Here is a 1,109,358-nt window from a genome sequence, read left to right on the forward strand (position 1 = left end):
ACAGCACATGAGTGTTGTTTAATGGGCTTGGAGGTGGAATCGGGTTAGTAAGACCTGAAATTTCGCTTCATTGTTGGGGATTACCCAAACGACGACCTTTATTTAGGATTAAAGTTCAAAGAATGGAACGAGTGCTTAAATACGGAGCAAAAACGGAAAATGCAGGACCATCAGAGCAGGTCTGACAGCATCCATGAAGAGTGGGAATGAAGGTGGTTTTGGGTGAGAGGGAATAGCCAGAGGGATCTGGGTTTTAGCTATGGAGAGAGGTTGGATAGGCTGGGGTTGTTTCCTTAGAGCATCGAGCTGCACAATATTTTGTGGGACAATGATAGGAAATAAAATTCCCCTTAGTAAAGGGGTCAATAACCAGATTTAAGGTTATGGTCAGGAGATTTAGTGTGGATTTGAGGTAAAACATCCCCCCCCCCCCCCCCCCCCCCCCCCTCAGAGGATGGTGGGAATCTGGAACACACTGCCTGAAAAAGGGTGGGAGAGGCGAGAACCCACACATTTTAAGAAGCATGTAGCTGAGCACTTGAAATATACATAGCATACAAGGGTACAGACCAAGAGCTGGAAAATGGGATTAGGATAGGTGTTGATGCCCAACACACACACGATGGGCCGAAGGGTTTCTTTCTGTACTGTCAAACTCTGTGATTTTATGACTGAAAGTCACAGAGGGATCAGTCTGGTCCAACTACACACGGTTTGGATCGGCACAGACGTGCCTCCAGCTCCTGGGTTTCTTTATGAAAGTGTTTTGAAAGCGCCCGGACCGAGTGGACGGCTGGCTTGACAGAGGTGACTTGAGGAGAGATTCAGCTGAGCATTCGCCTTTTTGCAGTGGGGCGGCATGTGGTGTGTGTGCTGTGGGCGGTTCCTCCCCTCTAGACAGAGGCCACTCCTTCTGGAAAGCCTTTTGTCACTGAAAGGGTGAAGGATTATTCAGTCTCCCGGACAAGTGAGCGGAAAGTTCCAAAATGTGGCGAGCAAACTCCGCCGTGATCATTCCCCTGAAACCGCCCCCCCCCCCCCCCCATTCACCTCACAAAACCCGGCGAGCGCACATGACCACTGTCAAAACTGGGGGGGGGGGGGGGGGATTTCTCACCATCACCTCAGGCAGGAAGAGGGCAACGAGTCCCGCTCAAACACTTTCCAACGCGGCCGATCAACGTTGTCCCTCCCAAATTCAATTTTTAGTCACGATTTTGATTTTAAATCGTCTCCAAGACTCGCTTTTATACAGCAAAAGGACACCTCAGCGCATTTTTTAATGATCCCTCACACCACCACCTCGCCGATATAAAACGAGTAGGAAGAATGAATGGAGCGGGGACGGCTGTGAGACTACTGAAGGCATTTACAACGGGGTTGGGAGACTCGGTTGGATCCTCATATTCTCCCTGGTGCCGAAGAGCGATTGGAGGTTTAATTGGCCGCTTCCCTGCAGAGTGGAACCCTCCCCGCCCCACAGCTTTACCACCAATAGTGTTTCTCACAGTGCCAACCCCCAGTGTGTTGTGAACTTAAGTTTCGTTTACATTTTAAAACATTTGTGTGTGAAGAATCTCTCTGTTCCCAACAGATTTTTTTTTTCTAACCAGCTGGAACCGGATACAAGGCTCCAACATCGGCGCTTTAAATAAAGACGCTTTGACGGTCTCGTCATTCCCGCCATGGGTTATTTTGAAGTCATTTTTTTTCAACTGAGGTTGGCAATTGTATAAAGGTTTCCACCACCGAGGTCTTTATTTAAAACATCCGCGGGACTTAGACTTCGCTGGCGAAGACAGATTTTCTTGCCCATCCCTGCTTGCCCCTGAGAGACAAGTCTTCAGCCCCACAGCCGGCGGTTGTCAGGCTCTTTGCTGTCTCCAGTGCCCTCAGCTGTTTCTTGATACCATGTGGAGAGAATCGAGCTGGTTGAAAGCTTTTGGAGTATGATCCTCAGGATGGGTAATCGACTAAGTCTCTTTCTGGCTGGGGGTGGTTGCACTCAGCTGGGCTCTGCCATCAGGGAGGATTGGAGTCTTTGTGTAGAGTCTTCCTCCAGTTAATTTTTTAATTGTCCTTCATCTTTCATAACTAGATGTGATGTGGAGATGCCGGCGTTGGACTGGGGTGAGCACAGTAAGAAGTCTTACAACACCAGGTTAAAGTCCAACAGGTTTGTTTCAAACACGAGCTTTCGGAGCGCAGCTGAGGAAGGAGCAGTGCTCCGAAAGCTCGTGTTTGAAACAAACCTGTTGGACTTTAACCTGATGTTGTAAGACTTCTTACTATAACTAGATGTGGCAGGGCTGCAAAGGTCGCTCTGATCCCTGGGATTAACACCCGGGTCCCGGGTTCGATTCCCAGCTTGGGTCACTGCACTGAGTCTGCACGTTTTTCCTGAATCCGCGTGAGTTTCCTCTGGATGCTCCAGTTTCCTCCCACAAGTCCCTAAAGACATGCTTGTTAGGTGATGTAGCCACCTGGGGTGGCCACGTCCTGATTCTAAAATGGATGCCTGCAAAGAGTGCAGGGAAAAATGGACAACACGAGGGGAAAACAAGCAGGTGCAAAGTTTCCTGTGTATTAAGATTGCGGAACCCAGACAGAACTGAAACCAATAGCCATTAGCATATTAATGAGCTATCTCCGGGGACAAAAAGGAAACATTGAAACAATCGAGACCAGAACAGACTCCCCAGCGCCAGTCGGAGCTAAAACAAAGGCAGGCCAACGGCCACATAGGGCCCACCCAACGATCAGGGAACAACTCCGGTATTGGAGAAAATCAATACGAACGATTGGGACATGGTCCAATTAATTGGGACCAAGTCCGGGGTCCGCCCAGAAGGGCGTGAAACCCCTGGGGACTATAAAGCAGAGTCCCCAAGTTCAGTTTGCTCTCTTGAAAGCTCTTGGAAGCTTTTGGAACTCTCACCTTGGTTTTGGCTCTCAGCAACAAGAGGCCCGCCAAGCACCAGCCAAGTAAGCCTAAGGTCAACGCACGCTACGAGATAGACGCTCCTAGCTACTATTCGATACTAGTTCAAAGCCAGCAGTATCAGAACCGGACAACGGCCATTGTTCCTCTGACTGAGTGGGCCACTCGAAGCTAAGTATAGGCTTTTAGTAGTAGTTGTAGTTTAGCGAGTAGAGTTTAGACATGAGTAATAATTGACTGTGTATAATAAATGTGTATTGATTTCAAACTTACTAACTGGTGTATTGAGTCATTGATCAGTACTTGGCTTTGAACCCTGTGGTGGTATCAGAAAGATACCTGGCGACTCTTGATCATAGGTAATTAAAACAGAGCAAATTAAGGGAAAACATAACAAGCAACATTTACTGGTGACTCTGATGGGATTCGAACCCACAACCTTTGAATTAGAAGTCCAATCGGAAACAGAAAGAACCACAAGAGTTTAAGCAGTACTGATCAATCCTCCAGAATTCAGAAGTGTGTTAATGCATGCGCACTAACAGGGCTATAAGGTAATTAAAACAGAGCAAATTAAGGGAAAGCATAATGAGCAACAGTGAATTGAACATTCTTAATACTCCCTCAATGAACCTGAAGAGGCACACGAGTGTGGCGACTAGGGGACTTTTACAGTAACTTCATTGCAATGGTAATGTAAACCTATTTGTGACAATGATAAAGATTATTATTATCACCTCTGTTCTGAATCATTTTGCATGGTGGCACTGCCATACAGTGCAATGAAAGTTATCTTCAGAGTAAAGATGAGACTTGATCCATCCAATGACTGTGTAATGGTTATCCCAACCAATTTTGTCCTGGACAGATGCATCTGTGACAGGCAGATCTCTGAGGACAAGTTTGAGAAGGTTTCTCCCTCTTGTTGGTTCTCTCACCACCTGCAGTAGACCCAGTCTAGCAGCTTCAGACTCGGCCAGCTCCGTCAATAGTGGTGCTACCAACTACTCTTGGTGATGGGCATTCTTAGTGCTTGATTTTCACAGTAACTTAATTGCAATGTTAATGTAAGCCTCCTTGTGACACTAATAAATATTGTTATTGTTCTTCCAAGTTGTGTTCAACATGGAGGAGTACGGATTCAAACTGAGGGGCTGGGGGTGGGGGGTTACGCAGTGGGTGGTAATCAGCAGGAGATTTTCTCACCATTTCCTTGATGCCATGACACTGTATGGGATCTGGAATCAATGCCCAGGACCATTCCCTCCCTCACCCTCATACTACTGTACCAAGAGGTCCCACCACCTCTTGTCCATCTGTCGAGCCACCTGGCCAAGACATAGCCAGAGATGATGGTGGTGGAATCTGGGACATTGCAAGTTATGTATTGATGAGGATGACTATGTCAGGCTATTGTTTGACTAGTCTGGGAGACTGCTCCCCAATTTTATCAAAGACCCAAGATGTTAGTGAGAAAGACTTTCCAGGGTTGGGTGGGTGTGCCTTTACAGCGTCTGAATCCAATGATTACATCACTCTCTGGCTGCTTTTGATATTATTATACTTTGTCACGCAACTTTTTACAACTACAAGGCTTGCTTGGTCATTTCAGAGGACTGCAAAGACTCGACGACATTGTTGTGGGTATGGAACATATGTACGACAGACTTGGCAAAAGCAGGGGGATTTCTTTCACAGTGGAACACATGGGGTTTGACCAAAATCTAGCAGTCTGACGATCACCAGTATTGAGACTATAGTGTTAAGAAGGCATATCATCGAATATCCTGCAGTTTCAAAGTTTCACGGTCCACTTAATTCCAGGGGAGGCATTTTTTAACCTTAATTTACTCGTGAAGCTGTGAGATGAAAGGCAACGTTGCTTTCAGAGAGGGGAACTGGAGAAAGAGTGTGTGTGTGTTTTGTTGTTGGGCTCTGCTGCACGGTAACTCGTATTTATTTGCCAGTGAAAGTCTGATGTGTAACAATCGACTTTCAGTGTCGAAGGACTTTGCTCACCTCTTGGCCCCGGCGACTGGCTGCGGCCACTGGCCGCCCCTCATCAACTCTCTGGGTGGGTGGCCTCCCCAGCAGGTCCACAGGACATTGTAATCCCATTCTAATCAAGCTGTCATCGATCTACCGCACTAACTGTATGCGACCAGTCTCGCTCGTCGAAAGAAAGTGAGGACGTGCAGCTGGGAATGCTGATGATGGGAGACGAGCAAAAGTGAACTACATTAAAGTGAGGGAGGGAAGGCAGGCGGGAGGGGGGTGCATACAGAATCAAACCATCAGGCAGAGAGGGGGAGCGAGATACAGAATAAGGGAACAAGAGGAATCAAAATAAACAAGGTGGGAATAAAAGAATCAGAACCCGTTTCCACTATTAGTAAGAGTAATTAAGACGGTTTCATTTTAATTTGCTCTCTCCTCATGTCGAGAATTGTCCCAGCAGTACCAGGGCCCTGCATACCGCGCTGTCTTTCATACGTGAGCCGAGAACCTGAATGGAAGATGTGTGTGTCCGGGAGGAGGCGGGAGGACATCATGGCCTCACAACCGACATCCATATCGTAGGAGGGGGGAAACCCAACTTAGGTTGCTGCAGGCTGGTTGCTTAACCGTTTCTATAGGGAAACAGTAAAGACGGATTCCTCTCCTAGACAATCTGATCGCTTACTCTGGAGACCATTTAATTTCACACTTATATCGCCCAGTGGTCCAATCCAATTCGGCGAGACGGTGGTAATATCACTTGACCCCGAGACCGAGGGTAGACTTGCCTCTGATCCAGCAGCTCTGGCTGCAGTCCGGCTTCAGTACTTGAAGGTTGGCCAGTGGTAGATAGTAAAGGCCGGAGCAATTCCTGGTCATATAATGGGAAAGAAATTGGAAGTTCGGCCAACACCATCCAGATCAAAGCATGCATGTAAAAAGAGCACGTTGCCACGGTAACTCGGACTGCCGGAGTGAACTGCAACACCCCGCAGTAATCCAGAGGCCCAGGTTAATGTTCTGGTGACAGATTCAAAGCTCACCACGGCCGCTGCTGGAATTTAAATCCATTTGTTTCATAAAAATCTGGAATTAAAAGCAAGCCTCAGTAATAGTAATATTGACCATGAAACAATCAATGATTGTCATGTTTTAAAAACTCACCCTATTCACTCCTGTCCTTTAGTGAAAATAGAGAGAGTCATAGCGTATTACAGCATGGAAAGAGGCCCTTCGGCCCATTGCGCCAGGACTGGCCATCGAGTACCTATTTACCCCAATCCTATTTTCAGCACCTGGTGGGTAGCCTTGTATGCTATGGCATTTCAAATGCTCATCTAAATGCTTCTTAAATGTTGTGAGAGTTCCTGCCTCTACCACCCTTTCAGACAGTGAGTTCCAGATACTACCCACTCTCTGGATGAAAAAGATTTTCTTCACATCCCCTCTAAACCCTCTGCACCTTACTTTAAATCTAAGCCCCTGATTATTGATAGTTCCTTCCTATCCACCCAATTGATGCTTCACATAGTTTGATACATCTCAAGCAGGTCCCCCTCAGCCTTCTCTACTCCAAGGAAATAACCCCAGTCTATCCAGTTTCTCTCCATAGCTGAAATGCTCCAGCTAAGCAACATCCTGGTGTATCTCCTCTGCACCCTCTCTCCTGCAATCACTTCCTTCCTATAGTATGGTGACCACAAATGCACAAAATACTTCAGCTGTGACCTAACCAGGATTTTATACAGTTCCATCATAACCTCCCTGTTCTTACGGTAACACAGTAGCATAGTGGTTAGCACAGTTGCATCACAGCTCCAGGGTCCCAGGTTTGATTCCTGGCTGGGTCACTGTCTGTGTGGAGTCTGCACGTTCTCCCTATGTCTCTGAGTTTCCTCCGGGTGCTCCGGTTTCCTCCCACAGTCCAAAGATATGTGGGTTAGGTGGATTGGCCATGCTAAATTACCCTTAGTATCCAAAAAATGTTAAGTGAGGGTTACTGGGTTACGGTGATAGGGTAGATACATGGGCTTCAGTCGGGTGCTTTTTATAAGGGCCGGTGCAGACTCGATGGACTGAATGGCCTCCTTCTGCACTGTAAATTCTATGATGCTATATTCTATGCCTTAGTTAATAAAGATAAATTCCCCATATGCCTTCTGAACCATCTTATCAACCTGCCCTGCTGACTTTAGGGATCTATGGATATGCACACCTAGGATCCTTTGATTTTCTGTATTTCCTAGGGTCCTACAATTCATTATACACACCCTTGCTTTGTTAGTCCTCCCAAAATGTATTACCTCACACTTTTCAGGGTTAAATTCCATTTGCCACTCTAACCAGCCCATCTATATCATCCTGTAATCTAAGGCTTTCCTACTCACTATTTGCCATATCACCATTTTTAGTGTCATCTGCGAACTTACTGATCATACTTCCTACATTCATGTCCAGATTATTAATATACACTACAAACAGCAAGGGACCCAACACCGATCCCTGCAGAACACCACTGGACACAAACTTCCAACCTTTGACCATTACACTCTGCCTCCTGCTTCTGAGCCAATTTTTGATCTAATTTACCAAATTGGATCCCATGAACTCTTACCTTCTTGTTCAGTCTCCCATGCAAGACCTTGTCAAAAACCTTACTGAAATCCATGTAAGCTATATCATTGGCATGACTCTCAACCACACACCTAGTCACATCCTCGAAAAATTCAATCATATTTGTGAGACATGATCTCCCTTTGCCAAAGCCATGTTGACTATCTTTGACTAATTCCTGCCTCCCCAAGTGGAGATTAATTCTGTTCCTCAGAATTCTTTCCAATAGTTACCCTACCACTGAAGTTACTGGCCTGTCATTTCCTGGTTTATCCCTACCACCCTTCCTGAATAATGGTACCACATTAGCTGTTCGCCAATCCTCTGGCACCTCTCCTGTGGCCAGAAAAAAATTGAAATTTATTCACAGAGCCTCGTCAATCGCCCTTGCCTCCCACAGCAGCCTGGCATACACCTCATCTGGGCCTGAGGATTTATCCAGTTTTAAGCCTTCTAAATCCATTAATATCCCCTCCCTCTCAATGTTAATTCATTCAAGTACATCACAGTCCCCCTCCCTGATTTCTATCCCTACATTGTCCTTCTCCATAGTGAATACAGATTCAAAGTGCTCATGTAAAACCTCAACAACGCCTTCTGGTTCCACACACAGATTGCCACATTGATCCTTAATAGGCCCTACTCTTTCCCTGGTCAAGTGTGATATGCAGTTGAGAAGGAATCATCCTCAGTGTGCCCTACATGGACCCTGAACCTCATGAAGTCTCATGGCATCGGGGCAAACATGGGCATGATAAGTTCCTGCTGATTTTCACTTACATCCCCCTCCTCAGCCGATGAATCAGTGCTTTTCCATTTTTAAAACCAACTAGAAGCATAAAGGGTGGCAAGTCCACAGAATGTATTCTGGGTTTGGAGACTTCAATGTCCATTGTCAAGTATGGCTCATTGGTACCATTACTGACTGAGGCCGCTGAGTCCTGAGGGGCAGCATAGCTGTTAGAATAGGCCTGCAGCATGGACGGAATCATCGCACTCCTGAAAGAGTTTGGAGCCTTCTCGGGCTACAAACTCAACATGAGCAAAAGCGAGATCTTCCCAGTACACCCGCAAGTGGGGGAGGGGGGGGGGGGGCAGCACTAAAGGGGCTGCCGTTCAAACAAGCCCGACACAAATTCCGCAACCTGGGGATCCAAATAGCCCATGACTGGAAAGGGATCCACAAATGGAACCTCACCAGCCTGACGGAGGAAGTAAAAAAGGACCTGCAAAGATGGAACACACTCCCACTCTCCCTCGCAGGGGAGAGTCCAGACGATCAAAGTGAACGTACTGCCCAGGTTCCTCTTCCTGTTTAGACCCATTCCGATCTACATCCCCAAGGCCTTTTTCAAAGTGCTGGACAAACTTATCATGGCATTCGTATGGGGGGGTAAAAATGCTAGGATCCCAAAGAAGGTCCTACAAAAAACAAAATCCGGGGGGGGCTAGCCCTCCCGAATCTAGAATTCTACCACTGGGCGTCAACAGCCGAGCGAGTAAGGGGATGGATCCAGGAGCCAGAAGCCGAGTGGGTGCGTGCGGAGGAGGCCTCCTGCCTGGGGACCTCCCTCCGGGCCCGCGCCACGGCAGCACTCCCATCCCCACCCCAAAAAACACTCCAGCAGCCCAGTGGTGACAGCCACCCTCCAATCCTGGGACCAACTGCGGCAGCAATTTGGCCTGACCAAAATGTCGGACAAGGCTCCCATCTGCAACAACTATAGGTTCACACCAGCACTGACTGACGCCACCTTCAAAAAGTGGAGGCAGGACGGGGGCACATAACAGTCAGGGGCCTATACACGGACGACAGGATCGCAACACTGGACAACTGACAGAGAAATTTCGGCTAGCTGGGGGGGAACGAGCTACGGTACCTGCAGCTCAAAAACTTCCTACAAAAGGAGACAAGGACGTACCCACAACCGCCACGACAGACACTACTGGAAGACCTACTGGACGCAAGTATCCTTGATAAAGGGAACTGTAGCAACATGTATGACCGACTGGTAGAAAGGGACGACACCGTACTGGACGCAACAAGAATGAAATGGGAGGATGACCTGGGGATGGAGATAGGGTGGGGACTCTGGAGCGAAGCACTGCATAGGGTCAACTCCACCTCCACGTGCGCAAGGCTCAGCCTGACGCAACTAAAAGTGGTACATAGAGCCCACTTAACAAGAACCCGTCTGAGTAGGTTCTTCCCGGAGGTGGAGGACAGATGTGAATGGTGCCAAAGAGGCCCGGCCAACCACGCCCACATGTTCTGGTCTTGCCCCAGACTTGTGGAGTACTGGACAGCCTTCTTCGAGGCTATGTCAAAAGTGGTGGGGGTGAGGGTAGAGCCATGCCCGATAGTGGCGGTCTTCGGGGTTTCAGACCAGCCAGATCTATTCCTGCCTGGGGAGGAGGGCGGACGCCCTTGCCTTTGCCTCCCTGATCGCCCGCCGTAGAATCCTGTTTGGCTGGCGGTCAGCAGCACCGCCCAGAGCTGCAGACTGGCTGTCCGACCTCTCGGAATCTCTCCAAATGGAGAAAATCAAATTCGCCATCCGAGGGTCAGACGACGGCTTCCACAGAACGTGGGTGGCCAAGAATCAGGAGAAAATGGACGGGAATCGGGGGAAGGTAGCCGGGGGGAGGGGTTCGTTATGGGGGTTTGATGGCAAGCTAAGGCCCAAAACCAAACTGTAAATAAATGCCTATAAACATGTGCCTCGGCCATATTGGGGAATGTAAAATATGTATGCCGGCTAAAGGGGGCGGCCACAATTGTTATTATGAAGATGCTTACCTGTAAATATACATGTTGATTTTTGCGTGTTTTTTTCTCTAATAATTTGTAATTTGTTGTATATAAAATATGAAAACTCAATAAAAAACATTTAAAAAAAAGAATGGGCCTGCAGTTGGTGGTGAGGGAACCAATAAGGGGGATCTGTCCACAGAGGTATTGTCGGAGTGACAAGAATTGTAGCGAAAAAGTCTTGACTTCACTTTGGAGGGTACCCACCATTGTGTTGTGTGGTATTGCCACCATATTAAATTAGCTGGATTTTGAACAGACCTAGCAACTCAAATTGGGCATTGTGGACCATCAGCAACAGCAGAAAGCCTCAGGATATCACTAGATTCTGCATTCTCCTGCCTCCCAGGCTGCCCTGCTGTGGACAAGGCAATGGGCAAACAGCAGTGAATCAGCAGTACCACCACATGGGCTCACCTTGGTCATAAACATTGCAGAAGACTTCCAGTGGCAACCATAGAGTGAGCGGTCACACATTTGGTGGCTCCCACTCAAGGCGGATCTTTTCAGTCTTTTCCCCACCCGAAGGTCGAAGTATTTGAGAGCAAGGGGTGCGGGAGTGCCTGGAGAACGTTTTACTCCTCTTTTGTGGCTGGTGGATGGATCTACAAACTAGGATTGGTGTAAGTAGGAAAGAGCTGCTGAAGCAGGAGAATCTTCATGGTGGGCCACAGAAAAAGATGGCAGAGGGCAAGGGGGCTGCTCTGCCTGCCGAGTAATCAATGGAGCAGTACCACGGCGCTGAGAACCCGGGTTCGATCCCGGCCCTGGGTCACTGTCAGTGTGGAGATTGCACATTCTCCCCATGTGTGCGTGGGTTTCACCCCACAAGCCAAAGATGTGCAGGGTAGATGGATTGGCCACACTAAATTGCCCCTTAATTGGGAAAAAAAAATTGGGTACGCTAAATGCATTTAAAAAAAAGTAAATGTAGCAATTGATACCTGCAGGTCCAGGATTTTGTAAGGAGAGAGGTGGCGTCCTTCCCTGGGCTGCTGCCCCTGGGGTTGCAAGAGAAGGTGCTGTCGAGGGACGAGATAAGGGAGGGGATGGTGTCCGATGTCTATAAGGAGTTGATGGATTGGGAGGGAGCCCTGGTGGGGAACAAAAAACGTAAGTGGGAGGAGGAGCTGGAAGGGAAGGTGGGGGCCGAGACGTGGGTAGAGGCTTTGCAGAGTGTGAACACGCCTTCGACATGTCTCATCCAATTTAAAGTGATGCATAGCTCGCTAATGACAGTGGCGAGGATCAGTCGGTTCTTTAAGAGGGTAGGGGATAGGAGTGGGCAGTGGGCGGGGAGGCCTGCGAATCATGTCTACATGTATTGGGTGTGCCTAAGGTTGAAGGGATTTTGGCAGGGGTTCGTAGACGTGCTGGGGGTGGAGGTGGTCCCGAGTCCAGAATTGGCGGAAGACCCAGGAGTCCAGAGGGTGATGGAGGCCGATGTCTTGGCCTTTGCCTCCCTGATAGCCCGGAGACGGGTTTTGCTCGGGTAGCGGGACTTGGAGCCGCCGAAGGTGGGAGTGTGGGTGAGCGACCTGGCGGAATTCCTGAGGCTGGAGAAGGTCAAGTTCATCTTGAGGGGGTCGGTGGATGGGTTCACCCAGAGGTAATAATAATAATAATCGATTATTGTCACAAGTAGGCTTCAATTAAGTTACTGTGAAAAGCCCATTTGAAGTTACTGTGGAAATGCAGAAGCCATATATTGATTTCTTTAAGGAGGTTTTAATGGTCACCTGGTTGGGGGGGGGGGGGTAAGGAGGTTAAAATGAGCATGGCGGGATGTGTAGAAAGGGGTGGTATGAGGGGAGAGGGGGGTAGTGGGTATTGGTTGTTTATAACGTTGCTTCGTTGTTCTTCTGCTTTTGTTTATATGAAAATGCCTTGAATAAAATATTTTAAAAAGTAAAAGTTGCAGAAATCATTTTCATTGTATGTTAATTATTTGCAGATCAGAACAGCTTTTTACTGTTATAGCAATGATTTTTATATGATTATAAATAAGTTTTTGATTCCAACTAGATACATATCCTTGGAAATAACGATATCCTACACATCTTCTGTTTGTGTCTGCCAGAGTGAATTTGGACTTCCAATGATGACTTATTGATACTTTTTAAAAAAATATTCTCCACATTTTCATCAGATACACAACAAAAGACAACCAACAATAACAAATACAGTATCAATCCCCCAACCAGCATTCACTTCAACATACAAACCCAAACATCACCCACACATTCCAAATACAACAAAACACAAAAGACCAAAAGAGAATCCACGGTCATCCCATAAACAATGTGCTCAACTCAACTCCCCGCCCCCCCCACCCCCCACAATAGCCCCCCTTCCCCCCTAATGTTCAATGACATCCAATTCTTGAAAGTGCAAGGTAAATAATGCCCAGGAATTGTAGAACCCTTCAATCCTCCCCCTCAGCTCAAACTGCACCTTCTCTGGCATCAAACATTCCAGCAGGACCCCCACCAAAGCCAAGGCACAGGGCAGAGAGGCTGACCTCCACCCCAGCAGGACTCGCCTCCGGGCGATCAGCAAGGTGAAGGCTAAAACATCTGCCCCTGCACCTGCCTGCAGCCTGGACTGGTGAACATCCCGAAAATGGCTTCCTGGGGCCCTGGCTCCAAACTCACATGTACCACCCCCGAAATTACCTTACAGACCTCTCCCCAATACCCCTCCAGCTTCGGGCAAGACCAAACAGGTGAACATGTTTTGTCGGGCTCCTCCCACAGCGCTCACGTACATCCTCCACCCCCTCAAAGAGTCGGCTCATCCCTCCCCTCGTGAGATGCGCCCTATACATGACCTTCACCTGTATCAGCCCCAACCTCGCGCACAAGGTTTAAGCATTTAGCCTCCAGAGCACCTCACACCACAAGCCGTCTTCCATAACCTCCCCCGTGGCCTCCCCCAAATTCTTCCCATAAATTACCGCCACCACCCACTTCTCCATTTCCCCCGTCTTCAGTACCTCTTCCAACAAGATGGAGGCCCACGCTATTGGGAAGCTCTGAACTTTCTTCTTAGCAAAATCCCGACACTGCAGATACCCCTGCCCCAGTCCATATTTCTCCCCCAATTCCTCAAGCCTCACAAAATGACCTCCCGGGAACAGGTCTTTTAATACCCTGACTCCCCTCTCCTCCTATCTCCGAAGCCTCCCATCCAACTTCCCTGGCTCAAACCTATGGTTCTGCTTAATCGGCATCTCTCTTGACCCCGCCCACATCTCAAAATGCTGCCTCAACTGCCTCCAAATCTTCAGCCTTGCCACCAGCACCGGGCTCCCAAAATATTTACCCAGGGCCATGGGGAACAGCAGGGAACAATCTCTCCTCCATTCTAACCCACTGGGACTCCCCCCACTCCAGCTCAACTCCTCGGGCTGAATTCTCCGCGGTCGGGATTCTCCGTTTTGCTGGCAGCCATGGAGTTTGCCGACAGTGTGGGCTGCCCCACAACACGGAGAATCACGACGGCATACTGCACCAGAAATCTGGTGCGGCGCAACGGAGAAACGCATCACTCATCTTTTCAGCATTCGCCGACCAGTAACAGTGCAATACATTTGGGAGGCCCAACCCCCCTGCCTGCCGTCCTCTCTGCAGGAGTGCCTTCCTAACCCTAGCAACCCCCCACAGCCCCCACAAATAAACAAGGTAATCAACTTCTCCACCTTCTTGAAAAACGCCTTTGGCAAAAAGATTGGCAGGTACTGAAATATAAACAAAACCACGGGAGCGCTTTTATTTTAATTGCCTGCACCCGACCTGCCAGCGACAGAGGAAGACTAGCCCATCTTGCCAAGTCCACCTTCACCCTCCCTACCAAGCTTGTAAGATTGTATCTATGGAGCCCCCCCACAGTCCCGCGCCACCTGCACCCCTAGATATCGAAAGTGGGTTACCGCCCTACAAAATGGCAACTACCACCCCCCCCCCCCACCCCCGACACCACAAAATATTCACTTTTTTACTGATTTAATTTATACCCCGAAAAGGACCCAAATGTTCGGAGAAACTCCAGTTTACCCCCCATCAATACTGTACACTTGGCTCCGACACATACAATAATAAATCATCCGTGTATTAGGGGCAGCACGGTGGCACAGTGCTTAGCGCTGCTTTCTCACGGCGCCGAGGTCCAGGTTTGATCCTGGCTCTGGGTCACTCTCCGTGTGGCGTTTGCACATTCTCCCTGTGTTTGCAAGGTTTCACCCCCACAACCCAAAGATGTGCAGGCTAGGTGGATTGGTCACGGTAAATTGCCCCTTAATTGGAAAAAATTAATTGGGTACTTTAAAATTAAAAATAAATAAATAAATCATCCTTGTACAAAGACACCATATGATCCACACACCCCCACCCCGTACTATTCCCTTCCACACCCCCAAACTCCTCAGTGTGATGGCCAAAGGCTCAATCGCCAGCACGAATAACAGAGGGGACATAGGACACCCCTGCCTGGTCCCCCTGGTGCAGAGCAAAATACTCCAAACTTATATAGTTTGTGCCGACACTCGCCTTCGGCTCTCAATACAATAACTGTACCCACTCCAAAAATCTTGGCCTGATCCCATACCGTTCTAACACCGCAATCAATTACCTCCACTCTACACAATCAAATGCCTTTTCTGCGTCCAGCGCAACCAACACCTGTGTCCTTTCCCTCCGCCAGCATCATAACCATATTTAACACCCTCCTAAAATTCAAGTATAGCTGCTTCCCTTTCACGAATCCCATCTGGTCCGCCCCTCTCACCTTTAGGAGGCAAGCCACCAACCTAGCCACCAGCACCTTCACCAATATCCTTGCATCCACATTCGGTAGCTACATAGGCCTTTACGACCCACACACTGTTGGATCCTTAATCCTTCTTCAGCAGCAAGGAGATCAAGGCCTGCCCCAAAGTCTGTGGCAGCACCCCCTTCCCTATCGCCTCTTCAAACATCTCCACCATCAGCGACGCCAACTTGTCTCTAAATTTCTTGTAATACTCCACTGGAACCCATCCGGTCCTGCCACCTTCCCCGACTGCATCCTCCCAATGGCGTCCTTTATCTGCTGTACCCCTAAAGACCCCTCCAATGTTTCCCGATCTTCCTCCCCCAACCTCAGTAATTCCAGACCGCCCATGAATTCCCATATCTCCCAATCCTCCCCCGGTGGCTCCGACATATAAAAATTTTCATTGAACTCCTCAAACACCCTATTGATCTGGTTCGGGGTCACCACCAATTTCCCCGTCCTATCCTGCACCTGGACAATTTCCCTCGCCACAGCCTCCCTTCTACGTTGGCCTGCCTTCTCTCCATACTCATAAACTACTCCCCTCACCCGCCTCAATTGGACTTAACGATACTCCATACTCAAAAACTACTCCCCTCACCTGCCTCAATTGGACTTAACAATACTTGTCACTTCTGTAAATTTTTAGTGATATACACTCATGAAATGATAACTATTGCTGGTTGAATATCAAAAATGTTTTGCAGCTCTGGTTATTTCTACATCTCATTTAACAACCAGTCCCCATTTTACATCTCATAGTTATTTAAGTGAACAGGGTATATTCTTTAATTGGTGAGAATGATCATAGTTCATTCATACCTGCAGCATTTGTGCTTCATAGACCCGATAGAAAAATGTACCTTTTTGATGCTATGGGCCATTTAGTTCAGTGGGATGAATTTCTCGCACTCTAGCTTCAGTAAATGAATCTTCCAAGGTCTGATTGTTTAGAAATCAATCTGGCAGGAGTGAAGTGCAAGGAGATCAAAGAGTTGAGTTTGGTGAAGGAATATTATCCCCACCTCTCTTTGTAGGTAATGATATCATGCATCACGGAGTCGGATAAGGTGTGGGTTAGTCTCACAGTGCACTATTGTTATAACTTCAGATAGTCTCTTTATTCCAAGAGGGTAACACTTCTATTTTCCATACTTGCAGCAAAGAATCTTCAGTGTGCAGACTTAAATTGAATGACAGCATTTAATATAGTCCCTTGCCAAACACAATTTATGAACAGCAAGGCTATTCACTGTAAGAATCAGTCATTTGATTTTGTATTAAATCAGCTTTGTGCTGTTTGGTAGTTTGCAGCATCTGGCTTCATAAAATCATTGAATGATATAACGGAAAAGCAAGTCATTTTGACCAATGTACCCTTGCCAACTCTTTGAAAGAACTTTGCAATTCATTCCCCACCCCTGCTCTTTCCCCAATAGCCCTGCAAAATCTTCCCCTTAAAGTATTTATCCAGTTCCATTTTGAAAGTTATCAATGCACTCGCTTCCATTACTCCTTGAGGCAATGCATTTGTTATGGACAGGCTTTGAGTAGTCTCTTCCATTCCTTAATCAGGATGTCCGTGAGCAAGGTGTGTGTGCAGTCCCTTACCCTCAGAGTAATTTTTCTTTTTAAAAACTTTTTTTTAGAGTGACTAATTCATTTTTTCCAATTAAGGGCCAATTTAGCGTGGCCAATCCACCTACCCTGCACATCTTTGGGTTGTGGGGGCGAAACCCACACAAACACGGGGAGAATATGCAAACTATACAAGGACAGTGACCCAGAGCCAGGATCGAACCTTATACTTCGGCGCCAGGCGGCAGCAATGCTAACCACTGTGCTACCGTGCTGCCCTCGAGTAATTTTTCTCAATTTAACATAAATCCCAGCAGCAGGCTTAGAAATAAGAGAAGGCTACTTATTATCAAACACTCGTCCCGGATGTTTGAACACAACATCTCAATCACTCATCTTACTCACACTGTCACACACATGAAGATTAGAGGCAGATGGAGCTAAAGCAGTAATTATAAAAATGGAATTAATAACTCAGTCTCGATGTCGATGCACGCCTGATGTCTTCTTAGTTGTGTTGATACTTTAGCTGGAGTGAAGGTCCTTTAGAAATTAAGGAGCTTCATGAAGCTGTGAAGACTCTTGTCGATAAATAGCCAGGAGGTTGATTCTCTGATGGACATGGTAGCTGGAACAATACAGTAATTTGCTCCAAAAGAAGACATTCAGCTGTGATGGTTCAGCTGTTTCAGATGTTTCCTGGTGCTCTTGAAATTCCAGCGTTTGTAAGCTGGTTGTCCTTTCTGAGACAGTCTCTGAAACTACAATCTGTCTTTTCCAAAGTGGATGCTATGACACTTGGAGTTCCCTTCAATTGAAAGTCTCTGAGCGTGATCTAACAGCCGTGTCGTGTCCAGCGCGGATCCATGCAAACTGGTTAGATTGTGGGAGAGGCCAATATTGGGATCTGTGCTGGCTACCAATTGGTTTCCGATCTAACCAGCCCGCTCCCGTTGGCGGGTTCCAGATCCAGCCGAGACATGGCCAGGTTCCAATTGTCACCAATTAAGGGAAATTTCCATAACATCAGCAGGTCGGATGGCCTCCTGAGATCTAACCGGCTCCCCAGTGGGAGGTCACATGGGCGCCCTTTAGCGCACCTATTTCAAAACGGGAAGCTTGCGAAATGGCTGCTGAGGGGATTGGAGGGTAGCCACCTTCAAAATGGGGCATGCAACTCTGGGGGTGCTGCCCCAGTGCCTGGAGGGGTGGGGGGGGCGGCGTTGCGGTATCTCCTGGGGGTGGGCTTGGTCAGGGTGCTGGGAGCTAGCAATGGGAGGATCGGCCCTGGACTGGGGGGGGGGGGGGTGGAAGGGGGGACTCAGCACCCACGGGTCCCACAGGCCATTGCCCAGATTGTATATACCCATAACGGGCAACTTCAGCCCTTGCCTGCCCACTGCACTGAACATCCCCAGGGCTGTGCCCGGTCTGTGGTATCATGGTGACTGTCACTTTAACTTCCTCTGACTGTGAGCAGCTTCTGGCTGCACAGTTGAAGGCTATTGCTAATAGAGAATTGGCATTGTTAATTATATGAGCACTTCACAGCACTCGACTGGAATCCCGTGGGTACACTTGCCATGTCTCAGCGAGTGTTATTGCCGAGCATCACAATCAGACTGGGAGGTCTGGACACTTCTGCCTGAACCCTGGAGGCTTCAACATCACAGAGGCAGCAGCCAACATTGAAACACCCTAGGCCTGGGCTTCAACACTGGGATAACCCGCAACCAGAAGGTGAGTGTGTGTGTGAATTGGGGAGGAAACCTGAGTCTGGTCCAAGTAATGTTCCACGATCTGGGGACCCTGTTATGGCCAGAGGTGCATGTGCAGGGCATGGTCCCCCAGCACAATCAGCTCGCTGGTTGGCACTCTAAGAGAAGACGGGGAACGTAAGGGTCGGGGATGCTTGGGGAACTTAAGGGTCCTGGGTGGAAGCCATTATTGATCGTCAGTCTCTCAATCTCTCCAATTCCTTACAGATGTCACATTATGGGTGGTATTGTGGATCCCAAAGCAGCTGTCCTCGCGGTGCTGGCGGCAATCCAGGCAGCCAGATGCTGGAGAAGGCAGGGGCAGCAGCGTCGATGCAGGCCCGAGATGACAGCCCATGTGCAGGGCCACGCCCCACACCCTGAAGACCTGGCCAGTCATCAGGCTGAGGAGGAACCAAGAGGGAGGGGCCAGTGATGGCCCAAAGTGTACAGGCGTCGCTGGTGGTTTGAGGAGATGTCGGGCGGTATGTGTCGCAGGAGGCTCCACTTCAAAAAAGGGGATGATGCGGCACCTGTGCCATGTCCTTGTGGATTTGGCACCACATGCAGGAGGAGGATAGAGTCCTTAACCTCTATGCTTCGGGTTATTCCAGGGTTCGAGCAGGGACTTGTGTGGCATTTCGCAACCAACAGCCCACAAGTGCATCCGTGAAGTCATGGATGCCTGTATGCCCTGGCAGCAGACTATAAAAACTTCGAGCTTGAATTGCTCAGCCACATTCCCTGGTTATCTCATTTCGGTGGGCTCTAGAAACCTGGCCAATTTGCAGGTGAGATTTTGTCGGTGGGGGGTGGTGTGCGGTTGTGGGATGTCACCCTGGTTAACCTTTGTGCACTGGGGTGGTCCTTAAATATGGTGTCCCGTTCTTCAACATACTAAATAACTGGTGGGACAAGTTCAAACAGAGACTGTCCTGACAGCATGACATCATGGGACCTGCCTTTTGCCATTTTATTGTTACTAAGTCTGGGATGATACAGTGGAGAAAGCCACTGTTGGTGCCGGCAGCTTCAATGCCATTTTCCCACCTGCTATCAGCCTTCATTGAAATTCAGGAAAATCCCACCATATGGCTCTATTAATGAAGCAAAGGGTTCAAATTGCCTTTTTCAACTTGTTTTGCTGCTTTCAAATATTATGTGCGTATATCCCTGATCTCTCTGCTCCTGTAGCCCTTTAAAATTATACATTTGAGATTATATTATCCCTCATCATTCTTCTTACTACAATGAATCACTTCACAATTCTCTGCCTTAAATACCATCTACCAGGTGTCTGCCATTTCACCAGTCCACCTATGTCCTACAGAGTCTATGACTGTCCTTTACACCTTTACTACGGGCGGGATCCTCCTGCCTCCCTGCCGAGTGTTTGTCAGCAGCGGGAGGCGCCGCACTGTTCGCTCGCAGCGGGATTCTCTGCTTCCGCTGCTGTCAATGGGAATTTCCATTGAAGCCACCCCATGCTGGCGGGGGTGCACTGCCGGCAGGAGCAGAGAATCCCACAGCCAGCGAACAGCTGGAAAATTCCGGCCTACATTGCCATTCTTTATATTTGTGCCATATGTGCCCAAGTCAAAAAGAGCTGTGGCTCCAAAAACAACCCCTTGGGGACATTACTGCCCAAATCCCTCGGGCGCGATTCTCCCAAAACAGTGCGCCCCTTCCCGACCGGGAACCGATTCTGGTCCCCGGTCGGGGCTAGCAGCCCGACGTCGCAAGCTCCGGCATCACGGGCTTAACGAATTTCATTAAGCCCGCTTGCCGGAGTTAGCGCCGGCTGATGCGTCATATGACGTCAGCCGCGCATGCGCGGATTGGAAGACTCCAACCCGCGCATGCGCGGATGACGTCATCGCGTATTTGCGCGAAACCCGCGCATGCGCGGGCCGGGATGCCCCTCAGCCGCCCCGCGAATGGATACTGCGGGCGGCGGAAGGACAAATAGTGCGCGGGCATCGGGCCCGCTGCCCGCGATCGGTGCCCACCGATCGCGGGCCCATGGCACCCTTGGCACGGCCGTGGTACTGCCGTGCCAATCGGTGCCATGGTTATAAAAAGCGAGTTGTTCCCGCCGTTTTTACGAACGGCCAGACCAGGTCTGTTTGCCGTTCGTAAAAACAGCGTAAAGGGCTGGGACTTCGGCCCATCGAACAGCTGTGAATCGCTGCCGGCCGTAAAAAAACGGCGGCAGCGATTCGTGTCGGGAGTTGGGCGGGGGCGGGGGAGAATAGCGGGAGGGCGGGAAAAATGTCGGGAAGGCCCTCCCGCTATTCTCCGACCCGTCGTGGGGGTCGGAGAATTTCGCCCCTCATATCTGAAATGTAACCATTCTCCACTATACTTTTTACCATTTGTCAATTTTTTATCAACACAGCCATTGCCCTTTGCATTCTTTAAGCTTCAATTTTATTAATAAGTCTGTTATAATACACTTTACTAGATATCTTCTGAAAGTCCATGTAGAAAACATCAGTCCCACTACTCCCATGAATCCTTTCCAATACCTCAGTAAAGCGTGCAATCAAGTTCGCCAAGCATGATTTTAAAAAAAAAGAAATTCATAGTGGTTTTTGTCTATGAGCCCATATTTTACCAAGTACTTTAGTCCCAGTTGAATGTCTCTGAGAGTTTCACTACCATCAACATAAGGCTGACTGGCTTATAACTGTCAAGTTTATCCCTTGATCTTTTTTAAAACTAGATTGTAACATTTGCATTCCTCCCGTTCTCTATCATATCTAAAAAGAATTGTGGCCAAAGCCTCCTCAATTTCCACCTTTCCACACTCAGTAACCTAGGATGAATCCAGACCTCGTAACTTTTCTAGTTTGATTACTATCATTTTTTTAAGTATCTCCTCTTTATACATATTTTATTTTATCCAATTTATCTGTCACTCCCTCCTTTACTGTGATTCATCTTCTTTAGTGAGTGCAGATGCAAAAATTCAAAGTACTTAAGTCACGCCCTCTGTCTCCACAAGATCTCCTTTTTGGTTTCTAAATGATTTTACTCTTTGACAGGCATGAGAAATAGGGCTTGGTTAGTTTTTTTACAAATAAATCTTTATGATAACAAAAGAAAAACTTTTGAACTTTTAAACTTCAAACCCAGTAAGAACAGCGTATATGTATCTTTTAACCTGAACACATGTTTTCCCATTGAACAGCACATCAAATGAACATACAGCTCTCAACTCCACTTAAACGGGTGGACCATACGGCATCATTGGGCAAAGCAAAGGGTGGAGAGGTATGCCTCCTCATGAACTCCTCCTGGTGTGGCGATCCTGACGAACTACTGTTACCCAGATCTGGAATACCTTCCACGGGAGTACACTTCTGCCATCATCATGGTGATCTACATCCCATCCTGGGCGGAAGTAAAGAAGGCGCTTGATGAATTGTACACTGTTATAAATAACAATGAAACAGAATACGTTGTTAATCGTGGTCGGGGACTTCAACCAGGCAAACCTCAAGATTGTACTGCCAAAATTCCAGCAACGTATCTCCTCTCCCACCAAAGGCACAAACATCCTTAACCACTGATACACAGACATCAAGAGCACCTACCGATCCATCCACCAATCGCATTTCGGAAAATCGGACCACAGGACGGATCCGTAGCCCCGCATAGAAGCAGAAACTTAATCGGGAGAATCCAGTTAAGAAGATTGTGCAATGCTGATCCGAGGCAACAGAAGAGTTCTTAAGCGACTGCTGGAGTTAGTGGACTGGTCCATATTCAAGAACTCAGTAGCCAACCTAAATGGGTATGCCACCATTTGTGTAGAAAGTTGCGTGCCAAAGAAGATAGTACGTGCATTTCCCAACCAGAAACCATGGTTTAACGGGAAGATTGACTCCCCACTCAAGGCCAGGTCTGAGACATTCAAGACAGATGATCCTGACCTATACAAGAAATCTAGCTACAACCTTCGCAAAGCCATCAGGATGCCAAGAGACAATACCAGACTAAGCTAGAATCGCAGACTAATAACACGGACTCTTGTCGGTTGTGGCAAAGCTTAAAAAACAGAACGGGCTACAAAGCAAAGCCGAGTAGAATCTCCAGCAACAGCGCACCTCTCCCCGATGAACTCAATGCATTCTATGCTCATTTCAGGCAGGAAACCAACAAGCCGCCCCAGCAGCCTTGCACACAACCATATCCACTGTCACAGCTTCCGAAGACAAATGGGATTCTTGAAAGTGAACGCTTGTAAGGTGACGAGTCCTGATGGATTCCCTGGTCATGCACTCAGATCCTGCAAGACCAACTGGTGAGTGTGTTCACGGACATCTCCAAATTCTCCCTACCCCATTTTGAGGTTGCCATCTGCTTTAAGAAGACCACGATCATACCGGTGCCAAAGAAGAACCAGGCAACGTACCTCAGCGAATACAGTCCAGTGCCCTTAACATCAATCATTATGATGTGCTTTGGGAGATTGTCATGAGACGCATCAACTCCATACTCCCAGAATGCCTTGATTTCCTGCAATTTGCACACCACAACAACCAGTCCACAGCAGGTGCTATCTCCCTGGCCCTACACTCATCCCTGGAGCATCTCGACAAGGACTCATATTTTTAAAAATGTATTTTATTACAAACATGTATCAAAACAGGTTACAGCGAATAAACACCCTGGGAAACATAATTCCCAACAATCAGCAATAGTCTGTACAGAATTTTCCCCTTTATCACCCCCACTCCCCCATGATGAACAGCACCTCAAACACGGTCACAAACATCCCCCACCTTTCCTCAAACCCCCCCTGAAGAGCCCCTTAACTCATACTTTATCTTGTCTAATTGCAGGAAGTCGTACAGGTCACCCTACCAAGCCGCTACCCCCGGTGGCGATGCCGCCCCCCACTCCAGCAAAATGCGCTGCCATGCAATCAGAGAGGTGAAGGCCAAGACATCGGCCTTCCTCCTCTCCATGAGCTCCGGCTTCTCTGAAACCCCAAATATCACCACCAAAGGGTCTGCGCCATCTCCTCCTCCACTGCCCTGGCTAAGACAACGAACACTCCCACCCAGAACCTTCCCAATTTTTCACAACCCCAAACCCTGTGCGCGTGATTCGCTGCCCCCCGCCCACACCTCTCACACTCATCTGCTATCCCCTGAAAGAACCTACTCATTCTCGCTCGAGTCATATGCACCCTGTGCACCACCTTAACTGTATCAGGCTCATCCTTGCACAAGAGGAGATCCCGTTTACCCATTTACCCATTTATCCATAATCCCCAATTGATCTCCCCTCTCAACTCTGCTTCCCATTTCTTCTTGATCTTCACCCCCTGCTCGCCTCCCTGCTCCCCCAGCCACTTATATATATCCCCAATTCTTCCCTCCCCTTCCACATCCGGAAGCAGCAGCTGCTCCAGCAGGGTGTATCTCGGCAACCTATGGAACCCCCTCCACACCTTTCGTGCAAAGTCCCTAACCTGCAGATACCTAAACTCACTCCCTCTCGGCAGCTCTACCCTCTCCCTTAGCTCCTCTAGACTGGCAAACCCTTCCTCAAATACAGATCCCTCACCTTGACCAGCCCCACTTCTCTCCACCTCCTGAATACATTATCCATCCCCCACGGCTCAAACCCATGATTCTCGCACAGCGGCGTTAGCACCAACATCCCTTCCACCCTAAAATGCCTCCTCAACTGATTCCATAGCTTCACTGTGGACTGCACCACCGGTTCCTTGAATACCTACTCGTAGCCATGAACAGTGCTACCATCACCATAGCCCTCAAACTGGACCCCTGACAAGATTCCTCCTCCATCCCAATGCACTCTACGCCTTCTCCTTCCCACCTTCGTCGCACCTTGTCCACGCTCGCCACCCAATAGTAATGAAGCAAGTTCGGCCAAATCCCCTGCTGCCTTTGCCTTCTGTAGCAGGGTCCTCCCTACCCTCAGCACCTTCCCCCGCCCATACAAAGTCAGAAATGTTTGTGTCCACTTTCCAAAAAAGGCCTTTTGTATAAAGATCGGGAGAGCTTGAAAGATAAACAAGAACCTCGGCAGAATATTCATTTTCACCACTTGGACCTTCCCCGCCAGCATTAAGTGCAGTGTATCCCACCTCTTAAGATCCTCTCTCGCCTCCTCCACCAGCTTCGTTAAGTTCCACTTATGGAGCCACGTCCATTCCCTCGCTACCTGAATCCCCAAATACTTAAACCTGTCACTCGCTACCTAAATGGCAACCCCCCTAAATAAGCCAGCTCATTCACCAGGAATACCTCGCTTTTCCCTACATTCAGCTTGTACCCTGAGAACCCTCCAAACTTCCCCAGCAGGCCCATAACCCTTCCCATACTCTACAATGGATCTGAAATATACAGCAAGAGGTGATCGGCATAGAGTGGCACCGATGCTCCCTCGGTCCCCTCATAATCCCTCGCCACTCTGCCGACCCCCCGAAAGCCATCGCATATGGCTCTATGGCCAGCGCAAACAGCAGCCGTGACAGCGGGCACCCCTGCCTCGTTCCCCTGTGTAAGTCAAAACTCATATCATCCATTCTCGCCCTCGTCCTTGGTGCCACATACAGCAATCGTACCCATGCCACAAATCTCGGCCCAAACCCAAACCTTCCCAAAACCTCGAACAAGTACCGCCACTTCCCCCGATCAAATGCCTTCTCTGCATCCATGGACACCACCACCTCTGGTACCAGAGCCCTCGACAAATTCATCACCACATTCAACATCTGAGCTGCCTGCCCTTCACGAAGCCTGATCGATCTTCTGCCACCACCCCGGGGACACACTCCTCTAGCCTCCCCACCAACAACTTAGCCAATACTTTCACATCTGGGTTCAATAGTGATATGGGCCTATATGACCCACATTCCACCGGGTCCTTCCCCTTTTTCAGGATTAGTGTGATTATTGCCGCTTCTCCAGTGCTTCATCAAATGCCCCCAACAGTTGTGGTGCCAAGTCCGTTGCAAATTCCTCATAAACTTCCGCCAGGTACCCATCCGGCCCAGGGGCCTTCCCCGATTTCATACCCCTGATACTATCCTCCCTCTGCCCCACCAATGCCTGCCTCTTTGCTTCCTCCACCGGGGGAAATTCCAGCATGTCCAGGAACTGCCCCCAGGTCCCTCCCCCCCCAACCCCTCTCCTCCTGGGTCTGCCTCATAAAGTCCCTGGTAGTACTCCCGAAATGCCACAATTGTTTTCCCTGGCTCTGACACCACATCCCCAGCCCCAGTCCGTATCTTCAGTATTTCCCTGGACGCAGCCTGCTCCCGCAACTGGAGAAGACAAGCAAGTAGCTCACCTTCTCCCCATACTCATATTGCACCTCTCTTGCCCTACGCAGTTGCCCTACCACCCTCCCTGTTGTCAGCCTGTCAAACTGCCCCTGCAACCTTTTCCTCCTCACCAATCCCTCCACGGTGGGCACCCTCGAATATTCCCTGTCCACCTCCACTATCTCGCTCACGAGACGGTTATGTTCCTCCCTCCTTTCCCTAATTGCATGAGCCTTAAACAAAATAATTTCCCCCCGGGCCACTGCCTTCAACACCTCCTCCACGATAGTTCTCAATACCGGGGCCCGCAAGGCTGTGTACTTAGTTCCCTACTATACCCCTATACACACACGACTATGTGGCAAGATTTGGCTCCAACTCCATCTATAAGTTTGCTGATGACACAACCGTAATGGGTCGGATTTTGAACAACAATGAGTCAGACTACAGAGGGACATAAAGAACCTAATGCATGGTATAATGACAACAATCTCTCCCTCAATGTCAGCAAAACTAAGGAGTTGGTCATTGACTTCAGGAAATTAAATATCATACACACCCCTGTCTGGATCAATGGTGCTGAGGTGGAGGTGGTTGACTGCTTCAAATAATCTTTATTAACATCAGAAGTAGGCTTACATTAACACTGCAATGAGGTTACTGTGAAAAGCCCCTAGTCGCAACACTCCAGCGCCTGTTCGGGAGTATTCAGAATGGTCAAATTACCTAAAAGCACATGTTTCTGGTCTTGTGGGTGGAAACCGGAGCACCCAAAGGAAACCCACGCAGACACGAGGAGAACGGGCAGACTCCTCACAGGCAGTGACCCAAGCCGGGACTTGAATATGGGATCCTGGTGCTGTGAAGCAACAGTGATAGCCACTGTGCTACCATGCCACCCTCGATGTGCACATCACCAGCAATCTGCGCTGGTCCCCCCACATCGATGATATGACCAAGAAAGCACATCAGTGCCTATACTTCCTCAGGAAACTAAGGAAATTTGGCATGTCCACAATGGTTATTAACAGTTTTTACAGATGCACCAGAGAAAGCATCCTATCTTGCTGCATCACAAAATGGTATGGGAATGGCTCCGCCCAAGACTTTCAGAAACTACAGAGAGTCATGAACACAGCCCAGTCCATCGCGCAAACCCACCTCCTATCCATTAACTCTGCCTGCACCTCCTGATACCTCCCCCCTCTACCCCCCCCACCTCCTCCCCCCCCCCCCCCCCCCAAGTTATTCTCTCTTCCAAGCTCTTCCGTAAGGCAGGAGATACAAAAGTCTGAGAACACGCATTTACAGATTCAAAAACAGCTTCTTCCCCGCTGTTACCAAACTCCTGAATAGCGATCTTATCAACTGAATTGACCTCTCCAAGCAACTTCTCCACTGAGTAGTACTACACTCTGTATGCTTCACCTGATGTTTGTGTCAATGTATTCACATTGTGTAGCTATCGTATGCTTTTTCATGTATGGAACGATCTGCCTGGACTGACCGCAGAACAATATTTTGGATTGGATTGGATTAGATTTGTTTATTCACTGTACCTCAGTACGCATGACCATGAAGCCAAATCCAATTAGACTGACAGGTAAAAATTAAACTTGCATTTACAGAACATATTCCTGCTGGTAGTTGGACTCTTTCAGAACTTGTCTGAAAGTGTGTCTCTGTGGCAGCTTTTCATGACCGCTCCCTATCGCTTTCCAAATCCTTCTGCCTCTGCCTGTCTGAACAGGATTCTTTTATCTCTCTAAGCTCCACCCAGCCCCTCAAAAATGGTTCTGTCCAGGCGTTCCAGACTCAAACTCATCATCACTATCTGGACTTTGATTATCCACTCCCTTTTCCGCAAATGAACAGGGCATGCTATGAATATGCAACTAGGGCAGCACGGTGGCACAGTGGTTAATTGGATACGCTAAAAAAATTTTTTAAATGAATATGCAACTAACCTCCAATTTACAGACAAAGAGGCCATCAGACTCTAATGGACTAATAGATGACCATACCAGAGTGTCCCAGAGGAAAATAGATCTTGAGTGATTCCCCCCGGCTGAACAAGGTTATCTTGTTTATTCCCATTAATGAGTTTAAGTCTGAATGGGGCAATGTAACTCAGGTCAGGTGTGGGTGTATACTTTGGACTCAGTGCATGCAGTTTTACCCTCAAGCTGGTAACTCGTAAATTCATCACTACATCTTTGATCCAATTTCCTAACTTCTCCCAGGCATCACAGACCATGGACTCCAATCATGTGTGCCAGGTTACTTTTCATTTACTGAAATGAGTTATTCTCCATTCGAACATGATCACAGTTGATTTATGCTGACCCTTTCCCATAATCCCCCTCAACCTGATGATATTGTGATCACTGTTTTCCAAATGCTCCCTTGCTGAAGCATGCTGCAGTGGCTACATTTCATTCCCCATTGAAATGCTCTGCAAACATTAATCTTTTAGAAAAAGATTTCTGCATTCTATCTGCTTGGGCATTGTTTTCCATTGGGTAGTCTTAGAATCAAAGAACTAAAGAGTACCTACAGTGCTGAAGGAGGCTGTTCGGCCTATCGGGTCCTCACTGACCCTCTGAAGGTGCACCCTTCCCAGACTAACCTTTGGACGCCAAGGGGCAATTTGGCATGGCCAATCCATCTAACCTGCACATCTTTGGACTGTGGGAGAAAACTGGAACAACCCTGAAGAAACTAATGCAGACACGGGAGAACGTGCAAACTCCACACAGAGAGCCACCCAAGTGTTAAACACTGTGCCACCGTGCCGCTCCTTTGTATTGCCAGTATTCAATGATATTTTGCAGATGAATTACAAACTGCAATGAAAGTATTTTTGCCATCGAAATGAGCTTTATTGTTCAAAAACTGAATGTAGAAATTGTAAAAATTGTTTAAGATTTAAACCCAAAGTGAGAGCTTCTGTATTACAGAACTACACCACTAACTTTCCTATCAGCTCACTGTGATGTTTTTGTCTGTTGATGCCTGTTTTTTAATGTTGTCATAGGGAACCAACTTAAAACAAATGCTGTCCTCAATGACATCATCCCACAGTTTTAAGAAACGATTCTTGCAAAGAAAAACTCAAAGGGGCTAAATAAGTGATCTCAGAATTTTCTTTTGATTGGAAGAATGAAGCTAAATGTGAAGTGGGGTGAAAATTTGGGGAAAAATGAATCACAAATGTGTTGTGATGAGTGGGTAGATAAAATGGAATTTGTATGAAACACATCTGTTAAAACAAATTACAAAAGCAACATCATTTGTATCGCAGATGTAATTTATAACACTTGGCAGCTTGTTACAAATACATGAGGTCTATTAGTGGCCTGTGTTTTTAATTACTCACCATTTAATTGTGCATTCAACTAGCAGAATATATGCACAACAGCAGAAGCTACAGTGTCCCATGATGTTCCAGTATCCATTTTAACACAGGTGGGGAAGCTTATAAAATAATATCAGAAGTTAAATTATCAGCAGATGTTTATTATGATAGCCAGAGATAACTTGTCTTTCAATCTGTTTTGAAAGCAAAATAGTAGTAGTATTTTCATTGACACTGGAGAGATAATAGCAGCGAAAAAATGATAGGACCTCTGTCTACATCTCCCGCTGCCTTGGTATAGTGAGCAGCATAATCAAAGACCCCTTCCCCCCGGATTATTCTCTCTTACAATCTCTTCCATGGGGCAGAATGCACAAAAGTCTGAGAACATGCATTAACAGATTCAAAAACAGCTTCTTCACTGCTGTTACCAGACTCCTGAATATTCCTCCTATGGACTGAACTGATCTCTCTACAGATCTTCTCTACTGAGTAGTACTACACTCCATATGCTCACCCGTATGATTTACATTGTGTATTTATCGTAAGTCCTATGTTTTTCATGTGTGCAACAATCTGCCTGGACTGTACGCAGAACAGTACTTTTCACTGTACCTCGGTACATATGACAATAAATCTAAATTTAAATCTAGTTTCCCAAGAGTGCCAGTGTTTGAGTTTTGAAATAGAATCATTATTGCCTTACCGATCTGGCTCGTTGTAATTATGTGACCTCTGCTGTGATGGATTTCCTGCAGGCAGCCAGCTAATATTCAGTCCAATAAAGACACTGCATCAGAAAAGCTATGCCATGGGAATCTTTGTCGGCGGGATCCTCCACTTTGCCAGCAGCGCACACATGCCCATGGATTTCCCATTGGCATGGAGGTGCCCATAATGGGAAATCCCATTGGCCGGCTGCAGGAACGGAGAACCCCGCTGCTGGCGGGGGTGCGCTCGCCGGAAAATGGGGCTGGCCGGAAGGACAATCCGGCCCGTAGTCTTTGAGCTCATAACATGGTGTCAGGAGTGGAGCAGGGATTGAATTTTGAAAAGCTGGAAGAAGCACCACAGCTACTCAAAGAGGAACACAAAAATGTTTTGGATACTGTTGAGGGGGACGACCTAGCAGGGGTAAGCCTCGGTGAACGGATCTCTAGCACTGAGCCCGTCCCTGTGCCTCAGAAGGGAAGGAGGGAGAGCAGGAGAGCAATAGTTATTGGGGACTTGATAGTTAGAGGGACAGATAGACAGTTCTGTGGCAGCGAAAGAGACTCACGGATGGTATGTTGCCTCCCGGGTGCCAGGGTCCGTGACGTCTTGGACTGTGTTTTCAGAATCCTTAAGGGGGAGGGGGAACAGTCACAAGTCATGGTACACATCGGTACCAACGAGATAGGTAAGAGAAGGGGCGGGGATTTAAAACAGGAATTTAGGGAGCTAGGGTGGAAGCTGAGAGCCAGGACAAACCATGTTGTCATCTCTGGTTTGTTGCCGGTGCCACGTGCTAGTGAGGCAAGGAACAGGGAGAGAGTGCAGATACACATGTGGCTGCAGGGATGATATAGGAGGGAGGGTTTCAGGTACGTGGATAATTGGAGCACATTCTGGGGAAAGTGGGACCTGTACAGACAGGATGGTTTGCACCTGAACTAGAGGGGCACCAATATCCTGGGAGGGAAATTTGCTCCGGCTCTTCGGGGGGGGGGGGTTTAAACTAATTTGTCAGGGGGCTGGGAAAATGAGCTGTAGTCCAGGACCCAGTGTTGAGAGAAGTGAGGCACTGAGGAGGGTATCAAGGTCGCAGGAGTGTACCGGCAGACAGAAAGGTGGGTTGAAGTGTGTCTACTTCAATGCAAGGAGCATCCGGAATAAGGTAGGTGAACTTGGAGCGTGGTTGGTACTTGGGACTACGATGTTGTGGCCATTACGGAGAGATGGTTAGAACAGGGACAGGAATGGTTGTTGGAAGATCCGGGGTATAGATGTTTCAATAAGAGTAGGGAAGGTGGTAAAAGAGGTGGAGGAGTAGCATTGCTAATCAAGGATAGTTTAATGGCTGCAGAAAGGCAGTTTGAGGGGGATCTGCCTACTGAAGTAATATGGGCCGAAGTTAAAAATAGGAAAGGAGCGGTCACATTGTTAGGAGTTTTCTATAGGCCCCCAAATAGTAATAGAGATGTGGAGGAAGAAATTGCAAAACAGATTATGGATAGGTGTGGAGGTCTCAGGGTAGTTGTCATGGGTGACTTTAACTTTCCAAATATTGATTGGAACCTCTATAGGTCGAACAGTTCAGATGGGGCAGTTTTTGTACAATGTGTGCAGGAGCGTTTCCTGACACAATATGTGGATAGGCCAACAAGAGCAGGGGGCCACATTGGATTTGGTATTGGGTAATGAACCGGCCCAAGTGTTACAGTTGTTTGTGGGAGAGCACTTTGGAGATAGTGACCACAATTCGGTGTCTTTCACTATAGCAATGGAGAGGGATAGGGCCATACGGCAGGGCAAAGTTTATAATTGGGGGAGGGGTAATTATGATGCGATTAGGCAAGAATTAGGGAGCATAAGATGGGAACAGAAACTTTCAGGGAAAGGCACAAATGAAAAGTGGAGCTTGTTCAAGGAACAAATACTGCGTGTCCTTGATAGACATGTCCCTGTCAGGCAGGGAGGAAATGGCCATGTGAGGGAACCATGGTTCACAAAAGAGGTTGAATGTCTTGTCAAGATAAAAAAGGAAGTGTATGTAAGGATGAGAAAACAAGATTCAGTTGGGTCGCTTGAGGGTTACAAGGTAGCAAGGAATGAGCTGAAAAAAAAGGGCTTAGGACAGCTAGGAGGGGGCATGAGAAGTCCTTGGCGGGTCGGATCAAGGAAAACCCCAAGGCTTTTTACTCTTATGTGAGAAATAAAATAATGACCAGGGTGAGGGTAGGGCCGGTCAAGGACAGTAGTAGGAACTTGTGCATGGAGTCAGAAGAAATAGGAGAGGCATTGAATGAATACTTTTCTTCAGTGTTCACCAAGGAGAGGCTGAGAGTATGATCCAGGTGGGTAGGCTGGAGGAGGTAGATGTTCTGAGGAAGGATGTATTAGCAATTTTGAAAAACCTGAGGGTCGACAAGACCCCTGGGCCAGATAATATATCCAAGGATTCTTTGGGAGGCAAGGGATGAGATTGCAGAATGTAGCCACCTGGGGTGGCCACGTCCCGATTCCAAAATGGATACTCGCAAAGAGTGCAGGGAAAAATGGACAGCACTAGAGAAAACAAGCAGGTGCAAGGTTTCCTGTGTATTAGGACTGGCAGAACCCAGACAGAACTGAAACTACATGCCATTAGCATAGTAATGAGCTATCTCCAGGGACAAAAAGAAACATTGAAACAATCGGTGCCAGGACAGACTTCCCAGCACCAGTGGAAGCCAAAACAAAGGAAGGCCGACGGTTACATAGGGCCCGCCCAACGATCAGGGAACAACTCCGTTATTGGAGAAAATCAATACGAACGAGTGAGACATGGTCCAATTAATCGGGACCAAGTCCGGGGATAGGATTTATGACCATTTGGAAAGATGCAGCTTAATCCGGGATGGTCAACAAGGATTCGTGAAGAGTAAGTCTTGCCTCACAAATTTGATTGAATTCTTTGAGGAGGTAACTAAGTGTGTAGATGAAGGTAGAGCTGTTGATGTCGGATACATGGATTTCAGTAAGGTGTTTGACAAGGTTCCCCATGGTTGGCTCATGAAGAAAGTAAGGAGGTGTGGGATAGAGGGAAATTTGGCCAATTGGATAAGTAACTGGCTATCACATAGAAGACAGAGGGTGGGGGTGGATGGAAAATGCTCAGACTGGAGACCAGTTACCAGCGGTGTACCACAGGGATCAGTACTGGGTCCTCTGCTATTTGTGATTTTTATCAATGATTTGGAGGAGGGGGCTGAAGGGTGGGTCAGTAAATTTGCTGATGACACCAAGATTGGTGGAGTAGTGGATGAGGTGGAGGGCTGTTGTAGGCTGCAAAGAAACATTGATAGGATGCAGAGCTGGGCCGAAAAATGGCAGATGGAATTTAACTCTGATAAGTGCGAAGTGATTCATTTTGGTAGAAAAAATTTGAATGCGGATTACAGGGTCAACAGCAGGGTTCAGAGGAATGTGGAGGAACAGAGAGATCTCGGGTTTCATGGCCACAGATCTCTGAAGGTTGCCACTCAAGTGGATAGAGCCGTGAAGAAGGCTTATAGTGTGTTAGCGTTTATTAACATGGGACTTGAGTTTAAGAGCCGCGGGGTTATGCTGCAACTATACATGACCCTGGTGAGACCACAATTGGAGTATAGTGTGCAGTTCTGGTCACCTCATTGTAGGAAGGATGTGGAAGCATTGGAAAGGGTGCAAAGGAGATTTACCAGGATGCTGCCTGGTTTGCAGGATAGGTCTTATGAGGAAAGGTTGAGGGAGCTAGGGCTTTTCTCTTTGGAGCAGAGGAGGATGAGAGGCGACTTAATAGAGGTTTATAAGATGATGAGGGGGATAGAGTGGACGTTCACAGACTATTTCCTCGGGTGGATGTAGCTGTTACAAGGGGACATAACTATAAGATTCAGGGTGGGAAATATAGGAGGGATGTCCAAGGTAGGTTCTTTACTCAGAGAGTGGTTAGGGTGTGGAATGGGCTGCCTGCTGTGATAGTGGAGTCAGACACTTTAGGAACTGACAAGCGGTTATTGGATAGGCACATGGAGCACACCAGAATGACAGGGAGTGGGATAGCTTGATCTTGGTTTCGGACAATACTCCACACAACATCGAGGGCCGAAGAGCCTGTTCTGTGCTGTACTGTTCTATGTTCTATGTTCCAACCTGCTAAAATGTGTTTGGGAGAAAAACACAGACAAGGAAAAGCTAACACAATCTGAAGGCTGCAAGTAAATTCCTTGGTGAGACAAAAATGGCTGTAAATTGTCCACTCACAGATTCTGTCAAAATTAAAGGAAATCTGTGGTAGAAATGACAATTTTTCCACTTGCAATGGAAGTGCAAAACTATGAGACTGCAGCAGATTTAATTAACAAACCAGAGTCTACACGAGTAACAACACTTTTAATACTGCTGGGGAAAGACTGTTACAAAGTGTATTCCACCCTAAATCTATCCAAAGTACAGAAAAAATGTTGAACACAGTTTAAATTCCAAGTGAGCGTAACTTATGAACGGTATATATTCAATATTAGGTGTCATGATGAAAATGAGTCAATTGATCAGTATGTGACTGCAATAACATAGCTTGCAGAATCACATGAATTTGGGCAACTAAAAGGCAATCTCATTCAAGATAGAATTGCCATAGGCTTAAAAGTTCCAAGAGTGAGAATAGGTCTACTGAGAGGGGAGGAACTTTCTCTCAAGAAAGCAAACAGAAAGGCAGAGGTTGCAAAACATCATCTAGATGACCAAGAGATACATTACGCTGAGAGACATTCCAGGCCAAAAGAACAGAACAATTGCAGACAAAGGGCAAATGCAAATACTGCAGAGCACATCATACAAAGGTAAAGAAGGATTGTCTAGTGTGGGAAAGAGTGTTTCAACTGCAAAAAGCAGAATCATTTTGCACAGAAGGCTTTGGCTAGAAAGAAGTGAACAAAAACAAACGTCTACAGATGGCCACCAGGGAGATTTCAGCCAAAGAGACTGATGAAGTACTATACACCATAAAAAGGCCGCTTCCGACAAGTCAATAGGTGATAAACGGTTTGTGACAGTTAGAATAATGACTGCAGAAGGAGAGCATCAAGTGAACAAGAAGGGTCAGATGGACGCTGGTATGTCAGGCAACATCATAACCTTCACAGATCTCTGCAAAGTGATTCAACATGGTGATCCAAAAATGAAGCATTTGAAAGTAAGATTGAGGCTATATGATGACACGATAATCATAGCGAGAAGACAGTTTAGTCTGAGAGCACAATGCAATGGTGAGAATGAAGATCTGGGGCGGGATCCTCCATTTCTGAGACTAAGTGTTGACGCCAATACAGAATTAGTGGACTTTCACGACAGCAAAACTGGCGCTGCATCTGGACAGATTACGTTACTATTCAGGGGCTAGCACTGGTGCTGCGTGGAACACAATCGATTCCAATGAAAAATGGTGAGCGCTTTTCCTAGTCCGTTATTGACACTCGAGAGGCTGACAAGCTGCAGCCACACATACACATTACAATCCACACACACACACATTGCAGCCAACAAGATGGCACTGGTTGTGCTATGATGTGTCCATACAGCAGATGGGTCGGCTGGGGCCAGAGGGAACCCAGGGGGGTGGTCCGGGGGGACCTGAGCCCTACGTTCACAGTGGGCAGTCAGCGGCATGCGCAGCTGCATGGCTGCCTTTCCGGCTGCGGCAATGGTGTTCATGTCCATCCACCCCGATCCCACAGCCCACCTTCTGGCCACCCCCCGCTAGTCTCTCTGGCCCTGGTAGAAGCACCCCGGCCAGTGGCACAACTGTCAGCAAACTATGGCGATGTTGTACACTTTCCGTACCCCCTCTCTCTCCCTCAGCAGCCACAACGCCGGTTTCATGATTTTAAAAAGCACAAGTGAACCTTGCCGTCGGGAACTCGGCCCATCAGAGGAGGTGAATCGCAGAGGCCCTGGAGAATACTGGGTCAGGCCCGCTAATGATATGGAAACGGTGTTTACTGTACGTGCATTCCGGAACGCATTGTTGCCACTGTCGAGGTGACGGAGAATCGGGATTTGGCACCAAATTGGCGCCTGCTGCGATTTTGTCGTCAGAACTGATTCTCCGTCCAATCGCTTTTCGCGATTTCGGCTTCGGCCAACGGAGAATCCTGCCCCTGGAGTTCCAGACAATTGACAGTATGCAATGAACTCTCACATCAGGTGGAGCAAGTCTACATTTGGGCTGGTAACCTTAAACATGCCAACAGAGATTTACAACCTGTCACAGCACACAAAACTGCTGAACAGCTCCTAGAGAAGTGCAAAAATTTGTTTACAGGGTTTGGATGTCTACCTGGAGAATATCATCTTGAAGTAGATGAGAGTGTAAGACTCTGCCGAGAAGCATACCAGCTGCTCTCAAATCAAGCTCAAAGGACAAGATAGAAGCAGGAAATATAAGGGTATAATCCAGAAAATGGCAGCTCCTGCAAACTGGTTTAGCAGCATGGTAGAATAGAACAATAGAATCACTACAGCACAGAAGGAGGCCATTTGGCCCATCAAGTCTGCACATACCCTTTGAAAGACCACCCTATCTAGGCCCAATCCCTCACCATATTCCTGTAACCCCACCCAACCTTTTGACACTTAGAGGTAATTTAACATGGCTAATCCACCTAGTCTGCACATCTTTGGGTGGTGGGAGGAAATTGGAGCACCCGGCGAAACCCACGCAAACATGGGGAGAAAGTGCAAACTCCACACAGTCACTGAGTTCAGAATCAAACCAGGTTCCTGCGCTCTGAGACAGCAGTGCCAACCGCAGTGCCACTGTGCCCCCCCCCCCCCCCCCCCCCACAGTGCCACAGAGCCGCCCCGTGCTGTGGTAGCAGTGAAACAACCTGGAAAACTAAGCATGCTTAGACCCAAAGGATCTAAATAAAACACTGAAGCAATCTCATTACATATGCCAACCATCCAAGGAATGTTGCCACAACCTACCATGGCAAAGGTTTTACAAACCTAATGAAAAGAATGGCTATTGGCAGGTGAAACTGGGTGTAAGCAACAGCTTTCTAACTACATTTGAATGCCATTTGGGTGATACTAATGGTTACACGTTTGGCATTTCCACAGCTCCAGAAGAGTATCAATCCAGAAAGCATGAGATCGTCAGTGATGTTCCTGGAGTGGAAGCCAATGTGGATGATCCATTCATCTATTGATGTGGAGGCACAACGGAAGAAGTCATGGCTGACCATGAGCAGAATTTAATGCGACTGCTAGAGAGAGCTTGCCAGATGAACCTGAAGCTGAACATGAACATATTGCAGTTGAAGATGCCTGAAGCAAAATCAATGGGTCATGTCTTCCCCAGATCCTGACAAGATGAGAGCTGTAGCAGTGATGCAGCAACTAACAGATGTGAAAGCAGTACAATTAATTGTTGCATCTGTGAACTATTTAGCAAATGTTTCGCCAAATTTGAAATCAGAGTTTGAACCATTACACAAACTCACTGCCAAGGATGTGTAGTGGTACTGGGGCACAGAACAAGAGGCAGAATTCACTAAAATCAAACAGTTAGTGGTGACAATGCCAGTGTTGAAGTACTATGCCGTCAATGATGAAGTCACCTTGCAGTGTGATATGAGCAAGATAGGTTTTGCAGCAACCCTAATGAAGCAAGGACATTTTTGAAGAGGTGACTAAGGTCTATGGATATAATTTATATGGACTTCCAGACAGCATTTGATCAAATCCTAAATAAGAGACTGTTGACTAGGGTGGAAGCCCACGTAGTTTAGGGAAAATTATTGACATGGTTAGGTGAGTGGCAGGCGACAGAGAGTGGGGATAATGAGTAAGTACTCTAATTGGCAGGATCTGACTAGTGGTATACCACGGAGATCTGTGTTGGGGCCTCAATTGTTCACATTGTTCATGGCATAGAAAGACATTTATCCAGATTTGCTGCTGATACAAAGTTAGGCTGCATTGTAGACAGTCTAGATGATAGCATAACATTGTATGGTGATATTGACAGACTAGATGGATGGGCAAAATTATGGCAAATGAAATTCAATGTTAGTAAGTGTGAGGTTAACTGGGAGGAGGCTAAATTCAGTAGATGTCCAAAGGGGGTTCAGGTGCATAGATCTTTAAAATGTCACAAACAAGTGCAGAAAATAATCAAATAGGCTAATGGAATGGCAGCCTTTATATCTAGAGGATTGGAGTATAAAGACACAAGGTTATGCTGCAGCTATACAAAACCCTGGTTAGACTCCACGTTGGACAACTGGGAGCAGTTCTGGGCACCAGTCCTTAGGAAGAGTATTTTGGCCTTGGAGGGAGTGCAACGTAGGTTGACATAAATGTTACCTGGTGGTTACACAAATTAGACTGTTTTTGCTAGAATTTAGAAGGTTAAGGGGTGATCTGAGTGAAGTCTTCAAGATATTAACAGAGAAAGACAGGGTAGATATTTCCACTGGTTAGAGATTCTAAAACTAAGGGGCAGAGTCTAGAAAACAGGAGGGATGTTAGGAAGCAATTCTTCACTCAAAGGATGGTAGAGGTTTGGAACTCTCTCCCACAAATAACAGTTGAAGCTAGATCAGTTGTTAATTTTAAATCTGAGATAGATTTTTGTTAAGCAAAGATATTAAGGGATATGGGCCAAAGACAGGTGTATGGAGTTAGGTCACTGATCAGCCATGATCTCATTGAATGGCAGGCAGGCTCAAGGGGCTGAATGGCCTACTCCTGTTCCTATGTAACCAGTCACATTAGCATTAATGCAAAGTAAATGACGCTACGCTCAGATCGAAAAAGACTTCCTGGCTATTACTTTCCTTGTCAGCATATCCATCAATGCATGTTTGGGAGAAACACAGTAACAGTGGATCCAAGCACACCCACTTCAAAGTATTTTTCTCACTCCGCCCCTAAGTGTCTACGAAGAATGTTACTTTATTTAGAGACATCATCTGGACTTAACAGGCAAAATCTGCCGCCTGCGGCTGGTAGCAGGGTTCCCGATGTGGCAGACAATCGGGTGCTGGGGAGAAATCGGGATCAGCGTGTGGTACTCTGGCTCCCAACTGGTGGCTGGATTGGGGTTTACACCCGCGCGCCAGCGGGCGGATGTAAAGGGGTCTTAATGACCCAGGAAAATGGGATCCCACCAGCTGCACAGGGTACAGAATGACTCACTCCCAAAGGTCCACCTTTCCCCAAAAATGAGTAACTTCATACTGGTGACAATAAAAGATTATTATTATTATTGTTGTTAAATGGAAGTGGAACAACACCAATAGTTACCATGGCCACAACAAGTGCCATGGGACTGACACTCCACAGAGTGGTAACATAAGCCAGTCAAACAGCCAGTGACAACGCACATGGGCAACATTAGAAACCTGCACGACTTAACAACCATGTACGCAATTCATGTGCAGAAACTCACCAGAATGACAAAAAGCTTGCTAATGCATGAGGACAGTTGTGGTACCATAGGCAACTTGGAAAACTCAGTTACACATGATAGTTCATGCAAATTTGTCTTTTATTCATGATGAAAAGGGGTTTGGCTTTTGAAATGCACTCATTACTACATGGTCATGTGATCTCGAGCATGAGCGACTCTGCAGGCTACCATCTTACATTCAGTTCAATAAAAACACTGTTGTGTTATGCTTCTTCATGTAGCATACGCTGCTTCCTTGATCAATACTCTGACAAAGGAAGGTTCAGACTTGGAGATAGGATTAACACATTTATTGAACAGTTAACAATTCTCCTACTTGAGTTCAACTCCTGCTGATCTTACTATAGTAACTCAATCTAACTAACCAGTCTGCTCTAATCCATGCAGTGGGTGTGATGCTCTGACCTGCCCCTGTCTCTCTGAGTGTCGCCTATGGAAAGAGAAAGAGCATGTGTGCCCTGTCCTTTTATATGGGTAGCCCCCTTGTGGTAGAGTCACCTCTGGATGTATCTTGACTGCCCATTGGTCGTGTCCTATCTTACTGACCTATTGGTTGAATGTCTGCGTGTCATGATGTCTCTGGTGCTCCCTCTAGTGTTTACCTAGTTGCAGTGTACCTACATTAACCCCTTGTGTACTTACAGTGATGCATATCACCACAAACACTACAGCAGAAAGACGATGCCCACTATTTTAATGGTCTCGTCGCACCCGACTTGGTGTCGGGTTGAGGCCATTGAATCTCATGAGGGGACTCTCGCAAATATTGCGGCGCTCGAAAAGCCTCGCGAGATTTAACGAAAACTCTTGCGGCGTCGCGATTTGGATCTCGTCTGCACTTTGTGTGATTCAGATCTGCATGATTAAAAATACCTTACAACACATTTAAATATGCATTTGCTGTATTCTCTTGGCGCCTGAGGCCTATCGGCCGTGCCTGGGAGACCTCGCCAGGGTGCAGTTTAGTACTGGATTTCACAAATGTGGACCAGTCGTAATAGCATCGGGAGGTAGTCTCCCAGGCCATTACAGGTCAGAAGGAGTGCTGTGATGCCACCCTGCCATGTGCCTGACCACCTTGGCACTACTAGCCTGGCACTCTGGCACTGTCAAGGTGGCAGTGCCAGGTGCCCAGGTGGCATTACCAGATGGAGAGGGGCAGGGTGAGGTGGTGTTCCCGGGGGCCTTCCCGAGGTTGGGGTAGAAGGGAGGTTCGAAAACACGGGAGGGGGACGAGGTGGAGCTGGAGATGGGGGGGGGGAGGGGTGTAAAATCGCGGCACCCTGATCTGTGAGGAGTCTTTCCCACTGGTGAGCTTCAACCAGCAGAGAGAAACTCACCGAGGCCAAAAGGAACAGCAATGTGCCGTTGAATACAGGGGTGTTTATCAGCCATGCAGCTGCCACTTAAATCCCACCGAAACACCCTGCTAAACACGATAGCTCAGCGGTTAGCACAGTTGCTTCACAGCTCCAGGGTCCCAGGTTCAATTCACGGCTTGGGACACTGTCTGTGCGGAGTCTGCACGTTCTCCCCATGTCTGCGTGGGTTTCCTCCGGGTGCTCCGGTTTCCTCCCGCAGTCCAAAGATGTGCGGGTTAGGTGGATTGGCCATGATAAATTGCCCTTAGTGCCCAAAAAGGTTACGTGGGGTTAAAGGGATAGGGTGGAAGTGTGGGCTTAAGTGGCGTGCTCTTTGCAAGGGCCGGTGCAGACTTGATGGGCCGAATGGCCTCCTTCTGCACTGTAAATTCTATGTCTATGTCTGTGTCTAAACATGCCCAAATCCGGATACAGACTATTTCTGGTTGAATCATGCCTATTAGTTTTTGAGTTTGTAACAGCCATAGAAATGCTCCACATATGTTAATCTTTGACAAAGATAATCCTGCAATACATTTTCCTGTTTCTCGACAGCTGGTTAATATTGCTGTTATTGAACCATATGTTCCAAAATGTTTCCAATCAAATGTCACCACAGGCAGAGTGATGCAAAAGTTAAGTATAGAGATTTTACAGTTTGTTTAAGAATTAAAGTGGAAGTGGCAAAGAGAGTGCTTCTACACTATAGAATTGTAGTTTCTGTGTCGAAATAAATTTGTTTTAGGTGCACAGTAGTGCGAAAACCTCAAACTCAAGCCACAACCTTACTCCAGAATGGACTGAAGGCAAGTGTGTAGACTCTCTCAGGGACTCGTTTTGACCGAACTGCAAGATAGTGTGAAGTCAACTTTAAAAAATACTGAGACTTTTTTGGATGATCTGATTATTGTTTTATGTACTGAGGGCATCCCATGGACCAGAAAAGAATCATTATGTTCTGCACGGCTAAATCGGGCAGCACGGTAGCATTGTGGTTAGCACAATTGCTTCACAGCTCCAGGGTCCCAGGTTCGATTCCCGGCTTGGGTCACTGTCTGTGCGGAGTCTGCACGTTCTCCCCGTGTGTGCGTGGGTTTTCTCCGGGTGCTCCGGTTTCCTCCCACAGTCCAAAGATGTGCAGGTTAGGTGGATTGGCCATGATAAGTTGCCCTCAGTGTCAAAATTGCCCTTAGTGTTGGGTGGGGTTGCTGGGTTATGGGGATAGGGTGGAGGTGTGGACCTTGGGTGGGGTGCTCTTTCCAAGAGCCGGTGCAGACCCGATGGGCCGAATGGCCTCCTTGTGCACTGTAAATTCTATGAAATCCAACATTAAAATGGGAAAGACAACCTGCTCCTCTTTATCTGTTCACCGTGGTGCTGGCTGGTAAAAAGGTCAAATTTATGTTCCCACAAATCTAGAGGGTGGTTAACATCTAGTTGGATAGGTGACTAGAGTGTAATGCAGAATGACACCTGTACCAGCTGTGGCAGTTCACGGAGGCCAGCCTCCACACCAGGGAACCAGGTGAGTTGGGCTTGTGGGGGGGTCATGTTGGGGGCTCTCCCTGCACTGAGGAGTTTTAACGAGCGGGATTCTTCAGTGTAGGAAACGGAACTGAGTGCAGCCTCGGCCGCGCGTTCCCTGCTGAGGTCCCATAACTAACCTGAGTCATGTTAGATAGAGTTGTGGTCCTCAGCGCTAAATACACTCGCTATGGGACATAGTTACCATTTGGTTAAATCGCGCCCTACATCTAATTACCTTACTCCTCTGTAATGTTCCTCAATTACTTTTTTGAGAAAAATTCTATCTAGCTCCATCTTGAATTTGTTAACACTGTCAACCTGTACAGTAACACATTCACGACCTGCGATGCAAAGTAGTTCAAACTAAACTGTGTTTTCACCTTCCCTTGTCAGAACTTGAATTCATGTCCTGAGCCATTGATTTCACTGTAGTGCCAAACATTTAATGCTTCTATTTTATCTAATATCCTATGGAACTTTAAAAACTTTTGTTGGGTCTTCCCTGAGACTTATTTTCTCCGGTGAAAACATTCCATGTTTCCATCGGACCGTAAGCATTTAAATATTACAAGGATGTGGATGTTCATGCCTGCACTTTCAAAACATTGAGGGGAGGTAGGGAGCTCTGCCCATGAACATAATGCACCACTATCCTTTAATATAACATATATCTTGCTGACTGCACTTCATACTGTATGGTTATTGGTTTCAGCTGGGCAGTGCAATATAATTGCAGATTTAGAACAGTTAAAGTAATCAGTGAAATTTTGTTTCATGCCATGCCTGCATCCCAGACCTTTCTAAATTTAATGTTATGTTGAAAATGCTTACGTTCATGTCCTGAATCATTCTTCCTCACAAGCCAATTTCCATTATGTCATCCATCAGAGGGGTGCAGACATGCAATTTGAAAGCAGACTTGTTTTGATCTAAAGGACAATATAGGGCGGAATTTAATGGCCACGTAGCGCCCAGTGAGGATCTGTGCGGGCCGGGTGGATCGCAGGAGAAGCCCAAATTGGGAACCGTGCCGGGCACCAAACGTTTCGCGATTTAACCAGACAGCTTCCATTGGTGGGATCCGGACCCGCCTGGACGCGGCGCAAAGCTAATTGAGGCCAATTAAGGGCAATCTCCATTTCATTATGAGATGGAAGCCCGATCTATCAGCCTCCCGTGGTCTAACCGGTTCCTCAGTGAGGGTTCTCATGGATGCTAATTAGTACTGGTCCACATACATGTGGACCAGACGTCATGCCATCTGGGGAGACTCCCAGACCATTGGCGACCTCTGGCTGGTCAGGGCCAGGGCAGGGTGGCACCCTAATTCTCCCGCTGGCACCCGGGCACCTTAGAACTGCTACCCAGACACTCCCAATGTGCTCAGGTGACACTGCCAGTCTGGAAATGCATTGTCAGCGTGCCAGGGTGGCAGCGCCATGGTGCCCGGGTGGTATTGCCAAGGGCCGGGGCCTGAGTGGGGCATGTCCATGAAAGGGGTGATGAGGAGCGTATGACTGGTGGGGGTATGAAGGGGCCTCCGAAAGATTGGAGGTGTGTTAAGGGTGAGAGTCCTGAACAGGTGAATGGGGGAGAAAAAGAGTGTGTGGGGAAACAGGAAAAGGGGGGGGGACCTCAGCACCTCCAGAGCAGCGTACCCTCACCAGGGAGGTGTGGGGTAATGCCCATGTGTGTGGGGAGGTGACATTGCCCATGGGTGGGGGGGCTGGGGAGGGTCTCAAGCTCTCTTCGAGATCGGGGCACCTTTCAAAATGGTGGCCCAATCTCTGAGGAGCTGGTCTGGCCAGCGGGTACTGCTGCCTCGTGATGAAAATAATTCAAAGTGTAGGCTAGCCCAGAGAGAAACTCCCCAGGGCCATAAAATGTGTGGTTAGATTCCGGAGGGGAACTCGCCGACCGAGCCAGGGAGAAACTCCCAGCCAAACCCGCCTGAAACAACAGTTAGAAGCATTTCCATTAGATCGCACCCATCAGCTCTTCCTTCCCTAAAAGGTAGAACATTGGCAAATGACTGTCCCACCGGCTGATTCGCTAGGACCGCACCCAGCAGCTCCCCGCTAATGAGGGGGAGCAGCACTTAAATGAATCCCGCAAAGCAAATCCCAGACAGCACACAACCATGCCACCGCGCAGAGCAGCTCCACGATTCTGGGATGCCGGCCTGGCCAGACTGATGGACACGGTCGAGTCCAGACGGACTCTGGGTTTCTGTTCCCCCATGGGACTTGGATGGTCAGCCAAAGGGCAGCCAGTGCCGCATGGGAGGCAGTGGCAGCAGCCACCAGTGCGGGTAGTGTAACTGCCACCGAGTGTCACAAGAAGCTCAACGAGCTCCACCGGGCTGGACGGGTGAGTTGGCATCGGCCCCCTGGCACCGGTCCCACCTGCTAATCCCGTAGGCACTCCCCCGATGGCCCTGTGCCTGGCACTGCCACCCCCCAGAACATTACCATGGCATGCCCCAACACAGCATGGCATCCACCACCACGCCCCATCTATGCCCAGAAGTGGTGCATCTGCCCGCCCGGGGCCATTCCACCCCTCCCGTACGGCTCACAATGCCCCTCTGTTTCCCCGCAGGAGAGATTGAACCACAACAGATGGGAAAGAGCCCAGACGGGTGGTGCCAGATCTCAGGGTTCTCTCCCCCTACGAAGAAAAGGCCCTGAGGGTCACACGGGTGACCAAGGACAGGGCAGTCATTGCCGTCGAGATTGGCCTGCACTGCAGACGTGAGTATCAATCGGCCCCCACCCAGATGGTCTGTCACACATGAGATTTTCATGCCAAGATGGTGATCCATCCCTTCCACTGACCACATGTTCATTCCTCGCAGGATCCCCAACTGATGGCGCCGACCCAGCCGCAGTGGCTTTCCCCTCGCCGCCGCCCATGTGAATATGTTGGAGGAGAGCTGCGAGGGTGCCCCCGTCAATGCATCATGGCTGTCACACCCACCCTCCACCAGTGCAGGGTTATACATCTTGGAGCGTGACTTCGAACAGATTTAGCAACTCAAGACTGGGAATCCATAGATACATAGAAGATAGGAGCAGGAGGAGACCTTTTGGTTCTTTGAGCCTGCTCTACCATTCATCACGATCATGGCTAATCATCCAACTCAATAACCTAATCTTGCTTTCTCCCCATAGCCTTTGATCCCATACTCCTCAAGTGCTATATCCAGCCACCGCTTGAATATATTCAAAGTTTTAGCATCAACTTCTTCCTGTGGTAATGAATACCACAGGCTCACCATTCTTTGTGTGAAGAAATGTCTCCTTATCACTGTCAGAAATCCATGAGGTGCTGTGGGCCATCAGCAGCAGCAGAATTGTATTCAACTACAATCTGCAACCTCATGGCCCGGCATATCCCCCACTCTACCATTACCACCAAGCCAAGGGACCAACCCTGGTCCAATGAAGGGTGCAGGACAGCATGCCAGGAGCAACATCAGGCATACCAAAAAATGAGGTGAGACCTGCTGAAGCTACAACACAGGACTATTTGTGTGCCAAACAGCATAAGCAGTGCACGTAATAGGCAGAGCTGAGCAATTCCACAACTAACGCATCAGATCTAAGCTCTGAGTCCTGCCATATTCAACCGTGAATGGTGGTGGACAATTAAAAAACTCACTGAGGAGGAGGCTCCACAAATATCCCCATCCTCAATGATGGAGGAGCCCAGCACATATGTGCAAAAGGCAAAAGACAAGGCTGAGGCATTCGCAACAATCTACAGCCATAAGTGCCGAGTGGATGATCCATCTCGGTCTCCTCCGGAGGTCCCCCGCATCACAGATGTCAGTCTTCAGCCAATACGATTCACTCTACATGATATCAAGAAATGACTGAGGGCATTGGGTTTGCAAAGGCTATGGGCCCAGACAATATCCCGGCAATAATACTGAAGACTTGTGCTCCAGAACGTTCCGCACCCCTAGCCAAACTGTTCCAGTACATCTACAACACTGGCATCTCCCCGGCAATGTGAAAATCTGCCCAGGTATGTCCTGTACCCAGGAAACAGGACAAATCCATCCCAGCCAATTACTGCACTGTCAGTCTACTATCCATCATCAGCAAAATGATGGAAGGAGTCATCAACAATGCTAACAAGCGGCACTTACTCAGCCGTAACCTGCTCACGGACACTCAGATGGGTTCCGCCAGGGTCAATCAGCTCCTGACCTCATTACAGCCTTGGTTCAAACATGGACAAAAGAGCTGAATGCCAGAGGTGAGATTCGAGTGACTGCCCTTGACATCAAGGCAGCATTTGACCAAGTATAGCATCTAGCTAAACTGGAGTCAATGGGAATCGAGGGAAACTCATACCTGGCACAAAGGAAGATGGTTGTGTTAGTTGGAGGTCAATCATCTCGACTCCAGGACATCACTGCAGGATTCCTCAGGGTAGTGTCCTAGGCCCAACCATCTTCAGCTGCTTTACCAATGACCTGCCTTTCATCATATGGTCAGAAGTATGTATGTTTCTGAATGACTGCACAATGTTCAACACCATTCGTGACTCCTCAGATAATAAAGCAGTCATGTCCAAATGCAGCAAGACTGGGACATTATCCAGGAATCAAAAAGAAAATTCTGGAAAATCTCAGCAGGTCTGGCAGCATCTGTAGGGAGGGAAAAGAGCTAACGTTTCGAGTCCAGATGACCCTTTGTCAAAGCTAAAGGCAGAGAAAGTGGGACATATTTATACTGTGGAGTGAGAATGAAAGATGAGTCATAGCCACATAAACCCAGGGAAATGGGGTGCTAATAGCCACAGAAAGCAAGGAGAAAGAGTGCTAATGGCAGTCCCCAGAGAGAACAAAATGCGTGAAAGGCGAAACAGCAGAGAAACTAACATCAGAAGGTAAACTGTGACAGATATAGATGTGGAAGGAGGGGGAAGGGGAAGCAAAGGGGAGAAAGGTGATATAAACTAATCTTTTATTATAGGTAAAAAGGGTTAAAGGAAGAAAGTATTTAAAGAAATCACATTAACTAAAATTTGAAATCAATATACATTAACCATAATAGTACGAAATGGCTGACTGCTTGTGAACTGATCAGATAATCAGAATGTGAGGACTTGAAAGGCCAAACTGACAGAAAAACTCTTTGTGTTAGAGAGCTGGGCTAAGATCCAGTTCCGTGTCCATAGTAACAATAAGTCACCTCATCGTAAGAATCTTTGGTGGGAAAGCTTTTCTTTGAGTGGAAAAATACAGAAATCTTTTATCTTTTAATTTGACAGACAGACACTTCGGCCGAATTAAATGAATTATAAATTAGTTAAAACCAATCACAGCTGTAAAAAGGACAAACCTTTAAAGTTAGCAATCTCTTTAAAAGCTCGGGTATCGGGATGGGAAAGCCATTCTAGAATCAATTAAACCTGTCCTCTGAAACCTATTCTATCCTCTTGCTTTGCAAATTCACAATTTTATTCTATTTTAAACTGTGCAGTCCTTTTGTACTGTGTATCTTGATTTGAAGAAATTACTACAAGCTGTCATTGTATTTTGAATTCAACAAACTGTATTTGTGAAAGACAATCATTCTGATTAGCTTGCTGCAATGCTAGCCAGAACATCCTAAATTCTGTACTTGCGTGGAAATTGAAGCTTACCAATAGACACCAAAAGCTGACAAAATAAAAGTGGCAAATTGCTTTTAAGCCAAGAAGCCAGTCTTGAATCTATTATTTGGTATATGGTACGGCGTTACAGGTATACAAATAGACACAGAGATCCTACAAAAGGGTAATGAAAGGTGCATCAGATGGGGGTCTCTGAATATATATAAAGAATAACAAGAGGGAAAGAAATGGTAAAAAAACAGTTTAAATGAAATGGGATGAAAACAAATGGATCGAGGTGGGGTAGAGCTAATCATCTGAAGTTGGTGAATTCGATGTTGAGACCGGAATGCTGTAGCGTGTCTAACTGGAAGATGAGATGTTGTTCCTCCAGTTTGCGTTGAGCTTCACTGGAACGTTGCATCAGCCCAAGGACAGACATGTGGGCATGGAAGCAGGGTCTTGTGTTAAAATGGCAAGCAACAGGAAGGTCAAGGTCCTGAATGTGCACAAACTGAAGGTGCTTCGCAAAGCTGTCACCCAATCTGTTTTAGTCTCTCCGATATAGAAGGGACCACATTGGGAGCAGCGAATGACCAAATTGAACGTGGTTCAAGTGAAACGCTGCTTAACCTGGAATGTGTGTTTTGGGCCTGGGATGTTAAGCATGGAAGAGGTAAAGGGGCAGGTGTTACACCTTCTTCGATTGCATGGATATGGTGGAGGAGTGGACTAGATTATCGCGGAGGGAACGGTCTCTACGGAATGCTGATAGAGGGAGTGAAGGGAAGATGTGTTTGGTAGTGGCATCACGCTGGAGTTGGCGAAAATGGGGGAGGATTATGCTTTGCATACGGAGCCTGGTGGGGTGAAATATGAGAACAAGGGGAACTCTATCCTTGTTCTGGGAGGGAGGGGAGAGGGCGAGAGTAGTGGCATGGGAGATGGACTGCACACTGTTGAGGGCCCTGTCAGCAAGTATAATACAAAGCAATAGTTGGGCAAGGAATTGTCGTTGGACTCAGAAGCCCCTCAAACATCGTTGGTGGAGAAAATGGTGGAGGCTCCTGCTGCGACTTTGGCATGAATGGCCAAGATGCTGGCAAGCATTTTGGTGGATAAATTCAAAAAGCAACGGCAGGCGGTCTCTGAGGGCCTCAATAAGGTGATAGAAGGGGCTATCGCTCCCATCCGTGCAGCCTTGGAGAAGACGGATCGGAAGGTAAAGGAGCAGGGCATGGTGATACAAGGAGCGGGGGTGGCACTCTCAGACCAGAGTGACCAGATTGTTTCCCTGCAAGCGGAGATAGAGTTGCTGGCTGAAGACCATAAAGCGCTGAAGGCCAAGGTAGATGATCGGGAAAAGTGCTCCAGACGGCAAAAATTGTTGGGCTGCTGGAGGATCTGGAGAGCTCCTCATTCTCACATTTCACCCCACCTGGCTCCGTATGCAAAGCATAATCCTCTGCCATTTTTGCCAACTCCAGCGTATGTACTGTGTGTCCAAGATGCTTGTGAAGATGATGCTGGGTGGTGGCAGTGGTGGTGGTGGGGGGGGGGGGGGGGGGGGGGGGAGGGGGGGGGGGGGGGATTGCCATCCCCTCGCGGAATTGGACACGGATTAGGCAGCAGCCCGATCTGTGGAACCGGCACAGACGAGCATCGTCAGTTTCCACTTCCTGGGACTGTGGGAGGAAACTTGAGCACCCGGAGGAAACCCACACAGACATGGGGAAAACCTGCAAACTCCACACAGACAGTGACCAAATGTCGGAATTGAACTCGGGTCCCTGGAACTGTGAGGCAGCAGTGCTAACCACAGTACCACTGTACCGTCCCTTGAAGCAGGAAAGATGATGCCAGCACCAACGTGCAGCTGCGTGGAGGCAGAAACCGATCCCTGAGGAGGAAGGGGTGGCAGGGCCTTTTCAGCTGAAGAGGCTACACCACAGAGGGTGGTCGGTCGAGGTGACATCATCAGACCAGGGCTTACCTAGGGCGGATGACATTCTTGGAGATGAGTAAGAACTAGTGCAGGGGGAGGTTCCGGATGGCCAAGGACAATGTCACTCACCATTGTCAGCTTCTGCATCGCTCTGAGGGTCAGAGCCCCCCTACATTTCTGTGCAAGTGGCGTTTTTCAGGGCTCCACCAGTGACCATTGTGGCAACTCCCAGGCCTCCGTTAGGTTGCCGGTGCACTCTTCACGGGGAGCATCAGTACATCAATTTTGACTGGGACCAGGCTTACCAGGATGCCAGAGGGACGGGATTCACTTGTACAGCTGGCATCCCACATGTGAGGGAGCCAATAATTGACACATGTGGCTCTCCGTGGCCATGGCGTTGTGTCCCCTTCATAAGGGGAGGCAGTGGCATAGTCGTATTGTCACTAGACTAGTAAACCAGAGACCCAGAGTAATGCTCAGGTAATTGCCATCCCCTCAGAACCCAGGTTCAAATCCCACCACTGCAGCTGGTGAAATTTGAATTCAATAAAAATCTGGAATTAAAAGTCTAATGATGACTGTAAAACCATTGTTGATACAGGAGGTGGAGGGATGTGGGGCTGGTCAAGGTGAGGAATTTGTATTTGGAGGAAGGGTTTGCCAGTCTGGAGGAGCTAAGGGAGAGGGCAGAGCTGCCGAGGTGGAGAGAGTTCAGGTAGCTGCAGGTTCCAGACTTTGCGCGAAAGTCTGGAGGGGGTTCCCTAGGTTGCCGGGATACACCCTGCTGGAGCAACTGCTGCTTCCGGATGTGGAAGAGGAGGGAGGAATTGGGAATATATACAAGTGGCTGGCAGAGCAGGGAGGCGGGCAGGTGGTGAAGATCATGGGGAAATGGGAAACCGAGTTGGGTGGAGAAACCAATTGGGGAGTATGGAATGAGGCACTGCGAGGGGTAAAGGGACCTCCTCTTGTGCAAGGATGAGCCTGATACAGTTTAAGGTGGTGCACAGGGGGCATATGACTCGGACGAGAATGAGTGGGTTCTCTCAGGGGGTAGCAAATGAGTGTGAGAGGTGTGGGCGGGGCCAGCGAATCACTCGCATGTTTTGGGGTTGCGAAAAATTGGAAAGATTCTGGGCAGGAGTGTACCGATGCGGTCTTAGCCAGGGTAGTGGAGGAAGATAAGGACCCGGACCCTTTGGTGGCGATATTTATGGTTTCAGAGAAGTCGGAGCGCATGGAAAGAAGGAAGGCCAATGTCTTGGCCTTGACCTCCCTGATTGCACGGCGGCAAATTTTACTGGGTTGGCGGGGATCCACCGGGGATAGTGGTTTGGTTGGGTGACTGTACGACTTCCTACGGTTGGAAAAAATAAAGTATGAGTTAAGGGGCTCTTCAGAGGGGTTTGAGAAAAGGTGGGGGATGTCAGTGACCGTGTTTGAAGAGCTGTTTGTCGTGGGGGAGGGAGGGGGGGGAGGTGAAAAAGGGCAAAAATCTGTACAGACTGTATAGTTGATTGCTGGGAAGTTTATTTCCCGGGGTGGTTATTTGCTGTACCTGTTTTGATCCATGTTTGTAATAAAATACATTTAAAAAAAAACATGTTTCCCATAGGTACAGCCCTCATCAGTGCCCTATGATAGACAGCAGGGGCAGCAAACTTTATTCCAGAGGTGTGAGGCGACATTAGAGTCATGGCATTGTATAATCGTCAGAAATGTGTGCAAAGGTGGCAGTGCTCTTGCGTTCAAATAGAAAGCAAGTCTTCACTGCCGAACTGAAGGAGCCTTGAATCAAGGCCTCCCTGGTGTCCCAAACTCCCTAAAGATTCCTCTTGCTCCTCGTCCTCACTCTGTGCCTGCCCGGGCTCCTCATCAGATCCGTCAGCAGAGTCTTCTTCTGAGACGTGTGGAGCTGCCTCATTATCTTCATCCTCAAGAAGTTTCCCCCCTTGCCAGTTCCATGTTGTGCAGAGTGCAGCAGACCACAACAATGTGACACTTGCTCTGGAGGGTATTGCAGGGCACCCCCAGAACAGTCCAGGCAGCGGAACTTCATCATCAGTAGCTCTATTGTTCTTTCAACCAGCACTCTTGTCGAGGCATGACACTGATTGTACCTCTCTTCTGCCTTTGGGGCAAATTGATGTACAGAGAGATCTGGGAGTTCAGGTCCATTCTAACCTGAAGGTGGCAACGCAGGTCAATAGAGTGGTCAAGAAGGCATACAGCATGCTTGCCTTCATCGGACGGGGTATTGAGTGCAAGAGTCGGCAGGTCATGTTACGGATGTATCGGATTTTGGTTAGGCCACATTTGGAATACTGCGTGCAGTTCTGATCGCCACATCACCAGAAGGATGTGGATGCTTTAGAGAGGATGCAGAAGAGGTTCACCAGGATGTTGCCTGGTATGGAGGGTGCTAGCTATGAAGAAAGGTTGAGTAGATTAGGATTGTTTTCAATGGAAAGACGGAGGTTGAGGGGAGACCTGATTGAGGTCTACAAAATTATGAGAGGTATGGACAGGGTGGATAGCAACAAGCTTTTTCCAAGAGTGGGGGTGTCAATTACAAGGGGTCACGATTTCAAGGTGAGAGGAGAAAAGTTTAAGGGAGATGTGCGTGGAAAGTTTTTTACGTAGAGGGTGGTGGGTGCCTTGAATGCTTTGCCAGCAGAGGTGGTAGAGGCGGGTACGATAGCATCATTTAAGATGCACCTGGACAGATATATGAACGGGTGGGGAACAGAGAGAAGTAGACCTTGGAAAATAGGCAACAGGTTTCGATAAAGGATCTGGATCGGCGCAGGCTGGGAGGGCCGAAGGGCCTGTTCCTGTGCAGTAATTTTCTTTGTTCTTTGTCATAGGGCACCAGAGTAGCGGTATAGAACATAGAACAGTACAGCACAGAACAGGCCCTTCAGCCCTCGATGTTGTGCCGAGCAATGATCACCCTACTGAAGCCAACGTATCCACCCTATACCAGTAACCCCCCCCCAATTAACCTTATTTTTTTTAGGACACCAAGTGCAATTTCGCACGGTCAATCCACCTAACCCGCACATCTTTGGACTGTGGGAGGAAACCGGAGCACCCGGAGGAAACCCACGCACATACGGGGAGGACGTGCAGACTCCGCACAGACAGTGACCCAGCCGGGAACTGAACCTGGGACCCTGGAGCTGTGATGCATTTATGCTAACCACCATGCTACCGTGCTGCCCGAACCACCTTTTCAACAAATACCCTTTGTCGCCCAGAAACCAACCATGCAGCTGAGCTGGAGCCACAAACAGATTTGGTATCTGAGCATATCTCACAATGTATGCATGATGGGAGCTGCCTGGGTACACTGCACAGACTTGAAGCTTAGATGGCCACATGAGTGCAGTCTATGGCACCCTGGATGCGGGGAACCCTGAAATAGCTGCAAGCCTCTGGTTCACTCAGCCTGGCTGGTTTAGCCCATCTGGTAAGGATGAATGTGCAGACCCGTCTGAGCAGAGCATCAGTTCTGAGCTTGACATAGCAATGGGCAGCTGATTGGGACACTCCACACAGAGCCCGCATCCCCCCCCCCCCCCCCTCCCCCCGCCGACCCTTGGAATGACCCAGATCCAAATTGAGAGTTATTGTGGCCTTCAGTATCCATCCATATAGTTGGAGGCGATCTCTGGCCCAATCATGCGGCATAAAAATGTTATGGTGTCCCTAGAGAGGCGGAGCCTCCTGTGACACTGGACTTCAGACATTTTGAGGTAGCTGGATTGCCGCCTGTATACTCTGGCAGCATGATAATGGTGTCTTTTGTAGTGCCATTCACCATGCACCCTGTACCCCCTGTGCCTGTGCTTCTCCACTCAAAGGCCTCTCTGTGTAACGCAGTTTGCAAACACCTGGCCTCCTTTCCCTTTGACCCCTGCTGAAATGCAGATGTCATTGCCCTATGTACTGAAGGCGGCAATGGGTAGTAATTCTCCAACAGAATTGACAAAACAAAAGTGTTCTCAGAGCAAGGCTAACAAACCAAATACATCAAGAAACCAGGGGAAAGGTCTGAAATCTCAAGAGTTTGCAACAGCAAACTCACCCGAACTCTGAACAACTCACACAGCCAATGCTCTAACCCCCTTCTGTCCCGCCCTTGGATGCGAAAAATGAAAAAAATGGGATGACCACTTGCCCGTGTTGCCCGTGCGCCACCCAAGAAGTCACACGGGCAACATAAAAATCCAAACAGTAGCTCTTTCAATTGCATTAACTGGCTGATTAATTGTCGGCAGACACATCACCGATTCCCGCTTTGCCCACCGACCAAAATATTGTGCAAGTGTGCGATGGTGTCGGGACATGCGTCCGACATGTGCCCAGCATCTTCCCGTGTGATTTTATGTCCTTCCAGGTCAGAAGCACCCGAAAATAATGCATACAATTCCAGCCATGAATTAAAACTGGCAAGTTGAGAGGGTTCTATCTAAGTCATTATTATGCAAATCATTGTATTACCGTGGCTGATGACGTCATATTGTTCATTATATGGCTGACCAATAATTATTCCATCACTGTATAGCATGGAGACCTGATTCCTCCACTGGTTATGACTAGAGCGTTACCCCCAAGCTCTCTGCTTCTCTCCAGTGTTCTATGCGCTCTTCTGCAAGGAATGAAAGAAGAAAGCTGTGAATGAGCTGTGGAATACTTTGAGAGAATGGTAGTGCAGTACTTGTGGACAATCATTGTGAGAGCTGGGTATGACATTGCAATGTAATGAGGGTCTGGGTCAGTGCTGCCTGGTCAAATGCGTATTTGCAAAGAGAGAAAGGGATGATATCAACAGCAAGGTTTGCTGGCCTGAGGAGTGATGAGCAGGAAAAGGCTCGGGAAGTGAGAATATTTGAATGTGCCATGCCACTCACTTTTCCTGCCCAGATCAAGTCATTAAACCTCTTTTGTACTTTATCCGAGAGAGAAACACCACACCTCTGTTGACCTCATCTGCCACTTAGAGCCACGCCTGCTTGCGCTTTGTGGCTCCCTTCCTCTCTCCGTCCATGGAGAACAAAACTTCCCTTACAGTCCGCACCATGATGCCCATGGATGAACCACGGTGCTGTCTTTCTTTGCACTTTGACCCTGCTACCTATCGAGTTGATAGCTCTATTTTGACAGTTGGAGAATGTTTCCATTCTGACCATGGCAGAATTCAAATCCTGGAGCTGAAACAGATTGCAGTAGGCTGACAGCATTCCCCATCCATTCTATTGGTCAGGAAACCCAGAAGGCAGAAGTAAAGCTGAATCAAGGCTGAATTAAAAAGCTACTGACAGGCACAATGCTGATCCTTCCAGGTCCCCCAGTCCACTGCTGGCTTCCCCCAGTCCTTGCAGGTCAGATTGCTAAACCCAGCTCCGTTGTTTGAGATTTCAAAACAAATTGGCACAGAAAAAAATCAAGCTGATATTGTCATCATTTCACAAATTTCCAAGTTAAAACATTGTGACTCTATTGACCCACCTAACAATTGACCATTTTGCCTGTGCTGAGATTAATATACGTTGGCCAATGAAATAAATCATTGACAGAGACAATGGTTTAACTTTACCTGTGATAGCTTTTATCTCATCTGATAACCACTTATCTGAAGTGGCCCTTGTGCTTTTTAAAGACCCCAGGGAACTCCGCGCTGACAATTCATATTCCAAATAAATTAATTTTGAAACATTTTGCACAGGTTCACATTCATCATACATCTCAAACATTTGAGGCCATTTTAAACATTTCACACCGAGTTAAAACACCATTCCCCAATGGAACTCAATTTTAATGATGATTGCATGTTTATTGAAATTGCTGGTGTTTTTCCCGCTAATTTCCCTGAGCACTTTTCCATTGAGAATGGTCCTGATTTTGGATTTCACCATTTTTCTGATTGCTGAACGGAGCACAACACTCACACAACACTTGGTGAAAGTTTCATTACTTGAAACCAAAGGGAAAATGTCGGAAAATCTCAACAGGTCTGGCAGCATCTGGAGGGAGAGAAAAGAGTTAACGTTTCGAGTCCAGCCAAGCCTTTGTCAAAGCCCAGCTGGTTCATCTGGACTCGAAACATTAGCTTTTTTCTCCCCCCGCAGATGCTGCCAGACCTGCTGAGATTTTCCAGCATTTCCTCTTTGGTTTCAAATTCCAGTATCCGCGGTAATTTGCTTTTATCCTATGTTAATTACTTGAATATTGACTAGTGTAAAGGGCAGCGAGAGGGGCAAGAGTTCCTAGAGTGTGTACAGGAATACTTTCTACAGCAGCATGTTTCCAGTCCAATTAGGAAGGACTGTTGGAACCGATGGTTCTTGGGAATGAAGTGGATCAAATGTCAATTGGTAAACATTTCAGGGAAAGTGATTATTGCATCATAAGGTTTAGGCTGACTATAGAAAAAGACAAAAAAAGCTAAGAATAACTAACCTGGGGAAAGCCAACTCCAGTGGGGCAAAAATGAACATGGCCTAATAAATTGGAGTTCGAAATTGGCAAGGTAAACAGTAACTGGGCTATCTTAAAAGAGAAGGCAGTTTGGGCACAGTCACGGTACACTTCCTTGAAAGGGTAAGTTAGGGCATTCAAATCCAGAGTTCCCTGGGAGACAAAAGAGTTAGCGATTGGGATAAAGAAGAATGTCAGGTAAAAATACAATGGAGAACGAGGGTGAATATAGAAGGGTCAGAGTGGTAATAAAGTAGGCTCAAGGTGAAAGGATGATCGGATTGATTAAGGACCAAAAATAAGCGGCTGGATTCTCCGCCCACCGCACCACATTTCTGTTTCAGCACGCTGGCGGGATGTTCCATTATGCCGGTTGGTCAATGGGTTTCCCATTGTGGGGCAGCCCCACACCATCGGGAAACCCACGGGCTGCCGGCAAAACAGAGCATCCCGCCGGCGGAGAATCCAGCTGAGGATTTATACTTGGAGGCTGAGGGCATAGCTGAGGTACTAAATGAATACTTTGCATCTGCCTTTTTCCAAGGCAAAGGATGCTATCCAGGCCATGGTGAAAGAGCAGATAATTCAGACATGAGAAGGATTTAAAATTGAGAAGGAGCAGGTATTGGATAGGCTGTCTGTACTTAAAGCTGATAAGGCACCAGGGCTGGATGTGATGCATTCAAGGATACTCAGTGAAGTGGAAGTAAAAATTGTGGAGGCATTGGTCAGAATTTTTACAGCTTCTTGGTACCAGAGGACTGGAGAATTAAAAATGGTACACCCTTGTTCAAAGAAAGGCATAAAAAAAAGCCCAGTAACTACAGCCTGTCAGTTTAACTTCAGTGGTGGAGAAACTTCTAGAAACAACAATTCATGATAAAATTAATGGTCACATAGCCAAATGCAGGTTAACTAAAAATTGTTTCTAACAAACTTGCCGGACTTTTATTTGAAGAGAGCATTGATGTGGGCAATGCAGTTGATGTGGTGTGCATTGACTTGCAAAAGGCCTTCGATATAATGCTGCACAACAGACTTGTGAGCAAAGTTGTAGCTCACAGAATAAAAGGGACAGTAGCAACATGGATACAGAATCGCTGAGGATCGGGAAACAGTGAGTAGTGGTTAATTGGCAGTGTTCCGGTTGGAGGAAGGTTTGAAGTGAAGTTCCCCAGAGACCAGTGTTGGGGCCCTTGCCTTTCCTGACAGATCGTAATGACTTGGACTTTGGTGTACAGAGCACAATTTCAAAATTTGCAGATGATAGAAAATTTGGGAGTATTGTGAATTGTGAGGGGATAGTGTTGAACCTCAAATGGGGTTCAACAAGTCAGTCGAATCTGCAGAAAGGGGTAGATAAAGTCCAATGTGGAGTGATTAATATTGGTAGGAAGAAAATGGAGCGAGAATATAAAATAAAGGGTACAACTTTAAAGAGGGTGCAGCAGCAGAGGGAACTGGTTGCATATGTGCATAAGCCATTTAAGGTGGCAGGACAGTTAGAGAGAGCAGTTAATAAAGCATACAGTCTCCTCGGTTCAATTAATAGGGGCATAGGGACAAGAGAAGGGATGTTACATTGAACTTGTGAGTCCGGCCTCAGCTGGAATAATACATACCGTTCTGGGTGCAACACTTTCGGAAAGATGTGAATGCATTGGATAGAGCGCAGGAAAGATTCTCAGGATTTGAACAGGGATGAGGAATTCAAATATGAAGATAGATTGGAGAAGTTAATACTAGTTTCCTTGGAGATAAGAAGGCTGAGGGGAATTATTTGGTGTTCAAAATCATGATGGGTTTGGCCAAAGAAGATAGAGAGTAATTGCTCCCACTTGTGAGAGGGTCGAGAACGAGAGGGCACGGATTTAAAGCAATTGGCAAAAGTAGCTAAAGCGATATGAGAGAAAGTTTCTCTCACAGCGAGTAGTTAAGGTTTGGAATGCACTGCCTGAGAGTGTGGTGGGGCTGGTTCAGTTGAAGCATTAAAAGCGAATTGGACTGTTAGCTGAAAATGAAGAATGTGCAGGGTTATGGGGAGGAAGGCAGGAAAATGGAACTAATCAATTACTCATCCGGAGAGACAGTGCAGCCAAGATGGGCTGAGTGGACTTCTTCTGCACCGTAACAATTCAGTGAGTTGGTGTTTTAATTTGTTGTACAAAATAAAGTATCGTTGGCCCTAATTCTTCCAGAAGAAAGCAATGCGGGCAACATTTGTTGAATAGAAATAATGTGCTTGTTACTTATTGACTTTTAACATAATTATTGTTGGCCTGTTTGGTTTGCAGTTATGTTAAACAAATGGGCAGATAATATAGCTAATCAAAGCCCTTGTTTGCTTTAAGGAGCAACAAAGTTTAAAGTGTAACCATGGTGAGCCAGAAGGTCACTGATCAATTCTATTATGGTCAAATCTGTGTGCATGTGAGTAATACTCTGCTAGACTTCAAATAAATCGACTTCCAGTGCACCTGATCATCACCATCAGGTCTTCTTGATGAGATGTGATGGTGAAGCTGAGAAAGGAAGCTCTTGGATAAAGTACTTCCTGCAGCAGAGACGAGTCAAGACCTTTGAAGTTTCTTTCAGATTTCCTTTTGATCTTACAAAGGTTCTCATATGCCTCGCATGAAAGCAAGTAACCTTCACTTGAAGAAACCAAAACAAATGAAGTGTTCAGTGAATGCCACAACATGTTACCAGTTTTGTGACAAAAAGAGCTTTGTGCAGAGGTTTATAAAAAAAAGTCCCACAGCCATTTCAAAGGACATTCAAACCTGACATTTCAGTCGTCCTTTTCCATTTTTTTGTTGTTTTTCTTATTCATTAATCTACAGATAGAAAAATAGAAATGCCCAAAATGTAACAGTTGTACAATTGCACCAAGACCACAAAGAGTTTCCAACAAGAATTTCTTATCCATCACTGTGTCAACACTTGTCATGAAGAGAGTAAATGAAAACATAACATCGGTCTGAAAATGGCAGTTTATAATATTCGGCAGCAGCTTGGGGAAATTCATTTTGTGGAGAATTTGCTCCTTCCCCGCCACCCCTCCCCCAACCACCCTCCTGGCCACCCCCTCTCCTCCAATTCTCTTGACTGAATTTCATTCCCTAATAATGATACAGCAGGAACAGAAACCCATGATGTCAGCACAGCTGACCTTTCTACTCAAAACATCTGTATCACAACTGTGCTTGAAGAAGAGATTTAGGGGAATAGTTTGAAACATGGGAATAAGGAAGGCTGAGACATACCATTTAGTTTACATATAGATCCCTTTTGTAGTATTTAGGATTAAGTGGGGATTGTGATTAATAATGTTGTCTTTGAAATGTCTAAATGTGTGGGAGAGCATACTTGGCTTCTATTGCACTCAATACTTCTTTCAAGATTGTAGGGTAAGTTTTCAACTGTGTGAAGCTGTCATTGAGGATTTGCCACCCATATTTGAACTGAGAAGACTCCAAACCAAAAAGCTGATCAACAAAAGCTGCTGTTTATGCAGGCAAGTTGAGAATATACTTCTGATTCTCTTTCCAACAAGGGCTATTATCTTCAATTCGGGGTGGAACGGTGGCGCAGTGGTTAACACTGCTGTCCCACGGCGCTGAGGACGCAGGTTCGATCCCAGCCCCGGGCCATTGTCAGTGTGGAGTTTGCATATTTTCCCCGAGTCACATGGGTCTTGCCCCACAACCCAAAGATGTGCAGGGTTAGTGGATTGGCCATGCTAAATTTCTTCTTAATTGGAAAAAAAATTATCTTCGATGTTGGGGACTACTATCATATAGCTTTAGAAATAAGAACAACTTAAAATTATATTGACAGAAAACCTGCGTCAGTTGAAATATTTATAAGTCTACAGAATATTGCTCATTTTAACAAATTGATTAATTTACAGTTACAATTTGCACAATAATATTTTAAGAACCATTGTTTTCTATATATAGATCGCAACCTTGGCATCTCCATTTTTGATAAATTGAGGTCCAAGCCTCAATAGTGGGTCTCGGGCTTGATTTAAATGGATCTGGTAAGAAGTCTTACAACACCAGGTTAAAGTCCAACAGGTTTGTTTGGAATCACTAGCTTTCGAAGCATAGCTCTTTAACCTGGTGTTGTACGACTTCTTACTGTGCTCACCCCAGTCCAACACCGGCATCTCCACATCATAAATGGATCTGGCAAGAGGCTTGCACTCTTTTAAAACGGAGTGAGGAGCAACACTCCTGTTCCTTCCCACTCCACATTTTGGTTAGTATAAGGGCCTTTCTGCTGGTTAGCACCACATTGTGATGTGCAAGTTTAGCATCTGACGAGTGGAGCAGTAGATTGTTTGAAAAATGGGCCCTGCAAGATGCTCAGGACCCCAATTTAAATAAATTATTGTGCATTTAAAATGTTGCTGACAAGCATTTGCTGGAAATGTGCTTGTGCTTTTTTGTCCACCTAACTGGGGCACAGTGTACGCCTTTAGTGACAGATAAATAGATGTTGTATTTATAAGCCAAGATCTTTGTCAATTTAATTTTGCTGGAGGGCAAAGATTTAACAGCTGCATTCTATTTTAATATATTAATGTCACAAGAAATTGTAAGAATGTTGTATTTAGACATGATTCACATAGTGTATCATACAAATGAGCAAAGACTTGCCAAGCAGTCTTTCACAAAGATCTTGCCCCTTTTAAAACATAAAACACAGTTTATAATAAACAAAAACACAAGGTAACGCATGTTCAAAATTGACTTTAATCACTTCCAACAAAAACACCTTTTAAAATGTGAATATCAGTTGAATGCACCTACGGACAGATTAAGAAGTATGTTTGCATGGATTTTAAATGTTAAAAATAAAATTTGATAAGTTCTATCCATAATATAATGTCAATCAGAAGATATTAGTCATGTTATTTTCATCAATTTTGCCGTTAACTTGCAGATAATAATTTATAATAAATATGCCTATGGTCTAATTGTTAAAATGTGAAGGTTTATAACCTAAAATCTATTCAATTGCATATTTTATCTGCTGTTCAAATAAAGAATTATTTAACATTCATAGGTAGTGACATTACTGTTTGTTTTGTTAATTCTTGGTAGTTTTTTTACATACAAGCATTCCCACATGGCCAATTTCAATCCTTTTGCCCAGAGGGAATATACAAGTGGTGAAAGGACTTTTTATTTCTCCTTGTCAAACTATGTTCATAAAAATAATAATTAGGTTTTAAGTAAAAATGTACCTTGCAAATTTGAACTATGTTTTCAACAAGAAACAAAGTCTATATCATAGGTGGTGTGACATAAATAGATTCAGGACTAAGGGCAGGGAAGAGAAAATTGGAATCACAACTTCACACAACACAGAAAGAGGCCATTTTGGTAACAGTGCACATGCCAGTTATCTAAAGTATCTACTTAGCCCCAATTTCCTGCGCTTCCCCTTAACATTTAAACTTCTACTTTTCAATGTTTATCCACTTCCCTTTCAAAAAAATGGTCAGAGATTCTGCTTCAACCATTGTTTCTAATTGAAAGTTACACATCCTCACAGTCCTCTGTTATTAAAAAAAATTTCTGAACTTCCTTTGTTCTTTTCATGAGTTTTCAAATTTGTGCCCTCTAGTTATTAAGATAGGGTATCAAAGAGTCATCTTATGATTCTTCAAGAAAGTAAGCTGAAATTGATATTTGGAATGCTACAGCTAGTGTAAGTCAAAAGATATTGGAACGGCTTTAGTGAGGCATCCTCACAGCTGGATGTCGTGTGAGGCCAGATTGAAAAGTTGCTTGAATTTTTTAATTTGGCAGCATACAGATAAGGATATCATTCAGGTGGGGAAAAAACTCCACAATTGAGATGAATAAGTATTAAATTTAAAGAAAAATATTTGGATCAGTGCCAATGGCACTGCTTCTTCCAATCAATGGTATTAATGTTCTTGCACAAAAGGGTTGGTTCTCCATATGGACTGGGCCATAAACTGGAATAAAGATTGTACAGAATGTGGCCAGAGAGGTGATAGGAAGAAACCAATCCTCGAGTGCATAACCCAAGACATTAAGTAATTGTAAAAGAGCGCAAGCCTGTGTGGACAGAATAGCCGAACTATATTTGCCACTCAAATTACACTGGGGTGAGAAAATCTTGGAGACAGCGATGTTCAAACTTAATTGAATGTTTCTGTTAGGTGTACACCAACAGGTTGAATCTGCTGGATCAGTGTCTGAAATGTTTTGTTCCATTACTCACTTCGATACATGATATGGAGATGCCGGCGTTGGACTGGGGTGAGCACAGTAAGAAGTCTTACAACACCAGGTTAAAGTTCAACATGTTTGTTACAAACACTAGCTTTCTGAGGAAGAAGCAGTACTCAGAAAGCTACTAGTGCTTGTAACAAATATGTTGGACTTTAACCTGGTGTTGTAAGACTTCTTACTGTGCTCACTTCAGTAGTTATAGAATCACAGTTATGATGAAGAATAAGTTGGAGAAATATGGGGCGGAATTCTCCGACCCCCGGCGCAATTCTCCGCAATGCGTGGCGCTGGTCGGGGTATGTGTCGACTCTCCGGGCCGGATGGGCCGAGCGGCCATCAACAAAAAGCCAAGTCCCGCCTGAGCCATTCTAACATCCTCTGAGCTGGCGGGACCTCGGCGTTGAAGGGTCCGGGTGCGGCCTGTGGTGGCGGGGGGGGGGGGGGGGGGGGGGGTCCAACCCCGGGAGGGGGGCCTCCGTAGTGGCCTGGCCGCGATCGGGGCCCACCAATCAGCGGGCCGGCCTATCTGCCCCCTCCAGCCTCCTTTCCTCCGCGTTGGCTCCTGTGGCCCTGCGCTATTTGGAGCGGGGCAGCCGCGGGAAAGAAGGCCACTGCGCATGCGCTAGTTGGCGCCGGCTTAACTGCGCATGTGCAGATCCCGCGGCGCCAGGTTAGAACATAGAACATAGAAAAATACAGCACAGAACAGGCCCTTTGGCCCATGATGCTGTGCCAAACTTTTGTTCTAGATTAAGAACAAATTAATCAACACCCCATCATTCTACCGTAATCCATGTACCTATCCAATAGCCGCTTGAAGGTCCCTAATGTTTCTGACTCAACTACGTCCACAGGCAGTGCATTCCATGCCCCCACTACTCTCTGGGTAAAGAACCTACCTCTGACAGCCCCCCTATATCTTCTACCATTCACCTTAAATTTATGTCCCTTTGTAATTTTTTGTTCCACCTTGGAAAAATGTCTCTGATTGTCTACTCAATCTATTCCCCTGATCATCTTATAAACCTCTATCAAGTCGCCCCTCATCCTTCTCCGTTCTAATGAGAAAAGACTTAGCACCTTCAACCTTTCCTCATAAGACCTATGCTCCACCGCCATCCTAGCCCCCCGTGTGCCGCAGAATGGGGTCCCGGAACGGGCGCAGACGCCGGAGTAAAACACTCCCGTTTTTACTCCGGCGTCGGCACTTAGCCGCCCGTTGGGAGAATCCTGCCCATGCTGTTCTAGTCAAATGAACTAAGAATTTGAACTGGTACAGCACGATCTGTTCTCGGACTAGAACTTAATTTTTTTGAATACTAAGTCTTGTGTGTAAATTGTCATTCCCCATATTTACATGGGAACATCACATGTTTCATGCACCATCGCAAAACGGTAGCACAGTGGTTTGCATAGTTGCTTCACAACTCCAGGGTCCCAGGTTAAATTCCGGCTTGGGTCACTGCTGTCTGTGCAGAGTCTGCACGCTCTCCCTGTGTCTGCGTGGTTTTCCTCCGGGTGCTCCAGTTTCCTCCCACAATCCAAAGATATGCAAGTTAGGTGGATTGGCCATTATAAATTGCCCTTAGTGTCCAAAACAATAGGTTGGGTGGGGTACTGCGGGGATATGGTGGAGGTGTGGGCTTAAGTGGGGTGCTCTTTCCAAGGACCGTTGCAGACTCGATGGGCCAAATGGCCTCCTTCTGCACTATGAAATCTATGAACTTGCAATTCAGCTACTTTTTTGGTATGAAAAAACTCACATATTCAATAGTTTTCTGTTGCTCCTGCTAATTAATTATTTTTTCCAAAAATCAACCAGGGAGAATTTACCCAGCTATCATTTTTATTTGTGACTTTAAAAAAAAGTTTAATAACTTGGCATAGTGGTCAGCACTGCTGCCTCACAGCACCAGGGGCCGGATTCAATTCCAGCCTTGAGTGACTGTCTGTGTGGAGTTTGCACTTTCTCCCCGTGTCTGCATGGGTTTCCTTCGGGTGCTCTGGTTTCCTCCCACAGTCCAAAGATGTATAGGTTAAGTGGATTGGCCATGCTAAATTGCTCCTTAGTGCCCAGGAATGTGCAAGTTAGGTTTGGAGTCACATGTCAGCCAGACCAGATGGCAGATTTCATTCCCGAAAGGATGTTAGTTAACGAAGATGGCTTTTTACAACAATTGGTGATGGTGTATGGTGGGAATTGAACCAATGCCCATTGAGCATTAGCTTTGGCCTCTAGATTACTGGTCCATTGGCATTAGGACTACACCACCACCTCCTCATAATGTTAGGATGAAACAATATGGTTGAGGTGGGAATGATTGGCTGCAGGTCAAATGCAGAGATTTGATCAAAATCTTTTACCTCAGCACTGCAGGCATATGCCAGAAGCACTTACCTGGAAGTTCATCACAGCCCATGGTTTTCCGACTATTCATCCTAACTCTGAGGTGCAGAATTTCTTGATATGCCATTAACATTGGAAAGGAAAATCTGGACCGAGAACATAATTGAATGGGGCATAAGTGTCTTTTTTAATTTCTTAAATACAGTGATGAGTTAACAACGAATCATACAATTTTTGTAATGCATACGTGCCTCGGTATTATTTTACTGACAGAATGTAACGGTCTTACTTTTCCCCCGCTAGTGAGGAAAATACATTTTCCGTCTGGTACAGGCAAAACATTTACTTTTCCCCAACCATAGGTATTACATTCACTTCCACCCTTTCCACTCCATTCAGTTCCCCTCAGAGCTACTTGACAGCATGTTTGCAGGAGAGGTTGGCTGGCAAACCTTAAAGTTGGGAGTAATTGTTAACAGGACAACCTTCATTTACCTCAAGCAGACCTTTTGATGAACATGCAGATGGGGACCACTTTGATCTTTCCTGTATTATTAAAAACTTGTCTCCATGATAAGTTTAGCAATGGACAGACATCTCTGTTGCAACAAAAATCTCGAAAGTACCATTTTCAATTTTTTTAAATCTAAAGCAGTAAGTGTTAAATGTGTCAGTGAAGTAAGGTATATTTTTATTGGCATTCTTTCCATTAAAAATTGTTACTACTGATATGGTTTTTCCATATTTTGTTTAAGTAATTTAAATTTCTCTCTCATGTGCAGCGGACATGATATTTTTGATAGAAGTGGCAAAGAAATTCAATCCAACAATATTTCAAGCAAAATTAGCTTCCGGATTGTTCTGTAAAATTGTAGCATGATGTAAACTTTGAATAGCAACTGCTAACGTTAAATAAAGTCTAGCAATGTTCTTTCAGATGTTTTTGCCTTGCTAAGTATGTTGAGAAATGGCCTGATATTAAAATTACTAAATTACCATTTAATAATAGAGGAAGACTGAGGGAGCAGTTAAATGAAGTGCACATGATGCTTGAATAAACAGCAAAGACAGTGAAAGTTAAAAAAACGCGTCTGGAGAACCTGTGGTCCTTGGAAACTCGATGTTTTGGCCTTTTATGTTCATACAGACAGTTTTGTGTCTTCTTATGTTTGAATACACATCAATATTTGGAACTAGATGTCAAAGAAGAGAACAATCCCACCATCAATATTTTATTAAGGTCTGAAAACTGAACCCACACTTCGGTAATTGAAGTCCTTTGTTAAGATACTTTGTATAAAAGGTAGATGTGTGAGAATTACCTTCAGGCATATTTTTAATGTCAAAAAGTGCTTTTTAAATTTTAAGGCAACTGCTTTAAAAAGTCCACTGAGATTAAACAAAGATAAAATACACAACAGAAGTGCTGAGCTTTACTGGCACCACATCACAGCAGTGTTTGACAATCCAGTGAGGCCCTGTGTACATAGGATACATGATGGGCAGCAGAAGTTTACAAGAAAACAAACCACTAATAATAAGCCCACACGCATCTGATATATTCTTTCATTTATGGTGGTCCTTTTTGCTCAGGAATAAAACAAATTCAAAACAATAGCAGCTCTGAAGGAAAGAGGTGTGGCAGTTCAAAACTATTCACAAAAAAAACTATGCGGCTTAAATCTACAGTGAAGCCTCCACTTCTCCAGTCATCTACATCTCCATTACTTTGGTTGGAGTTGATTGGGACTGAAAATGTCATCAACATAGTCCTGTTTTAGGCAAATTTAGCAGAGTGTTTCTTGGCACCTGAGTGCTGAGACAGGTCTCTTTTTTTGGCTTCGGCAAGGAATACCCCACCGAGACAGCACTTACCTTCATTTCCTGCATGGGAGCTCAGCTCGTCAGTGCAGGAAGAGATTGGGACGCCATTTTTAAATACCGCGCCAATCTCTCCGATCTCTGATCCCCCCCCCCCCGGACACCCCACCGTGACCTCTAGAACCCCCGCCCCAATTTACCTGCTGGGGAATCCTCGAGCCGCCACTCACAAGGACAGCGCATCGCCAGGCCTGATCCCTGGCAGTGCCAACCTGGCATCCAGGCACTGCTAGCTTGGCACCCTGGTGGTGCCCCTACCAGCCTATCAGTAGCAGCATGGCACCCTGGACATGCCAGTGTGGCACTGCCAGGGTGCCCAGGTGGCAGTGGCAAAGTGCCAGGCCGGGAGTGCCAAGATGCCTGTGTGCCATCGGGAGTGCCGGTGAAATATGGAAATCTGGATCCCACCCAGTGAAGGCAAGATCCAGATCGCAATGCTTCATGAGATCTCATTAGATCTTGCGAGGCATCCCAAGTGTTGCAAATCTCGTGAGAGGCCTCTCGCGCGACTTACCAGCCTTGTCGCACGTTGAGTCGGATGTGACGAGGCTGTTCGATCAGGCCCGTGACATATTTTAATGAAACCAAATTGCATTTGATAATAACCTTTAAGTACAGGTACAATAGCACTGTTGCCTCACGACGCCGAGGTCCCAGGTTCGATCCCGGCTCTGGGTCACTGTCCGTGTGGAGTTTGCACGTTCTCCCCGTGTTTGCGTGGGTTTCGCCCCCACAACCCAAAGATGTGCAGGCTAGGTGAATTGGCCACGCTAAATTGCCCCTTAATTGCAAAAAATGAATTGGGTACTCTAAAAAAATTTTTAAAGTACAGGTACAAGCCAATCATAAATGAGAAGATATGTGTTCTTTATAAATTAAGAACACCAGGGGCCAAGTATTCACCTCCCAATGGAGGTGTAAAGCCTGTTGCGAAATGCTGAACACAGTTTTTTTTGCTGGAAAGCAATTTTCCTTTGCCTTCCCATTGCCACACCATTTTTGTGTTGCCTTCTTGTAGGTCAAGAGGGACTTGAGTGTAAAAAGCACACACACCTCTTCCGAGATTGGGAACCCGCTTATGAGGACCACAGGAAAATTCTGTTTCCTCCTGCACACTGTTTTCATATTCTGGTGTGCATTTGGGAAACCATTAATAAAATGCACCACCTTAGAATGTTTATGACCCCGGGGGAATACCAGCTGAGGAGTCGAGAACATTATGAATCATAAAATCTTTGACATTTGTGTTCAAATGTCACTATTAGATTCTGTATCGTAAAATAGATTTATTTTTAAAGCAGCAATTCGTCATAGGGACCTGTCCTGCAAAGGTCAGTTGGCCCTTGCATTGACTAGCATTGTGAATTGTTGCCAGGCATTACAATACTTTTCCAGCAGTTAAAAGTGTCATACTGCATTTAAAATGTAAACAAAAATGGCCTGTCAACCCCTGCTGTCATGTTCTGTGCTGTGATTTAAACCGATTGACAGCTCTGGCTGTTTAAACAAATATTACTTTTGAAAGTTGAACAAAATCTCTGATCTGGTCCCTCTCCATTGATTGATAGGCACCCTGCTTTAAAATGGAAATGGAACACAATTCTTTCAATTTCAGGCATTGTAGCTGGAAGCTTTTGTAATGCGAGCTGTTGTCATTATGAATGCTTGGCTGGATTTTAAAAGTTACTCATGGCTTCAGTGCAGCACGTGGCCTAGTGATCCAAAATAATTGAAGCCATTAAGAGGCTCTAATAATAGAATATGCCTTTGATGTGGTTTCTTAGAACATTAGAGAATTTCACATTCAGTTTCAAGGTGTGCTGTTTGCATTTACGACTAACGTCTTGAACGTAAACAAAGAAACTTACAAGGGTATGAAGACAGAATTGGTGGCTAAAGTGAACTGAGAAAATAGATTAAAAAGTAAGACATTTGAAGAGCTGTGACAGGCATTTAAGAAGCTATTTGATAACTCTCAGCAAAGATATATTGCATTAAGCAAGATAGATCATAAGGTGGAGGTACCATCCATGGTTAACTAAAAGTATGTTTACTAAAGTTTTTTGTATTAACAATCAATGAACAAAAACACAAAAATATTACAAACAAAGAAAAAGTAACTAATCTTAAACACTACCTAACAGTGGACAGTGTCCAGATCTTCAAAAAAGGAAATAAATGGAAGGCATCTCAGGTAGAACCTCTCCAATGAACCCCTGATGATGAATTTAATTTTCTCTAAGTGCAAGAAAGACAATGGCCGTGATTCTCCGCTCCCCACCCTGGGGGTGAGAATCGCGGAAGGGCCGGGCAAATCATGCCACGCAGCCCTGGCGCCCCCCGCGATTCTCCCACCCCCCCCGCATGCGCGGGTTGGAGCCGTCAGCCGTCTTGACGTCAGCCACGCATGTGCGGGTTGGAGCCGGCCAACCTGCGCATGCGTGGCTGACGTCACTTAGGCGCCGCTGTCGCGTCATTCTCGGTGCGCCACCTTGATGCAAGCGTCAAAGCCCGCCGGCCGAGAGTTACGGAGCGCCGCTCCTAGCCCCCTGGAGGGTGAATAGGGTGCGAGGAGCGGCCTCCGAGGCTGTCGTGAAACTCAGCCGAGTTTCACGACGGCCTTCCCGATTAATCGCGAGAGCGGAGAATTCCACCGTTAATCTCCCTTTGGGAGAATCGCGCCCAATAGGTCCGCTAACCAGCCAGAGGCACTGGGTGCAACAGGAGACCTCCAACTGAGCAGTATCCGCCTCCGGGCTATCAGTGAGGCAAAGGCGACAACATCTGCCTCTACCCTAGAGTGACCTGTGGGTGAATCTCAAACCCCAAATATGGCTACCAGCGGATATGAGAGTAATTCGAACCAGTGTCTCTCTGACATGGTGCTATAGGAGGGGCTGTTTAGCACAGGGCTAAATCGCTGGTTTTGAAAGCAGACCAAGGCAGGCCAGCAGCACTGTTCGATTCCCGTATCAGCCTCCCTGAACAGGCGCTGGAATGTGACGACTAGGGGCTTTTCACAATAACTTTATTTGAAGCCTACTTGTGACAATAAGTGATTTTCATTCTGGGGCTGGTTTAGCACACTGGGCTAAATTGCTGGCTTTTAAAGCAGACCAAGGCAGGCCAGCAGCACGGTTCAATTCCCGTGCCAGCCTCCCCGAACAGGCGCCGGAATGTGCCGACTAGGGGCTTTTCACAATAACTTCATTGAAGCCTACTCGTGACAATAAGTGATTTTCATTTCATAAAAGGAAGCCCAGAAGCTGGCGAGTTTGGGGCATGACCTAAACATTTAGGTATGGTCACCTGGGGCAAGCAAACAACAATCACAACTGTCCTCAATGTTTGGAAAAAAGCAATTCATCCTTGCCTTTGTCAAGTGCGTCCTGTGCAGCACCTTGAACTGAATTAGCTCAACTGGGCACATGAGGAGGTTGAGTTGACTCTGTAGAGGGCCTTCCTCCACACCTCGCTAGTAAGCACAGGACCCAGCTCGCTCTCCCATTCACCCTTACCCTGCTTAGTGTGGAGGGGTCAGACAAGAGAATATTGCCATATATGTCTGAGATAGGTCCCTTGTCAGGCTGAGCCAAGGATAACATATTATTCATCAAGGAGGGAGGTGAAGCCAGAGGAAAGGAAAGGAAAGCCAGACAAGATAGATCACAAACTTGAAAATAATGAAAAAAAACTGGAGTTGGGCAGCTGATATTTATCCGCCAATTCTCTAAAAGTGACAAACCTCCCCTCCACAAACAGGTAACCAAAACACTTAATTCCCTTCACTTTCCAGGATTTAAATGTTGGGTCTGAACGCAGCAGGGTGGCGCAGTTGTTAACACTGCTGCCTCACGGCGCCGAGGACCCGGGTTCAATCCTGGCCCCGGGTCACTGTCCATGCGGAGTTTGCACATACTCCCTGTGTCTGCTTGAGTCTCACCTCCACAGCCCAAAGATGTGCAGGGTAGGTGGATTGGCCTGCTATATTGCCCCTTAATTGGATTTTTTTTTTAAATTTATGTTGGGTCCAATCCAGAAGGTAAGAAAAGGTGATTGTGACAGATAGGGGCCAGTGAAGGCAGGAAAAGGAGATTAAAATGTTGTTGAAACTGTTTCCAGATCCTCGAAAGCAAGGCTCCAATTGGAGCACCAGAACCTTAGCGAGTAGCTTATCATCCGCGTTTAAAAGCGAGATGAGTTGGTATGAACCGCACTCGGTCAGGTCCTTGACCTTCTTAAGGAACAAGGACATAGAGGCTTGAATGAGGATCAGAGGCACTGAACTCCGTTATAGGGTGTCATTATTCATATCAAATAACAAAGGTGGAAGCTATTCCAAGAGCTTCTTATAAAATTCGATCGGAAAACCATCTGGGTCAGAATCCTTACAGCCTGCATCAGTCCAATACCTTTCAAAATCTCATCGGGCGTAACAGGGAATCCAACGCTATTCAATTATTTTTTTTAATTAAAAAAAAAATCCTGAAATTAAGAGCTTGTCACATGAGGAGCAGTTGAGGACTCTGGGTTTGTACTCGTTGGATGAGGGAGATCTTATTGAAACTTACTGGATACAGTGAGGCCTGGATAGGGTGGACGTGGAGAGGATGTTTCCACTTTTAGGAAAAGCTAGAACCAGAGGGCACAGCTTCAGACTGAAGGGATGATCCTTTAAAACAGAGATGAGGAGGAATTTCTTCAGCCAGAGGCTGGTGAATCTGTGGAACTCTTTGCCACCGAAGGCTGTGGAGGCCAAATCACTGGGTGTCCTTAAGACAGAGATAGATAGGTACTTGATTCAGGGGCTATGGGGAGAAGGCAGGAGAATGGGGATGAGAAAAATATCAGCCATGATCGAATGAATCGAATGGATTAATTCTGCTCCTATATTTTATGATTTTATGCTTTACCAGCTGTGTGGTGTTCCACAGAGAGTGCCCCCGAAGCCTGTCCACTAATGATGCCCTGGTTCTCTGCTTTGGGTCACAGCTGTGATGCCTCACCAGTGGTCTCCTCGGAGCTGTCCTCTGAGGTGCTCTCTTGGGTGGCGAGAGGGCCACGCCTCCAGATGGCCCGGCCCCATCAGATGGAGATCCTGCGAGACAATGGACATGTCGTCAGTGAGAGGGAAGGAGAAATTTGTTAGACATGAACAATTTACTTCAGACAGGTCATCTGGAGGCAGGGTCAGCGGATCCTCACCTTTCTGGCACAGGCCGACATTGCTGTCAGTCACAGCTCTTTCCTCGGGCAACCCCGCAACCTTCATGCCCCATTCCTCATAGGGGGTGAGGACTCGATCTCTGGGATCCCTCCCCCACCATCTTTGCCCTTTTCCCCTTATCACAAGATTGCTTCTCCTGCGGGGACAAGGAGGAAACTGTGAGCCACATGCTTGCTGGGTCTGGAGTGGGTGGGGGGGGGGGGGTTTATAGCAGGCAGCAGGTGGACACTGCACCTAGACATGAAGGGATTGTGCTGGTGGGTGCGAGGGGGTTCTGAGGAACAAGTCTGAAGACCGGATGTTGGGAAGATGCGTGGTGTCAGCTAGTGGATTGTGGGGGGCAGAGGAGGGGTTTGGGGAAATTGAGGAGTGGCAGGTAGGACTGATGCCAATTGGAAAGACGTGGTAACGTATCCTTGCAGCTCGTTGGAGGTTATTCGTCTACTTCCAACATTGGGTGGCAGTCCTCCTGGCATGCTGCTGCACTCAATGCAGCTGCCACTGACTCACAGGTGGCATTGCTGACCTAGCTGCTGATTCTCGGGGGAATATGGTGCCCCACTTCTCATTGGCAGCCAGGTGGTCGGCATCCCCAAAGTGGATGCGCTGCTATCCTCATGTGTTGACTGGGAGTGGGTGAGGGAGCATTTAAAAACAATTCCCTCTTGTTAGCGGCAACCAGAAGAGGCACGTGCCGGGGGAATCAGACGGTGAGGGAGCTAATCATGGCGAAATTCACGTGGGAATTAATTTTTGGGACTAAGTGCAATTGAATACAGGTTGTGATCTCGCCAATGCAGCGATGCAAAACATCCTGCCAAACTTTCCCAAAATGACACTTTGAAATATTTCTGCTGTATCGTGCACTAGATTGTGAGAAGTCTTTTCCCCCAATTATTTCAAAATAATTCCCATCACTATGGAGCTCCTGAGAACTGCCCATAGCATAGTGGGTGAGGGGCTATGGGGGATACATGTGGGATATAGAAATGACATGCTCAATCTGAGGGGGCATGGAGTCACATGGGAAATTTGAGGGGGCATGGAGTAGCATGAAGGTCAGAGGAGTGATGTGAGGGGAAAGGGGTTGGCATTGGGGGTGGGTGGGTGGGGGTGAGGTTAGGAGGCTTTATAGAATGTCGGGGAGGGGTCTGGGCTGCTAGGGGACTCAGTCTGAGTTTCACGTGCACCACCTTTGCCATAGGAAGTCTTAAGGAAGCTTTTGAAAGCACAACAGCGAAGTAGAACGCAAGTGCAAACTTTGCAGTTTGGGCTGCTGTGATGGAGAATCAAGAACCAGCCAGCCTCTACACCCACACTCCTCACGTAAACCACGGCTCACAAAATGCACTGTGAACCCAACCAATGTGAAAAGACGAAACTTCCAGACAATAACACTCCGGTGTGAATTTCAAAAGGTGCAAAACTGCTGAGGTGGGGTTTTTCCAGCCCATACAAAAATTCGGACCCAGGCATCTATTTTGGGATTAAACAAAGCTGACAGATAGATGGATACTGCAGAACTAAAGCAAACATAATCCTATTGAGTTCACTTTCTAATTAAATGATAAGGTTCAAGTGGTAGGTATTTATGTTCAAAGTTAGTGAAGTGTTTCAGTGCAATTCTCAGCAATTAGCCTGGTTACTAACAGGTACAAACTGCAAAGTTTGCACTTGCATTCTACTTTGCTGCTGTGCTTTCAAAAGCTTCTTTAAGACTTACTATGGCAAAGGTGGTGCACGTGAAACTCAGACTGGGTCTCCTAGAAGCCATATCCGGGATGTTGGATCGGCCGGTGTTGGAAGCAGGTGCGGAGGCAGGTCTCTTAGCCTTCGCCTCGTTAATCGCTCGAAGGCAGATACTGTTGGGGTGGAGGTTGGCTTCTCCACCCTGTGCCTCGGCGTGGCGGGGGATCTGCTGGAGTTCTTCACGCTCAAGAAAGTAAAGTTCAAGTTGAGGGGGAAGATGGAAGGGTTTTACAACTCATGGGCCTTGTTCATCATGCATTTTCATGAATTGGATGACATCGAACATTGGCTGGGGGGGGGGGGGGGGGGGGGGGGGGGGGGGGGGGGCGGCGCGGAGGGGAGGTTTGGAATGTATAAGTTATTGATTATTCTTTTTTATTGGTGTTTTGTATTCAAAATATTGGGAGCAGTTTGAGGGTGGGTGGGATAAGTGGATTGTTGGTGCGGGATTGCCATTGTATTTGTTGTTATTGTTGAATAAAAAATTTATTTAAAAAAAGACTGACTATGGCATATGTTCAGTATGCACCTTTCTTACATTATTGTCAATGAAATATTTTCTGTCTTTCCCTCTATAAATTTAAATAGTTAAATCATCTTTTACATCTTCAGATATCCCTGTCTGGAATTGGAACTCCTTATTAACATCCAAAACGCTGCTGCCCATGTCCTAACTTGCACAAAATAGAATATAGTAGAATCCCTTCAGTGCAGAAGGAGGTAATTTGGCCCATCAAGTCTGCACCGACCCTCTGAAAGAGCAACCTGCCCCAACCCACACCCTTAGCCCTTACACCGTAACCCCACCTAAAATGCTGTGTGTTTGTTGACCTACACTGGTTTCTGCTTAAGTGCTCAATCTTACAATTCTCAGCCTTGTTTTAAAATCCTTCCATGGCCTTGTCACTCCCTACTTCTGTCAATTTCTTCAGCCCCAAACCTTCTGAGATATCTGCCTTCCTTTAATTCTGGCCTTATCTGAATGCCTCAGAGATCTCATTGTTAAAGACGCGCAGGATACTTACCCCTGGTGTCCCGGCTGATACTTATTCCTCAATCAACATTATTATCACATTTCTATTTGCGGCTGATTGCCTCTCTACCTCGCTTTCCTCACTTATTAAAACCTACCTCTTTGAGGAAGTTGTTGGTTATCTGTCCTAATATTACCTCATGTCACTCAGTGTGATTGTTTATGGTGCCTCTGTGAAGCACCTTAGAGGCGCTATACAAACTGTTGTTATATGGAGTGCCTTGACTATTTCACCAAGCTAAAGATGCTGTACAAATTCAAAAGGTGTTGTTGCATGTTGCTGTCTTCAGATGTTCAGCAGCTCAATACATAGAAGCGCTGTCAGTGCCTTATGTGCATTTGTGAACAAAGGTAACCCAGTAGTGTCAATGCTTGTTTTCTTCTGTGCATCACTCTCACTGTGTGCAGTTTACCAGAATGGCCTAAAGCAGACTAAAATCAGCCAAATAAAGGAAATGGGCTTGAATAACAGGCAGCATTGTGGCCCTGGTTGTGTACACAGCTGCATTTGCTGCTGGGCCTCATAGCATGAATCTGCTTCTTCCCAATTTAGGACTTTTTTTAAAAAACAGGACAGAAAAAGTTGTCCCATTAGAATCATGTGGGACACCTACCTTCATGGGCGCAATTCAACGGAAACATTCCAAGTGTCATTATGAGCGCTATTGACTGGATGTTTCTCGATGGCCGCATTGGCGAGATCGTGGCCCACATTCAGCGGCACTTAATGCTGAAAATGAGCCCCACAAGCATCTCGCCAGTTCTGGCTTTCTCGGCTTCTGATTCGCCTGACTCGCGCCTCAGTTTCTGGCCGCTAATAAGGGGTGTTGTGTTCTGTGATCTTGTCTTGCAATGATTCTACAGAACTGCTGGTGACTGAGCCCGAATGATGATTTATTAACATGCACGTGGTAAGATAATGATCAAAATGCTATACAGACCAAGTTATCATAGAGTTGCATTAGACTCCCCTGGAACTACCCTTATATATGACTGTCCTCGAGAATGCCTTACAACCTTCTGCTGGTAGCCGGATGTCACCTGACTGATTTCTCACGCCACCTGCTGGTGCGAGGTCACACTGCTGATGACATGTAATATTATCTACAGGCGTATCACCACAATGGGGAGCTGCTTTTTAAAAATAAATTTAAAGTACGCATTTTATTTTTCCAATTAAGAGGCCAGTTAGCATGGCTAATCCACCTAAACTGCACATTTTTGGGTTGTGGGGGTGAGACCCATGCAGACATGGGGAGAATGTGCAGACACCACAAGGACAGTGACCCCGGTCTGGGATCGGACTCGGGTCCTTGCCGCTGTGAGGCAGCAGTGCTAACCACTGCAGGGGAGCTGCTTTTAAACGCTCCCTCACCATTCACTCCCAGTTGACACACAAGCATGGCAGATCTGCTCCTCACTTTGGGAATGCCAGCCTGGCCAGGCTTCTCGATGCTATGAATGAAAGGCAAGATATCCTGTTCCCTTGAGGGGGTCGGAGGATCAGCAACAGGGGCATCAATGCCACTTAGCAGGCAGTGGCTGCAGCTGATAGTTCAGGCAGCATGACTAGAAGGACCGCCGTTCAGTGTCGGAAGAAGACCAACGACCTCTACCGAGCTGCAAGGGTAAGTTACCACCTCCCTCCTGGCATCAGTTCCCCCTGCCACCCCTGAAATCCCCACATCCGATCTTCGTGTTTGTTCCTCAGAACCCCTTAGAACCCACCAACCGAACCCCTTTATGTCCAGGTGCAGTGCCCACAAATGCCACCTGCTACACACCCTTCTGATCCATTAGGCATGCAGCTCACAATGCCCTCTCTTTGTCCCTGCAGGAGAAGATAGCCCATAATAAGCGGAAAGATCCAAGATCAGGGGTGGTTGGGTGGAGTCCCACCCCCTATGAGGAATGGGCCCTGCCGATCGCGGGTTGACTGAGGAGAGAGCAGGTTTGCCTGCGCCACAGAGGTGAGGGTCCACTGCCCCTTCACCCAGATGATCTGTCTCAAGTGAATAACTTATGTCAGACAGAATGATCCTTCCATCTCACTGACCACATGTCCATTGTCTCGCAAGATTGCCATTTGATGAGGCCAGGCCATCTGGTGTCGTTTCCCCCCCCCCCCCCCCCCCCCCTGCCCCCGCCACTCAAGACGACCTCAGAGAAGAGCTCAGAGGAGACCACTATTGAGCCTTCACAGCTATCACCCTGACCTTCTACCAGCACAGAGAAACACACCTGGGTGGGCGACATTAGTGGACAGGCTTCTGAGACACAACCTGGTGAGTGTGGTGGTATGTTTAGCATAGCTGACTGCCATTGGTGCAGAACACCGGCTTACCATTGGCCCTAGTCGGTCATGTACCTCTCGACCGGTTGGTTGAGACCAGTCATGTGACGGCTCCCTGATTGGTCGAGAGACTGAGTTAACCCCGCCTTGAATACCCAGTACTCCTGGCAGTCGTCCTTATACTGTAATCGACCGCAGGGATAACATCTAGTAGATTAAAGCCATACTTTTGTTCAGCAACTCGTCTCGCGTTCAATTGATGGTACATCAATTTAATCTACTAGAAATTTGAAGATGGAGCTCCGGATCAAGCCCGAATGCCTCCGCATCAGCCCGCAAACTCAGAACGCATTGGAAATCTTCAAACATTGGCTGCCGTGTTTCGATAGCTATTTGGCGACCGCAACCAGCCCCCCCCACCATGGCACAGAAGCTTCATATTCTCCATTCCAGTGTGGGCATGGCGGCCTACGCGATGATAGGGGAAGAAAAGGAATACGACGTGGCCATGGATAAGCTAAAAGGACAATTTCTTAAGCCGGTAAACCGAGTGTTCACCCGACATCTGCTGGCTACCAGACAACAGTCCCCCGGTGAGTCCTTAGACGATTTTTACCAGGACCTCGCTGTCCTGGGGAGGAATTGCATATGCCTCCAAGTTTCAGCCACTGAGCACATGGAACTTTTGATCAGAGATGCTTACGTGGCTGGGATGCAGTCCGCCGCTATCCGCCAGCAAACGCTGGAAAAAGACGACCTCAGCCTAACTGAGGCACAGACTCTCTCCACCTCCCTGGAGGTCGCCGACTTAAACGCTCGCGCCTATGTCCCCAGCCGCACTGCAGCGCCCTGGGCCTCCTGGCACGCTTCCCCACCGGCATCCGGCATCCGCCGCTCCCGACTCCCCTCAGGCCTGCACCGCGGGACACCCCGACAAGTCTGAGGGGCCCCACTGCTATTTCTGTGGGTTTGCCAAACACCCTCGCCCGCGCTGCCCGGCCCGTTCTGCCCTTTGTAAGAGCTGCGGGAAGAAGGGCCATTTTACGTCGGTCTGCCAGGCCAAATCGGTTGCTGCTGTGCCGCGCAGCGACCGGGGTTCTCCTCCTCCGGGCCCTTCCGGGCCCTACCACCGCACCGCGCCAATCTTCCCACCCCCCCGCCCCGGGCCCCTGCGCCCGGCCTGCGCGCCTCTCTGCCCCCGCTCTCAGCCGCTCCTATCGGTCCTGCAGCACTGCTAACCCCGCCCCCAGCAACCACGAGGGCCCTGCGGGTGCCGCCATCTTGGGCCCCGGACGCCACGTGCGGGTCCTGGGTGCTGCCATCTTGGGGCCCCGACCCCACGTGCGGGTCCTGGGCGCCACCATCATGGGGCCCCGACTCCACGTGCGGGTCCTGGGCGCTGCCATCCTGGACTGGCACACAAGGTCCTGCCAGCACCTACTCGGCCGCCGCCGCCGCCGACTACGGATCTTCTCCACGGCTCGCGGCCATTCAGCTCGACCAGTCACGTCCACGCACACTCGCCAAGACGATGACGCAAATCCACCTCAACGGCCACGAGACGGGCTGCCTGCTGGACTCCGGGAGCACGGAAAGCTTCATGCACCCTGACACGGTAAGACGCTGCGCACTCCCTGTCCACCCTGTAAAACACAAAATAGGGTTAGCCTCAGGTTCGCACTCCGTCCGCATCACCGGGTGCTGCATCGCGGACCTCACGGTCCAGGGGTAGGTTTTAAAAATTATAAACTCCTTATCCTCCCCGACCTTTGCGCACCGGCACTCCTAGGACTGGACTTCCAGTGCAACCTGCAGAGCTTGACCTTCCAATTCGGAGGCCCTATACCCCCCCTCACTGTCTGCAGCCTCGCGTCCCTCAAAGTGGACCCCCCCCTCCTTGTTTGCTAATCTCACCCCCGATTGCAAACCCGTCGCGACCCGGAGCAGATGGTACAGCGCCCAGGACCGGTCCTACATCAGGTCCGAGGTCCAGAGGTTGCTGAAGGAAGGGGTCATTGAGGCCAGCAACAGTCCCTGGCGAGCCCAAGTGCTGGTGGTCCGGACTGGGGAGAAAAACCGGATGGTCATCGACTACAGCCAGACCATCAACCGGTTTACGCAACTGGACGCGTATCCTCTCCCCGTATTTCTGCCATGGTAAACGAGGTTGCGAAATACAAAGTCTTCTCCACGGTGGACCTCAAGTCCGCTTAACACCAGCTCCCCATCCGCGCGAGTGACCGCAAGTAGACCGCGTTCGAGACAGACGGGCGCCTCTACCACTTCCTCAGGGTTCCATTCGGTGTCACAAATGGGGTATCGGTCTTCCAACGGGAGATGGACCGAATGGTCGACAAATATGGATTACGGGCTGCCTTCCAGTATCTCGATAATGTCACCATCTGCGGCCACGACCAGCAGGACCATGACACCAACCTCCGAAAATTCCTCCAAACCGCAAAACTCCTTAACCTAACTTACAATAAGTGCGTGTTTAGCACCGACCATCTAGCCATCCTCGGCTACGTAGTGTGTAACGGAGTGATAGGCCCCGACCCCGAACGCATGCGCCCCCTGATGGAACTCTCTCTCCCCAATACCCTCAAATCCCTTAAACGCTGCCTGGGTTTCTTCGCTTACTACGCCCAATGGGTTCCCAATTATGCCGACAAGGCCCGTCCTCTCATTCAGTCCACGACCTTCCCGCCATCGTCAGAGGCCTGCCAGGCCTTTAGCCGCATCAAAGCGGACATCGCAAAGGCCACGATGCGCACCATCGATGAGTCCCTCCCCTTCCAGGTCGAGAGCGACGCATCAGAAGTAGCCTGGCGGCCACCCTGAACCAAGCGGGCAGACCCGTGGCCTTCTTCTCCAGAACCCTCCAGGCTTCCGAACTCCGCCATGCCTCAGTGGAAAAGGAAGCCCAGGCCATAGTCGAAGCTGTGCGACATTGGAGGCACTATTTGGCCGGCAGGAAGTTTACCCTCCTCACAGACCAACGGTCAGTAGCCTTCATGTTCGATAATGCACAGAGGGGCAAGATTAAGAACGATAAGATCTTGCGGTGGCGGATCGAGTTGTCCATGTACAACTACGATATCTTGTATCGTCTTGGGAGGCTCAATGAGCCTCCTGATGCCCTGTCCCGTGGTACCTGCACCAGCGCACAGATAGACCGTCTCCGCTCCCTCCACGCGGACCTCTGCCATCCAGGGGTGACCCGTTTCTATCATTTCATAAAGACCCGCAACCTGCCCTACTCCATCGAGGAAGTCAGGACAGTAACCCGTGACGGCCACATCTGCGCAGAGTGCAAACCGCACTTCTACCGCCCCGAGCACGCGCATCTGATCAAAGCATCCCGCCCCTTTCGAACGTCTCAGCATAGACTTCTCTCGGGGGTCCTCCTTTATGAGCGACGAGCTGCGTCAATTCCTGCTCAGCAGGGGCATTGCCTCTAGCAGGACGACCAGCTATAACCCCCGGGGTAACGGACAGGTCGAGCGGGAGAATGGTACCATCTGGAAGACCATACTACTGGCCCTCCGGTCCAGATTTCCAGATGGCAAGAGGTTATCCCCAATGCCCTACATTCTATCCGCTCCGTCCTCTGTACCACAACTAATCAGACACCTCATGAACGTCTTCTTGTTTTCCCCAGGAAGTCATCCTCCGGATCCCCTCTCCCTACGTGGCTGGCCGCCCCCGGACCCATCTTGCTCCGGAAGCATGTGCGGGTGCACAAGTCCGACCCGTTGGTGGAACAAGTCCAGTTACTCCACGCTAACCCGCAGTATGTGTACGTGGAGTACCCTGACGGTCGTCAGGACACGGTCTCCCTCCAGGACCTGGCACCCGCCGGCGTGCGGCCCTCCCCCCTTCACCACAGACCCCCCCTGTCCCTTTTCCCCCAGCGCCCCACCCAGGCCACCCCTCCCCCATCCATGGCGTCTCCCCCACCAGCCCGGGGTACGGAGACAGTTCAAGGACCATCGCTCCCGGAGTCCAGGACATCAGCTGAACCACCACCATCGGCTGAACCATTGTCACCAAATCCACTGCGGCGGTCGGCCAGGACGTCACAGGCAACAAAAAGGCTGATCGAGTCCATTTAACTTCAACACCACCATGGACCTTGTATGGACACTAAATGTCTGGGCCAGTGGGAAGCCAAGGATACGTTTTTTTTCCTTCTCTCCTTACTACTCATACCACCAGTTCTACCCCCCCGCTCTCTCTACCCCCCCCAGCTCTCGTTAACACCCCCCCCCCCCCCGGCTTCTTTCACCGCAAGGGGTGAATGTGGTGGTATGATTAGCATAGCTGCCTGCCATTGGTGCAGAACACCGGCTTACCATTGGCCCTGGTCGGTCATGTGCCTCTCGACCGGTTGGTTGAGACCAGTCATGTGATGGCTCCCCGATTGGTCGAGAGGCTGAGTTAACCCCACCTCCAAGGCGGGGTATAAATACCCAGTACTCCCGGCAGTTGTCCTTATACTGTAATCGACCGCAGGGTTAACATCTAGTAGATTAAAGCCATACTTTTGTTCAGCAACTCGTCTCACGTTCAATTGATGGTACATCAGTGAGCACCACACAGATGCTGATGCACATCAGGTGGAGGCAGGAACATCCAAGAAAAACAGTAATCGGAGATCTGCTGGATCCAGGAATCAGCTGGGTCCCAGTCAGATGCCGAGCCTCTGGACAAGGTTATCCAAGAGCTGATGCAGATGATAGGTGACGGCTGTGAGATACAGGACAGGATGTTAGCGACATTCCAGGGAGTGCATAGCCGATTGGAGGAGTCCCAAAGGCTACCGGCGCAGGAGATGATGCCGACAATTCGTGGCACCGAGGCCAACACTGCTAGGGTGGCAACTGCAGTGGAAAGCCTGGAGTACGAGGTCAGCGCCTTGAGTCATGGTATCCAAGGCACGGCTCAGTGTGGATGACCATGGCTAAGGGCCTAAACATCATGTCCCAGTTGACGAGGGACATGCCCCAGATGGAGGTGGACAGTGCCGAGGCACTGTAGAGCGTGGTCTAGTTACTGAGGAGCATCGCTGAGGGCGTCAACACCATGGTGCAGACAATGAGACTGGCAGAGCCAGGTGACTCAGAAGCCTCTGGAGCTCACTTCAGCTGCCCCTTGATCCGAAGGAGTCTCCCAGGGACCTATGGCCACCATTTGGGAGAAGGAGGTGCTGTAGGCCAACCCGGGATCTTCTACCAAGGAAATTACAGTGGTCTCATGTTCTTCCGAATCCCCTGCTCCTAAATGAATCACTCTCCTGCTTTGTACATTGACCTGCTGACAGTGCCAATACAGGCCTATCACCCTGGAGTGATGTTACACAGATCCTTCGTGAGCAAAACAGGGTGGTCGGGGAGGGGCACTGAGATGCGGAGGAGGAATTTGCAGCGGGAGGGGGTATTGGGGGGACTGAGGGAAATGGGGGATGTAGGCTGGATTGGGGAAGGAGGAAAATTAGGAGGGGATTGGGGGAAAGAGGGAAATGGGGGAGGAGGGAAATGAGGAGGGGGAAGGAGGGGAATGGGGAGGGGCAAAAGAGAAGTGGGGGAGGAGGGTTGAAGGAGGGAAATGGAGGGACTGGGAGGGAAATAGCGATGGGAGTTTGAGCTGACGGACGTAGCCTCATCCTATGAGAATCTGGTGAGGATGAGGGCCTCTCTGGTCCTCTGGGCATGTCGGACCCTTGCCACTGCCTGTCCTCCATCCTCAGGCCCCTCCTCCAGCCCCTCCTAGTTCATCCCTCCTCCTCAGACGAGGCCACATGTTTCTCCTCCTCTTCCGCTAGCATGTTGCCCCGCTGCTGTGCCAGGTTGTGGAGGGCACAGTTGACCACCACAAAGTGGGAAACCCTCTCGGGATGTACTGCAGGACTCCACCAGAGCGTCCAGGCATCGTAACCGCATTTCCAGCAGTCTCCTGCAGCGCTCAATGACAGCACGGGTGGTAGTGTGGGCTTCTTTATATTGGGTCCCCGTCTTGTTCCCACGCCACGACATCAACATCATCAGCCAGGGCTTCAGTGGGTATCCCCTGTCCCCCAAGAGCCAACCCGTCATCCTGGGGTGGTCCTCGAAGATGCAGGGGATCTCCGAGTGCCCCAGGATGTAGCTGTCATGCACAGTCCCTGGGTCGTGGGCACACACATGCATGATACAGAAGCTGTGGTTCCACACATACTGAACATTTAGGAGGTGGAACCCCTTCTTGTTAATAAAGGGCACCTCCCTGATGCCCCGGTGCGCGCAAGGTGACATACGTGCTATCTTTTGCGCCCCGGACCTGGTGCATCCCGACGATGGAGCAATATGGCACCTTGGTGGGCCTGGTCTGGCTCAAAGGCAATATAGTCTGATGCCCAGGCACACAGGACATCCGTGACTTCCTGGATGCATCTGTGGGCTGTAGATTGAGAAATGCCACACAGGTGTCCGCTCGAGCCCTGGAATAAACTGGGGCATAAATGTTCAGGGCATGCGGTGACCTTCACAACTACTTGGAGCAGGTGTCCTCCTCCTTCAAGGGGGATACCAAGTCCATGAGGACATGGCACAGGTGCCACCTGAGGCGGAGTCTTAGGTGGCACATGCTGTCCAGCATATCATTGAAAGGCCAATGACGCCTGTACACCATGGGTCATTGCTAGCCTCCCCCACTGGGTTCCTCCTCAGCCTGATGGACAGCCGAGTCTTCAGGGTGTGTGGCAAGCTCCTACATATGGGGTGCCATCTCCAGCCTCATCGTCACATCTGCTGCCTTCTCTGGCCTCTGCCCACCTTGACTGCGTGAGGTGAGGACAGCCGCTGCGGGACTGACACCACCATCCATTTTGATATATGTAAGGAATTGGAGAAGGAGAGAGACCGGCAATCAGTTCGGGCTTACATCCCGGGATGCTCAAATCCCACAAGTGGCGCCCCCCCCCCCCAACCTTGCTAAGCCTGCCCCGCCTTCTCTCAGAGTGCCATCCAGCGAGCCAGTTGTGCTGGCAAACCTTGCTCTGCACATTCAGCCCCAGCCACATCAGGAGCCCCTAAATCTAAGACCCCAGGCCTCTGCTGGGAATATTACGGAGACGATGCTCAGGTGTCCTCCCCTGATCGGTACACCTACCCTTTGGTGATGAGAGGATCCACAGTGCTGAAGGCCGGCTCTTTAATGCTTGATTGTTGGCTGCTGCCTCTATGGTGCTAACAATCCTAGAGTTCAGGAACACTGTTCAGACTTTAAAGTTTCCTTGAAATGCTATGCACTAATCATCCTCTGAGGTTATGGCACGTATACCCTGGAGTAGGCAATTGAGAGTTGAGAATATTTTGCTCATTAAATGATCAACAGTAACAAAGATTTGAAAATCAACTATGTAACATTCCACATTTCACACTAACCATTAAATAACAGGGAAATGTAATTGTTCCATATTGGTACCAATACTAGACTATATCAGCTAATTTTCACAGAAAAAACATACAATATTATCCCCCTCGCAGGTTCCTCAACAGAAACGGAGAATGACAGGGAGTGGGACAGCTTGATCTTGGTTTCGGACAGAGCTCGGCACAACATCGTGGGCCGAAGGGCCTGTTCTGTGCTGCACTGTTCTATGTTCTATGTTAATAAGCCTGAGATTGTGTTATCATGTCCAGAACTTTGTCATAGAAATGATCTGTCATCGGGCAGCACGGTGGAACAGTGGTTAGCACTAGTGGTTAGGACATATAGTCCAAAATTTACAGATGGCTTGAAGGGCTCACAGACGCAAAGCCCTTCACCGAGGGATAACCCCCAACCTGGAATGCTTCAGCCTCCTGACCAAGCCCAACCAATCTGAGGGGTTCCCCACCTCTCCCCACTTCCTCCCCCTGAGCACTGGAGCAGCAGCTCCGGTGCCCTTCCGCTGCATCCCAGAGAATGGTAATGGCTACTCACTACTTCACTTCCTCTGAGAAATCAGCGTGCCGGCTTCACGTTTTTAAAAAGGAGTACTAACTGACACCCTCTAGCAAGTCGGGTCATTCCCAGCAAGTCACTGCATTCAACTTCAATTTCACTAATGAAATTGAAATTAATGCAAATGAGGGTGAATTATATGCTCACTATTTTTTGGCGCTATCTCGAAATCGCCTTCGGGAGTGGGCGGGCTAAATTACAAACTGGTGTGTGCCCAGTGAAAATCTCGATTTTGGCCTTTCCCGCTGTTTAGCCAGTGTGCCCAGATCCTCGCCGGATGCAACGCTATCGCTGAATTGCGCCCCATGTTCCTCATTAGTCATCGTCCAGAGATGCAGTGCTAGTTTCACTTCAGCCCGCTGCTAGTAATCGGTCAAGCCTAGGGCCTACTTTCTAGAACAAACTTCCTAAACCCCTCCACTACTCCCCATCTCTCATCCTTTAAAACAACAACAGCATTTATGTATTCAGCACCTTTAATTTCATGAAACTTCACAAGCTGCTTCTCAGTAGCATTATTAAAAGATCCTGCCTAAAATCTACCTACTTGACCAAGCAAGTTCCTGTTGTTATAGTGGCCAATATTCTTCGCCCGCTGTGTAAAAAGTACAGTCATTGTGCCAGAATACTAAAGTGCTAACAGCACTCAAATTTCTTGAGTCGGACCATTAACATAACTGTTCACAGCATGTGGAGAGAGGAGGGTCATGATGGAAATGGGAAATTTAAAGGAGTAGAGACAAAGGAGTAAAGTGGATTGCCACAATGTGAGACAAAAATTCTGAAAGCCTCTAAAATGGTTCAAAATACATTCCAACCCATTAACAGCCTTTGCCAAGGCTGAACAAGCAAAGAATTAAGAAGTGACAGACAGAAATAAAGGGGAATTAACCACACAGGCAGGTTTGATGCTGCAGCTGATTGCTTCTGTCACTGTCACAACTAGTCCTGTCATGCATATGAAAAGTTTTTGTCCCTACAGCAGATAACAGAGCTCAAATCTGTGTTGGCCCTGACTCTGTGAAGGAACTCCCCCACAGCCATTACTGAATAGTTCTAAACTCATTCCTTTTATCTTGGGAGGCATTTCCAGGCTTTACTTTACAACATTCAGAAGGAAAAAAGTTTTCTGGAGCAGTCATTCCTGAGAGTGGTCTATTTTAAAATCCTCGTCCACTCCATGCCTTGGTCCTCTCTGGCTCCATAATCACCTCCAGCTCTCCAAGATATCCAAACTCCTCTAATTCTAGCCATTGACCATCCACAATTATAATCACTTCACCATTGGTGGATATGGCTTTAGTTGCCGAGGCCCTAAGCTCTGACATTCTATCCCCAAACCCCTCCATCTTCTTTTCATAGAATCAATCATAGAATTCCTGCAGAAGGAGACCATTTGGCCCATCAAGTTAACACTGACCCTCTGAAAGAGCACCTCACCTGGGCCCACTCACCTGCCCTATCCCTGAAGTCCCATAACCCCACCTAACCGTTGGACACTTTTTTTTAGCATGGCCAATCCATCTAACCTGAACATCTTTGGACTGTTGGAGGAAACCGGGGCACCTGGAGGAAACCCACACAGACACGGGGAGACTGTACAAACTCCACACAGATAGTCACCCAAGGCTGAAATTGAACTGGGGCCCTGGCACAGAGCTAACCACTGTGCCACCATTCAGTCCATTGTTGCTATTGTTGTCACTCCATTGTCTTCTTGGAGCAGAGAAGCAGAGTAGTAAGGGCGTGGAATGCCCTGCCTGCAACAGTAGTGGACTCGCCAACACTAAGGGCATTCAAATGGTAATTGGATAGATATATGGATGATAAGGGAATAGTGTAGATGGGCTTTAGAGTGGTTTCATAGGTCGGCGCAACATCGAGCGCCGAAGGGCCTGTACAGCGCTGTAATGTTCTATGTTCTAAGCTGGTAAGAAATATTGAGGGTAGTTTGACAGGGCAGGATTTTTAAAATGAGAAGTTAGAAAAGAGATTATCAGTAGAGTTAGTTTTGTCTAATAGGTATATTTGTGTAGGTGCCAGCAATGTGGACAAAATGGGTAACAAGGGTGGGGAGTGCATGGGCGATGGTATAAGCATTTGGAGATTCAATGGTTACCCTTGGGGTGAAAATCAGTAAGAATAAGAGTGATAGCTGTGGCTACATAACCTGGTGAGGTGGTAGCATTCACATTGGATCACTGGACTATGGTAGCTAGATATGGTTATGTTAGCATTTTTATTGCAGCTTTTTCATTGACTTGGAACTCTATCCCAAGCAATCCCTGTGGTTAAGGGGCAAGCTTACATTTTGATTCTTTGGTTTACTGTGAACTGCATTGTTCTTGATACTGCCATCAGTTTATGTCATTATCTAAGACTCAGAAATTTATCAGAGAAGCTCTTTGTGAGTTTCTGATTCACTTGGAACTCAGCAGACAGTTATCATGAAGGGTGGTGTCTATCTAAGCACAAGAGGATTATTGGATTTCATCACTCTGATGCTTTCTCATTTTTGAATACAGAGCAATTAAAGTTAGCTTTCTCTTGGCAAAAGTGGAGAAAAGATTTGAGTAATGATACTGACAGTAAAATAACATGTTATCCAAAATCATCAGTCGTAGTTCTGTAGCACAAAGAGCTGATGTTACAGCAAACACATAGCCGGGATTCTCTGGGCTGGATTCTCCGATCTCCGACGACAAAATCACATTTGGCAGTCGACCAGAGAATGCGTTTTAACGCTGGAATCGGGAGGGGGGGGCAGTTTTTCCAATGCTCCGCCCCCTCAAAAACGGTGTACTCAAGGAGTATGCCACGCACCGTCAGGACGGCCTTAGGACATCACCTGAGGCCCTCCCCTGATGCTCTGCCCCCGATGGGCCGAGTCACCGACGGTGTCGGGACGCATAGCCTCACAACTTTCGGGGACCTTGCATGGCGGCTGCGGACTGTGTCCAGCGCCACCACAATCGGGGGAGGGGGGCCACTCAAGCCCCCCCTGGCAAGGGGGGCTTTGGCAGGGGTTGGGGGGACTGGTTACGGGGTTTTTGTCAGGCCGGGTCCATGCGTGACTGCCGCAGGTCACTGCCGTGCGCATGCGTGGCCACGGACCAGGCCATTCTGCAGCCTTATCTGCAGGTGAAGCCGGGGGTTTTACGTGGCTGCTAGCCCCCCACCAGGCGGAGGATCGTTGCGAGGACGGCGTATACCATTTGGTCATAATGGATCCTGTGGACATAGCCGCAAAATTGCAGAATCCAGCCTGTGGTTTTGAGACAATGGGCGGGATTCTCCGTTGCCCGACACCGATATCGTTTCACGATTTTTAAAAGCACAAGTGAACCGCGGCGTCGGGAACTCGGCCCATCATGGGGGCCTCGGAGAATACCGGGTCGGGCCCTCTAATGACATGCAAATGGTGTTTACTGTACATGCATTCCGGAGCGCATTGGCGTTGCTGTCGAGGTGACTGAGAAAAGCGCCTGCCGCAATTTTAGCGTCAGAACCTATTCTCCGCCAAATCGCATTTCACGATTTCAGCGTCAGCCAACAGAGAATCTCACCCATAACCTTTGTAGGTATACATAAGTGACTTTGCATACGGCAGAATTAGCTTATTGGTACATTGTTCTGGCATAGTCACAGAATTGCTATACCAAATTTCAACTGATGATGGCATTGTTGGAAGATTAGATTTAGGGACACATTATGCATATGTCACGGTGCATTATACAGAAAGCCTGCTTGTGGGGTAAATAACCCCTTTCACACTTGCACACTTTCAAAGATATGTTATCCAAATTGATGCTTGATTTTACAATCGCTACTATTATAACAGTTCCTTGCGTGAAAATTGAAGAAGAAAATCTGCTGGAGTCAGTGCATTTTTAAATAAGGAGTTATCTGCAAGACCATATTAACAACTACAAACCAATATTTCCTTTGTGGTATCTGCCAGTAGTTTGATAGCAGTGAAGCTAATAACTCTCTCCATTTGTTATTCAGAAATGGCTCACCGATTTAAGCCCAGGACAGATATGTGGTTAAATGTATATATCCAAAAGTTGCTGCCTAAGCTGCACTGCTTTGTGAAAATTGCATTTCACCGACAGCTCGCCATTGAGACACTGTGAATTTGCTGTATTTGTGTGGTACATGCCAGATAAACTCGTATCTGAAAGTTGAAACTTGTCCGTTTCAGTTCAAGTACCTTGATAACAACGTGGTAATAATTCATTACGGCCAGTAAATCTTTCTGGCACTCAGAATGAACGAATGCAAGTGGAGAAGGGCTTAAAAATGTAAAATTTGATTATCTTTTACTTTAATTTTCCATATCTTTTTACACTCTCTCAAGCCAGTCGTTCTTTTCCTCCTTATTCCTGTTGCTGTACGTAATTTGATAAGTTCACTCACTCCAATTTACACTTTCTTCTGTTCTTGCACTGTTAATTTCCTAGTTCTTCATTCTGATTGGTTAAGGAGATATGCTGTTGTTCACCCAGGTCTAGGTGTCCGGTTTCCCCCCTCTGACAACATCACCTCACACTTCCAGCAACTTGACATACAAAATGTTTAAAATCCCAAACATGCCGGGGCAAGTCCAACAAACTACAGATGCTATTAAATTCCCTGTGATGGAGACAACTGTGCTTTTCAATTTTGGAGATAATGTCTAAATCAGTCTAAGGAAAGAGTGTTGCAAGTTAGTTTTAAGCTTTTTCAGGTTCTCCTTGAAAGAGGCTGCCTCTTCTGTCACATCACTTATATTAGTTGATACATTTGAGAATCTTTACATAAAGGATGCAATCTAACTAAAACAAAGGACTTTGCTCTGGGCAGGATCTGAGGGTTGTTCCCGCACTTGCAGCACTGCCAACGACCCCACTATCTGACAGCATTCTGTTTGTTCTTAGTGCCCTGGCTGGGTACACCCTCCCCCAACCCAATCCCCCTTCCGCACCCAGGCTGCACTCAACGTCATTTCCTGCACTGAGGGGCTCCGGTGAGCAGAGTTCCTCAGTGCTGGAAGAGTCGGGACACAATTTAAAATTGGCATCCCAATCTCTCGATCCCACAACGCAATCCCTGGACCCTCCCCGCAAAAGCCCCAACTGACCTAAAAGAGGGTCATCAAGCCCCCCCACACCCCGCCTCACACTGGCAGGGCACCCCTAGGCCCAAATCTGGCCCAAATGCCAGCCTGGTATCTTGGCACTGTTAGCCTGGAACCCTGACAGTGCCAAGCTGTTAGGCTGGCAGTGTCACCTGGGCACACTGGGAATGCCAGTCTAGAACACAACTGGCGCTACAAGGTTAGCACTGCTCAGGTGCCAAGCTGGCTGTGCCAAGGTGCTCAGGTGGCACCAGCAGTGCCAGGGTGACACCCTGACCAGGAGGTCAACCACCGATTTCCTCGGCGACACCCCGTAGGTGCCCGTTTGTGGGGACCAGTACGGCGCCTGGCTGGGGTCTCCTTCGCGAGACCGAGAGATGCGGGAAGTCTGTTAGACCCGGCGTTAAAATGGCTAAGTCCATTCTCAAACTCACTTAGTCATATGAGGCTGGATCTCTCCCATTGTGGGTGGGACCTAGATCACAATGTCAGATCTCGTGAGGCGTAACAGCCAACGGGAATCTTGGGGGAGGCCTCTCCCAGGATCTACCACTACATCCCGCCCGAATCCGGCTGGACGTGGCCTGTAGATTGCACCCAAAATATGAAGAACTTGGCCACTAATTAGTTGGTCAATAACACTGAATTTTCTAAGGAAATGAAACTTTATTGCTTGCCATGAAATCATTAACTCAGAAGAACCAGTCTTACAGCTCAGTGAATTAGCCACTTTATCAGCAAAATTAGCACCCAATGCCATCATGGAGCCTTGTTTCAAAAGAGACGGCTTCAGCAGACTTTATACATATAAAGATTGAAGATGAGGTAAGAAGTTAAATGGTTTCAAAGAGTCCATATTTAGGGAGACAACCAAGGAAGAGCAGAAAACAAAAGGGAAGTTGGGAGCTGTGTAAATGTTTACGGACACCAGCTTCTCCAACTCTGAACTAATAAAAGGCCAACAGAGAAATAAAATCTGTAGTGTCAACATGAGATGGGCGTTTTGTTTGCATTATAAACATGAGTAGGTCTACAAAATGTATTTATTATTCATACTCTAATAGTTTTAATTTGTTATAATTGTTACTTGCTCTCCTGTTCTGCAGTGTGGTGTCAGATTTCAGAGGACAGTGAAAGAAACAATGCTCCTTTTTAAACAGCCATAATCAATAGACTTGAGTTAATCATCAAGGCACATTAGGGGCCCCAGGAGTAAATTAATGTTTGTGGAGATATCTAGTCTGGTCAGTGCCAAAGATCATCAGATTGTGGAGATCAAAAGGACTATAACAATTAACAATGTTCAAACACAATGTCATCCATGTTTAGTTAACGCTTAAATAGTCAACTCATTGAAATGTGAGGTATTATAAAACATCAAGGCTTCTTATAGAACGACCATTGACCACAAACAGAAGAAAAGCCAAATGCACAAGCTGAAGAATGTTACCACATGGCTGCTAGCCACCTTTCAAATTAAGCATTATGGGACGTTTTGTGCTAAACCTTCACAATAATACCAAATTTAGGGTGGTATTTTATGCTGTAAAATTACTGCGGTTCCCATAACTGTTGCCCATCCTCGATCGACTATGATTAAAATTACACAAAATTAAACATCCACGTTCAATATTTATTTAATGTGTCCAATATTTATTTAATGTGATCAACCACAAATTCCAATAAAACAACAGAGATTTAATAACTGAGGATAGAAAGACAAAAGAACATTTTGTGACTTAAAGTCAAACTTTTATGGTAATTTTGGAAGAGAATCATTTTGATGTTGCCAAGCTGAAAAGCAAAACTCATTTTATTTCCGGCTTCATAAAAACTAAGTAATGAGTTTCAATATATTTGCTAAAAAAATACATGCGGTCTAATGTAAGATGAACAGAAAGTTAAAGTTTTCCCATTTGACAATTGGATTAACGATTCACTATCAATTGAGATATAGGCATTTTGGAATTAATATACAAAAAGGTGAATGTACCAACTCCTGAGTTCTTGAAGAGCTCTTTTTGATATATATGATGTTAAGACTTAAAATGATGATGTTCAGGTCCTAGCTATACATGCTTCATAAATATTAAATCTTAACATATTTATTGCAGGCAGCTTCAACACCATGCCCTCATAGCTATCTTGTGATGCTGAGGCATAGACTTTTAAATTGTGGCTTTACAGTTGCTCGCATATTCTTCATTTCAAAAGGACATGATGCCTGGCAAAGACTACTTCAATTTACTTTAAATCAGAAAATGCAACGGTGTAAATCTTATCAATATGCGCTATCATGTCATTTATACTTTTTAATGAAAATGGCACATAACTTTTCAACGTTATCGCTTTTCCATCCCCTATCAAACTTACTGGAGGGCAATCTTCTTTTCGCCTTTAGGTTAGTGTAAAATGTATTTGAATACACAACAGAAATGAGAGATTAGCAGGTTAAAAGCTAATTATGTCCAGCCAGTCAGAACAACAGTGCTTGATTAGGAACTGATAAAAAAGTGTTTAAGAACAAATGAAAAACGTTTGTTTTTAACATGTGTATGCCTAATAATGATCTTGTTAAGTATCACTTTGGCAGCGGTAGATCAGTACATTTCCTGGCTGGATAGGGAATGCAAAATGATGGCAGTTGTTAAGAGTTATACTTCTCTGGTAATGACTCAGCGAATTTATATACTGAATAGCTGAGCCATCGAACAACTATAGCACAGCTGGTGGTCCTTTTGCCTAATGAATCTGTGCTGGTGCTAGCTCCAACTGATAATAAAAGCTATTCCTTGCTCTTTCTCCATATACTTTATATTTTTACTTTTTAAACATGCACCTACTTCCCTTCAAACAATGTTATAGCTTTTGTCTCTATACCCAACTATGGTGAATCATTCTAAGCAGGCGGTAAAGGCAAATCGTATGTTGGCCTTCATAATGAGAGGATTTGAGTCTTGCTGCAGTTATAAAGGGCCTTGGTGAGATCTCACCTGGAATATTGTATACTGTTTTGGTCTCCTTATCTGAGGAAGGATGATCTTGTGCTGGACGGAGTGCAGCGAATGTTTACCATGCTGATTCCTGTGATGGCAGGGTTGACGTATGAGGAGAGAATTGAGATGGTTAAGATTGTATTTGCCTCAGAGCCCCCAACGGGGAAGGCTGGGATGAACCGGTTCCTTGATGGACTGGTCATACCAGTCGTGGGAGAGGGAAGGAAACGGGACCTGGAAGCACCACTAGCACTGGGAGAGATCATGGACAGTATCAGCTCCATGCAGACGGGGAAGGCGCCGGGACCGGACGGATTCCCGGCGGACTTCTACAAAAAATTTGCGACAGCGCTGGCCCCGCACCTGCGGGAGATGTTCACAGACTCGCTAGCTAGGGGCACACTGCCACCCACGTTAGCACAGGCCTCAATCTCGCTGATACCTAAGAAAGACAAAGACCCAACGGAATGTGGGTCATACAGACCCATATCTCTGCTGAACGCAGACGCCAAAATACTGGCCAAAATCCTAGCCAAAAGGCTAGAAGACTGTGTACCTGAGGTGGTCACAGAGGACCAGACGGGCTTCGTCAAAGGTAGACAGCTCACCTCGAACATCAGGCGCCTGCTGAACGTGGGCACTGTGCCCCAGGAATGAACCCCCCATCCTGATGTGTTGGGTAAGCTGGGTCTACATGGATTGCGTTTAATGCAGTGTAGAGAGAGACAGGCTTCCAACACTTGAAGAAATGCAACACGATTTTATTGATCAACTAACTATAATACATGCTTAACTGTGGGTTGACACTTTGCTGACTTGACTGGAGACCTGAGGCTAACCTGACCAAACTATCTGGCTACCACATGGTGTTTGTACTAGTTGCTGCTCACAAGCTCTGTCTCAGAAGCTGGATCCCGAGAGAGCAGGAAAATTGGTGCCCTCTGGCTTTATCGTGGTCGTGTCCTATCTGGGATTGGCTGCTGTGTTCTGTGTGCTCACTGGTCATCCTGTGTGTCAATCACTGTCTGTCTGCACTCCATTATATACATGGATGTATATTATGACACAACCCACACTCCCATAACCCTACCACCCTTCCCCACCAGGAGGACGGTCGAACCCCCACCCAACACCACATGCCGGCACCCACACTGGCCGCCATGGCCAGGTGCCTGGCAACTAAAGCCACCAGCTACCCAAGCCCTGGGCTGCATGCATCGGACTGTCTAATACTGTGCGTTTTCTGTTTCCCCCACCCCAGGAAAAGGCTGTCCATAACCTGCAGCCCCTCACCATGGCAGAGTAGAGGGGACTGGACATGGTCGGCAGGCCCAAGGAAAGGGCAGTCGCCATGGTGTAGATCAGCGTCGGGCGAGGGAATGAGGCCCCGCTGAGTTGCACATTCCCAGTGACATGTTTGTCAACCCCTCCCAAAACCACCCCAACACAACCCTCACCCCACACATCACCCTCACCCCTGTTCCACCACCTCACCACCCGGCCCGCATTCTAATTATGCATCTTGTCTTGTGTCTTGCAGGACCCGCTGGTGATAGAATTGGCCCTTCAGATGTCCCCCATCCCCAGTAATAGTCACAGCGTAGAGTTCATGATGCCGAGCGGTGACAACACGGACGTGAGTCATATACCCGAGACCCAGGACACCCCTGAGCTTGAGTCCGAGGATGCCACTAACTTCCCGCCACAGCTGTTCCCTACACCCTCCACCATCCCAGAGACACACACTTTGGTTGGGCACTTTAGTGAAGAGGGTCCTGAGACACGATCTGATGTGTGCCAGACAGCTGCTCCAGTACATGAGTTAGGAACACCCGAGGGGGCCGACGGTCGGTGGGCAAGACAACCCCAGGGATTAGCTGCTTTCCAGATGGGTCTCAGGCTTCTGGAATGGACCCATCAATTGTGGCAATGCAATCGCAGAGCCAGGGACTACATGAGGGGTTGTCACCGAGCATCCAATACCTGCAGGGGCAGTTGGAGGAGTCCAACCACGTGCAGGAGCAGGAGGTGGTATCAACCATGTGTGCCACCCAGGCCTACACCGCGTGGCATCCGCAGTGAAGGCCTTGGGTACGAGGGTTTTGGCCATGGATCAGCCTGTCCAAGGCCTAGGGTAATCTGTGTGGGTGCTGGCCAAGGCCCTGGAGAGGGTTTCCGTCCCACAGGCAGCCATCTGCCAGGGCCACCTGGACATTGCAGCGGCCCTCCTGAGAGTGGCCCAGTCACAGCGGACCAATGCTGAGAGCGTCGGTGGCATTGCCCAAGCACTGGCCATGTGGCACAGGCAGAGAGGGGGTGGCTCAGCCCCAGAGGGAGATGGCGCAGTCACTGGCTGATGTGGCACAGACCCAGAAGATGGTGGCACAGTCAATGAGTGATGTGGCGCAGTCCCAGACGGAGTCTCTGTGCTTCATGTTCGTGAGACCCTGGTCAAGATGGCAGCAGGCCTAGAGGACTGGTAGCGGCAGGTGGTGGGGGAGCCTCAGGACGTAGCTTTGCTCACACCCATGTCACCTGGAGTAGCCTGGGAGCCATCAGGCGTCCTGAGAGAGGAGGAAGTGATGTGGCCAATGCCAGTGACAGCTGCAGGGGAGGTGCCGAAACACAACAGCAGTTCAGACTCCCCCCTCCTGTCCCTGGCACATCTGGTGGGCAGCAGCCAGAACAGGGTGGTACCACGCCACCTGGGATCCCAAGCAGCAGCCCGGTGATGGAATGGCTGGCTCACATGCAGGGATCACCCATGTGATCTTCCAGGACAGTAGTGGGAAGTTGTGCGTAGAGTCCGAGGAGATAGGAGAGGTGCTAAATGAGTATTTTTCGTCAGTATTCGCACAGGAAAAAGACAAAGTTGTCGAGGAGAATACTGAGATACAGGCTACTAGACTAGAAGGGCTTGAGGTTCATAAGGAGGAGGTGTTAGCAATTCTGGAAAGTGTGAAAATAGATAAGTCACCTGGGCCGGATGGGATTTATCCTAGGATTCTCTGGGAAGCTAGGGAGGAGATTGCTGAGCCTTTGGCTTTGATCTTTAAGTCATCTTTGTCTACAGGAATAGTGCCAGAGGACTGGAGGATAGCAAAAGTTGTCCCCTTGTACAAGAAGGGGAGTAGAGATAACCCAGGTAACTATAGACCAGTGAGCCTTACTTCTGTTGTGGGAAAAGTCTTGGAAAGGTTTATAAGAGATAGGATGTATAATCATCTGGAAAGGAATAATTTGATTAGAGATAGTCAACATGGTTTTGTGAAGGGTAGGTCGTGCTTCACAAACCTCATTGAGTTCTTTGAGAAGGTGACCAAACAGGTGGATGAGGGTAAAGCAGTTGATGTGGTGTATATGGATTTCAGTAAAGCGTTTGATAAGGTTCCCCACGGTAGGCTATTGCAGAAAATACAGAGGCATGGGATTCAGGGTGATTTAGCAGTTTGGATCAGAAATTGGCTAGCTGATAGAAGACAAAGGGTGGTGGTTGATGGGAAATGCTCTGACTGGTGTCCAGTTACTAGTGGTGTGCCACAAGGATCTGTTTTGGGGCAATTGCTGTTTGTCATTTTTATAAATGACCTGGAGGAGGGCGTAGAAGGATGGGTGAGTAAATTTGCAGATGACACTAAAGTCGGTGGAGTTGTGGACAGTGCAGAAGGATGTTAAAAGTTACAGAGGGACATAGATAAGCTGCAGATCTGGGCTGACAGGTGGCAAATGGAGTTTAATGCAGAAAAGTGTGAGGTGATTCATTTTGGAAGGAATAACAGAAAGGCAGAGTACTGGGCTAATGGTAAGATTCTTGGTAGTGTGGACGAGCAGAGAGATCTCGGTGTCCATGTCCATAGATCCCTGAAAGTTGCCACCCAGGTTGAGAGGGTTGTTAAGAAGGCGTACGGTGTGTTAGCTTTTATTGGTAGAGGAATTGAGTTTCGGAGCCATGAGGTCATGTTGCAGTTGTACAAAACTCTGGTGCGGCCGCATTTGGAGTATTGTGTGCAGTTCTGGTCGCCAGATTATAGGAAGGATGTGGAAGCATTGGAAAGGGTACAGAGGAGATTTACAAGAATGTTGCCTGGTATGGAGGGAAGACCATATGAGGAAAGGCTGAAGGACTTGAGGCTGTTTTCGTTAGAGAGAAGAAGGTTAAGAGGGGATTTAATTGAGGCATACAAGATGATCAGAGGGTTAGATAGGGTGGACATCGAGAGCCTTTTTCCTCGGATGGTGATGTCCAGTACGAGGGGACATAGCTTTAAATTGAGGGGAGATAGATATAGGGCAGATGTCAGAGGTAGGTTCTTTACTCAGAGAGTAGAAAGGGCGTGGAATGCCCTGCCTGCAACAGTAGTGGACTCACCAACACTAAACGCATTCAAATGGTCATTGGATAGGCATATGGACGATAAGGGAATAGTGTAGAGGGACTTTAGAAGGGTTTCACAGGACGGTGCAACATCGTGGGCCGAAGGGCCTGTACTGCGCTGTAATGTTCTATGTTCTATGTTCTATGAACAGTGAAAGTGCTACCGGGGACAGGTGTCAGCTGTTGTCAAACGATGTGGAGCACCAGAGCTCCTCCCAGAGCAGGTTGTTATCATCCTCCATCCCATGGAGCAGACACGCTGTTGGGCAGTACGGTAGCACAGTGGTTACCACTGTTGCTTCACAGCGCCAGGGTCCCAGGTTCAATTCCCCAGCTTGGGTCACTGTCTGTGCGAAGTCTGCACATTCCCCATGTGTCTGCGTGGGTTTCCTCCAGGTGCTCCGGTTTCCTCCCACAAGTCCCGAAGGACGTGTTGTTAGGTGAATTGGACATTCTGAATTCTTCCTTTGTGTACCCAAACAGGCGCGCCAGATTATGGTGACTAGGGGATTTTCACATTAACTTAATTGCAGTCTTAATGTACGCCTACATGTGACAATAAAGATTATTATTATTTAATGCCAACCAAGGGCCCACATTCCATAGTGTGGCGGGTATGTATCATGGAGGGGATTCCAGGTTGGGTGGGGGTGGTCGGATGGGGGAGTGATGTTGTTGGAGTGGGATGCAGTATCCATGCCTCTGGCAAGTTCCTCTCACCCCTTATCGGTAAACCTCGAGGCGATCAGAGCCTCTCCTGCGTGTTGGCCCTGATGCACACGTTGTGTGGCCTCCCGTGCCAGCCCGGGCCCCAAGTCCTGTCCATCCTCACCCTCCCCTGTATCCGCCTCGTCGGATGATGATTGGCCTTCACCCTCCTCCTGCAACACGACGCTCCTCTGCTGCACGATGTTGCAGAGGACACAGCAGGCCACCACGATGTGTGAGACTCTCCTAACGCTAAACTGGAGGGTCCCTCCAGAGCGGCCCAGGCATCTGAATCGTATCTTCATGCTGCCGAATAACCGTTTGATCACACTTCAGGTCGCCGCATGGGTGTCGTTGTAACGGGTTTCTGCATCGATCTGCGGTCTCCGGATAGGCACCATCAGCCACGATAACAGTGGATAACCTGTCACCCAGAAGCCAACACCCCCCGCCGGGTGTGCCAGGATGAAGGAGTCATGCATACTGCCTGGGTATCAGGCGCAAATGTACATGATGCACATTGATTGATTTGATTTATTGTCACATGTACCAAAGTACAGTGAAAAGTATTTTTCTGCGGCTGAGGGAGTGTACACAGTATGTACATAGAAGACAAAGAAAATAATCAACAGAGAACATTGACAAATGGTACATCGACAACAGTGATTGGTTACAGTGCGGAACAAGGGGCCAAACAAAGCAAATACATGAGCAGGAGCAGCATAGGGGCACGGCGAATAGTGTTCTTACAGGGAACAGATCAGTCCAAGGGGGAGTCGTTGAGGAGTCTTAAGCTGTGGGGAAGAAGCTGCTCCTATGTCAGGATGTGCAGGTCTTCAGACTTCGGTACCTTCTGCCTGATGGAAGGATGTGGAAGAAGGCAATGCCTGGGTGGGAGGGGTCCCTGATAATGCTGTCTGCCTTCCTGAGGCAGCGGGAGATGCATACAGAATGAATGTGCGGGTGGCAAACTTGTGTGATGCGTTGGGCTGAGTTCACCACATTCTGCAATTTCTTGCAATCTTGGGCCGAGCAGTTGCCATACCAGGCTGTGATGCAGCCGGATAGGATGCTTTCTATGGCACATCTGTAGAAGTTTGTGAGAGTCGACGCAGACATGCCAAATTTCTTTAGCTTCCGTAGGAGTTGAGACGTTGTTGGGCTTTCTTGACTGTTGCATCAACGTGAGTGGACCAGGACAGACTGTTGGTGATCGATCATCTCTGCTTCGGAGCCATTGATGCAGGCAGGAGTGTGTGTCGTGCTACTCTTCCTGAAGTCGTGATCAGTTCCTTGGTCTTTCCGATATTTAGAAAGGGGTTGTTTTCGGTACACCATGCAACCAAGTGATTTATCTCCCTCCACACACCAGCTGCACATTCATCGGGTAGAATCCCTTTCAAAGAACAAGGAACAAAGAAAATTACATCACAGGAACAGGCCTTTCGGTCCTCTAAACCTGTGCCAATCATGATGCCCTAAATGTAAAAAAACCTTCTGCCCTTACTCGGTCCGTATCCGCCTATTTCCTCCCTATTCATGTATCCATCCAGAAAAGAACTAATGTAATACTAAGACTGATTGGTTCTTCAGTTTCTTTGTGTATCCCTTGTCCCTGTCACAAACAGCGATAAAATAGAAGAAAATGCTTAAAACATTTCCATCCGCTGATCTTTGAACAGAATTCATATTTCTGAAGAGATTTGGCAAATGATAGTTCATGCCTTTGTTATCTCCTTTGGAAGAGCAGTCAGTAATTCTGGAGAAACACCAATGAGAACTGATAACATTGCTATTCTTAGTTCCCTTAGGTTTATTAATAAACGTTTCCTTTTGAATATTCAGTGTGGCTCGTTCATCTCCTACTTTCCACTTTCACCTTAACCTGTAGAAACCGATATTAAATCATCATTAACCATTTCAGACAGTCTTTGCCCTCCAGTATACGATGGCTTTCTATCTATTATATAATCCCACCCCTTTGATTGCCCTTTTACTTCCAATGCGGTTTTAAAAAATTAAACCACTTCATATACAACTTATGTGCGGAACCTATTTCTGAGTCTCTTCATCCCCTCATCCCCAATATCTTAGGCAGATGGAAGGCTTATTAAAAGCCTCTGCTGTTTTCATTTACATTGACTGTTCTTCCTCTAACTCCATCTTAGCTTCCTCATCATTTCCTGATTTATTTTCATATTTCCTCTTATGTCATCATATTTAAATCAGGATGTTGTGGGTTCAACTCCAATCCAGCTTGCCCTGCAGCCCCATGTTATGTGCTGCAGACGGGCTAAATTGCATGTGATTGGGACCTCCACCATATTACAGCAAGGGGTAGGGTATTATTGGGTTGAATTGGATGTTATCAAGCTCAATTGTTGGTTGATTGTCTACTTGAATATAGCAGGCTGGCTGTTAATTTCTGCACCCGCCCACATGCCATGTCATGGGGTGAGATGGAAGATGGTACCCTCCCTATTTTATGTTCTCCATCTCACTGAAAACACACCCGGCAGTGGCATGTAAAGTCCAGCCCCCTGTCTGTCCTCTCAGGTAAACGCAAAACATCATGGGCGAAGGTCTCGGTTTGAGAGACTGTGGGCTGGATTCTTCTGCCCCGTCCGCTGCAAAATTGCCAAGGCGAGTGTAATGATATCTTATGTATCATCTCTGTACATATGACTGATCATGTAGAATAGTGTATAATTACAGCATCCAGCCGCTAGATGGAGTAAGAGTACATCTCACACCCCAGATGGTGGTCCACTTGATCTTGGAGTGAGTGTGGAGAGAGGGTTGGAGACAGTCGTGCTTTTCAGTAGTTCCTGTATTGAAAATCACTTATTGTCAGAAGTAGGCTTCAATGAAGTTACTGTGAAAAGCCCCTAGTTGCCACATTCCGGCGCCTATTTGGAGAAGCCTGTTTGGGGAGGCTGGTCCAAAGACCGACTGCGAAGAAAATAGCATACCTCATGGCAGATAAAAGATGTAAGGCTTAAAGACTCTACAAGACCTGCGCTATCGGGTAACATAGATGCGAACGGGCATGTTTTTAGACAGCAGTTCCTGCTGTATTTACATGCTCTTGGCTTGCAAGATGCGTCAGACAAGAGAAAAATTGCACTTTTTTAACCATAGCGGGTTCCCAGGCAAATTAATTGTTTAACTCTTTTCAATTTGACAAGGAGGAGGACAAAAAGAGCAATAAGAAGGTAAAAGAGAAATTTGTTCATCCATGTAACCCTCAAACTAACAAGACCCTCGAAAGGTATATTTTTCGAATGCGTGTGCAGAAAATGGGAGAAACAATAGATGGCTTTGTCACGGATCTGAAGTTAAAAACACAGACCTGCAACTTCGCAGTGCTACATGATTCTTTAGTCAGAGACCAGATCGAGTATGGCCTCCAGAATGATAAACTTTGTGAGCAGCTGTTGAAAGAAGCTGAATTAAAGCTTGCTGGTGAAATTAAAATATGCAAAGCAAGCGATGTATCATTGAAAAGAATAACAGAGATTCATCTCCATGAAAATGGGGCGAAAATGGCAGCTTCCAGCAATGACATTAATGCTGTCGCAGTTTAACCAAAAACATGGTCCTTGCGGGTGTGGAAAGACTCACCCTATACGGAAATGTCCTGCATGGGGAAAAATGTGTGCCAAATGTGGCAAAAAAGAACCATTTTCCACAACAATGCATGTTCAGAGAGATGCAACAAGTGACTAAGGTTAATGAAATCCAGGAAATGCAGAAGATAAAAGATACATCAGTGACAGATAGATTAACCGAAAACAAGCAAAATGTTGATGAAAATATGGCTAGACTAGACGATACGTTTTTTGTGGGTGCATTCCACGGCAATGAAGAATCGAAAATAGAGAAAACTTTAAAAGAAATTTCTTTTTTTAAATAATTTTTATTCAAAATTTTCATTAAAATATCAACAACAAAAAGTACATTTTTTTTACAAAGAACAGAATAGAGAAAAAACAGTCGTCGTCCCCCCCCCGGTGCATACACAAAGGAAGAGGTAAGTTAACAGCCGCCATTCGCACAAAACATGCGCCCGCCCCTTCGACAAACCCCCCCACCGTGTATACATAGAGAAATAAATAAATCAACGCCCGCCATTAGCATAGAACAACTATGCCAGTCCCTTCGGTCCAAAACAACGAAACAACCGTCTCTCTCTCTCCCCCCCCCCCCCCCCCCCCCCCCCCGGGCTGCTGCTGCTGGCCTTTTCCTACCGTTCTGCCAGGAAATCCAGAAATGGCTGCCACCTCCTGAAAAACCCCTGCACTGATCCCCTTAGGGCAAATTTCACCTTCTCTAATTTACGAAACCCCGCCATATCGTTGACCCAGGCCTCCACGCTTGGGGGCCTTGCATCCTTCCACTGAAGAAGAATCCTCCACCGGGCTACTAGGGACGCACAGGCCAGAACACCGGCCTCTTTCGCCTCCTGTACTCCCGGCTCCACTGCAACCCCAAAAATTGCGAGCCCCCAGCCCGGATTGACCCTGGATCCTACCACCCTCGACACCGTCCTTGCTACGCCCTTCCAAAATTCCCCCAGCGCTGGGCATGCCCAGAACATATGGGCGTGATTTGCTGGGCTCCCTGAGCACCTGATACACCTGTCCTCACTCCCGAAGAACCGACTCATCCTTGTCCCGGTCATGTGAGCCCTATGCAGCACCTTAAACTGTATGAGGCCAAGCCTCACACAAGAAGAGGAGGAGTTCACCCTCCCCAGGGCGTCCGCCCACGTCCCCTCCTCTATCTCCTCACCCAGCTCCTCCTCCCATTTACCCTTCAGCTCCTCGACCGAGGCCACATCCATCTCCTGCATCACCTGGTACGCTGCCAAGATCCTCCCCTCACCAACCCACACCCCCGAGAGCACCCTGTCCTGGATCCCACGCGGCGGCAGCAGAGGAAACTCCGCCACCTGCCGCCTGACAAAGGCCCTTACCTGCATGTACCTAAAGGCGCTCCCCGGGGGGAGCCCAAACTTCCCCTCCAGCGCACCCAGGCTCGCAAACTTCCCGTCCACAAACCGGTCCCTCAACCTCCTGATACCTGCCCTGTGCGAACTCAGGAACCCGCCATCAATTCTCCCCGGGACAAACCGGTAGTTGCCCCGTATCGGGACCCCCATCGAGGCCCCCAACTCCCCCCTGCGTCGTCTCCATTGCCCCCATATTTTAAGGGTAGCAGGGTAGCCGCCACCACCGGCTCGTGGTATACCTTGTTGGAGGGAGCGGCAGCGGCGCCGTTACCAGCGCCTCTCGGCTCGTGCCCACACAGGACGCCATTTCCATCCTCTTCCATGCTGCCCCCTCCCCCTCCATCACCCATTTACGCACCATCGCTGCATTGGCAGCCCAGTAGTACCCACAGAGGTTGGGCAGCGCCAGGCCCCCCCCCCCCCCCCTATCCCTGCCCCGCTCCAAGAACACCCTTCTCACCCTCAGGGTCCCATGTGCCCACACAAACCCCGTAATGCTCTTGTTAACCCGCCTGAAAAAGGCCTTCGGGATAAGGATGGGGAGGCACTGGAACAGGAACAGAAACCTCGGGAGCACCGTCATTTTGATTGACTGTACCCTACCCGCCAGAGACAGCGGCAGCATGTCCCACCTCTTAAACTCCTCCTCCATTTGCTCCACCAATCTTGTGAGGTTAAGCTTATGCAAGGCCCTCCAACTCCTGGCCACCTGAATCCTCAAGTACCTGAAGCTCCTCTCCGCCCTTTTCAGTGGAAGCCTGACAATCCCCCCCTCCTGATCCCCTGGGTGTACCACAAACAGCTCGCTCTTCCCCAAGTTGAGCTTGTATCCTGAGAAATCCCCAAATTCCCGGAGAATCCCCATCACCTCCGGCATTCCCCCCACCGGGTCCGCCACATACAACAATAGGTCATGCGCATAGAGCGACACTCGGTGCTCCTCCCCACCCCGGACCAGACCCCTCCAACTCCCCAACTCCCTCAGCGCCATAGCCAAGGGTTCAATTGCCAGCGCAAAGAGCAGGGGTGACAAGGGACACCCCTGCCTCATCCCTTGGAATAGCCAAAAATACTCTGACCTCCTCCTATTCGTGGCCACGCTCGCCATCGGGGCCTCATACAACAGCCTCACCCAACTAACAAACCCCTCCCTTAAACCCGAACCTTTCCAACACCCCCCACAAGTACCCCTACTCAACCCTACCAAAGGCCTTCTCCGCGTCCAGCGCCACCACAATCTCCGCCTTCCCTTCTACCGCCGGCATCATTATAACGTTCAAGAGCCTCCTTATGTTGGTGTTCAGCTGCCTCCCCTTCACAAACCCTGTTTGATCCTCGTGGATAACCTGCGGCACACAGTCCTCTATCCTCACGGCCAAGATCTTTGCCAACAGCCTGACGTCCACATTCAAAAGTGAGATCGGCCTGTATGACCCACACTGCAGGGGATCCGTGTCCCGCTTAAGAATCAGGGAGATCAGCGCCCCCTTCCATTGCCTCGTTAAAGGTCCTAACCAACAGGGGACCCAACAGGTCTACATACTTCTTGTAAAATTCAACCGGGAACCCATCCGGCCCCGGCGCCTTCCCCGACTGCATGCTCCCTATCCCTTTGACCAGCTCTTCCAGCTCAACCGGCGCCCCCAGTCCCTCCACCTGTCCCTCCTCCACCCTTGGGAATCTCAGCCTGTCCAAAAAGCGTCCCATCCCCCCCTCCTCCGCCGGAGGTTCTGACCGGCACAGTTTCTCATAAAAGTCCCTGAAGACCCCATTAATGTCTACCCCCCTTCACACCACATTTCCTCCCCAATCCTTAACTCCACCAATCTCCCTGGCCGCGTCCCGCTTACGGAGCTGGTGTGCCAGCATCCTGCTCGCCTTCTCCCCATATTCATACACCGCCCCCTGTGCTTTCCTCCACTGAGCTTCCACCTTCCTGTGGTCAACAAGTCGAACTCAGCCTGGAGGCTGTGCCGCTCCCTCAGCAATCCCTCCTCCGGGGCCTCCGCGTATCTCCTGTCCACTCTCACCATCTCCCCTACCAATCTCTCCCTCTCTCTCTGCTCCCTTCTCTCCCTGTGGGCTCAAATGGATATCAACTCCCCCCTAACCACCGCCTTCAGCGCCTCCCAGACCATCCCCACTCGGACCTCCCCATTGTCAGTGGCCTCCAGGTACCTCTCAATACATCCTCGGACCCTTCCCCCCACCTCCTCATCCGCCAGCAGCCCCACCTCCAAGAGCCAAAGCGGGCGCTGGTCTCTTTCCTCCCCCAGCTCGAGGTCCACCCAATGCGGGGCATGGTCGGAAATGGCTATCGCCGAATACTCAGCATCCTCCACCCTCGCAATCAGCGCCCTACTCATAACGAAGAAGTCGATCCGTGAATAGGCCTTATGCCTATTCCTGGCCCTCGGCCTCGCAAACCTCCATGGGTCCACCCCTCCCATCTGGTCCATAAACCCCCTCAACACCTTAGCCGCCGAAGGCCTCCTACCCATCCTGGAACTGGATCGAGTCCAGTGGCAGATCCAGCACCGTGTTGAAATCCCCCCCCCATTATCATACCCCCCCGCCTCCAAATCTGGAATCTGGCCCGACATGCGCCGCATGAACCCCGCATCCTCCCAATTCGGGGCGTACTCATTAACCAGCACCACCCGCTCCCCTTGCAGCCCGTTCCCCACAGCGACAGACCCCCATCCCGACCCCCTCTACATGCTCCAGCTCTGCCTTGGCCATTCCAGCAGCAACCCGGTAACCCCCCCTTCCCCCCTCAAACCCACCCACCCCCCCCCCCCCCCAAGCTAGGCCCCCCCCAGCTGCGTAACCCCTTCCATTGTACTTCCATAAGTCAGCCGACTCCTGCTGACGCCGGCTGCTCCCGCCACCCCAATGACCCCCCCCCCCCAGTGCAACACAACCACCTCCCCAGTGCCGGCCCCACCCACCGCTCCTCTAGCGCAGGAGAAAAGCCCGCGCTTCCATCCCAAGCCCCGCCACCCCGACCCAAAACACGGGAAAAGACGGGCACATGACTCAACAGGGCTGCGAACCCCACCCAAACTCTCAACCAGTGAACAAAATACAGACCCCAAACATTACAAAACACCCAAATAAACAGATAACAGTCCCAAACAAGCAGAACAAAAAAGGCAGATCAGCAAAAACAAATCATCCAATAGAACCGATAAAGCGAAAGGATACCCAGGAGAACAAAGCCTCCGGGCTGTATACAGCATTCCCCAGCCCTCAGTCCTCAGTTCAAGTCCAGCTTCTCTGCCTGAACAAAAGTCCAGGCCTCCTCCGGGGAGTCAAAATATAGCTGGCGATCTTTATACGTGACCCACAGGCGTGCCGGCTGTAACAAGCCAAACTTGACCCCCTTCTTGTGGAGCACTGCCTTCGCCCGGTTAAAGCCAGCCCTTCTCTTCGCCACCTCTGCACTCCAGTCTTGGTATATCCTGACCTCCGCATTCTCCCACTTGCTACTCCTCTCCTTCTTCGCCCAACGCAGCACACACTCGTGGTCGACAAAGTGGTGAAAACGGACCAGCAATGCCCGAGGCGGCTCGTTTGGCCTGGGTTTCCTCAGCAGCACCCGATGGGCACCCTCCAGCTCCAAAGGCCCCTGGGACGACCTCGCACCCATTAGCATGTTCAGCATCATGGCCACATAGGCCCCCAAATCCGAACCTTCCAGGCCCAGGATCCGCAGGTTCTTCCGTCGGGCCCGGTTCTCCATCTCCTCCATCCTTGCTGACCACTTCTTATGGAGCGCCTCGTGCGACTCCACCTTCACTGCCAGGCCCAGGAGTTTGTCTTCGCCCTTTTGGTGCCGCACCTGAAGGCCCTCCGAGGCCTTTTGCCGACGCTCTCGGATCTCCGCACCCTGAGCCGTCTGAGTTGCCGTAAGCTTGTCCAGGGAGGCCTTAAACGGCTCCAGAAACTCTGCCTTTGGCTCCTTAAAGGAGCACTGAAGCAGCTCCTGCTGCTCTCGCGTTTACTGCTGCCACGCTGCTATTGCTTCCCCGCCCGCCGCCATCTTGCTTCTTCTGCCTTGCACCTTTCTCTGCTCCAAAGCCAATTTTCTGACCGCTCCACTCCTAGTCCAGGCCATCCACCGGCGGAGAATCTTAGAGAGAGTGTTCCCACATGGGGGAAAGTCCAACCAGCACTGCTACAGGCCCTTAAAAGAGCCCAAAAGACCGGAAAAAGCGGGAACTACCGAACGTGCGGCCTAGCTCCGCAACACCGCAACCGGAAGTCTTTAAAAGAAATCTCAACAGTCAAAAATACGGATGATTGAACAATTCCGATAATAATGAACAAAACTCTAATTGATATGAAACTGGAAACTGGAGCGAATCTAATAGATCAAGACGATGTTAAACCAGTAATAGAAGACAGCGATTATATTTTAAAAGGTTATAATGGAAGACAAATAGTGACCTTCAGAACCTGTTAGCTGCAGATCGAAGTTAAGAGACAAAGGGCGCGATTCTCCGCAAATGCGGCGAATCGTAAAGGCTGCCGTGAAACTGGCCGTGTTTCACGGCAGCCTTCGCACCCCCTCCCGGGACCCGATTCTCCCCCCCGGGCGGGGCTAGGAGCGGGGCCCCGTGAAGCACGGCATCGCGGACTTAGCGACCGTCGCTAAGTCCGCGCGCCAAGCGTCATGCCGGCTGACGCGCACGATGACGTCAGCCGCGCATGCGCGGGTTGGACGGCTCCAACCCGCGCATGCGTGGGGCCGTCATCTCCCTCGACCGCCCCGCGACTGATCCGGTGGGGCGGCGGAGGGAGAAAGAGTGCGTCCGTGGTACGGCCGTGCCAATAAGGGCCCTGGATGCCCAGAACGGGCATGTTGCGGCCGTTTTTACGACGGCAGCAAGCAGGTATGTTTGCTGCCGTAAAAACGGTCGTAAAAAAGGCTCCCCATCGACCTGGGGAGAATCGCTGTTCGCCATAAAAAACGGCGAGCAGCGATTCGTGTTGTGGGGGGGGGGGGGGGGGGGGGGAATAGCGGGAGGGCATGAAAAATGTCGGGGCGCCCTCCCGCTATTCTCCAAGCCGTCGTGGGCAGCGGAGAATCGCGCCCAAAGATTTTTCATCAAGTTTGCAATTCTACAAGCAAACAAAACAGCTTTATTGGGTGCTGAAGAGTGCGAGAAATTACAACTAGTGCAGTGAGTAGATAGCGCAAACTGTATACAACTAGTGCGCAAGGCAACCACAGATGAAAAGTTAGCACAGGCTCCGAACGATAAATCCGATCAACTGGCTATTCTTCCACAAACAGGGAGCAGAAAAGAAGATTCCACTGAGCAGATGATGGACCGAGAAGATACGGATGCCTTCGAGAGAATGAAACAATACACAATTTTCAAGTTGGAAGTTGAAGCATAAGAGAATTTTCAAAGGAAAACCAGAAAGTGGTTTCAAACGAAAACCAGCGAGAGGTTTCAACGGAAAACCAGCAGAAGCTTTCAAAAGAAAACCAGAGAAGCCTGACAGTGATTTCACTGGGAGAATGTTGGAAGCAAGGCAGAAATGTCAGTCCGGGAAAATGAAACACAAAAAGGATGGATCCGAGATGACAAAAGAAACTTTGAAAAGCTCAAAGATAAATCAAATAAGCCGAAGGGAACTGATCTTGAGCACACAAAGAGAAACAACAGAGCGATAATGCTAAGACTAAAAGAGGACAAAACAACAAGGGGACATAGCTTTAAATTGAGGGGAGATAGATATAGGACAGATGTCAGAGGTAGGTTCTTTACTCAGAGAGTAGTAAGGGTGTGTAATGTCCTGCCTGCAACAGTAGTGGACTCGCCAACACTAAACACATTCAAATGTTCATTGGATAGGCATATGGACGATAAGGGAATAGTGTAGATGGGCTTTAGAGGGGTTTCACAGGTCGGCGCAACATCGAGGGCCGAAGGGCCTGTACTGCGCTGTAATGTTCTATGTTCTAACTGCAACAATACGCAACAAGATGCAACACCAGAAGAAAATGCAAAATAAATACTATGATAGGTCGAGTAAAGAACTATCTAAATTGGAGTCAGATGATGTGGTAAGAGTTGATACACCAACTGGATGGTCAAGGATTGCTAAAGTCATTCCACAAGCAGGTCCACAGCTTACATAATCCTGACACAGGACATGAGTTTAGAGCAGCTCTCATTCCTACCGGCGCGGATTTGCTGGGGCCGGAATTGGCACTGAGAGCTTGACAAGCTGGAGGTTCTTTAAGCTCTCCATACCTCACATACTCTCATTCCAGCCAAGAAGATGGCTCCACAAAGAGCAGCACTATGCTTCGTGAACGCGGAGCTCAATCAAATGTTGAATGCGGTGGAGGAGAGGTGGGACACCCGCTTCCCCAGGTGGGCAGGAGGCTACTGCATGCGGTTGTCAACTGGGTCTGGGCGGAGTGGCCAAGGCGTTCAGCATGGTGAGTCTCACCAAGCACACACAGTGAGCCTCACTCAACACACACAGTTGAAGCTCCTTCATTAAATGTTTTTAAGAGAAAGATAGATAGTTTTTTGAAGAGTAAAGGGATTAAGGGTTGTGGTGTTCGGGCCGGAAAGTGGAGCTGAGTCCGCAAAAGATCAGCCATGATCTCATTGAATGGCGGAGCAGGCCCGAGGGGCCAGATGGCCTACTCCTGCTCCTAGTTCTTATGTTCTTATTATGTTCACACAGTGCCTCAAGAAGATGAACAACCTCCTTAGGGCAGCTTGGGTGAGTCACCACCTTTGTCCCCCTGGCATCACTGTTGTCCCTCACTCCTTACATCACACCCACACTCTCATAGAAGCCAATCAAAACCCACCTGCCTGCATCTCCCTCACATCCCACTCTGCACCAAATGCCAACACCTGTATTGTCCTCTTTGGCCAGGTGCCTTGCACACACAGGCCACCAGCTACAGGCCCCCTGTGTAACTCGCCTCAATACACATCACCATGTTCTTTATGTTACCCTAGGAAAAGACGCTCCATAACAGAAGGGAGTGGGAGAAACCCAGAGGTGGCATCCGGAACCCCCGTGCTCTCAACCCGCTGAGCAGAATGCGATGGCCTTATCCGGGAGGTGCAGGAAAAGGCTATCTCCAAGGCATAGGTTGGCATATGACAAACAAGTGAGCCACTAATGTAAAATGATACCCCCATAGCAAGTCAATCACCCATCTCCCTCAGACCACTTATTCCCAAGATCTCACCATGTGCCTTGTCTTTCGTCTTGCAGGATCACCATCAGACCAGGCCGGCCGGTCTGGGGTGCCTTGCCCCCAGTGGGTAACCCTTGGCGCTGGGCATCCTGGTGGGCTTGTTCCAGATTGAATTTTATATAGTCCACTGATCGGATGCATGGAGCATCCTTCACAGTATGGATGCTCCTGTGTGCAGATGTCTGAGCAATCCCTGACAGGTTCCCGCTCAGCCCCTAGAAAGAATCACAGGCATAAAGTTCAGGGCTACCATCACCTTGATGGCCACCGGGAGCGGGTATCCTCCTCCAAACCTCTGCAGTGCAAGGTGTGCTATCATCTGGCACAGGTGGCACACAGTCTGCCTGGATAGTCGAAGTCTGTGGCGGCACAGACGGTCTGGCATCTCTTCGAAGGCAGGAGCTGATGATATACACGTGCCCTGATGCAGCGTCATTTTGCACCTCCTCCTTGGCCTGTTGGGATGGCTGGCGCTGAACCCTCACCGGCTGGCATCTGCTCTCCTGGGGCTAGCTCCATTTGTGCAGGGTCCTCCCTGAGCAGGTAAAGGCTGAAACCTGTGTCAGCAATAGGCTCTGCAGCCAGTGCCCTGTCTCCCCAGTGGGGTCTACTATGGGTGTCCTCTTTGGGTGGGCCGTGTGTTATCCCGCCAGCAAGGTGCCACCTGGTTATGCAGTGGAGAGGGTCAAGGTGTGCCAGCAATCCTCTCCATGCTTAGAGGCTTGTGTGTGGGCAAGTCCTACAGATGGGGGTGAGGCAGGGAAGTGTGCATCTGCTGGGAGCGTAGCTGCAGTGTGATGTGGGTCCTGGAAGTGACACACTGGCTGTGACAACCTGTCCGTGGGAAAGATGGATCTGAGCAGGATGGTTGAAGGCAGGGCTTGGAGATAGCTGGTGGTCCTGCGGAGTGGGCTAACTGGTCAGGCCTCTGCCCTGAGAGGGTCAGTGTGCCAGCGAGGGTGCCAAAGGCACATGTATCCTATTTTGGGAGTAAGCTCTGCGATTTCCCTGCTTCCCCTGCAATGAGGAGTGGCAGCACCTGGTGGGCCACGATTGAGCTTGGCCACGCCATCCCCATTGATGGGTCAACTGGGGTCTGAGGGTTTCCAGAGGGGTGGCCTGGGTGGGCTCCCAAATGTCCAGAGATCCAGGGTACAGTAAGCAGTCAGCAGACTGAGCAGCCAGGGGTCTATATCTTGTACCAAATGGGTGGGTTTAAAACAAATACTGCAGAAATGGCGGTGTGAGCCAGGGCACCGCGATCCTAAGGGGAACACTAGAATCCATGGATTTGTCAGCAAGTTACCCTTTACTACTCCCCCTGGCCCTGGCTGCCACTCCCCAGCTACCGGGACAGTTTTTAACATATTTTCAAACTTTGCTTACCTTCTCTCTCTCCCTTCAGCAGCCATGACACCCAGTCCGTTTGTAAATACCTGTCGTAAACCGCGTTTGCGTGACTTCTGCCTGAGAGGGGCGGAGCATCATGGAGGCCGGAGCATACTGGTTCAAACGCGCTAATCACATTTAAATGCATGCAAATGCCGGTTTTGCATGCCGGCGCGGGGCGCAAACCTCGTTATCACCTCCAGTGATGGATTGGAGTATGGCATCTGAATCGGTGCTGGGATTCTCTGCCTGAACGCTGTTCACGTTTGTGGCGTCACAGGTGGAAAATTTTGCCCCATGCTGGTGTACTGCTAATAGTTGTCTGTCAAGCGGCGTCAGAAAAACAGATTATCCAATCATTACCAGATTTCAATTAGTGGGGAGCTTACAGCATTCCCATTGACTGCTGCAATTCCCACATTGCAACAATGGTTACACATACTTCATTGGTTGTAAAGTGCTTTGGAAAATGTGGTGGTTGTGAAAGGCGCTTTATAAATGCAAGTCTCTCTGTGCAAAAATATTTTTAAAATCCCATTTAATCTTAAATGCTTCACAACTGTAAATTTATCACAATGTAAACCTCATTCATATGACAAAATAGCATTGGTCAGTCTCAATTCAATTCATAAAGCCATCCTCGGCAGGCTGCAGACAATTGACTTGAATTTGATGCCAGTTGACAAACTGAATTGTAGAAACCACAGAGTGGTTTATAGAAAGTGATGCAGAAGGCATTGGGATTGAAGTGCATTGTTGGGGAAGAGTGTACATCTGATAGTGCTGTGTTGACCAATGCTGTTACTGAGTGCTGATAATATAGCTCCCCCGCTCCGGCTTGAGAGGGTGCCACAAAGAAACATTGTAGAATTCCTCTTGGAACCCCACAGCGATGATTTGTATGGCAATTGCCCAGAAATGCAAACTACCCCGTGGCAATTGCCCTGCACTCAGAGTCACAAACTTCAAATGGTTCTGACAGGGCTACATCAATAGGTACCCAAGAAAAGTTAGAATTAAAACCTCTTTTGACTTCTGGGTAAATATTACACAGACCCAGTCCGAACTGTAATGGGACTTCCCACATACACAGACTCCCAACTGCCCTGAGGAAGCCCCCCGCTCCTTGACTAGCACCTTCCCCCCCTCCGCCCCCCTACCACCTGTGACACTGCAGGGCTTCCCCCCCCCCCCCCCCCCCCCCACAGGATTCTCCTCACCTGCACGGGACTCCTCCACCACCCCCAAACCCGGTCGGACAGACCCAAGGCCCAACTCCAACTCCACCACCCCCCCCCACCCCCCATTGACACCGCTCCCTCCCCCCACCCCTCCAGTAGACCTGACCTGACTTAACCTCCCACTGTAGGCCCGAACTGACCTGCAATCCCCCTGGCCCACTCTCCGCACTGAGGCCCGGCTCCACCTCAAGCCACCCCGACCCTCCCCTGAGGCCTGACACCCAACCTGAGGCCCAACTCCCTACTCCCACTCCCCCATAGCATTCCAGAATTTGCATCACCTATCTCAAGTACAAAAGTTTCATATAAAACAGTCATAAAGTACTTGCTGCCAGAATGACATTCTTTGCACAGATTTATTATGCTTTCTGGATCATGTAGATTTATCATTCGATGAGAGTTGAATAGAAGTGGTAACCATAATAATATCTATTGAGTTATGGATGAGATGGGGATTTATGTTACTAGTAGAATTTTTTAAATGAGTAAACAATACAGAATTTCATAGATCTGGTCATCATGACATGAGGGAGACAATAAAGTATTGGAAACGGTGCAAAGGAGAGCAACAGATTGATTCCCAATTATGAAGGCAGAGTAGAAGATCCTGGGTGTAGAAAACGGGTGCACTGTATGCGCTTATTCATCGGGACACAGTGTCCTCATGAAATTGGTAATGGAGCTCATTATGCCAAGCCAGGTGTGCAGATTGAAAGGTTTTTGACTGCAGGCCTATTTAGTGAGGTTGTATGTGTGCCTTCCTAATCACGTGCTGTACTTAAATGCTCATTTTTGTGATTCACGTCCCAGGACACCCAGATCCCTCTGTACCGCAGAGTTCTGCGATCTCTCTCCATTTAAGAAATTTAATCATAGAATCACTACAGTGCAGAAGGAGACCATTTGGTCCATCGAGTACTTACCCAGGCCCATTCTCTTGCAACCCCATAACCCCACCTAACCTTTGGACACTAAGGGGCAGTTCAGCATAGCCAATCCACTTAACCTGCATATCTTTGGACTGTGGGAGGAAACCGGAGGACCTGGAGGAAACCCAAGCAGACTCGGGGAGAATGTGCAACTCCACACAGACGCAAGGTCGGAATCGAACCTGGGTCCCTGGTGCTGTGAGGCCGCAGTGCTAACCACTATTCCACTGTGCCACCCCAAATGTTTTTCTATTCCTGCTGCCTAAGTGGAGAAAATATAGCTGTACTTAATCAAGAAAGAGAAATGATTTAATATCTAATTACCAATACTAATTCATTCTCATTTTCACTCTATGAAATTTATTCTTAAATGAATAAAAGTTTATTTAGAAAAGTCGTAGACTTTAGAAGAACATAGGTGGATAAGTGAAATGGACAGCTGCATGAAAGCTGAAATTTGATGCAGTAGAGTATAATTGGTGCATTTCAGAAGGAAAGATAAGAAGCTGTAAACTATACACTTTTAAAGAGGGTGGGTGGTCACAGAGACAGAGAGAAAAGAGGGTTCGCAAATCTGTGAAGGTAACAGGACAAGATGTAATGGCTATTAAAAATGTATATCAGAATAGGCTGTATAAAGTGGTGTAAGAGTGATGTAGGAAGTTATTTTAAATCTTTAGGCTGGGCCGCAGCTAGAGTACTGAGCTCAACTCACAACACCGCAAATGCCAAGGAGGGGATCTATTATAATGGGGCTAGGAATGAATGGTTTCAATCATGTGGAAAGACTAGAGAAGCTGGAATTGTTCCCTGTGCAGTTGAAATAGATAAGGGAAAAATTTCCAGAAAACTTTGACACGATGCCATTTAGGAGGCTGCTCAATAACTTAAGAGCCCATGGTCTTAGGGGCAAGGTACTGGCATAGATAGATAGATTTAGGGGCCTCACAGTAGCATGGTGGTTAGCATCAATGCTTCACAGCTCCAGAGTCCCAGGTTCGATTCCCGGCTGGGTCACTGTCTGTGTGGAGTCTGCACATCCTCCCTGTGTGTGCGTGGGTTTCCTCCGGGTGCTCCGGTTTCCTCCCAAAGTCCAAAGATGTGCGGGTTAGGTGGATTGGCCATGCTAAATTGCCCGTAGTGTAAGGTTAATGGGGGGATTGTTGGGTTACGGGTATACGGGTTACGTGGGTTTAAAGTAGGGTGATCATTGTTCGGTACAACTTCGAGGGCCGAAGGGCCTGTTCTGTGCTGTACTGTTCTATGTTCTATGTTCTATAGAGGATTGGCTGACTGGCAGAAGGCAGAGAGTGGGGATAAAGGGGTCTTTTTCATGTTGGCAGCCAGTGACTAGTGTTGTGCCTCGGGGTGGGTGTAGGGACCACACCTATTCACACCATACATTAATGATCTGAAAGAAAGGGCAGCATGTGGCGCAGTGGTTAGCACTGGGACTGCGGCGTTGAGGACCCGGGTTCGAATCCCGGCCCTGGGTCACTGTCCGTGTGGAGTTTGCACATTCTCCCAATGTCTGCGTGGGTTTCACCCCCACAACCCAAAGATGTGCAGGTTAGGTGGATTGGCCACGCTAAATTGCCACTTAATTGGAAAAAAATAATTGGCTACTCTAAATTTAAAAAAAAATGATCTGACAGAAGAAACTGAGGGCATTGGTGCTAAGTCTGTCGCTTATACAAAGATATGTAGAAGGACAGGTTGGGTTGAAGAAGCAGGGAGGCTGCAGAAGGACGTCAACAGGCCAGGAGAGTGTGCAAAGAAGTGGCAGATGGAATACAATATGGAAAAATATAAGGTTATGTAGGAAGAATAGAGGCATAGACTATTTTCTAAATGGGAAAAGGCTTCGGAAATCAGAAGCCAAAGGGACTTAGGAACCCTAATTCAGGATTCTCTTAAGGCTAACATGCAGGTTCAGTTGGCAGTTAGAAAAGCAAATGCAATGTTAGCATTCATGCTGAGAGGGCTTGAATACAAGAGCAGGGATGTACAGTTGAGGCTGTATAAGATTCTGGTCAGACCCCTTGGAATATTGTGAGCAGTTTTGGGCCCCCTATCTAAGGGAGATGTACTAGCCTTTGAGAGGGTCCAGAGGAGGTCCACAAGAATGATCCCAGGAATGAAGGACTTGTCCTATAAGGAGCGGTTGAGGACTCTGGATCTGGAGTCGATGGAGTTCAGAAGGATAAAGGACAATCTAATTAAAAGGTACAGAACACTGAGAGTCCTAGATAGAGTGGATATGGAGAGGATGTTCCCACTAGTCGGAGAAACTAGAAACTGAGGGCACAGCCTCACACTGAAGGGACGATCCTTTAAAACTGAGATGAAGAGGAATTTCTTCAGCCAGAGTGTGGTGAATCTGTGGAATACAGAAGGCTGTGGAGGCCAAGTCACTAAGTGCCTTTAAGATACAGATAGATAGATTCTTGATTATTAAGGGGATCGGGGTTACAGTGAGAAGGCAGGAGAATGGGGTTAGGAAACAAACCAGCCAGGAATGAATGGCAGAGCAGACTCAACGGGCCGAATGGCTTAATTCTGCTCCTCTGTCTTATGGTCTGATGGGCTTAATAGAGTGATTTTGATAAGATTATGTCTGAAGAAATTATTTACACTGGCAGGAGGATTGGTAATAATAACACATGGATTTAATATAATTGCCAAAAAAATACAGGGGGCAAATAAGAATTGATTTTACACCATAAGTTATGATCTGGAAGTGCACTGCCTGAAAGGGTGGTGGAAACAAATTCACAGTAACTCTCATGAACAAATTGGATTAACACTTGAAAAGTAGAAATTTGCAGAGCTTTGGAGAAAGAGAAGAGAAGTGGACTGGCTGGGTAGCTCTTTCATAAGAGCTGGCACAGACACAAGAAGATAAATGACCTTGTGTATGATTCTATGGTTCATCAGGTTAAATTCATTAATTGCGGTGAGGAAGTGCAAAGTAAGGGAGCAGTTTGGTTTGTATTGGTGCAGTGATTCATCCAATACACTTCGCTCCTGGTGCCAGTCACAACATTGTTACGCCAGTCAATAAACCACTGCAAAGAAAATAAAATGCCAAAAATATGTACACGAGGATAACCTGAGCTATGAAGTGATTTATGGAGGTAATTTATGTCAAATTGTATGTTATGATTCTTATATTAGCAGCGTTCACTTGCCATTTTGTCACATCCAGTTGTCATAGTCAAAATGAGTGTGGACAGTTTCAAACCAACTTTTATGCCGCAACTGCTTCTGATGCCAAATTTACAGCTTCACTTAGAGAAGGCTATTGTGCAGGAGAGGGCAGCCTTCTGGAATTAAACATGTTTTTGTACCACAACGAAATTACAATATAAACATGGGTCGGGGATCAACTTGACTCGAAGGACGCACAATGTGAAGCTACTTGGAGTGGATGGTCTGAAATTAGCCGGGTTTGACATTGTTGACTCCAAACAATATCAAACTGTATTTAAGAAATTCGCAGGAAGTTCCTTGTAGTTTCAACGGGATTTCCCGTCGACTACATTGCTTGTTGCCAGGAAACCCGTGTGCCGTGGTGGGACCAGAATGTCCCACCGGCGTGAACAGTTGGTAAATTCCACCGTAAGTGTTGTTATGTAGCGGAAGGGAACTTGCCGGCAGAGCCGGTGGGAAACTCCCAGCAAATCCCACCACAAAACCCGCCAACATAGCACTTGGGTGCACTGGCACTGCCAGACTGGCACCATGACAGTTCCCCTGGCACCTGGCAATGCCACAGTGGCACTGGGAAGGCAGAGGTGTAGTAATATTTGGCTTGATTTATTTATTGTCACGTGCACCAAGGTACAGTGAAAAGTATAGTTCTGCTTACAGTCCTGGCAGATCGCTCCATACGTGTATACGTTGAATTATAGAACATACTATAATAATGGTTATAAAAGATGCAGGAAGAACATCTGTAGGGGAGAGTTCGCAGAGAGTCGCCATGCTCCGGTGCCATCTTGGAAATTTAAAAATAAAATCCAGCTTTAGCCTGTTGTTTTTTTTATGGCCCATGTGAGTCAGGACTGGTCAATGGACTAGTAATCCAGAGACCCAGGATAAAGTTCTGGGTACCCAGGTTCGGATCCCACCATGGCAGATGGTGACATTTGAATTCAATAAAAATCTGGAATTAAAGGTCTAAAGATGACCATGAAACCATTATCAACTGATGTAAAAATCCATCTGGTTCATGAATACTCCTTCGGGAAGGAAATCTGCCGTCCTTACCTGCTCTGGCCTACATGTGACCTCAGACCCACAGCAATGTGGTTGACTCTTAAATAACCTCTGGAAAGGACAATAAATGCTGTCCCAGCCAGCGATGCCCACATCCCATGAATGAATTGAATTAACTGTCAGGGTGCCAGGCTGGCAGTGCCAAGGTGCCCAGGTGCCAAGAGGAGTGCCAAGTTGCCACCCTGTCCTGTCCCAGGTCACCCGGGGGGTCTTCAATGGCCTGGGAGTTCCCCATGGGTGCCGTTATGCCTGGCCCACATTTGTGTGGACCAGTAATAAATAGCTCTGGAAAGGTCTCCTAGGTGTGGCCAGTGAGTCCCGGGCGGCAGGTGAGTCCGGTGTCCAGGTTGTGATGAATGTTGGAATTCAGCTATATTGTATAATGCAGAAGGAGGCCATTCGGCCCATTGTGTCTGCACCAACCCACTTAAGCCCTCACTTCCACCTATTCCCCATAACCTAATAACCCTCCTAACCTTTTTTGGGTGGATTGGCCATGCTAAATTGCCCTTAGTGTCCACAAAGGTTAGGTGGGGTTACTGGGTTACGGGGATAAGGTGGAGGTGTGGGCTTAAGTAGGGTGCTCTTTCCAAGGGCCGGTGCAGACTCGATGGACCGAATGGCCTCCTTCTGCACTGTATATTCTATGATTCTCTGAGTCGTTAGGGGGTTTAGCTTAGTTTTAGTATTTAATGTTTATTAGATGATGTTTCTCTCTTTTTTTGCTTTTATATTTAATTGTGAGATTTTGCATTTTTCTCTGGGACCTATAAAAGTCAGGTCCCAGGACTGATTAATTCTTCTTGACCAGCCGGCCCTCCCAGCAGAACACCTTTGCAGCAGAAGAACCTTGAGAAGGAGGGGCCTGGTCAGCAGCCGCCATCAAGTAAGTGTCATACAATGCACGCTACGAGAGTAGACACTCCTGACCCCTTTAGTCCACACCAACTGGAAGCCTGCGGATCCAGGACAAAGCAAGAGGCCATTGTTCCCTAATCCGGCAGTTCCCTTATTCCAGATAAGTATTGGCCTGTTAGTGGTAGGAATAGCCTAGTCTTTTAGTTTTATCTGCATAATTAGTAGATAACTATTATAATAAACGTGGCGTGTTTGAACTTACTAACTGGTGTATTGAGTTATTGGTCTGAACTTGAACTTGAATCTTGTGGCGGTATCTTAACGATACCTGGCGACTCTAGAGCTAAGGAATAAAACAGAGCCAAACTGAGTGTAAAGCACACTCACCCAGAACGAGCAACAAGATGTAACATAGTTTAAACGCTGGAGAGAGAACGAACCCTCGTTGCCCGTGGTGGTGGAGGAAGTATTGTGGAAGTTATACTTATAAATTGGCAAACCAAAACATTTACCTTAAATGATCTGGAGTTGCTTCAAGGCCACTATTAAATCCTTTCAAACATATGTTCTTCTCTGTAAATATACCTTCTTCCATCAGCCTATTCTCAAAACTTGGCATTCAGCTCCTTCCTGGTTTTCCCAGCTCCCTTTCATATTGATTCATTTCCATTTAATGGTTAGAAGTAAGCTTTGCAAAATTGTGCAGAGTATTCTAAATGTGTTCTTATCAATGAGTTATGTGGTAACCTGCTTTGACTTGTAATTAAACACCCATTATCCCAAGACTTGAGTGGTTGACATTTACTGTGCACATTTTCCATATGAAATCCTTCTAGCCACTCTAACTCTTAACTACATTTACTCAGACCCCTTTCATTGCTACAAATCTCCCATGCATTGGTTATCTTGGCACATAGCTTTGCAGTCTTCTGCAAAGTTTATAGCCCTAGAAGTGCTTTCTTCCAGATTAGCATTCATAATTCAAGCAGCATGGAGCTCAGAACAGATTGATTCCTGTGGAATTCAGTGCCCCAGAGAAATCTTCTGTCAATTTCAAGTCACACACGATGCAAATATCATGAGATAAATGTTGTATTGCATTTTTAAAAATCAGCCACAATTGGGAAGAAATAATTAAAGGGGTTAATTGAAGTCTACTGAAATCCCTCTCTTTACCTTAAGTGAAACCCCGCACCTTATCCAGCTCCAGAAAAGTCCAAATTTTAATTCTTCAGCTAATAGATAACATACATATAAATAAAACATTAGTCTGCCAACCAGCTGTGACACACAGGACTTATTTTGCATCAAAAGTCAATTACTTCTGGGATGTTCGTGGAAATAGATTTTAAGAAATGTTAAATTCAGGGTTCTTTAGTGCAGCCTTGGCAAATGAGCGCAGCTAAGGAATTGAGTGCATAGCTGAGTGTTTGATGAGTGGGGGATTTGAAGTGTTAATCTTGTTCTTGTAAAAGGGGCGAGGGGAGGCGGTGGAGAGGAAGGAAATTAGGAGGAAGGAGGTGAGGGGAAAGGAAGTGCGGGGTAAGGAAGTGGTGGGGAAGGGTGGAAGGGTGATTGGGACTGGTATAGCACAGTGGGCTGAACAGCTGGCTTGTAATGTAGAACAATGCCAGCAGCGCGGGTTCAATTCCCATAATGGCCTCCCCGAATAGGCACCGGAATATGGCGACTAGGGGCGTTTGACATTAACTTTGTTGAACCCTATTTGTGACAATAAGGGATTTTTTAAAAAGGGAACATACAGGTGAGGTGGATGGATGTGAGGGGGTTGGAGGTGAGGGGTATGGAAGTGAGGGGGATGGTGAGGGAGAAGGAGGTGAGGGGGTTGGAGGTGTGGGGGTTGGAGGTGAGAGGGATGGAGGCGCAGGGTAAGGATGTGGTGGGGAACGGTGTAAAGGGCAAAGAAGTGAGGGGAATGGAGGTGTAGGGTAAGGGTGTAAGGGGACGAAGAGGTGAGGGGGATGGAGGTGAGGGGGATGGAGGTGAGGGGAAAGGAGGCGTTTGCTTCCTTTTGCTTTTTCTACCTTTCACATCCTGTGAGGAATTTGTTCTAGGTGTGCAAAAATAGATGACAAATTAACAGAATGTTTTTTTGAATAATTCCTCAGATCATCATTTTTTGGAGCCAACCAGGGAGCTAAAGTAGTATCAAAGGAAAAAAAAAGTATATGATCGCACAAAGATGGATGGCAGGTCAGAAGATTGGGTAGAATGGACAAAACAGCAAAAAATGATGAAAGGATAAATAAAGAGAGAAAAATTTGAGTACGAGAAAAAGTTAGCTACAAATATAAAAACAGATAGTAAGAGGTTCATGAGATATTTAAAAAAGAAGAGTTAACAAAGTGAACATTATTCCGTTAGAAAGTTAGGGCTCGATTCTCCGGAAAGATTTTGAAGTGCTGCAGCGAGCGGGAATTGCCGCGAGCTTCCCGGCGCTCGGCCCAGCCAGGCTGGCAATGCTATTCAACATTAATTGATCCGCTTAACGAGGCCTCATGGGCTTCTTGCCGTAAATGAAGGCTCGCCAGCTGATTTACTATCACCGCGCTCACCAGCTACCTGCTAACAAGGTCGAGCAGCACTTGCTTAGCCAACCCCAGCCATTTCACAACAATGCCGCCAAGGAGAGCAGCTCCAAGATCCAGTGACGCTGACTTGGGGAGGTTGCTGGACACTGTGGAGGTCAGGAGGGATGCTTCGGATGCACTGTGACTGTGGCCTGTGAGATACCACACAGGTCCCCTATGGAGTTTTGGAATGATCCTGAGGCATAAAGGCTCAGGGCTGTGGTGACCTTGACAGCCACCAGAAGTAAGTGCCCTCCTCTTCCACGTGGTGCCAAGTCCGCGAGGACATGGCAAGGTACCGCACTGTCTCCTTGCTGAGGCTGAGCCTTCTGCGACACACTCTCTGTCATTTGTTCAAATGGCCAGCGGTACCTGTACACCCTGGGCCATCGTGGGAACCCCCCTCAGGGTCCCTCCCTGGCCTGATGTGTGGCCGGATCCAGAGGGTGTGGGGCGAGGCCCAGCACGTGGGCCGCTGTCTCCAGCATCTGGCCGCCCGGCCAAGCAGCAGCACCAGTCGGACAAATTGTGCGTCCAAATACTCTGCCATAGAGTTCAATATCTGTAAGAAATTGGGATAGGTGTTAGACTGACAAACAGCGGTGGCTCCCCTTCTGGGACCTTCCATTCCCCCATTGATCCCCACCCCACCCGGAACAACCTGCCCATGCATTCACAGATACAGCGGGCCCCCCTTACCAGATCCCAGACATTGTACCCCGGACACCCGTTCAGAACATCAGCTGGACTGGGTGCTGGTTCCCTCCCTATTGCACTCACCGACCCTCTGGCCGTGGACATGTCCTCGGAGATGTGTCTCATCTCCTGGGCGTTCAGCTGTTGGCTGCTGCGTGTGTGGTGCTGCTTCCCGCAGTGTTCAGGTACAGTGTCTAGGTATCATGGTTTGATTGGGATGCTAGGCAATGACTCCCACATACTACATAGCCCAACCACCCACAGGAATCTACTTGAGTTGTGTGAAGTGCTCACTTAACTACAATTGCCAATTCCCTATTAGCAATAGATTTCTGTCACTAGGCCAGAGGCCTCAGCAGTCGATAGGGGTTATGGGTGGTCGGTGGGGCAGCACGGTGGCCTAGTGGTTAGCACAACCGCCTCACGGCGCTGAGGTCCCAGGTTCGATCCCGGCTCTGGGTCACTGTCCGTGTGGAGTTTGCACATTCTCCCCGTGTCTGCGTGGGTTTCGCCCCCACAACCCAAAAAAAAATGTGCAGAGTAGGTGGATTGGCCACACTAAATTGCCCCTTAATTGGAAAAAATAATTGGGTAATCTAAATTTAAAAAAAAAAAAAAAAAAAAATGGGTGGTCGGTGGGCTGGATGGGCAGGAACCAGGGTTGGCCCCAGAATGGGTAAACTCAATCCAGGGGCTGGCATGGTGGTGCCGCAAGCAGTTGCCTGCCATGTTGCCCCGCCTAGTGCCTTCCCCCACTTCCCATGGTGGCTCACCCCTGCGCTGGGTCCCCCATCCCCAGCCGAGGGTCCCCCCACACCCTGCCGAGCACTGGGAGGCAAGCCCGGCAACTGGGCTCTTTGCCTGTGAGCACAAATCTCTACTCACCTGCACGGGTCCCCACAGAAGCCTTTCCGCCAGGTTCACGTTTTTCAAAAGGAGTTCTAAATGGCGCCGGCGTGAACACCTGTTGGGAAGGCCAATGAATGCCGGGAGGCAGTTGGATAAATGGTGGCTCCCATTCATTGTATGGAAATTGGCCATATGTGGTGATAATTGGTTTCTCGCCACGCTATAGCGCGATTCCGATTTTGCCTACGGGAGCGGGCCGGTTGCTTCGCAAACTGTTGCCACCTGACACCGTTCTCGTTTTCTGCCTCTCCCGCTATTCACCCACCTCGTTTCGTTTGAACGCGAGCGTTACGAAGCCGAAGAATTGCACCCTTAGTCTGGGGAGTTAATAATGGAAAATAAGGAAATAGCAGATGAATTAAACGGGTATTTTTCATCAGTCTTCACTACGAAGATACAAGCAATATCCTCAGAATTGCTGTAAATCAGGAAATGGAAGGAGGGAGGAACTCAAGAAAATTACAATCACCAGACATGTGGTACTCAAAAAATTGTTGAAACTGCAGCTTGACAAGTCCCTGGGCCATGATGGAATTCATCCTAGTGTCTTAAAAAAAGTGCCCAATGGGATAGTTGATGTGTTGGTTTCAATTTGCCAACATCCACGAGATTCAGGGAAGGTTTAATGCGGTTGAAAAATAACAAATGCAACTCGATTATTCAAAATGGGAGGGGAGACAGAAGGCAGGAAACTACAGACCAGTTAACTTAACATTTGTTATAGAGAAAATGCTGGAGTTATTATTAAAGAGGTTTTTTAACAGGGCACTTAGATGAATTCAAGAGTCAATATGGTTTTGTGAAAGGGAAATCATGTTTAACCAATTTATTGGAATTCTTTGAAGAAAACAGGTGCTGTGATAAAGGGGAGCTGGTGGATGTACTGTACTTAGGTTTTCAGAAGGCATTTGATAAGGTACCTTATCAAAGGTTATTTCGGAAAATAAAAGCTCATGGTGTAAGGGGTAACATATTGGCATGAATAGAAGACTGAATCCTAGAATTTACAGTGCAGGAGGCCATTCGGCCCATCGTGTCTACACCAGCTATCTAAGCCCACACCTCCACTCTATAATAATAATATAATAATAATTGCTTATTGTCACAAGTAGGCATCAATGAAGTTATTGTGAAAAGCCCCCAGTCGCCACATTCCAGCACCTTTTTGGGGAGGCTGGTATGGGAATTGAACCCATGCTGCTGGCCTTGTTCTGCATTACAAGCCAGCTGTTGAGCCCACTGTGCTAAACCAGTCCCTTTTCCTGTAATCCAGCAACCCCACCTAACCTTTGGACATAACGGTGCAATATAGCGTGCCCGATCCACCTAACCTGCACATCTTTGGACTGTGGGAGGAAACCGGAGCACCCGGAGGAAACCCACCCGACACGGGGAGAAAGTGCAGACTCTGCACAGACAGTGACCCAAGCCGGGTCCCTGGTGCTGTGAAGCAACAGTGCTAACCACTGTGCTACCATGCCGTCCATTGGCTAGTTAACAGTAAATAGTGCAGCATAAATGGGTCATTTTCTGCTAGGCAGGATATAATGAGTGGTGAGCCACAGAGATCAGTGCTGAGGCTTCAACTCTTCACAATTTATATAAATGACTTGGATGAAGGGACCAATGGTATGTTTGCTAAATTTGCTGATGGCACCAAGATAGGTCGGAAAGTAAGTTCTGCAGAGGACATAAAGAGATTACAAATAAATTTAGATAGGTTAGGTGAGTGGGGAAAGATCTGAAAAACTATGTATAATTAGGGAAAATTAGGTGATCCATTTTGGTAGGACAAATAAAAAAGTATATTATCTAAATGAGAAATTGAAAACCTCTGATATGCAGAGGGATCTGGGCGTCCGAGTGCATGTATTGCAAAAGGTTAGTATGCAATGCAACAAATAATTAGTAAAGCTAATAAAATGTTATCATGTGCAGTTCCAACAACACTCAAACTTGGCACCATGCAGAACAAAGAAGCCTGCTGGATTGGTATTCCTTTCACAAATATTCATTCCCTCCACCTGCTTGCCACTCAGTGGCAACAGTGGCTGGGATTTTCCATTCTGGAGCCTAAGTGCACCCGCCCACAGGGAACCAGGACTGGTCTCCGCTGGCGTTCGGAGCGGTGCCCAGGTGAGAGTCTCACTCCTTAACTATGCAATGTATGGAGCAGCATGGTGGCACAGTGGTTAGTATTGCTGCCTCATGGCGCCGAGGTCCCAGGTTCAATCCTGGCTCTGGGTCACTGTCCTTGTGGAGTTTGCACTTTCCCAGTTTCACTCCCACAACCTAAAGATGTGCAGCGTTGGTGGATTGGCCACGCTGAATTGCCCCTTAATTGGAAAAAAAATGAATTGGGTACTCTAATTTTTAAAAAAAGGAATAAAATCTGTGCAATGTATGCATCGTGAAGAGTTCAGCGGATTCCATGGGCATCCTGTTCTCTGGCTGCCACTTTGAGTGGGTGGACTGATCACAAAGTCTGCCACCAGGCCCACCTGCCCCTGCAATGCAAATAAAACCCCCGATGACAAAGCCTCTCTCCCCCCCATGGAAATAACAGGTCACTCCCCAACAACACCATGCTCACTCATCAGCCACCTCCATTAGCCCCTCCTTCAGATCCCGCCCTCTGCTGTTGCCAATCACGCACTGCCTCCTGGCATCATGACACCCACAGCCTAGTAGTAAAACCCATGCCTGGTACAGATGACCCCAAGAAGGAGTCAAGGGGGGTCAGGCCAGAGCTCATGTGCACTTGGCTGCAGTCAGGCTAGTGATTGGGTAGGCTCTGGCTGTGGGTGAGGATTTGACCCAAGGAGCCCCCACCCCAGGATGGGGGTCCAGTGTCTGTTCTGCCCCTTCCAGCCTGGGCAACCTGAAGATAACCCTTGGCATGGTGATCTCAGGTGCTCTCTGCTCAACAGCATCCTCCTGGCCCAAGCTTTTTAATTCTGATGTGGCCTCCTCACCCTGAACTGCTCTGCCTGACAGCTGAAGAGCAGTGAAGAATCAATGCAGGAACATTTTCATTTTTCCAACATTTTTCCCTCAGGCAAAAGCATTTGAAACAGCAGTTGTGACAAGTGTCAGAGGCTTCCTCGAAAGCCTACAGCACTTGAAAAGCATTTTTCACCAGCCTGTGATTGACAGTTTAATGGTTCAGACAGAGCAGCTTGGTGGATTGTTTATTTACCTTTCTCTTTGCGCTTGGGCCACAGGTTACAAATCAAGATTCACTCGCAGTGTAATTAGGGCGTGTCCAAAATCTAATTGGTCGCGAGAACTAGGAAGATAGAGCAGCTAAACACGTGGCTAAACAGCTGGTTTAGGAGGGACGGTTTCCGTTATCTGGACCACTGGGAGCTCTTCCGGGGCAGGTGTGACCTGTATAAGAAGGACGGGTTGCATCTAAACTGGAGAGGCATAAATATCCTGGCCGCGAGGTTTGCTAGTGTCACACGGGAGGGTTTAAACTAGTATGGCAGGGGGGTGGGTACAGGAGTAATAGGTCAGAAGGTGAAAACATTGAGGGAGAACTAGGGAATAGGGCCAGTATGGAAGAAGCAGACAGGGAGATGTTGCTGAAAACAGCGGGTCTGGTGGCTTGAAGTGCATATGTTTTAATGCAAGAAATATTACGGGTAAGGCAGATGAACTTAGAGCTTGGATTTGTACTTGGAACTATGATGTTGTTGCCATTACAGAGACCTGGTTGAGGAAAGAACAGGATACGCAGCTAAACGTTCCAGGATTTAGATGTTTCAGGCGGGATAGAGGGGGATGTAAAAGGGGTGGCGGAGTTGCGCTACTGGTTAGGGAGAATATCACAGCTGTACTACGGGAGGACACCTCAGAGGGCAGCGAGGCTATATGGGTAGAGATCAGAAATAAGAAGGGTGCAGTCACAATGTTGGGGATTTACTACAGGCCTCCCAACAGCCAGCAGGAGATAGAGGAGCCGAAAGGTAGACAGATTTTGGAAACGAGTAAAAACAACAGGGTTGTTGTGATGGGAGACTTCAACTTCCCCAATATTGACTGGGACTCACTTAGTGCTAGGGGCCTGGATGGGGCAGAGTTTGTAAGGCGCATCCAGGAGGGCTTCTTAAAACAATATGTCGACAGTCCAACTAGGGAAGGGGCTGTACTGGACCTGGTATTGGGGAATGAGCTCGGCCAGGTGATAAAAGTTTCAGTAGGGGAATTGGTGGATGTTAAGACTGGAGAAGGGTGTGTAGGTAGCCTGGGTCACATTGAGATCCAAAAAGACGAGGTGTTGGGCAACACAGGTGGAGAAGGTAGTGAAGAAGGCATACGACATGCTTGCCTTCATTGGCCGGGGCATTGAGTATAAGAATTGGCCAGTCATGTTGCAGCTGTATAGAACCTTAGTTCGGCCACACTTGGAGTGTAGTGTTCAATTCTGGTCGCCACACTACCAGAAGGATGTGGAAGCTTTAGAGAGGGTGCAGAAGAGATTTACCAGGATGTTGCCTGGTGTGGAGGGCATTAGCTATGAGGAGCTGTTGAATAAACTCGGTTTGTTATCACTGGAACGACGGAGATTGAGAGGCGACCTGATAGAAGTCTACAAAACTATGAGGGGCATAGACAGAGTGGATAGTCAGAGGGTTTTCTCCAGGGTAGAGGGGTCAATTACTAGGGGGCATGGGTTTAAGGTGCGAAGGGCAAGGTTTAGAGGACATGTACGAGGCAGGTTTTTCACACAGAGGGTAGTGGGTGCCTGGAACTCGCTGCCGGAGGAGGTGATGGAAGCAGGGACGATTGTGACATTTAAGGGGCATCTTGACAAATACATGAATAGGATGGGAATAATGGGATACGGACCACGGGAGTGTAGAAGATTTTAGTTTAGACGGGCAGCATGGTCGGCACGGGCCTGGAGGGCCGAAGGGCCTGTTCCTGTGCTGTACCTTTCTTTGTTCTTTGTTCTGAGGGGTGAAGTTCCAAGTTGGAGACCCCTATTATGGGATGGGTGGAGTTTTGGGTGTCAATAATGGGAGGGGTAAATAAAATCTCACTGCGCAGCAGCTGTATGGATGAAACCCAAAGCCTTTTCTAGAGAGTTTATTTGGTGGAATTCCTATGGGTGTAATACGCCCATAGTCTTACCACTTTGACAGCAGGAGGAGTGTATGCAACAACAGAGGCCTCTCACCGGGCAACAAATGTGGCCAGAAGACCAACAGCAGGCAGCACCAGAGAGGAAGGGCAGTCAGGAGGCAGCAATCCAGGGAAGACATTGAGAGAAGCTCAGTGCCCTCATAGAATTTACAGTGGAGAAGGTCCACTGTCCTGGCAGTATGTTTTTAGGATATTGATAAACTACCACCAGATATCTGAGAGGCCATGCCAGACACACCTGAGGCTGACCCGGGTAGCAGTCACTGAAGTTGAATCCTGCAGCAAGACCTGCAGCCACATGGATTTGGCAGCAACCCCAAACTGACTGCGGAGCTCAACCTTTTCAACACCGACTGCTTCCAGGGCTCCAGGGGGCGACATGTGACATTTCACAGGCTACTATACACCGGTGCAGCAAAGAGGTGGCAACTCTCTTTTCACACCAGTGAGTTCAACATATTCATCATAGAGGATGACAGCAGGGCGACCAGGGCAATGGGCTTCCTGACCATCACTCATTTCCCTAGGGCAAGTGGTATTGTCTGCACTCATATTGTTATCAGAGCTCCCTGGGAACAGCCAGTGCGATATGTGAACCACAGGGGGTTCCATTCTATAAACATCCAACTACTTTACATCCTGAGGTGAAGAATTATGCAGATGTGTGCTCGTTTCCCAGGGGAGTCTCATGACTCCGATCTTTCTAAATTCACAACTTCCTGAGCTTTACAAGGCCCAGATGAATCCTGCATGATCAAGGCAATCCACACCAGACCAGGATCACTAAAAAAAAATTTAGAGTAGCCAATTCATTTTTTTTTCCAATTAAGGGGCAATTTAGCATGGCCAATCCACCTACCCTGCACATCTTTGGGTTGTGGGGGCAAAACCCACGCAAACACGGGGAGAATGGGCAAACTCCACACGGACAGTGACCCAGAGCCGGGATCGAACCTGGGACCTCGGCGCTGTGAGGCCGCACGGCTAACCCACTGTGCTGCCCACCAGACCAGCATCATGACACCAGTGAGGCATCCTGACATCACAGCAGTAGAGAGCTACAATGCAGCCCACACCTCCACCAGAGCCATCATTGAACAGAGCTCTGGAATGTTAAAGATGTGCCTTCAAGGGCAGCACAGTGGCACAAGTGGTTAGCACGGTTGCCTCATGGCACAGAGGTCCCAGGTTCGATCTCGGCTCTTGGTCACTGTCCGTGTGGAGTTTTCACATTTTCCCCATGTTTGCGTGGGTTTTGCCCTCACAATCCAAAAGATACGCAGGATAGGCAGATTGGCCACGCTAAATTGCCCCTTAATTGGAAAAAAAAATGAATTGGATACTCTGAATTTATATATTTTTTAAAAGATGGTTCAGAGGGGCTCTGCAATATGCCTCACTCAGAGTTTCATGCACAGTATGATATGTTGTACACTCCACAACATGGCACATGCAATGGACCCTGGAACATGGACTGTTATGTGGGACAACTGATACACCATTGGGCAGTTGTCAAGCAGCCTATCATGAAATGAAAAATGAAATGAAAATCGCTTATTGTCACGAGTAGGCTTCAATGAAGTTACTGTGAAAAGCCCCTAGTCGCCACATTCCGGCGCCTGTCCGGGGAGGCTGGTACGGGAATCGAACCGTGCTGCTGGCCTGCTTTATAAGCCAGCGATTTAGCCTTGTGAGCTAAATATGATATCTCATGATTGAGATATCAGAACCTGCTCCATTGTTACAGGTCCTTGTTCACCAATGTAAAGACAATGCAACATATTTCATATCTACTTTTGTGTATGCATCTTCTATATGGTGATGTGTGTCTGTCAAACAGGTGTGCAGCTATGATCCCTCCCTGCACTTATCACAGATGTTGCTGTTGGTGCCTCAACAGTGGATACCCATTGACGCATCATTCCCAACTTCAGTGATGCTTCCTCCTTCATGTAAGATTTCCTCATGGAGAACTTGGTTCACATGCTTTGCAGGATCATGCATTGTTAACCTGTGCCTGTGTAAAGATCGAGGCTGATGTGTACTCCCAACTCTGATAGGGGTTGCCAGTTTTCCAGAAAAATCAAGGTCTGGTGTAGGAGGAGAAATGTTGAAACAGTTAGAGAAAGATTATGTATACTGGAACTCCATGTACTCTCTGTAATGCGGCAGGGGTTCAAAGCTATCAGTCTCTCCTTGAAGCTCGTGCAAGCTCCGGTGTGAAAATCTTGCTTCCGAGTTTCTGAATGCATATGTGACAGGCTTACCAATAATTGTGAGGACCTTGCCAAAACTGGATCCAAAATTGGCTGAGTGGCAGGAAGCAGTGATGGTCGAGGGGCATTTTTCTGACTAGAAGCCTGTGTCCAGTGGGGTCCCACAGAGATCAGTGTTGGTGCACTTGCAGTTTATGGTTCATATAAATGATTTACACATGAATGTAGGAGGGTTGATCAGTCAATTTGTGGATGATACGAAAATTGGTGGGGTGATAAATAGTGATAAGGATAGCCTTAGATTACAGGGGGATATAGACAGGCTGATCAGATGGACTGATCAGTGGCAAATGAAATTCAATCCAGAAAAGTATGAGGTGATGCACTTTGGCAGGCAACGGAATACGTGATAAACGGCAGGACCCTGGGAAGTGCCGAGGATCAGAGGGATGTTGGTGTGCATGTACACAGGTTCCTTAAGGTAGCAGAGCAGGGGGATATAGTGGATAAGTAGGCTTATTTGCCTTTATTAGCCGAGGCAGTGAGTTGAAGAGCAGGGTAATTATGCTGGAACTGTATAAAACGTTGGTTAGGTCACAGCTAGAGTATTGTGTGCAATTCTGGAATCCACATTATAGGAGGGATGTGATCACACTGGAAAGGGTGCAGAGGTTTACCAGGATGTTGACAGCCAGTGATAGTGATTGCAAATGGGGAAATATTGTGCTCAGTGGAGTGTTAGAGCAAGCTCTGGAGGCGCATATGGTGGATTAAACCTATGCTGACTGAAGCCATTGGATAGCAGCAAGAATGTAGTAAATCTGAGACTGCTCATTGTCATGTGAGGGCAACCTTGAGATCTTCATGATGTCTGAGCCTTCTACAGATTCCCATCCATACCATGATGGTGGACTGTCTTTGCTCAAGAGCAGTTATTGCAATTTGTGGCGGACAACTTTTTCAAACTTGTCACTCTCAGGTGGTTCACATCTATCGAAAGGGTGGATGCAGTCCAGCATCCTTATTGAGTGTGCCAGACTTCAAAATGATTGAGAACAAGTAGACACTGGAGGATGCAGACATTGTAAATGGTTTTCCGGAAACCTGCATTCAATCCTTGACAGCCTCGGTCCGAGTGGTGCCTCTCAGTAGGATCCTCGATGTGATGTAGAGTATTGCACAGTTGCTGCTGTTGAACCTCATAGAGAAGCTTGGTGATATTGGAAGCATGAATTGACGAGTTCAATAAGGATAGTAGAGCAGCTGCTGCCATTGTGACTCAGATAGGTGAGAGACGCTGGAAAAGGCAGCACCATCAGATGTCTAACTTCCTCCAGTTGGCCCCCATTTCAGGAAGGGCATCTTCTCCCAAGGTCTCACCATTCTTCAAAGCATCAGGACAATGTGGGCCTCATGTGTACGTACAGTACACACAACCAGAGTGAAGAGGGTAATTGAAAAGTGAGGATAGCCATGCTGCTGTTCATGTGGGCCCATGATGGAGGGCACTACATGAAGAGAATAATCAGTACTGCTCATTCTACTGGAATCTGGTGGCTATGAGGGCCTCACATGCATGCCTGCCTTGTCTGGCCCATGCTATAGCCTCTTTGCCTGTAGCCTCAGTTTCCTGACCTCCTCGCCTTCATCCCATTCAATGTCCTTCTCATTGGAGGAGACCTGCTGCTCTTCCCCCCCTTTGCATCACGTGGTTATGACCATCAGAACACATATCGGTCGATTGCTCAAACTGGCTCTGGCGGTCGCCATTGTTTCCGAGAGGAAGACATGTGATTAAATGCCTGAGACATGGCAGAACTCATGGACTGCAAGAACTTGTTCACAGTCCATGCAAAGAAGTCCATAACCTTTGGATCTCCACCATTTTCAGCAGGCTTTTTGTGGTTGAAACCAGGGGCTTGTCATCAGTTTGGGGCTCAGGAGGGGTCAGTTCCTCTATTGAACCTGTACATATTCCTGGAAAAGATGATGGGCGGGATGAAATTGCGTTCTGCGATCGCCCGGAGAATACCCGTTTCCAACGAAATCAGGGCGGCACCGCTTTTGTGATGCTACGTTTTGTGACGTTGCCTGAGGCCCACCTCCCGATGCTCCGCCCCTGACCGGCCAAGTTCCCGACGGCCTCGGTCGCACATACTATCATACATCGGGAACTCGGCGTGGCGACTGCGGACTCAGTCCAGCGCCGCCACAGTCGGGGGAGGGCCGATCTGCGGGCAGGGGGGACTTTGTCAGAGGCTGGGGGCACATTTGTGGGTGGTTCAGGGGCTCGTGAGCCAGCCAAAGATGGGGCACTATTTTGCAGGCCGGGACCGCGCGCGGCCGGCGCCATGTTGCCTTTGCAGGCCGCCGCTGTACTCATGAGCGGCCACGGACCCGGAAATGCGCCGGGCCATATTGGCAGTGAGAGCCGGGTGCTCGGCGCTGCTCCGCTGCCAGCCCCCAGCCAAACGGAGGATCGTTGGCCCTTTTTCCGCCGAATCTTCGGTCATAAAACACCACTGTTCCCATGCCGACGTCAGGACATAGGCTCAAATAGCCACAATCAGTAAGAATGAACAACAATACCTCCTCCACAATGGTCCTCAACACTGGGGCCACACAAGGCTGCGTACTTAGCCCCCTACTCTACTCCCTGTACACACACGAATGCATGGCAAAATTTGGTTCCAACTCCATCTACAAGTTTGCTGATGATATGACCATAGTGGGCCAGATCTCGAGTAACGATAAGTCAGAATACAGGAGGTACATAGAGATCCGAGTGGAGTGGTGCAGTGACAACAATCTCTCCCTCAATGCCAGCAAAACTAAAGAGCTTGTCATTGACTTCAGGAAGCAAAGTACTGTACACACCCCTGTCAGCATCAACGGGGCCGAGGTGGAGATGGTTAGCAGTTTCAAATTCCTAGGGGTGCTCATCTCCAAAAATCTGTCCTGGTCCACCCACGTCGATGCTACCACCAAGAAAGCACAACAGAGCCTATACTTCCTCAGGAAACTAAGGAAATTCGGTATGTCCACATTAACTCTCACCAACGTTTACAGATACACCCTATCTGGCTGCATCACAGCCTGGTATGGCAACTGCTCAGCCCAGGACCGCAAGAAACTTCAGAGAGTTGTGAACACCGCCCAGTCCATCACACAAACCTGCCTCCCATCCATTGACTCCATCTACACTTCCCACTGCCTGAGGAAAGCGGGCAGCATAATCAAAGACCCCTCCCACCCGGCTTACTCATTCTTCCAACTTCTTCCATCTTCTTCCATCGGGCAGGAGATACAGAAGTCTGAGAACACACATGAACAGACTCTCAACTTCTTCCCCGCTGTTACCAGGCTCCTAAATGACCCTCTTATGGACTGACAGCATTAACACTACACCCTGCACTCTTCATTCAATGCTGGTGCCTATGTAGTTACATTGTATACCCTGTGTTGCCCTATTATGTATTTTCTTTTATTCCCTTTTCTTCCCATGTACTTAATGATCTGTTGAGCTGCTCGCAGAAAAATACTTTCACTGTACCTCAGTACATGTGACAATAAACAAATCCAATCCAATCCAAAATTGGAGAATGTGTTTGTAAGTACTTTGACATGTGTATAAAAGCTGACTCATTACTAATGTAGAAATGAATAAAAGGACTTGTACAATAGGGCTGAATTCATTGGGTATTGCATGTCCTATATACCTCATAATGAAATGTTTGTGCTCAAAGAGTTTCATTCTTTTTTGGGTTTTTTGGAGGGTGTGGGGGGGGGGGGGGGGGGGTGGAGGCACGAAAAGAGCCTCCTGCTTAAACCCTGTTTTCCCTGTGTCTTTCTTTTACTTTCTGTTATTTTGACATTTATAATTTTTGTACCTGGACAATTACTGGGACCTACACCTTTAGTTGGCTCACACCTTTGATTAAAAAAAAGGAATCCAGCAGGATGTGCTGGCATTGGTGATGACTCATCTTGATGGACTTGGCTGTCGGCAATGAGTTGTTTACTTTGCCAGCCTCTTAGCTGATAGTCTGTGCTGATTGGTGCTGACCATTTTGGTTGGTGCTGACCATTCTGGAGTGTTCTGCCAGGGACAGGAAGGCTTCATCTGGTTTTTAGTTGTGGTTTGATCAAGAAGCTGGAGGGTCACAACCCTGATCTCTCTCTACCTGATGGACTCTATCTAAAAGTTCAAAGTAAGGACCTTTCTCTCTCTACAGATAGATTCACCTGCAAGGAGGTTCAGTCTAGCAACAGCTGCAGGCAGGACCAGTTGTTCAAAGAACCCTCTTTAAAATCTCATGAGGGAAACTCAGTAAAGCTCGGGGACATACTGGTGGAATTGGCAACGAATAGGAATTACACAGACTTAAGGCTGATCTTCTGAGTAAAGGCCCAGGTTAATAAAAGTGAAAGTGACTTGCCAGAGGGAATCCCACAATCTGGGGATTCGGAATGAATGCTCCAGTCAGAAGATCCTCGTTAGCCATCCAACTGGTGGTTCTCCATCGCTCCATATCCTGGAAGGACAGTCAGCTGAAAAAACAGCATCCAAAGCAAAGCAAAGGCATTCATCTTCCATCTCACATTAATCCTCTTTTATTTATCCCCTCCCTCAGCGTGTGTATGTCTTACGTGTGCTAATATGTAGAGGGTGGGATTGTAAAAATTGGGGGTTGGTAGATTAGCTGGCCATTATTCTAGTATAGTTATTGCATGCCTTATAATAATAATCTTTCTTAATGTCACAAGTAGGCCAACATTAACACTGCAATTAAGTTACTGTGAAAATCCACTTGTCGCCACACTCCGGCGCCTGTTCGGGTACACTGAGAGAGAATTCAGAATGTTCAATTCACCTAACTTTTGGGACTTGTGGGAGGAAACTGGAGCACCCAGAGGAAACCCACGCAGACATGGGGAGAGCGTGCAGACTCCACACAGTGACCCAAACTGGAAATTGAACCTGTGACCCTGATGCTGTGAAGCAACAGTGCGAACCACTTGATGCACCATCAATTGGACTCGAGTCGTAGTGAAGTTCCAAACAACAGGCTTTAATACGCTAGATGTGAGCCCGGCAGTAGTCGTACAGAGAAAGGCCGACTGCCAGCCGGTACAAGCTCTTATACCCTGCCTTGTAGGCGGAGCTACCAACCTCTCAGCCATTCGGTGGGGAGTCACATGACCAGCCACAACCAATTGGCAGAGAGGCACATGACTTGCCTGGGCCAATGGGCAGCGAGGCTGCTGTACTAATGGCAGCTTGGTTCTAAGGTAATATGATCTCTCTAGCCACACCACTTATCTCTAATTTTGTTGTAAATAAATGGTTGTTGTGTTGCACTTCCAAAATAAAAAGGCCTTGGAGTGTCTGGGACTTCAATTCCAGAGTCTCTCTCCCTGCTCGGACCAGACTGTGCTGTGTTCACCAGAATTCAGCTCTGCACCTAATGCTAACAATGTGTCTCTGCTGTTGGGGTGTGTGGGGGAAGCAGGTGATGGTGCATCCTCTGGATCACTGGTGCCATTGTGCCCAGAGATGGAGTCTTCATTCTCCAGGAGTGGCTAAAGCCTGTGGTCTGGATTGCAGGCACCTGTAAAGGAGAGCAAAAAGAAACACATTCAGGTTCCATGAGTACAGCACAGTTCCTCTTGTGGTCCTCAGTTCCCATTTTTGCAGCACTAATACATTCTCACTCTGATGCCTTGTCACTCCTACCTTACCATCAACTATGGATTGGCTGATCTATTCTTCTGCAATCTTCAGATTGGGCACCCCTCTGCCCATCTTCACCCTTTCCTTTTGATTGTGATTCTGCTTGTCCTGGAAGTGAAAGTGGATATTTAGTGATCTAATAAATGCCAACTGACCCCCTGTCTGCACATATCCCATCATATACTGGCCTGTTGATGTGTTCACTTGTTGTTTATAAAAGGTAAAGTGCATGCAGTTCTCAACCAGTCTGCGCTTGTAAAATCCAAAACAGAAATTTGGCTGTTAGATGAGATTCCGTGAATGAGCAGCACTTGTTAAACAATCTAGTGTGTGCTAATAGCTACACTAACAATCAATTTACACAGTCAGGCTCCTAATGGGGTTGGTGTGTGCTTGCTGGAAGTGACATGCATTCATGCACAGACCCATTCTCTGCAAACAAAAGGAATGTGTTCAGACCTTGCCCCCTTTTTGAATTACCTGGGTGCATGGGGAGCCCATAATAGCCTATTGCTTCCTCCATATCAATGCCTCAGTTAATCACAGTTGACCTACCAATCAGCCCCCCTTTCTCCTATGGTATAATCTGTTGTGATTATTTGAAATTTGGCATTCTTGCATTAGCCCTCAAGACACAAAGTTACAGCAACATCTCTCTCTTCTCAGCAATATTCAAAAATACCTTATTTTACTACTTAGTAATATACAAACATAGACTGTGTAACTTGTAGATATAAACACACAGCTAATCCCATTTGAAGTTATATGATCAAGATTTGTCATTTGTTTTTAATCTATTACTCAACCGTGGAAAATATTTTCCTGAGTTAAGTTACGCAAATTTGGAAACATCATCTGTATAACTTTTACTGATGGCTTCTTTTGAAGTTTATCCATTTAGTAGCCTAACTCCATTTTCTTTTATTCATTGATAAGATCTGGGCACTAATGTCAAGGCCAGCATTTATTATCCATTGCTAATTGCCCATATGAAGGTGATGATGATCTTCCTTTTGAATCATTGCAGTCTGTGTGCTAAAGGTCACAAGAGAGAGAATTCTAGAAGTTTGACGAAGCAAGTTAAAAAGCTGCAAAACAGTTTGATTTGGAGGAGAATTTGCGGTGGTGGTATTCTTATGTGTCTGCTGCCCTTGTCTTTCTGAGTGGTAGAGATCATGGGTTTGGTAAATGTTGTCAAAAAATTTGTTGAGCTGTTCCAGTGCATCTTATATATGGTGCACTGCTGGTGGCGGAGGAGGTGAATGTTTAAGGTGGTGAATGGGATGCAAATGAAATGGGCTGCTTTGCCTTGGATTGTGTCAGGTTTCAAAAGTGTTGGGGGAGCTGCGCACATCCAGACAAGTGGAGAGCGTTCCATCACTTTTCTACCTTGTGAGATGTGGAAAGTATTTGGCAAGATAGTAGGTGAACCATTCGCCAAAGAAATCCTAGCCTTTGACTTGCTCTTGTGGCTAATCCACTTAAGCTTCTGGTCAATGGTGAATTGCAGGATGTTGATGGCGGGGGATTCGCTGATGGGAATCTCATTCAATATCAATGGGGGGTAGTTAAGCTCATTATTGTTGGGAGTTAGTCAGTGCCCGGCCTTGTGTGTCACAAATGATATCTGACATTAATCAGCTCAAATCTAAATGTTATCCAGGTCTGGATGCGTATTGACAGAGGCTGTTTCATTATCTGATGAGTTGTGAATAAAATTGATTACTGTGCAATCATTAGTGAGCATCCCTTTTCTGACTTTCGAATGGAGGGTTGGTCATTGATGAAGCAGCTGAAGATGGTTGGACCCACAAAGCCGCCCTGTGAGGAATTCCATTAGTGATATCATGGAGCTGAAGTTTTTGGCCCCCAATGCCAGAAACATTGGGCTGGATTCTCCACCAGCGGGAAGCTCCATTTTGCCAGCACCCGGGGGTTTCCCGATGGTGTGGGGCAGCCCCATAATGGGAAACCCCATTAACCTGCCGGCGTAACGGACCATCCCGCCAGCGGGGTGAAACGGAAATGTGGCACGGCGTAGAATTCAGCCCACTATCTTTTGTGATAGGTAGAAATCCAGCCAGTGGAGAATTTCCTTCTTGATTCCCATTGAACGTAATAAAATTTAAATAAATTATTCTACAGGTTAAATTCTCAGGAAGTGCTAAAGCAGCTGATTTCAACCCAGCTGATGAAGCTACAATGGACCTCAGTACATCAGACAGCAATAGGAATATCAACCAATGATCCCTCTCCTAGCCATTATCTAGAGACAAATCCCATTCCCCTCTTAGCAATGCACATTTTAGTGTTTTGGGCAACGAGAAAATTGAACTGAGATTCCCTCATAATCCAACAGTCAGTTCACACTCTGCACTGGATGCCCTACCGGAGAACCCACTCATCCTCGCCCGAGTCTTGTGCACCCCCTGTACCACCTTAAACTGCATCAGACTCATCCTCGCACACGAGGAGGTCAGGTATAGCCTGCGTAGTGCATCACTCCCCACTCCCCAATTTATCTCCCCTCCCAGCTCCCCCTCCAACTCCGCTTTAATCTTCACCACCTGCTCACCCCCTGATCACCCAAGCATCCATATATGTCTCCGATCCTGCCCTCCCCTTCCACGTCCGGGAGGAACAACCGCTCCAGTGGGGCAGGGCATACTTCGGCAGCTTGGGGAACCCTTTTCAGAATTTTCTTGCAAAGTCCCTTACCTGTAAATATCTAAACTCATTACCCTCTCCTTCAGCTCCTCGATGCCAGAAAAATTCTCTTACAGGTACAAATCTCTCACCCTTACCAGCCCTATTTCTTGTGTATACCATCTGTCCTCCCTGGTTCAAATCTGTGGTTTTCACACAACGACATTAACACCGACATCCCCGCTATCCTAAAATGCCTCCTCATCTGGTTCCACACCTTCACCATGGACTGTACAATTGGGCTCTCCATGTATCTCCTTGGTGCCAGTGGCAACGGCACCATAACCCTCAGGCTGGAATCCGACAGGATTCTTCCTCTATCCTAACCCGTTCTGCCCCCTCTACCTCCCACCAGCGCCTTGCCTTCTCCATGTTCGTCGCCCAATAATAATACAAGTTAGGCAACGCCAACCCTCCTTCTGCCTCTTTAACAGAGTCCTCTTTACCCTTGGCACCTTCCATGTCCACACAAACTTTGAAATAATCGTATCCAACGTCTGGAAAAAGGCCTTTGGCACAAAAATCAGAAGTGGCTGGAATATGAATAAGAACCTTGGCAGGACATTCATTTTCATCACTTGGACCTTCCCTGCCAGAGTCAGGTGCAGCATATCCCACCTCTTAAAATTCTCCCTCATCTCCTCCACCAGCTTTAGAACATAGAACAGTACAGCACAGAACAGGCCCTTCGGCCCTCGATGTTGTGCCGAGCAATGATCACCCTACAAGCCAACGTATCCATCCTATACCAGTAACCCAACAACCCCCCCCCCATTAACCTTATTTTTTAGGACACTAAGGGCAATTTAGCATGGCCAATCCACCTAACCCGCACATCTGTGGACTGTGGGAGGAAACCGGAGCACCCGGAGGAAACCCACGCACACACGGGGAGGACGTGCAGACTCCGCACAGACAGTGACCCAGCCGGGAATCGAACCTGGGACCCTGGAGCTGTGAAGCATTTATGCTAACCACCATGCTACTGTGCTGCCCCTTTTGTTAGGTTCCAGTTATGCAATGTCGTCCACTCTGTCTTAGCATGGATCCCCAAATATCTGAACCTGTGTCTGGCTATCTTGAATGGTAGCCCCCCTTAGCTGGCTCTCCACCCCAATTCAACACCAGAAACACCTCACTTTTCCTTACTTGCAGCTTGTAGCCTGAGAAAACCCTAAACCTCTCCAATAGGCCCATAATCCTCCCCGTGCTCTCCAATTGGTCCGACACATACATTATCTGGTCATCTGCATAAAGTGAAACACAGTGCTCCCTGCTCCCTCTCCTAATCTCTTGCCACTCTGATGACCCCCTAAGGGCCATTGCCACGGGCTCTATTGTTAGCGCAAATAGCAGCGACAACAGCGGGCACCCCTGCCTCGTTCCCCTGTGTAACCCGAAACTTTGAGAATTCATATCGTTGGTCCATACGCTTGCCACCGGGGCAAACCTTCCCAGGACTACGAACAGATACCACCACTCCATTTGATCGAATGCCTTCTCCGCATCCATGGACACCACTCCTCCAGTACCCGTCCTGTCGAGGGGGTCATAATCATGTTGAACAATTGCCCTCTATTACTGGAGAGTTTCCTGCCCTTTATGAAACTTGTTTGTTCCTCCGCAACACCTCCCTGATGAAAGCTATCAACTGTTCCATCTGAGGCTTTCCAACCTGCACCAGCCCTTCCCCCTCCGCCAGCCTTCCAATAACTGCTGCACCACAGGGCTTTTCCAACTCTTTGGCCAGGTCTTCACCTTTTACCGGGTTTGGTAACCAGCAGACATACCATACCTGGGAGGAACATCTCCTCCAACCTTCAGCTACACTTTTCCGTCAAAATATCTCCCGTTTTTGAGTAAAAAGAGCTAGTTTCGATGCCTTCGAACAGGAGCTGCCCTCTGTGCGACCACTCACACCATGGCCTCTACCGGAAATCCAATTAAGCCACCTTAAATGGCATTTTGTAAATTGAGGGGTTCAGACCATGTCATAAAACATATAGCTCACAGGTGTATGAGGTAATCGGTGTCCACATTCAGTGATAACCTTTCACTCTCAGTTATTTATGGGCATAATTGAATCAAAAATACTGCTTTGGTAAATGTGATTTGTAGAGAATTCACTGTCCAAAATGAATAATTTTATTAATAGAGCATAAAATACTCTGCTTAAAGATTAGTACTTATCATTATTCAAATTCAGTGAGTAACTCATGCAACTATAAAAATGAGAGAGATGCTATCCTCTGCTGTATCCTTCAATTCCCGTAATTTGTGTCCTTTGGATGAGAAAAGGTTTTTTGAGAATACATTTCAGGACTAAATGATGGTGGTAAAATGAGCAACGACTCTCAGCTACTACTCTTAGTTATCATAGCATCATTTAGTACCTACTACAAGAACACTGGCCACCTTCAACTTAACAAAGAATAGTGCTCTTCTACCTAATAGCATGGTAAAATTACAATAACTGTAGTGAGTTATATTTCAGAATGGGGGAGACAAAAGCTTTGTTCCTATATAACATGATCACTTTGGTCTATTACTTGAGTCTCTTTGTTATGTCCTCCTGTCATATAATGCAAGTTGTGAACATAACTATGTATTCCTGATCATAGTTCTGCCGCCATGAGATTGAAACAGAGGATGCATCTCTATTATACATCAATTAGACTGCCATGAAAACTGGACAGCCCGGCCTACAGGTAAATCCTGCTAGCAAAGCAATAAAATGGGGACCTGTAAGAGCACATTAGCCAATACCTATACACCATCTTGTGCATCTAGAAATTACTGTTGGTGATATTAAAGAACGAAAGCTTAAACGTTTGTCATAAATTTCCACTATTTATTACAGACATTATTATTTATTTTGAGTGATTTAATTTCCCCGCCAAAATACCAGACAAAAAGTTACAAAAGCAAGTGTATTTTTACTGCATTAGCAACAGCCATTTCTATTCTTGCATAATTTGTTGCTTCCTGACATTACTGACAGTGTTTTGTTAGGAATTACAGCGACCTGGATATCCTCTAAATGTCAACATTGGGATATTGAGAGTTTGAGGTGGCCAGGTGCAGAGCCACTGATTAAAGGCCCGCTTCAATGCTGTAAGACTTCATCTTAGTTAAAATAAAAGCAGAAAACCAGTCCTCATCCCTCACATCTCATCCATACCATCTCATTCCTCCATGTCAAACTATGCCCTCCCCACCCACTCCCCAGGAACCCTCATGCGCCCTATGGCAAACCATGGTCCTTCCCTCACCCCCATGCCAAGCTATTTCCATGCTCATTGACCCAGTATATAGTGTTTAGAACGAATGAACTCAATAGTGATAATGGGATGGAATCAGAATATGCCCATCATTTTTAAAGAGATCCCAAGTTATCCCAATTCAGCAAAAATCCAGGGCTTTTTCTTTTAATTGTATCCAACTCATTTTCACTTGTATTTGGGGAACATGCAGTGGTACTGCAACTAACTACAATATGAAGAGAATATTCTTAAAAGGCGCAGTTAAAAAATCATATAGAACACAGTAGAAAGGTTTGAGATGCATGGATTTTCCTGATTTCAAAATGTTCCTTCCCCTTCTATATGGGTACAGGAAAAGAAGAAAGTGCACTCATGAGGGCAATATTGCAGGAGAACTGAAAGCACTGTCAAGCATCAACAAGAGATTACATTGTTAAACAATCTAAGTGTTAAAGGTAACCGCGTTAAACAGATGTTACCCGTGACTAAAGTTACACATGTAGATTTGTGCATGTGGTTTCTATAATAAAAATTCTTACATCACTAATTGTATTTCATTGAATGATAGCATTACAAGATACACTATGCACGTTTTTATTGTTCTCCATGCATATCATACTTTTTAAACATATAAATGAAAGTTTAAATATTATCAAAGAGGTCATCTGGCTCAACAGTGTTGGGTAAGGTTTTCAGTGATTGTTCCTCCTCAGCTTGATTATGGATTATTGATGATACAGAGCTCACTGGGCACGATCTGCAGAGTAATAATAAAGGAAATAAATTAGGAGATAGAAATTGAACCATTGACTTTGATTGAAAAATAACTGGATCTCTTAAATTGTGAGGATAATAATCTCTAGTATTGTTACTGAAAATTCTAACAGCAATCATTATAAAATATGGTACAGAAAGGATCCCTAAAGAGGCCATTACTTCTTTAAGCTGAAGGCTCAATTGTTCCTTTAGCTTTTTCATGCATTTGATGAAGTCCACTGTTGAATTAACAGCTCTACTGGAAAACTTAACATCATTTGCATTCAACAGGGTTCATTTGCACTCATTTGATTCCTATTGTGCTCAAAAGTAATAATTTAACATCAATTGCATTTAAATAATAATATTTTTATTAGTTTCACAGGTAGGCTTACTTTTTTAAAATAAATTTAGATTACCCAATTATTTTTTCCAATTAAGGGGCAATTTAGCATGGCCAATCCACCTAGCCTGCACATCTTTCGGTTGTGGGGGCGGAACCCACGCAGACACGGGGAGAATGTGCAAACTCCACACGGACAGTGACTCAGAGCCGGGATCGAACCTGGGACCTCAGCGCCGTGAGGCAGCTGTGCTAATCACTAGGCCACCATGTGGCCCTCAGGTAGGCTTACTTTAACACTGCAATGAAGTTACTGTGAAAATTCCCAAGTCGCCACACTCCGGTGCCTGTTTGGGTACCCAGAGGAAGAATTCAGAATGTACAATTACCTAACAAGCATGTCTTTCGGGACTTGTGGGAGGAAACCGGAGCACCCGGAGGAAACGCACGGAGACATGGGGAGAACGTGCAGACTCTGCACAGATAGTGACCCAAGCTGGGAATTGAACCCGGGTCCCTGGCGCTGTGAAGCAACAATGCTAACCACTGTGCTACCGTGGTATTAGCTACGAGCCACTATTTGATATCAATTACACTCATAGCAATCATTCGGTCACTATTTGACATCAAATGCACTCAGCATAGATCAGTTAAGCTATCATTTAACGTGGTATTACTGCAACAGCCATTGATGTCATCAATTGCTCCAAACCAAACAATTGTGATTAGCAGCATCAAATAAGCATTCAGACACCAAAACTGATCAATGAGTTTATTTTCAATAATTCGGAATCTCTATAGCTTCAAACATCATGGACGGAATTCTCCAACCCCCCCCGCAGAGTCGGGGAATCGCCCGGGGCCTTCGTAAATCCCGCTCCCACCGTGGCCGGAATTCTCGGCCACCTGGGAATCGGCGAGAGCGGGAATCGCAACCCGCCGGTCAGTGGGCCCCACGCGCCAATCGGTGGGCCCCCCGCGCCGATTCTCCGGCCCGCGATGGGCCGAAGTCCTGCCACTGTCAAGCCTCTCCCGCTGACGTGGTTTAAACAACCACTGTGCCGGTGGGAGCAGGCAGCGCGAGCGGGCCCTGGGGTCCTGGGGGGGCGCGGGGCGATCGGACCCCGGGGGGTACCCCCACGGCGGCCTGGCCTGCGATCGGGGCCCACCAATTGGTGGGCGGGCCTGTGCCGTGGGGGCACTCTTTTTCTTCCGCCGCCGCCACGGCCTCCACCATGGCGGAGGCGGAAGAGACCCCTCCATCGCGCATTCGCCGGTGGTGATGTCAGCGGCCTCTGACGCTCTGGCGCATGCGCGGACTCAAGCTGACCGGCGAAGGCCTTTCGGCGAGCCCCGACATCGGTCGGCGAGGTGCCAAAGGCCATTGGCGCCAGTCGGCGGAGCGGGAGCCACTCTGTCTCGGGCCTAGCCCCTAAAGATGCGGAGAATTCCGCATCTTTGGGGAGGCCCGACGCTGGAGTAGTTGGAGCCACTCCGCCAAGCCGGGACCCCCCGCCCCGCCATGTAGGGGAGAATACCACCCCATAAAACTGAGCTAACCTCAGAAAATGCAGACTCTGTTTGGAGGAGGCATTTTTATGTTTTTCTTTTTAACTTATAGCTTCTGCAGCACAACCTTCCCCGTCGCTCACCATGTTCACTACCTCCCTCCTCCCAAAGCAATTTTCTTCCCCATCACTAACCTGCCAAAAAATGCTCACCGCGCCAAGCAATATTCTTATACCTAATCTGCTTATACCTAAGCAATATTCTTCGACTTTCCCCCAATCCCCCCCCCACCCCAGAGCAATTTTCTTCAGCCACTATTTGATATCAATTGCACTTAAAGCAATCATTCAGCCATTATTTGACAGATAGTACCAAATTTTCAAAAGTCACACCTTTTAGGTGGGGTGAACCAACATAAGGCAGTATTAGGTCATTTGATTTAAAGCTTGATTAAAGAGGTGGGCCGGGATTATCCCCTATCCGGCGGGGCAGGTGGTCCCGGCATGTTGGGGTGGCGTGAACCACTCCGGCGTTGGGCTGCCCCAAAGGTGTGGAAGTCTCCGCACCTTTAGGGGCCAAGCCCTCACATTGAGGGGCTAGGCCCGTGCTGGCGTGGACGGCCTTTGGCGCCACGCCAGCCGGGGCCGAAAGAACTTCGCCGGCTGCCGTATGTCCGCGCATGTGCCAGAGCATCAGCGGCTGCTGACGTCATACCGCCGCATGCGCAGGGGAGGGGGTCACTTCAGCCTCCGCCATGGTGAAGACCATGGCGAAGGCGGAAGGAAAAGAGTGCCCCCACGCCACAGGCCCATCCGCCAATCGGTGGACCCCGATCACGGGCCAGGCCACCGTGGGGGCACCCCCCGGGGCCAGATCGCCCTTGGAAAGAGCACCGCACCCAAGCCCACACCTCCACTCTATCCCCATAACCCAGTAACCCCACCAAATCTTTTTGGATACTAAGGGCAATTTATCATGGCCAATCCACCTAACCTGCAGAATTTTAGACTGTGGGAGGAAATCGGAGCACCCGGAGGAAACCCAAGGAGACAAGGGGAAAATGTGCAGATTCCGCACAGACAGTGACCCAAGTCGGAAATCAAACCTGGAACCCTGGAGCTGTGAAACAACTGTGCTAACCACTGTACTACTAAGATTCAGGAAAATCAGACAGTGCAGGCTTCTGACCCTTACTTAACACTGTGTTGCAACCCAGAAGTGGGAAAAATGCTTGGCTGGGTGTCTGCAATGGATTACTGGTTATGCTGGCTGCGGACCTCAAAACTCCCAGCAGCAGTTGGAAGCCAGCGTTCGGGAGTTCAAATTTGAGAAATCTGTGTGGCTATTTCATGGCGGGAATGGAATCTCAGGTGCAACCATTTATCAGTGGCAGCCGTTATCCCCCTACCCCATACCCCCTCCCTCACTTCTCCAAACCCTCTCCCCCTCCCTCACTCGTCCCGTCCACCTGAACCCCCACCCCACCCTCCCTCTACCCCATTCCTCCACTTCCCCAGTAGGAAAACACTGATTGTGTGGGATTGAGAGAGAAAGAGTGTGTGTGTGCGTGTCTGCACTAGAATTGTCTGTATATCCTGGCTTTTAGAACTGTACAGCACAGAACAGGCCCTTCGGCCCTCGATGTTGTGCCGAGCAATGATCACCCTACTCAAACTCACATATCCACCATATACCCGTAACCCCTTAACCTTACTTTTTAGGACACTACGGGCAATTTAGCATGGCCAATCCACCTAACCCGCACATCATTGGACTGTGGGAGGAAACCGGAGCACCCGGAGGAAACCCACGCACACACGGGGAGGACGTGCAGACTCCGCACAGACAGTGACCCAGCCGGGAACCTTCCTGAAGAATGAGCAAATCCTGACAGTTGTCTCCATCCAGGGAGATGCCACCTGGCATTGTAATGCAATTGGCTACTGGAAGAGTTCAAGGGGCAGTCACCACTGAAGTAGGAGTACTCAGGAATGTCCTACCAGCTCGCTGGGAGAGAGAAGCACATTCTGCAGGTAAATTCCTCAGCCTCGCTCTGAGGCAAGGCCAGCTAGGTCCATTTTAAACCAGAATTCCCTCAGAAAGAACAATGTATTCTGCTTTTTAACATATAAAATTATGAAGGGAATAGATAGCATAGATGCGGGGAGGTTGTTTCCACTGGCGGATGAAAGCAGAACTAGGGGGCATAGCCTCAAAATAAGGGGATGTAGATTTAGGACTGAGTTTAGGAGGAACTTCTTCACCCAAAGGAATTCCCTGCCCAGTGAAGCAGTTGAGGCTCCTTCATTAAATGTTTTCAAGATAAAGATAGATAGTTTTTTGAAGAATAAAGGAGTAAAGGGTTATGGTGTTCAGGCGGGAAAGTGGAGCTAAGTCCACAAAAGATCAACCATGATCTCATTGAATGGCAGAGCAGGCTCGAAGGGCCAGATGGCCTACTCCTGCTCCTAGTTCTTATGTTCTTTTCAATTAATGTGTTATCGGAAGAAGGAGTGAGTGAATCAATGCAATGGCCTCTATTATAGAATCCCAGCACCAGAGGTACGACGTCTTTAGGCTTCTGAATCAATAAGTATTTTACAAGGATCACGACTTTGCTCATGTAAAGCCAAATTCTCTGAGAATATAGAGATTTCTTTCGACCCCAGAGATTTCATCAATTACTTAATTTATCATATTGAAGCATAATCACAATACCTAAAATTAGTTACGTATATTATGAAACAATGGTAACTGGTCAGATATTAGGGTGTGTTACCTTCTTCAATAGATAACATAGCAGGGAAAAGATAGTTGTGGGTGAATTTCCTTCCATAGTCAACATATTAGAAAGTAATGGATTTAATCAGTAATGATACCTGATTTCCATATGGAAACCATAGAATTTCACAACACAGTGCAAGGGATTTGGCATATCATTGCCACTGCACAGCACTCAGAAAGAACAATTCACATAGTCCTATTTCGCATTCTCCTCTTTTTAAAATTGCAGATATGACACTGATGGAGTCAATTCCTGCCACTGTTTCTGATGTCAACATTTCATGCCATAACAACTCCTCAATTCATATCAAGAGTCATTGTATCATCATATTTTATTTGGTTGAGAAAATTATTGCTGCAGACAACCTGGTGCTGCCGTAAGAATGGATTCAATTTTCAGGTACAGAGAAATATTTCAAAATGGAGATTGGGGTGTGTTGGTTGTTTGACATAAATTGTAAAAAAGAAAAATAAAGTAATTTACACAAATAGTCAGATAGTTGTGGCGATATGCATCACTGTAAATACACAAGGGGTAAATGTAAGTACACGTAGACTAGCTAGACACTAGGGGGAGCAACGGAGACATGACACACAGACATTCAACCAATAGGTCAGTAAGATAGGACACGACCAATGGGCATTCATGACACACACACAGGTGACACTACCACAGGAGGGCATTACACCAACCCATATAAAAGGATACAGCACACATGATCTTCCTCTTTCCAGTGGAGACACTCAGGGTGGAATTCTCCCAAAGGCCCGACGCCGTTGTGAAACCCGGAGAGGTTCATGACGGTGTCGGAGGGCTCTCCTGGTCCCCTATTCTCCCCCGCCGGGGGGCTAGGAGGGCCGTGCTGGGAAACCCAGCTGCGGGGCCTTTTTGCTGGTGTCAAGGCCCGGCACGCCGAGAATGACGCGGCCGTCGTGCCTAATGACGTCAGCCGGCATACGCAAGTTGGCCGGCTCCAACCCGTGCATGCGCGGTTGCTGTCTTCCCCTCCGCCGCCCCGCAAGACGTAGCGGCTTGATCTTGCGAAGCGGCGGAGGTGAAAGAGTGCGTCCCATTGAGACGCCGGTCCGACGATCGGTGGGCACCGATCGCGGCCCTGTCCCCTCCCGAGCACGGTCGTGGTGCTCAGTCCCCTCTAGGCCCCCCACAAGCCCCAAACGGGCATCTCACGCCGTGTTCACGACGGCAGCGACCAGGTGTGGTTGCCGCCGTCGTGAAACGGTCGCGAACGGCAGGCCGCTCGGCCCATCCGGGTCGGAGAATTGCGGGCCGCCGTGAAAAACGGCGAGTGGAGATTCTCCGAGCGGCATGTTGCAAAACGCGACGTGCCATTTTGGGGGGGGGGGGCTGGGAGAATCGCGGGAGGTGCGAGAGCGGACCTCCCGCGATTCTCCCACCCGGCGTGAGGAGCGGGGAATTCCGCCCTCAGTGTGTACACAGGGTTGATTTGAAACACATCACACCCACCACGAGGATTGTAGCAGACTGGTTCGTCATTCTGAGTAGCTCTAGCAGGATTAACGGGAGAGTCGAATCCAAGTAGCAGAATTGTTAATAGTTTAAATTAAAATGTGAAAGCTATCTCCAAGTCTGAATCTTCCTTTGTCAGAGTACCCACCAAGGAAGCAGCTTATGCTACGTCAAGAGCATAACAAAACAATAGTAGCCTCAATAATCAGGGGTGGGGTGGAAGAGAGAGTGTGTTTGAGGGGTGGGTTTCAGCATTCAGATCAAAGGAGGGGCCGGAGGGGAGAGGGAAGCAAAAATGAAGGTGAGCACAGGGCCCCATGAACTGTAAATCTATCTCTGGGGTGTAGAGTTTGGAGGCTGGAGGGATGGGGAAGAAATTGGACATGGGTGGGATAAAAAGGGAGAGTTGGAGGCTGGAGGGAGAGGGGAAGCTTTTTCCAGAGGGAGGGTGGGCTGCGGTAGTGAGTTTGCATATGGGTCGGTTGGAGGAGAAGGCTTTGGTGGCTGGAGGGGGAGAGCAGAGACTGGGGTGAAGGAGAGAGGTGGGAAAGTTTAGACTCTGATACCAGAGGTGGAGTTGGGGGAGAGTTTGGACCCTGAGAAATGGTGGGGATGGAGGGGCAGGGGGTAGTGGAGGAGGAGGAGGAGCAGCAGGGCAAAGTGTGCAGGGGTTTGGGTGGGTGGATGCAAAGAAGCAGATCCCGTGACTAAAATGTATTAAAAACTGCTGGGGATCAGGTGCTGTTCTTAACGATTCACTATATAGCGGAACTTTGAGGGCTAAATGAAAAATAATTAGTTAATTTCCTTGTATTTTTCAATGCAATTGGTGAGCGTATTTGATATCTTTGAACATGCTGGATTGCTTTGAGCATGCTGTGGATAGCTTTGAGCATGGTGCAGATAGCATGCTGGGATAGCTCTGAGCACGTTAGGTAGCTTTGAATGTACTATATAATCAAATAGCTTTCAGCGTACTTTCAAATTTGATGCAAAATTTATTCCAAATTAGAACATTTAGAAAATCTCCTCCCTCCTGCCTCCAAATTTGCATTTGAGTACATTCAGCACACTTGAGTGCAAAAGTTATGTTAAAAAGTTTGGGTAGGAGAGTCAATTGGCACTGATGGACGAATAGCCTGCTGCAGCACACAAAAACATGACCACAAGTATCACATTGAAAGCTAAATGAGGTAACAGTGCATGGCTTTTCCAGCAGTTTCTGTTCTTATTATGGATAGATGGCTTGCTTTGCCAGCCGAGTAATTGGGAACAAACTCCAATTATTTCAGGCTGTCATGCTGGTTAGTCAGTGGCTGTGTGTTACCAGATGCTGAGACGAATACTTCAAGATTTCAAGGTGGTCGTTAGTGTGTCTTTTTTTAGCATTTCATCTCTACCTCTATTGTAAAAGCCAGACTGCAGCTCACCATAGATGACAGCTTTGGGAATTCTATAATCAGGTATGTGTCAAGACCAATGTAAATGTATATTTCTCTGTGGCCTCAATTCCAATTGCATTGCAGCTCTTCAGGGCATTAACAATGTATTTAATTATTTAAAAAAAAAACAAATTTAGAGTACCCAATTCTTTTTTCCCAATTAAGAGGCAATAGAAGCTGAATATTTCCTAATTAAAAAAAAATACATTTGGAGTATCCAATTCTTTTTTTTCCCCAATTAAGAGGCGATTTAGCATGGCTGCCCTGCACATCTTTGGGTTGTGGGGGTGAGACCTACGCAGACAGGGGGAGAATGTGCAAACTCCACACGGACAGTCACCTGGGACCGGGATTGAACCCGGGTCCTCGGCGCCGTGAGGCAGCAGTGCTAACCACTGCGCTACCGTGCCGCCCCAACAATGTGCTTAATTTCTATTTGGTAAAGTGCAATGATTTAATTGAATAAATATAGGGCATGATTCTCCGGCCTCATTGTGCCCTCGCTCAAGCGAAACAAGGTTGGTGAACAGCAGGAGAGGCAGAAAACGAGACCCGCACCAGGCACCAAACAGTTTGCGATGCAACCAGCCCGCCCCCGTAGGAGAAATCGGGATCTCTCCATAGCGTAGTGAGAAAACAATTATCACCACTTAAGCCCTAGTTCCATACAATTAACGGGAGCCACCCCAAATCCAATGGCCTCCCATCACTCACTGGCCTCACAGCAGCAAGTGGTCATGCTGGCACCGATTAGTACTCCTTTTTAAAAACGTGTACCTGGCAGAAGGGCTTCTGTGGGGAGATTAGGAGGTGAGTAGCCATCTTTGCTCACAGGCAGAGTCCGGGGGCACTGGGCTTGCCACCTCAGTGCTCAGCAGGGAGGGACGGACGCTCGGCTGTGAGTGTGGGACCTCCGCAGTGGTGGGCCGCCATGGGAAGGGACGGTTGCTGGGGTGGCAATCGCCCACAGCATCACCTTGCTGGATTGTGTTTACCTATTCCAGGGGCAGCCCATGTCCCTGCCCATCTGGTCCACCGAGCACCCATAACTCTCACCAACTGCCGAGGCCTCTGGCTGCGCGGCTGAAGGCTTTGGTAATAGGAAATTGCCAATCGTGGTTAAGTGAGCACTTCACACAACCCAAGTGGATTCCTGTGGGTGAGTGGGCCATGGAGCATGTGGGAGTCATTGCCTTGCATCCCAATCACACTGTGATGCCTGGACACTGTGCCTGAACACTACAGGAGGTAACACTACACACGCAGCAGTCAACATCCGAACATCCAGGGGATGGGACACAGCTCCGGGGACACATTCATGGCTGGAGGGTGGGTGAGTGCCACGGGGAGGCGACCAGGGCCAGGTCAGGTTGTGAGCGGGTGTCCGGGGTACAGGGTCAGGGATCCGGTGAGGGGGTACCCGCTGCGGCTGGGTGTGCGTGAGTGCGTGGGCAGGGCATTTTGGGTGGGTGAGGGGGGGGAGAATCAATGGCGGATTGGAGGATCCCGTGATGGTAGCCACTGTCGTTTGTCATTCTAACACCCTCTCCCAATGCTTTACATATAATGAACGCTATGGCAGGGATATTGGATGCAGAACTTGTCCTAGTGGTGCTAGCCAGTCCGCGCAGCCAGATGCTGGAGACGGCACAGTGTCTGCAGATGCTCGAGACGCCGGCACACATGCCGGAATCTGCCCCACACCCTGAGGACCTGGCTGCCCATCAGGCCAAGGAGGAGGAGTCCCGCGACGGCCCTGGGTAGATAGGCTGGTCATTTGAACAGATGACAGACAGCGCGTGCCGCAGGAGGCTCCGCTCCAACAAGGAGACAGTGCAACATCTGTGTAATGTCACCGCGGACTTGGAACTACACGGAGGAGGACGACAGCTGCTCCCGGTGGCTGTCAAGGTCACCGGGGCCCTGAACGTTTACGCCTTGGGATCATTCCAGGGCTCGAGTGGGAATTTGTGTAGTATCTCGCAGGCCACAGCCCACAAGTTCATCCAACAGGTCACGGATGGCTGGCATGTCTGGGCGGAAAACTACATCAACTTTAACATGGACCACCTCAGCAAGATGCCTGGGCGGCGTGTTTCTCCGTCCCAGGTCCAGGGAGTAATAGATGCCATGCATGTCACCCTGCACTCGCCGGGCCACCTTGGGGTGCCCTACGTTAACTGAAAGGAGATCCACTCCCTGAACATAAAACTCGTGTGCGACCATCAGATGAAGATAATGTACGTGGAACAGTTACATCCTGGGGCAGTCGGTCATCCCCTGCCTCTTTGAGTACCACCCCAGGAATGCTGTTTGGCTCTTGGGGGGATAAGGGATACCCGCTGAGGACCTGGTTAATGATACCAGTACGGAGGCCGGTGACCGAAGCGGAGACTTGGTACCGCGAGGCCCTTGCAGCCACGCGGGCTGTGATTGAGGGGTGCATTGGACTGTTCAAGATGCAGTTCTGATGTCTTTACTGCTCCGGAGGTGCACTCCAGTACACCGCCTGGAGGGTAACCTGCTTTGTGGTGGTCTGCTATGCCCTTCACAAGCTCGCACAACAGTGGTGCGACAAGCTGGAGGTTGGTGATGTTCCATGTGGCCACCTCCGAGGAGGAGGATGACGATGAGGTGGCGACGGAACAGCAGGGGCTGGAGGATGAGGCCGGGGAGGAACCTCAGGTCCAGGCGGAGGCCGCAGGACAGGCGGCAGCAGCAAGCCCAGAGGGCCAGAGAGGCCCTCATACTCACCTGATTCACTTTGGACGTGGCCTGGTCCATCACCCCCCACTCCCATTTCCCACCCTCCCGGGGTATGTGTCACATCACTCCAGGATGCTGGGACTGTCGGCATTGTCAGCAGGTCACTATCGAGGGCAGGATGGTGATGGTAACCTGCAGAGAGCTGAGTGTTAATGCTCCTCAATCTATGCCATAGTCTGACTCCTGCCGGTCTGCTGAGTGCTCGCTCACACCCATCACCTGCACGCAGTGTGCCTGGGGAGGGGCGGGGCATGCTTGGAGAGATGAGCCAAGGGTTCGCAGGTCAGCCCGCATTGCGGAGGAAAGTGACAGAGACATCTTACTGTTTGTGCTCTACTCTCCAATTCCCCACTCTCCCTATGCTGCTGACGCCCCCACCCTGTTCCCCCCTCCCTCAGTGATCCTCGATGTACTCCTTCCTTGCGCTACCACATGTCTAGAGGTGTCCCCAGGATACATATCTGAGGTGGAGGCAGCCAGCTGCTTACCTCGTCCTGTGGCCTTTGATGTCCCGGCGAGCGTCCTCTGGGGCAGAGGGCACTGGCTCACTTGTTGACGTCACATGCACAGTCGTGCCGACCTGTCCCATGTGCTGGTTGCGAGACATGGCCTCATCAGATGGGTGGAACTTGGAGGAGCTGATGCCCTGGATCCCTACTCCATGGGACAGGTCTCGGTGGGCACTCAGCACCCCTCCTCCTGGGCGGTGCCCATAGGATCCTGAGGTTCACCTTGGGACAGAGGGGAAGCTGCTTGGAAGCCTGGCTGCCCGTGCATCATCTGTCTCTGCCAGCCCTGGCGGTTCCCCATGGTCCGCACCTCGGTGATACTCCTCAGTGACTTGGACATGCTCCGCAGTGCCTTGACCAAGCCCATCTGAGAGGGGCTTGCAGCACCTCATCAAGGCCAGCCTGATACTGGATAACATTCTCCAACGAGGTGGACATTTTGTCGAGACCCTCACCCATGGCCGTGACCAACAGCGCGACACCTTGGACACCTTCACGAATGGTGCCGACGTCGTGCATCAGGCTTTCCGCTGTGGTTGATACCCTAGTAGTGTTGGCGTCAGTGCCATGCATTGCCAGCGACATTTCCAACGCCCGTAGCCTCCAGAGTCTTCCAGCTGCTAGGGATCTGCTGAAGTGACGTTGACATCGCCCTGTGAATGACCCGGCTGCTCCTAATGTCTCCATCAGCTGCGGGAAATTCTCTTCCTCAGGCTCGGCATTACCGTGGCATCCTCAGAGCTCTCCTCTGAGGTGGTCACCTGGGAGACTGGAGAGGGTGCCAGTCGGGAGGGGCCATTCCCTTCGGCTGGATTACCTGTGACAGAATGGATATAGTAGTCAGTGGGAGGGATGGGTCAGTCAGTAAGGCAATAACAACTCACGATTGACAGGTCCTCCGGGTGGAGCACAGTGGTTCCTCACCTCTGGGGTGCCCACCAGCCTCCGCGTTGGTGATCGCCCTGTCCTCGGCCACACCGGTCATCTCCAGGGCATGGCTAATCAACTGGTGAGCCTTCATTTGTGGCGAGAAGCCTTTGAGGCCTCATTAAGTGGACCAATTAATATTGAATAGCGTTGCCGGCCTCATTGGGCCGGGCGCCGGGACTCTCGCGGCAATTCCCGCTCACTACCACACTTAGAAATCTTTCTGGAGAATCGCGGTAATAGTTTATCATGGAAATATGACAATACTGAAATGCACCATACTTCATTTATATTATAGTTTGTATATATACACACACACAGTTAGATTTATTAATATGATCTGTGATGCATCAAACTATTTACAAGATTGCTTTTTTCTATCATTTAAACAAATGTCTGCTTATGTAGATGACTATTGTCCATAATGACAAACAATAATTTTAATTAGTAAGAGAACCCAATAAGTTGCAATTATGAAGCTGAATGTTACAAGCATGGTTGTTGCTATACTCGTTGCAAAATAAAGTGATTTGTAACACCTTAATATGGACTATCATGCAAGATTGGGAGATGAGCATATATTATAAAGTATTGAATACTTAAAAAAGGGCAGAGTGTGGATGCATAGAAAGACACAAAAAATTGTGCGTTGCTTACTTCATGGAGAAAATATACCTTTAACTAACATACCAGACTACTAATCACCAATGTTAAATCAATGAAGAACTACACCAGAGGAGACAAGCTCGATGAGCCACTTGGTCAAATAGAGACTGTGAATTCACCTATAAACTTTCAAGTCTTGTGTTCACAATCCAGATGTTCCTTGTAGCTGGAGGCTAAAGAATGTAATCAGCGTTGTGTACTTTCAGAAGTTCAAAGTTACTTTTTAAAATGGTAAAATTACATAGACCACTTTGGGCTCACAATTTCAAACTTGCAAATGACCTCCAATGTTAGCAACATTCTTGACTTAGATCGCTGTCAAATTCAGAGACAACAGGAAAAAATATTTTCTACCACTGTGACTTCCAGAAATATATTTGCGGTACTGTTAACTGATACTTGGAAAGCATTTAATAATAAAGGGAAAATTCGCCCCCACAACCCAAAGATGTGCTGGTTAGGTGGATTGGCCATGGTAAATTGCCCGTTAATTGGAAAAAATGAATTGGGTAGACTAAATTTTAAAAATAATAATAAAGTGAACATTTACGACTAAAGATAATTCATTCCAAACAACATGTATCCTTCCCCATGAAGGTACTTGATTTTCTTATGATTGAAATTATACCTTCATTGTTACTATTTGTTAATTTAAGTCAAAATGTAAAACTAAGGATTGTCTATTAAACAATTGTACTTCCATTTAGAAAGACTAAGGGGCGAATTCTCCACCAGCAGGATTCTCCGTTTGCTAGTTGGGCGCAACCCCCTCCCCCGCGGGTTTCCCAGTGGAGTGGGGTGGCCACCATGGGAAATTCCATTGGCTGGCGGTGGGAACGGAGAATCCCGCTGCCAGTGGCTGGGAAGGTGGAAAATTTACCCCTAAATTTGAATCTTAACCCCCATCAGCCAGATATATTTATTACTGGGTTACTAGAGGGAGCATCTGTTTAATGAAATTATTGCTGTGTTCCTAACTCAGTGCACCTTGGGCCATCCTTGCACACCATTAAATGACAATTGCCCTTACAACTGCCTTGATTGGCTATTGCCATGAATTAGCAGATAGCTCATTCAGGAGACAAGCAACATGCCTCAGTTTGATTTCTCATGCCCCACGCCCTCACCAAATCCTATCATGTGAATGACAGTTAATGACTCCGAGGAAACTAAGCACAGGACAATAAATACTTGTTGGTGCCATCCTCACCCCAGGAACAACAACAATTTGCACCTTTATAGAAACTATGACATAAAAAATCCCAAAATGCTTTGCGGAGAGGGCTGTGGCCAGAAAAATAAAGAGATAGTGGGAGGGAGATCAAAGGTTTGAGCAAAGAGGTAGATTTCCATCACATTTGGGGGCGACATGGTGGCACAGTAGTTAGCACTGCTGCCTCACAGCGCCAGGGTCCTGGATTCAATTCCAACCTTGGGTAACCGTCTTTGTGGAGTCTGCACATTCTATCCGTATCTGAATGGAGTGTTTTCTCCAGGTGCTCTGGTTTCCTCCCACGGTCCAAAGAGTTGCAGGTTAGGTTGTTTGCCCTGAGCGTCCAAAAATGTTAGTTGGGGTTACGGGGGTAGGATGGGGGCTTAGGTGGGGTGCTCTTTTGGAGGGTCGGTGCAGACTCGAAGGGCTGAATGATCTCCTTCTGCACGTAGGGATTCTATGACTCCTATGATTTGGCCTATTGATCGTAAGGGTATGGAGTTTGAGGCCAGGCTGCAAATGATGGCTTTCACCTTCTCCAAATGTCTAATTGGAGGAAACTAAAGTTTATCCAAGAGTGGTTGTCAGATAAACAGTGCAATAACATGGACAGTGGAAGAAACATAGAAAATAGAAGCAGCAGGAGGCCATTCAGCCCTTCGAACCTGCTCTGCCATTCATATGGGTGGCACAGTAGCAGTCGTTAGCACTGTTGCTTTACAGCGCCAGGGTCCAAGGTTCGATTCCTGGCTTGGGTCACTGTTTGTGCGGAGTCTGCATGTTCTCCTTGTGTCTGCATGGGTTTCCTCCGGGTGATCCGATTTCCTCCCATGAGTCCCGAACGACGTGCTTGTTAGGTAATTTGTACATTCCGAATTTTCCCTCTGCACCCGAACAGGTGCCGGAATGTGGCAACTTGGGGCTTTTCACAGTAACTTGTGACGATAAAGATTATAATATATTATTATACATTAGAAATAGGGAGACCCCCCCCCCACAAGGACCCCTAAATAGGGAGATACCCCCACAGGGACCCCCTAAATAGGGAGACCCCCCACAGGGACCCCCTAAAGAGAGTGACCCCCATAGGGACTCCTCCAAAGACCACCTAACTAAAGAAACCCCCCAGAGACCCCTAACTAAATGACCCCCCTGCCCCACAGGAGCCCCCTAATTAAAGGCACCCCCCGTCCAGAAAAGAGACCCCTGTCTGGAAGCTAGAGAGGTGCAGATAGGGCAGTGAAAAAATGACACTCATTTGGAAGCACTACGATGTCCATTCAAAGATCAAAGAAAGGAACAGGCCCTTCGGCATTCCAAGCCTGCATCGACCATGCTGCCCTTCTAACCCAAAACCTTCTACACATCTGGAGATTATATCCCTCTATTCCCATCCTATTCATGTATTTGTCAAGAAGCCCTTAAACGCCACCATTGTACTTGCTTACACCACCTCCTCCGGCAGCAAGTTCCGGCACCCACTACCCTCTGTGGAAAAATCTTCCCTCGCACATCTGCTCTCAACTTTGCCCCTTGCACCTTAAACCTATGTCCCCTAGAAATTGACTCTTCCACCCTGAGAAAAAGCTTCTGACTATCCACTCTGTCCATGCCCCTCATAATTTTGTAGATCTATCAGGTCATCCCTCAACCTCCGTCGTTCCAGTGAGAACAAACCAAGTTTCTCTAACCTCTCCTCATAGCTAATGCCCTCCATACCAGGCTTTATCCTGGTAAACTTCTTCTGTACCCTCTCCAAAGTCTTCACATCCTTCTGGTAGTGTAGCAACCAGAATTCAACACTATAGGCTGGATTCCCCATGCCGTCGTGAAAACTGGCCTTTTACGCCAGACAAACTGGCGTCAAAAGGTCACATATTCACAGCCCTGCAGAAGGCTAGTAGGGAGCTGTCGTGAATCTCGCAGATCCAGCTGCAGATAGGTTCCCCGCACTTTCGGATCAGAGGCCGCCCATGCACACAGGGTGATACTTGGGGAGTACGCTGCTTTTCGGGAGCCGGAAATCGAGAATCCGGCGCTGGTACCGATTCCATGCATGGAACTGGATTCTCCGTGATTCTCCGGATCTTCCTATTTAAGGGTGTAATAGAATCACTACAGTGCAGAAGGAGGCCATTCAGCCCATTGGGTTTGCACGACCCTCTGAAAGGGTACCCTATCTAGTGTGATGCCCCCGTCCTATAGCCTTAACCCAGTAACCCCACCTAACCTAACACCCTGTGGGGGCTCCTTTGGTTAAGAGTCTCTGTGGCGGGTGGGGGTGGGGAGGTGGTGTGCAGAGAGGGAGGATCTGTTCAGGATGTGTGGGCAGGTAGTGCATGGAATGGATTTTGGGGGCAACTCTTTAGAATTTACCTCCTTGGCCCACAACGAGGTCCACCTTGTTAAATTCAAGCTTGGTAATACCTGTAATGATCCACGCCCACGTGATTCCCAGCCTGGAGGACCAGAAAACTGCGAGGTCCAGGAGACTCTGGTGACGGGCCCCCTAAGTGGATGCAAATGGCTCATTAGGACCCATTTGCATCTTCTCACTGGTGTGCGGTGAGACCACTAGTCCTGCCGCCAGCGGGGGGTAAGGAGGATAGTGGTCAGTTAGGCACCCGGTGCGTACCTCGGTTTCGGCTGGATGCCCAAGTTTCGACCCAATTGCGATCCACGGTGCCAGCGTCACAGGGCAGAGACCCCAGGCCATTGTCTTTTTATGTTTTTTCCAATAAAATTGATCAACTCACATTTCTTCACATTTTACATCATCTGCCAACTGCCCAACAATCGCACCAACTAATCTATAATCTTTTGAAGTTCTACACTATCCCCCTCACAGTTCACAATCTATCCAAGTTTTCTATCATCTTCAAATTTTGAAATTACATCCTGTACATCAAGCTCCAGCTCATTATTACATATCAGGAAAACCAAGGGTTCCAACATTGATCCCTGGGAAACTCCAATACAAACCTTCCTCCAGCCAGAAAAAAACATCCATGAACCACTATTCTTTTTTTCCTGTAACTCAGCCAATTTCAATTCCATGTTGCTACTGTACCTTTAATTCCATGATCTACAAGTCTACATGACTCACAAGCCTATTGTGTGGCACTGTGTCAAATGACTTTTGCAAGTCAATATACCCCACATCAATAGCATTGTCCTCATTAACCTTCTCTGTCACCTCTTTAATAAACTCCAGCAAGTTAATTAAACACTATTTTCTTTTATTTCATTAAACTGCATGGTTTCTTCCATTAAACTGCATGGGCTGGAATATCCATTTGGGAAACTGTCTCCACGCCAGCGTGAGAATGGTGGGGCTGATTCTCCGCTCCCACGCCGGGTGGGAGAATCGCGGGAGGGCCGCTCTGGCAACCCCCGCGATTCTCCCACCCCCACCAAAATGCTAGGAGAATTGCGGGCAGCTGTTTTTCACGGCGACCCGCGATTCTCCGACCCGGATGGGCCGAGCGGCCTGCCGTTCCCGACCGGTTCACACCGGCGGCAACCACACCTGGTTGCTGCTGGCGTGAACATGGCGCCAAAAGCTGTCTGGTGGCTTGTGGGGGGCGGAGAGGGGAGTGAGCACCATGACCGTGCTCGGGAGGGGACTGCCCGCGATTGGTGCCCACCGATCGTCGGGCCGGCGTCTCAAAGGGATGCACTCTTTCCCCTCCGCCGCCCCGCAAGATCAAGCTGCCATGTCTTGCGGGGCAGCGGAGGGGAAGACGGCAACCGCGCATGCGTGGGTTGGAGCCATCAGCCGTCGTGACGTCAGCCATGTATGCGCCGGTTGGAGCAGGCCAACCTGCGCATGCGCGGCTGACGTCATTAGGTGCGCCGGCCGCATCATTCTCGGCGCGCCGGGCATTGACGCCAGCGACAAGGCCCCGCGGCCGAGATTTATGGCCTGGCCCTCCTACCCCCCCCCCCGGGGGTTGGGGCGGAGGAGAATAGGGGGCAAGGAGCGGCCTCTCCTCTCTGGGTTTCACGACGGCGTCGGGCCTTGCGGATAATTCCGCTTGTGGTGTTTTATGACAGGAAAACCGATCCCCTGCTCCGGGAAGGGGCTAGCAGCCAGGCAGCGTAGAGCGGCGTACTCCTCGAGTTTGGTGCTTTTCAGGGGCCAGAGCACTGCCGACACCAATTCTGTCGTCATTGAGGATTCTCCGTCCCCTCGCCGAAAGCGATTTTGGCGTCGGGGATCGGAGAATCCAGCCCCATTTGTCCATAAATGGGTGACCTCCAAACAAAATAATGCTTTATACAATAATCAAAGAACATAAGATATAGGAACAGGAATAGGCCGCTTGGTGGCTCGAGCCTGCTTCACCATTCAAGAGGATCATGGCTGATCCTACATTCCTCACATCCATTTTCCTGCCCTATCCCTGTAACTCTTGTATCTTGTTTTCGTGATACATAATAATGAGCTGGACCTTGGTATACAGGATGCAATTTCAAAACTGCCTCATGGAGGTCAGAGAAGATTCACTAGGATGAACCCCAATATGGATGGATAGTCTTTCGAGCAAAGGTTAAACAAGTTGGGACTCCAGTGATTGGAATTTAGAAGAATGAGAACATTGAAACATATCGGATTCTTAAGGGGCTAGACAGGGTAAATGCTGAGAGGATGCTTCCCTTCATTGGAAAGTCTTCGATCAGAGGGCATAGCCTCCAAATAAACAAGTGCAAATTTAAGATTGAGATGAGGAGGAGTTTCTTCTATCAGAGGGTTGAGAGTCTTTGGAACTCATTGTCACAAAGAGCTGTGGGGCAGAGTGTTTGTGTATACTTGAGGCGGAGGTAGAAAGATTCTTGATCAGTACGAGAGTCAAGAGTTACGGGGATAGGGCAGGAAAATGGATGTGAGGAATGTTGGATCAGCCATGATCCTATTGAATGGTGAAGCAGGCTCGAACGGCTTATTCCTGTCCCAATATCTTATGTTCTTTGGTTATTGTACAAAGCGTTATTTTGTTTGGAGGTCACCCGAATTCCCGATTAATTATAGAAACAGAGGATAACTACTGTTTTTATTTTGTCATTAATAATAGTCTTATTCAACATAGTAAAAGCCTTTAAAACCTATTTGACAGGTAAGTAAGGTATTTTCTGTGGGTTCTAGCACTGAAAAATAGTTTATAGTTTGGCAACGTATATTTTTAAGTTTCCAAATTTCTCCAATAGTTCTGGAATATAAGACCATAAGACAAAGGAGCAGAATTATGCCACTCGGTCCATCGGGTCTGCTTTGCCATTCAATCCTGGCTGATATTTTCTCATCCCCATTCTCCTGCCTTCTCCCCATAACCCCTGATCCCCTTATTAATCAAGAACCTATCTATCTCTGACACTCAGCGATTTGGTCTCCACAACCTTCTGCGGCAAAGAGTTCCACAGGTTCACCACCATCTGGCTGAAGAAATTCCTCCTCATCTCTGTTTTAAAGTATCGTCCCTTTAGTCTGAGATGGTGTCCTCTGGTTCTAGTTTTTCCTACAAGTGGAAACATCCTCTCCACATCCATTCTATCCAGACCTCGCAGTATCCTGTATGTTTCAATAAGATCCCCTCTCATCCTTCTGAACTCCAACGAGTACAGACCCAGAGTCCTCAACCGTTCCTGATATGACAAGTTCTTCATTCCAGGGATCATTCTTGTGAACCTCCTCTGGACCCTTTCTAAGGCCAGTACATCCTTCCTTGGATACGGGTCCCAAAATTGCTCACAATACTCCAATAGAGTTTGTTACTTTACAAATGTTAACACACCTAAACAAGTTAGGACCTTCTGAATGGATCACTGGGTGATGAAGAGTACTGCAGAATTTGAAGTTTTTTGGTTTAGTTACCTGATTGTGAGGTGTTGGTTGGCCATAACTGGGTCAAGGATGATGGTTGACCTGTACCCTGGCTAAAATTAGAGAAAATAAGCTGCTTTCCTGTTCTCATTGCTATTTTGTCCACACATGCAATGAAACTGCAGGTCACCCAAAACCCTAACCTGCAGCAAGCAAAGCGCCCCCATCATGTCAGTCTCACGGACCAATATTGGCTCCTGGATCCCAAATTCCCATACTTTAGAACTTTTCTCCTTCTGTTTAAATAACATTGTGGTCTCACTCCTCTTTATCACCATAACCTCCTCCTGTTCTATAAGCCCCTCCTCCCCCACCACTTTGACCTCTTCATTCCTCTGACTCTGGCTCTTGTGACCTCCCTCCACTCTGGCTCAACATTGGTAGCTGTGCCGTACGCCTCTTATGTACTACTCTCTGGAACTCACTTCACTCCCTCCCAGAACCCACCCTGTCCCCAAACTCTCCATTCTTCCTCCTCTCTCTCTCCCCCCCCCCCCCCCCCCCCCCCCCATAAACCATTCTCTATCTTGTTCTTCTTTTGTCCAGCCTTCTAATTTCCCCTCCTTTGGCTCAGCAGGCATTTTCCCAATGCTTTTGAACATTATTCTGAATGAAATGTGCTTTAGAAATGCAAGTTGTTCTTAATTATTATCAATGTCCACATTCTCCCCGTGTTTGTGTGGGTTTCACCCCCACAACCCAAAAGATGTGCAGACTAGGTGGATTGACCATGCTAAATTGCCCCTTAATTGGAAACAATTAATTTGTACTCAAAATTTATTTTTTTAAAATCATTGTCATCCAATGATGCAATTTGAAAAGTATGTGTTAGGTGACTTCAGTTTAGAACAGGATTGTGCGGTCTGTGGTCATTCTGTTCACGCATGCAGCCTGGTCTGCCTCACACACAGAACTGGACTTAAATCAATTTTTTATGGATTTCTTTGCTACTTTTAAGCTTTAAATGTGATATTGGCTAAAGATGTGTTAAAAGAATGTTTTGCGCCTCGTTTTTCCAATATTTTCTGATATTTTCTAGAATATTATCACTATCGTTCCCCATGTATTCATAATATTTTGTAAATATGACAAAACAATTACATGAGGTTTATCACTAATTATATCTTGATGATAAAGTGAAGGAAGGAGCGAGAAGAGGTGCTCTAATGGGAACCTAAACTAGTACTGTGATTTAAGGTGCACTTACTGTTGACTATTTGAAAAATAACCCAGAGAACGATACAGTAGAGAAACAGGTAACTGAGCCAATCAAGTCTGTGCCAATAGTTTTCTCTTTGTGTCACGTAGTCTAATTCCATGTTGCTCCTTTGTCCCTGTAACCCTTCATTCTCTTCTTTGCAAGCAAATTTCTAACAACTAGTTAAAGCTTGTAGCCTGTCCTTCAAAATCCACATTCTGACCATCCTCTGTGCACAGATATTTTCCTAACTTTTAACTCTTAAGGTTATTTTATATTGTTCCTTCTATTTACCATTTTGCACAGCGATGGAACAATCATCTATTAGTTCCGTTATCTAATTTTCCATTGTCTTGAAGATCTGTCAGCTTACTTATTAGCCTTCTAAAGTTTCTTCATAACTATAATCCTTAACTTCTCCAATTGATCAAGCACCATCACAGCATCCAACCTTTTCTTAAAAACATTCCAGGATATTTACCTAAGCTCCCCTGCCTGAGACTCATCCCATGGCAAGGCTTTGTGGCTGGTCGCTCCACGGTGGATGTGGCGAGCCAGTCGGATACCCATTGACTTTGGTAAGGCTGGAGGATCCTGCCGGTGGGTGGGACCGTAAAATCCAGACCCATGTGTTGACACGAAGATCTTCTTAAATTAGTCCAAAACTTTCCTTTTTGCTATTTGAACAAGGATCACCTTATCCTATTTTATGATTTAAGTTTGAAGTGCATTTCCATACCCCTGTATTTATTGTTATGTGTAGGAGATAATGGCCGGGATTCTCTCCTACCCAGACGGGCGGGGGGTTCCGGCGTAGCGGAGTGGCGCCAACCACTCCCGCGCCGGAGTGGTTGGCACCATGCCGACTGGTGCCAAAACCGGCGCCAATGGCCTTTGACGCCGGCCGGCCGGCGTCGGGCTGGCTGAAAGGCCTTCGCCGGTTCGCGCATGCGCCGGTGCGTCAGCGGCCGCTGACGTCACCACCGGCGCATGCGCGGTAGGGGGGTTCTCTTCCACCTCCGCCATGGTTGAGGCCGTGGCGGCGGTGGAAGAAAAAGAGTGCCCCCGATCGGCGCGGCCCGATTCCCGCCCCCGCTTATTCTTAGGTGGCGGAGAACGGGATTTACGCCGGCCCGGGGCGATTCTCCAACCCTGTGGGGGGTTGGAGAATTTCACCCAATGTATGAGCATGGATATAGCATTGGTTCGTTAACAGGAAACAGAGAGTAGACATAAATAAATAGTTTTTGGGTTTGCAAGCTGTGACAGGCATGAATGCTGGGGACTTGATAATTTACAACTTATATCAATAACTTGGATGAAGAGACCAAATGTACGGTTGCTAAATTTGTTGATGATAAAAAGATGAATTGGAAAGTAAATTTTGAAGAGGACATAAGGAGTCTTTAATGGGACACAGATAGGTTTCAAAATATGGCAGATGGGACTAGAATGTGGGAAAATGTGACCTTTAAATGGAGTGTCGAGGGATCTGGGTGTCCGGATATATTTTTAAAAATTGACTCATGGAATGTGGGCATCGCTCAGTAGGCCAGCATTTATTGCTCATCCCTAACTGCACTTGAGAAGGTGGTGGTGAGCTGCCTTCATGAACTGCTGCAGTCCATGTGCTATGGTTATACCACAGTGCTATTAGTGAGGGAGCTCCAGGATTTTAACCCAGTGACTGTGAAGGAATGCTGATATATTTCATGAATTACAGACGTTAGTATACAAGTACAGCAAGTAATTTAATGCAAGGGCATTACCTTTGCATTACATTTCTGCAGCAGTACAGAGCATTGGTGAGACCACATCTAGAGTACTGTGTACAAGGGCAGCACGGTGGCGCAGTGGTTAGCACTGCTGCCGCACGGCACCAAGGTGTCAGGTTTGATCCCAGTTCTGGGTCACTGTCCATGTGGGATTTGCACATTCTTCCCGTGTTTGCGTGGGTTTCGTCCCCACAATCCAAAGATGCGTAGAGTAGGTGGATTGGCCACACTAAATTGCCCCTTAATTGGAAAAAATGAATTGGGTACTCTAAAATTATTTAAGAAAAAGAATACTGTGCACAATTTGATCTCCTTGTTTCAGAAAATATATAAATGCATTATAACCAGTTCATAGAAAGTTCACTTGATTGATACCTATGATTGGGGCGAAGGTGGTTATCTTACGAGGAAAGGTTGCACAAGCTGGGCCTCTAGCCATTGGAGTTTAGAAGATTGAGAGATGAGCTTTTTGAAACACACAAGATCCTGAGATGATTTGAGAGGGTGGACCCTGAAAGAATGTTTCCACTTGTGGGGAGACTAGAACCGGGGGCACTGTTTAGAAAGTTAGCAGGAGTTAAAGGTTATCAGGGGCGATGAAACGTGGCGTTTTGGCCACAATCAGATCAGCCGTGATCTTACTGAACAGCGCAGAGCTGGCTCGAGGGGCCAAATGGCCTACTCCTAATTCGTATGAGAATCCTTCTCAGCCATGGGTTCTCTATTATTAATTCATAATCTGGTTTTACGCTCTTACGCTTAAATTTAACCTGTTTCTCCTTTATCCCCTGAGACAAATATGTCTTTTAAATTAACCAAATACTCCACCTCATTCTTATTTTTCACTCAGTTAAACATGTTGCTTATAAAATAAGAGCAGAAGTAATATAGGCAAACAATCAATAAGAGGAAGATATGAATCTGGCTGTGTTAGCAAGTGTGTGTGGAGGTGGGGGGAGGGGGGAAGAGACAAATTTAAACATATCAGTGAGTAAAAATAATGTACCTAAATTGCTGACAATGAAAAGGACTAGCATTTTTGAGGATTCCCATTATTATTCTGTTTTAGCTGCTGCTATCACTTGCCTCAGTATATTTTCAGATGCGATCCACTCAGGCAAGGTGTGGGGAAACAAAAAGAGAAAACTGTTCATTTGATAATATAAGGTTGCTTATTTTCTGTAGATTGATTGAAATTTACATTCTGTATTTCACCTACTTCTAATCTAAAGGGTAAAGGCCCTCACTCTCTCCTTTTTTTTTTCTACTAACTTCCATAATTTCCTTCAAATGCACGGACTTGTTGTTGGGCATGGTTCTATGCACACCAGTTACCGTCTGGTACAATATTCAAATGGTAAATCTACGAGAAGCCTGGACAAGGAAGGTTGATTATCTGTGGAAAACCGGGGTCGGAGGGAGAGAGGAGAAAAATCTACTCCACAATCAAACTGTTTTATCTGACACATCCTCACTTCCAGCAGGGATTATTACATAGCAATTAGGGGCAGGAATTCTGACCAGCTTTTTCATTCTATAAAGGGACTCTGAAGATAATTGTAGCAACCTGAAAACTATACTGCTGCTCTGGTTGAGATCAACTAGTTGAGCATAGATTTGACATAACACCAGATTAAAGATAGACCTTGCTGGTGAGTACAACTCAGCTATCACTTGTCAACTATCTTAGTACTCTTGCCTCACGGCGCCGAGGTCCCAGGTTCGATCCCGGCTCTGGGTCATTGTCCGTGTGGAGTTTGCACATTCTCCCCGTGTTTGCATGGGTTTCGCCCCCACAACCCAAAACTGTGCAAGGTAGGTGGATTGGACACGTTAAATTGCCCCTTAATTGGAAAAAATGAATTGGGTACTCTAAATTTATTAAAAATAAAATAAAAAACTATCTTAGTACTCGGGGACCCTGTGGAAATTGCATAATCAGAGCTTGTAATAATGTTGATGGCAGGATACTAAAAACGTATTTCAGATGCAAACTTCCAGCTTGATTTGATAATGACTTTTGATAAACACTGAGGCAAGCACGTGGTGAATATTGCAAGAAATGCAGGAAGAATGGAAATCCTCAAGAAAGTTCAGCCCTATTGTGTTAGTAATCTGAGTGTGATACAGTTTGGGCGGGTTTCTCCGGCGGCACGTCATCAGGATTCTCTGTTTCGCCGGCTGATCAATGGGGTTTCCCATTGTGGGGCAGCCCCACGCCGTCGGGAAACCCATCGGCTGCCGGCAAAACTGAGCATCCCGACGGTGGAGAATTCAGCCCTTTATACGTGACCAAGTTTACATCAGATCCTTCACTCGGTTAAAATCCATGAACTCCCTTCATAACAGTATAACTGCACCACACAGACTGAACCACACAGTGGTTTAAAATGGTGGTCATTAAAGGCCAGTTAGGGATTGGCAACACATGCTGGCTCAGTTGAGGAAGGAGCTGTGCTCTGAAAGCGAGTGATTCGAAACAAACCTATTGGACTTTAAACTGGTGTAAGACTTCTTACTGGATTCCCAAAGAGGAGGGACCCAATCTCCTCTCCCCCCCCCCCCCCCCCCCCCCCCCCCCGCCATTAGACTGTATGCATAGCTTTCTTCCTCCGATAGTTGCATACCTTAAGTTTCCACTTAAGAGCCTCACTTAGGCTCTGGGCAGGAAGGCTGATTTATTGGTCCTGCCTTTGTTTTAATTGGGGGCAGCAGGGAAGGTGAGGGGTGCGCCATCCATAGTCTTCTCACTCAATTATATGGCACTCCACCTCAACTCTCTGACCTCTTCTGGAAGGTGGAGAAATGGGAGACATAAAATTCTGCTTGTAGAATTAAATTCTAGGCACCACAATTTAGGAATGAATGCCAAGGCCTTGGAGAAGGAACAGAAGAGATTTATTAGAATGATGTCAGGATGAGGATTTTCAATTATGCATAAAGATTGGAGAAGCCAAGGTGATCAAGAAGCAGCATAGCTGCCTGTAGGTGTTGTTTTTTTAAGTTAAAGAAGTTAGAGAGAGGGTGTCTCTACCTTAGGATGCCTCTCCCTCACTCAGCCAAAAAGGCAGTCTGTTGCTTCTTTAATGAGCAGCTCCTATTGGTCCTCTAGCTTTAGAAGTTCCATTCTTAACTGGACAGAATGCCTGCCCGCTGGTTATTAATTCGCCAATTTGGAGAAAATTACAGCCGGGTGACTGTTACCCATATTTGACTACTAAGGTGGTGTGGTACTGAAAACAGGCCGAGAAGATACACATAGGCCAAAAACAGAAACTGTCTCATGAGACCCTGGTGGGATCGATACTGGCCATCTGCAAAAGCACTCAAGTCAAGGCATAAACTTGTTATTGCTACATGGACTTTGACTACCTACTCCATGGCTATGAATATGTAACAAACTTCCAGACACAGGTGATCAACTTTGCAGCAGGACGAAGAACAGACAAAGAAGCCATCAGACTGCTTAATGAGCTGATGGCTGGTCAGACAAAGGGAGTTTCAGAGGACAATGGGTCTTGATTGAACCAACATCGATAAACATGAGTATCCTGTCTCTCCCATTAACAAGTTGGGGTCTGGCTAGAACAATGGCCAGTGGTGGACATACAGAACATGCAGTGCAGAAGGAGGCCATTCGGCCCATCAAATCTGAACCGATGCACTTAAGCCCTCATTTCCACCCTATCCCCGTAACCCGATAACCCCGCCTACATATGACTCAATCCTAGTTTCCCAACATAAAAGAAAGGAGCATCAAACAGATCTTGAGCGATAACCTGGGAGTTGCACAACCATCGCAAGAAGAAAGGACCCTGGGTTTCGAACCCAGAGAAGACATTAACATTGAGTGATCATAGCCTGCCAGCTCCTTTTACTAAGTGCGGGTAAAACCCAAAGCTCAGCTGAGTCTGAGTCATATTTTCTTGAGTAATAGGATTGTGAATAAAATTGTGTTAAACTGTGAACCTGTTTTGTCCTTTGTTCATCTCGCAAATAAGGGCACCTGAGTAAAACCTTTAAGTAAACTGGTCGAACGCATCAGAGGTTTTAAAGGTCCAATAGTGGTGCTTTGAAGCCTGTGGTGAAAATTTTGATCATAGAACTTACATCACAGAAACAGGCCATTAAGCCCAACAGATCCATACTGGTGGTTATGCTCCACATAAACTTCCTCCCATCCATCTTCAACTAACCCCATCAACGTATCCTATTATTTATTTCTCCCTCATATTTATCTCGTTTCCACCTTAAGTGCATCTAAACTTAGTCTTCAATTACTCGTTGTAGTAGCCAATACTACGTTCTAACCACTCTCCTGGTAAAAATGTTTGACCTGAATTCCCTCATGGATTTAGTAGTGACTACCTTATATTTATGGCCCCTGGTTCTGTTCTATTGCAAGTGGAAACAGCTGCTCTATGTTTACCTGATCAAGCTATCTTAAAGAGCTCTATCAGGGCACTCCTAGGTCTTGTTTATCTAGACAACAATTTTTTTAAATGACCTGGCCAAAAGGGTGGCAAAAGCAGATTCAACAGTAACTTTCAAAGAAAATTGGAGAAATACAGGAAGGGAAAAAAATCACGACATTACGGGGCAAGTGTTGGGAATGGTACTAATTGGGTAGGTCTTTCAAAGAGTCGGCACAGGTATGATAGGCCAAATGGCCTCCTGTTCTGTTATTATTCCAAACTTGATACAACAATTGTGTCCTTACAACAATTTGTCTCATTGTTCTGCCATCTGATATGCAAAACACTCCAAAGTGGGTGCTTTCTCTCTGAGCGCTCAAACTAATAAAGCATAAAACCCAAAGTTTATTTATCCTTTTTTTAAAAACTGATATTTTTTAAAATGGGCGACTTTTCCATGTTGTGACATGGCTGTAATATGTTATAAATATGCTTTTGTTCTGTAATGTATTGCCCATACAGTATAGACATTTGACCATTTTCAGATGTTCTATGAATTAACAGAGTGAACTTTTGTTGCGTCCATTCTATAATCTACATTTAGTCCCAATTTAAATCTTTCATGTGAACTGGAACTAGCTGAAAAATACTGTTCTGTGTAAGAACACAAAGGAAGGGGCAGAGCCATACATCTGCAACAACAGCTCTTTATGAGCAAACTGCAGATGTCAATCATAGTAAGCAAACTATTGTACACATGTGAACCAGATGCTCCTTCTGTAAAATAACCCAGGGTGTTACACAGATGAATCATTGAGAAGTTAATTATCCATCAGTACTAGCTATTAGTCTGGGCATTTTTTTCCTATTCCATCTGTTGCAATCCAGCCCAAACTATATGGAAGTAGAAACATTACAACTGAAAACTTTACAAGCACAAAAGCTCTTTTGAGGTTCTGTGTTTAACATTTTTTAAAGAACAAATTTCAATTGTTTTCCCGATTTGCAGCTTAGAATCCCAACAGTCAACAGGTTTGCATTTAGATGCTGTGTTTATTTCTCATGTCCCTTTATGAATTATGCTATTTACAATTGCTACTCAAACAGTGACTGAAGACCACTACTGCAGTGACATTTAACAAATCAAAAATGGCAAGTATATGTGCAAGCTAATACATATTTGATAGCAAACATCAATTCTGGTAACTTTTTGTACTTGTATAGTTTTCTTGGGATGTTTTTGAAGTAATGCACTGCGTGAAACCGGGCTGCTTGTTTGACCTGTCGTGCACTCTCCTTTCCTAACTTGGCTTCCAGCCGAGTCCAGAAATCTGGGTTCATTTAGGAATTGGTGGGAACAACAGATGAGGGGACATTGATTCATTCATACTGTAAACAAGCATTCAGTCAGACAACAGAATTGACAAAAGTTATATTTGCCCATCACACTTTCCCTCAGGGTTGTGATGGAAATAATACCTGGTGCTGATGATTCACAACCTACTGCACTGTCATTTTCAGTGCATTAGCAAAGTTACTTGTCTCATTGTACCCTCCCCCCACATCACGGAAATGTGAGGGGAGGAGCGGCTTCTTTCAATTTTCTTGTGGTTTTCATTTACTCAGAAATTCTTTACCCGAGGTTAAAACTCTGCTATGATTTAACTTCAAGTAGACAAACTTCACGTCATATTCCGGTTTTCCAAATGTGCATAGAGAAAATGTATTTTCCTTCCAGGCAACAGCAGAATCTCCATTATTGTTCTCCGAATGCAAAGGAATATTTTCTTTTTTTTAATTCGCGAGAGCCCAGGTGTTGAAACCTGTAGTGCATGTCAATATTGAGAAGAGTTGGAGTAAATATGAGGTGAATCAAGAAATGATGGCTAAATGTATATGAACTTTTAAACAATGTGTTAAAGCTGTTTATGCAATTCTAAACCTCAGTGGCAGTTTTCAAGTGGTAAAATATGGCAATATAGATACAATAGGGTGAACAAAAGATTCAGAGATCTGAGTGATGTTGGCACTGAATGACCCAGAGGACTTTATGTTTATAGATTAAGATTCATGTTCCATTGCTCCTAAGTCATGCTTGTATCTTTTTGATTTAAAGTCACTTTGGAGAGAGGCATCAGTCTTATGGGGTCACAATCTCAAGATAAGAGGTCGATCAGTTAGAACAGAGATGAGAAATGTCTTCACTCAAAGGGCTGTGAATCACTGGACTACTCTACCCTAGAAGACAGTAGATGCTCCATCGTTAAATATTTAAGGTGGAGATAGATTTTTGGTCTCTTAAGTAATCAAGAAATATGGGAAGTGGGCAGGAAAGTGGAGTTGAAGCTGGATCAACCATGATCATATTGAATGACAGCAGTAAGAAGTCTTACAACACCAGGTTAAAGTCCAACAGGTTTGTTTCAAACACGAGCTTTCAGAGCGCAGCTCCTTCCTCAGGTGAATGGAGAGGTGAATCCATTCACCTGAGGAAGGAGCTGCGCTCCGAAAGCTCGTGTTTGAAACAAACTTGTTGGACTTTAACCTGGAGTTGTAAGACTTCTTACTGTGCTCACCCCAGTCCAACGCCGGCATCTCCACATCATATTGAATGACAGAGGAAAATCCACAGGCTGTATGATCTATTCCTGATTGTCTTTCTTATATTCTTTTTTTTAAAATTTAGATTACCCAATTATTTTTTCCAATTAAGGGGCAATTTAGCGTGGCCAATCCACCTAGTCTGCACATTTTTGGGTTGTGGGGGTGAAACCCACGCAGACACGGGGAGAATGTGCAAACTCCACACGGACAGTGACCCAGAGCCGGGATCGAACCTGGAACCTCAGCGCCGTGAGGCAGCTGTGCTAACCACTAGGCCACCGTGCTGCCCTTCTTTCTTATATTCTTGATATGTTAAACACCTGTGCTAAAAATGAGGATGAGGAAATGTTGGCTTTCAGTTGGAAAAATTGTAAGACGATTCAGGGTATCTTTCTAACTGGAAACGTAAGAACTGATAGTTGTGGCAGAGTTGTTCATATACATTTAGCCATCCATTTCTTGATTCATTTTGTATTTGCCACGCCTTAGTGGTGTCATATCCTTTTTTAAAAAATCTTTTTGTTGGCATTTTGCATATTTATAAACAATTGTATATATACATCACATTTTTCTTACCCGTGTTAATTTACTTTATTGTACAGGAAGGTTTATTTTGCCTTTCTTTTAATTGATCCTATCTACATTTCGCCACCCTCTGGGTCGGTCTATGGTGTCCCCTCCCCCTGCCTTGCATGCTCCCCCTGTCCCTTCGCCCCTCCCGCCGTTGGCTTCAGCTATGCTTTGTTTTTATTATCATCCCCTCATTTTTCTTCTTTTTGTGGTTTCTCCACCTTCCTTCCGTCCCCCCCCCCCCCCCCCCCCCCCCCCAAAACACACACACACCGGGCTGCGCAGTCCTTTGGTTCCTCATCTATCTTGGTTTTTTATTCATCGCTTACTCCTCGTTACTGGCCTCAAACGGGTTTTGGAACAGGTCGACAAACTGCCCCCAAGTATCTAGGAAGCCTTTCTCAGACCCTCAGGTGGCATACTTAATCTTCTCCAGGTGGTGAAATAGTGGTGTCATATCCTGAGGCATTTTTAGCTTTGGCACTTTAATTGTTTTTAATCCAAGTTCCAAGCCCTTTCCCTATATCCTTTCACACTCTTATTTTACAAGTATTGCTCTTATAAACACCTCGTCAATGATCTACACAGGGAAGATGATCAAAATCCATAGCTTACTTGCTTGCTTTCCTTAACAAATACATCAGACAATGCCTGATTGCGGTGTAGTAGTTTTATCTATGAACAGAAAAAGAGTACAAGTCGTAACAATTGACTGTAGGTTACAAAGTAAATGTACTGAGGATTTGGCTAATCATTACATAATCTGGACCATCTTCTGAAATGGAACAAATGGATCCAACCAATAACATAATCCGCTTACTATTCAGTTTGTAGACCTCACCAATTTTTGCTGCTAAAAGCAATCCCTGACATCTACATATTAATGGCTTAGTGAGTAACATATTGCCAACAGGCTCTGGATGAAGATCAATCCTGCTTCTAGTGGAACAAGCAGTCTTCAGGGAGATTGCTAGAGGCCTTCTCTATAACATTTTTCATAATCTCAGGACTCCCTTTTAAGTATCAAAATGATAGTTTTCTCTTTCCAGCCACTGATGGCATCCTACTCTTTATGACAATGCTTTTAAACAGCAGGCTTTATCCCTACTGTTTCTGAAAGAGTATGCACGCTGGAAGATAATTATTAATTAATAAAGAATGTAATTAATTTTCAAAACATCGACAATAAAAGGGACATTGGTCAATTCGCTGAAAAATCGCCACACTAAAATAGGGTGCTTAAAAATTACAGTTTATTTAATTTAAAAATACTTAAGATTTATTTTTGTCTCCTCAGCATATTGTTTAATTTTCCCCATTTTCTGAAAACATCGACCCTGCTGGGGCTTGGTTCATCTGGTGCAGGCCACCCTCTGATATTCATTCAAGTGGCAAGTCTTCAAATGTAAGCCCAGACAGCAACTGTCATCAGGTTTTTTGACAAGCAACCCACAAAAGGTGACCCTGATCCTTTCATCACTAATATCCATGCATTCAAACTTTGTGGCACAGCTAACTGGTTTGTGATCAGGAGTGAAGAATTTGACTGAATCTTTCACTGAGAAAATTGTGAACAATGAGGCCAACTCTGACACCTCAACTCGTGTCCAGACTTGCTTGGTTGGTACTCAACCATATAACTTACTTTTTTGCCGCGGTTTACATGGTGTGCTGGACCCATCAACCAAGCAATGGGGCACTGAAATGAAGATTCCCAGCTAAGAAGGTATCTATAAGATGATACTTACAAAAAGGAATCTGGACTCTTTTGTGCTCTTCCACGGCCCGGGTGTGTTCAGGCCGACTGTGGCACCCAAAAGGTAGTTCCCGCACCTACCAGCATTAGTCTCGGCTCAATGCTAATACTTTCACCTCTAGGTCAGTAGGTCGTGGGTTAAAATTTCACTCCAGAGACTTGACCACATAATTGAGGCTGACATTCCAGTGCAGTACTGAGGTAGTGCTGCATTTTCTTGGATGCCATCTTTCAGATGAGATATTAATTCAACGCCTTGTCTGCCTTCTCAGGTGGATCCAAAAGATCCCATGACATTATTCAAGAAGAGCAGCAGAAGAAATGCAAGCCTTTTTAAAAATATTTTTTTTGCCCTCCTTTATGTTACAGATTTTCAAAACACACTGGGCGCGATTCTCCGCAACCACGATAAGTGGGAGAATAGCGGGAGGTCCGCTCCCGCACCTCCCGCTATTCTCCCACCCCCCCCCCCCAAAATGGCGTGTCCGGTTGTGCGACACGCCGCTCGGAGAAACGCGGGCCGCCGTTTTTCACGGCGGCCTGCGATTCTCCGGCCCGGATGGGACGAGCGGCCTGCTGTTCCCGACCTGTTCACGACGGCGGCAACCACACCTGGTCACTGCCGTCGTGAACATGGCGCGCCAGGTAAGTGTGGGGTCTGTGGGGGGCGGATCGGGGATCGAGCACCACAACCGTGCTAGGGAGGGGACGGGCCCGCGATCGGTGCTCACCAATCGTCGGGCCGGCGTCTCAAGGGGACGCACTCTTTCCCCTCCGCCGCCCTGCAAGATCAAGCCGCCACGTCTTGCGGGGCGGCTGAGGGGAAAGACGGCAATCGCGCATGCTCGGGTTTGAGCTGCCCAACCATGAGCAGCTGACGACAATAGGCGCCGCGGCGGCGTCATTCTTGGCACGCCGGGCCTTGAAGCCAGGGACAAGGCTCGGCGGCTGGGTTTCCCGGTATGGCCCTCCTATCCCCCCGGGGAGGGGAGAAAAATGGGCCGGGAGAGGCTTCCGACACCGGCATAAAAACGGTGGTGTTTTACGCCAGGAAAATTGGTGCATAACGTCCACCGATTCACCGTTTTGCTGGGGGTTAGTGGGATAGCAGCATAGAACTCGCAGCTCTAGCTGCCGATACGGCCTTGAGCATTTCCGGGTCCGTGGCCATGCATGGTGGTGGTCTGCAGAGGCCGCGCCGTGCTTCATGGCAGACTCAGCTTGCATGCCCCGGACTGCCCGGCCACAGTGCCCCCAGCCCCGAATGAAGACACCGCTGCCCGTGGATCGGCCCTCCACCGACTCTAGCGGCGCCAGACTGAGTCCGCAGCCACCACTCTAAGCTCACGACGGGTGAGACCACACGTGTCCCACGCCGTTGGGAACTCGGGCAGTTGGAGACGGAGTATCGCGGATTGGGCCTCAGGCAATGGTCTGAGGCCGTGGATACTTTTCGTGGCGCTGCTTTTCGTGGGGCAGAGAATTCAAAAACCGACGGTGCCCCCGATATTGCGTCATTCGGCATTCTCCACCCCCTCGCCGAACACGATTTTGGCGTCGGGAGCGGAGAATCGAGCCCTAAATGTATCAAAATAGTTAATGGAAACGATTTCATTATTTAATGGGGCTGCAGCATTAAATTAATAAACAGGGAACTTTTCCTTGAAGTAAAAAGGGTGGAAAGCAAATCCATCTCCAGATGGACAGATCCACACAAAGCATTCTCACATACTGGAAACTACTCAATCTGTAAAATGTACTGGCAAGAAATATCTTGAAGACATTTCAGCATTTAATTTCTGTTACACTAAATAATCTGGGTGACTAAACAGAACACTTCTCTGAAGAAAGGATAAGCTGAAACTTGGCATCATATTGCAAAGGGACACAATCTTGATGAAAGAGTGTTTGGCAAACCTTTACTTCTTGAAATAAGTAATTGAAACACATTATTGTGTCCAGTGAATGTGACATGAAAATGATGTGAACTCCAATCCTTCCTCGCCCAGAGAATAATTGCCAAATACTTTTTTTTTCTCAAAACAAAATTAATTTCAGAATTTAACTGCTGGTATTAAAAATCCAGACGTCAAATCTCCTTTTAATTAGACTCAAATTTAACTTAATAATAAAAACAGCATTTTTGAAATGCTGAAACAAATGCATTTCAGATGGGCAATGCCTTTTCCTCATTTGTCCACAAATTTATTTCATTGTACAACAGCAAAGAACATTGAATTGCAAAGTAGTGGACAAATACCTCAAATAATCTACTCTTCTGAAACTCATTCTCTCACAAGCTTATTTGTTCTAGTGTTCAAACTGAAATATGAATTGAGAGGGAACTGCAGAGCTCTTAACTCATTCCGGCCCTGATCTTAAATTAATGCAGGGTCAGGCTGGAAGGAACATTTGCAGCAAACATCTGCCTCTTTTGATGTCCAGTTAACTGACTTGAGAGTCAAAAGGTCAATGTAAACCTGACAGTATATTTAGACATCTTTACCCTGAAAAGTTTACAATTACTTTGATCTGTTTATTACTCTATCATTATTTTCAGCTGTTTCATACTGAAGAGAATAAAGATGCTTTGATTAGTTGATCTTTGAGCTCAAAAATATCGCTTTTTGGTTACCTCATTGGGCTGAAAAGGGTTAACCTGTCAGTTAGACAATTTATTTTGAGAAACGAACACCAAGACATAGAATGAAACCTTTTTATACCAAGTGTGTGGTCTGCGGAACTGTGGAATAACATCCATGCAATAACAACTCAGTTGGATCTATTTATTATTAATAGTGCCTGTGTAAGAGTCTGCCACTTCCAGTGCGAGAGAACTGATCACTGACACATTGGACCCACAGCACTATAAACCACAATATCTGCTCAGCATACTCTCCTTCCACATTGATCACTGTTACTTTCAGGCCACAGACTTTATGCATTTCTTGCCCATACCCATCGATACCATCGAGCCATATCATCAAGTGTGGTAGCCATTTCAATCTGGGTCTGGAACAGTGATGGGCAACCTAGGCTAGTCCGTGGGCCACATGAGCAGCCTTCCTTCAACTCAGTGGGCCACAAGATTTAAATCAGGCATGTTCACTAACCATGACCCCATGAATAAGATTAAATACATTTAATATAAGCTGAGTATTTCTTAATTTAGAAAAATACATTTAGAGTATCCAATTCTTTATTTCTTTCCCAATTAAGGGACGATTTAGCATGGCCAATTCATCTACCCTGCACATCTTTGGGTCGTGTGGGCGAGATCCACACAGACGGGGAGGGGAGAATGTGCAAACTCCACACGTACAGTGACCCTGCGCCGGGATTGAACCCGGGTCCACGGCGCCGTGAGGCAGCAGCGCTAACCACTGCGCCACCGTGCCGCAGACTAAATATTTCATAATGAGTTATAGAAAATGCTGAATCACTTCTTTATTAATAGAACTGTCGGGCAGCACTCTAAATTTATTTGAAAAAATTAACAGAGCTGTCATCAACTTCAAATGGTAAAAACAAAAGAAATATTTTAACTTTGGACAGAGAAATAACACATGGGGCACGATTCTCCCATCGGGCAGCTAAGTGATGACGCCGGAGTAAAAACGGGAGTGTTTTACTCCGGCATCGGCGCCCGTTCCTGGACCCCTGATGCAGCCCACAGGAGGCTAGGACAGGGCCGAGTCTCGCATAGTTAAGTGAGGTTACAACTTGGGCTGGAGCTAACGAGCGCATGTGCAGTGGCTCACTCGCTGCGCCGGCCCCGAAGACAAATGGCGAAGGGCGACAGGAGCCGGCGCAGAGGAAAGGAGGCAGAGAGGTGGGCCACCACGGAGGTCCCCCCCCCCCGGCCCGGGGTAGGAGCCCCCTCCCCCCAACAGGCCGCCCCCGGACCATTCAACGCCCATTCCCGCCGGCTCAGAGGATGTTAGAACGGCGCAGGCGGGACTCGGCTTTTTGATGAGGGCCACTCGGCCCATCTGGGCTAGAGAATTGGCGCGGCGGCCTGGGTCGGAGAGTCGGCGCATACCCTGACCGGCGCCATGCTGACCACGCCGACGCCGATGGTGTCGATTCTCCAGCGTCGGGGTGGCGTGGAGCGATTCGCGTGCCGCAGCTCTGATTCTGCGACCCGACGGGGGGTCAGAGATTTCCGCCCATGGTCTCTCAATCAATGTTGTCTGCAATCAGATTGCATCTCATTTCACTTGTCCTTGTTTTATGTGCATGTAACTTCAGTCATACTGGTAGAAAAAAACACTACACGGATGGAAATCAGCAGAATGTGGCAACCTGGCGCCCGGGCAATGGTCAACAAAATGACTCGTGGGCTGCACTCAGAACCCAAATAGGCCGCACGTGGCACCCGGGCTGCAGGTTGCCCGCAACTGGTCTAGACCATTTCATGGTGGTGCTGCAACATTCTCAAATAGTCTGCCCCATAAACCAGTTGTCATGCCCTACACAATCGGCAGCACCAAAGTAATACTTTTCATCATTTCCCCAAATGCTACTGGGGAGAAAAAGTGGGCTTAGCATCCATGTGTATCTGCTTGACAATGTGTGTGCCAATTTATAAAAAACATTGCAATGATTTCAAATTGCCTACCATGCCATGTTTATCAAAAATAAAAAGTTTACCCTAGCTCCCAATAGATTCTAAAAACATAAATGTCAAGGGCCATCAAAACAAAATCCAACTCTTCAATTGTGCCATCCAGCTGCATTTGGACACCGTGATGCTTTTGCCTTCAAACCCTACCAAATTAATCCCAACATTACCATTCTTTGAAAAAGAAGGTCTTCCTATTATTTATTTTAAATTTATTTTCCTGAATTAAAATCCAAGGGTGAAAACTACGTGCCGTGTTCCGCCGGAATTGGGACATGGCCAGTATATCCCGCGAGAGGCCTCCCCCTGGATTTGCGACGGTTGAATCGCTTCCCGAGATCTAACTAGAGCTCGGGAGGCGTCACGATCTGAATCCCACCCACAATGAGCAGAGCCGAGTCTCGCATAGTTAAGTGAGGTTAAAAACTCACTTAAGCGTACTGACGTCGGACCGAATGGCCACCTGACACTTATCTGCCTCGACGAGGAAACACCAGCTGAGTGCCTATTTGTTCTGGTCCCCACAAATAGGAACCCAGTGTACCAGCACTTGGGGGGAGGGTCTCCCAGGCGATCAGAGGCCCCCGGGTGGTCAGTCTATGGCCAGGCTGGCACCCTGGCACTACTGGTGCCACCCAGGTACCTTGGCACTGCCAGCCTGGCACTCTGAATGCCACCTAGGCACACGGACAGTGCCAACATGATCAGGTGGCATGGCCAGTGTGCCAGTCTGGCAGTGTCAAGGTGCCAAGCTGGCATTTGCCCATGCTGGGGATCATAAGTTGATAAGATTTAGGAGAGGAATTAGGCCATTCGGCCCATCGAGTCTGCTCTGCCATTCTATCATGGTTGAGACGCTCCTCATCTGCTACCTACAATGCTACAGACCAAGGGCTGGATAGCAAAATCAGACAGAACATCTCCTCCCGAGAACACATGACCTTGGAGCAGGAGTAGGCAATTTAGCTTCCCGAGCCTAAATACCTTCAATGTGATCATGGCTGATCCCATCCTGGCCTCAACTCCGCTGTCCTGCCTGTTCTCTATAACCCTTCAACCCATTAACAATTAAAAATCTGTCTAACTCCTTAAATTTACTCAACGTCCCAGCATCCACCGCAGTCTGAGGTAGCGAATTCCACAGATCGGGATCAGGCCCTGCGCTGGTCTGTGGTGGGGCCCCGATCTCTTCCTGCGAAGCGAAGCTCCGCTCATCGGAGCTCCTTGGTGAAGGAAATGATGCTGGGTGCAGCCTCGGGGGGGGGGGGGGGGGTGGGGGTTCCTCGCTTGGGCCCAAAATAGCAACAGAGTGCCATTAGATAGGAGGGTCACGGAGTGAGGACTCTGATTTTTTGCTTAGATTGCACCCCATATCTTTTGAACTCTAATCTCCTGTGTTATTTTCAAATTATACTCAGGGCTTATCTTGTCTATTTGTACCATAACCTTTCATATATCCCAATTCACGCTCCCTTAAAAGTCTGCTCTCTGGATTGTGAGCTTCCGTTTTGTTCCTCTTTCTGCGTCATTGATCCACTTTACATGGCTTAATCGCTTTATCAACACGTTTTCAACAATTGTATGTTTTGTGGCATGGTGACCAAATTTGAACAAAAGTATTTCAAGTGATCATGATCTGACATGCTCCACAGATCTTCCCTACTTATTGTGCTCAATTTTTATCCTAGATGCAGAATTGTTTGTGTGTGTGTATGTGTGGCTGTGTGGGGCAGGGGAGGGCGTGGGTTCAGGTGGGACATGAGCCCACCGTCAAGAGGCTGAGAGCCAATACATTTAGTAGTCTGTTAAAAGAGAGGTGCTCCAGGGAAAACACTTTGATTGACAACTCATTCTCTGTGATCTATTTCTCAATTGCACAATGTTTGTTGATACAAGATAAAGAGGTGGCAAGTGCACGCAGCTTTTGCTATTGATATTTTGAAGGGTCTGGGTGATTCACACTTTTATAAGATTGTAATAAAAATGTTTTAAAAAGAAAGTAGAAAGTTATGAATTAATTTTTTAAGCTATTGTTACCATAGGATTTATTGGTTCTGTATTGTACAGAGATGGGCGGCACGGTAGCACAGCGCCAGGGACCAGGGTTTGATTCCCAGCTCGGGTCACTGTCTGTGCGGAGTCTGCACATTCTCTCCGTGTCAGCGTAGAAACCTCAGGGTGCTCTGGTTTCCTCCCACAAGTCCCGAAAGACATGCTGTTCGGTGAATTGGACGTTTGAAATTTTCGCTCAGTGTACCTGAACAGGAGCTGGAGTATGGCAACTAGGGGATTTTCACAGTAACTTCATTGCAGTATTAATGTAAGCCACTTGTGACACTAATAATGATGATTATTATTATATACTGGGAGACTGGGCATGGAAGTCCCATTGGTAGGCAATGAAGATATGAAGGACCATGGAGGGGGTTGTTCGATGTGAATGGAGAGACATATGTTAAAATAGGAGGGTGTAAAAGGGGCCATGGGGCTGTGGGTGGAGGCAAGAAGTTTTGAACTTACCTTTTAAAAGGTTGCCTCATCTAGACACTGGTTCACGACACCTCTGAAGGGTTGTGAAGCTTGAGTCCTTGAAAGGTTGTTATGACTCCATGAAAATTGGGGGGTCTATGTGATGCCTATCCTTGCAAAGGATTGGACCCAGTTGGGTGTGCAGGCTGTGGGTATTTGTGACCAAGCCTGAACCCTTATCCCTTGCTGGTGAAAGTTGGGGGCGTGGGGATGGATTCGGCTTCCCAGGTCAGGCCCGACCACCATTTGTAACGGTCCGCAAAGTCTCCCCGCATTCCCCAAAATTACAGCTCCTAAACATTTGTGTAAAAATGAGTAAGAACACACAAAGGAAAGCAAGGAAACAACAAAACTTGAGATAATATGGTAAGGTTCAAGATCAAATGTCATTTATGAATTCTGGCTTCTTTAATGGACTCTATGTCTGTCTAACTTTTCTGCTTCCTGTTTCAGCTCAGACTGTCTGGGTCACAGAGATAGCCACAGTTCTAGCCATTGGTGCTTATATCTGCTTGCCCCAGAGAGACTAATCTTCTTAATATTTCCTATATTTGAGTTCCTTTTTCCTTAGTGTCTCTGTTCATTTTTTTCTTCCCCCTCTCGGTCTGCTTGCTTCTTAAGACCGTGGGAACATTTAAAAAATGGAGCACCTCTTAATCCCCCGGTTTTCTGCCATTCTCAGCACTAGCTCCTAAATATCGGAGAAAAAACATTTTTATATTTGAATACAGTTGCAGGCGTTCTTGGTGAAAACCCACATTCTGATGGTGCATTTTTGTCAAGAATTTTGGGAGAAGTCACCATTTCAAGAGAAACTATAAGAAATACTACTTTGCTGTTTTTGGTCTATTGAAATGCATGGAATAATTATTTTTCCTCCTGTATATATGGCGATCCCTATGGAAATGGTCCTTCTGGCAGAAAAAACCCCAAAACCATCAGCGTTGAAAAGGACAGACTGGAACTGTCAAAAAATAACAGAATAACAAGGTTTGAATATTTTTTATTTAGAGCATTGGTTGCTTCCTTAACATGATCTCTTTGGAACCTCATATTGCAGCTGAGAACAGATTTTTGTTTCCGCTGAAGTCGGGTAAGTGTAAAAAAATACCCAATTTTATCTTATTCTCTTCTCAGGTGTTACCTCATGCCAATGTAGGTTTCCAAAAGAGGCAGCAGCCTTTTGCTTCCTCTCACCACCCCCCCCCCCCCCCCCCACACAGTGAACATTCTCCATTCAGGAGGTTAGGCAGTGACTGTGAACAATGTGTACATCATAGCCAAGCTTTGTTAGATCCCACACACACACTTTATAGCACAGAGCACTGGACGGTGATCAAGAGTAGGAAAATGCTTCATTTTAATAGCCACGATATGTGGGTTACTTGCAGTATCCCAATTGCTGCTTCAGCTAACATTATCTAACTTCACACTGACTAAGGGTAGAACTGGGAATCTTCCAGGTGATTACCATGTCACTGGGTGTAATTACCCACCAATCCATCAAAAATTAAATTATGTTTAATGAAATATTGAAAATAACCAGCAGATAATGCTAGGTCCATATCATGGGTTGCATTATTAAAAATAAGTACAGTGCTGCACTTCATTCCTGCATTAAAATATCAACTTGAAAGAGAGCTGATATAGATATTGATACTGTCTTTTAAAATTTGTACAAAAGGATCAAATAATTGCATCTAGCAGATGCTGGAGCAGCATGAAAGTTATTTCCTTGACACGCATAATATACTATCATCCAAAATGTAAGCATGACAACTGGGTGTATCCCAGTGTGCAAATCAAATGAACCTCCCCATATGGCTCACAATTAATAGTTGCTGGCAAGAATAAAAACAAAGTATGCCATGGAGGGCTGAGGTTTAATTTAAGTAACCAGATCTTTGCAACATAAACTGACATATTAAAATTATAATTTTTATAGATAATATTAAATATTTCAGTTGGCGGTTGACTGTTCATATGAAGGAAACTAGCCTATTTAACAAATGGCTAATAAATCATAAAACAGGACTAAATTCTCCTAAAATTGATTAGCATATATAATAAATGAGCTGTGTTTAATCAGCAAATGATGCTAAAGAATATAAAATGCACTAAACAACTCCTATTGTATAGATATTAACATGCATATGACATTAGGTACAATGCAATGACTCCAGGGTTTACCTGGAGAGAGGTCAGGAGCTGCAGCGGAGCTGAGATGAAGCGGGAGCAGCAGGAGACGCATACGTTGAAGGCCAGGCTGGGGGTCTATCACTTACCCAGAAAGTGAGTCGGTAAATACAGTGGGCCTGTAGCCATCTGGGATGGCCACTTTCAGTATACAAAATGGACACTCGCAGAGCCTATAGGGAAATATGGACAATACTAAGCAACAAGCAGGCACAGAGCCCGAATTAATATTTGGAAAGCAGTTTGCAGACAGAATCGAAACTCTGGGTCGATTTACATATTGATGACCCATCTCCAAGGAACAAAGGACTAATACTCAGGTAGCCGATACTGTCTCAGACATCCTGGCGCCACTACCCCAAACAGAAGACACAAACAAAGCAAGGCCAACGTCCACCTAGGACATGCCCAGCCATCAAGTCACCCGTCCCTTTATTGGTTTAGATCGATGACAATGATCAAGAAGCTGCCCAATTAATTGCGACCATGTTTAAGGCCCGCCTAAAAGTGCGCAAAGCCCCTCCAAGTATAAGAAGGAACCCTGCCAAAGATTCAGCCTCTTGGATTCGGCTCTTAAGCAGAGAGACCCTTCCACCAGCACCACCAGAAGCAAGTAAGTTCAAGTTCAACGCTCGCTATCAGACGGACGATCTTAGCTGTACTCCTGTTACCTCGTTGAACCCAACAGCCTCAGATCGGAACAACGGCCATTGTTCCTCTGAACTAAGTGGGCACCCGAAGTTAAGTATAGGTGTTCGTGATAGAGATAGTTTAGCTTGTAGTATTATTGTGCATGAGTAGATCTTACTGTGTGTAAATAAAGTAGTATTGACTTTGAACTAACTAACTGGTGTATTGGCTCTTTGATTGGTATTCATAGAATTTAGAGTGCAGAAAGAGGCCATTCGGCCCATCGTGTCTGCACCGGCTCCTGGAGAGCTGCTACACTAGCGAGCAGGCTGGTGTACGTGAGGACAGCGAAGGAGGAGGTCACGGTGCGCCTCCCGAGAGGGATGGAGCACCTGCCAGAAATGGGGGTAAAAGCCAAAGGGGGATGGGGAACTAGGAGGAGAGGAGGGGGAGGGTAGGGCACGAGTTGCAACAGGTGGACTGTCAGCAGTGCCATCCAGGTCCTCTGAGTGGCTCTCAGACCTGGCAGAGTTCCTGCAACTAGAAAAAATAAAATTCTCGATAAGGGGATCCGAGGAAAGATTCCACAACACGTGGAAGAAGTTCACAAACCTCTTAACAGTCCTGTTCACAACCAGCAACTAACTGGGAATAGGAAGTGGGGTAAAGAGGGTAGAAAGGGGTAGGGGCAGGGAACACCACCTGGATGAAAGGGAGCCCCCATACAGCAGAGAAGGAACGGGGAGGGAGGTTGTTTTCAGGAGGGGACATAGATCCCTCCCACACGGGGTTAAACCGGGAGAACCTCTCGCAAGAACTCGAGAGGGGGAACAGGATTTAATTCCCCAGCAAAACGAATGTAATTGTAATAATAAATTCAGAACGACGTAAAGGGTCCTGAAATAGTTGTAAATACATATGTAAATTTGTGTGTAACTCATATCACTAAATGTTAAGAGTCTCGATAAGAACACTTCTTAAAAAAAAGTATAAGATGCACACTAATGTAAATAAAGTAGGGAAAAGATAGAACTTGGACCACTATGACAGACACGGGGACAGCATGGGGTATCTGTGTTTGTTTTATAAATTTAGAGTGCCCATTCTGTTTTTCGGATTAAGGGGCAATTTTAGTGTGGCCAATCCACCTACCCAGCACATCTTTTTGGGTTGTGGAGTTGACACCCAAGCAGACACGGGGAGAATCTGCAAACACCACATGGACAGTGACCCAGGGCCAGGATCGAACCCGGATCCTCGGTGTCGTTAGGCAGCAGTGCTAACCACTGTGTCATCAGGTCTGTGGTACCTATGTTGATGTTGTTGCTGTGTTGATTATTATTGTTGTTTCTGTATTGTTCTGCAAACTTTGGATATTAAGTACGAAATGCCAATAAAAATATTTTTTGAAAAGGTTTATCTAGGGAGTTCAGCTAGAGCCAAATCCATGGCATCATGGGTGGTACAGGGAGCACAAAGATGGCTGGAAGAGCAATAGTGACAGGAGATTTGATGGGGGAATAGGTAAATGTTTCTGCATCCGCATACCTGAATCAAGGATGGTATGCTGCCTCTCCAATGCCAAGATCAAGAATATTACTGAATGGCCAGAGAGCACTCTGAAGAGGGAAAGTGATCTGCCAGTGGTCATGGTGCATATAGATACTGTTACGATCCCAGCTGATGTTACTACTGGCCACTCAGGTCCCAGAGCGGAACCCCGGTGTGATAAATGCATGTTTTATTTTTTGTTTAGAGACATGGATGAACAGAGTCGCAGGACTTCCATTTAAATTTAACAAAATAATAAAACCTTTATTAAACAAGAAAATATGAACTATAAAGCACTATTTCTTCACCCCACCTATACCTTTACAGGTATATACTCATTTGTCAGGATTACACAAGTTTACAAAATATTATACTATAATGTTCTTAGAAAGTATTCAGTCCATGTAAATGAACAGGCCAATTGTGGTCGGACACATCACACTCTGAAACCAAGTTGCAGATGTCGCGTTGGGGCTGAGGAGGGTCGAAAGATTGGGATGATATTTAAAAATAGCACCCCATTCGCGAGTATGTGCAAACCCCACACGGACAGTTATGCATATCTTTGGGTTGCGGGGGCGAAACCCACGCAAACACGGGGAGAATGTGCAAACTCCACACGGACAGTGACCCAGAGCCGGGATGGAACCTGGGACCTCGGCGCTGTGAGGCAGCAGGGCTAACCCACTGTGCCACCATGCTGCCCATTACAATTATCTTATATTAAAATACTTACTTCACCTGTACAGTCAAACTCTACTTCATATACCTTGGGTGCGATTTAAGACCAAGGAACAATCTAAAGTTTTGCAGTTGACATTGGCGGGGAGGGTCCAAGTGGTGAAAATGAATATTCTGCCAAAGTTCTTGTTTATTTTTCAGGCTCTCCCGATCTTTACAGCAAAGGCCTTTTTTCGGAAATTGGACACGATAATTTCTGACTTTGTCCGGGCAGGGAAGGTGCCGAGGGGAGGGGGGAGAAGAGAGCCTGCTACAGAAGTAGAGGCAGCGGGTGGGGAGGGGGGTGGGGGGGGGGGGGGGGGGGGGGGGGCGAACCTGCTTCATTATTGGTGGGCGGCAAATGTGGTTAAGGTCCGCAATGGTGGAAAGCAGAAGGGGTAGAGTGGGTTCGGATGGAGGAGGAATCTTGTAAGGGGTCCAGATTAAGGCCAAGATGATGGCAGCGTTGCCAATGGCTCAGAGTAGATATTCAGGGAGCCCAGTGATGCAATCCAAGGTGAAGATATGGAATCAGTTGAGGAGGCATTTTAGGGTGGAAGGGATGTTGGTGTTAACGTCGCTGAACGAGAATCATGGGTTTGAGCCGGGAATTGGGGGGGGGGGGGGGGGGGGGGGGGGGGTGTGGTGGATAGTGTATACAGGAGTTGGAGGGAAGTGGGGCTGGTCAAGGTGAGGTAACACAAGTGGGTAGCACTGTGGTATCACAGAGCCATGGTCCCAGGTTCGATTCCCCGCTGGGTCACTGTCTGTGCGGAGTCTGCATGTTCTTCCCGTGTCTGCGTGGGTTTCCTCCGGGTGCTCCGGTTTCCTCCCACAGTCCAAAGACGTGCAGGGTAGGTGGATTGGCCATGCTAAATTACCCTTAGTGTCCAAAAAGGTTAGGAGGGGTTATTGGGTTACAGGAATGGGGTGGAGGTGGGGGATGGGGAGGAGGTGGAGGTTTAAGTGTGTCAATGCAGACTCGATGGGCCGAATGTCCTCCTTCTGCACTGTATGTTCTACGTTCTAAAGTAGAGCATCTAAATTGGAAGACAGCTGACTTCAATGGGATGAGAAATAATCTCATCACGGTAAAATAGGACCATAGAGTGGCATAAAAAACTGTAACAGAACAAGGGGTGGTCTGTAAGGAGATGATTTTACAGATTCAGATCAGGTACATTCCAGCATCGGTGAATGGTAAGAGAAAGAAACAGGGTTAGAACATAGAACAGTACAGCACAGAACAGGCCCTTCGGCCCTCAATGTTGTGCCGAGCCATGATCACCCTACTCAAACCCACGTATCCACCCTATACCCGTAAACCACCATGCTACCCTGCTGCCCAGTTCAGTAGAAGCAGGTTCCTTGGATAATAGAGAATATGATTTAAAAAAATAAGAGAGTGCATGATACATGTCACAAAAATTCTTCAAGCAAGAACAGATCATCTATGATGGGTTGAGATGGGAAGTGAAGAGGAAACTAAGACTGGGAAACAAAGCATCCAAGAATAGAATGGCAGTCAACATAAAAGAAGATTTTCTACTGGCATGTAAATAGTAAGTAGGTAGTAAGAGGTGGGGTGCATCCTTGAAACAAGGAGCATGATACATGCTTAGAAGCGCAGGGCAAGACTAGAATACTCAATGGCGACTTTCCATCAGTATTTCCTAAGGAACTGAAATCTGAAAAAAATTCAGTAGAAGCAGAGATGGTTATGTTAATGGATTCGGTGAAAATTGATAGGAAGATGGATTCATAAGGCTGACTATGCTTAGAGTTGATAACCTGCCTAGTCCAGGTGGCTTGCTCCTTAGGCTGCCAAAGGAAGTGGGGCTGGAGAAAGTGGAAGGGCTCGCCATAATCTCCCAATCTTCCCTATATAACAGGAAGGTACCAGAAGATTGAAAATTGGCAAATTTTGACACCCTTATTCAAGAAATGGTGCAAGGTCAGTCCTAGCAACCACAGGTAGTCAATTTAACATTAGTAGTTGGAAAGGTTCTAGGAACAATAATCAAGGTGAAAATAACATTGGCACTTGGAGAGGTTTGAGTTAATTAAGGGTAGGTGGTGCACACTTTTAAAAGGGATACGGTGCTTGACTAACCAAAGTAAATTTTTTTGATGAAACAACAGAGAAAATTGATGAAGGGAAAGCAATGGATGTTGTCCATATGGATTTCAAGAAACCATTTAACAAAGTACTACTAAAAAGGATGGTGAACAAAATGGTGGCTCGTGCAGGGTCAACGTCAACTTGAACAAAATAAAATGGCTTAAGGACGGAAAACAGCAAGTCGTGGTAAATAATTACTTTTCAGGCTGGAGGATTGTAGACAATGGCGTTCACCAAGGATCAGTGCTAGGACCCTTGCTTTTATATAATTTGCTAATGATAGCTTACTTGGAAGAGCAGCACGGTTGCACAAGTGGATAGCACTAGGCTTCACAGCACCAGGGTCCCAGATTCAATTCCCCACTGGGCCACTGTCTGTGCGGAGTCTGCACATTCTCCCCGTGTCTGCGTGGGTTTCCTCTGGGTGCTCCGGTTTCCTCCCACAGTCCAAAGACGTGCAGGTTAGGTGGATTTGCCATGCTAAATTGCCCTTAGTTGCCAAAAAGGTTAGGAGGGGTTATTGGGTTATGGGGATAGGGTGGAAGTGAAGGGCTTAAGTGGGTCAGTGCAGACTCGATGGGCCGAATGACCTCCTTCTGCACTGTATGTTCTATGTAATCTATGAGTGGCAAACAGCGAGGATTATCTAATCGACTGAAACAGGGCATAAGTAAGCTAGAAGAATGGGCATTCAAGTAGAATTTAGAATTTACTCGGGAACAGAGGATCCAGGGTGTCCATGTGCATAGATCTTTGATAATGGGAGTGCCATAATCAAATATTTTCATGGTTTATATTAATATTTTACATATAACTTCTTAGTTTGGAGATTAAGGTGTCAAATGTAAGATAAATGATAAAATCTCTTGGAAACTGATAAACAACCCTAATTTAACTGAAATTCAAACAAATCTGGGTTAATTATAGTTAAAAGTAAACTTGTAGTTATTTAAAAGGTAAGATTTAGTAGTTAAAAACATTTTAAGCAATGGATGATCAACTTCTAAGTTTGTGGTGGAGCCATAAGATCTATACTTATATCAATAAGATATTGACATTGTTTATGTAACTCCCAGATGAAAAGAAGTGAGAAGCAATTTGTAAACATGGTCGTTTCTTGAAGGATACAACAAGTCTATAGAGAGGACAATTATATCCATTGGAGAAATAGGTCGGAATTTTTCGGCCATTGGGATTCTCTTTTCCCCACTGGCACCACTCTGCCTGCAGGTCTCCCAGCGGCATGGGGATGCTTCAATGGAAATCCCATTGACAAGCGGTGGGAAAGGCGAATCCCACCCCAGCGAACGATGTGCTACCGAGAAGCACATGACTGGGGGACAGCTAAATCCGGCCCATAAATTATTTGCATGGGTAACAGAGTCAAAGGGATTGATTTGAGGGTCAGATAATTAGTTTGCATTACAGTTTGGATCATAAAAGAGTATGCCACATTGCCACGGAGATGGGCTGAGGGGGTTAAAAGGTTCTTTTATCAAAGTTAGCTGGAAGTTTCTCACAGATTGGCAGACTTTGCTAATCTAGGGTGGGATAGGTTGTAGCTCACTGTGTGAAGGTAAAATAATCTGGGAGCTTTTCCTAACTGGGAGCCAGAAGAAGAAATCCCCAGTGACCCTGACAGTGAAAAGTAGTTAACCTTGTGGCAGAAAGCAGTCAGCTTGAATAGTTACTTAGAGCTATAAAGAAATTACAAAACATCTATGGAAGCAGGCTGGGAAAAAAACATCTAGCTGTCCAAGGCCCAGACAAGAAGGCAGTGGAATCCTCAGAGAAAGAAAGAGTTCTGAAAGTAAAATGTCAGACTGGGAAACTAGGAGTCAAAGTGAATTCTAGAGGGCTTAGGCATAGCTTTGGGTTAGCCCCTGAAGAAGCAAGATAAGTGAACTTCTGGGCGGGGGGGGCGGAATAAGTGTAAAACTGGATTCATAACATACATAGTTATAAACTATAGTATTGATAGCAGTACTTGTTCTCTTTTTAGTTTTTTAATATGTACAATAACATTTATTTTTGTTTAAAAATGTGAAATACTGTGATGTAGTTCTTTCAGTTAATTGCTGGATGTTCTGGTTTCTTTCTAAAAGTTAATGGTTCCTACTGGGATGGCAACAGGATGGCATATTGAGAGTGTGTTACCACAGCATATGGGATCTTGGGCTTCATAAATAGAGGCACTGAGTACAAAAGGAAGTTATGTTGAATCTGTATAAATCTTTGTGTCCAGTTCTGGTCACCACACTGAATAATAATACTAATCACTTATTGTCACAAGTAGGCTTCAATGAAGTTACTGTGAAAAGCCCCCAGTCGTCACATTCTGGCGCCTGTTCGGGGAGGCCGGTATGGAAATTGAACCCACGCTGCTGGCATTGTTCTGCATTACAAGCCAGCTGTTTAGCCCACTGTGCTAAACCAGCCCCTCTTTAGGAAAGATGTGAGGGGTCCTTGAGAGGGTGCAGAGGTGATTTACCAGAATGCCCAAGGGAACTGGGATTTTGCTACAAAGTAGCTTGGAGAAGTTGGGATTATTCTCTGTGGTGGGGAAGGTCTGGCAGGTTTGGATAAAGTAAATGGGAAGAAAATGTTCCTATGCTTTTATTTCTTCTTACATGGAATGTGGGCGTTGTTGACAGGGCCAGCATTTATTGTCCATTCCCAATTGCCTCAGCCCTCAGACTGAGGTTCGGCCATTCAAAAATGAATCACATTGCTGTGGGTCTGGAGTCACATATAGGCCAGACCAGATAAGAACAGCAGATTTCCTTTCCCTGAAGTTCATTACAACACTCGGCAATGGTTTCATGGTCATCGCTAGATTTCTAATTCCAGATATTTTAAATTGAATTTAAATTTCACCATCTGCCATTTCAGGGTGTATTTTTTTTTACACAGCCAGTGGTAACGGCCTGGAATGTGCTGCCCATGAGGCTGAGGGGAGTCAGAGACAATCAATGATTTCAGTGGGTGGGCACTTCAGGAAGTAAACTTTCAGGGCCAAGCAGATGAAGTAAGGAAAAGTGACTGATTTGCTCCATGGAGAGCAAGCATAGGCTCAATGGAACAAATGACATCTTTCTGTGCCGCAAATGACTCTATAATTCTAACAGATTGTCATACATGAGGGATGGTACTAAGCCACCACAAACTGTCAACCTGTAGATGTTTTATATGCAGTTGTTTTGATAGGAAAAGCAAAAACACGTGCATTATTTCTTAAATGAGAGATTGGGAAGTGCTAATGTTCAAAAGTTATTGTTCATAAGTTACTGAAAACAACAAGTAATCAGGAAGGCAATTGGTATGTGAGCCTTTATTGCAAGGGCACATGAGTACAGGAGTAAGGAGGTCTTGCTGAAGTTGCATAGAGACCACACCTTAAGTATTGTGTGCAGTCTTGGTCTCCTTACCTAAGGAACTATATATTGATCATGTGGGGAGTGCAACAAAGGTACACCAAACTAATCCCTGGCATAGCAGGATTGTATTATGAGGAGAGATTGAGGGGACTGGTGATTATCCTCTAGAATTTAGAATGAGAGATGATCTGACTGAAATGCACAGAATTCTCACAGGGCTTGACGATAGATGCAGGAAAACCAGGAGACAGTCTCAAAATAAGACGGAGGTATTTGGGACCAAGATGAGGAGGAATTTCTTCAGTCAGAGGGTGGTGAATCTTTGGAATTTGCTACCCCAGAGGGCTGTGGAGGCTCAGTCACTGAGTATGTTCAAGGCTGAGGTGAATAGATTTCAAGATACCGATGAAATCAACGGGTACGTCGATAGAGCAGGAAGATGGCTGTGAATGGAAGATCAGCCATGATTTAGTTAAATGGCGGAGCAGGCACAAGAGGCCGAATGGCCTACCCCTACATTCCAGTATCAACTTTTATAGGAACAATCTGAGATATAAATATTGTAAGTAGTATAAACCAGTCCTCACTTTCAGTGGGACTACACAGGAACCAAGAATATGTTTGAAACCTTTATTAATCAAATGCAGCAGCTGTCAGTGGACATAAATCAATATTTACTTCTAAGGAACATTGTAAAAGTGTGAATAGTTGAACTGCCGATGAATTTAGATGACTCAGAAGTTTACATACAGAATAATACATTTGAACCAACTATTATCCCCTCTTTGGTAAATTCTGAAGCATTGTGAGAAGGCACAGATGTAGAACACAAACCTTGTGAAGTTTCCCACAGGCAACAGCAAACATAATATTGGCCCCTATCCTGGATATATAGAGTAAATACAGTCAAAACAGCTGGGGTTCATCAGCTGAATTGGTTCAAAAATTGATGAAACTCAAAAGATTATGCATTGATTACTATAAAGTGAACGCTATAACAAAAATGATTTTTGTCCGATTCCACGAATTAAAGATTACATCAATAAGACTTGGAAATTGGGAGTTGATCACCAAGATTGACGTAGTAAAAGGATATTGGCAAGTGTCTCGAACAAGCCATGCCAAGGAAATTTCTGTCTTTGTAACCCCAGATGGTCCATATTAAAATAAATGATGCCATTTGGAATGAAGAATGCACTAGTTATTAATGGATTATTGAACTGTGTTTATATCAACGGTTTATTGATCTACAGCGACACTTGGGAAAACCTTGTGAAACACCTCAGTGCACTATGACAGATTTTAAAAAGCGGACTCAGTGATAAATTTGGTGAAAAGTGAATTTGCTAAAGCTAAAAATCAGATGAGCAAAGGTAGCCAAGGTGAAGAGTTCATGGAATGTTTTCGAGATAATTTCTCAGAACAGCACGCTATAGAGCCATCTTCTTTTGTGCAACGAGATAGGATTAATTCATGACCTCATAGAGAAGACACCCCAAGGTAGCAGAATTCATAACATGATACAATTTTACATTTAGTTTGAGGGAGAGAACTGTGAGTCTAAGAATAATATTTTTAATTTAAATAAGGACAATGATAAATTGAAACTAATTTAAATAAGGACAATGATAAAGAATTGAAACTAGTGAACTAGCAAATTAGATTTAAGGATAGGTCAAGATTGGTGCAGTGGTAGATATTTAAGGGGATACTTTCAAAACACACAGAATTGATACATAAAGAAAAATCTTAAGAGGGGGACCCATTATCTGTGGTTAACTAAAACAGTTAAAGATAGAAAACAGTTAAAGAAAAATAATATACCAGCGCAAAGATGGGTGGCAGGTCAGAAGATTGGACAGAACATAAAAAAACAGCAAAGTATAATTAAAAGATTATTAATGAGGGAAAAATTAGAGTATATAAGAAAGCTAGCTAGAAATATAAAGAGTTATAGTAAGAATTTCGATAGTGAGTTCAAAAGGAAACAGTAAGAAGTCTGACAACACCAGGTTAAAGTCCAACCAGTTTGTTTGGAATCACTAGGTTTTGGAGCACAGCTCCTACCTCAGATGAATAAAGATGTCAGTGTCTATATGCGCGATCCTCTTGGAGACTCGCTCCACTTTGAGCCGGCTGTTTGCGATGTCAATGGCAGCCATGATATGGCGATGCAGGCCTTAGACTGGGGTGTGCACAGCAAGAAGTCTTACAACACCAAGTTAAAGTCTAACAGGTTTTTTTGGAATCACTAGCTTTCGGAGCGCAGCTCCTTCATCACTCCAGCAGCCCGGTTTGGGGGGGGGGGGGGGGGGGGGGGGGTACATATACATATACATTTGGGTGCCAGAGAAACAATTACATTAGTTATGTCCAACACAGAGAGGGCGATACGAGAAAGTTCATTGTACTTTTAATGTGCTTAACATAATTGACTAAGTAAGAGTATAGTCATTCATATTCATGTTCTTTGGTTTTTGTGTCCAAATTTATTTTGATTTAAACTGTTAAATTTGTGGCTTCATTCTTTTCGTAAATAACTAGATTTTTGGTTTTTAAAATAAATAAATAAACATGCAACTGGTCTCCATGAGATCATAACAGGGTATACAGCATTAAGTTAATAAACTAAACTTAAACTTTTATTAATTAAAAAAATCAATCACAATTTTTACTTTTTAAGGAATTAACTTCCTTCACCAATCACAGGACTATCTCAGTAAAATGTTCTGTTCAGATCCAGTTTTCCTGTCATGAAGGCCCTTCAGTTTCAAAAATGTTATTAAATTTACAGGGTGAGCATCCTTCTTATTGTGCTGGGTCATACAGGAACAATTAGTCATTCTCCATTTTTCTTCAGGGCTCTTAGTGTCCAGTGGACCTATTGTGACCTCATTACAATAAAGATTGTCAAACAAATGATCAGCAAGAAAAATACTAAGCCAGGCAACAAAGATTAATGTGGAAAGAAAATTAAATGCAGCTTGAGTTAAGTTTGGAAGAGCAAGATAAATGATATCTTCATTGCCCATCTTATTATACATATTTTTCCAAGTCTATATGAAGGTTAAGATACTGGCTTATTTTTAAACAAAAGTTCAGCTTTTATTGTGTACGTATGGTTGTAAAAGGTCATCATGATCTGCTCAAGTGACTTTTTTCCTCTCCTACCAAAGATGCTGTGTTTTTCACTGACCCTCAGAGGGGACATATTTCTCAGAGCGGATTTCTGATTTCCATGCCTGATTTGTGGATAAACGTGTGGCAATATACAAATCCCTAATTTCCCTGATTTGTTCTGTTGCCTGGACTGGTGTAGCAAATCTGAGCTAAAGTTGCAGCTGGAGCAATGCAACTGACCTCGATGTTCCTATGCCTGGACAAACGTTAAGGACAGGATAGGTCTTGAGGCTGTGATCGTGCCCATGGTCAAAGAGCCTCTTGACACTTACTGTCCAGTCTTACATAATAAAGTATTGGAGGCAGTTAGCAGCTAGCGTTCGTGGTATCATACACCAACTCGAGCATTTAGGAAGGGAGAAAATTGGTGAATTTTTTCTGTTCCTCTGATATTCGTAAATATTGCAATGCCAGTCAGCATTTAAAAAAATATATTAAGGTGACCAAACATTAAAAAAAATAACTTGCAGTGTTTTGGGTGAATTCTAACTCTGGCAACTGTTTATTCACTGGCCCAGCGAATTTGTCATTCGAGATAAATTAAATGGCACATTCACGGGCGCATTATCAGGCAGTGCGCAGCCCCCATTGATGGTCTTTAGGCTCTTCATTTCCATGCACAGAAGTACTTATTCACTGTATCATCAACATAGCAAAGGTGAGACATTCCCAGTGAACCCAAAAGGGGGAGGGACGGAGTTGAAGGGGCTCCCGTTCAAAACGGCGCAGAACAGGTTCCGTTACCTGGGGATCCAAATAGCCAGAGACTGGACACAGATCCACAAGTGAAACCTGACCAGCCTGGTGGAGTAAATAAGAAAAGACCTTCAATGGTGGTTGAAGGTCACTCCCACTCTCCCTGGTGGGAAGAGCGCAGACGATCAAGGTGAACGTACTGCCAAGGTCCCTCTTCCTGCTTAGATCCATCCCGATCTTCATCCCCAAGGCCTTTTTCCAAAATGTAGACAGTCTAATCATGGCGTTTGTGTGGTGGGAGTAAAAACCCGAGAATTCCAAACCGACACTGCAAAGAGGGAAAGTCAGAGGGGGCCTGGCTCTACCGAACATACAATACAGTACTACCACTGGGCAACAACGGCAGAAAAAGTGAGGGGATGAGTACAAGAACCCAAAACAGATAGGATACAAATGGAGGAGACATCCTGTAAAGGAACAACCCTCTGGGCCCTGGCCACAGCAGCACTCCCATCCTCCTCAACAAGATACAACAACGAGCCGCGTGGTAGCGGCCACACTGAGAACGTGGACCCAGTTGAGACAGCACTTCGGGATAACCAACCTGTCCCTGATGGCCCCCATCCGCGGCAATCACAGATTCCCTCCAGCCATGCTAGATACCACCTTCAAAAGATGGAGGTGGGACAGGGGCACACTGACGGTCGGGGATTTCTATGTAGGGCGCAGATTGGTGACACTGGACGAACTGACGAGGAAGTGGAAACTAGCAAAAGGACAGGAATTGAGACCTCCAAATAAAGCACTTCCTCCGCAAAAAGACAGTAGGACCTGATAGGCACAAGCAACGACAAGGGGGGCTATGTGGGAATTCTGTTAAAAAACCACTGTATAAGTTGAAATATTGTACTGTACATGTGCAGCGCTGTACATTCCTAGCTGAAATAATTTGGGCAGATGCATCTGCCCATGACATTATTGGTACAAGTGACCACTACAGAGTCTTCTGGAGATGATGTCCCAGCTTCACATTGAAGACCCCCTTCACCATATATCACAACCCATCACACTAAATAGGGTGAGTTTAGAACAACTCTAGTGCTGGGCACCCATGAGGTGATATGCACCACCAGCAGCAGCAGTACTGAATTCTACCACAGCCTGTAACCTCATCGCCCAGAATATTCTTCACTCTAATTGCCATGCAGCTGGGGGATCACCCTAGGATCAGTCTAAAATAGTTCCCCTTCAGATTTTGGTTCTTGCCAGGTTATTGGAAAATGAGTCACCGTAGTTGTGGGAACTTTCTGTTTGGGTATATGAACAATCTGTGAATTTCCTTGAATGATTGCATCTGATGCAGAGTCTGTACAGTAGCATGGTGGCGTGGTGGGTGGCACTGCTGCCTCGCAGCGCCGGGGACCTGGGTTTGATTCCTGCCTGTGTGGAGTTTGCACGTTCTCCTTGTATCTGCGTGGGTTTCCACCGGGTGCTCTGGTTTCCTTCCACAGTCCAAAGATGTGCAGGTTAGGTAGATTGACCATGCTAAATTGCCCTCAGGTGGGGTTACTGGGTTAAGGGGATAGGGTGGAGGTGTGGGCTTAAGTAGGGTGCTCTTTCCAAAGGCTGGTGCAGACTCGATGGGACGAATGGCCTCCTTCTGCACTGTAAATTCTACAATATGAAAATATACAGACAGTTGCTGGACAGAGCCCGAACACCTCTGAACAAGATCAGACAAAAATGGGCGGACAAACTGGGGACTGAGGTAGGATGGGGACTCTGGAGCGAAGCACTGAGCAGGGTGAACTCCACCTTCTCCTGCTCAAGGTTAAGCCTAATGCAGCTCAAAGTGGTGCACAGAGCGCACCTAACCAGAACCCGAAAGAACTGGTTCTTCCCGGAGGCGGAGGACAAATGTGAGCGGTGCCAGAGGGCTGCTCCAAGCTTGCTGGGTTCTGGACAGCCTTCTCCGAGCCAATGTCCAAGGTTGGGGGGGTGAGGGTGAAGCCATGTCCAATAGTGGCAATCTTCAGGGTATCGGAGCAGCCAGACATCCTTGCTTTTGCTTCCCTAATCGCACGCCGGAGATTCATGCTCGGCTGGCGATCATCAGCACCACCCAAAGCTGCAGACTGGCTCGCTGACCTCTTGGAATTTCTCCACCTGGAGAAGATTTAAGTACGCCATCTGAGGGTCAGAGGAAGGCTTTCTGAATACTTGGGGGGCAGCTCTTTGGCCTGTTCCAAAACCTGTTCAAGGCCAGCAACGAGGAGTAAGCCAGGGAAAAAAAAGATGAAGAACCAAAGGACTGTGCAACCCAGGGGGAGGGGAGGAAGGGGGGATATCATAGACCGATCCAGAGGGCAGCAAATGAGTTAGTCAAATGAAGGACAAAACAAACCACTCTGTTAAATAAAGGAAAGCAGCGCGGGCAAGAAAAATATAATGTATATAAGCAACAACTGTTTATAAATATAAGAAAAGCCAATAAAAAGATTTTAAAAAAAACATGGCAAAGGCAAACCACTTGAGGATAAGACATTTTAAAGTTATGATTTTATAGCGCCCTGCCATTTGTGAAAAGAATACATTACGGAAACTACTCTTAAAAACAGAAGAGCAACGTGTGGAGTTTGCACATTCTCACCGTGTCTGTGTGGGTCTCACCCCCGCAACCCAAAGATGTGCAGGGTAGGTGGATTGACCACACTAAATTGTCCCTTAATTGGAAAAAAACAATTGGGTACTCTAAATTTATATAAAAAAAACAGAAGAGCTACTGTACAATATAGTTATTTTTATGTAAATGATCATATGTAAATACACAGACAACGTCTGAACCCCCTTTCAGTGTTTATATCCTTTCCATCTATCCAAAATAAAATACACTGTTCTGGAAATAATGAAACTTAACTGCTCTCAAAACAAAGACTGGAATATTCCACTGCTGTTTGTGCTGGCAATGGAAGTGGAAAATATCACGAGAAGTACAAAGTCACGTTTTACGTCGTTGTGAACTCATGGCACAATTGTCCCATCCCCTGTTTATGATGGGGTACATTTCCTGATGGTCAAATCAGAAACCTCATTGGAATACATTTACATGTCATTATCAGGCCCGTATGCTGGAACCTGCTGGTCAAAAGATACACCCACCCATCATGCATGAAGCCCAACTGGTCTTTGAAACCATGCACCTGACAAGTAGACTTCCCAGGTGAGATCAGGTGAGTGCAACACTCTGAGGGAGAGTAGTACCTGGATACAGCCCCGGAACTAGGGTGCCCAGTCAGTGCTGGCAGTGCCCAGGAAGTGCCTGTGGGTGCCTGGTGAACTTCTATGCTCGGTGTGTGCTGGGTGGCCTTTACAACTGGCACCCTGAATCTTGGAGTTTCTAACTTGTTGGCGGGGTGAGCGAATCAGAGGTCAGAGGCCAGCGATACATCATGGAGCCTGTCACTTGAAGTTTTATCTCCTAAGGCCTGGGCTATATGGCAGAGAAAGCCGCCGTTGCTGTCAGCGACTTCAACGCTGCTTTTCCCGCCTGACATCGGTCTTTGTCACTATCCACAAATTCTGCCAAAAGCTTTTCAAAGATATTTCACATGGTACCATTATACGTACCACATAGAGCTTTTTGAAACAAAATATCAATGGGCAGTACTGTGGGTAGTAGGTCCAGGGTCCCAGGTTCGATTCCCGGCTTGGATCACTGACTGTGTGGAGTCTGAATAATCTCCTCGTGTCTGCGTGGGTTTCCTCCAGGTGCTCCGGTTCCCCCCCACATGTCCCGAAAGACGTGCTTTTAGGCAATTTTGACATTCTGAATTCCCTCTCAGTGTACCCAAACAGGCGCCAGAACGTGGCGACTAGGAGCTTTTGACAGTAACTTCATTGCAGTGTTAATATATAATAATTGCTTATTGTCACATGTAGGCTTCAAAGAAGTTACTGTGAAAAGTCCCTAGTCACCACATTCCGGCGCCTGTTCGGTGAGGCTGGTACGGGAATTGAACCCTGCTGGTCTTGTTCTGCATTACAAGCCAGCTGTTTAGCCCACTGTGCTAAACCAGCCCCTCATAATAAAGATTATTATTATTAATTGCACAGTGGATGTCTACATCTGATTGCTCCGAGATATAAATATAAAATATGCCAATCGCAGCTCGAGAAATCCAACGTTAATCAATACATTAGCAGCACGATGGCACAATGGTCAGCACTGCTGCTTCACAGTGCCAAGGACACCGGTTCAATTCCAGCCTCAGGTGACTGTCTGTGTAGAGTTTGCGCATTCTCCCTGTGTCTGGGCAGCACGGTGGCCTAGTGGTTATCACAACCGCCTCACAGCGCTGAGGTCCCAGGTTCGATCCCGGCTCTGGGTCACTGTCTGTGTGGAGTTTGCACATTCTCCCCGTGTCTGCGTGGGTTTCGCCCCCACAACCCAAAAATGTGCAGAGTAGGTGGATTGGCCACGCTAAATTTCCCCTTAATTGGAAAAAATAATTGGGTAATCTAAAAAAAAAAAATTCTCCCCGTGTCTGCGTGGGTTTCCTCCGGGTGCTCCAGTTTCCTCCCACAGTCCAAAGATGTGCAGGATAGGCGATTGGTCATGCTACATTGCCCTTAGTGTCCCGGGATGTGTGGGTTAGGTGGGACTATGGGGTTGCAGGGATAGGGCAGGAGCCTGGTTAGGGTGCTCTTTCAGAGGGTCGGTGCAGACTCGATGGGCCAAATGGCCTCCTTCTGCACTGTAGTGGTTCTATGATTTTATGAAAATAATATTGGTGACATATTCTTCTGTTTGTGCATAGGTTTTTCTCCTGGAGTCCCAGGAATTAATCTTCAGGACATCGCTGAAAAAGATTGTTTTTTTTTTGTCATTTTCTCTGACAATTTCTCTTTACCAGATGTATACATATTGAAAATGGGAAAACTGACTGACAGTGAAGCATTGTCCAAGTCTTGTTGCTTTCCAATTGGCCTAGGAAGGCAGTATGTCACAAGGATGGATGTGTTCATTGTCTAAGGGATGTGGAAGAAAGTCATGTGCTGAAACCTCCAGGAATACATTTAATTGCAGTTGGCTGGAGCTCAGAAAATACACTGAAAACACTTGCAAGCAATCTGGTTGCACATCTCATCCTAACCAAAGGCCTCCAACATAAAACTGAATGCAAAGCTGTGGCAAAACGTTTCTTGGAAATAGTCTATTTTTTTCTAAATGCTCTGCTTTATTCTGTACTGAAGGGCAGGTATTAATATGAAACTACTTGCCTGCAGACACATCAAACCCCATGACAATATACAAAATTCTCTATTGTTATTTGGCTTGAGTAACATTTAAAAAATAAATATACGGCAGATTTATGCAGCTACGCATCTGTTAACAAAGATTCTATTTCCTGGAAATTCTAAGAAACTGCACAATTAAGTGACCAAAGGGTCTCATTTTACAAAATAGTTCAATTTTACAATATCTAAAAATTGGCAGGATGTAATTTCCAATGGCACTCATTTAATAGACGCTAAGAAGCAGTCCCAGTTGAGTAGTGGGTTGCCTGTTTGGAAAGACAGGCTCAGGTTAACTATGGGGCAATGACTTTATTCTGAAGTCGTCAAGATACTGAATGGACTTAACAATAATGATAATAATAATCTTTATTGTCACAAGTCAGCTGACATTAACACTGCAATGAAATTACTGTGAAAATCCCCTTGTCGCTACACTCTGGCGTCTGTTCAGGTACACAGAGGGAAAATTCAGAATGTCCAATTCACCTAAGTCTTTTGGGACTTCTGGGAGGAAACCAGAGCATCCGGAGGAAACCCACACAGAGGGAGAAAGTGCAGACTCCGCACAGACAGTGACCCAAGCCGGGAATCGAACTTGGGATCCTGGCGTTGTGAAGCGACAGTGCTAACCACTGTGCTACTGTGCCGTCTCCTAATTCAATAGTATTCATTACTAATTCAATTCTAATTCAATAGTACTCATTCAATACTAATTCAATAATACTCATTTGCAAAGAAAGCAAGTTCACTGGTGGTAATACACAGGTGGTTCACATGTTGGTACAAATTAACTTTCAAAATTATTTCAGAATATTGAGTGGAATTTACCGGCTGTTCATGCCGACGGGATATTCTGGTCCACTGACGGCGCACGGCTTTCCCGGCAGCAAGGAGTGCAGTCAACGGGAAATCCCATTGACAATGTTGCTGCCAGAAAAACTGCTGTCGGGCTGCCTCTGACGCTGAAAAACATGTAGCGGGTTGGTTGGTAAATCCCACCCATCATGTGTGTTATCATTTTTAAAAATCGGTCCTTTGTGTTTTCTTTTGGCTTTAAATGTCTGAAACAATAGCAAGATGGATGGAATGCAGTGAATTAATGGATTTAAATCCATTGGCATCCTTTTATTTGCAGCATTCATTTCACTTATGGCGTTGATTAATCTATTTTAAAATCAATCACTGAAATGTTCAAAGCAGCTACTTTTCCTCAGCTGAACCCATGTGGACATGAATGGCAAGAAAGGTTGCCAGTAGTGAAAGTATAGAACAGTCGCACATTCCAAGTACACAGTGTAGAAGATTTCCCGACAAATGATTGGTGTGTACATTCACTGAACAATGTAAAAGCGGGCAAGGTAGCCGCCATTATAGTAGTGTTTTTGGTTACTGGTAAATCTACAGAGTTGGAAGGAGACACAGGAACGTCCACTATCATAACAGGGGAACACAAGTATAGGTACCTGCGAGAAGGGGTTCAGCCTTTAGGTTTCAGGAATATATCAACAAAATTGGTGACCTATAAGGGAGAGGCCATCAAGATCATGGGGGGGGGGGGGGGGGCACGGCGGTGCAGTGGTTAGCACTGCTGCCTCATGGTGCCGAGGACCCGGGTTTGATCCCGGCCTCGGTTAACTGTGTGGAGTTTGCACATTCTCCCCGTGTCTGCGTGGGTCTCACCCCCACAACCCGAAAGGATGTGCAGGGTAGGTGAATTGGCCAAGCTAAATTGCCCCGTAATTGGAAAAGAAGAATTGGGTACTCTAAAATTAAAAAGAAATCAAGATCATAGTTACTACCACTGTACCAGTGAGATATTAGCAACAAATGCCCAACTTCCACTAATAGTTGCATCAGGCTGAGTACCAAGTTTAATCATAGAATTTACAGTGCAGAAGGAGGCCATTCAGCCCATCGAGCCTGCACCGGCTCTTGGAAAGAGCACCCTACCCAAGTTCAACACATCCACCCTATCCCAATAACCCAGTAATCCCACCCAACACTAAGGGCAATTTTGGACACTAAGGGCAATTTATCATGGCCAATCCACCTAACCTGCACATTTTTGGACTGTGGGAGGAAACCGGAGCACCCGGAGGAAACCCACGCACACACGGGGAGGATGTGCAGACTCCGCACAGACAGTGACCCAAGCCGGAATCGAACCTGAGACCCTGGAGCTGTGAAGCCATTGTGCTATCCACAATGCTACCGTGCTGCCCTCTTAATGGGCCGTGACTGGCTCAAAGAATTGGACAGAATTCTTTAAAATAAAAAAGTGGCGTGCTAGATTTAATAAAGAAACACAAAGATCGATTTTGCAATATGCTCAGGAAAATTAAGGGCTGGCAGGTGACTATTCATGTCGACCCATAAGGAGCCCCACGGTTTTCCAGGGCTAGACCCATGAATTGAAAAGGTTAGAACAACTGGGAAACATCCAGCCAGTCCAGTTTGCAGAATGGGCATCCCCCATAGTCACTGTGATAAAACCAGACAAGATAATCTGCATCTGTGGGGATAACAAATTGATAGTGAATCAGACTGCCAAGCTAGGCAAGTACCCCATTCCAAAGATAGAAGATTTGTATGCAAAGCTTATACGAGGTTAGACATGTGTCATGCTTATCAGCAGCTTGAGCTGAACGATGCTTCCTGAGGTTATGCTACAATTAACACACAAACGTTTGTTTCAGTATATGAGCCTGTCTTTTGTCATGTCGTCAGCTTGTGCCATTTTCCAGAGAAAGATGGAAAGTTTGTTGCAAGAATTGCCACCTGTAATAGTATATCTGGATGATGTACTAATAACGGAAGCCGACCACCTTGATAAGAGATGCTATGAAGATTTCAAAAGGCTGGAGTTCGCTTCAAGGAGAAATGTACTTTTCAGGCCAATGAAGTGGCTTACCTGGGCTGACGGGTAGATGCACATGGGTTGCAACCTATTGAAGACCAGTTCAGAGCAATAAGGGAGGCACCGGCCCCAGAAACACATCCGAGATTGAGCCCTTCTTAGGAATGGTGATTTATTATTGGCGTTTCTACTGAACTTGTCAACATTGTTGGCCCACATACATGTGTTCCCAAAGATGCATCAATGGTGGTTTTGGAGGAACACCTCAGAGAGAAGCTTTGAACAAGGTAAAGCAGTCATTACATTCACCTTGCTTATTGGTGAACTTCGACCCTTCCAGAAAATGAATGTTAACCTGTGGTGCCTCTCCTTATGGAATCAGCGCAGTTTTGTCTCAGATACTGGATGGTGGGTCTGAAAGATCTATAGGATATGTCTCCAGAACCCTCACAGAGGCCGAAAAAGGCTATTCCCAGATTGTAAAAGAACTTTTGGCTTTCGCTTATGGTGAAGTGACGTTCCGCCAGCATGTGGATTGAAGGGATTTTACCACAGGCCACAAAACACTTTGGGTATTTTCAAGGAAGACAGGGCTATTCCGCCAATCGCATTATTATACGAGTATACATTCCAACGCTGCCTGGAATGCGGTTGGCAAATTTATTTATTCATCCATGGGATTTGGGCAACGCTGGCTGGGTCAGCATTTATTATCCATCCCGATTGCCCTGAAACCAAATGGCTTGCTGGGCCATTTCAGAGGGCATTTAAGAGTCGACCAGATGGTTGTGGGTCTGGAGTCACACGTAGTATAGATCAGGATGGGAAATTTCTTTCCCTAAAGGACATTAGTGACCCAGATGGGATTTTACAACAATCGTCAATGGTTTCTTGTTCAACATTAGACTTTTCAGATTTGGTATTATTAAGTTCAAATTACACCATCTGTCGTGGTGTGAATTAAATCTCAGTCCCCAGAGCATTACCCTAGATCTTTGGTTTACTAGTCCAGTGACAACAGCACTGCGCCACCGCCTCCCCAATGCGGATGCACTGAGTCGCCTACCATTGCCTGAGAGTTTAGAACCCCATCCCACTGCAGGGTATTGCAATGGCACTAAACGTCTTGGATATGTTGCAAGTTTCAGTGCGGCAAATCAAGTATTGGACCAGTAGAGGCCTGCTATTGTATAAAGTGAACAGGATGCACCAAGGAGCCAGTGTCTGAAGAGATGAAGCCATATTGTATCTGGAAAGACAAATTGAGTTGTGAAGACAGCATCATACTTTTGCTAGCAAATGTAGTCGTCCATGTACCAGGAAGGGAATTGCTCTTGGTTGAATTACATAGTGCCCATCCGTGTGTGTCAAAAATGAAGAAGAGATGCTCGCCAGGAGTTATATTTGCTGGCCCGACCTAGATGCTGACATTCAGAGGTTAGTGAATCCCTGCGATCAGTGTCAGTTGCAACCGAAGTTGCCTGCTGCAGCCCCTTTGAAGATGGCCTGGTCGGCCATGGGTGCATGCCCACATTGATTATGTGGGGTCATTTTTAGGCACAATGTTTTTGCTCCTGATAGATGCCCATTCGAAGTGGATGGAAGTGTTTGAAATGAAGTCTATGACAACGAATGCCACAGTTGAAAAATTGCATCAGCAATTTGCATCCCATGGGATATCTGAAGTAATCGTGCCGGATAATGGAATGGCTTTCATAATTGCTGAATTTCACCTCTGCGAATGGTAAAAAGCATATCCAGATTGCTCCTTACCATTCACAATCCAATGGACTGACTGAACAGGCAGTTCAACCCTTCAAAACAGGTCTTAAAAAACAGTCAGGTGCTACTCTGGAAATCAGAATATCTTGATTTCTTCACAGATACCGGACAACGCCGCATTCTAGAGGAGGAGTGCTGCCAGCCAAATTATTGATGGGCTGGCATCTTAGGACCAGACTATGTCGGATGTTTCCAAATTTGCTGGGGAGGGTAGAGGCCAGTCAAGAGCAGTCAGACGAAAAACCACGTTGGGTCCCAGGAGTTGTTGTATCCAAGACAAGACCGCTGTCTGACAAGGTGAATGTACAGGTTAGAATTGTCAGGAAACATGTGGACCACTTATGTGGACAGAGTTCTCCCAGCAGCCAGTACTACAGCGTGAAACCATATTGCCAGCAGGAAATGTTGTTGGTTGTCTGAGTAGTGAAGTACCAAGTCAACCTGTTGCCATTTTGTACGAAGTAACTAATGGCATTCTGGGAACACCGGTCAACTTTTGGTACAATGTAAGAAAAGCCGAGCTCACATAACCTAATGTGCTATTCATAACCTTGATGCTATTCAGCTTCCCCGTCAATTGGCAATTATTAAATGTGTTGCGCACAAGAAGGTGGGCACTCCTGTTCAATTAGGAAATGCCTGGGCTGATTCAGCTGCTAAAGGTGCAGGTTCATCAACCTCTTTAATTGTTCCCAGTGGGGCTAATCAGGCTCTAAACCAGGTACCTGCATTAGGAACGAAGGGCATGCCAGAGATAACTGAAGTTCAAAATTTACAGAGGGATGCCTCTGATTCTGAGCGAACACTATGGAAGTCAATGGGGTGTTCACACTCCTTGACATGAGACCTCTGGCTTACTCCAGTTGGTCAAGTTTGTATTCCGAATTCTTTATTGCCGGTACTTGTTGATTATTTGCATTCTTGTACCCATCTTGGCAAGGAGGTAATGGTACAGCTACTCCTAAAAAGTTGGTGGCACCCAGATTTGAATATAGCAGCGCAAACGCGGCTGGATCGATGCGTCATTTGCATGAAACATAATAAGGGTAAAGGTATTAAATGCCCTCCAGGAACCACCCCCTTGCCAGATGATTCTTTTGCTTGTATACAGCTTAATTTTATTGAATTGCCAAAAGCACAGTGCTATAAATATTGTTTAGTAATAATCGATGTGTTTAGTAAATTAATTGAAGCCTTCCCCACCACTAATTGTACAGCACATACGGTAGTGAAGTTGTTGTTAACGGAAGTCATTCCTCGTTTTGGGGTACCCAAAATGGTGAGCTCAGACAATGGACCACATTTTGTAGCTCGGATCAATACTGAATTGTGCGAAGCACTCGTAATTAAACAGCAACTGCACTGCGCGTATCACCCGCAGGCAGCAGGAACTGTGGAAAGAGCCAACGTGACTTTAAAAGAAAAATTATCTAAATTAACTGAAGAAACTGGGTTAAATTGGCTAAAAGTATTACCCTTGGCACTGTTTCACATGCGAGTGACTCCCCATTAGCGGACCGGACTGTCAGCTGCAGAGATAGTCTATGGTCGGCCAATGAGGACTCCCTGGGATGCCCATGAAAAACCCCTAGAGGGAGTAGACCTCCATGTGATGGGGGAACAAATGCAGAGCTAATTGAAGCAATTAACACTTTCTCTGAAGTTTCTCCACTCACAGGTAAACCAGGCACATCACCCAGTAACGGCAGGGACAGCCGTCCCTCGATATCCAGTGATCAAACCCAGAGACCACGAGTTGGTGGAAAACTGGAACAGAAAGAAACTAGGACAACGCTGGAGTGGACCCTTCCTCGTACTACTGACGACACCAACTTCGGTCAAACTTGAAGGACGTTCCAGTTGGATACATCTATCCGATTGCAAGAAGATAGTCTCCAACCCAGACAAGAACACAGGATGCAGATCTTCAGTATAATTTTTGGACTCTCTGGACTATTTAGTCTTAATGGCCACTCGGTAGTAAAAAAAACGAACTAAACGAGACCTGCCTTCCAATACCTATTTACATATGTCATATCTTTATGCCGAAATATTGAATATACGCAAGTGTTGGGTTTGTACCCACATCCCCGTCCATTCGAGGGAAGGAATACCTCTTCAATCCCTCCTCTTTCATACCGCAGAGACGGTTGAATGGATTTTACGACAAAATCAAACAGGGATCAGGGGATCTGCTGGCTATGACATGACTAAATTTTCAGCTTCGTATCAACCGACCTATAATCATGCCTTGACTCCACGTTCCTCACTGTTCACTCGTATAATGTTCAAGGTTCCATATGTTTTAATAAATCAGGGAAAGGAAAGTTAATGGGGCAAAGTAGGTGCAACCTTACAATTGACTGGATAAGACCAGTACCAGGCAATTCCAACACGGGCATGTTTAACTGTGATTGGTCCAGGGTATAGAATATAACCTCGAACAGTTCATGGGGACAGACATCCCCAATCCCCTGGATGACATTAGCTGATGATTTTACGGCCTATAATGGAGCCTATTTCATATGCGGCATGAAAGTATATCCGTAGCTCCCCAGTGATTGGACAGGATCCTGCTTTTTGGGATATGTCGTACCCCAAATGCGTCACCTACCCACCCTTAAGCACTCCCCCTCGTGAGCAAAAAGGACTATTTCTAAAACGGAACAGTTCTTTATGATGACCTTTCCCTTGTACGGAACGGGCAAGGCATCCAACGAACTGATTAACATGGCCTCAGCATTGGAACATCTGGCAAACGTAACGGCAGCAGAAGCCAGGGAAACTGGACAGGCACTGGCCAAGGTCTCAGCTGAGCTAGTGGCTGTCCGGACCGTGGCATTACAAAATCGACTGGCTTTGGATTATCTGTTAGCCTCGCAGGGAGGAACGTGCGCTATCGTAGGTCAGGAGTGCTGTACTTATATTCCAGATGGCTCTGAAAATATCACTAACCTGGCCGACCATATTAAGAGACAGGCTGCTCAAATTCAAGAGATTGGCAGTGAATTTCATGACTGTAACCCGCCGGGTTGGCTAGGGTGGTTGGGTCATGGATTATTTGACTGGATCTTTAAGGCCTTCATTCTACTGCTACTAATGCTACTAGGGATAGGATTGCTTGGTTGCTTGTGTAAATGCATTTTCAATCGAGTCAAGGATATACCTATTTAGCTAGTTGTTATGATATGACAAAAGGAGGGAATGTGATGTTGTACGAAGTAACTAATGGCATTCTGGGAATACCGGTCAACATTTGGTACAATGTAAGAAAAGCCGAGCTCACATAACGTAAAGCCTGAATAAGATCAGGAAAGGTCAAGTTGTTCCAAAAACTGCCTGACTCTGTAAACTCTGATTAAACTAACTCGTCATAACCCAAAGCAGTCTAAATACGACAAGATAGGCCAGAACTAGTCTCTTACGATACTTAAACAAGTCTGCTCCATTTCTTAAACATGCGATCAAAAAGCAAGGTAATGATATGAGACCCCGAGTCCTGAAAGGTCAGCAAGGTGACGCCAGTTTTATGATATTGCTTATGTTTTTACTTCGATCGAATTCCTGACCAAGCTGTATTCACGTAATCTTGATTCATATAATGTATAAATATTGCCTTTTTCTCTGTAACAGCGCAGACTTGGGAAGGACCCAGCAGTTTGTATTTGACTGCTCTCCGACTCCAGGTTTCAGCCATTTCTGCATGCAGTTGTAATTCGCAAATAAAGCTTTGTTTTATTTTCTTAACGAACGTTGTTGAATCTTTCTATCACAGTCCAGAAGCGGGGAAAATATTGACAACGACACTGTGACAGGAGAGCTTGCCTTCACCATGGAAATAGATGAGGCTGAGTTGGATGTACTTGAGGAGACACCAGGTGGAACAGTTTCTGCAGAAAGTATCCCAGCAGAAGCACCCAAGGTGGTGGAGTTAAGCTGCTTTGCCAGAAAGTGGAAACCACCAGAGACTAAATCTATGATGGACTGAATAAATGGTTTAAATTTATTGGGGACTGTATAGTTTAACTGTTATGACTGTATTGTATGATTGGAGTATTGTGAGCAGTTTTGGGCCCCGTATCTAAGGAAGGATGTGCTGGCCTTGAAAAGGATCCAGAGGAGGTTCACAAGAATGATTACTGGAATAAAGAGCTTGTCATATGAGGAACGGTTGAGGACTCTGGGTCTGTACTCATTGGAGTTTAGAAGGATGAGGGGAGAATCTTATTGAAACTTCTAGGATACTGGGAGGCCTGGATAGAGTGGACATGGAGAGGATGTTTCCACTTGTAGAAAAAACTAGAACCAGTGAACACCATCTCAGACTAATGGGATGATCCTTTAAAACAGAGATGAGGAAGAATTTCTTCAGCCAGAGGGTGGTGAATCTGTGGAATTCTTTGCCGCAGAAGGCTGTGGAGGCCAAATTACGGAGTGTCTTTAAGACAGAGATAGATAGGTTCTCGGTTAATAAGGGGTTCAGGGATTATGGGGAAAAGGCAGGAGAATGGGGATGAGAAAAATATCAGCCATGATTGAATGGCAGAGCAGGTTCGATGGGCTGAGTGGCCTAATTCTGCTGCTAAATCTTATGGACTAAGGTATAAAAGAACTTAAAGGGGGAGAGATGTGGTATCTGGCCCCTTTAAGCGGCAATCAGCTGATAAGGAAAAAGTAGTCAGGGTCCAGGGTGAGGGAGTTCACCGTCGCAAGCGCAGGCATTTGCCTCAGATCGATTCCAAATACTGATTGGAAGCCACAAAGCTGCAAGACTCTGTCAGATAGTATCTTGTAAAAAATGTTCACTGTTTCACGAGAACACAAGAAATAGAAGCAAATGTTAGACCAACCAGCCTGCCCCACCATTCAATACAATCATGTCTGATCAATACCAGCCTCAACTCTTTTTCTGTGCCATTTTCCCATAGCCCACTATTCCTCAATCTATCAAATATTTATCTACCTTCACTTTAAATACTTCCAATGATCCAGCTGCCCCCACCCTCCGGGGCAAAGATCCATCACCCTCTGCGAGAAGAAATTTCTACACAACTCAGATATAAATGACGGGCCCTTTATCTTGTAGCTATGTCCTCTTGTTCGAGACCCTCCCTGATACCTACTGATACCTAGCTAGTGAGCCAAAGTTATCACATCTATCTTTTCCTGGGTCCTCGACCTTTCCATTCAAGCTCCACTGGGCCACCACCAACCTTTTCATCTCTGCCTCCAGAGCGACGATCCTGTCACTCCGGTCGATCGAGGCTCTTTCTCGAGGTCTTGGATTGTCCTCTCTTGCGCCTCCACTTTCTTTCCCAGACCCTTGATCGTTTGTTGTAGGCAGACCATTGCCTCCATCACCACCACCTTCACCGCCACCTGGATTTCGATTCTAATCGCCTCCTTCATGGCAGCCAGCTCCTTCTTTAGGAAGGTCCTCCATCCGTCTCTTAGTGGGGAGGGGGAGACTGGTGCTCGGGTGACGGTCTCCCACTCTCTTGGGCAGCCAGGGCCTCCTCGCCTCGTGGATCCACCCGTTCGTCCGCCCGTTGCTCGTGGCCCTTTCCGCCAATTCTGCCCTCACATCGGCCTCTTGAGCTCCTATTCGCCAGCATCTTTCCCTCCGTTGTTCCTTTTCCTCCGTTAGGGTTGGTTCTTTTGGTTTTTCGGGTCAAATTCGTCTAAAAGTGTCTTTTTTGGTTCTGATTGGGAGGGGAGCCAACCATGCGTCCACTCAGTACATCACCATCACTGGAAGCCCTTACATCTATCTTTTAAGATAGAGATAAGGAGAAATTCTTTTCTCTCACAGACAGTTAGTCTGTGGCATTCTCTTCCTCTGATAGCAGTAGACGTTCAATCTTTAAATTTATTCAGGGCCGAGTTAGATAGATTATTATTCACTAAAAGAGACCAAGGTAATGGGGGTGGGGGCAGCCAGGAAAGTGCAGTTGAGACGACAATCAGTTGAGCCATGACCATATTGAATGGTGAAGCAGGCTCAAAGGGACAAATGGCTTCCTCCTGTCCCTTAGTCTTACGTTTTCAAGCCCATAGAATAGGTGGAGGTCAAAATCGTTTCTATACTCAGAATTTCTGAAGAGCTGCATTTACTCTCTGGCGGTGCGTTGGTCACTAAAACACTGAGCAGGTTGCATGCATCCATTTTAACTTCACTTTTATTCATAACTTTGCAAGACTGGTTTCTTGGCCCTTAGAAACCCAGCAGTTCTGGGTATCCCAGTGGATTAAAGTTTACGTGGCCACTGGTAGAGGCTACGAATATTGGACACCAGACCCCGTCAACCCCACCTCATGTGTACATAGAAAAACGGCCATGAGCTTGAGGCCTGCTAATATAATTAATTAAAATGAGCACTGCAATTGAATTTGCACATGAATCACTGTATTGATTAAGTTTAAATAATTACCGATGATAACTACGAATAACTACTATATGTTGTATAACTATTATATAACTGATGACAATGTCAACAATTTAAAGCATCATGGGAACAATGACTAGTGTTTATACTTTAGTTCAGTTGGCTAGGCAGCTGGTTTGTGACGCAGAGCAAGGCCGGCAGCGCGGGTTCAATTCTCTTGCCGTTTGAGATTATTCATGAAGGGACTGCCTTCTTGACCTTGTCCCTCACCTGAGGTGTGGGGATCCTCAGGTTAAATCACCACCAGTCAGCTCTCCACCTCAAAGGGGAAAGCAGCCTATGGCCATCTGGGACTCTGGCGACTTTACACTTTTTCCAATACTTTTGTCCATCCGTGGTGGTATTCAGATGTATTTTGCTCCCCAAGAACTCAGACAACATGCTTTTCCAAAATGTTTTCCCCACCTTAACACTCCTCCCCGGTGTCTCTTGAACCCAGCTGTTATCCCCTCCCCCTTCACACACTTTGCTGAGACCCCGACCCGAGAGCTACTGAGGCAAGGTGGAACTTCAGTAATCCCAGCAGTTGCCTATGCTTCCATTGGCACTAGTGGGACTACAAAGGTCTTTAATGTGGGATTTCATCCTGAGATAGGGGTGGAAGTCTCACCTTAAAGTAATTAACATTGCTCTCAGCATTCTATTGCTGTGGGGATGCTGTTGGCATCATGGGCAGGCCCTCCCCCAACTTTGTAAGCCATTACTTAAGTCACAAACATGTAATTATGACATTACAGATTTTAAGGACAACCGTTTTCAGGTACACTTCTGTTTTCAAACCTTTACATCAGTTTAAAAACCTTTTTCAAAATGCAAGTATGGACAGATAACTTGATACATGTTCGTGTTTGTTCAAACCTTGTTAGACATATACCTCGAAAGCTGGCTACGGAGAGTCATTAAAATGCAGGCTCCTTCAGGGATGTCTGTTTGAATCTTCTAAATGATCCGGAAACCATTTTATTTCTGAGGGACAGGAGGCAGGAAAAGACTTCAAAGAACCACAATTTAATGAACTGCTTTGCCTGGTGAAACAATGACCCCCTGAAAATTAATATAGATGCTATTTTAAGTTTTGAAATGTACAAAGTCTGGCTGAGGACAGCCATTTTGGTACAGAGACCCAGGAAGGATTCTTGGCGAAGAAGGACAATGAGGAAAGTATCAAGAACTCACCTGCCGTTCTGCTAAAAGATCCAAATAATCTGCAAGTGCCATAACCACAGAATCAGCGAGGAATAGGACACCTTCCATCTCTTCCAAAAATCTGCTAAAGTACGGAGTCTAACTAAAAAGGCAAATCTCCAAATATTCACGACAGAAACCATCGCAACTGCTGAACCAAACTTCAAGTTTCAGCCCTTTTACTTTGGAAAGAAAGAATTCAAACAATGGACCTGCAACCATATCCTCATAGAGATGGATTTAAATATCATCTTTCTGCACTTTTGTTTCTTCATCTACATTTTAATCTTCATATTCATATTTTAGTCAATAACATCACTTTAATTTACATCAGTTGTACACACATGCATTCTTAGTTCACAGACGACTTGAAGGCAACACCTTTTATGTGATCATAAAATGGAGTTGTGGACACTCCACTCTGTAAAATTCAGCCCCATATCTTTTAATAAAAATTGAATTTGACTTGTTTGGTAAACCAAGGGCCTTGGATGTTTTCTGCTAAGTGACAAGTGACAGAAACACCCTCATGGTTCAAAATAGAAAATCTTGACACACTATGAGCAACAGCACAGGTGATCCACTTGGAAAATTCTCCAATAACTTTACATTCCATATATATATAAAATTGAAGCCTATAGGATGAAAGGGCAAAAGCAACATGGATACAAAATTTACTGTGAGGAAGAAAACAGAGAATACAGATGAATGTTTCTTTTTTGGACTGCAGGGAATTTTTACACTGATGTCCCACACGGATTGATATTAGAATCATAGCTCTTTTTGATATAAATTAATAACTAGCCAGGGCTGGTTTAGCTCAGTGAACTAGACAGCTGGTTTGTGATGCAGAACAAGGCCAGCAGCGCGGGTTCAATTCCCGTACCAGCTTACTCAAACAAGCACGGAATGTGGTGACGAGGGGTCTTTTATAGTAACTTAATACTTGTGACAAAAGAAGGTTATCATATATTATTATACTGCCTTGCGAATTGAGATATAATTTCAAAGTTTGGTGATGACATAAAGCTTAGAATGAGGATATTAGCAGACTTCAGGGGGATATAGATCAATGCTAAACCATTGTGAATCACTGGTTAGTTAGACCTCAGCACAGCATCGTGTTGAGTTCTGGACACCACACTTTAGAAAGGATGTCAAGGCCTTTGAGAGAGTGCGGAGCTAATTCATCAGAATTATACCAGGGTTGGCGTGTTTCAGCTATTCAGAGAGATAGAGAAACTGGAATTGTGCTCTTAAATCAGGATATTGAATAGAGGAACTGTTTCCCTTGGCAGGAGAGTTGGTAACCAGAGGATATAGATTTAACATAATTGGCAAAAACAGTCAAGAGAGATGGGGAGAAATGGTTTTACTCAGTGACTTGTTATGATGTGAAATGCATTGGCTGAAATGGTGCTGTAAGAAGATTCAACAAAAACTTTGTAAATTGAATTAGATCTCTATTTAAAAAGTAAACTTGCAGGCAGGATTATGCGGAAACAGCAGAAGAATGAGGGTAATCGGAAGTTCTTCCATCCAGCCAGCACGGTCACAAATTACTTCCTCTTGTGCTGTTTGATTCTACACTTTCATCACTGATTCCTGCATCCTTAGTCAACATGTCACTTTAATTACCTCCAATGGAGGCAGGAGGGTGTCATTGAAATGAGACAGGTTAACATGGCATTATTAATGAAGTCATAAATGTTTATCATGTAAAAATGGGACTTTAAAGTGACTAAATTAGATCTGTGCATTCAAGTTCAATTAACCCCTCCCTCTAACCAGATGGCACCTGAAGACCATACTTGATTTTGATTCCTGTATAAAATGTCATATGAGATATAGGGCCACTCTGAAAGAGGCAGTGCTTCGAGAATTATTTTCTTCATGGAGATTGTGTGGTTTATAAACATAAATCGCTGGGGCGCCACGCGAGTCGCGCCCCGCCGCCCGCATGTGATTCTCCCACCCCCCCCCCCCCCCGGAACTAGCGGCGCGAGAATTGCGCCGGGCAATCAGAGAATCGCTGCAAACAGCGATTCTCCGGCCCGGATGGGCTGAGCGGCTGCTCCAACACGACAAGCTCCCGCCGGCGCCGTTCACCCCTGGTCGCTGCCGGTGGAAATTGTGCGGGAACACTTGGGGAGCGGCCTGTTTGGAGGGGGGGGGGGGGAGAGAGCTCCTTCACCGGGGGGGACCTCCAATGGGGTCTCACGGCGCAACGGCGTTCACGACGGCGCGGGCACTTAGTCCCGGGAGCGGAGAATATCGCCCTGTATCTCTCATTACAGGCTTTCACAAAACTTTTGTTGCATTTTTAGTGCTGATAACCATCAGTGTCCTCTTCATAATTGTAGTTTGTTCTGTATCCATTATTATATTTTCTCTTCTTCATTCTTGGGTATCACAGGCAAGGCGAGCATTTATTGCCCACCCCCCGAGCTATTGTGATAAAATGGCTGGTTTGCTCACTTCAGAGGTTAGTTAAGAATCAACTACATCACACAGTGGGAGAGGAGACGGCAAGCCTGAGTGTGGCGAGGAACGAATGCTATGTTGGTAATTTGGTACAGGTGGGATATCTCTGGAAAGGTGTTTTTAAAACTATAATTTAAACTATAATTTAAATTCAGTCAGGCTCTGAATTAGAACTTTAAACTGCAAACTCGTTTAACGTACATTGCCTGGCATTGACAGTTGTATGTCAATCAGCTGAAAGTGGTTGCCTGAGTAGGTGTTAATTACCGTAACAGGACGCTGATTTAGTAAGTTTGGTGTGAGTCACCAGCTCTCTATAATTGTAGACAGCTGATGCTGCCACACAGAGTGAAGACAACAGTGTGGCACGGACTGAATGCCAAATCGGGAATTTGGTGCAGAGGGAAAATTTGGTGCTCCCTGTTACACCCTTTTTCAGCTTCCACTAGCTGGTGACTGTTCTTCTTTTATCGCCAAGCTATGAGACGTGCCATTATTTTATCTATGTAAATTAATATCTGACTGACTAACTAAATACATTTAGACAGACATGGGAGGGATCGTGATGTGTCGTAACTGCAACATGTGGGAATCTGTGGAATGCACCGCAGTCTCGGACAACTATACCCGTAGATTTATAGAACAGTACAGCACAGAACAGGCCCTTCGGCCCTCGATGTTGTGCCGAGCAATGATCACCCTACTCAAACCCACGTATCCACCCTATACCCGTAACCCAAACAACCCCCCCTTAACCTTACTTTTTAGGACACTACGGGCAATTTAGCATGGCCAATCCACCTAACCCGCACATCTTTGGACTGTGGGAGGAAACCGGAGCACCCGGAGGAAACCCACGCACACACGGGGAGGACGTGCAGACTCCGCACAGACAGTGACCCAGCCGGGAACCGAACCTGAGACCCTGGAGCTGTGAAGCATTTATGCTAACCACCATGCTACCGTGCTGCCCTTGTGTTAAGTGTTTGCAGCTTGAGCAACTTTGGTTCAGAGTTGGTAAGCTGGAGGCTGCGCAGCAGACATTAAGGAGCATCAGGGAAGGGAGAAGTTATTTGGGTACTTAGTTCCAGGCGGCTGTCACACCCTTAGGTTAGGTAGAATTTCAGAGTTTTTTTTTTTTTTTAATAAATTTAGATTACCCAATTATTTTTTCCAATTAAGGGGCAATTTAGCGTGGCCAATCCACCTACCCTGCACATCTTTGGGTTGTGGGGGTGAAACCCACGCAGACACGGGGAGAATGTGCAAACTCCACACGGACAGTGACCCAGAGCCTGGATTCGAACCTGGGACCTCAGCGCCGTGAGGCTGCAGTGCTAACCACTGGGCCACCGTGCTGCCCAGAATTTCAGAGTTGAACAACGGTCAGAGACAGGAGTATATGACTGTGAGCAATGGAGTCATGGAGAGTGGGAGAGCTTCAGCACTTGACTTTGACCAACATGTATGGGTGCTTGCTATTTGTATGGATGAAGAGAAGGTCTGTAGAGTGGATGAGCAAGCTGACCTTGGCACCATGGTGCAAGAAGCCATTCAAGTGGGGGAGCTAAAAGGAATGTGATAGTAACAGGGGACTGTATAGTCAGGAGGATAAAGACTGTTCTCTCTGTAGCCATGATTGAGAGCTCTGAAGGTTATGTTGCCTGCCTACTGGCAGGGCTCAGGAAATCTCCATGTGGCTGAATGGGAGGGGGAGGATCCAGTTGTTGTGATCTACTTAGATTTAAGAAGAACGAGGAATGACGTTCTGCTGGGAATGTTTGATGTGTTAGGGTCCAAATTAAAATGCAGATCACCAATGGTAATTAACTCTGAATTATACTTGAACAATGTGCCAATTGCCATTGAGTCAAGCAGATTAGATAGTAAAATGTGTGGCTCAAGAGTGGTGTGGGAATAAGGGGATTCAATTCAGGGGGCACTGGCACCAGTACTCAATAAAGACAGAGATGCTTTGTTTGGATGGGCTCCACTTAAACTGGGCTCAGACCAATCTCCACGCGAATTGTAGAACACAGACTGTGGCCAAGGTTTTAAACTAGTGGGGGGCGGGGGGCAGGGGCATGGTGGAGAGGAAGGGTCTGGAGATTTAGAAATCCAAAGAGTAAAGTTAAGGCAACAGAGCAGTATAGCGATGTAGGTAAAAATAAGCGGAGTTGGATTGGAAAGGACAGAGAATTTAACGATAATTGTGCATCACCAATTAAGATCCAGTTAGAGAACAGAAGTAAGAAAAACAAGTTAAAGGTCCTTTACATAAATATGCGAAGCATCCGCATAAGATAGATAAACTAATAGCACTAATACAGATGAATGGTTCAGAACTAATTGCAATCACAGATTATATTAGGGGCTGGTTTAGCACTGGGCTAAATAGCTGGCTTTGAAAGCAGACCAAGGCAGGCCAGCAGCACGGTTCAATTCCCATACCAGCCTCCCCAAACAGGCGCCGGAATGTGGCGACTAGGAGGTTTTCACAGTAACTTCATTTGAAGCCTACTTGTGACAATAAGCGATTTTCATTTCATTTTTATTGTTGCAACTTGACAAAGGTTGGCAAATACATATTCCACAGTACGCTATGGTCATGATCTACAGGCCATATTGCGCCAGAACGGTAATGCGACATGGCCGATAGATGCTGCAAGAAGCCTCCTGCTGGATTCCCGGCAGCAAGTACGCCTTGTGGTTTCTACCCAGACCCCACGATCACGATCCCGCTGACAATGGATGTGACCAAGCCTCACGCCCTAACTCAGTTTTAAACCCATTTAGCATGCCCACACGGAATCTACTGGGCTCCCCAGAGAGTCCCCAGCTGGGCACCATTCAGTACTGGTCCACACAAACATGGACCAGGCTGAATGGCACCCGGGAGGCCTCCCAGGCCATCGGAGGCCACTAGGTGGTCAGTGACAGGACACAGTGGCCCCCTGGCCCTCTCCCATGGAACACAGGCACCTTGGCACTGCAAGGCTGGCACTTTGGAACTGCCACCCTGGCACTACCAAGGTGCCTGGGTGGCACTGCAAAGCCGGCAGAAGCATTTCCAGGGTGCCAGTGCCAGGTTGGCACTGCCAAGGGTCAGGGCCTGGGGTAGCCATGCCCATGAAAGGAGGGTGGGGGTATGAAGATGGGATTTGTCGGGCAGGTATGAAGGGGCTTCTGGAAGGTTGGGGGAGGGGGGTAAAGGGTGTGGGTCCTGGAAGGGGGGGGCATGAAAGGGGTGTGAGAAGGCATGGAAAGGGGAGCCCACAGTGACCTCATGGTGGGGTGTCATCACATGGGGGGTATGGGGTAATTCCTATCTGTGTGGAGGTGACATTGCCCATGGGTAATGTAGCCACCTGGGGTGGCCACTGCCCAACACAAAATGGAAGATTGCAAGGAATGCAGGGAAAATGGACATGTTGGAAAGCAAGCAGCTTGCAAGGCGATTGTATATTGGGATGACTGCAGAAACCAGTTTTGACTGTTGCAGAAACCAGTCAGCACTGTGAAAAGAAACCAGTTAACATACTAATGAGGCAATACCAGGCGAGTCCCAGATACAATGGACACAAGTTAAGCACAAATCGATACATTCTATGGAAGGCCAGACCCTGTGGCGCCAGAGAAGCCCAAAACAATAGGTCCCAAGAACCGCCCCAGCAACCGAGGAACTGCCCCGTGATTGGGGGGTTCAAACATAAATCGATTGGGAAGAGACCCAATCGATTCCAAGCAGGTAAGGGAGTCCGTCCAAAGGGGCGCGGATCCCCTGGGACCTATAAAAGAAAGGTCCCACACATGGTTCGGTCTCCTGGCTCCTGTCTCCTACTCCAGCCGTTGAGCAGCAGCCACCAACAAGTACGTGCCTAACGACGACCGCTACCAGAAATAGGCACTCCTGACCCCCTTTTCAATTGATAACAATCTGAAGTCTGCGGACCAGAGCAGAGCAAGAGGCCTTGTTCCCTGACCCAGCAATTCCTTCGATATAAGTATTAGTTGTTTAGCGGTAGGAGTAAGTTTAATCCTTTAGCGTGTGCATGGGTAGTTATTATAATTGTATTATAATAAACTCTAGTTGTTTGGACTTACTTATTGGTGTACGGTTTTATTGCTTTGAACTTCACCTTGAAGCTTGTGGCGGTGTCTTAACGGCACCTGGCGACTCCAGAGCTTAGAACAAGAAACAGAGCCAAATTGAGTTTTAAGCACACTCACCCAGAACGACCAACAGGAAGAGGTGAGGAGGACCCACAAGCCCTCTTAGACTTCGAGGCATCCTTCCAAAATGTTGGTCCGATCTCTGAGGAAATGGTCAGGCCAGCGAGTTCAGCTCCCCAGTGATGAAAATAATTCGAAGTGTAGGGCTGACTGGGGAGAAACTCCCCAGGGCACAAAAAAAGGACTAAGTGTTGTTAGATACCGGTGAGGAACTTGCCGAAAGAGCCGGCAGGAAACTCCCAAAAAAGTCCACCACAAATGACACTTCGAAACCTTTCCGTGAGATTGCATCTAATATTTCAAAAAGGCAGAATGGCAAAGGAGGTGGTATATCCCTGATTGCAAAGAATTAGTGAGGAAGGATATTGGCTCAGAAGATCATGCAGTAGGATCAGTATGGGTGGAGATTAGGAATAGCAAGAGTGGGAGTAGTTGATAGGTCCCGAACAGTAGAGATCCTGCAGAACAGAAGAATTGGAGAACACACTATTGGAGCATGTACTAAAGGCAATGTAATAATTGTGGATGCTTTAATCTGCATGTGGACAGAACCAATTAAATTGGGACGGGTGGTTTAGAAATTAGTTTGTTGAACATTTTCATAAGTTTCCTGGAGCAACATGTTGTGGAACAAACTAGGGATAAAGATTTTTAAGATCTTATGTTATGTAATGATGCAAGATTAATGAGTATTCTCAGAGTAAAGATTCTGCTGGGAATTAGTGATCATAATACAATTAAATTCCACGTTAGCTTTAAAAGCGATATATTCCAATCACAAACAAGAATCTTAAATTTTAGTAAAGCCAGTTACATAGGAGTGAGGGGGAAACTGGCCAAGGTTGGTTGGGTAAATGGACTAAAATAGATAAACATCAGTAAATATTCAAAGGGAGAATTCAAAATGTTCAATGAAAATATATTCCATTAACAGCTGGCCCCGGGGAAATACTGGGAGTTCGGTAATAATAGCTTCATTGAGAATTTGGAGGCAGTTTCGCAAACACTTCGGGTTGGGGGCAGGGTCAAGGGAAATGCCGATTTGGCGGAACCACAAATTTGAGCCAGGGAAGTGGGATGGAAATTTTCGGAAATGGGAGGAGAAGGGGATTAAGACACTAAAAGATTTGTTTCTTAGGGGTCGGTTTGCAGGACTGAAGGAACTGGAAGCGAAGTATGGGGTGGAGCAGGGGGAAATGTTTAGATACATGCGGGTTTGAGATTTTGCCAGAAAGAAGATACAGAGCTTCCCGGTGGAGCTGGCCTCCATATTACTGGAGGAGGTGCTGACGATGGGGGAACTGGAGAAGGGGGTAGTGTCAGCAGTTTACGGAGCTATTTTGGAAAAGGAGAAGGCACCACTGGAAGGGATCAAAGCAAAGTGGGAGCAAGAGTTGGGAGAGGATATGGAGGAGGGGTTTTGGTGTGAGGTGCTCTGGAGTGTGAACTTCGTGCGCGAGGTTGGGGCTGATACAGCTGAAGGTGGTATACAGAGCACACCTCACGGGGGCGACGATGAGCCGATTCTTTGAAGGAGTGGTAGATGAAAATAAAATGAAAATCACTTATTGTCACGAGTAGGCTTCAATGAAGTTACTGTGAAAAGCCCCTAGTCGCCACATTCCGGTGCCTGTTTGGGAAGGCTATTACGGGAATCGAACCGTGCTGCTGGCCTGCTTTGGTCTGCTTTGAAAGCCAGCGATTTAGCCCAGTGTGCTAAACAGCCCCTAGTTGCGTGTGAATGTTGCGGGGGGGGGCGGGCGCAAACCACGTTCATATGTTATGGGCCTGTCCAAAGCTGTCCAAAGCTAGAGGATTACTGGAAGGAGATTTTTAGGGTAATTTCTAAAGTGGTGCATGTGAAACTGGACCCGGGCCCCCGGGAGGCCATATGCGGGGTGTCGGACCAGCCGGGGTTGGGAACGGGCGCGGATGTAGATGTTGTAGCCTTCACCTCATTGATCGGCTGAAGGTGGATCCTGATAGGTTGGAGAGCAACCTCTCCACCCTGTGCCCTGGCGTGGCGAGGAGACCTGTTAGAATTCTTGACTCTTGAGAAGGTTAAGTTTGAACTGAGGGGAAGGATGGAGGGGTTCTACAATTCGTGGGCATTATTCATTATGCACTTTCAAGAACTGCAAAACATTGAACATTAGTTGGGGGGGGGTGGGTGGAAGGGTTGGGGTGTGTGTTAATGGTGACAATGGGTGATTCGTGATTCCTTTTTATCATTTGTTTATGTGAACATGCGGGCTAATGTTTGGGGTTTGGTGGGAGGATGGGATCGTTGTTATTGGTATGGGGATTGACATATTTGTTACTGATTATTGTTTATTGTTGGTGGGTGTAAATTTGGGAGAAAATGTGAAAAAGGAGGAGAATAAAAGTATTTAAAAAAATATATATATATTCCATTAAAAAGCAAAAACTTAACAAGAAAGGTCCATCTGTGGCTTACTCAGGAAGTTAAGGATAGAATAAGATTAATAGAAGATTGCTCAGAATAGTAGCATGCCTGAGCATTGGGAGCGTTTTAGAAACCAGCAAAGGCCCACCAAAAAGTTGATAAAGAAGGAAAACATAGAATTTTTAAAAACTAGCCAGGAACATACGAACAGATGATAATACCTTTTGCAAGTACATAAAAAGGAAAAGAGTAGCTAAAATGAACATTGGCCCCTTAGAAGCAGAGAATGCAGAAATTATGAGAAATGAAAAAATAGCAGGGATATTGATCAAATATTTTGTGCCTGTCTTCTCAATAGAAGACACGTTGCACCCCAGAAACAGAGGGAAGCATAGATATTAAAAAGTGAGGAAATAAAGAATATTAATATCAGCAGAGAGAAATTACGGGAAAAACCTAAGTGGCAAAAATCCAAAAAATCCCCAGGACCTGGTGGTTGAATCCTAGAGTGCTAAAAGTGATAGTTGCAGAAGTAGTAGATACTCTGGCTACGATTATCCAAAATTCCCAAGATTCTTAATCAGTCCCAACAGATTGGAAATTAACAAATGTGACACTGCTATTCTAGAACATAGAACACTACAGCGCAATACGGGCCCTTCGGCCCTCGATGTTGCGCCGACCTGTGAAACCATCTGAAGCCTATCTGACCTACACTATTCCATTTTCATCCATATGTCTATCCAGTGACCACTTAAATGCCCTTAAAGTTGGCGAGTCTACTACTGTTGCAGGCAGGGCGTTCCACACCCCTACTACTCTCTGAGTAAAGAAACTGCCTCTGACATCTGTCCTATATCTATCACCCCTCAATTTAAAGCTATGTCCCCTCGTGTTGGTCATCACCATCCGAGGAAAAAGACTCTCACTGTCCACCCTATCTAACCCTCTGACTATCTTATATGTCTCTATTAAGTCACCTCTCAGCCTTCTCCTCTCTAACAAAAACAACCTCAAGTCCCTGAGCCTTTCCTCGTAAGACCTTCCCTCCATACCAGGCAACATCCTAGTAAATCTCCTCTGAACCCTTTCCAAAGCTTCCACATCCTTCCTATAATGTGGTGACCAGAACTACACGCAGTACTCCAGGTGCGGCCGCACCAGAGTTATGTACAGCTGCAGCATGACCTTGTGGCTCCGAAACTCAATCCCCCTGCTGATAAAGGCTAGCACACCATATGTGTGCTATTAGAATAGATGCCCCAGGCTATTAGAATAGATGGCATTGAGGTGCGTAGGGAAGAAGTGTTGGCAATTCTGGACAAGGTGAAAATAGATACGTCCCCGGGGCCGGATGGGATTTATCCTAGGATTCTCTGGGAAGCCAGGGAAGAGATTGCTGAGCCTTTGGCTTTGATTTTTAGGTCATCATTGGCTACAGGAATAGTGCCAGAGGACTGGAGGATAGCAAATGTGGTCCCTTTGTTCAAGAAGGGGAGTAGAGACAACCCCGGTAACTATAGGCCGGTGAGCCTAACGTCTGTGGTGGGTAAAGTCTTGGAGAGGATTATAAAAGATACGATTTATAATCATCTAGATAGGAATAATATGATTAGGGACAGTCAGCATGGTTTTGTGAAGGGTAGGTCATGCCTCACAAACCTTATCGAGTTCTTTGAGAAGGTGACTGAACAGGTAGACGAGGGTAGAGCAGTTGATGTGGTGTATATGGATTTCAGTAAAGCGTTTGATAAGGTTCCCCACGGTCGGCTATTGCAGGAAATACGGAGGCTGGGGATTGAGGGTGATTTAGAGATGTGGATCAGAAATTGGCTAGTTGAAAGAAGACAGAGAGTGGTAGTTGATGGGAAATGTTCAGAATGGAGTTCAGTTACGAGTGGCGTACCACAAGGATCTGTTCTGGGGCCGTTGCTGTTTGTCATTTTTATAAATGACCTAGAGGAGGGCGCAGAAGGATGGGTGAGTAAATTTGCAGACGACACTAAAGTCGGTGGAGTTGTAGACAGTGCGGAAGGATGTTGCAGGTTACAGAGGGACATAGATAAGCTGCAGAGCTGGGCTGAGAGGTGGCAAATGGAGTTTAATGTGGAGAAGTGTGAGGTGATTCACTTTGGAAAGAATAACAGAAATGCGGAATATTTGGCTAATGGTAAAATTCTTGGTAGTGTGGATGAGCAGAGGGATCTCGGTGTCCATGTACATAGATCCCTGAAAGTTGCCACCCAGGTTGATAGGGTTGTGAAGAAGGCCTATGGTGTGTTGGCCTTTATTGGTAGAGGGATTGAGTTCCGGAGCCATGAGGTCATGTTGCAGTTGTACAAAACTCTAGTACGGCCGCATTTGGAGTATTGCGTACAGTTCTGGTCGCCTCATTATAGGAAGGACGTGGAAGCTTTGGAACGGGTGCAGAGGAGATTTACCAGGATGTTGCCTGGTATGGAGGGAAAATCTTATGAGGAAAGGCTGATGGACTTGAGGTTGTTTTCGTTAGAGAGAAGAAGGTTAAGAGGTGACTTAATAGAGGCATACAAAATGATCAGAGGGTTAGATAGGGTGGACAGCGAGAGCCTTCTCCCGCGGATGGAGGTGGCTAGCACGAGGGGACATAGCCTTAAATTGAGGGGTAATAGATATAGGACAGAGGTCAGAGGTGGGTTTTTTACGCAAAGAGTGGTGAGGCCGTGGAATGCCCTACCTGCAACAGTAGTGAACACGCCAACATTGAGGGCATTTAAAAATTTATTGGATAAGCATATGGATGATAAGGGCATAGTGTAGGTTAGATGGCCTTTAGATTTTTTCCATGTCGGTGCAACATCGAGGGCCGAAGGGCCTGTACTGCGCTGTATCGTTCTATGTTCTATGTTCTATGCCTTCTTAACAGCCCTATTAACCTGGGTGGCAACTTTCAGGGATTTATGTACCTGGATGCCGAGATCTCTCTGTTCATCTACACTACCAAGAATCTTGCCATTAGCCCAGTACTCTGCATTCCTGTTACTCCTTCCAAAGTGAACCACCTCACACTTTTCTGCCACCTCTCAGCCCAGCTCTGCAGCTTATCTATGTCCCTCTGTATCCTATAACATCCTTCAGCACTATCCACAACTCCACCGACCTTCGTGTCATCTGCAAATTTACTAACCCATCCTTCTACACCCTCTTCCAGGTCATTTATAAAAATGACAAACAGCAGTGGCCCCAAAACAGATCCTTGCGGTACACGACTAGTAACTGAACTCCAGGGTGAACATTTGCCATCAACCACCACCCTCTGTCTTCTTTCAGCTAGCCAATTACTGATCCAAACCGCTAAATCACCTTCAATCCCATACTTCCTTATTCTCTGCAATAGCCTACCGTGGGGAACCTTATCAAATGCCTTACTGAAATACATATACACCACATCAACCGCTTTACCTTGATCCAACTGTTTGGTCACCTTCTCAAAAAACTCAATAAGGTTTGTGAGGCATGACCTACCCTTCACAAAACCGTGTTGACTATCGCTAATCAACTTGTTCTTTTCAAGATGATTATAAACCCTATCTCTTATAACCTTTTCCAACATTTTACCCACAACCGAAGTAAGGCTCACAGGTCTATAATTACCAGGGTTGTCTCTACTCCCCTTCTTGAACAAGGGGACAACATTTGCTATCCTCCAGTCTTCCGGCACTATTCCTGTCGACAAAGACGACATAAAGATCAAGGACAAAGGCTCTGCAATCTCCTCCCTGGCTTCCCAGAGAATCCTAGGATAAATTCCATCTGGCCCAGGGGACTTATCTATTTTGACATTTTCCAAAATTGCTAACACCTCCTCCTTTTGAACCTCAATTCCATCTAGCCTGGTCGACTGAACCTGAGTGATCTCCTCGACAACATTGTCTTTCTCCAGTGTAAACACTGACGAAAAATATCCATTTAACGCTTCCCCTATCTCCTCTGATTCCACACACAACTTTCCACTACTATCCTTGATTGGCCCTAATCTTACTCTAGTCATTCTTTTGTTCCTGATATACCTATAGAAAGCCTTAGGGTTTTCCTTGATCCTATCCGCCAACGACTTTTCGTGTCCTCTCCTCGCTCTTCTTAACTCTCCCTTTAGGTCCTTCCTGGCTAACTTGTAACTCTCAAGTGCCCTAACTGAGCCTTCATGTCTCATCCTAACATAAGCCTTCTTCTTCCTCTTGACAAGTGCTTCAACTTCCTTAGTAAACCACGGTTCCCTTGCTCGACAACTTCCTCCCTGCCTGACAGGTACATACTTATCAAGGACACGCAGTAGCTGTTCCTTGAAAAAGCTCCACATTTCGATTGTACCCATCCCCTGCAGTTTCCTTCCCCATCCTATACATCCTAAATCTTGCCGAATAGCATCATAATTGCCTTTCCCCCAGCTATAATTCTTGCCTTGCGGTATATACCTATCCCTGCCCATTGCTAAAGTAAACATAACTGAGTTGTGATCACTATCACCAAAGTGCTCACCTACATCTAAACCTAACACCTGGCCGGGTTCATTACCCAGTACCAAATCCAATGTGGCCTCGCCCCTTGTTGGCCTGTCTACATACTGTGTCAGAAAACCCTCCTGCACACACTGTACAAAAACTGACCCATCTATAGTACTCGAACTATAGTATTTCCAGTCAATATTTGGAAAGTTAAAGTCCCCCATAACAACTACCCTGTTACTCTCGCTCCTGTCGAGAATCATCTTTGCAATCCTTTCCTCTACATCTCTGGAACTATTCGGAGGTCTATAGACAACTCCCAACAGGGTGACCTCTCCTCTCATGTTCCTAACCTCGGCCCATACTACCTCAGTAGACGAGTCCTCAAACGTCCTTTCTACCGCCGTAATACTTTCCTTGATTAACAATGCCACACCCCCCCCCTCTTTTACCATCTTCTCTGTTCTTACAGAAACATCTAAATCCTGGAACCTGCAACAACCATTCCTGTCCCTGCTCTACCCATGTCTCCGAAATCGCCACAACATCGAGATCCCAGGTACCAACCCATGCTGCAAGCTCACCCACCTTATTCCGGATGCTCCTGGCGTTGAAGTAGACACATTTCAAACCAGCGTCTTGCTTGCCGGTGCCCTCTTTCGAACTTTTAACCCTATCCCTGACCTCACTACTCTCAACATCCTGTACACTGGGACTACAATTTAGGTTCCCATCCCCCTGCTGAATTAGTTTAAACCCTCCCGAAGAGCACTAGCAAATCTCCCCCCCAGGATACTGGTACCCCTCTGGTTCAGGTGAAGACCATCCTGTTTGTAGAGGTCCCACCTACCCCAGAATGAGCCCCAATTATCCAGGAAACCAAGGCGAAAGAAAGGCGAGAGGAAACTGGGTACTGCAGACCAGTTAGTCTGACATGAATTGTCAGGAATGAGCTGGAATCGGTTATGAAATGAAATGAAAATCGCTTATTGTCACAAGTAGGCTTCAAATAAAGTTACTGTGAAAAGTCCCTGCCAAGGAAGTCTTAACAATGCACTTCAAAAAATCCTGTGATCAGGCAAACTAAACAGGGTTTGACAAAAGTGAAATAGCGTTTGTCAAATTTCTTGGAGTTTGTGAGGGTGAAACTGTAGGATAGATAAAGTGGAACGAGATGAAGAAGTATATTCGGATTTCTGAAAAAGTATTCAATTCAATGCCACACAAATAGGCAAGATATGGGCTCATGGAGTAGGTGATATCAGCATGGATAGAGAATTGATAAACAGGCAGGAAACAAAATGTAGCCAAACTCCTGCTCCTAATTTCTATGTTCCTATTATTTTCAATTTGAAACGCTGTTTTTAGTGAAATAATGCAAGAATCAGTGCTGGGGCCGAAGCTTTTACAACCTATATTAATGACTTAGACAAAGGGACAGAGTAATTTGTCGAACTTTGCTTATGATACAAGCTGGGCGGGAATGTAAGATGCGAAGAGGACACATTGAGGCTACAAAGAAATATAGACAGATTCAGTGAGTGATCGAACAAAATGGCAGGTGGAATATAATAATAGTAAACAGTGAGGTTATTCACTTTGGTTGTAAGAGTGGAAAAGCACAACTTTTTTCAAGGTGTGAAACTTGTAAATGTTGATGTTCAGAGAAAACTGAGTGTATTGAATTATAGAATTCAAAAAATTAGCATTGAGGTACATCAAGTTATTCGGAAGGTACATGGCAAGTTGGCCTTTATTACAAGAGGGTAGGAGCACAAGAATAAGGAAACCTTGCGACATTCATACAGTGCTTTTGTGAGTCCACACTTGGAATACTATGTGTAGTTTAGGTCTTCATATTTAAGATTGGATCCAGGGTTGTGAGGGTGAGTAAATTGGGCCTAATAATAATCTTTATTGTCACAAGTAGGCTTACATTAACACTGCAATGAAGTTACTGTGAAAAGCCCCTAGTCGCCACATTCCGACGCCTGTTCGGGTACACAGAGGAAGAATTCAGAATGCCCAAATTACCTAATAGCACGTCTTTCGGGACTTGTGGGAAGAAACCAGATCACCCGGAGGAAACCCACGCAAACATGGGGAGAACGTGCAGACTCCGCAGACAGTGACCCAAGCCAGGAATCGAATCTGGGACCCTGGAGCTGTGAAGCAACAGTGCTACCCACTGTGCTACCATGCTGCCCTTGAGTGAGGCCGAAATTGAGTTTAGAAGAGTGAAAGTTGGCCTCATTGAAATATACAAGTTTGTGAAGGAGCTTGACCAGGTTGTTTCGCCTGGCTGGGAAAACAAGAACATGGGGACAGTTTCAGGGTTAAGAGATTGGTCATTTAGGACTGAGATGAGGAGAAATTTCTTCACTCAAGGATTGTAAATCTTTGGAATTCACCACCCCAGAAGGGTCTGGATAGTCCACTGTTTACTGTATTTGATGCTGGAATAGAAAGATATTTGGTCTCTCAGGAAATCAAGAAATATGAGGAGCATGCGGAAAGTAGAGTTGAAGATCAGCCATGATGGTCCATCATAGTGGACTCACAGTCTATCTAGGCCACGTCCTAACTCCTGTATTCTTATGTTCACAGGTTCTATACCAGGAAAAAATGGCAGGCGTTCTTTTCTCTTAAAGAAATAAGTCAACTAGTTGGGTTCCTATGATAATCCAAGAGTTTATGGTCCTTTCTACTGATACCAGGTTCGATTTCCAGCTTTTCAAGAGGAAACTGAATTCATTTTCTTGAACTGTCATGAGTGGAATTTAAACTCTCATTCTTTAGATTATTAGTCCAGTCACACAGCCTTGAAACTAATACATCCAGTTTTGTCCTTCGGACATTCTTGTATATCCTTACATTTTATTTGATTCTCCATTGTTATACAATATAGAACATATAGTGCAGAAGGAGGCCATTTGGCACATCGAGTCTGCACCGACCCACTCAAGCCTTCACTTCCACCCTATCCCCGCAACCCAACAACCCCTCCCAACCTTCCTGGTCACTAAGGGCAATCTATCATGGCAAATCCGCCTAACCTGCACGCCTTTGGACTGTGGGAGGAAACCGGAGCACGCGGAGGAAACCCACACAGACACGGGGAGAACGTGCAGACTCCACACAGACAATGACCCAGCAGGGAATCGAACCTGGGACCCTGGCGCTGTGAAGCCACAATGCTATCCACGTGTGCTACCGTGCTGCCCACAGTTATCTATAACTCTGCTGGATTCCTTTTACTGATTGCTGCCTAATGCCTCTATAATGTTTCATAGCAAATAATACTAGAGATCAGGATTATGGCAGTCAACTTGGTGCTTGAAATTTGAATGCTGCCAGTACACAAAGATTAAGCAGTATTGATCCACCACTGACCAGACTTGCAAAGTTAATTTCCCTACTGGCACTAAATTGTTCAGAGAGGTCACAAAAATGGTTGTGTTAGTTGGAAATGTGGCACTGCTTTTGTAGGGAGTAATTTTTGGAAATTTCTGTAAAGTATGGGAACTTTATTCTGCATTTGACCTCTATTTTGTTTGACTTGGCACTGCTTGATGCCAACACCGAATTCTGAAAGTGAAGCTATCCCACTGCAGAATGTTGACATCATTCATCATGATAAGCACAAAATAAACCAAGAAATCAACCATCCAGACATTAAAAAATGTCTTGCAAAACAGTTCTTTATTTTTTTTAAGATTACATCATGGTCAATTGAAGAGTGTAATTTTCTCTCAATGACTGTGAATGAGAGAAAATTCTAATGCAACTCTTTCAATAGCCTCAAGCCATGAACATAATATTTATCTCAAGTAATAATACTTCCGATTTAATATTAAACTGTTAAGTTGGAAATAATGATCTTTTTCGGATTCCTTTTTACTTTACAGTGTGCCAGAGTATGTTAGATTTTCACATTGGATTAACGGCTGGCTGCAAATTCCCTTTGAACAAAGTTCGAATTACAGCCTGACTCATTAAGATCCTTTTAATTGCTCATAATATCCTATTATCTGCTTTTCAATAATTCACAAGTGCCAAACTTCACACCAACACATTAGAACAGTTTTACATTTTACTGAATTGATTTTTCTCAGATAGACCCCATTTCAAACCTGCCATGGTGATGACAAGAAAGATTTTCATTACAATCCTAAAATAGATTATTCTTGAAAAATTTAAATGCATGTTCTCTAAAGTCATTAATCAGTTGCCACTGTGCATTTCAGAGTTTGTAAAGAGATTGCTCATGTTTTAGGTAGAGAAGGGAGAACACACAAGTTATATATTTACAAAGCTGCACAATAAACAAGGTAATATGTGAGTAGATGTTGTTTACAAGTTTCTCCATTTTTAATCAATGCATCCCAAACACGCCGCCTGATGATTATGAAATCTGCGCAACTGAAACAAATGCAGGGTCTGTGGACATAGGTTAGATTTTATTTTCATTGAGGCAGGACCTCATCATGAAACCAGCCCATGTTTCTGGGTCAATGGGTCATAATGTATCCATGGTGGGCCCCAAAAGAGCTAAAAAGGACCACGGAGACATGGGACCAAGATTAATGGGACAATATACTAAAGATTTAACCAAGACCCAGGCCAACACAAATGAGCAACACGGGTGAAATAAAAGAAAGACTTGCATTTATGCAGCATCTTTCACAACCTTTTGTTTACAAGTTTCATCAAGATAATACAAGAGTATTATCGGTCGTTTATTAGCCCAGGCCTGAATGTTGTCCAGGCATTGTTGCATATGGACACGGACTGCTTCAGTACCTGAAGAGCTTCGAATGGTGCTGAACACTGTGCAATCATTAGCAAACACTCCCACTTCTGAACTTATGATAAAAGTAAGGTTATTGATGAAGCAGTTGGGCCTGGGACACTACCATGAGGAACTCCTGCAATAATGCACCAAGACTGAACAACCATCTTCCTTTGTGATAGGTATGACTCCAATCAATGGAAAGTATTCCCATGATTCCCATTGGCGTCAGGGCTCCTTGATGCCACACTTCATCAAATGTTGCATTGATGTCAAGAACAGTCACTCTCACCTCACCGTTGACATTCAGTTCCTTTCTCCATTTTGGAACTCAGACTGTTGTGAGATCAGGAGTGGCCCTGACAGAACCCAAACTAGGCATCAGTGAACAGTTCTTGCTAAGTGGCGTTTGACAACCACTTCTGACATTTTTCTGATAATCGAGGGTAGACTGGGCGGCATGGTGGTGCAGTGGTTAGCACTGCTGCCTCACGGCGCTGAGGACCCGGGCTCGATCCAGGCCCCGGGTCACTCTCCATGTGGAGTTTGCACATTCTCCTGTGATGGCATGGGTCTCACCCCCACAACCCAAAGATGTGCAGGGTAAGTGGATTGGCTACGCTAAATTGCCCTGAAGTGGAAAAAAAAGAAAGAAAATCGAGAGTAGACTGATGGGCGTTAATTTGCCTGGTTGGAAGTGTCCTGCCTTTGGTGGACAGGACATACCTGTGCAATTGTCCAAATGGTCGGAAAGATGCTAGTGTTATAGCTGTACTGCAACAGCTTGGCTCGGGGCACAGCTAATTCTGAAACACAAATCTTCAGTACTATTACTGGACTGTTGTCAGGGCCCATAGCCGTTGTTTGTATCCAGTGCCTTCAACTATTTCTTGACATCACACGCAGTGAATAAAATTGGCTGAAGAGTAGCATCTGTGATTATAGGGACCTGCAGAGGAGGCTGAGATGGGTCATCCTCTCAGCATTTCTGGCTGCAAACGCTTCAGCCTGGTCTTGTGGATTCCTCAGATGAAGGGAATAAATATATCCTGGCAAAAAACTGGAGTGCAGCCCAAGGCCGTGTGATACGCAAGTATGTCAACTTTACAGCAGTTTCTGCAACCTTGCCAGTACCAAACATAGTGTTATGCATTCCTTTGGACGCAACCGAGGAGGTCAAGATGGGGACCCTTGAGCAGGCTTACACCCTGGGGAGGACACACTAATTTTGCTGCAGCACATTATCATAACTTAAGGTCCCATGTTGTGTTAATGAAAATTAGCACGTTATTTAACCTCTGGGGTTCCTCTCTTTTCACAGAAATTCTCACCCATTTTCACTTCCTAGTGTATCATAGCACAATAATGAGGACACCGGGTGATTTCCATCCATGGCGCTCAGCATATTTTAGCCAAGCTTCAAATGCTGTAGGAGCTGAGATGGGCTAAGTCAGCACAGAATGCAAATTAAACTTGGGAACTTGTCTGTATGCACCAGCAACACATTGTACCAATTGAGCCATCGCAGAGCTTATCATCAGTTTTTACTGTAGTTCCAAAATATTTTTTACTACAGAGCTAACTTACTTCCCTTTTAGAACAATATCTAACCTCATTCTGACTAGTTTTGAGCTGGCTACTTATTTCAGTGAAATGAAAATTCACCCCAATACAATTGACGGGCATGTACATCTTCATTGTACATTGGTGGTACAAACCGATTCCTTATAAGAAGCTTTGTAAAGGGGAATAAAATCATAGACACAAAAAGTATTTGAAACCAAAGTGAGACAAGCAATTTAGGAATATCGTTTTACCATCATGATTAAATTAAAGCTTTAAATCCATGACCAGAGACATTTTATTGTCTGCATGATGTATAATTACCAAATAAATTTGCTTTCTAGTTTTACAGTTATTATGGCAGTCGCACCAGGCACAATAGAGTTGTTGTACATGGGTAATAAAATCTTAATTAATGCCTTTTGTCATTTCCAGACAACTTTTCCAATGGTTTCCTCTTCAGTCTCTCAATCTGCACTGTAGAGAAACTCAAACTAATATATTACTTTGCTACCCTCCTCCCAAGGCCCATATTTACCACTCCTGTTCCCATAGCAATTCATTCTTCTCCTCTATAATTTCAGAGTTCTCATCCTAATTTACAAATCCTTCTGTGGCTCAAATCCCAACTCCGCCTTCATTCTTTGATTCTGGTCCACTGTGCTTCCAAAATTTGTTCAGATCTTTTTGCCAACGTTATGGGTTACCTTCAAGTCATCATTCCTTCACCCTCACCACCTACTGAGGCAATTTCAGATTTTTTTTGTTTGTGTACAAGTGTGACATCATGCATTTGGTTGGAAAAATGGGAAGGCCACTTACTATCTAAATGGGCAGAGACTTTGGGGTGCTCTGTTGCAGAGGGATCTGGGGATCCTTGTTCACGAGTCACAGAAAACTAGCATGCAGGTAGCAGCAGATAATAAAGAAAGCAAATGGAATGTTGACATTTATAGCTAAAGGAATAGAGTATAAAAGTAAGGAAGTTTTTTGCACTATACAAGACATTAGTGAGGTTACATCTGGAGTATTGTGCATAGTTTTGGTCCACTTATTTCAGGAAAGTTATAGTGGCATTGGATGCAGTTCAGAGGAGGTTCACTTGATTGATTGTACAGATGAGGGGTTTGCCGAATGCAGAGAGATTGAACAGTTTAGGCCTACAAAGTTTAGAAGAATGAGCGAAGATCAAATTGAGGTATACAACATGATACATGATATAAGGTATGGATAAAGTAAAAGTGGAGCAGATGTTTCCTCTTGTGGGCAGGGTTGAGGAGAAACTCCCAAAGGTTTGTGAATCTGTGGAATTCACTACCCCAGAGTGCAGTGGATTCTGGGACAGTGAGCAGATTTAAGGAGGATTGTTAATTGGTTATAGGCTGGAGGGTAATGGAGAACGGGCAGGAAGGTGGAGTTAAGGCCAGGATGAGGCCACCCATGATCGAATGGCAGAGCAGACTTAATGGGCCAAATGGCCTAAGTCTGCTCAGTAATATATCTTATGAATGTATGTAACTAGCTATGTTCAAGTTGTTGTGATGCCTGAAATAAATAGCATCCTGTCACAAACACCATACGTTATAGCTTTTTCTCCTCAGCAGATGAATAGCTGTGCAAATATCTAATCTGATAAATGCATCCGTATGTAAATTTTACATAAGATGGCCGGGGGTCACAATATTCCATTGGAAGTGTTTCTGTAGGTGGTGTTATCAGCATGATGTTACATTATCATTTATAGGAGAATTTAATTCGCATTCTGTTCAAAACACGAAAGGCTAAATTTAAACAAGAGGTATTATAAAAAGAGATTGTAATGAATATGTTTCAGCAAAGGGTGTAAGCACAGTCACTCCTCCAATTTAAAAAGTGATGGATTTAAGGTCATGGCAGGTGATGAAGGATTTTGTTATAAAATAACTTGGAAAATAATTTGGACCTTTTTGACTCGAACTGAGAAGGTAAAGGGAGTGACTCGATAAGAGATTTTTAAGATTAAGAAGGGTTGCGTTGAGACATAGCTAGTTACTTATTGCAATGTTGTCACCTGTCAGAACACAACAAATTATCATTTGGCCACAAGGTTTGACATTTTAGAACTGTCCTTATTGGTTCTTTGTTTGATTTAGAGAAAATAACTTTCTCCAGTAATTGAATCTTTTGTTTTACAATCCGTTCAATGAATTGGAAAAGAATGCCAACAATTTTTACTCAACGGATTTATTGTAATGAAGAATAATGCTGTGTTTTCTTTATTTTGGAGCTTTTTTATGGCTATACTCGCTATTTAAATTATACCTGTGACGTACCGGTTTTGACTATTTAATTGAAGCAAATTTCTTTAAAAACATTAAAATCTAATCGACGGTGTAAACATTTTAGTCATTCCTGACACAACCTCTCTGTACAAAATAGGCTGTAGTAACTTTTCTTCAGTCTTGTGAATAGGTTTATTGCATATCGTGACTCAGGAACCTAATGCCAATATCTTACATTATGGAGACATGGAAGATAGTACACAGCATCCAATAAATTACATATAGCTGTTAAGAAAACCAACAACCAGGTTCAACATGACAATAGCCTGAGAATGCAAGACATTCTAATAAATGGACCTCTAACTGAGCTGAAGAATATCCCAACAGTACTGCTATAAGTATTTGAACAAATATGTTTCCTTTAAAGAAAACCATATATTAACTAACCAAGAGATTTATGGCCCTTTTCATTTCAACATCCATTTAAATTGTTCTTTGTCCTTGAGGGCAGATTTTTCTCTGAGAGAGATGATGCAATCATTGTTCCTGAACTGAATGCCGGACTCAAACCCTGGAATAACAGAATGCGAGCAACAGTCTTCAGGTGGAGATGAACTGTCTGCTAAAGTGGGCAGACACAGCAGATGAAATTTGATGCACAAAACTGTGAAATGATTCATTTTAGGAGGGAGCATGAGGAGAGACAATATTAACTGAATGTTATAAAGTTACAGAGGATGCAGGAAAGAAAGAACTTTGTGTGTGCACACAAATCTTTGATGGCAAGACAAGTGAAGAAGGCTGTTAAAAAGGAAAATGGGGACTTCCAGTGGCGGCTATGGCGGCTTGCACATTTGGTTGGTCCCGCTTGGGTCGGACCTTTGGACCTTTCCCCCCGATTTTTTGTCGGATCTGATTCGGAAAATTGATGGTGGATGCAATTGTGAAGAGGAATCCTACATCAGTGCATGGAGAGGCAGACCAGGAGTGCTCGTAAAGGAAGAAATAGGCGAACAGAGAAGGCTTGGGCTGAGGCTGCAGCGGGAGAAAGCATGGCGGATGACCGGAGTCCTGGCTCGACGACCCAGCGGTCGATGGAGCAGCTGATGCAGTTCATACAGGAGGGCTTCGCCAAGCAGAAATAGGAATACTTGGACCCGATTAAGGAGTCGATTGCGAGACTGGAACTCAGACTGAATGCTCAAGATTGGGCGATCCAGAAAGTGGAGAAGGCACTGACTGAGCAGGAGGAGCACCAAGCTGCAGTGGAGTTGGAGGTGGGGATGTTGAGAGACCAACAGAAAAGGCTCCTGGAGAAGGTGGAAGATCTAGAGAACAGGTTCCGCCGGCAGAACCTGAGAATCGTGGGTCTCCCGGAGAGATCCGATGGAACGACGCAGGGGCACACATAGCGGGCATGTTCGAGACGTTACTGGGGGAGGGGACATTCGCCCGACCCTTGGAGGTGGACAGGGTGCTCGCGAGGAAGCCGCGTGTGGGGGACTGAGGTTTCCGAAGGTGGATAAAGGGTTGGTAGAAGGCGATTTGGGTTGGAAGAAATAGCAGAAGGGCTGAAGGTCATGCAGTCGGGTAAACCCCCGGGACCGGACGGGTACCCAGTGGAGTTTTATAAAACGTTCTCTGGAATACTGGGGTCGCTGCTGATGGGGACATTTAATGAGGCAAGGAAGAGAGGGGGGCTTCGCCCGACGATGTCACAGGCCACTATCTCATTTGATCCTGAAGCGGGATAAGGACCCAGAGCTATGCGGGTCCTACAGACCGATCTCCCTACTAAATGTAGACGCCAAACTGTTGGCCACAATTGGTCAAGTTGGTCAAGGATTGAAGACTGCATTCCGGATGTGATTGGGGAGGACCAAACGGGATTTGTTAAGGGTAGGCAGTTGACGGCCAACGTAAGAAGGTTGCTGAATGTAATTATGATACCCCCAGAGGGTAGGGACGTGGAGATAGTGGTCGCAATGGACACAGAGAGGGCATTTGATTGGGTGGAATGGGATTATCTGTGGGAGGTACTGGGGCGATTTGGAGTTGGACGGGGCTTCATCGACTGGGTAAGAGTGCTATATCAGGTGCCCGTGGCGAGTGTTCGGATGAACAGGCTGACATTGGGTCATTTTCAGCTGCACCAGGGGACGAGACAGGGATGCCCCGTCTCCCCACTGCTGTTCGCGCTGGCCATAGAGCCGCTGGCAATTGCATTGAGAGCCTCAAGGGACTGGAAGGGGCTGGTCCAGGTGTGGTGGAACACAGAGTCTCGCTATACGCAGACGACCTGCTCTAATATGTTTCGGACTCACTAGAAGGGATGGAAGAAATTATGAAGGTTCTGGGGGATTTTTGCCAGTTTTCGGGTTATAAATTGAACATGGGAAAAAGTGAGATGTTTGCGATCCAGGAAAGGGGGCAGGAGAGGCGATTGGGAAGCTGCTGTTTAGAGTGGTAGGGGGAAGCTTTTGGTCCCTAGGCATCCAGGTGGCTAAATCTGCCCTGACTAGTAGACTAAATGATGGAAGATTTCCGAAGGTGGGTCGCGCTCCCTTGTCACTGGTTGGGAGGGTACAGACAGTAAAAATGACGGTCCTCCCGAGATTCCTGTTTGCGTTTCAGTGTCTCCCCATCTTTATTCCACGGTCCTTAGTTAAACGGGTCAATAAGGTGATCTCTGGCTTTGTGTGGGCGGGCAAGATCCCGTGAGTTAAAAAGGGGATGCGGGAGCGCAGCCGGGGGGGCTCGCACTGCCAAACTTCAGCCGCCACTGTACTCCACCAGCCCCGTGGTGGTAGCGTCCCTGAGAGTCTGGGGGCAATGGAGGAGACATGTGGGAGCAGAGGGAGCATCGGTCTCGTCTCCAATCTGCAATACTTACCTGTTTGCCCCGGGGAAGCTAGATGGAGGGTTCCAGAGGTGGCAGCGAGCAGGGATCAAGAGGATGGGATGCTCTCAGGGACGCTACCACCGCGGGGCTGGTGGAGTACAGTGCCGGCGGGAACGGCAGAAGCGCCGTTACCAACGCCCCAAACTAGTGCCCTTGCATGATGCTGCCTCTACACGCTCCCACATCAACTCCCCCCGCCCCCCCCCCCCATCCATTCCCGAATCATGGCTATATTCGCTGCCCAATAATAATATGTTTATAGAAGGGAGCTTTCTCAGCCTGAGGGAGTTGGAGTAGAAGTTTGAACTGACGGGAGGGAACTAGTGTAGGTACCTGCAGGCGCGGGACTTCCTACGCAGGCAAGCCTCAACCTCCCCGCACCTACCACCAAGGGCAATACAGGACATGGTACTTTCCAGAATGTGGATGGGAGAAGGGAGGGTTTCGGACATTTATAAGGAACTCATGGGGTCAGAGGAAACGCAAACCGAGGAGCTGAAACACAAATGGGAAGAGGAGATAGGAGGAGAGATAGAGGATGACCTCTGGGCAGACGTGTTGAGCAGAGTCAATACGTCCACATCATGTGCCAGCCTCAGCCTGATATTTAAGGTTGTTCACCGGGCACACATGATAGTGGCCCGGATGAGCAAGTTCTTTGGGGTAGAAGATATGTGCGCAAGGTGTGCTGGAGGACCAGCGACCCATGTCCATATGTTCTGGGCATGCCTGAAGCTTAGGGGATTGTGGCAGGGGTTTGCGGATGTCATGTCCAAGGTGTTGAAAACAAGGGTGGCACCGAGTCCAGAGGTGGCGATTTTCGGAGTGTCGGAAGACCCGGGAATCCAGGAAAAGAGGCAGACGTTCCGGCCTTTGCCTCTCTGGTATCCCGAGCCGGATATTATCAGCTTGGAGGGACTCAAAGCCCCCGAAGTCGAATACCTGGCTAACTGACATGGCTAGCTTTCCCTGTCTGGAGAAAATCAAGTTTGCCCTGAGAGGGTCAATGTCAGGGTTCGTCCGGAGGTGGCAGCCGTTCGTCGACTTCTTTGGGGAAAATTAACCGTCAGCAGGTTGGGGTTTAGTTTAGTTTAGAGTAGGGTGTTAGAAAAGGTGGGACCTGTGAGGGAGGAAGACGGCTTTTGCACTGTGTTTATATTTGTATCTACATTGTTTCTTCTGTTATTGTTATAAAACCATAAATACCTCAATAAAATGCTTATTAAAAGAAAGGGAAATGGGCCCCTTGGCTACCTAAAGGCATTGAGTATAAAAGCATTATGCTGAACCTTTGCAAATCCCTGGTTAATACTGTGATCAGTTCTGGGCACCAGGCTTTAAGAAGGATGTCAAGGCCTTTGGTGAATGCAGACGAATTACTAGAATGGAACCAGGGATGCAAATGTCAGTGAAGCGGCAAGACTAGAGAACTGAGACTAATGTCCTTAGGGCAAATAAGTTCAAGAGAAAATTACTAGAGGAGTTCAACATTATTAATGGTTTTGATAGGGTAAATAAGGAGAAACTGTTTCCAGAGGCAGAATGGGTAGTAACCGGAGGACACAAATTTAAGGTAGTTCCAAAAAGAACCAGAGGTGACATTAGGATCTTTTTTCACACAGTAAAGTTGTAGTGGAAGCAAATTCAATACTTGAAACTGATAAACTTTCAGGCTCTGGGAAAAGGGAAAAGGAATTGAATAAATTATATAACTCTTTCCAAGAGCTGACACAGGCAACATGAGCTAAATGGTCTCCTACCATGTTATATCATTCTGTGATCAGCCCAGACTCTGTGACATGTCTTCTGTCTCTCTTGGAATAATGAAATATAGAACCTAGTTCATAATTTAAAGGATTTAAGATCAATACAAAAACGTGACTTTCTTGAGAAAGAGTTTGACGATAAAGCATCTGCCACTGTTGTGAAGCACTGCACCTTCAAAAATATGAAAATGAATCTGATGACGATCTTACCAGTGATCATTGATCCATTTTTGTTGGTCACAACAAATGACTGAACGTCATAGCGCATTGTTTGCTTTCCACATGCCCATCGCGTTCTGCAAGTGCTTTATCTCCTGGTGCTAATGCTGTAGCACTACATTTCATGTTTTGCTCTGCATTGTTTTCATTTGATCCTTCTGTCCTCAATCGTGTACATCAGGAAGACGGATGTGCAAATGTGAGTGTATGAGGTTTTCCAGTAGTCGAGTGAGAAGTTACTCTATAATTGTGGTAAAACTTTAGCTTCCATAACTTTCTGTCAACTGTTACTGCACATATCACGTTCATCAAGGTATTCAGAAATCGATTCACTTCTCCATTAGCTCTTGTCCAACAGGGCATGAATTTTTGCCAAATGAAATCTAGGTGGTTCACTAACTTAACAAACTCATTACTGTTAGATGAGGGTCAATTATTGCTTCTCACCATTTGAGCAATTCAAAGCAAGACAAAAATTTGGTAAAGCTTTGGGACAATCACTCTTATTGATGCTGGCGTAATTATTTCCAGGCTGGAATCTGCCATAGTCATCAGTGACAATCAGCAGGTGTTCACGAGTGGGCACATCTGCAAAATCAATGCTAATTTCAACCCATGATCCTGTAGGTTATTCAAACATCTTGAGAGATCATGAAGATTTAACATTGTGGTTGCTACACATGGCAAACACAGGTTGATTTCGTGCTCAATCAAGCGGTCAATTCCTGGGACCTTACATTTTTCTGAAGGAGATATTTGGGTTTCGCAATTCCCTGGTGAACTTCATTCATGTACAATATCAACAACACATTCCCTCAATGAGTTTGGAATGGCAATACAGTTGCTGCATAACACAAGATCTGATATGGATGCACCAATTAGCTCATTTTGAACATTATGAAAACTTGTAGTGTGAGCATAATCTTTTTGTAGACGCTCTTTCGATCACACCTTTTCAGTTTTGTCATTCCATATTCATCACATAAACCGGTAACGCTTTAAATAGTTTGGCCACTTTCATGTCAACTACTTTTCGTGATTTTGGCACCCAATTTAGGCTTAAGTAGTTAAGATGTTGTTGGGCAATCTTTTCTTCATGACTAGCAAGACTGACTGTTGACAACGGATGTCGCGAAAGATATCCTGCTGGGTTGAGTTTTCCTTGCTGATATTTAACATAGAACTCATATTCATGTAGTTTGAATATTCAAGTGGGTGGTTTGCGCTGTGGATTATTGAACAAGCTGACTAGAGGTCTGTAATCACGTACTTCAAACGTGCTTCCATACAAATAGACAAGTAAGTGCAAGATACCCCATGTGATTGAGGGCATTTCTCTATTTGCAAATAATGGTGCTGCACATGCTTCAGTGATCTTCATGCCATCACAACAATTGATCAGTTATCAGCTTTACCTTTCTGCTTGAGAACTGCACCTGACAACTGTGTTTGCATCCATGATTAGCGAGGTGATTTCTCAGGGTTGAAATGGACTTTTGTGCAATCGCTGTATAATCTGGTGTGCAGCCCGATTGTGTGATGGCCTCTTTTGCTAGATCGCGATGGAGGCCAGATAATGTACCAAGATCAGGAATGCTTTTTAGTGTAACTTCACACATTTTGTTTTCCTTTGGGGAATGGTCTCTTCTCCTTCTTGGGCAGTGCCTCAGTGTTGTGGATGACTTGCTTCCACTCTGGTGAGGTAGGTTCTGTGGTGGCTGAATAGTCCGATCCTGGATACGCAGACTCTGCCACAGGTTTGGCAGGTGGTGTTTGATGAGTTGGGTGGCTGAGTGCTCGGGATTCAGCGCTCTCTTTCTGCTCTTACGCTTGGCCTCCACCTGCTCCACACTACGACGCTCAATGTGATTGGCGCCTTCGCGGATGCTTTTTCTCCAGTTTATGCATTCTAAGGCAAGCGATTCCCACATGTCGGTATTAAGGGAGGCTTTCAGAGTGTTCTTGTAGTGTTTCCTCTGCCCTCCTAGTGATCCCTTACCATTGCGGAGCTCGGAGTAGAGCACTTGTTTTGTGAGTCTTGTGCTGGGCATGCATGCAATGTGGCCCGCCCATCGCAGCTCGTTGAGCATGACCAGTGCCTTGATACTGGGGATATCAGCCTGGGAGAGGACACTCACGTTGGTACACCTATCCTGCCACTGGATTTGCAGGACTTTGCGGAGGCAGCGTTGGTGATATCTCTCCAAGGATCTGAGGCATCTGCTGTACATTGTCCATGTTTCTGCTTCATACAGGAGGGCGGGGACCACAGCTGCTCTGTAGACCATGAGCTTGGCGCTGGGTTTGAGGTCTCAGTCTTCAAATACTTTGTTCCTCAGGTGTCCAAAGACTGCACTGGTGCATTGGGGAAGTGGTGGAAGGATTCCCGAGCTGATTGTCAACCTGTTGAACCGTGTTATGAATGCCTCTTCTTTGACCAACAAGTCCTGGCGTTGGTCTTGAAGCCAGAGCTCCTGATTCAGAGGGGGACTCTACCATTATGCAACAAGACCTCGGTGTGAGTTCATTGTTATTTGCCTGATGCCTCGTCTCTCTTTTCCTTTTGTTTTATTATAATCTAAGTAAATAATTTTAAAATAGGTAGAACCCATATGTGTTTTTGCGGTTGGATTACAGTCACAGTAGGTTAAACTCATTACATGGCATTGCTTTTTCTTCAAGTGTCTTCAGCATGCTTTTCAAAGGTACTTGTAATATCTGCTGGCACTGGTTTAAGTGAAGTTACCAGCATAACCGAGAAGGCAGTGATGTGATTATAACATTTAATCAGACCCAATAATGTGACATTTTTTTCTCTATCCTGCAATTAAAACCTATACAGGAAACCTCAAATGGCAAAGATATTGGGTTAGAGTTCTCAAGAACCTCCATTTTCATAATCATTGTTATTGTTTTAAACCCAATGCCCACAATTCCTTGGCAGGGAGGTGACATGCTCATGAGATCCACCCTATTGTGGTTATGGAAGTTATGGAAGTATGAGGGGGAAATCAGGAATGACCCACCCACCCCACTCTCTGATGCTGAGAATTCAAGTGACTGCAATACTTAATGAGTCCAAGCAGACTCCATACTTTTGCACATTTGTATGATCTGCAGCATTTGCAATGGCTTCAGCTTTTCATAAATCAGGTGATACGCCATCACTACTGAACGCATGCCTGAAGAATTCGATTTTGTTTTCACTGAACAAGCATTTGTCTTTGTTCAAAGCGCAGCTACATTAGCTAAGGTATTGTAGGCATACATGTAAGTATATCTCAAGTTTACTTTCAATGCCATCATTGTTACGAATGTTATCCTTGCTGTTCAATTTGTCTTCAACTGCAGACTGAATCATACGCTGAAATACCTTGGCTGTTGAGTTGACTCCAAAGTTGAGTTGCTGAAAGTCCAATGTGAGTGAGGAATACTGTAAGATACTTTGATGACAGTGTAGATGCAGTGGCAGACTTCTAATGAGATATTGAAGAACTCTCAGCAAACATTTATCCCATTGAGAAAGAAAGGCTCTTTGAGAAGAATGCACCATCCATGGCTGAATCAGGAACTGAAGGATTGTATCAAATTGAAAAAAGCACTGCACAAATCTACAAAGATTTGTGATAAATTAGAAAATTGGCCATATTTTAAAAAACTTTTTCCAATTAATGGGCAATTTAGTGTGGCTAATCCACCCAGCCTGCACATCTTTTGGGTTATGGGGGTGACACCCACGCAGACATGGGAAGAATGTGCAAACTCCGCACAGACAGTGACCCGGGTCAGGGATTGACCCCGCATCCTCGACACCATGAGGCAGCAGTGCTAACCACTAATTGACCAGATTTTAAGAACCAGCAAAAGAGGAGGGAGAAAGTATAGTCTGAGACCCAGCAACATAAGAACACATAGTAAGAATTTCTAAAATTATTTAAAAAGAAAACGAGTAACTAAATCTCAGGTTGGTCCTCCAGAGCAAGGTGCAGTCGACTTGTCGATCGGGAAGTACTTTCCAGTAGAACACATCAAGTTAACTCCTGCAGTCCACGGGATGCACAAAACTGTGGGACGTACAAAATCGCACGACGTACGAATTTTTGAATGGCGAACCTGTGCATGCGCGGTGTGTGCTTTCTGCACGTACGTTCTCTGTGGAAAAGGTGAGAGTAAACTTCAACATCTCATGAGAGATCTGTACTCCCTCAAAGTATAGAAGTTACTGGCCCACTTGATATAATATAAACTAAACAATACTTAGGTGTTGTATGTTTTTGGTGACATCAGCTGCAAAAATCCTGTATAAGGTGCTCTCCGTGCGTCGAAAACAGAATGCATTGACCCATATTTAGAATGCTTTCACTTGTTAACTGGGTGGGCAACAGGATAAACTTGCAGCTTTGAACTCAAATTTTGCCCAGGCTGATGAAATGTAACACCACTTACCCCTGTTGACTGTGAAAGCATTGTGCAATACAAGTAGCCTTTACTACATTATTGTAAGACCTTATTCTTAGGTCTCAACCCAAGTGGTTAAGGATTTACAGCACAAAACTGTCTTCATTTATTTGCATATTTGGTGCATTTTTGTTGTTTTTGGCTGTAGGCAGGTGTATTAGGCCTATATTTCAAATGCGTTTCGTAGATCGTATTAGGATGGCTGTCATTGGGCAACATGGTAGCACAAGCGGTTAGCACTGTGGCTTCACAGATCCAGGGTCCCAGGTTCAATTCCCCGCTGGGTCACTGTCTGTGCGGAGCCTGCACGTTCTCCCTGTGTCTGCATGGGTTTCCCCCGGGTGCTCCGGTTTCCTCCCACAGTCCAAAGACGTGCAAGTTAAGTGGACTGGCCATGCTAAATTGCCCTTAGTGTCCAAAAAGGTTAGGAGGGGTTATTGGGTTACGGGGATAGGGTGGAAGTGAAGGGCTTAAGTGGGTCAGTGCAGACTCGATGGGCTGAATGGCCTCCTTCTGTATGTATGTTCTATGATCTATATTCTGTCACAAAAGTAGATCCCAAGTCACCAAAGTCTGGGCACTCCTGTTCTAGAGAATGAGTCTGGGGAATTGATAATTGAAAACATGAAAATGGCGGAGGTGCTGAACAGGTATTTTGTGTCTGCCTTAACTGCTGAAGACTTCAAAATTATCCCAAAGATACTTGAAAATCAAGAAGTGAATGCCAGTGAAAAACGTAAAACAATTACCATCACCAAGGAAAGGTGCTGGGAAACTATTAGACCTAAAGGCTTACAAGTCCCCTGGGGCAGATGGCCTGTGTTTTGGGGCCTTAAAAGAAGTGGCTGCAGAAATAGTAGATGCATTGGTTACAATCTTTCAGATTTCCTTCAGTTCTGGAAAAGCTGTAGCAGATTGGAAAATAGCTCATGTAACACCTTTATTCAAGAAAAGAGGGAGACAGCAAGTAGAAACTATATGCCAGTTAGCCTAACATCTGTCATAGGGAAATTCCGAGAATTCCTTATCAAGGAGGTAACAGCAAAAATATGGTCAGACAGGTCAACACAACTTTGTGAAAAGGAAATTGTGTTTAACTAATTGATTAGAATTTTTTGAGGAAGTAACAAACAAGGCGGATAAAAAGTAACTGGTCGATTTGGTGTACTTGGGTTTCTGAAAGGCATTTGAGAAGGTGTCACATCAAAGGCTACGACACAAGATAAAAACACATTACAGGATCAGAGAATTTCTATAGTGCAGAAGGGATTTCCATCATGTCTGCACCAACTCTCTGAATGAGTAATTGGCCTCATGACATTCTCCTGTTATTTCGCCATAACCTCCATGTTGTCCATTTGCAAATAACAATCTAATTTCCTTTTAAATGCTTTGGTTGAACTTGCCTCCACCACACACTTCAGCAATGCATTCCAATCCTAATCACTTGCTGCATGAAAACGTTTTCTCATATCGCTTTTGCTTCTTTCGTCAACTACTTTAAATCTATATCCTCTCGTTATCGATTCTTTCACAAGTGGGAACAGTTTAGACCATAAGACATAGGAGCAGAATTAGACCACTTGGTCCATCAAGTCTGCCATTCAATCAAGGCTGATATTTTTCTAATTGTCATTCTTGTGCTTTCTCCCTATAACCCCTGATTTCCTTACAAATCAAGAACCTATCTATCTGTCTCAGTGATTTGGCCTCCACAGCCTTCTGCGGCAAAGAGTTTATCCATATCTGTTCTGACCCCTCATGATTTTGAATACCTCTAGCAAATCTGTTCTCAACACAATACAGCACTGTACACACCCCTGTCAGCATCAACGGGGCCGAGTGGTGATGGTTAGCAGCTTCAAATTCCTAGGGGCATACATCTCCAAAAATCCATCCTGGTCTACCCATGTCGACGCTACCACTAAGAAAGCACAACAGCGCCTATACTTCCTCAGGAAACGAAGGAAATTCAGCATGTCTACATTAACTTTTACCAACTTTTACAGATGCACCATAGAAAGCATCCTATCTGGCTGCATCACAGCCTGGTATGGCAATGTGACAACTGCTCGGCCCAAGACCGCAAGAAACTTCAGAGAATCGTGAACGCAGCCCAGTCCATCACACAAACCTGCCTCCCATCCATTGACTCCATCTACACCTCTCGCTGCCTGAGGAACGCGGGCAGCATAATCAAAGACCCCTCCCACCCGGCTTACTCACTCTTCCAACATCTTCCATCGGGCAGGAGATACAAATGTCTGAGAACATGCACAAACAGACTCAAAAACAGCTTCTTCCCTGCTGTTATCAGACTCCTAAACAACCCTCTTATTAACACTATACCCCTGTATGCTTCACCCGATGTCGGTGTTTATCTAGTTACATTGTGTACCTTGTGTTGCCCTATTATGTATTTTCTTTTCTTTTCATGTACTTAATGATCTGTTGAACTGCTCGCAGAAAAATACTTTTCCCTGTACCTCAGTACATGTGACAAGAAACAAATCCAAATCCACTCCTAGCTTCTCCAGTCTATCGTCATAAGTGAAGTTCCTTATCGTGGAACCATTCTCAGGAATCTTTCCTGTACTCTCTCCAGTGCTTTCATATTCTTCCTAAAGTGCATTTTCCAGAGCTGGATGCAGTACTCCAGCTGAGGCCAAACCAATGTCTTCTACACGAGATCCACAGGTTCAACAGAATCTTCTTGCTTTTATACCCTGTGCCCCTATAAATAAAACCTTGGGTGCTGTAAGCTTTATTAATCGCTCTTTCCTTTCTACCTTCAATGACTTATGTACACATACACCCAGATCCCTCTGCTCCTGCACCCCTTTAGAATTATACCCGTTATTTTATATTTCCATGTTTCTTTTTCTTGCCAAATGAATCACCACATATCAAACTTCATCTGTCACCTTTCTACCCATTCCACTAGCTTGTCTATGTCCCTTTGAAGTTCTGCACCAGGGGTCAGCAACCTTTACAAACCAAAGAGCCAAACTACATCAGAATTCAGAAAACTGGTCCACAAGAGCCTGTATAAGAATGACCATCTGCATGACTGAAAATATACAACTTAATATTTTTAATAATTGACATGATGATTAATAGTAGTAAAAATGTAACCTTGTGCTCATAGATTTTATTTAATGGGACTTCTGCAGGTGCATGTTTTCGCACATTTCTTTAATATTTACACCATAACTGGTCAAAGTGAGTTTCATGCACACATTCAGGCACTTCTCTGTCAATCTTGAGCTCAAATTAGCATTGAGGTTATTCAAATGGGTGGAGCCAAACATTGAATGTAAGATCAAGCTGATATTCTGCATGGTGTTGTATGTGACAGGAAGTTGTTTCCAAGTTTACAGAATCAGATTATCACCGTGTTGCAATTCCTTCATGTCAGCCTATTTGTGCAGTTTTGCCAATTCTGCACTTTCTCAAGAAAGGTATTCTAAATGAGAATTAATTCAGCTTGACAAATATTTCTACGCAGATCTCTCATTGAAATCTGATAACTCCATTCCCAAGTCACTGAGTAAGATGCCTGGAATGACTATCAAATCTAATCCATTAATGGACGACTTATCTGAACGAATTATTAACTTAAAAAGAGTACTGTGTTTGCGAAAGTCAACAAAACGAGACCTGAACGCCATCAGCAGCCCAGATACTAACGTGAAAAGCTGCTGAAAATCAAGGCTGTTTTTTTAATTTTCTCTCTGATATGAATCACAAAACATTTGTAATCTTTCGAAATGTGCCAGACTCGATATCTTTGTTGAAGACAGTCAATTTTGATTCAAATCCAAATACTGATTGCTGCAGAGTCAGGACCGTATTTCTTTGCCCTTGTAGCTTAAGGTTCATCATTCAAATGACCGGTAAAGTTGATGAGATAGTAAATCTTGAGCAACCAGTCACAGTCTGAAACCTCAGTGTGTTTAATGCCCTTCATATCTAAAATTGACTTAATCTTGTTAATGCAGACAGCAAAATGAGACAAAACGTTGCCACGAGATAACCAGTGAACATTATTGCACATTAGCAGATCAGGATATTTAGAATCTATTTCCTCGAGCAGTAACTGAAATTGACAGTGATTAAGGGCTCGAGCAAGAATCCAATTGACAAGGCGAACAACCAGTCCCATTACAGTTCCGAGTTTGGTTGCACTCTTTTTGCCATCCTTTTTGTATTTATGTCCATAAAAAACTTTAGGATTCCCTTTTATGTTGACTACCAGTCCCTTTTCATGCTCCCTCTTTACTTCTCTTAGTTGCTTTTTCATCTCCCCTCTGATTCTTCCATATTCAGCCTGGTTCTCAATTGAATTTTATACCTGAAATCTCATAAGCATACTTTTTCTTATTTATCTTCATTTCTATCTCTTTTGTCATCCAGGGAGCTCTGGATTTGTTTCTGCTATATTTCGTTTTTGAGGAAATAAACCTTGACTATGCCTGAATTCTCTATTCTTTGAAGATAACCCAGTGTTCAGTTACTGAAATTGACTTTCCCCTGTTAATTATTCTAACTTTGGATTGTTCTTTGCCCTTGTCCAGAGTCAGCCTAAACTTGACACAATGAAGGCGGCACGGTAGTGCAGTGGTTAACACGGCTGCCTCACGGCACCGAGGACCCGGGATCGATTCTGGCCCCCGATCACTGTCCGTGTGGAGTTTGCACATTCTGCCTGGATCTCACCCCCACAACCCAAAGATATGCAGAGTAGGTGGATTGGCCACGCTAAATTGCCCCTTAAATTAAAAAAAACTAATTGGGTACTCTAAATTTATTTTTTAAAACTTGATACAATGATCATTGTCCCTTAAATGGCCTCCTATTGACCCTTGATCACTTAACCAAGATCATTCCCAGGAACCAGTTGTGTCAGTGCCTCTTCTCACCGGACTGGAAACATACTGCTGCAGAAAACATTTCTTAACACACTTAAGTGAACCTCTCCCCGCGCCCCCCTTTACATTGCTATTATACTAGCCATTATTTCGATAATTAAAGTCCCCAATTATAACTACTCTATAATTTTTGCACCTCCCTATAATTTCCTTGCAAATGTATTCCCCCACATCCTTCCCACTGGTTGGTGGCCAAGAGATGAGAGAAATGTAATTGCACCTTTTTTATTCCTTAGCTCTAGTCAAATAGATTCTGCCCATGACTCCTCTGGGATGTCTTCTTTCTCCAGCAACAGAGAAAGCAATGCTCGGCTTAATCAATACCACCTCCCCTCTTTATCCATTCCTATCTTTCCCAATACATTGTCTTCATGAATATTTAATACCCAGTCTTGTCTTTCTATGAGCCAGTTTCTGTTATTGCCACAACATCATATTTCAACATGGGAATCCATGCTTAAAATTCACCAATCATATTTAACACACTCCATACTTCCATATAGATACATATTTAGACTTATATTAGTTTCTCCTTTACTCTGACCTAGATATTAACTTACTTTTCTCTATTCTAGTTACATCTATCTCACCCAGTAATCTGTACACCTTGACATTCCTCTTGGACTTTATCTCCCAATCCCACACCCCTGCCAAGATAGTTTAAATCCACCAAGAGGCACATGGTGTCAGGACTAACATATTAGCACAGATAAAGGATTGGATATCTAACAGAAAGGAGAAAGATGGGATAAATGGATATTTTTCAGGTTGGCAAGCTGTAACTAGTTCAGTTCCACATGGATCAGTACTGGGCCTCAACTATTTACAATCTGTATTTAGGGTTTAGATGAAGGGATCGAATATTGAGTAGCTGAAGCTGCCGATGACACTAAGATGGGAAGCAAAGCAAGTTGTCAAGAGGAGGTAGAGAGTACAGGCAGGTTAAGTGAGTGAGCGAAAATATGGCAGCTGGAGTATAATGTGGGAAAATGCAAATTTGCCCACTTTCGCAAGAAGAATAGAAAAGCGGTATATTTTTTAAATGGAGAGAGATTGCACAACTCGGTAGATCACAGGGATTTGGCTGCCTGGCACATGAATCACAAGAAGCTGGTATGGGGACACAGCAAGTGACTAGGAAGGGATCAGGAAGACAAATAGAATGTTGCTATTTATTGCAAGAGGAATTAAATATAAATGTTGGGAACATAGGAGCAGGAGTGGGCTATTCAGCCCAGTGAGCCTGTCCAGCCATTCAATACGATCATGGCTGATCATCCAATTCAGTGCCTTTTTGTCCATTCTATCCCTGTAGCCCTTTATTCCATTGGTATTTGGAAGTCTACCATCTCAGCTTGCAACATACTCAATGACTGAGCTTCCACAGCCCTCTGGGGTACTGAATTCCAAAGATACACAACTCTATGAGTAAATTAGGTTTTACTGCAGCTGTCCAGGGCATTAGTGAGCCCACATTTAGCGTACGGTGTACAGTTTTGGTCTCCTTACTTAAGAAAGGATTCTGTACAATTGCGCTCAGGGCAGCAAAAAATTGGAGGGGGATCCGAAGGGGAGGCAGAGAGCACAGAGTCTCACTCTATGCAGACGATCTGCTCCTCTACATCTCGGACCCACAAAGCAGCATGGACGGAATCATCGCGCTCCTGAAAGAGTTTGGAGCCTTCTCGGGCTACAAACCCAACATGAGCAAAAGCGAGATCTTCCCAGTACACCAGCAAGGGGGGGGGGGGGGGGGGGGGGGGGGGGGGGGGGCAGCACTAAAGGGGCTGCCGTTCAAACAAGCCCGACATAAATTCCGCTACCAGGGGATCCAAACAGCCCATGACTGGAAAGGGATCCACAAATGGAACCTCACCAGCCTGGCGGAGGAAGTAAAAAAGGACCTGCAAAGATGGAACACACTCCCACTCTCCCTCGCAGGAAGAGTCCAGACGATCAAAATGAACGTATTGCCCAGGTTCCTCTTCCTGTTTAGATCCATTCCGATCTACATCCCCAAGGCCTTCTTCATAGCGCTGGACAAACTTATCATGGCGTTCGTATGGGGGGGGTAAAAATGCTAGGATCCCAAAGAAGGTCCTACAGAAAACAAAATCCAGGGGGGAGCTAGCCCTCCCGAATCTACAATTCTACCACTGGGCGGCAATAGCCGAGCGAGTAAGGGGATGGATCCAGGAGCCAGAAGCCGAGTGGGTGCGTGCGGAGGAGGCCTCCTGCATGGGGACCTCCCTCTCGGCCCTCGCCACGGCAGCACTCCCATCCCCACCCAAAAAACACTCCAGCAGCCCAGTGGTGACAGCCACCCTCCAATCCTGGAACCAACTGCGGCAGCAATTTGGCCTGAACAAAATGTCGGACAAGGCTCCCATCTGCAACAACCATAGGTTCAAACCAGCACTGACTGCCGCCACCTTCAAAAGGTGGAGACAGGACGGGGGGACACTGACAGTCAGGGACCTATACACGGACGACAGGATCGCAACACTGGACGAACTGACAGAGAAATTGCAGCTAGCTGGGGGGAACGAGCTACGGTACCTGCAGCTCAAAAACTTCCTATGAAAGGAGACAAGGACGTACCCACAACCGCCACGACAGACACTACTGGAAGACCTACTGGACGCAAGTATCCGAGAGAAAGGGAACTGTAGTGACATGTATGGCCGACTGGTAGATAGGGACGACACCGTACTGGACGCAACAAGAAGGAAATGGGAGGACGACCTGGGGATGGAGATAGGGTGGGGACTCTGGAGCGAAGCACTGCATAGGGTCAACTCCACCTCCACGTGCGCAGGGCTCAGCCTGACGCAACTAAAAGTGGTACATAGAGCCCACTTAACGAGAAACCGTATGAGTAGGTTCTTTCCGGAGGTGGAGGACAGATGTGAGCGGTGCCAAAGAGGCCCGGCCAACCACGCCCACATGTTCTGGTCTTGCCCCAGACTTGTGGAGTACTGGACAGCCTTCTTCGAGGCTATGTCCAAAGTGGTGGGGGTGAGGGTGGAGCCATGCCCGATAGTGGCGGTCTTCGGGGTTTCAGACCAGCCAGATCTATTCCTGGGGAGGAGGGCGGACGCCCTTGCCTTTGCCTCCCTGATCGCCCGCCGTAGAATCCTGTTTGGCTGGCGGTCAACAGCACCGCCCAGAGCTGCAGACTGGCTGTCCGACCTCTCGGATTCTCTCCAAATGGAGAAAATCAAATTCGCCATCCGAGGGTCGGACGACGGCTTCCACAGAACGTGGGAGCCATTCATGCAATTGTTCCGGGACCTGTTTGTGGCCAACGTACAAGAGGAAGAATAGTCGGGGGAAGGTAGCCGGCGGGGAGGGGGGGGGCTACGGGCTCGTTACGGGGGTTTGATGGCTAGCTAAGGCCCAAAACCAAACTAAATAAATGCCAATAAACATGTTGGGGAATGTAAAATATGTATGCCGGCAAAGAGGGGGAGGCCACAGTTATTACTACGAAGATGCTCACCTGTAAATATATATGTTAATTTTTGCGTGTTTTTTTTTCTCTCTCTAACAATTTGTAATTTGTTCAATATAAAACATGAAAACTGAATAAAAAACATTTATTAAAAAAAAGAAAGGATTCTGTAAGTGAATCTTCTATGATATAACTGAAGAATGGAGTACGCTCATATGGTTGCCAGAAGAAAATCTTCAAGGATATCTGAAAACTTCCCTCAAGGACTTCAAAATTGACACTGCAACACGGGAGAACCTTGACCTCTTTGACTGGAGAAATGCAATTGCCAATGGTGCATTAACATAAGAGGAACAAAGGATAGTGTCGGAACAAAGGATAGTGCCAGCTCAAAACAAGTGCAAGGCATGTAAAAACCATGAGAACAGTGCTCCCAACTACCTACCAGCCTCATTGTCCTGTCCGTATTGCACTAGAACTTTTCATGCTGAGATAGGACTTTTCAGCCACGTTCGCACCCACACAGCTCAATGCCTGATTGACAAATAAAGATGGTCTTCCTCAATAATGAAGGACGAACAACGTATTTAAGAAAGGACACAATTGATTTCTGGGATAAAGGGGTTACTTTATTAGGAAAGGGTGAACAGGTTGGGCCTGTACCCATTAGAGTTTAGAAGAATGAGACGTGATCTGATTGAAAAATATAAGGTCCTGAGGGGACTTGATAGGGTGGATGCTGAGAGGATTTTTCCCCTTTCGCGGGAGTCTAGAATCATGGTCACAGTTTAAAAATTAAGTGGGAGTCTTCAGGGGAAAATTTAGTTCATGGAATTCTCTTCCCCAAAAAGAAGTGGAGGCTGGGCCACTGAATTTAGTGAAGGTTGAGTTGGATAGATTTTTGATAGACATGGGAGTCATGGGTTATGTGGGCAAATGGGAAAGTGGAGTTGAGACCACAAACAGTTCAGCCATCATCTTGATGAATGGTAGAGCAGGCCGAAAGGGTTGAATAGCCTACTCTCATTCTCAAGTCCTATGTTTCTATGTTAAACCCGATATAAGTTTTGTGCTGCCTGCTGTTTAAAATTATTGCAGCATCCAGCTAGTGCTAACCTGTGCAAATTTTTAGTTTCGCTAGGCATGTATGGATTGTCAAAGATACACAAAAATGATGTCCCATTAAGTGTTATTTTATCAATGACCAGTGCTGCACAGCACAAATTGGCCAAATGGTTGAAGTGAATTACTACAGCCAGTTTTAGTGAATTTCCCATATACACAACAAAGGATTCCTTCATCTTCATAAAGACTATTCATGACCTATATATTAATAGGTACATCTGGGCTATGTGCTCATTTGACATTGCGAGTTTATTTATGAACATGTCCTTGAAGGAAGCCACCAAGCAATATTTTTGGCGCATCGCTATCTCACAGCAATATAAATATGCCATCGTTTTCTGAATTTGCATTTGTTGAACTTGTGATCTTGCCAACTTGTGCAGTCGAGTTCAGTTTTAATAACATCATGTATGCTCAAATAGATGGTGTGGTCATGAGATCCCCTTGGGGTCCAGCGCTCACGTAGCTTTCCACAAGAAACACTATTTTGATTGAATGAGCCCCAATCTCCTAACCCCATGCATATTCCAATACTTTTGAGTCGGAGCAGTCTAATACTCTCCCTTTTCCTTGACGTGCCAATTGAGAAATCTGCTTACGGAATCTCCATTACTATCGGTTATGAGCCTACCTTCACCGGTCAATATACATGTTAGGATGTAAGTTAGTCCATGTAAGATTAACCTTATCAGCAATCAATGTAAACAGGGCTCTAGTTATTTGCACACCTTGCAAGCTTGACACAGAAATAGAGCGCTGCAAGCTATCCTGTGGGAGTAAGGCCATCCTGATCATACTATTATTCATTCTATATTGTGCACCCTTCAAATGGCCCAAAGGCTGGCACTTTTGACATGAAATGTGCCCAATCTACCTCAAATTATCCCGGAAAGGCAAGGTATCGAAAATATTTGAGCAGCAGGTTAAGGAAGCCCTTTCATGCTGCTACTAAGCAGTTGCTACACAAGTGACATTTTCCACTAACAGGGTGCTGCTGTCAGTACAAAAACATGTCTGCCTACTGCAGAATTGAGAAATGCTGTGAATAAATTTCAATGCTGATGCAATGCGAGGTAGGCTGTACATCTCAGCGATTGCTAACTGAATCAAGCAACATGTACCTTTGGTTGTTCATAATAAGCAATGTACAGACCGTACTCAACCAGCCCACGTTCGCAAAACCCAAAAGAAAACGTCCACTGTTGGTATGATTCTATGATTGGGAAACCCTTACTGAACAATATGGAGTGCATTAATAGCTACACTAACAACCAATTTAAGACAGTCGGTCAAGCTTTTAACGTGGTTCATTTCTGCTTGCTAGGAGTTACAAACATGCAGGGAGGTATTCTTGGCAATTAGATGTTCAATCCTTATGCCTTTTTAAAAATTACCTGGGACCTTGGGGAGCCTGCAGTTCCCCATTGCTTTCTCCATGGCAATGCTTTGGTTAATCAGCGATGTCCTGCCAACCAATCAGTCGCCTTTTCTTCTCTAGTATAAGTTTTGATTGCTTTAACGACATTCTTGCATTTTGCACGATAAGTGCAAAGCAAAAGGCTTCAGCAATATGTCTCTCTTTTCAGCAACACTTGTGCTTTTGTTACTGTTGAGTTTGACGAAGCATAGCAGCTGAACCTAAGAGAAAAGAAAGGCGAATTACAGGAGAAGGGGAGGGAGGGAAGGGGGCAGAAGGGGGAGAGGGCGGGGAAGAGGGAGGAGACAGGGAACAATAGAGGGGAACCAGAGAGGTGGGGGGGAGGCAAGGGAATGACAGCCGGAAGGAGGGCACGGGAATCGATAACAAACTTGGCAACTAGAGGAGCAGAGAACAAGGAAAATCTGGACGAAAGATGGGACGAACGAAAAAAGGTGATCGCAAGACGACAACCGTCCGGGAGAAGCAAGCGACAACACCAACACCAGATCCATTTGCGTATTTCCCTCTGTATTTGTTCTGTAATTGTTTCTCCGGTGCCCAAATGTATATGTCCCCCCCCCCCACCCCCCACCCCCACAAACAGATGCCTACTTCTGTGCTAAAAACAATATTGCCAATTGTACAGAGCTGCTGTTGTTGGAGCTAGTGCATAATACCCTACCAGTTATTTTATTCTAACTTTTTTTTGTTGTTTGTTTTGTTTTTTGTGCGTGTTCACTTCTCTTCTATGTATATATATTTGTATTCTATTTTGTGTACATACTGGTAAATATACCTTGTTCAAAAACCCAATATAAAACATTTATTTAAAAAAAAGTTTGACAAAGCAACCAAACAGGAGCATAAGGAAATGAAAGATTTATTAACGTAGAATGAAAACTCTATGTACACTGGTCCCAGAAGGAACTACCTGTGCCCAGCACACATTCAGGCCGGGGTATTTATGTCCTGATTAGCTCCCCTGCTGCTGAGGAAGCTCTGCCTCTCAGCGGGGAAGCTCATATTCTGCGACACTCATGGGGAGTCCAATTGGCCCAGCCCCATGGGTCTTGTGTAAGTTACAAAAGTTGCATTGGACTTGACAGCGTAGAAATATCATCATTATGAAATGGGTGTGCATAACAATGTTGTGTTCTCACAACTGTATTAAGTAGGAAAAGATAACAGAATTGAATGCGCACTTCAAAAGCATTCTCCAAGCACTGCTCATCCCTTTCCTGCCATTTGTTTCCTACAGATGGCAAAGAACTGAGAAGACAGGCTGGCCTTTTCAATGCTGCTGCTCGTGTGATGTAGAAGTAACGAGCCCATCTCTTGCATATATACACAAGAACTAGGAGCAGATATGGCCGGTGAGCCTGCTCAGCCATTCAATATAACCATAGCTGATCTGAACTCCACGTCTCTGCCAGCTCCCCATATGAATTGATGTCTGGAAAAATCAAAAATCTGCTTATTCAAGCCTTGAATGCATTCAATGATGGAGCATCCACAACCCTCTGGGGCAGAGAATTCCAATGATTCAGAACCTGTTAAGTAATTTCTCTTCAACTCAGTCCTAAATGATTGGTCCCTTATTATGTTCCCCGCGTTTTAGATTCTCCAACAAAGATAAACAATCTCTTAACGTCAGCCCCATCAAGCCCCTTATGAATCTTGTATGTTTCAATGGGATTATTTCTCATTTTTCTAAATGGTAAAAAAAAATACCCAATTTGCTCAAGCTTTCCTCACGGGGCAACTCCCTCATCCCAGGGACCAATCTAGTGAACCTTTGGTGTACTGCCCCAATGCAAATATATCTATGCTTAAATATTGAGAGTAAAACTGCAAACAGTATTCCAGATGTGGCCTCACCTAAACCCTGTACAACTCGGCAGCAGGGTAGCATTGTGGATAGCGCAATTGCTTCACAGCTCCAGGGTCCCAGGTTCGATTCCCGGCTTGGGTCACTGTCTGTGCGGAGTCTGCACATCCTCCCTGTGTGTGCGTGGGTTTCCTCCAGGTGCTCCAGTTTCCTCCCACAGTCCAAAGATGTGCAGGTTGGGTGGATTGGCCATGATAAACTGTCCTTAGTGTCCAAATTTGCCCTTAGTGTTGGGTGGGGTTACTGGGTTATGGGGATAGGGTGGCAGTGTTGACCTCGGGTGGGGTGCTCTTTCCAAGAGCCGGTGCAGACTCGATGGGCCGAGTGGCTTCCTTCTGCATTGTAAATTCTATGAACTCCAGCAAGACTTCTTGATTCCTGTACTCCAATGCCCTTACAAGAAAGACCAAGCTACCACTAGTTTTCCAATTACAGTTCGCTTTCTGCACTGACTAGTGTACTAAGGCAGACTGTCTGTTTCTCTAACTAGTTATTCCTGGAATAGGTCACTGGTCTGCCACCGAGGGCTTACAGCTAGTGGGCCCCACTCCATATCAAGCATGATATGGCTGACCATGAGCCTCTCTCGTTCTTACTGCCAACCACTGGCATGTTTGGAAGGATTTTCAGGTGGACACACTCAACCTGTTTGATTGCATTATGTACGCAGCTTCCTTGGCCATCAGCTCCGATGGTGGGACTCAAAGCTGGAGTTTCTGGCTCAGAGTCAGGGCACTACAAGACCTATAACTATGAGGAGCTACTAAACTAAATACTAAAAATCAGAATCAGCAGCAAGAAAATCAAAACAGCACCAGATTAAAGGCTTAATTAGTTAAATATATGCTCAGAAGAACTCGCTATGATTCTGCACTTTACTGCCAGCCACAATAAAGTCTTGCTTTTTCTGACCTCAGAAAATCCCAGAGAGCGACACAGCCTCGACTTTGAGTTTACTCAATGTAATAGAGTCATAGAGTTCTACAACACAAAAAGAGGCCCTTCTGCCCATCATGTGTGTACTGGCCACCATCCCATTTTCCAGCGCTTGGTCTGTAGCCTTGTATGCTATGGTGTTTCAAGTCTAGGAACGGCAGCAGCCAATTTGTGCAAAGCAAGCTCCCACACACAGTATCACAATAATGATCCAATCATCTGTTTTCAGCTGCAATGGAGGGATAAACATTAGTGAGAATGTGGGATCTCTTGTATCCTCTTATAGATGGAAGATGGAGCCTTGGTTTAATATCCAAGTGGTGGCATCTTCAACAGTGGAGCACTCCAGTGACATTTCATCCTCGAGTTTCTGTTTATGTCTCTGGAGTGGGACTAGAACACCTCAGCTTTGCAATCAGAGATGAGTGTGTTATTCATTGAGCCAAGGGCTGATGCCAGCAGGTGCTGAGGCTGTAGGTGGAGCTTTATAATTGGCCTTTAACTGTCCTGGATTAGACAGGAGAATGAATTAGTTAGGATCATGATCTGATCTTGAACCTCTGACTCAGTTATCCATTGAGCCACCAAGGTGGAGGATAAAGAATTAAAAGAAGTATAAGAGGTATAGTGGCCTCTGGCCACTTGAAATTTTATCTACAAATAAATGTCCAGGAGATATGTTGTCAATGGAACCACGCTGTTGATCAATATGAGTACCCAAGCAGCAAATTTTCCAGGACTCTACACAAGATGTATTGCAATTGCTTACTTAACCTTTCTTCTTTAGATTTGAAACTGTATTTGTGGTGAGTCATATTAAACCCTTCTGCAACCACATGGCTCACAGCTGTCTAGAATTAACCACATCGTTTAGATCAAACTCAGCTTACTCAGCTCCTCAATAACTCTTTAAAGTCACTGGTACGGCAAATGTTGCATCTATAATTCTAATGAAACACATCAGTGCCAGTTGTCATAATTTGATTTTGTTTCAGCATTGTAAATACATTCAATCACAATGTGATCAAAAGGCAAATGGTCGGAGTGTAAACTAATTAACTTGGTGTATATTATTGAATACGAACACTAGTTTTCGTTTAAAGCTACGTTATTTTTCTGACTATTATGTAATATATTTCATTGCATTTTGTTCAATGGAAACAATATAGGTTTGCTTTTCAATCAGAGCCAGAATAAACATGGATTTTTCATCTATTTTAGTCATGTAATTTACCATTATTCAGAAATTAGATCCTGTTCTTTGTACTTCTCTTCATACAGATGTACATTGCTCTTTATTGTTAGTAGGGGTAGAGGAGAAAGATGGTCTTTCTCTGGCCTGGAGGGGGTTAAACACAGTAGCACAGTGGTCAGCACTGTTGCCTCACAGCACCAGGGACCCGGGTTCGATTCACGGTTTGGGTCACTGTGTGCGCGGTGTCTGCACGTTCTCCCTGTGTCTGCGTGGGTTTCCTCTGGGTGCTCTGGTTTTCTCCCACAAGTCCCGAAAGACATGCTTGCTAGGTGAATTGGATATTCTGAATTCTCTCAGTGTACACGAACAGAAGCTGGAATGTGGCGACCAGGGGATTTTCACAGTAATGTCATTGCAGTGTTAATGATAGCCTACTTGTGAGACTAATAAAGGTTAGAGCTGAGGAGGGGTGAGGCTATGGAGAGATTTGCAAACAAGGATGAGAGTTTTAAACTTGTAGGCAGCAATGTAGGTCAATATGCACAGGTGAGTGATGGGTGAAAAGGGTTTGGCACGAGGCAGCATATGGGCAGCAGAGTTTTAGATGAGCTCAGGTTTATGGAGGGTGTCTACCAGGATAACATTGAAATGGCTGATGTTGAATCCGGGGTAAGCAGAACGGATAGACGATGGAAGAAACTAAAGAACAAGGTTTATTCCAATACAGTTGCAATACTCCTCCACTCCCCTCAGGGTTTCCTTTACTGACCTGTAGCTAGGCCAGGTCTTTTTTTATTACTTTATCAGAGTTACAAAGCCAGAGTTCAGAATGTGGACAGGGGCAAACCCCTAAACCAGCTCCTTGCCTGCTCCAAAAACCAATTCAAACTGAATCCAATTAATGGTCCCCACAAGAGAGACATACCAGGTCCAGGCATTACACCTGACCTCACGCTCAGCTTTTATACAGCTGGAGCTCTCCTTGTAAAGGGGAAACTCTGCCCCTTAAAAGGGACGTCCTGCCCGCCTTAAAGGGAAAGTTCATATTCCAGGGTAATTATGGGAAATCATATGGTCCTGATCCTGGGGCCTCCATTGGGGTTATAACAGTTGAGTTGGAGATAGTAAAAGCCTGGTGTGGTTTCAGCAACAGATGGTCTAAGACTAAGGTGGTGATACATGATATTAGGAGGGAGGAAGAAGGTAGTCTCGGTGACAGATAGGATGTAGGGTTGGAAGCTCAGTTCAGGTCAATAGGCTGCTGAAGTTGTGAACAACTTGGTTCAGCTTGGGGCAGTGATGAAGTAGGGGCAGGATTGATGACAAGGCAACAAATTATTTTCGTTACAAGGTGGCAGAATATTCTGTAGCGTCATGTGACCAAAGACTCTGAAAACAGAGGGAAGCGCATAACTTCCTTTGAAAATTACATTTTTGTTTTCACAAAGCACTCTATTTTATGAATAAGTCTTGAGAAAACCAAATCTTGCAGATGCAAGGGGCGGCACGGTAGCACATGGGGCAGCATGGTAGAGCAGTGGTCAGCACGGTTGCTTCACAGCTCCAGGGTCCCAGGTTCGATTCCCAGTTTGAGTCACTGTCTGTGAAGAGTCTGCACATTCTCCCCCTGGCTGCGTGGATTTCCTCCGGTTGCTCCGGTCTCCTCCCACAGTCTAAACATGCCCAGCCTCGTTGGTTTGGCCATGCAAAATTGCCTCTTACTTTGCAAAAAAAAAGTGAGGTGGGCTTACGGGGATAAGTTGGAGACATGGGCTTCAGTAGGATGCTCTTTCCAAGGGCTGATGCAGACTCGATGGGCTAAATGGCCTCCTTCTGCACTGCAAATTCTATGATTCTATGCAACTTAAGTTCAGGAGAATTAATTGAAATGCCAATCTGTTGCTGTACCATAGCAAAGTAAAAAAACATGATTGTAAAATACGTTAAAATGTTTCCCTTGATGCACTGAAACTCCTTACAAAGATCTAATATTTCCATGTAAACCTCTCCTGTTAAGGACTAATTTAACACGGCATAGATTCATAGCAATGTAGACTTGGCTGTATTTTATCAGGTCTGTGTAGGCTTATTGAAAATATCTTTTACAAGTTCTGTTTTGACACTGTTTTTAGTAATTATTTTCAGTTGCATAGTAATATATTGTTTTGTTTTTAATTTCTGGCAAAGAGAATTCTTCTTTCTCGCTTTTTTGCTGATCTTATGGGAACAGTTGCGCACACAAACAGCAAAAGTGTCCCTTTTCACAGTTCAGTCAGAAGTGCTCAGGGATTTATGTTATGGCAACAAATAAACACTCTCATACAGACTAACAAAGCCAAGTAAGAAACTGAAACTTAAAAAAAAATTATCTGGCATTAGAGGAGTGGTGGCTGTGTATGCTACTGTATGGTTCAAATACAGACTTTTAGAGAGCGGTGAGAATTGGGAGATGTAGGCCCACGGCTTTCTGTAAATTGAGCTTCAGGCCTTTGTACACATAACATCAGCGAGCTTCAAATGGAATCCTGCTCCAGTATACCTGCGGGGTCTTTGGAAAGCTTGGCCAGCTTGGACTTAAAAACTCAGCCAGATCCTAGGGGGTGAGCATGGAGAGAAGGTGAACAAGAGGAAGGCTAACATAGATCTCCAGCTTGAGCTGGCACTTATACATTTCCTGGCTCCACATACAAGTGAAACAAATGAAAACGGTTTGCTATTTTGATGTCTTTGGTGGCCAGCAGCACAGTGGTTAGCACTGTGGCTTCACAGCTCCAGGGTCCCGGGTTCAATTCCCGGCTTGGGTCACTGTCTGTGCTGAGTCTGCTCATTCTCCCCATGTCTGCAAGGGTTTCTTCCGGGAGCTCCGGTTTCCTCCCACAAGTCCCGAAAGACGTCCTGTTAGGTAATTTGGACATTCTGAATTCTCCCTCTGTGGACCCGAACAGGTACCGGAGTGTGGCGACTAAGGTCTTTTCACAGTAACTTCTTTGCAATGTAAGCCTACTTGTGACAATAAAGATTATCATGGCCAAATTTGACAGCAGAATCTAAAACTGTTACCAGAATATTCAAGTAGTCTGAGAAGATGACTGTGGCCTTGATACTCAAGTCATTGGTTGGCAATTCGGTAGCTAGCAATTTCTGCTGGATTCTGCCAGAGATTGGTCCCACAACTCCTTTTTTCACCCCAAAATTGGGTGTGAAGACACCATTTGTTGTTTAATCAGTCATTTTCTGCAAGGTATGAACAAACTGTGTAACAAAAACGTTTTAAGAGATATAGTGTGATGAAGCTTTTTTTAATAAAAGTGTAATGCTCTTGGAAGGATCTTAGTTTGGATATTCTGAATTCTCCTCCTATGTACCATAGTGTGGCAACTAGGGGACTTTCACAGTAACTTCATTGCAGTGTTAATGTCAGCCTACTTGTGATACTAATAAATATTATTATTTGTAGAAGATTCAATAAATACTGTCAAAAACACATTGGATATAGACTTGAAAGGAGAAATTTGCAGGGATGGATAAAGGACAGCAGTGAGACAAATTGGACAACTCTTTGAAAGGAGGGGGGGGGGGGGCGGTTTACAGACACAAGGAGTTGAATGACTTGCTTCTATGTCAAGTGATTCTATGAAACTGCTCTAATGTTACAAGAGGAGTTTTTGTGATTCCGGACTGAATTTGTTCTAAAAAGCAGTCGAACCACAAGGTTAATCGCTGGGGACTTCCGGTTGCGGCTATGACCAGCTAAGTCGCACGTTTGGCTGCTCCTGCTACAAAGGTGTTTTCGGGCCGATTGGAGGGCCCCAACGGCGCTGTAAGGACAAATCCCGGTGGGGGAAGGCTCCCTGAAGAGAACCAGACCAACTTTATGGTCGGTACCCGGAGTGGGGTGGTAAAGAAAGCAACAGCAGCTCCCAAAAAAAAGCGGGGGAAGAAGACCAAAATGGCGGCCGGTGGAGCACCCGAGGAATGGAGGAAATGGGCGGAGGAGCAGCAGGCCGCTCTCCTGCGCTTCTTTACGGAGCTGAAAATGGAGCTCTTGGAGTCAATGAATGCGACGACCACCAGGCTGATGGGAGCCCAGGCGACCCAAGAGGCGTCGATTCGGGAGCTGCAACAGGAGATGACTGTGAGGGAGGAGGAGGCCACGGTCCTCGTGGGAAAGGTAGAGGTGCACGAGGCACTCCACCTGAAATGGCAGAGCCGTTTTGAGGAGCTGGATACCCGAATGAGGCGGAAGAACCTGAGGATCTTGGGCCTGGCAGAAGGCCTGGAGGGGTCAGACCTCCCGGGATATGTAGCAGAAATGCTGAGCTCCCTGATGGGGGCAGGGGCCGTCCCTTCGCCCCTGGAGCTGGAAGAGGCCTACAGGGTCATGGCTAGGAGGCCAAGAGCAAATGAGCCCCCGAGGGCGGTGCTGGTGCGGTTCCAGCGACTCAGCGACCGTGAGAGAGTGCTGGAGTGGGCCAAGAGGGAAAGGAGCAGCAAGTGGGAGAATTCGACGGTGAGGGTCTACCAGGACTGGAGTGCGGAGGTGGCAAAGCGGCGGGCCCGGTACAACCGGACGAAGGCGGTGCTACATGCAAAACGGATCAGGTTCGGAATGCTGCAGCCAGCGCGCTTGTGGGTCACCTACAGGAACCAACACCACTATTTTGAGTCCCCAGAGGAGGCGTGGGCCTTTGTACAGGAAGAGAAACTGGACTCGAATTAGACCCAGGGGATACTTGGCGGCCGTAGCCGCTCGGGTACTTTCAGCTGAATTCTTTGTTTGGATTTTGAACTCTTGCTGTGGTTTTTCTTCTGATGTTTCTTCCCCCTTTGCCAACTTCCCTTAGTTATTGTTATTGTGGTTATTCATGGTTATTTATGGTTATTTATGCTGTTTGGTAGAGGGCGACTGTTAAGTACATTGTTATTTGTTATTTATCTGTTATTTATAATGTTAAGTTGGGGAGGCGGGACGGGGGGGGGAGCAGATCGGGGATATGGGCTCCTAGGGGGGGTTCTTTACAGGCATGGATGGGGATGGGGGTGGAACTGAAGATGGCGGGGTGGGGTGTGGCAGGGCGAAAGCGCGGGCTTTCCTCTGTTTTCCCGCGCGCGGGGCAGAGGAGGGGGGAGGGGAGGAGTGCGGGGTGTGGCTAGCAATGGCGACCTTTCCCGCGCTGGAGCGGGGCCAGGGAGGAGTGGCAAGGGGGGGGGAGGCCCCCCCCGAGCCGGGGGGAGTCGGAGTGGGGCAGGAGCAGCCGGGTCAGCGTGAACCAGCTGACTTACGGGAGTACGATGGAGGGTACATCGCGGCTAGGAGGGGTCCTAGCCTGGGGGGGGGGGAGGGGGGTTAGGGAGGGACACCGGGTTGCTGCTGAAAAGACCAGAAACGGGAAGTGGAGGACTGGAGAGGTGGGGGGAGGGGGACATCGCCATGGGGAGCGGGTCAGAAGGGGAGGGTCGACCCGGGGCGAGCAGGGAACAGGACATGGCTAATCGGCAGGGGAAGGGGGCGGGTCGTCCCGCGACCCGGCTGATCACTTGGAACGTGAGGGGGTTGAATGGGCCGGTCAAGAGATCAAGGGTATTCTCACACCTGAAGGGACTGAAGGCTGATGTAGCAATGTTACAGGAGACCCATTTGAAGGTAGTGGACCAGGTTCGCCTGAGAAGGGGGTGGGTGGGACAGGTGTTCCACTCTGGATTGGACGCAAAGAACCGGGGGGGTGGCGATTCTGGTGGGAAAGAGGGTGTCGTTCGTGGCGGAGGAGGTGGTGGCGGATAAGGAGGGTAGGTATGTGATGGTGAAGGGTAAGCTGCAGGGGGAGAAAGTGGTGATGGTCAACGTATATGCCCCGAACTGGGATGACGCGGGTTTTATGAGGCGCCTATTGGGCCTCATTCCGGGACTGGAGGCAGGGGGCTTGATCATGGGGGGGGACTTTAACACAGTGCTGGACCCCGGGCTAGACAGATCGAGCGCAAGGACCAATAGGAGGCCGGCAGCGGCAGAAGTGCTGAGGGGGTACATGGAGCAGATGGGAGGAGTAGACCCATGGAGGTTTGGTAGGCCGAGGGCGAGGGAGTATTCCTTTTTCTCCCACGTCCATAGAGTGTACTCCAGAATCGATTTCTTCGTGTTGAGCAGGGGGCTGATCCCGAGGGTACGGGAAGCTGAGTACTCGGCCATTGCGATCTCTGATCATGCACCGCATTGGGTGGATGTGGAAATGGGGGAGGCGCGGGACCAGCGCCCGCTGTGGCGGCTGGATGTGGGGCTGTTAGCGGACGACGAGGTGTGTAAAAGGGTCCGGAAGAGCATTGAGAGCTATCTGGACTTGAATGACACGGGTGAGGTGCAGGTGGGGATGGTCTGGGAGGCCCTGAAGGCAGTGATCAGGGGAGAGCTGATCTCCATAAGGGCGCATAGAGAAAGAAAGGAGAGGCAGGAGAGGGAGAGGCTGGTGGGGGAGCTATTGGAAGTGGATAGGAGATATGCGGAGGCACCAGAGGAGGGGCTGCTGGAAGAACGGCGCAGCCTGCAGGTCAAGTTCGACCTGCTGACCACCAGGAAGGCAGAGACGCAGTGGAGAAGGGCACAGGGCGCGGTCTATGAGCATGGGGAAAAGGCGAGCAGGATGCTGGCACACCAGCTTCGCAAACGAGATGCGGCTAGGGAGATTGGGGGAGTGAAGGAGAGGGGCGGGAAGGTAGTGCAGAAGGGGCAAGAAGTGAACGGGGTCTTCAGGGATTTTTACAAGGAGTTGTATCGGTCTGAGCCGCCGACAAGGAGAGGGGGAATGGAGGACTTCCTAAACAAATTGAGGTTCCCAAGGGTCCAGGAGGGGCTGGTAGAAGGGCTGGGGGCGCCAATAGGGCTAGAGGAGCTAGTCAAGGGAATAGGTCAGATGCAAGCGGGGAAGGCGCCGGGGCCAGATGGGTTCCCGGTGGAATTCTATAAGAAAAATGTGGACTTGGTGGGACCGGTACTGGTACGAGCCTTTAATGAGGCGCGAGAGGGGGGGGTTCTGCCCCCGACAATGTCGCAGGCTCTGATCTCCCTGATATTGAAGCGGGATAAAGACCCCGTGCAGTGCGGGTCCTACAGGCCTATCGCGCTTCTGAACGTGGATGCCAAGTTGCTGGCAAAGATCCTGGCAGCTAGAATAGAGGATTGTGTGCCAGGGGTAATCCATGAGGACCAGACGGGGTTCGTGAAGGGGCGGCAGCTCAACACGAACGTGCGGAGATTGCTGAATGTAATTATGATGCCGGCAGTGGAGGGGGAGGCTGAGATAGTGGTAGCGCTGGACGCGGAGAAGGCATTCGATAGGGTGGAGTGGGAGTACCTGTGGGAGACGTTGAAACGGTTTGGGTTTGGGGAAGGGTTTATTAAGTGGGTGAAGTTGCTCTACTCGGCCCCGACGGCGAGTGTAGTGACAAACGGGAGGAGGTCGGAGTATTTCGGGCTCCACCGAGGGACCAGGCAGGGATGTCCCCTATCCCCCCTACTTTTCGCACTGGCGATTGAACCGTTGGCGATGGCACTGAGGGGTTCAGGGGGGTGGAGAGGACTGACTAGGGGAGGGGAGGAACATCGAGTATCGCTGTATGCGGATGATCTACTGCTGTACGTGGCAGACCCAGAAGGGGGAATGCCGGAGATAATGGAACTATTAGCAGAGTTTGGGGACTTTTCGGGGTACAAATTAAATTTGGGCAAAAGCGAGGTTTTTGTGATACACCCGGGGGACCAGGGAGAGGGTATTGGGAGACTCCCCTTCAAGCGAGCAGGAAAGAGCTTTAGGTACTTAGGGGTGCAGGTGGCAAGGAACTGGGGGACCCTCCACAAGTTGAACTTTTCCAGGCTGGTGGAACAGATGGAGGAGGAGTTTAAGAGGTGGGACATGGTACCGTTGTCGCTGGTGGGGAGGGTGCAGTCAATCAAAATGACGGTCCTCCCAAGGTTCTTGTTTTTATTTCAGTGCTTGCCCATCTTCCTCCCTAGGGCCTTCTTCAAAAAGGTGATGAGTAGCATCATGAGCTACGTGTGGGCGCATGGCACCCCAAGGGTGAGGAGGGTCTTTTTGGAGCGGAGTAGGGACAGTGGAGGGCTGGCACTACCCAATCTTTCGGGGTACTACTGGGCGGCAAATGTGTCAATGGTGCGCAAGTGGATGATGGAAGGGGAGGGGGCAGCTTGGAAACGAATGGAGAGGGCGTCCTGTGGCAACACAAGCCTGGGGGCCCTAGTAACGGCACCATGGCCGCTCCCCCCCACGAGGTACACCACGAGCCCGGTGGTGGCGGCCACCCTCAAGATATGGGGGCAGTGGAGGCGACATAGGGGGGAAATGGGAGGTCTGTTGGCGGCGCCAATAAGAGGGAACCATAGATTCATCCCGGGGAACATCGACGGGGGATTTCAGAGCTGGTACAGGGTGGGCATACGGCAGCTGAAGGACCTGTTTATAGAGGGGAGGTTTGCGAGCCTGGGAGGGCTGGAGGAGAAGTTTGAGCTCCCCCCGGGAAACATGTTCAGATATCTACAAGTGAAGGCATTTGCTAGGCGGCAGGTGGAGGGGTTTCCCCTGCTCCCCAGTAAGGGGGCGAGTGATAGGGTGCTCTCGGGGGTCTGGGTCGGAGGGGGGAAGATATCAGACATCTACAAGATAATGCAGGAGGCGGAAGAAGCATCAGGGGAGGAGCTGAAAGCCAAGTGGGAAGGGGAGCTGGGAGAGCAGATAGAAGACGGGACGTGGGCGGATGCACTGGAGAAGGTCAATTCTTCCTCCTCGTGTGCGAGGCTGAGCCTCATTCAATTTAAGGTGCTGCATAGAGCTCACATGACGGGGACAAGGATGAGCCGGTTCTTTGGGGGTGAGGACAGGTGTGTCAGATGTCTGGGAAGCCCAGCGAACCATGTGCATATGTTCTGGGCATGTCCGGTGCTGGAAGGGTTCTGGAAGGGGGTGGCAAGGACGGTGTCGAAGGTGGTGGGGTCCAGGGTCAAACCAGGATGGGGGCTTGCGATCTTTGGGGTCGGGGTAGAACCGGGGGTACAGGAGGCTAGGGAGGCCGGAATACTGGCCTTTGCGTCCCTAGTGGCTCGACGAAGGATATTAATTCAATGGAAGGACGCGAGGCCTCCAAGCGTTGAAACTTGGATTAACGATATGGCTAGCTATATTCAGCTAGAAAGGATCAAATTTGCCCTGAGAGGGTCGGTACAGGGATTCGCCAGGCGGTGGCAACCTTTCCTTGACTTTTTAGATCAGAGATAGACGTTCGGGGTCGTGGCAGCAGCAACCCGGGGGGGGGGAGGGAGGGGGGGGAGGGGAGGGGGGGGGGGAGGGAGGGGGGGGGGGGGGGAGGGAGGGGGGGGGAGGGGAGGGGGGGGGGCAGCAAGGGTTGTGGGGGGACACGCACGACTGTAACGCGGGCAAGCCAGCTCGCTGCTCATGTCTGAAACTGTAGGCTGCCTTGGTTGTTAAGGTTGCCGGGGGGGGGGGGGGGGGGGGGGGGGGGGAGGACTGGTGCGCGCGAGAGGGCGGGCGAGGGAGGGACATTTGCCTAGAGGGATTGTGTTGTAAATAATTTAAAATTAGTAGGGGTAAATGTCTGTATGGAAAAACTCTTTCAATAAAAATTATTTAAAAAAAAAAAAGGTTAATCGCTGGTCCTTTTTGGTGTGGCAGTCAGGGAAATACCAGGATTCCTCTTCTGTGACTTCTGCAGCTAAAAAGTGACATTCTCTACATTCCTTCATACAGCTGGTGCAGGCAGAATGGTCGAATAGCCGACTTCCGTACTGTATCATACATTGGTATTTTGACAATAATTTAAACTGCCCATTGGTAAGGGAGCATACAAATTTATAACCATAAATAAACATTCGTTGTTTGAATGAATATTCAAGTTAATGAGGGAAAAATCTCAGCAATTGCTCCTTGAACAGTTACTCCAATCCTTCATTTTATTGCGAAAAGGATCCAATCTGTATTTTGCTTTCATGCTTTTGCTTTCAGCGAGAGCTGTCATTATTCTGCCATTAACACCTACTCTGGACCAACGTTTAATTCCCTTACTACAACAATTACCATTCCTTTTGTCTTTTGTTCCATGGCACCTTTGTTATTTCATCTCTCCTGTCTCTACTCTATCCTAGGCCTTTCCTTTTGTTTCCCCGCCCTCTCCAATAGTATAAAACCCATCACATTTCTATCTCCCTTCAGTTACAAACAGTCATATTTGATTAAAAACATTAACTGTTTCTCTCTCCGCTGATGCTGGCAGACCAGCTGTATTTTTCCAGCACTTCCTGTTTTTATTTCAGATTTCCAGCACCTGCAGTACTTTATTTCTTCAAATAGTGCCTTGGGAACCTTTACATCCAGAGGCCTCAATTTAATGCTTCATCTGCAAGATGGCACATCCAAAAGTGCAACACTCCTTCACTATATTGAAATGCCAGTCTAAATTACGAGCTCAAGTCTTTGAATAGAAGCCTGATTCCTTGACCTTCTAACTCAGAAGCGAGACTGCGACCACAGAGCCAAGGCCGACACCTAATTAGTAGATTCATTGTTATTTCTTTGTCTCTCTGGAGATCTTGTATTTTGGGGTCTCCCTTCACAACGGAGAGCTGTTCAATTTATGTCAGCCTGGAAGTGTCAATGAGCAGCTTGGAAAGGAAATTCCGACAAGTGTTTGAGCCAGAAAAGTTCAGTGCTGGCTAAATGCACATCACTGCTTGTTATTCATTACTCTAAATCTTTCCACTGCTACATTTATGAGTCTCCAAGCTGCAATGACTGAATTCTTCAGCGTAAATTTGGCACTATGCCAATGGGTAACCCGAAAAAGTTAGTGAACAAAATGGCACACAGCACTAATGAAGTACATCATAACTTTACAGCTCACAAATTACTGCGTACAATTTATTTTCCTTCCCCACCCACCCCACCATTTTTACTATTAAATGCTGTCTATTACAAAAGAATAAGGATTGTAAGTAAATTACAAATGAAATGTACAGAAATAATCAAACAAAAGAATGTGTGTTTACACGTCACCTCTCATGGCCTCACGGCATCCTAAAGCACTTCAAATCTAATTAAGCACTTCTGAAGTGCAGTCACTGTTATAACGAAGGGAAACATGAAGCCAATTTACACACAAGGTTCTACAAATAACAATGAGATAAACTATCACATAATGGGCACCATGAAAACTGAAATAAAAACAGGAAATGCTGGAAGTACTCGACTGGTCAGGCAACAATTTTGATATAAAGGCACAGATATCAAATGTAAAGTTGTTTTTCTCGCCACAATTCCTGCCTGACTTATTGAGTATTTGTAGCACTTTCTGGTTCTATTTCAGATTTCCAACATTCTGGCTTTTGCAACGGAGCACTGTCATCTGAGTCAAAATGCTATGGATTCAAGTCCCACTCCCAGGAAACTGAGTAATCAAGTTTGGCCTCCAAGCTGGCACTTCAAAGCAGTACTGGGGGAGTGCAACATTATTGGGGGTGCTACCTTCCAGGTGAGACATTTAAAAAAAATAAATTTAGAGTACCCAATTATTTTTTTCCAATTAAGGGGCAATTTAGCCTGGCCAATCCACCTACCCTGCACATCTTTGGGTGTGGGGGCGAAACCCACACAAACACAGGGAGAATGTGCAAACGTCAAAAGGACAGTGACCCAGGGGCGGGATTGAACCTGGGACCTCGGCACTGTGAGGCAGCAGTGCTAACCACTGCGCCACTGTGCTGCCCTCCAGGTGAGACATTAAACTAAGGCTCCATCTACCATTTCAGATGATGCAAATGATGTTATTATCCCTGTGCAATCTGATAACCTTGAAAAAGAAATTCAAATTTCCAGTTACTAGCTGAAAAAATGACACGAGATTAGATGTTTTAAGACATTTACTGTAACTAAAACACTATTAGCTAAATACTATTTTTATAGGCAACTTATTCATAAAACAACAGAAAACTTTTAACACGACAAAAATACCACTGTCAGGTATACGCTACACTATCATTTACGTAGCCATTCAATTTTCCAAGAATGAATCCAAAATGATTATTCCCTCTCATGGGTTTATTTTCAATCTTTTCCTTTCACAATCTGGAAACTTTCATCTCCAGAACTGCTTTTCATGGTGAGTGTTTTCCTGGAGAATTTTTCACTAGCTAAAGCGAGGCAAATCTTCCAGCCTCATTTTAACCCCTCACGAATTTGATCTTTCCAGTCCAAGCTCAAACTCCCACCCTCATTTCTGAGCGGTGAATCATAGAACCCCGACAGTGCAGAAGGAGGCCATTCATCCCATTGAGTCTGAACCAACCTTTTGAAAGAACACTGGGCACGATTCTCCAAAATGGAGACTAAGTGTTCGCGCCGTTGTTAACGCCGTCGCATTTCACGACGATGCAAAACGGGCGAGTGGACTACCAATTCTGGCCTCACAGGGGGCCAGCACGGCGCTGGAGTGGTTCACACTGCTCCAGCCTATCTTCCCGGCGCCAAATGCGCGCCGCGCCAACCCGCGTCGGCCCCTACGCAACATGGCGTGGGGGTTCAGGGGCCGGCCGCGCAAAGAAAGTAGGCCCGGGGGGAGAGGCCGGCCCACCAATCAGTGGGCCCCGATCCTGGGCCAGACCCCATTGGAGACCCCCCTGGAACGGATCCCCCCCACAGCCGCTCCACGACCCTTTGCGCAGAGTTTCCGGCGGCAACGACTAGGGGTGAACGTCACCGGCAGGACTCTGCCGTTTCCGTGTGGCCGCTCTGCCCATCTGGGCCGGAGAATCGGCAGGCCGGCCCGCGACCGGCACCTTGTCAAACCCGCCGACTCAAATGGCGTCGGGGCGGCGTGGAGCGGTTGCGGCGATTCTCCGGCCTGGCGCGGGGCTCGGAGAATCGTGCCCACTGCACCTACCTCCCCCCTATCCTCATAGCCTCACCTAACCTTTGGACGTAAAGGACAATTTATCATGGCCAATCCACCTAATCTGCTCCTCTATCGAGGGATATGGGCCAAATGCAGGCAAATGGGGTTAGCTCAGATGGAGTTTTTGTTTGGCATGGACCACTTTCATCTTTGCACATCATCGTTCTAGGCTCACAGGGGTGGGATTTTCTAGCCCTGCCCCCTGATATAGGCATTTAGACAGGCAAGGGCTAATTAGGGAAAGTTGCCAGGCGGACATGGCCAGAGAATCCCGCCCTATAAAACTCATTTCCCCAGAGGTCAGTGGAGGCCGGGTCTTTAAATTTATTCAATGTAATGTTATACAGATTTTTATACAGACTGATACACAGAGAGTCAAGGGTAATGAGGGGAACACACAGAGGGTGGGATGATTGGATAGTGCAAATGAGAACAAAAGCAATTCAGCCATGATCTTACTGAATGGCGGAGCAGGCTCGAAGGGCCAAATGGCCTATTCCTGCTCCGGAGTCTGATATTCCTATTAATGTGTTTGAGCAAGCTCAATGGGGAGGCGGTGGTGTAGTGGTATTGTCACTGGGCGAGTAATCCAGAGACCCAGGATAATGATCGGTAGCACAGTGGTTAGCACTGTTGCTTCACAGCGCCAGGGACACAGGTTCGATTCCTGGCTTGGGTTACTGTATGCGGACTCTGCACATTCTCCCCGTGTCTGCGTGGGTTTCCTCCGAGTGCTCCGGTTTCCTCCCACAAGTACCAAAAGATAATAATAATAATCGCTTGTTGTTACAAGGAGGCTTCAGTGAAATTACTGTGAAAAGCCACTAGTCGCCACATTCCGGTGTCTGTTCGGGGAGGCCGTTACGGGAATTGAACCTGCGCTGCTGACATTGTTCTGCATTGCAAGCCAGCTATTTAGCCCACTGTGCTATACCAGCCCCCAGAACTGGTGCTTGTTAGGTGAATTGAACACTCTGAATTCTCCCTCGGTGCACCTGAATAGGTGCCAGAGTGTGGCGACTAGGGGATTTTCACAGGAACTTCATTGCTGTGTAATATAAGCCTACTTGTGACACTAATAAAGATTATTATTATGATCTTTGACCTGGGTTTGAATCCCACCACGGCAATCAACATCCTGGGCCTACCATTGATCAGAAACTGAATCAGAAATTGGACTAGTCACATTAATTCTGTGGCTACCAGGGCAAGATAAAGATTAGTGAGCAAGTAACTCACTTCTTGATCCCTAAAGCCTGTCAACCATCTACAAGACACAAGTCAGGGGTGTAATGGAATACTCTCCAACAACATTCAAGAAGATCGACACCATCCAGGACAAATCAGCCCACTTGATTCCTCCTCCTTCCACCAACATTACACCAAAGCCTCCCATCCATTGACTCTATCTATAATTCCTGCAGCCTCAGAAAGGCAGCCAGCATAATTAAGGACCCCACGCACCCCGGACATACTCTCTTCCACCTTCTTCCATCAGGAAAAAGATACCAAAGTTTGAGGTCACGTACCAACCGATTCAAGAACAGCTTCTTCCCTACTGCCATCAGACTTTTGAATGGACCTACCTCATATTAAGTTGATCCTTTATCTACACCTTGCTATAACTGTAACATTATATTCTGCAGTCTCTCCTTCCTTCCCTATGTACATTTGCATTGTTTGTACAACATGCAAGAAACAATACTTTTCACTGTATACTAATACATGTGACATTAATAAATCAAATCAAATCAAACATTCAAACTCTCCACGACCGACGAACAGTGTTAGCCGTGTATTCCATCTACAAGATGCACTGCAGTAACTCACCAAGGTTCCTTAGTCAGCAGCTTCCAAACCCAAGGCCACTACCATCTAGAGGGACAAGAGCAGCAGATTGCTGGGAACCCTACCACCTGGACTTTCCCCTCCAAGTCACTAACCACCCTGACTTGGAAATATATTGCTGTTTCTTCGTTGTCGCTGGGACAAAATCCTGGAACTCCCTCCCTAACAGCACTGTGGGTGTACCTACATCTCAGGAACTGCCGCGGTTCAAGAAGGCAACTCAGCACCACCTTCTGAAGGGCATCTAGAGATGGGCAATAAATGCTGGCCCTCATCCCATAGATGATTTTTTAAAAAGCCAGTGGTCAGGTGAGTACAAGTTGCCATAAACCTCTGATAATTTGTAATTAACTAACTAAATTAGCAATTTTAATTAACTAATTGACAAAGACGGATGATTTTGGCAATTAAAATATCAGATCAGAGTAATATAAAGAGGAAAAAGGACAAAATCTATGGATTAAAATCAGAGAAAGCCTTGTAGAAATCCCCGAATCCTATATAATAGGATAGAACATCAATGCAAACCAAGTGTTCCTAACCATCGGGTAAATGGAGCATCTGAATGAAAAGTTCGCACTAATATTTACTTTAAGAGTGACTATTTATCGGCCTGCATCTAGCATTTCAGGAGTGAGACTGGAGGACCTTTGTCTGGATAGCTCTGAAATACATTTGCTGTAATTTTCATCCTTTAACTGAAAAATTATTATTGAGCTAGTACATACCATCAAATATTGTGAGAATCACACACATTTTCTTATAAATGGTTACAGGAAAATACACAAAATGCACCATTAATAGAAATATTGACAAAATATTGGCTAACATTTAAAATTACATTGTAACTGTTCTGTCAGCTGTAGATCAAAGGTTAATCTGTTTCCAGCTTCTTCAACTCCAAAAGCAGCTCTAATGTCTTTATTTGAGTTGTATCATATGGATTATCGCTCATAGATGACTCTAGGTACAGACCTTCCAGATTGAGTAATGATGTAACTGTGACAAGAGCAAGCATCTCTTTAATATATTGTCCTGCAGACTTCAGTGCCAGATAAATGTAAAGTATAATAAAGTAGGTTATAGGACAGGACTATTACTCGTGTGTATGAAGAATAAGACGACACACTTACATTGTCCGTCTAAGTGGAAAACAAGTTATGTATTTCCGGAATTGAAGACGTGGAAGTCTTTCAGCCATTTGGGAGTTTTCGAGTTTAGCTGTCTTGTACAAGTAGTAACCCGTGTCAGCTAGTGATTTGCGCTGTGAATTCCAAGATAAACATTTGGAAATATAACAGAAGCACAAGGAAACATTAACAGCGAGGCTAGTTAATGGCTTTTGTTTTTACAATTCACACAAATCATTTCATATTTGAATTGTGATTTCTGTTTTGCCTCTGCATCAGACTGAGAGCTAAATGTCTCAATGAAAACTTGGAGGCAGAGCAAATACAGTAGAATTAGATTCTGTCAAAAGAATAATTTCTAATTAATTGGAAAAATAAATGATTTTAGTAATAATTTCAAAATCCTTAGTTTGCAACCTAATTGAAGTTGTGAAAGTTGTCATTTCAACAAAAGGAGTTGGTACATGACCATTTAGTTTTTATAATTCACTCTCAATGGCAGAGGAGAAAACATGCTAAGGGCAGGTCAAGGCATTCATGGTTGATGAGGGAAGTCAAGGGCAGCATAAAAGCAAAAGAAAAAGCATACAAAGTGGCAAGGATTAGTGGGAAGTCAGAGGATTGGGAATCATTTAAAAGCGAGCAGAGGACAACTAAAAAATCAATAACGGAAGAGAAGATGAAATATGAGTGCACGTTAGCTAGTAATATGAAAGAATATAGGAAGAGTTTCTTTCAATATATAAAAGGTAAGAGAGAGGCAAAAATAGACATTGGACCACTGGAAAAAGTGGCTGGATAAGTAATAATAGGAAACATAGAAATGGCAGACAAACTTAATCGTTACTTTGCATCAGTTTTCACGGTGGAAGACACCAGTGGGATGCCAGAGTTCCAGGAGAACCAGGGGGCAGAGGTGAGTGCAGTGGCCATCACTAAGGAGAAGGTTCTGGGGAAACTGAAAGGTCTGAAGGCGGATAAGTCACCTGGACCGGATTATCATAGAATTTACAGTGCAGAAGGAGGCCATTCGGCCCATCGAGTCTGCACCAGCTCTTGGAAAGAGCACCCCACCCAAGGTCAACACCTCCACCCCTTCCCTATAACCCAGTAACCCCACCCAACACTAAGGGCAACATTGGACACCAAGGGCAATTTATCATGGCCAATCCACCTAACCTGCACATCTTTGGACTGTGGGAGGAAACCGGAGCACCCGGAGGAAACCCACGCACACACGGGGAGGATGTGCAGACTCCGCACAGACAGTGACCCAAGCCGGAATCGAACCTGGGACCCTGGAGCTGTGAAGCAATTGTGCTAACCACAATACTACACACCAGGGTCCCAAAAGAGATAGCTGAGGAAATTAGAACTTGGAACATAGAAGAGTACAGCACAGTACAGGCCCTTCGGCCCACAATGTTGTGCCGACCATTTATCCTAATCTAAGGTCAACCTAACCTACACCCCTTCAATTTACTGCTGTCCATGTGTCTGTCCAAGAGTCGCTTAAATGTCCCTAATGACTCAGACTCCACCACCTCTGTTGGCAGTGCATTCCACACACCCACCACTCTCTGTGTAAAGAACCTACCTCTGACCTCTCCCCTATACCTTCCTGCAATCACCTTAAAACTATGTCCCCTTGTAACAGCCATTTCCGCCCTAGGGAAAAGTCTCTGGCTATCCACTCTATCCATGCATCTCATGACCTTGTAGACCTCTATCAAGCCACCTCTCTTCCTTCTTCGCTCGAGTGAGAAGAGCCCTAGCTTCCTCAATCTTTCTTCATAAAACATGCCCTCCATTCCAGGCAGCATCCTAGTAAATCTCCTCTGCACCCTCTCTAAAGCATCCACATCCTTCCAATAATGAAGCGACCAGAACTGGACACTATATTCCAAGTGTGGTCTAACTAGTGTTTTATAAAGCTGCAGCAAAACCTCGTGGCTCTTACACTCAATCCACCTGTTAAGCCAACACACCATACGCCTTCTGAACAACCCTATCAACCTGGGTGGCAACTTTGAGGAATCAATGTATGTGGACCGCAAGATCCCTCTGTTCCTCCACACTTCCAAGAATCCTGCCTTTAATGCTGTATTCAGCATTAAAATCCGACCTTCCAAAATGAATCAAATCACATTTATCCAGGTTGAACTCCATCTGCCACTTCTCAGCCCAGCTCAGCATCTTGGCAATGTCCTGTTGTAACCTGCAAAAGCCCTCAACACTATCTACAAATCCCCCAATATTTGTGTCATCGGCAAACTTACTCACCCATCCTTCCACTTCCTCAGTCAAGTCATTTATAAAAACCACAAAGAGCAGAGGTCCCAGAACAGATCCTTGCGGGACACCACTGGTCACCGACCTCCAGGCAGAATACTTTCCATCCACTACCACTCGCTGTCTTCTTTCGGCCAGCCAATTCTGTATCTAGACAGCCAAATTCCCCTGTATCCTTTGGCCCCTAACTTTCTGAATGAGCCTACCATGGGGAACCTTATCAAATGCCTTACTGAAATCCATATGCACCACATCCACTGCCCAACCTTTATCAATGTGTCTTGTCACATCCTCAAAGAATTCAATGAGGCTTGTGAGGCATGACCTGCCCCTCACAAAGCCATGCTGACTATCTTTAACCAAACTATGTTTTTCTAAATAATCATAAATCCTATCTCTCAGAATCCTTACCAATATTTTGCTCACCAGATTGTGGAGGCATTGGTGGTGATCTTTCAGGAATCACTGGAGGCAGGAACGGTCACAGAGGACTGGAAAGTGGCTAATGTAACACCACTGTTTAAGAAGGGAGGGAGGCATAAGGCGGGAAATTATAGGCTGGTTAGCCTGACTTCGGTCATTGGTAAGATTTTAGAGTCTGTTATTAAAGATGAGGTCGCGAAGTACTTGGAAGTGCATGGTAAAATAGAACTGAGTCAGCACGGCTTTGTCAAAGGGAGGTCATGTCTGACAAACCTGTTAGAGTTCTTTGAGTAGGTAACAAGGAAGTTAGACAAAGGAGAACCAGTGGATGTGATTTATTTAGATTTCCAGAAGGCCTTTGACAAGGTGCCGCAAAGGAGACTGTTAAATAAGTTAACAGCCCATAGTGTTAAGGCTAAGATGCTGACATGGATAGAGGATTGGCTGACTGGCAGAAGACAGACAGTGGGGATAAAGGGGTCTTTTTCATGATGGCAGCCGGTGACTAGTGGTGTGCCTCAGGGATCTGTGCTAGGACCACAAATTTTCACAATATACATTAATGATCTGGAAGAAGGAACTGAAGGCACTGTTGCCAAGTTTGCAGATGATACAAAGATCAGTAAGGGACAAGTAATATTGAGGAAGCAAGGGGGCTGCAGAAGGATTTGGACAACTAGGAGAATGGGCAATGAAGTGGCAAATGAAATACAATGTTGAAAAGTGTGAGGTTATGCACGTTGGAAAGAGGAATTTAGACAGACTATTTTCTAAACGGGGAATTGCTTAGAAAATCAGAAACACAAACGGACTTGGGTGTCCTTGTTCACGATTCTCTTATTAACGTGCAGGTTCAGTCAGCAGTTAAGAAGGCAAATGCAATATTAGCATTCATGTCAAGAGGGCTAGAATAGAAGACCAGGGATGTAATTCTGAGGTTGTATAAGGCTCTGGTCAGACCCGATTTGGAGTATTGTGAGCAGTTTTGGGCCCCGTATCTAAGGAAGGATGTGCAGGTCTTGGAAAGGGTCCAGAAGAGGTTCACAAGAATGATCCCTGGAATGAAGAGCTTGTCGTATGAGGAACAGTTGAGCACTCTGGGTCTGTACTTGTTGGAGTTTAGAAGAATGAGGGAGGATCTTATTGAAACTTACAGGATTCTGCGAGGCCTGGATAGAGTGGACGTGGAGAGGATGTTTCCACTTGTAGGAAAATCTAGAACCAGAGGACACCAACTCAGACTAAAGGGACGGTCCTTTAAAACAGAGATGAGGAGGAATTTCTTCAGCCAGAGGGTGGTGAATCTGTGGAACACTTTGCCACAGAAGGCTGTGAAGGCCAAATCAGTGAGTGTCTTTAAGACAGAGATAGGTTCTTGATTAATAAGGGGATCAGGGGTTATGGGGAGAAGGCAGGAGAATGGGGATGAGAAAATATCAGCTATGATTGAATGGCGGAGCAGATTCAATGGGCCGAGTGGCCTAATTCTGCTCCTATGTCTTATGGCCTTAGCAACCCACAATTATGTAACATGATATTTTTTTTAAATATAGATCTTCTAAATTCTGTTTCGTGGTACAGCATTCACTGAAATGAAGATATTTAATATGTTCTGCATTCACAAATAGATGGGCGGCATGGTAGCACAGTGGATAGCACTGTTGCTTCATAGCGCCAGGGTCCCAGGTTCGATTCCCAGCTTGGGTTACTGTCTGTGTGGAGTCTGCATGTTCTCTCAGTGTCTGCGTGGGTTTCCTCCGGGTGCTCCGGTTTCCTCCCACAAGTCCCGAAAGACGTGCTGTTAGGTGTTTTGGACATTCTGAATTCCCGCTCAATGTACCCGAACAGGCCCCAGAGTGTGACGACAAGGGGATTTTCACAGTAACTTGATTGGAGGGTTAATGTAAGCATACTTGTGACAATAATAAAGATTATTATTATGCGAATAGTTTTGCATGTTCAATTAGAATGCTGTACTGCAGTTTTATGTTTTAATCAGCAATGGTTGAAATCATTGGAAATTTACTTAGAGTTGTTACTGAGAGGCCAGACTCCAGTCTCCCGCATGGCCCTTGGAGGAGTTGCGTTGCAATTGAAAGGCCCCAAACCAGGGAAAGAGAAACAGGAGCAACAAACTAGCCCAAGTTCATTTACAAATCAGTGAAACATGTTTCCATTTTGTTTGTCTGCTCACAATTTTGAAGAGAGAGAGAGAGAAAATAATCAACAAACGTGGACTCTTCCTAGGCGAGTTTAAATTCGGTAGATTTAGCTACTGCGTGTCTTACTGGGACAAGCAAGAGAACAGCTGAGACACTCTGAGCCTATTACCCTTCATCAATTACCTGATATTTGCTTTTACAACAGTACGAGAAGGCACTGTTGGGCAGAATGTGACTGTGTTCAATCAGAGTAGTTGTGCCAGTGGCGAGAGAGCTCAGGAAAGATTTGGTTAGTGAAGTATTTTATTAGTTAGGGCACGGAGAGTGGGGAATCAACCTTAGATATTCAACTGTGTGTGTGGAGGTGGATCTAAACAGTGACACAGTGGGGATAATTTTTGGCGAACCATTTTCAACATCCCCCAATCAACCCTAGGTTCATGACCCCCACTTTGAAAAACACTGCTCTACACCCTCCTTATGATGCAGTAAGAAGTCTTACAACACTAGGTTAAAGTCCAACAGGTTTGTTTGGAATCACTAGCTTTCAGAGTGTAGCTCCTTCATCAGGTGAGTGAAGAGGTGAGTGAAGAGGTGGGTTACGAAAAAAGATATATATATACAAAGCCAATGATGCAAGATGATACTTTGAATGTGGGTCTTTGCAGGTAATCACCAGGCAGGAATGTTCCCTTCCAGTCGGGGAACACTGTAGCAGTCAAGGGCAGTCAGCCTCTGATCTTTGGGCAAGTGTTCTCCAAGGCGGCCTTCAGGACACACGACAACGCAGAATCGCCGAGCAGAAACTGATAGCCAAGTTCCTCACGGATAAGTATCATGGAATTTACATCGCAGAAGAAGGTCATTCGGCCCATCGAGTCTGCACCGGCCCTTGGAAAGAGCACCCTACTTAAGTCCATGCCTCCACCCTATCCCCGTAACCCAGTAACCCCACCTACCCTTTTTGGACCCGAAGGGCAATTTATCATCGCCAATCTACCTAACCTGCACATCTTTGGACTGTGGGAGGAAACTGGAGCACTCAGTGGAAACCCACGCACACATGGGGAGAATGTGCAGACTCCGCACAGACAGTGACCAAAGCTGGGAATCGAACCTGGGACCCTGGAGCAACTGTGCTACCGTGCTGCCCACATTGAGTATGGCCACAACCGGGACCTTGGATTCATGTCTCACTACTTTACCCCACCACCAGCACACTCCTCAAGGTGCTGACGTTCACGGTACTTTCCAATGCTGAGAGCAGTTATGTTTGAGAGTAGCACACACATTAAAACTCCTGTACTTGTCTGCTTCTTTCTCTTATTAATTCACTTACTGCTATATTTATTCGAATTATTTAAAAAGCATAATAGGATGAGTGCCATTTGCAAGACCAGCATTTATAGCTCATCCCTAATATTTTACTAATTAAGTTAAGCTGTAAAGTTAATACAGCGCTTTAAAGTTTTTCACTGCCAGTTTAACCACTGTCCCTGTTTGGAAAAATAAAAACCGTAAAATCTCATCAATGACCTAACTGCTATCCTGATGTCTTGCATTTACATAAAACATCATGGAAGGCTCCTCTCTTTACCCAGTCTGATTTATCAGCCACTGCTGCTGCAAGGGTCACCTCAGGGTTGGCCAGCAAGCCTGGAAAAGCTGGTTGGGTGAGGGGGGTCATGGAGGATGGGGACAGTAGTAACAGGTGAAGAGGGACATGTGGAGAATGGATTGTTCATACCTTGGGCAGAGCCTCCAACGGGCACAGGATGCCTAACCATGAGAAATTCCCATCTCCAGCCCAATAGCTCTTTCTGGGCAGCCTGGAGATCTTGCACGAGCCTCTCCTGCTGTGGACAATATCACAGCAATAGTGGGAGGAGGTCAAAAAGTAGCCAGTGTTATCGGCCAGGGTTTTGAGAACCCCAGTGTATCATGGAGTTCACCTGACCCATAACTTTTAACAGATTGTGGTTATGGGGAACACATGGGCCAGCTTTATAGTGGTGATGCAACAGAAATCTACAGTACTTTTAAATTAAAACACTTTATTTATGAAACCAGTTAACATTTTATAAACCCACAGTAAACATCTTAACTATCAACACCAATAAATCCCCCAAAGAATACAGTACTCTCTAAATAACTCTTAATTTTTCCTTGCAACATCCATAAGACAAAAAGAACCTTTTTTGCAGAAAGACATCAGGTTTAACTTCACTACTGAGAACAGTTACCACTTTGAAATCACCAAATGAACATTCATAAGCTTTCAGAGATTCATACACATCTTGCCGTGACTGCAGCTTCTCCAAATCTAAAACGAAACTAAACACACCCTGTAGCTGCGAGCCCAAAGTGAAAGTAAAAGCTGATAGACAGCCCAGCTCCATCCACACTGATATCACTGATAAACACCCATTTCTTAAAGGTACATCCACAACAGCTATTTTATAAACTCCATTTCTTAAAGGTACTCTCACATGACACCAGTAATTGGCTCAAGGGTCTCAACTGGCACAAGAGAAGGCTACCTGCCCCTCCCCTTCTGCCAGGATTGGTGGGTAGGCAACTGGCATGGTACCTGATTTTACTCTCCTCTGCCATCTTTAGAGGAGGGGAGAGAAGACTCGAGCCTTGGCATTTTTTTTATTTGTTCTTGGGATGTGGGTTGGCTGGGTCAGAATTTGTTGCCCATCCCTAATTGCCCTTGAACTGAGTGGCATGCTAGGCTATTTTAATGTGGCAGTTGAGAGTCAACCACATTGCTGTGTGGGTCTGGAGTCAGTGATAAGAGCACTCTAGATTACTAGCCCAGTCACAAGACCACTATGCCGCTGCATCATGATGTCACCTCTCGGTCCGAAAGAGGAGAGTTATGTACAGTTTTGAAAATGTTCTCATCTGCACTCCTAAATTTTTAAACAGTAAGTATGTAAGAAATAACGTTTTCACATAATAGAGTGAAAGTGTTCCCATCTGTACCCCTAAACCTTTTAAAACTCTTGTCAGTATGCCAAGTTTAAAGGTCTGTGAGATGAAGGTAAAAGCTATACCTTTAAAATGGTGGAAACCTTTGAAGTGGTTTTCACACAGCCAATTTCATTACCTTTGAGAATTGAAGGCACAGTGTGTGGCTAGAAGGCTGAATGCTTTGAACTGGACTGTTTCGATTGAATTTCACACTCCATTTCCTGCTAAAAGCAATGATTGACATTTCATTGGAACTTCAAAGCGATGAATCAGATTGTGCATTTTTATAGCTCTGCAGAGATCCATTAAGTCAGGGTAGTCGCTGTTTCTTTAAATGCAATTTAAAAAAAAATTAGAGTACCCAATTCTTTTTTTTTCCAATTATGGGACAATTTAGCGTGGCCAATCCACCTGCCAGGCACATCTTTGGGTTGTGGGGGTGAGACCCATGCGCACACGGGGAGAATATGTAGACTCCACACAGACAGTGAACCGGGCCCGGGATTGAACCTGGGTCCACAGCACCGTGAGGTAGCAGTGCTAACCACTGCACCACTGTGCCACCCGCAAATATTTTCATAAGTCTGCTTCTTTGTTCTCAAGGGAGAACAGCTGAGGGGGCTGCCCCTCCACTTTCTAGAAGAACATTTTCGCCTAATTATTAGGGATGTGTATTTATGACATAATGAGTGACTGCCTAAATCAGGGGTGGGCAAACTTTTCCGTGCAAGGGCCACATTCAGAAATTCACAATTTTAAAGGGCCGCATAGTATATTAAGTAAAATAATTACTTCACCCGGTTATGATTCTGGGCGCCTCATATAGAACATAGAACAGTACAGCACAGAACAGGCCCTTCGGCCCTCGATGTTGTGTTGAGCAATGATCACCCTACTCAAGTCAACGTATCCACCCTATACCAGTAAGTAACCCAACAGACCCCCCCCCCCCGTTTTTTTTTTAATGACTTGGTGGGCCGCATAAAGACCTTTGGCGGGCCGTATGCGGCCCGCGGGCCGTAGTTTGCCCACCCCTGGCCTAAATGGTGTAGGGATACAGATGGTCATCTGTGACTTTATACTTTACTACAAAAAGTGTTTGATCATTGCCATTGTTGCCAGGAGCTCTTCCGCCTTGGGTATTGTGTCGTCAGCTACAACAAATCTCCAAGCTCCAAGAGTATTGGTGATCAAAGAGAAAATGATGTAAAATCTCAGCAGGTCTGGCAGCATCTGTAGGGAGAGAAAAGAGCTAACATTTTGACCCCTTTGGGTCATCTGGACTTGAAACGTTAGTTCTTTTCTCTCCCTACAGATGCAGTAATTTGCTTTTATCCAGTATTAGTGATCAGTTGTTCAGCACAGGAAGAAAAACAAAAATCATCTAATGTGTGCAATAATGAACAAGATTGAGCTCTGCTTAGTTTGGCATAACTTTTAAGAATCATACCTGCAAGGACTCCCCTGTGTGAACTGCCTGGCATGCAAGTAACTACCTACAATTACACATCTTTGTTTAAGTGGCTGTGGAAGTCTCTTTGGCCATTCATCACTTCCTTTGTCACTGCAGTCATTAGCCACTGGAAACAGAGTGAAATAAGGTCTTTTCCAATTAGTGTTTTTGGTCAATATGAGAGATGCTCCACTACCCTAATTGACGGCCTCACAGCATTTCTTCAATTAGCACAGGGGTGGGCAAACTACGGCCCGCCAAAGGTCTTTATGCGGCCCACCAAGATCAAGTCATTAAAAAATTTTTTTTTTTTTTTTTAAATAAGGTTAATGGGGTTACTGGTATAGGGTGGATACGTTGACTTGAGTAGGGTGATCATTGCTCGGCACAACATGTGTTTCATATGAAGTTTCTACTTTAAAATATTAATTAATAAAAATTAATTGCTTTTTTTTTCTTTAAAACCTTTTATTTTGGCTATTTTAAATATTAATTATTTTACTTAATATTCTATGCGGCCCTTTAAAATTGTGAATATCTGAATGTGGCCCTTGCACGGAAAAGTTTGCCCACCCCTGAATTAGCACCTCATTACAATGTAGCGTAATGTCTATCATGATTGGACGACTCCAAGGGGGACATCACAAATATCATGAGGCAGAGAATTGAAACAATTTCAAGCCTTTGAGTGGGTTCTAAATTTTTGTGCAGACAGTAAACACGATTGCATCTGTAAAACATCAATTTCCTTTTCACCATATTATTCAAGCAAATGTTGCACAATTTAGTTATGTCATTCCATTATCCAGATTGCCAATATTATTGATGTGCTAACCCAAGTGCACAAAATTATTTATGCTCCAACTATTGGGTGATGCAGATCTATCATCATCTGTGCTTTCGTGTTCATTATTAACCAAATATTATCAAATACCTTTTCATTAATAACATATGCATTTTGTAATAACATGCTCAATTTCTACTTATTGGTAATGCATAGGAAAGATTCTATCTTATAGTCACCCATTCGCTATTTATTAGCTAACACCACACTTAAGATTTGATGCAAACACCAATATTAATTTCGGCAATGGCATTCACAAAATATGCAATTATGTTGAGCATAATTGTTGTCACAACAACAATGCACTTATTCGACACAAAACTAAAATAACACATCTTTTCAAGGCTGAGAAATTGGTGAAAAACTAGCTAACGTCAAAGTTGGGTTTGTAGCAGAAATGGAAAGAACTAAATAAGTTTACAGTTTTGAGATGCCGAGAATGAATCAGAGCAGCAGTGTTTGGAGGTAACTGAGCAATTATCACAAAACGATGCTCACACTAGAAAATAAAATGGCATGTCAAAATTGTTCCCTGCTCAAAAATTGTAACGCATCGTTCAACAATAAAAACCTAGTTTTACTGCCTGCCTATATAACTCAAAATGAAACCTTCTACTTCGAATTAAATTTTCATTCTACATTATTCTTCTCATGACTGCCATTACAGCACACTGAAGTTACTCTGCTACACTGGATTCAGCAGGTGAGCGCTTATGCTTTTAATCTGTCATTTGGTCAATGAAAATTACGTGGTGGACAAATCCTTCTGGGCTGGGGTAAATATGAAGGTGTTTAATGCAATTAAGAGATAGGGGGCAGTATTCACCCCCCCCCCCCCCCCCCCCCCCCCCCCCCGTGGGGGAATCGCCGGGGCGCCGTGCGAGTCACACCACGCTGCCCCGACACCCGCACGCGATTCTCCCAACCCCCCTGAAACTAGCACGCGCGATTCGCACTGGGCCGCTCGGAGAATCGCCGCAAATGGTGAGTGGCGATTCTCCGGCCTGGATGGGCCGAGCGGGCACTCCAACACGACAAGTTTCCGCCAGCGCCGTCCACCCCTGCTCGCTGCCGGCAGGAACACTGGGAGGGCGGCCTGTGGGGGCGGGGGGGAGGGGGCTCCTGGCTCTTCCACTGGGGGGCCCTCTGATGGGGTCTGGCCCACGATCGGGGCCCACCAATCGGCATGCCGGCCTCTCCCCCCACGGGCCTACCTCCTTCCGCAGCCGGCCCCAGAATAACGGCGCCATGTTGGTGAGGGGCCGGCGCGCGTAAGAAGTCCCCAGAGCATACGCAGGATGGCGCTGCCCAACTGCGCATGTGCAGGATTGAGCTGTCCCAACTGGCATGCGCGGGTTGACGCGGCACCCATTTGGCGCCGTGTAAGGACGCTGGAGTGATGTGAACCGCTCCAGCGCCATGTTGGCCCCGTTTGGGGGCCAGAATAGGTCGTGCCCGGGCCCTGATCGCGCCGCCGTGAAACGCGATGGCGTTCATGACGGCTTGGGCACTTAGTCCCGGGAGCGGAGAATCCCGCCCAGCATTTTATTACAACCCCAGATTATTTAAAAAGACTTGATATTGCTAATTACAACAGTAAATTATTTTATGTGGTATGTTTCCCTCTCATGGACAGTTATCAATAAAATGGTTTTACATGCCAACTCATTGGACAATAAGATTCCATATAAATATAACTTCTTTCCTACAAAGGGGTGAATAAAAAGATAGCAAATACTCACTTCCTGGAAAACAGGACTCTAACATGCCCCAAGGGGTCACAGTTCTAAGGACACTAGTTGTCTCCTAGCTCAGTGTTTATCACCTTTTGCCAACCGGCCGACCTTTGTGCCGTCAGCCATCTTTCATAACACATGTCACATACGATTTTACCTTTAACCCGAAAGGGGAGCCTGCTTGGTCCTCATGATCTCTGACTAAGGTTCAAAGAAGGGAGGGCAATGCGCATTTCAGGTGCAGACATCAGCCAGTTCCTTTGTGCCACCTTAATTTCTGTGAAAATGGAAAGTCCAACCTCGCAAATTTAGATCATTGTGACGGGCAATTGCAATAAAATGCTTCTTTTACTCAGCTTATTTTACTTACTCCTCGAAGGTGCGACTCCAGAATGCTAACAGCCTTACGGGTTTATGGCATGTATTTAATAGAACATAGAACACACAGCGCAGAAGGAGGCCTTTCGGCCCATCGAGTCCACACCTACCCATTTAAGCCCTCACTTCCACCCTATCCCCGTAACCCAATAACCCCTCCTAACCTTTTTTTTGTCACTAAGGGCAATTTATAATGGCCAATCCACCTAACCTGCACGTCTTTGGACTGTGGGAGGAAACCGGAGCACCCGTAGGAAAACCACGCAGACACGAGGAGAACGTGCAGACTCCGCACAGACAGTGACCCAGCAGGAAATCGAACCTGGGACCCTGGCGCTGTGAAGCCACAGTGCTATCCACTTGTGCTATCGTGCTGCCCAAATGTGGCATCACAGGCCAGGTACAGCAGTGTTATCTTGTACTTTGGAGTAAGCTGTCATCTAAAATTGACTCTTGAGGTTTCAACCTCAAAAGGAATTTTTCACCCACCGCTTCTCTTTCAAAATCTTGAAACTTCTCCTCTCATTTGTCAGTTCTTCACTGCATATAACCCACATTGGGCTTTGCATCCTTATTTGTATTGACAAAACCATACCGGAGGGTGTGATCAGGGGCCCAGGATCTCTGAACAGAGTTTTTCTTTTTTTTTAAATTTAGATTACCCAATTATTTTTTCCAATTAAGGGGCAATTTAGCGTGGCCAATCCACCTACTCTGCACATTTTTGGGTTGTGGGGGCGAAACCCACGCAGACATGGGGAGAATGTGCAAACTCCACACGGACAGTGACCCAGAGCCGGGATCGAACCTGGGACCTCAGCGCCGTGAGACGGTTGTGCTAACCACTAGGCCACCGTGCTGCCCTTGAACAGAGTTAACACTAGCACTGCTCTTGTCCAGTAGGCACATTATTTGTCTATTCGCGTCTCTGGCCATCTCTTACTTGTATGACAATGATTCATCTTCACGTCCTCTTGCCTTCCTTGCCAGCAGCTAGAAAATGGAAGCAGCTCTCCTCCGTAATTTGGTACCAAAAGCACGTACAAGGTAATTGACGTCAAGTGTACGTGCAGGGTGCGTGACCTTCTCACTGCTGCCACTTCTGGCACAAAATTGGCAAAAGAAGCAATGGTGACATGAGGCCAACCTTTTTTACGTAGTGTGTTGAGATCTGGAATGAGCTGCCTGAGAGTGTGGTGCAGGCAGTTTCAATTGAGGCATTCAGAAAGGAATTGGATCATTATCTAAAAAAAAGGAAAAATGTCCAGGGCTATGGGTAAGGGTGGAGGAGTGGCACTAGGTGAATTGTTCGTACAGGAGGCGGCATGGACATGACAGCTGAATGGCTGCCTTTTGTGCTGTAACCATTCCATGGCTCGAGACAGTTGCTTGACAATCAGTGCGCTTAATATAGTTTCATCAGCATTTTTGTAGTTGATGTCTATGGTAATGATATCCAATGTAGGTGGTTGCCCAGGATAAGCGGTACATTACAAGTGGGTTGCATATTGTGAAATTTTTTATAAAATGTATTCATTCACAGAATGTGGGAATCGCTGGCTAGACATTTGAGCTTCTTGACTGTTGTTGGAGCTGCACTCATCCAGGCAAGTGGAGAGTATTCCAGCACTTTTGGACTTCTGCCTTGTAGGTGGTGGACAGGCTTTGGGGAGTCAGGAGGTTAGTTACTCACCACAGAATTCCCAGCCTCTGACCTTCTCTTGTAGCCACAGTATTTGTATGGCTGGTCTAGTTCAGTTTCTGGTCAATGGTAATTCCCAGGATGTTGACAGCGGATTCAGTGATGGTACTTGTGTGGCACAAATGTGACTTGCCACTTCTCAGCCCAAGCCTGAATGTAGTCCTGGTCTTGCTAATAAGGACTCTGACTGATTCAGTATCTGAGGAGTTGCGAATGGTGATGAACATTGTGCAATAATCATTGAACATCCCCACTTATAACCTTACGATGGAAGCAAGGTCCTCGATGAAGCAACTGAAGATGGCTGGCCTAAGACAGTACACTGAGACACTCCGGCAGCGACGTCTTAGGATTGAGATAATTGACCTCCTACAAATACAACCATCTTCTTTATGACTTGTATGAGAAGAAATGTGAAGCGGGGTTGGGACGGGAGATCAATTGGGGAGTATGGAGTGAGGCACTATGTCGGTTAAACGGGATCTCCTCTTGTGCAAGGATGAGCCTGATACAGTTTAAGGTGGTGCACAGGGTGCATATGACTCGGGCGAGAATGAGTGGGTTCTTTCAGGGGAAAGCAGATGAGTGTGAGAGATGTGGGCGGAGGCCAGGGAATCACGCACACATGTTTTGGGATTGTGAAAAATTAGCAAGATTCTGGGCAAGTGTGATCGCAGTCTTAGCCAGGAGCTGGAGAAGGAGGTGGTCCCGGACTCTTTTGGTGGCGATATTTGGGGTTTCAGAGAAGCCGGAGCTCATGGAGGTGAGGAAGACAGATGCCAGAGCCTTCGCCTCTCTGATTGCATGGAAAAGGGAAAAATGTGTACACTGCATAGTTGATTGTTGGGAAGGACCTGTGTGTTTATTTGCTGTAACCTATTTTGATACATGCTTGTAATTAAATGCATTTTTAAAAAAATGACTTATATGAGTCCAACCAGTGGAGAGTTTTCCATCCAATTTCCATTGACTCAGTTTTACTAGTGCTCCTTGATACCACACTTGGTCAAATGCTGCTTTGATATCAAGGGCAGTCACTCTCATATAATTTGACACATATACAACTGTATAGAATTACTGTTCAACAATAAACTGAAAAATATATTTTTAAAGCTTTAATGTTGAATTATTTCCCTCTGCTGTCTACTTGCAAAATTTAAAATCAAGTTATTCATGCACAGAAGCATAGGCTTCAATCCATCTAACCCCAAGGCTCCTGCAAAGACATATAAATCAAAATTAGTGGCACCTGCAGCATCTTAAATACATCAGGTAAATATTGGTGGAATATTGTATAGGGAACCAAGAACTTAATTTCATCCTCCTTTCTTCATCGCAGTTATTAGAATTATATAGTATTTTGGATTTAATCTTATTGAGTTGCCAGACAGTGCCCTATAATTATATAACTCAATTTAATTACTGATCACAAACTAATTTGTTGAGGCCTCGCAACAAAACAATAGGATTTTATATTTCAACACTGCTTTGAAAGGTTCTTGTTTAACTGGCGTATTGAACAAAACTACAAATAATTTGAACCATTGAAATGGAAATCAGTGATTTCTTTGTTATTTAACAAATAGTACATAATTCAAAAAGTTAGGCTTGCAGGAAGTGTAAGCGGCCTTCACATATAAAATAATTTCAGTCTGCAAACGTCCTTAGGTCTCCCCAATGCATTTCCATCTTTTCCAAAACTCCATGTTTGAATCCTTCCAATCAGGTTCCCACCCCTGTTATCAAAGTCACAAATGACTTTGCAATTACCATGCATTGGAACCATCCAAAAACTCCAATTTAAATCGGAGACTTTGGCTGGTTCAGTCAGTCTTAGCAGAATAGTTACCCAGGAAAAGTTAGAAGAATTAAAACCACTTTGAACTCCTTGGTAACCATGGTACTAACCCCCATGCGGCCGCCAAATACCTCCCCACCAAGGACCCCCCCCCAACCCCTGCCATCTCCCCTGACTGCCCACCCACCCTTGCACTGGCCACTCAACCGCTCAGTCCCCATTCCCATTTCTCTTCTCTTTCTGGATTCTCAAATTGGCTGGGACCTTTAAACTTATTTTCTTTACAGCAGCAACTGCTGAAAAAAACAGGGCATGATTTCCTTTCCGCTGACTTTGCTGCACACTGACCATGATTGCCTCTTCTCGGAAGTTCTGGCCTAGAATCTAGAATGGTGATGGTGCAACTGATATTTTTTCAAAAAGGAGAGAAATGTGCTCCAAGTGCTGTGCATTGTAATGATACAAAAGGTTACAGTATTAATTTAAATGAAGCCTTTTGCTGCCTTCCAAATCAAGCTGGAAAAAATACTTCAAATGCTATGAGGCAACGCTGAAACAAATCCCTTTGAGGAAACTTTATTCCAAGAACATGTTAGAATCCTGCCACTTAACGTTACAAACAAGCAGAACCTATTTAATGAAATCAAAACATAGAATTAAAAAGTGGAAATAACGATAACCATGAGTAACAACAAGAATTGAAAAGGCAAAATGCCTTTAGACAAGATTAGGCCTTACTGTTAATGAACCATTGTGTCTTTTCCAGTCCTAACAATATCTCTTGGTAATTTTCTTTTGGTGGGTAAAATAGGAGCTTGAGTGTACTATCGATGAGATTTAATTTATTATACCTTCACTGAATGATAAATGAACCATAACTAGTTGGATTTTTGGTGTTCGCATTCCCAAAAGTTCTCCTGAGCATTTCATGCCTGTATATTTTGTGTAGTGTGATTAATAGCTGTTGATACATCACTGACTGCTATAATAGCTTGAACCCATCAAATACTGAAAGCCCTTTGTCATCATTCAAATTATGCTTTCGGAGATGGAGAATCCACAGAAAAACAGTTGTTATACCTTTTTAATTCAAAAACATTTCAAAATAGAATTACAAGAAAACACAGAGTGGCTCATAAATTTTCAACATTCTCAAAGTACGTACACGTAGTTTATTTTCTCAAATAAACTTTTCTTCAGGGTTTAAAGAGCTGGCAAAACCTTGAGCTAGTGGTTGGTTCCCTCGGTTGCTAGATCATGGGTTGGTTGCGTGAAAAAATTCATCAACCTGTAAAAGTCTAATTCAATAATTGTAACACCTTTTGAAATAGTTAATAACGGATCGCCAACCTTTCCATCCAAGGCAAATTTGAAACATTGAGAAACAATTTACATGATATTGTGGTCTCCCACTTCTTCAGCTGGCTCAAAAAACATTCCTAAGTCAGTCATTTTGACAATTTTATTTTGGTTCACACTTTAACATTCTTGGTATCATTGTGGTAATGCAGAATATTTATAGATTTGCTGAGGTAAAGAAAACACTGGTTCGTAACTTCCTCAGAGTGTCAATCTTCAGTAACTAGCAGGGTAAAAAAAGCAGAACCATTGTAGCCACCGAAGTTGGCCACTTCCCGACCCAAAATGGTGATTTACAAAGCACGCAGGGAAAATTGGACACTTTAAGAAAGACAAGCAGGTTGCAGAATCTTTCTGTGTATTCTGCCTGCAAAGAAAGCAGACAGCACCGAAACCAACAGTTTGCATATTAATGAAGCGATCCCCGGGAACAATGGATACAACAATTAGCTACATTTGGGACATTCTATAGCAGGTCAGACTTCCCGGTGCCAACGGGAGTCTGAAACAAAGGAGACAAATAAGCCAGGAAGATCCGCCCCGCGATCGAGAGACAGCCTCAGTATTGGGTGGATTCATACCAATCGATTGGTATGAGATCCAATCGATTAACAGTAAGCTTGGGTTCCGCCCAAAAGGGCGCAAAGCCCCTGGGACCTATAAAAGTCAGGTCCCAAGTCCAGTTCGCTCTCTTAGCCGGCCCTCCCAGCAGAACACCTTTACAGCAGCTCTCTAAGAACTTGACCGTGAGGAGGAGAGGCCTGGCCAACAGCTACACCGACAAGTGTCCAACCAATGCTCGCTACGAGAATAGACACTCCTGACCCCTTAGCCCGTACCAACTGGGAAGCCTGCAGTCTCAGGACAGAACACGAGGCCATTGTTCCCTGATCCAGTGGGTTCCCTTATCGAAGATAAGTATTGGCTTATAGTGGTAGGAATAGTTTAGTCCGTTAGTATTAGTTGCATGAGTATCGATTTACTGTGTAAATAATAAACATGTTTGATTGAGCCTTACTAACTGGTGTATTGAGTCATTGATCTGAACTTGAACCTTGTGACGGTATCATAAGGATACCTGGCGACTCTAGAGCTAAAGAATAAAACAGAGCCAATTGAGTGTTAAGCACACTCACCAGAACGAGCAACACCATCCAAAGTAGTGATTTAAATCGCTTCTGTCAGATGGTTCCCAGTCCAGCGCAGTTGTCCAGAGGTTAGCACTTCTGGATAATTTCCAGGTAAACCTTTATGTGGGAACTTCCTAGAGGGATTCCTGAATGCATCATTGGGATCCCCCCTTCCCCATTAAATACGACCCTGGGGAACCAAGAAGTTGTATTAACTTTATCAGGACACATCTTACTGTGAGCTACATCTCACCGTGAGGTTGTACGAGAGTCGGCAAGATCATGGTGCGGCACACTGGTTAACACTGCTGCCTCACTGCTCCAGGGACCCGGTTTCAATTCCAGCCTCGGCTGACTGTCTGTGTGGAGTTTGCATTTTCTCCCCATGTCTGCCTGAGTTTCCTCTGGGTGCTCCGGTTTCTTCCCACAATCCAAAAATGTGCAGGTTAGGTGGATTGACCAAGCAAATTGCCCTTAGTGTCCAAAAAGGTTTGGTGGGGTTATTGGGTTAGGACGGAGGTGTGGGCTTAAGTAGGGTGCTCTTTCAGGTGCCGGTGCAGACTTGATGAGCCGAATGGACTCCTTCTGCACTGTAAATTCTATGAGATGAAATGAAATTAAATGAAAATCGCTGATTGTCACAAGTAGGCTTCAATTAAGTTACTGTGAAAAGCCCCTAGTCGCTACATTCCGGCGCCTGTCCGGGATATTGCATAATTCGTGATGATTATATTATGTCTCATTGGCACATCAGTTAAAATTAACCCATGAACTATATCTTCCCAAAGTATCTGATTTGACTTTAAGTTCTTTTTTATACAGACAATCATTGTGGAGGTTCCACCAGTCTACCCAAATCGGTCCTCAGTTCCTTTGGAGGAGGATTGGAACTTGAGTTCATGGTGATCTCTCAGATCCCATTGAACTGAAGGAGAATAAATAGCTGAATCAGGCTCACCAGTTTGGTAGTCATCTGGATTAGTGGATGAATGCAGCATGTCTGGCCTGTTCGATTTGGTAAATGAATACTTCAACCACGTGGACGATTGCTTCTCTGTGGGAACCAGTAAACATCTGTTCTGCCTCACTGTACCATAATCTGTTTGGATGAGGTAGGACTGTGGATGTGGTGTCCTTTCAACCACTCGTCCATAACAAATGTGGTCTTTGATTCAAAATAGCTCTCCTGGTTGGAGTCCATTAGATTGCGTGCTTTGTGATGTTTGTCATAATTCCACATGAGGCTGGAACGCTCTTTATCCCTCACCTTCTTCAAGTCATCAGCTTGTGCGCATGGCACAAGTATGTGTGGGAGAATAGGGAACTAAGTTCTCAAGTCTTCTCCTCTTTAAGAGTTGACATGGTTGAAAGATAGTTCAGAAGTGCAAGTTGAATGTCAATATTTTTCTTCAGCAATGCTTTCACTGTTCATAATCCTCTTTCAGCTTCACTGTTCGGTTGAGGGTCTCTTGGTGAGCTGGTAGCGTGTCACGTTGTACTGATATAGACACCAATCACTCATAAGGAATTGTGTAAACATGTTGTGGTTCATTTTTATTTAGAATAGGCAGTTGGTAACATTTATCCATAGATATAAAGCTTGAAGATTTCAGCAGCAGAGCTTTGTGTGCTCTGCTCAAAAGCAAAAATAACAGTTCATTTTGGGTGAATGATATGCTGCTACAGTATCATTTAAAGGCAGATGACATTCCCCCTTCCAAAGAAGTATAACTGTTTACATATTCATGTTTAGCTACCATTGCACAAATGCTCAGAACTGATTGAGGAAATAGAATGGACTTGATTTTTTAGTTATGCCTCATCATTGCGCCTGTGTGTGTAATTACATACCTAGATTCTGGAAATTTCCTTGTCTCCTTGGCTGGTTGACAGGTACCTTCTATGAGATCCCGGTTGCAAATTTGTTGCCCGATATGTAAACCTGCCATCTCTGTCACCCGCATTTTTATCATGCATGTTGGTCATCTTCTCCCGCAGTTTTAAAAGTTGCCCTCTGGTTTCTGAGAGAATAGAATGGGTAAGAGTAGCTGGATAGATATCCACTGGTCTGACAACCATGAGTTGAAATGAAAATGAAATGAAAATGAAAATGAAAATCGCTTATTGTCACAAGTAGGCTTCAAATGAAGTTACTGTGAAAAGCCCCTAGTCGCCACATTCCGGCACCTGTTCGGGGAGGCTGGTACGGGAATTAAACTGTGCTGCTGGCCTGCCTTGGTCTTCTTTAAAAGCCAGCTCTTTAGCCCTGTGCTAAACCAGCCCCTTCTGCCAGTGATGGAATAGTTGCACTTAAAGGTGTTGATCTCAGATGTAACACTGCAACGTGTAGATCTCATTTGATCTGTCTACATTTGGGAATTAGGGATTTCATTGTCCAAATCATTAATTCAGCAAGGCTGTTAGATCAAAGGTAGTGAGGAGAAGTAGTGTGATCGATACTTCAGTTCTCACATATATCTTGCAATGATTTATTGATAAATTATGGACCATTATCTGTTATGATTTCTAGGCACACCAAATGAACTGAAAATGCCATTAAAGAGTGTGAAAGACAGTTGTGTTTTATGTATTGTATAACTGCCAAATAATGGGGTACTTGGTAGAGTAGTCGCTGATGAGGAGGATGAAGCCAGCGCATGGACACAAAAGAGGCCAGATGCTATTTTGGACCATGGGCAGGTAGAAGCCGTTTGCAGAATCAGCAGTTCTTTGTATTGAGTTGGCATATGCCAACAAGTCTTCTCTTCCGATCCACGTCCTCCATGCCTGTGTGATGAAGTTGTTGCAGCATGAGAACCTGCTTTCCTTTAAAAGTGATTCCCTGAGTGATGCCAAGCTTGACTTGGCAAAACCAAACTGGTCATGAATTGAGGTGATAGTAGTTTCTGAGTATGTTGTGCCTTGTGATGTCTGACGAATTCCATGGATTGTCACTAGTGTGAATCTACATCATGTCAATAGAATATAGTAGAATGTAGAATATCTGTAGCACCTAGTAGGATTGATTGTACTTTAACTCCAGGACAATAGATCATGCATGTTGCATGCTGACATTTATGAAATGAAATGAAAAATGAAATGAAAATCGCTTATTGTCACGAGTAGGCTTCAATGAAGTTACTGTGAAAAGCCCCTAGTTCACACATTCCGGCGCCTGTCCGGGGAGGCTGGTACGGGAATCGAACCGTGCTGCTGGCCTGCTTGGTCTGCTTTAAAAGCCAGCGATTTAGCCCAGTGAGCTAAACCAGCCCATTTTTTTAAATGCAGTACTCCATGGCCTTCCATGTCTGTGGATACATGTCTTTTAGAAATCGCAGGGGTGGCATGTTGGTCATTGGCCCTGGTCAATCTTGGCCAGTAATGAGAGTAGTTACCAACTTTCTTTGGACAGGTATATTGAATCTTGTCAAACACTACGGACGGGAGATGGCAATATGTTTTCCATGAGATTGACTGTGAAACCTGCGTTCAATGCTTTTCGTCTTGTTGTGCACATCATCATCATCATTTTCTGGTTTGTCAATCACCTCATGTATATGTTTATTGGATTGCTTGAAGGTACCCATTGTATAAGGCCTGTTTGGATAGTGCCACTGCCCTTTTTCTGCGATACTCTTTGCATGTTTCGTGGAAAGCTGGGCATCCAGTGCTTGCAGAAGACCACGGACTGGAATATTAATTTTTGGGACTATGTCCCCACGCCGTTGTAAGACTGAGTCCGCAGCCGCCACGCTAATATCCCGACCGGCAGGACTGGTTAGATCCACGCCATCGGAACTTCGGCCGGTCGGGGGCGGAGAAAGGTGGGGCGGGCTTCCAGCAATGGCCACAGGTAGGGGAAATGTGGCGCGGTGTCCTCAGAGAGTACGCTGCATTTCGCAGCCCAGAGAATCAGGGAAACAGCGGCGGTCCCGCTTCCATGCGTGGAAATGGATTTTCTGACCCGGTGCCAGCCATGATTTTGACATCGGGGGGGCGGAGAAACCAGCCCAAGATCTTCCATATTTGAGTTTGTAAGTTCTACCAAGTGCTTCCACAACTGCAGTTATACTTAGAGCCTGATCCTTGTCAGCCTGCGATAATTGCTTAATTTTTACCTCCATCCTCGAGTAGCTCTTGAGCTGTTTAGTAGATCGTTCTGGAGAACATCTGTGGAAGTGGATGCAATCACCAACTCAACAATTCTGTCTGCTAGCTTTGCATTTGAAAAATCACCCTTTTCTCTGCATGGGCTAACAAAGTAGTCAATGGATTCTGCATGCTTTTGTAGAAATGACATGAACCCTAATTGATAAAAACAGAAGTTTAACCTTATTCTACACTGGTCTTCCAATAGGAACAGGAGTAGGCCATTAAGCCCCTCGAACCTGCTGCACAATTTAATGAGATCATGGCTGATCTGTGGCCTCACTCCATATACCTGCCTTTGGCCCTTATCCCTCAATAGCTTTGCTTAACAAAACATTATGAATCTCAGATTTAAAATTAACAACTGATCTAGCATTAATTGCCATTTGTGGAAGAGAGTTCCAAACCTCTATCAGCCTTTGTGTGATGAAGTGTTTCCTAACATCTCTCCAGAATGGTCTGGTCCTATTTTTTACTATGCACTCTAGTTCTAGAAACTCCAACCAGTGTAAACGGTTTATCTTTGACAAAGAGTCATCCGGACTCGAAACATTACCTCCGTTCAATCTCCACAGGTGCTATCAGACCTGCTGAGATTGTCCAGCATTTTCTGTTTCAGTTTCAAATTCCAGCATCCACAGTAATTTGCTTTTATCTTTATCTACCTTGTCTTTTCATGATAATGTCTTGAAGACGGCGGTCAGATCACCCCTTACCCATCTAAATTCTAGAAAAAACAAGCCTAATTTGCATAATCTCTCCTCATAACTTAACCCCAGAAGTCCAGGCATCATTCTTGTAAAGCAACACTGCACTCACTCCAAAGCTAAAATATCCTTCCCAAGGTGCGGTGCCCAGATATGCTCACTGTACTCCAAGTGGGGGTCTAACCGCGGTTTTGTAAAGCAGATAATAATAACAAGAATATTCTTCGTTAGTGTCACAGGTAGGCTTACATTAACACTGCAATAAAGTTACTGTGAAAACCCCTCGTTGCCACATTTCTGCGCCTGTTCAGGCACACTGAGGGAGAACTCAGGATGTCTAATTCTCCTAACAAGCATGTCTTTCGGGACTTGTGGTAGGAAACTGGAGCACCCGGAGGAAACCCATTCAGACACGGGGAGAACGTGCAGACTCCGCAGTCACCCAAGCTGGGAATCGAACCCAGGTCCTGGTGCTGTGAAGCAACAGTGCTAACTACTGTGTTACCGTGCCGCCCACACAACAGCATAACCTCTGTGTCCTTATACTCCAGTCCTGTAGATATAAAGACCAACATTTCATTCACCTTCTTGATTACTTTCTGCACTTGTTTGTGGCAATTTAAAGATCTATGCACGTGAACCTGCAGGTCTCTTTGGACATCCAATGAATTTACCTTAACACCATCTAGAAAGTACCTGGATCCACCCTTTTTTGGTCCAACATGGATAACCTCACACTTGCTTACATTGAAATCCATTTCCACAGTTTTGTTCATTCACCGAACCTATCAATATCCCTTTGTAATTTCATGCTGTCATCTACACTGCCTACAATGCCATCCAACTTTGTGTCATTAGCAAGTTTGGACTCTTGCTTTTTTAAATGTACTTTAAAGGTACATAATTTTTTTTTCCAATTTAACATGGCCAATCCAAGGACCCTCCTACCCTGCATGGATGCATAACTTTCTATATTATCTAGGAACGTCAACACGGGGCTGAGGACCCGGGTTCAATCCCGGCCCCTGGTCAACGTCCGTGTGCAGTTTGCACATTCTACTCGAGAAACAGGAAAAGGGCTGCGGGGAGCAGACTTTATCGGAAGATGGCTGCTGAAGCTGGTGACTCTGCTGTGGGCCTTTGGGGCAAAGGTACCCCTTTGGAGCAGACACGTTCTGTTTGGCGCAGCTGAATATCTTAAATTGTATCTGTGCTTGATTGCAGACTCGGAATTGGTTTTAAAAATGTTTTTTATTGGATTTTGTACATGTCATAAATAAAGGTATATACATCGCAAAGCAAAACACATAGGAACAGGACAGGGGGTCTTTCCTCCCCTCTTTTCTATTCTCTCTTTCGTTTTGCAGATCATCGAACTAGGTTGGTAATGCTTTTTACATTCTTTTGTGCAGTTGCCTCGGCATCGGCCATTGCTTGATTCTCCCTCCCGTTTTTCCTCGCCATGCTGTGGTTGCTGCCACTGTTGCCTTCCCCTGTGCTCTCCTCCGCGTCTTTATTCTCTTATCTCTTCCCCCTTCTGGCTCCCCTTTTCTGTTCTACCATCCTCCTCCCTCCTTTCCTCACTGCTGTCCCCCATTCTTTCCTGCTGGGTTTTGGCTACCTCATCTTGCTTGCCCCCCCTCCCCTCCCCCCCCCCCCCCCCCACCACCCCAACCCCACGTCGACCCTCGCTTTCCACCTTCTATCTTGTCCTGGCTATTTCACCATGGCTCCTGGCTACTTATTTATTTATGTGTTGGTCACAAATATGTCCCGGAACAGTCAGGAAAATGGCTACCATGTTTTCTGGAACTCCTCTTCCGACCCACGGATGACGAATTTGATTTTCTCCATTTGGAGATATTCCGATAGGACGGACAGCCAGTCTGCAGCTTTAGGTGAGACTTGGGATTGTTGATGTCATCGGAGTTGCAATGACCTTTCGGGAAAATTCCCAGTTTAGAACTTTGAAGGACAAGACTGTAATTTCTCGTTAGAGAGACAAAGTTTCAGTGAGATTGGCTAACTCAGCGTTACTGACATCGGGATGGAGGTTGAAATATCTGTGGACTCTGTTTTGGTCACATTTGCCATTAATTGCGTAGTGTGGTGTATTTGACTACAGTTTTCTTATTAATTCACATGTGCCTCATATTAATCCTGAATGTTGCAGTGGAAGATAGATATGGTAAATTGTTTTCTCTTTCTGACCTTATATAGTAAAGTTTATGTTTGTTTGTTCACTGAGAAAGTGAATTGAAACTCAAACTTTTGCTTAATTTACACAAAACGTTATTGGTCCCGAACCAACTCTTACTGAAAACTTGGGGGTTTGGTCAAGGATCAGAACAAAATTCTGACAGGTTCATTGGTTTTGGCACTGAGACCATCCCTAAGAAATCATTTGTTGTTTCTGTGAAGTAACCCCTTGCTTCAACTGTAATGCTCTGCCCCCGATGGTCCGAGTTCCCGATTGTGCGGGACACGTGTGGTCACACTCGATCAGGACCCATGCCGCTGGCCCGGGTAGCTTCCGCGAGGGCTGGGGGTACTGGTGGGGGGTGGCCTGTGGAATCACAGATGGCCAGTGCCATGTTGTATTGCGCGACGGCTGCAATTCGTTGCCGTATGCATGTGCGGCCAGACACCTGCCCATTCTCCAGCCGTTTTCGGCGCAGGAGCCGGGAGTTTCACCCAGCGCAGCTGCTGGCCCCTCACCACTCCCAGAATCGTTGAGGTTTCAACACTGATTTTGGGGTCGTAAAACGCCCGCGTATTTTCCGTTGAAGCCAGCACTTGGCCGCTGAAACGGAGAATCCAGCCCATGATTTCCATCACCACAATGACTGCAGCAGGTCACCTCTACTTTCTTAAGAACAACTGGGACACTGAGAATGGACAACAAATGCTGGCCTTGCCACCGGTGCCCACATCCCATGATGGAATAATTTTTTTTCAATCTTAAATGTGGCGTTGAAATATCCAGGGTATAGGGACGGAAACCCAGATGCTGAGACCGATGGAGCTTAAGGCACCATTGTTAACAGTGGGACAAAGGTAGGAAGATGCACAAGAATTAGAAAAATAGTGATTTTGAAGATTTTGAGGAGCAGAGGGACCTCAGCGCTGGTTATTGCAAATTGGCCATCACCAATTTTTCCCACTAATCGTAGCAATGATTTAGCAGTACAGCAAAGAAGTGCAGAACTTGGTGTACTGCTCAACCTGAACTTTGCTTCCTTTCCCACATCCATGCTGTGCCCAAAACCCATTTATTTCGCCCGCACAAAAATGCCTACTTAGAGCTTTACTTTCCAAATCTTGTAAGGTTAACTAATCCAAATTCCTGAAGCCTGCGCCATCTTCATAACCTCTACTAAGTTTTGCACTCATATTAGCCCTGTGCTCTCCAGATTCTCCTCATTCCATGTTTCTCAGTGAGCTTTCTATAACATTTTCATCTTCTCCTTTGAATCCTTCTATGACCTTACCCCATTCCACTGCATGGATTTCTTCTAGCTTTACATTTCCTACTGGAACCTACTCATAGCACGTTCTTCTTGACTGGTTGTGGTTCTTACATCTTAACCTTCTCCATTTTGTCCTTGAGCCTTCCTGCTCAGTAATCACTATCCTGTCCTTCAAAACATTGCAATATTAAAATGCTAATTATTTTGTTGCTGAGGGTGAATTCTTAAATCCTCTATTTCACACAGTGACCTCTGAAACACGGCTTCAAGGCTACAAACAAAAAGATAAAGTAATCCCAGGAATAATAATTCACATATTCTCGTTAAATTTCAGATTCTAGCAATAATGGTTATGGAAGAGACCAGAAAGTTCCAAGTGAGGCCAAACAGTTTGACTGAAGCACAAGGCCAAGTTGCTCATCCTGAATAGTAACCTGCTGTTTACTCTTAGTTGTCTGCTTTTCTTAATCAGTACAGTACTGTCTGTTGTCGATTTTAGTTAAATAAAGAACTAATTTAAAAATACAACTCACTGTAGGCGATTTACTATTGATTTTGGCAGCTCTCAATACTTTCTGGCCAGTTAAAAAAAAAGTTCAAAGCAGAACCATGGTAGTAATGATGCAAGAACTAGGACATATTGCTGTGATGTTGTACTAGAGGCAGCAACATGAATAAGTTGCGGACGGCAAAGTGACCCAAACTTGTAGATCACAGTGATAAAGCTGGGACAAGGCCCAAAGAGGGAAAAGGACAGTGCCAGGGATACTAAGATTTCAGTCTGGATAGTAATGATTTACTTTGAATTATCAGGAACAAAAAAAAACTTGGAAGAGACTCAGGAATCAGTTTCCACCAGAAAGTGACATTTACATGCCTAAGAGAGACAATAACTGCAACTCACAGCCTTACTCTAGATATTGCTAACCGAGCATTTTATTTGTTACGGTATCATCCAACCACTGCTCCATATGCTTTTACTTTAACACAGTATTAGTTAAAACAGAATGGTTTCCGTCCAGGTCTTTTCAATCATTAGCTTATTCAAGTGTGTTCACAATGGGAAATATTACACAAAGGAAAATAAACAAAGCAATGTGTCCCAAATCAGAAAATCTGGAAATGCAGACCCTAATATACTGTATCAAGTAACACGGCACTGCTATTCTGAACTATGAGCAGCCCCATGTATCCCTTTAGTCTCTAGTGCCAGCAAGAGGGCAGAAATACTAGGAGAAATTTAGTCCAGTCTATAACAGCGGAAACCATGGCACTTAGGTCCACTAAATCGTGGGAGAGGCCCCTCACCACTCTCCTTGAATAAGTTGGAAGGAAAATGGGCCAATATGGGATTCCAGCGACAGGATATCAATTAGCTCATTAATCACCAAGTGGCACCCATTATCCTTTCATATACTGGCTCAGGGATTACATGGGAGGCGTGCAGCTTTCTCACACCTCCAGCCCAGCAAACTTCAGGTTTGCTAGAGGTCTCCTGGAGGAGGTCCCTTGTTATTCGGAGAGCTGTGTCTGATCAAGGAACCCAGGATTAGCTGGTGAAAGCTTCCTGCCCATGCCACCAATCCCATTCTGCTCCCTTGCCTATGACCCCACCTTGCAATCCTATCCTGCTCTCTGGGCCTCTGGTGGGTGCTTGGCCAGCAGCAACCAGTGGCCCTGGCAGTGCTGACAGCTGCCAGTCTCCGGTTGGCCAGCTGCTCGCGGCAGGCAGGACTTCCACCACTGAGGTCCTGAATTCCAGGGAAGGCCTGATGATGGGCACTTAATGCTTTTGGATCCCCGCCATGAACTGACATGATTCCGCTCTGTTTCTCCGACTGGTGGGAGAGACCCCTGTAAGATTGATTAAATCCTGCCCACTGATTTTCTTCCCTTTAGTGACTCATTCGTAGACTTTCGAAAAAATCTGGCCACCTTGGGTTTAAGGAAAACATCTTCAGATATTCTCAAAACGAATGGAGGCCATCTTGTTTCTGAGATGGAACAATTAATGCTCATTGATCAGTTATTGATCAGCTGGTATTATACAAGCCAGCCTGCCTGGCTCGAATACAAAGCCTTCGACCTTTGCATCTTTTGAAAACAAAATTCAATATCAAAATCCTGTTGAGACAAACAAAATTTTAAATCTCAAACATAATTTTTGTGGTAACTATTTTCATTCTGCGTGTAATCACATTTCTGCAGATACGCTGTGAGAATTGTTTTTTTATAAATAAATTTAGCATACCCAATTCATTCTTTTTCCAATTAATTTAGCATGGCCAATCCACTTACCCTGCGCATCTTTTGGGTTGTGCAGGCGAAACCCACGCAAACATGGGGAGAATGTGCAAACTCCACACGGACAGTGACCCAGAGCCAGGATTGAACTTGGGACCTCGGCGCTGTGAGGCAGCAGTGCTAGCCACTGCACCACCGTGCTGCCCTTGATGTGAGAATTCTTGAAGGTCATAGTGAGACTCTGTGCTTCACTCAAAATGCTTGGTTAAGTGGTTAATTTACAAGATTAGTGTTTGTTATCTGGCACAAAGGAAGAAGCACAATCATCACAGATCTGTCACATCACTGTGGCAGTTTCGCATCAAAACACCCTAGGCCAATCTTCTGCTGCTTCACCAATGACCTTCCCTCCTTCAGTAGGTCAGAAGTGTGGTTGTTTGGTGATGACTGCTCATGTTCAGCTCCATTTGCCATTCCTCAGATAGGAAAGCAGTCCATGCATGCAATGACAGCTGGACAGCATCCAGGCTTGGACTACTATATAGCAAGTAACATTTGTACCACACTTGCCAGGTAATGACCATCTCCAATTAGAGACGGTTAACCACCACCCTTTGTTACATAGTCAAGCCCCAAACCCTCAACATCCTCAGTCAGAGTTGTTACAGCACCAGACAGAAGTCACTGAGGGGTTACCATTTACCAGCAACCCAAATGCCCTGGTTACAAGAGCAGATCAGAGGCTTGGAATTTTGCCACCATGCAAAAATCAAGAGAATGGTGGAATGCTCTCAACTTGCCAGGATATCCATTCACTAGCTTAAAGATCCACACTCTCTCTTCGTACCTGAACTCCCCGAGGCTTCTTTGGAATACTTGCCAAAAACACAATTTCCACCACTCAAAGAAAAGAGCAACAAAGGTAATGGGAACACTATCAGTTCAGGGTCCCCCTACCCCCCAAGTCACGCAAGCATAGCATTCTAATTTGGACTTTTTGTTTCTTCAGTGTCGCTAGGCTGCGTTATATTACCCTTGGTGGTAATATGTCGTTGTTCTTTGTCTTTTGATTCAGAATGGTCCGTTGAGTTGATGACAAAGAATCCACCAATCATTAGACTGAAAGAAAACTAATTTATTGGATAACGATTAATTAAATAAAGTTCGCACATACTGCTGGGCTATAGTTAATAATAAATTAATATGAATCTGTTGAGCAGTAATCAATAATCTAATGGTCACTAATAATATCATGTTAACTCTCTCTAATCTAATCTACTCCTCGTGCTGTTCTCAGGCTTTCTCCTTTGCTAACTACCCAGCATTCCCTGAGGCCTGATTTATATACAGAGATATGGTGGTGCCCTTTAGTGTTTGAATTATACAAAGATGTAATAATTAATTCTTCACTAGCTTGCCTATATACATATCATTACAGGCTGATTTCCAAAACCTCGTGGCAGTCTTTACTATCTGTACTACAACCAGTTCAGGAGGGGGCCCACTACCACCTTCTCAAGGGATATTAGGAATGAGTAATAAATTATGATATTGCCAGTGATGCCATACAAAATTCTGCCTAATCAGAGGGAAACCACAGAACCTTTCCTCAGATGACTGAGCAGGCTTCAAGACATCAGGAGAGAAATGTGTTTGTGTAGTTGCGTTTCCAGCAGCACTACTCAGACTTGGGTTGATTCCCTGAGGGTAGGAAAGTTGTTACCTGTGCAGCCTTCTTCACTGATATCACTGCAAAATGCCATACAGCCTACAGCGTCACTGCTGTGGTGAACCAAAATAATGTCTTTGGTAGATGCATGGCTACACAAATGAATTTCTCCCCCTACAGCTTCGTGCAATGTGTCTATAAAAACCCAATTATTGACGACAGCAGTTACAGTTCACAGACATTTTTTCAATGGCATTCTGCCTCTCATTTTCTTAAAAAGCCAAACATGGATTCATTCAGCACAACATCCCAGAATCCTGCATCTGCTCTAACTTCATTATGCAATGCACAATGGTGAGATCTACCTCCATTTAAAAACCTCATTATTTTTCAGTCACACACTGGGTTCTAATAATGGGCGTTTTCAGCTAGAAATTTGGTTTTAAACAACTGGATCTACCTCAAATGTGGAATTTTGTTTTGCATGGAGAACTGCAAGCAGGGAAGCACACGATCATTAATGAGAAGTTTGGTTAAATCGGTCATTTTCAAACTTAGGGGGCGCGATTTTCCGAGCCCCACACCGGGCCGGGCCGCCCCGACCCTCGTGCGCGATTCTCCGAGGTGCGGAGAATCGGTGCCATTTGCACCGGCGCATTTGGCACGGTGCCGGTCGCGAGCCGCTGATTCTCCGGCCTGGCTGGGCCAAGCGGAAATGGCAGAGTCCCCCGGCGCCGTTCACCCCTGGTCACTGCCGGCGGCAACTCTGCGCGAAGGATCGGGGGGCGGCCTGTGGAGGGAGGAGGGGGGCCTCCGTTGGGGTCTGGCCTGCGATCAGGGCCCACTGATCGGCGGGCCGGACTCTCTCCCCCCCCCCCCGGGCGTACTTTGTTGCGCGGGCGGCCCCTGACCCCCCACGCCATGTTGTGTTGGGGTCGGCGCGGCAGAACTGCGCATGCGGGAACCGCTCCAGTGCTGTGCTGGCCCCCTGTGGGAGCCAGAACCGGTTGTCCCCGCGCCTGTTTCGCGCCGTCGTGAAACGCGACGGCGTTCACGACGGCGCAAACACTTAAGTCTCCATTTCGCCGAATCGGCCCCCGGTTTTGGGAGGGTCACAGGGCCTTATATTTCCGATCGGGGGCCATGCGCTGCGGCGTTCCTGATTGCGGAAAGTAGTGCCCAACTGCATGACCGGTTTTTACAAAGGCCGGCTACAACCGGCGTTCAGAATGCTGGGCATTCCACGCATGTGTGCCCCCTCAGCAATGCACATGCGAGGCTAAATGCCTCCTCCTGAAATTAGCGCGCTGACCCAGGAGCTGGAATCTTCCTGCCTGAAGCAGTGGCAGAGAGCAGTCACGCCACCTTGTACACTGATGTCACGTGTTCTGGATGCAAGAGCGATTCCTCCATTTTGCAGCTGCTAGCAGTGCTGGTGTGAACTCCAGGGCCTCTGCTGAAGAACCCATGAAGAAGCTGAAAACAGGAACAAAACAGTTTAAAGATGATTACTTGAGGTATGGGTTATTAATTGTGCCACTGCATATCAGGATCTTAACTCATCAGCTCAAGTCAGTTGAGGACCGAGCAGGCTCATCTCTCACATTAAAGGTAAGTGAAAACATTCGGGTCACGTGACCCCTCAGCAATGCACATGCGAGGCAAAATCGCTGGTTGGTAAAAGTGGGTCCCGGGCAAGAATGTTTGGAAAACACTGAGTTAAATGTGCCACGGCTGAACTGAACTTGCCTGCACCTTCCTCAGTGCTGGTTGGTGATTTACCAATGGGTGTCGTCCGATTAAATCTTCAAATGTAGCTTGTGGTTGGTGGACACCATGTCAACCTTCTGTCGCCAGCCAGAGGCTGATTCCCCCCCTGTTCTCAGGTCGTCGTAAGGTTAATTTATAGCAGGTCATGCGGGTAAACAACCTCCCTGACCTCTGGCATGATGCCCACGAAGACGACGGTGGATCATTGATTGGTCTCTCCATGGGGTTTGTGGAATATGAGTTCCCGTATTGAGTAGGCGGATGCTTGCCCAATAGGGACTTAGTGGCAGGACTTTAAAATGGGTAACCCAGACTAAGGTTCCTAATGGTCCTGGGCTAGGACGCTAGTATTGCCTCTGCGGCTTCTTTTTGTTCAAGGAATACACCCGAGTTTTGTGTTAGCGTGGCCTCAGCTGGAGTATGTTGGCAAAAAGGAGTAAACACGGGATTCTGAGCAGCCTTCACAGTAAGCAAAAAAAAGCCCGGAAATGCCTTTTTTGGTAAACCTGAGCTTTATGTTATCATCATAGAAGACTGGGTCCAACATGCAGAGTGCACTATTTCTTTCGGGCCCAAAACATTGAAGGAGGCAAAACACAAAAAGTAATCCTCCAGATAACATATGGGACCCTGACGTTTAATATCATAAGATGCCTAACCTACCCAGAGGCCCCGACTCAAAATCTTTTGACAGGCACGTAGACCTAGTGCAAAATCGCTATGATCTGAAGCTATCAATCATCCTCCAATGATACAGTTTTAATACTGCAGGGAGGACACCGGGGGTACCTGTCACTGAATTCCCCAATAGGTTACGGAAATTGGCGGAATATTGCGACTTTTACCCATTCCTGACTGAGATGCTATGCAATAGATTGGTATGTGCGCACTGACATTGGCTATGCATACTCCAGGGCGAAGGCTCTACAGAGTTATTTGTAGGCTGCCAGTAGTAAGGCCCAACGCCATATCTGGGCCAAGGAGGAATTACCCCAATTTCTTTATAAAGGCTGAATAAAGGCTTGTGGTCTGTCACTATTATGAAATGTCAGCTGTGGACCTACTGGTGGAATTGTTTTACACCGAAGAGTACCACCAAGCCCTCCTTCTGATTTTGTGAGTAGTGCGGCTCTGCATCCGCAAGGATCCTGGACACATAGGCGATGGGCCTTTCCATGCCATCTTCCCAATAATGCAAGAGTACTGCCCCAACTCCTGAGGGAGTGGCGTTACATGTCAGTATGAGCTCCTTCTTAGAATTGCAATGGGCTAGTATGTTAGATGATAATAGCTGCCATTTTACTTTCGCAAAGGCCTCATCTTGTGGTGCCTGCCATGATAATTTCTCATGTTTCTGCAATAGCAGATGTAACGGTGACAGCAGAGAGGCCAGGTATGGGATGAATTTCCCATAATAGTTGGTTAGTCTCAGGAAGGATTTTAGTTCTGTGGCATTTTGTGGGGTAGGTGCTTCTTTACTGGCTTTGACCGTGGCTTTGTACTCCACGGGGTGTAGGCCATTCATATCCACCATTTGCCCTCTTGGAATATGAACTTTTCTCATTTGAGGTGTATCACTACGTTTGAAAACCGCCGCAAGATCTCTTCCAGGTTTGCTAGATGCTTCAGCTCTGTGGTCCGTATAATCAATAGGTCATCACGATACACAAACATCTTGGGTAATCTTTAGAGTATGTTCTCTGTAATGCGTAAAAATATGGCACATACTGACGAGATGCCAAAGGGCAGGTGTGTATTCATTCAGGCCATTGGGAATGTTAATCGTGACGTATTTACAGAATGCTTAATTTAGTTTGAGCTGGAGGTAGACGTGGCTCATGTCGAATTTCGCTCCTGTTTCCTTCCACAAGTCCCGAAAGTCATTTGGACCTTCTGAATTCTCCCTCTATGTAACTGAACAGGTGCTGGAGTGTGGCGACAAGGGGATTTTCACAGGAACTTCATTGCAGTGTTAATGTAAGCCTACTTGTGACAATAAAGATTATCATAAACTATCCTAGGCAACCAGCAAACTAAAAATTCAAGTAAAAGACACATCAAAATCCCAATGAGTGGAATATTCATTGAGCTTTTATAATACACTGTGACTGTAGTCATCCATGTTTGTTCAGAAAGAGCATCATATATCCTTTATTTATATAGTTAAATGCACTTAGATGGCAGATTTCAAAAGAATGTAGCTGTATAAACAAAAACAGAGCTTCCCAAATAAGCGGTGCTCCATTAGGATATTTCTGCAGATTCTTTCTGTACCATTTAAAATTATGTTGGAAATTGGACAGTTGTGAGCTGATTACACAAGAGCGGCCGTTCAGACTAGAATTAGTAGCTAAGTAGCAATCTTCAAAGACAATGGCTCCATACAGCTGGTCAACTGAAGTGAATGAGCTTCTCCTTTGTTCTACTGCCTCATTAAAATATACTTTTGGCTGCCTCTCAAACAAAGCAACTTGTATTAAACATAAATTAATATCTTTATTTTAATAACTGCACATTATTTAATATAGTAAAAAGCAAATTTATTACAAAGCTATAAACGTGATCTGGTCTAGAATAACTTGCTTCATTTCCAGTGCGGTCATTTACTCCCAGCTCATGACATATTGATCACAAAAATATAATGTAAACTTTTGCAAATCTGTCATCCATGATGCATTGTTTTTCTTTGACAAATTCAAAATTTAAAAACTCTACCCACATTTGCAATAATAATGTTAAATGATCCTGCCCATCTGGAGCAAAGACTAAATTCCACAAATTAGTAGGAAATCCATCAACATGTTTATACTGTTAATTACCCATGACTGTTATCCATACTGTCTCCGAGTACTGTAACAATATATAAATTTCATGCTTATACTTAATGAGGAAATAACAAGGCTTACTGCTGAATATTGATTTTGAATAAAGGAACTAATAGCAGTATTACATGAACAAATCATTACCTAAAAATTAAATGCCTAATTATTACAAGCCTGATGGAGGCTTCTAAAGTTAATAGCAACTCTTTCATTTGTTGTTTTTTTTCTCCTCTGCTCGTCTTTTTTGCTTTTATTTGGCTCCAAGATGGCCGAGGTGGAGATGGTCGACAGCTTCAAATTCCTAGGCGTGCACATCACCAAAAATCTGTCCTGGTCAACCCACGTCGACGCTACGACTAAGAAAGGACAATAGTGCCTATACTTCCTCATGAAACTAAGGGAATTCAGCACATCCATATTGCCTCTTACCAACTTTTACAGATACACCATAGAAAGCATCCTATCTGGCTGGTATGGCAACTGCTCGGCCTAAGACCACAAGAAATTTCAGAGAGTCGTGAACACGCCCAGTCCATCACACAAACCCGCCTCCCATCCATTGACTCCATCTACACCTCCCCCTGCCTGGGGAAAGCGAGCAGCATAATGAAAATGAAATGAAATGAAAATCGCTTATTGCCACAAGTAGGCTTCAAATGAAGTTACTGTGAAAAGCCCCTAGTTGCCACATTCCGACGCCTGTTCAGGGAGGCTGGAAGGGGAATTGAACCGTGCTGCTGGCCTGCGTTGGTCTGCTTTAAAAGCCAGCAATTTATCTCTCAATCAAAGACCCCTCCCACCTGGCTTACTCACTCTTCCAACTTCTTCCATCGGGCAGGAGATACAAAAATCTGAGAACATCCAGAGATTCAAAAACAGCTTCTTCCCCGCTGTTACCAGATCCCTAAACGACCTTCCTATGGACTTATCTGATCAATACTACACTCCTGTATGCTTCACCCGATGCCACTGTCTATGTATTTACATTGTGTACCTTGTGTTGCCCTCTTACATATTCTCTTTTCATGTACTAAATGATCTGTTTGAGCTGCACGTAGAAAAATACTTTTCACTGTAACTCGGTTCATGTGACAATAAACAAACAAATCCAAAATTATTTCTCTGCTGTGTTACTTTAAAACTCCATGTTCTGTTCATTATTTTCACTTTTGCATGCGTTAAAGGTTGAGAAAAATTGGACTAGATTTAGTTCTAATGATAGTGAAACTTAGCATTTGCCTTCATTACAACTCGGAAATTGATAGCAACTTCTGGAGTGGGTGCCTATGCTGTTCAATGCAGAAATCCAGAGGTTGCTGTCAGCGATACACTGCTCCACAAGGTGTGATGTTGATGTTCCCGCAGACTGGTTCCACCAGAGACACTCAGGACCCGATCTCATTACAGCCTTGGTCCAAACATGAACTATAGAGCTGAATTCCAGAGGTGAGGTGAAAGTTACTGCATTTGTCATCATTTGACCGATTGTGGTATTATGGAGTCCGAGCAAAACTGGAGTCAGAACAAGAACAAAGAAAATTACAGCACAGGAACAGGCCCTCGGCCCTCCCAGCCTGCGCCGATCCAGATCCTTTATCTAAATCTATTGCCTATTTTCCAAGGTCTACTTCTCTCTGTTCCCCACCCGTTCATATATCTGTCCAGGTGCATCTTAAATGATGCTATCGTACCCGCCTCTACCATCTCCGCTGGTAAAGCATTCCAGGCACCCACCACCCTCTGCGTAAAAAACTTTCCACGCACATCTCCCTTAAACTTTTCCCCTCTCACCTTGAAATCGTGACCCCTTGTAATTGACACCCCCACTCTTGGAAAAAGCTTGTAGCTATCCACCCTGTCCATACCTCTCATAATTTTGTAGTCCTCAATCAGGTCTCCCCTCAACCTCAGTCTTTCCAATGAAAACAATCCTAATCTACTCAACCTTTCTTCATAGCTAGCACCCTCCATACCAGGCAATATCCTGGTGAACCTCCTCTGCACCCTCTCTAAAGCATCCACATCCTTCTGGTAATGTGGCGACCAGAACTGCACGCAGTATTCCAAATGTGGCCTAACCAAAGTTCTATACAACTGTAACCTGCCGACTCTTGTACTCAATACCCTGTCCGATGAAGGCAAGCATGCTGTATGCCTTCTTGACCACTCTATCGACCCCTGTGTTGCCACCTTCAGGGTACAATGGACCTGAAGTCCCAGATCTCTCTGTACATCAATTTTCCCCAGGACTCTTCCATTGACCATAACGTCCGCTCTTGAATTAGATCTTCCAAAATGTATCACTTCGCATTTGCCTGGATTGAACTCCATCTGCCATTTCTCTGCCCAACTCTCCAATCTATCTATATTTTTCTGTATTCTCTGACAGTCCTCCTCGCTATCTGCAACTCCACCAATCTTAGTATTATCTGCAAACTTGCTCATCAGACCACCTATACCTTCCTCCAGATCATTTATGTATATCACAAACAACAGTAGTCCGAGCACGGATCCCTGTGGAACACCACTAATCACCTTTCTCCATTTTGAGACACTCCCTTCCACCACTCACTCTCTGTCTCCTGTTGCCCAGCCAGTTCTTTATCCATCTAGCTAGTACACCCTGAACCCCATACGACTTCACTTTTTCCATCAACCTGCCATGGGAAACTTTATCAAACGCCTTATTGAAGTCCATGTAAATGACATTTACAGCCCTTCCCTCATCAATTAACTTTGTCACTTCCTCAAAGAATTCTATTAGGTTTGTAAGACATGACCTTCCCTGCACAAAACCATGCTGCCTATCACTGATAAGTCTATTTTCTTCCAAATGTGAATAGATCCTATCCCTCAGTATCTTCTCCAACAGTTTGCCTACCACTGACGTCAAGCTCACAGGTCTATAATTCCCTGGATTATCACTGTTACCCTTCTTAAACATAAGGACAACATTAGCAATTCTCCAGTCCTCCGGGACCTCACCCGTGCTCAACGATGCTGCAAAGATATCTGTTAAGGCCCCATCTATTTCGTCCCTCGCTTCCCTCAGAAACCTGGGATAGATCCCATCCGCACATGGGGACTTGTCCACCTTAATGCCTTTTAGCATACCCAAAACTTCCCCCTTCCTTATGCCGACTTGACCTGGAGTATTTAAACATCCATCCCCAGCCTCAACATCCGTTGAGTCGAAATCCGTCCGGGAGAAGTGAGGGGCAAGACCGGCACCAAACCCACTCGAGGATTGCCCTCCCGAAGTGCATATATAGATATATCATATCCTGTGTAAATAATGGCAAAATATACTGTGCAAAAATCCTATAAAAAAACATTTTTTGTAAAACAAAAAGAATGCAAACATATCATTAAAACTTTGTAGTTTTATCTTAATTTAATATTTCTCAGGACTGGAATTGTCTCCGCCACCACCCCCAATCCCTAGAAGGTTAAATTATCTAAAAAAGTTAGGATTCCGGACAATATCTTTCCTGCTACCATCTGATGGAAAATCTGAAAGCTGTCCATACTTTGTTTTCCAGGTAACACCAATAGAAGCCACAGTCCAATGTTCAAGACTAAAGAAAGTTTCAATGGCAGTATGTGGGCCAAATAAATTTTCCAGTCATAAGCAAAAAATATATAATTTATTTTAGGTGACATTTTGGGCATCAGGCAATAACCATGCAGTCATGGTCATAGTGACTTAGGAATCAACATTCAGGTTAAACAACATTGATAAACAGTCAAGTATTAAAAAGCAAATCTTTTAATATTGAAATACTTCCGTTGATAGCCGACATGTTTTCTGTCAATTCATGCACGTTTTTAATACCACTCTTTGAAATATCACCATTACATATTGTATAAAAACTTACATACTCCATAATGAACCTCATATATTAAGTCTTCTTCAAAAGCACTTAAAAGTCTTAAGACAGGAATTATAGATGATACTGTCCAGACCCTCATTTCCCACCTGTTTGCTTTTATCCTTTAACTGTTCAAAGGAATATTAATTGGATTTATTATCAGAGCTGGCACAACGTGTATCCTTTCTTTCAAGCCATGCCACAGCTTTGGTGACTGGCGTTAATGATCGGATCTGGCTAGTGTATGTAAAAAAAACCATCACATGATGTGCTACTGTGGCAGCAATTGCAGGAATTCTGAACAATAGAATAGTATGAGTTTGTTGCTCCAGTTTCTTCCATTAAAGCATTCAATTTATATAAACCCCCTGGATGAAAATATATAATTACAATAGCTATTACAAGAATGCTGATAAGATGAGAATGAACCAATATTATAGCAATGCAAGATTAATATTTCACATGAATATGGTGACAATTATTCCTAAAGAGCAATTGAAATCCGAACAGAATAGAAACCATGTGCATAGAAACAGAAAAGGCAACTGGAACTTCAAATTTGGAGACACTAATCAATAAGCTAACCAATAAGCATACAAAATATTTGATTTCAGCAATCAGAATCATTGGCGTGCAGCATACGAGACCAGACAGTCGATCACACCTGTGTCAGCTGTTTGTACTGGCCATCCATTTAATCCCACTCCTTGCTCTTTCCCCATGGCCCTTTAGATTAGTTATTATTGAATTCTAGTTCTTTTATCAATTATCTTGAATATGTTTCCTCTGGTTTCTCATCCTCCTGTCATGGAAACAATTTCTCCGCCCTAACTCATGTTGTTCTTTTAAAATACAATTTTGAGAATTTTTGTATGCTATACTCCTTTCAAATTCACATTATAAAATGAGAATGTGATGAATTAATGCACCATCCAATATTCTGTTCCTCACAATATTCACTTACTCTTATCCCAGTGCTGTAATTGAGACTGAGAACTCACAATCCAGAAACTATATGCACAAGTCCAAGCTCCACATTCCTTTTGTACTGTACACACTTCATCTTATAACAGTCTAGTGAACCTGCATTGTTGACCTGGCATATCTTTCATATTTGCACTCAGATAAAGTGGCCATTCACATCTGTTAGTATCCCAGTTGATGTTACTACTGGACAAGGCAGATTGCAGAGGGGAACCTGGCTTGATAGATCCGAACAATTTGTTTTCAAACTATGGAGGAAAGTTACCGAACCATTTCTCAAGGGTCTGCTGATGAACGTTTAACACAAAGAATACGACATTTATTAAACAAAAAAAATGAACTATATTACACCAGACAAAAAGGTTGCAAAGGTCTCAATACAAACACAAAAAACTGACTCAAATATTCACTATTCCTTCACTGCAGCTATACGTTTTTAGACACATACAAATTTGGAAAACTCAAACAATTTGCCACATCTATCTTAGAAAGTGAAAGCCCGCTATTTGTAAGGGCTATATTTCCACAAATTCTTGCAAAGGACAAAATTGCGAACAGCGAATATATTTTATAACAGGAGTGAATTCAATAGGTTCCAACCATTCCAAAATATAACATTTTAAAGACATAGGTGCAATAAAAACAATGTTTTTGAGTAAATTCAAGACAATTTTACTGGAGAAACTGTTCAACAAAGCAAGATAACCAGAAGAGGAGCTAATTTTAGGTAATGCACTCTACTGTACCTATACTGTAAGATACTGGTCAGGAGTTACTGTATCCTCTAAATCATAGCAACCCACGTGTGGTTACAGATTATGCATGCGCAGTGCGTACTTGCTACAGGGGAAAATACACCATTGAAACCTTGGCTTTTCTATTTTCTAAATGTTCTTTTTTTCTTTATTTCAGGACTAGTACATGTTCAGGTACAAACTGTGAATAGGCGAAGATCTGTGGCCCGAATGGGCTATTGTGTGTACAAGACTTTTGTGCAAGTAAACAAATTTGCGAAAGAAGTCTCAAACGACATTATTGTATTTTAATATTCAGGTTATGTATGCAGTACATATTAACATCACAATCCAAAGTAAATGATAGATGCCACCAAAGCAGATTGTATGAATTTCTTAACAACCCATCCAGATGCTTGTTACATGTCAGCCAACCAGTCTCACTGAAACTCTGCTTTTCTTATGGGGGTTTCCAATGTCCATGTTTGAAGAAGTCATCTTGGAATTCATTTCATAGATTTCTCCCCCTCAGAGTTTAGAAGCATTTGTAATTTTCAGATTTAACACTATAACATTTCTTAAACAACCGAGTGGGCCGGCACACGCAGAAAACATAAAAATAGCATCCCCTATTATCCCCGCCCTATTTCTTAATTACCCATATACGAAGTTCCCTGTCCTTGTCTTACACTACCATGCCTCCCATTTTCCAAACTTCCCCGCCTTTCCCCTCACCCCGCTTGCTGCTGACATTCAATTTTCCTTGAAGAAGTCAATGAACGGCTGCCATATCCGGACGAACCCCTGAATTGAACCTCTCAAGGCGAACTTAATCTTTTCCAGTCTGAGAAACCCTGCCATGGTCGCTGACCCACCCTCCTGACTTTGGAGGCTCCGAGTCCCTCCATCCCAGCAAAATCCATCTCCGGGCCACCAGGGAGGAGAAGGCCAGAACATCAGCCTCCCTCCCCCCTGGGCCCCCGTATCTTCTGATACCGCAAACATTGCCAATTCTGTACTCGGAGTCACCCTCCCTTCCAGGACCTCTGACATGACGTCCGCAAATCCCTGCCAGAATCCCCTCAGCTTTGGACACGCCCAAAACATATGTACATGAATCGCCGGGCTTTCCCCAGAGCGTCCGCACCTATCCTCCACTTCCTCAAAAACTATGAGCCCTGTGGACCACCTTGAACTGGATCAGACAAAGCCTGGCACAACACGAGAATGAATTGACTCTCCTCAAGGCCTTTTCCCATTGTCCAACCCAACTCCCCTCCCAGCTCTTCCTCCCACTTCCTCTTCACCTCCCCAATTGGGATCCCTTCCCACTCCATCAGTTCCTTGTATATCTCCGAGACCCTCCCCTCCCCAATCCCTGTTTTCTTTTCTTTTAAAAAAAATTTAGTGCACCAAATTCATTTTCCCAATTAAGGGGCAATTTAGCATGGCTAATCCACCTACCGTGCACATCTTTGGGTTGTGGGGGTGAAACCCACGCAAACATGGGGAGAATGTGCAAACTCCACACGGACAGTGACCCAGAGCCCGGATTGAACCTGGGACCTCGGCGACGTGGGGCAGCAATGCTAACCACTGCACCATCGTGCTGCCCTCCAACCCCCGTTTTTGACATTAACTTATCCTGCCGTCCCCTCAGAGGGAGGCGAGGAAAGCTTGGAACCTGCCTCTGGACAAAATCCTGTATCTGTAGGAACCGAAACCCGGACCCACCCAGCAACTCAAACTCCTCCTCCAATGCCTCCAGGCTCAGGAAACCCTCCTGAATGAAGAGATCCTCAAATCTCCCAATCCCTGCCCACTGTCACCTCCTAGAGCCCCCATCCAGCCCCCTCCGAAACAAAACGGTGATTGCCACAGATCAGTGATCACACTGCCGCCCCCTCTAATCCCATATGCCCTCTCCACTGCCCCACACCCTCAGGGCTGCCACCATCACTGGGCGTGCGGAGTACCGAGCCGGTGAGAACGATAAAGCCTCCAAACTGGTACCTTTACAGGATGCTGCTTATAGTTGCTCCCAAACTGACCCCTTACCCACTACCCACTTCCTGACCATCGAGATGTTGGCCGCCCAGTAATAATTAATAAAACTTGGGAAGGCCAAGTCCCCTCCCCGTGACCCAGTTCCAGGAGTGCCTTCTTCACCCTTGGGGTTTTACCAACCCACACAAAACCCGAGATTGTTGCATTCATTTTCCTAAAAAAGGCCTTCAGGACAAACATTGGGAGACATTGAAAAAAGAACAGGAAGGGCTGTCATCTTCACCGTCTGTACCCTCCCCGCCAGTGTCAGCGGGAGCATGTCCCACCTGCAGAAATCCCTTTTCATCTGATCGACCGCTTTACCCAAATTTAACTTGTGCAGCTGCCCCCAATCCTTAGCCACCTGAATCCCCTGATACCTGAAACTCTTCCCCACCACTTTAAAAAGTAACTCCCTCAGTCTCCTTTCCTGCCCCCTGTGCCTGAATCGCAAACACCTCGCTCTTTCCCATATTTAGTTTGTAGCTTGAAACCCGCTCAAATTCTTCCAGTGTCTCCATGATTCCGGCCATCTCCCCCAATGGGTCTGTAACAAAAAGAAGAAAATTGTCCGTGTAGAGCGAGACCCTATGCTCCACACACCCCTCTCACTATCCCCCGCCAGACATTTGATGACCTAAGGGCCATTATCAAGGGCTCTATGGCCATGGCAAACAGTAGTGGGGAGAGCGGGCATTCCTGTCTTGTCCCCCTACAAAGACTAAAATATTCTGACCGGACCCGGTTGGTTCTTACATTCGTCACCAGAGCCTGATATAGCAACCGGACCCAATCCACAAATCCCTGCCCAAACCCAAACCTGCCTAGAATATCCCATAGGTACTTCCACTCCACCCGGTCAAAGACCTTTTCTGCATCCATAGCTACTACCACCTCAACCTCGCGCCCCTCCGCTGGCATCATTATAACATTTAAGAGCCGTCTAATGGACGCCAGGTGCCTGCCCTTCACAAATCCCGTCTGGTCCTCCCTGATTACCTCCGGGACACAGTCCTCTACATGTGTGGCCAAGATCTTTGCCAGCAATTTAGCGTCTACGTTCAAAAGGGAGATCGGCCTGCATGATCCACCGCTCTCTGGGTCCTCATCCCGTTTTAAGATGAGAGAAATCGATGCCTGTGATAACGTTGGGGGAGCACCCAGTTCCTTAGACTCATTAAAGGCCTTAACCAGGAGTGGCCCCAGTAACCCAGAAAACTTTTTAGAAAACTCCAATGGGTATTCATCAGGTCCCGGGGTCTTACCCGATTGCATCGCCCCCAATCCCGTCCATCACATACCTGAGCCTTCCACCAGCTCCTCATTTACCTTTGGGAACTCTCGCCCCCCACCTCCCCTGCATATCTCCTGTCCACCTGTAAGATTTCACCTACCAGCCTGTCATACTCCGCCCGCTCAGTCTTCTCCCTGTGGGCCCGAATCAAAATAAATTCCCCTTTGATAACCGCCTTCAATGCTTCCCCAGCCACCCCTGCGCCATGGTCTCACCCGTGATGTTGCTCTTTGTGTACCTTCGAATGGCCTCCCTCACCTGTTCCTAGAACTCATCCTCTGCCAGCAGCCCTACATCTAACCTCCACTGCGGACGCTGAGTCGTTCCTGTGGTCGCCCATAGGTCTATCCCAGGGGTGGGCAAACTACGGCCCGCGGGCCGCATGCGGCCCGACAAAGGTTTTTATGCGGCCCGCCAATGAGGTGCCCGGAATCATAACCGGCATTTTTGAAAAGCCGCCGGGAAAAATCCGCTGAAGTAAATGCACTTATTCAATAAGCGCATTTACTTCAGCGGCTTTTCCCCGGCGGCTTTTCAAAAATGCCGGTTACGATTCCGGGCACCTCATTGGCGGGCCGCATAAAAACGCGCGTAGTGGGGTGGATGAGTGGGGCTGTCTCATTGGTCGGTTTAGTTGGGTGTGCGACCAATAGGAGTCCAGGTTACAAACAATAAGCCTTATTATTGTTTGTAACCTGGACTCCTGTTGGTCGCACACCCAACTAAACCGACCAATAAGGCAGCCCCACTCATCCACCCCACTACGCGCGTTTTTATCGTTGACTCGGCTAGGCTGTGCTTCTGTCAGTGTTAAGGATCAGCACAAGCAACTTGACACCTGATTTCAACAAACTGGTAAATGACTGCAGGCAGATGCATCATTCTCATTGACATTGTTCTGTTACTTACTGAGTTACTTTGGTTTTCAAATAAATGTGCTTTTTTTTCTTTAAAGACCTTTTATTTTGGCTATTTAAAATATTAATTATTTTACTTAATATACTATGCGGCCCTTTAAAATTGTGAATTTCTGAATGTGGCCCTTGCACGGAAAAGTTTGCCCACCCCTGACTTAGATGATGTTTTGGTCACAGGAGTTTCCCCAAGAAGAGCATCTGGCAAACCTCAAAGAAGGTGCTTAAGAGATTCAAAGAGGCAGCTTAAGAGAGAGTGTACCTTTCTATCCAGTGTGGGGTGTAATCTGACACCACGATTGCTGAGTATTCAGTGCCCTCCAGCCCCGCTAACAGCGTTTTGTCAAGTACGAAAAAGTTTATCCTGGAATATACCTTCTGCACATGGGAGTAGAATGAATACTCCTTCCTCCTTGGCCTCCCGAATCGTCACGGATCCACCCCCACAATGCGCTACATGAACCCCCGCAGCTCTTTCGCCATTGGTAATACTTTTCCCGACCTGGAACTCGGCCGATCTGGTCTTGGATCCAGAACCGTGTTAAACCTCCCCCCCTCCCCCTGCAAATTGAGGTCCGGAATCTTCCCCAGCACCCTCCTGACAAACGCAACATCATTCCAGTTTGGGGCGTATATATTCACCAACACTATAGCCATTCCCTCCAGCTTCCCACTGACCATAATAAATCTACCCCTGGGTCTACCTCTATCTTTCCCACCTCGACTGCCACATTTTTATTAACCAGAATTGCCACCCCCCTTGTTGTAAAGTCCAATCCTGAATGAGACACCTGTCCGACTCATCCCTTCTTCAATCTAACTTGGCCTCCTAGCTTCAAGTGCGTCTCTTGCAACATGGCCACATCCGTCTTCAGCTGCCTCAAGCGTGCGAACACACGGGCTCTTTTGACCGGCCCATTCAGTCCACGAACATCACACGTGACCAGCCTGGTCGGGGGGAACCCTACCCCTCTCCCCTGTCGATCAGCTATGACCTTTTCTAGGCCAGCCTTTGGCCCACGCCCCGCACCTCACCTGGTCTGCCCCCCCGGCAGCTAACGTCATCCACTCTCCTCCTCCAACACCCCTCCCCGTCAGCAGTTAATCCCCCTCCAGCCTCCCCCTCCTCCCATTTCCGCCCCCTACGTTAATCTTCAGTTTACCCCCCCACTTTGCTTCCATGAACTAGCCCTCCCAGCTGGCCTGGCAGCTCCCGCCCCTGGCGCCCTGTATCCTACCACCTGCTGGTTCCCCTCCCCCCCACCCTTAGTATAAGTTCCCAGAAAAATGGCAAAGATCATAAAAAACAAACAAACAATCCCTCCCATGGTCCAAGCACAAAGGCCCACCCCTCCTCCCTTAACAAAATCTTATCTAGTCAAACACCTTCAAACAGAGCCAGATGGAATAGATGGAGAAAAAAAAGGGAATTATACGTAATAATAATAATCACTTATTGTCACAAGTAGGCTTCAATGAAGTTACTGTGAAAAGCCCTTAGTTGCCACATTCCGGCGCCTGTTCGGGGAGGCCAGTACGGGAATTGAACCCGCGCTGCTGCCTTGTTCTGCATTACAAGCCAGCTATTTAGCCTACTGTGCTAAACGAGCCCCTTGCATGCAGAATCTCAAACAACTTTTCGAACATCGCAAATTAAATTACAAAGTTAAAAGACTAAGGTTTTTACAAGGCAAAACATCACTTCTAACTCAGTTCTCCACAGTCAAAGTTCAAGGCCATTGTTTTCCCATCAGGTTATTGTCCTTCATAAAGTCCGCCACGTCCGCCGGCGAGCCAAAGTACAGCTCCCGACCCTCATAGGTCACCCATAGATGGGCCGGGTAAAGCAGTCCGAACTTTATTTTCTTCTCATACAGCGCCGCCTTGACTTTATTAAAACTCGCCCTCCTCTTTGCAAGTTCTGCTCCCAAGTCCCGGTACACCCGGATCTCAGCATCTTCCCACATGCACCGTTTTGTCTTCCTGGCCCATCTCATGATGCTTACCTTATCTAGGAACCAATGCAGTCATGCCACCATCGCCCTCAGGGGCTCACGCCCCTGGGGCTTGCGCATAAGCGCCCTGTGAGCACGGTCCACCTTCAACAGCTTGGGGAATGCATCCCCCACATATGCACCGGCATCCGATCCTTTCTTCCCCTCTGGCAGGCCAACGATCTGGATATTCTGTCTCCGAGAATGGTTCTCCAGGTTTTCCATTTTCTCCAGTAGTCATTTCTGTTGGTCCTGTAACATCCCAATCTCCGCTGCCATCGCGGTGGGCTGCTCCTCTCGTTCCACCGCCAGCTCCTCCAGCTTCTGGATCGCCTGTCCCTGGGTCGTCGCACTTTCCTCCACATGGTCGACCACTGCCCTAATGGAGTCCACCGCCCGGGCCAGGTCCTCCGCACACTCCTTGCGATGTTGAGTGAACTTCTCAGTTAAGAAGTTCACCAACAGGTCCGTCGACCATTGAGCTGGTTAGGTCAGACCCTGTGACCCTGCCATTGTCTCCTTCGAATTCTGGTCCTCACTTCCAACCAACTTTTGATTCCTCCTTTATTGATTTTTCACTGGGCGCAGCTCCACAAACTAGGGGACACCTTCTTCTCTTCTCGTTTTTACACCTTTATTTTTGAGAAATACCTGTGGAAATCCAGCTGAAAAGACACAAAAAGACCACCAAGAGCGGGAGCTGCCAAATGTGCGATCTTTCACTCCATGGCCGCAACCGGAAGTCATCTAAATACTTCTTAAATGTTATGAGGGTTTCTGTCTCCACCACCCTTTCAGTTCCAGACTCCCACCACCCTCTGGGTGAAAAAGCTTTTCCTCACATCCCCTCTGAACCTCCTGCGCCTTACGTTAAATCTATTCCCCTGGTCATTGATCCCTCCACCAAGGGGAAAAGTTTCTTACTGTCTACTCTTTCTGTGCCCCTCATAATTTTGTACATCACAATCATGCCCCCCTCAGTCTCCTCTGCTCCAAGGAAAAAAACAAACTCTCTTCATAACGAAAAGTCTCCAGTCCAGGCAACATCCTAGTAAATCTCCTCTGTGCCCTTTCCAGTGCTATCACATTCCTCCTATAATGTGGATTCCAGAACAGCACACAATACTCTAGCTGTGGCCTAACCAACGTTTTATACAGTTCAAGCATAATCTCCCTGCTCTTAAACTTTATGCCTCAGCTAATAAAGGATGGCTTCAAATCGAATCCATCTCCAGTGTTTCGATCTCCAAGATTCTTTGACCCTGGATCTCCGAGTGCACTCTTGCTTCACCTTCTAAGCATTCTTTCAGAGCTTTGGTCATACCAAGCAGGACACAACTGCTCCAAAAGGGTCCCTTTGTCCTTATGCTTCGCAGCATGAAGTCATCAAGTTATGGCTACCCTCTCAAATCTTCAGGTTTTCAATCAAGCTCGCTTTGCTTCTGTTTCCCGCAGCTTTCTCTTTAATTTAAAGCCTACATCTCTGCTCCTTTCTCTCAACTTTACAAAACTGGATCCTTTCTGATCTCTGTCCTTGTCCCTTACCGTGGACCTCTGGGACATCTTTCTGATCCTTGTCTTTATCCCTGCATGGGACCTTCTTTTGTGACCCCTTTCTGTCTCAGCCTTCTCCCTGTCCTGCCAGCTGGGACGCCTTCCCTGGAATAGAGCTCCAATTCAACGTCAGCTGATCTGGAGTTTCACCCCATTTCTATTTTTGACATCTTATTCTGTGCATGTGTGCAAGGCCATTTTACGTCCTAAACACATGAACATAGGTGGACTGTGCATGTGTATGGGTTTCCTCCGGGTGCTCTGGTTTCCTCCCACATCTCCCGAAAGATGTGCTTGTTAGGTGAACTGGACATTCTGAATTCTCCCTCTGTGTACCCGAACAGACACCATAGCGTGGGACCAGGGGATTTTCACAGTAACTTCATTGTAGTGTTAATGTAAGTCTACTTGTGATACTAATAAAGATTGTTGTTGGCCATTTCCAAGTCAGTGTTCTTGAACTGTGACTGTTGATTCAAAACCAAGGTAAGTATTAGGTTTTGTCACACACGCAAAAAGATCACCAAATGAGTGTGGGTGAGTTATTCACTCAAGTACAATTTGCACTGCTGTATTCAATCAATTCTAACCGTCTACTGTCCAAATACATCTCCATCTGTAATAATGGCCCCAACCCCCAGGTTAGAGAGCCTTGTATCTGGATTTCTTGCAAATGCCGTTGCTTTGAGTAATATTCAAATTGCAACTTTTTTCAGACAAAACAGAAACTGTCACTTTTCAAGTGTAACATTGCAATTTGATGAATATGAATGTTAGTTGGTAGTGCCGCTGAGTTGCAAGGTTCTGGGTTCAAGTTCAACTCCAGGAATTGAGCACAAAAAGCAAGGCTGACAGTCCAAAGTAGTATTGAGGAATCAGAGATACGAGGCGTGATTTTCCATTTGCTGACACCAAAATCGTTAAACGCAATTGGGCGACGAATAGGTTCCAACTCCAAAATCAGAGGTGCCGCCGAATTGACGCCAAATCGCGATTCTCTGTCACCTCGACAGCGGCGCTAACAACGTACAGTAAACATCATTTACATATTAGTAGGCCCAACCCGGTATTCTCCGGAGCCTCCGCGATTCTCCTACTCCAATGGGCCGAGTTTCCGATGGCACGGTTCACTTGTGCTTTCAAAATCGTGGGAAACTGGCATGGTAGCTGCTGAGGGAGAGGGAGAGGAGGTAGGGCATGGTGAGAAGCAACTGCGGACTGACGGTTCGGATACTGGCCGGGCAGGCTGGGGTGGGGGGGAATCCAGCCAGGGCTGGGAGAGGGAGCGGGGGGGGGGGGGGGGGGGGACAGGCCGATTTGCCGGGTGACCCCGTATAGGATTGGGTGGTGCCGAGACACGGACCGCCATGACGGCAGCCACCTTGCTGCGCACCCACTTACCACCCTCCTTGGCCCCTGGTTCTGCACGGTGACACCATATGGGTGTCCCCCACTGTTGCGCCCACCCTCTGCCACCCCCCCACCCGGCCGCCACCCACTGGCGCCCCACCCAGGGCAACACCCACAGTAGCTCCCAAAGGGGGTTAGCAGTGCATAACCCTGGCGAGGGCAGTGCCAGCCAATCATACACCTGGCATCAGGGATGGACGCCAGGGGCAGAGGTGGCCCACATGGTTCCAGCCACCAACGGGGCCAGGGGCGCGGTGGGGGGAGGGGTTGTGACATGCAGGGGAAGAGTATGCGGTGCTAATTGTGACCACCATGTAGCCCGGTGGACCTTGCTGGGCATGGGGGGTACACACCATTCTAACATGTCAGCCTTTCGCCCCCTACAGACAATGGATATCGGAATTCAACTAGCAATGGTGGCCTTCCTGCTCGTCGATGCAGCCCAGAGTGATGCCCTGCGGCTGGAAGGGCAGGCGCCGCTCGAGGAGGAGGAGGAAGCTGCAGCAGCAGAGCGTGTAGCAGCAGAGCATGCAGCAGCAGAGCGTTCAGCAGCAGAGCGTTCAGCAGTAGAGCGTGCAGCAGCAGAGCATGCCGCAGAGGAACAGGTGGGAGCCTCCCAGGTTGAAGGTCCAGCTGCCCAACTGGCTGGGGAGGAGGAGGAGCCAAGGCAAGGAGGCATCGCATTATTACCATGTGTGTAACGGCACCTCGGACGGAGCATTCCGTCGAAGACTCCGGCTCAGCGGAGAGACAATGCGACATATCTGTCAGATGTTGGCATACCTGACACCGCGGGAGTATGGGGGAGGACACCTGCTCCCGGTGGTCATCAAGGTGACCGTCGCCCTAAACATTTATGCGACAGGGTCCTTTCCAGGCGCCGAGTGAGGACCTGTCCGGGGTCTCACAGACCTCGGTGCACAGGTGCATCCGTGCTGTCACGGAGGCCCTATATGCCCAGACGGCACAAAACATCCACCTCAATGTGGACCGAGCCCACAAGGATGGTTCACCGCCAACGTCTGGATGCCCTGGGTCCAGGGGGTGATCGACAGGGTGCATGTCCCCCTACGGGCACCTGCAGATGACAGGCTGCTCTATACCATCTGAAAGGGGTTCCACTCGATGAATGTGCAGCTGGTGTGTGACCATCAGCTGTGCATCACACACGTCTGTGCCTGATACCCAGGCAGTGTGCATGATGCCTTCATCCTTGCACGCTCGACTGTTCCCGACATGTCCATGGCACCTCTCACCCTTCCCGGGTTGGGTGTTGGCTCCTGGACAACAGGGGTTATCCACAGACTGGAGGCCACAGACTGACACGGAGACCCATTTCATCGAAGTCCATGCAGCGACCAGGAGCGTGATCAAGCGGTGCTTTGGCCTCCTAAAGATGGTGTCCAGTGTCTGAACCGCTCTGGCGTGCCCTCCCGCCATATTCTGAGAGGGTCGCCAACATCGTGTTGGCCTGCTGTGTCCTCCACTACATCGCACAGCAGAGGGCCGATGCGTTGAGGGAGGAGGAGGAACGCCTGACTTTGTCCGACAAGCAGGATGCGGGGTAGGGTAGGCAGGATATGGGCAGGCATGGGAAGCCAATCAACGTGTGCGTCAGGGCCAACGGGATAGGACGTATAACCGCCCTGTGCCCTGCACCCGTGCCAACTTAACTAGTGTCTAACATCCTGGCCTTACGAGCCCTAACGCTAGTGCTACGGCATTCCACCACCATCCCTGCGGGAGTCACCGGCATGGCCTCATCACCTCCTCCTCCCTCGGGGTGCTCAATCGCCCCGGGATTACTCCATGGGGCCGGGGATGCGAGGTGAGCCATGGCCTGAGGCTGCCCCGTCACCGAGCATTGCCAGTCGTACAGGCCCCCTCTGGTCTTGACCAGGGTCAGCACACTTGCAGCCATGGAGCACAGAGAGGGGACTATCGCCATCTGGGACTGCGCCACATCAAGCTGCGATGGTGCCAACGCCTTCTGGGTTTGTGTCACATCAGCCAGTGACTGCGCCATCTCCCTCTGGGACTGGGCCACCTCCCTCTGTGTCTGTGCCACATCAGTCAGTAACTGGGCAATGCCACAGACATTCCTAGCCATTGGCTGCTGTGACTGGGCCACGCTCAGGAGCGCCGTTGCGATTTCCGGGTGGCTCTGGAACATGGTCGCCTGTGAGGCGGCAACCCTGTCCTGGGCCTCAGACAACGCTTTCCAGGCCTTGGACATGCTGATCCACAGCCAAAACTGTCGCCCCCAATGCCTCCACCACAGATGCCAACTGTGGGGTGTTTGCCTGGGTGGAACACATCGTCAGCGCGACCTCCTGCTGCTGCACGCGGTTGGACTCCTCCAACTGCGCCTGCAGGTACTGGATGCTCGCTGACAACCGCTCATGTAGTCCCTGGCTCTGTGACTGCATCTCCACTATGGATGGAACTGTCAATACCAGAAGCCCGAGATCCGTCTGGAAGGCAGCTAGTTCCTGGGGTCGGCCTGCCCTCCAACTGTCCGCCCCCTCGGGTGTTCCTACCTCCACCTGCTGCACTGGATCAACTGTGTGGTGCGCACCAGATAGTGTCCTAGGAGCCTCTTCACTAACATACCCAACTGAGATGAGTGTCTCTGGGATGGTGGAGGGTGTTGGAGATAGTTATGACAGATAAATCACTGTCATCCTCCGACCCGAGCTTCGGGGTCTCCTGAGTCTCGGGCAGAGGGCTGGTGTCCGAGCTGCTCTCAGTTCACCGGAGGGGGCCTCCCCGGCTGTGGCACTGGCTGGGGGCGGGGGAAGCCAGATGGATCTACCCCATTATCAGTACGTCCTGTAAGACACAAGACAAGACTGCGGGCCGAGAGGGAGAGGGAGTGGGTGTGTGGGTGAGGGTGGTATAAGGGAGGATTGACACATGTGTCACGTGGAACCACAACTCAGCACAGTCTCACCTTCTCACCCACGGTCGACCTCCACCTCGGTGACCTCCAACTATGTCCAGGGCCCTCTGCTCGGCTGGTGAGGGGCTGCTCTCCTCACTGCCATCTTGTTGGCTGGGATGGTGTGTGTGGGGAGTGAAATGTGCATATGCGGCTGCAGCTTGTCAGCCTCTTGAGTGTCAATCGCAAAACTGGCGAAACTGGCACCGTTTCTCATTAGAATCGACTGCGCCCCTTAGCAGTAGCTGAATCGGTTGAGCTGTGGTGCCAGATTTTCTGTCGTGAAAATCCACCAATTCTGCATTGGCATCAACACTTAGTCGCAGAAACAGAAAATCCTGCCGGTCATCTTTCGGATGAGATGCTAGGATCAGTCTATCCTTTCAGCTGTGCATAAAAGATCCTTTGTATTACCACAAATGAACAGGGGAGTTATCCCCAGTATCCTAGCCAATATCTATCCCTGTAGCCACCGAAGTTGGCCATTTCCCTAAATACAAAATGGAGGAACGCAAAGCATACAGGATAAAATGGACAATGTTTGCAGCCCCAGCAGGCTGCACCTAGCAGGTGTGGATTCTGTCTGCTAAGAAAGCAGACAGCACCGAAACGAACGTTCCGCATACTAATGAGGCAATCACCGGGATAATTAGCATGTTAATGGAACAATTCCAGATACAATGGACACAAATGGGGAAGCAACTGCAACATTGTAAAGGATACCAGACACTCAGGCACCAACAGGGTTTGAAAACAAAGAGCCTGAGAGCCTGCCCAGCAGCTAAGGAACAGCCTCAGTATTGGGGGGATTCAAACATATCGATTGGGAAATGACCCAATCGATTCCAAGCAGGTAAGGGAGTCCGCCCAAAGGGGCGCGGATCCCTGGGACCTATAAAAGACAGATCCCACACATGGTTCGGTCTTCTCGTCCAGCCCTCCTCTCTCTTTGACCAGCACTCCTCCGTGGACCAGCACCTCGACCAGCTTTTGCCAAGAAGACCCTGAAGGAGAGAGAGGGGTTCGGACAGCAGCCGCCAGCAAGTAAGTGTCTCACAACGATCGCTACCAGGGATAGACACTCCTGGCCCCTTTTAACTTATACCAACCTGAAGTCTGCAGACCAGAGCAGAGCAAGAGGCCTTGTTCCCTGACCCGGCAGTTCCTTCGAGATAAGTATTAGTTTATTTAGTGGTAGGAATAAGTTTAATCCTTTTAGCGTGTGCATGGGTAGTTATTATAATTGTATTATAATAAACTCAGTTGTTTGAACTTACTGATTGGTGTATGGTTTTATTGCTTTGAACTTCACCTTGAACTTGTGGCGGTATCTTAACGATACCTGGCGACTCCAGCGCTAAGTAAAGAAACAGAGCCAAATTGAGTGTTAAGCACACTCACCCAGAACAACCAACACCCCTCAATCAAAATCACAAAAATAGATTATATGGTCACAGGGATGATTGTGAGAGCTTGTTGTGTGAAAATTGATTGATGTGTTTCCTACATTACAATAATGACTGGTCTTCAAAAGTATTCCATTGGCTGGAAAGTACTTTGAGACTTATGGTGGCATTGAGAAGTATTTTTAAATTTCAAGCTGATCGTCCTTTAAAATTCATCTTCACTGAGACCTGCACTATGTTTTCTATCGCTTTGAATGAATTATTTGTGACAAAAGTATGTTACATTAAATAGAGAAAAGTTTTCCTCATTGCAGGTTTTTAATGTGTCTAATGTGCATGACTAATAGTTGAATGAATTAAAAGTTTCATAATTGAAGAAATGCCTGCTGAGAGTTTGATGCTTTCCTCGGGTTGTTTACACTGATTTACATCTATTTTATGTTTGGATGTATACTGATGAGCCTTGCAGGAAATTTGAGCATAGCTTGATGTCAGCAGAATGGCTGTATCATTGGGTTTAATTTCTGGATTGTTCCAATGGAAGAAATGGTTTCCTGCATCTTTTCCACTGATTTTATATTGCTAAAAAGTAACATGAAGCTAAAGCTATTCTTGCAAAACTGTACTTGACCTGATGAGTACAAGATGAAAAGTTTCAGCGACATGTCTCTCTTTTAAGCAATATTCAAGTTCTATATTACCAATCGACTGATTTTATATCCTTTCTATAATGTTGTATCCAAAGCTTTGCACAATATACTAACTGCAGTTTTATGTCTTGTACCTCGTTACATCTCTGGCTATAGGTACAAAACCATAATATGTTTGTTTATTTTTCGCCTTCCCTAATGTCAGTGCAACCTTTAATCAGCTGTGTAACTCATGTGACGGACTCCCTGATCCTTACTCCTTTAAAGTCCAACAATTTGAAGAGTATTTCCTTGTGCCAATCTTCCAAAATGTGCTACTGTCCGTTTTTCTACATCTATCTGCCACCCTGCCAGTTATCCCTGTTCTCTTTCAAATGTTTGGACTTTAATTGAACTTTTCCCTATCCTTCAATTTGATGTTATCAGCCAGTTCTATTCTTGTTCCCATTGTTCCCAAGGGGCTGCAGGATGGACAGCTCCTGCAACAACGTCTCCGGGAACCTTCCTCTTTTCTGTACAGTATGGAGTATCTCAAACTGTCTCTGAAGTTCAGTAAACTTGAACTTGAGTGACCCTGGATGTTCAATACACTCAGCTTACTGAGATTCCAGCATCATGCAAAATTCCAGAAATCAAAGGATTCCACTAAAGAACCCTAATTCAAAGAACTGAAAACGGTTTAAAGCCATCAGAACATCAAAGCTTAAGTTCAGTCCAAATGCCCCCTCTGCCATCTGCTCACAATTCTATTGCCCCAGTTAACATTCTCTCAAAACAACATACACATGCTTATGTGCCTAATGGTTCAGATTTAGCTCATATTGGGCAGGCTTTTCTGGACGCAATCCAACGGCCATGCTACACCCGAAAAGCAGCTCGCCGTGGCGCAGCATGGCTGATAAAAGCCAGGAGATGCTGCTCCCGGGATCTACCCGGCTCGCAACGCCTTGCGAGATCTTACGCGTGTAACGTGCTACATGTTTTGTGGTGGCAGAGACATCCCACCATTGGCTGGTGGTGGGATCTCCTGGTATTGCCATTGTCAACAGGGCTTCTCGTTGAATACACCCCTTGCCGCTGGGAAATCCACTGTGGGATGAGCCATCGGTACGACCGAAGATCCTGCTCGCGTGAACAGCTGGACAATTCCGGACGCTGTCTCAGTACCAAACTTCTATTTGGGACCAGGCTCATTTCTTTACCTTCTGCGAGCAAAATGCATAGCTACCGCCGGTCAGCCTCTTGTAGGTCAATGAGTCTATGTGTTTTTACATATCCTTAGTACCATCTCAGTTAACCTATGTTGTGTATGTTCCATTCCTTTTATACTGACCCAAGTAATGGGATTACAAAACTGCAACAATACTCTAACTGCAGCCTAATTAAGTTCTTGTGAAAGTTCAACACTACTTCCTTGTTTTAGTATTTGATAAGCTTGGATGCAAAGTTAAAGGTTCAATTTGCTTGTTACATGACCTGCATGAATGCACACTAAACATATCATGCTCTAATTGGTACAAAGTTTTAATTTTTGCGCTGTAGCTCTTCTCCCTATTCTTCTTTCCTAAATGCTCTGCAATTTCCTGCTTTGAACTGTGTTACACTATTTATGCTGAACTATTGGAATGAACAATTTGCAATTTAGCCTAATTTAAATGGTCTATCTGCATCCATGTAATGAATGGGAAGTAATATTCCAACAACAATACTGTCTACTGGTCTGACTTTGCTTGTAATATTTTATGCTGTCTTAGGCATCCGTAATAGGAAACAAATTTAGCAACACTTCCCCAGAATGATCCCTGAGAGAAACACACAGCTATGATGAGAGACTGAATACACTTGAATTATAATTCTAGCAGTTGATGAAGCAATGGTCTGACTAAGATTTTAAAAATAATTGAGTGAATTGAGACTGTAAATAGAGAACAGCTGATATCTTTGGTATGAAAGTCCAGAATTAGTTGGGATAATTTTAGAATTTAACTGTAAACTGTTTTTTTTTAAATTGAAAAGATTCAGAAAAGGGTAGTGGGAATGCTCCAGATGCTTTAATCAATTGAGGTGTTTAAAGGGGTGGTGGATATTTATTTGGGATAAAGAGGAAATAAATTGGAGTTATAGAACCACTATGGCTAATGCAATTGAGGACCAGGCTTGATGGGCCTATTGGCATATTTTATTCCTGTATTCATACTAGTTGACATCTACATGTATCTTGTTCTAGCTCCATCATTATCATCAAATGCCTGTTCTAAGTCCAGCTGTAATTGATGGTGCAAAGTCTGACAGTTTGCCTCGACTTTAAACTTCCCCTCTTACTCCAAATCCCTTTAGTCAACAATAATATTTTTTTCCATCTCATATGTTACTTAACTAACTCTCCTTTGCAGTATTCAAACTCCAATCTATGCCTTCAGCATCTTAAAAATTGATTTCTTGAATGCGCCTCTCCCTCTCTTGCCTTTCATCAACTGGTTAATCTAGAATTCTACGGCCTGTACTCTCTCTCTCACACAAGTCCTGGGCATCCGTCACTCTTATCCTTTCTAAGGATCACTGACTCATTCTCCTCTGGCAGAATGTAGACATTTCCCAACACAAGGTAATTGAGTGCCCTTACTTATCTGATTTCAAGGTCCTGCTTTTCAAATTCTTTCATGGTCTTACACCACTTTATCGGAATGATCTTCTCCAGGCATGTCTCAGGCCAGAACAGCAGGTCCTCTGATTCTGGATTGATGCTTGTTTCCTGCCCTGCCTACTCCACCACTGAAGGTTGATCTTTCAAGATGAGCACTCTGCTCCTCTTTATAATTCTCTTCCAAAGCCATTATGCCTTCCGATCTTGTTTTAAATGTTTTCTAAAATCCCTTCCTCCATCCTTACATCCTCTCATTCCCACAACAAGTCTTTTCAATAGCTTTAAGTTCTCCACTTGCTCTTTGTAAATTGCTGGCAGACACTTTCCTACGCAAATCAAAGTAGCAGCAATGATTATCTGTATTGTATGTCAGTTATCAGAAAGTTAGAGCTCGGTAGAGGATTAGAACATGGGTAGGTAAGAGGGGCAGTACTGTCTTCAGGATTCAGGTGAGTGGACAGGAAGTGCAGCAGCAGCAATGGGACTGAAATGGGCAGAAACAGAGGCTAAGCGGGTCAAGGAGAACAGTTTGATGACTAACTATGCTGCAGCGTCATCTTTTTTAGGCTTTCTATGTGCTGCTGGGTTTGGTTGCTTACATTAACAAAAGTGTTATTTGAAATATTACCAGAAAAATGTATTTATTTGCTCAAAGTATTCTTCCTGGTTCTTTTAAAAATAACCTTACCAATTCATTTTGCAATGCTGTTTCCTTGGTCATGTCCTGGTGGGACATTTGGTAGACCCATGCAGAAGCCCAATAGAATTTTAATGGGGAGAGCTGATTAATATTTATAGGCAAATTGAAATGTTTCAGTCGAATGAGCAATGCAATAATGGAAAATGACTATACAACACCTTTGCTGCAAATATATGGGAACCTAAATCTCAGTGTTTCAATATCCTAAATAAATCATATTTGAAAGATGCTTGAAAATGTTGCTCAATTTTTAATCGCATTGATAAAATTTTGATTTCATGCTGCACCGTTTTGAGACAGGTATGGTTAAAATATCTCTATCGTGGGTTATATTAAGGGTGAAGAATGGAGAGGTTTGGTTTAACTTAAAGGTGAATTGGAAGTTGTTTCCTTTTGGTTTGTTTTATTATGCCAATATTTGTTTGCAAACCATGCTTGAACTTCTGATCCAGCAAAGAGGCTTTCAGAAGCTAAAAAGCCCAAGATTGCTGTCATGATATGTAGACAGACATGTAACTATACAGTTTGTACAGTTAGTTATTCTTACTTTATTGTGAGAGTTAGTTCAATTGAGTGTCAAACTCATTTATTAGTTTAATCGTTACTTAATAAATTTGTTCAGTTTACTTTGAAGACTGGAGTGTTCTTCAACAACATCTAGTTAGTAATGAGATATATTACTTAAACCCAGTAATATAACATGCTACCAGGAGTAGCAATATAATATAACATGGTACCGGAGTGACTACTGAATCTACCTGGTTAAATTTAGTGGGCACAGAGAGAAGAATAGACAGCTATTTGGCAACAGAAGCATCGCTTTCGGAACAAAACCTGATGGCATGATGGACAGAACACAAGCTCCTCGTCACCTCAGGATCACCGGTAACCTTAATGTTAACTAGCAGTTGTTTAGAAACACTTACAACTGTATTTAGAAGTGTCTGACTTAACAAACGTGACAGATGCTTGGAAATAGCTCTTTTACTGACTATGGCTGGTCCCAACGCGGTAGAGATCTACAACTCTTTTAACTACACAGAAGGTCAAGACATGACAAAGTATGAAACAATGCTTTAAAAATTTGATAGCCACTGTAAAGTACAGTCAAATGAAATATTTGAGCACTACATCTTTGCAAAGAGATTGCAAGGGAAAGAGGAATCTTACAACAGCTTTTCAACAGACCTTAAGCTGCTGGCACAATCCTGCAAGCTTTCAATGCTGCATGATTCTAAGATTTGTGACCAAATTGTTTGGGGCATAAGTGATGAGCACCTCAGAAAAAAATTACTGAGTGAACAGGATTTAACATTAGAAATCACTGTACAAAAACGCCTTGCTCATGAACAATCAAAGAATCATTACCTAGAATATAAAATCTGTGAAAATGGTGCAAGTACTTACCACGAGGCAGAGGCAGGGTTGAAAGTAAAGAAGATGGATGTTTTGAGCGGCAGCCATCTTGTGCACTCAGAAAAGTACACATATGCGCACTTCCCAAAAAGACACAAATCAGCAAAATACTGTTCTGCGCATGTGCGAGAAGTTGCGCATGCGCAGTTGCAAAAAGAGTGCACTGTGCCGGAAATCAATTTGCGCATGCGCAATCGATTCCAACGCTTTAGGTCACGAGCGTCATGACATCAAAAGACTCAGAACACGCCCACTTAAAGGGAAACTGCCCAAAAATTTAAAATAAGAGTTTTAAAGCTACTGTAGCATGGTGGTTAGCATCAATGCTTCACAGCTCCAGGGTCCCAGGTTCGATTCCCGGCTGGGTCACTGTCTGTGTGGAGTCTGCACGTCCTCCCAGTGTGTGCGTGGGTTTCCTCCGGGTGCTCCGGTTTCCTCCCACAGTCCAAAGATGTGCGGGTTAGGTGGATTGGCCATGCTAAATTGCCCGTAGTGTAAGGTTAATGGGGGGATTGTTGGGTTACGGGTATACGGGTTACGTGGGATTAAGTAGGGTGATCATTGCGCGGCACAACATTGAGGGCCGAAGGGCCTGTTCTGTGCTGTACTGTTCTATGTTCTATGTTCTATGTAAAACACAAATTGTTTTTACCTCGAAAGGAAGAACAATGCCTGAACTTCAATAAACAGTTGAAGATAACTTTTGCAGCACCACGGAACATGCAATTTGACGTATAAAAAGTCTAGAGCACATTAAAAAATCTAAAACTGAAGAAGGTGATTTGTTAATTAAAAGTGAAGGGCGCAATAACAAATCTGAAACCAAAGATGATGATTTATTTATTAAAGAATACTATTCAGACATGCCTGAGTTATTTGGATATGATGATCACAGCATCAGCAACACGGTTGAACAGCTGAATACGACTCTACTCAAGATAGATGAATCAAATACCATGATGGAATGGCAGATCATTGATACATTGGATGACAGCAACCTGTCAAATTGCCAAGAAGGGAACAACGTCACACAGAGAGTACTGACCGACTCCGTTGAGAGAGCGCCAATCATCTCCACAGAGAGAACACTGCACAACTCCACACAGAGAGCGATGAAAGACTCCACAGAGAGGGGGATGGAAGCCTCCACAGAGATCGTTGATAGGCTCCATAATGGAAACAATTAAAGACTCCAGAGCGACAATCACATTGAAGAAGACTAATAAAGGTCTATCCATCTTATCTGAGCAACTAGAAGACTATGAAAGTCTACCCAGCTCATTAAATGAACAAGACAATGAAAGTCTACCCACCCTATGTGAGACAAATGACACAGAGATCACAATGAACATACAAGATGTGCAAGATCACAGCAAGACTAACAGATTGCAGCTCGACTCAACAATCAAAGTAAAACTACACACAAGTCCAGTGAGACCACATCAATTAAAACCTCATCTACTCTTGACAACCTACAAGAAACTGAAATCTTGACGATGTTGACTCCAGAAGAGGAGCACCAGGAGATCAAAGATGAAGTAGATCTATTAGAAATGACTGATGTCACCAAGATCAGTGCAACATCAGATCATTCACACACACCTCAAACCATAAAGCTCAATGAAACATCAGATACCACAAAAGACGCTGATACTGAAAAGTTTCAGAACGACTCAAATTATCCACAAGTCACTGAGCACAACACCGAAAACGACAACAGAAACAACAACTAAAACAACATCGAAAACAAGACCGAAACAACTACTTGTACAACATGGTACAATTCTACAACTACAGGACAATGTTACAGAACAGTCCAAAATAATGGCAAGAGTACAAACATAACATAGACATTGTCCAACAAAACAAATGTCCTGACATTGAATTTCACACATTCATATTTGCTCCAAAACAAAGAAGCAACACAATGTTTGAGGCGAATGACATACTAAATCGATACCACAGGCACAAGAAAAAGTCCACGTCAGACAACATAAGTGATTCGACCAGTCGAATACCCGATGATGACTTGTTGGTACTTCAACACAACCGATTTTTCCTCAATTGTCATTTATTGTTTAATGAAGAAATATTTTGGAACACCATAACCAACAACTCTACTTGTCGTGATTCACACACAACTATCAAAACATTGAAGTCCCCACCGCAATGTCTAAGAAGGTAATCGAGAACGAGAAGACGACCGAAAAGACTGAATTTATGAACATTTTGTTGAATACATTTGCTGTGGGCATATCATGTTCTTACCTTTAGTCTCACTATCCATGTTTACTTGTCACCAAGCAAGAAATGTAAAAATAAAAAGGGAGGATGTAATGATATGTGGACAGACATGTAACTAAAGGGTTAATCACAACACCTAGCTGTAACACTACCACTAGAGGGCATTATTAGATCCACTAAATAACTGAGTTCCCAGAAGCTTTAGCTCTTTCAGCTTTCTTTCCAGCAGGAGTTACCAGGGGACAGCAGTGTAGTAGAGAGGATCTCAGCCAAGACACCACGTGTAGCTTAGATACAATTTGTACAGTTAGTTATCTTTACTTTTTTGCTTAGAGTTAGTTCAGTTGAGTGTCAAACTCATTTATTAGCTTTATTATTACTTAATACATTTGTTCAGTTTACTTTGAAGACTCGAATGTTCTTCAACATCACCTACAGTTAGTAACGACATATATTACTAAAACCAAGTACAGTAATGTAACATCTACCAGGAGTAGCAATATAATGTAACAACTGCTATGGGGAATATTGCTGCGGGCGTAACTAAAAGAAAAATTGGTTGATTGTTTTTCAGAACAAGGTAAGTGTAAGAGAAGTTGACTTGGAGTCTGCAGACACCCAGTCTATTGTGTTTAATCAGAGAACTCATGGGCGCATCTTCCCAAAAAGGATAAAAGCTCCTGAGCAAGAGCATTTACCCGCGTGCTTCCCAGCACTCGCGGTGCTGAGAAACACATGGCTATTCAACGAAACTTGCATTGAATAAGGGGCCCAAATGGGCAACATGTGGCTGAGGCCACACATAGCCCCGTTTTTACAATGGGGAGCTCTGCTCGCTGGAATTCCCCGTTGCAGCGAGAGATCAGGACGCCATTTTTAAATGGCATCCGATCTCCGAAGCGCACAAAAAAATTCCCGACCTCCCAAATGCAACATGGGAGGATCCCCTCCCCCTTTATACCCCTACACCCACGCTGGACAATCCTGGCCCGATCATGCACGCGCAGAAAATGCCAGCTTGGCAGTTCCATCCTGGCATCCTACCCTACCACGCAACCATCAGCGCCCCCCCCCGCAGCATGCTCGTATGAGGATGATATGACCCCTCCATGGCGTCCCCCATCAGACCCTTCTCCCGCACCCCCCATCAGAGCCCCCTGCCTGAAAACTGAAGAGCAGTCCAGACAGTAGAATGAGAAATCACTGTATTTTCACTTACCCTTCCTTAACATTTGCTGCCGCAGATAAAAGTATTTAAAGCAGCAGCTGTTAAAATGTGAGTGGATTCCTCAAAATCCAAGTACAAAGAGCTGCAAATCCCTCAACAGCCTTTGAAATATAAATCTTCAATTCAATTTCACACAGCAATATATTTCATTAGCCAGCGATTGACAGTTTATTAATCCAGAGACAGGTGCTTTGTGGATTGTTGATCTATCTTTCCCCTCATGCTTGAATGCATCTCGAGACCCGACTTGATGCAAACCACAATGTTTATAAACACTAATGATGTTCTTAACCACATCAAAAGGGCTTTAACTAAAAGGGGCATTGAGGTGAGTAGCTGTCTTTGTTCAGAGGCAAAGAGCCCGGGGGTACTGGACTTGCTGCCCCTGTGCTCGAACTGGGGTGGGGGTTCCACCCTCGATAGAGGTGGTCCGCCAAGGGGGCGGGGGGGGGGGCGGAATTAGGGTGGAAGGGGTGTTCCACTGTGGGTGGGGGGGGGAACCGCGTGCAGCTCTGCCATGCCAACCCCTAGATCGTGTCCACCTGATCTGGGGCCACTCTTGTTCTCTGCCTGTCCACCAAACCGATAACCCCCACTGACCGTGCGGCTGAAGGCTATTACTGACAGAGAATTGGCAATTATAGTTAGGCAAACACTTCACACATCCCAAGTGGTTCCTCGTGTGTGGAAGTACCATATATTATGGAGGGGTTATTGCCCAACATCCTGATCAGACTGTGTTGCCTCGTCACTCTACCTGAACACTGGGGGGGGAAAAGAGGCTGAATCAATGGGGGAATGGAGGGGTCCCGAATGGGAGCTACTGCTCTTTGTCAGGCTCACATGTTCTCCCAATTCCATACAGATATTGAACGGTATGGATGGTATTTCGAACCCCTCTGAACTAGCCATTGTGGTGCTGCTGGCAGGCCAGGATTCGGACACAGCAGCAGCAGCAACGTCAACAGAGACTCAAGGCAGCGGCCCATGTGCCGGACCCTGCACCACACCCTGAGCACTCGACCAGGGAGAGAACCAGAGAGGGAGGCCTACGACGGCCCAGGATGTACAAACGTCGCTTGTCGTTTGAGCAGATGACAGACAGCGCATACTGCAGCAGGCTCCGCCTCAACAAGGAAACGGTGCGACACCAATGCCATGTCCGCGTGAAAATATGCCTTGACACCCCAAGGAGGAGGACGACACCTGCTCTCTGGGGCTGTCAAGCTCACCGCAGCCCTGACCATTTATGCCTCGGGATCAATCTCGCTCGAGCGGGGACCTGTGCGGGATTTTCTCAGGCCATGGCCCACAGGTGCATCACCCCACGCTGGCCTGCTTGCTCTTGGGGGATAAGGGGTACCTGCTGAGGACCTGGCTAATGATACCATTATGGAGGCAGGAGACAGATGTGGAGGACCGATACAACATGGCCCATGTGGCTACCCGGGCTGTCATTGAACGGTGCATTGGACTGCGCAAAATGAGGCTCTGATGCCTTGACCACTCTGGTGGTGCCCTGCAGTACACCTCCCGGAGGGTCGCCCGGTTTGTGGTGGTCTGCTGTGCCCTCCACAACCTGGCATGGCAGCGGGCGACATACTTGAGGTGGAGGATGAGGAACATGTGGCTAACTTCGATGAGTAGAAGGAGGACGAGGATGATGAGTCGTCTCCAGACCAGCATTGAGGACGATACAGGGAGGAACTGGAGGACGAGCGCGAGGCTGCAGGACAGATGGCAGCGGCAAGGGTCTGGCAAACACGCAGGGCTTGTTTGCTTCACATGGGACGTGATCTGGTCAGTCAATGCTACTCTCTCTCTCTGTCTCTACCCCCCCCCCCCCAACCCCCCCAACTTCCCACTCTCCCAGGGTCTCTTGTTCCGGGTCCTGACTGCGAGACATGTCGTCGTCAGAGGGGTGGAACTTGGGGGAGCTGGTGGCCATCATCCGTAATCCATGGGACAGATCCAGGTTGATAACCAGTGCCCCCTCCTCCCAGTCGGTGCCCATAGGGCCCTGGGCTTCACCTCGGGACAGAGAGGCAGCTGGACTGAGCCCCACCTACCCCTGCATCATCTGGCTCTGCCAGCCTTGAGGGTTCCACAATGTCTCTACCATGGTGTCAACGGTAGGCATGGTAGCACAATGGTTAGCACTGTTGCGTCGCAGCTCCAGGGTCCCAGGTTTGATCCCCGGCTTGGGTCACTGTCTGTGCGGTGTTTGCATTTTTCCCCCTTGTCTGCGTGGGTTTCCTCCGGGTGATCCGGTTTCCTCCCACAGCCAAAGATGTGCAAGTTAGGTGAATTGGCCATGCTAAACTGTCCTTAGTGTCAAAAAAGGTTGGGTGGGGTTGCTGGGTTAAAGGCATAGGGTGGAGGTGTGGGCTTAGGTAGGGTGCTCTTTCCAAGGGCTGGTGCAGACTCGACGGGCCGAATGATTTCCTTCTGCGCAGTAAATTCTATGATGCCCTGAGCCTTGCACCTCAGTGAGTGGGGCATGTTCTGCAGTGCCTCAGCAATGCCCACCTGTGACTGGGACAAGCTCCACAGTGCCTCGGTCATTCCTATCTGAAACCGGGACATGTCCGGCACTGCCTCCTCAAGGTCCGCATGTTACTGGGTCGCATCCCCCATCGAGCTGGACAATCTACTGAGGCCCACAGCCATGGTCATCACTGACTGGGGATCGCCTTGTTCACGTCCTTAATACTGCTGAAGTTGTGCACCAGGCCACGGCCACCCTAGCAGTGGGTTAAATGCTGTAATTAGTGAGCCTAGTCAAAGAACTGGAATATGTTGCTTGAAAACTAAATTTAAGTGACCCAAAAATGATAAAATGGACTAAGTAGGCGTTGGAAACCCTGAAATTGAGTGGACGTTGTTTTTTTTTCTTGGCCAGAAAGACATATTCCACCAACGTATCTGTTACTACATCCTGAAACTAAATTCAATAATGCTACAGGAAACCTCAAACACATTTTCGTCATCAGTCTGTAGTGTTTCTGCTGGATGACATTTCAGACAGTGATCTCAACAGTGTATCAACTGGAGCAACATACTTCCGTTACTTTGCCAGCTGATGTAACCAGCGAGCTTATCCTGTGAAAGGGAGAACGTAAACTGCTTGCTGAATCCCACACATAAGTGAGTGACCTCTAAAGTGGTGAATGATTTTCCCTTCGGCTGGAAAGACAGCAGAGCTCTTTGGTGGGCACAGTAATATTTGTTGTTATCTTGCTTCTCTGCTCACATTAGATGCTAAAAAGTCATTTGAGGGTGACTTCTTACAACTCACAGGAAGAGCTGTGCCCAACTTATGGGCAGATGGTGGCACAGTGGTAATATCACTGGACTAGAAATCCAGTGGCCCAGGTAGTCACCTGTAGGAAGAGAAAACACAGCTAACGTTTCGAGACTGTATGACTCGTCTTCAGAGATAAGGAGGGAGAAATGTGTTGGATTGTACAGTGTATAAGAGGCGATGGAACAGATATATGGAACAGAAGGGCAGTGATTGGTGGGAGCTATCAGAGATTGCAACAAAGGTGCCAGAATGTGTTAATGGGAGAATAAATGGGAGGGGGAGGGACCATTTTTGCAGTAGGGCCAAAAATGTTTGGGATATAATAATAGTTATGATGTGGATAGCACTGGGACTGCGGCGCTGAGGGCCCGGGTTCAAATCCTGGCCCTGGGTCACTGTCCGTGTGGAGTTTGCACATTCTCCCCATGTCTGCGTGGGTTTCACCCCCCCACAACCCAAAGATGTGCAGGTTAGGTGGATTGGCCGTGCTAAATTGTCCCTTAATTGAAAAAAAAGTTAATTGGGTACTCTAAATTTATTTTATTTTTTTAAATAATAGTTATGATGGAGGAGAAAGATCACGATCCAAAGTTGCAGAACTCAATGTAGAGTCCTGAGGGCTGCAACATGCCTAGTCAGAAGATGATATGCTACTCCTTCAGCATGCATTGGGCTTCACTGGAGCACAATGACATATGGGCATTTGAGCAAGATCCTGAGTTGAAATGGTTAGCAACAGGAAGGTTGGGATCATGCTTGCAGATTGAGGAAGATGTTCGGCAAAGTGGCCAGCCTATCTGCATTTAGTCTCCCCAATGTAGAGGAGACCGCATTGGGAGCAATGAATACAAAGGACCAAACTGAAGGAGGTGCAAGTGTGTGTTTTTATTCGTTCATAGAAACATAGAAAATAGGGGCTGGAGTAGGCCATTCAGCCCTTCAATCACCATTCAATATGACCATGGCTGATCATGCAAATTCAATATCCCATTCTTACTTTCTCTCTTGATCCCTTTAGCTGCAAGGGCCAAGTCCAGCTCCCTCTTGAATATAACTCGCCCCAACAGCTTTCTGTGGTAGAGAATTCCACAAGTTCACAATTCTCTGAGAGAAGAAGTTCTTCCTCATCTCAGTCCTGAATGGCTTACCCCTTATTCTTAGGCTGTGAACCCTAGTTCTGGACGCCCCAACATAGGGAACATTCTTCCTGCATCTAACCTGTCTAGTCCCATCAGGATTTTATATGTTTCTACGAGATCCCCTCTCATTCTTCGAAACTCCAGTGAGTACAAGCCCAGTCGATCCAGTCTTTCTTCAAATGCCAGTCCTGCCATCCCGGGAATTAGTCTGGTGAGCCTTCACTGGACACCCTTACAGCAAGAATATGCCTCCTCAAACTAGGACACTAAAAGTGCACACATACTCAAGGTGTGGCCTCACCAAGGTACTGTATAACTGCAGCAAGATTTCCCTACTCCTCTACTCAAGTCCTCTCACTATGAAAGCCAGCATGCCATTTGCTTTCCTCACCACCTGCTGTACCTGCATGTCAACCTTCAGCGACTGAACCACCATGACACCCAGGTCTCATTATACTTCCCCTTTTCCAAAACTGCCACCATTCAGATAATAATCTGCCTTCCTGGTTTTGCCATGATGGGATGGACCACCATTTATTGCTGTCCCTGATGGCATTTAAAAGTCAACCACACTGCTGTGGATCTGGAGTCACATGTAGGCCAGGTCAGTAAAAGATGAGAGATTTCCTTCCCTAAAGAACATTAGTGAATTAGATCAGTTTTTGCGACAATCAGCAATGATTTCATGGTGGTCATTAGACTTTTAATTCAAGATATTTTTATTGTATTCAAATGTTACCATCTGCCATGGTGAGATTCAAATTCAGGTTCGCAATGCATTACTAGTCTCTGAATTACTAGTCCTGAAGCAATACCACTACGTCATTGTCAACTGAAATGTTGCTTCACCTGAAAGAAGTGTTTGGGGCCTTGTACGGTGAGGAGGGAGTAGGTAAAGGGGCAGGTTTTATACTATCTGTCATTACAAGGGAAGATGCCATTGGAAGGGGATGAGGACTTGGGTGTGATAGTGGAGTGGAGCAGGGTGTCATGGAGGGAGTGGTCCCTGCGGAATTCTGATGGGCGGGTGAGTGTAAGTTGTGTTCCATGGTGGCATAATGCTGGAGTTGGCTGAAATGACAGAGCAGGAATTGCAACAAAGATGTCAGAATTTGTTAGCAGAGATACCCAACACAAGCTCTCATCAGTTACCTACCTACCTACCTTTCTACCTACCTACCTTTCTACCTACCTACCTTTCCACCTACTTACCTTTCTACCTACCTACCTTTCTACCTACCTACCTTTCTACCTACCTACCTATCAATCTTTTTATCTATCTATCTATGTATATATCTATCTGCATTACTATCTATCTATCTCTATATCTACCTATCTATCTATCAATCTTGCAATATATCTATCTATTTATCTGTGCAGTTATCTATCTATTTATCGATCTATCTATCTATATATCTATCGACCTACGTGCCTATCTATCAATCTATCTATCTACCCATTTATCTGTCTATCTATATATGTATCTATATTACTATGACCTGTTTATCTATCTATCTATCTATCGATCTAACAATCTATGTATTTATTTATCTATATTACTATCTATCTGTCTGTCTATTTATCTGTCCATCTATCTATCTTTCTGTCTATCTATCTATCTACCTATCTATCTCTCTGTCCAACTCTCTATCTATCTATCTATATATCTATCTATCTAAATTTCTATCTGTCTATCTATGTATGTGTCTATGTTACTATGGATATCTTTATTTAGCTATCTGTCTGTCTATCTATCTCTCTGTCCCACTCTCTATCTATGTATCTATCTATATTACTATCTGACTATCTATCTGTCTATCAATCTATCTATCTGTCCATCTATCTATCTGTCTGTCTATCGATCTATCAATCTAACGATCTATTTATCTATCTATATATCATAGAACATAGAACATAGAACAGTACAGCACAGAACAGGCCCTTCGGCCCTCGATGTTGTGCCGAGCAATGATGACCCCACTCAACCCCACATATCCACCCTATACCCGTAACCCAACAACCCCCCCTTAACCTTACTTTTTAGGACACTACGGGCAATTTATCATGGCCAATCCACCTAACCCGCACATCTTTGGACTGTGGGAGGAAACCGGAGCACCCGGAGGAAACCCACGCACACAGGGGGAGGACGTGCAGACTCCACACATCTATCGATCTATCTTTCTATCGATCTATCTAAATTTCTACCTCTCTATCTATATATATGTGTGTATATTACTATGGGTCTGTTTATCTGTCTATCTATCAATCTATCTATCTGTATATCTATCTATCTACCTTTCTATCAATCTAACGATCTATCTATCTACCTATCTATCTATCTGTTTATCTATCTATCTATCTATCTATCTTTCTATTAATCTAACAATCTATCGACCTATCTATCTATCTGTCTGTCTATCGAACTATCTATCTATCTATATATCTATCTGTCTGTCCAACTCTCTATCTATCTGTCTGTATTACTATCTGACTATCTATCAATCTATCTATCTATCTACGTAGATATCTATCTATCTAAATTACTATCGAGCTATTTATCTATCTATCTATCTGTCTGTCTATCGATCAGTCAATCTAACGATCTACTTATCTATCTAGATGTATATCTATCAATCTATCGATGTATCTATCTATCTAAATCTCTATCTCTCAACTAATATACGTGTCTGTCTATCTGTCTATCCAAATCCCTCCCTACCTACCTACCTACTTTGTACCGACTGTTCCATCTGCTCTTGACTGTATACAATGCAATACATTTCTCCCTCTATTTAACTCTGAAGAGTCATATGGACCCAAAAAGTCAACTCTCCTTTTCTCCCCACCGATCTTGCCAGATCTGCTGTGTTTTTCCATCATTTTCTATTTTGGTTTTAGATTCTAGAAGCCACAGTATTTTGATGGTATGTTAGTGCTGTGGGGACATGGGTTCAAGTCTTACCATGGCAGCTGGTGAACTTGAATTTAATAAATAACTCTGGAATTGAAAGCTATTCTCAGTAATGGTGACCATGATAACTAGCATTGCTTGACACAAAGAAGAAACAACTTGCATTTAAATAGCACGATTCACAGCCTCAAGACACCCTAAAGGACTTCATAAACAATTAAGTATTTTTGAAGTATGTTCACTGTTGTTACATAAGCGAATGCAGCAGTCAATTTGTTCATGGTCCCGCAACAGCAATGAAATAAATAACAAACTGCTGTTGGTTAAAGGATAAATATTGTCCTGGATACCTGGAGGAAGTCTCTGCTTTTCATCAAATAGTGCCACATTTATCTAAGAAATCAGATCAGACATCAGCTCTACATCTCAGCTGAGAGTTGGGATCTCTGACTGTGTCCCACTCCCTCTGTACTGCACTGGAGTGTCAGCCATGACTATGTGCTGGAGTAATATTTAACTTCAAACAATTCTGAGTTAGAAGCGAGTGGGCAACCACAAGTATGGCCCTGATTTATTGGTCCATTTTATTCTGTTCTTTCAGTCAAGAGAAAAAGTGCCAGATACCACGTGGCCTGTGCAATTTAATTACCAAGTTATAAATTAAATGACAGTGCTAAATAATTTCACTCTGAAAGCGGCAGGAAAATATCTCAGTAACTATGCATGTCCCTAAGTGCCCAACCTCAGAAAGATCCAGTCCATTTTGCCCAGAATTTGCTGGAAAAATAGCAGCATGCGAATGAAGCACACCACTATTAATGTGCAGAGAAAAGATTGTGAAGAGTTCAGTTACCTGGAGGACACCTGCATTTGACCCAATTGAGCCTGAAATGGTCAACATGCAGCATTTACATTATTGATAATCTGTAATGCAAAAGATCAATTTATTTGGAGGTAAGACCTAATAATGCTTGAGCTGCAGCCCTGCACTGCAGGCCATTGCTGAGAGAAGAGGAAAGGCAGCAGCAAGTCGACCTGTGTTCTTGAAAGTAACTTATTAATTCTTACTGACAACTATAATTATCATTCAAAGTAAAGGATTCAGAGATCTGCTCATTTAAAAACTTAAGAAAGGGTCTGTGATGCCAAGACTAATTAAATGCAGAGCAAAATTAAGGAAAGCAGAACAAACCTGAAATGAAGTACAATTTAAGTTGGCACTCCTTCCATAAAATCTGATCCAAGTAAAGTTAACTTCAGTACAAAATGTTCCCCTCCCTGTAATCACACTGCAAATGTTTGCTGATTCGCAGCAGGATACTGGCGTGCAGGCCAGTTTTGTATCTACAGTCCAAATTACAACACAATGTTATACACCAAAATTTTGAATTATTCTGCAACCTTTCGTTAATGTGAGAATTGCAGGTCAAACAATTTGTCAATTACTGTTAACAACTTTTACACTTTCACTTCCTGTTCTTTGTAATGCCTACATTTTTACTTTTTTAAACTATTTTTTATCCCTCCCACCAAGATGGCGTTTCTGGGAATGTACCATATTTCCATCCCTTATCCAGAATTTGCTTATTCCTGGAGATCAGTGCAGAGTACAACCAATTTTAATTTGAAATGATTAGCTATTATGAATTAAAATCACACACAAAAAATGCAAGTTTGTTGTTATTTAAACCAATCCGAGTTTATGTGTCATAACTTTACAGTTTGGAGTAATGTTCTATGACTTGTAAAGTTAAAACTGGGCTGGAGTAGACCAAACTAATCGTGTTTCAGGTGCATCTAAAACAAAATCTTACATTCATGTCACACTTCTCAAAACAGTGAATAATTAGATGTGAGAATGAAGAGGCAGGCCAAAGTACAAGAGATGAAAATCAGCGGGATTCTGAAGACGGATAGCAGAGTAGCATATTAACTTCCGGAGATAATTCTAAAGATTAAGGTGTAGTGATTGAAAAAACAGCCTTGGATGGTAAACAGGAGGCAGTGGCAAAGCACTGATCTGGTGTTAGAGGACAAGGACGTCTGGCTGACGAAGATCAATGAGTTTGGGTGAAGTAGGAATCTCTTGTTGGAGATGGTCATTACCTGACACTGTGTGGCACAAGTACCACTTGTCAATCCAAGTCTGAGTGTTGTCCAGGCAGGCACAAACGTCTTCAGGCTGTAACGTGGTCTCGAGCTAAGTGGCCCTGGCAAAACCTGTAAAGGTGCTAAATATATATGCTACTCTATATTTGTCCCACTCTACTGTTGTAATTTCAGTGGAACCCCAGAGACTAATTCTGGCACAAACAACAATTTTTAGCTATTTTGTAATTTCTCTGAGGAATCTTCTAATTTCCCCCAAAGTTATTTCAGAAATCTGAGAGAACCCCAACAAAAATTCAGGGCCATTTTGATAGGTTGCCAAAGGTTTTTGATTGATGTACTGAAATGAAGCGGCGGTCACATTATTCAAGACTAAATCATGTAATTGCAATTTTCTTCAGCAGTAAACTATATCCGAAGAAACCGCTATCTCCTTGTAGCTATTTGAGTTAAGGACATTGATGGAAAGGGCAAAATGGAACAAGATTACCCTTGCTATAACAATCTGTCAGGAAAACCCCTTTCCAAGCCAATTTTAGGCAATTAGAATGAATGGGTACAATTCTCCAGAAGAATTTCCAAGTGTTGTAGTGAGCGGGAAATGCTGCGTGTTTCCGGCGGAGCCGCCAGACTATTCAACGTTAGTTGGTCCACTTATTGGCCAGCTGATCTGCCGGGACCACAGTCCCCAAAGTGAACAAGGTCGCTTAGGCTGCACTTATTCAGCCAACCCCAGCCAGTTCACAACCATGATGCCGTGGAGACCGGCCCCAAGTTTCAGGGACACTGACCTGGGGAGGCTTCTGGACATGGTGGAGGCCCGGAGGGATGTCCTATTCCCCGGTAGGTCCTGGAGGGTGAGCCGGATGAGGTGACGGCAACAGTCAGCTCGAGCAGTGTGACCAGGAGGATTGGCTTCCAGTGTTGGAAGAAAGACATCAACGTCCTACCCCCAATCCCCCAAGGGAGCATCGACCTAGGCGACCCCAACCCTCCCTCCATCCTTTGATAAAGGGTCATCTGGGCTCGAAACGTTAGCTCTTTACTCTCCCTACAGATGCTGCCAGACCTGCTGAGATTTTCCAGCAGTTTCTCTTTGGTCTCCCTCCATCCTCTTCCCCCGCACTCTCTCCACCCAGTCCTCCAACCAACCCTCCACCCCAACCCTCCTTTCACACCCCTCCCCCCACAACAGTGAATCACGCATGTGGCTAACGATGCCCTCACTGTGTCCCCTCAGGAAAAGCGCTCCCAGAATCGTCGGGAGAGGGCCCAGACTGGTGGTGGTGTGCCGGACTTGGGGTGCCACCTCCTTCGAGGAGCGGGCCCTGGAGGTTACCGATGTGGCCGAGGATAGGACGGGGGCTGGCAGACACCGCAGAGGTGAGGAACCACCAGGCCCCACCGGAGGACCTGTTAAGTGAGTAGTGATTGCCCCACTGACTGATCCATCCCTTCCATTGGCCACATGTCCATTCTTCTGCAGTTCCTCCAGCCGATGGCGCCGGTCCATACCGGGTGGCCCCCTCCCCGACTCTGAGAACACCTCGCAGGGGAGCTCCAAGGATGCAACTGTGATCGCGGCACAGCTGTCAATCCCACCCTCCACCAGCGCAGATACACACCTTGGTGTGAAATGTTAGTTGTCAGGGTTCTGAGGCAAAATCTGGTGAGCACTATACTGCTGCTAATGTACATCTAATGGAGGCAGGAACCCCCAGGCAAGACAGCAGTCAGAGGTCTACTGGATCCCTGCAACCTGATGGTGCGCCCCTGGCACAGAGTTTCCTGGAGCTAATGGAGACGTTAGGGAGCGGCCTGGATGTTCAGAGGGAGATGTCAGCATCACTCCATCAGCTCCATAGCCAACTGCAGGAGTCCCAGAGGCTACGCCACAGGAGATGGCGCCGACAATGAGTGGCGACTGCAGTGGAGAGCTTGGTGCACGAAATTGGCACCGTGAGTGAAGGTGTCCAAGGCTTCGCGCAGTCGGCGACGGCCATGGCTGAGGGTCTCAGCACTATGTTTCCCTCACTCAGGGATGTCACCCAGTACTAGGCCAACTTTAATGGGATTTTGCAGATCATGTCCTGCTGTCAATGCCAAGGCATTGCAGAACTCGTCCCAGTCACAAGTGGACATGGCTGAGGCACTGCAGAGCATGGCCCGGTCACTGGGGGATGTGTCCCCGTCATTGACAAGCATCGTCGAGGGTGTCGACACAATGGTGTGAATCTTGGGGAACCGCCAGGACTGGCAGACCTAGATGATGCAGGGGCAGCCAGGGCTCGAACCAGCTGCCTCTCCATCCCAAGGTGTACCCCAGGGCCCTATGGGCACCAACTGAGAGGAGGGTGCGCCGAGTGCCAAGCCGGACCCGTCCCATGGGGCGACGTGGGTGGCCACCAGCACTCCAGAGTTCGACCCCTCTGATCTCGGGGTCAGCACACGGGACGGGGGGGCACGCTGTGCATGTGCCGCCGACAAGTGAGCCAGGGCCTTCCGGCACCAGAGAAAGCCCACCAGGGACATCGAAAGCCACAGGATGAGGTAAGCAGCTGGCTAACCCTCCTCAGATGTGCATCCTGGGGAAACCCAAAGATATAGTGGTAGATGTAGGAGGACCAAGCACGTTGAGCATCACTGAGGGCACTGGGGTAAGGGGGTCGGAGGGTCGGCACTATCGGGAATGTGGTATTGAACAGAATATCTGTTCAACAGAGGTGGTGCCGCGAGCGATTGCCCCCCAGCGCCTCCTTACCTCACCCTCCCATGGTGGCCCACCCACCCCTGCAAAGGATCCTCCACCCCTAGCCGAGGATCCACCACACCCGCTGAGCACTGGGGTGGCAAGGCCAGCACCCCCGGTCTCTTTACCTGCGAGAAAAGATTGCTATTCTCCTCTTTGGCTCGTCACCGAAGCCCTTCCGCCAGGTTTACATTTTTAAAAAGGAGTACTACTCAGAGCCAGCGTGTGCACTTGCTGGGGAGACTGGTGAATGGCAGGAGGACGTTGGATGACAGGTGGCTCTCGTTAATTGTATGGAGATGTGGCTTAAGTGGTGACAATTGGTTTCTCGCCACACCATGGCGAGATTCCGAATTTGCCTACGGGAGCAGGCCAGCTGCATCGCAAACTGTTAGACACCTGGCGCGGTTCCCGTTTGTGGCCTCTCCCGCTACTCACCCGCCTCTTTACACTGGAGCGCTCAGTGGTGTAACGAGGCCTGAAGATCGCCCCCAATGTTTGAAGTAGTGTACAGGTTTAGAATGGGCAAAAAAAAGAAAATGTTGGACGATCTCTGCAGGTCTGAAAGCATCTGTGGAGAGAGAACGGAGCTAACGTTTCGAGTCTGGATGACTCTTTGCCAAAGCTAGAGAGAACTGGCTCTCTCTTTTATTTCAGATTCCAGCATCAGCAGTAATTTACTTTTTTTTAGAATGGGCCAGTTTACCACCAACGCTTTCATTTTGAACCAATGAAATCATATTGTCAATTTTAACTGTAGGCAGAGTCAATGAACCAAGAACTGTATACCCCACGAACTGAAAATGAAGGATTCTTCCTTCATTAATATGGCAAATAGGTTTAACTCAGTAGAAACATGTTAGATTCACGTACATCTCCAAATAGATCACAAACACAACAAGAAGCCAGTTTACATGAGAGATTCATTGCTAATTCTTACTATGAAAATCCTGAAGCAACACAATTGCTTCGCAGAAAACTGCTAATTAGTTCAGTCACATAATTTTTAATAAGTTCACTATCAGTGCTGTACAACATTAATCCAAACAAGCTTTTGATTCTAACCCATCCATGCAACTAGTTTAAACACCAAAATGATTACATAATGTTTCAGCCATGAAATGTTACTGTGGGGTGTTTATAAAGAAATGCTGAGTATGTTTGCACAATACGACTGTCCACTTTTTCAATGGAGAAGTTAAATCATTTTCGAGCTATGGTTCAGAGCTTAATTGTAAACCCTCAGTTCACATATGAATAAAACCATCTAATCTCCTCAGAAAACGAACTCGTACCTCTTCTCTGGAGAATCCTTTGGGGTCTCTGCCATTTTGTTCTGCTGTGGATATCGCTGCCGTCGCTTTCGACTTGGTGCTATGTCAATCACATCATGTAGGCTGCTGCCAATGGGATCACTCTGGGATGGAACTGAGAAGGATGGGAAACAACCATAATGAATATATATATTTTTGTCACCTGCAAGTCAAATGGATTGAACTACTGCCCTCAAACCTAGAAGAACATATTTAGCATGTGGAGCAAAATAAAAACAGAAAATGCTGGAAATACTCAACAGGTCTGTCAGCATCAGTGAAGAGAGAAGCAAAATTGTCATGTATTAAAATACATACAGCCTGGCTGAATCACATTAAGGTGTGGAGCGGGGTTACTGGCATATTCTTGATAGTATCAACATGGAAATGTCTGAAAAGAATTAAGAATATTTTCCGACCACATTCTCCCCGTGTCTGCGTGGGTCTCACCCCCACAACCCAAAGTTGTGCAGGGTAAGAGGATTGGCCACGCTAAATTGCCCCTTAATTGGAAAAAAGTAATTGGGTACTCTAAATTTATTTAAAAAAAGAAAAGAATACATTCCTACATATTTTTTTTATCTCCTGTTAGTTCATCAAAGTCTCCCTTAAGCATAGGATAAGATAAAAACTTTTTTAAAAATGCAGCAAAAAAGTATGCAATTTGACCTTGCTCTCCATTTTAAACCATCTTTCAGAACCTTTATTGAACATTTCTGAACACTCCTTCACTTTAATCCATTTGAAAGCTTGCACTGTTCTACAGCATGTGGCAATAACATACATTTATAAAGTAAGGAAAAAAGTTAATTCATAACTTTAATTTATCTTGCGGCTTTCATTGTTTCTTGTTAAGGTCAAAATATTTGTCTCTCAGAAGTTTCCAGAATGATCTTCAGAGGAACCTACCTGATATTATTTGGCTGGCAGGGCAAAGAAAGCAAGGGGTTTTGGGAAGCTCGGTAGCACAAGTGGCTTCACAGTGCCAGGGTCCCAGGTTCGATTCCCCGCTGGGTCATTGTCTGTGAGGAGTCTGCACATTCTCCCCGCGTCTGCGTGGGTTTCCTCCGGGTGCTCTGGTTTCCTCCCACAGTCCAAAGACGTGCAGGTTAGGTAGATTGGCCATGCAAAATTGCCCTTGGTGTCCAAAAAGGATAGGAGGGGTTCGGGGATAGGGTGGAAGTGAGGGCTTAAGTTGGTCGGCGCCGATTCAATGGGCCGAATGGCCTCCTTTGCACTGTATGTTCTATGTTTTGAATTTAGAGGTTTGTATGAATAATTGTTTGTTATGGAGCAGGAGTTAATCAGAAAAAAGGCATTTTCATTATTTTCACGTGAAGATACCCTAAGTATTATACAACTTTGTGTTGTATTTAAGCAATGAAATGTTTCCAATTTAATTTTATTTTGAAAAGGCAATGAATGTAACATTGCTCTAAAAGCAGCACACCATACAAAGAATAATACTGTTGTAATGTTGCAACAATAATGACTCAGACAGCCAAATGGAAGTGAGGTAATAGAATTACTAGATTAGTTTCTGACCCAATGCGTAAATGTGATGAGAACAATGAGTAAATGTGATTAGAACTAGGTTCTCACACGTGAGTAATAATACAGTCTGGATGGGCTGAATAGCCGGTTATGTTTCTCTTTTTTTAAAAATAAATATTTTCATTGGCATATTGTATTTTAAAAAAATATTCACAGAAAAAATAAAGAAAATACAGGAACATCAATGGTAATAATCAATACAATAGTAACAACAACACATGGGCCCCAGCTGTCACCGTGCCTGTGACAGGGATCCCAATTCTATCCTACATTATTTAAATGAGTGGTCGTGTATTATACAATTTTCAGAAGGGTTCTTAGTGGGACTTGTAGCCACCTGGGGTGGCCACGTGCCGATTCCAAAATGGACATTCGTAAAGAGTACAGGGAAAATTATACAGTACTAGGAAAACAAGCAGGTACAAGGTTTCCTGTGGATTGGAACAGAACTGAAACTACAAGCCATTAGCATAGTAATGAGCTATCTCCGGGGACAAAAGAGAAACATTTAAACAATCGGTACCAGGGCAGACTCCCCGGCGCCAGTGGAGACTAAAACAAAGGCAGGCCAACGGTTACCTAGGGCCCGCCCAGCGATCGGGGAACGACCCCGTTATTGGAGAGAATCGATACAAACGATTGGGACATGGTCCAATTAATTGGGACCAAGTCCAGGGTCTGCCCAGAAGGGCGCAAAACCCTTTAGGGTAGAAAACAGAGTCCCCAAGGTCAGAACGCTCTCTTAAGAACTCTTGAACTCTTCATCTTCACCTTGGCATTTGGCTCTCAGCGACGAGAGGCCCGCCAAGCACCAGCCAAGTAAGTCTAAGGTCAATGCACGCTACGAGATAGGCGCTCCTAGCTGCTATTCTATACCAGTTCGAAGCCAGCACTATCAGAACCGGACAACGGCCATTGTTCCTCCTACTGAATGGGCGCCTGAAGGTAAGGATAGGCTTTTAGTAGTAGTTGTAGTTTAGTGAGTAGAGTTTGTGAATGTGTGTGTAAATAAATGTGCATTGATTTCAAACTTACTAACTGGTGTATCGAGTCATTGATCAGTATTCGGTTTTGGACCTTGTGGTGGTATCAGAAAGATACCTGGCGACTCTTGAGCAAAAGTAATTAAAACAGAGCAAATTAAGGAAAGCATAACGAGCAACAGACTCTTACCGCTTAGTGGCAAGAGGTATACCCAGCTGACACCGCTCACACTTAGCCTCCACCTCAAGAAAGAATCCGCTCATGTGTGTCTTAGTAAGGTGCGCTATGTGCCCCACCTTGAACAACATCAGGCTTAGCCTGGCGAAGGAGGTACTGTTGATCCTGTGCAGCCCCTCGATCTAGAGTCCTCCCCCATCTCCATGCCAATCTCCTCCCCCCATTTCCGTCTGGTCTCATCCAGTGGGGTCCTGACTTTTTCTAGGAGTGGTCCATAGATTTTGCCATATTTGTCGTTCCCCAACTTGTCCAACCCTACCATTGTGTCCAGAGATGTGTGTCCCTATGTCTAGGGGAACATTTTATCTCCTTACGGAGAAGATCACGCAGCTGCAGGTTCCCGAGCTTTCGGGAGCTGGAACCACTCTGAGAGCTCCACCGGGGTCGACAGTCTATCGTCCACGTACATGTCCCCTACAGTCAATGTCCTTCTGTCCTCCTTTCATGTCCCAAATGTGCCCTCTATTCTCGCTGGTGTGAACCAGTGGTTGTTGCAAATAGGGGCCTCTATGGACATCTCGCCAAGTTTGAAGTGGTGCCTGAACTGGTTCCATGTCCTTAGGGTGGCTACTACCACCGGGCTCCTGGAATGTGTGTGTGTGTGCGTGGCGGTGGCCGGGAGTAGTGCAGTGGATAGCGCTCGAAGAGACGTCCCCATTAGGAGGCCTCCTCCAATCGGACCCAGTCTGCCTCCACTTCCCTTAGCCACCCCGTCACCCTCTCCATGTTTTCCGCCCTGTGGTAGAAAAGGAGGTTCAATAGGGCCAGGTCTGCCACGTGTCTCCCTGCTGCAAGATCGTCTTACATATACTAGGGATTCTTGGATCCCAAGGTACCTGAACTTAGTTTGAGTTACTTTAAACTGCAGTTCTTTCAGCTCCCCTCTCGGGGTTCACTCGGACATTTTGCTCTTTCCCAGGTTGAGTTTGTAACCTGAGAAGGCACCAAACGTCCTGAGTCCTGTTATCATTCCCATACTGGCTAGGGGGTTCGACACGTGGAGGAGCAGGTCATCCGCATAGATTGAGAGTCTGTGCCCTCTCTCATAAAACAAAGAACAAAGAAAATTACAGCACAGGAACAGGCCCTTCGCCCCTCCCAGCCTGCACCGATCCAAATCCTTTGTCTAAACCTGTCGCCTATTTTCCAAGGATCTACTTCCCCCTGTTGCCCGTCCGTTCATATGTCTGTCTAGATCAGGGGTGGGCAAACTACGGCCCGCGGGCCGGTCTTCATGCGGCCCACTAAGATCAAGTCATAAAAAGGGGCTGTTGGGTTACTGGTATAGGGTGGATACGTTGACTTGAGTAGGGTGATCATTGCTCGGCACAACATGTGTTTCATGTGAAGTTTCTACTTTAAAATATTAATTAATAAATATTAATTGCTTTTTTTTTCTTTAAAAACCTTTTATTTTGGCTATTTTAAATATTAATTATTTTACTTAATATACTATGCGGCCCTTTAAAATTGTGAATTTCTGAATGTGGCCATTGCACAGAAAAGTTTGCCCACCCCTGGTCTAGATGCATCTTAAATGATGCTATCATGCCCGCCTCTACTACCTCCGCTGGCAAATCGGTCCAGGCATCCACCACCCTCTGCGTAAAAAACTTTCCACGCACATCTCCCTTAAACTTTCCCCCTCTCACCTTGAAATCGTGACCCCTTGTAATTGACACCCCCACTCTTGGTAAAAGCTTGTTGCTATCCACCCTGTCCATACGTCTCATAATTTTGTAGACCTCAATCAGGTCCCCCCTCAACCTCCGTCTTTCCAACGAAAACGATCCTAATCTACTCAACCTTTCTTCATAGCTAGCACCCTCCATACCAGGCAACATCCTGGTGAACCTCCTCTGCACCCTCTCTAAAGCATCCACATCCTTCTGGTAATGTGGCGACGTCTCAGAACGTTCTTCACCAGTCCACCGATCTGAGGGCGATAGCCAGTGGTTCGATTGCCAGTGCAAACAGGAGCGAGGATAACGGGCAACCCTGCCTTGTGCCCATGCGTTCAGAAGTATTCGTTGCTGGTGGCATTCATCCGTAGTCTCTCTGTGGGAGTACTGTATAGGAGCTTCACCCACGTGGTGAACACTGCCCTGAACTAAACCGTTCCATGAGGTAGCTCCTTTCTAATCGATCAAAGGCTTTCTCAGTGTTGTCTGGTGTCTTCCCCCCAGATGGGGTCATTATTACATTCAGCAGGTGTCTGATGTTCACTGTTAGTTGTCTGCCCTTGACAAACTTGGTTTGATCTTCCGTGATCACTTCTGGCAGGCAGCTCCCCAGGAGCCTCACCAAAGCATTGCTTTCGCAAGGACTTTTGAGTTAGTTTTAGGAGAGATATGGGGCGGGATTCTCCCTTCTGACGCAGAATGTTGATGCTGTTGTAAAAACCGGAGAGTTTAACGACGGCATCATCAGACCGTTAAATGTCGCGATCCTCTGCCCTACAGGAGGCCAGCACTGGAGCGACTCATGCCATTCCAGCTGCTGATACCGGCATCAAACGTGCGCCATGGATCTGCGCATGCGTGCTGCGACCAGCGCGAACTCGATCATGTGCGGTAGCTTCCTTCTCTGCGCCGGCCCCAACACAGTATGGCGTGGAGTGGAGCAAAAGAGGTCCCCACCAGGAGAGGCCGGCCAGTCGATCAGTAGGCCCCGATCAGGGTCAGGCCACGGTGGAGGGCCACCCCCCGGGTCGGACCCCCCTCCACACACCCCCCCCCCCCCCCCCCCCAACGAGGCCGCTCCCGATAGGATAGATGCCGAGGTCCCGCCAGGTAAGACCAGATGTGAATGGCGCCGGTGGGACTTGGGCTTTCTTGGCGGCCACTCGGCCCATCCCAGGTGGAGAATTGCCGGGGGAGCCGCATAGAGCGGCCCTCGACCTGCGCCCCGCTGACCCCGCTGGTGCCAAAAGCGCCGATTCTCCAGTTATCTGTGAATCAGCGGACTGACGTCGGGGCGGCGTTGCGCCCGGCCCGCCGATTCTCTGAACCGGGACGGGCCAAGAGAATCCCGGTCCATGGTCTGTATGCTCAACACCCTATCGGGTCTTTGTCCTTTTTGGGGATCAATGAGTTTGAGACTTGGGCCACCGTGGGCATCTCCCCCGCAGGTGTTGTTGCTCATTCTGGGTGAGTGTGCTTAACACTCAATTTGGCTCTGTTTCGTTACTTAGCTTTGGAGTCGTCAGGTATCGTTAAGATACCGCCACAAGTTTCAAGGTCAAGTTCAAAGCAATAAAACCATACACCAATTAGTAAGTTCAAACAAGACACGTTTATTATATTACAGTAATCTACTAATCATGCATATAAACTATAAGACTAGGCTAATCCTACCACTATTAGGCCAAATACTTATCTGGATAAGGGGACTGCCGGATCAGGGAACAACGGCTTCTAGCTTTGTCCTGGGTCCGCAGGCTTCCAGTGGTTATGGTCTAAAGGGGTCAGGAGTGTCTATTCCCGTAGCGTGCGTTGTGACTTACTTGCTGGCGGCTTCTGTCCAGACCTCTCCTGCACAAGGTTCTTCTGCTGCAAAGGCATTCTGCTGGGAGGGCTAGCTGGTCAAGGAGAGGCTGGCAGAGAGAGCGAGCTGGGGTCGGGGTCTCTGCTTTATACTCCTCTCAGGGTCTTGCGCCCACCTGGGCGGACCCTCTATACTCTTGTAATCGATTGGGTCTCTTCCCAATCGATTGATTTGAATTCCCCAATAACGGGACAGTATCTCGATCACTGGGGCGGTTCTTGGGACTCATTGTTTTGGGCTTCTTTGGCGCCGAAAAGTCTGGCCTTCCATTCAATGTATTGGTTAGTGCTAACTTGTGTCTTTTGTGCCTGGGGATCACCCGGTATCGCCTCATTAATATGCTAACTGTTTCTTTTCATAGCGTTGTCTGGTTTCAGCAACAGCCAAACTGGTTTCTGCAGCAGTCCAAATATACAAACACTCTGCAATTTTCCCTGCATTCCTTGCAATCTTCCATTTTGTGTTGGGGCAGTGGTCACCCCAGGTGGCTACAGTGTGGGGACAGCGCATCTGAGATATGTTTGTAAAAGTCTACCGGGAACCCATCTGGTCCCGGCGCTTTCCCTGACTACATGGAATTAATGCATTCATGACTTTGCCCAGCCCCAGCGGTGCTTCCAGCCATGGTTTCCTGTCCTCCCCCAGTACTGATATATCCAGACTGTTGAGAAACTGTTCCATCTCCTCCTCTGGGGGGTTAGCCCTCGGTAAAAGTCTGTAAAGAACTCATCGTCGTTGTGTGCTATGATTAGTCTTATCCAGTTTAAGGTGGTTCACGGGGCACAGATGATTGTGGCCAGGATGAGCAGGTTTTTTTGAAGTGGTGGAAGACAGGGTGTGTGTGGTGGGCCCGCGAATCATGTCCACATGTTTTGGGCATGTCCAAAGCTTGGGGGATTCTGGCAGGGGTTCACCTACATTATGTCGGCGGTTCTGAAGGTGAAGGTGGTCCCGAGTCACGAAGTGGTGATCTTCAGAGTGTCAAATGACCCGGGAATCCAGGGTGTGAGAGTGGACGATGTTTTGGCCTTTGCCTCCCTGATAGCCCAAAACCAGGTGTGTGGGTGAGCGACCTGGCAGAGTATCTCAGGATAGAAAAAAATAAAGTTTGCCTTGAGGGGTTCTGTGGCGGACAGCTGTTTATCGACTTCTTTGAGAAAAGTTAAGATGTTAGCAGTGAGGGCAGCACGGTGGCGCAGTGGTTAGCACTGCTGACTCACGGCGCCGAAGTGCCAGGTTCGATCTCAGCCCTGGATCACTGTCCGTGTGGAGTTTGCACATTCCCCTCCGTGTTTCCATGGGTTTTGGGTTTTGCCCCCACAACACAAAGATGTGCAGGCTAGGTGGATTGGCCAAGCTAAATTGCCCCCAATTGGATAAAATGAATTGGGTACTCTAAATTTATTTTTAAAAAGATGTCAGCAGTGGTGGGGGTGGGGGGAGGTTTAAAATGAGGAGGCAGGGGAGTTGGGCAGTGGGGGGCAAGTTGGTGGGGTATTCTCTTGAGTTGATTATTTGCAGCCCAGTTGGGCTTAATTTGATTTGTGATTATGTTTGCTGTGTTAATATTCAAATGCCTCAAAAAAATATTTAAAAAAAAGTTTGTATATGCCTCGTTAACCTCGTTCGGATCTGCTACCGTCCTACCATTTCTGTCCCTAACATGTGCTTTCTTTTACACGGCTGCTTTTTTCTCAGTTGATGTGCCAGCATGCAGCTGGCCTTGTCTCCATGTTCGTAAAAGGCCCCTCTTGACTGGTGGAGCTAGTGGACTGCCTTCCGTGTGGAAAGCAGGTCAAATTCCACCTGCAGCTTTTTCCTCTCTGCCATCAGTTCCACAGTCAGCGCCGTGGAGTATTGCCAATCCACCTCCAGTATGGAGTGGATCAGCCGCTACATGGCTGCTCTTTCTATCCTGCCCTAAAGGCCCTACACCCTATGGTTTCACTCCCGATCCCCACTTTCAGTAGCCTCCCAGAACGTGGAGGGTGAGACTTCCCCATTCTGGTTGCGGGATACATAATCATCGATGGCTTGGGATAGGATAGAATAGAATAGAATAGATTCAGTACAATGCAGAAGGAGGCCATTCGGCCCATCAATCCTCTGAAAGAGCCCCCTACTTCGTCCCTCACCCTCACTCCATCCCCGCAGCCCACCTAATCTTTCAGGCACTTAAGTGGCAATTTATCATGGCCAATCCACCTAACCTGCACATATTTGCACTGTGGGAGGAAAGCAGAGCACCCGGAGGAAACCCACACAGACACCAAGGCTGGAATAGAACCTGGGTCCCTGGTGCTATGAGGAAGCAGTGCTAATCTCTGTGCCACTATGTTGCAGAGTTCATTATTGGCAAGGTGCGCTCCATCCAGCCGCCATGGGTTGGCATTGGGCCCTTCTCCAACCTCACGTCCATGTAATGTGGCATGTGGTTGGAGATTACACTTGCGGAGTATTCTGCCTTTGATACCCCTGGAGGTACCATTTTCCCGATGACAAATCTATGCATGAGTAGGCCTTGTGCACATAGGAAAAGAAGAATTACTTTTCTCTTGGGTGGTTGAGCCTCCACAGGTCTATACCCCCACCTCCCCCCACACACTCCCATTCCCACTGCTCCTCAAGGCATATAATCTGTGTGCCATGCCTGATATGTTACCTGTTCTGGGGTTGGATCTGTCCAAAGTCGGGTCCTGTGCACAGTTAAAATCCCCCCAAACCCCCATTAAAAGTCGGTGGGTGTCTAGATCCGGGATTTCCGCCATCGTTGTTTTGACAAATTCAGCATCATCCCAGTTTGGGGCATATATATTTACCAAGACTGCCGGGGCCCCTCTCAGGGTCCGCTGACTATCACGTACTGTCCCCATACGTCTGTCACTGTGCTCACCACCGTAATGGCAACTGTCCTTCTAATTAGTATGGTCACCCTCCCTTATCCTGGTGCCGAAATACGAGTGAAATATTTGTCCCACCCAGTCCTTTCTTAGCTGCAGTCGGTCCCTCTTTCTCAGGTGTGTTTCCTGTAGGAAAGCTACATCCACCCTCAACCTCGTGAGATGGGCGAGGACCCTGTATCTCTTCACCGGCCTGTTGAGACACCTCACATTTCCAATTTGTCAACCATATTCACACTGTGGGCCTGACCCTACTTGTCCAGGTCTGCCTTCCACCGGCTACGTCCTCTTTTTCGCTATCTCCACATGTTGTCTGCTGCAACCACCGTTCTACCATGGTGGTTAGCATAAATGCTTCACAGCTCCAGGGTCCCAGGTTCGATTCCCGGCTGGGTCACTGTCTGTGTGGAGTCTGCACGTCCTCCCCCTGTGTGCGTGGGTTTCCTCCGGGTGCTCCGGTTTCCTCCCACAGTCCAAAGATGTGCGGGTTAGGTGGATTGGCCATGCTAAATTGCCCGTAGTGTCCGAATAAAAGTAAGGTTAAGAGGGGGGTTGTTGGGTTACGGGTATAGGGTGGATACGTGGGTTTGAGTAGGGTGATCATGGCTCGGCACAACATTGAGGGCCGAAGGGCCTGTTCTGTGCTGTACTGTTCTATGTTCTATGTTCTATTTCTCCCCCTGTATCCCCCTACCCTCATGCATCTCTTCCTAGCCCCCTCCCTACCCCCTTCTCTACATCTCCCAGTCCCCCTCTTATCGCCCTTTGTTTTCCTGAATTTCTGTTTTTCCTTTCCCCTCTGCCAGTTGGTGTTACTGCTAAATGGGAAGATTCCAGAATGGGACCCTGGATTGAAAGATTGCAACTTCCTTATTTTTTGTACGTGTAGGAATAGAATGACAGGATTGCTAATTAGTCTTTCACACTAAGATAAAGATAAATTTATTAATGAAAAGTTTGATAACAGTACAATACACCTTTACTCCCTCTTAGCTTCACAATTGTATAGTTTTCAAAAATAACTCCCCACTTTGAAACCAAATCGATCTTCCGTGCATTTGTTCTCACAAACCCTCAGATGATAGCAACTTCTGGAGTCCCACCTGGTACAGATATCATGCAGTTATGTAGTTGGCTTCCAGGACTCAACGGGGGATGAATAATGAATAGTGCCATGTTCATTATCCCATTTGTTTGCCCTCTAAATAGTGGGGAGAGGTGGGTTCAATTGCATAGAAATTTTTAAAAAGCAAGTAGGAATACACTTTACTGATTAGGTTGATTGTTACCAGATAATGAAAGGAAAGTACATAGCGTGTGAACGTCATATTAAACCAGGGAATTGTACAAGAGCAGGGAAAATTAATAGCCTTTGTATCTGAATACACGTAGCATTTGGAAAAATTAATGAGTTAACAACACAAATAGAGACAAAGGGGTATGATTTTGTGGTGATTACAGAGACATAGTTACATGAGGACTAGGTCTGGCAGTGGACAATTTAAGGCTACTCAGTATTTTGGAAGGATAGACAGAAAGGAAAAGGAGGTGGTATAGCTTTGTCAGTAAAAGAAGAGATCAGTGCTATAGTCAGAAATGATATTGCCACTGTAGATCAAGTTGTAGAATTAGGGGCAGCATGGTGGTTCAGTGGTTAGCACTGCTGCCTCATGGCACCGAGGTGCCAGGTTCGATCCAGGCTCTGGGTCACTGTCCATGTGGAGTTTGAACATTCTCCCCGCATTCCCCCGCAACCCAAAGATGAGCAGGGTAGGTGGATTGGCCACGCTAAATTGCCCCTTAATTGGAAAAAATTAATTGGGTACTCTAAATTTTTAAAAAAGTGTTATAGAATCAGTCTGGGTAGAAATAAGAAACAGCAAGGAAAAGAAGGTGGTAGTAATCTATAGGTCCCTAATAATAATAATAATCTTTATTGTCAGAAGAATGCTTACATTAACACTGCAATGACGTGACTGTGAAAAGCCCCTCGTCGCCACATTCCGGCACCTGTTCGGGTACACAGAGGGAGAATTCAGAATGTCCAATTCACCTAACAGCACATCTTTCTGGACTTGTGGGAGGAAACCGGAGCACACGGAGGAAATCCACGCAGACATGGGGAGAACGTGCAGACTCCACACAGACAGTGGCCCAAGCCGGCAATCGAACCTGGGACCCTGGAACCGTGAAGCCACTATGCTACCATGCCGGTACAAATAGTAGTTCCACAACACAAACCAGGAAATATTGGGGCTTCTAAGAAAGATACAACAATAATCACGGGTGATTTTAATATGCATATAGACTAGAGAGAAACTTCAAAATGCTTTGTTGCAGAGGGCCCTGTGTGTCCTTCTGCATGAATCAGACAAAACTAGCATGCAGGTATAGCAGGTAATAAGGAAAGTAAATGGAATTTTGCCATTCATTACTAAGGGAATAGAGTATAAAAGTAGGGAGGTACTGACACTACTGAATAGGGCAATGGGGAGACTGCATCTGGAGTACCGCACGCAGTTTTGGTCCCCTTGAGGAAGAATGTAATGCACTAAAGACGGTTCAGAGGAGGTTTACCGGATTAATTCCCAGGGATGAAGGAGCTATGCTCCGGAAGCTAGCGATTCCAAATAAACCTGTTGGACTTTAACCTGGTGTTGCGAGACTTCTGACTGTGCCCACCCCAGTCCAACGCGGGCATCTCCGCATCATGGACATTCTAGAATGAGAAGCCATAATTTTAGGCTAAGGGATGGCAGATTTAAAACAGAAATGAGGAGGAATTGCTTCACTCAAAGGATCGTGAATCTGTGGAATTCTCTACCCCAGAGTGCCGTGGATGCCTGAACACTAAACAAATTTGAGGAGATAGATAGGTTTTTAATTAAAGGGATGATGGATTATGGGGAGTGGGCAGGAAGATGGAAATAAGGGCAAGATGAGCTCACACATGATTGTTTTGAATGGTGGAGCAGGCTAAAGGGGCTGAATTGTCTAATCCTGGCTCTTATGTTCTTCTCGTGCATCTATCAACCTAAAGATGTGGTTAGATGGATTGGTCATGCTAATTTGCCCCTTAATTGAAACAAAATAATTGGGTAGAATAAGTTTTTAAAAAAGAAGAGGAGACCAGTCCTGTACCTGCTGGCTGGAGTAATCCACTTGCAGCAACCAAGAAGCCCCGAGTTGTGGGAGGAGCAACAGGAGCACATCAGCACTCACGGATTCAGTGCTGCAAAAGGTTCAATGAACTGCACACCTCATTCACACAGAAGTCTAAAAGGAAGGTCACATTTGCTGCAGCTAAAATGAGAATCTTGGCACAAATAATAATAATCTTTATTACTGTCACAAGTAGGCTTACATCAACACTGCAATGAAGTTACTGTGAGAATCCCCTAATCGCCACACTCTGGTGCCTGTTTGGGTACACGCACAGTGGGTTAAATAGCTGGCTTGTAATGCAGAACAAAGCAGCAGCGCGGGTTCAATTCCCGTACCGGCCTCCCCAAACAGGCACCGGAATGTGGCGACTAGAGGCTTTTCACAGTAACTTCATTGAAGCCTACTTGTGACAATAAGCGATTATTATTACTATTACTGAGGGAGAATTTAGAAGGGCCTGTTCTGTGCTGTACTGTTCTATGTTCTATGTTCTATTTCTCCCCCTGTATCCCCCTACCCTCATGCATCTCTTCCTAGCCCCCTCCCTACCCCCTTCTCTACATCTCCCAGTCCCCCTCTTATCGCCCTTTGTTTTCCTGAATTTCTGTTTTTCCTTTCCCCTCTGCCAGTTGGTGTTACTGCTAAATGGGAAGATTCCAGAATGGGACCCTGGATTGAAAGATTGCAACTTCCTTATTTTTTGTACGTGTAGGAATAGAATAACAGGATTGCTAATTAGTCTTTCACACTAAGATAAAGATAAATTTATTAATGAAAAGTTTGATAACAGTACAATACACCTTTACTCCCTCTTAGCTTCACAATTGTATAGTTTTCAAAAATAACTCCCCACTTTGAAACCAAATCGATCTTCCGTGCATTTGTTCTCACAAACCCTCAGATGATAGCAACTTCTGGAGTCCCACCTGGTACAGATATCATGCAGTTATGTAGTTGGCTTCCAGGACTCAACGGGGGATGAATAATGAATAGTGCCATGTTCATTATCCCATTTGTTTGCCCTCTAAATAGTGGGGAGGGGTGGGTTCAATTGCATAGAAATTTTTAAAAAGCAAGTAGGAATACACTTTACTGATTAGGTTGATTGTTACCAGATAATGAAAGGAAAGGACATAGCATTGCCACCCACGTTAGCACAGGCCTCAATCTCGCTGATACCTAAGAAAGACAAAGACCCAACGGAATGTGGGTCATACAGACCCATATCTCTGCTGAATGCAGACGCCAAAATACTGGCCAAAATCCTAGCCAAGAGGCTAGAAGACTGTGTACCTGAGGTGGTCACAGAGGACCAGACGGGCTTTGTCAAAGGTAGACAGCTTACCGCGAACATCAGGCGCCTGCTGAACGTGATAATGACCCCCTCCGGGGAGAGAACACAAGAGGTGATCGTCTCCCTGGACGCAGAAAAGGCCTTCGACAGAGTCGAGTGGAAATACCTCATAGAGGTACTGGAGCGGTTCGGGCTTGGAACAGGGTTCACCGCTTGGGTAAAGCTCCTGTACAACGCTCCCATGGCGAGTGTACAGACCAACAATACCAACTCCCAATACTTCCAGCTGCACAGGGGCACCAGACAAGGATGCCCACTGTCCCCGCTGCTGTTCGCACTAGCAATTGAACCGCTAGCAATCTCGCTCAGGGCAGCAAAAAATTGGAGGGGGATCCGAAGGGGAGGTAGAGAGCACAGAGTCTCACTCTATGCGGATGATCTGCTCCTCTATATCTCGGACCCACAAAGCAGCATGGACGGAATCATCGCGCTCCTGAAAGAGTTTGGAGCCTTCTCGGGCTACAAACTCAACATGAGCAAAAGTGAGATCTTCCCAGTACACCCGCAAGGGGGGGGGGGCAGCACTAAAGGGGCTGCCGTTCAATCAAGCCCGACATAAATTCCGCTACCTGGGGATCCAAATAGCCCATGACTGGAAAGGGATCCACAAATGGAACCTCACCAGCCTGACGGAGGAAGTTAAAAAGGACCTGCAAAGATGGAACACACTCCCGCTCTCCCTCGCGGGGAGAGTTCAGACGATCAAAATGAACGTACTGCCCAGGTTCCTCTTCCTGTTTAGATCCATTCCGATCTACATCCCCAAGGCCTTTTTCAAAGCGCTGGACAAACTCATCATGGCGTTCGTATGGGGGGGGTAAAAATGCTAGGATCCCAAAGAAGGTCTTACAAAAAACAAAAACCAGGGGAGGGCTAGCCCTCCCGAATCTACAATTCTACCACTGGGCAGCAACAGCCGAGCGAGTAAGGGGATGGATCCAGGAGCCAGAGGCTGAGTGGGTGCGTGCGGAGGAGGCCTCCTGCATGGGAACCTCCCTCCGGGCCCTCGCCACGGCAGCACTCCCATCCCCACCCAAAAAACACTCCAGCAGCCCAGTGGTGACAGCCACCCTCCAATCCTGGAACCAACTGCGGCAGCAACTTGGCCTGACCAAAATGTCGAACAGGGCTCCCATCTGCAACAACCATAGGTTCACACCAGCACTGACTGACGCCACCTTCAAAAGGTGGAGGCAGGACGGGGGGACACTGACAGTCAGGGACCTATACACGGACGACAGGATCGCAACACTGGACGAACTGACAGAGAAGTTTCAGCTAGCTGGGGGGAACGAGCTACGGTACCTGCAGCTCAAAAACTTCCTACGAAAGGAGACAAGGACGTACCCACAACCGCCACGACAGACACTACTGGAAGACCTACTGGACGCAAGTATCCTAGAGAAAGGGAACTGTAGTGACATGTATGACCGACTGGTAGATAGGGACGACACCGTACTGGACGCAACAAGAAGGAAATGGGAGGACGACCTGGGGATGGAGATAGGGTGGGGACTCTGGAGCGAAGCACTGCATAGGGTCAACTCCACCTCCACGTGCGCAAGGCTCAGCCTGACGCAACTAAAAGTGGTACATAGAGCCCACTTAACAAGAACCCGTATGAGTAGGTTCTTCCCGGAGGTGGAAGACAGATGTGAACGGTGCCAAAGAGGCCCGGCCAACCACGCCCACATGTTCTGGTCTTGCCCCAGACTCGTGGAGTACTGGACAGCCTTCTTCGAGGTTATGTCCAAAGTGGTGGGAGTGAGGGTGGAGCCATGCCCGATAGTGGCGGTCTTCGGGGTTTCAGAACAGCCAGATCTATTCCTGGGGAGGAGGGCGGACACCCTTGCCTTTGCCTCCCTGATCGCCCGCCGTAGAATCCTGTTTGGCTGGCGGTCAGCAGCACCGCCCAGAGCTGCGGACTGGCTGTCCGACCTCTCGGAATCTCTCCAAATGGAGAAAATCAAATTTGCCATCCGAGGGTCGGACGACGGCTTCCACAGAACGTGGGAGCCATTCATGCAACTGTTCCGGGACCTATTTGTGGCCAATGTACAAGAGGAAGAATAGTCGGGGGAAGGTAGCGGGAGGGGGGGGGGGGCTACAGGTTCGGTACGGGGGTTCGATGGCTAGCTAAGGCCCAAAACCAAACTAAATAAACATGTTGGGGGGGGGGGGGGGGGGGGGGGGGGCGGGCGCAGTTACTACTACGAAGATGCTTACCTGTAAATATGTATGTTAATTTTTGCGTGTTTGTTTGTTGTTTTTTTTTTTTTTCTTTTTCTCTCCTAACAATTTGTAATTTGTTCAATATAAAATATGAAAACTGAATAAAAACATTTATAAAAAAAAAGGAAAGGACATAGCGTGTGAACGTCATATTAAACCAGGGAATTGTACAAGAGCAGGGAAAATGAATAGCCTTTGTATCTGAATACACGTAGCATTTGGAAAAATTAATGAGTTAACAACACAAATAGAGACAAAGGGGTATGATTTTGTGGTGATTACAGAGACATAGTTACATGAGGACTAGGTCTGGCAGTGGACTATTTAAGGCTACTCAGTATTTTGGAAGGATAGACAGAAAGGAAAAGGAGGTGGTATAGCTTTGTCAGTAAAGGAAGAGATCAGTGCTATAGTCAGAAATGATATTGCCACTGTAGATCAAGTTGTAGAATTAGGGGCAGCATGGTGGTTCAGTGGTTAGCACTGCTGCCTCATGGCACCGAGGTGCCAGGTTCGATCCAGGCTCTGGGTCACTGTCCATGTGGAGTTTGAACATTCTCCCCGCATTCCCCCGCAACCCAAAGATGAGCAGGGTAGGTGGATTGGCCACGCTAAATTGCCCCTTAATTGGAAAAAATTAATTGGGTACTCTAAATTTTTAAAAAAGTGTTATAGAATCTGTCTGGGTAGAAATAAGAAACAGCAAGGAAAAGAAGGTGGTAGTAATCTATAGGTCCCGAATAATAATAATAATAATAATAATCTTTATTGTCAGAAGAATGCTTACATTAACACTGCAATGACGTGACTGTGAAAAGCCCCTCGTCGCCACATTCCGGCACCTGTTCGGGTACACAGAGGGAGAATTCAGAATGTCCAATTCACCTAACAGCACATCTTTCTGGACTTGTGGGAGGAAACCGGAGCACACGGAGGAAATCCACGCAGACATGGGGAGAACGTGCAGACTCCACACAGACAGTGGCCCAAGCCGGCAATCGAACCTGGGACCCTGGAACCGTGAAGCCACTATGCTACCATGCCGGTACAAATAGTAGTTCCACAACACAAACCAGGAAATATTGGGGCTTCTAAGAAAGATACAACAATAATCACGGGTGATTTTAATATGCATATAGACTAGAGAGAAACTTCAAAATGCTTTGTTGCAGAGGGCCCTGTGTGTCCTTCTGCATGAATCAGATAAAACTAGCATGCAGGTATAGCAGGTAATAAGGAAAGTAAATGGAATTTTGCCATTCATTACTAATGGAATAGAGTATAAAAGTAGGGAGGTACTGATACAACTGAATAGGGCAATGGGGAGACTGCATCTGGAGTACCGCACGCAGTTTCGGTCCCCTTGAGGAAGAATGTAATGCATTAAAGACGGTTCAGAGGAGGTTTACCGGATTAATTCCCAGGGATGAAGGAGCTATGCTCCGAAAGCTAGCGATTCCAAATAAACCTGTTGGACTTTAACCTGGTGTTGCGAGACTTCTGACTGTGCCCACCCCAGTCCAACGCGGGCATCTCCGCATCATGGACATTCTAGAATGAGAAGCCATAATTTTAGGCTAAGGGATGGCAGATTTAAAACAGAAATGAGGAGGAATTGCTTCACTCAAAGGATCGTGAATCTGTGGAATTCTCTACCCCAGAGTGCCGTGGATGCCTGAACACTAAACAAATTTGAGGAGATAGATAGGTTTTTAATTAAAGGGATGATGGATTATGGGGAGTGGGCAGGAAGATGAAAATAAGGGCAAGATGAGCTCACACATGATTGTTTTGAATGGTGGAGCAGGCTAAAGGGGCTGAATTGTCTAATCCTGGCTCTTATGTTCTTCTCGTGCATCTATCAACCTAAAGATGTGGTTAGATGGATTGGTCATGCTAATTTGCCCCTTAATTGAAACAAAATAATTGGGTAGAATAAGTTTTTAAAAAAGAAGAGGAGACCAGTCCTGTACCTGCTGGCTGGAGTAATCCACTTGCAGCAACCAAGAAGCCCCGAGTTGTGGGAGGAGCAACAGGAGCACATCAGCACTCACGGATTCAGTGCTGCAAAAGGTTCAATGAACTGCACACCTCATTCACACAGAAGTCTAAAAGGAAGGTCACATTTGCTGCAGCTAAAATGAGAATCTTGGCACAAATAATAATAATCTTTATTACTGTCACAAGTAGGCTTACATCAACACTGCAATGAAGTTACTGTGAGAATCCCCTAATCGCCACACTCTGGTGCCTGTTCGGGTACACGCACAGTGGGTTAAATAGCTGGCTTGTAATGCAGAACAAAGCAGCAGCGCGGGTTCAATTCCCGTACCGGCCTCCCCAAACAGGCACCGGAATGTGGCGACTAGAGGCTTTTCACAGTAACTTCATTGAAGCCTACTTGTGACAATAAGCGATTATTATTACTATTACTGAGGGAGAATTTAGAAGGTCCAATTCACCTAGCAAGCATGTCTTTCGGGACTTATGGGAGGAAACTGGAGCACCACGTTGACACGGGGAGAAGGTGCAGACTCCACACAGACAGTGACCAAAGCGGGAATCGAACCTGGGACCTTGGCGCTATGAAGCAACAGTGATAACCAGTGTGCTACCATGTCACCCATCTCTGCTGCAGCATTGAGTCTTATAGCTGCACACTAACACACATGATCGAGCACTGTGATGCACGGGTGCAGTGAAGAGCAATATCATTCCATGCACTATCCATACATATCAAGCTAACAGAAATTCACACTGTCATTGCAGACCAAAAGTGCAAAGAATGCCATGGCGATGGCCTGGACAGGGTGTATGTCTGGCTGAGACGGATCCATCCCATAGGATGGCTGTGGAGATTGCCAGGGTGCCTAAACCATGGTTTGGTGGTGATGGTGAAAGTTGGGGACAAAGGTGAAATCATCTTGGTATATGGCAGAGGTCATGCTGCCACTTTGCTGAGCACAATAGAACGTTGGAATGTGAGGGAGTTCAAGGATGGTGTGGCATCATACAGGCAACACAAGCACAGTTAAGGAAATGGCTGACATCACAGCATGCTTTTGTGTCTCACAAAGGTGTTTCTTCATTCCCCCAGGCCAGCTAATCCCCCAGGCATCAAGAGGAGCAACAGATGCCTGGGAAATCAGCATCACATCATACTGGCTCTCATTACACCAACTCAGATACAAATATTTTGGATGGCTGCAGCGCACGTTTAGCGTCAGTGGTACGTGTGAAGGGCACCACACCAGAGTGTAGATGGATATGTTGAGCAGTCCCTCTTGGAGGGAGGAGTGCTATGATGATGCTCCAGTGGACAGGAATATGGAGTCTCAGGAGTCATCTTTTGGGGTACAGTATTAAGGTTGAAATCAATAACACCCTGCACCTGAGAGGAGCTTGATAATTGGTCAAAGGCTCTCTTTGTCTGAGGTGTCAAATCTCTAGAGAAATTGATATGAATCCCATATGGGCACATAGGGTATTAAGTACAGTCTTAATGCAGCTGTGTACTGCTGTCTGGGATATACCAAACAGATCTCCCAATGATTCCTGGAAAGATGCCGAGGCCAAAAAGTGACTTACTTTCACAGCCACTGACAGAACATAAAGGGTGATGGGTTGTTGCTCAACTTGCTGCTGGACCTTTCGACATACGTTGTCACCATCTCATGGCTTAGTCTCAAGTTTTCTTTAGCACTGGTTCTCCATCTCATTGAGTTATGGTGTCCTGGGCTTTCACTCTTCCTACAAGATTGTGGTTGTGCTGCTATTCCTTCTCCTCCTTCCTGGTACATGGGCAGCAGCCTCTTCCTCCTGACGGCCCCATGATCTGTGGCTGCTCTTTATGTTGACGGTGCCGTGTCCACCTTCCATCTTCCTATGCAGAAAGTATGACACATTGTTTTCCAGCATAAAGCTCTTCATTGACCCTGGGCATACAAATCCAGAGGAACAAAAATAATTGTCCTGAGAAACCTGGAGCCCTACCTTTCGACTCTCTTGGATGAAGGGAATAAGATGAAATTCATATTGTGCCACTCCTGGGGCTATGAATACAATTTTAACGTGAATTACACAGGATACCATACCTCTCCAAAGGGGTTCCCTGCCCATCCAAAGAAATATATCAATTGCAGACCTGACTGACCAGGTCTACTTTGCACACTTCGGTTCCACATTCTTAGGGTACCAAAATCTAACTAGAGTGAATGATGTAAATGGTCAGCCGCCTTGATAAAGCATATATGTATGAAATACATGTGTCATGGGAATGTCCCTTGAAGAAATGTTTTTGTCTTATCACATGGCTTCAGTGCTGTCATTGTATGGGTGGAGCTGGGCTGTGGCTCTGAGTTTTACTTTCATTTGAGTTTGACCTGGTTTTGTATTGCATAGGTTGGAAAGAAATGTCTCTCTATCTTCAGTTTAAAAGCTGTTTCCAGATTACTTGATAACTTAAAGTGATGACTGTTTTCTGGAAGGAATTCAAACCATCTGTTTTGGAAAGGAAGCAGGTGTATCCATACCAAGTCTTAAAGTTAGTAAGAGTGACGTGTGTCGGGCCACATCTTTGTAAACGGGTTTTTGGTTTATGGGTTCTTGTAATTAAATTGGAACAGTTAAAGGGGGGAATTTATTAAGGGTGATACATAGATTACTGTAGCTGTATGGGGTATTTATGTTTGTAGTTGATAAAAATAGTGTGTGCGTTTATAAAAATGGTAACTCAAATCGTAGAATAAAGCTTGTTTTTGATTAAAAGAGCTTAAGGCCTCTTTTGAATAACACCTGAAAGGCAGGCCCTTGAGCTCATGGATAAACAGTTGTAGGTCAGGTGAACTCCATGATATACTTTGGAGTTTTCTAAACCTTGGCCCATAACACTTGCCACCCTCATTCTGCAAAAATGAGAAGTGAGGGGCAGTACGGTGGCACAGTGGTTAGCATTGCTGCCTACGGCGCTGAGGACCCGGGTTCGAATCCTGGCTCTGGGTCACTGTCCGTGAGGAGTTTGCACATTCTCCCCGTGTCTGCGTGGGTTTCACCCCCACAACCCAAATATGTGCAGGATAGGTGGATTGGCCATGCTAAATTGCCCCTTAATTGGAAAAAATAATTGGGTACTCTAAATATATTTTAAAAAATGAGAAGTGAGTAAAAATGGGAAATGATGTGTTCGAGGGCTGGAGTTATGACTTTTGGAAAGTTCTGCTATTTTCAATACAACAGAGAAGCTCCCTGGGGGGGGGGGGGGGGGGGGGGGGCCTCTGGGCCCAAATGTCTATTATCGACTTAAGGCAAAGATTCAAACTTTAGTTTTAGTACAATTCAGCGGATATATGATTTCTCTGACAAGCACTGCAAACTATTGCAGGTCACATGGCAATGATGGTGTTTACTTTTCAAAAGACGTAAAGGACTTCAAGGTTAATTACCGCAAGCACACTTTAGCTCTGACCCTAGCTTTGATGGAGAAATCCACTACTTTTTAATTCGAAATAGAACCAGTAACAAGTAACTGATCTAAATGGAGAGAAAATTCTTCCAGATTTGTTGGAGGAAGAAAGGAACCATGCATCTTTCATCATAGCAAAATATGTTTCGCAGACAGAAAACAGAAACTTTAGACTTAGATTTACGCTGCATGAATGTGTGCAAAAAATGTGAAAACCTAAATATTACATGCAACGTTGTCTGAACATTTTATTCAACATTTAAGTATTTTAATCATTTGAACTACAGGTTCAGTGAGCAGAATACTAAAATGGAGAACGTGGGACTGCATTGTTAGTGAATTACAAAGCTCTTCCTTGCAGATGGGATAATTATTTGGCTCACTCCCTAGTTAGCATCTTTTAAACATTATGAATGCTCTCACACTTACTTTTTGATGGTTCTACCTTGGGAGAGCGTGAAGCCTATATATAACAATTTATCTTTTATTTTTATAGCTGAGTACCAGTATTACTGGGCTTTGCCCGGCAATAAGGAGCATAGAATTATTGTACTTATTTTGGGCAGTCACCTAACTGAATTCATGGCTCACTTTTTCTGGTGTATTTATATCACGGAGTGCAACCAATGGAGGGAGGCCACAGTCTGTTACATATACCAACTCCTCAAATGTAGATTAACATCCACAAATTTATTCTACCAGTTTTTAAACATAAACATTATGATCATATTTGATAGAGGCAAATTACAAGGAATTCTCTGAACATTTAAAAAATATAAATTACGTTTATCCCCAAGTTCTTAACAACTACCATTTAATTCTGTAATTTAAAAATTACTATTTTGACTGGAATACAAAACCAATTTGTGTTTGGAAACTGTTTAGAAAAAATAAAACCAATGTTGAGTTTGTATTTGTATTCTAAATCCATTTAAATGCCATATAGGTCAATAAAAGTGATTGTCCTTCAGCAGCCGCACAGCCCAAATGCATTCTGTGCCAGGTAGTGACATGTTAATTGCTGTTGGCAACATGAGGATTGACAGCAAGAACAAGAAAGCGTGTTGTCTCTCATACCATGAAATAGCTTCACTCCCCTTTTAAGTGCTAATAGAATAATTACGCTGCCAGTAGATCTGAAACATGGTATCTCCACCTCCTTTCCTTTGTACAATGACTTAAATGCATAGGAACATTTTGTTAACACACCCACCTATAAATAATTCTCAACTGGAGGAATTCACAAGAAAATTAGTTTAAAGCAGACATTTCCAGATTAACTTCCTTTATTTGCAATTTGCCTGAAGAGTCTTCACACCAGAGTCTTTGTCTGCTCGTCCTTTAATTGTATGTGCTTCTTTACCCCAAAGATTAGTTAGATCGAGTCTCCATGTGTAGAAACCAAAGCCCGTAAATCTAAGGAACCAAATAGATCAGGTTCTAAACTAATGATTACCCAGCGTTAACATTTCAGTTAAAGGACACAAAAAATTTAGATACAAATTAATATGCCATTGATTTATTTACTGGCAGCTCTGTTTATCAAATTGTTATTCAATTATTACCATTTTTTAAAAAGTTGCAAATGGAGCAAATTGAAGAATTGTGGCTGTTTTTAATGGCACGAAGGATGTGTTGCGCAAGACAATGAAACACTTCCAAAGTTCAATATTTTTGTTTCCTTGGATCTCATTTAAACAGCTTTGGACACGGGAGCAACATGGGATGCACTGAAGCGTAGCTATTTCAGAAGAATACCTTCAATTAAACAGCCAAGCGGTGCCTTCTAATGTGTAATTGTAAAATGTTTACCATTATTTTCTATTCTATTTCAGTTTACAGACTTGAAAACTACTTCTTTTAATGAATGAAGAGGACTTTTTAAAATCTTGCTGTATTGTAGTTTTGTTGTAATTTAAAAGTACTTCTGTGCCTGCTACAGACTACAGTACTGTGGTTTCCAACTGAAACAAGAGAAATAAACAATGCAAATGTATATAGTGCCTTTCATGACCACAGGCTTCACAGCCAATAAAGTACTCTTAAAGTGCACTCACTGGCACATTGTAAGAAATGCAGTCAGTGTGCATACAGCATGGTCCCCCAATTAGCAATAAACTAAATGACCAGATCTTTTGTTTAGGCAATGGTTGAGGGGCAAATGTGGGCCAGGATACTTAAGGAACTGTCCCATTCTTTAATAGTACTATGGTATATTTTACATTCATTTGAGACAGCAGACATTTAACATCTCATTCGAGGGATGGGACCTCCAGCAGTGCAGCACTCGTGAAGTAATGCACTAAAGTGCCAACCTAGATTATGGGCTTGAGACTCTGACTTGGAGGTGTGAGTTCCAGCACTGAGCCAAACCTAACACATAAACCAGAAATTGGAAAAAATATTTCTCAGTAACAACACTATTTTATCGCAATGGAACAGTTTCACATGGGTATGGATATCACGTGGGTGTTTTTGGTGGTGTTATGTATTGGTCATTCACACTTTCAACTGTCTAATAGCCAATCCTCAATCTACGCCAATAAATTACCCCTATTCCATGGGCCCTAATTTTGTAGCACCCAATGGAATGCTTTTTGAGAATCCAAATGCAGTACATACACAATTCCCCCAATCCATCTACTAATTTTATACTCAAGAACCTCTAACATATTTGTCAAACACAAATTCATGCTGGCTCTATTTAATCATATTATGGTGTAGAGATGCCGGCATTGGACTCAGCTGCGCACAGTAAGAAAACTTACAACACCAGGTTAAAGTCCAACAGGTTTATTTGGAATCACTAGCTTTCAGAGAGTAGCTCCTTCATCAGGTGAGTGAAGGAGACCCCTTCATCACCTGATGAAGCAGTTGCGCTCCGAAAGCTTGTGACTCCAAATAAACCTGTTGGACTTTAACCTGGTGTTGTAAGACTTCTTACTGTAATCATATTTTGGCATTGCCATAATTGAATCCTCAGCATCAGCATCCTGGGATTCATCATGGATCAGAAACTTAACTGGACAAGCCATCTGAATATTGTGGCTACAAGAGCTGTGGCAAGTAATTCACCTCCTGATTCTCCAAAGCCTTTCTTCAACTGTCCATAAGGCACAAGTCAGGAGTGTGAGAGAACACTCTGCACTTGCCTGGACAAGTACAGCTTCAACATCACAAAAGAAACTTGACACCTTCCAAGATAAAGTAGCCCATTTGATTGGCACGCTAAACATCCCCACCACAACTGGCAGAATTCTTTTACAGGCCCCATGTGCCATCCACTGCAGCAACCTGCCAAGACTTCTTCAAAAGCACTTCCAAAACTCACCATGGATATGAGCAAGAACCCCTAAAGTGCAGGAGGACATTCGGTCGATTGGGTCTGCACTGATCCTCCAAACGAGCACCCTAACCTAGGCCCACTACCTCGCCCTATCCCGTAACCAGATGACCCCTCCTAATCTGCACATTTTTGGACAATAAGGGGAAAGTTAGCATGGCCAATCCACCTAATCTGCACATCTTTGGACTGTGGGAGGAAATCGGAGCACCCAGAGGAATCCCAAACAGACATGGGGAGGAAGTGCAAACTCCATACAGTCACTCAAGGTCAGAATTGAACCTGGGTCCCTTGCACTGTGAGGCAGCAGTGCTAACCACTGTGCCACCACCATCTAGAAGAAGCAGGTGCATGGGAACACCAGATGTCCATCTACGTTCACCACAAAATCATACACCATCCTGCCTTGGAAATATATCACCATTCACTTAATGTCACTGGGTCAAAATCCCAGTACTCCCCATCTAACAACATTGTGGGTTTACTTATAGCACACAGATTGCAACGACTTAAAATGGGTCTGTTCATATTCTCAAGGGAAGTTGGAAATGAGCAATAAATGCTGGCCTTGCCAGTGATGTTCACATCATTGAATTAATAAAATAATAAAATTACCCAATTAACCACAAATGTAATTTGTGGCTTGTATCCCTATTGCGCTACACCCCACAATGGTCGGATTGATTTTCTTTTTACAGTCCTCCATACCCTGTGCCAACAGGGCCTCAGGGACAGATAAAAGAATATTTAGGGATGAGGAAAGATTCTTGGCATGGGAAATTCCAAGGAAGATAAGGGATAAAGTACTTTTTTAATATAATTGTTTTGTTAGCGGTCGGCGCTGCCTGCCACTTTTGCTGCACAAAGTTACTTGCCACTTATCAGCCCTAGCCTGAATGTGGTCCAAACCTTATTGCATGTCAGTATGAACTGCTTCATTATCTGAAGAGTTGCAAATGGAACTGAGCCATGGGTAATCAATAATGAAATACCCCATTTCTGACCTTATAATGGAAGGAAAATTATTGATGAAGCAGCAAGGAAATCCTCTCAAATATCAAAATAATGTTGACAATATCGAATATCCATGCTATTGGTTTTTGGAGGTATTTTATAAATGTTATGTAAAGAATCAGGATGCTGCAATGAGATAGATATGAGCTTTTCCCTTATTTTCCCTGGATTTAAAACCATCCTGGAGTCTCTATTGACATTAATGATCCTACGGGAAGGAAGCGAGTTTGATGGCATCAATCCAGTTCCTGGATCTTATTCAGGCAAAATGTAAATGTCGCCACAGACCCCGAGGACCATAGGCTGCTCTCCCCTTTGAGAGCTGAATGTGGCAATTTAGCCCGAGGGTTACTACACCTCAGGCAAGGGCAAAATTGAGTAGGTGGGGATTTCATGAATAACCTCAGCTGGTATAGGAATTGAACCCGCACTGTTGGCGTTGCTCCGCAACACAAACCAGCCATCCAGCCAACTGAGCTAACCAAACCCCCTTCACTCAGTTAGATAAAGAATAGCTGGGATGGGAAATTTGAACATGTTACCTGAGGCACACTGTTATTGAAGTCACTGCCCTTAACTCTGGTACCTGACTCGGATTGACTCATCTTGTCACTGGTCCTCCAAAATGGTGAGGGCTCCACTCCGAAGGACGAACATTCCTCATCCTTATTCTGTTATCATGGGTTTGGCTCAGCATTGGTTAGCTACTTACTCCGCAAAATATCTTCCTGGAGTCAACAGTCTTTGTCCAAGAAATATGCCCCAAAAAAATGCAAACTACTTACAAAGGTTAAATAAGATTAACATATAGTTAAAGATGCCCTCTGGCGTTTTACTCAGACATCTTCCCACAGTGAGTGACATAGCTTCTTATGCACATGCTTAGTATGCTTTTATTAGTTCATCATTTGCACTACACATATGTGCGTGCGTGCTCACAAAATCATACATTACTCTGAATACTGCAGAACCTCATAGTTATGCTGTCCCATGGCTCAAGAATGTTGCAGATTATCGTGGGGCACAGCTAAATTGCAGTTGGTAACTTCATCAATAAAAGTGTCAACTGACAACACATTAAGGTCAGATAACATAAAGAAAGGCAATGCAACATTAAGATCAAAAAAGATAATTTTAGTAGTAAAACTAAAGGAACATAGTAACTGGACTGGAGCATTCAGTCTCTCAAGTTAGCTCTGCAAGGTCTAGAGTCATAACTTTAATATGGAGTTTATTAGAAGATTGCATTGGCAATTTTGTTTTGTATTTTAGTTTAATCAACTAGAGGCTGCAAGAAACAAAAGAACAGGATATTTAAAAGGTGGCATCAGCAGTTCCTTTGATCTTCCCAATTACACTAATTTAACACAAACAGATTTGCAACTGACCATGGCAGGAGCAGTATTGCTTTACTGCTTTTCTCAATTAGGTTTGCCGAGATTCCCTGATCTGTCGTATGTTCCCCAGCTGGCCATTTGTTGCCAATTGAAGGAATTCCTTTAATACATTGGAAGTAATTCAAGGCCTGGTCTTTTGAAACCTAAAACTTAAGGGTGGTGATTGTAGAAAGGGGAGGATCACAGGGGTGAGCCTGCAGAGGTTAACTGTAATCGAAAGGCAGAATTACACTTGATAAATATTCATCTTTTGAACCCATTTCACATGAAATTAATATATTTCAGATACCTGACTAACCTTGAGCAAATCAAACAATTTTCCTTGTTGAGCAGGACAACAAGCAACCCTGGAAATAAATACGCGAGACCAGACCAAATTCAAGATATGTAACACGTACACAAAGTGAATCTTCCATGGTTCTTAACACAATGAGTCAAAGTATTTCTCTTTCCTGTTACCCCCAGCCCACTTCTCTCTTTATCTCATCTCCTGTCCCTTTGCCCATGAGTCCCTGCCAGCTGGAAACAATGCCTTAGAGTCTACTCCATCGACCTCCATTATTTTTGTTTAGATCACCACTCCACTTTCCATACCCAAAGGAATATATGCAAAGTTTATGCAACCCCAGTCCTCATGCTGGTATTGTTCTGACAAATTTGTGCTGTACTTCGTATAAATTCAATATGGTTTCACTGATGATTGGTGCCAAAAACAGAACTCAGCACTCCAACTAGCGCATGGTCTGGGCAGAGTCTCAAATTGCACAGCATTTACCAGCTGAGCCATTAGAAAAGCCACTGTTAAATGCGTCAAATATAAATAGGATACATTTTAAACTATTTTTTAAAACAATTAACTATTTGAATTGTTAATACACAGAGGCACTGGGCTTGCACAACCAGTTAGCAAATGGCAACACAACTCTTGAGCCCAAAGCATTTTATAACCGTGGCATCCAGGTTCTATTCCATGGGAAATGTAGAATGTCCTGCAGCTTAATTGAGAGTACTAAGCATCAGTCCTCTGAGGTCTGATGTCTGCAGCTTTTTGGAATTAGTCACAACACAACGTTACACAGACTTTCAGGCATTCTGCTTCATGAATGAAAGTCTCACCCCATATAAATAGTAATATACTTATGGTTAAGAGAATAATTCAAATAATGATAATCTTTATTAATGTCACAAGTAGGCTCACAATGAAGTTACTGTGAAAATCCACTAGTTGCCACACTCCGGTGCCTGTTCGGGTACACAGAGGGAGAATTCAGAATGTCCAATTCACCTAACAAGCACCTCTTTTGGGTCTTGTGGGTGGAAACCGAAGCATCTGGAGGAAACCCACAGACACGGGGAGAACGTGCAGACTTCGCACAGACAGTGGCCGAAGCCAGGAACCGAGCCCAGGTTCTTGGTGCTGTGAAGCATCAGTGCTAACCACTGTGAGGCAAAATTGGGTGTCACAGGGAGTTGAAATGTTTGGAAAAGTAAATGTGCATCAGATTAAATATTGGCAGAATTCAGCTGTTAGTTCTGAAAAAACGTAGTTCCAATTTGAAGTAGTTCAGTTCAAGGTGTACAAAGAATTAAAAGCCATTAAAGCTCTGCCAACATCACAGAAAAGTTCAAACTAGTATTGCCTCCCAAATTAGTTATGATTCAAATTGTGTGCAGTAGAACTGGTAACTACAAACCTGTTAATATTATAATAAATACCAAAATTGACAGTCTGGTTGCACTTATACTGTCTCTGTTAATAAGTCCATGAAGTATCAGGCTATCCCACAGAGATGAGCTCATGCCAAATGTATAAACTTTACTTGGGCGACTTGAAAAGGAAATTGCACTGCACTGCATACATATACAACAACTTGCATCTCTGCAGTAGAAGTATTTTGAAAATCCATCAGACAGTATCCACTGATACTCACTGCACTTCAACAGTAACAACTTATTACATTAACATTGCACATTTAATATGGAGTAACATCCCAAGATGCCTCATAAAATCAATAAGGAGATGAATGCCAAGCCATAGGATGAGAGACGGGGTGGGCTGAACTAACGAGCAGGTTGTTGGGCTGGAGGAATTTATTGCAATCCTCTTCTTCAGGTTCCTTCCTCCTCTCAAGGGTTGGATGCAATATTTCGCCTCTCGCTTCTTCTATAAACAACAGTGTTTTGCAACTAGTTTTATTGCCAACTATGGGGCAATACCCGACCAGGTTCCAATCTTTTCCAAACAAACTGGTTACAAGTCCACTTTGTCAGGAGTGTGGCCCAAGGGTCACACAGCTTGCTGATATCAATTTTCAAACTCCTTGTCTTCTTGTTAGGATCATCTGTTTTCTCTCAGCAATAGACAGCAATGTAGCCATGGTGGGATTTAAACACAAGGCTGAAAATTTATTATTTTATGCATTGGGGTGGGAAAGGGCTCCAGGTCAGCAAGCACTGGGGTGAACAGGGCATGGTGTAAGATAGGATTTGGTCAGCAGAAATTTGCATGATGTTTCTGGAGGGCGGAGTATGGGAGGCTGGCTAGGGAAACATTGGAATAATTAAGTCTGCAGACAACAACGTTTTGACATTGGCAGATGGGCTGAATAGGGCTGGAACAAATGATGTTCAGAGATGGAAGTAGGCACATTTTGTAAAGAAATATGGGGTTGGAAGCATGGCTCATGGCTGAAAAGGATGTTGAGCGTGTGAACAGTGCAGCTTAAAGGAGGAGCATGTGCAAATTGTTGTCTGCATAGACGATTTTGCAGTTCGGTACTGTTACGGACAGGAGGGGTTAATTTGAACAGCACTGGTTTCTCCTCTCATCTCCCATCTGCAAATGGAAAGGTATTTTTGATTTCCTTCCTGTTGGAACCAACAGTTCTACGGACACGTGCTTGTAGGATTAGAATAGCGGTTTTAATATACTCACAACAGAGCCAACCTATTAGCCATTGAACTTTCGGTGAACTGGCCGGCTGACCATGTGGCACTGATCTTTTATACAGCAGCTTCCGGGAGAGGAGTCCTGGGCAGAGCCAAGGGAGAAGCCCCGTACAACTCGAGCATTCCCAGAGCTATTGGTGGTGCAACTGCACTTACAATACAGACACATCTATATACAGATTATAATCCGGTGTGAATCACATTCACCACATTCACCCCCTGTGAAAAAATCGAGTCCAGCGGGGGTGGTGGCTAACAGAGTTAGTCTGTCTGGTGGATGAATTGTTCTTTTCGATCTGCGGAGCACTGGGGTTGCAGCCTCTTGCGGTGGCTGTGTGGGTGTTGAGAGCTGGGGTACGATGGCAGACTCCGGGGCGGGTCTCGTCCGAACTTCAGACACCTCTGGCTCGACCGGAGACTGGGGGCGGGCTGGTTCTGGCCCGTGGAACCGGTGGGGTGAGCTTGCGGAATCGGGGGCGCGAGGGGTTGGCAGCATAGGGAACATGGTAAGGGGTTCCTCAGCGGGGGTAGTGGGGGGCTGGATCCAGCGGGTGCCAGGTCCTGAAGGGATACTGTGTCCTGGCGACCGTCCGGGAACTCCACAAATGCATACTGGGGGTTGGAATGGAGGAGGTGCATCTTTTCAACAAGGGGGTCAGTTTTGTGCCCCCTGACTGGCTTCCTCAGGAGGACCGGGCCTGGTGTCCTCAGCCACGCCGGAAGTGAGACTCCCGTGGTAGTGCCCCTAGAAAAAGTGAAGAGTCGCTCGTGAGGGGTTTGATTTGTAGCTGTACAGAGGAGGGATCTGATTGCATGGAGCGCGTCTCTGGGAGGACTTCTTGCCATTGGGAGACTTGGAGTTTTCTAGACCGGAGGGTCAGCAGGACGGTCTTCCAGACCGTCGCGTTCTCCCTCTCCACCTGCCCGTTCCCCCTGGGGTTGTAACTGGTAGTCCTGCTCGAGGCGATGCCCTTGTCGAGCAGGTACTGACGCAGCTCGTCGCTCATAAAGGACGAACCCCGGTTGCTGTGCACGTAGCTGAACAGGGTGAAGACACTATGCAGGGCCCCAATGATTGTGTGGGAGGTCATATCAGGGCATGGAATGGCAAAAGGGAATCGGGAGAACTCGTCGATGATGTTGAGGAAATAAATGTTCTTGTTAGTGGAGGTGAGTGGCCCTTTGAAATCGATCGCAAGGCGTTCAAAGGGCCTAGATCGAGCAGTCCCTGGTGACCGCTTTTACCTCCTCATTGGAGAAAGGCAGGTTTCGGGCTCTGATGTAGTGGGCGAGCTGGGTGACCCCTGGATGGCAGAGATCATCGTGGATGGCTTTCAGACGGCTGATCTGCGCGCTGGCGCATGTCCCGCGGGATAGGGCATCCGAGGGCTCGTTGAGCTTCCCCGGTCGATATTTAATATTGTAACTATAGGTGGAGAGTTCGATCCTCCACCGAAGGATTTTATCATTTTTATTTTGCCCCTTTGCGAGTTGTCAAACATAAAGGCAACCGATCGTTGGTCGGAGATGAGGGTGAACCTCCTACCTGCGAGGTAGTGCCTCCAGTGACGAACAGCCTCCACGATGGCTTGTGCTTCCTTCTCGACTGAGGAGTGTCGGAGTTCTGAAGCGGATAGGGTACGGGAGAAAAATGCAACGGGCCTCCCTGCCTGATTTAAAGTGGCTGCTAGAGCTATCTCTGAGGCGTCGCTCTCAACCTGAAAGGGAGTGGATTCATCCACCGCCCACATGGCTGCTTTGGCGATGTCCTCCTTGAAGCAGCTGAAGGCCTGGCGCGCCTCAGCTGACAGGGGAAATCGTGTGGCCTTAAAGAGTGGGCGGGCTTTGTCCGCATATTGAGGGACCCACTGGGCGTAGTATGAGAAGAACCCCAAGCACCGTTTGAGGGCCTTGGGGCAATGAGGGAGGGGGAGTTCTAAGAGGAGGCACATGCGGTCCGGGTCTGGGCCCAGGACTCCGTTCTCCACGACGTAGCTGAAGATGGCCAGTCTGTTTGTGCGGAAAACGCATTTCTCCTTGTTATAAGTGAGATTTAATTTCTGTGCCGTTTGGAGAAAACGGTGGAGGTTGGCGTCGTGGTCCTGCTGGTCATAGCCGCAGATGGTAACATTGTCCAGATACAGAAACGTGGCCCGCAGCCCGTACTGGTCTACCATTCGGTCCATTGCTCGTTGGAACACCGTTAGTGACGCCGAAAGGGACCCGGAGGAAATGGAAGAGGCGTCCATCGGCCTCGAATGCCATGTAGTGGCGGTCCTCCGGGCGGATTGGGAGCTGGTGGTATGCAGACTTCAGATCCACCGTGGAAAATAGCCGATATTGGGCGATCTGATTAACCATATCTGCAATTCTGGGGAGGGGATACGCGTCTAGGAGCGTAAAGCGATTTATGGTCTGGCTATAGTCGACGACCATTGAAAATATTTCCTCGGTCTTGACGACCACCACCTGAGCTCTCCAGGGACTATTACTGGCCTCTATGATCCCCTCACTGAGCAGCCGTCGGACCTCCGATCGGATAAAGACCCTATCCTGTAGGCTGTATCGCCTGCTGCGAGTAGCTACTGGCATGCAATCTGGAGTGAGATTGGCGAAGAGCGGAGGGGGGGAGATGCGCAGCGTGGTTAGGCTGCAGATAGAGTGGGGGCAGGAGCCCGCCAAAGCTGAGGGTGAGGCTCTTGAGGTTGCACTGGAAATCCAGGCCTAATAAGAGTGGCACGCAGAGGTCGGGCAGGATATAATGTTTAAATTTAGAATAACTAGCGCCTCGAATTGTGAGCGTAGCAACGGTGCGTCTTTGGATTTGGACTGAGTGGGAGCCCGAAGCGAGGGCGATAGTTTGGCTCACCGGAAAAAATAGAAAGCGAACAGCGTCTTACCAGCTCTGGATGTATAAAGCTCTTGGTGCTCCCGGAGTCAAAGAGGCATGGCGTGCTGTACCTGTTGATCTAGACCTCCGCCATCGAACTTCGTAGGTGCTTGGGGCGGGATTGACCCAGGGTGACTGCGCTGAGTTGCGGGTAGTCGGCGGCTCAATCAGCTGTGCTGGAGTGGCCCCGTGATGACTGCCCTCTGAGTACGTAGTCGTCGAGGTGAGTTTCAGAGTTTGAAGGGGAAGGATCCCAAGATGGCCGCCCCCATGAGTCGCACATGGCCGGCCGCATGGAGGAGGATTGCCAGGATGGCTGCCCCCATGAGTTGCACATGTCGGGTGGGGGCGGAGTCGGCATACAGGCTGCAGCATTTCGGGGCCTGCAGGCCTGTGAATTCAGGGAACGAGTGCTTTGAGCCATGGGAGGGTTAGAGGCTGGGGCTTTCTTCGCCAGACACACTCTGGCATAGTGTCCTTTTCGCCCGCAGCTGTTGCAGGTCGCGTTATGGGCCGGGCAGTGCTGCCGCGGGTGCTGGCTTTGGCCACAGAAATGGCAGGCTGAAGCAGTCGAGTAGCTGGCTGGGGCAGCAGAGTAACTGGCTGGGGCAGCAGAGTAACTGGCTGGGGCAGCAGAGTAACTGGCTTTGGCAGCGCGGTAGCTGGGGGGCCGTGCGGCACAGGCTTGGGGGGACTGTTGGTCGGGGGTCCACGATGAGGTCGCGGGGTCCGCGGGAAACGAGGTGAGGCTGCGGAAGGAAACTTCCATAGTGGTAGCAGCCTCCACAGTAGTGTCTAAGTCCTGGGGCCCCTTTTCTAGCAGTCTTTGGCGCACATAGTTAGACCTAAGGCCCGCCACGAAAATGTCCCGCACAGCAAGCTCCCTATGTTCAGCCGCGGTAACGGCTTGATAATTACAGTCATTGGAAAGATTGTTCAATTCCCTTACAAACTCGGCTAGCGTTTCTGTAGGCCGCTGACGGTGGGTCGTAAACACACAGCGTGCATAAACCTCGTTAATGGGCCCTAACGTACATTTTGTCCAATATTGCCAGCGCTGCAGTGTAAGAACCGGCTGCATTTAGCTGTGTGGAGATTCTGTGGCTTACCCTCGCGTGCAGTAGGCTGAGTTTTTGTTCAAAAGTTCCGGCGGTGCTGGCTTCTGCCAGGTAGGCTTTAAAACATCTCAGCCTGTGGGAAAAAATTTCCTTAGCCTCTGCATCCTCTGGGTCGAGTTCTAGGCGTCCGGGCTTGAGGGCTGCTTCCATGATTTCTTCGACTGTTTCCTGAGTATATTAAATTGTTGGAACCAACAATTCTACGGACACGTGCTTGTAGGATTAGAATAGCGGTTTTAATATACTCACAACAGAGCCAGCCTATTAGCCATTAAACTTTCAGTGAACTGGCCAGCTGACCATGTGGCACTGATCTTTTATACAGCAGCTTCCGGGGGAGGAGTCCTGGGCAGAGCCAAGGGAGAAGCCCATACAACTCGAGCATTCCCAGAGCTACTCCCCCTGGAGGACAGGTAGTGCAACTGCACTTACAATACAGACACATCTATATACAGATTATAATCCGGTGTGAATCACATTCACCACATTTCCCTCCATTTATAAGCGGTAACGTACTTCCCAATCCCTCAGTTTTGGTGTGATCTAATATCTATTAGACCTACAGCAAACTTGAGGTAGAATGAACTCAAAGGGATAGTCTATTTGCACACTCTCAAGACGTGGGAAGAGGGTCACAACATTGCCTCTTGTGCCTTTGTACAATAAAAGATCGATAGAAAAAATAAAGATATACAGTGCAGATGCGACAGAAACAAAACAGCATTTCATCTGAGTTCCGAATCAAAGCTCAATGATATTTCTTCACGGAGGCTGACGAGTTGAAAAATCAATGCTGATGGTGCTGACTTCACATGGTAAAATATGCATACAGAGATTAGTCAGTCTTGTGGGTGATGATACAGAATTTCCAGTCGAAGCAGTGTAGCTTGGAACCAGGTGTCCAAACCTGGGCGGAGAGCTCCTTTTCTGTGAGGCTGCTTGTAAGATTGTAAACAGCAGACTCAACTTACAGTTCCCAAAGGTAAAATTACTGGTTTCACGAACTAGAGGTCCATATCACATGACTCCCACCTCTCCACTGTCTTTAGCAAGAACTAAAAGGAAATTTGAGGCTCCTTTTGATGGTGGGCAAAATTCTCCGCAGGGTCGGAGAATCGCCCGGGGCCGGCGAAAATCCCGCCCCCGCCGTGGCAGAAATTCTCCGCCACCTGGGAATTGGCAGGGGCGGGAATCACACCCCGCCGATTGGCGAGCCCGCTGCAGCGATACTCCGGCCCGCAATGGGCCGAAGTCCCGCCGCTGAGAGGCCAATCCCGCCGCCGTGGTTTGAACCACCTCTGGTGGCGGTGGGATCGGCGGCGCGAGCGGGCCCCCGGGGTCCTGGTGGGGGGCGTGGGGTGATCGGACCCCGGGGGGGTGCCCCCACGGTGCCCAGGCCCGCGATCCGGGCCCACCGATCGGCGGGCGGGCCAGTGCCGTGGGGGCACTCTTTTCCTCCCGCCGCAGCCACGGCCTCCACCATGGCGGAGGTGGAAGAGAATTCCCCAGCACGCATGCTCCGGTGGTGACGTCAGCAGCAGCTGATGCACCGGCGCATGCGCGAACCGGCGAAGGCCTTTCGGCCAGCCCCGGCGCCGGGCGTCAAAGGCCGTTGGAGCCGGTTTTGATGCCAGTCGGCGTGGTGCCAACCACTCCGGAGCGGGCCTAGCCCCTCAATGTGGGGGCTTGGCCCCTAAAGGTGAGGAGAATTCCGCAGGGAGGCCCGACGCCAGAGTGGTTGGCGCCACTCCGCTATGCCGGGATCCCCCGCCCCGCCAGGTAGGGTAGGGGAGAATCCCGCAGGTGTTTGTATAGTTCCCTTTGAATTTGGGCTGTGAAGTTCACAGGGGATCTTTCTTACTAGTCTCTTCAGAGATAATGAAGTACAAGTTTCTCTGATACTGTTAGATAGTGCTGTTTGTTTGAGAGTCACAGACAGACATAGCTTAAACAATTTAAAAGGTCCTTGTCCAGTTAAGATTTTAGAAATGCCCAGTAGTGGTCAAATATATATTTTATAAAAAATATACAGCACGAGGTCTCAGTCCTCTCACAGGTACACTGACCTTGACTTTATCAGCTTTTTTTTTTGACTCAGGCCCTAACTGGAGGGAAAATTGAAACTTCAGGTTTCTAGGGAAACCAAACCAGGTGGAAAACAGATAAAAGAGAGTCATCAGAGTTCAAATCACCCAGTGGTGGAATGAAGACAGACAGAAGAAAAACAAAGGCTGAATCCAGAAGGTGGCAACAGACTAACAAAAGGTTGATGCAGCTGTTACTATTATTGAAAGTAATTGACTGACCAGAGTTGGCCATACATTGCACAGATTTGTCACTGAGGGTCTTGATAAATGTAATACTGTTGCATCTATGTCATCTGCTGTGAGCAGAGCTGAGGTGCTTCTGGAGACGTCAGCCATTTTGATGAAGACTGTGTCCATGGAACTTATGGAGAAGGGGAACTGCTGTTGGATGAGAATCGGTGGCTAATCCTCGAATAAAAAGGAGCTGGGATAAGTCAGACCTTCGGAGGAATTTGTGGCTGAAATTAGTGCTACATATTTAACCCTGACTGGTTGAAATGCGGCATTGCCATCTGCACGTTCCCAGAAGAGAATCTCGAAGCCATGCTTGACACATTCGCAGAAGCATACCAAAGAATCGGTCTCAGCCTCAACCTCAAGAAGACTCAAATCCTTTACCAACCCACCCCAGAGCAAGACCCAACCTCTCCCTTCATCAAGATCAATAGAGAAACCCCACCAAACGTGGAACATTTCCCTTACCTGGGGAGCCACCTCTCCTCTAAGGCTGGCATTGATGCAGAGATCCAATATCATACCAATCCCTGAGTGCCTACTTCGGATGCCTAACGACGAGAGTCTTTGATAGCTGTGACATCTGTGCTGACACTAAGATCCCTGTATTCAAGGCAGTCATCCTCTTAATTCTTCTATATGGCTCAGAAACGCAAGACTACGTACAGATGCCACCTCAAGGCTATAGAGAGGTATCATCAACACTATCTGAGACAGATTCTCCGCATCAGCTGGGAGAACAGGCGTACTAACATCAGCGTCCTTGAAGGAGCCGAGAGCACCAGCATCAAGGCCATGATCACCTGAGACCAACTCAGCAGGGCTGACCATGTGCTTGGATGTCAAAGGCCTGACTGCAAAAGGAAATCTTCTTTGCCCAGCTCATAGAAGGATTCCAAACAAGAGGATTGAGGAAGTGCTTCAAAGACACCTTGAAGGCTTACCTCAAGACATGCGATGTAGACGTCAATATCTGGGAGACCCTTGCTGAGAAGAGACCTACTTGGAGGAACCTCCTATTTGATGGGGCACAATTCTTCAAGAATTCCCGATGGCAAGAGGAGGTGCTGAAAAGGAGCTTGAGAAAGGAGTACCAGCGATCTAGTCCAAGGATCATTCCCACCTCCTGGAAACATCTGCCAAGTGTGCGGTTGAAGATGCGGCTCCAGGATTGGGCTCATCAGCCACACAAGGACCCACAGAATCCGTGACCAGTAACATGGAGTTTCTTAGGTGGACAATCATACTTGTTAGTGAGTGATCACCAGTAGGTAGTAATAGTGTAATTTCTTATATATATATATATATATTATATATTATTTTTTAGAAAATATTTTATTGAGGCATTTATAATTAACAATTTTCAACATCAAATTTCAATAAAAACACAACAATATAACCAACAACCCCCCCCCCCCCCGAGCACAAACCCCAGCCAACATGGCTTACACAAACAGTGCCACCTACCCCAGCCACCCCTCCGTTGGTTCTCCTGTCCTTACTCGTCTCTCCCACGCCTCCCCTTTCCCCCCCTCCCCCCTGCTGACAGCTTAATTTTTCTCGATGAATGGCTGCCACCTCCGAGCAAACCCCTGCAATGAACCCCTCAATTAAATTTTTTCAAGTCTGAGAAACCCCGCCATGTTGCTAACCCACACCCACGGCTTCAGGGTTCTGGGTCCCTCCATCCTAGTAAGATCTGCCTCCGGGCCGCCAGGGAGCCAAAGGCCAGGACGTTGGCCTCTCTCACCCCCTGGGCTCCTGGGTCTTCCGACACAACAAACATTGCCACCTACGGACCCGGCACCACCCTCACTTTTAAGACCTCTAACATGACGTCAGCAAACCTCCGCCAGAAAGCCCCAGCCTTGGGCATGCCCACAACATATGGACATGGTTCGCAGGACCCCCCGCACAGCGCCCGCACCTATCCTCCATCTCCTCAAAGAGCCTGCTCATCTGGGCCACATTCATGTGTGCGCTGTGGAACTCCTTAAACTGTATCTGGCTGACCCTGGCACACGACGAGGATGCACCAACTCTCTTCAGGGCCTTCTCCCACAACTGGCCTTCAACTCTTCACCCAGCACTTCTTCCCACTTTCTCTTCACCTCCCCTACTGGGGCTCCCTCCCACTCCATTAGCTCCTTATAGATCTCGGAGACCTTCCCCTTTCCTACTCCTGTTCTCAACACCACCTTATCCTGTAGCTAACTCCCATTCATCGTTGCAAAAGGCCAGGGGCTAGTCTCGTGGGACAAGATTGGTCACCTCAAATAGAGATCGTCAGTATAGCTGAGAGCAGTGTACAAAAAGTTTTAAAAATATTTTGTGGTCTTTCAAAATGAATTCGGAAGAATACAGGTCATCATAGCCAAAATATACATAAATTCAGATACTACCCCCAAATTACATAGAGCTCACTTAGTGGCATATGCTTTATATCAAAAAGTCGAGGCAGAACTTAAATGTTTGGAAGAATTGGGAGTTGTGGAGCAAGTGCAGGTTTCTGACGGACCTGCCCTCATTGTACCTGTACGACAACTGACACCCACATGGATTCACCCGGTTACACTTTGGTGTGTCTTCACCACGTGCTATCTTTCAGTGCACCATAGTATGTTTATTGCAAGATAAATGTAGTGGTGCACTTAGATCAGGGGTGGGCAAACTACGGCCCGGAATCATAACCGGCATTTTTGAAAAGCCGCCGGGAAAAAGCCACTGAAGTAAATGCACTTATTCAATAAGCGCATTTATTTCAGCGGCTTTTCCCCGGCGGCTTTTCAAAAATGCCGGTTATGATTCCGGGCACCTCATTGGCGGGCCGCATAAAAACGCGCGTAGTGGGGTGGATGAGTGGGGCTGTCTCATTGGTCGGTTTAGTTGGGTGTGCGACCAATAGGAGTCCAGGTTACAAACAATAAGCCTTATTATTGTTTGTAACCTGGACTCCTATTGGTCGCACACCCAACTAAACCGACCAATAAGGCAGCCCCACTCATCCACCCCACTACGCGCGTTTTTATCGTTGACTCGGCTAGGCTGTGCTTCTGTCAGTGTTAAGGATCAGCACAAGCAACTTATAGAACATAGAACATAGAACAGTACAGCACAGAACAGGCCCTTCGGCCCTCGATGTTGTGCCGAGCAATGATCACCCTACTCAAACCCACGTATCTACCCTATACCCGTAACCCAACAACCCCCCGTTAACCTTACTTTTTAGGACACTACGGGCAATTTAGCATGGCCAATCCACCTAACCCGCACATCTTTGGACTGTGGGAGGAAACCAGAGCACCCGGAGGAAACCCACGCACACACGGGGAGGACGTGCAGACTCCACACAGACAGTGACCCAGCCGGGAATCGAACCTGGGACCCTGGAGCTGTGAAGCATTTATGCTAACCACCATGCTGCCCTTTGACACCTTGTGAACTTGCCAACTTGACACCTGATTTCAACAAACTGGTAAATGACTGCAGTCAGATGCATCATTCTCATTGACATTGTTCTGTTACTTACTGAGTTACTTTGTTTTTCAAATAAATGTGCTTTTTTTTCTTTAAAGACCTTTTATTTTGGCTATCTAAAATATTAATTATTTTACTTAATATACTATGCGGCCCTTTAAAATTGTGAATTTCTGAATGTGGCCCTTGCACGGAAAAGTTTGCCCACCCCTGACTTAGATGATGTTTTGGTCACAGGAGTTTCCCAAGAAGAGCATCTGGCAAACCTCAAAGAAGGTGCTTAAGAGATTCAAAGAGGCAGCTTAAGAGAGAGTGTACCTTTCAGGCCCACAAGGTGACTTACCTTGAATTTAGGAGCTGGTTTAGCTCAGTGGGCTAGATAGCTGGTTTGTGATGCAAAGCAAGGGCAGCAGCGCGGGTTCAATTCCCGTACCAGCTTACCGAACAGGCGCCGGAATGTGGCGACTAGGGGCCTTTCACAGTAACTTCGTACTTGTGACAATAAAAGGTTATTCTTATTATTATTATATTATTATTTAAAGTCTAAGGAGCTACAACCTCTAGAAGAAAAAGTAAAAGCTATTGGGAAGCATCAGCACCTAGGAATGTGTCAGAACTGAAATCTTTTTTTGGGCATGATTAATTACTATGGTCGGTTTATACCAAGTCTCTGAACATTACTGGCACCGCCTTTTAGGAAACATCAACATAGGGTTGCACAGAGGCGTAGTGGTTAACACTGCTGCGTTACAGCACTGAGGACCCAGGTTCCATCCCAGCCCCTGGCCACTGTCCATGTGGACTTTGCACATTCTCCCCAGTGTCTGCGTGAGTCTCACCCCCACAACCCTAAGATGTGCAGGGTAGGTGGATAGGCCACGCTAAATTGTCTCTTAATTGGAAAAAAAACGAATTGGGTACTCTAAATTTACATTAAAAAAGGAAATATCAACGTTGCTATTGGGGCAAGCCAGAAAAAGAAACCTTTGAAAAGTTAACTTGCTTTACAATCTTTGTACATGCGAGTTCGTTTCGACCCAAAGAGAAAGATAATCCTAACATGTGATGCTTCACCTTTTTTGTAAATGGACAGTGTGGTCTCCTCGGATGGAAGACGGCATAGAACTACCCGTCGCTTTTGCGTCACGAATATTAACTGTTGCCGAGCAAAGATGTTCACAAATTGAGAAAGAGGGCCTAATCATCATTTACCAGTTTTAAAAAATGTGTACACTGATCAGAAACCATTTAAGGTTCATTTGGGCGGACAATTCTATTCCTCCTTGCAGCTTACAACTATATGTTCCAACGGAGACCAGGTGCCCAAATCTCAAGTGCAGATGCCCTGAGCCCACTTCCATTGCTTCGAATCATACCACCACCTACAGTACAACAAGAAATAGTGTCAGGCATCAATTTCTTGGATACACTGCCGGTATCATGGAAGCAGAGAGATCCAAAGCGAAGCATATGGTCCTCCACGGATGGAATTTTGACAAGCTGGACCAATCCCAGCCATTCCAGCTCCACAAAGACGAACTTAGCTGAGGACAGAGCGTTACTGTGGGGATCTAGAGTGGTTGTTCCAGGCCCAGCAAGAGGAGCCACATAACGCTCATCCAGGCAGACTAAAATGAAAATGCTCACCAGAAGTTATATTTAGTGACCAGGTATTGGTTAAGGAAATCCAAAATCTAGTCATGCATTGTGATTAATGCCAATTGTAACAAACTCTGCTTCTTTCGGCTCACTTGCACCCTTGGGAGTGGCCTGGCCAAATTTGGGCACGGTTACATGTGGATTTTGTTCATCATAGAATGCCTACAGTGCAGATGGAGGCATTTGGCCCATCGAATCTGCACCGATTCATTCCACCCGACACCCAGAATTTATCCTGTACATCCTGTGTGGGCAATAAAGACGTAAAGGTAACCCAAGTCTGATTAGGAAGACTTATTCAGATCTGCAGAACTGTAACACTTACAACATAAGTAACTGGGCTTTCAACAGTGTGCTAAATCAACTTTCCTGCTGAACCACTCTCTGACTCTAAATATGGAGTCTGATTCCCTAGAAACATTCAAATTCTATGATTTTTTAAATGTACACATCTTCTTTCTGATCATAGAATCATATAATTTACAGTGCAGAAGGAGGCCATTCGGTCCATCAATGCACCGGTCCTTGGAAAGAGCACCCAATCCCCATTACCCAGTAACCCCAACCAACCTTTTTGGACACAAAGGGCAATTTAGCAAGGCCAATCCACCTAACCTGCACATTTTTGGACTGTGGAAGGAAACCCACGCAGACACGGGGAGAACGATGTGTTACTAAAGACTGTAAACTAGGTGAACTGGAACACACAATCCAAAGGAATGGAACAGTAAGACATCGGCAGTATTAAAATCTACAAGAACAGAAAAGGAAATTCCCCTGATATAAACTGATAGATATTAATAAAAACGCAAGTGCTGGATTTTCGTAGCAGGGCTGGTGGACATCTGCAAGGAGAGAAATAGTTACATTTCAAGTTGTGATGAAAGATCATGACCTGAAACATTAACTCTTTCACTCTCTCCACCGATGCTGCCAGACCTACTGAGTATTTCCATTATTTTGTGTTTCTCTTTCAGATTTCGCTCTTGGGTTAGATTTTAATATAATGCTCCTCCTGCAGAGGCCGGGTCTTAATTAGGAATTTCATTGATCAAAAGTGTTGATGTGAAAGTGGAGACAGTGCAAGTTATTGAACTGTAACTGGACTGCAGAAGAATGAGAGCCTCTCAGACATTCTCCAGGTGCAAGTACTTAAACAGAGAGCTCTGATATTAAGTCGAGGATGCAGGCCCATCAAAATCACCAACTTGAGTGAAATGTTGCCCGAGGGCATGGAAAAACGTCAGATTGTATGTGTGATAATAAGCTCTCAGTGCTGAGACTCGGGTCTTCCCAGCTTCTTCATTGTGTCATTGATACTGTCATTACAGTTTGCTTTATTTTCATTCTAATAACTACCTCATTATCATTAAAAATGCAGTCAAAAATTAAAACGATAGTTAACACATTAATTAACAATTCATCAATACTATAGGATTTTTTCCACTGACAATTTTCTTATCAGGTTCAAATAACTGCAGCATGTGAGGACGTTGATGTGAACTTCTGCTGTTTACATTCTTGGGTGGACTCATAACATGATGGCAACAATGGAGCGATTGTGAATATGCACAATTATACTTGCACACTGCTCACAAATCAAGTTCATTACATTCCTGAAAATGATTGATCACTGACATCCCATGGAAATTTGCATACAGCATTATCTCTGGACACCCCACCACGGCCACCGGATCCCCTCAACCGACCAGTTAGGGGGTCCTCAAGCCCCCTTCCCCTTCCCTGGCACCCCATCTCATAAAGGCAGGCCACCATTGGGCCCAACACCCGGCACGGACAAGTTGTCACCTGGGCACCTTGGCACTGAAAGCCTGGCACCCTGACAATGCACTAGCCATCCTGGCAGTGCCACCTGGTCACCCTGGCATTGCCTGGGTGGCACATGGCTGGCACTGCCAAGGTGCTAGGCTGCCAGTGCCACAGTGCCTTGGTGGCAACAGGGATTCCAGGGTTCACCCTGTCCAAAGCTTGACCATCCAGGGGCCCACAATTGCCTGGGAGACCTCCCACCACGTGCCTGGTCCACGTTTGTGCTAAACAGCGTTCACTCGGAGTCTCCGAGGCGAGTCTGTTACACGCTGCACCTTGGGTAACTCAGGTGCAAACAAATTTAAGTGAGCTTAACTGCACATTTAAATATGCAAATTTGCAGAATCGTGACACCTCACGAGATCCCGTTAGATCTCGCGAGGCGTAACAATCTTTGTGAATCTTGTCAGAGGCATCATGCGAGATTTACTAGCCTTGACACATTCAGTCGGTTGCGATCATACCTGATGATTTTTTTCAACAAGCAATGGTTGAAGTATAGCAGTTTTAAAAAAGTCTGCATGAAGAGATGGCCACATTGCAATTTCTGAAATTAGGAAGAAACAGTATAAAACCGTGGATGTTAAATACTCACTTTTAATTGAAACCACCTCTCTTCTCTCCATCCTTCTCTAAAAGCTTGGAAGTAATTTAATCATAAGGCTAAAGTTATTGAACACTCTGACGTAGACACTGACCATGATGGAGCACTATTACCAGTGTTCCACTTTCATGGGAGTAGCAGTGAAGTTGGACTGAGGTTCACACATACATGGTTTATGAAGGCAGTTGCCTATTTAAATCACCAAAGTGAGTTCTTGGGTAGGCCAGGAGAGTGAAACCCCAAGTGTGTAGATTAGAACAGGTAAAATGAGGTCTGGCCTTGGTGCATTAATGTGGATGGCCAGGGTGCGCCTGTGGATATGGTCTGGGGACACCTTTGAGAGACGCAAGTCACTTTTTTTAAAAAAGTCTTTTTATTCAAGTTTTTGATATTTTAACATTTTAAACACACAACATTGCAAAGAAAAAACAACAAACCAAACACCACACTCCCCCCCCCCCCCCCCCCCCCCCCCCCCCATAACAGCTGACGGTGACTAGCTCGTTGAAATATAGCACAAACCAACTCCACCTCTTGTGGAACCCCTTACCCGGCTGTCACGTGAGAGTACCTTTAAGAAATGGGTGTTTATCAAATAGCTGCAAGTGATGTCAGAGTGTGGGTGGAGCTAGGCTGTCTGTCTTTCACTTTCATTTTTGAGCAGGCAACTACAGTGTGTGTTTTGTTTCATTTTCAGAGTTGGATTGCTGCAGACAAAACAAGCAGCTGTATAATGATCTCTCTCTCTACAAGCTATACACTGTCTTCAGCTCATTTGAGGATTTCAAAGTAATACCCGTTTCTGTAGAGAATTTAAACCTGCTGTCTTTCTGTAAAAGGGGTCTTTTGGACTTATGGATGTTGTTTGGAAAGTTATGAAGGGTTACTTCTAGAATATTGTGTCTGTGGGGATTATTGGTGTGATAGTTGTTAAGATGTTTACTGTGGGTTTATAAAGTGTTAACTATTCATAAATAAACATGGTTTTGTTTTAAAAGTACTTTAGATCTATGTTGCATCACACCTGTAAAGTAGACTTTTGTGCTCCCCATAACCACAGTCTATTAAAAGTTGTGGGTCAGGTGAACTCCATGATACATTTTGGGGTTCTCCAAACCCTGGCCGAGAACACGCCCACTTCAAAGCAAATTTCACCAATTCCAGGGACAGAAACTGCAATAGAGCCCTCAGCCACACTGAGGCACAGGGTGGCGCGACTGCCCTCCAACCTAACAGGACCCGCCTCGTGCAATCGGCAAGATGTAGGCCAAAACATCTTCCCCCACTCGCGTCTGCAGCTCCGGAATGTCCGACACCCCAAATATGGCTCCGAGGGGACTGGGCTCCAAATTCACATGCAAAACCGTCGACATAGTGCTGAAGAACGATTTCCTTTTTTTTTAAATTTAGAGTACCGAATTCATTTTTACCAACTAAGGGGCAATTTAGCATGGTCAATCGACCTACCCTGCACATCTTTGGGTTATGGGGGCGAAACCCACGCAAACACAGGGAGAAGGTGCAAACACCACATGGACAGTGACACAGAGCCGGCATCGAACCTGGGACCTCGGCGCCGTGAGGCAGTAGTGTTAACCACTGTGCCACCGTGCTGCCCAAAGAACAGCTTCCTTAGGGCAGGACCAGAACATCTGCGTATGATTGGCCGGGCCCCTCCCACACCGCTCACAAGTTTCCTCCCCATCTTCAACCAACTGGCTCATCCTCGATTTTGTCAGGTGCACTCCATACACTACTTTTAGCTGTATCAACCCCAGCCTCGCACATTAGGTTGAGGCATTTGGGATTGTTAAAACTGAACATGGATATGCACTTTTATACTCACAAATGCTCAGTGAAAAATAAAAATGTCCTGGCCAAATCTATTTCTATTTTTTTCTGTGGAAAAAAAGAGCAAAAGAAATTGCATCTATACAGTTAGTTTGCTCAAAGATCCATCTCAAGTCTTAATCTAGAGACTGGATTATTTTTATAACCTTAAAAATACAAAGATCGCACAGTGGCACAATGTGTAGCACTGCTGCCTCACGGCGACACGGTCCCAGGTTCGATCCCGACTCTGGATCACTGCTACTTGTGGCTCAATAAACCACAAAAGGTGTGGGAAGTGATTCAATAATGTTATTATTATTGGGATTCTTACCCGATATCCTTTTCTGAATTCTTCCAAGGGATGCGAGTGTCGCTGGGATGTCCCACATTTATTTCCCCACCCCTAAACGTCAAGAATGTGATGGTGAGCTGCCGTCATGAACCATTACTGTCCTTGTGGCATAGGTACACCCAGTATTTCATATTTAATACCAGCTAACAGGGTTCTGATGTAGATCAGACTGAGCTTCCAACTTCATATTTGCACCATTACAAAGGCTGACAATTTTCACCTCTGTAACATTGTCTGACTTCATCCGCGCCTCAGTATGTTTGCTGCTGAAACCCTTATTCATTTTTTAAAATAAATTTAGAGTACCCAATTCATTTCGGCGCCGTGAGGCAGCAGGGCTAATCCACCGCGCCACCGTGCTGCCCCTGAAACCCTTAGTCATGTCCTCTGAGGATTCTGGTTGGTCTCCCACATTCTATACTCTGTGAACTTAAGGACATCCAAACCTCTGCTGCTTGTGTCTTAAACTTGCAACAAATCCCATCACCCCTATGCTCAACGACTTACATTGGCTCTCGTTCAAGCAACATCTTGATTTTAAAATCCATTCCTATTTCTGTAATCCCTCGAGCCCAACAACCCTCCGGGTTATCAGCACTTCTCTAATTCTGGCCTCTTGAGTATCCTGGATTGTTTTACCATTGGCTGGACTTTCAGTTGTCTCGGCCCAAGCTCTGGAATATCCTCCCTAAACCTTTCCGCCTCATTTTCCTCTTTAAGGCATTCCTTAGAAACTTTTTGAGCAAGCCTTGGGTCATCTGACCCAATATTTCCTTACATGGCGCAGTGTCATACTTTGTTTTACAATGCTTTTGTGAAGTGCCTTGCAACGTTTTATCACACTAATGGCACTATATTAATATGCTGTTGTTGTCATCTAACAACCATCCAAGCTAAGCTGCAAAAAGCCCCAGTGCTTTCCTCAGCACCAACTGTGTAATACAACACTGTGTAATACCAACTTCATGACATTGGGTGAAAATATGGGAATCAGGCCAACTACTCAATTTGCTGGATTATTTGGTCATTTTTATCGTACATAAATACAAAGTTGTAAAAGCACACAAACAGGTCATTTTTCCTCAACAGGTCCATGCAGGGGTTTATGCTCCACACAAGCCTCCTCCCATCCCTATTCATCTCACCCCAACAAATCCTTCTGGTTCGTTCTCCTTAATTTGCACATATAATCTTTTTTTAATGCATCTATGTTATTCTCCTCAACTACTCCCTACACATGCTACCACTCTCTGGGTAAAGATACTGCTCCAGCTGTGGGGCATTTTGGCTTATATTTATGGTCTCCCATTGTGGTTTCCCCTACAATTGGAAACATCTTGTCTACATCTACACTAAGCAACCCTTTCATAACCTTGAAGCTTACCCACATGTCTTTCCTTTGCTAGAAAAAGAGTGCAAGTCTGTTGTTGAATCTTCTCTCATGGGCATAATCTCTCAGAAAAAGCTACCTGTTTCCTAAATTCAGTGTCATTTATACAAAGCAACATTGGTGAGCAAGGACCACATGATTGCAGAGGGCTAGTCCTTACATGCAAAAGCACATTCTGACGGCACCAGTTTTAAAGAATCATAGCAGGGATACACAAATTGTCTGCAGATAAGTTCACATCTCAGCTTCTGTTTAGGTGAAATGGATAAAAATCATAGGCGATATTTACCACCGTGATAATCACTGTACTACATTTTCAACAATGCTATGTTAAATTGACAGAGTGGTGTTTACAGATGTCAAATTGGTTAATGGAGGCCAACTTGCTAAATGTACTGCAACATCTACCTTCTAATTCTGACACTGGCAAAATGTAAGTAATAAAAGTATCTTAAAGAGGTAATTTGCAGTCTCTTGATATTTCTAATAAATGACCTATTAAGTGTCAATTTCTAATCAGCCACCTTCCACATCTTTGCAAATTTCAGTGGTCTTCAAGGGGAGGAATCAATTAAAATATCTTCCTGCGTTTGCTATGTAGTGCTATAATTAGAACTCCTAAGTAAGGAAAACACTGCTTGACATGAAGCTCACTCTACTTGTCTAACAATGTGTTTTATAGCCCAATCGTAGGACAGTAGCTCTACAAAAACACCCAAATGTATGTGTGAAAGTTTCCTATTCCCACACCAGACATTCTATAGCCGTACCACCAATAGTTTGAATATGATTTAAGTTTCATTCTGTGGCTTGAGGTAACAAATAATTAAGAATTACAGATTTATATTCATTATTTATTAATCAGGGGGCAGGCGAATGTGGAGTTGGAGCCACAATCTTATTGAATGGGAGAATGTGCAAACTCCACACAAACAGTCACCAGGGCCGGGATCGGGTGCTAACCACTGTGGCTCCGTGCTGCCCCTGACTAATGTGTATGATTGTCTCCATCTAGAAACATAGGACAGAACCAGGCAATTCAAACCCTCGAGCCTATTCAGCCATTGAGTTAGATCATGGCTGAGCTGTATTGTAATTCTATCCAACTGCTGTATTTCCATATCCCTCATTATCTTTGTGGAGCAAAAATACATTGATCAAAGATTTAAAATTAATTGAATTAACATTGATTTTTTTGTGGAAGAAAATTACACACTCCGAACACACTTTATGTGATCGGCCTGGTTGTGATTTTTAAGTTCATGTCCCCTTTTCCTAGATTCCCTCAATAGGTTTCTATTCATTCTTTTCAAATCCTAAATCCACAGTGAAATTATTCTTTATCTTTCTATATTCTAGAGAATGCAAGCTTAGTTAATGAAATTCCAGCCCATAATCTTACCCTTGGAACCCCGATGACCTTCTGATTTTGTGCTGTACTCTTTCCAAGGTCAATATATCCCTTCCAAGGCACAGCGCCCGGAACTGTATGCACTGCTCCAGATGCTGTCTAACTATAGCAAAACATTGCTCCGCATTAATACCCGAGCCCCCTATGTATGAAAACTAGCATCCTATTAGCCTTTTAAATTATTCTTTACAACTGATCATCACATTTTAGTATACATCGGCCATCAATCTCGTCGGATTTCTACTGTTCTAGGTCATTACCATTTTAAAAAATCAAGCCAATTCTTTCATGGTCCTAAATAGATGGACTCCCACTTATCTGCATTGAAATCCATCTGCCACAGTTTTGCCTATTTACTTTAATCTATTAATGTGTCTTTTCCCCTTCTCTTATGTTATCTGTTATTCATAATATTGTGATTAGTAGAAGACCCAGCACAGACCCTTGGGGGAATTGCACCAGTCACTTCAGTTTAATTCAAATGCATACCCATTATCCTTAATCTCTGACTCCTACCATTTATTCAATCATCCTCCCCGGAGCATCCTCCCCGTGTGTGCGTGGGTTTCCTCCGGGTGCTCTGGTTTCCTCCCACAGTCCAAAGATGTGCAGGTTAGGTGGATTGGCCATGTTAAATTGCCCTTAGTGTCCACAATTGCCCTTAGTGTTGGGTGGGGTTACTGGGATAGGGTGGAGGTGTTAACCTTGGGTAGGGTGCTCTTCCCAGGAGCCGGTGCAAACTCGATGGGCCGAATGGCCTCCTTCTGCGCTGTAAATTCTATGAAACCAGGTCAATAATTTGCTTATATAAACAGCACAGCAGTGGCAGAGCTAGAGTTGGGCGACAGAGCTGAGATAATCATAGAAAGTGGCCATTCGACCCATCGAGTCTGCACCAGCTCTTGGAAAGAGCACCCCACTCAAGCACGCGCTTTCTCCACCCCATCTCCTTAACCCAGTAACCCCAATTAACCTTTTTTTTGGACACTAAGGGTAATTTCGCATGGGAGCCTGGAGCTGTGAAGAACTGTGCTAACCACTATAATAAGAACTAGGAGCAGGAGTAGGCCATCTGGCCCCGCGAGCCTGCTCCACCATTCAATGAGATCGTGGCTGATCTTTTGTGGACTCAGCTCCACTTGACGGCCCGAACACCATAACCCTTAATCCCTTTATGCTTTAAAAAGCTACCTATCTTTATCTTAAAAACATGGTTTAGCACAGGGCTAAATCGCTGGCTTTTAAAGCACCCCAAGGCAACCAGCAGCACGGTTCAATTTCCGTACCAGCCTCCCCGAACAGGTGCCGGAATCTGGTGACTAGGGGCTTTTCACAGTAACTTCATTTGAAGTCTACTTGTGACACTAAGCGGTTTTCATTTCATTTCATTTAATGAAGGAGCCTCAACTGTTTCACTAGGCAAGGAATTCCATAGATTCACAACCCTTTAGGTGAAGAAGTTCCTCCTAAACTCAGTCCTAAATCTACTTCCCCTTATTTTGAGGTTATGCCCCCTAGTTCTGCTTTCACCCGCCAGTGGAAACAACCTGCCCGCATCTATCCTAGCTATTCCTAGCTCCCTGTATTCAGCTTTTAGGCCCTCATCCCTTGTTTTACCTATGTCGTTTGTACCGATGTGTACCACGACCACTGGCTGTTCACCCTCCCCCTCCAGAATGTCCTGTACCTGCTCCGAGACATCCTTGACCCTCGCACCAGGGAGGCATCATACCATCCTGGAGTCTCGTTTGCGGCCACAGAAACCGTGCTGCCCTTTAATAATTTAATAATAATCATAGCGTGGCAGTCGCAACGCCCAAAGACGAGGAAAAAGACCCAAAAGCGGATCAATCAACAAAAGAAGTAATTTCACAGGGCAGCAAGTAGGTGATTGATTGGCGAGTAATGCAGTTGTATTTTTGCTCTTTCAGCTAGAGCATACGCCAAACTCAAGAGTTTACAAATCTGTAACTTACTGTTACTTTATTGAACTCTTAAACTAATTATAGAAGCAGTATATGCTTAGCAGTAGAAGCAGAAATGAAGGGGCTGGTTTAGCTCACCAGGCTAAATCGCTGGCTTTTAAAGCAGACCAAGCAGGCCAGCAGCACGGTTCAATTCCCGTACCAGCCTCCCCGGACAGGCGCCGGAATGTGGCGACTAGGGGCTTTTCACAGTAACTTCATTGAAGCCTACTCGTGAAAATAAGCAATTTTCATTTCATTTCATATAAAACAAAATAATAATTTTGACAAATGAAATAAGCAAACAGTTTGGATTGACATGCCAGAGATGGTGGTGGTGCTGCAGCATGTGGGCATTTCTGGGCAGCACTAGGGTCTCAAACATCCACATCTGCTCTAACTGTCAGCAGCCCGAGGGGCCTTCAGATCAGCTTTGTTTGGCTGGAATCTGAGCTGCAGACATCGCAGGGCACCAAGAAGGGAAATGACATCTGGACACTTTACTTTGTTCCAGAAGGAAGTCACATACCTTATATGGTTATCAATAGTCAGGCTGAGGAGTGTTTGACTGTGAGTCAAGCGGCAATAGGGACCAAGTGATGCATTCACCATGGCCCCGGTCTTTGTGTGAAAGTTAGACGGTGCAGTAGTTATCTGTGTGGATGAGACCAATAACTGCCTGGAACATGGAAAACTGGATTTGGTACCACGGTGCAAGAGGTTCTTCACGTTGGTGGAGTAAAATGCAATGTGAGAAGTGGTCGGGGGTGGTACAGTCAGGGATTCTGTTCTCTGCAGCTGAAACCAGATGTTCCAAACACCAGCCTCCGGTGCCTGGTTTTGGGACTTCTCTTCCTCAGTGAGAAGAATTTGGGAGTGGCAGGATGAGGATCCAGTTGTGGTGGTCCATGAGATTTCTAAAACTAAGAATGAGGTTAGCAATTAATAAACAAAGCTAATTCCATGGATATAAAGGAAGAACTAGCTAAAGTTGATTGGGGTAAACAGATGGAAAGTTATGGCGGTAAATAAACAGTAGAGGAAACATTTAAAGAACATTTTCAGAAAATACATTTCATTAAAAAAAATGCGGGCAGCACGGTGGCAGTGGGTTAGCACTGCTGCCTCACGGCGCCGAGGTCCCCAGGTTCAATCCAGCTCTGGGTCACTGTCCATGTGGAGTTTGCACATTCTCCCTGTGTTTGCGTGGGTCTCACCCCCACAACCCAAAGATGTGCAGGGTAGGTGGATTGGCAACGCTAAATTACCCCTTAATTGGAAAAAATTGATTGGGTACTCTAAATTTATTTATTTTTAAAAAAATTTTTAAATGCTAATTTTTCCAATAGCTATTCTCCAATTGTAATTTTATTTGAATCGTAGGATGTTGCAGCACAGGAGGAGATCATTTAGCTATCTGGACTACAGCTCTTCGCACCCTACACCCTGTAAGGACTCCATCCCTTTCTCTCAACTCCTTCGCCTCCGTCGCATTTGTTCCGATGATGCCTCTTTCCAAAATGGTGCTTCGAAAATGTGTTCCTTCTAGCTCAACCGTGATTTCCTACCTACAGTTGTTGACAGGGCCCTCAACAGTGTGCGGTCTATCTCCCGCGCCACTACCCTTGCCCTCTCCCCGCCCTCCCAGATCAAGGATAGAGTCCCCCTCGTCCTCACATTTCATCCCACCAGACTCCGTATCCTTTGCCATTTTCGCCAACTTCAGCGTGATGCCACCACCAAACACATCTTCTCTTCACTCCCTCTTTTAGAATTCCGCAGAAACCGTTCCCTCCGAGATAATCTAGTCCACTCCTCCACCATACCCAGTACCTCTCCCATCACCCATGGCACCTTCCCATGCAATCGCAGAAGGTGCAACACCTGCCCCTTTAACTCTTCTATGCTTAACATCCCTGGCCCAAAACACTGATTCCAGGTTAAGCAGCATTTTACTTGCCCCTCATCCAATCTGATCTATTGCATTCGCTGCTCCCAATGTGGTCTCTTCTATATCGGAGAGACGAAACGCAGACTAGGTGATCGTTTTGCTGAGCACCTTCGGTCTGTGTGCATTCAGGACCCGAAGCTTCCCGTTGCTTGCCATTTGAACAAAAGATCCTGCTCCCATGCCCACATGTCTGATCTTGGCCTGCTGCAATGTTCGAGTGAAGCTCAACGCAAACTGGAGGAACAACGGGTGTGATTCTCCGAAATGGAGACAGAGTGCTTGCGCCGTCGTGAACGACGTCGTGTTTCACGACGGTGCAAAACAGGCGCGGGCACTACCGATTCTGGCCCCCACAAGGGGGCCAGCACGGCGCTGGAGCGGTTCACGCCGCTCCAGTCTCCCTTCCCGGTGCCAAATAGGCGCTGTGCCAACCCGCGCACGCGCAGTTGGGCCACGCCAACCCGCGAATGCGCGGGGGACTTCCTCAGTGCGCCAGCCCCGACACAACATGGCGTGGGGGTTTGGGGCCGACCCGCTGATCGGTGGACTCCGATTGCGGGCCAGACCCCATCGGAGGCCCCCCCTGGTGAAGGAGCGCTTTTCCCCGCCCCACAGGCTACCCCCCGACTCTACGCGCAGAGTTCCCGCCGGCAGCGACCAGGTGTGAATGGCGCCGGCGGGACTCTGCTTTTTCTGCGCAGCCGCTCGGCCCATCACGGCCGGAGAATCAGCGGCCCGCAACCGGCGCCGCGCCAAACGCGCCTGCGCAAATGGCGCCGATTCTCTGCTTCTTGGAGAATCGCCTGCCAGCGTTGGACTGGCGCCGCGGGAAAAAATAGCGTGAACGGCGATTCTCCCATACGGCATGGCATGGGAGAATCGCGCCCCACATCTCATCTTCCGGTAGGCATGCTACAGCCTTCCAGTCTCAACATCGAATTCAACAACTTCAGATGATTAGCTCCACCCAACTTAGACCCATTTGTTTTCATCCCATTTCATTTCAACTGTCTCTTGCCATTTCTTCCTTTCTTAATTTTTATTTAACCCCCTCCCCCCCGCAATCTTATCCATGTTCCTTATCCCTTCTCCCCTTTGCTTCCCCCTTCCCCTCCCCCATATCTCCACCTGTCACAGTTTAGCCTCTGATGTTAGTTTCTCTGCAGTTTTGCCTTTCACACATGTTGTTCTCTCTGGGGACTGCCATTAGCACTCTTTCCCCTTGGTTTCTGTGGTTATTAGTGCTCCGTTTCCCTGGGTTTCTGTGGCTCATCTTTCATTTTCACTCCACAGTATAAATATTCCCCACATTCTCTGACTGTTAGCTTTGACAAAGAGTCATGGGACTCGAAATGTTAGCTCTTTTCTCTCCCTACAGATGCTGCCAGACCTGCTGAGATTTTCCAGTATTTTCTCTTTCGTTACAAATTATCTTTTTAAATTCTGGAGTGGAAGGAGACAACACATCATTTCTAAAAAAATCTAACTAAACATTTAACCAAATTCTCTGATTTGACATCAATCGAATTAAGCCTTGTGCTCTTGAATTGTGGAAAAAGCTTGAGATAATCCACCATTACCAGCGCAGAGCTGTCATCCCCAGCCTCCACCAGTACAGAGACACACACCTCGGTCAGGCTTCTCGGGCACATTCTGGTGAACACCACACAGTTGCAGATATACATCAGGTGGAGGCAGGAACACCCAGGTGAGACAGCAGTCGGAGGACACACCTTGACCCAGCGGCAGAGCATGGAAGGCTAAGTATGTCGAGGATCACTGAGAGGGCACTGCGAGTAGAGTCTGGGAGAGGTGGGGAGAGTGGGGCAGCACCATCAGGAGATTGAGCAGTTGGGAGCACTTATGTACAGCGTTAAAATTTGTTGACCTTGACCAATATGACGCCTCTGTCACTTCCCTCCCCAGTGCGGACCGAGCACCAATCCCATGTACCCCATCATGGAGGTCCTGGCTCCCCCTCCAAACACTTGCAGGTGATGGGTGTGAGCGAGCACTCAGTAGACAGCAAGACTATGCCATAATAATAATAATCTTTATTGTTACAAGTGGGATTACATTAATAGTGCAATAAAGTTACTGTGAAAATCCACTAGTCGCCACACTCTGGCGCCTGTTCGGGTACACTGAGGGTGAATGCAAAATGTCCAATTCACCCAACAGCAAGCCTTTCTGGACTTGTGGAAGGAAACCGGAGGGAGCACACGCAGATACAGGGAGAACGTGCAGACTCCGCAGACAGTGACTCAAGCCGGGAATCGAACCTGGGACCCTAGCACTGTGAAGCAACAGTGCTAACCAGCATGGCATTGAATGAGGAGCTCCATAGCTCATCATTGCCCTGCCCTCGACCGTGACCCGCTGACAGTGCCGACACAGTCCCATCACCCTGGAGTGATGTTACATAGACCCTGGGGGGGGTGAGAATTGGGAGGAGGAGGGAGGGACCAGGGTAGGATGTGAATGACAGACGAGGCCACATCCTATGTGAAGTGGGCAAGGATGAGGACTACCCTGGCCCTCCGGGCTTGCTGGACCCTCACCGCTGCCACCTGTCCTCCATCCTGGGTTGATTTTGCAGATCCTCCCCGGGCCTGTCCTCCAGCCCCGCCTGGTCTGGAGTCTGCTCACCCTCCTTCTCCTATGTTGCCACATTTTCCTCCCCCTCCACCTCCTGCACATCACCCCACTGTTGTGCCAGGTTGTGGTGGACACAGCAGGTCACCATAAAGTGGCCGACTCTCTGGGAGGTGTACTGCAGTGCACCACCTGAGCAGCCGAGCCACGGAACCAAATTTTGCAGAGTCCGATGCACCGCTCAGTGACAGACCAAGTAGCCGCATGGGCCTCGTTGAATTGGGGATCCGCATCGGTCACCAGCCTCCCTACATGGCGTCATTAGCCAGGACCTCAGTGGGTAACTCTCATCCCCCAAAAGCCAACTGGCCATCCTGGATGATCTTTGATTTGATTTGATTTATTATTGTCACATGTATTAGTATACAATGAAAAATTGTTTCTTGCATGCTGTACAAACAATGCATACCGTACATAGGGAAGGAAGGAGAGACTGCAGAATATAATGTTACAGTTATAGCAAGGTGTAGAGAAAAGATCAACTTAATACGAGGTAGGTCCATTCAAAAGTCTGATGGCAGCAGGGACAAAGCTGTTATTGAGTCGGTTGGTATGTGACCTCAAACTTTGGTATCTTTTTCATGACGGAAGAAGGTGGAAGAGAGTATGTCCGGGGTGCGTGGGGTCCTTAATTATGCTGACTGCCTTTCTGAGGCAGTGGGAATTATAAATAAAGTCAATGGTTGGGAGACTGGTTTGCGTGATGGACTGGGCTATATTTACGGCCTTTTGTATTTTTCTGCGGTCTTGGGCAGAGCAGTCTCCACACCAAGCTGTGATACAACCAGAAAGAATGCTTTCAATGGTGCATCTGTAGAAGTTAGTGAGGGTCGTAGCTGACATGCCAAATTTCCTTAGTCTTCTGAGAAAGTAGAGTTGTTGGTAGACTTTCTTAACTATAGTGTCGGCATGGGAGGGACCAGGGCAATTTGTTGGTGATCTGTACACCTAAAAACTTGAAGTTCTCAACCCTTTCTACTTCATTCCTATTGATGTAGACAGGAGCATGTTCTCCACTACGCTTCCTGAAGTCGATGACAATCTCCTTCGTTTTGTTGACATTGAGGGAGAGATTATTGTTATCGCGCCAGTTCACCAGATTCTCTATCTAATTCCTCTGTCTCATCATTCTTTGAAATCCGACCCACTACGGTCAACCACATCAGCAAATTTGAAAATTGAGTTGGAGGGGAATTTGGCCACACAGTCATAGGAGTATAAGGAGTATGGTAGGGGGCTGAGGACAGCCCTGTGGGGCACCGGTATTGAGGATGATCGTGGAGGAGGTGTTGTTGCCTATCTTTACTGATTGTGGCCTGTGGGTTAGAAAGTTCAGGATCCAGCCGCACAGGGAGAAGCAGAGGCCAAGGCCACGGAGTTTGGAGAGGAGTCTCGTTGGAATGGTGGTGTTGAAGGCTTTGCTGTAGTCGATAAATAGGAGTCTGCATAGGTCCTCGAAGAGGCCGGGAATGTCTGACTGCCCCAAAATGTAGCTGTTGTGCACACCCCCTGGGATGTACACACACATGCATGATCTTCAAGTAATGGTCGCACGCGAACTGGATGGTCAGGAAGTGGAACCCCCTTCCTGAAATGAAAATCGCTTATTGTCACGAGTAGGCTTCAATGAAGTTACTGTGAAAAGCCCCTAGTCGCCACATTCCGGCACCTGTCCGGGGAGGCTGGTACGGGAATCGAACCGTGCTGCTGGCCTGCTGGCATCCTGTTGATGTAGGGCACTCCCAGAACGCCCAGTGCGCACAAGGCGACATGCATGCCATCTATTACCCCCTGGACCTGGGGCACCCCGACAATGGTGGAGAATCCTGCTACCCAGGCATCTTGTTGGGCCTGGTCCATATCAAGTTTATATAGTTCGCAGCCCGGGCAAACAGGGCATCCGTGACTTCACCGATGCACTTGTGGGCTGTAGCTTGTGAGATGCCGCACAGGTTCAGCTGTAGCCCTGGAATGACCCCAAGGTGTAGAACTTCAGGATTCACATGCTGATCGTCATCTGTTTGAAAGACCAGCGATACCTGTACACCTTGGATCATCACTGGCCTCCCCCTCAGGGTTTCTCCCTGGCCCGATGGGCGGCCGGGTCCTCAGAGTGTGGGGCAGGGCCCAGCACATGGTCCACCGCCTCGAGCCTCTTGCCACTGCTGCTGTCACCTTGGGTAGGGTGCTCTTTCCAAGAGCCGGTGCACACTCGATAGGTCAAATGGCCTCCTTCTGCACTGTAGATTCTATGAATTCCCCGCCATCTAGCTGCCTGACCTGCCAGCAGCACCACGAGGGCAAGCTCGGTGGCTCTAAGATATTGTCCATCCTGTACAATATCTGTTAGGGACTGATGAGGGTGAGAAACTAACAACCAGCTGTGTTTCCCACCTTGGGACCCTCCATGTCCCACATCCAGCACACCCTGCCCACACACCCCTAGCTACAGCAAAGACCCCCTGTCACTGGACCCCAGACACCTGCACAGAACGTTACCTGGACTGGTCGCTCGTTCCCTTCCAGATGCACACACGCACCCTCTGGTCGCAGGGATGTCCCCGGTGCTGGGGCCCAGCCCCTGGGTGTTCACTGCATCCTAGCTGTTGCCTCTCGCAGTGTTCAGGCAGATGGTCTGATTGGGATGCTGGGTAATCACTCCCACATGCTACATGGCATGCCTACCATGGGATGTGTGAAGTGCTCACTTAACTACAATTGTCAATTCCCTTTTAGCCTTCAGCCGCACGGCCAGAGGGTCGTTGGTGGGGCAGGCGGGCAGAGGCTGGGGTTGCTCCCGGAACTGGACCACACATTCCAGGGGTAGCATGGTGGACTCATTGGTGCTGAGACACCCATCTTCCCCCACCCCCCACAAAGCCTAGTCCAGGCCATTGGAGGTCACCCCCTCTGCTCTGTAACCCGCTCCCCCCGACCGAGGCTGGCCACAGATGCCTGCCCCACCACCCTCCGAGCATCGGGCAGCAACCCCAATGCCCCCAGGCTTTTTGTCTGTGAGCAAAGATTGCAACTCAGCTCCTCGGGTCCCCACAGCATCATTTCCACCAGCTTCATGTCTTTTAAAATGGAGTACTTTTCGATGCCCATGTGACCACTTGCTGGGGAGGCCGTTAGATCACAGGAGGCCTTTAGTTGGGGTCATTTATTGTATGGAGATGGGGCTTAAGTGGCAATTACTGGTTTCTCGCCACAATAGGGCGGGATCCTGATTTCGCCAACTGGTGCGGGCCGGTTAGATTGCAAACAGATCAGCGCCCAGCGTGGTTCTTTATTTTGGCATCTCCCACAATTTAATGGCCTCGTCGTGCTCTCGCTTAAGCACAACGCGGCCATTAAATCGCCCCCTAGATTTTAGTGGTGGCATATATTTACTATCCTGGTATTGGATGTGCTTGGATGAAACCTGAATAAACCAAAGCAAGTGCTTTGGTTCAGACAGTTCATTTATTACAGTAGGTATCTGATATCATTGAGCAGATCTGCTAACATTTCACTGCCTCAAGCCTATAGTAGAGGTGTGTTCCTTGAAATGTTGAGTCAATTCCACAAATGATCACAAGAACCTGTCTCATTATCTGCTGCAAGAGTTTTATTCCTGTTTGAAAGACTCACATTGACTTTTCCACTTGCATTTTTAACTAGTGAAAAATATATGCGACCATATTAGAATGCAATGCATTTTTAAAATAAAAACAAAACTTGATAACCAAAATCTTTTAAATTCCAAACATTAAAATCACAGAATGATTTGCCAGTGTTTTTTCAACACAAGCACCTATTAAAATTGTTCAACTTCATCTGATATCAGTCATCGAGAAGTGCTGGAATCTATCATTAAATATGTCTCAAATATGCACCTAGAAAATCATAGCATGATCAGGCAAAGTCAACAAGGTTATATGAAAAGGCGATGATGTTAGAAAAAAACAGATTTTGAGGATGTAATGAGTGGGGAAGATAACAGGGAATTGTAGCTTTACATCTCTGGTTCATTCTGATGAATCTACGATGTATGCTCCTGATTCAGGGCAGCACGGTAGCACAAGTGGATAGCACTGCGGCTTCACAGCGCCAGGGTCTCAGGTTCGATTCCCTGCTGGGTCACTGTGTGGAGTTTGCACGTTCTCCCCGTGTCTACGTGGGTTTCCAAAAACGTGCAGGTTAGGTGGATTGGCCATGATAAATTTCCCTTAGTGTCCAAAAAGGTTAGGTGGGGTTATTGGGATAGGTTGGAAGTGAGGGCTTAAATGGGTCGGTGCAGACTCGATGGGCCGAATGGCCTCCTTCTGCGCTGTATGTTCTATGTATCTATGTATGTTTTTAACAGGGTGCTAAGATTGCGCACAGTAATCTAACTGTACATGAACCATTGAGCTGTCCAAACTTCCCAACTCTCTTTTTCTCTTGCAAGTGCAGTTTGAACTCATAATCTTATAATTCAAAAGTAGAAGCACTAATGACTGAGTTAAGCTGACTGAGCAGAAGAGTACTTGCATGACCAAGATCAAAGGGGGGGGGGGGGGGAAAGAGTCGTGCTTCCATGTCAATTTCAAAACAGTACAATGTAACAATCAAGTTTCACAATGGAGGCATTACCAATACATATTAACAATTAACAGCAATGTCTTGGCAATAAATAAGAAAATCCTCTAATTTTGCCACAATCCTCTGCCTGTGCTGCAATGAAAACTTGCAGCTAAAACTGTGACCAGCCAAATGGCACTTTGCTCTTGCACATCAGTCTTAGATAGATCTATTTGAGTTGTCACCATTTTTGAGACTGATAGTTTTATTTGCATTTATATTCTGAACTGTTATAAATTGAATTCTGCTCTCAACAGAATTCCTCGAACAAAAACTGGCACTTTAGTATATTTTCTGAGTAGGGGACGGGAGGGGAGAAAGGAAGGAGGGAGTGAGGGGAAGGAAAGGGGAAGAGAGGGAAAGGAGGGAGGGAGAGGAGGGGAGGAAAGGAGGGGGAGGAAAGGAGGAGAAGGGAACGTGAGAGAAAGGAGGGGGAAGGAGGTTGAAGGAAGGGAAGGAGGAGGATGGAGAGGAGGCAGGGAGGAGGGGAGGTGGTGAGGGAGTGATTTAATTTGTGCAACTGAGAGTAAATTGGCAGTTAATAGGTAGCAAATGATCATTAATCACCAGCTGCATGTTAATTAATCAACTATGTACCAGGGCTCACTGAGAAAACCCTATTTGATTATAGCCCTGTTTGGCAAAATTTTTAAATGGAAGATACCAGATCCAGTGGAGAACATATCAGGGGGTTACCTACTAACACCCTAAGGAGTGTAACAAAGGGAAAAAACTTTGAAGTGGAAATTTACTTAAATTGATAACTTGGCAAAGATGAACATTAAGAAACAGTGAAGTTTAAACTTGGCAAAGAGGAACATTAAGAAACACAGAAGTTTAATTGAAATTTAACGAGGTTAAAAAAAATTAAAACTTAACTATAACATTACCATTTTAAGTAAGAATGGCAGTAGAGGAATGGACAGTAATCTATGGTTTCCACAGGACTTGAAAGCTTTGAGTAGCAGATGTTAACTCAGACAAACACATGTGAAAAATGTGTTCAACTGTAACAGCTTAAGTTTAAGGTCTCAGAACTTCGGGAAATTGGAGATAATTTAACACTTCAAGGAGCAAGACAGGTTTCTGGAACAAATGTTAGAGTGGTCATGCTCCTGAGAGACATTGAAATGAAAGGTAATAAGTGGTGACAATCTACAGGGCATGGGTAGCAAAGAGGGACAGACATGATCAAGACCATCCTGAGAAAATTATCCTCTCCAACACATCTGATGCATTGGCATCTATTTGGGGAAGACGCTATCTCTGGTCAGGACCATCAAACATCACCCAAAAAGATGAGATAATTTAAGAGTGGGTAAGAAACATCAACAATTTCAGTTGGGACCGCAGTAGTATCAGGGAATTTGGTAGCTTTAGCAATCCGGACTGGAAGTATTTTAGCCGTCCGGTACTTCCACATCTGGATCCTACCCACCATTTTAAAGGCCCGTGGAGTCTTCCAGGCTCTGCAAAAATCCAGCCCCATGTCAATAGTTAAAGACAGGTTAGATAGATGGTTCAAAATAAGGGAATGAAGGGATGTGCAATTGGGCAGCAAAAAAAGGGGCTGGGTTAGCACACTGCGCTAAATAGCTGGCATTTAAAGCAGACCAAGGCAGGCCAGCAGCACGGTTCAATTCCCGTACCAGCCTCCCCGAACATGCGCCGGAATGTGGCGACTAGGGGCTTTTCACAGTAACGTCATTTGAAGCCTACTTGTGACAATAAGCGATTTTCATTTCAAATGTTCATGTGGTGGATAAACACCAACGAGAAGTGGTTGGGCCTGGTGGCCGATATTCTTGCTGTAATCTCTATGTAATTGATTGCTATCATTTTGTTAATACTGAGCACATTTAACTGTACATAGATAAACCTGGATTCCTTCCCTCCAACTTACACAGTAGAAATTTATTATTTATTAACCTCAGTTAACTCTTTTTTTAAAGGAAGTTATAAATAATCAGCATCCAACTAGACAATGCTTTTAGGCACTGCAAGACACTGATTCAAAATATCTGTACACCTCTGCACCATGATCCAATCAGTTAGTTTATTCAGCAGCCATTCCTGTCTATTATTTTGTTGTCCACAGGGACAGCCTTCATGGCAGGTTCCAATACATCCTTAACAGTATGTGTTCCCATTCAAACTGATGGCGCAAAAGAAACCAACAGTCTTCAGGCTTCTCTCATCTTACTGAATGGGTATTCTGGGTCAATGTTTGAGTGTGGTAAACTCAGAATAATCAGAATACATTTTGCAATTGCTCTGCAGTCCTTCAAAATAGCTAACCATTACAATCTGTTTATCTGGTCATGCAAAATATTGGGATATTTGGCAGTGACTCACCAGATAGTTGTCACATGGGAGAAATGAAATGAAGATAACAATTATCTTAATGGGCGGAATTTACTGGCTGTTCATGCCAGTGGGATATTCCAGTCTCAGCACGGGTTTCCTGGCATCGCAAACTGCCTCCGCCGCCGAAAAACATGCAGCGGGTTGGTCGGTAAATTCCGCCCAACATCTGCAGTTTGCAAGAATGGTTGAGCAAGATGCACAAAATTTGTAGATAACATTTTCTCTAACATTTCATCAAACACTACAACATAAAGAGTATTTCTTTCTCACAGTATGTATGTCCATGATCTACTCAAGAGTAGGGATGGCATTGTATTCATATATTTTATTAATTTATTTAAAAAAATTTTTTAATTAAAGTTTTATATTTTTACACTATACATTCGTTAAAGATAGATGAGACAATTACAATTTACAAGCTGTTCTTTTTCGGTATTGCCCCCCCCTTCTTTTGCTATTTCAGGGTTCCTTCCTTCACCCTTTACTTCACCAATAGATGGTTGTTTGGTGTTTATCTGTGGGCAGTGCCTTCCTTCTCTCTTCCCCCTCCCTGTCCCTTGGCCTTCCCTCCCTTCTTCTCTCCTCTTCCCATCCTGTTGTCAGTCTGCTTTTGAGGGTTCTCTTTCATGTGGCCTTGTGTTGGGCCCTCTGGTCCCTGTGCCGGCCGCTTTCTGTCCTCCCCCTTTTTGTTTTCCCGGTCTTCCCCCAGTTTCCCCCCTCCCACTTTTGTCTGCTTCCTGTGGGCCCGATGACTCCCGTGGGCCCCTCCCCCCATTGGTTGTTGGCTTTGAACAGGTCTGGGAACAAGTTGGTGAAGGCCCCCACGCTTGTTGGAAGCCATCCTCTGACCCTCGGATGGTGGTATTCTGACATTTTAACTGGTGTTACGCTTTTTGGTATGCTACTTGCAAGGAGCTCTCGTGTCTACTTGGAAACCACTCAAACGCATGTTCGCAATTTGTCTGATGTCCACACTGTCATCCTTGGGAGGACAGAATGGGGGGATAGGCAGATTTTCTTGCTGACCAAAGAGGCTCCAAGATGTTTCACCACAGAATGGAAATTTAGCATCAACTCTTAACCCTGTGGCAGTTGGGGTAATCTGATTCCGAGCTCAATAGGTCTTCTACTCTTTAGAATGCTGATTAATTGCCTCACTAATGAAATTTAAAAAGAAAGTAGGAGTTGGAAATCTTCTTACTTGGCTTCACTTAACCACGCAACTATGTTTTAATCGTAGGATGGGCCTGCTTGGACAACATCAGGAAACTTACCAATATTTTTGCATTGATATGCTATTTGATTTGAGCAAGTTAAACCCCAACATTCTTACACTCATAAGTCCCTATGCCTTGGTGTTTTGTATACAAGGGCACGCAAATCTTCCAAACATTAAAAAAAATATTTTTTTTTTATTCGTTCATGGGATGTGGACATCAGGTCATCAAGAACTGATACTTTTTAGCTGGTGAGAAACTATGGTTTTTCCACAATTCCTACCAAATTTAAAACCCTCAAACACCCCCAAATTATGCTCCACCCATTGGCTTCTTAGCCACTTACTTAACCTGTCTGTATTCCTTTGCAAACTTTCTGAATTCGCATCCAAGTTAGCTATTTTTTTCTACTTTGCTGATAACATTTTTAAAGTGGATTTTGTTTCTTATTTAAAGAACTTTGCAAATGCAGATATATTAAGAATTTGCTGACAGACTTTAACGTGGCAGCTTTAAAACACCAACAGCATTGCAAACTATTGTTTGTGGTTGTTAACACTAATTAAATGTTTAATGAGAAATTAGCAGTTATTGGAGAAGTGCAAGTGTGTTACAACTTTATTCCATGCTCAACTTCACTGTATGCAAGCAATCTCTACTTTGGCTTATTTTATCACTGGGTTGTTCTACATCAGGGTTTTCCAAACCTGACCTCCCAAGAATACGGACAGAACCCCTGAGAAACATTTTTTATATGGCGAAGCCCTGAGAAATATTCTTATTATGTTGAAGAGTTAAACCACAAAAAAACGATTACTTTTATGCAATAGGTACAAACGTACAAAAACAAATTTGTTGAAGTATTTTCTATTTCTTGTATGTATTCATTTATTATAATTAAATAATTCACTTATACAACAAAGTACTTTTTTTTACCATTTTAAAAATATAAGTTAGGGTAGCCAATTATTTATTTCCCAATTAAGGGGCAACTTAGCGTGGCCAATATACCTACCGTGCACATCTTCGGGTTGTGGGGGTGAAACCCATGCAGACACAGAGAATGTGCAAACTCCACACAGTCAGTGACCCAGGACCAAGATCGTACCAGTGCTAGCCACTGTGCCACCCTCTTTTAACCATTTTTAATGGGAGAAGTGATTCAGCTTCTTTTGCTCACAATTTATTTACTTTTGAGAGTGTTGTTGGAGACTTGCACTCTCCCTCCCGCTCCGTGGCCACTTCCCTACCCGCCCCCTGGCTGCTTCCCCTCACGCCCATGACCGTTGCCTGCCTTACACCTCCCCCTCCCGCCCTGTGACCGCTGCCTGCCTCGCACCTCTGTCTCCTCTCTTCTTCGCTGTCGCCCTAGCCTGAACCTTTGAGGACTTACTTTCCTTTGGATTCCAGCTGCTCAATTAGAACATAGAACATAGAACAGTACAGCACAGAACAGGCCCTTCGGCCCTCAATGTTGTGCCGAGCCATGATCACCCTACTCAAACCCACGTATCCACCCTATACCCGTAACCCAACAACCCCCCCCATTAACCTTACTTTTATTAGGACACTACGGGCAATTTAGCATGGCCAATCCACCTAACCCGCACATCTTTGGACTGTGGGAGGAAACCGGCGCACCCGGAGGAAACCCACGCACACAGGGGGAGGACGTGCAGACTCCACACAGACAGTGACCCAGCCGGGAATCGAACCTGGGACCCTGGAGCTGTGAAGCATTTATGCTAACCACCATGCTACCCTGCTGCCCCTAATTAGAGGCTGGCTTCTCACTCCATTGACTGCTTATAGGCTCAAGAGTGCTCTAATCAGCAGCTGATGCAGGGAGGAACCGGTCTCTGATTGGGCAAACAGCTTCATAGCATTTTTCAAATTTTGTACATCAGCCTGGTCTACTGTGGAACCCCTGGTCGTATCCAATGAAACCCAGATTCGGAAACTACATAATGCTTTTTCATTGTCTTTCACTTAACTGTTCTTGAATTTTGTCCATCGTCTTTCTACACCGAGGTTTCAGTCTGTCACTATGACTACATTTTTCTTATCACGTAAAAACTATGTGAAAAGAAGGGAAACGAGATGCGTTGTAATGGAAGAAAGACATCTGTGGCAACTGCACAACATGATGACTGGGGACAAGATGCACAAAATTGATTTGGATTATATTTGGAGATAACTAGTGTCTTAGACTCCATGAAATCAAAATGTTTAGTATTTTAAGCCTATGGTACCATCGTAAAATTAATGATCAAAATCAGTATTGATGTATCTAGGAGGAAGACAGTGGCATGCTGGAAATATCACTGGTCTAGTGACCAAGTGTATCTGGGGACATGGGTTCAAATCCTACCCATGGCAGCTGGAGTAATTTAAATTCAATTAATAAATCTGGAATATAAAGTTAGTTGTTAAAATAAAACACTACCCCCCCTTTAGGGAAGGAAACCTGTTGCCCTTGCTCGGTCTTCCTACATGTGACGACAGATGTGCTTGACCTCGGAAATGGCGTTGCAACCACACAGTTCAAGGGCAATTAAGCAACAAATGCTGGCCTTGTCAGCGATGCCAACATCCCGTGAAAGAATAAAGAAGAAAAATCTAAACACGTCATTGGTCTTGAAAATAATCATACCTGCTGCTGTGTACGTGGTTGGTAACACGTGGTATTACAGTTAAATGCTTTTTCCATCAGCAAATGTAATTTATCTGTCCCCAGCTAGGATTTAATGCTAATTAATCTCAAAGAGGTTTGCTTGAAAGGTGGATATAAGCATTCAGTAAAAACTAAACTTTCACAAAGCATGCTGACGTTTGCTCCAAGTCTATCAATTAAATAAAAAATCCATAGTATGTTAAAAAAAAAGTACGTCAAGAATGTCTAAAAGTATGTCAAGCATGAGGTAGGTCAAAAAGTTTGAAATGAGTACGGTCTAGGAAATGTGGACAAATACATGTTTCCGTTTATGCACTTTCTTAACCATACGCACTTAGTTGAATACTACAACATCCTTTTTCAATGACCAACATTATAGATGTTAGTCTGAACAAAGGCAGTTCAGTTTTAAACTTTCTTTCTTTACTGTCTGGAACTGCACAGGTGTTCTTCTGTTCGGCTTTTTTTAATGCCATCTGACCATTAACAGTTGTACAAGAGTAATCAAGAATGACTCCCCATTTTCCCTTGCTAACTGTGGGAAAATCTCTGAGCACTTCTGAGCTGAACAAAGATCATCAACTTACATTTTAAAATCTGAACTTTTGCGCACCATTGTCTACATTTATGTTTAATTGTACATCAAAAGTTTTAGAGAGTTTGAAAACCCCACTGCCACCTAAAGAAAGTTGGAATTTATTAAATCCTAATGTGCCTGAGATCATATTAGTGAATAAATGACAGGTAATCATTGGTAAATAGCAACTAATTACAAGTGGCTTCTAATAAAATCTTGACAGTTGTTGGAGCAAATCAACAGCTCATGCCTTTCAATTCTGCAAAGAAATTAACTTTTGTTTCAACATTTTCAAATAAACTTAAATTATACACAGAATGCACAGCTCTTTCTGCCTTTGTATAGCTCCTGTGAATCATCAGCATTTTATTTGCCTGTGTGTGATAGCTGTTTTGGCTCAAGTCACCATATCTGTTTTCTTTCCACCATCCCTGGTGAGATACTGACTTTGATTCTCCATTCATTCACGGCAGCAGGATTCTCCGTTCCCGTTGCAGTGACTACAGCTTTGGTTGAGTGCCAAATTCTCTGTCTTCGCTGGCAGCTGTAGCGAGGCAGACTCACAACGGAGAATCCCGCCCATTGTCTAAAAGTGTGTGCCTTCAACAAGTTTGTGAATTCCATGCACATCTGTAGAACATAGAACAGTACAGCACAGAACAGGCCCTTCGGCCCTCGATGTTGTGCCGAGCCATGATCACCCTACTCAAACCCACGTATCCACCCTATACCCGTAACCCAACAACCCCCAGAACCTAGAATATTGTTTGCAAAGCTTATTGTCGCACATTAAGCATACTTATGTGGAAAAGCAAAATACTGTGGGAAACTGGCAATCTGAAATAAGAACAGAAATGCTGGAAATTTGTGGCAAGTCAGGCAGCATCTATGGAGAGAGAAACAGAGTTGATGCATCAGACCAATGACCTTTGCCAAAGCTTTAAATTGTGGAGGGCGGTGGGATAAAACAGTGAGTGTGAAACTTGAGAGAAAGAACAGTGCTGGCTTAAAGTGGAACAGAAAGTGGAAACAAATGGACCCTGAACCAGTGTGAAATTGAGAAAATGGTTGTGTTGAACTGGAAAGGGGTGGATGGGGGGAACTGCCACTTTGAACTGAGTTCAGAGGGAAAAGAGCATGAGCTTGAGGACAAGACAGAAGGATTCATAGAATTGTTACGGTGAAGGATGAGGCCATTTGGTCCATCATGTCTACACTGGCTCTCAAAACAAGCATCGTGGCTCAGTGACATTCCCTTGCCATTTCCTCATACCCCGGCACATTGTTTCTATCAATTAACCATATAATGCCCGTTTGAATGCCTCAAATAAATCTGTCTATAGTACACTTGCAGGCTGCGCATTCCAGACCCAAACCATTTGCTGTGTGAGAAAGATTTTTCTTTTTTTGCAAATCTCTTTAAATCTGTGCCCTCACTTTCTGGTCCTTTAACGAGCTGGAACAGTTTATCCCTATCTAGTCTGTCTCTGAACGCCTCTATCAAATCTCCTCTTAGTTTTCTTCTTTCCATACTAATAATAACCTTTATTGTCACAAGTAGGCTTACATTAACACTGTCATGAGGTTACTGTGAAAAGCCCCTAGTCGCCAAATTCCGGGTCCTGTTCGCATAAACGGAGGGAGAATTCAGAATGTCCAAGTTATCTAACAGGGAATTCCCGACGGGAACAGATCCAACCTCACCAATCTATCCTCATAACTGAAGTTTCTCATCCCTGGAACCGTTCTTGTCAACCTCTTCTGCAATGCGTTTTAAATGTACAAACTTTCTCCAATGCATTCACATCTTTCCTATAGTGAGGCCCCCAGAACATTGCATAAAATTCCAGCTGAGGTCTAACTAGTGCCTTGCATGTTCAGTATAACCGTCTTACTCTTGTACTTTATGCCCATTTTAATAATGCATCATCTCACACTTCTCCATACTGAACTTCATCTGCCACCTATTTGCCAACACCCCAACTTGTTTGTGTCCTTTTTTGAAGGTCTATACTGTCCTCCCTCAGTTTACAATACTTCCAAGTTTTCTGTCATCCGCAAACTTTTAAATTGTTCCCTGCACACCATGATCTGTATCATTAATATATATCAGGAAAATTAAGTCCCAATACCGACCCCTAGAAAACACCACTGCGAACTTTCCTCCAACCCAAAAATTATCCATTGACCATAGCTTTCTGCTTCTTTTAATTCAGCCAATTTTGTATCGGCGAATCTACTGTCCCTTTTATTCCATGTGCAAAACTTTTCTCACAAGTCTGTTGTGTGGCACTGTATCAAATGCGTTCTGAAAGTCCACATACACGGCATCAACAGCATTACCCTCATCGACCCTTTTTGCTACCTCCTCCAAAATCTCCAGCACTCCACCAAGTTAGTTATACATGATTTTCCCTTTAGAAATCCTTGCTGGCTCTTCCAGATAAACCCACATTTTTCCATGTGACTACTCATTCTTTGTCAAATCATATTTTCTTGAAGCTTGCCCACCACTGATGTTAAACTGACTGACTTGTGATTGCTGAGTCTATCCTTACAACCATTTTTGAATAAAGGTGTAACATTTTCAATTCTCTGTCCTTTGGCAACACCCCCCCCCCCCCCCCCCCCCTCCCGCGCATCTAAAGTAGACTGGGAGATTATGGTCAGCACCATTGCAATTTCCATTGTTACTTCCTTCAATATCCTTAGATGCATCTCAGATCCATGCCAATGAGGGCAAGACAGAAAGAAGAGGCTTGACGAGAACATGTAGAGATGGAGCCGAGGCGTCAGCGAGAGCACACACATCTCTAAGTAACTCATCTACCACACCCTCCTAGCAAAACCTGCCCACATGTGACAGAGTGATTTATCAGCCAACTTATAACCTATCGAACCAAAGTGGATGCAAGTCATTCTCGATCAAGAGGGAGTGCTGAAGAATAGTGCCATACAGATTTTGATATCTAGCCCATGGGCACCTCAAAAGAAAGCACATTTTGGACATCTTGACTTGTATTTTCTGTGCCTGCTGACTAATGATTCTGCCTCTATTAAAATGGAGCACGAGTTGGAGGGGGTGTTATGTTCCCGTCAAGTCTGTTGATGCGCTCAATGCGTTCCCGAATGAATCTTCTTCATTTACGCTGGTCTCAAGGCAGGGCCCCCCATGAGTTGGCAGGGATGTTTGACCTCTTCAGGGATGCTTTGAGGACATCCCCTCAAGTGTTTCTGCTCTTCTCTTGAGAGATACCTGCAGCGAATGAGGTACAAGTAAGAATAGTTGCTTTGGGAATCTATTGTCAGGCAGATGAATGACATGTTCTGCCAGTGGAGCTGCACTATTACTAATGAACTGTAACTTCTCCATTCTGGAAATATATTGTCTGGAAACACTATAAGTGCAGAAGCAGCTGCATTTTCCCAAGCTCTGGCTCTACTCGTGTCTTCATTCTTTAATTTCTCCAAGTTCACATTCAACAAGTTTTTTTGCGATATAGGTCTTAAACAATGCCCTTGGGAATATCCTGGTTGGAGTTTTTCGCTGAGGAGCCAAGTTAAATCAGAGAGAATCCTTGTTAATTGAGCTGGTCGGAGGTGGCTGGGGTGGGGCTCAGCTTGTAGTAGCGGTGTTGCTGGCGAGCAGGCCTACGACTCGGTGGTGCTGCGTGCATCGGCATGATGGCAGCCATTGCGAATTATGTTCTGGATGATGATCGACTCCATGGTGCAAGTCCTTGATGCTCACTTTGAGGAACTGCAAAGTATTCTTGGGAGAATGGTGGAAGCGCTCAAGAGAATCTTTGTATTTGATAGAGCACTTTCTCTGGTGAGGGCCCACCTTTGGTTCCAAAGGATCCTGCTGCATGGCATGTTGTCCACCCCGACTGAATTGGGAGATGGGGGCCACACATGGGAGTGTTTGTGAGCGTGATCTTTTACAAGAGTGGGAGGCGAGTTCCCGATTGAGTTTGAGAATTGGCTGCCATGCTTTAGTAATCTTGATCTGGAAGCTGTGCGCATCAGATTCGATGAACACAATGTATCCTGTCTTCGAGGCTTGGGGTCAGTTGGGATCCCCGACTACTGACCTTATCTTATCATGTTTTCGATGCTCGTCGAAAGGGGTTAGAGATAGCTGACCGTGTTGAGTCATTCCCTCTCAGCCGGGGCTTAGGCTCTTGGTCACCCGTGTTTTGGGGTGACAGCATGCCGGAGGTGGAGGTGCTTTGTTCATTGGAACTTGAGAGATCCTGAGGAGTGTTCGATGATCATATCATTGGCCTTTCCAAGCAATATACATTGTGTTCTTATCCTGCAGTTCTTCAATAATTCTGGATGTTACTCTCTTGTGATCCTGGCGAGGGTGTGTGAGGCATGACCACAATGGTGAGGGCTGCCTGTTATCCTGTTTGGCAAAACAGAGTTGGTAATGTGACATGTGGTCCGTGCACAGGTTTTTTTTATGTGCTCCTTTCCTGCGATTATGGGACGGGAGTGCATTTTGGACACCCCTCATCTCATTGATAATGAATATGAATGGAGTCATGGAGGGTTGAAATGGGGTTGTTTGGTATGGAGGTGGGTGGGAGGGAGAGTGATGTCCTCACTGAGATTGAGGTAGAGCTAATTAGAGTCCCAGCGAGAGCTAATTATATCAGATTTTTATTTTGCTTTCTTTGTTCAAGAATCCATGCCTGTGTCCTTTGAAGACCTGGGCAGATCCTGGGCGAGATTCTCTGTTTTGCCGGCGCCCGTGGTTTCCCGATGGCGTGGGGATGCCCCACAATGGGAGACTCCATTGACTGGCCGGCGTAACGGAGAATCTCGCCGGAGGGTCAGGGCAGAAACGTGGCGCAGCGGGGCGGAGAATCCAGCCCCATGTATCCTGGGAAGCACTGGGTTCCTTCTGATTCTTTTTTGAAGTTGGCAGGTTTTTTTTTCTTTATAGAGCCATTAGAATTGGAGGAAAGGAGTGGTGGCGAACGCCGAGGTGGGCTTGCTTAATCCTTGATTGAATTGCTGAAGAGAGCATTGGCATACCATGCCTTTACTTTGCTGGAGCCCATTCTTGATTTGGGGGTAGGATGGATGGGGGGTAGGGTGGATGGGGAGTCAGGTGCCCTCCTCAAAGTGATCAACATAGTGGATCCATAAGTGTCCTCCTCGTTGTGATTGGGTTTTCCATGTGGAAGCAGTGTTCATATCTCGGCTGAGGCAGCACTGTCGTGTCCCTAACATCCTTCTTGCAACGGCATGCAGTGGTGGGTTAGATACCATAGATATCATAGAATTTACAGTGCAGAAGGAGGTCACCCAGCCCATGGAGTCTGCACAGGCCCCTGGAAAAGCACCCCATTTAGGACCACACCCCCACCCCATCCCCGCAACCCAAGCAAACCCTTTTGGACATTAAGGGCAATTTAGCATGGCCAATCCACGCAACCTGCACATCTTTGGACTGTGGGAGGAAACCGTAGTACCCAGAGAAAACCCACACAGACACGGGGAGAATGTGCAGACTCCGTACAGACAGTGACCTAAATCGGAATCGAACCTGGAGCTGCGACGCAACAGTGCTAATCACTGTGCTACCGTGCCACTCGTGTGGCTAATGTTCCTGGGTTGGCTTGGGCGTTCCTCCCTTAGGGGCCTTCTTATTCTCTTCATTTGGATGACCAGTGTTCTGTTAAGAATCCTGGTTTGGTTCAATAGTTTATTTCACCAGAGGGGTGGTGAGGAGATCGGCTCCTCTCCCCAAGATGGCAAACTTTGGGTGTCTTGACAATCCTTCTTCTCTTTGTTTGTGGGATCTCCATGGCGGAGGCTGATGTAAATTTGTAATGTTAATGGGGGTTGTGTATTGACCCCGGTGTGATCGGTGATGTGCAAAAGATGGCCAGCTGAGTAATAGGCTTTTGGGGTGTACGGGCGGTCCCAAAAGACCATAAGACATAGGAGCAGAATTTGGCCACTCGGCCACTCGAGTCTGCTCCACCATTCAATCATGACTGATATTTTTTCATCCCCATTCTCCTGCCTTCTCCCCATAACCCCTGAATCCCTTATTAATCAAGAACCTATCGATCTCTGTCTTAAAGACACTCAGTGATTTGGCCTCCACAGCCTTCTGCGGCAAAGAGTTCCACAGATTTACCACCCTCTGGCTGAAGAATTTCCTCCTCATCTCCGTTTTAAAGGATCATCTCTTTAGTTTGAGATGGTGTCCTCTGTTCTAGCTTTTCCTACAAGTGGAAACATTCTCTCCACGTCCACTCTATCCAGGCCTTGCAGTGCTGACTCTTGTGTGTCGGAGTGCGCTGGACTAGACCTGGCCCAGTGCTGATTGTTATTCTGTTGCCCATTATGCTTGGGATGACCCTTCTGGAAGGCACTTAGCAGGGCGATCTTGACTGGCTGGGTTTTATTTTTGATTTGTTCGAATAGCCTTGATTTATGGACTCATCTGTGCAGGAGGGCCTGGGGTTGAGCAGAGCCTGTACTGTGGTTGATATTCTGTTGCCTCCCTTATGGCTGGGACGTTATCTAGTCTGAATGAACAGTTTTTTCTGTTCGTCATCAATGGGTGATCGGCGTGCACCGGAGAAAAACAGACCCATGGCTGGGTCCTGACACTCTTTTGTCATGTTACCTGCTCCTAATGGTTCTCCCTCTTTTTTTTAAATTCCTGTCTCGATGGGTTTGTGAGGAGGTGCTGATGGCACTGACAATAATCATTATATATAGCTGCTGGTTCTTTCTATCTAAACATATGAAATGTTTGATCTATACTGGATCTGAGATTGGAGTTGTATGGATATGTGTAACATCCTTTTAGAACTAGGGTTCTCGCGTATTTTCTTTGTATTTTTCTTTATTTTTGCTATGCTGGGTATAAATAATCTTGATTGGTTTCCGCAGGGGTACAGACGGGTCTGGTATCTGAGGGCAGGAGGTAGCGGTGTGTCATTGCTGCCTCTGGTGCTGCTGGAATTGAGGAGATATGTTCTGGTGTGCTCCTGAACATGGCGCAAAAGATTTAACCTGAATTTTCATGGTTGTTGCGAGCAATCACTGCTTGGTAAGGTGTGTACCATTTTGCCACTTTCCACAGCCTCATTTTGTTTCTCTCTTGTTCTTTGGTGATGTGTATAGAGGCATCAAGTTATGTCTAATTATTGTATTGAGCCGGTTATAGAACATACAGTGCAGACGGAGGCTATTTGGCCCATCGAGTCTGCACCGACCCACTTAAGTCCTCACTGCCACCCTATCCCCGTAACCCAATAGCCCCATCTAACCTTTTCGGTCACTAAGGGCAATTTATCATGGCCAATGCACCTAACCTGCACGTTGTTAAACTGTGGGACGAAACCGGAGCACCCGGAGAAAACCCAAGCATACACGGGGAGAACGTGCAGACTCCGCACAGACAGTGACCCAGCAGGGAATCGAACCTTGGATCTGGTGCTGTGAAGCCACAGTGCTATCCACTTGTGCTACCGTGTTGCCCACTCCTGTCTTATAAGCAACACTTATGTTGCTGTACTTCCTTTTGTATTCATGTATGTTGAGATTTTTCTTTTCTTGGTGAGCTAAACCGTTCTTGTGGATTTGTTGTGTTATTTGTTAAAATGTAAAACTTCAAAAAATATACAAAACTTTTTTTTAAAATGGAGCCCAGCCTGGCATCATATTTGAGTTCAACACAGCATCACACCTCAGCAGCTGAATGGCAGCTGGGAGAAATTACCAAATCAGAGGTCCAAAGAGGTATCAAGTGCCTGAAAATGCACCCATAACAGGCATCTGGGAATGTCAAGATATCAGATCTACTGAAACATAGCATGAACACCATCACAACAGAACTCATGTACATATTCGTCACAACAGAACTCATGTACGTATTCAACACAACAGAATTCATCTACGTATTCAACAAGATCTGGACTGTGGCAGACATCCTGGACGACTGGATGTGAGGAGTAATTCTCAAGCTGCCAAAGGGAACCTGAGCAACTGCAACAACTGGAAGAATATAACACTGCTGTCAATACCTGGCACGGTCTTTTGCACAGTAATCCTCAAACGATTGAAGAAAGAAGTAGACACTACCCTTTAGAGCAGATAGGTTTCCAGGGTGGCAGGTCATGCTGCGAGCAGATCTTTACTCTACATCGTCTAAAGTAGAACCATAGACATGTAAAACACAAAGCAAGCCATTCAACCCATCATATCTATGCTAGCTTTGCGTGAGAGCAATCCAAAACGAATCTCATTAGACCACACTCTCAGCGTGGTACCCACATCAGTATTACAGATTAAACATCAAGAAACAAGTTTTATGAAGCGAGATGTTCAAATAATTTCAAACTGCAAGAGCAAAAGTTGAACTGGAGTTCAAACTCCAAGATTAATTCACAGTCTCAGTTTCACCATTACCACTGATCAGTGTGCATGCATTCTTTCCAAAAACGGGTGATCTTATTTGTGGCATTTTTAAATTCAGAAATTAACAGTATTTTGTGTACTGAATATGAGATAGAAACATTGAAAAAAATAGGAGCAGGAGGAAGTCATTTGGCCCTCCGTGGCTGATTATCCAACTCAATAGCCGAATCCCACTTTCCCCCATATCCTTTGATCCCCTTCGCCCTAAGTGCTAAAAAGCTAACTGCTTCTTGAAACCACACAATGTTTTGAACTCAATGACTTCCTGTGGTAACGAATTCCACAGGCTCATCCTTCTTTGGGTGCAGAAGTTTCTCCTCATCTCTGTCTTAAATGATCTACCCCCTATCCTCAGACTGTAACCCCTGGTTCTAGACACATCCACCATCGGGAGCACCCTTCCTGCATCGACCCTGTCCAGTCCTGTTGGAAGTTTAGAGGTTTCTATGAGATCCCCTCTCATTCTTCTGAACTCCAGTGAATACAATCCTAACCGATTCAATCTCTCCTCGTACGTCAGTCCTACCATCCCAGGAATCAGTCTGGTAAACATTCGCTGCACTCCCTCTACAGCTAGAGCATCCTTCCTCAGATAAGGAGACCAAAACTGCACACAATATTCCAGGTGCGGACTCACAAAGGCCCTATATAATTGCAGCAAGACATCCCTGCTCCTGTACTTGAATCACTCGCTCTGATGACAAGCATACCATTTGCCTTCTTTACCGCCTGCTGCACCTACATGCTTACCTTCAGTGACTGGTGTACGAGGACACCCAGGTCTCGTTGTACGTCCCCCTTTCCTAATTTATGGCCTTTCAGATAATAGTCCGCCTTTTTATTTATACCATCAAAATGGATAACCTCGCATTTATCCAAATTATACATTCATTTGCCCACTCACTCAATTTGTCCAAATCACACTGAAGGATCTCTGCATCCTCCTCACAGCTCACCCTCCCAGCCAACTTGGTGCCATCTACAAATTTGGAGATATGACATTTTGTTCCCTCATTTAAATCATTAATATATATTGTGAATAGCTGGGGCACTAGCACTGATCTTTGCGCGACACCACTAGTTATTGCCTGCCAATTTGATAAAGACCCGTTAATTACTACTCTTTGGGGGTGATTCTCCCAAATGGAGCCCAAGTGTTCGCACCATCGTGAACGCCGTCGCATTTCACGACGATGTGAATCGGGCCCGGGTATGACCTATTCTGTCCTCCACAGGGGGCCAGCAAGGCGCTTTAACGGTTCACGCCGCTCCAGCCTCTGCGCCAACCCATGCATGCACAGTTGGGCTGCGTCATCCTGCGCATACGCTGGGGACTTCTTTAGAGCACCGGCCCCGACTCAACATGGCGTCAGTATTCAGAGGCCGGCTGTGCCGGAAAGTAGACCCGGGGAGGGGGGGGGGGGGGAGAGGCTGGCCCCAATCGCGGGCCATACCCCATCGGAGGCTCTCTCTTCCTCCCCCCCCCCCCGTGAAGGTGACCCCTCCCTCCCCCCGACCGTGCATGCAGAGTTCCCACCGGCAACGAACAGGGGTGAACAGCGCCGGCGGGACTCTGTCGTATCCGTGCGGCTGCTTAGCCCATCCGGGCCGGAGAATCAGCGGCCCCACCGATTCCAGCGGCCCACGGCCGGCGCCGCGCCAAACGCGCCAGCGTAAATGGAGCCGATTCTCTGCAACTCGGAGAATTGCGCGCCGGCATCGGGCCGTCGTGGAGCGGTTGTGCCGATTCTCCGGCCCGGCGCTCGGAGAATCGCAACCCATATTTCCTGTCTGACAACCAGTTTTCTATCCATCTCAATACACTACCCCTAATCCCATGCGCTTTGCTTTTATACGCTAATCTTTTAGCGGGACTTTGTCAAAAGCCTGCTGAAAGTCCAAAAAAATGGCTCCCCTCATCAACTCTACTAGTTACATCCTCAAAGAATTACAGTAGATTTGTCATGCATGATTTCCTCTTCATAAATCCATGCTGACTCTGTCCAATCCTGCCACTGTTTTCTAAGTGCTCTGCTATAAAATCCTTGATCATGGATTCTAGAATTTTCCCCAGTCAGGCTTACTGACAAAATGCCATTCATGTTAATCTTGCAATAGAGTCAAGAGATTTGCTGCATGACATTTGACCTGATGTCACGTCATAGTTTTCATAAATGAATACATTTTTAAATCAGCAAATCAAGTATTGCATGATATTCAGTATGATTTCATGAGCATCAAAATTAATCATTCAAATCATTATTCTTTACATATCAACTTCTTGGTAACGCTTATAAAGACATTGTGAGCTTGCCGATAATGTTGAAAAATACATTTTGCCATTATTTTTAGTAATCACATATATCATGCTAAATTATGCAGCTGTTCTGTTTCAAGACATAAAACCCCTTTTAAAAAAAAGACCCACATACTCTTTTATGAAATGGAATGGTCTGCTTAAGATACAGACTCCTCAAGAATATAGTTAAATATTTGAAAACAGAACAAGAGTACGTCCCTCTATCATCTGATTAATTTCTTCTGTGTCACAGAATGGATCCGTACAACAAAAACATGCTGTTAAAACTAGTCCTGTGCTGTGTGTTTGAAATATGTAGAGCTCTACAATGTCCTTGATTTAACAGTGATGTTTTCCTATGCTAGCATGCGCTGGGAAAATGGTGCCAATATTCAGATTGTTTTACATTAAAATTGAAATGGCAGAGTGTAAAATATAAGCCATAAACCAACAATTTATAATAAATGCAACAAATTCCTACAGCTGCAGTCCCTATGTTTAACTTTGGATACTCCTAAGGAAAGAACGTGTTACACTGAGTACGAACATGAGCTTGCCTTATTCCCAAAATGATTAATCTTAAAACAAACTCTTAATGTTGTTGGGGAGATCTACTTCATCTTACAAGGTCATAAAGCCAACAGCAGAGGGAATTATGACTCAGTTTTACTGTTACTAATCAACTCCAAAAACAGGAAACCTTCTTTGCTGTGCGCAATCAATCAGTTGGACAAACTCCTGCAATATGTTGACAAACCATGTCCAAAGAACACTATTTATCCTGTGTTTGAAGGTTTCCTTCACAAAAAAGAGCCTGAAGTAAAGAACCATCTTGAAAACCATCTTATGCAACATCTAAACTAGGGATATTTCTCAATCCTGAATTTTGACCACCTTGAATAGATTTCAGGTGAATTAATTAAGTAGTCAGACAATAGATCACTTAACTGCACTACAGTCTTCAAATATTAAGATGAGGCCAAATCTTCTGGTCTCTGGATCGCCAGTGACCAGTTGGACAACTGAAGATGCACGTCGCTGCACCTTGTGGAAGTTCTGATACACGGGCTTACATGGGAATTGACTGAGAAGACAAGACTTCCAATGGGCAATTCCCTGCTCCTCAGGACCCTCCACGTGTGTCTCCAATGTTGAGTCGGAGACTTTGGACGGTTCCACTGTATGTACCTGAAGTTATCCAGGAAATGTCTAACATTTGGGTAATTCTATAACAGACTCCCCTGACCCAACTACCCCTCCTGATTTGTCCCGAGTACCCATGACCCCCTCCCCACCACCTGACTGAGCCCTGTCCACATCTTACTAACTCCCCCTGGAGCACACCCAATTAAACCTGACTCACTCAACCGGTCAAACTGCAAATCGATCTAATTATCATTTGGCCTGCCCATCCCCTAACCTGTTCCAGTCCAGCCCCAACCAACCAAACCCCTGACCTGAGTACCCTCTGAATCAACCTGACCAACCCCCCTTAACTGACTCTGCACTCATCCACCTATTCCTCACTTACACATTTATCCACTCACCCTTTCATTCACATCCAAAGATCAGACCTTCAAACTTGCCATATGGCAGTTAGTACCATACAATACAATACAATGGAATTTCTTAATGGGCTGTGCTGCGCCTTTCTTTGACTCCTGCAATAGGAAGATCACAGAAGAAATGTGCAGCAGCGTCAGATCAGGGGAATCTTCAAGCACAGTGCCTATCCACTCATGCACATAGGGTTCTTTTTAATGGTAGCAAGCTTTTCTTAGAATCATAGAAACCCTACAGTGCAAAACGAGGCCATTCAGTCCATTGAGTCTGCACTGACGCTCTGAAAGAACATTCTGTCTAGGGCCATGACCCCTCCCTATCCCCATTACCTCATAACCGCAACTGACCTTTTGATACTAGGGGGCAATTTAGCATGGCCAATCCACCTAACCTGCGCTTCTTTGGACTGTGGGAAGAAACTGGAGGTCCCGGAGTAAACACACGCAGGCAGAGAGAGAAAGTGTAAACTCCACACAGACATCACCCAAGGTTCGGATCGAACCTGGTCCCTGGCACTGCAAGACAACAGTCATTGAAGTTCCTCATGCCTGGATCCATTCTCCTGAATCTTTGCTGCACCTACTCTATTGCTTTCATAACCTTCCTAAAGTGTGATGCCCTGAACTATAATTGGACTAAATACTTCAGTAGAATTCGAAGCAGTTTTATACAGATTTACCATAACATCCTTACTTTTCTACTCTATTCCCCTATTTACCAAGTCTAGGATCCCGTACGTATTAACCACTCTCTCAAATGGTCCTTTCACCTTCATTTGCACACATTTACCCCAAAGTCCCTCTATTTCATTAGCCCTTTAGAATTGTGCCCTATAATTTATATAGCTTCTTTCTATTCTTCCTAGCAAAATGAATCACTTTGCATTTCTCTGCAATAAATTTCATCTGCCACTTGTCCACCAACATCACTATCCTACTCACAGTTCAAAATGCTTCCAAGTTTCACATCACCTGCAAATTTTAAAATTGTACCTTTTACACCCAAGTCTAGGCCATTATCATATATCAAGAAGAGAAGGGTCCTAAACCCAATTATAAACCTTCCTGCAGTGGGACTATTGACCACTATTCTCTGTTTCCTGTCAGTCAGAAAATTTTATATTTATGTTGCTACTGTACTTTTAATCCATAAACTCTAGATTTGCTCAAATGTCTGTCATGTGGCACCTAATTAAATGCCTTTTGAAAGTCCATGTACACCACATCCGCTGTATTATCCTCATCTACCCTTTGTTATCTCATCAAAAAATTCAAGCAAATTTAAAAAAAAACTCAAGCAAGTCAATTCAATATGTTTTCCCCAAAAATATATGCTGGCTGTCCTTAATTAATCGCATTTGCCTGAGTGACTATTCATTTTTCTGAATAATCATTTCTAAACAGAGGTTAAACTGGCTGGGCTGTAGTTGCTGAGCTTATTCTTAAACGCTTTTTTGAATCGGGGGTAAAAATGTGTAGTTCTGCAGTCTAAAGGCACCACCCCTGTATCTAAGGAAGAATCATTTGTACTGCTGAATCTTTTGCATTATTTACTCTAGATACAGTGTCTGGATTATTGATCACTTAAGTTTATTTTTAATTTGAATTGATATTTAGATTATTTTTTGAACTGGAAAATATATTTTTACTGCCCCCAATTTACAACCAGATGGTCCTGAAGTTTTAGCCCAAAGCTCATATTTCAACACTTTGCAACAATGGGGAGATATTTGGTCAGTTTACAGGAGAACCACAGACAAAGAGATGAATAATCTAGCCCTTAATCCTAGTACATACAATTACAATGTTTGTTAACATAAGATATCAACATTTGTGTTAGTAACCCATTTGACTTGTATGTTTCCTTTTTATGGATCATTTACTTTATTAAGCATTGCAGAAAGCACCCTTGGAATGATCCCAATATCAACCAAAAACTTACTTTCACTTATTCTTACCACATAAACCTTTTTTTGGAAACCATCCAAAGAACTGGAAGGGATTGCCAAAATAATACATTAAATAATCAGCATTGTGTCTTAAATGACCTTCATTGTTATTCATATTATTATATTTTAGTATTTAAATATCTAATTTTATCAAACTAGTCTGTAGTTGGTGGGGGGGGGGGGGGGGATGTGCTGATTATTTCTTCAAAGGAACTAACACAGATAATTTCCTCTTTATTATAGCTGGATAAAATACACTCTTTGTAAAGAAAAAAATGACTGCTGTGATCTCCTGTGGATGCAATGCTGACGCTAATTGTCACATTTTGCTTGTGCAAGAGCCAGAAATAATACTGTTAAATTCTAATGAGGAACACCAGAAGATTCTGGTGATTGTGAATAAAGTTCAGGGCACACGTTCTGTTCTCTGAAAGTATCATAGTATTCTCAAATTGAGTTTATTTTAGAGACAATGATAATACAGTCACACAGTTACTTATTTTGGTTTATGTTTTTTTTCCATATTTTCTCCTTTTGCCACTCTTCTGAAAACTAAAAAACATCTACACACACACACACACACACACACACACACACACACACACACACAGTAAAGGGTTCCAGCTAGGAGCTGCCTCCATGTTGGTTTGTGCACACCGCTTTGTCCACCATTAGACTGACCCCAAGGTGCAGCTCAGATGTTCTTTTACATCACTGTGCGGGCATAGCTGTACCCAGTCCCACAGAATCATAGAATTTGCAGTGCAGAAAGACGCCATTCGGCCCATCATGCCTGCACCGGCTCTTGGAAAGAGAACTGTACTTAAACCCATGCCTCCACCCTATCCCCGTAACCCAGTAACCCCACCTAACCTTTTTTGGACACGAAGGACAATTTAGCATGGCCAATCCACCTAACCTGCACATCTTTGGACTGTGGGAGGAAACCGGAGCACCCGGAGGAAACCCACATAGACATGGGGAGAACATGCAGACAGTGACCCAAGCCCGGAATTGAACCTGGGTCCCTTGAGCTATGAAGCAACTGCGCGAACCATTGTGCTACCAAGCTGCCCATGTTAACCGTATATGTGCCACACCCTTATTCTACATACTAATGTTGCTATTTTTCATAGGTGAACCTGTTTGATCACACTCTTGCTTTTAATATCTCCTCTAACTTCACAGATCCCCTCCAAAAAACTTGTTTTTTCCCTTTCATTTACTTGTTTTCCACTTAGCTTTTAATAAAGCCAAAGTCGATGCAGGTATTGAGTGCCATGCTCGCAAGCCTTTTTCCCCCAATTTTCTTCCTACTACTCCTTCCCTGATGTTTTTCTTTCTTGCTGGGATGCTGTTCCACAGGCTCTAGGTACTTTTACTTTTGTAAATCCTACTCAATTGATTATTTTCCACATGAAATTTGACTGTGTGTGTCAGTAAGCTGCTCAACTATAAGGGGCGCTGCATCTATGCTTGATCCTCAACAAATAACTAAGTGGCTCATTTTAGCAAGGTTTTAGCAAGACCAGTAGCAATTTTTCTCTAAAAACTTGCAGCACAGTAACATCTCCACAGTTATCCCATCTAAGATCAGCTTCCAATAAATCAGTGGATTGAGCATACAGCAATCTGATACCATCGCAAAAGCAGACCAACTTCAGCAATCTGACACAGCCTCTAAAATGGCTCAACCACACTACAGTAATTTCAAAAAAGTTGACAAAATTTGTAACGGAAACTAGAATAAAATTGGAAAATAGAAAAGATGAAAAAGTCTCATGAGCTTTTTAAACATAGCCATTGCTCGTGAAATTTCCTTTAAAAGGAAAGAACAAGAACTGATCCTCAGCAAGTCATATGTCACAAAGTATTGAACAATAAACAATTTCTTTTGAAATAAAGATGTGGAGAGGCCGGCGTTGGACTGAGGCTGGCACAGTAAGAAGTCTTGCAACACCAGGTTAAAGTCCAACAGGTTTGTTTCGAATCACTAGCTTTCGGAGCTCCTTCATCAGGTGAGTGACCAGTAGCCACCGTTGAAACAAAGCCACTGTTACATATATATGGTATAGCAACACTGCACAAATGGCCAACTGGTTAATGACCAGATAATCTGTTGTTGGTGGTTGTGTTTGAGGCAAGATTCTCTCTCAAGACACTGGAAGAATTATCTGCGTCTGTATTAACAGCAAATCACTTAGATCCATCTTGCACTGGTTTATTATTTTATACAAAACACTGCGTCTTTTTGAATGTAGCACTGCAATGAAGTGTCAGCTCAGACTGCATGCTTAATTTGTGACACAGTTTGAATTCTGAACATTTGGACTTGGAGACAAGAGTGCACCAAATGAACCAAGTTAAATCACCATTTAAAACTATTATAATGCTTTAAGTATGACACCTTTAGAGAAAGATGATTTGTAGCTGGTCTGCAAGGCCGACTTTAAAATTTGCTCAGTACTAAATAGATCTATGTTCTGATCATATTCAAGCCAGATTTTCCAGGCTTCCAACACCTGCTCTACACCTGTGCACTGACCTCCGGGACTGAAAAGATTCCCCCATTGAAGCACCAGTTCTGGGTAAGATATTGAAATACAAGATTACAGGAAGAAAGTAGGTACGCCAGCATTCAGAGCTTTTATATGGAACAAATAGGAGTGATTACGCCACTACCAGAAATAGATCCTTTCCTTTAAAATCAAAAAGAGTGTTTTTGTGTTAATTTTTGATGATGAAGTTTCCATTGGAAAAGAAGCAGATGCAAGAAATCATCAGAATTTTGAATTGTATCTTTCAAACTGTAGCCTTTTCACCTTGCCCACCATGAGGGAAACAGGTCTGGGTTTGTGAATCCTCATGTTGCCAGCAAAATTTACAGAGGGGATTCAGATGAGTGACAAGATAGGTCAGTGACATTGCATCACTCAGTTTTGTATTCCATAGTTAAGTTCAGTATTTTCTGATTTTAGGAAGAAACTGAAGCCCATTCCCTATGGTGAACGCATTACATGAAAGAGAAGAGAATATATAAAAGAATACATTATTTTTAGTAGAACAGTTGAGGGAATAGGAAATTTATGTTTCTGTATGCACTTCCCAATTGCTCTCTTACTCCATTGATTTCTAACCTTTTATAATAATCTCTCCTCTTCCTACTTTCTTTCTTCCCTCTCTTTACCACACTTCAAAGCCTTGTGTTGGGATAAAGGAACCACTCTTTTCGTCCCTTGTCTTGTTCTTCAGCAAAATAATGTTATCAAAATGAAGGGCAACACTGTCGCACTTTTCATGTCAGAGCATCTCAAAGAGTTTTACAGGCAATTAAGTTGTTTTTAAATCCTAGTCACTGTAGGTGCTGTAAGCACAAGCACACAGCTTTTATTATCATTACAAACCATTGTAGTGACATAAAACTGGTGGGCAAAAGTGGAAAATGGAAGAAAGTTTCAGCTAGTTGGAAGTCTGTTCACCTTTGTGCCTGCCCCATTTAGTGATGCCACCTCAATCAGTCGGGGAAATACCTGTTCGTGCATGAAAATATTAATGGAAAATAGGAAATGCAACATAGTGACATTATTGGACTTATTTTCATAATTTCCATCTCATTACTGTCCAACAATGTTGCCACCATACAAAATGGGCGCTCAGAATGGATAGACGCAAATGTAAACAATTAGAAAGGCATTTTCTGTGCCCGACAGGGTCCTTATTTCTCATCTGCTTTTGAAGACTTTTTCTTTGAGGGCGGGTGGCAGTGGTAGGTTTAATTTTGCCAGCAACCTCTTCATCTGCTTTCATGCCTTTTGTTGTAGGGCTGTGGTTTACACCCTCCTCTTTAGACAGCACACAATAGATTACAAATTCCCATTACCCTTGCTTTTTAGAAAAAAGGAATCAATATAAGAAAGCCAGGTTTATCCAACAGCATCGGAGGCATGTGTGGTCTATCCACAAGATCATCCAAATTGAGGGTGCTCCTACTTCATTTGCCAGTTCTTGGAGAGCCTTTGCTTTACAAATAAAGCTATCAAGACGTTATAACCACATGCTGGAACTTGACCTACAACCCGATTGCTGTATTTTGAGTTCAACATTGAATTGTACATGTACAGGGAGGTATAGAAACAATTGGATGTGTACGAATTGAAAACAGATGGCACTGAAATAAGGATTTGCATATGGTCTTTAAGGATATAGTCTACTTCAATCCCAGAGGGGGGTTGCTAAATAGTGTCTTTACTTATGCCTAGCCTAACTTGCCTCTAGTTCTACGACAAAAAGGATCTTATATTACACCATGGAAAATGAACTAGTGTTAACCCACTGAACAAAATGTTTGCAAAGATGCTGCAATTAAAATGCATTTGAAAAGGGCAAAATAAACTGCAATAACTTTACCTCTTTAATAGGACCTGAAGATAAATCACTTGTGATTATTTTGCAAAATCCTGTAACTTTAATTTGGTGTACCATTCTTAATCAGTTCCGGAAACTCCTCGAAAGCTTAGCTGGTTAAAGCAGTCAGCAGCCAAGTCTTACAGACTACAAACGTTTCATGCTTGATTTCATCTGGTTTCAGTTGTGAGGAAGTAGGAACACTGCAATAGTCTTTAATGACTCTGTAAGCGAAAGGGAAGTCAGCCATAGTTCTTGTTTCCGACCACCTTTTAGGCACCCCCTGATGGTAGTGGACGTAAGTCATTGCAAGGGGAAACAGCATTGCGTTTTACTCTGAAATCCCCTGAGTTTGAATGGACTGGTGATGTTCATTGTCTCAACTCGCACATAACGAATAGCTATTTCATCAAGATACCAGAGAACACGTAGCATCCAAGAAGGATCCGACTTTGAGGACAGGAGAAGGAAAGGGGAAATCATTATTGGAGAAGTGAAAATAATCCAAGTGTAAGACTAGGCCAAAATAGTACACAATAATGATTGCACTTTGCTCCATTCCAGATCCTATCATCCACCTTAGCTGGTAGGAAAAATATGCAAACATGCAAAACTGCCAGACAAACATGGCCAGTTGGTCCATCAAGCCTGCCTCATAAGGAGTATACCAGTCTTCAGATGTTCATGATGCAATGGCTTAGTGAGCAAAAAGAGTCTCAGACCAGAATTTCTTTCAGTTTTTAGTTTGCACAATACAAATTGGCGTGCTTCCTCATTTGGAACTAAAATCTTAAGGATGAAATAAATTACAGTCTAAGATGCAGGATTTGGAACTAAAATCTTAAGGATGAAATAAATTACAGTCTGAGATGCAGGATTAAATTATTTGTATAGTGACGTGATCTTTTACACCCATCTGAACAGGTTCACTGGCTGATTTTGTGCGATGGAGGTGTTGGCTTCTGAGGAATGGTTCAGTTTATACTCAATGGAGCTTAGAAGAATGATCTTATTGAAACATACAGGATTCTAACAGGGTAGATGCTGAGAGCATCAGCTAGATTTTCATGTTAGAGGCAGGAAGTGGGAGTTGGGAAATTTCCGGGCTTGGTTCACCTGCGGAGGGAAAAAAGTCCTTATAAGACCCAATTTTCATTCAGCGGGAAGAGCGAGATGACAGTGGCATGCTTGAGTCGAATCTGCGGCCCCTGGAAGCAGTATGGAGGCAGCCATAGTGACTGCCGAGTGCCAAGCTCGGCTGATCAGAAGACCAACCTCAGTTCTCTGGGACTTTGTCACAGTCTTTTTGTTCAATATTCAGCCTCGAGCCCTCACTTTTATTGGTATTTATTGCCCATTCCAAAATTGCCTTGAGAAGGACTTCTTGAACTGCTGCAGTCCATACAGTGTAAATACACCCACAGTGCAGTTAGAGAGCGACGGGCAATAAATGTTGGCCCAGCCAATGATGCCCACATCCCATGAATGAATTTAAAAAATGTAGGCAAAGACAGGAGAATTTATAATGGGAGTAAAGAAATGGAAGAAAAACTAAACTGTGATGGGCCCACATTTGCCATTGCTAATCTTTTCCTTTTTACATACCGATAGAAACTTTTAGTTTGTTTTTATGTGTCTCACTAGTTTATTCTCACAGTCTATTTTCCTTTCTTCGTTATTTTCTCATCATTCTCAATTAATTCTATGCTGCCAATTCTCAGACTTACTATTTTTTGGCAACTTTTTTAGTATCCAGCACAATCTTCAACTTCTTTTATTAGGCACCATTGGATCACTTTTCTTGTTGGGTTTTATTGAGTCAAAGGAATGTATATATGTTATACATGTATCTATTTCTGAAATACAAACCATTGCATGTTCACGGTCATACCATTTACTGTAGTTTACATAGTCTACCACGGCCAACTTTCTCCTCATAATTTTATAGTTTCCTTTGAGTTAAGGCCCTAGTTTTGAATTGAGCAACATTATGTTCAAACTTAATGTAAAATTCTACAATATTATAGTCATCTCAACCTCAGAGGCTCTGTTACAACTAGATTAATAATTAGGTGGAAATGGTTGAGAGCTTCAAATTCCGAGGTGTACACATCACCAACAATCTGTCCTGGTCCACCCATGTCGACGCACATCAGCGCCAACGCTTTCTCAGAAAACTAAGGAAATTCAGCATGTCCACATTGACTGTTAACAACTTTTACAGATGTGTCATAGAAAGCATCCTATCTGGCTGCATCACAGTCTGGTGTGGCAACTGCTCAGCCCAAGACCAAAAGAAACAACAGAATCGTGAACACCGCCCAGTCCATCACACAAACCCGCCTCCCATCCATTGACTCTATCTACAGCTCCCGCTGGCTTTAAAAGTGTGCAGCATAATCAAAGACCCCTCCCACCTGGCTTACTGACTCTTCCAACAGGAAGGAGATACAAATGTCTGAGAACACAAACTAACAGATTCAAAAACAGCTTCTTCCCCGCTGTAACCAGACTCTTAAACGACCCTCTTATATGATCTGATCTCTTCACATATTTTCCATACTGAATAGTGCTGCACTCCATATGCTTCACCCGATGCCTGCGTCTATGTACTTACATTGTGTATTTTATGTTTGCCCTATGAACTATCTTTTCATGTATGGAATGATCTGTCTGCGCTGCAAGCAGAACAATACTTTTCACTGTACCTCAGTACACGTTACAATAAACAAATCCAATCATTGCACAATAACAGATCTAAAATAGCTATTTCTCTAGTTGGTTCCTCAACATACACTTCTACAAAACCTTCTCCACCACATTTCAGGAATGAGCCCTCCACAGCAGTTATTTTCAAACTCAGAGTCATGACCTGCTGTTGGTTGGCATGCGGGTGTCGCGAGGGTCGCGGGGCCATCGCTCGCAGCGTTCCCGATTGCAGAAAGAAGTGCCCAATGGGTGCATCTGGTTTTTAAAAATGCCGGCCGCGACCGACTTTCAGAATGTTAGCCATCCGCGCATGCGTATCTCCTCAGCAGTGCGCAGGCCAGAAGCCCAACGAGGCAGGGTGCCTCCTCCTGACGGCAGCGGCTGACCCAGGAGCAGATTATTTTTTTAAAATTTAGAGTTCCCAATAATTTTTTTCCAATTAAGGGGAAATTTATGTGGCCAATCCATCTAACCTGCACATCTTTGGGTTGTGGGGTGAAACCCATGCAGACGCAGAGCGAATGTGCAAACTCCAGGAGCAGATCCTTTCAAAAAAAATTGATGGAGTCTTCTCTTCAGGTCTCTACGTCACCTGCTCTGGGTGCAAGAGAGATTCTTCCATTTTGTAGCTGCCAGCAGCTCTGGTGTGAGCTGCAGGGTCTCTGGTGAACAACCCAAAAAGAAGAAGCTGATAACAGGAACAAAGCAGTATAAAGACAATTTCTTGAGGTATGGGTTTATTAGTTGTGCCCCTGCAAATCAGGATGCAAAGTTAATTCCTGTTGTATGCAGGGCGTATTGGCAAATGAAAGATTAAAACCCTCAAAACATCAAAGGGATTTGAAGACTAAGTATGGCATGGGCTGCAAACGTCGGCCGGCATGGGCCGTGAAGGTCGGCCGGTGTGGGCTGCAAAGGTTGGCCGGCGTGGTCGTGAAGGTCGGCCGGCGTGGACCGCGAAGGCCGGCCAGCGTGGACCGCGCAGGCCGGCCAGCGTGGGTCACAAAAGTCAGCCGATGTGGATCACGAAGGTCAGCTGGCGTAGGTCCCGAAGGCTGGCTGGTTGGTAAAAATGGGTCCTAGGCAAAAAAGTTTGAAAAACACTGCTCCACAGCATTCGTACTAAGTATGTTTACCCAGTCTATATGCAGTTTGAAGTCCTCTTGTTTATCCTTGCGAATTTCCTAATTTACATTTATCACAAGTTTTTTTGGCCTATAAACAACTCCAACGGTTTGCTGTTCCTTGCTGTTTCTTATCTCCTCCCAAACTGATTCTACATCTTCATCTTCTGATCTAAGATCCTCTCTCACTGATGTACTTATCTTATCCTTTATTAACAGCATCACATCACCTCTTTACCCATTTTGTCCACCTTCCTAAATGTTGAATAGCCTTGAATATTCAGTTCCCAGATTTGGTAAGGCTGTAGGCACATCTCCATAATGATAATTAAATCATACCTGTTTACTTTTATTTATACCATCAATTCATTATCTTGTTGCAAATGATGCATGCATTACGATAAGAGTGTCTACGTCTTATTGATTGCATTGTTAAGATATGTCAATTACACCGTTATGGGAAACAGGTCATGGGTATTTGAACACTGAGTGGGTGAGGAGTGTTGGCACTGGACAAAATTAATAAACCCTCTCAGCAAGGAAAGGCTGTGTGTCTTAGTTTCAACTTCACCAGCCAACATGAATCATGTTAAATATAGGGTATCTTTCATTTTGCCTTCAGCATGAGGATATTGGGTATTATGACTGAGAGAGTATACTTTGTGAAAGTGGCCACAAAACCCATTATGATGGCTGCAACTTAATATTCAACAACAGCATTTCAAATGTGGACAGTATTCAATTCTGTGGTTAACTTTAGTTCAACATGGACCTGAGTAAAGGTACTTCACAGTCGCCTGTGAAGTTTATAGGATGAACCAATATTTGAACAACGTGGGATCCCCTTGTTGGCCTCTGAGTGCCTTATTGAACAACAGCTCAAATTTGGACAGATATGAGAGTGAACGATCATTGTCAATGCCATTGTAGCAATCATGTGGCACAAACTAAGTTTCAGGAACTGCAGTGTAAAATATTCTGAACAAAGCATTTCCAGGAGAAACATCTGAAGCGGCTAAACCATCCTAGCTGAAAGTCTTCTTCTGAAGCCAAAGTATTTTACTTGTTCCAGCATTTAAGTCCACTGAGAACCAATCTTCTGGCTATTCACCTACAAGATGCAACTTCCTGAGAATCCTTTGTTTCTAAAGGACCTCCAATCCAGCTAAAGCATGAACTCATCTAAGACGACACCAGGCCTGCATTGACATGGAGGCTGAGTATTAATTCCATTTTTATAATTACAGCTTCAACTCCAGCTGTATATAATGTTTGTGTGTGTGATACTGTGAGTGAAACAAGTGATTCTAATGTCATGTTCTAAACATCCGGGGCAAGTGAGTGATAACAAATAACCATCTTTAATAAAAATAATAATAATTTTAATAATAATCTTTATTGTCACAAGTAGGCCTACATTAACACTGCAATGAAGTTACTGGGAGAAGCCACTAGTCGCCACATTCTGGCACCTGTTCGGGTACACAGAGGAAGAATTCAGAATGTCCAAATTACCAAATATCATCAAAAAGCCTGCTGCTGGAACTTGTATAAAATTCAGAAAAAATACTCTGGGGGTAAGGAAATGTACATAACTTACATTTAAACATCCTGATTATAGGCTGGAAGGGGCCACACAAATTTTGTCAGTCATAACATTGTTCCATATTTTGATCCTATGTGACACTGACTTCTGTTTCTGCTGCCTTCCAAATTTGCTCACTCTCTTTCTACTTACCATTAGCAGCTTTGTTCATCTCCTATTTGAATTCCCATCCCCCAGCCAAGCTCGTTTAAATCCTCCCCAAAAACACTAGCAAATCTTCCTCTGAGGATATAATTCCCGGTCCAGCTATGATGGAACCCGTCTGCCTTGTACAGGTCCCACTTGCCCCAGATTCCAATGTCTCAGAAATCTAAAACCCTTCCTCCTGTACTCTGTTTCCAGCCACAGGATCCTGTGCTATACTTGCATGTGGCATGGAATAATCCTGAGATTACTGCCTTTGAAGCACTGTGCTATAATCTCTTTCCTAGCTCTCTCAAATTTGCTTTCAGGATATCATCCCTCTTTCTACCTATGTTGTTGGTACCTCTGTGGATTATGATGCCAAAATATTCACCTTCCCCCATAAGAATGTCCTGCTGCTGCGCAGTCAACCTGGCACTGAGTGGTAATATATCATCCTGAAGTTACAACTATTTGCACTGAAATGCCAGTTTCCGTAACTATTGAAGCCCCTACTGCTATTGCTCTTCACTCTTCTACTTCACTTCCTGTGCAACTGAGCCACCAATGGTGTCATATGGCCTTGGCGCTGGCTGAACTCCGCTGAGGAGCTATCACCCACACAATTATCTAAAATGGAAATCTGGTTAGTGACTGAGATAGATTCAGGGAACAACCAGCTTGGTCCTCTCAAACAGTCCAATGGTCACTAAATCCTCTCTGCCTGCACTCTCTTATCCTGTAGGGTGACTACCTCCCTAAGCACACTCCACACAGTCAAGCTGCCCTGCCATCTTCGAATTGCTTTACAGACCTCTCATTATAAACTTGAGACTAGACTGCAGAAAGTAGAATTAAACTTCAATCAGCTTCTTTCCATGTGCCAATTTCCCTTTTTACTCCTGGCATCACATTTTGACCTCTGCCTGTGCTGAGCTCCTGCCAGCCACTTTTTATGCCTTGCTCAGCTCTCACTCCTTCCTTTTGCTCTCCAATTAGTGAATTACTTACTTACTTAATGATTTTTTAATTCCTCTCCTCACCACTAAATCTTAGTAACAACTATTTAAAAAATAAAATAGTAGATTCACCAGCTTCTTACTTCACCTTTGCTTGTGTCTCTCCAATAAAGCTTTTCCAATACTAATAAACTTTGCTGCTATTAATAAATCTTACTAAAATTGATAAATCCTACTCATACTTAACACATCTTAGTGGTTAATTAAACCTCAATTATGAAAACAGAAAGTGAGACTCATCAGCCACTGACTTGTTAATTAGAACCATAGAATCCCTACAGTGCAGAAGCAGACCATTTGGTCAATTGATGCTCCACTGACCCTACCTAGGCCCACTCCTCTGCCCCATCTCCATAACCCCACCTAACTTTCACATCCCTGGACACTAAGGGACAATGTTAGCATGGCCAATCCACCTAACCTCCACATCTTTGGACTGTGGGAGGAAACCGGAGCAACCACAGCAAACCCATGCAGATACGGGAGAATGTGCAAACTCCACAAAAGACAGTCACCCAAGACTTGAATTGAACCTGGGTCCCTGCTGCTGTGAGGCAGCAGTGCTAACCACTGTGCTGCAGTTATTAATAGTTAATATTTTAAAAGTTTGATAAACTCCAAGTTGTTTACATTGAATCCCTAAGTAACAGTATGCACCAGCCAATAAACATATGCCTTTCCTTTGATGTCACTGATCAGGGGCGGGATTCTCTGACCCCCCCCCCGCCGGGTTGGAGAATCGCTCGGGGCCCACGTCAATCCCACCCCCGCCGTGTCCCGAATTCTCCGCCACCCGAGATTCGGCAGGGGCGGGAATCGCGCTGCACCAGTCGGCGGTGATTCTCCGGCCCGCGATGGCCCAAAGTCCTGCCGCTGACAAGCCTCTCCCGCGGCGTGGATTAAACCACCTACCTGACAGGCGGGATTGGCGGCGCAGGTGGGCGCCGGGGTTCTGGGGGGGGGGGGGAGGGGCGGTGCGATCTGACCGCGGGGGGTGCCCCCACGGTGGCCTGGCCCACGATCGGGGCCCACCGATCTGCAGACGGGCCTGTGCCATGGGGGCACTCTTTTTCTTCCCATGGTCTTCACCATGGCGGAGGCGGAAGAGACCCCCTCCCCTGCGCATGCGCCGGGATGACGTCAGCAGCCGCTGACGCTCCGGCGCATGCGCGGACGTATGCCGGCCGGCGAAGTCCTTTCGGCCCCGGCTGGCATGGCGCCAAAGGCCGTTCACGCCAGCCGGCGGAGCGGAGACCACTCTGGCGCGGGCCTAGCCCCTCAATGTGAGGGCTTCGCCCCTAAAGGTGCGGAGACTTCCGCACCTGTGGGGCAGCTCGACGCCGGAGTGGTTCACGCCACTCCAACACGCCAGGACCCCCCGCCCCGCCGGGTAGGGGAGAATCCCGGCCCAGGTTTTTATCAAACTTAGGGCAGTCTTGGACCTCTTCCTGAAGGTACCTGCTGTAGGCCTCACTTCTTGGGCTTTATTATTGTTCCCCGGTGTGTGTTCCTCCTGATGGTCTGCTCCTCTCCGCCTCTCTCCCGAAGGACTCCTGCTGGAAAACTACATTCCTGAATGTGCTATTGTACTTTCATGGATCTGAAATATTCACGTTTACTTCACAATACTGTCAATGAAATCAGTATTGTGAAGTAACAGAGCATGGGCAGTCCTGCTGTTACCTTTCTAGGATGCTATGGTTTCAAATGGATTAATAGCAAAATCAAGTATTTTCATTTAAAAAACAAATACTCATTTGACCACAACCTCAGTTGTTTAATTGGTGCAACATTTATGCCATTCTCATTTGTGGTGAAATGATGACTTCAACTCAAGTATACATAGATTGATTCCATGACTTGCTTTGCATTGAGCAAGAAGCTAGAGTGACAAACAGCAAGCATTACACAAGGGGAAAAGTTGCATGATTTTACAGCCTGAATCTATCTATTGCCTGTTGTTTTGATACATTATTTGGCAAAATGAATTTGATCTTCATTATGGTCACTGGCTGATTATATTATTCCCTGAACACGAACAACTGATGAATTATTCATGAACAAATAAAACCACTTTAATTGAAAATGCCTCTAAGCAAATAAATTTGTAATGCTCTGACAAAAATGTTTTATTTAAAAGATCAGAAAATAAATCAAATCAAGCATTATGCTAATTATGTAAATCACAGGATTACAGGGGAGGGGGGGGGGGGGGTCAAGTCCATCTTCCTGGCTTTCTCACAAAACACTGGCTCTATATTGCACTACATCCCAAAAAAATTACAATGGATTCCTTTCTTTAAAAATACACCCATTCTTAATAACCAGCTAAGATCTGCCAACTCAGTTGCCGCAGAAAAGCAGCCCCTGGCACTAAAGATTTGTTACAAGATCTGCTGTGCTGAAACTTTCAATACATGATTGGTCATTGTTAGCTGTAATATTTTACTTGAACTTGGAAAAGGAAACATAGGTGTTCTTTAAGTGACTTTGTCAAGGATGAAGAGATTGACTAATGAGAAAGGTTGATCAGGTTGAGCCTGTACTTACTGGAGTTGAGAAGAATGAGCGTTAATCTTATTTAAGCAATAAGATTCGGGGGGGGGGGGGGGGGGGGGGGCTGACAGGGTAAATACCAATACCAAAACGTTGTTTCCCGGCATCGGAAAATCTCGAACAAGAGGACACAGTTTCAAATTAAGACTTCCCCATTGAAGGTAGAGACAAAGAGAAATTTATTTTCTCAGGTGGTGATTAATCGTTGGAACTCTCTACCCCCAGAGAGCAGTGGAGGCTGGGTCACTGAATATATTCAAGGCTGAGGGAGACAGTGTTTTGATCTATAAGGCAGTCAAGAGACAAGCAGGAAAGTGAAGTCAAGGCCACCATCAGATCAGCCTACTCCTGCCCTTATTTCTCACGTTCATTATCATAGAATCATGGAATGCCTACAGTGCAGAAGGAGGCCATTCGGCCCATCGAGTCTGCATCAATGCTCTGATAGAGCACCCCATCTAGGCATAAATCCCCCACCCTACTCCCGTAACCGCCACCTAGGGGCAGTTTAGCATGGCCAATCCACTTAACCTGCACATCTTTGGACTGCGAGAGGAAACTAGAGCACCCGGAGCAAACCCATGCAGACACAGGAGGAATGTGCCAGCTCCACACAGTCACTCCAGCTCGGAATCGAGCCTGGGTCTCTGGCACTGTGAGGTAGTAATGCTAACCACTTTGCCACCCCCAACCACTTGCTGCATAAAAATGTTCTTCCTCACATGCCTTCTCAACATCACCTGCCCAAAACCTTAAAACTGTGTTCCCAAGCCCTTTTCCCATCAGTTAATGTGAACAGCTTTGACGTATAGATTTTCATGTGGAATTTAAATGTTTTGAGAAGCAGGCTACCCCTTGTCATAAGGCTTACCGTATTCTACCTGGTTTATCACCTCCTCAAAAAAATTGATCAAGATATTTTCATTCAAAATGCATGCTGTTTTACCTCATTTTTGTGGCATGAATTGGCAAATTTACCCATGATGTTCAATTTCAATATTTTACATGGAGGAGAAGAATAATATATTCATAGCTGCAATGGCTGTTTTGTCCCACTTCGAAAATATGGGCAGCAAATTGTCCCGTTTTCAATCTAACTAAAACAGTCCAACCTATGCCAATGACAACTGAACAAAGTCAATGAAACCTATTTAGCATCATTATTGTGCATTTATTATGTACCAGGGTTTAGAGAACACCAAAGTATATCATGGAGTTCATCTGACCTACAACTTTTAATAGATTTTGGTTATGAGGAGCACAAGGGCCCATTTTCCAGGTGTTCTGCAACAGACATCTTAAGGGGCTGGTTTAGCTCACTGGGCTAAGTCGCTGGCATTTAAAGCAGACCAAGCAGGCCAGCAGCACGGTTCGATTCCCATCCCAGCCTCCCCGGACAGGCGCCGGAATGTGGCGACTAGGGGCTTTTCACAGTAACTTCATTGAAGCCTACTCGTGACAATAAGTGATTTTCATTTTCATTTCAAGTATTTTTAAACAAAACAATGTTTATTCTATGAATTCAGTTAACATTTTATAAACACACAGTAAAAATCTTATCAATTACCAACACTGATACCTCCCCAAAGATACAGTACACTATAAGTAACTCTTAGTAACTTTCCTAACAACATCCATAAGCCAAACACCCGTTTTTCCTACAAAAACAGTAGGTTTGCATTTCTTACAGAAACAGGTATTACTTTGAAATTATCAAGTGATCTGGAGACATTCTTTAGCATGCAGAGAGAGAGAGAGAGAGAGAGACCAAAATACACGTTCTTGGTTTGGATGCAGCTCCCCAACTGAAAACCGAAGGCCAAAACCAGCTCCCAGCTCAAACCGAAAGTAAAAAGCAGGACCAGAGCCCAGCTCCACCCACACAATGACATCACTGCAGCCACTTGAGAAGACAAACATTTCTTAAAGTGACATTCCCATGACGCATACTAATTTTAACAAAGGCAACAGACTTTCCTCCTCAACTATCTTGATCAGTGGGCCAACCATAAAACGGATTTTGCAGATTATTATTTCCAAGTGACAATTGTCGTGAGGCTGGTATCATGGTCATTTCTAGGCAAGTACAGCTTCTGATTTAATTTAGTACTTGCTACAATTCTCTGAAACATCACGATTGTTTTAGATTTTCCTTGCTAAAGAAGCTAATTACACATGAGTTTTGATTGAAAAAAGCAAGTCAAGCAATTTTCAGTGTCAAGATGAGAAACAGGTCTTGCTTCCCCAATCCCCACCACCTTTCTGGCAGCATGCTAACTAAATCGTTTCTCTTCATTAATATCCTTATTTTGACCATGTAAGGAGATTTTTCCTCAAATTGGAAGGATTTCTCAATTTCTGCAAAATGAATGCTCCTGCTCTGTGACCTGGTCTGTGATATCAAACTATGCTGCTTTATAATCAATATCTTTAAACGTGTACACCAAATCTTAGATGGATCCATTCTGGCATAACACAAATTAATCTAACTTCTCATTAATCTATTCCACTCCAGTTCATCACTTCTCTTTCAACAGATTTGATCAGTGCCATATCTCATTCTCTCTGAATAAGCAGAATTAGAATGTATGTTTTTCAACCCCATCCCTTTAGTTTTTTTAAAATGGAAAGCATCAAAATCAGAGTGTAAAAAGGACAAGTTAAAGAGAGAGCTAAGGAATCACAGAAAACAACAGCTTTACTGATCAAGCCTAACTTATGACTCTTATTTTACAATGCATTCTGATGCAGATCAGCCTCTGTGACTTAATTTACTTTGACAATATCCTAGGTCCATCTCTGACCACGATTTTCTGATAAGCTTTTAACTGTAGTACTGATATCTATAGAACGATAAGCAGACAACAAATCTAGATTTATTCTGTAAGCTATGATTAGTATGCATGCCTCTCAGAGAACTACTGCTATCCTGCAACTTAATTTTAAGATCAAATGTGACACAGTGGGTTAGCCCGGTAGCCTCACGGCGCTGAGGTCCCAGATTTGATCCCGGCACTGGGTCACTGTCCGTGTGGAGTTTGCACATTCTCCCCGTGTTTCCGTGGGTTCGCCCTCACAACTCAAAGATGTACGGGCTAGGTGGATTGGCCACGCTAAATTGCCCCTCAATTGGAAAAAATTAATTGGGTACACTGAATTTATAAAAGAAAATCAAATGTGTGGGGAGCAGTATCTGCTTTCTCATGACATGAATAGGGTTCTGTACTAGGTTTATACAGTGCCCATTAAATCTACTGAAGATTTCCAGTGGCGGCCATGTCTATCCTATGTGTGTGGTCGCACACAGGATAGCTCCGTATCGAAGGCATTAGTTTTGGCACTTTTTTACCCATTCTCTGGGTAGTTTTGGCAGAAATCTGGAGCAGAAAATGCAAGAGAAGTTCTTCCCTGGATTGAACTGGCTATCAGTCCCGGCAGAAGACAGTGAAAAACCTGGCTAAGTTGTTGGGGGGAAACCTGTGGCACAACAGTCATTGTGAAAATGGCGGAGGGGGAAGGGTCATCATCGGTGGGAAAGCCTTAGATCGAGGAATTAATGAGCTTCATTAAGGAGGAATTTCAACAGCAGAGGAAGGAGATGCACAGTGACTGGTCGAAGGCGATTGCTGGAGCAGTGACACCTCTTCGCAGATCATTGGATCGGATGGAAAAGGCGACGATTAGTGAGATGGAGAAAGTGGTGTCTGACCAGACCAACCGGATTGTGTCTTTGGAGGTGGAGGTGGGGATCCTGGGGGATCTGTGCAAGTCGCTACGGGTGAAGGTGGAGGAGCAGGAGAACAGGTCCAGGCGGCAGAATTTGACGATGGTCGGTTTGTCAGAGGGTGTGGAGGAAACGGGCGCCATGGAGTATGGAGTATGTTTCAAGGATGTTGGCCTGGTTGGTGGGGGAGAAGGTGCCGGATAAGGCCCCAGAGGTGGACCAGGCCCACAGGTCCTTAAATCAGAATCTGAGAGCAGGGGAGCCACTGCGGGCAGAGATTGGACGGATGAACAGGTTTTTGGACAAGGAGCTGTTCCTGAGGTGGGACAGAGCGAAGAGAATCTCTGAATGAGAAGGTAATCGAGTCTGGATTTACCAGGAAATTGGCGTGGAGCTGGTGAAGATGCATGCAGGTTTCAACGAGGCCAATGCAGTGTTGTACAGATGACAGATTTGGTTTGGGGGGGGGGGGGGGGGGGATGGTCAGGATTAGGAGGGCGATACTGCAGAGGGGACATCAGGTGGGGGCTAGGCCTCCCAAACCTGCAGTATTACTATTGGACAGTGAATGCTTATAAGGTGTGGGGCTGGAGCAAGGAAGGGGTGGGTGGGCAATGTTGAAGATTTGGAGGCAGTTCAGACAGCTGGGGGCTGGGTCAGGGGAGATGCCGATTAGGGGGAATCATGGGTTCGAGCAGCGCCGGCTCTAGGGTTGCTGGCGCCCCGGGCAAGCTGAACTTCGGCGCCCTTGGGGGGGCGGGGCCGGGAGGGGGGGGGGCAAGGGGGGGGGGCGAGCGTGGGGGGGCGGGGCCGAGGGGCGGGGCGGGGCTGAGGAGGGGCGGGGCCGAGGAGGGGCGGGGGGGGTGGGGCCGAGGAGGGGCGGGGGGGCGGGGCTGAGGAGGGGCGGGGGGCGGGGCCGAGGAGGGGCGGGGGGGCGGGGCTGAGGAGGGGCGGGCGAGGCCGAGGAGGGGCGGGGGGGCGAGGCCGAGGAGGGGCGGGGGGGGCGAGGGGGGGACGGACCCGAGGGGGGGACGGACCCGAGGGGGGGCGGGGGGGGGGCGGACCTGAGGGCGCGGGGGGGTGGACCCGAGGGGGGGTGGACGCGGGGGGCGGACCCAAAGGGGGGGCGGACCCGTGGGCGGGGCGGGGGGGCGGTCCCGAGAGGGGGGCGGACACGCGGGGGGGCGGACCCGAGGGCGGGGCGGGGGGGCGGACCCGAGGGCGGGGCGGGGGGGGCGGACTGAGCCGGGGGGCCGCCCTGGGGGCGGGCGGCCACCGCGCATGCGCTGGTTGGCACCGGCCCAACTGCGCATGCGCGGGACCCGAGTCTCTGGCGCCCCCGAGCACATGGCGCCCCGGGCAGTCGCCCGAGTTGCCGGTGCCTTGAGCCGGCCCTGGGTTCGAGTTGGGGAGGATGGATGCGAGGTTCCGGGATGGGTCGAGAGGGGGATTAAAGAAATTAAGGATTTTTTCCGAGGGGAGCTATTTGCGAGTTTAGAGGAGTTGGGACTGAAGTATGGGTTGGTGCGGGGGGGAAGCGTTTAGGTATATATGCAGGTGCAGGACTTTGCAAGGAAGGTTTTCCCGAAAGCGCCGGCCTCCTCTTCGCTGGAAGCGGTGCTGTCAGCGGCAGGATTTGAAAGGGTGGTCATCTCAGCGATATACGGGAGGATATTGGAGGAGGATGGGGTGTCCATGGAAGGGAATAAAGAGAGGTGGGAGGGAGAGCTGGGGTTGGAGCTGGAAGAGGGACTGTGGTATGAGGTGCTGTGGGGAGTGAATGCCTCAACTTCATGTGCGAGATTGGGACTAAAAGAGATTAAGGTAGACGGGGCACACCTCACAAAATCAAGGATGAGCCGGCTGTTGGAAGGGGCAGAAGATGTCTGTGAGCGAAGTGGGAGGGGCCCTGTGAACCATGTTCATTGTCCCGAAGCTGGAAAGGTTTTGGAGGACGGTGTTTAGTACAATCTCGGGGGTCTTACATGTGGATGTGGAGCCCGGACCCCAGAAGCTGTATTGGGAATGTTGAACTGGCCCGAGCTGCAGGCATGTGCGGGGACAGATGTTTTAGTCTTTGTCTCGCTGAGCACTCGTAGGTGGGTTTTGTTGGAGTGGAGGTCAGCTTCTCCATCCTATGCCACGGCGTGGTGGGGGTGGAATATGCTGCCGTTTTTGACCCTGGAGAACGTGAAGGTTGAGCGGAGAGGGGTAAATGTGAGGTTCTAAAATCGTTGGGGTTTGTTCATCGTGCACTTTCAGGGAGGTGGTTACTGTTGACTGCTGAGAGAGGGGGGTTTGGATTTTTTATTCTTTGTTTGGCGTCATTTGTAGCTGTTTATGTATTGTGAAAGGACGGGCCACCAGGACTGGCAGCGCCAGATGATGGCAGAAACAAATAAAAATACTTTTTTAAAAAAGAGTAGGCCGGGGGAGATGGATAGGATGTATGGGAAATGGAGGGAGACGGGGCTGGAGCGGTTTTGGGATATGTGCTCAGAGGGGAGCTTTCTGTGGCTGAACAGGTTGCACGAGAGATTAGAGCTCCGAGGGGTAGAGAGTTTAGATATATGAAGGTGCAGCACCGCATGAAAGGAGTGGTAGACGTTCCCCCAGCTACCGGAATACACGTTATTGGAGCAACTGCTGCTCCCTGATGATTTGAGGGAGGGTAGGATTGGGGACATATAGAACATAGAAGGTGGTTAGCATCAATGCTTCACAGCTCCAGGGTCCCAGGTTCGATTCCCGGCTGGGTCACTGTCTGTGTGGAGTCTGCACGTCCTCCCCGTGTGCGCGTGGGTTTCCTCCGGGTGCTCCGGTTTCCTCCCACAGTCCAAAGATGTGCGGGTTAGGTGGATTGGCCATGCTAAATTGCCCATAGTGTAAGGTTAATGGGGGGATTGTTGGGTTACGGGTATACGGGTTACGTGGGTTTAAGTAGGGTGATCATTGTTCGGCACAACATCGAGGGCCGAAGGGCCTGTTCTGTGCTGTACTGTTCTATGTTCTATGTTCTATAGAACATAGAACAGTACAGCACAGAACAGGCCCTTCGGCCCTCAATGTTGTGCCGAGCCATGATCACCCTACTCAAACCCACGTATCCACCCTATACCCGTAACCCAACAACCCCCCCTTAACCTTACTTTTATTAGGACACTACGGGCAATTTAGCATGGCCAATCCACCTAACCCGCACATCTTTGGACTGTGGGAGGAAACCGAAGCACCCGGAAGAAACCCACGCACACAGGGAGGACGTGCAGACTCCACACAGACAGTGACCCAGCCGGGAATCGAACCTGGGACCCTGGAGCTGTGAAGCATTTATGCTAACCACCATGCTACCCTGCTGCCCCACATATATGGGTGGTTAGGTGAGCAGGGCTAGGCACAGGTATTGAGGCTAAAGCATCAGTGGTAGGAGGAGTTGGTGTGGGAGATAGGATGGGGACTCTGGTATGAGGCGATGTGGCAAGTGAACTCAACCCCTCCTGCATGAGGATGAGCTTGATTAAGTTCAAGTTGGTGCACAGGGTACAGATGATTCGGGCAAGGATGAGTGGGTTCTACCAGGGGTGACAGATGGATTTGAGAAGTGTGAGTGGGGGCTGGCAAATCATGCTCACATCTCTGGAGCTGTCAGAAGCTGGAGAGTTTTGAGACAGTATTCGGGAAATTATCTAGGATAGTGGTGACTGAGGCCAGGCCGGATCCTATGGTGGCCATTTTTGGGGTTTTGGAAGTGCCAGAGCTCATGGAGGGGCAGGAGACCGATGTCGTGGCCTTCGCCTCCGGCTGGAGAAGATCAAATTCACGTTGAGGGGGTCAGAAAAGGGCTTTTAGTTGTGGTGGAGGCCGTTCATGACCATATTTGAGAAGATGTTCATCATGGGGGTATAGGAAGGGAGGGCGTAAAAAGGGAAAAACTGCAAACTGCTGACTATGTTTTGATGGACTGTGTATTCTTTTGATGTGTACGTTTGGAATAAAATACCTTTAAAAAAAATTTAATCTACTGAACCACCTGAGCATTTTAAAAATTTGCATCACACAACTTGTATTTCAGACAGTGTGAAACCCAAACATTCCAAAAATAAAATACTGCAGATGTTTGAAATCCAAAAGTTCAGAAAATGCTTGCAAATACTCAGCAGGTTGGCAACATCTGTGGAAAGAGAAACAGAGTTACTGTTCCTAGTTGATGATCTTTCATCAAACTTTCAGATGCAGCCTGAACCTGCTCAATATTTCCTACATTTTCCATTTTTACTACTAGTCAGCATAAGTCATTCATAGAATTATCAAAATCTCACAAACGTCTGTATGTTTCACATACATTTGTAAAATTTTGATAATTCTACTAAGTTTTTGAACCTGCGACATATTTGGAATTTACGCCTTAACCACTTTTTAAACAGGTCAGTGTGATTTTCTGTTGCACAATTAACAATCAAGGTAATCGGGGAACAGGAGGGAGTCATTTGTTAAGAAACAAAATTGTTTCATTGTTTTATGAATAAGTTCCTTTGAGTCTTGAGCTAAAGCAGCTGCATGTGTCTTAATGGCCCAAAATACAATTAGGTGTATTTTTAAATCAGTTTGAAAGAATGGCTATAGGCAGTCTGAACTTATGATGACACTATATTTAAACAAATCCATATATTGATGTAATTCATTTGTATGAGAAGAAAACCCTTATTTTCTGATATCTGTGGGGCTTGGATTAAAATATGTGGCTTCTCTGTATTGGAAAGAAATGTATTATTTGTCTGTAATGGCACCAAAATCTGAGGGGCCCATAGGAAAAGGGATGAATACTTGTGGCACAAGCTGATTTGCACCCTGTACCCATTAGAGCATTTCAAAAGATCTACAGCGATTTCAAGGCTTTTCAAATGTTGTGGGCTTTCTAGGAAGGCTCTGATGCTTCTTTGAAGTGATGTTAAACTGTGTCTAGATGAGTCACACCCCAGAAGCCATGATGTCACTGCCAACAAGGACTACGTTTGGGCAGCACGGTAGCACAAGTAATTAGCACTGTGGCTTCACAGTGCCAGGGTCCCAGGTTCCATTCCCCGCTGGGTCACTGTCTGTGCAGAGTCTGCACGTTCTCCCCGTATCTGCGTGGGTTTCCTCTGGGTGCTCCGGTTTCCCCCCACAGTCCAAAGACATGCAGGTTAAGTGGATTGGCCATGATAAATTGCCCTTAGTGGTTAGGAGGGGTTATTGGGTTATGGGGATAGGGTGAAAGTGAGGGCTTAAGTGGGTCGGTGCAGACCCGATGGGCCGAATGGCTTCCTTCTGCACTACATGTTCTATGTCTAGAGGTGGTGAATTTGGACCATTTCCAAAAAAGGAAGGAGGAATGAAAGATTTAGGAATAAAAGTTGAGAAAACGTAGTCCTTGTTGGCAGTGACATCATGACTTCTGGGGTGTGACTCGTCTAGAAACAGTTTAACATCACTTCAAAGAAGCATCAGAGCCTTCCTATAAAGCCCACAACATTTGAAAAGCCTTGAAATCGCTGTAGATCTTTTGAAATGCTGAGCAGTCATTCAATTTCACAGTGTAGTATCTTTAACTAGGCTTTGATTGACAGCTTAATGGTTTAAACCAGTGTTTTTCAACCTCTTCCCCACCCCACCGAGGCCCACTTTTACCAATCTGCCAACCTTCGCGACCCATGCCGGCCAACCTTCGCGACATACCATTTTCGCTTACCTTTAATATGACAGGTGAGCCTGCTTGATCCTCACAATCTCACTCCAATCAGGCTCACAAGAGGAGAGTCAGCTGTAAGTTAATAATTAACTCTGGGGTCTCAAACTCAAAAGAATTTTTCACCCATCTCTTCTCTTTCAAAATCTAAAACTTCTCCTCTGGAAATTAGCAACAAATACTGTTGATCAGCGCAGAAAGATGCGCCTGAATAAGGCTTGCCAGTCTATTGACAGTTCCCTGACTAACATTGCTTTCTTCGATGTGTTGTAGCAGTGTGGGGAACATATCGTAGGTTTGGCTTTGTACTTGCATTTGCCAAACTTACAACGTCTTTTGGAAAGCATCTATTTATTCACACTGCCAAAAGCAATCATCACCCTTTCCTTGCAATTTGAGGTTAGTTTGTTTGGAATTGAAAGATGTCTGCAAGGTAAAATATAGTTAGCACCCAACCCTCATTTGCCTGTACTTCCCTTCATAGAACACACATGGGTTTTGCATCCTAATTTGCATTCGGACAATGAACAAAGCCATACCTCAAAAAATTCAGTTTCTTCTTAATGGATTGTACACCAAAGGCCCTAAAGCTCTGTACACTGGTCACATCAGCACTACTTTGTCCTGCCATGGACTCTCCAAACAGCTCTCTCCAGCAGATTCAGTTGTGAGATCCTGGCCTGTTTTGTGTCTTTGGCCCTCTCTTCCTTATCATAAAATGGTCCATTTTCATTGCTTCACACAGTCTTACTTGCTCTCCTCCGTGATTTTGCACCCAAAGCACGGACATACAGGGCACGTGACGTCAGTTTAAGTGCTGGGCACATGAACTGCTCTCTGCCGCCGCTTCTGCCGAAAAGTCTTCAGCATTTGCATTTAAAGGCTGTTGTGGCCGGCATTCTCAACTTAAAAGCCCGTCACGACCGTTGAGCGCTTATCCCACGATTGCGAACGTCGCGACCAATTGCTCCAAGACCCTCCTGATACCTGCCTGTGACCCACCCGCAATGTTTGTAAACAACCTTGTTCTGATGACAACTACTGGCCACTTGGTAATGATCTTCCAAGAATTCCCTTAAATTCTGGAAAAATTCCACAGGATTGGAAAACTGCCCTTATTCGAAAAGGATTTAACAGTCAACAACATTATCGTGGGTCTGGAATCACATGTCAGCCAGACTAGGTAAGACCGACAGATTTCCTTCCCTAAAGGACATTAGTGAACCAGATAGGTTTTTAATGACAATCAACAATGGTTTTGTAGTCTTTCCATATTTTATTTTTACTTTGGCACAGTGGTTAGCACTGCTGCCTCACAGCTCCAGGGACCCGGGTTCAATTGTGGCCTCAGGTGACTGAGTGGAGTTTGCACTTTCTCTCCGTGTCTGCGTGGGTTTTCTCCAGCTGCTCCAGTTTCCTCCCACAGTCCCAAGATGTCCAGGTTAGTTGGATTGACCATGCTAAATTGCCCCCTAGTGTCAAAATGGTTAGGTGGAGTTAGTGGCTTTTGGGGATAGGGTGGAGGTGTGGGCTTAAGTAGGGTACTCTTTCCAGGGGCCGGTGCAGACTCAATGGGCCAAATGACCTCCTTCTGCACTGTAAATTCTATGACTCAAATTCACATTTCACCATCTGCCTTGGCAGGATTCGAACCCAGTCCCCAAAGCATTACCCTGGTTCTTCGGATTACTGGTCCAACAAAGGTACCACTACGACACTGCCTCACCGAGGTGCGAAGGCATGTGATGTGGATGACACAAAGAGTCTACTACAGAGGGGCGGCACGTGGCACATTGGTTAGAACTGCTGCCTAAGGCGCTGAGGACGTGGGTTCGAAGCCCGGCCCTGGGTCGCTGTCCGTGTGGAGTTTGCACATTCTCCCAGTGTCTGCGTGGGTTTCACCCCCACAACTCAAAGATGTGCAGGTTAGGTGGATTGGCCACGCTAAATTGCCCCTTAATTGGAAAAAAAAGATAATTGAGTACTCTAAATTTAAAAAAAGTCTACTGCAGAGAGATGTAGACAGATTAAGTGAGTGAGCAAAAACTTGGTAGATGTAATCTAATGTAGGAAAATCACAGTCATAGAGTTCCAGAGAACTAAAAAACAGCCCTTCCATGCAGTGTATCAAACACCTATCTATTCTGATCCCATTTTCCAGCACTTGGCCTTGTATGCTATGACATTTAAAATGCTCACCTAAATTCTTCTTAAATGTTGTGCAGGTTTCCGCCTCTACCACCCTGTCAGACAGCGAGTTCCAGATGCCCACCACCCTCTGGATGAAAAATATTTTCTTCAAAACCTCTCTAAATTGCCTGCCCTATCCCTTAAATCTATGCCCTCCTGGTTATTGGTCCCTCTACTAAGGGGGAAAATGTTCCTTGTTGTCTGCGCTATCGATGTACCTCATAATTTTGTACGCCTCGATCAGGTCACCCCTCAGCCTCTCTGCTCTAAGGAAAACAACTCTAGTCTAACCAAGCTCTCTTCATAGCTGAAACACTCCAGCTCAGCCAACATCTTGGTGAACCTTCTCTGGTGTAATCACATCCTTCTTACAGTGTGGCGATCAGAACTGAACACAGTACTCTAACTGTGGCCTAACAATTATTTGTTACAGCTTGTTAACATCCCTGTTCCTACATTCTATGCCTCTGCCACTAAAGGCAAGTATCCCATATGCCTTCTTAACCGCCTTATCTACACGCCCTTGTCTCTTCTGATGTCAATAGATATGCAACCGATATTCTACCGTTCATCGTGTATTTCTTTGCATTGTTAGTCCTCCAAAAATGCATCACCTCATACATTTCAGGGTTAAGTTCCGTTTGCCACTGTTCTGTCCACCTGAACAGCCCATCTGTACAGAACATAGAACAGTACAGCACAGAACAGGGCCTTCGGCCCTCAATGTTGTGCCGAGCATTGTCCGAAACTAAGATCAAGCTATCCCACTCCCTGTCGTTCTGGTGTGCTCCATGTGCCTATCCAATAGCTGCTTGAAAGTTCCTAAAGTGTCCGACTCCACTATCACAGCAGGCAGTCCATTCCACACCCTAACCACTCTCTGAGTAATGAACCTACCTCGGATATCCCTCCTATATCTCCCACCCTGAATCTTAGTTATGCCCCCTTGTGACAGCTACATCCACCCGAGGAAATAGTCTCTGAACGTCCACTCTATCTATCGCCCTCATCATCTTATAAACCTCTATTAAGTCGCCATTCATTCTCCTCCGCTCCAAAGAGAAAAGCCCTAGCTCCCTCAACCTTTCCTCATAAGACCTATCCTGCAAACCAGGCAGCATCCTGGTAAATCTCCTTTGCACCCTCTCCAATGCTTCCACATCCTTCTGATAATGAAGTGACCAGAACTGCAGACTATACTCCAAATGTGGTCTCACCAGGTTCACGTATCGTTGCAGCATAACCCCACGGCTCTTAAACTCAAGCCCCATGTTAATAAACGCTAACACACTGTAAGCCTTCTTCACGGCTCTATCCACTTGAGTGGCAACCTTCAGGGATCTGTGGACATGAACCGCAAGATCTCTCTGTTCCTCCACATTCCTCAGAACCCTGCCGTTGACCCTGTAATCCGCATTCAAATTTTTTCTACCAAAATGAACCACCTCGCACTTATCAAGGTTAAACTCCATCTGCCATTTTTAGGCCCAGCTCTGCATCCTATCAATGTCTCTTTGCAGCCTACAACAGCCCTCCATCTCATCCACTACTTCACCAATCTTGGTGTCATCAGCAAATTTACTGACCCACCCATCAGCCCCCTCCTCCAAGTCATTGATAAAAATCACAAATCGCAATAGTATCATCCTGCAATCTAACTCTTTGCTCTTCATTATTTACCACACCACTAACTTTGTGTCACCTGTGAATTTACAATCTTACAGGGCAGCACGGTGGCCTAGTGGTTAGTACAACCGCCTCACGGCGCTGAGGTCCCAGGTTCGATCCCGGCTCTGGGTCACTGTCCGTGTGGAGTTTGCATATTCTCCCCGTGTCTGCGTGGGTTTCGCCCCCACAACCCAAAAATGTGCAGAGTAGGTGGATTGGCCACGCTAAATTGCCCCTTAATTGGAAAAAATAATTGGGTAATCTAAATTTATTAAAAAAAAAAAAAAAATTTACAATCTTACTTTCACGTCTAGATCATTAATGTACACCACAAACAGCAAGGGCCCCAGCACCAATCCCTTTGGTACACCACTGGACACAGGCTTCCAGTAATGAAAGAAACCTCCAACCATCATCCTCTGCCTCCCGCCACTAAGCTAATTTTGGATCTTATTTGCCAGGTTACCCTGGATCCCATGGTTCATAGCTTATTGATCAGTCTCCCATGCAGGAGCTTGTGAAAAGCCTTACTGTAGTCCATGTAGACTACATCAACTGCACTGCCCTCATCTAACACACCTAGTCATCTCCTCAAAAAATTCAAATTTATTAGACAAAGCCTGTGAAGTTATGCACTTTGGTAGGAAGAGTAAAGAAGATGAATATTATTTTAATGGAGAAAGAATGTGGGGGCCCTCGTGCATAAATCATAAAAGGCTAGCATGCAAGTTCAGCAGGTTATTGGGAAGGCTAATGGAATGTTGGCTTTATTTCAAAGGAAATTGAGTATAAAAATAGGGAAGTGTTGCTAAAATTATACAAGGCACTAATTTGTTCACAGTATGTGAACAGTTTTCGTCCCCTAATGCAAGGAAAGATGTACTGGGTTTGCACATTCTCCCCGTGTTTGCATGGGTTTCACCCCCACAACCTAAAGATGTGCAGAGTAGGTGGATTGGCCATGCTAAATTGCCCTTAATTGGAAAAAATGAAATGGGTACTCTAAATTTATTAATAAAAAGGAAAGATGTACTGGAATTGAAAGCAGTCCAGAGGAGGTTCACTCACATGACCCGGACATGGGTAAATTTTCTTATGAGGAGAAATTAAGTAGCTTGGGCTTGGAGTTTAAACTCATTGGAGTTCAGAAAAATAAGAGGCAAGCTTATTGAAACATACAGGATTCTCAGGGTGCTTGAGAGGCTAGATACTGAGAGGTTGTTTCTCCTCGTGGGAGAGACCAGGACCAGAGAGCATAATCTCAGAGTGGGGGTTGCCCATTTAAGATAGAGATGAAAAGGAATTTCTTCCCTCAGAGGGGAGTGAATCTGTGGAATTCTTTACTGCAGAGGGCTGTAGAGGCTGGGTTTTCACAGTGACTTCATTTTAGTTTTAATGTAAGCCTACTTGTGACACTAAAGATTGTTATTATTGTTAATGTTCAGGACTGAGAGATGCAGATTTTTAATCAGCAAGGGAATCAAGGGTTATGGGGATGTGGCAGGAAAGTGGAGTTGAGGATTATCAGATCAGTTATGATCTCATTGAATGACCGAGCATACTTAGTTGGCTGAATGGCCTACTTCTGCTCCTACGTCTTATGGTCACATACGTTATCAGTGGAAATGTGGATTTATTGATCCTGTAAAGGACACTGCTTCTCACAAATCAAAGATGTTGCTCCATGTGTCCAGCTGTGTTGCTCTATTAATTACGTGGCAGTAAGTACTTTCCATTTAAATATATATCTCACTCACCAATTTGACTTGACCTTTGTGTAGTTGTTATGAACCCAAGGTCTCTTTCCAACATTTTAATTACCAATCAGCTGTTAATCTTACCAGCTGTCTCTTTGTGCACCAGTTTTTTCCGGTTTTCTTTGCATCAGTTCATTAATGGGCTTCTCAAGTCTAACTAACTCTTCCAAAAGCTGACTGACTTGCTGGGCATCAGGAAGGGGCAGCATAGCTAACCAAATGCAGATACTTAAATAAAAAGTCTAAAGTTGATGCTTATTGCATCACACGTCCTCTAATGTTCTCTATTGCTGTCGGACAACATTTAAGCTCAGTTACAATAACAGGATGCAAACTATTATGCTGGCACTGTACCATAATATCAAAATAATAATTTTCCACCCCAACATGATAAGGATACAAGCTTATATGGGGCAAACTGTATAAGAACTGACTCTGTACTATTGCTGTACTTAACTCGTAGAGAATAAGCCAACTTCAGCCACTCTTTGATGTGTAAACATCTGTTTTCAGTTCATTTTAATTAAGTCTAAAAATACAAATTAGTAAATATATGGAAATTCAAAATTAGAAATTTTGGTTAGCAGATTCCAATCACACAGGCAGGATGTCAGTGAAGCCGATCATTTTGGATTATGTGGTTGGCAGGCAATCAAATAATACTTCACCTAGAACTTAATTAATTGGACAGAAGCTTTAAAGAATAGGGGTTCGAATGATAAATAGGGATAGTATGCAAAGCCAGCCCGCAAAATGCACCAGGTTTGCTTGGCCAAACTATCTTTAAGAATGAGGACAACTTCAACTTAAGTAAACTGTCCCATTCACCAATTTCTGTACTATCAGTACTTGTATTATCATTTTCCTGTTGATTTCACGAGGTCAAGAGGTTCATTTCCTGCTCATTAAAGTGCTAGACTATGCTTATCAGAGTGAAATGTTGATTGGGTATCCAAATTTATTGCAAACAGAAAGTAAAACTTGCCATTGGAAAATGTATCCTTCCAAGCTGGGTGGTAATTGAAGGCACTTAACATAAATGATGGTGTAAAGAATCTTAATACCCAGCAGGCAGGAAATCACTCCTTATTTTCTAAATATGAAACCGATGGAGTGATTTCCCCTTTGAAGGGCATAATTAGAAAGATGATTTATAGTAGTATATCGAAGTAAACAAGTGACTATTTATCAAATAATTCCAAAACTGCATACATAAAGCTTTTGATATAACATACAAACAGCTCAGCCGGCTTTCTGTTTCAAAATTATGTTAAACAAAGAAATAATAGACTTCAAGGGCGCAATTCTCCGCAAATGCGGAGAGTCGTGAAGGCTGCCGTGAAACCGGGCATGTTTCCCGGCAGCCTCCGCGCCCCCTCCCGGGACCTGATTCTGCTCCCCGGTCGGGGCTAGCAGCGGGGCCCCGTGAACCTCGGCATCGCAGGCTTAGCGAAATTCGCCAAAGTTAACGGCGGCTGACGCGCACGATGACGTCAGCTGCGCATGCGCGGATTGGACGGCTCCAACCCGCGCATGCGCGGATGACATCATCACGCAGATGCGTGAAACCCGCGCATGCGCGGGCCGGTATGCCCCTCAGTGGGGCGGCGGAGGAACAAAGAGTGCGCGGGGTTCGGACCCGCTGCCCACGATCGGTGCCTACCGATCGCGGGCCCATGGCACCCTTGGCACGGCCGTGGTGCGGCCGTGCCAATCGGTGCCATGGTTGTCCGGAACGGCACTTTGCGGCCATTTTCACGAATGGTGAGCGCAGGTGTGTTGCCGTTCGTGAAAACGGCCGTAAAGGCCTGGGAAATCGGCCCATCGGCTAGGGGAGAATCGCTGCTTGCCGTAAAAAAATGGCGAGCAGCGATTCGTGTCGGGGGGCGGGCGTGGGGGGGGGGGGGGGGGGGGAGGAAGAATAGCGGGAGGTCGGAAGGCCCTCCCGCTATTCTCCGACCCGTCGTGGGGGGCGGAGAATTGCGCCCCAAAGGTTTTTCCTTGGTGAAAATAGTGTTTTTGCTTTCGTACAGTACTGATATTTCCTGCTAATAGATAATAGGCACTATGGCAGCATGGTGGCGCAGTAGTTTAGCACTGCTGCCTCACGGCTCTGAGGGCACAGGTTCGATTTTGGCCCCTGGAGTGTGGAGTTTGCACATTCGCCCCGGGCAGCATGGTAGCATTGTGGATAGCACAATCGTTTCACAGCTCTAGGGTCCCAGGTTCGATTCCGGCTTGGGTCACTGGCTGTACGGAGTCTGCACATCCTCCCCGTGTGTGTGTGCGTGGGTTTCCTCCGGGTGCTCTGATTTCCTCCCACAGTCCAAAGATGTGCAGGTTAGGTGGATTGGCCATGATAAATTACCCTTTGTGTTGGGTGGGGTTACTGGGTTATGGGGCTAGGGTGGAGGTGTTGACCTTGGGTAGGGTGCTCTTTCCAAGAGCCGGTGCAGACTCGATGGGCCGAATTGCCTCCTTCTGCTCTGTAAATTCTATAAGCCCCGTGTTTGCGTGGATCTCACCTCCACAGCTCAAAGATGTGCAGGATAGGTGGACTGGCCATGCTAAATTGCCCCTGAATTGGAAAAAAAAATAATTGGGAGCTCTAAATTTAAAAAAAATAATAGGCACTACAGAGTGTGACACGGAGACATTTGCACGAGGAGGATTTAAATTTCATCCCCAGTTTCATCCCTATATGTTGTTTTTCTGCCTTTGGATTACTATCATTCCCTCCTGCTAAAAAATAGATGCATAAATAACAGGAAACGGCTGAATTCAGTTGTGACATTTTTGTTCCTTTCTGCACGATCACACAGCCTGAACATCCTTCCCATCAAACTTGATCCTTGCAAATAACCATAAGAACACTGAGCACTGAAGGAATCATAATCCAGCATGAATCTTCCCCCTTATAGATGAGGAGGGTAAAAGTGGTTAAGGGCATGGTTGTCCTCGCTCACTTCAGTCAGGGCTCCGTAGAAGCAGTTAATTTTAATCTATTTTTACTCCCTTAAACGAGAGGAAGTCTCTCAAACACTCCCACATAGGTGCGGAATCTAACAACTATACACAGAATACATTCAATAAACAAAAAAAGTTAGGCTAAATACTATAGGTTTTACAAAGGTTAGCAATTAGTCAATAGTTTGTACTTTTCCTGCCTACCGTGCTGTTGTCAAAAGAGTACCTTACGTGGAAAATGTAATGAAATGCAAGTAGACAAATGCTTAATTTTATTTCAAACTGTAATTGTGGAGGCATGTCTATATTTGCACAGCAGCAAATTTCAACAAAAGGAAATGCTGATTCTTTGTAAAAAGGCAAAACTTATAAACCACAGATAATCTAAAACAATAGAAATAGAAATCTGTTGCAGATAGGAACCAAAAATAACAATACAAGAATTTGTAAAATATGGTTGAGTGGGGAATTTTAAGGATTGACCTCCTGCTAAAATCTGGCCAAAATTAAAATTAAAGTCGAGTGCTTGGTTTACGCTTTTATGACTTTGCTAACCTGTGACTCAATTTTTAATGATTCATGTATTTGTACTCCAAGGTCCCTTCGTTCATCTCCCCCACTTAGCTTTGGGCCTTCCAAGAATAAGTGACCTCACTATTCTTCCGACCAAAATGTACTTCCTCACATTTGTCTCTGTCGAATTTTATTTGACAATTATTTATCCATTTTCCAAGTTTAATGTTTTCCTGTAATTTGTTGCAGTCCTCCTCAGTATTGACTACCACTTCCAATTTGGTGTCATCTGCAAATTTACAGGTTGTATTTTTTTTAAATTTTAGAGTACCCAATTATTTTGTTTCCAATTAACGGGCAATTTAGCTTGGCCAATCCACCTAGCTTGCACATTTTTGGGTTGTGGGGGCGAAACCCATGCAAACACAGGGAGAATGTGCAAACTCCACACGGACAGTGACCCAGAGCCGGGATCGAACCTGGGACCTCGGTGCCGTGAGGCCACAGTGATAACCCACTGTGGCACCGTGCTGCCCATACAGGTTGTATTTTGATTCCAAAGTCCAAATTGTTCATGTAAATTATGGACAGCAGTGATCCTAGCACTGATCTTTGAGGAACATCACTTCCCACCTTCTGTCACTCTGCTATACTTTACTCCCACTCTCTGTATTCCATCTTGCAGGCAGTTAGCAATCCATTCTGTCACTTTTCACCTGACTCCATATTCTCTAACCCTGTGCATTAGCCCGACAAGCCACCATATCAAAAGTTTTTTGAAAACCCAGAATTAGTTTTTCAAACCTATTTGCCTGGGACCCATTTTTACCAATCGGCCATCCTTCAGGACCCATTCCGACTGGCCGACCTTCGCGACGCAGACCACCTGAACTTTGCGACCCACCATTTTTGCTTACCTTTAATGTGACAGGTGAGCCTACGTGGTCCTCACAATCTCACTCGCATTGTCATTTAATGTTACATTTCTGCTAAGGACTTCAGCTGATGATTTTAGACCTCGCCTCATCCGTTGAAAAAAGTCACGAAATTTGTCCTCGAACTCGCCATGCTCAGTTTCGAAATGCCTTTGAAGTTTTGAGGGTTTTACTCTTTCGTTTGTCAATACTTCCCTGCATATAACATACACAAACTTTGCATCCTGATTTGCAGTGGTACTAGTAATAAACCTCAAAATCATCTTTATACTACTTTCTTCCTGTTTTCAACTTCTTCTTCATTGGTTGTTCACCAGAGGCTCTGGAGCTCACACCAGCAATGTTGGCAGCTACAAAATGGAGAAATCTCTCTCTCACACCCAGAGCACGTGGCATCAGTGTACGAGGCACGTGACCTGTTCTCTGCCGCCGCTTCTGCAGAGAAGACTCCATTGATGTTTTAAAAGAAACTGCTTCTGGATCAGCGTGCTGATGTCAGGAGGACGTAGTCTGCCTCACTGGCTTCCGGGCAGGCACACTGCTGAAGGGACATTCATGTGCAGGACGATTGGCATTCTGATAGCCGGTCACAGCGACATTCTTAAAAGCCAGTCGTAGCAGTTGGACACTTCTTACCGCGATTGGGAACACCGCGACCGAAGGCCCTGTGACCCTCCCGACACCCACCCGCCGTCGTCGTGACCCTGACTTTGAAAATGACCGAGGTAAATTACATCTACTGTATAATCATCATCTACTCTGATACCTCCTCAAAAGATGTAATAAAGTTGATTGAGCAAGTTTTTCTCTTTTGAAATCCATACTGATTATTCAATGTTACATTTCTCATTTCTGGGTCTCTTGTTATTTTGTTTAGTAAGGAGTATATCATTTTTCCTATCACCAATGTTAAGCTGACTGGTCTTTGAAGTATAAACAAAGGAGGTTTTTGCTTACTAACAAGGTAAGTAGCATGAAGACTATTTCAACAGAGCTCCACTTTGACAGAGTGCTTATTTATTCAGGGTGTTTGTTGAATGAGGGAAGAGGTGCGGTCTGGTCTTTTACAAGGAGGGCTCCGAATGAGAAGCAAGGGACAGAGAGAGACCTGCGAACTGAAGTACAGAGGAACTAATTAGGTAAATAATTGGAGATTGGTTTGTACGTTTTAAGGTTTTTCTTTTTTTCTCTAAACTGGGGTAATATTTTACTGGGGCAATAAATTGCTCCTGACTAACGAGCTGAATTTGCAGGGAGAAAGCCACTATGCACACCAAGACACTGTGGCTCAGAAAGCTCTGTGGAGTGGTGACGGTGTGGGGTCTGCAACATCAGAGACCCGTGGCCTCACCTGAATATAATGTCCCCAGATGAGGGGGCGGAGCTACATTCTTCAGCAAGGGTTCTATGGGACATAAACACCCCGGCCCAAGTGTGGGCCGGGCGCGGGAGACCCTTCAGGGAGTAGTAGTTGTATTTAGTAGGTTAAATAAATATTGAGTTTTCTAACAGTCATCGTTTCCGTGTAGTCGCTCGCCTGGAACTTTACACTCTTCACATCCGCCTTGTAAAAGATTCTGAGGGGTCTTGACGTTTCAATCAAGTCACCTCTTACAAGCCTAGCCTGTCTAACCTTTCCACCCATTCCACGTATTAGTCCAGTAAACGTTCTATGAACTGCTTCCAATGCATTTGCATTGGTCCTTAAATAAGGAGACTGTACCCTACAGATGTGGCCTCATAATGCCTCATATAATCTCCCACTGTTTGTATTCAATTTCCTTCGCAATAAATAATAACATACTATTTGATTACCTAATTACTTGCTGTACCTGCATGCTAATCTTTTGCAATTCATGCATGAGGACACCTAGATCACTCTGCATCTCAGAGCTCTGCAATCTCTCTCCATTTAGATAATATGCTTATTTTATTTTTTTCCTGCCAAAATGGGCAATTTCACATTTTCCCACATTAGAATCTATTTGCCAGATCTTTGCGAACTCACTTAACTGTTCTACATCCCTTTGTAGCCTTCTTATGTCCTATTTGATTCTTACTCTCCTATCTCTGTGCCATCAGCAAAATTAGCAAGCATACTTTGGTCATTTATATCAATTGTAAAAAGTTGAGGCCCCAGCACTGATACCTTTGGCACACCATTCATTACATCTTTCCCACCCCAAAAAAGATCCATTTATGCCTACCCTTTGTTTCTTGTTAGCTAGCCAACCTTCCATCCATGTTAATATGTTACCAGATCGTACTTATTTATCTCTATTAGAGCTATCAGTTCATCTGTTTTGTTTCGGATGCTATATAGATTCAGATACACAGCCTTTAGTTTTGTCCATTGATTATATTTGTAACGTCTAGCATTATCTGCTGATTTACTCTTAAATTTGTACACTCTGCTTATCATTTCCCACATTACTACCTTTCTCTCTTGCTCTTTGATTTAACACATCTTCCCAAATTTGATCCCTTGTACCCATTATTTAAAGTCTTCACTGCTACATGGATCTGAGGAAGAGCAATGCTCCGAAAGCTAGCAAATTGAAACAAACCTGTCGGACTTTAACCTGGTGTTGTAAGACTTCTTACTGGACAATGAAAAAGGATGAGGTTTCTGCACTCCTGACCTCTGGGGGCCCTTACCTGCCTCACTTGCAGTTGCGCCCTTGTTTCAAATCAGAAGATCTTATCCTAAGTGGTGTAAGACCATAAGACAGAGGAGCAGAATTAGGCCACTCAGCCCATCGAGTCTGCTCCGCCATTCAATCATGGCTGATATTTTCTCATCCCCATTCTCCTGCCTTCTCCCCATAATCCCTGATCCCCTTATTAATCAATAACCTATCTATCTCTGTCTTAAAGACACTCAGTGATTTGGCCTCCACAACCTTCTGCGGCAAAGAGTTCCACAGATTCACCACCCTCTGACTGAAGAAATTCCTCCTAATCTCTATTTTAAAGGATCGTCCCTTTAGTCTGAGATGGTGTTCTCCGGTTCTAGTTTTTCCTACAAGTGGAAAGATGCTCTCTACGTCCACTCTATCCAGGCCTCGCAGTATCCTGTAAGTTTCAATAAGATCCCCCCCCATCATCCGTCTAAACTGTAACGAGTACAGACCCAGAGTCCTCAACCATTCCTCATATGACAAGTTCTTCATTCCAGGGATCATTCTTGTGAACCTCCTCTGGACCCGTTCCAAGGCCAGCACATCCTTCCTTAGGTATGGGACCCAAAACTGCTCACAATGATCCAAATGGGGTCTGACCAGAGCCTTATACGACCTCAGAAGTATACCCCTGCTCTTGTATTCTAGCCCTCTTGACATGAATGCAAATATTGCATTTGCTTTCTTAACTGCTGACTGAACCTGCACGATAACCTTAAGAGAATTGTGAACAAGGACTCTTTGTGCTTCTGATTTCCTGAGCATTTCCCCATTTAGAAAATTGTCTATGCCTAAATTCCTCCTTCCAAAGTGCATAACCTCACACTTTTCCACATTGTATTTCATTTGCCACTTCACTGCCCACTCTCCTCGCTTGTCCAAATCCTTCTGCAGCCCCCTTGCTTCCTCAATACTACCTGTCCCTCCACAGATCTTTGTTTCATCTGCAAACTTAGCAACAGTGCCTTCAGTTCCTTCTTCTAGATCGTTAATGTATCTTGTGAAAAGTTGTGGTCCCAGCACAGATCCCTGAGGCACACCACTAGTCACCGGCTGCCATCCTGAAAAAGACCCCTTCATCCCCATCTCTGCCTTCTGCCAGTCAGCTAATCCTCTATCCATGCCAGGATCTTACCCTTAACACCATGGGCTCTTAACTTAAACAGTCTCCTATGTGGAACCTTGTCAAAGGACTTCTGGAAATCTAAATAAATCATGTCCACTGGTTCTCCTTTGTCTAACTTCCTTGTTACCTCCTCAAAGAACTCTAACAGATTTGTCAGACTTAACTTCCCTTTGTCAAAGCCGTGCTGACTCAGTACTATTTTATCATGCACTTCCAAGTACTTTGCGATCTCATCTTTAATAACAGACTCTAAAATCTTACCAATGACGGAAGTCAGGCTAAGCGGCCTATAATTTCCCATCTTCTGCCTCCCTCCTTTCTTAAACAGTGATGGTTACATTAGCCACTTTCCAGTCCTCTGAGACCCTTCCTGCCTCCAGTGATTCCTGAAAGATCGCCACCAATGCCTCCACAATTTCCTCAGCTATCTCTTTTAGGACCCTGGGGTATAGTCCATCTGGTCCAATATAACTGCCTCCTGTATAAAGCGTCCAGGAGGAGGCGGCAGCATAGTGGTTTGTCACTGGACGGGTAAACCAGAGACCCAGTGTAATGTTCTGGAGACTCAGGTTCAAATCTGAATTCCATGAAAAAATCTGGAATTAAAAGTCAAATGATGACCATGAAAGCATTGTTGATTGTTGTAAAAACCCATCTGGTTCACTAATGTCCTTTAGGGAAGCAAATTTGCCATCCTTACCTGGTCTGGCCTACATGTGACTCCCGATCCAAAACAACATGGTTGACTCTTAACTGCTCTCTCAAAGGCAATTAGGGATGGGCAATAAATGCTGGCCCAGGTGGTGGAGCCCACATCCCATGAATGAATAAAAAAAATGTTGAAATTCTCACACTCCCTAATGTGTTGCAGAATGTGTATCTCAGTCTCCAGCTCAATGACTCTGAACCAAAGTTCCTGCAGCCGAAAACATGCAGACGCGTTTACCCTGGATCACACTGTCAACCAGGAGTTCCAACATGCTGCAGCCACGACACATCACCTGTCTTGCCATGTGTTCTAATTAACGACTTAATCATATTATTCAATTATTTAAAAATATATATTTCATTACCCTCACTGCAAGTTGGATAATATATTAAATCCTAGGAATAGAATAGATGGGCGGCACGGTAGCACAGTTGTTAGCACTGTGGCTTCGCAGCTCCAAGGTCGCAGGTTCGATTCCCAGCTTGGGTCACTGTCTGTGCGAAGTCTGCACATTCTCCATGTGTCTGCGTGGGTTTCCTCCGGTTTCCTCCCACAGTCCAAAGATGTGCAGGTTAGGTGAATTGGCCACGCTAAATTGCCCTTTTTTTATCCAAAAAAGGTTGGGTGGGGCTGCTGGGTTACGGGGATAGGGTGGAAGTGTGGGGATAAGTGGGGTGCTCTTTCCAGGCGCTGGTGCAGACACGATGGGCTGAATGGCCTCCTTCTGCATTGTAGATTCTATAATAACCATTTACCACCTACTCACCAAACTAGCTTCTTTCCCTGATCCTTACAGGGTGAAAAAGTAACAAAAAAAGGAACAACTCCTCCCCCTTCTCACCAAATTTCCAGGTGTACACTCAGTTCCAAACTGCAAGGCTGCGTAAAAGAACACTGAATTTATAGTAAACTGAAAACAGTCATAGCAACCAGATTGAACTAGTTAGCTAATAACTCAGCTCTCTAAGTAGAGTGTCATCCTACCCAAGGGTGGAAGAAACATGCTCCACTTACTTATTTGCACAGTACTTTCCAGTTAGTGCAAATTACAAACAAGACTAGATTTCGAAGAACAAGATATGGAATTTTGGGCGTCATAAATACTGTAGAGGTATTGAGCACAAAATGGAGAGGTTATGCTCAATATAGCTCTGGTTAGTGGACAGCTATAATATTGCACACAGTTCTCATCACCACACTTTTGGAAGGATGCGAACATCCTTGAGATGTAGCATGGGCTCTAGGAATGGGGAATTAGGTTGTAAAATCTGGGGTTGTTCTTCTTGGAGCATAGGAAATAGAGGGGAGATTTGATAGAGGTGTACAAGATTACGGGCAGGGATGGAGAAGATAGACAAGAAAATAATGTTCCCATTAGCGGGGACACAGATATAGGGGGTTGGATTCTCCTCTAAACGGCAGGGTGGGCCGTACCGGTGCCGAGGGGTGGCGTGAACCGCTCCGGCGTCGGGCCGCCCGGAAGGTGCTGATTCTTCCACACATTCAGGGGCTAGGCCGGTGCCGGCAGGTTTGGCGTCGTACAAGCCAGCGCTGAAGGGCTTGGCGCCGCACCAATTGGCGGCAAAGGGCCTCCGCCAGCCGGTGCGAGTTGGCACATGCACGGGAGCGCCAGAGTGCGCTGGCATCATCCCAGTGCATGCGCAGGGGGTTCTTCTCCGCACCGGCCATGGCGGACTGTTACACCGCCCGGCGCGGAGGGAAAGAGTGCCCTCATGGCACAGGCCCGCCCGCGGATCGTTGCCCACCCTCCCCCCCCCCCCCGGGCACAGCAGGCCGCCCACAGAGCCAGGTCCTGCCGGTATGGTCCTGGTGTATTTTACGCCGGCAGGACCCGCCGAAAACTGGCGGCCACTCGGCCCATCGCAGGCCGGAGATGCGCCGGGTGGGCCGCTGCCAACGTCCCCGACCGGCGCAGCGCGCTTCCCGCCCCCACCGAAAAACCGGTGCCGGAGAATCCAGCAGCCGGCGGTGGGGCGATATTCACGCCGCCCCCCGGCGATTCTCAGGCCCGGTGGGGGGTTGGAGAATCCCACCCAAGGTTTTGAGCAAAAATGTATAGCGAATAAGACCACCTTTTTACCCAACATGTGGTATTTACCTGGAACCTGCTGCCCATGAGAGTGGTGGACGCAGAGATGATCAGTCATTTCAAAAGGAAATTGTGTGGGCACTTGAAGCAAATTTGCAGGGTCATGGGGACAGAGCAAGGGAATGGGACAAATTGGGTTGCTCCACGGATGCTGACAGAGACTGAATGGGTCGAATGGTCTTCTGTGCTATTATTGCCTGTCTGACTCTTAAAATAACGGGACACATGTAAGATATATGGTTTTCACCCCAGGCCTTGAATCATTCACTTCCACAGAGTGAAAAATGGCGAGCGGCGATTCTTCGAGCGGCGTGTCGCGTGGGAGAATCGTGGGGGGTGCCAGGGCGGCGTGTCGTGATTCGCCCAGCCCTCCCGCGATTCTCCCCCCCGGCGTGGGGAGCGGCGAATCGCGGCCCAGGTATCTCCCCCTTCATTTTGTGGGAGACGAGCAAGGCTTATGCTAATGGGCTGATTATTTAATAATAATCTTTATTAGTGTCACAATTGGCTTACATTAACACCGAAATGAAGTTACTGTGAAAATGAAATGAAATGAAAATGAAAATGAAAATTGCTTATTGTCACGAGTAGGCTTCAATGAAGTTACTGTGAAAAGCCCCTAGTCGCCACATTCTGGCGCCTGTCCCGGGCTGGTACGGGAATCGAACCGTGCTGCTGGCCTGCTTGGTATTCTTTAAAAGCCAGTGATTTAGCCTGGTGAGCTAAACCAGCCCCTATGTCACTACACTCCGGCACCTATTCGGGTACATTGAGGGGAAATTCTGAATGTTCAATTCACCTAATAAGCACGTCTTTCGGGACTTGTGGGAGGAAATCAGAGTACCCGGAGGAAACCCACATAGACACGGGGAGAATGATGGTGAGAAGGTACAGACTCTGCACAGACAGTAATCCAAGCCCAAAATCAAACCCAGGTCCCTGGCGCTATGAAGCAACAGTGCAGACGCAAAAGATGACGGACAGCCAGCTGCGGCTGGAAGGGTGCTTGGCGAAGGCGGGGGAGAGTTATAACACAACTCCCAATGAAAGGGGTCACAAAAAGCCATTGGCAAATAGGGTCAAGGAAAATGCCAAGGCTTTTTACACGTACATAAAAAACAAGAGGGTAGCCAGGGAAAGGGTTGGCCCACTGAAGGACTGGGGAGGGAACCTATGTGTGGAGCCAGAGGAAATGGTGAGGTACTAATTGAATACTTTGCATCAGTATTCACCAAAGAGAAGTAATTGGGGGATGTTGTGTATGGAGAAGGGTGTGTAGGTAGCCTGGGTCACATTGAGATCCAAAAAGACAAGTTGTTGGCCATCTTGAAAAATATTACGGTAGATATGTCCCCAGGGCTGATGGGATCTACCCCAGAATACTGAGGGAGGCTAGAGAAGAAATTGCTGAGGCCTTGACAGAAATCTTTGGATCCTCACTGTCTTCAGGTGATGGAGAGAATTCTTCGAGACAGGATCTACTCCCATTTGGAAGCAAATGGACGTGTTAGCGAGAAGCAGCATGGTTTTGTGAAAGGGAGGTCGTGTCTCACTAACACTAATAGAGTTTTTCGAAGAGGTCAAAAAGATGATTGATGCAGGTAGGGCAGTGGATGTTGTCTATATGGACTTCAGTAAGGCCTTTGACAAGGTCCCACATGGTACACTGGTACAAAAGGTGAAGTCACACGGGATCAGGGGTGAGCTGGCAAGATGGATACAGAACTGGCTAGGTCATGGAAGGCAGAGAGTAGCAACAGAAGGGTGCTTTTCTGATTGGAGGGCTGTGACTAGTGGTGTTCCGTAGGGATCAGCGCTAGGACCTTTGCTGTTCGTAGTATATATAAATGATTCGGAGGAAAATGTAACTGGTTTGATTAGTAAGTTTGCAGACAACACAAAGGTTGATGGAATTGTGGATAACGATGAGGACTGTCAGAGGATACAGCAGTATTTAGATTGTTTGGTAATTTGGGCGGAGAGATGGCAGATGGAGTTTAATCCGGACAAATGTGAGGTAATGCATTTTGGAAGGTCTAATGCAGGTAGGGAATATACATTGAATGGCAGAACCCTCAAGAGTATTGACAGTCAGAGAGATCTAGGTATACAGATCCACAGGTCACTGAAAGGGCAACACAGGTGGAGAAGGTAGTGGAGAAGGTAGTAAAGAAGGCATACGGCATGCTTGCCTTTATTAGCCGGGGCATTGAGAATAAGAATTGGCAAGTCATGTTGCAGCTGGTTAGAACCTTAGTTAGGCCACCAATTCTAGTCATTTGTAGGCTGGGAGGTGGATTCAGAGATGCCTCCTTGTCATCCTCTGAACAGCTATGTCAGCAATTTGGCATCCCAAGTCAATCCTTTTTAAAGTATTTATAGCTTATCGACTTTATCCTTAAGAAGACATCCGTGCGCCTTGACTTCTCAATTTTCCCGGTGGAAAGAATTCTGAATTTTGTGGAGTTTGAACTATTGATTAGTAAGTTCTATGATAATTTGAATTCAAGAGACTGCATCACCATGCTGAAAGTCTTGCAGACATAGGAAAAGGACTTAGCCACCATGATTGATGAGGAAACATGGGGTAATATATGGGATTATGCCAGTAAAACTTTGGTTTGCAATAATTTGAAGGAAATCCAGTTCAAGATACTTCACAGTATTCAAATTACATCTGGTCTTAAACATGGATTTGATCCTGCCTTATTCCCAATAAGCCTAAAGTGTTAGATAGTTGAAGATGAATCTATACATTATCTGTGGGCCTGTGTCAAGATTCAATCCTATTCGTGAGGGAACCGGAGAGGAACTTTGAGAGAGCCTTAAGAGTCTAATCCTATATTTCTGATTGTATGTCTCCCAGAGAGGAGAATCATGGATTCTAATGAAAAAAAAGGCTATATAATATTCTGATCTCTGCTGCTCCTAAGAATATCCTATGGGACAAATATCACTCTATCCAAAACTGTAATAGGCTGAATAGCTGACACACTTGTAGTATTTGACTAGCCACCCTCTTCTGGAACGTACAGTCACTCGACTAAGTTCAGGGTGTCACATGCATCCGTTCCTATGATGAACTCGATTTTCATGTTCACAAAATAAAATGGTAACATATATGTCTTGTCTTCTACGCCAAGCTCAGATTCACATTCACCGAACGTCTCCATCTTTTTTGTACCGTGGTGTCCGCAGTCACGGCCTATCAATGACCTTTGGCTGCACATCCAGCCTGAGCAAAGCAGACGGACTGAGGAGGTTGGCTCTCTTTAGGATGTTGATGTTGCAGCGTTGCAATGAGTCGTTCAAGAACACCATTGTTTTCCACCTGCTTTTGATATCTTCAGGTTGGTCCTTAGTAAGGACGATATTTTTTGAGCTTATATCTTCATCCTTATGGGTCGGACTCTTCTGGTTCTTGGTTGCTTTGAGATCGATGAAGAACTGTTTGTCCGGAGACATCTCATCCACCACGTCAACCAATCTGGTTTGGTCCACTGTAGGACATGCAAAACACCGTCTTGGAAAATAACCAACAGGACTGCACCTGGCACAAACTTTATCAAAGGCCGAACAATGCCGTGGGCCATGTCGAGTGCTATATTTCTGGCTCCTATCAGCCAGTTAAAATGGCCGCCCGCACTGAAACCATGTTTTTTATATGACATACGTCACAGCACTAATGGTGCTGGCGTCTTCCTTTATGTTGCCGCCAAAATGCTTTGAGCGGAGTGTGCTGATTTGCTGTGCAGCTAACTCACTTGCATGGCAAATCTTTATTGCTTGTTCCAATACCAAATCTTCTTCCCACAGCAACCTCTCACACAGCTTATCATTTGATATACCAAGCACAATTTGGTCACGGATATAGAAAATTTCAGGCTGCTGAAATTACAGCCTTCAGCCTCAAGTCAGTGACAGTCGAAAGATTCACCAGGCTTCTGAGTACTCGTACGGAACATGTATATCTCGAAGTCTCATTCTTTTTGGGGGAGCAGTGCCGATCAAAGTCCCCAAGGACTTCATCGTATCTCTTGCTGTCCTCCTCATTGTCAAAAGCATTATATATTTCAATTGTTTGCTGGCCCACCACTGTGAGCAGCAACGCAATTCACCTTTCGTCAGGTTGTGCCTGCAGGCCAAGGGCTGAAACATAGAGTTTGAACTGCTGTTTAAAGACTCGCCAGTTTTCGTTCACGTTAACCGATACTTTAAGCTGATGAAGTGCTTTCAAACCTTCCATCTCAAACTTCAGTATCTTCTATTGCGCTGAGTCGCCAAAGGGCGCAGTTCACCAGGTCAGTTCTTCAGCCAAATTCAACTTTGTCTCCTCCAACGTTACCCTCAAATCTTCAGCACTCTGGTACCATGTTGTGTTCCGTGTTCTTGTCTAGCAATGAATCTACAGAACTACTGGTGACTGAGACAGAACCAGAATTTATTATGCACACGTGGTAAGGTAACAATTAGATACAGAACAAGTTATCATAGAGTTACATGAATTTTCACTGTATCTCAAACAAATCCAAATCTAAACATTAGACTCTCCTTGAACTACCCTTATGCATGACAGTCCTCATGTAAGCATTACAACCTTCTGCTGGTAGCCAGAAGTCATCTGACTTATATCGAACGCCACCTGCTAGTGGGAGGTCACCCTGCTGAGTAAATGGTCACCTACTGGTGGGAGGTCACACTACTGAGTACATGTAATATTACTTACAGGTATATCACCACAGGAGGTAGTCGCAGATGACGAGACAGGCTTTTTCAAGGGCAAGCAGCTAACATCAAACACCAGGCACCTGCTGAACGCGATAAAGTACCCCTCCGTGAGAGAACAGCAAAAGTGATCATCGCCCTCGACGCAGAAAAGGCTTTTTGACAGAGTTGAGTGGAAGTACCTCACAGAGGTACTGGAATGGTTTGGGTTCGGGCCAGAGTTCACCTCTTGGGTGAAACTACTGTACAGCACTAACATGGTGAACGCACGGACAAACACCACCAGCTCTAAATATTTCCAGCTGCACAGAAGCAGGAGGCAGGGGTGCTTGCTGTCCCCACTGCTCTCATAATTGAGCCACTGGTAATCGGCCAAAGAATTTCAAAGGGATAGAGAGGGGCAGCACGGTGGTGTAGTGGTCAGCACTGATGCCTCATGGCGCCGAGGTCCCAAGTTCGACCCCGGCCCTGGGACTCTGTCCGTGTGGAGTTTGCACATTCTCCCTGTGTCTCTGTGGGTTTCGCCCCCACAACCCAAAGATGTGCAGGGTAGGCGTATTGTCCACACTAAATTTCCCCTTAATTTGAAATTAAAAAAAAAAAAGAAAGAGGTGGCGTGGTATCCAGACTGGGGCAGACAGCATAGAGTCTCACTCTGTGCGGATGACCTGCTCTTCTGCATCTTGAACCCCCAGCCCAGCACAAAAGAGACAATGACGTTCCTACAGGAGTCCAAAATGTACCTGCAGAGGTGGGAAGCACTCTCACTCTCGCTAGCAGGGAGAGTGCAGAAGCTCAAAATGAACATACTGCCCAGGTTTCTATTCCTGTCGAGATATCTTCCATTCTACATCCCCAAGGTCTTCTTTAATACGGTAGACAAACTACTCATGCATTTGTATGGTGGAGAGTGGGGGTGAGTGAGAAACCCAATGATCCAAAAGAAAGGTCCTACAAAGCAGGAGAAAAATGGAAGCCTGGCACTCCCAAACCTACAGTTCTACCACTGGGTGGCCACAGCAGAAAGAGTGAAAAATGGGATAAGAAACCTGGAGCAGAATGGATGAAGATGGAGGAGGGTTTCTTCATAGGGACATCCCTCCAAGCCCGAGTCACAACCACACTCTCATTCCCTCGTCACCCCTGTCCAAGTACTCAAAAAGCCAAAAGCCCAGTGGTGGTTGCGACGCTCAGAATGTGGTACCAGATCGTCTCAATTGAAAAGCTAAATTTTTCACACACATACAAAGAATAAATGTCTTTAAAGTAATTGTCTTCACAATACTTCTTCAATTGTCAGGATATTAATTGGGTGTGATTCTGTGGCTATGTTACGCTCGAGCGAGAGCACAATGCAGCCAGTGAATCCCAGGTGAAGCGTTCCGCAGGCTTCCAAGCAGCCTTCATGCCTCATGGGATAAACCCAAGTCCTCCGAGGTGTTGGAATTGGAACTCCGTCCAAAAAGGGCGGGACCAAACGCTGTTCGCTAAAGTAGATCTTAAACTTACTTCAGGACTACCTACCCAGGAACTACTGACCTTCCCAGGAAGACTGCAGCCGGGCGCCGATCAGTACTGGTCCTGAGATGTGAACTAGGCAGAATGCCTCCTGGGGCGGGGTGGGCATTGTAGGCCCCTGGATGCTCAGGGTTAGTGTGGGGTAGCCCCCTGGCCCTCCCCCTAGACCATGGGCACATTAGCACTGCCCAGCTGGCACCTTGGCACTGTCACCCTGCCACCCATTGCCACTGCAAGGGTGCTTGGGTGGCACTGCCATGGGTCAGGGCCCGAGGGACCCATGCCCATGAAAGAAGGGTGGAAGGTGAGGTTTGAGGGGAGGGGTGTGCAGGGCAGATAGTTAGGGGCCTCTGTGAGGTCATGGGGTAATGGGTGGGGGTCCTGGAGGGGGATGCTGTAAGGTGGCTTGGGGGGGGGGGGGACCTGAAGAGGGGACCACAAGGTACTTCACTGCGGTGTGTCCTCACTTGGGGGTGTGTGGGGTAGTGTCCATGTCAGGGGGCAAGGGGAGGCCATGCCCATGAAACAAGGATGGGGGGGGGGGGGGGGGGGGGGTTGAAGGATGGGGGAGTGCAGGACAAGTAAGTAGGGCCTCTGGGAGATTGGGGGTGGGGGGTGATTGGTAGGAGTCCTAGAAGAGAGGGGGTGCTGTAAGGGGGTTTGGGGGGCCTGAAGAGGGGGGACCCCCAGGGACCTCATAGCAGGGTGTCCTCATTTGGGGGGTGTGAGGTACTGTCCATCTGTGTGGGGGGATGAAACTGCCCATGGGTGGGTGGAAAAGATCACTTAGAGATTGGGGCATCCTTTCAAAAAGGCGGCACAATCTCCGAGTTCAGCTCCCCAGTGCTAAAAAAAATTCCAAGTGTGGCTAAACTGGTGAGAAACTACCAAGGGGCCATAAAAGTGACTAAGTGTAATTGAATAGCGGTGGGGAACTTACCGGCAGAGCCGGTGGGAAACTCCCTGAAAAACGGTCCACAAATTAACTTGGAAATCATTTGGGAGAATCGCGCCCCAAGTGTGGGCTAAACCGCTGAGAAACTCCTTGGGGTCAAAAAAAGTGACTAAGTGTCATTAGCTATCGGTGGGGAACTCCCTGATAAACCTATCATAAATGAACTTAGAAATATTTCCATTGAATTCCGCCCAGTGACTATATTATACAAGGAGGACTTACTGAAAATAACACGTATATGCCCAGGAGAGTAAGTTTACCCAAAGAAAGAAGCTGCAGAAAACTGCTATCGATGGAATTATTTTCCAGTGTAACCCCTTTGTTTCTTTTGCAGTTAATTACATATCGATTGTTTTTCTTCGAACCATTCATGTTGACAAATGTTTTAAATGAAATTATGTTTACAAGATTACGAATGAAAACACAAATCAGGATATAATCCAGCCAAACTCATAGTTGACCTTGCTTTCTCTGCACCTTACGATCATATTTCCTTACCATTGGCTGACCTGGATGGTTGAGACCACGTTCTGTTTTCAGAGCCTTTGTTTTCTTCATCAGTACTACAATCAAAATCTTCCTCAGCTACTGACGTTTCCTGGCTAGTGGCAACAGCAGTCCTAAAAATAATTCCCACAGAAATAACGTGTTCATCAACAGTCTTCAGTTTTGGTGCCCTGATGGAAGCATTTTATTGAGTCTCATTATTGTTCTACCCCAGCATAATCACAACATCCAACATCCAATGTATTGGAACAAAGTTATTTTGAGCCAACATTTTCAGTGAAAATATGACACCACATTGCATTTCTTTTTCAGTTCTTAGCACCCTTAACCTGCTTAAAGAAAGCAGAAGGTCGTAATGAAAGACACGCCTGTAATGTTAATTCAAAGGCAAAATGTGTACTAACTTAATAACATTGGAAACTGATATCACAATTCAACTTCAGGCTGGATTTTACCAGCCCTCTGAAGATGGGCTTGGAGGAGAAAGGCCTCAGAAAATAACAGTGTAAGGTGTCAAAGAAGAGTTCAATGTTTTCCTGCTGCTAAAGGAGTTTATCTGGTGATCTGCCAATAGGTTCCTCAAAGGTGTTGGGGGTCCTCCTTTATGGTTGCTCTATGGCCAATGCAGGGTCTGCCTGCCTGCCTGGCCCAGGCTAGGTTAAAAAGAAAATGTCCTTGTCTTCAAGAGTGCCTCAGCATAGAAGCATTCTATTTGCAATTAAAGACAATTGGGGACAGTTTTGTTCAGGCATACGTTGTTCAGGAAAGACTTTACAATTAAGTACAAAAACATTAGATGCTGTGTAACTGTGTAGAAACTGCACTGAAAGTGCTGTTACTCTATTTACTGAACAAAATGGAATGCAATTGCAACAAAACTCAAGTCCTCAACAAATACCTGCTCTGGCTCTTAAATTCCACTTGCTCATCCACGCACTTTAATTTTTCCTGCAGACTTCGAATCTTGGCCTTTTTTTCATTTAGCACTAAGATGAAACGTGAATAGAGGTCCTGTTCCAACTCTTCTTTAGCCTTTATATACTTTTCCAATCTAAAGTGAATGTATAACAAGAAGCGTTAAAGAACTTGAATAATTATGTGCTGCAACAATCATTTTTGCCAATAATATTCTTCAGAAAACCTGCAACATAATGACTCTAAAATGATTGATCTTTCTATTGCCATCATTGTGCTTCCAGGCTCTCCAGTGCAGTTAGAGTGCTATAAATATGAAATTCATCAGAATGTTATGGTTTAGTTATGTCCATTCAATCTAGCGTAAAATGGAGGAATGACATGTGACCAGTTCTGAATTCTGACCGACGAAAAACTTGGGTGGCTTGGTTGCTAAAAATTAAAGGGAGCCCAGGTTGATTTCCTGGTAAGGAGGTACAAGATCGGTGGCTCAGTGGTTAGCACTGCTGTCTCACGGCGCCGAGGACCCAGGTTTGATCACGGCCCTTGGTCAATGCCCGTGTAGAGTTTGCACATTCTCCCCGTGTCTGCGTGGGTCTCACCCCCACAACCCAAAAAGATGTGCAGGGTAGATGAATTGGCCGCACTAAACTGCTCCTTAATTGGAAAAAAGAATTGGATACTCTAATTTTTTTTTTTTAAGTGCAAAATGTTCACAACAGCAAGATCATCTGTGATGATTCTAGGTAGACAGGGCCAGATTTTCCCAAAAGAGGCAGATAACTTAAGTCAGGAAATTTCCCAGCTTGGTAGAACCACCTCAGTGGAAAGTGCTCGTCATACTCAATTTTAGCTTGGGGGTGAGGACAGGTGAAGTTGAGCCTGCCAACCCCAGGAGCAGATTCTGGGAGACCAAGAGAGTGGAAAATTGCTGAGGTGAGCTGGATAGAAGGGCTGCTTTGGTTCTCTGGGGCTTCTTGTAAACAGTTAGTCTCTCTAGCCCTCACCTCTCACACCTCCACCTACTCTCATGTCCCTCTCAATGACCCCCATTCCAATTCAGTGCAATCTCATACATGATGACAAGGGATGCACGAGGAATTCTGGGGAATGAACTGTTAAAGCATTCTTGGGCAATCATAGACTATCCACAGGAGAGAATTTGGTTCTGTACGGGAGGTAGATCAAAGTATCGGGGACACACTCAGCGGCAATACCAACATCCACTCATAGCTCACCCAGACACACAAGTTACACGTTCCTGATACAACAGCACTGTTCCACTTTCGCCACATCCAAACATGATTGTGGATGAATGACAGGAGAAGAGAATATCAATGGCCCAGCCCACCGTAATGATTTGAGATAACGCTTATTGATCAGGGACAATCAGACACCTCTAATTATTCTGTAACATTCTTCTTAAGAAACTTTAATGATTGGAATAAAAAGCATGATGGCTAGCTTTTAACTGTGAATTTGTTAATGTTGGAATATTTGTGTGTCTGAAACTGCACTTAGCTCATAGAAGGGTGAAGTTACGTAAATGCATGCAGGCGCATATGTCAACTGATGTAGGTCATTACAGGAACATAGACTACAACATATTTTACACGTTTTTGAAAGATCGAATAGTTAAACTAACAGAGCTAATAGTATGTGCATCAACATACTGAAGTCTGTTTGTGCTAATGCCTGCTTTATTATGAAATGCTATTTTCAAGGCTATACTCTGTTGAAATCCTTTGGGAGGGTGGGATATGGTCTGCTCCTGTTTTTTTTGGGGGGAGGGGGTGCAGAAAATCCTATGGGAGCCCAAAAATGTGATTTATGCCAGCAGGAATTCCCGAAGCGATTGTCCCTGCCCCCTGCCGATGAGAGTAAGATTTCAGAAAAGGGAAAATAAATTCATCAGCTTTTCAAAAGAAACAAAATAATGCGATTGCAATTAAAGTTCCTTGAGTAATTCTGTGGAGAGCCAACTCACCAACAGATACTAAAAGTTTAGAACTTGAGTCTTTGATTTCACTATAATAACTAGGACTACAGAGATTATATGAACAATTTGAAGACTTGACAATGATTGATGAAAACATTACATCAGATTATTCCTTTCTTAAAAAAGTTATTTGATTGCATTAGTTTTAAATATATATTTTTTTATTGATTTATTTCTGAAAGTAGGATTAATAGCATCCTGTATGAACACACCAATAAACAATTCATTATGCTCACAACAAAGCTAGATGTTGTAAAATTATGGCCTGGGTAGTGTGGCCTAACTTTGACCCAAAGTCTACAACCCACATGTGTTTACTTTTAAATGAATGAAAAGACATTACTAAAACATTCCCACACTAAATCGGTCATTAGGAACTAGATTAAGCCAAAACTGGTGGAATTACCAGTATAAAATATGATTGTTATTAAAAGAAGAATCGTTGATAATTCAAGGACCAGTACAAAAAATGGTTATTACGACCAAGGTCTTCCTGATCAGTTAAATGACTCTGAGATTCCAGCTGCATCTTCTAATTATCATGTATCATATTGCTCCAAATGTGACAAGATTTACTTCAGATAAAAGGTCAGCCTTTTTGTTTAACTTTAGACATAAAAAATATTACAGCTAAAATAGATATGATGTTGTCGTCCTTCAAAAAATGGCAGATACTCAAATAGTATGCAGATTTTATATCTTTATTAAAGACAAATATAAAAATACAGTTCTGAACTACCAATATCTTACTGATCTGTGATTGGTGCTCTTTCTGAGGTAGCCATTCAAATGCTGCTCTTTGCAAGTTTACAGTTACAGCAAATCATTTTTGTGTGCCACATGTAAATGTGTACAATTCAATTATTTTAACCGAGTAACTTGTTTACCATGGACGTTTATGCATTAATCAAATAAGTATCAATTTGCAGTATTTCATATATACTTTAACCCAATTACCTTCTTGTGCTGAAAATAAATCTCATTGCATAATTCTGACATTTTCTACATGAGTCTAAGGATGTATATCCTTCAGACACATCTTCTTTTACTTGTCCTAATTCCACTCCCTTTGACCTTGCACCAAATATTTTATCATTTAATCTCACCTATCTTTCACCCCACTCTTTTGTCCTCTTCTCACTTCCTACACTCCCGCCCTTTTACTTTCTTAAAACCGATTACCTTCTAACTTTTCCCAGTTCTGATGAAAGGTCATGAACCTGAAACATCACTCTGTTTCTCTCTCCACAGACTCTGCCTGACCTGCTGAGTATTCCCACCATTTTCTGGGTTTTCTTTGCAGATTTCCACTATCTACAGTAATTTTCTTCGTCTAATAGGTCCAAATTCTGTCCTGTTGTTTATTGAAGGCAAAGCATCTAGTTTTTTTTATCTCTTTGGTATCACATTCATAAAGAACAAAACTTTGAACAATATGGAAACATTTATTACAGCAGCCAAATTTTTAAGTCTGTTACAATTCTTTTCATGATCTAGAAGAGTTGGTACCAAGGTCTGTTTTTCATGAAATGGATGATGTCGAGTATCTTCTGCAGATTATCGCAGAAAATTCTCATTTCATTGAGTAGGACTCTTCTCACAACCACGTGAAAGGCAGTGACATCATTGTTAATACAATGGACGGCACAGTAGCACAGTGTTTAGCACCGTTGCTTCACTGCGCCAGGGTCCCAGGCTTAATTCCCGGCTTGGGTCACTGTCTATGCGGAGTCTGAACATTTTCCCCGTGTCTGCATGGGTTTCCTCTGGGTGCTCCGGTTTGCTCCCACAAGTCCCAAAATAAATGCAGTTAGGTAATTTGGACATTCTGAATGTCCGTGTACCTGAACTGGCGCCAGAATGTGGCGACTAGGGGCTTTTCATGGTAACTTGATTGCAGTGTTAATATAAGCCTAATTGTGACAATAAAGATTATTATTATTAGACAATAACAACAAAGCCCTGGTGCAATTTAAAAAGAATTAATTCAACTGAGCAGAGGAGATTTGTTTAAAAAAACCTAGCCTGAAGAATTCTATTTAAAACATAAAATGTGTTATTTTATCACATTACTGAAGATATTATAAAAGCAAAATATTGTAGATGCTGGGAATCAAAAATAACACCAGAAATATCTGGAAATACTCAGTAGGTAAGACAGCATCGGTAAAGAAAAAGAAACTGTCCAACTCAGTGTTTCCAACATTTTCAGTTTTTATTGCTAAAGTTATTGTAGACGTTGTGCAGTTTGAAAACTGAAGTGTAATTCCAGCTTCAGAACCAGTGTATTTAATTGTCACAGTTGGTATTTTCCGTAAGTTTTACATACATCACAAAATGATAATTGAAAAAGCTCAGAATTGTTCTTTAAAAGTTTATTCTTGACTTGAAAATATATCATATATAAGCATTAATTTCAGAGACCTTTGGGCTACAACTTACTCTTTCAAGCTGTAATTACGATCACATGATAGTCGCTTATTCTCTTGTTGCAAGTGCTCATTTCTGTCTCGCAGTTCTGCGTTGCAGTGTAACACATAGTTGATGAGTTCCTTAATGACATCCGCTGAGTCCAAGACTTTTCGCAATTCAACAGAGCCAAGCTTAAACTGGACAGAAACACAGGGAAAATGGTCAATTCCCAAGTCCAAAATGGAAGCCTAAAGCATGGATTTTCTAAACCTTAAAATTGGCCCAGAAATTGCTGGAGCAGTGGATGAATTGGACTTTTTACCTCTCCCATCATGCCACAAATGTTGGAGGTACAAGTTAACAATGGTGCAGCAAGTACCACATTGCAGCTGGGAGTTCATGAACATTGTGCTCAACAGTTTATCTCCTTAAACTGTAACATTTAAGGATAAAGAAAGCAACAGAGTTAACAATAGAGAAGGAAATAGGGCAACTAGAGAGTCAAATTAGAAACAAAGAGAAGCAAAGAAGGTTGGACTCAAGAGAGAGAGAAAGAAAGAAGAGGCAGGACGCAAAGTAATATAAATTGTAAAAAGAACTTAGATTTAATAAACTTCTGGGAACTAGGAACATATTACCTGTGGAAAAGAGCTATCATGATTTCATCTGTTCCCTTTATGGGATGAGATTCACATTGGAACTATAAAACATATATGTCATTAACAGCACCTTTCTGGTATGAATCTTCAGTCCAGAACGTCTGTGATGAAATAATACATTCTTTTTTTTTTAAACAGTGCAAAACCAGCAATTTCTTGTCACTCACAGGGAAACTGATGGAGAGTTCCTATTTCACAAAGCTAACAGAAAAACAGTGTAAATCGATCAGTAATTTGTGGCAAATCACAACTCGTATCCTATCTATTGCTCGTCACAAATTGCTGAATTATTTACACACCAGTAACAGCAAGAACTGTGAACTGAAGCTATTTTTCCAACAATTGCTGGGCCATTTATTTCCCCATCCACAAAAATTATCAGTTTCAGAATATACAATATAGCATCTGTAAGAGGGGTCATATTGTCAATTCAAAATGAAAACAAAATATACAGATTGTGTTACCGAAGAATTTGTTTCATAGTAGCTTTTAAGTATTTTATTAAATCTTCTGACAGCAGATAACTTGTCAATATTCCACTCAACATAAAATCTGTTCCAATGCCAAGACAGTCAGAAAGAGTTAACTAAAATATTAAATGCTGCAAAAAAAAGGAAATGGTCATATTAGTTCAACCTGACTTGAGCTATTGAGTCGTAGATGGAGCTCTCACATTTAATTGTGATTCTCAGATAATGAGATGTGGAACTATCCAAAAATAACCTCTGACTTGACACTTGATATTTGCAGTCAGTCAGAAGCACATTCCAAAACACTCTTGAGGGAGCTTCAGGTTCGACATACATATTATGTATGGCTCAACGGGAAGTAACATGTAAGAGACTGCAGTACAAAGAGGTTTTCCCCAAGCTCCGTAAAAGCTCTTTTAATGGTTACATTACTTGTACTAGTCACAAATTTCAAATAAATTACAAATTATTTCTTGATAGATTTCCTGCAGCCACATTACCAATGTTAATGCTTCAGAGTAAAAGTCACCACATCAACCATTTACTGCAAGCTGTCAATTAATTTCACCAATCATAACTACTATGATCATATGAATATTCACCAAAATTAAGTCACCCAGGAGATTTACATGTGCAAAATGGATATTTTATTTATATATAGTATATGCATGTGACAAGATACATAAATATAGATCAAGTTTGGTTATGTGGGGCGTAATTCTAAATTCTAAGTTTCTACAGTACCCTTTGTTATATTACTTGGAGTAATATATGTTACTCATTTGTTTACGCAGAGTTGAACTTAGCTTTGATGATGAATATACAAAGTCGTCCAATGATAAATTATCTATTGAGTAACTAATCAATTTACTTGCGAGTTATTTTCTTCAACACTTTTACTAGTAATCAAATTAAACAAGATGGATTTAGATTAACTATGATTATTATAGTCTACACACTGAGCTACGTCTGTTCTCTAGCTACAACACATCCGAAGAAGAGCGGGAAACAGACTGAGCCTGTTTATTTACTCCTGTCAGTGTTGCCCTCCAGTGATCATCTGACTACACATTAACCCTTCATGTATTTACATATACAGAGATCACTACATCCCCCTTCTTTTGTGTTACATATTTTCTATATGCTGTAAAGAAAATTGTACATAAAGAAACAATGCAGTTTGTTATGCATTATACAAAGTCAAAGAATCAATCAGTTCAATGTTCACAAATTCAAAGGATTCGGTTTACTTCGTCTTCTGTTCGATCTTCTCGGTTGACTTGGAGTAGTTGAGATTTTAATGTCGTTCTGATCATGCCAGCTGCTTTTATAACATTCAAGCGTTGTTGGTTCAGAGATTGATGTAAATTCAACGTTGGAAATACAAGTTGAGGAACATGTATTTTTAAGGGTTGCACCTACTTCGTCGAATTAGTCCACCTCTGCAGTCTTGACAATACACGAACGTGGTGCTGCTTGTCTGATAACTGTGGCAATTTGAGGCCATCCTCTTTCAGTATGTCGAAGTCCAACAATATCATCTGTTGCGAGTGGTTTCAGTGGTATCCCATGTATATGAAAGTAAAGCCAAGTGAACATCCGATTGCGAATCACTAGCCTTGCTTATTAGTTGCTATCCAATGTGCACACCTTTCTCGACTCTGCCGTTTGACTGAGGAAAGTGTGGACTCGAGGTGATGTGGTTGAAATGATATTGTTTGGAGAAGTCTGTCCACACCCAGCTGGCAAAGCAAGGACCAATACCTGACATAACGGTTTGCAGAATTGCAAGTCTCGCAAATGTCTTGCTACAAGTTTTAATGACTGACGATGACGTGAGATCTGGAAGTCTGGACACTTCAGGAAAATTGGAGTAGTCGTCTATTATGAGTACATAGTCTCTTCCTTTAGCTGGAACAAGTCAATGCCTACTTTCATCCACGTTGATGGAGCTATTTCGTGCTGCTGGAGTGTCTCCTTACATTGTGCCGGTTGATGTTTTTGACACATTGTACACATCATTACCATGTCGGCAATCTCTTTATTTATTCCAGGCCAATATACGGCTTGTCATGCTCTTCTCTTGCAGTTCTCGATTCCGAGATGTCCCTCGTGAATCTTGCTGAGCATCTCTGACCTGAGAGTTAGCGGAATGACGATCTGGTCATTTCTAAGTAGCAGTCCATCCACTACAATTAGTTTTGCCTGTATGTTTTGGAACTGTGGACAGTGTCCCTTTAGCCAACCATGCTGGAGATGATGTATTACTCAGAGAAAGGTCGCATTTTTTTGTGTCTCCAGGCAAATTTTCTGCAAGTTCTCGTCAGACACGGGAAGATTTTCTTTGTACAGCTGCAGTTGATCTTCTATCTATCAATGTACTCAGGAGATGAGCTTTCAATATTGGTGGATCTAGATAGTGTGTCGGTTATGATGAGGTCCTTTCCAGGAGTGTAGACTAGTGTGAAGTCATACCTCCTCAACTTCATCATCATTCTTTGCAGGCGAGGGGTCATATTGTTTAGGTTTTTATCAATTATATTGACTAGTGGCCTATGATCAGCTTCTACGATAAATGTAGGTGGACTGTACACATAGTCATGAAACTTTGTGATGCCTGTGATCTGATTAAGACTCTTTTTTTCAATTTGTGCATACCTGTACTCCGTGGCAGTCATCACTCTGGATGCATATGCTACAGGAGCCCAGTTAGTTTGATTGTCTTGCTGAAGTAGTACCACACCAATTCTATCTTGACTGGCGTCGATTGAGATTTTTGTAGGTATGGTTGGATCAAAAAAAGTCAGAATCGGAGCTGTCATCAATTGATGCTTGAGGTCCACTCATTCTTCCTGGTGGTGTGGAGTCCACTCAAACTCTGTATTTTTTCGAATTAAGTTTCGTAGAGCCAACGTCCTCGTCAATAAGTTTGAAATGAATTTCCCCAGGAAATTAATGAATCCCAGAAATCGAAACACAGCTTTTTTATTTTTCGGCTGCTGCATGTTCTGTATCGCAGATATTTTGTCATTATCCGGCCTGACACCTTGAGCTGAAATCGTATCACCCAAAAATGCATAGATGAACGTGCAAATGTGCACTTCGACTGGTTGAGTTTCAATCCATATTGGTGTAATCTGTGAAATACTTTCCTTAATCTTCCCATGTGGTCTTCTTCCATCGTAGACCAAATAATAATGTCATCTACATAAACTCTCACACCTTCAATATTCTCCATCATCTGCTCCATAATTCGGTGAAAAATTTCTGAGGCTGAGATGATCCCGAAAGGCATTCAATAAAAACAGTAACATCCAAATGGAGTGTTGAATACAGAGCAATTTGCTTGAAACATCAGGCATCTGCCAGAAACCTTGTGAAGCGTCAAGTTTGGTAAAAATGCGAGCATTTGCTAGCTCACAAGTTATCTCCTCTAGCTTGGGGATAGGGTAGTGTTCCCTACGGATGTTCTTGTTTAGATCTTTGGGATCCATATAAATTCTGAGTTCACCTGAAGGTTTCTTGAAGCAGAACAACGAGCTGACCCAGTCAGTCGGTTGCGTGACTCGAGATGATTCTTTGAGACTATAATCGTTGTAATTCTGCTTTTAGTCTTTCACACAGGAGCTGGAACCCTCCTTGGCGGATGAATGACGGGTTTTGCATCCTTCTTGTGCAAAATGTTATATTGGTATGGTAGTGTGCCCAGACCATGAAATACATCAGGGTATTCACTAAATAATTGCTGGATGTCTTCGTCCAGTCGTGATGTGTCTTTGGTATTCATGAAGATTGTTTTGGACAAGCCGCAAGTCCTTGCAGGCTTGAGCACCTAACAGTGAAGATTTTTGGTCGTCCACGATTTCAAAACGTAGTACTTTCTTGACCTTCTTGTTGACTACTTTCAAATGACAAGATCCTTTGGAAACAATCTGGTTGCCATTATATTCTTTTAATTTTAATTTGCATGCAGCAGATATCATCTCATACTTCCCTTGGATTGATGTGAGATCTTTGCTTATCATCAAGATTGCCGATGCGCCAGTGTCAAGTTTGAAGAGTATCGCACAATCATATACTTGCACTGTCGTAGTCGATTCACTGTTGGAGTCAATTGCTTTGTTAAGGAGCCTTGATGTTCTTCTACTGAATCTATGATTCCCATTAAGAACGTGTTCTCCAAGGAACAATAATCCTCATCTTCAGTAAAATCTTTCTTGGATTCTTGATTTTCCATTTTATTAATGCTGCGAACATTGATATGCTGTTGCTTCGGTGTTGGAATTTTAAATATCGCTGTTGACTTGCATTGGGAAGCAAAGTGGTTTAGCTTGGAGCACTTTAAACATATTTTTCCTTGTGCAGGGCATTTCCCCTTTAAGTGGGCGTTACCACATTGGTAGCACGTCATGACGTCGTCTCTCTGACGCATGATGCACATTCGCGTATGAGCAGACTTCTCTTGAGCCCTGCATTATTATGCGAAGTGCGCATGTCCCAAGCTGGAGCGCGTGCGCAAAATAGCTGCCATCCTGAACGTGCTTCTTTGCTGCCGCAACACCATTTCAACACTCTCAACCTCATGGTGGACTTTCGCGCCATTTTCCGGTGATAAAAATCCAAATATTGATTTCGCTTTGATCATGCAAATACATTTTTCATCGCGATTTTGAGCGTTATATCATTTAGTCTCAATAATGCTTCTTCAAGCTTTCATCACAAAGTCCGTAAATGATTTGATCCCTTACTAATGAATCATGCAAATCAGTGAAATTACATGTCTGTGCTAGCAGTTTTAAATCGGTGACAAAGCTTGTGATCGGTTCGTCATTTTTTATTTGTAACCTCTTGTGAAATCTGAAACACTCCAGGATTTCATTAGTCTGCACCTTGCAGTGGTCATCAAACTTTGCGATAATCACACCAAATTTGTTTTTATCTTCACCTTCTGAGAATATAAATGAATTATATATCTCAACAGCTTGCTGACCTGCTATTGACAGTAGCAGTACTATTCTTCTGGCTTCAGAGGCAGCACTTAGATCATGCACTTCCAAATAAAGTTTCAATTGTTGCTTAAAGAGTTTCCAGTTTCAATTTAAATTACCGGTAGTTTTCAGCTGCCATGTAGCTTGAACGTGGTCCATCGAGTCGATTTGTTGTCGAGGATCTGATTGCTTCGAAGACTTCCAAAGTTGAATAGTCAGTACTGGAATTTTCTTTTTTCTTGCCTAATCTTTCTAGTAATCTTTCTTAAAGCTTTTAACCCTGGCACCATGTTGTATTATGTTACTCATTTGTAACTTGGTGTATCAATTCTTCAATGCTTTTACTAGTAGTCAAATTAAACAAGATAGATTTAGATTCACTATTAATATTATACTCTACACTCTGAGCTTACTACACGTCTGTTCTCTAGCTACAACATATCAAAAGAAGAGCGGGAAACAGACTGAGCCTGTTTATATACTCCTGATAGCATTGCCCACTAGTAGTCATCTGACTATACTGACTAGACTTTAACCTTTTGTGTATTTACATATACAGAGATCACTACACCTGTTACCCTTGTAAATCGTTCTGTTAAAGGTGCCACCGAGACAACCAATGGCTGCTTTTTAATATTGAAAGTAAATCGCATTATGACTTCGCATTTGGTTCTCTCAAGTTACTCAACAAAACTCTGGCTACCCATCTTATCCTGCACCATGAGCTGCCCAAACATATTTCCTGCCTTTGCTAACTTTTATTGTGTCCCAGTGACGGCATGTTGCCAATTAAAATACTTATTCACTTTAACATCCCCAACTTTGGTTTTGCAGAAAGGTCATTAGCTCCAAACATGAACCTTTTCTCGCTCTCCAGATGCTGCCTGCTGACTGTTCCCGGCATTTTCAGATTCAGATTTCCACCATCCACAGTATTTTGCTTATGTGTACAGTTCTTACCCTTATGAAATTGCTTCATAATCTTGATCCTCATCACTGTTACCTGCTCCAATCCTACAGTTCTCTGTTACTACAGCTCTACGTACTTTCTACTCCTCCCCCTTCCTTTCTCTTCTCCCACCACTGGCAACTCTGCCTTCAACCATTTAGGCCCCATTCTCTGAACTTTGCTGCTCAACACCTCTGCATCTTCACCATCTTTTTTAAGACCTGCAGAAATCGTATCACTTTCCAAAATCTTTTTGTCATTACAAAGGAAGAAAGAAACTGATTCAGCAGAAACCAAGGAGGTTAGATCACCTGTGTTTATTCTGTTCCTATTATAAATTTTAAAACATTTTTTCTGAAGAGTTGGTAACAATTGTATTTAACATAGGAAACATGAACAATCGGCCTCCCAGGAATCAGTAAAAGATGTTACATATTTCTTTCCAAATTCATGAGATTTGCACCTCCCTTTCCACTTCCATCTCAGCATTTCTGTCACACCCAGATTCCCAGACCAGCAACAGCAAAACCTCTGGAAGTTCAGGGACAAAACTTCAGCACACATTTCCTTTCTATCATATTAAAGGCAGTTCAGTGGAAGCACTCCCACAGAATTTCATGGAGCCTTTGGGACAAGCTCAGAGACGGGAAGGTTGGCAAAATGGTTGGGAAAGCAGGAAAGCATGGGGGGAGGGTAATGCTCGCAGCTTCCCACCACAATGCCATTTTGTCAATGGCAGGAAAGGTGGTAGGCAGCTTGCCTGCCCGGAGCACAATCAAGTGACCAATTAAGAGCCTCTTCTCACTTCTGCTAACAGTGCAGGGGAGGGGCTCTGTTGCATGGGGAGAGTGCCAGGGTCTCCGGCAGGTGAGGTCTCCTTTTTGGGGACTCTTTCGGTCCATGAGGGCCCCCACGCCCTGGCACCGAGACCACTCCCATAGAGAGCACTGGCCCTCCCTCACTTAGGCCTGCCAGAGTGGCCCTGGCACCCCTGGACCCCACTTACTGCTTGTAAGGCTGCACGCCCATCGCTGTGTCCTCTTCCTCCAGATACAAACCAGCACAAGCCCCTCTCCCAGAGGTGCTACTGATCGGACAGCTCTCTGATTGGGCTGGTAGCTCGGTGAGACAAGCCAGCATCCTTATTAGGATGACAGGTCTGGCACCAGCCAATCAACTGGCTGCCACGCATAATATATGGCCCCAGGTCCTACTGCCCGATGAAGCTGGGTCACCCATACTTTTGACCTTGGTGACAGGACCCCTACAACCTCGGAAAAATTCCAACAATTCTTGTTGAAATCTACTCCAGTATTTCAATATGCAATATTGGCAACGCCAAGGAAGTTCCACCCTGTTAAAGGTACAGATTTTCTGCTGAGCCTTCACTCTCTAATTAATGTAAATGAACACATGAGCCTATTCGAAGAAAAGCAAGGAAGTTTTCCCCAAAGCGTTGACAACTGCTGAAACAGATTGGTTATTTATCTTGTGTAGAGTCTTTCTGTGATTAATTTGCTATATTTGTGGAAGAAATAGGGGGTTTTATATATTTTCCTTGCACTATGAATTTTCAGTAATGTACTTTGGGTGTTTGCAAAGCAAAGCAAAGAGTTAACTGCTGGTATGTGAATAACTCTTTGCACTGATTAGGTTAGGCATTAGGGATAACATATCATATGAATGAATCTGGACGTTTATAGAAACAAAGTGTGGGATGTTAGAACATGTCAATGAGACTGAATGGAAATGAAAACAGTTTTACTGACTGCAGAATAGGTAGCCTTAACAGTAGGAGGCAGGAAGATAGTTAAATGGCTATTCTGTCTGCATACCTCTGATTGTATTACTAAAGACCGCAAGTTTAAAGAAAACGTGAGCCTATAAGGTGTCTGCATGCTAACTTTGTTAATTTTCATCCATGATGTAGCTACTGAGGATAAATGGTCCATTGATGTAACTGTGAATGGAGTATCAATAATATTGATTGTGTTATGAATGGTGCAAGTCAATTGCTTTGACAAAATATTTTTTCACTTTTGTCGAGTCAAGAACTCGAATAAATGTTCATGTAATTTACAGGACCTTAAATTAGTCTACATTACAGGAGTGCTTACATGAATTGGCTGTAAAGCCCTTATGTCCTACATAAATGTAAATACAAACTCATTGTTTCCTAATTTACTGGTAGTTTTCACATTATAAAATGATAAATCAAAACAATAATAATAATCGCTTATTATCAAAAATAGGCTTCAATGAAGTTACTGTGAAAAGCCCTAGTCGCCACACTATGATGATTGGCAAGAGAACCTGAACATAAATTGCATAATTTAAGTCACCATTTTTGTTTCCTCAACTTAAATGTTCAGGGGTCAAATAAAAAATAACATATTTAACATAGCAAAACTTACATATACATTTTATATGCAAAGACTATTTTATACATACTCATAGGTAGATTGGTTGATCAAGATAACAATTTTAAAGAACTCAACAAACTTTTTAATTGACATTTCTAGGAAAAACGTAGCATTATAATTAGTAAAATGGGCTGTACCACCAGGAATCCCAATGGTGTTTTCTACCGAATGTGCACGTCACCTTATATGTGTTGAAAAATCTATATATATATATTACATACAGCAAGTATTCAGTACTGGTGCTGCATTAGTACTTTTCATTACTCTAATAGGTTATTTCCTAGCAGTAACCTAGGGAGAAAATGAGGTTGAAAATAGGATTTTAAACTTGGTAGGAATAAAAGCAACTGAGGATCATACTTCAATGGCTGAAGCAAAAACTTTCTGCAGTTCTTTACACCAGATGTTTATATTTTAATTCAAGGACCTTTACTTCAAAAACATAAACATCTTGAAAAGAGAGTACTAATTGGAAAAACTGGTGGCTTTCAAAATAGCAGCAGCAAAGTCAGTCATTTATCAAGGCCTTCGAGTTTCTGATTCATTAAAACTCACTCCTCACATATATATATAAATATAAATGTGGTAGGGCTGGAAACATCTGCGTGGGTGAGAGGGAGTCTTATCTATCTGATTTTATTTTGGCTGGAATTACTGTTAGTAGGAGAATGCAAAAGTTGCTTGGTGGTCTAGAAAAGTCCAATTCTCCAAGTCAGAAAAAAAAACAGCCCTCAAAATAAAATACCAGCAGTCTGATTCAGCTAAAAAAAAAATCAAAAGTAATATAGAATGGAAAGAATGATCTAGGAGCAGTGTGGAGAGGAAAGGGATGGCCTTGAGAAAAACAGCAACTGGGGTGGGAGGGACAGTGATGATGTCCTGTAAAGAGAAATTCTTTCCAGTTAAGGTAGTGGTAACAACAGTAAAATCTTAAGAGCACTGTTGAAAATATTTCTCAAAAATCTCCTTGACATTTCCAGTTTATTTGGCATTACGTTATAGCCACATCAAAAACGTTCTGTCGAGAAAACTAATGTGAACTTGCAGCACCAGCATTTGGCAGAACATTCGTACTAAGAAGCACAGGGAACAGGATAAAAATGCAAATGGTCATTGCCTGACACTTATGTGGCATGAAGGTTACTTAGTAAACACCCAGAAAACTTAGGTCCTCTTCCAAACAGTCCCCACAGTACAATACTTCCCCCATCTATTCAGATCAACAGTGAGATTCTGGAAAATGTGGACCATTTCCCGTATCTTGGGAGTTCCCTCTCGATAAAGACAGTCTTGAACACAAAATTCATTATCGCCTCCAATGTGCCAGCTCAGCCTTCAGCCAATGGCGGAAAAGCGTATTTGAGCACCAAGATCTCAAACCCAATAATAATGTTGTGGTTTACTGGACAACAGTGGTCCCCATGCTTCAGTCATAGAAAACCTACAGCAGGCAACTCAAAACACTGGAGAAATACCATGAGTGCTGCTTTTGCCAGGTCCTCCAAATCCAGTGTCAAGAAAAGTAATCCAACAGCATCAATCTCTCTCTCAAGCCAACATGTCCAGTACTGAGGCAGTAATCATTTCGAAATAGCTCTGATGGGCGGACTTTGCTGTTTGTGTGCATGCCATCAGACCCCTGATGCAACTGCTTGACTCGGTCGCAGCAGGGGACTCCCAGGAAGACACTAGTAATGCTTTAGAGATGATTTCAAAACATCCTTTTTTTCTTTTTTTTATAAATTTAGATTAGCCAATTATTTTTTCCAATTAAGGGGCAATTTAGCGTGGCCAATCCACCTACTCTGCACATTTTTGGGTTGTGGGGGCGAAACCCACGCAGACACGGGGAGAACGTGCAAACTCCACACGGACAGTGACCCAGAGCCGGGATCGAACCTGGGACCTCAGCGCCGTGAGGCGGTTGTGCTAACCACTAGGCCACCGTGCTGCCCTCAAAACATCCTTGACGAGATCAAACGTACCCTCCAACTCATGGAAGCCCCTTAATTGTGGCTGATGAAAATGGGGAAGGTATATTCGGGAAGGCACCAAATACATTGACAGAATTCACAGAGGTGAAGCCAAGATATTGGAGTGAGCACACAAACCTTTAAACACTTGCCTAACCCTTCACGCATTACATGTCTTGCATAGGGCAGATAACCCATTGGACTTATCAGCAATTTCAGCACCCACCAAACCAGAATGCAAGCAAATCATCTTCAACCTGAGGAGTTGCCGAAGAAGATGCATGTTTTTTGCAACTTATTGGCTCAATCGGAATGGTGTCCAGGTTATGCTGTTTGTGGGTATTTCTAATTTGTTATCCCTTTACAAGATGTTACATTTTTAAAAAATGAAGGTTGTTGAATTAAAATGTTAATATCTGGTAGTATAAATGTAAGGAGTGATCCGATTGGACTAGCCATTTTCCTGCAGAAGAGCTTTGATGTGCCCTATTTTGGCGTCAAGCTTGAGTGGTGAGCAAATGGCTCTGGCCCTTTTTGAGATTGCCGATAAATCTAATCTCGTAGCATTTGGAACTTCTGGAATTCCAAGGTGTATATTGACCAGTGAATGCAGGTTTGCGACAGACAACAGTAGTGAGCACATCAGCAGATTTATCAATTAGCACATTGAGGAAAGGGGGCTCGTTAAACTACTCCATTTCAAAGGTGAATTAAGGTGTGTAAGGAAATTCTTACATGCAGTTGCAGATTCAAATATAGCAAATATGTCATCTACATTTCGGAACTAGGCAAGGGATAAGTGGTTAAAGGCTATTCCATCAATAACACATTTCTCTTTTAAACTGATGAAAATGTTATCGAGTGTTGTCCCGAGAGAAATACCCATGGCAATATCGTTTATTTGGGCAGAAATCATGCCACTAAAGCTGAATTCAACTGCTCAAACTGCTAAGATCAATCAAAACAGATCCAGCACATGGCAGTGCATCTAGATTGCCAGGATCTAATGATGCAGTGTAAATGTCTATGGTTTCCTTGCGCAGCACTTTCGTGATTTGGCTTGCAATATCAAACAAGCACATAGACACACCACTGCTGTCAATATGCAGGTTGCATATAGATGTTGCAGAAATGAAGGGGTACTCATTCAGAACTGGTTACAACAATACACTCAACTATTTGGCCAATTCATGTTGTGCAAAACCAGTCATAGCTAAAATAGGGTGTAATGGGACATGACTTGTATGGGAATGTAGTGAACCATGAGGGGAAAGTCAATCACATACACCATAAGGCAGCTCGTTAGTCTTACACAAGTCCAGTGTTTTGTTTTCAAGCAGGACTGTACGGTCAAGCTTGACAGCAGATCGAATAGATACATATTTGGATGCATCACTGAGAATGGTGTGCATTTTATCAATATAATCAGGCTTGTTAAGGATGACTATTTCAGTCCCTTTGCCCAGTTTACAAAAATGCATGTCTGAGCTGGCCGCTGAACATTCATACAAGTGCAGGTGAAAATCAGACAAGTTATTGTGTATCCTGCAGTTAGAATGCTAAAGATCAGCAAGGCATGCTTTCCAGGACTCAGCATAAAGAGACTCAGCAAAGACACATTTGAAGTAAAATAATGTAAGGATTAGCATTATAGGCAGAATGTTGTCAGGGACGGAAGGGCATTGCATATCATGCAACACATGTTCTTCAACTGGAACATCATAGATATCATAGAATTTACAGTGCAGAAGGAGGCCATTCGGCCCATCGAGTCTGCACCAGCTCTTGGAAAGAGCACCCTACCCAAGGTCAACACCTCCACCTTATCCCCATAACCCAGTAACCCCACCCAACACTAAGGGCAATTTTGGACATTAAGGGCAATTTATCATGGCCAATCCACCTAACCTGCACATCTTTGGACTGTGGGAGGAAACAGGAGCACCCGGAGGAAACCCACGCACACACGGGGAGGATGTGCAGACTCCACACAGACAGTGACCCAAGCCGGAATCGAACCTCGGACCCTGGAGCTGTGAAGCAATTGTGCTATCCACAATGCTACCATGCTGCGGTAAATAAATACATAAATTTGAATGGTAGTAATTAATGTATTACAAAGGTATTGTAATTGAATATAAACACTTTAAATGCCTAAATGATGTCTAAGTATCTTCAAAGATTATTACCAGCACTATCATCACGAGTACACATTGATAAATTGAAAAATACAAGTCTATCTAAACTGTAATAAAAGATATACTAGTGTTTTGGGACTTCCGGTGGCGGCTATGAGGGAGTAAGTCGTCCATTTGGTGGCTCTTGCTCCGGTCAGACTTTAGGACCTTTTCCCCCGACTTTTTTGAACTTTTGAGCGCTGGACTGAGAAACAATAGCACTCTAGATCTGAATCCATACAGAGTTGTATGGACTTAAGGAGCAGAAGGGAGTGAAAACGACGAAGAAGGGGCTGAACAAAGGTGGTGTGGAAGCTCAAGTGGGAGGAAAGATGGCCGACGAATGGACCATGGAATGGACGGTCCAGGCAGCACTGGACAACATGCTGCAGGTCATGAAAGAGAGCTTCGCAGCACTGAAGCGATCGGACCAGAGGCTGGACGCTCAGGATAAGAAGGTCTAAGCACTGGAGAAGACAGTGGAAGAGCAGGCGTATTTCCAAACGGTTCCGGACGTGGAAGTTAGAAAGTTGAAGGAGCAACAATCAAGGCTGATGGACAGGCTGGAGGACCTGGAAAACAGGTCTCGCCGGCAGAATCCGAGAATCATTGGGCCCCGGGAGGGGGCCGAGGGAGTGGATGCCACGGCATATGTGGCAGACATGTGCAGAAGCTGGTGGGGGATGATTTATTCCCGCGTCCGTTGGAGCTGGACAGGGCACACAGAGCGCAGGTGAGGCAGCCGCGAAGAGGGGGGGGGGGTGGTCAGGTTCCATAGGCTCGTGGTCAAGGGGCGGGTTTTACAGTGGGCCAAGAGCACGAAGAGCTGCTCATGGAACAACAGTGTCCTGCGCATCTATCAGGATCTGAGCCAGGCGGTGGCCAGAAGGAGGGCAGCCTATAGACAAATTACAGAGGTCCTGTTTAAAAAGAAGGACAAGTTCAGGCTACTTTTCCCGGTGCGGCTTTGGGTCACATACCGAGAACAGCAACATTATTTTGACGATAGGGGGACAATAGGTGGGAGACATGGTGGCGGAGGAGTTGAGAGCGACCAGGCTAACTTCTTTGAGCTAGTCAACGGGAGCGAGGTGGGGGGGTGTGGGGATGAGGTCGGGGGTGGGAGCTGTCAAGAGGCGGACCAGGGGAGGCGCGGCACATGGGCAGGGGGTGGGCCCAAGAAGGGGGATGGTTGATCGGCGTGTGGGGGGGGGAGGGGCAGGGTGCCCTCCAACCAGGCTGATCACCTGGAATGTTAGAGGGTTAAACGGGCCGGTCAAGAGGACACGTGTGTTTGCGGACTTACAGGCTCTGAAGGCGGATGTAATGTTGCTGCAGGAAACACATCTGAAAGTGGTGGACCAGATTAGATTACGGAAGGGCTGGGTTAGCCAGGTCTTCCATTCGGGGCTTGACGCTAAGACCAAAAGGGTCGAGATCATGATTAACAAACGGGTTAAATTTGAGGCGGAAAGCACAGTTGCGGATGGGGGTGGTAGATTTTTCATTGTCCGGGGCGAGCTTGAGGGGGTGAGGGTGGTCCGAGTGAATGTTTGGGCTCCAAACTGGGATGATGTAGATTTCATCAAAGGGCTGTTGGGGAAAATCCCCGACTTGGGATTCGCACAAGTTGATTATGGGTGGGGACTTTAATACAGTCCTCAATCCCGACCTGGACCAGTCATGCTCCAGAACGGGCAGGGTCCTGACAATGGCAAGGGAACTGAGAGGGTTCATGGAACAAATGGGGGGGGGGGGGGGGGGGGTGTAGACCCCTGGAGAATCAGCCGGCGACGGGGAAGGAGTTCTCGTTCTATTCACATGTTCACAAGGCCTATTCTCATATTGACTTCTTTATTATGAGTAGGGACTTTTTGGAGGGGGTGAGGGATATAGAATACTCGGCGATCACTATTTCGGACCATGCACCACATTGGGCCGACCTGCAGGTCTGCAAAGGTAGTTACCAGCGCCCACAATGGAGTTTAGAGGTGGGATTGTTGGCAGAGGAGAGGGTGTGTGAGAGAGTGGGGAAATGCATGCAGGACTACCTGCAGGTCAACGATACAGGGGAAGTCTCAGCAGCGGAGCTCTGGGAGGCGCTGAAGGCGGTGGTGAGAGGGGAACTGATCTCAATCAGAGCCCATATGGGCAGAATGGACAGACTGGTGCAGATGACACGGATGGATAGGGAATATTTTTTGTTTTTTAAAATTTAGATTACCCAATTATTTTTTCCAATTAAGGGGCAATTTAGCGTGGCCAATCCACCTACTCTGCACATTTTTGGGTTGTGGGGGCGAAACCCATGCAGACACGGGGGGAATGTGCAAACTCCACACGGACAGTGACCTAGAGCCGGGATCGAACCTGGGACCTCAGCGCCGTGATGCAGTTGTGCTAACCACTAGGCCACCATGCTGTCCTACGGATAGGGAATATGCGGAGTCCCCGGAGGGCAGAGAGGTGGAGGTAGTGGATGCCGAAAAGGCTTTTGACCGGGTGGGGTGGGACTATTTATGGGAGGTGCTGGATGGTTTGGGTTTGGGGAAGCCTTTTTGGACTGGGGTAGTCTGCTATATCAGGCCCCGGAGGCTAGTGTAAGGACGAACAGGACGACATCTGAGTACTTTAGACTATACCGCGGGACAAGACAGGGATATCCCCTCTCTCCATTGCTGTTTGCGTTGGCCATAGAACCGCTGGAATTGCTCTGAGAACGGCAAGGGGATAAACAAAGAACAAAGAACAAAAAAAATTACAGCACAGGAACAAGCCCTTCGGCCCTCCCAGCATGCGCCGATCCAGATCCTTTATTTAAACCTGTCACCTATTTTCCAAGGTCTACTTCCCTCTGTTCCCCGTCCATTCATATATCTGTCTAGATGCATCTTAAATGATGCTATCGTGCCCGTCTCTACCACCTCCACTGGCAAAGCGTTCCAGGCACCCACCACTCTCTGCGTAAAAAACTTTCCACGCACATCTCCCTTAAACTTTACCCCTCTCACCTTGAAATCGTGACCCCTTGTAATTGACACCCCCACTCTTGGGAAAAGCTTGTTGCTATCCACCCTGTCCATACCTCTCATAATTTTGTAGACCTCAATCAGGTCCCCCCTCAACTTCCGTCTTTCCAACGAAAACAATCCTAATCTACTCAACCTTTCTTCATTGCTAGCACCCTCCATACCAGGCAACATCCTGGTGAACCTCCTCTGCACCCTTTCTAAAGCATCCACATCCTTCTGGTAATGTGGCAACCAGAACTGCACGCAGTATTCCAAATGTGGCCTAATCAAAGTTCTATACAACTGTAACATGACCTGCCGACTCTTGTACTCAATACCCTGTCCGATGAAGGCATGCATGCTGTATGCCTTCTTGACCACTCTTTCGTCCTGCGTTGCCACCTTCAGGGTACAATGTACCTGAACTCCCAGATCTCTCTGGACATCAATTTTCCCCAGGACTCTTCCATTGACCATATAGTCCGCTCTTGAAGGGATGGAAGGGAATGGTCGGGGGGGGGATAGAACACAAGGTCTCGCTCTACGCAGGTGATCTGCTTTTATACGTGTCGGATCCAGCGGCAGGGATGGACGGGATTATGGAAATCCCAGGGGAATTCGGCCAGTTTTCGGGCTACAAGTTGAACATGTCAAAAAGCGAAATGTTTGTGGTGCAGACGAGGGGTCAGCAGAATAGGCTGAGGGAGCTACCGCTTAGGCTGGTTGGGGAAAGTTTTAGGTATTTAGGGATACAAGTGGCGCGTGACTGGGGCAAGATGCATAAGTTGAACCTGTCTAGGCTGGTGGAGCAAATGAAGAGTGAGTTTCGGAGTGGGATGCGCTCCCGCTGTCACTAGCGGGGAGAGTACAGTGAAGATGACGATCCTCCCGAGATTCCTGTTTATTTTTCAGTGTCTCCCTATATTCATTCCGTGGTCCTTCTTTAAAAGAATCAATAAAATCATCCTGGGATTTGTTTGGGCGGGGAAGTCCCCGCGGGTCAAGAGGAGGATGCTGGAACGGACCGTAGAGAGAGGGGACTGGGATTACCGAACATCAGCAACTACTACTGGGTGGCTAACATAGCCATGATAAGGAAATGGATGGTGGGTACGGGGTTGGTTTGGGAGCGGGTGGAAGCTGCTTCGTGCAGGGGCACCAGCTTGGCAGCCCTGGTCACGGCTCCTCTGCCACTCCTGTTGGCCAGGTTCTCCACCAGCCCTATAGTGGTAGCGGCTCTGCGGATTTGGGGCCAATGGAGGAAGCATGCGGGGGGAGCGTCGGTCTGGTCCCCAATATATTTTTTTTTTTATAAATTTAGATTACCCAATTATTTTTTCCAATTAAGGGGCAATTTAGTGTGGCCAATCCACCTACTCTGCACATTTTTGGGTTGTGGGGGCGAAACCCACGCAGACACGGGGAGAATGTGCAAACTCCACACGGACAGTGACCCAGAGCCGGGATCGAACCTGGGACCTCAGCGCCGTGAGGCAGCTGTGCTAACCACTAGGCCACCGTGCTGCCCCGGTCCCCAATATATGACAACCACCGATTTGTCCCGGGGAAGATGGACGGCGGGTTTCGAGCATGGCGGAGGGCGAGGGTGGGGAGGATGGGCGACTTGTTCCTGGAAGGGAGCTTTGCGAACATGAGGGCGCTGGAGGAGAAGTTCGGGCTGGCGAGGGGGAATGACTTTCGGTACTTGCAGATGCGGGATTTCGTACGTAGACAGGTCCCGTCCTTTCCACGCCTTCCACCAAGGGGGATCCAGGACAGGGTAGTTTCCAGGGGTGAACTAGGAGAGGGGAGAGTCTCGGATATTTCTAAGGAGCTTATGGGAGTGGAGGACACAGGGACCGAGGAACTGAAACTCAAGTGGGAGGAGGAGCTTGGTGGGGAGTTGGAGGGAGGCGTATGGGCAGACGCTCTGAGGAGGGTAAATGCAACCGCAACATGTGCCAGGCTCGGCCTGATTCAGTTCAAGCTAGTTTACCGGGCCCACATGACGGTGGCTCGTATGAGGAAATCCTTTGGGCTGGAGGACAAGTGTGCTAGATGTGGGGAGGACCACGAACCATGTCCACATGTTCTGGGCGTGTCCAAAACTCAGGGGATACTGGCAGGGATTTGCGGACGTCATATCCCGGGTACTGAAAACAAGGGTGGCGATGAGTCCAGAGGTGGTAATTTGTAGGGTGTCAGAGGACCCGGGAGTCCAGGAGCGGATAGAGGCCAACGTTGTGGCCTTTGCTTCCCTGGTCGCCCGGCGACGAATACTGTTGGCATGGAGGGACTCAAAGCCCCCAAAGACCGAAGTATAGCTGTCGGACATGGCAAGCTTTCTCGGCTTGGAAAAAATCAAGTTCACCTTACGAGGAACACTATCGGTGTTCGCCCGGAGGTGGCAACCATTCATCGGGGAACTAATCGTCGGCGGGGGGGGTAGAATAGTGTAGAGTAGGGGGGAGGAATAGGCGGGTCTACTGTCTATTTGCGAGAGAGGAACTGTTATTTGCACTATGTTTTTGTAATTGGTATCTGCACACTAATGTATATTGTTACTGTTTACAATGCCAAAAAATACGTCAATAAAATTGTCTTAAAAAAAAAAGAAATACGAGTGTTTTTTTTCTGTCATTTCCAATTTAACAACATTTGAATCAGTTACTGTATTTGCACATGCATTTATAATCTTATAAAATAAACACAAGGTTAAAAGAGAACAAAAACAACTTGATTTAAACGGCGCTTTGGTTGAACAGCAGAAGAGCAGGATTTGGGACTGTTGAGAAACTTTGTGGACGGAGATAAAGGATTCCAAAAGTGAGATAATGGTCTAAATTCTCCACCTTGCGATGCTGCAAACACAAACTGTGATTGGATGGAGAACCGGGCGCCCGGCCAAATAGAGGTCCGCACCCGGTGCCAAATTGGGCACCATGTTCCAGTCCTTTGCTGGTGGCAATAACGAGGTTCCCACCCCGCGTCAGCATGCAAAACTGGCATTTGATTAGCGTTTTTGGCCCACTATGCTCTGGGTCTCCGCAATGCTCCACCCCTCTCAGGCAGAGGGCACTACAGGTTTTTACAAATGGGGACCGGGCACCATGACTGCTGCGGGGGAGAGAAAAGATAAGCAAAGTTTGAAAAATGTTAAAAACTGCACTACTTGCTGGGGGGTGGCTACCAGAGGGTATAGCAGGCAGTGATCTGCTGACAGATCCGTGGATTCAGGATGTCCCCCTCAGAAATGGGGTGAGCTGGCATTGTTGCAGTATTTCTTTTAAACGCACCCATTTGGTACAAGTTACAGGCCCCTGGGTGCTCACTATACTGACTGCTCGTGGTGTCCTGTAAATGTTCACAGAGCCTCTGGTCATTTGGATGCACACCCAGTCCAACACTCTGGAAACCTCATACCCCAGCTGACCCATCAACGCAATGGGCGTGGCCAAGCTCAATCAGTGGCTCACCAATTGCTGCCACTCCTCAGTGCACTCATCAGAAGCACAGGCCCACTGAGGGAAGCTGGGGACTAGCAGAAATCACGCCAAACAAAGGATACATGCAGTGGCGGACTGGCCAGGGTGTCAGCTTGCCCGATGGCAAGTGGGCCCCTGATGAAGTGGGCCCCCTATATCAAATAAAAATGCAATAAAGAAACAAACACAACTGTTTTAGTAATAAAAAGGAATAAGAAAAAAAAGAGAATAGGACACAAATAAGCAGTGCATGAAAAGGAACGAAGCAGGGGAGGTAGTGGAAGGATGTGGAATAGGGGGGCCCGGGTCGGGCATAATTAAGGAAATTCCATGTTTTCAGCAAGAGTGTGTGAATTTAAAGATAAAGTTACAATTCGTGATTTGAGATGGTCGGCAACTTCAAAGGATATCAAGCAGTAGTCTTGGTTCAGCCGGTACATCGATCCGGGGCCCGGAGAGCCAAGAAGGGGCCCGTGAATCTCTGAAGGGCCCTTAAAAATTATAATTAATTAGATAATTAGATAGGGGCCTCACGGTAGCATGGTGGTTAGCATCAATGCTTCACAGCTCCAGGGTCCCAGGTTCGATTCCCGGCTGGGTCACTGTCTGTGTGGAGTCTGCACGTCCTCCCCGTGTGTGCGTGGGTTTCCTCCGGGTGCTCCGGTTTCCTCCCACAGTCCAAAGATGTGCGGGTTAGGTGGATTGGCCATGCTAAATTGCCCGTAGTGTAAGGTTAATGGGGGGATTGTTGGGTTATGGTCGTACAGGTTACGTGGGTTTAAGTAGGGTGATCATTGCTCGGCACAACATCGAGGGCCGAAGGGCCTGTTCTGTGCTGTACTGTTCTATGTTCTATAAATAAATCTCCAACTTCTTTCATGAGATTTGTATTCTAACTTAATAAAATATAATTGTTTTTAAAAAGAGCAATACCAAATAAAAATGCAATAAAGAAACAAACAAATAATCACTCAGCGTATGAAGGAACGAAGCAGTGTTAAACGGATGTGAAAAGGAGTGGGGGGGGGGGGGGGGGGGGGGGCGGCGGCGCTGGTTCACCCGGGTCAGACATAGTTGGAAATCCACGTTTTCAGCAAGAGTGTGTGAATTTAAAGATAAAGTTACAGTTCGTGATTTGAAATGGTCGGCAACTTGAAAGGATATCAAGCAGTACATAGGGTCATGAGATCACCGAAAAGGAGAAGCGGTACCTTTGACCGTGAATCATGAGGTCAAAGATATTGAAGTGATAAGCCATGATCGGTAAACTCAAAGGGTTGCGACTTGTAACACTACACTGGTATCAAACTGGACATGTTAACTTTGGTCGTGGGACCATTCTTAATGTCATACTATAGTCGGACCAAACTTCTATGTTTCAACAGTTGTCTCAGTTGCTTGCTGGTGTGAACACTGGACAGTGGATTGTCTCCTCTTCTGAAGCTGCATAGGCCACAGTAGTATTGACTAATGAACATAGCCTATTGAAGTGTAAGTAAGTTATTTTATATTTTTTATCAAGTAGGGGTTTATCTGGCGTTCCTTCAAGTTATTCTTGCAATCATCAATATTCATTTTTCCCAATGTGGGCTATTTTTAATTAAGTTTTTATTTCAGGAATATTACCCCTACCAGCATGGAAAAGAAAAAGCATAAATCTGGGTCACTAAAACGCAAAGAACAAAAAGAAGCAGAAAGGAAGGAATCAGCCAAGCGATGCGGGTCTATTACAGAGTTTATAATACCACAAGCACAATCCACATCAATATCCAGTTCTGCAACAAATAATCAAGAAGCAAGAAACAATGCTCATGGTGATGATGCAATGACATGCGAGTTATAAGAACAGAGAAGAGCTACTTTAAATGTAGAGACAAATACAAGTGCATCCATTACTAATCAACCCAGGCCCAATATTTCTTCTGGCTTCCTTGTTCCGGTATCTGTACTGCCTGTAGTTGCAACATCTGAACACATAGCTTTAACTAGTGACAGGGAATCAGATATTCCTTCAAGCATAAATGACTTGGTTTCTGAAGCACATCCTGTAAATGAACCTACGCAAGAAAATGAAAGATCAATTACTGGAATCTTCCAATATCCATCACGAGCAAAGCTAAAACAGTTTTTTGCTGAACATCCACTTCAGCCACTTGATGATCTGCCATTTGATGCTCGTTTGTATGAGAGGAAAATTATGAATGACTCAGTCCCAAGAAAACGGCTAACATATAACAAAGAAAATAGATGCTTATATTGTTCATACTTTGAGTTTCCCAACACTTGTAATCCATTACCCTTTGTACATGGCTTTAGTGACTACAGGCGTATTAGCCAGAGCTTGACTTTACATGAATCGACAACAACACATGTCAGAAATGCTCAGCAAGGGCAGCACGGTGGCCTAGTGGTTAGCACAACTGCCTCACGGCGCTGAGGTCCCAGGTTCGATCCCGGCTCTGGGTCACTGTCTGTGTGGAGTTTGCACATTCTCCCCGTGTCTGCGTGGGTTTCGCCCCCACAACCCAAAAATGTGCAGAGTAGGTGGATTGGCTACGCTAAATTGCCCTTAATTGGAAAAAATAATTGGGTAATCTAAATTAAAAAAAAAAAGAAATGCTCAGCAATATATCAGTGTGGTTAATGATGGCACCTTAGATAAATTTTTGAAGCATCACTAATTAAAAGGAAAGAAGAAGTATTAAAGCAGAGAAGTATTGTCATGAGGATTATAGACATCATAAAGATGTTAGGCAAGCAAGCACTTCCTTTTCGAGGTCACGGAAATGAATCGGCCTACACTCTAGATAATGAGGTTCTGAATCATGGCAATTTTTTAGCTACAGTGCAGTTGATGGCAAAATATGACCCCATTATGGCAGCTCACGTTTCTGCAGTGCAAAACAAGTCTAAACAAAGAATCAAACGATTAGAGCAACAAGGAAAGGCTCAAAGTAAAGGCCGTGGTGGACTTGTTACATACCTGAGTAAAACAACTATAAACATGTTAATCAAAATTATGAAGAATATGATACAAGAAAGAATTAGTCATGAAGTTTCTCAAGCAAAATATTATTCTATTCAGGTTGATTCAACACAAGATAATTCATCCATCGATCAGTTTAGCATTATTATTCGGTATGTGCTTAAAGGTATTATCTGTGAGCGACTACTTTCAGTTGTGCCAAGTAATGATGGTACAGGACAGGGACTTTTTGATCTATTGATTGAAATATTACAGCATCTTAAAATTGACCCCCAAAAATGTTTATCTGATAGCACAGATGGCGCTGCAAGCTACCATGGCCAGTATAATGGTTTACAAAGTAAAATTGCTGATGTGGCTGATCAACATGTTCATATATGGTGCTATGCCCATGTCTTGAATTTGGTGATAACTGAAACAACAAAATGTTGTGTGCCTGCAGTTTCTTTTTTCAATTTTCTCCAGAATATAGCAACTTTTGTGAAAGCATCATACAAGAGAATGGCTGTATGGCTAGAAGTTGTTGGAAAACATCTAGGACAAGAAAAAATGAAACGATTAAAGCTAATTGGTGAGACCAGATGGTCAGGAAAATCCAATGCAGCAACAACTATATTTGGACGTTTTGATGATGCCGCTGCCAGTACTTTCGTAAATCTATTGACATGCTTATCAATGATACAAGATTCAGAAAAGTTTGATGCAAAAACAAAACATGAAGCAAATGTTTTACTTCAAAGTCTTCTAAAGTTTGAAACCATATTGACAGCATTTACATACTTGTATATATTTGAAACTACAACCCCGTTATCAAGTTATCTACAGACAAGTGGTTTAGATATGTTTACTGCATGGAGTTTGGTAGATTCAGCTACAACAAAGTTGAAGAAACAGACAAGGACATTTGATAACATTCACAGCAAGGCTTTGGAATTTGTAAATAAATGTAATGACAGGATTTCACAAATGAATATGGATGAAAATCAAACATTGGAAATTGATGCGTTGGAAACAGCATTGCCAGTTAAGAGGCAGAGGAAGAAGAAAAGAATGGCAGATGAGCTAATTGATGATGAAAGAAATTCCTCAGATTCTCTAGCTGATTTTCGAGTAAATGTGTTTAACCTAATAATGGATCGCATTGTCCAGTCACTAGAATCACGCTTTGTACAACACAAACAGTTGTATAAAGATTTGTCCTGCTTGGACCCAGCAAAGTTTAAAACTATTGCAGAGAAGGGCCTTGAAGATGGAGCATTGGAAGGTATTATTAAGCTGTTTCCACAAATCAGCAAAGATCAAGTAATATTGGAATTGTTTTCTTTTGCTTCAAACTTTGATGTATTAAAGCTATTGCTTAATGATGGTGAGAATATGGATACCAGTTGCAACAATTGTAAAATTTGCAGCACTTGCCCACCGTGTGTACTAAAAATTCTGGCATCCAACAGACTTCATGACAAGGCATATGATAACCTTTATGAACTTTATAAAGTCATCTGCACACTATCAGTTACTCAAGTCCAATGTGAGGGGACGTTTTCAAAGCTAAAGATCATAAAGACAAGGTTAAGAAATTCGCTGTCTGAGGAGAATTTGGAATCATACATGTTGCTATCCATTGAAAAGGAATTGTTAGATGAATTGGATGCAGAAGCAATTATTGGCAGATTCGCACAATCATCTAGCGAACACAAACGATTGCTCTTAATATAGTGGACTGCATGCAATACTCTATTGTGCTTTTGAACTATCTGTTAATGTGTAAATTGTGCAGTAAACTATTTAAAAATATCAACCAATTACTTAATTTTTTTTTAAATAAATAAAAAATTCAATTATTCATTCTGTATTTACATTTGGTATCTACTGCCAGTAATATGTACAGTACATGTACACTGTAATTACTAAGAAATACACATTTTTTCCACAAAAATTTTAATTGTACCCTTTTTTCCAGATGTATTTTTTGAAAATATTATTTATTCGTTATGAAAATTAAATGATAGCATTGTAGTTGTGGGTGGGCCCCCTTTGTCTCCTGGTAACTAATATTTTTAGACCCAGTCCGCCACTGGATACATGCACCACGGCCTTTGCCACCTTCCCTGGCACGCTACACCTCTTGAGGCAGAGACCTCAACAGTTAAACTGTCAGGTAGCCTACACCAACTGTCTCCAAACCCTGCCTGTTCACAGTGCCCCAGATCCCATCCATCCTGCCCCAGACAGGTTGTCACAACCTGTGTGTCATGTCCAGGACCAACAACGCACTGCAGCTACACTCCCAGCAGATGCATACTTCCCTGTCTCACCACCATCTGTAGTACCTGCACACACAGTCTCTAAGCACGGAGGCGATTGGAGGCACACCTTGACCCTCTTCCACCAAACAACCAGGTGCTACCCTGCCGATGGGATAACAGACAGCCCACCCAATGAGGACACCCACAGTGGACCCCACTACAAGGTGTTGGCCTTGGGCAGGCAGTATCAGCCGGTTTTGTCCATGAACCCTGATGCTCCTCATTTCAAATAACTCCTGCCTTCAGGTTCACCTTCCCACTGTCCACCCAGGTGATTTCTGCATGTGTGCTAGCCATTCCACCTCAAGGGTCCATATATTCTTGGAGGGGGTGGTGCGGTAATGGCGACGGTGAGCGATGGTGTGATACTCACTGGGTCAGCTGTCCTCGCACTTCTGGGCCCATTCCCTGCTGCCTCTGAGGGTGACCCCATGTGGAACGTTCAATTACCCTGGGGGCCCTACCCGTTCTATCCTCCAACACCCACATCACCAACTAGCCCACCACCCCCAAAAAAAAAAGGCTCACACTCTGCACCCAGCCCAGCCCTCACACCACTCAGACAGAGGATTGAGGCAGGTCAGAATATTGGTGAAAAGGTGCTTCGTAGTGACTACATGCAATTTGTGCCCTGACTCCTACCTGTAACCTCATTTGAAGCCTACTTGTGACAAGAAGCGATTTTCACTTCATTTTTTCATGTAACCTATGTGCTACACCCATGTCAATTTAACTGATGCCGAACATCATTGTTTTACATGGCCTACCACTCCATCTAAGTGTAGCCCCAGGCAGCACATCAGATGTGGGGGCGGCCTGCTGCTTATCTCGCCCTCTGATCTGAGATGCCTTTGGGAGCTGTCCTGTGGGGAGTGTCACCCTGTTCTGCCCACTGCCCATCAGATGCGCAGTCAGGTACAGGGTTTCAGAAGCACTGAGGTGTTCCATCACCTCCCCTGCAGGAGGCACTGGCAGAGACCCATCACTTCTTCAGGATGCACAATGGTCTTCGGGCCACTCCATGGGATAGAGGTGAGGCCGAGTGAGTTACGGAGCTCCATTGTCACCTTACGCTACCAGTCCTGCAGGCCTGCTCTCATCTCAACCATGGAGCACAGAGACAGGGCCACAGCCCTCAGTGAGTGAGTCAAGTCCCTCTGCACCTTGATCATGTTCTGCTGTGGCTGGCTGAGATCAGTGAGTGCCTGACCAACACTCTCGACCCCCTCAGCCATGACCCTTTGTTACTGCATCAAGCTCTGGAGTGCCGCAGCAATGACCATGTGGACCTGGTACATGGCTGCCTGTGACTGGGCTCCCCTGTTCTCAGCCTCAGCCATTGACCGCACAGTGTGCTCCAAGCCTTGGATGTCTTGACCCACGGCTGTGATATTTTGGCCCAAGGCTTCCACTGTGGAGGCCACCCGTTCAGTATTAGCCTGGGGACCATACATTGTCGCCACGATCTCCTGCACCTGATGGCACTAGAGAGTTGCTGACACCCCCTTGTGTAGATCCCTGTTCTGCGACGATATCTCCACCAGCGATAGGATCATACTTTCTAGAAGTGTGATACCTGTTTGGACTACAGCTGGGTCCTGTGATTGGGCAGCCCTCCGACCGTCCGCTCCTTTGGCAGTTTCTAACGCCACCTGATGTGCTGCAGCATGTGTAACATGACCCAGGAGGCTCTTTACTAAAATGCCCCACTGAGTGATAAGTCTCTGCGATGGTGGAAGTTGCGGGTGAGTGCAGTGCCGAGGAGTCGGGTGTGGTCCCCGGACTAGTCCTCTAGGGTGTGTTGGGGTTGTGGTTGGAGGCTCGGTACCCCTGACGAGCCGGCATGGTCTGATTGTGATCCTGCAAAATAAAAGACAAGACACATGGTGAGACCTTGGGAAGGAGTGGCCTGGGAAGATGGGTGATTGACTTGCTATGGGGACATTATTTTGCATTACTTGGTTGTTGCATGCCGACCTCCGCATCGAGATGGCCCTCTCCTGCACCTTCCCAGATAATGCCATTGCCCTCTGCTCGGCGGGAGTGATCACCTCAGACACCTAGGTCCAGTAGCCTCCTGCCAACTCTGGGGAAGAGGGAGTCCCACCTCTCCTCCACGGCATCCAACATTCTCTCGAACTCCCCGTCCGCGAAGTGTGGTGCTGCTCTTAGTGAAGCCATCCTCTTGGCTGGAATGAGTGTGTGTAGCGAGTGGGCACAACATCGAGGGCTGAAGGGCCTGTTCTGTGCTGTACTGTTCTGTGTTCTATGGACTGCTTATAAGCAGCTGCAGCATGTCAAGCTCTCCAGCGCCAATTCCAGCCCCAGCAAATCCAACAGGAATGAGAATTGCTCAAGATTCACGTGGGCAGAGTGCTGGCCCATTAGCATGTTCTGAATTGCTCCACAAATAGCATCCCCAATGGCGCGTACCACACACAGTGCAGTCCGACGTCAACACTTAATCTTCCAAACGCAGAGTTTTACCCAATAACAGAAATTCACGGTGGTTGAGGGAAAGAGTTCCATAGAGTAGCGCTGAGATAATTGAAGGTTCTGCCAAGAATGGTGGAGGGTATGCACAGGAAATACAAAGCACAAGTTGGTATATAGGGCTGGATTGGGACAAGTCTTAGCACAAAAAATTACAATTGGATTAAAAGATTTTTCTAAGCATTGTCTGTTTGGGGAGCTACTGTTGAAGAAAATGTTTGCATCCACAGGCTGGTGTGCTTGATGGCACACATATGTGTAGAATACAAAGGAAGCTGGAACACAGCAAAGAGAACAACAGGGAAAGAAAAGTTAATGCCATGACAATCTATATTTAAAGCAACACTAATGGCTGTTATCAGCAACACAGAACAAGCTAAGATATGTTTTAATGAAAGATGGTGTTGCATTAACAAAGCAGAACACTGAAGTGGAGGAAGTAAGCTTTTGTCACTCATGCTGCACTCCAGCGAGACAAAGGAAGAACTCATTTAACACTGATGAAGAAGTAAATTAATGACAAAATGTCATTAGATAAATCAGACAGACTCACATTACTTACAATTCATGTCACAATTGAAGTATCGAGACCCATCGATTCCTAGAACAAAATTATTTGATCCTTTTCTCATTGTGTTGCTTTGGCTATAGTAAATTATTCAAATACTTATTGTATACATCTGTTGGGTCAAATTTAAAGTACCCAATTCTTTTTTTTTCCAATTAAGGGCAATTTAGCGTGGCCAATCCTTGCACATCTTTGGGATGCGAGCGTGAGACCCACACAGACATGGGGAGAATGTGCAAGCTCCACATGGACAGTGATCCGGAGCTGGAATCGAACTCGGGTCCTCGGTGCCATGAAGCAGCAGTGCTAACCACTGTGCCACCTTGCCGTCCCTTCGAATTTTTAAAAACCATTTCAATACAGAAAGATGTTTCCCACTTTCAAAAGATGCACATTTTCTCTAATAAGATTAGCAAAAATTACTTTTCTGATACATTTTCAAGAATAAATGTCAAGTATAATGAGAGGACTTCCGGTGACCATGTGTGCTGAGAAGTCGCATATCAGGTGGCTCTCCTCCCACTAACCTGCAAAACAGCCACTTTTCACCATTAAATTGCCTAAAAACGCAACAATTCATCCTCCCGACCTTAGTAAAACAGGGGGATAAAGAAAAAAGAAAAAATTGCCAGGCAAAAGTCAATCCAAGGGCCGAGCAGAGAACAGGAGTGGAAAGAGCCTGGAGCAGCAACGAACAGACGAGCCGACCGGCGCACATGCTGGCGAAACCCAAACTTTGCTGGAGCAAGAGGGCTCAACCAGCCACGCACAAAGCCCTCTCTCACCACGGCGTGGCTGGATGCCATTCCTTTCGAGAGAGCTAAGGGAGCACAAGGAGGAGATGAAAACGGACATCCAGGCAGCGGTGAAAGGCGGGGTAGCCAAAGCTCTGACGCACATGCAGCTTGCCCTAGACAAAGCCAAGAAGAGATTGGAGGCCCAGGAGGTGACGATCACAGACCTGGAACGGGCCGCTATGGACCAGAGTGACCGTAAATCGCCCGAGGAAAAGAGGTGGCGAGGCTGATTACGACACAGGACAGCCTAAATGGAAAGGGCAACGAGCAAGAGAACCGGTCAAGACAGCAAATTTATGAATTGTGGGCCTGCCGGAAGGGATGGAAGGTAGGGACTGCACAAATTATGTGGCCCAAATGCTGGGCAACCTGGTGGGAAGGGAGACTTTATCCAACCCACGCAAAATAGACAGGGCACACCAGTTGCTCCGACCAATGCCCAAAGCCGGGGACCAGCCAAGGGCGATTATAGCGAAAATGCACCAATACCAAGACCAGGAGAGAATCCTGCGCTGGGACAAGACGGTCCAAGAACTGCAGCTGGGAAGGACATAAGATACGGCTCTATCAGAACATTGGGGCTGACCTGGCCAAGCGTCAGGCCAAGTTCAACAAGGCAAAGGCGGCGCTGGACAAGAGCGGCGTAAGACTTGGTATACTGTACCCAGCCAAGCTCTGGGTCACGCACCAGGGCAAAGAACATTTTTTACAGTCCCTGCGGTGGCGGATAAGTTCATCGCGGAGAACGGGCTGGAAAAGCAGCAACAGGGGAAACGTTCAGGAGCCCACGGAAAGTGACTGCAACGCTCCAAGGGCTAACACCGGGCAGGGGGAGGGAGAAAATAACCAAGAACATATCCATGTGGCGGATGCATAGTTGGCAGCCCTGTTGGATGTTTCCTGGGCAAAGGGAAACCCCAGAGGGCAGGGACCCAACTTCATGGGGAGAACAGTGACCGTGGCCATTTTGGACAGCCCCCTAACAAAGGGAAACCCTGGAGTCCACCAAGCTAATATTGTTAACCCCACAGGAGCAGGGGGACAGAAACATCCACCAGGATAGTCACCTGGAATGTCAGGGGCCTTAACGTCCCAGTGAAAAGGTCCAGAGTCTTCACCCACCTGAGGAATACGAGAGCCGACATAGTCTTCCTCCAAGAGGCGCGCCTGAGGGAGAAGGACCGACTGCGGGTAAGAAAGGGCTGGGTGGGACAGACCTATCACTCCTGCTATGGGACGAGGGCCGGGGGGGGGGGGGGGGGGGGGACCATTCTAATTAATAAGAGGCCAATGTTCACGTGACAAGGATGGCTACAGAGCCAGGGGGACGGTTCATCACAGTCAGCGGTGCCCCGTAGACCTAGTGAACATGTACGCTCCCAACTGGGATGACACGGAGTTTATAAAGACGACCATGATGGCAGTCCCCGACATAGATACACACCGACTGATCATGGTGAGGGACCCACGGACGGACAGGTCGAACCCCAAAACAGGAAGGACTTCTAGCATGGCAAAGGAGCTAATCCTTTTTATGGAGCAGATGGGGGTGGTAGACTCATGGCAATTGACCCATCCAGGTGAGAAGGAGTTCTCCTTGTTCTTCCCACTGTATAATGTATACTCAAGGATTGACTTCTTTGTAGTGGGGAAATCGGTGCTTCCAGGGCTGGTTAGGGCAGAATACTCCGCAATTGTAATCTCTGACCACGCTCCACATTACATAATAATCTTTATTGTCACAAGTAGGCTTACATTAACACTGCACTGAAGTTACTGTGAAAAGCCCCTAGGCTCACAGAGGGAGAATTCGGAACGTCCAAAATATAGTAATAATAATAATAGCTTATTGTCATAAGTAGACTTCAATGAAGTTACTGTGAAAAGCCCCTAGTCGCCACATTCCGGTGCCTGATCGGGGAGGCCAGTACGGGAATTGAACTCGCGCTGCTGGCATTGTTCTGCACTACAAGCCAGCTGTTTAGCCCATTGTGCTAAATTACCTAACAGCACGTTTTTCGGGAATTGTGGGAGGAAACTGGAGCACCCAGAGGAAACCCACGCAGATACAACGGGAACGTGCAGAGTCCACTCAGCCAGTGACCCAAGCCAGGAATCGAACCTGGGACCCTGTAGCTGTGAAGCAACAGTGCTAACCACAGTGTCACGTGTCATCCACGGCATGTGAGGGTCACATGAATGTGAGGTTGGAGACAGGCAGTGCCCAATGCCCCACATGGACGTTGGACACAGCCTTCATGGCCCACAAGGCCTTCAGTGAGAAAATATCACAGACCACAGACGAGTATACAAATTACAACCAGAGGGCCTCAAGCACCGCTAGAACTGGGAGTGGTCATGGAGAGCATTAGCTCCATGCAGCGGGGAAGGCACCGGTTTCCTGGCGGACTTATACAGAAATTCGTGACAGCACTGGCCCCTAACACCTGCGGAAGATGTTAACAAGCTCATTGGCACCCACATTGGCACAATTCTCAATCTCGCTAATTCCTAAAAAAAGACAAAGACCCAACAGACTGTGGTTCCTAAAGACCCATCTCGCTACTAAATGTAGATGCAAAAATATTGGCCAAAATCCTAGCCAAAAGGCTTGAAGACTGCTTACCAGAGGTGGTTGCAGAAGACCAAATGGGCTTTGTCAAAGGTAGACAGCTAACATCGAACATCAGGCACCTGCTGAACGTGCCTGCCACGATCTTGCTAGTTGAGAAAATAACTCTTTTGTTAATCTAAATTGACATGCCCTGGGCCCTGCCGAAGCCCGAATGAAATACTTGGGTTACCCATCTCTTCAGCTATCTAGTCTGATCCCTCAGCCACAGATGCTTCCCCTGGAAAAAAACACCACATCAGCACTCAGGTTCTTTAGGTGAGCAAATATTCTCAACCTTTTTACTGAGCCACCCAATCCTCTTCCATTCCAGGTGACCAATCAAATAGGGAACCTCCCACCAACCCCCCCCCCCCCCCAACCAATGGAGTCAACCATTTCACAGAAGGATTATCAAGCGTCTGCCAGAGAGTATAGGCTCAAATCCCACCCAAGGTGGCCACAAACCCACCCAAAGTGAAACAAAGAAAAGCTCATATTCATAGTGGGTTTGGTGGATTGGACATGATAAATTGCCCTTAGTGACTGGGTTAGGGGGATAAGGTGGAAGTGAGGGCTAAAGTGGGTCGGTGCAGACTCGATGGGCCGAATGGCCTCCTTCTGCACTCTATATTCTATGTTCTATGTTCACCGTCCACGAACTAACCCTCCCCACCCTTCTCCCTCCCCTGACTAACACCCCACCCAAATGCACATATTGGTTTCATGCAGAAGAACAATATCTCCTCCTAACCAACCCCAATCCCTTACAAAACAAAAATGCTAGGCTCATCGAACCAAGAAAAGCAGGTCCATAGGCCACAGCTCCTCACCCCACCTCACTCCTGTTCACTAGCTTAAATTTACTGCCAATGAGGTGGCCCCGACCCAAGATAGAAAACAGAAAAAGTAACACCACTACCCGACCCAAGTTGTAAATGTAAAACAAGATCCAACACCCCAATAGAACATAGAACATAGAACATAGAACGATACAGCGCAGTACAGGCCCTTCGGCCCTCGATGTTGCACCGACATGGAAAAAAAAACACTAAAGGCCATCTAACCTACACTATGCCCTTATCATCCATATGCTTATCCAATAAATTTTTAAATGCCCTCAATGTTGGCGAGTTCACTACTGTTGCAGGTAGGGCATTCCACGGCCTCACCACTCTTTGCGTAAAAAACCCACCTCTGACCTCTGTCCTATATCTATTACCCCTCAATTTAAGGCTATGTCCCCTCGTGCTAGCCACCTCCATCCGCGGGAGAAGGCTCTCGCTGTCCACCCTATCTAACCCTCTGATCATTTTGTATGCCTCTATTAAGTCACCTCTTAACCTTCTTCTCTCTAACGAAAACAACCTCAAGTCCATCAGCCTTTCCTCATAAGATTTTCCCTCCATACCAGGCAACATCCTGGTAAATCTCCTCTGCACCCGTTCCAAAGCTTCCACGTCCTTCCTATAATGAGGCGACCAGAACTGTACGCAATACTCCAAATGCGGCCGTACCAGAGTTTGGTACAGCTGCATCATGACCTCATGGCTCCGGAACTCAATCCCTCTACCAATAAAGGCCAACACACCATAGGCCTTCTTCACAACCCTATCAACCTGGGTGGCAACTTTCAGGGATCTATGTACATGGACACCGAGATCCCTCTGCTCATCCACACTACCAAGAATTTTACCATTAGCCAAATATTCCGCATTCCTGTTATTCTTTCCAAAGTGAATCACCTCACACTTCTCCACATTAAACTCCATTTGCCACCTCTCAGCCCAGCTCTGCAGCTTATCTATGTCCCTCTGTAACCTGCAACATCCTTCCGCACTGTCTACAACTCCACCGACTTTAGTGTCGTCTGCAAATTTACTCACCCATCCTTCTGCGCCCTCCTCTAGGTCATTTATAAAAATGACAAACAGCAACGGCCCCAGAACAGATCCTTGTGGTACGCCACTCGTAACTGAACTCCATTCTGAACATTTCCCATCAACTACCACTCTCTGTCTTCTTTCAACTAGCCAATTTCTGATCCACATCTCTAAATCACCCTCAATCCCCAGCCTCCGTATTTTCTGCAATAGCCGACCGTGGGGAACCTTATCAAACGCTTTACTGAAATCCATATACACCACATCAACTGCTCTACCCTCGTCTACCTGTTCAGTCACCTTCTCAAAGAACTCGATAAGGTTTGTGAGGCATGACCTACCCTTCACAAAACCATGCTGACTATCCCTAATCATATTATTCCTATCTAGATGATTATAAATCGTATCTTTTATAATCCTCTCCAAGACTTTACCCACCACAGACGTTAGGCTCACCGGCCTATAGTTACCGGGGTTATCTCTACTCCCCTTCTTGAACAAAGGGACCACATTTGCTATCCTCCAGTCCTCTGGCACTATTCCTGTAGCCAATGATGACCTAAAAATCAAAGCCAAAGGCTCAGCAATCTCTTCCCTGGCTTCCCAGAGAATCCTAGGATAAATCCCATCCGGCCCCGGGGACTTATCTATTTTCACCTTGTCCAGAATTGCCAACACTTCTTCCCTACGCACCTCAATGCCATCTATTCTAATAGCCTGGGTCTCAGCATGCTCCTCCACAATATTATCTTTTTCTTGAGTGAATACTGACGAAAAGTATTCATTTAGTATCTCGCTTATCTCCTCAGCCTCCACACACAACTTCCCACCACTGTCCTTGACTGGCCCAACTCTTACCCTAGTCATTCTTTTATTCCTGACATACCTATAGAAAGCTTTTGGGTTTTCCTTGATCCTACCTGCCAAAGACTTCTCATGTCCCCTCCTTGCTCGTCTCAGCTCTCTCTTTAGATCCTTCCTCGCTTCCTTGTAACTATCAAGCGCCCCAACTGAAACTTCACGCCTCATCTTCACATAGGCCTCCTTCTTCCTCTTAACAAGAGATTCCACTTCTTTGGTAAACCACGGTTCCCTCGCTCGACCCCTTCCTCCCTGCCTGACTGGTACGTACTTATCAAGAACATGCAATAGCTGTTCCTTGAACAAGCTCCACATATCCAGTGTGCCCAACCCTTGCAGCCTACTTCTCCAACCAACACATCCTAAGTCATGTCTAATGGCATCATAATTGCCCTTCCCCCAGCTATAACTCTTGCTCTGCGGGGTATACTTATCCCTTTCCATCACTAACGTAAAGGTCACCGAATTGTGGTCACTGTCTCCAAAGTGTTCACCTACCTCCAGATCTAACACCTGGCCTGGTTCATTACCCAACACCAAATCCAAAGTGGCCTCACCTCTTGTTGGCCTGTCAACATATTGTGTCAGAAAACCCTCCTGCACACATTGTACAAAGAACGACCCATCCAATGTACTCGAACTATATCTTTTCCAGTCAATATTAGGAAAGTTAAAGTCTCCCATAACAACTACCCTGTTACTTTCGCTCTTTTCCAGAATCATCTTCGCCATCCTTTCCTCTACATCTCTAGAACTATTAGGTGGCCTATAGAAAACTCCCAACAGGGTGACCTCTCCTTTCCTGTTTCTAACCTCAGCCCATACTACCTCGGAAGAAGAGTCCCCATCTTGCATCCTTTCTACCACCGTAATACTGTCCTTGACTAGCAGCGCCACACCTCCCCCTCTTTTGCCCCCTTCTCTGACCTTACTAAAGCACCTAAACCCCGGAACCTGCAACAACCATTCCTGTCCCTGCTCTATCCATGTCTCTGAAATGGCCACAACATCGAAGTCCCAGGTACCAACCCATGCTGCCAGTTCCCCTACCTTATTTCGTATACTCCTGGCATTGAAATAGACACACTTCAAACCACAGACCTGAACACTGCCGCCCTCCTGCGAAGTCAAAACTGTGCTCCTGACCTCTCTACTCTCAATCTCTCGCACCCCAAAACTACAATCCAGGTTCCCATGCCCCTGCTGAATTAGTTTAAACCCCCCCAAAGTGTACTAACAAATCTCCCCCCCAGGATATTGGTGCCCCTCAGGTTCAGATGTAGACCATCCTGTCTGGTCCCAATGACCAAATACCCACTTGAAGCCATATATTTCCAACAATACCACATGAACCAATACCCCAACAAACAATTAATCCCTCATCTACATCCATACAACATGTGCAAACATCTCCATCCCATCCCAAGAACAAAGAAATAACAAATATACAAAAAATACCCCAACCCCTCTTCCCATCAACAAATGTCCCCAAAGGGTTCCATTAACATGATTTAGATTAAAATTTATTGTCATGTGCACCGAGGTACAGTGAAAAGTATTGTTCTGCATACAGTCCAGGCAGATCGTTCCATACATGAAAAACAAAGGACATACGATAAATACACAATGTAACTGCATAGACATAGGGTGAAGCATATGGAGTGTAGTACTATACAGTAGAGAAGATGCGGAAAGATTAGTTCAATCCACAAGAGGGTCATTGATGAGTCTGGTAACAGCAAGGAAGAGGCTGTTTTTGAATCTGTTTGTGGGTGTTCTCAGACCTTTATATCTCCTGCCCAAGAGGGCAGCATGGTGGTGCAATGTGTAGCACTGCTGCCTCAAGGCGCTGAGGTTCCAGGTTCAATCCCAGCTCTGGTTCACTGTCTGTGTGGAGTTTGCACATTCTCCCCGTGTTTGCGTGGCTTTCGCCCCCACAACCCAAAGACGTCCAGGCTAGGTGTACTGGCCACGCTAAATTGCCCCTTAATTGTAAAAAATTAATTGGGTACTCTTAAAAGAAATATATCTCCTGCCCAATTATGAAGTGGTTGGAAGAGAGAATAATCCGGATCGGAAAGGTCTTTGATTGTGCTGCTCGCTTTCTCAAGGCAGCATGAGGTGTAGACAGTCAATGGATGGGAAGCGGGTTTGTGTGATGGACTGCCCTGTGTTCACAACTCTCTGTAGTTGCTTATGGTCTTGGGACGATCAGTTGCCATACCAATCTGTGATGCAGCCAGATAGAATGCTTTCTGTGGTGCATATGTAAAAACTGGCAAGAGTCAATGTGGACATGCCAAATTTCCTTAGTTTCCTGGGGAAGTATGGGCGCTGTTGTGCTTTCTTGTTCATAGCATCAACGTGGCTGGACCAGGAGATTGTTGGTGATGTGTAATTTGAAACTGTCAACCATCTCCCTCGGCACCATTGATGCAGACAGGGGTGTGTATGAATCATTGCTTCCTGAAGGCAATGACCGACTCCTTAGTTTTGCTGACATTGACAGAGAAATTGTTGTCGTTGCACCATGCCATTTGGTTCTCTATCCCCTTCTGTACTCTCATTGTTGTTTGAGATCTAACCCACTCCAGTTGTATCATCAGCAAACCTGTAGATGGAGTTGGAGCCAAATTTGTGCCACAGTCGTGTGTGTATGGGGAGTATAGTAGGGGGCTAAGTGCTCAGCTTTGCGGGACCCCGATATTGAGGACGAGCATGGAGGAGGTGTTGTTTATCCTTACTGATTATGGACTGTGGGTCAGGAAGTCGAGGATCCAGTTGCAGAGGGAGGAGCCAAGTCCTATGTTTTAGAAGTTTGATACGAGCTTGGCTGGGATTATGATGTTAAAGGGAGGAGCTTAATTTGCTCTACGATACTCATGCACAGTGAGGAACAGTGACTTTGCACATAGAGCTCTACCACACAATTAAAAAAAGGAACTGTGAGTCAGAGTGAACAATGTTAGGTTTTCATGCATGTGAATTTTTGCTGTTTGATTTTGATTTTGATATTCTCTCCCAGTCATCTTTAATTCAGCTTTCCCCAACACATTATTCTCTGGCTGGCAATGCAGGAAATCAAACTGCTCCTAGTTTCCTTCCAATGAAGTTATTAAGCTGGCAACAAATTACCTTCTGATTTTGCCTCCATTTCCTATGGGACAGCATCTTGCGTTCTTTCAGTATTTCCCCTAAATTACAGCTGAGACTCACGGTCCCTGGGTAATGGGTGAAAACTTGTACCATTGCTGGAATATTAAAAGATTAAGGGTGAAGGTGCGGAATAGTAGTTTTCACCCATACAGAAATATATTACCGAAGCTCATTAACAAAAAGTGACACAATGCATAAACACTATCGTAGAGTGAGCGAAGTTGGCATCATTCAGGAATACTGCGAACATTTAGTACTGTTATAGCACAGAGGCACAATTGTTCACAAAAACAGCTGGTCTGGAAAACATTATAGGCTTTTATTTTTCTAATCAATTACCCTGTGTTTTTGAAAATGTGAATGTTTTCCTAAGCGATGCCATTGTTGTCTCTAGGGGAGGTTTTGTTGAGGAACCATGACGTCTTGGGGTGCGCTGTGAGCCAGAATGCAGCAGTCGACAAGATTCCACAAGGCATCCACAGTCCCAACATAGTTGACAAAGTCCAGGTGTCAATATGTTTGCAGACCAATATCAATCCAAATTTAGAAACAGAAGATAGTGGCCAAATCTATGACTACAATAATGACAAACAGGTATCTTTATCCACCAAGCAACTGTGCTATTGTTTTTCACCTCTTTCTTTTGTAAAGCCAGGGTTGAAAGCTGGTACAAAGAGATCAATTTTACACACACCCTGTAACATTAGAAACTAACCTAAATCTTGATATTGTCTTCAAATATTAATTAATCTTCCACCTTCACTGTTGCTCAAGTGTTCATTTAAAAATAAGTGCTTTGGAATGAAGACAAAAAATGAAAAGGAAGATCACTTTCAATATTAAGTACTTTACCAAGAAACAGCATTATTTCTGGCTGCCTGCCAGGAAGGCAAATGTTAATTGCCACGTTCTCTGTTCCAGATGTTGATTGTAACATTACACCAAGGTCAAAGAGTCAGTTCTATTCAGTGCCTGTAACTAAGACGTCGATCAGGTGCAAGCCACGGGGCCAAAACACAGCCATGAGTAGGATGGAGGTTCCTGCTTGCCCCTGAGGCAGGTAATCCAGAGGGAACACATTGTCGAAGGTCTTTGTTTCTGGTCAGAAGATATGTCTCTCAAGGTTGGTCTCCAATTTACCTCAATTAGACTATCACTTCTTATTGACGGGATAAGGGGGCAGTGCTAGGGTGGAGAGTTTTACTCAGTCGGACACAACCTAAATGACATCATCTACTTTAAAACTGTGTCAATGTTAGTTGTGACTCACTGTTGCTTCACAGTGCCAGGGACCCGGGTTCGATTCCTGCTTGAATCACTGTCTCTGTGGAGTCTGCACGTTCTCCCTGCGTCTGCGTGGGTTTCCTCTAGGTGCTCCAGTTTCCTCCCACAAGACCCTAAAGACGTGTTTTTGGTGAATTGGACATTCTGAATTCTCCCTCAATGTACCCGAACAGGCACCGGAATGTGGCGACTAGAGGATTTTCCCAGTAACTTCATTGCATTGTTAATGTAAGTCTACTTGTGATACTAATAAAGATTATTATTAAATCGATGAGAAAAAGATTATGGATTCAAGTTCCACTCCAGAGACTTGAGCACAAAAATCTAGGCTGGCACTCCAGTGCAGTACCAAAGAAGTGCTGCACTGTAGGAGATGCTGTCTTTCAGATGAAATGTTAACTAAGAGGCAGTCTGTCTTCTCAAGTGGACTTAAAAACCTCCATGGTACTACTAAGAAGAGGAGCAGGGATGGCCGTGATATTAGTAAATATATATGCCCCAAACTGTGACGACATTGAGTTTGTTAGACGGAGACTGGGGAAGATCCTGGACCTGGATTCACATTGACTCATTATGGGGGGAGATTTCAACACGGTCCTGGATCCAGGCTGGATTGGTCGCGTTCCAGGTCTGGGAAGGTATAAGTTATGGCAAAGGAGCTGTGGGGGTTTATGGAGCGCATTGGGGGGTTGGGGGGTAGATCCATGGAGATTTGGGAGACCAAGAGGTAAGGAGTTTTCATTCTACTCCCATATGCACAAGGTGTATTCCCGGATAGACTTTTTTGTTATGGATAAGACGCTGCAGGCTGAGGTGGTAGATGCTGAATATTCAGCAATTGTGGTGTCAGACCACTCACCACACTGGGTAGACCTGCAAGTTAACAAAGGAAAGGCCCAACGCACGCAGTGGAGGTTGGATATGGGGCAGTTAGCGGAGGAGGAGGTGTGCAAGCGGGTGAGGGAGGCCATTCGGGGATATAAACGATCAATGACAAAGGTGAGGTTTCGGCTGGGGTGGTGTGGGAGGTACTGAAGGTGGTAATTGGGGGGGGAGGGAAAACTCATCTCAATTCAGCCCATAAGGAGAAGACTGAGTGGGTGGAGTTGGACAGACTGGTTAGTGAAATTTTACAGGGGGACAGAAGGTATGCGGAGTCTCCAGATGACGGGCTCCTGAATGAGTGTCACTACAACTGGAATTTGTGCTCCTGTCCACAGGTAAGACGGAGGGACAGCTAAGGAGGGTAAAGGGACCGGTCTATATGGGGAAAAAGCCAGCAGGATGCTGGCGCATCAGTTGGGAGGACCAGATGGGATTTGTGAAGGGACAACACCGGACGTCCAACATTAGGCGGCTCCTTAATGTAATAATGATGCCTGCGGAGGGGCGTGAGGTCATGGACGCAGAAAAGGCCTTTGATCGAGTGGAGTGGAAGTACCTGTGGGATGTCCTGGGAAGGTTTGGGTTCGAGCAGGGATTTGTTGATTGGGTCTGGTTGCTGTATCAGGCACCGGTGGCGAATCTAAGGACAAACCGGGTCTGATCAGGGTATTTTAGTCTGTGCAGGGGGATAAGGCAGGTGTGTCCACTCTCCCCACTACTTTTTGCCCTGGCCATAGAGCCTTTGACAATGGCGCTGAGGCCATTGAACATTTGGCGGGGGATAGTGAGAGAGGGGGTGGAACATAGGGTCTCACTCTACACGGATGATTAACTCCTTTATATAACAGACCCTGGGGGCGAATCGCAGGAATTATGGGGATACTGGAGGAATTTGGCCGGTTCTCAGGTTTTTGCGATCCAGGCAAGGGGGCAGGAGAGGAGACTGAGACAGATGCCGTTCAAAGTGGTGGGAAGGAGTTTTAGGTACCTGGGGATTCAGATGGCAAGGGACTAGGGTCAGCTTCATAAACTGAATTTGGGCAGGGTCATTAAGCAAATGAAAGGGGACTTCCGTAGGTGGGATGTGCTCCCACTGTCATTGGCGGGAGGGTACAGACTGTGAAAATGACAGTCCTCCTGAGATTGCTGTTCGTGTTTCAGTGTCTCCCAATCTTCATCCCCAAGGCATTTTTTTAGGAAGATGAACGCGGCGATCTCAGGATTTATATGAGCCAGGAAAGCCACGAGGGTGAAGAAGGTCCTTCTTGAGCGGGGGCGCGGGCTTGGCCCTTCTGAACTTTATTAACTATTACCGGGCGGCCAACATGTCGATTGTTAGGAAATGGGTAGTGGGAGAGGGGTCGGTGTGGGAGCGAGTGGAGGCGGCATCTTGCAAGGGCATGAGTCTGAAGGCTCTGTTAAGGGGACCTCTGCCATTTTTGCCGGCTCGTTACTCCACAGGTCCAGTGGTAGTAGCAGCCTAAGAGCATGGGGGCAATGGAGGCAGCACATGAGACTGGAGGGGGCGTCGGTGTGGTCACCGATCTGTGAATCCAGAGGTGGCAATATTTGAAGTGTCGGAAGATCCGGGAGCCCAGCGGGGGAAGACAGGCTGACGTTGTGGCCTTTGCCTCCCTGGTGGCCCGAGACAGATTTTGCTGGATGGAAGGATTTTGCTGGGATGGAGGGAATCGGAGCCTCCAAAATAGGGGGTGTGGGTCAGTGACATGGCAGGGTTTCTTAGGCTAGAGAAGATTAGGTTTGTCTGAAGGGGTTCATTACAGGGGTTTGCTCAGAGATGGCAGTCGTTGATCGACTTCTTTAAGGAAAACTGACCATCAGCAGGAGGGTGGGGGGGGGGGGGGGGCATGTAAGTGAAGAATAAGGGCAGGGAATCTAATATATTGGTAGCTAGGAGTTAGGGCGGGGGAAGTTGGGTATGTTATTGTGGGGTTTTTGCGTGTGTTGGACCGCTCTGCTGTTAGAATGTTAAAATATTAAAATTAACAATGCCTCAAGAAAATATTTTCTGAAAAAAAAGAATAGGAGCAGGGGAATTCTCCCAGTGTCCCTGCTAATATTTAACTCTCAAACAATATCACTTCAGAAAAACATCTGGCTATTATTGCATTGCTGCTTTTGGAGCCTTGCTATGTGCAAACCAGCTGTTCTGTTTCCTATATTCCGACACTGTAACACTTCAAGGCTGTAAAGCACCTTGGCACTTCCTGAGTTTGTGAAAGATAGCGTAAAGATACATTGCAGCAGCCCAAGGCTTCGTTGACAGCACCTCCCAAAGCTGTGACTTCTAGAAGGACGAGGGAATAAGGCAAATTAGAATATTATCACTACTAAGTCACCCACCATCCTGACTTGGAAATATATTGCCATTTCTTCAACAGTGGATCAAAATCTTGAAATTCACGAAATTCCAATAGGGAGAGTACCTTTGTCACAGACTGTAGCAGTTCAAGAAGGCAGGTTCAGCACAACATTCTCAGGGGGAATTAGGGTAGGCAGTAAATGTTATCATTGCCATCATTCATCCAGCGAATGAATAATTAAAAAAAAAATTCTTGTAGCAAAACATTTCATGATTGCCCGCATGGAAGAGGTAGGAGGAGGAATGTAGCTGATATAATGCATAAGTTACACCGGGCTTAAACGTTCTCTTTTTACACTCTTGTTTTCGGTGTAAGATCTTAAAAAATGTTTTCGCTACAAGATCTAAAAAAAATGTTAAGTCTTGTTGAATCAAGTGTGACTGGTTTCTGAACGACTTTCTACCTCATGACTTCCGAACAACCGCTCTAGCCCTGAAAACCAGTTATACATGGGAGTCGGAGCAGAAGGAGGCAATTTAGCCCTTCGAGCCTGCTCTGCCATTCAATCAGATCATGGCTGATCTCTCCCTGGTCTGAAATCCACCTCCCCACTTGTTGCCCATATCACTTTAACCTGTTTGTTTAAAAATCAGAAATATATCTTAACTCCTTCTTGAAACCATTTAATGACTCAAACTCCACCACACTTTGGGGCGGTGCATTCCACAAATTCACCACTCTCTGCGAGAAGTAGTTCCTCGTATCTCATCACTCTTAATATTTGCGCAATGTTAAATTTCTCCATTCTATGATAAAAATTCCTTGGAGTTTTTCTTTTTTTCTTCAAAAATAAATGAACTGATAATCAACCTTAATCTCATGTGCCTGTCGCAATCTTTATTTCACAGCCTGTAAAATTATAAAAAGTGAATGCTTGTTACTTCTGGCTTGCTGTTTCAGAGAAAATTAATAGCTTAGCCGGCTTGATGAAATCACTATTGCTGAATGCCAGATAGTACATATAGCTGACACCAGAATGAAATTAACAGCTGAAGAGATGCAATCCACTCCTCAGCGCTCACTCCAATTTTGTGCACAGCTTTCTTTGATGACCGCTGTGACATTGCTGTCACTTTGCCACTGACCGCAAAATCTGGGCCTATCATCTTTACAATGCCATTTTTTCCATTTGAGCATTGCCCTTTTAAGAAAAAGCCGTTTTCTTTGGAAAAATAAGTTGCCAAATTTAACTGGAGTTTCTTCAAAGGCCAACAGAGAAGTCTTATGCATGGTTGAGGCTGAAGAAGGAGCTGCTCTGTCTAACAGAGGCAGCATAGCAATCAAGAGTTTTGCATGTCACACAGGTTGTCTAGTAGGGAGCAATCTTCAGAGCAAGTGAAAATTCTTCAACACTGTTAATATATTACATATGAAAATCCTCAGTACTTTAAGGTAACTTCAGTACAATTTATTCATTTTTTAGGGGTCAACGACACCTTAAATGGCAAGAAAGAATCGGTTTTATTGACAGAGCATCATTGATCACACGTAGATCATGCCTCACAGTGTAAGAATGTTTCTTCGTACTCCAAAATGTTTTGAAAGCCCCAACTAGCTAATAAAGTTTGATTTAAAGTTTTACTTTCCTATTAGCAGTGTTTAAACGGCAACTGACATAATTTGTTTCTATTTTGATTTGAAAGGTCACTTGCCCTATTCCAACATTTGATGCACACACACCTATGCTGTTAGCTGAAAGGAATTTCAGTTGGCTAGCTTAATAGATTTCTTCTATAGAATTAACTGAATTGCACCAAGCCATCTTTTATATAACCTCAAGCATATTTCAAACACCAAAAACAAGGATCACTATTTTTCACGTTGAAATGTTTGTCAGCGCATATGCAATGTAATATCAACTTTTCCATTACCATATACCTGGCTAATGAGGATAAAGCAAAAGTACTGTACTTAATTCAAATTTTCCCAAATTGATGACTCCCACAGTTTGGCCTGATGAAAATGTAAGCATGTGTGTATGAGTTCTGCAGCAAACAGTAAAACACCAGCCAGTTGTCAGTGACAAGCTCATTGTAACACATTTAAATGCATCATTATTCAATGTAATACTACATTAAGCTGCATTTCATAATGAAGCTAAAATTAACCTTACATCGCATTTGAAATTTACACAACATTCAATGTCTGATTTTTTGTGCATGTATTTGCACTGTTTAATAGTAAGCAAATTTATGAAGGCAATACAAAATGCCACAGTGGTAGGATTTTGCTTTCTACCAGTCATTTCCTATGCAGTGACTACCTGACTTATAAATGACTTTTGGGGAAAGATTCCTACCAAAGGCCCTACGATTGGCTGAGAAATGTGATCACCTCCAAAGAGGAAATAATGCAAAAAAAAATGTTCAAGCGATTGAGAACAAACTGGATGACTTCAACGCTAGACTAACGTCCCAGAAGGAAGTGAGGAACTGCTGCATGCTCTGCTTCACCGAGACATGGCTTACTGCGGCCACGCCACACTGCTCCATCCAACCCGAATGTTATATGTATATAGTCAGTATAGTGAAGGGTTAATAATTGCATCTATGTGTAAATCAAACACTAGAGGGTGTTACTAATTCACTGTATATAAGACAGCCTCTCCAGGAATTCTGGGAGAAGCTGAAAAGAACATGGGGAGAGCAGAGTGAAAATTGATTAGAGATATATAGCACGAGGTCAAGTCATAGTGCTGTTAGCAGTTAGATAGAATATTGAATACTGTAGTACAGATTCAGTATCATTTGTTTATCATCTATAATTTAGTAGAGTGTGTGAACTTCATTTAATTAGTAGTGTAATAATAAATTAGTTTGTTTCAATCTTTTGATTGGTATATTCTTTGTAAATACTTCATTGGGTCATTCTGGAGGAAAACACAAATACAACATATTACCAGTTGTGGCAATATAACAACAAAAGGCTTCTCGATCGACCAGATGGACCGCATAATGGCCTCAGGCAAGTCGAAGGGTGGGGGTGTTTGCCTCCTCATCAACATCTCCTGGTGCTCGGATGTGGTGTCCCTAGTGTACCACTACTCCCTAGACCTAGAATACCTGACCATGAATTTACAAATGTGAGGTTATCCATTTTGGTAGGAATAACAGCAAACGGGATTATTATTTAAACGATAAAATATTAAAGCATGCCGCTGTTCAGAGAGACTTGGGTGTGCTAGTGCATGAGTCACAGAAGGTTGGTTTACAAGTGCAACAGGTGATTAAGAAGGCAAATGGAATTTTGTCCTTCATTGCTAGAGGGATGGAGTTTAAGACTAGGGAGGTTAAGTTGCAATTGTATGAGGTGTTAGTGCGGCCACACCTGGAGTATTGTGTTCAGTTTTGGTCTCCTTACTTGAGAAAGGACATACTGGCGCTGGAGGGTGTGCAGAGGAGATTCACTAGGTTAATCCCAGAGCTGAAGGGGTTGGATTATGAGGAGAGGTTGAGTAGACTGGGACTGTACTCGTTGGAATTTAGAAGAATGAGGGGGGATCTTATAGAAACATTTAAAATTATGAAGGGAATAGATAGGATAGATGTGGGCAGGTTGTTTCCACTGGCGGGTGACAGCAGAACTAGGGGGCATAGCCTCAAAATAAGGGGAAGTAGATTTAGGACTGAGTTTAGGAGGAACTTCTTCACCCAAAGGGTTGTGAATCTATGGAATTCCTTGCCCAGTGAAGCAGTTGAGGCTCCTTCATTACATGTTTTTAAGGTAAAGATAGATAGTTTTTTGAAGATTAAAGGGATTAAGGGTTATGGTGTTCGGGCCGGAAAGTGGAGCTGAGTCCACAAAAGATCAGCCATGATCTAATTGAATGGCGGAGCAGGCTCGAAAGGCCAGATGGCCTACTCCTGCTCCTAGTTCTTATGTTCTTATGAAGTGTCGCCCTTTCTACCTCCCACGTGAATTCACCTGTGTACTCATCACAGCAATCTACATCACACTCCAGCGGAAGTGAAGAAAGCACTTAACGAACTACACTCCACCATCAACAACCAAGAAACAAATCACCCTGACAATCATGGCTGGGGACTTCAACCACGCCAACCTCAGGAAGGTTCTACCCAAACTCCATCAACATACCTCCTGCCCCACCTGAAGTGCAAACACCCTGGAGCACTGCTACACGAGCATCAAACCTTCCTACCACTCCATTCCCCGACCACATTTTCGCAAATCCGACCACAAGTCGGTACTCCCACTTCCGGCTTACAAACCGCAACTCAAGCGTGCTGAACCAGTCTAGAAAACCATGCAGTACTGGTCCGAGGCATCAGAGGACACTCTCCGCGATTGCTTGAAGTCTGCAAACTGGTCCATATTCAAGGCCGCGGCAGCTAACCTGGACAAGTACGCAACCACCGTCACAGACTTCATCAGTAAGTGTCGAGGACTGTGTACCAAAGAAGTCAATACGGGTGTTCCCCAATCAGACATTCTGGCTCAACCAAAGGGTCCACTCGCTGCTGAAGTCCTGTACGGAGGCATTCAAGTCAGACAAACCTTGACCTATTTAAGAAATCCAGGTATTACGTACGGAAAGCCATTAGGGACGCCAAACGATAGCACCGCATCAAACTAGAGTCCCAGGCCAACGACTCAAACCCACGACATCTATGGCTGGGCTTACCTGAGATCACAGGCTACAAAGCAAGGCCAGGTGGAATCTCTGGGGCTGGAGCATCCCTCTCTGATGAACTGAACAAATTCTATGCCCGCTTTGAATAGTCGGCCAATATAGCAGTGCCACCCACCCCAACAGCCCTGGACACACCCATACCCACTATTACAGCATTGGAGGCAAGAGCTGCTTTTTTCAAAGTAAACCCGCGGAAAGCAACGGGCCTCAACGGAGTCCCTGGGCGAGCACTCAGAGCCTGCACTGACCAGCTGGCGGGTGTATTGACAGATATCTTCAACACCTCACTTCTCCGCTCCGAGTCCCCACCTGCTTCAGAAGACCACCATAATACCTGTACCAAAGAAGAAGAAGGTAGTCTGCCTCAACGATTACCGACCAGTGGCCCTGATGTCTGTTATCATGAAATGCTTTGAGCGGCTAGTCATGAGACGAATCAATGCTAGCCTCCCAGACGGTCTTGATCCATTGCAGTTCGCCTACCGAGGCAACCAACCCACAGCAGATGCTATCTCTCTGGCCCTACAATCAACACTCGAAACATCTCGACAACAAGGACACCCACCTACATCAGACTGCTGTTCATAGACTACAGCTTCACTTTCAACACCATTATCCCGACAAGACTAGTAACCAAACTCTGCAACCTTGGACTTGACCCCTCCCTGTGCGGCTGGAGCCTCGACTTTCTCACCAACAGACCGCAATCTGTCAGGATAGGTAACAGCATCTCCTCCACAATATTCCTCAACACCAGGGCACCGCAAGGATGTGTGCTCAATCCTCTACTGTACTCCCTATACACACACGACTATGTGGCAAGATTCAACTCCAATTCAATCTATAAAGTTGCAGATGATACGACTGTGGTCGGTCGTATCTCAAGCAACAACGAATCAGACTACAGAAGGGAGATAGATCACTTGGCTGCATGTTGTACCGAAAACAATCTCTCACTAAATGTTGGAAAGACCAAGGAACTGATCACGACTTCAGGAAGCGTAGTACGACATCCCCCAACCCTTTTACATCAATGGCTCCGAAGTGGAAATTCTATGATTTGTTCCCTGTAAGAACACTATTCATGACATCCTATGCTGCACTTGTTTAGTCCTTGTTCCACACTGTAACCAATCGGTATTTGTTGACGTACTATTTGTTAATGTACTCTGTCAATTATTTTTTTTGTCTACTATGTACGTACTGTGTACGTTCCCTTGGCCGCAGAAAAATACTTTTCACTGTATTTTGGTACATGTGATAATAAATATCAATCAAAAATAATTTCCAACAAATAACTTGATTATGTAAGTAGAAATTACTTATATATTGAAGTAGTTCTTCTTGACAATAAATAGGTTAATTTGAGCAACATTTAAACCTCAAGAGAGTAGTGCCATTAATTTGCATAGCAACAGCAGTAAAACAAAGGAAACAAAACATAATAGGATGTGATATGACAGCAGAAATCTGCCTAGAGACAGTGGTAGACAGTATTCAAAAGGCCCCATTGATATGCATGTCTCCCAAGAACAGGTTTGGAAGATGAGAGATGATTGGGAAAGTCCTTGAGGTATACATATGCCACTGTATCATCAAGGAAGTTAAAAGGGGCAGACAACTGAAGGCACAGACTGCATAATCAAAGAAGAACAAAGGTATAACTGGCCCGACGATTAGAAGCCAGAGGCAGTTAACATCTAGCAGGCTCAGAAAGCAGACAAGCCAGTTCCCAGCCACCAAGCCTGAAAGCTAGTTTTCCAGCTACCAGCCTAGAGGTCAAGATTACATGAAACTAACCTCCAAGCCTTAGAGCCAAGGCAGTCCAGAAAACCTTTGTAATGCCAGTTTTAAATAATTTTGCTCGACCAGGAAAATAAGTTTCCCAGACTTGAGTATTTTGTGGTAACTAAGCTGGTTACTAAATTTCAATGTTGTTGAGGAAACAAGGAAGTCTTTTGGAGTTCAGGTATCGTAGATATATTTTGGAACAAGGGGTACGTTATATATAAACTGTGTGTGCGTTTAGTAATTCATATATCTTAATTGCATGAGGGTAGAATAGTTCTGTTTGTGTGTATTTGTCTTTTCTTTATTTCAATAAAGAGTCTTTAATAATTGTTACACGTCAAAGGGCTGTTTATTCTCATTGGTGTTTCACTTTTCTCCTCTCCCTAAAACAAAACAAAATTGTACACCCTCACGAACCAGTGTTCCAAGTTGTGATACCCTCTCAGATATCAGCATGCTTCGTAACAGTATCCACTTTGAACCAGAGTACAAAAGATGCTATTTGCCCATCTGGTCTGTGCCAATTCTTTGCTAAACTTACCCATATCCAATTTTGTTCTCTTGTTGTCTGTCCTGTATCTTCAGCCATCATCCGTGTAAAAATCCAGGGCAATGAGGGCAGGGGGAGGAATGCAGGAACTTTGGAGAAATGTGCTTCACATATGCAAAGGATTTTCGTTCCCACCAAGGTGTACAAATTTCTCACATGGACAAACGAGAGTTAAAATTATATTGGATGCCGACAAAGTCACATCACCTTTGACTGGGAACTTAATCATTAAGCAAAATGAGAAGAACTTTAGTTATGTGGTAATGGCTTGGAACTCGCTGCTTGTGAGGGTGTTGGAAGCAATGAATACCAATACTTCAATTGAATGGGCACTTGACGGAAATAAACTTGCATTGCTACGGGAATAGAGCAGCAAGATAGACCTGAATGGAAAGCTCTACAGAGAACTAGTATGACCTGATGGGCCGAATGGCCTCCTTCTGCACCACATGATTCAATGATACCACGAGAATCAGATTTTTAAAATAAGATCCAATAGCAGCCTGATATAAAGTAATCAAAAGAGCTCAAATGCCTCCAATAAAATCTTAACCACATCAGGAATAGAGTGAAGGCCTTAAGCGGACTTTGATGCTTTGGCACATCTGGCTGAGAAAAAGGAAATCAATATTAGTTCTTTTTTAAGTGAAATCACTCACTGATATCCTTAAGTTGCAATGTGCTAGAGTTCAGATAGTATACTTGTCTAACCACTTGACAGGCTGCTTAAGAGGATAGAGGCAAGAAAGCAAAAGCACCCCACCCAATCACATAACTTAAATTCTTAGGCATTACACAGCCTTCAAGATGTGGAGAGCAACTCTGTATCCATTTTGTGGAAGCTATGGATGTTGCAAAAATATATTGCACTACTAAGCTCTGTTATAAATCAAAGCCTCATGGGCAGACCACCACATCTGCTTCAAATCTCCTTTCCCAGGAAGCCTTCACCTACAACATAACAACTGTAGAAATATAGGCAAAATATATTTTATGAAGCTTAGAATACTATTTACCTATTTTAAAAAATAAAGTACAGATAGGGAGAAACCAACCGTTTCTTTGCTAAGTATTGCTGCCTATATATTAGGCATGGATTTAAAGGGAATACAGTTGAAAAACACATTTAGACACTTTTCCTATTTTGTTACAGAAGACTGATTGCAACTCACATACATTGATAAAATGAGAGAAAACACAAGTGTTTCAGTGTTATAAAAGGAGGTGGCAGTTTATTGAAACAACATGCTGTCTATTGTTTGAGATATCAGAAGCCAGAATTATCTCATATTCAAGTTCCAACAGCACAATCATACATTTGTGCTTTCTTGATTCAAATTCCCGAGTACCATGTTTAGTCAGCTCCAGGCAAGCATATACCCTATCAAAATACATTATTCCAATGCATCTATCTAATTGTCATTCCACACTTTCTAATTCAAACATAATATCCAAATGCATAATTTTGATCAAAATTAAAACTGTCCCCAGTTATGGTGTGACAATGCATACTGATCATATTACAATCCAAACAGTCATTTGGTAGTACAGAACTTGAGGTCTGCTGAAAAAAGACATTTTGTCAATGCTTTTCACCTAACACGAACACCAATGTCAGGGGGAAAATCAACTTTATACTGTATGAGGATGTTGATTGGTTGGCAAGTGGATTCTGGATTGGTAGCAGCGTTGCCATGGAGAATGCCAGCTGGGTGATGGTGCAATGGTGTTGAAGGAGGATGATGTGGTCAACCCTAACAAATGCTGCAGATAGGTCAGAGGGATAGCTTGCTTTTGTTAGTCAGGCAGGAAGTAATGTGACTTTGATGAGAGCTGTTTTGGCAGAGCACCAATCTCTTTGAAGCAATACAAAGATGAAGTTCCAGGATATGTCTCAACAAAAGACTTTTAGAGAGGAAAGGGAGGCTGAAAATAAGGAGTGAGACAGACTCGAAACATGAACTCTGGTTTCTCTCTCTACAGATGCTGCAAGTTCTGCTGAGAATGTCTAGCATTTTGTTTATATTTCAAAGTTCCAGCATTCACAGTATTTTGCTTTCACTTTATTGAAAATGACAGGACAGAGGGCTTAAGAATTGTTTTGAGGAGAGAGATGGTGATGACAGGGTTTCAGCACAAATTACATTGTGTAAATCGAGTTTCCATGATTTTTGCGCAATCTTTTAAAAACTGCACGAGGAGCAGCCCTATTCACTAAACTGTCCACACCCACAATCAAAATAATCACCATTGGACATTTCTACTCACTGCTCGTTTGTAGGCCATTGCAGAGATCTTAATAAGCCATGCTTTTAAGGCCCGGCACTATGTTTGAAAATGTATTTCCTTTTAAAACGTACTTAAAAACCGGCGACTGTGCACCAATAAATACTTTGGTACAGTTGTTTTTTTAAAAATTTAGAGTATCCAATTCATTTTTTCCAATTAAGGGGCAATTTAGCGTGGTCAATCCACCTAACCTGCACATCTTTGGGCGAAACCCACGCTGACACGGGGAGAATGTGCAAACTCCACACAGACAGTGACCGGGATCGAACCTGGGACCTCGGCGCCGTACGGCAGCAGTGCTAATCACTGCACCACCATCGGTAAGTACAGTTTTTTAAGTCAGTTTCAGTTGCATTAAAATTGTGTGACACAATTTAAAAAGCTTTTATTTTGTGATAAAAAAACAATTTTCAGCTGGAATAAGAAACTGCATGAGGTTACTTATTAAAAGTGTATCAAGGACTGTTTCACAATCTGATTGCTTTTATAAACAAAACTACGTTCTCAATCACTGCCCAATTGTACAGCTTCATGGCAGGTATGTCATTCTGTGATATGTAAAGAGGTTTGTATGGAGAACTGATACAATTGGTGTCTACACTGCCTATTGAAAACAAAATTAGAATCTTGGCCATGTTGTTCAGATCAATACACGAGAATATGTAGTTTGGTTATTTTATTAGACCAGAAATAAATATCAAATTTGAATTTATATAGCATTTTTCATGACAGAGCCATACAAAGAAACAATAGTAAATTGCCCTGTCAATTATATTTATGATGGGTTGCCAAGTCTGTCTGAAATGACAAGATTGATGGTGTGGCCGTGTACATGGGTAATAGAGTTTATATGCAGAGGTATTTCGTGAGGAAATAAGGTTTGACAACTCAGGAGACAGAACCAGAAGATTTGAGAAGGAGAGTGAAATCACTGAGGATGATAGCAGTATTGGGAGAAGAGGAGGGATGCCCTGATATTGTGGCAACAATCACAACCAAAGACTTTAAGGTTTGATGGTCTTACGGTGAGTGCAAATTGGTTTCCATTTTAACCGAGAAAAGTCACAAATATCATCCTCGTTGACTGTGACATAGAACATAGAAAAATTCAGCACAGAATAGGCCCTTCAGCCCACGATGTTGCGCCAATCTTTTGTCCTAGATTAAGAACAAATTAATCTACAACCCAACATTCTACAGTAATCCATGTAACTATCCGATAGCCGCTTAAAGGTCCCGAATGTTTCCGAATCAACTACTTCCACAGGCAGTGCATTCCATGCCCCACTCCTCTCTGGGTAAAGAACCTACCTGTGACATCCCCTCTATATCTTCCACCATTCACCTTAAATTTATGTCCCCTTGTAATGGTTTGTTCCACCCGAGGAAAAAGTCTCTGACTGTCTACTCTATCTATTCCCCTGATCATCTTATAAACCTCTATCAAGTCGCCCCTCATCCTTCTCCGTTCTAATGAGAAAAGGCCGAGCACCCTCAACCTTTCCTCGTATGACCTACTCTCCATTCCAGGCAACATCCTGGTAAATCTCCTTTGCACCTTTTCCAAAGCTTCCACATCCTTCCTAAAATGAGGCAACCAGAACTGCACACAGTACTCCAAATGTGGCCGTACCAAGGTTTTGTTCAGCTGCATCATCACCTCACGGCTCTTCAATTCAATCCCTCTGCTAATGAACGCTAGCACACCATAGGCCTTCTTCACAGCTCTATCCACTCGAGTCGCAACTATCAAAGATCTATGAACATAGACCCCAAGATCTCTCTGCTCCTCCACATTGCCAAGAACCCTACCGTTAACCCTATATTCCGCATTCATATTTGTCCATCCAAAATGACAACCTCACACTTTTCAGGGTTAAACTCCGTCTGCCACTTCTCAGCTCAGCTCTGCATCCTATCTATGTCTCTTTGCAGCCAAAAACAGCCCTCCTCACTATCCACAACTCCACCAATCTTCGGATCGTCTGCAAATTTACTGACCCACCCTTCAACTCCTTTATCCAAGTCATTAATGAAAATCACAAACAGCAGAGGACCCAGAACTGATCCCTGCGGTACGCCACTGGTAACTGGGCTCCAGGCTGAATATTTGCCATTCACCACCACTCTCTGACTTCTACCGGTTAGCCAGTTCGTTATCTAACTGGCCAAATTTCCCACGATCCCATGCCTCCTTACTTTCTGCATAAGCCTACCATGGGGAGCCTTATCAAATGCCTTACTAAAATCCATGTATACCACATCCACTGCTTTACCTTCATCCACGTGCTTGGTCACCTCCTCAAAGAATTCAATAAGACTTGCGAGGCAAGACCTACCCCTCACAAATCCGTGCTGACTATCCCTAATCAAGCAGTGTCTTTCCAGATGCTCAGAAATCCTATCCCTTAGTACCCTTTCCATTACTTTGCCTACCACCAAAGTAAGACTAACTGGCCTGTAATTCCCAGGGTTATCCCTGTTCCCTTTTTTGAACAGGGACACGACATTTTGCCACTCTCCAATCCTCTGGTACCACCCCTGTTCACAGTGAGGACGAAAAGATCATTGCCAACGGCTCTGCAATTTCATCTCTTGCTTCCCAGAGAATCCTTGGATATATCCCGTCAGGCACGGGGGACTTGTCTATCCTCAAGTTTTTCAAAATGCCCAACACATCTTCCTTCCTAACAAGTATCTCCTCGAGCTTACCAGTGTTTCACACTGTCCTCTCCAGCAATATGGCCCCTCTCATTCTGAAGATACTAGATACTGAAGAAAAGTAGCCGTTCAAGACCTCTCCTATCTCTTCTGACTCAATACACAATCTCCCACTACTGTCCTTGATCGGACCCACCCTCGCCCCTCGCTCTAGTCATTCTCATATTTCTCACATATGTGCAAAAGGCCTTGGGGTTTTCCTAGATTCTACCCGCCAAAGATTTTTCATGCCCTCTCTTAGCTCTCCTAATCCCTTTCTTCAGTTCCCTCCTGGCTATCTTGTATCCCTCCAGCGCCCTGTCTGAACCTTGTTTCCTCAGCCTTACATAAGTATCCTTCTTCCTCTTAAGAAGACATTCAATTTCTCTTGTCAACCATGGTTCCCTCACTCGACCATCTCTTCCCTGCCTGACAGGAGCATTCATATCAAGGACACGTAGTATCTGTTCCTTGAACATGTTCCACATTTCAATTGTGCCCTTCCCTGACAGCCTATGTTCCCAACTTATGCACTTCAGTTCTTGTCTGACAGAATCGTATTTACCCTTCCCCCAATTGTAAACCTTACCCTGTTGCACGTGCCAATCCCTCTCCATTACTAAAGTGAAAGTGACAGAACTGTGGTCACTATCTCCAAAATTCTCCCCCACTAACAAATCTATCACTTGCCCTGGTTCATTACCAAGTACCAAATCCAATATGGCCTCCCCTCTGGTCGGACAATCTACATACTGTGTTAGAAAAGCTTCCTGGACACACTGCACAAACACCACTCCATCCAAACTATTTGATCTAATGAGTTTCCACTCAATATTTGGGAAGTTGAAGTCACCCATGACTACTACCCTGTGACTTCTGCACCTTTCCAAAATCTGTTTCCCAATCTGTTCCTCCACATCTCTACTGCTATTGGGGCGCCTATAGAAAACTCCCAACAAGGTGACTGCTCCTTTCCTATTTCTGACTTCAACCCATACTACCTCAGTGGGCAGATCCTCCTCGAACTGCCTTTCTGCAGCTGTTATACTATCTCTAATTAACAATGCAACCCCCACCTCTTTTACCATCCTCCCTAATCTTCTTGAAACATCTATAACCAGAGACCTCCAACAACCATTTCTGCCCCTCTTCTATCCAAGTTTCCGTGATGGCCACCACATTGTAGTCCCAAGTACCGATCCTTGCCTTATGTTCACCCACCTTATTCCTGATGCTTCTTGCATTGAAGTATACACACTTCAACCCATCTCCGTGCCTGCAAGTACTCTCCTTTGTCAGTGTTACCTTCCCCACTGCCTCACTACATGCTTTGACATCCTGAACATCGGCTACCTTAGTTGCTGGACTACAAATCCGGTTCCCATTCCCCTGCCAAATTAGTTTAAACCCTCCCGAAGAGTACTAGAAAACCTCCCTCCCATGATATTGGTGCCCCTCTGGTTCGGATGCAACCCGTCCTGCTTGTACAGGTCCCACCTTCCCCAGAATGCGCTCCAATTATCCAAATACCTGAAGTCCCCCCCTCCTATACCATTCCTGCAGCCACGTGTTCAACTGCACTCTCACCCTACTCCTAGCCTCGCTATCACGTGGCACCGGCAACAAACCAGAGATGGCAACTCTGTCTGTCCTGGCTTTTAGCTTCCAGCCTAACTCCCTGAACTTTATTACCTCCACACCCCTTTTCCTACCTGCGGCGTTGGCACCAATGTGCACCATGACTTCTGGCTGCTCACCCTCCCCCATGTGGTGAATGTATAATATGTATAATTCACACTGTGTATCACTGTGTCCCTGTGGGCTCCATCTGTGAGCCGTTGTGCGGTTCTGCCCACAGGGGGTGATGAGGAGCATGTACAGGGCTCCACCCTTGGCTCCGCCCATGACTCCTCACACTACCGGAAGTATAAAGTGCTGCGGTCTTGTGAGCCTGCCCTCAGTTCTTCTGGTCGCAGGCAGGCTCACTTGTAAGTCGATTAAATCCACAGTTTACTTCTACTCGTGTCTTGAGTGAATTGATGATCGCATCACCCCATAAGGATCCTGAAGACACAACCCAAGACATCTCTGACCCTGGCACACAGGAGGCAACATACCTTCCGGGAGTCTCACTCGCGACCACAGAATCTCCTATCTATTACCCTAACCATTAAGTCTCCTATCACTATTGCTTTTCTATTCTCCCCCTTCCCTTCTGAGCCCCAGAGCCAGACTCAGTGCCAGAGACCTGGCCACTAGGGCCTTCCCCCAGTAGCCCCCCCCCCCCCCCCCAACAGCATCCAAAATCGTATACTTGTTTTTAAGGGGAACGGCCATGAGGGATCCCTGTACTGTTTTCTTTCTCCTGACTGCAACCCAGCTACTCTTGTCCTGTACCTTGGGTGTGGCTACCTCCCTGTCCCTCTTCTCTATTACCCCCTATGCCTCACGGATTATCCGAAGTTCATCCAGCTCCAGCTCCAGTTCCCTAACACGGTGTCTGAGGAGCTGGAGTTGGGTGCACTTCCCGCAGGTATAGTCAGCGGGGACACCGGTGGTATCTCTCACCAACCACATCCTACAGGAAGGAGGAGCATTCAACTGCCCTAGCCTCCATCCCCTCTTACCTTACAGAATATAGCTGCCCTGTCGACCAACTGGAACTCCACCCTCCGCATGTGCTCCCATTCAGCTGTACTCTCTGTAAACTCCCGGCTCCCTTCATGCTCTTTGAGGAAATGAAATGAAATGAAATTAAATTAAAATCGCTTATTGTCACAAGTAGGCTTCAAATGAAGTTACTGTGAAAAGCACCTAGTCGCCACATTCGGGCACCTGTTCAGGGAGGCTGGTACGTGAATTGAACCGTGCTGCTGGCCTGCCTTGGTCTGCTTTGAAAGCCAGCGATTTAGCCCTGTGCTAAACCAGCCCCTTGTAGGAAATGAAAAGAAAAGGACCACCGTACTCCCTCCTCACCTAATTCCCTCAGTCACCAAACTCTCACTATAGCACTCAAATGCACCCAAATTCAGCACTCAGTGCAAACAAAGTCTGCACTGTAGTTGGCTCACTTTTGTACTGTGAATCTAGCCTCTGAAAACTGACCTAATCCAATTAACTAATTAACAAGCTCCAGTTGCAAGTAGTTACAAGTAGAACCTTTGTTTAAAGCTGATTGAGAATTCACCTTCTTCTCAACCAAACAGCAACTTAAGTTAATTAACTAAATAAATGAAAGACTAGACTTTAGATACAAATCAAAATATCCTTAATATCACTCAGTCACCAAACTCTCACTATAGCACTCAAATGCCCCCAAATTCAGCACTCAGTGCAAACATAGGTAGTGTTTCTCTTCTTACCCCACTCAACCTGTTTGCAGTCTTTGGCATGTTTGACCTTGTCAAATTCACTCATCCCTCTGCCCTGTTATCCAGCTGAGTGGTATTGTACAACACCTGATTTCATTTGTATTTATCCTGTTGCATCTGAGAATCACCTACAATGGCATCTCCCCTCATATCTACATCATTACCCCTGGTGTTCCTTAAAGAAATATCCATGTCCCCCTCCTGTTCTCAACTACATGCTGCCCTTTGGTAACACCATGCAAAATCGTGGCATCAGTTTCCAGATGTACATGATTATACCCATCTCTACTTCTCCTCCACCTCCTTTTACTCTTCTTCCTTTTCAAATTGCCTGTCTGGTTGTTTGACATCCTGTAATCAATGGGCAGATGTTTCCTCCAATTATACAACGGGAAGACAGAAGGTATTGATCAATACCACTCAGCTGGATAGTAAGAAGTCTTACAACACCAGGTTAAAGTCCAACTGTTGGACTTTAACCTGGTGTTGTAAGACTTCTTACTGTGCTCACCCCAGTCCAACGCCGGCATCTCCACATCATGACTCAGCTGGATAACAGTGCTCACTAACCAGGGGCAGGATTCTCCCCTACCCGGCGGGGCGGGGGGTCCCGGCATAGCGGAGTGGCGCCAACCACTCCGGTGTCGGGCCTCCCCAAAGGTGCGGAATTCTCCGCACCTTTGGGGGCCAAGCCCTCACATTGAAGGGCTAGGCCCGTGCCGGAGCGGTTGGCACCACGCCGACTGGCGCCAAAACTAGCACCAGCGGCCTTTGACGCCCGCCGCCTGGGCTGGCCGAAAGGCCTTCGCCGGTTCGCGCATGCACCGGTGGTGACGTCAGCGGCAGCTGCCACTGACGTCACCACCGGCGCATGCACGCTGGGGGATTCTCTTCCGCGTCCGCCATGATCGCGGGCCTGGCCACCGTGGGGGCACCCTCCGGGGTCCGATCGCCCGCGCCCCCCCAGGACCCCGGGAGCCCGCTCCCGCCGCCAATCCCGCCGCTACCAGAGGTGGTTCAAACCTCGGTGGCAGGAGAGGCCTCCCAGTGGCGGGACTTCGACCCATCGTGCGCCGGAGAATCGCCGCAGGGGGCTCGCCGCTCGGTGCGGTGTGTTTCCCGCCCCCGCCAATTCCCGGGTGGCGGAGAATTTCTGCCACGGCGGGAGCGGGATTTTCGGCGGCCCCGGGCGATTCTCCGACCCTGCTGGTGGTCGGAGAATTTCACCCCAGAGGCGGCATTCTCCCCTGCCCAGCGGTGTGGGGGGGTCCCGGCGTAGCAGAGTGGCGCCAACCACTCCGGCGTCGGGCCTCACGGATGATCCGAAGTTCATCCAGCTCCATGGCGGGGGCGGGATTTTCGACGGCACTGGGCAATTCTCCCACCCTGCTGGGGGTCGGAGAATTTTGCCCCTTATCAGTGAAGCAAAATCTAAATTTTAAAATTTTCATCCTGATTTTATAATTGCTGCTTGTCCTTTGCCACAAACTCCTTTTCGTTCCGTCGCAACAATCTGACACTGAACTCGATTGTTTGTACCATTGGCATTGCCAATGTGCTGGGATGTGCTTGGTCTGACCAATTTTCGCCATCATTAAGACCATTTATTTTCACCTGCATAACATCAACCTTACCTCAACTCATCGACTACTAAAATCCTTATTCATGGCAACGCACTCTTGATCAGTCTACTGTGTTCTAACCTCCAAAAACTAGAGTTTACTCAAAATGATGCTGTGCTAACTCGCACCTACACGATCTGTGCACGCTTACCTTATCCGTGAAGCAAAAGCTCAATTTTTAAATTTTCATCCTGATTTTATAATTGCTGTAGCCTTATTCCTCCTCACCTCCTTCAGCTCGACAATACTTCTGGATCTCTGTGCTCTTCTAATTCTGACCTTTTGAGCATTTCTGATTTTAATCACTCAGTACTGGCGGCCTTGCCTTCAGCTTCATTAGCTCTGAAATGTCCTCCCGAGATTACTCTGCTACTCCATTTCCTTCCCTCCTTTAAGCTGATTGGTGTCCTGTTTTGTTCCATTGTGCTCCTGTGAAAAGCCCTGGGACATTTTATGATGTTAAAGTTATTGTATAGATACAAACTGTTGCTGTTTTTATGGGATCATGTACAACCACCCGAACAAATGGCTGGGACCTGAATTCAAAATCTTATCCAAACCATTCGCTCCATGATACACTGAGGTGCCAGTCTATGCTATAGGTTTGAATCAACAACATTCTGACTCCGAGGTCACAGAAATACTACAAAGCAAAACTGAACAATAACGTGTTCAACTTTTTAAATATCAATTTTAAAAGTGATTCTATGATCAGCTTTATAAAGCCAAATAATGACATTAATTCTTTAATTCCTTCACATCTGTTTTAATAAATTCTTACCTGTAGTTTTACTTGGCAAACATTTAAATTTCAAGTGAGACGGTCTGCATGTACAACTATTTAAATGCGACCTCTAATAACTCGGACAAATTATTAATGTTAAATACAATGTTAATATGTCAGATTCACTTCCCTCAGCTAAATATATTAAAATTCAGTCACAGACATTTGCATATTCACAGTGCTTATAATGGCATTCAGGCGTAAGAATAAATGGATAGAATGGAGAGATAGATGCATAGGGCAGAGAGTGGAAGGAGGAGGAATAGGGCAGATAGATTAGATATAGGGAAGAGAGAGAGGACAGGAGGAGGAGAGAAAAGCACAAGGGAAGAGAGGGAGGGTGAGGGGGAGGCTGGAGGGAGTGAGGGGGAGGCTGGAGGGGGGGTGAGGGGGAGGCTGGAGGGGGGTGAGGGGGAGGGGAGGGAGGAGGCTGGAGGGGGGGTGAGGGGGAGGCTGGAGGGGGGGTGAGGGGGAGGCTGGAGGGGGGTGAGGGAGAGGCTGGAGGGGGGGGGGGGGGGGGGCTGGGGGGGGGGTGAGGGGGAGGCTGGAGGGGGATGAGGGGGAGGCTGGAGGGGGGTGAGGGGGAGGATGGAGGGGGGGGTGAGGGGGAGGCTGGAGGGGGGGTGAGGGGGAGGCTGGAGGGGGGGTGAGGGGGAGGCTGGAGGGGGGGTGAGGGGGAGGCTGGAGGGGGTGAGGGGGAGGCTGGAGGGGGGGTGAGGGGGAGGCTGGAGGGGGGTGAGGGGGAGGCTGGAGGGGGGGTGAGGGGGAGGCTGGAGGGGGGGTGAGGGGGAGGCTGGAGGGGGGGTGAGGGGGAGGCGAGGGGGAGGCTGGAGGGGGGGTGAGGGGGAGGCTGGAGGGGGGGGTGAGGGGAAGGCTGGAGGGGGGTGAGGGGGAGGCTGGAGGGAGGGTGAGGGGGGAGGCTGAAGGGGGGTGAGCGGGAGGCTGAAGGGGATGAGGGGGAGACTGGAGGGGGGTGAGGGGGAGACTGGAGGGGGTTGAGGGGGAGGCTGGAGGGGGGTAAGGGGGAGGCTGGAGGGGGTTGAGGGGGAGGCTGGAGGGGGGTAAGGGGGAGGCTGGAGGGGGGTAAGGGGGAGGCTGGAGGGGGGTAAGGTGGAGGCTGGAGGGGGGTGAGGGGGAGGCTGGAGGGGGGTGAGGGGGAGGCTGGAGGGGGGCGAGGGGAGGCTGGAGGGGGGATGATAGGGAGGCTGGAGGAGGGGTGATAGGGAGGTTGGAGGGGGTGATAGGGAGGCTGGAAGGGGGCGATAGGGAGGCTGGAGGGGGCGAGAGGGAGGCTGGAGGAGGGGTGATAGGGAGGCTGGAGGAGGAGTGATAGGGAGGCTGGAGGAGGGGTGATAGGGAGGCTGGAGGGGGCGATAGGGAGGCTGGAGGGGCAGAGGAGGCTGGAGGGTCACAGGAGGAGGCTTGAGGGACAGAGGAGGTGGCTGGAGGAGCAGAGGGGGAAGTTGGAGGGAGCGAGGGGGAGGTTGAAGGGGCGTGTGGGGCGGTCGGTGGGGGAGGTTGGGAGGAGTCAGAGAGGGGCGATCGGAGAGGACGCGATGGGATGAGGGGGAGGTCAGAAGGGGCAGGATGGACAGGGTGCAAGGGAGGTCAGAAGAGGCTGTACAGTGGGGCGAAGGGGATAAGGGGGAGGTTGGAAGGGACGGAATGGGCGGGGTGCAAGGGATGAGGAGGAGGTCACCAAAGAGGGAGGGTGGATGGCTTTGAGGGAGGACGCATTGCGTGGAGGGAGAATGCATTGCATGGAGGGATGATAGATAGCTTGGAGTATGGACGGATAGCGTGGAGGGTGGACGGAGAGCGTGGAAGGAGGACAGAAAGTGTGGAGGTAGGACTTAAAGCGTAGTTTGAGGGCGAAGTGTGTGGAGGGAGTACGGATTGAACCGTGCTGCTGGCCTGTCGGTCTGCTTCAGAAGCCAGCGATTTAGCCCAGTGTGCTAACCAGCCCCCTGCCCAGATTGTTGCCAGGGCTGGAGAATTGTAGCTACAATTTGGAGGCTGGGGTTATTTCCTTGAAACACAGAAGGCTGAGGGGTACTCCAACCAATTTTTTTTTCTAATGAAGGGGCAATTTAGCATGGCCAATCCACCTAACCTGCACACCTTTGGGTTGTGGGGGTGAAACACACACAGACATGGGGAGAATGTCCCACACGGACAGTGACCCAGGGCCGTGATTCGAACCCGGGTCCTCAGCGCCGCAGTCCCAGTGTTAACCACTGTGCCACATGCCATCCCATCATTGTTTCTTTTGGATTGGATTTTGTTTATTATCATGTGTACCAAGGTACAGTGAAAAGTATTTTTCTGTGAGCAGCTCAATAGATCAACAAATACATGAAAAGAAAAAGATATAAAAGAAAATAGGGCAACATAAGGTACACAATGTAACTACATATCACCCGCATTGGGTGAAGCATACAGGAGTGTGGTGTTAATGAGGTCAGTCCATAAGGGGGTCATTTTGAAGTCTGGTAACAGTGGGGAAGAAGCTGTTTTTGAGTATGTGTGTCTGTGTTCTCAGACTTTTGTATCTCATGCCCAATGGAAGAAGTTGGAAGAGCGAGTAAGCCGGGTGGGAGGGGTCTTTGATTGGGAGGGGTCTTTGATTATGCTGCCTGCTTTCCCCAGGCAGGGGGAGATGTAGATGGAGTCAATGTGGCAGGGGGATGGGAACCAGATTAGGAAGTTAGAGGTCAGTAAAGAAGCAGCAACTAAAGCCAGTAAGGTACATGACAATAAACTCAATGTGACTAAGGGGAAGAGTAGACAGGGAAGAGATGATGAACGCAAAGGGACAGGTGGTCTGAGGTGCATTTGTTTTAATGCGAGAAGTGTAGCAGATAAGGCAGATGAACTTAGGGCTTGGATCAGTACCTGGGAATATGATGTTATTGGTATCACTGAGACTTGGTTGAGGGAAGGGCAGGACTGGCAACTGAATATCCCAGGGTATAGATGCTTCAGGAGGGATAGAGAGGGAGGTAGAAGGGGTGGAGGAGTTGCATTACTCGTCAGAGATGATATCACAGCTGTGATTAAGGAGGGCACAATGGAGGATTCGAGCACTGAGGCAATATGGGTGGAGCTGAGAAATAGGAAGGGTACAGTAACATTGTTGTGACTTTACTACAGACCTCCCAAAAGCGAGCATGAAGTAGAGGTACAAATATGCAGACAGATTATAGAAAAATGTAGGAGCAATAGGGTGGTTGTGATGGGAGATTTTAACTTCCCCAACATTGAATGGGATTTGTGTAGTGTTGGAGGCGTAGATGGAGCAGAGTTTGTAAGGAGCATCCAGGAGAGTTTTTTAGAGCAGTATGTAAATAGTCCAACTCGGGAAGGGGCCATACGGGACCTGGTATTGGGGAATGATCCCGGCCAGATGGTTGATGTTTCAGTCGGTGATTACTTTGGGAATAGTGATCACAATTCCGTAAGTTTTAGAATACTAATGGACAAGGACAAGAGTGGTCCGAAAGGAAGAGTGCTAAATTGGGGAAAGGCAGAGTATAACAAAATTCGGCAGGAGCTAGGGAATGTGGATTGGGAGCAGCTGTTTCAGGGTAAATCCACATTTGAAATGTGAGAGTCTTTTAAGGAAAGGTTGATTAGGGTGCAGGACAGACATGTTCCTGTGAAAATGAAAGATAGAAATGGCAAGATTAGGGAACCATGGATGACGGGTGAAATTGTGAGACTAGCTAAGATGAAAAAGGAAGCATACATAGGATCGAGGCAACTCAAAACTGATGAAGCTTTGGAGGAATATCGGGAAAGTAGGACGAATCTCAAACGCGCAATAAAGAGGGCTAAAAGGGGTCATGAAATATCTTTGGCTAACAGGGTTAAGGAAAATCCCAAAGCCTTTTATTCGTATGTAAGGAGCAAGAGGGTAACTAGAGAAAGGATTGGCCCACTCAAAGACAAAAGAGGGAATTTATGCGTGGACTCAGAGGAAATGGGTGAGATTCTTAATGAGTACTTTGCATCGGTATTCACAAAGGAGAGGGACAAGACGGATGTTGAGGCTAGGGATGGATGTTTAAATACTCTAGGTCAAGTTGTCATACGGAAGGGGGAAGTTTTGGGTATTCTAAAAGACATTAAGGTGGACAAGTCCCCAGGACCAGATGGGATCTATCCCAGGTTACTGAGGGAAGCGAGGGTTGAAATAGCTGGGGCCTTAACAGACAACTTTGCAGCATCCTTGAGCACGGGTTAGGTCCCGGAGGACTGGAGAATTGCTAATGTCCCTTTGTTTCAGAAGGGTAGCAGGGATAATCCAGGGAATTATAGACCTGTGAGCTTGACGTCAGTGGTAGGCAAACTGTTGGAGAAGATACTGAGGGATAGGATCTATTCACATCTGGAAGAAAATAGACCTATCAGTGATAGGCAGCATGGTTTTGTGCAGGGAAGGTCATGTCTTACAAACCTAATAGAATTCTTTGAGGAAGTGACAAAGTTAATTGATGAGGGAAGGGCTGTAGATGTCAGATACATGGACTTTAGTAAGGCGTTTGATAAGGTTTCCCATGGCAGGTTTATGGAAAAAGTAAAGTCGTATGGGGTTCAGGGTGTACTAGCTAGATGGTTAAAGAACTGGCTGGGCAACAGGAGACAGAGAGTAGTGGTAGTAGGGAGTGTCTCAAAATGGAGAAGGGTGACTAGTGGTGTTCCACAGGGATCAGTGCTCGGACCACTGTTGTTTGTGATCTACATAAATGACCTGGAGGAAGGTATCGGTGGTCTGATTAGCAAGTTTGCAGATGATACTAAGATTGGTGGAGTTGCAGATAGTGAGGAGGACTGTCAGAGAATACAACAAAATATAGATAGATTGGAGATTTGGGCAGAGAAATGGCAGATGGAGTTCAATCCAGGCAAATGCGAGGTGATGCATTTTGGAAGATCAAATTCAAGAGCGGACTATATGGTCAATGGAAGGGTCTTGGGGAAAATTGATGTACAGAGAGATGTGGGAGTTCAGGTCCATTGTACCCTGAAGGTGGCAACGCAGGTTGATAAGAGTGGTCAAGAAGGCATACAGCATGCTTGCCTTCATCGGACGGGGTATTGAGTACAAGAGTTGGCAGGTCATGTTACAGTTGTATAGGACTTTGGTTCGGCCACATTTGGAATACTGCGTGCAGTTCTGGTCGCCACAGTACCAGAAGGATGTGGATGCTTTGGATAGGGTGCAGAGGAGGTTCACCAGGATGTTGCCTGGTATGGAGGGTGCTAGCTATAAAGAAAGGTTGAGTAGATTAGGATTATTTTTGTTGGAAAGACGGAGGTTGAGGGGGTCCTGATTGAGGTCTACAAAATTATGAGAGGTATGGACAGGGTGGATAGCAACAAGCTTTTCCCAAGAGTGGGGGTGTCAGTTACAAGGGGGTCACGATTTCAAGGCGAGAGGGGGAAAGTTTAAGGGAGATGTGCATGGAAAGTTTTTTACGCAGAGGGTGGTGGGTGCCTGGAACGCTTTACCAGCGGAGGTGGTAGAGGCGGGCACAATAGCATCATTTAAGAGGCATCTAAACAGGTATATAAACGGGCGGGAACAGAGGGAAGTAGACCTTGGAAAATAGGAGACAGGTTTAGATAAAGGATCTGGATCGGCGCAGGCTGGGAGGGCCGAAGGGCCTGTTCCTGTGCTGTAATTTTCTTTGTTCAATGGATGGGAGGCAGGTTCATGCGATGGACTGGGCTGTGTTCACGACTCTCTGACGTTTCTTGCGGTCTTGGGCCGAGCAGTTGCCATACCAGGCTGTGATGCAGCCAGATAGGATGCTTTCTATGGTGCATCTGTAAACGTTGGTGAGAGTTAATGTGGACATGCCAAATTTCCTTAGTTTCATGAGGAAACATAGGCGCTGTTGTGCTTTCTTGGTGATAGTGTCGACGTGGGGGGACCAGGACAAATCGTTGGAGATTTGTACCCCTAGGAATTTGAAACTGCTAACCATCGCCAACTCGGCCCCTTTGATGCTGACAGGGGGGTGTACATTACTCTGCTTCCTGAAGTCAATGACCAGTTCTTTTGTTTTGCTGGCATTGAGAGATAGATTGTTTTTTTAAAAAATCTTTTTATTGGCATTTCTCATATTTCTAAAAACTTTTTATTGGCATTTCTCATATTTCTAAACAGTTGTATATATACACATCACATTTTTCTCGCCGGGGTAATTTCCTTTATTATACAGAGAGGTTTATTTTGTCCTTCGTTTAACTGACCCTATGTGCATTTTGTTGCCCTCTGGATCGGTCTACGGTTCTTCCCCCTTCCCCGTTGCCGCGCCGCTCCCCCCCCCCCTAGCTGAGAGATAAATTGTTGTCGCTGCACCACTCCACTAGGTTCTCAATCTCTCTCTTCTATTCTGACTCGTCATTATTCGAGATCTGGCCCACTATGGTCGTATCGTCAGCAAACTTGTAGATGTATTTGGAACCAAATTTTTGCCACGTAGTCGTGTGCGTACAGGGACTATAGTCGGGGGCTAAGTGCACAGCTTGTGGTGCCCAGCACTGAGGACTATTGTGGAGGAAGTGTTGTTTATTCTTACTGATTGAGTCTGTGGGTTAGAAAGTCGAGGATCCAATTGCAGAGTGAGGAGCCAAGTCCTAGTTTTTGGAGCTTTGATATGAGCTTGGCTGGGATTATGGTGTTGAAGGCGGAGCTGCAGTCAATAAATAGGAGTCTGATGTAGGAGTCCTTGTTATCGAGATGTTCTCGGAATGAGTGTATGGCCAGGGAGATGGCATCTGCTGTGAACCGGTTGCTGTGGTATGCAAAATGCAGTGGATCAAGGTATTCTGGGAGTATGGAGATGATGCGCTTCATGACCAACCTCTTGAAGCACTTCATTACGACTGAAGTCAGGGCTACTGGATGGTATTTATTGAGGCACATTGCCTGGTTCTTCTTTGGCACCGGTATGATGGTGGTCTTTTTGAAGCAGGTGGGGACCTCGGAGTGGATTAGGGACAGGTTAAAGATGTCCGCAAACACATCTGCCAGCTGGTTCGTGCAGGCTCTTAGTGCATGACCAGGGATCCCGTCCAAACCCGTCGCCTTCCGAGAGTTCACTTTCAGGAAAGCCGATCTGACTTCGGAAGCTGTGATGGTGGCTATGGGTGCATTATGGACTGCTGGGGCACTCGACAGCGGATCGTTGGTTTCCTGCTCGAACCAAGCATAGAATGCATTGAGTTCATCGGGGAGGGGTACACTGCTGCTGGAGATACTGCTTGGCTTCGCTTTGTAGTCTGTTACGTTGTTTAGGCCTTGCCACAACTGCCACAACTAGTTTGTGACTCTAGCTTGGCCTGATATTCTCTCTTGGCATCTCGGATGGCTTTGCGAAAGTCGTACCTGGATTTCTTGTATAGGGTCGTCTGACTTGAACACCTCAGACCTGTCCTTCAGTAGGGAGTCAATCTCGCGATTGAGCCACGGTTTCCGGTTGGGGAATGTACGTACTGCTTTCATTGGCACGCAGACGTCCACACATTTGCTGCTGACGTCTGTGACGGTGACCTTACATCTGCAAAGATTTCTTTCCCGATCTATCTAATCCAGACCTCATGACTTTGACTATCCCCATCAAACCTCCTCTCAACATTCTCTTCTACAAGGAATATAATTCCAACTTCTTCAATCTGTCCACATAATTAAATTCCTCATCCCAGAAACTATTTCTAGTAATTTTTTCTGCAATAGCATTCAGAACTAGACAGAATACTCCAGTTGAAACCAAACCTGTATTTAATACAAGATTAACATAACTCTCTTGCTTTTGCATACTATGCCCTTATTAATAAAGCCTAAATTGTGGTAGGCTTTGTTAACCGTTCTCTCAGCTTCACCTTCAATGATTTATGCATATATACATCCAAGTCGCTCCCTCTGCTCCTTCAGAAATGTATTCATTATTTTATGTAGTCTCGGTATTCTTCCTCCCAAAATCAATCACTTCACACTTCTCTGTATAAAATTTAATCTGTTACTTGTTTGTCCCTTTGAAGTTCTACCTGTTCTCCTCAGTTCACAATACATCAAATATTTTGAAATTGTGCCTGGTGTACCAAGGTTTAGAGGATTAATGTACATCAGTAAAAGCAAGGGTCCCCACACTGACTCTTCCTCCAGTCCGAAAAGTATCCATTAATCACTATTCGGTTTCCTGTCATTCAGCTAATTTAATATCCAGGTTGCTACTGTCTCATTAATTCCATAAACTCTAATTTTTCTCAGTAAAAAGTCTTACAACACCAGGTTAAAATCCAACAGGTTTGTTTCAAATCACTAGCTTTCTGAGCACTGTTCCTTCCTCAGGTGAAACCTAATTTTTCTCACAGGCCTGTTGTTCACACTTTATTGAATGCCTTTTGAAGGTCTATGTACACCACATCAATAGCATCACTTTCATCAACATTCTGTTACCTTATCAAAAAACTCCAGCAAGTAAAATATGATTTACCCTTAACAAATCCATAGCGACTTTTATTAATTGAGCAATGCCCAAGTGATTATGAATTTTGTCCCACATTATCCTCAATCATGTTCCCAATTTAGTCAGCCAAAATACAATACAAGTTCTGCAATAAATGTCAGCAGAGGTTTAAATCTGTTCTTTGAAAATGATCTTGGCTTTCTGGATTGGAAAGAAAATCTGTCCCTGCATGAATAAGCATGAGATAATGCCTAGACAGAGGCAAAATAAAGTAGATTTCCTGACAGAACAATCCTACACTTTCCATTTTGATTAACAGCCAGAGATTGCTTGTATCCTATTTCTAATCACATACAGAAGCGAGATATGGCTGAATTATTCCCTTTTTTCTGAGCCTCTATTTTTGTAGCACAGATATTTCTTGCAATTACCATACAAGGTAGCCTATTAAAAACAATGGCATCACTAATTATATATCCTTCACTTATAATAATGTTTCTGCTGTTAATATTTTGTACAGCATTTAACTTACCTTTATATTTTTTGTATGCTGAGGATAACACATTTGAGTGCTAGAGAATGGAATGTCTTAAGCTTTTGACATCCAATGTCAGAATCAGCAGATCAGAGTTCAGGTACACATTGAAACCTATTTATATTGCTTCAAGAGTGTCTGAACTATAACCTCAGTTTCTCGGGAGTGCGTCCCCCACTTCTTCAGTATTTGCTCTCCTGAGTTGGATTATTGCTGCCAATTTTCTACCATTTTATGGATTTGAGCTGTGGATTAATACCTGCGAAGGACAGGTTTGAAACTGCCTCAAACTCACAAAGAGATCTCGGTTCCTCCAGGTCTGTCCTCATAAGCTCCTCAACTCCCTTCTTCACACTATTATACTTGCAGTTGTCCACATTCTACACTCTGGGCTTGCTTCCCGAAGCTTCTTCACCTTGCCTTTCCTTTAAAATCCTCTGAAAAACTTCTGTTGGACCAAGCTTTTAGTCACCATTCCAACTGTCTCCAACTTTGGCTTACTGTTACGTTTTGGCTGATTAAGTTACTGGTATGTTTTTCCATGTTAAATGCTTTATATCAATACAAGAGAATGGGCCAGAATCTACAGTAGTTGATGAACATTTGTTGGGCTTGTCCTTGGAAACTTACTTTGCCTGAGTGTTTGCACAGTAAGTTCCTTTAACTGGGGGACTAAAAATGGTTTAGGATTCGTGGGACCTCTGGACAATGTAAGCAATGGTATATTCCCTTAACCAATCAGATTGAAGCAGTGTTAATGAACGATGCACACGTGTTAGTTGGGACAGTGAATTTATGCCAAATTGGTACTGAAAGCAGGGAGAGGAATAAAGAAAACAAAGAAATAGAGGAAAAGGAAAGGAAAGAGAAACAAAGAAAATGGTTTTTAAAAATGTAATAGATGTAAAATTAAAATAAAGTTAAAATATAACGAATGGTCAGCACAGTTCAATAGGGAATTCTTGACCACCTTAGTGAATTCACCTTGGTGAATTATTTGAAGAAGGAATAGAAAGGTAGGAAAAAGGTAATGCAGTAAACATAATGGCCCAGAAGATGTGCTACCCCAAACCCCCCACAGAAAATATGCAGTAGGAAAACCCCCCACAAGTCCTCAGACAAGGACTGCACAAGAATTGCCCAGAAAGTTATAAGAACATAAGAACATAAGAACTAGGAGCAGGAGTAGGCCATCTGGCCCCTCGAGCCTGCTCCGCCATTCAATTAGATCATGGCTGGTCTTTTGTGGACTCAGCTCCACTTTCCGGCCCGAACACCATAACCCTTAATCCCTTTATTCTTCAAAAAACTATCTATCTTTACCTTAAAAACATGTAATGAAGGAGCCTCAACTGCTTCACTGGGCAAGGAATTCCATAGATTCACAACCCTTTGGGTGAAGAAGTTCCTCCTAAACTCAGTCCTAAATCTACTTCCCCTTATTTTGAGGCTATGCCCCCTAGTTCTGCTGTCACCCACCAGTGGAAACAACCTGCCCGCATCTATCCTATCTATTCCCTTCATAATTTTAAATGTTTCTATAAGATCCCCCCTCATCCTTCTAAATTCCAACAAGTACAGTCCCAGTTTACTCAACCTCTCCTCATAATCCAACCCCTTCAGCTCTGGGATTAACCTAGTGAATCTCCTCTGCACACCCTCCAGCGCCAGTATGTCCTTTCTCAAGTAAGGAGACCAAAACTGAACACAATACTCCAGGTGTGGCCGCACTAACACCTTATACAATTGCAACATAACCTCCCTAGTCTTAAACTCCATCCCTCTAGCAATGAAGGACAAAATTCCATTTGCCTTCTTAATCACCTGTTGCACTTGTAAACCAACCTTCTGTGACTCATGCACTAGCACACCCAAGTCTCTCTGAACAGCAGCATGCTTTAATATTTTATCATTTAAATAATAATCCTGTTTGCTGTTATTCCTACCAAAATGGATAACCTCACATTTGTCAACATTGTATTCCATCTGCCAGACCCGAGCCCATTCACTTAACCTATCCAAATCCCTCTGCAGACTTCCAGTATCCTCTGCACTTTTCGCTTTACCACTCATCTTAGTGTCATCTGCAAACTTGGACACATTGCCCTTGGTCCCCAACTCCAAATCATCTATGTAAATTGTGAACAATTGTGGGCCCAACACGGATCCCTGAGGGACACCACTAGCTACTGATTGCCAACCAGAGAAACACCCATTTATCCCAACTCTTTGCTTTCTATTAATTAACCAATAACTTCTATGGGCAATTACCCAGTGCTTGGAACCATCCGAAACTCCAATTTAAACTAGAGATTTGGGATGTTTCGGACTCTTTTAGTAGAATAATTATCAAGGAAAAGTTAGGAGGAATAAAACGAGTTCCAACTCCTGGTAACTATGGTACTGAGCATCTACTTTGAACTTCCCCCCACCCCACCAAACTGCAACTACCCTCCTGAACCTCTGACTATTGCCAAACCCCTGACCATCCACCCCCACAGTCACCCAACTACACCAAACTATGCGGAGCAAAATTGAAAAAAATAGAACAAGAGAAGTTTTTAAATTATGTAAAGTGGTGCAATTGCCCATGCCCCACCCCTTTAGGCTCTGTAGAAAACGTAACCATTTCCACAGACGGTTGATTTGTTTTAAATTGCCTAGACCTGTGTCTACGATTATGTATATGTCTAAGTTACTTGATATATGGTTCGATTGTGCATTTATGGGAACTCAATGACACCATTAAATGTGGAAATTTTAAGCATAGTCTGGAGGAATTTGGAATAAATGTGAGAATTCTGTGTTATCACATCAACCCAGATAGAAAACAATGATTTTTCAGGTGGTAATATGTTTGGGTGAGAATATGTTTGACGTTTTGAATCGACAAAGAATAGGTGATATCGATAAAATCAGGCATTGGAAATTGACTTACATGGAACAAACAAAAATAAATTAAGTTATAATGGAGGATCTTGTTTTTATTTTTTAATCAAAGGATTGTTAGCTTATAAGCCTCTGTCTCTTTAAGAAGTTGTAGCTGCGAGAGAATGCTGAGAATTAACTGTTTGAAATTTACGAGCTGTGGGAATCTGTGTTTATCATTTGTTTTATGTGGATGTTTGTAGATTAATTTTATCAGTGTATAGGGCTACATTTGTTAAAGCCTTTTTTTATGGGGAATTAACCTAGTCTTGAGTTTTTAATTACAGGCATTTTGGAAGTTTAAAAACAGAACCACAAGAACATGCAAGTAATTCATTTTAGCTATTGTATTAAAACACAAAGGGCTGGATTCGCCGATTCTGCGGCTGTGTCCGCAGGATCCGTCTGGTCTTACGACCAGAAAGTCGGCATCGCCCCCACACCGATACTCCGCCCGGTGGCACAGTGGTTAGCACTGTGGCTTCACAGCTCCAGGGTCCCAGGTTTGATTCCCGGCTTGGGTCACTGTCTGTGCGGAATATGCACGTTCTCTCCGTGTCTGCGTGGGTTTCCTCCGGGTGCTCCGGTTTCCTGCCACAGTCCAAAGATGTGCAGGTTAGGTGGATTGGCCATACTAAGTGTCCAAAAGGTTAAGAGGGGTTACTGGGTTACGGGCACAGGGTGGAAATGTGGGCTTTAGTGGTGTGGCCTTTTCAAGGGTCGGTGCAGACTCGATGGGATAAATGGCCTCCTTCTGCACTGTAAATTCTATGTTCTATACATATGTATGGGTCACCAAGTGCCCCCCCCCCCCCCCCCCCGCTCCAATTCCTTGACAGGTTCCAGCGGAGTGAATGGAATGGGCGGTAGTTGAACAAGGCAGGACAGAATTTAAAGTGGAATCTATTTGACGGGTAATGAGAAAGACGATGATTTTTTAAAATCCCTTTAAATGTAAGTTTTTTAAGACGACAATAAAAAAAACAGACATACAGTTAAGGTGGTTTCTGTGAATAAGTTACAACGACAAAGAGATGAAAAAGATATTAATGGAAATTTGAAAGCCGGCAACACTGTTGTTTGAATTTGGGACAATTCCGAGATGTGAAAAGTGTGCTGCAATTTAGCAAGTTACTTTTTTTTTATGATGTCATTTAAGACTAAGAACAAGCAATCAAAACACATTACTGCCTGTAATCAAATAGAAATGTTTGATTCTTGATTTAAAGATGTAATGAATATATTTTATTGGACTGCAAAATTTCACTGACTCGTGATTGGGATAGGATTGTAACTAGGAGGATACATCAAAGGGAATAGGATTAAGTAATTGCGGGTAGAAGGTAGAAGCAAGAAACCATAAGCAAATGGGAATTATTAGTGCAAATAAATGTAATGGGCGCGATTCTCCGCTCCCCATGCCGGGTGGGAGAATCGCGGGAGGGCCGGGTGACTCAAGACACGCCCCCCTGGTGCCCCCCGCGATTCTCCCACACCCCGCTCGGAAGAATCACCGCTCGCCGTTTTTCACACCTGGTCGCTGCCGTCGTGAACATGGCGCCAAATGCTGGTTTGACGCTTGTGGGGAGCGGAGAGGGGAGTGAGCACCACGGCTGTGCTCGGGAGGTGGGCACCGATCGTCGGGCCGGCGTCTCAAAGGGACGCACTCTTTCCCCTCCGCCGCCCCGCAAGATCAAGCCGCCATGTCTTGCGGGGCGACGGAGGGGACGACGGCAACTGCGCATGCGCGGGTTGGCGCCGGCCAACCTGCGCATGCGCGGCTGATGTCATTAGGCTCGCCGGCCACGTCATTCTCAGCACGCCGGACCTGATGCCAGCGACAAGGCCCGGCGGCCGAGAATAACGGAGCACCGCTCCTAGCCCCCCAGGTGGGGGTGAATAAGGTGCGAGGAGCAGCCTCCGAGGCCGTCGTGAAACTCAGCCGAGTTCACGACGGCCTTCTTGATTTTCCACGGGAGCGGAGAATTCTGCCCAATGTTTCAATCTGCATTGATATATATTTCAAGCTAAGGAAAGTCTAGAGGCTAGTAATTCTCTTGGTAATGCTTGTTTTCTTGCCTATATTCTTTTTAAGAGAAAGAAAGGGCAGCACCTGAACCATATGTGGAGAGACAAGCAATAACTTTGAAATCCTTCGATAAGATCAAAAATAATTCAAGAATGTGTGGCATGACACTTGGGCACTGCCTAGGTGTGATGAGTTGTGTGTGGAGTAACTGATGTGCAGGAAAACAGTTCAAAATAGAGCCATTCAAGGGTTTGAAAGGACTTGCAATTATGCATTGAAGAACAGATCTCAGGCATGCACATTACCTGACAGACAACATGGCAAGACATGGTTAATGGAGCCAATAGAGTGAAACAACATCAATAAATGATCAAGGTACTGACATATATTCCATTGAGAAACTGATTTTAAAACTGGGATAGAATTAAAAACATTAAAAAAGCCTGTCAAAATGATAAAACTGGAATCGAAAATAAAGTGGATTTTATTGTTGCACATATCCTCGCACTCAAGGGCTAGAGAAAGAAAGTGATCACGAATAATAATATGTTTTATGAAAAGCCCTGAAAGCAGTGATTAGAGGGTGATCATATCGCACAAAGCACATGTAGATAGGGAAGACAGAAATGCCAAAAGTTGGTGGATGTCATTTGGAAGTAGACCGCAGGAATTTGAATTACCCAACCCCAAAAGCTCTTGGCAAGCAGAAAAAAGATACAGATGAAGTTTTACCTGTTATCTATGGACAAGGAGGTACTCCAGTTGCGACACTCGAGGGTGGGTTACTTATGAATATGGGGAGAAGGCCAATCGTCTCTTGGCTTGCCAGTTGAGGCAGCAGGCAGCCTCACGGGAGATTATCCAGGTCAGATGACTCAGGTGGCAGGCTGGTGTACTCTGCAGACAAAGTTAATGGAGCGTTGCAAGTGTTTTATAAGAACATTTATAGGTCGGAGGCGCAGTGGGAGAGGTCAGGTATGTTGGAGCGTTTGGAGCTTAGAGCTTCCCGAGGTGGTGGAGGAAGAGCATGAGGGGCTGGAGGAGCCATTAGGCCCAGGGGAAGTCTTGGCACCAATAGGGCAGATGCAAACAGATAAGACTTTGGAGGCCAGACGGGTTCCCAGTGGAGTTTTACAAATTTTCTGGACAACTGGTCCCATTATTCATGGGGATATTTGAGAACTCTATGACATCGAGCTCCCTACGCGAAACGCTGATGCAGACATCAATTTCACTTCTATTAAAAAAGGACAAGGACCCCATGGAATTTGGATCATACTGTCCTATTTCATTACTTAATGTGAACGTTAATATACTTGCTCAGGTGTTAGAGCTGAGGTTGGAAACATTTCTTCCTCAAGTGATTGGGAAATATCAGACGGGGATTTGTTAAAGGCCGCATTTATTGGACAATGTGTGGCGATTGCTAAATGTGGTGCTTTCCCCATCTGAGGTAATCCAGAGGTAATCATCTTGTTAGAAGCCGAAAAGGCATTTGATAGGGTAGAATTGGGGTATCTTTCTATGGTTCTGGAGAAGTTCAGGTTGGGGCCCACATCTGTGTCATGGATACACTGTGTACAAAGCCCTCTCGGCTAGTGTCGCACCAAATCCATGAGCTTGGAGTACTTTGAATTAAATAGGGGAACGGGAACAAGACAGGGGTGCCCTATGACCCTCCTTTTGTTTGCTTTGGTGACAGAGGCCTTGGCCATTACTTTGAGAACTTCTGCAAGGTGGAAATGATAATTAGGGGAGAAGGAGGGTGGAGCAGAGCATGTCCTTGAATGCTGGTGACCTTTTATTTTATGTGACAGACCCGGGCTCAACATGGGTGATATAATGGAACTACTGAGGTGTTTTGGCTTTTCAGGATACAAGCTAAACTTGGAAAAGAGTGGGTTTTCCGGAGAACCCCCTGGGGAGGGGAGCCAATCTTGGGGTGCTGCCATCTTGTATAACTGGTTCCAGCTTTAGATATTTGTGGGTCTAAGTGGCTCAGGATTGGGCCTGACATTGTGAACTGAATTATACTAGTTTGGTAGATAGAGTCAAGACCGACCTGCAAAGATGGGATAACCTTCCCCTGTCCTTGGCGAGAATAGATCATAGAATTTACAGTACAGAAGGGTCCAGTCAATCAAGATGAACATTTTGCCACAATTCCTGTTTCTGTTCCACTTTCTGCCAGTTTTCCGTTCAAAGTCTTTTTTGGGAGGGTTGAGAAGTTGATTACATCCTTTATATGGGTGGGAAAGACCTCACAGATTCGTAGGGCAGTCCTTCAAAAGGCATAGACAGTGAAAGAGGGCCTGGCGTTGCCGAATCTGGTATTTTATTATGGGGCAGATAATACAGAGAAGGGGTTGGGTTGGTGTAGTGATCTGGGGGTTACGTGGCTGCAGATAGATTCAAGGTCATGTAGGGAGTCTGGCCTGGGGACATTAGGACAGCCTCACTCCCTTTCTCACCAACAAAATATTCATCAAATCCAGTGGTTGTTTCCACTTTGAAGATATGGAGACAATTTTGACAACATTTTAAATTGGGGTCAACGTCGAAGCTGGCTCCCATCTGTGCTAATCACCTATTCGAGCCAGCGAGATTGGATGCCACATTCGGGAGATGGGAAGGGGCTTGAGAGAGTGAGTTCATTTGTTTCTGGAGGGGCTGCTTGCCAGTCTGGAGGAATTGACGGAAAGGTTTGGGCTGCCGGGTTCAGATTGAATTAGACATTTCCAAGATTTTCCCAACATTCTCCATGGAGCTGCCAACCTCTCTAAAGGAGAGGGTTCTTTTGTTTGCAGGGTCAGAGGAAAGGAACACTGCAGGCATTTATAGACGGATTATGTCGGGAGGATTCAGTGTTCGTGGAGTGGTTAAGCCTAGGTGGGAGGAGGAGCTGGGACCCATAATGGATGATGAGGTATGCAATGCGGCTTTTGTAGAGTGAACTCCAGATCCTCGTACAAGAGGCTTGGTTGGAATCAACTTTAAGCCGTTTTTAGGGTGCACCTCAACAAGTCCAGAATGAGTCGCTTCTTTGCAGGAGTGGAGGGCAGGTCTGAGCGCTGCTCAAGTGGCCTGGCTAAACACACACACACATGTTCTGGTTTTGTCCCAACTTTGAGGGTTTCTGGGTCACCTTCTTTAGCACCATGTCGGCGATTCTGAAGATTGAGCTGGCGCCCTGTCCTTTAGAGGTCATATTTGGGGTGTCAGACTCACTGGGGCTGCAGATGGGCGAGGGGGCCGATGTTCTGCCCTGCACATCGCTGAGGCGGGTACTGTTGGGGTGGAGGTCGGCGTCTCCACCTAGTGCCTCGGTGTTGCTGGGAGACCTGAGGGAGTTCCTATACCTCGAAAAAGTTAAGTGCACCATGAGGAGAGCAATCGAGGGGTTCTATTGGAGATGGCAGTCATTTATTGTTTATTTCAAGGAATTGGTCACCGTTAGTTGCTAAGGAGTGAGGGGAATGGGACAGGGGAGGGGTTAAGTTTGCGAGGGGTTGTGGTATGCAAGGGTATTTTTATGTATGTAAATGTATTTATTCTTTCTTGTTATTTTGTATTACATAAAATTACAAATTTGAATTAAACTATATTTTTTAAATAGAATAATGAGGCATGGTGTGAAGGAATAAAATCTCACCGTGTGATGACCAGAATCTTATTATATGGGACTCAAGATGAAATGACATTTAATTTGCATAGTAATCAATGAATGAAATTAATAACATATGTCATAATATCCACTCATGTATATCATGAGATGCAGACAGGCAGTGATTGACACACAGGATAACCGATGAACACACACGACACAGAACAACCAATCACCAGACAGGACACCACCACTATAAAGCCCACAGGGCATTAAGGCTCTCTCTCTCTCTCACAGGATACGGCTAGGGAGATAGTCACAGTGCACAGGCCAATGAACATCATCACCATGTGGTAGAGAGCTAGTCTGGTCAAGCCAGTAGGAGGTTATCAGTTAGGTTAATAGAGTGTCAACTCACAGCAGATTATGTACAGCAATCAACAGGTTCAATAAAATAGTGTTTGACCATCTCCTGTGTCGGAAGCCTGTTTTTCGTTTTACTGCATCCAGTTGCAGTCGATGTTAGACCAGCACAGATAACACATCAACGTACTGGTCAAATTTAACCTTTCACAAATGATAGGAGGATTAGTAAATGTTTTGTGAGTTACAGTGATACAGGTGAATCCATTCTTGTACCCACACTGACAGGGGGAAACACAATGCAAGATACTTGACAGACAGCAGCAGAGTTATTATGTGGGGCATCAAGTGCGCACGCAAACTCAGCCTAAATGTAGTTACACAATGTACGTTTGTCATCTCAATATGATTTTGTACTGAATAATGGGGAACAAGCTCATCATCTGACTTGGTCTTAGAATCATACCCAAAATTGACAAGGAAGAAAGAACACATAGCCTTAAGGCAGTGATACAAGAAGTCAAGGTTGAACAATTGCTGGATAAACTATCTTCCTCCCTCGCAATTAAAATGATCAGTTCTGTACTCTAAATTTAACGTTCTTTGTGCTAAGAAAAACAAGTATTAAAACATTCAGCCCTGTACAATAAATTAGTGCAGTTTAACTTGTGATGTTTAAGAGAAGACACTTCATTTAACACTGTGTGACCATCTTTGATTTTGTAAGCTTGGATTTAAGTTCTGTAATTAGCATTTGTAACTCTATAGTTCTTGTAAATTTTAATATCTGTTAGTTGAATGTATTGAATGTACTGTGTTATATTTAGTAAATAGGTGGCACTGCTGCCACTCAGCGCCATGGACCAGGTTCAATTCTAGCCTCGAATGACTGTCTGCGTGGATTTTGCACATTCTCCCCATATCTGCATGGGTTACCTCAGAGTGCTCCGCATTCCTCCCACTGCCCAAAGATGTGCAGATTAGATTGATTGGCCATGCCAAATTGCGCCTTAGTCTCCAAAAGGTAAGTTGTGGTTATGGTGGTAGGGAGGGGGCATAGGCTGGATGGGGTGCTCTTTTCGACGGTCGGTGCAGATTGGATGGGCCGAATGGCCTCCTGTTTTGTAAGAATTCTATGATTCTATGCAACAAATCACAGACTGATCATGCATCCCTTCAGTCAATTAAGAATTAGTCTCAACTCATTTCGGCTATTTAGAATGCAATGTCATTCATTTTTGTCCAAAGAGTGGTTAAACTCACAACAAAATTCCTGGTTTTTGGCATTTAGTGTTATAAAGAGGTGTAGCCTCACTCCCCTCAGCAATCCTGCACTGCAGAGAAAGGACTCCAGGAGAAATTTATTATCAGCTAGTCATATTTATCATCATGCCTGGCTTGAGAGCCCAGGCCTAAAATGTGCAGCTGCAGACTAGGAAGCAGATTGGCAATCCAACAGTGATTGCCACTCTATGGAAGATTCGGCCCAATATATTTGGATTTTCAAGTGGCCTTGATAAGGTCAGAATATCTGGAATCAGAGGACAGAGAGCAGAACGGATACCAAATAGGGCAGCATGTGGCGCAGTGGTTAGCACTGGAACTGCGACACTGAGGACCCAGGTTCGAATCCGGCCTTGGGTCACTGACCGTGTAGAGTTTGCACATTCGCCCCATGTCTGCATGGGTTTCACCCCCACAACCTAATGATGTGACAGTTTAGGTGGATTGGCCATGCTAAATTGCCCCTTAATTAAATAAGAAATAATTGGGTACTCTAAATTTATTTAAAAATAGAATGGATACCAAGTTAGCTACAAAACAAGAAACCAAGAGTAGAGATAGCTATTCAAGCTTTCAATAAAAATAAAATGGTGTTTCACAATAAATTCTGGGACCATTGTTATTCACTATTTTGTTTTGGACCTGGGAATTGAAAGCACAATTTCAAAATTTGAAGATGATAATTAATTGGAAATATCGTTAATGTAGCAAAGACTGCAAAAAATATGCAGGAAGACATTAAGACTGCAGAATGAGTGTACAATTAGCAAGTAAATTCCAATACAGATATTTGCGAAGTAGTGTGAGGTGGTGCATTTCCAATGGAAGAATAGGAAGGCCACATACTCTTTGGAAAATGACTGCCAAAATTAGGTAGAGGGGCAGGGGATTAGCGAGTGTAGATACTCAAATCGCGAACATAAGAACTAGGAGCAGGAGTAGGCAATTCAACCCCTCAAACCTGCTCCACCTTTCAATACGATTATGGCTGATCTCATCTCAGCCTTCCTGCCCATAAACCTTCAACCCATTACTAATAAGAACAGTAACCACAGGTTAATAAGGTCACAAGAAAAGTAAACAAATAAACTGTTTCATTTCTGGGAAACTAGAATTTAAAAGAGAAACTATATTACATTTCTATCGAATCCCTTGGTTAGACCTCACTTGGAGTGCTAGAAAAAAGATGCAAAGCCACAGGAGAAGATAAAATTAAGATCCCGGGTGATAACAAAACTGAGGTTAAACCTGTCAGGAAAGATTGAATACAATGGAGCTCAAAACTGAGCGATGATCTGATCAAGGTGTTAAAAATTAAGAAAGGATGGTATATGATAGTCATAGAGCAAATGTTTTCACTTGCGGGAGAGAACAGAACTATGAGCCATAATTATCAGGTCGTCACTAGTAAATTCAATAGCTAAGTAAGTAGAACCCGTTTTAAATAAAGAATGGCTATAAAATGAAATTTCACTGCCTGAAGGAATCGTTGAAGTAACTAGCACAGATACATAATTGGGGAAGCAAGATAAACTGGAATTTGAAAGAAATGGGAAGATACATTGTTGGAGATAGAAAAAGGGAGGAAGATTCTGCTCACCAGTATAACTAAGCACTGGCATCTACCTATCAATGTGGAAGATTACCCAGTTATAACCCACAAAAAAGCAGCACAAATCCAATCTGGCCAATCTATTCTCAATCATCAGCAAAGTAATGGAAGGTGCCATTAGCATTGCTACAAAGTGACACTTACTGAGCAACAATCTGCTCACCATTGCTCTTCCGCAGTGACTCAGTTTCCAACGTCATTAACCTTCATCCAAACCTGGACAAAAGAGCTAAGCTCGAGTTGAGGTGAAACTGGGTGCCCTTGATATCAAAACAGCATTTGACTAAGTTTGGCATCATGGAAAAAAATTGAAGTCAATAGGAATCAGAAAGAAAACACAACATGAAATGGAGTCATACCACAAAGGAAGATGGGTATGGTTTTGTGTAGGTCAATCAGCTCAGCCACAGGACATCACTGCAGGGGTTCCTCATGGTAGAGTCCTTGGCCCAACCAGAAGAGATTGGTTCAAAGATTGGTATGGAAGAAATTTGGTTTTGATTCATGGGGCCCCAGCACCAGTATTGGGAAAGAGGGGCCAGTACTGTTGGAGTGGCCTTCACCTGAATTACACTGGGACCAGTGAACTGGCAAATTGTATAACTAGTGCTGCAGAGAGGATTTTACAATAAATAGTGGACGGGGAAGGATTCACGTAAGGGAAGATTATGAAGTTGACACAAAATGACAAGGCAATATTGCAGGTAACGATGCATGTGATGAGAATCAGAGTATGACAGGAAGGAACAGAGCATTACAGATATGAGTATGTACCGACAGGTAAAGTAAGGGTAGGAAATTTAAAAAGACATGAGTGAAACACTCTTTATCTAAATACATGCAGCATTCATCTCGAGTTGAATGAATTGATAGCACAAATATAAATAAATGAGTATGATATGCCATTACATAGACACGGTTGCAAAGTGACCACGGCTGGGACCAGAATAGTGAAGATAATTTGACACTTTGAAAGAATGGAAAAAGAGGGGGAGTGACTCTGTTAATAAAGGATGAGATCAGTCCAGTAGTGAAAAGAATATAGAATCAGTTTGGGTGGTGATCAGAAACAGCAAAAGAAAGACGTCACTAGTGGAAGTGGTTTATAAGTCTCCTGCCAGTACCCATAAAGTAGGAGAGAGTATAAAGGAAAAAATAATTGTGGTTTATCTGAAAGATACTGCAACATTAATGGATAAGTCAAATTGGCAAATGTAGCCTTGAGGATGAGTTCACAGAATATATTCAAGGCAGTTTCTTAAATCAATACATTCTGGAACCAAAGAGGGAACAGGCTATTTAAGACCCGTTAATATGTAATGAGACAGGATTAATAAATGGCTTCATTGTAAAGGATCCAATAGGTAAAAGAGACCACAATATGAAGGAAATTCACATTCAGTTAGAAAGTGAAAAACGTGGGTCTGAAACTAGTGTCTTAAACTTTTACAAAGGTAATTGCAAGGCAAGAGATAGTGTTAGTTAAAGTGGAATGTGGATATAGCTGAAAAGGTTAGACAGTAGAGAAACAATGGCAGACATTTAAAGAGATACTTCCTAGCTCTCAACAAAGATATATTCCATTGGGAAAGAAAAATATGAGAAGAAGAAAGAACAATCCCGAGCTAACTAAACAATTTAAGCATAGTATCAAACTGACAGAAAAGAGGTGCAAAAATTAGAGATAGCCCAGAAGATTGGGGAAAATAAAAAGGAAAAATTGGAGCACAAGATAAAACTTGCACAAATATAAAAACAAACAGGAAAAGCTTCTACATGTATGCACAAACAAAGAGTGTAGTTAAAGTAAGCATTGGTCCCTTAGAAGATGAGACAGTGGAATTAATAATAGGAAACAAGAATTGAGGGAGACTTTCAACAGTGTTTTGTATTTGTGTTCACAGTGGAAGATACAAAGCATCAAAGAATAGTAGAAAATCAAGAGACAAAACGGATAAACTTAAAATAATTGCCATCACTAGATAAAAAGTACTAAGAAAACAAATGTGACAAATTCTGACAAGTCTTCTTGACCTGATGACTTGGATCCTAGTGTCTTTGGTGCAGGGGAACCATTAAATGTAATGTATTTGGATTTCCAATATGTATTTAATAATTTTCCACATATTGACTAGGTTGAAAGGCTAGACTGTAAATTTGCTGGCGAAACAAAATTAGAAACAAAAGCAAGTTATGAGTAGAATTACTTACTGATTTCAATTGTGTTGAGACTCCGGGTCAAGTTGGACTGGAGGTGACCACGCACTATCCCTGGGGGTCATAACACTACTTCTACTCATACGAGAAATAGGAGGAGTAGGTGATACAGCCCCTCAAGCCTGCTCTTTGAATCAATAAGATCATGGCTAATCCAATTGTGGCCTCAAATCAATTTTCCTACCTGTTCCCCATAACCCTCAACTCATTATGGGTTGAATGTATTCAAAGCTGACAAAGAATGATTCAGCCTCCATAAGGCCACAAGATGTTGGAGAAGTAGGCCATTCGGCCTATCAGGTCTGCTTTACCATTCAATGAGATCACAACTGATCTGATATGACGATCCTCAACTCCACTTTCCAGCCTTATCCCCATAACTGTGACTCTCTTACCGATGAAAAATCTGTCTATCACAGCCTTGAAAATACTCTGCCATAAAGAATACCACAGATTCACTACGCTCAGAGAAGAAATTTCTCTTCATCTTGGACTTAAATGGGTGGCCCCTTACTCTAAGATTATGCCCTCTAGTCCTAGACTCTCTAACGAAAGGAAACAGCCTCGCAGCATGTAACCTGTCAAGACCCTTGAGAATCCTATTGTCTCCATAAGGTTGTTGCTCATTCTTCTAAACTCTAATGAGTACAGGCTCAGCCGTCTCACTCTCTCCTCATAAGAAAATCCCTTCCTACCCGGGGTCACCCTCGTGAACCTTCTCTGGACAGTCTCCAATGGCAGTATATCTTTCCTTAGATAAGGGGACCAGAATTGTTCACAATATTCCAGGTGGTACAACAAGTGCCTTATGTAGCTTAAAATGCATCCAGGAGAACTTTTTAAGCCAGTATATAGATGGTCCTCAAGAGAGTCTTGGACTTAATTTTAATCAAGGGTGGTCTTGGACTTAATTTTAGGTAATGCAGCCAAGAAAGAGGTTGAAGTATCAATGAGGGAGCATTTTACAGACAATGATTATAACTCCATTAGATTCAAGATTGTTATGTAAAAGGACAAGGAGAACAGCAACGTGGTAGCAAACCAACATGAGAGGAGAGGAAAGGAAAAGAACCTCGCCCCTCCTCCACCAACCCCCAACACAACCCGACTGACCAATTATGAACCGCCACCCGAATGACCGCCGCAAGAGGAAGAGGGTGGTCCTATATGTGCAGACGAAGGCAACAGAAGAAAGGCGGAGGAATAAGCATAGGGTAAGAGGGGGAAAAGAACAGACAGAAACCACACAGAGTGGGTGGGAGGACAGCGGGACAGTAACTCCCGGGAGGAGGGTCAACACACCAGCACGAGAGCTAGCGCCGGAAGCATGCGGCAGATAGAGGCCGCGGCGGGCCCCCAACGGCGGGGTACAGTGCCTGGCAGGGGGAGGTGGGAACAAGCAGCGGGGACGGGGAAACAAAGGAGAAAAAAAGCTGGACATGAAAGAATATTGGCAGGTAAAATAAAGGAAAATCCGAAGTTGTTTTACAAGTAAATTAAGGGTAAAAAGATAACTAGGGAAAGAGTAGGGCCCATTAAGGGCCACGGTGGTCATGTGTGTGGAACAGGAGGATATAGGTAGGGTTCTAAATGAATACTGTGTCAGTGGTCAGTGAATGGGTCATTTTAGATACCGAAATCAGTGAGAAGGACATGAATAAAATTAAAGAAATTATCATAGACGGAGTGGAGGTTGAGTGGTCTGACAGGCTTATAAGTAGACAAATATGCAGGGCCAGATGGAATGTATCCCAGGCTGTTATGTGAGGCAAGGGAAAATTAGCAGGGGCGCTGGCAGCAATTTTCAATTCCTCTCTGGCCACAGGAGAGGTGCCGGAGGACGGGAGGATAGCCAATGTGGTACCATTATTCAAGAAAGGCGGAAGGGATAAAGAAAGAAACTGCAGCCCAGTCCGTCTAGGAAACTATTAGAAGCAATTCTGAGAGACAGAATTAATCTGCATTTAGAGAGGCAGGGATTAATTTAGAACAGTCAGTATGATTTTGTCAGGGGAAAATCATGGCTGACCAACTTGATTTAATTTTTCGAAGAGGTTACCAGGTTTGTCGATAAGGGTAATGCATTTGATATAGCCACACGGTAGCACAGTGGTTAGCACTGTTGCTTCACAGCTCCAGGATCCCAAGTTTGATTCCTGGCATGGGTCACTGTCTGTGCGGAGTCTGCATGTTCTCCCCGTGTCTGCGTGGGTTTCCTCCGGGTACTCCGGTTTCCTCGCACAGTCCATACATGTGCAAGTTAGATGGATTGGCCATGCTAAATTCCTCCAGGGTCCAAAACGATTTGGTGGGGTTACTGGGTTACGGGGATAGGGTGGAGTTCTGGATTTAAGTGGGGTGCTCTTTCAAAGGGCCGGTGCAGATTAGATGGACTGAATGGCCTCCTTCTGCACTGTAAATTCTATGTAAATTCTATGATACTATGACTTCAGCAAGGCTTTTGATAGCGTCACACATGGGAAACTGATAGTGAAGGTAGGTGCCCATGGGATGCAAGGAAATGTGGCAAATTAGAAGCAGAATTGGCTGAGTGGCAGGGAACAGGGGGTGATGGTCGAGAAGTGTTTTTCTGTGTGATAACACTAGAAAGGGTGCAGAGAAGATTTACCCATATCTTGTCTGGGCTGGAGTGTTTTAGCTTTGAAGGGAGATTGGATAGACTGGGGTTGTTTCTCTTAGAGCAGAGGAGACTGAGGGGGGACATGATTGAGATGTACAAATCTATGAGGAACATAGATAAAATAGGCAGGAAGAAACTTTTCCCCTTGATGGAGGGGTAAATGACCACGGACATAAGGTAAGGGGCAGGAGGTTTAGAGAGGATGTGACGAACAACATTTTCACTCACAGGGTGGTGTGAGTCTAGAACTCACTACACAAAAGGACAGTGGAGGTAGCGACCCTCTTAACATTTAAGAAGTATTTAGATCTCCACTTGCGATGCCAAGGCATCCAATGCTATGAGCCGCCAAGTGTTGAAAAATGGGATCAGAGTAGTTAGGTGGTTGTTTTGACCAACACAGATGCGAGGGCTGAAGGGTGTTTTCTATGCTGTAGATCTCTATGACTCTATTCCTCTGTTCTCCAGCATTTGTTATCTCTATTTAAATAAAATTTTGCTTTTCTATTCTTCCTACCAAAGTGAATCACTTCATATTTTCCCACATTATACTCCATCTACCAAACTTTTTCCCACTGATTTACTCTTTGTATCATCCTCACAATGTGTTTTCCCATCCTTGTATCGTCAGCAAATTTGGCTACAAATTTGGTCCCTTCTTCCAAGTCCTTCCTCTAGATTGTACATAGTTCAGTCCCCTGCAATGATCCCTGAGGTGCACCATTATTTTGTTTGCCAAACTGAAAATTATCCATTTATCCCAACTCTTTTTTCTGTATAGTCAATTGTCTTCTTCTTTGCTTGAAAGCAGATCCAACCCACAACAGCATGATCTCCACCACAGATGGGGCAAAGAAGCAGGTCCCAAATTCACCCCAGCTGAACTGCATTATGTTGGCACCAATCTGGTCCACACTGACTGACTAGGCAACTGAGCCCCCAAGGAGCCCGAGTTGCTGTGGCAACAGGTACTGCTACTTGCAAATAGGAGCCTGGAGCTATGGATATTGATGGCAGAGGTTCTGATTGCTTTCCATAACATGGTTGACAGAAATCTTTCCTGTTATTATTGCCTGCCATTTGCGTATTTTTGAAGGATTTATAATTTGACATTCAACCTTTTGAACACACAAGAACATAGAACAGAGAACAGTACAACACAGTACAGGCTCTTCTGCCCACGATGTTGTGCGGACCATTTATCCTAATCTTTTTAAAAATAAATTTAGAGTACCCAATTAATTTTTTCCAATAAGGGGCAATTTAGCGTGGCCAATCCACCTACCCTGCACATCGTTTTTGGGTTGTGGGGGCAAAACCCACGCAAATACGGGAGAATATGCAAACTACACACGGACAGTGACCCAAAGCCGGGATCGAACCTCGGAGCCGTGAGGCAGCAGGGCTAACCCACTGCGCCACCATGCTGCCCTTATTTATCCTAATCTAAGATCAACCTAACTTACACCCCTTCAATTTATTGCTGTCCATGCGCCTGTCTAAGAGTCGCTTAACAGAACATAGAACAGTACAGCACAGTACAGTACAGGCCCTTCAGCTCATCTATTCTCTTTCCATTTTGATATATTACTCCAAACATCATGAGCTGCGACCATACGTAATATAACCTTTTATGTAGTAACTTATAAAATGCCTTTTGTGCTCTTACCACCTCCTTAATAATGGATTATAGCATTTTCCAATGTCAGGCGTTAGGCAAAAGGGCCATTCATTTTTTTTTTTTTTTTTTAAATTTAGATTACCCAATTATTTTTTCCAATTAAGGGGCAATTTAGCATGGCCAATCCACCTACTCTGCACATTTTTGGGTTGTGGGGGCGAAACCCACGCAGACACGGGGAGAATGTGCAAACTCCACACGGACAGTGACCCAGAGCCGGGATCGAACCTGGGACCTCAGCGCCGTGAGGCAGTTATGCTAACCACTAGGCCACCGTGCTGCCCTAAAAGGGCCATTCATTTTAAACTTTCTGTCTCCCTACTTTCCAGGATAGGATTGTTACATTTGGAGTTTTCCAATTCACTGGGACATTTCTCGGATACAGAAAATGTTGGAAGATTCCAACCAATGCATCCACCATCTCTGCAGCCACTTATTTAATGATCCTAGGATGTAGGTTATCAGGGTCAGGAGACTTGTCAATCTTTAGTTTAATTAGTTTGTCTGGGACTTTTTCATCTCACGCACTTTTAATCCTTGCTATTTTCAATCCTTTCCCTACCCCCACCGTGTTTCTGTCTTGCATGTGGAGTAATTAGATTAGCAGACTGTTGTACTATTATCACCATTACATGTTTCATTCTTCTTTTGTTGTAAATAAACAGTTATTTTGTGTTTTACTTACAAATCTGGTGCCTGTAAGTCACTGGAGTAGGTTCCGATGGCAGCATGTAGGAGGTTGCACATTTAATGCCTGGTCCTATTTTTGGTTGAATAAGTGCAGGAAGACATAAGGAAGAAAGATGTCCAAAGCTCAAAAGAAAGCTGCCGTGAAGAAGGGGGCAAATGAAGGTTCAGTTCAGCAATTGGAAGGATAGTGGAGGCTGGATCGCTGGGTGGGGCCGCACTGTTCACAGCAGAAAAGATGACAACGGTGATGGTTGTGGAACTTGATAAACAGTTCACAAAACACATGGAGGTGATGAGGAAGGAGATGATAGCAGCATTGAAGATGCTGGTGGAGGAGGTGATCGCCCCGGTGAAGGTGGCAGTGTCGAGGACATGGGCAGAGGTGTGAGAGCAGCGGGAGAAACTGAAGGGAGTGGAAGAGACCGTGTCGCAACACAGTGATCAACTCGTCTCAATGGGCGAGGAGCTGCAGAGGGTGGTGGAGGCCAACAAGGGTCTGCGAGCCAAAATTGAGAACCTGGACAACACATCTAGGCAGCAAAATCTGAGGATCGTGGGCCTACCCGAAGGGATGGAGGATCGAAGCCGACGGAGTATTTTGCCAAGATGTTGGGGGACCTGTTGAGGGAGGGGGAAGATCCCTCTCGGTCTGAACTGGATCGGGCTTATAGGGAGTTGGGGTCTAAACCAAAGGCGAATGAGCCGCTAAGACCAGTAATTATTTGTGTCCGTAGGTACCGCGTGAAGGAGAAGGTCCTGTGTTGCGCAAAGCAGAAGTGGGAGATGCAGTGGGCTGGAGTTGGTTTACATATATACCAGTGCTTTACTGTGGAGTTGGCGAGGAGGCGGGCGGTCTTCGGCCGAGTGAAGACGGCACTGTACAACAGCAGGGTGCAGTTTGGCATAGTATACCCAGCTAAGTTGAGGGTGACCTACAACACCAAATACTTTTATTTCGAGACAGTGTGTAGCCACCTAAGATGGACACTGGGCTACAAAATGGAGAACTGCTAAGGCTGCAGGGAGAAAACAGTCTTAGCAAGGACAAGCAGTTTGCAGAAGGCTAATTAGCATTCTGCACGTACAGAAACCAGTTTATGGCCAGGTGCAGAATCTCAGCTAAAGGTGTAAATGGCAACAACGATTTGCATAGTAATGAGGTGATCCAGATCTAGGCCCACACAATAGAAACATTTAGGTTTGAATGGATACTTTGAGTGGACGCCCAGACGAAATGGCACCATAAGTATCCATCACAAAGCACCATAGAAACCGCCCCACCCATCGAGAAGCGACCCTCAGATTGGGGGGTTTGGAAAATATCGATTGGGAGAAGACCCAATCGATATACAGCAGGTAGAGACCGCCCCGAAGAGGCACGGACTTTGGGGGGGACCTATAAAAGTAGACCCCGCACATGGTCCGGTCTGTTGTCTTGGCTCCGGCTCTCTGCTGTTTTCATCGCTTTGCTGATACATCGCATCCTGACTCCAGTTCCATCACCAGCCGTTGAGCCACCAGCCATCGAACTGTAAGTTTCACCACGACGATCGCTACGTGATCCAGACTCGCTAGACCCTGACGACCTTTAATATCTGAGAGTTGCAGACCAAGAACGGGACGAAGGCCTCGCTCCCTGACCTTGCCTGTTCCTGTTTAGATGAGTATTTTAGTCGTTTAGTTTAGAAGTAACTTAGTCTCTTTAGCGTATGCATGTGTATTTATTATATTTGTTATAATAAATATCAATCGTTTGAACTTACTAATCGGTGTACAGATTTATTACTTTGAACCTGACCTTGATATACTTGTGAGGTGTCTAAATACGGCACCTGGCGACTCCGAGCAGAATTACATACACAGAGCTGTAGTAGTGTTAAGCACACGGCCTTTAAACGGAGGCGTGTTAATACACTCCAATAAAACGCGTAATACACTCAAGTAAAACGTGCAACAAGTGTAAACGGAGGAGGCGTTTGTGAAGGCAGAAGGGCTGGGGCAGAAGTGAGAATTGGTCTTGAACTGAGGGTAGGAGGGTGGAGGAGTGTATGTAGCTCTATTTTTCACTGCATGTTGTTATATATGCTAAATGAGTTTGGACAAGGTAAGAGTTGGGATTTTCTTTTGCAATTATGGTTCTTTGGGGTTTGTGTTTACACACTGGGTTGTGTGTTGAAGAGGATTTCTTTATTTTCCTGGGCCCAGGCAAGGGGGAGGGGATTGGAGGGGAGTGAGGTCTGGGCAGGGGCCTCCACACAGGCTAGCTCAAGTGTGGTGGGGGAGGGGCTGCGGCCATCAGAGCCTGGTAGAATGGGTCTCAATGGACCTTGGAGGTGTGAAAAGTTGAGGGAGGGGACCGATACTGGGTGAGGTGTTCTCGAGAGGAAGTGGATGGGAGGCTTTGGTGGGGGGGTCTCAATGGTAACAATGAGACAAGGTGGGCCAAGCCCAGTGGGCAGGGCCTGGAGTTATGAGGATGGTGGATGTGCTGGCCTTAGAAAGGGTCCAGAGGAGGTTCACAAAAATGATCCCTGGAATGAAGAACTTGTCGTATGAGGAACAGTTGAGGAATCTGGATCTGTACTCGTTGGAGTTTAGAAGGATGAGGGGGGGGGGGATCTTATTGAAACTTACAGGATATTGCGAGGCCTGGATGCAGTGGACGTGGAGAGGATGCTTCCACTTGTAGGAAAAACTAGAACCAGAGGACACCATCTCAGACTAAAGGGACGATCCTTTAAAACAGAGATTAGGAGGAATTTCTTCAGCCAAAGGGTGGTGAATCTGTGGAACTCTTTGCCGCAGGAGGCTGTGGAGGCCAAATCTCTGAGAGTCTTTAAAACAGAGACAGATAGGTTCTTGATTAATAAGGGAACCAGGGGTTATGGGGAAATTATACACTTCCGAGAATGTTTGCCATTAAACATTGTTTTGGGGGGGGGGGGGGGAGGGGGGGGGGGGGGGGGGGGGCGGTTGCCGGTATTGTTGTCTTTGGTTGCACTGCTTATGGATTGTTAATTTGTGGGTTTTTTAAAACCTGGAATATACAGGTAGATGTTTTGATCTGCATATTGAACGGGGAGCAGTTTGTGTGTGGGGGATTGTTACTGCATTTGTTTTTTTTTTCCTTTGGTTGTTTATTGTTGAAAATGAGGAGAATAAAACTAATTTTAAAACACGTCATTGGAATAGTCGAGGGCCAAAGATTTCAGGAACATAAACTAATTATTGGTTAATTCACTTATATTGCGACTCCAGGGTCTGTGGTGCTGGAATTGACCACGCACTTGCCCAGGGTGTCGTAACATAAATCATCGATAATATATTTGTTCATTCCCTTATTCCCCAGCCTTATCCATAATGGGCCAATACTTATTTTATCAACACTCTTTTGTGGGCTTGAGGAAGCTCCTCCTGTCTGTTTTTATATTTCTGCTAATTTACTCTCATACTCTCAATTTTCTCAATATTATTTTTAGTCATCTCATGCTGGTTTCTAAAATTTTCCCACTTCTACCCTACTACTTTTCTGAGCAAAATTGTACACCTTTTCTTTCAATTTGATACCATAGTTAACTTCTTTAGTTAGCCATGGATGGTTAATCATTCTTACAGAATCTTTCCCAATTTTGGGATCTATGAAGTTTTTGCTATATGCCTGGCACAGATTATCTGCTGTTTTACTTTTTAATCTACTTTCCCTCTCCACTTCAGGGTCACAATGTCACAGTTTTCTGTGTCTTAAATAAATGTAGCCTTTACATGAAATGTCACTTAAATGCACACTTTACAAAGTGACTCAAGTGAAACAATATGGCATGGAAGCCCATTTCAGCGAGTGCTTTCATGCTGGTTTGGTCGACAGAAACCCTTTACTCAGATGTCCTGTGGGTTCCCTAGGCAGTTCCTTTCATGATCAGGTTATTTCTATTTGCCTTAAAATTTGGTCAGTAAATTCATACATGAAGAGTTTTCAACTTAGGGACTTTATCCTATCCTTACGAATCAAATGGCATGTGTCAACACCCCAATGAAGAGATCACGGGCGCGATTCTCCGCTCCCCAGGCCAGGTGGGAGAATCGCGTGAGGGCCGCTCTGGCACCCCCTGCGATTCTCCCCCCCCCCCCCCCCCCCCCCCCCCCCCCCCCCCCCCCCCCACAAAATGGCTTGTTGTATTTTGCGACACGCCGCTCGGAGAATCGCGGGTCGCCGTTCTTTACGGCGACCCGCGATCCTCCGGCCCGGATGGGCCGAGAGGCCTGCCATTCCCGACCCGTTCACGCCGGCGGCAACCACACCTGGTGAGTTTGGGGCCTGTGGGGGACGGAGAGGGGTTTGAGCACCACGGCCGTGCTCGGGAGGGGACCCGCCCGCGATCGGTGCCCACCGATCGTCGTGCCGGCGTCTCCAAAAGACGCACTCTTTCCCCTCCGCCGCCTCGCAAGATCAAGCCGCCACGTCTTGCGGGGCAGCAGAGGGGAAGATAGCAACCGCGCATGCGCGGGTTGGTGCCGGGCAACCTGCGCATGTGCGGCTGACGTTATTAGGCGCCACCGGCCGCGTCATTCTCGGTAGCCGAGTTCCCCGCAATGCCGCTCCTAGCCCCCCCCCGGGGGGGGGAATAGGGGGCGAGGAGCGGCCTCCGACACCGTCGTGAAACACTCCGGGTTTCACAACGGCGTCTGCCGTTGCGGAGAATTCCGCCCCACAATCATCACAGAAAATCAAAAGAACTTGAAATCAAAACAGAAAATGCTGAAAATACTCAGCAGCTCTGGAATTATCAATGGAGGAATAAACTGTGTTTTTTCAGGTCGATGACCTTCCATCACAACTTGAAATCTAATGAGGACATCATTCTGAGTAACAAAACTGTTGAAAAAAATGTGAAAATCCAACAAAGAACTAAAGAATTTTCTCTAAAAAAAGATTTCCCTCATGAGGAGGTAAGAGTGAGATGCTTCTGGCAGGCAGTTGCAAAGAAAGAACTGGAAAGTGATGAAGGCGCCAGTATTTTAATGGCATGGGAATGAAAGAAATCATGTGATGCACAGAAGGCTATCTCATTAGAAATGCTCAGAAAAGTTACATCTGTAACTATCTCTTCTGACCATCGGCTCTAATTCACTCATTGTGCACAGCAATTTGAAGAATTAGATATTTGCCGATACTCTTATTTTATTTCGGAACTGATTTTAAAAAGTAGACTATTTTCAGTGGGATCACTTCCACCATTGTTGGTGGAAACTACAGCTGGCATCCATAGAGCATTCCTCCAGCCTAGTTCCAGCCTCACACCTTGTCTGCCAACAGCAACCACACGCTGCTGTTGATCTAACATATCACATAGAACAATATCTGAAAGACTGGAAAGAAGCGAGTATTAGCCTCAGCGCATTCAACCTCTTGGTTCTGACACATATACCTGCCCTGCATATTTTTTGCCAGACTTCTGAGGCACAGTCTGCGAAGGACTATTTAAACAAAATAATATTCACCACAGGATCTTTTGATTAATTTGACTACTAAGTTCCAGCATTGACTTGAATATGAAACTTTTCTTAAATTTTCAAAACTGTTGCTTTCTTGCATAAAACAGAGCGACAATTAACAATGAAAACTCATTTCCCTTATTTCATAGATACGATTTGTCGCAATTAATATTTTTGCCTGTTTCAAGGTTTCGAATTGAGAAATGTGGTTTAGTTCTGACATTTTCTCTAATCACACTTTAAAGTACCAACCTAATTTTTTTTTTGATAATTACATTTTCAGTCTTGCAGTTCTCAATGACACTTAATTATTTCATGAACTACAGGGTGGCCTTGGTGCAGTGTATTCGCAACCAACAGTGTCCAACTTGCTTGCACTCCTCAGGATAATTAAACTGGCTTGGGTTCAGAGGTTCCATTTGATTTGAACAAAACTGGCCTACATCCAAAGGACAAACTAACCCACACATATAGCATTACCATCACCACAGCTACTTACGTGGTCTGCATGTACAAACCCCGCTTTGTGATCAGCAGTGCCTTCCATCTATGCAAATCAAATCCATTGCAGATGTGGTAACTTTAAATGTTGCAACTTTTCTGTTGGCCAAAGAGACCAATCTGAGAGAGACAGGCGCTGCAACAAGTTATCATGTTGTTGTGGGCTTTGTTTTTCGCACCTGCTACCAGGACACTGTAGCCATTGATAGGTATGGTGGCATACATTGGCTCAAACGTGATGTCGCCATTTTCCTGAGGTGGCAGCTAGTGTTTCCCAGATGCAAAAATCTGTCTTGGAACTTCATGGTATGCCTGCAATTATCCTTGAAGCAGAGATTTTGGCATCCTGCTGATCTTCTGGCTGCGACTACTTCACCATAAAGAAAATCATTAGATATTAGCAGAGGGCAGCAGAGCAGAGCTTCTGATTGGCTGTTCCGGGGAGATTTGCATACGTGCAGTGCGGTCAGCGTAAGTTGTATTTATAAATGTTTTTTTATTGAGTTTTCATATTTTATATATGACAAATTACAAGTTATTAGAGAGAGAAAAAAAAAGGAAAACACAAAAATTTAACATGAATATTTACAGGTAAGCATTTTCATAACAATAATTGTGGCCGCCCCCTTTAGCCAGCATACATATTTTACATTCCCCAATATGGCCGAGGCACATGTTTATAGGCATTTATTTATAGTTTGGTTTTGGGCCTTGGCTTGCCATCAAACCCCCATACCGAGCCCGTATCCCCCCCCCCCCCCCCCCTCCCCCTCCCCCCGGCTACCTTCCCCCGATTCCCGTCCATTTTCCCCTGGTTCTTGGCCACCCAACTATTCTTCCTCATGTACGCTGGCCACAAACAGGTCCCGGAACAGTTGCATGAATGGCTCCCACGTTCTGTGGAAGCCGTCGTCCGACCCTCGGATGGCAAATTTGATTTTCTCCATTTGGAGAGATTCCGAGAGGTCGGACAGCCAGTCTGCAGCTCTGGGTGGTGCTGCTGACCGCCAGCCAAACAGGATTCTACGGCGGGCAATCAGGGAGGCAAAGGCAAGGGCGTCCGCCCTCCTCCCCAGGAATAGATCTGGCTGGTCTGAAACCCCGAAGACCGCCACTATCGGGCATGGCTCCACCCTCACCCCCACCACTTTGGACATAGCCTCGAAGAAGGCTGTCCAGTACTCCACAAGTCTGGGGCAAGACCAGAACATGTGGGCGTGGTTGGCCGGGCCTCTCTGGCACCGCTCACATTTGTCCTCCACCTCCGGGAAGAACCTACTCATACGGTTTCTCGTTAAGTGGGCTCTATGTACCACTTTTAGTTGCGTCAGGCTGAGCCTTGCGCACGTGGAGGTGGAGTTGACCCTATGCAGTGCTTCGCTCCAGAGTCCCCACCCTATCTCCATCCCCAGGTCGTCCTCCCATTTCCTTCTTGTTGCGTCCAGTACGGTGTCGTCCCTATCTACCAGTCGGTCATACATGTCACTACAGTTCCCTTTCTCTAGGATACTTGCGTCCAGTAGGTCCGGTCAGCGTAAGTTGAAGGTGCACCTGCATCAGTGGCCCGAGGAGTTTGACGGAAGGCGAGCATCCAGCAGAGGGCAGCAGAGCAGAGCTTCTGATTGGCTGTTCCGGGGAGATTTGCATACGTGCAGTGCAGTCAGCGTAAGTTGAAGGTGGTTTGTGAAGGGGCTGTTCTCGAGTGACAGCTTTACCCGAAACACTACTTACGTAGTGTCTCCCACCCATCCTCCTCCTCTAACCAAAAAAAAAGTTCTGTCCGTTGGATTGCTAAACTAACAAGTTTTTTATTTTTATTTTTCAGTAGTTGGGAAGTTAGTTCAGTGGGAATGGAGGCTAGGGCAGTTGAATGTTCCTCCTGCAGAATGTGGGAGGAAAGGGTCACCTCTAGTGTCCCTTCTGACTACATCTGCGGGAAGTGCACCCAACTCCAGCTCCTCGAGAGCCGCGTTAGGGACCTGGAGCTGGAGCTGGATGAACTTCGGATCATTCGGGAGGCGGAGGAGGTTATTGAGAGGCGTTATAGGGAGGTAGTCACACCTCAGGTAAAAGAAGAAGGTAGATGGGTTACCGTCAGGGGAGGGAGAGGGAACCGGCAGGCAGTGCAGGGATCCCCTGTGGTCGTTCCCCTCTATAACAAGTATACCGTTTTGGATACTGTTGTGGGGGACGACTTACCAGGGGTAAGCAATAGGGCAGAGGTCTCTGGCACAGAGTCTGTCCCTGTTGCTCAGAAGGGAAGGGAGAAGAGGAACAGAGCAATTGTCATTGGGGACTCCATAGTTAGAGGAACAAACAGGAGGTTCTGTGGGAACGAAAGAGACTCACGGTTGGTGTGTTGCCTCCCAGGTGCCAATTTCGTGATGTCTATGATCGTGTTTTTGGGATCCTTAAGGGGGAGGGGGAGCAGCCCCAAGTCGTGGTCCACATAGGTACCAACGACATAGGTAGGAAGAGAGATGGGGATTTGAGACAGAAATTCAGGGAGCTAGGGTGGAAGCTGAGAGCTAGAACAAACAGAGTTGTTATCTCTGGGTTGTTACCCGTGCCACGTGCTAGCGAAGTGAGAAATAAGGAGAGAGAGGAGTTGAACACGTGGCAACAGGGATGGTGCAGGAGAAAGGGTTTTGGTTTCCTGGATAATTGGGGCTCATTCTGGGGTAGGTGGGACCTCTACAAACAGGATGGTCTTCACCTGAACCAGAGGGGTACCAATATCCTGGGGGGGGGAGATTTGCTAGTGCTCTTCGGGGGAGTTTAAACTAATTCAGCAGGGGGATGGGAACCTAGATTGTAGTCCCAGTGTACAGGATGTTGAGAGTAGTGAGGTCAGGGATAGGGTTAAAAGGAGCATCCGGAATAAGGTGGGTGAGCTTGCAGCATGGGTTGGTACCTGGGATCTCGATGTTGTGGCGATTTCGGAGACATGAGTAGAGCAGGGACAGGAATGGTTGTTGCAGGTTCCAGGATTTAGATGTTTCTGTAAGAACAGAGAAGATGGTAAAAGAGGGGGGGGGTGTGGCATTGTTAATCAAGGAAAGTATTACAGCGGTAGAAAGGACGTTTGAGGACTCGTCTACTGAGGTAGTATGGGCCGAGGTTAGGAACAGGAGAGGAGAGGTCACCCTGTTGGGAGTTGTCTATAGACCTCCAAATAGTTCCAGAGATGTAGAGGAAAGGATTGCAAAGATGATTCTTGACAGGAGCGAGAGTAACAGGGTAGTTGTTATGGGGGACTTTAACTTTCCAAATATTGACTGGAAATACTATAGTTCGACTACTATAGATGGGTCAGTTTTTGTGCAGTGTGTGCAGGAGGGTTTTCTGACACAGTATGTAGACAGGCCAACAAGGGGCGAGGCCACATTGGATTTGGTACTGGGTAATGAACCCGGCCAGGTGTTAGATTTAGATGTAGGTGAGCACTTTGGTGATAGTGATCACAACTCGGTTATGTTTACTTTAGCAATGGGCAGGGGTAGGTATATACCGCAAGGCAAGAATTATAGCTGGGGGAAAGGCAATCATGATGCTATTCGGCAAGATTTAGGATGTATAGGATGGGGAAGGAAACTGCTGGGGATGGGTACAATCGAAATGTGGAGCTTTTTCAAGGAACAGCTACTGCGTGTCCTTGATAAGTATGTACCTGTCAGGCAGGGAGGAAGTTGTCGAGCAAGGGAACCGTGGTTTACTAAGGAAGTTGAAGCACTTGTCAAGAGGAAGAAGAAGGCTTATGGTAGGATGAGACATGAAGGCTCAGTTAGGGCACTTGAGAGTTACAAATTAGCCAGGAAGGATCTAAAGGGAGAGTTAAGAAGAGCGAGGAGAGGACACGAAAAGTCGTTGGCGGATAGGATCAAGGAAAACCCTAAGGCTTTCTATAGGTATATCAGGAACAAAAGAATGACTAGAGTAAGATTAGGGCCAATCAAGGATAGTAGTGGAAAGTTGTGTGTGGAATCAGAGGAGATAGGGGAAGCATTAAATGGATATTTTTCGTCAGTGTTTACACTGGAGAAAGACAATGTTGTCGAGGAGAACACTCAGGTTCAGTCGACCAGGCTAGATGGAATTGAGGTTCAAAAGGAGGAGGTGTTAGCAATTTTAGAAAATGTCAAAATAGATAAGTCCCCTGGGCCAGATGGGATTTATCCTAGGATTCTCTGGGAAGCCAGGGAGGAGATTGCAGAGCCTTTGTCCTTGATCTTTATGTCGTCTTTGTCGACAGGAATAGTGCCGGAAGACTGGAGGATAGCAAATGTTGTCCCCTTGTTCAAGAAGGGGAGTAGAGACAACCCTGGTAATTATAGACCTGTGAGCCTTACTTCGGTTGTGGGTAAAATGTTGGAAAAGGTTATAAGAGATAGGGTTTATAATCATCTTGAAAAGAACAAGTTGATTAGCGATACTCAACACGGTTTTGTGAAGGGTAGGTCATGTCTCACAAACCTTATTGAGTTTTTTGAGAAGGTGACCAAACAGGTGGATCAGGGTAAAGCTGTTGATGTGGTGTATATGGATTTCAGTAAGGCGTTTGATAAGGTTCCCCACGGTAGGCTATTGCAGAAAATAAGGAAGTATGGGATTGAAGGTGATTTAGCGGTTTGGATCAGTAATTGGCTAGCTGAAAGAAGACAGAGGGTGGTGGTTGATGGCAAATGTTCATCCTGGAGTTCAGTTACTAGTGGTGTACCGCAATGATCTGTTTTGGGGCCACTGCTGTTTGTCATTTTTATAAATGACCTGGAAGAGGGTGTAGAAGGATGGGTTAGTAAATTTGCAGATGACACGAAGGTCGGTGGAGTTGTGGATAGTGCTGAAGGATGTTATAGGATACAGAGGGACATAGATAAGCTGCAGAGCTGGGCTGAGAGGTGGCAGATGGAGTTTAATGCGGAAAAGTGTGAGGTGGTTCACTTTGGAAGGAGTAACAGGAATGCAGAGTACTGGGCTAATGGCAAGATTCTTGGTAGTGTGGATGAACAGAGAGATCTCGGCATCCAGGTACATAAATCCCTGAAAGTTGCCACCCAGGTTAATAGGGCTGTTAAGAAGGCATATGGTGTGCTAGCCTTTATAAGCAGGGGGATTGAGTTTCGGAACCACAAGGTCATGCTGCAGCTGTACATAACTCTGGTGCGGCCGCACCTGGAGTACTGCGTGCAGTTCTGGTCACCACATTATAGGAAGGATGTGGAAGCTTTGGAAAGGGTTCAGAGGAGATTTACTAGGATGTTGCCTGGTATGGAGGGAAGGTCTTACGAGGAAAGGCTCAGGGAATTGAGGTTGTTTTCGTTAGAGAGGAGAAGGCTGAGAGGTGACTTAATAGAGACATATAAGATAGTCAGAGGGTTAGATAGGGTGGACAGTGAGAGTCTTTTTCCTTGGATGGTGATGACCAACACGAGGGGACATAGCTTTAAATTGAGGGGTGATAGATATAGGACAGATGTCAGAGGCAGTTTCTTTACTCAGAGAGTAGTAGGGGTGTGGAACGCCCTGCCTGCAACAGTAGTAGACTCGCCAACTTTAAGGGCATTTAAGTGGTCACTGGATAGACATATGGATGAAAATGGAATAGTGTAGGTCAGATAGGCTTCAGATGGTTTCACAGGTCGGCGCAACATCGAGGGCCGAAGGGCCCGTACTGCGCTGTAGTGTTCTATTCTATTCTATTCTATTCTATATGTGACAGTCGTCCATCTTGAAATCCTGCCCAGCAGAAAAGCCACCTCTGCTTGTTGGCTGTCAAAATACTTGGGATAGTTTTCTTTGGGAGGACTGCTGCATTTGCGATTTTCTCCTATAAGATGCCTGAATGTGCCTCAAACAGCAATGATGAAAGCTGTTGAGCTATCTTTGTTCTGAACAATGTATCATTTCTACGTTGAATAAATATATATTTGTGTGGGAAGGTAAAATGGTTTCAGTTTCATTTAGGTTGTTTGTGAGCCTTGGTGCCTGGGAGTCTGGATAAACTCCTGACTAAAAGGTTGGGTCTTTTGGGTTTCTTTGCATATACACATTTTTAAGAAGGGTTTACAACCCCTGAAGGTGAAGAGAGAAGTTAAAAAGGGCTAAAAGGTTGGCAATTCTGGAAAGAAAATTTTACTGTTGCTGAATGACTGTTGCTGGATAAAGTGACACAGAGAAAAGACAGAAAAAGAGTTAAGTGTGTCTCAGAGAGAGGGGACAGGCATTTAAGCTCTCTGATAAGAAAAACTGTAAAGCTGTTGGTACAATAGTTAACTGGATAATCAGTTATAGGATGCAGTAAAGTGATTAGTTCAACAGAGATGCTTCTTGAAGACTGAGTTAGGGAACTCATTTTGTTTGCTCTATAGTTGAACTAACAGTGAGTATGTAGTGCAGTTTTTGGGTGTCTCAGGAAGAGTTGGATGAGAAGCACCCAGTGAATGCTCAGGAATTCACTGGAAGAATGGGCGGCATGGTGGCACAATGGTTAGTATTTCTGTCTCACAGCATCAAGGACCTGGGTTCGACTCTGACCTCAGGTGACTGTGTGGAGTTTGTACAATTGCCCCTTGTCTGCATAGGTTTCCTGCAGGTGCTCAAATTTCCTCCCACAGTCCAAAATTGCGCAAGTTAGGTGGATTGACCGTGTTTAGTGTCCAAACTTTTAGGGTGGGGGGGGTTTACGGGGATAGGGCAGAGGATTGCGCATAAGTAGGGTGCTCTTTCAGAGGGTCTGTGCAGACTCGATGGGCCGCATGGCCTCTTCTGCGCTGTAGGAATTCTATGAGTCTGTGAAAACATTTTGCTACTGTGCTAGTCTCAAGCAAGTGGTAACTCTTCATTAGTTTGCATGTGTGTAAAAATATTCCTGTGGTAAAGAAATAGTGGGAATTTGAATCGTCCTGAGTTTGTATTGAGAGTTTGCCAAACTTTTGTCTTGTTTTGACAAATATGTTGTTCTTTTGATAAAAAATATATCAACAGATTCCTGTGAATTTGTTCATTAACTTTCCTCCACAGTTTCTAAAAAATTAAGGTCAATCAAGCCAGGTTTCACTTTGGAATCAGACTTTTCCATCATTAATATTAGCTGGGATCGTAACACCTTTCTTGACAGCTGTAAGTGTCCATGTTTCTCAGCCATACAACAAAGTGCTGAGAACACATGTCTTGTAAACCTGGTCCTCCGAGTCAGCTTGACGTTAGCCCATGCATGTTTTGTGAGCCGGCCAAAGGTAATAGCTGCTTTCCCCATGCTTATATCAAAGTCCTATTTAAAGGTTAAAATTCAAATGCAATACAAAACTAATTTTCCTCAACACCACCACACACATCCTGTGGGAGCTCTAGAATCTCATGTTGATCCTCAAAAGATTTGTTTCTAAAGTAATTTTCCAGAATTTTTGATTGACACATTATGTTTCAATGCTGGACACTCCCAGACAAATTTTACAGGCAAAGCTTCTGACATACAGCTTCACCCAACTGGCAGATAGATTGGATAATCCTGTGTGGCAATCAGCACCCTCAATTCGGAATGTTCCCAATTTTCTCTGCATCTCTATAAAATTGGGAGTACTGTGAATTCTGATTAATGATGTTTGTGCCCAATCTGTTTGAGCTTCTGTCAAGTGAGGATTCTGCCAGAGTAGAACACTGTTAAATTTCATCATTGCATTTTTTACCAAACACTTTGGATTCTCCAACAGATATTCCCAAGTGCTAAATAAAACAAATTTATTATATTGCCATACCTCATAGGATAATTTCTGAAGACTGCTTCAATCGAAAACAACATCATTGTCACTAAAAAGATCCTTCAAGTGCTAAGAGATTATGCAACAACAACTTGCACATTTATAGTGTCCTTAAAAACATAACAACTAAAAATGATTACAGAACCAAAGGTGAGGACATTAGGACAGGTAAGTTAAAGCAGAGTCTTTCACAAGGAGAGAGAATTGGAGAGATGGAGGGTATTATGAAGGTAATTTCAGAGATTCAGGCACAGATACGTCAATGAGGCAAAGAGGTTAGGGGATGCCTGGGCCACGATCAACTCTGAACTCTCAATAGGTTATAGAATTAGAGACAGCAAGGGACAAGGATATGAAGAAATTTGAACAGAAGCATGAACATTTTAGCTCAAGGAAGTAGAGTACCAGAAGCCAATGTAGGTCAATGAATTCAGGCAATTTTGTAGACCTCTACCAGGTCGCCCCTCAACCTCCTTTGTTCCAGTGAGAGCAAACAGAGTTTATTCAACCTGTCCTCATAGCTAATGCTATCTTTTGAGGATCAACATGAGATACTAGGCAACATCCTGGTAAATCTCTTCTGCACCCTCTCTAATGCCTCCACATCTGGTCTGACCTACATGTGACTCCATTTCCAAATGGCAAAATTATGAGGGGCATAGACAGAGTGGATAGTCAGAGACTTTTTCCCTGGGTAGAGGGGTCAATTACTAGGGGGCATAGGTTTAAGGTGTGAGGGGCAAGGTTTAGAGGAGATGTACAAGGCAAGTTTTTTTTAAAACACAGAGGGTAGTGGGTGCCTGGAACTCGCTGCCGGAGGAGGTGGTGGAAGCAGGGGCGACAATGATGTTTAAGGGGCATCTTGAAAACTACATGAATAGGAAGGGAATAGAGGGATATGGACCCCGGAAGTGTAGAATATTTTAGTTTAGATGGGCAGCATAGTCAGCGCAGGCTTGGAGGGCCGAATGGCCTGTTCTTGTGCTGTACATTTCCTTGTTCTTTGTTCTTTGAAAGTTCTCAAGATATCAAACTGCTTTTTCTCTTTCCAGATGCTGACTAGCCTGCTGCTGGTTTCAATGAATATTGGTTCCTGGAATTCTAACATAAACGTAAGTCAATTACTTTCAATTATGCTTATTCAAACACCAAACTAGCTTCTTCTCTAGTTAGCTGCTAAGCATGGGGATTTTGAACAATTGCCATTTTTCTTTACTCATTGTGCATTTCAATTTAGAAAATAACAAAACCACACAGGTTTGCCTTGCATATTAATATATACTCTTGTACATATTAACATATTAACAGCATATATGGCACAGAAGCAGCCCAGAATGAGCAACTGTCTTTGGGGGGGGGGGGGGGGGGGGGGGGGGGAGAGAAATCTGGAAAGGCAAAAACTCTTGGTAAAATATTGTTAAAGTTTATTTTAAACTATTTTGATAAATTATTCTAAGTAATGTGATTCCCAACTAGTTCTTAATCACATTAGAATTTTTAAAAACGTTTGCTGCAACCTGGCTATTATGTCATTAGTGCACAGTAAATGTGCAATTTAAATAAAGAATAGAGCTAGGTGGAAATAGGTGGTTTTGATAGGGATCTTTGGACTTCAAGCAAATAAATATAACTTAAACTAAATGTGCTAAAATGCATTAAATCAATTTGCAAATTGTGTCTTTTTGGTTACTTTTCCTCAGTTTTATTGATATTAACATTAATAGATGGCAGTTCTTCCATTTTATAGGCTGGTATCCCTGAAACGATGTCAATTATTCTGTTTATAAAATTATTACAAAGTTACGTTAATCCTTACCTTCGTGAATAACTGAATTTAAGAAAACTGTAGGTGCAGCAAATGGTATAAATATAGTAAATTGTTCTTTAAAGGAATAATGTTATTTGAGGTTTTGTACAATGGCTTTATCATCAGGTACATGTTTGGAAGTCACATCACTATATTCCTTTTGAAACAGTCATTTTCTTTTCACATGTTTATTGCCTCAGTAACAGCTGTAGTTCTACTAATGGAGTTTGAGTTTCATGCACGTATTAGATTGAAAATGCTTCTGTCAGTGTAGCATTCCTTACTTTAGCATTGGCACTGCAATTTGCAGCGTTAATACTGCCAGAAAACCATCTCATGAGATGGCTTCTAAATGGCAGCAACTTCCCCCATTGCAAATTTACAAAGCTATGTTATCTTATCTGTGTTTTGTGAGCTTTCTTTATTCTGGTCCATTCTCCCTTCATCCACTTAAATTTTCCATCTTTGCTCAACTACCTTTTCCCACATGCATAGTGGTATTGTGTTGTTGACAAGAGAGGTACAATCTTCAGAATCAAAGATATAAATGCAATAGAACATCTGAAAATAATTATTTTTATGTTGACATACATTTCCAAAATAAGCATTGCTCAATAGTTGTGTGGGTTCTGCCATGTCCCCTATGCTCTTTCGTGTAGTCTTTGCTGCCATGCTTTCTGAGACATTTGATGGAAATGTTGACAGAATTTACATCCAATTCACAACAGGTGGCAATCTCTTCAACCTGAGCCATCTGAAAGCCTCAACGAAAGTATCAGTGATGATACTACGGGTTTGCTGTTTGCCGATGACTGTGCGCTCATGTTGCACTGTGAGCATGGCCTTCAAAAGATCATGAGCCACATTTCAAAAGTGGCTGACAACTAATGGGTTAACCATCATCTTAAGACAGAGCATTTCCCCCTGTACAAAATGTGGAAACAAGGTATCAAATGTACAACAAAACTTGATCTGTACAAAGCTGTGGTAATACAGCCATGTGTGACAAGGACTCCAAACTCCATACATATGAAGCAACTGGTCAGGTTCCCCATGAGATGTGGACTATCATCGGCATCAAATGGGAGGATAAAGTGCCCAACACTGAGGTATTTCACTCGAATTGAAGCACACACCATTAGAGACCAGCTCATTTGAAGTGGACATGTAGTACGTACGGCTAACAATGAAATCTCCAAAATGGTCATGTGTTTACAATTTATACTTCGACACCACCTGCGAGCTAGGCCATGATTAAGGTTCACGGACGCCTTGAAGGTGGACCTCAGGAAATGCGGCTTGTCCGTCACAGAATGAGAGAAAGAACTAGCTGGGGAGCGATCTCAGAAAGTGGTATTGTTTCCTTCGAACAGCAAAGAATATAGGCAGCTGAGAACAAAAAGTAAGCTAGAAAGACCAGGCAGTCCCAACTAAATCAGGCAATTCATCCTTGCCCGCACTGTGGAAAGCCATGCAGGTCTGCAATCAGGCTCCACTGTCATGTTAGAATACACAACAGATGGCCCTATGCACTTCAGAAACAGCCATCCTCGATAAAGAGAAATTGATGACGACAACTGTCCAATGTTGCGACAAAGCCTTTGAATGGTGTATGTTATTTGTAACATCATCAAGTGTCTGCCATATTTGCATAGTAAAATTCATTTCCTGCAGCATGGGTCAATCTTCTTAAATAAAATTCTGAACTGTCTTCCAGAATAAATAACAATTTACATACTGAACTGTGATCAATATATTCCACGGATGACATTTGCATGATTTTAATGTGTCTAGAACTGACATTTTGCAAAGTATTTGATTATCTATTGTCTAGTCTAAACTTTATAACCTTGTATCCTTTTTTAAACCGGGTATTTATCTGGATTTGTTTTGAAGGGATTAACCAACATAACATTTTGCTACTTCTGATAGGAGCCTAATCCACATATTTATTCTAGTTTAGACTTTCAAACTATGATTTCTAGGTTCTATAATTATAATTTATTTTGATTATATCCACAGACCTTTTATTTGAAATTGCACCCATTATCTTTCACCCTCCTATCTCTAATGAGAGAATAAAAATTATTTTAACCTTTCTTCACAATTTGGTATTCAAGTTCCAGAGCTAACTTTGTCATATTTCTGATCTTTTGTTAAAGTAATATTAATAAGATGGTCAAAATGACACACAATATTCCAAATGAGCACACTACCGGCACAATATTAGCAGTCTCAATTTCTCTGCTCCCTTCACGCACTCAAATCCATCCCTCCCTGAACTTGTTGCACTTCGCTTTCTCAGGTCTAACCCTAACATTGTTATCAAGCCGGCTGACAAAGTGGTGCAGTGGGCAGTGATGGGGAGAAGATATTGTTATTGTCTGGTGAACTAATCACTACTTTATAGAGGCTGATTGCCAACTCTTCCTCCCACCTCCCCCTGCATCAATATCAAACAACAAATAATCACAGATCTCATTGCCTCAGGTGATCTTCCCTCCATAGCATCCCACCTCAGTTTCCCAACCCCAACTTCAGACCATAAACTCTGTCCACCCAAACCCCCTGCATCCCATTTTGTTTCCTTCTCTTTCCTGCACACGTCCCTAGCCAAGCTGTTCCAGTGTAGCAACAACACAGGCGTCTACCAAGCTATGTAGAAAGTTGCTCAGGTACACCCTGGACATAAAAAGCAGGACAAATCCGTTTCAGCCAATTACTACACAAGCAGTCTACTCTCAATCATCAGTAAAGTGATGGAAGGGGTCATCAACAGTGGTATCAAGTGGCACTTGCTTCATGATAACTGCTCCCTTATGCTTAGTTTGGATTCCTCCAGGGCCACTTAGCAGCTGACCTCATTATAGCCTTGATTCAAACATGGACAAAAGAGGTGAACTCCAGAAGTGAGGTGAGACTGACAGCACTTGACATCAATGGGAATCAAGGGGAAAACTCTCCATTGGTTGGAGTCATACGCAGCACATAGGAAGATGTCTGTGATTGTTGGATGTCAGCCATCTCAGTCCGAGGGCATCACTGTAATACTTTCTCAAGGTAGTGTCCACGGTCCAACCATCTTCACTGATAACTTTCCTTCCATCGTAAGGTCAGAAGTGGGAACATTCGCTGATGACTGCACAACGTTCAGTACCATTCATGACACCTCAGATACTGAAGTAGTCCATGTTCAAAAGCAGCAAAACCTGGACAATATCCAGGCTTAGACTGGACTAACACTCTTTGCTGTAGAGAACAGTGTCAACACCCCTCACTGTACTATCCCCTGCTACCCACTATTCCTTTTTTCTCCCGCTAGTTATTATTATTATTATTACTTGATTGGCTTCCTATACCACAGACCCATGGTCAGATAGCTTACCCACCCTGTTGCCTCACTCTCATTCAAACAAGCTGAAAGGACTTCACATTTGTTGGACAAATGCAAAGGCAGAGGCTCCTGTATTCTTGCCCTTTGTGTCCCTTTATCTGTCTCACTTGCAGTTACACCCTCCTGTCCCTGGCCACTGATCAAAACAGAAGACCCTATCCTAAGGGGTGTGACCGCCTCCTGCGTAAGGTGTCCAGGTAACTTTCCCCCTCTCTGATGTGCCGCTGTGTCTGCAGCTCGACTTCCAGTTCACTGACTCTGAAGCACTTGCAGATGCAAATACTTTCTGCAGACATGTTTGCCCTGGATCACGCAGTATCCTGAAACTCCCACATCCTGCTGTTGCAGCACATCATCTGCCATGCCATCTCTATTGCCCATGAATGAGTTAATATTAATTGATAAACTTATAATTCCTAAACCCCACACCTCCCAATAAGTCTTGGTACTGCCAGTCAACTTTCCCAGTGTTAATAAAAAGTTACAATTATTAATAATTGAAGGTAGATAGGGGTCTTGTTTCTTTTCCTGCAGCATTCCCTTTGGCCCTGGAAGACTGACTGTTCGGTTATTCTATCTCTCTTATATCGCACCCGATCACAGGCCTTCCTTTGTTCCACTCACCCTTTGCTCAAAACCTCTTACACCTCTAATTTCTCACAGTTATGCTGAAAGGTAATTGACCCAAAACATTAACCGAGTCCCTCAGTTAAAGATGCTGACTACCTGCTGAGTATTTCCAGCATTTTCAGTTTTGGGACCAGACTTTTGCCCCGGGCCAGGTGTGCAGTGAAGGGCAAATTTCCATCGCTGCAAAGCCGAGCTTTAAAAATGGCCTCCCACATGTCAGAATTTTGGTGAGGTTACTCGCCCACCCTGATATTCCCATTCTCAATATCCTGGGGGATACCATTGACAAGAAACTGAACTGGACAAGTCACGTAAATACTGTGGCTACAAGAGCAGATCAAAGGCTGGGAATTCTCCAGAGGTAATACCCCTCCTGACTCCCTAAAGTCTGACAACCATCTACAAAGCACAAGTCAGGAGCGTGATGGAATATTCTCCCCTTGCCTGGATAAGTGCAACTCAAACAATACTCAAGAAGCTCAACACCAGCCTGGACAAGGAAATCCACTTGTTTGGCCACTACCATAAACATTCACTCCCTCAACCACAGATGCACTATGCAGCAGTGTGTACCATCTATTGCAGAACTCAACATGGTTCTTTAGTCTATTTCCAGGCCTCTTAATACATCCCTTTGGTCAACGAATCTCTCATAATGGTCATCAGTGCCTGACTCTCTGGGATAAATACCATTAATGCCTTGTGAATTATTTCTTTTCAGCCCTTGTGATCTGTCTATTTCCTGATAATCAATTATTTTCAGTTTCTACGTGCGCAGTTTATTATTGATCACGATGTAACAGTAACATTGAGCACACTCACATCGGCCATAATGTTTACAAACAGCCGGGGGCAGCACGGTGGCGCAGTGGGTTAACCCTGATGCCTCACGGAGCCTAGGTCCCAGGTTCGATCCCGGCTCTGGGTCACTATCCGTGTGGAGTTTGCACATTCTCCTCGTGTTTGCTAGGGTTTCGCCCCTACAACCTTAAGATGTGCAGGGTAGGCGGATTGGCCACGCTAAATTGTCCCATAATGGGATAAAAATTAATTGGGTACTCTAATTTTTTTTTTAAGGTTTACAAACAACCCCCCAAAAATTACTAAGATAATCACATGAACAAAAAAATGTATACTGAAATATATATACATAAATGTACCCTGTAGTCATTTCAAATCTGTAGTCTTACAATGCGGATCAGGAACCAAACCTCCAAAGAACTCGAATGAGACCACCGCCATAACTTCTACATAACCAATATTTAAGATGTAAACCCATCAGCAACTGAAAAATGCATATAAACAACTAAACTTCAATTTTTCATCTTTCTGTCAAATAGGGTTGAAGTTTTTAATGAAACTGACTTCCAATTTTAAAATCAACAGTTTGCAATGTGAAGAATAAATTCATTTGAGAACTTAAATTGTAGACACTGAAACAAATAGAGATAAAAATCGTTAGCCAGCTAGACACAGTCCACATTGATTGGGAAGGAAATACAGTACTTGAAGTTATCTTCATGACTGAGCTTTGCCTTCTATCTGGACTGGTCACTGATAATTGCGAAACCTCAGACTTCTCACTTAAGCTGGCTCCAGTCCCTCTATTCATCACCCTCTGATGATAGAAATGGCTAAACATCAGTCTGAATGTCACATGATCTCATAAAAGTATGTGTGTGGCTCTGTGATGTACTGACGCTGCCTGGAAGCTATTAGCAGGTGACAATACGTGTGCTAAATTGCCGGCTTAAAATTCAGTTCACATCAATTTTACAGTATAAAAGACAATAATAGTTCCCACAGTTATCACAAAATATCACTACTTCAGAGTTCCTTTAAACCGCTCTCCAGTTCCACCCTTGCTCCCAACTACAAGAAGCTTACGGACTCCTTTGTCACCATGATTGAGACCATCCGATCAGCTGCCTTCCCTCCCTTCCTCTACCCGTCAAACCTTCTCCTTCATTTCGATAGATGTCCTATGCCAAAATTTGCATATTTTGCAACTTTTTCTCCTATCTTTCCTCCGCCCTCCTGAGCTCATTTCACCCAAGAAACCTATTTTCTCGACCTATGCCTCACTAAATTGCTGAACACCTAACTTCCCTTCTTGGCTCCCATGATAGCTGATAATATTAACACTTCTTTTTCGTCAGGTACTGTCACTCTCTCCTTCACTCTCTCTTAAAATCCTTGAACACATGCCCATCTTTCTTGAACCTCCATATATGAATCCACTCAATCAGGTTTCTGTCCCTGTCACAGAACAGAAACAACACCTCTCAAAAACACAAATGGCACCCTGTGTGACAGTGACAAGGTAAGCTATGTGCCGTAGCTGAGCAAGAACTAGGGGATATTTTAAGGTTGGAGGCCAGAGATACTAGGGAGAATGTGAGGAAGAACGTGTTTACGCAGCAAGTGATAATGATCTGGAACTCGCTACCTGGGAGGGTTTTGGATGCTAAGATGAGCAATGGTTTCAAATGGAAAGTAACTAGGCACTTGAGGGAAATAAGGTTGCAGGGCTACAGAGATACAGTGGGAGAATGGAACAGACTGATTTCCCCCCCCCCCCCCCAAATTAAGGGGCAATTTAGTGTGGCCAATCCACCTACCCTGCACATATTTTGGGTTGTGGTGAGGCCCATGTGGACAAGGGGAGAATGTACAAACTCCACGACAGTAAACTGGGGCCGGGATTGAACCCGGGTCCTCGGCGCCGTGAGGCAGCAGTGCTAATCACTGTGTCACCATGCAGCCCTTTCTAAATTATTAATAGAGACCTGGCATGGATTCAATGTTCTGAAAGGCCAGCCTCTGTGCTGTATCGACTCCGTTACTCTTATGATTCTAAATCCCATTCACCTATCACCCTCTGTACTTACTGATTGAAAATTGCCTCCCAACTAAACAAAGCCTAAATTTGAAAAATTCTCATCCTTATTTTTAAATCCCTTCATCATTTAACCTCTTCCTATTTCTGTAATGTCATCCAGTCCTACAGTCAGAGATATCCACCCTCCTGGAGCTCCACCATTGCTGGGTCTGCCTTCAGCTGCAAGGTCCTAAAGACTGGAATTCTCTCCCTGAAGCTTTCCACCTCTCTAACTCTCTTTACCATATTCTTTCAAACCTATATCTTTGACAAAGTGTTTGCCATCTGTCCAAAAATCTCCTTATATGACTTGTGTGTAGCACCATGGGATGTTTTACTACATTACAGTTACTGTACAAGCTCTTGTCATTTCATGGTCATTACAGGCAGGTAGTTTCCACAGCAAGCAGAGTCTCATGTGAAGTGAAATCTGGATCTTTAACATTGAAGCCAGTAAATATCATTCATTCAGATCATTATCTAACAGTCTCAATTATTTACAAATAAAGTAGTGTAGGAATTAAAACAAGTCAGAAAGGGTAAAGATTATCTCTTTTGAGAACATTTTACCTGATCTGTTAAGCTACCTGATCTGAAAAAGATTTTTGTAGACTTCTTGATACATTGTCACGCAGAGGTGATGCTATTTAAAGGCTAAACAGCAAAGTCTAAATCAGGCATTGTCAAAGTCGGGGGCGTGACCCGTGGGTGGGTCGTGGGCGGGTGTCAGGAGGGTCGCGGAGCCGTCCGTCGCGGCGAACCCGATCGTGTAAATCCGCACACAACAGCCGCAGCAACCGGCTTGTAACTATGCCGGCTGCAAGCGGCCTTCAAAATGGTCACAAAAATATTTTTAAAATGCGACCACACTGCGCATGCATCCCGCTCATCTGTGCGCATGCACACCGATGAGCGGGCACACTTGCGCAGTGTGGCCACATTTTTTTAAAACCTGATCGCAGCCTTTTTGAAGGCCGTTCGCAGTCGGCATTATTGAAAGCCGGCTGCAAAATGTTTGGGGAGAATTATGTGATTGGTTGCTTTCTGAACCTTGTTGCTGATGAAGTGGAAGTCTCTTACCCCAAGAACGGTGAGTGAAGGGCAGCACGGTAGCACACGTGGATAGCACTGTGGCTTCACAACGCCAGGTTTCCAGGTTCGATTCCCCGCTGGGTCACTGTCTGTGTGGAGTTTGCACATTCTCCCCGTGTCTGCGTGGGTTTCCTCCGGGTGCTCCAATTTCCTCCCACAGTCCAAAGACGTGCAGGTTAGGGGGATTGGTGATGATAAATTGCCCTTAGTGACCAAAAAGGTTAGGAGGGGTTATTGGGTTACGGGGATTGGGTGGAAGTGAGAGCTTAAGTGGGTCGGTGCCGACTCGATGGGCCGACTGGCCTCCTTCTGCACTGTATGTTCTATGTATCCAACGATGGTTTCAACACAGCTGTCACTTCAACCAAGGGATGTCAACTATTTTAATCTTGATTTTTAAACATTCCAAAACAAAGTGGCTGCAGGTCGTATTTGGAAGCCTTATCAATTAATTGATTTTTAAGTGTCTTTTATTTTTTTACATTTTTAATTGTAATGTTTCGGTGAAATGTGGTGAACTCCAATTTCTAGAGGATGATGACATTTTCAGTTTCTGCACTTTTTTTCTCCTGTAAACGTTTATCAAATAAACGCCCCCCTGAACTTGTAAAAAAAACGCCGGTCGGCCGGCGTGGGTGGCGAAGGGTCGGCCGGCGTGGGTGGCGAAGGGTCGGCTGGCGTGGGTGGCGAAGGTCGGCCGGCGTGGGTGGCAAAGGTCGGCCGGCGTGGGTGGCGAAGGTCGGCCGGCGTGGGTGGCGAAGGTCGGCCGGCGTGGGTGGCGAAGGTCGGCCGGCGTGGGTGGCGAAGGTCGGCCGGCGTGGGTGGCGAAGGTCGGCCGGCGTGGGTGGCGAAAATCGGCCGGCGTGGGTGGCGAAGGTCGGCCGGCGTGGGTGGCGAAGGTCGGCCGGCGTGGGTGGCGAAGGTCGGCCGGCGTGGGTGGCGAAGGTCGGCCGGCGTGGGTGGCGAAGGTCGGCCGGCAGGGTGGCAAAGGTCGGCCGGCGTGGGTGGCAAAGGTCGGCCGGCGTGGGTGGCAAAGGTCGGCCGGCGTGGGTGGCAAAGGTCGGCCGGCGTGGGTGGCGAAGGTCGGCCGGCGTGGGTGGCGAAGGTCGGCCGGCGTGGGTGGCGAAGGTCGGCCGGCGTGGGTGGCGAAGGTCGGCCGGCGTGGGTGGCGAAGGTCGGCCGGCGTGGGTGGCGAAGGTCGGCCGGCGTGGGTGGCGAAGGTCGGCCGGCGTGGGTGGCGAAGGTCGGCCGGCGTGGGTGGCGAAGGTCGGCCGGCGTGGGTGGCGAAGGTCGGCCGGCGTGGGTGGCGAAGGTCGGCCGGCGTGGGTGGCGAAGGTCGGCCGGCGTGGGTGGCGAAGGTCGGCCGGCGTGGGTGGCGAAGGTCAGCCAGATTGGGTCCCGTGGGTTGCCTGGTTAGTAAAAATGGGTCCCCGGAAAAAAAGTTTGAAAAACAGTGGTCTAGAATGAACCAAAAGGACTGCACCTTTAAATTTAAAAAAAAAACAGTAGGAACAGCCCTGTTCAATTTACAATTATGTTGCATTACAGGCTTTCCATTAAAGGAGTAACTAATTGTATCTATGCAGTCATTTAGGCCCTTGTTCATTACGCTGCAGCTCCTGAAACACTAGTGCAACCTAAACGTTAGCTCCACTGGATGCTAAAACAAAATATATTTGGCTAGGCACTAATCTGTCATTTTAATTATTTCTCCATTTTATTTAATAATGTACATTGAATGCACAAAATCAACATGTCCTTAGATCTATTGAAACACAAGAAAGTATTGGATAAGACCAATACACGAGAATGAGATCTGAAAATAATAAACGGAATTTCAAATTTAAAATGCCTCACTAATGCAGAGAAATACAGACCAAATTCTGGATCTAAAACAATAAAAGTATCTATCTTCCAGTGCAGGTGAACAAAATTTTTCTCTGTTTTAACATTTAACATTAATACTTTAGAGATCACAAACTTGTTTGACAATTAAGTATTTTCAATGAATTAATTATCACGACAAGAGAAAAATCATTAAAAGCAATTGCATATAGTTTGGTCAGCTGTATGCTGTTGTAATGTTTGTGTTGCTTTAAAAAACATAACTAACTTCATTCCTTCTGCCAAACAAAGCAATACAATGTCAGAACAGACAGAACTTTATTCTCACTTCTTTTGAAACCACAATCCTTTTTACTGAATATTTGCAGTTCAGGTGCCTCAAGGAACAAATAGACAAAACTAATAAGGTTACTTTCAATCACTGTATTGAGGTACTAAGATGCTACTGCAATCTCATGTCTATGATTCAAAAACAAGCAACAGCGGTTGTAACAATGAGTTAATTCTCTCTAAAAAAAAACTTCCCATTATTTCATGGTTACTGTCAAACAATTTTGCTTCACGCAAAACTTAAGACAGAAGACAGATTTGCGTTACTGTGGTTTTATCATTTCTGAACACAAATGTCAAACAGTGGACAGCGCTGCCCAATGTGAATGTTTGACCTACCTTGTTCTACCCACAATGGAGATCCACTTCTTAAATCTGCTGTTAGAATTATTTCTTCCATCAATGCAATCAATTTGCAGAAGGCAAGTAGCAGACTTCAGATATACAAATGAAAGAGCAATGCAGAGAAATACTTTTGGCATAACTTGTTCTGGACCAGAACTTCAATGAGCTAAATGCACAAAGAAATTATCACCATTCCTTTTCAGTTGGGGTCAAAGGCAAGGGTAAAGCCATAATATAATTACATAAAAATATATGATGTATCTATTGAATCTATTGAATATATGATGGCGTTGGACTGGGGCGGGCACAGTAAGAACTCTTACAAAACCAGGTTAAAGTCCAACAGATTTGTATTTTTAAATTTATATTTTAAGGCATGGTAGGGTGGAAAATTTAAGAGAGCCGATATGACTTTGCTGTGCACTTGCCTAAGTGAGAAAAGTTCAAAATAGATGAAACAATAGTTTATTGTTCAGAAGGAACATTCATATTTATAGATTACTCAGTATTGTATCTTTGTTTATATTATTTCTTCTCTGTTACTCATGTTTATTTTAAGAAATGCATTTTCCAAAGTTTAATAAAAATATTGTATTCCTATCTACATAATATCAGACAATGCTTCCAAGCTCAGTCAAATGGTATAGGTAGGTAATCGAGAGTTTTTGGTTGAACTTTAGCCAAAGCCATATGGCCTCAAGGTTGTTCAGTATCACACTGCATCTACTCAAGCTGATTAGGGAGATGCACATCTTAATACAGCACACTCACCTCTCAAGACTAACAAACAGTACAGAGCCTAATGACACCATTAGCCAGGAGATGTTAACAAGAGAACTGGGATCTGTTTTACATCTGCCTTCCTTCTCTAGAACACCTCTTTTTTTAAACTTACGGGAATTGTTTTTTAAAAAAAGCAGTTGAAACTAGGGCAATGTTCCTTACCCCAAAATGTTTCTTATGATCTGCAAGTTATGTTTTATTCTGTATTTGGATTTGTTTATTGTCACGTGTACTGAGGTACTGTAAAAAGTATTTTTCTGCGTGCAGCTCAAATAGGTCATTTAGTACATGAAAAGAAAATACTAACAGGGTATAATACGCAAGGTACACAATGTAAATACATAGACACAGGCATCTGGTGAAGCATACAGGAGTGTAATATTTCTCAGATTAGTCCATGAGAGGGTCGTTTCGGAGTCTGGTAACTGTAATCAGTTGGTTTACTGCAATTGCATTAATTTGCTTGGAAAACCATTAGAAATTTAGTGAAACAAAATTATGCTGCTTCAGTAATTAAAGTAATTAGGGGCTGGTTTAGCACGCTGGGCTAAATAGCTGGGTTTTAAAGCAGGCCAGCAGCATGGTTCAATTCACGTACCAGCCTCCCCGAACAGGCACTGGAATGTGGCGACTAGGGGCTTTTCACAGTAACTTCATTGAAGTCTACTTGTGAGAATAAGCGATTTTCATTTCATTTTCATTTAAAATTCAGCACCGGGGCTGTACGGTGGTGAAGCACTGTTGCCTCACACGCTGAGGTCCCAGGTTCAAACCCGTCTCTGGGTCACTATCCGTGTGGAGTTTGCACATTCTCCCCATGTTTGCGTGGGTTTCGCCCCCACAACCCAAGATGTGCAGGGTATGTGGTTCGGCCACGCTAAATTGCCCTTTAATTGGAAAAAAAATAATTGGGTACTCTCAATTGAAATAAAAATTCAGCAACAAAGGATGAAAGAAAACATCTGTCACTAGTAACAGTGGGCTATGAAAGTTGTTCCCCAAGTGTACTAATTAATCCATGATTACTTTGTGGTGGAGTCACAAGTTAACAATGAGACTCTGGAGTACTTGACACCTGACATCACTGTTGATACAGAGTGGACTCATATTGAGGAACCATGAAGTACAAGCAAATTACTGCGGATGCTGGAATCTGAAACAAAAACGGAAAATATTGGGCAATCTCGGCAGGTCTAACAGCATTTGTGGAGAGAAACGGTAGCTAACATTTCCAGTCTGGATTACTCTTTGTCAAAGCAACTTTAACAAAGAGTCATCCAGACTCGAAACATTAGCTCCCTTTTCTCTCCACTGATGCCGTCAAACCCGCTGAGACCATGAAGTACAGTTTAATTTAGTTTATGTAAGTTAAAGAATTCATAAGTTATGAGTCAGGTTTGAAGTCCTTCCTAGCATGCAAAGTAAACTGCTTCCTGTTTTACATTTTATTGATACATATGGAGATAATTGTACAAAACTAACATTTCATTGATGTTTACTTTCAATTGCGATGATTACAAGTGCAGGCAGAGGCTTTAATATTCGTTTATGTTGTTATGTCGGCTACCTTTAACATCTTTCCAAAAAGTGACCAGCTGACACAAAAATATCTGTTTTATAGGGCTGAAGTGTTTTGTAGGGGTGAAGTATTAACTTCCCTTGGTTTACCTAGAGTTAAAATTTAGTCTTGACAATTAAGTCAAGGAACTTTTTTAATATTTAGTTCTTTGACTATACAAAAGGTTTAAAAAAAGCTAATTATGCAAAGGCACATTCGTTGAATGTACTGAAAGAAATGTTGTACTTCTTGCTTTAATTAGAATGTAAATATTTTTAAAATAAATTTAGAGTACCCAATTCATGTTTTCCAATTAAGGGGCAATTTAGCATGGCCAATTCACGCACACTGCACATCTTTGGGTTGAGGGGGTGAGATCCACGCAGACATGGAGAGAATGTGCAAACACCACACGGACGGTGAGCCAGTGCAGGGATCCAATCTGGGTCCTCGGCACCGTGAAGCAGCAGTGCTAACCACTGCGTCACCGTGCTGCCCCCAGTTAGAATATAAATATGATGGACAGAAGAGCATCACAAGTGTAGCTGATTAGCAGGCAGCCAGGCATAGTGCCTCATCCCTCAAGTCTTCTTGAAATGCTTACAGAATCACAGAAGGAACAGAGAAAGGTGCTATTCCAATGATCATAACTGGCAGCTTCCCTCACCCTTTTCTCATACCTTTTATCAAATAATCATCTACTTTCCTTTCAAAATCTAACAATTCTCCTTCAAACTGTTGGCAGATGGAATGCCCTACCAAGAATAATCAGAAACTGTTAGCATCTCTTTTCAAAAATCAATTTCTTTTGGCTTGCAATGACTGTGGCTATGTAGGCAAATCACTGCAACAGGCACTAGCCAGCCTAAAGGTGGTACAAATAATCAGGACACACACTTTGACTTAGTTACCTCAGAGCTAATAATTGTGCAATTCTTATTATTCCAACTTAAGAAGAAACTTCAAATAAAACTTTACTGTACTCGGAATATAAATGAACTACATAATTCTTTTAAACTATATCACATGTTTTATTCACTTGATTCTTGAAATGTAAATCATCAATGGGCTCAATTAAATGCTCTTCCATAATGAGGAAGAATATAGTTAGCAGGTGTGTAGATGGGGTGAGAATTAACCAAAAAGAAACAGGCTTGTTAGATCAATTGTGCTTTTTCTGTTACCAACTCATGTTCTCTGCGCGTATGGAAAATGTGAAAACAGTATGAGTTGTTGGAGCACAGTGGAAGTATTTTTGAATTATCAATAGAAACCATGGTTGCTATATTGGAATGTTGAATTTATCAGGACAGCAATCATTAAGGTAGGGTTACTTTCATATTCAGTATCGTTACCTGTGACAGAAAATGGCAATTACAGACCAATTAGCCCTACATTTATTACCAGGAGATTACTAGAGTCTATGAGTAAGGTTAGAGCGACTGAACACAGCTAATCAGTCAGCTCCGGCATGGATTCAAACAAATCAGTCATGACTGACTAACAACTTAGATGATGAGATACAGAGGTTTGCCAAAGACACAAAAATAGATGGAATTGTAAACAATGTAAATAAAAGCATACAACCACCAAAAAAATTACAAGATTGATTTAATGGACAAAACTGGCAGGTGGATTTCAGTGAAGACAAGTGTCAGTCAGATCATCCACTTTGGACCTAAAAAGGATAGAACTTTACAAATGTTGAAAAGCTACTGGAGGTCCAAAGAAACTTAGTGGCCCAGGTACTTATGTCTTTAAATGTCATAAACAGGTACAGAAAATAATCAACACAACTTAATGGAATCCTGAATTTAATAATCTAAAGGATTAATGGGGCAAAGGATATGCCCTGGTTAAATTACGACTGGAATACTTCATTCAGGTTTGGGGAAACATCCTGGGGAAACACCTGGACGTAATGGTAGAACTAGGAAGGAAAATCACGTTGAGGATCACTGAGGGCACCAGGGGAGGGGAGGGGAGGGGAGGGGTGGGGGGACGTCACCATCGGGAATGGTATATTGTACAACACATTAAACACCTTAATGCACAACCATTATGATGCCTCCGTCATTTTCTTCCGCAATGTAGGCCGACCTCCGGGCCTATCTCCAACCCCCCTCTCCTCCATGGTTCTCCCCTACAGTCAGGCTTGGGCATGCCCCTGGAGCTGTGTCCCATCCCCTGGGTGTTCAGATGTTGGCTGCTGCATGTTTGGTGTTACCTCCCGCAGTGTTCAAGCATTGTGTCAGGCATCAAGGTTTGATTGGGATGCTAGGCAATAACTCCCACGTGCTACTTGGACCGTCCACCGATGGGAATCCACTTGGCATGTGTGAGGTGCTCATTTAACCATGATTGCCAATTTCCTATTAGTAATAGCCTTCAGCCCTATGGCCAGATCCCTCGACAGTCAGTGGAGATAATGGGCGGTCAGTGGGGCAGGCAGGCAGGGTCAAAGGTTTCCCCAAGAAAGGGTACACACGATCCAGGGGCTGGCATGGTGGTGCCATGAGCAGTTGGCTCCCCCTAGTGCCTCCCCCCCAACCCTTGCGGAGGGTACCACACCCCCAGCTGAGGGTCTCTCACCCTCAGCAACTCCCCCACCCACCGAGCATTAGGGTGGCAAGCCCAGCGCCTGTGAATAAAGATGGCTACTCACCTCCTCGGCTCCCCACAGAAGCCCTTTCACCAGGTTCATGTTTTTCAAAAGGAATACTAATCAGCGGCAGCGTGAGCACTTGCTGGGGAGACCATTGAATAACAGGAGATCATTGGATATGGGATGGCTCCCGTTAATTGTATGGAAATAGGGCTTAAGTGGTTATATTTGGGGGCAGCATGTTGGCGCGGTGGGCTAGCCCTGATGCCTCACGGCGCCAAGGTTCCAGGTTCGATCCCGGCTCTGGCTCACTGTCCATGTGGAGTTTGCACATTCTCCCAGTGTTTGCGTGGGTATCGCCCCCACAACCCAAAGATGTGCAGTCGAGGTGGATTGGCCACGCTAAGTTGCCCCTTAATTGGAAAAAATTAATTGGGTGCTCTAAATTTTTTTTAAAGTGGTCATAATTGGTTTCTCGCCTCGCTATGGCGAGATCCCAATTTCACCTATGGGAGCAGATTGGTTGCATCTCAAACTGTTTGGCGCCTAGCACAGTCCTCGTTTTTGGCTTCTCCCACTATTCACCAGCCTTGTTTCACTTGAGCGAGAGCGTAACGAGGCCGGAGAATCGCACCCTACATGTCTTATTATCACAGTTGGAAGTTGTTGATCTCATTGAATAGCAGAACAGGCTCCAGGGCTAAATGTCCTACTCTTTCTATGTTTCCATATACAATCGGAAATACCAGATAGGCACCTTACGGCTTTATTTAGCACAACAAGTGTCTGTTTCTGGAAATTTACTTGTTATTTAATAGTGTATTTACTCTTGTTTTGAAAAGGATTAATCAGTTGACTGTAATATTTCAGGTACATTTCTCACTGATAATTTTTACGAACATATTCAACTCCAGGTGATCACACACAGGTATTTTTAGAAAAAGAGAAAATGATAAAGATCAATCTGTTTTCTTTTGCTTATAAAAATATCAAGTGTTCAACCGCTCACCAAAAGAGTATCTAACATTCCAAATTGTGATGCAATAAAAACCGAGCAAGCACACAGTCTGCAATTATGATTCAGTGAAATGCTGCTACCCTTCATGGACAGAAATTAAACTGCTATGCAGAAACTTGCAAATACATTTAAAATCTAGAGTAAGGCTCTCCAGGTAAATTAAGGGGAGATTGTGGTATAATGGTAAAGTTACTAGGCGAATAATCCAGAGCCTCATACTCTGGGATACAGAGTCAAATCCTACCATGGCAGTTAATTCAATTAATAAATCTAGAATTGAAAGCTATTCTCAGTACTGGTGGATTACCACTATCATTAACTGTTGTAAAAATCCATCTGGTTCACTAATGCCCTTACTCAGACTGACTTCTGTGTGACTCTTAACTGCCCTTTGAAATGGCCTAATAAACCACTCCAAAGTAAATTAGGGATGGGGAATAAATACTGGCCCTGCCTACTACCCCCACATCCCATGAAAAAAACAAAAGAAAAAAAATACATAAATTGTGACACTGCAAAGTGCATATTTGTTTTTCTTAATATCTCTGGAATGTTTAGGCCAGCCACTGAGAACTTGAGTCTGGGGTAAACGTGCACAGAACTGCTCAATGGACTGAAAACTTACACTTGACAGTGGACCGGGTGGAACTCTGGTCCGTGCGCTACCAGTTGGTGTTCAACTCTGATACTGAAATCCACAAAATTACTTTAACAAAATGTATTTTCAAACCGACATGTATGTTATGGCCCATTACTTACAAGTCAGCAAAAAAGATAATATTCAATTGTTCTTTAGCACACGTTATTATGCTTGTGAGTCCAGTTGATTCATTACTTAAATCACTCTGTCACATTTAAAAGCATGCCTACAAGACAACAGAGGAGCCTTGCCATATTTACATAGAAAATAGAAGCAGGAGAAGGCCCTCAGCCCTTCGAGCCTGCTCCACCATTCAATATGATCATGGCTGATCATCGAGTTCAAGATCCTGATCCCGTCATCCCCCCCTTTAGCCCCAAGAGCTATATCTAATTCCTTCTCGAAATTACACAATGTTTTTGCCTCAACTACCTTTAGCGGAAGTGAATTCCACAGATTCACCACTCTCTGGGTGCAAATAATTCTCCTCGCCTCAGTCCCAAAAGATTTACCCCTTATCCTCAAAAGATTTACCCCTTATCCTCAAATGATGTCCTCGTTCTGGACTCCCCCACCATCGGGAACATTATTTCTGAAACTACCCTGTCTAATCCTGTAAGAATTGTATAAGTTTCTATAAGATCCCTCCCCACTCTTCTATACAATTAATGTAATCCTAACCAATTTAGTCTCACCTCATATGACAGTCCTGACACCCCAGGAATCAGCCTGGTAAACCTTTGCTGCACTCCATAGTAAGAACATCCTTTCTCAGATAACCCGGTTTGTGATCATTGCTTGTGTTTTTTATGATACCAGATCTTCTTATTCTTCTCAGACAATTGAGGATAATTAGCGTCTGCTCCAGTTTGATGGGTTATGAAATGGCTGAAGTTTCTGCCAGATGTGGAGAGAGGGTGCATGAAGAGATAGGTATAGATTGTATGTAGGTTTGTGCACTCCGTTTGACACCTCAACTCTGCCTCTGACATTCCAGGCGAAGTCTCTCGATGCAGTCGCTGTGTTCTGAAATTAGCCTTCACCATTTGGCTGTAACAAGCCAGGATCTCCAATGAATTGACAGGTATATTTGACCTCTTTCGGGGTGCTTTGATGACATCCTTAAAGCAATTCCAATGTCCTCCTGTGAGTCTCCTGCCATGATTATGTTCAGGGTAGAACAGATACTTCAGGAGTCTGGTGACAGACAGAGACACAATTGGAGTGAAGGTAACACTGGTTGTACATCTCCAATGCTTCGAGTTCCCTGCTATAGGTATTCCAAGTTACCAGAGCATACAAGGACCACGGGGATCACTGCCACACAGTAAACCATGATCTTAGTCTGTGATTTGAGATCCTAGTCCTCAAATACTCTTTTCCTCAAGTTGGCCGAAGGCTCAGTTGCACATTGGAGCCACAATGACTTTCATCATCTATGTTTGCCTTTGTCGTGAGGAACGTCCCAGAATACAGAAAATGTTTCTGGGATCTCACCATTGCCCCTAATCGATGAGGAGAGGTGTTTTGCTGTGGAAGCTTTCAAAAGAAGACCTTAGCTTCCCGAGTCTTTAACAAAAGGTCAATTTTCTCATTTGCAAACACAAGACCTTATGGCAACTATCACAGTCCAAACACAGCATTTGCTCAATTATGTCATCTTTGAGCAAGAGACCGCAGGGATATCTACATCTCCCAAACCATGACAGGTACTGATGACTGTTGGACTCCATTAGCCTGGCTCCCAAACAATGAAGACAACAGAAGCAATGCTGCAAGAAAATGAAAATCGAAGGCCACAAAGATTCCACAAAGGCAGCCATTTTCAATCAGCACCTCACTACTAACCTTTGAACTTCCAGCACCAGGAGTTACAGTGTCCCTATATGCCTGGTCAACCCTGAAGTCCACTGTTGTATGGAGGTAAATGATTAGGATTAGATTAATCTATTAGAGCAATTAATAATTATTCTTAAGGATTTTTGAATTTACACAGTGTAATATAGTATACTTAAGCAGTAAAGGACAATTTTACAAAGATGTCAGATAAAAGCTGACGTGGCACCATCTACAGCAGTCAGCATAAGGGTCAAGTTTAACCAGTTCTCAGTGACCTAAACAACTTGTTCTTTGCAACACAACCTACAAGTGGTAAGAATAACGGTTAACAGCATGTTTTCCCTACTCAACCCAAGGGCCAGACACAACTACTGGGTCTGGCATCACGTAGGGAGGTTGAGGAGGAATCCATAGAAAGATGAAGGGTAGATAAAAGTAAATAACACTCACCCTGCCTAAGTGCAAAGTTGAAAACAGATATGATCAAATGTAAATAAAACTACAACATCACCATAACAAGCATCTTCAAGGAGGTCCTTGGTCTCTCCACCAGGAAATATAGTGAAGGGTTTGATGGAAACATCCAAGAGCTACAGGACCTAATCAAGCATAAGCACAGGGTTTACTTTCACTGGAAACGGCACCACGGCAACAGTCCTATAGGCTGCTGAGAGCAGCAGTGCAGCATTAAGCCTGCAACATAAAAGGACAAATAGTAGGTAGAAAGAGCCCAGAAGATGCAACAACATCCAGATACCCTAAGATATGCGCTGCTTCTTCAACAAGCCACTGCTGAGAGTGGAGCATGGTAAACAAATACAGGGAGGCAGACAATGTTCGTTAGACAGAACATTTTGAAGAACACCTCGATCAAGGCTCTGTCTTTGACTCAAACGTCCTCAATTCCATTTCTCAATATCCTGGCCAGCTCAGCCTCAGCACGATTCTAATCCAGAATTTTTTTTTCAAAAAACCTTTCGACAGCTGAAATACAACAAAGCCCCTGGAGCAGATAGAAACACTGGGAAAATTCTGAAATATGACGGAGGTAACTTACTGGCACAGCTGCAAAACCTTGTATCTCACATGTGGGAAGAAGAGTACATGTCGGGGATCTCGGGGATACTAAAGACTAAAGACCAGGCAGCAGTGAGTTTACTGCTTGCCAATATCACATCAGGCTGATCTTTTAAGATTTTCTAAGCTTACCTTTATTAATTATCATCAGTGAATTGCTGTTTATACGAACTTGCTTTATAGAAGTTTGGCAGCCACATTTACCTAAATTACAGCAGTGACAAGACTTCAAAATTACTTAATTGCCAAGAAATGTTTGGGATGCACTGAAGCCATGAAAAACACTATATAAATGCAAGCTCAGCTTTTTTTCATAAATGATGTGATAACCTTTAATTTCATTATTAGTCTGGCAAACTATCGAGGTTGGACAACTTTGACTTTTCCCTGGTACATAATTAGATTTTCACAGTAACTTAGTTGCAGTGTTGATGTAAGGCTACTTGTGACAATAATAATAATAATAATAATAATTATTATTATTATTATTATTATTAATAATAGAAGCTGATAAACCATATTTAATGCTGAGAAAGATACAAAATCCCAGTACTCAATGCTCATATGACTATTTAATTACTGTTTAATTACTATTTACTGTCAGACCTTTATCATAAAATCATAAAATTTACAGTGCAGAAGGAGGCCATTTGGCCCATCGAGTCTGCATAAGCCTTTGGAAAGAGCACCCGACATAAACCCACACCTCCACCCTATCCCCGTAACCCAGTAACCCCACCTACCCTTTTTATTGTACACTAAGCTGGGGCTGGTTTAGCACACTGGGCTAAATCACTGGCTTTGAAAGCAGACCAAGGCAGGCCAGCAGCACGGTTCAATTCCCGTACCAGCTTCCCCGAACAGGCGCCGGAATGTGGCGTCTAGGGGCTTTTCACAGTAACTTCATTGAAGCCTACGTGTGACAATAAGCGATTTTCATTTCATTTAATTTCTAAGTGCAATTTAGCATGGCCAATCCACCTAACATGCACATCTTTGGATTGTGGGAGGAAACCGGAGCAGCTGGAGGAAACCCACACAGACACAGGAAGAACGTGCAGACTCCGCACAGACAGTGACCCAAGCCGGGAATCGAACCTGGGACCCTGGTGCTGTTAAGCAACAGTGCTAACCACTGTGCTACCATCATAATAACAACTTAGGTTTATATAGCAACTTTAGTATAATGAAATGTGCCAGGGTACTTCACAGGGACATAAAACAAAATAACACTAAACCACTGATGCAGACATTGGGTCAGATGACCAAACACTTGGCCAAAGAGATATGTGTTAATGAGTGTCTTAAAGGAAAAAAAGAATGGTGGAGAGAGAAATGCAGGGATGATTTTCCAGAATTTAGGGATCAGGCAACTGAAAGTACTACGATCAGTGGTAGAGTGATTAAAAGCGGGGATGCTCAAGAATCCAGAATTAGAGTACAGATATCTCGGGGGATTGTGGAGTTGGAGGGGATGCCAGAGATGGGGAGGCCATGTCGTGATTTGAAAACAAGAATTGGAATTTAGAACCAAGACAATGCTCGACTAGGAGCCAATGCGGTCAATGAGCACATGGGTGATAGATGAATGAGGCCTTTTGCAAATTAAGACATGCACAGCAGGGTATTGAGGCATGACATCGCCAAGGAGCAACAAATAGATGAGAAATATCAAGATGGAGAGTGAAGTGGTTGATTTGGAGACTCGGGTGCTGAATCTTAATAAAGGGAACTTTGAAGATATGAGGCGTGAGTTGGCCTTCGTAGATTGGGGAGAGTTACTTAAAGGGATGACAGTGGATAGACAATGGCAAACATACAAGGAATTCATGGGGGAACTACGCCAACTGTTCATTCCTGTCTGGCAAAAAAGCAAAGTGGGTAAGAGGTCCAATCCATGGCTTACAAAGGAAATTACAAATAGTATCCGATCCAAGGAAGAAGCATACAGATTGGCCAAGACAAATGATAGGTCTGAGGATTGGGAGCAGTTCAGAATTCATCAAAAAAGGAAGACGGGGGATTGATTAAGAAGGGGAAAGTACAGTAGTAAAGGAAACTTACAGGGAACATAAAGACTGACACTAAGAGTTTCTATAGATATGTGAAGAGAAAGAGATTGGTCAAGAGAAATGTAGGCCCCGACAGACAGAACAAGGGAATGCATAAGAAAGGACAAAAACATAGCTGAGCAATTGAATACATACTTTGGTTCGGTCTTCATAAAAGAGGACACAAATCAGATACCAGAAATGCTGGAGAATGAAAGATTTAGTGAAAGGGAGGTAGAGAGAAAGCAGGGAATTGAAGATAAGTAAGCCTAACATCGGTAGTGGGGAAAATGCTTGAATCCATTATCAAGGACTTTATAGCGGAACATTTAGAAAGCAGTGTTAGGATCAGTCAGAGTCAGCATGGATTTATCTTTTAAATATAATTTTTATTGGAATTTTTTACAGAAAATATAAAACGTAACGACAAACAATGAAATGCAACAAAATAACCCATAATAACTGTATCACCCCCAGACCGTATTGACGCATGTATCCCATCCCCCACCCCCCCAACCCCAATGAACAACAGAAGAACTTAAAAATAAATTTAAATTAAATAAACAAACATAGTCATCGTCCGCCCCCCCCACCATTTCCCTCCCCCCCACACCATTTCCCTCCCCCCCACACCATTTCCCTCCCCCCCACACCATTTCCCTCCCCCCCCACACCATTTCCCTCCCCCCCACACCATTTCCCTCCCCCCACACCATTTCCCTCCCCCCCACACCATTTCCCTCCCCCCCCACACCATTTCCCTCCCCCCCCACACCATTTCCCTCCCCCCCCACACCATTTCCCTCCCCCCCCCACACCATTTCCCTCCCCCCCCACACCATTTCCCTCCCCCCCCACACCATTTCCCTCCCCCCCCACACCATTTCCCTCCCCCCCCACACCATTTCCCTCCCCCCCCACACCATTTCCCCCCCCCCCCACACCATTTCCCCCCCCCCCCACACCATTTCCCTCCCCCTTCCCCCCCACCCCCCCGGGTTGCTGCTGCTACTGTCCCTGTACCCTATCGTTGAGCCAGAAAATCGAGAAAAGGTTGCCACCGCCTAAAGAACCCTTGTACCGACCCTCTCAGGGCGAATTTGATCTTCTCTAGCTTAATGAAACCCGCCATGTCATTGATCCAGGTCTCCACGCTTGGGGGCCTCGCATCCTTCCATTGTAGCAAGATCCTTCGCCGGGCTACTAGGGACGCAAAGGCCAGCACACCGGCCTCTTTCGCCTCCTGCACTCCCGGCTCCACCCCAACCCCAAAAATCGCGAGTCCCCATCCTGGCTTGACCCTGGATCCCACCACCCTCGACACCGTCCTCGCCACCCCCTTCCAGAACTCCTCCAGTGCCGGGCATGCCCAGAACATATGGGCATGGTTCGCTGGACTCCCCGAGCACCTGACACACCTGTCTTCATCCCCAAAGAACCTACTCATCCTCGTCCCAGTCATGTGGGCCCGGTGCAGCACCTTGAATTGGATCAGGCTAAGCCGCGCACACGAGGAGGAAGAATTAACCCTCTCCAGGGCATCAGCCCATGTCCCGTCTTCGATCTGTTCCCCCAGTTCCCCCTCCCACTTAGCTTTCAGCTCCTCTACTGACGCCTCCTCCGCCTCCTGCATAACCTTGTAGATATCAGATATCTTCCCCTCTCCGACCCAGACCCCCGAAAGCACCCTGTCGCTCACCCCCCTCGCGGGAAGCGAAGGGAATCCCTCCACCTGCCGCCTAGCAAATGCCTTTACCTGCAGATACCTGAACATGTTCCCCGGGGGAGCCAAATTTCTCCTCCAACTCCCCCAGGCTCGCAAACCTCCCATCAATAAACAGGTCCCTCAGCTGTCTGATGCCCGCTCTGTACCAACCCTGAAATCCCCCATCGGGGCAGCAGGGTAGCATGGTGGTTAGCATAAATGCTTCACAGCTCCAGGGTCCCAGGTTCGATTCCCGGCTGGGTCACTGTCTGTGTGGAGTCTGCACGTCCTCCCCCTGTGTGCGTGGGTTTCCTCCGGGTGCTCCAGTTTCCTCCCACAGTCCAAAGATGTGCGGGTTAGGTGGATTGGCCATGCTAAATTGATCGTACTGTTCTAATAAAAAGTAAGGTTAAGGGGGGGGGGTTGTTGGGTTACGGGTATAGGGTAGATACCTGGGTTTGAGTGGGGTGATCATGGCTCGGCACAACATTGAGGGCCGAAGGGCCTGTTCTGTGCTGTACTGTTCTATGTTCTATGTTCTATGTTCTAATGTTCCCCGGGACGAACCTATGGTTCCCCCTTAACGGAGTCTCCATCGAGCCCCCCACTTCTCCCCTATGTCGCCTCCACTGCCCCCAAATCTTGAGGGTAGCCGTCACCACCGGACTCGTGGTATACCTCGTAGGAGGGAGCGGCCACGGTGCCGTTACCAGGGCCCCCAGGCTTGTATCTCCACAGGACGCCCTCTCCATCCGTTTCTATGCTGCCCCCTCCCCCTCCATTACCCACTTGCGCACCATCGACACATTGGCCGCCCAATAATACCCCGAGAGATTGGGTAACGCCAGCCCCCCCCCATCTCTACCCCGCTCCAAGAAGACCCTCTTCACCCTCGGGGTCCCATGCGCCCAAACAAAGCTCATGATGCTGCTAGTCACCCTTCGAAAAAAGGCCCTAGGGATAAAGATGGGCAAACACTGAAAAAGGAACAAGAACCTCGGGAGAACTGTCATTTTGATGGACTGCACTCTACCCGCCAACGATAGCGGCACCATGTCCCACCTTTTAAATTCCTCCTCCATCTGTTCCACCAGCCTGGTAAAATTAAGCTTATGGAGAGTCCCCCAACGTCTGGCCACCTGCACCCCCAGGTATCTGAAACTCTTCACTGCCTTCTTAAATGGGAGTCTCCCAATTCCCTCCTCCTGATCACCCGGGTGTACTACAAATACCTCACTCTTGCCTAAATTTATCTTATAGCCCGAGAAGCCCCCAAATTCCACTAACAGCTCCATCACCCCCGGCATTCCCCCTTCTGGGTCCGCCACATACAACAGCAGGTCGTCCGCATACAGCGATACACAATGTTCCTCCCCACCCCGCACCAGACCCCTCCATCTCCCTGACTCCCTCAACGCCATAGCCAAAGGTTCAATCGCCAGTGCAAAGAGCAAGGGGGACGGGGGCACCCCTGTCTGGTCCCACGGTAGAGCCTAAAGTACTCCGATCTCCTTCCATTGGTAACTACACTTGCCATCGGAGCCGCGTAGAGCAGCCTCACCCATTTGATGAATCCCTCCCCGAATCCGAACCGCTCCAGCACCTCCCACAGGTACCCCCACTCAACTCTATCAAACGCTTTCTCCGCATCCAGCGCCACCACTATCTCCGCCTCCCCCTCCACTGCCGGCATCATAATAACATTTAGCAGTCTCCGCACATTCGTGTTGAGCTGCCGTCCCTTGACAAATCCTGTCTGATCCTCGTGTATCACCCCTGGCACACAGTCCTCTATCCTGGTGGCCAGGATCTTCGCCAGCAACTTAGCGTCAACATTGAGGAGCAAGATAGGCCTGTATGATCCACACTGCAAGGGGTCCTTATCCCGCTTTAGGATCAGAGAGATCAGTGCCCGCGACATTGTCGGGGGCAAAGCACCCCCCCCCCCCCCCATGCCTCATTGAAGGCTTGCACCAACAGGGGGCCCACCAGATCCGCATACTTTTTATAAAATTCCACCGGGAACCCGTCCGGCCCCGGCGCCTTACCTGACTGCATTTGTCCAATCCCCCTGACTAGCTCCTCCAACTCTATCGGCGCCCCCAGCCCCTCTACCAGCTCCTCTTGAACCCTTGGGAACCATAGCCTGTTCATGAAGCTCTCCATCCCCCCTCTCCCCATCGGAGGTTCTGACTGGTACAGTTCCTCGTAGAAGTCCCTAAAGACCCCATTTACTTCTGTCCCCTTCTGCACTACATTCCCACCCCTATCCGTCACTCCACCAATTTCCCCAGCCGCATCTCGCCTGCGGAGCTGATGCGCCAACATCCTGCTCGCCTTCTCCCCATACTCATATGCCGTGCCCTGCGACCTCCTCCACTGTGTCTCCGCCTTTCTGGTGGTCAACAAGTCAAATTTGGCCTGCAAACTACGCCGTTCCCCCAGCAACCCCTCCTCCGGTGCCTCCGCGTATCTCCTGTCCACATCCAGGAGCTCTCCCACCAGTCTCTCCCTCTCCTTCCTCTCCCTCCTTTCCCTATGGGCCCGGATGGAGATCAGCTCCCCCCGGATCACTGCTTTCAGAGCCTCCCAGAACATCCCCACCCGGACCTCCCCCGTGTCGTTGGTATCAAGATACCCCTCAATACTTCCCCGGACCCTCCTACACACCTCCTCATCAGCCAGCAGCCCCACGTCCAGGCGCCAGAGCGGGCGCTGGTCCCGCGCCTCCCCCATCTCCAGATCACCCCAGTGCGGAGCATGGTCTGAAATTGCTATGGCCGAATACTCTGCATCCTGCACCTTCGGGATCAATCCCCTGCTCAGGATGAAAAAATCTATTTGGGAATAGACCCTATGGACATGGGAGAAAAAGGAATACTCCCGCGCTCTCGGCCTCCCAAACCTCCAGGGATCCACCCCTCCCATCTGGTCCATAAACCCCCTCAGTACTTTGGCCGCCGCCGGTCTCCTACCCGTCCTTGAACTGGACCGGTCCAGTGGGGGATCCAGCACTGTGTTAGAGTCTCCCCCCATGATCAGGCCCCCTGCCTCCAGGTCCGGAATGCGGCCCAACAAGCGCCTCATGAAGCCGGCATCATCCCAATTCGGGGCATATACATTAACCAGCACCACCTTCTCTCCCTGCAGCCTACCCTTCACCATAATATATCTGCCCTCCTTGTCCGACACCACCTCAGCCGCCTCGAACGCCACCCTCTTCCCCACCAGAATCGCCACCCCCCGGTTCTTCGCGTCCAATCCTGAGTGAAAAACCTGCCCCACCCACCCCTTCCTCAGACGAACCTGGTCCGCCACCTTCAAGTGGGTCTCCTGGAGCATAGCCACGTCCGCCTTCAGCCCCTTCAGATGAGAAATTACCCTAGTTCTCTTAACCGGCCCATTCAGCCCCCTCACGTTCCAGGTAATCAGCCGGATCAGAGGGCAACCTGCCCCTCTCCCCCGCCAGCTAGCCATAGCTTATCGACTGCTCGCCCCAGGCCAGCTCTCCCCGCCTGACCCGTTCCCCATGGCGATAACGCCTCTCCTCTACCCCCCGGCCCACGCCAGCTCCTTCCTGGCCATTCCAGCAGCAACCCGGTATCCCCCCCCACCCCCCCAGGCTAGGACCCCTCCTAGCCGCGACGCACCCTCCATGGTACTTCCGTGAGTCAGCTGACTTCTGCTGACCCGGCAGCTCCTGCCAAAACCCATCTCCTCCCGGCATGGGGTCATCCCCCTCTTGCCACACCTCCTTGGCACCGCTTCAGCGCGGGAAAGAAAACCAGTAGAGGCCATGCCCCCACCTCCAGCTCCGCCCCCCCCGCCCCGCAGCGCGGACAACCAGAGGAAAGGCAGCGCTTTCACACTGCCACACCCCACCCTTCTGACGCAGCTCCTCAAAATCCAGTTTCACCCCAACCCCCAACCCCATACAGAAGAGAACATATAAAGCACATGCCCCCAACATTCCCCACATACCTCACACCCACACCCAACAGACAAACCCACCCGGAAACAGAGCAAAAAGAAAACCAGCATAAAAAAAACACATGTCAAAATTGAAGAACAGCAACAGCAAAACCAGCAACAGCCATAGTGTGTCCCCAGACCCTAGTTCGAGTCCAGCTTATCCGCCTGTACAAAGGCCTCAGCATGGATTTATGAAGGGAACAAAGAACAAAGAAAAATTACAGCACAGGAACAGGCCCTTCAGCCCTCCAAGCCTGCATCGATCCAGATCCTCTATCTAAAACTGTCGCCTATTTTCTAAGGATCTGTATCCCTCTGCTCCCTGCCCATTCAAGTGTCTGTCTAGATACATCTTAAATGATGCTATCGTGCCCGCCTCTACCACCTCCGGCAGCAATGCGTTCCAGGCACTCACCACCCTCTGCGTCAAGAACTTTCCGCGCATATCTCACTTAAACTTTTCCCGTCTCACCTTGAACTCGTGACCCCTAGTAATTGAGTCCCCCACTCTGGGAAAAAGATTCTTGTTATCCACCCTGTCTACACCTCTCATGATTTTATAGACCTCAATGAGGTTCCCCCCCTCAATCACTCACTGTAACTGTACAGAGTCACTGTTTATTCAGCAGGGTGAGGATCACTCACTGTGTAACTGTACAGTCACTGTTTATTCAAGGTGAGGATCGCTCCCTATGTAACTGTACAGAGTCACTGTTTATTCAGCAGGGTGAAGATCACTCGCTGTGTAACTACAGAGTCAGTGTATATTCAGCAGGGTGAGGATCACTCACTGTGTAACTGTACAGAGTCGCTGTTTATTCAGCAGGGTGAGGATCACTCACTGTGTAACTGTGCAGAGTCAGTGTATATTCAGCAGGGTGAGGATCACTCACTGTGTAACTGTACAGAGTCACTGTGTATTCAGCAGGGTGTGGATAATTCACTGTGTAACTACAGAGTCACTGTTTATTCAGCAGGGTGAAGATCACTCGCTGTGTAACTACAGAGTCGCTGTTAATTCAGCAGGGTGTGGATCATTCACTGTGTAACTGTACAGAGTCAGTGTATATTCAGCAGGGTGAGGATCACTCACTGTGTAACTGTACATTCAGTGTATATTCAGCAGGGTGAGGATCACTCACTGTGTAACTGTACAGTCACTGTTTATTCAGGGTGAGGATCACTCACTGTGTAACTGTACAGAGTCAGTGTATATTCAACAGGGTGAGGATCACTCACTGTGTAACTGTACAGAGTCAGTGTATATTCAGCAGGGTGAGGATCACTCACTGTGTAACTGTACAGAGTCAGTGTATATTCAGCAGGGTGAGGATCACTCACTGTGTAACTGTACAGAGTCAGTGTATATTAAGGGGCAGCATGGTAGCATGGTGGTTAGCATAAATGCTTTACAGGTTCGAGGTTCGATTCCCGGCTGGGTCACTGTCTGTGCGGAGTCTGCACGTCCTCCCCGTGTGTGCGTGGGTTTCCTCCGGGTGCTCCGGTTTCCTCCCACAGTCCAAAGATGTGCGGGTTAGGTGGATTGGCCATGCTAAATTGCCCGTAATGTCCTAAAATGTAAGGTTAAGGGGGGGTTGTTGGTTACGGGTGTAGGGTGGATACGTGGGTTTGAGTAGGGTGATCATGGCTCGGCACAACATTGAGGGCCGAAGGGCCTGTTCTGTGCTGTACTGTTCTATGTTCTATGTTCTAACCTCCGTCTTTCTAATGAAAATAATCCTAATCTACTCAAGCTCTCTTCATAGCTAGCGCCCTCCATACCAGGCAACATCCTGGTGAACCTCCTCTGCACCTTCTCCAAAGCATCATCATCCTTTTGGTAATGTGGCGACCAGAACTGTACGCAGTATTCTAAACGTAGCCAAACCAAAGTCTTATACAACTGTAACATGATCGGCCAACTCTTGTACTCAATACCCTTCCGATGAAGGAAAGCATGCCGTATGCCTTCTTGACCATTCTATTGACCTGCGCAGCCACCTTCAGGGTACAATTTACCTGAACACTCAGATCTCTCTGTACATCAATTTTCTCCAGGGCTTTTTCATTTACTGTATAGTTCACTCTTGAATTGGATTTTCCAAAATGCATCACCTCGCATTTGCCCGGATTGAACTCCATCTGCCATATCTCCGTCAAACTCTCCAATCTATCTATATTCTGTTGTATTGTCTCATAGTCCCCTTCACTATCTGCTACTCCACCAAGCTTAATGTCATCTGCAAACTTGCTAATCAGACCACCTATATCTTCCTCCAGATCATTTATATATATCACAAACAACTGTGGTCCCAGCACAGATCCCTGTGGAACACCACTGGTCACAGTTCTCCATTTTGAGAAACTCCCTTCCACTACTACTCTCTGTCTCCTGTTGCCCAGCCAGTTCTTTATCCATCTAGCTAGTAAAGCCTGGACCCCATGAGACTTCACTTTCTCCATCAACCTACCATGGGGAACCTTATCAAATGCCTTATTGAAGTCCATGTATATGACGTCTACAGCCCTCCCCATATCAATCAACTTTGCCACTTCCTCAAAGAATTCTATTAAGTTGGTAAGACATGACCTTCCCTGCACAAAACCATGTTGCCTATCACTGATAAGTCCATTTTCTTCCGAATGGGAATAGATCCTATCCCTCAGTATCTTCTCCAGCCGCTTCCCTACCACTGACGTCAGGCTCACCGGTCTATAATTACCTGGATTATCCCTGCTACCCTTCTTAAACAAGGGGACAAAATTAACAATTCTCCAGTCCTCCGGTATCTCAGCCGTGTTCAAGGATGCTGCAAAGATATCTGTTAAGGCCCCAGTTATTTTCTCTCTCACTTCGCTCAACAACCTGGGACATCGGCGCCGAGGTCCCAGGTTCGATCCCGGCTCTGGGTCACTGTCTGTGTGGACTTTGCACATTCTCCCTGTGCTTGCGTGGGTTTCGCCCCCACAACCCAAAGATGTGCAGGGTAGGTGGATTGGCCACGCTAAATTGCCCCTTAATTGGAAAAAAATTAATTGGGTACTCTAAATTTTTTTTTTAAATAACCTGGGACAGATCCCATTCGGACCTGGAGACTTGTCCACCTTAATGCCTTTTAGAATACCCAACACATCCTCCCTCCTTCTGCCGACTTGACCTAGAGTAATCAAACATCTATCCCTAACCTCAACATCCATCATGTCCCTCTCCTCGGTGAATACCGATGCAAAGTACTCGTTAAGAATCTCACCCATTTTCTCTGACTCCCGCATAACATTCCTCCTTTGTCCTCAAGTGGGCCAACCCTTTCTCTAGTTACTCTCTTGCTCCTTATATATGAATAAAAGGCTTTGGGATTTTCCTTAACCCTGTTTGCCAAAGATATTTCATGACCCCTTTTAGCCCTCTTGATTCCTCGTTTCAGATTGGTCCTACATTCCCAATATTCTTCCAAAGCTTTGTCTGTCTTCAGTCGCCTAGACCTTATGTATGCTTCCTTTTTCCTCTTAGCTTGTCTCACAATTTCACCTGTCATCCATGGTTCCCTAATTTTGCCATTTCTATCCCTCATTTTCACAGGGACATGTCTGTCCTGCACTCTAATCAACCTCTCTTTAAAAGCCTCCCACATATCAAATGTGGATTTACCTTCAAACAGCTGCTCCCAATCCACATTTCCCAGCTCCTGCCGAATTTTGGTATAGTTGGCCTTCCCCCAATTTAGCACTCTTCATTTAGGGCTACTCTCGTCTTTGTCCATGAGTATTCTAAAACTTACGGAATTGTGATCACTATTCCCAAAGTAATCCCTGACTGAAACTTCAACCACCTGGCCGGGGTCATTATCCAACACCAGGTCCAGGAAGGCCCCTTCCCGAGTTGGACTATTTACATACTGCTCTAGAAAACGCTCCTGGATGGTCCTTACAAATACTGCTCCATCTAGACCTCTGACACTAAGTGTATCCCAGTTAATGATGGGAAAATAAAAATCTCTTATCACCTACATCTTTTCATAATCTGTTTACATATTTGTACCTCTATCTCACACTCGCTGTTGGGAGGTCTGTAGTACTGCCCCAAAATTGTTACCACACCTTTCCTATTTCTGAGCTCTGTCCATATAGCCTCACTGCTCGAGTCCTCCGTAGTGCCCTCCTTCAGCACAGCTATGATATCCTCCCTGACCACTAATGCAACTCCTCCACCTCTTTGACCTCCCTCTCTATCCTGCTTGAAGCATCGATATCCTGGGATATTTAGTTGCCAATCATGCCCTTCCCTCAACCAAGTCTCAGTAATAGCAATAGCATCATACTCCCAGGTACTAATCCAAGCCCTAAGTTCATCTGCCTTACCTACTACACTCCTTGCATTAAAACAAATGCACCTCAGACCACCAGTCCCTTTGCGTTCATCATCTGCTCCCTGCCTACTCTTCCCCTTAGTCACGCTGACTTTATGATCTAGTTCCTTAAAGGCTTTAGTTACTACCTCCTTACTGTCCACTAACATCCTCATTTGGTTCCCATCCCCTTGCCACATTAGTTTAAATCCTCCCCAGCAGCTTTAGCAAAAGCACCCCCAAGGACATTGGTTCCAGTCCGGCCCAGGTATAGACCATCCAACTTGTTGTAGTCCCACCTCCCCCAGAACCGGTCCCAATGTCCCAAAAATTTGAACCCCTCCCTCCTGCACCATCTCTCAAGCCATGCATTCATCCTGCCTATTCTTTCGTTTCTACTCTGACTACCATGTGGCACTGGTAGCAATCCTGAGATTACTACCTCTGAGATCTGACTTTTTAACTTGGCTCCTAACTCCTAAATTCTGCATGCAGGACCTCATTCCATTTTTTTACCTATATCATTGGTGCCTATATGCACCATGGCAACTGGCTGTTCACCCTCCCCCCTTCAGAATGTTCTGCAGCCGATCTGAGACATCCCTGACTCGTGCAACTGGGAGGCAACATACCATTCGGGAGTCTCGTTTTCGACCACAGAACCGCCTATCTACTCCCCTTACAATTAAATCCCCTATGACTATAGCCCTTCCACGCTTTTTCCCGCCGTTCTGTACAGCAGAGCCAGCCACGGTGCCATGAACCTGGCTACTGCTGCCTTCCCCTGGTGAGCCATCTCCCCCAACAGTATCCAAAATGGTCTACCTGTTTTGGAGGGAGATGACCAGAGGGGACACCTGCACTTGCTTCCTGCATTTTCTCTGCATTTTGGTCACCCATTCCCTTTTTCCCTCAGCAATCCCAATCTGTGGCGTGACCAATTCGCTAAACGTGCTATCCACAACGTCCTCAGCATCGCGGGTGCTCCAAAGTGAGTCCATCCGCAGCTCCAGAGCTGTCATGCGTCTAACAAGAGCTGCAGCTGGACACACTTACCGCACGTGAACGAGCCAGGGACATCAGCCACGTCCCTGAGTTCCCAAATTGAGCAAGGGGAGCATACCATGGGTCTGAGATCTCCTGCCATTTTTAATCTTAAACTTAACTTAGTCCAACTAAAGCACGGTGGCGCAGTGGGTTAGCCCTGTTGCCTCATGGCCGAGGTCCCAGGTTCGATCCCGGCTCTGGGTCACTGTCCGTGTGGAGTTTGCACATTCTCCCCGTGTTTGCGTGGGTTTCGCCCCCACAACCCAAAGATGTGCAGGCTAGGTAGATTGGCCACGCTAAATTGCCCCATAATTGGAAAAAATGAATTGGGTACTCTAAATTTCAAAAACACTTAGTCCAACTATAATATCAAAAAATCATGCTTGACAGATATGTTAGAATTCTTTGAAGATGTAACCAGTACAGTTGACAAGGGGGAGCCAGTCAATGTGGTATATTTGGACTTTCAGAAGGCATTTGGCAAAGTCCCACATGAGAGATTATTGTGCAAGATTAAACCTCATGGGATTGGGGGAAGTGCATTGAGGTGGATAGAAAACTGGTTGGCAGAGAGGAAACAAAAAGTAGGGATTAATGGGTCCTTTTCAAATTGGCAGGCAGTAACTAGTGGGGTACCACAGGGATCGGTGCTGTGACCCCAGCTATTCACAATATGTATTAATGATTTGGATGAGGGAACAAAAATGTACCAAGTTAGATGGGAGAGTGAATTGTGATGAGGATGCAGGGATCCTACAGCATGATCTGGACAGGTTGGGTGAGTGGGCAAATCGATAGAAGATGCAGTATAATTTGGATATGTGTGAGGTTATTCACTTTGAAAGCAAAAACAGGAAGGCAGATTACTACCTGAATGGTTGTAAATTGGGAAAGGGGAGCGTGCAGGGCACCAGTCGCTGACGGTAGCCATGCAGGTGGATCAGACGGTAAAGAAGGCTAATGGTATGTTGGCCTTCATTGCAAGAGGTTTCGAGTATCGAAGCAGGGATATGTTGCTGCAATTATACAGGGCCTTGGTGAGGCCACACCTGGAGTATTGTGTGCAGTTTTGGTCTCCTTCTCTGAGGAAGGATGTTCTTGCTTTCTATACTTGAATCCTCTCGCAATGAAGGCCAACATACCATTAGACTTCTTTACAGCAGCATGGTTACCTTCAGCGACAGGTTGAGCTGACATGTTCAAGGTTGAGATAGACAGATTTTCACCTGAGGAAGGAGCAGTGCTCCGAAAGCTGGTGTTTGAAACATACCTGTTGGACTTTAACCTGGTGTTGTAAGACTTCTTACTGTGCTCACCCCAGTCCAACGCCGGCATCTCCACATCAAGATTTTTAATCAGCAAGGGAATCAAGGGTTATGGGGATAAGACAGGAAAGTTGAGGATAATATCAGATCAGCCATGGTCGCATTAAATAACAGAGCAACATCGATGGGCCGAGTGGCCCTTGTATGCTCCTACGTCTTCTGCTTATAGTAGCCCCATCCGGCCTCAGTGGACAGACTTTGGAGGATGTTGTAGTCAACCATGTCAGACTGCAGACAGTTCAAGGTCACTGGCATTTTCATTCTTGTCCTCGTACCAGTCAGTTTGTTTATGATGAGGTATCATCGAACAAACAGTCGGTCCTAACTGGTTTAGACTGCTGCAATATTTGTCTTCCGTATGCCCTCTCTTACCAAATTCTATTTCCTCAAATTCTTTCTCTAGTAACAAGCTACAAACTCTGAAAACTTGTCATTGAATACCCAAAGGCAAAAAAAACAAATTAGCAATGAGATGACAAAAAAAGGATTTGCATCTGTATAACACCTTTCGTGAGGACCAAATGTTCCAAAGCACTTTGCAGACAATGAAGTGCTGTTTTTTTAAGTGTAATCGCTGTTGTAATGTAAAAAAATGCAGCAGCAGCCAATTCACACACAGCAGGTTCCCTTTGTACTGTGCAAAAGTGTCAGCCTTAGTTTTTGTGCTCAAGTTCTGGAGTGGGACGTGAACCCACAGAGGCAACAGTGTGACCAACTGCGAACAGGGAAAATAATAAGAATCAAACCAACAGAGATCTTAGCGCCACAGTACAAAAGACAAAAACAACGGTGAGAAAGGTTGCACATTTTAGAAAGGATAGATTGTTCCATATAAAATCCTTGTGATAATTCCGACAGTGGAAAGTATAAAAGGAAGCAAAACCAAGCACAAATGTTAAATAGGTCTTTGTTCCACCACATTATCCAGACATGCCTGATAGCTATAAGGAGATAAACTAAAAGTGGTATCTGACTTGCAAGAAACCCATGCAAAGGTTTTGATCTATGTCCTTACATTTTACTGGATAAACTCTATGTACTTCACCTGGGGTCTCAAATGTACACAACTGTGGTTGTGAAAAGGTATGTTTATTATGTTTGTCATATTGTTAGCTGCAATAGCTGGCAATATTTTGAGAGATGGATGAAAATGGAGAAACTGATTGGCATTTTTATGAATGAGCAAACGAGGTTCTAGTTCTGATTTTGAAATCGAAAGATTAATACAGTCAACATCACAGTACAAAATTTTGTATGAAGTTCGATGAAACAAATAAAAGTAACTTTTCATTCCTTCATATTATATGTAGATGTTTCTTCAACAAGTCATTACATTTATTGTTGTTGTAAATTCAATGTTTCATCAGTGAATTCTCTGTGCCAAAGTCCATGACAACAGAGCTTGTAAATGAGATTTGGTATATGAATTATTCAAATCTTAAACAACATATTTGCTTGCACCCTACGGTGTGGTACTAAGTCAGATAGATAAACGTTCTTGGGTTTGACTTCAAATTTCCATCATCTGCAGTATTTTACTTCTGTGTTTAGATTTGAATACAGTAAGAAGTCTTACAACACCAGGTTAAAGTCCAACAGGTTTGTTTCAAACACGAGCTTTCGGAGCACGGCTCCTTCTTCAGGTGAATGGAAAGGCTTGTTCCAGAAATGTTTATATAGACACAGTCAGAGATGCCCCGGAATGCGAGCACCTGCAGGCAATCAAATCATCAAAGATGCAGAGAGAGAGGTAACTCCAGGTTAAAGAGGTGTGAATTGTCCCAAGCCAGTTCAGTCGGTATCACGCCGGTTCACGCACTATCTGCCTGCCCAGGTAGATCACTCACTAAAAAATAAAACAAAAAAAAAAAGAAAAAAAAAAAAAAAACCGACTGAACTGGCTTGGGACAATTCACACCTCTTTAACCTGGAGTTACCTCTCTCTCTGCATCTTTGATGATTTGATTGCCTGCAGGTGCTCGCATTCCGGGGCATCTCTGACTGTGTCTATATAAACATTTCTGGAACAAGCCTTTCCATTCACCTGAAGAAGGAGCCGTGCTCCGAAAGCTCGTGTTTGAAACAAACCTGTTGGACTTTAACCTGGTGTTGTAAGACTTCTTACTGTGCTCACCCCAGTCCAACGCCGGCATCTCCACATCATAGATTTGAATACTGTGATTAACCAAATATGCAAAAAGCATCAGCATTATACACTGCATGAACTCACCCAGGCTCCTTAGACAGCGCCTTCCATAACCATGACCACTATACATGGGATACATGTATATCCCATACATGGGAACACCACCATCTGGAGGTTCCCCTCCAAGTTACTCACCACTCCTACTTGGAAATATATCGCTGTTCCTTCACTGTCCCTGGGTCAAAATCCTGGAACTCCCATCCTAGCAGCACTGTGGGTGTACCTACACAACATGGACTGCGGTGGGGTTCAAAAAGGCAGCTCACCACAACCCTTTCAAGGGCAGATGGGCAATAAATTATGGCCTAGCCAGTAAAGCACACATTCCTCAAATAAGTTCAAAAAGACTTCTGTAAGACAGTAGCTATATACTTTCAATTTGTATTTCACTGAAATAAGCATTTGAAGTAATAAAAAGCTAAATCAAGGGGACCAATTAGAGGCACCAGTAGCAAAGAATAAAAGAGAGAGCAAGAACAAGTAAGAGAGCTGGTTGGTGAGTGTTAATGTTTTAAAATTCTTGGGCAGTGATTTAAACTAGAACCGGGAAACTATAAAGTGCTGTGTTAAATTTATAGCTGAATTAATTAAACTGGTTAATAAAATTTCAATCGAGCGAAGTTTGACAGTAAGGAAAACAATGTTAAGATGATTGGCAGAGAGGTCTAGAGCCATTTCTAAAAATTAATCGCTTATAACATAATAACTAGATTCTAAATAACAAAATAGAGACTTTCTTAGATCATGAATGGGCAACTCAGACCTGTTCCTTGCAATTCCTATGCCTTGCAGAAATTCAAGACATTTTATGTGTCTAGGGAGACCATGGCCGGGATTCTCCAAAATCCCGGCTAAGTGTTGACGCCAGCGTCAGCGGGCCTCTTGGCCCAGTGATTAAGTGGCCCACAGGGGGCCAGCACAGCGCCGGAGTGCTGCACGCAGCTCCAGCTCCGATACGCAGCCCTGCACTGCCGGCGCGGGTCCGAGCATGCGCGCGCCAGCGGAGCCACACAGCGGACCAGTGAGGAAGGAGGTAGGCCCCGTCCAGATCGCGCAAGCCCGCAGATCGGTAGCCCCCGATCGCAGGCCTGGCCATCGTGCAGGCCCCCCTCCAGAATCTGATCCCCCCCCCCCCCCCCCCCCCCCCCCGCCCCCCACACGAGGACGGGCACAGCGGCCGCGGGTCCGAGCTCCTGCCGGGAGGTACCAGGTTGGAACCACGGCGGCGGAACTCGGCGGAAACACAGCTCAGCTGGTCGACCGCGGAGGACCATTTTCAACGGCCCCCAACCGGCGCTGCGTCAACCGCGCGAGTGTGACTGCCGCCGATTTTCCAGTCTTCGGAGCGGTGTGGCGGGTATTTCCGCCGTGACCACCGATTCTCCGGCCCGGCCCGGGCTCAGAGAATCCCGGCACATGTGTCTCCACTGACTTGGGCTTGAGCTCAGCATGTTGAACTTGAGAGCAGCAGGAGTTACTGTGGAGCACGAGGGAGGATGACAGTTTCCTGGATTGCACATTAGATAAGGTGGTACGCTGACAGGCAGAGTTAAGGATAGTAGACAAGTGGGCATCAGTAAAATAGGGAGAGGCTGGAGGTGCAGGTGTCATCAGGATGTGTGCTACTCTCAAACAGAGACTCAGGATTGGAGACTGCTGGGAGTGGCGTTACCTGAAGGCGTGCTGTCTAGACAATGGCACCATTGGACATGGCAGGCAAAGGGAGTAAGCCAGAAGTTTTCATACTTATCGGGACCAATAACCTTGAGAGGACAGGGATTGTGGTCCTTCTGTCAGATTTTCAGAAGAGTTTTAAGTAGTCATTTGAAGGTGGTAATCTCTCAGTTACTCTTAGTGCCACGTGCTAACAAGAATAGAAGTAGGAAGGTGGGAGGATCAATGCCTACCTTGAAGCATGGTGCAGAGAGAACACTTCAGATAATTGGGACAACAGGACCAGTTCTGAGGCTGGAGGAACCTATCCAGAAGGGGTGGGTTGCACTTCACAGGACCGGGACCAAGGTTCTCACAGGGAAGTTCACTAGGTGTGTTTGAGGAGGATTTCAACAAAATTAGTAGGGGGGGGGGGGGTGGGGGGCTGCAGCATGTAGAAATCGATAAGATGAATAAGGTTGGTGAGCTTCAAGCACAAATAGCTGTCTGCGAAAATGACGTAGGGAAATAACAAAAACATAGGATAAAAATGATGAGGGCAGGGTACTTAATATTCAAGGTTATAAAGTGTCCAATAAAGATAAAGAAAAAGGGACATTAAGATGGCAGTACGGATCAGGAAAGAGGTTGTAATGTTCTCAACAGGTCAAAAACAAAATCCATCATTAGAATCAAGAAGCAAAACTGTATGACCACACTTCTGGGATACTCTTTCGGTCTCCAAAGAGGGAAGCAGTGGCATAATGGTTATATCATCGGATTAGTAATCTAGAGACCCAGCCTAATGCTCTGGACACAGATATTTTTTTTTTTTTTTAAGTTTTTTATTTAACACAAATTTGTAACAGTTACAGAGAGAAAAATGGCCCTGTACAAAGAGCCTTAACATAGTGAAAACGAACAGTGGGAAAGAATAAACATGTTAATAAGTGTTGAAGCCAAAGATCCTTCCATAAGGCACTTTCCCTGCCAGCTCTGTTTGCCCCTGCCAGGTCAGCCCTGCGCTTGGCCCTAGCCCGCCCCGCCCCCCCTCCGATCTCCCTGGTGCCCCTGACCTACGCTAGCCACACTGACCCCTGCCCTTGGCGCCTACCTGTCTCCCGTCCCAGCGCTCAGGCCCTCCCCCCCCCCCCACGCCAGGGACCCATTAACCTAATTGTATCCCACCGTGCCCTTTCAAGTCCCGTGACTAGCCCCTAGCCCATCCCCCTATCAGAGGCCCCGATCTCGCGCCAAAAGGTACCAAGCACAGGCCCCCCCCCCCATTGCAGTCCCCCCAAAGGACCCTAAACAGTGCGCCCTCCAGCCCCCACTCTCTGTCCAGGCTGAAAACACTCTTGGATAAAACATTACAGTACAGGATAGTTTAACAAACCGCCGCCACACAAAAGGTCTGGGAAACGCCGCCACACAAAAGGTCTGAGAGCCCCAAGTCCTTTAGTTCCAGTCCAGCTTCTTCTTTTAGTAAAAGTCCTAATCAGAGCAATTTTGAGTTAACAGGCCGCCGCCACTGTACAGCACTGAAAGAACTAAGTGCCCATTAGTTCAAGTCCAGCTTCTTGTCTTTAATAAAGGTCCAAACCTGTTCTGGTGTCTCAAAATAGTAGTGGAGTTCCTCAAACGTAACCCAAAGCTTTGCAGGATATAGCATTCCAAACCTCACCTCCTTTTTGTAGAGGGCTGCCTTTACCTTGATGAATCCTGCACGCCTCTTGGCCAGCTCCGTTCCCAAGTCCTGGTAAATGCGCATCTCGCAGTTCTCCCATCTGCTGCTCCTCTCCGCCTTGGCCCATCGCAGCACACGTTCCCTGTCAGCAAGCCGGTGAAAGCGGACCACCAAGGCCCTCGGTCAGTCGCCCGTCCTGGGCTTCCTTGCGGCGGCTCTATGTGCCCCATCCAACTCCAGGGGTTGAGGGAAGGCCTCCGGTCCCATCAGCGCCTCAAGCATACCCGTCACTTATGCGCCCACATCTGACCCCTCGCAGCCCTCGGGGAGGCCAACGATTCGTAAATTCTGCCTCCTGGCTCTGTTCCCCAGCTCTTCAAGCTGCTCCTGCATCCTCCTCTGACGGGCGTTCAGCTCCTCCACCTCGTGCCCCAGCTCCGTTACCGTGCCTGCCTGACTGGAAAGCTTCACCTCAACCTCCCTGAGCGCCTTCCCTTGGACCGCCTGTGTCTCGACCATTCGGCCCATCACCGCCCTCATCGGGTCCAGCGTGTCCCTCCTCAGCTCGGCGAAGCAGTTCTTGAAGAACTCCATCTGCTCCTCCCTTGGCCAGTGAGCCTCCGCTCCCCGGTCCCCGCCGTCCGCCATGCTTGGCCGCCCGGCCTGGGGTCCCCGCTGCTCCCGCTTCGATCCTTGCCGCTCCACTCGACCACTTCTGGTCCAGCTGCCCATACCCCGGAAAGGAAGCCTCTTCCCTATCGTCTCCTCCACTCGACCACTTCTGGTCCAGCTGCCCATACCCCGGAAAGGAAGCCTCTTCCCTATCGTCTCCTCCATCGATTCAGGCTGCCAGGTCCCAAAAAAGTCCGTTGACAAAGGTCCGTTTGCCCATCTCGGGCGGGAGCGATCCGACCTGCGACCTGTCTCCTCGAGGGCGCCACCGGAAGTCGGACACAGATATTTTTAAGAAAACTATTCTTAATAATGATCATGAAACAATTGCTGATTGTTGTAAAAACCCCTCTAAGTTCAACATTGTCTTTTAGGGAAGGAAATCTGTCGTCCTTATTTGGTCTGGCCTAGATGAGATTCCAGACCTACAGTGATGTGATTGACTCTTAGTGCCTTCTGAAATGTCTTACTCAGTTGTATCAAACCACTATAAAGTCAAAAGTGAATGAGACTGGATAGATTGCTGGCATCGACCAAGGCAGCGGAAATGCCAATGGCACACCCAGTGCTGTTGACACTGCAAGGTTCTCCTTACTAACATTTGGGGACTTATGCCAAAATGGGGAGAGCTGTCCCACAGACTAGTCAAGCAACAGCCTGACATTGTTATACTCACTGAATCATACCCTACAATCAATGTCCCAGGCACCACCATCACAATTCCTGGATACATTCTGTCCCACTGGCAGGACAGACCTACCAGAGGTAGGGTGTGAGTGAGTTGTCCTGGGAGTCCTCAATATTGACTTTGGACTCCATAAATTCTTATGGCATCAGGAAAAACAGGCAAGAAATGTCCCACTGATTGGCATCTACCCCACTGCTTCCCGGTGATGAATCAGTACTGCTCCAGGACCTCTGGGTGCATGACTTCAATATCCATCACCAAGTCACTTGGTTCTATCACTATTGACCATGCTGGCAGAGTCCAATGCCATGGTCATGTTTGAATATTACTCAAACAGAGATCGAACGTAGAATCCCTGCAGTGCAGAAGGTGGCCATTCGGCCCATCGAGTCACTATCCACCCTCTGAAAAAGCACCCCACATATATCCACTCCCCTGCCTGAACCCCGTAACCACACCTAACCTGAACATTTTTGTATTCTTTCATTATATCCACTCGGGGACCGAAAGCGACTCAGGATTCATACAATTGCATAAATTGTACTGACCTCAAACCGCGCAAGAGCAATCTGGGAAGGGTCAGTTAGAAGCCAGATAAAGAAATCAGGAGGTCTAATGATATACAGAAGGAGCAGAGACACACATTGAACAATGCGAAAGAAGGCCAGCTGCATTTGTTGAACCAGAGCCTTTCCTCAGCTCCAAAGACACACATTACAAACAGTCTTCAAATGTACCAGAAGTGCACACTGATGCATATTTCTCACAAAACTCTTGAACATATATGTAATATATATGTGAAGCAACGTATATGTTGAACCGTCAAGAACATTTCACTTAATTGCTACGAATGACAATCAGGGGCTGGTTTAGCTCACTCGGGCTGCTTTAGCTCACTCGGCTAAATCGCTGGCTTTTAAAGCAGACCAAGCAGGCCAGCCTCCCCGGACAGGTGCCGGAATGTGGCAACTAGGGGCTTTTCACAGTAACTTCATTGAAGCCTATTCGTGACAATAAGCGATTTTCATTTTCATTTAATTTCAAAAGGATATGTAGCCGTCCATTAAGAAAATGTTATGCTAAAATCACAGGATCATGTGTCAAACTTTACTTAAATTGCACCTTCTAGATTAATCAATTTTATTGTACCAAGCATAATCTCTGGACAGAAGACAGGAAGATGGTGACATAGTGGTGGTATCACGAGACTAGTATTTCAGGGGCCCAGGCTTATACTCTGAGGGCACAGGTTCAAATCCCATCATAGCAAGTGGTAGAATTTAAATTCAATTCATAAAATCTGGAATTGAAAGCTAGTCTCGCAATAGTTATTCATTGTTGTAAAAACCCAGCTTGTTCATGAATGACCTTTGGTGAAGAAATCGGCCACCCTTATCTGGTCTGGCCTAAATGTGACTCTGGACCCACAGTTTTGCAGTTGACTCTGAAATGGCCTTGCAATAACCAAGGCAACAAATGTTGACCGTGACATTTCCCATGAAAAAATAAATCTTTAAAAATCAAATTTACTTTTGCTTCCTCACTAAACTACCTATTTTATGTTCTCCACTTGACCAGAATATTGTTTGTATCTGCTGTGCGGTTTGATGTATTTCCTCTTTTCCTGTTTTGGCTAAAATTCTTTTCCTTTCAAATGTCAATGCACTAAAGCAAAACTAATATAAAATTAGTAATTCAGTTATGTCACTATGACTGACACCACACCAAACTTTGCAAGGGTGGATCATAAAGTAACTACGTTACGGCTGCCCTGGTTGTGATTAGCTTATTCACGGTAGATCGGAATCAAACTTGGACTCCCGGGCCAATAATATGATCAGATTTAACTTTCCACTCCTGATTGCTAATGAATGACAATGTAAGAAAAAACTGAAGCAGCTTTCTGACAAAAGAGAGGAACATTCCGTGCTGTAACCATCCTATAACAGGAAGTGCATGTATATGGGCACTGAGAGAGAGCAGAATTAGGTTTGATTATGATGCATTCCATACTTGAATAACCTGCTAATGCTCATTACTCAGAATCACATATGAAGAATAATGCCTAGAGGGAGGGGTACCATCTCCAGAGGACAACCAGCCACCCCATTGGGAGATACTTCGGAAACTTCTAGTTTTTCTAATTCTTTCATGGGATGTGGACGTCACTGGCAAGGCTAGAATTTGTTGCTGTGATACTGGAAATAGGCTGACAAGGGGGAAAACACATAGGCCAGAAACAGAAACTGCCAAAAGAGGCCCTGGCTGGAATCGATGCTGGCCTTCTGCAAGAGCACTTAAGTCAACACAGAAACTCACTATTGCTGTATGAACTTTGTGATTAACCACTCACAGTAAGTATCAAGTTTACACAAAAGAACAAGACCATGCTATGAACAGGTAACTAATTTCCAGAAAGAGGTGATCAATGTTGCAGCAGAATGAACATAAACAAAGAGGCCATCTGACTCCATAATGGGCTATTAGCTGGTCAGACAAGAGTGGTTCAGAGGACAATAGATCATGATTGAATCACTCTGGCTGAACAGAAGTATCCTGTTTATGTCCATGAGTTTAAGTCTGGTTGGGACAATAGAACTCAGGCCATGTGTGGGTGTGGTATGACTCAGTGCTCGCAGAACCGATATAAAAGAAGGAACATCATAACAGGTCATCAGATCATCAGTGACAACCTGGGGGTCTATCAGGCATAACCATCACAAGAAGAAGGGACCCTGGGCTCAAGTGATCATAGCCTGGCCAGCCTCCTTCACTAAGTGTGGGTAGGACAGCTCAGCTGAGAGGCCGAGTCATATTTTGTGTAAGTGAGGTTGAAGATTATAATACCCCAATAAAATAAAGTAACAGTAAAAGAATTGAGAGTAAAATTGGGGTAAACCACGAACCTGCTTTGTCCTTTCTTCATCTCATAAGTAAAGGCACGTGAATAAAACGTTTTGCTAATAAACTGGTCGAAGTGTCTTATAATTTAGAGACAACAATTGCCCATTCTAATTGCTCTTGAACTGAGTGGCTTGCTTGGCCATCAAGCAAATCAAGAATCAACCACATTACATTCTCCACATGTCTGCATGGGTCTCACCCCCACAGCCCAAATGTATGTGCAAGGTAGGTGAATTGGCCATGCTAAATTGCCTAATTGGAAAAAAAGAATTGGATATTCTAAACTTGTAAAAACAATCAACCACATTCTGGTGTCACATATAGGCCAGACCTAAGGACAGCAGATTTCCTCCCTTAAAGCGAGCCAGGTGCAGTTTTACAACAATCAATGATAGTTTTATGGTCATCATTCGTGAGAATAGCTTTCAATTCCAAATGTATTGATTGCTGCCACATGGGATAGAATAGGGAGAAAATTAAAGCAGTTCAAACAATAATGAAAAATAATAACACACCGACTTTCTAAATTTGCAAGAGTAAATTCCTTCTCCGTGTAATTCAAAGGGAAGAAAAATTAAAGCACTGGCCATCCCTTGAAGGTCCAGGAGATGTAAACAGAGCAGCCTCAGTAGATTCAGCAAGTGCACAGTGCCACAGGGAGGCCTGACATTTAAACAGAAGGCAGCAACAGAATCCACAAAGCACATTAAAACAAGCACCAAGTGAATTTGCAGAAATTACACCACAATAACGTTGGAGGAGGAGGACTTCACATCACAATGAAGGTAAGTGGGGTTAAGTAATAGCAAATATTTAATTTAACTGACCTGTAACTTAAATTAGAAAAAATATCTAAGTCTTAAGTTTATTTCGGGTAAGCTTAGCTAGCTGTCGAATAAATAAAGGCATGGCAGGACATCGCAGCCCTGTCAAATGCATTTCCTATGTCATTTAGAAACTGCAGGCCACTACTCACAATTAGGCCAATCACATGTGCACAAAGTGTTGTCAGCTGGAGGAGCTCAATTTCGATTTTTGGAACTTGAGCAGCAGCTGACATCGCTGTAGCACATTGGAAGGCTGAGAGCGAAAAGCTACTTGGATAGCACATTTCATGAGGTGGTCTCCCTGCAGCTTAAAAAGGTGCAGGCTGCAAGGGAACGGATGACAGCCGGACAAACAAGAAGATGAGGCAAGTGGTCCATGAAACCCAAGTGTATCCTGCTCTCTTACTAGCATTCAATTCTAAACACAACTGCGGACAATGGTCCTTCTGGGGAATTCAGCCAGAGCCCAGTCCACAGATCATGATGGCTCAGCTGTATAGGGTGGGAACAGAAAGTTCAGAAAAGCACTAGAAGGGGATTCTAAAATTAGGAGAACAGACGAGCATTTCTGAAGCCACAAACATGACGTGGTATGTTGCTTCCCTGGTGTTGGAGTCAAGGCGGTAACTGAGCAGCTGCAGCACATTTTGAGCTTGTGGACCATATTGGTACCAATGACAGAGATGGAAAGAGGGATGAAGTCCTGCAGGTATATTTTAGGGACCTGGAATTTAGTAAGCAGGATCTCAAATGTAGTAACCTTTGGACTAAGCCTGTGGCCATGCACTTACGAAGACAGGGCTAGGAGGAAAGAGCAATTGAATGTGACTGGGAAAATTCTACTTCAGATTCCTGGGGCATTGGGAATGGTTCTCAGGGAGGTGGAAGGAGTCTACTGAAGAAGCCAGGCAGCATCTGTAGAGAAAAACGGAGTTAATGTTTCAGGTTGATAACTTCTCATAACGTTTTTCCACCTGACCTGCTGAATATTTCCAACATTGGCAGCTTTATGTATTCCGAGAGAGTTCTGGAAGTGGCATCTTTCAGATGAGACGTTAAGCTGAGGCCCCACCTGCCTGTTTAGGTGTATGTAAAAGATCCCATGGTATTATTCTGATGAAGAGGAGGACAGTTACCTCAGCACCCTGGCTAATATTTATCCCTCAATCATCACCACAACAAAACAGATTATCTGATTATCACATTAGAGTTAGCCACTGCATTTCCAATAATACAAAACTGACTATATTTTTTTTAAATTATCAACTGTGAAGTGCTATGAGCCTTCTGGTAATTGTGAAAAGCATTATATACATGGAAATCTTGTTTGTATGGGTTGAATGAAGAACAGAAAAGAGGCATTCACACTGCTGTCACTGGATTTTAAATCCCTGAAGGAGATAGAAGAGAAATGATGTTGGAACATTTCTGAAAAGTGCAAAAAAAGCGCACTAAGAAGATTTCAACTTTTACTGTAATATTAATTTGGACAGAATCAGTGTTAAAAATATGGAGGGCATAGAATTCTTAAAGTACATTCGTGAAAATATTTTTTAGCTTGTACAAGCATGCCCAACAAGAGAAGGGTGAGTTCCAAACATGGTTTTAGGAAATGAAACACGATGGGGTGAAAATATATCAGTGGGAGAGCATTTTGGTAGGAGTGATCATAACTCAGTTAGATTTAATGCAATTATGAAAGAGGACAAAAATATACCAGAAAGACTGAATGAACAGAAAATAGCCCCAATTAAATATTAACAGATGTCATTAGTCCCCACTGCAAACTCTATGGTCTCACTACTGATTCTATCCTTCTCCCGGGCAACTGTAGGGTTCTCTTTCCAAGAGCTGGTACAGACTCGACGGGCCGAATGGCCTACTTCTGCACTGTAAATTTTATGATTCTATGATCAATCCAGTCGGTGTCACATTTGACCCCGAGATGAGCTTCCAACCGTATATTTATGCCATTCCCCAGGACTGCCTATTTTCATCTCTGTAACATCACCCAACTTCCCCTACCACCCCCCCTCCCTTTCTTCATCTATCCCTACCAATCTACATCGGCCCCACAAGCCTCCAAGATGTATGCTCATCTAATTCTGACCTCTTGAGAATCCCTGATTCTAATTGTTCCATTTTTGGTGGTAATACGTTATAATAATAATAATATTTATTGTCACAAGTAGGCTTACCTTAACACCGCAATGACGTTACGGTGAAAAGCCTCCAGTAGCAACATTCCGGCGACCTGTTCGGGTACACGGAGGGAGAATTCAAAATATCTAATTCACCGAACAGCACGTCTTTCGGGACTTGTGGGGGGAAACCGGAGCACCCGGAGGAAACCCATGCAGACATGGGGAGAACGTGCAGACTCCGCACAGTGACACAAGCCATGAATCGAACCTGGGACCCAAGCACTGTGAGGCAACTGTGCTAAGCACTGTGTTACTGTGCCACCCAAATTACCATATCCATTACCAGTCCCTTTGGCTACTACACCATGACTTTTGTCAAGTAATCTCTCCTGTCTTCTGTCCCATCAGAGCTCTTCCCTTTTGTTCTTTATACATTCCCTTTCTCACTTGCTCAAAACCTATCATGTTTCCAACTTTCCTCAGTTCTGATGATGGGTCATCGATCCAAAATGCTAATTCTGTTTCTCTCCACAGATGGTGCCTGACCTGCTGAGTGTTTCCAGCATTTTCTGATTTTATTGTCTATGTCTATTAGTTTGACAATACAGGCCCTGTGCAATTAAATATTGCTGGCAACCATCACATTAAGATGTCAAAGCATCCCAATCATTCCACAGTGGATGGAAACATCTACTAAGAATTCCTGAAACGGTATTTGGTGCAGCAGTGTCAATGCCTGCAGATACAACTGTCAGCTGAGCTCATTTGGTAGCAATTTTATCTCCAAATCATAAGTTTATTGATTCAATTAATTCCAGGTCTTGAACATGAAAACTAGATTGAAGGTTTGGTGCAATACTGAAGAAATGCTGCATTTGAGAGCTGTTGCTTTTCCAATGGAGGTGTTTGTCTAGTTAGTAAGATGTCTTACAACACCAGGTTAAAGTCCAACAGGTTTGTTTCAAACACTAGCTTTCGGAGCACTGCTCCTTCCTCAGGTGAATGGAGAGGTAGGTTTCAGAAACATTGATATAGACAAAGTCAAAGATGCAAGACAATACTTTGAATGCGAGCATTTGCAGGTAGTGAAGTCTTTACAGAGCCAGAGAGAGGGGTAACCCCAGGTTAAGGAGGTGTGAATTGTCTCAAGCCAGGACAGTTGGTAGGATTCACAAGCCCAGGCCAGATGGTGGGGGGGTGAATGTAATGCGACATGAATCCGAGATCCCAGTTGAGGCCGTACTCATGTGTGCGGAACGTAGCGATAAATTTCTGCTCTGCATTTCACCCGTTGTCGCAACGGATGAACAGACATCGTGCTACAATAGCCAGGCAGGAATATTCCCTTCCAGTCAGGGAACACTTCAGCAGTCGAGGGCATTCAGCCTATGATCTTCAGGTAAGTGTTCTCCAAGGCGGCCTTCAGGATGCGCGACACACAGAATCGCAGAGCAGAAACTTATAGCCAAGTTCCGCACACATGAGTACGGCCTCAACCGGGACCTTGGATTCATGTCGCATTACATTCACCCCCCACCATCTTGCCCGGGCTTGCAAAATCTTACCAACTGTCCTGGCTTGAGACAATTCACACTTCTTTAATCTGGGGTTACCCCTCTCTCAGGCTCTGTAAAGACTTAATTACTGGCAAATTCTCGCATTAAAGTATCGTCTTGCATCTTTGACTTTGTCTGTATAAATGTTTCTAGAACCTACCTCTCCATTCACCTGAGGAAGGAGCAGTGCTCCGCAAGCTAGTGATTTGAAACAAATCTGTTGGACTTTAACCTGGTGTTGTAAGACTTATTACTGTGCTCACCCCAGTCCAACGCCGGCATCACCACATCATAGTTTTCCATACCCTCACTAAATCAACATTACAGGGAAACAGGAATCAGGAGGCAATATTAAGAGAGGAAAAACATGTCACAACAAATTGGGTGATATAGACAGCACCACCATCAGAAGTAATAATATATTAAGTGGAGTCAGAGTGAGAGGAAATGCAATAATGTCTAAATTAGTTTTATTGTGTATGTATGCGAATACGTGGAGTCTGGTAGATAAGGTTGATGAACTGCAGGCTGAAAGAGCAGATAGCCACAAGGGAATATGATGTCATGTTGATAAAGGAGTCCTGGCTCTTAATATACTAGATACAAACTATTCAGGAGAATTAAGGCAAAAAAGAAAGGAAGAGGATGACAAGATTGATTAAAGAGAGCGTTATAGTGCTGGAGATAGGGGATGTCCTGGTGGGGACATGGACATAATCTACTTAGTTAGCGCCAAGAAACAATTGAGGTACCATAAATTTACTGAATGTATTCTATAGCCCACCAACTAGTGGGAAATAAATTGAGGAATAAATTTGCACAGAAATGACAGAGAGATGCAAGAATCATAGATGTAATGACTGGCTTTAATTATCCTAATATATATTGGGAGACCAATATTGTAAAGGGCAGAGAGAGAAGAGTTTCTCTGTTCAGGAAAATTGTCGGGATCAATATGTTTTTAGCCCAACAAGGAATGAAACATTGCTAGATCAGGTTCTAGGCAATGAAGTTGATCGTATCAAGACAACATTTAGGAAACAGTGATCATAGTATCAAAATGTTTAGGTTGGCTATGGAAAAGGATAATAAGTTAGCATTGATGCCTCACGGCACCGAGGTCCCAGGTTCGATCCCGGCTCTGGGTCACTGTCCGTAAGGAGTTTGTATATTTGCCCTGTGTTTGCGTGGCTTTCGCCCCCACAACCCAAAGATGTGCAGGGTAGGTGGATTGGCCACGCTAAATTGTCCCTTAATTGGAAAAAATTAATTGAGTACTCTAAATTTATATATAAAAGGATAATAAGCAATCGAGGTATATACCACTAGGGGAAAAGGTAGGAAACATAATGCAAGAGCTCCTTGAATGACAGAAGAGATAGAGTGGAAGGTGAAGCAGAAAAGGGGAGCTTTTGACAGATACATGGTTGATAATACAATTGAAAACCAGTCTGAATATAGAAATTTCAAACAGTACGTGAAAAAGACATAAGGAGAGACAGGTAGTTAATACAGAAGGGAATCCAAAAGACTTCCATAGGCATATAAACGAAAGAAGGATGGTAAAAAGAGGAGTGGGTCCAATTGGGGACCGAGAAGGAAATTTACACATGGAGGCAGATGGAATTATTGTGGTGCTAAATGAGTAATTTGCTTCTGTCTTTATCTTTATCAAGGAAGAAGGTGCTGCTAAGTCACAGTAAAAGAAGTAGCTGAGACACTGGATGGACTAAAAATTAATAAAGAGGAAGTAAAAGAAAAGCTAACTCTACTTCAAGTTAATAAGTCACCAGGACCAGAAGATGCACATGAGGAGACTGATGGAAGTAAAAGTGGAAACTGGCTATTATCTTCCAATCTTCCTTAGTTGAAGGGTGATGCCAAAGGATTGAAGAATTTCAAATGTTACCCCATTGTTCCAAACGAATAGAAGGATATGCCTAGCAATTACAGGTCAGTCATTATAACCCGAGTGGTGGAAAAGCTTTTAGAATTGATGCAAGTCGGGCAGCACGGTGGCACAGTGGTTAGCATTTCTGCCTACGGCGCTGAGGACCTGGGTTCGGATCCCGGCCCTGGATCACTGTCCGTGTGGAGTTTGCACATTCTCCCCGTGTTTGCGTGGGTTTCACCCCCACAACCCAAAAAAGATGTGCAGGGTAGGTGGATTGGCCATGCTAAATTGCCCCTTAATTGGAAAAAATAATTGGGTACTCTAAATTTATAAAAAAAAAAGAATTGATGCAAGTCAGCACAAATTTGCTCAGGGCGAATTATGTTTAACAAACTCGATTGAGTTTTTGATGATGTAACAGAAATGATGGGCAGCACGGTAGCACAGTGGTCAGCATTCTTGCTCCACAGGGTCAGCAACCCAGGTTAGATTCCTGGCTTGGATCACTGCCTATGCGGAGTCTACACGTTCTCCCCATGTTTGTGTGGATTTCCTCCAGCGCTCGGGTTTCCTCCCCAAAGTCCCGAAAGACGTGCTTGTTAGGTGAATTGAACATTCTGAATTCTCCCTCAGTGTACCCGAACAGGCGCCAGAGTGTGGCGACTAGGGGTCTTTCACAGTAACTTCATTGCAGTGTTAATGTAAGCCTATTTGTGTCACTAACAAAGATTATTAAATTATTATTAAATGGTTTGTTAATGTATTGAGGTAAGCGCGCTGTACATGGACTTCAAAAAGGTATTATCAGATATAGGCCCACATAACAGGCTTATCAGCAAAGTTAGAGACCATTGAATAAAAGGGGGAGTAGCAGCACGGATACACAGTTGACTGAATAACAGGAAACAATAGTGGTAAACAGTAATTTTTCAGACTGAAGATAGGCATACAGTGGGTCCCTCAGGGATCGTTGTTAGGACCACTGTTTTTCTTGATCTATATTAACTATCTACAATTAGGTGCTGATGGTACATATTCAAAAATTGTGGATTACACAAAACATGGAAGTATTGTGAACTGTGAAGGTGACAGCGATAAACTTCAAGAGGACATAGATAGGCTGGTAGAATGAGCAGATATGTGACAGATTAAATTAAATGCACAATTCTAATAAACTAATGCGTACAATTCTGGGGGGTGCCGGTGGAGACGAACATGGATAGATGTGCACAAATAGTCAAAGGTGGCAAGGCAGGTTGAAAAAGCAATACTGAAGCATGTAGGATCCTAAACTTTGTAAATAGGCGCATTAAATACAAAAGCAAGTTAGCTATGAACCTCTATAAAACACTGGTTTTGCTACAACTGGAGAATTGTGTCCAATTCTGAGCAGAGAGGGTGCTGAAAAGAGTTACAAAAATGGTTCCAGGGATGAGGAACTTCAGTTATGTGGTAGATTGGAGAAGCTGGGGTTGTTGCTAGAGGTGAGAAAGGAAGAGTAAGAGGAGATTTACCAGAGGTGTCCAAAACCATGTCTACACGTTCTCCCCATGTTTGTGTGGATTTCCTCCAGCGCTCGGGTTTCCTCCCCAAAGTCCCGAAAGACGTGCTTGTTAGGTGAATTGAACATTCTGAATTCTCCCTCAGTGTACCCGAACAGGCGCCAGAGTGTGGCGACTAGGGGTCAGATTAGTGATCACACTGTAATCTGGACAGATTAGATAGGGAAAATCTATTCCCATTGGTGAATGGGTTGAAAACTAGAGAACACCAATTTAAGATGAATGACAAAAGAAGCAGTAGCAACACGAAGAAAAGCTTTTTGTTCTGTACAACGAGTAGTTGGCAACTGGAATGCACTGCCTGAGAGTGTGGTGGAAGCAGATTCAATCAAGACTTTGAAAACAGAACTGATTAATTATCGGTGGAGAAAACAATTGCAGGTCGATGGGGAAAAGGTAGGGGAGTGGGAACAGGAGCATTGATCCAGCACAGAGCCGGCTTGGACACAATGGGTCTCTTTCTGCACTGTAACCATTGCATAACTCTGGATGAGATATTAACTTGAAGCTTTCTCTGCCCAGTTAGGTGGCCATTTGAAATTCCATTGCACAATCCAAGGAGCAGGGAATGTTCACTGCATCCTGGCCATCACAAAGATTAATTGATTAATCATCACATTGGCTGTCTGTCGGATCTTACTGTGCACAGCCAGCTGACATTTTCGGACATAGCATCAGCTGCCCTTCAAAAATAATTAATTGGCTGTGCATACTTGTAGCACTGAGGATGTGAAAGGCCTCAAATTCAATTTTCTCACGCAACTCTTTAATGTTACTGAGTGTCGAAGCCTGTACATGATTTTTTTTTTAAATGTAGAGTACCCAATTATTTTTTCCAATTAAGGGGAATTTCATCTTTGGGTTGTGGGGGTGAAACCCACGGAGACACCCGGGAGAACATGCAAACTCCACACGGACACCATGGCCGGGATCGAACCCGGGTCCTCAGCACCATAGGCAGCAGTACTAACCACTGCGCCACCGTGCTGCCCTCGAAGCCTGTATATGATGAGTAGAATTCATGAAAGGATATCAATTTGTGATTATTGGACCCAATGGTCTCACTTTAAAACTCTTACGCAGTTTCCATTATTTCAGAAATAAATTAGTCTGTTTCCTAATCCCTAGCAATAGAGGGTAGCCCATCCTCTGAACTGCCATCCTGAAACAATAATCCCTCCTTTCAAAGCCCATTTAATTATTTTTTTCGTTTTGCTGGTCCCCTCCCTGACCCCAACTTCTGTTTTTCCCTTTCTCTCTCTGACCCAAATTCTATCTTTTCTGCACATTGCTTTGAGACTGGTTTTGAGGAGAATAGCACTACACAAATAATGCAAGTTGCTGTTCTTACATTTAACTTTTGGACGATAAAAGCTTTGTACATAGCACACATTATCAAATGTTTGCAAAGCACAATGGGAAAGTGACAATGATTTAGCACATTGTTCCTTTAGCGCTAGGTTCAACTCAAGCCCAGGCTGCTGGGAAAAGGTTGTCTCCACCTGCTGGCTGTAAAACTGTTACTGGGATGAATAAGCTCCCAGTAGTTGTGGTGCCACTGCACAAATGGTTTTAATTTGACTCCAACCATATTCAGAGAAGATATGAGAACTGCTGGTTTGCATAATGGAAACACCATACGAATGCAACATGGGGTCTTTCACTCGAGGTTGGAATTAAAACACTGTTATTACAGAGAAAGTTATTATTTGTTCTGTAACTAGCTGTACTATTACTGGGTTAGGAAGAGCTTTGTATTGATCACAGTTTACTTAAGTATCTATTTCTAAGTACTTTGATGCAAATTAGCAATTCACCAACAACTGTTAGACAGAGAACACTATTGAGCAACCTGATTTAAATCTAGATATTTAACTGGCACACTTTTGATACAAACTACACAATATTCTTTAGAAGTTATTGAGAAACTCATTTAAATTTTAAAAAAGTTATTCCCACAAATTCAGTCACCTGAGCGCAACTCCATAATTCAGGATCAGTAACTTCACTTAAAAGCAAAACCCAAGCTTTCAATTTTAGAAGTCTCAAGCTTGATCAATAAAACCTCAATCCAATCACATACATTGCCAAAGCAGCATTCAAAAAGTAATCTCTTTCCAAAGCTTCAAAGGTGCAGCTTCTCTTAACAGTAGTCACTCTGTATTTCATTCATGCAGCAACTATATCTGGATTGTCTTAAGAATAAAAGCAACTTTCTATACCTCTTAAATTATGTTGTTAGAGTTCAAGACAAAAAAAAATCTCTGTATTTAAATGATCAAAGAACCAGAACTCCTCTGATTTGATCCTCAAGGGCTATCTTCTTGTTCCTTTTAGTTCCTGATAACCTACAGCCTCCAGCTATTTTCACAAAGAGCAAATGTGCTGTCCTCTTAACCTTGTGCGTCACTTTGAAAGATGTTGCTTGTGTTCCTTTTGTAAGTGCGAATACCAATTCCTAACATCTTGAAAAGAAAAGCCCCCTGCAGAGTTGGGTCAACTTCAAGCATTTAGTGCGTGTTACGACTGGCCTTGCATTTCCTTTAAGGTACAGATGTTGCTTGCGATTGGATTGGAGATACGACTGAAGGCAAAAGTGAATTCCTTCTAACAAAGTACGGATTTACAGACACAATTCATAATCCACCGATATTTTTTGTACTGCAGATATGAGTTGAAAGTCCGTGGTTTTATTTTCTGGTGTTACACAAGATCATAAGGAATTAGATCAGCAGTCAGCTATTTGATTCCTTGGACCTGCCCCGCCATTCAATAAGATCATGGCTGACTTGATTCGGGCTTTATTTTCACTTTCCTTCCCTTAACTCTCCTGAAGAACAAAAATCTGTCTAATTTAGCCTTGAATATATTCAGTGATCTAGCCTCCACTACACTCCAGGGAAGAAAATTCCAGACTAATGATCATCTGAGAAAAGAAATTCCATCAAACACCTTGTATGGGAAACCCCTTATTTTCAAACTAAGCCCCTCATTCTAGATTCCTCCACAAAGGGAAACAACCTCTTGGCACCTGTCCTGTTAAACGCCCTCAAAATCTTGTATGTTGCAATAAGATCACGTGTCATTCTCCTAAACATGAATGAGCAGAGGATCAGCCTCCTCAACCTTTCTTGATAAAACAGCCCCTTTATCCCAGGAATCAGCCGACTGAACCTTCTCTGAACTGCTTTCAATACAACTATATTCCTCCCGAAGTAAAGTAAAGTTGCCACAGTCCCAGATCACAGGACAATTCTGTGCAGAAGCCCTTCGGCCCATCAAGTCTGCACCAACGCATGAAAGACACATGGCCTGCCCACCTAATCCCATTTGCTAGCACTTGAACAATAGCCTTGAAAGTTATGATGTGTCAAGTGCTCATCCAAGTATGTTTTAAAGGATGTGAAGCAACCCGCCTCTACCATCCTCCCAGGCAGTGCATTCCAGGCCGTCACAACCCTCTGGGTAAAAAAGGTTCAACTCACATCCCCCTACACCTCACCTTGAACTCATGTCCCCTCAGAACTTACCCTTCAACTAAGGGAAACAGCTGCTCCCCATCCTCCCTGTCCATGCCCCTCATATTTTGTGCACCGCGCTCAGGTCGCCTCTCAGTCTTCTCTCCTCCAGCCACAACAATCCAAGCTTTTTCCAATTTCTCTTCAAACTTAACTTGTTCCATCCCAGGCAACATCTCGGTAAATCAACTCTGCACCTCCTCCAGTGCAATCAGAATTGCACACAGTACTCCAGCTGTAGCCTCACCAAAGTTCTATACAACTCCAATATGACCTCGTTGCTTTTGTAATCTATGCCCCGATTGATAAAGGCTAATGTCCCATCTGCCTTTTTCACCACCGTATTAACCTGCCCTTCTGCCTTTAGAGATCTATGGACAAACATGCCACGGTCCCTTTGTTCCTCAGAACAGCCCATTGTCAGGCCAGTCATTGAATACTTCCACGTCAAATTACTCCTTCCAAAGTGTATCTATCACCTCACACTTTTCAGGGTTAAATTCCATCTGCTGCTTTTCTGCCCACTTGACCATCCTGTCTTCCTGTAACCCAAGAGACTCAACCTCACTGTTAACCATCTGGCCAATCTTTGTGTCATCCACAAACTTACTGATCCTACCCCCACATAGTCATCTATGGCATTTATATATATATATTTTTAAAATTTATTATTATTAGCGTGGCCAATCTACCTACCCTTCACATCTACGGGTTGCGGGGGTGAAACCCGCACAAACATGGGGAGAATGTGCACCTTGAACTCATGTCCCCTCACAACGTACCCTTCAACTAAGGGGAACAGCTGCTCCCCATCCACCCTGTCCATGCCCCTCATATTTTGTACACCTCGATCAGGTTGCCTCTCAGTCTTCTCTGCTCCAGCCACAACAATCCAAACGGTCAGTGCAGGGATCGAAGCTGGGATCTCGGGACCGTGATGCAGCAGTGCTAACCACTGCGCTGCATTGCTGCCCTCTGTCGTTTATATAAATGACAAACAATGTCAATTTTGAATCCACCTTATCAAGTTACCCTGTATCCATGTGCATCTGTCTTCTTTATAATTCCCCCATGTGGGATTTGGGGGCGGTTTAGCAAAGTGGGATAAACAGATGGCTTGTAATGCAGAACAAGACCAGCAGCAGGGGTTCAATTCCTGTACCAGCCTCCCTGAACAGGCGCCGGAATGTGGCAACTAGGGGCTTTTCACAGTAACTTCATTGATGCCTACTTGTGACAACAAGCCATTATTATTACTTGTCAAAAGCTTTGCCTAAATCCAGGTAAACTACATCAAATGCACAACCCTCATCTACACACCTGGTCACATGCTCAAAAAATGCATTCAAATCTGTTAGGCATGGCCTCCCTCTCACAAAGCCGTGCGGACTATTCCTGATCAAACCTAGCCTCTCCAATGGAGATAGATTCTCTCCTTCAGAGTTTTCGCCAATAGTTTCCCTACCACTGACATGAGACTCACTGGTCTGCAGTTCCACATTAGCGGTTGTCCAGTCCTCTGGCTCATCCTCTGTGGCCATAGAGAAATTAAAAATTTGAGTCAGAGCCCCTGCAATCTCCTCCCTTGCCTCCCACAGCATCCTGGGACACAATTCACCCAGACATGAAAATTTGCCCACTTTTAAGCCTATCAAAATCTCCAATTCCCTATGACAATTTGCTGAGTCTCTCTCCAAGTTCCATATCTACCTCCTCACTCTCTTGGGTGAAAACAGATCAGTATCTGTGAGAACAGTATTTGTTCAACACCCCACCAATGTCCTCTGTCTCTTCCCCTTGGTCCCTAATGGGGCCGACTCTTTCCCGGATTATCCTCTTCCCATTGATATACTTATAGAATATCCTGAGATTGTCATTGGCCACTTTGAGGGGAAGAGCTAACTGGTGATGATTTAACACTTCAGGCGAGGGGCAAGGTTGAGAAGGCCTTCTCAAGCATCCTTCATGCCCAACGTCAGCTGGTACGAGAATTGAACCCGCGCTGCTGACCTTGCTCTGCATCACAAACCAGCAGTCTAGCCAACTGAGCTAAACTGGCCCTCCCTTAGTAAAGCAACCAGAACTGTATACAATACTCTTGAAATGGTCTCACAATGCACAGTACAGCCATAACAGCACATTCATACGTTTAGTCTAATTTCCCTTGCAGCAAAAAGCCAACATTCTATTTGCCTCCCTAATTATTTGCTGTACCTGCCTGTTAATATTTAGTGATTTGTGTACAAAGGATACCCAGATCCCTCTGTACTATAGCATTCTTTAGTCTCTTTCCATTTAAGTAACATTCTGCGTTTCTATTCTTCTTGCCAAAGTGGACATAGTTCCCTACATTGCACTGCATGTGCCAATATTTGCACAATTTTCACTTGGGGTTGGGACAGTACGCATAATCAAGTTGAACACACCACCTCTACAGCCAGCTCAGATGCGGCCCAGAGGTAGGCCAGTGTTGACTGGTTAGAAGGAATACCTCAGTTCTCCGACACTTCGGCCCAGTTGTATAAAGGACCTTTAGAGCCTCTAGCACTCACCTCCCTGTGCTACTTCCAAGCCATGCCACCTCCATATCCCCATACTGTCTTACCACCTCTATACTCCCTCACCTAGAATCCACTGATATCAGACCTCAGGAGCCATGTCAAATTGAAAAACTTAAACTGATAACAATCTACGAGAGCTCTCACTCACACATACCGATACTGGAATAGGACATTTAAAAATTTTAATTCTGCTAAAGTGGTCAATCTCTTTTAAAAGCTATTACTCACGAACCAGACCAAAGACAGCTAAATCCTTTTGTCACCTCTTAAAACTATCAAAATGTGATCTCAATCTCCCTGCCCCAGTACGTGGTCCTGGAGCTTCTGAAAATATGTCAAACATTCAAATTTGGCTCAGCTATAACAACAACTTGGAAAAATGGCAACAATGAAGTCTATTGAAACTGCAGGAGGAGGTGGCTACTTTTTTCCAACCAAATCAGATGTGTTTCCTCTCTCTCTCGGGGTGTATGGGGAAAAAGCAGATAAATGGGATTTGGTCATGGAACAGGCCCCTGGACTCTCACCCTAAAGCTATCAGCATCTCTACCTCACCTTCCTTTCAACACTGCTTATGAACTACCACTTTTACCAAATTATGTTCATCTGGTTCTGGGGAATGAGGTAAGTCAAGTGGTTGAAGTGTCAGATGGGGAATATTTCGGGGACAGTGATCACAGTATCGTAAATTTTAAATTGGCTACAGAAAAAGGTCAAGGAGCGATCCAGAGTAAAACTAATTATTAATTGGGAGAGGACCAACTTTAACAGGATGAGAATGGATCTGACCCAGAAAAATGAGAATCAAAGATTGACGGGCAAAACTGTAACAGAACAAATCGGGTGCCTTTAAAGAGGCAACATTTCAGGTTCCCAAGATGGGGAAAGGTAGGAGAAACAAATCCAAAGGTCCCTGGATGATGAAAAAGAAAAAGACCAAGATGAAGCAGAAAAATATGGGTATGACAGATATGAGAAGCTTCAGAGGGCATGTGTAAAACAAGTAAGATAAGGAAAGGAAGAGTATGAGAAGAGACAGGAAACTGACATAAAAGTATATCCCTACGTTTTTTATCGGCATTAAGGATGGCAAAAGGAAGAGTGGAGCCTATTATGGACCAAAAAGAAGTATTTATGCATGGAGGTGAGGAGCATGGCTGGATTACTAAATGAGTACTTTGCTTCTGTCTTTACGAAGGAAGATTATGCTGCTGACATCCTAGTAAGAGGTAGCTGAAACCTCTTACGACCTGTTCGTTTTCAGGAATAAATCTAATGTGCGGCATTCTAATTAATCAATTGCTACTGTGTAAATAGTACACACAAGATAAAAATACGTGAAAAAAAACATAAATATAAAGAATTAAATAGATAAAATTTCAGCTTATATTGTATAAATATAATATTTATACAATATTATATTGTAATATTGTATAAATATTACAATATATACACAATATATAAACTAAGCAATTGTAAACAGGAGGTATTAGATAGGTTGGCTGTGTTTATTGATAAGTCACCAGGACCAGATGAAATGCATCCAAGGATACTGGAGGATGCAAGGGTGACCATGATTTTTTGATCATCCTTCAATACAAGAGTGGTGCCAGAGGACTAGAGAGTGCAAGTGCTACATGCTTGTTCAAAGCAGGTAGAAGGATAAGGCCTGCAAATACAGGAAAGTCAGTTTAACTGCAGTAGTAGCACAGGTTTTAGAATTGATAATTTGGTAAATAAAGCATACAGGATCCTGTGTTTTATAAATAGGAGCACAAAGTACAAAAACAAGGAAGCTATAGTAAACCTGCCCCAAACACTGATTCGGCCTCAAATGGCACACAGTGTACACATGTGAAGGCATTTGAAAGAGTACAGAAAAGATTAATAAGAAATGTCCAGGAGTGAGGAACATCAGTTAGGTGGACTGGGTAAAGAAGCTGGGGGCAATTCTCCTGAAAGAAGAGAAGATTAAGAGGAGATTTCATGGAAGCGTTCAAAATCATAAGGGGTCTGGATACTGAAGATAGGGAGAAACTATTCGCTTTGAGAGCTTTAAGGTGTTGGCAAAAAAAAAGCAATAGCAACATGAGGAAAAGCTTTTTATTTATGTAGCGAGTGGTTAGGATCTGGAAGGCACTACTCAAGAGTGTGGTGGAGACAAAGTCAATCAAGGCTTTCATTTTCATTTTTTTCATTTCAAAAGAGAATTGAATCATTTTCTGAAGAGAAAAAAAATTACAGAGCTATGGGGAAAGGGCTGGTGGAATGGTACCAGGTAAGTTGTTCTTGCTGAGAGCCAGCATGAACATGACAGATCAAATGGCCTCCTGTTCTATCTGCCCAACTACCATCTTGTATAATGCAGCATCAAACTTTGCTTTTTAAACACTCTGGTGAAGCCATCTTAGGATATTTTGTTACACTAATGGTGCTATACAAATAGAAGTTGTTCTATGTGATAGAAAAATATTCATCAGCTTATTCCAATCAATTTCTCACCTTTAACTACTAAATTAAATGTGAATAAATTATGCCAGCTTGCTTCAGCAATAAGCAGACCTGTGATTTGGCCAAAGGAAATTGGTTTGCCACATTTATACAATATAAGCTGAAATTTTATCTCGTTAATTCTTTATATTTATGTTTTTTTAATGTATTTTTATCTTGTGTGTACTGTTTACACAGTAGCAATTGATTAATTGGAGTGCCGCACATTAAATTTATTCCTGAAAACAAACCATCAGTTTTTCTGAACATAAAGGCAAGTCAATTATAATGGATGTGATTTTATTACAAAATAAATAATTAAAATAGAGAATCCTGGTTTATTTGAATAATTTTCCTCTTTTTCTCTCTCTCCCATCCTCAGCACAATGATTTTGCTTGAGGTGCAGTTTCAATGACACCCTCTACACTCACTTCAGAATCTGAACCAAATGATCATTTTCCCGTGCAGGCTAAGAAAATAAAAGTCGGCAAATTCTACAAATGCTAGAGACAGTGTCAAGTTGAGTCATTCTCCATGTGGACACACTTTCCACCAACAGTCATTCCTGAATAATCAGGAGCCAGAACCTGTCAGATTTTCCTCTTCTCTTGTCCAAAAGACCCAAGGTCAATTGCTCAGTACTTACTGCCTCATTGGTTAACTCTGCACAGACCAGGGATTAAACATGGCACCTTCCTGATGTAAATGAATTTTTAAATATGTCAGGAGGAATTAATGCAATAAAGGCAAGGACATACTCACTTAACAGAGACATTCACTTATCAGGTAATGATTGATGCAATGTCAGCAATAATCTCCCCTGCCCAACTGCAAGAGATTACCAAGAGACAATTTACGCCTTAGTGTAATGAAATGTTAGAGAACAGGAAACACTCACAACTGGTAGTGACGAGTTATAGAGAAAGCCCTGTTGACCTCCCATTTACTGTGGGCATTAGAGTGATAAGAGTAGAAATGTGAAAGTCCAAGGTGGGGGTGACTATTTTTTCCCACTATCTGCAGCAAACAGACAACATTCCATGGATACAAAACCTGAAATAAAACAGATCACATGCCATCATAGGAGCCTGGGGTACTGTTTTGTTTCTGTAACAACGCAAACATGTGCCAGGAGCAGCTGATCTTCGAGCTGGGCCACTGAGAGGCAGTCTGAATCATAGAACTGAAATTTCACTTGTATACTTGCCATTTTTACAAAAAACTAGAGGTTTTCCAGTAGGGTGGGGTGGTTACAATGGGAAATCCGATTGACAAGCGACAGGAAGATACAATCTTGCCGCCAGCAAATAGCAAGCAGCCGGGAAACACAGGTGAATCTCTTCCAATAACCCAATTCCCTCGAATGCTTCAATTGAATCTGCCCCCAGCACATTGTCAGACGGTGCATTCCAGATATTAACCACTCATTGTAGGAAAAAGTTTGTCCTCACATCGCCATTGCTTCTTTATCAATTGTAATCTTTATAATCTTTATTTTTGGCACAAGTAGGCTTACATTAACACTGTAATTAAGTTACTGTGAAAATCCCCTAGTCGTCAGACTCCGGCGCCTGTTCGGGTACACTGAGGGAGAATTCAGAATTCCCAATTCACCTAACAGCCCATCTTTTGAGACTTGTGGTAGGAAACCAGAGCACCCGGAGGCTCTGCTGAATCTGATGTATTATTATGGGATGGCAAACGCTGAGAAGATGCGGGACTGGGATAGGGAGCAGGAGGCAATGTGGGTGAGGTTGGATGCAGGCTCTTGTAGAGAGTTGGGGGTGCAGGCGCTCGCAAAGGCACCGCTCCCGTTTGCCCCAAGGAACTATTTGGGTAGTCTGGTGGTGGTGGCCATACTGAAGATATGAAGGCAATTTCGGCAGCCGTTGAAGAGAGAGGAGGCCTTTAGGTATATGCAGGACCGGGATTTTGAAAGGAAGGTTTTCCCGACATTTCTGGTGATACTGCCCTCCTCGTTATTGGAGGTGGTATTGTCGGTGATGGGGTTGGAGGGGGATCTCGATGATTTCTGGGAGGATTCTGGAGGAGGATGCGGTGGTCCTTGGAGGGGATTAAGGCCAAGTGGGAAGAAGAGCTGGGAGAGGCGCTGGTGGAGCGGTTGTGATGGGAGGTGCTGCAGAGGGTGAATGCCTCAACTTAGCATGCAAGACTGGAGCTAATACAATTAAATGTGATGTATAGAGCACACCTGACGAGGTCAAGGATGAGCCAGTTGTTTGAGGGGTGGAGGACACTTGTGAGCGGAGGCCCGGCCATTCATGTGCATGTGTTCTGGTCCTATCTGAAGTTGCAGAAGTTTAGGGGTTCATTCCTCCACACCATCTCAGCGATCTTGCACTTGGACTTGGGAGCTCAGTTCCCTGGGGGGCCATATTTGGAGTGGCGGACAAGCTGGAGCTGCAGATGGGGGCGGGTCCTGTTGGGATGGAGGTCAGTTTCTCTGCCCTTTGCTGCAGTGATGCATTTTCTGTATCTTGTAGCCACCTGGGTTGGCCACTTCCTCACACAAAATGGAAGAACGCAAAGATTGCAGGGTAAAATGGGCATTGACAAAGAAACAAGCAGTCTGCAGAATCCCCTGTATTCTAGCTGCCACAGAAACCCGACAGAATTGTAACTAACAAGCTGCGCATATTAATGAAGCGAGTTACGGTGATTCCCAGGCACAATGGACACAACAGTTAAACATTCTATGGAAGGCCAGACGTTCCGGCGCCAGTAGAGTCTAAGACAAAGGACACCAAAAAGGTGTAAGGAACCGCCCGGTGATCGAGGAACGGCCCCGTTATTGGGGAAATTCAAATCAATCGATTGGGAAGAGACCCAATCGAAGAACCTTGAGAAGGACAGGCCTGGTCAGCAGCCGCCATCAAGTAAGTGTCATACAACGTACGCTACGAGAGTAGACACTCCTGACCCCTTTAGTCCATACCGACTGGAAGCCTGCGGATCCAGGACAAAGCAAGAGGCCATTGTTCCCTGATCCGGCAGTTCCCTTATTCAGATAAGTATTGGCCTGTTAGTGGTAAGATTAGCCTAGTCTTGTAGTTTTATATGCATAATTAGTAGATAACTGTATTATAATAAACATGTCTTGTTTAAACTTACTAACTGGTGTATTGAGTTATTGGTCGGAGCTTGAATTGAATCTTGTGGCGGTATCTTAACGACACCTGGCGACTCTAGAGCTAAGGAATAAAACAGAGCCAAATTGAGTGTAAAGCTCACTCACCCAGAACGACCAACAATCTTGAGAAGGTTAAGTTCACGCAATTGAGGGGGTTCCATAAAAAATTGGGTCTGTTTATTCTTCACTTTAAAGAGTTGGTCACCGTCAGCTGCTCAGGGGAGGGGGAGTTTGGGTGCGGGGGTTATTCTTCGAGTCACATATATGCTGGTTGGAAGGATAGGATCCTTCTGTTATTCGTTTTGCTTTGTATTGGTTTGTTCTATGTAAAAAAAGGTTTGAATGTTAAAAACTGAATAAAAATATTTTCAAAACAAATTTCAAAATAAACTGAACCAAACTTCTCCAATTTCTGTACAAAGTATTCCACTGCAAGATGTCCTTCCTCCAGGACCCCTAACAATTTTGTTCTACCTTCATCTTTCAGCAAACACCCTCTGCTACCATGTTCCATCCAGAAAGCCGGTTGATGGATGACTGGAGACAACCTTTACACACTTTTATATTTATTTAGAGTTACATATTACAAACATACATCTCCTAACCCAACAACTACAGTCTGTGTCTATTTAGATGGGACTCAAGTGAATTACCAGTTAATGCACATAACCTGCATACAACTGAACACAACTGACATTCAATTAATATCCAAGACTGAATGTTGGACGAGCAATTTACCAACCCAAAAGTTGTGATGGGGTTGACAGAGGTGGTCCTGAGAAAGTACTAGATATCATCATATTACAAGTGGAAAGTGATATTGAGTCTTCAGGTGATGCCAATGAGGGGTAGCGTTTAGCGGAGAAACTGAAGGCATGCAAGAGTAGATCCTGGAATAATTCAGGATGTAATAGTATTGTGGCAAGTAAAGAAACCATTGCAGGAAAATTAACAAGCAAAGTCTGAAGTTTCATTGGCAGGTTTTAAACAAATGGTACAGCAGCATAATAGTTATGTTCTAGACTAATGTCAGCAATGAAGACTATATAACGAAAAATCGAAAATGCTGGTCTGTCAGCATCTGTGGAGAGAGAAACAGAACTAATATTTCAAGTCCATGTGACTTCTTCAGAGCAAGAAGGGGAGAAATGTGATGAATATTATACTGTTTAAGAGGGAGTGGACTAAGTGGAGCAAAATAGAAGGTAAGGTACAGGTGGGAGCAAGGAGAGATTTGACAAAGATGTAATGAGCACAAGTCAAGGGGAGTGTTAAAGGCAAAAGAAGGTCCTGATAGTGGCACAAAGGTAACATAGCTGCATTTCTAACTTCACAAGATGAGATAGGCATATGGAGGTGAATCAGTCTTGTAGGCGATTATACAGAACTTCAAACAAAATAGTGTTGATGGGGCCAGGAGCCAGAGCTCCTTTTTGTGTGGCTGCTAGTCAGAGCAGACTAAGCTATTCGTCTCAGCAAGACTTGTTCAACAAGTTCAAGACCCAAGTCACATAGCCACCACATCTCCACCAGGTCTTCAAAAAAAAAGAGTGTGTATTCATTGTCTAGAAGTTGACTGGATTTAAAATGTTGCTAAATGTTCCAGCCATCATGAGTTGAAAGAAATGCTTGAGGGGTATTTTGTCTTTGCAGATCCTCGGCTTTCCGCTAGAAAGTCTGAGTTATCAAATGACAAGAGCCTATTTGAAGCTGCGCTGTGTAATCCCCAAGTGATTGCTAGTGGCTCCTCAGCGAAAACAAGGTGTGAATTTTCCCAAAACTGCAAAGTGGCTTATTTTGCTCAGAGGTCACAGACAGACATAGCTTTAGCCATTTGAAGGATCGAAGTTCAGTTTAAAAATTTAGAAATAACAATGAATATGCATATATTTTATAAAATGTACAGTGTGAAGTCTCAGTCCTTTGCAAAAGACATAAGGGAATGATTGAGAGTTCGGCAAGAGGCATGCATTAAGGACATAGATAACAGATGAGTGCATGATAACAGAATACAGAGATTAGGGAGAAATATAAAAAACTATTAGGAAGACAAAGAGAAACTATGAAATTAAATTGGCAAGGAACATAAACAAAATGGTAAAATATTTTACAAGCACATCAATAAAAATGGAAGGCTACAATGAGAGGAAGACAATTACGGAATAGACTGGATAATATCACAGGAACAATAGAGAGATGGCAGAAATATTAAATGATTCTTTCACTTCGCTATTTATCAAGGAGATAGAACAGGTCGACATGACACTGAATAATAAGATGAGGAATGAGATAAGTGCGCTCAAAATAGAAAGGGATATCTTAAATAACTAACAAAGCTCAAAGAGGATAAAGCCCCGGATTGGATAGATTGCAGCCACATATTTTAAAAAGAAACTAGGGATGAAATAGAAAAGGCATTACTAATCATCTTCAATAACTTGTCAGAAAAAGGTGCAATGCTTGAGGTGGATAGCTGATATAATTTCTTTATTTAAGGAAGGGAGAACAGAATACATCCAGGGAATTATAAACCAGTCAGCTTAATATCAGTAGTTGGAAAAGTGACAGAATGCCTGCTGAAAGAGAAAAGAATGGATTTCAAAAGGGAAAATCTTGTTTGGCTGACCTTAATGAATATTTTGCAGAGGCAATAGAGAGAATAGACAATGGCAATGCAGTGAATGTAATTAATCTGGATATTTAAAGTCTTTCATCATCTAATATTTGAATTCAAAAGTTTTTTAAAAATTCAAATATTGTTTCTGTTTAAAGTTGGAAGCAAACTTAGCCATTTATACTTTCAAGAAGGGAGATATTCTGCATTGAAGTTTATCTAACAGGATATAAAATCATATTTCTTGAGAGAGCATATTGAGACATTTGCACCTTCACTGGTTAGCCTCATGCAGGCAGTGGCAATATTTTTATAAAAGGCTTTACTCCAACTGCAATGGATACATATTTTTTGGGGGACTGAATAACACCATTTTGCATTTGCTTTCTACCAGCTTTACAAATCTACATAATCCAATACATGCATAATCATTTAAGAACACTGCAGACTTTACGTTTCTTTGTCCAACATTCAATTTGCGAACATAATTCAATATTAGACTAATACTGATCTTGTGCAGATACAATAAAAGGATTTATATGCAAAACATATGCATTGAATTGTTTTTAAAAACTGAGAACAAGACACATCATTCATTTACTTCTGTGAAGCTAATTTAGTAGCAACTCCTCTTGTTCTTTCAATGACCCATCTCATTAAAAGATCGCAAAACAGAGTTACCCAGGGGTATCTGATGTTGGTTATGCTTGGACAGCAACAGCGATTGTCATTTGTGGATCAGGCTCGTCTAACCTCCACAGGCCAGATGCAGCCCACAAAGCACCCTCTATCGGGCCTGCAGCGACAGTTTTCATAATGTCGGTAGAACAGGCAAGTGGTGTGGAGGATTCTGCAAGAAGCTCCTTCTCCAATCATAGAATCATAAAATCATAGAAGTTACAGTGCAGAAGGAGGCCATTCGGCCCATCGAAAGAGCACCCTACCTAAGCCCATACCTCCACCCTAACCCCACATCTCCACCCTATCCCCCTAACCTTTTGGACACTCAGGGCAATTTAGCATAGCCAATCCACCTAACCTGTACATCTTTGGACCGTGGGAAGAAACTGGACCACCTGGGAGGAAACCCACACAGACACGGGGAGAACGTGAAGACTCCGCAGAGACAGTGACCCAGCGCGGATTCGAACCTGGGTCCCTGGAGCTGTGATTCAACTGTGCTAACCACTGTGCTACCGTGCTGCCCAATCATAGGCTACTGGCACGCTCATTAGCGATTGGAGGGGCAGCGAAAATTAGCGGTGGTGCGTTACAGTGGCTGAGGGAGAGAGATACTGGCTGCGGGCCCTGGAGGGGTGATAAGGGTTGCTGGTGCGTGTGCCTGCATGTATGCATCTGTGTATACCTGAGAATGAGTGCGAGAATGTGAGTGTGCGCAAGAGAAGGAGCGACTGTGTATGTGTGTGTGTGGGGGTGGGGCATCTGGCTCACTCCCATTCTCACTCACCCTCACAGTCCAATACATTTCACATCCACTCACACAGTGGGTGAGGATGGCTGTGAGTGAGTACCCTGAGAATGGAAGTGAGTTGGACAGATATACTCACAGTCTGACACTTTCACACACTAATGGTAATTTTTATTAATTACTCCTTTTTTATAAATATCAATTTATTGCTTTGACGATGCTTTATTTTCACTCAGCAGGTTGCTTCTTTTCTTCATCATTCAACTTTTTAAAATATTCATGTTCAATGTTGTGCCAAACCTTGTCATTCTGAAATCTATTCATCAACTCCTTGAGTGAGACAAAATGGAAATGGTGTCCCCCTTCCCCACGTGTGAAAAAGGTGTGGATCTATTATCAAAAGTACATCCAATAACTGCAAGTCTAGTTCTCACCAAAACAATATTGTGTTCAAGTTGACTTATTTAGCAGACAACCATTTGTGTTCACACGTCTCTCATTGACAGCAAGATATTCATGAATATAAATTTACCTTTAAAAGTGCTTAACTTTTGGTCGCAGTCGCAGCTTAGGCTCAAATGCCTTTCTATGAATGGAGTCTTTCCATGCAGATCTGATGGGCATAGTGGAAGCCTAAACAAGGGTCAGTCCCTCATTTTGATAGTTAGGGAGCCTAACATCCTTTTTAGATAACTCCACGGCCACATAAAGATAGCCCTACTTATTATCTGGTCCGACATATTTCAGGCATCTTTGAGGCACAGGACGTTGGTCAGTAGCAGCAAGGTCCAATTTCGACCAACTTGTGCCTTTCACATTTTAATGATGCCCCAAAGTACTCTATAGCCAAAAGAGAGACCTTTTTTCTTAAGCAACCAATTGTTCACAGAAATATCCCACAAATATTAATGTGATAAATAATCCTTTAAGCTGCTTTTGGTGGTGCTTACTGAGAGATAAATATTGGCCAGAATAGCGGAAGAACTCCCCAGCTCTTCAAATATTGTGATTGTGTCTTTTATACAGGGCTCGGTTTGTTTCTACATTATTTGAAATGTCATACCTCCAACAATGCTGCGCTTATAGTTATGGACCAACATTTAAATCCACAATATTCTGCCTCATGGTGCAACCATTATCTACCTACCTCCACACAGGATATATTTTGGTACATATTCTGAAAACAATTCCAACTTGAATTAAAGTTTTGAAAAATATTAGGGTTGTTACATAATTCTAAACCACAATAAAGGCAATACGTTCAATGCATCATGACACCCTGTGGCAATTCCCACAGATGACACCCTGTGACGATTCCCGTACCAGCCTCCCGAACAGACGCCAGAATGTGGCGACTAGGGGCTTTTCACAGTAACTTCATTTGAAGCCTACTTGTGACAATAAGTGATTTTCATTTTTCATTTCAGATTTTACATTCATTGAACAAATATGATTTACTGCCCACAACTCAGTTTTTCATTAAGTCCCAGAAACGGCAGTAATGTGATTTCAGTGATTGATCACTTCTTATAACAAATTAATTGCTGAGAGCACGATAAATTACATTTCAGACTTTTGCTGAAATTATCAGATTCAGATTTGAAATATAATTGCAGAAATGCAATGTATTAGATAACATTACAGAATTTTGCTTTTTCCCTGGATTAAAACTCCTGATTCCACATTTACAAATTAGCAAGAGTTCAAAAAGTGATCGAAATTACAATTTGAGGATGATTTCATAAACGAGACATCCTTTATGTATTAAGTCTTCAAATTACACCAAGAACAAAGAAGGGAAACTTTTCTTTTAAATTATTATTCCTTTTCAGTCATTGAGCTGTTCTTGATGGTCTTCAATCTCATGCAATAAGATCAAAAATGGTTTTAAAGTAATTTCAAACGACTGGATAGATGGATGCAAAGCACTCCTGAACTTCTGGTGTGCACCGTTCGGTAAGATTCACCAACAGCACAGAATCACTGAATTTACAATAATAAGCCTGAAAATTGCTGTTGGGATTGGGTACCACTAAGTTGAATGATGCAATACAGAACGCAGCATAACTGTCTATGTTGTCATGCGACAGTACCTTTAAGAAATTGGTGTTTATAAATGGGTGTGTATACAGATATCTGTAGTGAGAGTACCTTTAAGAAATGGGTGTTTACTACTGCAGTGATATCAGAGTGTGGGTGGAGCAGGGCTGTCTGTCAGCTTTTTACTTTCGCTTTTGAGCAGGCTTCAGGATGTGTTTTAGTTTCGATTTTAGTGTTGGAGCTGAAGCCAGACCAAGCAGGTGTACTGCTGTTCTCTCTGCCATCAAAAGACTATCTCTTGATCATTTGGTGAATTCAGAATTATAACTCTTTTCAGTAGTGACTTTAACCTGATGTGCTTCTGATAAAGGTTTTGTTTTTAAGTCGTATGGATGTTAAAAGGACATCTTACGGATTACTTAGTGTTGTATTCTTTGGGGGTTGTATTTGAATTAATGGTTGCTAAGATGTTCACTGTATTTTTTAAAAAGGTTAACTTGAGTTCGTAGAATAAACATTGTTTTGCTTTTAAAAAATACTTTTCCATTTCTGCTGTACCACACCTGTAGAGTGGGCCATGTGCTCCCCATACTACAATCTATTAAAAGTTGTGGGTCAGGTGAACTCCATGATACACTTTGAGGCTCTCCAAACCCTGGCCCATAACAATGTTAAATGCTGTCACTACCGTGAAGGACCTTAGAAGGTTTTTATTTTGTTATGGGGCCTGTACAAATGCATGTTATTGGTTGATTGCATGCTACCAAATTACAATGGGAATGAAGTGGCTGATTTCACTCATGTCCTGAATCCATGCACCAGTCTTGCTGAGACAATCGGTGTTAGCACAATTTGTATTAACATTTAATTCGCAACATTTGCTCCCATTTAACATATGCAATGTGTTCAATAATCTTATTTATAACTGGGAGAGCAAAAGCTGAGGATTGTTTTACTTGGAACTGAAGTGCTACAGAACAGGGATGCACTCAACTATCAGGAGTGACAACTTGCATTTATGTAGTTCTGTGTGAGCACATGAAAAGTTCTCAGAATACTTTACAATGTGGAGAAGAGGAAGAACAGGCTGAAGAATTAGGTTTTGACAAGAGTCATCCAGACTCAAAAAGTTAGCTCCCATCTCTCTCCGCAGATGCTCTCAGAACTGCTGAGATTGTCCAGTATTTTCTGTTTCTGAAGAACTGGGCGTTGGGGCAAATAATGTGAAGAAAAACTTTTTAAGGTTTTTGAAAGCAGCAAGAGGAAAAAGGGAGAGGAGGGATTTGGGGAGGCAGTTGCAGGTGGCAGTCATGCGATGAAAAGAACAGCCGTGTCAGTAAATGATTGAGAGGACATCAATATAATCTTAATGCACTAGAGAGAGCAGGAGGGATATTTTACTGCACAAAGACTTGTACAATCAAAGTTACTGTATGAAGCAGAGACCAAGTCGGCATTTGATTTATACGTGACTAAAAGAAAAATGAATAAAAGAATACTGGAATAGGGTGGGGATGAAAGAACGAACACATGCAATTAAGACTACTACTTTTGTGGGGAGGATAAACAAGGGTCATTTGGACTAAATGTCTTCTTCCCTAGGTAGATTTTTTATTCCATGCCAGGTCAGGAATGGAGGCAGGCGATTCTTGAAAGAGTGCTGTCGGCCAATGTGCCAGTTCCTCAGCTCCAACCCATCCCTGGGCTACTTTCCCACAATTGAAGCAATTAAAAGCCAACTGAGGTTTATTTTTGAAGGGAAAATAATTTTTCAGAGCGCCCATTAGCAGTGGGAAACAATTTATGGGTTCCTGGAAGCAGCCTCCCAGTGGCAAACCCAGGGGGTGGTGATGATAGGAGCAGTATTCCAGGCAGGCTTTTTGACCCTCTCTGCCTGTCTTGGTTTTGCTGCTGCTGCAGAGTGCCCTGTGGAGGGATTCCCCCCCCACACCCCTCAACCCCACAGCTCTCAGCTGCAAGGACCTTATTTTCTTTTATATTTGAAAAAGCTAGAGAGAGGACAGCATTATTTTTCAGCACCTTCTCTCTTACTTATATGCCACAACATCCTGCTACTGCTGCCAAGCTAGAGCACTTCCTATTGTACATTCAAAGTTGAGAGTAGTCGCTGCCTTTAATTGGACGATAGGCCCAGCCTCTGCCCATTAATTGGCCAATTCTGGGAAAATAACAGGTGGCTGACTGTTTTCCCCATATGGTTTGGACTTCTGATCACCATTAGAACCTGGCAATGGGGTTCAAACACCCACAGGAAAATCCTGCCCATATTGAAATTTGTTTGTTATTCCATGTAGAGGATACATAGATAAGCGTTGGAACAAAGGGTGCAAAAAAAAGGCAAAGAATTGCTGAAGTTGGCTGGGACAGTTGAAAGTCAGGGATTTAAAAATTGATGCAGGATGCGGAGTATGGTGAAAACCAGCTATTGCTTTAAGCAGGATTTGTAAGATGGAAGCAGGGAAGTGATTTTGGAACCTATCAGCCAAGTCAAACTTTGAGCCGATTAAAGATGATTTATTTCTCATACTGTGAAGAGGCAGCTACTAAACACAAATGCAAGACATACAAGTGGGCAGACATTATTCTAATGTCTCTAATACATGCCAATACCAGACCATTACAAAACCTATCAACGACAATCTGCCACAAAACTTTCCTTTCCCACACTGTCTGTGTGGAGTTTGCACATTCTCCCTGTGTCTGCGTGGGTTTCCTCCGGGTGCTCCGCTTTCCTCCCACAGTCCAAAGAAGTGCAGGTTAGGTGGATTGGTCATGTTAAATTGCCCTTAGTGTCCAAAAAGGATTTTTTTGGACACTAAATTGGCCCTTAGTGTCTAATAATTTCAAATGTGGCAAACACAACACAGCATTTATGGGCGACAAGGTGGCACAGTGTTTGCTGCCTCACAGCATCAGGGACCCAGGTTCACACAGGTGAAGCCTGTGTGGAGTTTGCACTTTCTCCCCGTCTGCATGGGTTTCCTCCAAGCGCTCTGGTTTCCTCCCACAGTGCAAAGATGTGCAAGTTAGGTGGATTGGCCATGCAAATTGCCCCTTAGTGCCAAAGATGTGTAGGTTAGGCTAAGGGGTTATTAAGATAGGGCGGAGGAGTGGGCTTGGATGGGGGGCTCTCTCAGTGGTCGTTGCAGACACGATGCGCCAAATTGCCTAATTCTGCACTGTAGGGATTCTACGATGCAATCTCTATTTTCTTTCTATTGCATAATTTAATTCTTTATTTGAGACAATACAGCCAAATATGTTTTGTAATAAATAGCATTATACCCAAGTCTTTAATCTGTCTTTACAATCCTGCAGCATGCAATTCTTCTGAGCATTTAACAAAACAAAATCTGCAAAATGTAACACGAGACAAAGTAGCACAGCTAAAAGTAACCTTTCTCCCATAAATAATCAAATATCCATGAGTTAAATGTGGAGAGATTTCCCTTAATAACATGCTGCAGTAATTGTGAAATCTTGAGGCTTTTCAATTCTATTCCAACCGATTGTACCTCTTGGCAAATATACAGATTTCTATTTTTCAGAGTAGTCTCCGTGGACACATTGTGCATCTTAACAACTAATTTTGTTGTCCATCTGGATTTGAAATAACTTTATTTTCGTAGAATTGATTTTGAATTACAGGAAAGAATAGCAGTAAACCATTGATGCACTCGTGCATGACTTTTCTCATTAATTTGTCCCAGGAGAGAAAACTATAACAGCATGCTACAAAACACAGACTGTGGTAGATTCAAGATTGAGTCTGCAAGCAATGGAGGTTCAACCAAAACTTAGAGCTTTACATAGAAGATGTTAACAATACAGGCTGTGACATTAGACTGTCCGTTTGCTTGTGCAAATCTCCGGTGACATCAAGCAATCGTTCTTTTAAACCGCCCCTGTTCAACGATAAGACTGCTTGTAAGGAAACACTAAAACACCGAATACACATTTCCTCCCTATTTAAATCAAAGGTCCCTAACACAATTGTTACGGATGCCTGGTCAGCTCTTAACATTGCCAAGAGACTGGACTGGGACCATAACATTCTTAAGTATGAAGACAGTGGTAAGGAGTGATAATATAAGATATAGGGCTTGGTTATTTATAAATAAACAATATTAAAATAAAAGAAAACAATATTTAAACTTTTAAACTTCAACCCTAACAAGAACAGATTACATGCGGTTTCTTAACCTTAACACACTAGCTCCCATTAAACAACACTAACAGAACATGCAGCTCTCCTGCCACTTTCACAGGTAGACAAAGGCAATACCTGCATTTATGAAGCCATTTTTCTTCTGGTAGGGACATTCATTCTGAAGCCCGATGGCAACTTGTATAACCTTCTCAATCGATTTCCAAAGGCTTCTCCTTGTACCTAGCCGAAACAGATTTTCTTTCTCTCGAAGCTCCAGCCAGCCCCTCACACAAGGAACAGAGCCATGCTATTGATATGTATCTAACCTCCCATTGATGGACAAAGAGGCCATCAGACTCTGTAATAGCTAATACCTGGTCAGACAGGAATGTCCTGAAGGATAATGAATCTCAAGTGATTCACCGTTGCTGAACCGGCCCATCCTGTGTACTCCCACTGAGTTTAAGTCTGAATGGTACAATGTAGCTCATGTCAGGCGTGGGTGCAGTCCTCTGACTATGTGCTGGGGATTTTTTCCCCTCTCAGTCTGTTTAACCCCTAAATTGCCTGCTATATTAGGGTCTCATTTCTGGACCCAATTTCCTAATATCTCCCTCACATGACACAATAAACAGTACAATGTCACTTAGCAACATGAACAATCAATCAACAACAACAATATCCAGGTACGATGTACGGAAAGCCATAAGGGATGGCAAAAGACAATACCGCATCAAATTAGAGTTCCAGGCCAGTGACACAAACCCACGACAACTCAGGCAGGGCTTACACGAGATCACAGGATACAAAGCAAGGCCAGACGGAATATCTGGGGCTGGAGCATCCCTCCCCGATGAACTGAACAATTTCTATGCCTGCTTTGAGAAGTCAGCCAATGCATCAGTGCCACCCATCCCAACAGCCCTGGACACATCCACCATTACAGCCTCAGAGGTAAGAGCTGCCTTCTTGAAAGTGAATCCGCGGAAAGCGATGGGCCCTGCCGGTGTCACTGGGTGAGCACTCAGACCCAGCGCAGACCAGCTGGCGAATGTATTTGCAGACATCTTCAACGCCTCACTCCTCCGCTCAGAGGTCCCAACCTCCTTCAAGAAGACTACCATAATACCAGTACCAAAGAAGAACAAGGTAGCCTGCCTCAACGTACCAACCGGTGGCCTTGACATCTGTTATCATGAAGTGCTTCGAACGGCTAGTCATTAGATGGATCAACACCAGCCTCCCAGACAGTCATGATCCATTGTAATTTGCCTATCACCGCAACCGGTCCACAGCAGATGCTATCTCCCTGGCCCTACAATCAACTCTCGAACATCTCGACAACAAGGACAACTACATCAGACTGCTATTCATAGACTACAGCTTCGCCTTCAACACCATTATCCCGACAAGACGTGCAACCAAACTCTGCAATCTTGGACTTGACCCCTCCCTGAGCAGCTGGATCCTTGACTTCCTCACCAACAGACCGCAATCTGTCAGGATAGGCAACAGCACCTCCTCCACAATAGTCCTCAACACCGGGACCCCACAAGGATGTGCTCAGTCCTCTATTGTACTTCCTATACACACACGACCGTGTGGCAAGATTGAACTCCAACTCAATCGATAAGTTTGCGGATAATACGACTATACAACTCAAACAATGACGAATCAGACTACAGAAGGGAGATAAATCACTTGCTTGCATGTGTGTCCATTACTGCTGTCTTCCCAGATCAATTTTCTTAACAAATTTATCTGTTTATCCCGTTGTGCTGAAATAGTACTCCTTGTTGCCATTTGTCACCAGATTCTTGCTTGGTATAGTATCCTGAACCGCACTTCGTTCTTAAACAGGGCCCATCTCGGCTCCGTTTAACTCGGCCCGGCGCTTGGCTAGGTCGGCCTCAATGTCCTGAAATATGCAGATCGTATGCCCTTCCCATTTGTAGGCCCGCGAGCTCCTCACCCAGTTCAAAATTTGCTTCTTGTCCTGGAACCTATGGCACTTTGCAATGATCGCCCTTGGTGGTTCTCCTGTTTTGGGCCTTGTGTCGGAGCTCATGTGGGCCCTGTCCACCTCTTGGGGCTTGGAGAAGCTTTCTTCCCTGACCAGCTTCCCCAACTTCTGCACGACGTTGTCCATTGGGCTTCTGCTCCCCGTGACCTCAGGTAGCCTGACGGTCCTGAGGTTCTGCCGACGGAGTCTTTTTTCCTGATCCTCCACCTTCCTCTCGAGTGCTCCCTGGGCTGCCAACAAGCCTGGCACTTCTGTTTCGGTGAAGTGATCCGATCACTCTGGTCAGTGGCACTCTCCATTCCTGCATCGTCACCTCTTGGATCTCCAAACGCCGTTCCATCCTCTCCACACCTCTTTGAAGGGGGCAAAGCTATTGATATAGCCACCTTCATGGTCACCATGAGGTCCTCCTCAATGGAGTCCATAAGTTTTAGATGCTCTTATGCTAGGGGCTCCATCCACTGCCCCATCAGTGGATGGGCCGGCGTTTGCATTGGCGATGCCGCCCACTCTGCCATGTCCTGCTCTGCTTCGCTCCTCGTGTCTGCAGTCTGAGTTTTTCTCTCTTGCCACTCTTGCTGTATTTTCAGCTTTTTGGTGGATTTGAGGGCATTTCCTCGGATGGTTGAGGGTGGCGGGGTTTTGATGGCGCAGTGGTTGATTTCCAGATTAAAGGGACCAAAGTTAAAGTTTCTAAAGGAGAGCCACCTTTCACGTGACAGTTCAGCACATCGCCACTACCAAATCTCAGAGTTTATGAACTCTTGGAGATATGAACTGCGGTCCATCATCACTCATCAGTTGTTCAGGGTAACCAAATCTGCTGAAGATTCACCTAATCTCTCAATTGCTTTCAGCGATGACATTGACTTCATGATGGCAACTTCAGGTCATTTTGAGTGAGCATCGCCTCAAATGAGAACCATGTGCCCCTCAACAGTCCGGCGCAATCAAAATGTATCATTTGCAGGCCTCTTCTGGTCATGCCCATGGGTGCAACGAGCTAATGGTGACATCTTCCACATTTTTGCACAGGACAAACATATTCCCGCCTTCTCCTCGATTTCAGTATCTAGTCCCAGTCACCAGAAACAGCTCCTGGCCATCTAGCTTTATCCTTACAATACCACAATGACTTCCGACAGTTGGTTTAATACATGTTTTCTTAATAAAGATGGAATGAAGACTCTCATTGCCTAGAGGAGACAGCCTACCTGTCCGTATAATTCATGTCTTGGGATGGAATTTGATTTCAACTTAAGGTTTGCTCCTGAGGTTTCGTGTCGAAGCACCACATCCATAATCTCTGACAATACTGGATCATATCTGGCATGCCTCTTTGCCTGTCCTGCGGTTTCAAGAGTACTGTCTACATGCTTGAAGTAGAAAATGTTTCCACACAAACTGCTTATCGACAAACTATTTGCTAAGGGTAGTCGGGAGAGTCCATCTGCGTTCGCATGAAGGTTTGACTGACAATACTTTTTTAAAATAAATTTAGTGTACCCAATTCATTTTTTTTTCCAATGAAGGTGAAATTTAGCGTGTTCAATCCACCTAATTTGCATATCTTTGGGTTGTGGGGGCGAAACCCACGCAAACACAGAGAGAATGTGCAAACCCCACACCGACAATAACCCAGAGCCGGGATTGAACCTGGGACCTCGGCACCGTGAGGCAACAGGGCTGACCTCGGCGCCGTGAGGCAACAGGGCTAACCCACTGCGCCACCGTGCTGCCCCGACTGACAATACTTGATCATGTATGTGTGGCTAACAAAAGCAAAGCCCGCCTGTGCATTCTCCTTGCTGCCAGTGATGGAGTTATAGTATGGAGTCCAAAAATCATGAGTGGATGATTATCTGTTAATAAAGAAAATTTCCTCCCATACAGGAATTGGTAAAACCGTTTATTCCAGAAATGATTCCGAGGGCTTCTTTCTCTAACTGCACATAACTGCTTTCAGCCTTATTCAAAGTCCTCGACGCAAAGGCTATCAGCTTATCTTCACCTATAGCCGTAATATGGAAAACGGTCACCTCAACCCCATAAAGTGATGCGTCAGATGCCAGTTACATGCGTAAATTTGGATCAAAATATGTCAGGACTTCTGACTTGAGGAGCGCTTCTTTAACTTGCATGAATGTTCTCTCACATTCATTCACCCATTTCCACTATTTATTTCAACACAGTAGACTGCAAGAGTTTTAGAACAGTTGCCAGATTAGGGACAAACCTTCCGTAGTAATCTAGTAAATCTACAAAGGATCAGCTTCAGTTCACATTTTGAGGTGTAGGTGCCTCAGGGCTTTGGCTTTTAAAGGCGATTTATTTAGTCCCTTGGTGTGGATCACATGACCCAAATATTCAATTGTAGATTGTAAAAATTCACATTTTTGTTTTTGGCTGTTAATTCATAATCTTCTAATATCTGGAATGTGGCACCTAGGTTGCAGAGATGTTCTTCTTCATTCTTCCCAGTCACCAAGATGTCATCTTGGTAGCACTGGAGTCCATCTAATTCACTTAAGATTTGAACCATAGCTCGTTGGAACACCGCTGGCGCTGAAATTATGATAAAAGATATTCTTTCGTATTGAAATAACATTTTGTGTGTCACAATCATCTGTAAATCCTGATCCACATTCATTTGGAGATATGCTTAACTTTTGCTGAAGTGGTGCCCGTCCGCCAATCCAGCGAATAGATCATCAATCGGGGGTAGAGCATACTGTCTTGCACACAGGATTAATAGTGACTTTAAAAGTGCCACAAAAAAGTGTACAGATCCATCTTTTTCATCATGTAAATAATCAGCGTAGCTCAATCACTCATATTAATGGATTCAAGGACTCCCATTCTGACCAGCCAATCTGATTCTGCCTCTACCTTAGGTCTGATTGTGCCTGGCACTGGCCGAGCCTTTAAGCATCTTGTCCGACTTTCTTCCTTGATCTTCAACTTTACTGAGATATCCTTCATGCTTCCCAGCTCACCATTGAAGACAATGGCATGTTTCTTCAAGATAATAATAATAATAATCACTTATTGTCACAAGTAGGCTTCAATTAAGTTACTGTGATAAGCCCCCAGTTGCCACATTCCGACGCCTGTTTGGGGAGGCTGGTACGGGAATTGAACCCGTGCTGCTGGCTGTGTTCTGCATTACAAGCCAGCTGTTTTGCCGAACTTGCTAAACCAGCGCCCAGATGTGGGTAGGCGTGGTTTGGAATCTGTCATGAGATTTACCTCAGCCCAATTTAATCTGATGTTTTTCAGCCAGGTTCTTCCCATTCAATTTCCTAGAACTATGCGCAAGAACCAGTGCACCATCTGTCCGTTTAATCACACTGTTACATCATTACAGCCCTCAACAAAACCACTTCTCCAGTATTGATTTTAACATTATCTTTGAGGATTGCAGAGCAATATGTCGGAGCTTTTCTTGATAAAGAGTTTCTGGCACTAACAAGACGGCTGCCCAGCGTCCACCTCCATTTTCACCAGCTAACCATCCGATAATGAAGTGACACAATATTGGTTTGTTGCACCAGCAATAGCGAATACAATTTAATGGCAGTTCATCTTCGGACCGGGAATCAAATTCCTTCTTATATCCTTTTTGTACCATGTGGACACTTTTTCCTTGATTCAGCTTGTCATTTGTTTTATTCGGCTGTTGCTTCCTGCAACTTTGCCTGAAACTTTCCAACAAGTGCGTGCAATAAGGTCCTTTCTGCCACAATTTCTGCACATGATGTTTTTGCACCAACAATCTGCTCCTAAGTACATCTGTGGCAAGTATAAGTCAGTATTCGTGTTCGAGTTTCAGCCAACATCTTGTGAATTCTTGTGCTGGAACTCAACTTTGGCTGCTAATTCCATGGATACAGTAACTGCCAAAGCTCTTTTAAGACCAGGCTGCTTTTGATTAATAACCACTTTTAAATACCTTCGCCCTTAAACCACAGACTAATCTATCTCTGATTTTATCATTTAACACATCCCCGAATTTGCAGTGTTCAGCCAGTCTTTTCAGAGTAGCTACAAACTGTGTAATCGATTCACCTTCTTCTTGATTGCGCTTATGAAATCTAAATCTGTGATGTCTAAAGGTTTCGATGAATAGTGGTTGTGCTTTTGGGTTTGGCTATTCTGGGTCTACCGGGTTCAGAAGGAGGTTAAATGTTCCCCCCTTTTCATTACGCTCAGGAATGTTGGGACCTTTATACCTACTGCTATCTGAAAATGAAATGAAAATCGCTTATTGTCACGAGTAGGCTTCAATGAAGTTACTGTGAAAAGCCCCTAGTCGCCACCTTCCGGCGCCTGTCCGGGGAGGCTGGTACGGGAATTGAACCGTGCTGCTGGCCTGCTTGGTCTGCTTTAAAAGCCAGCGATTTAGCCGAGTGAGCTAAACCAGCCCCTTGAACAAAATAGCTTGAACAAAATAGTTCTGTACATGAGCTCAATCACTGTGTTCTCATCAAACCATCCTGTGGTGCCAAAAAGCTCCTGCCATTTTTCTCTACAGAAGGACCGGTGTGTGGGCAATGTTCCACGAATGTTTAGCACTACTTTGCTTCCTTTCTTCCAAAAACAACCACAACTGAACTCAGCCTGTTTTTGTTTGTGTTTTGCAACAATCCCAGCTCGAAGTTTGTTGTTGCAGAGTACTCGCTACTCTGCTACAGAGCTAGTTTCAGGCAGAGCATGTGGTGAGCTTCTCTCCAAGACTGTTTGCTTCGGGTTTTTCGGTGATTTTTAGGACTTCCAATGGCTGCAACTGTTGTTTGGCTCCCCCTTTGCCAACTTTCATGTAGCAACAACAATTTCAATTATTTATTGTTTCTTCAGGTGCCTAAAACCACTGTTTGCCACTTTGTTGGCAGTTTTTATGCAATGGATTTAAGGTCAAGTCCACAGGCCATGGAGGTTCAACCAAAATGTAGAGGCTTATTTTGAAGATGTTAGATGCCCGGTTGCCAACGCACAAAGCCGATGACATAACGCAATTGGTTTCTTACAGTGCCATGTTCAGCTACAACCTGCTCATGAGGAAACACTAAAAACAGAATGAATACACAACACAGAGCACTTAACGAAACATCTGCAGTGACTTAAACATCAGATAATTACTTAAATTTCAATTCCATTTCAAACACAAGATTGCTCTCCCATTCCATTAGAACGTGGCTGAACAGAATCTCACATTCACTTAGCTGTCTTTCCGCCAAATCCCTTAATACGTTTTCCCAAAATTCTACCTATGTGGCGGAAGAGCTGGCAGACGAGGGCCAGCACGGCTGAAGAGCTGGCAGTCGAAGGCAGGGCGGCGCAAGAGCTGGCAAACGAGGGCCAGGGCGGTGGAAGAGCTGGCGAACGAGGGCCAGGGCAGCGGAAGAGCTGGCGAACGAGGGCCAGGGCGGCGGAAGAGCTGGCAAACGAGGGCGACGAAAGTGCTGGCGGACGAGAGCCAGGGCGACGGGAGAGCTGACAGATGAGGGCCAGGACGCGGAAGAGCTGGCAGACGAGGGCCAGGGCGGAGGAAGAGCTGGCAGATGAGGGCCAAGGCAGCAGAAGAGCTGGCGGACGAGGGCCAGGGCGGCGGAGGAGCCGATAGCCGGGAAGACAGGGCCAGGGACAGCCGGCAGTAATAAAGGGACAGGTGACCCCTTAATTTTAAGCTTGTCCCTTGTTCTGGTCTCCGCAACAAAGGAAAACATGGTTTTAGACTCTCTCAAGTCTCCTCAAGAGTTTATGTGCTTCAATAAGATCACAAATTATTCTTAATATTCTGCCATGGGTACTAGCCCAACCTTTCCTCAAGTACAACCCACCCATTCCAGGTATTAGTCGAGTAAACCTTCTAAGAGGTGCTTCTTTTGCATTTACACCCTTTCTAAAATAGGGAAACCAAAACTACATTCAGTACTCCAGATGTGGTCTTACCAATATCCTGTACAACTGTAGCAAAATATCCCTGTTATATTCCATACCCTTTGCCATAAATGCAAACATTTAGTCTGCTTTCCTAATTTTTGCTGCGTCTGCATAATCAACTTTTTGTGCTTCATGTGAACATAGAACTTTGAACATAGAACATACAATGCAGAGGGAGGCCATTCAGCCCATCGAGTCTGCACCGACACACTTAAGCCCTCACTTCCACCCTATCCCCATAACCCAATAACCCCTCCTAACCTTTTTGGCCACCAAGGGCAATTTATCGTGGCCAATCCACCTAATCTGCACGTCAGTCGACTGTGGGAGGAAACCGGAGCACCCAGAGGAAACCCACACAGACATCGGGAGAACGTGCAAACTCCGCACAGACAGTGAACCAGCGGGGAATCAAACCTGGGACCCTCGCATGTGAAGCCATTCCCTTTCAGTCCCCCCAAACGTCTGTGCTACCAGGACACCCAGATTCCTATGTATCTCATATTTATGAAGTCTCTCTTGTTACGTTCCCAGTTGATATTATGACCAGATAGGAAGATCCCAGATTCGAACCCTGGCTCAAAAAAACAGAACTTATATTTTTTGTTTAAAAATGGAGGAAGAGAGTCACAGGACTGCTAATTAGTTTTAACAAGAACAAAATGAATAATTAAACATGAACAAATTATGATATAATACATCTTTACTCCCCACTTAGTTTCACAAATAAGCCCAAATTTAAAGATTAACATGGATTACAAAGTACATCTTAAGGTCTCATTAACATGTAGTCCCTTTTAAGCATACAAGATGATGGTGGTCAAATGTACACATTCCGCTCTGAATCCAAGTTAGTGTCTGCGGATTTCTCCTCAGAATCCCCGCGATTTGAGTTTCCAAACATCACTCCCACAAATACGTTTTAAAATCTTCTCATAATAATGCTTCCACGAATTACATCATGTCGATTCCAAAATGACCCATTTATGCCTACTCACTTTTTTTTGCCCAGAAGTACCCAGACCTGGAAGCAATACTCCAGTTGAGATCAAACAAGCATTTTATATAGATGTATCATAACAGCTTTGCTTTTGCACTCAAACCATTATTTAGAAAGTATCCTGTGTGATTTATTGACTGCTTTCAACCTTTTCTGTGACATTTGATGATTTGTGTGCATAGGTGCCCAAATACCTCCGCTTCTTCACCCTCTTTAGAATTGTACCCTTTATTTTCTATTGCCTTTCCTTGTTCTTCCTACCAAAATGATTCACTTCACACTTCTCTGCATTAAATTTCAGCTGCCACTAGCCCACACATTCTACAGCCTATGTCCGTCCATTCCACCAGCCTATGTCCTTTTGGAGTTTAACACTATCATCACAGTTCACAATATTTCCAAGTTCCTTTTTCTCCACTCTTTTTCCCCACACCTGCCCATGCGTCCTCCCCTGTTTTCCCTAACCCCATTGTGCAAATTCCCTTCTGCATTTCCCTTTTCCCTACCCCCTCTACCTAAATGAATTCCTCACTTGGAGCTATTATCCCACAATACTGTAATCCAGTTTGGACAAAGTACTACGTTTGGTCTTTACACCCCAAGTGCAATACTGCAATAGTGACTGCTATCTATTTCAATGAGCATCAGCCACAGATAAAAAGTAACACTCAACAATTGGTGTGCATATTTTGCATTTAATCTCAAACTTATTCCATCTCAGATACACTGAAGTATATGAAGAAAGGCAGTTTATTTGCACATGCTTATCACATTTTCATGATCAAATATTAACAAACACAAAACACGTAGCAACTACTCCAAAATGTAGCATGCTAAAACAAAAATTTGACATAATTAGGAAATAAATTAATAAAACTGTGCTCTTATCGAAATCCTGTTGGTTGGTTGTTTCTCTGGCAAACAAAATGGGGAGGGAACAGTAAGGACTTACCTCATTCAGTTTAAAATGCCAGCCCAATGAGTAATCTATTTTGCAGACCACCTCATGTCTCATTAACTTCTATGGGAATTCAGGGGGTAATTCTGGGAAGCCAAAATATAAGACACTGTCTCTCAGGACAGTTGGTCAAAACAATTACATCCCAGCTGTGCAAGTAAGACAAAAATCTACATTACCTCAGGGAGAATTGGGCAGCAACTTTCTGGACCACGGTCAGAAAAAAAATCACTAAACAAATAGTTTGTAGGTGGCACGGATAAGAAAATGAGAACAAATAGAGATGGAGTAGGACAACAGGGGCACAAGGTAAATAAGTATCTGAATCCTGATGGAATGCAGGCAAGCCAAAAGAATGAAGATACAAGGAACGAAAGGATAATATAAAAAGAAAGAGGACCATGAAAAGAGAGCGAGAGTCTAAACATTTTTGGTCTGAATTTATAGTATCACCAAAAAATTAAAGTCTGTTTTAAAGCAAGAAAACTTAAATTCTGTTAAAATCAGGCTTGATTAAAAAAAAATCTACTATCAAATTAAGATAAACAAAATTCAGACTAAGGCATCACTAAAGACTCAGTTGGTAAGTGTACTATCTAGTACAGAACTGGATCACATCGGTCAGGAAGATCCCAGTTTCAGCCATAATTCCAACTCTTGGTCACTATCTTCCAGTGCAAAGTATTACACATGGCATACACTTTACAATCGACACAACACAGAGACAGGTTTAAATGCTACAGCTGTTTATTTTTCTATTGCTATTAGAAAACATTTTACAATGTTACCTCCAAGTATTGTTACCACGCCACATGCAATTTTTTCCAACATGGATTCAAGCCAATCCATATAACCTCCTGAGGAAAGGTTATGCAAAATGCCTCCCGGTCTCCCAAAAGTAAATCAACAGAAAAAGATCTAATCTTACATCCCAGACCAGTGGCTTGTTCCAGGTGTTCAGGAAATATCTTCTTACACATGGCAATTAATTATCACCACCTGTACTTAACCTAATAATTCCCGATGCTCTCTTTAACCACACAGGTATCAAACCATTTTTTAAAGTACTAAACCATGAAACATCAACTTCTTTACTACAGACTACATTCCACACATCTAAAATTCTGCAAGGAAATAAATGTTCTTCAATTTCCAAGTATTGGTTGATGCTCAAACATGTCTGCCAGCTTTATGCTCAATTCCAAGTTAAATAACCAACCTGTACGTGCATTTATCCATTCCTCTTGACGCTTAAAAAAACTTGTTCCCTCTCTATATTCTGTGTTAATGGGAAAAGATCAGTTGTGCGAATTTCTCTTAATCCAGAGCACCAACTGCCTGACTTTTTTGTGCTATTAATTTCTATACCCTCCCCAAAGACACAAAGACTTTTTGAAAGGAAGATTCTCAGAACTGAAACTTGAGTTCCACGTGTGATCCCATGAGTCTAGCTAGTTAGACTAATAAAACTTCTGCATGTGCTTTAAAAAATATATTAACTTTCACAGGTCACTCTTTGGAACACTGCTATCAGACTTTTCATGACAGCAGTCAGTGTAAACAGCTATGAATTACAGGAATATGGAGTGAAATGCTATAAATACCTGCAACATGCTTCCCAGCATTAGAAGGGAGTGGGAATTCATGAAGGTCCAGTCTTTATTTTCCTTAGCCAATGCCCCCAAAAATAACAGACTCAGTCCCCCCCCCCCCCCCCCACTCTACCCGCTTCAATCCTCCCTGACCCCCAACAATGTTTTTTCCCTTTACATGTTACACTTTTGCAGGCCCAACAGTGCTTGCACAATAATATTTTCCACTCCTACATCCTGTGATGTATTCCCTTCCCTGAAGCCTACTTGCGACAACAAGCGATTTTTATATTTGCAGCCTCCGTGCCTTCCCACTCAGGCTGACCTGCAGCCCTACACCCTTTTACTGTCCCAAAGCTCCAAGCTGCTGTTCCCAAAATCCAAACTGCCTACCGACTCATTACTCTCAGAATATCCCCACAAAACGTGATTTCCATTACATTAATCCACATCCATGCAGGATGCAATGCAGGTAAGTGAGGGAGAGGGAGTGTTTAAATGGGGACTCTCTCTCTCTGTCCAACATTTCCTAAAAGTGGAATAAAAATAGTCTCAGCATTGTTGGAGTGGATGTGATAAAAAAAAAAAAAAAATCTCTACAGGGTGGCCAATGACTGCTGCTGCACTCGGACAAGGAGTGGGGCCTTGATGCCTGCCTGAGCATCGGTGCCCCAGTCTGCTACCAGGTTGCTAAACTATCCCACACTGCCTTCAGGAACCTGGAGGCTGTCTAGAAAATCCCAGTTTTCCTTCTTTAATTGTCTTTAAGTGGTCCTTAATTAGTTTAATCAGTTATCCACCATGAGGGCAGGAAGACTTGCCGCCCCTCTACCACACCTCTGGGAAAAATGGCCCAGGGTTGGAATGGAGCCAGGGAATTGGAACGTTGACCAGAGTCATTATTTTTAGCATCCACTTGCCTGCGATTCTGGCCTCGCTTTGAACTCAAAATCCAGTGGTCAAGAAACTGCATTAAGTTTTTATTTTGTCCATCTTACTTTCCTATTGCTTTTAGAAAAGCCTGCCTTTTCAGATCAACTGAGCATGTTAACACCATTGGCACTAAACACAAACAAATGTATTTGCAGATCTCACTAGATTGTCCCAATACTCCATTTTTATGTGGTCCTGCTGTTGAGACATTGTGGCTCCACCTAATACTTTCAGTATAGAACAACTACCTTTCCAGCTGAGGGCAGCTAACAAAACACAGACAAGGAATCAAACTTAATACCTGCTGGTCAGCATGGCTTAGTGCCAAACTAACAAAAGGATTTAACATGTTTACGTATTTCAAGTAATGTACTTGAACTTGTTTGATTGAAAAACGGTTTGGCAATTGGAAACAGAAAGTGATGTTAAATGGCAACAGCACATTCTAGGGGGGAATGATTCCTGGAGTCTCACAGAGAACATCTGTTAGCACATTCATAAATATCATGAATGAAAACAATTCTTGTGTGCATATTATGAAATGTGATGATGTAATGAGCTGACAGGTGAAGATTAACAGCTTTTGAGTTCTAGACTACTTATGCAATTAAAACTCAAGCTCACCTCCACCTTCTCCAGGATGGACAACAAAAGTGGCTTTGCCAGAGATGTAAACAACCCATGATCAAAGAACAAAGATGGATGGGTTTTGATGTGGAAAAAATAAAAGGAATGAATTTTGGAAAAGCAAAAAATGGAACAGATGGAAAAAGATGTGCGTGTGATTACTGCTATCTGAACATCATCAGTTAATGTAAGGATGTCTAATTCTCTGAAAATTTAATTCAACAATCCTCCAGCTAAATCTAGCTCCTCAACATTCAAGATGAAGCACTCACACTCATTTATAAACTTATCTGAAAAAGTTTGCATAAAATAATATGGTGGGGGTCTGCTGGAACAGGAAAAGAACATCAGCCCCTATTGGCTTGATTACTTTAATGGACTCCTTCCATCCTTCACGAACAGCAGTTTGGTCCAAAGTGCAGCTGCCTATATCCTGTCCGAAAATGTAAGTTCCGTGACAGCATCTCAAAATCCCACCGTGGCCATGCACATTGCTTTACATTTGTAACCTCCTGCACCTTTATGAACACCCTGCTCTTTTGAATTTAGCCTCATTAACCTTGAATTTAGCCCCCTCCACTGATTGCAGAGCATTCAACAGTCTTAGCCAATCATCTGGTACTCCATCCTGAAGCCTTACATTCCCATTCCACTCCTCTTTTAAAGTCTGTCTCAAAATACCTTCCTTGGCCAATTTTCCTTTAAAACTTTATTTATTTTAAAAATTTTTGGTCACTTTTCCTGTTTCCCCATCTACTTCATTTGTGGAACACCCGAGGACTTCTAGTTTTTCACATTAAATGCACCATAGAAATTGTTTTGCCCATGGTATTGTATTTAATCCTGAAATAAGCGTCTGACCTAATGTTGACTCAATCACCAAAACAGCGCATTTCCACTGCATCATCACTCATCCCTATCCCTGTCTCTGCCTCAACATGTTTGCTGCAGAAATCCTTATTCATGCCTGTTACCTTGCCCAGTTTAATGTGCTCCTGGCCAACCTGCCATCTTGCACCCACTGTAACTTTGAACTCATCTAAAAGTCCAGGTCACCCGTCATCCCTGAGCCAAGTAGCTTTTGAACCCAAACGAAAAGCATGGCTCATCACAAACTTCTGTCATCGTATTTGTTGTTATAATTATAGTTTGTTGATCGCAGTTTGAGAAATTCTTTGCACAGATGCGCAATTCTGAATAATTATTAGGAATAAGAAAATATACACCAATGACAGGTTAATTCTTAATTCATGGCAATACCAAAAAGGATATGATAATTTAGTTTGTATTAAAATGTTCATATAGCAAAATAGAAAATATTGTGGTTGGTTGGAAGGAAGTCAACGATAATTATATGCAGAGCTTCAAAAGACACAAGTCGGGCAGCACGGTGGCCTAGTGGTTAACACAACCGCCTCACGGCGCTGAGGTCCCAGGTTCGATCCCGGCTCTGGGTCACTGTCCGTGTGGAGTTTGCACATTCTCCCCGTGTCTGCGTGGGTTTCGCCCCCACAACCCAAAAATGTGCAGAGTAGGTGGATTGGCCACGCTAAATTGCCCCTTAATTGGAAAAAATAATTGGGTAATCTAAATTTATAAAAAAAAAATTTAAAAAAAGACACAAGTCAAGTTTCCCAAATTGGAAAGTTTTCTTATCAGCATGAAATTAATACTTTCAAGACAAAAAACAACTGGAATGCTATTCTCTTAACACTACCAATTCATTTGCAGTGAAACTATTATTTGTTTTCAAAATTTTGTTCCATAGCTAACAAAAGCTACTCCTATCCCATGACATGAATATACCCTATGATTAATAACATTTACACCTACTTAGATCGTGGCCTCACTCTGTAGTTGTGCTGTTTGTTTAGGTGGCAGTAGTTTGAATGGTCAGTCTACAATCTTTGGTGGCCCCTCACTGAGCCTGGTGTGTGGGTGGCCCAGTTTGTACTGCAGCTGGTAATGACACACAACTGCCTTCCTGTGCCCCAACTATACTAAGGCCACTGTTATTTTAATGATGTGACTTATCACTTACCTCATACTTGAACTCACAGAAACCTATTTTGCGGTAAACCTTAAATATATGTTTCTGCTGCATGATGCAGCTACTTGTTACAATGGCGATAACCTGTTCTTACACTGATGCATATTGACAAGCATAATCAATGGTCACTTCACAGACATATGTAAAAGCTAGTGAGAACAGCAATCTTATTAGCAGTTTTGGTCAACCAAACAACCAAAGACAAAAAAATCATAGGTTTCTTCTTGTATACACTGCACTGCATTATTTTTAGTACTCATAATAAACCATGTATTTGCTACACCAGCAAAGTTATTGACGAATGCCAATTCACCACTTTATAAATAAGGTCAATATTGCTTCCATTCTTCTAATATGTTGTTTTATCAATGATTGTCTCTGCTCAGACAGGACTGAAGTTCTTATCCTCAGATGGATAAACTCCAGCTAAAATAAAATCAGAAAACTCTTATCTGAAAACTAGAGTTAACACTTCAGGTTAATGGCCTTTCAACAGGGTTCTGAAGAAAAGTCACCAAACTGAACCGTTAACTTGGTTTCTCCCTCTGCAGATGCAGCCTGACCGGCTGAGATTTCCAGCTTTTCAACTTTGTTTAAATTTCCAGCATCTGCAGTACATTTTATGTGGCATTTGGGAATTTAAGTGGGATAGTTGGAAGACGTTTGCTTTTTCAAACAGAAATGTAGTCCAATTCAATTTTTGCAATACCTTGAGAGGTCATAGCTCCTTGAAACAGAGAAATGAGCTTTAGCATACAACTAATAAAGGGATGATGAGATATATTTAAAAATAAATATGTCCTCTGTACTTCATTTAGAACAGCAATACACCGCCCAGGTTCCTTGAATTTCCAGCCTGCCCTTTAATCAATTGCAATGGCTGGGCTTCTGACTTTCATTGGTAAACACTGGTGATGCACATTGCAGCTTCTAGCAAAAAACGCTAACACAATTGCAGTGCAGTCTCCCAGAAGTTAGTGCTTTGACAAAAAAGTCTCCATTTGATTAATACATCCAGAGCCAGATTCCAATATTTCACCCATGAAAGGTTCTAATGATAAGAATGACAGAAAAGCATCATGAAGTGCTACAGTGTGCTGTTGTTGCAATCACACAAACATGCACTTCTCCATGTAGATCGACTTGTAAATCAACAAGAAAAATTCTCCTGTTATCTTTAATTGAAATATAAAATTACCATTAATGATCTTAAGGAATATTATGGGCACATGCAAAACGTATGTACAAATCCTCCATTTTTAAAATAATCCTGTGCATACCATAATAAACTGCCAAGTTGCATCATAAAAGCTCAAATAACTGTCGAGGGAATGTACATTACCATTTTAATAAAAACATTTGTTATGAAATCCAAACTTACCTTAATGTCGAGAGAAAGGTCCCTAAAAGAGTTCCTGGCAAGGGACAAAGATAGGGGACCACAACAGGTCCCAATTAAGTTAAAAAGAGAGAAGCAGAGGGAAAATAAGCTCCAAATAAGAAAAGGACCATGAGTCGCAAAGCTTAAGAAGAGAGCTCAAACGAAAGCCCTGGAGATCCAAGAAGGCAGGCGAACGTTGGTGACTCCATACTACAGGTCTCTGGGGCAAAAATATCCCTTGGGAGCATTAGTGTTCTGTTTAGAACATAGAACTTGGCATAGCCAACGAGCTAATGTTGCTTGTGTGTTTGTGTTTAAGTGTAGACTAGGGAATCCAGGGGAACTCCGAGGGCAAGATTAAAACCCTGCGGGGTGGACCATTGTTGAAGTCATTCAAGTTGGAGCAATGCTTGGAGAGAATTCCAAGATGAGATCTTCGAAGGTGAAGATTGAAATCCCTCATGAGAGAGATGCAGTTCCATTAAGACTGCTTGACTCACTGTGTCACTCAAGTTTGGGTGGATTGTTGAGAATTCCATGGAATCTGTTTTGTTCGCAGATTGCATTTATTGTGCAGTGTGGTCTGTTCAACCCTGTTAATTCATATGTACCTCATATTAATCCTGAATGTTAGAGTAAAAGATAGATATTGTAGATTGTTTTATCATTATAACCCTGTTAAATTCATCTTTGTTCAAAACCCGTGGAATCTTGTGGTTTTATTCAATTAGCAAATGTTCTGAACCTCAAAATTTGCCTATTTCAACAAAAGGTTATCAGTCCTTAACCAGATACTTGGGGGTCTGACTTGGGATCATAACACATCATGTAAAGAGATTACATTATTAACGGTGGGATAGTTTATACATTTCAACTAACACTCTCTTTAAAATAATAGCATGTGCAAATATTTTGTAAAAAAGCAAATTATTCTATTTTTTCAAAGAAAAAAGAATTTGTATAACAAGATGTCCGATAAGTGTTTCACAGCCATTGAAGTACTACTGAATTACTTTTACAATCACCATCTGTGATATCAGGCTATTACAAGGCACGATTGAGAAATGGCAGAAGATTGAATAGAACACAGTCAATGGTAAGCACGTGTGAGGAGACTAAAACAGCCAGGATGGGGAAAGCTGAGGGGCTATAAAAAGTAATGGCATCAGCTGAGATTGCTGCATTGTTTGTTTAAAAATGTATTATCTACTGCTTTAATGCAATCAGCTAGAATATCCTGACATGATTCTGAGGCCGCATCGTGCCCGGCGCCGATGCAGCTGTGAATAATGGGAGAGCCCCTTAACAGATTTTGTGATGGTCGCCGAAGCGAACACGATGCTCCTGAACTGTGGCGCCAACACGATCTGGTTCAGGGGTGAAATCCCAGCCACAGAATTAAAATATGCCGGTATGTTCATATCAGGAGCTAACATGTTCCATTTCCATTGATTTATGGCCATTTGAGTAAATCAGGAGATTAGGAGAAAAGTTTTTGCAAAATACGTTTTTCCAAGTTTGGAAAGCACATTCATAAATAATTACCCATTTAATATTCTTATCCCTTTACCCAAATAAAACCATTGTCCTGGAAGTAGAAAACTGAACTGTACTTACTGAGATGTCTTTTAAAAGCTTTTCATATGAGAAATGGAAAACTTCTTTGTCATTATCCTTAAAAAAGTCAAAGCTGTAGTTTTTCACTCTTTCTTCACCCGTTGTCAATGCTTGCCGAAGTTCATCCACATATTTTTCTCTGTCCATTTCAGCCTCTTTTGCTTCCAGAGTTATTTGATTATCTGACACTGTGAATAGAATAGGCAAATTAAATGTGCCAAGCAATTTCACCTTCCAGTTAATTAATCACTAAGGATGTTGTTTATATTAAAAGCTATACATAAATGAAAGGCTCTGTTGTGTTAAAGTGTCGTGGAGCTGGAGGGGCTGAAGTGTTTCTGAAATGGATCAGGATGTGGTCAAGTGGTTCCTGAGATAACATTTGTGAACATTATTCTGTTAAAAACGTTAGTCATTTTGGTTTTACTTTCTAAATTGTGAAGTGTTTAAAATGAGCCAGAATGCAACATTTTCTGAGGGATACATCTCCAGACACCCCAGGAATGCCTCATAAATCATGTACCATTGACATTTGGATTTTCCACTTTAGGTTTTCATGTACTCAAAATATTTTCTTTCCTTCAATTCAATATCACTTAAAGCACAAGGGTTGAAATTTTTACCTAATCCATCCACTGGAGAAGACCGACAAGATTGGATGCCAAGCTGGTTTTATGCTTTACATCAATGGAGAGTAATTATTAGGCAGGATGTAAAACAGGTGTTCCATGCATTCCCAGTTTTTCCACACAGCAAGCTAGTTTAAATTTCACCAAAAATTGTTGTAACCAATTCCTATCACAGTAACACCATTTAGGAGTTGTCACATTTACTGAAGCTGATATATTTTTAGCTTGATATGTATGTGTGACATCATTCCATATTGCAGGGGAGTTCTACCAACAGAGGGGAAATAAATATTGGCATAATCTGAACAATTGCACGAGTTCTAACTGAACTGGAGTGAAATGGAGCTTAAACAGAACTTTTAACGGTGCAGTTGGTGCAACAACTTGCATTAAAGTCACACCATTAAAATAGTAAATGTCAGAAGGTGCTTCACATTGGAAGACAAGAACAGAAACAGGCAACAAACAGCCCCTTCAGCCTGCTCCACTGTAGCACCAACAGAGTTTGAAACTGAGCCACATAAGATTATATTAGGACAGGTGAGTATAAGCCTGGTGAAATACATAAATAAAGTATAAGTGGACACAGCTAGAACATTTACGGTGGGGATTTTATATGGAGTTTGTATTTCTGTCTAGTTGGATGCGCAATAAGTTTGTTGATGGTAAAAGACAAGCTGCTGTATGATTCCACCATTATAAACTAACAATAAGCATTAACCATGTGGATGCAAAGAACTTGGGATGCGTAAGATGCCAGACTGGAGGAACGCAAAAGGTATTGGAGGGCGAGGAGAGGTCGACTTAGGGAAGGATGAGGCCATAAGGAAATTGAAAACAAGGATTAGAATGTATCGATGTCTTGGTGGACGAAGAGCCACTGCAGGTCAGCAAGTACACTTTGGAAAAGAAATGTCACCTTTTAAACTACGCTGAGAAAAGAGTGATGTGCACTATTTTTATTCATGCTACACCTTTACTTGACAAAGCCACCAGCACCTATTTTGGAAGAAGCTCCACATTCAACATATTTGGAATAAACTAAAATCAGAAAGATAGTTTTACCACAAGTTCCAATTGCAGCCTCTACATGACATTATTCAGCAAGAATATTTTATTCTCCTTTCTGGAAAAAAGTTTCAACAGCGTCAGTTTCTCATGCTAAATGAAGTGAGCCATTTGCTGCTTACATGAAAATCATAAAATCAATTGAAAATGAAAATGAAAGTCACTTACTGTCACAAGTAGGCTTCAAATGAAGTTACTGTGAAAAGCCCCTAGTCGCCACATTCCGGCGCCTGTTCGGGGAGGCCGGTACGGGAATTGAACCCGCGCTGCTGGCCTGCCTTGGTCTGCATTCAAAGCCAGCGATTTAGCCCTGTGCTAAACCAGCCCCTGATTTAGTTTTGTCCAGTTAAAGCTCTGGCATAGCATAATAGATTTCATATTATTTATTGCTTGATTCGTTGCACTTACTTTGATGAAAAGTCCAAGCACACAAGACTCACTGATAATACTGATGTAGGATTGAGTCTGCAGCACACCTGTTTTACTTCACAGTAAGTTTTTTTGTCTTTGCAACAATATAAAAATGTTGACAGGATTACATATGCATCAACGCAACAAATTAACTTGGGTTGAGTTTAGTTATTCTACATCTTAATTTTCGCAGCACATCTTTTACCACAAAGTTTCACTTTACTGCCGAGGTGTTGAGCATCATTTGGGTGCAGTGCAGAAAGGAAATAGCACCCCATTAACAGAGCCTGCCAGATTTTGTTTTATGGACAATGCCCACACAATGTTGATGCCCAGGCTATAAAGGCAAACAAAATCTACCCGCACATCAAGGAGAAGCACACAGTCACACCTTGTGATTTCTAGAGTAGATTTACAGCAGCACATCAAGATCATTTCTCCATTCTTTTATGAAGTAATGATCCATTTAACTGATTATTATACAGATTTAAAAATTGTTTCCTTTCCAACTTAGGAAATTGTGTAAGAGGAAACAACTTCATTCCTTATAGTATGCGACAAAAGTCTGTTCCCTCCTGCTGGATCCTTGGATTTCTGGTATACAAAAACAACATTCTTGAATTTCAACCCAAACTGAGTTTTTACCAAAGCACTAAATAATTGCCTGCAGTCAAACAACATTCAAAGGGTTGAATTAAGCATGTAACTTATGTTCACGAAAACAGGGAATGTAGACCATAATTAAAACCGGCCAAGCGATCAATGGCCTCGTCGCTCCCGACTCGGTGACTCAACAAGGCCGTTAAATCTCACAAGCGGCCCGAACATCTCGCGAGACCCAACAAGATGTCTTACGAGACGGTGGGATCCAGATTTACATATTTAAATGCTTGCACCTGGGAGACCTCGCCATGGCGACATTTAGCACTGGTCCACACAAACATGGACCAGGTGTAATGGCACCTGGGTGGGTCTCCCAGGTCAGCGAAGACCCCCTGGTGCTCGGGCTCTGGGCAGGGTGGTACACTGGCACTCCCACTGCCCCCAGGCAACTTGGCACTGCCAACCTGGCACCTTGAAACTGCCAATTGGGCACTCTCGTGGTGCCAGGTTTCCTGTGCCAATGATTGGTGCCCTGCCCTTACGAGGTTAGGTGAGGGGGCTCAAGGACCCCCTAACAGGTAAGTTACAAAGTTACAAGAGTAAAACAAACATCAGAACAAACCATCCCTGGTGAAGGGAAGGGCCTGGGATGGGACACAGAGACAGCAAAAAATGGGGGGGGGGGGGGGGGAAGGAACGTCTAAATTGTAAATTATAACCGTTTCATCCATTTCTTGTACATTGTAAAAACGCAAACTTTAATAAAAAGATTTATATTAAAAAAGTAATATAAAACAGAACCCTCTGTTCTCTCTCAGAGGGTCATGAGTATTTGGAACTCTTTCACTCAAAAGGCAATGGAACAGTGGGCAGGACTTTCCATCCCATCACCGTCCCGTCCCGTCCCCCGCACCACCTCCCCCAACCCCCCCCTCCATTTTTCAGAGGCAGCCCGCCATTGGCCGGTGGCGGGATCCTCTAATCCGGCTGATGTCAATAGATTTTCCCTTGGCTCACATCCTCCGCCATTGGGAAACCCATGACAGGGGGTCACCATCAGCAGAACGGATGGTCATACAGGCTGGAAGGGCCAGAAAACATTGGCCAGTCTTTGAATATTTTTAGGGCAGAGGTAGATAGATTCTTGATAAGCAAGGGGATGTAAAGTTATGGAAGGTATGTGGGAATGTGGAGTTGACGAGTTGACATTACAATCAGATCAGCCATGAGGCTTGAGAGACCAAGTGGTCTGCTCCTGCTCCTCATTTGTATATTTCTATGTTCTATGTGTAAACGGCCCAGAAGATATTGGTCTTGTGAATTTGTCTTCCCAAAAAGTCCTCCTTGTGCAGGCTAAATGCAGCAATCATGTCCTCCATGCTGGCGCTCCTCTATAAACAGGCCACCACATTTGAGATCGCACATCAAGTTTACAGACACTGGCATCAGACAGCAAATCTAAATGGGAAAATACAGATTTTATTCCAGTGACAAGAGAACAAAAACAAAAGGTAAAAAAAATAAATAATACCTCTTCCACTCCAAGCCTGTTCTCCATTGCAGATAGTCACAGTAAAACCACTTCCTAGGTCTTGGTCTTTCTCCCAACTTATCTGCAGATAGTAGATGATGTCTGGTGCAGAGAGTGGCCAGATTCTGAAAACCTGCCTTTCCATTGTTACGCCCGTGTTAGTTTCTGAAAAAAAAACAAGAGTTATCTGGAAAATCTAAATTATGATGCTTGAAATTGGCTTCTAGCATCCACAAAACAATACACTTTCTGATGAAGTAATTTGAGATTAATAGATTATATTTATAATCGTATTGGAGCTTCAGGATTACAAAAAAAAAACAGATGTTCCAAGTAGTAACATAAGACTAGGATATAGCCAGGATTGAGATACGAGTTACAATTCACTCATGTAGTTCTGGTCAGTTCTAAACTGTTAGCTAAGTGTTTAAGTCATTTATGACATTTATCCACATAATGAGTTATATTTATCTGGAATGCATTGCCTGAAAGCACAGTGGAAAGGGATTCAACAGAAATGTTCAAAACTGAATTGGATATGTGTTTGAAAAAGATAAATTTATAGAGCTATGGGAAAAGAGCAGGGTAGTCATAGAGTCAAAGAGTGGAGATAATTGGATATCAGAGATGAGGAGAAATTTCTTCAGCCAGAGGGTAGTGAATCTGTGGAACCCTTTGCCGCTGAAGGCTGTGGAGGCCAAATCACTGAGTGTCTTTAAGACAGAGATAAATTAATAAGGGGATCAGGGGTTATGGGGAGAAGGCAGGAGAATGGGGATGAGAAAAATATCAGCCATGATTGAATGACAGAGCAGACTCGATAGGCCGAGTGGCCTAATTCTGCTCCTATGTCTTATGGTCTGATGTCTCTTCAAATAGCTGGAACAATGGAAGAACCACCTTCTGTGCTGTGATTCTGCAATTCCAAATATGATTCGGCGAATATCAGAGAAACTGAAAATTAATCTTAATGTCAACTATTTACAATTCTTCAAAGTCAGGGTCCACAAACTTCACACTTTCCTTGGCTTGTTGTGCACTTGAAGAGCCACAAGGTAACTTCTTACGTTTATTATTCATGGTGTATTTGAGATTTTCAATTGTTTCCATCTTTCTGTCCCTGTTCCTTCATTCTCATTTACTGTAAAGGCAGCAGTGTTAATTTGGTTTTACACAACGTGGGCCTGGTTTTATGAGCGGCAGTAGAGGGGGCAGTTGACTAAAGATTATCGATATTCACAACATTACCTGTGTGAAAGTGACTGAAACTTCAGGATATTGGGCATGCACAGAAAACCTGTGCTCCTGCAAAGCCTTCACCAAGGCCCCTCCCAGAGCCAGCAAACAGGTGTAACTGGGTTTTTGATGACAATATGATTAATAGAATTCAATGAACAGAGCTGATCCTGAAAAACTAATTTTATAATCATGGAGTGCTGGTAAATAATTAGTAGATTTTTTAAATGGAAAGTTAAAAAGTATATTTTTTTTACAATCAGTACTTTAGCTTCTACCTTCACACAATGGGCATTTCCAAATAGTTTTCTCCGTGCAAAAAAAATTAAAATGTTTTTAATTTAGTGCTTTTAGTTTCCTGTTTGGTTACTGTGAAAACTCTCTAATGAGAATTGCCCATCGCTCGGTACGCTTAAGGTGATGGTGATGAGTAGTCTTCTTGAACCACTGCAGACAGTGTAATGAAAGTACTCACATAGTGCTGTTCAATAGGGAGTTCCAGAATTTTAACCCAGTACAAAGAAGGGCACGTCAGGATGGTGCATAACTTTGAAAATATCTTGGAGGTAGTGTTTCCACTTCTAGGTTGTAGAGGTAGCAGGTTCGGGAGGTACTTTTGAAAAAGCATTGACTAGTTCCTGCAGTGCGTCCTGCATATGGTTCAAATTGCAATCAGATTGCATTGGTTGTACAGAGAAACTGAACTGTCAACAAGAGTGAATGCCAGTGTTCTTACTCGCATTTAACTCTCAATCATCTATATCCCTTTCACTTGCTGAACTCTATTGGCTCGGGGTCATGAAATGTTGTTGCTGGAAGGGCCGAAGGGGAACTGAGGCTTTTAGTGGGGGTCGGGACGAGGATTTGCCACTGTGGGGAACGGGCCGTGCGGGGGACGCGGGCACATGGCTGGCCTAGAAAGAGCTATGGCTGATCGGCGGGGGGGGGGGAGAGGAGAGGAGAGCGAATAGCCCCCTGATTCGGCTGGTTACCTGGAATGTAAGGCGACTGAATGGACCGGTCAAACGGTCACGGGTGTTTGCACATCTGAAGGGGCTGAGGGCGGATGTGGCCATGCTCCAGGAGACGCACCTTAGGGTGGTGGATTAGGTAAGGTTGAGAAAGGGGTGGGTTGGGCAAGTGTTCCATTCAGGTTTAGATGTGAAGAACCGGGGGGTGGCGATTTTGGTGGGGAAGAGAGTGTCGTTTGTGACGTCGAGTGTGGTGGCGGATAGCGATGGCAGATATGTGATGGTAAGTGGTAAGCTCCAGGGGAAGCAGGTGGTGCTGGTCAATGTGTACGCCCCGAACTGGGACGATGCGGGCTTCATGCGGCGTATGTTGGGCCGGATTCCTGACCTTGAGACAGGGCGTTTAATAATGGGAGGGGACTTTAACACAGTGCTGGACTAAGCACTCGACCGCTCTAGGTCCAGAACGGGTAGGAGGCCGGCGGCGGCCAAAGTGCTGAGGGGGTTCATGGACCAGATGGGAGGGGTGGATCCTTGGAGATTTATGAGGCCGGGGGTTAGGGAATTCTCGTTCTTCTCCCATGTCCACAAGGCTTACTCCCGGACTGACTTTTTTGTTTTGAGCAGGGAGTTGATTCCGAGGGTGGAAGGAGCGGAATACTCGGCGATAGCCATTTCTGACCACGGTCCGCATTGGGTAGACCTTGAGTTGGGGGAGGGGAGGGACCAACGTCCAATGTGGCGGTTAGAGGTGGGGTTACTGGCAGACGAGGAGGCGTGCGGGCGGGTCCGGAGGTGCATAGAGGGGTACCTAGATATTAACGATAATGGGGAGGTGCAGGTGGGGGTGGCCTGGGAGGCGCTGAAGGCGGTGGTTAGGGGGGAGCTGATCTCCATCAGGGCACATAGGGAGAGGGGGGAGAGGAGAGAGAGGGAGAAGCAGGTGGAAGAGATGGTGAGGGTAGACAGGAGGTACGCGGAGGTCCCGGAGGAAGGGCTTTTGAGGAGGTGACGTAGCCTCCAAGCGGAGTTCGATCTATTGACCACCAGGAAAGCGCAGGCGCAGTGGAAGAGGGCGCAGGGGGCAGTATATGAATATGGGGAAAAGGCGAGTCGGATGCTGGCGCACCAGCTCCGGAAGCGGGAGGCAGCTAGGGAGATAGGGGGAGTTAGGGATGGAGGAGGGAGTCTGGTACGAAGTGCGAGGGGCATCAACGGGGCTTTTAGGACTTTTTATGAGGAACTATACCGGTCAGTGCCCCCAGTGGAGGAGGGAGAGATGGATCGCTTTCTGGGCAAGTTAAGGTTTCCGAGAGTGCAGGAGGAGCAGGTGGTGGGGTTGGGGACGCCAGTCGGACTGGAAGAGCTGGTTAACGCGATGGGGAGCATGCAGACAGGGAAGGCACCGAGGCCCGATGGGTTCCCGGTTGAATTCTATAAGCAGTTTTCAGACCTGCTGGGCCCGCTGCTAGTGAGGACCTTTAATGAGGCAAGGGAGGGGGTCTTTGCCCCCGATGATGTCTAGGGCACTGATCTCACTGATCCAGAAGCGGGATAAGGATCCCCTACAGTGTGGGTCATATAGACCGATTGCGCTCCTAAATGTGGATGCGAAACTGCTGGCAAAGATATTGGCCAGGAGGGTGGAGGACGTCGTGCCGCAGGTCATACACGAGGATCAAACGGGTTTTGTGAAGGGGAGGCCGTTGAATGCTAATGTGCGTAGGCTTCTGAACGTCATAATGATGCCGGCAGTGGAAGGGGAGGCGGAGATAGTGGCAGCAATGGATGCGGAGAAGGCCTTTGACAGGGTGGAGTGGGGATACCTTTGGGAGGTGTTGAAAAGGTTCAGGTTTGGAGAGGGATTTGTTAGGTGGGTGAGGCTGCTGTATGAGGCCCCGGTGGCGAGTGTGGCTACGAATGGGAGAAGGTCGGAGAATGTTCGACTGTACCAGGGGACGAGGCAGAGGTGCCCCCTGTCTCCCCTGCTCTTTGCGCTGGCGATCAAACCCCTGGCCATGGCGCTGAGGGAGTCAAGGAACTGGAGGGGTATAGTGCCGGGATGGGGGGGAGGAGCACCGGCTGTCGTTATACGCGGATGACCTACTGTTGTACATGGCGGACCCGGTGGGGGGGATGACGGAGGTGATGAGGAGTTCGGGGACTTCTCCGGGTATAAGCTCAACGTGGGGAAGAGTGAGCTGTTCGTAGTACATCCGGGGGACCAGGAGAGAGAGATTGGGGAGCTCCGGCTGAAAAGGGTGGAGAGGAGTTTCAGGTACCTGGGGGTCCAGGTAGCCAGGGGCTGGGGGGCCCTACACAGGCTCAACTTTACGAAGCTGGTGGAGGAGATGGAGGAGGAGTTTAGGAGGTGGGATGTGTTGCCACTCTTCCTAGCGGGCAGGGTCCAGTCTGTCAAAATGATGGTGCTCCTGAGGTTTTTGTTCCTCTTCCAGTGCCTCCCTAGCATGATCCCCAAGGCTTTCTTCAGGCAGGTCAATCGGAGTATTATGGGGTTTGTGTGGGCGCAGAAGACCCCGAGGGTGAGGAGGCTGTTCCTGGAGCGGGGTAGGGATATGGGGGGGTTGGCGTTGCCGAACCTATGTGGGTACTACTGGGCCACCAACGTAGCGATGATACGTAGGTGGGTGATGGAGGGGGAGGGGGCAGCATGGAAGAGGCTGGAGGCGGCGTCCTGTGTGGACACGAGCCTGGAGGCGCTGGTGATGGCGCCGTTGCCGCTCCCCCCAACAAGATATACTACGAGTCCGGTGGTGGCGGCTACCCTCAAAATTTGGGAGCAGTGGAGGCGGCATAGTGGGGAGGTGAAGGCTTCAGTCGGTCCCCGATACGGGGGAACCAACAGTTTGTACCAGGGAGGATGGATGGAGGGTTTCTGAGCTGGCACAGGGCAGATATGAGGCGGATGGGGGACCTTTTTCCCGATGGGAAGTTCGTGACCCGAGAGGAGTTGGAGGGGAGGTTTGGCCTTCCCCCAGGGAACACCTTCAGATACATGCAGGTAAGGGCTTTTGTCAGGCGGCAGGTAGCGGAGTTTCCACTATTGCCGTCAAGGGGGGTTCAGAACAGGGTGCTCTCGGGGACGTGGGTTGGTGAGGGGAGGATTTTGGCAATCTACCAAGTGATGCAGGAAGCGGAGGAGGCCTCGGTGGAGGAGCTGAAAAGTAAGTGGGAAGAGGAGCTGGGAGAGGAGATGGACGAGGGGATGTGGACGGATGCCCTGGGGAGGGTGAATTCCTCCTCCTCCTGCGCGAGGCTCAGTTTAATTCAATTTAAGGTGCTGCATAGGGCGCACATGACTGGGGCAAGGCTGAGCCGGTTCTTTGGGAGAGAGGACAGATGTGTCAGGTGTTCAGGGAGCCCAGCAAACCACACCCACATGTTCTGGGCATGCCCTGCGCTGGCGGGCTTTTGGAGGGGCGTCGCGGAGACACTGTCAAGGGTGGCTGGCTCCAGGGTTGAGCCGGGCTCGCATTATTTGGGGTAGTAATGGAGCCGGGAGTGCAGGAGGCAAAAGAGGCCGGTATTCTGGCCTTTGTGTCCTTGGTAGCCCGGCGCAGGATTCTTCTGCATTGGAAGGATGCGAGGCCCCCGGGTGTGAAATCCTGGGTCAACGATATGGCTGGGTTTATCAAATTGGAGAGGGTCAAATTTGCCCTAAGGGGGTCGGTGCAAGGGTTCTTCCGGCGGTGGCAACCGTTTCTAGACTTTCTGGCGAAGCGTTAGAGGATGGCTTACAGCAGCAACCCGGGTCGGGGGGCGGGTTTGTTTTTTCCTTTATTGGGTATTTGTTCTCATATTAATTATTTTTGTTAATTTATTGTTTCTGTATGGGGGGGGGCTACTGTTATTTTTATTCTGTTTTTGTTGGTTAAAACTTGTTGAAAATTTGAATTAAAATTATTTATTTTTTTAAATTGTACGGAAATAGAACTTAAGTGGTAATTGGCTTCTCGCCACACTCTAGTGAGATCACGATTTCGCCTAGGGGAGTGGGCCGGTTTGGCGCCTGCCGTAGTTCTCGTTTTCAGCCTCTCTCGCTATTCACAGGCCTAATTTCACTCGAGCGCAGCGAGGCCGGAGAATCGCATCCTAAAGTTTCAGATTATAATTACTTCATAATTCTTGCACTTCTCTAATTTCCTTGCTCTCCTTACAAGTTCTCAGATGCTACAAATCCTCACACTAAGATTTTAAAAAGATACAAAATCACAAATAGAATGAAAACTGAGATGGGTTCAAAAACGACAAAAGTCTGTATCCAATAAAAAACATTACATGGGAGTTCAAAAATATTCAGTGAGTGAAAGTCGACAAAGACCCCCCAAATTGACTGAAGCAGACTTTGAGCCAAAGGGTTAATAGTAAAGATCATCACACTGAATACTAATGAAGTAAAGAGCTCAAGATAAACACCCTAATTCACAACTGTTTGGCATCGCAACAAAGCTCATGATTTACAAGCTTGGGGATGTGACTAGATTGCCACCACCTACAGTCTTGACTTAGATCTTCAATTCTTGCATGGCGAGGTGCTGATATACAATTGGCCTCATATGCCTTAGGGAACAAATTGTTGGTTATCTTCCAGCTTCTATCAATCAAACTGAGGTGACACTAGAATTTCTAGTGATGGGAAAAGATTGACTCTCCTTTTTAAAGACATGTGAATGAAAGAAGATAAACGTAGCTATGTCAATGGCTTTTGAACAAAGAAGAAACTGCTTTGTATTGATTTAATGTCAATTAGTGTGAACAGATACATAAAGTCACAATAGACTAGGAATAAAGGAATTGGCAAATTTAATTCTTTTTTTATATACATTTAGAGTGCCCAATTATTATTTCTTTATTTTCCAATTAAGGAGCAACTGAGCGTGGCCAATCCACCTAACCTGCACATCTTTCGATTGTGGGGGTGAAACCCACGCAGACATGGGGAGAATGTGCAAACTCCACACGGACAGTGACCTAGAGCCGGGATTCGAACCCGGGCCCTCAGCGCCGCAGTCCCAGTGCTATCCACTGCGCCACATGCCGCCCTGACAAATTTAATTCTACTGGATCTTCAGTGCCAAGTATTTTTAAACAATGAACTTCGCATTCATTTATTATTCTAAAAATAAACTTTTGTTTAAAAACTGGCCATTCCATCATAAATGGCTCGTATATATATAGTCTCAATCTGCATGAAAAGCAGATTTTCTGAGCAATATACAATTTCACTATCAAAAGAACATATCAATTAGGAGCAGGAGTAGGATATTCAGCCTCTCAAGGTTGATCCGCCATTTAATAAGATCATGGCTGCTCTTTTTGTGGCCTCAACTGCACATTCCACCTACCCCAGATAGCCTTCGACTCTCCTTGTTAGTTGAAAAGGAGGATAAGTTGCCCTAAGTCCTGAAAAACTTAATAGTCAATAGACGACATGGACTTAATACAATTAACGCAAGTATAGCATCAGTAACTAGCAAATTAATGAAACTAAAGAGTGACAAACCCCCAGGACCTGATGGTTTCCATCCAAGGGTTTTAAAGAAAGTAGTTCAGTTGGCTGGACAGTTGGTTCGTGATGTAGAGTGAGGCCAACAGAACGGGTCCAATCCCCGTACCAGCTGAGGTTATTCATGAAGGCCCCGCGCCTTCTCAACCTTGCCCCTTGCCTGAGGTGTGGTGATCCCTCGGTTAAATCATCGCCAGTCAACTCTCCCCCTCAAAAGGGGAAAGCAGCTTATGGTCATCAGGGACTATGGCGATTTGACTTTATTGGTAAACTGAAGGTGCCTAAAAACTAACAAAAACATTTGTTAATGCAAGTTGTTCTGATTTACTTTGGTCAAGGAAAAAATCTTTCAATTGATAAAACATCCCTGGGCTGGATTCTCCGCCCCTCTGTGCCACATTTCCGCCCTGACCTGCCAGTGGGATTCTCCGTTACGCCAGCCATGAAGCCCCACGCTGTTGGGAAACCCCCGGGCGCCGACAAAATGGAGAATCCTGCTGGCAGAGAATCCAGCCCCCTATTTCAGTGAGTCACATTTTTGACAAACAAGCCAACTTCTAACTGCTCTCCTGAGTTCCTAAATGATTTTAAATATCAACTGATGTGTTGATTTGGGACTAAATAATCATCAGGACAATGCTGTACCCAACAATCAAGTAGTGCCACAGAACCTTTCACAGCAACCTAAGCATACAAATGCAGCCATTTTTAACATCTCACCCAAATGACAATTGACAGTCCTGGTAATACAGCACTCCCTTCACACCGCACTGGAGTGTTAGCCAAGATTCCCTACTCAAGTCCTGGAAAGAGGTTTGGATCCTCAAGCAATCAGTGAGTAAAGTTGATGTTTCTCCATGTAATTCTGTATATTATATGTGATTCCATATGAACAAGAATCACAGTTTTCATTACACGAGCTTTTGCATTTTCAACAGCGTTTTGATTAACACCTATTTGGAAACTGGGTGCTTGAACCTTTGAAAATCTAATCCATCTAAGAATGTCCCTGCGGACATTATGCAAATTACAGAAATCTGTACAAAAGCCTCTGCTAATTAATTACATTTTCAAACAATTTTGCCCTCAGTCTTTTATTTTGTTTTTCTTTAAATACTGCTTTTCCTCCACCTTCCTGGTGATGTTCTTTTACCATAATTGTTTATAGAAGTATTATATTTACTTAGTAATTATATTATGCAGAACAGCATCATTCTAAAGTTGTTTCCCAAAATGTTGACCTCCTTGTTCAGTATACTGCTATTATATCCCAATTTGGTTTATAATTACCACAATAATAGAAACCACATAACTATAATGAGTTTACCTTTGTGTGTCATTAAACTACCAACATTGCTATTTCTGGAGATGGTGAAAGAGACTTAATGCAGCTGTGCAAACGATAATTGGAGTCCCTAGGTCATTAATATAAAAAAACAATTGTAATCCATTAAAAATAATCAGACCTTATTTTGATGGTGGCCAGAACAATAGTTATTTATAGTATGACAATTTTCATTTTTTTTATTTATTTCTGCAACCTATATTTGCGATTTGACTTTGGGAACTGTATAGCATACATCACAACCAGACAGCATGCTACTTTTGCTGTTTAGCATGCACATAGTCCTGTGTTCTGGCTTTATACTAGGAGACTGAGACTAATTTCCATGCTGCCGAGACATTTAAGTGTAGCAGGTTGGAAGTGCGGGAGAGTCAAAGCAGGTGAGAGGAGCTATGAAATTAGAAAATAAAATTCAATAGATTTACGCAGCAGACTGGAACTTCAACATATAAAAAAAATAATTGAGTTTAATTATTCAAGATTCCTCTTTACTGTATAATCAGTAAATGGAGTAAAGGTTTTGCATTGTAAAGCAATTTGTCACAAAATGGCACCAATTTGGTTACACATGAGTAAAGTGATATTTGAAACCAGATAAGATCTGTTTTCCTACATCGCAGAATAGTTTTGTACTGGTTCCAGTATAATATTCTCAGCTGCATTTTAAGCCTTCAAGAATGGGAGGGAAACTTCTGGAAACTATGGTTCGGAACAACATCAATGGTCACTCAGACAAGTGCAGGATAATTAAGGAAAATCAGCATGGAATCATTAAGGGAAATCATGTTCAACTAACTTGCTGGAGTTTTTTGAAGCAGTTGATGAGGGCAACAAAGAGGGTCAACGGGGAAAATGTAGTATTACAGAATAATAGTGCAGAAGAAGCCCTTCAGTCCATCGAGTCTGCACAGACACATGAAAGACAGCTGACCTGCCTACCTAATCCCATTTGCCAGCACTTGGTCCATAGCCTGGAATGTTGTGACATGCCAAGTGCTCATCCGTGTACTTTTTAAAGGGTGTGAAGCAACCAGCCTCAACCATCCTCCAGGTAGTGAATTCCAGATAGTCACCACCCTCTGGGTAAAAAATATTTTCCTCAAATCCCCCTAAACCTCCTGCCCCTTATATTGAACTCATGTCCCCTTGTAACTGACCCATCAAATAAGAACAGCTGCTCCCTATCCATCCTGTTGATGCCCCTCATAATCTTGTACGCTTCGATCAGGTCACCCCTCAGTCTCTCTGCTCCAGCAAAAACAACCCAAGCCTATCAAACCTCTATTAATAACCTAAATGTTCCTTCCCAGGCAACATCCTGGTGAATCACCTCTGCACCCCCTCCAGTGCAATCACATCATTCCTATAATGTGACAACCAAAATTGTTACACAGTATTCAAGCTGTGGCCTCACCAAAGTTCTATACAATTCCAATATGACCTCCCTGTTTTTGTAATCTATGCCTCAACTGATAAAGGCAGGTGTCCCATCTGCCTTTTTCACTACGTTATTAACCTGCCCTCTGCCTTCAGAGATCTATGGGTAAAGGGCGGCATGGTGGCACAGTGGTTAGCACTGCTGCCTCACAGCGCCAAGGACCCAGTTCGATCCCGGCCCTAGGTCACTGTCCGTGCGGAGTTTGCATGTTCTCTCAGTGTCTGAATGGGCCTCACCCCCACAACCCAAGAATGTGCATGGTAGATGAATTGGCAACGCTAAACTGCCCCTTAATTGGAAAACAATGAATTGTGTAGTTCAAAATTTTTTAAAGAGAGATCTATGGACAAACAGGCCTAGGTCCTTTGTTCCTCGAAAATTCATAGTGTCAAGCCATTCATTGAATACTTCCTTCACAAATTACTCCTTCCAAAGTGCATCACCTCACACTTTTTAGGGTTAAATTCCATCTGCCATTTTTTAATGACCATCTTAATCTTTGACCATAATAATATTTTATTGTCACAAGTATGAAGTTACTGTGAAAAGCCCCTTGTCACCACATTCCAGCGCCTGTTCGGATAAGCCGGTAGGGAAATTGAACCCGCGCTGCTGGCCTTGTTCTGCATTACAAACCAGCTGTCTAGCCCGCTGAGCTAAACAGGCGCTTGTCCATCTTGTCCATATCTTCCTACAATCCAAGACACTCAACCTCACTGTTAACCACTCGGCCAACCGTACGAAAACTTACTGATCCTACCCCCCACATAGTTTTTTAAAGAAATGTTTTAATGAAGGATTTTTTATGTCATACAAAAGAAAGGCAATCGTAAACATACATTGAAAACAACAGATAAGAAAACGAAAAGAGAAAATAAAATACACACAGACACACCAACGACATGCCCCTTCCCTCTTCAGCTCCTAAATCTTGTTCCTGTTTGGTTGGCCTGTCGCCATGTATTTTGTTGTTTGCTGAGCCTGGTTGGGCTCCATGTTTCCTCCGCCCCTGCTCCCACCTACCCCTGCTGCTCCCACCTTCCCCCCCCCCCCCCCCCCCCCCCCGGCTTTTATGGGCATTCGTTGTTGTGTTGTGGCTTTCAAAGAACAAAGAACAAAGAAAATTACAGCACAGGAACAGGCCCTTCGGCCCTCCCAGCCTGCGCCGATCCAGATCCTTTATCTAAACCTGTCTCCTATTTTCCAAGGTCTACTTCCCTCTGTTCCCGCCCATTCATATACCTGTCTAGATGCTTCTTAAATTATGCTATCATGCCCGCCTCTACCACCTCCGCTGGTAAAGCGTTCCAGGCACCCACCACCCTCTGCGTAAAAAACTTTCCATGCACATCTCCCTTAAACTTTCCCCCTCTCACCTTGAAATCGTGACCCCTTGTAACTGACACCCCCACTCTTGGGAAAAGCTTGTTGCTGTCCACCCTGTCCATACCTCTCATAATTGTGTAGACCTCAATCAGGTCCCCCCTCAACCTCCGTCTTTCCAACGAAAACAATCCTAATCTACTCAACCTTTCTTCATAGCTAGCACCCTCCATACCAGGCAACATCCTGGTGAACCTCCTCTGCACCCTCTCCAAGGCATCCACATCCTTCTGGTAATGTGGCGACCAGAACTGCACGCAGTATTCCAAATGTGGCCGAACCAAAGTCCTTTACAACTGTAACATGACCTGCCAACTCTTGTACTCAATACCCCATCCGATGAAGGCAAGCATGCTGTCTGCCTTCTTGACCACTCTATCAACCTGCATTGCCACCTTCAGGGTACAATGGACCTGAACTCCCAGATCTCTCTGCACATCAATTTTCCCCAAGACCCTTCCATTGACCATATAGTCCGCTCTTGAATTTGAACTTCCAAAATGCATCACCTCGCATTTGCCTGGATTGAACTCCATCTGCCATTTCTCTGCCCAACTCTCCAATCTATCTATATTTTGTTGTATTCTCTGACAGTCCTCCTCGCTATCTGCAACTCCACCAATCTTAGTATCATCTGCAAACTTGCTAATCAGACCACCTATACCTTCCTCCAGGTCATTTATGTAGTTCACAAACAACAGTGGTCCGAGCACGGATCCCTGTGGAACACCACTAGTCACCCTTCTCCATTTTGAGACACTCCCTTCCACCACTACTCTCTGTCTCCTGTTGCCCAGCCAGTTCTTTAACCATCTAGCTAGTATACCCTGAACCCCATACGACTTTACTTTTTCCATAAACCTGCCATGGGAAACCTTATCAAACGCCTTACTAAAGTCCATGTATACGACATCTACAGCCCTTCCCTCATCAATTAACTTTGTCACTTCCTCAAAGAATTCTATTAGGTTTGTAAGACATGACCTTCCATGCACAAAACCATGCTGCCTATCACTGATAAGTCTATTTTCTTCCAGATGTGAATAGATCCTATCCCTCAGTATCTTCTCCAACAGTTTGCCTACCACTGACGTCAAGCTCACAGGTCTATAATTCCCTGGATTATCCCTGCTACCCTTCTTAAACAAAGGGACAACATTAGCAATTCTCCAGTCCTCCGGGACCTCACCCATGCTCAAGGATGCTGCAAAGATATCTGTTAAGGCCCCAGCTATTTCGACCCTCGCTTCCCTCAGTAACCTGGGATAGATTCCATCCGGTCCTGGGGACTTGTCCATCTTAATGTCTTTTAGAATACCCAAAACATCCCCCTTCCGTATGACAACTTAACCGAGAGTATTTAAACATCCATCCCTAGCCTCAACATTCGTCTTGTCCCTCTCCTTTGTGAATACAGATGCAAAGTACTCATTAAGAATCTCACCCATTTCCTCTGAGTCCACGCATAAATTCCCTCTTTTGTCTTTGAGTGGGCCAATCCTTTCTCTAGTTACCCTCTTTCTCCTTACATATGAATAAAATGCTTTGGGATTTTGCTCTGGTTTACTGGCTGCAAACAGGTCTTGGAACAACCGAGTGAATGGCTCCCACCTTTTATGGAAGCCTTCCTCTGACCCCCAGATGACAAATTTGATCTTCTCCATTTGGAGAAATTCCGACAGGTCAGACAGCCAATCTGCAGCTTTGGGTGGTGCTGCTGATCGCTAGCCGAGCAGGATTCTCTGGTAGGTGATTAGGGAGGCAAGGGCAACGGCCCTCCTTCCCATGAAAAGATCTGCCTGTTCCGAGACCCCGAAGAATGCCACTCTCGGGCAAGGCTCCAACCTCATCTTCACCACCTTGGACATTGCCTCGAAGAAGGCTGTCCAGAACTGGGGCAAGACCAGAACATGTGGCCGTGGTTGGCTGGGCCTCCCTAGCACCGTTCGCATTTATTCCTCACCTCCAGGAAGAACCTGCTTATTTGGGTTCTAGTGAAGTGAGCTCTGTTTGCCACTTTCAGCTGCATTAGGCATAGCCTTGCGCAAGTGGAGGTGGAGTAGACCCGAGTCTCCACCTTATTACAAACCCCAAGTCCTCCTCACATTTTTCTTGTCTCATCCAGTTGTGTGTGTGCCCATCCCTGTCGTCGCCCAAACAAATTTCCGCAGTGCCCCTTCCCCAAGATGTCCGTGTCCAATAGGTCCTCTGACAACGATTGCTGCGGTGTTTGTGGGTATGTCCTTGTCTCCCTACGCAAGAGGTTTATGACCTGCGTCTATCTTAGCTCGTTCCCCCGTCAGCTGGAACTTCTCTGTTAGTTCCGAGTGTTGTCAGTTTGTTGTCTGTGTAGAAGTCCCTAACTGTCAGTGTCACTTTCTGGGCTACCGTGCTGTCCTAACATTCAGGGCAGCACGGTAGCACAAGTGGATAGCACTGTGGCTTCACAGCGCCAGGGTCACAGGTTCGATTCCCCACTGGGTCACTGTCTGTGCAGAGTCTGCACGTTCTCCCCGTGTCTGCGTGGGTTTCCTCAGGGTGCTCTGGTTTCCTCCCACAGTCCAAAGATGTGCAGGTTCGGTGGATTGGCCATGATAAATTGCCCTTTGTGACCAAAAAAGGTTAGGAGGGGTTATTGGGTTACGGGGATAGAGTGGAAGTGAGGGCATAAGTGGGTCGGTGCAGACTCGATGGGCCAAATGGCCTCTTTCTGCACTCTACGTTCTATGTTCTATGTCCCTCCATCCTGTCTCCACCATTAGAAGGGATCATCCATTGTTGCGGGTGTAAACCTGTGGTTATTGCAGATGGGGCCCTTAACGGACATTTTGGTTAGACCGAAGTGCTGTCGCAGTTGGTTCCATGACCAGAGTGTTGCTATCAAGTGGCTTCTTGAGACTTTGTTCAGTGGGGATGGGAGTGCCTGTGTGGCCAGGGCCCGGAGGGAGGTCCCCCTGCCGGAGCCCTCCTCCATAAGCACCACTCAGCTTCTGCCACATTTATCCACCCTTTTACCCACTCCACGGTTGCCACCCAGTGCTAATCTTGCAGGTTTGACTGACACACACGCACACCAGTTTTTTTAATGAGTTGAAGGCGACCTTGGGGTTGTAGAACGGTATGGATCTGAACAGGAAGAGGAATCTGGGCAGTAGGTTCATCTTCATCGTCTGCGCTCTCCCTGCCAGAGAGTGGGAGTGTGTCTCACCTCCGCAGGTCCTGTTATACTTCCTCCACCAGAATGATTAGGTTCCATTTGTGTATTCCTGTCCAGTCATAGGCGATCTGGATCCCCAGGTAGCAGAAATTGTGCCCTCCCCCTTATGGGTTCACTGGGAAGATTTTACTTTTGCCCAGGTTGAGTTTGTAGCCCGAGAAGGCTCTCTCAAGAGGGCCATGATTCCTTCCATGCTGCTTTGCGGATCTGAGATGCAGAGGAGCAGGACCGGATCCTCTTCCAATTCTTTGCCGCCCTGAGCACGATCTCTAGTGGTTCGATTGCAAGGGTGAACAGCAGCAAGGACAATGGGCAAACCAGCCTTGTGCCTCTGTGCGTTCGCTGTGGGAGTGCTATACAGTGGTTTTTCACAGGCGGTGATCCTGTTTTAAACCAGAACCGCTCCAGTACCTCTATGAGGTGCTTCCATTCAACTCTGTTGAAGGCCTTTCCTGCATCCAGGGAGATGATCACCTCAGGTGTTCTCCCCAGATGGGGTCATGAACATGTTCAGCAGGCGTTCGATGTTAGCTGTTCACACTTGACAAAGTCCGTTTAGTCTTCTGCTACCACCTCTGGTATGCCATCCTCCAGGCTCCTGGCTAGGAACTTAGCCAGTATTTTCGTGTCCACGTTTAGCAGTGAAATGGGTATGTAGGGTCCACATTCTGTTGGGTCTTTAGTCTTTTTTGGGCGACATAGTCATTTATGTTAGTACGATTCAAAACCACCTTTTTACCTGATGGGATGTGTTTGGCCAGATTCACGGTTAGATTACAAAAATTCTTTCCTAGTTCAGATGATAGCTCGTAGTGACTGGCACTGGTATCAAACATCATGTTAGCATCTCGCAGAGGGCTAAATAAATGTTGTTTATATAAATGACAAACAATAGGGGACCCAGAACAGATCCCTGTGGTACTCCACTGGACACTGGCTTCCAGTCACTAAAGCAGCCATCTGTCATCATCCTCTGTCTCCTATAGCTAAGCTGGGGTGTAGTTGGATTTTTTTAACACACAACAGACTTGTGAGCAAAATTCTAGCTCATGGAATAAAAGAGAAAGGAGATATTTAGAGAAGAAATTGGCCAAGTGGCAGGAAATGGATTAGGGATAAATCATGTTTTTCAGACTGGAGGAAGGTTTGTAGTGGAGTTCCTCTATGTGATGAGGTCTTAGTCTTGAACTTCAAAAAGATATGGGCATATTGGTGGATTGGGCAGACAAATAACAGATGAAGTGTAATGTGATTTGTTTTGGTCGGAAGAATTTGAAGAGACAGTACAAATAAAGAAGGTAGTCTAAAGGAGATGCAGGAACAAAGGGACCTCGGTGTACATAGAATCATCGAATTTACAGTGCAGGCCATTCGACCATCAAGTCTGGACCAGCCCTTGGAAAGAGCACTCCACTCAAGCCAATGCCTTCACCCTATCCCCGTAACCCAGTAACCACACCTAACATTTTGGAAACTATGGGGCAATTTAGCATAACCAATCCATCTAACCTGCATATCTTTGGACTATGGGAGGAAATCAGAGCACCTGGAGGAAATCCACACAGAGAAAGTGCAAACTCAATACAGACATTACCCGATGTGGAATTGAACCCGAGTCCCTGGAGCTGTGAGGCAGCAGTGCTAACCACTGTGCCACCATGCCGCCCACATACACGAGTCACTGAAGGTGGCTGAGTGTATTGAGAGAGCAGTTAATAAAGCATACAGTATCCTAGGTTTGATTAATAAGGGCACTGAATACAAGAATAAAAAGGTCATGCTGAACTTGTAGAAGACACTAGATAGGCCTCATCTGAAGTACTACATCCAGTTCCAGGCATCACACTTGAGGAAGGATGTGAAGGCATTGGACAGGGTGCACAGCAGATTCACAAGAATGATTCCAGAAATAAACAACTGTAACCATGGCGGGAAAAAGATGGCTGAGATGAGACTTGACAGAGGTATTCAAGATCCTGAGGGTTATGGACAGGGTAAATAGTGATAAACATCAAGAACTAGAGGGCACATATCCAACATAATGGGCAAAGGAGTAAAGTGATGTGAGGAAAACATTTTTCACTCAAAGGATAGTTGGATTCTAGAACAAACTTCCTGAGAGGGTGGCACAGTAGCACAGTGATTAGCAGTGTTGTGTCACAGGACCAGGGTCCCAGGTTCGATTCCTGGCTTGGGTCACTGTCTGTACAGAGTCTGCATATTCTCCCCGTTTTCTTCCCACAAGTCCCAAAAGACATGCTCTTAGGTAATTTGGACTAGGTGGAGCGCTCTTTCAAGAAGCCAGTGCAGACCCGATGGGCCAAATGGCCACCTTCTGCGCCGTGAAGGATTGATGCAGAAGAGGGCTTGAAATATTATAGTATCTATTTCATCACAGAAATATTCTTTAGTATTTTGCTGAACAAGCTCTGATGAACGGAATCCACACGTGAATACTAGAACTTTTGAAACTTGTACAATCTGGCTTTATTTACTTTCCCACAAACTAGTTTTCCATAATTGTAATTACAGACTAAATTGCTTACAAAGATTTAGTTTGGTGTTAAATTTTGTTCTGCCAGGCATCATACAATGTACATGTTCTTTTATCAGTGAATTTATTCACTGTTTTATACTATTTATTTGCCAACCATTCAGCTGAGATAAAATGATGCTAAGCCTTAAAGCCACCTGATTTGCTTCAATTGGTGTGTGCTCCTCTATTTTTCAGAACTTCCTCTGTAACTGAGGCACAGCTGAGTGTCTTTGCTTAGGATTGGACACTTTCTTCCTGTCCAGCTTTGTAGAATGGGTGGCCTCCAACTTCCTTTGTAGACACAAACAAACTGCCCTTTTGTCACAGTCATTGAACTGTCTCATTTGTGAAAACAAGTCTAAACTATGCTGCGACAAACCAAGTCCATTCTCACACTACATCATTCAGTTTTTTCTTCCCTACCAGAAATTTCTAGTTTGGCTGCATTTCTGCCTTTCCATGGAAAACTATAAATCGAAGTCATGATTCAAACAGCAGAAACTCTGAAAAAAAATTCTCTTGTGAGTTCCTATTTCAACATAGCTAATCTCAAAGTGAATTTTGAAGTCAGAAACACAACAGTGGCATTGTTTGACTACTTCCACTGAGCTAATTTGAAACTTTTCTCTCCCATATCTGAAAGTAGTACATCGTCTCTTCCATCACAATATTTCGTAACATTGCTTCCAAATTCATGGCCAAAGAAATACTTTTTAAACTTTATAACAGTGCAATTTCAAAATCCACCGTTATTATTTTAACAGTTTTACCGCATGCACTCAATTCTGGTTAGTGATAGAATTTGAAACACAAGTTGCCAATTTGGTAATCACACCCAAGTTGATGCTCGCTCTTCAACTGGAGCTTTCGATATCAAGCTGTTCTTTTCCCCTGTATCCATTTACATTCTCCCTTTTCAAATACTTATTCAGATCCTTTTAAATCATGTTTTAACCTCTGCCTCAATGGTGTTGTAGTTATATCACGGCTGATAATCCAACGACCATGAATTTAAATTCAATCGTGGATTCAGTTTAAAAACAGGGAAGAAAAATAAAAGGAAGTATCAATAAAACTAACAGAGAAGCTGTCAGATCATCATAAAGACCCAACTGGTTCATTCATTCCCTTTGGAAACAAAACCTGCTGTTTTATCCTGTTTAGTTCATACGTGGCTGCACGTGACTGATAACAACACTGTGAAGTGTCCGAGCAAGCCACTCATTTTTCTTTTTATGTTAATTGTGGGATGTGAGAATCATTGGCGAGGTCAGTTTTTATTACCCATTCCTAATTGCCTATTTGAACTGCTGCATTCCATCTGATGTAGGTACACCCACACGACTGTAAATAAGGAGATTTTGGGGCAGCGCAGTGGTTAGTACTGCTGTCTCACATCGCCGAGGTCCCAGGTTCGATCCCGGCTCTGGGTCACCGTCAGTGTGGAGTTTGCACATTCTCCCCGTGTCTGCGTGGGTTTCACCCCCACAATCCAGAAATGTGCAGGTTAGGTGGATTGGCCACACTAAATTGCCCCTTAATTGGAAAAAAATAATTGGGTACACTAAAAAAAATTTTTAAGTGAGTTTCAGAATCTTGACCAAACAACAGTGAAGGAACAACGATATAATTATAGGTCTGAAGGGTGTATAGCTTGGAGGGGAACTTCCAGGAAGTGGTGTTCCCTTGTATCATCTGCTCTTGATCTTCCAGGTTGTAGAGGTTGTGGGTTTAGAAGATACTTTCAAAGGAAGCTTGGCAAGTTGCTGCAGTCCAGCTTATAGATCCTACAATCCTGATTTGTGCCTTGTAGATGGTGAATAGGCTTTGGAGAATCAGGAGGTGAGTTATTCACCACTGAACTTCCGAGCTCTGACCTGCTGAAAAACCAAAGCCATAACCATCAAATGTATTAAAGCACTACAAAGAAGAAAAAAACAAAACTAAAATAGGCCACTCATCTGCCAGTTAAGCATTGAACATGTAGAAGGCACACTCAGTCCAGTCAATTCTATAAAGTCCTCTTCAGTAACATATGGGGCAACTATCCAGCCAGACAAAGGATAGCAGGTGCATGGGAAAACCATCATTACCAAGTTCCTCTCCAAATTATTTCATTCAATACCACTGGGTTAAAATTCCAGAATGCAACATCTAACAGTGACACTACATGGATTAATCCCCCATAAAAGCAGCAATGGCATGGGAATATCACCTCCAAGTTAAAAACACCACCAACCAGAATTCCTTCATTATTGCTTTGTTAATGGCCTGGAATTTACTACCTAACACCAAGTTGTGAAACAATCAGCACAAAGATTGCAGCACTTCAAAGAGGAAACTCATCAACAAATGCTTACGAGCATCTAGGAATGAGATTTAAATGTGGCTTTGCTGGCATCACTCATATTCCAAGAAGAAACACAAAAGAGATCCCAGCACAGATTCCTGGTGCATTATAGTCCAATAATCTGAAAAAGATGTACTCAGCAGCCCACCCAACATTCTGTCTCTGAACATCTCTCCACTCTTGTAGGCTTATTCCAATGAATAACTATGTTGTAATTTTTACAAGTCTTGTATGTGACATTCTCAAAACCCTGAATGTTAAATTAACAACATACCTTTTATTCATAGTGATTGCTTCAAAACACTGAATTTGATTAATCTAGAACAACTTTTCTTTTATAAATTTATGCGGACTGTCCTGCCTTTCTAATCAGTTTAATCATTCCATATGTCAAGGACTATCCACAATTGAGATAACCCAAACTGGTCAATCATTCCTGGTTTATGCCTTTTATTCCACTCTCCAGTTATTTTGCTCAATTCTGGTAGCAATATTTGAGAAAATTATAATTAGTGCCTCCATTAAATTGTTCAACCTCGTGAATCAGTCACGTGGCTTTGTTACATTTAGTTCTTTCAGTCCAAAGTTTGTGGCCAACAGCAAAACAGTACCTGCCATTCATCTCACTGACAGCAGTCCGCAAAGATTTCACTAGCTTTTGGGTGGATATTTGCTGTGTCAGTGAGGCACCTCTACTTGGGATCTATGCCATCCATGAGCAAAGAAAGAAACAGCAACGGTCTTCTACTAATCAGACTGAAAAATCCTCACTAAGACATGCAGAGTCTAAACCAGTAATTGAAAAGCATGACATATAAATTAGATTAAAATTATGTCCGGGAAGCAAAATAAAGATCGAGAAATACAGATGGGACTTAGGGAGAGAGATAAAAGAGATAAAGTTTTAAAATCTCTAATGCTAATTTTTGTCTCCAGGGTGAAGACTCCACACTTGGAAAATTAATTTTTCAGGGCCAGAGAGGTTATTCAACCACAGTTATTAAACCATTAAACACTCACTTTCTCCTAACTTACTTCTAACTATCAGCTATTTTTAGTGCAGCAATAGTGAGACAAGGAACTGGAATGGAGACCAAAAATTGTACAAATTGTGGACTGTGAGGTTATGGTGTGGGTTGTTTTATATGTTACTTTTTTTGCACATATCTGGAAAAAAATACATTAAAAAAGAGGGGTGCAAATAAACAAATGTTTGCACACCTTTTGCTGACCTCTGCTGGGAAATGCATGCACTTTGCATTGTATCCACGTAAGAAAGATGGGCAACTGAATGAGCCCCATTGCAACTGTTGTATTTATCATTCATTCATGGATCCAAGCATCACTGCAAGGCCAGCATTTGTCTTCCTAATTACACTCCAGATGGTGGCTTTCTTGAACTACTGTGACCAAATGGTGTAGGCACACCTACAGTTCTTTTGTTCCTAGATCCAGATGAAATTCCAAAAAATACAATGTAAATTTATGTGGACAGTACCGAAGTAAAAATACACAACTCAAATAAATGACATACAGTACACGGAAGCGAGAAGATCCATCTATTCACTGATGGTTACAAGGTGCTCCTAACGGGTTTGGTGGCTTAGAAGTATCTTAGAAACTTGGAACACAACATATATTTATATCTGAAAGGTAACTGAAATTGATATTACAAAGCAGTAAGTCAAGGAGAAATCAGATGACATCATGAAATAAAAACTACTCTGCAGAAACCATTGTTGCTCTCCAAGACTATTACTTTCCTGTTTTAATAATTATATAGTGTCAATTGTATGTTTTTTCAATTTTGAGCTCATTTTGATGCCAACTGCAGCTGGCAGTTAGTGAAGACTGCCTGTGTTCTCAGCATCATTGATTCTGATGGTGAGAACAGTAAAGAATCAATGTTTGATCTTGGCATCAGTATTGGTAACTTATTAATAAATCATTTGCAGCTGAGTTACATTATGCATCGGAATACTGAATGCTTTTGCACTCTATTCCCAGGAGGAATTCCCACGATCTGCAAGGATATTCAGTGTGAAGACATTACAAAAATAATTTCCTGTAAGTGTCTATTCTATGGGAATTTTAGTATCATAAATTTACAAAAATTAGCAATTGAGATTTTCAAAAAATTAAGTGGGCCTGTCTTTCCCCACCAATTTTCTTTCTCCCCTTTTCAAGGTGCAAGCTCAAACTGAACTATAGCTCCCCAGGGACCTGCAAACTTGCCCAAATGAACCAGAGATTTCTTACAGCAGCATGACACTGATTTACTCATCCAACCCCAATATTTTCCAATGACTGTATACTAAGCATGGGTGGTAATCTTGCCTGATATTTCTTCCTAGCCCAAGAACTCTCAACTACTACCCTCTGAGCCAATGCAAACTGCTGTACTATTCTATGCATTGATATATCTATTAATAACTTTGACTTGAGTGTACAGGGTAATTTCAAAATTTGCAAAAGATGTGATGAATGTAAGAGATGGGTATATATTGTATTTTGTATCTGTTGCAGTAAGTGTTTTAAAACCTTGCGTTATGCATATTTGTTGCAGCAATATTATTAAAGAAACTAGGTTAAGGTCTCCAGACTGTGTCTCAGCTAAAGTTGTAATTAAGAAGTCTAAAAGGTGAGGCCATGATTGATTCTAACCATTTGTTTACATATAAAGGGCTAATGGGATATAGTTATGATTGCTGGAGATTCCCTGGAGAGAAGACATGGAGTTACATTTATTCCTAGCTAAACGAGTCGTGTGACATCTTAGTGGAATGCAGATGATGTAATTAATGGGATGGCACAGATCTGTCTACAATTTTACCATTGGTTTAGAGTGTGATAAGACCGGAGGATTTTAAATTCAACAGCAGTCTTGCAAATGCTGCTAGGTTGAGCAGAAGTGTACTACATCAGCTCTTTAAAGAATTCTCTCCAACGGTCAATACACAAATAAGCAAGTAATCTGTTTGTTAACTTTATTTAAATGTGGCATTAGAACTGTATTGGATTGCATAATTGGAGTTAGTCGCAGGTATAGATGGCGAGTTTTAAGTTTTTCCTTGTGTTTAAGAACTGTTTAACTGAAAGTTGCAAAGCTATTTTCTTTGCTCTTAATGTGGTTAATTCTGTATTTGAATTAAAGTTTGTATTGTCGTCAATGAGAAGCCCCAAAAAGGTAAGTCAAAAGTAGTTTATTTCCTGTTCACAGTTCGGAAATACAGCAACTAAGCAGCACTTTGACATGCGGTTGCACCGCCGGCTGTTGCGGGGTTGTGTCGGGGGTGTATCGAGGAGTTTAGTTTTTGCATCGATCATCTGGGGACACATCAGTGGCCATTCCCAAGCGAGACTATCGTCTGAAAACGTAGATGCCGGAGTCCCTATGTTGGATCCTGGATCCGCCACCTCACTGATCAGTGTCACCGCCCCGAGGAGGTTCATAGATCATAGATCATAGAACAGTACAGCACAGAACAGGCCCTTCGGCCCTCAATGTTGTGCCGAGCCATGATCACCCTACTCAAACCCACGTATCCACCCTATGCCCGTAACCCAACAACCCCCCCCCCCCCTTAACCTTACTTTTATTAGGACACTACGGGCAATTTAGCATGGCCAATCCACCTAACCCGCACATCTTTGGACTGTGGGAGGAAACCGGAGCACCCGGAGGAAACCCACGCACACACGGGGAGGACGTGCAGACTCCACACAGACAGTGACCCAGCCGGGAATCGAACCTGGGACCCTGGAGCTGTGAAGCATTGATGCTAACCACCATGCTACCCTGCTGCCCCAGGACCCCTTGATGCCCCAGGACCCCTTGTGACGGGCCGGTGGGGCTGTGAAATGGTTCTTCCGGTGGAGTTTGTTCTGATGCTGGTTCCCTGCTTCCTCATGCTTCCCCACCATCTGTTCTTGTTTTTTTATTGTGTGAGATCCCGGTCCAGTCTGTTTCATCCCAGTCCCTGGAATCCACCGGGCACCGTCTCCAAAGTTTTGGACGTATACCGCGTCTCCCGGCCGGAAACCCCCCACCCCCGGCGCCTGGTTCCGAAAGGGAGGCATCACAAGCAAGCAAAAGGAGCTTTGAGGAGCTGTTGTGTGTCAATAACCCTGATTATAACAGTCGCTGTGTCACCTTGGTGAAGGCTTCTTCTTACGGCACTCCCCATGCTCATTCCTGGTGTATTTTCAATAGCGCCTGCAATGGTGTGAGGAGAGTCACCAAGTTATGGATATATTTCCCGAGATAATTCACGGGTCCCAAGGGTTTATTTGAATGCTCGCACCTTTTCTTCTATGGATGCAAGCCGTCTTAGTCGACATGGTACCTTAAATACGTGACCGCTGTGAATATTAAATGTCACAAATTTTGTGGAAGCTGCGTCTAGCTCCAAATGGAGGTATGGGTGACTCATGTTGAGTTTAGAAAAAGTGTGTCCTCCAGCCAGCTTTGCGCCGGAGTCCTCTATTCTTGACATCAGGTATCTGTCCAAACAAGAGGCCTTGTTCACCTTGGCTTGTAATCCCCACAGGCAGATGGTTATATCTGGTTTCAGCAATGCGTAGGAAACTGGGCGGGTCCAGAAGAACTTTTGTTGGGCCTCAGATTTTACGTGGATCTTAGCCAGAGCACCTTTGATCTTACTCAGGCCTTCCTGGAAATCTTCCGGGTACTTTCCCAGGACTTTGTATAATCCCCCAGAGCACATCATAAAAATCCACTGCCAGTCCAAATGGAGCCTCTGCAGCCAATCACAACCAGCAGAGTTGGGCCGTAACCCCATATTATTATCAAGGATAGCCTTACGGACGGCTGTCTATAGACAACTGGGGCCATTGTTGTACCCGCGATGGCAAGTGATTCCTCCACGTACGTTGCCAACTTGCCTCGGTTTCCCTGTTCAAATGCTGGATTCCAATCCTGATCTTTTTGAATATCAGGGATATTGTAAGTCGGGATACCTGCTGGACGAAAGACTTGTATCTTTCGATACCAAGGAATGTGAACAGGGTGTTATTCAAGTCTAGTCATTTGCCTCTTGCACCAAAGTGTTCAGGCTCAGAGCCTCCCGTCAATTCCGTGATCTCCAATCCCAGGTGTTTATGTTTCAGCGTTTTTTCTTGCCATGCCTTCTCAAGGGACATGTTGTTGTCCTCGTAACGAACTATGACATCTACCATGGCTATTTTCTTGTCTTTCCTGAATATATCAGGTTTCCAGAGGGTTCCGTCTTTGGCCACGAGCCTTGGTTCTAGGTATGATGTCCAGCCGTACTTGGAAACATACATGCGTAGCTGGCCTAGGATCTTGTTCTGTCGTTTGATCCTAGCCATCTTAACAAACGGGCAGCCACCCGAAATATGTGCGAGCGTCTCTTGGGGTGCCTCGCACCTTCTGCACGCTTTCTGGTCTTAGTGACGTTAATTGTTAAGCCTGTATGAGTTCAAAAAGTCTGACGGTTCTTTCCCATCCCTGTGCGAGAGTCACTCAGAAGGGCTATGTCATCTGCGAAGGCCAAAGCAGGGCAGTTGACTTGATTCTCTCCCAGAGGCATGACGACCCCTGAGTTGGCCTCCTCCAGGGAGCATATCCGTGGATCCAAAGCTGTTAAATAGGATTGACACCCTTCTCTATCTTTATTTCAGAGGGCTTGATTTTGTTACCTTCGACCATGGTAGTGTTGCCAGTGTACAGGTCAGTGACCATCATTATGAAATCAGGTGGTGGTTGCATTCTCTATAATGCCTTCACAATGAGCTTGTGCCCAACCGAGTCGAACGCCTTGGCCAGATCGACAACTGTGAGGTCCTTCCTGTTATTTTTCGCTCCCTTTATGATGTTCTCAAGGATTGTAATGTTCTCATTGCACCCGGGAGTAGCTGCCAGGAAACTCTTCTGCCGAGGGTTCAACCAGACAGTCTCGCTGAGACGTTTCGCCATGATCTTGGTGAACAGGCGAAGCAACATAGGACCGATGATAATCGGGCGCCAGTTGTCAATATCTTTCAGGTGTTCTTGATCCTCACAGGATCCTTCGTAGGAATCAAGACCGTTGGACTTTTTTTGAGCGATTTTAACCAGAGGGAGAAGGGCCGAGGAATCCGTGTGTCATCCTCGTCATGTATGTCCTGGATGTCAGACAACGTCATGCCTTCCCGGCCGGGCGCGCTTTTCTCGTCCACGCCCTTGATCGCTTTTGTTACCTCTTCTTCCGCAATTGGTTTCATCGGCTTCCCCTTATCAGTACTGCCTTTGTAGGTGGCAAACTTGCTCCCATTCGCCTTATTATTGGGCTTGTCCTATAGCCCCTCAATGGGCAGAGGACATGCGGTTGTGGCTGGGGTGCCCATGATCTGTTTTGCCAGTTGGCGCCTATTGGTCTTGTTGAGCAGCTGGGTCGCTCTAAAACCGCTTTTCAGGTGGCCCATCTTTTGCGTGCACCGCTGTTAACGTTGCACTTCTCTTTCCTGTTCTTTCTTTCCTGACCTCTGCAAAGCCCTTTAGCTTTGGAGGATTTCTTCCCCCTCGTCAGCAGCAAATCTGTGATACTTTGCACCATCCCAATGCCCTCAGCCCGGCTATTGGGGTCGTTCCTCACGCTCAGTAACTGTTCAGCTTTCGTTTGCTGATCATCAACGTCCCTGAGTCTTGGGACGGCTGCCTGCTCTTAACACTCTCTCTGGGCGTGGGTTTGACGTGTTGGGGTTGCTCGTCTCCCCTTCGGGCTCGGATTCTGGGACATCTTCTGCAAGATTGTCCTCAGTTGCTGCTGGGGCTACCATCTGTGTTCTCTGCAGGATTCTGCGCTTGTCTGAGATCTGTTTCACAGACTTCGTTGTCAAGACAGTGGCTTTCTATTTATTGATGAACCGCTCTCTTTCAAACCTAACCACAAGTTGTCTCAAGAGGGCAACCTCCTCTGTGGACCACTTCTGATGTCGCCTCCCCGGCTTGGATAGGACTTTAGTGGATTCGAGCCTTTTCTCGTTCCGCAGAGCTGGGTGCTTGTGCCTTTCTTGCCCAAGTCCAATTTTGGTTGTGAACCGTTTCTCACATATGCTGCAACCAAAGGCACCGGCCGGAGCCGTTTCGCTTATTCCTTTGCACTTTGCAAAGTGGCAGGCGATAGCGTGGTATTCGCCCATTTTGCCGCATTTTGAGTATTTGGTCCTGATGTTCTTGAACTGATGGACTTTTGTCATATGACTGTTAAACAGTACCATGTTGGAGAGGACGGAATCGCACAGTCTGCAGTACAGCCCATTGGTGGGATAGTGGATCGTCACTTCTTTGACTGCTGTTCTGGTCATAGCTGGGTTCAATAACGACCTCTTCCATGAAGGTGGCCGCATCGGATGTTTCGTCGCACACAGTTTGTACGCCCAGATTTGTTTTAGTCACTGTTCCCGGGTTCCCTTTAGCGTATTGTTTACTATAGAAGGTCTGGGTTACCAGAGCTACTACTTCTGTTGGGTGGGTCGCCCGCTCAGGTTCTTCTATAGCAGTGTTTGTGTCATCAACTATTGGGGATACTGGGTACACCACGAGCCCGGTGGTGGCGGCCACCCTCAAGATATGGGGGCAGTGGAGGCGACACAGGGGTGAAATGGGAGGTCTGTTGGCGGCGCCAATAAGAGGGAACCATAGAGTCATCCCGGGGAACATCGACGGGGGATTTCAGAGCTGGTACAGGGTGGGCATACGGCAGCTGAAGGACCTGTTTATAGAGGGGAGGTTTGCGAGCCTGGGAGGGCTGGAGGAGAAGTTTGAGCTCCCCCCGGGAAACATGTTCAGATATTTACAAGTGAAGGCATTTGCTAGGCGGCAGGTGGAGGGGTTCCCCCTGCTCCCCAGTAAGGGGGCGAGTGATAGGGTGCTCTCGGGGGTCTGGGTCGGAGGGGGGAAGATATCAGACATCTACAAGATAATGCAGGAGGCGGAAGAAGCATCCGGGGAGGAGCTGAAAGCCAAGTGGGAAGGGGAGCTGGGAGAGCAGATAGAAGACGGGACGTGGGCGGATGCACTGGAGAAGGTCAATTCTTCCTCCTCGTGTGCGAGGCTGAGCCTCATTCAATTTAAGGTGCTGCATAGAGCTCACATGACGGGGACAAGGATGAGCCGGTTCTTTGGGGGTGAGGACAGGTGTGTCAGATGTCTGGGAAGCCCAGCGAACCATGTGCATATGTTCTGGGCATGTCCGGTGCTGGAATGGTTCTGGAAGGGGGTGGCAAGGACGGTGTCGAAGGTGGTGGGGTCCAGGGTCAAACCAGGATGGGGGCTTGCGATCTTTGGGGTCGGGGTAGAACCGGGGGTACAGGAGGCTAGGGAGGCCGGAATACTGGCCTTTGCGTCCCTAGTGGCTCGACGAAGGATATTAATTCAATGGAAGGACGCGAGGCCTCCAAGCGTTGAAACTTGGATTAACGATATGGCTAGCTATATTCAGCTAGAAAGGATCAAATTTGCCCTGAGAGGGTCGGTACAGGGATTCTCCAGGCGGTGGCAACCTTTCCTTGACTTTTTAGATCAGAGATAGGCGTTCGGGGTCGTGGCAGCAGCAACCCGGGGGGGGGGGGGGGGGGGGGCAGCAAGGGTCGTGGGGGGACATGCACGACTGTAACGCGGGCAAGTCTGCTCGCTGCTCATGTCTGAAACTGTAGGCTGCCTTGTTTGTTAAGTTGTTGCTTGGGGGGGGCGGGGGGGGGGGGGGGGGGGGGGGGAGGACTGGTGCGCGCGAGAGGGCGGGCGAGGGAGGGATATTTGCCTAGAGGGATTGTGTTGTAAATAATTTAAAAATTAGTAGGGGTAAATGTCTGTATGGAAAAACTCTTTCAATAAAAATTATTTTAAAAAAAACTATTGGGGATACTGGTCTTTCTGGTCTGGCACCCAGATCCAGCTCCCAATTGGGAAGGAGGTATTGTCTGATTCCTCTTCTGTCTGGGTTGAGATGGACGCTGTTACTAGCCCGGCAGGTTGGCTAGAACATAAGAACTAGGAGCAGGAGTAGGCCATCTGGCCCCTCGAGCCTGCTCCGCCATTCAATTAGATCATGGCTGATCTTTTGTGGACTCAGCTCCACTTTCCGGCCCGAACACCATAACCCTTAATCCCTTTATTCTTCAAAAAACTATCTATCTTTACCTTAAAAACATGTAATGAAGAAGCCTCAACTGCTTCACTGGGCAAGGAATTCCATAGATTCACAACCCTTTGGGTGAAGAAGTTCCTCCTAAACTCAGTCCTAAATCTACTTCCCCTTATTTTGAGGCTACGTCCCCTAGTTCTGCTGTCACCCGCCAGTGGAAACAACCTGCCCGCATCTATCCTATCTATTCCCTTCATAATTTTAAATGTTTCTATAAGATCCCCCCTCATCCTTCGAAATTCCAATGAGTACAGTCCCAGTCTACTCAACCTCTCCTCATAATCCAACCCCTTCAGCTCTGGGATTAACCTAGTGAATCTCCTCTGCACACCCTCCAGCGCCAGTACGTCCTTTCATGTGCAGCATCAGCATTTTTCACAGAGCGCTACTGCTGACGCTTCTGCGGGGCATTTTGTCTTCCGGGACGCAGCCCATCCGGTCTCAACTATCATTGATAGCATTTCCACAAAAAATGTTTTCACAGGCAATATCACAAGATATCAGATCCACTCAGATCACAGCCATTTAGTGCTTTTTCTTGACGTTTAGTCCCTCAATAGTCTGTTCCTACTATTGAGTTTACCAGCGAGGCTGTCGTGGAGGCACGCCTTTCCACGTGGTGACAAAAACACGTGAAAACACCACAAGGGTAACTATCCAGAATTGACGCTCTCGGGAGACCCGTCTCAGAGAGTCATAGTTACTCCCGCCGTTTACCCGCGCTTCATTGAATTTCTTCACTTTTGGTATTCAGAGCACTGGGCAGAAATTACATCACGTCAACACCCGCCAGCGGCCTTCGCGATGCTTTGTTTTAATTAAACAGTCGGATGCCCTTGACAATGACATGATTTAGCACTGAAGGCACGGACATATTTTTATGGTGACTAATTACATAAAATGCATTTATTTATTTTATAATGCATGTGGTGTTAAAACTGGTGTTTAATCCACAACTGAATCATCATTTGAGACAGTTTTTAAAAAAAAATAGAAAATAGGCATGAATATTTCAAAAGTTTGAAAATGCTATCAGCATTGTATAAACTTTTAATGTAAACATTTGTTCAAATTTGTTTATAAACTACATTTCCATCAATTTCAATCTGTTTCACTGGAACCACTGAACACTCTGTCAGTTTCAACTGAAAACTCTGCTCCCTTCACCCCACCACCCATAAATTTGTATGATAAATCAGAAACTGGTCCGGTTTAAGTCTGTACTGTCAGGGATATGTCTAAACTATTAACAGCTCGCTCTCTATTTATCACAAAGGATTATCTAAAGGCAAGAGTAGATTTATAGGCATAACATGTTTAACGTTCTGGTAAATGTTTATTTTTCAATCTTTTCCTAACACAAAGGCCTTTTCGCCTTCTGATATACATCAGAAATTTTGCCATGGTATAAATAATTATTTATTTCCACAGAATCACCACAGAAATAAAAAGTAATGAAAATCTCAGATGAGCGGATATTCATTTCTTAATACAAGGAATCACGGCACAAATGCTACAAAACTAGATCTTTCGATGACACAGTCAGTTAGCAAATTTTCCTCAACACTAAGATTCTTTGCAATCTCCCTCCCAAACAACCCGGAGTGAAACTGTAATTCTCCACCCCAGAGAGCTGAAAATGTTCAGTCATTACTTATACTCAAGACAAAGAGCGGTAGATTGCATGCATCAAGTGTTTAAGATCTGGAATACACAACTCTGAGGCAGATTCAATCAACGACTCCAAAAAGAGAACTGGACAATTATCTGAACAGACAGAAAATGCAGGGCCGTGGGAAAAAGACAGGGGAGTAGGACTAGCTGAGTTGCTCGTGCAGAGCACTTTGGATACTAAGAGAATCAAGGGATATAAATCATAGAATTTACAGTGCAGAAGGAGGTCATTTGGCCCATCGAGTCTGCACCGGCCCTTGGAAAGAGCACCCTACTTAAGCCTACGCCTCAACCATATCCCCGTAATCCCACCTAACCTTTTTGGACACCAAGGGCAATTTAGCATAGCCAATCCACCTAACCTGCACTTGGACTGTGGGAGGAAACTGCAGCACCTAAAGGAAACCCACAAGGACACGGGAAGAATATGCAGACTCCGCACTGGCAGTGACCCCGAGCGGTGAAGCAACTGTGCAAACCACTGAGGATACTATATAAATGAAGGAGTTTGATACTGGATTTCAGTATCAATCTGCAGATAACATAGTATTGTGTGATGGGGCAGATTTAGGCTAGGGAGGCACAATAATACAGGGTGAAGGTCTAATACAGGTATTAAATTCTGCTCCATCCCGCTCTAGGCTGAGCCATGAGAGGAGGTTGCAGTGATTTCATCTGCAGCGGAGATATGGGAAGGCTGCTGGGAGGCTGAGTTAAAGGAGACCATCAGTTTGATTGGTGAAGTCGGTTTGAAGTGCCAAATGGCTTCCTCCTGCTCCTATTTATGTTCTTAAATTAATTTGGACAAGGTCATAAAGTGGCTGTGAATCTAGTACCCTATCTAAGCAGCTCAAAGAGTAACGGGTGGCCACAACGTTCCAAATAGAGCACAGGCCTCAGTTATATCATAACATTCTTCATAAAGAATTACATCCAGGGTGTCACATTCAATACAACTCTGCGGATAGGTACTTAACAATTTATCTGTCCACCAGCCATGTGGAGAAATGTACTCGATGAAGCGCAAGCATTTTTAGTCAAAACTGTGGATTATTTCAAACTCATGGGAATCAGAAGGCATAACAGGGTGGCAGCAGGTTCCTGTGAGTAAGATTCAAACATTTTAACCTGATTTAAAAAATTTTTTTTTTTTTTTTAAGAGTACCCAATTCAATTTTTTTCCAATTAAGGGCCAATTTAATGTGGCCAATCCACCTAACCTGCACATCTTTGGGTTGTGGGGGCGAAACCCAGGCAAACATGAGAGAATGTGCAAACCACACGGACAGTGACCCAGAGCCGGGATCGAACCTGGGACCTCGGCACCGTGAGACGGCAGGGCTAACCCACTGTGCCATCGTACGGGATTTAATGTTGAATCAAATTGAGAAAAATCAACCAAATTAATGCTAAAGAGAAATAAAAAGAGAATCGCGCTAAAAGGAAACGCCTGCCACCATAGCAATAAACACACAGCTGCAGTCCATATTGAATTGGGAAGCTGGTGATGTTGTCGCGCCATTTGAGAAGTTTAAACAAAAGTACAGATTACCACTGAATAGTTTTCTAAAGGACACTGGTGAAGAAGGGGCGACATGGTAGCACAGTGGTTCGCACTGCTGCCTCACAGCTCCAGGGACCGGGTTCAATTCCCACCTCGGGTGGCTGTCTGTGTGGAGTTTGCACGTTCTCCCCGTGTCTGCGTGGGTTTCCTCTGTGCGCTCTAGTTTCCTCCCACAGTCCAAAGATGTGCAGGTTAGGTGGATTGGCCATGAATAATTGCCCCTTAGTGTCGAAAATGTTAGGTGGAGTTACTGGGTTACGGGACAAAAGCAAATTACTGCGGATGCTGGAATCTGAAACCAAAAGAGAAAATGTTGGAAAATCTCAGCATCTGTAAGGAGAGAAAGGAGCTAATGTTTTGAGTCTAGATGACCCTTTGCCAAAGCTAAAAGTGGGACATATTAATACTTTGGAGTGAGGGAATTAAAGATGAGTCATAGCCACAGAAACCAAGGGAAAAGAGCACTCTTTTCCCTTGGTTTCTCTGGCTCATCTTTCATTCCCTCACCATACAGTATAGCTATCTCTCCTTATAGATGCTGCCAGACCTGCTGAGATTTTCCAGCATTTCCTCTTTTGGTTACTGGGTTACAGGGATAGGGTGGAGGCGTGGGCTTAAGTAGGGTGCTCTTTCCAAGAGCCGGTGCAGACCCGATGGGCTGACTGGCACTGCAAATTCTATGATTCTATAAGAGGAAAGGGTCAGCTACATCCTTTTGTGGGCAGGACAGATAGTGTTAAATTTCATAGCTAGTGGCAGCACGGTGGCGCAGTGGGTTAGCCCTGTGGCCTCACGGCGCCAAGGTCCCAGGGTCGATCCTGCTCTGGGTCACTGTCCATGTAGAGTTTGCACATTCTCCCCATGTTTGCGCCCCCACAACACAAAGATGTGCAAGGTAGGTGGCTTGAACACGCTAAATTGACCCTTAATTGGAAAAAATGAATTGGGTACTCTAAATTTTTTTTTTTTAAATGTCGTAGCTGGGAGATGAGGATCGCAGTAATAATGCAGACAAAATTCAGCACGCCTCTCCAGTCAAAGTCAAATTATCCGATCCTGAGATTCAAAGCCGAAGGCAGAAACTAGGTGAGTCTATGACAATTTCATAATAAGTTGAAAAATGCAGCAATAAAATGTAAATTCAAGGAAGTGGGTGAAAGGCTGATAGATCAGCTCATTTGGAACTCTGCACACCCTGAAGTACAAAACAATTTGTTTGGAAAGGACAAGCTCACAATGTCACAGACTGTGGATACTTTCAGAGCACATGAAGCCACGAGTACAGATGAAGGCACTGACTACCCAAACAGATAATCTCTGGCAGCAAGTTTGATGCAGTGAAACAACAAAAGCATTCACATCAGGCAGAGAGAAAGATGTGCAAGAGCTGTGAGCAACCAAGCTCACAAGTCAGAAGGAAATGTCCCACTATGGATCAAACTACCAAACTTGTGGAAAGCACAACGACTGGAAAAAGATGTGACATGCAAAGTAGGAAGATGGTAGATGAGTTATCGAGACAGAGCAACAGGGAGAATGGGAAGAAAAAGAAACCAAAACATCCATACCCTTATCACAGATTATCATAGAATTTACAGTGCAGAAGGAGGCCATTCGGCCCATCGAGTCTGCACCGGCTCTTGGAAAGAGCACCCAACCCAAGGTCAACACCTCCACCCTTTCCCCATAACCCCACCCAACACTAAGGGCAATTTATCATGGCACATCTTTGGACTGTGGAGGAAACCGGAGCACCCGGAGGAAACCCACGCACACACAGGGAGGATGTGCAGACTCCGCACAAACAGTGACCCAAGCCGGAATCGAACCTGGGATCCTGGAGCTGTGAAGCAATTGTGCTATCCACAATGCTACCATGCTGCCCCGGAACAAGATGATCTGTTTGAGAACATAATTGACACTGGAATGGATGCTGAAATGGCCGTTACCAGAGAGAAATAATTTACACAATGATTCAGATCAGGAAGAGTGTGAGAAATAACTCACAACCATGAATCTGACTCTCAAGTACAAGAGCACAGACCAAATTCATTCTGTTGGGAATTTACCAGAAGATCTTACATGAAAATTTGATAGAGAATGGTTACCTAAGGAAATTCTTTCTGAAACCGAGTAACGTTTCACAGGGGGGAAACAGAGATTAGACAGTTAGGAACAACATAAATCAGGAAGAAGCAGAAGGGAAAAAACGTTAACTGTATGCTCCACGTCATTGAAAGATGGTCCTGCTATCCTGGGATGCAGCAGCTGCAAAGAGCTACAGCTCATCTCAGCAAAACCATGAGGTGAAAGAGGCAGCACAGAGGGATTAGGTAGTACACCCATTGAAAATATGTTTTCCTATAAAACATTGGTACTGTTGGAAATGAGGACAAAAGATCACCAGGATAAACCATTGCTTTCACTGTCCTCCATAGCACAACATTTGAAAACCATTGATGTAACCAATGCTGCTTTCACAATTTTAAGCAGCTTACTAAAGTTTGTAAAGTATAGGTGATTATAGGCCAAAATGTACATCTCCCAACCCCTCAAATATGTGCAAAGAATATCTTTCAAAGAGCTAACACTGATGGTCCAAATGATCTCCTCCTATGCTGTGTTTATGAATGATGTAGGGTTTAGTGGTGTCTGCTGGAAAGCAGTGTGGGTACCAAATTGCAAACATTTTGTTGTCACCCTCCATGTGTTGAAGGGGGTTTACACACTCCCACTTTGAAAGTATGTGAAGTTGGGCATTAGACCGTCCAAGATCAAAAAGTTCTGACCCCTGTCAAATAAATTTCATGACTACAAACTGGCAGAGCCATTTAACCCATTGACTTGTACCTTTTACACCCACACTGACCAGCCGCACCGAACTGCATTAAATTTAAATGGTGACGCTCCTTTACGGCCAGCTTCACAGGAACATCAGAAACTTCCTCGGGTCCGACCAATCACTGCGCCTCACGGTAACTGCGCCACATGTGATGACGTTTCACACAAACTTGCGCTCCAGCCTGACACCGCCCCGTGTGGAAACTGCGTGAAACGTCATCGGAACTGCACGGGACCGAGAGGGGGAAACCAAGGCCCAGGAGACGTCACTTCCAGTTCCGGCGGAAGTGTGATGTGGCTATGAAGTGTACAGGATGGTGAGTGAGGGTTTGTCTGTTTTTTGTTGTGGTGTTGCAGGCAGGCCGATTAGTTACTGAGATTTGTCAGTTTGCACGAGGATGTTAGTGCTCAGTGGGTCTCTGCTTGCAGCCCGTTAGCCTGCTGGTTGTTTGCAGTGAGTGATGTAAGAGTGGAAGATAGCAGTGTATGAGATCAGGGCCTCCAGGGAACAAACTCTCATCTGTTTTTTCCGCCTTTAATGGACGTGATCGAAACTAATAATCGATGACAATCAATAGAAGTAACGCAGATGTTTAGTTCCAAACAAACGACTGATGATTAACAGCAAGATATCCCCAGAATCAGATTAAGCGATCTAAATTCCACATTGTGGTGGTCACTCTTACCTTAAGTACTGGGACAAAATATACTTTGGATCAGAGAATGTTGAATAGCTTAATAAATTAATTATCTGCTATTGGGAAGATAAAGCAGTGATAAGTTGTCTGAACAGAACAGTTGCAATACAAGAGGGGGGGTCATTCAGCCTCTTGTGATCATGTCAGCTCTGAAAGAGAAGACCTGTTTGTCCCAGTGCCCTTTCCCTGTAGCCTTGCAATTTTCTCACTTTTAAGTAGCTCCCTTTGAAAGCCATGTTTTAATCTGCCTCTGCAAGACACAAACAGTTTTTGTGTTGCATTTGGTTATTTTACCAGGGTAGACAATTCTGGCATGTCACTCCAGCTGCTGATCCTGTCGTGAACTGGGTGTTGTGGGATCCGCGAATACGCAGTGGCACTGGCACCAACACGTGCATGTGCAGTGGCTCCCTTCAACGCGCTGACGCAGGGTTACAGGGGCCAGTGCGGAAGAAAGGAGGCCCCCAGCCAGAGAGACTGGTGGGCCCTGATTGCGGGGCCAGGCCACATCGCAGGCTCTCTTCCACCCCCCACCCCCACATGCTGCCCCCCAACTCTTCCATGGCAACTTCCTGTCGGCTGAGAGCAGGTATGGACAGTGCTGATGGGACTCTGGGTTTTTTACGACTGCTGCTCGGCCCATCCCAGGCCAAGAATCGGCGGGGCGGCTGTGTAGAGCGGCCCCCGACCGGCACCGTGCCGACCACCATGCTGGCGCCAATGGTGCCGATTCTCCGCTCTGGAGAATCCCATGCCGGCATCGGGTCGGAGTGGCGCGATTTGCGCTGGTTGCGGGGATTCTCTGGCCCGGTGTCAGGCTGAGAGAATCCCGCCCCTTATATTGATTAATTTTGTTGACCTTTCAGTCAAAATGAACTGTCTCTCACTCCCTCACACAACTTCTTCGCTTTTGTATTAAAATCTGTAAATAAAATCTGGGATTCCATATGCCTTTTAACCACTTTCTCAATCTGCCCTGCCACTTCAATGATCTGTGCACATATAGACCAGGTTCCTCTATTTCTGCACCTCCTCTTTTAGAATTGTTTCCTTTATTTTCTATTTCTTTTCTTCTGCTTCCCACCAAAATATATCACTTTACACTTATTTGCATTTGCCATGTATCTGTGCCGTCTGCAAGTTTCAGTGCAGTAACTCACCAAGGCCCTTTGACAACACTTTCAAAACCACCTAGATGGTCAAGGGCAGCTGATACATGAGAACACCACCATCTGCAAATTCCCATCCAAGAAGCACACCCTCTTGGAACTATAATACTGTTCCATTGTCACTGGGTCAAAATCCTGGAGCTCCCTAACAGGACTGTGGGTGTACCTACACCACATGGGCATCAACGGTTCAAGAAGGCGACTCGCTGCCACCTTTTCTGAGGCAATTAAGGATGGCAATAATGCTGGCCGAGCCAGCATCCCCACATTGTGTAAAATAACAAAATAATTACTTGAGATACTCTGGTAATATGTCACAATTTATGAAAATGGTGAAATTAAAATATTTAATCCTCATTTCTGTATGGCATGTCTGTTTTGAACTCACAGTTTTTTTCTTTTACTTTGCCCAGTTGTGATATTAACGAAACAGTGAACACCTAAACTACAATCCGGGTAGCATAACTGATTGCCCCTGCATCCCACAAACATACAAAATAAAGCTTAGCTGAACATCTCTAAATATAAGCCTGTGGCACATAAAAACAAATATTTGCTTTTAAAATGCAATGATACAGCAGCTTTTGTAGCTTCAGCTTCAGATTTGTCCAACATGCAATTAGATCCTGGCTGATCGGCACCTCAACTTCAAACCCCTTGGTGCCCTTAGTTTGCCTCGCAGTTGAACTATGTGTTACTTGTGTCCTCTATCTCTCGCTTTTTTTCCATTATTTTGTTGCATACTCAAACTCAAATTGGGCCTCTGAATGATTGGCATCTCCCGAACATGGAACGTGAATCTGAGCATCTTCGCTCTATAAATGAGGACAAACAGTTGTTGGCTTTTGAAAGTGTCCCTATGAAAAGCAACAATTGTTCTGTATAAAGATCAGTTCTTTGACTTGAAGAACTCCTTGGAATATTGGGGTGGCAAGAAAAGCCAGCATTTATTGTTCAACCTTTGTTACCCGTGAGAAGATTATAGAGAGACACCTTCCTGAACTGCTGTAGTCTATGTGCTGAGGCTACTCCAGCAATACTGTTAGGTGGGTAGTTCCAGGATTTTAACCCAGTAATATTGAAGGAATGGCAGTATATGTTCCAAGACAGAAAGTTATGTGACTTGGAAAGACCTCTTTGCCTTTCTATATGGCGGAAGTCATGGATTTAGAAGGTGCTACCAAAGAAACCGTAGTGAGTTGCTGCAGTGCATCCTAGAGGGAATATACACTGCAGCAATCATGTGTCAGGGATGGAGGGAGTGGATGTTTGTGGTGGTGTGCTGCCATGGATGGAGCATCTTGAGTGTTGCTGCAGCTATCCAGGCAAGTTGAGAGTATTCCATCACACTCCTGGCTTGTGCTATGTAGATGTTTTGGTGAGTTTGTCAGCGAGTCATTCACTGCATATTACCTGGCCTCGGATCTACTTTGTAGTATTTGTGGCTTGTGCAGTTGATTTTTCTGGTCATTGACCTCAGAACATTGATAGGGGGTTCAGCAATGGTAATGTCATGGGAAGGTGGTTGGGTGCTTTTTTGTTGGAGATGGTCATTGCCTGACATTGCTCAAATGTTAGTTCCCACTTATCCACCCAAGCCACAGAAGTCACACCCAACTAACATGTTCACCTGAAGTTTTCAATTTAACCTACAAAATATGATGGCCAGTAACACTGTCAGGACATGTACGTTCTGAGCCACAGCAGTAATTGGGACAACATCCAAAGAATATGTGGAGTATAAATCTATGTTCATATTATTTTAAAAGTTAAATTTAGAGTACCCAATTCTTTTTTTTTCCAATTAAGGGGCAATTTGTGCGGCCAATCCACCTAACCTGCACGTCTTTTGGGTTGTGGGGGTGAAACCCACGCAAACATGGGAGAATGTGCAAACTCCACATGAACAGTGACCTGGGGCCAGGATCGAACCCAGGTCCATAGTGCTAACCACATCGCCACCGTGCCACCCATCAATTCATATTTAATGTTCTTCTGGACAAGGGGTACTGGTTCTGAACCTAAATGTGCACAATACATGGGGAATCGACACGTAGTACATTGCTTCATAATTTCTAAAATACAGTCAAGTGTCTATCCTATGAATATTGTACATTCCCATCATTTCCTCTCACACGATGACACAATGCCATTTTTATATTTCAATGTCAGTGGAGTTCAAAAATACTACTTTTGTGGAAGAGAGTGCTGTCTAGCAATAAAACCTTCATTTGCTCAATACCAATTCACTGAGAATACATTTTTGAATAAAATTTGGTGTATCAATTCTTTTTAATACATCCTAATTACATCTGAAAGTATAGTTGTGTTTTCAAACTGACAGCATTTTTGGGAAAGCAACTCATTTTTACATTTTTTTAAAAACTGACATGTAGTCTGAATATAGGGCAGTTAATGGCTTTAAACCAGATCCTAGAATATGATGCAGTTCAAGGGAAACAAATTGCATTGCTTTTGTCATTTGTTTTACAACCATATGCTTTTGCACCCTCCATGAGTATATAATCTACTGTAATACATACAATTTTATCCAAGATGTATTAAATTCCAGTGTATCTATTCCATTTAACTTAATTGCATTGTTGCCTTTTAACCATCTGAATTTGCAGTAATCAATGTTTTAACAAACTACAAATAAAATTCACTAATTCTTTTTCCCCCACAGTCGGCAATTTTCAACTTTCAGAGTCTACTGACTGTGATACTACTCCTGATTTGTACTTGTGCTTACATCAGGGCCTTAGCTCCCAGTGTTCTGGACAAGAATAAGACTGGGTAAGTACACTATATTTTGTTTGTTTGGTAGATTGTTGAAATGAAAAGTCCTTTTGAATGTTTTTTTCAGCAATTAAAGTAGAACCAAATGCAGCAGGCTGTACATGAGAAGCATGTTTAATACTGGGGGTTTGTCATCTCTATTGACTTAAGAAATTTTCAGCCTTTGGATGTTAACTTGATGGCTTGTTCCTAACAAGTTTATCCCAATATTCGCATTTGTGCTGTGATTCCTGGAAGTGCACAAGTCTGTTCAATGGCTAGGAGAAACTCTAAAAGTAATAAATCAGCAAGAATTCAATTCGAGCTGTTTTCATTCATCATATGTTAAAGCTTTATTGCAAATCTTTCTGAATAACAAACTTTGCGTAAAGTGAATTATGGTACTTTAGTGTCTCTATTGGTTGTTTGAAATTAAATTGGAGATACATTCAGTTCAGTGTTTTAACATATTATGGATGTATTTTATCAGTATCAAAGTAAAAGGGTATAAAGGTACGGAAGTGCTGTTGCACCTGTACAAGGCATTGGTCAGACCGCACCTGGAGCATTGCGCACAGTTTGGTCCCTTTATTTGAGGATGGATGTAGTTGCATTGGAAGCAGTTCAGAGGAGGTTCACTAGATTGATTCCAGTGATGAGGGGTTTGTCTTATGAAGAGAGATTGAGCAGTTTAGGCCTGTACTCTCTTGAGTTTGGAAGAATGAGGGGAGATCAAATTGAGATATATAAGGTGATAAAAGGTATGGATAATGTAAATGTGGAGCGGATGCTTCCACTTGTGGAACGGTCTAGAATGAAAGGTCATAGTCTCAGGATAAGGGGTAGCAAATTTAAAACAAATGAGGAGAAACTACTTCTCCCAATGGTCGTTAATCTGGAATTCACTACCACAGTGCGATGGATGCTGCAACAATGAATAAATTTAAGGAGGAGTTAGATATATTTTAAATTAGTAATGGATTGAAGGGTTACGGAGAATGGGCAGGATGGTGGCGATGAGGCCGAGATAAGATCAGCCACGATCATATTGAATGGTGGAGCAGGCTCTAGGGGTTAAATTGTCTAGTCCTGCTCCGAGTTTACATAGATTTTACATAGAATTTACAGTGCAGAAGGAGGCCATTCGGCCCATCGAGTCTGCACCGGCTCCTGGAAAGAGCACCCTACCCAAGGTTAACACCTCCACCCTATCCCCATAACCCAGTAACCCCACCCAACACTAAGGGCAATTTTGGACACTAAGGGAAATTTATCATGGCCAATCCACCTAACCTGCACATCTTTGGACTGTGGGAGGAAACCGGAGCACCCGGAGGAAACCCACGCACACACGGGGAGGATGTGCAGACTCCGCACAGACAGTGACCCAAGCCAGAACCGAACCTGGGACCCTGGAGCTGTGAAGCGATTGTGCTATCCACAATGCTACCGTTCTTATGTTCCAAGAAAGAACTATTCTATCTAATTCCACTTTCCAGCTCTTGGTCTGTAGCCCTGGAGGTAACAGCACCTCAAGCACAAATCTGATGTTTTAGATGAATATGGGGATTCGGGGGTTATGGGGAGAAGGCAGGAGAATGGGGATGAGGAACACATCAGCCATGATCAACTGGCAGAGCAGACCCGATGGGCCGAATGGCATAATTCTGCTCCAAATCTTAAGGTCTTGTAAGTATGTGTGGTTGCGGAATACTATTTGAGCGTTTCACTTGAGAATTTGTCTTTAGCTATTTAATTAGCAGTGGCTCAGCCTGATTCATTAGATACCTTAAGTTGCATTGCATCTGGAAAGGGTAAACTTTTAGGCAACCTTGAAGAGAGATGCTTCCTCTATTTTAATTTGTGGTTCCACAAATTAGTGTTGATACCATTTGAAAATGTTAACTGGCCTCTGGTATCTACTCAATATATAAATTGACGAGCCGCCAACATAGCCCCTTGAATTGTGTACTATCATATTGCTGATTTGATTATTTGAGAAATCCACTCAAAAGATCCCGAAATTTAAGATATTGAATAAATGTACAACAGTTCAGCAAAAAAAATACAGCTTATGTAGGATTTTCTCATGCCATTCCCAGTCACAATGTCAGTATCAAGTAACCTATTGTTCTTGAACTTCAACAAATCTCAGCATATTCTTGAAAAAATCTGAACAGTTTACTATTTGTTGAAATGAAACAAACATGAACAGAAAAAGAACCACAGTTAGCTCAACAGTAGAATAATCTTTTTCAGGCCACAAGATTAAAGATTCATGTCACCAAAGAGGTACTTCAAATCTGCTTGATAGGGTATTTAATGTCTTCTTGGCCGATCAATATAAACGTTTTTTTTTTCATCCAAGGTGGAACTGCCTACCTAAATAAACCACAGGAAAATACATTAATAGAAACACTTGGGTTATGGATTGAAAGTCAAACCTCGGGCGCTACATCCCAACTTGTATCCGTAGATGTGTTCCGTTTTCTATTGGATTCAATACAAGTAATTGTTTGGAATATCTTCAAAGATGTGGTGGGGGAGGGTGGAAGTAAATGCTTCCCTCACCCACCCATTGAAATGCATGCAAATGTACAAAACCTGAGCCACTATAAACACTGAACAAATGCAGTACAAGTAATTGGAAGGCCCAACTGAAACATTACATCTGGAAGGAGAAAGAAACTGGCAGAATTGGTCGACTTCCAGTGTAAATTTGCATGTACGTCTTGTGTGTCTCTACAGTGACATAAGATGAACAATCTAATAAAAGAATTTTGCATTGAATGTGAAACTGTAGTAGTCTGAAACTAATTTGGCTTTCCACCAGTTTGTTATACCACAGCTAGTACAAAGCTAACTTTTAAGGTGCACATGTGCATATTAACAAACTAGTGGGTGTAATTTAACTACGCCCTTATATTTTGCCTCCTGAGACTAGGTTTTAAATCCAACCCAGACTGTTGGAGTAATACTCCCCTGTTTCTATAGTTGTAAAGATCCTAAATTAAGTTTAGACAGTCATAACCTAGTTCCTTGTAGACATGATTTCATAACTCAAAACTGCCTGTAATGTGGTACAGATTGGTCATTTTTCTGAGTCAGTAAGAATGCTGACGTAGGAAGTGGAAAAACTCAGTGGTGCTGTAGGGAGTTTCTGACTGAGATTGGAGGTATTGGGTTCTTGGGACAGGGAAGAAGATCTATTTTGCCTGCATTTGTCCATTGAGATGTCTAACAGTGGATATATTTGCCAACAATAGGTAGAAAATGTGGTCAAGTATTCAATTTTTCTAAAACTGGAATTGTGTGAAATGTAAATAGGGTTGATGTGATCTTGTGGTTCTTACATTATTGAGTAGGATTTAAATTGTGCATGCCTTTAATAAGCTTTTAGTTGTCTAGACAAATATAGAACTCAAAAATGATTGATTTACTGAGAAATAGCGTTTCCATCTCCAAAATAACCATTTCACAATTTCCACGTTTATTACAACAACTATTGTTCAATCCATTTTGCCACCCCAATGACTTTGTGGGCCATCAATTCAACCACATCTTTACCTCTTCACATTCACCCTGCATCTCTTGCTCAAAGTCTTAAATTCTGTGACATCCTGTCCTTGTGCCATCCAGCTGTTCTAATAGGAACAATTTGTCCTTGTCTCCCTTATCTAAACCTATCAGGATCTTCTACATCGATCGTCCCCTTCATCTCCTTTTCCTCAAGGAGAAAAATCCCAGCATAACCTGAAAACTAAAAGCTTCGCATCCTTCCTACAGAGTGGTGACCGGAGCTTGATGCAATAGTCTAGTTGTAACTTGACCACAACTTTATACATGTTCAGCATAACTTCCCTTTTATAGTCAATGCCTCAACTTATGAAGCCCAAGATCCCATATGCTTTGCTAACCTTTAACGGTCGATGCAGTTGACCTATCTCTTTGTCCCTCCACACTCTTTGAACAATGCCACTTAGTCTATATTGCCTTCATCCCTTCTGCCACTTATGGTTCTATGTGTTAAATTCCATCTGCCACTTGTGTACTGGTTCTGCGAGCCTGTGTCCTGTTATAGTTGATTGCTATCACTGCTTGCAACACCTCCAAATTTGTTACCATCGACAGATTGTCTCTCACTGATCAGGGAGGTTCCAATAGCATTGATTTGTGTGAATGGTGACTGCTGCAACAGTGACTTTTAATAATCACCATTTTAACTGGCCACAGTCAGCTAAATTCCATCTTTAACATCTTAGAATTTTTATGTGCTGTTCTGTTGATTTGCAAGTACAATTGTTTCAATGCTAATGAGCTAATTTTCCAGTGTAGAAAATTACATACTGATGGACTGAAGAAAGTAAAATTAGTGGAATAGATCATTCCACTATGGAATCAATGAATGAACAAGGTAGTAATTGCCTGCTACTAAATATATAACAAAATTATGCACAATGAAACTTTTAAAATTAATAGTGAAATTTCTGACAGATTTAAAATCCACTCTTAGTCTAGCTCGAAGTGTGTAGAATCATAGAATCCCTCAGTGCAGAAGGAGGCCATTTGCTCCATCGAGTCTGCAATGGCCCTCTGAAAAAGCACTCCACTCAAGCCCATTTCCCCGCCCTCTTCCTATCACCCTTTAACCTAATCTACACATCCCCGGACACCAAGGTGCAATTTAGCATGGCCAACCCACCTAAAGCACATCTTTGGACTGTGGAAGGAAACTGGAGCACCCGCTGAAACCTACACAGACACGGGGAGAAAGTGCAAACTCCACACAGTCCCCCGAGGCTGGAATTGAACCCGGGTCCCTCGTACTGTGAGGCAGCAGTGCTAACCACTTTGCCACCGTGACCCCCTCCCCATATAAAATATAATTGGGAAGGAAATTGCTTCTCTACTTTATGTAATAGTCAGTTTTTCTGTCTTTGTTAAAGAAACTCAAAAGTATTTTTTTACAATCTATAGTGATGACCAAAGTTCCAGTGTTGGAGCTGTGAGCTGACAGGCCTTGGGCCCTCATGGACTTTCTGCTCAGTTCTTAAAATAAGTGGCTAGTGAGATAGTTGATGCATTGGTTTTAATTATCCCAAGTTCCTTGGATTTGGGCAGGCTTTCATTAGATTGGAAAATAGCGATGAAACTCCTTTATTCAAAAACAGAGGGAGATAGAAAGCTGGAAACTTCAGGCAAGTTAGCTTAACATTTGTCACAGAGAAAATGCTAGAAGTGCTTAGAAAAATTGTAGGTAATCAGTCAGAGTTTGCATAGTTTGGTGAAAGGGAAATCACGTTCAACAATTTACTCAGTGTTCTTTGAAGAAGTAACATGTGCTGTGTGTTACAATCCCAGTTGATATAACTGGATGGGATGATTCCAGAATGAAATCCTGACTCAAAAGACTAACTTTTTTTAAACAAGTAGGAACAGATACACAGGATGGCACATTGGTTTTAACAACAACAAAAACAGTATTAAACAAGAAAAATTAGATTGTGATACATGCTCCTTTCCCAACAACCCCCCACCCCCTTAAGGTTAAGAAGTACACATCGATTATAAGATTAACACTTATTACAAACACACAAAATGGTTGTAGTCAAATACATACTCCACTCTGAACCCCAAATGAATGTCTGTGGATTTCTCCTCCGAATCCCCCATGTGAGAGTTTCCACACTCTACTCCCCCAGAAAATGCTTTAAAATCTTCTTCCACAACAATTCTGAAATCCAGTCCAGGTTTTCCAAATTACTCTTTCAAGCAAAGCTTTCGCTCCACTTTTAACAATGAATCCGAGTTTTACACCTTCCCTTTCAGGATTTCTGTCTTTTTTTAAAAATAATTTTTATTGAGTTTTTCAAAAAAAATATCAAAAACATAAAATAACAACAAGCAAACAGTATTAACAACAACAAAAAGAAAAACACAATAACCCAAAACCAAACCGCCCCTACCCCCCAGAAACTCCACTCTTGGGGGCCTCGCATCCTTCCATTGAAGCAAAATCCTCCGCCGGGCTACTAGGGACGCAAAGACCAGAACACAGGCCTCTTTCGCCTCCCGCACTCCCGGCTCCACTGTAACCCCAAAAATTGCGAGTCCCCAGCCTGGCTTGACCCTGGATCCTACCACCCTCGACACCGTCCTTGCTACCCCCTTCCAAAGCTCCCCCAGCACTGGGCATGCCCAAAACACATGGGCATGGTTCGCTGGGCTCCCCGAGTACCTAGCACACCTGTCTTCACCCCTGAAAAACCTACTCCTCCTCGTCCCGGTCATGTGGGCCCTATGCAGCACCTTGAACTGTATGAGTCTAAGCCTCGCACAAGAAGAGGAGGAATTCACTCTTTCCAGGGCATCCGCCCGTGTCCCCTCCTCAATCTCCTCACCCAGCTCCTCTTCCCATTTACCCTTCAGCTCCTCCACCGAGGCCTCATCCACCTCCTGCATGACGTGGTACACGTCCAAAATCCTCCCCCCTCCAACCCACACCCCCGAGAGCACCCTGTCCCGTACCCCACGTGGGGGCAGCAGAGGGAACCCCTCCACCTGCCGCCTGGCAAACGTCCTAACCTGCATGTACCTAAACATGTTCCCCGAGGGGAGCCCAAACTTCCCCTCTAACTCACCCAGGCTCGCAAACCTCCCATCCAGAAACAGGTCCCTCAACCTCCTAATACCTACCCTGTGCCAGCCCAGAAACCCGCCATCGATGCTCCCTGGAACAAACCGGTGGTTTCCCCGTATCGGGGAGTCCATCGAGCCCCCCACCTCCCCCCTATGCCGTCTCCATTGCCCCCAAATTTTGAGGGTAGCCGCCACCACCGGGCTCGTGGTATACCTCGTTGGAGGGAGCGACAACGGCGCCGTTACCAGCGCCTCCAGGCTCGTGTCCATGCAGGACGCCATCTCCATCCTCTTCCATGCTGCCCCTGCCCCGTCCATTACCCACTTACGCACCATCGCTGCATTAGCAGCCCAATAGTGCCCACAGAGGTTGGGCAACGCCAGCCCCCCCCCCCTCACCCGTCCCTGCCTCGCTCCAAAACACCCTTCTCACCCTCGGAGTCCCATGCGCCCATACAAATCACGTAATACTCCTGTTGACCCTCCTAAAAAAGACCTTCGGGATAAGGATGGGGAGGCACTGGAACAGGAACAAAACCCTCGGGAGCACCGTCATCTTGACGGACTGCACCCTGCCTGCCAGCGAGAGCGGCAACATGTCCCATCTTTTAAACTCCTCCTCCATTTGCTCCACCAGCTTAGTGAGGTTATGTTTGTGAAGGGCCCCCCAGCTCCTAGCCACCTGGACTCCCAGGTACCAAAAGCTCCTCCCTGCCCTTTTCAGTGGGAGCCTACCAATCCCCTCCTCTTGATCCCCCGGGTGCATGACGAACAGCTCACTCTTACCCAGGTTGAGCTTGTACCTAGAAAAGCCCCCAAATTCCCTAAGAATCTTCATCACCTCCGGCATTCCCCCCACTGGGTCCGCCACATATAGCAGCAAGTCATCTGCGCATAATGACACTCGGTGCTCCTCCCCACCCCGCACCAGACCCCTCCAATTCCTCGACTCCCTCAACGCCATGGCCAGGGGCTCAATTGCCAACACAAAGAGCAAGGGGGACAGGGGACACCCCTGTCTCGTCCCCCGGTACAACCGAAAGTACTCCGATCTCCTCCTATTCGTGGCTACACTCGCCATCGGGGCCTCAAATAACAGCCTCACCCAACTGACAAACCCCTCCCCGAACCCAAACCTTTCCAGCAGCTCCCACAAGTACCCCCACTCAACCCTAAAGGCCTTCTCCGCGTCTAATGCTACCACTATCTCCGCCTCCCCTTCTACTGCCGGCATCATTATAACATTCAGAAGCCTATGTATATTGGTGTTCAGCTGCCTTCCCTTCACAAACCCTGTCTGGTCCTCATGAATGACCCCCGGCACACAGTCCTCGATCCTTGTGGCCAAAACCTTCGCCAATAGCTTGGCATCCACATTTAACAACGAGATCGGCATATATGATCCACACTGCAGGGGGTCCTTGTCCCGTTTAAGGATCAAGGAGATCAGCGCCCGTGACATAGCCGGGGGCAAAGCTACCCCCTCCCTTGCCTCGTTAAAGGTCCTAACCAACAGGGGCCCCAGCAGGTCTGCGCACATGTTGTAAAATTCGACCGGGAAGCCATCCGGCCCCGGCGCCTTCCCCGACTGCATGCTGCCTATCCCTTTGACCAGCTCAATCGGCGCCCCCAGCCCCTCCACCTGTCCCTCCTCCACCTTTGGAAATCTCAGCCTGTCCAAAAAGCGCCCCATTCCCCCCCCTCCCTGGGGCTCGGACCGGTACAATTCCCCATAAAAGTCCCTGAAGACCCCATTAATGTCCACCCACCCTTCGCACCACATTGTCTCCCCTATCCGTCACTCCACCAATCTCCCTGGCCGCGTCTCGCTTACGGAGCTGATGCGCCAGCATCCTACTCGCCTTCTCCCCATATTCGTACACCGCTCCCTGTGCCTTCCTCCACTGAGCCTCCTCCTTTCCAGTGGTCAGCAAGTCAAACTTGGCCTGAAGGTTACGTCGCTCCCTCAGCAGTCCCTCCTCCGGAGCCTCCATGTATCTCTTGTCCACCCTCACCATCTCCCCCACCAACCTCTCCCTCTCTTTGCTCTCCCCTCTCCCTATGGGCTCGGATGGAAATCAACTCCCCTCTAATCACCGCCTTCAATGCCTCCCAAACCGTGCCCACCCGGACCTCTCCATTATCATTGGCCTCTAAGTACCTCTTGATACACCCCCGAACCCGCCCGCCCACCTTCTCATCTGCCAGCAGTCCCACCTTCAGGCGCCAGAGCGGGCGCTGGTCCCTCTCTTCCCCCAGCTCAAGGTCTACCCACTGCGGTGCATGATCCAAAATGACTATGGCCAAACACTCGCCATCCTCCACCCTCAAAATCAGCCCCCTGCTCAGAACAAAAAAATCGATCCGGGAATAGGCTTTATGCACGTGGGAGAAAAATGAATACTCCCTGGCCCTCGGCCTCGCGAAACTCCAAGGATCCACCCCTCCCATCTGATCCATAAACCCCCTCAACACCTTAGCCGCCGCGGGCCTCATGCCCGTCCTGGACATGGATCGATCCAATGGGGGATCCAGCACTGTGTTAAAGTCCCCCCCCCAGTATCAGGCCCCCCGTCTCTAGATCCGGAATGCGGCCCAACATGCGCCGCATAAAACCCGCATCGTCCCAGTTTGGGGCATAGACATTCACCAGCACCACCCGCTCCCCTTGCAAGTTGCTGCTCACCATCGCATACCTCCCTCCACTGTCAGCCACCACCTTTCACGCCTCAAACGACACCCTTTTTCCCACCAGAATCGCCACCCCCCGATTTTTTTGCATCCAGCCCCAAATGAAACACCTGGCCTACCCAGCCCTTCCTCAGTCTAACCTGGTCCGCCATCTTCAGTTGCGTCTCCTGGAGCATAGCCACGTCCGCATTCAGCCCCTTCAGGTGCGTAAACACCCGGGCCCGTTTGACCAGCCCATTCAGCCCCCTCACACTCCAGGTTATCAGCCGGATCAGAGGGCTCCTTGCCCCCCCCTCCCCTGCCGACTAGCCATAACCCATCCCCTGCCCGCCCCAGGCCAGCGCCCCCCGCTCGGCTCGTTCCCCACGGCGGCAAACCCCCACCCCGGTCCCCCCTGCATACTCCAGCTCCTTCCTGGCCATTTCAGCAGCAACCCGGTCCCCCCCCCCCCCCCCCCCCCCCCAGGCTAGGACCTCTCCCAGCCGCGTTACTCCCTCCATAGCACTCCCGTGAGCCAGCTAACGTCTGCTGACCCCGGCAGCTCCCGCCACACCTCCGACCCCTCCCAACGTGGGGCTACTTCTCCCCCAGACCCATCAGCAGACCCTCCTCGTCGCCCTCCCGCTCTCACGCGCAAAAAAAAGCCCCCGCCTCTCAGCTCCGACCCCGCCCCCATCCACCCTCAGCGCGGGAAACAGAAGAAAAGCCCGCGCTTTCCCCCCCCGCATGACCCCGCCCACGCAGAAAAGACAGCACCCCACCCGCACTAGAAACAACACACAACCAGCTTAAAACAGCATAAAACAGAGACCCTTCCCACCAAAAGTTAACAGTTATTTACAAACCCCCAACCCTCAGTCAGAGTTCAACTTCTCGGCCTGCACAAAGGCCCACGCCTCCTCCGGGGACTCAAAATAAAAGTGCCGGTCCTTGTAGGTGACCCACAGTCGCGCCGGCTGTAACATGCCAAACTTCACACTCTTTCTGTGGAGCACCGCCTTCGTCCGGTTATACCCGGCCCTCCGCTTAGCCACCTCCGCACTCCAGTCCTGGTAGATCCGCACTACCGTGTTCTCCCACTTGCTGCTCCGCTCCTTCTTGGCCCACCTGAGCACACACTCTCGGTCAACGAACTGGTGGAACCGCACCAGCACCGCCCATCGCGGCTCATTCGGCTTGGGCCTCCTGGCCAGTATTCTGTGGGCCCCCTCCAGCTCCAGGGGCCCCTGGAAGGACCCAGCTCCCATCAGCGAGTTCAGCAAAACGACCACATAGGCCCCCAGGTCTGACCCCTCCAGCCCCTCCGTGAGGCCCAGGATCCGCAAATGTTTCCTCCTCGAACCGCTCCTGCCACTTCTTATGGATCGCCTCATACATCTCCACCTTTACCGCGAGGGCCGCGTCCTCATCCTCTCTTTCGGAGGCTTGTTGTCGGAGCTCCCGGATCTCCACCCCCTGGGCTGTCTGCGTCGCCAGCAGCTTGTCCGTATTCGCCTTCAGCGAGTATAGCAGCTCCATTTTCAGCTCCCGAAAACAGCGCTGGAGAGTCTCCTGCTGCACCTGCGCCCATTGCCTCCATTCCTCGAGGCCTCCGCCGGCTGCCATCTTGATTCTCTTCCCCTGCTTTTTCTTAGGCGCTGCCACCGCTATTTTGCTGGCCCCACTCCTGGTCAAGACCATAGACCACTGGGGATCCGCTGCAGACACCTTCCCACATCGGGAACCGTCGAGCAAGTACCGCTGGGGGCCCTTAAAAAGAGCCCAAAAGTCCGTTCCTGGCGGGAGCTGCCGAACGTGCGGCTTAGCTCCGCATAGCCGCAACCGGATGTCCCAGGATTTCTGTCTTGACTGCTGTGCAAACTGTTCACAATTGCTTCAAATCTTGATTTCCAGATTCTATTAAAATGGCATCAAACCTTTTGATTTACCTCCTGAAGTCTGCGTTCCCACTTAAAATCTGGTTATTGCAGCTGTCTCTTTAAATTTGTTTACTTTTCCTTGAATTCTCCAAACAGTATGTTGGTTTCTGTTCTCTTAACTTTAGTTTTCCTAAGACATTCTGTCCCAATTCCCTGATTATCCAGACTGCATTCTTTGGGAAGTCTGCCTCTTTGCATCACCCTTATCCTGTAGTCTTTCTTCATCAGTCGAGAGATGCCGGGCAGTACGGTGGCAGAGTGGTTAACACTGCTGTCTCACAGCGCCAGGGATCTGTGTTTGATTCCGACCTCAGGTGACTGTTTTTGTGGAGTTTTCATATTCTCCCTGTGTCAGTGTGTCTTCCGGATACTCCAATTTTCTCCCACAGTCCAACGATGTGTAGGTTAGGTGGTTTGACCATGCTAAATTGCCCCTTAAGGTGACGTTGCAGGAATGTGATGGGGGATTGTGCCTAGGTAGGGTGATCTTTCGAAGGGTCAGCACAGACCCTATGGTCCGAATGGCTTCCTTCTGCACTGTAGGGATTCTATGTTCACTCCCCGATATACTATCTTCAACTGAAAATAAATTCAGATAAAAACTAAATTAAGAAGTCTTTCTACTTTAAAAGGCCCCCAATTGCTAAGCGACCGCTGCTACTTCTGCCAGCCTCTATTTATTCTTCACGCTGTTGCCAGCCTCTATTTATTCTTCAAGCTGTAGCCATCTCCATGCACAATAGAAGCACAGTGGAACTGAACCAACCCCTACATATACAAACAACTTTGTCCAAAATGAATCTAACTAAGTTTTATCCTTCCATGCACAGAAACATTAAACCCACTTCAAATTATACCTTATTTCTAATACAAATCTCTTCAAGCTCCCTTTGTTTTCCTAACATGTGGATAAAAGGGAACTTGTGCATGTACTGCACTTAGGTGTCTCATCAAAGGTTCTGTGGTAAAATATTGACATAGATAGAAGATTTCTTTGATAACAAGAATAGAAGGCATAAATGGGTCATTTTCTGGCAAGATATAACAAATTATTTTGTCGCAGGGATCACTGCTGGGGCCTCGACCTTTTACAATTCATAGAAGTGACTTGGATGAAGAGATGGTTGCTAAATTTGCTGATGACACAAAACATATTAGGAAAGTAAGTTGTGAAGAGGGCATAAGCAGACTACAAAGGGACATGGGTTAAGTGAGTGGGCAAAGATCTGGCAAATGGAGTTTGTGGTCAAATGTGAAATTGTCTATTTGGCAGAAAAAAATAATCAAGCATGTTATTTAAATAGTGAGAGATTTCAGAACTCTTGGGATTCAGAAGGAACTGGATGTCACCGTGCATGAATTGTAAAACAGTTTGTATGCAGGTACAGCAAGTAATTAGGAAAGTCAATAGAATTATCATTTATTGCAAGGGGAATTGAATATGGAAGTAGAAATGCTTCTGCTATACAGGGCATTGCTGAGACCACATCTGGAGTATTGTGTACAGTAATGGTCTCCCTATTTATATTTCAATTTATTGTCATGTGTACCAAGGTGCAGTGAAAAGTATTGTTCTGTACAGTCCAGGCAAATAGTTCCACACATGAAAAATAGGACATACAATAAATACACAGTGTAAATACAATGACATCAGGAGAAGCATATGGAGTATAGTGCTACAACAGTAGAGACGATGTATGGGGAGATCAGTTCAGTCCATTAGAGAGTCATTCAGGAGTCTGGTATCAGCTGAGAAGAAGCTGTTTTTGAATCTATTGAGGAAGGATGTAAATGCAATGCAAGCAGTTAAGAGAAGGTTTACTAGACTAATGCTTAGAATGGGCAGGTTGTCTTGTGAGGTAAGGTTAGACAGGCTTTATTTGATGGAGTTTAGAAGATTAAGAGGTGACACGATTGAAACATACAAGATTCTGAGGGGTGTAGGTAATAATAATAGCTTATTGTCACAAGTAGGCTTCAATTAAGTTACTGTGAAAAGCCCCTAGTCGCCACTATCCGGCGCCTGTTCGGGAAGGCCAGTATGGGAATTGAACCCGCACTGCTGGCATTGTTCTGCATTGCAAGCCAGCTATTTAGCCCACTGTGCTAAATCAGCCCCTACATGTGTAAAGGGAAGTTTCCTCTTGTGGGCGAATCTAGAACCAGAGACCACTTTTAAACTAAAGGGTCACTCATTTAAGATCGATAAGGAGACGTTTTTCTTTGAGGGCCGTGAGTCGTGGACTTCCTCAAAAGGCAGTGAAAGTGGAAATTTTGAATATATTTAAGGCAGACCTAGCTAGATCCTTGATACGGGTAGGAAAGATTATCGCGTGTGTATATGGGAATGGGGAGTTAACAGTCCGATTAGCCATGATCTTTTTAAATGGTGGAGCAGGCTCAAGAGGCTGAGTGACCTACTCCTGATCCAAGTTCATATGTCCAACATTCAGAAAGAAAGAAGAAACCTCTTATTTGCCGTCTGCACAAGCAATTGGCTGATCCTTGCCTGCCCCTAACTTTTTGAAGTTTTATTTTAAAAGCGACTCAATCTTAGGTAGCTTGCTGATGTTAGGTCTGCTGTCAAAATCAAAAATGAATTAGTCTTGGTTAATTTTTCTGTATTGGATGATATCCGTTTTGACATAGAGTTCCTCATGGTAGTGTCCTAGGCTCAGCCATCTTCAGCTGCTTAATCAATGACCTCCCGTTCATTAAATGGTCAGAAGTAGGGATGTTTGTGGATGACGGCACGATAATAATACTCGCTTATTGTCACAAGTAGGCTTCAATTAAGGTACTATGATAAGCCCCTAGTCGCCACATTCCGGCGCCTGTTCGGGGAGGTCGGTACGGGAATTGAACCTGCGCTGCTGCCTTGTTCTGCATTACAAGCCAGCTATTTAGCCCAGTGTGCTAAACCAGCCCCAGCACCATTCGCGACTCTCAGATAATGAAGCAGTCCATGTCCAATTACAGCAAGACCTGGACAATATCCAGGCTTGGGGTGGCAAGTTGCATTTGTGCCCCACAAATGCCAGGCAATAATCATCTCCTATAAGACCTTCTCAATGTCCAGGGAGATGATCACTTCTGGTGTCTGCTCCCCTGGTGGGGTCACAATCCTGTTTAGCAGGCGTCTGCTGTTGGCTGTCTGCCCTTGCCAACCCCAGTCTGATCTTCCACGATTACTTCTTACCACAGTGGAGATCGGGTCAAACTCCATTTGTAGTTCTTTCCTCTCTGCCAGCAGCTCCATGGTCTGGCCATGGAGTACCGTCGATCTACGTCGAATATAGAGTTGATCAGCCGTTGCCTAGCCGTCTTTTCCGGTCTCTAAGAGCCCTGTACACTATTATTTCCCCCCCCCCCCCCCCCCCCCCCCCCCCGCTCCACCCGAGGTGGCTTGTGACAATTTTTCGCAGAACGCCTTGTCAGCGAGGAGTGTCCAGTGTCCATGGGGGCGCTGGGCCCAGCCCATCTCCAACCTCACATCCATGTAGTGTGGAGCATGGTCCGAGATTACTATTGCAGAGCATTCCACCTGTACTACCCCTGGAATCACCGACTTACCCACTGCAAAGAAGTCAATGTGGGAATAGGCTATGTGGATGCAGGAGAAAAAGGGGATCTCTTTCTATCCTGTGATATTCTGCACTCGGCGCCCAAAAGTAGTCTCCAAATTCATTTTAGTGCGTTAACAGAAGTTTATTCAGGAAGATCGTAAAAAGACTTTTAAACCTAATATGTTTCAGGATTCAGATGTTCATAAACCACTCAAGTTTGTCTTGTTAACTAGAAAAACCTTCAATAATTCAATATCTTCACACCTGCAGTTTCGAATTGTGTATTCATCTGAAATAAATAGGAAAGAGGCAATCAAAATGTAATTTATTTTTAAAGTGGCATCTCAATTTGCAGAAGAATTCTGAGATCTGAAATGAATGAGGTGTGAATTAAGCATTCATACTTTTCCATAAATTAACATTCTCTAAGTTCATGGTCAGTTTTTTTTGTTTCAGAGCCTAATTTCAGTTGAATACGGAGTTAATGAACCTAATTTGATACTTCTTCTTTCATACCTTGTCTTGATTTGGCAGACTGAGCATGTCTATTTCCATTTCCTCCAGCTCTGTAAAGTGTCATTGTTGATTATGGTACTGCACATCACACTAATGAGTCTGAAATTCTAATTTGGCTATTCTTGACACTTCTTTCCATCAGTAAGCCCATCGAGCATATGTACTGTTGTCATGGTACCATCACCAAACAAAGACCTTTTTTTAACGCTTCACAGTTTGTCTGATTTATAACCAGCTCCTTGGTTTTAATATTTACAATATATCAGGTCGTTTACGGTTGCAACAAGAAGAATTGCCACTTAATGTTTGGTAATATATTTGTGTGAGGTCCTCTTGCATGGTTTCCATAACAGGCAGACCTGCCTGTAGGGAGTGTTGTTCTTCAATAAAGTGTAACTCTTTACAGAAAGGTATTTACATTGCTAGTGCGATTCAGAAACTAAAGGTGAAGAATACTTTATATTAAAGTACTTTCATTTTGCCTTCTCTAATAGTAATTGTCAACTATAAAATTCAAACTAATCATTCAGATTTTCTCAACTGTTAACTTCTTTCAAATGCAACAATATCCATTTGATTAAAACAATATTTGTTTTCCAGACTTCTGGGAATATTTTGGAAGTGTGCCAGAATAGGTACGTAAAACTCTTTGCCGCATTTTTGAGTTTGATGTTCAATTTTATTTTTGCAAATCCCCTCATTCAGCAATATTATTAATGATGGATGTTGGAGTGAAAGTTACAGCTAAGGAGTAAGTGAGGCCTAAAAATAGCCTTGCATTTCAGTATAAATATTTCCTCGTCTGGCACCAAAATGTTATTTCTGTCTATCTGCATAATTTTTTTGTCTGAATTCTCCAAATTTTACCATTTAAACTGATTCAGCTTGGATTAGACTTTGATTTTCATTTGTGTTTATTTTCTGACTTAATCAAGACTACGTATTTCCAGATTCCAGCTGTCATGACAATTGCCCATTCCACAATTGTAGCTGCCATATTGTACATATTCCCCCATTCCTGTACTTGTGCCTTGCTTTTTTTCTTGCACCTGGCCATGTGTTAGCTATGCCATCTGTGCTGCCCAACATATAAATATCAATTTAATCGCAGAAGCAAAACTGCCACTTGATGTCTAATCAATTCATAATTGTATTAAGAGTGTGATATTCTCAGTCTACATTGACCCTTAAGTACAGACATATCTGTATGCCTGGAGTGCCCATTTGCAGCATACTATAAGAGAGCTCCTCTGAGAATATTATTTTTATATATTGCTAGGCTGTTCCAGGAACTTCACCAGATGAAAACTTTTATAAAAAAGTACTTTTTATTTCTCCCTTCCCAAATAATAAGTGCCCTATTCTGATTGGCTTTGGCTTTTGTCACATTGCCCATCTGTTTCCACTCAGTATTCTTGCTTCTCTCACTGCTGGAGACCAACTCCGTCTTCATTGGGGACTCAATTCCAGAATCATTATACGATCACTACAAAGCCAAATGCACGTGTATCAATGCAGAAATAAAAGTCTTAACTGCATCCTTAAATGGTAACTTCAGCACTGAAGGAGTGCAGTACATTCTTATTGGGTGTTGTTTGCTGTGTTCTTGTCGCCTTTTAATGCTCAAATGGCAAGTCTCTTTCCTAGCTTCAATCCAGGCTATAGCTGTTGAGTTAAAACACAGAGTATTTTAAATCATCAATTGGATCCAAGACTGAGCGTGGAGGGAAACTTCAACTTAAAAATTGCAGTGTTTACATTTTATAACATTTAGACACATATGTTGGTCAGTTTTGGTATACATCTCCATAGTTTGTGTCGAAAGCTATATGTACAAGATTAAAAGTAAGAGGATATAAAAATAAATAGAAGGTAAATTGCCAAAGTTGTACCTGTCATTTCCTAGTTATACAGCATCGGTTGGCCCCAGGATGGGGGAATTGAATTTAAAAAGTGCCAGGCTGATTTTCTGTGTTGTTAATCAATGGAAGAGGCACAACAGGCATTCTAAAAATAGCTCTGTTGTCCATTTTAATGTTCTAATCTCGAATTTCCAGTTGTGTTGGCCTTCCAGTGCTGATGGGTAGAGGTTTTGTTCTACTGAAGATCCAGCCTCTCCAGTCTTGGAGTCATTACATACATTGGCGATATTAGAATAATTTGAAACTTCAAGATCACATTTAGATTGGGTTTTTGAATTTTTTGTTTGTACAGCTGACTGTCTACAATCAAGTACTGTTCAAAGAATTTCTTTCTTTGAAATTTATTTTTATATTTGGCCCTTTAGGGGTGACTGTGCAATGTTTAGTCCCTGTACTAAATAACTCTTAATGGGCATAGATTAATTCAGGGTATTATACATGCTGTATTGAATAGGTTTCCGTTTTAGAAGAATTTTAAATACTCGCGAATAGTGAAGCATTTTGCTCTCTCAATCGAACTATTGAAGTCCATTTATGTCAATTGATAACAAAAGCTGCTCTCTCGCTGCCAGAGAAGCACTCTGTTTCAAAGGGTTCATCTATTTAGTATACAAATAGTCTATGCTTTCTGTTGCTGTGAAAGAAATTGATTGTGCAGTGCCTGCTCTTAATCTTGCCATTTAGACCAGACGAACAAGGGGGAGAAAAATATGGTTTCTTCGATAAATTAATTACACTGTAATCTGAGATAATAACCCGATGTGCTCTTTTCAAAAAGTTTTTAAAGCCTGCTTGTGAAGATAATATATGTAACAGCCAGAATCTTGGAGGAAGCCTTGAAGATATTAGTAAGCTATATTTCTGATTACTGGAGTTGAATTTTCTGCGCTTTAAAAAAACAAAATTGTTTAACTTGTTATCTTCTCACCTGATGTGTGGGGAGACACACTGAGAAGCATGTTAGGCTGTTATTGGTCTCTAGCATCTCACTTGCATTGTAATTGTTTTCAAGTGAGAGCCAACTGACACTGCATCAGGTCAAGGAAGTCATCGGCCTGGGTTATCCTGTTGTAATGATGATGCAACAACATTCACCATTGTTGCCATATGAAACTGAAGCAACTTCTGGCGTCCACCTATGGATGGCCAATAAATGTTGGCTAACCAGCTATGCTCGCATCCCGTGAAAGAATAAATTTTAAAACATGTGCATTTCAACGGGGAAATTTAAAAGTTGCTTTCAGTCCTCGACAGGGTCCGTTACTGAACCCCTCGCAGATTGAAATCAATTAGAAATCACTGGATTCATGTAAACTTCAACTTTTATGCTATTATTCTCACTGTAAAAATCCTTGAAGTTATGTCTTATTAAATGAGACATAACTGAGTTTTTTTTACAGGCTTGCTATGTCATTATTGCTGCTGAATTGCCTCATTGGCCTTGAAGAACTGATTTTGTATTTGTGGAATGTGGAATTTCTCCATTCCACACCAGATTTTTGAAAAAATGGATAGTAATGAATTTAGAATTTTATATTTCTGCTATATTAAGTAATCCCATTTACAAAGAACAAAGAAAAGTACATCACAGGAACAGGCCCTTCGGCCCTCCAAGCCTGTGCCGACCGTGCTGACTTGTCTAAACTAAAATCTTCTACACTTCGGGGTATATATTCCTCTATTCCCATCCTATTCATGTATTTGTCAAGATGCCCCTTAAACATCACTGTCATCCGTGCTTCCACCACCACCTCCGGCAGCGTGTTCCAGGCACCCACTGTCCTCTGTGTAAAAAAAAAAACTTGCCTCGTACATCTCCTCTAAACCTTGCCCCTTGCACCTTAAACCTATGCCCCCTAGTAATTGACCCCTCTTCCCTGGGAAAAAGCCTCTGACTATCCACTCTGTCTATGCCCCTCATAATTTTGTAGACCTCTATCAGGTCACCCCTCAACCTCCTGTCGTTCCAGTGAGAACAAACTGAGTTTATTCAACCTCTCCTCGTAGCTAATGCCCTTCATACCAGGCAACATACTGGTAAATCTCTTCTGCACCCTCTCTAAAGCCTCCACATCCATCTGGTAGTGTGGCAACCAGAATTGAACACAATACTCCAAATGGGGCTGAACTAAGGTTCTATACAGCTGCAACATGACTTGCCAATTTGTATACTCAATGCCCCAGCCAATGAAGGCAAGCATGCCGTATGCCTTCTTGACTACATTCTCCACCTGTGTTGCCCCTTTCAGTGACCTGTAGACCTATACACCAAGATCTCTCTGACTGTCAATACTCTTGAGGGTTTGTCAGGTTTAAACTCCATCTGCCATCTCTCCTACCAAGTCTCTAAACAATCTAAATCCTGCTGTATCCTCTGGCAGTCCTCATCGCTATCTGCAATTCCTTTACCAACACCACTAGTCACAGCCCTCCAATTAGAAAAGCACCCTTCCATTGCTACTCTCTGCCTTCTATGACCTAGCCAGTTCTGTATCCATCTTGCCAGCTCACCCCGATCCCGTGTGACTTCACCTTTCGTACCAGTCTGCCATGAGGGTTCTTGTCAAAGGACATATTGAAGACCATATAGACAACATCCACTGCCCTACCTGCACCAGTTATCTTTGTGACCTCCTCGAAAAACTCAAGTTAGTGAGACACGACCTCCCCTTCACATATGTATAATTCGCAATCTTTATATTGCTTTCTGTGGTTGGGGTGGGGGGGGGGGGGGGGGGGGGGATTATAAAAAGTGAATGTTAAAACTTACTGGTTGTCTATCAAAGAATTCTTCATTATAATTGGTTGTATAGCCTGAATGACGTCACCACCACTGCTGGGGGTGTCGTGTAGCTGGGATGAAAATGAAATTAAAATTGGTAAAGATAAGTCCATGCCACAGAGCACACCACTGATATCTGTGGGCAGCTTTCTTCAAAGTGTGCCATCACTTGCTACTGATGGGAAATCCGGACCGCTGTGTGCAGGTGAGCAGGCTATTGACCCCTCGCATTTTCTGGGGGTTGCTGTGTTGACTGCATGTTAATCATTGCATGGAGAACGTAATTCACAAAATGTGAAGTATTTGGGCATGATTTTGCACACTAAAGTGCATTTTTTTGAGACTGATCTGAAACAATTTAACTCTTAATTTTAACAATTTAAATTAAATATCAATGTGATGCTCTACAAAAAATGAATTGTTAAGCAAACCTTTTGAGAGAAGCGGGAGGTTTTCTCAATGCACACCAATTGCGGATTAATTGGAAGTGATAACATTGGCTCATTTGCTTGGGAATCTGTTAGTCTGCTGTTTATCTATGCATCTATCTGGTGCTTACATGAGGGAACTGGAATTAGCAATGTAAATGTCAGGACCTGGCTTATACATGTTAAATAAATTTTGAGCACCAGTTTGTTGAACCAGATTTAATCTGTCTTGTTTGAAGAGGAGACTGTGTGGTTATGTATTTGAATGGGAAAGGGCTATATTTCTATTACGTGTTCAGGTATCTGAAATCAATCTCCCACTACCTTTTCCAGTTTCCATAGTTCGCTGTGCAAATTCTGTCAGGTCATTTTTTTTCTGTGTTCACCATCATGGTCCATCTTAGGCAGATTGTCCCTTGCATAGTTCCACAATAACCTGACAATTCATTTCCACAGTGTCTCTGGGTGACATTATCTGTAGATGGAGAATCTGCTTCTCGTGTCCACTTTTCTGTGTCCAATCAACACACAGCTCCACCTTTGCCCCTTTCCTTCACCTCACAATCTTCATGTTGTCAGGCAGCTTGTCTGACGTATAGTCATCGACGAGCCATAATTCCGTACTTGGATTTTGGGGGGAAACGTCACCATTTTCAACCCACATGAAAACCTTTGCTCCTGGCCATCTAGTTCATGAATATTCCTCAGGCTGAAGCAGACTGCATGCAGTCTCTGTTCAGTTTCACCCAGAACTGAAAATCCTATCCAGAGGGCACTTCTTTCAACCTTCTTATTCACCTCTACCTCTTTACTCCCACTGCCACTAAAACCCTTTTTCCGTACCTTTGCTACCTCTGAGCCCTGGTTTGCTTTTTGGTTTTAATTGGCACCTTTGCTTTTTGGTTTTAATTGGCACACGGGAAACAAACTTTATAATTTATTTTCTGTAGGCCGTTTTGTCTCTATTTTACTAAATTGTTGAGGTTAATTCTCTCTAAATACACTTGTATACGTTAAAACTTCAGACACTAGCTCACATGCACAGTGACACAGTGGTTAGCACTGCTGCTTAACAGTGCTAGGGGCCTGGGTACTGTTCCGGTCTTGAGTGACTGGAGTTTGTACTTGCTTCCTGTGCCTGCATGCGTGCCCTCTTGGTGCTCCAGTTTCCTCCCACAGTCCAAAATGTGCAGACTAGGTGGATTCACCATGATAAAATTGCCCAGGGATAATGCAGGTTATGGGGTTACGGGGATCGAGGGAGTCTGAATGGGGAGAGCACTCTTGCGAAGGGTTGGTGCAGACTCGAGGAGCCAAAATGCCTCCTTCTGCACTGTCGTGATTCTATGCTCCAGTATTAAGTTAATAAAACCAGGACGAACAAGTTGTTTCATTAACTCTTGTTTCGCTCTGCACAGATGCTGCTTGACCTGAATTTTTCCAGACTTTTCTGATTTTATTTTGGATTGCCAGTATCTGCAGCAGTTTTGCATTTATCCCAATATCAAGTTCTTTATTTCCTCTACATAGAGCATGTTTTTAAGAACTGAATGTTTGGCACCTAATAACTACTGTATATGAAAATTGTCATATTCTCTCCATGTAAATACATAAGATGGGGAAAAGGGGTAGGTGTTCAGACTTTGAAGCTTGTTTCACCATTTCCACAGACTAGTGACTGTCTCTCTTTCTGCATGTGTGCACACACAAACTACCTCTTGCACACAGGTGCACACATACTCCCATCTCTCGCTCTTTCACACTTTTGCGCATGCGCGCGCACACACTTCATCTCTACCTTGTGCGCACTCGTACACCCACTCCCGTCTCTCGTGCACTCACACACTCACATCTCTCCCTCACGCGCGCGCACTCACATTCACACACTCATCTCTCTCTCCCTCGCATTCACTCCTGCCTCTCTCACTCACAAGTGCACTCCTGCATCTCTATCTATTTTCACATCTCTCTCTCGCTCACACACACACACACACCTACCTCTCTCTCTCGTATACACACACTCCCCTCTCCGTCTGCATGCACACGCACACACACCCATCTTGCACACGCACACTCCCTCTTTCTCTCTATTGTGTGCATACGCACACCCTCCTGCCTATTCCCCTCTCTCGCATTGACTCGCCTACATTACTCTCACACTCACATACTCATGGTCCCATCTCTCTCTCTCTCCCCCACACACACTAACATACTCACAGACTTGTCTCTCTCTCGATCTATCTTTCTCTCCTGCACACATACACACCCGCCTCTCTCTCTCGCACGCACTCACCCGCGCTCCTTTCTCTTTCTCACATGCACTCACACTTGTATCTCTCTCCTGCATGCACTCACACACCCGTGTCTGTCTCACACTCAAGCACGCTGTCTTTACTTCACTTTTGCACACCCTCACGCTCTCACTCAGCTCTCTCTCTCTCACACACACACACACGCATGCTCACTCCCACCTCTCACGCCCTCAATCACTCTCATGTCTCCCTTTCTCACACACACTCGCGTGTCTCTCGCTCGCACATACTCACACTCCCGTCTTCCTCTCACGCATTCTCACACACAGTCACATTCCTCATCTCGCATACGCTCTCTTGCACTCTCACTCCCTCCCTCCCTGTGACATAACGCTTCTCCCCATCGGGATACAGCTGTTCGTGGTGGACCTCCATGTCCACCAGACGGTTAGGCCCTCTCCTTGTGAGTGTTTCAATCGTAGAGATAGGACTCGGGCATGATTCAGTGAATCCACACATTCTCCCCGTGTCTGCGTGGGTTTCGCCCCCACAACCCAAAAATGTGCAGAGTAGGTGGATTGGCCACGCTAAATTGCCCCTTAATTGGAAAAAATAATTGGCTAATCTAAATTTATTTAAAAAAATAAAATGATTCAGTGAATCCTAGACCCTCGTCCGTATTCCCTCCTCTAGAGCAAAGGGACAAAAGAATGTTGCAGAGTACCTCACTCAGATATGAGCTGGGGAGTCAGTGTGCAGACCGACAGGAGTCAGACACAAGCAGTAGTTAAGGAGAATTACAGACCATTCCTCATTGCGAATTGTCATCGGCCTCCTACATTGAATGGGCAGCAAGCACCCGAGGTCTCTCCAGTCCCAGCACACTGATGATCAATATCTCAGCCACGTTCATCCCCTGGTCATGATATCCTGTGTGGTGTCACGCTGTTGGACAGCGAGCTAGCCTTCGTCATGAAGCACGAAGGGATAAGGGTATCTTTAGCCCTGCTGTCCATGTGCACACTCCTCCACTGGCTTCCATCTTCCGGATCATTAGCAGGCTCTTCCCCAACATCATCCTCCTCGCCTGAGGACAATGTCATTTCGCACGGTCTTCCTCGGGAAACTCCCTGCCCCGCTGCCCATCCAGGTTGTGTAGAGCACAGCAGACCAAGAAAATGTGGGAGATGCTGTGGGGGTTGTACTGTCGGGCCCCACCAGACCTGTCAAGGCAGCAGAACCACATCTTCGACAGGCCAATGCATTGCGCGATGACAACTTTGGTCACACTGTGCACCTCATTGTACCTGGTCTCCCCTGTGGACTCCACACTGGCGCCATCAGCCACGGACTAAGGATCTATCACTTGTCCCCAAAGAGCCATCCTGTAGCCTGGGGTGTCCCTCGAAGATTCCAGGGATCTGCAACTGGCTATCATGCGCACCGTCTGGAAAACAGGCACACACATGCGTAACTCTCATTTGGTGTTGCACACCAGCTAGACATTGAAGGAGTTCAACCCCTTCCAGTCGATATGGGGAAATCCCTGATACCACAGAGTGCGGAGAGTTACATTGGTGCAGTCTATTTCCCCCTTGTACCTCTGGCAGACCAGCTATGTGTCCAAACCCCGTAGCCCCTTCCTGCTAGGCCTGGTCCAGGTCAAAGTGGATGTGATCCTGATCCCGTTCACACAGTGCACCTTTTACCTCACGGAATGCACTTGTGAGTGGAGTCCTATGAAATATCGCAGAGGTCCCCTGTGCAACTCTGGAAAGACTCTGTGGCGAAGACGTTGAGGGCTGCTGTGACCTTGATGGTCGCGGGTGTCCACTGCCGCCATGCTCATGTTCACGAGGACGTGACACAGGTGCTGCACACTCCCCTTCTTAAGGTGAAGTCTTCGATGGCACATGGTGTTGGCCAGCTCCATGAAGAACACAAAAGTCCAGTAGAACCTTGGTCATCTTTGGAACCTTCATGCCCCTTGCACGGCTGGTATAGCCTCTTCTGCTTGATCATGTCCTGCAACCCCCTCATCTAGAGCCACAGAATGATGCTGCTTGAGCCTGTGCTCCTCCAGTGCAGTGATTATTAAGATAGCCAGTTCCATTGACTCCATGTGGATAGCAATCAGAATCTTTCAAGGGATGAGCAAGGGAGTCCATTTGATGTTGCAGCTGCTGATCACCATTATCTCCCCTGACCCATTGACCTTCATGACCTGGAAGCTACCGATCCCAAAGCTTCACCGGCTGCGATTGTTCACTCACAGCTCAGCCCTCCCATCTCCAGAACAGGGTTGGCCCCAGTATATGCCCTCCCCCATTTAGAATCACTTTGTAGCCATCAGTTTGGGTTTCCCCTCCCTTGCGCTCACCACCACTGGGGGTACTTATGTGTTCGCTCATCACAACTGGTCAAGATCAACTGGTTATGACTGCCGGTGGAGGGAGACAGCTGATGGATTCTGACTGGCATGCATGGGGTCTCAGAAGAGCAATAACCATATTGCCTCTTATTCCCGTGCCACCAAGCATTGAGCCTTGAAACCTGAGGAGTCATCCTATTCCTTGACGTTGAGACTGTGGGACCCTGACGTTACTGAGGGATAACTCTTAATGGCCAATTTGTGTTACGAGCATGAGACTCTGGAATAACAGGGCATGATTGCTTTGTTCTTCAGGGAGAGGCTGAGATTTAAAAAAAACATTTTTAAAAATAAATTTAGAGTACCCAATCCATATTTTATTGCAATTATGGGGCAATTTAGTGTGGCCAATCCACCTAACTTGCGCATCTTTGGGTTGTGGGGGCGAAACCCACGCAGACACAGGGAGAATGTGCAAACTCCACACGGACAGTGACCCAGTGCCGGGATCAAACCTGGGACCTCAGCGCCGTGAGGCGGCAATGCTAACCACTGTGCCACCGTGCTGCCCGGGAGAGGCTGAGATAATAGTCACCCCTATTAGTCAAGCTGCATAATTCGGGGAGCTCATGACTGTCATGAATCCCCACGGTAGGCGCCATGTTGCTTTCTCTCTCAGGATCTCATCCATCCAGCCCAATAGGCCTTGCTTTATGGCTGTCATAACATCCGACCCATGTACCCCACACTGACCCCGCCCCAGACTGCATACACTCACAACACGGACTGCATGCTCACGTGACTAACCATGCCCCCCCCTCCCCCCCCCCCCCCCCCCCCCCCCCAAGTAGAGCTTTATGGCCCCAACAGATGCCCTGTTCTCTATCTCACTTCTCCCCACACCCCCCAGAGCTGCTCAGCAGCCTCTGTCCCCTTGGACTCCCCGGTGCTCGATGGAGACAGTGCTGTTCACCTCCTTCCTCCCTCTTGGTCATGGTCATCTGCTTCCCATTTTTGAAAGGCGGTAGTGAGTTGCAGCAGCCTGACATCCTGGCTGATGGGTGGGAAGATTCGATGAAGACTAAAAATGCAACACTGAAGCTTGCTGAGTAGATGCTAATGGTTTCAAATTCAAGTTATCAGGTTTGTGCCCTTCGAGGCGTGAACCTGATTGTGTCACCGGGGATGATCCAGGAAGATCGCATTCCAAAATCTCGCTGGTGCCAATCCCATTTTTGGCACCGCGCAATATTTAGTGGCCGTGCCATGATTCCTGCCTGTGGCCATCGGGACCACTAAATTGCGCCCGTAATTGTTTTACGTGATGGTTTTAATTTTATATTCTGCTAACATCGAAGGTCTAGTCTATTTGCTGTGCACAGCAGGACTTGTAACCAGCAAGAACAAGAAGGCAGATTGCGACAGCAATATTCAGTTATTATCGTGAGTAAAGCTACCAGAATACTGTATCGAGCCATGTTAAGCTTATTGGAATTTGTAGGGTTGTGAGATCAACTTTGGAGAAGAATGCTAATTGCCAGAGAACATGGTGAGCCAGTAATTTTTGTTGGGTCAGTCAGTGTAAACATGGTCTTGACTTGTGTAAGTTTTTGGGCTATTTATATCTTCTTCTTGACATGGTGAAGGCAACTGATGACAGTAAAAACACACAAGTGCTCTTACTTATTAGTTTCTTAGTTGTATAACACACCAGTTGCCAAAATGAGATGGGGCAAATTACATATTTTGTGTTTCAGAACCAGGTCAGTTTTATGCATTTAAAGTTTCTGAAATTTTCCAAATATTTAATTTGGACTGTTAGAATCTTAACATTTTAAAAACTGCAACAACTTCTTCAGATTACGCAGTAAAATGTTAATTAGTTTTGCATCATTATTCAATCTGCTATTTACATGGCCTGCATTAATAGAACTTATAATTAAAACTTAGAACAAGTGCTTCTTAAATGAGTGGCCATTCAGACAGCTGTGCTCTTGAAGTGTTAACTACTAAAATACGACCACACTGAACCCATTATTACTCAAACAAATGTGGACTCTGATCTACCATCAATTCTTTTGCCCGTAAACTCCTACAAACTATCCTTTGAGCTTATTAATATAAAACCTAACTTTGTAATCCTAAAATACTTCTGAGACAAAGGAGTTGAATGGGAAACCCAGACAGTCTCTGGTAGTTCCCTTTGCATAGACTCACAAAGACTTGTTTTTTTTTCTTTCATTTTCAACATGTGAAATAGAAATGAAACACTTTGTCACAGTTGTCAGCAAAGCAACAGTCCTGTCACTGTGACCCTATAATATCATATTAAATTTTCATAGTTCTGAAGTTTATTCAGTCATGGATCGAACCAAAACATTTTTATTAATAGGGCATAACGCTTTAAGAAGGCAATAAATGGAGTAAATTAGCTTTTCATTTTAATGGCAAACATTGCCGTAGTATTGTGTAATCTGTATCTTAAAATGATTCCAGGAACCATACAAGTTGTTCCAAAAAGCTATTTTATTGTATTTTTGTAATGGAAGTTTGATAATTGTTTTATCTAAGTCTGGTCTATTCAAAATCTTTATAAAGTAATGTATATGCAATTTATTGAAATGTTGGTGACGAAATTCCAAGAGTTTGGAGAAGATTAAATACCTTTTGCTGAATATTTTAGTATCCTGCGGTGGTATCTTCTTGAATGCACCAACTAAAGCTGTGTTAAACTTCCATAATCATTCCAAAAATCTGAAATAAAAACTTATAATGCTGAAACTGCAGGTTGGTCAGCATTTATGGAGACAACAAACAAGTAACTTTGTGCATGCAGAATCTTCAGAACTAAAAAATGTTTTTAATAAGTTCAAGAGCAGGGCAGCACGGTGGCGCAGTGCTTATCACTGATACCTCACGGCGCCGAGGTCCCGGGTTGGATCCCAGCTCTGGCTCACTGTCCGTGTGAAGTTTGCACATTCTCCCCGTGCTTGCGTGAGTTTTGCCCCACAACCCAAAGATGTGCAGGGTAGGTGGATTGGCCACACTATATTGTCCCTCAATGGGAAAGAAATGAATTGGGTACTGTTTTAAAAAAAAAAAAAAAAAAAAAAAAAAATTTTAGTAGGTTCAAGAGCATAATAAAGAACTGACAATTTAAGCAACTTTTTCAATCTGGGGTCTTGCAGCAAACATTGCGGTGTTAAGATCAGGATGATAATTCCAAGGATGAGTAGGGGAATCTAGAACTCCTTAAGAATTTGGGGTAAGTAAAAGTAATAGAATTGAGCATGAGGTACTGAAAGTACCCTAGTAAAAACATGGCATGTGGTAGGGAAGTTGAAATTCTCCTTGCACTCCGTTCCAAGGTTTTCAAGTTAGATCTAAGTTATAAATCCAAACAAAAACTTGGAAATGCTCAGCCGGTCAGACAGCATCAATAAAGAATCAGAAATCTGCGAGTTGATGGTTAATGAGGGTGAGTAGTACTAGAATGCCATCCAGTGAACAAATCAGAAACACAAGGCATGAACAGTTCTGTTTGTTTTTCCCCAAAGGTAGTATTGAACGGAGTAATTGTTTTCAAAGGAGAAGCTTATGGTAGCTGACTCATTGATATATTTTATAATAAACAATGAAGCCTGTGTGCTGTATCTTATTCCAGGCTTAAGAAATATTTAATGCTATTACCAGATGTTTTGCTGCAATATTTGACTGAATAGTGAAATAGTTATTTTTTTTAAAGATATTTTATTGCAAACACAAGAAACATCAACAAAATACACAGTCCATCAAATCACATAATGTGGAGAAGCTGGCGTTGGACTGGGGTGAGCACAGTAAGAAGTTTTACAACACCAGGTTAAAGTTCAACCGGTTTGTTTTGAATCACGAGCTTTCGGAGCGCCTTTCTCAGCTGAGGAAGGAGCTGCGGTCCAAAAGCTAGTGATTCAAAACAAACCTGTTGGACTTTAACCTGGTGTTGTAAGACTCCTTACTGCATCAAATCACAATCCACAGTTTGTACAATTTTTCCCCCTTTGCCCTCAACTCAAATAGCGTTATGAGCAGCCTCCACCGCTCCTCAAAGCCCTCTGTTGACACCCTCAACTCGACCTTAATCTTCCCCAATCGGAAAAAGTCATACAAGTCCTCCAGCCAAACCACCACCCCGGTGGCGTATAGGCCTCCAATTTGCAGGAGCCTTCGAGAGACAAAGGCCACAACATTGGGCCATTTCCCCTCCTGAAGCTCCGGCACTTCGGAGACTCCAAATTTCGCCACCCTCCACCCTTGACCTCCACCCCCACTATCTTGGATAGCATCCATACACTGCCTCCCAATAGTTCTTCAGCTTTTCACAGCCTCCGAACATGTATGCATGATTCACTGGCCCCGCCCACACTTCTCACACCCGTTAGCCACCCCCTGGAAGAATCCACTCATCCTCACCCGAGTCGCGTGTACCCTTTGCACCACCTTGAACTGAATCAAACTCGTCCTCGCACAGGAGGTAAAAGTGATAAGATCCATTCCAGTTTTAATTGTCCGAGAGATTATCAGTAATTGGGGGGGGGGGGGTTCTGTGCCCCCTTTCTTAATATTTACTGTTCCTCAGCGAGTTTAGAAGGATGAGGGGTGTTCTTATTGAAACTTACAGGATACTGCGAGGCCTGGATCCAGTTGACATGGAGAGGATGTTTCCACTTGTAGGAAAAACTAGATGAAGAGGGTATAATCTCAGACTGAAGGGACAATCCTTAAAACAGAGATGAGGAGGAATTTCTTCAGCCAGAGGGTGGTGAATCTGTGGAACTCTTTGCCGCAGAAGGCTCTGGAGGCCAGATCACTGAGTGTCTTTACGACAGAGATAGATAGGTTCTTGATCAATAAGGGGATCTGGGGCTATGAGGAGAAGCAGGAGAATGGGGATGAGAAAAATATCAGCCATGACTGAATGGCTGAGCAGACTCGATGGACTGAGTGTCCTAATTCTGCTCCTATGTCTTGTGTCTTATGGACATCGTCTGCAGGAACTTCCACTTCCCTCGGAGCATTTAATTATTTCTATGCTTCACGACTGCCCCTCAGGCAGGGAAAGTTAAACTATCCTTCCTCCCTTATCTTGACCTTTCTGCAGCCTTTGATTGGATTGAACCCACCATCCATCAATGTCTTTCCACTGTTATCCAGCCATGGAGGACAACACTCGCTTGGTTCCATTCTTATCTATCCAGGCGTAGCCAGAAAAGCACCTGCAGTGTCCACTCTGATAACATAGGCTTTGGCATCATTGGGGGGGCGATAACCTGGCATAAAAGTCCATCTCGTTCAGGCATGGCCAGATCCTCATCGCCCCATGTGTTTGCCATCACCTTCCTCTCCAGACCTCTGCTGATTCTGCTGACTTTTCAGCTCCTCAGGTTTTTGCCTGGCATTCCTTGTTCATTGGGGTCGTGTTGCGGGAGGGTGGGGTGGTGATTTTCTGCTGGATTTAGCTGCCTATTTTTGGACTAAAAGTGCCTAATTTTCGGTTTCCAGGAGGAGAACCACCTTTTCATGTGTCCGCTCAGCACATCCCTGTCACCAGAAGTGTCTGTACTTTTAAAAACATGCCTTAAACTCCTTTGAACAAACCTTTGGCCATCTTTCCTAATGTCCACTTAGGTTGGTGTCAGATTTTTTAAAACACTCCTCAGAGCACCTTGTAGGTCATTTTTCTATATTGAAGGTGCTCTATAAATACAAGTCCGTGTTGTCGAACACGTGCTGCAATATGCATTGGTATTTGCTGATTTTTATTATCATTTTCAAGATTTTATAGTAACCTCAGTTGTTCGAGGTTTAATAAGTCTAATTTGTGCATTTAAACAATGATAGTATTTTTGGAGTCCTATTTACATTTTCTTTTCCCTTTGCAGGTGAACGAAAAAGTCCTTATGTCGCCATATGTTGTATAGTAATGGCATTCAGTATTCTCTTCGTACAGTAACAATTAGCTCGAAAGGGACAGGATATGGATAATGGACATTGGTTAAAATACACAGCAGATGAACTTTAGAATTGTGAAAATGATCCACGAATGGCCGCAACTTCCAAAATCCATGTTGTGCTTATTGCATTACAAGCTTTTCTTAGCCGTGGCATCAACTACAACTCGGTTACTGGACCAAGGACTGAGATATTTAGGATAGAGCTCCATTGTGGCTGAAATTTTTTATCGCACTGCAACAATCATCCTGCACTTGACAGCTAATGTCTCTGTGAGAATCATTTGATCAATTATTGCTGCGTGTAACTTTCTAAATATTGTATTGTCAATAAAAAATCTTCAGTGATTTTTTTGTTTTAACTTTTCATTGAATGAATGAAATGGTATGCTTCATCATCCCAAAATAAGGTAAGTAAGGTTTCATTTGTTCCAGAAGGTTACAGATAGCATTTAGTCAAGGCCGCTGAGTGCTCTGTAGCCAACCTCATAAAAACATGAGATAAAGGAGCAAGAGTAGACCATGCAGCCCCTTGAGCCTGCTCTGCCATTCAATATGATCATGGCTTCTGAACTTCTGAGTCAACTTCTCTTTCCTGCCCGTTTGCATACCACTTGATTCTTTGAGAGACCAAAAATCTATCTATCTCAGCCACGAAATATACTCGATGATGGAGCATCCATGACCCCCCTGGGGAAAAGAAAACCAAAGATGCACAACCCTCTGAAGAAATTCTCATCTTAGTTCGAAATGATCAACCTCTTGTCCTGAGGCTTTGCACCCATGTTCTAGATTCCTCAGCCAGAGCAGACCACATCATAGTGTATATTTTTTAATTTGTTCATCGGAGATGGGCGTTGCTGGCTGGTCCAGCATTTATTGCCCATCCCTGAAGGCATTTAAGAGTCCATCACATTGCTGTGGACCTGGAGTCACATACAGGCAAGACCAGGTAAGGCTGGCAGATGTCCTTCCCTAAAGGGACATTAGTTAAATAGGTGGGATTTTGCAGCAATCGACAATGGTTTCATGGTCATCATTAGACTTTTAATTCCAGATTTTTATTGAATTCAAATTTTACCATCTGCCATTGTGGGTTTTGCTCCTGGGGTGTGGTGCTCTAGCACCAGCTGGAGGTCATGTCACATGAATCTCATCTCTCCACGCTGCATTTGACAAAGGATGTGTATTCGTCATCTGGGTCTCTGAGATGGTTGTAGTTCCAGCCATTAAGAAATTAAAGGAAAGTTTCGGGGCACTTTGTCCCAGCAAACTAGTAAATGCTAGTTGACCAACCTGCGTTCTGAAATGCCATTGTTTAGTTCTCTTTGAATTTGGTGGGTGGGTGTGTCCAGAACCAAGGATCACAGTCTGAGGATATGGGGATTAGACCATTTAGGACAGATGAGGAGAAATTTCTTCACCCAGAGAGTTGTCGGCCTGTGGAGTTCATTACCACAGGAAGTAGTTGATGCCAAAACGTATGTTTTCAAGAAACAGTTAGATATAGCTCTTGGGGCAAAGGGGATCAATGGATATCGGGCGGGGAAAGTGGGATTAGGCTACTGAGTTGGATGATCAGCCAGGATCATTATGAATGGCAGAGCAGGCTCAAAGGACCTCCTTCTGCCCTATTTTCAATGTTACCTGCGATATTAGTCTGTCAATTCTTTAATGATATTCCCAAAAAAGACTCCTTTTTGAATTGATGTTGCTGTAAAATATGGCACTCTTCTGTCTATGTACATAGTGCATGTCACTTTCTTAACGTTTAATTATTCGCTTAGATGTTTAATCATCCAAGGAGTTCCACTAAAGTCTTGCTTGATTTTTAAAAAATAAATTTAGACTCAATTCTTTTTTTTTCAATGAAGGGGCAATTTAGCATGGCCATTCACGTACCCTTCATATCTTTAGGGTGTGGGAGGTGAGACCAACGCAAACACGAGGAGAATCATAGAATTTACAGTGCAGAAGGAGGCCATTCGGCCCATCGAGTCTGCACCAGCCGTGGAAATCTAAGCCCACACCTCCACCTTATCCCCGTAACCCCACCTAACCTTTTTGGACACTACGTGCAATTTAGCATGATCAAGCCACCTACGATGCAAATCGTTGGACTGTGGGAGAAAACCGGAGCGCCTGGAAGAAACCCTGCAGACCAAGGGAAAATGAGCGGACTCCGCACAGAAAGTGACCCAAGCCAGGAATCGAACCAGAGACCCTGCAGCTGTGAAGCAACAGTGATAACCACTGATACCGTGCCGCCCATGTGCAAACTCTGCACGGACAGTGACACAGGATCGAACCCAGGTCCTCAGCGCGGTGAGGCAGCAGTGCTAACCACCGTGCCACTCCTAGCTTGTTCTTTTTAGCGGGATATATTTTTTTGTTGAACCTTTTTGTAGATGTTTCCCATTGTTGTTCCATATTGTCAATATTCGAGCAAAGAAAAGTACAGCACAGGAACAGGCCCTTCGGCCCTCCAGGCCTGCGCTGACCATGCTGCCCGTCCAAACGAAAACCTTCTACACTTCCGTGGTCCGTATCCCTCTATGCCCATCCTATACATGTATTTGTCAAGATGCCCCTTAAACGTCACTATCGTCCCTGTTTCCACCACCTCCTCCAGCAGCGAGTTCCAGGCACCCACTACCCTCTGTGTAAAAAAAACTTGCCTCATATATCTCCTCTAAACCTTGCCCCTCACTCCTTAAACCTACGCCCCTGAGCAATTTACCCCTCTACCCTGGAAAAAGTCTCTGACTATCCATTCTGTCTATGCCCCTCATAATTTTGTAGACCTCTATCAGGTCGTCCCTCAACCTCCTTTGTTCCAGTGAGAACAAAGCAAGTTTATTCAACCTCTCCTCATAGCTAATGCCCTCCATACCAGGTAACATCCTGGTAAATCTCTTCTGGACCCTCTCTAAAGCCTCCACATCCTTCTGGTAGTGTGGTGACCAGAATTGAACACTACTCCAAGTGTGGCCGAACTAAGGTTCTAACAGCTGCAACATGTCATGCCAATTTTTATACTCAAATGCCCTGGCCAATGAAGGCAAGCATGCCGTATGCCTTCTTGACTACCTTCTCCACCTCTGTTGCCCCTTTCAGTGACCTGTAGACCTGTACACCAAGATCTCTCTGACTGTCAATACCCTTGAGGATTCTACCATTCACTGTATATTCCCAACCTGCATTAGACCTTCCAAAATGCATTACCTCACATTTGTCCGGATTAAACTCCATCTGCCATCTCGCCGCCCAAGTCTCCAAATGATCTAAATCCTGCTGTATCTTCTGACAGTCCTCATTGCTATCCGCAATTCCACCAACCTTTGTGTCATCCGCAAACTTACTAATCAGATCAGTTACATTTTCCTCCAAATCATTTATATATACTACGAACAGCAAAGGTCCCAGCACTGATCCCTGCGGAACACCACTAGTCACAGCCCTCCAATTAGAAAAGCATCCTTCCATTGCTGCTACTCTGCCTTCTGCATCTCCACATCATGGCTTCTATGACCTAGCCAGTTCTGGCCTCAGGTAACATCTTGCCAGCTCACGTCTGATCCTGTGTGACTTCACCTTTTGTACCAGTCTGCCATGAGAGACCTTGTCAAAGGCCTTACCTAAGTCCATATAGACAACGTCCACTGCCCTACCTGCATCAATCATCTTTGTGACCTCTGGATAAAAGCAAATTACTGCGGATGCTGGAATCTGAAATGAAAGAGAAAATGCTGGAAAATCTCAGCAAGTCTGGCAGCATCTGTAGGGTGAGAAAAGAGCTATCGTTTCGAGACATTAGCTCTTTTCTCTCCCTACAGATGCTGCCAGACGTGCTGAGATTTTCCAGCATTTACTCTTTATCTTTGTGACCTCCTCGAAAAACCCTATCAAGTTAGTGAGACACGACCTCCCCTTCACAAAACCATGCTGCCTCTCGCTAATATGATCACCTGCTTCCAAATGGGAATAGATCCTGTCTTGAAGAATTCTCTCCAGTAATTTCCCTACCACTGACATAAGGCCCACTGACCTGTAGTTCCCTGGATTATCCTCGCTTCCTTTCTTAAACAAAGGAACAACATTAGCTATTCTCCAGTCCTCCGGGATATCACCTGAAGACAGTGAGGATCCAAAGATTTTTGTCACGGCCTCAGCAATTTCCTCTCTTGCCTGCTTCAGTATTCTGGGATAGATCCCATCAGGCCCTGGGGACTTATCCACCGTAATATTTTTCAAGACGCCCAACACCTTGTCTTTTTGGATCTCGATGTGACCCAGGCTACCTACACACCCTTCTCCAGACTCAACATCCACCAACTCCTCTTTGGTGAATACTGATGCAAAGTATTCATTTAGTACCTTGCTCATTTCCTCTGGCTCCACACATAGGTTCCCTCCCCAGTCCTTCAGTGGGCCAACCCTTTCCCTGGCTACCCTCTTGCTTTTTATGTACATGTAAAAAGCCTTGGCGTTTTCCTTGACCCTATTTGCCAATACTTTTCGTGACCCCTTTTAGCCCTCCTGACTCCTACTTTCCTTATATTCCCCACACGCTTCGTCTGTTCCCAGTCTTCTAGCCCTGACAAATGCCTCCTTTTTCTTTTTGACGAGGCCTACAATATCTCTCGTTATCCAAGGCTCCTGAAATTTGCCATATTTATCCCTCCGCACAGGAACATGCGGTCCTGAATTCCTTTCAACTGACATTTGAAAGCCTCCCACTTGTCAGATGTTGATTTACCCTCAAACATCTGCCCCCAATCTGTGTTCTTCAGTTCCCACCTAATATTGTTATAATTAGCCTTCCCCCAATTTAGCACATTCACCCTAGGACCACTCTTATCCTTGTCCACCAGCATTTTAAAACTTACTGAATTGTGGTCACTGTTCCCGAAATGCTCCCCTACTGAAACTTCTACCACCTGGCCGGACACATTCCCCAATACCAGGTCCAGTACAGCCCCTTCCTGAGTTGGACTATCTACATATTGTTTTAAGAAGCCCTCCTGGATGCTCCTTACAAACTCTGCCCCGTCCAAGCCCCTAGCACTAAGTGAGTCCCACTCAATATTGGGGAAGTTAAAGTCTCCCATCACAACCCTGTTGCTTTTACTCCTTTCCAAAATCTGTCTACCTATCTGCTCCTCTATCTACCGCTAGCTGTTGGGTGGCATGTAGTAAACCTCCAACATTGTGACTGCACCCTTCTTATTCCTGATCTCTACCCATAAAGCCTTGTTGCCCTCTGAAGTGTCCTCCCGCAGTTCAGCTGAGATATTCTCCCTAACCAGCAGCGCAACTCCTCCACCCCTTTTACATCCACCCTCTATCCCGCCTGAAACATCTAAATCCTGTCCTTCCCTCAACCAGGTCTCTGTAATGGCAACAGCATCATAGTTCCAAGTACTAATCCAAGCTCTTAAGTTCATCTGCCCTACCTGTTATACTTCTTGCATTAAAACATATGCACTTCAGGCCACCAGTCCCATTGTTTACAGTAACATCTCCCTGTCAGCTCTTCCTCAGAGCCATAGTGGCCCTATTTCCTAGTTCTCCCTCAATTTTTTCACCTTATTGTTATACATTTTATTTTCCTAAATTCAATTCTCTGCCCCTCATCAGCACTTTCCTAACCTTTTTCATCATACTCATATCCTTTCTATCATCATCTTGAAGCATATGATGACAGGCCTCCTTGAACAGCTACACTTCATTTGAAGGTGTTCTACAGTGCGTTTAGACACTGAGTTCCAAGCTTTTGTTGACACAACCATAAAGGAATGATGATGGATATCAAATCAAGATGTAGAGTTAATTGTATTTTTAAGCACTTTCTGTGATTGTTGCTCTTGATGACAGCAATCGCATATTTCGGAGGTGCTGCCATGCATCCACTCGATAGTACATATTTGCAGCCATTGCTCACAAGCAGTGGAAGGGATGGAGGCTTGATGGAGGAATTTTTTTTTTTTTAAATTGAGAGTACACAATTCGATTTTTCCAATTAAGGGCAATTTAGTGTGGCCAATCCACCTACCCTACATATCTTTGGGTTGTGGGGATGAAACCCAAGCAAACTGGTGGAGAATGGGCAAACTCCACACGAACAGTGACCCAGGGACGGGATCGAACCTGGGACCTCGGTGCCGTAAGACAGCAGTGCTAACCACTACGCCACCGTGCTGTCTGTCAAGCTTCTTAAATGTTGCAACTGCACCTGTGCTTGCCAGTGGATATTATTCCGTATCACTTTTGTGCCTTGTACATGATGAAAAGTCTTTGCGGATTCTGATAGTGAGCCACTCACTGCAGCACATATTTATTCACAAGTGCAAGAGTTGATGCATGTCTTAAAATACACACTGCAGCATTACAGTTTTTTTATATCACCACTAATAACAAAGTAGAAAAAAATAAAGTCAACTGACATTGTTCAGGTGACCATTAATGTGGCTGGTTCAGTTGAGTTTCCAGCCAATGGCGGTTCATAGGATGTTGATGAGCAGTCAGTAATTATACTATTGAATCACTCTTGGTGATGGGTATTGAAATTCCCCATCACAAATACATTCTGTGCCCTTTTTGCCTTCAGCGTTTCCTCTAAGTGGTTGTCAGTGTAGCCACCGAAGTTGGCCATTTCCCTAAATACAAAATGGAGGAACGCAAAGCATACAGGATAAAATGGACAATGTTTTCAGCCCCAGCAGGCTGCACCTAGCAGGTGTGGATTCTGTCTGCTAAGAAAGCAGACAGCACCGAAACGAACGTTCCACATACTAATGAGGCAATCACCAGGATAATTAGCATGTTAATGGAACAATTCCAGATACAATGGACACAAATGGGGAAGCAACTGCAACATTGTAAAGGATACCAGACACTCAGGCACCAACAGGGTTCGAAAACAAAGAGCCTGAGAGCCCGCACAGTAGCTAAGGAACAGCCTCAGTATTGGGGGGATTCAAACATATCGATTGGGAAGAGACCCAATCCATTCCAAGCAGGTAAGGGAGTCCGCCCAAAGGGGCGCGGATCCCTGGGACCTATAAAAGACAGGTCCCACACATGGTTCAGTCTTCTTGTCCAGCCCTCCTCTCTCCTTGACCAGAACTCCTCCGTGGACCAGCACCTCGACCAGCTTTTGCCAAGAAGACCCTGAAGGCGAGAGAGGAGAGGGTTCGGACAGCAGCCGCCAGCAAGTAAGTGTCTCACAACGATCGCTACCAGAGATAAACATTCCTGACCCCTTTTAACTTATACCAACCTGAAGTCTGCAGACCAGAGCAGAGCAAGAGGCCTTGTTCCCTGACCCAGCAGTTCCTTCGAGATAAGTATTAGTTCATTTAGCGGTAGGAATAGCTTAATCCTTTTAGCGTGTGCATGGGTAGTTATTATAATTGTATTATAATAAACTCAGTTGTTTGAACTTACTAATTGGTGTATGGTTTTATTGCTTTGAACTTCACCTTGAACTTGTGGCGGTATCTTAACGATACCTGGCGACTCCAGAGCTAAGTAAAGAAACAGAACCAAATTGAGTGTTAAGCACACTCACCCAGAACGACCAACATTTAGTGGCAGACTCAGATGGGACTCGATTAGAAGTGCCCCCCCCCCCCCCCCACTCCGAGAGAACCCGGAAATTTGAATTGGAAATCCAATTGGGAAAAGGAAAAACCACAAGTATTCAAGGAGTTCAAATCAATAATCATAATTCGGAAGTGTGGTTTTGCATGCGTAACTAACAGGGTGGTAAGGTTAAACCGAGAGATTTTTGTTGCGTCAAACTGTCGGGAGTTTTATAATCGGAACATAGCGAAAGCCGTACCCGTATTTAAAAGCATTACCATATCATCCCTTGTTCTAAATTAAGAGAGCATAGAGAAAGAGGAAATGGCCATGCAGGCAATGGAACGCCTCATGAACCCAGAGCAGTTCGTGGTCGCAGCGACCAACAGTAGCAGAGTAGGCCATTGTCCCATATGGGAGCTGGAACTCAGGAAATATCTCAAAGGGAAAGGATGGCCCCTTTGGAGTGAGTTTTGTGTGAATGAGGAGACAGGTCCCGGGAGCATAGGACATACTTGGTGGGAGAACCTTTCTCAAATTCACAAGAAGAGTTTAGGAAAAGCACGCAAGCCGATGGCAATTGTGTCCTGCTTGGCACAATTGCGAGGCACAGAGGAGGTCGTTCGGACGCTCCACAAAGAATTAGAGGAAAGGATTAGGATGAGCAAAGTGGATGTCAGGAACATCGAAAAGGAAAACCTAGAGTTAAGAAGGAAGCTGGCAGAGAAGGATAGAGAGGTGGATGATGCCAAGAGGGCACATCAGTCTTGTCTAGCCCATCGGAGCAGTTCCCAAACCCAGTATGAGAAAGCCTATCAGGATGTGCAGCGAGCAGTTCTGATCAGGGAAAACTCAGAGAAGCAGGTAGAGGCACTGCAAAGGCAATGCTCTGACCTAAAGGCAGCTTTAAGAGCACGCCATGCTGCCACCACTGAGCAAAGGCAAAGCACAGTGGATCACGCGAAGTGTAGGAAGCAGATTGCGCAGCTGCAATCTCTGCTTTCCGTACAGAATGGGTTCCAAGAAACATTTGGAGCCCAGTTAGATGAGGAAAATGCCCCAGATTGGCAAGAATTGAGCGAGACAGCGCAGCGCTATGTTCAGGGAACATGTGCGCCAGCAGCGCAACAGAAAAGGAAAGCGCCCCAACCCCCACAGATCAGATAGCACCCGCACCTATGAACCCAGTCACCACCCAAAGAAAGGCAACCACAGAGCAATCTGTCCAAGGCAAAGTAAAGGTAAAGACCCCAGAAGAAGCTCAGGCTGCAGCAGATATACAGGCAGTAAGAGCGCACCAAAACCCCGCATGGGTAAACGAAGGAAAGAACAGCCCCCCCCCCCCCCCCCCCCCCCAGAAATCGCAGGAATGTTACAACTGCGGACAGTTAGGGCATTTTGCAAGGAAATGCAACGGCCCACAGAGATCTCAGAGAGGCCAGCAGACAGGCACTCTGAACAGAAACAAAGCAAAGCCAATCCCGCCAATCCACAGTATAGAGACGCAGTCAGGACAGACCAATGTGGACGGAACGGACTGACGGTGTTCGGGCTCCCCCACTTGGGTCTGTGACACCCTCTGGGACCGATCCGGAAGGCCGGTGGTCACAGCAAAGATTAGTGGGAAGCCCATAGAATTACTTTGGGACACAGGAGGGTCCCGCACAACCATTAATTCATCCACTACAGCACAGGCAGACATGTGGCCCACCACATCCACAATTACACTCAGCGGATTTACAGGTCACTCTCAGCAGGGACACATTACAGCCCTTGTATCAATTCAGCTAGGGAACATCTTCACCAGACACCCTGTTGTGTTAGTTAATCTGCCCCGCACAGCAGAACACATACTGGGTATTGATTTTATGAATGCCCACAGCCTGTCGTTCAATCCAGTCAATCAGTGTGTCTGGAGAATGGCAAAATCGGACAGAGCACCCGCAACTCTCACAGTGGGAGAGTATGCAAATAGGATTAGCGCAGTAGGCGACTATTGTTTCGACCCGACCACGCTTAGCACGGACAAACAGGTTAGGGCAGTTTTGAACAGACACAGGACAGCATTTGCCAGTCACCGGCACGACTGCGGCAGAATGACTGGACAAGTTCAAGTTACTGGACCTGACCCGAGACCACAGAGACAGTACCAATTTCCCCTAGAAGCAGAGGGAGAAATTGGAAAAGTTATAGAGAGCTTATTAGAGCAGGGTGTACTTAGGACAGTAGCCTCAACTAATAATGCCCCTATTTGGCCAGTGAGGAAGCCCGACGGATCATGGCGTCTGACCATTGATTATCGTGAACTCAACAAAGTTACCCCAGCAGTAGCCCCCGCGGTAGCAACAAGTCCCGAGACCATGCTCAAGCAGGGACTCCACTCCAAATATTTCACGGTATTGGACATTAGCAATGGCTTCTGGTCATTGGTAAAAGCGTGCCAGTACAAATTTGCCTTCACGTTTAAAGGACAGCAGTATACGTGGACATGCCTCCCACAAGGATTCCACAATTCACCCTCCATTTTCCACCGACAGCTGGCAAATGGATTAGCAAAATTTTCCCGACCCGAATGTCTGGTACAGTATGTGGACGACCTATTACTGCAGACAGACACCAAGGCAGAGCACATCACGCTTCTGTCCGAGCTCCTGGAAATTTTACAAGAAATTGGATGTAAAGTTAACCCCAGAAAGGCCCAAATATTAGAGAATCAAGTGATGTATTTGGGTACAGTCATCACGCACGGCAAACGCGAGATCGAGTTCAAAAGAATTAAATCGATTGTCAAATTGCCCCTTCCCCAGAATGTTTCAGCCCTCCGGTCGTATTTAGGACTGGTTGGATACTGTCGGAACCATATCGATGGTTTTGCGACAAAGGCAGTCCCACTCTCAGACCTCCTTAAGAAAGGAGCCCATTGGGAATGGCTTCTGCAGCATACAGAGGCTGTGGAAGAGTTAAAAAAAGGCCCTTAGTGCCGCACCCACGCTACAAGCTCCAGACCAACTCTCCCCCTATGCAATAGAGGTAGCTAGCACCGATCTGACCCTCTCGGCCGTGCTCCTTCAGGAACGGCACGAGCAGCTACGACCAGTGGCTTATGCCTCACGACTTTTAGACCCCGTAGAACAAGGATTTTCAGCCTGCGAGAGGCACCTACGAGCAGTATTTTGGGCAGTTCAGTACTTCTCGTACATTACCGAACTTAATCCCATCACCATTTTGACCGAGCACACCCCCACACAGTTACTTTTAGACGGTCGACTGAAGGACGGTTCAGTGAGCCAGATAAGAGCAGCTAGGTGGACACTACTGTTACAAGGACGGGACATAACAGTTAAACGGACCAAGACACACATTTTTAGCGGACAACCTCCAATATCCAGGACAACCCCATGAATGCGAGATTGTAGCACCCCTACACAATACAGGACCCTTCATTGCAAAGACACCCACCAGGAAGATAGGGAATTCAAGCCAGAGCACCCAGCACACAGACACGTGTGCCCCATTAAAGATATATGTGGACGGTTTATCCACAGTTTTAGATGGCAAACGCATCATTGGATGTGGGATTTATGTTGAAGATGCGCAGGGTCGCGCACTAGAAGAGATTGCATTAAAGTTGCCAGGTCACTTAGGCGCGCAGGCAGCAGAGCTCACGGCCATTGCATATATAGTGGACCACCCAGATTTGTTCCCCAGCCCAGCAGATATATACTCGGACAGTTTATATGTCTGTAACAGTTTAACAGACTTTCTACACCTGTGGAGGACAAGAGGTTTTGTCTCTGCAGACGGGAAGCCCCTTCCATCAGCCCCATTACTCCGCCATATCCTAGAAAAGGCAAAGGATAGGACGTATGGCATTATCAAAGTTAGAAGTCACCATAGATCATCCCCCCCATGAAATATAAAAGCCGACGCACTGGCCAAAGCAGGTTCCAGGCGAGGTCACTTTTGGACACCCCCAGCTAGCGTACCAGCTAGCGCCCCCGTGAGTGCAATTCAGGTCTCACAGACAGAGATAGAAGATTTAGTACAGGCACAGAAGCAGGACGAAAATCTCCGGGAGATTTTTAAAGGAAACTTTGTGTCCCAGTACGATAGATTCAAACACGCTTTGACCACACATGAGGGTGTGATCATAAAAGATAAATTGTATGTGGTTCTGAACAGGACAGGAATCAAATGATTGCCTTATTCCATGACGGCCATGGACACCAAGGGATCGACCCTACCACAACACACCTTAGACAACTCTGTTGGTGGCCCAACTTAAGGCAAGATGTTACCCACTATATAGAGAATTGTTTAATTTGTGCGCAGAATAACCCAGAGAGGTATTCAAAGAAGGCACAACTCAGCCACACTCGCCCCGTTAATGGCCCCTGGACAAACCTCCAGGTCGATTTTATAGGACCATTGCCCCCTTGCAGGAATGGCTATAAATATGTTCTGGTGGTCATAGATACCTTTACCAAATGGGTAGAGGCATTCCCTTCACGCACCAACACAGCAAAGATAGCTGCAAAGATCCTGAACCACCACATCTTTACGAGATGGAGTCTCCCCAGAAGTATAGAGTCAGATCAGGGATCTCACTTTACAGGACGGGTCATGAAGAACGTCCTGACCATATTCGGAATAAAACAGAATTTTCACATCGCGTATCACCCCCAGTCAAGCGGGATAGTAGAACGCATGAATCGGACCCTAAAATCGACCCTTAGGAAGATGGTACAGGAGAACAATTCGACTTGGGATTCAGTGCTCCCATTCGCACTATTGTTCATCCGAAATACAGTTTCATCATCTACAGGTTTCACCCCACACACACTCATGACCGGACGCCCTATGAAAGGATCAGAATTCCTTTTAGGACTCGACATGACCAGCCCAGAAGTGATGGCCCTCACGCACGAGAAAGCAGTCAAAGAATTAGTTGAGACTGTAAGGTCTGCACAGTTAGCAGCCGCAGTAACATTGGGAAAAAGACGGAAACAGAGCACGACCTGCTTCAACAAGAATGTACACCCCACAGAATTTCAGGTTGGGCAACAGGTTATGCTATCTGTTTATAACCCCAGCACGTTCTTAGCTCCTAAATTTTCCGGCCTGTACTCAATTTCGGACAAAATCAGCCCCTCAGTATACAGAATAAAATACCCAAACGGTAAGACTGCGTGGTTTCATATTAACCAGCTAAAGGCTTATGGAACACAGTCAAACCACACGCACCATGTCCTGCTGGATGCAGCAGAACACCTCGCTCCACCCACAAGGGACACATTTCCAACCTCCCCCTCACAGACCAGTTCCTCATCGGACTCGACCTCGACTACGCCCACTGACTTCAGACCACGCCCCAGAACGCCCACAAGCTGCCACAGCAGAGACAGTGACAGTGACTGTGAGACTGAGGACAGCCACAGCGCTCCACCCTACAGCCCCCACTTCAGCGACTACGACCCCGACTCCAGTAACCCCATGGAGATCACCTACATTAAAAATCCGGACCCACACCTACACCCAACACTGACAACCCCGACAATGCTCCTTCAATTTTAGACCCCACGATTTGGCACAGGGACAATTCTTGGCGACTTGTCCGCAATGACAAGAGTGACCCCCGGTCACACAATGCAAAGATTGCATGCCTGATCCATACACGGGTATGGGATCCGGGAGAAGAGGATGACTTGATGTCTGACTCCAGACACGGCAACCCCTTTGCGACCCTGTTCGCAGAGCATGAGGAGAAGTGAGGTGTCCGGATGATGTAAAAAGAGGAACCGCTTAAGAGAAGCGCTGTCCTTTCTGATGGGACCTGCACGTATGTTTGTTTGTTTGTCTGTTAAATGTTTGATTTGGAGATTGGCCACTTACTTTTCAGCTGAAAAGCTTGTGACCACCTCACATGCACGTTAGTTTGTCCGCCGATATTTCTGAGAACTTCACTCAATTGAAATGTCCTCTGCAGAACCGACAATGTTCATGACTTGTCTTCTGTTTACAGATGTTGGAGCATTTTGGCTCCTCCCTTTTTTAGGTGCCCCTCTATTCTGGGAATAGAGGCTGCAATTCCACTACGACTACATTCTTGCCCGTTCATTTCAGGTTGCTCAGGCAGTGGAGAAATGGCATTGAGGACCCGCCCTGTCTGAGGACCACCCCTTTGGCCAGCTAAGCTCAGGTATGTGATGATCACAAGTTAACCAGATGCAACACAACTGAGCGACCACTAGAGGGAGCACGGGAGAGCCATATAAATAGATCAGGACAGGAAGTGAGGACACACTCTTCACAGCAGGCGGGCTGGTAAGCAGGACACAGCAAGCAAAGCTGGTAGTTAGCACTGGAAGGTAGTTCTAGGTCGAGCTCTGGAAACTGAACGAACTCACAATAAAGCATCTTCTCCACACTTGAGACTACGAGCTTTATTAAGACACGAGGAACAACACATGGTACCAGCAGTGATTTCAGACGCTTACTACAGGACAACTCAGCTGCAGATACAGAAAGCACAAAATGGCATGGAAATCTCCTACTGGACATTTGACTGGGGAAGACATCGCTAATTCGAGGATGTGGCATGGATACCCACCTCAGCTGGACACGACTGGTAATGTAATAAATGTCTGGAAAAGGTTTAAACAAATGTTCGATTTTTATCTCATAGCTAATGATGTAGCAGAAGCCTCAGACAAAATTAAAATAGCAATTCTCATCGAAGGGCCTGTCAATAGGAAAGTGTATAATGGATTTAAATACTCAAAAGGTGAAGACAGGAACAGCTTACAAACGTTACTAAACAAATTTGAAGAGTACTGTGAGAAATTTGAACAGCAAGGCATGCTCACAGTCCAACCTGCACAGAGACTGAGTGATGCAAGACTTAAAAAATCACAAAAAGATCAGGAAATCGCGAATGCACAGTACAGATCAAAAAGAAGAAATAACAGGAATTTTTCACAAAGCCAAAACGCTGAAATCCAGTCCAGATCGGAAAGAAAAGGTAACTTACAACTTTTAGAAAGAAAAAACGCTGAAATCCGCGATAAAATGGCGTCGGGGCACATTTTGCAGTCTATGGTAAACAAAGAACTACAAATCGCGTCTGCGCATGCGCCGGAACCGGAAGTCGTGCATGCGCAGTTTACAAAAGATCGCGGCGCCGATCGTTATGCGCATGCGCAAGCCGCGCATGCGCAGTCAAAAAAAGTCTTCGTCGCGGACCGTCATGCGCATGCGCAAGCCGCGCATGCGCAATGGACACCGAACCGCACAAGGAAAGAAAGCCGATTTGCGCATGTGCAAGTCGTTCCTACGCGTGACGTCATGACGTCTGAGAATCCTGACCACGCCCACTTAAAAGGGAAATGCCCGAAAATTGAAAACAAGACACTTAAAGTGGTAAAACCAAATTTTCTTGCCTCAGAACACAGAAAAACGCCTGAACTTAAACCAACAGTGAAAAACAACTTGCACAAAACCTTGGAAAAAGCTGCCTTCACCACACACAGTGAAGCGAACAAAAAGAATTCCGAAACAACAAAAGATGATTTGTTTTTCGACGATTACCTCTCAGATCTGACTGGGTCAGTCGGATATGCTTATCACAGCATCAGCGACACGGTCGCAAAGCACAACACGAACCAACTCGTGGTAGATGAATCCAACCAAGATGATTTGGTTTTCGGAGAATACTACTCAGACACAGCTGAGTCAGTCGGATATGCTTATCACAGCATCAGCGACACGGTCGCAAAGTTCAACACGAATCAACTCGTGGTAGAAGAAGCCAACGAAGATGAAATGGGTTTCAAAGAATACTACTCAGACATGGAGGAGTTATTTGGACATGCTGATCACAGCATCAGCGACACCGTTGCAAAGCTCAACACGACTCTACTCATGGTGGATGAATCCAACACCATGGTGCCATGGCAGCTCGTCGATACATTGGATGACAGCAATACCCAAGACGAAGACGACGCCACACAGAGAGCACAGGAAGACTCCACGGAGCGAGCGATGACAGGCTCCACAGTGCGGGTGATGAAAGACGCCAACAGGGATGCAAGCAAACACTCCCGGGCGGACACCAAGCATGAACAAGACCATGAAGGTAAACCCGCTGTACCTGAGCAACCGCAAGCAGACTATGAAAGTCTACCAAGCTCACAGGAACAAGAAGAAAGAGCGGACTATGAAAGTCCAACACGCTCACAGGAACAAGAAGAAAAAGCAGACTATGAAAGTCCAACACGCTCACAGGAACAAGAAGAAAGAGCAGACTATGAAAGTCCAACACGCTCACAGGAACAAGAAGAAAGAGCGGACTATGAAAGTCCAACACGCTCACAGGAACAAGAAGAAGACAATGCACCTCTGCCCACTGCATGCGAAGACAGTGACAAGGTGATCACACTCAACGTACAGGATCACAGTGAGACTGACAGTTCTCAGCTTGTCTGTACCGAAGCACAGAGCGAAAACAGTGACAAGGTGCTCGCACTCGACGTACAGGATCACAGTGAGACTGACAGTTCTCAGCTTGTCTGTACCGAAGCACAGAGCGAAAACAGTGACAAGGTGCTCGCACTTGACGTACAGGATCACAGTGAGACTGACAGTTCTCAGCTTGTCTGTACAGAAGCACAGAGTCGGGCCACCCAACAGTCCAGAGAGACGATGCCGAAAGAAAACATGCAGATTTTGACTCCAGAAGAGGAGCACCTGGAGCCCAGAGAGACAACGCCAAAAGAAAACATGCAGATTTGGACTCCAGAAGAGGAGCACCTGGAGTCCACAGAGACAATGCCGAAAGAAACCATGCAGATTCTGACTCCAGAAGAGGAGCACCTGGAGTCCAGAGACATCAAACAAAAAGAAACCGTGCAGATTTTGACTCCAGAAGAGGAGCACCTGGAGTCCAGTGAGATAACATCAACAGAAATCATGAAGATTTTAACTCCAGAAGCGGAGCACCAAGAGTCTAGAGAAACCACGTCAACTGAAATCATGCAGATTTGGACTCCAGAAGAGGAGCGCCGAGAGTCCACAGACACCGCGTCAAATGTCATCAAGAAGACTTTGACTCCGGAAGACGAGCACCAAGAAAGCAAAGATGCGGAATCCAATTCTCCACAACTGATTGATGTCACCTGCACCGATGCAACATCAGATCATTCGCACCACTCGCGAGAAGACGAGCACCAAGAAAGCAAAGATGCGGAATCCAATTCTCCACAACTGATTGATGTCACCTGCACCGATGCAACATCAGATCATTCGCACCACTCGCGAGACGGAATGCTCAATGACTCAAATTATCCACTCGGGACACTCATAGAGTATAACAAGAAAAACAAAAGTCAAAAGAAACACAGCAAGAACAAAAACAACATGAAGCGCGACAAGACAAACAACAATAGCAAGAAGCACAGCAGAAACGAGAACGACAACAGCAAGAATAAAAGCAACATGAAGCGCAACAAGACAAACAACAACGTCAGGCACAAAGATAGCGACAACGACAGAGGCAGAAACAACAAGAATGGCAACAAACACAACAAAGTCAGGAGCAAAGATAGCGACAACAACAAAGACGGAAACGACAAAAACAGCGACAAGTACGGCAACGGAAACAACAAAAACAGGAACGACAGAAACAACAGCAATGAAACAACGACTTGTACACAATGGCACTACTTGGCACATGATGGACGATGCCACAGCACACTGCAAAACGATAACAAGACTACAAACATGTCATGGGATGACAACGAATCGCACAAACTCACGTCTGCTCCAGAACAAGCAAGCACACCAGCATCCAAGGCGGATGAGACAATAAGTCAACACCACAAGCACAAAAAAAAGTCCATGCCAGTCAACATCAGTGATGTGACCATGCAAACACCTCGGGATGACGCATTGGGTACTTAAGATAACAAGGAACACCAACAACATTCACAGCGGACTTGCAATATCAATATCACCACGTCATCAACAACAAAAAGAAAAAAAAAGCTCTGAACAAATTCATCAAGTTTGGACTCATAAATGTGTTTATTAAGTTTGGACATATAAATACATTGGCTTTGTTAACTAAGGCAATAGCATCATCACTTGTATAGATACGCATATCATAAGTTACTGTTTTGTATAATTTTCCTTAATGATGTACAGAAACTATGTAATGAGAAAGAGGGGGATGTGGTGATCGTAGATTGACCAGATACAAAAACAACAGAGCAAACACGAGCGGGAGAGCTATAAATACACTGGGACAGGATGTACAATTTTCTTTAACGATGTTCAGAAAATATGTTAAGAGAAAAAGGGGGATGTGGTGATCACAAGTTAACCAGATGCAAGACAACTGAGCGACCACTAGAGGGAGCACGGGAGAGCCATATAAATAGATCAGGACAGGAAGTGAGGACACACTCTTCACAGCAGGCGGGCTGGTAAGCAGGACACAGCAAGCAAAGCTGGTAGTTAGCACTGGAAGGTAGTTCTAGGTCGAGCTCTGGAAACTGAACGAACTCACAATAAAGCATCTTCTCCACACTTGAGACTACGAGCTTTATTAAGACACGAGGAACAACACAAGGTACAGCACAGCACGCCCTACCCGGGGATCCCATACAACTCTTACCCGCCGCGGCCCATACGCAACTCATTCAACCTTTTTCTTTCTAAAACTTGGTTTCAGTTTTTTGTTTAAGGTAGCCCTTCGGCCGCCACTCCATATGCTATTTACATCCAAGAACATTTTGGGACGGTAAATTGCGACACTCTGCGAGACGGCTCGCACTGGTTTAAGATAAGTATGTGTCTGGTCCTAAATCCGCTTTTTGAAAAAAAAAATGAGGGAGTCACATGGAGGTGACCATCATAAAGGGTAAATTGGAACAAGAGGACAGATATACGTAAAGTCAAGATATTAAGCTGAACACTAACAAATAATATGCTTGATCCCCTTAGCTTTCGGACGTTCAGGAAAGGAACCGAGGCAACAGCACAGCAAGACCCCAGAAGAGAAGAGAAGGGAAGAGAAGAGAAGATGAAGAGCACTCGAATTGCTATGGTTTTAGCTATTGTGGCATCTGTGTGGTTGCGCGTGGACGCGGGCCCCCTTTCCCACAGTACAACGTTTGCTAACTTCTCCCAAACCCAGACCACCCCCAGCCCAGTCAATGGTAACAGTACCCCGACCTGGTGTACCAGATTTCTGACATGGTACTCCTTGTCATATGTAATAGAATCACTTTTGCTGATTGCAGTCCTATGTATCATAGTCCAGACCCTCAGGATGAGGAAATGGAGAAGGAGAGCCCACCGCTCGCGGGCCTCAACGGTGTACAGAGTACAATCCCCCATTTTCAGATTCCACCAATTCCCCCAACCCCTTGATGTATAATAAAATATATAATTTTGATACGATCTGTAAATAAAGATTATTGCGGATGTATTATAATGTTCTGCTCTCGGCTGCCGAGTCAGAAAATGAAATGTAAAGGTGCTGTTGTATGAATGAGTAAGGGTTTAGAATGTTATAGAATGTTTTAAATGTGAGATGAGAATAGTTTATTGAGATAGTTAGAGGTTCCCGATTCGAATTGGTAATGCATGTCCCCTTTGACATAGCGCCAATCAGAAATTGTTAGTTAAATTTTTTTTTGCCATAGTTGAGGAAAGAATAGAAGCCATGGAACTCGCTGAGGTCAGGGGACCCAAAGACACCGTACTTAGATGATCCTTCATGATTTCTCATGAGGATCACAAGGAGGGAGTGTAGCCACCGAAGTTGGCCATTTCCCTAAATACAAAATGGAGGAACGCAAAGCATACAGGATAAAATGGACAATGGTTGCAGCCCCAGCAGGCTGCACCTAGCAGGTGTGGATTCTGTCTGCTAAGAAAGCAGACAGCTCCGAAACGAATGTTCCACATATTAATGAGGCAATCACTGGGATAATTAGCATGTTAATGGAACGATTCCAGATACAATGGACACAAATGGGGAAGGAACTGCAACATTGTAAAGGATACCAGACATTCAGGCACCAACAGGGTTCGAAAACAAAGAGCCTGAGAGCCCGCCCAGTAGCTAAGGAACAGCCTCAGTATTGGGGGGATTCAAACATATCGATTGGGAAGAGACCCAATCCATTCCAAGCAGGAAAGGGAGTCCGCCCAAAGGGGCGCGGATCCCTGGGACCTATAAAAGACAGGTCCCACACATGGTTCAGTCTTCTCGTCCAGCCCTCCCCTCTCCTTGACAAGAACTCCTCCGTGGACCAGCACCTCGACCAGCTTTTGCCAAGAAGACCCTGAAGGAGAGAGAGGAGAGGGTTCGGACAGCAGCAACCAGCTCATAAGTGTCTCACAACGATCGCTACCAGAGATAGACATTCCTGACCCCTTTTAACTTATACCAACCTGAAGTCTGCAGACCAGAGCAGAGCAAGAGGCCTTGTTCCCTGACCCGGCAGTTCCTTTGAGATAAGTATTAGTTCATTTAGCGGTAGGAATAGCTTAATCCTTTTAGCGTGTGCATGGGTAGTTATTATAATTGTATTATAATAAACTCAGTTGTTTGAACTTACTAATTGGTGTATGGTTTTATTGCTTTGAACTTCACCTTGAACTTGTGGCGGTATCTTAACGATACCTGGCGACTCCAGAGCTAAGTAAAGAAACAGAGCCAAATTGAGTGTTAAGCACATTCACCCAGAACGACCAACATCAGTATGGAGGAATGCTTGGTTCATCAGCTGACATAGTGGTTGGTGGTCATCAGCAACAGATTTCCTCACCCATTTTTGACCTCAAACCATTTCTGGTCCATAGTCAATTTTGAGGGAGATTACAGAGCCATTTATAATTATGAAAAGATTGTCTGTTTCTATCTCCTCTGTCCTATTTCCGGTAGTTAAGGGATCTAGAACCACAAAGACATGAAATAACATCTTATACATATATAACCTTCCTAGCAACTTTAAAATTATTATTTTAAAAAATATAATTGTCAGAGACTGACTGAAGCCAGGACTAGCTACAACTCACCAAAATTAATTTCTAACCTTTAGAAAATCACAGCAACGTTGTTACCTCTAAAGGGGTGCTAACGTAGACTGCATAAATCAAATTCTCAAGAAATACACAAGTTCCCTTTATATTTCTGAGGCAAAGCCATGGCCAACGGAGAAGAACTGTCTGCGAGCACAAAGGACCCCTGAGACTTCTGGTAAACTTATTAGTAAGTAAATAAAGTCACCATCGTCCAGGTGACCATAGGCTGCTTTCCCCTTTGAGGGGAGAACTGACCGGTGGTGATTTAAACTGAGGGTCGCCTGATGGGCAAGGTTGAGAAGGCAAGGCCTTCATGAATAACCAGCTGGTACAGGAATTGAACCCACGCCATCGGCCTTGCTCTGCATCACAAACCAACCGAACTAAACTTAATAATGGTAAACTTATTAATGGCTGAAACATAAACCATCTCAAGAATCTAGACCAGGACTATACATCCTTTGTCCAAACCAAAGGGAAGAAGTGGGAGTTATATCACATGATTTCCCCCCGCAGGCAGTGAGAACCTATAATTTGCCTTATGAAGCTAAAACAGGCAGTCTGCCATCTTCCATCAACAAAAACAGCAACAGAACTAGAGCTCTGTACCAATTGAAATTTTAAAGTCTGAACTTCTGTACCAGTGCCTAATACAAGATTAATTGATTTCTGCGTGCTTCTCCCATCGTCACATTAGTGCTATTGGAAAAGTGGATTACCCCACATGAGTTTCAGCCTGCTAACCTCTGAGGGAGTGCACCATTGGACTTTTGATTCTGGACTCTGCACTCGTGAAACGATCATTCTTATTTTGTTTGTGGTCTTTGTCTTGTACCTCTTTCTTTTCCTTACCCTTCTTTTATTGTATGAATGAAAAAGAGGAGGATTTTGAAAACCTTCTTCCCATGTTTTGAGTGTGGTTAAAATAAACTAACCCTCTGATTTTACCCTACGTCGCATGTGTTGTGGGGTTACTAATAGAGGATTGGATTATGTCAAAACTGAAGGGTCGGGAAAATACACCACCACTTATAAAGCAGGAAATAAAAAAATAAAAACACCTTTCTGTGTATGGATGGGTGGTGAGAAGCTGTATTAAATTAAACACCTCATGTCCATAAGGGCAGCATGGTACGGTGGTTAGCCCTGCTGCCTCACACCTCCAGGGACCCGGGTTCAATTTCAGCCTCGGGTAAATGCCTGTGTGGAGTTTTCACTTCCTTCCTGTGTCTGTTTGGGTTTCTTCTGGGTGCTCCGGTTTCCTCGTGCAGTCCAAAGATGTGCAGGTTAGGTGGATTGGCCATGCTAAATTGCTCCTTAGTGTGCAAAAGGTTAGGTGGCGTTACTGGGTTACGGGGATCGGGTGGAGGTGTGGACTTAAGTAGGGTGCTCTTCCCAAGGGCCAGTGCAGACTTGATGGGCCAAACAGTCTCCTTCTGTACTGTAAATTCTATGATCTATGTAACAGGGACTTTGCAGATTGAAAGAGCTGGAGGAGCTTTCAAATAACGCTTCCTACAGAATCACAACCCTCGGCATTAATGATTGAAGCAGTGTCAATATATAAGCATAGGTTACAGAGTAGTTGAAGGACAGCAAGGTAATTGGGACAGGATGCGCACAGAGGATTGGAACAGCTATTCATTTGAAGAATAAAAAAGCATCAACAGAGGATGTGTTGCACGTCTCTTTCATATTATAATTCACATGTAAATTTTGGCTCTTGTCGACCTCATAAGTCCTTCGGAGTGCATTATGTTCCTATAGGGAGAGGAAAGGGTTAAAAATATCTAGCTTGTTCTCTCTGCAAAGCACTTCTGTTTAACTTGGATAAAGATAAAGCCAGTGGTGTGGTATTGTCAGTGGACCAGTAAAGCAGAGGCCCAGGGTAGTGCTCTGTGGACCCAGGTTCAAATCCTACAATGGCTGATGGTGGAATTTGAATTCAATTTTTAAAATCTGGAATTAAAGGTCTAAGGATAACCAGGAAACCATTGTCAATTGCTGTAAAAACCCATACGGTTCACTAATGTCCTTTAGGGAAGCAAATCATCCTTACCAATCTGGCCGGATCCATAGCAATGAGGTTACCTCTTAAAAATGCCCTCTGAACAAGCGCAATTAGGGTTGAGCAATAAATACAAGGCAAGCCAGCAATGCCCCATCCCATCAAAAATGAATAAAAAATAACTTCCATGCCAGATCGCTCAGCCAAAAAAGATGAATGGGATAAATATAATTCTTGTCTCCAGTGATGTTTTTATGCCTGAGGTCATTCCAGTTGGTACTGAAAGTTACATTTTTGCTTTGAGCAATAGGATCTGTATCCAGGAGCAGGAAGGATGCTGATCCCCACAGAGGCCAACAACAGCTGTCCAAAGAAGGACTGGTCAAATACAACTAATTCTTTTCCAGACAGACGATCAAATACACCGATGTCTTGGAGGCTATTTATAAACAAGGCAATTAAATAATATATCCTCTTTGGGACACCTCTCTGAAGTTTCATCCTGTCCCCACATCTCAACCATTTTACTAATGTGAGGATTGCTTTAGATTAAAATTCTCCATTTAACTGCAGTTTCAATTAAAGGCATTTTGCATCTCAAGACCATGTTGTTTTAATTTAGAAAATGTACAGCATATTGAATCCACTGTAGTCAACCATAAGGACAACATGGACAGCATATTGCTTAGCACTGCTGCCTCACAGTGCCAAGGGCGATGGTTCAATTCCATACCGGGTTACTGTGTGTGAAGTTTGCATGTTATCCCCGTGTCTACGTGGGTTTCTTCATGGTGCTTAGGTTTCCTTCCACAGTCCAAAAATGTGCAGGTTAGGTGGATTGGCCATGCTAAATTGCCCTTGGGTGTCATGATCAAATGTGTGGGGTTATGGGGATAGGGTGGGAAAGTGAGCCTAGGTAGAGTGCTCTTTCAAAGGGTCGGTGCAGACTCAATGGGCTGAATGGTCTCCTTTTGCACTGTAGGTATTCTATTGGCTGTTATATGAAGGAACTCTAATGTTAAGCTCCTCACGGTACCATATAAGATAGCATTAAATAAAGTAAACACAATATTGTAGGTCAATCTACAGCAAGACACAAATTTGAGCAATAATTCAGGTAGGACAATTAGGCAGCATTGCTTGATAGCTATAGTACCGGTAGCAATGCATTTTAAAGGTAAAAGCCGTCCCAGTTATAAGTGATCAAAGCAAGGCAGAATCTGTGATACTCAGTTACTCAGTACATTATGACGGACATGTATTAAAATGAATCTACTTTGTTAATAAAACTGCCTAGTAGTGACTGGTGAGTTGGATGATTCATTGTTTCATAGCAATATGGGTATTTATGTCATATGAGGAATAACATTAGGGCCATTGATTTACAGTGACCGTTATATTTCGCTTTAATGAGACATCATTGAGATTTTTACCAGTGGAAAGGGAATCGAATACCATGGCACTTGTCATTATTCCATGAAAACCTTAAACGAGTGTCCGTTTGGCTTCACATTTTCTTTTACCTATGATTTTAGTGATTACAACATGCCAATTTTAAAGCTGAAAATATGTTAAATGGTATTCAAGACGCGTCGATCAGCGTTAACACCTATTAATCAGCAGTGCTGGGGATAACTTTAGCGACATCCAAATTGTCCTGAGCCATGGTAGCATTTATTCGGTCAGTGCTGTGGCATAACTGTAGAGGTGAAATATGGGGTTGGTGCGCTGGAAGATTTGAAATGCCTCTCAGCAGTGATGGAGGTGCATGTGCTAAACAGCAGGAGGTGTGGAGATGAGGGCAGCACTGATTTGTGGGAAATTTCTGGGAAAGAATCTTTAAAAAGCTGGCGTTGTATCTGTGTCTCACTCTTGGAGTAGGGGTGCATTTGGTCTTGCCCAATAGCAAACTACATTTTTTTAAATCCATGGAGTCTAAGAGGAAAATAGAGCAGGATATAATAAGGTTAGATTCAATAGACTCAAGCTAAGTGGCAGAAGGTTAGAGGGTACATGAGGAAGAACCTCTTTACGAAGAGGGTAGCGGGTGTCTGGAATTCGCTGCTCAAGTTTGTGTTTGAGGCAGAGACCCGAAACTCTTTAAAAAGTACCCGGATCTGCACCTTAGGTGCTGTAAGCTACAGGGTTATGGGCCGGGTGCAGGAAGATGGGATTAGAAAGAGCACTGGGGTGTCCTCGGACTGGCATGTGCAAGATGGGGCAAGTGGCCTGTTTCTGTGCTGCAGCTTTTCCATGGTTCTATGGTTTGTCAATGTGCTTCCATCAAATCATAATTTATCCCGTTATATTGAAGAGAAGTTTAATTCAAAACTGTTAAGTTCTGCTGCTTGGGCGGTAGGAATGATGCACAGTAGAACGCCTAGTTCTTGATTAGTTAAAGTGTTTTATTATAAAATAAAAGCATGGTTCAGAAACTATGAGAAATATATTACAAACCACTAAATATAATAAATTATCCGAGAACTAGTAAAGTATGACTATCCACAAACACAACTATCTCCAGACTCCTCGAGGTACAGTCACGTGGTAGATTTACACTGCCACCTGCTGGTTGGAGGTCGTTTACATCACTATATGCATGATTGATTATTGATTATGTGACGACCATAGCCGAGGGCCTCAACATCATGTCCCAGTTGCTGAGAAACATGTCCCAGATGCAGGTGGATATCTCCGAGGCAGTGCAGAGCATAGTTCAGTCACTGAGGAGCATGGCAGAGGATATTGACAACATGTTGCAGACAATGGGGACATGCCAGGACTGGCAGAGCCAGATGACGCAGAGGCTTTGGGTTCACTCTAACTGCTCCTCCAACCCATGGAGACCCCCAGGGCCCTACAGGCACCATCAGGGAGGGGGAAGTGCTGGTGACCAACCCGAGGCCTGCCACCAAGGAGACGATGGCAGTCTCCAGTTCTTCCGAGACCCCCTCCTGGCACTGGTGCATCTCAAGGGCAGTGTGCAGAGCAGGATGGCATGGTGATGTCAGTGACACTGGTGAGTCAGCTGGGGCCCCCCCCCCGGCTCCAGGTGTTCCAGAGGACGTCCACCAAGAAGGTCAAAGGCCACAGGACGTCAAAAGCAACAGGCTGCCTCTACCTCTGATGTGCATCCTGGGGACTCACCTAGACAGAGCAGTAGACCGCAAAAGATCAAGGAGAAAGAAGATCATTATGTGGGCACTGCTGGTGGGGGTTGGGGGGGGTTACAAACTGTAGCTAGGGGGAATGGAAATGTCAAATGTTTACAATTAAAACGTGTTACACCTGATACATGTGAAGCTTCTATCATGTTGATCTTCACAGTGGGCCTGCCTGCACATCCACCCCTTGTTGCTCTCTGCTCATCCCACCACCACACCCTGAGCATAGTGGTCAAAGATCAAACGCCCCCAATGCATATCACGTTCAGAGGATGGGTGTGAGCACGCTGTCAGCAGAAAGACAGCAGTCAGACTTTGGCATAAACGGAAGATCACCAAAGCTAACCTCACAGTAAGTTATCACTCTCCTGCCTTGTATATTGACCCGCTGACACAGGCCCATCACCCTGGTGTGGGTGATGTTACACAGAATCTTGGATGGTGGAGGGTGGGGAGTGTGGGAGGGTAGAGAGGAATGCAGGGGAGAAGAAGGGAAATGGGTGGGAAGGAAGGGAAATGGGAGGGAAGGAAGAGAAATGGGGTGGAGGGAGACTTAGCGGAGTGGAGGGATTGAGTGGAGGAGGTATTTGGGGGAAGGGGGAATGCGGTTGGGAGGGGGGGTAAATGAGCTGACGGACAAAGCCCCATCCGATAAGAACTGGGTGAGGATGAGGGCCTCCCTGGTCCTCGGGCATACTGGACCCTTGCTGCTGCCTGTCCTCCATCCTCCAGCATCTTGTGTGACTCCTTTCTGGGCTCGTCCTCCAAACCCTACTTGTCCAGCTCCTCCTTCTCAGATGAGGCTGCATGTCCCTCCTCATCATCATTGAGTGTGTCGCACCACCGTTGTACCAGTTTGTGGAGGGCACTGCAGAGCACCAAAAAGCGTGAGATCCTCTGGGAGTACACTGGAGGGCACCACCAGACCGGTCCAGGCATCGGAACCGCATTTTGAGCAGTATCTTCACACTCACCCCCGGCCAGACCCCAGACCCCTCTCAGGGACATTAGGAAGACCATGCTCAGGTGGCCTTCCCTGATCCATATGCCTACCCTAAGGTCACAAGGATATCCCCAGTGCTGAAGCCTAGCTCTCGAGTGTTTGACTGTTAGCTGCTGCCTCTATGGTGCTGACGCTTCTCGAGTTCAGGAAAACTGTTCAGACTTCAAAGTTCGATTGATGTGCAATGCAATAATCATCGTCTGAGACATGACACGTGTACACAGGAGAATCCACTTGAGAATATTTTGTTTATTACATGGTCAACAATACCTTTATACAAGAGGATAAAAACAAACTACTTAATAGTCCATATATCACAATAATCATTAACCAACAAGGAAAAGGCGCCATGCCATCCACATACAGGCACCTTTTCACTACAGAATGTCGGTACAAACACAAAGCTACAACAGTGCATTTATACAAAGAAAACCAAATGCATGTTAAACATTAAACAATCAACAGCATCTGAATCAACCCACTGCTCTCTCCCCCCCTTGCAGCTCCCAACAGTAGACTCGCACAATGGAAAGTCGTTCAGGGTAGCACAACAATACACAAGAAAGTTACAACAATGCAGAGCACAGTGGACGGGCGAGAGAGAACCCCTTGCCCCTCTCCAACATTGGCAATAGGTTCCGTACTTCAGGCCACAGAAGCAAAAGGGGCTGTAGCAGACAAACACATGGCCTCCAAGTAGCAACCATTACACAGTCAACAGTACAATAACCCTCTACCCGTCCCGCAGGCCCAGTAGTAGACTTGCATCAATAGAAAATCACCCAAGGGTAGTGGAACAAAACACTGGAAAGGCACACTAACACAGACATGGCAGAAGAGTGAAAGAGCACGCCTTCCCCTTTGCTAGCACTGGTAGTCGGTCATCTTACTGCCACCCTTTCTCTTGCTCCAGAAGCAAGAGGGGTGGCAGCAGACATGCACTTGGCCTCCAGGCTTTAAACATTAAACAATCAACAGTACAATAGCAAACACACAGCTTCCAGACATTAAAAATTGTACCTTCAACAGTACAATAAAGTTAGCAGCAATCTGCAATGCTTCCAGGCATTAAACAGCGAACAGTCAACAGGTCAATACAATCACCAATCGGCAAAAGCATTTTTTCAAAACCATCAGCAAGTTTCTCAGTTGAATCGAGCCGGCACCCTTCCCCTCCAGAACTGGCAGATTATCTGGCTTCCTCCCTTTCCTTGCTCCAGGCCACAGAAGTAAAAGCGTCAGTAGCATGCAAACACACTAATTCCAGACATTAAACATTGAACAGTCAACGGTACAATAAAGTCACCAACAATCTGCAAAAGCAGTTCTTCAATACCTGCAGCAAATTGCTCAGTTGAATCGGGTCAATACCTTTCCTCCTCATCAGCACTGCCAGTAGTTCATCTCACTCCCTCCTTTTACTTACACTAGTCCACAGAAAGCAAAAGAAGTGGCAGCAAACAGGCACACAGCCTCCAGACAGCTGCAGCAGCATTCGGATCACTCCCTCTCAGCTTCCAGCAGCAGGCATTCAAAGGCAGGAATAATCAGAACTGAAAGTCACACTGACACAGCGCACAGCAGAACAGTGAAAGAGCACCCCATTCACCCTCTCCAGCACTGGGACTGGTTTAGCACAGTGGGCTAAATAGCTGGCTTGTAATGCAAAGCAATGCCAGCAGCGGGTTCAATTCCCATACCGGCCTCCCTGAACAGGCACCAGAATGTGGCGACTAGGGGCTTTTCACAGTAACTTCATTGAAGCTTACTTGTGACAATAAGCGATTATTGTTATTATTACTATGGTAGTAGGCCAGCTTACATCCTCCCTCTGCCTTATTCCAGGCCACAGAAGCAGAAGATGCAGCAACAAATAAATACTCGGCCTTCAGGCATCACAGTCCCAAGCACAAGCAAATAGAAAACACAAATGTAGGCACTTGAGAATATTTTGTTTATTCAACAGTTAACCATAACAAAGATTTGAAAATCAACTACGTAACAGTTCACATATCACACTAACCATTAAACAACAAGGAAACGTTACCGTTCCATACTGGTGCCAGAAAATGTTATATCAGCTCATTTTAAAAAAAACACACGGTATTACCCCTCACAGGTTCGTCAACAGAAATGGAGGATAAGCCTGAGAATGTGGTATCATGTCCAGAACTTTGTCGTAGAAATAATGTATCGATCAATACGTTACTTGTTCCATGTATCAGTGCCATTCTCCATCCAGGGACCGCAGGTGTGCAGACCCTCCCACATGGCGCAATCTCATCGGAACCAAATCCTGGCATCTACATATACCACTGGCACTCAAGGGGCAATTAAACATCCTTGAGTTCCAGTGTGTTTAACCCACGGTGACATGCCAGTTACATGCAGCACTAACCACACCAAGAACAAAAACATCAGTAATCTGCAAAAGCATTTCTTCAATGACGTTAGCATGTGGCCCATTTGGATCAATGTCGCACACCAGGTCCCGCAGTGTCTTCTTGCTTCAAACCTGATTACCTTCTCGACTCATACGTCCCCCTGAGCCCGGTATTCCAGAACCCAGGCACCTTACATAAAATTCTTCTTCTTTCCGGCTACAGAAAAGGAACAAAACAGCAATAGCAGCCTCCAGGCATCTGCAGCCACCAGCAGGAGCAAGCAGCAAATAGAACAGCAAATGTTTTCGTTTTCTGACAAACGAGGATCCAATCACTTCAAAGTACAAAAAAACAATACAAAATGAAGACACCAATCACCCCCCCCCCCCCCCCAACTATCCCCCCCTCCCCCGACCTACATCCGTGGAAAGACACTGCAGCCTAGCCGACTGGAAAAGGCCACTCCAACAGGGAGCAAGGTGGAGGATACAGAGAAAACCTTCCACCCCTCCCAAGAAGGGCACACGTCAGCCCAGATCAAGTCTGGCACATTATAAACCAAATAACTGAAGGGATCACAAAACAGGCACGAAGACAACAAAGTCACCATCCGTACACCAAGGACACAAACCAAAGCAAGGAACAAAGAAACAATGCCACCAGCTGTCGAGGCAGCACCGCCACCCCCAGCAGCATTGATAGCGCAAACCAAAGGAAAATACAATCAGGCAGGAATATAGCAAGGATATCAGCCGCCCACCAAAGACAAAATCGAGACAAGAAATAAAAAATATACAATACCCCCAGCTGCTGAGTCAGCGCACACCCCGCATCCTCCCTCCCAACCCTGCAGTCCCAGCCGCAGACCTGGGAAGGCACCCAATTTTTGTACAGGAATGTATGCGTGTGAACATCAGTGGGTGCATGTTAGTAAGAGTGTGCATACATAAAGAGTATATGCGTGAATGACTGCACGTGCATGCCTGTTAGAGTGCGTGAGAACGAGCAGCACAGACCACAGGAAAAGGTCATGCTGACACTGGCACAGCAGAGGAAGGAGAGAGAACAACCCACCTGCCATAGAAGTGAGAGGGGTTGCAGACAAACACACAGCTGCCAGACAAAAAAGGCAACACACAGCCAACGGTGCAAAAATGACTCATCAACCACCACCAACCCCCTCCCCCCACACATACACCCCACCCCCCACAGCCCCTACAACCTCCAACAGTGGAAAGCTGTTTGGTAACGGAAGCCAACCACCAGAAGGTCTCAGAGACGTTAAGTATAGCAAACAAGGGAGAGATAGCGAAAACCATCTTCCCCTCTTCAGCACTGGCAGCACCTCCTAGGCCAGAGGCACGAGGGGCTGCAGCTGGCAAAAGGATAAACAGCAGTCACATGGTATCCATCATATAATTCCCCCCACCCCCGACAAACACAGACCAAACGCAAAACAAAAGGAAAACAAAGAACGGCAGCAACCTGCACGGCTCCCATAACGGGAGCAGCAGATGGCTACTGAACATAAAAAGTCACTGGTCGTCCATGAAAGTGTCCTGACGCAACCTCCGGGTTGAGCAATGGAATGGGGCCACTGCCCCTCCTATCCTGCAGTATCGGCATCTGATCCTCCATCAGCACCCTGACCGAGGAATGGGCCACAGGAACACAGGGGGCATTCACAGGTAACCCACAGGTCAAGAACTGAATACAGAGTCAATACACCAAACAGGCCTTTAAAGACATTCACAGATTGATGAGACCATCAATTCACGCGACACGTGGTTAGAAGTGAACAGTGGTTTTAAACGTCTTACAACAGAGCCTGCCTGTGACGAGATGATCTCTAGATGAACTTGCAGGCAGGCCCCGACTGCCTAGCTTTATACAACCAGTGGGGGGGGAGTCATGGGCAGAGCCAAGGGTGGAGCCCAGTACACACTTCTGTACATTCCCAGTACACCTCCCCCTAGGGGCAGAGCCGCGCAGCTGCTCATGTGCCGAGCTTACAGGGGCATGGTACAACATGTGTGATAACAGTGTAAATTATGCTATTATGATTCACCACACAGACTGCTGGAGCAAGCCCTGCATCCTCAGCACTGCCATAATTCTCCCCTTTCCCACTATTTAACCCGCACACCCAGATTCACGCCAGGTGCGACGTGTTGATTATATGGTGCTCATTAATTTAAAAGTTCTCATCCTTGTTTTCAAAATTCGCCATGGCCTTGCCCCTGCCTCGCGTGTCTAGCCATCCTGTAAATACAGGATTCTCCAGTTTTTGTGCCAATAATCCTGAGTTTCCTCCATGGGGGGCACTTTGTCCCATATTTTGCACCAGTAGTATCACTGGTAGTTGGTCGTCCTGCCCCCCCCCCCCCCCCCCCCCCCCCCCGTCTCCATAATCTCCCCCAGGCCCACAACCCTCCATGATATCTGTGCTCATCTAATTCTGGCCTCTGGAATATCCCTAATTTTACTCGTCCATCATTAGTCATTGTGCTTTCAGTTTCCCAGGCCCCAAGCTCTGGAATACACTCCTACACCTCTCCACTTATCTAGCTTGCTTTTTTCCTCTTAGACCATTCTTAAAACTTACATCTTTGAGCAAGCTTTTTGTCATCTTTCCTGATATCTCCTTGTGTGGCTTGGTGTCACATTTTGTTTTGGAATGCTTTTATTTTTAAAAATAAATTTAGAGTACCCAATTTTTTTTTCCAATTAAGGGGCAATTTAGCGGGGCCAATCCACCTAGCCTGCACATCTTTGGGTTGTGGGGGCGGAACCCATGCAAACACAGGGAGAATGTGCAAACTCCACACGGACAATGACCCAGAGCCGGAATTGAACCTGGGACCTTGGCGCCGTGAGGCAGCAGGGCTAACCCACTATGCCACCGTGCTGCCCTTTGGAATGCTTTTATGATGGTAAATTCCTTGGGGCATTTTATTGTTTTAAAGGCACTATATCAGTCCAAATTGTTGTTGCTGAGTACTATTGTCCATTCCCAAACTTTAAATAATTTTTGAACTTGAAATAATTTCCAAACAATTGAAATAACAATTGGTATTTAAGGATAATTTTAGTAATTGCCGCACTCATTGCGGCATTTTAGGTGATAATTGTGAGCAGGTTATAGAATAAATTTTTCCTTTTCTTCCCAAATTTAGTAGATTAGCTTGTAAGCAGCTAACCACAATTATTTTCACAGACCTGATATGTCCAATCACAACTAAAGGTACTTTTTAATATTTGTTTCAATATGGAGTAGTTGGTAATTGTGGTCCTTAAATCTGTTGCAAAGTGTTTCCCTGTGAGATGACACTAATTGAAACAAGTTATAGTTCCAATTTGTTAAAGGAAGACTCTGGGATGAATGACCTGAATTTGGATGGAGTCAGGGTGGCTGGTGAGCCAAACCAGAAGGACATATATATATACTTGTTACGTCAAAAAAAAGATTTAGTCCTGCCAAGAAAACTCAAGCTTGGATTGCTCTCAGTGCGTCCAGCTTCGGCAAATGGTGATTTAGTTTACCATATTGCCGAGGTATGTCCATTGTAAGTGGAGCTCACATGATTTAAAAAAGCACAATTTAATGAAGTAAGCACAAACATACATGGGGTGGTAAATCAATAGCAGACTTACACAGAACAAAATCCAATTCAACAGCGATTTTATATTTTAATGACTAGAATCTTGGTTCATGCCTCTCTCTTTGACCACTTTCAGTGCAATATAATTTCACATGAAGCAGATGGTAGCTAAATGCTTCAACTTAAGTAGCCTTCATTTAACAAAGTTGTATTAACCCCATTCTGAGGTTTAAATGTTTAAAAACTCAACTCCCACAGCTACAAATATATAGTACACACATGTTTTATATTAGATTTTATTCTTTGTGAGTTATATAGTTTTGGATAACTGAACACTATTAACCCTGGCTCTGGTTAATAAATAGGAACTTAATAAAGAGGATTTCATACCATAAACACAACAAATCCTAGCCCAAAGACAAAATATTACGGATGCTGGAAATTGGAAATAAAAACAGAAAATGCTGCAAATATTCCGTAGGTCTGGCCACATCTGTGAAGAGAGAACCCAAGTTAACATTTCTGGTCTTCTACCTTTCATCAGAATCCTATTATTGTGTGCGCTTTATGAATTGACAACATCTAGCTTAACAGTAACTAATGAACCAGACCCAAATATCCTAGAATTTTAAAAAAACACAGTATTTTGAGAGGGTAGTACTGCATGTTCTACATATAAACATGAGCTATGCATATATATTGAGGAAAAATTACAGTCAGTAAATAGACCTCAGTACAGAATAATTACAGGATTACTACATAAAACATTGGAATTAATAACGTGCACATTGCCTATCATCGTCATTGGTGGTCTTTTTAAAGCAGATTCTGGCTCAATTCTCCCCTCTCTAAACCACTATCTTTGGCTTTTCTCTTTTATCCCCCACAATCTCCTATTCTTCATGTGCTCCAGAAGCATCCTTCTTTTCCTCTCTCTTGGTTTTATCCTTTCATCTGTCATTCTATCATCTCTTTCCCACATCCCATCCTCTCTCAACACATGCCCAATGCAATTAATTTGTGATTTTTGGATGACATGAATTACACTTTTCTTTTAGCTTGGCGAACATCTGATTATTTTGAATCTAGCCACTTTGGGCTGGTTTAGCTCACAAGGCTAAATCGCTGGCTTTTAAAGCAGACCAAGCAGGCCAGCAGCACGGTTTGATTCCCGTACCAGCCTCGCCGGAATGTGGCGACTAGGGGCTTTTCACAGTAACTTCATTGAAGCCTACTCGTGACAATAAGCAATTTTCATTTTTTCATTTTCTTTGTAACTTCAAAAAAATAAATTTAGAGTATCCAATTCTTTTTTCCCAATCAAGGGGCAATTTAGCATTGCCAATCCAACTATCCTGCACATCGTTGGGTTGCGGGGGTGAGACCCATGCAGACACGGGGAGAATGTGCAAACTCCACATCGATCTGGGGCCGGGATCAAACCCGGGTCCTCGGCGCCTTGAGGCAGCAGTGCTAACCACTGTGCTGCCATGCCGCCCCTTGCAAAGTAAAAGGGAGTTGAGGTCATAAATAGCTCATTAGCATTTCTACATAGATACAAAGCTAATGTGTTTCACATAATCATGGAGACGAGGGTGCAGAAAGCCACTTTTGAGATCAGCGTACTGGCTTCCATGTAAATCAGTGAATATCATAGCCAGAGAGCAGAGAAAGGGGTTTGCAAGCAGGGGGAGATGATCTGTAGTTGAAGAGGTGCATCTAACAGCCTTCAATGGATTCAGAGAGATTTGTTTAGCATGACCAGGAGGAAAAATCATTGGATTTCTGTTGGTGGTGGATTTAAGAAACTTTCCAAAGCTTTCCTCGCTGAGGAAAGAAAGCAGAGACAGTCGCTTAAATGTACTGCTCAGAAACGCAGGGACCCACTGGAGGCTGGGAGTAACTGTGGACTGTTTGCTAAAAGGACTGTAATTCCATGGAGAATGCAATAGGTGATAAGTACACAAGGGAATATCACTCTCTGAAGGTAAAGTATAAGTTGCCTGCAAAACTAAAATAGTGTTGGAGTAATTTTTTTTAGTCATTTGTTACAGTTGGCTGTGTGGAGTTTGCACATTCTCCCCATGTCAGTGTGGGCCTCACCCCCACAACCCAAAGGTGAGCAGGGTAGGTGGATTGGCCACGAGAAATTTCCCCTAAATTAGGAAAATATAATTGGGTACTCTAAATTTATAAAAAAAAGTAAATGGATAATTTACAGCTATTTACAACCCAACACCTATAAAACATTTTTAGGACTTTGGGAGATTCAGAATCTAGATGCTACCATTGTCTCCAAGCATAAATACCTTGCGCCCTTTTCCCAGCAAAGCAATCTAAACCTTCCTTTGATCTCCAACAATCAAACTGTGCACGCTTACTGTCTGGGAGACAGCAGAACAGGTCACATGACTCCCTTTATTTACCCTCCATTTAAAGCTACAGACCCCAAATATAATAATCTTCTAAACCTCACAACAGCAAACTCTTCACTAATCTTTTCTTTGCTGACAACTTTATATCTTCTATTAAACATTCTATTAATTTTATATTGTAATCCAAACTTTTACCTCCAGGAAATATATATACCATCTTTGCTGATTTCACTTGCCAAATATTTGAATTGGCTCACCTGATCATTTACAAAAATGCCCACACATTCGCCTACTTTCCTAAATTTATAATATCGGTCTTTACCCATATTGAGCTCCATCCCATAATCCATAGGTATTGTCTAACAGGTGCTGCAAGTAAGTGGACTGAAGCAGGAGTGGCAATGGCAGTGAGTAGAGGCAGCAATAAGTAGGATCGATTGTATGGAAAGGAAGGGCTAGTCAGAGGGTGTATATGTTAGCCACACAGTTGAGGTAAGAAGGTGGAGGGGAAAGCCGGAACGATAGTCAGATGCTCTTTCCTAGGGTAGGAGAGTCAAGTACCAGGGGACATAGGTTTAAAATGCGTGGGGGAAAGTTTAGAACAAATGTGCAAGGTAAGGGGGTGGGAGCAGGTACGGTAACAGAATGTAATGGCCATCTGGACAAATATATGAATAGGGTGGGAATGGAAGGATAGGGACTCCGTAAGTGCAGACGGTTTTAGTTTAGGCAGGTACCAAGTGCAGGCCTGGAGAGCGAAAGGGCTTGTTCCTGTGCTGTATTGTTCTTTGTTCTTTGATAGAGGCATAATGAATGGCATGGGCAAATTGTCTGAGGATATAGATCACATTTTCCACAATCAAAGCAAAAGTCGCCACTGTCCCAATGGCCATAGGCTGCTTTCCCCTTTGGGGGGGAGAGTTGACTGGTGGTAGCGGTAGCACAGCGGTTAGCACTGCTGTTTCACAGTTACAGGGACCCGGATTCGATTCCTGGATCACTGTCTGTGTGGTGTCTGCACGTTCTCCCCGTGTCTGCATGAGTTTCCTCTGGGTTCTCCAGTTTCCTCCTACAAGTCCTGAAAGACATGCTTGTTAGCTGAATTGGACATTCTGAATTCTCCCTCAGTGTACCTGAACAGGCGCCGAAGTATGGCTCCAAGGGGATTTTTACAATAACTTCATTGCAGTGTTAATGTAAGCCTGCTTGTGACACTAAATAAATAAATAACTATATAAAGATTATATATATTATGTTTAACCTGAGGATCACTACACTGCAGGCAAGAAGCAAAGTTGAAAAGGCGGAGCCTTCATGAATAACCTCAGTTTATAGGGGTTTCCCTGTATACCAGACTGAAAGATGCAGCCAACAGCATTTGATACTTGAGTTTGTACGTACTCCCCATTGTCTGTGTGAGTTTCCTCCAGGTGCATCGATGTTCTCCCACAGTCCAAAGATGTGCAGGTTAGGTGGATTGCCCATGATCACAGGGTTAAGGCGATAGGGCCGGGGAGTGGCCTAGGTAGAGTGCTTTTTTGGAGGGGCGGTGCAAACTCGATGGGCAGAATGGCCTCCTCCTGCACTGACGGGATTCTACGGATGCTCATTTTCCTGCCACACTGTCACCATTTTCCATCCGAAAGGAAAGCAAAAGATAGGGAAAAGTAAGAGAGGGAAAAGAAGCCATAGCACTGGGCAAAGAGAAGCAGAAAAGAGAACCTTACAAATCAGAAAACAATACATTAAAACAGAAAGAGCAACATGAAGACAATCGAGACAGCAAGGGGAACAAACATTCTCTGACTTACTGGTCCAGATCTTTGCTCCCAGGTCAGAAATGGAAGAATTCTTGGCTCTGCAAAGCCAACCTTTAAAAATGGCTGCCCACAGGCCAGATTCTCATTTCGGCGGGTGCGGGGAGCAGTCGTGGAGGTGGACATGGTGGGAGACCTTCTTCTGTCCTCCAGCTGGCACCGTATTGAAATAAACTAAAGAAAAACAAAACAAATAGCCCTCATCCTTATACTCCCTCTGCCCCATCCAAGCCAATCTATAGCACCTCATAACCCCCACTCAATGCCAAAGGCCCCTCGTATCCCCAAGGTTAGAGATGGGGCGGTGGTTTGCAAGGATGATGGGGCCAAGGGTTGGTTGTTTGAGGAGATGGATTGTGACTGCAGATATAAAGGAAATGAGATAAATTATTTCTGCGCAAGGGCAAATTCTTAAAAAATAGAAAAGACGCTTCAGGAGTGAAATTAAGAGAAACACCTGCACATAAAGTGTGGTAAATATTTTGGATCTTGCTTCCGCAAAAGGCAATTGATGTTGGATCAATTGCAAGTTTTAAATCCAGGATTGATTGATTTATATTAGTCAACAATATTAAGGGATATAGGAGAAAGGTGGGTTGATGGAGCGAGGTTGCATGTCAGCCATGATAAGTGGTCTACTCCTGAACCTAGGATTTTAACGCATCATAGTGTATGCCCTAGCTTTCAGTTGGAGGCTAAAAACAAACGATAAATCACTCAAAGTTTTTGCAAGATAGTCAAATCAAGAGACTTGTGATAATGTAATGCCGGAGATTAGAGTTTAAAATCAACATTATATCTGTCAATGTTCAGAATGTATGCTAGGTATTTTAGTCTCTCCCGTGCTTTGATAGCCTTAACTTTTTCAGTTCTGGCCTTAAGATTGAAAGTGGAGTGAGGCAAGCGAACTGTGATTCTTATATTTTACCAGGTAAAAATATTAAAATTGATCAATAATTATGGACAGAAGATATATTCACTGGAAGAAATAAAGCTTGGAAGAAGGATTTGAAACATTAATTCTGTTTCTGCCAGACATGCTGAATTTTTCCAGCATTTTATGTTTGTATTTTATATATTAAAAAGCTACTGTTTTATGGTACTAGGTTTTGAATGCATTTCACGTTTCAGTTGGATGGAACGTTGTGCCATGTGATATTCCCAGAGGAGTTTTTAAGGTGTATTTTATGTGATAACAGCAGATTTACAGGGAAATAATCGTTAATTGAAAACATAAAAGGTCTGAATCTGGTATACATCATAGAGTACTTGACAATGTTTGTTATGAAGGAGCAATTATTCTAGTCCTGGAACACAATATTCTCCTGAATTATGAAAAAGCAACACAAACACATTTAAAATAAATGTCAAAATACTCACGGTGAACATTAGGAGATTTTTAAAAATCATTAACAATCACTAAGGAATTGAATATCTAATTGAAAAGGAGAAATGTGCATGCCATGGAGAAAGAGCAGGGGATGGGATAGATAGGGGTGCCTGTAATGACTTCGGCTAGGCCTTTGAGATTGGCCAATTAGAATACGAGTTCTCTGATTAGTGGCCCAATCAGGGCTGTGCATATAACAGGGAGTGCCAGGTCCTCTGCACTCCCGGGCTGGGAGTCTCCCCTACCCGGTGGGGAGGGGCGGGGTGTCCTGGCAGGACGGAGTGGCGTGAACCACTCCGGCGTCGGGCCTCCGCATTCTCCGCACATTTAGGGGCCAAGCCCTCACATTGAGGGGCTAGGCCCGCGCTGGTGTGGCTCCCGCTCCGCCGGCCGGCGCAAACGGCCTTTGCCGTCCGCGCATGCGCCGGTGCGTCAGCAGCTGCTGACATCATACCGCTGCATGCGCAGGGGAGGAGGTCTCTTCCGCCCTCGCCATGTTGAAGGACATGGAGGGGCGGAAAAAAAAGAGTGCCCCCACGGCACAGGCCTGCCCGCCGATTGGTGGGCCCCGATCGCGGGCCAGCCACCGTGGGGGCACCCCCCGGGTCAGATCGCCCCGCCCCCCCCTCCCCCCCCAGGACCCCGGAGCCCGCCGGCGCCGCCAAACCCGCCGGCACCAGAGGTGGTTTAAACCACGCCGGCGGGAAATGCCTGTCAGCAGCGGGACATCGGCCCATCGTGGGCCGGAGAATCACCGCGGGGGGCCCGCCGACCGGCACGGTGCAATTCCCACCCCCGCCGAATCTCGGGGTGGCGGAGAATTCGGGACATGGCGGGGGCGGGATTGATGCCGGCCCCTTGCGATTCTCCTCCCCCCAGGGGGTCGGAGAATTCCGCCCCCGGTGTAGACAGCAGACTGAATGGTCATGGTTGGTCAGCTGTTGGGTTTGTAAATAAAAGGAATTCTGGTGACGGGACTTCTGCCTTCGTGGACTTATTACAGTGGCGACCAGAAAAACGGAACGACCTGAAGAAACCTGCTCGTCAGCAGCTGCCGCATATTGAGGGTAAGCCACTGACAGGCAAAATGCCTTTATTCAGAAAGTTGGACTCTTTTGACCCTGCAGTGGAAGACTTGGCCCAATATGTAGAGCGGATGAAGTACTTCTTAAGAGCAAATTATATAATACTGGATGAAAAGCAACGGGACATTCTGCGTGTGGGCCAGCAGCCTTTGCCATTATGCCAGCCTCACTTTTCCCGAGCCACCGACACAAAAACTTTGAAGGAATTGATGGACTTAGTAAAAGAGTACTATGACCCTGAGCCACCTCTGATCTTGCGAAAGTACCGGTTTTACTCAGCATTCCGAGACACGGGGGAGTTAGTTACAAACTTTTTAACAAGCTTTTTTTTAAATAAATTTAGATTACCCAATTATTTTTTCCAATTAAGGGGCGTTTTCCAATTAGCGTGTCCAATCCACCTACTCTGCACATTTTTGGGTTGTGGGGGCGAAACCCACGCAGACACAGGGAGAATGTGCAAACTCCACACGGACAGTGACCCAGAGCCGGGATCGAACCTGGGACCTCAGCGCCGTGAGGCGGTTGTGCTAACCACTAGGCCACCGTGCTGCCCTCCTTTTTAACAAGCTTAAGGCGATTAGCAGAGGCTTGCGAATTTGGCCTGACGCTAAATGAGATGCTCCGAGACCGTTTGGTATGTGCAATAAATAATTTCGCAAGACAAAAACGTCTGTTAGCAGAGGCCGAGCTGGATTGCAAACAAGCATTGCAGCTGGCTTTGTCCTTAGAAAAAGCACCCAGAGTGCATGAGTTACAGGTTACTCCAATGGAGGTAGACGCCCATACCAGTGAAACTGAGTGAAGGGACTACCGCTGGGGGATAGGCAACTGCATAGCCACCCTCAGGAACGACTCGGATACTAAGTTAACCAGGCCCACTCGCAGAAGCCCTCCCAAGCAAGGGAAAGTTAGGTCCAGACAGCAGCCCCTGCAGCCTTTCGCCCGGCAAAATATTGTAGTTGCCAGAGATCGGAGTCAGAAAGGAGAAATAGAAGCCCCAAACCATCATCTTGGAGAAGGTCACGTTGATCGGGGTACAGGAGAATGCATTACCGAGAAGCCTCACCTACCTCCGACGAGGAACAACTAAATTGTGTAACGATGGTGAAATCAAAACCCATTAAATTATCTATAAGTTTGAATGGACATCCCACATTGATGGAAGTCGACACTGGGGCAGCCATATCAGTGTTAGGGGAAAATGTATTCAATAAAATTCGCACTGGACTCCAACCCTTATTCTGAACCAAGACCTCGGGAAAACTGAGGACATACACAGGGAGACCACTGAGAGTGTTAAGCACAACGCATGTAACTGTGGCTTATGGAGAGCAACTGGTTAGGCTGCCTTTAATGGTAGTGAAAAGTGTGGGGCAAAGCTTATTGAGATGAAACTGGCTAAAAGAGATCCAACTGGATTTGATAAACATTTTCCAGCTGGAAAATTTTTCTTCTGAGCGAACTCCTGTGCAAATACCGAGAGGCAGTGGCGTGCAGAGGGGGGGGCCGACGGTGCATTGGCCCCGGGCATCCATTGGATGGGGGCATCCAATCAGAGAAGGAAAAAAAATTTAAAAAAAATTTTTTTAAATTTTTTTTTAAAATTTTTTAAAAAATTTTAGATTACCCAATTATTTTTTTCAATTAAGGGGCAATTTAGCGTGGCCAATCCACTTACTCTGCACATTTTTTGGGTTGTGGGGGCAAAACCAACGCTGACACGGGGAGAATGTGCAAACTCCACACGGACATTGACCCAGAGCCGGGATTGAACCTGGGACCTCAGTTCCGTGAGGCGGTTGTGCTAACCACTAGGCCACTGTGCTGCCCCAGAGAAGGAAATAAGATAGTAATTTTAAAATTTCAGCGGTGATAAATCAATTTTTGGAGGCTCACCACACTGCAGAGGCAGTTGTTAGCCCTTTATTCCTTTAACATGGTGTACCCTTTCTGCCTAGAGAAAATGGTCCTTCTCCCCATCCCCCCACACGCATGCGGATGATGTACGTGGTGCAACCATCAAAAGCAACAAGCAGACATGGCTGTTCGTTCCTGCGTTTCCTCGAGTCATAACTCGTCTTTTCTTCAGCTTTTGTGCATCTAGATTAGTTCTTTTACCTACTCATGTCAGTGAATAGCTCTAGAACAGGTGTAACTACGGTTTTTATAGGTTTTTTGGCGATATTTAATGAAATATTTACGTGGGATGTAGTAAGAGTGAAGCCTGGATGATCAGAGGACTGCTATGGCATTTAATCTCGGAATAGGAGACATTTATTCCTTAACATGCTAATATTCGAATACAGATACCACTAATTTGCAAATCTATGATATAAATTGCACAAAATTATCAGTGGAGAATCAGTGTGAAATAATTTCATACGAAGGAACAAAGAAATGAAATATGGTTTATCCGTCTGCAACTGACCGATTGTTTACCATTTCCTTCCCATTTTCTCATGCGTCTTACGGTTTTTGAGATAGAAAATGAAATGTTACGAGTATTTCGTGTACAACCAAGTGGAGCACAGAACAGGAAAAAAAAGAGGGCCAGAGTCGAAGAAGAGTCCCATCAAAGAGGGGCATTAGATGCATGGATAAAAAGAAGTAAAGAAGTAGGAGAACCTGGAGAAGTAAAAGATGATGTGGGTGCAGAGAAGGATTTTTCTGATACGGATTCAGCTCGGTCAGAACATAATACTCTCTCTCCTCAGTCTCGTTGTCAGGATGATGATCCATGTGAAGAAAATAAAGAAGATTTTTGCATATTTTTGCAAAGAAGCGATTTTGGCTGTTTGAAGAAACCGATTCCAGATCATTTGAAGATGACAATATTACAACATGGCCCTGAAAGATATCAGAATAAAAGTGGTCCATTTGCTGAGAAGGATGGGAGATCATTTTCCAAACAGCGGTTTGATAAAGTTTCCACAAACGGAGAAATTGTGGAGAGAAAATGGTTGTTATACTCTCCATATCGGAAAGCATGCTACTGTTTTGTTTGCTTTTTGTTTTCAAAGGAGCATTTGTCGTCTGTGTTAAACTTTGGAAAGGAAGACGGTTTCTCCACTTGGAGAAAATTAAATCCAACAATACCTGACCATGAAAAAAGCCCTTCTCATAGAGCTCACATGAGGGAATACCTGAACCTCGTAGTTCGACTCCATCATTCAACTACGATAGATGCTGAACTTCAACAGCAAATGTCTGCTGAAAAGAAAAGATGGAAAGCTATAACTGAACGGATTGTCGAGGTTATATCCTTTCTGGCAAAACAGAATCTGGCCTATCGTGGACATCGAGGAGAAGGAATATCTGGGTTATCAGAGCCAGGGGAGACAGTCAGTGAAAATACAGGAAACTTTCTAGCAACAATCAGACTTTTGGCCAAATATCTTAGCAAAACACTTGCAGAGAGGGAAAGAGAAACCAAAAAGTGTCACCTACTTGTCCAACAGAATTCAAAACGAAATAATCAATCTTCTTGGTGAAACTGTCAAGAAAAATATAATTTCCGAAATTAAGGACGCAAAATATTTTAGCATAATGCTGGATTCAACTCCAGATATTGCCCATGAAGATCAGGTTTCTGAAATTCTGCGTTACGTTCATATTGATGAAAACAGAAAAGTAGAAATAAAGGAGACATTTCTGGGATTTTTTCAAGTCAACAAGAAAGATGCAGTCAGCCTGGTAAATAAAATTCAGGAAAAATTGGAAGAAGACAAAATTTCCATGAATGACTGTCGTGGTCAAGCATATGATAACGCAGCAGTTATGGCTGGAGTGAGAGGAGGTGTTCAACAAAAAATTCTTGAAGTTAACCCAAAAGCTGTGTTTGTGAACTTCGAGAACCACAGCCTCAATTTGTCCTGTGTCCATGCAAGTGAGGTGCAACCTGTTGTTACATTTTTTGGCATTCTAGAAAAACTCTTTACTTTTTTTTCTTCATCTACTTCTCGTTGGGAAGTGTTAAAATCATTTGTCACTCGGACTGTGAAAAGACAGTGTGACACAAGATGGAGTTCCAGCCATGATGCTGTGCAAGTAATCCACGAAGAGTGTGACAACGTTATTGCAAGCCTTCAACACCTGCTGGAAGGAGAATTTTCAAGGGAAACTAAATCTGATGCAGGATCGCTACTGAACTCTATTCAATAGTTCCCGTTTATAGCTTTATAAAATTTTTGGTACTCAGTTTTATCATCAGTGGATAAAGTCTCAAAACGTTTGCAGGATCCGAAAATGGGGTTCCATGAAGCTTCTTGTGATCTGAGAGGACTTATTCATATCTTGAATTTGAAGAATGACGAAATTATCCACAATGCAATAGATTTAGCCAATGAATATTGTCAAAATTGGGGAATACCAATTGCACGAACAAGGAGAAGAAGAATAATGCCTGGAGAGTCAGCAAGAGATAGTGGACTGACGGCACAAGAAGAAATGAATAGAGTAATGGTAGAGATTGTGAACAGATTAAAAACTGAAATTGAAGACCGCAGTGTCCGTCTTCAAAGACTCAGTGACCGATTTTCTTTTCTTCTGAACTTGAATTCAGGAGTGATTGAAGATGAACAAGAAAGAGAGAAATTAAAAAAGGAATGTTCAGACTTTGCAAATTATTATGACAATGATGTGGTTGCAATTCAGTTATATGACAAAATTATTGATTTTGTGATGCTCTTTCGAGCTGGAGGGAATAGAGTTCCCCCTGATCCTAAAGATGCTCTGGAGTCTTTACTGCAGTATGGGAGGGATGTCTTTCCGACGCTGTGTGTTTCATACAGATTACTGCTTACAATCGCATTTTCAGTCGCAAGCTGTGAAAGGTCATTTTCAAAACTGAAATTAATAAAAACATATCTGAGGTCTTCTATGTCACAGGAGCGACTGACCAACCTGGCTTTAATAAGCATTGAAAAAGAATTTCTCACAGCTGATGTAAAAAGTGAAGTAGTTCAGGTGTTTTGTGACAGGAGGTATCATTTGGGGAAAAGAACTTAATAAATTTGATTGATTTATATTAAAATCGAATAAAGCGTTTATTTCATGTTTCATCTGTGTTTATATATTCAAAATGTTTTCCTTTCTCATAATATTTCTCAGTATATTAGGCCTTATACTTGAGTCTTTGGGGCATACAATCAAGATTTGCCCCGGGCATCACCAGACCTCTGCACGCCACTGCCGAGAGGTTTTCAGAGAAGGGCTCGGAACAATAAAGGGAGCAAAGGCGACATTGCATCTAAATCCAGAGGCAGTCCCAAAATTCTACAAGGCCCAAACAGTACCCTTCGCATTAAGGCAGAAAGTTGATATGGAAATAAAACGATTAGAGCGTGAGGGAATAATAAAACCGGTCCAGTTTGCAGAATGGGCGGCACCCGTGTTACCTATCCTTAAGCCGGACGGCTCGGTCTGCCTTTGTGGAGATTTCAAATAAATGATTAATCGCTACTTACACTGGACAAATACCCAATTCCCCGGATTGAGGATTTGTATGCAGAGCTGGCTGGAGGACCCCTATTCACAAAGTTTTTTTTAAATTTAGAGTACCCAATTAATTTTTTTCCAATTAAGGAGCAATTTAGTGTGGCCAATCCACCTAACCCGCACATCTTTGGGCTGTGGGGGTGAAACCCACGCAAACACGGGGAGAATGTGCAAACTCCACATAGACAGTGACCCAGAGCCGGGATCAAACCTGGGACCTCGGCGCCGTGAGGCTGCAGGACTAACCCACTGCGCCACCGTGCTGTTCCTTCTCAAAGTTGGATATGAGCCACGCATATCTACAGCTGAGGTTGGACGAAGAGTCCCAAAAATTCTCAACGATAAACACCGTGAAGGGCCTTTTTCAGTATATAAGATTACTCTTCGGGGTATTGTCAGCTTGTGCGATATTCCAGAGGACAATGGAGAATATATTGCAAGGGCTGCCACAAGTCGCCATTTACCTGGACGATGTCCTCATTACAGGAAAAACAAAGGCAGAACACTTGCAAAACCTGGAGGAAGTCCTTAGGAGGTTTTCAGCAGCAGGCATCGCCTAAAGAGGGAGAAATGTGTTTTGCTAGCAGCTCAAGTAACCTATCTGCGGTACAAGGTTGACAAATCAGGGCTACGCCCTTTGGAGGATCAGGTGAGGGCGATTAAAGATGCCCGGCCCCCACCACAATCCAGGAGTTAATGTCTTTTTTAGGACTAGTGACATATTATGGAAAGTTCATACAGAACAGAGCTTCCATTTTGGACCCCCTACACTAAATACTAAAAAAGGGGCTAGCCTGGGAGTGGTCCGCCCGCCAAGACAGGGCTTTCAAGAAGATAAGAGAACAGCTTTCCTCAGAGAACGTCTGGCACACTACAACACAGGAAAGAGTTGGTGCTCACATGCGACGCATCTCCCTAAGGCAGTTTTGGCACACAGAGAGCAAAACGGACAGGAATGATCTATAGCGTTTGCTTCCAGGATGCTGGCAGCAGCAAAATGAAAGTTCGCCCAAATCGAGAAGGAAGGACTAGCTGTGATCTTCGCGGTAAAGAAATTTCACCAGTACTTGTACGGGCGGAAATTCACTATAATTATAGACCACAAGCAATTGCTGGGTTTGTTGAAAGAAGACAAAGCAATACCACCAATAACTTCGGCCCGGATCTACGCTGCATACCAGTATCAACTGGAGCATCGGACAGGAACCCAGGTGGCAAACACTGATGTACTAAGTAGGCTGCCATTACCGGACCCCCACCATTAGTACCCAAAATAGAGGAATCTCTAGGAATTCTAATGACGTTACATTTCCTGGACACTCTTCCAGTGGCCACACAAAACATTTGTTTATGGACTCAAAGGCACCCGGTTTTATTAAAAATAAAATACATGGTGCTAACTGGGGAGATGGAAAGACCGGTCCAGGTGGAATTCCACCCTTACTGGAGCAGAAGAGAGCAGATCACGGTGGAAGATGGAATCCTGCTACTGGGGGCTCGAGTATTAGTTCCAAGTCAAGGCTGTCGAACCACACTGGCTGAACTACATCATGGGCGCCCTGGAGTCACAAAAATGAAGATGCTGGCCAGAAGCAGACATAGCGGCATTGGTAGGTCGATGCCAAGAATGCCAACAAGGGCAGAAGGTGCCTCCGGCAGCCCCGCTGCACCCATGGGAATGGCCAGATAGACCATGGTCACGACTTCATGTCGGTTTTGCAGGCTCGTTTATGGGTTCAATGTTTTTCATAATAGTAGACGCCCATTCCAAATGGCTAACGTCCACAAGATGAACTCTGCAAATTCAACAACTACCATTGGAAAAACTCCGCACCTCGTTCGCAACTCATGGTATCCCAGAGGTGTTAGTTTTGGATAATGGATCGGTTTTCACCAGCCAGGACTTCACAAAATTAATGAAGTCAAATAGCATTCGACACATAAAGACGGCACCGTGACACCCGGCATCGAATGGTTTGGCAGAGAGAGCCGCCCAGACCTTAAAGGTCGGGTTGAAGAAACAGTCAGCAGCATAATTGGGCACCAAACTGTCGCGCTGGCTATTTGACTACAGAACAACCCCACACGCCACAACGGGAAAAGCACCGGCGGAGCTACTCATGGGCAGACGACTCTGAACCCGGCTGAGTCTACTATTCTCGAATTTAGGTGGCAAAATAGTGCGACACCAAGAGGCCCAATGCAGGGGCCACGACAACACTCGCCGAGAAAGGCACTTCAACACAGGTGAAAATGTATGGGTCAGAAATTATGCGAATGGCCCCACATTGGTAGCAGGAAAAGTCAAGGCCAGGTTTCCTCCTCCGGAGCTGACTCAGACCAGCATTCCAGGACCGTGGAGAGTCCTTCCCGACAAACTATTCATGTCCCTCCGACACCACTGGTGAGGACATCGGATTCTGATATGGACACCGTGGATGATGCCGCAGCTCTACCACTGCCACCGGAGGAAAGGGGCAAACCGCCCCTCCAGGCGCTCATATCGGAAAAGACGGGCGCCTGGTCATTATACCCCCCTATGTTGGAGGCCAAAGTGGAGGAGCCAGACACGGCACAGAAACGAAGCAGGAGACTCGTGAGTCACGATGACCATGGGGGCTCCTCGGACTTTGAGGGGAGGGGTGTAATGACTTAGGCCAGGCCCTTGAGATTGTCCAATTAGAATATGAGTTCCCTGATTAGTGGCCCAATCAGGGAACCCCTATCTGTGTAAATAACAGGGAGTGCCAGATCCTCTGCGCTCCCGGTGTAGACAGCAGACTGAATGGACATGGTTGTTCAGCTGTTGGGCTTGTAAATAAAAGGAATTCTGGACTTATTACACTGCCACAGGCATAATAATAATGTTTATTATTGGCACAAGCAGGCTTACATTAACACTGCAAGGAAGTTACTGTGAAAAGCCCCTAGTCGCCACATTCTAGCACCTATTCAGGTACACAGAGGGCGAATTCAGAATGTTCAAATTACCAAACAGCACGTCTTTCGGGACTTGTGGGAGGAAATCAGAGCACCCGGAGGAAACCCACGCAGACACAGGGAGAACGTGCAGACTCCGCACAGACAGTGACCCAAGCCGGGAATCGAACCTGGGACCCTGGCGCTGTGAAGAAACAGTGCTAACCATTGTGCTGCTGTGCATGATGGGCCAAAAGGTCTGACTTTTATACTGTATGTTTCTGTGATTCACATTGCATGTCACAAACCTTGCAAAAAGAAAATAGTATAAGTATTATTCGAAAACGAGGGTTGTCACACAGCAGAATAATTTTTTAAAGGTGTAGTGGTATGAGGATCAGTCGACTTATGGCCTTCAGGTATAAATGATGCAAGACAATGACATTTTGTGTGGACAAAGTTAAATAACACATGTGTGTTGTGCAAAAGTCAGACTGTTAAATATTAGAACAAGAGCTGAAAGTTATATAACGTTATTTTCTGACAAATTGTTCCAGCTAATGCTGTTTTCACTGTATGAGGTTGACAAAAGCTATCCATATTTGCTAAATTCCTGCTGCTACAGTTATATTGTTTCCCGTCCTGTGGAGTTAATTCAATATCCCCATGCTTTACAGGACAAAATTCTGGAACATGTTCACATAACATTGTTATTGCATAGTGAGGAGTGTATAGAGGTTGCATTATGTTCAGGGAAATTATCTTTCTTCTTTTTTTACAATGCATCTATCGGCCGAAAACAACAATAATTGAAATTTATTCAAATAATCATTATAAATTAAAACAGAGAAGCAGTCGAATACTTAACCGTTTATAGTCAAGTGTTTTGATTTCCTTTTCTTTAAAGAAAAATGCTGCACCTTCATTTGCATATTGGTAAAGCATTGCCAGAATTTTACGCACCTCCCCCAACAGTTTTTGAGGTGGGAGGTGTAATGATATGTATAATGTAAGGAGTGTAAAGGGTTAACAAGATGATGTTCATGTATCTCAACACTAGATGGCACCACAGAGTAGTCTTATAAAAGGCTGTGCCTCGAGGAATTCTGGGAGAAGGTTATGAAGATGGATAGTGAGAGGTTGAGATAGATAGTTGGCTATACTAAAAAGATATTATAGATTTCTGTCACATAGATTTTATACTGTTGTTTTATTAGCTATTATTTAGTGAAATGTGCAAACCATTTGAAGTAGTGTCAAATAAACTAGCTTGGTTTCAAATACATAGCTTGATGTTCTTTGTCAACACTACAACTATTAGCCATCTTGGAGAACTATACAAGGAACATCACGTGGTACCATGTAATTACTGAAGTAATTTAGCCAGAATTAGATAGAATCTAAGAAAAAAGAAAAACAACACATATTCAGACTCAACACGGCTCAGACTTCGATAGCAAGACTGCTTTCAGACCTGTTACATCAACTCACCCAGACAAGTCGAGACCTCCTGGAGAAACTGCATACTTTGAAACATTTCCGGACTTCTTGGAAAATAGATGTTAACTGGAAAGTTTTCAAACAGCACTTTCAGCTTTATTTATCTTCCTCCGATCTTGACTCAGCTAGTGATCAGCGAAAAATTGCTTTATTTTTAACAATGGCTGGACCACAGGCAATTGAGCTGTAGAATACCTTCAATTTCTCAACTGAAGATGATAAAAAAAGATTCAATGTGATGACAGAGAAATCTGACCATCACTGCAAGGCTCAGATTAATGAGACCTTTGAAATATTTGTCTTGAAAAAGAGTGTTCAGAAAGATACATACATAGATACATAGAACATACAGTGCAGAAGGAGGCCATCTGGCCCATCGAGTCTGCACCGACCCAATTAAGCCTTCACTTCCACCTTATCCCCATAACCTAATAACCCCTCCTAACCTTTTCGGACACTAAGGGCAATTTGGCATGGTCAATCCACTTAATCTGCACATCTTTGGACTGTGGGAGGAAACCAGAGCACCCGGAGGAATTCCACGCAGATACTGGGAGAACGGACAGATTCTGTACAGGCAATGACACAGCAGGGAATCAAACCTGGGACCTTGGTGCTGTAAAGCCAGAGTGCTAGCTATATGTGCTACTGTGCTGCCCAAGATGGAGAATCCATAGACTGTTTTACTACCGATCTGAGATTAAAGTCAACACCTACTATTTTTCAATCATTTCCGACTCAATGTTAAGAGATCAGATAGTTTTTGGAATCAAAAATGAAAAGCTAAGAGAACATTTCTTGAGGGAAAAAAATTTAACTTTGGAAGATGCGATTCAAATTTGTGGAGTGAGTGAATTATCAAGAAATCACTATTCCGATATGCTGATCAGGGAAAGTGGCGCACAGTTCAAAAGTAGGCATGTTTTCGATGGCGGCCATTTTGCACATGTGCATAACCATTCTGTGCATGTGCACTACAAAAAACAGCACAAAACTGAGGAAGGCCACTCTGCGCATGTGCAGAGCCATTTTGCGCATGACGAAAGTAACGTCATGACGAGTGGACGTTGTTTCACATCCACCAACTTAAAAAAGTGCCCGGCGCATGGAAAATTTTGCTCTAAATGTGGCAAAATGAATCACTTTGATGTGCAGTGCAGATGAACATTAAAAGGGACACACTTTTAAAAAACAGTTTTAAAGAAAAAAAATGTGAATGTGCAGAGTGTTCATACAAGTGCAGATAACCCTGAAGTTAATATAGATGCTTATTGTCTTGAAGATTCTTTCTTTGTTGGTATTGTTGTGAAGTACCAGACAATTGTAAAGTGTGATTCCTATCTACAGATCTTGGGCGCGATTCTCCCATGCCAGGCCATATGATTAAAGCTTAATTGGGCCGAGTGGCCACGCGGAAATGGCAGACTCCCGCCGGCGCCGTTCACAGCTGCTTGCAGCCGGCGGGAACTCTGCGCGTAGAGTCGGGGGGGGGGGGGGTGCGGTTTGTGGGGCATGGAAAAGCACTCCTTCACCGGGGTCTCCGGTGGGGTCTGGCCCGCGATCGGGGCGTACCGATCGGCGGGCTGGCCTCTCCAGCCCCAGCCCTCTTTTATTACGCGGCCGGCCCCATAACCCCCACCCCATGTTGCGTCGGGGACTGCGCGTTGAGGAAGTCCCCCACGCATTCGCGGGTTGGCGCGGTCCAACTGCGCATGCGCAGGTTGGTGCGGCGCCCATTTAGCACCGGGAAGGGAGGCTGGAGTGGCGTGAACCAATCCAGCGCCGTGCTGGCCCCGTGTGGGGGCCAGTATCGGTAGTGACTGCGCCCGTTTTGCACCATCGTGAAACACTCTTTCTCTGTTTCGGAGAATTGCGCCCCTTGTATCCAATAAAATCAATCAGCTCGGAAAATGAATGGAACACTCCATTACAAGTTAATGGTTCTGACATTGTGTTCAAACTGGACACTGGAGCAGCTGCTAATTTAATCAATACTTTTGATTTATCCAAGTTAAATAAGCATCTTAAAATTCAAAATATTCATTGCCAGTTACGTGACGACAATGGTAACATGATTACTTCTTTCAGGTTATGCTCTCTCTTAGTAACAAAGACAGAGATGCCTTTGTGATTTGAAATTGTTGATGCAAGACGTTCATCACTATTAGGTGTACAAGTATGTCAAGACTTGAACCTTGTGAAATGAATCGACAGCACTGCCAAAATTCTTCCACCTGTGCAAGAAGAAATTGAAAGTATACTAGCAAAGTTTCCTCATCTATTTGAAGGTATGTGTAATCTTCCTTTCCAATACAAAATCCAACTCAAAGCAATTGCTAAACCAGTGGTGCACCATCAAAGAAGATTTCCTGCTCCATTATGTTACCGTCTCAAGCAAGAACTGGAACAAATGCAACACATTGGAATTATTTCCAAGATCACTAAACCTACAGACTGGGTAAACTCAATGGTGTGCGTGAAAAAACCCAATGGTGACCTCAGGATTTGTATTGATCCGAAGGATCTGAATATAAACATCAAAAGCAAACACTATCCAATACCAAAACACGAGGAGATAACCAGTGAAATGGCTAATGCCAAGATAGTCTCCAAACTTGATGCTTCTAGAGATTTTTGGCAAATGCAACTGGATGACACAAGCAAAAATTTGTACACGTTCAACACGCCATATGGTCATTACTGATTTAACAGAATGCCATTTAGTATAATCTCAGCATCTGAGATATTCCATCGTGCCATGGAACAAATGACAGAAGGCATGGATGGAGTTCGTGTATATGTCGATGACATCATAATATGGCCAACTACTCATCAAGAATACAATGCAAGACTCTTGCCGGTCTTACAAAGAACACACAAGTATGGATTAAAGCTTAATCGGGCCAAATGTAACTTTGGCATCTCAACTTTAAAATTTCTGAGTGATCAAATATTTGACCATGGTGTTGACAAGGTTTCCGCTATTCAGAAAAAGTCCATCCCAGAAGACAATAAAGCAGAACTGAGATTCCGTGGTGCAGTAAATTTTGTAGGAAAATTCATCCCAAACCTTGCTGCACGAATAACTGCTTTGCGACACCTCATAAGGAAGAACACTGTCTTCTTATGGAATGCAGAGCATACAAAAGAATGGTCTAATCTAAAGTCAGCACTGACCACCGCACCTGTTCACGGTTGAAACTGATCACCGACCACTTGTCCATATAATCAAGAAAGATTTGAATGATATGGCTCCAAGACTGCAACGAATAATTATGAAACTAAGAAGGTACTCTTTCAACTGGTCTACGCTCCAGGGAAAGACCTTGTGATTGGCGATGCTTTATCTTGTGCTACTGAAAAAGGTGAACAGCAACCTGAGATAGTTCAACTTAGAGAAGCTCAAGCGCAACTCTTAGCTGCAAATCTTCCTGCCTCTGATGGAAAACTCCAACTCATCACAGCAGAAACTGAAAAAGATGCAGTGTTACAACGAGTAATCAGCCATATGAGGAATGGTTGGCCGAAAGGATATTGTTCATATTTCAGAAATAATAGATCCGATCTCCGTGTCGGAGATGGATTTCTACTTCACCTTGATTGTATTGAGATTCCTCCAAAGCTAAGACCCATGATCCTCCAAAAGATTCATGAAGGTCAATTAGGTATAGAAAAATGCAACCGTTGAGCAAGACAAGCAGGATATTGGCCTAGAATAAATACTGACATAACCAAATTTGTGTCAGAATGTGACACATTCCAGCGAAATCATTCAATACATAGGATAGAGAAACTCACAACTCATCATCTCGAGAAGATTCCATGGTCGAAAGTTGGTCGTGATTATGTCCAACTATCCAGAAGTAATGAAATTGTCTGACTCTGCTTTGAAATCTGTGATCAAAGCAACTAAAGAAATATTTGCTCGTCATGGAATACCTTGCAAAGGTATGACAAATTATGGACCTTGCTTTGATAGTAATGATTGGACAGACTTTGCTCGAAAGTATAATTTTGCTCATATCACGTCCAGTCCTCTTTTTCCGCAAATAATGCAAGGTAGAAAAAGGTGTTCACATTGTGAAACAACTTTTCAAGAAAGCACTTGACTCTGACTCAGATATGTACTTAGCTTTATTGAATTGTAGGGCTACTCCTCTCTCAACGGGTTTACCTCCCGCACAGTTGTTAATAAATAGATTGTTGCATACTACTCTTCCATGTTTCCAATTAGCTGATCCTGATCTTCAGCAAGTCATTGAGAAAATGCAGCATCAAAAGCATCTTCAGGAGAAATACTACAATGAACATGCAAAATCGCTGGAACCACTTGATCCAGATAATCTAGTGAAAATTCAGATTCCCACTGGAGGGTCGTCTGACTTAGCTAATATCATACGCCAAGCAGCACCTCACTTGTTAATTGTGAAAACGACTGATGGTTCTGTTCTAAGAAGAAACCGACGTGCCTTTTTGAAAGTCAAGTCTTCTCAAACTTTATTTCCATGCATTGAATTGGATGGTAATTTATTGCATACTACTACAAGACCTGATGACAAACAAGGTGACTTCCAGTAGACATTGGAAACATCTGCAACTCAGTCGACTGGATTGAGGAGATCATCACGAATCAGAAAGAAACCTAAAAGACTTTAACAAATTTTGATTCACTTAACATTTTGGTATAAATATCAATGTATCATGTAATATTGTTACTTATATTATACTGTTTGTTATTGTACAAACATCTAAAAAAAGGGGATGTAATGATATGTATAATTTAAGGAGAGTGAAGGGTTAACAAAATTTATGTTCATGTATCTCAACACTAGATGGCACCACAGAGTAGTCTTATAAAAGGCTGCATCTCTAGGAATTCTGGGAGAAGGTTAAGAAGAAGAATTGTGAGAGGTTGAGATAGATTGTTAGCTGTACTAAAAAGATATTATAGATTTGTGTAACATAGATTTAAAACTGTTGTTTTATTTGCTATTACTCCGTGAAGTGTACAAACCAATTGATGTACTGTAAAATAAACAAGCTTTGTTTCAAATACATAGCTTGATGTTCTTTGTCAACACTACGACTTTTAGCCATTTTGGAGAACCATACAAGGAATAGTCATGGGCAATTTGGATCCCCAGGTAGCAGAATTTGTTTTGGGCCTGTTTAAATGGCATTACCTCGATCTCTTCCACTCCCCCTTGCAGGTTCACTGGGAAGACCTCACTTTTGCTCAGATTGTGTTTGTGGCCCGAGAAGGTTTCAAATTTTTTCAAGAGAGCCATGATTCCCTCCCTGCTGCTTTGTGGGTCTGCGACATAGAGGAGCAGATCATCCGAATGGAGTGAAACTCTGTACTGTTTGTTTCCACTTCAGATCCCCTTTCAATTCTTTGCCGCTCTGAGTGCCATCACCAGTGGTTCGATTGGTAGGTAGAACAGTAGCGGGGACAGCGGGTAGCCCTGCCTTGTGCAGCTGGAAGTGCTCAGAGCTGGTGGTGTTCATCCGTGAGCTCGCCATGGGAGTGCTGTACAGACGTTTCACCCATGCGGGGAACACCATTCCAAGCCTGAACCACTACAGTACCAATAGAGGTACTTCCATTTGACTCTGTCGAAGGCTTTTTCTGCATGCAGTGAGATGATGACCTCTGGTGCTCTCTCCCTGGGTGGGATCAGTATCACGTTCAGCAGGCGCCTGATGCTCGATGTTACCTGTCTACCCTTGACAAAGCTCATCTGGTCTTCTGCCACCACCTGGTATGTAGTTTTCCAGTCGCTTGGCTAGGATTTTGGCCAGTATTTTTGAGTCTATGTTGAGCAGTGAAATGGGTCTCTAGGACCTGCATTCTGCTGGGTCTTTGTCCTTTTTGGGTATCAGCAAGATTGAGGCTTGTCCTAACGTAGCAGCAGGATGTCCCTCGCCAGCAAGTCTGTGAACATTTCCCGCAAGTGCGGAGCCAGTGTCGTCGTGAATTTTTTGTAGAACTCCGCCAGGAATCAGTCTGTTCCGGTGCCTTCCACGCCTGCATGGAGTTGATGCTCTCCATGACTTCTCTCAGTTCTAGTGATGCTTCCAGCCCTCGTTTCCCATCCTCCCCCACACTGGTATGTCCAGTCCATCAAGGAACTGTTCAGTTCACAAGTCCGCTGGGGTTGCTTGGAGATGTATAGCTCCCAGTAGAAGTCCTAGAATGCCTCATTGACATTTTCCGATTCCGCTGCTAGTTTGCCTCTGCTGTCTCCAATCTGGGCTATTTCCCTTGTGGCTGCCTGCTTCTTCAGCTGGTGAGCCAGCAGGCAGCTTCCTTTATTTTTTTTAACAAACATTTTATTGAGGCATTTATGGTTTTATAACAGCAAAAGATACAAATACAAATGTAAACCTAATTCAATGCGTAATACCTCTCCAACCAACAACCATACCCCGCAAACATAGCTTATGCACACTATCCCCAAGTCCTTCCATCTCTCGCTGATCCCGCCTAAATTGAACTAAACTAACTCCCCCTGCCCCTCTTATTCCCCAACCGCCCCCCCTTATTGTATCTGCTGACAGTTTAGTTTTCCCCTAAGAAGTCGATAAATGGCTGCCACCTCCGGACAAACCTTAACATTGATCCTCTCGGGCAAACTTAATTTTCACAAGCCTGAGAAACCCGTCCATGTCACTAACCCATACTCCTGATTTCATGGGGCTCCGAATCCCTCCACGCTAACAAGATCCATCTTCGGGCTGCCAAGGAGGCAAAGGCCAAAATGTCAGCCTCTCTTGCCCCCTGGACTCCCGGGTCATCCGTCACTCCAAAGATCGCCACCTCTGGACTCGGCGCCACCCTCGTTTTTAGCATTATGGATTTGACATCGGCAAATCCCTGCCAGAATCCCCTGAGTTTTGGACATGCCCAAAACATGTGAACATGGTTTGCAGGCCCTCCTGCACATCTCACACACCTGTCCTCTACGCAAAAAACCTGCTCAACCAGGCCAGCGTCACGTGTGCCAGTGAACCACCTTGAATTGTATCAGGCTGAGCATGGCACAAGATGAGGATGTGTTGACTCTACTCAGAGCATCTTCCCACAGATCTGCCTCTAGCTCCTTACTTAGCTCATCTTCCCACTTGCGCATTACATAAGAACATAAGAACTAGGAGCAGGAGTAGGCCATCTGGCCCCTCGAGCCTGCTCCGCCATTCAATTAGATCATGGCTGATCTTTTGTGGACTCAGCTCCACTTTCCGGCCCGAACACCATAACTCTTAATCCCTTTATTCTTCAAAAAACTATCTATCTTTACCTTAAAAACATGTAATGAAGGAGCCTCAACTGCTTCACTGGGCAAGGAATTCCATAGATTCACAACCCTTTGGGTGAAGAAGTTCCTCCTAAACTCAGTCCTAAATCTACTTCCCCTTATTTTGAGGCTATGCCCCCTAGTTCTGCTGTCACCCGCCAGTGGAAACAACCTGCCCGCATCTATCCTATCTATTCCCTTCATAATTTTAAATGTTTCTATAAGATCCCCCCTCATCCTTCTAAATTCCAACGAGTACAGTCCCAGTCTACTCAACCTCTCCTCATAATCCAACCCCTTCAGCTCTGGGATTAACCTAGTGAATCTCCTCTGCACACCCTCCAGCGCCAGTACGTCCTTTCTCAAGTAAGGAGACCAAAACTGAACACAATACTCCAGGTGTGGCCGCACTAACACCTTATACAATTGCAACATAACCTCCCTAGTCTTAAACTCCATCCCTCTAGCAATGAAGGACAAAATTCCATTTGCCTTCTTAATCACCTGTTGCACTTGTAAACCAACCTTCTGTGACTCATGCACTAGCACACCCAAGTCTCTCTGAACAGCGGCATGCTTTAATATTTTATTGTTTAAATAATAATCCCGTTTGCTGTTATTCCTACCAAAATGGATAACCTCACATTTGTCAACATTGTATTCCATCTGCCAGACCCGAGCCCATTCACTTAACCTATCCAAATCCCTCTGCAGACTTCCAGTATCCTCTGCACTTTTCGCTTTACCACTCATCTTAGTGTCATCTGCAAACTTGGACACATTGCCCTTGGTCCCCAACTCCAAATCATCTATGTAAATTGTGAACAATTGTGGGCCCAACACGGATCCCTGAGGGACACCACTAGCTACTGATTGCCAACCAGAGAAACACCCATTTATCCCAACTCTTTGCTTTCTATTAATTAACCAATCCTCTATCCATGCTACTACTTTACCCTTAATGCCATGCATCTTTATCTTATGCAGCAACCTTTTGTGTGGCACCTTGTCAAAGGCTTTCTGGAAATCCAGATATACCACATCCATCGGCTCCCCGTTATCTACTGCACTGGTAATGTCCTCAAAAATTTCCACTAAATTAGTTAGGCATGACCTGCCTTTTACGAACCCATGCTGCGTCTGCCCAATGGGACAATTTCTATCCAGATGCCTTGCAATTTCTTCCTTGATGATAGATTCCAGCATCTTCCCTATTACCGAAGTTAAACTCACTGGCCTATAATTTCCTGCTTTCTGCCTACCTCCTTTTTTAAACAGTGGCGTCACGTTTGCTAATTTCCAATCCACCGGGACCACCCCAGAGTCTAGTGAATTTCGGTAAATTATCACTAGTGCATCTGCAATTTCCCTAGCCATCTCTTTTAGCACTCTGGGATGCATTCCATCAGGGCCAGGAGACTTGTCTACCTTTAGCCCCATTAGCTTGCCCATCACTCCCTCCTTAGTGATAACAATCCTACCCCTATCTGAGTTCCCTTCCACTCCATGAGCTCTTTATAAATTTCCAAGACCTTTCCTTCCCACACTTCCGTTTTTGAAATGACCTTGTCCTGTATCCCCTGTGGCGGTAGAAGCGGAAAGGTCGAAACCTGCCTTCGCACAAAGTCCCTCACCTGCAGATTGCGAAACCTATTCCCTCATGGCAGTTCAAACTCCTCCTCCAGATCCTCCAAACAAGGAAAGCTCCCATCAATAAACAGATCTCCCAGTCTCTCAATAACTGCTCTCTGCCACCTCCAAAATACCCCATCCAGCCTCCCTGGAACAAACCGGTAATTGCCATAAATTGGAGCCCACACCGACACTCCCTTCACTCCCATATGCTTCCACCACTATCCCCAAACTCTCAGAGCCGCCACCACCACCGGGCTTGTGGAGTACCGGGTCAGCAGAGGTGCCATTACCAGTGCTCCTAAACTTGTGCCCCTACACAATGCCGCCTCTACCCGCTTCCATACTGACCCCTCACCCACTACCTGATCACAGCTATTTTTGCCACCCAGTAGTAATTCCTAAAGTTCAGTAGGGCCAAACACCAGCCCTCCCATCCCTTCGCTCCGCTCCAACAGCATTTTCCTCTTGCCCAAACAAACCCAGAGATCACCACATTAACCCGCTTAAAAAAGGCCTTTGGTATAAAAATAGGGAGACACTAGAAGACAAACAAAAATCTCGGGAGAACCGTCACCTTTACAGTTTGTACACTTCCCGTGGGTGACAACGGGAGCATGTCCCACATCCGAAAGTCCTTCTTCATTTGCTCAACGAACTGGGTCAAATTTAATTTATGCAGCTGCTCCTATCCCCGAGCCGCCTGGATTTCCAAGTAACGAAAACTTCCTCCCACCACTTTAAACGGCAGCTTCCTCTCCTGCCCCCTCACCTGGATCAGAAAAAAACTTCACTTTTCCCCCATATTCAATTTATACCCCGAGAACCGGCCCAGTTCCCCTAAGATCCACATAATCTCTCCCATCCCGCCTAACGGGTCAGAAATGGACAGGAGCAGGTCTTCCGCATACAATGAGACCCTGTGCTCCATCCCCCCCCCCCCCCCCCCCTTCCCCCCCTGCCCCCCACCCCCGGACTAGCCGCTTCCAGTCTTTTGATGCTCTCAGCACCATCGCCAATGGTTCAATAGCCAAGGCAAACAACAGTGGGGAGAGGGGACATCCCTGTCTCGTCCCCCGGCCCAGTCTGAAATATTCCAACTCATACAGCCGACTGTAAAATTCCTTGAACACCCCGTTAACCCCTGCTGGGTCCAAAATTGTGTAACCCCCTCTATCCTTCACTCTTCCTATCTCCCTGGCCTTTTCCTGAGCTGGTGTGCTAGCATCCTACTGGCCTTCTCCCCATACTCATATACCGCTCCTCTCGCCTTCCTTAACTGCCCCACCGCCTTCCCTGTGGATATCAGACCAAACTCCATCTGCAGCTTCTGCTGCTCCTTCAACAACCCCTCTCCGGGGCTTCTGAGTACCTTCTATCCACCTGGAGGATCTCCCCAACTAGCGTATCCATCTCTGCCCGCTCCACTTTCTCCATATGAGCCCGTACCAGAATCAGCTCCCCACTAACTGCTGTCTTCAGTGCCTCCCATACCATTACTGCCGAAACGTCCCCTGTGTCATTTATCTCCACATAATTCTGGATGGTCTCCTTCACCCACCCGCATACCTCCTCATCAGCTAACAACCCTACATCTAATCTCCAGTGAGGGCCTGGTTCCCCTTCTTGCTCACCCATAAATCCACCCAGTGTGGGGCATGGTCCAACACTACAATCGCCGAGTACTCAGCATCCATCGCCCCCACCAGCAGCAAAGCCCTGCTCAAAATGAAAACAATCGATCCGGGAGTACACTTAGTGTACTTGGGAGAAAAAAGAAAATTCCTGCGCTCTTGGTTGTCCAAACCTCCATGGATCTACCCCCCCATCTGTTCCATAAACTCCTTTAGTACATTCGCTGAGGCTGGCACACTCCCTGTCCTCGAACTCGACCGATCAAACCTCGGATCTATAACTGTATTAAAGTCCGTCCCCCCCGCCATGTTCAGGCTATGTGAGTCCAAGTCCGGGATCCTCCCCATCACCCGCCTCATGAACTCCACGTCGCCCCAGTTTGGTCCATCAATATTCACTAATACCACCGGCATCCCCTCCAGCTTCCACTCACCATAACATACCGACCCCCCGTGTCTGCCACTATGCTCCCTACCTCAAATTGCACCCGCTTATTGATCAAAGTGGCTACCCCCCCCCCCCCAATTTGAGAGTCTAGCCCCGAATGAAATACCTGTCTGACCCACCCTTTCCTCAGCCTAGTCTGGTCCACTAACCCCAGGTATGTCTCCTGTAGCATTGCCATGTCTGCCTTCAAACTCTTCGGATGCGCGAACACGCGAGCCCTCTTAACCCGTCCATTCAGCCCTCTCATGTTCCATGTGATCTGCATGGTTGGGGGCACACCTGCCCTCCCTGCCCGCTCCCGATCAACCATATCTTTAGGGCAGCCTTCAGCCTGCGTCCCGCGCCTCCTCAGGCCCGCCTTTGGGCACCCACTGTCATCGACCCCCAATTTGTCTCCAAGCGCCAGTCCTTCTCCTGTCCGCAGAACAATTAACCCCTCCTTGCCCCCATAACAAAATACCAATTCCAACCGCTCTCAACAAACTGACCACCTGCTCGCCCCCCGCTGTGCTTCTGTGAGCTAGCCTGCCCAGCTAGCCTGGTAGCCCCTGCCCATGGTGCCAAGCCTCCTACCCCCCACTGATCTCTCTGCCCCCTGTTCGAACATACATATGCAAGACATCACAATCCCCAACAAACACAAAGAAGAAAATTCCACCCACCATAGCCTATTAAGAACAAAGTTAACCCGCAAACAAAACGTAACAACAGCCCCAAATTTAGTGAAAAACAATACATACGAAACCAAAGAGAAAGGAAATTTAGCAGCATATCAAAAACACAACTACTTGCCCCCACGTTCAATGTCCTCCATCACCTGCCTGTTCCCTGTCCTTAACAAAATTAATCGCCTTGTCTGGCGATCCAAAATAAGTGACCCACAAACGCGTTGGGTACAGCATGCCAAACTTCACCCCCTTAAAGAGGCCGATTTCACCTTATTGAAACTCGCCCTTCTTTTGCCAGTTCGGCACCCAAGTCCTGGTAGATATGCAGCTCGCTGCCTTCCCACAAACCGCTCCTCGTCTGCCTGGCCCAGCTCAAGATCTGTTCCTTGTCCAGAAACTGGTGCATTCGTACCACCATCGCCCTCGGCGGCTCATTCCTCAGCGGCTTCCTCATCAGTGCTCTGTGCGCCTGTCCACCTCCAAGGGACGAGCAAACAGACCTTCCCCTAGCAGCTTCTCCAACATATGCCCCACATATGCCCCTGCATCTGAACCCTCGCTGCCCTCCTGGAGGCCAACAATCCTCAGGTTCTGCCTGCGCGACCTGTTCTCTAAATCCTCCACTTTCTCTTGCAGCCTCTTTCGGCGGTCCTTTATCAGCCCCATGTCCACCGTCATCACGGCTAGCTGGTCCTCATGCTCAGCCACCACCTCTTCCACTTTCTGGATCGCCTGGCCCTGGGTTTCCAGTCTCTGCTCCAGCCGGTCAATCACCGTCTTAATCGGGTCCAGGTATTCCATTCTTTGCTGAGTGAATTTCTCCTGGAGAAAGACCACCAGCTGCTCTGTTGACCACTTGGCTGGCAATTTCGGTCCCTGACCCTCCGCCATATTCTCCTGTGCTGCAGATGCCACTCCCATCTTCGACCAACATTCTCTCCTTTTCAGACCACTTCTGGTCCACGAATTCATACACTGGTGGGGAATCATTCTCCTCTACTTCACCAGTCTGTTTTGACAATCAAATCCACCATAAATCGGGGAGAAAGGTCCCAAAGGTCCACCACGAGTGGGAGGTACCAAATAAGTGACCACTCACTCCATGGCCGTCACCGGAACCCCAGACAGCTTCCTTTATCTCCGTGCTCGTAAAGAGTCCCCCGTGTCTGGGAGAATTGGTGCACTGCTTTCTTCGTGCAGAGCAGGTCCAAATCCATTTGTAGCTTCTTCTCCCCTGCTAGGAGCTCTACGGTCGGGTCCTCAGATTATTGCCGGTCTACCTCCGGTATGGCGTCGTCTAGCCACCCTCTCTTCCCTATTTCTTCATGCTTTGTAAGCAATAATTTCCCCCTGATCACAGCCTTCAGTGCCTCCCAGAGCGTGGAGAGTGAGACCTCCTCATTCGGTTTGTAGTAATAGACTTGTCTATGGCCTGTGATATTTTCTCGCAGCAAGCCTTATCAGTCAGGAGGGCCGTGTCCAACTTCCATGGGGGGTATTGGGCACCGTCTGCCACCAACCTCACATCCACGTAATGTGGAGCGTGGTCCGAGATCACGATCGCGGAGTATTCCGCTCTTACTATCCCTGGAAGTACTCATTTCCCCACTACAAAGAAGTCAATCTGGGTGTTTATGTTATGTATCTGAGAGAAGGAAGAGAACTCCTTCTCCCCTGGGTGGGTATACTGTGTCTACTGTCCCCAGATGCTCCATGAATATGCCCAGTTCTTTTGCCATATTAAAGGTCCTCTCTGTTTTGTGGTTCGAGCTGTCTGTCGTGGGTGCTGTTTGCAGTTAAAGGCACCCCTCCCCATGATGAGTTGCTGGGTGCTGACGTTGGGGATTTCCGCCATGGTCTTCTTTATAAATTCAGTGTCATCCCAGTTGGGTGCATACACATTCACCAGGACCACTGGTGCCCCGTCCAGAACACCGCTGACCATGACGTACCTTCGCCCTGGGTCCGTAAACGTCCTCATTGCAGTAAACATTGTCTTCTTATATAACATTATGGAAGCCCCCCTGGCTCTCATCCTGTACCAGGAATGGTAGGTCCGTCCCACCCATCCCTTCCTTACGCGCAGTCTGTCCCTCTCCCTCAGGTGTGTCTCTTGGAGAAAGATGATGTCAGCTTTCATACTTTTTAGGTGGACAAAGACTCTGGATCTTTTCACTGGGACATTCAGTCCCCTGATGTTCCAGGTGACTATCCTGATGGGGGGTTTTTGTTCCCCTGCCCCCTATGGGATCAACTGCACTTACCTTGTGGACACGCCTCTGCCCTCCAGGGATTCCCTTTGTCAGGGGCTACCCAACATGATCTTCAGAGCGAGGCAGTGCAGTCCCGCACAAAGTGTCACTCAGGTTGATTAAAGTCCCTTCAGGTAATCCTCTCACCGTTGTCTGTGCTGCTGTTTTTCCAGCCCGTTCTTGAGAACAAATGTTTCCATGTTCGCAGGGGCTGTGAAGAAATGCTCCCTGCCCTGGATTATGACTCAGAGTTTAGTGGGGTACAGCACCCCAAATTTGCCTTTGCTTTTGTACAGGACAGCCTTCGCCCTGTTGAACTCCGCCCGGCTCCTGGCCAGGTCTGCCCCAATGTCTTGGTAAATCCGGATCTGGTGTCCAGCCCAGTTTCAGGCCATTGTCTGCCTGGCCCAGTGCAGGATTCTTTCCCGATCCTGGTACCGGTGCATCTTGTCGATTATCACCCTTGGCTGTTCTCCAGCCCTGGGTTTTGACCGGAGTGACCAGTGCATTTCTGGCGAGTTAGGGAAGCTGTCCCTTCCCAACAGGTTTCCTAGCACCGGGGTCACATAGTCCTTGGGGCCTCTGCCTTGGATCCCTTCCGGCAGGCCCATTATTCTTAGGTTTTGGCACTGTGACTGGTTCCACTGGTCCTCTATTTTCCTCTTCAGCCTTCCCTACATCGTGACCAACTTCGCTATTTCCGAATCCAGCACGGCGATTCGGTCGGTTGAGGCTTTTTCTAATTCTTTGATTGTGTTCCCCCTGGGCCTCCAGCTGCCTTTCTGCCTTGTCCTGGACCACCTGCATGGTTGCCAGAGCCTCCGTGACCGCCACCCTGACCGCAGCTTGGATATCGGTCTTTATCTCTTTCCCATGTTCTCTTAGTTCCCAGGAGAGGAACTTCCTCCATCTACCCTTGGGTGATGGGGAGCCCCGTGTGCAGTTTGCCGGTCCTTCTTGCTCTGGTGTGGCCAGCGCTTCATTCCCTCGTGCGTCTGCCATCTTGACTGCTTGATTCTCCTGATTTTTTAGTTCCATGTCTCCTTACCATCTCAGGAGTTACTGCTGTTCGGCATCCACTTATAGGATTATTAGCTAGGGTGAGGGGATACTCTTTTCCCTGTTTTAGCCGGCTTTTCGGGTAAAAGAACCTATTTCAGGTTCCGAGAGCCACTTGATGTGGGACTACTCAGTACATCCCCGTCACTGGAAGTTTAAGAAGAAGTAGTAATTGGCACCCGCATGACCACTTGCTGGGGAGGCGGTTAGGTCACGTGAGGCTGTTAGATAGGGAGTCTTTCCCATTAATTGTATGGTGATTGATCTTAAGTGGTGATTATTGGTTTCTCCCCATGCCACGGCGGGATCCTGATTTCGCCAACGGGATCGGGTCGGTTAGATCGCAAACAGATCTAATTCGCAAACCGATTCTAGCCTCTCCCGCAATCTAGCTCGAGAACTTGCTCAAGCACGACATGGCCATTAAATCATGCCCCACGCTCCCACAGATTTTGAATTGTTGCTGCAGAGGTTAGCTAGTGGCTGGAATTCTGCACTCAGAGTACAATCTGTTAGAGTGGAGAAAACCAGAAGGATTCAGATCCTGACTCCATTTCCAGCTCCCCGTCCCTGCCTCGTTGACCTGAAATTTCACAAAAGAGGACATACAGTTTCAGGGCGGAAATCTTTTAAGAAATCCCTGATAGAGGAAATCTTTCATCGCCTGATGCCAGCAGTGGACCACAGTGAGCAGCGATGGTGAAAATTGTTGTCCAATTCCTTCCTCTTCCATTAGACAAGGTGTGATTCAAACTGGGAGCTCTCAATTCCTATTTAAATGAGTTAATATAATAAAAGCCAGTGAGGCCATTCTTTTAAAAATGTGCAGCCGCAGTCCACAGTTTGATGCTGTCCTGCAGAATTTCAATGAAAAACAGAACATCCGCCCCGCTGTGTATGTTAAAATCCTCCAGATTCAAACAACTCCAATGTTTCTACATTGCTGAATAGTGGTTTGTAATCCCGCGTCCCTGTATTCAACAGAGCATGACTCTAGGGTCATAGGTCATCTTCTCAATCAGCCAGTAGTCCATGCCATGATGAAAGCACCCTTGGTTTGTCCAATATCAATGTCCGGGTTCGTGCTGCAATTGATGAGGAGAAGAAAGATGGGTGGCCTCTCGTCCTTAAAACTCCAACTGAGATGCTCATCTAACAGCACAAGGTCACACAAACAGACCTGGTCATTATTCACAGAGAACATTGCTCCTTTTTCTCAAGCATTCTTTCCACAGAAGCTCCTAAGGCCGTACCAGGCACCAGATTTTGAACCAAATATATACACCGTTCTCTGACTTCAATAACATCAATTTATATGGTCCCTTGAAGGTAGCAAAATGCTCCAAGGTCCTTCACAGGAGAGCTATAAAGCAAAATTTATAACCACATAGGAGATATTTGGGCAGATGTCGAAAAACTTGTTCAAAGACGTAGGCCGGGATTTTCCGGTCTAGCCACGGTAGGTACAAGCATGGCAGATGCAATGAGTCGGCCAAAAGGCCATTTCCTTTAGCGGGATTGGAAGATCCCGTCAGTGGTGGGGCCAAAAAATCTAGTCAGCGATTTTAAAGGTGGAAAGAAAGGTGGAGAGACAAAGAGGTTGAGGGAGAGTTTCTAGGGCTTTGGGCCTTGAATACCAAAGTCATGGAGCAATTAAAAATCCTGGTGCTCAAAAGGCCAGAATTAGGGGAGTGCAGATATCTGAGGGTTGTGCAGACAAAGGAGATTACAGAGGTATGTATGTGGGAGGCCATCAAGGGTTTAATAAGGACACGGGGTGTCCACAATGAGTAAAATAAGAAACTAAGTTTCACTTACAGAAATTATATTTACGCTACCCGGTAGATCCCTCCCAGGCTCCTGCTCAGGTTGGTGTCTTACTAGTTGACCTTATATACATGGGTTAATTGAGATACCCCGCCCCCAGCGGGGGAGCTCATACTCCGTAAGGAGCACGGGGAAGACAAGCATTCCCACCCCGTAGGTTCCGTGTGGGACATTACAGAGGTGTTTGAAATCAACAATAGGAATGTTAAAATTAGGGCATTGTTTAAACGAAAGCCAACGTGGGTGAGTTAGCAGAGGAATAGTGGATGAATGTGACTTGGTAGTACAGGCAGCAGGGTTTTGAGTGATCTGAAGCTTATAGAGGGCAGAATGTTGGAGGCTGGCTAGGTGTACGTTGGGATAGTCAAACCTAGAGTAACAATCTATTCAAAAATATCTCTTTAGCAAAACAGAAGTGCTGCACTTGTAAAATGGAGCAGCTTTACATGGACATGTCTGCTTTATTGAAGGCGTTCCAGTTTATCATAACTGAAGTTCTTTTTTTAGCAGAAAGAAATACAGGAATGGAAAGAATTGTATACTTTAGAGTTATGTTACACCAATTCCTAACCACACTTTAAAAAATGCTTTCCTTCCCTTGATTTACAAAATTGCTGTTGGCAGTTTTACTGTGAAACATCAAATCTAATCAGAAGTTTATTTTTGGAACTATTCTGAAACCATCAAAATACCATTTAAATTTGCATCCAAAACACTTGTAAGGGGTAATTTCTGACTTCAGAATCCTGGCTGGAGCCTTACCCATCAGACACACTTTCAATTTTCCAATATTAACTTACACTGGGAGAGGCACCCCCATAGGAAATGGTGGTATAGAGTTTTCGCCATGGACACAGTTGGGAATTGGGCAGAAAGTGTGCTCAAATTTGCACCCGTTAGGTAGTTGTTCTGGTTTCCAATAAATTAATTTTGTAATCGCAAATATAATATCTTCGCTGACCCAGGGCAAGCAGGTAGTGTAATTGTTTCTTTCCTTGGCATTAAAATATATCCCTTACTAAATTTAAAAGAAGTAACCAGCCACACCTTTATTTAGAGAGCTGAAAATGAGCATTTTTAGTAAGGGTGATTGGCTGGCAACTCCAGTAGTCCCAGCACCTCCAGGAGTGAACAGTGAGCGTTGCTGGGATTGCAAGCAATCCCACAAGGAAGGCAGCCATGGTATCCGGACCCAGGACCCAAGGTAGGCCATGGGCCTTGGAGAGGGAGCGAACCTCGGAGGGAAGGGAGTGTGGGGGTGAGAGGGCATATTCTGGATGTCAAGTGGGGAGATGTTGATCTTCCCAATGCACAAGGGACACCCCCAAATGATGTGTCCCTCTTCCTTCCAGCCTTTACAAAAATGTTTTTGTAAAACGGCCTACCAACTCTTGCCCATGTCAATTGTGTTATGGTATGGGCAGCACATTATATGGATCAATTGGCCTTGTTATTGGCCTGTCGCCCCGGCAACTCCCCAAATTACCCAGGCATTACCCTCTCCTCCCGGAACACTGCATTCACCTTTGAGCTCCCTGGGAGTATTAGTCATCAGTGTCCACCTTCTGAGGACAATCTCACTTTGTGCCATTCTGACATCACACCACCGTGGATACATTATTTGATGTGGGGAATGATTCCGGCATATAGGCCTGATAATAATATGTTAATTTATTACAATGAGGCTCATGATGTAGAATAGCCCACCACTGACAAAAGAAGGGGACAGTCATTTCCTGCTTCTGCATCCAAGTGAAATGCAACTTTGGCCTTCTCATGACATTTTCCGTTCTTGTTGCTGCACCCGTCCGACGTGAACGGGAGCTGAAAAACCCAGATTTTCTCTCCCACATTTGCTGTCAAGCGGCTCTCTAGTGATTGTGTCCTGTGATTAGAGAAGCAGCTCCTTGCAAAATCTTTGACTTCACTTACCTGCATTTTCAACATTCGTTCCATGGGGTGGCATGGTGCGGCACAGCAGGCTGAAATGTGTGGCCTGTGGACCCACTGATGGGCAACCCTTCATCAAACAATGAAACACTTTTGAAGTGTAGTCAGTTGTAATTGTAATATAGGAAAACATGGCAGCCAATAGGCGCAGAACACGTTCCTCCAACCGTCAACATGTCAAGTGAAGTGGCCTCAGAAGGTGGGCACTGGCGAGTAGTAGTCTCAGGTTAATGCAGTGTTTGGGGAGGAATGGGTAATGCCAGGAATATAGAACAGTACAGCACAGAACAGGCCCTTCGGCCCTCGATGTTGTGCCGAGCAATGATTACCCTACTCAAACCCACGTATCCAACCTATACCCGTAACCCAACAACCCCCCCCCCCCCCCCCCTTACCCTTACTTTTTAGGACACTACGGGCAATTTAGCATGGCCAATCCACCTAACCCGCACATCTTTGGACTGTGGGAGGAAACCGGAGCACCTGGAGGAAACCCACGCACACACGGGGAGGACGTGCAGACTCCGCACAGACAGTGACCCAGCCGGGAATCGAACCTGGGACCCTGGAGCTGTGAAGCATTTATGCTAACCACCATGCTACCGTGCTGCCTGGTCACTGGGGTCACTCTTTGATATAGAGCCATGGGATATTGTACATCTACCTGAGAGAGCAGACTGGGTCCTGGCACCGCAAAGATGCGCTGGGGTATCCTTCTCAGAAAGTCCTAGATTATTGTCCCATCTAACTTCTAACTTCACACGTAAGCACTAACTTCCCCTGGACTACTGCGCTAGGAATCTTCCAACAACTTTGGGTTGGTCTGTCAATGCTACGTTAATAGTTACTCTGAAAATGCTGGAAGAATTAAAACCTCTTCTAACTTCAGTGTAGTTAGTTTAAACACCCAGATAGATCTCCGCAAGAAGCTCCCGCACACTCGTGACCCCCTAGAGGACTCCCAGCAACTACGCACCCCTTCCACGGTATTCCTTATCCCCGACTCCTCCCACCACCAGCACAGGATTACCCATCCCTTCCCTGAGCTGACCTGGCATCCTCCCTAACTCAACTCGGTTATATTCTATTTCCTGGATCAGGGTCCCTCTGGGTCTGTACTCGTTGGAGTTTAGAAGGATGAGGGGAGATCTTACTTAAACTTACAGGTACTCAGAAGTCTAGATAGAGTGGACGTGAGGGGATGTTTCCACTAGGAGAAAAGCTAGAACCCGAGGACAGACAGAAGGGACTGAGATGAGGAGGAACTTCGTCAGCCAGTGGGTGATGAATCTGTAGAATGTTTTGCCGCAGAAGGCTATGGAGGCATAGTCATTGAGTGTCTTTAAGACAGAGATAGATCGTTTCATACTTAATCAGGGTTTAGGGGTTATGGGGAGAAGGCAGGAGAATGGGGTCGAGAAACTTATCAGCCACGATTGAATGGCAAATCAGATGTGATGAGCTGAATGGCCTGTTTCTACTCCTATGTCTTATGATGCCGGGTCCACGGAGTGTCTGGCAATGAGGGAACCAGCCAGGAAGCTGTTGGCAAACCTGACAGGGTTTGTGTGACGGCCTTTGAGGGGTGCAGGTAAACAATGGCCAGGATTCTCTGAGCCTCCACGTCGAAATCGCGCTCGGCACAGGGTCAGAGAATGGGGTCTCAGACCCGTGATGGGCTCCGACGCCGGGACGGGATTCTCTGCAATCCGGATAATCGCTGCCAGCCGCTCACGCATGGTCGACACAGTGCCAGTTGGGGGCAGTTGACAGAGGCCCCCTCGGCAATTCTCCGCTGTCGACCGGCCGAGTTCCCACCACGTTCTGCCGCCGTGGTTCCAACCTGTTACACCCCATTGGAGCTCGGACTCGCGGCCACGCTGGCTACCCTGTTGGAGGGGTGGGGGTATCAGACTCCGGAGGGGGCCTCCACGATAGCCAGGCCCGCGATCGGGAGCTACCGATTGGCGGGAGCGCGCGATCCGGGGGGCCTATCTTCAGCGCCGGCTCGCTGTGAGGCTCCGCCATGTTGCACGGGGGCTGGCAGGTAAAACGACCACCGTGCGAATGCAGGGGTGCAGAGGTATCGGCAGCAGGAGCTGCGGGGTGCATGCCAGGGCCCTGCTATCCCTCTTCAAATTGGAGAATCACTCCGTACTTTTTGGAAATGTCTGGAGTGATTTGCGCCCGTTGTCCGGCGGACGTGGGGACATAGCCCCATTTCTGGAGAATCCTGGCCAATGTGCCTACATTTAACTCCTAAACCAGCAATAAATTTTGTGGCTTAGGGAAAATGGATGTCAATTGGTTCACGAATGAGCGCAATTGACATCTTACTGCAACCATCTCGGAATCCTTTTTCCCCTCTGACTGAATCAGGAGACTGATGTGGGGCCTCCTCCACAATTGTTCCTGTTGTGACTGATTTAAATCCAGCCAACAGTTCCTAACTGCCTGCTAAAACCTGATTCATTCTTATCTGGTCTTAATCATCTTCATTCACCACCATATGTTATTTAAAAACTGTCGAAGGGTTAATAAATGGATTTACATTTCAGCAGATCACTTGCTGACAACAGTGTGTAATTTAATATTTGCCAGCAGGCTTTATGGATTGATTTTTCAAACTAGTGACAGACATTTAAGAGAAAAAAATACAAGCTTGCAACTGTGCTAATACCTTGTGTGTTTTTAAGGAAGTTAGAAGAGTGACGACTCCCCATACTCCATGTTTTCTTCTAATTTGTTGATATTAAGCCTATGTGGAAGGCTTTTTGTTTTTCCTTCCCCCGACCTTCCATTTTAGCACACACAACCAACAGCTGATTCTACAATTATGAATAGCCAGTTTAGCCTTTTCGTCTGGGTGCTTTTAGATAGGATCAGCTAATGGGCATGCAAAGTCTGGAGCACTCCTAAAATCAAATGAAAACAAAAGTTAATCTTTGCACCCACATCCCACCATGCACTATTCACAAACACCTTCTACTCAGTGGTTCATATTTGCTTTCACCAAGTATTCGAGTGCATTGCTTGTGTTTAACTCTTTAATGAATGTGTCTGTACACACATTTGAATGACTGCCTTACGGGCATACTATTGCTTAACACATTAGCATGACATTCTGTTCATTATTTTGTCAGCGGTGTTAACTTGTTTCCTATAGAGTCAGGGTTGGAGATAAATGCTCACACAGTGATATTGCAAACAATTTCTCAGCATTACTTTCTTACATTTGGATTTTAATCATGCAGTTATGAAACAATGGACAAAGCACTTCAACACTCTGGAGAATTTTAGCTTCTGGTTTCTGAATAGTGTTTGTACTCAGTCACTCCTTATTAATCCACCTAGGTACTCAGCTTGGATTAAGGAAGAACTGCTCTTTTTTCATGATATCTTCAAGATTCATTTACTTTTTAACAATTGTCGCACAAATATTTTGACCCAAAATGTAACGTGTTACATAGGGCTCTTTAATGCAACTCTACATAAAGGCCTGTTTATGGGCATTGGCTTACTGACTTAAAACTCTCCTTGTGACAACGATTGTCCTCATGAGTCCAAGTAACATTAAATGAGGATTTACATCTGTGACTATTTGTAAAGAGATAAAATGTGAAATAATTTTAGCATTGCATAAAATTAAAACAAATAATTTTTATCTTAATTATATAAATACCACCATACATTTTAATTCTCTATATTACTGTTATCAAGCCACAGGATGTATTTCTTCTGGAGAGGGAGTTCTTTCCCCCAATTGTTTCACTTGCACAATAGGTGTTGCTTAGTGGTGGCACTCTCTCCTCTGAGCTAGTTGATTGTGGGTTTAAATCCCACTTCAGGGGAAATATCCCAGAGATGATGCTGCAGTGTTGCACTGTTGGAGGTGCCCTCTTTCACATGAAATGTTAAACTGCCGTCCTGTCTCGAGACCATAAAAAATTCCGTTACATCAATTCAAATAAGAGCAGGGAATTTAGTCTCTGATGGCCAATATTTAATCCTTCAACCAACACCACTAAATTATCTTAGATTATCTGACCATTCTCACATTGATACTTGCGGGAGCTTGCTTGGCACAAATTGGCAGCTGCAAATCTCACATTACACTAGTGACTTCAGTTAAAAAAGTCGTTTTTTGACTATAAGACACTTTGAGATGTGTTGAGGTCATGGGAGGTGCTATATAAATGCAAGTCCTTCTTTCTTATTCACCTGAAGATGAAGATCTCTGCTCACATACTGCCTTGTAAGTGACATTTATCCTTTGGTACCTCGCCTAAGTGACAGTTCTTTCTGAACCTTGACCATAAATACCAGCAGATTATTCATTCTAGTGGCCATTACTTTTTTCCTCACCGATTTCTCATGTGATCTTTGCAGTATCGTTTATATTATTATAGTAATTCAAATTTGGGATGTGCCCTGTGACAACACAGTGGCCACTTCGGAAAACAGGAATCACTCAGTAATATCTGTGGCAGGATAAAAATCAAGAGCACCTGGCAACAGTCAGAATAGTGGACAAGTTTGATTCAAGCCAAGTGACTTAATATCACTGACTGAATTTATGCAAAGTATGGATGGCATCAATCAACTGGATTAGATACAAGAACTGTATACAAGATACAAGGGCAGCAGGGTAGCATGGTGGTTAGCATAATTGCTTCACAGCTCCAGGGTCCCAGGTTCGATTCCCGGCTGGGTCACTGTCTGTGTGGAGTCTGCACGTCCTCCCCCTGTGTGCGTGGGTTTCCTCCGGGTGCTCCGGTTTCCTCCCACAGTCCAAAGATGTGCGGGTTAGGTGGATTGGCCATGCAAAATTGCCCGTAGTGTCCTTATAAAAAAGGTTAAGGGGGGGGTTGTTGGGTTACGGGTATAGGGTGGATACGTGGGTTTGAGTAGGGTGATCATGGCTCGGCACAACATTGAGGGCCGAAGGGCCTGTTCTGTGCTGTACTGTTCTATGTTCTAACTGGTACTTTCCAGTAATAATCATCATTCTAGCTGTTCAGAGGAAGAGAGCATCTTTTGAAGAATTCTGAAGAATTGATAAGTGAGCTGAGCTCTTGGAATTCTAGATTTCTAAATCCAGAGGAATTTTAATCCTGATGAAGTGTTGTTCAGCTTCTGAGAGCCTGCATAATTTGATGACTAATAATAATTCATATTTTCTGGGCTTGTCTGACGCGTTGGTTTGCTGACTGAATTTTGTAACAAGAAAAAATCAGGGAATCAGGGTGGTATCAGCTGTGCATCAATAGATGGTGAATAGGACGAGCGAGGAGACTGTCCTGAGGTGAAATCCTGAATATTTCTTTCCCAAGGAGGCAGATTTGTCAGGCTCAGCGGTCAATCAAAAAATGAAAAGGGGAATATTTTTCTGAATCTTTCTGGCTTTCAGGAGCAAGAGATAAGTAACATTTGCCATGACCCTCTTCCAACAATGCTTTCTGTGAATTTTTCATCAGAGATGGAATCTGGTTGATTCGGATCTTGAAACATGTACAATGAAATCCATCTTCATTTTGCATTGGAGACAGATTTACAGTCCTGTTGAAATTAGACCACCCTGATAAATTGGGTACTTTGAGCGAGCAATAGTAAAAGACACAGTCCAAAGATGTGCGGGTTAGGTGGATTGGCCATGCTAAATTGCCCGTAGTGTCCTAATAAAAGTAAGGATAAGGGGGGGTTGTTGGGTTACGGATATAAGGTGGATTTGTGGGTTTGAGTAGGGTGATCATGGCTCGGCACAACATTGAGGGCCGAAGGGCCTGTTCTGTGCTGTACTGTTCTATGTTCTATGTTCTATAACTAGCTCTACAGACAACATTTCAAACATGTATCCAGAGTACAACGTATTAAATAATAACTGGTGTAATGACACAAGTGTTTTGATGTCTGCTTTGCAACTTAAATAGAGCATTTTCTATTGCAGTAACACCAATAAATTGTATATGCGCATTAGCCTAGAAATCTCAAACAGTGGTATTAGCAGGTAAACACTTCAATATTAATTTTACTCTCCTCAATTTTAACAGAGGTGTGAACCCATTTTCAATAAATGGGTTAATGCCTCCATTAAAAAGGTGAATGTTGCTGCTAAGTTCATGCTATTTCATAAAAATGTTTACCTTGTGGCCATGGCAGAAAGATAAATGTGGTCTGTAGTCACTTAGCCACCTGATAACCCATTTGTTTTTGGCTCCTGGCAGCAAATGAAACCCGATCTTGTCTAGTTCTGACATACCTGTCATTGCTTTTTAGCAGTGTACTACCTGAGCCCCTTTCCAACAAAATTCCTTTGATAGTTCAGCCATTGGAGACTGAAAAAATAATCCATCAGAACAAATCTGTGTTTTAGCCTTTCAAAGAAGAGTTGCATGTAGTTCCTGAGCTAACCTGGTCTTAAATATTCTCCTCTTATAGGGGCTGGTTTAGCTCACCAGGCTAAATCACTGGCTTTTAAAGCAGACCAAGCAGGCCAGCAGCACTGTTCAATTCCCATACCAGCCTCCCCGGACAGGTGCCGGAATGTGGCGACTAGGGGCTTTTCATAGTAACTTCATTGTAGCCTACTTGTGACAATAAGTGATTTTCATTTCATTTCATAAAGAAAATTTGCTTTCATTGATTCTGTGCATGACTTAGAACATAGAACACTACAGCGCAGTACGGGCCCTTCGGCCCTCGATGTTGCGCCGACCTGTGAAACCATCTGAAGCCTATCTGACCTACAGTATTCCATTTTCATCCATATGTCTATCCAGTGACCACTTAAATGCCCTTAAAGTTGGCGAGTCTACTACTGTTGCAGGCAGGGCGTTCCACACCCCTACTACTCTCTGAGTAAAGAAACTGCCTCTGACATCTGTCCTATATCTATCACCCCTCAATTTAAAGCTATGTCCCCTCGTGTTGGTCATCACCATCCGAGGAAAAAGACTCTCACTGTCCACCCTATCTAACCCTCTGACTATCTTATATGTCTCTATTAAGTCACCTCTCAGCCTTCTCCTCTCTAACAAAAACAACCTCAATTCCCTGAGCCTTTCCTCGTAAGACCTTCCCTCCATACCAGGCAACATCCTAGTAAATCTCCTCTGAACCCTTTCCAAAGCTTCCACATCCTTCCTATAATGTGGTGACCAGAACTGCACGCAGTACTCCAGGTGCGGCCGCACCAGAGTTATGTACAGCTGCAGCATGACCTTGTGGCTCCGAAACTCAATCCCCCTGCTGATAAAGGCTAGCACACCATATGCCTTCTTAACAGCCCTATTAACCTGGGTGGCAACTTTCAGGGATTTATGTACCTGGATGCCAAGATCTCTCTGTTCATCTACACTACCAAGAATCTTGCCATTAGCCCAGTACTCTGCATTCCTGTTACTCCTTCCAAAGTGGACCACCTCACACTTTTCCGCATTAAACTCCATCTGCCACCTCTCAGCCCAGCTCTGCAGCTTATCTATGTCCCTCTGTATCCTATAACATCCTTCAGCACTATCCACAACTCCACTGACCTTCGTGTCATCTGCAAATTTACTAACCCATCCTTGCGGTACACCACTAGTAACTGAACTCCAGGATGAACATTTGCCATCAACCACCACCCTCTGTCTTCTTTCAGCTAGCCAATTACTGATCCAAACTGCTAAATCACCTTCAATCCCATACTTCCTTATTTTCTGCAATAGCCTACCGTGGGGAACCTTATCAAACGCCTTACTGAAATCCATATACACCACATCAACCACTTTACCCTCATCCACCTGTTTGGTCACCTTCTCAAAAAACTCAATAAGGTTTGTGAGGCATGACCTACCCTTCACAAAACCGTGTTGACTATCGCTAATCAACTTGTTCTTTTCAAGATGATTATAAACCCTATCTCTTATAACCTTTTCCAACATTTTACCCACAACCTAAGTAAGGCTCACAGGTCTATAATTACCAGGGTTGTCTCTACTCCCCTTCTTGAACAAGGGGACAACATTTGCTATCCTCCAGTCTTCCGGCACTATTCCTGTTGACAAAGACGACATAAAGATAAAGGACAAAGGCTCTGCAATCTCCTCCCTGGCTTCCCAGAGAATCCTAGGATAAATCCCATCTGGCCCAGGGGACTTATCTATTTTGACATTTTCCAAAATTGCTAACACCTCCTCCTTTTGAACCTCAATTCCATCTAGCCTGGTCGACTGAACCTGAGTGTTCTCCTCGACAACATTGTCTTTCTCCAGTGTAAACACTGACGAAAAATATCCATTTAACGCTTCCCCTATCTCCTCTGATTCCACACACAACTTTCCACTACTATCCTTGATTGGCCCTAATCTTACTCTAGTCATTCTTTTGTTCCTGATATACCTATAGAAAGCCTTAGGGTTTTCCTTGATCCTATCCGCCAACGGCTTTTCGTGTCCTCTCCTCGCTCTTCTTAACTCTCCCTTTAGGTCCTTCCTGGCTAACTTGTAACTCTCAAGTGCCCTAACTGAGCCTTCATGTCTCATCCTAATATAAGCCTTCTTCTTCCTCTTGACAAGTGCTTCAACTTCCTTAGTAAACCACGGTTCCCTTGCTCGACAACTTCCTCCCTGCCTGACAGGTACATACTTATCAAAGACACGCAGTAGCTGTTCCTTGAAAAAGCTCCACATTTCAATTGTACCCATCCCCTGCAGTTTCCTTCCCCATCCTATACATCCTAAATCTTGCCGAATAGCATCATAATTGCCTTTCCTCTAGCTATAATTCTTGCCTTGCGGTATATACCTATCCCTGCCCATTGCTAAAGTAAACATAACCGAGTTGTGATCACTATCACCAAAGTGCTCACCTACATCTAAATCTAACACCTGGCCGGGTTCATTACCCAGTACCAAATCCAATGTGGCCTCGCCCCTTGTTGGCCTTTCTACATACTGTGTCAGAAAACCCTCCTGCACACACTGTACAAAAACTGACCCATCTATAGTACTCGAACTATAGTATTTCCAGTCAATATTTGGAAAGTTAAAGTCCCCCATAACAACTACCCTGTTACTCTCGCTCCTGTCGAGAATCACCTTTGCAATCCTTTCCTCTACATCTCTGGAACTATTCGGAGGTCTATAGACAACTACCAACAGGGTGACCTCTCCTCTCCTGTTCCTAACCTCGACCCATACTGCCTCAGTAGACGAGTCCTCAAACGTCCTTTCTACCGCCGTAATACTTTCCTTGATTAACAATGCCACACACCCCCCTCTTTTACCATCTTCTCTGTTTTTACAGAAACATCTAAATCCTGGAACCTGCAACAACCATTCCTGTCCCTGCTCTTCCCATGTCTCCGAAATCGCCACAACATCGAGATCCCAGGTACCAACCCATGCTGCGAGCTCACCCACCTTATTCCGGATGCTCCTGGCGTTGAAGTAGACACACTTCAAACCAGCGTCTTGCTTGCCGGTGCCCTCTTTCGAACTTTTAACCCCATCCCTGACCTCACTACTCTCAACATCCTGTACACTGGGACTGCAATTTAGGTTCCCATCCCCCTGCTGAATTAGTTTAAACCCCCCCGAAGAGCACTAGCAAATCTCCCCCCCAGGATATTGGTACCCCTCTGGTTCAGGTGAAGACCATCCTGTTTGTAGAGGTCCCATCTACCCCAGAATGAGCCCCAATTATCCAGGAAACCAAAACCCTCCCTCCTGCACCATCCCTGTAGCCACGTGTTCAACTCCTCTCTCTCCTTATTTCTCACTTCGCTAGCACGTGGCACGGGTAACAACCCAGAGATAACAACTCTGTTTGTTCTAGCTCTCAGCTTCCACCCTAGCTCCCTGAATTTCTGTCTCAAATCCCCATCTCTCTTCCTACCTATGTCGTTGGTACCTATGTGGACCACGACTTGGGGCTGCTCCCCCTCCCCCTTAAAGATCCCAAAAACACGATCAGAGACACCACGAACCCTGGCACCTGGGAGGCAACACACCAACCGTGAGTCTCTTTCGTTCCCACAGAACCTCCTGTCTGTTCCTCTAACTATGGAGTCCCCAATGACAAGTGCTCTGCTTCTCTTCTCCCTTCCCTTCTGAGCAACAGGGACAGACTCTGTGCCAGAGACCTGTGCCCTATTGCTTACCCCTGGTAAGTCGTCCCCCGCAACAGTATCCAAAACGGATCTTTATAACAACAATTGTGGCCGCCCCCTTTAGCCAGCATACATATTTTACATTCCCCAATATGGCCGAGGCACATGTTTATAGGCATTTATTTATAGTTTGGATTTGGGCCTCAGCTTGCCATCAAACCCCCATAACGAACCCGTAGCCCCCCCGCCCCCGGCTACCTTCCCCTGATTCCCGTCCATTTTCCCCTGATTCTTGGCCACCCGGCTATTCTTCCTTTTGTACGTTGGCCACAAACAGGTCCCGGAACAGTTGCATGAATGGCTCCCACGTTCTATGGAAGCCGTCGTCTGACCCTCGGATGTCGAATTTGATTTTCTCCATTTGGAGAGATTCCGAGAGGTCGGACAGCCAGTCTGCAGCTCTGGGCGGAGCTGCTGACCGCCAGCCAAACAGGATTCTACGGCGGGTGATCAGGGAGGCAAAGGCAAGGGCGTCCGCCCTCCTCCCCAGGAATAGATCTGGCTGGTCTGAAACCCCGAAGACCGCCACTATCGGGCATGGCTCCACCCTCACCCCCACCACTTTGGACATAGCCTCGAAGAAGGCTGTCCAGTAATCCACAAGTCTGGGGCAAGACCAGAACATGTGGGCGTGGTTGGCCGGGCCTCTTTGGCATCGTTCACATCTGTCCTCCACCTCCGGGAAGAACCTGCTCATACGGTTTCTCGTTAAGTGGGCTCTATGTACCACTTTTAGTTGCGTCAGGCTGAGTCTTGCGCACGTGGACGTGGAGTTGACCCTATGCAGTGCTTCGCTCCAGAGTCCCCACCCTACCTCCATCCCCAGGTCGTCCTCCTATTTCCTTCTTGTTGCGTCCAATACGGTGTCGTCCTTTTCTACCAGTCGGTCATACATGTCGCTACAGTTCCCTTTCTCTAGGATACTTGCATCCAGTAGGTCTTCCAGTAGTGTCTGTCGTGGCGGTTGTGGGTACGTCCTTGTCTCCTTTCGTAGGAAGTTTTTGAGCTACAGGTACCGTAGCTCGTTCCCCCCAGCTAGCTGAAATTTCTCTGTCAGTTCGTCCAGTGTTACATAAAACAGTACAGCACAGAACAGGCCCTTCGGCCCTCGATGTTGTGCCGAACAATGATCACCCTACTTAAACCCACGTAACCCGTATACCCATAACCCAACAATCCCCCATTAACCTTACACTACGGGCAATTTAGCATGGCCAATCCACCTAACCCGCACATCTTTGGACTGTGGGAGGAAACCGGAGCACCCGGAGGAAACCCACGCACACACGGGGAGGACGTGCAGACTCCACACAGACAGTGACCCAGCCGGGAATCGAACCTGGGACCCTGGAGCTGTGAAGCATTGATGCTAACCACCATGCTACCGTGAGGCCCGTGTTGCGATCCTGTTGTCCGTGTATAGGTCCCTGACTGCCAGTGTCCCCCCGTCCTGCCTCCACCTTTTGAAGGTGGCGTCAGTCAGTGCTGGTGTGAACCTATGGTTGTTGCAGATGGGAGCCTTGTCCGACATTTTGGTCAGGCCAAATTGCTGCCGCAGTTGGTTCCAGGCTTGGAGGGTGGCTGTCACCACTGGGCTGCTGGAGTGTTTTTTGGGTGGGGATGGGAGTGCTGCCGTGGCGAGGGCCCGGAGGGAGGTCCCCATGCAGGAGGCCTCCTCCGCACGCACCCACTCAGCTGCTGGCTCCTGGATCCATCCCCTTACTCGCTCGGCTGTTGCCACCCAGTGGTAGAATTGTAGATTCGGGAGGGCTAGCCCCCCCCTGGATTTTGTTTTTTGTAGGACCTTCTTTGGGATTCTAGCATTTTTACCCCCCCCCCCCCCCATACGAACGCCATGATAAGTTTGTCCAGCGCTTTGAAAAAGGCCTTGGGGATGTAGATCGGAATGGATCTAAACAGGAAGAGGAACCTGGGCAGTACGTTCATTTTGATCGTCTGGACTCTCCCCGCGAGGGATAGCGGGAGTGTGTTCCATCTTTGCAGGTCCTTTTTAACTTCCTCCGTCAGGCTGGTGAGGTTCCATTTGTGGATCCCTTTCCAGTCATGGGCTATTTGGATCCCCAGGTAGCGGAATTTGTGTCGGGCTTGTTTGAACGGCAGCCCCTTTAGTGCTGCCCGCCCCCCTTGCGGGTGTACTGGGAAGATCTCACTTTTGCTCATGTTGAGTTTGTAGCCCGAGAAGGCTCCAAACTCTTTCAGGAGCGCAATGATTCCGTCCATGCTGCTTTGTGGGTCTGAGATATAGAGGAGCAGATCATCCGCATAGAGTGAGACTCTGTGCTCTCTACCTCCCCTTCGGATCCCCCTCCAATTTTTTGCTGCCCTGAGCGCGATTGCTAGCGGTTCGATTGCTAGTGCGAACAGCAGCGGGGACAGTGGGCATCCTTGTCTGGTGCCCCTGTGCAGCTGGAAGTATTGGGAGTTGGTATTGTTGGTCCGTACACTCGCCATGGGAGCACTGTATAGGAGCTTTACCCAAGCGGTGAACCCTGTTTTTACCCCATATTCTTTACTTTCTTTGCTTCACAAAAACCATCAATCCCAGATTTTAAATTAACAATGATCTGGGCAACAGAAACAACATTGACACACCCACCCTGTTGCACGGCAAAGTCCTCCTTAATGTTTGAGGGCTTGTGTCAAAATAGGGGGAGCTGTCCCACAGGCAACCATCTGACATAATCATACCAACTGAATCATACCTTACAGCTGATGTCCCAGCCGCCACCATCACCACCTCTGGCTATGCCCCGTCAGACAGCAGAGCTAGTGGCACAGAGTTGGCAGAGTTATTCTGGGGACACCTCAACAATGAGTCCAAACCCCAATCGAGGTGGGGTTACCTCCATGTCCAACACCAAAAATGGCTTGGTAATATCACAGTTTTGAAGGGCTGGAATGGACCTGCAGCAGCTTGTGAGGAAACCAAAAGGGGAAAAGCTAACTGACCTCATCCTCATTAACCTACCTTTTTTAAAAAATACATTTTATTACAAACTTGTGTCAAAACAGGTTACAGCAAATAAACACCCTGGGAATCATACTTCCCAGCAATCAACTAGACAGTCTGTACTAGGTTTTTTCCGCTTCCCCACTCCCTCCCCCAGCTGAATCATGGGTTTGAGCCAGGGGGATGAATAGTGTACACAGGAGATGGAGGGAAGTAGGGCTCGTCAACGTGAGGTGGTCATGTATTTGGAGGATGGGTTCGCCAGTCTGGAGGAGCTAAGGGAGAGGATAGAGTTGCCGAGGGGGAGTGAGTTCAGGTATCTGCAGGTGAGGGACTTTGCCGGAAAGGTCTCGAGGCGTTCCCTAGGTTGCCGGGACACACCCTGCTGGAATGACTGGCAATTCTGAATGTGGAAGGGAGGGAAGAATTAGGGATATATACAAGTGGCTGGGGGAGCATGGAGGCGAAAGGCTGGTGAAGATCAAGGAGAAATGGGGAGGGTTGTTGGAAGGGGAGGTCAAGTGGGGAGTATGGAGTGAGGCCCTCCTCTTCTGTAACGATGGGCCTGATACAGTTTAAGGCGGTGCACAGGCTGCATATGACTCAGGCGAGAATGAGTGGGTTCTTCCAGGGGATAGCAGATGAGTGTGAGAGGGCCAGCGAATCATGCGCACATGTTTTGGAGTTGCAAAAAATTGGGAAAATTCTGGGTCGGAGTGTTCGCAGTCTTAGCCAGGATAGTTGAGGAGGAGATGGACCTGGACCCTTTTGGTGGCGATATTTGGGGTTTTAGTGAAGCCGGAGCTCATGGAGAGGAGGAAGGCCGATGTCGCGGCCTTCGCCTCTCTTATTGCACGGCAACGGATTTTACTGGAGTGGTGGTCGGCATCGCCACCGGGGGTAGCGGCTAGGTTGGGTGACCTGTACGACTTCCTGGGGCTGGAGAAGATAAAGTATGAGTTAAGGGGCTCTGCAGAGGGGTTTGAGAAAAACTGGGGGATGTTTGTGACCATGTTTGAGGAGCTGTTTGTCACAGGGGGGCAGGGAGGGAAGGGGGGAGGATAAAAAAGGGGGGAAATCTGTACAGAATGTATAGTTGATTGCTGGAAAGTATGTTTCCTGGGTGTTTATGTGTCGTAACTTGTTTTAATACATGTTTGTAATAAAATACATTTAAAAAAAAGCTATCATAAAGCTTCTTAGAGGCAGCCACTTTGGTGTGAGGTTGTAGTCACATATAGGCCAGAGGGTGTCAGGATAATCAGTTTCTTATAGGACAAGTGAACCCGTTGGCTGACGTATGTTGGTGTGTTATAGACAGCTATAAAAGTTAATGTGTCCTTGTGGCCTGTGGTCAGTGGAGTTGAGGAGATTGAAGATCAGGCTCAAGGCATCCAAGGTTCCATCTGAAGGGCTATCTCCTTGAGAGTGCACAGATGAGTAGGATTGCTTTGCATGACTGACAAATGTAAGATAAGGAAAAGGTCACATGTTAAATTTATTGACAATGGATTATGTCACCACTCAGTAATAAGATACTATGAAAAACTTATTTTTCCATTTGGTCATAAATATAAAATGAAACTTTCACAAATTGTCTAAAAGCCCACAAAATTGCATAATTTATATTTGCCATCATCAGGCTCTTCTTCACGAAACATTTTACATAGAGACAGTGCTAATTTATTTGTAGTTTGTATCAGGATTTGTTTGCAGATCCAGTATTTTTAAAAGGGAGAGAGGCTTGGATATTCATAGTTTTTTTTAAATTTAGAGTACCCAATTATTTTTTTTCCAATTAAGGGGAAATTTAGCATGGCCAATGCACTTACCCTGCACATCTTGAAGATTGTGCGGGCAAAACCCACGCAAACACGGGGAGAATGTGCAAACTCCACACGGATAGTGACCCGGAGTTGGAATAGAACCTGGGACCTCGGTGCCGTGAGGCAGCTGCGCTAACCACTGCGCCACCGTACTGTCCCTTGGGTATTCATAGTGAACCATGCACATAAATTCCAGCACGTATACCGTCATGCTATTTTTAAAAAGTGATAATTGACAGTGGCCTGTTTATAGTTCACATAGTCTGTCTGCAGCGAATAATGTCACAAAACATAAATGATAAATACCAGAACAGTTTCTCGGTTCCCTGTTTAGTACACAAAGATTTCCTTTCAGTTGAGTTAACCGAAAATAACACTAGTTGGAGTATTCTCCATTTGCAGTAGGGAAATGTGGTGTAATACTTCATTTTACATCTGACACAGAAAAGGCTAGAAATGAGATCAGACAGTACTGGAAATACTCAGCAGGTCTGGCAGCATTTGTGGTGAGAGAACAGAATTGACGGCCTACGTTTTCCAATACCGCTCGCTGCGGGAATCATTGAATACAGGAGAGAGTATTTAACAGGCCAGTCAAAGGTCCATTGACTTCAGGTGAGCATTTCCAGTCCCGGGGGCGGGCATTTCAGGTCAATTGCCTTTGTCAGAAATTGATGGCCCGATGTTTGGTGATACGGTTATCGCCCAGGGACAGGTTGGAGAAAGTGTCAGAAAGTTTGCGTTCAGCCTCTGCTGGTAGAGGTGAGTTTTCCAAACAACAATACACCACCCATAACAGCTGGTTTGGTGAACAGTTGATTTGGTGACAATGTTAGAGTTGGACCTGAGAGAACAGAGTGCGATAATGTCTAGAGGGGTAGGTTAAAGTGAATGTGAAAAGCAGAGAAACTGAGATGGCTGATATCTCACCAACATGTTCCCCAGTTGAAATGATGGTAATAGGCCAAATGAAAAGGTTCAGGTGGGACAAGGATCCTGAAGATGAGAGAAAGTGTCAGCTGGTGGAACATTCTGATCAAAGAAGTGGGCAGGGAGGTGGCAGAAGAAGAGTTTAGCATCATGCTGAGCTTGGAATCTATTGAGGTAAGGGGGTGAAGCTGAGGCCTTTGCTAAGGAGCGGTCAATCAGGGTAAGAGACGGCAAGGTCAGAACAGATGGTGAAAACGTGGTCATTGGTGAGATTGGAAGAAAAGATGGATCTGGGAAAGTGAAGAGGAAGAAGGATCAGGAGGTGATTTTGAAGTGCCCCCATATTTAACTTTGGCACACATCCCTCAATCTATATATGAGAAAACAAATTAGAAGAAGACCATCAGCCAGATCAGCAGCATGTGCAGCAGAAAGGGGGATGAGGTCAGCATGACGTGAAAGAAACCAAACAAAAGTGAGATTAACGACTAATAAACATACAAGACCAAGAGCCATGGAAGATCAACAGCGCTGACACAACACAAACAAACTATGATTGAATCGTTTGTCATCAATCAGGTGACAGAAGCAGAAATTAAAATTCGCTATTGATCCTTCTGGTTGAAAGTGGTGAATTAAAGCCGATGCTTACCTCTTCATACTTTACCACCATCAACCACTCTCCATCCTTTCTTCCTACTGTATAGTCCTTGAACGTATTGTGCGCACCTAGCTTCATACCCATCTTTACTTTACTCAAGTGTCAGCAAATCAGATTCCTACTCTGGTCCAAATTACCATCAACATCCTTTGTGGCTGTGAGCATTATATGTTAACAAAGAACAAAGAAAAATTACAGCACAGGAACATGCCCTTCGGCCCTCCAAGCCTGCGCCGATCCAGGTCCTCTATCTAAAACCGTTGCATATTTTCTCAGGATCTGTATCCCTCTGCTCCCTGCCCATTCATGTATCTGTCTAGATACATCTTAAATGACGCTATCATGCACGCCTCTACCACCTTGTTCTTCCTTGTGTCCTTAACAGACTGCCAAGCCTCAGTTCTGTTGATCTTACTGATTTAGTTCAGCCTTTTTCAATGATGATCACCTAGAAGGTTGATGGCCAGGAACACACCAATGATGTCTCCATCGAAGGTCAAAGGTAAGTGGGTGAGGCTTTCATTTGTTCAAAATCATTATTACCTGGCAGTAATATGGCTCGGATGTTGCCTGCCACTTGCCAGTGAAGGCCTGGATGTTATCCAGATGCTGCTCTAGATTGACATGGACTAGCTATTATCAAAGGGCTAGCGATAGAGCTGAGTATTTTGGATTGATGAGTAAATTAATCCTCCCAGGACCTTGTAATGGAATGTAGTTCATTGGTAAAGCAGTTGCAGATGGTTGGACTTAGATACCTGTCTGAGAAAGTCCTGAAGTGATGGCCTGGTCTCTGACAAACTCAATCATCTCTCTTTGCAGTCATCCATCTTGGCCTCCACTGAGTTTTATTTTGTACACCCCTTAGTGCCATTTTTTTAAATATATATATAAATTTAGTGTACCCAATTATTTTTTCCAATTAAGGGGCAATTTAACGTGGCCAATCCACCTAACCTGCACATCTTTGGGTTGTGGGGGCGAAACCCACGCAGACACAGGGCGAATGTGCAAACTCCTCACAGACAGTGACCCAGGGCCGGGATTCGAACCCAGGTCCTCAGCGCCGTAGGCAGCAATGCTAACCACTGTGCCACCGTGCTGCCCTCCCCTTAGTGCCATTGATTGTTTAATGCTGCCTAGCTGTTGAACACCAGCCACTTTCACCACTTCTTCTATAACATAGCGAGCATGTCCATGATTTCAAGGCTAAGATTAAGTCTGGAGTTGAATGGCTCGAGGAGAATGTGAACTGAGCATCGCTGGACATGTTTAGGTGATTAGCTGCTCCTTGATGTCACAACTGATAAGAACATAAGAACATAAGAACGAGGAGTAGGAGTAGTCCATCTGGCCCTTCAAGCCTGCTCCGCCATTCAATGAGATCATGGCTGATCTTTTGTGGACTCAGCTCCACTTTCCCGCCGAACACCATAACCCTTTATTCCTTTATTCTTCAAAAATCTATCTATCTTTGTCTTGAAAACAATTAATGAAGGAGCCTCAACTGCTTCACTGGGCAGGGAATTCCATAGATTCACAACCCTTTGGGTGAATAAGTTCTTCCTAAACTCAATCCAAAATATACTTCCCCTTATTTTGAGGCTATGACCCCTAGTTCTGCTTTCACCCGCAGAACCTCCCCACATCTATCCTATCCCCTTCATAATTTTATATGTTTCTATAAGATTCCCCCGCATCCTTCTAAATTCCAACGAGTACAGCCCCAGTCTACTCAACCTCTCCTCATAATCCAACTCTGGGATTAACACAATGAATCTCCTCTGCACACCCTCCAGCGCCAGTACATCCTTTCTCAGGTAAGGAGACCAAAACTGAACACAATACAGGAAGCTAATAGGACTGCAATCGGCTGTTGTTCAATTTATGTGGCTATGGCATGCCAGGGCCATCTTTCATATTCTTATGTAGGTGTCAGAGTCAGAGCTGTGCTGAGAAAGTGGAGAATAGATTTTATATCAATGTTGTTTTAATAATTGAGTGAAGTTTCTGGTACAGATGAAGTTCCAACAAACTTCAATTAAATCATGAAAATAAATTAAACATTGGTAATAAATTCATATATATTTTCTTTACAAACGCTAATCAGTCATGAAAGCACAATAATCAAACACGAGTAATGTGCAGAATGGTCAGAATAGTGAAAATGTTCAGAATTTGAAACAATGGATTTTACAGCCCCCAGCTGGGCAGGTTTTTGGTAAGTGGGGATACGCAAAATATGACAGATGGCTAGCCCACTGCCTTCCTACCCACCATTGGCCCATCCACCGTTATATAGCAGGTGGACGGACACTAAAATTGGCCGCCCACCTCCCATTTTGAAAAAACTCGTTAAAGGGCAAGTGAACTTGTTAACAAGCCAGTTGACCCAAATATCACACTACCCATGTCACAATAAGGTCGCTATAGGGAGATGGATGAAAGTGGGGTCCACCTTTCCATCATCTGAGGCAAAAAAAATGGAAGGAAGGGGAGCATCCATTGGGCTGTGCCTCTGTGTTTTGGGGGTACTTCCCAAAATAATACCCCCGCTTTGTGCCTTCCTCACCCCCCACACTAGGTACCCGATCCCTTTCTCCTCTAAAAGCCCAGGATTTACCTTAATCCGGCATTTGTTGTTCTTCTTTCTGCGCTTGTTTGTAGTGCTCAGCAGTTCCCGCTACTGAGTTACAGCGCTTCTGGTACTGCTAAAGCTGGCAGCTCCTGAGGGCAGGATTTCCTCTGCCTGAAGGGAAGGATTGCTATTCTCCACGCGTTAATGACCCCCCCCCCCCCCACCCCCCCCCCCCCCAACCCCCCCACACACACAGTGTATTTTGGCTAAGGAACAGTCTTCCTTCAAGTTGGGCACTTCATGGCAGGGGCTGCAGCAAGTGATATGCACACCCCCATCACATAATTTTCAAGATAATGACTGTTGTTTCAAATAATAAGCATAATGGAAGCAACATGGAAGTGGAGCAAAAAGAAAACATATAGGATATGAATACTTTGCATCAGTATTCACCAAAGAGAAGGAATTGGTGGATGCTAAGTCTGGAGAATGGTGTGTAGATAGCCTGGGTCACATTGAGATCCAAAAAGATGAGGTGTTGGGCATCTTGAAAAATATTAAGGTGGATAAGTCCCCAGGGCCTGATGTGATATACCCGAGAATACTGAAGGAGGCACGAAAGGAAATTGCTGAGGCCTTGACAGAAATCTTTGGGTCCTCGCTGTCTTCAGGTGATGTCCTGGAGGACTGAAGAATAGCCAGTGTTGTTCCTTTGTTTCAGAAGCGTAGCAAGGATAATCGAGGGAACTACAGGCCAGTGAGCCTTATGTCAGTGGTAGGGGAATTACTGAAGAGAATTCTTCAAGACAGAATCTACTCCCATTTGGAAGCAAATGGATGTATTAGCGAGAGGCAGCACGGTTTTGCGAAGGGGAGGTCGTGTCTCACTAATTTGATAGAGTTTTTCGAGGACGTCACAAAGATGATTGATGCAGGTAGGGCAGTGGATGTTGTCTACATTGCCTTCAGTAAGGCCTTTGACAAGATCCCTCATGGCAGACTGGTACAAAAGGTAAAGTTACACGGGATCAGAGGGGAGCTGGCAAGCTGGATACACAACTGGCTAGGTCATAGAAGACAGAGAGTAGCAATGGAAGGGTGCTTTTCTGATTGGAGGGCTGTGACAAGTGGTGTTCCGCAGGGTTCAGTGCCAGGACTTTTGCTGTTTGGAGCATATATAAATAATTTGGAGGAAAATGTAACTGGTCTGATTAGAAAGTTTGCGGACGACACAAAGGTTGGTGGAATTGCAGATGGTGATGAAGACTGTCAGAGCATACAGCAGGATTTAGATCGTTTGGAGACTTGGGCGGAGAGATGGCAAATGGACTTTAATCTGGAAAAATGTGATGTGATACATTTTGGAAGGTCTAATACAGGTAGGGAATATCCAGTCAATGGTAGAACCCTCAAGAGTATTGACAGTCAGAGAGATCTAGGTGTACAGGTCTACAAGTCACTGAAAGGGGCAATGCAGGTGGAGAAGGTAGTCAAGAGGGCATACGGCATGCTTGCCTTCATTGGCCGGGGCATTGAGTCGAAAAATTGGCAAGTCATGTTGCAGCTGTATAGAACCTTAGTTTTTTTTTAAATTTAGAGTACCCAATTATGGGGACATTTAGTGTGGCCAATCCACCTATCCTGCACATCTTTGGGTTGTGGGGGTGAAACCCACACAGACATGGGGAGAATGTGCAAACTCCACACGGACAGTGACCCAGGGCCGTGATTTGAACCCGGGTTCTCAGCGCCGTAGGCAACACTGCTAACCACTGTGCCACCGTGCTGCTCTTATAGAACCTTAGTTAGGCCACACTTGGAGTATAGTGTTCAATTCTGGTCACCACACTACTAGAAGGATGTGGAGGCTTTAGAGAGGATGCAGAAGAGATTTACCAGGATTTTGTGTGGTATGGAGGGCATTAGCTATGAGGAGAGGTTGAATAAACTTGCCTTGTTCTCACTGGAACGAAGGAGGTTGAGGGGCGACCTGATAGAGGTCTATAAAATTATGAGGGGCATAGACAGAGTGGATAGTCAGAGACGTTTTCCGAGGTCAGAGGGGTCAATTACTAGGGGGCATAAGTTTAAGGTGCGAGGAGCAAGGTTTAGAGGAGATGTACGAGGCAAGTTTTTTACAAAGAAGGTAATGGGTGCCTGGAACTCGTGGCCGGAGGAGATGGTGGAAGCAGGGACGATAATGACATTTAAGGGGCTTTTTGACAAATATATGAATAGGATGGGAATAGAGAGATATGGACCCCGGAAGTGTAGAATATTTTAGTTTTGACGGGCAGCATGGTCGGCGCAGGCTTGGAGGGCCGAAGGGCCTGTTCTTGTGCTGTACTTTTCTTTGTTCTTTGGTCTTTAATTCCCTGATAATACCAATGGCTCCAATAATGCATCAAGCAGTGATGACATTAAACTGCTGATGTGTGCAACAGTCACAAAATGGGCACAAACCAGCAGCCCCGTTGCGCTTAACTTGGTGTCTGAACAAGGTTGTTGAGTCTTGCAACATTCCCGATGCTAAACCGCCTCACGAGAACTAACGAACTTTTCAGTTCACCAGCAGGAAATGACTCAAGTACGACCTCGGCAGAGAGGAACTCCCAGAGGCAAAAAAAAAAGGCCAAATAAATTCTGACTCCACATTGTATTTGTCAGGAGATATTATAACAGTGTGTTTATAAGGACAACTATAACAAAATTAGAGATTTCTCAGTTTGCCTGGGCGGAATGGTTCTCTTTCTTTTCCTGAATGTCAACTTGGGCTGGAAAAGCGGTGTGTAGCCCGCCAGCTGTTCTGCCAGCTTTTCCCACCAAATTTCACCACTGAGAACGCTCACGAGGCCACAGGGTTAATGTTTGGATGAGTAAAGGACAGCTGAGCACGGCCTCCCTGATGTTGTTGGCAAAGGTCTGGGGTCTAGGTGTTCCTCATCTTGCTGTGAGTGAGTGTGCAGAGTGAGGTTTTCCTGCACAAATGGCTTGCTGATGGCAGGACAGTCATGGCAAGGTGGGGAAGGCTTGGGGGCCTTGGAATGGAATCCCTAATGGATTTTCAGTTACTTTCCTTCTCCAATTCCTTCCAGATGCAAATATGTTTGCTAGTGTAGATCCCGTTGTGCCACCCTGTTCTGCCCCCTGCCCTTGAGATGCACCAGTGTCAAAAGGGGAGGATTCAGAGAACTGGAGACCACCTTAATCTCCTTGGTGGAAGGCCCCAGTTTGGGCTCCAGAGCTTCTTGGCTACCTTCCTCAGCAGGACATTATGAGCAACACGCTTGATGGATCGGGGGGTCTATAACAGGTGGCATTTGTGGAAAATGCACCTAGACATGAAGGGATTGCGCTGGTGGGTGCCACGGGGTTCTGAGGAATCAGCTTGAAGATCGAATGTTGGGGGGTTGCAAGATGCCAGTCACTCGATTTGGGGAGGAGGGGTAGGGAAATTGAGGCATGGCAGGTGGGATCGCCATGGTCATATGGCAAAAGTACCCAGGAAGATGCACTGATGGGCCTTCAACAAAGATTCTATGGGAATTGCCCAAACAATTTCAATTTCTGATGGGCAAGTCCTGGTTTCCACAACTCTCCTACAAGACTCCAACTTGATGTTAGAGTCAGGGACGTTGGATGGTTCCGACTGACCCAGCAAATGTAAGACTGGAAAAAACAGGATGTGACACCTGATTAGCTATACAACTGACACCGATACCCCGCACCACCACCCCCCCCCCCCACCCCCAGCGACGCTCCGATCCCCGTGATCCATACTCCCCACCCAACTCTCCGACTCTGCCCAATCCTCTGAATGCCCTCCTGACCCTTCAACCCTCATTAGCCCACTGAGATTTCAATTTTCCTGATCCTCTAATTCTCCCCGACTCTCCGACCCCCCCTCCCCTCCCTCTCCTCTGACCCATTGGTCCCCTTACACTCTGATTCCCCCACCCTGGCCCTCTAATTCCCCCATGACGCTCCCACTCACCCCCCCCCCCCCGAACCTACCTGAATAAATCTCACCACCCAAACCATCATGCCACCCTAGCCAGCTGCACCCTCGTCGCCCTGCCACCTATCACCCTGCCTGATGTGCACTGGAAATGAAAAAGCTCTTCATTATTTTGAACCTATCTAAATTAATGCACGCCCAACTAACATTTCGATACAAAACTGCTGATGATCTTTCCATGCATAAACTCGATACCAATGTTTTATCAACCCATGAAATTGAAAAAATCCCTTATTGTCACGGTAGGCTTCAAATTAAGTTACTGTGAATAGCCCCAGTCGCCACATTCCGGCACCTGTTCGGGGAGGCTGTTACGGGAATCGAACCATGCTGCTGGCCTGCTTGGTCTGCTTTCAAAGCCAGCGATTTAGCTCTGTGCTAAACAGCCCCTGAGATGCTATTAGATTGATTATTGTACTTTATCTACAGAACAAGATAACTGTACGTTATATTAAATGGAGAGCAAGGTGTAAAGAACATTTTGCAAATAAAATTATTTCCAAAGGAAATCTCATCCCCTCTTGGACTGGAGGATTAACTCTTTGAATGCTGATTGGCATTTTCAACTTTTAAAATGCAGGCACTTATCTAAAACATAGCCTTGCACATTATCAAAACAGTTTTTCGCAACAAAATCTATCAGTTTACCTTATAACCCTGTTAGTTACGCATGCAAAAACACACTTCCGAATTATGAGATTGATCAGAACTGCTTGAACACTTGTGGGTTATCTCTGTTCCCAATTGGATTCTAATTTCAAATTTCTGGGTTCTCTCGGAGTGGGGAGGCCACTTCTAGATCGAGTCCCGGCGGAGTCACCACTAAATGTTGCTCATTCTGGTGAGTGTGCTTTACACTCAATTGGCTCTGTTTTATTCCCTTGCTCTAGAGTCGCCAGGTATCTTTATGATACCACCACGAGGTTCAAGTTCAATTGCTGATCAATAACTCAATACACCAGTTAGTAAGGTTCAAATCAAAACACATTTATTATATACACAGTCAATCACTACTCATGCATGAATACTACAAAACTAAGCTACTTCTACCACTACAGGCCAATACTTATCTTCTGGAAAAGGAAGCCACTGGGTCAGGGAACAATGGCCTCTTGTTTAATCCTGAGACTGCAGGCTTCCAGCTGGTACGGACTAAGGGTCAGGAGCGCCTATCTCGTAGCGTGCGTTGACTGGACACTTACTTGTGGGTGCAGCTGCAAGGCAGTTCAGGGTCAAGTGTTGTTTCGGTCTGCTGCGTGACCCTGCCGAGACGTCTATCGAGAGAAATTGCCAAGAGACCGAATTGAACTTGGGACCTGTCTTTTATAGGCCCCAGGGGCTTTGCGTCCTTTTGGGCGGACCCCGTACCTGACTCAATCGATTGGATCACGTACCAATCGATAGGTTTGAATTCCCCAATACTGGAGCTGTTTCCTGATCGCTGGGTGGGTCCTTGGGTGCTCGTTAGCCTCTTTGTCTTGGACTCCTGCTGGCACCGAGAAGTCTGGTTTTACCTCGATTATCTTAACTGTTGTTATTGTGCCTGGGAATCGCTCATTAATATTCAGATTGCTGGTTTCAATGCTGTCTGCTTTCTGCAACTCGAATATACAGAAGAACTTTGCAAACTGCTTGTTTTCTCATACTGTCCAATTTTCCCTGCATTCTTTGCAAATCTCCATTTTAAGTCGGGAAGTGGCCAACCCAGGTGGCTACACACTCTCCTGCTCTATCCTCCTAACCCCACCTAACCTGCACATCTTTGGACTGTGGGAGGATACCAGAGCACCCGGAGGAAATCCACGTAGACACGGGATGAACATGCAAACTCCACAAAGACAGTCACCCAAAGTCGGAATGAAGCCAGGGACCAGGGTTCAATTCCGGCTTTGGGGCACTGTCTGTGTGGAGTTTGCGCATACAGCCCGTGTCTGCGTGGGATTCTTACGGGTGTTCCGGTTTCCACCCGCAGTCCAAACATCTGCAGGTTAGGTGGATTGGCCATGCTAAATGGGTCCTTAGTGTCCAAAAGGTTACATGGATAGGGCGGGAGATTGGGCCTAAGTACTGTGTTCTTTCAGAGGGTTAGTGCAGACTCAATGGGCCGAATGGCCTCCCTCTGCACTGTAGGGATTCTATGATTGTGCCACCCCAGGACATCACAAGGTGCTTTACAGCAAATAAAGTACTTTTTGTAGTGTAGTCACTGCAATGATGTAGAAAGCACAGCAATATGATCATGACTTCATAATCTGTTTTTTAGCGATATTCATTGATGGATAAATATTGATCAGGCCACTGATGATAACTACCATTCCCTTCTTTGAAACAGCACCACGAACAGTATTTTATGTCAACCAGATAGAGCAGGTAGGGTGTCAGTTTAATGCCTCATCTGAAGAATAAGTGCATTTAATCCTATTAATAGAAAATCTCATTCTCTACTCGATTTGATTTGATTTGTTTTAATTTATTGTCTCATGTACCGAAGTACAGTGAAAAGTATTTTTCTGCGGCCGAGGAATGTATACTGTACGTACATAGCAGACACAAAAATAATCAACAGGGAACATTGACAAATGGAACATACACCAATAGGATCCTGCATTGTTAGAATGTTACTGGGCAAGTTCATTTTTGAAAATCGGATTTATAAATCAAGTGCATCCCTTAACACAAAAACATCATAGTTAGAACGCAACTTTTGATTAACTTAACGGAACAAAGGACTAGATTTCCTGATAATCTTGCCTATTGCAAAATAGATTACAATTATGATCATAAAACTGAGGACCATATGTCATGTGAGAGTCCCTTTAAGAAAAGTGTGTTTTATCAAATGGCTGCAGTGATGACATTGTGTGGGTGGAGCTGGAATGTGATTCTGCTTTTTACTTTTGTTTTGAGCTGGAAGCTCTTTTTGGCTCTGTGTTATAGTTTCGCTTTCAGTTGGAGAGCTGCATTCAAACAAGAATGTCTCCAGATCACTTGATGATTTCAAAGTAATACCCGTTTCTTGCAGAGATTCAAACCTACTGTCTTGTTAAAAAGTGTTTTGGCTTATGGATGTTGTTAGGAAAGTTACTAAGGGTTATCTATAGAGTACTGTATCTATTTTGGGGGGTTATCAGTGTTGGTAGTTGATAAGATGTTTACTGTGTGTTTATAAAATGTTAACTGGATTCATAGAATAAACATTGTTTTTATTTTTAAATACTTTATTTATCTGTTGCATCACACCTGTAAGTGGGCCCTTGTGCTCCCCAATAACCAAAATCTATTCAAAGTTGTGGGTCAGGTGAACTCCATGATATACTTGGTGTTATCTAAACCCTGGCCCATAATACATATGTTGCACTTTTTAAACAGTAGCCAGCCCACATTTTTTTAATTGAGAGAAGTTAATCTAAACTAAGTATAAATAAATACATTTAACTGAAGTGGACCAATGCAACCAGCACTGTACTGGAGTGTTCATCTAGATTTTTTGTGTTGAAATCTCAAGAGTGAAACGAACTTGAACACACAACTTCTGACTTAGAGATAAGAATGCTACCAATTGAACCATGGCTGAAGGGAAAATGTGTTATTCAATTGATATCTATCTACATAAAAACATATATGTAAACCAGGCCCCTCGAGCCTGCTCCGCCATTCAATAAGTTCTGACTGGAGCCTAAATCCCACATTCCTGCCTGCCCCCAATAACTTTTCACCTCTTGTTAATCAAGAATCAATCTAGCTCAGCCTTTAAATATTCAAAGCACTCTTTCCACTGCATTTTGAGGAAGAGAGTGCCAGAGAGTCATGACCCTCCGAGAGAAAACATTTCTCCTCATCTTGTCTAAATGAGCGACCCCCCTATTTTTAAACAGAGACCCCTAGTTCCAGATTCTCCCACAAAAAGAAACAGCATCCACTCTGTCAATGTCCCTCAGGATCTTAAATCTGTCTCTAATTTGCACATTTCTTGCTCATGATATGGCCAAACTGATCCATTAAATACAAATATAGCTGGGTTACCTGAAAGAGGATAATGGAAACATACATAATAATAATAATCTTTATTAGTGGTCACAAGTAGGCTTACTATGAACGCTGCAATGAAGTTATTATGAAAATCCCCTAGTTGCCACACTGAACAAGAATTCAGAATGCTGAAGTAAAATTGTCCATAGACTAATCAATTCTAATTGATTAACAGATACGGACTCTATTATAAATACCTTCTATATTTAGAGACATAGTTAACACAGTTCCAAAATTAAAGAAGAACAGTAAATTTTGAATGAGCACATTCACCTTTTCCATTTAAACATATATAATGGCCATACCATGGTTGCTTCCTATAGTGTCAATTCGGAGCACTCTTTTGAGAATGGGGCTGCCTGGGGAGAAAGGCAATTCTCAAATTAAAAGAAAATCGCTTTCTAGAGCTAATTTGCACAAATGTCATTTTACTCATTTTTTTAAATTGCAAATGGAAGATTACTCTTCCCCGCGTAATTCTTCTGAAAATTTAAGAAATGTCCCATTGAGATAAGATTGAGTTTTAGGCTGTGGAGGCTGGTTGTCTGTATGCACAAGGCTGAGAGAAGCTAGTTGATCAAGCCAGAGGAAACAAAGCTTAACTTCTATGTACAATGCCTTTTGGATCTTAATCGTTTGTCATAAGGATGACAGTTGCTAGATTTAGTTGCTGGAATTGTTTATAGTAAGCCTATTGCTCATGTAGTTCCTTGCCACAAGCTATGTTTTGCCAAACTATTTCAGAAGTTTCAGTTTAATGCCAAATCTATAAGGGCTTCTTCTGAACCTGAAAGGCTTCTTTTGGAGCTTTATTCATGAGACCCTTTCAGAGATACAGTTGGAAACTATTTCTGCCAGACAAAGAGATATGAAGGAACAATGTCAGTCTTTCTATGCACTTCTGTTATAAGAGTCAGCTTTTAAACAAATTGGTCAAAAGGGAGTTAGTATTTCTCCTTTATTCCTATTAAGATGAAACAGCTAAATACACAGCAATTCAATATAACTTCATTTCAAACCATTGCCTAGAAATCACTGTTGGCAATTGGGATTAAAGCATAATTTGCATTCTGCATTAAATCGGAATCCATTTCTGTATTTTTTATATGATTATATATTATTTAATGGAATCATAGAAGTAACAGTTAGAAGAAAGCACAGACTCTTCGTCTGGAGCTAACACCTGTCATCTAGTTTCCCTGTTCCCAGTCTAAAACGTCAATGGAAAGGAGCTCTTTGTCCTTGTATACGAGAATGTAGATGGAATTACAATTGACTTGTCTGGCAGCGATGGAAAATCCTTGCCCTCATGAAGCTGAACAGTGCAGTCTGGAGCGAAACAGAAAAATAACAGTCGTCATGAGGAGGATTTAAAAGAGCAAGTGTGCCAGCAAGAGGAGGAAAGAAAGTTGCCAGAATAAAATGGAAATTAAGGCATTTCAATGGCAGAGTGAACAGCACAAGACTGTACAAAATGACAAACAATGTCAGCTAGCTCTTCAATTGGCAGAGAGGTTTACAACTTTGATGAATAGTTAGTTAGATATTGTTTACTGTACCCAATGGCATATGAACCAACTCATTTCTTCTACTGCAATCTTCCAGAGTAATATTTTATAATATATGAGTATTTCTTTTCACTCTCAGGATGTGGGTATTCCTGGAAAAGGCATTTATGGCATACCCCTAGTTGCTCTGTGAGGGTAGTTGTGGGCTTTCTTCTTGAGCAGTTGGATACAAATGACTGGCTTGCTGGACCACATGAGAAGGCAGTTACGAATTAATCACAATGTGCAGTTTTAGTCTATAGGTCAGATTTAAATTTAGATGCCATTAGATTCTCGAGCTCCCTCTTGTAATCTGACTCATTGTTGTTTGATATCCGACCCACTACGGTTGTGTCATCAGAAAACTTGTAGGTGGAGTTTGATACAAATTTTTACATACAGTTATGTGTGTATAGGGAGTATAGTAGGGGGCTATGTATGCAGCCTTGCGGGGCTCCAGTATTGAGGACTATCGTGGAGGAGGTATTGTTGTTTATCCTTACTGATTGTGGTCTATGGGTCAGGAAGTCGAGGATCCAGTTGCTGAAGGAAGAGACAAGTCTTAGGTTGGAGTTTGATATGAGCTTGGCTGAAATTATGGTGTTGAAGGCGGAGCTGTAGTCAATGAATAGGAATCCGACGTAGGAGTCCATGTTGTCAAGATGCTCCAGGGATGAGTGTAGGGCCAGGGAGATGGCGTCTGCTGTGGACTGGTTTTGGCAATATGCAAATTGCAGTGGATCGAGGCATTCAGGGAATATGCGGCGGGATTCTCCCGCAATCGGCGGGATGGCCCAAAGCTGGTGCCAAGAATGGCGCAAACCACTCAGGTTGTGGAATCTTCCGCACATCTGGGGGCTAGGCCGGCGGCGGAGGGTTGGCGCCACGCCAACCGGTGCCGAAGGGCCGCCATGGTCCCGCGCATATGCAGAACTGCCGGCGTGTTCTGGCGCATGCGCAGAACCACCGGCGTGTTCTTGCACATGCGCAGGTGGATACTTCTCCGCGCTGGCCATGGCGGAGCCCTACAGGGGCTGGCGCGGAGGGAAACAGTACCCCCCACGTCACAGGCCCGCCTGCAGATCGGTGGGCCCCGATCGTGTGCCAGGCCACAATGGGGGCCCACCCCCGGAGCCAGATCACCCCGCGCCCCCCGAGAACCCCGCTAGACGGCCGACAAGCCAGGTCCCGCAGTGATGGACTATGTCCATTTCACGCTGGCGGGACTGGCCGAAAACGGGCAGCTGCTCGGCCCATCGGGGCCCGGAGAATTGTCGGGGGCGGGGCGCTGCCAACGGGGCTGGATTCACGCCACCCCCCGCCGATTCTCCGACCCGGCGGGGGGGGGGTCAGGGAATCCCACACACAGAGTTGAAGTGCCTCATGACCAACCTCTCGAAGCACTTCATAATGCTAGATGCCAAGGCCACCGGATGGTAATCATTGAGGCACGTTGCCTGGTTCTTTTTTGGCACTGGTATGATGGTGGTCTTCTTGAAGCAGGTGGGAACCTTGGAAAGAGTAGGGAGATGTCCATGAACACACCAGCTGGTTGGTCCGCGCAGGATCTGAGTGCACGACCAGGAACTCGGTCAGGACCTATTGCTTTCAAAGGGTTCATTTCAAGAAGGCTGACCTGACTTTGGAAGCTGTGATGGTAGGTATCGTTGTGTCTGAGGCTACTAGGGCAATTGACGACGGTTTGTTGGTTTTTTGCTCAAAACGAGGATAGAATGCATTGAGTTCATTGGGGAGGGGTGCGCTGCTGCTGGAGGTTCTACTTGGCTTGGCTTTGCAGAAAACAAATACTTAATGACTCTGCTTCCTCCACCTTTTGAGGAAGAGATTTCCAAAGACTCCGATAGATTAAAAAAATTCTCATCTCTGTCTTAAATGAGCAACTCTTTATTTTTAAACAGTGACCCTAGTTCTAGATTCTCACACAAGAGGAAACATCATTTCCACATCCATGCTGTCAATACCCCTCAGGATCTTATAGGTTTCAATCAAATTGTCACTTACCCTTCTAAACTCCATTGCATACAAGTCTAACCTCTCCAATCTTTTCTTGTAAGACAATCCATCCATTCCAGGTAGTAGTCTAGTAAAACTTCTATGAACTGCTTCCAATGCATTTACATCTCTCTTGAAATAAGGTGACCAAAATTGTACACAGTACTCCAGATGTGGCCTCATCAAATGAAACATAACCTCCCCATCTTTGCAAACAATCCCCTTCACAATACACAATGTTCTATTTGTGTTCCAAATCACTTGCTTTACCTGCACACTAGCCTTTTGTGATTCATGAACTTAAGTCTATACACCACTCTCACAAGTGACCTCTTGCCTTTATCATTTCTCAGCTAAACCCAAACCACTTATATATCCTGGTTTCCTGAAGCTAGGTCATCAATCTCTAATGCGTTGATATCATCATTAATTAACAGAGCCACCCCTATACTTTTTCCTAAAATTTCTGTCACATCCCCATCAATATTCAAGTCCCAATTTATGTCATCCTGCAGCCATCCCTCTGCAATGGATCGTATTTACGATATCAATCCATCTATTTTGTTTCCAATCCTATGGGCATTTAGATACAGAGCCTTTAGTTTTTTCCTTTCATAATTTTTGTCGCATCTATCCTTATCTGCTAAATTTCTCTCAGATTTGTACTCTGTGTCCCTTCCTGTTACTGTCTGTTCATCATTTCCCACATTAGTACCTTTCTCTCTTGTCTTGTCTTTACCCTTCGATTTACCACATCTTCCCAAATTTTATCACTTTCCCCCACTAATCACTTTAAAACCCTCTTTACGTCCATAGTTATGTGGCTCACTCAGACACCAGCCACTACACAGTTCAGGTACAGGTCCAACTTTCCCCAATACTGGTGCCAGTGCTCCATGAACCAGAACCCATTTCCCACACCAGTCTTTGACAAACACATTCATTTCTCTAATCTTATTTGTCCTCTGCCATTTTGCACGTGGCTCAGGCAATAACCCAGAAATTATTACCTTTGAGGTTCTGCTTCCTAATTTTCTGCTTAACTCATCATACTGACTATTCAAAAACTCATGCCTGGATCCTCCCCCTTCCACTGCAAGTTCTGCCCTAGCCTTGAACAGATGCCCAGAATCCTGACACTAGACAGGAAAACATAGCCACCTGGTCTCTTGTCCCTTGCTACGGAGAAGTGTCAACCCCCTTTAGTAAACTGTCTCTTACTGCCACGACATTCCTTTGTGTTTCCCACTTAAATGGGTTCCTGTACCACTGTGCAATGGTCAATCAGCTCATTCATACTGTAGCCCCCACTCTTATCCAAGCAAGTTGAAATAACGTCAGACAAGTTGGACAATTGCAGAAGTTGACACTCCTGCACTCCAGCCCACTGGTTCCCTTACCTGGCTCAGGTGCAGTCACCCCCTCTTGTCCCTGACTACCTTCCAAATCAGAAGACCCTATTCTTTTTTTTTAATTTTTAATTTTTATAAATTTAGAGTACCCAATTATTTTTTTTCCAATTAAGGGGCAATTTAGCGTGGCCAATCCACCTAACCAGAACATCTTTGGGTTGTGGGGGTGAAACCTATGCAGGCATGGGGAGAATGTGCAAATTCCACACAGATAGTGACCCAGGGCCGGTACTCGAACCCGTGTCCTCAGCGCCGCAGTCCCAGTACTAACCACTGCGCCACTATGCAGCCCTCAAAGACCCTGGGCGCGATTCTCCGCAAATGCGGCGAGTCGTAAAGGCTGCCGTGAAACTGGCCATGTTTCACGGCAGCCTCCACGCCCCCTCCCAGGACCCGATTCTCCCCCCCGAGCGGGGCTTGCAGCGGGGCCCCGTGAAGGATGGCATCGCGGGCTTAGCGACCGTCGCTAAGTCCGCGCGCCAAGCGTCACGCCGGCTGATGCACACGATGACGTCAGCCGCGCATGCGCGGGTTGGACGGCTCAAACCCGCGCATGCGCGGATGACGTCATCACGCAGACGCGTCAAACCCGCGCATGCGCGTGCCATCATGCCCCTCAGCTGCCCCGTGGACTGATCCTGCGGTGCGGCGGAAGAACAAATAGTGCGCAGGTATCGGGCCCGCTGCCCGCGATCGGTGCCCACCGATCGCAGGCCCATGCCACCCTTCGCATGGCCGTGGTGCGGCCGTGCCAATCGGTGCCATGGTTGTCCGGGACGGGCACTTTGCGGCTGTTTTCACGAACGGTGAGAGCAGGTGTGATCGCGTTCATGAAAACGGCCGTAAAGGCCTGGGAACTCGGCCCATCGGCCTGGGGAGAATCGCTGTTCGCCGTAAAAAACGGCGAGCGGCGATTCGTCTCGTGGGGCAGCCGTGGGGGGGGGGGGGGGGGGGAGAATAGCGGGAGGGCGTGAAAATTGGCAGGAAGGCCCTCCCGCTATTCTCCGGCCTGTCGTGGGCAGCGGAGAATCGCGCCCCTATTCTACGGGGTGTGACCACTTCCTGATATAAATCACCCTCCCTGATATGTCGCAGTGTCCGTAGCTCAGCCTCCATTAGGTTAGCACAACCCTTTCATGGTCCTGTTTATTGATACTTTATTTCAGATTTTGAAAACTAAATCCAAATTCTCAACTTGCAAAACGGTTGGAATTTATCCCTTCTGAAACTCTAGTTTGAACCACTGGATTACTAACCCAGTAACAGAACTACCACATTACCATACCACCGGCTATGTCAGTATCCTGACTCTGGCTCTTATCCTTTAATCTGCTTGGCTTGGATGACTCTACCTGGACTTGTAGTCCTGCCAGAATAGCTCTCAGGGTCATAAGTCTTCCCACCGCATCAAGTTACAACCTCTGGGAAAGACCTAATAAATAGAGCTGCAACTGAATCAGCCTATAAAGTGCCAACAAAGGTTTAGCAGGAGTGCACCTGCAGAATCAGAACTCAAATATACTAGGTCCCAGACTGACTTTCAGATTGCCACAGATTTTGTAATCGGTAGAATTGCCCTTTATGAGACCAGTGGAGGAATAAGAGGCTCCTGGCATCAAGGTGGAAACTTCCAGCACTGGATGCTCCCACAACCTTGCAATACAATTGATGCACGATCAATTATACAAAGGGACTCAGATTGGGTACAACTGTGGCTTTATTGCAGTAAGATGCGTGGCCTCCTACAGCAGCTGGTGAAATGGCAGTTGAATAGAGGACACACATATTTATACTCCTCTTCCTGGGCGGAGCCAGCAGGCAGGAGCTACCGGCGAACCTGTAATACAGGTCCTACCTTACATCACCTAATACAGGTGTAACAGTGGTTTACGACAACAATGGAACCCAATGTTTCATTAGTAACTGGGACCTGAGAAGATTAGGCAAATGGAGCCAACCACCTGTGGCTCGAGCTCCCCCGTAAATTAAAAAAAATAATTAAGAGTACCCAATTCATTTTTCCAAAGGGCCAATTTAGTGTGTTCAATCCACCTACCCAGCTCATCTTTGGGTTGTGGGAGCGAAATCCACGCAAACACGGGGAGAATGTGCAAACTCCACATGGACAGTGACGGTGACCCAGAGCCGGGATCGAACCTGGGACCTCGGCACCATGAGGCAACAATGCTAACCACTGCACGGTAGCATAGTGGTTCACACAATTGCTTCACATCTCCAGGGTCCTAGGCTCAATTCCCGGCTTGGGTCACTGTCTGTGCGGAGTCTGCACGTTCTCTCCGTGTGTGTGTGGGTTTCCTCCAGGTGCTCTGGTTTCCTCCCACAGTCCAAAGATGTGCAGGTTAGGTGGATTGGCCATGCTAAATTGCCCATAGTGTCTAAAATTGCCCTTAGTGTTGGGTGGGGTTACTGGGTTATGGGGATAGGGTGGACGTGTAGGCTTGGGTAGGGTGCTCTTTCCAAGGGCTGGTGCAGACCCGATGGGCCGAATGGCCTCCTTCTGCACTGTAAATTCTATTTCTATCTATGAAACTGCGCCACCATGCTGCCCCAACTCCCCCGTAAAATTAATTTATTTTCTAAAATTGTAGGAAGGAGAATGTTGAATAAGTTCTTCGAAAGAAGAATATTGCACACCATTGACCCACCAATCTCCAACTCAAACTCCTACTTCCAGCAAGTGACAGTGAATTTGCAGCCTGTGTGCGAAGACAGAGTCTGGATGCAGGGGCGTGTCATCAGTATTAAACCAAAGGAACCCCTGCCAACCCAGCAAACCTTGGCAAAGTCAGCAGCAACTGTTTCAGTGGGTATTTTATTTATTTTTCCATTCAAGTGATATGGGCGTCACTGGCCCACTCCTTATTTCCCTTAAGAGGCTGGTGATGAACCATCTTCTTAGATTGCTGCAATGCAGATGGCGTAGGTACACCCACAGTGCCAATAGGAAGGAAGTTCCAAGATTTCCACCCAAGAATAGTGAAGGAATGGCAACATAGTTCCAAGTCAGGGTGGTGTGTGGCGTGGAGGGGATCTTGCAGGTTAGGTAGAACCCTGCATCTACTGCCCAGAGGCCCGATTCTCCGGAAATATTTCTAAGTTCATTTGTGGCGTGTTTTTCAGGGAGTTTCCCATACTGCCAGCAAGTTCCCCATCGCTATTTAATGACACTTAGACATTTTCTGCAGCCCTGGGGAGTTTCTCACCGGTTTTCCCACACTTAGAATTTTGTTATCACTGGTGAGCTGAACTCAGAGATCGGGCCTCCATTTTGAAAGGGTATCCTGATCTCTAAGTGAGCTTATGGGTCCCCCATACCCCCCGCCCATTGACAATGTCACCATCTACACAAATGGACACTACCCCACACACCCCAAGTGGTGACACCCCTCTATGGGGTCCCTCGAGGTCCTCCCTCTTCAAGCCTCCCCAAGCCCCTTTACAGTACCCCTCCCTTCCAGGATCCTCACCCGTCACTCCCCCTCACCTCCCATAAGCCCCTACCTACCTGCCCTGCACACCCCCACCCATCAAACCCTCCCCCCCTTCACCCTCATTTCATGGGCATGCTCCCCCCCTCAGCTCCTGACCCTTGGGAGTGCTATACTGGCACTTGGGCACCCTTGCACTGGCACCCAGGCCGTGCTCCTGCCAGCTTGGCAATGCCATTCAGGCATCTTGGCAGTGCCAGGGTGACAGTGCCAAGGTGCTCATGTCCCAGGGGATAAGCCAGGGATCCACCCTGCATTAACCCTGACCACTCAGAGGTCTTCGATGGCCCAGGAGACTCCCCGAGTGTCGTTTGCCTGTCCACGTTTGTATGGACCAGTGCTGAATGGCGCCCGGCTGGAACCTCATGGGGAGGCCAGTGGATCCCGCGATGCCGGTGGATACTGGGTAAGCTCGTTGAAGCTGATTGAAAACCGGCTTCGGCGCACCACGTTTCATCCCGCCCCTTGTGGGCGGGATTCTGACTTTGCACCTCTTCGTGATTCTGACTTGGCTGAATCCCGCGAGGCGGGAAGACTTCTGGGGAGCCCACAAGAGGGCTCTCCTGGCAATCACCGGTTGCACCGCGCTTAAGGTATAGTGCAATACGGCCGGTGGACCATGACCCTGGTCCCTCTGGGTAGTCGAGGTTGCGGGTTTGGAAGATGTCATTGAACGAGCATTGGTGAGCTGCTGCAGTGCATCTGTTAGATGATACACTCTGCTGCAACTATGCATCGATGATGGAGGGAATGAATGTTTAAGGTGGTGGATGAGGTGCCAATCAAGCAGGCTGCTTTGTCCTGGATGGTATCAAGTATCTTGAGTGTTATTAGAGTTGCACTCACCCAGGCAAGTGGAGATTATTTCATCTCACTCCTGACTTGAGCCTTGTAGATGGCGGATAGGATTTAGGGAGTCAGGTGAGTTACCAAAATACACAGCCTCTGACTTGTTCTTGTAACCACAGCATCTATATGGCTAGTCCAGTTCAATTTCTGTTCAATGGTACCCCTGTGATGTTGATAGTGAGTAGTTGACAGTTGATAGATCACCCCTCCCCTGATTCCCCAGGAAATCCCCTACCTTCCCGCCCCTGGGACACCCAGGTCATGCCTCAAGTGTGGTCCTGAGACTTAGTTCCAGGCAGAGCACTGCAGTACCTCTTCTGCTCACTGTAGCACTGTGCCTGGACAGGCTGGAGAGCTAACGGCCTATCAAATTGGCAGGACTTCCTTCCAAGGGTGGACAGAGGTTCTGCCTATTGCCAATTAGAACTCAATTGAGCATGAAATGGCCTTGGAACTGTCAGAGTCGGTGGGTACAGGAAAATTCTGCTAAGGTTAGCAATCTTTGGACAATGATGGCATTGCATGAAGAGAGAGCCAGGAGACAAGTGGACTATTCCTTAAGTGCTTTTGAAGTTAGCACGGTGGTGCACTGTTTAGCACTGTTGCCTCATGGCACAGAGGTCCCAGGTCGACCCCGGCCCTGGGTTACTGTTCGTGTTGAATTCTCCCCGTGTCTGCGTGGGTTTCGCACCCACAACCCAAAGGTGTGGATTGGCCACGCTAAATTGTTCCTTAATTGGAAAAAATGAATTGGGTACTCTAAATTTATTTTTTTTAAAGTGCTTTTGAAGTTTTACCAAATGATAGGTGATATAGAGAAAAGAACTGCACGAGGAAAAATAATCTGGTCATTTAACAGTGAAACATTTATTCCACTATCATGAATAGACCTGTTGTAATATGTGGATTATAACATTGTATGTAGAATAATTCTCATTCGTTATGATCTGACACATAGACGTATAAATTCAAAACATTGCTGAAAGCGATATAGACGTGGAAAATATATCAAGTTTGTGGATATGGGGACAATGCATGAATTAATGCAGTCCAAAGATGTGCAGGTTGGTGGATTGGCCATGCTAAATTGCCCCTTAGTGTCCAAAAAATGTGCAGGTTAGGTGGGGTTATGGGATTGAGGGGATCGAGCGGACCTTGGTAGGGTGCTCATTCAGACGGTTGGTGCAGACTCGATGGGTCGAATGGCCTCCTTCTGCATCTTGGGAATTCTACGATTCGGTAAATACTGAGTAATCCTTTCCTGAATGTGGTGATTCTGGATGATTTGAGGGTATAGATGTTTGGCCAAGGTCAAACCCTTAATGCAGGCGATTGAACAATCCAAATATTTTGCAGCCTCACAAATTGGCAAGCTGGTGGGTACACAGCTGTCCCAAACTGATTGACCGCTAGACAATTTAACATCCAATGCACTACAATAGGTTACAGAGAGGAATTTAAATGAAATTAAATATTATAGATACAATAAGGTGGGACACTAAGCAAAGAATTGCTGATCCAACATTGTTGCTCTGGTAGTGGCTGAATAGTCTCTAAAGAGCAGAAATGTCTGCAACTGTGATATTTTGAGGGTAAATGTTGCAGCCTTGCCCAAAGTGTGACTAGTGTTTTGGAGAAAGGGGAATAAAGGAAGAGTTTTAATTTGTTTTGAATTTCAATGCCATTGAAGTACAATGCATTGGAATTTTAAAACATTAATGTATCGTAGCTCATGTGTGTGGTAAACCACTGTTAGTGTATTATATGTATTGTGGTAAACTGTGACTGTACTACATGTATTGTGGTAAACCATTGCCTGATGGCTCCGCCTATGGCTCCTCCCCTTGAGCTCGGTATAAAGGTGGATGGCCTCCGGCCCTGCCCCTGTTTGGGATCAGAGGCCAGAAGGCTTCCTGTTTAGCTTATTAAAGCCTCAGTTTTGTTCACTACTCGTCTTGTGTTAATTGCTGGCACATTAATGTGCTTACTACAAGTTGGGGTTGAGAAATAGAGACAATCTAGCGCAGTATCAGCTGACTATGATGGATGCTAGCAGTGTTGTGCAGGAGAAGGCAGCTCTAATGATCTTAACCTGGTCAGGAAGAAGATTGTTTCGTGGTAGAGAACCTTGTGCATTACCTTCAAGTGTGGCAGGAACATGCAGATTTGCAACCAATCATTCCCAAGGCATTGCTAGGAATTCTGCTGTCCAGGGAGTTTGAGTAGCTTGAGCTAAATATAACTGCTGATGGATTAGCGCGCATAATCAATTTCAAAAAACGTTTGCTAAGGATGGCACACGATAATAGAAAAATAAATGAAAAAGAAAAAGAAAGAAAGAAAAATGGGAATCTATAAAATGGGTATACAAAAGGAAATATTGAAGGACAAACAGACCTTTATACATTCAAAAAATAGCAGCCTTTGTACAGGTGTGGTGGCCCCTTATTTGTGCTCCCAGAAGTCGGTCTCTGCAATCGTACTTATGTCCCTGCTGGCCCCTGGTACCTCCCCTTCTGCCAGGTGCTCCATCCCTTTCAAGAGCTACGTCACCCACTCCTCTTACTTCCCTGTTCCAGCATATTCCCAGCACGGTGTTTCCCATCCCCCCGGGAGGGACTCCTTTACCCATTCTGTTCCCTGTCCACCCCCCCCCCCCCCCACCTTCTTGTTTTGGTGCCCCTTTGCCTTCTCTTCCTCCTCCTCCCCCCCCCCCCCCCCCCAACACCCCGCCCCTAGGACACACAGTTGTTAGGAAATTAAGAAACATTACCAATGGTCCATATGTGTCCATTATTGTTGCTGTTTTCCCAGCCCGTGCTTGCAAATAAACTCCTCTGCTTCACCCTGCGTGAAGTCGTGTTCCGTATTTCCATAAGTCACCCAAAGTCTTGTTGGGTATAGCATCCTGAACCGTACCTTGCTCCTGAATAGAGCTACTTTGACTCCATTGAATTCGGCCGGGTGCTTGGCCAGGTCAGCCCCAATATCTTGATAAATATGGTGATGTGTTGGGCAGGCTGGGTTGATGTGGACTGCACTTGATGCAGTGTAGCGAGAGACAGATCTCCAACACTTGATAAGATGCAACACCATTTTATTTAACGTCTTAACTACTATACATGTTCAACTATGGGTTGACACTATACTGACTTGACTGGAGACCTAGTACTAGCCTGACCAGACTTACTAGCTACCACTTGGTGTTTGCACTGGCTAGCTCACAAGCTCGGACTGTCTCAGTGGCTGGGTCCAGAGAGAGCGGGAAACCTAGTGCCCTCTGGTTTTATAGTGGTAGTGTCATGTCTGGTGATTGGCTGCTGTGTTCTGTGTGCTTACTGGTCATCCTGTGTGTCAATCACTGCCTGTCTGCACTCCATTATATACATAGATGTATATTATGACATATGGATCGTATGCCCTTCCCATTTCCAGGACTGCGTGTTCCTTGCCCAGTTCAAGATCCGTTTCTTGTCCTGGAATTGGTGAAGCTTGCCTATAATCGCCCGTGGTGGTTCTCCTGCCTTGGGCCTCTGCTGGAGTGACCTGTGGGCCCTGCACACTTCAGGGGCTTGGGGAATTTTTCTCCCCCAACCAGCTTTTCTAACATTTGTGCCACGTAATCTGTTGGGTTTCAACCTTTGTGCCCTCCGGCAGTCCAACAATCCTAAGGCTCTGGCGACAAGACCTGGTCTTCCACCTTGCCTTTGAGTGGTCTGGGCCACTACCAACCTCACCGCCTCTGTTTCCAGTGAGGTGATCCAATCACGCTGGTCAGTGGCCACTTTCTCTAATTCCCGCACCATAGCCTCCTGCGTCTGCAATCAAGGTTCCTGTCACAACATCCACTCATGTATATAACGAGATGCAGACAGGCAGTGATTGAAACATAGGATGACCAGTAAGCATACAACACAGTACAGCCAATCACCAGACAGGACACTACCACTATAAAGCCAGAGGGCACTAGGTTTCCCGCTCTCTCGGGACCCAGCTGCTAGGACACTCAGAGTCCATGAGCTAGCCAGTGCAAACACCATGAGGTAGCTAGTAAGCCTGGTCAGGCTACTACAAGGTCACCAGTCAGACCAGTATAGTGTCGACCCACAGCTGAATATGTATAGCAGTTCTATAGTTGAATAAAACAGTGTTGGATCTTCTCCAGAGTTAGACGTCTGTTTCTAACTTCCCTGCATCGAGTGCAGTCCACATCGAACCAACCTGCCTAACTCATCAGTTCCTTTCTCTCCAGTGCCTCCTTGAAGGGAGCCAAATCATCTGCTACCGCCAACTTCACTGATTTAGGAGTTCTCACGTCAGGGGCGCCATGCATTGCCCGGGAGGGCCGTCGGTTGTGTCGGTGACTCTGCTCGATCTGTCATGTCCTCCTGCCTCACTCCTCGTGTCTGTAACTTCGATCTTTCTCTCCTGGCTCTTACTGTTCTTGTTGTCTTTTTGGCCCCTTTGTTGGTTTGAGGGAATTTCTTTGGCTGCTTTATGTTGCAGGGTGAGGGTTGGGGGTGGGGGGGGGGTGATTTTGGTCACTTAGCGACCAATGTTTGGGTTGAAAGTACCTAGGTTGGACTCTCTGGGGGAGAGCCACCTTTCACGCGACTGCTCAGCACATCTCCTCCACCACATCCCCTCCACCATCCTCCTTCTCTAACCAAAAAAAAAGTTCTCTCCGTTGGATTGCTAAACTAACAAGTTTTTTATTTTTATTTTTTAGTAGTTGGGAAGTTAGTTCAGTGGGAATGGAGGCTAGGGCAGTTGAATGCTCCTCCTTCAGAATGTGGGAGGAAAGGGTCACCTCTAGTGTCCCTGCTGACTACATCTGCGGGAAGTGTACCCAACTCCAGCTCCTCGAGAGCCGCGTTAAGGACCTGGAGCTGGAGCTGGATGAACTTCGGATCATTCGGGAGGCGGAGGAGGTTATTGAGAGGAGTTATAGGGAGGTAGTCACACCTCAGGTAAAAGAAGAAGGTAGATGGGTTACCATCAGAGGAGGGAGAGGGAACCGGCAGGCAGTGCAGGGATCCCCTGTGGTCGTTCCCCTCTCAAACAAGTATACCGTTTTGGATACTGTTGCGGGGGACGACTTACCAGGGGTAAGCAATAGGGCAGAGGTCTCTGGCACAGAGTCTGTCCCTGTTGCTCAGAAGGGAAGGGAGAAGAGGAACAGAGCACTTGCCATTGGGGACTCCATAGTTAGAGGAACAGACAGGAGGTTCTGTGGGAACGAAAGAGACTCACGGTTGGTGTGTTGCCTCCCAGGTGCCAGGGTTCGTGATGTCTCTGATCGTGTTTTTGGGATCCTTAAGGGGGAGGAGGAGCAGCCCCAAGTCGTGGTCCACATACGTACCAACGACATAGGTAGGAAGAGAGATGGGGATTTGAGACAGAAATTCAGGGAGCTAGGGTGGAAGCTGAGAGCTAGAACAAACAGCGTTGTTATCTCTGGGTTGTTACCCGTGCCATGTGCTAGCGAAGTGAGAAATAAGGAGAGAGAGGAGTTGAACACGTGGCTACAGGGATGGTGCAGGAGGGAGGGTTTTGGTTTCCTGGATAATTGGGGCTCATTCTGGGGTAGGTGGGACCTCTACAAACAGGATGGTCTTCACCTGAACCAGAGGGGTACCAATATCCTGGGGGGGAGATTTGCTCGTGCTCTTCGGGGGTGTTTAAACTAATTCAGCAGGGGGATGGGAACCAAAATTGCAGTCCCAGTGTACAGGATGTTGAGAGTAGTGAGGTCAGGGATACCGTTAAAAGTTCGAAAGAGGGCACCGGCAAGCAAGATGCTGGTTTGAAGTGTGTCTACTTCAATGCCAGGAGCATCCGGAATAAGGTGGGTGAGCTTGCAGCATGGGTTGGTACCTGGGATCTCGATGTTGTGGCGATTTCGGAGACATGGGTAGAGCAGGGACAGGATTTAGATGTTTCTGTAAGAACAGAGAAGATGGTAAAAGAGGGGGGGGTGTGGCATTGTTAATCAAGGAAAGTATTACGGCGGTAGAAAGGACGTTTGAGGACTCGTCTACTGAGGTAGTATGGGCCGAGGTTAGGAACAGGAGAGGAGAGGTCACCCTGTTGGGAGTTGTCTATAGACCTCCGAATAGTTCCAGAGATGTAGAGGAAAGGATTGCAAAGGTGATTCTCGACAGGAGCGAGAGTAACAGGGTAGTTGTTATGGGGGACTTTAACTTTCCAAATATTGACTGGAAATACTATAGTTCGAGTACTATAGATGGGTCAGTTTTTGTACAGTGTGTGCAGGAGGGTTTTCTGACACAGTATGTAGAAAGGCCATCAAGGGGCGAGGCCACATTGGATTTGGTACTGGGTAATGAACCCGGCCAGGTGTTAGATTTAGATGTAGGTGAGCACTTTGGTGATAGTGATCACAACTCGGTTATGTTTACTTTAGCAATGGGCAGGGATAGGTATATACCGCAAGGCAAGAATTATAGCTGGGGGAAAGGCAATTATGATGCTATTCGGCAAGATTTAGGATATATAGGATGGGGAAGGAAACTGCAGGGGATGGGTACAATTGAAATGTGGAGCTTTTTCAAGGAACAGCTACTGCGTGTCCTTGATAAGTATGTACCTGTCAGGCAGGGAGGAAGTTGTCGAGCAAGGGAACCGTGGTTTACTAAGGAAGTTGAAGCACTTGTCAAGAGGAAGAAGAAGGCTTATGTTAGGATGAGACATGAAGGCTCAGTTAGGGCACTTGAGAGTTACAAATTAGCCAGGAAGGACCTAAAGGGAGAGTTAAGAAGAGCGAGGAGAGGACACGAAAAGTCATTGGGGGATAGGATCAAGGAAAACCCTAAGGCTTTCTATAGGTATATCAGGAACAAAAGAATGACTAGAGTAAGATTAGGGCCAATCAAGGATAGTAGTGGAAAGTTGTGTGTGGAATCAGAGGAGATAGGGGAAGCGTTAAATGGATATTTTTCGTCAGTGTTTACACTGGAGAAAGACAATGGTGTCGAGGAGAACACTCAGGTTCAGTCGACCAGGCTAGATGGAATTGAGGTTCAAAAGGAGGAGGTGTTAGCAATTTTGGAAAATGTCAAAATAGATAAGTCCCCTGGGCCAGATGGGATTTATCCTAGGATTCTCTGGGAAGCCAGGGAGGAGATTGCAGAGCCTTTGTCCTTGATCTTTATGTCGTCTTTGTCAACAGGAATAGTGCCGGAAGACTGGAGGATAGCAAATGTTGTCCCCTTGTTCAAGAAGGGGAGTAGAGACAACCCTGGTAATTATAGACCTGTGAGCCTCACTTCGGTTGTGGGTAAAATGTTGGAAAAGGTTATAAGAGATAGAACATAGAACATAGAACAGTACAGCACAGAACAGGCCCTTCGGCCCTCAATGTTGTGCCGAGCCATGATCACCCTACTCAAACCCACGTATCCACCCTATACCCGTAACCCAACAACCCCCCCCCCCCTTAACCTTACTTTTATTAGGACACTACAGGCAATTTAGCATGGCCAATCCACCTAACCCGCACATCTTTGGACTGTGGGAGGAAACCGGAGCACCCGGAGGAAACCCACGCACACAGGGGAAGGACGTGCAGACTCCACACAGACAGTGACCCAGCCGGGAATCAAACCTGGGACCTTGGAGCTGTGAAGCATTTATGCTAACCACCATGCTACCCTGCTGCCCTTAAATAGATAGGTATATAATCATCTTGAAAAGAACAAGTTGATTAGCGATAGTCAACACGGTTTTGTGAAGGGTAGGTCATGCCTCACAAACCTTATTGAGTTTTTTGAGAAGGTGACCAAACAGGTGGATCAGGGTAAAGCTGTTGATGTGGTGTATATGGATTTCAGTAAGGCGTTTGATAAGGTTCCCCATGGTAGGCTATTGCAGAAAATAAGGAAGTATGGAATTGAAGGTCATTTAGCGATTTGGATCTGTAATTGGCTAGCTGAAAGAAGACAGAGGGTGGTGGTTGATGGCAAATGTTCATCCTGGAGTTCAGTTACTAGTGGTGTACCGCAAGGATCTGTTTTGGGGCCACTGCTGTTTGTCATTTTTATAAATGACCTGGAAGAGGGTGTAGAAGGATGGGTTAGTAAATTTGCAGATGACACGAAGGTCGGTGGAGTTGTGGATAGTGCTGACGGATGTTATAGGATACAGAGGGACATAGATAAGCTGCAGAGCTCAGCTGTGAGGTGGCAGATGGAGTTTAATGCGGAAAAGTGTGAGGTGGTTCACTTTGGAAGGAGTAACAGGAATGCAGAGTACTGGGCTAATGGCAAGATTCTTGGTAGTGTAGATGAACAGAGAGATCTCGGCATCCAGGTACATAAATCCCTGAAAGTTGCCACCCAGGTTAATAGGGCTGTTAAGAAGGCATATGGTGTGCTAGCCTTTATAAGCAGGGGGATTGAGTTTCGGAACCACAAGGTCATGCTGCAGCTGTACATAACTCTGGTGCGGCCGCACCTGGAGTACTGCGTGCAGTTATGGTCACCACATTATAGGAAGGATGTGGAAGCTTTGGAAAGGGTTCAGAGGAGATTTACTAGGATGTTGCCTGGTATGGAGGGAAGGTCTTACGAGGAAAGGCTCAGGGAATTGAGGTTGTTTTCGTTAGAGAGGAGAAGGCTGAGAGGTGACTTAATAGAGACATATAAGATAGTCAGAGGATTAGATAGGGTGGACAGTGAGAGTCTTTTTCCTCGGATGGTGATGACCAACACGAGGGGACATAGCTTTAAATTGAGGGGTGAAAGATATAGGACAGATGTCAGAGGCAGTTTCTTCACTCAGAGAGTAGTAGGGGTGTGGAACGCCCTGCCTGCAACAGTAGTAGACTCGCCAACTTTAAGGGCATTTAAGTGGTCACTGGATAGACATATGGATGAAAATGGAATAGTGTAGGTCAGATAGGCTTCAGATGGTTTCACAGGTCGGCGCAACATCGAGGGCCGAAGGGCCCGTACTGCGCTGTGGTGTTCTATGTTCTATGTTCTATGCTTACCTGTAAATATACATGTTAAATTTTTGTGTTTTCTTTTTTTTTCTCTCTAATAATTTGTAACTTGTCATATATAAAACATGAAAACTCAATAAAAAACATTTATAAAAAAAAAAGAATATGGGGTAAAGACAAGGATATCAAGTCAGATCATAGATCAATGCTGAACTCACTGAATGAAGGGACAGACGTGAGGAGCTAAATTTATACTTCAAAAGGTGTTTCATTGATTTTAAAGCCTTTTGGGACATCTTATGATTCTGAAAGGTACATAATACAAATACCAGTCTTACTTTCTTTCATATGACCTGTTAGCTTCAAAATTCAAATGAAACTTTCTCTTCTCCAATGCATCTGATCAAAATTGAGGCTGAGATTCTTTGGCCTCCCCTGTGACGTGTTTCTCTGTGGTGGGAGGTGGTCTGTTGTTAGGCGGAGGCGGGATCTTCTGGTCCCACAGTCAATGGGATTTCCCATTTATAAAAATGAATTTAGAGTATCCAATTCATTTTGTTTCTAATTAAGGGGCAATTTAGCGTGGCCGACCCTGTACATCTTTCGGTTGTGGGGGTGAGACCCACGCAGACATGGGAAGAATGTGCAAACGCACCTACAGTGACCCGGGGCCGGGATCGAATCCGGGTCTTCGCGCCATGAGGAACCAGTGCTAACCACTGTGCCACCGTGCCGCCCTGGGATTTCCATTGCATCCACCCTACGCCATTGAGGAATGTGGTGAGCCATCATTGGAGACTGGAAGTTCCTGCTGGCGTGAACAGCTGGAAGATGTCACCTTTGTTTCTCCTTATCAAAAAAAGTTCAGCTGTGAATGAACCACATCTGCTGCTGGAGCAAGACTTTAAGTTAATTTACCTTCGCAAGGTCCTGAAATTTCATGGGAATTTTGCTGGTATTTTGCATTTGTTTTGTTAGGATCCCGAATGAGAACCCAACTATTTTCAATTTGTAAAACTATGAGGAAATGTTACAGCACCACAGGAGTGATAATACTGACCAATAGGTATCTTTTTTAAAAAAAACTTTTCTTATTGGATTTTTGCAGAGTATATTTTGCCGTTATTTACACAGGATATGATATATCTATATATATGCAAGCAGGCATTCGTTCGTGCTGGCAAGGCACTTCCGGAGGGCAATCCTCGAGTGGGTCTGGTGCCGGTGTTGCCCCTCGCTTCTCCCGGTCGGATTTCACCACCGTTGTCTTACGTGCACGCTACCGCTTCCGCCGGCCCTCCCGTCCTCCACCTGTGTTCTCCCTTTTCTCTGTTCCTGTATATGTCAGGTTGGTTAACGTTTCCCTGCCTCCCCCCCTCCCCCCCCCCCCCCCCCCCCCCCCCCCCCCCCCCCCCCCCCCCCCCCCCACCCCCCCCCCCCCCCCCCCCCCCCCCCCCCCTCTGCCTCCCTGGCTCTCCTCTATTGTTCCCTGTCTCTTCCCTCCTCCTCCCCCCGCCGTAGTTCGCCTTTCCTTCCTCTTACAATGAGTTGTCCCCCCCCCAACCCCCTCCCGTTCTATCTCCCCCTCTCATGCTTCGGCTGCTTTCCCCTGGTTCCTGGCTACCTGGCTATTCTTCTCCTTGTTTGTTGGCCACAAACAAGTCCCGGAACATTCGGGTGAATGGCTCCCAAGTTCTGTGGAAGCCCTTCATCTGACCCTCGGATGGCGATTTTAATTTTCTCCATTTGGAGGGATTCCGAGAGGTCGGACAGCCAGTCTGCAGCTTTGGGTGGTGCTGCTGACCGCCAGCCAAACAGGATTCTATGTTGGGCGATCAGGGAGGCAAAGGCAAGGGCGTCTGCCCTCCACCCCAGAAATAGATCTGGCTGGTCTGAAACCCTGATGACCGCCACTATCGGGCATGGCTCTACACTCACTCCCACCACTTTGGACATTGACTCGAAGAAGGCAGTCCAGTACTCCACACATCTGGGGCAGGACCAGAACATGTGGCCATGGTTGGCCGGGCTTCCTTGGCACCATTCACATCTGTCCTCCACCTCCAGGAAGAACCTACTCATACGGGTTCTTGTTAAGTGGGCTCTATGTACCACTTTTAGTTGCGTCAGGCTGCGCCTTGCGCAGGTGGAGGTGGAGTTGACCCTATGCAGTGCTTCGCTCCAGAGTCCCCACCCTATCTCCATCCCCAGGGCCTCCTCCCATTTCCTTCTTGTTGCGTCCAGTACGGTGTCGGCCGTCTTCTACCAGTCGGTCGTACATGTCGTTACAGTTTCCTCTCTCTAATATGCTTGCGTCCAGTAACTCTTCCAGTAATGTCTGTCGTGGCGGTTGTGGGTAAGTCCTTGTCTCCTTTCGTAGGAAGTTTCTGAGCTGCAGGTACGTTAGCACGTTCCCCCGGCCACCTGGTATTTCTCCGTCAGTTCGTCCAGTGTCGCAACCCTGCCGTTAGTGTATATGTCCCTGACTGTCAGTGTCCCGTCATCTTGTATCCACCTTTTGAAGGTGGCGTCGATCAGTGCTGGCGGGAACCTATGGTTGTTACAGATGGGAGCTTTGTCTGACTTTTTGGTCAGGCCAGATTGCCGTAGCTGGTTCCAGGACTGGAGGGTGGCTATCACCACCGGGCTGCTGGGGTGTTTTTTGGGTGGGGATGGGAGTGCCGCAGTGGCGAGGACCCGGAGGGAGGTCCCCTTACAGGAGGCCTCCTCCGCGCGCACCCACCTAGCTTCTGGCTCCTTGATCCATCCCCTTACTCGCTCGGCCGTCACCGCCCAGTGGTAGAATTGCAGGTTTGGGAGGGCCAGCCCTCCCCTTGATTTTGTTTTTTGTGAGACCTTCTTTGTGATCCTAGCATTCTTCCACCCCCCCCCCCCAACAAACTTTTGTTTAATCACAAAGTTACCCATTTTAGCAACAAAGAAATAGCTTTACAGTTAACAGTTACAACAGTTCTTAAGTGATAGAAGAAACCTTAACTTACTTCCTAAACCTGCCACTATATTTCAATTAACCCCAAATATATATTAAATACCACTCATGTACAAAGTTAACTGCCAGAGATTTACATGGAGGGTGACCCTTTCTGGACCAAACTGAAACCTTCTGTTCAGATTAGAGTTCTAGGACATGCTGACCCTTCAGACAGACCTGGCTGTTCTGATTACTGGTACCCAAAGCATGAGGCATTCTTTTGTCTCTTCTTACAAGATGTCCCTTGACTTGTTCTTCCAGAATAAACACAATACCTTCACAAATTGTCTGCACCCCAAGGGTTCTTAAAGCCAAACCAATATTCCATTAGTTAGCTGGCTGTAAACAGGTAAATGATTCTCAAGATCTATTGGCAGAACATTTCACCTGAAAATCAATGGTCAGCTCACTTTTACAACACCTTAATCACCACACTAGCAGTTATACTATCTGTATGCATCTTAACCCAAATTTTAATAATATTACTGCAAAAATATAATTTTTTTTTTACATTTACCACAAGGTTTCAGCTGTCTCTCACCGGATTGTGTGTCAGTAGAGTTAATATTAACGATGCTTCTTCCCCTCCCAAGCTCACCTCATGCAACCCATGACCGACATGCAGGACGTTGGTTGGGTGATAGCCAGCTCAAATTTGAAACCTTTAAACTGGTAGAACTATCTCTGGGGAACATAACAGATACCTACAGATCACAGTTAACAATTGTCAATTATTGAAATGAGTCCCAGTCCAATTTGCGGCTGGCCTTAAGAATACAGCCTTGGCTTCTGGTGCATGCTGGGAGCAATTCTGTGCCGGCTGTGGCTTGGTTGGTCGCACTCTCATCTCGTGCCTTGAAGTTCTGGGCTCAAGTCCTACTCCAGGGCACAAAAATCAGGGCTGACACTCCAGTGCAGTACTGAGGGAATACAGCACTGTGCCACTTTTCAAATGAGGGCTGGAATTCTCCGACCACTGGGATTCTCTGTTCCCACTGGCAATGCACCCCCGCCTGTGGGTTTCCAAATGGCTCGGGGTGGCTTCAATGGGAAATTCCATTGACAAGTGGGGGGAAGGGAGAATCCTGCTGCCAGCGAACGGCACGCCGCCGAGAAACACGTAACGACTGGGGAAACCAGAGAATCCCTCTCGAGATGCTAAATCGAAGCACTATCTTCCTGTTCCGTTGGATGCAAATTATCGCATAGCACTCTTTTGAAGAAGAACTGGAGTATTATCCCTCGTACCCGGTCAATATTTATCTTTCGGGCAGCACGGTGGCGCAGTGGTTAGTGCTGCTGTCTCACGGCGCCGAGGTCCCAGGTTCGAGCCCGGCTCTGGGTCACTGTCTGTGTGGAGTTTGCACATTCTCCCCATGTTTGCTTGGGTTTCGCCCCCACAACCCAAAAGATGGGCAGAGTCGGTAGATTGGCCACGCTAAATTGCCCCTTAATTGGAAAAAATGAATTGGGTACTCTAAATTTATAAAAGAATATATTTATCTTTCAATCAACATCAGAGAAAATAGATTATCTAGTCATTATCAATCAGCTGTTTTTGGAAGTTTGTTGTGTTTCCTTTATTATATTAGCCACTACACTACAAAAGTACTTCATTGGCTGTAAAGTGCTTTGATATGTCTGGTGACCATAAGAAGCAGTATATAAATGCAAGTCTTTCTTTCAAGTCATGCCTGGACCTATTTAAAAAAAAAAAAAATTTAGAGTACCCAATAATTTTTTCCAATTAAGGGGCAATTTAGAGTGGCCAATCTACCTATCCTGCACATCTTTGGGTTGTGGGGGTGAAACCCACGCAGACACAGGGAGAATGTGCAAACTCCATATGGACAGTGACCCAGAGCCGGGATTCGAACCCGGGTCCTCAGCGTCGTAGGCAGCAATGCTAACCACTGCGCCACCGTGCTGCCCCCCTGGAACTATTTTTAGCCCAGTTTATTATTTATGCCTGCCTCTCAGCCTCTTTTTTTCATCTCCCTCTGGTAATATTTCTAACTTCTGCTGGTATCTGAACAGTTCCATTAATGCTGTTCTCCCTCCCTTGTCTCAAACCTAGACTTTTCCACCTGTTTGCCATATTGGTTTGAGTCTTCCTCATAGACCGCTCTGTGAGGAACTGGCTCACATTTAACGTGAGCAACTGGCCACAAAACAACACAGCAAGTGAACAACTAAATTGGCCCTGGGAATTTTTTGAATAACCTTTAACTGCCATCTTTTCTTTGTGAAGATGAGCACTTACAACTGGATATGAGGATTCCAGCATAATTAAAATATATATGGTAGAGGGCGAGGTTGGTGAATCTTTGGAATACTCTGCCCCAGAGGGCTGTGGAGGCTCAGTCATTGTTCATGTTCAGGACTGAGATTGCCAGATATTAAAAACATATTAAATACTATAGATGTATATTAAAACATCAAGGGAAATGGGAATTGTGTAGGAAAATTGTGTTGAAGTAGAAGAAAGGCCTTATGCCAGCCTCCCCAAACAGGCGCCGGAATGTGGCGACTCGGGGCTTTTCACAGTAACTTCATTTGAACCCGACTTGTGACAATAAACGGTTTTAAAGATCAGCCAGGATCTTATTAAATGGTGCAGTAGGCTCGAAGGGCTGAATGGCCTACTCCTGCTCTTATATCCTATGTTCTCTCTTGTCTGCACACCTCAGCAGGAGGTCCAAAATCACCAGTTAAGACTAACCTGCATTATCTTAAAGGAGATGTTATGCATTGTGAATGGAGAATGTGCTGGGAATTATTCTATAACTGATTCTGACATGAGAAAGAGACAAGACTGGAATAGAGAGACAAGAGACACAATGAACTGCAAAATATCGTAATGCAGCACTGGTGACCTTGACTATGAAGGTGAAGAAGAGGGCAGAGGAGGTGCACTGTATCCACAGGTTCCCATAAGGCCCTCCAAACAAATTCGTAGGAAACTGTGGGATCATATAGTCTTAACAGTATTGTGCAATATCTAAAGACACTCAGCTATAGGCGAATCAGGCAGCAATTTATTCAATATAAGTATGCCTATAGGGGAATGCATTCTCAAGATGCTCTAAGGTACTCTTCAAAAATACAGTTTCTGTCAGGCATTTATTTATTAAAATAAATTTAGAGTACCCATTAAATTTTTTCAATTTAAGGGGCAATTTAGCATAGCCAATCCACCTAGCCTATACATCTTTTGGGTTGTGGGGGCAAAACCCACAGAAACACGGGGAGAATGTGCAAACTCCACACGGACAGTAACCCAGAGCCGGGATCGAACCTGGGACCTCGGTGCCGTGAGGCAGCAGGGCTAACTCACTGCGCCACTGTGCTGCCTCTGTCAGGCATTTATAGCATCTTTGTGATGCTTCACCACTAACTCTCATTGTTTTTATCTTGCACATCTAATTTGGTACATCTGTATTTACAAACTCATGGAGATTGACCTGACCCTTAGTTTTGTGAATCACGATTTATTAGGATTTACCACATTGTCCAGTTATCTGCATATCTTAGCTTGGCCTTGAAGGTCACGTTCCTTAGCTTATCGTGCCTGACCCATAGGCCAGTCATCAATAAAAATCTTTATTAGTGTCACAAGAAGGCTTACATTAACACTGCAATGAAGCTACAGTGAAAATCCCCTAGTCGCCACACTATGGCGCATGTTCAGTTATATTGAGGGAGAGTTCAGAATGTCCAATTCACCTAACAAGCACGTAGACACGGGGAGGATGTGAAAACTCCACACAGACAGTAACGCAAGCCAGGGATCGAATCTGGGTCCCTGGCACTGTGAAGCAACAGTGCTAACAACAATGCTACCGTGTCACCCAACTTCCTAGTCTGATCCAAAGACCACATTCACGACACTTCATGGTATTTTACTTTAATTTACTGCAAACACTTCCGCTTTAAAATCTTAAACCAGCATTTGGTTAAGCCTGGGTAAGCCCATGATGCGGCACTTCAGCAAACAAACCCCAAGAACCTTGATTCAGTCCTTCAAAAAGGTTAGTGACATCACATGAGTGAATGCATATTCAAATGGCATGTCACATCTATGACACAATTAGCCTCAGATACATGTGCAACGCAGCTGAAATCCATCACTCACCAGTAATCTCTGTGAATAATTATTCATACCGCATATTCATAACTTCAATTTACTCTCACACACCTAGAACTGCTATATGTCTCACACCCTTAGAACTGCTAAAAGTCTCACACTCAAATTTCACAGCTAACACACACTGTCGTTGTTCAATCATATCAGCTGTACCAACCAAATACACTGCAGCATACCAAATGATATGCTCATCTCTCTCTTACAAGACAAGATGGGACAGAACTGAGGCATGCCTGCATGTCTTAACCTCAATGGAAGAGATGGTGGTTGCTTTTAATGGAATGGTTATTGCTGAAACTGTAAGGCTAGTAACAAGACTGAATTACATGAGTTGACGGTATCCTCATACCAATCCTCCTTCTTGCATCCCACTTCCCCTTCATAGCATGGGGAGACCAGTATCAATTAGGCATAGGATTTTGCACAAAGTTTGGAGCTTTCCAGTGTGGAAGTGGTGGGCAACTTCCTTCACACAACTGTCAACACAACTATTGGAGCATCTGATGACTGATGTAGCAGCTTTCATTGTAACACAAGCGTGAGCCACCCAAAGCCTGAGGGTTACTATGGAAGTTCAGATTACTGAATGCAATGTTAACTTGCTGTTATTCAAGCTCAGACTGCTGTTATGGCAACTCAAGACTGCTATCATCATGGCTGTGGACTGCAGTGTTCAAAAGGGCTTGTATGGAGTCACAGCACTTCAGCAATCCTTCAAACAGATTACTAACGTGCCAACTTGTGGGAGCGATCGTGACTCTGTGGTGCATGTGCCTGTTGCCCTCCCTCAACATGGCAACAATTGCCACTCTACTAGTGACCTTATTGCTGCCGCCATGACTAGTGCAAAGCCATAACTTTGAGGTCCAGATCTGCTCTAGGTCATTCTGAAAGTTCATTTGAAGTCTCCCCACTGACAGCCTTTCACCAGCCATGTTGCAGCCACTTGGGTGGTTTAGTGGAGTAGCATTAAGTTAGGCAAAGACAGGCACTAAAGAAATGCTCAAGGACGATTAGCTTCAGTTTTCATTTCTGATGTCATGGTTTTATTTCTGAATTTGATTTTGAATGTTTCTTTTGTGGTGGCTTTTATTTTACCTTACGGCCAAGCGACCCTGAGATGGTCAGTAAAAAAAAGGAAGGTAAAATGTGGAATTGTTTGTGAATGTAGATGTGTTTATTGGTTTCACAGTTGGGTGAAGGTGTTCATCAGGAGCTGTTTAGCTCACTGGACTAAATCGCAGGCTTTGAAAGCAGACCAAGGCAAGCCAGCAGCACGGTTTGATTCCCATAACAGCCTCCCCAAACAGGTGCCGGAATGTGGCGACTAGGGGCTTTTCACAGTAACTTCATTTGAAGCCTACTCGTGACAATAAGCCATTTTCATTTTTCATGGACAGCAAGAAAGGAACTGTCTTGGTTTCCTTCTCCCTTTCTGTTCCATTTCTTCCTTCGCCTCCTCCTCATGCTCCTTAGCTACTGTTCTATCTGTAAAACCCCAGATACATCAACCAGTGAATTAATCAAAGGTTTTACCCAGATGTCCTTATTTGCAAGATGAACAACACAGGTTCACGGTTTAATGCAATTTTATTCACAATTCTCTCACTAAACAAAGTATGACTCAGATTCACAGCTGCGCTTTCGGCTTTACCCACACTTAGTGAAGGAGACTGGCTGGATTAAGATCGCTGGATGTTTTCTTGTGATGATTGTACCTGGGGGACTCCCAGGTTATCACTGAAGATCTGTTCTGATGTTCCTTTCTTTATACTGGTGTGCTAGCATTGAGTCATAGATATACACCCACAACTGGCCATTGTCCCATCCAGACCCCGACTTGTTCAAGAGAAAAACAGGACTCTCCTGTTTATCCAGAGTGATTCAATCAAGACCCATTGTTCTCTGAAACACTCTCATATGACCAGCCATCAGCTCATTATGGAGTCTGATAGCTTCTTCTGTTTGTTCTTCATCCTGCTACAAAGTCGATTAACTGTGTCTGGAAGTTTGTTACATATTCATAGCATGATTGTGTTCTTTTATGTAAACGTGAGTGGGTAATCACAAAGTCCACATAGCGATAATGAATTTGTGTTGACTTGAGTGCTCTTGCAGATGGCCAGTATCAATTCCCGCCAGGGTCTCATCTGACAGTTTGTATTCCTGGCCTATGTGCCTTGCCAGCCTGACCACGCTACTAGTCATATAGTTAATGGCAAGAGCTGTGCCTTCGTGTTGGAAAGGCTGTGCAGCATACATCAGATCACCATGGACCTTGATATCCATCCTGCCGAGTACCCCAGGACTCCTCCAGTGTGGTCCAGACAGTAGCAGCGTTGTTTCAATACCCCATTGGCCTGCTGTATCACTTTTTGTGTGGCAGCTTAGCTTTCATAGTATGCCTGCTGCCCAAATGTGCATGGGTTGTGCACTAGTCACCAATCATGCAGTCAATGGATGGACCTTGTCACCAACAGGCACTTTCAGGTTTTTGTGGTGGCTGAAATGAAGGCACAGTGGACTAGCACAGAACAAAAACATCATGACTGCTGCCAGGATACTGAGCACAACTTACATGATTTGTTGTGTAAGGCTGCACACCTGATGGTAGTAACAGAGTGAAATCCCACTTGGTTGCCTGCATGAGGTACCTACATTGTGACATACATACATACAGTCAATGGCATCCTGCACCATGCAGGAGTCTTCAATCCACATAAAGCCACATCCTCACTTTCCCTGCTGCTCTCCGGTACATTAGAATTAAGTTAGGTTTTCTCTCTTTGAATATGGAATGTCAGTAACATTCCTCTCCCAACAATGTATGGCAAACTGAGATGTTGCAAGTATCATCAGTTTAGCCTGGAAGAACATAAGAACATAAGAACTAGGAGCAGGAGTAGGCCATCTGGCCCCCTCGAGCCTGCTCCGCCATTCAATTAGATCATGGCTGATCTTTTGTGGACTCAGCTCCACTTTCCGGCCTGAACACCATAACCCTTAATCCCTTTATTCTTCAAAAAACTATCTATCTTTACCTTAAAAACATGTAATGAAGGAGCCTCAACTGCTTCACTGGGCAAGGAATTCCATAGATTCACAACCCTTTGGGTGAAAAAGTTCCTCCTAAACTCAGTCCTAAATCTACTTCCCCTTATTTTGAGGCTATGTCCCCTAGTTCTGCTGTCACCCGCAAGTGGAATCAACCTGCCCGCATCTATCCTATCTATTCCCTTCATAATTTTAAATGTTTCTATAAGATCCCCCCTCATCCTTCTAAATTCCAACGAGTACAGTCCCAGTCTACTCAACCTCTCCTCATAATCCAACCCCTTCAGCTCTGGGATTAACCTAGTGAATCTCCTCTGCACACCCTCCAGCGCCAGTACGTCCTTTCTCAAGTAAGGAGACCAAAACTGAACACAATACTCCAGGTGTGGCCGCATTAACACCTCATACAATTGCAACATAACCTCCCTAGTCTTAAACTCCATCCCTCTAGCAATGAAGGACAAAATTCCATTTGCCTTCTTAATCACCTGTTGCACTTGTAAACCAACCTTCTGTGACTCATGCACTAGCACACCCAAGTCTCTCTGAACAGCGGCATGCTTTAATATTTTATCGAAAGAAGCCAGAGGGTTAAACGTTTATGGATGAGTTCACCTCCAAAGACACTGGAAACCTTTGCCCTGCTATGAGGTTGCTGCTGTTGCAATATTTGGTGCCAGATTTCAGTGAGGATGTCCCTAGCGAACTCAAATAGTTTTGCATAATATTCATGGTTACGGTTCAGGTCAGAAATTTATTTCTGAGTGGCGAAGACCTCTTGCTGAGAGCCTGTCTACCCTTTCCCGTTTTCCCCGCCTCTAACAGATTGTCCTGATCTGCATATTCTCTGCAAATTAGAACATAGAAAAATACAGCACAGAACAGGCCCTTCAGCCCACGATGTTGTGCCCAACATTTGTCCTAGATTAAGAACAAATTAATATGCACCCCATCATTCTACCGTAATCCATGTACCTATCCAATAGCCGCTTGGAGGTCCCTAATGTTTCCGACTCAACTACTTCCACCGGCAGTGCATTCCATGCCCCCACTACTCTCTGGGTAAAGAACCTACCTCTGACATCCCCCCTATATCTTCCACCATTCACCTTAAATTTATGTCCCCTTGTAATGGTTTATTCCACCCGGGGAAAAAGTCTCTGTCTGTCTACTCTATCTATTCCCCTGATCATCTTATAAACCTCTACAAAATCGCCCCTCATCCTTCTCCGTTCTAATGAGAAAAGGCCTAGCACCCTTAGCCTTTCCTCGTAAGACCTACTCTCCATTCCAGGCAACATCCTGGTAAATCTCCTTTGCACCTTTTCCAAAGTTTCCACATCCTTCCCAAAATGAGGCGACCAGAATTGCACACAGTACTCCAAATGTGGCCTGACCAAGGTTTTGTACAGCTGCATCATCATATCACGACTCTTAAATTCAATCCCTCTGCTAATGAACGCTAGCACACCAGAGGCTCTCTTCACAGCTCTATCCACTTGAGTGGCAACCTTCAAAGACCTATGAACATAGACCCCGAGATCTCTCTGCTCCTCCACATTGCCAAGAACCTTACCTTTAACCCTGTATTCAGCATTCATATTTGTTCTTCCAAAATGGACAACCTCACACTTTTCAAGGTTAAACTCCGTCTGCTACTTCTCAGCCCAGCTCTGCATCCTATCTATGTCTCTTTGCAGCCGACAACAGCCCTCCTCACTATCCACATCTCCATCAATCTTCGTATAATTTGCAAATTTCCTGACCCACCATTCAACTCCCTCATCCAAGTCATTAATTAAAATCACAATCAGCAGAGGACCCAGAACTGATCCCTGTGGTACGCCACTGGTAACTGGGCTCCAGGCTCAATATTTGCCACCAACCACCACTCTTTGATTTCTATCGGTTAGTCAGTTTGTTATCCAACTGGCCAAATTTCCCACTATCCCATGCCTCCTTACTTTCTGCATAAACCGACCATGGGGAAGCTAATCAAATGCCTTACTAAAATCCATGTACACCACATCCACTGCTTTACCTTCATCCACGTGCTTGGTCACCTCCTAAAAGAATTCAATAAGACTTGTGAGGCAAGACCTACCCCTCACAAATACGTGCTGACTATCCATAATCAAGCAGTGTCTTTCCAGATGCTCAGAAATCCTATCCCTCAGTACCCTTTCTATTACTTTGCCTCCCACCGAAGTAAGACTAACTGGACTGTAATTCCCAGGTTTATCCCTATTCCCTTTTTGAACAGGGGCACGACATTTGCCACTCTCCAATCCCCTGGTACCACCCCTGTTGTCAGTGAAGACGAAAAGATCATTGCCAATGGCTCTGCAATTTCATCTCTTGCTTCCCATAGAATCCTTGGATATATCCCGTCAGCCCCGGGGGACTTGTCTATCCTCAAAATGCTCAACATATCTTCCTTCCTCGCAGGTTTACTAGTGTGTTTCACACTGTCCTCTCCAACAATATGGCCCTTCTCATTTGTAAATACTGAAGAAAAGTACTCGTTCAAGACCTCTCCTATCTCTTCAGACTCAATACACAATCTCCCGCTGCTGTCATTGATTGGACCTACCCTCGCTCTAGTCATTCTCATATTTCTCACCTATGTGTAAAAGGCCTTCGGATTTTCCTTGATCCTATCGGCCAAAGATTTTTCATGCCCTCTCTGAGCTCTCTTAATCCCTTTCTTCAGTTCCCTCCTGGCTATCTTGTATCCCTCCAGGGCCCTGTCTGAACCTTGTTTCCTCAGCTTTACTGAAGTATCCTTCCTCCTCTTAACAAGACATTTAACCTCTCTTGTCAACCATGGTTTCCTCACTCGACCATCTCTTCTCTGCCTGACAGGGACATACATATGAAGGACACGTTGTATCTGTTCCTTGAACAAGTTCCACATTTCAATTGTATCCTTCCCTGACAGCCTATGTTCCCAACTTATGCATTTCAGTTCTTGCCTGACAGCATCGTATTTACCCTTCCCCCAATTGTAAACCTTGCCCTGTTGCACGCACCTATCCCTCTCCATTACTAAAGTGAAAGTCACAGAATTGTGGTCACTATCTCCAAAATGCTCCCCCACTAACAAATCTATCACTTGCCCTGGTTCATTACCAAGTACCAAATCCAATATGGCCTCCCTTCTGGTTGGACAATCTACATACTGTGTTAGAAAAGCTTCCTGGACACACTGCACAAACACCACCCCATCCAAACTATTTGATCTAAAGAGTTTCCACTCAATATTTGAGAAGTTGAAGTTGAAGTCACCCTACTACCCTGTGACTTCTGCACCTTGCCAAAATCTGTTTCCAAATCTGTTTCTCCACATCTCTGCTGCTATTGGGGGGCCTATAGAAAACTCGCAACAAGGTGACTGCTCCTTTCCAATTTCTAACTTCAACCCATACTACATCAGTGGGCAGATCCTCCTCAAACTGCCTTTCTGCAGCTGTTATACTATCTCTAATTAACAATGCAACCCCCCCCCCCCCCCACCTCTTTTACCATCCTCCTTAATCCTATTGAAATATCTATAACCAGGAACCTCCAACAACCATTTCTGCCCCTCTTCTGTCCAAGTTTCAGTGATGGCCACCACACCGTAGTCCCAAGTACCGATCCATGTCTTAAGTTCACCCACCTTATTCCTGATGCTTCTTGCGTTGAAGTATACATACTTCAACCCATCTCCATGCCTGCAAGTACTCTCCTTTGTCAGTGTTCCCTTCCCCGCTGCCTCACTACACGCTTTGACACCCTGAACATCGGCTACCTTAGTTGCTGGACTACAAATCCGGTTCCCATTCCCCTGCTAAATAATTTTAAACCCTCCCGAAGAGTACTAGAAAACCTCCCTCCCATGATATTGGTGCCCCTCTGGTTCGGATGCAACCCATGCTGCTTGTACAGGTCTCACCTTCCCCTGAATTTGCTCCAATTATCCAAATACCTGAAGCCCTCCCTCCTACACCATTACTGCAGCCACATGTTCAACTGCACTCTCTCCCTATTCCGAGCCTCGCTATCATGTGGCACCGGCAACAAACCAGAGATGACAACTCTGTCTGTCCTGGCTTTTAACTTCCAGCCTAACTCCCTAAACTCGTTTATTACATCCACACCCCTTTTCCTACCTACGTCGTTGGTACCAATGTGCACCACGACTTCTGGCTGCTCACCCTCCCCCTTAAGGATCCTGAAGACACGATCTGAGACATCCCTGGCCCTGGCACCTGGGAGGCAACATATCTTCCGGGAGTCTCACTCACAACCGCAGAATCTCTGATCTATTTCCCTAACCATTGAGTCTCCTATTACTATTGCTTTTCTATTCTCCCCCCTTCCCTTCTGAGCCCCAGAGGCAGACTCAGTGCGAGAGTCCTGGCCGCTAGGCACTTCCCCCGGTAGGTCAGTCTCCCAACTGCACCCAAAACTGTATACTTGTTTTGAAGGGGAACGGCCATGAGGGATCCCTGCACTGTCTGCCTGTTCGTTTTCTTTCCCCTGACTGTAACCCAGCTACTCTTGTCCTGTATCTTGGGTGTGGTTACTTCCCTGTAACTCTTGTCTATTACCCCCATGCTTCCCGGATGATCCGAAGTTCATCCAGCTCCAGCTCCAGTTCCCTAACACGGTCTCTGTGGAGCTGGAGTTGGGTGCACTTCCCGCAGCTATAGTCAGCGCTGACACCGGTGGTATCCCTCACCACCCACACCCTACAGAAGGAGCATGCAACTGCCCGATCCTCCATCCCCTCTTATCTTACAGAATATAGCTACCCTGTGGACCAACTGGAACTCCACCCTCCGACTCTGCTCCCAGTCAGTTGCAGTCTCTGTAAACTCCCGGCTCCCTTCACGCTCTTTGAGGAAATGTAGGAAATGAAATGAAAGGAGCACCTTACTCCCTCCTCACCTAACTCCCTCAGTCACCAAACTCTCACTATAGCACTCAAATGCACCCAAATTCAGCACTCAGTGCAAAACTCTCTGGATTGTGTTGTATTCCAAGGGAAATGCTAATAATCGCCCTCATGTCTAAGAGCAACTGGTATGTGCAGAGGTCTTGAAGTCAGGCCTAAGTCCTTCAGCACCTGCCACACCATTCTTTATAGACTTTAGAAGCTTAGACAACGTGAGGAAATACTAAAAGGTTGAGCAGTCATGATAACAGCCAGTAGAAATAAATCAACAACTAACCTGAAAATAGTTGATCATTTAAACAGTGTAGGGGGGGGGTTGTCCTTCCTGCTGTTCAATGTATTTTTAATTGTCTATGATCCTGCCGGCAGTCAATTGTGAACCACCTCTGCCATTGGGAAACACTCTGTGGGGGGACTGGAAATTCTCTATTGTGTGTGTGTGTGTCAGAGAGACAGAGAGAGAGAGAGAGAGAGAGAGAGTTTAACATTGGGCAGGATTTTTTGAGCCTCCGCGCCAAAATCGCGCTCGTCGTGGGAGGGGGGAGAATAGGGCGACAGATCTGTGATCAGGTCCGACACCTTCCTGCGATTCTCTGGGGATTGGAAAATCGCCGTCAGTCGAGCACGGGCGGTCGATGCGGCGCCAATGGTTGGGAGCCATTGAAAGAGGAAGTAGAAAGGAAAAATGACGTGGCCAAAATTGTTGAAACCAAACAATAGGAATTATAGCAGTAAGCTTTGTGAATACTAACAATAGAAAGTAGGAGGGTAGCATGGTGGCACAGTGGTTAGCAATGCTGCCTACAGTGCTGAGGACCTGGGTTCAAATCCCGACCCTGGATCACTGTCCTTGTGGAGTTTGCACGTTACATAGAACATAGAACATAGAACACTACAGCGCAGTACGGGCCCTTCGGCCCTCGATGTTGCGCCGACCTGTGAAACCATCTGAAGCCTATCTGACCTACACTATTCCATTTTCATCCATATGTCTATCCAGTGACCACTTAAATACCCTTAAAGTTGGCGAGTCTACTACTATTGCAGGCAGGGCGTTCCACACCCCTACTACTCTCTGAGTAAAGAAACTGCCTCTGACATCTGTCCTATATCTCTCACCCCTCAATTTAAAGCTATGTCCCCTCGTGTTGGTCATCACCATCCGAGGAAAAAGACTCTCACTGTCCACCCTATCTAACCCTCTGACTATCTTATATGTCTCTATTAAGTCACCTCTCAGCCTTCTCCTCTCTAACGAAAACAACCTCAATTCCCTGAGCCTTTCCTCGTAAGACCTTCCCTCCATACCAGGCAACATCCTAGTAAATCTCCTCTGAACCCTTTCCAAAGCTTCCACATCCTTCCTATAATGTGGTGACCAGAACTGCACGCAGTACTCCAGGTGTGGCCGCACCAGAGTTATGTACAGCTGCAGCATGACCTTGTGGTTCCGAAACTCAATCCCCCTGCTTATAAAGGCTAGCACACCATATGCCTTCTTAACAGCCCTATTAACCTGGGTGGCAACTTTCAGGGATTTATGTACCTGGATGCCGAGATCTCTCTGTTCATCTACACTACCAAGAATCTTGCCATTAGCCCAGTACTCTGCATTCCTGTTACTCCTTCCAAAGTGAACCACCTCACACTTTTCCGCATTAAACTCCATCTGCCACCTCTCAGCCCAGCTCTGCAGCTTATCTATGTCCCTCTGTATCCTATAACATCCTTCAGCACTATCCACAACTCCACCGACCTTCGTGTCATCTGCAAATTTACTAACCCATCCTTCTACACCCTCTTCCAGGTCATTTATAAAAATTACAAACAGCAGTGGCCCCAAAACAGATCCTTGCGGTACACCACTAGTAACTGAACTCCAGGATGAACATTTGCCATCAACCACCACCCTCTGTCTTCTTTCAGCTAGCCAATTACTGATCCAAACCGCTAAATCACCTTCAATTCCATACTTCCTTATTTTCTGCAATAGCCTACCGTGGGGAACCTTATCAAACGCCTTACTAAAATCCATATACACCACATCAACAGCTTTGCCCTGATCCACCTGTTTGGTCACCTTCTCAAAAAACTCAATAAGGTTTGTGAGACATGACCTACCCTTCACAAAACCGTGTTGAGTATCGCTAATCAACTTGTTCTTTTCAAGATGATTATAAACCCTATCTCTTATAACCTTTTCCAACATTTTACCCACAACCGAAGTAAGGCTCACAGGTCTATAATTACCAGGGTTGTCTCTACTCCCCTTCTTGAACAAGGGGACAACATTTGCTATCCTCCAGTCTTCCGGCACTATTCCTGTCGACAAAGACGACATAAAGATCAAAAATAGTTGACATCCCTTGGTTGAAGTGACAGCTGTGTTGAAACCATCGTTGGATACATAGAACATACAGTGCGGAAGGAGGCCATTTGGCTCATCGAGTCGGCACCGACCCACTTAAGCTCTCACTTCCACCCAATCCCCGTAACCCAATAACCCCTCCTAACCTTTTTGGTCACTAAGGGCAATTTATCATCGCCAATCCCCCTAACCTGCATGTCTTTGGACTGTGGGAGGAAATTGGAGCACCCGGAGGAAACCCACGCAGACACGGGGAGAATGTGCAAACTCCACACAGACAGTGACCCAGCGGGGAATCGAACCTGGGACCCTGGCGTTGTGAAGCCACAGTGCTATCCACGTGTGCTACCGTGCTGCGTGGGTTTCACCCCCACAACCCAAAGGTGGATTAGCCATGCTAAATTACCCTAAATTACCCTTAATTGGAAAACATAATTGGGTACTTTAAATTTATAAAAGAAAGTAAGATGGCTGATTTTGACGTAAAAGCACTCATGCAATAGGAGGACTTAACTTGGGCTAAATTAATATCCCCAATCACCTCTTTCCATGGAAAATATATTGAGAGCACAAACTGACAAATGGTTTTAGATTTCTTCACAACAAAATCTAAATTTTTATTTTAGTTTATAACTAACTGCCGTTTTTTAATGTTTATATTCAATGCTCAGGAACAAAGACTGATCATATAAACATGTAACGTGATCTGGAAGAGCTGTGCCATTACTCAATTCGAGGAGAGAATCTGAATAAAACTTCTGAATTTATAATACTTTACCAAAAGCATTTAATTAACAAAATAATATTGTGAAAATATTTGGGAAAGAAGTTAAGACACCAATAAAGCAATGATTAGATGAAATTTCAATATGATTCTCGGTTTTTAATGTAAGAAGTTATATGGCTTTTTACAGCAAAATCCAATTAAGGGGCAATTTAGCGTGGCCAATCCACCTACCCTACACATTGGGTTGTGTGGGTGAGACCCACGCAGATACGAGAAAAATGTGCAACTCCACACGGACAGGGATCGAACCTGGGCCCTTAGCGTGTGAGGCAGCAGTGCTAACCAATGTACCACCATGCAGCCCTGAAGATACATGGCTTGAGCAACATTCATCCCTCAATCAATACCAATACCATCATCACATTGCTGTAAATACATAGACTGTCATACTTATCAACATAAAACAGTGATTGAACAATAATTGATTAGCTTTAATATACTTTGGAATGTCTCAAGAGAATGCTATATATATATTTGTGTCTTTGCTGAATTATCACAATGGGGGTAAATCCAACTTGAGCGGTGCCACAAAATATGTGGTCAATAATCAATCTGAAATTCTTTTCTATTGAAGTCAATAATGAGCATTCATCAAGGTTTTTTAAAAATTTAGAGTACCCAATTATTTTTTTCTAATTAAGGGGCAATTTAGCATGGCCAATCCACCTACCCTGCACATTTTTGGGTTATTGGGGCAAAACCCACGCAAACATGGGGAGAATATGCAAACTCCACACAGACAGTGACCCAGAGCCAGGATCGAACCTGGGACCTCGGCGCCGTGAGGCAGCAGAGCTAACCCACTGCGCCACCGTGCTGCCCAGCATTCATCAAGGTTGAATGTTGCCCCAGTGACACCATAAGATATCACCTGTATCTTTTTAATTTTCATTACCAAATGGATTCACGAAGTTTGGAATCCTTCACGAAGTTTGTTCACATTATGTAACATGTAAAATTAGGGCTTCAGTGGATAAAATCCTTTATATTATTCACAGTCAGCTGATTATGGGGATAAGTTTATCTTATCCTACCCAGTGGATGTTAAAGAGATTGGATCAGTTGTCCATTTTACACCCACCCCCACCTCCATTTTATTTCTGTTGACTAACAGTAGGAAATAATATCTGGTGTGCTATAGAATTGTTTCCTCTCAGGCACAATAGTTTAGTTAACCCCTATATATGAAAGATAAAGTCATCTAAATTTACTGTATTAACTTCCAACAAAACAGGAAGTGCTTAAAACAATGTTGTTGCTATTCTTTTGTTTTTTATTTGACATCACTGCCGAACCATTCATGCTCCTGACTATCTGTCTCAGAATAGCTATGAGCAGCAATATGGTGTCAAAAGACTCTAAAATCTCAATGTCAGATTTACTAACACTGCACGACTGCTCGTAAAGAGCCGCCAACACATCTTCAATGAAGCCTTTAAAAGTTCCTCTTTGTGTTGTGATTGAAGGTAAAGTATGTCATATATATTCCCCTCGAATACATTCAAGTCATGTTCACCATTAAGCAGATAGTAACTAGAAAACTTTGGTTCCTATGCAAAACCTTCAAACTCAGGCTGTGTTACATGGTAATATAAACACTGCTGACAATTTTAAATACAAGAGCAGCCAAACTATTAGAAGGCCTCCTTGGAGCTGGAGGTTTGCAAGTAATGCTGTCTTGGGTTTCCTGAATGAAGGCTTTGCGAGCAGTCAGTGACTCTCATAATCAACTGCAGAAGTTGGCTACAATGCCCTTTTACTTGCCTCTGGTTTTATCCTTTAAAGGAGCATAAATCTGCAAAGCTATTTAAATAATTTAAACTTAATGCATAGTGCTATTGATCATGAAACGTGACAATGACTGTCAAAATATTAACATTTAAATTTCATGACTTTCGTGTGGCCATGGCCTTCTTTCAAATCCAGAAGATGGGATTATTTACAGAATGGGTGGGGTACCAGTGTATGTAGTGATGCAACTGAACACCTACAATGTGGAGCCAATATTAGCTTGGAGTGGCAAGAGAAAGCCAGAGGTTGCTTCACCTAAATAAGTAACTGCATTGTATTTCCTGTTTTTCAATGATGTTCTTGTATGCAATGGCAATCAAACCCTCTCGGATGGTTTAACTTTTTTTTAAGCCAATGTCGAGCTCTTGTTTGATTTATGCCTGTTTGCAATAGACAGAGGAACTGCTTGGTCAATCTGAGGTGCTCAACATGAGGTATTTTCAAATAGTGATTGAAATTTAAAAAAAAATGTTTTTATTCTCCTGTTTCACATTTTCTTCAAAATTTACACCCACCAACAAACAGTAAATGGTAATGAATACAATCTCAATCCCCTTCTTAACAACAACGATCCCATCCTCCCACCAACCCCCAGACAACAGCCCACAAACAACAAAGAAACAAAAGACAAAAGGGAATCAGGAATCGCCCATAGTCACCATTAACAGAGATAGTCCCCCCCCCCCAACCACCCCTCCCCGCTGATATTCAAGGCCATCCAATCCCCGAAAGTGTACAATGAATGACACCCATGAATTGTAAACCCCCCCACCCCGCCTCCCAGGCTCCACCCCTCCATTTCTTTTCGAAAACACCTCACCCAGTGTTGGTCCCTTCCCCCAACTTTTCACCCCGGCTAAGCTCATCAAAGTCTGTTCTTCCAGACTCTGATGGCCACAGCCCATCCCCCCACCTCACTCCCGTTCACTGGCCAGCTTAAACCAGCCAGTGTGGAGGCCTCCGCCTGGGTCTCAATCCCTTTCCATTCCCTCCATCCTGCCCGGTCCCAGGAAAACAAAGAAATCCCCTTTAACACACAACCCCAGCATAAATGCACATGCCCCAAAGAACCATCATTGCAAAAGAGAATCCCAACTCTTACCTTGTCCAAATAGACAACGTCAACTCATTTGGTACATATAACAACATGCAGTAAAAAAATAAAGCTACATAAAGCTAAACACTCTCTTCCCAGCCCCCTACCCTCAGTACAAGACCAATCCTCAGTCCCATTTCTCAATTCTGCCGCAATCCTTTTGCCTTCATAAACACCTCTGCCGCTTCCACCATCTCAAAATAAAAGTCTTTGGATTTGTAGGTCACCCTTAACTTAGCTGGGAACACAATAATGCCGCACCGCACCTTGCTGTTATACAGTACTGTCTTCTGAATTTTATAAACCACAAGTGTCATGTAAGTTGTGACATTCAAGGGACTGGAGTCAGAGAAACAGAGAGCTCAAACATGTGTATAGGAATTCTTCATATTCATTCATATGAACAGGGCATCACTGCAAAAAATAGCATTTATAGTCCATCCTTAATTTCTCTTGAGAAAATGGTGAGAGTTGGCTTTTTGAACTGCTGCAGTGTGTGATGTAGGTACACCTACAGTGAATCCATAGAATCCCTACAGTGCAGAAGGCGCCATTTGGCCCATCGGGCCTGCACCGACCCTCCAAAAAAGCACTCTATTTAGGTCCACTCCTGCACCCTATTCCCGAAACCCTGTGCGTTGGTCATGGCCAATCAACCTAACCTGCACATCTTTGGACTGTGGGCGGAAACCGGAGCTGCAGGAGGCAATCCACACAGACCACAAGGACAACATGCAAACTCCACACAGTCATCCAAGGGCGGAATCGAATTCAAGTCCCTGGCACTGTAAGGCAGAATTGCTAACCACTGTGTTACCATGCTGTTAGAGAAAGAATCCCAGGATTTTGATTCAACAACCATGAAGGAATGGTGATATATTTCCAAGTCAGCACGTTGTGTGACTTGAAAGGGAATATTCATCTGCCCCCCTTGACCTTTGAGGTGGTATAAAAATCTGGTTTTGAAAGGTACTATTTGAAAGGTAGGAGGCTTGGCGAGTTGCTGCAGTGCATCTTTTAGATGGTATATAATGCAGCCACTGTGCACTGGTAATGAAGGGAATGGTGGGTGAATAGGCTGCCAACCAAGTGGGCTACTTTGCCCGAAATGGTGTTGAGCTTCTTGAGTATTGTTGGAGCTGCACTCATGCAGGCACATGGACAGTATTGCTGCACACTCCAGCCTTGTGCCTTGTAGTTGGCGGAAAGGCGTTGCGGAACCAAGATGCAAGTCACAGAGTATTTGCATAAACAATGGAAAATTGCTGCGCAGCATTACTTTTGTGATTGAGTTTGTGTTAAGGTACAGTGATGGCCGTTTTTAAACTTCCAAATAAGTACTGAAAACATCGACGGAGTGATGGACAAATATGAGGGCTGAATTAACAAACCTGCAGTCCTAACAGGCAACCGCAGGAGTGCCTTTTAGGAATTTGCATGCACGACCAATGCATTTCTGTCCATAAAACTGAATCAGGGAGGTTGTCCACAACACCACAAAATTCCTTCTCTGATTTCAACTTCAATGGCCAAGTGGGATGCAGTATTTAATGTGTTTCTTCAGATTGCCATGGACACACCTCTGAAGAATTGATTTACTTTGAAAAACACTTGTGGGGATCGTTTTCTGAATTAACACCTCTGGTACACAGCCCGGTTTGATGGGATGTAAATCAGACAATCAGGAATTGCAATTAACATTAATGACAAGACAAATTGGGAGAGGCACAAATTACGCTGACCTCCAAACCCAAATTTACCTCCCCCATCACTATCAACCATGCTATGCACTGGGAGTGCGAACTTGTAAAATTTACTCAAGTAGCAATACATCTGACTCATGCGGGCTGCAATCTGGATTTGCTTAGCACTGATGTGTGAAACTGCTTGATGAATTTTTTTTGTAAGTCGAGCTTTTAATGACAGATTTTATAATATAAGTGCTTGTAAAGCTCAACAGGACAAAATTTAAAACAAGTGGGAATCACAAATGTAATTTCTGACTACCTTCCACAGTAATTGTAATCTTACTAGCAATAATGGGGCTGCTCCACAGATGAGGAAAATCTTTATAATCAAATACAGACCCGGGGCAATGTAGTAACTGGTGAACCTAATCATATGGGGCGCATGGTCTATTACCCACGCCACCCCAACTTGGGACGTGTGAGGCCAGTAATCTCTTGCGAGATTTATCAGCCTCATCACGCCTCGCGAGATCTAGCGAGACCTCATGAAGATTCACAATTTGGATACCGACTAAGGAGGACAGAACCAAGATTTGCATATCCAAGTCAGCAATTAGTCTCACTTGAAGATGTCTGCACCGGATCTAACAATAATAATAATAATCTTTACTAGTGGCATAAGTAGATTTGCGGTAACACTGCAATAAAGTTACCGTGAAAATCACCTAGTCGCCACACTCTGGCGCCTGTTCAGGTACACAGAGGGAAAATTCAGAATGTCCAGTTTGCCTATTAAGCACGTCTTTCAGGACTTGTGGGAGGAAACTGGAGCTGACGGAGGAATCCCACGCAGACACAGGGAGAACGTGATGACCAGTGGCCAGGAGCAAATGGCCTCGCCTTGGAGACCCCAAGCTGTTGCCGTTTAGCATTGGTTTCCACAAACATTAAATAGGCGTACTGGGACTTGGGGGGAGGGGGGTCTCCCATGCGATTGGGGCCCCTGGGTGGTTGGCCTCTGGGTAAGGTGATACCCTAGCACACCCGATGCCACATGGGACTGTGACAATGCCACCTGGGGACTCTGGGTGCCACCCTGGCATTGCCAGACTGGGCATTCCACACGAGGCTCAGCAATGAAGCAGAGACCCGGAAACACCCGACTAAAAGTACTCGACACAGGACTTAATTTCCGTTAAATCCCGCGCATGTTCTTATGTTATGGCAACCACAGAATATCAGATTTACATAAATGGAAGAGGGAAAGCGACTGCTTTTGTTGGTTGGTAATTTATCAGGATGTGCAGCTAATTAAACCTACACATAAACACAGACAACAGATGATTGGATACAGACAAATTATGGCACCAGTTTTTTTTTCGCCATGCATCCAATTTACCCTGATTTAGGACTGAGATTGTCATGCAAATCTCCTCAACAATATATCCAGTGTTTATCTGCTAACCTCATTCCCACTCCATTTAGTCCTAATTACCTTGACGATACCGTTTAGATAAATAAATAACCAGTGCCTATTTTACAGCTGTTTCTCATAATAAATGCAGAATCCGCAGTTTCTGAAGCAGATCATGTACAACTGTGAAGTCGCAGTGAAACCAATCCACCCTCCTCCAGCCATTTTGATTGATTAGTAAGAGGCACAATACTGATTAGTGGCCAGATGAGGTTTTCAGCAATATAAAGAAAAATAGACATCTGTGTGGTGTACTGTATCAAGGGTACCTCTGCACAATCTGAAATCCAGCCAAGCAGAGGCAGAAAAAAATGAAAGTTCCTGCTCCTAATGTGTGATGACAATCATAGAACTGAAAGAAAATACACAGCCTTATGCTCCTATTTACTTTACAACTCCAATTTTCTTTACAGGGCCCTTAAAGCAAAGACAAGAGTTACAACAGCTCTGTAAAGCTGTGGCTCACTAGTTGTGGGTTCTAAACCTTGCCCCAGGGATTTGAGCACATAATCCAAGCTGGACACTTCCGTGCAGCGCTGATGGAACAGTGCCCTTTCAGAGGTTTGTCTTTCAGATAAGGAGGCAATGGTGTAGTGGTATTGTGGTATTGTCACTGGAGTAGTAATCCACGTAATTCTCTGGGTTCCTGCATTCGAATCCCACCACAGCAGGTGGTGAAATTTGAATTCAATACAAAACTGGAATTAAAGTCCAATGTTGATCCTGAAACTTTTGTTGATTGTTGTAAAAACCCATCTGGTTCATAAAAAATCAACATGGCCCCCAGCGTTTTAAGGCAGCACGGTAGCATTGTGGATAGCACAATTGCTTCACAGCTCCAGGGTCCCAGGTTCGATTCCGGCTTGGGTCACTGTCTGTGCTGAGTCTGCACATCCTCCCCGTGTGTGCGTGGGTTTCCTCCAGGTGCTCCGGTTTCCTCCCACAGTCCAAAGATGTGCAGGTTAGGTGGATTGGCCATGCTAAATTGCCCTTAGTGTCCAAAATTGCCCTTAGTGTTGGGTGGGTTACTGGGTTATGGGGTGGAGGTGTTGACCTTGGATAGGGTGCTCTTTCCAAGAGCCGGTGCAGACTCGATGGGCCAAATGGCCTCCTTCTGCACTGTAAATTCTATGATAAGATGTTAACCTGAGGCTGTCTCTACTATCAGGTATACATTAAAGATTCCACAATTCTATTCTGAAGAACAACAGAGGAGTTCTACCCAGCATACTGGCCAATACTTATCCATTAACCGACAGAAAACAAAAATGTGATCATACATATGATTGCTGTTTATGGAATCTTGCTTGTGGAAATTGCCTGTCACAATTCCTATTTTACAACAGTGACTACGCATCAAATGTATTTCATTGGCTGTAACATGCTTTCGGACATTCTAAGAAACGTTCCCTTTAGATTTAGTTCTTAAGTATGGCCTTTTTTTTATGTGCAAGGCCCTTTAAATTTCAATTGTTTTTGTTCAGCCGCATGTGTACACGCATACATTATTTCTTACAGAACAAGGCTGCCTGGTACCTGTTAGCCTATTGATTCTGAGGCAGCAGAAGTTGCTATCTAAATGCAACTTTTATTTTAACTTAAAAGCAGAATGGCACAGTGCTAACTGATGAGACTTGACAATATAGGACTCGCAGCTGCTTGATTGCACTATTGTTCGACTTCATGGGTTTTTGGGGTTAATTTAATTAGAATATCGAGGGTGAGCTATAGGCCTCTACTAATTGGCAGCTTGTCCATTTGGAACCAGGAAGGAGCTTGTTGCCGTAGGATTTAAGCACCTGCAAAATACACACTGCAAACCTATGTGGGAACAGAGGTTGAAGAGTTGCCAATGAAAAAAGTCTGGTAGTTCCCAGGATCTCTAAAACACCATTAGAAATGATTTGGGACCAAGTGAGGCACAGAAGAGATGTTTTGTGTGGAACAGCGTGACAAAAACCATCAAAGACACCTGTGCATATTGAGATCTCTAGAGCAGTGAACGTTAATCCCATGACCAACACTTCCCTCCTCTGCATGATGATTCAGTGTAACAAGAGTTTAACGACTTTACCAGGTCAGTTAAAGTAAGAGCATCCAAACAAGCCTTTCAAGAAAGAACTCTACTAAGCCATTTATAAGTCTCCTTACATTGCAAAATGCCAGATTGGTTACCAGATTCGATTCCTGTCTTTGGTCACTGTCTGTGCGGAGTTTGCACGTTCTCCCCGTGCCTGCGTAAGTTTCCTCCGGATGCTCCCACAAGTCCCGAAAGACATGCTTGTTTGGTGAAATGGACTTTCTCAATTCTCCCTCAGTGTACCCGAACAGGCGCCGGAGTGTGGCGACTCGGGGATTTTCACTGTAACTTCATTGCAGTGTTAAGTTTACTTGTGACACTAATAAAGATTATTATTAATGATTATTACTAATTTTATTTAAGAAAACACATGTTTTCTTCAAATCCCTTTTAGTGCCATCCATGCAACAGTACCGGTGCCCTGATTCAAATTATTAATAAATATAGGCCTTGAATTGCCATTGAGGTTGTCTTCAACTTCAGCTGCAACTCAGTGAAACGCTTCTGGGAAATGAAGCAAAATAACTAAAAATGGGCATTTAGGCTTTTTTGTTTTTGCTAAAATCCAGCTGACGTAGTGATTGGAGTTCATGAGAAACCCTGTGAAAATTCCGGTATCTCCTTGAAATTACATTTTCTTCTCTGCTCTTTCACAGCAGATTGGTTAATGTCCGACCTAAACCAACAATTTGATTGGAAGCCATTAACCTGACACTAATCTTCACTGAGTATAATATCAAAGCTAAAGTTCAAGGATGGTGCAAATCAGCACTGCACCCTGAAAATGTCTTATCAGGAAGAGTTTGGATAAAATAGAAATGTTTTGCTTATTGTTCTGAGCAGAACCATTGCCACACAAGTTGAAAACGAATGAAGCCCACCAGCTGCTTGTTCCAGGCTGCCGTGTTTCAAATCTGCCGAGGTTCTCTTTGCTCACAGTGGTCGCTTCATGCATTCGCAATATTAACCCATCAAAATACAATCAGCTTCACTGACTGTTTCGAGCTATGGACAAGGGCTTCAATGATGTCTTCAGGTGTTAACTTCAGCACGGTGTTAGCACTTTGCCGAGGAGTCAGAAAGCTGTGGGTCCAAGCCCTGAACGAGTACCTAGTTCAGGCTGAAATGTTAATACAGTACTGAGGGAGTGTTGCATTGTCAGAAGTGCTGTTGTTCAAATTAGATCAAACCGTGTTTGTCTTCTTCAGTCCTATGGGATTATTAGAAGAAGAGCAGTACATATTTATGTCTCCACCAACTCATAAAACCAGATGTAACAGTCACTGATTTAATGACTGTGGGACTTTATGTTCAGAACTGGGCAGCTGAATTTCTGACATCACAACAGTTTTTTAAAATTTGTTCTTGGGATTGGAGTGTCGCTGGCAATGCCAGCATTTATTGCTCATCCCTAATCGCCTTCCAGAAACTGATGGGACAGCAAAGTACTTGATTTATGACAAGCATTTTGTCCTGAGACTGTGAAAGGTGCTATGTAAATGCAAGGGGCTATTTTCTCTGCACCATGACGCTGAAATCGCGGCCAGCGCCGGGACTGAGAATCCAGTTTCCCGCATAGAATCGGGGCTGGCGCTGTTTTCCCGATTCTCCGGGCCCCGAAAAGCAGCGTACTCGGAGAATACGGCGTGCCGCGTATCGCCTACCTGCGGCGATTGCTGGAGGCCCGCTCTGCCATTACCCGCCCCCGACCGGCCGAATTCCAGACGGTGTGGATCTAACATGGTCCTGCCAGTCGGGATACTAGCGTGGCGGCTGCGGACTCAGTCTGCGGTCGCCATGGTCAGGGCAGGCCTGAGGGCAGGGGGGGCCTTATACGTACCGCGCTAATTTTGAGTGGGTGGTCCGGGTCAGGTGTGTGGCCAATCGGGGGCACTATTTGGAGGGTCCAACTGAGTCCGCCATGGAGTACGGCGCGGCCAATGGAGGCCGCCGACGTGCGCATGCGTGGCCTCCGACCCGGAAGTGCGGGGGCCCGTATCTGCAGCAAAATCTGCTAGATTCACGATGGTTCACAGCTAGCCCCTTGCAGCGCTAGGAATATGTGGCCCTGTCATGGCAGTTTTTGCGATGGCATGGGGACATAGTCAAAAAACAGAGAATTGAGCCAAAGGTCTTTCCTATTTACTGTGGAGTCTGCGCCAACCATGATCACAAGAGACAGAATCATGGGAGCTTCTATCAGACAATGGGTGAAGCTACAAAGGGTAAAGTTTCTGAGTATCAGGATGGAGACTCCGCCATCATACTGCCCAACCCCACCTCCGCAACATCCACTTCACTAGATCCAGTAAAGCAGGCCGGGCCAGGTTGAAGATTTCTCAGTGAATCAAGAAACGTTAGGCACAATTTAACCACTGTGTTGTACCAGGCACAGATCTGGGTGCGCCGGGTGAATAGCGGGAAAGGCAAAAATCGAGATTCGTATGACCTGAACCATTTTGCAATTCATACGGCCTATTGCCGAGAGCAAGTTCCAGATCTTGCCCAAAGATGAGAATATCATTAACCCTCATTTTCATTCATTTCAGCCTCATAGTGAGATTGAAGTTGAATGCAGCGGCCTCCAGGGAATGACCGACTCTCCACCGGGAAGTCAAGCTGGTGTCGTCTAGTGCTCCTTTTTAAAAACGCTAAGCTGGCGCAATGGCTTCTGAGGGGAAGTGAGGAAGTGAGTAGACATTTCCATTTTCGACATGCAGCTGCAGCCCTAGTGCTTGGGGGAGTGGGAGTAGCAGCTTGGGGGATCAACCTGTGGGGTTGGCCTTAGTCAGGGGGCTGAAGCGTTCTAGGTTGAGGGTTGCCCCTGGACCGGGAGGGTGAGGGTCTGTGCGTTGGTGAGGCCTTCAAACCATCTATAAATATTGTGGAGCCCCATAACAGGGGCCGCAACTTCACCATGTCTGTCCGCACAAACACTTCCAGGACAGAGCCCTACTGAAGCTTCTCTCCTGAAAGTCAATTACACTCCCTTTGAAATGAAAATGAAATGAAAATCGCTTATTGTCACGAGTAGGCTTCAATGAAGTTAATGTGAAAAGCCCCTAGTCGCCACATTCCGGTGCGGCTGGTACGGGAATCGAAAGGCGCTGCTGGCCTGCTTGGTCTGCTTGAAAAGCCAGCGATTTAGCCCAGTGAGCAGGCTTGAGCTTCACAGCTGAAGGTTATTTCAAATGAGGAATTAGCCTTGTTAGTTGTGCTCGCTCTTCACATTCCTCAGCTCTCTGTTTATGTACAGTATTTTCAACATGTGTCCTCATGTACTTATCGTATGTTTTATGTTTTCATGTATGGAGCAATCGGCCTGGACTTTATGCTGAACAATATTTTTCAATGTACCTCGTACTCATGGCAATAAATCTAAATCTAAATTTCAAGTGCCTCCTCGAGGGCACACGCATCAGCTCTCAGAGGATGATTAGTGCATAGCATGACTCGCAACTTTGATGCCTGAACGCTGTGCCTGAACTCTAGGAGCGTCAGCACTATAGAGGCAGCTGCCAACAATGAAACACTAAAGAGCAGGGCTTCAGAACTGAGGATCCTCTTGCGACCAAAAGCTAAGGGCGCAATTCTCCGCACTCACAACGGTGCGGAGAATAGCGGGGGTCGTAAATTTTTACGGCCACGCTAGTCCGACGCCCTCCCGCTATTCTCCCACCCCCCCACGCCCGACTCCCGACACGAATCGCTGCCGCCGTTTTTTTACGGCGAGCAGCGATTCACAGCTGGCCGATGGGCCGAATTCCAAGCCCTTTACGGCCGTTTTTACGAACGGCAAACACGGCCGTTTGTAAAAACGGCCGTAAAGTCCAGATCTTGGCAACCATGGCACCGATTGGCACGGCAGTACCACGGCAGTACCACAGCGGGTCCGATTCCCGCGCACTCTTTGTCCTTCCGCCGCCCCGCTGTATCACTTCGCGGGGCGGCTGAGGGGCATCCCGGCCCGCGCATGCGCGGGTTTCGCGCAAATGCGCAATGACGTCATCCGCGCATGCGCGGGTTGGAGTCTTCCAATCCGCGCATGCGCGGCTGACGTCATGTGACGCGTCAGCCGTCGCAAACTCTGGCAAGCGGGCTTAACGAATTTCGTTAAGCCCGCGATGCCGGAGTTCACGGCCGCGACATACTAGCCCCGACCGGGGACCAGAATCGGTTCCCGGTCGGGGAGGGGGAGGCTGGCGTCAAACCCGCCCGGTTTTGATGCCAGCCTTACGATTTCTCCCTGTCTGGGAGAATCGCGCCCTAAGTGTATGGATCAGGAGAGGGCACCCTAATGTTCTTAGCAGATGTCTGGGGTGTAGGGCTCCTGGTGTGGCCAGAGGTGAGAGCAAGATTTGCGAGCACAACTGGCTCGCTGTATGACACTCTGAGAGAAGGCGGGACATGTAAAGGTGGGAGAGGCTTGGGGGACTTAATGGTCTCGGAGTGGAAACTCTAAGTGATTGTTGGTCTTTGTCCTTCTCCAATTACATACAGATAAAAAATTGGATGCTGGTGTGATCCTGCAGCCGCAGCCCTTGTGTTGCTTGTGGTAGCAGAGGCGGGCAGATGCCGGAGAAGACAGAAGCAATGACGCAGGCTGGAGGTGGCACCAATTGTGCAGGGGGCCACTGCACACCCTGAAGACCTGGTCTCCCATCAGGCTGAAGAGAGGCCCAGCAGTGGAGGCCAGCGACGGCCCAAGGTGGAGGCCATTGGTCATTCGATGAGCTGACGGAGAACACGTGCCGCAAAACACCCCGTCTCAGGAGCGAGTCAGCGTTGCACCTGTGCCCCTTCCTCACGGACTTGACACCCATAGAGGAAGAGGACACCTGCTCCCAGTTGCCTTGAAGGTCACCGTTGCCCTCAACTTCTATGCCATCGGTTCATTCCGGGCTCGAGAGGGGACCTGTGTCCCCAGGTTCATCTGGAGATGATGGATGCTCTGAATGCCTGGGCATCAGACTTTATCACTTTTGAGCTGGACCAGGCCCACCAAGGTGTCTGGGCTGAAGGTTTTGCTGCCATCGTCGGGATGCCCCAGGTCCAGAGAGCCATTGATGGCGCATATGTTGCCCTGCGCGCACTGGGACAACAGGGAGTGCCCTTTATTAACAAAAAGGGGTTCCACTCGCTGAATGTTCCAATCATGTGTGACTTCCACCTCTGTATTATGCACTAATGCCTGCTACTCAGACAGCGCGCATAACATCTGCATCTTGGGACACTTGGAGATCTCCGGTGTCATCGAGAACTACCCCAGGATGATGGGTTGGATCTTGGAGGACAAGGGATGTCCACTGAGATCATGGCTGATGACACCAATGCGGAGGCCTTAGACCGATGTGAAGACACATTTATAATGAGGTCCATATTGCCACCCGTGCCGTCATTGAACGATGCATCGGACTGCTGAAAATTGGTTCTGATGCCTGATCCGCTCTGGTGGTGCCTTGCAGTACACCCCAGAGGATCCCCCACTTTGTGGTGGTCCGCTGTGCCTTCCACAACCTGGTAAAGCAGCGGGGCGACATGCTGGGGGAGAAGGGACATTCAGCCTTGTTTGAGGAGGAGGAGGCAGGCCAGAGGTACTGGAGGATGAGCCCGAGGAGGAGCTAGTGGATGGAGGACAGGTGGCGGCAAGGGTATGTCATGCCCGGAGGACTGGGGAGGCCCTCATCATCTCCAGATTCTCATAGGACGAGGCTGTGCCCTTCAGCTCCACCCACCCCTATTTTCCTCCCTCCCCCATTTCCCCCTCCAATCTCCCCAATTTCACTCCTCTCTCCCGTTCTTCCCCTTCCCACAAATCCCCTTCTCTCCTTCCATTCCCCCCCCCCCCCCTCTTCCTGATCACCCTGTTTTGCAAGGGTCTGTAAAACATCACTCCAGGGTGAAGGGCTTATATCGGCATTGACAGCGGCTCACTATTCAAGGCAGGAGAATGATAACTTGCTGTGAGGAACGCTCTGATGTTCCTCAGTTTTTGAAAAGGTCTGACATCTTTCTGCTGACAGTGTTCTCACACCCATCCTCTGAATGGTGTCTGCATTGGACCACTGTGCCTAGTTGGGGGGGGGGGGGCGAGGGGAAATTGTGGAGGGCAACAGGAGCAGGGGTTCAGGCAAGCCCGCTGTGAGGATTAATGTGACAGGCTTCACATGTGTCAGGTGCTTCAAAGAAACATATACATAGAAACATAGAAGATAGGAGCAGGATGAGTCCATTCAGCCCTTAGAGCATGCTCCGCCTTTCGTCACCATCATGGCTGATTGTCCAACTCAAAAGTATAATCCTGCTTTCTCCCCATAACTCTTGATCCCATTCACTTCAAGTGCCATAGTAATCTGACTTCTTGTCTTTGCTTCCAAAGTGAATAACATCACATTTATCCAAATTATACTGCATCTGCCATTGATTTGCCAACTCACCCAACCTGTCCAGATCATGCTGAAGGATCTCTGCTTCGTCGACACAGTTAATCTTTTATGAGTGATCCTTTTACATTTCCATTCCCCCGAGCTACAGATAGTGAAACCCCCAGCGCCCACTCAGTGCTCCTGATCTTTCGTGGTCAACTGCTCCTTCTTGGTGTGTCCTCAGGATGCACATCAGAGGTGGAGACCTCCGACTGCTGTCTCCCTTGGATATTCTCCTCCCCATGATGTGCATCAGCAACTGTGTGGTGCTCAGCAAATTGTGTCCCCGAAGTCTGTCCACTAATGCCACCCACCGAGGCGTGCGTCTCTGCACTGGTGGAAGGTGGGGGTGATAACTGTGAGGCCCAGATGGGGGTCTCCTTGGAGCTCTCCTCTGAGGTGTTCTCTTGGGTGGCAGGGTGGGGAACAACTCCGGATGGCCCGGCTTCATCAGATGGAGATCCTGTGAGACAATGGATATGTGGTCAGTGAGAGGGAAGGATCATTTTGTCTGACATGAACAATTCACTTGAGACGGGCCATCTGGAAGAAGGGCAGGGGATCCTGACCTCTGCAGCACAGGCCAACCTTGCTGTCGGTGACTGCTCTCTCCTCGGACAGCCCCGCCATTTCTAGAGCCCGTTCCTCTAGTGTATGTGGAGTTAGATCTCTGACATCCCACCCCCAATCTTGGCCCTTTACAGTTTATCATGGGCTATGTTCTCCTGCAAGGACAAAGAGAGGGCATTGGGAACTGCATGCTTGATGGGTCAGCGGGGTCTATCGCAGGTGGCATGTGTGGGCACCAAACCTGAACATGAAGGTATTGTGCTGGTGGGTGCCAAGTGGTGCTGAGGAACAAGAGCGAAGATCGGATGTGGGAGGCTGCGAGTGTCAACCAGTGATTTGTGGAGGGGAGGCAGGCAGAACTGATGCCAGGAGAGAGGTGGTAACTTACCCTTGCAGCTCGGTGGAGGTTGTTGGACTTCTTCCGACACTGGACGGCGGTCCTTCTGGTCATGCTGCCTGCACTGACAGTCACTGCCTCCCAGGTGGCATTGCTGACCCTGCTGCTGATCCTCCAACCCCCTCAAGTGTACAGGACAGCCCTTCTCTCATTGCCGGCATCGGGTATCCTGGCGTCGGAATGTGACGACTAGGGGCTTTTCACAGTAACTTCATTGAAGCCTACTCGTGACAATAAGCTATTATTATTATCGCCAAAGCGAAGAGCAGGTTTACACCCTGACATGCTTGTGTGTTGACTGGGAGTGAGTGGTGAGAGACCATTTAAAAGCAGCTTCCCCTTTTTAGCGGCAAGAAGCTGAGGCCTGAGCCGGGCGAATCAGACAGCGAGGGAGCTAGGCATGGCGAGAATCTCGGGGGGGGCTCATTTTTGGCACTAAGTGCTGTTGAATATGAGCTGCGATCTCATCAACATGGCTGTCGAGAAACACGCAAATGAACGCCCCCAAAATTATTCTTCTAAAATTTTTCATTGAATCACACCCATAGAAAGGTTACGGCACAGAAAGAGGACATGCTGCTCATTGTGTCTGCACTGGAAATGCCACAGTCATAGAGTCATGTGAGTCTACTGTACAGAAAAGGCCCTTCCGCCCATCGCGTCTATGCTGGTCAAAAACAGCCACCAAAGTATTCTAATCCCATTTTCTCGCACTTGGCCAGGCCTTGTATGCCTTGCTGTCTCGAGTGCACATCTAAATACTCATCAAATGTTTTGAGGGTCTTTTCAGGCCCCCATAATGTTATACGTCTCAATCATGTTGCCCCTCAGTCTCCTCCGCTCCAAGGAAAACAACACCAATCTCTCCAATCTCTCTTCATATCTAAAACTCTCCAGCCTAGGCAACATCCTGGTAAATCTCCTCTGCACCCTTTCCAGTGCTATCACATCCCTCCTATAATGTGGATTCCAGAACTGCACACAATATTCCAGCTGTGGCCTAACCAACATTTTGTACTGTTCCAACATATTCTCCCTGCTCTTAAACTCTATGCTCGGCGAATAAAGGCAAGTATACCATATACCTTCTTAACCACTGTATCAACCTTCCCTGCTACATTAAAGGACTGATGTACATGCACACCTTCCTTCGGCACTTCCCAGGGTCCTGCCATTTATCATGTATTCCCTTGCCATGTTTGTCCTCTCCAAGTGCATCACCTCACACTTTTCCGGATTGAATTCCATTTGCCACTGATCAGCCCATGTGACCATCTCGTTTATATCCTCCTGTAATCTTCGGCTATCCTTCTCACTATTTACCACCCCACCAATTTTTGCATCATCCACAAAATTACTGATTAACCCTCCTACATTTATATCTAAACCACAAACAGCAAGGGCCCCAACACCATTCCCTGCAAGACCCTACTGGACATAGGCTGAAGCAAACTAAGCTCAGTGGACTAGGCAGCTGGTTTGTGATGAAGAACAAAGCCAGCAGCGCTGGTTCAATTCCCATACATAGAACATAGAACATAGAACGATACAGCGCAGTACAGGCCCTTCGGCCCTCGATGTTGCACCGACATGGAAAAAAACTAAAGGCCATCTAACCTACACTATGCCCTTATCATCCATATGCTTATCCAATAAACTTTTAAATGCCCTCAATGTTGGCGAGTTCACTACTGTTGCAGGTAGGGCATTCCACGGCCTCACCACTCTTTGCGTAAAAACCCACCTCTGACCTCTGTCCTATATCTATTACCCCTCAATTTAAGGCTATGTCCCCTCGTGCTAGCCACCTCCATCCGCGGGAGAAGGCTCTCGCTGTCCACCCTATCTAACCCTCTGATCATTTTGTATGCCTCTATTAAGTCATCTCTTAACCTTCTTCTCTCTAACGAAAACAACCTCAAGTCTATCAGCCTTTCCTCATAAGATTTTCCCTCCATACCAGGCAACATCCTGGTAAATCTCCTCTGCACCCGTTCCAAAGCTTCCACGTCCTTCCTATAATGGGGCGACCAGAACTGTACGCAATACTCCAAATGCGGTCGTACTAGAGTTTTGTACAACTGCAACATGACCTCATGGCTCCGGAACTCAATCCCTCTACCAATAAAGACCAACACACCATAGGCCTTCTTCACAACCCTATCAACCTGGGTGGCAACTTTCAGGGATCTATGTACATGGACACCGAGATCCCTCTGCTCATCCACACTACCAAGAATTTTACCATTAGCCAAATATTCCGCATTCCTGTTATTCTTTCCAAAGTGAATCACCTCACACTTCTCCACATTAAACTCCATTTGCCACCTCTCAGCCCAGGTCTGCAGCTTATCTATGTCCCTCTGTAACCTGCAACATCCTTCCGCACTGTCTACAACTCCACCGACTTTAGTGTCGTCTGCAAATTTACTCACCCATCCTTCTGCGCCCTCCTCTAGGTCATTTATAAAAATGACAAACAGGAACGGCCCCAGAACAGATCCTTGTGGTACGCCACTCGTAACTGAACTCCATTCTGAACATTTCCCATCAACTACCACTCTCATTCTTCTTTCAACTAGCCAATTTCTGATCCACATCTCTAAATCACCCTCAATCCCCAGCCTCCGTATTTTCTGCAATAGCCGACCGTGGGGAACCTTATCAAACGCTTTACTGAAATCCATATACACCACATCAACTGCTCTACCCTCGTCTACCTGTTCAGTCACCTTCTCAAAGAACTCGATAAGGTTTGTGAGGCATGACCTACCCTTCACAAAACCATGCTGACTATCCCTAATCATATTATTCCTATCTAGATAATTATAAATCGTATCTTTTATAATCCTCTCCAAGACTTTACCCACCACAGACGTTAGGCTCACCGGCCTATAGTTACCGGGGTTATCTCTACTCCCCTTCTTGAACAAAGGGACCACATTTGCTATCCTCCAGTCCTCTAGCACTATTCCTGTAGGCAATGATGACCTAAAAATCAAAGCCAAAGGCTCAGCAATCTCTTCCCTGGCTTCCCAGAGAATCCTAGGATAAATCCCATCAGGCCCCGGGGACTTATCTATTTTCACCTTATCCAGAATTGCCAACACTTCTTCCCTACGCACCTCAATGCCATCTATTCTAATAGCCTGGGTCTCAGCATTCTCCTCCACAATATTATCTTTTTCCTCAGTGAATACTGACGAAAAGTATTCATTTAGTATCTCGCTTATCTCCTCAGCCTCCACACACAACTTCCCACCACTGTCCTTGACTGGCCCTACTCTTACCCTAGTCATTCTTTTATTCCTGACATACCTATAGAAAGCTTTTGGGTTTTCCTTGATCCTACCTGCCAAAGACTTCTCATGTCCCCTCCTTGCTCGTCTTAGCTCTCTCTTTAGATCCTTCCTCGCTTCCTTGTAACTATCAAGTGCCCCAACTGAAACTTCACACCTCATCTTCACATAGGCCTCCTTCTTCCTCTTAACAAGAGATTCCACTTCTTTTGTAAACCACGGTTCCCTCGCTCGACCCCTTCCTCCCTGCCTGACTGGTACGTACTTATCAAGAACATGCAATAGCTGTTCCTTGAACAAGCTCCACATATCCAGTGTGCCCAACCCTTGCAGCCTACTTCTCCAACCTACACATCCTAAGTCATGTCTAATGGCATCATAATTGCCCTTCCCCCAGCTATAACTCTTGCCCTGCGGGGTATACTTATCCCTTTCCATCACTAACGTAAAGGTTACCGAATTGCGGTCACTGTTTCCAAAGTGCTCACCTACCTCCAGATCTAACACCTGGCCTGGTTCATTACCCAAAACCAAATCCAATGTGGCCTCGCCTCTTGTTGGCCTGTCAACATATTGTGTCAGGAAACCCTCCTGCACACATTGTACAAAGAACGACCCATCTAATGTACTCGAACTATATCTTTTCCAGTCAATATTTGGAAAGTTAAAGTCTCCCATAACAACTACCCTGTTACTTTTGCTCTTTTCCAGAATCATCTTCGCCATCCTTTCCTCTACATCCCTAGAACTATTAGGTGGCCTATAGAAAACTCCCAACAGGGTGACCTCTCCTTTCCTGTTTCTAACCTCAGCCCATATTACCTCGGAAGAAGAGTCCCCATCTAGCATCCTTTCCGCCACTGTAATACTGTCCTTGACAAGCAGCGCCACACCTCCCCCTCTTTTGCCCCCTTCTCTGACCTTACTAAAACACCTAAACCCCGGAACCTGCAACAACCATTCCTGTCCCTGCTCTATCCATGTCTCTGAAATGGCCACAACATCGAAGTCCCAGGTACCAACCCATGCTGCCAGTTCCCCTACCTTATTTCGTATACTCCTGGCATTGAAGTAGACACACTTCAAACCACCTACCTGAACACTGGCGCCCTCCTGCGAAGTCAAATCTGTGCTCCTGACCTCTATACTCTTAATCTCCCGTACCCCAAAACTACAATCCAGGTTCCCATGCCCCTGCTGAATTAGTTTAAACCCCCCCCAAAGAGCACTAACAAATCTCCCCCCCAGGATATTGGTGCCCCTCAGGTTCAGATGTAGACCATCCTGTCTATAGAGGTCCCACCTTCCCCAGAAAGAGCCCCAGTTATCCAGAAATCTGAATCCCTCCCGCCTGCACCATCCCTGTAGCCACGTGTTTAATTGCTCTCTCTCCCTATTCCTCATCTCACTATCACGTGGCACGGGCAACAACCCAGAGATAACAACTCTGTTTGTTCTCACTCTGAGCTTCCATCCTAGCTCCCTAAAGGCCTGCCTGACATCCTTGTCCCCTTTCCTACCTATGTCGTTAGTGCCAATGTGGACTACGACTTGGGGCTGCTCTCCCTCCCCCTTAAGGACCCGGAAAACACGATCCGAGACATCACGTACCCTTGCACCTGGGAGGCTGAGAATTCTGAATTCTCCCTCTGTGTACCACTTTGAGTTCCCTTGGGCCGCCACCAACCTTTTAACTTCTGTTTCCAGGGCGACGATCCTGGCACTCTGGTCTGTTGAGGCCTTTCTCCAGGTCGAGGATCGTCCTCTCCTGGGCCTCCACTTTCTTCCCCAACCCGTTGATTGCATGGTGACCATCGGCTATGCCACCGCCACCTGGATTTCAATCCTGACCGTCTCTTTCAAAGTGGTCAGCTCGTTCATGAGGAAGTTCTTCCATCCGTTTCCAGGTGGTAGGGTCGAGCTTTATGCTCGAGTCATTGGTTTCCCTCTCTCCTGGGTGGCTGGTGCCCTTTCACCTCATGGGTCCGCCGTCTTGTCCGCCTGCTGCTTGTGGCCTTTTCCACCACTTCTGCCGTGCCTTCGACCCCTTGAGCATCTGTTTGCTGGCATTTTTGTGTGGTTGCTTTCTTCTCGTCGTTGAGGTAAATATGCCTTTGAATTTTCAGACTAAATTTGCCTAAAAGTGTCTATTTAGAACATAGAACATAGAACAGTACAGCACAATACAGGCCCTTCGGCGCACGATGTTGTGCTGACCATTTATCCTAATCTAAGATCAACCTAACCTGCACCCTGTGGTAAACCACTGTTGCACCTATATTAGGTGATGTATGGTAGGACCTGTACTACAGGTACGTCGGTAGTCCCTGCCTGCTGGCTCCGGAGTCTGAATGTGTGTGTCCTCCATGCTGCAGCCATATCGCCAGCTGCTGTGGGAGGCCACACATCTTAGAGCAACAAAGCCTCAGTTGTATCCAACTCCCGTCTTTGTGCAATTGATCGTGCATCACAGCCCTTCAATTTACTGCTGTCCATGTGCTTGTCCAAGAGTCACTTAAATGTCCTGAATGACTCTGACTCCACCACCTCTGCTGGCAGTATATTCCATGCACCCATCACTCTCTGTGTAAAGAACCGATCTCTGACATCTCCCCTATACCTTCCTCCAATCACCTGAAAATTATGTCCCCTCGTGACAGCCATTTCCACCCTGGGGAAAAGTCTTTGGATATCCACTCTATCCATGCCCCAACAAGGTAATTGTATACCTCTATCAAGTCACCTCTCTTCCTTCTTCACTCTCTAGCTCCCTCAACCTTTCTTCATAAGACATGCCCTCTAGTCCAGGCAGCATCCTGGTGAATCTCCTCGGCACCTTCTCCAAAGCAAACACATTCTTCCTAAAATGAGGTGACCAGAACTGGACACAATATTCCAAGTGTGGTCTAGAACATAGAACATAGAACATAGAACATAGAACATAGAACATAGAACATAGAACAGTACAGCACAGAACAGGCCCTTCGGCCCTCGATGTTGTGCCGAGCAATGATCACCCTACTCAAACCCACGTATCCACCCTATACCCGTAACCCAACAACCCCCCCTTAACCTTACTTATTTTGGACATTACGGGTAATTTAGCGTGTCCAATCCACCTAACCTGCACATCTTTGGACTGTGGGAGGAAACCGGAGCACCCGGAGGAAACCCAAGCACACACGGGGAGGACGTGCAGACTCCGCACAGACAGTGACCCAGCCGGGAATCGAACCTGGGACCCTGGAGCTGTGAAGCATTTATGCTAACCACCATGTTACCGTGCTGCCCCACGTGCTGTCTAACTAGGGTTTTATAAAGCTGCAGCAAAACCTTGCAGCTCTTAAACTCAATCCCCTGTTACTTTATTCAAAGTATCGTCTTGCATCTTTGTCTTTGTCTATCTATATGTTTCTGGAACCCACCTCTTCATTCACCTGAGGAAGGAGCTGTGCTCCGAAAGCTAGTGATTCAAAACAAACCTGTTGGTCTTTAACCTGGTGTTGTAAGACTTCTTACTGTGCTCACCCCAGTCCAATGCCGGCATCTCCACGTCCTGTTAATGAAAGCCAACACAACACAGCCTTCTTAACAACCCTATCAACCTGGGTGGCAACTTTGAGGGATCTATGTACGTGGACCTCAAGATCCCTCTGTTCCTCCATACTTCCAAGAATCCTGCCTTTAACCCTGTATTCTGCATTCAAGTTCGACCTTCCAAAATTAATCACTTCACATTTATCTAGGTTGAACTCCATCTGCCACAATTATTTGATTCTGGTCTGGTCTGGAGGAGAGTCACCTGACGTGCGCCCACTCAGCACATCACCATCATCGGAAGTCAGTTTCACAATTTGTAAAAGCACAAGTGAACCTCGCCGTCGGGAATTCGCCCTGGTGGGAGGTGGAGACTCACGGAGGCCCTGGAGAATACCAGGTCGGGCCCGCTAATGATATGCCAAGGATGTTTATTGTATATGCGTTCTGGCATTGACTCCAATGTCGAGGTGACGAGGAATTGCGATTTGGCGGGAAACTGGCGCCCACCACGATACCAGCATCGGAACTGATTCTTTGCCCAATCCTGATTCTGCCATTGGCTGATGGAAAATCCCACCTGTATTCCAGTCTCATACAAACAGGTATGACGGTGACATGCATGCGACTACGGATGGCATGATCGAGCAGAAAAAAATGCTTGAGGTATCATGCAGTCACCTTATCATTGTAATATGACTTATGGTGCCACAAGTTACCATGGACAGTATTAATGGCCATGTATTCCTCTGACCAAGCCTTTTAGGAGATTCAATAACTCAATTGTCGTGGATGGCTAAAACCTCCATGAAAACAGTGGACAAAGGAATGCCATAGGATACATTCAGTAATCATCGACTGTTACTGCTGCAGTGATTTTCAGCTTCTGATTTTATAACGACTCTGATATGTGAGATATAAGAGCAGAGTGGGAATGCAATGCGATGTCTGGCTGACTAGCTGTGAATTATTGGATCCACGGTAATGAGATATACTAGTGGAGCCTGGGGGAGCTCGCACACAGAGTGGAATTTGAATTGCTGCTGCAGCTGTTTCTCGTGAAGAATAGTTTCTTTGGTGGCGGATTCCAGTCAGTTGTTAATATATTCATAGCAAAATGAAAATAAAAACCGAGATGACAGATCATAGATTGATATGAAAGCTTATCATACAACCAAATTGTTTATGATGTTTCCCTGATATTAAAATGACAAATTGCAAGGTTATAAACACAGTAAATGTAGGATTTATCTCCTTGCATAATTGAGAATCTTTCAATGCCTTGAAATCATTTGTTTGTGTTTTGTGCTGTAAAGCAGAATGTTTTAGACCTGCAATTTGTAAGACAAATTCTCATTAAAAAGCAGCCTCAGTGGGTTATTAAAGGATTGGTGTTCATGCCAAAGAAAACTGCTTATCTAAGGTTTTCCCTCATGACTTACAAATAAAATAATCGAAACTTGAGCCAATAAATAATTGAACAAAACTTCTATTTCATATGAATGGAAGGGGGTTAAAGACTCACACCATTGCTCACTTGTGAAATGTTGCTTAAATCAGAGATGGTGCCTCTGAAATACTGACACAAGCAGTGAGGCAAGGCTGGGCTGCTAAACATGCAACTTGAGGGGCCACTCCTCAGAGTAAAGTTGTCTGAAACATTTGGCAGAAGCCTACAGACAGGAGGATGATTGCTCTCTGCAGTACTCTGTGGATTATGCTGCAAATGTGGGGAGAGATGGAAGACCTGCGATAAGAAGTCAAGGCAATATGCTACCAAGCAATCCATTAAAGCTATTATTATAGAAAGTATCTGTCCCATGTATGCACATTCCAAAGTGCACTGTGAGAAACTGATAATCCTATCTTGCTGTTCTTTCCAATGCTTTAATGTTAATCTTTACATCTTTCACATTCATGACCCGGCATTAGCCTAACAGATATGTAAGTTGCAACTTACATTTGAAACTTTTGTGATATGGAAATCTTAATGGGGGCGTCCAGTAGCAAATCATCACAACACATCCTAGTTTGATGATTCATATTCAACTACTGACGTACAGGCTGCAGGTTGGTCACATGTCTGAGACTAATATTCCTTAAATTTACATTATAAGACTAGTTCCTATCTTGAAAGATAAGATAGCGCTTAATGAAAGAAACAGACTGTTGGGATTTGGACCTGTAAGAAAATTATTCTTGGGGACTAACCCAATTGGTCAAAAGGACAATCATTAGAATGCAAATTAATAATGTGTTTGGATAACTAAGATTAATACTATAAAAAATTTTTTTAGAGTACCCAATTCATTTTTCCAATTAAGGGGCAATTTAGCATGGCCAATCCACCTACCCTGCACATCTTTGGGTTGTGGGGGCGAAACCCACGCAAACACGGAGAGAATGTTCAAACTCCACATGGACAGTGACCCAGAGCCAGGATCGAACCTGGGACCTCAGCGCCATGAGGCTGCAGTGCTACTCACTGCGCCACCGTGCTGCCCTAAGATTAATACTTAACATTGCACAAATTGAGGCTTGGCGCACTAAATTGTCTCTCCCATGGATTCTGAGACTTCTGGAATCTTCTCTACTTGGAGCGGGATTCTGCTGTAATCAGCATGGCGGGCATGGAGTGGCGTGAACTGCTCCGGCGTCAGGCCGCCCCAAAGGTGAGGGATCCTCCGCACCTTCAGGAGCAAGGCCCACCCCGGAGTCGTTTACACACTGTTGGCCAGCGGGAAAGGGGCTTAGCGTCACACCAACTGGCACCGTAGGGCCTCTGCCGGCCGGCGCGAGCTGACGCATGCGTGGGAGTGCCAGCATGTGCTGGCGTCATCCCCACGCATGCACAGAGGGCTTTGTTTCCGCATTAGCAATGGTGGACTGCTGTAGCCGCCGGTGCGGAACAATAGAGTGCCCCCACGGCACAGGCCCGCCGGCGGATCGGTGGGCCCCAATCGCGGGCCTGGCCACCGTGGGTGCACCTCCTGGGGCCAGATCCTCCCCGCGCCCCCCCCCCCCCCAAAACACCGGAGGCCGCCCGCGCCGCCAGGTCTCGCCGGTGAGGGACCTACTCCAATTTACGCCAGCGGTACTGGCAAAAAACGGGAGGGACTTCAGCTCATCGCGGGCCAGAGAATTCGGGCAGCCCGGGGCAACTTTGAGTCACGCCGACCCCCAGCGATTCTCCGACCCGGCAGGGGGTCGGAGAATCCCGCCCTTGGTATCTTGAACCTGGGCTGGGATTTTTTGCAGATAGCCTATATCTGATGGTGGTTGCCGGAATCCAGAGGGACTCCCGCCAGAGAGCAGAGTGGGTGATCACACAAATCTACACTACTCACCTCCTTAATTAGCAGCCAGAAGTTTGATGCTGAATCACCTGGCCTGGTGGGCAGGAAGTCATAAGCTCCTCTGTCATGTCCGTGTGCTGTATTTAAATTCATTCATGCTTTGCAACAGGATTCTGCAATGCTGAGGTGTCCTCCAGGAAGCAGCAGGCATTAGCCCCCAAGGTTCAGTAACACCTCACTGGATACTCTCCTCCTGGCAGTGGGGATAGGAGGGACATTTCCTTTCCCAGGGATGGGGGGACGGGAAGGGTGATGCTGGACCCGATGGGGGTGAATGTGATGTTTGATGAGTTTTATAGGAGGTTATGCGAGTCGCAGCCCCGGCCGGGGTGTGAGGCAATGTGGCGGTTTCTAGGTGGGTTTCCCAGGGTGGATGAGGAGCTGATGCAGGGATTGGGGGCTCCCATTGGGTTGAGGGAGGTGATGGAGAGTATGGGGCCGATGCAGGCAGGGAAGGCCCCGGGCCCGGATGGGTTCCCGGTGGAGTTTTATAAAATGTTTGGGGGAATCTTGGGCCACTGCTGCTGAGAGCATATAATGAGCTAGGGAGAGGGGGGAGCTCCCCCCTACACTATTGGAGCCATCTACCTCCCTGATACTGAAGAAAGATAAGCATCTGGAGCAGTGTGGATCCAACCTTCCGATATCGTTGTTAAATGTAGTTGCTAAGAGGCTGTATACGGATGACCTGTTATGTATTTTTTATAATAATCTTTATTGTCACAAGTAGGCTTACATTAACAGTGCAATGAAGTTACTGTGAAAAGCCTCTAGTCCCCATATACCAGTGCCTGTTCTTTTGGCACTTGTGGGAGGAAACTGGAGCACCCGGAGGAAACCCATGCAGACACAGGGAGAACGTGAAGACTCCGCAGTGACACAAGCTGGGAATCGAACCTGGGACCCTGCGCCGTGAAGCAAAAGTGCTAGCCACTGTGCTACCATGCTACCCATTTCGGACACACTGGGGGCATTGGCAGTACTATGGGGTGTTTGGAGGACTTTGGTCGGTTCTCCGGATACACGTTGAACATCGGAAAGAGCGAGATGATCCCGATTGAGACCAGGAGAGGAGATTGGGGAACTGCTGTTCAAGGTGATAGTGGCGAGTTTCGGTTACCTGGGCATCCAGGTGGCGCGGAGTTCGGTGCAGCTGCATCAGTTAAATTTGTCTCGGTTGGTGGAGCAGATGAATGGGGATATTAAGAGGCGGGCTGCCATTGTGGTTGATTGGTGCAGACAGGGAAGATGATGGTGCTGCCAAGGTTCTTGTTTATATTTCAGAATCTCACGATCTTTGTCCCGAAGTCATTCTTTAAAAAAGTTAATGCGTTGATGTTGTGGTTTGTGTGGCCGGGGAAGACCCGCGGGGGCTCAAGAGGGTTTTCTTGAAGTGGGGGTGAGGAGGGGGAGTATTGGAATTGCTGAATATATTTACTGCTGGGCGCTAACATCGCTATGGTCAGGAAATCGGAAGAAGTGGGGGAGGGGTCGGTATTGGGCCGGATGAAGGTGGCTTCTTGCAGAGGAACGGGTTTAGGGGCATTATTGGCAGTGCCTCTGCCGTTCTCGCCGGCCAGGCCCTCCGTGAGCCCAGTAATCGTGTCGGCCTTGATGGTATGAGGACAGTGGAGGCAGCACATGAGGATGGCGGGTGCCCTGGCATGCGCATCGATTTGTGATAACCATAGGTTTGTACTGGGGGGTGGTGGGTGGTGTCATAATATACACATCAGTATATGATGGTGCAGAGCCACACACTGACTGACACACTATAAAACCAGAGGGCACTAATTTTCCCGCTCATTCAGGATGTAGCCTCTGAGACGGACAAAGCCCGCAGTCTGTAGCACAAACCTCCACCATGTGCTGGTCAGGATAGGTATAGGTCTTCAGTTAATCTAACATAGTGTCGACCCACGGTGCAAGTATGTTTAACAGCTCTTAGTTAAATAAAATAGAGTTGTACTATTACAAGTGTTGGTAGCCTGTCTATGTTACTGCTGAGGTAAACACAGTCTCCACAGATCCAGAGTACCCAACACATCAGGTGGTGCTGGATGCAAGGATTTGGGAGTAGTGGTAGGCAGGGATTGAGCGGTTTGGGGATATCATAATAGGGGGCAGCTTTGCAAAACTGGAGGACCTGGGGGAGGACTATGAGCTGCCCAGGGGGATGGTTTTAGGTACTTCCAGGTCTGGGATTTTGTGAGGAGGCAGGTGCTGCAGGATAAAGTGTTGTCGAGGAAGGGAGCAGGGGAGGGGAGATGTCCGAGATTTACAAGGAGCTGATGGACTGTGAGGGAGCCCCGATAGGAGATGTTAAATGGAAGTGGGAGGAGGACCAATCTGGCCAACCCACACACCTCCCTGGTCCTCTCCCCCTTGTTTTCCAGCACCCACCCCCGTCTGACTGCTCTTCCCCCACTTCAAGTCCCAGCACCCCCAGTACCATCCCCCCTCCTCTTCCCAGTTGACATGCAACTTCCTCCCTGTGTACCAGATTCGTCCCCACAATCTCAATGGTATGTTGGTCCGGTCGTTGTTGGACTTCTGTAAACTCATTCTGGCAGGACGTAAGATTTCCTGGGGGAACATAGATGAGCCATTATCCCTCCATGACGTTTGGGACCATAACTTCCCACTGTCATTTGCTGCCATTGGGTGCACAACTGGTTGGAGTGGAAAATTCCAGCCCTGGGGCATGATTCTCGGACCCCCCGCCGGGTCGGAGAATCGCTGGGGTCCGGCGTGAATCCCGCCCTGCCGTCTCCTGAAGTCTCCGGCACCAGAGATTTGGTGGGGGCGGGAATCGTGCCGCGCCTGTCGGCGGGCTCCCCCCGCCGGCAATTCTCTGGCCCGTGATGGGCCGAAGTCCCACCGCTGTCATGCTGGACCCGCCGGCACGAATCGAACCACCTACCTTACCGGCGGGACGAGGCAGCGCGGGCGGGCTCTGGGTCCTGGGGGGGGTGCGGGGTGATCTGGCCCCGGGGGGTGCCCCCACGGCGGCCTGGCCCTTGATCGGGGCCCACCGATCGGCAGGCGGGCCTGTGCCATGGGGGCACTCTTTTCCCCCATGGCAGAGCTGTGGGAGAGACTCCCTTTCCGGTGGACTCGCTGCACCAACTGCCCTGACTTCCAGTTAAAACTTAAGAACAAAGGAAAGTTTTCCCTTACAATGGCCTCTAGTTGCCTAGGAAGTATGTTTATTCTTCGTGCCGTAGCTCTGTCTGTCACAGTTGTAACTTAACCAACCCACACACACACAAACACCTTTGTCCAGCATGAATCTAACTATTGGTCCCTTCCAGACACAGAAACATTAGTCTATAACTTCCTCAGAGTCGCAATCTCTGATGGATTTCCACTCCATGTGGATTTAGCCATGTTGGGATTCCAAAGCCCCGGACTTGTCCAATTGTCCACTCTCAGGCTTGTCGACCGGAGAGACAGAAGCTGGGATGGAGGCGGACCAGAGAGGGGAGGGGTATCGGACGGGAGTGGGGGGGGTCGGACGGGAGTGGGGGAGTCGGTCCAGGGGAGCAAGGCGGTGAATCCGGGAGGGGGGGTGGGAGTTGAACCAGATGGGGGGGAATTTGGGGCAGACTGGAATGAGGGGAGGAGGGGTCAGGCCGGGGAAGGGGTTCAGTCTGGGGGAGGGTGGGTTCCGCCCAGGAGAGTGAGAGGTTGGACCAGAAGGAGGGGGTCAGTCCGGGAGGGGAAGGGTAAATCCGTAAGTCCGGGGGTGGGCAGGGATCAGTCAGGGGGTTGGTGTCGGACTGGACCCGGGGGGGGGGGGGGGGGGGGGGGGGGGGGTCTGGGAGGGGTGGTGTCAGTTTGTGAGGGGGTGTCTTACAAGGTTACCCTGGGAATGAGGGTTGGATCATTTTGTGGGGGGTGAAGATGGGAGTTGGGGGGTCAGTGGGGGGAGTCGGGCTGGGTTGCAGACTCTGGTTGGGAGTTGGGGGTAGGGGAGAGGAGACTGGGGTTGTGTGGTGGGTCCCCTGGGAGGTCATGTGTGTGGGGCTGCCTTGTGCGAGGCTGGGTCTGGGTTTTCTTAAATAGTTGCTCTGGAGTTCAAAGTGTTTATTTTCCCTCGAACTCTTTCAGAGTAACGATCAGGATAAAACTGGCAGAACCATCCGAAGTTAGCGATTATATCACTTCTGACAGATGGTTCGCAACCAAGTGCAATAGTCCAGAGGAAGTTAGCGCTTCTGGGCAATTTCTGGGTAAACACATACGTGGGAACATCCTGGAGAGATTCCCACTGCAACAGTGGGGTACCCTCTAAATGCCACACTAGGGAACAAGGAGGTTATGGGCCCATTACTATAAAACTTTTACCTAGAACAGTGGGCGCGATTCTCTGCTGTCCATGACGGGTTGGAGAATAGCGGGAGGGTCTTCCCGACAATTTTCACGCCCTCCCGCTATTCTCTCCCCCCCCCCCCCCCCCCCCCACGGCAGCCCCACGACACGAATCGCTGCTCGCCGTTTTTTACGGTGAACAGCGATTCTCCCCAGGCCGATGGGCCGAGTTCCCAGGCCTTTACGGCCGTTTTCACGAACGCGATCACACCTGTTCTCACGTTCGTGAAAACGGCCGCAAAGTGCCCGTCCCGGACAACCATGGCACCGATTGGCACGGCCGCACTACGGCCGTGCCAAGGGTGGCATGGGCCTGCGATCGGTGGGCACCGATCGTGGGCAGCGGGTCTGATACCCGCGCACTATTTGTTCTTCCGCCGCCCCGCAGGATCAGACCGCAGGGCGGCTGAGAGGCATGACGGCCCGCGCATGCGCGGGTTTGACGCGTCTGTGTGATGACGTCATCGTGCGCGTCAGCCGGCGTGATGCTTGGCGCGCGGACTTAGCGACGGTCGCTAAGCCCGCGATGCCGTGCTTCACGGGGCCCCGCTGCTAGCCCCTCCCAGGGGGGAGAATCGGGTCCTGGGAGGGGGCGCGGAGGCTGCCGTGAAACATGGCCAGTTTCACGGCAGCCTTTACAACTCGCCGCATTTGCAGAGAATCGCGCCCAGTATCATTTTCACAATGTTTACCCATAAAAATATATACTGTAAAACTTCTTTTGTTTTCCTAATAGATTCAACCACATTGGTGTGGATCTGGAGTCACATGTAGCCAGACCAGCTAAGGGCAGCTGTAAACCTTCTCTGAAGGACATTAGTGAACCAAATGGCATTTATGACAATTGCCAATGGTTTTATGGTCACCATAAGACTTTTTAATTCCAGATCCTTATTGAATTCAAATTCCACTTTCTGCTGTGCTGGGATTTGAAGCCAGGGGTCCACAGAGTATTACCCTTTCAGTGCCAAAATACCGTAATATAGCTTTATGAAGGAGTATGTAGAGTGATAGCTGGGGCATGTTTGTACGTTTGGACTCCAGTAAGTCTTGCATTAGCAGTAAATTATTAGTCCAGTGATAATATTACTATGCCACTGCCTCCCTTAATGACCTGGATTTTCTGATGGTAAATCCCAAACCTGCAACAATTATGTTGTTCACCTCTGGAAATCAATTAAGTCACATATGGATTCTTAGGGCAATCCCCTATGACAATTACCCATCCACTGACACTGTCTTATTTACTCGCAAGTGCCCTACTAGTACCCCTTAACTTTCTCTCTTGGAAGGAGTCCCCTCAACAATTGCCCTGACACAACTATCATCCACTGACAAGTGCCAAGACCTTTTTTTTCTTTTTAAAATTTTTTTAGTGTATCCAATTCATTCTTTTCCAATTAAGGGGCAATTTAGCGTGTTCAATCCACCTACCCTGCACATCTTTGGGTTGTGGGGGCGAAACCCACGCAAACACGGGGAGAATGTGCAAACTCCACACAGACAGCGACCCAAAGCCGGGATCGAACCTGGGACCTCAGCGCCGTGAGGCAGCAGGGCTAACCTACTGAGCCACCGTGCTGCCACAAGTGCCAAGAACTGAGTGACGTTCCCCTTTTTTAAACCCTTATCGCCGGCAGTGTTTGCAACGGCTCATGCTGTGCACGTATCAACATATCGAATAACTTCTACTCAAATGATTGCAATTGTTGACTAACAGAAAGAATGCTTCTGGCTTCACTACCACAACCTAACCTTAGCTTGCAGCTAATATTTACAATTCTTGACCAATCAAAGTGATGGCTTCCCTAAAACAAACTAACCTTAACTTGCACACTTTACAAAAATTCTAGTTCTCTGGGCATCCCTCTAGCCAATCAGCATTCCACTTTGGGGTTTTGTTTACTGCTAATGCAAGACTTACTGTAGTCCAAACGGGCAAACATGCCCCAGCTATCACGCCACATGCTCCTTCATAAAGCTACATTACGGTATTTTGGCACTGAAAGAGATATCAACTTAAAGACTTCTTAATGACATTTCAAGAATATTTACAATTTAAGGCTTTTCATCACACCATTTTCTAAGCGCATGACCGCTGGAAGGATAAAGACAGAAGTTGCTTGGGAGCCCCAATACCTGCAAGTTCCACTCCAAGCCACATAATCCTGGCTTGGAACCACATGGAATGCACTGGTTTAAGAAGGTGGCTTGCCACCACTTCTTTAAGGCAATTAGGGATGGACAACAAATGCTTGCCGTGCCAGCGGTGTCTACTTTCTGCAAAAGGAAAAAAAAGGTTCCAGTTATTTGAAAGTCAGATAAGATGCAGAAATAGAAAGGTACTGCAAGAAATTAGTATCACAAGTTGAATTTGATATGCTGAGTAACATTGGGCTGAGGTTTTTCAAACTGACTGAATTTAACAATGATATCTCACTGTTGTGGGCCTTAACAAGCACCTCCTGAAGAAGGCACCCCTTTGCTTCTCACTCTTTCACTAACTTTGGTGAAAAAAGGCCTGACCACTCTTGCCAGCCTTCCACTGTCCAGTGTATTATGGCAGTGGACTTGGAATTAGGCCCTTACCTTCCCCTTAACTGGGCAGTTAAGGACCTCAATAGACCTAAGGGCGAGTGGTGTAGTGGGCACTTTACACATCCACCATATTTTGGTGAATGAGTCGGGGGTGGTGGGCTAGCCACCCATCATATTTTATGTGCCCCCCCACCACCCCCGACGGACAACATGCCTGGCATGGGGCAGGAAAATCCCACACACTGGCTCCCAGTCCAGCAATGCCACGATTTTAAAATTCTCGTCCATCCATGGCCTCACCTTTCTGTATCCCGGTAACATCCTCCAGTCCTACAAGCCTATTTCTATGTCTCTCTTTCCTTCTTTAAAATAATTCATAAGACCTAACTCAAAACCTAATGCTTTGATCAGGCTTTTGTCACCTGTTCTCATACCTTCCTATGTGACTTGTGTTAAATATTATTTGGTAATGCTTCTGTGAAGCATCTTGGAACATATTGCAATGTGCAAGATGTTATATAAGTTGTTTCTGTCAGTGCATGAAGTCAGTAAACAAAAATTTGGAATTTCTTCTTGCACATTTCAAAACAGTTTTCAAAGTCTTTCAGCAATCTTGCATTGGTACATGTAATTCAAAGAACAGACCAGGAACTGTCGGTTGTTATTCAATTATATGGCTGCTTGTATTTGATGTTAGAGCAGGCCGGCGTATTTGATGATCAAACAAATTCTTCTTAGTGCTCAGCTTGTGAGGCATTGATAATCATTCTATGGAACTGGTAGATACTGGGGAGGTGCCAGTAGATTGGAAGCAGGCTATTTTTTCGAAAAGAGCAACAATTAGACACAAAGGCCTCAAACCCATTAGATCTTTCTCACTCCCTTGCAAAATACAAAATTAATTTTGGGCAACCTGGAGGATTGCCATTACAATTGTAGCTCAGTAAACAGCAATCAACATGCATTTAAAGGGAAGACACTTAAATTTGATGACTTCCGTGAGGCATTTTGATTGGACCGGGCAAAGTTTATATGACATATTAGGCACGATTCAATGACGCATGCACCCGGCGCGGATGGGGTATGCCAGGTGATATGTAATGGGGGATACCACCATTACACGTGAGAACACCACCCACCAGGTATGCGGTACATACTCGTGCGACTCGGTCAATGTTGTCTACCTCATACGCAGCAGGAAATGATGTCCCGAAGCGTGGTACATTGGCGAGACCATGGAGACGCTGCGACAACGGATGAATGGGCATCGTGCAACAATCACCAGGCAGGAATGTTCCCTTCCAGTCGGGGAACACTTCAGCAGTCAAGGGCATTCAGCCTCTGATCTCGGGTAAGCATTCTCCAAGGCGGCCTTCAGGACACTCAACAACGCAGAATTGCCGAGCAGAAACTTATAGCTAAGTTCCGCACACATGAGTGTGGCCTCAACCGGGATCTTGGATTCATGTCACATTACATTCATCCCCCACCATCTGGCCTGGACTTGCAAAATCTTACCAACTGTCCTGGCTTGAGACAATTCACACCTCTTTAACCTGGGATTACACCTACCTCTGGATCTGTAAAGCTTTGATTACCCGCAAATGCTCGCATTCCAAGCATTGTCTGGCATCTTTGACTTTGTCTATATATATGTTTCTGGAACATATCTCTTTATTCACCTGAGGAAGGAGCAGTGCTCCGAAAGCTTGTGTTTGAAACAAACCTGTTGGACTTTAACCTGGTGTTGTAAGACTTCTTACTATAATATACACCAGTAAATCATGGTGCAGACACACACTGATGGACACACAGAGGGACCAATCAACATGTACAAACATCGCAGCCAATCACCAGTTAGAATACACACACTATAAAGGCAGAGGGCACCACGGTTCCCGCTCATTCTGGGTGCTGCCTCTCAGTAGGACAAGAACTCATCCAGCCCAGCACAGACTCACACCACGTGCTGAGAGAATCAACTTGTTCAGACAAAGCTTAGGTCTCTAGATTAAGTTAGCATAATTTAGACCCACAGTCATCGTGTGTTAGTTAGTTAGAAGTAGTTAATAAAATTGAGTTGAATCTTCATCAGTGTTAGAAGTGTCTGTTCATCTCTCAAGTCTACACAGCCAACACTTCATGGTACCAGGAGTTGAGGGATGCTAGCACTTCTGAGACCTACCTTTCAGTGATCTGCCTTCCACCAGTCTCGCGGCATCCTACAGAATGGACTCCGTTCACCCGCCGCCGCCACTCCGCATTGCCGGGAATCTGTGCTCGAACTGGAAACTTTTCAAACAGCGTTTCCAGCTGTACCTCGAGGCCAGGGACCTGAAAGCTGCCTCGGACGCACGGAAGATTGCTCTCTTCCTCTTCACGGCCGGGGACCACGCTCTGCACATTTTCAACTCGCTCACCTTCGATGAGGGGAGGACAAATCGAAGTTCAAGACCGTAATTCTAAAGTTCGACAGCCACTGCGCGGTCGAGGTCAAAGAGAGCTTCGAGAGATACATGTTTCAGCAGCGAATTCAGGGTAAGGACGAGCCTTTCCAGTCCTTCATTACCCACCTCCGTGTCCTTGCGCAATTCTGCAACTACGGGTCCACCTCTGACTCCATGCTCCATGACCCGATTGTTTTTGGTGTTCAATCTGAGCCCCTGCGCCAGCAGCTACTAAAAGTAAAGCAGCTCACTCTCTCCACGGCCATTGAGACCTGTGTACTTCATGAACATGCCTCCACGCGCTACTCCTGCATCCAGGCTGCTGAAACGGTGCGGCAAGCCCCTTACGAGGCAGAATCGGTCCAAATGATTAAATCTTTTCAGGCTGGATCTGAACGATGGCGACCATTTCACACGCTTTTCGCAGAGTCCCGCGCTTACACGCAGCGAGCGTGCTGATGTCACCGACCGCTTCATGCAGGTGCGTGCCACGTTGGATCGCCCCGCGCATGCGCTTTGGCGCGACGGACGTCCTGACGCTCTGGCGTGTGGCAACTGCGGCTCCACCCACTTAAAGCAGCAATATCCCACGAAGTCCCGACGCTGCCTGCAGTGTGGCAAACGAGGCCACTACACTACAATGTGCAGATCTTCCCTGCCTGCTGCTTTTCGAAGGTCTACCCAGCCCCACAGAGACGTCAGGCCTATCCAGCCTGCCATCAATGAACCTACTCTAGACCTTGATTCCGACTGTGCCTGCAATGACCCACAGGTCCCGTTCCAAATCGGCATCGTTACTATGAACAGGATGTCCCCCAAGCGTGGCACTGAACCCGTCCACGTCCACAGCGTCAGCCAGGATGATGAGTGGTGTGCCACCCTTACGGTCAACCGGTCCCCATGTCAGGTTCCGCCTGGACACTGGCGCTTCTGCCAATCTCATTGCGTCGTCTGCTTTTCGCAAGCTCTGCGTACAGCCTGCTGTCCTGCCATCTGCGTGTAAATTGCTGGACTATAATGGCAATGCCATCGCCGCCAGTGGCTCCTGCCGCCTTGAGGTGACCCATCGTGCTCACACAGTCATTCTCCGTTCGAGATTGTTGCTGCCTCAAAAGCCTCCTTGCTTGGTGCGCAGGCATGCAAGCTGCTCCACTTAGTGCAGAGAGTACTCTCTCTCTTCAAGCGATGTTTCTGCATCCTCTGACACAGACTTCAGGGCGCAAATCGACTCCATCATCCAGCAATACCATGATGTTTTCGAAGGCATGGGCACGCTCCCTTACACGTACAAAATCTTACTCAAGCCCAACGCCACGCCTGTCGTTCACGCACCTCGCAGAGTCCCAGCGCCCCTCAAGAACCGCCTCATGCAACAGCTCCAGGACCAAGGAGTCATTTCTAGGGTCACGGAACCCACAGACTGGGTAAGCTCCATGGTCTGTGTCAAGAAGCCGTCCGGCGAGCTGCGGATCTGTATTGATCCTGAAGATCTGAATCAGAATATCATTCGGGAGCACTACCTGATTCCGAAACATGAGGAGCTCACGTCCGAGATGGCCCACGCCAAACTATTCTCAAAACTGGATGCCTCGAAGGGTTTCTGGCAGATCCAACTAGATGAGTCAAGCAGGAAGCTGTATACGTTCAACACACCCTTTGGCAGGTTCTGCCTCGACCGGATGCCATTAGGCATAATTTCTGCATCCGAGGTTTTCCATCAGATCATGGAGCAGATGATGGAGGGGATGGACGGCGTCCGGGTATATGTCGACGACATTATTATCTGGTCAACCACCCCGCAGGAAAACATTGCCCGCCTTAAGCGCGTTTTCAGGCGCGTCCACGAACACGGCCTCCGCCTCAATAGGGCCAAATGCTCCTTCGGCCAGTCGAGTATCAAGTTTCTGTGCGATCACATCTCCCACCAGGGGGTGTGTCCGGACGAAGACAAGATTGCAGCAATCACGTCCATGAAGTCGCCCGAGGGCAAGAAAACAGTCCTCCGGTTCCTGGGTATAGTGAAATTCCTCGAGAAGTACATCCCGAATCTCGCCGCACACACGACAGCACTCAGAGACCTGGGGCGGAATTCTCCGACCCCCTGCAGGGTCGGGGAATGGCCCGGGGCTGGCGTAAATCCCGCACCCGCCGTGGCCGGAATTCTCCGCCACCCAGGAATCAGCAGGGACGGGAAACATGCCCCGCCAGTCGGCGGGCCCCCCACGGCGATTCTCCGGACGGTGATGGGCCGAAGTTCCGCCGCTGTTAGGCCTCTCCCGCCAGTGTGGTTTAAACCACCTCTGTGCTGGCGGGTTTGGCGGCGCGAGCGGGCCCCCGGGATCCTGGGGGGGGGGGGGGCGCGGGGCGATCGGACCCCAGGGGGTGCCCCCACGGTGGCCTGGCCTGCGATCGGTGCCCACCGATCGGCGGGCGGGCCAGTGCCGTGGGGGCACTCTTTTTCTTCCACCGCGGCCACGGCCTCCACCATGGCGGAGGCGGAAGAGACCCCCTCCACCGCACATGCCCCGGTGGTGACGTCAGCGACCGCTGACGCTCCGACGCATGCGTGGTCTCACGCCGACCGGCGAAGGCCTTTCGGCCAGCTCCGACGCCGATCGGCGTAGCGCCAAAGGCCGTTGGCGCCAGTCGGCGGAGCGGGAACCACTCCGGCGCGGGCCTAGCCCCTAAAAATGTGGAGAATTCCGGCGCGGGCCTAGCCCCTAAAGGTACGGAGAATTCCGCACCTTTGTGGAGGCCCGACGGCGGAGTGGTTGGCGCCACTCCGCTACGCCGGGGCCCCCCGCCCTGCCGGGTAGGGGAGAATTTCGCCCCTGATTTGCAAAACCACAGATTTCCGATGGCTCCCTGCTCACGAGCGTGAATGGCAGGAGCTGAAGGCCAAGCTTTCCACGGCCTCAGTGTTGGCCTTTATCGACCCGACCAAAGAGACCAAAATCTCTACTGATGTCAGTCAGTCGGGGATTTGTGCCGTGCTCCTGCAACGGGATGAGGCCTCGTCATGGGCCCCCGTTGCGTATGCGTCGCGGGCGATGACCCCCACAGAGCAGCGCTATGCGCAAATTGAGAAAGAGTGTCTCGCCCTTCTCACTGGAGTCGTGAAGTTCCACGACTACGTCTATGAACTTCCGCAATTCACGGTTGAAACCGACCACCGCCCGCTTGTAAATATTATCATAAAGGACTTGAATGACACGACGCCTCGCCTCCAGCGTATCCTACTCAAGCTGCGCAGGTACGACTTTCAACTGATCTATACCCCTGGCAAGGACCTTGCTGTTGCCAATGCCCTATCAAGGTCGATCACAACTCCGTGTGATCACGACGGCTTCATTTGCCAAATAGTTTAGCTTGCAGCCTCCTATTTGCCCGCTTCGGATGCACGACTGATGCAAATTAGCCGCGAGACAGCGGCTGATCCACTTCTGCAGCGGGTGATGCGCCTAATGTCTGATGGGTGGCTCAAGGGCCAATGCCCGCAATTTTACAACGTCCCCCATGACCTGCCGGTTGTCGACGGGGTGCTCCTGAAATTGGATCGCATCGTCATTCCACAAAGCATGCGCCAGCTAGTGTTGGAGCAACTCCATGAAGGCCATTTAGGGATCGAGAAATTCCGCCGCAGGGCCAGAGAAGCCGTCTACTGGCCGGGCATCAATGATGACATCGTCCACAGTGATTAGCATTGCTGCCTACGGCGCTGAGGACCCGGGTTCGAATCCCGGCCCTGGGTCACTGTCTGTGAGGAGTTTGCACGTTCTCCCTGTGTCTGCGTGGGTTTCACCCCCACAACCCAAAGATGTGCAGGTTAGGTGGATTGGCCACGTTAAATTGCCCCTTAATTGGAAAAAATGAATTGGATATTCTAAATTTTAAAAAAAAGATGACATCGTCAATGTGGTGCTCAACTGCTCCACCTGCCAGCGTTTTCAGCCCGCCCAACCACGGGAGACCCTGATGCCCCATAAGCTTGTCACATCTCCTTGGACCAAAGTGGGCATCGACTTGTTCCATGCATTGGGCAGGGACTACGTCATCATCATCGGCTACTTCTCCAGTTAACCGGAGGTCATCAGGCTGCACGATCTCACATCCTCGGCCGTGATCAGGGCGTGTAAGGAGACATTTGCCTGACATGGCATTCCGCTGATGGCCATGTCAGACAATGGCCCCTGTCTCGCAAGCCAGGAATGAGCCGGCTTCGCCCGACACTACAACTTTGAGCACATTACGTCCAGTCCCCTATACCCCCAATCCAATGGGAAGGCGGAAAAGGGGGTCCACATCTTTAAGCGGCTCCTCAGCAAGGCCGCCGACGCCATCTCAGATTTCCATCTTGCTCTGCTAGCCTATCGCTTCGCCCCGCTCTCCACCAGCCTGTCGCCTGCTCAGCTACTAATGAACCGTACCCTCAGGATGACGGTGCCATCGATTCTCACTCCCAACCTCGATTATGTCCCCGTGCTCCACCACATGCATATGTCTCAACTGCAGCAGAAAACTTCCTACGACTCACGGGCTGCTGACCTTCCCAACATCCATCCACACGACAAGGTTCGCATCCACCTCCCGGATGGTGGCTGGTCTGTGCCTGCTGTCGTTCTAAGGCAGGTGGCCCCCCGCTCCTTCCTGGTCCACTTACCAGATGGATCCATTCAGCGCCGCAACAGCTGTGCTCTTCGCCTGGTACCAGGGAAGTCACGGGATCCTCCGACCAGCTCTTCTACTGATCCCGCCGTGGACTGTGTGGCGCTTCCGGTCACTCTCACTTGCTGCCTCTCAGTGTAACAAGAACTCATCCAGCCCAGCACAGACTCACACCACGTGCTGACAGAAACAACTGGTTCGGACAAGGCTTAGGTCTCTAGTTTAAGTTAGCATCATTTAGACCCACAGTCATCGTGTGTTAGTTAGTTAGAAGTAGTTAATAAAACTGAGTTGAACCTTAATCAGTGTTGGAAGTGTCTGTTCATCTCTCAAGTCTGCACTAGCCAACACTTCAGACAGTAGATGGAATTCCACCCCATTGGTACTCCGGCTGAAGAAAATAAATCCTTTAGCACAAATATGTTTTATTGGGCTTCAAAATAGTCTGATGCCATTTTGTGGCAGTCACTGAGTCTACAGATCCTACAGATTTTCTTCCTTTTGTTTCAAAGTCATAAAATCCCTTTTCCTAATCCCCTCATATATTCAATCACTTAAATCTGCTGTTTAATGGTTTCCATTGTGTGGATGCAGAGGAAACATTTTGTCAATGCTTTGATGCACTTAAAACCAGCAGTAATTATAAGGAAGGTTTTACGTTGTACCACAGTCAGAAATGACCAACTAATTGCCAGGTTACCCACATATCATGCTTTACATTTTCCTTTACCCTTCCATGCACCATTTTTCTCATTTGTCAAAGTCTGTTAAGTATACCCGTTGTGATGCAATTCTTCGGGTGTTGTGCACCCGATCAAAATATTTTCACAATGAGATGCTGCCAAGCCTTTGATTTAACTTGGGCAGATTACCTAAAATCAAAAGGGTGGAACTTCCTGTGTGTTTGCACTTCATGACACGCAATTTGGGAGGTGAAGCAAATAACTGGATGCACAACTTCTGGATTTTGTCAATCTATCTTGCTATCTACATGGCACTAATTGTGGGAGGTTCTGCACTACAATGTAGATACAGTACCTTTGGGAGCAGTCTCTGCAATTCATATAGCGGTCACTCACACTGCTTTGTGCTCAGGCAAATTAACAATTTGCGAAACATGCTCAAATGCACAAAGCAAGCTATTAAAACTGGGGACTGAATGCAAATATTAAAGGGCAGCTTGCCCTTTCAGCTTTAACTACTATAATCAAAAATGCAAAAGTGGTTTAACCTCGGATTTTATCCTCAACTCTGATTTAGGAAGAGTGCGACAGCTTTTCAAAATGTTTTCTGTAAGGACAACCTTGACATTATTAAAGGAGAAAGTCACACTCATTACGCTTTGAGCATGTCCCCCCCCCCCCCCCCCCCCCCCCCGCCATTCCCATTAGTCTCCAGATGATTGCTTTTGTTCATTGCTCTTCCCTGCTGGTTCCTGAACCTTTGCCAGCAAAAGCGCCTACCACTGGAAACAAGCATACAAATCTGGAAAAGGTTCAAACAGTTGCAATATATTTCCTGTGACTGAATAATTTATACAGAGGTTTATTGGAATTGTTGGAACAAGAACTCACTGCCAAGAAATTGGAAGGGGTGCAAAGTTGAGCAGAGTGACAGCTGCTGAGATGAGAAATTGGCTGGCCGACATCAGGTTGGGGCAAAGAACATCCTGGGAACACTTGAGGAAAAACCTTAACTTGCTAGGATTTTTATTGTGGGCTGCTTCGCTGCTTAGAAAAATAAACCTGAACATTTCTTGGCCTTTTTTTGATAGGTCAGTGTTTAGGCTGTTCACTGCCTGGCACAGCTAGGAGGAGCATGGACAGCACAACTGCAGCCCATCTGAGATAAGTTTTGCATTAGGGGTTCTATTACTCAATGTAGGAGCTTAAGGATTTCGATCACCGAGTTTTGGAAATTAAGGGTGTTATTCTCTGCTTTTGAGACTAAGGGTGCGATTTAATTGAAAAGTTTCTAAGTATGGTTGCAAGTGGGAACTGCTGCGATCTTCCCGACCTTCCACCCGGCAATGCCGTCACCAGTATTAAATGTTAATTGGTCCACTTAATGAGGCTGCACAGGCTTCTCGTCACGAATCGTGATGGTTGATTTACTGGGACCGTGCCCTTCTCTCCGCGAAGAAAGAGGAGCTTCACTTGTACTGATCCCGCAGAGCAAACCCACAAAGCTCCTAACCATGCCACTGATGAGACCAGCCCCATGATTTGGGGAATCCCACCTGACCAGATTGTTGGATGCAGTTGAGACCAGACGGGATACCCTGGGTGGGATTCTCCGACCCCCCGCCGGGTCGGAGAATCGACGGGGGGCAGCGTGAATCCCGCCCCTGCCGGCTGTCGAATTCTCCGGCGCAGGGGATTTGGCAGGGGCGGGAATCCCGCCGCGCCGGTCAGCGGCCGCTGGCAGCTGCCCCCCCCCCCCCGGCAATTCTCCGGCCCACAATGTGCCGAGTGGCCGCCCGTTTTCGGCCGGTCCTGCTGGCGTGAATTAAAGTGGGTACTTACCGGCGGGACCTGGCTCTGCGGGCGGCCTCCGGGGTCCTCGGGGGGGGGGGGGGGGGGTACGGGGGAATCTGGCCCCGGGGAGTGCACACATGGTGACCTGGCCCACGGTCGGGGCCCACTGATTCGCGGGCGGGCCTGTGCCGTGGGAGCACTCTTCCTCAACGTCGGCTGCTGTCAGCTTCCGTGGTGGCCGACGTGGAGATGAACCCCCCTGCGCATGCGCTGGGGTGATGCCAGCACGCGCTGGTGCTCCCATGCATGCGGCAACTCACGCCGGTCGGCGGAGGCCCTTCGGCACCGGTTAGCGTGGCGCCAAGTCACTTCTGTGCTGGCTGGCGTGCCGCAAATCTCTCCGGCGCAGGCCTCGCCCCTGAAGGTGCGGAGGATTCCGCACCCTTGGGGCGGCCCGACGCCGGAGTGGTTCACGCCACTCCTTTGCACCGGAGTTGCCCGCCCCGCTGATTTCCGCAGAATCCCACCCCCTGTTCCCCCGAGGGGCTCGGAGAGTCAGCCACAGGGCAGCCATGCAACCTGGGAAGAAGTGGCAGCAGCCACCACCTTAGGAAGCGTCACCAGGAGGACTAGTACTCAGTGCCGTAAGAAGATCAACGACCTCCACCGGACCACACGGGTGGGCTGACATAGGTCCCCTGGCACCGTTCCCGCCCGTGTCCCAGTCCCAGGTGGACCTTGATGAAGCGATGCAGAGCATGCCTCAGTTGCAGGCGGGCATTGCTGAGGTGCTTCAGAACCTGTCCCAGACACTGAGGAGCATCTCCAAGGGCATTGACATCATGCTGCAGACATTGGGGAGCCACTAGGGCTGGCAGAGCCAGATGATGAAGGGGCAGCAGTGGCTCTATCCAGCTGCCCTTCTGTCTTGAGCTGACCCCGAGGACCCTATGGTTACTGACCAGGAGGACGGGTTGCTGGGTGATCACCCAGAGCCACCCTACGGAGTGGCGATGGTGGCCAGCAGCTTCCCTGAGTAACCCCGTCCAACCCCGACAACAGCGCGTCTCTGAGTCAGCACCCAGAACAGGATGCATGGTGGCGTATGTGCTGCCGGCAAGTGGGCTGGGCTCTCTGACCCCAGGTTCCCAGAGGACGCCCACCAATGGCATTGAACGCCAAGCAGCCAAGGCGCATGGTAGGCAGCAGGCTGCCTCCACCTCTGATATGCATCCTGGGACACACCTAGAAGCAGCAATACAGCACGGAAGGCTAAAAGCAAGTCAAGGATCTCTGTGAGGGCATTAGTGGGGGTGGGGGGGGGGGGGGGGGGTTCCGATAAGGGGAGGATGGTGGGCTGAGGAGGGGAAGGGGTGGGGGAGCAACATTATGGGCTAGGGGCAATTGGGGACACATAAGTACAGCATTAAAAAACCTTATACCAAGAAATATGACGCCTATGGCATTTTCTTCTGCAATTGGGGCTGACCACCAATCCCCTACCCCAGCCCCTCCAAGCATGGAAGTCCTGAATTCCACCCCCGCCCCCCCACCACACCACGCCCTGCCCCCGCCCCCACCCAGGCACAACACGTGATGAGTGTAAGTGAGCACTCAGCAGACATGTAAACTTGGCATAGATTGAGGAGCACCAGTGCTCAGCTCCCAGTGGGTTATCAGCACTCCCCTGCCTTTGGCAGTGACCTGCTGACAATGCCAACACAGTTCCATCATCCTGAAGCAATGTTAGACAGACCATGAGAGGGCGGAACAGGGTGGTTGGGCAGTGATGGGGGAGTGGGGGGGGGGGGGGGGGGGGGAGAGGGGTTATGGTTGGAGGGGGAAAGGGAAGAGGGGAAGGGAAGGGAGGAGGAACTGCGATGACAGACAAGGTCATGTCCTATGTGAAGCTGGCAAGGATGAGGCCCTCACCGCTGCCGCCTGTCCTCCATTCTCTGGGTGGTTCTATGGGTTTTCCCCAGGCTATGCTCCAGCCCCTCCTGGCGCCTCCTCATCCTCCCCCTTGGAATGGCCACATGTTTCTCCCCCTCCACTTCCAGCACATCCCCCCGCTGGCTGTGCCAGGTTGTTGAGGGCACAACAGACCACAATGCACTGCTCAGTGGCAGCCCACGTGGCTGCATGGGCCTCGTTGTATCGGGACTCCACATTGGTCACCGGTCTCCGTATTAGGGTCATTAGCCCAGGTCTTCAGCGGGTACCCCTTGTCACCCAAGAGCTAACCAGCCATCCTCAAAGAGGCCGGGGATATCCGACTGCCCCAGGATGTAGCTGTTCATGCACTCTCCCTTGGAAGTGTGCACGCAGGTGCATGATTTTCAGGTGGTGGTCGTACATAAGCTGGACATTCAGGGAGTGGAACCCCTTCCTGTTGATGTAGGGCACTCCCTGATGGCCACTGCATATAAAGTGACATGCGTGTCATCTATTACCCCCTAGTCCTGGGGCATTCCGGCAATGGTGGCCAGGCAGCTTGGTGGGCTTGGTCCAAATTTATGTATTTCGCTGTGTGGGCAAACAGTGCATCCGTGTGGGCACTAACTTGTGAGATACCACACAAGTCCCCACTTGAGCCCTGGAATGATCGTGAGGCGTAAAGGTTCAGGGCTGCGGTGGCCTTGACGGCCACTGGGAATGGGTACCTTCTTCCTCCCAGCCTAGGGATGACCCGCCCCCCACCCCCCCAGCCTAAGCACGACCCCCCCCCCCCCACTGATGGCAGCACATCCAACCGGGTCTTCCCCCGGGGGCTCCCCTATTCCCCCCCCCCCCCCCCCCCCCCACCCCAGCACCAGGGCTGCAACCCCAGTTAGGAACCTATTATTGTTATCTTGGCTGTTTGATGGCCCACTCCCGTTGATACAAAAGAACAGAGCCATGCTATTGATATGCAACTAACCTCCCGTTGACAGACAAAGAGACCATCAGAATCTGTAATGGGCGAATAACTGGTCAGACAGGAGTGTCCCGAAGAACAATGTATCTGGGACACACTGTGTATTCCCACAAACACATTTAAGTCTGATTGGAACAATGTAACTCGGCCAGGTGTGGGCTTATCTCTCTGACTCCATGCTAGCAGTATTTTCCCTCAGTCAATTTAACCACTAAATTGCCTGCTACATGAGGGTCTCATATCTGGACACAATTTCCTAATATCTCCCTCGCATAACACTCGACCCAAGGGATGGCTTGAGAAAGCACACAAACCTTACCTCTCCGGCCTGGGGGAGGGTTGCCCAGTACATCTGCACGGCTGCCACCCACCCACAACCAGCGCAAAAAGCGGCTGAATGATCTCATTTGTCAGGGTAAGTTCTTTCTCAGCTCCATTCACTATCAAACGCTCAGAATGGCAATCATGTACTCAAACAGCTACTCTCTTCACAGATCTCACACATTCACTTGTGGGGTACACAAACCAACTACTCACTCTCTCAACTAAACTTTTATAACACCATCACCCATCAGTCTTGTTGCACAAACTCCAATCTCTGGCCCTTCTGGGGAGGATGCACCATACCTAGGGGACATGCTTTCACCCAACCCCTGCTCCATTCCCTGTGATCACATAAGAACTAGGAGGAGGAGTAGGCCATCTGGCCCCTCGAGCCTGCTCCACCATTCAACGAGATCATGGCTGATCTTTTGTGGACTCAGCTCCACTTTCCGGCCCCAACACCATAACCCTTAATCCCTTTATTCTTCAAAAAACTATCTATCTTTACCTTAAAAACATTTAATGAAGGAGCCTCAACTGCTTCACTGGGCAAGGAATTCCATAGATTCACAACCCTTTGGGTGAAGAAGTTCCTCCTACACTCAGTCCTAAATCTACTTATCCTTATTTTGAGGCTATGCCCCCTAGTTCTGCTTTCACCCGCCAGTGGAAACAACCTGCCCGCATCTATCCTATCTATTCCCTTCATAATTTAATATGTTTCTATAAGATCCCCCCTCATCCTTCTAAATTCCAACAAGTACAGTCCCAGTCTACTCAACCTTTCCTCGTAATCCAACCCCTTCAGCTCTGGGATTAACCTAGTGAATCTCGTCTGCACACCCTCCAGTGCCAGTACGTCCTTTCTCAAGTAAGGAGACCAAAACTGAACACAATACTCCAGGTGTGGCCTCACTAACACCTCATACCATTGCAGCACAACCTCCCTAGTCTTAAACTCCATCCCTCTAGCAATGAAGGACAAAATTCCATTTGCCTTCTTAATCACCTGTTGCACCTGTAAACAAACTTTCTGTGACTCATGCACTAGCACACCCAGGTCTCTCTGCACAGCAGCATGCTTTAATATTTTATCGTTTAAATAATAATCCCGTTTGCTGTTATTCCTACCAAAATGGATAACCTCACATTTGTCAACATTGTATTCCATCTGCCAGACCCTAGCCCATTCACTTAACCTATCCAAATCCCTCTGCAGACTTCCAGTATCCTCTGCACTTTTCGCTTTACCACTCATCTTAGTGTCATCTGCAAACTTGGACACATTGCCCTTGGTCCCCTACTCCAAATCATCTATGTAAATTGTGAACAATTGTGGGCCCAACACGGATCCCTGAGGGACACCACTAGCTACTGATTGCTAACCAGAGAAACACCCATTAATCCCCACTCTTTGCTTTCTATTAATTAACCAATCCTCTATCCATGCTACTACTTTACCCTTAATGCCATGCCTCTTTATCTTATGCAGCAACATTTTGTGTGGCACCTTGTCAAAGGCTTTCTGGAAATCCAGATATACCACATCCATTGGCTCCCAGTTATATACTGCACTGGTAATGTCCTCAAAAAATTCCACTAAATTAGTTAGGCACGAACTGCCCTTTATGAACCCATGCTGTGTCTGCCCAATGGGACAATTTCTATCCAGATGCCTTGCTATTTATTCCTTGATGATAGATTCCAGCATCTTCCCTACTACCGAAGTTAAGCTCACTGGCCTATAATTTCCTGCTCTCTGCCTACCTCCTTTTTTAAACAGTGGTGTCATGTTTGCTAATTTCCAATCCACCGGGACCACCCCAGAGTCCAGTGAATTTTGGTAAATCATCACTAGTGCATCTGCAATTTCCCTAGCCATCTCTTTTAGCACTCTGGGATGCATTCCATCAGGGCCAGGACACTTGTCTACCTTTAGCCCCATTAGCTTGCCCATCACTACCTCCTTAGTGATCTCAAAGTCCTCACCTGCCATAGCCTAATTTCTATCAGTCACTGGCATGTTATTTCCCTCCTGGAACCACATCATATCTAATTGTAGCCAGGGGATCAACTGCAATGGCTTCCCTTTCCTGCTCTTGCACCAAAATCTCGTGTCCCCGAAGAACTAGCCTTGGCACCCTCCTACTTCTACATGCTGCCCCTCAGTATCATCTTCCAAAACCACATATAGTTTCCACATGTTCATCAGCAACACCCAACACTACCTCAATACCATTGCTCTCAATCTCTCCAACGTCTCTAACTTGTCATAGGCTGCTTGCCCAACATGCAATGCTGGATGAACAGAAATTTCTTCCAACTACATAATGGGAAGATTGAAGCCTTTGTGCAAAACCTACCCACCCCAGTGGAGATAGTTTTAGAGGCTGGGTTTGGGTTGGGAAAATATGGAGGAACCATCTTAGGACAGGTCCCTGAGGTCTTCCTGCATCAGAGCAATTTTCTGGGGTGAAGAGGGCTGGGAACAAAGTAGGCAGCTTATCCACTGAAGCGGGGAGCCAATAAAGAGCCAGGATCCAAAGGCAATGCTGTCCTTGTGGTATTATTAGGGAGGAAATCATTGGTATTCTCTACTGCATAGAACTGTGCATATTTAGTTGTTGAGTATATTTAAAATGAGAGAACAACAGATTTTTAGATACTAAGGAAATCAAGGGATATGAGGATGGCGCAACACTGAGGTAGTGATAGTTGACAGCTTCAAATTCCTAAGTGTGCACATCACCAACAATGGCCAAGAAAGCACAAAAGCACCTAGACTTCTTCAGGAAACTAAGGAAATTCGACATGTCCACATTGACTCTGACCGATTTTTTCAGATTCACCATAGAAAGCATCCTCTCTGGCTGCATCACAGTCTGGTATGGCAACTGCTCAGCCCAAGACCGTAAGAAACCACAGAGAGGGGCAGCACGGTGGCACAGTGGTTAGTACAGCTGCCTCACGGCGCTGAGGACCCGGGTTCGAATCCCGGCTCTGGGTCACTGTCCGTGTGGAGTTTGCACATTCTCCCCGTGTCTGCGTGGGTTTCACCCCCACAACCCAAAAGATCTGCAAGTTAGGGGAATTGGCCACGCTAAATTGCTCCTTAATTGGAAAAAATAATTTTTTACTCTAAATAAAAAAAATCACAGAGAGTCGTGAATATAGCCCGACTGGACTCATCACGCAAACCCGCTTCCCATCCATTGACTCTGTCTACACCTCCCGCTGCCTTTGGAAAGTGGGCAGCATAATCAAAGACCCCTCCCACCTGGGTTATTCTCCCTTCAGACTGCTTCCATCGGGCAGGAGAGTATACTAGTTGTGAATTAAAGCCTAAAGCATCTAAAGCTTCAGTCTGAATATCATGATAGATGCATAATTTGGGCTTCCGACTTCTGTGAAAGGTAAGATGCAAATTTCCCTGGAGTTGCCAGAATTCCATGCTTCTTGTGAGTGCGTCACAGCCCTTGTTAGATATTTTAGGTGGCTTGGCATGCTCTGTAATAACAGAAAAAACCTGGTGTTTTTCTTGGCATCTTTCTTTATGCGCAAGCCATATGAGGTTTGAATCCTATGTTCTGTAGCTAAAGATGTAAGTGAACTGGCTGTCCACCTAAGAGTTTTCTGCTTTTTTCTGCCACCACACACATTATTCATGCTCTATATTTTGTTAGGAGCACCCTGCTCAAATTGATCATCTAAACTACATAAGGTCTTTCTGCTGATGCTTGTTACAGAAGGAGTAAAAGTTACAATCAGATGAGGAGGGGTTCATAGAATCATAGAATTTACAAAAGGAGGCAATCGGCCCATCGGGTCTGCACCAGCCTGTGGTGATATGCATGAACACATAAATGTATATAGTTGTATAAATTTATAAAGCTGCATATCAGTATATGTAATCACAGGTATGACATCCGGCCAGCGGGTGGCGCCAGACATGCATCACATGACTGAACCACACGTGCTGGTGGGTAGTAGGATATGCAACAGGATAGTCGCACTTAAGAGTAACTCCCTAGGGATTTGAGTAACTTTGCCTGTATATGAATCTGTTAGTTATCTTTCCACATGTTTGACAATAAATCTTTGTTCTGGTTCAGCACATGTATGTCTGTGTATGTCCTCATTATCAGGGGAACCATGGAACACAACACAGCCCTTGGTAAGAGTACCCTTCTTAAGCCTACACCTCCACCCTCTCCCTCGTAACCCAGTAACTCCACCTAACCTTGTGGACACTAAGGGGCAATTTAGCATGGCCAATTCACCTAACCTGTACATCTTTGGACTGTGGGAGGAAACCACAGCACCCAGATAAACCCACACAGACACGGGGAGAAAGTACAAACTCCACGCAGACAGTCACCCGAGGCTGGAATTGAACCCGGCTCCCTGGCACTGTGAGGCAGCAGTGATAACCATTCTGCCACCATGAATGGTTCTTCTCTTTTTCCTCTCCTTGTTTGGTTGCAACAGTTTTTTTTGTCAAAAACAGATATACTTGCCAATTCCATGAGTGTTTAAGTGCTTACTTGCTACAACATAAACGATTGTGATCAGGCAGAATTCCTAGAGTTTTTAAAAAGAAAAGAGGAGAGATGCAATATCCTACTCTAAGTATAATAATAAAAACACACTCCTACTTTTGTACACACAATTGAAGTCCACAGTATTAAAGAGTGGGGAGGTAATATGAGGTAATTTAGATGTGGAGATGCCGGCGTTGGACTGGGGTGAGCACAGTAAGAAGTCTTACAACACTAGGTTAAAGTCCAACAGGTTTGTTTCAGAGACTAGCTTTCGGAGGTGAATAAATCTGAGGAAGGAGCAGTGCTCCGAAAGCTAGTGTTTGAAACAAACCTGTTGGACTTTAACCTGGTGTCGTAAGACTTCTTACTGAGGTAATTTAGACTCCAGTAAAACTAGAAGGGTAAATGACTTGGCTGGTTTCAGGTTGAATTTGATGGTCCTGCTCCTTTTTCTCAGTGATCCTGCTGTAATGACATCGAGGTGGTGTACAGCTGTGGACAGATAATTTCTCTGTGCTTCTGGAGTCAGTGCTTCAAGCATCATAGAATCCCTACAGTGCAGAAGATGGCTACTCGGACCATCGAGTGTGCACCTACCCCCTGAAAGAGCACCCCACCCATGCCTACTCCCCCACCCCATTCCCCGCAACCCCACCTAGCCTGCACATCCCCAGACACTAAGGGGCAATTTAGCATGGCCAGTCCACCTAACCTGTGTATCTTTGGACTGTGCGAGGAAACTGGGGCACTCGGAGGAAACCTACATAGACATGAGGAGAATGTGCAGACTCCGCACAGACGGTCACGCAGAGCTGGAATTGAACCCAGGTGCCTGACACAAAGGCAGCAGTGCCAACCATTGTGCCACTGTGCATGCCCTGCAGTAGAGTTGGGTTGAGTTTTTCTTAAAATCTTTGTTTTCAGCAAAATCAGCAGACAAGGTTCCAAACTTGCCAATAAAATAGGGGCCGGGATTTTCCAATAATGGGGCTATGTCCCCATGCACGTGAAAAAACGTGGAGAAAGTCCAGGGTGATTCTCCGATTTTCAGGGGCTAACAGGGCCCCGGCGTAGTCCCCGCAGTTCCGGCTGCCGATGCGGGGCCCTGCACTTCCGGTCAGGGGTCCGCATTTGCGCGCGGCGGCGGCCTGCGTCAGCCGCCCCTCGAGACATGGCCGACCCACACTACGGATCGGCACCAAGAAGATAGCCCCCCCCCCCCCCCCCTAGATTGCACACGTCCATGAATTAGTGGCCCCCGATCGGTAGCCTGGCCATCCTGAAGCTCCCCCCCCACATGACTCCCTGCCCCCACCACGCCGAATTCCCGCCGGGTGGAACCATGAGCAAACCATGCTGCCAGGAACTCGGCCAGCTGGACTCGGTGAATCGCCGCGGGGGCCTCTTTCAATGGCCCCCGACAGGCGCCGCGTCAACCGCACATGCCCGATTGGTGGCGATTCTCCAATCGCGAATTTGGCATGGAGGCTCAGAGAATCCCGCCCAGGGTGTATGAGAGAGATAGATAGAGAGGGAGACAGCTAGAGAGGGAGGGAGGAGAGGTGAAAGGGGGAACGGCCCCATTCAGGGTCTTGTCCCTTCAATGTCTCAGTTCCTTTTCCAGTTCTGCAGAGAAAACAGGTGCTTAAACACACATAGGATTGGCTTCCCACATGACCTTATCTCTCCAACTGCCCTGTCATCTAAATGTAGTCATGGATCATTTATTCCAGTTACCTTGGTTAGACCATGGTCTGGAACTCCTCCCTCAGCCAGGGCCCCATTGTTCAAACGGTCATGTCTAATGGTTTGTTTGCATTGAGTTGCGTACCCAGGTGACTTTCTGAACACTTTGCCAATGGGAATTAAGATGGCCCCCATTCACCTTCTTTCAAAGCCATTGTTCCTGGTGTGGCTTTGAAGACATCCATTTCACTAATTTTAGAATGCAGAAAGAACAGTAATGCAAATTTGCAGCCATCTTTGACTGTGATGCCAAGTCACTGAAATGCAGCTTTAATTTTTTACTTAAATCGATTAGCGATTTCCAGCCAGTAAATTCAAAAATCATTTGTCGATATGGAGCATTGTTTGAGCACTGACTGGTTTATTTTAAACCGATTCATAAATAACAAAAATACAGAAGTACAAATGCTGTTTATTTGTTTGTGGATCTTGCATCAGAGATCAAATATGTGTGGTGATTGTAGATCTGAGTAGATGCAATACAACTGAGCAAGCACTAGAGGGAGCTATAAATACACTGGGACAGGAAGTGAGGACACACTTCACGGAAGGCAGAATTGATATCAGGATACAGACACACAGGCAGGCAGCATTTGAGGTAGCCGTAAGTTAAGCTCTGAACAGAGAACAAATTCACAATAAAGCATCTTCTCCACATTTGAGACTACGAGCTTTATTAAGACACGAGGAACAACACAATATGGTCAGGTCCCCAAGTCCATTTAACGTCCATGTCACAGTTCTGTGCTCTGGTTATTAAACTAGCAGAACTGCATTAATACAGCCATCATTTTCTGCGTTGTTTGTTACTTGTGCATATTTACCCCAGACAACATTGCCACCTTGTGTAACTAAGCCAAGCTCAGTTACATTCATTTCAATGATGGTCTCTTTAATAATAACTCCTAATTTTGTATATAAAGGTGATGATGGGTTCTTCTTAATACCAAGTATAGGTAAACAGAAGGTGGCCTTTGGCTCTGGATGGGTTACATGGGCCTTGTTAAAACGCAAAACCATTGGTCTGATGAACCTTTCATATTTAGGTTTCCGAGTGAATCTATCTCCAACAAAGCAGACTTTAGTAACCATTCTCTTCCAAGCTTTCTTCATCCATTTACCTGTGTGGAGAACTTTCAGGACTTCAGTTTCTCCTTGGGCACGAACGTTTGGCAAAGATACTTCCCATTTACCAGCTTTCTCTTTTGTTTGATCATGTTGGACAGGACTTTAGCACGGGATTGGCCTTCTCTGTCGAGCAGATAGGCGGGAATGGCGCCGTATGGTGTCTCTCATCATTCTTCTGTTTTGTGTTTCTCTGTTCATGCATTTTGAGGGTCTTCTTCATCTGTATTTTTTCTGAATGGCGCTGTTTGTGGTACAATTTGGCCTTCAGAACGATCATCTTCTTGGCTTTGTGAGAGCGCTCATGCGCTTCACGGCGCTCCTTCTTCCTTGGTAGTCCAGGTGATAGCCACATCCCTTTCGATGTAATTCGATGTATTCGTTCTGTGGCATCTCGCATCTCGCTGCTCTCAGTCTCTCTCTAACACAAGAATTGAGTTGCTGCTATTGCTGATCCCGGGTTTAATCTCTTGATGACTTTGAAAGTCCGACTCACTCAGCCGCCATGTTGTTTTTTTTTTTTTAAATAATTTTTATTGAAAGAGTTTTTCCATACAGACATTTACCCCTACTAATTTTTAAATTATTTACAACACAATCCCTCTAGGCAAATATCCCTCCCTCGCCCGCCCTCTCGCGCGCACCAGTCCTCCCCCCCCCCAAGCAACAACTTAACAAACAAGGCAGCCTACAGTTTCAGACATGAGCAGCGAGCAGACTTGCCTGCGTTACCGTCGTGCATGTCCCCCCACGACCATTGCTGCCCCCCCCTCCCCTCCCCCCCTCCCCTCTCCTCCCCTCCCCTCCCCTCCCCCCCCCCTCCCCTCCCCCTCCCCTCCCCTCCCCCCCCCCTCCCCTCCACTCCCCCCCCCCCCGGGTTGCTGCTGCCACGACCCCGAACGCCTATCTCTGATCTAAAAAGTCAAGGAAAGGTTGCCACCGCCTGGAGAATCCCTGTACCGACCCTCTCAGGGCAAATTTGATCCTTTCTAGCTGAATATAGCTAGCCATATCGTTAATCCAAGTTTCAACGCTTGGAGGCCTCGCGTCCTTCCATTGAATTAATATCCTTCGTCGAGCCACTAGGGACGCAAAGGCCAGTATTCCGGCCTCCCTAGCCTCCTGTACCCCCGGTTCTACCCCGACCCCAAAGATCGCAAGCCCCCATCCTGGTTTGACCCTGGACCCCACCACCTTCGACACCGTCCTTGCCACCCCCTTCCAGAACCCTTCCAGCACCGGACATGCCCAGAACATATGCACATGGTTCGCTGGGTTTCCCAGACATCTGACACACCTGTCCTCACCCCCAAAGAACCGGCTCATCCTTGTCCCCGTCATGTGAGCTCTATGCAGCACCTTAAATTGAATGAGGCTCAGCCTCGCACACGAGGAGGAAGAATTGACCTTCTCCAGTGCATCCGCCCACGTCCCGTTTTCTATCTGCTCTCCCAGCTCCCCTTCCCACTTGGCTTTCAGCTCCTCCCCTGATGCTTCTTCCGCCTCCTGCATTATCTTGTAGATGTCTGATATCTTCCCCCCTCCGACCCAGACCCCCGAGAGCACCCTATCACTCGCCCCCTTACTGGGGAGCAGGGGGAACCCCTCCACCTGCCGCCTAGCAAATGCCTTCACTTGTAAATATCTGAACATGTTTCCCGGGGGGAGCTCAAACTTCTCCTCCAGCCCTCCCAGGCTCGCAAACCTCCCCTCTATAAACAGGTCCTTCAGCTGCCGTATGCCCACCCTGTACCAGCTCTGAAATCCCCCGTCGATGTTCCCCGGGATGAATCTATGGTTCCCTCTTATTGGCGCCGCCAACAGACCTCCCATTTCCCCCCTGTGTCGCCTCCACTGCCCCCATATCTTGAGGGTGGCCGCCACCACCGGGCTCGTGGTGTACCTTGTGGGGGGGAGCGGCCATGGTGCCGTTACTAGGGCCCCCAGGCTTGTGTTGCCACAGGACGCCCTCTCCATTCGTTTCCAAGCTGCCCCCTCCCCTTCCATCATCCACTTGCGCACCATTGACACATTTGCCGCCCAGTAATACCCCGAGAGATTGGGTAGTGCCAGCCCTCCACTGTCCCTACTCCGCTCCAAAAAGACCCTCCTCACCCTTGGGGTGCCGTGCGCCCACACGTAGCTCATGATGCTACTCGTCACCCTTTTGAAGAAGGCCCTAGGGAGGAAGATGGGCAAGCACTGAAATAAAAACAAGAACCTTGGGAGGACCGTCATTTTGATTGACTGCACCCTCCCCGCCAGCGACAACGGTACCATGTCCCACCTCTTAAATTCCTCCTCCATCTGTTCCACCAGCCTGGAAAAGTTCAACTTGTGGAGGGTCCCCCAGTTCCTTGCCACCTGCACCCCTAAGTACCTAAAGCTCTTTCCTGCTCGCTTGAAGGGGAGTCTCCCAATACCCTCTCCCTGGTCCCCCGGGTGTATCACAAAAACCTCGCTTTTGCCCAAATTTAGTTTGTACCCCGAAAAGTCCCCAAACTCTGCTAATAGTTCCATTATCTCCGGCATTCCCCCTTCTGGGTCTGCCACATACAGCAGTAAATCATCCGCATACAGCGATACTCGATGTTCCTCCCCTCCCCTAGTCAGTCCTCTCCACCCCCCTGAACCCCTCAGTGCCATCGCCAACGGTTCAATCGCCAGTGCGAAAAGTAGGGGGGATAGGGGACATCCCTGCCTGGTCCCTCGGTGGAGCCCGAAATACTCCGACCTCCTCCCGTTTGTCACTACACTCGCCGTCGGGGCCGAGTAGAGCAACTTCACCCACTTAATAAACCCTTCCCCAAACCCAAACCGTTCCAACGTCTCCCACAGGTACTCCCACTCCACCCTATCGAATGCCTTCTCCGCGTCCAGCGCTACCACTATCTCAGCCTCCCCCTCCACTGCCGGCATCATAATTACATTCAGCAATCTCCGCACGTTCGTGTTGAGCTGCCGCCCCTTCACGAACCCCGTCTGGTCCTCATGGATTACCCCTGGCACACAATCCTCTATTCTAGCTGCCAGGATCTTTGCCAGCAACTTGGCATCCACGTTCAGAAGCGAGATAGGCCTGTAGGACCCGCACTGCACGGGGTCTTTATCCCGCTTCAATATCAGGGAGATCAGAGCCTGCGACATTGTCGGGGGCAAAACCCCCCCCTCTCGTGCCTCATTAAAGGCTCGTACCAGTACCGGTCCCACCAAGTCCACATTTTTCTTGTAGAATTCCACCGGGAACCCATCTGGCCCCGGCGCCTTCCCCGCTTGCATCTGACCTATTCCCTTGACTAGCTCCTCTAGCCCTATTGGCGCCCCCAGCCCTTCTACCAGCCCCTCCTGGACCCTTGGGAACCTCAATTTGTTTAGGAAGTCCTCCATTCCCCCTCTCCTCGTCGGCGGCTCAGACCGATACAACTCCTTGTAAAAATCCCTGAAGACCCCATTCACTTCTTGCCCCTTCTGCACTACCTTCCCGCCCCTCTCCTTCACTCCCCCAATCTCCCTAGCCGCATCTCGTTTGCGAAGCTGGTGTGCCAGCATCCTGCTCGCCTTTTCCCCATACTCATAGACCGCGCCCTGTGCCCTTCTCCACTGCGTCTCTGCCTTCCTGGTGGTCAGCAGGTCGAACTTGACCTGCAGGCTGCGCCGTTCTCCCAGCAGCCCCTCCTCTGGTGCCTCCGCATATCTCCTATCCACTTCCAATAGCTCCCCCACCAGCCTCTCCCTCTCCTGCCTCTCCTTTCTTTCTCTGTGTGCCCTTATGGAGATCAGCTCTCCCCTGATCACTGCCTTCAGGGCCTCCCAGACCATCCCCACCTGCACCTCACCCGTGTCATTCAAGTCCAGATAGCTCTCAATGCTCTTCCGGACCCTTTTACACACCTCGTCGTCCGCTAACAGCCCCACATCCAGCCGCCACAGCGGGCGCTGGTCCCGCGCCTCCCCCATTTCCACATCCACCCAATGTGGTGCATGATCAGAGATCGCAATGGCCGAGTACTCAGCTTCCCGTACCCTCGGGATCAGCCCCCTGCTCAACACGAAGAAATCGATTCTGGAGTACACTCTATGGACGTGGGAGAAAAAGGAATGCTCCCTCGCCCTCGGCCTACCAAACCTACCAAAAGGCCCAGTAGGCGCCTCATAAAACCCGCGTCATCCCAGTTCGGGGCATATACGTTGACCATCACCACTTTCTCCCCCTGCAGCTTACCCTTCACCATCACATACCTACCCTCCTTATCCGCCACCACCTCCTCCGCCACGAACGACACCCTCTTTCCCACCAGAATCGCCACCCCCCGGTTCTTTGCGTCCAATCCAGAGTGGAACACCTGTCCCACCCACCCCCTTCTCAGGCGAACCTGGTCCACTACCTTCAAATGGGTCTCCTGTAACATTGCTACATCAGCCTTCAGTCCCTTCAGGTGTGAGAATACCCTTGATCTCTTGACCGGCCCATTCAGCCCCCTCACGTTCCAAGTGATCAGCCGGGTCGCGGGACGACCCGCCCCCTTCCCCTGCCGATTAGCCATCCCGCGCGCGGGAAAACAGAGGAAAGCCCGCGCTTTCGCCCTGCCACACCCCACCCCGCCATCTTCAGTTCCACCCCCGTCCCCGTCCATGCCTGTAAAGAACCCCCCCTAGGAGCCCATATCCCCGATCTGCTCTCCCCCCCGTCCCGCCTCCCCAACTTAACATTATAAATAACAGATAGATAACAAATAACAATGTACTTAACAGTCGCCCTCTACCAAACAGTATAAATAACCATAAATAACCATGAATAACCACAATAACAATAACTAAGGGAAGTTGGCAAAGGGGGGAAAAACCATCAGAAGAAAAACCCAAAGCAAGAGTTCAAGATCCAAACAAAGAAAGAAGAAAAAAAAAAGGAAACCGTTCCAATAAGAGTTGCCCGGTTCTGACCCAGCCGGAAAAAAAAAAACCGCTTGTTCAGCTGAAAGTACCCGAGCGGCTACGGCCGCCAAGTATCCCCTGGGTCTAATTCGAGTCCAGTTTCTCTTCCTGTACAAAGGCCCACGCCTCCTCTGGGGACTCAAAATAGTGGTGTTGGTTCCTGTAGGTGACCCACAAGCGCGCTGGCTGCAGCATTCCGAACCTGATCCGTTTTGCATGTAGCACCGCCTTCGTCCGGTTGTACCGGGCCCGCCGCTTTGCCACCTCCGCACTCCAGTCCTGGTAGACCCTCACCGTCGAATTCTCCCACTTGCTGCTCCTTTCCCTCTTGGCCCACTCCAGCACTCTCTCACGATCGCTGAGTCGCTGGAACCGCACCAGCACAGCCCTCGGGGGCTCATTTGCTCTTGGCTTCCGAGCCATGACCCTGTAGGCCTCTTCCAGCTCCAGGGGCGAAGGGACGGCCCCTGCCCCCATCAGGGAGCTCAGCATTTCTGCTACGTATCCCGGGAGGTCTGACCCCTCCAGGCCTTCTGCCAGGCCCAAGATCCTCAGGTTCTTCCGCCTCATTCGGGTATCCAGCTCCTCAAAACGGCTCTGCCATTTCAGGTGGAGTGCCTCGTGCACCTCTACCTTTCCCACGAGGACCGTGGCCTCCTCCTCCCTCGCAGTCATCTCCTGCTGCAGCTCCCGAATCGACGCCTCTTGGGTCGCCTGGGCTCCCATCAGCCTGGTGGTCGTCGCATTCATTGACTCCAAGAGCTCCATTTTCAGCTCCGTAAAGAAGCGCAGGAGAGCGACCTGCTGCTCCTCCGCCCATTTCCTCCATTCCTCGGGTGCGCCACCGGCCGCCATTTTGGTCTTCTTCCCCCGCTTTTTTTGGGGAGCTGCTGTTGCTTTCTTTACCACCCCACTCCGGGTACCGACCATAAAGTTGGTCTGGTTCTCCTCAGGGAGCCTTCCCCCACCGGGATTTGTCCTTACAGCGCCGTTGGGGCCCTCCAATCGGCCCGAAAACACCTTTGTAGCAGGAGCCGCCAAACGTGCGACTTAGCTGGTCATAGCCGCAACCGGAAGCCCCCGCCGCCATGTTGTTAAAAGAGAAAACCAATGAGCCATATTGTTAACAGCTTTTGCTGGAATGCACACTTAAGAGTTATTGAGTAAGTGATCAAGTGGTGAAAAAGTAACAGAAAAAGAATAACATTACCAATGGCTTCGGGAAGACTTCCAGCTTTATGATCATAGAATTTATCGTGCAGAAGGAGGCTATTCAGCTCATCGAGTCTGCACCAGCTCTTGGAAAGAGCACCCTACCCAAGCCCACACCTCCACCCTATCTCCATAACCCAGTAACCCCGCTCAACACTAAGGGCAATTTTGGACACCATGGGCAATTTATCATGGCCAATCCACCTAACCTGCACATCTTTGGACTGTGGGAAGAAACCAGAGCACCCGGAGGAAACCCACGCACACACGGGGAGGATGTGCAGACTCCGCACAGACAGTGACCCAAGCTGGGAATCGAACCTGGGACCCTGGAGCTGTGAAGCGATTGTGTTAACCACAATGCTACCATGCTATCCAGCTCTTCTACGTTCCAATGCCTCATGACCACAAAGAATTATTGACCCTAATGGGCTTATGCACTTGTGACATTGCCTGACATTGTCCTTTCAGCAATGATGTTCCAGTGATGTTGGGCTTCTTGAACCCAGAACTGCAATCTCAGGTTCCAGGACAAGGATTTTATCCTGATTTTTAAAGCAGATTCCCAATGGAGTTCCTGGTGCCAAGATGGTGGTTTATTCCGAAGGAGTTTGTGTCTCCACAAAGTTAGCACGCTTGTCCAATTTTCCACTACCAGAATCTATTAACTGTGGAGCCAGGCAATTTTATCATCTCATGCGTTTTCATTTTTTCCCCGTTTAATCCATAGAGTCAACTTAATTTATTCTACAGAATAATTAGAAGAGGCAATCAACAGGGAGAAATATCTTCTGATGAGTTAACCACAACTATGTTCTTTTGGTCAGCCAAACAATCACACAAAGAGTTACAATTTACAAAACAAACAAATTGTCACCTTGCTCAGAAATAAGGCATGATTCCAAAAAATACTTCTTTATTGTGTGCAACCTGTGAAACAGTTGACAAATATGGTCCTTAAACAAGGAAATATTTAACAGTTTACCTGACACAAGGGAGCTGGAATGAAAAACTTCTGGATTTTCATTCCACATCTGGCTTCTCCAGGGCTTTCAGAGATTGAGGAATATTAAAATGTGTGCATCACATTATAATGCAATACAACTTCTGCAAATGTGTTAGCAGTTAATATTGTGCATAATGTTACTCATCGCTTGACTAATTTCATGGCAATGTGCTTTTGCACAGCAGGGATTTTATTGTTAATGTGGTAACATGCTCATTCTGCAAACTAAGTTACTTCCTCACGCTTTGAGACAGGAAACTTGTAGGTCTGCCTACTAAATAAGAAGCAAAAGCTACATTCGGTTTGAGGTGCCCTTCCACAGCTCTATTTTCTCTAAACACTAATGACACATTTTATATAAAATTGAATTTGCTGCTTTGTGGGGAGCTGCCAGTTAATTTTCCTTTCTTCTAACTGCTCCAGCGAAATCAAGAAGGGTAAGGACAGGATGTTCCATTGACCACAGTATCGGCTGATGCAGATGAATTGGGAGCCAATATGGAACCACCCAAGCCTGGAAATAACTGTGGGTTGAATATTGCTGCATGGAATTCTGAGAAATAAGTTGATGAAATGATGAAGCCACGTGCATTATAACCTGAATAAGCAAAGAAGTGAGATGGAAGTAAATAAAAACTAGTCTTTCTTGAGTTTTTCAACCAAATTAGTGTAAACTTAAATCTTGAAAAAATAAATACATATAATCAGAATAAAGATCAATGCTCACAGATGATGCCAGTTTTGTGAAATGTTATCTGTGCACAGCTGCTATTGGACGTTAAATAGGAGAAAATTGCTTTCACATGTGAGAAAGTATTTGCATTTTCTTCAGCCTCCTGGTAGAAACATAGATCTGTATAGAGGGCATGCAATCGGGTAAAGCCCCGGGGCTGGATGGTTACCAGGTAGAATTCTATAAGAAATTTTTGGAAATATTGAGCCCACTCCTGATGAGGACCTTCAATGAGGCTAGAGAAAAAGGAACCCTCCCCCCAACAATGTCACAGGCTGGGATCTCACTCATTCTTAAACGAGGGAAGGACCCGGAACATTGCGGGTCACAGAGGCCGATTTCGCTTTTAAACGTGGATGCCAAATTGCGAGCTAAGATTCTGGCCACAAGAATTTTTTATTATTTTTTAATAAATTTAGAGTACCCAATTAATTTTTGCCAATTAAGGGGCAATTTAGCGTGGCCAATCCACCTAGCCTCCACATCTTTTTGGGTTGTGGGGACGAACCCACGCAAACACGGGGAGAAAGTGCAAACTCCACACAGACAGTGATCCAGGGCCGGGATCGAACCTGGGACCTCGGCGCCGTGAGGCAGCAGGGCTAACCCACTGCGCCACCGTGCTGCCTCTGGCCACAAGAATTGAGGATTACGTCCCGGGGTGATGGAGGAAGACCAGACCGGGTTTGTTAAAGGCAGACAACTCAATACCAATGTCCGGAGACTTTTGAATATTACTATGATGCCCTCAGAGGGAGGGGAGGAGGAAGTGGTAACAGCGATGGACGCAGAGAAAGCCTTTGACCGGGTGGAGTGGGAGTAGCTGTGGGAAACGCTGAGGAGGTTCGGGTTTGGTGAGGGCTTTATTGGCTGGTGAAATTGCTGTACCAGGTGCCTGTGGCAAGTGTATGTACAAACCGCCTGAGGACGGGGTACTTCGAGTTTCACCGGGGAACAAGGCAGGGGTGTCCCCTCTCCCCGTTACTATTTGCCCTAGCTATAGAACCACGAGCTATGGTGCTGAGAGCCTCGAGGAACTGGCAGGGACTGATTGGGGGGGGGGGGGGGGGTGTCTGTGATCCAGGCCAAGGGGCAGGAGGAGAGACTGAAAGAGCTGTCGCTCATAATGGTAGAGAAAAGTATTCGTTACCTGGATATACAGGTGGCCAGGAAATGGGATGTACTGCACAGGCTCAACCTGACCCGGTAGATGGAGCAAATGGAAGGGGACTGTGGTAGTCACCACTGATATATAAATTGTATATAGAGGATGTCGGTGTAGGTGTTTTGTGGTAAGGCCCCGTACTACACGTACGGGGGGTAGTTCCCTGCCTGCTGGCTCCGCCCAGTAGGCAGAGTATAAATATGTGTGCTCCCAGTACTGCAGCCACTTCGCCAGCTACTGTAGGGGGCCACACATCTTTGTGTAATAAAGCCTCAATTGCATCCAACTCTTGTCTTTGTGTAATTGATCGTGCATCAGGGACTTTAAAAGGTGGGACATGCTCCCGCTATCACTGGCAGGGAGGGTGCAGACCGTGAAAATGACTGTCCTCCTCAGATTTCTGTTTGTCTTTCAGTGCCTCCCCATCTTCATCCCTTAGGCCTTTTTTAAGTGAGCGAGTAGGATCATTACGGGCTTTGTGTGGGCGAATTACACCCTGTGAGTAAGCAGATCGCTGTTGGAGCGCAGTCGGGGTTGATGGGGGGGGTGGTTGGCACTGCCGAACTTTCACAACTACTACTGGGTGGCCAATATACCTATTATTAGGAAATGGGCGATGGGAGGGTGGGGGGGGGGTGGTGTGGGCGGCGTGGGAGCAGCTGGAGGCGGCGTCATGCAAAGGTACTAGTCTGGGAGCTTTGATAATGGCTCTTTCGCCCTTCTCGCCGACCCGTTACTTCACAAGTCCGGTGGTGGTGTGATGAGACCATCAATTCACTCGGAACACGATTGGAAGTAAACTGTGGTTTTAATAGTCTTACAACTGAGCCTGCCTGCGACCAGAAGAACTGAGGGCAGGCTCACATGGCTGCAGCACTTTATACTTCCGGTAGTGGGAGGGGCCATGGGCGGAGCCATGGGCAGAGCTAAGGGTGGAGCCCTGTACAAGCTCCTCACCTCCCTCTATGGGCAGAGCCGTGCTCAGACAGAGCCCACAAGGACATAATACTATATAATACAATACAGTGTGACTTACATTCACCACATTCACCCCCTGTAAAAGAAATCAAGTCCGGCGGGGGTGGCGGGTCTACAGGTTGAGCCGGTCCGGTGGCCGAGTCGCCCTTTGGGACCGGCGGAGCACCGGGGTTGCAGCCTCTTCGGGTCACTGGGTGGTGACGGTCGGTGTGGGTATGAGGGTGGACTCCGGGGGTGTTTCGGTCCGAGTTTCATTCCTGACCGGTGCGACGGGCGAAGGGGGGGCGCAAGAAACCTATAGGCACGGGGGCGCAGGGCATGGGGGGTCGGGTGGGGTGTAGTGTGAGGTGTACCTCGGCAGTGGTGGTGGTAGTGGTGGATCCTGCAGGCGCCAGGTCCCGGAGGGAAACGGTGTCCTGACGGCCATCAGGGTATTCAATAAAGACGTAGTGGGGGTTCGAGTGAAGCAGTAGCACCCTCTCTACTAGCGGATCCATTTTGTGTGCCCGGACGTGCTTCCGGAGGAGAACCGGGCCCGGTGTCCTCAACCAAGATGGGAGCGAAGCCCCCATGGTAGTGCCCCTTGGGAAAACAAATAATCGTTCGTGAGGGGTCTGGTTGCAGGCGGTGCATAGGAGGAACCTAATTGCATGGAGCGCGTCAGGGAGGGCCTCCTGCCAGTGGGAGGTCAGGAGATTCCTGGACCGGAGGGTCAGTAGGACAGTCTTCCAGACCGTCGCGTTCTCCCTCTCCACCTGCCCGTTCCCCTGAGGTTGTAGCTGGTAGTCCTGCTCGAGGCGATGCCCTCGTCGAGCAGGTACTGACGCAGCTTGTCGCTCATGAAGGACGAACCCCTGTCGCTGTGTACTTTGCTGGGGAAACCAAACAGGGTGAAGACACTGTGCAGGGCTCTGATGACTGTGTGGGAGGTCATATCGGGGCACGGGATGGCAAAGGGGAAGCGGGAGAATTTATCTATGATGTTGAGGAAGTACACATTTCGATTGGTCAAGGAGAGTGGCCCTTTGAAATCGATGCTCAGGCATTCAAAGGGCCGGGAAGCCTTTACCAGGTGGGCCTTGTCTGGTCTATAGAAGTGCAGTTTGCACTCCACGCAGATCGGGCAATCCCTGGTGATGGCTTTTACCTCCTCGGTGGAGAAAGGCAGATTTCGGGCTTTGACGTAGTGGGCGAGCCGGGTGACCCCCGGGGGGCAGAGGTCGTTGTGGATAGCCTTCAGGCGGTCGTCTTGTGCACTGGCGCATGTGCCGCGGGACAGGGCATCTGGGGGCTCGTTGAGCTTCCCCAGTCGATATATGATGTCATAATTATAGGTGGAGAGTTCGATCCTCCACCGCAAGATTTTATCGTTTTTTACTTTTCCCCTTTGCGAGTTGTCGAACATGAAGGCAACCGATCTTTGGTCGTTGATGAGGGTATACTTCCTACCTGCGAGGTAGTGCCTCCAGTGCCGTATGGCTTCCAGAATGGCTTGAGCTTCTTTTTCGACTGAGGAGTACCGTAGTTCCGAAGTGGAGAGGGTCCGGGAGAAGAAGGCTACTGGTCTCCCTGCCTGATTCAGAGTGGCGGCGAGAGCAACCTCTGAGGCGTCGCTCTCCACCTGAAAAGGGACGGATTCATCCATCGCCCGCATGGCGGCTTTGGCGATGTCCTCCTTGATGCAGTTGAAGGCCTGACGGGCCTCAGCTGACAGTGGGAAGAGTGTGGCCTTAAATAGTGGGTGGGCTTTGTCCGCATACTGGGGGACCCACTGGGCGTAATAAGAGAAGAATCTCAGGCACCTCTTGAGGGCCTTGGGACAATGAGGGAGAGGGAGTTGTAAGAGGGGGCGCATACAGTCCGGGTCGGGGCCCAGGACTCCATTTTCCACGACATAGCCGAGGATGGCTAGACTGGTGATGCGGAAAACGTATTTCTCCTTATTGTAGGTGAGATTGAGTTTCTGGGCGGTTTGGAGAAATCGGTGGAGGTTGGCGTCGTGGTCCTGCTGGTCATGGCCGCAGATGGTGACATTGTCCAAGTACGGAAACGTGGCCCGCAGCCCGTACTGGTCCACCATTCGGTCCATTGTTCGTTGGAACACCGAGACCCCATTCGTGACGCCAAAGAGGACCCGGAGGAAATGGAAGAGGCGGCCATCGGCCTCGAACGCCGTGTAGCGGCGGTCCTCCGGGCGGAGTGGGAACTGGTGGTAAGCAGACTTCAGATCCACCGTGGAGAATATGCGGTACTGGGCGATCTGGTTGACCATGTCTGCAATTCTGGGGAGGGGGTACGCATCGAGGTGCGTGAACCGGTTAATGGTTTGGCTATAATCAACCACCATCCGGAGCTTTTCCCTGGTCTTGACAACCACCACCTGAACTCTCCAGGGGCTGTTACTGGCCTCTATGACTCCTTCACGTAGGAGCCGCTGGACTTTGGCTCTGATGAATACTCTATCCTGCAGGCTGTACCGCCTGCTGCGAGTGGCTACTGGTTTACAGTTAGCCGTCAGGTTAGCGAAGAGTGGAAGGGGGTCGATTTTTAGAGTCGCTAAGCTGCATATAGTGAGTGGAGGTAGGGGTCCGCCGAAGCTGAGTGTGAGGTTCTTGAGATTACATTGGAAATCGAGCCCGAGTAAGAGTGGGCGCAGAGGTTGGGGAGTATGTACAGCTGGAAATTAGAGTAGCTGGCGCCCTGAATCGTTAGGGTCGCGACGTTGCGCCTTGTATGTGGACCGAGTGCGAGCCCGAGGCGAGGGAGATAGTTTGCCGGGCAGGAAAGATAGGGAGCGAACAGCGTCTTACCAGGTCAGGATGTACGAAGCTCTCGGTGCTCCCGGAGTCGAAGAGGCACGGTGTCCTGTACCCGTTTATTTGAACGGACATCATCGAGCTCTGGAGGTGCTTCGGACGCGACTGGTCCAACGTGACTGCGTTGAGTTGCGGGTAGTCAGCGGCTCGATCAGCAGTGCTGGAGTGGCTCCGTGATGACTGTCCGCTGAGGTTGTAGTCGTCGAGGTGAACTTCGGTTGATGGCCAAGATGGCGGCCCCCGTTGATTGCACGTTGCGGGTGATGAAGAAGATGGCGTCCAAGATGGCCACCCGCGTGGATCCCCCGTGGCGGATGATGAGGAAGATGGCGTCCAAGATTGCGGCCCCATGACTCGCACATGGCCGGCCGCATGGGGGAGGATTGCCAAGATGGCGGCCCCCATGAGTCACACATGTCGGGCGGAGGCGGAGTCGGCAGACACGCTGCAACATTACGGGGTCTGCGGGCCTGTGATTTGGGGGGGGTGAGTGCTCTGGACTGCGGGGGAGTTAGAGAGTTTTGATTTCGCCAGGCATACTCTGGCATAATGTCCTTTGCGACCACAGCTGCTGCAGGTCGCGTTGCGGGCCGGGCAGTGCTGCCGTGGGTGTTGGGGCTGGCCACAAAAATGGCACGCTGGCGCTCCATAGTGAGTGGGTGGCCGTGCGGTGCAGGCCTGGGGCAGTCGCTGGTCGGGGATCCACGATGGGGTCGCTTGTCCGCGGGGAATGAGTTTAGACTTCGGAACGCGACCTCCATAGTAGTTGCTAGCTCTACCATGTCCTCCAAGTTCTGGGCCCCTTTCTCGAGTAGTCGCTGGCGCACATAGTTAGACCAGAGCCCTGCAACGTATTCATCACGGACAGCGAGTTCCATATACTGGGAGGCCGTTACAGCCTGAAAGTTGCAGTCCTGAGCAAGAGCTTTTAAGTCGCGCAGGAAGTCCTCTGGCAACTCTGCGGGGCGCTGGCGGCGGGTAGTGAAAATGTGCCGCGCGTAGACCTCGTTTATCGGCCACACGTACAATCGGTCGAGCATAGCAAGGGCCTCAGTATAGGAGTCGGTACAATTGAGTTGCGTAAAGATGCGATGGCTCACCTGTGCGTGCAGTAGGCTGAGTTTCTGCTCCTCTGTAGTCTTGAAGGTGCTCGATTCAGCCTTGAAACACTGAAGCCAGTGTTGGAAGATTTCCTTCATCTCTGCAGCCTGCAGGTCGTGTTCTAGTCGATCAGGTTTGAGGGCTGATTCCATAGTAGTTTTTTTCAAGTTTTCTAAGACTATTAAATCGATGAGACCATCAATTCACTCGGAACACGATTGGAAGTAAACTGTGGTTTTAATAGTCTTACAACTGAGCCTGCCTGCGACCAGAAGAACTGAGGGCAGGCTCACACGGCTGCAGCACATTATACTTCCGGTAGTGGGAGGGGCCATGGGTGAAGCCATGGGAGGAGCCAAGGGTGGAGCCCTGTACAAGCTCCTCATCTTCCCCTATGGGCAGAGTCGAGCAACGGCTCACAGACAGAGCCCACAAGGACATAATACTATACAATACAATACAGTGTGAATTACATTCACCACATGGTGGTAACACTGCAGATCTGGGGACAGTGGAGGAGGTGCAAGAGGGTGGAGGGAGCGTCGGTCTGGCCCCGATATACAACAACCACAGATTTTTCCCGAGTAGGATGGATGGTGGGTTCCAGAGCTGGCAGAGGGCAGGCATCAGAAGGATGGGAGATCTGTTCATCGGCGGAAGCTTTCCCAGTTTGAAGGCGCTAGAGGACAAATTTAATCTGCCGCCAGGAAACGCCTTTAAATATCTGCAAGCACGAGCCTTTCTGAAAAAACAGGTAGTGGCCTTTCCGACGCTGCCGCCACTGAGGATACAGGACAGGGTGGTCTCCGGCACCTGGGTAGGGGAGGGGAGGGTGTCGGATATCTACCAGGAGCTACAGGAGGAGGAGGAAACCCCGGTGGAGGAGCTCAAGGGCAAGTGGGAGGAGGGGCTAGGTGAGGAGTTGGAAGCGGGTCTGTGGGCAGAGGTCCTGGGCAGGGTTAATCCCTCCTCATCATGTGCCAGGCTCAGTCTAATTCAATTTAAGGTGGTCCACCAGGCACACATGACGGCAGCGAGAATGAGCAAGTTTTTTGGGGTAGAAGACAGTTGTATGAGGTGCAAGGGCTGCCCTGCAAACCATGTCCACATGTTTTGGGCATACCCGGAGCTTAGTGTTCTGGCAAGGGTTCGCGAGGGCAATGTCCAAGGTGCTTAACACACGAGTGGTCCACGAGTCCAGAGATAGCGATCTTTGGAGTGTCAGAAGACCCGGGAGTTCAGGGGGCGAAAGAGGCCGACATCTTGGCCTTTAGCTCCCTAGTAGCCCGGAGACGGATTTTATTAATGTGGAGGGACTTGAAGCCCCCGAGTGTAGAGACTTGGGTTAATGACATGGCTGGGTTTCTCAGCCTCGAGAAAATAAAGTTTGCCTTAAGAGGGTCTACGTTAAAGTTCTCTCAGAGCTGGCAGCCGTTCATCGAATTCCTCGGGTAAAATTAAAATGTCAGCAGCAGCAGCAATCCGTGGTGGGGCTGGGCGGCGTGGGAGTGGGGGGCGGGGGGGGGGGGGGGGGCTGCAGGGGGCTGGTGGGGGTGGTGCTGAGTGCTTCATTGGGATGGTGTGGGAAGACTGGATCGCGTGGGGTAATGTCTATTTAATTGTTATTGTATATTCTCTTTTTGCACTATGTTAATGTTCATTCTAGTTTTTTTTTGTTATTATTGTGACTACTGTTTTATTCTGAAAAATTCTGCAAAACCTCAATAAAAATACTTAAAAAAAGAAAAGTAGTGAACTTTAGCACCTGAGTCAGGACTAAAGTCTATTTTCCCACAAGCAAATAGGGTTTATCTCTTAAGCGATCGGAACCAATTGTATGATGCAGACAATGTGTCGTGCTGGCTGTCTGCTTCACAGCAGAGATCAGAAATTGTGAATTATTAAAGAACAGTTTAAGACTGCTTTTATATGAAAGAAAAATCAAAAAGGGGGTGATTCAGTAGATTTGAGTTAAAGCTTCTCGGCGCATGCAATGATAAGAAAGACTCGGTAATTCAGCGACACTTTGATGTTTCTTTTGACACTGTGGAGGCCGCAATTTAAGTCATTTCCAGCACTGGTGAGCTCAGCTTGCCAGTATAGGAAGACTACTCATGGATCAGGGCACAATTTTTTAAGGCAGCCCTGATCTTTCGATCTCCCCCCACTGTGGCCTCTGGACTCTCCCACTTCACCCAATTTACTTCTTCCATTTCCTTGAGCCCTGTCTCACCTCACCTCTTACTGGCAGGACCCCCCAGATCCGACCCCTGGAATGGGCAATCTGGCACCTTGGCACTGCCAGTCTGACACTCTGACAGTGCTCCTTCCAGCCTGAAAGTGCCAACCTATACAATTGAAATAAAACATCCCTATTCCTACACTCAAACCCTCCTAATATGAACGCCAACATACAATTTTCCTTCATTACTGTGTGCTGTACCTCTGCGCTTACTTTCAGCGACTGATGCACGAGGACACCACGGTCTCACCGAGTATCTATCTTTCTCAATTTACACCCATTCAAATAATAATCTGCCTCCCCATTTTTGCTACCGAAGCGGATAAGCTCACATTTATTCACATTATACTGCATTGGCCATGCATATGCCCAGTCATTCAGGCTATCCAAATCCAATTGAAGCATCTCTGCATCCTCCTCATAGCTCACCCTCTCACCCAACTGCGTATCATTTACAAATTTTGAGATAATACATTTAGTTACCGTTTCCAAACCATGAATAAATAATGTGAACAGTTGGGGTCCTAATGCAGATCTCTGCAGTACCCCACTAGTCAATGCCTGCCAATCGGAAAAAGACCCATTTATTCCAGCTTTTTGCTTCCTCTCTACTAACCAGCTTTTTATCCATCTCAAGACGTTACCCGCAATCCCATGCGCTTTAACTTTACATAGTAATCTTCTACGTGGGAACTTGTCAAAGTCTAAATACACTACATCCCTGGTCAACTCTATAGTTACATCTTCAAAGAATTCTAGTAGATTTGTCAAGCATGAATTCCCTTTTGTAAATCCAGGCTAACTTTGTCTGATTATACCACTGCTTTTAAATGCTGAGCTATGAAATCCTTGACAATGCACTCCAGAAACTTTCCTACGACTGACATTAGGCTCTAAAGTTCCCTGTTTCTCGCTACCTCCCTTTTTGAATAGCGGGGTTACATTCGGTACCCTCCAATCTGTAGGAACCATTCCAGAGTCCAAAGAATTTAGGAAAATGACCACCAACGGATCTACTATTTCTAGAGCCACTTCCTGAAGTACACTGGGATGAATATTATCACAAAAGCCCTCAGTGTGCACAGACTATTGAAGTAAAATGTCGAGTTGTTCAAAAGGAGGATTGTGTGTTAACTCTACAACCTTCCTTTCTAATCTATATAGTTCACAGTACCCACTGAGGTATTTGTTCTTTTTTAAGGTGCATGGTCGTTGAACAGGAGTATTAGAAATTCATTATTTTTCGCTGCAACATACAAGAGTGTATAGAGAGTGCACGATGATCGGTGCGCATGCGCAATGCGGCCGCTTTTTAAAAAAACGGTTGCAGCTGTTTTACAAGTTCTGTAGTGGTTTTTATTCATTTTTTTCATTTATTTTATTCATTTTATTTTTTTTACAAGTTTGGGGGGGTTTTATTCATTTTTTTCATTCATTTTATTTTTTTTACAAGTTCGGGGGGGGTTTTATTCATCTTTTTCATTTATTTTACTCATTTTATTTTTTTTTTACAAGTTCGGGGGGGGGGGGTTTTATTCATTTTTTTCATTTATTTTACTCATTTATTTTTACAAGTTCGGGGGGGTTAGGGTTTATTTGATAAAATTTTACAGGAAAAAAATTCAGAACTTTGGACAAATGGAGACTCCATACTTTCTGACACCGGAAGGCTTCACCTTCATCCAACAGGTTCCATTGGAGGAGCGTGTACGAGGACCAAAGGGACCCAAAACCATTTCCTCCATTTTTGTCAGCAGCAAACAAGGTAAGAGAAAATGGTGGATCGTGCAGGTCGGCCGGCGTGAGTCGCGAAGGTCGGTCGGCATGGGTCGCGAAGGTCGGCCGGGTTGGGTCCCGAAGGTTGGCCGGTTGGTAAAAATGGGTCCCCGGAAAAAAGTTTGAAGAACAAAGTTCCGTAGTATACTTTTGAAAACGAATGAGCAAAGCCTGTGATATATCAAATTGTGTAACACAAGGCTGAATAAATGAGTGGCTTGCATTAACAACAGGGATTAACCAATTGGCCCATTTAATAAATATTTTCACTGTCACTGCCTTGTTCCAAATATGTCAAACTAGGTCGAACAGCATTCCTTTTGTCTAAAAGATAGATGACCTGGTTAAAACAAATTCATTCCTATTGTGGTTAACAGTCAGGAATTGATGCCCATGGTTGCCTTTGCTAATAGTACCTCTAACCAGACAATAACTCATTCAGGATTCCAGTAAAAAGTGTCAGTTCAGATGAAATTCTGGAATAGGGCTTGCAAGAAAATGTTCTGAATCAGAGGAAAGGTGCTCCAAATGGATGGAGCGGACGTGTCAAATAGTTGAGCGTCTACATTGTGATTTAAAATGTTTCCAAAGTACATCAGACTAAAATCACAGTCTGATTCCTCCCTGAAGATTTTAGACTTCAGATCTTTATGGCTACAGGACTGGGCAGCACATTAGCACAGTGGTTAGCACTGTTGCTTCACAGCACCAGGGACCTGGGTTTGATTCCCAGCTTTTGTCACTCACTGTGTGGAGTCTGCACATTCTCCCCGTGCCTGCGTGGGTTTTCTTCGAATGCTCTGGTTTCCTCCCACAAGTCCTGAAAGACGTGCTTGTTAGGTGAATTGGACATTCTGAATTCCCCTTCAGTGTACCTGAACAGGCAACGGAATGTGGCGACTGTGGTGATCACAAGTTAACCAGATGCAACACAACTGAGCGACCACTAGAGGGAGCACGGGAGAGCCATACAAATACATCAGGACAGGAAGTGAGGACACACTCTTCACAGCAGAGGGGCTGGTAAGCAGGACACAGCAAGCAAAGCTGGTAGTTAGCACTGGAAGGTAGTTCTAGGTCGAGCTCTGGAAACTGAACGAACCCACAATAAAGCATCTTCTCCACACTTGAGACTGCGAGCTTTATTAAGACACGAGGAACAACACAGCGACTAGGGGATGTTCACTGTGACTTCATTGCAGTGTTAATGTAAGCCAACTTGTAATACTAATAAAGATTATTGTTTTGCTTTATATACCAATGATGATCTAACTCCTTACAGTCTATCTTCATCAAAACGATGCATTCATTTTGGTTTAACAGTGTCATGCCTTCTTATTATATACATTTATTCTTTGAACCAATAGATTTTCTGCATCAGTCTGTGCAGAATGTACACTGTTCAAGTTATGATGTAGAAATATTAGTCAATTGAAAGGGCACTTTTGTACAATCCACAACTTATCCCTATATCGCAAGGCGTGCATAATAAATTTATGTACAGGCATTTTAGCAAAATTTTGGCCAATGAAACCAAATGATGTAAATTTCTAATCAGAAAGATATATATAATTCTGGGTCTGAAATAAAAACAGAAAATGCTGGAATTCGGCACCTGTAAACTTATAAGATGGATCGTAGACCTGAATGTTTCACCTTTCGGGTGCGTGTGTTCGGCCTGAGAGCACAATTTCACGCTGGCTGGCCAATTAATGGGCAGCCAAAGTGAAACATGCTCAGTGAAACGCTGAGTGCGACTGAGGAGTGGAGAGGAGGGTGGGTGCTGAAAAAAGGGAGGGTGCAGGTTGGCGCTTCCATGTGCTCCCTCAGGGGGTCAGCCGCTCGGGAACTGTCTCAGGGAGCAGCTGACCCACGAAAAATAAATGGTGACAGAAAAACTATGCAAAGAGTGGCTAGGCATCACAGTTAAACACAAACCTCAGTCCCAAGACACTTTTAAAATTTTATTTCAGCCTGGATAGCTCATTCCGCCTTGTATCATGGTTGAAGCTAAAACGTAAAAGGCTGCTTGGCCTATCGGTCGGCCTGCCAACAGTAAAATCGGACGAGCCACATAAAATTGTGTTCAATTTATGTCTTAATGGGCTAGATTGCCTGTTTGATTATCAGCGGGCGTGCTTCTGACTCTCTCGCAGGCCCGCTGACTGAAATATTGTACAAGTACACAATAACATTAGGACACGCACCCAACATCTATTCGCACAGATTCACTTGCTTCTGGCTCAGACTCGTGCCCGCTGAAATAACATAAAATTCTGTCCATAATACTTCAATTGTACACTTCTCCAAGAGCACGGAACTTTCTACTCTTACGAAGGATGCACACAGAGCACCAGAACCTGCCTTTTTTGAAAAATAGATATAACTTGATAAAAGGACATAATTCTGGCCATAACATGAACAAATTAAGACTTTCATTTGAGAGACAGTTTGGAAAGAATTAGTTTAGTTTCTTTCAATCAAGGAAACTACATCAATTGGTTTGAGGAACACTGAAAATGAAGGCTACTGGAATGATTCAGGACAGCTTAAGGCATGCAGGACAAAGACATAATGAAAATGAAGGCTTGAGAGTGACATGAACTTCAAAACAATATTAGATTTCAGGCCACAGCAAAGGCAAATAAAAACCACAACCCCTGATTTGCATCTCCTCCACAACAGGCACTTTGATAGCTGTGCAGATGCAGATGTACACTTATGAAATCATAGAATTCCTACAGTGCAGAAGGAGGCTATTCGACCTATTGAGTCTACACCTACGACCTGAAAGAGCATTCTACATAGGCACACATCCCCACCCTATCCTTGTGATCCCACAAATTGCTCATGGTCAATCCACCTAACCTGCACATCTTTGGAGAATTCCAGCCCTTGTAAGCTAAGAGAGCACAATGAAAATTGAGTGTGCATTCCCTACAATGCCACAACCATTTTTTGTCAGAAATACTGTCCGAATCATCATCACATGTGTGATGTTTGCCCTTGGCAGATGAAGTTCCCCACAGGGATGCAAAATCAGAACATTATTTCTAATTAATTGGTTGAGAATTGTTACTGCTCATGATTAGATCAAATCTCACCATTATTACACTTGCAGCATGCGCATAGAGTATGTGACATATATGTGATGCAAAAATATCAAGTTAACCAGTGTAATTTTCTGTAGTTCAAATATAAATGTGTGGGAAATTAATTTAACTGATCTGTGTGTGAAAAAATAGATTTGCTCTCCATAATTAGCCAATATTCTGTACTCTTTTGTCTCACAAATAGACAACACTATGCAGGGCTTGATTGATAAGAAACAGGGTGACCTTTCTATAAATAAAATTAATTAAAAACAGTAAAATGTGACTTTGGGCTGTCTAATGCCCAGTAATGCGATGGTATTATGAGAGATCTGAATTGGAAACAGGAAACCAGAATAAACGAAATAATACAGAAATCTAATCTCATTGTAAGCACTTCTAGGGCATGAGGTTGAGTTTATATGAATCTTTTGTGTTTTCTAGTGCAATAATTAAAAGGGGTCACAAGAATAAAAATGAACTGCTAACTGAGGCAGGAAGCTGGGAATCAATAATTGGTACTCTGATTCAACTGTGTATCTGCTTCTACATTCAAACAAATTAAAAATGTTAAATAAGTAACAAATGATTGAGTGGTCAGTGTAAATTAGGCCGCTGCATTTATACTGTTCCCACTCTCTCTCGGGTGCTTCCTGGAGTGAAACATTTTAACAAGCAATATAAAAAGGCCTTTTTCGTGAGAGTGCATGTTTTTGCCTATCATACAGAAGCCTGGTTTCAATTGTATCTAACTTTTTTCAACATCATTACTGAACCCCAAACTCCACTGTTCTCACAGGCATTGTTCAACATTGTTTTTAGGAACTGAGAATAACATTATTTAAGATTCAATTCAAAGCATTCAGGATAAGGCCTAGAGAATACACACAGCATTAATTTGCGGTGCTTTGGTGTTGTGGAACTTTGACAAATGGCGGTGAATTGGCGCAATGGTGTTAGATTTATATTGCCCACTGCACTCGCATCTGTCCAGTGAGGCTCAACACCGGAATTGGACTCTGCAAAAATTACTCCTGATAATGCAACAAAGGAGTCGGATTTTACTTTTTGTGGCTCGGCAGTAGGAGCGAGGTTTCCGCTCACCCTCTGATGCTGCCACGACTGCTACACAATCCCAACACCTCCAGTGTCAAAAAGAAAAACTGGGCAGTGCTGAGGTAGGACTTACATCATCACTTCCACCCTGGGCCTACTGCCATGTTTCAGCAGGTTGTCCTAGGGAATAAGATGGATGGAAGGGAAGGAAATGGAGTGAGGAGTGAGGCCCCACATGCTTCACTGATATTTACATGACTGGAGAAAGTTGGTGAACCTACAAGGAAGAGAAATGGAGCTCAGGGTGGAAGGCTGCAGAAGTTTTCCCGTCACACTTTGCTCCATTCTCTACCACCTAATTCTGGTAGGATTGTTCAGCAAAGTCCCGTCCCAGATATCTTTAACTTCATAGTATCCTAGAATCCTCTGCAGTGCAGAAGGCGGCTATTTAGCCCATAGAGTCTGCACTGACCCACTGAAAGAGCACCCTACCTAGGCACACTCCCGCACTCTGTCCTCATAACCCCATAACCCTGGACACTAAGAGACAATTTTTTTAGCATGGCCAATTCACCTATCCTGCATACTAGCTCTGACTGCGGATACGGGGCTCCGCACTTCCACTCGGAGGCACTCGTGCGACGTGGCAGGCTCACATCCGGACCTTGATGAACGAAGTAGGTCCCCCCAAGATCATGTGCCCACGGATCGGTGCCGCCCGATCGCTTGCCTGGCTGTCCCTGAGACCCTCCCTGGTGAAGGATCCCCTGCCCCCCCACCAGGGCGGCCGCAGACTGAGTCCGCAGCCGCCACCGGCCGTTCCCAACAGGCAAAATGTGGTTAGAACTATGGCGTCGGGAACTCGGCCAGTTTTTCTGGGAATATTGCCGCGGGGGCCTCTGCCAATGGCCCCCTACGCATAGATTGCGCATGCGCAATTCGTGGCAATTCTCCGGGGACTGGAAAATCGCGGGAGCGGCATCGGACCGGATTTCGTCATTGATGCCCATTCTCCTCCCCTGCGCTGATCACGATTTTGGCACGCAGGCTCGGAAATCCAGCCGCTGGTTAATCCAATTACAGTTCAGTCGGCTATAAATACAGCCCATTTTAACAGCAAAAACAAACTGACTGAAGACTTTGAATTTGGTGAGTGGGGTGTTTGCTGAAAGGGGGGGGGGGGGGAGGAAGTGTTTGTCACCTTTCTATTCTATCCCTAGGGTTTAAAATAATACACAAATCTCTGGTACAGCTAATAAAATATATGGAAAAGCAACATAAATAAGTGAATGATATAAACACATTAGGGATAGCCGGACAGGTGATGTGTCAGGGCTGCAGTGTTGTAATCCCAGTTGATGTTATGCCCCACTTTGTTACAATGAAAACACTTAGGCCTCCGAATGCCACTTCCTCAGCACCTTCCCTTTCGATTTGAGGTGACAATTCCTGACCATTCTCAACTTTTCCATCTTTTTATTAACTAAGGATGGAATCTTGCCAAAAAAATGGCAAAAATGCCAGGTCCGATGAGAAAACCCATGCGATTCCTGCTGATTGCGTTGTTGGGATTTATCTTCGAACCTCTTAAAGAAAAGATTTTTCCCCATGTGAATCACGCCATGCTCTGGGTGGCCTCCCATTGATTCACTCACCCCGGGGCAACTTAATCACTGGGGAGCTCCAGATAAATGCACCCCTCCAGCACTGCCCTGCATTTGTTCCAGATCCATGAAAGGGGGATGCAGAATGAAAACCTATACCTAGATTCTCGGAGGGTGCTCTGCCCACACTACCTGATGGAGTTTAGCAGAGGAAGGATGTCTTGTACCTGCACTCTAGGAAGCAGCCCACCAGCAAGCTGACCCCGCCACCTGGGAGGCAATAGTTGTGCACTGCTGCCTGTCAGCTCATTCCGGAAGAGGACAGAGCAGCAGCAAAGACAGAAAATGAACTGACCTTCTTCACATGGCCATGTTAAATCTGCCACCTCCTGACACTCACTGCACTTCCTCACCATCCCTCGCACCTCCGAGGTGTTCTCTCACCCAGACACCTCACAGGTTGGCCACATGTGATGAGGCCCTCTTTTCCCCGCAACCCTCCATGGTGCCCGCCCCCACAGACTCAATTCTGCTCCTCACATCCCCACTCCCACTCCAGTCTCACGCATGCCACTCCTCAACCATCTGAACTGAAAGGACCCCCACTTACAATCTCCCCATCTCCGCAGGACAAACTCAAGCACAACTGGGATGAGGGGGCACAGCCACCTGGAGTCATGTGGGAGCACCGATCCCACATCCAGCATGAGGAAAGAGTCCCTGAGCTGGCCAGGGAGGATCAGGACTGCGTCCGTCTGATGGTAGTTGGGACAGTGAGCAAAAGTGAGAAGCCGAACGACACACAGTCATTCCTGAAACTTCACATGAGTAATACGTTGCATTATTTATTCCCTGTAATGTACTAATGCCATCTCTCTTCCCCTGCAGGGTAATCAGAATAGCAACCTGGGGCGGGATTCTCCCATACCCGCCGGGGCGTGGGGTCCCGGTGGAATCCTCCGCACCTTCAGGGGTTAGGCCGGCGCCGGAGTAGTTTGCGCCCTACCAGCCGGCGTGGACGGCCTTTGGTGCCATACTAGCCGGGGCCGAAGGGACTCCACCGGCCGGCGCGGGTCCGCGCATGCGCGGGAGCGTCAGTGGCTGCTGACGTCATCTCCGCACATGCGCGGGGGGGGTTCACCTACGCGTCGACCATCGTGGAGTCTGACACGGCCGGCGCATAGGAAAAGAATGCCCCCACCCCCCTATCGCGGGTCAGGCCACCGTGGGGGCACCCCGGGGCCAGATCGCCCCGTGCCCCCCACAGGATCCTGGAGCCCGCCCACGCCGCCAGGTCCCGCCGGTAAGGGACCTAGTCTAATTTATGCCGGCAGGACTGGCAAAGAACCAGCGGGACCAGCGAGAATCGACCGGGCAGGGGGGTCGAAGAATCCCACCCCTGGTCCAGCCTTGCACCTCTGGAATCAACAGACCCAAGCAAATCAGTGGATTTCAGCAGCAGTCAATGGATGGGAAGCGGGTTTGCGTGATGGACTGGGCTTTATTTACAACTCTCTGTGGTTTCTTTTTTTTTAAATTTAGAGTACCCAATTATTTTTTCCAATTAAGGAGCAATTTAGCATGACCAACCCACCTAACCTGCACATCTTTGGACTGTGGGAGGAAACCGGAGCACCCAGAGGAAACACACGCAGACAGATGGAGAAAATTCAAACTTCGCACAAACAGTGACCCAAGTTGGGAATCGAACCTGGGACCCTGGAACTGTGAAGCAACTGTGCAAACCACTGAGCCATCTTCCCCCCCCCCCCCCCCCCCCCCCCCCCATTCTTCTTCTCGGATATAACAATAGAAGAGGAGTCACAGCTGTCACCCGCACCCTCCACCATCAAAGATACTAAGATACTCACATCTCGGTTTAATTGAGTAGTAGGAAGGCTTCTGGGTGACTCACTGGTGAGCACTTCACGGCTGATGATCCACAGAAGTGGAGGCAGGAACGTCCCTGGAAACTGACATTAGGAGGAATGCCAGAGCCCAGGACACTGCTGAATACCTGGCCGATGACATGCCCTCGAGTCCGGGCGTATGAAGAGCTGGTGGGAATCCATGGTTTTTAGGGTCTGAGGTGCGCAGGGCTTCTGGATCTCACTCCAACTGCCCCTCTATATTATGGAAAAGCACAGGGGCCCCTGGGCACCTGAAGGGATGAGAATCTGCAGGAGTGCAGCCCGAGGAGTATCCAGCCCATCTGACACCTCCCTCCCTGTAAGCGACACACTCCGACCCCAAACACCAAGGAGGGTAGGACTGCAACTCCCATGCTGCCTGAAAGTATGCCCACACCCTCAAGTTCCAGGCCCCCAGTGGATTCCCTTCAAAGTCACCTCAGGCAACAGGGCATGGAAGGTAGGAGACTACCTTAACCTCAGCTGGATCCTGGGGAAACACCTCGATGAAATGTGAGGTTTCGGAAGTGTAAGAAGTTAATTACACCTATTGGGCCCGGGGCAGCACAGGCAATTGTTCAGATGGGTCACCACGATAAAAAAGCACTTGTAAATCCTCCTCCCTGTCATTTCATGGCACCATGGCCATGAACCCTTGCGCACACTCAGCACTTCATCCCAGGACAGTTTGAGAGTGGCAGCACCATGTCTCTCCCACCTCCCGCACTGATGACTCAGAGAAGATGCACTGGTCCCCACCGCACACCCTCCCCAATTCAACACCCTCCGCCCCCGGCATCAACACTCGGACCTCTCATTGCAGCCACTCTTCTCCTGTAATGTGGACGCTATAGGCTGACAAAGTGTAGAGTGGCTGACCAACCCCGGACGTCAGTTGGAGGAATACAATAGAATGCCTGACCTCGAAGGGGGCTATTGCAGATGAGAGCTCTCCCATCTCTAAACTCCATGATAAGCCCATTTATTGGCAGTAGGGGAGATGGTGGCACAGTGGTATTCTCACTGGCCTAGTAATCCAGACACGCAATGTAATGCTCTGGGGACCTGGGTTCGAATCCCGCCACACCAGATGGTAAAATTTGAATTCAGTAAAAATCTGGAACTGACAGTTTAATGATGACCATAAAACCGTTATCAATTGTCGTAAAAACCCATCAACTTCGCTAATGTCCTTTAGGGAAGGAAATCTGCCATCCTTACCTGATCTTTATGTGACTCCAGATCCACACAAAAATGGTTGACTCTTAAAAAAATGCACTGAGCTCGAGGGCAATTAGGAATGGGCATCAAATGCGGAGCTTGCCTGCGATGCCTATGAAAGAATAAACAAAACGTACATCTGCAGACTCCCCTCTATCGCCAGCACATATTACTCCAAGGACAGGACCCACCACCCACGATTAAGCGAGAAATGTAAAAATGGATATCAAGAGTTTCTACAGGTATTTCAAAAGGAAAAGATTAAGTAAAGTGAGTGTTGGTCTTCAATAGAGTGAGTAGATACTACGAAAATGGTGAATGAAAGGAATCAATATTTTGCTTCTGCCTTCAGTATACAAGATACAAATAACATTACAGCAATAGTTGTAAATCGGGAGATGGAAGGGTGAGAAGAATTTGCTAAAATTACAATTTCTAGGGAAGCAGTACTGAATAAAATGATGGAACCACTGTGGTTGACAAATCTCTGGGCAGATGGATCTGATCCAAGGATCTAAAATGAGGTAGCAGATGCGTTGGTGTTAATTGTCCAAAATTCCTTGATTCTGGAAAGGTTCCATCAGACTGGAAAGTAGTAACTATAAGTTCTCCATTCAAGAAGGGAGGGAGGTAGAAATCAGGAAACAAATAGGCCAGTTAGCTTGGAATCTGTTGTGAGGAAGGTATTAGAGTTAATCATTGAAGTGGTTATCGCTGGGCACTTAGAAAAACCCATGGTAATCAGGAAGAGTCGGCATTTGTAAAAGGGGAATTATGTTTAACAAATTTATGAGAGTTCTTTGAAGGGGTAACATGTGCTGTGGACAAAGAGAAGCCTGTGGATGTGTTTTACTTGGCTCTTCAGAAGGCCAATTGATAAGGTGTCACATCAAAGGCTATTGCAGAAAATAAAAGATCATTGCGTGTGATGTACCGTCAATTACCACGAGACAAGAATGTTGAAAGAATTGAGGCTTTATTGCACAAGATGTTGTGCTTCCTGTCGCTGGAACCAGAATGGGAGCAGCGCAGGAGAGCGTACACTTTTATACGCTGCCTGCTGGGAGGAGCCAGCAGGCAAGGATTTACCGTAGTACTTGTAATACATGGGCAGTGCCGTAATACATACAATATATCACTAGTGGTGTTTACCACATTCACCCCCTGTTTAAAAAAAGAGTCCGGCGAGGGTGACGAAAACATCACAGATTAAGTCTGTCGGGGGCTTTGACTCTACGCCGCAATCACCTCAGTCCTGGTGGTGATGTGGGCGCCGACGTGGTCACCTGACTCCGGGAGGATGTTGTCCTCGTCTTCGTCACCCCTGAGTGGATCCAGTGGGAGGACGGATCCTGCTGGAATGGGGGCTGTGGTGAGGTTCACTGGAAGGAGGGTGGGTGGCGCAAGAGTGAATGAGGCAACCGGGTGGGGGAGGAGCGGTGTCAGGTCGGGGGTTGTGGGTGGGGACCCAGCGGGTGCCATGTCCTGGAGGGAGACTGAGTCCTGGCGCCCGTCGGGGTGTGCCACGTAGGCGTGCTGCGGCTTTGCATGGAGGAGGTGGACTTTCTTGCTTAAGGGATCCGATTTATGCCTTCACACATGCTTCCAGAGGAGGACGGGTCCAGAACTGTCAGCCATGTTGGGAGCGAGACCCCGGAGGTGGACTTCCTGGGGAAGGCAAACACACGTTCGTGAGGGGTCTCATTAGTGGCGGTGTAGAGGAGCAACCGGATGGAGTGGAGCGCATCGGGGAGGACCTCCTGCCAGCAGGAGACCAGGAGATTTCTAGACCGAAGGGCCAGCAGACCATCCTGTTCTCCCTCTCCACCTGCCCGTTTCCCCGGGGGTTGTAGCTGGTCGTCCTGCTTGAGGCGATGCCCTTGCTGAGCAGGAACTGACGCAGCTCATCACTAATGAAAGAGGATCCCTGATCTCTGTGGATGTAGCTGGGGAAACCGAAGATTGAAGATGCTGTGCAGGATTTTAATGACCGTGACAGTAGTCATGTCGAGGCATGGGATGGCGAAGGGGAACCGGAAGTACGTTGAAGAAGTACACATTGCGGTCGGTGGAGTGGAGGGGCCATTTGAAGTCCATGCTGAGGCGCTCAAAGGGGCGGGAGGCCTTCACCAGGTGCGCTCTATCTGGCTGGTGGAAGTGCGGCTTGCACTCTGCGCAGACTTAGCAGTCTCTGGTTACGGTCCTGATCTCCTCAATGTAGTGGGGCAGGCTGCGGGCCTTGACAAAATGGAAGAACCGGGTGAACCCCGGGTAGCAGAGGTCATTGTGGAGAGCCCACAGTCGGTCTACTTGTGCGCTGGCACATGAACCGCGGGAAAGGGCATCAGGCGGCTCATTGAGTTTCCCCGGGCGATACAAGATCTCATAGATATAGGTTTTTGAGCTCGATACTTGTCATTTTTGATCTTGCCCCACTGCGAATTGTTAAACATGAAGGCAACCGATCGTTGGTCAGTGAGGAGAGTGAATCGCCTGCCGGTCAGGTAATGCCTCCAATGTCGCATAGCTTCCACAATGGCTTGGGCCTCCTTTTCGACAGAGGAGTGCCGAATTTCGGAAGCATGGAGGGTGCGGGAAAAGAAATCTACGGGTCTGCCCGCCTGGTTGAGGGTGGTGACCAGAGCGACGTCTGATGCATCGCTCTCCACTTGGAATGGTAACGTCTCGTCGACCGCGTGTATCGTGGTCTTGGTGATGTCCGCCTTGATGTGGTTGAAGGCCTGGCGGGCCTCAGCTGTCAAGGGAAAAACTGTGGACTTGATGAGGGGACTTGTCTGCATAATTCGGGAACCACTGGGCGTAGTACGAGAAAAACCCCAGGCATCGTTTCAGGGCCTTGGGGCAGTGGGGGTTCCAGGAGGGGGCACATGCGGTGGGGGTTGGGCCCTCGGACCCCATTTTCCAATACGTTGCCAAGGATGGCTAAGCGGTTGGTGTGGAACGCGCAATTCTCCTCATTGAAATGAAATGAATGAAAATCGCTTATTGTCACGAGTAGGCTTCAATTAAGTTACTGTGAAAAGCCCCTAGTCGCCACATTCCGGCGCCTGTCCGGGGAGGCTGGTACGGGAATCGAACCGTGCTGCTGGCCTGCTTGGTCTGCTTTAAAAGCCACCGATTTAACCTAGTGAGCTAAACCAGCCCCTGTAGGTGAGTTTAAGGAGTTTGGCAGTATGGAGGAATTTTTGGAGGTTTGCGTTGTGGTCCTGCTGATTGTGGCCGAGATGGTGATGTTATCTAGGTACGGGACGATGGCCCGCAGCCAGTACTGGCCAACCATTGAGTCCATCTCTCGCTGGGAGACCGAGACCCCATTGGTGATGCCGAAGGGAACTCGAAGGAAGTGATAGAGGCAGCCATCTGCTTCGAACGCAGTGTAGTGGCGGTCCTCCGGGTGGATGGGGAGCTGGTGGCAGGCGGACTTCAAGTCAACTGTGGAGAAGACTCGATACTGCGCAATCTGATTGACCATGTCAGATATGCATGGGAGGGGGAACGCGTCGAGCTGCGTGTACCGGTTGATGGTCTGACTGTAGTCAATGACCATCCTGTGCTTCTCCCCAGTCTTCACTACCACTACCTGAGCTCTCCAGGGGCCTCAATGATCCCCTCCCGCAGAAACCGTTGGACCTCCGACCTGATGAAGGTCCTGTCCTGATGAAGGCACTGTACCGTCTGCTCCTAGTGGCGACGGGTTTGCAGTCCGGGGTGAGGTTTACAAACAGTGAAGGTTGATCGACCTTAAGGGTCGTGAGGCCACAGACGGTGACGGGTGGCAAGGGTCCGCCGAATTTCAAAGTGAGGCTTTGGAGATGCCATTGAAAATCAAGGCCTAGCAACAGGGCAGCTCAGAGGTGGGGGAGGACGTCGAGCCTGAAGTTGCTGAACTCTACACCCTGAACGGTGAGGGTTGCGACACAGTACATCCTGATTTCAACGGAATGGGATCCAGAGGCCAGGGAGATTTTCTGGGTTACGGGGACTACCGGGAGGGAGCAGCACCTTACCGTAGCAGGGTGGATAAAACTCTCTGTGCTCCCGGAGTCAAAGAGGCAGGTTGTCTCGTGTTCGTTGATCTTCACCATCGTCGTAGTGGTCGCGAGGTTGTGGGGCCGAGACTGATCCAGGGTGATGGAGATGAGTTGTGGAAGATATTGGGAGGTCCCGGGCTGATCAGTGGTGGTGGACGTATCAGTAGGCAGCGAACGGCCAGACGAGCAGGAGTCCTAAGTGCTCCAAAATGGCGCCGAAGATGGCGGCGCCCATGGGGCACACATGGCGGGCGGCATCAAAGATGGCGGCGCCCACGGGCTGCACGTGGCTTGCGGTGGAGAAGATGGCGGTGACCCTGGATTGCACGTAGGGGGTGTAGAAATGCCAGGTCTGGAAACAGCAGCGACCAACTGGGCCTGGCAGACGGAAACAAAGTGATCCTTCTTCCCGCACCCAATGCAGATCGCACTCCGCGCCAGGCAATGCTGCCTGGGATGTTTGTTTTGGCCGCAAAAATAACACTTGGACCTCCCCGGAGTTGGCTGGCTGCCGTGTGGCGCAGGTGTGCAGTGAGGTCGAGTCGGCAGCTGGTGGGGCCCACGATGCCCACGAGGGTGCCGCGCGGTCGGGGGTGTAGGACTCCAGATTACGGGAGGCCACTTCTAGTGAATTAGCAAGCTGCCTGGTCTCTGCAAGATCGAGCGTACCCCCTTCCAATAGGCGCTGGCGAACGTACGTGGAATTTATGCCTGTAACCTAAGAGCCTCTGATTACTAGTTCGTTGTGTGGGATTGCCTAAACTGCCTGGCAGTCACAGTTTCTACCAAGAATCTGTAGTGCCTGCAAGAAATCATCCAGAGTCTCCCCCGGGAGTTGCCGTCTCGTGGCTAGGAGGTGCCTGGTGTACAATTGATCCACCGGCTTAACGTAATGTCCCTTTAGTAGCGTCATTGCTTCCGTATAGGTGGGCGCATCCCGGATGAGGGGAAAAATTTCAGGGCTCACCTGTGAGTAGAGGACTTGGAGCTTCTAGGGGTCCGAGAGTTCTTCAGTGGGTGCTCTGTGGTAGCCTTCAAAGCAGGCTAGCCAGTGCTCGAAGGTGGACGTGGCGTTGGCTGCGTGAGGGCTCAGCTGCAGGCGATCAGGCTTGATTAGGAAACCCACCTTTTAAAATCTTGTGCAATAAATTGATGTACCGTTAATTGCCACGAGACGAGAATGGTGAAACAATCGAGGCTTTATTGCACAAGATGTTATGCCTCCTGTAGCTGGAACCAGAATGGGAGCAGTGCAGGAGAGCACACACTTTCATACGCCGCCTGCTGGGAGGAGCCAGCAGGAAGGGATTTACCATAGTCCTTGTAATACACGGGCAGTGCCGTAATACATCACTAGTGGTGTTTACCACAGTGTGGAGGGTAAGATATTAGTCTGGTAGAAGATTAGCTGGCTGGCAGAAAGAAGAGAGTATGCATATAAAAGTATTTTTCTGATTGGCAGGATGTGACTAGTGGAGTCCCACAGGGGTCTGTGCTGGAGCCTCAACTTTTTAGTCTGCATCAATGACTTAGATGAGGGAGCAAAGGCATGGTAGTTAAATTTCCAGCCAACACAAAGATAGGTAGGAAAATATGTTGTGAAAAAGACATTAAGGCCGGAACGTCTGACCATTCTCGTCGGTGGTATTTTCTGGTCCTGCTGAAGGTGAACTCCCTCTATGGGTTTCTTGGCAGCGGCAGGGGTGCATAGAATAGGAAACACCATTGACAGGGGTCTTCGAACCCCGCCGCCAGCCAATGGTGGGCCGCCTCCAGTGCCACGAAACATACCGCAGGGCATGCGGAAAATCCCACCCAAAGAGCCTTGTCATCTTGATTTTGCCATCCCTTAGAACAGCAGCAAATGCGAGGCCTCTATCCATCCTCTGAGGAAAACCCAGTCGGTGGAATATGGGAAGGGAGACCAGCATGTGGATTTTAAAGGCAAGATAGCCAAAAAACTGCATTCTGTGCTCATTGGCAGAACTGGAACAACACCTTGTCCTCTGGTGAGTTATTACTTAGATCATTCTTTCTAATTGCCAGTGCTCCTATTCACTTGGTGGTGAGGCTTATGAAATAGTGGAAGGAAGAATTGCTAGGGGTTAAAGTAACGCAGGGCAAAGCAGCGAGTTCGAAAGATGTGCAGGGGATTCATGCCTTGACAGCCATTGTCAGGCCATTAACTCTCTTCTTGTGCTGCAGCCTGGTCCTAGGAAGAATGCTGCTGCGATTAGGGATGTTTAATGAATGTCTGCCTAGCCAGGGAAGCCCACATCCCTTGAATGAATATAATAAAACCATTGTTATGCCAAGTAACCTCTCTCCACTGCTGGCCAAAGGCGGACTTACACAGTTGGGGGCCCATGTTCGTCCTCTTTATGGGAGCAGCACGCCACACCCCTCCCCCTGTTGACAGTGCAGCCCACCTCTAATATTGCCAAGCCCCGGCCCAATGATGTTATGCCCCACCCACAATGACATCTCTGCTCACCTCTCCTTTGGGTGGCCAGGCCTCAAACCTCGACGATTGCGTGCGTTCCTGGATGGCTGCCTGGCGGCTGGCCATTCTGCTCTCTCTTGCCCTCGCCGCCCGATCTGGTGGCTGCCCAGCCTCGCCCTCTCATCCCTGCCTGGCTAGTCTCGGACACTGGTCAAGCTGCCCACTCCTGCTGGCTGCTGCTCCCTGAGACTAGATGTCGAACACTTGCCTGGCCTTATTCAGACCCCCCGAATGCTATTCTTCTAATCTCTAACTCAGGTGGCTGGGCCTCGAGCCTCAAAGATGGTATGGGCTCCCAGCTGGCTGACTGGTTATCAGGCCTGGTGGCCTCTGTTCCTTTCAGTTGGTTGCCCACCCTCCCTAACTCTGACCAGGTTGAGAGTCCACTGTTCCCCTCGATGACCGTTAGCCAGCGTCGCCTCCTCCCCTTACTGAAGGCTCCGCAGGCTTGTACCCTGATGTCAGGTCAGCGACCTCACTTTTGCCTCAGGCTGACCGCCAGACCAAAATCTGGCTGCTGCTTTGCGCCTTTACTCAATGAAAGTTCAGAAACTTCACACCAATTCAGGAGGTCTGTGTCTGAACCGCTGTAAATCTCCTCCACCTCTCAAAGTCTTGCAAACTGTTTTCCCGCTCTAAAGGGGAGTCCACCAATCAGAGCCCAATGTTCTTCTATATTGCCTGGTGGTATGCTGATAGAAATTTGAATGAGCCTATCAGCAAATTTAGAGCTACCAAGGCTAGTACTTCAACCACAACAGTCACCTCTCCATTTGGGGCCCCCTCATTGGCCGGGGCACTGTGCGGCAGCGCTGTGTGTTTCATTGAACAGGCCCAAACAGGAGCCGGAGTGTGACGATTGGATTGGATTGGATTTGTTTATTGTCACGTGTACCGAGGTACAGTGAAGAGGATTTTCACAGTAACTTCATTGCAGTGTTAAGGTAAGCCTACTTGTGACAATAATAAAGATTATTATTATTAAGAAAGTCCTCCTCTGTTGTTGGCTAATTTTCTGGATTATTCGTCTTTGCATTTGCCTGCGTGGACAGGTTGGTGTCTCCTAGCCGGGCATCCCAACAGACCTCCATGGCAGTATCTGAAAATAAAAATCCTCATTTGTCCTGCTGCCCTCCTAGTGTCTGACTACTCACCATTGAAAACCTCACCTTTCCTTTAAGAAGGACAGGCTAGGCTGGTTTTCCACGTGAAAGGGCTACTGGATTTCCTTTCATCCCAAATGGTGAATTGATTACAAGCAGAGAAATTAGTGCTGACCTCTTGCCTCCTGCATTTAAATGAGGACTGACAATGAAAGTTTATTGAACCTCCTGCTGGGCCTGTCATTAGCACCCTGTCCGTTGTCCACTTGATCCATACCACGAGGAACATTGGCTGAATTTTACTCTACACTTTTATTTCTGCCTATTCGTTGTGCAAAAGTTGAAGCCAATATTGGAATAATTGCTACACAAGAAAATTATACACTGCATTACTCCAGTAAGTACTAACTCCTTTTACAAGGCACAGAATGTACTGCGTTTTAAAACCCACAGTAACTACCAACACAATCCTAGCCATGGTCGAAGCTTAAGAATGCTTTAACTGGTCACAATCCAGTAGTACGACAGAAAATATTTTTCGTTCTAGCCGGTAATATTCTTCCATGAGGGAAAGAACCCATAGTATCATGTCATCAAAGAGGAACAAAACTGAAGGTCATTGCTGACTGACAAACCATGCCACGTGGCTGCATCTTATCCAACGAGCCCGTGACATTGTCTGAAAGTCACCGCATAGCCTCTGCTGCAGGGAAGTAATGAAAGCAAAATGGAGTGAACAGCAGAACCCTGGCTTCAGAACTCCTCTTCCTCGGGTCAACTCTTGTCCTCTTTTCCTAATCAGCTGCGGCTCCAGGATTGGTCTGATGAGTTACTGGCGGACACACAAATCACAAAGCGTGGCGGACGTCATTCTCACTTTGAGGGTCTGACACTGACTGACAATCAGCAGGTAATGTTGTAATTGATGTGCTTCAATTAGGGGTGGGAACCCAAATGAAAATAGTAGAAATGGAACAAAAAGGAAAGGAAGGGAAGGTGGTGCGTAGTGGACTGCTAAACCAGAGACCCAGAGTAATGCTCTGGGACCCAGGTTCAAATCCCGCCACTGCAGATGGTGAAATTTGAATTCAATAAAAAGGCTGCGTACTTAGCCCCCTACTCTACTCCCTGTACACACACGACTGCGTGGCAAAACTTGGTTCCAACTCCATCTACAAGTTTGCTGACGATACGACCATAGTGGGCCGGATCTCGAATAACGACGAGTCAGAATACAGGAGGGAGATAGAGAACATAGTGCAGTCGTGTAACGACAACAATCTCTCCCTCAATGCCAGCAAAACTAAAGAGCTGGTCATCGACTTCAGGAAGCAAAGTACTGTACACACCCCTGTCAGCATCAACGGAGCCGAGGTGGAGATGGTTAGCAGTTTCAAATTCCTAGGGGTGCACATCTCCAAATATCTGTCCTGGTCCACTCACGTCGACGCTACCACCAAGAAAGCACAACAGCGCCTATACTTCCTCAGGAAACTAAGGATATTCGGCATGTCCACATTAACCCTTACCAAATTTTATAGATGCACCATAGAAAGCATCCTATCGGGCTGCATCACAGCCTGGTATGGCAACTGCTCGGCCCAGGACCACAAGGAACTTCAGAGAGTCGTGAATACCGCCCAGTCCATCACACGAACCTGCCTCCCATCCATTGACTCCATCTACACCTCCCGCTGCCTGGGGACAGTGGGAAGCATAATCAAAGATCCCTCCCACCCGGCTTACTCACTCTTCCAACTTCTTCCATCGGGCAGGAGATACAGAAGTCTGAGAATACGCACAAACAGACTCAAAAACAGCTTCTTCCCCACCTTCACCAGACTCCTAAATGACCCTCTTATTGACTGGCCTCATTAACACTACACCCTGTATGCTCCATCCGATGCCAGTGCTTATGTAGTTACATTGTATATCTTGTGTTGCACTATTATGTATTTTATTTTATTCCCTTTTCTTCCCATGTACTTAATGATCTGTTGAGCTGCTTGCAGAAAAATACTTTTCACTGTACCTCGGTACACGTGACAATAAACAAATCCAATCCAATCCAATAAAGTCAGGGATGAACTCACCTGCACTTAGCCAACTTGCTCTATCGCCATTTAATGGTCTGAGGAGGGATTTTGTTCCTTCCAAGAGGAAGTCCCACCTCATAGAGCTGACGGGCAATCAAATTATTGGCAACTCTCTTGTCCTGGAATGATAGCTGGGATTTCAAGGATCGCTGTGGAAGAGCCTGGAATGTGAGGTGAGTCCAGGTTCAAAGGGTCAGGCTGCCAAGCCCCAGCGAGTGGGCAAAGGGTGTGGGGGTTAGGGGTGACAGATCAAAGGGGGGAATGGAGGAGTAAAGTTTACAACTAAAGGTGACCTCCAATGGGCCCAGGGGTGCCCTCGAGGAGGCACTAATGCCAGCCAGTCCACCTGGCCAACAGCTCTTGTTGGGCAGCCTGTAGACCTGGAATTGGAAAAATTTCAGCAGTGGCGGGAGAAGGTGTCTAAGTCGCCATTATTTGGTTATTTAAGTGTTCAATTGGCCAATGGGTGGATGTCCCCCTACCTACTTTGGGTAAAATACCTATTGTGACTCAGAAATTGGAACCAAAGACTCCTGCTTTCTTTACTGCTTCCATGCAGAGAAAACCTCTGGCTGTAGAGTCTTTAGGGCAGAAAAGGAGGCCATTTGACCAGCCTTGCCTGGTTTTCTAGCCTATTGATTGGATTGGGAAGGGGGGAAAAAAAAAAAATTGTATTTCTGGAGCACCTTTCACAAACCTAGGACATCCCATATTGTTTCACAGTCAATTAATTACTTTTTGTTAAATAGTTGAATGCAACAGCCAAATTATGCACAGCGGGATCCAAAGAATTGATGACCAGCTATTCTGCCTTTGGGAGCATTGGCTGAGCAACGAGCACTGGCAAGAACATCTGGAGAGCTCCCTGCTCTTCAACTAGTGATGTGTATACACCCATAAAATTAGTCCCAACCATGGTGCAGTGTCACATTTGAGCAAAAGCACAGCAAGAAATTTACATTGCCAAAATGGACAGTGGTTGAGGCTTGGGAAAGGGAAATAATATTGCATGGGATGTCATTGGATTTGCCTTCATAACACTGGGGCTACATTTTATGAGCTGCGCGCAGGAAGCCACCTGGGGACACCGTTCTTTTTCAAAAAAGATAATTGTCAGACATTTAAGTTGGTTAAGGAGGCAATGCAGCATGATTTTGCTGATTTAACTGTAAGTACATAGGGGATGTAGGAGCCTCAGAAAAGTTAAGGGGTGGCAGCTGCTGTCATTGCTTCATTCACCAGTTGTGGAGTGAGACCTTTTTCCTTGGTGGGTAGGAAGGATTTGGGAAGCCATGGTTTTGGGATGCATGACATCATGCATCTGTCTGGGGGGGTTCATTAGAGAGGGGGTTTGGGTTGCAGCGACTACTGGCAGGGTGGCCCAGTCAGACAAGCAGTTCCCAAGTACCACAGGTATCATTTATTCCAGAGGAGGGTTCTCCTGTGTGAAGAATAACCTGAGAGAAGGGTGGAGGGGGTGGTTGTGGGCACACAGCTATGGACCGGAACAACCTCAAAGCCATCTGCTGGGGCAACTTTGTGAGGAGAAACAACAGAACGCAGCAAAAGGAATTGTAAGCAGGTGCCATCGCAGAGAAAAGAGTACCATGGGGTCAAGGCAAATAGAAAGAGGATGAGCTAACTCCAAATATCGGAGAGAGAGTTTTGCCAAAGATTGTGTCTGTCCCATGAGGCCATGACCGAATCTTGTGCCACACAGGCAGAAGAGATGATCTTTGGTTGTATCGGTGGTCACCCAATGCCAGTGACAGCCAAAAGTGACTGTGGCCCTCGATCTTTAAGCTTTAGGTGCATTTTGGAGGCCTATCAGAGAGATATGCATCATCTCCCAATTAGCAGCACATTACTTCATCAAGGTAGCGTCAACTACCCTCTCATAGGAACCAACCAGCACATACTTTACCAAATATGCGGCCAGTCAGACTGGGACAACCAAAGGATTTGGTTCCATTGGTGGATCCTCCCAGAGGAAAGGTCTCATAGGCTGTATGGGATGTGGCTAGCCAACAGCCTTCATCAACAGATAGAGATTTCACTCCCTCAATGTCCACCTGGTCTGTGACACTCAACAGCTGATCCTGCAGGTGTGTGCTTGTTATCCTGGGAGCATGGGTGGCACAGTGATTGGCTCTTCTGCCTCACAGCACCAGCGACCAGATCTCAATTCCGGCCTTGGTTGACTCTCGGTGCGGAGTTTGCACATTCTCCCGTGTTTGTGTGGGTTTCCTCCGGGTGCTCTGGTTTCCTCCCACAGTCCAAAGATGTGCAAGTTAGGTGGATTGGCCATGATAAATTGCCCCGTAAGCGTCCAAAGATGGTTAGGTTAAGGGATTATTGAGATAGGGTGGGGGCATGCACTTCGGTAGGGTTGGTGCAGACTCGATGGGGTAGATGCCGTCCTTCTGCACTGTAGGGATTCTATGATTTCAGGCACGATGCTTACATTCTCTGGCACTCCCTGGTGACACAGCTTCTTACCCCACTTCCACAACTATGAGGATGGATTTCTGCTGCCAACGATTATCCGTTGGAGAGATGGCTTGCTGGCACCATTACTTGGCCCAATGACTGAGGCAGAGAATGTGATAATGCAAATCATTCTGCAACCTGAGTGGCCATCTATCTCCTCAAAATGAGACTCAGGTGCTTTGGTGGAGAGCTTCAATATGCTCTATCAGAGGATGGTGCCTGATGGTCTTTACACAATCTAGAGCTGCAGAAAGGAGAGGCCCTGACTGCTGAGGATTTAGTGGAGTGTAAGGCACCCTTCTCTAGGGATGAAGGCAAGGAAGCTGATGACCAGCTGCAGTAACCAGATCATCATGAGGGGTGCCTTGCAGGATGCCAAGATATAGGCACAAGGCAGGCTCAAGAGACTTTGAAACTTTCGTTTTGACTGACCATTCCCACTGCAGCCAGCCAGCCAAATAAAGATGCACTTCCACCAACACTGATGTTGTTTATTTCTCATCTAAACCCAGAGTAGTTTGCCCACTGGCACCTGATGCTTCTGCAACGTGCAAAGGATGAACACAAGTGCCATGGTCAATCCCAGCCAGGATTTGGATTGACCAAGACACTCTTACAGTGCCACAGGGCCTCCACCAACAGATGGGAACTTCGCACAAACCAAAATATTCATTAACAAAATCGTAAGACAAGCATTGCTGCAGTCAGGTTCTCCGGCCAACCCCATGTATGCTGACCCCCTCCACGACCTCCATCCAAGCTTGTTTGGTTAGATGGGGTAGTTTCTGGCTTTTGTCTCTGAGAATGTAGCCTGGGGGAGAACATGCAGGGGGTCGTGACTGAATCGTGGGGTCGCCCCTTTTATCTTCCTTCTGCCATGCCGGCGAGTGCATTTCTCCTGTGGATATCTTCTGAGGATGTTTGAGGGTTCAGTGTTGAGTGGTTAATGCAGGATGGCAGGGGGTGATCACTGATTGGAGGATTGTCCACAGGGTCGCTTGTTGGAGGATGCTCTGGTGTGGGGGATGCTAGTGATTGGAGGTTGCTCTGGTGTCTGGGGGGACGGCAGCGGGGGGGGGGGGGGGGGGGGGGGGGGGCACTGGTTGGAGGGTACTCTGTTTATTGGTTCTTAAATGATTCAGAATTTTACTTCCATAACTCACCTGGAAGTCTATTCTCCATGTCAGTCATTCTTTGTGCTGGAATCTTAGATTTACCTTTTGCTAGTTTAACTTTCTAATCCCTCCTCTTAATCTCACAATTTAATTTAAAGTAATTTCACAGAATTATCATTGCTATAATATTTAAAATGCATATTCCTCAATAGAATCCCCTCTCAGACACACCTTAAGACAGAGAGCCCAGAGGGGATGTCAGAGGTAGGTTCTTTACCCAGAGAGTAGTGGGGGCATGGAATGCACTGCCTGTGGAAGTAGTTGAGTCGGAAACATTCAGGACCTTCAAGCGACTATTGGATAGGTACATGGATTATGGTAGAATGATGGGGTGTAGATTAATTTGTTCTTAATCTAGGACAAAAGTTCGGCACAACATCGTGGGCCGAAGGGCCTGTTCTGTGCTGTATTTTTCTATGTTCTATACCTTAGAATAGAGACCTCCTAAGGCCTTGAGTATTGACACAGATGTGTTTCACGTATGTCAAGTGGTAACAGGAACCCATTCTTCCTCAAGCTTTTGCCAACATTTAATAAAATAATTGGAAATTTGAATTAAAGCATACCATTTTATTTTGAAGTAGTGTTCGCTCAGTGTTTTCTATTGGCAATGTGTGCCCACTGGTTCTGCTGGAAAGGAGATCCTTATTTCAGAAGGCTAAAGATGTCAGCAATGACCCACCATGCGGGCTTGAGCCTCCTGGTGTTCAGACACATTGAGAGGGCTGATCCTCTGCCTGTATACCCAGTGTTGGGGGTCCCGTCTCCTTCCAGCTGAAATCGGTGCCCATCTGCTTGGCTCAGTGAAGGAGCATTTGATTTAGGAAAAGCCACTTGGTGCTGCGGCTGCTGTTGCTCTGATGCTGCTGCAGTTGATGTTGATGGTCCATTTATTCTTTATTAGATGTGCAAGATACTGCTGCATAAGCTGCTCTTTTGTTGTGCTGAAGGCTGGCAGCAGGTAAGTGCAGCTGAAGGTGAGTGAAGTGTTAGATGAAGTGCCTTCCAAAAAATTGGTAATCACTAGTCAAGCATTGAAAGCACTCTGAAAGGAGAAGGGCTTGGAGCAGCAACCTCTTCACCTGGCCATATCTGGAGCTCCTCAGTGTCATTCATTGGATTGGATTGGATTGGATTGGATTGTTTATTGTTACATTTACCGAGGTACAGTGAAAAGTATTTTTCTGCGAGCAGTTCAACAGATCATTAAGTACATGGGAAGAAAAGGGAATAAATGAAAATACATAATAGGACAACACAAGGTATACAATGTAACTACATAAAACCGGAGTCAGATGAAGCATACAGGGTGTAGTGTTGATGAGGTCAGTCCATAAGAGCGTCATTTAGGAGTCTGGTAACAGCGGGGAAGAAGCTGTTTTTGAGTCTGCTTGTGCGTGTTCTCAGACTTCTGTATCTCCTGCCCGATAGAAGAAGTTGGAAGAGTGAGTAAGCCGAGTGGGAGGGGTCTTTGATTATGCTGCCCGCTTTCCCCAGGCAGCGGGAGGTGTAAATGGAGTCAATGGGTGGGAGGCAGGTTCGTGTGATGGACTGGCCGGTGTTCACGACTCTGAAGTTTCTTGCGGTCCTGGGCCGAGCAGTTGCCATACCAGGCTGTGATGCAGCCAGATAGGATGCTTTCTATGGTGCATCTGTAAATGTTGGTAAGGGTTAATGTGGACATGCCGAATTTCCTTAGTTTCCTGAGGAAGTATAGGTGTTGTTGTGCTTTCTTGGTGGTAGCGTTGACGTGGGTGGACCAGGACAGATTTTTGGAGATGTGCACCCCTCGGAATTTGAAACTGTTAATCATCTCCACCTGGGCCCCGTTGATGCTGACAGGGGTGTGTACAGTACCTTGCTTCCTGAAGTCAATGACCAGCTCTTTAGTTTTGCTGGCATTGAGGGAGAGATTGTTGTCGCTACACCACTCCACTCGGTTCTCTATCTCCCTCCTGTGTTCTGACTCGTCGTTATTCGAGATCCGGCCCACTATGGTAAACCCTTTCCAGCTTATCAATTCCACTGAAGAAGCTTTTCCCATTGTGCTCTTGCCTCCATAAATCTGACAAGCTGCTGACAGGTTGGGAGACAGGAAATCCAGCATTGAGGCTTAAAATATGTTTCTTAATGACCTTAATGTCTTATCTGAAAGCTCCAGGGGGAGGGGGGTGTGTTCACACTCACCGTCAATCCAACCCTAGTGAAAGTTGGAAGGCGGTGGAGAGGGGTGTCAATGGAATCAGGAGGACAATTTTCCACTGCTTGGAGTCATACCTGGTACAATGGAAGATGGTTGTGGTGGTTGGAGGTCTATCATCTCAGCTGCAGGACATCACTGCAGGAGTTCCTCTGGGCCGTGGCCTATGCCCAACCATCTTCAGCTGCTTCAACAATGACCTTTCTTCTCACCACTTGACCCTCCCAAAGCCTGTCCGCCATCTACAAGGTACAAGGTCAGAAGTGGGGATGTTTGCGGATGACTGCACAATATTCAGCACCGTTCGCGACTCCTCAGATAATGAAGCAGTCCATGCATAATTTCAGCAAGACCTGGACAATATCCATGCTTGGGCTGACAAGTGGCAAGTTACATTCGTGCCACACAAGTGCCAGGCAATGACCGTCTCCTACAAAAGAGTATCTAACCACCTCCCCTTCACATTTAATGGCATTACCATCGCTGAATCCCCCACAATCAACATCCTGGGGGTGACCATTGATCAGAAACTGAACTGGACTAGCCATATTAATACTGTGGCTACCAGGGCAGGTCAAAGGCTAGGAATCCTACAGCGAGTAACTCACCTCATGACCCCCTCAAAGCCTGTCTACTATCTACAAGGCCCAAGTCAAAGTGTGATGGAATACTCTCCACTTGCCTGGATGAATGCAGCTCCAACAACACTCAAAAAGCTCAACACCATCCAGGACAAAGCAGCCCGCTGGATTGTTCCCCCTTCCTCAAATATTCAAACCCTCCACCACTGACAAACAGTGGCAGCCATGTGTAGCATCGACAAGATGCACTGCAGTAACTCACCAAAGTCCTTAGACAGAACCTTCCAAACCCACAACCACTACCATCTAGAAGGACAAGAACAGCTGATTCCTGGGAACCCCACCACCTGGAGGTTCCCCTCCAAGTCACTCACCACCCTGACTTGGAAATATAATGCCACTCCTTCAGTGTCGCTGGGGCAACATCCAGGAACTCTCTAACAGCACAGTGGGTGTACCTACATCTCAAGGACTGCAGTAGTTGAAAAAGGCAACTCACCACCACCTTCTGAAGGGCAACTAGGGATGGGCAATAAATACTGGCCGAACCAGCGACACCCACATCCCGTAAATGAATAAAATAAAATAAGGATCCCGACAGATGTCACTTCTAGCTTCCTGCAAACAAACAGCCTATTTTGCCTGGAAAAGTGCCGACCAAAGTCTCCAGAAAGGAATGACCATAAGGCCTAAGAAATTCCTAAAAATAGTGTTGCAGTGTCTCATACACTCAACTGCTTCTTAATGTCGCTTGGCATAAGCCTAATTGGACAATTGGATCCGCACTATTAGAGAGTTTAGAAGGAGGTGCAGTAACAATGTTTGCTTGATATTGTTGAGATTTCCAATCCAAGCGTCTGGCTCCTTTGCTCAATGTCTCTTTTTCTTTAAATGTGAGATGGAAACAGTGGCATATATGTGCATGGTTCATATTTTAAGTGCACTGTTGTGTAGCAGAAGTTGCAAAAATAAATTTGGTACAAAGTTGTATCTTCAAGTTTTTAATCTATCTAGATGACACCTTCCTTTCTGTCAAATTAGGGTCTATACAAGGCAACAGTGAGGAAATGTTGGGTTAAGGTATAAACCCATCGCAACCAAGGCAGTATACCATACATCAAGAGCTTCAGGGGGAAATTATTTCGCTTTGACACTGCTTGCACTTTTGGAAGTACTTTGCTAAATCTTCTACTGGATTCTTTTGTACATTTGTGTTGTTCGAGGTATTAATATCCTTGAAGCTCTTGTTGTCAAAGGAACTCTATAGTGCAAGTGAGACATAAGAATACCATTGTTTATACTTTTCTCAGTTATTAATATAATCTTTTCAACAATTAAGTTAATATGTTTGATGGAGATTGTTGTCTAGTTTCATCAACATCTGTCAACAGCAATTTAATCACTATTTATATTTTACCCGGGGAGTTAACTTTTCTGCAGAGGTCAGTGTCATTAGCAAAAGAAAATAACTTTTCATGACATCCACCAGGAAATCAAGGAACAGTGGAGCTAAACAAGCTTCCTACAGAGATCCCTTGTGGACGGTTTCAATAAGACCAATGTCCATTTATCAGATTTCCATCACCTAAGATGCTATCTCTTTAATTTCATACTTTAATTGATAGCATTGCTGTGGAGTGAATTATACACAAATGGGACCTAAAGAATTGGGCCCATTAATACTGACTAGTAAAATTGAGGCAATTTTCATGAGGTTTTGATTTGCATTTCTGTTATGTGCTGTGACGGAGAATCAATTACTAGGTTTTTGGACATAAATGTTTGGTGGCAAAGATTTCTTCTGTATATAACAGGGTCATATTGTGATTATGGGTGTATGCTCCTATCTTATCCAACATAGAAGCCTACAAAATGTTTGAACCAGCAGTAAACTGGGCAGTAAAGAATGTGAGCCTGTGCACAAAGGCATTTTTAGATCTGAAAAAACATACTTAACGGATGCTCCAATAATGGGACCGGCAATAAAAGGGAGGCTCCAGATATAAACATCTCTGCTACCCCAGTTCCTTCCTCTCCTCCTTTATGCTGCATTTATGAATGATGGGCATTTAGTACTTACTGGTTGGTTGCTGCCATCTGAAATTCCAATCTTTATTTGTCTGAATTCATCATGTCTCATGTATTGGGTCTGCTTTCAAAATATTCCAATGAGCCGCTCTTATCAGGGAAGATCACCTGCACACTGCTATCCCAGACCACAATAAATGTGGCAAAATTGCAAAAAGTATCCTTGATAAGTTGGTTTGAGAGTTTGATGCCCACAGCTCACAGAAGCAATCTTCCTCCGCAGTCTTACAACCATCTGAGTTTTTCCTATTAAAAGTGGGATATAATGTTGGCCCAAATTCTGTAACAAGTAAGTCTTCAGGAGCTGTAAGTTTGCAAGTAATGATTAGGATTAAAATGATGCAAAAATACTCCAGGCCTCGGAAGGAGGTACTACCCAAACAATAAACGATTAATTCACTATTCTGACATTATCAAAGATTTCCATTTTTTTCTTACTAAAAGGTCTAAAGTGAATTACAGTATTAATTTCATTTTCTTTTTCAGCAGATAAGAATGCAGCTCTCAAAAGGTTAATGTTCATATAATATTTAATAGAAGTGAGTATTGAATAGGAAATGTGACTCAAGTTTTCAATGTTTAAAAAAAAACTTAGTTCACTGTCATTAATCTTTCCCTGAGTCAGACGTTAATAAATGCGTCACTGAACAGTCCTGGAAGACTTTCAGTTGATCGTTTGCAGTCTATGAACCATGACAATTTAGTACAAAGCAATTACTCTGAAGTTGTCATTATTAATTAAGCAAACTGACCCTGAATCTGCTTTAACTTGCCTTTCACATTCACTTGCCTGATTCAGCTTGATTGCTGTTTGTATACATTTGTTAAACATATTTACACAGACCATCCCATTTAAACTTAAAAGCTAGTTTACATTGGGTTTTTGCTCCAAGACATGTAACTAACAAAACATTGTACATGGCAAGAGTGACAGCGGATCAAGCACAGATCAGTAATTTTCAATATTTCCCCCAGTTCAATGCATCTATCAAGCAACAGCTAATCATTTGGAATTTATGAGACTAGCCACCACCATTTATGAACCAGAGACCAAGTTGTTCAATAAATAATATTTCTAATTTCCTTCTTTGAGAGTTTTATATTCTCCCAGAATATTCCATTGTCAAACTGCACAGCAGACACTGCCCCAATCCACAGTAAAATACCACCATCATTGATTGGGCCAAAGCCACAGTTATTTGTGCGGAATCATTGTTTACATTATGAGTGCAAATATAATGATTCTTGTAACTCAATTTATCAACCATTTCATTCTATAAACCGCAAAAAAGTTTGTTTTGTTTAACAGCAGTGTCAGTTATAGAATTCCTCAAACCGATCCCTTCATAATCCACATAAACATATGTAAAATCTCACATTTTAGAACCCCCTCCGGCAATACACCCATTTTCCTCCTATGAGGCAAGAGGACTTGCCATTTAATGAAAGGCAGACAAATTTATTTTGTGAAAGTGACTAACACTTTTGCTGCTCTGCTCGAGGATAACAGTGTGTTAAAGCACTCACTTACTTCATGTGGCTTGAGTTACATGTTTAAACTACTATGGTAGCTGGCACTCACGTCTGCCAGCCAATTTTTCTGTACAATGAATTTTGCCAGTTTATTTTGTGGCAAGAGCACCTCCTACTGACTGTAGTACTGAGTGCTAGCGAACCCAGTTCAGTTTAAGGAGGTCATAAACTTTGGGTGTTTAAGAGCCAAATCAAAATTATATTGTCATTCTATCGACTTGCAAAGAGGATGGCACTTGGGGGAATATTTGATTCTGTATGTAAAGATCAATAATTGATAATGACAGCTCAATAAAATAATCTGCTTTAAAAGTTCACAAACATTCTTCACCATCATAATCTTTAAAGTAATTTTAAATGCAGAGTTAAACACTAACCCTTTAACTGCAAACAAAATGACAAAGAAATTGGATATATTCTGTCGTGGTCTACCACTCAAACAATATTAAAACATGTTTTTCTACAAAAAATATCCTACTTCCTCTGAATATATTGTGTAGAAACAGAGAGAAAGATAAATGCCTTTCTGTTTAGGGAAAGAAACACATGCAGAATCTTCCGATAATTTGTCAGTTTCCGTTTCAACAGGAAAACCAGCATGTAGCTCTCCAGTCGAGTTTTCTCTCCAGATTCTTTGGCACTCTGGTGGGGCAGGGCCTGATAGAGCGGAAAATTCAGGCTCCACCGAGATATTTAAAGGGCACCCCGATCTGTGTTTGAAATTAACTTTTCCCCATCCCCGATGGACACAAGGGACTCCCCCCTCTTCCTCCCGCCCCCACCCCATAAGCATCGGGACAACCCTACACCCCCCACGCCCCCCGCACAGGACCCCCCACACACATATAAGGGAAACCCCAATGGGGCTGCCCCAGAGGGACTACTCTGACATTGCTGCCCTGGCACTGCCAGATTGGTACTGAGTGCCAGGGGCAGTACCAAGGAACAGTTCCTCTCCTCCTGGGGGCTATACTTAACTTTGTTCCTCTCAACTGCTTCGAGTTTTAAAATGCCCGTTATAAATCTGACCGATGTGACGTCACGTCAGCGAGGTGTGAATATTCAGCGAGGGGGGTAATGTATTGCGAGGATCCCTTTAAATATATTTTAATTTATTAAGGGGGCCACGTGATATGAGTGGGGGAGCCATTGTGTTTTTGCAAGCTCCGGCTCTGCTTGTCATTTAATTGTCATTTCAACCTGATGTACATTTCATACTTGTTTTTCTTGTACTAGACAGTTTGTGCCATGTCCCAGGAAGTTCCTGATTGGCCATTTTGTAGGAAACAGCCGAGATTAAATGCTAAAATCCTCGTTTTTATGTGGTGTTTGGAGGGAGCTGGGGTGGGGCCCAGCTGGGAGTGCCATAGTTGCTGCTGAGCGGACTCTTGCCTGGGCAGTGTTGTGTACATACACAATGGCTTCCTTCAAATATGTTAGCTTGACAGAGAATCTTGGCTCTGTGAAGTAAGTCATCAGAGCTCACTTCGAGGGACTGCAGGGTACCTTTAGAAGAACGGTTGAGGTGCATGAGAGGGTCCTTGAACTCAAAAGAGTACTGTCCCTGGTCACGGGCCATCTTCATGTAATCACAATCCTCGTGCATGGTGTGTCGGGTATGCTGATGGGTTCAGGAGGTTTCCCTCTGGGCCTGGTTCTTGGTGAGACGTGGGAGGCAAGTTCCCAACTGAGTTTGAGAACTGGCTACCACGCTTTGGTAATCTCGATTTGGAGGCTGGGTGCATCAGATTCAATGGAGCACAAAATATCCTGTCTATGAGGCCAGGGTTTGGAAGGGTCCACTGATCAATTGTCCTGGATCGTCCTATCCTAGATGCTCATCAGGAGGGTTGGAGTTGGCCAAGCAGGTGGTGTCATTCCCCCCTGGCCAGGTCCTAAGCTGTGGACCACCTGGACATTGGTGAGATGGCATGGTGGAAGTAATGGTGTCTTGTGCTTCGATCGGTGGAATCTTGGAAAGATCCTGGAGAGTGCTCGTTGATCTTGTCTTATACTTTGCTTTCTTGTGCAACATGGAATATCTCTTTATCCTGCAAACTGCCCTGCGATTTTTCAATAATCCTGATCATGACTCCCTGTTGATCATGCTGGTGGCTTTTTTATTATTGTCTTTTTCCTTGTAAGGAGTGTTATGGTAGCGGTGTTTTCAGAACCCCAAAATGTATCATGGAGTTCAACCAACCTCTCCCTTTAATGGATTGTTGCTTTTGAAGCACACGGCTTGTTCTCCAGGTGTGGTATTGCAATTATGGACATGTGGGTTTTTTAAACACAAAACAATGTTTATTCCATGAATTCAACTTAACCTTTTAAATAAACATTGGATCACTTAACACTCCTCACTTCAAGGATAACCCTGAAAATAATACAACACTAAATAATCCCTCAAAATGTTCCTTCAAACCTCCAAAAGACTTCACCTTTAACAACAGAAACACATCTGGTTAAAGATATTACTATTATGAGTTTAAATCACACATATTATTCAGAGATAGTCCTTCATGGCAGAGATCACAGCAGACCCAGATCACAGCAAACACAGACACACCCAAGCTCTTTTTCTCAAAACTGAAACCAAAAAACAGAAGTGAGCTCAGCTCAGCTCCCCCCACCCTCTGACATCACTTCAGTAATATGAGCTGCTCCATTTCTTAAAGGTACATTGCTTAAACATCTATTTCTTAAAGGTACTCTCACATGACAGGAGTGCGAAATGTAAGTATGGTGGCTGTGCCATTTACACCTCCTGGTTATGTGTCTTACAATCCTTGTGACTGGGGAGGGGAGTGACTTTTGTTCCCCCGTCTCGTTTATGAAAAAGATGAATGAAGCTGGGGCAGGGTGAAGAGTGGGTATGTATGGTCGGGTTAATTCAGTCCTCACTGAGATTGAGGAGAGCCCCCACCACTAGTTGAACTAATCCTTTTTGGGGTTTTCTTTTGGATTGATATATTCTTTGAATTAAGAACCTGTGGCTTCACCCTTCTTTGGCCTGGACAGTGTTTGTGTTCTAGAGAGGACTGGGTTCTTTGTGTCCCCTTCTTGAGGTTGAGCTTTTCTTTCCCTTTGTTGTTTTTTTTCTTTGTGTTCCTCGTGTGGGCTATGGTGGTGGTCGGGTTGTTGAGGACAGAGGTTGCTCTGGATATCCTTTCTGCGACGATGGCCGCTTTGAGCTTGGTTGTCCACTCTCTGGGGGTCTCTCCTTTTCTTCTTTTCTTCTATTCATTCTGGTTAGCGTCATGTTGGTTTTTTAGTCCTAGAATCATAGAATTTACAGTGCATAATGAGGCCCATGGAGTCTGCACCGGGCCTTGGAATAGCACCCCACGTCATCCCACACGCCCACCTAACCCGTAACCCAGTAACCCCACCGAACCTTTTGGACATGAAGGGACAATTTATCACAGCCAATCCACCCAACCTGCACCTCTTTGGACTGTGGGAGGAAACCGGAGCACCCGGAGGAAACCCATGCAGACAGAGGGAGAAAGTGCAAACTCCGCACAGTCACCCAAGGCCTGATCTGGCCCGGTGGGTTTGGAGTGGATTGGGGGACTGGAGTTTCTGTGTTGGGGAGAAGGGAGCCGGTCCCCACCATCAAATGCTTAATTATTTGGTATTTTGATGATTCCTCTTCTTTTTGGACGGTAGCCCTTTCCTTTAGGCTGGGGCTGGTATAGTTATTCTCTTGTGATACATTGCTCTGGATGGGGTTGGAAATGTCCAGGCTTGGCTGGGACACAGGTTTTAGGGCATGCTGGAGGTCCTGGGGGTATAGTTTTTTATATGTCGATTGGTGCTGAGCTAGACCAGGCCTGGTGCTTTGGCTGCTATCCTTGATGGGCTGGGAAGTTATCTCGGTAGAGGGTCAGTACAGACTCGATGGGTCAAGCAGCCTTCTTCCGCACCGTATGTTCTATGATTCTGTGAAGTGGAATTAGCACACTGCAACCCTACGTAATGTGCAATTATTCACGAACCGTTGATATTTCACTTGATTCTAATTTAGCTGTAAAGAATACCTTGGTTTAAAGCAGATCAGCAGTATTTAGCAATTAACTCTTGAATACTGATCTTCATCTGATATTATTAATTTGATTTGTAGGTTGCATGTTTCCTGGTGTTACTTTGCGAGAAGTGACATGGAAACCTCATTTGCAGAAGTAGGGACGGGAGATACCGGACGGGCCCACCCCATCACCAGTAAGTCCTGCAAGGCACAAGACAAGACACATGATTAGACCACGGGCTGGAGTGATAGGGTTGGGGGGGGGGGGGGGGGGGTGATGGTGGGTGTTATGGGGTTGTGGGTGGTGAGGGGTCAGGGTGGGTGTGAGGGCAAGGGTTAGAGTGGTGTGGGGTCAGGATGAGAATGTGGGTGAGGGTGGTGTGCAGGTGGTATGGGGGTGAGGGTGGGAATGGCATTGGGGTGGTATTGGGGTGGGAGAACCGCAACTCAGCAGGGTCTTCCTTCCTTGCTGGCAGCAACCTCCCTTTCCTCCGGGCCGCCGACCACGCCCAGGGCCCTCTGCGCTGCCACGGTCAGGGGTCGCAGGTCTGGTGGTCCCCCTCTAGTCTTCTCCTGCTATGGGTGCCGGCATTTGGGGGTTAGGCCGCCCTCTGGGTTGTGGGGGTGGGTGGGTCGAGTTATGGGTGTGTGGGATGCACGTCAGTGCCAGGGGCACAGTGCTGCTACTCACCCTGGCCACCCTGAGGTGGTTGTGCAGTTTTCACAGGATCTGCTGGCTGGTCCAGACGGCATTGTTCACGGTGCTGACCATCTCTGCCACCTGTGCCCAGGCACGGCGCACAACAATGTCTGGCAGCCTCCTTCCAGGGCCGGGGTACAGAGTCAAATGCTTCTCCTCCACCATGTCCAGGAGGGTCTTCAGCTCGGAGTCTGTGAATCTCAGGGCCGCTCTCCTTGCTGCCATCTTGTTGGCTGGGGTGGTGCGTGTGGAGAGTGCACTGAGTATATGTACGGATGTAGCCTGTCAGCCTCCTGAGTGTCAATCGCGGAATCGGCGAATCTGGCACCGTTTCTCATTGGAATTGATTGTGTTCCATGTGGCGCCGGTACTAGCCCCTCAACAGTAGCTGAATCGGCCCCGGTGACGCACCAGCTTTGCTGTCGTAGAACTCCATGAATCCTGTGCTGGCATCAACACTTAGTATCAGGAACAGAGAATCCTGCTGAGTGTCTGTCTTATTTTTCTGTGCCTCTACTCATTTTGCTCAGTTAACATCTGAGTTGTGAGAAATGGCGATGGGGGTTGACAGGGGTTGGGAGGAGTTTGTAGTGTTGAACTGTGGGTGTGGCATCTTGTTTCAATTAAGTTGGTCACTCGAATGAAGAGAAGAAAAGAAGAAGAGAACGGCACCACGGTGGCACAGTGGTTAGCACTGTTGCCTCACAGCTCAAGGGACCCGAGTTCAATTCCGGCCTCGGGTGACTGTGTGGATTTTGTATGTTCTCCCCGTATTTGCGTGGGTTTCCTCCGGGTGCTCCGGTTTCCTCCCGCAGTCCAAGGATGTGCAGGTTAGGTGGATTGGCCATGATAAATTGTCCCTTAATGTTCAAAAGGTTGGGCAGGGTTGCAAGGTTGCGGGGATGGGGTGGAAGCGTGGGGTTGGGAGAGGTGCTCTTTCCAGGGGCTAGTGCAGACTCAATGGCCTGGGCGGTTTGCTTCTGCACCGTAAATTCTATGAGCCCAAAGCGACAACCATCGCAGAAAGGACATCCAGAGTAACCTCCCTTATCAACAACCCGACCACCACAATAGCCCACAAGAGGAACACAAAGAGATACCCAAACAAAAGGAAAGAAAAGCTCAACCTCAAGAAAGGGACAGAAGGAATGCAGTGTTCTCTAGGACACAAACTCTAGGCAGCTATGGTTTACCAGACTGATTCCTGGGATGGCGGGACTGATGTATGAGGAAAGATTGAGTCGGTGAGGATTGTATTCGCTGGAGTTCAGAAGAATAAGGGGGGGTTTCAGTGAAACCTGTAAAATATTAACAGGACAGGGTAGGGCAGAAAGCATGCTCCTGATGGTGGGGGTGTCCAAATTCAGGGGTCACAGCCTGAGGATACGGGGTAGAACACTTAGGACAGAGATGAGGAGAAATTTCTTCACCGAGAGAATGATGAGCTTGTGGATTTCATTACCACAGAAAGTCGTTGAGGACAAAATATTTATGTTTTCATGAAGCAATTAGATATAGCAGTTGGGGCGAAGGGGATCAAAGATTATGGGAGGAAAACGAGATTAGGCGATTGAGCTGGATGATCAGCCATAATCGTAATGAATGGTGGAGCAGGCTCGAGGGGCCGAACAGCCTGGCCCGCTCCTATTTTCTATGTTTCTAAGTAGGTTTGGGGGTGGAGGATGAATGAAACACATAGGGCCCGATCTACCAGCCGCGTTGCATCCAAATGGCAATGCGATGCGGCAGTAGATGCCGGAAGAGGCCTCCCATGGACTACCCCACAGCCAGTACGGCTTGTGAGACGTAACCAGGTCTTGCAAGGTGTCATTATCAGAATCCCTCCCACCAAGCCTGCACGCCTAAATAGGTTTGAAACCCGCTTAGGCATGCTGAGCCTTGACATATCGGGCTTCCACATCTATCGGCTTCCCCAGCGCGTCCCCAGCTGGGCGCCGTACTTGGTCCACACAAACGTGGACCAGATGAAACGTCACCAGAGGGTCTCCCGGGCCAATGGATGCCCCTAAGTGGTCAGGGACAGTGGAGGGTGGTCCCCTGGCCCTCTCCCTTGAGTCGGGGCATCTTGACACTGCCAGCCTGGCACATTGGCATTGCCACCCTGGCACTGCCAAGGTGCCCAGATGGTACTGCAAAGCCAAAATGAGCACTGCCAGGGTGCAGGGTGGCAGTGCCAGGGTGTCCAGATGCCAGGATGGCACTGCCACTGATCAATGCCTGAGGGGAATAATTTCCATGAAAGAGGGGTGGAGGGGGAATGTATGTTAGTGGAGGAGTGCAAGGTGGGTATGAAGGGACCTCTGGAGGGTGGTGTGTGAAGGGTGAGGGTCCTGGAAGGAGGTGGGAGACTGAAAGTGGGCTGGGGAAGGCCTGAAAAGGGAGAGCCCCATGGCAACCCCATAGCGGGGTGTCATCATTTCAGGGGGTGGGGGGATATGGGGTAATGCCCATCTGTGCGGGGGTTACATTGCCCCCCCCTTACTCTTTCAAGATGGTGGCCCAATCTCTGAGGAGCCAGTCTGGCCGGCGAGTTCAGCTCCCCAGTGATGAATATAATTCTAAGTATGGGCTTGACTGGGAAGAAACTCTCCAGGACCTCAAAAAGTGACTAAGTGTGGTTAGATACCGGCAGGAAACTCCCAGCAAAACTCACCACAAATGACACTTACAAACTTTTCTGTTAGATTACGCCCATAGAGTTTTATCTGGGTAGTCCCCACTATCGTCTTGTGGTAGACTACAGGGTGTGGCAGAATGAGAAATAGAAACAATTGATCAGGCAGAATGTGCATTAAACACTAGGCAGAAAGAATCACTTTTGATTCCAATTATTAGTCATGTGGTAGGGCCTCAGTGTCTTTTCACATTAGGTTCTGGCTGAAACTCTATTAAAAATAACATACAACACACAGTAGCAGGAATGATAGTGTCACTGTTTGAATTTGGAAGCTCTTGGTGTGTGAAATCTATCTGACTGATAAACGAAATAGCCTGATAAGACATAGGACCAGAAATTAAGTAATACGTCTTTAATTTCATGTTAATAGTTCAAACAGGAAGTTGGGATGAATACTTCCATATGTGTTTCACTCTATGCCATGCTATCTCTGATCTATCCCTGCTGGTTCCATTCATGCTCTGAATCCAGCAGAATTACTGCCAAAGTACTACACTTTTCTGCTTACTTGCCATGACTGTTGATTCCGCTCGTTATTGAAACCCCTCCAACTCCCTTGACTGGACTGCGTTGGGCCATCTCCTCAAGCTCTAACTGTTGCTCCTGATCTTGCGTGCTCCATGTCTCCCCAACAGTGTTCCTGGGACCAGATTTCTTACCTGTACTGATCTGTAGATTTACTTTCATTGTCCCTTGGCTTCACTGAGCTTCACAGCTTTTGGTCCTTTGATTTCCTTCCCACTGCTCTTTGTTCGCCTGCTGGTACACTGGACCTGCTGATGAAATCTAATGACATTGAGATCACTGCCAGTGAATCAGATGAGAATCACATGCATGGAATGCCTCCCCCTGGATCTCCTTGAAGGTCAAAGCTTAGCGGTTTTGCTGCTCTGAGACTTTAGAAATTGAGTAAAATTCCATTTCTCGGTCTTGGCTCCCGTGGCTTGGAAGCATCCCTCATGACGTTGAAACTCAGTTAAAAACAGATTCGCGATGTAATATCTTTTGGGAAATGTGCTCTTAAATTAAAAAAACTTAACAGAAGTCAGTTTTACAAGATAGTTTAATGGTGTAAAAGGGAAAACAGCTTCCACTTATATTCTTCACCAAGGTATTGTTGAAAAAATAAATATGCTGTCAAAGCTTTTGATCTTGCACTCGTCAGCACGAACGCCAGAATGTCAAATTTTGAACAACCACAACAATTTATACAACAGAAAAGGATGCTGATTGGTTGGCAAGGTAACTCTGACTGGTTGAGGCATTGCTATGGAGAAAGTAATTGGGGACTACAGGATCTCCAAGCACCTGGGTAATTAAAAAAAAAACAAGCATTGAGTATATTCCTTTTGTTTGCAGAAAATGGTATGCTGCGTATGAATGTATGTCGCTTTCAGCAAGTGTAAGTGAGCCACGTTACAAACTCATCTGCGTATCTTCAATTGATTGTAGTATAGCTATGAACACACTCAGGTTTATTCTGCAAGTGCTGTCCAATCCTGGAATCAGCAGCAATTCTGTTTTGGGTTTTGCAAGTGTGTGCTTGTTGGGTACAGTCTGTAGTCTGCACATGATAAACAACCAAAGGAACATATTGTTTGATTTGATCAGCCAATCACTGGGACTTAAAAATACAGTAACAATTGTTGCTCCCTTTGTGTCTGTTCTGATGGGTACAAGGCCAAAAGCTTTGGCAGCATGCTTCTTTATATACATTCATTCAAGACTAGCATAGTCTATGGTATGTGGGCCAAACCTTAAGCTGTGTTTGTCCTTCAGCAGCTAATATGGTGCATTTTACTCTGCTTAAAATTGGAATGGTGGCGGATAGTTCAAGAATGGTATATATCGGCATTAATACCTCAAGGAGAAGAGAAATGGGAGTAGTAACTGAGTCCTGGGCTTGTGTATTGTGTGATCTTCTTTGTGCTTGTCAGCTTTGTTAATAATGCTAAATAAACAGGTTAAAAGGTTGCTTTAAAGGGACAACAGGGGGGAGGAAAATGACCAAGAGTTTCCAGATCAACCTACTGAGGAAATTATATAAGGAGACGTTTGTGTTGCCCCAAATGAAGTGCTATACCACACATTTAATCCCAGAGGATTATGTCCAAGTTAGCCTGAAGATTCCCCCATTTCCCCACAGCCCAACAAAGTATGGTGGGTGTCTACTAGTTGTGGTGAATCATAATAGCATAATTCACACTGTTATCACACATGTTGTACCATGCCTCTGTAAGCTCGGCACACAAGCAGTTGCGCGGCTCTGCCCCTAGGGGGAGGTGTACTGGGAATGTACGGAAGTTTGTACTGGGCTCCACCCTTGGCTCTGCCCATGACTCCTCCCCCCCACTGGTTGTATAAAGCTTGGCAGTCGGAGCCTGCCTGCCAGTTCATCTAGAGTTCATCTCATCACAGGCAGGCTCTGTTGTAAGACGATTAAAACCACTGTTCACTTCTAACCACGTGTCGCGTGAATTGATGGTCTCATCAATTTAATCGTCTTAAGAAACAGTAAGGAACGACTATGGAATCAGCCCTCGAGCCCGATCGACTGGAACTCGACCCACAGGATGCAGAGGCGAAAGAATTCTTTTCACATTAGCTCCGATGTTTTAAGGCCTACCTGGCTGAAGCAAGCACCCCAGAAACGACAGAGGAGCAGAAACTCAGCCTACTGCACGCAAGGGTGAGCCATCGTATATCTACTCAGTTAAATTGTACCAGCTCATATACAGAGGCCCTGGCCCTACTCGACAAAATGTACGTGAGGCCCGTCAATGAGGTCTACGAGCACCAAGTTTTTACTACTCGCTGCCAGCGCCCCACAGAATCGCTAGAAGAATTTATAAGAGACTTAAAAGCCTTATCCCGGGACTGTAATTACCAGGCAGTAAATGCTGCTGAACATAGAGAACTTGCTGTCCGCGATGTCTTTGTTGCAGGCCTTAGCTCGAATTACATGCGCCAGCGCCTTCTGGAGAAAGGGGCTCAAAATTTAGAAGAAACTGTTGAACTCGCTACAACTATGGAGGTCTCGTTTCGTAGCCTCGGCTCGATTCCTGCGGACTCCGCGACCCCGTCATGGGCCCCCGACCAGCGACTGCCCCAGGCCTGCGCCGCTCGGCCGCCCAGCCACCATGCTGCCCCAGCCTGCCACTTTTGTGGCCAGTCCCAGCACCCGCGGCAGCACTGCCCGGCCCGCAACGCAACCTGCAGCAGCTGCGGGCGCAAAAAAAAGAAAAAAAATGAAATTGAAATGAAAAGGTCACTACGCCAGAGTGTGTCTGGCAAAGAAGGCCCCAGCCCCTAACCCTCCCACGGCACAAAGCAACCGCTCTCTGCACTCGCAGGCCCGCAGGCCCCGGAACGCTGCAGCCTATACCCCGACTCCGTCCCCGCCCGCCACGTGCGATCCATGGGGGCCGCCATCTTGGAGGACCCCCACCACGCAGCCAACCACGTGCGACTCATGGGGGCCGCCATCTTGGATGCCATCTTCCTTGTCGCCCGCCACGTGCGATCCACGAGGGCGGCCATCTTGGGCTCCATCCTCTCCAAACTCAGAAAATTTGATTGAAGACTGCGACTTCAGCGGGCACTCATCGCGGGACCACCCCAGCGCAGCCGACCGAGCTGCCGACGACCCACAACTCAACGCAGTCACACTGGACCAATCGTGGCCAAAACATCTCCACAACTCTATGACGACGGTCCAAATCAACGGGTACAGTACACCGTGCCTTTTCGACTCCGGGAGAACCGAGAGCTTTGTACACCCAGATCTGGTAAGATGCTGTTCGCTCCCTGTTTTTCCTGCACGGCAAACTATCTCCCTCGCTTCGGGTTCCCACTCTGTCCACATCCAAGGACGCACCGTCGCGACTCTAACGAACCAAGGCGCTAGTTACTCTAATTTTCAACTATACGTCCTGCCCGAACTCTGCGCCCCACTCTTACTGGGACTCGATTTTCAGTGCAATTTCAAGAGTCTCACCCTCAGCTTCGGCGGACCTCTACCCCCACTCACTATCTGCACTCCCTCTTCTCTTTGCCAATCTCACTGCGGACTGTAAACCCGTAGCCACTCGCAGCAGGCGGTACAGCCTACAGGACAGGGTGTTCATTCGAACCGAGGTCTGGAGGCTGCTACGTGAGGGGATCATAGAGGCCAGTAACAGTCCCTGGAGAGCTCAGGTGGTGGTCGTCAAGACCATGGAAATATTCCGCATGGTCGTAGACTATAGTCAGACTATTAATCGGTTTACATTCCTCGACGCGTACGCCCTCCCCAGGATTGCAGACATGGTGAATCAGATAGCCCAGTATCGGATTTTCTCCACGGTGGATCTGAAGTCTGCATACCACCAGCTCCCAATCCGCCCGGAGGACCGCCACTTCACGGCGTTCGAGGCCGATGGCCGCCTCTTCCACTTCCTCCGGGTTCCCTTTGGCGTCATAAACGGGGTCTCGGTATTCCAACGAGCAATGGACCGAATGGTGGACCAGTACGGGCTGCGGGCCACGTTTCCGTACTTGGATAACGTCACCATCTGCGGCTATGACCAGCAGGACCACGATGCCAACCTCAATCGATTTCTCCAGACGGCCCAGAAGCTTAACCTCATGTACAACAAGGAGAAATGCATTTTCCGCACAACCAGACTAGCCATCCTCGGCTATGTCGTGGAAAACGGAGTCCTGGGCCCCGACCCGGACCGTATGCGCCCCCTCTTAGAACTCCCTCTCCCTCATTGTCCCAGGGCCCTCAAATGGTGCCTGGGTTATTTTCATATTATGCCCAGTGGGTCCCTCAATATGCGGACAAAGCCATCCCACTCTTTAAGGCCACACTTTTTCCCCTGTCAGCTGAGGCCTGTCAGGCCTTCAACTGCATCAAGGAGGACATCGCCAAAGCGGCCATGCGGGTGGTGGATGAATCCGTCCCTTTCCCGGTTTAGAGCGATGCCTCAGAGGTCGCTCTTGCAGCCACATTAAATCAGGCAGGGAGACCAGTCGCATTTTTTTCCCGAACCCTCTCCGCTTCGGAACTTCGACACTCCTCGGTCGAAAAAGAAGCACAAGCCATTGTGGAGGCTATTCGTCACTGGAGGCACTACCTCGCAGGTAGAAGGTTCACCCTCATCACCGACCAAAGATCGGTTGCCTTCATGTTTGACAACTTGCAAAGGGGCAAAATTAAAAATGATAACATTCTGAGGATCGAGCTCTCCACCTACAAATACGATATTATGTATCGACCGGGGGAAGCTCAACGAGCCCCCAGATGCCCTGTCCCGCGGCACGTGCGCCAGCACGCAGAGCGACCGCTTAAAAGCCATCCACAATGACCTCTGCCACCCGGGGGTCACCCGGCTCACCCACTACATTAAAGCCCGTGATCTGCCTTTCTCCACCGAGGAGGTAAAAGCCGTCACCAGGGATTGCCCAATCTGCGCGGAGTGCAAACCACACTTCTATAGACCAGACAGGGCCCACCTGATCAAGGCTTCTCGGCCCTTTGAACGCCTCGCTATCGATTTCAAAGGGCCACTCCCCTCGACTAACCAGAATGTGTACTTCCTAAATGTCATCGACGTGTTCTCCCGATTCCCTTTTCCTATCCCGTGCCCCGACATGACCTCTCACACAGTCATCAGGGCCCTGCATAGTATTTTCACCCTGTTTGGTTTCCCCAGCTGTGTACACAGCGACCGGGGTTCGCCCTTCATGAGCGACGAACTGCGTCAGTACCTGCTCGACAAGGGCATCGCCTCGAGCAGGACTATCAGCTATAACCCCAGGGGGAACGGGCAGGTGGAGAGGTAGAATGCGACGGTCTGGAAGACCGTCCTACTGACCCTCCGGTCCAGGAATCTCCCGATCTCCATTGGCAAGAAATCCTCCCAGACGCACTCTACGCTATTAGGTCCCTCTTGTGTACCGCCACCAATCAGACCCCTCACGAGCGGCTCTTTATCTTTTCCAGGGGCACTACCCCGGCATGGTTGAAGACACCGGGCCCAGTGCTCCTCAGGAAGCATGTCAGGGCGCACAAAACTGACCCGCTTGTGGAAAAAGTGCTCCTACTACACTCGAACCCCCAATACGCCTTCATAGAGTTCCCTGACGGCTGTCAGGACACCGTATCCCTCCGGGACCTCGCGCCTGCAGGATCAAACCCCACCACTACCACCGCCGAGGTACCCCTCACACTACATCCCACCCAACTCGCAGCGCCCCACGCCCCCATGCCTACCAGTTCGCTACACATGTTCCGCACTCCCACACCCTCAAGCCCCCAGCGCTCCCACTCCCCAGTCGAACCAGAAGGGTACGAGGCTCAGACAGAATCACCCCCGGAGTCCGCCATCGTACCCCAACCGACCGTGATCATCCAGCCACCAGAGGAGACTGCAACCCCGGTGCTCCGCCGATCACAACGGACAACTCGATCACCGGACAGGCTCAATCTGTAAACCATCACCCCCGCCGGACTTGATTTTTTTACAGGGGGTGAATGTGGTGAATCATAATAGCATAATTCACACTGTTATCACACATGTTTTACCATGCCTCTGTAAGCTCGGCACACGAGCAGTTGCGCGGCTCTGCCCCTAGGGGGAGGTGTATTGGGAATGTACGGAAGTTTGTACAGGGCTCCACCCTTGGCTCTGCCCATGACTCCTCCCCCCCCCCACTGGTTGTATAAAGCTTGGCAGTCGGAGCCTGCCTGCCAGTTCATCTAGAGTTCATCTCGTCACAGGCAGGCTCTGTTGTAAGACGATTAAAACCACTGTTCACTTCTAACCACGTGTCGCATGAATTGATGGTCTCATCACTAGTTAAGATATTGACTGTTGGCTTTGTTTGATTCTGTCAAAGGATGTGGCATCACTGACTCGGCAAACATTTGTTGCTCATCCCTAACTGCCCTTGAGAAAGTGGTGGTGAGCTGCCTTCTTGACCTCTGCAGTCCATATTGTGTAGGCACACCCACAATACTGTTAGGACGTCAGATCCATGATTTTGATTCAGAAAAGTGAAGAAATGGTGATTTGGTTCCAATTCAGGTTGGTGTGGTACTTGGCGGGGAACTCAGGGCAGTACAGTGGCACAAGGTTAGCACTACTTCCTCACAGCGGCAGGGATGCGGGTTTGATTCTGACCTTAGGTAACTGCCTCTGTGGAGTTTGCACATTCTCTCTGTGTCTGTGTGTGTTTCTTTCGAGTGCTTCAGTTTGCTCCCACAGTTCAAAGATGTGAAAGTTAGGTGGTATGGCCATGCTAAATTTCCCGTAAGTGTCCAAAAGATTAGGTGAAGTTACTGGGTTATGGGGATCATCTTTATTAGTGTTACAAGTAGGCTTACATTAACACTGCAATGAAGTTACTGTGGATGGGGTGCTGGAGATGGCCTATGTAGGGTGCTCTTTCGGAGGGTTGGTGCAGTCTTGTTGGGCTGAATGACCTCCTTATGCACTGTAGTGATTCTATGATCCCAGTTGGTGATGTTGCAGTGTGTCTGCTTCCCTTGCCCTTCTAGATGGGAAAGGTTGTGGGTTTGGAAGGTGCTGTCGAAGGAGCCTTGGTAAGTTGCTGCAATGCATCTTGTATATAATACGCAGTGTTATTACTACTTCTTCCTGGATGGTGTTAATCTTCTTGAGTGTTGTTGGAGCCAGGGTCAGCCAAGCAAGTGGAGAGTATTCCACCACACTCATGACTTATGTTTGTAGATGATGGACAGGTTTTATGTAGTCAGGAGGTGAGTTACCTCAGAGTTCCCAGTTTCTAATAATAATCTTTATAAGTGTCACAAATAGGCTTACATTAACACTGCAATGAAGTTACTGTGAAAAGCCCCGAGTCCGGCGCCTGTTCGGGTACACCGAGGGAAAATTCAGAATGTCCAATTCACCTAACAAGCACGTCTTTCAGGACTGTGGGAGGAAACCGGAGCACCCGGAGGAAACCCACGCAGACACAGGGAGAACGTGCAGACTCCACACAAACTAATCTATTCTTTTAGCCACAGCATTTATATGGCTGGTCCAGTTCAGTTCCTGGTTAGCAGTAACCCCCAGGATGTTGAAAGTGGGGGTTCCAGCAATAGTAATGGCATTGACTGTCAAAGAGCCATGGTTAGATTCTTTCTTCTTGGGGATGATCATTGCCGAGCACTTATTGGCTGAAATATTACTTAACACTTATCAGCCCAAGCCTGAATGTTGTCCATAAGACCATAAGATATAGGAGCAGAAGTAGGCCATTTGGCCCATTGGGTTTGTTCTGCCATTCGATCATAGCTGAAATGTTTCTCACCCCCATTCTCTTGACTTCTCTCCAGGTCTTGTTGCATATGGGCAGGGGCTGCCTTAGTATCTAAGGAGTCGTGAATGGTGCTGGACATTGTGCAACAATCAGCCAACAGTCCGACTTCTGACCTTATGATAGAAGGTAGGTCATAACTGGAATCCTCTGCTCAACACTCCTCTCTTAGCATCCTGTCCTTGCAAACATCACTCTCCAACATATCTGCCAATTGACAAAATCCCATGAGTTGGTTGAAATCATCTGTGCTGCAGTTCCCTTGCCAATTCATGTTAACCTGTTTATCCCACCGACTGACGCCTTCCATCTCAGTTCCCATATGGAGCACTCTTCATGAGCAAGATCTACTAGCAGACATCCTTTGGATTAAGAAATGGGAAACACGAGAGCTCACTAATGAGTTCCTTGTTGAAAACCCCATCTGTCGAACAGCAGGCTTTGAACAGACATGGTGACAGTGGTCCTTGCTGAACAGGTTCAGGACAGGCCAGGACGCCTGTGCAGCCAACCTTCACTGTTACTGTGTTAGGATAGACCACTTAGGAACTTGCAGAGAGGCACAAACAATGTTGCACGTTACTGAGGAGTGCCCCTTCTATCGTCTAAATTGCAGACTAAACAACTTAAACATAGCAAATGAGGAGGCTAACCCTTGACTTTGGGGGTTTGAATTCACAAAAAATCTTTAAAACCTGTCTTGGGTATTATTTTGCCAGGTTTGCCAAAAGGATGACTTGGTCCCAACCCTCTGTCTCACCTTGCAGCTTAATTCCACAACCACCCCCCCCCCCCCCCCCCCCCATCAAGGAGGATAGGTTCTGGAAGTTGGAGGAGACACAGCAGTTTTGCTCCATTATGACCCCAGCCAAAGTATGCAGCAATCGGTTGAAGGAAAGGTTAAGAGAAGAATACTTCAAGGGCACTATTTTCAATTTCAAAATGAATTAGTTTTCAAACTGTGTAAACATAGGACTTGCAAGTAAAATTTTCAAATCTCTGGGGCATTGTCTTAAAATCTGATGCATCCCTAACCAACAAAGTAACAAATGTAGACTGTTAAATAATTTATGTTGGAACCTTCTGGTCCAACCTGCAGCGGGACGCTTGGTGGGCAGGGGGTTTATTTTGGCGGGAGGCCAAAAATCAGTTTTCCGATGGCGGGATGAACTTTTGTAATTAAGTTCTTGGGACTTTGAGGCCAGCTTCCCCAGAAACAGTGTTAGCAAGCCTTTTTATATACATCTGCATGTCATGCTCTTTAAAAGATCAGCTCATCAAAATTAAGTTAAGTGAGAAATGAGAATGTTCACATTTATAGAGTATGCAGTTGGCGAGATCGATTTTTACGTGACTAACAGTGAGTTGCTGTTGCATTTTCCTCCTTGGAGTGGGTATGTAAACGGCAGCACATGCTTCTGATGGGGTGGTGGCAGTGCAAGTTGCCTGTCGGATGACCAAGGCAGGGAGGAATAGAGGCAAGTTGAATGGAGAAGGGACAGAGAGCCTGCCCAGTACAGGCGGTCCAGGGAGGGATGGTGCAGGCTGTCTGGAGAGATAGTACAGGCTGCCCAGAGAGGGATAGTGCAGGCTGTCCAGGGAGGGATAGTGCAGACTGTCCAGGGAGGGATAGTGCAGGCTGTCCAGGGAGGGATAGTGCAGACTGTCCAGGGAGGGATAGTGCAGACTGTCCAGGGAGGGATAGTATAGGCTGCCCAGAGAGGGATAGTACAGGCTGCCCAGAGAGGGATAATGCAGCGTGTCCAGGGAGGGATAGTGCAGGCTGTCCAGGGAGGGATAGTGCAGACTGTCCGGGGAGGGATAGTGCAGACTGTCCGGGGAGGGATAGTGCAGACTGTCCGGGGAGGGATAGTGCAGACAGTCCAGGGAGGGATAGTGCAGACTGTCCAGGGAGGGATAGTGCAGACTGTCCAGGGAGGGATAGTGCAGGCTGTCCAGGGAGGGATAGTGCAGACTGTCCAGGGAGGGATAGTGCAGACTGTCCAGGGAGGGATAGTACAGGCTGTCCAGGGAGGGATAGTGCAGGCTGTCCGGGGAGGGATAGTGCAGGCTGCCCAGGGAGGGATAGTGCAGACTGTCCGGGGAGGGATAGTGCAGACTGTCCAGGGAGGGATAGTGCAGACTGTCCGGGGAGGGATAGTGCAGACTGTCCAGGGAGGGATAGTGCAGGCTGCCCAGGGAGGGATAGTGCAGACTGTCCGGGGAGGGATAGTGCAGACTGTCCAGGGAGGGATAGTGCAGGCTGTCCAGGGAGGGATAATGCAGACTGTCCAGGGAGGGATAGTGCAGGCTGTCCAGGGAGGGATAGTGCAGGCTGTCCGGAGAGGGATAGTGCAGACTGTCCGGAGAGGGATAGTGCAGACTGTCCAGGGAGGGATAGTGCAGACTGTCCAGGGAGGGATAGTGCAGACTGTCCAGGGAGGGATAGGGCAGGCTGTCCGGAGAGGGCGAGTGCAGACTGTCCAGGGAGGGATAGTGCAGGCTGTCCAGGGAGGGATAGTGCAGACTGTCCAGGGAGGGATAGTGCAGACTGTCCGGAGAGGGATAGGGCAGACTGTCCAGGGAGGGATAGTGCAGACTGTCCAGGGAGGGATAGTGCAGACTGTCCAGGGAGGGATAGTGCAGACTGTCCAGGGAGGGATAGTGCAGACTGTCCAGGGAGGGATAGTGCAGACTGTCCAGGGAGGGATAGTGCAGACTGTCCAGGGAGGGATAGTGCAGGCTGTCCAGGGAGGGAGAGTGCAGACTGTCCAGGGAGGGATAGTGCAGACTGTCCAGGGCGGAATAGTGCAGGCTGTCCAGGGAATGGATAGTGCAGACTGTCCAGGGAGGGATAGTGCAGGCTGTCCAGGGAGGGATAGTCCAGACTGTCCAGGGAGGGATAGTGCAGGCTGTCCAGGGAGGGATAGTGCAGGCTGTCCAGGGAGGGATAGTGCAGGCTGTCCAGGGCGGGATAGTGCAGACTGTCCAGGGAGGGATAGTGCAGGCTGTCCAGGGCGGGATAGTGCAGACTGTCCAGGGAGGGATAGTGCAGACTGTCCAGGGAGGGATAGTGCAGACTGTCCAGGGAGGGATAGTGCAGACTGTCCAGGGAGGGATAGTGCAGGCTGTCCAGGGAATGGATAGTGCAGACTGTCCAGGGAGGGATAGTGCAGACTGTCCAGGGAGGGATAGGGCAGACTGTCCAGGGAGGGATAGTGCAGGCTGTCCAGGGAGGGATAGTGCAGGCTGTCCAGGGAGGGATAGTGCAGGCTGTCCAGGGAGGGATAGTGCAGGCTGTCCAGGGAGGGATAGTGCAGACTGTCCAGGGAGGGATATTGCAGGCTGTCCAGGGAGGGATAGTGCAGACTGTCCGAGGAGGGATAGTGCAGACTGTCCGAGGAGGGATAGTGCAGACTGTCTATAGAGGGATAGTGCAGACTGTCCAGGGAGGGATAGTGCAGACTGTCCAGGGAGGGATAGTGCAGGCTGTCCAGGGAGGGATAGTGTGTTAGACGTATTAGATGTTGTGGTATGAAGAGGCAAAAGTTCTGCTCCTTTTTCACCAAAACACTTTTATTTATTCAAACTGAATCAGCACATCACCAGACCCAGAGGTCACCTGAAGCCCCTTTAAATATCAGTGTCAATTATTGAACTCTTAACATAAATGAGACAACTAATTGCAATGTCTCTTAACCCATTTCTTAACAGTCTCCCCTTCCTTGAAGAAAAAAAAACAATTAGGTGAAAACAAAAGATGAAAACAAAATTTCAAGAAACTAAAGCACACACGTGATTCCTCCTTTTTTTTGGAGTAGAAAAAACAACATTCACAGAAACAGACGCCCTTCATTCACAATATCCAAAAGTTTCTGTGAACTAGCCCCTCTTTTCGTAAAACAGTCTGATAGTTGAAAGCTACTGTCAAATATTTATTTTTTGTTATTTCCCCTCTGACCAACATCTGCTTCAAACTTGCGATGTCTATCCGTAACCACTTTTTATTGACACTTTTTGTAGAGTGCACATTTTCCCACAGGGATTTATTGTCAATGTGACAGTCAATAGGTATGTTACCCAAATCCCCTAATCCCAAAATCTGATTTATATAAAAAGCCATATCCACCGCTTCCACAAGGCTTAACGTCTCAGCAGCCAAAGTGCTTTTGACCACTCTTCTTATTTTCTTTGTTTCCCACACAAGAGGGCAACATTTACCATTGTTCCCCAAAAGGAAAATTATAAAACCTCCTGCGCTTGAAACTCCATCACATAAATTTGCATAGGATGCATCACTATAAACTATGAGTTTCAAATGCCGAAGACCACCTAAAACCGGGAACTTCAAAACCCACTCCTGCATTTTTAGTTTGGCCAACACTTTATTTGCTCTTGTTATGTCTTCCACTTTGGGATCATTCATTTTTGTACTCAACTCTAAGACATCAAAACTCACGTCCAGTCTAGTCGGTCTACCTAACCAGTTCAGTTGCCCAATTAAACTTCGCAGTTGCTCTTTTTCTATCTTCGAAACCATTGCGTCTTTTTGTGAAACCCGGCCACGACTAATTGCTATTGGGCTGATGCTTTCCAAATAAGATTGCTGATGTAAAGTTACCCCTAACTTAGTCTGTCCGATTTCCAGTCCAATATATTTAAATGCACCGTAAGCCTGACTTCCAACCCTGAATTCTTTCCTCAAACCGGAGATTACAATAGCTTCAAAATCACTAGTCCCACCCCACAAAAAATCATCGACATGCATCATAAAGATGCCAGCAAGATTTCCTTTATAGTGCCAGTAAAACATTGCAGGACCTGCTTTCAACTGGCAACAGCCTAACTTTAACAAGACTGACCTTACCGAAAAGTACCACACTCTAGATGCATCATTTAATCCATATACACATTTGTTCAACTTCCAGAGTACCCCTTCTGTGTTAGCTGCTTCTTTAGGAGGACGGAGAAAAATGTCTCTCTGGAGCTGATGCCCCTGCAAAAATGCAGCTTTTATATCTATAGATTTGCATTCCCATGCCTTTGTGGCTAATAGAGCCAAGAAGATCTTTAAAATAACCTTTCCTGCTGTAGGTGAATCTATCCTTAAGTCCGGATCTTCTAGGCTTTCTTCATATCCCCTTGCCACAAGCCTGGCCTTTGCCTTATAAGTTCCATCTGGAAGAACCATTTCTGTGCAAATCCATCTGTGGGATAGAGCTTTTTGTCCCCTATCCGGTACTTCCATGTATTACCCAAATTCACTCCAACTATGCAATTCTTGCTGTTTAGCATCTTTGATAACTTTTTCATCTAATTTATTTGAAGCCACCAAAATCTCACATGCATGTGGGCTTCTACTTCTATTAGTATTTGTAGTCTTACTCCTGTTCCGAGATCTTGATAAACTACGTCCCCTCTCCTGCCTGGTATCTCGTTCTGTACTGCTACTGCTTGATCTTTCTCATCTGTAGTGGGATGTTCTTTCAATAGTTCTCGACCTTTTCCTGCGAACCTGTTCACTATCTGATGTACTATCTGAACTGGCACTGCGTTTCTGTGCCCTCCATTTTTGAACTTCGTTTTCCCAATCCATTGTCTTAACTTCCTCCCCTGAATGCTGTACATTCAACCAATGTTTATACTTTCCAGTGGCCTTCCTGCTCTACTAATAACAGTTGCATCCTTCCATTGACTAGACCCTTCAGGCAAGTATGTCACTTTTGTACCAACATTTGGCAGTTGCCCTTTCGGAAAAATGGCCTGTTCTAATTTATCAGAAGAGTCGTGTTCCTCTACAGAATCCCTGCCTATATCGGTTAACTGGTCCTCATAGTTCTGTAACACATGTGTACCAGATTACTCTGGTTCCTCGTCATGTCTGACTGCTCTGTCTAAATTTGAAAATTTGTAATCGGTACCCATTATCCTTGATGAATGTACCCTAACAGTTTGATTACCATGTTGCAAAATAATTGTTTTTCCATCTATGCCTATGATCTTCCCTGGGCCTTTCCATTCATTAGAATTGTCTCTCATAGTATACCATATCTCCTTGCTGAAAAACGGCATCTGATGGCCGTACATTATGTCTTAAAGCTCTGCGAATTCTTTCAGAGACTTCTGCTTCCAAAAAAACTTTTCTACTGCTATGTAACACATTTAAATGTTCAGCAAAACCTGAGCTAATTGTAGTCCCCTCCCAAGGTGGAGGCTGGTCATCCAAAATGGACGGAATTTTAGGATTTCTACCAAGCACTAATTGATAAGGACTATAGCCCCCAACCATCTGCAATGAATTATTTGCATGTACCACCGTGTAAGCTGAATTTAGCGTGCAGTTTGGTCGATCTCCCAAAATTTTCCAAAGCATGTCATCGATAACAGCATGATTTCTTTTGCAGACACCATTACTGAATGGGCTTTCTGCAGCCGTGTTCATAACTCTGATATTCATGTTTTCACACATATCCCTAAACTCATCATTAGCAAATTCACCCCCAGTGTCCATAAGGAATTTTGCTGGTGGACCCATTCCTGTCCCGATCCATTTTTCCACAATTTGATCCAGAATTACTCTCTTTTCTTTACTTCGTACAATCGTTGATTGACTAAATCTGGTTGCTAAATCTACAAAATCCAAAATAAATATATTATTTGCTTTATCCCAGATCTTAAGGTCCATGGCCACAATGTCATTAAAATCCCTGGCGAAAGGTAGGGTTACTATCGGTCGTGCTGGTGTCCTTCTGTACTTCCTGCAAACTTCACAGCGATCACTAACCTGTTCTATCAGTTTAGTATAGTCGTCAGCCCTTACCCCTGCACCCTTTAATAATTTTTTCAACCTCCGAGGAGACGGATGTGCAAATTGCCTATGCAGTTTTACTACAACAAGCTTTTTATCAGCCAAAGTCCCATTTTCAACTGCCATTAACACATCCTTAACCACTCTACTTGAAATATTATTTGTCAGTAATGGAATACAATAGTGTCCCGACTGTGTAAATTGTAAGTCCACCGTCTTTCCAAAAACTGTTGCCTTATCCTGTTCCATATCCAGCTTCATGTGTGCTTTCTTCATCGACGGTCTGCTCAGAAGCATAGGTATCTCACTTGATACAACATCCGTGCTAATGAAATGATTCACTCCAGCAATATTGCAAGGGATCACCAATCTTTTCAGCGACTTCAGAGTATTATCATCCCTAAACCTGAAACTTGTGGAACTTTTAAATTCCTTAATCTTGTTACGATTTTCAGCATCCAAGGAGTCCAGATAACATTTTAACCAGTCAATCCCACACACAGTAGATGTGCAGCCACTGTCCAATACAGCACAGTTGAAGGATTCTGCAACCAACACCCTCATTACCGGCGTAAAACAGCTTGTTAAAAGGACAATGCCTTCTTTCTGGTCACTATCTTTTTCCTCTTCTGACTCTTCCGTGTCATGTGTCGCTTCAAATACTCTATCATATCGAGTTGGACAGTTGAAAGCATAATGGTATTGAGAGACACATCGAAAATATCGATTTATCATGCCCCGTGCATTTCTGGGGTTCATCCTCCTATTGTAGGTTTTAACTGGAGTTCTGTCTTCATAATTTCCTTGTCTCGGTCTCCTTTTATAGTCTTGAGGCCTGTTCGTATCCATACGGTTTCACCATTCTGTTAGTGTATCTTCCATATTCTGCCTTATTGCAGGCTGACCTATTTGGCTCATCAGAGCCATTGGAATCGAATGTTTCCCCAGAATATCTTTTAAAGCTTTTATCATCTGTTCGAATAAGGTATCGTTATCTGCAAACTGAACTCCTGTCAAAACCATGAGTCTATCCATGTTGCTCACTCTAGCACAGTCAAGTAATTTAAAGGCCAACACAGACTGTGGAAATTCTAGGTTGTGTTTCTGCAGCCTTTTATATAGTCTGCCAAATTCCATTATATAGTCTTCCATGGATAAATCCTCCATTTTCCAGAACTTATCAAAATCCGACCATGCTTCATCCGCACTTAACAAGTAATCTTTCTTCTAAATCTTATCCATATCATGTAATAAAGTCGCCAGACCTTCCTCTGAGTCTAACTCTTCCAATTCCAGCTCAGAAAGCACTTTGTTTCAGATTTTACTGCCATATGGTAAAGAAAGAGCCAATGCCATCCCTTGTTTTCTCTTTCCCAAAGCAGTCACCTTAGTCCACATAACTACTGCACTTCTCCATTGGTCGTATGGTTCCCTTTTAGAAAATAGGGGAGGATAGTCATATCCAGCCATCTTTGTCCTGGGTTCAGCCATATATCCCTTTTTTTTTCATTCCTTGGTTTGAACTGGAAAAATTGTATCTTTCAACCCTTCACATTTACAAATCCACCATCTTCTGCTACTAATTGTTAGACGTATTAGATGCTGTGGTATGAAGAGGCAAAAGATCGGCTCCTTTTTCACCAACACACTTTTATTTGTTCAAACTGACTCTGCACAGAACTCTACACATCACCAGACCCAGTGGCCACCTGAAGCCCCTTTACATATCAGTGTCAATTATTGAACACTTAACATAAATGAGACAACTAATTGCAATGTCTCTTAACCCATTACTTAACATAGTGCAGGCTGTCAAAGGAGGGATAGTGCAGACTGTCCAGGGAGGGATAGTGCAGGCTGTCCGGGGAGATATAGTGCAGACTGTCCGGGGAGGGATAGTGCAGACTGTCCGGGGAGGGATAGTGCAGACTGTCCGGGGAGGGATAGTGCAGACTGTCCGGGGAGGGATAGTGCAGACTGTCCGGAGAGGGATAGTGCAGACTGTCCTGGGAGGGATAGTGCAGGCTGTCCAGGGAGGGATAGTGCAGGCTGTCCAGGGAGGGATAGTGCAGGCTGTCCAGGGAGGGATAGTGCAGACTGTCCGGAGAGGATTAGTGCAGACTGTCCGGGGAGGGATAGTGCAGCCTGTCCAGGGCGGGATAGTGCAGACTGCCTGGAGAGGGATAGTGCAGACTGTCCAGGGAGGGATAGTGCAGACTGTCCAGGGAGGGATAGTGCAGGCTGTCCAGGGAGGGATAGTGCAGGCTGTCCAGGGAGTGATAGTGCAGACTGTCCAGGGAGGGATAGTGCAGGGTGTCCAGGGAGTGATAGTGCAGACTGTCCGGGGAGGGATAGTGCAGGCTGTCCAGGGAGGGATAGTGCAGACTGTCCAGGGAGGGATAGGGCAGGCTGTCCAGGGCGGGATAGTGCAGACTGTCCGGAGAGGGATAGAGCAGACTGTCCAGGGAGGGATAGTGCAGACTGTCCAGGGAGGGATAGTGCAGACTGTCCAGGGAGGGATAGTGCAGACTGTCCAGGAAGGGATAGTGCAGACTGTCCAGGGAGGGATAGTGCAGACTGTCCAGGGAGGGATAGTACAGGCTGCCCAGAGAGGGATAGTGCAGGCTGTCCGGGGAGGGATAGGGCAGACTGTCCAGGGAGGGATAGTGCAGGCTGTCCAGGGAGGGATAGTGCAGACTGTCCAGGGAGGGATAGTGCAGGCTGTCCAGGGAGGGATAGTGCAGACAGTCCAGGGAGGGATAGTGCAGACAGTCCAGGGAGGGATAGTGCAGACTGTCCAGGGAGGGATAGTGCAGGCTGTCCAGGGAGGGATAGTGCAGGCTGTCCAGGGAGGGATAGTGCAGGCTGTCCGGGGAGGGATAGTGCAGGCTGTCCAGGGAGGGATAGTGCAGGCTGTCCAGGGAGGGATAGTGCAGACTGTCCAGGGAGAGATAGCGCAGACTGTCCAGGGAGGGATAGTGCAGACTGTCCAGGGAGTGATAGTGCAGACTGTCCGGGGAGGGATAGTGCAGGCTGTCCAGGGAGCGATAGTGCAGGGTGTCCGGGGAGAGAGAGTGCAGACTGTCCAGGGAGGGATAGTGCAGACTGTCCAGGGAGGGATAGTGCAGGCTGTCCAGGGAGGGATAGTGCAGACTGTCCAGGGAGGGATAGTGCAGACTGTCCAGGGAGGGATAGTGCAGACAGTCCAGGGAGGGATAGTGCAGGCTGTCCGGAGAGGGATAGTGCAGACTGTCCGGAGAGGGATAGTGCAGACTGTCCGGGGAGGAATAGTGCAGACTGTCCAGAGAGGGATAGTGCCGGCTGTCCAGGGAATGGATTGTGCAGGCTGTCCAGGGAGGGATAGTGCAGACTGTCCGGGGAGAGGGATAGTGCAGACTGTCCAGGGAGGGATAGTGCAGACTGTCCAGGGAGGGATAGTGCAGACTGTCCAGGGAGGGATAGTGCAGACTGTCCAGGGAGGGATAGTGCAGGCTGTCCAGGGAGGGATAGTGCAGACTGTCCAGGGAGGGATAGGGCAGACTGTCCGGGGAGGGATAGTGCAGACTGTCCAGGGAGGGATAGTACAGGCTGTCCAGAGAGGGATAGTGCAGACTGTCCGGAGAGGGATAGTGCCGGCTGTCCAGGGAATGGATTGTGCAGGCTGTCCAGGGAGGGATAGTGCAGACTGTCCGGGGAGGGATAGTGCAGACTGTCCAGAGAGGGATAGTGCCGGCTGTCCAGGGAATGGATTGTGCAGGCTGTCCAGGGAGGGATAGTGCAGACTGTCCGGGGAGGGATAGGGCAGACTGTCCAGGGAGGGATAGTGCAGACTGTCCAGGAAGGGATAGTGCAGACTGTCCGGGGAGGGATAGTGCAGACTGTCCAGGGAGGGATAGTACAGGCTGTCCAGGGAGGGATAGTGCAGACTGTCCAGGGAGGGATAGTGCAGACTGTCCAGGGAGGGATAGTGCAGGCTGTCCAGGGAGGGATAGTGCAGACTGTCCAGGGAGGGATAGTGCAGACTGTCCAGGGAGGGATAGTGCAGACTGTCCAGGGAGGGATAGTGCAGACTGTCCGGGGAGGGATAGTGCAGGCTGTCCAGGGAGGGATAGTGCAGGCTGTCCGGGGAGGGATAGTGCAGGCTGTCCAGGGAGGGATAGTGCAGACTGTCCGGGGAGGGATAGTGCAGGCTGTCCAGGGAGGGACAGTGCAGACTGTCCAGGGAGGGATAGTGCAGGCTGTCCAGGGAGGGATGGTGCAGACTGTCCAGGGAGGGATGGTGCAGACTGTCCAGGGAGGGATAGTGCCGGCTGTCCGGGGAGGGATAGTGCAGGCTGTCCAGGGAGGGACAGTGCAGACTGTCCAGGGAGGGATAGTACAGGCTGTCCAGGGAGGGATAGTGCAGGCTGTCCAGGGAGGGATAGTGCAGGCTGTCCGGGGAGGGATAGTGCAGACTGTCCAGGGAGGGATAGTGCAGGCTGTCCAGGGAGGGATAGTGCAGGCTGTCCAGGGAGGGATAGTGCAGACTGTCCAGGGAGGGATGGTGCAGGCTGTCCAGGGAGGGATAGTGCAGACTGTCCAGGGAGGGATAGTACAGGCTGTCCAGGGAGGGATAGTGCAGGCTGTCCAGGAGGGTAGTGCAGGCTGTCCAGGGAGGGATAGTGCAGACTGTCCAGGGAGGGATGGTGCAGACTGTCCAGGGAGGGATAGTGCCGGCTGTCCGGGGAGGGATAGTGCAGGCTGTCCAGGGAGGGACAGTGCAGACTGTCCGGAGAGGGATCGGGCAGGCTGTCCAGGGAGGGATAGTGCAGACTGTCCAGAGAGGGATAGTAAAGGCTGTCCAGGGAGGAATAGTGCAGACTGTCCAGGGAGGGATAGTGCAGGCTGTCCAGGGAGGGATAGTGCAGGGTGTCCAGGGAGGGATAGTGCAGACTGTCCGCAGAGGGATAGTGCAGGCTGTCCAGGGAGGGATAGTGCAGGCTGTCCAGGAAGGGATAGGGCAGACTGTCCAGGGAGGGATAGTGCAGGTTGTCCAGGGAGGGATAGAGCAGACTGTCCAGGGAGGGATAGTGCAGGTTGTCCAGGGAGGGATAGAGCAGACTGTCCAGGGAGGGATAGTGCAGGTTGTCCAGGGAGGGATAGAGCAGACTGTCCAGGGAGGGATAGTGCAGACTGTCCAGGGAGAGATAGTGCAGACTGTCCAGGGAGGGATAGTGCAGACTGTCCAGGGAGGGATAGTGCAGGCTGTCCAGGGAGGGATAGTGCAGACTGTCCGGAGAGGGATAGTGCAGACTGTCCAGGGAGGGATAATGCAGACTGCCCAGGGAGGGATAGTGCAGACTGTCCAGGGAGGGATAGTGCAGACTGTCCGGAGAGGGATAGTGCAGACTGTCCAGGGAGGGATAATGCAGACTGCCCAGGGAGGGATAGTGCAGACTGTCCAGGGAGAGATAGTGCAGGCTGTCCAGGGAGGGATAGTGCAGGCTGTCCAGGGAGGGATAGTGCAGGCTGTCCAGGGAGGGATAGGGCAGACTGTCCGGAGAGGGATAGTGCAGACTGTCCAGGGAGGGATAGTGCAGACTGTCCAGGGAGGGATAGTGCAGACTGTCCAGGGAGGGATAGTGCAGACTGTCCAGGGAGTGGATAGTGCAGGCTGTCCAGGGAGGGATAGTGCAGGCTGTCCAGGGAGGGATAGTGCAGACTGTCCAGGGAGGGATAGTGCAGACTGTCCGCAGAGGGATAGTGCAGACTGTCCAGGGAGGGATAGTGCAGACTGTCCGGAGAGGGATAGTGCAGACTGTCCAGGGAAGGATAGTGCAGGCTGTCCAGGGAGGGATAGTGCAGACTGTCCAGGGAGGGATAGTGCAGGCTGTCCAGGGAGGGATAGTGCAGACTGTCCAGGGAGGGATAGTGCAGACTGTCCAGGGAGGGATAGTGCAGACTGTCCAGGGAGGGATAGTGCAGACTGTCCGGGGAGGGATAGTGCAGGCTGTCCAGGGAGGGATAGTGCAGGCTGTCCGGGGAGGGATAGTGCAGGCTGTCCAGGGAGGGATAGTGCAGACTGTCCAGGGAGGGATAGTGCAGGCTGTCCAGGGAGGGACAGTGCAGACTGTCCAGGGAGGGATAGTGCAGGCTGTCCAGGGAGGGATGGTGCAGACTGTCCAGGGAGGGATGGTGCAGACTGTCCAGGGAGGGATAGTGCCGGCTGTCCGGGGAGGGATAGTGCAGGCTGTCCAGGGAGGGACAGTGCAGACTGTCCAGGGAGGGATAGTACAGGCTGTCCAGGGAGGGATAGTGCAGGCTGTCCAGGGAGGGATAGTGCAGGCTGTCCGGGGAGGGATAGTGCAGACTGTCCAGGGAGGGATAGTGCAGGCTGTCCAGGGAGGGATAGTGCAGGCTGTCCAGGGAGGGATAGTGCAGACTGTCCAGGGAGGGATGGTGCAGGCTGTCCAGGGAGGGATAGTGCAGACTGTCCAGGGAGGGATAGTACAGGCTGTCCAGGGAGGGATAGTGCAGGCTGTCCAGGGAGGGATAGTGCAGGCTGTCCAGGGAGGGATAGTGCAGACTGTCCAGGGAGGGATGGTGCAGACTGTCCAGGGAGGGATAGTGCCGGCTGTCCGGGGAGGGATAGTGCAGGGTGTCCAGGGTGGGATCGTGCAGACTGTCCGGGAGAGGGCTAGGCATGGCTGTACCGGGGAGGGATAGTGCAGACTGTGCGGGGAGGGATAGTGCAGACTGTCCGGGGAGGGATAGTGCAGACTGTCCGGGAGGGATAGTGCAGACTGTCCGGGGAGGGATAGTGCAGAGTGTCCGGGGAGGGATAGTGCAGACTGTCCGGGAGGGATAGTGCAGACTGTGCGGGGAGGGATAGTGCAGACTGTCCGGGGAGGGATAGTGCAGACTGTCCGGGGAGGGATAGTGCAGAGTGTCCGGGGAGGGATAGGCAGACTGTCCAGGGGAGGGATAGTGCAGGTGTCCGGGAGGGATAGTGCAGGAGTGTACGGGGAGGGATAGTGCAGGATGTGCCGGGGAGGGATAGCTGCAGACTGGTCCAGGAGGGATAGTGCAGACTGTCCGGGGATGGATAGTGCAGACTGTCCGGGAGGGATAGTGCAGACTGTCCGGGGGGATAGTGCAGGCTGTCCGGGGAGGGATAGTGCAGACTGTCCGGGGAGGGATAGTGCAGACTGTCCAGGGAGGGATAATGCAGACTGCCCAGGGAGGGATAGTGCAGGACTGTCCAGGGAGGGATAGTGCAGACTGTCCGGAGAGGGATAGTGCAGACTGTCCAGGGAGGGATAATGCAGACTGCCCAGGGAGGGATAGTGCAGACTGTCCAGGGAGAGATAGTGCAGGCTGTCCAGGGAGGGATAGTGCAGGCTGTCCAGGGAGGGATAGTGCAGGCTGTCCAGGGAGGGATAGGGCAGACTGTCCGGAGAGGGATAGTGCAGACTGTCCAGGGAGGGATAGTGCAGACTGTCCGAGGAGGGATAGTGCAGACTGTCCAGGGAGGGATAGTGCAGACTGTCCAGGGAGTGATAGTGCAGGCTGTCCAGGGAGGGATAGTGCAGGCTGTCCAGGGAGGGATAGTGCAGACTGTCCAGGGAGGGATAGTGCAGACTGTCCGCAGAGGGATAGTGCAGACTGTCCAGGGAGGGATAGTGCAGACTGTCCGGAGAGGGATAGTGCAGACTGTCCAGGGAAGGATAGTGCAGACTGTCCAGGGAGGGATAGTGCAGACTGTCCAGGGAGGGATAGTGCAGACTGTCCAGGGAGGGATAGTGCCGGCTGTCCAGGGAGGGATAGTGCAGACTGTCCAGGGAGGGATAGTGCAGGCTGTCCAGGGAGGGATTGTGCAGACTGTCCAGGGAGGGATAGTGCAGACTGTCCGGAGAGGGATAGGGCAGACTGTCCGGAGAGGGATAGTGCAGACTATCCAGGGAATGGATAGTGCAGACTGTCCAGGGAGGGATAGTGCAGACTGTCCGGGGAGGGATAGTGCAGACTGTCCAGGGAGGGATAGTGCAGACTGTCCGGAGAGGGCGAGTGCAGACTGTCCAGGGAGGGATAGTGCAGACTATCCAGGGAATGGATAGTGCAGGCTGTCCAGGGAAGGATAGTGCAGACTGTCTGTGGCTGAGAGAGGCGAGCTGAGCCGCTCAAGTTTTGGTTATGCTTTCAGTTGGGGAGATTCTGCAGTGATGGTGGCTGAGGGAAGAGTTTATAGCGTGTGGCTGTGGATATTGAGGTTTGGATATGATTGGTTAAGATCAGGATATTGAGAGACGGTGTACGGTGGCATTGACAGCGGTGTGTTAGATACATTAAGGTGGGAGTGGCAGGGTCATGGGTGGGTACTATAGTATTTCATGGGGGAAGTTGTCAAAAGTCTATTTAATGGTGGTTTTGTGGATGGGGGGTGTAAGGATCAGAATGGACAACTGCACTTGGGCGATTAAGGGTTTGCGTCTGATCAGTGATGAAGACATAAAGTATTATGAGGCCAAGAGTGAATTGCAAGCGGAATAGGGGGTGATGAAGGATAATGTGGTGTTGGCAAAAGAAACTAGTGAGGACTTGGTGGGCATGGCAAAGGATAGAAGGTGCTAGATCTCTGTCAATAAGAGATGTACACCATTGTTTTACTTGCAATGTTGAAATGCAGTTCCACGACGACAGCCAGGACTCCAAATGGGAGAAGGGTCTTCGGCAGTGTGTGGAGTTACTGCTGTGCTTAGTGGGTCAACTAATGGGGCATCCTAATAATCATTAGTCAACTGGATGGAGAACCTTCTGGTCAAACTCAGAAGACAGCAGCAACATTCATCCATAAACCATGGGTTTCATTACAGCGTCAATTCAGAAAGGTGTGGAGCAGTAGTGAAACTTGAGCTGAAATTCATCTCCTCTTGGAGTTCCATGGACCTTGAGTGGGGGATGATCCCCATATGCCAGGTTGGAATCTTGAGATATCCGTGTAGATAATAATGGCAGATAAGGAGTGGGTGTTACGTTTATGATGGCAAGGACAGGGTCTGCTAAATGAGCCTCGAGTTTAAGAGGGAAGCCAAATAGTGTCTGAGGGAGGGTGTGAGGAAATGGCTTTTATGATCCTGGTCCAGGCAATGTCATCCATTTACATGGATGTCTGAACAACAGGGGCACTCATCTGTGATCCACCAGTATGGGCTTCACAATGGGGGTGCCAGGGGCAGACCAGTGATAGTTACAGACCTTTCCATTGGCTGAATTGATCAGGGATGGAGAAAAAGTTTTTAAAAATGTGATGATAACATGCGTCACTGCAATGTGTTGTTCACAGAGCACCTCAGGCATCCTCGATGATAGCTGAAGGCATCTTATCCATTTTTCTAGTCATGATGCAACTGAGGAGGAACTGGCTCAGCATCGTGCAGTGCCAGGACCAGCAAAGGTCAGAGTAGCAAGAGGTATCAACTGCAGAGGCTGCTTAAAAAACATTCTCGCAGGCATCCTAATTGGGTCACCAGAACCTGCTGGGTGGCCAGATTTGTACCAGAGTCTTAACTTCAACAGTAATGCCCAAGGATGCCTCCATCACAGTTCGGGATCTTTATAATTTCCACAACACATGATATGTGACAATAAATGATGATCGAATAGCCCCACATCATCCGCGAGTGCATGGAAATGAAGTGTGACTCGCTAAAATACATGTGATCCTTTCAGTAACTAGCAGCATAATAAGAATATAACAAGCATAAACAAGGTGCAGTTATACATATATTAAAAAATTTTTAAAATAATTTTTTCGGTATGTGGGCTTCACTGGTAAAGCCAGCATTTGTTGCCCATCCCTAATTGCCCTTGCGATGCAGGTGGAGAGTTGCCTTCTTGAACCGCTGCCGTCCATCTGGTGTAGACACACCCACTATGCTCTTAGGAATAGAGTTCCGGGATTTTGACCCAGCAATAGTGAAGGAACGGCGATACATTTCCAAGTCAAGGTGGTGAGTGATTTTGAGGGGAACCTCCAAGTGGTGATGTTCCCAGGTATCTGCTGCTCTTGTCCTTCTAGATGGCAGTGATTGTGGGTTTAAAAGGTGTTGCCTAAGGAGCCTTGGTAAGTTCCTACAGTGCATCTTTTAGATGGTACACACAGCTGCTACGGGGCCATTCTGGAGGGGCCCTCTTGTATGCCATCAGGGCCAATGCGCACAGGACATTTTGATCACCTCCAGGTTCACCAATCGGGGGGAGGGGGGGGGGAGTGCTGGACAGGGGCACGGATACCGCATCCCACCCCCTCCCCCTCCAGGACACTCCCCTAACAGCTACCCCCTCCGTGATACACACCTGCCGCACTACGGGGTGTGGGCCCTGGGTTGGCAATAATGTCTGGTCTGGTCCATGGGATGGAGGATAATGACAACCCGCTCTATGATGAGCTCTGGTGCACCGCATCGTATGACAACGTCTGACACCTGCCCATGGTAGTATTTTCCACCGTCCACCTGGGCGATCCCTGCAAGCTGGGTTTCATCACACGATTCCATCAGATCCCGGGGTGGCGGAGGTGGGAGGGGGAGGGGAAGGGTGGGGAGCCAAGCCCACCCAAAATGTCAGCACATTTCCGCACCCCCCCACCCCTCAACCAGAGTCATTCCAGACCAGCCCATTCCTCACATCCATTTGACAGAGCACCGAGGCAGGTTGTAACGTTGTGAACAGGTGTTTAATGTTAACAAATATATACATATACATGCCCTAGCCCCGATCACTATACTGTGCCCTGTACCTGTGCCAAATTAACTGGTGTCTAACTTTCTGGCCTTACGGGTTTGGTGATATGCATCACTGTAAATACACAAGGAGTTAATGTAAATACACGAACAGGCGCCGGAATGTGGTGACTAGGGGCTTTTCACAGTAACTTCATTGAAGCCTACTCGTGACAATAAGCGATTTTCATTTCATTCATTTTCACATAGACAAATTAGACACTTAAAGGGGAAATGTCCCAAAACACCGGAAAAAAAATTTAAAGCCTCAAAATGAGATTCTTTCACCTAGAGCGACAGCACAATGCCTGAAATTCGACCAGTAGCTGAAAGTAACCTCTGCAGAACCCTGCAACAAGCAGTTAGCACTGCCCAAAGAGATGATACAGTCCTTGAAGACTATGACTCAGACCATGAATCCTTCTTTGGACATCGCGAGCCCAATGCCAGCTCCGACACAAAACGTGATGATATGGTCCAAGAAGACTATGACTCAGACGATGATTTCATCTTGAGAAGTGGCTACCTCAGTACCAAATCCGAACAGCAACTAGAATTGTTGTACATTGAAGACCCCCGATGATGAGTTCTTCGGATTGGCGAATCCTCAACCCAGCATATATGACATCCCGACTCGTGAGTGCAGGATTATGCTGCAGCCCGACGCCAAGAGACAGAGCTGTACAAGCCCACAGAGAGGCCTGCTGCCACACAGAGAGTGGTCCATGCACGGTGAAGGGTCCCCAACTCCGCACAGAGAGTGGTCCACGCACCACGAAGGGACACCAGCCTCCACACAGAAAGCGATGAAAGACTCCACAGTGAGACAACTGCACGTCTCCACACAGAAAGTGACTCCAGTGTCACAAGCCTCCACAGCGAGCTCGTGGACAGACTCCACGATAGAAGCAACACAAGACTCCAGAGCGGAGTCCTTGCATGAACAAGAAGTGATGACAGTCTCCACAGCGAGACCAATGCACGATTCCACTCATGAAATGCTGCAAGACTCCACAGAGGGAGTGACACAAGCCTCCACAGCGAGCTCGTGGACAGACTCCACGATGGAAGGAACGCAAGACTCCAGAGCGCAGTCCTTGCATGAACAAGACCATGAGGGTCTAGCAACCTCCTCTGAGCAACCAGCAAAAGACTATGACAGTCTACCACGTTCAAGTGAACAGCAAGAAGACTATGACAGTCTATCACTTTCAAGTGCACAGCAAGAAGACTATGACAATCTACCACGCTCACGTGAATAACAAAGCGACTATGACAGTCCACCCAGATTATCTGAGCCAACAGAAGAAGACTCTGACAGTCTACCCAGCTCAAGTGAATGACAAGAAGACACTGAGGCTCTACTCACTATGTGTGACAAATGATGATGGCATCCCACTCCCCATACAAGATGTATAATGTGACAGACCTCAGCTAGAATGTACAGAGGCACTCGACAATCACAGTGAGGCTACTGGTGACTCCGGTGATACCACGTTACGTCAAACCTCATTCGCTCGAGCTTCTCCACAAGCAAATGCATTCCTGAATGTTTTGACTCCGGACGTGGAGCATCACGAAACCTCAGAAGATTCAAGTGAACCTGCAATGATGCCAGACGGGGGGCATCGACAAGCCAAAACTGACTCAGGTGACACAGACCAGACTCCAGACGGGGAGCATCGACAAGCCAAAACTGACTCAGGTGACACAGACCAGACTCCAGACGGGGAGCATCGACAAGCCAAAGCTGATTCAAGTAAGCCGGACATGACTCCAGGCGGGGAGCGCCGCGGACTCAGTGATGGCATGCTCTAGAAAACAGCAGATGCCACAAAGCACGCTGGCACGAGTAACTGTGTGAAGGACTCGTATCATCCACTCGGTGTGGTCATTGAGCGCAACAAACTCAACGACAAAATTTACACAAACAACAACAAAGACAACGATACGAAGCGTTGTAGCCACTGTAGCCACCTAAAATGGACACTGAACTAAACAAAATGGAGAATCGCTAAGACTGCAGGGAAAAAGCAGTTTAGCCAAGGCAGCAGCCTGCAAACACTCATTAGCATTTTGCAAGCAGCAAAACTAGTTTCTGGCCAGGTGGAAGATCTCAAACCAAAGGTGATAATGGCAGAACGCTTTACATACTAATGAGGCAGTCCAGATCTAGGCACATACAATGGCAACATTTGGGTTTGAATAAGATACTTTAAGTGGATGTCCAGACAGAGCGGCACCAGAAGTATCCACTATAGAAACCGCCCCCGCCAACAAGAGAGACCCTCACATTGGAGGAATTCAAAAGATATCGATTGGGAGTGATCCAATCGATACCTGAAGGTAAAGCCCGCCCAGAAAAGGCAAGGACATTGGGGACCCCTATAAAAGATAGACCCCCACCCATGGTCCTGTCTGTTGTTTCGTGCTCCGGCTTTGACCAAGACCTCCAACGTGTATCCTGACTCCAGCCGTTGAGCACCAGCCGCCGAACCGTAAGTGCCAATACGACGCTCGCTACGCGAACCAAGCCCGCTAGACCCCCAGTGACCAGCACGCTTTCTGAAGGTTGCAGACCAAGACCGGGACGAAGGCCTCGCTCCCTGACCTTGCCTGTTCCTGTTTAGTTAAGTATTCTGATTGCTTAGTTTAGTCATAGCTTAGTCCCTTAGTGTGTGCATGCGTATTTATTATAATTGTATAATAAATATTGATCGTTTGGAACTTACTAATCGGTGTATCGTTTTATTACTTTGAACCTGACCTTGGAATATTTGTGAGGTGTCTATACGGCATCTGGCGACTCCTGAGCTGAAAATTACATACACAGAGCCTAGTAGTGTTAAGCACACGGCCTTCAACAGAGGCAAGTTAATACACTCCAATAAACGCGTTTTACACCCATAGCAAAACGTGCAACATTTAGTGGCGACATCCTGACGGGACACGGTTACAAGTGGTCCCCCCACTCCGTCGAGGACCCTGAAATTTGAATTAGAAATCTGGTAAAGAAAAAGGAAAGAAATCACAAATATTCAAGGTGTTCAAAGGAATAAACGTAATTCGGAAGTGTGTTTAGTGCATGCGTACTAACAGGGTTGTAAGGAAAACCTGAAAGCATTTTTGTTGCGACAAACTTTCGGTAGTTTTGTGAACGGAACATAGCGTAAGCCTTACCCGTTTCGTGAGACATAACCTCAACACCCCCTGTTCTAAATTTAAAGTGAGTCAGAGAAAATGGCCATGCAGGCAATGGAATGCCTCATGAACCCAGAACGGTTTGTGGTCGCAGCGACCAGCAGCAGTAGCCGAGTAGGTCAGTGTCCCATGTGGGAGCTGGAACTCCGCAAGTATCTGCAAGGAAAGGGATGGCCCCTTTGGAAAGAGTTTTGTTTGAATGAGGAGACAGGTCCCGGAAGTATAGGACATACTTGGTGGGAGAACCTCTCTCAAATTCACAAGAAAAACATGAGTAAAGCGCGAAAGCCGATGGCGATTGTGTCCTGTTTGGCACAATTGCGAGGCACAGAGGAGGTCGTTCAGACGCTCCGGGCAGAATTAGAAGAAAGAAATAGAATGAGTAAAGTGGATGTCAGGGACATCGAAAAGGAAAACATGGATCTTAGAGGGAAGTTGGCAGAGAAAGGTAGAGAGGTGGATGATGCCAAGAGGGCACATCAGTCTTGTCTAGCCCATCTCAGAAGTTCCCAGACCCAGTACGTGCCGTCCTGATAAGAGAAGAATCAGAGAAGCAGGTAGAGGCTTTGCAGAGGCAATGCTCTGACCTTAAAGCAGCTTTGAGAGCACTCCATGCTGCCACCATAGAACAAAGACAAAGTACAGTAGATCATGCGAAATGCAGGAAGCAGATTGCAGAGCTGCAATCGCTGCTTTCGGTGCAAAATGGGTTTCAAAGCACCTTTGGAACGCAGTTAGATGAGGAGAATGCCCCAGGAAAGAGTTAAGTGAGACAGCGCAGCGTTATGTTCAGGGAACATGTGCGCCAGCAGCGCAGCAGAAAAGGCAAGCACCCCAACCCCCCACAGATCAGCTCGTTACCATTCCAATGAATCCAGTCACCACCCAGAGAAAAGCGACCACAGAAGGCGCACCCGATATAACTTACACCACCCCCTTAACTGTAACCCAACTAAGGGACGCGTGTGAGAAGATCACTCCGTTTCTCCCCACCGCAGACCCCCACCAGTTTTTCGCAAAGGTAAAGCAACAGGCTACCATGTACGGCCTGGACGAAAGAGAGCAGGTTAAACTCACAGTTCTGAGTTTAGACCCATCGGTTGTAGCAGCCCTCCCCGACCCACAGAATGTTGGCGGAGGCACCCTAGAGGAAATGCACACCTCCATTTTAGATGCCATAGGGTATAATCGAGGTGACCCCGTAGAAGGACTTAATAAGTGCCGGCAGAAGAAATCCGAGCACCCCACAGCATTCGCCGGAAGGCTGTGGATCCATTTTAACGCAGTATTTGGCGATTTAAATAGAGCCCATTTGAACCGTGAAAATATGGTTAAATGGACGCGCACCATAATTTCTCATGCAACAGAAGCAGGACAGAGCGCTTGCAACAACTATGACCCCTCAGAGGAGGCCCATAATGAGAAGTGGGTCCTGAAAAGATTGTCCCGCGCTTGGGAGCAATCAGTTCAGGGCAAGAGTAAAGTGAAATCCCCAGAAGAAGCTCAGGCTGCAGCAGACATACAGGCAGTGAGAGAGCACCAAAAACCCGCGTGGGTGAATGAAGGAAAGAGCAGCCCTCCACAGAAGTCGCAGGAATGCTACAACTGTGGCCAGTTAGGACATTGGGCTAAGGAATGTAATGGACCCCAGAGATCACAGAGAGGCCAGCAGACAGGCACTCTGAACAGGAATAAAGCCAAACCGATCCATAGTATAGGGATACAGTCAGGACAGACCAATGTGGACGGAACGGACTGACGGTGTTCGGGCTCCCCCACTTGGGTCTGTGACACACTATGGGATCCATCAGGAAGACCGGTAGTCACGGCAAAGTTAAGAGGGAAGCCCATAGAGTTACTTTGGGACACAGGAGGCTCCCGCACCACAATTAACTCCACCACCACGGCACAAGCAGACACGTGGCCGACCACCTCCACCATCACACTTAGCGGGTTCACCGGACACTCGCAGCAGGGACATATTACAGCACCCGTAGCAATCCAGCTAGGGAACATTTCCACCAAACACCCCGTTGTTCTAGTAAATCTTCCCCGGACAGCAGAACACATCCTAGGGATAGATTTTATGAATGCACATAGCCTGTCGTTCGACCCAGTGAACCAGTGTGTCTGGCGAATGGCAAGATCGGACAGAGCACCCGCCACCCTCACAGTAGGAGACTACGCTAATCGGATTAGCGCAGTAGGAGAATACTCATTTGACTTGACTACACTAAACACGGACAGACAAGTTAAGGCAGTATTAAATAAACACAGGACAGCATTTGCCAGTCACCGGCATGACTGCAGCAGAATGGCTGGACAAATTCACGTTACCGGACCTGACCCCAGACCACAAAAACAATATAGATTTCCCCTAGAAGCAGAGGGAGAAATAGAGAAGGTAATAGGTAGCTTATTGGAGCAAGGTGTGCTTAGAACAGTAGCCTCGACCAATAATGCCCCTATTTGGCCAGTGAGAAAGCCCGACGGATCATGGCGTCTGACCATTGATTATCGGGAACTCAATAAAGTAACCCCAGCAGTAGCCCCCACGGTAGCAACAAGTCCCGAGACCATGCTCAAACAGGGACTCAACTCCAAGTTTTTCACGGTTTTGGACATTAGCAATGGCTTCTGGTCAATCCCATTGGCAAAGGCGTGCCAGTACAAATTTGCCTTCACTTTTAAAACACAACAGTATACGTGGACATGCCTTCCACAAGGATTCCACAATTCCCCCTCCATTTTCCACCGACAGTTGGCGAATGGCTTAGAAAAATTTTCCCGCCCCGAATGTCTGGTACAGTATGTAGACGACCTACTACTGCAGACAGACACAAAGGCAGAGCACATTACGCTTCTGGCCGAACTCCTGGAACTTTTAACCTCAATTGGCTGTAAAGTTAACCCAAGAAAGGCCCAGATTTTGGAAAACAAAGTGATGTATTTGGGTACAGTCATCACACACGGCAAACGCGAGATCGAATTCAAAAGAATTGATTCGATTGTCAAATTGCCCCTTCCCCAGAATGTTTCAGCCCTCCGGTCGTTCTTAGGACTGGTTGGTTATTGTCGGAACCACATCGACGGATTCGCGACAAAAGCCGCCCCACTCTCAGACCTCCTTAAAAAAGGAGCCCCCTGGGAATGGCTTCCGCAGCATACAGAGGCTGTGGAAGAGTTAAAGAAAGCCCTTAGCGCAGCACCCGCGCTACAAGTCCCAGACCAACTTTCCCCCTATGCAATAGAGGTAGCGAGCACAGATCTGACCCTCTCGGCCGTGTTACTTCAGGAACGGCACGAGCAGCTAAGACCAGTGGCTTATGCCTCCCGACTGTTAGACCCAGTTGAACAAGGATTTTCAGCCTGCGAGAGGCACCTCCTTGCTGTCTTCTGGGCAGTGCAATATTTTTCCTACATTACCGGACTCAACCCCACCACCATTTTGACCGAGCACACCCCCACACAGTTACTCCTAGACGGTCGACTGAAGGACGGTTCAGTTAGCCAGATTAGGGCAGCTAGGTGGACACTACTCTTACAAGGACGGGACATTACAGTAAAACGGACCCGCACACACACCTTTTTAGCCGACAACCTCCAATACCCAGGACAGCCCCATGAATGTGAAATTGTAGCCCCCTTACATAACACCGGACCCTTTATAGCAAAGACACCCCCCAGGAAGATAGGGAACCCAAAACAAAGCCCCCAACCCACAGACACGTGTGGACCACTGAGGATATACGTAGACGGTTCATCCACAGTTTTAGAAGGTGAGCGTATCACAGGATGCGGCATCTATGTCGAGGACGCGCAGGGGCGCGCTCTCGAAGAGATAGCTTTAAAATTACCAGGACACTTAGGCGCGCAGGCAGCAGAGCTCGCGGCCATAGCTTATATAGTGGACCACCCCGATTCTTTCCCCAGCCCGGCGGACATATATTCGGACAGTCTATATGTCTGTAATAGTTTAACAGATTTTCTGCCCCTGTGGAGGACACGAGGTTTTGTCTCCGCAGATGGGAAACCCCTTCCATCAGCCCCTTTACTCCAACACATTTTAGAGAAAGCGAAGGACAGGACCTTCGGCATTATCAAAGTAAGAAGCCACCATAGGTCATCCCCCCCTGGGAATGTAAAAGCCGACGCACTGGCTAAGGCAGGTTCCAGGCGAGGACACTTGTGGACACCCCCAGCTAGCGCACCAGCTAGCGCCCCTGTGAGCGCAGTTCAAGTCTCACAGACCAATATTAAGGATTTAGTAGAGGCACAGAAGCAAGATGAGGATCTCAGGGAGATTTTCAAAGGCAACTTTGTGCCACAGTATGACAAATTCAGACACGCACTGACCACACATGAGGGTGTGATCATAAAGGATCAGCTTTATGTGGTCCCGCAGCAGGACAGGAATGAAATGATTGCTTTGTTCCATGATGGACACGGGCATCAAGGGATCGACGCAACCACGAGGCACCTCAGGCAGCTCTGTTGGTGGCCTAACCTAAGGACAGATGTAAGTCACTACATCGAGAATTGCCTTATTTGTGCCCAGAATAACCCGGAGAGGTATTCTAAAAAGGCACAACTTCGGCATACTCGACCAGTTAATGACCCCTGGACAAACCTCCAGATCGACTTTATAGGACCATTGCCCCCTTGTAGGAATGGCTATAAATACGTTCTGGTGGTCATCGATACCTTTACCAAATGGGTAGAGGCATTCCCCTCTAGAACAAATACAGCTAAGACAGCTGCAAAGATCCTGACCCACCACATCTTCACGAGATGGGGTTTACCCCGAAGTATTGATTCGGACCAGGGATCTCACTTCACAGGACGGGTCATGAAGAACGTCCTGACAATATTTGGCATAAAACAAAATTTTCATATTGCGTATCACCCACAGTCCAGCGGGATTGTAGAGCGCATGAATCGGACCCTAAAATCCACGCTTCGAAAAATGGTTCAAGAGAACAACTCCACATGGGATTCAGTGCTCCCATTTGCACTCATGTTTATCAGAAATACAGTTTCAACTTCCACAGGATACACACCACACACACTCATGACCGGACGCCCTATGAAAGGTACAGAATTCCTTTTAGGACTGGACATGACTAGCCCCGAAGTGACGGCCCTCACACACGAAAAGACAGTTAAAGACCTGGTTGAGACTGTGAGGTCTGCACAGATTGCAGCCGCAGTTCAGCGAGGGAAACGCCGTAGACAAAGCACAGCATTCTTTAATAAGACCGTACACCCCACAGAATTCCAGGTTGGGCAACAGGTAATGCTATCTGTATACAACCCCAGCAGTTTTTTGGCACCAAAATATTCCGGCCCATACTCAATTTCGGATAAAATTAGCCCCTCAGTTTATAGGATAAAATATCCTAATGGTAAGACCGCGTGGTTCCATATCAACCAGTTAAAGGCATATGGAACACAGGCCAACCATGCACACCATGTCCTGCTAGACGCAGCAGAACACCTCACCCCACCCACTAGAGACACGTTTCCACCATCCCCATCACAGACCAGTTCTTCATCGGACTCGCCCACGACTCCGCCCACTGACGATGACAAACCACGCCCCGAAACGCCCACAAGCTGCCGCAGCAGAGACAGCGATACAGACACTGACTCTGAGGACAGCCACAGCACACCACACTACAGCCCACATAGCAGCGACTATGACCCCGACTACAGTGACCCCATGGAAGTCACTTACATTAAAAACCCAGACCCACCACCCGACCCCGACGACCCCGGCAATACCCATTCACTTTTGGACCCAACACTCTGGCACAGGGACAATTCGTACCGACTTGTCCGCAATGACGAAAGTGACCCCCAGTCACACAATTCAAAGATATCATGCCTGATCCACACAAGGGTGTGGGATCCGGGAGAGCAGGACGACACGGTGTCTGAATCCCGATACGGCAACCCCTTTGTGACCCTGTTCACAGAGACAGAGGAAAAGTGAGGTGTCCAGATGATGTAAAATAGGAACCGCTTGAGGGAAGCGATGTCCTTTCTGATGGAACCTGCACGCATGTTTGTTTGTCAGTTTATGTTTGTTTGTTAATATGTTAAGGGTTTGATTGCAGATCTTTTCAGCTGAAAAGATTGTGACCACCTCGCACGCACGTTAGCTTGTCCGCAGTTACCTCTGAGAACTTCAGTTGTATCCTCTGGTGAACCGACATGGTTCACGACTTGTTCCCTGTTTTCAGATGAAGGAGCATCTTGGCTCCCTTGTTTTTGGGTGCCCCTCTATTCGGCGAATAGAGGCTGCAAATCCACGGTAAACACATTCTTGCCCGTTTACTCCAGGTTACTCAGGCAGTGGACAAACGGCACTGAGGACCCGCCCTGTCTGAGAACCCACTTTGGTCAGCCAAGCTCGGGTATGGCACAGCACGCCCTACCCGGGGATCCCATTCAAATCGTACCCGTAGCGGCCCATACGCAACCCATTCGACCTTTTGTTTCCAATTTGTTTTCATTTTTCGTTAGGCAGCCCTTAGGCCGCCATCCCACATGCTATTTACATCCAGGAACATTCGGATGGTAAATGAGCAAAGCCTGCGAGACGGCTCGCAGGAGGAGAGTTGTTAGGTGTATTGTGTTCATTAAATTCGCTTTTGAAAAAAAAAATGAGGGGAGTCACAGGGTGTGACTTGGCCAGTCATTTTTAATGGGTCAATTGGAATTGAAAGACAGATACACTAACAAGTACGGATATTAAGCTGTATTGACAGATACTGTGCTTGATCCCATAGCTTTCGAAGGACGAAACAGGGATCACAGCAAGGATCGGCCATACAGGAGGAAGAAAAAGGAGAACGAAGAGAAGATGATGGAAGCCTGCTTATTGCTCTTAAATGTTATATTTGTATGTGTGGAAGCAAGACACGTTTCCCCCACAACCCCCGCCATAAATGTTTCACTCACAGCAACTCCCCAGTGCTCAGCTCTGATCAGTGAGGTTCAGACCTGGTGCACAAAATTTATGACATGGTACTCCATGTCATACGTGATTGAATCACTGCTAGTGATTGCGATCCTCGGCATACTCGTACAGACCCTCAGGTTGAGGAAGTGGAAGAGGAGAGCCTCCCGTTCCTGCCCCTCAACCGTCTATGGAGTTCAATCTCCTATCTTCGGTTTCCACCAATCCCCCCAGCCCATAAATGAATAAAGCACTGTGTGAATAAAATAAAATATACCCATGTATTATATTGTCCTGAACTCAACTGCCGAGTCAGGAAATGTTATGTGATGTGGTATGAATGGATGAGGTTTAGTCTGTAATGAAATGTTTAAGGTAAAATAAGGATAGTTGTGATAGGTAGAGGTTCCCGGTTTTTGGTAATGCATGTCCCCTTTGACATAGCGCCAAGTAGAGATGTCAGGTAAAACATTTTTTCTTCCCATAGTTTAAGGACAGAGTAGACGCTCAGGAGCTTGCCGAGGTCAGGGAACACAAAGAAGGCAACCCAGATGCACTCGAGGCAACGTACATAGGTGATCCTTCACAATATTTTGATTGTGAGGATCACAAGTAGGGAATGTAGCCACTGTAGCCACCTAAAATGGACACTGAACTAAACAAAATGGAGAATCGCTAAGACTGCAGGGAAAAAGCAGTTTAGCCAAGGCAGCAGCCTGCAAACACTCATTAGCATTTTGCAAGCAGCAAAACTAGTTTCTGGCCAGGTGGAAGATCTCAAACCAAAGGTGATAATGGCAGAACGCTTTACATACTAATGAGGCAGTCCAGATCTAGGCACACACAATGGCAACATTTGGGTTTGAATAAGATACTTTAAGTGGATGTCTAGACAGAGCGGCACCAGAAGTATCCACTATAGAAACCGCCCCCGCCATCAAGAGAGACCCTCACCTTGGAGGAATTCAAAAGATATCGATTGGGAGTGATCCAATCGATACCTGAAGGTAAAGCCCGCCCAGAAAAGGCAAGGACATTGGGGACCCCTATAAAAGATAGACCCCCACCCATGGTCCTGTCTGTTGTTTCGTGCTCCGGCTTTGACCAAGAACTTCGAATTGTATCCTGACTCCAGCCGTTGAGCACCAGCCGCCGAACCGTAAGTGCCAATACGACGCTCGCTACGCGAACCAAGCCCGCTAGACCCCCAGTGACCAGCACGCTTTCTGAAGGTTGCAGACCAAGACCGGGACGAAGGCCTCGCTCCCTGACCTTGCCTGTTCCTGTTTAGTTAAGTATTCTGATTGCTTAGTTTAGTCATAGCTTAGTCCCTTAGTGTGTGCATGCATATTTATTATAATTGTATAATAAATATTGATCGTTTGGAACTTACTAATCGGTGTATCGTTTTATTACTTTGAACCTGACCTTGGAATATTTGTGAGGTGTCTATACGGCATCTGGCGACTCCTGAGCTGAAAAATACATACACAGAGCCTAGAAGTGTTAAGCACACGGCCTTCAACGGAGGCAAGTTAATACACTCCAATAAACGCGTTTTACACCCATAGCAAAACGTGCAACAGCGTACCAGAGGCAACAACATCAACAACAAGCACAACAAAGACAACAACAATGGAACTACAACTGGTATGATATGGTACATACCGGTCCGGACGGCATTACTGGTGGCGCTCACCGCCTCTGCCACCTGTACCCAGGCACGATGGATAGCGGCAGCTGGCAGCTTCCTTCCCGGCTGGGGTACAGGGAGATCCTCCATGGCATCCAGGAGGGTCTCAACCTCAGTATCTGTGAATCTCAGGGCCGCTCTCCTTGTTACCATCTTGTTGGCTGGATGGTGTGTGTAGGGAGTGCATTGTGTATATGCAGCTGCAGCTTGTCAGCCTCCTGAGTGTCAATCACAAATCTGCCAAATCTAGAACTGTTTCTCATTGGAATTAATTGAGTTCCGGTTCTAGCCCCTCAACGGTTGCTGGGTCGGTCCAGGTGTGTGTAATATGTATATTGACTGGGATGTAAAGAGTTGAAAAGTTAATGATAATGTTTCTTCCCACTTGAGGGAACCACAGAACAGTCATATATATATCATGTGACTTTGGGGATTCTGGGAGTGAGGAGTTGGAAGGCAGCTGGAAGAGTGCCAGGCAAGGGAGCAGTTGTGTACTTGAGAAGTCTGTTAGTTAGAGATAGCATAGTTTAATATAGAAACCTTCTACTTCAGGAATGTGAATGAATCTTAGTTAGTAGTGTAATACATTTTTAGTGTTGTTCTTTAACAAAGCTTTGTGTTCTTTATTCAACACTACGCATCCGAGCCATCTTGGTAAAGCAAAATAGAGAATACAACAGTGTTGTGCCAGCTTTGCTGTCATGGAAGTCCACGAATCCTGCCCCGGTGTCAACACTCAGTCTCAGGAATGAAGAATTCCGCCTTAAGCCTTGTGCTGGGACTGAATGGTTCCGGTTCCTGTTCCCATTGGGGGCGCTATTTCCGGAGCAATTCAGGACGTGCTAATGGGCCAGCACTCTGCCCACATGCATCTCAAGCAATTCTCATTCTCGCTGGCATCAGATTCGCTGGGGCTGGAATTGGCGCAGGAGAGCTTGACAAGCTGGAGCTGCTTATATGCACTCCGCTCTCCACACTCTCATTCCAGTCAGGAATATGCTCAACAAAGAGCTGACCACAATTCACGAACGTGGAATTCAAGAGAATGTTGGATGTGGTGGAGAAGAAGTGGGAAACCCTCTTCCCCAGGGTGGGTAGGAGGCTACTGTGCGCAGTTGTTAACTGGGCTTGGGCAGAAGTATCCAAGCTGCTCCGCGTGATGAGCCTCACCAGGTGGACTGGCAGGTAGTGCCACAATAAGATGAACGCCCTCCTTAGGACAGCTTGGATTAGTCACCATCTTTGTTCCCCTGGCATCGCTCCTGTCCCTCACTCCTCACATCGCATCCACACTCCCATAGAGGCCAATTGAAATCCAGCTGCCTGCATCTCCCTCACATTCCACCCTGCACAGACCACAAGATCTGTATTGTACTCTTTGCCAGGTGCCTTGCACACACATGTCACCAGATACAGACCTCCCGTGTAACTCACCTTCATGCATCTCACCATGTCCTTTAGGAAAAGACAGCCCATAACAGAAGGGAGCGGGAGAAGAGCAGAGGGGGAGTTGCCAACATGTTGTCTCTCACCCCAGTCGAGTAGAGAACAATGGCATTATCTGGGGAGGTGCAGGAAAGGGCTATCTCTGAAGTGGAGGTTGCCATGTGACAACCACGTGAACCTCTAATGCAAAGTGATGTCCCTATAGTCTTCCCCATCCCACTCCTTCCCAAGAACTCACCACGGGCCTTGTCTTTTGTCTTGCTGGATTTCTATAAGACCAGGCCAGCCTGTCTGGGGTGCCTCGCCCCTAGCCACAACCTCAGCCCACCCCAGAGGACCAGTCTAGGGACGACACCGACTTCTCATCACTGTTGTCACCTACACCTCCCACCATCAAAGAGGCTATCCCCTCGGTTTGACAGTTTAGTGAAGAGGCTCCTGGGTCACCATCTGGTGTGCATGTCACACATCAGTTGGAGGTAGGAACTCCCGAGGAAGCAGACAGTCGGAGGGCTGCCCAATCGCAGGAACCAACTGTAGTCTGGACAGGTATTGTGCTTCTGTAAGTATGATCCCATCACTGGTGAAGATGCAGAGCCAGGATCTATAGAAGAGGATGTCAGCAACATTCCAGTAACTGAAGGCGCAGTTAGAGGAGTCCAACCACATTCAGGTGCAGGAGATTGTGCCACGTATTGTTGGCACAATCTCCTGTGCCAACAATACGTGGCACAATACGTGGCACAATACCCAGGCCAACAATGAATGGGTGGCCTCCTCAGTGGAAGCCTTGCATCAAAAAGTCACAGCCATGAGTCAAGACATCCAAGGCTTGGGGCACATTGTGCGATTGATGGCTGAGGCTCAGGAGAGGGGAACCCAGTTTCAGGCAGCCATGTACCGGGCCTACATGGACATTGCTGCGGCATTCCAGAGTCACTAAAGGTCATGGCTGAGGGCGTCGCGAGCACTTTCCCGGCGCTGACTGACCTGGACCAGTGACAGACAGACATGCCCCAGGCAGTGAGGGACATGACTAAGGCGCAGAGGGACATGGCTCACTCACTGAGGGACGTGGTCCAGTCTCTGTGCTCCATGGTTGAGGGCACCGAGATCCTGGTTGAGACAAGAGTGGGCCTCTAGAATTGGCAGCACCAGGCGATGATGGAGTCTCCAGAGCTCACTCCAGCCTCACCTCCATCCCAGAGAGTAGCCTGGGGGCTATCAAGCATCTCGAGGAAGGAGGAAGTGATGGGTCTGAGCCAGTGCCTCCTGCAGGGGAGGTTCTGGAACACCTCAGTGCTTCTGAATCCCCCACCTGACACTGTACATTTGATGGGCAGCGGGCAGAACAGGGTGGTACCTTATCACCAATGACACCCCAAAGTCAGCCGGGCCCATCCACGTCAAGGCCTGCCAGAGGAAGGACACCAAAGGCATCTCAGGTCAAAGGTTGAGAATCGCAGCAGGCCTCCACATCTAATGTGCTGTCTGGGGTCACACCTAGAAGAAGCAGTGGGCCACGTAAAATAAGTTAAACAGCAGTTAAGTTGGCACAGGTGCAGCACATAAGTTGGAGGTAGGGATCAGGGGATGACAATTGTACACAGTCACTAGTAAAAACCTTTTCACCCATATTTCAACCTGCCTCAATCCTCTGTCTGAGGGGTGTGAGAAATGGGCTGGGCTGGGTGCAGAGGGTGCACCCGGTAGGAGGATGTAGGATGTTGGTTGTGTGGGTGTTGAAGGGTGGAATGGGGCAAGGCCCCCAGGACAATTGAACATTCCACCTGGGGTCACCCTCAGAGATGCAGGGAACAGGGCCAGAAGTGTGAGGCCACCTTGTAGGACAGCCTACCAGTGAATATCACATTGCCGCTCACCATTGCCATAACCCCTCACCCCCCACCAACTAATGTATGGGCCCGTGAGATGGAATGGTCAGCACATATGCAGGGATCACCTTGGCGGACAGTGGAATGTGATCCTGAATGCAGGAGTCAGACTTTGTCAAACGATGAAGAGCACCATTTCTCATCTCAGAGCGAGTCAATACCCTCCATCCGGTGGACAAGAACAGTTGATACTACCTGGATGATTAAGGATATTGAGGCCCTGCTCAAAAAGAAGAAGGAGGTACATGACATGCATATCAAATGGATTCCTTAAAAGTATAGAGGTTGTCGGATTAGAGTTAAGAGAGAAGTCAGGAGGGCAAAAAGGGGACATGAGCCTGCTTTGGCAAATAAAGCAAAGGAGAATCCAAAGAGCTCCTACAAATACATAAAGGACAAAAGAGTAACTCGGGAGAGAGTAGGGCCTCTTAAGGATCTACAAAGTCATCTATGTGCGGATCCACATGAGATGGGTGAGATCCTAAATGGATAGATCTCATCAGTATTTACTGTTGGGAAATGGAACTTGGGGAAATAAATAGTGATGTCTTGAGGAATGGACATATTGCAGAGGTGCTGAAAGTCTTAAAGCCCACCAAGGTAGATAGATCCCGGGACCTGGTGAAATGTACCTCAGGACGTTGTGGGAGGCGAGGGAGGAAATTGCGGGTCCCGTAGCAGAGATATTTGAATCATCATAGAATCATAGATCATAGAATTTACAGTGCAGAAGGAGGACATTCTGCTCATCATGTCTGTACCGGCCCTTGGAAAGAGCACCCTACTTAAGCCCCACGTCTTCAACCTATCCCCCTTTCTCCCTGTAACCCACCTAACCTTTTTGGATACGAAGGGCAATTTAGAATGGCCAATCCACCTAACCTGCACATCTTTGGGCTGTGGGAGGAAACCGGAGCACACGGAGGAAACCCATGCACACACGGGGAGAACATGCAGACTCCACACAGCCAGTGACCCAAGCTGGGAATCGAACCTGGGACCCTGGAGCTGTGAAGCGACTGTGCTAACCACTATGCTATCGTGCTATCAATAGCCATAGGTGAGGTACCTGAATATTGGAGGGTAGCAAATATTGTGCCTTTGTTTAAGAAAGGCTGCAGAGAAAAGCCTGGGAACTACAGACCAGTGAGCCTAATGTTTGTGGTGGGTAAGTTGTTAGAAGGTATTCTGAGAGACAGTATCTGCAGGCAAGAACTGATTAGGGACAGTCAGCATGGCTTTGTGAGTGGAAAATCGTGTCTCACAAATTTGATTTGAGTTTTTTGAAGGGGTAACCAAGAAGGTAGATGAGGGCAGTTTGGTGGACTTTGTCTACATGGACTTTAGCAGGCCTTTGACAAGCTACCGCATTGTTGTTACATGCGGTTAAATCTGACAGCATCCAGGGTGAGGTAGCCAATTGGATACAAAATTGGCTTGACAATAGAAGATAAAGGGTGGCTGTAGAGGATTGATTTTCAAACTAGAAGTCTGTGACCAGCGATGTGCCTCAGGAATCAGTGCTGGGTCCATTGTTATTTGTTATTTATATTAATGATTCGGATGATAATTTAGGAGTCATGGTTAGTAAGTTTGCAGATGACACCAAAATTGGTGGCATAGTGGATAGTGAAGAAGGTTATCTAGGATTGCTACAGGATCTTGACCAATTGGGTCAGTGGGCTGATGAATGGCAGATGGAGTTTAATTTAGATAAATTTGAGGTGATGCATTTTGGTAGATCGAATCAGGGCAGGACCCACTCAGAAATGGTAGGGTGTCGGGGAGACTTATAGAACAAAGAGATCTAGGAGTTCAGATTCATAACTCCTTGAAAATGGAGTCACAGGTGGACAGGCTGGTGAAGAAGGCATTCGGCATGCTTGGTTTCATTGGTCAGAATATTGAATACAGGACATCTTGTTGAAGTTATACAATACATTGGTAAGACCACACATGGAATACTGTGTGCAGTTCTGGTCACCCTATTATAGAAAGGATATTATTAAACCAGAAAAGTGAAGAAAAGATTTACTCGGATGCTCCCGGGACTTGAGTTATAAGGAGAGGCTGGATAGGCTGGGACTTTTTCCCCTGGAGCGTAGGAGTCTCAGGGGAGAGCTTATAGATGTCTATAAAATAATGAGGGGCATAGATAAGGTGGATAGTCAACATCTTTTCCCAAAAGTAGGGGAGACTAAAGCTTGAGGGCATAGGTTTAAGGTGAGAGGGGAGAGGTACAAAAGAGTCCAGAGGGTCAATGTTTCACTCAGAGGGTGGTGAGTGTCTGGAACGAGCTGCCAGAGGCAGTAGTAGAGGTGGGTACAATTTTGTTCTTTTAAAAAGGATTTGGACAGTTATATAGGTAAGATGGGTATAGAGCAGGGGTGGGCAAACTACAGCCCCTTCTGCGGCCCTCCAAGTCATTAAAAAAAAAATAAATAATTTTTTTAAAAATTTTTTTTAAAATTTTTTAAATTTTTTTTAAGGTTAAAGGGGGGGCTGTTGGGTTACTTACTGGTATAGGGTGGATACGTTGACTTGAGTAGGATGATCATTGCTCGGCACAACGTCGAGGGCCGAAGGGCCTGTTCTGTGCTGTACTGTTCTATGTTCTATATGAGGCGCCCAGAATCATAACCGGGTGAAGTAATTATTTTACTTAATATACTATGCGGCCCTTTGTGAATTGTGAATTTCTGAATGTGGCCCTTGCACGGAAAAGTTTGCCCACCCCTGGTATAGAGGGATATGGGCTAAATGTGGGCAATTGGGACTAGTGTAGTGGTAAAATCTGGGCGGCATGGACAAGTTGAGCTGAAGAGCCTGTTTCCATGCTGTAAACCTCAATGACTCTGGCTCTACAGCGAGTACAAGTCTTTCACAAGCAGTTTCCAACCTGCCAGTGCCATTGATGAATTACTCCCCACTGTCCCCTCGCCTTGCGGACCCGGCGAGTTCCTTGGGAAAACTATGCACACTGTAAAATTCAGAATCCTTGGTTAAAGCCTTAATTAATTGGCTGTTCAAATATTGAAAAAACGGAACAAGTAGCAGCGGGGCTGTTTAGCACAGGGCTAAATCGCTGGCTTTGAAAGCAGACCAAGCAGGCCAGCAGCACAGTTCGATTCCCGTAACAGCCTTCCCGAACAGGCGCCGGAATGTGGTGACTAGGGGCTTTTCACAGTAACTTCATTTGAAGCCTACTTGTGACAATAAGTGATTTTCATTCATTAATTTCATTTTCATTTCATTTCATTCATCACAGTGGTCTTTTGTGCCCTTCTGAACCTGTTCCAGTAAATTCTGAAAGTAGGTGGCTGATCCGCCAGCATTTTACAAGCACTTAACCCCCTCACTCGTACTTGAATCCATTATCAGTTAAATTTCAACCTGTTGTTGGGGTGGGTAAACGTCTCTGCTTGGCATCAGCCAGGGCGAAACAAACTGATTACCAACATTTTTATAGGTCATCATTTATTTAGAAGACCTATTTCATTAAGTAAGCCAGCATTTTACAATATCTCATTGTCACACAGACCCGGAGCTAACAAGGGCTGCGGAATTGCTCCAGGGAAGGAATAGATACATTACAGCTTCTCTTTAAAATTCATGCATTGTCATTATTAAGCACTACCAGGACGGCCCTCGACTTGGTTACTCTTTTGTACTATCCTGATCACTTTCACGTCCTGGCATTTCAATCGTTGGTCTGAACTGATTGAACCCACAAGTTCCTGAACCAGAGGTAGGCTACCTTGTGGCTGAAACTCACCGCTGACAGCCAGCTGACGTGTTTCATTCACAGTTATTTGGTTCAAAGATCCTCTTGAACGGGATTCTCCTCTACCGGGCGGGGTGGGCCGTAACAGCGCCGAGAAGTGGCATGAACCACTCCGGCATCGGGCCGCCTGGATGGTGCGGAATCCAGCCGGCGCGGAAGGGCTTGACGCCGCGCCAAATGGCGCCGAAGGGCCTCCGCCGGCCGGCGCAAATTTGCACATGTGCAGGAGCGCCAGCGTGTGCTGGTGTCATCCCAGCACATGCACAGGGGGGTTCTTCTCCGCGCCGGCCATGGCGGAGGTTGACAGCAGCCGGCGCGGAGGGAAAGAGTGCCCACATGGCACAGGCCCGCCCGCGGATCGGTGGGCACCGATCGCAGGCCAGGCCGCCGTGGGTCACCCCCCGGGGCCAGATCCCCCCACGCACCCCCGAGGACTCTGCAGGCCGCCCGTAGAGCCAGGTCCCGCCGGTACGGACCTGCTTTGATTTATGCCGGCGGGACCGGCTAAAAACGGGCGGTTGCTCAGTCCATCGTGGGTCGGAGAATTGCCGGGCAGGCCGCTGCCAGCGGCTGCCGACTGGCAGCTGACCGGCACGGAGTGATTCCAGCCCCCGCCAAAACCCCAGCGCCGGAGAATTCGGCAGCCGGTATCATGGCGGCGGGGCAGGATTCACTCCGCCCCCCCCCCCCCCCCCCCCCCCCCCCCCCGCGATTCTCCGACCTGGCAGGGGGTCGGCGAACATGCATCATTGTGTATCAGCTTACATTTACAAATATTAATAAAGCAAACACAACAAAGTGTTGCCATGTGCCCAGCTAGCAGCTTCTATGCAGCCAGGTGGGAGAAATAAGCACTAATTTCTCTTCAGCTGGTTTCAAGCAGTCCACAGAAAGCAATTCCATGCTTATCAAAAAAGTTAGGGTTGGGAAATAGAGAACCTTTCCGTTTCAGGCACCCAGAATCAACAACAAGCACTCCTGTCGGAGAAGAAGTAGGTAATTTGGCCCATCGAGCTGTTACTAAACCACAGTGTGTCTTAACCCACATGCGGTGGACAAATGACTGCAAGTCTGTTTCATTAAACAATCAATATTTATTCACGTGCACTCAATGTTAAGGTTATACAACCACACACACAAACAACATAAGTTAAATACCACAGAGCAAGTTCATACAAGATCATGACTTACCTTCCGAGTGACTGATAAGTACTGGACAGATATTGGCCTTTATCTGTTAACCTATGTCTTTGAGTCCTCGATGTTCAGCCCTTGGTTTGTTCTGTTCCTGGCACTGGTCTTCCTCCCGTCAGTTGGGTGATGATCTTCCTCGTTGGCCGGTGAAGGTCACTGTTGTTTGGTTGCTGCTGTACAGAGAGATTCTAAGGTGGTGTCATAATATCCACTCATGTATATAATGAGGTGCAGACAGGCAGTGATTGACACACAGAATAACCAATAAACACACATGACACAGAACAACCAATCACCAGACAGGACACCACCACTATAAAGCCCATAGGGCATTAAGACTCTCCCTCTCTCACAGGACACAGCTACTGAGATAGTTAGAGTACACAAGCCAGTGAGCATCATCACCATGTGGTAGAGAGCTAGTCTGGTCAAGCCAGTAGGAGGTTATCAGTTAGATTAATAGAGTGTTAACCCACAACAGATCATGTACAGCAATCAGCAAGTTCAATGAAACAATGTTGGACCATCTCCTGTGTTGGAAGCCTGTTTCTAGTTTCACTGCATCCAGTTGCAGTCAACGTTGAACTAACTCACTTCACACATCATGGTACCAGGGAGCTTTTAATTCTAACAAACCTACCTCGAGTGAATCTGCAATGACCAGCATGAAGCCATCCAGCGGCATGGAAAAGATCGAGCCTCCTCCGCAACTCCGGATCTCTAGCAACCTCAAACAGAAGTTCCTCCTGTATATTGAGGCCTCCGACCTCGAGGCTGCATCGGATGCCCGAAAGATCGCACTGTTCCTGTCCACTGCGGGGGATCACGCCATCCACATCTATAACTTGCTCACGTTTGCTGATGGCGAAGACAAGACGAAGTTCAAGAAGGTTCTGCTAAATTCGACAGGCACTGCGACATTGAGATGAATGAGAGCTTTGAACGGTACATCTTCCAACAGAGGCTCCAAATGAACCTTTTCAGTCCTTCTTGACCCATCTCCGCATCCTAGCGGATTCCATGATCCGGGATCAGATCGTTTTCGGGGTCCAGTCAGACTCCCTGCGGGAGCAGCTCCTCAAAATCAAACAGTTGACCCTCTCTGTCGCCATCGAAACGTGCGTTGTCCATGAGCATGCCAGGAATCGTTACTCCCACATAAGGGCGGCAGAAACTGCAAAACTGGCCTCCCACGATTCAGAAAGGGTGCAAGCCATCGCATAAATGCAAGGCCTGAGCATCGAGGAAAGTGGCCGTTTCGCGCGCTTTTCCTGGGTCCCTACGCATTTGCGCCACGACCGGGTGGACGATGAGGCCAAAGACCCTAATGCGCATGTGCGAACGACAGCCGACCGCACTGCACATGCGCGATGGTGCACAGAATGCGCTGTCGTCAGTGTCATGACATGTCCAAATTGTGGCTCTGCCCATTTAAAGCAGCAATGTCCAGCCAAAGGAAGGTAATGTCTACAGTGTGGAAAACCTGGGCATTACGCGGCCTTCTGCAGGTCCGCTCCACCGATCTGGCAGCAATCCTGCCTGTCCACGAGGCCACCGAAAAGGCAGCAATCCCGCCTGTCCAGTTGCTGGCATCCCCCCCCCTCCACCTCTGAGGCGATTGACAAGAATTCATCGCCTGCTACAAAGACTGAATGTACAGACTTAAATCTTGTAAATTTTGTCCAGTTTGCTCTGTATATGCACGATAGACACCTTCCCATGTACATATGTTCATTCATTCACCACTTGTACATAGTCATGCATCTTCCAAAATTTATTTTAAAAAGGGGAGATGTCATAATATCCACTCATGTATATAATGAGATGCAGACAGGCAGTGATTGACACACAGGCTAACCAATTAACACACACGACACAGAACAACCAATCACCAGACAGGACACCACCACTATAAAGCCCACAGGGCATTAAGACTCTCCCTCTCTCACAGGACACAGCTACTGAGATAGTTAGAGTGCACAAGCCAGTGAGCATCATCACCATGTGGTAGAGAGCTAGTCTGGTCAAGCCAGTAGGAGGTTATCAGTTAGATTAATAGAGTGTTAACCCACAACAGATCATGCACAGCAATCAGCAAGTTCAATGAAAGAGTGTTGGACCACCTCCTGTGTTGGAAGCCTGTTCCTAGTTTCACTGCATCCAGTTGCAGTCAACGTTAAACTAACTCACTTGACACATCAGGTGGTGCAGCACCTTTTAAGCTGCTTGGATTTTGTGCCCTTTTGTGGGCGGCCTCTTGGTTATTGTCAATCAATTGATCAAGGTTCGATCACCCATATCGATCAAGTCCAATCAGGGGCTGCCACATTGATTTTGGGTGGGCGCTCAGTGGTCATGCCTGTAAGTGTTGGGGCCAGGTCGGCCCTTCCAAATAAAGAGTTTAGGTGCCACTGTGTGTGGTAAACAAATGTGATTGACAGGGCAGTTCTATTGTTCTGGGATGGCCTGGAGATGGCCTTTTTCTGTGTATTGCAAGAGTCTGAGCCTCTAACTTTAGTGTTTATTTGAGCTGTCGCCTGCTTGTCCTTGAACTTGGCCACTTCTCTCAGTATCCCTTTCAGGACATGATCTTAGGTGGCCACAGAGTCTATTCCAGCAGTCAATGAGATCATGACTGATCTGATGTTATAATCCTCAGCTCCACTTTCCCGCTTTATCTGCATAACCCTTGAATTCCTTACAGATTAAAAATCTATCTCAGCCTTGAACCTACATAACAACGCAGCATTTACAGCCCTCTGAAGTGAAGAATTGCACAGATTCACTACCCTCTGCGAGAAGAAATTCCTCCTTACCTCTTTTCTAAATGGACAACCCCTTACTTTGTTCCTGGACTCTCCAACAAGGGGAAACATCCTCTCATCACCTACCCTGTCAAGCCCCGTGAGAATCCTCTTTGCCTCAATAAGGTTTCCTCTCATTCTTCTAAACTCCATTGAGAATAGGCCCATCTGACTCAACCTTTCCTTATAAGAAAATCCCTTAATACCCAGGATCAAGCTGGTGAACCTCCTCTGGACTGCCGCCAATGCCAGTATATCCTTCCTTAGATAAGTGGACCAAAACTGTTCACAGTATTCCAGGTGCGGTCTAACTGCCTTGCATCGTTTTAGCAAGACTTCCCTATTTTCATACTCCATTCCCTTTGAAATAAAGGCCGATTTTCCATTTACCTTCCCTATTGCCTGCTGAACTTGCATGCTCGCTTTATGTGATTCATGTACAAGGACCCCCCACGCTACAACTTCCTGCAGAATTTCTCCATTTAAATAATATTCAGCTGCTTTAGTCTTCCCAATAAAGCGCATAATTTCACATTTTCCTACATTTGCCATGTTTTTTCCCATTCACCTAACCTCTCTATATTTCTCTGTAGACTCTGTCATTCTCAACACTTGCCTTTCCACCTATTTTTGTAACATCTGCAAACTTGGCCACAGTGCATTCGCTTCTTTCCTTCAAGTCATTACTATATATTGGGCGTTATTCAACGGAAACATTTCAAAGTCCGGTTTTGGGCGCTTTTGGTGGGCGTTTCGTGATGGCCATGTTGGTGAGATCGCGGCCCATATTCAACAGCACTTAGTGTCACAAATGAGCCTCACGAAATTCTCAACATTACCAGCTCCCTCGCCTTCTGATTCGCGCCTCATCTACTCACCACTAGCAAGGGGGGGCTGTTTTTAAATGCTCCCTCACCACTCACTCCCAGTCAATGCACAAGCATGGCAGAGCTGCTCCTCACTTTGGGGATGCCAGCCTCACAAGGCTTCTCGACACTAGACGAGAGGCAGGACATCCTGTTCGCCCTTGGGGATTGGAGGACCAGCAGCAAGGTCACCAATACCGCCTGGGAGGCAGTGGCAGCGGCTGTCAGTGCGGACAGCATGACAAGGAGGACTGCCGTCCAGTGTCGGAAGAAGACAAATGACCCCCATCGAGCTGCACGTGTAAGTTACCACCTCTCACCTGTCATTGGCTCCGCTTGCCACCCCTCAAATCCCCAAACCCCTCCTAACCAATCCATTGGCTGACACCTCGCACCCTCCCCAAATCCGATCTTCATGCTTGTTCTTCAGAACCCCCTGGCACCCACCAGCACAACCCCTTCATGTCCAGGTGTGGTGCCCACGCATACCACCTACTATAGGCCCCCTGATCAATCAATCTTGCGGCTCACAATGCCCTCTCTTTGTCCCTGCAGGGAAGACAGCCTAAAACAAGTTAAAAGGGCCATAGATGGGGGTGGGGGGGTGGGGGGGGGGGGGGGGGGGGGGGGGGGGGGGTCAAATCCCAGAGCTTCAAGTCAGCTCAACCCCCCACTTCCCTCACTCCCCTGCAAAACACCCCCAATTTCTCTCCCTCTCCCCAATTCCCTTCTTCCCCACAATCGCCCCTCCCTCTCATTTCCCTCCCTCCCCCAAACCCCCCAGTCTCCCCATATTCCCCGCCCTCCTGCCAAGGCGTCACAGTTATCGCCAACACCTTCCACCAATGCAGAGACACACACCTCGGTGGGCAACATTAGTGGACAGACTTCTGGGACACTATCGGGTGAGCACCACACACTTGCTGACGCGCATCAGGTGGAGCCAGGAACATTCAAGGGAGACAGCAGTTGGAGGGCTGCTGGATTCAAGGACACAGCTGGGTTCCAGCCAGATGGGAGCCTCTGGGCAAGATTCTCCCAGAGCTGATAGAGATGATGGGACACAGCCGTGACATTCAGAAGGGGGAGCCAGTGAAATTCCAGCGACTGCATGGCTTATTCGGAGAGTCCCAATGGCTGCAGGCGCAGGAGGTGGTGCCGACAATGTGTGGCATCGAAGCCAACACTGCTGGGTGGTGACCGCAGTGGAAAACCTGGAACACGATGTCCGCATCGTGAGTGGTGGTGTGCAAGGCATGGTTCAGATTGTGGTGAGCATGGCTGAGGGTCTCGACACATGTTTCACCCACTGAAAGATGTGTCCCAGATGCAGGTTGACATTGCTGAGGCACTGCAGAGCATGGCCCCGTCACTGAGGAGCTGAAAGCATCAACACCATGGTGCAGACAATGGAAAGCTTCCTGGACTGGCAGCGCCAGATGGTTCAGAGGCCTCTGAAGCTCATCCCCTAAATGAACACTTCTTTCAAGTGTAAACAGCAAATATTTTTCCGAACATATATTCCCCAATGTGCTTGCAATGCAGAAAAAAAGATCGTCAGCTACTGTATCTAAAAATTATTGTGTGCTGAATAATTCATCAGGAAAAATGGTGGGCTGCACTATTACCTGCCATCAAATTACATGGGTCATGTGCAGCGGGGCACATCAGTCAATAAAACATTGCACTCACTCTGGTCCTGTTGGTCTGTTCAAAAAGCTTCCGTAAAATGGTGCCTTCTGATTGTTGTATTCGGAGCCTCATTAAATGGTTTATATAGGAAAACGCTCGGTGATTGTTTGTTCTAATAGGGATATCAGCATGACATCACTAAAAGGAAAGTTTGTCATGCAATCCAGTTTCACTTTGGCCTTTGAGCAGAGAAAACAACACAGCTCTGGTGCCTTCAGGCTTTCTACCTTTGTATAGCTGTTCTTATGTGCCTTGTCGAAATAAGTGAACCCACAATTTATGTATACAATCCATTATGAGTGATTGGTGCATTTACGCCATTCTAACAACACAACATTGGATGGATGTGTAACAAGAAGAATGCTGATTTGCAGTGGAAGTGCTCTTGATGGTCCTGATGGTAGAGAGCATGTGCAGGCAGGCATCTTAATCAATAAAAGAGCTCACCCATGCTATAGATACCTTTAAAATAAAGAAATATAGCCCGTTAAAATAAAGAAATACTTGCATTTACACAGAAATTTCATGACCGCAAGATTGGTTTGCAGCCAATGAAGGACTTCAGAAGTGTAAGTCATTGTTATAATGTAGTCCAGGTGGTTTTCCCTCTCAGATGCAGAGACCAAGAATTACGATTGACACAATCTCCTCCGAAATCCAACACCTTTATTGAGAATATTAAGCCAAACAGTTTCAATGAAATCATGCAGTTACTCCTGATATTGCCAACCTGAGATGACTGTAGGTCAAATAGGCGTGACCTTTGACCGAGATCTTCTTGCTTGGGTTCAACAGGATTCTTCCCATTGATACATATCTTCTGTATTCTATCTTACGTGCTCTCCTGTTTGGGATATTTTCAGGGGTTTGGCAGAAGGGCTTCGGTGGGGAGCCAAAGAGGTGAGTAGCTATCATTTCTAGCAGGCAAAGAGCCCGCGGGTGCTGGGCATCCTGCCCCTGTGCTCGGCGGGGATAGGGGACACTCAGCTTGGGGTGGGGGAACCCTCTGCAGGGGTGCGCCACCATGGGAGGATTGGGGGGGGGGTGCTGAGGGGGGAAACCACCGCTGCACCACCATGCCAACTCCAGGATCATGGGTATCCATTCAAGTGGCTACCTATGTCCCTGTACGTCTGCCCTACCGACCACTGATAACCCCCACCGAATACCGAGGCCTCTGGCTGTGCGGCTGATGGCTGTTGCTGATAGGGAATTTGCAAATGTGGTTAAGTGAACACTCACAAATGCCAAGTGGATTTCCATGGGTGGACAGGTCATGTAGCATGTGGGAGTCAGTGCCTAGCATCCCAATCACACCTTGATACCTGGACACTGTGCCTGAACACTGCGGGAGGCAACACCACACACGCAACAGCCAACATCTGAACACCCAGGGGATGGGACACAGCTCCGGGGATGTGGTTGCCATTGGTAGCGGGTTGCCTGGAGAGATGGGCAAAAGGTCCGGGCTCAGCCTGCATTGTGGAAGAAGGTGAAGGAGGCATCATAATGGTTGTGCAAAAAGTTGTTTAATGTGCTGTACAATAACCCATTCCCGTTAGTGCCACCCCCAACGCCCCCACCCCAAATCTCACCCCTACATAGAGACATAGAAGATAGGAGCAGGAGGAGGCTTTTTGGCCCTTCGAACCTGCTCCACCATTTATCACGATCATGGCTAATCATCCAACTCAATAGCCTAATCCTGCTTTCTCCCCATAGCCTTTGATCCCATTCGCCCCAAGTGATATATCTAGCCGCCTCTTGAATATATTCAATGTTTTAGCAACAACTGCTTCCTGTGGTAATGAATTCCACAGGCTCACCATTCTTTGGGTGAAGAAATGTCTCCTCATCTCTGTCCGAAATAGTTTACCCTGAATCCTCAGACTGTGACCCCAGGTTCTGGACACATTCATCATTGGGAACATCTTCCCTGCATCTACCCTGTCTGGTCCTGTTAGAATTTTATAAGTCTCATTCTTCTGAATTCCAGCGAGAACATCCCAACCTAGTCAATCTCTCCCCATATGACAGTCCAGTTATCCCTGAAATCAGTCTGGTAAACCTTTGCTGCACTCCTTTGAGAGCAAGAACATCCTTCCTCAGAAAAGGAGACCAAAACTGCACAAAATATTCCAGGTGTGGCCTCTCCAAGGCCCTGTATAATTGCAGCAACACATCCCTGCTTCTGTACGCGAAACCACTCGCAATGAAGGCCAACATGCCATTAACCTTCTTTACCGCTTGCTACCTAACCCCCCCCCCCCCCCCCCCCCCCCACCAACCCCGGTGCCCTCAGTGATCCCCAAAGTGACTGGTCCAGCTTTCTCTACCTCTAAGTCTTAGTGTTTCCCCAGGATGCACATCTGATGTGGAAGCAGCCAGCTCCTTACCTCGACCCATAGCCCTTGATGCCCTGGTGGGTGTCCTCTGAGGGCTCTGGGACTGCAGGGCCCCCACTTACTTGTTGACGGCAAATGCACAGTGTGCCGTACTATCCCGTGTGCTGCCTGCGAGACGCAGCCTCATCAGAAGGGTGGAACTCGGTCGAGCAGCTGGCCACTGTCCCCACTCCATGGGATGGGTCCAAGTTGGCACCCAGTGCCCCTTCTCCCGATCAGTGCCCATGGGGCCCTGTGGATCACCCCCCTGGACCCCTGAGGGAACAGGGCCTCCACCTCATCCAGGAGCCTCCCTAGGCCAGCAACCCCGAATCCTGGGCCTGGTCTCCTCGGCACCATTGTTGCGAGCTGGCTGGGCTGGCTGAGCAAGTGCAGCTTCAGTGCTGTTCGACCACGTTAGCGGGGATCTGGCGAGCGCGGACCTGGCAAATCAATTGGGGAGCCGGCATTTGGGGTGAGAAGCCAATGAGGCTTCGTTAAGTGGACAAATTAACATTGAATAGCGTTGCTGGCCTCATTGGGCCGAGCACCGGGACGCTCATGGCAATTCCCGCTGGCAACAGCACTTGGAAATTTTTCCAGAAGATTGCCCCCTAAGTCTCAGAAATAAAGAGGACAGCCCATGGTTTTTGAAAGAGCTTGTGCATAATCCTCTTCTGGACGTGGATTGATTATTTGGGTGCATGATCTGCTCTTGTTTGCTCCGCATATTCCCAAATTGTCTTCAATTAGCTTAGCCACATAACAACCTCTTCCCATCTCACTGCAATTCAACCAGGTACCAAGAAATGAGAAAACAAATTAAGCACTGGATATATTTGGTCTACAATTTGGAATTGGGGTATGAATATCCAGGTTCATCCTTAGATAAAAATTCTATGTCATGTCTTGGTGGTGGTGTAGGTGGTAATAGTGAGTTATTTGTTGTTAGGACCACAGCAGACATCAATTGCTGAACAAATCAAATCCTCGAGGGAAACTTGGCTTATGAGCCATACCTTTTATTTGTAGTGTGAAAACAAAAAGAAAATTATTGATCTCAGCTACAAGATGTCCAGTAATGGTTTTTGGATTTTAAAATTTAGAAGTAAAACATTCATTAATAAAGAGGAAAGAACACCAATGCACACAAGATTGCAATTTCATAGTTAAAAAAGTCTTAGAAATCATTTTTCCCAAAAGACTCCCGACTTGGTCAGACCAAGAAGTAAACACCTTCCAGGCAACACTCCTTACATTTGTTTAAGTATAAAAATCCAGTAATACAACCCAGGGCAAAACTACTGTGCTTTAATAAAGATATACCACACAACCTCACACACTCACTTCCCCTCTGCTGTGGAAATCCAATAAGCTTCAGAATAAGACTGATTTTTGCAGCCCAAGGCTTTTCTGGCTTGACTGGATAAATGATTCAAATTTCACCTTCTCCTAGCCCAGAGTTGTTTCCAGGAGGCCATCCCCACGCAACCAGCACCAAATCAGCTCCACATTGCTCCTTACAGATTCTTTTCCCCCTTCTTCTTTAATTCCATTGTTCTCAGCACTTATTGGAACTCAGTTTTTCAAACATATTATTTTTAATGTCTTTCCTATTTCCCCCCCTGGTGGGATCAAATAACATTAAATTACCTTCCTTTGTTTAATCTGAAACCTTTTCAAACTGTAAAAGCCTTTTACTCATCTTTGAAATTTAACAGCTGAAAAACCGAGGTCCTTCTCTATCTCCTAATGTAAATTTCTAAATTTTACTTATTTACTTATAAAACCAATTGACTGCAGCTTCTTTATGAAAGCATGTGTTTAACACCTTCACTCCTCTAACCCCTCAAATATTCCAGGTAAATAATTACCATTAATCTTTCCCTGGCTTAATTGAATAATTTACACACACACAGTCTTCTTTACTGAATGACACAATGATCTTCCAAAATATTTTAAAAATAACATTCATTCTCATACTATTGTGTAACTTAATTTTATTTCTTGATGGTTGCTGATTTCAAACTATTTCCAGTGATTGACAATTCTAATCAATTCAAATTGTACAATTCAATTCAGCAGTATCACTTCAACCAATAAATATTGAGGTAATTAATACGTATCCCACCCATCCAGTTTACACAAAACAAACACTGCTCTGAACTCTTAGCCAGAAAGTTAACCTATTCCTTACAATCCCCTTGAAGTACCTCTAACACTTTGTAAGAGGATCCTTTACACGGAGAACCCAGAAGGCGAAATCTCAGGATTGTCAGGATGTCTGAGGCATTGAAGGTGCAGAGGCTGGGTTGTACGTGGCAAAGATGCTGCAGAAATTGATGGGGGAGGGGGCCTTGACAAGCCCCTGGGGGTTGACCGAGCGCATAGGGTGCTGATGAGGAGGCCGTAGGCTGGCGTGCTCCCAAGGGCGATGGTGGTGCGGTTGCACCACTTTCTGGACAAGTAGAGGATCCTTTGATCGGCGTGGCAGACCAGGAAATGTACCTTGGAAGAGAATGAGCTGCGGGTGTACCAGGACCTGGGAGCAGAACTGGCAAAGAGCCAGGCTGGGTTTCATCGGATTAAGCTGCCCTCTTTAAAAAGGGGGTGAAATTTGGAATATTGTACCCGGCCCGCCTGTGGATGACTTTCCAGAAGCGAGAATATTATTTTGGCAAGCCAAAGGAAGCGATGGGAGTTCGTGAGGGATAATGGACTGGGAAGAATGTGAGGACATTTGCCTTCTGGATTCTCCAGATCCTCTACTTTCTCCCTCAGCCTCTTCTGGCTCTCCTGTATCACCCCCATCTCAGCCACCAACGAGGCCAACTGCTCTTCGTGCTCCCCCAGATCACTTCTTCCATGGCCAAAAATTCCTGACTTAGAGCTTGAACCCAGAGATTCTGATCCAGTTGAAGGGGTGCTACTACTGCATCACAAGGCCTCCTGGAGATCTAAGTACAGTACATCCACCGGTTCTTCCTTGTCCACATTAACTTCTTTAACTTCTTCGCTTTTCTTTCCTACACTTGCCAAACAAGTCCTCCCCCATAACCATTGACTACCTTCTTGATCAAAAATCAGACTTAGCCTTGAATAATTTAAATGACCCAGCCTCTACTACTTTCGAGGGAAGTGAATTCCACATACTCTTGACTCTTTGAGAAATTGGTGTTAGCCTTGCTCAAGAGGTGGGATAATTTGGATGCCTTTTCCTAAATGGCAGCTTTTTCCAGATGCCACACTGATCATTGCCATGCCAACACAACTCTTACTGTGGACAATATGACTAAAGTTCTGCTGGTTTGTCTGAGATTGTCATTGTAACACTGACATTTTAACTATTCTTGTCTCACTATTTCGATGCTAGTATTTTGCTATTTTTCTGATGGTAACTTAAAGATCTTTAAAATTAGTGAATTTCAAAGTCCTGAAATATGGTTTCCATTTGGCCCTTGTTTAAAATGTCATTTTCTGTTACTGCTTGTGTGCTACAAGCCAGATGGATTAGCAAAGAGCCAATTTCTGATTTTTAATGGGCTACGTTTACATAACTTCAGCTGACTTTCCAATCGAAATGGGAATATGTAGAGTCACTGTTTATTTACAAAAAGACTTCAATGTTTAAAAGTTACACATTTAAGTCTCATTGGAATAAATCTGTTAGCCACGCTGACCGACTTAAATTGGGCTCCGGAGAAATTGTGTCCACTTCCTAAGTTATGCCTAAATATGTCTGCACTACAGCCAAGAGAGTGACAATCTAAAACAAAAGTCTTCTTTTACTTCTTGATCAGTCTCGCCTTTTTGCTGCCTAGGTGGCCTATGACCTTGCAAAATGTCTGCAATTACAGCCTTGGATAAGGTCAGTAACAGGACACTGGAACCTATTCCATTAGGAGTTATTGCGCGGCACACACATACATTTAGATCTAGTGTCAGTCTGACAAAGCCCAAGCAAAAATAACAAAACCAAGACTGTGCTGTGAGGGACAGCTGCTCACAAGGTCAGTCTGAACTTTCAGTAAATTAGCTCGATGCTTAACCCTCAGAGGGTGGCAGTCATGTAACTGTGTTGTGTCATTGAATATGACAAGTTTGTATTTCTACTTCAGCAAGTGCCATTAAAAACATTGCTCCATGAAGAGTGCAAAACACATATTAATAAAGACGATTAATCTTCTTCGCCAGTTATTATAGATTGCTAATTTGAAACCAGCAGCTGGACTGTGTGAACTGCAGTATGCTACAGCACCTATGTTATACTGTGGATGTGGATTGCAAATAGCATTCTAACAACCAGGAAAGAGTTCCCCAAGCACAACGCTGTCCCCTGCCTCTCTCAGCCAGTACACATTGAACTGTGGGAATTGCTGTTGATTTGCTCATCAACTGAGAGTTTATTTTAATTTTTTACATCTTACCAGGAAAGCAGCTTAATGTACCATTTTTCTCTTTTGAATGTGTCTAGATTTTGCTCTGAATTATCTTTCTATTTGTCAAACATTTCACTCCATTACTGCATTAAAATTGTATCGTCATCCAAAAAATTACCAATCTGTAAGACCTGGAAAACCAATCTGCCATATGTAAGTGAGGTCAAGTTGACATGATAAGTCCCCCTCTAGCTCATTTTCCTGAACGTCCATTTCAAACTTGCTCCAAATTATTACCAGAGTGCTGTAACTAGCAGCAGAAGATGCAGGAATGTATAACTGAGACGGATTTCACATTAATAAAGGCATTTTACGTGCTGCTACTGCAGAGTGGTGTTATTTTGTTTGCACATTCATCTCCTTGACTTTTGAGGGAACAGTCTGGAAATTTGCTGCTAATTTAATCTGAGTCTTGTCAACATTCTGCTATAAATATGGGACATAGGGCAGTGCAGTTGAAAGTTGGTCTCGGTTGCCTGCTGGGGAGCTGGTGAGGCCCCCGGGTTGACTCTTTTTGAGAAGGCCCATTACACCTTATGCCACTCAGGCACTTCATAATAATAATATAATAATATAATAATCGCTTATTGTCACAAGTAGGCTTCAATGAAGTTACTGTGAAAAGCCCCTAGTCGCCACATTCCGGCGCCTGTTCGGGGAGGCCGGTATGGGAATTGAACCCGTGCTGCTGGCCTTGTTCTGCATTACAAGCCAGCTGTTTAGCCCACTGTGCTAAACCAGCCCCTAAACTTAGCAAGCCAGCAGCGAGTCTTCCCAGGACCCACATTATTAATTACTCTCTGACTATGGGAGAGGTGAAAGAGGACTGGAGAACAGCTGTGTTTCCACTATTTAAGAAGGGTTGTAGAGATAAACCAGTGAACAACAGACCAGTGAGTCTCTCGTCAGAGGTAGGGAAACTATTGGAGAAAAGTCTGAAGGAGAGAATCTAACTCCACTTGGAGAGGCAAGGTTTGATCAGGGATAGGCAGCACGGCTTTGTCAGAGGGAGGTCATGCCAAACAAATTTTATTCAATTTTTTGAGGAGGTGACCAGGTGTGAAGATGAGTGTACTGCAGTTGGTGTCGTTTACATGGATTTCAGCAAAGCCTTTGATAAGGTCCCACATGGAAGACCTATAAAGAAGGTGAATGAACGTGGGACACACCCAATTTGATAAGTGGATTCAAAATTGGCTTAGCTGTAGGAGGCAGAGGATGATGACAGACGGCTGCTTTAGTGACTGGAAGCCAGTGTCCAGTGGCATCTGTGGTGGGTCCCCTATTATTCATCATTCGTATAAACAACACAGATGACTGTTTGGTGGTAGGATCTGTAAGTTTGCAGATGACAAAGATTGGCCAGGTGGTTAACAGTGAGGTTGAGTGTTTTGGGTTAAAGGAAGACATAGACGGGATGGTCAAATGGGCAGATCAGTAGCAGATGGAACTTAACCTTGAAAGTGTGAGGTGATACACTTTTTGGAAGGAGTAATTTGACAAGGAAGTATTCAATAAATGGCATGACACTAGGAAGTTCTGAGACACAAAGGGGCCTTGGTGGGTTTGTCCATAGATCTCTAAAGGCAGAAGGGCAGGTTAGTAGGGTGGTGAAAAATGAATATTGGACATTTGCCTTTATCAATCGAGGCATAGATTACAAAAGCAGGGAGGCCATGTTCGAGTTGTACAGATATTTGGTGAGGCCTCAGCTGGAGTACTGCGTGTAATTCTGGTCGCCACATTATAGGAAGAATGTGATTGCACTGGAGGGGGTGCAGTGGAGATTCATCAGGATGTTGCCTGGGTTGGAACATTTAAGTTATGAAGAGAGGTTGTATAGACTTGGGTTGTTTTCACTGGAGCAGAAAAGACTGATGTATGGCCTGATCGAAGTGCACAAGATTGGGAGGGGCATCGGCAGGTAAATAGGGAGCAGCTGCTACCCTTGGTTGAAGGGTTAGTCGCAAGGTAATACAAGTTTACGGTGAGGTGCAGGAGATTTAAGGGTGATGTGAGGAAAAATCTTTTTACCCAGAGGGTGGTGACAGTCTGGAGTGCACTGTCTAAGAGGGTGTTAGAGGCAGGTTGCCTCACACCCTTTAAAAAGTACTTGGATGAGAACTTGGCTTGTCATTAATTCAAGGCTATGGGTCAAGCGCTGGCCAATGGGATTAGGTAGGTAGGTGTGGTATTTTTCAGACCCAATGGGCCAAAGGACCTCCTCTGCACTGGGTAATTCTGTGATTAAAGACCCCAGGGACAGAGGTCCCACCTGCTGAGAGCTGCAGTGCCACTAAGGAGGCAGTGGCTGTGGCTGGTACTACATGCTCCCAAGGCCTAGAATGAAGCAAGGACCCAGACACAGGTGAAATATGCTGGGAAGATGGTTGCAGAGTGGCGGTTGAAGAGGAGGGGGTGAGGGAACTCAGCAACCAGATTGGGCACGGAGTGCTTCTGAATAAGGGACAAATAAACCTCGTGCTCCCTGCATGGCCAGTCATGCAAACTTTCCGCAGAGCTTGGGAAGCCCAGCAGCCGAAAGAAGGTGATAAGGATATGATTCAGAAGTTAAGTGCTTTTCCAGCATTGCTTGTGCAAGAGTGCTTCCCACTGGCTCTTTAAACAAACCTGTTTCATTCCCCACAGTTGGTCTCTCTCCCATCAATCCAAAGTTTGCCCCTCAAAATTTAACACACTGGGCTAAATCGCTGGCTTTTAAAGCAGACCAAGGCAGGCCTGCAGCACGGTTCAATTCCCGTACCAGCTTCCCCGAATAGGCGCCGGAATATGGCGACTAGGGGCTTTTCACAGTAACTTCATTTGAAGCCTCCTTGTGACGATAAGTGATTTTCATTTCATTCAAAATGCCTCATCCACTGAATCCTGATCTCTTCGATATTCCCCTAACTGTCTTCCACTGACTCACAATCTTATCCCCGGTGAATGATCCTTTTAAGCACACTTTGTGATCTCTCCCTCCTTCAATTCCTCTCTCCCTCCCTCAATTCTGCTTCTGCCCACACAGTCCAAGGCTTTCAAGCAAGGCTTCCCGGCAACAGCCAACCAGTTTTTTTCAGTTTGACAGGATCTCTGAGTAGCAAGCATTTCTGAGCTTCCCAATGCCCCAATTTCCCTCCACACCCTGTGAAAATACTGGGGCCTCAGTGTCTGTACCCCACTGCATACTAAATAACATTATGATGATGAATGGCTTGCTGATTTAGGGAGTTGTGGAAGATGGTGATGAAGGCTGGGGAGAGCGGGTTGGGATTGTGAAAGGACCAAATGCACAGGAAGGGGAAGACATGAAACAAGCTAGCCAGTAATAGAATTTCACAACTGATAATCCATGCTTTTGATAAAGATTGACTCACTGAAAAAGTCACGTCACTCCCATCTGTTTGACTCCCCACTAAGCCTCAAAAAGATCTTCACCATCAAAAACTTTTGAAAAGTTTCTTAATAAGATGGAAATATAAACGCCTCATGCATTCATCCAATGCAACAAAAAATGAGAGTATGGCAAAAATGAACACAGAACTTTATTTGCATAAAATCTGTGTATTTTTTAGGGCAGTATTTAGGGGAGGCAATGGCATAGCGACATTGTCACTGCCCTAGTAAGCCAAAGGTGTAGGCTGATGCTCTGGGTGCATGGGTTCAAATCTTATCACAGCAGTTACTAGAATTTGAATTCAATTAATAAAAATCTAGAATGTAGCCCCGACGCCGGTCCGCCAATTCTCTGGAGAGCGTAGAATTGGCGCCATTGATGCCGGCACGGTCATTGCGGCACCGGTTGGGGGCCGCTCTACGGATGCTCCCCCCCCCCCCCCCCGGTGAATCTCGGCCCGGGATGGGCCATGCGGCAACGCATAAAAAGCCGAGTCCCGTCGGCACCATCCACACCTGCCCTTACCCGTCGGAACCTCGGCACGGATGCATCTGGGGACGCCCTGGTTGGTGGGGGGGGGGGGGGACCTCCTCCGCTGAGGCCTGGTCCGCGATTGGGGCCTACCGATCGATGGGCCGGCCTCTCGGGCTGGGGGCCTCTTTGGTTCCACGCCGGCCCCTGTAGCCCTGCACCATGTTGCGTCGAGGCCGGCGCGGAGAAGGGAGCCACACTGCGCATGCACGCATTGCCGCCGGTCCCACTGTGCATGCGCAGACCCGCGAAGCCCATCTGACACCGGGGATCGGCAGCTGGAGCGGCGTGGGTTGCTCCAATGCCGTGCTGGTCCCCTGTAGGCGTCAGAATTGCTGCTCCTGAGGCCATGTTGACGCTATTGAGAAACGCAACGCCGTTTACGACAGCATCAACACTTAGCCTCAGGTTCAGGGAATCCTGCCCCTTGTGTCTGCACTGGCTCTTCGAATTAACATTATGGCTTAGTGCCATTCCCCTGACTTTTCCCCATACTCCTGCATATCAAATAATCATCTGATGCCCTCTTCAATGCCTCAATTGAACCAGTCCCCACTGCACTTTCAGGCTGTGCATTTCAGGCCTGAACCACTTGTGTGAAAAGGTTTTTTACTCACATCACATTTGCTTATTTTGCAAATCGCGTCAAATCTGTACTCATTTCAGTAATGGTACCACAAATATTATTAGTTGTTGCAAATACCCATCCGGTTTCCCACAAATGTCCTTAAGAGACAGAAATCTGCCATCCTTACCTTGTCTGGCCAAAATGTGACTCCAAACACACAGCAATGTGGTTGACTCTTGATTGCCCTCTGAAATGGCCTAGTAAGCTGCTCAGATCAAGGGATGGACAACAAATGCTGGTCCTGCCACTGACACTCATAGGCCATGCAATGTTAGAAAAAAATCTTATTTACAAATGGAATTCTAATTGAACAGCATCAGAAAATTGCATTTATATCACACCACTAAAGTAGTAAAATGTCCACAAGAGCACTATCAAACAAAAGTTGAGAACATGCCCTGAGGACATATTAGGGAAGACGAAGGAATAGTTTTTTTCGGACTGAAAGGAAATGTAGAGAGGCAGAAGGTTTGGGGGTTGTGGGGATGTGGGGGGGGGGGGGGGGGGGGGGGGGGGGGGGGTAGTGTGGATTACTGAGCTTGGAGCTTCAGCATCTGAAGACATGGACATGTAATAATAGTGGAACAAGTAATTTCTTGGATGCTCAAGAGGCCAGAATGGAAGGAGTGGAGATATCTCAGATGTTTGCGGGACTGGATGGTTTACTCCTATGTTTTTACATGCATGCATCAAAATTTCCATTCACTCTATTTGCATTATGAACATCAACTCTACATGATACGTCGGTGAATTTGTTTGTTCGAGTTTCTGGTACGCACCTAATTCGTGCCACTGATAAATTCACTTATTGTTTTTTGTTTCTCACATATTGCCTGGAGTTTCAAATAGTGGTGGGATCGGGAATGGAAGCAGGCACAATTAGAAAATCACTTTCCTGGAGGGTATCTATGGATCATGACACCTCTGGGATACGTTCCAATTTTCAAAGTGAGAGGCAGGGGAGAGCAAGTGGGAAGCCTCTCGCCTCTAATTAACAGCCTGTTGAACCCTTTGAGGAACTTGTTCGTGGACTTGGGAGGACAAGATTGCAGTTTTAAATTTAAAATTAGCAAACTTGAACAGTCTGGTGCATGTTAGTGCACAGCTGTTGGGTTCAATGTGGGGGACGTAGAGCATTTTTATGAAGTAGAAATCTCAGTACCTCGGGGTTTTTGTGCTGAGATCTCTGCATGACCTCTCATTTGACCATTTGGCCATATTTGTTAGAGATGGTCCTGCTGGCTGTCCAAATAGCTCCAGCTGTCTTCAGCAAACCAGCGACAGACCCCATCATGGCTGTGATCTGCCTTTGCAGCCCATGGTCTGCAGGCAGCTCCCACCTCGTGGCTATGCTCAGTGCCGCTAATTAGGTGCTGAGCTTGTCTCCGGCCCAATTAAAAGGTTTATGTTTGTCAGTTGCATCACATGAACAATGCAATAATAGTGCAGGATCTGGATCTGTAAGTTATCTGGCCTGAACTGAAAGGCTTGCACACCCAATAGATTAAAACGTGTATTTTGTCTTTATGAATGCAAACTGATCTGTGCATTGCTAATCTTTTTTTTTTGAAATATTTGATCTTGTGATGTTGCTACTCTTGCCACTGCAGAAAGGCTCATGTCCTTTAAAACAAAATAATTTTACCAACAAAGAGAATACTCAATAACTACTGATGTGGCATAAGTTCAATAACCCATGAGCAATATTTTCATTTAGTACATCAACTGTGCAGTTCACTGGTTGTGAAAATTATTCGGTTGTCTTTTAGTGAGACATTTGTATTAATTACAAAAGAGTGACTTCTTCGAATGGCAATAGTGGATAATGCAAACTGGGTCACCCCATTTTCATCTTAAAAGAGACATCCAGCCTGCAAAAGCATATGTGATGACAATACGTGAAAAATCTTCAAGTCGAAACAAATCATCAGTAAATTATTTCCAGTGCATTTCTGGAAAGCAAAAGGCAGATGTTTGTTCATTTATACTGTGTAGAACGAACGATAAACAGAAACCATATTGATGCTCACCATATGTTAGTTGTTAGTAACTAGTGCTGGATTTGACCATGAAGTTCACAAATGTGTCAATTTACAAACTGAAATTCAATCCTGAGAAGTGTGGATGGCTTCTTGACAACAGATAAATAATTGGTCATTGCATTTTCTGTTTAGAGTGCGATAGGAAATCTGAACCTGAATTGCCCTGTGGCATACCCTCAGTCTGTTACTTTTAAGCCTTATTTTGTTGTGGAACAACTTGAAACAGCCGAGACTGTTGCTACTAGCTATGTGCTGGCCAATATGACAATGAGCTGCAATTTTTAAAAACATTTCACATCATGGCAACAGCCATGTGCAGAGTGTGCAAAGTATTTGTATTCTGGTTTGCAAGTCACTCATTTCTGAACGCAGGAGGAATATCCTATACCGATATTTTTAAAAAGTATGTTTATTCTGCTTTTTAAGGGCACAGCAATGTTTTGTAGATATGGGACAGAGTAATTTAATCCATCATTCCATATATCCTCTGTATTGTGTTAGTCCATGTTTAACATGTATTGCATCACATACCTTTTCTGGATCCATCCTTCCATGTCAAATTACATTGGCAAGAATTAAGTCTGATCAATCTATCATTGGTTCACACAAATTAGGCAATCGGTTCTACACTCAGTCTCTTCCTTTCAGTGGTCCATATCAATGATTTAGACTTAAGGAAGCATGATTAAATTTACAGATGATATAAAAATTGGGTATGTGGTTGATGGTAAGGAAGAAAACTGTAGACTGCAGGAAGATTTCAATGAACTGGTCAGGTGGACAGAAAAATAGGAAATTGAATCCAGAAAAGCGTGAGAGAATGCATTTGGGGAGGGCAAACAGGGGAAAAGCATACACAATAAATTGACTGAGAGGTGAAAAGGAACAGAGGGATCTAGGAGAACTTATTCACAGATCCCGAAGGTAGCAGGATGTTGGATAATGTGGTCCAGAAATTATATAGTTACACCCACTGTGCTGTAAAGGAAGGAGTTCCAGAATGTTGCCCCAGCGACAGTGAAGAAATGGTGATATATTTCTGAGTCGGGGTGGTGGGTAACTTGGAGGGGATCCTCCCGGTGGTGGAGTTCCCAGGTGTCGCTGCTCTTGTCCTTCTAGATGGTAGTGGCCGTGGGTTTGGAAGGTGCTGTCTAAGGAACCTTGGTGAGTTACTGCAATGCATCTTGCAGATGGTATACGATGCTTCCACTGTTCGTCGGTAGGGGAGGGTTTGAATGTTTGTAGAAGTTGGGAGTAATCAAGCGGGCTGCTTTTTCCTGGATGCTGTTGAGTTTCTTGAGTGTTGTTGGAGCTGCATTAATTCAGGCAAGTGTGGAGAGTATTCCATAACATTCCTGACTTGTGCCTTGTAGATGGTGGACAGGTTTTGGGGGGTCAGGAGGTGAGTTATTCGCCATAGGATTCCTAGCCTTTGACCTGCCCTGGCAGCCACAGTATTAATATGGCTAGACCAGTTTAGTTTCTGATCAATGGTAACCCCAGGATGTTGAATGCGCTCACAAGTCTTATGTTAATAGAAATAGTGCTGGGAAGGAAAGTTTTGGCAGTTCTTTTATAGGCTATCCATCGCTGTTGAATTGTCAGCAGACAGAAGGTCTCATCCCTGAGAAGCATCCACGACCATATGATCGTATGTGTCTTCCATCCACACTGCCGGCACTTTACATTGTAATTGTTAATCATGTGACAAATGGGAACAAACAAGAGAGGAGATGTGGCACTCACTTCTGGGCACATTGTTGGGCATGTTACGCTGTTGACAAAATGCACCTCCTCCAAACATCAAAGTCTCTTGAATTTATTTTTCACTGGTTACACTTACGACCAATGACAATACTCTGCTGCGTAATGTTAAAATACCGTATGAAAACTTTACTTTACCTTGGTCATTCAATATTTGATATATTTTAGTGAGTATTTGACCCTTAAAAAGATTTGGTGTTGTAGGAATGCATCATTTCAGTGGAAAACTAACCATGTCTAAAATGGCAGTAACCCACTCTTTCTTAACACTACGTTATCCAATGTGAGTCATTCTACACTTCTTTGACTGATACTTCTCCTAAGTGTAGTCTGACAGTCAGAATCACAAGCGTTGTTTGAGAACCCATCCTCTATAAGGGAGTTGTAGGACTGAGGTGGTTCTCACCTCATGGCAGCTTGCTTGAAGCAGTGCGGTATCGCTTCTTACATTCCATTAGCATGGAATTCTGAGGGTGTTACTGTGAGGAAACTCAACATTACTGACATGCTCAGTGCACCATATTCCACGATTGGGCACCCCGTAAGGTATAATGATCGCAGGAAGTGACGCTTAGGAAATTGCAGGTCCATAGCCATGTATAAAAGAGTGCTTGAGAAAAACCATCAGTCCTTATATACAAAAGATGACTCGTTTCACAGGTGATGAATTGTTTACTTTTGTATTCTGGTAAATTGTGTCTTTGTGGTGAAGGCTACAATTGGTCACGGTGGAAGACACCAGGAGAATCAGGAGGCAGAGGTGAGTATAGTGACCATCACTGAGGAGAAGATTCTGGGGAAACTGAAAGGTCTGAAGGTGGATAAAGCTGTTAGTACGGACAGCATGACAAGGAGGACCACCATCCAATGTCGGAAGAAGACCAGGAACCTCCATTGAACTGCAAGGGTAAATTACCACATCTCTCCTGGTATCAGTTCTGCCTGCCACCCGTCAAATGCCCAAATACCCATACCCCATCCCCCCACAAATCACTGGCTTTCACCTTGCACATTCCCCACATCCAATCCTTGCACTTAGAATCATAGAATCCCTACAGTGCAGAAAGAGGCCATTCAGCCCATCGAGTCTGTACCGACACTACAAAAGCCCTATAACCCTACCATAAGGGGCAATTTATCATGGTCAAGCCACCAAACCTGCACATCTCTAGACTATGGGAGGAAACCAGAGCACCTGGAAGAAACCCACGCAGACACGGGGAAAACATGCAAACTCTACACAGTTACCCGAGGTCGGACTCAAACCAGGGTCCCTGGAGCTGTGAGGTGGCAGTGCTAACCACTGTGCCACCCACTTGTTCCTCAAAATCCGCTGGCACCCACCAGCACAACCCCTTCATTTCCAGATGCGGTGCCCACACATGCCACCTAACTCATCACGCGTGTGGCTCACAGTGCCCTCTCTTTGTCCCCGCAGGAGAAGATAGCACAGAAGAAGAGGGAAAGGGCCAAGATGGGGGAAGACTCCCAGAGATCTGAGTCATAGAATTTAGATTATCATAGAATTTACAGTGCAGAAGGAGGCCATTCGGCCCATCGAGTCTGCACCGGCTCTTGGAAAGAGCACCCTACCCAAGGTCAACACCTCCACCCTATCCCCATAACCCAGTAACCCCACCCAACACTAAGGGCAATTTTGGACACTAACGGCAATTTATCATGGCCAATCCACCTAACCTGCACATCTTTGGACTGTGGGAGGAAACCGGAGCACCCGGAGGAAACACACGCACACACGGGGAGGATGGGCAGACTCCGCACAGACTAAAGTTTTCAGAAGATTGACCTCCGCATCAAGCCGGATCGCCTGCAGCTGGATCCGCAGTCAGACAACGCCAAAAAGGACTTTCAACATTGGCTAGCCTGTTTCAAAGCATACCTCGGGTCTGGGCCAGACCCAATTCCTGAAGCTCAGAAGATTCAGATCCTCTACACGCGGCTGAGCTCCAACGTCTTTCCGCTTATCCAGGACGTGCCGACCTACGCAGAAGCCATGGCGCTACTGAAAGAAAACTACGCCCAGTGGACTAACACGCTCTACGCCAGGCACATCCTCTCCACTCGTAGTCAACTTCCCGGTGAGTCAGTGGAAGATTTCTGGCGTGCCCTGATTCCCCTAGTTAGAGACTGTGACTGCCAGGCCGTCACGGCGACGGAACACTCAAACTTGTTCATGAGAGACGCTTTTGTCACAGGGACAGGGTCCGATTACATCCGACAGCGCCTCATAGAGGGGGCCGCACTCAATCTAGCAGAGACTAAAAAGCTAGCGCTCTCGCTTACGGTTGCTTTGCGCAACATCCAGGCCTACGCCCCCGGCCGCGCGGCCCACCCCTCCTGCGCATTGTGGACTCCGCAGACGGCCGCCCCATCGTGGACCTCACCAGCGACCCCCCTCAGCCAACCCCACACCTGTGCTGCGCGGCAGCCAACCAGCCCCGTGGGTCTCAAATGTTACTTCTGTGGGCAGCCTACACACCACCGACAGCGCTGCCCGGCCTGGAGTGCCCTTTGTAAGCTATGCGGCAAAAAGGGACACTTTGCTGCGGTGTGCCAAGCCCGCGCAGTCACCGCTATTATTCCGACTCCCCCCATGTGCGAACAGTGGGCGCTACCATCTTCACCTCGTTGGACCACGTGTGATCAGTGGGCGCCGCCATCTTCCTCTCCTCGGACCACGTGCGGCCCGTGGCGCCACCATCTTGTTCTCCCCAGGATCATCGGGCGCCGACATCTTGTCTTCTTCATGACACGTGCGGCTCGTGGGCGCCGCCATCTTGTTCTCCCCAGGATCATCGGGCGCCGACATCTTGTCTTCTTCACGACACGTGCGGCTCGTGGGCGCTGCCATCTTACCAGGACCCATGCCCACCGGGCAACTCATCGCCTGCCACCATCGACGACCAGCCGGGTCTCACCTCGGTCACGATTGACCAGTCTCGCCAGACACAACCTGTCAACTGCTTCCACCAACGTGAAGATCGATGGGCATGAGATCTCCTGTCTGTTGGACTCCAGGGGCACCGAGAGCTTCATTCATCCCAATACGGTAAGGCGCTGCTCCCTCACGGTACACCCCGCCAATCAGAGAATCTCCCTGGCCTCCGGATCCCACACCGTGGCGATCTGGAGGTACTGCGTAGCCACCCTCACCGTCCAGGGCGTAGAGTTCAGCGGCTTCAGCTTCTACATCCTGCCCAACCTCTGCGCTACTTGGCCTGGACTTCCAGTGCAACCTCCAGAGCCTAACACTGAAATTTGGCGGGCCCCTACCACCCCTTACTGTGTGCGGCCTCGTGACCCTAAAGGTCGACCCACCTTCCCTATTTGCAAACTTAACTCCGGATTGCAAACCTGTCGCCACCAGGAGAAGATGGTACAGCGCCCAGGACAGGACCTTCATCAGGTCTGAAGTCCAGCGACTGCTTCGGGAAGGCATTAACGAGGCCAGCAACAGCCCCTGGAGAGCCCAAGCGGTAGTGGTGAAAACTGGGGAGAAACACAGGATGGTCGTGGACTACAGCCAGACCATCAACAGGTACACGTAGCTCGACACGTACCCTCTCCCTCGCATATCTGATATGGTCAATCAGATTGCACAGTACCGGGTCTTCTCAACTGTGGACCTGAAATCTGCCTACCACCAGCTCCTCACCCGTAAGGCGGACCGCCCATGCACTGCCTTCGAAGCAGATGGCCGCCTTTACCACTTCCTCAGGGTTCCCTTTGGCATCACCAACGGGGTCTCGGTTTTCCAACGGGAAATGGACCGAATGGTTGACCGGTACGGACTGCGGGCCACCTTCCCGTACCTGGATAAAGTCACCATCTGCGGCCACGATCAGCAGGACCATGACACCAACCTTGCCAAATTTCTCCACACCGCCACTCTCCTCAACCTAACTTATAACAAGGAGAAGTGCGTATTCAGCACAAACCGCTTAGCCATCCTCGGTTATGTGGTACAGAACGGAGTTCTGGGGCCCGATCCCGACCGCATGCACCCCCTCATGGAACTCCCCCTCCCCCACTGCCCCAAGACCCTCAGACAATGCCTGGGGTTCTTTTCTTACTACGCCCATTGGGTCCCAAATTATGCGGACAAGGCCCGTCCACTCATTCAATTCACTCTGTTTCCCCTGACGGCCACGGCTCACCAGGACTTCAACCGTATCAAGGCCGACATCGCCATGGCCGCGATGCATGCAGTCAACGAGACGCTACCGTTTCAAGTCGAGAGCGACACATCAGACATCACTCTAGCCGCCACACTCTACCAGGCAGGCAGGCCCGTGGTATCCTTTTCACAAACACTTCATGTCTCTGGAATTCAGCACTTTCTGTCGAAAAAGAGGCCCAAGCCATCGTTGAAGCTGTGCAGTATTGGAGGCATTACCTGGCCGGCAGGAGATTCACTCTCCTCACTGACCAACGATCAGTAGCCTTCATGTTTAACAACACATAGCGGGGCAAGATCAAAAACGATAAAATCTTGAGGTGGAGGATCGAGCTGTCCACCTACAACGATGAGATTTTGTATCGCCCCGGTAAGCTCAACGAGCCCCCCGGTGCCCTATCCCAAGGCACATGTGCCATCGCACAGGTGGACCGACTCCGGACTCTGCACGACAATCTTTGTCACCCGGGGGTCACACGGTTGTACCACTTCATTAAGGCCCGCAATCTGCCCTACTCAGTCGAAGAAGTCAGGGCAATCACCAGAGACTGCCAGGTCTGCGCAGAGTGTAAACCGCACCTCTACCGGCCAGACCGTGCGCGCCTGGTGAAGGCCTCCCGCCCCTTTGAACGCCTCAGCGTGGACTTCAAAGGGCCCCTCCCCTCCACCGACCGTAACACGTACATCCTCAGTGTGGTCGATGAGTACTCCAGATTCCCCTTTGCCATGCCCAATATGACGTCTGCCACCGTCATCAAAGCCCTCAACACCACCTTCAATCTGTTCGGCTTCCCCGCCTACGTCCACAGCGCCAGGGGATCCTCATTCATGAGCGATGAGCTGCGTCTGTTTCTGCTAAACAAGGGTATCGCCTCGAGCAGGATGACCAGCTATAACCCCTGGGGAAATGGGCAAGTGGAGAGGGAGATTGGGACAGTCTGGTGAGCCGTCCAGCTGGCCCTACGGTCAAGAAATCTCCCGGCTTCCCGCTGGCAGGAAGTCCTTCCCGACGCACTGCACTCCATTCGGTCACTCCTATGCACTGCGACTAATGACACACCCCATAAACGCCTCTTTGCCTTCCCCAGGAGGTCCACCTCCAGGGTGTCGCTCCCGACTTGGCTCGCAGCTCCTTGACCCATAATCCTCCATAAGCACGTACGACTCCACAAGGCGGGCCCGTTGGATGAAAGGGTACAGCTACTCCACACCAACCCCCACAGTACGCCTACATAGCATACCCCGACGGCCGCCAAGATACTGTCTCCCTCAGGGACCTGGCGCCAGCAGGTTCCCCACACACACACCCTTCCGATCCCAGCCCCACCCTCCCCTTCCCTGGCGCACCAGCCGCAACTCCCGCCCCAGGACAATCCATCCTCCCCTGCCCATGCCCGAGGACGACAAGGATTTCGGCACGCTCCCGGAGTCACCGAGGACTAGACCAACACCGGAATCGCCGCCACCGCTGCGGCGCTCCCAGCGGCATATCAAGGCTCCGGACTGACTGAACCTGTAACTTGATCGGGACTCTTGAAACATCATCCTTCTGTATAATTCTCCTCCACCCCGCTGGACTCTATTTTCTATCTCTCTGTATTTTAAAAAATATGTACTTGTATATAGTTCTCCTCCACCCCGCTGGACTCAATTTTTCTTTCTCTCTATATTTTATATCATGTACTTGTATATAGTTCTCCACCATCCCCGTCGGACTCAATTTTAACACGGGGTGAATGTGGTAGTTATCACTCATGTATATATTAGATGATTTGTGGTAAGGCCCTGCATTACAGGTACGGGGGTAGTTCCCTGCCTGCTGGCTCTGCCCAGTAGGTGGAGTCTAAATATGTGTGCTCCTTGTACAGCAGCCATTTCGCCAGCTGCTGAGGGAGGCCACACATCTTAGCGTATTAAAGCCTCGATTGTATCCAACTCTCGTCTTTGTGCAATTGATCGTGCATCAATGACCTGTCTCAGGTGAATAGTTCTTGTCAGGCAAGATGATCCTTTCTTCTCACTGACCACATGTCTATTGTCTTGCAGCATCTGATGAGGCTGGACCGTCCAGAGAGCTCTGAGGAGAGCACCATTGAGGCGTCACTGCTGTAAGCCGACCTTCCATCAATGTAGGTATACACACCTCGCTGGGGAATTAGTGGAAGGTGTTCTGGGACACAATCTGGCGAACGCCACATAGTTACTGATGCACATCAAGTGGAGGCAGGAACATCCAAGGGACTTCAGCAGTTGGATGGTCCACGTCTGCTGGATCCCAGGACTTTGCTTGGTCCCAGTCAGATGCCAAGCCTCTGGATAAGGTTCTCCCAGAGCAGATGCAGATGATAGGACACAGCCGTGACAATCAGGAGGTGATGTCAGTGACATTCCAGCGAGTGCATATCCGATTGGAGTAGTTCAAAAGGTTACGGGAGCCCTGGATGATGCCAACAATGGGTAGCATCGAGGCCAACACAGTGATGACCACAGTGGAAAGCCTGGAGCATGACATCAGGTAAATATCAGGTAAGCTCTTTTCTTTTTCTTGTTTTCTCCGCAAGTTATCCAGAGGGGATGGCAGGGAAGGCAGTGCAATGTTCCTCCTGCAGAATGTTTGAGGTGAGGGACACCATCAGTGTCCCTGCTGATTTTACCTGTGGGAAGTGCACCCATCTCCAGCTCCTCAAAAAGCTCACTGGGGAACTGGAGCTCGAGCTGGATGAACTTCGGATCATTTGGGCGGCAGAGGTGGCCATAGATAGAAGCTTCAGGGATGTAGTTACTCCAAAGAATGAAGATAAATGGATGACAGTGAGAGGGGCTGGGAAGAAGCAGCCAGTACAGGGATCCCCTATGGTCATTCCCCTTAGTAACAAGTATAACGCTTTGGATACTGGTGGGGGAGGACGACTTACCAGGGGTAAGCCATGGGGTACAGGTCTCTGGCACAGAGTCTGTCCCTGTTGCTCAGAAGGGAAGGGGAGAGAGGAGTAGAGCATTAGTCATTGGAGACTCCATAGTTAGGGGGATAGATAGGAGATTCTGTGAGAACGAAAGAAATTCACGGTTGGTGTGTTGCCTCCCAGGTGCCAGGGTCCATGATGTCTCGGGTCGTGTTTTCGGGATCCTTAAGGGGGAGGGGGAGCAGCCCCAAGTCGTGGTCCACACAGGCACCAACGACATAGGTAGGAAAAGGGATGGGGATGTAAGGCAGGTATTCAGGGAGCTAGGGTGGAAACTTAGAGCTAGAACAAACAGAGTTATTATCTCTGGGTTGTTACCCATGCCACATGCTAGCAAGATGACGAATAGGGAGAGGGAGAACAGTTGAACACGTGACTACAGGGATGGTGCAGGAGGGAGGGATTCAGATCCCTGGATAATTGGGGATCATTCTGGGGTAGGTGGGACTTCTACAAACGGGGTGGTCTACACCTGAACCAGAGGGGTACCAATATCCTGGTGGGGAAATTTGCTAATGCTCTTCAGGAGGGTTTAAACTAATTCAGCAGGGGGTGGGAACCTGAATTGTAGCTCCAGTATACAGGAGGATGAGAGTAGTGTGGTCATGAGTAAGGTTTCAAGGTCACAGGAATGTACCGGCAGGCAGGAAGGTGGTTTGAAGTGTGTCTACATTAACGCCAGGAGCATCCGGAATAAGGTGGGTGAACTTGCAGCATGGGTTGGTACCTGGGACTTCGATGTTGTGGCCATTTCGGAGACATGGATAGAGCAGGGACAGGAATGGTTGTTGTAGGTTCCAGGGTTTAGATATTTCAGGAAGCTCAGGGAAGGTGGTAAAAGAGGGGGAGGGGTGGCATTGTTAGTCAAGGACAGTATTACGGTGACAGAAAGGACGTTTGATGCGGACTCGTCTACTGAGGTAGTATGGACTGAGGTTAGAACCAGGAAAGGAGAGGTCACCCTGTTAGGGGTTTTCTATAGGCCGCCGAAAAGTTCCAGAGATGTAGAGGAAAGGATTGCAAAGATGATTCTGGATAGGAGCGAAAGTAACAGGGCAGTTGTTATGGGGGATTTTAACTTTCCAAATATTGACTGGAAATGCTATAGTTTGAGTACTTTAGATGGGCCAGTTTTTGTCCAATGTGTGCAGGAGGGTTTCCTGACACAGTATGTAGATAGGCCAACAAGAGGCGAGGCCACATTGGTTTGGTACTGCCTAAGGAACCAGGACAGGTGTTAGATTTGGAGGTAGGTGAGCATTTTGGTGATAGTGACCACAATTTGGTTATGTTCACTTTAGCAATGGAAAGGGATAGGTATATACCGCAAGGCAAGAGTTATAGCTGGGGAAAGGCAATTATGACGCGATTAGGCAAGACATAGAATGCATAGGATGGGGAAGGAAACTTCAGAGGATAGGCACAATTGAAATGTGGAACTTGTTCAAGGAACAGCTACTGCGTGTCCTTGATAAGTATGCACCTGTCAGGCAGGAGGAAGTGGTCGAGCAAGGGAACCGTGGCTTACTAAAGTAGCTGAATCACTTGCCAAGAGGACGAAGGAGGCTTATGTAAAGATGAGATGTGAAGGTTCAGTTAGGGCACTTGAGAGTTACAAGTTAGCTAGGAAGGACCTAAAGAGAGAGCTAAGAAGAGCCAGGAGGGGACATGAGAAGTCTTTGGCAGGTAGGATCAAGGAAAACCCTAAAGCTTTCTATAGGTATGTCAGAAATAAAAGAATGACTAGGGTAAGAGTAGGGCCAGTCAAGGACAATAGTGGGAAGTTGTGCATGGAGTCTGAGGAGATAGGAGATGCGCTAAATGAATATGTTTTCATTGAATTTACAGTAGAGAAGGAGGCCATTCGGCCCATCGAGTCTGCACCGGCTCGTGGAAAGAGCACCCTACCCAAGGTTAACACCTCCATCCTATCCCCATAACCCAGTAACCCCACCCAACACTAAGGGCAATTTTGGACACTAAGGGCAATTTATCATGGCCAATCCACCTAACCTGCACATCTTTGGACTGTGGGAGGAAACCGGAGCACCCGGAGGAAACCCACGCACACACGGGGAGGATGTGCAGACTCCACACAGATAGTGACCCAAGCCGGAATCGAACCTGGGACCCTGGAGCTGTGAAGCGATTGTGCTTACCACAATGCTACCGTGTTTGTCATTACTCACACAGGAAAAAGACAATGTTGTCGAGAATAATACTGATATATAGGCTACTAGACTAGACGGGCTTGAGGTTTATAAGGAGGAGGTGTTAGCAATTCTGGAAAGGGTGAAAATAGATAAGTCCCCTGGGCCAGATTGGATTTATCCTAGGATTCTCTGGGAAGCTAGGGAGGAGATTGCAGAGCCTTTGGCTTTGATCTTTATGTCGTCATTGTCTACAGGAAAAGTGCCAGAAGACTGGAGGATAGCAAATGTTGTCCCCTTGTTCAAGAAGGGGAGTAGAGATAACCCTGGTAACTATAGACCAGTGAGCCTTACTTTTGTTGAGGGAAAAGTCTTGGAAAGGATTATAAAAGATAGGATTTATAATCATCTAGAACATAGAACATAGAACAGTACAGCACAGAACAGGCCCTTCAGCCCTCGATGTTGTGCCGAGCAATGATCACCCTCCTCAAACCCACGTATCCACCCTATACCCGTAACCCAACCCCCCTTAACCTTACTTTTAGGACACTACGGGCAATTTAGCATGGCCAATCTACCTAACCCGCACATCTTTGGACTGTGGGAGGAAACCGGAGCACCCGGAGGAAACCCGCGCACACACGGGGAGGACGTGCAGACTCCGCACAGACAGTGACCCAGCCGGGAATCGAACCTGGGACCCTGGAGCTGTGAAGCATTTATGCTAACCACCATGCTACCGTGCTGCCCCAGTAAATCTAGAAAGGAATAATCTGATTAGGGATAGTCAACACGGTTTTGTGAAGGGTAGGTCATGCCTCACAACCTTATTGAGTTCTTTGAGAAGGTTACCAAACAGGTGGACGAGGGTAAAGCAGTTGATGTGGTGTATATGGATTTCAGTAAAGCGTTTGATAAGGTTCCCCACGGTAGTCTATTGCAGGAAATTCGGAGGCATGGGATTGAGGGTGATTTAGCGGTTTGGATCAGAAATTGGCTAGCTGTCAGAAGACAGAGGGTGGTGGTTGATGGGAAATGTTCAGCCTGGAGTTCAGTTACTAGAGGTGTACCACAAGGATCTGTTTTGGAGCCACTGCTGTTTGTCATTTTTATAAATGACCTGGAGGAGGGCCTAGAAGGATGGGTGAGTAAATTTGCAGATGAAACTAAAGTCGGTGGAGTTGTGCACAGTGTGGAAGGATGTTGCAGGTTACAGAAGGACATAGATGAACTGCAGAGCTGGGTTGAGAGGTGGCAAATGGAGTTTAATGCAGAAAAGTGTTAGGTGATTCATTTTGGAAGGAGTAACAGGAATACAGAGTACTGGGCTAATTGTAAGATTATTGGTAGTGTGGATGAGCAGAGCGATCTTGGTGACCATATACATAGATCCCTGAAAGTTGCCACCCAGGTTGATAGGGTTGTTAAGAAGGCTTACGGTGTGTTAGCTTTTATTGGTAGAGGGATTGAGTTTTGGAGCCATGAAGTCATGCTGCAGCTGTACAAAACTCTGGTGCGGCCGCATCTGGAGAATTGCGTGCAGTTCTGGTGGCCGCATTATAGGAAGGATGTGGAAGCATTGGAAAGGGTGCAGAGGAGATTTACCTTGATGTTGCCTGGTAGGAAAGCTGAGGGACTTGACGCTGTTTTCGTTAGAGAGAAGAAGGTGACTTGATAGAGGCATACAAGATGATCAGAGGATTAGATAGGGTGGACAGTGAGAGCCTTATTCCTCGGGTGATAATGGCTAGCACGAGGGGACATAGCTTTAAATTGAGGGGAAATAGATATCGGACAGATGTTAGAGGTAGGTTCTTTACTCAGAGAGTGGTAGGGGCGTGGAATGCCCTGCCTGCAAAACTAGTGGACTCGCCAACATTAAGGGCATTTAAATGGCCATTGGATAAACATATGGATGATAATGGAATAGTATAGATGGGCTTTAGATTGGATCACAGGTCGGCTCAACATCGAGGGCCGAAGGGCCTGTACTGCACTATAATGTTCTATGTTCTATTCATGCCTTGAGTAATAGTGCCCAAGGCATGGTTCAAGGCATGGTTCAGTCTGTGATAACCATGGCTGAGAGCTTCAACAATACATCCAAGTCACTAAGGGACATGACCCAGACGCAGGTGGACACTGCCGAGGCACTTCAGAGAACAGCCCAGCCACTGAGGGCCGTCGTTGAGGGCATCTACACCATGGTGCGGACAATAGGGAGCTGCCAAAACTGACAGCGCAAGATGACTCAGAAGCTTCTGGAGCTCAATCCAGCTGGCCTATGAATAAATATGAGGGTAATGATACGCTGGCAATCTTTGGGTGAGATCCGGAACTCGCCATTGGGAGCGGCCCGGGTAAATTGCAAGCTGCCTCCAGCCCGGCGCGAATCTCAATTTTGGCCTTTCCCACGATTTACCCAGCATGCCCTGATCCACGCCGGGCGCAACACAGTGGTTAAATCACACCTATATATGCTCCATGTTTCATCAAATACATTGCAAAGGTGTTAGGTGGATTGGCCATGATAAATTGCCCTTAGTGTCCAAAATTGCCCTTAGTGTTGGGTGGGGTTACTGGGTTATGGGGATAGGGTGGAGGTGTTGACCTTGGGTAGGGTGCTCTTTCCAAGAGCCGGTGCAGACTTGATGGGCTGAATGGCCTCCTTCTGCACTGTAAATTCTATGTAAAAAGAGCATCATAGAAAATGTAGGTCCATGGCCATAGCAGAGAAAAATGCTGAACGTTACAATGAGAAATTAATTGTAAAATTAAAAATGAATAGATCAACAAAAACTGGTGTTGTCAGACACTGATACAAGATGATTTCCAATATGTGCCACAGACACAGCATTTCTTAAAGCTTTAAACCACATATGCAAAGAACCATATTAAACCATCCCTTACCAATATATGAACACACGAATTAGGAGCAGAAGGAGGCCAATTGGCCCCTTGAGCCTTCAACGCCATTCAATGAGTTTGTGGCTGATCTGTTTTAACCACAACTCCACATGCCCACCTACCCCATTAACCTTTCAATCCCTTGCATATCAAGAGTTTATCTAACTCCACTAACTCTGGGCAGGATTCTCCGACCCCCCAGCCGGGTGGGAGAATCGCCGGGGGTCAGCGTGAATCCCACCCCCTGTCGTCCCCTAAATTCTCCCGCCCCCCAAAACCGCCCCGGCGTGAGTCGCGCCGGACCCCGCCATTCTTCACGCCAGGGCGGCCCGAATTCTCTGGCCTGCGATGGGCCGAAGTCTCGCACGCCTGTCGGTCCCTTACCAGCGAGACCTGGCGGCGCAGGCGGGCTCCGGGGTTCCTGGGGGGTCGTGGGGGGATCTGGCCCCGGGAGGTGCCCCCATGGTGGCCTGGCCCGCAGTCGGGCCCACCGATCCACGGGCGGGCCTGTGCAGTGGGGGCACTCTAGTTCCCCGCATCGGCCGCTGTGGTCCTCCACGATAACCGATGTGGAGACGAACCCTCCCATGCATGCGTGGGGATGACACCAGCATGCGCTGGCACTCCTGCGCATGCGCCGACTCGCGCTGGCTGGCGGAGGCTCTTCGGCGCTGGTTGGTGTGGCGCCAAGCCCCTTTCCCACCGGCCGGCAGGGCACCAACCACTCTGGGGCGGGCCTAGCCCCTGAAGGTGCGGAGGATTCTCATTTTTTTTTAAATGCATCAGCAGTCCTGTGATTCTGTTCCTCCAAGTTTTATAAAAAAGGGAAAAGCTACCAACCTTTGAGCAAGGGTTCCATTATGGGATCTTGCCATTCAATTGTGACACTATGGCAGGTATAAGGGCAAAGGGTGTTGGGTGGGTGGGCAGATGTTGGCATGAGTTGGCACCTACATTGGCATAGGGGCTGTAAAATCCCATAGGGATGATTGGGGTATCATTTGTTGGCTTGGAGGCACGAGAGGAAATGGGGGTGCACAGAGGGGTATAGGTTTGCATGGAGGGAACGAGGACAAATGATGGTCATGGATTGGCATTGATGGGGCATGGGGAGTGTGTGGATGAGATTCGGGAGTGTGAGATGGGGGGGCTGATTTATATTTTTCTGTTTTTTATCAAAAACCTTTGATACAGTGCCAATGCATGGAAACAGACCTTCCCTCAGCCTAACACTGCACCTGGCATCTTTCCCACCCGTTCCAGAGTCACCCGGCCCAACTGCTAATCTAGCCCTCCACTCCAAAACGAAAATCTGGCATTTGGTGAGACATTTTTAGAAGCCAGGTTCACGAAGTAAGGAATTCCGATGCATGGATGAAAATCGAGGCCATAGGTGTTCTATTGGATGGCCTTCAAAATTTGGGGTTAAGAAATGTTTGTTGAACAGAATAGAGGGAACTTTGGGCCGGTTTCTTCCTCCCCATCCACTGCAAGATCGCCATGGGCGGGACACAGACCATGTAAAGATCTATTAACCTCGGGCGGAAGTTTCCGGTTACTGGGCAGGCACGGTCTCTTACCTAACTGGGAGTGCTTAATTTCAATACTGAATGACAGTAAAATGAATAGGTTTTTATTGCCTCGCACTGACATTACTCTCATGAATATGTACAAACGCTGAAAGACGTGCAATGTGTTTCTACAACTGTAACTACACTGCCTAATTCATTTGGGGTATGATGCTTCATAACAACGTGACTGAATGGGACAGATTCAATCGAGCAATTGGGGTTTTCTGGCTGTCTGTTTTATGTACTTGCACAACATGATAAGATTGCATTCAAAATATAATTGTGTTCTTATTTTATTGTCAAGTCACCGGAGTTTTCGTAAATCTGAAATTATGTGACCATCTGTTACTTTACAGCTTCAATTCAACATGTTTTCACTAGTTTCCTTTTCTTGTTGAAAACCTGGATTGCATCTCCCTTTATTCTTTCAATAGTTTTCGAGAAAGATTAATTACGCTGCATTTTCTCTGCCTCCGTATTGTCCAAAGAATTGTATCTCCGTTTAACATCAGCATAAATCAATTGCAGAACACAGATTACAGAATATGGAATATAAATTCAATGACCCTCTGCTCGTACTGAAAATAGGTAATATTACTGTCCCAAGTAATCAGAGACGTTTTGAGACAACTCATGCAAGTCTTCGGGGCCTTTAAATGTTAAACAGAACCTTTTTCCCCCACAAAGGAACACCTCATTATCCCTGATGTCTCATGTCCTGCAGCTAATTGCATGATTTGACCTATCTATCAATAAATGCTATTGGAGACTTTGGAGATTTGGCAGCAGTCTGTGGTTTCGGTCAGAAGCCACAAATTACAAACAGACACAAAAACAATTCTCCTTCTTAAATTCAGTACAGATCCCAGAGCTCTGAAGCTCACGGAGTATGGTGCCAGCCTCTATTGCAGCATCTTTTCCTGCAATTAACTGGAGGCCTTTGCAATAAATGTCTAATTGAAACAAAACCTGGGGCCATCTTTGATTTTCTCCACCCTCACTGCATGTCTTCTTAAAGGTTCTGCTTGTCTTTCCGAAAATCTCTTATTTTTCTTACTTTAACTTTGTGTACTGATAGTGAATATTATGCTTTTTATCAGGAGGATTATTGGGATCCAGAATCCTGGGAAAGGGAATACTGAACAAATGTTGCCCTTCTGGTCAATTTATAATCGCAGCACAGACTCGGAATGTTAACTCTGGGAGGTGATTTTGAGCCCGCTCTCTCTCCATCTGTGAGAAACTCGGCGCGGGCTCAAAAACCGGAGAGAAACGAAAAATGTGATTCTCTCCGGCATGATCAGGTTTTGGAATTTTTTCACCCGTGCTGCAGGAGCCCGAGAACTTCACTTTAATATATCACCATGACATTAGCGAGCACTCTCTCCAGATCTCCCCCACCCCTCACGGAATCTTGATCCGGCGCCGGCATAACATCACGCTAGCATCACTTACACCAAATCTGGCCAGGCATGAGGCAGGCGAGGGGAACTCTCTGCGGACGCAGAGGTGAATATAGCCCCCAGGTGTTGGGGGGGATAGAGGGGCATGCCCCGTACAGGTTGGCACCTCCTGGGGAAATGCCATTGCAGGACACTAGTTGGAGCCCCATGGGAGGAGGGAGGTGCATACATACCTGGTGGATGGGGGGGGGGGGGGGGGGGGGGGAGTGTGGGGGAGCGGACATTGGAGGGAATGTTTTGCCGGCTTTTGCTGTCAGGGGAATTGGAGTGCGGGGTGGCGTGGAATCTTCCGGGGGGGGGAGCACTGAGCTTTCCAAGAAGTGACCTGGGAGCAGTTCAGCTGCTGGTCGGGCTGCCGTCTTTAGAAATGGCACCCGGGTCGGTTTGAAGCTGGTTCCCAGCTCTAAGAGTCTCTGCCTGGCCAGAGTGGCAGTTTTAACCACACCCACTCACTTACTTTCCTGTAAGAGGCTCACGATTCCATGAGAAATCGACTCCGATGGCGGGATTCACCCTGTTTTTCTTGCTGGGACTGACACCGCCATTTTTTGATAAGATTCCGCCCTCTGTGTCTCTCTCCACTGTTGCTGCTGAGTCTTTCCAGCAGTTTCTGTTTTTCATGCAGAAAGTCAAAATTACCCCCCCAACAAATGTGAAATACAAATATTATCAGTGGAAAACTGAGGCTGAGCTGATGTTTAACTGGATAAACCTTTACCTTTAAAGTTCAAGAAATGTGTTTGTTACGGCCCCCTACGGGGACAGAACTTGTACCGCTTCCGTTTCCCCTCAGTGTACGAGCTACCCAGGTGACAAGGGATGGAGCTTCCTCCCATTTGGAGGAACTCTCCACAGGATATAAACAGGTTTTTTTTCCTTTAATCGGTCTTGGGATCTGGGCATCGCAGGCAAGGCCAGCATTTGTTTTCCATTCCTAATTGCCCTTGAACTGAGTGGCATTTTAAGAGTCAACCACGTTGCTGTGGATCTGGAGTCACATGTAGGCCAGACCAGGTACGGATGGCAGATTTCCTTCCCTAAAGGACATTAGCGAACCAGTTGGGTTTTTACGACAATCGACAATGGTTTCATGGTCATCATTAGACAGATTTCACCATCTGCTGTGGTGGGATTCAAGCCCGGGTCTCCAGGGCATTACCCTGGGTGTCTGGACTACTAGTCCAGTGACAATACCACTTCTCCACCACCTTCCCGCAGGATTCTGGGAGATCTTGTGGGTGCGCCATGCCGCGGCCACGGGCCAGTCATCATTCCCCCCAACAGACCGTGCTTATTTCCTGGAGGATTTGGAGGCCAGGGAGCCAGCCCTGCTGCTGCTCTGTGTTATTGGCTCCAGAACACATCCGACTCACCTGAGGAAGAAGCTATGCTCCGAAAGTTAGTGATTTGAAACAAACCTGTTGGACTTTAACCTGGTGTCAAAAGACTTCTTACTGTGCCCATAATAAATGTTTGATAGAATGCCCAGCCCTGACATTTCCGCGCCCTGTGCCCTACTTTGCGCCAAGGTAGACCGGGACTGGTTTAGCACAGGGCTAAATCGCTGGCTTTTAAAGCAGACCAAGGCAGGCCAGCAGCACGGTTCAATTCCCATACCAGCCTTCCCGAACAGGTGCCAGAATGTGGTGACTAGGGGCTTTTCACAGTAACATTATTTGAAGCCTACTTGTGACAATAAGCTATTTTCATTTCATTTCATTTCATTTTGAATTAGACAGTTTGGAACAGCTAGATATTATTCGCCCCATCCACTATGCCGATTGGGCACCTGTAGTCCCTGTGTTGAAGCCAGACAGGTCGGTCCAGCTCTGTGGGGCCTAAAAAATGATTGTAAACTGAATATCCTGCCTTGACCATTACTTGGTCCCTCGGATCAAGGATCTCTACTCCCGGGTCAGCGGAGGAAAAACGTTCACAAAGCTGGACATGAGCCAGGTTAACTTGCAGCTGGTGCTCAATCCGAGTTCCCGGGTGTTTGTGAAAATCAATACGCATTGGGCTTTGTACGAGGAGTCTCCTCGGCTTGTGCAATATTTCAGAGGGTTATAGAGAATATCTTGTGAGGGCTGCCAAGGGTGGCCCCTTGTTTACCTGGACGACGTTCTCATCACCGTGACCTCGCACCAGGAACACTTGGAGGACCTAACCAAGTTCCTCGAGGGGTTTGCTCGGGCTGCGTCCGCCTCTAGTGGGAGAAGTGCGTTTTTCACGTGCTGGAGGTCACATACCTATGCTACTGAGTGGAGAGCAGGGGCCTCCATCCAGTGGAGGACAAGGTGCGGATGATTCGGCAGGCCCCCATCCCTCATGACCAAATGGAGCTCTGCTCTTTCCTAGGCCCGGCAAACTATTATGGGATGTTCATACCCTGGATGTCCACGCTGTTCTCAGTCCGCTCCACCAACTGTTGAAGGAGGGCCAGAAATAGGGCTGGCTGCAACACTCGCCAACCCCCATTGGTCATTGTGTTCGCTGTGAGGAAACTCCACCACTATGTTTATGGACGTGCCTGATGCCATTTGTAGCCATGAATGATGTGAACTTCATTTCATGGACACTTTGTCAGTAACGCTGCACATATCAGCGAGTGGACCCAGACTGACCCCGAGTTATTGAGGGTCTGACATAGGGTCCAATATGGGACCCGTCATAGAGCGACACCAGACAGTCTGAGGGCCTAGACCTCCAAGTTATCCAAAATGAGTGTCAAAGAAGATGTCCTCCTGTCATAAAGGTGGGTGGTCGTACCCGAATGGGGGCTTCCACCCTGTTGAAAGATCTCCATAATGTGCACCCCGGGGTGGCCAAAGTGAAAATGTTGGTGCGCAGCTGCGTTTGGTGGACCAGACTGGATGCTGAGATTGAGTGGCTGGCCCACAATTGTATCCTGTGCCAGGAACACCTGATGCAGTCCTGGGAGTGGCCTGAGAAGCCAAGGTCCCACACACACATCGACTTTACATTTCAGGCGGCCATGTTCCTCATATTAGTGGATACCCACTCGAATTGGCTTAAAGTACACCGGGTCCCCACCTTGTTTTTTTAAATAAATTTAGAGTACCCAATTATGTTTTTGTCCAATTAAGGGGCAATTTAACATGGCCAATCTACCTACCCTGCACATCTTTATATTGTGGGGGTGAAACCCATACAGACACGGGGAGGATGTGCAAACTCCACACGGACAGTGACCCAGAGCCGGGATTCGAAACCGGGTCCTCAGTGCCGGAGGCAGCAATGCTAACCACTATGCCATGTGCCGCCCCTGAAAGGCACTTTTAGCATGCACATACTGCCTGAAGTCCTGGTGTCCAACAATGGGGTGGCATTTACAAGCTGGGAGTTTTTGTTGGAAATTATCATTGCCTGGCACTTGTGTGGTGCCACCTGGCTACCCAAGACTGAATGTTGTACGAGTTGCAAATTACACTGAATATTAATGTGCAATCACCAGCAAACATCCCACTTCCGACCTGATGAAGGAGGTAAAGTCACTGATGATATAGTTGAAGATGGTTGCATCTAAGACACTCCTCTGAGGAACTCCTGCAGCGATGTCCCAGGAACTGAGATGATTGGCGTCCAATATCCACAACCATCTTCCTTGTGCTGGATATGTCTGCAATCAATGGAGAGTTGTGGTAGTCACCACTAACTGTATTAGATGTAGTACGGTAAGACTCATATACTAGAGGTACATGGGTAAATCCCTGCCTGCTGGCTCCACCAAGTAGGCGCCGTATAAATGTGTGTGCTCGCCGGTGCTGCTCCCATTCTGGTAGCAGCTACAGGAGGCACAACATCTTTGCTCAATAAAGTCTCGATTATTCACTACTCTCATTTTTGGAGTAATTGATAGTGCATCAATTTATTGAGCAAAGATTTTAAAACAATGGAACTTCACATCAAGCCTGATCGTCTACAGCTGAGCCCTCAAGCAGCCAATGCTACGTCCGCTTTTGACCACTGGCTAGCCTGCTTCGAAAGCTACCTCCGAACATTTGCTGAGGAACTCTCAGACATACAGAAGCTCCAGATCCTTTATTCACGGGTGAGCCCTGACATTTTTCCTCTCATCCGGGATGCACCCACTTACTCCGAAGCAACGGAGCTCCTAAAAGATCATTACATTCGGCCAGTCAACAAACTATACGCCAGGCACCTCCGGTCCACGAGACAGCAACTTCCTGGTGAGTCACTAGACAATTTCTGGCGTACCCTGCACATCCTGGGGAGGAACTGTGACTGCCAGGCAGTTTCGGCAGTCCAGTATACAGAACTTTTAATCAGAGACGCCTTCGTTATGGGCATGGGGCCGGCGTACATCCACCAGCGCCTATTGAAAGGGGGTACGCTTGATCTTGCGGGAACCAGGCAGCTCGCCAATTTGTTAACAGTGGCCTCCCGTAACATCCAGTCGTACCCCCTACCGACCGCAAGGCACCCTCATGGGCATTGTGGGCCCCACCAGCTACCGACCCAGCCCACCGCAAGACTGCACCGCGTGGCAGCCAGACAACCCTGGGGGGCCCAAATGCTACTTCTGCGGGCAGAACAAACACCCCTGGCAGCGCTGCCCGGTGCGGAGCGCAACCTGCAACGGATGCGTAAAGAAGGGACATTTTGCTGCTGTGTGCCAGGCCCGATCGGTCGCTGTTGTTTCTAGGCCCAGCATTCCTACACCCCCCACATGCGGCCCGTGGGCACCGCCATCTTATTCTCCGTAGGCCACGTGCGGCCCGTGGGCACCGCCATCTTATTCTCCGTAGGCCACGTGCGGCCCGTGGGCACCGCCATCTTATTCTCCGTAGGCCACGTGCGGCCCGTGAGCACCGTCATCTTTAATGCCGTCCGCCATGTGCGCCCTGTGTGCACCGCCATCTTCGGTGCTATTTTGGATAGCGCCTCAGGACCCCTGCTCGTCGGGAAGCTCATCTGGCTGCTCATCGCCTGCCTCCACCGCTGACCAGCCCGGCACCTCTCAGCATCGGCTGCAGCTCGCCTCGATCACCCTCAACCAGTCCCGGCCCCGCAACCTCGCAACCGAAACAACAACGGTGAAAATCGATGGGCACAAGATGCCCTGCCTTTTTGACTCCGGGAGCACGGAAAGCTTCATCCACCCCACGATGGTAAGGTGCTGCTCCCACGCTGTACACCCCGTTACACAGAAAATCTCCCTGGCCTCCGGATCCCATTCTGTGGAAATCCGGGGGTACTGCATCGCGACCCTCACCGTCCAAGGTGTAGAGTTTAGCAACTTCAGGCTCTACGTCCTCCCCCACCTCTGCGCTGCCCTGTTACTCGGCCTGGACTTCCACTGCCACCTCCAAAGCTTAACTTTAAAATTCGGCGGACCCCAACCCCCCTCACTGTATGCGACCTCACGACTCTTAAGGTCGATCCACCTTCCTTGTTTGCAAACCTCACCCCGGATTGCAAACCCGTCGCCACCAGGAGCAGACGGTACAGTGCCCAGGGCAGGACCTTCATCAGGTCGGAGGTCCAGCGGCTTCTGCGGGAAGGCATCATCGAGGCCAGCAACAGCCCCTGGAGAGCCCAAGTGGTAGAAGTAAAGACTGGAGAGAAACACAGGATGGTCATTGATTACAGTCAGACCATTGATTGGTACACTCAGAACGACGCGTACCCCCTCCCACGCATATCTGATATGGTCAATCAGATTGCACAGTATTGGGTCTTTTCCACAGTGGACCTGAACTCTGCCTACCACCAGCTCCCCATCCGCTCGGAGGACCGCCAATATACTGCATTCGAAGCAGATGCCCGCCTCTATCACTTCCTTAGGGTTCCCTTCGGCGTCACTAATCGAGTCTCGGTCTTCCAACGTGTGATGGACCAAATGGTTGACCGGTACGGACTGTGGGCCACCTTCCCGTACCTAGACAACGTCCCCATCTGGGGCCACTGAACCGATGCCGGGGGTTCTTCTCCTATTACGCCCAGTATGTCCCTAACTATGCAGACAAGGCCCGCCCACTCATTCAGTCCACAGTCTTTCCCCTGACAGCTGAGGCCCGCCATGCCTTTAACCGCATCAAGGCAGACATCGCCGAGGCCACGATGCACGCGGTCGACGAGTCCCTCCCCTTTCAGGTTGAGAGCGGTGCATCGGACGTAGCTCTGGCCGCCACCCTCAACCAAGCGGGCAGGCCCGTGGCATTCTTTTCCCGCACCCTCCATGCCTCTGAGATTCGGCACTCCTCGGTCTAAAAGGAGGCCCAAGCCATTGTGGAAGCTGTGCGGCATTGGAGGCATTTTCTGGCTGGCAGGAGATTCACTCTCCTCACTGACCAACAGTCGGTTGCCTTCATGTTCAACAACACACAGCGGGGCAAAATCAAAAATGATAAGATCTTGAGGTGGAGGATCGAGCTCTCCACCTACAATTACGAGATTTTGTATCGCCCCAGGAAGCTCAACGAGCCGTCCGATGCTCTATCCCGAGGTACATTTGCCAGCGCACAAGTGGACCGACTCCGGGCTCTACACGATGGCCTCTGTCACCCGGGGGTCACCCGCTTCTTCCACTTCATCAAGGCCCGCAATCTGCCCTACTCTGTTGAGGAGGTCAGGGCCCTCACCAGAGACTGCCAGGTCTGGGGGGAGTGCAAACCGCATTTCTACCGGCCAGATCGAGCGCACCTGGTAAAGGCCACCCGTCCCTTTGAGCGTCTCAGCATGGACTTCAAAGGGCCCCTTCCCTCCACCGACCTTCTGAACGTGGTCGATGAGTACTCCCGGTTTCCCTTCGCCATCCCATGCCCCGATATGACTTCTGCCACGGTATCTGCCGCGATGTATCTTCGCCCTGTTCGGTTTCTCCACTTACGTCCACAACGATTGGGGATCCTCCTTTATGAGCGATGAGTTGCGTTAGTTCCTGCTCAGCAAGGGCATTGCCTCGAGCAGAACGACCAGCTACAACCCCCGAGGAAACGGGCAGGTGGAGAGGGAGAATGGGACGGTCTGGAAGGCCGTCCTGCTGGCCCTGCGGTCTAAAAATCTCCCGGTCTCCCGCTGGCAGGAGGTCCTCCCTGACGAGCTCTAGTCCATCCGATCGCTCCTCTGCACCGCAACTAACGAAACCCCCCATGAACGTCTCTTTGCCTTCCCCAGGAAGTCAGTTCTGGGGTCTCGCTCCCAACATGGCTGACAGTTCCTGGACCCATCCTCCTTCGCAAACACGGGCCGACCCATAAGTCGGACCAGTTGGTCGAAAGAGTCCACCTCCTGCACGCGAACCCGCAGTACGCCTATGTGGCACACCCCGGCGGGCGCCAGGACACAGTCTCCCACCGGGACCTGGCACCCACTGGATCCCCACCCAACACCCCCCCCCCCCCCCCCCCCCGGGTTGCCTCTGAGCTACTCGCCCTCCCCCCAGCGCACCTCACCGCAGCCCCCGCCGAAGGAGGAGCCGTCCTCCCACTGGTTTCACTCAGGGGCGGCGAAGACGAGGACAACATGCTCCCGGAGCCACAGGTGACCAAGTTGGTGCCACATCACCACCAGGACTGAGGCGATCACAGAGGAGGATCAAGGCCCCGACAGACTGAACTTTTCAAATTTTTCCACCATCCCCGCCGGACCCCTTTTTAACAGGGGGTGAATGTGGTAGTCACCACTAACTATATTAGATGTAGTATGGTAAGACTCATATACTACAGGTACATGGGTAAATCCCTGCCTGCTGGGTCCGCCCAGTAGGCGTTGTGTAAATGTGTGTGCTCGCCAGTGCTGCTCCAATTCTGGTAGCATCTACAGGAGGCAACACACCTTTGCTCAATAAAGCCTCAATTATTCACTACTCTCGTCTTTGTAGTAATTGATAGTGCATCAAGAGTTTTTCCCTGATTCCCATTGACTTCAATTTTGCCAGGATCTTTAAAGTCACACTCAGGCCATAGAAAAATAGAAAATTTAGAACCATAGCCAGAATTTTATGACATTCCACCGGGTGTGTACCTGACCTGAACGTGCGTAAAATTGCATGAAAATATGTTGGGAAGCACGTCCGATATCATCACACATGTTTGCAATATTGAGGTCGATGGGTGCAAGAGGGAGCTGGAGCTGAGCACACTGACACATAAAAGGCCAATTAAGGCCTATTGACCGGGATTTGAGATTGCCTAGGTGATTTTGCGTGGTTATAAAGGGCAGGTGGGCATTACGGTTTTATCAATTTGTGATTCAGGAGTGGGATAAAAGTCCCCTCGAACACAAGCATGCTCATTACATTTGTGATTTTGTTGCTGTTATATTTCTGAGTTCTGTCAGATTTCCTCTTGATTACACAAGCTCTCGGAGCTGGTTCATCTACAAATCTGTGATAAAGTTCTAACAAAACAGATCAGTCTGTACACACCATGGAGAACATTGATGTTTACGAAGTATATTGGCCTTGAAATTCTATGGCCAATTGGCATATTGTAACAGTAATTATATGGGGAGGTGGGATGGGGGCGTTGAGCTGAGGGTAGTGGTTCTCTGAACATCAGTCTCCCATTGACCCAGGCCTTCATTATGACCCAGCACACAGGTACTGCATGTTTGTGACTGGGACCATCCTAATTGATGCAGCAGTAGATGTAGGGTGGGATTTTCTGGCCATTCCTGCTAGCGGGATCTCCCGGTCCTGCCAATGATGACTCGCTGCCACGGGTTCCCTGGCTGCGGAGGGTGCAAACCCCATTGTCAGTGACGGGGTCAGAACATTCTTCTGCATACCAATTGTGGGCCGCCTCATCCATCGTGGGGGGAAGGTTGGGGTGTGTGTGGAAAGTCCAGCTTGCAGAATATGACCAGATTCCATAATTGGGAAAGAAGTTTTTTAAAAAGGATTCTCTATAAAAGGGAACAACCACACTTCACTTGCAGCCCCCATCACTTCCCTCCCTCACTTTGTCCCCCCTCTACTGCCACTAACTCTAACTGTGCCACCTCAGCTGGGCAGTCCAGAGCTTATGCAAAAGCAGGTCGACCAGATGCACCCTTGATGGTATGGGATCTACCACATTGGACCATTCAGCTCTCTGAAGATCTGTAGGTTATGGCTTCAAATCCCACTCCAGAGAGTTGAGCATGTGGGTTTACAGTTCCAACGTGGTATTGAGAGAATGCTGCACTGCCTGTGATGCCGCTGTTCAGGTGAGATGTTAATCTGAGACCACGTCTACCCTCTCAGATGGATGTAAAAAATCCAACATTTCTGTCTATGCGAGCGTGCTGTGCTCAAATTGGCTGGCGAGGAGCACAGCTAGTTCTGGAACACAAGTCTTCAGTACTATTGTCGGGATACTGTCAGGGTCCATAGCCTTTACAGTATCCAATGCTTTCAACCTTTTCCGGATATCAGGCGGAGGAAATCGAATTGTCGGAAGACTGGCATCTGTGATACTGCGGTCGGTAGGAAAAGGTCAAAATGGATCATCCACTTGGCCCTTCTGGCTGAAGATTATTGCAAATACTTCAGCATTTGGACCACAGAATTTTAATCTGATCCACTGGATGTGGGATCGCTTAGCTCTGTCTATCACATTGTCCTTCCGCTGTTTGTAACGCGGGGCGGGATTCTCCGACCCCTTGCTGGGCCGGAGAATCGCCGGGGGACGGCGTCAATCCCACCCCACACGGCTGCCGAATTCTCCAGCACCGGGGTTTTGGCAGGGCCGGGAATTGCGGCACGCCGGTCGGCGGCCGCTGACAGCGCCCCCCCCACCAGCGATTCTCTGGCCCGTGATGGCCGAGCGGCCGCCCGTTTTAGGCCGGCCCCGCCAGCGTAAATTAGGCCTGGTACTTACTTGCGGGACCTGGCTCTGCCGGCGGCCTCCGGGGTCCTCGCGGGGGCACGGGGGATCTGCCCCTGGGGGGTGCCCCCACGGTGGCCTGGACCTCGATTGGGGCCCACCGATCCGCTAGCGGGCCTGTGCCGTGGGGACACTCTTTCTCTTCGCATCGGCTGCTGTCGACCTCCGGTGTGGAGACGACCCCCCTGCGCATGCGCTGGGATGACGCCAGCACACGATGGCGCTCACGCGCATGTGCCAACTCGCACCGGCCACCAGAGGCCCTTCGGCATCGGTTGGCGCGGCACCAAGCCCCTTCCGCGCCGGTTTGCGCGCCGCCAAACACTCCGGCACCGGCCTAACCCCTGAAGGTGCGGAGGATTCACGCCACTCCTCACCGCTGGGACCGCCCACCCCGCCGGGTAGGGGAGAATCCCGCCCCCTGTGTTGTAGCTTTGCTCACGGGGGCCTCACGGTAGCATGGTGGTTAGCATCAATGCTTCACAGCTCCAGGGTCCCAGGTTCGATTCCCGGCTGGGTCACTGTCTGTGTGGAGTCTGCACGTCCTCCCCGTGTGTGCGTGGGTTTCCTCCGGGTGCTCCGGTTTCCTCCCACAGTCCAAAAGATGTGCGGGTTAGGTGGATTGGCCATGCTAAATTGCCCGTAGTATAAGGTTAATGGGGGGATTGTTGGGTTACGGGTATACGGGTTACGTGGGTTTAAGTAGGGTGATCATTGCTCGGCACAACAGTGAGGGCCTGTTCTGTGCTGTACTGTTCTATGTTCTAATGAGAGGTGAAGAATTTTGGGGCCTCACAGTAGCATGGTGGTTAGCATCAATGCTTCACAGCTCCAGGGTCCCAGGTTCGATTCCTGGCTGGGTCACTGTCTGTGTGGAGTCTGCACGTCCTCCCCGTTTGTGCGTGGGTTTCCTCTGGGTGCTCCGGTTTCCTCCCACAGTCCAAAGATGTGCGGGTTAGGTGGATTGGCCATGCTAAATTGCCCGTAGTGTAAGGTTAATGGGGGGGATTGTTGGATTACGGGTATACGGGTTACGTGGGTTTAAGTAGGGTGATCATTGCTCGGCACAACATCGAGGGCCGAAGGGCCTGTTCTGTGCTGTACTGTTCTATGTTCTATGTTCTATGTTCTAAATTGACCCTCACTCTTAAGTATGCCTGGTCTGCTTCTGGCACGCCCTCCTGCATTCTTCATCGAACCAGGGTCGATTGTTTTGTTGTAGTGATGTATATCTTGGGCCATGAGGTTACAGATTGTGGTTGAACACAATTCTGCTGCTGCAGATGGCCCACAGAACCTCATGGGTGCCCAGTTGTGAGCTGCTAGATCTGTTCTGAATTAATTCAAAAAACATGGGCGAATCTGGGTGTCCTTGTATATGAACCACAGAAAAGCAACATGCAGGTAGGGGCAGACAGTGGTGTTGTAGTAATGTCACAGTGGACTAGTAATCCAGCAGCATTGGAGACAGTAAGGTTTCAAAAGGCACCTGGTGGAAACTAAATTTAATTAATAATCTGTAGCTGAAAAGCTAATTTATGGCCATGAAACCACTGTTAATTGTAAAAACTCATCTGGTTCATTAATAACTTTTAGGGAAGGGAATCTGCTGTTCTTACGCGTGTGGCCTCGATGTGACTCCAGATTCACAGCAATGTGATTGACTCTGAAATGTGGCTAGCCACTCAGTTCACGGGAAATCAGAAATGGGCAACAAATGCTGGCTTTGCTTGAAATGCCCACATCCCATTATGGAATAAAGGGGGGAAAAAGGCACCAAAGCAATTAGAAAAGCAAATCATATGCCAGCCTTTGGTACAAAAGGGTTGGACTAAAAATCTCTTATTACGGCGCATGGAATTGTGTGTACAATTTTCATCTCCTTACCGTTTTCACCTCCTTACCATAAGACTATCGGATGTAGGAGCAGAGTCTGCTCCGCCATTCAGTGAAATTATGACTGATCTGATCTGATAATCCTCAACTCCACTTTCCCGCCTTATCCCTATAACCCATGATTTCCTTACTGATTAAAAATCTGTCTATCTCAGCCTTGAACATACTTAACCAATCCAGCCTCTACAGCTCTCTGCAGTAAAGAATTCCACAGATCCACTACCCTCTGAGAGAAAAAATTCCTCCTCACCTCTGTCTTAAATGGCCCACCCACTTAAGTGGGCAGCACGGTTGCATAGTGATAAGCATGGTTGCTTCACAGCGCCAGGGTCCCAGGTTCGATTCCCGGCTTGGGTCACCATCTGTGCGGAGTCTGCACGCGCTCTCCGTGTCTGCATGGGTTTCCTCCGGGTACTCCGGTTTTCTCCCATAGTCCAAAGATGTGCAGGTTAGGTGGATTGGCCATACTAAATTGCCCTTAGTGGCCACAAAAAAGGTTAGGTGGGGTTACGGGGATAGGGTGGAGGTGATAGATAGGGGCTTAAGTGGAGTGCTCTTTCCAGGGGCCGGTGCTGGCTCGATAGGCCGAATGGCCTCTTTCTGCACTGTAAATTCCATGACCCCTTGCTCTGAGATTATGCCCTCTGGTCCTGGACTCTCCCACAAAGGAAACATCCTCTCAGCATCTAGCCTGTCAAGCCCCTTGAGAATCCTATATGTCTCAATAAGGTGACCTCTCATTCTTCTAAACTCTACTGAATGCAGGCCCAACGTACTTAAGAAAATCCCTCCATACATGGGATCAACCTAGTGAACCTTTTCTGGACTACTTCCAGTGCCAGTATGTCTGTCCTTAGATAAGGGGGCCAAAACTGTTCATAGTATTCCACGATGTGGTCTTCCTTATTTTATACTCCATTCCCTTTGAAATAAAGGCCAATAAAGGTCAAAGGCCTTCCACATTTCTGCTGAACTTCCCTGCTAGCTTTTTTGTACTCCATGCTCAAGGGCCCCCAAATCCCTCTGTGCTGCAGTTTTCCGTAAGAAGTCTTACAACACCAGGTTAAAGTCCAACATGTTTGTTTCAAACTCTAGCTTTCGGAGCACTGCTCCTTCCTCAGGTGATTAACCTGAGGAAGGAGCAGTGCTCCAAAAGCTAGTGTTTGAAACAAACCTGTTGGACTTTAACCTGGTGTTGTAAGACTTCTTACTGTGCTCACCCCAGTCCAACGCCGGCATCGCCACATCATGGCTGCAGTTTTCCAGTCTTTCTCTATTTATCAATTACATAGAACATACATAGAAGGAGGCCATTCGACCCATCACATCTGCACCAACCCACTTAAGCCCTCACTTCCACCCTATCCCGTCACCCAGTAACTCCTAACCTTTTTGGTCACGGAGGGCAATTTAGAATGGCCAATCCACCTAACCTGCACGTCTTTGGACTGTGGGAGGAAACCAGAGCACCCGGAGGAAACCCACGCAGACATGGAGAGAACTCCGCACAGATAGTGACCTAGCGGGGAATCGAACCTCGGACCGTGGTGCTGTGAAGCCACAATGCTATCTACTTGTGCTACCTTGCTGCTCGCACGGTATTTAAATAATATTCAGCCCCATTAAACTTACTACCAAAGTGCAAAACTTCATATTTTCCCACATCTTATTCCATCTGCCAAGGTTTTGCCCACTTACCTAACCTGTCTATATCTCTTTGTCATCTCTTTGTGTCACCCTCACCACTTGCCTTCCCATCTAATTTTGTGCCATCCGCAAACTTAGCAATATTGCATTCACATCCTTCGGCCATGTCCATGTATATTGGTCGCAATTCTCTGGCTGCTTGTTGCCGAAGGGATTCTCTGGTCCCACCAGCAACACATGCCTGCTGCAGGTATCCTGATGGTGGGGGGTGGCTTCAGTGGGAGCTCCCATTGACGATAGCAGGAGCAGAGAATCTTGCCACAAGAGAACAGCATGCCTCTGAATTATTGTAAATTATTGTGGCCCCAGCACGGATCCCAATGGCACTCCACTAGTTACAGTTTGCCAATCTGAAAATGCCCCTCTTATTCCAATTCTGTGTCTTCTATCAGTTAGTCAATCCTCCATCCATGCTAATATACCACTCCCAACATCATAGGTTCTTATCTTATTAAGTAGCCTTTTGTGTGGTACCTTATCGAATGCTTTTTGGAAATTACATCTCCTGCTTGTTATCAAAAGAAGGATATACATGCCTCAGAGGGAGTGCAATAAAGGTTCACTGGACTGGTCCTCAGGATGACAGGATTGCTCAATAAGAACAGATGAGTAGAATAGATCTATGTTTCATAGATTTTAAAAGAATGAGAGGTGATTGTATTGAAATACATAGTATTCATCAGTGACTTCACAGAGCAGATTCTGGAAGGATGTTTGAAATGATCGTAATGCCTGAAATGCGTTAAGATTCAGACCTATGATTCAAAGAGCATTAACCATTGTCCACAAAAGACCATAGGCATCTCTCTCCATAAGAGAGAGAGAATTGGTTATATAGCTTTTGGGACATTACTTCGCAAGTGTAGGGCAAGGTGTGGAGGCGGGTCTTCATGATCCAGGATTGAACCTATGCCATTCATTGGTATCATTTTGCATCACATTAGCCATTCAGCCAACTAAGCTGTGGCAACTTGAATGAGGAAGCTGGAGGTTGATATACAAAATTAAGTTGTTAACTTATTTACTTCGATAACGTAAAAAGTTGGATCAAAGAATGACAAATTAAATTTGGAATATAGAAATACTTGAGGACACTGTCCACAAAGTGGATGGGGTTTCATTGACAACAGCAGAAATGGAATTGGAATGATTATTGATTGCGTACTCGAAATATCCAGGTAATGTGAACCAAGTCACATTGGCCTCCCCAGAGTTATCTCAAGAGCATTTTATTTCAGATTTAAACAGATGATTTGAACTTTGTCTAACTCATTGGTGAGGCCACGTTTGGAATAGTCACTGGGAGATTTTGCAGATTTATTTCTAATCGACTGCTTTAATTTTGGCAGCAATCTAAGATTACTCAGCCCCTGTTTGTTCTCATCCATCAACATGGTATATTCATCAACTTTAAACTCGACGGCGCCTCCTGCTGCTGCCAATTGAGGGCCTTGTTTAAATTCAGAAATTGAGACCCGTTGATGTCACAGGAGACTTGATGTGATTTTCAGAATGGCTCAGTGGGGTGGGGGGACAATACCTGGCTTCAAAGCCAGCAGAGAAACCTGGCGGGAAGCTCAGTCTGGATAAAAGATCCTAAATTTCGAAAATAAGAGCAAGATATTGCTGTTTCTAGGCTATGCCCCTTTATTTTTGAAAATATGATTTTTCACGTCTCTGACTGGACTGGAAATGTTTTAATTTGAACTGAAACAGAGCAAACTGCTTTAAAATGCAAGGCCACGTCCCAAGGTAAATTTGAGAAACTAACAAATCACCCTCAAGGGAGTGTAAAACGAGGGATATTCCCATAATCCAGGCACACATCGAAACATTAAAAAATGTAAAGTGCTGGATGCTGAAACAATGGCTGCCACAGACAGACCAAAACCACTTGGAAATATGCAATGGGTGAAGTATTTCAAGGCAAGGCTGTCAGCCACCAGAGAGAGATTTCAAGTGACACAGGGGGTGTCCCGCAAGTCTTCAATAGAGGAAACAAGCTCCGGGCTGCTTGCTCCCCCTCTCTCGCTTTTGGAGTAAGCATGTCACCTGGTTCGAGATGCCAACTCTACCAGAAATCTAACAACAAACTAAAATCTCATAATAATTGCAAGATCTTACACATCTATCCAGAAACCAACTCACCTAAATTGGCCGCAGTGTTTCAAAGCTATGCCCCAAGAAAACCAAAGGACACTAAACTGTGCAGTTTTAAAAGTTGGACTCAAACTTACCTTATTTCTGGATAGGTGTGTGTGTGCATAGGCATGTGGAACTGCATGACTAAGAGGGCCGAATGCTTGGCGTTGCATTTTTATTATTTTTCCCAGGTTTAGTGGTTAATAAACCTGCTCTTCCTTTGACACAAGGAAACCTACTTTATTGCTTAGAACTTAAATAATTAAATCCATTCTGATTTTAAAAAGGCCTATCTTTGTGAAAATGAACCTTTGTTGTGACCGACTGAGGAGGTTTAATAAAGGGGAATCAATTAACCCCTTCTCACCTGGTTATAACACTGCGGACGTGGGAAATCGGAAATACAAACAGAAAATGCTGGGAAAACTCAGCAAGTCCGGCAGCATCTGTGGCGAGACAAACAGAGTTAACGTTTTGAGTCCCCTTGACTTCAGAAATTGACCCTTCCCAAAAAAATCAAAATGTTGACTAAATTTAGAAAATAACTTCTTATAAAATCCTCATGAACCAGAAAGAGCAACTTTGCTTGCTCATGACCCCTAAGGAGTCCTTGAGCCCTGCAGAATGCTGTGTCTTTACCTTTTGCCATGGGTGCCAAAGACCTTGCCAAATGCCCCAATTTTACACCACAGGCCTTTTTGTTGAATCACTGATGTCCTAATGCCCTCCGTCCAATTTCCCACTGCTACCCTTTGACCCTGAAGTCAGTCCTACCGGTTTCAGTCGGAAAACTGTCAAACAACAGTAACCTGAATTTATATAGTTCGGATGGAAGGTCACAGACTTGAAAGGTTAACTCTCCACAGATGCTGCCAGACCTGCTAAGCATTTCCAGCATTTTATGTTTTTATTGCATTTATTAAGCACCTTAAACAGAGCAAAAGGTCCCAAAATGCTTCATAAGAGAATTATCAAAGCTACATAGGGAGATATTAGGACAGTTCACCAAAAGTTTGGTCAAAAATGTCAGCTTTAAGGATCCTCTTAAAGGAGACAGAGTGAGATGTGAAATGGAGAAGTTCAGGGAGGAAATAGCAGAATTTAACACTAGGCCGCTGAAGGCATGGCTATCAATGGTGCAGTGATCACCATCAGAGTTACTACGAGGTCAGAACTGGAGAATCACAGAGAGCTTAGATCATTTAAATGAGACCCTTGAGTTACAATAGTCAGGGTTTATGCTGAGATCCCTGTGTGGATTTTCCTCACATTCACACACACATCTGTTTCAAATGCCTCCAGTTAAAAGCAAGGCCTAAGAGAAGAGCACTGATGCAAAGCTAGAAATTTGCAGGACATTTAATGTGTGGAAATAATCATCCCACAAATTAGTACTAATTGAATTAATTTTTAAAAATGATTATTGGGTCTATGTGGAATTTTCGTTGTTAAAGAATAGATTAAGCAAGAAGGTGATTGATGGTTCATGAAACATTAAGAGGCATGTTTTTCAGGACATGGTAATATTATCTGGAGGAAGTTCACAGATTTAGGCTTCTTGGGGGCGTAAACTGTGCTTGATCTTCTCCCTCAGGAGATATAAGTAAGTTAAGAGGCCAAGGCGATGCAAATTGTTCATGGTCCGCTGGAAGTAATGTGCTTCCTGAACCAAATAACCTTTCACCATTCCTGACATTTGCTTTCACAATCGTACCACAAGAAGAATAAGGTTTCTATCATTGTCTTCTCCAATCCCTCTACTCAATGTGCACAAACTCATAATTTGATCATTTAAACTCAATCCATTCAAAACACAGCAGTCATAATTAATGGTAACATGGGCTTGGTTACCTCCCCTATTGGCAGGTCAGTAATGGGCAAAACTTACACCGGTCATTGGGTTTAAACACTAATTCACTGAACTTTCTAACAAGCACTGTGATTATTATGTAGGCAGGTTGGGAAAATAATAGTGGCCTGAATGTTCATCCTTGAGGCCAGTAGTAGAAGCCAGAAAAATTCTCAGCTCAGCCCGGCTCAGGAGAAAGTGTCAGGCCAGCTGACCTGGGAAGACACGCAGAGGCTGCCACAGGGCTTGTTGGACCTGAGATAATGAAGCAGTCCGTGTCCAAATGCAGCAAGACCTGGACAACATCCAGGCTTGTGCTGACAAGTGACAAGTTGCATTTATGCCACACAACTGCCAGGCAACGATCATCTCCTACAAGAGAGAATCTAACCGCCACCCCTTGACATTCAATGGCATTACCATCGCTGAATCCCCCAAAACAATATCCTAGGGGTTACCATTGAACAGAAACTGAACAGGACTAGCCAAATTAATCCCGCATTTACCAGAGCAGGTCAAAGGCGAAGAAGCCTACAGCGGGTAACTCACCTCCTGACCACCGCCACCCCCCCCTCCCAACCCCCCCCCCCCCACCACCACCACCCCTCCCACCACACCCCCACCCCCCAAAATCCTGTCCACCATTACAAGGCAGGAGTGTAATGGAATACTCTCCACTTGTCTGGATAAATTCAGCTCCAGCAACACTCAAGAAGCATGACACCATCCAGGTCAATGCAGTCCGCCTGATTGCTCCTCCTTCCACAAACATTCAATCCTGCCATCACCGACAAACAGTGGCAGGCGAATGTACCATCTACAACTTTTTTTAAACTTTTATTCTCGGGACCCACTTTTACCAACTAGCCAACCTTCGCAACCCACGCCGGCCGACCTTCGTGACCCACCTTTAATGCGACAGGTGAGCCTGCTTGGTCCTCACAATCTCACTTGTTTTGTCATTCATGTTACATTCCTGCTAAGGACTTCAGCTGACAATTTAAATTCTCACTGCTTTCTTTGAAAAAAATCAAGAGGCTTGTCCTTGAACATAGAACATAGAACAGTACAGCACAGAACAGGCCCTTCGGCCCTCGATGTTGTGCCGAGCAAAGATCACCCTATTCAAACCCACGTATCCACCCTATACCCGTAACCCAACAACCCCCCCTTAACCTTACTTTTTTAGGACACTACGGGCAATTTTAGCATGGCCAATCCACCTAACCCGCACATCTTTGGACTGTGGGAGGAAACCGGAGCACCCGGAGGAAACCCACGCACACACGGGGAGGACGTGCAGACTCCGCACAGACAGTGACCCAGCCGGGAATCGAACCTGGGACCTGGGACCCTGGAGCTCTGAAGCATTTATGCTAACCATCATGCTAGCCTTCAAATGCCTTTGAAGTTTTTAAGCTTTCATGTGCCAGTACTTATCTGCAAGTAATACATATGGACTTTGCATTCTGCTGTCCATTGGCAAAATTAAGAAAGCTATACCTCAAAAAATTATTTTTATACTGCTTTGTTTCCGATTTCAGTTTTTCGTTATTGACTTTTCACCAGAGGCCTGGAGCTCTGGACAAGGCTCACATCAGCACTGCTTTGTCCTGCTGTGGACTCTCCTATGAAGCTCTCTCCAGATTCAGTTGTGAGACCGTGGCCTGTTTGTGTCTCTAGCCCTCTCTTCCTCATTACAAAATGACCAATTTTCAGTTTTCACAGGCCTGTTGCTTGCTTGTTGGCAGCTACAAAATGGAGGAATCTCTCCTCCGTGATTTTGCACCCAAAGCACAGATGTACAGGGCATGTGACGTCAGTGTACATGCCAGCAGTGTCACTTGCTCTCTGCTGCTGCCTCTGGCAGGAAGACTCCATTGTATATATTTAAAGGCCACTCGTGGCCAGCATTCTCAACATAAAAGCTGGTTGCAGCCGACATTCTTAAAAGCTGGTCACAATGATTGGGCACTTCTCCCGTGATCGGGAACACCACGACCGATCGCACAATTCTCCTCTCCACGGAGAATCGGCGCCGATTCTCCGTGGAGAGGAGAATTGTGCGCCGGCTTCAGGGTGACGTGGCCCGTTTGCGGGGATTCTCCGCCCTGGCCCTGGGCTGGGAGAATCCCGCCCTGTACTTTTCAAGAAATACCTGGCTTCATGCCACAATGAAAGAGGCAAAACTTGTCTGCCCCCCCCCCCCCCCCCCCCCCATCTAGTACGGTAACCATTTCTCTCTGATTTATTCTCAGCTAGTCTGTTGAAAGAGGCCACTACCCCACACATGGCTACTCTTTTCTAAAAGGGCCACAGAAATATATTAATGCATATTTTTATGAAAATAATTGTGTTTTAAGTTGGTATTGGAGACTGAAGTTAAATACTTATGGTCAGATACTTTTCAGATACTTCAGTGTGAGTGTGAAATGCATTTGATCAAATAGGCTCGAATCAAGGTGTCAAAAAATAAAATTCTGAAAAACTAGACAGGTAATGGAGACACCCGTATGGATTCAGAAAATATTGAGGCTGTCGGAGAATTCAAATATGATGATGGGAAACTCAATGAATGGAATCAACATCTGTAGAAAATTCAGGCAAACTATTTTTAAAGATGGGTGTCAGGTTAAATCCAAACCTAAATTGACATAAATTATATCAATTAGAACAAATTAATTGAATGTCTCCATTTCAACTGATTCAGCCGTTTATTGAAAATAAATTAAAACACATGCACGGAGTTTCAAATGTTCCTCTGCATGTATTGCACTTTCTTCACAATGTCCCAAAGACTGCAACCAGCACAGCATTTCTCAGTAACTTGGCCACTGTGTTCCCAATAGTGGAATATTGTTGATACGAAAACTGTATTAATGCAACAGTAACCAGTAAACATTACTTATCTCTTCTCGTTAGTATTTCACATTTTGTTCACGAGTAAAAAGTAGTGCTGAGACGACAAGAGGGTGCTGCCACCGGCGGGAGTCGTGATAGGCGGAGGCGAACAGTCCAACGGAAACTGTAAAATCGGGAGCGGGACTCTCAAATAATGGGATTATGTCCCCACTCCAGCGTCAAAACGCGGGCGTTTCACACTTTCTTGAAGAAAGTCCAGAGTGATTCTCCTACCTGAAGGGGGCCAGCAGGGCCCCGGATTACTCCATGCAGCTCTGCCTGCCGATATGGGGCCCTGCACTTCCGGTCGAGAATCCGTGCATATGCACGCCGACGGCCTTCGGCGGCTGCCTCGTGCGACATGGCGGACTCACACCGCGGAGCAGCCCCGACAATATAGGCCCCCCAAAGATCTCGCACACCCGTGGATCGGTGACCCCCGATCGTCCCTGAGGCCTCCCCTGGTGAAGGATCCCCCTGCCCCCCCACCAGGGCGGATGCGGACTGAGTCCATAGATGCCACCGGCCATTCCCGACAGGCAAAACGTCGGGAACTCGGCCAGTTGTCATTGGTGAATCACGGGGGGCGGGAGGGGTGGCTCTGTCAATGGCCTCCTACCCGCGGCTGAGTAGACGGCGCGCGATTCACGGCGATTCTCTGGGGACGGTAGAATCGTGGGAGTGGCGTCGTGTCAGTTTTCAGGGTCAATGCCCATTCTCTGCCCCCACGCCGATCACGATTTCGGTGCAGTAGCTTGGAGAATCCCGCCCCGGGTTCCGGATGGCAGGAACCTATGGTCCTGACCTTCATGGCGGGAGAATGGCAGTTCGTCATTCCCACCAGGGGCCATCGTGAAGCCCTTTTGCATCTCATTGCCGGGATGGAAATGAACCCGACTGGAACTTTCCCCAGCAGACCAATCACCCGACTCATCTGCAGGACTTCATGCCAGTCTGGAACATGTCTGGACCAATGTATGCATGTATATGTCAGGATTTACCTGGATGAAGGCCTGGGGCAGCTTGTGGAAAGTAGAAGGAATGGAGGCTCGAAGCCATCTTGGTCCCCGGAAGATCACTTGCATCTGTCACTGCGATGGATCCTTGAGCTGCAGATGGTTCTCGGATATTGAGCCTTGAGCTGCAGGGAACAGCTGAATGAAGTACTGTTGGGCAGTGATGGACTGTGCTGCGGGGGTTGGGAGCATTAGCAAGTAAGAGCTGGGCAAGTGTGAATGCCTAGATGGAGCGGGAAGGTTACTAGTGGTAGGGGAAAGAGTGTGATACTGGAGGAGTAAGAGGTGGTTTATAGTGTGGAAGGCTGGGGAGGGTTTTTCCTCCCCTTGTGTGCGTGGGTTTCCTCCGGGTGCTCCGGTTTCCTCCCACAGTCCAATGATGTGCAGGTTAGGTGGATTGGCCATGATAAATTGCCCTTAGTGTCCAAATATTTCCCTTAGTATTGGGTGGGGTTACTGGGTTATAGGGATAGGGAGGAGATGTTGACCTTGGGCAGGGTGCTCTTTCCAAGAGCCGGTGCAGACTCGATGGGCCGAATGGCCTCCTTCTGCACTGTAAATTCTATGATTTATAGTAAAGGCAGTGGGGGGGAGGGGAGGGGGGGGGGAGAGTGTGTGCAGGTGAGTATGGACAGTGGGACGGTATGAAGCTGAGTATGGACAGTGGGGGAGGGCGTGCAGCTGAGTGCGGACAGTAGAGGAGTGTGTCTGTGAGTACAGCCAGTTTTGGCGGGAGGGGTTGCAGGTGAGTAGGGAGAGTGGGGCTGAGGGCAGGTCTGTATGTACAGTAGCGGTGGTGCAGGTGAGTAGTGAGAGTGGGGGAGGGTGCAGGTCAGTATGTACAGTAGCGGTGGTGCAGGTGAGTAGGGAGAGTGGGGCTGAGGGCAGGTCAGTATTTACAGTAGCGGGGGTGCAGGTGAGTAGGGAGAGTGGGGCTGAGTGCAGGTCAGTATGTACAGTGGCGGGGGTGCAGGTGAGTAGTGAGAGTGGGACTGAGTGCAGGTCAGAATGTACAGTAGCGGGGGTGCAGGTGAGTAGGGACAGTGGGGGAGGGTGCAGGTCAGTATGTACAGTAGCGGGGGTGCAGGTGAGTAGGGAGAGTGGGGCTGAGGGCAGGTCAGTATGTACAGTAGCGGGGTGCAGGTGAGTATGGAGAGTAGCTGGGTGCAGGTGAGTAGGGAGAGTGGGGGAGGGTGCAGGTCAGTATGTACAGTAGCGGGGTTCAGGTGAGTAGTGAGAGTGGGGGAGGGTGCAGGTCAGTATGTACAGTAGCGGGGGTGCAGGTGAGTATGGAGAGTGGGGGAGGGTGCAGGTCAGTATATACAGCAACGGGGTGCAGGTGAGTATGGAGAGTGGGGCTGAGTGCAGGTCAGTATGTACAGTAGCGGGGGTGCAGGTGAGTAGGGGGTGTGGCGGAGGGTGCAGGTCATTATTTACAGTAGCGGGGGTGCAGGCGAGTAGGGATAGTGGGGGAGGGTGCAGGTCAGTATGTACAGTAGCGGGGGTGCAGGTGAGTAGTGAGAGTGGGGCTGAGTGCAGGTCAGTATGTACAGTAGCGGGGGTGCAGTTGGGAAGGGAGTGTGGGGGAGGGTGCAGGTCAGTATGTACAGTAGCGGGGGTGCAGGTGAGTGGTGAGAGTCGGGGAGTGTGCAGGTCAGTATGTACAATAGCGGTGGTGCAGGTGAGTAGGGAGAGTGAGGCTGAGGGCAGGTCAGTATGTACAGTAGCAGGGGGTGCAGGTGAGTGGGGAGAGTGGGGGAGGGTGCAGGTCAGTATGTACAGTAGCGGGGTGCAGGTGAGTAGTGAGAGTGGGGGAGGGTGCAGGTCAGTATGTACAGTAGCGGGGGTGCAGGTGAGTAGGGAGAGTGGGGCTGAGGGCAGGTCAGTATGTACAGTAGCGGGGGTGCCGGGGAGTAGGGAGAGTGGGGGAGGGTGCAGGTCAGTATGTACAGTAGCGGGGTGCAGGTGAGTAGTGAGAATGGGGAGGGTGCAGGTCAGTATGTACAGTAGCGGGGGTGCAGGTGAGTAGGGAGAGTGGGGCTGAGAGCAGGTCAGTATGTATAGTAGCGGGGGTGCAGGTGATGAGGGAGAGTGGGGGAGGGTGCAGGTCAGTATGTACAGTAGCGGGGGTGCAGGTGAGTAGGGAGACTGGGGCTGAGTGCAGGTCAGTATGTACAGTAGCGGGGGTGCAGGTAAGTAGTGAGAGTGGGGGAGGGTGCAGGTGAGTATGTACAGTAGCGGGGGTGCAGGTGAGTATGGTGAGTGGGGGAGGGTGCAGGTCAGTATGTACAGTAGCGGGGGTGCAGGTGAGTAGGGAGAGAAGGGCCGAGTGCAGGTCAGTATGTACAGTAGCGGGGGTGCAGGTGAGTAGTGAGAGTGGGGGAGGGTGCAGGTCAGTATGTACAGTAGCGGGGGCGCAGGTGAGTAGGGAGAGCGGGTGAGTGTGCAGGTCAGTATTTACAGTAGCGGAGGTGCAGGTGAGTATGGAGAGTGGGGGAGGGTGCAGATCAGTATGTACAGTAGCGGGGGTGCAGTTGAGTATGGAGAGTGGGGGAGGGTGCAGGTCAGTATGTACAGTAGCGGGGGTGCAGGTGAGTAGTGAGAGTGGGGCTGAGCGCAGGTGAGTATGTACAGTAGCGGGGGTGCAGGTGAGTAGTGAGAGTGGGGGAGGGTGCAGGTCAGTATGTACAGTAGCGGGGGCGCAGGTGAGTAGGGAGAGCGGGTGAGTGTGCAGGTCAGTATGTACAGTAGCGGAGGTGCAGGTGAGTATGGAGAGTGGGGGAGGGTGCAGGTCAGTATGTACAGTAGCGGGGGTGCAGGTGAGTAGTGAGAGTGGGGCTGAGCACAGGTCAGTATGTACAGTAGCGGGGGTGCAGGTGAGTAGTGAGAGTGGGGGAGGGTGCACGTCAGTATGTACAGTAGCGGGGGTGCAGATGAGTAGTGAGAGTGGGGGAGGGTGCAGGTCAGTATGTACAGTAGCGGGGGTGCAGGTGAGTAGGGAGAGTGGGGGAGGGTGCAGGTCAGTATGTACAGTGGCGGGGGTGCAGGTGAGTCTGGAGAGTGGGGGAGGGTGCAGGTCAGTATGTACAGTAGCGGGGGTGCAGGTGAGGAGGGAGAGTGGGGCTGAGTGCAGGTCAGTATGTACAGTAGCGGGGGTGCAGGTGAGTATGGAGAGTGGGGGAGGGTGCAGGTCAGTATGTACAGTAGCGGGGGTGCAGGTGATTAGGGAGAGTGGGGATGAGGGCAGGTCAGTATGTACAGTAGCTGGGTGCCATTGAGTAGGGTGAGTGGGGGAGGATGCACGTAAGTATGTACAGTAGCGGGGGTGCAGGTGAGTATGGAGAGTGGGGGAGGGTGCAGGTCAGAATGTACAGTAGTGGGGGTGCACGTGAGTATGGAGAGTGGGGCTGAGTGCAGGTCAGTATGTACAGTAGCGGGGGTGCAGGCGAGTAGGGATAGTGGGGGAGGGTGCAGGTCAGTATGTACAGTAGCGGGGGTGCAGGTGAGTAGTGAGAGTGGGGGAGGGTGCAAGTCAGCATGTACAGTAGCGGGGGAGCAGGTGAGTGGTGAGAGTGGGGGAGGGTGCAGGTCAGTATGTACAGTAGCGGTGGTGCAGGTGAGTAGGGAGAGTGAGGCTGAGGGCAGGTCAGTATGTACAGTAGCGGGGGTGCAGGTGAGTAGGGAGAATGGGGGAGGGTGCAGGTCAGTATGTACAGTAGCGGGGTGCAGGTGAGTAGTGAGAGAGGGGGAGGGTGCAGGTCAGTATGTACAGTAGCGGGGGTGCAGGTGAGTAGGGCGAGTGGGGCTGAGTGCAGGTCAGTATGTACAGTAGCGGGGGTGCAGGTGAGTAGGGAGAGTGGGGCTGAGGGCAGGTCAGTATGTACAGTAGCGGGGGTGCAGGTGAGTAGGGAGAGTGGGGGAGGGTGCAGGTCAGTATGTACAGTAGCGGGGCGCAGGTGAGTAGTTAGAGTGGGGAGGATGCAGGTCAGTATGAACAGTAGCGGTGGTGCAGGTGAGTAGGGAGAGTGGGGCTGAGAGCAGGTCAGTATGTACAGTAGCGGGGATGCAGGTGATTAGGGAGAGTGGGGGAGGGTGCAGGTCAGTATGTACAGTAGCGGGGGTGCAGGTGTGTAGGGAGACTGGGGCTGAGTGCAGGTCAGTATGTACAGTAACGGGGGTGCGGGTACGTAGTGAGAGTGGGGGAGGGTGCAGGTGAGTATGGTGAGTGGGGCTGAGGGCAGGTCAGTATGTACAGTAGCGGGGGTGCAGGTGAGTAGGGAGAGTGGGGCTGAGTGCAGGTCAGTATGTACAGTAGCGGGGGTGCAGGTGAGTAGGGAGAGAAGGGCCGAGTGCAGGTCAGTATGTACAGTAGCGGGGGTGCAGGTGAGTAGGGAGTGGGGGAGGGTGCAGGTCATTATGTACAGTAGCGGGAGTGCAGGTGAGTAGTGAGAGTGGGGGAGGGTGCAGGTCAGTATGTACAGTAGCGGGGGTGCAGGTGAGTAGGGAGAGTGGGGGAGGGTGCAGGTCAGTATGTACAGTAGCGGGGGTGCAGGTGAGTAGTGAGAGTGGGGGAGGGTGCAGGTCAGTATGTACAGTAGCGGGGGTGCAGGTGAGTAGGGAGAGTGGGGGAGGGTGCAGGTCAGTATGTACAGTAGCGGGGGTGCAGGTGAGTATGGAGAGTGGGGGAGGGTGCAGGTCAGTATGTACAGTAGCGGGGGTGCAGTTGAATAGGGAGAGTGGGGCTGAGTGCAGGTCAGTATGTACAGTAGCGGGGGTGCAGGTGAGTATGGAGAGTGGGGGAGGGTGCAGGTCAGTATGTACAGTAGCGGGGGTGCAGGTGAGTAGTGAGAGTGGGGCTGAGCGCAGGTCAGTATGTACAGTAGCGGGGTTGCAGATGAGTAGTGAGAGTGGGGGAGGGTGCAGGTCAGTATGTACAGTAGCGGGGGTGCAGGTGAGTAGGGAGAGTGGGGCTGAGTGCAGGTCAGTATGTACAGTAGCGGGGGTGCAGGTGAGTATGGAGAGTGGGGGAGGGTGCAGGTCAGTATGTACAGTAGCGGGGGTGCAGGTGATTAGGGAGAGTGGGGCTGAGGGCAGGTCAGTATGTACAGTAGCGGGGTGCAGGTGAGTAGGGAGAGTGGGGCTGAGGTGCAGGTCAGTATGTACAGTAGCGGGGGTGCAGGTGAGTATGGAGAGTGGGGGAGGGTGCAGGTCAGTATGTACAGTAGTGGGGGTGCAGGTGAGTATGGAGAGTGGGGCTGAGTGCAGGTCAGTATGTACAGTAGCGGGGGTGCAGGTGAGTAGGGATAGTGGGGGAGGGTGCAGGTCAGTATGTACAGTAGCGGGGTGCAGGTGAGTAGGGTGAGTGGGGGAGGGTGCAGGTCAGTATGTACAGTAGCGGGGGTGCAGGTGAGTAGGGAGAGTGGGGGAGGGTGCAGGTCAGTATGTACAGTAGCGGGGGTGCAGGTGAGTAGGGAGAGTGGGGCTGAGTGCAGGTCAGTATGTACAGTAGCGGGGGTGCAGGTGAGTAGGGAGAGTGGGGGAGGGTGCAGGTCAGTATGTACAGTAGCGGGGTGCAGGTGAGTAGGGAGAGTGGGGAGGGTGCAGGTCAGTATGTACAGTAGCGGGGGTGCAGGTGAGTAGGGAGAGTGGGGCTGAGTGCAGGTCAGTATGTACAGTAGCGGGGGTGCAGGTGAGTAGGGAGAGTGGGGCTGAGGGCAGGTCAGTATGTACAGTAGCGGGGGTGCAGGTGAGTAGGGAGAGTGGGGGAGGGTGCAGGTCAGTATGTACAGTAGCGGGGGTGCAGGTGAGTAGTGAGAGTGGGGAGGGTGCAGGTCAGTATGTACAGTAGCGGTGGTGCAGGTGAGTAGGGAGAGTGGGGCTGAGGAGCAGGTCAGTATGTACAGTAGCGGGGGGTGCAGGTGAGTAGGGAGAGTGGGGGAGGGTGCAGGTCAGTATGTACAGTAGCGGGGGTGCAGGTGTGTAGGGAGACTGGGGCTGAGTGCAGGTCAGTATGTACAGTAACGGGGGTGCGGGTAAGTAGTGAGAGTGGGGGAGGGTGCAGGTGAGTATGGTGAGTGGGGCTGAGGGCAGGTCAGTATGTACAGTAGTGGGGGTGCAGGTGAGTAGGGAGAGTGGGGCTGAGTGCAGGTCAGTATGTACAGTAGCGGGGGTGCAGGTGAGTAGGGAGAGAAGGGCCGAGTGCAGGTCAGTATGTACAGTAGCGGGGGTGCAGGTGAGTAGGGAGTGGGGGAGGGTGCAGGTCATTATGTACAGTAGCGGGAGTGCAGGTGAGTAGTGAGAGTGGGGGAGGGTGCAGGTCAGTATGTACAGTAGCGGGGGTGCAGGTGAGTAGGGAGAGTGGGGGATGGTGCAGGTCAGTATGTGCAGTAGCGGGGCTGCAGGTGAGTAGTGAGAGTGGGGGAGGGTGCAGGTCAGTATGTACAGTAGCGGGGGTGCAGGTGAGTAGGGAGAGTGGGGGAGGGTGCAGGTCAGTATGTACAGTAGCGGAGGTGCAGGTGAGTATGGAGAGTGGGGGAGGGTGCAGGTCAGTATGTACAGTAGCGGTGGTGCAGTTGAATAGGGAGAGTGGGGCTGAGTGCAGGTCAGTATGTACAGTAGCGGGGGTGCAGGTGAGTATGGAGAGTGGGGGAGGGTGCAGGTCAGTATGTACAGTAGCGGGGGTGCAGGTGAGTAGTGAGAGTGGGGCTGAGCGCAGGTCAGTATGTACAGTAGCGGGGGTGCAGATGAGTAGTGAGAGTGGGGGAGGGTGCAGGTCAGTATGTACAGTAGCGGGGGTGCAGGTGAGTAGGGAGAGTGGAGGAGGGTGCAGGTCAGTATGTACAGTAGCGGGGGTGCAGGTGAGTATGGAGAGTGGGGGAGGGTGCAGGTCAGTATGTACAGTAGCGGGGGTGCAGGTGAGTAGGGAGAGTGGGGCTGAGTGCAGGTCAGTATGTACAGTAGCGGGGGTGCAGGTGAGTAGGGAGAGTGGGGGAGGATGCACGTAAGTATGTGCAGTAGCGGGGGTGCAGGTGAGTATGGAGAGTGGGGCTGAGTGCAGGTCAGTATGTACAGTAGCAGGGGTGCAGGTGAGTAGGGAGAGTGGGGCTGAGTGCAGGTCAGTATGTACAGTAGCGGGGGAGCAGGTGAGTGGTGAGAGTGGGGGAGGGTGCAGGTCAGTATGTACAGTAGCGGGGGTGCAGGTGAGTAGGGAGAGTGGGGCTGAGTGCAGGTCAGTATGTACAGTAGCGGGGGTCCAGGTAAGTAGTGAGAGTGGGGGAGGGTGCAGGTGAGTATGTACAGTAGCGGGGGTGCAGGTGAGTATGGTGAGTGGGGCAGGGTGCAGGTCAGTATGTACAGTAGTGGGGGTGCAGGTGAGTAGGGAGAGAAGGGCCGAGTGCAGGTCAGTATGTACAGTAGCGGGGGTGCAGGTGAGTAGTGAGAGTGGGGGAGGGTGCAGGTCAGTATGTACAGTAGCGGGGGCGCAGGTGAGTAGGGAGAGCGGGTGAGTGTGCAGGTCAGTATGTACAGTAGCGGGGTTGCAGGTGAGTAGGGAGAGTGGGGGAGGGTGCAGGTCAGTATTTACAGTAGCGGAGGTGCAGGTGAGTATGGAGAGTGGGGGAGGGTGCAGATCAGTATGTACAGTAGCGGGGGTGCAGTTGAGTATGGAGAGTGGGGGAGGGTGCAGGTCAGTATGTACAGTAGCGGGGGTGCAGGTGAGTAGTGAGAGTGGGGCTGAGCGCAGGTGAGTATGTACAGTAGCGGGGGTGCAGGTGAGTAGTGAGAGTGGGGGAGGGTGCAGGTCAGTATGTACAGTAGCGGGGGCGCAGGTGAGTAGGGAGAGCGGGTGAGTGTGCAGGTCAGTATGTACAGTAGCGGAGGTGCAGGTGAGTATGGAGAGTGGGGGAGGGTGCAGGTCAGTATGTACAGTAGCGGGGGTGCAGGTGAGTAGTGAGAGTGGGGCTGAGCACAGGTCAGTATGTACAGTAGCGGGGGTGCAGGTGAGTAGTGAGAGTGGGGGAGGGTGCAGGTCAGTATGTACAGTAGCGGGGGTGCAGGTGAGTAGTGAGAGTGGGGGAGGGTGCAGGTCAGTATGTACAGTAGCGGGGGTGCAGGTGAGTAGGGAGAGTGGGGGAGGGTGCAGGTCAGTATGTACAGTAGCGGGGGTGCAGGTGAGTCTGGAGAGTGGGGGAGGGTGCAGGTCAGTATGTACAGTAGCGGGGGTGCAGGTGAGGAGGGAGAGTGGGGCTGAGTGCAGGTCAGTATGTACAGTAGCGGGGGTGCAGGTGAGTATGGAGAGTGGGGGAGGGTGCAGGTCAGTATGTACAGTAGCGGGGGTGCAGGTGATTAGGGAGAGTGGGGATGAGGGCAGGTCAGTATGTACAGTAGCGGGGTGCCATTGAGTAGGGTGAGTGGGGGAGGATGCACGTAAGTATGTACAGTAGCGGGGGTGCAGGTGAGTATGGAGAGTGGGGGAGGGTGCAGGTCAGAATGTA

The 1,109,358-nt window shown here is 46.3% G+C and overlaps 2 protein-coding genes and 1 pseudogene across 4 annotated transcripts; 1 reads left to right on the top strand and 2 right to left on the bottom strand.

Annotated features, from left to right (window-relative positions):
* Window positions 1–142,098: 142,098 nt before the first annotated feature.
* Window positions 142,099–723,170, bottom strand: xrcc4 (X-ray repair complementing defective repair in Chinese hamster cells 4). Of its 3 annotated transcripts, XM_038805362.1 has the most exons (9): window positions 723,008–723,137; window positions 708,974–709,197; window positions 687,750–687,914; window positions 683,508–683,695; window positions 487,434–487,600; window positions 482,976–483,128; window positions 482,069–482,190; window positions 353,414–353,546; window positions 142,099–143,281 (listed from the first exon to the last, which is right to left on the bottom strand). In XM_038805362.1, exons 2-9 carry the CDS (start codon window positions 709,077–709,079, stop codon window positions 143,167–143,169), a joined length of 1,149 nt encoding a protein of 382 aa, XP_038661290.1. In that variant the 5' UTR covers window positions 709,080–709,197; window positions 723,008–723,137; the 3' UTR covers window positions 142,099–143,166. The 3 variants fall into 3 exon arrangements, with proteins under 3 accessions (XP_038661290.1, XP_038661291.1, XP_038661293.1); XM_038805363.1 differs by lacking the exon at window positions 708,974–709,197 and having other exon boundaries at window positions 723,008–723,170; XM_038805365.1 differs by lacking the exons at window positions 708,974–709,197; window positions 723,008–723,137 and adding an exon at window positions 709,287–709,361.
* Window positions 723,171–723,225: 55 nt separating this feature from the next.
* On the top strand, window positions 723,226–759,068 carry tmem167a (transmembrane protein 167A). The gene is made up of 4 exons (XM_038805366.1): window positions 723,226–723,315; window positions 727,552–727,661; window positions 743,575–743,609; window positions 758,651–759,068. The coding sequence occupies exons 1-4, from the start codon at window positions 723,313–723,315 to the stop codon at window positions 758,719–758,721; spliced, it is 219 nt and encodes a 72-aa protein (XP_038661294.1). The 5' UTR covers window positions 723,226–723,312; the 3' UTR covers window positions 758,722–759,068.
* A 184,081-nt stretch (window positions 759,069–943,149) lies between these two features.
* LOC119970016 lies at window positions 943,150–943,923 on the bottom strand (annotated as a pseudogene).
* Between the last annotated feature and the right edge of the window lie 165,435 nt (window positions 943,924–1,109,358).

This window comes from Scyliorhinus canicula, chromosome 8 (genome assembly GCF_902713615.1).
Source record: "Scyliorhinus canicula chromosome 8, sScyCan1.1, whole genome shotgun sequence".
NCBI lineage: Eukaryota > Metazoa > Chordata > Chondrichthyes > Carcharhiniformes > Scyliorhinidae > Scyliorhinus > Scyliorhinus canicula.

Coding starts and splice junctions, on each gene's coding strand:
- tmem167a (XM_038805366.1), top strand. Junction 727,662..743,574: donor CTGGACAAGAATAAGACTGG/GTAAGTACACTA, acceptor TTTGTTTTCCAG/ACTTCTGGGAATATTTTGGA. Junction 743,610..758,650: donor TTGGAAGTGTGCCAGAATAG/GTACGTAAAACT, acceptor TTCCCTTTGCAG/GTGAACGAAAAAGTCCTTAT.
- xrcc4 (XM_038805362.1), bottom strand. CDS start 709,079: ATGAATGATAAATACAACAGTTGCAATGGGGCTCATTCAGTTGCCCAT. Junction 482,191..482,975: donor GAATTTAAGAGCCAGAGCAG/GTATTTGTTGAG, acceptor AATTATTTTTAG/GACTGCTGTTGCCACTAGCC. Junction 143,282..353,413: donor AAGGATTCTCCAGAGAAGAG/GTACGAGTTCGT, acceptor ATTACTCTGCAG/ATCGTGCCCAGTGAGCTCTG.